General features: G+C 49.5%; 1 protein-coding gene across 1 annotated transcript; it reads right to left on the bottom strand.

Annotated features, from left to right (window-relative positions):
• Positions 1–128,600: 128,600 nt before the first annotated feature.
• PDXK (pyridoxal kinase) lies at positions 128,601–793,532 on the bottom strand. Its single transcript, XM_069635674.1, has 11 exons — positions 791,565–793,532; positions 448,793–448,847; positions 308,358–308,462; positions 248,370–248,453; positions 229,799–229,845; positions 228,684–228,769; positions 194,678–194,723; positions 170,013–170,124; positions 136,878–137,014; positions 133,958–134,024; positions 128,601–128,848 (listed from the first exon to the last, which is right to left on the bottom strand). The coding sequence occupies exons 1-11, from the start codon at positions 791,745–791,747 to the stop codon at positions 128,736–128,738; spliced, it is 1,035 nt and encodes a 344-aa protein (XP_069491775.1). The 5' UTR covers positions 791,748–793,532; the 3' UTR covers positions 128,601–128,735.
• Between the last annotated feature and the right edge of the window lie 185,385 nt (positions 793,533–978,917).

The following is a 978,917-nucleotide window of genomic DNA, read 5'->3' as shown; positions in this document are numbered from 1 at the left end:
GTACTAGTACTCCCCTCTCACTACTACCTCCTCTTGCACTGCTCCTCTGTTTTCCAGTACTAGTACTCCCCTCTCACTACTACCTCCTCTTGCACTACTCCTCTGTTTTACACTACTAGTACTGCCCTCTCACTACTACCTCCTCTTGCACTACTCCTGTTTTCCACTACTAGTACTCCCCTCTCACTACCTCCTCTTGCACTACTCCTGTTTTCCAGTACTAGTACTCCCTCTCACTACTACCTCCTCTTGCACTACTCCTCTGTTTTACAGTACTAGTACTCCCCTCTCACTACTACCTCCTCTTGCACTACTCCTCTGTTTTCCACTACTAGTACTCCCCACTCACTACTACCTCCTCTTGCACTACTCCTCTGTTTTCCACTACTAGTACTCCCCTCTCACTACTACCTCCTCTTGCACTACTCCTCTGTTTTCCAGGACTAGTACTCCACTCTCACTACTACCTCCTCTTGCACTACTCCTCTGTTTTTCACTACTAGTACTCCCCTCTCACTACTACCTCCTCTTGCACTACTCCTCTGTTTTCCACTACTAGCACTCCCCTCCGCACTACCTCCTCTTGCACTACTCCTCTGTTTTCCACTACTAATACTCCCCTCCCACTACTACCTCCTCTTGCACTACTCCTCTGTTTTCCACTACTAGTACTCCCCTCTCACTATTACCTCCTCTTGCACTACTCCTCTGTTTTCCAGTACTAGTACTCCCCTCTCACTACTACCTCCTCTTGTACTACTCCTCTGTTTTCCACTACTAGTACTCCCCACTCACTACTACCTCCTCTTGCACTACTCCTCTGTTTTCCACTACTAGTACTCCCCTTTCACTACTACCTCCTCTTGCACTACTCCTGTTTTCCAGTACTAGTACTCTCCTCTCACTACTACCTTCTCTTGCACTACTCCTCTGTTTTCCACTACTAGTACTCCCCTCTCACTACTACCTCCTCTTGCACTACTCCTCTGTTTTCCAGTACTAGTACTCCACTCTCACTACTACCTCCTCTTGCACTACTCCTCTGTTTTTCACTACTAGTACTCACCTCTCACTACTACCTCTTCTTGCACTACTCCTCTGTTTTCCAGTACTAGTACTACCCTCTCACTACTACCTCCTCTTGCACTACTCCTCTGTTTTCCAGTACTAGTACTCCCCTCTCACTACTACCTCCTCTTGCACTACTCCTCTGTTTTCCACTACTAGTACTCCCCTCTCACTACTACCTCCTCTTGCACTACTCCTCTGTTTTCCACTACTAGTACTCCCCTCTCACTACTACCTCCTCTTGCACTACTCCTCTGTTTTCCACTACTAGTACTCCCCTCTTACTACCTCCTCTTGCACTACTCCTGTTTTCCAGTACTAGTACTCCCCTCTCACTACTACCTCCTCGTGCACTACTCCTCTGTTTTCCAGTACTAGTACTCCCCTCTCACTATTATCTCCTCTTGCACTACTCCTCTGTTTTTCACTACTAGTACTCCCCTCTCACTACTACCTGTTCTTGCACTACTCCTCTGTTTTCCAGTACTAGTACTACCCTCTCACTACTACCTCCTCTTGCACTACTCCTTTGTTTTCCAGTACTAGTACTCCCCTCTCACTACTACCGCCTCTTGCACTACTCCTCTGTTTTCCAGTACTAGTACTCCCCTCTCACTACTACTTCCTCGTGCACTACTCCTCTGTTTTCCAGTACTAGTACTCCCCTTTCACTACTACCTCCTCTTGCACTACTCCTCTGTTTTCCACTACTAGTACTCCCCTCTCACTACTACCTCCTCTTGCACTACTCCTCTGTTTTCCACTACTAGTACTCCCCTCTCACTACTACCTCCTCTTGCACTACTCCTCTGTTTTCCACTACTAGTACTCCCCTCTCACTACCTCCTCTTGCACTACTCCTCTGTTTTCCAGTACTAGTACTCCCCTCTCACTACTACCTCCTCTTGCACTACTCCTCTGTTTTCCACTACTAGTACTCCTTCCTCACTACTACCTCCTCTTGCACTACTCCTCTGTTTTCCAGTACTAGTACTCCCCTCTCACTACTACCTCCTCTTGCACTACTCCTCTGTTTTCCAGTACTAGTACTCCCCTCTCACTACTACCTCCTCTTGCACTACTCCTCTGTTTTCCAGTACTAGTACTCCCCTCTCACTACTACCTCCTCTTGCACTACTCCTCTGTTTTCCACTACTAGTACTCCCCACTCACTACTACCTCCTCTTGCACTACTCCTCTGTTTTCCACTACTAGTACTCCCCTCTCACTACTACCTCCTCGTGCACTACTCCTCTGTTTTCCAGTACTAGTACTCCCCTCTCACTACTACCTCCTCTTGCACTACTCCTCTGTTTTTCACTACTAGTACTCCCCTCACACTACTACCTCTTCTTGCACTACTCCTCTGTTTTCCAGTACTAGTACTACCCTCTCACTACTACCTCCTCTTGCACTACTCCTCTGTTTTCCAGTACTAGTACTCCCCTCTCACTACTACCTCTTCTTGCACTACTCCTCTGTTTTCCACTACTAGTACTCCCCTCTCACTACTACCTCCTCTTGCACTACTCCTCTGTTTTCCAGTACTAGTACTCCCCTCTCACTACTACCTCCTCTTGCACTACTCCTCTGTTTTCCAGTACTAGTACTCCCCTCTCACTACTACCTCCTCTTGCACTACTCCTCTGTTTTCCACTACTAGTACTCCCCTCTCACTACCTCCTCTTGCACTACTCCTCTGTTTTCCAGTACTAGTACTCCCCTCTCACTACTACCTCCTCTTGCACTACTCCTCTGTTTTCCACTACTAGTACTCCTTCCTCACTACTACCTCCTCTTGCACTACTCCTCTGTTTTCCAGTACTAGTACTCCCCTCTCACTACTACCTCCTCTTGCACTACTCCTCTGTTTTCCAGTACTAGTACTCCCCTCTCACTACTACCTCCTCTTGCACTACTCCTCTGTTTTCCAGTACTAGTACCCCCCTCTCACTACTACCTCCTCTTGCACTACTCCTCTGTTTTCCAGTACTAGTACTCCCCTCTCACTACTACCTCCTCTTGCACTACTCCTCTGTTTTCCACTACTAGTACTCCCCTCTCACTACTACCTCCTCCTGCACTACTCCTCTGTTTTCCACTACTAGTACTTCCCTCTCACTACTACCTCCTCTTGCACTACTCCTCTGTTTTCCACTACTAGTACTCCCCTCTCACTACTACCTCCTCTTGCACTACTCCTCTGTTTTCCACTACTAGTACTCCCCTCACACTACTACCTCTTCTTGCACTACTCCTCTGTTTTCCAGTACTAGTACTACCCTCTCACTACTACCTCCTTCTTGCACTACTCCTCTGTTTTCCAGTACTAGTACTCCCCTCTCACTACTACCTCCTCTTGCACTACTCCTCTGTTTTCCAGTACTAGTACTCCCCTCTCACTACTACCTCCTCTTGCACTACTCCTCTGTTTTCCAGTACTAGTACTCCCCTCTCACTACTACCTCCTCTTGCACTACTCCTCTGTTTTCCACTACTAGTACTCCCCTCTCACTACTACCTCCTCTTGCACTACTCCTCTGTTTTCCAGTACTAGTACTCTCCTCTCACTACTACCTCCTCTTGCACTACTCCTCTGTTTTCCAGTACTAGTACTCCCCTCTCACTACTACCTCCTCTTGCACTACTCCTCTGTTTTCCACTACTAGTACTCCCCTCTCACTACCTCCTCTTGCACTACTCCTCTGTTTTCCAGTACTAGTACTCCCCTCTCACTACTACCTCCTCTTGCACTACTCCTCTGTTTTCCAGTACTAGTACTCCTTCCTCACTACTACCTCCTCTTGCACTACTCCTCTGTTTTCCAGTACTAGTACTCCCCCTCTCACTACTACCTCCTCTTGCACTACTCCTCTGTTTTCCAGTACTAGTACTCCCCTCTCACTACTACCTCCTCTTGCACTACTCCTCTGTTTTCCACTACTAGTACTCCCCTCTCACTACTACCTCCTCTTGCACTACTCCTCTGTTTTCCAGTACTAGTACTCTCCTCTCACTACTACCTCCTCTTGCACTACTCCTCTGTTTTCCAGTACTAGTACTCCCCTCTCACTACTACCTCCTCTTGCACTACTCCTCTGTTTTCCACTACTAGTACTCCCCTCTCACTACCTCCTCTTGCACTACTCCTCTGTTTTCCAGTACTAGTACTCCCCTCTCACTACTACCTCCTCTTGCACTACTCCTCTGTTTTCCAGTACTAGTACTCCTTCCTCACTACTACCTCCTCTTGCACTACTCTCTGTTTTCCAGTACTAGTACTCCCCTCTCACTACTACCTCCTCGTGCACTACTCCTCTGTTTTCCAGTACTAGTACTCCCCTCTCACTACTACCTCCTCTTGCACTACTCCTCTGTTTTCCACTACTAGTACTCCCCTCTCACTACTACCGCCTCTTGCACTACTCCTCTGTTTTCCAGTACTAGTACTCCCTCTCACTACTACCTCCTCGTGCACTACTCCTCTGTTTTCCACTACTAGTACTCCCCTCTCACTACTACCTCCTCTTGCACTACTCCTCTGTTTTCCACTACTAGTACTCCCCTCTCACTACTACCTCCTCTTGCACTACTCCTCTGTTTTCCACTACTAGTACTCCCCTCTCACTACCTCCTCTTGCACTACTCCTCTGTTTTCCAGTACTAGTACTCCCCTCTCACTACTACCTCCTCTTGCACTACTCCTCTGTTTTCCAGTACTAGTACTCCCCTCTCACTACTACCTCCTCTTGCACTACTCCTCTGTTTTCCAGTACTAGTACTCCCCTCTCACTACTACCTCCTCTTGCACTACTCCTCTGTTTTCCAGTACTAGTACTCCCCTCTCACTACTACCTCCTCTTGCACTACTCCTCTGTTTTCCAGTACTAGTACTCCCCTCTCACTACTACCTCCTCTTGCATACTCCTCTGTTTTCCACTACTAGAACTCCCCTCTCACTACTACCTCCTCTTGCACTACTCCTCTGTTTTCCAGTACTAGTACTCCCCTCTCACTACTACCTCCTCTTGCACTACTCCTGTTTTCCAGTACTAGTACTCCCCTCTCACTACCTCCTCTTGCACTACTCCTCTGTTTTCCACTACTAGTACTCCCCTCTCACTACTACCTCCTCTTGTACTACTCCTCTGTTTCCACTACTAGTACTCCCCTCTCACTACTACCTCCTCTTGCACTACTCCTCTGTTTTCCAGTACTAGTACTCCCCTCTCACTGCTACCTCCTCTTGCACTACTCCTCTGTTTTCCAGTACTGGTACTCCCCTCTCACTACTACCTCCTCTTGCACTACTCCTCTGTTTTCCAGTACTAGTACTCCCCTCTCACTACTACCTCCTCTTGCACTACTCCTCTGTTTTCCAGTACTAGTACTCCCCTCTCACTACTACCTCCTCTTGCACTACTCCTCTGTTTTCCACTACTAGTACTCCCCTCTCACTACTACCTCCTCTTGCACTACTCCTCTGTTTTCCACTACTAGTACTCCCCTCTCACTACTACCGCCTCTTGCACTACTCCTCTGTTTTCCAGTACTAGTACTCCCCTCTCACTACTACCTCCTCGTGCACTACTCCTCTGTTTTCCACTACTAGTACTCCCCTCTCACTACTACCTCCTCTTGCACTACTCCTCTGTTTTCCACTACTAGTACTCCCCTCTCACTACTACCTCCTCTTGCACTACTCCTCTGTTTTCCACTACTAGTACTCCCCTCTCACTACCTCCTCTTGCACTACTCCTCTGTTTTCCAGTACTAGTACTCCCCTCTCACTACTACCTCCTCTTGCACTACTCCTCTGTTTTCCAGTACTAGTACTCCCCTCTCACTACTACCTCCTCTTGCACTACTCCTCTGTTTTCCAGTACTAGTACTCCCCTCTCACTACTACCTCCTCTTGCACTACTCCTCTGTTTTCCAGTACTAGTACTCCCCTCTCACTACTACCTCCTCTTGCACTACTCCTCTGTTTTCCAGTACTAGTACTCCCCTCTCACTACTACCTCCTCTTGCATACTCCTCTGTTTTCCACTACTAGTACTCCCCTCTCACTACTACCTCCTCTTGCACTACTCCTCTGTTTTCCAGTACTAGTACTCCCCTCTCACTACTACCTCCTCTTGCACTACTCCTGTTTTCCAGTACTAGTACTCCCCTCTCACTACCTCCTCTTGCACTACTCCTCTGTTTTCCACTACTAGTACTCCCCTCTCACTACTACCTCCTCTTGCACTACTCCTCTGTTTTCCACTACTAGTACTCCCCTCTCACTACTACCTCCTCTTGCACTGCTCCTCTGTTTTCCAGTACTAGTACTCCCCTCTCACTACTACCTCCTCTTGCACTACTCCTCTGTTTTCCACTACTAGTACTCCCCTCTCACTACTACCTCCTCTTGCACTACTCCTCTGTTTTCCAGTACTAGTACCCCCTCTCACTACTACCTCCTCTTGCACTGCTCCTCTGTTTTCCAGTACTAGTACTCCCCTCTCACTACTACCTCCTCTTGCACTACTCCTCTGTTTTACAGTACTAGTACTCCCCTCTCACTACTACCTCCTCTTGCACTACTCCTCTGTTTTCCACTACTAGCACTCCCCTCTCACTACTACCTCCTCTTGCACTCCTCTGTTTTCCACTACTAGCACTCCCCTCTCACTACCTCCTCTTGCACTACTCCTCTGTTTTCCAGTACTAGTACTCCCCTCTCACTACTACCTCCTCTTGCACTGCTCCTCTGTTTTCCAGTACTAGTACTCCCCTCTCACTACTACCTCCTCTTGCACTACTCCTATTTTCCAGTACTAGTACTCCCCTCTCACTACTACCTCCTCTTGCACTACTCCTCTGTTTTCCAGTACTAGTACTCCCCTCTCACTACTACCTCCTCTTGCACTGCTCCTCTGTTTTCCAGTACTAGTACTCCCCTCTCACTACTACCTCCTCTTGCACTACTCCTCTGTTTTACACTACTAGTACTGCCCTCTCACTACTACCTCCTCTTGCACTACTCCTGTTTTCCACTACTAGTACTCCCCTCTCACTACCTCCTCTTGCACTACTCCTGTTTTCCAGTACTAGTACTCCCCTCTCACTACTACCTCCTCTTGCACTACTCCTCTGTTTTACAGTACTAGTACTCCCCTCTCACTACTACCTCCTCTTGCACTACTCCTCTGTTTTCCACTACTAGTACTCCCCACTCACTACTACCTCCTCTTGCACTACTCCTCTGTTTTCCACTACTAGTACTCCCCTCTCACTACTACCTCCTCTTGCACTACTCCTCTGTTTTCCAGGACTAGTACTCCACTCTCACTACTACCTCCTCTTGCACTACTCCTCTGTTTTTCACTACTAGTACTCCCCTCTCACTACTACCTCCTCTTGCACTACTCCTCTGTTTTCCACTACTAGCACTCCCCTCCGCACTACCTCCTCTTGCACTACTCCTCTGTTTTCCACTACTAATACTCCCCTCCCACTACTACCTCCTCTTGCACTACTCCTCTGTTTTCCACTACTAGTACTCCCCTCTCACTATTACCTCCTCTTGCACTACTCCTCTGTTTTCCAGTACTAGTACTCCCCTCTCACTACTACCTCCTCTTGTACTACTCCTCTGTTTTCCACTACTAGTACTCCCCACTCACTACTACCTCCTCTTGCACTACTCCTCTGTTTTCCACTACTAGTACTCCCCTTTCACTACTACCTCCTCTTGCACTACTCCTGTTTTCCAGTACTAGTACTCTCCTCTCACTACTACCTTCTCTTGCACTACTCCTCTGTTTTCCACTACTAGTACTCCCCTCTCACTACTACCTCCTCTTGCACTACTCCTCTGTTTTCCAGTACTAGTACTCCACTCTCACTACTACCTCCTCTTGCACTACTCCTCTGTTTTTCACTACTAGTACTCACCTCTCACTACTACCTCTTCTTGCACTACTCCTCTGTTTTCCAGTACTAGTACTACCCTCTCACTACTACCTCCTCTTGCACTACTCCTCTGTTTTCCAGTACTAGTACTCCCCTCTCACTACTACCTCCTCTTGCACTACTCCTCTGTTTTCCACTACTAGTACTCCCCTCTCACTACTACCTCCTCTTGCACTACTCCTCTGTTTTCCACTACTAGTACTCCCCTCTCACTACTACCTCCTCTTGCACTACTCCTCTGTTTTCCACTACTAGTACTCCCCTCTTACTACCTCCTCTTGCACTACTCCTGTTTTCCAGTACTAGTACTCCCTCTCACTACTACCTCCTCGTGCACTACTCCTCTGTTTTCCAGTACTAGTACTCCCCTCTCACTATTATCTCCTCTTGCACTACTCCTCTGTTTTTCACTACTAGTACTCCCCTCTCACTACTACCTGTTCTTGCACTACTCCTCTGTTTTCCAGTACTAGTACTACCCTCTCACTACTACCTCCTCTTGCACTACTCCTTTGTTTTCCAGTACTAGTACTCCCCTCTCACTACTACCGCCTCTTGCACTACTCCTCTGTTTTCCAGTACTAGTACTCCCCTCTCACTACTACTTCCTCGTGCACTACTCCTCTGTTTTCCAGTACTAGTACTCCCCTTTCACTACTACCTCCTCTTGCACTACTCCTCTGTTTTCCACTACTAGTACTCCCCTCTCACTACTACCTCCTCTTGCACTACTCCTCTGTTTTCCACTACTAGTACTCCCCTCTCACTACTACCTCCTCTTGCACTACTCCTCTGTTTTCCACTACTAGTACTCCCCTCTCACTACCTCCTCTTGCACTACTCCTCTGTTTTCCAGTACTAGTACTCCCCTCTCACTACTACCTCCTCTTGCACTACTCCTCTGTTTTCCACTACTAGTACTCCTTCCTCACTACTACCTCCTCTTGCACTACTCCTCTGTTTTCCAGTACTAGTACTCCCCTCTCACTACTACCTCCTCTTGCACTACTCCTCTGTTTTCCAGTACTAGTACTCCCCTCTCACTACTACCTCCTCTTGCACTACTCCTCTGTTTTCCAGTACTAGTACTCCCCTCTCACTACTACCTCCTCTTGCACTACTCCTCTGTTTTCCACTACTAGTACTCCCCACTCACTACTACCTCCTCTTGCACTACTCCTCTGTTTTCCACTACTAGTACTCCCCTCTCACTACTACCTCCTCGTGCACTACTCCTCTGTTTTCCAGTACTAGTACTCCCCTCTCACTACTACCTCCTCTTGCACTACTCCTCTGTTTTTCACTACTAGTACTCCCCTCACACTACTACCTCTTCTTGCACTACTCCTCTGTTTTCCAGTACTAGTACTACCCTCTCACTACTACCTCCTCTTGCACTACTCCTCTGTTTTCCAGTACTAGTACTCCCCTCTCACTACTACCTCTTCTTGCACTACTCCTCTGTTTTCCACTACTAGTACTCCCCTCTCACTACTACCTCCTCTTGCACTACTCCTCTGTTTTCCAGTACTAGTACTCCCCTCTCACTACTACCTCCTCTTGCACTACTCCTCTGTTTTCCAGTACTAGTACTCCCCTCTCACTACTACCTCCTCTTGCACTACTCCTCTGTTTTCCACTACTAGTACTCCCCTCTCACTACCTCCTCTTGCACTACTCCTCTGTTTTCCAGTACTAGTACTCCCCTCTCACTACTACCTCCTCTTGCACTACTCCTCTGTTTTCCACTACTAGTACTCCTTCCTCACTACTACCTCCTCTTGCACTACTCCTCTGTTTTCCAGTACTAGTACTCCCCTCTCACTACTACCTCCTCTTGCACTACTCCTCTGTTTTCCAGTACTAGTACTCCCCTCTCACTACTACCTCCTCTTGCACTACTCCTCTGTTTTCCAGTACTAGTACCCCCCTCTCACTACTACCTCCTCTTGCACTACTCCTCTGTTTTCCAGTACTAGTACTCCCCTCTCACTACTACCTCCTCTTGCACTACTCCTCTGTTTTCCACTACTAGTACTCCCCTCTCACTACTACCTCCTCCTGCACTACTCCTCTGTTTTCCACTACTAGTACTTCCCTCTCACTACTACCTCCTCTTGCACTACTCCTCTGTTTTCCACTACTAGTACTCCCCTCTCACTACTACCTCCTCTTGCACTACTCCTCTGTTTTCCACTACTAGTACTCCCCTCACACTACTACCTCTTCTTGCACTACTCCTCTGTTTTCCAGTACTAGTACTACCCTCTCACTACTACCTCCTCTTGCACTACTCCTCTGTTTTCCAGTACTAGTACTCCCCTCTCACTACTACCTCCTCTTGCACTACTCCTCTGTTTTCCACTACTAGTACTCCCCTCTCACTACTACCTCCTCTTGCACTACTCCTCTGTTTTCCAGTACTAGTACTCCCCTCTCACTACTACCTCCTCTTGCACTACTCCTCTGTTTTCCAGTACTAGTACTCCCCTCTCACTACTACCTCCTCTTGCACTACTCCTCTGTTTTCCACTACTAGTACTCCCCTCTCACTACCTCCTCTTGCACTACTCCTCTGTTTTCCAGTACTAGTACTCCCCTCTCACTACTACCTCCTCTTGCACTACTCCTCTGTTTTCCACTACTAGTACTCCTTCCTCACTACTACCTCCTCTTGCACTACTCCTCTGTTTTCCAGTACTAGTACTCCCCTCTCACTACTACCTCCTCTTGCACTACTCCTCTGTTTTCCAGTACTAGTACTCCCCTCTCACTACTACCTCCTCTTGCACTACTCCTCTGTTTTCCAGTACTAGTACTCCCCTCTCACTACTACCTCCTCTTGCACTACTCCTCTGTTTTCCACTACTAGTACTCCCCTCTCACTACTACCTCCTCTTGCACTACTCCTCTGTTTTCCACTACTAGTACTCCCCTCTCACTACTACCTCCTCGTGCACTACTCCTCTGTTTTCCAGTACTAGTACTCCCCTCTCACTACTACCTCCTCTTGCACTACTCCTCTGTTTTTCACTACTAGTACTCCCTCACACTACTACCTCTTCTTGCACTACTCTGTTTTCCAGTACTAGTACTACCCTCTCACTACTACTTCCTCTTGCACTACTCCTCTGTTTTCCAGTACTAGTACTCCCCTCTCACTACTACCTCCTCTTGCACTACTCCTCTGTTTTCCACTACTAGTACTCCCCTCTCACTACTACCTCCTCTTGCACTACTCCTCTGTTTTCCAGTACTAGTACTCCCCTCTCACTACTACCTCCTCTTGCACTACTCCTGTTTTCCAGTACTAGTACTCCCCTCTCACTACTACCTCCTCTTGCACTACTCCTCTGTTTTCCACTACTAGTACTCCCCTCTCACTACCTCCTCTTGCACTACTCCTCTGTTTTCCAGTACTGGTACTCCCCTCTCACTACTACCTCCTCTTGCACTACTCCTCTGTTTTCCACTACTAGTACTCCTTCCTCACTACTACCTCCGCTTGCACTACTCCTCTGTTTTACAGTACTAGTACTCCCCTCTCACTACTACCTCCTCTTGCACTACTCCTCTGTTTTCCAGTACTAGTACTCCCCACTCACTACTACCTCCTCTTGCACTACTCCTCTGTTTTCCAGTACTAGTACTCCCCTCTCACTACTACCTCCTCTTGCACTACTCCTCTGTTTTCCACTACTAGTACTCCCCTCTCACTACTACCTCCTCTTGCACTACTCCTCTGTTTTCCACTACTAGTACTTCCCTCTCACTACTACCTCCTCTCGCACTACTCCTCTGTTTTCCACTACTAGTACTCCCCTCTCACTACTACCTCCTCTCGCACTACTCCTCTGTTTTCCACTACTAGTACTCCCCTCACACTACTACCTCTTCTTGCACTACTCCTCTGTTTTCCAGTACTAGTACTACCCTCTCACTACTACCTCCTCTTGCACTACTCCTCTGTTTTCCAGTACTAGTACTCCCCTCTCACTACTACCTCCTCTTGCACTACTCCTCTGTTTTCCACTACTAGTACTCCCCTCTCACTACTACCTCCTCTTGCACTACTCCTCTGTTTTCCAGTACTAGTAGTCCCCTCTCACTACTACCTCCTCTTGCACTACTCCTCTGTTTTCCAGTACTAGTACTCCCCTCTCACTACTACCTCCTCTTGCACTACTCCTCTGTTTTCCACTACTAGTACTCCCCTCTCACTACCTCCTCTTGCACTACTCCTCTGTTTTCCAGTACTAGTACTCCCCTCTCACTACCTCCTCTTGCACTACTCCTCTGTTTTCCAGTACTAGTACTCCTTCCTCACTACTACCTCCTCTTGCACTACTCCTCTGTTTTCCAGTACTAGTACTCCCCTCTCACTACTACCTCCTCTTGCACTACTCCTCTGTTTTCCAGTACTAGTACTCCCCTCTCACTACTACCTCCTCTTGCACTACTCCTCTGTTTTCCACTACTAGTACTCCCCTCTCACTACTACCTCCTCTTGCACTACTCCTCTGTTTTCCACTACTAGTACTCCTTCCTCACTACTACCTCCTCTTGCACTACTCCTCTGTTTTCCAGTACTAGTACTCCCCTCTCACTACTACCTCCTCGTGCACTACTCCTCTGTTTTCCAGTACTAGTACTCCCCTCTCACTACTACCTCCTCTTGCACTACTCCTCTGTTTTCCACTACTAGTACTCCCCTCTCACTACTACCGCCTCTTGCACTACTCCTCTGTTTTCCAGTACTAGTACTCCCCTCTCACTACTACCTCCGCGTGCACTACTCCTCTGTTTTCCACTACTAGTACTCCCCTCTCACTACTACCTCCTCTTGCACTACTCCTCTGTTTTCCACTACTAGTACTCCCCTCTCACTACTACCTCCTCTTGCACTACTCCTCTGTTTTCCACTACTAGTACTCCCCTCTCACTACCTCCTCTTGCACTACTCCTCTGTTTTCCAGTACTAGTACTCCCCTCTCACTACTACCTCCTCTTGCACTACTCCTCTGTTTTCCAGTACTAGTACTCCCCTCTCACTACTACCTCCTCTTGCACTACTCCTCTGTTTTCCAGTACTAGTACTCCCCTCTCACTACTACCTCCTCTTGCACTACTCCTCTGTTTTCCAGTACTAGTACTCCCCTCTCACTACTACCTCCTCTTCCACTACTCCTCTGTTTTCCAGTACTAGTACTCCCCTCTCACTACTACCTCCTCTTGCATACTCCTCTGTTTTCCACTACTAGTACTCCCCTCTCACTACTACCTCCTCTTGCACTACTCCTCTGTTTTCCAGTACTAGTACTCCCCTCTCACTACTACCTCCTCTTGCACTACTCCTGTTTTCCAGTACTAGTACTCCCCTCTCACTACCTCCTCTTGCACTACTCCTCTGTTTTCCACTACTAGTACTCCCCTCTCACTACTACCTCCTCTTGCACTACTCCTCTGTTTTCCACTACTAGTACTCCCCTCTCACTACCACCTCCTCTTGCACTACTCCTCTGTTTTCCACTACTGGTACTCCCCCCTCACTACTACCTCCTCTTGCACTACTCCTCTGTTTTCCACTACTAGTACTCCCCCCTCACTACTACCTCCTCTTGCACTACTCCTTTGTTTTCCAGTACTAGTACTCCCCTCTCACTACTACCTCCTCTTGCACTACTCCTCTGTTTTCCAGTACTGGTACTCCCCTCTCACTACTACCTCCTCTTGCACTACTCCTCTGTTTTCCAGTACTAGTACTCCCCTCTCACTACTACCTCCTCTTGCACTACTCCTCTGTTGTTCAGTACTAGTACTCCCCTCTCACTACTACCTCCTCTTGCACTACTCCTCTGTTTTCCACTACTAGTACTCCCCTCTCACTACTACCTCCTCTTGCACTACTCCTGTTTTCCACTACTAGTACTCCCCTCTCACTACTACCTCCTCTTGCACTACTCCTCTGTTTTCACTACTAGTACTCCCCTCTCACTACTACCTCCTCTTGCACTACTCCTCTGTTTTCCACTACTAGTACTCCCCTCTCACTACCACCTCCTCTTGCACTACTCCTCTGTTTTCCACTACTGGTACTCCCCCCTCACTACTACCTCCTCTTGCACTACTCCTCTGTTTTCCACTACTAGTACTCCCCCCTCACTACTACCTCCTCTTGCACTACTCCTTTGTTTTCCAGTACTAGTACTCCCCTCTCACTACTACCTCCTCTTGCACTACTCCTCTGTTTTCCAGTACTAGTACTCCCCTCTCACTACTACCTCCTCGTGCACTACTCCTCTGTTTTCCACTACTAGTACTCCCCTCTCACTACTACCTCCTCTTGCACTACTCCTCTGTTTTCCACTACTAGTACTCCCCTCTCACTACTACCTCCTCTTGCACTACTCCTCTTTTTTCCACTACTAGTACTCCCCTCTCACTACCTCCTCTTGCACTACTCCTCTGTTTTCCAGTACTAGTACTCCCCTCTCACTACTACCTCCTCTTGCACTACTCCTCTGTTTTCCAGTACTAGTACTCCCCTCTCACTACTACCTCCTCTTGCACTACTCCTCTGTTTTCCAGTACTAGTACTCCCCTCTCACTACTACCTCCTCTTGCACTACTCCTCTGTTTTCCACTACTAGTACTCCCCTCTCACTACTACCTCCTCTTGCACTACTCCTCTGTTTTCCACTACTAGTACTTCCCTCTCACTACTACCGCCTCTTGCACTACTCCTCTGTTTTCCACTACTAGTACTCCTTCCTCACTACTACCTCCTCTTGCACTACTCCTCTGTTTTCCAGTACTAGTACTCCCCTCTCACTACTACCTCCTCGTGCACTACTCCTCTGTTTTCCAGTACTAGTACTCCCCTCTCACTACTACCTCCTCTTGCACTACTCCTCTGTTTTCCACTACTAGTACTCCCCTCTCACTACTACCGCCTCTTGCACTACTCCTCTGTTTTCCAGTCCTAGTACTCCCCTCTCACTACTACCTCCTCGTGCACTACTCCTCTGTTTTCCACTACTAGTACTCCCCTCTCACTACTACCTCCTCTTGCACTACTCCTCTGTTTTCCAGTACTAGTACCCCCCTCTCACTACTACCTCCTCTTGCACTACTCCTCTGTTTTCCAGTACTAGTACTCCCCTCTCACTACTACCTCCTCTTGCACTACTCCTCTGTTTTCCACTACTAGTACTCCTTCCTCACTACTACCTCCTCTTGCACTACTCCTCTGTTTTCCAGTACTAGTACTCCCCTCTCACTACTACCTCCTCGTGCACTACTCCTCTGTTTTCCAGTACTAGTACTCCCCTCTCACTACTACCTCCTCTTGCACTACTCCTCTGTTTTCCACTACTAGTACTCCCCTCTCACTACCTCCTCTTGCACTACTCCTCTGTTTTCCACTACTAGTACTCCCCTCTCACTACTACCTCCTCTTGCACTACTCCTCCGTTTCCACTACTAGTACTCCCCTCTCACTACTACCTCCTCTTGCACTACTCCTCTGTTTTCCAGTACTAGTACTCCCCTCTCACTACTACCTCCTCTTGCACTACTCCTCTGTTTTCCAGTACTGGTACTCCCCTCTCACTACTACCTCCTCTTGCACTACTCCTCTGTTTTCCAGTACTAGTACTCCCCTCTCACTACTACCTCCTCTTGCACTACTCCTCTGTTGTTCAGTACTAGTACTCCCCTCTCACTACTACCTCCTCTTGCACTACTCCTCTGTTTTCCACTACTAGTACCCCCCTCTCACTACTACCTCCTCTTGCACTACTCCTGTTTTCCACTACTAGTACTCCCCTCTCACTACTACCTCCTCTTGCACTACTCCTCTGTTTTCACTACTAGTACTCCCCTCTCACTACTACCTCCTCTTGCACTACTCCTCTGTTTTCCACTACTAGTACTCCCCTCTCACTACCACCTCCTCTTGCACTACTCCTCTGTTTTCCACTACTGGTACTCCCCCCTCACTACTACCTCCTCTTGCACTACTCCTCTGTTTTCCACTACTAGTACTCCCCCCTCACTACTACCTCCTCTTGCACTACTCCTTTGTTTTCCAGTACTAGTACTCCCCTCTCACTACTACCTCCTCTTGCACTACTCCTCTGTTTTCCAGTACTAGTACTCCCCTCTCACTACTACCTCCTCGTGCACTACTCCTCTGTTTTCCACTACTAGTACTCCCCTCTCACTACTACCTCCTCTTGCACTACTCCTCTGTTTTCCACTACTAGTACTCCCCTCTCACTACCTCCTCTTGCACTACTCCTCTGTTTTCCACTACTAGTACTCCCCTCTCACTACCTCCTCTTGCACTACTCCTCTGTTTTCCAGTACTAGTACTCCCCTCTCACTACTACCTCCTCTTGCACTACTCCTCTGTTTTCCAGTACTAGTACTCCCCTCTCACTACTACCTCCTCTTGCACTACTCCTCTGTTTTCCAGTACTAGTACTCCCCTCTCACTACTACCTCCTCTTGCACTACTCCTCTGTTTTCCACTACTAGTACTCCCCTCTCACTACTACCTCCTCTTGCACTACTCCTCTGTTTTCCACTACTAGTACTTCCCTCTCACTACTACCTCCTCTTGCACTACTCCTCTGTTTTCCACTACTAGTACTCCCCTCTCACTACTACCTCCTCTTGCACTACTCCTCTGTTTTCCACTACTAGTACTCCCCTCACACTACTACCTCTTCTTGCACTACTCCTCTGTTTTCCAGTACTAGTACTACCCTCTCACTACTACCTCCTCTTGCACTACTCCTCTGTTTTCCAGTACTAGTACTCCCCTCTCACTACTACCTCCTCTTGCACTACTCCTCTGTTTTCCACTACTAGTACTCCCCTCTCACTACTACCTCCTCTTGCACTACTCCTCTGTTTTCCAGTACTAGTACTCCCCTCTCACTACTACCTCCTCTTGCACTACTCCTCTGTTTTCCAGTACTAGTACTCCCCTCTCACTACTACCTCCTCTTGCACTACTCCTCTGTTTTCCACTACTAGTACTCCCCTCTCACTACCTCCTCTTGCACTACTCCTCTGTTTTCCAGTACTAGTACTCCCCTCTCACTACTACCTCCTCTTGCACTACTCCTCTGTTTTCCAGTACTAGTACTCCTTCCTCACTACTACCTCCTCTTGCACTACTCCTCTGTTTTCCAGTACTAGTACTCCCCTCTCACTACTACCTCCTCTTGCACTACTCCTCTGTTTTCCAGTACTAGTACTCCCCTCTCACTACTACCTCCGCTTGCACTACTCCTCTGTTTTCCAGTACTAGTACTCCCCTCTCACTACTACCTCCTCTTGCACTACTCCTCTGTTTTCCACTACTAGTACTCCCCTCTCACTACCTCCTCTTGCACTACTCCTCTGTTTTCCACTACTAGTACTCCCCTCTCACTACCTCCTCTTGCACTACTCCTCTGTTTTCCAGTACTAGTACTCCCCTCTCACTACTACCTCCTCTTGCACTACTCCTCTGTTTTCCAGTACTAGTACTCCCCTCTCACTACTACCTCCTCTTGCACTACTCCTCTGTTTTCCACTACTAGTACTCCCCTCTCACTGCCTCCTCTTGCACTACTCCTCTGTTTTCCAGTACTAGTACTCCCCTCTCACTACTACCTCCTCTTGCACTACTCCTCTGTTTTCCAGTACTAGTACTCCTTCCTCACTACTACCTCCTCTTGCACTACTCCTCTGTTTTCCAGTACTAGTACTCCCCTCTCACTACTACCTCCTCTTGCACTACTCCTCTGTTTTCCAGTACTAGTACTCCCCTCTCACTACTACCTCCTCTTGCACTACTCCTCTGTTTTCCAGTACTAGTACTCCCCTCTCACTACTACCTCCTCTTGCACTACTCCTCTGTTTTCCACTACTAGTACTCCCCTCTCACTACTACCTCCTCTTGCACTACTCCTCTGTTTTCCAGTACTAGTACTCTCCTCTCACTACTACCTCCTCTTGCACTACTCCTCTGTTTTCCAGTACTAGTACTCCCCTCTCACTACTACCTCCTCTTGCACTACTCCTCTGTTTTCCACTACTAGTACTCCCCTCTCACTACCTCCTCTTGCACTACTCCTCTGTTTTCCAGTACTAGTACTCCCCTCTCACTACTACCTCCTCTTGCACTACTCCTCTGTTTTCCAGTACTAGTACTCCTTCCTCACTACTACCTCCTCTTGCACTACTCCTCTGTTTTCCAGTACTAGTACTCCCCTCTCACTACTACCTCCTCTTGCACTACTCCTCTGTTTTCCAGTACTAGTACTCCCCTCTCACTACTACCTCCTCTTGCACTACTCCTCTGTTTTCCACTACTAGTACTCCCCTCTCACTACTACCTCCTCTTGCACTACTCCTCTGTTTTCCAGTACTAGTACTCTCCTCTCACTACTACCTCCTCTTGCACTACTCCTCTGTTTTCCAGTACTAGTACTCCCCTCTCACTACTACCTCCTCTTGCACTACTCCTCTGTTTTCCACTACTAGTACTCCCCTCTCACTACCTCCTCTTGCACTACTCCTCTGTTTTCCAGTACTAGTACTCCCCTCTCACTACTACCTCCTCTTGCACTACTCCTCTGTTTTCCAGTACTAGTACTCCTTCCTCACTACTACCTCCTCTTGCACTACTCCTCTGTTTTCCAGTACTAGTACTCCCCTCTCACTACTACCTCCTCGTGCACTACTCCTCTGTTTTCCAGTACTAGTACTCCCCTCTCACTACTACCTCCTCTTGCACTACTCCTCTGTTTTCCACTACTAGTACTCCCCTCTCACTACTACCGCCTCTTGCACTACTCCTCTGTTTTCCAGTACTAGTACTCCCCTCTCACTACTACCTCCTCGTGCACTACTCCTCTGTTTTCCACTACTAGTACTCCCCTCTCACTACTACCTCCTCTTGCACTACTCCTCTGTTTTCCACTACTAGTACTCCCCTCTCACTACTACCTCCTCTTGCACTACTCCTCTGTTTTCCACTACTAGTACTCCCCTCTCACTACCTCCTCTTGCACTACTCCTCTGTTTTCCAGTACTAGTACTCCCCTCTCACTACTACCTCCTCTTGCACTACTCCTCTGTTTTCCAGTACTAGTACTCCCCTCTCACTACTACCTCCTCTTGCACTACTCCTCTGTTTTCCAGTACTAGTACTCCCCTCTCACTACTACCTCCTCTTGCACTACTCCTCTGTTTTCCAGTACTAGTACTCCCCTCTCACTACTACCTCCTCTTGCACTACTCCTCTGTTTTCCAGTACTAGTACTCCCCTCTCACTACTACCTCCTCTTGCATACTCCTCTGTTTTCCACTACTAGAACTCCCCTCTCACTACTACCTCCTCTTGCACTACTCCTCTGTTTTCCAGTACTAGTACTCCCCTCTCACTACTACCTCCTCTTGCACTACTCCTGTTTTCCAGTACTAGTACTCCCCTCTCACTACCTCCTCTTGCACTACTCCTCTGTTTTCCACTACTAGTACTCCCCTCTCACTACTACCTCCTCTTGTACTACTCCTCTGTTTCCACTACTAGTACTCCCCTCTCACTACTACCTCCTCTTGCACTACTCCTCTGTTTTCCAGTACTAGTACTCCCCTCTCACTGCTACCTCCTCTTGCACTACTCCTCTGTTTTCCAGTACTGGTACTCCCCTCTCACTACTACCTCCTCTTGCACTACTCCTCTGTTTTCCAGTACTAGTACTCCCCTCTCACTACTACCTCCTCTTGCACTACTCCTCTGTTTTCCAGTACTAGTACTCCCCTCTCACTACTAGCTCCTCTTGCACTACTCCTCTGTTTTCCACTACTAGTACCCCTCTCTCACTACTACCTCCTCTTGCACTACTTCTGTTTTCCACTACTAGTACTCCCCTCTCACTACTACCTCCTCTTGCACTACTCCTCTGCTTTCCACTACTAGTACTCCCCTCTCACTACTACCTCCTCTTGCACTACTCCTCTGTTTTCCACTACTAGTACTCCCCTCTCACTACCACCTCCTCTTGCACTACTCCTCTGTTCTCCACTACTGGTACTCCCCCCTCACTACTACCTCCTCTTGCACTACTCCTCTGTTTTCCACTACTAGTACTCCCCTCACTACTACCTCCTCTTGCACTACTCCTTTGTTTTCCAGTACTAGTACTCCCCTCTCACTACTACCTCCTCTTGCACTACTCCTCTGTTTTCCAGTACTAGTACTCCCCTCTCACTACTACCTCCTCGTGCACTACTCCTCTGTTTTCCACTACTAGTACTCCCCTCTCACTACTACCTCCTCTTGCACTACTCCTCTGTTTTCCACTACTAGTACTCCCCTCTCACTACTACCTCCTCTTGCACTACTCCTCTGTTTTTCACTACTAGTACTCCCCTCTCACTACCTCCTCTTGCACTACTCCTCTGTTTTCCAGTACTAGTACTCCCCTCTCACTACTACCTCCTCTTGCACTACTCCTCTGTTTTCCAGTAGTAGTACTCCCCTCTCACTACCTTCTCTTGCACTACTCCTCTGTTTTCCAGTACTAGTACTGCCCTCTCACTACTACCTCCTCTTGCACTACGCCTTTGTTTTCCAGTACTAGTACTCCCCTCTCACTACTACCTCCTCTTGCACTACTCCTCTGTTTTCCAGTACTAGTACTCCCCTCTCACTACTACCTCCTCGTGCACTACTCCTCTGTTTTCCACTACTAGTACTCCCCTCTCACTACTACCTCCTCTTGCACTACTCCTCTGTTTTCCAGTACTAGTACTCCCCTCTCACTACTACCTCCTCTTGCACTACTCCCCTGTTTTCCACTAGTACTCCCCTCTCACTACTACCTCCTCTTGCACTACTCCTCTGTTTTCCACTACTAGTACTGCCCTCTCACTACTACCTCCCCTTGCACTACTCCTCTGTTTTCCAGTACTAGTACTCCCCTCTCACTACTACCTCCTCTTGCACTACTCCTCTGTTTTCCAGTACTAGTACTCCCCTCTCACTACCTTCTCTTGCACTACTCCTCTGTTTTCCAGTACTAGTACTCCCCTCTCACTACTACCTCCTCTTGCACTACGCCTTTGTTTTCCAGTACTAGTACACCCCTCTCACTACTACCTCCTCTTGCACTACTCCTCTGTTTTCCAGTACTAGTACTCCCCTCTCACTACTACCTCCTCTTGCACTACTCCTCTGTTTTCCAGTACTAGTACTCCCCTCTCACTACTACCTCCTCTTGCACTACTCCCCTGTTTTCCACTACTAGTACTCCCCTCTCACTACTACCTCCTCTTGCACTACTCCTCTGTTTTCCACTACTAGTACTCCCCTCTCACTACTACCTCCTCTTGCACTACTCCTCTGTTTTCCAGTACTAGTACTGTCCTCTCACTACTACCTCCTCTTGCACTACTCCTCTGTTTTCCAGTACTAGTACTCCCCTCTCACTACTACCTCCTCTTGCACTACTCCTCTCTTTTCCAGTATTAGTACTGCCCTCTCACTACTACCTCCTCTTGCACTACTCCTCTGTTTTCCACTACTAGTACTCCCCTCTCACTACTACCTCCTCTTGCACTACTCCTCTGTTTTCCACTACTAGTACTCCCCTCTCACTACCTCCTCTTGCACTACTCCTCTGTTTTCCAGTACTAGTACTCCCCTCTCACTACTACCTCCTCTTGCACTACTCCTCTGTTTTCCAGTACTAGTACTCCCCTCTCACTACCTTCTCTTGCACTACTCCTCTGTTTTCCAGTACTAGTACTCCCCTCTCACTACCTTCTCTTGCACTACTCCTCTGTTTTCCAGTACTAGTACTCCCCTCTCACTACTACCTCCTCTTGCACTATGCCTTTGTTTTCCAGTACTAGTACTCCCCTCTCACTACTACCTCCTCTTGCACTACTCCTCTGTTTTCCAGTACTAGTACTCCCCTCTCACTACTACCTCCTCTTGCACTACTCCTCTGTTTTCCACTACTAGTACTCCCCTCTCACTACCTTCTCTTGCACTACTCCTCTGTTTTCCAGTACTAGTACTCCCCTCTCACTACTACCTCCTCTTGCACTACTCCCCTGTTTTCCACTACTAGTACCCCCCTCTCACTACTACCTCCTCTTGCACTACTCCTCTGTTTTCCACTACTAGTACTCCCCTCTCACTACTACCTCCTCTTGCACTACTCCTCTGTTTTCCAGTACTAGTACTGCCCTCTCACTACTACCTCCTCTTGCACTACTCCTCTGTTTTCCAGTACTAGTACTCCCCTCTCACTACTACCTCCTCTTGCACTACTCCTCTGTTTTCCAGTACTAGTACTCCCCTCTCACTACCTTCTCTTGCACTACTCCTCTGTTTTCCAGTACTAGTACTGCCCTCTCACTACTCCCTCCTCTTGCACTACGCCTTTGTTTTCCAGTACTAGTACTCCCCTCTCACTACTACCTCCTCTTGCACTACTCCTCTGTTTTCCAGTACTAGTACTCCGCTCTCACTACTACCTCCTCTTGCACTACTCCCCTGTTTTCCACTACTAGTACTCCCCTCTCACTACTACCTCCTCTTGCACTACTCCTCTGTTTTCCACTACTAGTACTCCCCTCTCACTACTACCTCCTCTTGCACTACTCCTCTGTTTTCCAGTACTAGTACTGCCCTCTCACTACTACCTCCTCTTGCACTACTCCTCTGTTTTCCAGTACTAGTACTCCCCTCTCACTACTACCTCCTCTTGCACTACTCCTCTGTTTTCCAGTACTAGTACTGCCCTCTCACTACTACCTCCTCTTGCACTACTCCTCTGTTTTCCACTACTAGTACTCCCCTCTCACTACTACCTCCTCTTGCACTACTCCTCTGTTTTCCACTACTAGTACTACCCTCTCACTACCTCCTCTTGCACTACTCCTCTGTTTTCCAGTACTAGTACTCCCCTCTCACTACTACCTCCTCTTGCACTACTCCTCTGTTTTCCAGTACTAGTACTCCCCTCTCACTACTACCTCCTCGTGCACTACTCCTCTGTTTTCCACTACTAGTACTCCCCTCTCACTACTACCTCCTCTTGCACTACTCCTCTGTTTTCCACTACTAGTACTCCCCTCTCACTACTACCTCCTCTTGCACTACTCCTCTGTTTTTCACTACTAGTACTCCCCTCTCACTACCTCCTCTTGCACTACTCCTCTGTTTTCCAGTACTAGTACTCCCCTCTCACTACTACCTCCTCTTGCACTACTCCTCTGTTTTCCAGTAGTAGTACTCCCCTCTCACTACCTTCTCTTGCACTACTCCTCTGTTTTCCAGTACTAGTACTGCCCTCTCACTACTACCTCCTCTTGCACTACGCCTTTGTTTTCCAGTACTAGTACTGTCCTCTCACTACTACCTCCTCTTGCACTACTCCTCTGTTTTCCAGTACTAGTACTCCCCTCTCACTACTACCTCCTCTTGCACTACTCCTCTCTTTTCCAGTATTAGTACTGCCCTCTCACTACTACCTCCTCTTGCACTACTCCTCTGTTTTCCACTACTAGTACTCCCCTCTCACTACTACCTCCTCTTGCACTACTCCTCTGTTTTCCACTACTAGTACTCCCCTCTCACTACCTCCTCTTGCACTACTCCTCTGTTTTCCAGTACTAGTACTCCCCTCTCACTACTACCTCCTCTTGCACTACTCCTCTGTTTTCCAGTACTAGTACTCCCCTCTCACTACCTTCTCTTGCACTACTCCTCTGTTTTCCAGTACTAGTACTCCCCTCTCACTACCTTCTCTTGCACTACTCCTCTGTTTTCCAGTACTAGTACTCCCCTCTCACTACTACCTCCTCTTGCACTATGCCTTTGTTTTCCAGTACTAGTACTCCCCTCTCACTACTACCTCCTCTTGCACTACTCCTCTGTTTTCCAGTACTAGTACTCCCCTCTCACTACTACCTCCTCTTGCACTACTCCTCTGTTTTCCACTACTAGTACTCCCCTCTCACTACCTTCTCTTGCACTACTCCTCTGTTTTCCAGTACTAGTACTCCCCTCTCACTACTACCTCCTCTTGCACTACTCCCCTGTTTTCCACTACTAGTACTCCCCTCTCACTACTACCTCCTCTTGCACTACTCCTCTGTTTTCCACTACTAGTACTCCCCTCTCACTACTACCTCCTCTTGCACTACTCCTCTGTTTTCCAGTACTAGTACTGCCCTCTCACTACTACCTCCTCTTGCACTACTCCTCTGTTTTCCAGTACTAGTACTCCCCTCTCACTACTACCTCCTCTTGCACTACTCCTCTGTTTTCCAGTACTAGTACTCCCCTCTCACTACCTTCTCTTGCACTACTCCTCTGTTTTCCAGTACTAGTACTGCCCTCTCACTACTACCTCCTCTTGCACTACGCCTTTGTTTTCCAGTACTAGTACTCCCCTCTCACTACTACCTCCTCTTGCACTACTCCTCTGTTTTCCAGTACTAGTACTCCGCTCTCACTACTACCTCCTCTTGCACTACTCCCCTGTTTTCCACTACTAGTACTCCCCTCTCACTACTACCTCCTCTTGCACTACTCCTCTGTTTTCCACTACTAGTACTCCCCTCTCACTACTACCTCCTCTTGCACTACTCCTCTGTTTTCCAGTACTAGTACTGCCCTCTCACTACTACCTCCTCTTGCACTACTCCTCTGTTTTCCAGTACTAGTACTGCCCTCTCACTACTACCTCCTCTTGCACTACTCCTCTGTTTTCCACTACTAGTACTCCCCTCTCACTACTACCTCCTCTTGCACTACTCCTCTGTTTTCCACTACTAGTACTACCCTCTCACTACCTCCTCTTGCACTACTCCTCTGTTTTCCAGTACTAGTACTCCCCTCTCACTACTACCTCCTCTTGCACTACTCCTCTGTTTTCCAGTACTAGTACTCCCCTCTCACTACTACCTCCTCTTGCACTACTCCTCTGTTTTCCAGTACTAGTACTCCCCTCTCACTACTAGCTCCTCTTGCACTACTCCTCTGTTTTCCACTACTAGTACCCCTCTCTCACTACTACCTCCTCTTGCACTACTCCTGTTTTCCACTACTAGTACTCCCCTCTCACTACTACCTCCTCTTGCACTACTCCTCTGTTTTCCACTACTAGTACTCCCCTCTCACTACTACCTCCTCTTGCACTACTCCTCTGTTTTCCACTACTAGTACTCCCCTCTCACTACCACCTCCTCTTGCACTACTCCTCTGTTTTCCACTACTGGTACTCCCCCCTCACTACTACCTCCTCTTGCACTACTCCTCTGTTTTCCACTACTAGTACTCCCCCTCACTACTACCTCCTCTTGCACTACTCCTTTGTTTTCCAGTACTAGTACTCCCCTCTCACTACTACCTCCTCTTGCACTACTCCTCTGTTTTCCAGTACTAGTACTCCCCTCTCACTACTACCTCCTCGTGCACTACTCCTCTGTTTTCCACTGCTAGTACTCCCCTCTCACTACTATCTCCTCTTGCACTACTCCTCTGTTTTCCACTACTAGTACTCCCCTCTCACTACTACCTCCTCTTGCACTACTCCTCTGTTTTCCACTACTAGTACTCCCCTCTCACTACCTCCTCTTGCACTACTCCTCTGTTTTCCAGTACTAGTACTCCCCTCTCACTACTACCTCCTCTTGCACTACTCCTCTGTTTTCCAGTAGTAGTACTCCCCTCTCACTACCTTCTCTTGCACTACTCCTCTGTTTTCCAGTACTAGTACTGCCCTCTCACTACTACCTCCTCTTGCACTACGCCTTTGTTTTCCAGTACTAGTACTCCCCTCTCACTACTACCTCCTCTTGCACTACTCCTCTGTTTTCCAGTACTAGTACTCCCCTCTCACTACTACCTCCTCGTGCACTACTCCTCTGTTTTCCACTACTAGTACTCCCCTCTCACTACTACCTCCTCTTGCACTACTCCTCTGTTTTCCAGTACTAGTACTCCCCTCTCACTACTACCTCCTCTTGCACTACTCCCCTGTTTTCCACTAGTACTCCCCTCTCACTACTACCTCCTCTTGCACTACTCCTCTGTTTTCCAGTACTAGTACTGCCCTCTCACTACTACCTCCTCTTGCACTACTCCTCTGTTTTCCAGTACTAGTACTCCCCTCTCACTACCACCTCCTCTTGCACTACTCCTCTGTTTTCCAGTACTAGTACTCCCCTCTCACTACCTTCTCTTGCACTACTCCTCTGTTTTCCAGTACTAGTACTCCCCTCTCACTACTACCTCCTCTTGCACTACGCCTTTGTTTTCCAGTACTAGTACACCCCTCTCACTACTACCTCCTCTTGCACTACTCCTCTGTTTTCCAGTACTAGTACTCCCCTCTCACTACTACCTCCTCTTGCACTACTCCTCTGTTTTCCAGTACTAGTACTCCCCTCTCACTACTACCTCCTCTTGCACTACTCCCCTGTTTTCCACTACTAGTACTCCCCTCTCACTACTACCTCCTCTTGCACTACTCCTCTGTTTTCCACTACTAGTACTCCCCTCTCACTACTACCTCCTCTTGCACTACTCCTCTGTTTTCCAGTACTAGTACTGTCCTCTCACTACTACCTCCTCTTGCACTACTCCTCTGTTTTCCAGTACTAGTACTCCCCTCTCACTACTACCTCCTCTTGCACTACTCCTCTCTTTTCCAGTATTAGTACTGCCCTCTCACTACTACCTCCTCTTGCACTACTCCTCTGTTTTCCACTACTAGTACTCCCCTCTCACTACTACCTCCTCTTGCACTACTCCTCTGTTTTCCACTACTAGTACTCCCCTCTCACTACCTCCTCTTGCACTACTCCTCTGTTTTCCAGTACTAGTACTCCCCTCTCACTACTACCTCCTCTTGCACTACTCCTCTGTTTTCCAGTACTAGTACTCCCCTCTCACTACCTTCTCTTGCACTACTCCTCTGTTTTCCAGTACTAGTACTCCCCTCTCACTACCTTCTCTTGCACTACTCCTCTGTTTTCCAGTACTAGTACTCCCCTCTCACTACTACCTCCTCTTGCACTATGCCTTTGTTTTCCAGTACTAGTACTCCCCTCTCACTACTACCTCCTCTTGCACTACTCCTCTGTTTTCCAGTACTAGTACTCCCCTCTCACTACTACCTCCTCGTGCACTACTCCTCTGTTTTCCACTACTAGTACTCCCCTCTCACTACTACCTCCTCTTGCACTACTCCTCTGTTTTCCACTACTAGTACTCCCCTCTCACTACCTTCTCTTGCACTACTCCTCTGTTTTCCAGTACTAGTACTCCCCTCTCACTACTACCTCCTCTTGCACTACTCCCCTGTTTTCCACTACTAGTACTCCCCTCTCACTACTACCTCCTCTTGCACTACTCCTCTGTTTTCCACTACTAGTACTCCCCTCTCACTACTACCTCCTCTTGCACTACTCCTCTGTTTTCCAGTACTAGTACTGCCCTCTCACTACTACCTCCTCTTGCACTACTCCTCTGTTTTCCAGTACTAGTACTCCCCTCTCACTACTACCTCCTCTTGCACTACTCCTCTGTTTTCCAGTACTAGTACTCCCCTCTCACTACCTTCTCTTGCACTACTCCTCTGTTTTCCAGTACTAGTACTCCCCTCTCACTACTACCTCCTCTTGCACTACGCCTTTGTTTTCCAGTACTAGTACTCCCCTCTCACTACTACCTCCTCTTGCACTACTCCTCTGTTTTCCAGTACTAGTACTCCCCTCTCACTACTACCTCCTCTTGCACTACTCCCCTGTTTTCCACTACTAGTACTCCCCTCTCACTACTACCTCCTCTTGCACTACTCCTCTGTTTTCCACTACTAGTACTCCCCTCTCACTACTACCTCCTCTTGCACTACTCCTCTGTTTTCCAGTACTAGTACTGCCCTCTCACTACTACCTCCTCTTGCACTACTCCTCTGTTTTCCAGTACTAGTACTCCCCTCTCACTACTACCTCCTCTTGCACTACTCCTCTGTTTTCCAGTACTAGTACTCCCCTCTCACTACTACCTCCTCTTGCACTACTCCTCTGTTTTCCAGTACTAGTACTCCCCTCTCACTACTACCTCCTCTTGCACTACTCCTCTGTTTTCCACTACTAGTACTCCCCTCTCACTACTACCTCCTCTTGCACTACGCCTTTGTTTTTCAGTACTAGTACTCCCCTCTCACTACTACCTCCTCTTGCACTACTCCTCTGTTTTCCACTACTAGTACTCCCCTCTCACTACTACCTCCTCTTGCACTACTCCTCTGTTTTCCACTACTAGTACTCCCCTCTCACTACCTTCTCTTGCACTACTCCTCTGTTTTCCAGTACTAGTACTCCCCTCTCACTACTACCTCCTCTTGCACTACTCCTCTGTTTTCCACTACTAGTACTCCCCTCTCACTACTACCTCCTCTTGCACTACTCCTCTGTTTTCCAGTACTAGTACTGCCCTCTCAGTACTACCTCCTCTTGCACTACTCCTCTGTTTTCTACTCCTCTGTTTTCCAGTACTAGTACTCCCCTCTCACTACTACCTCCTTTCACCTCCTGTTCCCACCACTACCACTTTCCTCCCACCACTCAATGTCATCTACATCAGTCACTACCTATCCCAACACCCCCATGCCACTCCTCACACAACCATGCCGCACACTCTGCAGGAACACTCCCGCTCCTGCATGAACAGGCCGCTCCACGCTCGGCCGCCTCCTCCCTACTCCTGCTTCTCTCTCAGTCTCCCTGACCCTCCTCATCTCGCTCCTGGATCCTCCTCACATCTTCTGTGACTTCTTGAGATAGGCCTGTTCTCCCAGCTAATCACTCTTCAGTCTTTCACTCGGGGCGAGTGGGTTTTGTGCAGTGGTGTCGCCAGGAATCAAATTTAGGAGGGGCACAGAGGGGGCCAAAGACAAAAGAAGGGGGGGCACAGACAAAAGTGGGGGTGGGCAGGGCACTTATGAAAGATAATGTGTGACGTCACGAGCGCTCCTGCAGAGAGGCTTTTGTGCACAGCAACTACCCACACCACCCTGCATCTGCCCTCCCATCAAATTGCAGGTAGGAAACCATTCAGTGACTAATGGCCCATCCTTAGCAGTTTCCTGGCTACATTCTGATGGGAGGGGCTGCGAGTTGCCTGATCACTGCTTGCTTTGAGAGAAAAGGAGTATTGCCGTGTGATCTGCAGACATTTGCCTCAGCGAGTGTCACAAATAACACCACGAACAGAGAACATGGTCACTGCTCACCTTAGGTGGGGGGGGCACAGGATTTCAGAGGGGGGCACTGGCCCCCCACTAGCGCCGCCACTGATGTTGTGTGCGCCTTTAAGATGGGGCCCTACTCTGCTGAGTCTCTGGGTTTCTCTGCCCCTTGTGTGTGGAGGGTGTTATATTCGCCCTGCGTCCCGCAACGCGGTGACGCAGGGCATCTCAATAAAAGCCCCGCCCCCGCGCATGGGAGGCAGTTCCGGGCCAAGACTCTAACAACGTGTGGCGTGTTTCATTTCGCTCCGGCCAGAGCTGCGCCACCACGGCCTACTTCAGAGGCCTTCAACGTTCTGCCTCCGTGCGGAGCCAGAACGTAACACTGGCGACGAGGGAAACGGGACCCAGCACACGTGCTCGACACCCTACCAGCTGATTATTCCAGCAGCGACACGCACAATTTTTGGACACCCAGTGGGGGGGGCACACAAAACCCCCCGCCCAAAAAAAAATAAAAAAACGTTTTTTGTTGCTCCGTCCCTTCGGCTGTATCGTCGTATTTGTTTTCCACAGCGGTCCTAGGGCGCTGTGACATACAACCAACTGGCACCCAGGAGCCAGAGGCACAACAACACGACGTGTGGAGCCAGCGCACACGCAGTGCGCACGTGCGATCACGGCAGCAGACACCTGGAGCGAGGCAGCGGTCCCATCGGCTACTGTTTCGAAGGTCGGCCTCAAAAGGGACCACTGACACCTGAAACCATGCACCAAGGTGATGACGATAGACACCATCAAGTGACGCTGACGCCCCACTATGGCGACCGGCATGTCCACCCCCAGGCCCGGTACTCCCTCTAGACTCGTGGCGATTCTGTCGATGTCGTCACCGCAAGCTCAGCCACAAGGGAGCTCCTCTACAATGATTCAGCCATTTGACCCATTCACGGATCCATCATCAGTTGGCCCCCGGTGGCAGCTATGGATCCAAAAATTCGAAATGGCAATGGAGTGCAAGGAAATAACCTCCGCCAGGAAAATGAGATCGCACCTATTGTTAAATGTGGGGGACAAGGTGCTACGGATCTTCAACTAGCTAACCATTGCTGATGGCCAGGACATTTACCAACAATTGAAAGACGCCTTGACGGCCCATTTTCTCCCAAAACTCAACCCGGATTATGAAACCTTCATGTTCTGCACCACATTTCAGGGAGAAGAGGAGACCTTGGATGCCTACCACACCCGACTCAGGAAGCTGGCGATTTCGTGTGAGTTCACGGATTTCGAGAAAGAAATCCGGAGACAACTCATTAACGGCATCCAATCGGAGAAACTAAGAAGGATGGTGCTGAGTGAGAAGGGTATCTCTCTAACACGCGTTCTGGAGTTGGGTCGTCAAAGGGAGCGGGCACCTGCCAGGGCCGCCAACATGGGAGTGACTCTTCAAAAACTACAGCCTGCCCTCGTGACATCCATGGTGGCCCATGTCACCAATAGACAGTCCACAAGAGATGAGTCTGGCGGCAACTACGCACCAGCCAGATGGCAGCCACGGATCCTGGGACCCACGGAGTGTGGATGGTGTGGTGGATCGCGTCATGGACGGCGAAACTGCCCAGCGCAAGGGACAACATGTGGGGCATGTGGCAGAAAGGACCACTATGCCAAGGTGTGCCGGTCATCGGGCGCTCCACTACCGCCTCCACAGAATCCCCAGGAGAAGAGTGGAACCAAGAAAAAGAAGCAAGCGAGTGCAAGGCGAGTCGAAATGACCACTCTTCAACCGAGGAAGAAGGGGATGACGTCACAGGGACTCAACAAGACTCTGGTAGGGAGCAGCGGACAAAAGGGAGAAAAGTATACCTGGTGTCAGCTTGGTATCGTGGACATGCTACACAGAAGAAAGGGCTCAGGAGGCGCAAATGCCAGGTCACCCTCCAAAACCAGCGGGTATGGATGACCATAGACACGGGAGCACCTGTAAATGTCACGCCCACAAGCACATTTCAAACACTGCAACCACGACCAGACCTCAAGAACACAGACACCCTTCTGTTTGCATATGGCTGTAGGAAACCACTACCGGTGGTTGGCAGATTCCGCACCACCCTCAGCCACGGTGAAAACAGGCTGCCGTCTAAGATCTATGTAGTAAATGCTGGGATCAAATGCCTTCTGAGTGGTGATGCGGCTGAGGACCTAGGGCTAGTACAGTTCGTCAGTCAAGTCAAGGAAGCCCAAGAGGTCGAAAGCATCCTTGCACAGTATCCCAACCTGCAAAACGGGATTGGGTGCTTGAAAGGAAAGATGATCAAGCTCCATATTGATAAGTCGGTCCAGCCAAAGGCCGTCAGACACCGGAGGACCCCATTCCACATGCGTGAACAGGTGGAGATAGAACTCAAAGCGTTGGAAGAAGCTGGCATTATAGAAGAGGTAACGGGGCTGACACCATGGGTTTCCCCGATGGCGGTCACAAAGAAACCCAAACAGCCGGGAAAGGTCCGAATCTGTATAGACATGCGCCTCCCGAACACTGACATCAAGCGGGAGCGCCACATCACGCCAACCCTCAATGAAATTGTAGCTGACCTCACGGGATCAAGAGTCTTCTCGAAGGTTGATTTGAAAGCAGGTTACCACCAGCTGAAGCTGCATAGGGACTCTCGGTACATAACCACTTTTTCAACACACTTGGGTTTGCGTAGATACAAGCGGCTAAGCTTTGGGATCTCTTCAGCTGCCGAAGTTTTACAACAGACAATTCAAGAAGTCATCCGGGGCATACCAGGTGTCCTAAATGTGAGTGACGATATCCTGATCCATGCTCAGGACAGAGGAGAACACTCGAGAAGATTACGGATGCTTTTGGGCCGACTAGAAGATGCTGGCCTAACCATTCACAAGGAAAAATGAGTTTTTCAAGACGCAAATATTGTTTTTTGGCTACAAGTTCAGCAGCACTGGCATTTCACCGGACCCCCAGAAGATCGCCGACACACAGGCTGCGAGTCCGCCCATGACACCGACTGACGTGCGCAGTTTCCTGGGGATGGCCACGTACTGTGGGAGATTCATCCGGAACTTGGCCACACTCTCGGAACCTCTTTGAGAACTCACCAAGTTCAACACAAAGTGGGAATGGGGGCAAGCGTGTCAGGAAGCATTTGAAAGCATCAAGGAGTCATTATCTGTGGACACGAAAATGGCGTAATACGACACTCCGCTTCTGACTGAACTTTTTGTGGATGCCAGCCCTGTCGGCCTGGGGGCCCTCCTCATGCAGGTCACCAAAGAGGGTGAGAAGAGGCCCATTGCCTATGCGTCAAGAGCTCTCACAATGACAGAGCAGCGATACTCTCACATTGAGAAGGAGGCAATTGCCGTACTGTGGGGGTGTCGCCATTTCCACCTCTATCTGTATGGCCGAAGGTTCACAGCGATTACGGATCACAAACCCCTCCTGCCAATCTTCATGGGCACCTCCTCACACCCGCTGGCCAGAATAGCCAAATGGCTGCTACATCTCCAACAGTACAATTTTGAGTTGGCATATCAGCCGGGAAGCGGAAACCCGGCAGACTTCCTCTCAAGACACCCTTGAGCGGCGACGCCACAGGAGGTTCAGGTGGCCGAAGAGACCGAGGAACATATCTGCCAGGTGGTGCGGGCCATGAGGCCAAAGGCTGTCAGCATCGATGACATTGCAGAGGAAACACGCAAGGACCTGTGTTGCGACCTGGTAAAGGATGCCATCATCTCAGGCGACTGGAGGTCCTTCATGAAGAACACCCACAACAGGACTGCGGAAGCAAAGGCGTTCCTCACAGGGATGTTCACCATACGACAGGATCTATCGTCGATCACAGAGCAAGGATTGCTGCTCAGGGGAAATCGCATTATCATCCCGCCGGGCCTGCAGGACCGAATAGTGGCGCTCGCCCATGAAGGCCACCAAGGGATGGTTCGGACGAAGGCTCGAATTCGACACCGAGTGTGGTTTCCACAGATAGATGTAAAGGTGGAAAGGCTAGTCAACACCTGTCTACCATGTCTGATAACCGGAGCCCCACCTGATCCAGAACCAATCCAGTCCGCGGAACGAGGCTCTGGCAGATGGGACGCAATAATCATCGATTTTTGTAAACTACAAGAAAGCCTATACCTCCTGGTAGCCATCGATGACCACTCCCGATATCCCGAAGTCGAGGTGGTTGAATCCACGGCGGCGGAGGTGGTCATCCCGGCCATCGACACATGGACTACCCACTACGATCAAGAGTGACAACGGCGCACCCTTCCAAGGGGAGGAGTTCAAACACTACCGGCAAGAACTGAACATCTGGTATCACCACATCATGCCAAGGTGGCCCCAGGCGAATGGGGATGTGGAACGGTTCATGAGAACAATTAACAAAGTGCTGAGGTTATCAAGAGCAAATGCCAGTCTGTGGAAAATCGACCTCTATCGTTTTCTGCGAAACTACAGGGTCACCCTGCACAGCACAACTGGTTTCCCGCCAGCTGACCTCATGTTCGGCACCGTCATAAAGTCTTGCTTTCCACATCACCCCAGCAGAAGCCCGGACGAGTTCGACAATGGGCGCACCGAAAGAAGGAGAACAGATGCCAATGCCCACATGAGTGCCAAGAGTAGGTCGAAACCATCCAACCACCAGGTGGGCGACCAGGTGGTCATGCTGCGGAACCCAACAAAGTCCAAGCTGGACTCCCTCTATGAGTCTTTCCCATGGACTGTCAGCGAGACACAAGGGACCATGATAACCGTGCAAAGAGAACACCGTCAGGTGACACGAAATGCGTTGTGGTTCAAGGCTGTGCCACGCAACCTATGGACTGATGGGGACTGTCCCCAAGAAGATGAAGACTCCCAGCTGCTTGAAGATGCACCCACTAACTTTCAGGGTGAAGAAGATGCGAGTGACAGAATGTGGGAGCAGTGGAGCGAACCGGACATGGATGAGCCGGAAATGGAAGGTGAGAGACCAGATGAGACTGTGGGGCACAGCTCCCGGGGTGGGAGACATGGACTAAGAACCTCCACCAAGCCGCTAGCTCGGCTCAAGGACTATGTGTGGTAGTTTGCCTCACGAGGACTGTTAAAGCGGAAAGCACCGGGGTTTGTTGTGTTTTCAAGCATTTGCATATCTGATGATGTGTGTGGTTAAATGTTCGGTTAAATTATAATAAAGGAGGAATGTTATATCCGCCCTGCGTCCCGCAACGCGGTGACGCAGGGCGTCTCAATAAAAGCCCCCCCGCGCATGGGAGGCAGTTCCGGGCCAAGACTCTAACAACGTGTGGCGTGTTTAATTTCGCTCCGGCCGGAGCTGCGCCACCGCGGCCTACTTCAGAGGCTTTCAACGTTCTGCCTCCGTGCGGAGCTAGAACGTAACAGAGGGCAGGCCCCAGTGGGCCACCTCTGGCTCGTGGGCCCCTATGACGCGGGGGCAGGCCTGAGGGCCCCAGTCCTTCCCTGCAAGGGGAGGCACGGCCACTCCTGCACTGGGGCCACGTCTGGCGACTCAGTGGCGAGAGGCCGAGTTGACCCCCACTCCCAGGCATGCCTGCCCCTCGTGTGGAAAGTGTATGCTGTGGAAGGAATAAGGCAGGAGGCAGGTCTCTGCATGCAAGCACACAGTCCCACTCCCAGGGGCTGGATTCTCTCATGGGACCAGGGCCTTATCGGCGGCCTTGCCACACTCCCCCATCCTCTCCCCCCCTCCATTGCTTTGCTTGAATCCCTTCTGGGTGCTGGACCCTGAACGCAGGGCTGTAAAGATAAGGGGCCACTCGAGAGAGACTTGCGGGCTGAAGTCCCTGTTTATGGCTTTCCAGGCCAGTGTGGGGCGTGACCCGGAAGTAGCTGGAGCTTCCTCCGTTCAGGTTACCCTGCCACTGTGCACAGCCCATATGGTGGCCAAGGACTCAGGTGGGTTTATGCTGCGGTTCGTTTTTCTCGGCTGGAGCTGGTGGCAGATGAGGGCAATGGGGTTTTCTTCTACAAAACAGCTCTAAAACCAACTGTTTTCAAACTGGCCGGTCAAGTGGCACAGCGAGTAGAGCGCTCACTTAAACATCTGTGCGGAGCCTGCGGACGCAGGTTCACATCTGTGCGGAGCCTGCGGACGCAGGTTCGCATCCCGGCGGGGCCAACCTCAGCCTTTCATCCTTCCAAGGTGGATAAATGAGCACCACACACCGTGGGTAATAATAAGAAGCGCTCAGAAGCGCTAACCTGAGGGTTCGTAGCGCCATATAATTGCTAAATTATTATTATTGTTAATGCAATGATTTGTGAACAGCAGGTTGCCTGCACAGGGCCTCTTTGAACAGATCAAGTGCCCCACGGGCTTCCTACTGCCCCTGAACCTGGTTGGGGCGTACAATCGATTGGCGAATGGGCTATTGCCAAGGTGTTGGGTGTACACTGATGCTAAATAGCTCATTCCATTCCCGGCAGACCCCTCGATATTGCACTGAGGTCTGGGCAAGATGGCCCTTGCTGGGATTGGTGGTTAAGTGTGGGCCTTCCTAAGCCGTCGCAGGCAGCCTTGAGATGACGAAGATGATGGCACCAGTGCATAAAAATCACCAGGCCCTGCAGGTGAGCGGCAGATAGGAAGGACGGGGGTCATCGGATGGCGGGAGTGAGAGGGCGGCTAGTAGGGAGGGGTGTTGGAATATGGGGAACGGGGGTGCAGAAGAGAGGTGGGGGGTGGGTGTAGTGGAAGGGCGAGCCGCCACCAGAGGCGTTGCTAGGGGGGGCTGGGTCGGCTATACCGCCAGGTCTTTTTGTTGTAGCCCTGGACAGAAGCTCTGGGGCTACAACCAAAAGGCCAGCTAGCCCCCAGACCCACCAGTCCCAACATTAGCTTAGCCCCTGATCTTTTCCAGACCTAGCAACACCCCTGGCCGCCCCCATTTCCCTGAGGTTTAGGAAGAAGAGGGGTTCAGTGGTCGTGTTTATATGTTGAATAATAATGTACCCACTAAGACAATGAACAGTCAATATACCTTTTCTGTGATCCTTAATACACCTTGCAAAACCTCCTGGTGACTCTGCAAGTTATTAAGGCCACCTGTGACAATGATTTAACATGTGATCTTTACACGTTTTCAGAGGTAGTACATGATGTTAAGAAAGCGTAGGACTTATGCTAACATATCTTGGAGGCGGTAGAAGGAGTGGCCCACGCAGAATCCTTGTTCTCTGTCAGCAACTTTACCGAAGATAACGGGGGCCTGAACCTTCAGGAATGTTGTGTCAAGGTTCCCCGAGTTGCTCAGACAAACACATTCATGAATTCTCGGCTGACGCCAGTAAACCTGATGGTCTGGAGAGGGGCTTTGCCAACAGCTCTGAAGCATGAGTGATGAGTGTGCAGGCCTCGGGAGGAGGCGCTCTAATCAGCACCACATGTTATCCTGGCAGCAGATGAACGAGAGTCCAACGTAGGAAATTGACATCAGATAAGCAGGAGCTAAAATCAGCTCCTCCCTATCCAGCGTTAACCAGTGACCAGGAGCTAGCACTGGGGAACAAGGCGCTATACATAGCGTTGTGCAGATCCAGCTTCCACATAAGATGCACACGTGTCCACCTGTACAATACTTATGGCCCTTTATGCTTTAAATGTCATATAGATGTGTTTTAGTCTTTATAGATTGTCCCAAATGGCCAGAGTTAAATTCACAGAGGGGTTTGTGTTCCGCATCAGTTGGCCTCGGGGAGCCAAAATAAGCTCCTGGCACCTGTTGCTGTAAAGCTAAGCAGGTGCTTATATGCTAGAAGCAGGAGCTGAATAGCTCCCAGCTCCCTTCATTCTCCAACCTAAATGTATCGGGCCTATTGGGTTCAATAATAATGCAATGATGTGGTCTCTCGTCATTAACTTGAAAGGTTTTGATGCTCTTAGCATGCGTGGCGATCATGGGGTGCATCCTAGAGAAGGCGAAAGAGAAAAAAGTATGTATAGATAGAACGATGAACGGTCCTTTATGCATAATATGGCGCGAGAAGCCTGGGGGTATTCTCCCGTTAAGATCCTGAGAGTCGGGGGAGCCGGGGCCAGCAGGCAACAGATGCATCGGTGAAGCTCCGGAGCTCCCGCTTCAGCCACACGATCCTCCGTCAATAATCCTGCCTGAAATCACCTTGAGGGCGGAATTAGACAGTATAAGGCACCGGAGCGTCCCGGGCACCAGCTGCGTGCATCAAAGGATGAAAGACGCTTGAATTGTGCCGCAACAGGATCGAGTGGAGAGGGCGGCCGGGCCGCAACAACGGACCACAAGATGGCCGCCACCTGCGAGGAGTAGAGCGGGTGAATCAGGCGAGGATCACAAGGAGTTCACCGGAACAACAGGCTCGACCAGGGTGCCAGAGCAGAAAATCAGGACCTGGTACAAGTGATTGAGGGTGGAGCTGTAAGGCGACATAGAATGAGAAACCGGGGTGCAGCCTGAACCCAGGACAGAGTGGGCATAAGATCTGCCGAACATGGGGAGTGGTACCCATCCCCACACGACTGCGGAGGACCAGCACAGGCGGTCGGTGGGAATACTGCGAAACCGTAGAGGAGCGGGCGTGGAGTTAGACATCCGAAAATCACCAGGCCAGCCCCCACGACACCAATAAGAGGAGCCGCGCGGTAAAGAACAGGTGACGGATACAGCAGACCGTGGTAGGAGGCGGACTCGGCAAATTGGTCCCGGCGCTCTGCGGCGTGGAACGCCAAAAGACTGGGCAAGTGAGGCCATAACAGTCACCCGCCATAACAGGGAGGCAGTGCGGGGAGACAAAGTGCGGCCGACCCCCTCTGAAGAAGCGCGGCCCACCTCTGTGACAACGGAGGAAGAGGTACTGAGGTGGCAAAGAAACAGCTGGGACCGGATGCAGTGGGCAGCCGGCGCCTGGAGGAGTGGTCTGCCCAAGTCACTGCTAGCGGTTGGAAGCGCGTTGGACACAAAGGTGAGGTTTGGAGGGGGGACTCTGCTAATAAGGGTAGCAACATAACCCAACACAGAGACATTGTGAGGTGATAGAGCGTCAGGTGCCAAGCTGAACAGATCCAGAGTGAAGGAGAAGGTGGCTTGTGTGGAAGCATTGAGTCCCACGTCTCCCCACCGACAGAGGAAAAGGGGGCACCCGGAAAAAGCGGAACTCGACCCAACACCTGATGTGGGGGGCAAGCGGGAAGTAGGGGTGCCCTCTTCCCCCCCCAACCCAACTGGACATCAGACTGTACGAGGGAAACCCAAGAGCTGCTGCACCCTGGAGGAGCAGGGGGTATATAACAGGCTCCATGGATGCACGGGCAGCGGATTAAGGCACATACACCCCGGGGACAAGTGGAGACAGGCCCTGCACTGGGCTGAGGACAGATAAAAAGCACGACTGTGAGAACCGGAGAACCTAAGGAGAAGCGGAAGGGGACGAGGCACCGTAACAAAGACCGGTGAGTGGGCGCAGCACCCCTCCTGCGAGGCGGGTAGAGGAGAGGTTAGGGAAAGGGAGGACAACTGCCCACGGTGGGGGCCTTTTGACTAGGCGGGCATTGCTGAATAGCTCCACCTAGCAACTGAGTCTGTTTACGATACAAGCAGTGACGGGCAAGCGCCTGAGTACACAGGACCTCTCAAGGGGCTGGAGGAGTGAGGCTCGGAGTGAGGAGGACTTGCACTGAAAATACAGGAGGGGCTATGAAGCCCACTGCACAGCATAAACTGCAGGAACACTCCCCAGGACGCTAAGGATGCCAGGCGGGGGAGCTGCAGCCCACAAGCAGCCAGAGGCGAGGGACAAAAGCCCAGAACAGGACACCAAGAGGCTGTTTACACACATCGCCTTACCTTGCATGGCCAATACTGGGCCCCCCATCATCAGCCCAATGGTAAAGGGCCGGAAAAACATTGACCATTTTGCGGCCCCCAAGCAGAAAGCAAACAAAAGCCAAGTCGCAGAGGATGACACCTCAGAGCCGGGGGTGCAGAAGAGTGACAATGTCACGCTGGAAGGACTGATGGCGGCTATTAGGGACCCCCGCACATCGTTGGAAGGGAAGATACAGGAGGTCGGGACAGATGTATCTCAGTTGCGTACAGATCTGTGCAAAATGAGTGGAAGAGTGACAGAGATAGAGCAACGCGTAAGCATGGTGGAGGACGAGCTAACTACACTCAAGAACCAGGTACGAAGCCTCATTGGTGCAATGCAGGGACTCTAAATGAAAGCGGAGGACTCTGAAGGCTGCTCTCGCCGTAATAACATACGTCTGGTTGGAGTCCCGGAAGGCCGGGAGGGCCCCAGCACAGAGCTGTACGTGGAAAAGTTAATACTGGAGAGCCTTTGCCCAAAAGGCCTGTCGAAACTCTTGACAGTAGAGAGGGCGCACCGAGAGCCAGGCAGACCACGCCAATAATTGCCAAAATATTGAACTTTAGAGACAGAGATACAATACTTCAGGTGGCACGCAGGGCTGGATACATCGAAATCGATGACGTCAGAATTCTGATCTTCCCGGATTTCACGCAGGAGGTGCAGAAACAGAGGCGATCCTTTGACTCAGCTCGACGCAGGCTGCGCAAACTGAACCTTCGCTACATGACAATCTTCCCGGCGAAGTTGAAAGTAATGGATGAAGGACGATCTTTCATATTCACCTCACCGAAAGACGCCTGGTAATGGTTAGATAGAAGGGACCTCAAGAAAATGGTGCTGTATTTGGGCGAGCAGCAGCGCAAAGAAAGAGATGAACCATGATATGCAAGCTAGGAGAAGAAGGACTGTGGACCCGGGACGACAAATCCAGCATCTCCGCGAGGCGAAGGGAGGATGCAACGCTCGTCTTGAGGAAACGGTGATGGAACATTATACACATGGCTGGAGCAGGGGAGAATCTGCCCAACCCCAATAACAGGACTTGCCCAACGCGCTGGACAGGGATGCGTGTTGGAAGCCTAACCTGATTGAAACAGGTTGAAGGGAATGTGGGGAGGGTGAGGGAGGGGTGGGCAAGGAGTTGGGGAGTTGGAGGGATGCGGGGGGGGGAAGGGAGGTGGGGAACAGTTACTTGTTGGGAGTTGGGGACAGTTTGAACACCAGGGCTCACCAGACTCAGAGGGAAGGGTGTCAGATTCAATGGTCTCAAAATCATGGCATACCCAACAGGAAGCAACACCAATATAGGCAAGGGTGAGACCCGTCTTAGAATAGGCACATGGAATGTGCGGGGCATGGGGAACGGGGGAAGAGGAGGAAGGTGGGGCAATACCTGAAAAGACAAGGGATACAAGTAGCCGTGCTGCAGGAGACACACCTGCAAGGGGAGGTACTGAGAAAAATGGAAACCAGGTGGGGTGGCAGAGTGTTTGAAACCTCGTATTTCAATTATGCGAGAGGTGTCCTGATTTGGGTGGCTTCCGGAGTCCCTTTGCAGGTCGAGCGCACAATGGGGGGATACAGAGGGTAGGAAAATCGCACTAGCTGGTCAGTGGGAGGGGCAGGATATCTGCGTGGTAAACTCCTATGCCCCGAATTGACGGGTGGCCAGCGAGTGAGGCTATATATATGGGGGTGGATTTCAACTGGGCGATAGAACCCAGAGACAGACAGTACACGGAAAGGAAGTGTAACAAAAACAATGGCAAGAGAGGTGTTGAGGCAAGTGGTTGAGAGACTGGATCTTGTGGACCTTTGGAGAGAAACACACGGATCAGAGGGGTATTCCTTTCGCTCGGGGTTGCATGGGTCGTTCTCTAAACTGGATTGTCTGTTTGTGGGGAGGGAGCACTTCCACTGGTTTCGCGATCCGACATACTTGGACAGAACAATATCGGATCATTCACTGCTAGTCACTGGGGTAACAGGGGAGGAGAGCCAATCTGATCTAAGGCTATGGCACATGAGACAAGGGCTACTGAGGCATGCAGGCAATGTGCAGGCCCTGCGAGAGGCAATCGCCTCGTTCTTTGAGCTAAATGAGGGATCCGTAAATGATGTGGAGGTACAATGGCAGGCATTTAAGGTGACACTCAGAGGGGTATGTATGTCACAAGCAGTAGGGATTCGGAGAATGTTAGATAATACCATGAAACATCTGGAGGGCGACATAAGGCTGCTGGAGATTTACCAGGAAGGGGGTCAGCAGGTAGGGGAGGCTCTGGCAGAGAAACTGGTTTTGCATAGAGATGCCCGAAACTCACTGCAGCAGTTTGACAGGGGACTATGCACAACCAAGAGCCATGGGGAAGGCGATAAGGCGGGACGGCTCCTTGCTTGGTTCATAAAGCAAGAAAGCCATGGAGGGGCCATCACTCAAATCCAGGATTCCAAAGGGGGACTAGTGTCAGCGCAGCAAGGTATAAACGGGGTCTTCCAGAAATACTATGAGCGGCTGTACCAGTCAGAGAAGACATACTCACACCAGGAAGCCTTAGATTTACTTGACCTAGTGCACATGCCGAAGCTGAGTACCAAGGGCAGGGAGAACCTGGATACGCCCATTGAGGAGGGGGAAATCATGGGGGAAATCAAGTTAATGTAGACCAATAAAGCACCGGGCAGTGACGGCTTCCCGGTAGATTTCTATAGAACATTCGCAGACATGCTAGTCCCTCCATTGAAACGGGTCTATGATCATGCGCTCCAGAAGGCGATTACCGTAATCAATAAGGGAAGCAGTAATAACGGTCTTGTTTAAAAAGGGGGGCGATGCGCAGCAGTGTTCTCCGTATGGGCCCATTTCTCTATTAAATGCGGATACAAAAATTCTAGGCAAGGTGATAGCGATTAGGCTGGCGAGGGTGGTCTCCGGTCTGATACAACAGGACCAATGTGGATTTGTGGGGGGACGGGATACTAGCATGAACCTGCGCATGGAGCATCAAGTCCTGGACCTGGTAGAAGACTCATGAAGGGAGTTGGTTTTGGTGCCGATTGACTTGCTGGAATGGCCATGGTTATTTAGGGAGCTGGAGGCATGTGGCATGTGGGGAGATGATAATGAGGTGGCTGCGGCTGTTAGCTCGAGTCAAAACAGGGGGCTGGGTCTCGAATGGATGGAGGTTAGAGCGAGGTACACGGCAGGGATGCCCAGTGTCTCCCATCATATTCGCCCTGGCGCTGAAGCCACTCGCAAGGTATTTCCGAAACTACATTGTGGAAACGAGCATACGGGTAGGAGGCGTGTTGCACAGCATCTCACTTTATGCAGATGATGTGCTGCTTATGTGGACAACTCATTGGAGAACATTCCGGTAATCTTAGAGGTGTTAGACAATTTTCGGAAATTGTCGGGGTTCCAGGTAAATAAGGGCAAATCATTGGTATTCCCATTGGCATTAAGGCATAGGAGTGGGGGAAGACCTCTCATACAGGGAGCTCCACTTGGAGTGGGAATACTTCAAATACCTGGGGATCCAAATTCATCATGAGGTGGAGGAGACATTTGTCCACAACCCCGGGAGGGCACTTTTGCAGATAGCGCACGCGGTTTGATTCTGGAAGAAACTACCTCTCTCCCTGATGGGGAGGATCGCACTCTGCAAGATGGTGGTCCTCCCACGTTTATTATATTACTTTACGAATATTCCGTACATAGTGAAGAAGGTTTTTTTAAAGATGCTAGATAAGAAGCTGGGGGAACTGTTGGGGAATATGGGGTGCGCCAGAGTAGCCATGTGGACGCTGCGCTGTAAGAGAGAGGAAGGGGTGTTCAATATGCTGGATTTCGAGTTATACTTCATGGCGGCGCAGCTGCAAGCGACAGCAAGATGGGCCGGAGGGGGTATTGAAAGTACGGATTGGGGGGGCTACTGCCGGGGACAAGGGGAATAGAGCTACTAGGGGGGAGCACAGGTGACAAGGGGGACACAGTGGTTTTTTGAACAGCCCTGGAGGTCTGAACAAGAGTGTAAAAGAAACTGCATGCAACACAACTGTATAGTAAGGGACTCCCGATTAGATTCGATGTCACCATCAGAACGGCGTTGCACAGTGTTTGTTTTGTTTGTTTGTTTATTCACTTTTTATGCGCGCCAGGCCCAAGGGTAGCAGGGCGCAGTGGCAAGAAAATGCAAAGCTTACAAGTTACATCGAAGCATAGCGTACAATATAAAATACAGTGATTACAAAGTATACGGATTGTATACGATATGTGATATGATATGATATTTTATTTGTATCGCGCTCATACACAAGTGTTTCAGAGCGCAACAAGGCAAGGGAGGGGAACAAGGGTGAACACAACGATCTTACTAGGCTCAGTGACATTGAGACCGTGCAAGTGCATGGGAAAGGGTAAGGGGAAAAGTGCATGGAAGGGGGAGAGTGGAGAGTGCAGAGCAGAGGAGAACACATAAATAATAATAAATAAAAATAGATAATAGAGGCAATAAACAGGGGTAGTGCGGTCAGCAAGTGGCAAGTGCTGTGTTTACGGCAGCAGACTGGATAAGTCTGATAAGTGCAGAAAAAGATGCAGAAAAAGAAGAAAATGGGGCTCGGGGACTATATGGGTTCAGATACAGTCCCCCAGAGCAAGGGGTGGCCAGGAGGGTGGCAGGGTGATCAGGTACCTTGGCCCGGAGGACAGAGGGTGTCAAGGTGCACAGTGCGAAGAGAGAACAGATCAGCAGGGGAGAGGGGGAGCGAAGGCAGAAGAAAAGAGGAAGGTCTTGAGGTGCTTCCGGAACCGGAGATGGTTCTCCTCCAGTTTTATAGTTGCCGGGAGGCCATTTCAGATTCCAGATACCAGATATTCCAGGCTATTGTGGGTCTTGAAGATCTGATAGACCCACAATATAGACAGGCAATGCGCCACGGTGGGGGATCTGTTTAGGGATGGGAAAATGCAGACGTTTGAGGAGTGGAGACAAGCATATCAAATAAAAAAGGGCCACTTCTTGCCTATGCTAAGGTGGTAAAATGCATGGCAACACTATGGGAAGGCATTCTGGAGGAACCGGAGTAACATCCAGTAATGCAGACCCTGCTGGGATTAGAGGAGGTAAGGGGCAGAGTATCAAGGGTGTATAGAGCATTGCAGACCGCAAGAGAGGATGGGGAACTAGTAATTAAGAGTAAGGGGGACAGGGACTCTGGGGCATCCATCTCAGAGGAACAATGGGCACGGATGTGGGAGCAGGTCAAGAAATCATCCAGGAATGCCCGATTTCAGCTCACCCAATTCTATTACCTGCACAGGGCATACATGACACTGGAAAGACTACACGCGATCAATCCCGCAGCATCACACGCATGTATGAGGTGCAGGGGGGGTCATGCTGGTTTCTGGCATGTGGTCTGGGCTTGCTCAGTGGTAACGAAATACTGGGAAGAAGTGGTGACCAAAATGAATGCCATAATAGGGGGTAACTATTCATGCACTCATGAGGTTTGTCTATGGGGGCTCCTCCCAGGGGCGAAGAGGCACAAAAACAGAAATAGAATTGTGCGTTTCTTTTAATATTGGCCAGGAGGCGTATTGCGATAGAATGGAAAAGGGAGGCTGGCTCATCGGTGCACCGGTGGTTACAGGAAGTACACGGTTGGGGCATGGCAGAAATGGAATACCTAAACAAACACAGCGAGCTGGAGGGAGAAAATGTGTTGGTGGTGGAGTGGGGTCAGTTGCTAAATGAGCTTGCATCCACGAAAGATTTGAAACCACCCTGAAAGCATGCGGAACCGTGAGTGCAGGTGGGGAGTAGAGGGAAAATTGGACCTGGCAGCTAGGGGAAGGGTCCTTGGCCCATGATGACAGGGAGCTGGGGAGAGACCTATGGGAGGAGGTGGGATGGTGCGGCACTGGGGGTGGGGCAGAAGGGAAATGAATAAAGTTGGGGACGGGGACCCCGTGGGGATAGGGAGGGAGGGGGAGGAGGGGGAGTTTGTGGGATAAGGGGACACGTTAATCTGGAATAGAGAGTATAACAGACTGGCTGAGGGGGTACAGAGTGGGCCAGAGCCGGTCATGAGATACAGCGACATAGGAATCACATCGGACCACAGCGAACTATACCCTGGAAGTAGTGCGCCTGGATTGGAGCCGGGTAGGGGAGAGGGAAGAATCGCAAGACTGGGGAGAAGCATATTGAAACAGACAGGACGCTCAGGTGGAAGGGACATGGGGCTGATGCATATCATAAGACTTACTGTTTGCTCATTTGATTCCTTACTGTCCAGATGTGATGTTTACTGATTGTTTGAAAATAATAAAAACAGTTTAAAAAAAAAAAGATCCTTGAGAGCCCTCTATTCAGGTGGCCAGGGGAGGGCTATCGCTCTGGTATCACAACCCTGGGGGTGGACGAGAAAGGGGAACCCGGGGTCGACTTTGTGGGAATGCCCCGGGCGAGATGTATTCTAACCGGACAGTGGAGGAGGAAGTCTCAGATGCCTTCTTGGGATATCTTGACTCCCATACCCCAAATCCAGGTGGCAAGACCCTGAGATCTCATCATGACCACAGAATGAAAAGGGAAAGTGCACATTGCCCAAGGATGAGAGGGAGGAAGGCGCAAATACAACAAGACCAGAGCACTGAGAAGAAGGGCTACTCGTCCTCTCCGAATCCCTACACACGTAAACCGTCGGCAGACATAAAGAAGAGGACAACGTCCTCCTTCAGAATAAAGAAAATCAGGAGATTCTCTGACACCCCCTGTCAACATCTTGATAAGATGAACAGAACTCAGTCTCAATCTTGTTACATGTTTAAACCCTTTCCCTTCACCTGAAGGGGGTGTTTACAATCTCACCTCATCTCCCCTTACCCATTTCCAACAAATGCTGAAACGAGGAGGAAGCGACTAAGATCAGTAAAGATTACCCATAGGAATAACATGGTGAGAGTAAGGGAAACCTACCCTAGAAAGAACTCTGCTTGTCCCACTAAAAGTCAGGCAGAGTCAGGCTCTCTATAGTAACTACTCACACCTGACTTCACTTGACAGTTTGGTTCACTATAAAAGATGTGGTCATGCACACAAGAATGAGCGAGCTGGGGATGTACTCTGGATCGGGAGAGCCCAGGCGCAGAGAGAAGCAGGAGCTGCCAGCTGGAGAAGGAGGACGGCATGCGGAGACGCTGGCCCAGTATGTTTGGGCTGCAGTGTAGTGAAGCAGCCGTGCCTCCAGGGAGCCAGAGAAGGCTGCCTGCATTCTGCAGGGCAGGTCCAAATAATTGCTTGTTCCCTTGCCGGCCCCAAGGAGGCCTAAGGGGCAGGAGGTGAGACCCTGCACTTCCAGAAGGAACTACCTCTCAACGCAACACTGCCCAATGAGTTTCATGGGGAATGTGAGAGAAACTCTGGAGCGTGCTTTTGGGATGAGACCGGTGCGGGAAAAAGGCACTAACAGTAGAAGCAGCACGGAATTGTAAAGAAAGTATTACAATTGAAAGTGCAGCTAAAGCCCAGAGCGAAGCAGAAAGCGGAAAGGCTGAGAGCGAAGCAGAAAGCGGAAAGGCTGAGAGCGAAGCAGAAAGCGGAAAGGCTGAGAGCGAAGCTGAAAGCGGAAAGGCTGAGAGCGAAGCAGAAAGCGGAAAGGCTGAGAGCGAAGCAGAAAGCGGAAAGGCTGAGAGCGAAGCTGAAAGCGGAAAGGCTGAGAGCGAAGCAGAAAGCGGAAAGGCTGAGAGCGAAGCAGAAAGCGGAAAGGCTGAGAGCGAAGCAGAAAGCGGAAAGGCTGAGAGCGAAGCAGAAAGCGGAAAGGCTGAGAGCGAAGCAGAAAGCGGAAAGGCTGAGAGCGAAGCAGAAAGCGGAAAGGCTGAGAGCGAAGCTGAAAGCGGAAAGGCTGAGAGCGAAGCAGAAAGCGGAAAGGCTGAGAGCGAAGCAGAAAGCGGAAAGGCTGAGAGCGAAGCAGAAAGCGGAAAGGCTGAGAGCGTAGCAGAAAGCGGAAAGTCTGAGAGCGAAGCAGAAAGAGCAACACAGAAAGCGTGAAGGCTCAAAGCACAGCTGCAAGCACAAGTAAAACGAAAAACAAGGCAAAGTTGATCGGAAAGGAGAGTAAGCAAAAGTCTGATCGAAACAAAAGAGAGAAAGTGGAAAGAAGCACAGTGGTGCAAGTGGCCCGTAACGAAAAGAGAGAGGGGCATGAGAAGAGTGCATGTGTGCACGGAAAGGGTGCCAGGGGCACGATAGAAAGGAAAGCAGAGTGCAAGTGTGCACGAAAAGGAAAGCAGAGTGCAAGTGTGCACGGAAAGGAAAGCAGAGTGCAAGTGTGCACGAAAAGGAAAGCAGAGTGCAAGTGTGCACGGAAAGGAAAGCAGAGTGCAAGTGTGCACGGAAAGGAAAGCAGAGTGCAAGTGTGCACGGAAAGAAAGAAGGGGGCGCAGGAAGCATCTGAAGAGAAACAAAAGGTGTCAGGAAACAAAACAAGGAAACAGAGAGAGGAGCAGAAGGGTCAGAGTGGTCGCTCCTAAGAAAAGTAAAGAGCCTGGCGTTCTCGAAAGCCTCCGATTCAACCCCATGAGAGGATGGTATAGGGGAAAGGTTGGCAAGGAGGAAAAGGCACACCCCATACCATGGAATTTGTGTTTTGAATTGAAGGAGCCTACATCTGGGCAAGGGCGCCCTGTGAAAGTAAGAACGAGCGGTGAGTTGTTACATTGTGTGTTTAAAAGCTGGAAGAGGCCTAACGCTTGGGAAAAGGAACCCTGAGAGGCCAATCAATGGAAACATCCAGACAACAGTGACTTTGTGTTTAAAAGTTGGAAAGGGGCCTGAGCTTGGGGATAGGAACCCTAAGAGTCCCAACCAGGTTGGAAACTATCAGTTCTGTTGAAAAGACTGAAGCGTGGGAAGGGAACCCCGAAAAGCTTTCAAAAAGAGCTATGTTATAATTATTCTATGGTGTTTTGAAACTTGGGGGAACTACAAGGAACTTAAAGATACTGAAGGTAGATGGAATAACTACAAGGGGCCTCTGGAGAAGGTCCTACGAACAGCCCTGTTAATTGAACTCATTTGTGTGGTAGAGACCTAGCAGCACCCGGTGAGAAGACCACCTGAAAGCAACCCTGGTCTCCACTTTTTGTTGAACCACTGTTTTTTCTGTTTTGTAAACACTTCCTATCCCATTTTTGTACATAGGTTTAGACACAGACAGACTTTTATCTTGGACTTCTACACAACGACGGCCCTTAGAAACAACAGTTAAGGGAATTACCCCTTTAGATTTAGGACCCGTCAAGCATTACACCAACCCGGGAACCTTAGTAAATAAAGGTTTCCAAACAACCCTTTTGAGTCTGTATTCTTCCTCTAATGTCTTTCAGAGCTAGATTGTTTTAAAATTATAAACATATTAAATGGGCAACTCAATATTTCTGTGGGATTTTAAAATGTTTCTCTCGCTTTCTCTGTTTTTTTCAACATATTTTTATTAAATTTTGTAAAGGAGAACGTAGTTATGCAAAGGACAACAAAGACATTCTCCGATAATGTAGCAGGAGAACCACTATGGCCACCCCCTGATTACCCCACCGCCCAAACAGGGAGGAGAGATGAAACTAGGGACAGCACTTCCTCACATATTAGCCGATTCCCCTAGAACCCTGTCCATTGTGCCCCAATTCCAGCTCCCAAAACAATAGACATGGCGAAAGCCATCTCCATCAACCACTAGAAGCCCCTCCACCTCCAGGGGCAGAAGGCGGAGGAACCTATGCGGGGGAAGAGCATGCATTTTCCACATGATGGGAAGCCTTCTCATATCATTGCAAGGCTATGGGGACGGGCAGGGAAATGTGGGGGGGCAGGGACAAGAGACTGGAGAGGCCATCTGCATGACTCAGATCACCAAAAATATATAACAAGAGTCTGTGACGAATCCAAGGAATTCGTCACTTCTTGCTTTGGTACTAGGCAGGTGAGCCCACTATGCTAAACACCCCACAGGGGGCAGGGCACCCCTTAGGGGACAGGGGAACCCCCAAAGGCATGTCATACACTCTCCCTCATGTCAACAATCTGAGGTATGGGGATTGAGCAATAGGACTGTACCTATGGTTCTTTAGAAAGGGCTGGCAGGGTTTCTGACCCATCTATCGTCAACCATTTCAAGAAACACAGAGTCAAGGGAACATCCAATATCGTTTCAGCTTGAACTTTAAATCCGACGCCAAAACAACATCAGACGAGAAAGAACGGAAAGAGGAAGTCCAGCGGAGCGAGCCTTCTGGAAAGAGGAGGAACTGAAGGACTTGCGGACAGAGCGCCGAATCAGAGATGAAGTACCAGCGCCTGAATGAGGTGGAGAACCAGCGCCTGCCCGAAGCAGCGACACCAAACCAGTGAAGGGCAGACGAGGAGCCCAACGCGAGACTGAGGTGGAGAGAGTGGGAAGAAGTTGGCCCGTAGTCCTGCGTCAACAGAAGAGACCGCCTTGACCACCTCCAAGGATCCGTGCCAGGATCCAGAAAGTATACAGAAGTTCCTGGGAGCAGGGAGGAGGTTGGAAAAGAGACCATAACTTATGACAAGGTCAACAAGCTGAGAACCCTTGGCCAGACTATCCCAAAAAGGGATGACAGATACCATACCCCACAGCAGAGTGTGAAACTCGAGAAACCTTGGAAGAGTGAGGGCCAGATAACCTCACTAAGGGGTGACATATATCATACCACACAGCAGAGTGTGCAACTCGAGAAACCTTGGCAGAGTGAAGGCCAGATAACCTCACTAAGGGGTGACAGATACCATACCCCACAGCAGAGTGTGCAACTCGAGAAACCTTGGCAGAGTGAAGGCCAGATAACCTCACTAAGGGGTGACAGATACCATACCCCACAGCAGAGTGTGCAACTCGAGAAACCTTGGCAGAGTGAAGGCCAGATAACCTCAAAAAGGGGTGACAGATACCATACCCCACAGCAGAGTGTGCAACTCGAGAAACCTTGGCAGAGTGAAGGCCAGATAACCTCACTAAGGGGTGAAAGATATCATACCCCACAGCAGAGTGTGCAACTCAAGAAACCTTGGCAGACTGAAGGCCAGATCACCTCACTAAGGGGTGACAGATACCATACCTCACAGCAGAGTGTGCAACTCGGAAACCTTGGCAGAGTGAAGGCCAGATAACCTCACTAAGGGGTGAAAGATGTCATACCCCACAGCAGAGTGTGCAACTCGAGAAGCCTTGGCAGAGTGAAGGCCAGATAACCTCACTAAGGGGTGAAAGATGTCATACCCCACAGCAGAGTGTGCAACTCGAGAAACCTTGGCAGAGTGAAGGCCAGATAACCTCATTAAGGGGTGAAAGATATCATACCCCACAGCAGAGTGTGCAACTCGAGAAACCTTGGCAGAGTGAAGGCCAGATAACCTCACTAAGGAATGAAAGATGTCATACCCCACAGCAGAGTGTGCAACTCTAGAAACCTTGGCAGAGTGAAGGCCAGATAACCTCACTAAGGGATGACAGATACCATACCTCACAGCAGAGTGTGCAACTCGGAAACCTTGGCAGAGTGAAGGCCAGATAACCTCACTAAGGGGTGAAAGATGTCGTACCCCACAGCAGAGTGTGCAACCCGAGAAACCTTGGCAGAGTGACGGCCAGATAACCTCACTAAGGGGTGAAAGATATCATACCCCACAGCAGAGTGTGCAACTCGCGAAACCTTGGCAGCGTGAAGGCCAGATAACCTCACTAAGGAGTGAAAGATATCATACCCCACAGCAGAGTGTGCAACTCGAGAAACCTTGGCAGAGTGAAGGCCAGATAAACTCACTAAGGGGTGACAGATACCATACCCCACAGCAGAGTGTGCAACTCGAGAAACCTTGGCAGAGTGAAGGCCAGATAACCTCACTAAGGGGTGAAAGATGTCATACCCCACAGCAGAGTGTGCAACCCGAGAAACCTTGACAGAGTGAAGGCCAGATAGCCTCACTAAGGGGTGACAGATACCATAATCCACAGCAGAGTGTGCAACTCGAGAAACCATGGCAGAGTGAAGGCCCGATAACCTCACTAAGGGGTGACAGATGTCATACCCCACAGCAGAGTGTGCAACTCGAGAAACCTTGGCAGAGTGAAGGCCAGATAACCTCACTAAGGGGTGACATATACCATACCCCACAGCAGAGTGTGCAACTCGAGAAACCTTGGCAGAGTGAAGGCCAGATAACCTCACTAAGGGGTGACAGATACCATACCCCACAGCAGAGTGTGCAACTCGAGAAACCTTGCAGAGTGAAGGCTAGATAACCTCACTAAGGGGTGACAGATACCATACCCCACAGCAGAGTGTGCAACTCGAGAAACCTTGGCAGAGTGAAGGCCAGATAACCTCAAAAAGGGGTGACAGATACCATACCCCACAGCAGAGTGTGCAACTCGAGAAACCTTGGCAGAGTGAAGGCCAGATAACCTCACTAAGGGGTGACAGATACCATACCCCACAGCAGAGTGTGCAACTCGAGAAACCTTGGCAGAGTGAAGGCCAGATAACCTCACTAAGGGGTGAAAGATGTCATACCCTTCGACAAGGTGAACAACCAGGAAAGCCCTGTGCCAGGGGAAAAGCAAACCAACCCACAAAGGGACAACGGAGACACAAACCCAAGAACAAGTGAAAGGGCGTTTACTCCAAGGGGGCAGCCCCATCATGTTGTTGCTCAAACCATAACTGCTGTTCTACGATACAAGAGAGACTTGTAAGACATTCTGGTCAGAACTTTGAACTACACAGAGAGGCGCAACGCCTGGAACAGTATCGATGGACACTAGGGTGGGAGCCAGAACCCAGCCACTAGGCTAGCCTTCTGGAAGAAAGGCTGAGAGACTTAGACTGGTGTATTCTATGTGATTAGTGGTAGGGCCCGGGTTCAGGTTAGGTTAGGCCTTTAGTAGAGGACTGCCCTCGTTTTATGAGACTGATGGATGGTAGACCATTTACTCTTCTTTTCAAAGACGGGGCCAAGAGTCACCTTAGACATAGGGACAGAGTAGTTCTATTTAATATAAATAAAAATCACGGTATAACCATGACCTCCTGAGTCTGACTTACCACAAGTCATATGTTTCTCCTCAAAAGAGGGAGAGCTGCTTATTTCATCCTGTGGGGAAAAATAAAACCAGCTGTCAAAAAGCACCTCTCTTCCATCATGGGGAAGGTCAAAGGGTTGCAGTCAGAGACAAACTGCACGGAAATGCTCTGCCGCCTTGTAGAAATCAAGACCCGGACCAGGTTTGGGTTGCTGAAATTATACTTTATTCATGTGATTTTAAACTAATGAAAATATAGTCCATGAACTCCTTGAGAGTTACTCCACTCTTAGGCAGTCTTCCAGGTACAGGATTTAAGCCCTCCTAAGTCTCCTTGTTGTCCGGATAGGCCCACCAGTTGTTCCTTCTCTCCTCGTCCTCTTCGTATGACTAGGAAAATCAACAACAAACGCTGGATTAGTTCCCGGGCTTTTATAAGATGTGAGTGACTTGCTTCCCCCCCAATGGAAAGCTTCCCTGTCAATCAGACTTCTCATTGGCTGGTATTGCCATGTCCCGCCTCCTTTAAAGGCTGCCGTGGTTTCCCAGAGTGGCTGCTTCTGCTGCCTGCCAGAAGAGTCCCGCTCCCAGGCCACTCCATCCCGTGAGTCCCTCCCCCCTTTTGAAGTCTCTCCCTCTCGCCATGTGTGTTGGTTTCTGTGGCCGTTCCAGAGCGGCCCGCCCCGCCGAGCAAGCCGTCTCTCCCTTCTCTCCCTTCCTGGTGGGGAGAGACGCTCGGCGGGCCGTGTGGGCCGGCTCTCCGTGACTGCCCGTGTTTCCCGCTGGTTCGCCGTCACCAACCCGTCTCCCGGGCTGCAGGCCGCGGCGGCGTTACCCTTGGCGGGTTCAGGTAAGGCTGGGCGGGAGGGGGCCGCTCCTTTCATGTCGCGGCTCGTTGCCGCGATCCTGTAGAGTCCCGGGGAGAACGGGTGGGACGGGGCTGCGTTCTCTGGATCGCGGCCCAATGCCGCGATCCCGCGGAGTCCCGCTACCCCTCCCGGCACCCCCTCCACTCCGGGCCCCTTCTCACATCTCCCCATCACAAACCCTGGCCGATCGGGCAAGGGAGGATTCCGGGACAGATAGTCAGCCACCAGCTGGAAACCCGCAGGTCTGTGTAAGGTAAGGAAATCGAACGGTTGAAGAGACAGGAACCATCTGAGTACCCGCTGGTTGGTATCTTTATGTCTTGCGAGCCACTGTAAGGGGGCATGGTCGGTATACAACGTAAAGCAGCGACCCAAGAGATAATACCTGAGGGTCTCTACTGCCCATTTGATGGCCAAACACTCCTTCTCAATAGTGGAATAGGCCTCCTCGTGAGGTACGAGCTTCCTGCTCACGAAACAGATGGGTTGAAGTTCGCCCCCTTGTTCCTGTGAAAGAACTGCTCCCAGCCCCTGATTCGACGCGTCCGTCTGAAGAAAAAATTGTCTATGGCAGTCGGGGCACCGAAGTATTGGATTTGAGGTGATCCTCTGCTTCAGGACATCGATGGCTTCCAAAGCAGCGGTGTTCTTGGTCAAATCGGGAGACCCTTTGTTCCTTAAAGCGTCAGTTAGTGGAGCTGCCACCGAGGAGAAATCTGGGATAAATCTACGGTAGTAGCCTATGAAACCCAAAAAGGCACAGATCTGTTTCTTCGTGGATGGAGTAGGTATCTCGTGGATGGCCTGGATTTTCGAGAATTGCGGTCGTATCGTGCCTCCGCCTACCAAGTGTCCCAGATATTTTGTCTCGTGTGCCCCTATCACTGTTTTCTTCGGATTAATGTGTAGGCCTGCCTTAAACAACTCAGACACCACCTGTTCCAAGTGGCGTACATGTTCTGTCCAGGTCGTGCTATACACGACGATGTCGTCTAAGTAAGCCGCAGCATAACTCTCATGGGGACGTAGTATGACATCCATCAGTCTCTGGAAGGTGGCTGGTGCACCGTGTAGCCCGAATGGCAAAACCTTGAATTGGTATAGACCTTGGGGAGTGGTAAAGGCAGTCTTTTCCCGGTCCGTGGATTTCAAGGGAATCTGCCAATAACCCTTAGTTAGGTCAAGCGTGCTTAGGAAGTTGGCGGATCCTAGCCTTTCCAACAGCTCGTCCATTCGTGGCATAGGATATGCTTCATAATTGGAGATCGTATTTAATTGTCGGTAGTCCATACAAAATCTAATAGTACCATCAGGCTTTGGTACCAACACTATCGGGGATGACCATGGGCTGGTTGAGGGTTCAATTATGTCCATACGGAGCATCTCTTCTACTTCGTTTCGGATAACCATCCTTCGTGCTTCTGGAATACGATAGGGTCTTAGTCTAACAATCTGTCCGGGATCGGTTTTGATCTCGTGTTCGATTAAATAGGTCCTCCCTGGTAAGGCCGAGAACGCTTCTCCAAAGGGAGACAGCCTGGTCAAAAGTTCTGACCTCATGGAAGGAGTCAAGATGGTTCCCCATTGCACGTCTTCTAGCTTGCCCTGTTCATGATTCACGTTTTGTTCTGAGGTATCCTCACCAGCATCCATTGTGGCTACCAATACAGGCGCGTTCCATGCTTTTAGCAGGTTCACATGGTATACCTTGTCTGGTATGGCACGATCGGGTTGGTGGATCCGATACGTCACAGGGCTAAGTACCTCCTTAACTTCATAAGGACCTCTCCATCTGGCCAATAGCTTGTTAGTACTGGTGGGTAGTAGGATTAGTACTTGGTCTCCCATTCGGAAAGTTCTCATCCGACTTCCTTTGTTATAGTTTTTCTCCTGGTTTGTCTGTGCGTGTCCCAGATTCGTCTCAGCCATCGTGCGGAGTGCTGTCAAATGTTCCTTCAACTCTTCGGTGTACTCTGTTAAAGAAATCTCATCCGAAGACTCCCATTCTTCTTTTACAAGGTCCAAGATGGTTCGGGGTTGTCTTCCGAAAAGGAGCTCGAATGGAGAAAAACCGGTAGACGACTGTGGGGTGTCGCGTAATACCATCAAGACCAAGGGCAATATACGGTCCCAGTTCTTCCCATCGGACCCGGTCACTCTCCGTATCATTTTCTTGATCGTTTTGTTGTACCTTTCGACAAGGCCATCGGTCTGGGGATGGTATACCGAGGTGCGTAACTGATGTATCTGCAGTCTTTCGCATACCTGCCGAAGTAAGGTGGACATAAAATTGGTCCCTTGGTCTGTGATAACTTCCGAGGGTAAGCCCACTCTTGCGAAGAAGGGAATGAGCTGGTCGCATATTTGTCGGGCTGATGTTCCCTTCACGGGAAAAGCCTCTGGATACCGCGTAGCATAGTCAACAATGACTAGTAGATACTTGTATCCACGGGATGCGGGTTCTATTGGTCCAACTATGTCCATGCCTATCCGCTGGAAAGGAACGTTAATAAGGGGCATTTTCTGCAAAGGGGCTTTTGCTGGTAACACGCCACTTGTTAGCTGGCAAGTGGGACACGCCTTACAGAACTGGGATACTTCACCGTATATGCCTGGCCAGTAGAACCGTCTCAGTATGTTCTGCTGCGTTTTCAGGGAGGCCAAATGTCCGCCGCAGGGGTGGTTGTGTGCCAGTTGCATTATGACCATTCTATGGGGTTTTGGTAATATCAATTGTTCCTTTACAGTCCCATCGTCCGCCTTATATTTTCTGTACAATAGTCCATGACGGAACAGGAAGCCAGGTCCTTTTGTTACGTCTGGATCTTTCTCATTGGCCGCTCTCTCACGGGCTACCCGAAGGGTGGGATCAGTTAGGGTTTCCCCCCTCAGGGAGTCCTCATGATCCTCGGGTTGCCAGTTAATGGGTCGGGTCATGTAACTGGCTTGGCACCACTCTAGCCTATTCCGTCTTTTATGTCCGGGGGGGTTTCTAGAGTCACCTATGTTCGAGGTTCTGTTGCTCTTTGCTCTTTCTTCATCCAGTGCTTTACTAAAGTGGGGTAGGTCAGTTCCCAGGACCACTGGAGTGGGTAGTGTAGGAAGGACGGCAGCCTTTAATTGAGTGGTTTCATGGTTCACCTCTATCTGTACCTCTTTCATCGGGTATGTTTTAATGTCCCCATGTATACACTTTATCGGTACAGAAAGGTTAGGTAAATTAGGGTTATTACTCACGGTGGGAGATATGGCTGTTTGTCGACTTCCGCTATCCAGCAGCGCCCGGGTCGGTCGTCCATCCACTCTTATATCCACGATGTATGGACCAGGGTTACGTACTTCCGGGTGTGGCTTCATGTAGCCAATTTCCATAGGTTCTGTGGTCTTCCTTCTGGGGCAAAACCGGGCAATGTGACCCCATTCACCACACTCAAAGCACTGGGGTTGTCGAACTCCCGGGATTATGGGTGGCTGTCTCTCCTCGTATCCAGTCTTCCTTTCTTCTAGTTTCCTGAAGACCTCCTTCGGTTGCCTCCATCTGGTGTGTGCCACTTTTGGGCCTTTTTGTATCTGATGTTCAAAGTTCGGCGACGTCATCCTTCCTGGTATACTTGTTGAGGGCAAGCGACTGTACCCGGCCTTTTGATAAGCCGATGCAATGTCCACGGCTTCCGCCAATGTAGGCCTGTGGTGTTGCCTAACCCATCTTTGCATTGGGCTCGGCAAGGCTTCTATGAACTGTTCCAGGATTATTTTATCTAGGAGGGGTTGGTTGGCTGGGGTAGGGGATTGCATCCACTTCTCCGTCAGATCTTTAATGCGGTAATATAACTGCCTGGGACTCTCCCCGTTTTTTAACTTGGTGTCCCTTAGCTGAAGGCGAAAGGCCTCCTCATCCAGGCCTAAACGGTCCAGTACAGCTGCTTTAATTTCCCCATATGGAGTGATACCATTGGGGTTCACAGCCTGATATGCACCCTGCATTACCCCAGATAACAGGGGAGCCACATACTGTCCCCAGCGTTCAGGCGGCCATTGCGCATTTCTTGCAATCCTCTCAAAACTTGTGAAGAAAAAGGTTGGATCCTCTCTCCCTCCTTATACTTCTGGAGCAGGGTGGACGGTACCATGGGTTGGTTCCTCGTGCTGGTTACTGCATCTGTGAGCCTGATAATGTTCTCATGTTGTTTGTCCTGGGCCGTGGTCTGTAGGGCGCCCTGTAACTGGATGGCTTGCTGGAACGCCTGGCGATCAGCCACTGCCTGTTGTGTTTGCAGCTGTATTAATTGCTGCAACTGCTGTTGGCCATCCGTCAGGGTTTTAATTAGGGTCTCCATCGCGTTGTCGCAGATCCCACCTTCGTCGCCAATGTAGAAATCAAGACCCGGACCAGGTTTGGGTTGCTGAAATTATACTTTATTCATGTGATTTTAAACTAATGAAAATATAGTCCATGAACTCCTTGAGAGTTACTCCACTCTTAGGCAGTCTTCCAGGTACAGGATTTAAGCCCTCCTAAGTCTCCTTGTTGTCCGGATAGGCCCACCAGTTGTTCCTTCTCTCCTCGTCCTCTTCGTATGACTAGGAAAATCAACAACAAACGCTGGATTAGTTCCCGGGCTTTTATAAGATGTGAGTGACTTGCTTCCCCCCCAATGGAAAGCTTCCCTGTCAATCAGACTTCTCATTGGCTGGTATTGCCATGTCCCGCCTCCTTTAAAGGCTGCCGTGGTTTCCCAGAGTGGCTGCTTCTGCTGCCTGCCAGAAGAGTCCCGCTCCCAGGCCACTCCATCCCGTGAGTCCCTCCCCCCTTTTGAAGTCTCTCCCTCTCGCCATGTGTGTTGGTTTCTGTGGCCGTTCCAGAGCGGCCCGGCCCGCCCCGCCGAGCAAGCCGTCTCTCCCTTCTCTCCCTTCCTGGTGGGGAGAGACGCTCGGCGGGCCGTGTGGGCCGGCTCTCCGTGACTGCCCGTGTTTCCCGCGGGTTCGCCGTCACCAACCCGTCTCCCGGGCTGCAGGCCGCGGCGGCGTTACCCTTGGCGGGTTCAGGTAAGGCTGGGCGGGAGGGGGCCGCTCCTTTCATGTCGCGGCTCGTTGCCGCGATCCTGTAGAGTCCCGGGGAGAACGGGTGGGACGGGGCTGCGTTCTCTGGATCGCGGCCCAATGCCGCGGAGTCCCGCTACCCCTCCCGGCACCCCCTCCACTCCGGGCCCCTTCTCACACGCCTTTACTACTCTGAAATTTGACTCTGAAACGTAAGCCCCCTGCCCAGCAGACCAATCAAGAAAGGCAGAGGAACACCTGGGAAGAAATAGGGACTACGGGAATAGGGTAGCAAATAACCAACCACAATTTAGTAACTAAGGAGTGCAATCACAAGCACTTTAAAAAACAGCCAGTGCACTCCCTGCAGGGAGGGGCACACAATAGGATACCAACCAGAGAGTCAAGGGAGTCACGAAGGAGACTAAGTCTATTGAGGGATATATTTCTTTCCCTGGGAAACACACGAGCAGAAGGAAAACCACAGAGCCTGCTGAGGGTTATAGTTGAGCTCCTGGGTAGGACCAGGCAGGAAGAAAGCCTCAAAGCCTACACTAAGGGCCATACCCCACATGCTGGGAGAGACCAGAACAGAAGGCAACCCCCCCGGGCCTACACTGAGGGCCATACCTCAGATGCTGGGAGAGAACAGCAGGAAACCGGCAGGGCCTACACCGAGAGCCATATCTTAGATCATGAGTGTGATGCTGGAAATGCCTTTTGGAGGGACGGGGCCTACCATTTCTCTGTATATGTTTTTTGCCACTGAGGTCCAGCCTGGACCTCTGCCAGTGCAGCCCTTAATTCTTTCCTTTTGGTGAACAACACCAATGGGATACCCTTATAACACCCATGGCCTTATGAGTGTTTTTGGTCACCTGTGTGTCGCCCACAGAGCAGGGTATGGGCTGCTGACAGCTCCATGCTGACTTGACATGTGCTTTGAGTATCCTCCATTTTGGGACACCCAGGCCCTGCCATATGAATTAAGGGCTTCCTGCAGGAAGGCAAGATGGTCACTGTTGTATATGGCTCAGGGACAGCCTCCTGCCAGACTGACTGGAGGCTTTCCGAGGGGCTGTGTGTTGTGTGTGCACCGTTGTGGTGGGACCTGTGCAAATGGAGTCTGAAGTGGACTCACATTCTCTGTTGTGGGTGTCTGGTTTCTGTGTCTGAGACAGCCCTGACTGAAACTGACATGAATGCAGTGTAGTGGGCTGAAAGTCTGGATGCTTACCCCAATCCACATTCCTTATTATGGGTGTCTGGAAGCGTGAATGGCCTGAATGCCTGTGAGCCGGATTGGCTGCCTGCCTGCATGAATGCCCCTCTGTGTGATTGGGTGACTGAGCCTGGCTCAGCCAGAGTGAATGGGGACCAAAGGTGTATAACAGGGGACCTCTCACTCACCAATTCGAAGCAAGAAGAAGCTGTTCCTTGTAGCCCGGCTGGTGGAGAGTCTGCTGCTGCTGCAATTTCTTCATGTAATCCGAAAGCTGTTGTGTTCTTCTAAGGATTGAATCAACAGAGGACCTGGAAAGGCGACCTCTTCCTGAGCAATGAGGCACCATTGTGCACCTGGTGCTCTTCTTCTGAAGTACTCTGGAAGCCAGTCCTGTGTGGCTGTCGTCCGGAGGAGGGGGTCTTCCTGCATGTCCTGAAGAGGAGTGCCTGGACAACCTGTGTCGAAGAAGTCCATTGGTGTCGCACAGGGTCTGGAGGAGCGTTTGTGACCGCTGGAAGCCTATTGATGTCTACTGTCCAGAAGACGGGGTACCATGGCATAGTGCTGCTTGACACCCGGAGCTGTGAAAGTTCAAAACTGCTGAAGAATACCTAAAGGAACATCCTTGCCATCATCACTGACCACTTTTTCCCACCGGAGAAGGTCCGGGGTCACTGAGTGCAGCGGAAGGTCTGCCAGTGGCTTTCCCATCACCAGAATCCATCAAAGACGTCTAGAGGGTCCAGTCTTGGTGAGGGTCTATGGTCCACTCCAGTGGTCCAGTCCAGGTTGCTAGAAGCCGTCCAGTGGTCTGTGCTGTGGCTGCAGCACCAAAGAACCGAAAGGTGGAAAACTGCAATATCCTGAAGCCTGACACCAAAAGTGCCCTATGCACCTGTCGCCTTACTTTCATCTGCCAAGCATTTGAGGAGCCCACGGCAAGTTTCATCTTCCCAGGACTTGTACAGTTGGAGAAATCATCGACCAACTGAGAGCACTGTGACGAGCCAAACTGCTGCACTTCAGAAAGACTTTGGTTCCATTTCTCTTCTTGGACTCAGCACCCCAGAGGCTCCTTCTTCCAAGGGGGTTCCATCCTCAAAGGGAATAGTCGAGTGAAACCGAGAAACTCTGCCACTTCGCCTGTCAAGGCACCAAAGATACTGTGACAAGGAGGAGCATCTTCTAGCCACAGGAGTCGTCCAGGGGTCCCAGATTCGTCTTGGATCCTATTCTCCTGCTGCCTCTTAGGTACTTTGGGGTGGTATAACCTTATAAGAAGAAAGTAGAGGGTTATTGAAAATGTTTGGACTGGGCCGATCCTCACGCAGAATTACTTATCTAGTCTAAAGAAAACATTCTGCCACTACTCATAACTAACCTGCCTTTCTTTGCTATTCTATGCTGTTACACCTCACTTAAGAATCCACCTGCCTATTTAAAACTGTCAGCAGTTGGTGCATTTATTACTGAATTTAAGTATTGTGTGGTACCACATAGAGTGTACATATTTGCCATCCTTTGAATAGAAATGCTTGAGTATAAAATGTTACTGTTTATATGAGTATATATTACTGAACCTTATTTTATATATAAAGAAGCTGTGCTATCATCTACCACAGTGTGTGGACATTCCTTTTTTGGGGCTTTGGGACTCACTGTACTTAAGAGCCAGACTGTATCACTTCCTGAGAGCTTAAGCCTTGGTTTCTCGTTCAAGCTACCATATAGAGAACATTTGCTGGGGAGCTCTGTGCCTCCGTCCCACCCATATACAGTGCAAAAGTACAGATACCCCCCTCCCTCCTTTACACTGGTGATACAGCGGTGAGATCACTGGTTTTAAGACACAGGGGGTAATTCATAGAAATCAGCGCACAAGTGGCGCACGCGGCTGGTGCACAGTATGCGCGTGCGGCAGTCTGTGGCAGCCGCATGCGCCAAAACCCATTTCAGCGCACAGCGTATTCATGGATTTCAACATCCATAACCAGCCGTGGTGCAGAGTGGCGCAGCGACCCTGCAGCAGCGCCAGTTACGCCCCCCCAAACCGGCCCCGTGCACCATGAACAGCGCACAAATCCAGTACATGGCTCAAAGGCCAGTGGACCAGCATACAGCCCCCAACCACGCAAAACGCGTGTAAAACTCCCTGCACATGCCGCAGAATACACATACCCCGCTCGCGGCAGTGAAAACGCATGCAAAACTCCCCGCGCACCCCTCTGAATACACGTACCCTGCTTGTGCCAGTGAAAACGTGTGTTAAACTCCCGCACACGCCCCAGAATACACATACCCCACTTGCGCCAGGTAAATAGCGTAGAAAAAGCACCCCCCGTGGCGTGGGCTGCCTGTGGGGCATGTCCAGGGTGGATGGGGTGCCTGTGTGTAATTGGGGGGTACGCGGGAAATTTCAAATGCGATAGGCCCTGTGCGAGCGGGGTACGTGTATTTGGGGGGTGCGCGGGAAGTTTCACACGCGATAGGCCCTGTGCGAGCAAGGTACGTGTATTTGGGGGGTGCGCGGGGAGCATAGCACACGATAGGCCCTGTGCGAGCGGGGTATGTGTATTTGGGGGGTGCGCGGGAAGTTTCACACGCAATAGGCCCTGTGCGAGCGAGGTACGTGTATTTGGGGGGTGCGCAGGAAGTTTCACATGCAATAGGCCCTGTGAGAGTGGGGTACGTGTATTTGGGGGTGCGTGGGAAGTTTCACACGTGATAGGCCCTGTGCGAGTGGGGTACGTGTATTTGGGGGGTACGCGGGAAGTTTCACATGCGATAGGCCCTGTATGAGCGGGGTACGCGTATTTGGGGGTGCGCGGGAAGTTTCACATGCAATAGGCCCTGTGCGAGTGGGGTACGTGTATTTGGGGGTGCGCGGGAAGTTTCACACGCGATAGGCCCTGTGCGAGTGGGGTACGTGTATTTGGGGGGTGCGCGGGAAGTTTCACACACGAAAGGCCCTGTGCGAGCGGGGTACATGTATTTGGGGGGTGCGCAGGAAGTTTCACACGCGATAGGCCCTGTGCAAGTGGGGTACGTGCATTTTGGGTGTGCGCGGGAACTCATACACGCGTTTTCGCTAGCGCGAGAGGGGTACGTGTATACTGAGGGGTGCGCAAGGAGTTTCACATGCGATTTGTCAGTGAGTGTCCCCCCGGGTGTGCCCCCTCCCCACTCTCCACTCCCCAGGCCCTGCAAGCAGCCGACACCACAGGGAACTACCCTACACCCCTGGCCATGCCCTGCAGGCAGACCATCCACCCTGGCTATGCCCCGCAGGTAGCCCATCCACCCTGGGCCTGCCCCGCAGGCAGCCCACATGGCACCATGCACTCGTGAGCCCCAACACATGTCCCACCCACCATTGACGGGCACCTGCCAGCAGGCCCCGACTCATGTCCCCCTGCACCCCCACCCACCCAGCATTGATGGGCACCTGCCAGCAGGCCCCGACACATGTCCCCCTGCACCCCCACCCACCCAGCATTGACGGGCACCTGCCAGCAGGCCCCGACTCATGTCCCCCTGCACCCTCACCCACCCAGCATTGATGGGCACCTGCCAGCAGGCCCTGACTCATGTCCCCCTGAACCCCCACCCACCCATCATTGACGGGCACCTGCCAGCAGGCCCCGACACATGTCCCCCCCAACACGTCATCAACATCCACTATCATGGCCTTTATGGCCACCCAAATACCACCCCACGCCACCCCAGTCCAAACCCCCAACCAAGTATTCCATCCACCCCACATTGAAATCCCCATTACATGAAACATCCAAAATGGCAAGCATGCACATCAATAGATGTGCGTCACACACACACAATGGGTGAAAGTGAATGCGAAAACCCACATCGTAACATGCATGAAACCAATGAGAGAATACCACACAATTGAAGTATGAAACCAAAATGTATTCAATGAAAAATCAATGGAATAAAAGGAAATCACACAAGAGAAAATGATAACAAACAAAATGCTAGATGTCCCAAAAAAAATTAAAAGAATATATCAATGCAGAATCCAAATAAAATTAAATGAAAATGGCTCCAAAGTGTCGGTCCATCAAACCAAATCCAAAGGATGAAAATAGATAAATCCATTGCTCCATCGGAAAAAAAAAATAGAGGTCAAATCCAGTCTTCAACTATATATAATTAACAAATCCAGGGTCCATGAGCCCAACAATTCAAAGGAAACCTACAAAATAACACTACCTAATAACCAACTATATACAAAAAGGTGGGGCATAGTCTATGCGCCCCAAAAGAAAAAATAATATAAAGGAAACCTAACACTAATCAACTATATACAATGGCGGCGGGCAAGTCCTACGGCTCACTCTGTGATGTCCCGGGCCAGGGCATCATCGAACTCCATGTCGATGTCCCAGAGGCGGGCCTCTCCCCTCTCCCCGAGGTCTCGCAGGGATGCAGTCATGGCCTGTTCCAACTCCCTGCGAGTTGCCTCGAGGCACTCAGCCCGCCTCAACGCCCTGCACATGGAGTACTCCGCCCTGATCATAGTGAGCCATGCCTCTTCCGCCAGCTGCCGCTCCGCATCTATCCTCTGGCCCAACCGCTGCCACACGGAAGACACTCCCATTCCAGGGTCCTCCTGCCCTCCGGCCGATGCCTGCCCCTCTGATGTTGACGGCCCCGAGCCATCATCGCTCCCACCTTGAGCCTGCTGCTGCCGTCAATGTGCCCTGCCCGATGATGCCGGCACATCCTCCATCTGCTGGTCTCCAGTTGGTAGGGTGTCCACCCCTGCTGGACCTCCGACTCCCGACTGTGGCAGGGATGTGATGTCCACCAAGCTGGCTGCGTTGGTCGGGGCAGGTCCGTAGGGGGCCCTGGTGGAATCTGGGCCAGAAGACGGCACGGAGAACGACTGGTGAATAGTCTGCACAGAGGAGGAGAGGGCCGCCAGAGTGCCCGACAAATGTAGCAACCCTCCGACAAGGGCCCCTCCCAACTGGGCCACATTTCCACGCAGCTCTTCGTGATGACGTGCGTGGTCCCCCCAGGAAGCACGCACGTCATCACAAATGTCACGTGTGCGCAACGTGACACCAATCAGGACGGACTCCATACGGTGACGGGTCGCCTCGTCCGCAGGTAGTGGAGTGCCAGATGATGTGGGCCTCCCCCCTACCTGCAGACGGGCCTGGGACGGGGCATCCCTGCTGGTGCATGGTGGTGCAGTCACAGGGTCAGGGACAGTGACATGCACAGGCCCCTCCACGGCGACCTGTGCTGCCTCCTGCCCCTGTCCCTGGACTGCACCACTTGCACCAGTGGTACCACCCCCACCAGGCCCCATGTGCGGCTCAGTAGCGGCCTCCTCCTCCTCTATGTACACCACCAACCTGGATGGCTCTGCACCGTCTTCCGCCATTGCAAGCCCCTGTGGGGGCTCACCCGCCCCTTCCGCTGCAGCCATAGTGGCAGACGTGGCACCAGTCCCCTTGCTCCCGGATGATGGTAATTCCTTGGAGGGTGGCTGGGCCTTGTGTCACCGGCTGGTGGAGGCCTTCCCGCCGCTTTGCTCCACAGCGCTGTCTCCGCCCTCTTCTTCACTCGACGCTGTGTAGAGGGAGACATAGAACACAAGCATCAGGGTATTGTAAAATAGCACCCTAGACAGGAAGCAATAGCACATGAGTGGCACTGTCAAACGTCACTTCCATCATGTCCCTCCACAACACATGGGTCAATGCAGGCAACACACATGCAGAAACAGGCACGGCGCATGCAATCAACATTGGCATCCATGTCTTAGGGCCTCTATTAACATACAATGGTGTCTTCAAACTCACATGCATCATGGGTCATACTGATCCCATGCATACACATCACCAGAGGCTCATGCATCTGGCCTCGTACACCACAGACACAGTGAATACAAGGATGAATAGACTGCATCAGTGATTCAACACATTGTCATGGACATGTGTCATGCATCCTTGGCGTTTCAAAGTCACATACACGCTACTCAGACACACAGACATGTACACCATACATATCCATGACAGCAGCACCCATCCCTCACACCCCATCCATGTCCAAGAACAGAGACAGGCATGCATTCATGTGTGCATTCCGCATGCTGCTCCGCATGTTGCATTGTAACACATGCACCATCCATGTGTTTCACACATGACTGGTCTCACATGCAGCACCATGATGTCCCTGCACACACACATCCATACATGGCCTATGTCACACATACAGGCAAGTAGATGACTACCAGCACACTGCTACATGCCCTGTTTCACACAGCAATGCATGGCCACTTACCGCTCAACTCCAGACGGGGCTGCCTCTGAAGGATCTGGACGTGGAGCGCTGGCCTTATGCGTTCCAGGACCCTCGTCTGGATGTTGGTCAGGCGGGCCTTGCTGACGGTCCTGGACCTGAAGTCCTCCCAGCGCTTCCGGACGTGTTGCATTCGTGGGCTGCCATCCCCTCCACGTTGATGGCAGCCACGATGTCCTTCCAAATCCCCTTCCGTCCTTCATGGTCGGCGCATGAACTTCCAAAGAGGGCATCATAATGCCCCAGGACTTGCTCCACCAGGATGCCAACTTCTTTGTCACTGAAGCTGGCAACCCTCTGCCTCTCTGCTGTGGGGTTGCCACTGGTGCCAGATGGTGATGTGTTGGACATGGCAACCCCCGAGGCAGGTGTGGGTGGGCAACTGGGTCCTGGGGCTGGGCTGTGGAGTGATGGTATACCAGTCGGGAGTCTTCTGTTCCAGCAGGGGTGGTCATGGCAACTGGACCCCTGCAGATGGTAAATGTGCAGGCACCAAATGGCAGGGCATGATGGCAGCAGGCAGGCAGCAGCAGATGGCAGGTGGGAGCGTGCTCGGGGCTCCGGAGGGCAGGAAAATGGCCTTCAGGGTAGGAGCGTGGTCTTCCGTGTGTTGTTGCGTGGCCAGCTTGATGCAGAGTGACTTGGCTTGTGAAAAAAATGCACGTCAGCGTGTAATTCGAGGAAAGGCCCTTAGCACGTAAGCACGTTTGTGACGTTATGCGCACGGGCGTTTCCCTCGTGACGGGTGCATAGTGATTCAGCACATGAAAAAACAGCACGTCCGCATGTTACTGCGTGTGATATGAGGAAAAGGCCTAAGTGCGTAAGTGACGTGACGCGCACGGGTGTTTCCATCAGCAGGGGTTAAAGGTGAGCGTGGCCAGCAGTTCGCTGTACGTGTCTTTCGTGGAGACTGACGTGTGTGTTGCTACTTCATGTTGTTTCGCGCACCATCACAACTTCACAGTGGATCAAGGACGTATCTCTTCTTTTGGCGGGGGTATTGGCTACGCGTGTTTTTCATTATCACGCTAGTCTGATGGTGAGTCGCGCACACCATTTTTCCCACTGCGGGTGCCCCTGCGTATCGCATACCCGTTTTCGAGGTCATAGTAGCCTGCGTGTCCCACGCGTACATGTTTTTCGTGTCCCTGGGTGCCACCGCATACTGCGGGAGGTTAATTCCACACACGTGGGCTACCGGGGGTTGCGTGCACGGTTTTACTGCAGTTTTGGGGTGCCTGAGTGTTGCGCGACCCATCACTTTATCACCGGGGTCACATACAGCCTTGCAGGTGCAGGGGTGCTGTTAACATCTTGTATCGCACCGCCTTCACCCCAATTGCCCAGGCCAATTGTCGCGTACACCTCCCATTGGCACTACTCCATCTGTGCCGGCACTACTCCATCTGTGCCATGGCTGGGAGGCCACTAAAGGTGAGGGGCACCTCAGCTGGGCGTACTCCACGTGGCGGGCGTGGTCAGGGACGTGGCCGGGGTGACCAGGGAGTAGGGGGACTCCAGGGTGTGCAGGGTGGCTGCAGAGGGGGAAGAGGCAGGGGTGCGTCAGCTCGGCACAATGTTGTGCCATGTGTTGGTGCAGTCATGCCACCACCCCCTACGGCTCCGGGAGATGCAGTACTTGCATCTGGCAATGGCATCCATGTGACCCGGTAGTCCGTTTCATCGACTGCCACGGGCCCAACGGTAGTGGTAGCTGCAGGTGCAGCTGTGGATACCACCACCCAGGCTCAGGGTCTGCCAGCGCAGGCTGCGTTAGCACTTGCAGAGTCCATGGAAGATTTCCAGGTGGTCAGGAAGCACACCGTAGGTGCACGCTGGGCTGCCCTGACCGAAGCACGTGTCCCTGGGGCAGTAATGTCATCTGCTGCCCCGACCAGCCGGGTGTTGGCAAGTGCAGGGGCAGATGCAGCCGACACCACCCTGGTTGTGAGTCTACCAACCAGGACAGTCGCAGTCAATTACCCTGGCACAGCGGATGTTGCTGCGCAGGGTCCATTCCAGGGCACCCAGCAGCCACGGACGCAAGTCAGGGATTCACTCCATGATCCACTTGCCACTCACTCAGCTCATTCCACTAGCGCCACTGCCCATACTGATCAGGGCGGCATTTGCCAGACAGGGTCCAGACCAGCGTCCAAGAGGAGGAAGGTTGCACCAGCAGTAGAGGCTGGGACCCCAGACACAGCTACGGCCTCCGGCACTTCGAGGAAGAAGCCTTTCTGCCTTTCACGGTTGTGTTCCCGCACGTAATCCACGAGGAAGTCCAGTTGGACTTCCTCGTGGATTACGTGCGGGAACACAACCGTGACATGTTAGTGTGGCCGAATTGTCAAACTACGGCTGCCCATCGTAATACCCACTGGAGGCAAGTTGCGGATGATGTGAGTGCATTCGGCTATGAGGTGCTTACAGCGTAACAGTGCAAAAAACGTTGGAATTACCTCAAACGCCGCGCTAAGGCAAAGCGTGCCTCTAATTGCAAACATGACTCTGGTGACTGGCGGTGGCCCACCACCTGAGGAGAATGACCTCACTCCGCATGAGACACTCGTTGTGGAGTTCATACCAACAGAATTGGTCGAAGTAGTGGGAGAGATGCCAGACTTTGATGCCCCGTCCAGTGAGTGTTGTTGCCTGTTGGTCGACAACATGTGTGTTTTGCTTGTGTGATGTGTTGTGCTTGACTGCCACAGCATGTCATGTGTACATGGTTCTCATGTGCAAGTAATGCAATGCGTCTATGATACGCGCCTGCTGTGCAGGATAGTGGACATGTAGAGCAGACGGGGACTGTCCTCACCACCACACTTGCACCCTACTCACATGCAAGTCACCCATCTGCCCCTACAGTCTATGTTCCAGCTCAATGGCCCTTCTGCATGTAGCCTGAGGTGTGTTTCCTCTCAGCACTGGGACTATGTCATTGCATGACTGACGTGCATGTGTCCTCTGAATGCATGCGGGTACTCCACGTTGACATGCTCCCTTGCCCCTCCACCAACCCTGTGCCCCAATTTCAACATTGCCCAGGTGTGCATCACGTTGGCGTACTGCAATGGCCTGTTCAAGACTCCTGTGTACATGCAAACTTCCACCAGCCAACCTGCCAGACACATGCAGTGGTGTACATCCGCTGCACTTCATCCAGGTTGTCTCCCTTGGACTGTGCAGATGGCAGATGCTCCGCTGGGACATGAGTTCCCATTCATGCTCCATGTGTATTCCATGCATGCCCCTATGTGTCCTTGACTGGATGATCATTGTAGTACGTGTCCAGGATGACCGACATTTCTTTGCTTTTGATCATCCATTCCATGCCCACTCTGGCTCAGTCCTGCACCACACACCTGTGTAGGGTGCATGGCACAGGCCTCCCCCCGTTTCAAGCCCACTGACTCTGTTCAACTGGTGTAGGGGCTTCTGCGCACATGGCTGTACTACTGAGGGGTCATCATATGTCCTGCTTTCTGTCCCATCATCATCTGCTGTGTTGTCAATTGACTCAGATGATGCAATTGATGCTAGCCAGCACTGTCTGCCAATACACAGGTCTCTGGTCGCCCTTTCGCTGCCATGCAATGCATCCCTAAATTTTCACTTAGGGGGGGTTTGCTTGTAGCCATGCAACACATTGCATGCACATTGCACGCGATGCCTGGACTTGCCCTTGCACTGCCTTCAAGTCAATTGACACACATCATGATGTACTTCATGTAGATAGTGGATAACGTACACATGTCCTGCACTGCATCAACCCACTTCTGAGCCATGTTACACTGTTCTAAATGCCTAGTCCCTGATGCTATGTCAAAGTGACCTTGCATGCATGCCAGGTTCACATTTGTGTGTGACATGTGTGCTTCATGTGTTGTCAGTCTGTGTGATGTCTATGTGTGTGTGTGTTATGTGCTTCTGACATGTGTATTAATGTACATTTTCTCCACTTTCCAGATGATGACGCAATGGAGCCAGAGGATGGTGTTGTCATGTCAGACACAGGTTTGCTATCACACCAGCAACCCGGCATAAGTGGGGGTTGTGGGGTGGTAGACCACGAAAACCCCCATGTATTACAGACCATCTTGTCTGTGGCTGGCAATGAGTCAAGCCCGGACGATCACTCTGACGACAATGTCGAGTTGGATGTGCATCGGGTCCATTCGTCTGGGGTGAGTGATTCTGATGTGGACGCTCCTCTGTCTGCGACACCTGCACTGAGGGGCCATACGGTGGTGGGACGTCTGCCTGTGGTGGATCGGGTCGCAGGGTCACCCTCCACACCAGTCGCTGAAGTGCCTGGAACATCACGTCGACGGGGGAATGTAGTCCTGCAGCCGCGGGCAGTGCCAACCCGACAAGACGGCCGGCCCTTGGGACCCGCAGGTGTCAAGCCCAGCAACGCGGTGGCAGCGCGCCACCGAGGTATACTGAGTGGGAGCAAGACATGACTGCCAATTCAGACTCACCAGAGGGCAGCAATTGAAAAAAACGCTGTGAGCATAGAGCGTTTGGCCCAATCCGTGCTCCCCTCTGCTAGGCAGATACTTCTCCAGCAGCGGGCGGCACAGTCCACGGCCCGCTCACTCAGGCTGGGCATGGCAGCCTCAGACAGGGCACACCAGGCTGAAATGTTGTCTTTGCGTCAAGCAATTGCTGCTCACCCAGAGGCACACATGGAGGCCCTGAGGGCTGAGTATGGATCCCTCAGATCCACTCTGGGTGTCCTCTTGATGTCCCAGAGGGAGCGGTCAGAGGAGAGGTTTGCGCAGCTTGAGCGTACCATCACGGCTGAGCTACGTACTTGCCGGGAGGTGCATCAGTTGTCCAGCCAGGCCACGCAGGAAGAACTCTGTGTTACACGTGCTACCTTGCAAGAGGTAGCACGCGTATCGCGAGAGGTTCTGCATGCTGACCTATGTGTCATCGCCGCACAGAACCTGGCTTGTCCGTCCGGCAGACTTGCTGCCGACGAGGAGCAAGCTGCGCTTAGACGTGGTCAGGCTCCTGTACCACGTCTACCTTTTCAGGAAGAGGCTGACTCGAACGACGAGATATCTCCCACACAGGCCGGGCTGTGCAGGCGTTGAGCCCCTGGAGGTTTTATTTTTGACTCAACATCCTCGCATGTGGGTGTTGAGCTGCACCCTGTACCTCCCCCCTCCTGGGTGCCCCCCCGGTCGTATGTGGCCATTTTTGATTTTTCATTTTAGTTTAGTTAGTTAACATTGTTTTTGATAGTTAATTTAATTAGGTATTGTAGTTTTTTTTATAGTTAGTTTAATTAGTTAATATAGTTTAAAAGTGCTTGTCTATTGTGTATTCATGTGACAGTGTGGTGCTTTGTGGCATTTGAAAGTATCCACTGTCTGTTCCAGCAAGGCCCTTCAAGCTTGTCTCGTGTATGTGTTTGCAGCTTGGGGTCCTGACTCACATAGGCCACGCCTGCTTCCCTTATCCATGGGATCGCAAGGATGGTTCGGTGTTACAGTCATTTACACAAGGGCTTTGGAGTGTCATATCTGTGGCCTATCTGCTGATGTACTACTTGTGTTAACACCCCTAGTGGGGATTGTGGGGGTTTTATCCACGGTATGTCTGCATTAGATTTGGGTGGGTTCATGATTGATGTGTCCATTAATTGATATACATTGTGCTGTATGTTTATTTTCTTTCTTGTACATGTGCTTGATGCACTTCATGCTGTAGACAGTGGCCGGCACCCTTTGCCTGTCAAAGTCACACTGATGGTGGGAGGAATTCTGATGTAGGTGTCTGACATGGCCCAGTCACAACCAGCATGAAGAGACACACACAGGGAACCTTCCTGCGTTAATTATATGTTTTGTGCCCTTTCTGCAGGAGAATGAGCCACCAGACCACCTTTGTCCATCAGCCCCGGGAGCAGGCATCCAGATACTCATTAAAACCCCAACAGCCCCAGCTGGGGGCTGTTTGGAATCAGTCCTGGCGCCTTAGGCGCCAGGCTCATCATAGAAAACAGCCCTGGCACCATAGGCGCCAGGCTCATAGACTTTACTTACCTTATGCAGACCATGCTGCAAATGAGTCCAAGCCAACGTGAGGCCTGGATGGGACTATTTTATTACAGGGACTATTTTTCACTCGGGAGTGGTTTTGGGGAACTTCTTACCTGGGACTACTTTGCAGGCTATTTAAACCACACCTGAACAGCAGCCCATGCTTCGCGTTATTCTGCATCCAGCAGCGTGACGCTCACCGTGTCTGCAAGTCAGCATCCGGTCTTCTGCCACGCCCACCTTGAATCCGGAGCTCCTAGACAAAAGGAAAAGAAAGGAGAAGAGGTTAGATCACGGACATTATTTGATTCCTTACCTGATTCCGGACCCAGCACATCTCCGAGCTTGGAAAGGACATTATTTCAGCACGCGTCGCTTTGCCAGCAGCAGCGCCGCGTCATACTCACCAGTCCACCGCATCTTTCGACTCGGTGCTGCGTCCATCATTTTCTTCATCGAAATCCAGCACCTGCGGGGAAAACAAAAGGAATATCAAGGTGAGCCGAGAAAACCGACAAAGGCAATCTCTTTGCCACCATAGGCTTACCTGCTTTAACACCGGAGGTATTATTCTTTAATTTGCCGCATCTTCCTATGCCGCATCTATAAAGGGAGAGGAAACAGCAAGTTAAACTCATGCAACTTTTACCGGACAGTGTTTGGTAATACAGACTCTTACCTGAACGCCATCAGCTGCCTCCAGGCAATATTCTTTTGGACCCAGCTGCAACCTAACGAGGGAATGGAACAAGAGTGAACATCAGACATATTGAACTCTTTGAACTTTATAGACACTGGAGTTAATATTCCTCCTGAACTCCTCCAGTACCTTCAACCCAGTGAAGTAACTGGTATCGTCTGCTGAGCCTGGAGGAGCAGGAGCTCCCTCCATCTACTGCTGGAGCAGTAGTCAGCCCTGCACTGATGCCCTCGAGCCCTGCCTAACTCCAGGTATGCCACAAGCCTCCCTCCGGTGCATTTTGGAAAATGGAGCGCGAGTGTGCCTTTTATAGTCAACTCGCGGCGGATTATTTATGAATATATCCGCGCCGCACTTGCTTTGCCCAGTGGCCCATTTCTACTCAGGATTTACCCCCTTATTGCACTCGGAGTGCATCTAGCCACCATTGGGACCCACGAGGTCTGCACCACTCCAAGATGGCCGACCGTCACCGCCTCAACCCTCTACTCGGCCCCACAGCCCTGCAAGCATCGTGATTGGCTCCTTTCCCCTACTTGGGAGCCAACCACAAGCCGGCAGGCTTGGAGCCGGCCCACCACGAAGGCACTGTGCCCGTCTCCAGCCTGTCTACACCGTCGAGCCTAGAGCCACGACCCCTTGCCCTCCAGCTTCCTTGGTAAGCATACTGCCCCCCTTCCACAACCTACTCCTAACCCTTTAGCCAGAGACCTTGAAATGTTCCCATCCATCACGGACTCGGCGTACATGCACCTCCCAACATTGCTACGTCCAAGGTCCCACTTGCACCGTTGTGCTCTCGAACTGCAACATAATGTTTCAATGCTTAATCTGTATCTACTTAACCACCTACCATCCACTACTCCTGCGCAACCATAATTAACCTCCACTGCGGCTTCTCGCACTGCACAAGCTTAAGTACCCAACCCACTCTTGCCTCATATTAGCAACATGTTTTTTTTCACCTGTTTGCTGCCCTGGCCCTGCCTTGCTGTATGCTGCCACTTGATAACTGTATCTGCATTACGGTCGCTTATTGACCACTGTGATATTGTGTATTGCCTTATGGTCGCTTATTGACCACTGTGATATTGTGTAGTGCCTTATGGTCGCCCAGAGACCACTGTGATATTGTGTATTGCCTTATGGTCGCTTAGAGACCACTGTGATATTGTGTAGTGCCTTATGGTCACCCAGAGACCACTGTGATATTGTGTAGTGCCTTATGGTCGCCCAGAGACCACTGTGATATTGTGTTGCGCCTTATGGTCGCTTAGAGACCACTGTGATATTGTGTAGTGCCTTATGGTCGCCCAGAGACCACTGTGATATTGTGTAGTACCTTATGGTTGCCCAGAGACCACTGTGATATTGTGTAGTGCCTTATGGTCGCTTAGAGACCACTGTGATATTGTGTCGTGCCTTATGGTCACCCAGAGACCACTGTGATATTGTGTAGTGCCTTATGGTCGCCCAGAAACCACTGTGATATTGTGTAGTGCCTTATGGTCGCTTAGAGACCACTGTGATATTGTGTAGTGCCTTATGGTCACCTAGAGACCACTGTGATATTGTGTAGTGCCTTATGGTCGCCCAGAGACCACTGTGATATTGTGTAGTGCCTTATGGTCGCCCAGAGACCACTGTGATATTGTGTTGCGCCTTATGGTCGCTTAGCGACCTTAACCCACCAGCTCTCGCTAACTTATCTCAACATGTACACCTGCCACACATTATACCTCCTCATAGGTTTAGTCTACACCTTACTGACTAGTACTATTGACTACTCCGTGCCCACAGGACAACCCAACAGCCATTTCATGGAACTCAGACACACCACCACACACCCTGCTCCTCCCGAGATCATACTCAGACAGCACAGACTCAGAACACGCACACTCCCTCTAGCTTTCCTCTCCACACCCATGCAGGTAACACCTAGGAACTCACACCTAGGCTCTCGCACTCACGCTAAGACCTGCTGCCCACCATACACTATTACCCGCAAGCACCTTAACAGGGCTCCGACGCTCGCTCCAACCTCACATGACCAATGTGAAGTCAGACATCACTTGACTAATAAGCCTACTCACGCTACCAAAAAGCTTATCCCTATTACCAACCTCAAGCCACCACAACCAAAAAAGCTCCAACACCTTAAATGTGCTCTATTAAATGTTCGCTCACTCAACGCCCACGCTTTAGAAGTCAATGACATTATTACCAACCAAGACCTAGACATGTTAGTCATAACAGAAACATGGTTGCACCCTGCCTCTGGTCTGACTATCAGCTTAGCTGTACCATCAGGTTACTCGATCTTAAAACAGGACAGATTAACTAAAATGGGAGGTGGAGTCGCACTAATCTTTAAAGACACCCTAGCCTTAAGACAGACTCCCACCACAGGGGAAGACTCCATTGACATCCTCTCAGCCAAACTTACCCTCTCCCCCACAGTGTCATGCTTCTCCGATGGAAGTTATGGCATTCCTGGAGACTCCATTGAAAGTGCCTTCACGTTACACTACGTTCTCCTGTGAGCGGTCTAGTGTTTTTCAAGATGGCTGCCCGTTGTTTATACTGGAGGAATTGCTGGCGTTCGGATGCGTTGCACCTTCGGTCTTCTCACCGTCCTGCCAACGCTAGTAACTTTCACTCTCAGAGCTAACGCTCCATTGTTATCTTTTCTGTCTTTCTCTCCCGCAATCGTCCCTTTGATCGTTGCCTACTGTTCTGCCCTCTCGCCTCTTCGAGCGTACTTACTCCTGTTTTCTTTTCTTTCTCCATTGCATCTCCAAGCTACTCCGTCTCTCTCTCACACTCTCATCCTCCTCGTGTGGACTACGTACCTTGAACAAAGCCATTCTTGTGAAACATCCGTAACGATCCAATACAGGGTTTTTTCAGCCAGGAGGTTTTTTCCCTGTTGGAGGATGGTCTCCCGGGGAGCCCCACGGTTGGGGGTTTACCTCCCGACAGCGTGGCTTCCAGCAGAGACCGACCTTATTTACACGATAAGAAGAAAACCAAGGAAATACGCAGACGAAGAAAGACAGCACCACAAGAAGACGACCTAGACGATAAAGGTGAGGAGGAAGGAAGGGAGGTTTATTGCAAATCTGACACAAAGACACAGTAAACATTCATGTCATATATAGACCCCAGGCCCCGCCAATAATTTCAAAGGCATAGTCAACCATCTTCTTGGAAAAAACATCAAACAAACTTCCAAAACATTGTTTCTAGGAGACCTAAACCTTGGATATAATGATAAACTTGACAAAGAAGCTACCACTCTCGCCAGAAACCTCATAGATCTAGCATTCACACAGATAGTTACTGCCCCAACCCATAATAAAGGCCGTATCTTAGACTGGGTGGCTGATCACAACTGTGGCTCCACCCTCAACTCCAACACAGCCTTTCCATGGTCTGATCACAACTGCCTCCAATTCTGCATCCCCATATCCTCCTACTCCAAACCACTTATACTAGCACCGGCCATGCTAGCCAAAAGTGCCAAAAAATTTACAGCAGACAATATACGTTCCCTTCTCAACATCCCTTGCCTAGCACCCCCGTTCTCTTCCAACCCCAGCATTCTAGCAGAGATCTTCAAAGACACCCTCACCCATGCCATTAACGCCGCAGCCCCTCTTGAAAACAAAAAAGAAAAAAAATTGTTTCACTCCAACTCATGGTTCACAGAGGACTTATTAAATCTTCGCCAATGCAAGCGCCAAGCCCTCAAAACATGGCAGGCCAATCCCTGTGATGCCACCAAAGTAGACTTTCTCAGTATCTCTAAAAAATACAAAAATGCCATATTCAAGGCGAAATCAGAAACCTACAATAAACGTATCATGGAAGCCAACTCCCACTCAAAAGAGCTTTTCACCATCTTTAAAGAGCTCACTATCCCCCCAATCTGCACAGATGAGATTGTTAAGGATGAGGCCTGGTGCAATAGCATTCAAACAGCAATGTTAAATAAAATAGACCTTCTTCAAAATAAAATAGCAGAACACTTTAAGGCTCTGCACCCCCAACAGACCCTCTCCGTCAATACCGCCAAAGATAAGCACACATCCAAATTCAATTTCTCTCCAATCACCGAGTCGGATACTCTCCACATCCTCAAACAGCTCAAACCATCTCAATGCAAAGGCGATATATGCCCCCCCAACATCATTAAAGAGTGTGCGGCACCCCTCGCACCCATCATCACAGCATTCATTAACGCCTCATTCAAGACGGGCAAAGTCCCTGACAGCCTTAAAGAGGCGTGGGTGCGCCAACTCTTAAAGAAACCAACCCTGGACGCTGCCCAACCTAATAATTATCGGCCCATTGCTACGGTTCCATTTCTCCTAAAAATCCTAGATAAAGCTGCACACATGCAAATACAGGCCTACCTGGAAAACAACTCTGTCCTAGGTAAAAGGCAGTCCGGATTCTGCAAAGGTCATGGCACTGAAACCGCTTTACTAGATCTGAAGAATCAAATTACCCTGATCTTAGATAAAGGCAAGCCGGCCCTTCTGCTCCTCCTAGACCTCTCGGCGGCATTTGATTTAGTCGATCACGCCATCCTCACGAACCATCTCACTCAGGCCGCACATTTCTCCAAACAAGCCACAAATTGGATCACCTCCTTCCTCGAAGGTAGAGTGATGAAAGTGTTTTCCAATACAGCCAACGCAGAGCCTACCACCATCAGGTATGGCGTCCCTCAGGGCTCATGTACGGCTCCCACCCTCTATAATCTTTTTACCAAACCTCTCTTTGATAAACTGGACGCACTCGGGATCACATACACCAACTACGCTGACGATACCCAAGTACTCCTCCCGCTCACAGGACTCTACCACCAGGACGCAGCCACCCTCCAGAATATATACGCCACCATCCAAGCATGGATGGCCACAAACGGTCTATGTCTTAACGGAGATAAGACTGAAATTCTCATCCTTGGCCAAAAATCCACTCTCACGAACCTCGACCCACTCTTCACCAACTTCTGCATAGACAATTGTGTCATCCCAGTTCTACCTTCTGTTAAAACACTAGGAGTCCACATTGACGCATCACTCTCCATGGACAAGCAAGTCAACTCCATTGTCTCTGCCTCCGCCCTGAGCACTAAGCTCATTAATGCAATCAAACCTTTCCTAACTAAAGATAATTGCCTATCCATTGCCAGAGCCACCATTGGAGCCAAACTAGATTATTGTAATGCGCTAATGGCTGGCACCTCCAGCTCCAATCTCAATAAACTCCAAACAACACAAAATAATACACTAAGAGCAGCCCTCAATATACCTAAAAGGGACCACATCGCGCAAGCCAGAAGGGAAGCTACCTGTCAAAGAGCGCATCGCATTACATTCAAAATACTTACCACCGCACACAAAAGTATTAACCTGTCTGCACCTTCATACCTGTCTGACACGCTAGTCAGATCTCACTCCACCAGACCAACGAGACAATGCCACACCAACCAACTTAGGGTCCCACGCATCAAACGAGCTAGAGCAGGTGGAATAAGCTTTCCCTACATCGCCCCTAAGCTATGGAACGCACTACCTAGCACGCTCAGAACAGAAACCTCTCTCACTGCCTTCCAAAAAAAAAACTGAAAACCACCTTGTTCAACTAACTCCTCCAACGTCATGTCTTCTGACCCTCTCCTCCTCCTCTCCTCTCTTCTCCTCCTCTCCTGTAGCTACTACTTTTCTCTTGCAACTAAGTAATGACTTTTCTGTATGTATAACAAGTCATGTTCATATCTGTAACAAGCGCCACGATGCCCTCTGGGCTGCCTGTGCGCTTAACAAATGCGAATAAATAAATAAATAAAAAGTATCTACGCACCCCTGCATGCCATGCAGGATGGAGAGCTCATCATTTAAAAACATAAGGTGAGGCTACCAAAAGGGGATATCGGAGGTGATTAGTGGGGAGAACGAGAACTGTTGGGGGGCCATCACTAAAGTCCACGGGTGGCTAAATCCCTTTCTCCACTTGCAGGAGAATACTTCTACGAGTCCAGCAGACAAGATTAGGCGGGCCAGTCCAGACTGTCATCTCTTCACTACGCATAAACGTTGGTGGAGACCGCAGCTGTCTGGGTCCGATCGACGCCCCTGTGGGAACCAGGTGAGCGTAACAACAAGGGGGCCACACTGCAGCCAAGCTTCCACCAGGCCACTTGCACATGCATGCTAAATAGCGCCACTGGTGGGGAGCTTGGACAGATATTGTTGTTGAAGCACACAGTACAGCTAAGATGCGTTGGGGGACAAATTGCAAGTTGCTTACCAAGTTGTCAGGGGCACACGCAGGGGCTGACGCACATATGCTCTGGTCCACCCTGCTCCATAGAAGCTGAGTCATTAGCGCAGTAGTGTTCCTAGCCAGAAAATGAAGCAGCGCACAGGGACACCCAGCGAGGCACAGACTCGTGTGCAGTGCATATCATTTACATGTGCAATTTGACACATGCACTACCTATTTTAATCTGTGGATGCCAGAACACAACTTGTGCTGAAGTCGCACCTCGCTATAGACGTCTAACTGCTCACCCAGGGACCATTGCATGATGTGTAATTCTTGACGCATTGGTCTTCCATTTGCCGTGCGCCTGCTTTACTGCATTGACAGTGTATGGACCATCACGGGGGCAAGCTAACGTATGGGTACAAAGCAGCAGACAAGAGTGTTTGTTTGTGGAGGAGTCACTTACTTTGGGACATTTATGGTGTTGCGTGTGTGTGTTGTAGACACACACAGATTAGTAACTCACACTCTCTTTGCAGCATTGAAGTGCTCCTGTTACCGGAACTGAGAGTGCGCAGGCAGGAGGCCAGCACTCACCCCAGAGATAAGTCTCTCTTTGTCTTGCATTTGACTCATTTGGTACAATGTGCATGATGAACATGTTTTGTCTGATTGAGTATGTGTTATTGTCAATAGTTTTATTTAGTATTTTCCCTACTTTCCCTTGCCAATCCAACTCCCCTCTCCTGCCCTTCTTTCCGGTTATCCTGAATACCAATGCCTGTCCAAACAACATATCCCTGACCCTCCTTCCCCACTGGGGTCTCAGAGGCCTGTGTAAGTTTGACCTTGCAGGCGCCCAGAACACGGATGGTGTGGTTGGTTCGTGCCACTCCTGCGCCTGGACACCGGAGCTGTGACACTACCCATCAGTTGGTGCATCATCATTGTATATTTTGTACCGAACATGCTACCCATCATGTTGTGGCATTGTTGAACTGTGCTACCTTGGTTGTTGTATCATTGTGCTTGGACATTTTCTGCTACTTCAAGTCATCTACTGGAGACTCTTCCAGGGTTTTTGGTTGCCTACAGGCTTTTTCCATGGTTTGTGGGTTTGGCTCCTTGGAGTTCTCTGCGATTTGTTTTTTTTGGCCATTCAAGGTGGCCTCTGAGGGGGCTGGACCCTATTTACACACAAGGTGGAACATGGAGACCAAGGGGTAGGGTGATGCTGTGGCCAGGTATACTTGAAGGAAGAAGGCTACATAACCCAGACACAGTTGTTCAGTAGGTCATGGTGATGTGTGAAGGGGGGATGGCCTTTTGTTGTTGGACAGTTGGCTTCGGCTCCAGTGTTTTGGGCACTCGGACATTGTAATTGTGGGGTACTATGTACATGATGTGTTGTGCTGCTTAATGCCTGTTCCTGTGTTGTCTTTACTTTTCAGGTGTCAGGGGATTTGTGTGGTTTGACATGCTGGGGTGTTCACATGGCCAATGTTCACATGTGATGTGTACAGGACACTGAGGGTCACTTGATTTCACATGCATATATTGAGTGCATGTCCCTAATGACACACACAGTTGCACAATGATCCACCACACGTACATCCACACTTCCATGGCCACAGGTGCACACAGATTGCATTCTCGGTGCCGCTGTGTCCATGCAGCACATGAACTATGACCATTTGGGGATCCTGTACATGCGTCAATTGGTTATTTTTTTAATTAGTCCTTTTCATGTGATGCTCAAGGTGTATCTCCAACACAATGGCTGCTCACTATGCTGTGTGCTGAGCAGTGTGTTGCAGGAGACACACACAGCACACGGGTTCGGGAGTAGGGATTTTGCCTTGCCCAACGTGCATGTGAACAGGCATTCAGTGTTATGCTCAGGCTACGACTGGTGAAATGCATGTGTGTATGACTTGGTATGTGTGGGAGGTGGTTGGTCAGTCATTTCATCTGATTCCATGTCAGGCGTCATTGTCTGGAGCCACTTTCCATTTATCACATGTCACTTCGGATATTATTGGTCATGTGTTGGCCTTTTGCTATTGCTTGCCATGTCATGGTGTGGCAGACAAGGGTGATGGGGGTTGGGAGGGTTTGGATGACATACCAGGGATTGTCATGGGCTGTTTTGTGGGTGTGTGTGATACACACCTTGCATGTGTTCCTTTTGGTCACACAGGATTGGTTAGGTTCAAGTAGGTAGGGATGCACACAATGTAGCACTTCCATGGCAACATTCTCAGGGTGGTAAGGTTGTGACAGTTGACTGTCTCTTTGTCATCATCGATTGTCACCTGGTATGTGCCAGGCCTGTGTGCACTCCGCAGGGGTGGGAGTTTAGGTGAAAAATGTGGCCACAAGCTGGGTCTGTGCTGCCTCGCCACGTGCCTTATCCCCTCCCATGGGCAGCGACTGTGCCTGTGGTTGGGGATGTGGGGGCACCACCATGTCCACCGGTACACCCTGCCGTGTTGCAACATTGTGCAGGACACATGCTGCCACAATGATCCTGCACACTACTGGGGGGGCATATAGTAGCTGGCCGCCAGAGCGGTCAAGGGAGCGGAAGCGTGACTTGAGCACTCCGAATGTGCGCTCCACTATGCCCCTGCTTGCAATATGGGCAGCGTTGTATCTTACCTGGGATGGTGTGGTGGGGTTCCGGATTGGCGTCATCATGTGGTTGCTCAGAGGGTAAGCACTGTCCCCTGGGGAGGTGATAATAGTTGTGATTATTGGGGTTTGTGTATTTGTCTTTGTGTGACATGCATGCATGTGCACGGGCATTTGTACTCACCTAGGAGCCATGTGTCGCCATGCTGCCCAGCTTCCAGTGCCCGGCTCAGGGCGGACATTCTGTATATGAAACGGTCCTGGGTGGAGCCAGGGTAGTTTGCGTAGACAGAGGTGATGATTCCCTTTGCATCACATACCACCTGCACGTTGATGGAATGTCAGTGCTTGCGGTTTCGATAGATGTGCTCAGTGGCCCTAGGTGGACGTAGGGCCACATGGGTGCAATCTATGGCACCGAGCACTTTGGGGAAGTGTGCCACCCTGTAAAAGTCCTGGACCACGGCCTGCCTTTCTGCGGGTGTTCTGGGCATGTATATGTGCCTGCAGACTGAGGGGCGCACAGTCATGATTGCCAACACCTGGTGTAGGCAGCGTGACTGCGTGGCCTGTGAGACCCCCCCCCCCCCCCACTATGGCAGTAGTCCACTGAAATGACCCAGTGGCCAAAAAATGCAGGACATTGAGCACCTTCTCCAAGGGGCTCAATGCTTGGGAGCACAGGGTGGGGGATGTAAGGTCATCTTCCCACTCCCTGACCAGCTCTAGGATGATACGAGGTGGAAACCTATACCTGCCATGGACCTGGTCGTCGGGCATCCCAAAAAGACTAGCCCTGGGGAAAAAATGCGGGCCCTGGCTATTCTCCTCCTTTTATACTATGCACAGGGACGCTTACGCCTGCCTTCCTGTGGCGGACGTGTTGACGCCTGTGTGTGTATTTTAGCATGCGTGTGTTTCTCGTATTCGAATCCATGAATACGTGTTGTTCACGTGCTTGTGGGCGTTCCGTCTATTTTCCCTGCAGTACTTCCCCAGTTACGCCTTCTTTTTCACACGTTCCCTATTCCGCGTGTTACGCCCCATGTCCCGCCCCCTTTTTGGTGTGTGCGCCAACGTTGTGCGCTTTCCCTGTGCGCATCGCGCACAGCGTTCGGGATGGTGCAATGACGTGTGCACCCGTGTGCGCCACGCACGGATTTGGCGCACATCCAGGGGAAAACACGCGCAGGCCCTTCCTTGAATCGATCGTGTGCGTGTGCGCTTGCTTTTTCATGCTTGCGCCAGCTTGTGCTAGCTTGCGCTGAAATTTTCGGTGCACATTTGTTCCATGAATCGGCCCCACAGTGTTTAACCCAGCAACTACAAAATATCCACACTTGATTATTTTAGGGTCTAGTGGTGTATACTGGTATAACTACACTAAACACAATGGAAACTATTGCAAATGGCAAATTGACAAGGATGAGCTTCGAGGCTCTCCAGAGTGCTTATCAAGTGAGAGGAATAGACTTTTAAGATAAGTCTAGGGCAGAGCTTATAGCTGCCCTTGTGGACTTCCAGGCTGGTTATGACTGTATTCTGAAACTGAAGGTGGAAGAAAGAAGCCAGTATGAGTGTATGAAAGCTGCTTTGGTTGCTGAGTTTGGCAAGACACCTGCCCAGTACCGTATGTCTTGGGTTGACTGGGTGAGTGCTACACACATGAATATGATGGGATGGGTAGGTGGTTACAAAGTGAAGTCTTTTGTTGAATTCTCTCTCCTCCTGTTATTTGAACATTCTTCTGAGGCTTGTTCATCAGAGCTGCGTCAGTACATTGCTGACAAGAATATCTTTTGTCCCTTTAAATTGGCCAAGTTGGCTGATAAGTGGGTCTCCCACAGGGTGTCCCCTAAGGATCTCAGTGGGAAGCACAAGGACAAAAAGAAAGGGACCCCTCAGAAGTCTGAGGAGTCCAAGAAGCAGCCACATCCAAATCTAAACCTTCTCCCTCCAAGGTCCACAAATCTAGTGGGGAAAGTCTCATGGGGGTGGGAGTAAGAGTAGTGGGGCTCCTGCAGGATCCAATTCAGTCCCTTGCATTCCTGGCACCTGTTGGGACATTGGGGCCTTGCACCAAGAAAGGGTGACCCCCAAGTGTAAAGGTAAGGCACTTGGTGTCCAGGCTGTTAGCCTGACCTACCCTTACTCTATGCTTGAGGTGGAGGCCACTGTCCTCCTCTCCAGTAATCACTGTTGGTGCTCCTGCAGAGATTTCCTTAGTGTCCCTTGGGGCCTGGGACCAGTACTCAGAAGTACCGGCTACTATCCCACAGAATACACATAGATTCTTTAGAAGTATCCTCATAAATGGCCAACCTTCCACTGGTTTGAAAGAAACTGGGGATCGCATGACAGTGGTATACAGGATCCTGCTCAGGCCATAGGACTATGTAGGTTCTCCTCTGAGAACCACCAGGTTAGCTGGCGTGTCTCCCAAACTTTCTCCCGTAGCCCTGGTCACAATTCAGATTGATGTCACAGCAAAGCTTCCTTGTTCTGGTTCAGAACAAAGTGCCTGCCAAAATTGTGTTGGGGAATGACTTAGTGGAGATGGAGTTAATTTCTCATTGGTTACCCATGACTGCTACTGAAGTCAGTAGGTCACAGGTCAAACAGGGTCTGACTGATAGTCAGTTACCCAAGCCAAAGGGGAGACCCCAGGCTAAGATGAAGAGTAAGAAGGTCACCTCTGTGAAGGGGACTCCTTCTCTTCCAGCTGTTTCTGCAGCACTCACTGTGGTCTCAGCTCCTGAGGGACTAGGCCCAGTGGTGACCCTCGACTCAACTCCTGAGGGAGAAGAGCCAGAGGACCCTCCTCAGGGAGATATGCCATATCATATCACCCAGACCACCAGTGCTTGTTAGCTGAAGGTGGGTCCTCTAGGGCAGATTTTTCTAAGGTCCGGAGAGAGTGCCACTCTCTTGAGGGCCTATGAAAACAGGCCAGGCACAAGGTGAAGTGCCTAGGTCATTTAAGATTTGTTGGGAGGGTGAGCTCCTTTACAGTCAGCCCACTCAGCTTGAACCTGGTGCAGTCAATAGGTTAGTTGTACCCAAGGTATACAGGCCCTTCCTTTTGCAGTTGGCACATGAGGTACCCTTAGCTGGCCATCTTGGACCAAGAAGACCAAGCAAAGGCTTTCAGCCTAGTTGTATTGGCCCAGAATGGGAGTAGAAGTGGAAACCCACTGCAAGACCTGTTCCACTTGTCAGTTGTCTGGCAAGACTTGAGGCAGTGTCATTGCCCCACTGCAGCCTTTGGCAGTGGTTGGCACACCATTTGAGAAGGTAGGCATAGACATGTTGGTTCCCTAGACCCTGCAACATCAGGTGGACACGGGTTAATCCTGGTACTGGTAGATCATGTCACCAGGAACCCCTTTGGACCGTAACAGCCAAGGTGGTTGCCAGGGCTCTCCTCTGCATCTTTACCAGTGTTGGTTTCCCTAAAGAGGTGATCTCTGACAGAGGAACCAACTTCATGTCTAGTTTCATGCAAGCTATTTGGAAGGAATGTGATGTAACCTATTCATTCTCCACCTCCTACCATCCCCAGACCAATAGTCTGATTGGGAGGTTTAACAAGCCTCTCAAGGACGTGTTGGGTGCTTCAGAAGAGCCCATAGGAGGAAAGGAGATCTCCTCCTACCATGCCTGCTGTTTGCCTATAGCAAGGTACCTCAAGAGGGTGTTGCTTTCAGCCCCTTTGATCTGCTCTTTGGTCATCCAGTGAGGGTGGTGCCCTTTCCTTAGTGCGAGAAGGTTTGGAAGCCACCCCTCCAGGTGCTGAAAAGCAAGTGTGGGACTAGGTGGTAGGCCTCAGAAGAAGGATGGCACATACGATGGGCCAGGGAACATCAATTCTTAAGGCAAGCCAAGAATTTAACAAGTACTGGCATGGCCTTAAGGCCTCACAAGTGGATTTGAATCGTGGTCATGAGATCCTTGTGATGGAGTCTACCAAGCCTTGAGCTCTGGCAGATAAGTGGACTGGACCCTTCCGGATAATCTCCAAGATAGGTGAGGTGAACTATCTGGTTGACATGGGTGTTCATGGGATAGCCCATCAAGTCTTCCATGTCAACAGGCTCAAGCTTTTCCACAGGAGAGGTGAAGTCTCAAGCCTCTTGCAAGCTCCAGAGCAAGACGAGGATGAGAGTGAGCCCTTTCGTGATTTGCTGCACAGCAACCCTCAAAATGACTCAGTGGAGGGAGTGCAACTCTCTCCAGATCTGACAACATAGCAACAGAGGACCTGCAGGGCTTTGCTCCAGCAGTATGCCTCTCTGTTCTCATTGACAATAGGCTTCACCCCATGGTGTAGGCATGATATTGACACTGGTGACAGTGTACCTGTCAAACTACAGGATATCAGACACTGTTAAGAACCATATCCAGGCAGAGATCGGCAAGATGTCGCACTTTGGTGTCATTGAACCCTCGACTATCCCATGATCCAGCCCAGTGGTCCTTGTCCCTAAAACAAGTTCCCAAGCAGGCACCAAGGATTGGAGGTTCTGTGTGGACTACAGAGGAGTCAATGCAGTCACCAAAACTGATGCACGCACTGCCCAGGGCTGATGAGCGCGTGGACAAGATATGTGCTGCCAAGTTTGTGAGCACCTTTGATCTAACATCAGGCTATTGGCAAATAGCTCTGACTGACCAGACCAAGGAGAACACATATTTCTGAACACCAGAAGGGCGTTTGCCAGTTTAGGGTTATTCCTTTGGGTTGAAGAATGCCCTGCCACCTTCCAAAGGTTAATCAATCATGCTCTCAGTGGGCTGGAGGCCTTTTGTGTGGCCTACCTGGATGACATTGCTGTCTACAGTTCTACCTGGCAAGAGCATTTGAGACACTTGGATAAGGTGTTGCAGGCCATGAAAAGGGCCAACCTCACTATCAAAGCAACCAAGTGCCAGATAGCCCCGGTGAAGGTTGCTTGGTCATGAGGTAGGAGGGGGTCAAATCCAACCTCTCCCAAGTAAAGTACAAGCTGTACAGGGCTGAGAGACTCCCTCTACTCTACGCTTTTTTGGGCCTCATTGGGTACTACAGAAACTTCGTGGCAGGCTATGTGTAAGGAAGGCATGGTATCAAAGTAAGACAGACACAAGTGACCACAGTTCAAGGGTGTTTATTGAACTTTATCAAGGGTGTGATAAAACGTCTATCTAAACCAAAATCTAAGATGGGAACAAGCTACAATCATCAAATAATAATAATTCAGTCCTAGTGGAGTCTCGTCAAAAATAAAAAGGGCCTATACTAAAAGACCTATTGCCAATCCTTACAGCTAAATTACAAATAGTGTGGGGTAATGCTCATGAAAAGGAAAGAAGTGTTCACAAAATTAGAAATCAGGATGTTCAGGCCATTGGCCTTCCTTCCCCATGTTTTCAGTACGGGACAAGGTGGTTCACTCGAGCATAGCACACACTGGGGCTTCTTGGGCACAAGGACACAGTTCCATTACAAGCATCAGGGCCTTCTATGCCCAAGTCTCTTAGGTTATCAAAAGTCTCTTGCTTCAGGGGGCCTGATGCATCAAACAAACGAAAAGTTCAATTTCAAGTATTCACAAATGGTGATTCACTCTTCACCCTGCATCCTCCTCAGCCAGGCTCAGATCCCCTTTGTTTCCACAATCTCTTCTCAGGTGACTCCCGGTTCACCCTGGATCTCCCTTAGTCGGGCTCAGATCCCTTTTCACAATTAGTCTCCCTCAGCCGTGCTCGGACCAATTACAGTTCGAATAAGCTATCAAAGACTTTCGAATGTGCACCGGGTTTGGCTTGACCCATTGCAAGAACACTTTGATGTTAAATTTCACAATTCTACACCCTCAGTTCGATACGCAACAGAGACCTTCGAAAGAGCACCCATGTGACGCCGGACCACTCTTTATATGGTATCTTAGGTTGCCTCCCAAAGTTCAATCGCAAAGTTCAATTACTTCTTCAGTTCGAATTATACTCGTGTCACTCATACTTGGTTTTCTTTATGCAATTTTGCCGCTTGCAACCTTGGTTCTAACACAGACCAGTCTGCTATCAGTCTCCCTGCCTCAACGCTGTGCTGACTTTACTGGAGCTGCTTTTTTGTCAGAACCAAGGACAGTACCACAGTGGCAATCACTCCTCCTCACCTTGGCTATCGATGCAGGTGGAGCACCGGACACCTTCGACACACAATACGCCTTTCTTTTTTTTTTTTGAACAATTTTTATTATTTTATAACAACACACCAAACATAACAATAATTAGGACTTTCATGTTCAAGTTTAACAATGTAACATTATAAATGACGTTCTTCAGTCCCACTCCCTCCCACCCTCTTAACTTGAGCCATGGTGACTGATTCATCAGCCTGTACTTCTTCAGGCGGGTCTATCGTCATCATGTTTTCCGTACCATCATCACTGTGATCGGGCTGGGGGGGCCCACCATGGTCGCCACCAACTGCCTCCATTCGATTAGGGGTCCTACCTCCTCCTCCCCTCCCCTGCAGACCGCTTCAAACCAGGCAGCCGTTTCTGCCTCAGCCCATTTCATGAGGTCAGCCCACCACAACTCCATCCTCAGCCTATGGGCTGCCTTCCAGCACATTGCGATCCTCCGTTTGGCCAGGATGTATGCCAGGTCTTTCATGTTGCTAATGTGCCTCAGGTTACGTGGCCTAGGGAAACCCCCCAGCATGCATGCCCAGGCCGACTTCACCTCCAGTGTGATGCCTTTTCCTGCTAAGCGTGTCTTCAGTTCTGACCAAAATCTTCCCACCTGGACAGGCCCAGAACATATGTAACATCCCGGCATCCTCCTCCCCACACCTGGGGCACCTCTCAGTCACCTGGCCACCAAACCTGGCGATCTCACTAGGGGTCAGATGTGTGACATATAATTGGAGCTGCTGGAGCCTTGCGTTCCGGGACACTTTCTTATATCATCTTTGGGCTCTATCCCATTGCCCATCAGACATGGGCTCTCCCACCTCTTCTTCCCAGAGTTGTCTCAGTTGGAACAATTCCTTCCCCACCTTAGATCCCAGCAGCTCATATATACAGGATATCTCATGCCCGCCATCCGAGATGTCCTATATCATCTCCATGGTGGCATCCGGTTGTTCAGTAAGCACCACAGCCGGCCATTTTTCTCGCACTCGTTTAACAATTCTGGAGTAGATTATATACTGCCCCTTATGCACCCCGGTGTCCTCTATTAGTTTCTGGAATTCCAGTGCTTCCCCTTCCTGCCATATGTCTCCCAGGGTGGCCAGGCCCACCGGTTCCCAATATCTACAGACCCCTTGTATCAATTGGGGGTCCTCTCTGCATAGTGCCGCCAATGGCACCTGCATAGAAAATGGTGCCGGGTATCCCACCATCTGTCATGCCCTATGCCACATCTCACATCCAAACACCAACAGCCTCGCCATCTCCAGTACCTTTTGCTTGGACAACCACACTACTTCTCTAAGGAAGTAGGGAGCCGGTTCCATTCACAGCAGCCTGGTTTCAGCCGTTTCTTCTTCAGACAGCCATCTCGCCACATATTGCAGCTGTCCCGCCAAATAATATAACTCAAAATTCGGCAGGTTTATTCCCCCCCTATCACACAAATTCTGTAGTTTCCAAAGAGTCACCCTGTTCATGGAGCTGTGCCATATAAAGCCCCTGCACAGACTGTGAAGACTAGCGAAGAAGCGCCTAGGGATCACGTACGGGATATTTACAAAGAAGTGTAGCAGTCTGGGCAGGACTACTATCTTAAGTAGAGCTGCTCTTCCCATCATGGCCAGGGGTAGTCTGGACCAAAATCCCATGCTATTTTTAATTCCTTCTACTGCCTTTTCTGCGTTGTATTTCTGTTCTTCTACTGTCGTGTGATATATGTCAATTCCGAGATATCGGAATGACTTGGTTCGCCAGGGTATTGGCAATGTCCGCAAGCCCCTAGGTAGGTCAACTCTATATCTCCCCAGGGGGAACATGCTAGATTTCTTGGAGTTTACCAATATGCCAGAGAGGGCAGCATATTGTTCCATCACCTCCAGAATGTATTGTATGTTCTCTTCTGGAAAGTGCAGATACAAGAGTATATCGTCAGCATATAATGAAATAGGATGCAGGCCACTTGCAGTGCAGATCCCTATTTCCCCGTATTGTTGTCTAAGACAGACTGCCAGTGGTTCCAACGCTAATATATATAACATAGGCGACCAAGGGCAGCCTTGCCTAGTGCCCCTGCTAAGTGGCCATTTGTCTGAGATAGTAGCACCCGTTTTAACCCTCGCAATTGGGGCGCTGTATAACAATTTAACCCACCTGAGATACCTCGGCCCCATTCAATAGCTTCCCAAAGTCGCTAACAGCCAGGGCCATTTTACTGAATCGAAAGCCTTAACTGCATCCAGCGAGACAATCACCAGTTCACTCGGGTCCTCCTTTGTTTGATCAATAATGTGATGCAATCTTCTATGGTTATCAGTTATGTTCCTACCAGGGACATAACCTGTTTGGTCAGGATGTATCAGGTTAGTAATGACTCGCTTAAGCCTATTTGCCAGCACAGCCGTAATGATTTTGCTATCCTGGTTAAGCATCAATAGGGGTCTGTATGACCCACAGTCTGTGCTAGGCTTACCCGGCTTCAAAAGCGGAATGATCACCGCCTCTCGTAGAGACTCTGGCAACCTGCCATGCTCATACGCCTCATTAAGCATAGCCAACAACGGGGGAAGCAGCTCTTGTTTGTAGGTTTTGTAGAATTTGCTTGGGAGCCCATTTGACCCCGGAGCATTGCAAGTGGGCAGGTGTTGAATCACTAGCTCAAGTTCTTCTAATGTAATTTGGGCATCCAGGTCTGCCCGTTCTAAATCCTCTAAGGTGGGCAGGCCTATATCCTCCAGCGTTTCCTGGATTTCCTTGTCCCTCGATCCACCTGGGTCCTCGTAAAGATGTTTATAGTATCCTAGGAACTCTTCATTTACTCCCTCCTGGGTGTTCAGGATCTGGCCTCCCTCCCCTTTAATTTCCCTGATCACCGGCTGTGGTTCCTCGCTCTTATATAGCCAGGCCAGCAGCCTGCCCGGCGTGTCTCCTCCTGCATGCTGTCTTTCTACATATTTCTTATAGCTAATTTTACATAACCTGTCCCAGTGTTCACTACTAGCTTGTTGTAGCTGTATTATCCTGACCCCGTCTTCCTAGAGGTGCCTCCCCTATGCAAAATGTCCTCTAACTCTTCCTCCGTTCCCCGCAGCTCCCGCTCTATGCCCCCCCGGAACCCTCTAGGTTTCGATATAGCCACCCCCGATGTACCACTTTAAATGCTTCCCACACAATTCGCATAGATCGAACACTGCCAGTATTGATCTCTTAAGTACTCTGTGATCGCCTCCCTTAAATCCTCCCAGAATCCTGAATCCTGCAGAGCCTCGGCTCTGAGCTTCCACGTCGGAATCCACGCTCTAGGGGGTTGGTGTAGCCACTCCAGGAGCAGGGGGGAATGGTCTGAGAGCACCCTGGCCTTATATTCCGCGCTTCTCATCTCTTCCGCCAGATCTGCACTGCACCAATGAAAAGTGGCCAGCAGTTGCAAATGGATATTCAGTCCTTTAGTCACTGATTGTTTGAATAGTATCCAAGGGGGTGTTTTTTGTTCAAATGCAAACAAATTGTGATATTTAAAGAATGTTTATTCAGCAATAATGGTCAAAACTACTAGCTGCATAGTGAAGTAACTCCTCAAACTGGCCCACATTGGCCAAAAAAGTGGCCCATTTTGACTGGCCTACACTAGCATTTTGCATTTTTGGTACGGTCATCGCCCTATTGCCCTATAGGCCAGTCCAAGTGTGGCGGCTCATCCATAATGGGTGAGGGGCGTCCACCCACTGGCCCCCTCACCCATTCTGGAGGAGCGGAGGAGCCGGCCCAGTGAAACACTGCTTTTTCGAGCTGAGGGAGTGCTCCTGGGCGGGCTGAACTGTCAAAGGGAAACACTGTTTGCCTTTGACAGTTCAGTTCCCCAGCCGCACATGATGACTGAGCCATGCAACGCTGGGGGCGTTTTGCTTCGCCAGCCTTGCATAGCTCATTGGAAATGTTGGCTGGGGCACTGCATGTATGTATGTGCGAGAGGGTGCTCCTGCGCCTCTTCGCACATACGGGCAGAGAAAGCTAGAGCGGGGCATTTTAGCAACCACACGCAGGTCGCTGCAGAAGGTACGTTTATGGTGGTTTATTTTTTATTTAAATATGTGCATGGATGTGTGTATAACTGTGTTATGGGACTGTGGTGGGAGCAGGATGGGCGGGAGCACTGGGATAGTGGTGGGAGCAGGATGGGCGGCAGCACTGGGATAGTGGTGGGAGCAGGGTGGGGAGAGGCCAGGGTCTGTACTGGGAGTAGGGTGCAGTGACGGCACGCAAAAGTTCACCTGGCACATTTGGGGGGGCCCGGCCTGCCTAAACTTTGCTCAGGGGGGGCCCAGGCCAAAAATGTTTGAAGACCACTGCTATAGGGGATGTGCCGGGAGACAGAATTATTGGGTGGCCCTCACCTATATAAGCGGCACTCATTGTAATGCTCCTGTAATGACCATTGCAATGCACTTCCAAGTACCTTCCGTGTGTACAGTAGCGCATTGCACTACATTTACAATACAATGCCCTTAGCCGGCTAAGGGTCTGTAGTGCAACATATGCTTTGGAAAAGGTTGTTTTACAGCTCTGCTGCCCTACAGGAGTGCCCCTCTTGTTGGCCGCAGCAGATGTGGCAAATGCTGTACTTGAAAGTACCCAACGTCATTCTTCGAAAGGCAGTAGCTGACCCACTTCTCCTTTGTCTCTTAATTTGAGTTGTCGTCACATTATGCTATGCCATTACTGTTAGCTGTACCATTCACAGATATACAAACATTGTGGAATACAAGAATGTTTACAACAACGCCAACCACTGCTTCTTTACGTATACCACAAAGCCATTTATTCTGTGCATCCCACGCACATACAGCGCTTTTCTAACCACCAGTAAGATTGTTCTGCTGTTTCCTTACTTGCCTTTACATGCACTAGTATGTGCGTGCGGAAGGTGCACCAGCTTTGCAATTTTGCAGCCTTACTACAAGCTGTCCCACAAGTTTTCTTCAACTGTATAACCGGCACGCGCCCTGTTCATACTTTCCGTCACACTGCTGAGTGCACACACAATGTATTAGTTTCACGGGTCATGGAAAGGGAAGCAACAGATAAATCAAAGTAATGGCACATTTAGCAAGCCCACGTCACAGTGCAGGTTGCTTTTCTTTGTTTACCAGTGGCCGTTATACAGTTAGGTGTACTTTAGCTACACATTGCTAAGTTTGCAGAGCCACCCACGAAGTGGACAGCAATACTTTAAATGCGGTAGCCTACTGCATGAATACATAGGGCTGGGGACAGGGGCAGTGTTATCAGCATGTAGTGCATGATCTATGCATGGGTCTAGGTTTGGAACGTAACCACGTACGTGTCCACAACTACTTAAAGTGCTTTTGAAGATGCAGACATGCGGTCACTAATGCAGTCCTACGGATACTTGCTGTGTGATTGCACATACCCCAACCAGGTGAAGTCTACATATGTTACTAAAAACCTTTTCCCTTTTCTTGAATAAACGATCCTAAAGCAACGTTATGTTTAAAGTGCCCTACTAAAAACCTATGAAATTCACTAACAGAAAACGTTGTTAAAGGGATGTTATGGTAAAAAAAACAGTGAAATTCAATGGAAAAACATTGTTACCGGAACCTTATGGTTACAGGCAAAAATAAAAACTGAAATTTGACAGTTACGGTAAGCTAAGCAACCATAACTCGTGCCACCAGTGTGCACTTCAAGGACTAACACCCATGACATCAAAGATGCCATCATAAATCTCATTCATGACATCACTGATGACATCACATGTGCATTTAGTTTTAATAGGAAGCCTCCACAAGGGATTGTTATTGTAATGGTGGAAGAAAACTATCAAAGAATAATGGAAGAACTAGCATGAGAGAAGTAGGTCATGGAGGAATGCATTGCTATACACACCATTTTATTACACACTTCTTCACTGTACATGAAGGAACTCATGTGCAAACATAGCCATTGTCGGCTCCATGCCTCATGGAAGTGTAACCTTAACAATCTTTCCATGTTACACAGTCAAATCATGAATGCATTAGTTTTAGAGTGTCGGATACTTTGAAACATGTAAGAAGAAGCTACCATCGCCTTTATAAACACATCATTGCACTACTGCACAGAAACCATAAAGACACCACAATGCATACAAACATGACCATATACAAGGGAATTAAAAGTAAGCTAAAAAGGAGCCGTATTACCAGAAACTGTTCATAACATAACTGATTATCTTCATGCACAGAATCCAGTGCTGTGTTTTACGCTTCCCTCTTCCCCTAAATGTATATGTATCATATGATGTGAGTGAACTGTAAGGAAAGTAGTGTAAGAACACCTGAGACAGGTGCCGTACACAAATATAGAACCTTTTGAATTGTTTGATCCTGACTGTTAGTGACGAAAAGCACCTGCCCTACTTATGGTAGTGACGAAAACAGAGGGAGCCACACATGTGATGTCATCAGTGATGTCATGAATGAGATTTATGATGGCATCTTTGATGTCATGGGTGTTAGTCCTTGCAGTGCACACTGGTGGCACGAGTTATGGTTGCTTAGCTTACCATAACTGTCGAATTTCGTTTTTTTCCGGTTTTACCTGTAACCATAACCTCCATTTAACAAATGTTTTTTGTCAGTGATATATATATATATATATATATATAAAAAAAAAACATTGTTAAAGGGTCTTTAATGGTTAAGTGCGCCACTACAAACCTATCCCCGTTAATGAAACAACTATGCTAAAGGAAGGGTCTGGTTACAGTGCCCTACTAAAAACCTATCAAATTCAGTGAAAAAATGTTGGTAAAGGGACGTTATGCTTCAGTTGCCCTAAGAACAACCTAGCAACTTCAGTGCAAAAACTTTTGTTACAGGGACGTTACAGTTATTTTGCACTAACAACAACCTATCCATACTATGGTTACAAGTAAAACAAAAAAAAAGAAATTCGCCAGTTATGGTAAGCTAACCAACCATAACTCGTGCCACCACTGTGCACTGCTAAGACTAACACCCATGACATCAAAGATGACATCAAAAAATGTCATTGATGACAACACTGATGACATGACATGTCTGGATCCCTCTTTTTTTGTTCACTGACATTTATAGGACAGGTGGTTTTCTTCACTGACAGTCAGGAAGTAAATATTCAAAGCTTACCCTCCTAAGGGTTCAATCACATCACATGATACATATACATAAGGGAAGAAGCACGCCTGAAACACAGCAATCGTTTGTGTACATGAAGACAACCAGTTAGGTTATGAACACTTTCTGGTAATACTGCTGCTTTTTTGCCTATTTTACTTTCCCAGTATATGGGCTTATTTGTGCGCGTTGTGGTCTCTTTATGTTTTGTGTGTAGTAGTACAAATATGTAGTTATACGGTAGGCTACCGCATTTCAAGTAGTCCTGGCGACTACGTGGGTTGCCGTACAAACCTACCAATTTATGGCTGCATACAAACCACACCCAGAAACCTTATTGACCAATCCCGTAGCCTCCACAGGCCCATTTCTATGGGCACCATCTGCAAAAGGGGCGTATGTGTCACGTGCAACCCTGAAACTATCGCGACGCCCGCTAACTTTTTGTGCTGTGCGCCCACAGGAGTGGGGGAATACATTTCAACCAGGGTAGGGGACTTCGTTAGTAGTGGCGGCTCTGAAAAGAGCCTTGTTTTTTTTGTAAAAGGTGCTTCCATAGAAACACCTTTTTTGTGGTTTTTATAAGTATTTTTGTGTTTTGTAGGTCAGCTCAAATTTTTACAATAGGGTCTTCAGTGCAGCCTGTAGATTGTAAAACAAAACATCATTGCCACTGGTCAACAAAGAAATGCCATTTGCTTTGAAAAGGTGTATATATCGAGAACCAATGTTGTCATTCTCACAGGAGAACATCCCAGCAGCACTCAAGAAGTCACACATGCTTCTGTTGATGAGACCACTTCCGACCTCTGGCTGGCGACAACTATCATTGGAATAGTCCCATACTATTCTCGGTGGTATACATGAGAAAAGCACATTGGCAGTGGGAAAAATGTGCTTCACTGCTCTCATCAACTTCTTCAGTTGACGGTACACACAGGAACAAGCCATGGAACCCAAATGCAACACTCCATAGTGCACGACCACACCATGTAGTACAGTTGCGAAAGTGGCCACTTGTCGACATTCTGCAAGCAGACCGCCTAAACTGCACACATCACCACAGCACCACAAAGCCTCCACTCCCTCCAAATTGAAATTGCCAAAAAAGCCTTTTTCCACGGCATACTGGAACAGATCTTCCACAAAGGCATCACCGACTATCAAAACAGTGCGTCTCTCCATCTCCGCCTGCCACCCTCACTACACAGAGTAATGGAAACAAATGTTGCCGCCCTTTCCTGTCACGCACACCCGGAGCACCTGATTGGACAATTCCCACAGTCCCATTTCCTTTGGCCAGCATGGTGAGAAGCGCAGAATGTGGCACCTGCTCTTCCCCAAGTACCGCGAGGGCCGCGCCACAGTAAAGCAGGAGCAGTCCTTCTTCACTTGCCACTATTTTATGTCCATTACTACCTCATTGGATACTGTTAAATAGTCACTCACGCATCCACCAATGGCATCCAAGATATTAGCATCTAACCCTGACACTGCATTATGCACCGTTGCACATTGAGCCTCCAAGTGTCGTGTCATTGGAAAGCACGTCCAGTAGAAGGTTCAGTAAAAGAATGCAAGATTTGTGCATCAACTTTCATCCACATGAGCACCCATCACCACAAAGTGGCGGTATGAAAACTGTTTCTGCAGTATGTTTACAACTCCATCATAAGTGCCTGTGTGCACAGTAACTGCCAGTGAGCATCCATCACGTTCTTAAAAAGGTTACTGTTTTTTGCTCCCATCCACTATAGTCAAGTGGCACGTCAATTGTATATGCTTGCAACGATTCCATTTATCCATATTACCCATTGTAATAGCGAAATAGGAACTCTCTTCTTTCCTTCCGACAATACTACGAATTTGTTTCCCCACTAACGCATCTCCTACATAAATCGTAAAAATATGCCACCAAAACCAGCACTGAATGTATGTTACCAACCTAAAGCAACGTCCGAAAAGCTCACTGTCTCCACAGCTGTGGATCGCTCTAGGTTAGACTATTGCAACAGCCTCGTTCTAAATCTGCCTGCTTGTACTCTCTTCCCTCTGCAACTCATCCAGAAGAGGACTGCACGCCTTGTGATTGGCCTCAAGCCCAGGGATCGTATCTCCCCAGGACTGAAACGTCTGCACTGGCTCCCAGTAGCAGCGAAGAATAAGGAAAAAACCGTCTGCATTATGCACAAGGCCTTCTGTCATGGTCACGGGACCAACGTCACAAAAACCACACAGGGGGCCCGAATGGACACAGTCCTAGCGCCTTTGGCGCCAGGCTCATGAACAACAATGAACAGGAATATTTCATTTGGGCGCAAGAGTGCTTTAATTATTGGAACTTTCCATGTACATTACTTTAGGAGCAGCCACACGTATATAACATTGGGTGTGGCTGCTTCTCTGGGTTGCCTTGCACGTGCTGAATCAAGGAGTGGCAAGGTGTGGCAAGGTGTGGCAGGCCAGCCAGGACTGGTGGGCGTGTCCCACGAGCTCAGCTATATAAGCTGCTCCAATCTTAGAGGCCGGCACTTCGTTTTATTCTGCACTCGCATGCAGCGTAACGCTCACCGCCGCCTGGGTGCAGCCTTAACTCTTGGAATCCAGCTTCCTGCCTTCGCACTTACCTTTGGGGACCTGCTCTCATCTGCACGCATCCTCCGCTGAACCCGGCACCATTATTCCATCTTCATACATTCCGGAATGCAGAATCTTGACCTCGACACTGCAGCACGACTCGCTCCTCATCCATGAAGACAACTCCTGCAAGGAAAGAACAAAGACACTTACCAACATGAAGTGGCATAGTCGCAGCTGGACTACCCCGTGCAAGGGGCCAGTGAAGGAACTTGGTCCCGTTGTACAAACGCCCCTGCCAGAAGAAGCAGGACGGAGAGCTCATCAATAATAATTACCAGGTGAGCTTCTATGGGTTGGTGCATGCTCACACAAACCACGCTTTCGAAAGAAGGGTTTGAGAGGGGAAGCAGTCACAGATTGGCAAACTCACCTCCTCTCATATTTATGCAGGAGAAGTGCTAGCACTTACCGCAACTCACAGAATACTCACAGAGGGAGAAGCCAGACAGGGGTGATCACATTCCATGGAGGGCTGCAACTGTGCCCCAACGTCCCTGCAGAGACCAGGTGAGCGTAACACCTTCTGCGCCCTGGGGCCTCAATACCTGCAACTCTCACTTCCTAAATTTCTCCGTCTTCAAGCTCTTCCCTCTTGCACCTCCAACTGCCTCAGGGTCATTTGCTTCAGCAAGCAATCAGTTGGTTGCAAATCTCTTTCTTTGGCTGGGGCTTCCCTTTGCAACAGCCTCCCTGCATCCCTGAAATGTGACGAGAACCATTGCCGGTTCGGGAAGCACCTCAAAACCTTTCTCTTTGCCTCTGCTTTTTCTCCTCCTATCCCCTGCTGACTTCCTGGCTGAAACTAATTCTGCAATGGTTACCTGGCCACCCTCTGATCTCAGGCCCAAGCTACCTCCCTCTGCCAGTCGCACCCCTGCACTGCCTTTATGGCAACCCCCCACTTGGGGACTGTTTTCTGTATCCCTAACAGTTCCACCACCGCCTGACGTCTGCACTTATCCTTGCACTTGCCACCATCGGGCTGTATTTTTACTTATTGTCATTGTTTCTTCTTCCCATGTAATGCATTTTCTCCTCCCCATGCACGTGGGTGATCTGAGTGACACCTGGCCTAGTAGGTTCGTTGTCTCTGTCTCCTCCGCCCTTGCCTCGGCGCGCCTTCAAACTATATGCGCAGTGCAAATGGCATATCAAACAGTATCACATTTTATGATATTATACGCACGTTGCATGCATCACAACAGGATGCCTGCCACTTACCTTGTACACTTCACACAAAAATATTCTGCAGCACCTCACTTACTGCAAATTTATGAAAAATTATCACAGAAAAGCAACACTAAGTGTAGGTTAGCAACTGCAAACAAGCACATACAGTGCATACATACAAACAGGATGCCTACTCCTTAGCTTTCACACTTCCACCATAGTCTTCTGCATTTCTCTGTACAAAGAGACCTTCTGCCACAGTTTTTCAGTACACACCACAACCAGAAAACTTATTGAGCAATCCCTTTGCCTCCACAGTCCCATTTCCATGGCTACCATCCTGAAAAGGGGCAGATGTGGCACATTTAATCCTGAAACTACTGCGGAATCTGATGAGTTATCGTGCTAGGAAGGGGGGAGGGTGTTGGGGAAGAAGTGTGATACAGGTTAGGGGATTGGGTCTTTATTGTTCCCTTGGAAAAGATGTTTTTTTTCATCTTTTTTTTACGTGCTTACAAAGAACTTTTTTTGTGTTTGCTCTTTATTCGAGTTTCTCTTTTGGTTGCCTCCTTACATTGTTACAGGATTGTCTTCAACACTTTTTGCACAGTGTAAAACAAAACAGCATTGCCAATGTTGGTCAAAAAAATGCCATTTGTATGGAACCAGTGCAAATTTCTCTCATTAATGATGTCATAGTCGTTGGAGAACATCCCAGCAGTGGAGATAAATTGACACATGCTTCTGTTAATGAAACATCTTCCGACCTCTGGCTGGGGACAAATTACACAGGCATGGTCCCATGCTCCTCTTGGTGGTATGCTCGAGAAAACCACCTTGGCAGTGGGAAGATTTTGCACCACTTCTTCCATCAACTTCTTTAGGCGATGGAGCAAACGTCCATACGACATGTACCCCAAATGTACAGCTCCATAATGCAGTATGACAACATCAACAGTACCGACAAAGGCCACACATCTGCAAAGGTCAACCATACCGCCAAACTTCCCTCATAGACAGTGCCCCAGAAAGCCTCCACTTCTTCCAAAGCAAACTTAGCAGCCATGCCTCTTTCCACTACAGCCATGCATCCAAGGCGCTAGGCCCTCACCTCAGAGAGCACACCATAGTACACTATGTTTAAATACTCATGTCATGTGCAATTCACTCCCCAGCTGCAATTGAGCCTGCCAAATGTCACCCTAGCAACATGTTTACATGCATGGCTGCATAACGTTGTGTTGGGTGTGCTGAACGGTATGTAGGGGCCTGTGTACATTGGCCAGATTTTACATGTGTGGTGCTGAGAACTTCCTTTCATGCCGAATATCTTACAGCACATCCTAAAGCAAGGGTCTTATAAGGGCCTAAACACAGCAAACGCAAATGGTCACATGTGGCTCCCTATTGTGCAACAGGTGCAATGATCTACACCATATGCTAATCTACGCATAGCAGCTCACTTCTGCTGTTTTACCAAGTCTACGATGTTCTCCACAACCATTGTGTAAAAGTCACCAACTTCAAATATATGCAGAGTTACAACTGCATGCCTGCATTGTGTTATGGTGGCTGTGGTGAAGGGCTAGGCTGTTGGGTGCATGTCCTATGGCATTTGGCCATGCACCCAACAGTCTAGACCTTGCCCACACTCACCACAACATAACAGAGCCAAGCAGGCAAACATGTAGCCATGTGCCAGAATTCACAAAGGCAACATAGGCACCGGCACTTCTACCCAACCGCTGCCCCATAATACAGCGATGCATGCAAACATGTTCCAGTTAACATAATCCCCACACATACCACACTAGTTGGCACCCCTACCCACTTCCATTCACAAAGCATTCTATTACTGACAACCAAACAAATTCTTCACAACCTTGGTCCTGCTCACTACAACACTCTAGTAAGTGCATAGAACTAATACTGCATAGTGCACAACAACACTTACTAATCTGTGCAATGCAGACTACCGAAGCACATATAAGAACCAGTTCAACCGTACCCTCTTCCATACGGACAGTATTCCAACAGTGCACCCAGCCATGCACCAACAACTGTAAGATGTTCTAACAATCACCACACCCATGGAACCAACAATGTATGCAATGAAGCCAAACCACACACACACAAAGCAACAATTGCAAACCTACTTGTAACCAGTCTACATACTTGTCAGTGCAAGGGCTCCAGCCATGCATGCAACACAACATTTGAAGGGTCTTATAAAGGGCAAACCCTAGCAAAGGCAAATGGTCACATGTGACTCCCTAATGTGCAACACATGCAATGACCTACGCCATATGCTAATGTACGCATAGCAGCGCCCTTCTGCAGTTCTACCAAGTCCACAATGTCTTCCACAACCATTGTGTAAAGGTCCCCAACTTCGAAGACATGCAGAGTTACAACTGCATTGCTGCATTATGCTGTGGTGAAGACCTAGGCCTAGACTGTTGGGCACATGGACTACAGCCTACGACCTTCGGCCATGCACCCAACAGTCTAGGCCTTGCTCACACCCACCACAACATAACAGAGCCATGCAGGCGAACATGTAGCCATGTGCCAGAATTCACAAAGGCAACGTACGGACCAGCAATTCTACCCAACTACCACACCATAAAGCAGGGATTCATGCATGCATGTTCCACTTACCATAATGCAGAAACATACCACAGTGTTTGGCACCGCTACCCCCTTCCATTCACAAAGCATTGTATTAATGCCAACCAAACAACAAAATCTTCACAACATTTGTTCCGCTCCCAACACTGTACTACGTGCATAGAACCAATACTGCATAGTGCACTATGAGCGGATGAGTGCGGGGAGCGGACGAGTGCGCAGAGGGGACGAGTGCGCAGAGGGGACGAGTGCGCAGAGGGGACGAGTGCGCAGAGGGGACGAGTGCGCAGAGGGGACGAGTGCGCGGAGGGGACGAGTGCGCGGAGGGGACGAGTGCGCGGAGGGGACGAGTGCGCGGAGGGGACGAGTGCGCGGAGGGGACGAGTGCGCGGAGGGGATGAGTGCGTGGAGGGGATGAGTGCGTGGAGGGGATGAGTGCGTGGAGGGGATGAGTGTGTGGAGGGGATGAGTGCGTGGATGGGATGTGTGCGTGGAGGGGATGTGTGCGTGGAGGGGATGTGTGCGTGTAAGGTACGAGTGCGTGGAAGGGATGAGTGCGTGGAAGGGATGAGTGCGTAGAGGGGATGAGTGCGTAGAGGGGATGAGTGCGTAGAGGGGATGAGTGCATAGAAAGGGTGAGTGCGTAGAGGGGGTGAGTGCATAGAGGGGGTGAGTGCATAGAGGGGGTGAGTGCATAGAGGGGGTGAGTGAGCAGAGGGGGTGAGTGAGCAGAGGGGGTGAGTGAGCAGAGGTGGTGAGTGAGCAGAGGGGGTGAGTGAGCAGAGGGGAGTGAGTGAGCAGAGGGGGTGAATGCATAGTGCGTGTGAGGGTATAAAACGGACGAGTGCGCAGAGCAGGTGAGTGAGCAAAACAGATGAATGCATAGTGCGTGTGAGGGTATAAAACGGACGAGTGCCTAGAACGAATGAGTGCCTACAGCGGAGTGAACGAGTACCTACAGAGAACAGACGTGTTGCGTAGAGCGGACAAGTTGCGTAGAGCGGACAAGTTGCGTAGAGCGGATGAGTATGTAGAACAAATGAGTGCAGATTGCATTACGCGGTATGGATGAGTGCGTAGAATCGATAAGTACGTAGAGCCTCTGAATGCGTAGAGCGGACAGAACGAGTGAAATATGTAGATGAATTCTACATGGATAGTACAAATGACATATGTGAATGAAATCTATCACATTTATGGATGGAACGCATGCTGGACGTGGATAGAACGGGTGAAGTACGTTGATGGAACAGCTGACATATGTGGATAGAACTGGTGCCGTATATGGATGGATCGGGTGCTGTAGGTCGACGGATCGGGTGCTGTAGGTGGATGGATCGGGCGCTGTATGTGGATGAAACAGATAAAATAAGTGGATGAAACGTGGGAAATAGGTGGATGGAACGGACGTATTATTAAGATGTTACGGGCGAAATGTATAGACGAAGTGCATAAAACAACTTAGAACACACAGAATGGCATGAATGAAATAAGTAGATAAAGTACATAAAACAAATTAGAATACACAAAATGGATTGGAGTAAATAGAGCGGTTTAGAGTGCGAGTGGCGGACAGGAGTGCGAGTGCGGACAGGAGTGCGAGTGGCAGACAAGAGTACATGCATGTCGCTGACAGGAGTGCACGTATGAGGCCGACAGGAATGCATGCGTGAGGCAGACACGATGATGGCATGCGTGGGGCAGACACGAGGGCATGCGCAGGGCAGGCAAGAGAGCATGCGCAGGTCAGAAAAAAGTGCATGCGCAGGGCAGACAAGAGTGCATGCGCGGGGCAGAAAAGAGTGCATGCGCGGGGCAGAAAAGAGTGCATGCGCGGGGCAGACAAGAGTGCATGCACGGGGCAGACAAGAGTGCATGCACGGGGCAGACAAGAGTGCATGCACGGGGCAGACAAGAGCACATGCGTGGGACAGACTGGAGTATATGAGGCGGAGTGGAGCGCGCGGGGTGGACTGGAATGCATGAGTGCATCGTGCAGATTGGAGTGTGTCAAGCAGACTCGGGTGCATGGAATGAATAAGAGTGCATGGAACAGACTGGAGCGCATAGAATTGCGTGACGTACATAGTATGATGTAGGGAACGTTTGAAAGAGCATATTACCCATCATATCTCACCAACACGCCTACTCTCTTCTTTACACCACCACTCAACTAGAACACAGAGATACTATGACACCATTCGGTATAACTGTTCTCATACCAACATCCACCGCTCACTCCCCATCATTCTAAGTAAACACTGCTGGTTACACCCCCCCCCAGCCAGGCGTTCTCCTCAGGCCTAACGCAGCCACACATTCGGTCTGGATAAATCATGCCAGAACGAACACATACTACTGATCTCTCAACCACCACACCTACCGCTAAAAAGCAGCTATTACATGAATACTGCACCAGCTGCACACATACCCGGTACTCACATGCACCTTGACTCTCTCTACTCTCTCTACTGACCTGAACTTCGGTTCCCAAGGGCGTTCAACCTACCAGCGCCTTCAGACCATACCAATGGTATATAAGGCGCTATATAAATGCAAAATAACATAACATAACAACAACACTTAGTAATCTGCGCAATGCAGACTACCCAAGCACATATAACCGTACCCTCTTCTATATGGACACTATTCCAACACTGCACCCAGTGGAAACACTGCACGACTGCTCACTGCAGCATCTCCACCCATACACTGACAACTGTAGGATGTTCTACCAATCGCCAAACCCATGCAACCAACAATGTGTGCAATGCAGCCAAACCACACATACAAATCAACAATGTCACATCTACTTGCAACCAGTAGACATACCTTTTCAACCAGTGGGCATATTTTTCCATGCAAGGGCTCCAGCCATGCATCGAAGGGGCTACGGACTTACCACATGCAACACACCATAAAACACGCTATGTTTAAACTTTAAATGTTCATGTCATGTGGAATGTACTCCCCTTCTGCAATTCAGCCTGCCACCACTCATCACAGAAAGAGATCGCAGCTGGAGCTGTCATGCCATAACGAAGGCTGTCTGCAATCACCACACAAGGTTGGTGCCTGTTGAGGTAACCGCGAATTGGCGTAGTATACACGGATACCGCTGGCACACCACCATCTTCTTCTAATGAGATAGATCAGAGGAAGCACTTCTCACTCCCCCACCCTTTCCATCCCTTCTTCCCACCACGAGATGCCGCAAAGTATGTTTTCCAAGCCCTTTCGCTGCCGCACTGTCCTCTGATACAACATGCCGGCGCTATCGAAAACTTATGGCGCACATCACGTCGCCGCACACTGCAGTGAAAGCAAATTTTTGACCGCGCAGCGAACAGGGAAATGGGATGCTGGAGCGGAGCCAGATATGACTAACTTTAGTGGGTACATTGTTACGTACAAGAGCCCCACCCCTGCACACAATGCCGTAGGGGCTTGGCACACACACCAAAACACTCTCCTCCAATACACCAGTGCCATGTTTCTCAAAAACGTTGACGCACACCACGCTTCCCTCCAGCCAACCACCGGCCGCGTCCAAAGTTCACAGACAGCACAGCAGACTGCAAGCCAATGAGATTTCTGTCCGTGGAGCGAACAGGGAAATTGGTCCGCCGAGCGGAGCCAGATATCACACATTTCTTGAGACGTACATTTTGGTTCTTTACAACAAAAGTATTGGTCGGATTGCTACCAAAGACACAAAAGTGTGCTTTTTGCCCCAAGCCCCCGCCCCTGCCACAAATTTGGTGCAAATCCACCCAGCCGTTCAGCCTGTAGCCGTGCACAAAGTTTTTCCCCATTCAGTCTATGGAAAAAAAAATGTGGGACCCCCCTATAAATCCTACTCCCTTGCACAAAACCTCACCAAACTTGCTGAAAAAAAATCAGAGTGGGTCATTTACTTTTTTTGCAAAGTTTGGTGAGGATTCCTCCGGGGGAGCGCAGTTATGAGCCGCCGAAAAAGAGGTCTTCCTATCGATTTAGCAACTTAACCATAACTACACACCCGCTACCGAGGGCCATGTAATATATATATATATACATACATATACATATGGGATACATTACTCACCGTAATCGTATTTCGGATGCTTGTATCTGCTTAGATTCACATGCTGTGCATAGGCCGACATCTAGTGGAAGCTGCAGAGTATTACAGTTGTTGTTTTCGAAACTCGAAAAGGGAAGTCGACAGGGCGTGCCAGTAATACTATCCCTAGTGTGACGTCCACTTTACCTATGATCCCTCACACGTCGGGGTCCCTCAGATTGTTATTTTTCTGACATGAGGAGTAGTGTGAGTACAGTTGTATCCACGCAGATACGTATCAGACAAGCTCATAAGCATCCATGCGCCTTCTCTCCGAGGGGAGGAAGGGTGGGTTGCATGTGAATCTAAGCAGATACAAGCATCAGAAATACGATTACAGTGAGTAATGTATCGCTTCTGAGGCTTGTGGAATCTGCTTAGATCACATGCTGTGCATAGATTAGCGAGCAATGGAAGAAGGAGGTGGGATGCGAGAAGATTCAGGAGCGAATAAATGTCTTAGAAACGCTTGTCCCACTTGTGTATCTGTCTTGGAATGACTGTCAATGCAGTAGTGCTGAGTGAAAGTATGTACAGAGCTCCATGTAGCTGCCTTGCAAATACTGTCTATGGGGACATTTGCAATGAAAGCCAGAGTGGCTCCTGTACCTCTCAAGGAGTGAGCCCTGGGCATAAAAGGCAGCGTTTTATCTGATAGGGAATAGCACAGTTGGATACATCAGACTATCCACCTCGAGATGGCATTCTTAGAAATGCAGTCACCTTCTCTGCCTGGCGCTATTGAGACAAACAATTGATCCGTTTTCCTTAGCGGTCTGGTCTTGTCTATGTAGTAGAGGACCACTCTCCTCACATCTAGTGTGTAGCATTTTACCTAAGCTGAGCTGTTGGGTTCCTGGAAGAAAGCCGGTAGCTCAATTGACTGGTTTACATGACATTTGGAGATTAATTTAGGTGAGAACCTAGGGTGAGTACATAAAACCAGCTTGTCTTTGTGTACAACAAAGAAAGGATCCTGCACTGACAATGCTTGGCTTTCACTAACCCTTCTTATGGAAGTGATAGCCACTAAGAAGGCAGTTTTATAAGTCAGGTGTTTGAGACTAGACTTGTGCATAGGCCCGAAAGGGGGTCCCATGAGCTTAGCGAGTACCACTTTGAGCTCCCACCCTGGCGGCGTGTTAGAAATTGGAGGGTGAAGTCTCTTTACTCCTTCCATAAATGCTTTGATGACCGGTACTTTGCACCATGAGACCTTATTATGAGAGTTTGTGTAAGCTGACAAAGCCGCCAGGTGGACCTTTAGGGAGTTAAATACTAACCCTGCATCTAGCAAATGGAGCATGTAAGTTAGAATGTGGGATGGAGTACATTCTACTGGGTTGATTTGTTTAGCCTGGCACCACATTACAAATCTTCTCCATTTGTCAAAGTAACAGTGCCTAGTGTTTGGTTTTCTTGATTCTTTCAAGATTTCCATGCATCTCTGTGACAGGTTGAGATGTCTGAGCTCTATGACCTCAGGAGCCATGCTGCCAAGTTCATTGAGTGTGGCTGCGGATGGACTGTTAGTCCCCCGTTCTGGGTGATGTGGATACCATGGTTGTCTTGCCCATATAGAAGCAACTAGGATACGCGTCATCGGTTCCTTGTGTATCTTGTTCACCACCTTCCTCATGAGGGGTGTTGGGGGGAAAAGCGTAAGCAAATTTCCCTGATCAGTTCATCCATAGGGCGTTCCCCTTGGAGCCTCGCTGGGGGAACCTGGTCGCAAAGTCTGGGCATTGACTGTTTTCGCTTGTGGCGAATAAGTCTATATTTGGGGAACCCCATTGAGAGAAGAGGTGTTGTATGACTTCTTTGTGAAGACGCCACTCATGTTCCTCCGGTAGGGGATCTCTGCTTAATGAGTCTGGTAGAGAGTCAAGTTCCCCTGGAACATGTTGTGACGACAGGAACCTTTTCTGTTTGAGTGCCCATTTCCAAATTTGCTGTGCAAGTCTGGACAGATTTGGAGACGTGTACCCCCCTGTTTGTTGATTTAAAACATTGCTGTTGCTGCACAGATAGGTTTGTTAAATGTGGTTCGAATGCCTGAAGGGCTTTGAATACTGCCAGAAATTCCAGCAGATTGATGTGGCTCTGAGCTACAGTGCGAGACCACAGACCCTGAGCTGCTTGGTGAAGGTAGTGAGCCCCCCACCCTGCAAGTGAGGCATCTGTCGTGACAACCGCCTGTACCTCTGGATCGTAGAAAGGTTTTGCTTTTGTTAGATTTTCTCTTGTCCACCAGTGAAGATTTTGTACAAGTGGTGGCAAAACGAGCACTAGATCGTCCCACTAACCACTTTCCTGAGACCACTGTTTCGCCAACCACTCCTGCATGGGTCGCATGCACAGACGGGCGCGAGGAACCAGGTAAATGCAAGATGCCATCATGCCTATTAAACGCATAGATTTGCGCACCCTTATCTGGCGGCCGGCCTGATAATGTGGTATTTGCAGTAACACATTTTTTTACTCTTTCCTCTGATGGAAAGACCAACCTCTCTTCTGTGTTTAAGACAGCTCCTAGGAACTGTTTTGAAGTGCTTGGCACTAGGCTTGACTTTTTCCCGTTGATGGAGAAGCCCAATTGAAAGAGGAGGTTGATTGTTCTCTGAATGTTTTGTCTGCAAATCTGGGGAGATTCCCCTGTAATGAGCCAGTCGCCCAGGTAAGAGTACACTGGGATTGCCTCCCTGCACAGGTGCGCTGCCACCACCGCCAGTACCTTTGTGAATACCCTTGGAGCCGAGGCTATTCCGAAGGGCAGTACCTTGAATTGGTAGTGGTGGTTCGCCATCTTGAAACGCAAGAATCTTCTGTGCGCAGGGAACATTGAAATATGAAAATAGGCATCTTTCATATCCAGTGTTGCCATGTAATCCCCCCTTTTTAGTAGAGGGATTACCTCTTGTAGAGTAGTCATGAAGAACTTTTGTGGCTTGACATACTTGTTTGGAGGGCACAAATCTAATACTGGGCGCATTGTTAGATCTTTCTTTGGCACAAGGAAGTAAGTTGAATAAATACATGTTTACATGGTTGGCCGGGACGACTTCGATGTTGTCCTTTAATAGAAGTGTGGCTATCTCTTCAAGAAGGATATGCTGGTGTTCTTCTAAGTGGATCTTCTGTCGTGGGGGGTGGTTGTGGGGATGTTGGAATAGTTCTATACAGTATCCGGCTGCTACTGTGGACAGCACCCATCTGTCTGAGGTGATTCCCTCCTGTGCGTGGGTGAAGCTGGAAATGTGTCCTGCTACTGGAGAAGCATGGGAGGGCACCTGAAACGGAATGTCATTTGCTCTAAGGAACAAGTTACTTACCTGTAACTGTTGTTCTCCAGCATGGGTCTGGCATGGATTCACATGCTCATGAATATTCCCCGTCGTCAGGCTGGGAATCCTCGGTAAAGAAAAAAACAGTATCAGTTTCGTTTCTGATCTGTCTTTCGTAGTAATAACCAATCACTGGTCTCTGCGTCATACTGACCACAGCCAATGACTGCCCTCTACCTAAGCACCGCCTCTGGCAGCCATCTTCAGATTTGGAAGCACGTGAAGTGGCAGTATGACCAAGTGAAGAGCCGCAGAGGGGTAGGCGGGAGGGTTCGCATGTGAATCCATGCCAGACCCATGCTGGACAACAACAGTTACAGGTAAGTAACTTGTTCCTTCTCCAGCATGGGGTCTGGCATGGATTCACATGCTCATGAATAAAGAATACATAGCAGTACACACATGCACAACCACGGGAGGTGGCAAAGGCTCAACATTAAGCAGTACATCAAACTCAACATTAAGCATCTTACCTCCTCACCAGGCTCACCTCAGGCGAACAGGTTGCGCAGCACTGCTTGGCCGACCCTGGACTCCTCCCTGGAATCCCGATCGACGCAGTAGAATTTCGTGAAGGTGTGCGTCGACCTCCACGTAGCAGCCCTGCATATGTCCAGCAGGGGCACACCAGAAAGGAACGCCGTGGTAGCTGCGATCGCTCTGGTGGAATGGGCTCTCGGACGGCCAGGCAGCGGTCGGTTTGCCAACCGATGACAGTACATGATACAGCCGGAGAGCCATCTGGAAATGGAAGCCTTCGAGAGAGCCTTCCCCTGATTGACAGGTCCAAAGTTCACAAAGAGTTGTGACGTCTTCTGAAAACACTTCGTGCGGTCCACGTAGAACTTCAGCGCTCTAGCCACATCCAGCGAGTGCAAAGTCCTCTCAGCCGGCGACGAAGGCAACGGGAAGAACACAGGCAACACCAAGGGTTTGTTGAGATGGAAGTCCGACGGTACCTTGGGCATGAAGGAGGGGTGCGTCCTGAGCACTACCCTCGTGTCGTGAAAAGTCAAGTACGGGGCCTTGCAGGAAAGGGCCTGGATCTCTCCCACCCGTCGTGCGGAGGTGATGGCCACAAGAAACGCTGTTTTCCACGACAGAAACTTCAACGGGGCCGAGTGCAGAGGCTCGAACGGAGGTCCCATGAGCTTGGTCAGCACCACGTTGAGCTACCACGCCGGGGCCGGCGCCTTCACCGGCGGGAACGATCTGAACAGTCCCTTCATGAACTCTTTTACCAGACGATGAGACCACAAGGACGTCCGGCCCGTGGTTCTGGTGTATCGGGAGATCGCAGCAAGATGAATCTTGATGGACGCGTGTGCCAGTCCAGCTTTGGCCAGCGTCAGCAGGTACGGTAGTACCTGGGGAGCCGTAATCCGTAGAGGGTTAATCTTCTGTGCGTGGCACCAGACAGAGAACCTCTTCCATTTGTGTCCGTAGCATTTAAGAGTCGAGGACGCCCTGGCCTTTGCAAGAACCTCTCTGCAGTCGGCCGGTATGTCGTATCCTCCAAACTCTAGCGCTGCAGGAGCCAGGCCTGCAAGTTCAGCGATTTCGGGTCGTGGTGGAGGATGGCGCCTCCTTCCCTGGAGAGTAGATCCGTGTCCACCGGCAGCTTGATTGGCGGGGACGCTGACAAGTCCAGAAGGTCCGGGAACCATATCTGCCTCGGCCACGCAGGTGCGACGAGGATCATCCTGCACCGTGACCTCTTGAGCTGGCTGACGAGCCGGATTAGCAGTGGCAAAGGAGGGAACGCTTAGAGGAACAGGCCCTCCCAGGGGAACGAGAAAGCATCGCCCATGCTCCTCGCCTGGGGAAACCTGCTGGCGAACCTCCGGCACTTGGAGTTCGTCGCCGTCGCGAACAGGTCGATCTGGGGTGTGCCCCACCGTCGGAAGAGGCGATCCACTAGATCCTGCCGTAGTTCCCACTCGTGGCACGAGCGCAGCTCCCTGCTGAGTGAGTCGGCGATGGTGTTTTTTTATCCCTGCCAGATGAAACGGCACCAGAAACATCCTTTGGGCGACGGCCCAATGCCACAGGTCCTGCGCCTCCTTGGACAGCGCTGGAGACCTGGTTGCGCCCTGTTTCCTGATGTAAAACATGGTGGTGGTGTTGACGGTGAAGATCCTCACCACCTTGCCCTTGAGGGACGGAAGGAAGGACCTGAGGGCCCAGAACACTGCACGGAGCTCCAGGACGTTGATATGGAGGGACTTCTCCGTCGGGAGCCAAAGGCCTCTCGCGTGCAGATTTTCGGTGTGCGCTCCCCACCCTTCCCGGGAGGCATCCGTGGTCACTGTCTCCTGGTGGTCTGGGGTCTGGAAGTCCATGCCCGCCGTCAGATGCGCGCGGTTGCCCCACCACCGGACCGCTCGGCGGAAACTCTCGTCGAGTGTGATCCTCTCCTCGAAGCCGCCCGTCGTTTGGATCCAGCGCGCGTCCAGGAACTCCTGCAACGGGCGCATCCGGAGCCTGCACATGGGAATGAGGTAGATGCAAGAAGACATCATTCCGAGGAGGGACTTGATGGACCTCACCTTGGCCGCGTCGGAAACCAACATCCGCTGTACCTTGCCCAGGATGGACCTGGTCCTTTCCTCCGACGGGGAGGCCAGAAGGGACACTGTGTCGAGCTTCGCTCCCAGAAACAGTGCGTTTTGCGCGGGTACCAGGTGGGAATTGGCGTAGTTCACGGAGAATCCCAGGTCCGTGAGAAGTTGGACGGTCCTTGCCGTGTGCTCCACGGCGAGCTCCCTCGTCTTGGCTCGGATGAGCCAGTCGTCCAGGTAGGGGTAGACTTGGATCCCCTCGCGGCGCAGCTGCGCCGCCACCGGTGCAAGGCACTTGGTGAATATCCTGGGTGCCGACCGTAGTCCGAAGGGGAGGGCTTTGAACTGGTAGTGACGCCCTTGGACCACAAACCTGAGGAATTTTCGGTGCCCCTTTAGGATGGGAATATGGAAGTAGGCATCCTCCAAATCCAACGACGACAGGAAGTCTCCTTCCTCCAGCTGCCCCAAGACGTGCTGGAGGGTGACCATCCGGAACTTCTGCGCCTTGATGAACTTGTTCAGACGTCGCAGGTCTAGGATGGGGTGCCATCCTCCCGTCTTCTTCTTCACGAGGAAGTATCTCGAGTAAACCCCGGAGCCCCGAAGCCTCTTTGGGACGAGTTCGATGGCGCCCTTCCTGAGCATCGCCTTTACCTCCAGGAGAAGCTGAGGGACGTGAAGCTCTTTCCTGGCCACGGGGGGGGACGCGCGGGCACCTTCTTTGAAACTCGAGCGCGTGGCCCCGGGCTAAGGCGTCCAGCACCCAACGGTCGGTGGAGATGGACTCCCACACGCTGACGAAGCTCGCCAGCCGGCCTCCCACCGGGGTGCTTCGGTGGGGGCCCGACCCCACGGCCGGTTCAATCCTGTTTCGACAAGGCTTTGCCGCCTTGACCTCCTTGGCGACGACGGCGGGGTCCGCCAGACTTGCCTCGTCCTCTGTAGGCCTCCTGAGACGACGAGCGGGCCGCTTGACGGTAGGTGGAGAAACCGCCGCCGGAACCTTTGGAGGCGCCCTTGCCTCCGCTGCTCCGAAAGGGCGTCCGTCGTTGCTGCAGAACCCCAAGGGCCCGGGCCGTCTCAGTGTCCGCTTTAATGGCCTGAAGGGAATTGTCCACTGTTTTCCCAAACAGGTTGTTCCCATCGAACGGCATGTCCAGGACTCTGGTCTGTACGTCTTGACGGAAGTCCGTAGCCTTGAGCCATCCACGCCGCCTAAGGCACACGCCGTTGCCCAACTGGCGAAACCCAGTGTCGGCGATGTCCGTCGCAATAGTGATGGCGTGGTCCGACGCCACCTCGCCTTCCTGTAGGATCTCCAGGGCATCCGCCCTCTTGTCGTCCGGTAGGAAGTCCAGCATGGGAGCCCGTTTGTACCATAGCTCCCTGTCGTAGCGGGCCACGATAGCCAAGGCGTTGGCCGCTTTAATCGTCGTCGCTGCAGACGAGATGACCCTGCGTCCCATAGCGTCCAATTTCTTTCCCTCGCCGTCCGGTGGGGAAGTCGATGTGGAGGCCGCACCCCCCCCCCGCTTTTTTCCTGGCCGCCGCGGAGACGACGGAGTCCGGGGTAGGCTGCGCCCGGAGGCACAGGGGGGCCGCGTCCGGGACCCGGTACTTCTTCTCGTACCGGTTTCTTCTAGCTGGCGTCGTGGAAGGGTTCTTGAGGAGGGCGAGGCCCTCATCCCAAATGTCGTCCAGTAGAGGCACCGCAAGGACCGTCTTCCTCTTGGCCTCGCGCCGTTGATAAAGGAATCCTTCCTTTTTCTTCTCCTCAGGGCAGAGTTGGAAAAGCTCGGATGCCCTGGCGATCATGGAGTGGAACGATCCAATCTCGTCGGGCGGAGAAGCCCTGGTGGGAGGTGACGACGGTAGATCCTCGTCGTATACCTCGTCGTCCGTACCCATCGCTGCCGTGTCAGTCCCCGTATCATCCCCTCGGGTGGACGGGGAGGAGGGCTGGACGGGGCGCGACGGCTGAAAAGGAGGTGGAGGGTGAATCCTTCTTTTCTTGGGCGGGGGAGCACCAGAAGGTCCCGGTTCAGGATCCCCCGACGGGAGAGGTTCCTCCGTCGGCAACGGTAGTCTCGTCCTTATCTCTGAACATAAGGACTGTATAGCCAACAAAATGGCCGCCGAGTTGTCTTGCGGCGCTGGCAGAGGGGAATCCGACGGGCGATCAGGGGCCCCGTCGGCACCCTCGACGATGTCGTCGTCACCTGCGTCGGGATCCATCCCGACGGGCCGGTCTTCTTCCACGCCAAGGCCGTGGCTTAAGACCTCAATCAGCTCTTCCTCTGAGGTTGAGGCCGAATCTACGACGACGCCCTGCCCCCCCTTTTTCTTCCCCGCCGGGGATTTCACGGGGGTCCTATCGATGGGCACAAAAGAGGACTCCCTCCGAGGTGGCAGGGAGACTCTGAGCCCCGAGGTCGCCACCACTGGTGTAGCCTCCACAGGCTGAGCCAGGGCCGCCGCGACAGTATCGATAGAGGGCTTGGCCAGATGGATTAAGGCCTTCTCCACCTTAGGTGCGCTCACCGCCTTATCCTTGAGGGGGGGACACTGCCTCGCTCCCCCTCCGATGGGGCCTTCGAGCTCGGCCGGGGCCTCTCCAGGAGCTTCGCCGGGTGCTCGCCCTTCCTCTTACCCGACCCAGAGCGTTGGCTCGTGGCTGAAGGTGCCGGGGAGGGTGCGCCCTGCCTGGCGCCCGTAGAGCCCGACCGTTCGGCGCTCCCCCTGCCCCCCCTTTTTCTTCCCCGCCGGGGATTTCACGGGGGTCCTATCGATGGGCACAAAAGAGGACTCCCTCCGAGGTGGCAGGGAGACTCTGAGCCCCGAGGTCGCCACCACTGGTGTAGCCTCCACAGGCTGAGCCAGGGCCGCCGCGACAGTATCGATAGAGGGCTTGGCCAGATGGATTAAGGCCTTCACCACCTTAGGTGCGCTCACCGCCTTACCCTTGAGGGGGGGGACACTGCCTCGCTCCCCCTCCGATGGGGCCTTCGAGCTCGACCGGGGCCTCTCCAGGAGCTTCGCCGGGTGCTCGCCCTTCCTCTTACCCGACCCAGAGCGTTGGCTCGTGGCTGAAGGTGCCGGGGAGGGTGCGCCCTGCCTGGCGCCCGTAGAGCCCGACCGTTCGGCGCTCCCGGTGCCAGCGGACTCGCAGTGCTTGGCCTTGTGTTGGACCCCCGTCGCCGGGGCGTCCTCAAAGGTCTTAGAAGACCGCTCGGATTTCTTCCTCTTCTTCTCGCCTGACGGGCTCTTCCCTTCCAGCCAGTTGGCGAGACGTTGATGGCGGTCCTTCATGGTCCGCTCCGACATATTGCCGCAAAACGCACAGTCCTTCTCCACGTGCGTCTTGTCCTCATGTAAGCAGTAGAGACAAAAGGAGTGTTCGTCCTCCTTAAAGACGTTCTGCATCTGGCATCCTGGGCAGCTCCTGAACAGCTTTCCGGGCGTCGAGCTTCCCTTCTCCTGGGTAATGTCCGGGCCTGAGAAACTTCTGGAGTCCTCCAAAAGCGTAGCTCGACGAAATCTTCACCCTTGAGGGGCGCAGACGAATCCGACACGGGTCCCCGTTGATCGGATGGAGAGTCGGTGGAGCTTGAGGCTCTTTTGACCGAAAAAACGAAGTTTTTGAGAAAAAACGTGAAAAAATAGCACTAACGCTCGAGAGCAATAGCACGAGGATCCCAACACATGAACGTGCGGTAAAAATCTGAAGATGGCTGCCAGAGGCGGTGCTTAGGTAGAGGGCAGTCATTGGCTGTGGTCAGTATGACGCAGAGACCAGTGATTGGTTATTACTACGAAAGACAGATCAGAAACGAAACTGATACTGGTTTTTTCTTTACCAAGGATTCCCAGCCTGACGACGGGGAATATTCATGAGCATGTGAATCCATGCCAGACCCCATGCTGGAGAAGGTGGTGTGCCACCTTGAGCAGGGCCTCTGCCCCGACCACGACCGTTGCATTGTCCTCTGGGATAACCTTGGGAAGATTGGCCTTGATTATTTCCCCAGGAGGAACCCTGACCCTTATTATAGCTGGATCCTCGTTGAGAGTTTTGGCCACGAAAACGGTGAAAATTGCTATTACCCCAACGTCCGGAAGGCTTGTCAGTGAGTTGACCAAAAGATTTAAGCGTGTCATACTCGTCCTTTGCTGTTTTCAGGTCGTCTTCTACGGCCTTATCGAAGAGCACGTTAGATTCAACCGGCATATTTATTAGAGTGGCCTGCGTTTCTGGTCTAAAATCGAACTGGCGCAGCCATGCATGCCTCTTAATAACTGTCCCTTGTGCAATGACTCACCGGCATTGTCCAGCTGCCAAAATTGATTTTAAGGAGACAGCTAGAAACTGCCCTCCCATCTGCAGCCACCTGTGCTAGTTGGGATTTGAGTAGCTCTGGGGCACACGAAAGTAAAGCAGACATTTCCTCCCACTTGTGGCAGTTGTAACAAGCCAAGAGTGTTGCATTGTTTGCTATTCTGGTTTCATAGGCTGCAGAGGAGGCGACCTTTCTGCCCATTGCGTAAATCTTTTTGCTCTCCTTATCGGGTGGAGCCTCAGAGGAAGCAAGGGGTGTGCCTGCTCTCTTTCTAGTTGTAGTGGTGTCAATCTGAAAGTGCTCAGCCGCTTTGGCTAGTACTTCATTGTAAATAGTCAATGGCTTTACACTGAAAGGAAATCCGCTATACGCGTCCATCTAGAATGGCGGAAAATAACAATCTGGGGGACCCCGATGCATGAGGTCACACTAGAGATAGTATTACTGGCATGCCCTGTCGACGTCCCTTTTCGAGTTTCGAAAACAACAACTGTAATACTTGGCAGCTTCCACTAGATGTCGGCCTATGCACAGCATGTGATCTAAGCAGATTCTACAAGCCTCAGAAGAACAAGTTACTTACCAACTGGTAACATTCTTTCGACTGGATGTTCCTCCAATGTATTCCACATCTTTGACATGTAATGTCCACAGCTGTGCACTTCGGAAACTTTTTTGGCAGAGGGCGTCTTGTGTCAATGACGTCGGTCGATGTCCCTCGAAGGCCTCCGTCAAGGGTGATGTCACCGGATGTTAGAAATCGGACGCACGGCACCCGTAGCCTCAGTTTATGTTTTTCTCCCAGCACGTGTGGCACCAATCCAATGCCTGCTTGACTGCACATAGCCTTGCAGAAATGTAAACTGCGATCGCATAGGAAATTCTCCAGAGGGGCAGTCTGGGAGGGCGATGTGGAATACATTGGAGGAACATCCAGTCAAAAGAATGTTACCAGTTGTTAAGTAACTTGTTCTTCGAATGGATTGTGTCCTCCAACGTATTCTACATCTTTGACAAACTCCCAAAGCAGTACCAGAAAATGGAGGAGGGAAAAGAATTTAGAGTACCCAATCAGATTCGCAGAATAAAGAACCGTCTTCCCAAAGGCAATATCTTGACCATGGATCGTATCCAGGGAGTAATGTTTAACAAAAGTGTGGATAGAAGCCCATGTGGCTGCTTCACAAATATTCCTAATAGGAGCTCCTAATAGGAACTTCCTAATAAGAACTAATAGGAGGGCGGTGGAAGTAGCCACGCCCCTAGTCGAATGAGTTTGCAACCCTTCTGTAGGGTCCTTACTCGCCAATCGGTAACACTCAGTAACGGTGAGGATAATCCACCTGGATAAGGTATGTTTGGTAACAGCCTGGCCCAATCGGTGTCCAGCATATCTTACAGAGAGTTTATCGTCCACTCTGACACCCTGGACATCCTAGAAATGTAAGAGCTCAGAGCTCTCCTAGGATCCAACCGATGGAGTTGCTCCTCTTCCTTACCAGGATGAGGAGGAGGACAGAAAGAAGAAAGAACCACTTTCTGGCTCAAATGAAATTCAGACACTACCTTAGGTAGGAAGGATGGACGTACCCTCAGTACAACCCTGTCTTTGTGTAATACAGTAAAGGGCGGCTTAGATGAAAGCGCCTGCAATTCACTCACTCTGCGAGCAAATGTAACCGCAACCAAGAACACAGTCTTGAAGGACAACAATCTCAAAGGACAAGAGTGCAAAGGTTGAAATAGAGCACCCATTAGAAATTTCAAAATCAAATTAAATCTCAAACCGGCACCTGGAAAGGGGACGGAGGGAATACATTAGACAGCCCTTTAAAAAATTGAGAAACCAAGTAAGACCATTCTTCAAACGAGCCCTTAAATATAGACAGCGCCGCCAGGTAACCTTTAATGGTACCCACTTGAAGGCCCCTGTGGGCCAAAGAAAGTAAGAAAGACAAAACCATAGAAATGGAGGCCAGAAAAGGATCAACATTGTGATCTCTGCACCAGTCAAAAAACATACGCCAACGGCAATAGTACAGGGATTTGGTTGCTGGCCTTCTGGCCGAAAGCAACACCTCCATCACATCATGCAGGAAGTGCCATTCCTTATATCTCAACCTTTCAGATACCAAGCTTGAAGGTTTAGAGTCCTGACCTCTGGATGGAAAACCTGACCCCCCCCTCTCACGAGTGCAGATCCTCTCGTTAGGGAAGACGGTGTGGAGGGCAGATGGACATTTCTAGAAGATCACACTCTCCTGGCCTAATCTGGAGCAATGAGGATCATGTAGGACCCAAACCGCCGTAACACTTGAGGAATGACAGGGACTGGAGGAAACGCGCACAGCAGTGGGAATGACCAATCCACAATGAACGCGTCTCCTAAGGCTCCTCTCGGAGGAAATTCCCTTGAGCAGAATCTCTCGCACTTCTGGTTGGCACTGGTGGCGAAGAGATCCACTTGCAGGGTTCCCCAAAGGTCGAAGATCTCCTGAAGGACTTCCTGAGCCAACTCCCACTCGTGAGAGATCGAGCTCTGCCTGCTGAGAGCGTCCACCGCCGCATTTTCGTCTCCGGCCAGATGAACTGCCGAGATCGAAATCTCCTGCTGGATGGCCCAGAACCAGAGCTGCATTGCCTCTCTGCACAACGGGAGTGACCCTACCCCCCTTTTTTTGTTGAGGTAATGCATGGCCACTATGTTGTCCGTCATAATCAGCACACTCTTCCCCCGCACAGATGGCAGAAAAGCCTTCAGGGCTAGCCTGATGGCCCTCAGCTCTAACAGGTTGATGTGGAGTTTGGACTTCGACGGAGACCAACGACTGCAGGCGGTCAAGACATTGGCATGAGCGCCCCATCCTGTGAGGGGAGCATCCGTCACTACAGTCACCTCCGGCCATGGTTACCAAAATGGCTCCCCCTTCAACAAGTTCCCTTTGTCGGCCCACCACAGAAGATCCTGGGAGACCGAGAGTGGAATCTGAACGGTATCCAACTTCTTGCCTGAGAACTGCGATCACTGCATCCTGAGGACCCATTGCAGGGATCGCATCCACAGCCTGGCCTCTGGCACCAGAAAAATGCAGGATGCCATGAGGCTGAGCAACCTTAAGAATTCGAAATCCGAGAGACTCTGGGCAAGTTGAAACGTGTCCACCATCTGCACAATGTGATGAGCCCTCACCTTGGGAGTGAGCACTTCCCCAAGGATGTGACCAACACAGCTCCAGTACTGGAGCTGTTGGGAAGAGGTCAGATACGACTTCTTGAAATTGAGGGAGAAGCCCAGCCTGTGGAGGGAGCGGCAGGTGAGACCGAGGTGAGCCAATGCTTGCTCGGGAGAGCACGCATGGATCAGCCAGTCGTCCAGGTATGCGAAGACGTGAATCCCCCCATGCCCGAGATACGCTGCCACCACCCCCATTAGCTTGGTGAAGACCCTCGGGTGGAGGTCAATCCGAATGGCAGGACCCGAAACTGAAAGTACGAGTCGCCAGCCGCAAACCTCAGGTACTTTCTGTGCTTGGGATGAATCGGCACATGAAATTAAACATCCTGTAGATCCAGAGACACCAACCAATCATGAAGTCGAAGGGCCTGGAGGACTTGAGAAAGAGTAACCATCTTGAACTGAAGTTTGTTCAACCAACGCAAGTCCAGGATGGGTCCCAATCCCCCGTCTTTCTTTGGGATAAAAAATAAGGGGAATACCAACCCTTGTTCCTCTCCACTACAGGCACCAGTTCTATAGCGCCTTTCTCTAGCAGGGTCAAGATTTCATGCACAAGGAGCGGATCTAGAAACTTCAAAGAGTTTCCCCGCTGGATTGTCGTGAGGCAGCTTTAGGAAGGGAAGTCAGTAGCCGTGGGCTATTGTATCCAGAAGCCACGCATCCGAAGTAATGGTTTGCCACTCTTTGAGATGCTGAGACAGTCTGCCCCCAACCGGCGAACCATGGGAAATGGCCTCATGACTGTTTTGTAGCGGCTGTGGCAGTGCCTCAAGGCAAAGAGGCAGCTGCCTGAGCGGCTTTGGCACCTCTATTTCCCTGACCACCACATACTTTTTTGCTGACCCCTTTGACTGGCGGCCCCTCTCGTTCTACCAAAGGAGGAGTAATAAAGAAAAGAAGCCTCTCTCCACTGCTGTCCCCTAGGACAAAAAGGCGGAGGTTGACGCACAGCTGCACTTAAAGATTTTGCCGCAGCTTTCGAGGTCTGCAACCTTTCAAGGCTCCCAGTCTTGTTGACAAACAAATGAGCGCCATCAAAGGGCATTTTCAAAAGACGGGCTTGCACATCCAGAGCAAAATCCAACTTCTGCAACCACGCAAAACCTGCATATAACGGCGCTCGCAGCCATGGACCGGCTAACACTGGTGGCCGTATCCAAACCCGACTGAAGGGATTCGCACATGGCATCCTTGCCATCTTGCACAAGAGCAAGGAAACCATCTCTTTCTGCCCCCTTGGGAATATGCTCAGCTGCTAACGAAACACAGTTCCACAGAGTGTGTGAAAACCTTGCTAAGGCACAAGTGGAGTCGGCTGATTTCAATGCCATACTCCCCGCAGAAAATACCTTGCAAGCCCAACTGTCAAAGCGTGTGTCGTCCCTATCAGGAAGGATGGTAGGGTATGCCACCTGCCTCGAGGTGGCCATAGCCGCCTGAACCACCAAACTCTCGGGAGTGGGGCGAGTGGATAAGTAGCTGGGATCTATAACGGAAGGGCGGTACTTATTTGTCAATAATTTGCTAACAGCCAGAAGAGATTCTGCTGACTGCTAAGCAGCTGCCACCCTTTTCTGTGAAGTGAGATGAAAAGGTAACACTGGGTCAGAGGACGGACTTTGGCTAAGATATCCGTAAGATCATTTTGTACAAAATCTTCAGGAGGACTGGACCAGCCCAGATTCTCCGTGACCCTAGCCATGAGCCGCCTGTATGCCAACTCAGCATGAGCCGAAGGCTCGGGCCTGCCCAATTCCACTTCCGGAGAAGTGTCCAACCCACTGGCATCATGGAGGGTTTGCCTTACCTCCTCCAACTGACTGTCTCCAGAAAAGACAGGAGCCACATCCTGCTCAACAGGGTCCTCAAAGTCAGAACTTTCTTCCTCCTCATAAATGTCATCCAGAGGGAGGTGAAAACCTGGCCTGGGGCCAGAAGAGGGCCTGGAGTCCACCACTGGCCTCACAGACTTAGCAGTAGCCTTCCTTGGAGGATCCACCAGAACAGGGAACCCCAACGGTACATGGGCGCTGAAGGCTTCGACAACGGTGCCAACGGTGCCGATGGCTGATAAGAAGGCAAAGCCTCGATGTCAGACTCGGACGGACACAGCACCGACCGAGTCGACGCAGGCTTCAAGCTCTTAGCAGGTTGCAACGGTCTCACTGGGGACGAGGACCGAGACCTGGAAGCACATCTCTTGCGACTATCCGAAGCCTTGTCCGAACGGGACCTCGAAGGTTCCAGATGCGAGTCGCGTCGCAGACCCATGCCCGAAGGTGTGCGAGCCATGGTACGAGATCGTTCCTTGCTGGCTTCATCAAAATGCGCGACTGGAACCGTGCCCTGCGATTGAAAAATGACCAACATCTGCTCCTTAAGGCAGCCCATTCCTCTGGAGTCGAGGACTTCGTCGAGCATGCCACTTTCCTTGCGGCTCCATCCTCCAAGGAGGACGGGGATGGCGACCGGTGACGGCGCTTCTGGGAATGCCGCAACGAGAAAGAAGAATGGCGGGAACCACTCTGGGATCGAGAAACCTGGGCCACCTCCTGATGCAGAGAGTCACCCCCCAATCGTCGGTGGACACCCCTTTGGATTTCGATCCAGATTTTCGGGACTTACTGGGCTTAGAACCCCTACCTACCTGAAGCTTCCCTTTACGCTCCTGCAAGGCCTTTCAAACAGTTGTCGGTGTTGTGACTCTCGCCCAAGCACCACAAACAAATGCGATGCAGGTCGGTGATCGACATTTTAGACTTGCAATCCCGCCAAGTCTTGAAGCTAGACTGCAGATTCGGAGGGGTCGAAGAAGAAGACATCTCTATGAGGAAACACACGCATGGCTGTCACGAGTGGGGGCAGGAGGGGCAAACTGCCCCATGCCTCATGTGTGCAGGGGGCCTCGCACCCTCCTCTCCTAAGTAGAAGGCAGCACAGTCCACTCGTGCCCATTATTCACACCCGGGACTGTGCTGTCTCCTCTCTGCCCCTGCAATCATTTTGCTGTTTGTTGCGAAGCCGTTTGGCTCCGCAACAAACAGCAAAATAATGGGAGACAGCAGGGCTCAGAAGTGAGCTCTACTGTCTCCTGTTATTCAGCTGACAACATGCACATGCTGAATGACAAGAGAGGACTCCTTTCCTGTTAGTCAGTGTGTTCGCGTTGCTCAGTGTGAACACGCTGACTGATGGGAGAGGAGTTCTCTCCTGTCAGGAAGCATGTCTATGTGTCACAGTGAGGGCCATCTGGTCCCCCGTGGCTGCGCAGGGGCTTTTCAAGAGTGCATGGAGGTAAGTTAAGTGTATGTAGTTGGAGTATATATGTGTATTTAAATTAAATGTGTATGTATATGTCCATGAATGTGTGCTTGTATGTTGGTGTTTATGCTGTGTTTGGTTTTATGTATGCGTGCATGCATGGAGTTGTGTAACTGGTGGATGAATGCATGGGTGAAAGTGTTGTATGTGAATGTGTGTGCCAACCCCCTCCCCTACATTTATCAGGCCTGCGGGCTACTTAATTAAGGGCTGGGGTCATGGCATCAGAGGTGCACCTAGGCTAAAATTTCGGGGGGCGACGGAGTGGGACTAACACTTCAAATGTTGGGAGGGGCGCTAACGTCAGAGCCTGTGGGGGAGGGGCAAACTTACTTGTGTGGGCTCATCTAACATCTTTCCACATTAGAATGAGACTATTCTGATGACGCTTCAATGTTATAAGCAGCAAACTCTCTCCCCTCCCAACATTTGAAGTGTTCTGAAACATCACACTTAAGGACTGCTGTGAGAATGAGATGTCTCATGTCACCACTTCCCGTCAATCATTCCCCTGGCTTGCAAGTGCTAACCCCACATCACAAGTTCAATTACCTAAAAATGTATGTTTATGAATGCATTTCATTTATTGAAATATTTTATGTTAGTAATTTCAGGGCCCTTGTTTACAGCAAAGCCCAGGCCCTGTTTAATGTCTGTGTCTTGTTCCATCTTGACACAGCTCTATTGGTCAGCCCGGCAGGGGCTGGATGACAGTTTTGGAAGCGGATAGTGAGTGAGGCCAATGTGGGACCAATAAACTCATTGCGCTGTCGGTCTCCCCACATGCAGCTGCTCCCATGTTGTCAGTCTTATGACACAAACACCTACTGATAATCTGCAGCTTTTAACCACCTCACTGTATTATTTTGACTTCCTTTTTGATTTAAGCACTCCACAGGTGCCTTGGCCTATTTTTCCAATCTATAAGCCCGGGGTGCCCCACAAGCAACGCAAACAAATGGGCCCAAAACCAGCCCTGGCACATCTTCAATCAGCCCTGCTCCCACTTGCCTCCCAATACCATGAGCCCAGCCAGGAAGCTAAATAGCTGGTTCGCCTTCCCTTTGGCCACTAGTGGTACATTTCACCCCAATTCAGAGGCTTTTTAATTTCATAGTGCTATGCTAATCTCTGGACTGGTGGGCCATCTAAAAGCTGAGACAAGAAGTTAAGACTTTGGCTTTATCAAAGTGAGTCTGTTGATATCGCATGGATAGGCATTTGCACTCTGCATGTTGGATGCTGCTGCCGCTCGATAACGAGCGCTACGGGCTGGCGACACATCGAAAGAGGCCTTCTGCCTCAAAGTGGGAGGGCTTCAGCCCTTCCTAGCCAGGGGCTAGCTCCGCCCATGCAGCCAGATTGAGTCACCAAAACACAACATTTCGGGAGGGGGCTAAAGCGCGATCCGCTCAATGTTGTTGCACCTTACGTGTCTTTCACCGAAGTCCTGTTAAAAACTAACATTGGCAAGGCCAACAGTTTTGGTGTGTGCATAGGTATTAGGCATTTGCCAGGCACTCCTATTAGATACTCAGGTACGCAAACCTGTTTGCACCTGCTACCATCAACGGCCAGTTAATACCACTAAAGCAGTGCATTTACCATGCCTACATGCACGCCCAAACTGTTAGTATTGCCAATGCTTGTTTTGCTTTACCCATGTTGCACAGCACCATGCATCAAGGTTAAAGCAAACATACTATTTGGCTAAATTGACCCACATTGAATTTAGGCCAATCTAGCCAGTAATAACACTTATGGTGCCCAGTCAGCCTGGACATACTTTCTGTGGCACGGCATGTTTACTGGCTGGGAGTGCGTACATGGTAATAATGGCATATATTGCTGCAGGCTGCACGAGCCACATGCAACCAACCAGCATGCATGCACCTTTGTATTTGTATAGCGCACCTGGTCCAAAGGCATCTGGGCGTTTATCTTATGTTACAATTATACAATACAGAAAGTGTACATGGTACCATAACAGTGAAGAGAGTGCAAAAGGTTGAAATAGGGAGCATGAGGTACAATAAATGAGTAAGTGGTCAAAGTACAGTCAGGGTTACAGTTACATTTACAGTGGCGTACAAGGTACAATAACAGTGGGGAGTGAGATACTTGGCCTGAGATAAACTAGAAGAAACAATGGACTAAAAGTCAAGGTTGCAGAATTACACACAGGTAATATACAATAAAGCAATCACAGTGCAAGTCAAGCAACGTTGGGATCAGGGTGTTGAATCTTAGGAAGCGGGATTGTCTTGAGCAGCAAGCCACAATTTGGCTTTGCTCTTGAAGGATTGAAAGGAGGGTTCAGCTCTAAGAAGGTTGGGCAAGGTGTTCCACAATTTGGTAGCTAGTACCGGAAAACTCACCTCTCCAGCTTTTTAAAGTTTGAACCTAGGAAGGGAGAGGCAATGGGCTTGGGCGGCTGTCTGCGGTCGGGTAGAGGTGGGGGGTGTGAGTCGGTTGACCACTTTATAATAGCATATGTTGGTGCAATGGCAGCATAAAATGTATTGGAAAATGGTTGGCGACTTGCAACTATTGGGTTTTTCAATGTGCTTCCATACAAAACCAATTGCAAAAAATTGGTTTCTACCCAATTTTACAAAGAAAGAGCTGTAAAATGGATAATTGTAACCCAGTGTTTCAAGCATTTTCTTGGGAGTGAGAAACCCCCTGGGCATCCTCACTGTGCTCCGGCTTTCCTGCATAATTGGCACAAACATTTAAGCCTCTTCAGTTCAGAAATTCACCAGCCTCCACTGTACGTCATCCATCTGTCAATGTGTATGAGGTGTGTATTAATGCGCACACAGGGTAAGGGTGCTCCTTAATGCTGGCGTCATGCACCACATGGCGTCATGCCATTCTAAATATGTGTATTTCTATGATACAAAAGTTAGTCTGGCATAAACATTTCTTCAGTAGAGAAATCTAACTTTGCTGTAGTTGATTTGCAGTTGTAGTAATAAACCATATTTGGGTTCCTCCACACAGACTCAAGGGGAGATTTCTCGAGTACCCTGTTTGCAAAGGTGCCGGTGCTGGCCCAGTGTGTAACATCAAAAGGGGGCCTCACCAAATGTTTTGCCCCGGACCTCACCATATCTTGTGACAGCCCTGAATACACGAGGCGCGCTGTGTTCTCTAAGCAAACACATTTTCGGAAAAAACGGAACTGAGGCTACGGGCGCCGTGTGTCCTATTTATAACATCCGGTGATGTCGCCCTCGACGGAGGCCTTCGAGGGACATCGACCAGACGTCATTGACGCAGGACGCCCTCTGCCGAAAAAATTTCTAAAGTGCACAGCTGTGGACATTACATGTCAAAGATGTGGAATGCATTGGAGGACACATTCCATTCCATTCAAAACATATATACACACCTTATTTTATATAAAGAAGCTGTGTTATCACCAAACATAGTGTGATAGGGTGTGGGTAGTCCTTGGTCGGGCTTGGGGGCTCTCACTGTACTCGAGAACCTGCCTCCATTACCTCCTGAGTGCTTAAGACTTGGTTGTCAGTCCAAGCTACCATATTGTGAAACTTGGCTGCGGTGCTCTGTAGAGCGACAGAAGTAGAGAGACTTCTGTCCCATATAGAGGACAGAAGTACAGATACCCTCTCCAATCATTACAATGAGAGAGACCAGAAAAGATGGAAAACCTCAGAGCTTGCTATGGGCTATATCTCAGATATTGGGGGAGACCAGGCCAGAGCCTGGAACCAGGCTCAGAGCCTGCTGAGGCTGTAACTCAGATCCTGCCCTAGAGCCTGCAGAGTGCTATATATCAGGTCCTAGGAGAAACAAGAGCAGAAGGAAAGCCTGAGATCCTGCTGAGTGCAATATATCAGGTCCTAGGAGAGACGAGAGCAGAGGGAAAGCCTGAGAGCCTGAGGAGTGCTATATCTCCGGTCCTAGGAAAGATGAGAGCAGAAGGAAAGCCTGAGAGCCTGCTGAATGCTATATATCAGGTCCTAGGAAAGATGAGAGCAGAAGGAAAGCCTGAGAGCCTGCTGAGTGCTATATATCAGGTCCTAGGAAAGATGAGAGCAGAAGGAAAGCCTGAGAGCCTGCTGAGTGCTATATATCAAGTCCTAGGAGAGATGAGAACAGAAGGAAAGCCTGAGAGCCTGCTGAGTGCTATATATCAGGTCCTAGGAGAGATGAGAACAGAAGGAAAGCCTGAGAGCCTGCTGAGTGCAATATGTTAGGCCCTAGGAGAGACGAGAGCAGAAAGCCTGAGAGCCTGTTGAGTGCTATATATCAGACCCTTGGAGAAACGAGAGCAGAAGGAGAGCCTGAGAGCCTGCTGAGTGCTATATCTCAGATCCTTCCCCGGAACCTGCAGAGTACTATATATCAGGTCATGCCCCAGAGCCTGCTGAGTGCAATATCTCAGGTCCTAGGAGAGACTAGAGCAGAGTGAAAGCATCAGAGCCTGCTGAGGGCAGTATCTCAGGTCCTAGGAGAGACTAGAGCAGAGTGAAAGCATCAGAGCCTGCTGAGGGCAGTATCTCAGGTCCTAGGAGAGACTAGAGCAGAGTGAAGGCATCAGAGCCTGCCGAGGGCAATATCTCAGGTCCTAGGAGAGACTAGAGCAGAGTGAAAGCATCAGAGCCTGCCGAGGGCAGTATCTCAGGTCCTAGGAGAGACTAGAGCAGAGTGAAAGCATCAGAGCCTGCCGAGTGCAATATCTCAGGTCCTAGGAGAGACTAGAGCAGAGTGAAAGCATCAGAGCCTGCCGAGGGCAGTATCTCAGGTCCTAGGAGAGACTAGAGCAGAGTGAAAGCATCAGAGCCTGCTGAGGGCAGTATCTCAGGTCCTAGGAGAGACTAGAGCAGAGTGAAAGCATCAGAGCCTGCCGAGGGCAGTATCTCAGGTCCTAGGAGAGACTAGAGCAGAGTGAAAGCATCAGAGCCTGCTGAGGGCAGTATCTCAGGTCCTAGGAGAGACTAGAGCAGAGTGAAAGCATCAGAGCCTGCTGAGGGCAGTATCTGAGGTCCTAGGAGAGACTAGAGCAGAGTGAAAGCATCAGAGCCTGCTGAGGGCAGTATCTCAGGTCCTAGGAGAGACTAGAGCAGAGTGAAAGCATCAGAGCCTGCTGAGGGCATTATCGCAGGTCCTAGGAGAGACTAGAGCAGAGTGAAAGCATCAGAGCCTGCTGAGGGCAGTATCTCAGGTCCTAGGAGAGACTAGAGCAGAGTGAAAGCATCAGAGCCTGCTGAGGGCAGTATCTCAGATACTGTAAACATTCAGACTGGGAAAGCAATTCAAGAGTGTTGTGTGAATTGAATTCCAGGCTTTGGAAAACTGAGACCCAAAGCAAGGAGATCGACAGCCCCAAAACATTTGATACACAAGATTTTGGCCCAGAGGGAGACTGATGGCTGCTGGGTAACAAAATACAGCCTGACAAAACCCCTTATAAGTGTGCATAAATACTTGTGGTTTGAGTGGGATTAGCAGTTTCAATGCTGGCCTAGAAGCGCAACCGAGGCTGAAGTGCGAGAATATGCAGGACTGCAAGTACCCTTACAGCAAGGGGGAGGACAGAGTTTTTACTCATCGGAAATTAATAAGAAGTGAGCTGGGCAATATAACCCGGGTCAAGAAGCAAGCAGAGGCTGTGAGTTCAAGAAGCGAACCAGATGCTATACCATGGAAGACCTTTCGTTGGGGAAGCCTGGCGGGGTAACCAGTCAGTATTCTTCTGTTAGCCCCCAGAGACACTCGGGCTTCACCTCTCCTGACACTTCTATGAGAAGAGTCTTCATTAGGTATAGTTTGCGGCCCCCAGTCCTTACAGGCTTTCTCCACTCCCTGCATGAGCGCTTTGTACAGTCTCTTACATCTTGCGCTGCTCCTTCCTCACGCCCAGTGTGGTTGTACTGCACTTCTATGACTTTGCTGCGCTGCTTTAGTGATTGTGTAGATAGGGGACGTCACTGTGTTCCCTCATCTCATGCCTTTAGAATGACCCAGGTTGTGGATCCTCTGGCGCTCCCACATTCCAGAACCAGTTAAAATGCCCAACCTCGGTCCCGGAAGGTTGAGCGTCTCTCTTGGAATAAATCGCCCAAATCTTACTTCGCCTTCATCATCACATCAAACGGTCTTCAAGTACAAGCATCCTAAGACACATCACACATCCATTTCCAGTGCAAAGTGCCACATGATACACCTGAAGCCATAGGCCTGACAAGGACTTCAGCACTTGGTGCTCAATACCAACCAGATCCCGATATTCTGTGCTGTGCCATGGATCACGGCATCCTATAGCCAACACATTCCTGTGCACCAGGACTTGTCCCAAGCATGACCATGTGTGCTTGCACATTATACTCAGGCAGGGCGCGGCCACTGGCTTGGATCCCATGCCTTCTTACTAAATTTGTGGTTATAAAAATCAGTCAGAGACAGAGTTGAGTTCCACGTGTGTATTTCTGTCCACATTGGCCACGAATCACAGAGTCAATAACACATCCAAGGCAAACATTACACGCACGGGGGGATAGGGGACACGGAGGGCACAGAGACATTGAAGGCGGTCACAGAGCTCACAGCACCACCGCCGACACAATCAACTCAGGGTCCTCGATATCCTTCTTGCTCTGCACCATTCGCAGGTCCAGATGGGCAGACATCGGCTTCTTTCCTGGCCCAGCCAGCGCTGAAATGCAGAGAGGAGGTGTGAGGCATATGCCAGAGGGGAGGGAACGCAGCAGCAGCATCATTCCTCATCATCATCATCATCATCATCATCATCATCTTGGCAACGGCGCATAGTAACAAAGCATGCCCAATGACTGCCTACTTCAGGGTCATCCTCGAGGCCTGTGTCTAGTATGCTCTGTGCAAACCTAAGTGTATGGCTCTCACCGCCAACCACTGGCATGGTGCCCGGCTTGCTTAACGGTTGTCTGACTGCCTAGGGGTGAAACACCGAGCCCCCAGAGGGCGCCTGACTCACTAGGTGTCATGCAATGGCCCCCGAGAATTAGTGCTGTTACGTCCTTTGTGTGATACTCTTATTCGCAGTTTGATTTGCTGACTCACTGGATCTGTTGCTATGACTACCTCAGGGTGAAGCTCTGACTCTCTAGTCTTGGTGTTCTACCTTGTCCTAGGGAAGGTGGTCTGACTGCTGAGATGAACAAGTTACTTACCAACTGTAACGTTCTTTCGACTGGATGTTCCTCCCACGTATTCCTCATCTTGTGATAATTCGTTTCGCCAGCTTCGCTGCTTCGGAATTTATTTTTGGCAGAGGACGCTGTGCTCGAGGTTGTGGCATTGAACGTCCCTCGACGGGCTCTGTACCGTGTCGACGTCACTGATGGTATAAGTAGCTCGAGCTGCGCCTGTTGGCTTCAGTTCTGTTTTTTCGAGGAAATACTCGTGGAACATCCATGCGTATGCTGTGACTGATAGGCCTATCGTGAGAGGAAATTGTAAGAGAACCTAAACTGCAGTGTGGGGTAGGCTGGGAGGGTCGATGAGGAATACGTGGGAGGAACATCCAGTCGAAAGAACGTTACAGTTGGTAAGTAACTTGTTCTTCGAATGGATTGTGTCCTCCCATGTATTCCTCATCTTGTGATAGACTCCCATAGCAGTAACCAATTTGGAGGTGGGAGTGCTTGTTCTTGCTTTCATGTGCAGAGTGAAGTACCGCTCTGGCAAATAGCCCCTCATTGGAGGAGGAGGCATCTAAGCACTAATGCTTGATGAAGGTATGCATTGATGCCCATGTTGCAGCCGAGCAAATACCTTTGCAGGGACTCCCCTCTTCAAAGCCGCGGAAGTAGCCTTCCCCTTGTGGAGTGAGCACGTAGCCCATCCGGTGGGTCTTTTTCTGCTAATCTGTAGCATTCCAATATAGCTAGAATAATCCAGCGGGATATAGTTTGTTTTGTCACCGCTAATCCCAATTTATAACCTGTGTAACCCACAAAGAGTTGGTCGTCTTGGCGTAATTTTGTCATTCTTGCAATGTAAAAGCTGAGGGCCCTCCTGGGGTCCAGCCTATGTAATCTCTCCTCTTCTTTTCCCAAATGAGGAGGAGGATAGAATGTTGGTAAAACAATTTTCTGCGACAAATGGAAGTCGGAAACTACTTTCGGTAAGAAAGATGGTTTAACTTTTAGAACTACCTTGTCCTTGTAAAACGTGGTGTATGGAGGTTTACATGAGAGAGACCGGTAGTTCACTAACCCTGCGGGCTGATGTTAATGCTACAAGAAGGACATTTCTTAGTGTTAGAAGCCTCAATGGACAGGAATGCAGAGGCTCAAATGGTACACATGTTAGGAATCTAAGAACTAAATTTAAATCCCAAGTTGGAACATGAAATGGTATTGGTGGATATTCATTTGTAAGTCTTTTCAGGAACTGTATTATTAATGGTATTTTAAAGTAAGAAACCTCTTCCGAGGAGCGCTTAAAAATGGACAGCGCAGCAAGATATCCTTTGATTGTTCCGATCTGGAGTCCCAGATTGGCTAGATGTAATAGGAAAGAAAGCACCATTGGTGTGCCACATTGAAAAGGGTCCACATCTCTATCTTTACACCAGTTACTGAACTTATTCCAATGACACCAGTACAAGGATTTTGTTGCTGGCCTCCTGGCCGAAAGCAAAATCTCCTTTACGTCATCCAGAAGATCCCAATCCTTGTATCTCAACCTCTCAGAAACCATGCATGAAGGTTGAGTGTGTTGACCTCGGGATGGAGAACCCGACCTTCCTCTTGCGAGAGAAGATCCTTGCTTTGTGGAAGACGTACTGGAGGGCAGATGGACATGTCTAGAAGGTCCGGGTACCACGTCCTCCTGGCCCACTCCGGGGCAATTAGGATCAGGGTTTTCCTGAACTCTCTCAACCTCCTGATTACTTGAGGAATCACAGGGACTGGAGGAAACGCGTACAGCAGAGGAAAATCCCAATCCACTACAAACGCGTCCCCTAGAGCTCCTCTCGGGGGAAATTCCCTTGAGCAATACTGATCGCACTTCCGGTTTACCATAGTTGCGAACAGATCCACTTGAGGGGTTCCCCAAAGGGCGAAGATCTCTAGAAGGACTTCCTGAGCTAGTTCCCACTCGTGGGAGACTGTGCTCTGCCTGCTCAGAGCGTCTGCCGCCGTGTTCTGCTCTCCGGCTAGCTGAACTGGCGACAGAGATTTCTTCTTGTATTGCCCAGAACCAGAGCTGCATTGCCTCTCTGCACAGAAGAAGTGATCCTACGCCAACTCTTTTGTTCAGGTAGTACATGGCCACTGTGTTGTCCATCATTATCAGGAGATTCTTTCTCTGTACGGAGGGCAGGAAGGGCTTCAGCTCTAGTCTGATTGCCCTCAGCTCCAATAGGTTGATGTGTAGTTTGGACTCAGATGGAGACCAACGTCCGCTGATTGTCAGATCGTTGGTGTGAGCTCCCCACCCCGTGAGAGAGGCGTCCGTCACTACTGTTATCTCCGGCCATGGTTGCCAAAAAGATTCTCCCTTGAGGATGTTGTCGTTGCAAGCCCACCATGATAGATCCTGAGCAACTTCGCTCGGGACTTGCAGAAGACCTGACATATTCCCCGAGAATTGGGACCAGTGAGTTCTGAGGGCCCATTGGAGGGATATCATTCTCAGTCTGGACTCTGGCACCAGAAAAATGCAGGATGCCATGAGGCCTAGCAACCTCAGGAAATCGAAGGCCGGCAGATGCTGGGCTCTCTGGAATTTTGTTACCATCTGCTGGATGTGGAGAGCTCTCACCTCGGGTGGCGAGGCTTTGCCCAAGGAAGTGTCCAGGACTGCTCCGATAAACTGGAGTTGTTGGGATGGTATCATGTGGGACTTCTTGAAATTGAGGGAGAAGCCCAGATTGTGGAGGAAGTGGCAGGTGATCGACAGGTGTTCCTGAGCTTGTTCTGAAGAACGTGCTCTGATTAGCCAGTCATCCAGGTAGGGGTAGACGTGGATCCCCCCTCTCCTGCGACTCGCTGCCACTGCCGCCATCAGTTTGGTGAAAACCCTCGGAGCGGAGGTCAGCCCGAATGGCAGAACTCGAAACTGATAACGAGAACCGCCAACTGCGAACCTCAGGTATTTTCTGTGCTTGGAATGGATTGGCACAAGAAAGTAAGCATCCTGAAGGTCCAGAGATACCAACCAGTCCTGAAGCTGGAGGGCCTGAAGGATCTGAGAAAGGGTTACCATCTTGAACTTGTCCTTCCTGAGGAATTTGTTTAGTTTTCTCAAGTCCAAGATGGCTCTCAATCCTCCGTCCTTCTTTGGGATGAGAAAGTAAGGGGAGTACCAACCCTTGTTCCTCTCCGCTACAGGTACATGTTCTATTGCACCTTTCTCTAGCAGGGTTAGCATTTCCTGCCAAAGGAGCAGATCTGGAATTTCGGTAGAGCTGGCTCCTGGTGGATGATCGTGAGGTCTTTTTAGGAAGGGAAGGCAGTAACCTTGAGCTACTGTTTCCAGTGCCCAAGCATCTGAAGTAATGCCCCGTCATTCTTTCAGATGCTGAGAGATTCTGCCTCCCACTGGTGTATTGTATGATAAGGCCTCAGAGTGATTTGGAGGCGGCTGCAGGAGCGGCTGAGGGCATAGATGCCGTTTCTGAAGATGGCTTTGTAGTCTTTGCTCGTCCACCACGAGTGACATTCCTCTTGCCCCTTTGAAAAGCCTGTCCTCTTCCTCTACCAACAGAGGAGAAGTATTGAAAAGGACGACCCCTCCAGGAAAATAATGCCCGAATAGGGTTTCTGAGGTTGTTTCATGGAGGCACTAAGGGATTTAGCTGCCGCTTTCGAGGTCTGTAGTTTTTCTAGGCTCTCATCAGCCTTACTACCAAACAGCCTCGAGCCATCAAAGGGCATGTTGAGAAGTCTGGTCTGCACATCTGGTGCAAACCCTGACTTTTTCAACCACACAAATCTGCGTAGCACTGTGCTTGATGCTATCAGCAGTATCCAGTCCAGACTGGAGGCATTCCCCCATTGCCTCCTTCCCGTCATTGACTATATTCAGGAAGCCTTCCCTTTCCTTGCCTTACGGAATATGTTCAGCCACCGCCGAAATGCATTCCCACAGGGTATGTGTGAACCTGGCCAGGGTACAGGTGACATTGGTCGATTTCAAGGCCATGCTACCCGAAGTAAAAACATTACGAGCCCAGGCATCAACCTTTTTGTCCTCCCTGTCCGGAGGTATGGTTGCCGCCCCACCACTAACTTACTTTTCCTCTCAGTTTTGGGAGTCGAAGCGGTCGATGAAGAAGACATTTTCTTGACATAAAATCTCGAAGCGCACCGTTCACGAGAGCGAAGCAATCGGAAAAACGGAACTGGAGCCAACGGGCGCGGCTCGAGCCACTTATACCATCAGTGACGTTGACACGGTACGGAGCCTGTCAAGGGACATTCGACACCACAACCTCGAGCACAGCGCCCTCTGCCGAAAAAAAAATTCTGAAGCAGCAAAGCTGTCAAAACAAATTATCACAAGATGAGGAATACGTGGGAGAACACAATCCATTCGAAGTGATATTCTGCTTCCTTGAGAAGTACTCTGTGAGGTTTCATGTTCTGCGTATTTAGGGTTGGTGTTATGACTGTCTGGGAGCGTTTTTGTCTCTATAGGGGTGATGCTTTGACTGCCTATGTTTGTTGTTCCGATCCATTAGGGATGACAGGCTAACTTAAGATCTCGTATTCTGACTTTTCCAGTCGTTCTCGAACTGGTTGTAATGCTCTGCCTGCCAGTTTATTCTCACCTTTTGCATTTGAGATAGTTCGCTGAAGAACGAGCTGCATAGCAGAGACGGTCTTCTCACACGCCAACTGCAATGAAGAACACAAACCAATCAAGAAGAGGACCATTGGTGATCCTTATTTCAGATAGACTCAAGGCACAGTCTAATTATTCACCAGTGTCAGATCATGTACAAACACAAGAGATTACTCTTTCTCTAACTTGATCCCCTTTTGGGCTGCATCTTTGGGTTAATTAATGCATGCAAGGTGCTGTACTAGTGTTGAAGTAGGATAACAAATCACCAACAAAGTGCAATATACCATGAACTAGTGCCCAATGGAGGGACTTGCACCAATGCCGAACCAAGAAAATATTCACCAGGGTCTCAGAGGGACATAGCCACCAGTGCCCTACAAGGCAATGCCCATCAGGGCCCAACAAAGGAACGCCCATCAGAGCCCAAGAAAGGATCGCCAGTCAGAGTTCCTGACAAAGGAACGCCCGTCAGAGCTCCCAACAAAGGAACGCCCGTCAGAGCTCCCAACAAAGGAACGCCCGTCAGAGCTCCCAACAGAGCTCCCAACAAAGGAACGCCCGTCAGAGCTCCCAACAAAGGAACGCCAATCAGGGTCTGACAAAAGGACACCCACCATAGCCTGACAAGAATACTCGCTCCAGAGCCTGAGAAAGGTATTCACACCAGAGCCCCGCAAGGGGACTCCCACCAGAGCCAAGCAAAGGGATTCGCACCAGAGCCCCGCAGCAAATGGACTCCAACCACAGCACCGCAAGTGGACTCACACCAGAACCCCGCAACTGGACTCATCCCAGAGTCGTGCAACTGGACTCCCACCAGAGCCCCGCACCTGGACTCCCACCAGAATCCAGAAAGAGCACACACCATCACAACCCAACAAGAAGCTCAACCCTTCCGAGACTGAATTCCTACTGCTGACCAACAACACTACACCCCAACATCCAAACTTGGCTCTCTGCTATGAAGCTGGAGGGCTGCACACCCCTAGCTGACCACCTGCGCCATGCCACTTGGGTTCGACATCAACAGACACCTCTCCTTCAAGCAGCACATAGAAAGGAAGACATAAAACGGCTTGATACCAACTTTCCCTCCTGCAGCTTGTCAAGCCTTTCATCCCAGAAAACAACTTCAGAGCTCTTGTTAAAGCCTTGGTTCTCTCCTTGGTGGCAATGCCCTTCTGGAAAGTCTTTCACAGACTTCCCTGACAGCCCTGAGATGTGTCCTACATGCTGCAGCATGAGTCATCAAAGGACTCTGTGAATTTGACCACATCAGGCGACCCTCATCAAACTGCACTGGACCCTGATGCAAGTCTGTATCATCTTCAAATGCTGCTGCCTCATCTACAAGGCTGTTGCTCTTTAGTCCCCAAGCTACCGCTCAGAGAACCTCAGCTTTCTGGAGGTTTATAATCCACCAGAAGTGAAGGCATGCGCAGGCCTACACTCTGCCCATGCAGGAAGGAAGGAAAAAGAAGACAGGCCCTTCACCCGCTATCCCTCCAGGACTCTCTGTCAACACAAGATTCACCCCCTCGCTTCTACATTTCAGGAAGGAGCTCAAAGCGCTGCTTTTCAAGGAATTACTCCTTCCTAACACCTAGTTCCACACACCCTCCATTCCCCACCTAACCTGAGACTTGGTGATCTGCTCCCCTGGTTATCTCCCATAGTTGCTTGCAGATCCCCTTTCTGCAAAATCGTCTCCCCCTTCTCCTCCCCTGTTGTTGGTTCCCCCGCTGCCTTGCATCTCTGCCCCCCTCACTTTATCCTTCCGCCTATGACTTGTGAAGTGGTCCGTTTTCCAGAAGCTAGGTCCGTGCTCAATATATACCATGATGATAATAGTAAAACCAAACAAGGAGACTCCTAGCCGAGACCAATAATGGCTCCATGGAAGCCCAGAGCAGAATGGGAGAACTTCCACCATTGTTCAACTAGAGGCCGCACACCAGTGTACCACATTTAGACTACAACTACAGCACAACTGGAGAATACCCACTAAGACCACAGAGCAAGATCCAGAAAAGGAGAGCTGAGAGTTCATTGGAACTAGAACCTGTGACCAATAGGAAATACACCAGCAGAGAGGTCTAAAGTGCAGTCCAATAGGAAGCCTCAAAAGTCCAAAGAGTCCAATGGAAAATCTCACCCAAGGGGAAGACTGATAACAGAGCCCAATAGGAAGGCTTGCCTGTCTTCGCAATAGGGAGGCACCTATTAGAGCCCACCACACCCTAATGAGGAGATTCCTGCATGTCTAAAAAAGCGACACGCACCAGAGCCCAACAGGACGACTTTCTTTCGAACCCAAGGGAAAGACTGACACCAGAGCCTGACAGGTGTAACCTCACCAGAGCCTAGTGGGAGGTATGCCCCCAGAATCCAAAATGATCACTGCAATCAGAACCCAATACGTTTAAAGAGAGTGCATGCCAGATCCCAAAATGAAAACACCAAAAAGGGGAATCCTAACAGAACACAAGGGAAAGACTTCCACCAGAGTAGAATAAGAAGGCGACCAGCAGATACTAAGGAGAAGATGAACACAAGACCTCAACACGTTGTGTATAGGTGCATTATAAATACCCAATAAATACAAAATAAATTTAAAAAGCAGCACAACCGCCAGACCCCAAGAATGACATGCACGCGTTACCTAAGCAAACAGACTGCTACAATGACCAACCAAGAAACGAGATCCTAGGAAGAGACCACCCAATCAAGGCTAATCTGCTTGCTGGTCACACAGGGTGCCCCGCCAGGACTGTCTGTGACACACAAAGTTCTGATATGTGACAACTTTATAAGCCCAACAGATGCCTTCAGGGCAACATGAACGTGCATCTGTTACCACATAGACCTCCTAGTAGCAACGGATAATAGTGAGTCTCGCACACCTTGAAATCATTGGGGTGATGATGAGTCCACGCCAGCAGCATGGCAGCAAACAGGTCCCCTGTGCCTACAAATACAGCGTCCACCTTTGGCATCTCCATCCGAATCCTCTCGGTCACCTGGGAACCGTCAGCTTTAGCTGCAGGAGACACAAATAGCATCACTGCTGAGTCCGGAGCAAAGGGCAAGGGAAGGAAAGAAAAACACGGCGGAGAAGGGTTGGGAGCTAAGAAAAGAATGGAGAAGGGAAAGGCATACATAGAACAAAATCAACAAGAGGTATGTAGAGGGAAAAGTAGAAGAAAGGAGAAAAGTGAAAGGACAGCAGAGAGAAGGAAGAAGGAGTGGTTTGAGAGAGTTCAAGGAGAAAGAGAGCACAGAGAAAGTGGATGGACATTTGGCGGGAATGGGAAAGGGGAAAGAAATAACGTAAGTGAGAAAAGAAAGAAGAAATAAGGGAAAGAAAATGGAGAAGAAAAGATGAAAAGAGGGGACAGAAGGTGAGATGGAAACATTCAAAGGCGACAGTGGAGAGAAACAGAAAGAACAAACAAGAGTAAGGAAGGGAAGGAGAAGCAATGAGAGCAACATATGAGGAAGAGAAGAAATAAGAAGGGACAGCGGAGGGAGAGAGGCAATTCAGCTAACCCGAGGGAGGAGAGAAACTGGAAGGGAGGAACGTTCATCAACCAACAGTACAAATCAAGATGCCTGGGATATCGTGGAATGTCAAATGCTGCTGCATAACCTCCAGCTAAACGGTCTGTCTACTAGGGTGAAATCTACCTGCCCAAGTGTCTGACATCTGGGAGTCACCCTAAAACCATAGGCATTTGGGAAAGCACTGACATTCCCAAAGATACCACCCCATGGTGGGCAAAGAAATATTTAGGGGGGGGGGGTCCAGGGAAGGGTAACAAGTAATGGAGTGTGGTCTCTGCTTCAGAATATATTCAACAACACAGGACTTAGTCAAGATGAGAGAGGGCGGCCAGCCAGGAGTATATGCCCCACACCCTCCAAGGATTCTCAGGGTTCACATTAGTTAACTGGTCCTACAAACTCTTATGACTTATCCTCCCAAAAGGCGATTAGCATACAGATTCCTTTTCTTGACAGTCACCACAAGCCCTCTTTAATGGATGCAAGTCACCAAGTACCACCGGCACGGCCCCACGGCAGCTGTATAATTATTACAACTGCAACAGGTTTAGTAGCCAAGTCAAAGTCTCATTGAGCAGCCATTGGAAAGGTCCAGGGGACCCTAGGAACCATTGCAAGCCACACGATACACAAAAAGACCCTGGGAGGTGCTATATGAGGGACCCCCACCAGAGTTGCTTCCTCTCCCCAATCTTATATGTAGTGGGACCCCGGTGGAGAAGGCAGGCCAAGCAGTAGATATCCCAACATTTGGAACACAGGGATAGAAATAAGAAGCAACCAGTGGTACAGCCAGTTCCATTCGAGAGCATGGAGACCCTGAACTGGGCAACAGGTATCGCAGAGGTGCAGACCAGCTGGGGAACAACCCCTCAGGACTCCAACTCCAACTCACAGCCCAATCCAGCCAGAAATCCATTCGGGAGTGTGACGATTCATGGGATCTTGTCACTTCTCCCCGGGGGGAAGCCCTTTCCTGTGAGTCTAGGTGAGGCTAGCGGGAGGACCTCATAGAGAGAGACCCCCCCCTCAAGGGGATAAGGACTCTCGCCCGTGAAAGTCCTCCCTAAACCTTTGTTCCCAGAACACATGGCCTTATTAACTCCTTCTCCCTCCCAACCTGAAATTACTACTGTGTGTTATTGTGAAGTTTCTACTATCTGATCTGTAGGGGTAAACAGTGGCGTGGCCTTTCCGAGGTGGACTGCGTGGTCCATAAAACACGCTGAGTCTGCAGTAGCAATGACTCCGTGCAGCCACATGAACAAAAGAGGAGGAAAGCAGGAATATGCGCTGAACACGTACAGAACCAACAGCGACCGGAGGACCTGGGAACAACCAGTAGCGCTCCCCAGTGGAGATACGGGTAACGGGAGTTGCAGGAAAGCCGGGTGGGGTCCAGGGAGCCCAAAGAGTCAAGTATTCCTCAGGAGCGATCTCCCTCAACACAGTAGCGATACACAGAGAACCAAGAGCCAATTATTCCTCGGAAGTGAACTCCCTCGTCGCAGTAGTGATATTCAGAGAACCAAGAGTCAAACATTCCTCTGGAGTAATCTCCTTCGTCCCAGTAGTGATGAGAAAAACCATAAGTCTCAAGAGTACCTTGGGAGTAATCTCCCTCATCACTGTGGTGACAAGAAAACCCAGAAACCTCAAGAGTGCCTCAGGAGTGAATTCCCTCATCACTGTGGTGATACGAAAAACCATAAATCTCAAGAGTGCCTCAGGAGTTAACTCCCTCGTCACAATGGGAAAACCAACACATGTGAAAGATACCAAAAGGACAAACAACTATCCGGGAGTAATATCCCAAATACTCAAGATATGAAAAGTCCTGATAAATTGCCAGCAATTAGAATAAGAGTGGATAAAGCCTTAAGTCTGTTTGCAAATCTTTGGGAGAAAATAAAGAGCCTTTTAAAGGACTATCAAGGAATAGTCTCCAAAATCTTTCAGACAGAACAGAAGGGAGTAATACTCCTGGTCCAAGGGTATTTGGTAAATCGGACCCTATTGCAAGAGACTGCTGTGAAGTCGGCCTGAGACTGGATTATTTCACCAGGAGAAGGGGGCCATTGTTCAAGAAGTTAATTGAACCATTTTTGGTTTATGTTCTTAGTGGTAGGGATAGAGAGTTGGTTTGGACAGAGGACGGTATTTTGGTTTTTGACTTACATCCTTGTTAGGGAGAATTCTCTGTAAGGGCTAATTTCCCAAACCTAGTGAGTCCCCCAGCAGCTTTGCTGGATTTTTTGGGGTTTATTTTTTTCTCCTGCTAAGAGTGAGACTCTTACTCCCACTCTTAGACATGTTTTGAGGTGTTCCTTTGACTTTGTATGTGTTTGATGGGCTATGGGGTCCTTTACCCCATAGGGCTTCATGTGTTTTTGATATGTGGGTTACACAGCACCCTCTGTGCCGTAATCCAGGGGTGTCGTAGCGACCCCCCAACATAGACTCCATACCCTGGGACTGACTACTGTCTCCCAGGGCATGTAAAGTCACCATTGGCTTTACTAGTCTTAAATTGTGAACAGAACCAGTACAAACCATCCTATTGTGGACATACTGGTCGGGGAAATTCGATTGTGGACGTGTTGTTCGAGGGGGCACTGTCCAGTCTCCCCCGACCGAGTTTTGGCTGGTGGCAGTGGATACTACTTTTTATATTCGACCGCAAATATATTCCTATGGGATTTTCCCATTATTCGAGGCTACGACTTTTTAAAATAGCCTCGAACATACTGCCAGTTTATTAAATTAATATAAATTCACCGGTTGGTATTTGTTGCCGAAACTTGGTTCCAAAATGGCGTTTGTGTTAGCTTCTGTGACTCAAACCCAAGTCGAGCCCTTTGTTCCACTTTCTGCCGGGCTTCTCCACAGAAGCCTCCAAAAGTGGTGCCACTCTGTCTGGGTACCACAGGGGGTGTGGGAGGGGGTTTAGGCACCCTGGACTGAGTTGCCTCGGCAACTCAAGTCGCACTTTTGTGTGATTGGCCCAAGTGGTGAGCCGCCCGGCTCACCACTTAGCATGTTTGAGTGACAGCTAGGCTGAATGAATGGGGTTTTTCTGCATAAAAGCAGGGCTTTGGGGACTGGAACTTCAGAAGTCGCCACAAGACCTAAAGAATCCGAGGAGGGAGAAGCCGAGCAGACCTGCAACGACGACACCACCGGTGGAGCCCTGCTGAACCATCTCACCACTTTTCCCGACGACAGAGGAGATCTCTAGCCCGGAGAGTCTTCTTCCTTTGACTGGTGGGGATAACCAGTTTGCCAGTCTTTTCGTCTTCCTGGACCATCTCGTGGCTGCCTTGCCCGTGCCAAGCACCCCGGCAACCGGAATACCACAGTTTACCACTACCGCGAAGAAAAGGGTGGTACCTTGTAACCGGGACACTCAGCGGCTCGTTTCTTCCCTGGCAGTGCAACGACCTTCAGCTTTCCTCCACGTCGAGACCTCCTCTTCCTTTGGACAAAACACCAACTTGCACCCGCTGCCAGGAATAACTGCCCCCGCTGGAGCGTTCTTCCCAATTTCAGGTACTGTGTCCCGCCTGGGTTCCCTTGCGACAGATCGTTCGGGGTGACAGTAAATCCTCGACTTTCTAACGTGGGTTAGCCGGGGACCTGTTAACTAACTTTTCCTGACTTGATCTCAATCTTTTTGTGAACTATTTACAAAGACTCTTTGGGCATAACCCCACTGTGTGATCTTGCTCTCTCTAAAAGTGGGCCTGGCATTTGAACTTCCTTGCTCTGCAGTAGACTTTGCCTGACCTGCCTCACTGTGGTTCTTTGAAAAGTATTGAAATTTGTGTGCTTTCATAACTATGCCTTTTCCCTCCCTTTTTAATAATTTATTAGAGTGCCATCTTATGCTAAGCGCTCACCTCTGTCTGAAAATAAGTGGTGTTTCTCATTTAGACTTGTCTAATAAGTAATCAGGGTTGTATATATATAATAGTGACTGTGTAATTATTGTAATTTACAAGTGTGTCTTTAAATAAATAATTATATACTTTTACAGCAAAGCTCTGGTCAGTGTTTGCTGGTGCTACTGGATCTCTGTACCTATTGTTTATACTCTATATACTGCCTAATTCATCTTGAGAGAAGTCTGACTGCTCAGCCACAGCTACCAGGTAAATCTGGGTGGTACAGACTGCTACCAATTGGGTTTACTGCCAACCACCTATAGTCCTAAATCTTTTGCAGTGGTCCCTAAGGGAACTGCACAGGTTTCTGCCTAAAAATCCTGACTAGCACACAAGTTATTCTGTGTTGATGTAGGGAAAACCCCTATGGAAATATGGAGAGGCAGGTTCTCCTTTATTTGAACAAAAGCCTATAGCCGAAATGATAACGCCTTGCCAGCCTCCTTACTCCATCACGCCACATGAGTAAGTCAGTTGCACTAGTCCCATTGCCCTGCGCTGGATTTCAGAGTAGGGGGCCAGAACATGAATACAGTCTGACAACAGAAACAGTGCAGAATGGGGCCATTGAAGTCCGACTGACCTTCATTGGGTACAGGAGTGGAAAGACCAAAAGGAAACCACAGGCTACCCGGCGCTGGGGATTTTGAGTGCATTCCATAATAAGGGATCAGGGATAATATTAAGAACTGGAGAATACTCAGCCCTTCCCCTTAGGAAACGTAGGCGGTGCAGCGCTGAACCCTTCAGAGTGCTTGCCCTACCAAAAAACCTGGGCACAACGCTGTGCATTGCACACATCACTGAGGAGGACAAAACCCCTACAGACACTTAGTAAATAAACAAATGGAAGTCAGGGAGTTGCACAGTCTGGTTGCTAAGGAATCCCAGTGGAGATGCATGGACCCTCAAGAACAGTGTGAGGGGCACACTGGAGGAGGGTGAACTAGTGCCAGACATCAAAATGGAGACTGACATAAAAATGCCATCTGAACCGGTCAGCCATAGGCAGAAGCAACTGTGAACACTCCAAGGAGACTGTCACCTCGAAGACACCCCCTTTGGGACTAGGGAGGTGACCCTGCTATGCTTAACAACGGTATAGGGCAGGGTTAGCAGGATCCCTCTGGAGGTGACCTCTAATGGGGGTGGGGAGGCAGGAAAACCTCAGAAAGGGGTACACGGCACCATCTCTTCCCCCAAGACTTCAAGACCTTTAAGGATGTGTAGGAGCTAAAGTGTATGATAGCTCTATAATCTCTTTCATAAGGGCTGACTAGGCCCAAACCATCCCCAGTCCTCACAGAAGATAGAGAGGTGGACTGACAAGCCCCCAGGAGGATCATCTGGGAAAGAACTAATCAGAAGAGCCACTCTGTGAAAAACCACAGAGTTCAATGGCGTCGAACAGCCCAGAGGAGGTGTGTCTGATATTGAAAAGAGAAGGCCAGATTAGACATCCCAGCGCTGGTCTGCGCTACCACAGTGTAGCAAGGCACAGCGGACCGGTAACCGGAAGAGTCTGGCCCAAAACCACAGAGTTCAATGGCGTCGAACAGCCCAGAGGAGGTGTGTCTGATATTGAAAAGAGAAGGCCAGATTAGACATCCCAGCGCTGGTCTGCGCTACCACAGTGTAGCAAGGCACAGCGGACCAGTAACCGGAAGAGTCTGGGCCAGTCACGTGGTGACTCACTCTGCAGATGCAGCCTCCTCATCTCAGTGATTTTAGATGGGGTCTTCGCTTTGTACATATACATATACCCATTTTGCTTCAATTTTCTGGGTCTAGGTGTGGGGATTCCGTTTCTACTTACTGATTCTGGAACGAAGTCTCCTGATTCGTCACAACTTGTCACTGCCTGGTATATTGCCCTAGTAGACCTCTTGTAATCAAACACCTTCAGATTTGCATGGTTTCCTTCTTTGATAATGTGTCTGCTTGATAGATTATCCTTTCCAGGTTTTCTCATATACTTATACTATGTAAACTGACATCCTTGAATGTTATTCATGTGCGTTTAATTTCCCCTTTTGACAGGAAGCTCCCTCCCTGTTTCTCTTTCAGCTTCTTCATTTGCAATGACTTGCATTCGGTGTGGCCTCAGACACACCTCAGTATCCCAGCTGTCCCTGGGTGGACTCACCGGTTCTTGCTGGGATTCCTGGTTTGTCTTACAGCCGATGCTTTCCTTCTCATGACCACCTTCTCTCGGCTTTCCTGTCTCTCGCTGCTTCTGCTGGGCTCGTCTGCTTCGTTCCAGGCTCCGGTAAGTTAGATCCTGCCTTTTAACACCTGCAAACACCCAGGAGTATATCATCGGCTCCTGGCATTGCTGCAGCATGTCTTCTTCCTGTGGCAGCTTCCTTCTCCTTTGCTCTCAGCTCATCAACTCCACCGTACTGTTTCTAGCCCTTCAGTCTCTCAGTCCGCACTGAGAGGACCAGCTCTCTCCCACAAGCAGCCACCCTCCGCTCTTTACATTTCCCAGACACCGGTGTCTGCGCCCCACAACTAGAGTGCTCACTGTGCTTGTGACCTCCTTTGCGCTACATTACTCTGTTTCTCTTCCTCGTCCCAGTATTTTGGTATTTTTGGGAATGGAAGTGATAAGCCTGGATAAGTATGCATAATGGTTTTCAAGGGCAAGTCAGTCCTGAATGAGTTATATGTGTAATCCAAGAAGGTGTTTTCATAAATCCTGAAAGGCAGATCAGAGTTTGAAGATTGGCCTATGGGTCTTGGGGAAAAGGTTTTTAATACCCTTCATAGGTGGATGAGGAGATGTATGAGAATATACCATGAGGGTTTCAGGTATGGGACAGTTATCCTCAAGGGAATTCATACTCATACGATGAAGTCATGATATCTCCCCGTACGTTATCTCCCCCATGTGATCCTCCCTCATACAGCTGCCACCAGTGTCAGGATCAGGATCAGGTGGCGGCTGCCGTCCCCTGGCCACATGGGAGGATGCTGCCACCAGGAAAACAGTGATGACTCAAATGGATTCATCACAGTGGGGAGCGACCCGGGAAGCCCCAGAGTGGGGAGAGAACCCAGAAGCCCCAGAGTGGGGAGATAACCAAGAAGCCCCAGAGTGGGGAGAGAACCCAGAAGCCCCAGAGTGGGGAGAGACCCGAGAAGCCCCAGAGTGGGGAGAGACCCGAGAAGCCCCAGAGTGGGGAGAGAACCCAGAAACCCCAGAGTGGGGAGAGAACCCAGAAGACCCAGAGTGGGGAGAGAACCCAGAAGACCCAGAGTGGGGAGAGAACCCAGAAGCCCCAGAGTGGGGAGATAACCAAGAAGCCCCAGAGTGGGGAGAGAACCCAGAAGCCCCAGAGTGGGGAGAGAACCCAGAAGCCCCAGAGTGGGAAGAGAACCCAGAAGCCCCAGAGTGGGGAGAGAACCAAAAAGCCCCAGAGTGGGGAGAGAACCAAAAAGCCCCAGAGTGGGGAGAGAACCCAGAAGCCCCAGAGTGGGGAGAGACCGAGAAGCCCCAGAGTGGGGAGAGAACCCAGAAGCCCCAGAGTGGGGAGAGACCCGAGAAGCCCCAGAGTGGGGAGAGACCCGAGAAGCCCCAGAGTGGGGAGAGAACCCAGAAACCCCCAGAGTGGGGAGAGAACCCAGAAGACCCAGAGTGGGGAGAGAACCCAGAAGCCCCAGAGTGGGGAGAGAACCCAGAAGCCCCAGAGTGGGGAGAGAACCCAGAAGCCCCAGAGTGGGGAGAGAACCCAGAAGCCCCAGAGTGGGGAGAGAACCAAGAAGCCCCAGAGTGGGGAGAGAACCCAGAAGCCCCAGAGTGGGGAGAGAACCCAGAAGCCCCAGAGTGGGGAGAGAACAAATAAGCCCCAGAGTGGGGAGAGAACAAATAAGCCCCAGAGTGGGGAGAGAACCCAGAAGCCCCAGAGTGGGGAGAGAACCAAAAAGCCCCAGAGTGGGGAGAGAACCCAGAAGCCCCAGAGTGGGGAGAGACCGAGAAGCCCCAGAGTGGGGAGAGAACCCAGAAGCCCCAGAGTGGGGAGAGACCCGAGAAGCCCCAGAGTGGGGAGAGAACCCAGAAGCCCCAGAGTGGGGAGAGAACCCAGAAGCCCCAGAGTGGGGAGAGAACCCGGAAGCCTGAGAGTGGGGAGAGACCCGAGAAGCCCCAGAGTGGGGAGAGAACCCAGAAGCCCCAGAGTGGGGAGAGAACCCAGAAGCCCCAGAGTGGGGAGAGACCCGAGAAGCCACAGAGCGGGGAGAGAACCTAGAAGCCCCAGAGTGGGGAGAGAACCAAGAAGCCCCAGAGTGGGGAGAGAACCCAGAAGCCCCAGAGTGGGGAGAGACCCGAGAAGCCACAGAGTGGGGAGAGAACCCAGAAGCCCCAGAGTGGGGAGAGACCCGAGAAGCCCCAGAGTGGGGAGAGACCCGAGAAGCCCCAGAGTGGGGAGAGAACCCAGAAGCCCCAGAGTGGGGAGAGAACCCAGAAGCCCCAGAGTGGAGAGAGAACTGAGAAGCACCAGAGTGGGGAAAGCGAAAGAAACAAGCCCCAGAGTGGGGAGAGAACCGAGAAGCCACAGAGTGGGGAGAGAACCGAGAAGCCCCAGAGTGAGGAAGAGAACTGAGAAGCCCCAGAGTGGGGAGAGAACTGAGAAGCCCCAGAGTGGGGAGAGAACTGAGAAGCCCCAGAGTGGGGAGGGAACAGAGAAGCCCCAGAGTGGGGAGGGAACAGAGAAGCCCCATAGTGGAGAGGGAACAGAGAAGCCCCAGAGTGGGGAGGGAACAGAGAAGCCCCAGAGTGGGGAGGGAACAGAGAAGCCCCAGAGTGGGGAGGAAACAGAGAAGCTCCAGAGTGGGGAGGAAACAGAGAAGTCCCAGAGTAGGGAGGAAACAGAGAAGCCCTGCAGTGGGGAGAGAGAAAGAAACAAGCCCCAGAGTGGGGATGGGACACAGAAGCCCCAGAGTGGGGAGGGAACAGAGAAGCCAGCGAGTGGGGAGGGAACAGAGAAGCCCCAGAGTGGGGAAAGCGAAAGAAACAAGCCCCAGAGTGGGGAGAGAACTGAGAAGCCACAGAGTGGGGAAAGCGAAAGAAACAAGCCCCAGAGTGGGGAGAGAACGGAGAAGCCCCAGAGTGTGGAGAGAACTGAGAAGCCCCAGAGTGGGGAAAGCGAAAGAAACAAGCTCCAGAGTGGGGAGAGAACTGAGAAGCCTCAGAGTGGGGAGGGAAAAGAGAAGCCCCAGAGTGGGGAGGGAAAAGAGAAGCCCCAGAGTGGGGAGGGAAAAGAGAAGCCCCAGAGTGGGGAGGAAACAGAGAAGCCCCAGAGTGGGGAGGAAACAGAGAAGCCCCAGAGTGGGGAGGAAACAGAGAAGCCCTGCAGTGGGGAGAGAGAAAGAAACAAGCCCCAGAGTGGGGATGGGACACAGAAGCCTCAGAGTGGGGAGGGAACAGAGAAGCCCCAGAGTGGGGAGAGAACTGAGAAGCCCCAGAGTGGGGAAAGTGAAAGAAACAAGCCCCAGGGTGGGGAGAGAACTGAGAAGCCCCAGAGTGGGGAGAGAACTGAGAAGCCCCAGAGTGGGGAAAGCGAAAAAAACAAGCCCCAGAGTGGGGAGAGAACTGAGAAGCCACAGAGTGGGGAAAGCGAAAGAAACAAGCCCCAGAGTGCCGGACATCCTCAAGGACCCGGCAGTAGCTGAGGCATTGCATATAGAGGTTGAACACTTCTTTGAAACCAATAAAGGCTCAGTAGATAGTCAGCATACTCTTTGGGAGGCGTTCAAGGTATGGGTGAGAGGGATATTGCTTTCTAAGTCCACAGGCATGCTGAAAACGGTTATGAGAGAACTTGATGAGGTGGAAGAACGACTGGAAAACCTGGAAGTGAGATACACTGATAAAACATGATAACGAAAACCTTGCGGACATAAATAGTAACCTTCTGGAATTTGATAAGCTAGCGGCTAGGGAACTGCTTTATATGTCAACCCCTCATAGAGCGCGTAGATACGGTGAGGGCAACAGGGCAGGGTGCATCTTGGCCAACCTACTTAAAGCCGACAGACAGCACTCAACGATCTACAGTATATTAACGGGTGACGGCTCAGTGGTCACTAGTGAAGAAGGGATAAATAGGGAATTCACCCGCTTCTATACAGACCTGTACTCGAACCATGATTCGAAGTCCCCCGGGGATGTGGAAACGTACCTCGACAGCATTCCTCTCGCAACGCTGCCTATGGAATACAGACTTGTGCTGGATCAACCCCTGACCGCAGAGGAAGTCGCCAAGGCGATCAAATCACTGGCTAGCGGCAAGGCACCGGGCTCAGACGGACTAGGAGCGGAATTGTATAAGGAGTTAAATGAGGTACTGTCCCCGGTGCTATTGTCGGTATGGGAGGAGGCGGTGGAGGTGGGCACCCTGCCAGCATCAATGAGAGAGGCCATAATAACAGTTTTGTTGAAACCCAGGCGACCACCCAATGAGATGTCCTCCTATCGACCCTTGTCCCTAATAAACTGCGATGCCAAAATATTTGCCAAGATCCTGGCCACAAGACTCCTGCCCCGCACATGCCCACGTTGGTACATCCAGATCAGTGCGGCTTTATCCCCACTAGGTCAACAGCTCTCAACCTTAGGAGATTGTTTGGCATCATGGCCCAGATAAAACCAGAAGCTCAGGCGGTGGCAGTATCACTCGACGCTGAAAAAGCGTTCGATTCAGTATCATGGTTGTACTTGTTCAAAGTGTTGAAGAAATTTGGTACAGGCCCATATTTTTTGAGATGCGTCGGTCTTTTGTACTCAGACCCTGGAGCCAAGGTGCTGACCAATCGCATGATGTCTGACTGGTTTGGGCTGGGTAGGGGTACGTGACAGGGATGCCCTTTCTCCCCAATACTATTTGCCCTTACGATTGAACCAGTGGCGGCGGCGGCGATCAGGGAACACCAGGGACAGAGAGGTATCACAATGGCCGGCCTGACCCACTCCATATCTCTATATGCAGATGACACATTGTTATATATCCGCGAACCGGATATACACTTAGGCCCGGCGATCGAGACCATCCAGGAGTTTGCCGAATATTCTGGCTATAAAACCAACAGATCTAAAATCTGAGATATTTCACCTGACCCCTGCCACGAGATACCCGGCCAACACATATGGGCTGCAATGGTCCCCAAGTAAAATAAGATATCTGGTAATTATAGTGTCTGGTGGCAGCTCAACCCTCCACGCTGACAATCATGAACACCTCCTGGGTAGTATATCCACCAAGCTTCGTTTATGGACAAAACTCCCTATTTCACTTATTGGCCGAGTGGCCATATTGAAGATGGTAATATTACCAAAATTACTATATATATATTCACTAATATCCCACTGTGGCCGGGGGCACAATTTTTCCTGCCCCTTCGTTCCTTGGTGGTAGAATTTGTGTGGGGAGGGGGCGCAGCCAGAATGAAGTGGGAAAAAATGGAGGAACCCTAAAATAAAGGGGGCATAACGGCCCCAGACTTTGAATTATACTACCTAGTGGCACAGGCCCAATTAATCAGATGCTGGTATGATGAACAGAACATCTCCCCCCATGTTGGTATTGAAAGACACGCTGTACGCTCAACCGACTTACGTTCCATAATCTTTAATAAGAAATATAAAGACGACTGTCCATTCCACCCAGTTAGCATAACAGTGCATGCATGGTCTAGAATCTTCCGCAGGTTGGGTTTGGAGACTCCCTATTACTCGGAAGCTCCCTTCTGGAACTTCCCCGGTATAACACCATTTTATGACCCAGATGTCCAAAAAAACTGGGATCCAGAGGAGGAATTCAAACTAAAAGATATATACCCCAATGGTAAATTCATAACACTAGAGGAATTTAAAATTGGAATGGGGAGGGATCAACTGAAGATACTACAATATCACCGAATGCGTATGGCTTTTAAGGCCAGATGGCCTCTATTTCCAGATGAACCACCTGTCCACTTGCCGCACTGTCTATACAGGAGAGGGTTAGTGTCTCGGGGCTCTACGCAGTTGTGCAGGCAAGTATGCCTACGACCAATAGGATCAAGGTCTCATGGGAAGCTGATCTAGGAATCACCATCTCAGACAAGGCATGGGAAAAATACTGTGATTTAACCAAAAGGGTGTCCATGAATGCAGGCCTACGCCAGATCCAATTTAAGGTATTAAATAAGTTACACTATACACCTGAGAAGGTAGCTAAATTCACTCGTGATGGCCCGGCCAGTTGTCTGAAATGTGGAAGCGACCATGCCGATTCATTCCATATATATTGGAGTTGTCCACCCATATACGGGTTCTGGGGTGAAGTAGCATCCATCCTTATGGACATCACACAGATCCCGGCGGACCTGACGCCCCAAAAATACTTATTCAGAGATATTGGGAAAACCTCGGAGGTGACAAGAGGTTTATTTAATGTAGCATGCATAGTAGCAAAAAAATGTATACTGCAGCAGTGGAAGAGTGCATACGCACCACGTGTAAATCACTTTCTTAAGGAATTGGCTCAGGTCAATGAATGTGAAGAACAATATGTACTGTCGCTACCGAGACCATGTAAGCCTAAAGACATCTGGGCCCGTTCAGAGTTTACTTGTGTGAATCAGGGTTGGCCGGAAGTAGCCCGACTAGACCCGAAAATGGGCAGACTGTGTAGAAATTACAGGTTGTAACTGTGTTTTGATATTGTAATTGAACTGTTGAATGTTATGAAATGTCATGTTGAAGCAGCGACGTGTACCACCATAATTAATAAATAAAGTAAAAAAAAAAAAAAGAAACAAACCCCAGAGTGGGAAGAGAACTGAGAAGCCACAGAGTGCGGATGGGACACAGAAGCCCCAGAGTGGGGAGCGAACAGAGAAGCCCCAGAGTGGGGAGGAAACAGAGAAGCCCCAGAGTGGGGAGGAAACAGAGAAGCCCCAGAGTGGGGAGGAAACAGAGAAGCCCCAGAGTGGGGAGGAAACAGAGAAGCCCCAGAGTGGGGAGAGAACTGAGAAGCCACAGAGTGCGGATGGGACACAGAAGCCCCAGAGTGGGGAGCGAACAGAGAAGCCCCAGAGTGGGGAGGAAACAGAGAAGCCCCAGAGTGGGGAGGAAACAGAGAAGCCCCAGAGTGGGGAGGAAACAGAGAAGCCCCAGAGTGGGGAGGAAACAGAGAAGCCCCAGAGTGGGGAGGAAACAGAGAAGCCCCAGAGTGGGGAGGGAACCTGGAAGCCCTGCGATGGGGAGGGAACCTGGAAGCCCTGCGATGGGGAGGGAACCTGGAAGCCCTGCGATGGGGAGGGAACAGAGAAGCCCCAGAGTGGGGAGGAAACAGAGAAGCCCCAGAGTGGGGAGGAAACAGAGAAGCCCCAGAGTGGGGAGGAAACAGAGAAGCCCCAGAGTGGGGAGGAAACAGAGAAGCCCCAGAGTGGGGAGGAAACAGAGAAGCCCCAGAGTGGGGAGGGAACCTGGAAGCCCTGCGATGGGGAGGGAACAGAGAAGCCCCAGAGTGGGGAGAGAACTGAGAAGCCCCAGAGTGGGGAAAGCGAAAGAAACAAGCCTCAGAGTGGAGAGAAAACCCGAGAAGCCACAGAGTGGGGAGAGACCCGAGAAGCCAGAGTGGGGAGAGACCCCAGAAGCCACAGAGTGGTGTGAAGAGGCAGGGATGAAACACTGCCACATATATTTATGGTTGTGGACAAAGACTTTTATTAAAATAAAAGAGGGTTTGGGAAAACACCTCTCTGACCATATTCTGTGGTGTTCTCCATCTGAAACAGAAACTAAGGATCAGAGGAAACAGAGAAGCCCCAGAGTGGGGAGGGAACAGAGGAACCCCAGAGTGGGGAGGGAACAGAGGAACCCCAGAGTGGGGAGGGAACCTAGAAGCCCTGCGATGGGGAGGGAACAGAGAAGACCCAGAGTGGGGAGGGAACAGAGGAACCCCAGAGTGGGGAGGGAACCTAGAAGCCCTGCGATGGGGAGGGAACAGAGAAGACCCAGAGTGGGGAGGGAACAGAGGAACCCCAGAGTGGGGAGGGAACCTAGAAGCCCTGCGATGGGGAGGGAACAGAGAAGCCCCAGAGTGGGGAGGGAACAGAGAAGCCCCAGAGTGGGGAGGGAACAGAGGAACCCCAGAGTGGGGAGGGAACAGAGGAACCCCAGAGTGGGGAGGGAACAGAGGAACCCCAGAGTGGGGAGGGAACCTAGAAGCCCTGCGATGGGGAGGAAACAGAGAAGCCCCAGAGTGGGGAGGGAACAGAGGAACCCCAGAGTGGGGAGGGAACAGAGGAACCCCAGAGTGGGGAGGGAACCTAGAAGCCCTGCGATGGGGAGGGAACAGAGAAGACCCAGAGTGGGGAGGGAACAGAGGAACCCCAGAGTGGGGAGGGAACCTAGAAGCCCTGCGATGGGGAGGGAACAGAGAAGCCCCAGAGTGGGGAGGGAACAGAGAAGCCCCAGAGTGGGGAGGGAACAGAGGAACCCCAGAGTGGGGAGGGAACAGAGGAACCCCAGAGTGGGGAGGGAACCTAGAAGCCCTGCGATGGGGAGGGAACAGAGAAGCCCCAGAGTGGGGAGGGAACAGAGGAACCCCAGAGTGGGGAGGGAACAGAGGAACCCCAGAGTGGGGAGGGAACCTAGAAGCCCCAGAGTGGGGAGGGAACAGAGAAGCCCCAGAGTGGGGAGGGAACAGAGGAACCCCAGAGTGGGGAGGGAACAGAGGAACCCCAGAGTGGGGAGGGAACAGAGGAACCCTAGTGTGGGGAGGGACCTAGAAGCCCTGCGATGGGGAGGGAACAGAGAAGCCCCAGAGTGGGGAGGGAACAGAGAAGCCCCAGAGTGGGGAGGGAACCTAGAAGCCCTGCGATGGGGAGGGAACAGAAAAGCCCCAGAGTGGGGAGGGAACAGAGAAGCCCCAGAGTGGGGAGGGAACAGAGAAGCCCCAGAATGGGGAGGGAACAGAGAAGCCCTAGATTGGGGAGGGAACAGAGGAACCGCAGAGTGGGGAGGGAACCTAGAAGCCCTGTGATGGGGAGGGAACAGAGAAGCCCCAGAGTGGGGAGGGAACCTAGGAGCCCTGCGATGGGGAGGGAACCTAGAAGCACTGCGATGGGGAGGGAACCTAGAAGCCCTGCGATGGGGAGGGAACCTAGAAGCCCTGCGATGGGGAGGGAACCTAGAAGCCCTGCAATGGGGAGGGAACCTAGAAGCCCCAGAGTGGGGAGGGAACAGAGAAGCCTCAGACTGGGGAGGGAACAGAGAAGCCCTGCAGTGGGTAGGACACAGAGAAGCCCTGCAGTGGGGAGAGAGAAAGAAACAAGCCCCAGAGTGGGGATGGAACACAGAAGACCCAGAGTGGGGAGGGAACAGAGAAGCCACAGAGTGGGGAGGGAACAGAGGAACCCCAGAGTGGGGAGGGAACCTAGAAGCCCTGCGATGGGGAGGGAACAGAGAAGCCCCAGAGTGGGGAGGGAACAGAGGAACCCCAGAGTGGGGAGGGAACCTAGAAGCCCTGCAATGGGGAGGGAACAGAGAAGCCCCAGAGTGGGGAGGGAACAGAGAAGCCCCAGAGTGGGGAGGGAACAGAGGAACCCCAGAGTGGGGAAGGAACAGAGGAACCCCAGAGTGGGGAGGGAACCTAGAAGCCCTGCGATGGGGAGGGAACAGAGAAGCCCCAGAGTGGGGAGGGAACAGAGGAACCCCAGAGTGGGGAGGGAACCTAGAAGCCCTGCGATGGGGAGGGAACAGAGAAGTCCCAGAGTGGGGAGGGAACAGAGGAACCCCAGAGTGGGGAGGGAACAGAGGAACCCCAGAGTGGGGAGGGAACCTAGAAGCCCTGCGATGGGGAGGGAACAGAGAAGCCCCAGAGTGGGGAGGGGACAGAGGAACCCCAGAGTGGGGAGGGGACAGAGGAACCCCAGAGTGGGGAGGGGACAGAGGAACCCCAGAGTGGGGAGGGAACCTAGAAGCCCTGCGATGGGGAGGGAACAGAGAAGCCCCAGAGTGGGGAGGGAACAGAGGAACCCCAGAGAGGGGAGGGAACCTAGAAGCCCTGCGATGGGGAGGGAACAGAGAAGCCCCAGAGTGGGGCGGGAACAGAGAAGCCCCAGAGTGGGGAGGGAACAGAGAAGCCCCAGAGTGGGGAAGGAACAGAGGAACCCCAGTGTGGGGAGGGAACCTAGAAGCCCTGCGATGGGGAGGGAACAGAGAAGCCCCAGAGTGGGGAGGGAACAGAGGAACCCCAGAGTGGGGAGGGAACAGAGGAACCCCAGAGTGGGGAGGGAACCTAGAAGCCCCATAGTGGGGAGGGAACAGAGAAGCCCCAGAGTGTGGAGGGAACAGAGGAACCCCAGAGTGGGGGAGGGAACAGAGGAACCCCACAGTGGGGAGGGAACAGAGGAACCCCACAGTGGGGAGGGAACCTGGAAGCCCTGCGATGGGGAGGGAACAGAGAAGCCCCAGAGTGGGGAGAGAACTGAGAAGCCCCAGAGTGGGGAAAGCGAAAGAAACAAGCCTCAGAGTGGAGAGAAAACCCGAGAAGCCACAGAGTGGGGAGAGACCCGAGAAGCCAGAGTGGGGAGAGACCCCAGAAGCCACAGAGTGGTGTGAAGAGGCAGGGATGAAACACTGCCACATATATTTATGGTTGTGGACAAAGACTTTTATTAAAATAAAAGAGGGTTTGGGAAAACACCTCTCTGACCATATTCTGTGGTGTTCTCCATCTGAAACAGAAACTAAGGATCAGAGGAAACAGAGAAGCCCCAGAGTGGGGAGGGAACAGAGGAACCCCAGAGTGGGGAGGGAACAGAGGAACCCCAGAGTGGGGAGGGAACCTAGAAGCCCTGCGATGGGGAGGGAACAGAGAAGACCCAGAGTGGGGAGGGAACAGAGGAACCCCAGAGTGGGGAGGGAACCTAGAAGCCCTGCGATGGGGAGGGAACAGAGAAGACCCAGAGTGGGGAGGGAACAGAGGAACCCCAGAGTGGGGAGGGAACCTAGAAGCCCTGCGATGGGGAGGGAACAGAGAAGCCCCAGAGTGGGGAGGGAACAGAGAAGCCCCAGAGTGGGGAGGGAACAGAGGAACCCCAGAGTGGGGAGGGAACAGAGGAACCCCAGAGTGGGGAGGGAACAGAGGAACCCCAGAGTGGGGAGGGAACCTAGAAGCCCTGCGATGGGGAGGAAACAGAGAAGCCCCAGAGTGGGGAGGGAACAGAGGAACCCCAAAGTGGGGAGGGAACAGAGGAACCCCAGAGTGGGGAGGGAACCTAGAAGCCCTGCGATGGGGAGGGAACAGAGAAGACCCAGAGTGGGGAGGGAACAGAGGAACCCCAGAGTGGGGAGGGAACCTAGAAGCCCTGCGATGGGGAGGGAACAGAGAAGCCCCAGAGTGGGGAGGGAACAGAGAAGCCCCAGAGTGGGGAGGGAACAGAGGAACCCCAGAGTGGGGAGGGAACAGAGGAACCCCAGAGTGGGGAGGGAACCTAGAAGCCCTGCGATGGGGAGGGAACAGAGAAGCCCCAGAGTGGGGAGGGAACAGAGGAACCCCAGAGTGGGGAGGGAACAGAGGAACCCCAGAGTGGGGAGGGAACCTAGAAGCCCCAGAGTGGGGAGGGAACAGAGAAGCCCCAGAGTGGGGAGGGAACAGAGGAACCCCAGAGTGGGGAGGGAACAGAGGAACCCCAGAGTGGGGAGGGAACAGAGGAACCCCAGTGTGGGGAGGGACCTAGAAGCCCTGCGATGGGGAGGGAACAGAGAAGCCCCAGAGTGGGGAGGGAACAGAGAAGCCCCAGAGTGGGGAGGGAACCTAGAAGCCCTGCGATGGGGAGGGAACAGAAAAGCCCCAGAGTGGGGAGGGAACAGAGAAGCCCCAGAGTGGGGAGGGAACAGAGAAGCCCCAGAATGGGGAGGGAACAGAGAAGCCCTAGATTGGGGAGGGAACAGAGGAACCGCAGAGTGGGGAGGGAACCTAGAAGCCCTGTGATGGGGAGGGAACAGAGAAGCCCCAGAGTGGGGAGGGAACCTAGGAGCCCTGCGATGGGGAGGGAACCTAGAAGCACTGCGATGGGGAGGGAACCTAGAAGCCCTGCGATGGGGAGGGAACCTAGAAGCCCTGCGATGGGGAGGGAACCTAGAAGCCCTGCAATGGGGAGGGAACCTAGAAGCCCCAGAGTGGGGAGGGAACAGAGAAGCCTCAGACTGGGGAGGGAACAGAGAAGCCCTGCAGTGGGTAGGACACAGAGAAGCCCTGCAGTGGGGAGAGAGAAAGAAACAAGCCCCAGAGTGGGGATGGAACACAGAAGACCCAGAGTGGGGAGGGAACAGAGAAGCCACAGAGTGGGGAGGGAACAGAGGAACCCCAGAGTGGGGAGGGAACCTAGAAGCCCTGCGATGGGGAGGGAACAGAGAAGCCCCAGAGTGGGGAGGGAACAGAGGAACCCCAGAGTGGGGAGGGAACCTAGAAGCCCTGCAATGGGGAGGGAACAGAGAAGCCCCAGAGTGGGGAGGGAACAGAGAAGCCCCAGAGTGGGGAGGGAACAGAGGAACCCCAGAGTGGGGAAGGAACAGAGGAACCCCAGAGTGGGGAGGGAACCTAGAAGCCCTGCGATGGGGAGGGAACAGAGAAGCCCCAGAGTGGGGAGGGAACAGAGGAACCCCAGAGTGGGGAGGGAACCTAGAAGCCCTGCGATGGGGAGGGAACAGAGAAGTCCCAGAGTGGGGAGGGAACAGAGGAACCCCAGAGTGGGGAGGGAACAGAGGAACCCCAGAGTGGGGAGGGAACCTAGAAGCCCTGCGATGGGGAGGGAACAGAGAAGCCCCAGAGTGGGGAGGGGACAGAGGAACCCCAGAGTGGGGAGGGGACAGAGGAACCCCAGAGTGGGGAGGGGACAGAGGAACCCCAGAGTGGGGAGGGAACCTAGAAGCCCTGCGATGGGGAGGGAACAGAGAAGCCCCAGAGTGGGGGGGGAACAGAGGAACCCCAGAGAGGGGAGGGAACCTAGAAGCCCTGCGATGGGGAGGGAACAGAGAAGCCCCAGAGTGGGGCGGGAACAGAGAAGCCCCAGAGTGGGGAGGGAACAGAGAAGCCCCAGAGTGGGGAAGGAACAGAGGAACCCCAGTGTGGGGAGGGAACCTAGAAGCCCTGCGATGGGGAGGGAACAGAGAAGCCCCAGAGTGGGGAGGGAACAGAGGAACCCCAGAGTGGGGAGGGAACAGAGGAACCCCAGAGTGGGGAGGGAACCTAGAAGCCCCATAGTGGGGAGGGAACAGAGAAGCCCCAGAGTGTGGAGGGAACAGAGGAACCCCAGAGTGGGGGAGGGAACAGAGGAACCCCACAGTGGGGAGGGAACAGAGGAACCCCACAGTGGGGAGGGAACAGAGAAGCCCCAGAGTGTGGAGGGAACAGAGAAGCCCCAGAGTGGGGAGGGAACAGAGGAACCCCAGAGTGGGGAGGGAACAGAGGAACCCCAGAGTGGGGAGGGAACCTAAAAGCCCTGCGATGGGGAGGGAACAGAGAAGCCCCAGAGTGGGGAGGGAACAGAGAAGCCCCAGAGTGGGGAGGGAACAGAGAAGCCCCAGAGTGGGGAGGGAACATAGGAGCCCCAGAGTGGGGAGGGAACCTAGAAGCCCTGCGATGGGGAGGGAACCTAGAAGCCCTGCGATGGGGAGGGAACCTAGAAGCCCTGCGATGGGGAGGGAACCTAGAAGCCCCAGAGTGGGGAGGGAACAGAGACGCCCCAGACTGGGGAGGGAACAGAGAAGCCCTGCAGTGGGTAGGGCACAGAGAAGCCCTGCAGTGGGGAGAGAGAAAGAAACAAGCCCCAGAGTGGGGATGGAACACAGAAGACCCAGAGTGGGGAGGGAACAGAGAAGCCACAGAGTGGGAAGGAAACAGAGAAGACCCAGAGTGGGAAGGGAACAGAGAAGCCCCAGAGTGGGGAGGGAACAGAGAAGCCCCAGAGTGGGAAGGAAACAGAGAAGCCCAGAATGGGGAGGAAACAGAGAAGCCCAGAATGGTGAGGAAACAGAGAAGCCCAGAATGGGGAGGAAACAGAGAAGCCCAGAATGGGGAGGAAACAGAGCAGCCCCAGGGTGGGGAGATTGAATTTGGAGTGTCTCAGAGTGGGGATGAAAGGGAGAAACCCCAGAGTGGGGAGTGGTAATGAGTGATAAGGAGCAGGGCACCAGAGTGGGGAAGGGACTGGAAGAACTCTAAGTAGGGGAGCAAGAAAGACTGAAGTGTTTTGTAAGGGAGAAGGACTGTGAGAAACCTATAGTGGGATGAAAGACAAAGAACTGGCTGGAGTCCCAGACAGCCCCCTAGCAGGATACAAACTTTATGACTAACTGTAAACATAGGCACGGGTCTATGGTAATGAGAACCTGGGGTGGGGGTCAGAAGCCAGCAGCACTCCCTTTCATTGGGCAGTTCCCAAATCATGTGTCTATTTGTTATTTCCTTTTGAGAGGTAAGGGCAGGAACTATGTTACATTAGGATTCTGGAGCAAGCACTTTACTTCTGTTTAGATCTCCTGACATTCTGATGTTCTACTTCAGAGTAGGGTTGGAGTTGTGGTTTTACGGAGATATTAAACCTTAAAGTCTTCATAATCATGCTTCCACTTTTTCCTTTTGATCTGACCTACTACACAACCTACAGCCCATGAAACCATTCCCGCTGTTCTTCAGCCCAAAGTGAGAGCCCAGCAGGCACGGAACAGTGGAAGAAGGGATCACCACAATACCCTGACCTGATTATCAGGAAACGTGAAACACATGGGCAGGTGGTGGAACCATTAGGTAATAGTCAATCACGATACAGAGCCAAAAAGGGAAACAGACCCAGCAACCAGAGCAGCCTGCACTTTCAGCACCTGCAGAAAAAGAGGCAGAAACGTCCAGTTATGAGGCTCTTCCACAGAGGAAGTGTTACTGCAACAGAGACAGGCAGAGATATAGGGTGGGAGGTGACCAAGCCCAAGCCATATAGGCCACACTGAGAGTGAGCTAAGAAACAGAATACGCCACACACAGAGCTAGAAAATGGCAGGTGGCCACGCCAAATAGGCTACAGAAAGAGAGAGAGATAGCTAGGAGGCAGGAGACGGACAAGCAAACAGAAAAAACACACAAAAAAGTTTATAAGCAGCTAAGAAGCAGGAAGTGGACAAGTAAAATATGTTGCACTGAGAGGGAGTAAGAAACACAAGTTGTGGCAGCGAAACAGGCCTAAAAGAGGGCGAAGATGTGGGAGGCTCCAAGCCAGACAGGCCACACAAAGCGAGCGGTGTGAAGCAGGAGGCAGCCAAGCTAAATATGGCAGAGAGAACTCTGAAAAGCTTAGAAGCAGAACGTGGCAAAGCTAATCGGCGCACTGAGACAGCGTTAAGCAGCAGGAGGTGGGTAAGTCATATCTGCCACGCTGTAGAAAGCGTAAGGCTTATATGGAAGTCTAGATCAAAAAGCCTTGATGGAGCTGCAGACCCACCAACACAACTAAACAAGTGTTCAATCCGAGTGAATGGGTAGACAAACTCCTACTGAGTACACCGGTGGGGGCGATTCCGTCCCTAAACACTAAGAATAGCCCCTGGAGCAAGAGGGGAACCTACAGATCTTGCCCTGGGAAAACCCATGGGACAAGAGGGGTATGATACAGCGCTTTCCCTGGTAGCAGTTCTACGGCCATCCCTACAGACTTAGGGACAGGGTAAAGACAAAGGCACACACCCCGGGAGACTTGTGTGGACACGATCCAAACATTAGTGCTTTAGAAAAAGGTTCCCGTTCACTATTTTCTGCGGTTAAGCCCTGGTGGCCATAGCTTGTGTGAAGAATCCTGCGGATCCCTCACTGAAGCCTTGCCTAGAGTCTCCTCCCAGGTGGCCAGCCGAGGCAGACGCTTCCTGATCCAAACACTGGGGGTTGTGTACTGCGGCAGGATCCCCTGGGTGGAGACAGGGCCCAGGGTAGTGAGGGGATTCCATGGGATGAGACACAGGGCCTCATTACGAGTCCGGCGGTAACCTGCCGGTTTTTCTGGCTCGGTTACCGCCGGACTCGTATTACCATTCCGCCTCTGTGATTCCCGGAATTACCGGGGCATTACAACCCTGGTGACTCAGGAATTACGGAGGCAGAATTCGGTAAATCCCCATTTCCATTGAGTCCAATAGGACTCAATGGGAATGGGGACCATGGAAACACTGGCACCATCTCGTGATGGTGCCGGTGTTCACGTCCGCCTGCAGGCGGGCAGTGTTAAACCCGCCAGGTCAGACCTGGCGGGAATGACACCTCCGCCTGCATGACTCGAGATCACCCGGTATGGAAACAACGGTGGTCGCGGCGGGTTTAACGCCACCGTTATTTCCATACCGGGTGACTCGTAATGAGGCCCACAGTATTTTTCCACTGACAGGGAGATTCTTACCACTATGCCAGAAGAGGTTAAGGCTTAGTGTCATGTTAATGTCTTTCAACCTCCTATTCAATCAAAGGTGATGAACCCTAAGGTTGTAACACCAAAGCATATTATACCAAAAGAAAGAATCTTTGTTATCCCCAAAATCAAATGCCCTCCTCAGTACCAAAGTTACACTTCCAGGAATAGTGAACATGTCTTCTATAAATCATCTTCCTCTAACAAAGTTAAAACCTACAGCCCCTATGTTGAAATTAGTAAGGGAATTGAATTTACCCTTAAAAACACACATGAAGTAGAAAACCCAACAGTAAGAAAGTGAACTACATGTCCCAGAATCCTATAGTGACTGAGAGGAAGAAGAGGGCTGACGAAGCATGTAGATGTAGAGGACAGGCAATAATGCCTAACCGCTGTTACGAGGGTCAGGCAATTGACATTAATGGTTTGCAGCCTACGATGTATAAAAGGCTGCAGCAGGAGAGGGAAGAAGGAAGGAGCTGGAGCAGGAATTGGAAGGCTGGCAATAGTAGCAGAAGTAGAAGAGCACAGGGCTGGCAATTCATGAGGAAGTGTGAACACTTAAGGGACGCCGGGATGTGGGGACAGCAGATTTCACCTGCAAGTTCTGAGAGTGCCCTGTGTTCACAAATCCTGTGTTGCTGTGACTGCACTTAGAAAGACGTGTTGAGGGTGGAGGTTTTCCTAGGTGCTCCTAGTGGCTGTAATTGCACAGCTGTGACCGTGCTGAAGCCAGAAGCCTATAGCAGAAAGAAATCCAAGGGACAGAGGAGTGAAGGAGACTACCAGTTGGCATGACCAGACCGAGACACTTGTGGTGCAGAAGGGTGTGGGTCCAAAGGGTGCCCAAAGCCGTAATAGAAGTGGAAGAAGTCAGACAGGTGAAACAGCCCGCAACCGCAGTGTTCCTAGAGCCGGTGAGTGAAGCTCGGCGTTAAAGTTCACTCCGATAACCTTGACGGTAACTGTTGACTTGCGTAAGAGTAAAACCGAGTACAAGCTGTTAGTCGTTATGAAAAGTATTACTAACGATGGAAATCTATCACGCACACTTCTAGTGAATGCCACAGGCTTGCGTATGAAGAAAAGCATTTCATTCCCCATTGTTGAACTATTACTGTTGCCAGAGTGGTCGTGTGTCTCCAATACAAGAGGTACCTCTTGCTAAAACATTCCGAAAACTCTAACCTTGACTTTCACAATTGTTACAAGTCCTTGCAGCATCAAAGCAGGGTCGCGTGTGGCCAATTGTGATTGCCGGCAGGAGTTAGAAAGTTTTTGTGTGATATTATGTGGGAATACAATCACTGGCAGTTATTTAAGGTTAAATATTTATCTTAAAGAGTGGTCGCATGTGCCTAAATCTGGGTTTATGGTCTTTCCATCTAAAACTTTCCAACAAAAGTTTTTGCATCGAAAACCCAACCATCGAAAATATTTGCATCGCATGCATTTATTTGTATTTTTGGGTGGGGGGTTTGGTCGCCTCCCAACCTCCCGTTTTTTACCCTTAAAAACCCACCCCAACAAAAATGACCCTTTACCCATTACATATATGCATTTGATGCATATATTTTCGATGGATAGGTTTTGATGGAAACGGTTTTGTTGGAAACCTTTTTGATGGAAACACTAGATACCCTAAATCTGTTTCTCCTTTGAAGACAAGCTTGTAACATTAAGAACAATTATTCTTTAAACCCAGAAGTTGTACTAATAAGAACAAGAATTACCCAAGCCAAGATGCAACTCCCCTTTCTATTGCGAAGCAAACCCTGTTTAAATCGATCCATCTGATCTGCGAAGTTGTTAAAGGTCCACTGTCCTCTGATACAAGTGTGACATTGTTATCTGAAGGTGAAAGTGTGGCAATACAGCTTCAGGGTAGGTACTGGAACCAAGAAGGTGCGAATAAAGCTGGTCAAGGGAGCTGGGTGCTTGTAAGAAGACTGAACAAATAATCTGTAATGCTGTGACTGCTGAAGTTGAGAGAAAGTCAGTCTTGAAGCAAAGGCAGTTTATACCTGTGGCAGTAAGAGACTGCCCTTTTCTTTCAGCATAGGAAAGAAGAGTGCCTTGCCTACCCGTGGATGTCAGAGTCTTGTCTTTAAAATGCCTAACAATTCTGAAGTATAAAGTTGAAGCAGAAATACCAGAACTGTGGTTGTGTATAACACTCAGTGGATATTAAATTGAAGTTGGTTGAGGTAGTTGCATACTGTGGAACAAAGGAGTCTGTTCCCACGGTAACAGTATTAGAAGGGTGGTTGTCAAGAGGAAAGCAACAATCCAAAAAGAAGAATCCTGACAATTATACCAAAAAACACTGCAAAGGTCATAACCATTTCTGTTTTGCTAAAGTCACCCCGAGTGGGACGGGTATGCCCAGACGTGGGTCCCGAGTCTGCCGGGCCTAGAGACCCAAGCTACTCCTCACTGATGATGCCCAACAAGGCTGAAACATGTCTGGGGATGCTTGTGGTCTCATGCAGAAGGGATGTGACCTAGCAGTTCGGGCTGGACTGCTCCTTTTGGGGTAGGACCAAGCCTGATTTGCATATGGATTTTCCTCTTTTGTAATGGCTTGGCAGGCTGAAAAACGATGGTCTGGAGGGTTGCCCAGAGCTTTGCCCGTGGTTATGATTCATTCAAAACCTTCCAGCCATCACGTTTCTGTTTTGCTAAAGTCACCCCGAGTAGGACGGGTATGCCCAGACGTGGGTCCCGAGTCTGCCGGGCCCAGAGACCCAAGCTACTCCTCACTGATGATGCCCAACAAGGCTGAAACATGTCTGGGGATGCTTGTGGTCTCATGCAGAAGGGATGTGACCTAGCAGTTCGGGCTGGACTGCTCCTTTTGGGGTAGGACCAAGCCTGATTTGCATATGGATTTTCCCCTTTTGTAATGGCTTGGCAGGCTGAAAAACGATGGTCTGGAGGGTTGCCCAGAGCTTTGCCCGTGGTTATGATTCATTCAAAACCTTCCAGCCATCACGTTTCTGTTTTGCTAAAGTCACCCCGAGTGGGACGGGTATGCCCAGACGTGGGTCCCGAGTCTGCCGGGCCTAGAGACCCAAGCTACTCCTCACTGATGATGCCCAACAAGGCTGAAACATGTCTGGGGATGCTTGTGGTCTCATGCAGAAGGGATGTGACCTAGCAGTTCGGGCTGGACTGCTCCTTTTGGGGTAGGACCAAGCCTGATTTACATATGGATTTTCCCCTTTTGTAATGGCTTGGCAGGCTAAAAAACGATAGTCTGGAGGGTTGCCCAGAGCTTTGCCCGTGGTTATGATTCATTCAAAACCTTCCAGCCATCACGTTTCTGTTTTGCTAAAGTCACCCCGAGTGGGACGGGTATGCCCAGACGTGGGTCCCGAGTCTGCCGGGCCTAGAGACCCAAGCTACTCCTCACTGATGATGCCCAACAAGGCTGAAACATGTCTGGGGATGCTTGTGGTCTCATGCAGAAGGGATGTGACCTAGCAGTTCGGGCTGGACTGCTCCTTTTGGGGTAGGACCAAGCCTGATTTGCATATGGATTTTCCCCTTTTGTAATGGCTTGGCAGGCTGAAAAACGATGGTCTGGAGGGTTGCCCAGAGCTTTGCCCGTGGTTATGATTCATTCAAAACCTTCCAGCCATCACGTTTCTGTTTTGCTAAAGTCACCCCGAGTGGGACGGGTATGCCCAGACGTGGGTCCCGAGTCTGCCGGGCCTAGAGACCCAAGCTACTCCTCACTGATGATGCCCAACAAGGCTGAAACATGTCTGGGGATGCTTGTGGTCTCATGCAGAAGGGATGTGACCTAGCAGTTCGGGCTGGACTGCTCCTTTTGGGGTAGGACCAAGCCTGATTTGCATATGGATTTTCCCCTTTTGTAATGGCTTGGCAGGCTGAAAAACGATGGTCTGGAGGGTTGCCCAGAGCTTTGCCCGTGGTTATGATTCATTCAAAACCTTCCAGCCATCACGTTTCTGTTTTGCTAAAGTCACCCCGAGTGGGACGGGTATGCCCAGACGTGGGTCCCGAGTCTGCCGGGCCTAGAGACCCAAGCTACTCCTCACTGATGATGCCCAACAAGGCTGAAACATGTCTGGGGATGCTTGTGGTCTCATGCAGAAGGGATGTGACCTAGCAGTTCGGGCTGGACTGCTCCTTTTGGGGTAGGACCAAGCCTGATTTGCATATGGATTTTCCCCTTTTGTAATGGCTTGGCAGGCTGAAAAACGATGGTCTGGAGGGTTGCCCAGAGCTTTGCCCGTGGTTATGATTCATTCAAAACCTTCCAGCCATCACGTTTCTGTTTTGCTAAAGTCACCCCGAGTGGGACGGGTATGCCCAGACGTGGGTCCCGAGTCTGCCGGGCCTAGAGACCCAAGCTACTCCTCACTGATGATGCCCAACAAGGCTGAAACATGTCTGGGGATGCTTGTGGTCTCATGCAGAAGGGATGTGACCTAGCAGTTCGGGCTGGACTGCTCCTTTTGGAGTAGGACCAAGCCTGATTTGCATATGGATTTTCCCCTTTTGTAATGGCTTGGCAGGCTGAAAAACGATGGTCTGGAGGGTTGCCCAGAGCTTTGCCCGTGGTTATGATTCATTCAAAACCTTCCAGCCATCACGTTTCTGTTTTGCCATAACCATTTGTGAACTTTTCAATCTATTCTTTCAACTGTGGCAAAACTATCTTGGAAAGAAGATATCCAGGATTAACATTGGTGCTATTTTCTTGCCTGGAATTGGAAGGGGATCATTTGAACTGAAAGCTGAAGAACTGTTACTAGTGGATTTTTGTTGCATGTGTAACTTATAAGAACTGGTTCAAGACTTTACTTTTCCTTTTGAACATTTGGGGAAATTGACTCTGGACAGGTGAAGGCTATCCAAATTGCTGGTTATTTGTTGTTAACTCTTTAATGGTGTTCATTTTTTCTAATTTTTTTTATTTTATTTGCTTGTAGTTTATTTCAAACCTTTGCCACATCGTAGACAAAATTTAAAACAGAATTACAATGGACACAAAAGCAAGAAAGAAGAGAAAGGAGAGAAAAAAGAAAAAAGAAAAGAAGTAAGACTAGAGAATGACAAAAACTATAAAAGCGAGAGACACCACATCTTAGATTCTGCCCTTATAACATTATCAGTGTAAGAAAGTGGCAGAAGGACAGAACAAGATTGTGTTAACTTGTGAAACTACCCAAATAAGAAAGAGTTGCATTAAGTGAATAAAAGATCAGTTCAAAATACATGTCAGGATGGGGGATTTGCATTCTAATCTTGAATAGCCTCTACCCCCCTTCTCTTAGCAGTCCATTATTTTTCATGCATTAAGCTTATATATATATATACATATGTTGTTTTCTTTCCCATGTATCCACTGTAAATATCTCTTGCAACATTTTTGTTAGTGCAAAAATCAGACCGCAATTTTGTCCCTTGCTGAGTTTATACCACGAGCTGTCGACATGCGTTAGAATAAAGTCTTTCATGCAGGTGCCCAGATACCTCGTTCTCAATGTTCCAAGATGTGTACACAACAGAACCATATGTTTTAAGGTTTCGTTAGCACCTTGGCAATGTTGTGTATTGTTTACTTTGAATGTTTTGTTGCTTAGTGTGAGGGCCAGTTTGTTTATGTTAAGAGTTATTCCCTTCGCCTTTAGACCAGTTAGGGAATTCCCTGATAGAGTAGGATAGAGTAGGATAGAGTAGGATAGAGTAGGATTAGTGAGGATTTATTTGAAACCGTTTTCTTTAATAAAATGTGTAATTTTGAGAAAACCAAAAGCCGTTGTCTGCCTCGCATTACTGATCCCTCACATAATCCTATGTTTGTGTGTAATTGTGGGTGTTCTGTTGATCACCTTGTGACATACCTCAATCTATGAATGCAGAAGAACTCTCTGCAAAGGGGGAGGAGGGGGCCTAGATTGTATTCACAGCATGTGCAAATCACATGAAGTAGTGTACTTCCAAGAACCTGCTCTCTTGAAGACCTCGCCCCAAACACCTTGACAGATGATCAACAGTTCAAAACGTGAAGCACTCTCTGATCTGTGCCAGAGTGACATCCACGCCGACAGACTTCATAAGCGGCTCCAAGTTTTGAAATGGAACATTGAAAAGGCCCTAGAACCTCCTTTATTCTTCTGACCCACTGGGCGGGACAAACAGCACCACGAGCCTAAGATTGGAGGGAAATGAGTGAGAAATCGTCAACAACGCTCTACCTAATAGCCTCCATTACCAGACGAGTGTGTTAGTGGTCGTCATTATCTCGGCCAGATTACACGCGAGAGATCAATAGATCCTGGTGCTCACACTGCGCCAAATACGGATCGCCTCTGGCACGCCGGCAGCTCCAGTAAAAGACTCTGCGATCTATCACCCATTGGCTGTACCATATGGAGGCCTCTGGGAACCTGTGAAGCAAAACAACCACTCCCACCACAAAGACCACACAGTGGCTGTCACGCCACCAGGAATCTCGCTGCGTGTCTCAAACAGCCACCAGACCCCTTTTCGCACCTTTCACTGATCCCTTCATCCTCTGGTCAATATTGATGCAATGTTGTGTATATCACTCTGCCATCTGGACCTCTGGATTCATCTACTACTGGCAATGTTGTGTACATCGCTCTGCCATCTGGACCTCTGCAGTCCTCTGCTACTGGCAATGTTGTGTACATCGCTCTGCCATCTGGACCTCTGGATTCCTCTGCTACTGGCAATGTTGTGTACATCGCTCTGCCATCTGGTCCTCTGGAGTCATCTACTACTGGCAATGTTGTGTACATCGCTCTGCCATCTGGACCTCTGGAGTCCTCTGCTACTGGCAATGTTGTGTACATCGCTCTGCCATCTGGACCTCTGGAGTCCTCTGCTACTGGCAATGTTGTGTACATCGCTCTGCCATCTGGACCTCTGGAGTCCTCTGCTACTGGCAATGTTGTGTACATCGCTCTGCTATCTGGACCTCTGGATTCCTCTGCTGCTGGCAATGTTGTGTACATCGCTCTGCCATCTGGACCTCTGGATTCCTCTGCTGCTGGCAATGTTGTGTACATCGCTCTGCCATCTGGACCCCTGGATTCCCCTGCTACTGGCAATGTTGTGTACATCGCTCTGCCATCTGGACCTCTGGCGTCCTCTGCTACTGGCAATGTTGTGTACATCGCTCTGCCATCTGGACCTCTGGAGTCCTCTGCTACTGGCAATGTTGTGTACATCGCTCTGCCATCTGGACCTCTGGACCTCTGGAGTCCTCTGCTACTGGCAATGTTGTGTACATCGCTCTGCTATCTGGACCTCTGGATTCCTCTGCTGCTGGCAATGTTGTGTACATCGCTCTGCCATCTGGACCTCTGGATTCCTCTGCTGCTGGCAATGTTGTGTACATCGCTCTGCCATCTGGACCTCTGGAGTCCTCTGCTACTGGCAATGTTGTGTACATCGCTCTGCCATCTGGACCTCTGGATTCCTCTGCTACTGGCAATGTTGTGTACATCGCTCTGCCATCTGGACCTCTGGATTTCTCTGCTACTGGCAATGTTGTGTACATCGCTCTGCTATCTGGACCTCTGGATTCCTCTGCTACTGGCAATGTTGTGTACATCGCTCTGCCATCTGGACCTCTGGAGTCCTCTGCTACTGGCAATGTTGTGTACATCGCTCTGCCATCTGGACCTCTGGATTCCTCTGCTACTGGCAATGTTGTGTACATCGCTCTGCCACCTGGACCTCTGGATTCCTCTGCTGCTGCCAATGTTGTGTACACCGCTCTGCCATCTCGACCTCTGGGTTCTTCTGCTGCTGGCAATGTTGTGTACACCGTTCTGCCATCTGGACCTCTGGGTTCTTCTGCTGCTGGCAATGTTGTGTACACCGTTCTGCCATCTGGACCTCTGGATTCTTCTGCTACTGGCAATGTTGTGTACATCGCTCTGCCATCTGGACCTCTGATTTCCTCTGCTGCTGGCAATGTTGTGTACATCGCTCTGCCATCTGGACCTCTGGATTCCTCTGCTGCTGGCAATGTTGTGTACACAGCTCTGGCATCTGGACCTCTGGATTCTTCTGCTGCTGGCAATGTTGTGTACACCGTTCTGCCATCTGGACCTCTGGATTCCTCTGCTGCTGGCAATTTTGTGTACATCGCTCTGCCATCTGGACCTCTGGATTCCTCTGCTACTGGCAATGTTGTGTACATCGCTCTAGCATCTGGACCTCTGGATTCCTCTGCTACTGGCAATGTTGTGTACACCGCTCTGGCATCTGGACCTCTGGATTCCTCTGCTACTGGCAATGTTGTGTATATCGCTCTGCCATCTGGACCTCTGGATTCCTCTGCTACTGGCAATGTTGTGAACATCGCTCTGCCATCTGGACCTCTGGATTACTCTGCTACTGGCAATGTTGTGTACATCGCTCTGCCATCTGGACCTATGGATTCCTCTGCTGCTGGCAATGTTGTGTACATTGCTCTGCCATCTGGACCTGTGGATTCCTCTGCTGCTGGCAATGTTGTGTACATCGCTCTGCCATCTGGACCTCTGGATTCCTCTGCTGCTGGCAATGTTCTGTACATCGCTGCGCCATCTGGACCTCTGGATTCCTCTGCTACTGGCAATGTTGTGTACACCGCTCTGGCATCTGGACCTCTGGATTCCTCTGCTACTGGCAATGTTGTGTACATTGCTCTGCCATCTGGACCCCTGGATTCCCCTGCTACTGGCAATGTTGTATACATCGCTCTGCCATCTGGACCTCTGGATTCCTCTGCTGCTGCCAATGTTGTGTACATCGCTCTGCCATCTGGACCTCTGGATTCCTCTGCTACTGGCAATGTCGTTTTCTTGTAAGAGACTGCTACGAGGAATGGCCTCTTGGCACTATTCTGCTGTGCATCATAACTGTGAGTGGTGTGATACAGGGGGCCTCAGAGGTCAAGGGCAGTCTATTCCGGAGCACTGGTGCCTGAGCTGAGAATCACACGGCTGCCAGTCTTCATCCATAGAACCTTAGAGTCTGAAAAATGACTGTGGAGAACCACACAATCAGACATGAAAGGGAGCAGCATATTTATGATAAAGATAGCCTCACCCTCCTAGGGACAGGCAGCCATTAGTGTGACTGCTGTGTGGGCGCACTATGCTTGTGATGTGCAAGATTCGACAGTAGACGTGCAGCTGGATCATCAGACAGGCTGGTGGTCCCAAGTACAGACTCGCCGTATGGTGGAGACAGAGGACAAATGAGAGACCCCGTGGGTTCCGTCACACAGGAAAACAGACCAGACTACACTACACAAGGGGGGAGACCAAAAGGCCAAGGGGGCTAGCCCATCACACAGAGCTCAGTTTGAGATTAGGCCAAGCTTAAGAAACGAAGGCCCATCCAGCGGGCTATTGCCTTCAACCTGCAGATGTAGGGTGTGACCTATGCCCTGGTTTAAGGATGATTTATAAACCATCTACAAAGCTACAACAACCACTAAAAGAGAGGAAGGTCACATAAATGAATGGCGCTAGCCTGTGGGAGCCCCGCGCACAAAAGGCAAACATTTACAGTGGAATGGGAGGTGGGCAAGGGGCAGTTTGAGGGCAGGGGTCAGACTTGGGCAGGTGGATAGTATGATTAGTGTTTCTTTTTTTGAATTATTAATCCTTGATTTCGTGAAGGTACCCAGTGATAAACGACACTGCTTCAAGGCGCCAATCCTGCTTATGAGTGATATTATGATCAGAACAACTTGGGCCGGGCAAGGGGGTGTGTCTCCCATACACCTTCATAACCCCGCCCTGCATTATATAACCCTCTCAGTGCTGTGATGTACTGTTCCCAGAAATGTCCACAGAAATCCCTACACACTATACAAACCAATGAAGGAGCACAGTAATTGGTCAGACAGTGCTCAGCTGCTGGCCACAGCTTTCTTATTTATAAAGCACTCCATGCAGTAAGTAAAACCAAATAGGAGGCAGTGCACAAGTAACACACAGCTGGCACGTGCGCAAGTAGGGAGATGGAAGGGAAACTCCAAGGTGGGGGCTTGGGGCCAGGCGTTGAGGCACATACTTTTCCTCTGGCTACCCAGAGCCATCAGGTAGTCTTCACCCAAGGAGGCGGGCAGGTCAGAGCTGGTGATCACCACCATTCGTGGTCCCCTGGCATGCAGCAAGTCCATCACCTACAAAACAGACGAGATTTGTGAGCGACGCATGTCCTGGCCATCTGCCTACAAAGAAGAAACATGTTCAGGGTCTTGTGTAAATTAATAACCACAGTTTATTGAACACCCCTGAACAAAGGCATATGAGGGCCATGTGCCAACCCCTACCCAGAGCATGTGCCCATTGGGACAGGGTCAGGGTTCTGATCCTGGCAGGAGGCGACGGGGACCCCCTCTCAACCTGGAGCAGGACACCTACCAGGGTACTTGGCAGAGCCAGTCCTGCCCCAGATGCTGGCTGAGGGAGTCCCGTCTACATGTGCCTGTTTGAATGCACCAAATATAATTTCTGCTTGTCCCACACCTGCTGTGCAACATATTGGCACGTGTTTCTCTTTATGTCCCATAGGACTACAGCTACCAGAAGTCTTTGTGGTGGAGCTCCGATTCCAGTGATCACAGGGGAGGGGAGACAGCAGCAAGCAGGGATGCAGTGGAGCACCACGCAAGTCCTACTGGCAATCTAGACGCTCTCTTCAACGCGGACGCACACCTTGAAATGACGGTGCAGCGAAGCGTGGAGGAGAATTAGTGAAGGGACATGCAAGGTGCGCTATTGGCTGGTGAGCGAAAGTGTTAGTTGGCTGTGAGTGCATGTAAGGTTAGTGGGTGAGACGAAGGGAGAGGGTAGAAGGTGTGAGGGGGTTGGGAAACGTGACAGAGTGAAAGGAGGGCAACGGGAAGGAGTGGGAGCATAGTGCAATGTAGCGGGAGGAGATTACTGCAGCAGGAGGAGAGTGTAGTGTAGCGGGAGGCGAGTACTGCAGCAGGAGGAGAGTGTAGTGTAGCAGGAGGAGAGTACTGCAGCAGGAGGAGAGTGTAGTGTAGCGGGAGGAGAGTACTGCAGTAGGAGAAGAGTGTAGTGTAGTAGGAGAGAGAGGAAAGTGTTGGGCGGAGAGACTAGTGGAGAGAGTGTGAAAAAGTAGTGGAGTATTAGGAGTGTGGCGAAGCGAGTGGAGAGAGTAATGGAGAGTAGTTGGAGTTGAGAGTAGTAGGGAGTAGCAGTAAGTAGGAATAGAGGACAAAGAGAGAAACATTGGAGGGGCAGGAGAGAGAGAGTGAGAAAGAAGAACAAGTTACTTCTTACCTTGTAACGTTCTTTCGACGGGATGTTCCTCCGACGTATTCCTCATCTTAGATATCTCCTTCCAGCTCTGCTGGCCTCGGAAAAATTTTTCTCTAGAGGGCGCTGCGCGTCGACGTCCTCCGAGTCGATGTCCCTCGACAGCCGCCGTATCGACGCTCGACATCATCCTGCCTATAAAGGCCGCGCGCAGCGTCCGTTGCTCAGTTCCGTTTTGTAGCCCACAGTATTACTGTCTGGACTAGACTAATCACCCTGAAGGAGCGTAAGCTGCAACAACAAGGGAAGTAGAACTGCGGGGATGGATGGGAGGGTCGATGAGGAATACGTCGGAGGAACATCCCGTCGAAAGAACGTTACAAGGTAAGAAGTAACTTGTTCTTCAAAGGGATTGTGTCCTCCGACGTATTCCTCATCTTAGATAGGCTCCCATAGCAGTATTCTATATTCGGAGGAGGGAGTACTGACTTCACGCTGTCTTCTATTGATGAATAGAATGCAGTACAGCCCTTCCAAACCTAGTCTCTTGACTGGAGGAGGAATCCAGATTGTAAAATCGTGTAAAGGTATGGACAGACGACCATGTAGCGGCCGCACATATGTCTTTAACCGGCACGCCTCTTTTGAGGGCCGATGAAGCTGCAATACCTCTGGTCGAATGAGCCCTAAGGTTTTGAGGGGGCTCTTTCCCTGCCAGTTTATAACATTCCAGAATGGCTAGAATGATCCATCTGGAAATGGTCTGCTTAGTTATTGGTAACCCCAGCTTGTGACCTGTGTAACCTACAAACAGCTGGTCTGCCTGTCTTATCCTGGCAAGTCTACTAATGTAAAAACTTAAAGCCCTCCTAGGGTCTAGTCTGTGTAACCTCTCTTCCTCTTTCCCCGGGTGAGGAGGAGGATAGAAAGATGGTAGGGTAATCTTCTGAGTGATATGGAATTCAGAAACCACCTTTGGGAGGAAATTAGGCTTCACTTGCAGGACAACTTTGTCTTTGTGAAAGATTGTATGAGGGGGTTTACAAGAAAGAGCTTGTAATTCGCTCACCCTTCTAGCAGATGTAAGTGCTATTAATAAAACAGTTTTAAGGGTAAGGAATCTTAACGAACAAGAATGGAGAGGTTCGAAAAGGTGTACCCATCAGGAAAGTTAGTACTAAGTTTAAATCCCATAGGGGAACTTGGAATGGTCTTGGGGGATAAACATTGGTTAACCCCTTTAGAAACTGTATTACCAAGGGTAATTTGAAATAGGATGGTTCTTCCGCAGTACGCTTAAAGATGGATAGCGCTGCGAGATAGCCCTTAATGGTGCCAACTTGAAGGCCTGAATTTGCCAAATATAGTAGGAAGGACAAAATCATTGGTGTACCACATGAAAATGGGTCGATATTCTGTTCTCTACACCAGCTGCAAAATCTGTTCCAACGGCAGCGGTATAAAGACTTTGTTGCTGGCCTCCTTGCCAAAAGCAACACCTCCATAACATCATCAGGGAGGTCCCAATCCTTGTACCTCAGCCGTTCAGAAGCCAAGCGTGAAGGTTGAGGGTTTTGATGTCTGGATGGAGAACCTGACCTCCCTTCTGTGAGAGTAGGTTCTCTCTGAGTGGAAGTCGAATTGGAGGGCAGATGGACAAGTCTAGAAGGTCCGGGTACCACGTTCTCCTGGCCCAATCCGGGGCAATTAGGATCATGGTTCGCCGGAATCTTCTCAACCTCCTGATCATTTGAGGAATGACAGGGACCGGTGGGAACGCGTACAGAAGCGGAAACTCCCAGTCCACTATGAACGCGTCTCCCAGAGCTCCTCTCGGAGGAAATTCCCTTGAGCAGAACAGGTCGCATTTCCTGTTTAGGCTGGTGGCGAACAGATCTACCTGAGGGGTTCCCCAAAGGGCGAAGATCTCTTGAAGGACTTCCTGAGCTAGCTCCCACTCGTGGGAGACTGTGTTCTGCCTGCTCAGAGCGTCCGCTGTCAAGTTCTTCTCTCCGGCTAGGTGAACTGCCGATAGAGAGATTCCTTCTTGGATTGCCCAAAACCAGAGCTGCATCGCCTCTCTGCACAGGGGTAGTGATCCTACGCCTCCTCTTTTGTTGAGGTAATGCATGGCCACCGTGTTGTCCGTCATTACCAGGACGTTCTTCCCTTGTACAGCTGGCAGGAAAGCCTTCAGCGCAAGTCTGATGGCTCTCAGCTCTAACAGGTTGATGTGTAGTCTGGACTCCGATGGAGACCAACGACCGCTGATGGTCAAGTCGTTGGCGTGGGCTCCCCACCCCGTGAGTGAGGCATCCGTGACTACTGTTATCTCCGGCCAGGGTTGCCAAAACTGTTCTCCTTTCAGAATGTTCTCCTGACAGGCCCACCACTGAAGGTCTCGAGCCACCCTGCCGGGAACCTGAAGAAGATCTGTCATTCTCCCTGAGAATTGTGACCACTGAGTCCTCAGTGCCCACTGGAGGGATCTCATTCTCAGGCGAGCCTCTGGCACAAGGAAAATGCAGGATGCCATGAGGCCTAGCAACCTCAAAAAGTCGAAGGCTGGGAGACGTTGGGCATGCTGGAACTTGGTAACCATCTGTAGAATATCTTGAGCCCTCACCTCTGGTGGCGAGGCTTTTCCCAGGGAAGTATCCAGGATCGCTCCTATGAACTGGAGTCTCTGTGATGGTATCATTTGTGACTTCTTTAAATTGAGGGAGAAACCCAGTCTGTGAAGGAAGTGGCACACGTGATTTAGCTGGATCTGAGCTTGTTCCGGAGAAACAGCCCTGATCAGCCAATCGTCCAGGTAGGGGTAGACGTGAATCCCTTCCCTCCTTCGACTTGCAGCCACTACCGACATTAACTTGGTGAAGACCCTCGGGGCGGAGGTCAGCCCAAATGGCAGCACTCGAAATTGATAGTGAGAGTTGCCAATTGCGAACCTCAGGTATTTCCTGTGTTTGAGATGGATAGGCACATGGAAATAAGCGTCCTGAAGGTCCAGAGATACCAACCAGTCCTGGAACTGAAGGGCCTGGAGGATCTGAGAAAGTGTGACCATCTTGAATTTGTCTTTTCTGAGGAATTTGTTCAATTCTCGCAAGTCCAAGATGGGTCTCAGTCCTCCGTCTTTCTTCGGAATGAGAAAGTAAGGGGAGTACCAGCCCTTGTTCCTCTCCGCTACAGGTACCGGTTCTATGGCACCTTTCTCTAGCAGGTCCAAAATTTCCTGCAAGAGGAGCGGATCTGGAGCTTTCTGAGAGCTGATCCCCGGTGGATGACTCTGAGGTATACGTAGGAAAGGCAGGCAGTAACCTTGGCCGACTGTTTCCAATGCCCAAGCATCTGACGTGATAGCCTGCCATACCGTCAGATGTTGAGTCAACCTGCCTCCTACAGGTGTCCTGTGAGGGGAGTCCTCAGAGTGGTTTTGGGGCGGCTGATGCAGATGCCGATGGTAAAGAGGCACCTGCTGTTGCTGCGGCTTTAGAATATCTACCCCGTCCACCTCGGGTAGTTCTTCTTTGACCCCTTTGAGCCGGTCGTCCTCTACCTCTTCCGAATGCGGAGTAGAAGCGAAAGGACTTGCCCCTCGCAGAGGTTCCAGTGGGACGAAAAGGAGTCTGACGGATTGCAGTTCCTAGGGATTTTGCTGCAGCTTTTGAAGTTTGCAGTTTCTCTAAACTGTCATCCGCCTTTTTCCCGAACAAAGAAGAGCCATCAAATGGCATGTTCAAGAGCCTGGCTTGCACATCTGGGGCAAAACCCGACTTTCTCAACCAAGCGAATCTCCTGGTTGATGTACTTGCCGCCATTGCTCTGCTGATACTGTCAGCCGAATCAATGCCCGTCTGGAGGGATTCGCACATAGCGTCTTTACCGTCCTGTATAATATTCAGGAACGCATCCCTTTCTTCTCCCTCCGGGATGCAGTCAGCCGCTGTAGAAGCACACTCCCAAAGTGTATGGCTGAACCTAGCAAGGGTGCAAGTAGCGTTAACAGACTTTAACGCCATGCTACATGCTGAAAAGACTTTCTTTGCCATAGCATCATATTTTTTATCGTCCCTGTCCTGTGGGACTGTAGGATAAGCCGTCTTGACATCGGTAGAGGATGCTGCTTGTACCACCAGACTTTCTGGGGATGGGTGTTTAGACAAAAACTCTGGGTCTGTGGAAGATACCCTGTACTTTGCAGACAGTTTTTTATTTACTGCTGGTATTACATCTGGGGTTTCCCAGTTTGTCATGATCTTTCTCTGAAGAGCTTTATGAAAGGGCACCACAGGATCCTCTTGTGGGCCTTTGTCAAGAATATCCGTGAGGTCATCTTGTTGGAAAGATTGTGAAGGTGCAGACCACCCCATGAACTCTGTAATCCTGGCCATTAAGGCTCTGTAGGGGGTTTCAGCATGCTCCCCCGGGTCTGGTTTAGCAAACTCCACCTCAGGGGAAGTGTCTAACCCACTTGCCTCATGTAAAGAATCATGAAGATCCTTTAATCTGCGCTCTTCAGAGGAAAATTCCTCTCTAACTGGGGTTACAGGTCCCTGTAACTCAAATGTGTCTTGTTCAGACAAATCACCCTCTTCTAAAATTGAGGATATAGTTCTCAATTGTTCTGAACTCATAAAGGGAGTAAATCCCATTTCCAAGGCAGAGGGTGCCGAACTTGTCATTATTGGCCTCGAAAGCGTCGATGTCGTCGACGCCGACGTCGAAGGCTTCGAGCGTGGCGTCGAAAACAGAGGTGGAGGCCTCGAGGACCTCGACAGAATTGGAATTCTACTCGACAATATCGACGCCATCGACGTCGAGGGCCTGGGGATAGTCACTGGATGTGTGGTAACCGTGACTTTTCTTGGCGTCGACGCCGGTGTCGAGGCCGGCGTCGAGTCGACAGACCCGTGTGTCGAAGGTCCCCTCGACAACGGCGTCGAAGACATCGACCTCGACGTCGACGGGACCTTCGCCGACGGCGTCGACGGAACCTTCGTCGACGGAACCTTCGAGGAAGGTTTGGAGGTCATAGTCCTGCTCGAGGGTTCGAAACGCGCTCGAGAGGTTTCTTTCGCCGGGTACTGCGACTCGCGTCGTTTTTGACCTTCGGGTCTTTCGGCAGTCTTCGAGGGGGTCGAGGCCGCTTTCTCGAAGACGCTCATCATATTCTTTCGGAATTCCTCCCATTCAGCCCGGGAACTATGTTTCGTGGGGCAAGGGATTCTTTCTGGTGAAACAGAGGAAGAGGAAGACGGAGAAGGGGATCTTCGACGTCTCCTCTTCGAGTGCTTCGATCTCGAGGAGTGATGAGACCCACTCCGAGACCTTGAGCGCGAATGGTGACGAGGAGACGAATGTCTCGACTTCGTCGACGAAGAAGAAGCTTTAAAAGTCTTACCTTTCTCCAGCTTCCCCCTACGCTCCTTCAGGGCCTTAGCTGTCATGGACATACAGTCCTCGCATTCCGAACAATGGTGTTCAGCTCCCAAGCACCACAGACAAATTCTGTGAGGATCGGTCAACGACATCTTTTTCCCACAATCTCAACATGTTTTGAAGCCGGATCGAGGAGTTGTCGGTTCCGACGAGGAAGCCATCGAGTACGGATCGAATAACTCGAGGTAAATAGGATTATCTGACTAAGAACTGAGCAACGGTATTCCGAGGCACTGAGTAAGCGCGGAAAAACGGAACTGAGCAACGGACGCTGCGCGCGGCCTTTATAGGCAGGATGACGTCGAGCGTCGATACGGCGGCTGTCGAGGGACATCGACTCGGAGGACGTCGACGCGCAGCGCCCTCTAGAGAAAAAAATTTCCGAGGCCAGCAGAGCTGGAAGGAGATATCTAAGATGAGGAATACGTCGGAGGACACAATCCCTTCGAAAGGGAACATTGGGAGAAAGAACAAAGAGGAGAGTAGGAGGGAAAGGAGACAGAGAGATGAGGGGAAGCGTATAAGGGCATGAGAGGAAAGCCCAAGTGAAATCTGGGCAACTGAAATGGACTCACACCTGCTGGGAAGACCATTGGTATTCTTGTGGGACCCCTGGATAGGATCTGTCTAGAAGGCCCCAGAGAGAGTCCACAGTGTTCCCCTTTATGGCATCATAACCAGCCAATCAGAAGTTAGATAGTTAGGGATACCAATCTCAAGTGACCGCCTTGGCGTAAAGGGATGTTGTGCTAGGGAGGGAAAAGCCCATGTGAGATGAGAGAGAGAGAGGGGAAACGGCCCTTAGTGAGCCTCTTCTCAAGCATTTCAATAAAACACCTGGAACGTCCTGGAGAGTTGGTGTGTTCATGAGGCCATCTGTGACGCCGTATTCCACCCATGAAGCAAGGCCATGCAGCACTATGTGCCCATCTCTATCTGCAGCTCACGCCCACAGCCCATCCCTGAAGTACGGTCCCGTAGGATATTGTGTCAATCCGTACTCACAACTCATGAACACATTCCCGGAATCCATTTCTAAGGAGTGTGACTAAGTGCCCTGCCTGGCTCTCCAAACTATCAGCAAAGATATCCAAGGAGTCGGTTGCCCCCGACAGAGTGGATGATGGGCTTGGATCGGCCAAATTGCAGGGGCCAGTCACAAAGAACCAGCAAACGCCCTTCCCAAGCAAAAGACCCATGGAACCCGGCCTTACATTCAGAACCTCCAAGAGCATGATTTATAGGACCACCACAAATTGACTTTTTAGGGTATCCCGCAAGGTTTGTGGACCCGTATGGGACTGCGGACCCACTCGCAAAGTCCACTGACTCGCTTGCAAAATTGGCAAAACCGCAAAATAACTGCACACACCCTGAAAAACACAAACAATGCTAGCAACAGCTCCAGAACCCCTTCACTGCACTTACCAGCACAACAGCAACATAAAAAGGGTTCTTCCACAGTCAGCTCTCTCAACCCTTCCAAACACATATGAAATCCAAGATTACCACCAGGCTTCTTATAGGTTTAGACCGGCCCCCGTGGGCTCAACTGAATCCAGCTGGGGGTGGAAACACTAACCAATCCCTGCTCTCAAACAAAAGGGAGTCATAGGTGCAGACCCTAGACCAGAGTCCCACACAGTGGTACAGAGGTTTAAATATCTCCTCTTGGGGTAGACATTTTAGGTCCTAACAGAGAAAGAGGTTTATACATAAATTGTACTGGGCCAGGTGCGGCTGGGTTAGATGTGAGGCGGCCCTTAAATATGTGTTCAATAGAGTTAGAAGAATTGAAATGAGTGTTACTTTGTGTTTTAGAGTCTCAGTAGGCAGCAACATGAGGAGCAGTAGCATGGATACAATGTGTTGTGCAATGTACAATTTGTATCGCTGAGAAGTGTGTAGAGGGGAGCTTTATGCATGCGAGAGAGGAGTTAATTGAGGGGGAAACTAACATGTGGGAATTTAACAATGGTTTAGATTGCAGACACATTTAGGGCATTGAGAAATAAGGGGTTTATTGTGGATACATCGCAGACTGCAGGTTTCACCTACTTGGAGTCTTAGTAGGCCGCAGAGGCCCTGGATTCACGGGGGTTTGGAGAGCTGCATGACCAAGGTCATGAAAGGGGGTTGCAGGTGAACTGCTCATGGGAAATTGTGATAACCTTTGCCGCCTCTTTTATTCCCCCTCCACTCCTGCTATTTTTTTAAACATTTTTTATTTATTGCAATTACACAGTAAAAAAAATAAAATTTGCAATGTTTCTCAAATCAGCAAATATAACTGTTAAAACAAAACAAGTTAACTACTAAAACCAAAAAGAGGAAGAAAATAAAAAAATCAAAGATTAGATCAGCTCACTATGCCAGTCTCAAAAGATATTCTTTTGAGGAATTGAACAAGTGCAATTACATTTTTAGGTCTCAGTCCGTCTATCAATAAGTTCCACCAAGCCAAGGGGTCTGAGGATGTAAAATCAGAAAAGAGAGGTCTGAAATAAGTTGTACGAAGGTCTCTCGGCCCTGGACACCCCGTCACGATATGAACCAAAGTTTCAATCTCGAAGGGTGTTTCTACAAAACCGACAATGGTTTTCTTTGGACAAACCCCAGATTGCTTGAATCTCCTTTGTGGGATATAGGTTCAAGCGAGCCCGAAGGAATTGGTCCCTTACTTTCTTGTCCGGGAATTGTTTCAAGTAAGGATGTTCGCTGTTCAATTTCCAACCCTCCAAAGGTAAATGTGCCACCAGTTGGTAACCACTTGCCTCTTTCAAGGTTTGGATCCAATCAAAGTTTTTAAATTTAGCTTTCACTCGCATATGGTTCGTCACCAGTTGTTCAAGTCGACTGCCAATATCGTTCAGGCAACTTGTCATATCTTGAGACCAGTCCTGCAGGAATGGATTGTCGTTCTGCTTTGTGTCGTCTTAAATCAGGTCCAAGATTGGAGGTGGCAAAACATTTACCAAAAAAAGCCATTCTGTTCTAGGTGACTGAACACCTCAAGAATGAAAGGCCCAATTCTCGGCGGAGAATAGCCATCAGTATGGATTGTGTAACCACCAGCACTCGCTTCCAGAACATCCCCTCAAGACGGGACCAGAAAGGCTCTGAGATGGTCAGCATGGCGTCGGTTCCATAATTTACCGTTGGAATAACTTTGGCCTTGTAAAATCAGACAACTGGAAGAATAGAAACGCGCCCACATTTCCTATTTATCGCGCACGCCTGGCAAGGTAGCGTTTTCATTTTCCCAACAATATGGGATAACATAGGTGCTTCCGAACTTAGGTTGCTTAACCAGAACCCCAGGTATTTAAAGGATGCCACGTGCTTGATCTTCCCGCCGCCGATTTGCCATGTAGACCAGTTCTTGGGTTTGACAGATAGGCCAAAGCTCATGGTTTTGGTGTTCCCTTTATTGATCTCGAGCCCGTTTTGAGTGATGAAATTTTGAAGGGCATCGAGTTGCCTCTGTAGGCCCACCAGAGTCTGGTTGATGAGCACTACATCATTGACGTATAACAATCAGGGAAGATAAGGCACCACCCACCTTGGGTGGGGGGAATGATCTTATACACTGGAAAGCATCGGGCATATCCTCCAGGTAAAAATTGAAAAGTGCCAGAGCAATTGGGCACCCCTTTTTCACACTTCTCGAGGTCTTAATTTCTTGAGACAGAAGCCCCACTTGGTTTAATCCGACTCTCAGTGCGGTGTCAGAGTGCATGGCCTTGATGGGTTCCAAAATAGCTGATGGACAGTAGTTATTCTCCATTTTAGACCAGAGCAGACCTCGGTCTACCTGGTCGAAGGCCTGAACAAGGTCCATGAATACCATAGAAATGTTTGCCTTTCTTCGCCAGGAAGTTTCCTTCAACACCTGCAGTAGAAAGATGTTGACAGCCGTACCCTAACCCTTCACAAAGCCACATTGAAAACGATTGTAGCTATCAATGGACCTACACCAGCCATGGAAATGATCTAGAAGCCAAACAGTTTGCCGATGACGCGGAGGAGAGCGATAGGGTGATAGTTCTTTGGATCCTTCCGATCCCCTTTTTTGTGGATCGGACCACTATCGCTCTCCTCCGTGAACTCGACACTTGTTGACTTATGGCAATCTGGCCAAATAAAGTGGCTATAAAGGAAGCCCAATCTTCTGAGTACTCCCTGAGCATAACGTTCTTTAGGCCATCAGGGCCCGGGGCACGGGAGATCTTTAATCTCTTAATTCGATCCATGATTTCGTGGATGTTAGAATTCGTAACCCATGGACCCGGGTTCTTTGAGTAGGACTCTGCGACGGCTCTAGCCATGGTCGAGGTATATAGCCTGGCTTAGTGATTGATCCACATGTCCTCGCGTATGAGGTTGGATTGATCTGCCTTTGGAGAGACTTCGTCCATTTTAATGAGAGACCAGAAAGCACAGGGATCTTTACCAACCAGGGTTTTCAACAATGACTCAGTGTTATTCTGGTGCCTTTCATATTTAGACAAGCAAAGCCAATTTTTGTAGCTGAGCCAGCCTGGCCTCGTGAAAGTCCCTGGTTGATTTGGTTTTCTTTGCAATTCGCCACAGTTTTCGAACCGGTCTTCTTTTAGTCACCAGCACTGGGTCAAACGCATGATTACCGTTCTTTGTGGCAAACCCTTTGCTTTTAGGATTGATGCCGAATTCCTCCAGCAACAGGGAATATTCAACCATAGATGTAATTTTCACAAAGGTAGAGGATAAAACTAAAATTTTTGCCGATGACATCTTGAAGCGTAGATCCTTGTTACAAGAGTCGACCACAATTGGTGTATAGTCCAGGTCTTCGCCTTTCCAAGAGAAGAAGATTGTGGTCGCTCTGAGGTGTTTTAATTACCTGAAAACTATGCACCAAAGGAAGAAAATTAGCAGACACATAGATGTAATCTAGTATGGAAGTAGAATCCATGCCTTGCCATGTCGGCTGAGCGGGAACATCTCCCGTGTAGTTTCTGTTAAGGAGATGCATTTCTCTTGAGTCCATGAGTGTGTTCCACATGTCCCGTCTCACTTGCTTTGGGTCATTGTAATTCTATGATTGGACCTGTTTCGCTTGAACGAGGTCAGGGATGTTGAGGTCGCCACAGTTGATATAAGTGGACTCCTGGTTTATATAGAAGTCGTATAGGCAGGAAGTGATTTGGGCTATGAATGAATCGTCAGAAATCAGTACAGGGTTCCAATATACATTTATGACTGAGATCTTAGTGGTAGTACCACTTCCAACCAAAGAAAGATCGGGTATCCATTCGATCACAGTTTACTGTATAAGGAGATTCAAACTACTGGCCAGTTTTACTGCTGTAAGTAAACCAGCCGAAGTACGTCCAAAGTCACCTTTCGCAGCCAGAACAATAGACAAGTCAAAACCATCCAACGTGGGCGGCTTCCTCAACCACGTCTCCTGTATGTCATTGTAATTCACAGCTGTTCTCCTGTGAATCTCTTGCCTCGTTCCAGCACTGGCGCCTCATTCTCTTGGCTAGCCTTTGTGGCCATCATTTCTCGTGCACTGGTCCCACTGATTTTGCTTACAAATTTGAAAGAAAAAGGAACATTATTTTTGTGGGACTAAAATGTCAAGTCTGTGCAAATGTTTTGTATTGAGCACGTGTGTAATGCAGCTGCCATTTGGAAAGCGAGTCTGTGAAGCACGCGTTTCCTGCCCAGCATGTAGCTGTGAGTGCTCCTGATTTGCACGACCTTTGTGCTTTTGTTCTACCATTCCTAGGGGGTTTGAACCGCTTCTAAAATGGATGCCTGATTGTATTGCTGCACAACTTGCCTACCCTAGTCACCTGTCCATTGGCTTCCTCTGATCTACCTATTAGTGGCATCGGAGGCGGGAGCAGGCCTGTTGTTCAAAGGCCCACTTATAAGGCCACTGTCGGCTTCCCTGTATGCTTTCCGGGATGGTAATACAACAGCCTGACCCTCCCTGGGGTTGCCATCTCTTTTCTACTATGAACCTGGACTTCCACGACTGTCCCGTTTCCCCATCTATTGGTTAGTTTCCCTCTTTCTGCCTACCCTTTCTTTTTTCACTTCACCGACCTTCACTCTTTCAAAAAAGGTAGCAGGCGCTCCTCTCCAGTACTAACATGGCATGATAACCTGTTCTGAGATGAGAGTTTGCAGCACATGCTTTTTGCTCACTCTACCTTTCACAGATGGAAATATCCATTTGCATATCAGTCTTTGTCCCGCCCACATGGGCAGTCCAGCACCGAAATGCTATGGCAATTCCTCTCTGAACAAGAGTACCACCAGCAACCCCATACACGTGTTTCAGCCTTGTTGGGCCTCATCAGTGAGGTGAAGCTGAGCCTCTCTGAGCATAGTGAGCAGGGAGAGCACGTCTGGTTGCCCCCAGGTAACCTAGGGTGACCCACCCCAAGTTCCTTACAAATATTTCAAAAGAGGTAGCAGGCGCTCGTCTCCAGAAAGAACATGGCATGATAACCTGTTCTGAGATGAGAGTTTGCAGCACATGCTTTTTGCTCACTGTACCTTTCACAGATGGGAAATATCCATTTACATATCAGTCTTTGTCCCGCCCACATGGGCAGTCCAGCACCAAAATGCTATGGCAATTCCTCTCTGAACAAGAGTACCACCAGCAACCGACCTTCACTCTACCTTCTTCCCTTCATGCTCTCATCTGAGCACTCACCTATGATCCCACCTCAGTTCTTTTACCAATTGGTGCCTTAGCTATTGCCTTGTATTTCAATATCTGGGTGTGTTTTGGGAAAGTCACATTTGGGTGTGTTTTGGGAAAGTCACATTTGGGTGTGTTTTGGGAAAGTCACATGTGGGTGTGTTTAGGGAAAGTCACATTTGGGTGTGTTTTGGGAAAGTCAAATTTGGGTGTGTTTTGGGAAAGTCAAATTTGGGTGTGTTTTGGGAAAATCAAATTTGAGTGTTTTTTGGGAAAGTCACATTTGGGTGTGTTTTGGGAAAGTCACATTTGGGTGTGTTTGGGAAAGTCACATTTGGGAGTGTTTTGGGAAAGTCACATTTGGGAGTATTTTGGGAAAGTCACATTTCGGTGTGTTTTGGGAAAGTCAAATTTGGGTGTGTTTCGTTCACCTACATTGCTTCCTGCTAGCCCAGTGACAGCTCCATACCTCTGATCTGATCTTGTATATTTCTCTTACTGCCTCCTCTCTCTATCTGCCCATGGCATTATCTGTTTCTCCTATCTATTCCAACTGTTTCTCTATCAACTTTCCTTCCCTTCTCACCAAGTCTGATAAGAAGAAATTCAAAAAGGATATCTTGGTTTCTAACCCTGGTCTCCCCATCGCTGATACCTATTCCAGCGCCTCTGCCAGACAAACCCTCGCTGACATCCTCTTTTTTGTTCCTTCACAAGATCTCTGGACCCCTCATATGATCTCTGTGCTCTGTCCTGACTCCTCCTCGCCCATTAATGGTGGCACCCGCTGGGAAGTACGTATGGATATCTTTGACTCCTCCAGAGTCTTTATTAACATCTATCTAAATGGCACTGTCATGGTGCAAGGCCCTCAGGCTAACCTCCTCCTCTTTGATAGGCAGCTCCCTCGCCTCATCAACTTCCTCTCGTCTCCAGCTGTCCCCTACTCTCTTCCTCTCGCTACCTTGCCCTCCTCCGCCTCCTCCTTTGCCCCATCTCAAGCTCCCTCCACTCCTCCGCAGGGCGTACCTACGATCTGTACCCCTCCCCAGAAGGTCTTTAAGTCTGGCAACCTTCTCCATCTCGCCATTCTAAATTCTCGCTCGGCCGTTAAACACTCGTCTAACATCTGTCACCTCCTAGAAGAACCCGACCTTGATGTACTCGGTCTCACCGAGACATGGTTCACAGCCAGCTCTATCACGAGTTTTGACACTCTCCTCCCCGACGGCTACAAGATCCTCTCAGCTCCCAGATCCAATCGGCCTGGAGGGGGTGTAGCCCTCATCTTCCCTGAGTGGATCCCTGCCTCTCTCATTCCCACTCAAGCTTACTCCTCGTTTGAATGCCTAGTCTGCAGGCTCTCTCTCTCTCCTAGCCACTCTCTTACTGTTGCTACTCTCTACCGACCCCCTGGTCAAATCACCTCTTTTCTCTCTGAGTTGGCTGACCTCTCCTCTTCCCTCTTGGCCTCCACCACTCAACTTCTCCTCCTTGGTGACCTCAACGTTCATCTTGATTCTACCTGTCCCTCATCTTCACTCTTTCGCGACCTCTGCGATTCACTCTCCCTCTCCATCCTTCCTTCTGGCCCGACTCACTTGGCTGGCCAGACACTTGATGTCTTGATCTCATCCGGCCTCCCCCTCTCTACCCCCCTTACCACTCCTCTCTCCAGAAGTGGTCACTGCCTCCTCTCCTCTCATCTCTCCATCCCCTCCCCCCAAGCCAAGTCCACTCCTGAATTGCCACCCACCTTCTCAGATATCCTGCCCATGAAACGTGTGTCAGTCGAGGCATTTGCTGCAACCTTCTCCCCCCTCCTCCACCCCAGGCTGACTCACACCCCGACACAGCCCTCTCTCTTCTCTACTCCTCTATTTCTGCTACTCTTGATACTCTTGCCCCTGTCATGAGGATCCGTTTAAAGTCCAAAGCCAAGTGCAATTCTTGGTATGACTCTGACCTAGCTAGACTTAAACGGAAGTGTAGGGCGGCGGAAAGGAAATGGAGGGCTTCTTGCTCATCCTCTGACAAACTGGCCTGCCGCCTGCTCCAAAGGCAATACCGACTTGCTGTCCACACTAAGAAGAGAGTCCACATACAAGCCCGCGTCTCTACGGCATCTAACAACTCGGCCGAACTTTTCAAAATCTGCAAGGAGCTGGCCAACCCTGCTGCAGTCTCCATCCCTCCTCTCTCCTCACAGGATCTTTGCAATGCCCTTGCCTCCCACTTTATCTCTAAAACCCAGGACATCCTGTACACCCTCTCCTCCGCTCCCTCTCCTTCTCAGCCTATTGACCCTACCTCAGCTACCCCTCATCCCCCTTTCTCCTCCTTTCCTCTTTTCTCCCCTGATGAGATATCTAGACAAGTCCGATCTATGAAACTCTCATCAAAACAGGTCCATCCCTGTTCCTCTAAAACCATTAAGGACCACATTGACACCCTTGCGCCGGCCCTTGATTTCTGCAACCTCTCCTTTGCCTCTGGCTCTTTCCCCACCCCTCTTAAACACTCCCTTGTGCATCCTCTTCTCAAGAAATCCACTGCTGATCCATCATGTCCGGCAAACTACCGCCCAATTTCCATTATTCCCTTTTTGGGCAAGCTCCTGGAAAAGCTGGCCATCTCTCAGCTTAATCTACATTGTGACTCTGTTGGCTCCCTCCATGACCACCAATCTGGCTTTAGAGCTGCCAGAAGTACGGAAACTGCTCTCCTGAACATCCGTGAAAACCTGCTCTCCAACCTCGATTCTAACATTCCCTCTGTCCTCATCCTACTTGACCTCTCCTCTGCATTTGACACGGTCAACCATACCACCCTGCTCAATCGCCTTCGTGACAACCTCTGTATCACTGATCAAGCTCTGGCCTGGTTGACCTCTTTTCTCTCTGATCGACCCTCCCAGGTACAACTTGGGTCCTTCCTATCTTCTATCTCCCTCTCCACATGTGGTGTTCCCCAGGGGTCTATACTCTCGTCTTCGCTTTTTAACCAATACCTGGCAACTCTCGCTTACTGCATCTCAATGTTCTGCTCAACTTTCTAGTGCTATGCTGACGATACCCAACTCATTTTCAGGCTTCCTTCGCCCTCCTTCCCTCATCTCTGATTGTCTAATCACCATTCAAAATTGGTGAGCCACCAATGATCTATGTCTAAATGCCTACAAGACTGAGATCCTCCTTACTGGTACACCGTCTCCATCCTTTCCTCTCACTCTCTGGCCGGCCTCCCTTGGCCCTCCTCCCACCCCCACCTGCGCGGCTAAGCACCTTGGGGTTATCTTTGGCTCTACACTTTCCTTCTCCGCACACATCTCTGATGTCTCCAAAAAATCTAACATTTTACTCCACCTCCTTAGAGGTACTCTACCTTTCCTCTCCTTCCCTCAAAAGCTCACCGTCTCCCAAGCTCTAGTTCTTTCAAGACTGGATTACTGTAACAGCCTCTTCCTAAATCTACCTGCCTCCACTCCCCGCCCTCTACAACTAATCCAGAACAGGACTGCGAGACTTGTCCTTGGCCTCAAGCCCTGGGATCGTATCTCTCCAGCCTTGAAATCCCTTCATTGGCTCCCAGTGGATGCAAGGATTAAATTTAAAACCCTCTGCATTGTCCACAAGGCTTTCTGGGGCCTGGGTCCAAAATACCTTCAACTATCCCTCCGTAAATACCTCCCCTCTCGAGCCCTTCGCTCTTCTACTTCAAACTCCCTCAGGGTTAGTCATTTTCCAAAAAGACGAGCTGGGGGTAGATCCCGGTCTTCGGCTGGTGCCTCCCTTTGCAACAGCCTCCCGGCCAACTTGAAAAACTTGAGGAAAAACATCTTCGGTTCCGGAAACTTCTCAAGACCTTCCTCTTTGACTCTGCCTTTGCCCCCCTTCTTCCCTGTTGATCTGTTTCTTCTCATGGCATTGTGCACCTGGCCACCCTCTGTTCTTTCGGGCCCAGGTACCTGGTCACCCTGCCACCCTCCTGCACTGCCTCCGGGCCACCATCTGCACTAGGGTTTCTGTATCTGTACCCATACAGTCCCTCTCCCACGTTTCTTCTGCAATTATCAGATATACCTTTATGACTAACATTCACCTGCCATTTGCTGGCTGCACTGCCATGGTTTAAAGCCCTTATTTATTATTTATTCTATTTAATATTTATTTATGTTTTTCTCTCCTCTGCTTCGCACATTCATCTCCCCCCCACCCTGCACTTTTCCCCCATTTTCCTTTCCCTTGCACTTTCTTAAATGTCACTGGGCCTAGTAAGATCGCTGTTTTCTGTTTTTTTTTTATATCCCTTGTTCCCCTCCCTTTCTGCCTGGTCGCGCTCTGAAATACTTGTGTACGAATGCGATATAAATAAAATATCATTTCATTTCATCAAGTAAAACTCGCCCAAGTTTAAGTTGCTAGATCGTGATGAATGGGTAAACCCCCTCGTGTTCCAGGATATCAATTTCAACCTAGCAGTGTTGGCTGAAGAGGAAACCACTAAAAGATCCTGTAGTTGATTCCTAATTGTAAGGCTGGGTTGCTACGATGAGGATTGAGAAGCCAAGGTGTTAGCCAGCCAGGACCAATCAGATGTAAGCAAATTGGATCTTTTAGTTGGTGCTTCAGAGGGCACATTTCCCACTTGTCGAGTCAAGGAATCTGGCTTGAAGGTCACATTTATTTTTAGTACAGGGCCTAGAGGGAGCCTCCCCACCTTCAAGGGGTCCTGAAATAAAGGGAAGGGTTTAGGGTCAGGTGGTCCTCCAGGGATGTGTTATATCGTAGGTACGGCAACCTTGATGGTGGGAGCACTTTGAGGCCGTTGGTTAAAAATTTGATCGATGTTAGTACAGCATGACAGGTCAAATCCCAGTATCAACAAACTTTCTGTTGAGTCCAACAACATGTTTTTAACCACTGGAGACGAGATGTGAAGAAACACTGAGTCCAGGCATTTCTCGTCGTGGAATTCAATAAATTGAAGATCGGAGGAGCGGAACAGGCGGAGGTTTGGTATCGAGTAGAATAATTCCAAAACCACTTGCCGGTTGAGGACCAGGCGGTTAATATGGTCCAAAACCCTCTTAAATTTCAGTGATCGAGTCAGTGGATTAACCTGTTTCGCACTTGCTCTTGTATAAGCAGGGCGGTAATCCCTGGAATCATTACGTCTTTCGTCTTCCACACTGTTTTGGCGTTTGTCGAGATGGTTTGGGGTTTCGGGCAGAGAAACTGGATAGGTTGTAGTGGCCTGGTCTCTTATGGCCACAGTTATTTACATTTTCCGTCCGTATATTCAAACTGCAGAGAAACCGGCTGCTCTAGGTTAGCTGCTACAGGTACCACACTGGCTCCGTCACTGATATGTTGAGGGTCAAGAGACCCATCGTTGAAGGCGTCAACCCGTACATCCTTAATCGAGTAAGTTGAAAGATCCAACAATGCCTGTCTGAGTAGACTGGGAAGCGGTGGGACCAACCTCATGAACAGTTTGTGAAGCGACGTGAGAAACCACATTGCTGCTAGACATCAAATCACAAGTCTCCTTGCCTATTATAAAGCCCTCCAGCCAGGAAAATTAGCTTAGAGTGGGTCATTGCTAAGAGAGTGGTATGATCCTTTAGGGCATCGTTCACTTGTTCATATAATTTAGTGAACAGGGCAAGTGCTATGGTGAGTGTTGACATAATTGAAAAAAGGTCTAATTTGTCTTTCCGATTTGACGGATTGGCCAGAGGAGACTCCTGGGGCCGAATAACTGGCGGTAGGAGAGGATTAGGTTGACCAGGTGAAACTGAAGACAAGATGGGACCAGCGTCCCTCATAGTCACCAGGGGGGCCTCCTCTGCCCCTAACACATGCTGGTCCAAGAGAGCTCGCAAAAAACCTGTTGTTTCTTGAACACAAACCCCCTCCATTGAGTCCACCAGGGGGACGTCAGCCAAGGCTGGGGCAACGAGCCTGGTGGACATTTAATCAAGTAACGAGGGAACCAGTTCCTTTGTGGAGTTCGCCGCAAATTGTTTTCACGGTTGCAAACAAGACGAATACAGGAGATTGTTTCCGGAGAAAGAGGAGTTCTCCAGGCCCTGACACCAAAAGTTTCCTTTTGGGGGTGCAGGGGAGAGCGGTTGTTTGGGCTTCAGGCCCTGGTGAGCAGCCTTAAAGTTGAATGGAACAATCACAGTAGGCACAGCTTCGGTGCCCACTTCTGCAGGCGATAGGTCTTTTGAGGGCCAGCCCCAAGATTCTACGCCCTCTAATAAGTCTGCATCTGAAACATCCCCTGAAAAGGTGGCAAACACAGATGCAGCTGTTTTTTTTTTTTTTTACAGACATGGAAAGAACTGTGGAATCTGCAGCACAGCCCTGCTTGTGGAGTCTGTGATAGGTGCGTGGCTTGTGAGGCAAGTTGCCGGCTCTGGACGAAGAAATCACAACTTTCCCCACTAAACCGCTGTTCCCTTTCTGGAGTTTAAACACGAGGGCTTGGGGTTGTGATGGGAAGCGTCTTTTGTTCTGGGAAATAAGTCATTTATCGCAGGGCCATCCGACGAACCCGGTTGGCCCCAAGCTCCACTGGGTCTCCACCCAACAAACCCTCCCTCAAGGGGGCATTAATCAGTGGATCATTTTCTCCTACAGCCAGACACAGCGTCGCTACAGGAGACCCCCCCGGTATGAACAGGGTTCAACGTCGCTGGCTAGAAAGTTTCAGGGCACACACTATTAGCATCAGGAGATGTATGAAACTGAGCTTTGATCGCGATGTGTTCTACAAGCACAGGCAGCGCGACCGAGCTGGCTCCGCCTTCCAGGGGCGCTTCAACTTCTGGAGTTCCTATTGCATCCGCTGGGATTTCGTCTTCCATGTAGGCAAGCACGCCTAAGGTAGCGCTTGTTGTGCGTGCAGACGCAGTGGCAGATGGCTCGTGCACCATCAAGTTATCTGCAGAGTTTAGTCCTGTTACCGGGTCTATCCCAGATTCATGCTGGTTAGGAAGGTGGCTCACAGCAGGTGTGGGCTTGGAAGGACGAGCTGGAGACCCTGTGTCCCACAGAACGTCGCGGGACTTGGGTATACGAAGTAAGTTCAAAGTATTTTTTCTACCTGGACTTTCGGGACGTGCAGCAACCAGCAGGGGGTGGGACAGGGCGGGAGAGTTGGAGCCAAGTTGTACAGAGTCTGAGTTATTACTCACTGCCCTAGCATAAGACGCCCCTCCCACGAAGTCCAAAGGAGTTTTGGACGAAGAGGACTGGGTTAGTAGACTGGATTTTTGGGTGCTCGAGGGCCGGTGAGTTGAGCTTCTAAGGTGCATGGCCGCGCCCATCGGCCACTCTCCGCTCCTTTGTGAGATTTTGAGGGCAAGCGCGGGCTGAAGGGGGAAGCGTCCACAAATAGAACAGGTAAACAGACTTCAGAATTCAGCAAGTCTGTAATGAATCAGCAGGCCTGTGAAAACGTAGGAAGTTGTAGTAATTGCAGCGCACAGCGAGTTCAAAGCAAAAAGTAGGTTGGTGAGAGTTTGCAGCACACCAGACACTCAACCTTCTGCTATTGACTCTCACTCCGACTCAGTCCTTGCTAACCTTCACCTCTCCATTTCCAACAACCTTGACATCCTTGCCCCTGCCATGAGGATCCACATTAAGCTTACCTCCAAGTGCAACAGTTGGTATGATACCGACCTAGCCTCGCTGAAAAGCAAGTGCAGAGTTGAGGAACGGAAGTAGTTGGCTTCTCGCACATCCTCTGACAAACTGGCCTGTCGCCTGCTCCAAAGGTATTACAGACTCTGGTCCAAGCCCGCATCTAGGGGGCCACCAAGAACATGGCTGAAATTTTCAAAATCTGTATGGAACTTGCCAATCCTACGCAGTTTCTACTTCTCCTATTCCTTCCCAGGCCCTCTGCACGGCTTTGGCCTCCCACCTCACAACCAAAACTCCGGACATCCTGTCCCCACTCTTCTCTACTTCTCTCCCTCCTCCACCTATACTTAGGGCTCCCTTGGCCCCTCTCTCCAGCCCTCCTACTGGTACGCTCACCTTGTCTCTGCAGAGGCGTTGGGGCACGGTTGCAGCCCTCCCGAGGGTGAGGTCGCTCGGGTCTGACTTTGCCTTCTGCGCTTATGTGGTGACTGGTAGTAATTGGTGATGCTGCTCGGGACTGCTCCTGCGTGGAGAATAGGGGGCGTGAGTATGCCAGCTTGTGAGCCTGATCCCCTTTCAGACCCCTTCTCCCAAACTGTGGTACCCGTGGGATGCGCAGCTTCTGGAAAGCTCACCTGTTGATTAGCTTTGGCGAGCACTCCGTCCTGCTGCTTCTGGCAGGGGCGCATGTATGATCTGGACCGAGTTCCTTCACTGGTCCCTTGCACATGGTAGTCCAGTCCAGCAGCGACTAAGCCACTATACTTCAGGTAAGTATTCCTGTTTGCCTTTGTCTTTCCGCGTCTATTTTTGTTGAATTGTAAAGTTTGTTGTCTTGTATTGCTGTCCGTTCCACTTTGATGTTTGCTCTTTTGCTTTCTTCCCTTGCAGGGGATGTTGCCGGCCCGGCAGAAGCTGCGGAGCTCGAGGCGGCAGCCGGAGGGAACGAGGAACGAAGCTGCAGCGGTACAGTAGCTGGTAAGTTGTCAACTAGGGGACGCGTGGGTTCAAATGCAGCGCGGCCCTAGGACAGATGTTCTAACCTTATCTTTCTTCGTCTTTTTCACAGGGTCTGAGTTTGTGGATGCGGAGCACGGTGCTTCGGCATCGGGATCAAGATCACTGGATGTCAGGAGATGAGTCTGCAGATGAAGCGATGAAGCACCGTTTTCCTGGAGGTGAGTATGCAGGAGAACGCCGGGTTTCAAAGGTAAGTAAACTGGTCCAAGCGGAGGCGAGCGTCATGTGGCACACGAGTGCACAGTAACGAGAAGCACCAGCCTTATATAGCTGAGCTTCTGAAGCCACGACCACCAGGTTCAGCCTGCCTGCTACACCCGATGAGTCAGCACCTGAAGACCAGGCCTAGGGAGCCGCACCCGATGAGTCGGCACATGGGGATGTTCTCTGGAATAAAGGCTTTCAGCACCTGGAAAGTTCTTGTAAAATAAAAGCACTCCTGCACTGAAATAAAGTGTTCCTGCTCACATCTCTATATGAGCCTGGCACCAAAGGTGCCAGGACTGAGTCCAGCCAGGGCCCCTGTATTAATGAGTCCCAAAGAGACATAAGTGAGTCAAGTGACCCATTGCCCCCATCACTAGATGGTGTGGTTTTTGTGTTCTAGGGCCTGTGGCCATAACATCTACTCTCCTCTTTCTCACCAATAGCACCAGATGAGGTCACCAAGACTGTTTGCTCTATGAAAGTCTTCTCCAAACAGGTGTCTCCCTGCTCCTCTAGAACCATCAGGGACACTATTGCCACCCTCGCTCCCTCTTTGGCCGAGTTCTGCAATCACTATTTTGCCAATGGCTCCTTCCCATTACCTCTCAAGAACTTCCTTGTGCACCCCCTCCTAAAAAGGCCATCTGCAGATCCTTCCTGCCCAGCTAACTACTGTCCTATCTCCACTACCCCGTTCTTAGGCAAACCTTTGGAGAGGTTGGTCATCTCCCAATTAATCCATCACACAGAGTCTGTTGTCTGTCTCCGCGACCACCAGTTTTGATTCAGAGCAGCCAGACGCATGGAAACTGCTCTCATGAACACCTGTGAAGACTTGCTTTCTAACCTTGACTCCAACTCCCCTTCTGTTCTCATCCTCTTATCTATCTTTTGCCTTTGACACAGTCAATCATGGCACCCTCTTAAATCGACTGTGTGATACTCTGGACATTACAGACCTGGCACTGGCGTGGTTGACCTAGTTCCTTTCGAATCGGCCCTCATAGATTCAAATGGGCCCTTTTCTCTCCTCTACCTCACTCTCTACTTGCGGCGTCCCTAGGGCTATATCCTCCCACCTGATCACTTTTTCTCCTCACTTCCAAGGTTATGCGGATAACACTCTGCTCTCCTTTAACCTTCCCTGCTCTACCTACTCTTCTTCCTCTCTCCTATCCCGATTGCCGGACTGCTATTCAGGCTTTCTAGTGCAGCTGTACACTATGAGGCTGGATAAGTGTAAAACTCTCACCAAGAGAGCAAATAGTTCACCCATTGCCACCAAAAATTCCATATAGGAAATGAAGGCACTTGTGGTAGGACTGTTTGGACCCCGGACTGTCTAAAAAATGCTGTGTCTCTTGCAGAGGCAACTGGAGAAAAGGCAATATAAGTGAAATTGGCAGCTGAAATAGTCTTATGGGGGTTGGGAAAACAACCAGCAGGGGGTCCCGTCAAACAACTGGCCTAATAATGAGAAAGACACTTTCCACACTCCTAACAAACAAAGGTCCACGTGTACACTTCATGGTGATCAGATCACTCGCACCCACCCCTAACAAACACAAGATCCATGCAAGCCCTCCCTGGTGAGCAGATCGCTCGATCCATCCCTAACAAACACAAGATCCATATGAGACCTCCCTGGTGAGCAGGTCACTCGATCCACCCCTAACCAACAAGACCCATATGAGACCTCCCTGGTGAGCAGGTCACCCGACCCACCCCTAAAACAGAAGATTCAAGCACACCCTCCAAGGTGAGCAGATCACTCGATCCACTCGTAACAACCACAGGATCCATGCAAGCCCAACTTGGTGAGCAGGTCACTCGATCCACTCTTAGCAAACACAATCCATAAAAGCCCTCACTGGTGGGCAGATCGCTTGATCCACTACATTTGAGATTCAAGGCTTGGCAAGTAATGCTGATCCATACTCAGCTGAGATAATTAAGCCTCCCACTAGGGTTACATTTGGATAAATAATGTTTGCAGAATTGATATAGAAATGACAGCGGCGAACCACGACCCTACAGGGAAATTCTATTTGCAATCAGCCAGATACCACAGGAATGTATTTACCATAATCTCCAGGAAAGCAAGCAGTTAGGGTAGAAGTCAAGCAGAAAGGTGAAGCCACTTCCACTGCCCCACACCTTCAATTCCTGCCTTCCCATCCTGGTGAGGTTTAGAACCCCCCCACGACCGGTTTCTGTTAAACCATTACCCCCCGCCGCCCTCCCCCTCCAATAACTGGAAGTGAACTCTTAACACCAAGTGTGCACACTCAGCACATCCTGCCTAGGAGTCTGCACCCTTCCCACATACTTCCCCAGTGTCTGTACACAACTAGCGCAACTAGCGCATCTGTGCTCACAACCATCCTCCAATTAGCAGTGCGCACTCACCTCCAGAGCTTCTGCCTCAGTGCGCATTTTCTTTCCAGTGAGTAGCCTGTTGCGGGGCGAAGGGGGGATAGAGAAAATAGAGGTCAGTGCAAGCATGACAGAGAATAGTCTAGCTGATGTGACAAGCATTTCAGGGACTCCAGGGAGTGGCTGTGGACACAACCCTACCCACATGGACATGCATTCACAGTATTGTCTTTCTGTGCATTCATGACAGCATGCTTCTCAATTAATTTGTAGAGATGGGTGCCCCTTTGTATTCTGTGTGTGTGCCATTTTGCACCTCTTATAGTACATCTGTGTGTGTGTGTGTTTGTGAGAGAGAAAGGAGAGGGATAAACTAGTGTGTCCCAGTGAGCATGTAGTAGTACTGGGTTGCAATCCTGTGACAATACATGTTAATGGCCTGCTGTCATCATGTTTATTGTGTACTAGCGTGAATAGCTGGGTTAATGACTGTTGCTCTGCAAGTGTAAGGTGTTGTTTGTGTTGTCACTATGCACCTGTGTTATGCTATTTCATATTTGTATGATTTGTGGATCTGAGTTTTCCGTAAAATGCAAGTCGTTTTTCTTCGGCAAGAGTGCAAACCTTTTGATGTGCAAATATTTAGGTTGTATATTAGCAGTTCATATGCATCCAATGTCATCAGAAAATGTGTTTTTAAGGTCTTTGGGACTTCCAATAATGTGCACCTTCCAATGTGTCACACTGTTGGGATCGTTTTCGGGCCTGTGTACCACAAATAAAAAACGCAATAGCCTTGAGTAAGTCTCTTACGTCTTTCATTTGCGGTGTACCCCATTTTCATTCATTTGTGTGGTGGAGAGGAGGGGCGGAACAAAACTTGCATTTCCGCCGTTCCCTTCGTCACCGGCAACAAAAAAATAATCAGCCTTTGCGCCAGCATGCATTTTCATACCGGCACAAATGCTGGTGATTCTATGGGGGCTGTCGGCTTGTTAGGCAGAATCCTGTGCAGTTCCCTTAGGGAGCACTACAGAAGATTAAGACTACAGGTATATGCAATACATCCCCTTTGGTATCAGTCTGTACCACACAGATTTAGTTGGTAGCTGTGGCTGAGCAGTCAGACTTATCTCAAGAGGGAGATGAGCAGTATTCAGGGTTTATACAATAGGACTACAGCACTATGGAACAAGGAAACACTGACCAAAGCTTTGTATCAAAAAAAAGATATATATTTATTTTACACACTCTGATCACTATTATAAAAGAAAGTTAAATCAGTCAAGAAAAGTACACTACACACAGCTCCCTATTTAAATTGTAGACAAGTTTGAGCAAGAGTGAAAACTGAGCAAAATGGCACAGTGTTAAACTAAGCATAAATCATAAATGGCACTCTAACAATTTCTTCAGAGGGCGGGAAAGGCCAAGTTATACAGGGTTAGACTCCTACACACATCAGCAACACTTCCCAATTGGATTGTGAACAAGTTCGGCAAGGTAGTACTTTAGCATAAGCAATACGGTGAAAACTGAGCAAAATGGCACTTCAACAATATATAAAAGGGAAGGAAAGGTGGTTATACGAGTTTAGGTGCACCAACACATTTCTTGATGAAAAGCAATCTAGAAAAGGCAGTTGTAACAGATTTAGCCAGAGTCAATAGGCCTGTGCCAGAGTCAGCGGTACAAGGCAATGTGCCCAGGAGCAAACGGTTCTAGTAGCTGCAATCAAGTCTTTGTTTAATGGATGAAAACGAGGGTGCAGGAGGTAAAAAGATAATGTTAGACGATAGGGACGGCCAGCCCAGAAGGTAAGTAAAGGATTTAAAACACCTTTAGCAGTACCCAACAAAAAAGGAGGCCTGGCTGAACAATGTACCTTAAAAGTGGATGAGGCTCCTGCGGCGGCGGTAGTTCCTAGCAGTTCGGGGATCCAGCAGAGGAAGAGAGGCTCTCGTGGAGGAAGGTTCGAGTTACTGCACTGCCCAGGGATGAAACCAGCTGCGGTGATGCCAAGACAAATAAAAGGTACGCTCCTTTAAATCGCGGTCGTAGAGGACGGGTGCCTGGCTATCCGGTCTCCTGGTGCTTGGCACTGGCGATTCGACCAAGGCAGGTCTGGGAAGGCGATTGGCGAACTGGTTGGCCCCATCAGCTCAAGGGAAGAAGGCTCTTGCAGGTGAAGATCTTCTCTGGTCATTGGAGAAAAGTGGTGAGGATCTGCAGCAGGGCTTCACCGGTGGTTCAGTCGTTGCAGATGTCTTCGGCTTCTCTCCTCTTCGGATTTCTTAGGTCCATTGGCGACGTCCGTCTTCCATTCCGCAGGTCCCTGCTTTTATGCAGAAAAACCCCCATTCATACAGCCAAGCTGTCACTCACATAGCAGGGTGGTTATCCTGGCGGGATAAGCCCCCAGCCTATCAGGGCAGAGTGCGACTTGGGTTGCTTAGGCAACCCTGTCCAGGGTGCCTATTCCCCCTCCCACTCATCCTGTCTACCCCAGACTCAATGGCGCCTAAAGGAGGGCTTCTGTCCAGAAGCCCGCCAAAAGGACGAACAAAGAGCCCTGACCTCAGTTTGGATTACAGAGAAAGACACAAGAAAGAAATATTATCAAGGATCTGGCAATAAAACTCCACCGGAGTAAAGTTAGTATTAAAATTACTCGGCGGTATGTTAAAGGCTATCATAAAAAGTGGTAGCCTCAAACAATGGGAAAATCCCATAGGAAAATATCGCGGTTGAATATTAACTGTAGTAACCACTGCCACCAGCCAGAAACTTTGGAGAGAGGGACTGGACAGTACCCTCTCGGAAATGAACACCAGGGAAAAACTATTAACCCTTCCCAGTACCTCCATAGTAAGATGGTGTGTACTGGTTTTGTTCATAACTATTGACTAGCAAAGTCAATGGTAACGTTGCATGCCCTGGGAGACAGTAGTCAGTCCCAGGGTATGGAGTCTATGTTTGGGAGTCACTGTGACACCCCTGTGTTACTGCACTGAGGGTGCTGTGTAACACATATGTAAAAAGATGATACATATGGAGTGAGAAAAACTCTATAGCCCATAAGCACAAAAATAGCCTGAAACACACATCAACAATATTCCTAAGAGTGGGAAAAAAGAGTCTCCCTCCCTAACACGGCTTTTATGCGCCAGCAAAGGAGGAGGACCCCATAAGGAGCTTTTGTAAACGCTGCCTGCCATGCAAGCATGGCAGGGTGTACAATCAATTACAATTAAACCCCGCCCGACATGCTCACTTGTTGGGCAGGGTTTCATTCTGATTGTTAACACTGCTTATCATGCGCACTTGACAAGCAGCGCTCACAATTAAAAGCAAACACTGCCTGGCATGCTTACTCATTTGCACGGCGCAGTGTAAAAGTACAGGGCAAAAGGCATCTTACACGTTTGTACCCCGCTGTTGTCCATTGCCCTCCAGGACCTGCCTACACGTAACGGAGCCCTGCCGTCAAATTATGGTGGACATGAATATGAGCCTGTCTGTTTTTTAGTAGGTGTCTCCTTATGCGGCTCAAGTAGCATCTGCACAGCTAAATAAAACCAGCTGCTGGCCCCAATTCATTTCCCTACAATACCACACAGGTTATAATCCGTACATTGTTTCTGCGGGGTCTCCCTTCTGCATTCTCCACCTTGTTTTCAAGTAAACAGACTTTCTGTTGTAGGATGTGAATATTGGTGGACGAAGTCCAAAGTTCTTCAGATTTTTCTTTCATCAGGGTTTCCAAATCCAAGGTCTGCTCAGCCAGGTTCCGGACGTTTTGGCGCAGCAATCCAACATCTATCTTGACACCTTCTATTTGGGTGCCCAATGTAGCTTTTAGATCTGTGATGGCTTTCACCCCCTGTTTATGCATCTCCATGGCATCCCCTTCCTTCTCCTATGGTGACGCCATGTGACCCTCTGGTGCTTGCCGCAGACTCTTAGCGTACGTGTCCAGAGTAGTCTGGGAGGCCTTTAGTTTGGCTGCCTTCGGAGGCATTCAGATTTTCCTCTGCACCTCTGTGGTATGGAATGAGAGCAACAGGCCATGCTCCCCATCCAGAGAGATACCCGGTCGTTTGTCGGGGCTGGTTCCTTCACAGATCTAGAGTGGTGTAAAATCCCTCAGCAGTGACGTTGCACCACTACGGGGCGTAGTGGTGTAGTAGTGGTGTATGCGCCTAAGCGTTCTTGGAGTATGACCTTGCGCTCCCGAAGGGAGCGGACAGCAGCGACACTGCCTTTCCTGTATCTGGGGCAGGGGGGGGAGGCGGGAGGATACTGTACTTGTACTTTGTCTACCCGTCAGGATGCCAAGTCCCCATGCGCCCGCTTAGAACAATCAGCCCGTAGCCACAGCCTAGATAGTGCGTCTAGCTGTGTGCTCAGCGGGGGTGCTCGCTGCCTCTCTCCCTTGTCCCCCTCACTTCGGCCAGAAACGCCGCTGTGTGGAGCTGTCCGCCATCTTGCCTTCTCTTTGTTTGCCGATTGCGACATGTTAAAGATGAACGCAGCCTCCGATTTGCTCTGAATTTCATATGGGTGGCCACCAGATCTTCACCCACCCACTAGTGGTGCGGGTTCTGCCAAGATGCAGGTGCAAAGGATCAGTCAGCGGATCTGCCCCGGAAGCTCCCCTCAGGCTCTCCTCACGGCTTCATAGCAAGCCACGCCTCCGGCCAACACACTACCTTTAAAGCCATGTGCATCACTCACCGTGCCCTCCATAACACCGAACCAGAATTCCTCCAAGATAAGCTCAAACGCTATCAACCTACCAGAAACCACAGATCTGGGTCTGCTCTTCTCCTAGTTATTCCCCATTACAACTGCACCAGATTGCATGGATCATCCTCCTCCGTCCAAGACCCCTCCATCTAGAACTCCCTTCCACTCAACATCTGCTGCATAGACAACTATCTCTTCTTCAGAAAGGCCCTCAAAACTTGGCTAGTCCCCACGGCACCTGAAACCCACTCCTATGTGCATCCTCACAGCCTCATTCGCATGCATCTGTCTCCCCCATATAAAAACACCAACAGGTCACCTACAGGTGGATACCAGCCATTGTCGCGGTGGCAGAACCGCCCGCACACTAAATCCACACACCACTCAATATATACTATGTTAGGCAAGATTATGTGCAGTATCCTTTGGAAGACTAGAGCAACCTTGACCTCCTGGCAATAGGGAACCCAACCTTTGGTATAAGATGCGTACCCTCTAAATGGCCTCATGGAACACCAGGGGCCATCTACATTTAACAGCCAGTAACAATCAGACCCTGGTGGGATTTGACATCATCTGTCTCCAGGAAACCTGGCTTACGGAGAAGCCCTCGTTGGATGGCTACGAGATCGAACTTTCAGCTGCCAAGAAAGGCTTATTTGGGCGTCCATCATCTGGTCTGTTGCTTGCAATAAGAATTGGTTCAGGCATCAAGATTTAAAACAAACTAGCAGAGAGCTACGGAATGTTGGCAGTCCTTACGTTATGGACATATCAGGATCCAAGGTCCAAAAAAAACAACACAGTCAATCTGGCAATAGTTAACATGTATTGGAATCCCCAGCATTCATCAACACTCAACTTCTGTAAGGAAGTGACTGAGGTGATCGACAACATCAGAATCGACTCAAAAACAGAGCATGTGATCTTATGTGGCGACCTGAACGCAATATGCACTCAAGATTTGGCCAGTCAGACTAAATACAAGCTGTCATCTGAAGAGAGTGGAAAAGCCTGGATGACTGCCATGAATTCAAGACACTTCCATAACTTTGCTTGGCTTAAATCTTGGGAAAACATCATCCCTATTTGGGAACGCGCAAACTCCCAGGCCACACTCGACCATATCTTCATATCAACTAATCTAGTGCCTCTGGTTGAATCATTTAAAGTCGTTAGGACAAAAGAGAGTGATCACAACTTACTTGCAATAACATGGTCAGCAACTCATTATGAAAACCAACTTGCTCTTCCTGCAATATAAGCAAACACTCAGCGCACTAGATTGCGCTTAACTGATGAAAACATCAAGTTGATTACTGATAATTATGGTAAATTTTTAGAAGGAAGCTTGAAGGAGTGCGAGAGACCGGACAACCTCCCATTTTTACTACAGTTTAGATCAAGCCGCAAGAACAGTAAAAGCCAAATCTGTAAACACCGGCATATGTTCGATCAAGTCTTAGTGGACAGAAGAAAACTTCTGAGGCGAGCCAAAAGAAGAGCAGCAATTGAACAATCTGAATCGCAAAAGCAGACTGCCTAGTGGAAATTAACAGCTATAAATCCTGGCTGATAAGTCGCAGGAGATCGATGTATCAAAACGATGCGGAAAAGATGCTCAGGACATTAAGTTCTAAGAAATCAAGTGACTTCTGGGCCCTTATTAAAACTGCAACGAATGACCGGGAAAGTGAACTGGCGAACTTTGTTTCAGAAGAAAATTGGACCAACTACTTCAGAACTATGTTCGCGGCTCCGAGCAGTTTTCTTGAAAGCAAACCAGAAAAATCTAGTGACAAATGGATAAAGCTCTCGGACGAGGAAGACATTATCATCGTCATCAAACATCTTAAATCCTCGAGAGCCCCCGGTCCCGACGGCCTTAGCAATATAGACCTTAAGCAATATCCGGAAGCATGGGCAAGATTTCCGAGGATCATATTCCAACACTGCGAATCACTCAGAACTATACCAACAACATGGACTCATTCAATAATTGTTCTGCTGTTCAAACGCGGTAACAGGGAAGATCCACAGAACTACAGGCCGATTGCACTGTTGGACATAATTGGCAAAATATTCGCGACACTACTGCTCAAACAGTTTCAATCTTGGGCAAAGGGCTCCCCAGCATTTGACCCTTTTCAGATGGGTTTCCTAAAAAATGGCGGCACTTCTGTAAACATCTTGCTATTAAACCTAATTAAGGCAAAAGTAAAGCAAGGCGCTCCACCAGTCTTTCTGGCCTTCATCGACCTCTCACAAGCCTTCGATAAAGTGGACAGGACTTTACTTTGGGCCAAACTACAGAAATGGAACTGTCCTAATGAACTGTTGAACCCCATCAAAGCATTACATACTAACAGCAAGCTGCGAGTTCGGCTAAATAACCAGGGAACCCTATGCAGCAGGATTCCAGCAGACCGCGGGGTGAAACAAGGGTGCCCTTTAGCTCCAGCACTCTTTATTAGCTTTCTCTGAGACTTTAAAGATACTGAAAGCTCAGTTCGATCACTTCCACCGAAAATAGGCAAAATGTATACATCTCGCCTGCTATACGCGGATGACTTAATTTTGCTAGATCAGACAGAAGTTGGATTGCAACGCCAATTGACCAACTTGGAAAACTACATCAAATCCAACAACTTGGAAATCAACAAAACCAAAACAAAAATTCTGATCTTAGCGAAAAAAAAATCTCTCAAGAAACGTCATAGAGGATGGTTCCTAGAAAACATTAAGATCGAAACAGTCGAATGCTGCAAATATCTAGGAATAACAATAGACAACTCAATGCAGGAGACAACTATGCAATTGACACTATGGGGCAAAACCTGGAATTTAGCAGCCCAGATGAGAGCGATCAACAAAAAATACAGGAAATTCTCTCTGGAGCCCGTAATCCAATTCTACAGAGGTAAAGTCGTCCCGGCCCCAACGTATGGAATGGGTGCAACTCTATCAACGCCAACCGCAATCTGGCCCAAACTCGAAGGCTTACTGTGGGGCTCTGTTCTGGGTCTACCGAACTCAGCCGCTATTGCAAATATCAGACGCGAGTTAGGGCTGCAATCTCTGCTAGCTGCAGTTGACCAGAACGCAATGCAAATCTATAGAAAAATCATCATGCCGGAAACCCTTCCGTTATTCAGATTGATAGCAGAAGAGCTTGCAACTGGCCATCTTAACATCTTAAAAAAATGGTCCCAAAAACAAAAAGCAAAATTAGATGAAATAGCCTGCACAGAAGACGAATTGATCGGAAATCCCCAGAGAATAAAACGAAAAATGGATCTCATGGATTGGATTAATACAGTTGACAAGGCCCAAGCAAACAAACTGTCCGCGCATTTGCCTCCAACTTTTAATCGACTAAAAGTACCACTGCCATACTGTTCGAAATTTCCGAAAAAAAAAATAATGCGGACACTCTTGAGAGCTTGTCTAAATTTAATTACAACACGTGAAATTCTTAACATCAGACTACAGTCATCGACTATAGAATGCCGATTATGTAAATCAGTAAAGGAACCGGAAAACCTGAAGCACCTGTTACTACATTGCGATGCACTATGTCAAGAAAGAAGCGCCTATTTTTCGCCTCTTGGGATGACGACCTCAGTCTTAGACAAAGACATCTGGTGGAATAGACTAATGTCGGGTGAAAAGACGAAATGGTCTATTGTGACATCAAAACTTCTGACAATTGCATTTGATAAAATGAAGGAAAGTCCAACATAAAAGAGGGAAGAAAGAAAGTAACAAATAGAATAATCATGTTCTCCTTCTCTTCATTTTTCATCACTTTCTCATCACCATCTCCTCTTTTAGTGCGTTTACTTCTAACTATAGGAAGATAAATTCCCAATTCCACAATTCACAACTCACTACATTCGTCTTTGTAAAAATCACAAGTTGATTATATGCAATAAAAAATAAAATAAAAAGTATGTACTACACAGGTTGGTAGTGTGGCTGAGCAGCCAGGCTTATCTCAGGAGGGGTCAATGTGAGCAGTAGGGTTGTAACACAGAGTTTCACAGTGACAGTTATTCAAATAAACACTTCTACTCAAGGTTTCTTGATTAAATAATTATGTTTTAATTTAAACAGTCAGTTTGAATAAGCCTCCTTCAGAAGGGAGCAAATCATGTAACAATTATAATACACTTCAAAACGCACTTTGTTTCTCTAAATCAGATGCTACCCATTGGGGATGGCACACAGACACTTCCTACACCCTCAGGACACTGTGGATATTGATTCATCACTGGTACATTTAGAGCAATACTGAGTTTGGGTGCCAAGGGTTAGATAGGGGGATAAAATAAAGGTTAACAAATACTTCATAAACTGGTAAGTAATTTTAAAACCCTACAATGCAAAGTAATTAAGTAAATTCTCCCTTTCCTGGAGGAAAGGTAAAAACACAAAGTCAGAGGTAGAAAAGTCTCTCATGGAGCCAGGACAGTCAATGTTAGTTGAACAAAGTCCAGGGGAGCAGAAGATCTTCTTGTACGATGTTGTTAGAAATGTTTGTAGAAATAAGATTCACTTAAAGGGCCACAAGCTTGGAGGCCTGTGAGGGGTAAAGCTGCAAGTAACTCTACAAAGGCAACCAAGACAAGTCTCAACTGAGAGCAAGCAAGGCTACACAACAAGCGGTAAGTCCACTTAGTTTTACAGTACCTTTGGTTAGAAGAAATCGTTCCAGCTGGCTTCTGTTCCTGTGTAGCTCTGCAGATCCAGTTGTTCCTGTGCCGTAGTCGTGGGGACAAGAGGGAGGACTTCTGGGGACTCCTACACTGCAATGGGATGGTCAGCAGCAGCAAAGGTCAAACTTCAATTCAGTGGCACTTTGCGGTTTCAACTCCTCGCGTCTCAGCAAATAGCACCACCGCGGACTCTCAGATACCACTCTAGACTTTCCTCACATCTGGGGTCCAGCACCCTGTTGATGTGGCTCAGGCTTAGTCAGTCCTGCTTCAAGGGAGTGTGGAGGATTTTCCTGGCGCTCGGGTCCGACCTTAAAAGCGATGCATTCGATGTGGTGTTCCTCTCCCTGGCACTTCAGTTCCAGCCGCAGCAGCAGTGGAAGTACAGCCAGCTCCGAGAGGATGTCCAGACGAGTTCACTTTGGGGTTGATTGGTCCCACCAACCCAAGTGGAGAAGTCGTCCTTGCAGGGCTTCTCTAGTCAAAACACATTCAGAGCTTGAGCACAGCAGGAGGGCTTCACTGGGCAAACCAAAGGTCCAGGAGTTGCAGCAGGTGTCTCTTCCAAGTTCTTCTTTAGAGCCCTTCATCCAGTGGTCAACTGCCTTCCAAGCCAAAAAGCCTCGCCTTTTATGCAGGTTTCACCCATTCATTCCAGCCTAGCTGTCAATCACACAGCAGGGTGGCTGTCCTCCAAGGACAGCCCTCCAGCCAATTAACTTTGGGTGAATTCCTGTAACCAAGGAGACTAAGCACAGGGAGTTTCGGGCACCTCCCTCACTTCCTGCCCCTGACAGGCATGCTGGAGCCAGAGGTGGGCTTCGCTCGTGAATCCCGCCAAAGAGAAAACAAACAAAGGGACCAAACCTGGTTTGGCACGCAGAGTAAATCTCAAGAAGGATTTTTCCAATAAGAAATGGCGAAAGAAAAAGACTGGGGCAATTTTGACAAAATGGGCACCCATGGGGGCATTAATGCAGCTATGAATGCAGCCCGCAGTACAAACACACAATGGTAGTAAAAAGTAAACCACTGCCACCAGCCATTCATTGGAGAAAGGGTAACATAAACATGTTACATGCGAAACTAGACAAAGGGGATACTAAGTAACCCCTCCAGCACCCTATTGTAAGAGTGCTGGTCTAGAAAGTTACAAAATGTAAGTAAAGTCAATTTCACTTCAATGCTCTTGGAAACAGTAGTTTATCCCAGAGAAGGTATTTAAACCTTGGGGCAGCCTAAAATTCTTCCCTGTGCCACTGCACTGAAGGTGATGTGTGTCACAATGTAAAGTTGATGCCTATGGAGTTTATCAGACTCCAAAGTCAAAAGAAACACAGAGTCCAAATCACAGAAAAATACATGAGAGTGAGAAAAAGGTCTCACTCTCTCCAGGTTCCTGAAGTCCAGCAAAAGTGCTGGGGGTCTCTAAGGTAGAAAGGAATTAGCACATTTCTGATAATTCTCCCTAACACACTAACACACAACAGCCCACCTGGCCACCATTCTGTCAGCCTGGTGTGCACATTTATCGTGTGTGTAGCGCCTGACAGCTTGGGGGTAGGCGTTATATTAGGATAGCCTGATCAGGGCATGAAATAAGTACTGGGTTCTCCCGTTCTACTCTATCCTGCCTTGACCACACACCTAGAGGATCTGTGCCATTATCCGGTCTACTGCAAAAGATTTATGGGGATTGCTGATAAATGCACTCAAAGATATTTAGATCTGGAATCATAAGGTCCAGATTGACGGCCTGTCTATTACGCTTAGAATATGTATTAAGCCAGCAAGCTCTATTCCATCTAGAGATAACATAGCCTTTTACAGATGACATTAGCACCAAACTACTTCAAAGACTAGGCTCCGTCCAAGCCTCAAGGTACGTATGCACGCATCTCTTCAGTGAACTTCAGCCACAGGCACGGCTACTCACCCGCATGCATTAGAATGCAGCAACAACTAGTACTAAAATTCCGTCTTGCTGATATGATATTATATGATATAACGCACCTATACACAAGTGTTTCTAGGAGTGACAAGACAACAATCTTACTAGGCCTTGTGTCACTCAGATTGCGCAAGCATAGGGAAAAGGGAGAAGCGAAAAAGAGGGGGTGGGGTAGAGAAGTGCAGGTAATCAAAAAGCGCAGCCAGCGGGTGGCTCCAAGTGCAGTGAGAGGCAACTGTGACAGATACAGACTACAAGTGCTGGGGGGGGGGCAAGAGGCAGTGCGAGGTGCAACTGGACAGGCAGGGACCTGAGCCCACGTCCAGAGGGTGGCCAGTTGACCAGTGCATGGAGCAGATGGGTAGAGGCGAGGCAGAGAGAAAGCAGAAGTGAAGAGGAAGGTCTTGAGTTGCTTCCGGAACCAGAGATGGTTCTGCTCAAGTTAGAGAGAGGCAAGGAGGCTGTTCTAGAGGGAGGCCCCAGCCAAGGAGACAGATCTGCCCCCAACTCTCTGCTTGGAAAAGCAACTGACCCTCAGAGAGCTTGAGAAGGGAGATGTTTAAGAATAGAGAGTTGGAGGTAGTGCGGTCCCAGGCCCCCGGAAGCCTCGTGGACGATGCAGAGCATCTTGAACTTGATCCTTTCCACCACTGGGAGCCAATGAAGAGATTTCAGAGCTGGAGAGAAACAATCCCTGGGCTTGAGGCCAAGGACAAGTCTTGCAGTCCTGTTCTGGATAAATTGTAGAGGTTCGAGGGTAGAGGCAGGAAGATCTAGAAAGAGGCTGGTGCAATAGTCCAGCCTAGAGAGAACCAGAGCTCTGGAGACAGTGAACTTCTGGGGGAAAGTAAGGAAAGGAAGAATACCTCTGAGGAGGTGCAGCTGATAGTTTGATTTCTTAGAGACGTCGATGTGAGGAGAGAAGGAGAGGGTGGAGTCGAAGATGACCCCAAGGTTCTTAGCCTCACAGGTAGGAGCAGGAAGAGGGCCCAGCGTGGGCGGCCAGAGAGAGAGAGAGAGAAAAGGAGGGAGCTGTTGTTCTGACGAGGAGGATTACTGGCATTAAGACAGAGATCATTGGTGGCACACCACTCCTGAATTGCAGACAGACAGTCAGGAATGAGAGAAGGAGTGGAGGCGGCCGAGGGGAGCCTGAAAAAGAGCTGAGTGTCATCCGCATAGCACTGGAAGTTGGAGCAGAGAGCAGCGATGCAGTGAGCAAGAGGTGCCAGGTATTAGTTGAACAGCCAGGGAGAGAGGTTAGACCCCTGGACAAATAACACCCCCAAACCCCAGGCTTAAACACAGCTCATAACACATCTTTCCATCAGAATGCAGCATCGACCTATGACATAATTCAGTCTTGCTGGTCACTTAACAAGTGTCTATTGCTATTACACATATTCCCCCCACTCAGCACCCATCCACGTGCCTGAGCTTCAAGGGCAGCTTATTGGAGCCCAGCCAGCCCCGCTAACTCCTTATCCCAGCTGGACACACAGCGAGTCTCTTGCACTTGCGCACACTCTCTTAACCATCTCTCAGCACCCATCCATGGGCCGGACCTTCATAAGTAGCTTTCTTGGAGCTCGGCCAGCCCCCCTAACTCCTATCCTGGCCAAATGCACACAGGCATTCTAGCCTTCTCCCAATTTCCCACACCTTGCACTTCGGTCCCCCGAGGGAGCACCTACCACAAGCGCATTGAGGTCATATTATTGGGATAAAGGCGCTATACAAATGACTACTACTGCTAATAATAATGGCCGGCTCATATGACTCAGGTACTCTCGTATGGAACCCCAGGGGTGACTCAGAGAGCATGCTTTAGGATGGTGCAGAGACAGGCATGAGAGAGGACTGAAGCGTTCCACTGTGAAAGGCAGAATGGCTGGGGAAGCGGAGGGGAGCGAGGATCCCAGCAACACCTCAGACACTTAAAGTCCTGTTAATGGTACAGGTGCGCTTTACAAATCCCACGTGATCTAACATATCAAATGTCTATATAATGTTCCTAAATCAGCCTAAACTATGGCCAAAATAGAACTAAGGCTACGAGTGAAGCAGACTGGCACTGCAAGGCTAGCATGGGATGCCAAAAGACACCTTAGCTTCACCTAAAAATCACCAAGAAAGTCCATGTAGAGGTTCTACGATTTCACCACTAGATGGCATTGTTTACCAAAAAATGAAAAGCTCTTCGAAGTCTGGCACCTCTTGGCCACTTGCCATAACTGTTCAGCGGGAGCTCAGGACGGTCATTCCAAGGGCAACGAGAATGCATTGGCTCCTTCATACATTCTGGCCTGTGGCTGCGCGCCTTGTGGGAGAAGAGACAGCAGGGTAGACCTCTGGGAGAAACTAGCAGGGACCCTGGCCCCTGCCTGACCAATGCCAGCACCTGAGCATGTCCCAGCCTGCCAACCAACATACTAAGGAACGTGAAATGGGTGCCTGTGGTCAGGCCCGGCTGAACATGTGTGTGGCCCATTTCACCATAATGATCGAAAACAGTCTGAGGCACCCGTGAGGAGCATACATTACAATGGCAACAAAGATAAGGTTAATAGCTGCTGATTATCACGAGACGGCCAGCCAGCAGGGATCGCAAACAATAAATGCCCACTGAAGAGCTCCAAACCCTTCTTTGTCAGTAATTGGCTGATGTGGAGCAACCAATGTTAGAAGACAATAAGGTGATAAAACTTCTGCAATATTCAGTGGGCAGTGACGGCCGGAAGGGCTCCAAGAAACACAGCTTGTAATGCGAGTGCTACAAAGCGCACATTTTAAACCCCAGAATGAAAATAGAAAAAATAATATATTGCTGTGTTACAAGAATGCTGACTGGCAACATGGGGGCAGTTGCTGCCCCCCCCACCCCCCCCTGAGGTTCAAGGCCCCTTTCACTTGAAAAGGTTGAAAGGCTCTGACGCAATCCCTGCATGTGGTACTCAAATTTCAAGCAGCCCTTTCTCTGAACCAAATGTGCTTGCCCCCATAACCCTTAGCATGCGGCTTATGGTAAGGAGTGGAGTTACCAGACTGACCACTTTCCCTCACCTGCCGACTTGTAGATGCGTGTTTTGTTGCACAAAGTCTACACAGTATCTATAAAAGAGGGCGAGAGAAAGTGGTGATGTGAGATAGTGCAATGGGATCTGTGTGCACAAGGCCAGCGTTGGGTGTTGTACGGAAAGCATGGTATCAACAGTAAGACAGACACAAGTGACCACAGTTCAATGGTGTTTATTGAACTTCAATTGGGTTTGAAAAACACCTAATCTAATCCTAAATCTACAGATGGGAGCAAGCTACGACCATCAAATAATAATACTGCAGTCCTAGTGGTGTCTTGGCAAAATAAAAGGGCCTATACTAAAAAACCTATTGCCAATCCTTACCTCTAAATAAAAATGGTGTGGGAAACAATGTTAGGCAAAAGAAAAGTGTTCAAGAAACGATATGTCAGGATATTCAAGCCATTGGCTTCCCTTCCCCGCGTTTTCCGCACGGGACAAGGCGGCACACTCAAGCTTAGCACAGTCTCTGGCTTCCCTAGCACAAGGATGCCGTTCAAATCTCAGTATCAGGTCCTTCTATGTTAAAGTCTCTGTCATTCAAATTCATTCTTATTTCAGAGGGCCTGATGCGGCAAACAAACGTTCAAAGTTCCTTTCTCTTCAGGATTCTCATGTACAACTTCTCTGGTGATTCATTTTTCACCCTGGTTCCCCCTCTGCAAGGCTCAGACCCACTTCAACACAACACTTTCAATAGGTCTCCCTCCGCTAGGGCCTCAAACCAATTTATCTTGTTTTTCCAAACTTTCTTTACTGTATCAAAATCAAAGACTTTCGACTCGACTGTGCACAGGATTTTGATTGACCCGTTGCAGAACCACTTCGATTTTACAATTCTTGACAACTCTTTTAAATTTCACTTTTGGCACTTCTCAGCTTGATATCTTACATTGACCTTCGATTGAGCGCGCCCGTGGTGCCGGACCTCTCTGTCAGAAGTATTGTATCTTTTCCTTTCACAGTTCAAACACTCATTAGCCATTCAACTTTACTTGTGTCTTCTGTCACACACGTTTTAACAATGCTTGTTCCAGCGCTTGTCATACAATAATGCTGCTTGCAATCTTGGCTTCAACAGAGACCGGTCTTGTATCGGTGTCCCCAACTCACCGGCTGTGTTGATTTCACTGATGCTGCTTCGTTCTTGAAGCCAAGGACGTTACCACAGCAGCTGCTGTCTCTCCCCACCTTGATTAATGACGTGGGAGGGCCCCGGGTATCTAAGACACACAATGCAGGATTCTTCAGCCTGGTTTCCTGGTCTTACGCCTTCTACTTTCGAGGGGTCTTGAAAGTAACGGTTCCTTGTCGGAAAGGTCAAGAAATGTCCCTCCTTGCGATCCCTTCCTTTTTTGCTGTCTTTCTTCTCTTGTCCAGCTGCTGTCTCGAAACTGCTGTTTCCTCATGCGCTTTGCCTCGCTCAGAGTGTGTTCTCATGCTCTGCCTTTTGTCCATGTGGGGAAGTTTAATGGAAGTCAGGTGTGAGTAATTGTCAGTAATTGTGTGACCGTGACCTGCTCAATGCATTGGGACATGTCAGGTGCATGGTTCGGGTGTTAGTCTGTTTTCTCCCATAGCGGGCTGTCCGTGTGAAAGTGTTCGTATTGTGAAGGGGGGCAGGGGATAGAGTTCCCAAGTATCCCACCTGGTAGGATGGGGTAAAGGTGTTACAGGGAAGGGGGTACTGCATCTCACCATCTAGCATCCCACTCCCCGAAGACCCCTCCTCCAGGTGATCCTCCCGCACTGGATCCAAAAGCGATGGCTGTGTCCAGGCCACTTGGATGGCAGATCCTCTGGGACTAGTGGGTGACACACCTTCTGGTTTCTCACAGTGTGCAGGGCTGCAGGTTGTTTTACCTGGTAAGGCCTACTCCCCATTCCCCCAAGAGCATAACATCCTGGGCACTCGTCAATCAGGTTATAGGGCTCGCCATGGCACAGAGACTGCTATGCTTGACCTTAAGTCCACCCTAGGAAGCATAGTAGATAAAAACCAATCTGCTCTGCTGATGCTATTGGACCGGAGCCTTCGATGTTGTTGATCACACCCTTCTAGTGGCAAGGCTTGGAGAGGTCGCAAACTGTTCCACTTTGGCATCTAAAAGGATCGCCTCCTTCTTAGGACCACGTACAGTGAGGGTTGGTGTTGGCAACAATCACTCTACTCTCATTCCTCAAACTTGCAGTGTTCCGCAGGGCTCTTGCCTATCGCTGCAACTCTTTAACTTGTAAATTCGGCCACTGCTTGATCTACTGAACAGCCTGGGTGTCCAATATACAAACTACGTAGATTACACTCAGGTTGTTATTCAGCTCAGTGGCCAATACAAGAATGACAAAGCTACACTGACCAACATCTACAGGCCATTCAGAAATGGATGGCCTGGAATTCCTTGGCTCCCAATAACAAATAAACGGAGCTCATGATTGTCTCCACCAAGAATACTCAGAGCAAGTTAACACCAGACTACTCCAACTTCTGGATTGCAGATCATGTCATAACAGTCTCAACAAAAGTGAAAACACTAGGCGTTATTCTCAATGATGAGCTTTCAATGAAGTCTCATGTATCCAATACCCGGTCGAGCTGTGCACTGATTAATAAACGTAGACAATACATCCGACCTTTCATAACAAATGCCAACTGCGCTCTGCTGTCCACAGCGCGGATACATTCCAGGCTGGACTATTGTAATAGCCTGCTGACCGGCACTACTGCTGCCAACATACAAACACTCCAAGTCACACAGAACAATGCTGTGCACACCATTTTCAAACTATCGCGTCGCACACACATCTCTACAGTCAGGAAAACTCTACACTGGCTTCCCGTAAAGAATATAACACAAAGCGCTCACTCTGGCTCATAAATGTGTGACTCTCACAAGCCCTGTATATCTATCAGAGCGTATTAAGATCAAGCCAAATAATAGGAATCTTCGTTCTACCACGGCCACAGTACTTGTTCAGCCGAGATTCAAACTGGCCCGGTTCTGGGGCAATAGCTTTGACACTCAGGCTCCTACTCTCTGGAACGCGCTCCCTGCGGCTATACGCCATATACAGAACTAGCTTCTCTCTTCAAAAAGGCCATAAAGACCTACCTCTTCAACCTTAGCCCAGAATAACCGGCCTAAGTTTCGGCTCATCTACTATCCCGCCTGCTTTTATGTTTGTGCGTCCTGTTGTTCTTTTATGTGCGCTCTGAGGCCTGCGGGCATGTGGCGCGTTATAAAAATTAAAATAAATAAATATAAACTAAGCAACTCCCTCCACCTTAGACTGCACACACAAGTCCCCGACAGTCGGCCATCACAGGCCCAGTCGTTAACGCATCAACAGTAATCGTGCCACGACTAAGATCTCCTCTTTACCCTGTCACTCCCTCCCGCATCAGCAGCAAACCCGACCCAAAGTGCTGTATCTACTAGATCTTGGGTTCTTCTCTATGGAAATCTTTCAAAGGGGGCAACCTGCTCCACGTCGCTACTCTCAACTCTCGCTCTGCTGTCAAACACTCCTCTGACATCTGCTACCTCATTGAAGAACCTGACCTGGATGTCCTCACTCTCACCGAGACTTGGCTCATGGCCAGCTCTGTTATGAGTTTTAACACTCTCCTCCCCGATGGCTACAAGATCCGCTCCAAAACCAGAACCAAACGTTCTGGAAGTGGAGTACATATGATTCTCCTGGAGTGGATTCCTGCTTCTGTCATTCCTACGCAGGCCTCCTTCTCCTTTGAAAGCCTTCTCTGCAGGCTTTCTATCTCTTGCACTCTCTCTGACTGTGGCCACCGTCTACAGGCCAGCTTGCTCTTTTCCTCTCAGAGTGGACGGGCCTCTCCTCTTCTCTCCTTTCCGCTACCTCTCACCTTCTCCTCCTCTGAGAGCTCAACATCCACCTGGATTCTTCTAATCCCTCCTCTGGGATCTTCGGCAACTTCTGCGCCACTCTCTGTCATACTATTCTACCTACTGGCACGACACACACTGCCGGGAACACCTTGGATGTGCTCATCGCCTCAGACATCTGCCTCTCTAATCCTCTCACCACTCCTCTATCTTGGACTGACCACTTTATGCTCTCCTCCCACCTGAAGCTCTCTGTCCCCAAGTGAAGCCAACCCAAGAAACCCAAGCACTGCCACCTATCTTCTCGGTCATCCGACCCATGAAGCGTGTGTCAGCGTAGGCCTTTATCACTACTTTCTCTCCTCCTCCTACACCTGCAGCTGACTCACACTCTGACACAGCCCGCTCTAACCTGCATCTTTCTATCTCTAACACTCTAGATGTCTTTGCCCCTGGCCTGTCATGAGGATCCGCCTGAAGCCTACCTCCAAGTGCAACTCTTGCTATGACGCCATCCTCGCCATCATGAAACGTAAGTGCAGGGTGGCTGAGAGGGAGTGGAGGGTCTCGGGTGCATCCTCTGGCAAACTGCCTGCTGCCTGCTCCAAAGGCAATACAGACTCTCTGCCCTGTCCAAGAAGAGAGCCTACATCCAAGCCTGCATCTGTGTGGCCTCCAACAACACGGCCGAAATCTTCAAAATCTGCAAGTGGCTGGCCAATCCTACTGCAGTCTCCACCTCTCCTGCTCCCTCCCAGGACCTCTGCACGGCTCTGGCTTCTCACTTACCACTAAAACTTAGGACATCTTGTCCTCTCTCGCCTCTTCCTCTCACTCTACTTCTCTCAGCCCCCCTCTGGCCGCCTCTCGATCTTCTCCTCCTTTCTCCACTTTCTCTTCAATCACACCTGACAATGTTTCTAGCTAATTCTGATCTATGAAAGTATCGTCCAAGCAGGTGCTCTCCTGCTCCTCCAGAACCATCAAGGACCACATTGTCAACGTCGCGCCATTTTCTGCCATCACTGCCATTCTGCCATCACTCTTTTGCCAATGGAACTTTCCCCTACCCGCTAAAGCACTCCTTTGTGCACCCCGTTCTGAAAAAACCTTCCGCCGATCCTTCCTGTCCAGCAAACTACTGCTCGATCTCTATCACTCCTTTCCTGCGCAAACTCCTGGAAAAGCTCGCCATCTCCCAGCTTACTCTCCACACTGAATCTGCTGGTTGTCTCCATGACCATCAGTCTGGCATCAGAGCAGCCAGAGGCACAGAAACTGCTCTTCTGAACACCTGTGAAGATCTGCTCACTAATCTCGACTCTAGCTTTTCTTCTGTCCTCATCCTCCTTGTTCTTTCCTCTGCTTTTGACACGTCAGTCATGCCATCCTGATCAACCGACTAAGTGAGAACCTGGGCATCACAGATCAGGCCCTGGCTTGGTTGACCTTCTTTCTCCAGGACCAACCCTCCAAGGTCCAACTTGGGTCCTTTCTCTCCACCACCTCTCTCTCCACATGTGGTGTTCCCCAGGGCTCTAACCTCTCACCCCGGCTTTTCAACGTCTACTTGGCCCCTTAGGCCCACGTCATCTCTACCTTCTCCTCAATCTTTCAGTGTTATGCGGATAACACTGAGCTCTCCTTGAGGCTGCCCTCAGCCTCCTCCCCTCTCCCGCTCATTCCTGACTGTCTATTCGCGATTCAGGAGTGGTGCGCCGCCAACGATCTCTGCCTTAATACCGGTAAGACTGAGATCCTTTTCATCGGGATCCCTTCTCCTGCTTTCCCTCTTTCACTGTGGCCGGCCTCCTTGGGCCCGCTTACTGCGAGGCAAAAAACCTTGGTGTTATCTTCGACTCCACTCTTTTCTTCTCTCCTCACATCACTGACCTCGCTAAGAAGCCCCTCTACCAGCTGCACCTCCTCAGAGGTATTCTTCCCTTTCTCACTTTCCCCCAGAAGCTCACTGTCTCCAGAGTCCTGGTTCTCTCTAGGCTGGACTCTACTCTCAGCCCTCTGCAACTAATCCAGAACAGGACTGCAAGACTTGTCTTGGGCTTAAGCCCAGGGATCGTATCTCTCTAACCCTGAAATCTCTCCACTGGCTCCCGCTGGCGGCAAGGACCAAGTCAAGACCCTCTGCATCGTCCAAAAGGCATTCTAGGGCCGGGGCCAGCACTACATCAAACTCTCTCTTCCTAAACACCTTCCTTCTTGAGCCCTTCGCTCAGCCACCGCCAACTCTCTAAGGATCAGACGCTTCTACAGGCAGAGAGTGGGTGGGAATCACTCTGAATCACTCTCCTCTGCAGGTGCCTCCCTCTGAAATGGCCTCCCTGCGCCTCTCAAACCTGAGCCAGACACCCTAAGGTTCCGGAAGCAGCTCAAGACCTTCCTTTTCACTTCTGCTTTCTCGCTCCCTAACCTGCTGACCAACCCGTTTTCTGCACCAACCACTTGCCTGGCTACCCTCAGAACGTCAATGGGCACCGGGCTCCTCCACGACCAGTTGCCCCTGAACTGCATCCGGACCTACCATGCATTTGGGGCTGTATCTGTAACCCTACAGTCGACTGCCTCCTTGAACTACCCAGAGCCTTGTTGGCCAAGCCGCACTTAGAACTTTGCTGCCCTAATTACACTTCCTCCTTCCCTCACCTTGGCACTTCTTTCACTCTCCCCCCCTGCACTTGCATGATCTGAATGACACAAGGCCTAGTAATATCATTTTGTCCTCCATCGGTCTTCCCTACCTTGTTTTGCCGTGCCTAGGAACACTTGCGTACAGACACAATAGAAATGCCTCATATCATTTATCATATCATATATCATATAATATCATGCTCCCAAGTGCCTCTGTAAAACCCATAGAAACCGGGTACTTCTGACATGCAGCCATCAACACCACAGGCTTAGCCATGCGCAGCGAGGCCACCAAAAGTGGCAGATGGGTGCTTTACAATAGCACTTCCACTAACATGTAGATTGGACCCCACAGCCACGTTTTTGCATGATGGCATGCATGCACATGATGATGCAGGTTTCATCACCAAGCCAAAGAAATAAAGCCACTCCGTGGCAGGGGTAGTTGACGTTAACCACTGCATGGTTATCTGGTGACAGCCACTGAGGGAGCTTGGAATGTGCGCTCTAACGGCTAGTAGAAGGCAGCATTGCAAGCTGACCTACCAAGCCTTTCCGTAGATGTACCCTTCCACCTGGGCTTTCTCATCACGAACCCCCTTTTCGTCCTGATGAAGGCCATCCAGTCTCAGCACAATAATTCAGCTCTCAATTAGCCGTAACACGCCTGTGTCGACATCCCTCTCAGTGTCTAATGTCGACACTGTAAATGTTGTAATTTGGCTTACACTAGTTTTGTTTGTTAAACCAGATCAGCTGATCCCAAATGTCACTTGAGACACTTGTCTTTCTAAATGTATGTCCAGGCCAAAATGCATGGACTAAAATGTTAGTGCATCATTTTTGGATACTGTATTTTCACCAATGTATGTTCTGTTATGATTTCATCCCATCAGGGATGTATGCATTGAAGCAATTGGTTGAAACTAAAATTAATTTAAACAACCTCAAAAACAATGGCATTCATTTTATGAATTGAATGAATACTGAAGTGTGCTTGTTTCGTTTGGTCACCCCGATCATTGGTTGCTATTTCTGATTTGTGTGACGTGTCAAGCTGGACAAGACCCAGATGAAACGCTGGATGCTTATCAGGCAGGTCTACACCTACTGGCCTGCACACGCATGCTCATTGACTAAGAGGATTAAGGCAGGGCCCGAAGGTTCTTGGTTGTGTGTCTGCCCGTCTTCAGTGCCAAACCCTGAGGAAGTCTGTAAGACTCTGAAGCAGGGCAGAGCCCACAAACCGGCAGATTCCATGGATGAATGCACATAGGTGGCCCTGAGACACAGGCTGAGCCTTCAGGAGTAAGTTAATGGATGGAACCTGCGCAAAGAAATGGAGGCCAGCTGGGAATGCCGCTTCCGGGGTGCTCAACTCCATCCCGTGGCCACGTGCTGGCCCCACACGAGTCATTAAATGAGAGGAGTAATGATGAAGGCAAGTGAAGCAAGAAAAGCTAGAGGCTTAAGAAGAAATCATAGGGAGGAGCGCAAAGAGGAAGAAGGAAAGGTGTAAATGTGTCCACTTTTTCCCCTCGATCCCTGCAGACTTTGATGGAATCATAAAAAAGGGAAGAAGTGTCAAGCAATCTGTGTACCTCACCCAAACTTCCCAAACCTACTGGCCCTGTTTAGCCCAGGGATCAGCAATCAGGATAGCAAACGTGCTAATGCTTGAATGGACCTAAACAACTTCACAACACCAGGCAAAACATTACTGCGTCATCACTGCCTGGGCGATTCCTTCAACCGTGGCCTCCACTTCCACCTTCTGCCGGAACCCCTTGTCGCCCAATAACAATCTTTACGTTTGGCTGCCAATAATCGTCTCCTCTGCGTATTCATAGATGCCTCACTCAAGTCCTGTCACCTGTTGGACATTGATCGACGGAGGTCTGAGTGGTGTAAGGAAGGCATGGTGTCAAAAGTAAGACCAACACAAGTGACCACAGTTCAAGGAGGTTTATTAAACTAAAACTAAAAAAAGGGTTTGAAAAATGCCTATCTAATCCCAAATCTACAGATGCGATCAAGCTATGACCATCAAATAATAATAACGCAGTCCTAGTGGTGTCTTGACAAAATACAAGGACCTTTACTAATGAACCTATTGCCAATCCTTACCTCCAAATACAAATAGTGTGGAAAACAATGTTACGAAAAAGAAAGAAGTGTTCACAAAATTATATATCAGGATGTTCAGGACGTTGGCCTCCCTGCCCCACGTTTTCAGCACAGGACAAGGTGTTACACTCAAGCTTAGCACAGTCTCTGGCTTCTCTAGCTCGAGGGTGCAGTTCAAACATTAGCATCAGGGCCCTCCGTGCCCAAGTCTCTTTGCCTTTCAAAGTCTCTTGATCCAGAGGGCCTGATGCAACAAACAAGTTTTTTTTTCCCTCTTATACATTTTCAGAAGTACTCAATTTCTCAGGCGATTTACTATTCACCCCAGATCCCCCTCATGCGGGCTCAGATCTGCTTTACACAATGTTCACAGAATAGGATATTCTTTCTCAGGTGACTCACGGTACACCCCAGATCCCCCTTAGCCGGCCTTGGGTCCCTTTTAACATATTTAGTCTCCCTCCACCGGGATCAGACCAATTTCAATTTCAAATGTAACTCTTAACACAACCTTGCTTTAACCAAAGCTCTTAGCTGATCTCCCTCTGTAGGGCTCGGACCAACTTCATCCACTTTCTTTTTTTTTTCTACTATCAAAGACTTACAAATTTGCACTGGGTTTTGCTTGACCCGTTGCAGGACCACTGCGATTTCACAATTCTTGTATTACTTTTCACATTTGCCACCTTTCAGCTGGATATCTTACAAAGACTTTCAAATGAGCACCCACGTGTTACCGGACCACTCTGTCTATGGTATTGTATCTTGGCTTCAAAGTTCAATCACTCATCTGCTGTTTAATTACGTTTGCGCCGCTTGCCACATACGCTTCACATACTGTACTCTTCAGTTTTCACTATACAATGTTGCTGCTTGCAAGCTTGGCTTCAACACAGATTGGTCTGGCATCAGTCTCCCCAATTTACCGGCTGTGCTGCCTTCACTGGTGCTGCTTTTCTTGTGGGAGCCAAGGACAGTAGCACAGCGGTAAACTATTCTCCCCACTTTGATTATCGAAGCAGGAGAGCCCCGTGTACCTCCAACACACAATGCAGGATTCTTTAGCCTCGATTCCTGGTTTTACATTTCCTATTCTCAAAGGTTCATGAAAGTAATGGTCTTTCGTTGAAAAGGTCAAGGGCACTTCCCTCCTTGCAATCCTCTTCAGTTTTGCTGTATTTCGCCTTCTATTAAACTTTTCATCTTGGAACTGCTGCTTCCTCGCGTGCTTTGCCTTGCTCAGAGTGTGATTTGTGCTCCGCCTTTTATCTGTGTGGGGAAGTGTGATGGAAGTCAGGTGTGTGTAATGATCAGTAATTGCCTGACTCTGCCTGACCATTGTTTTGGGACATGCCAGGTATACAGCTCAGGTGTTAGTCTGTTTTCTCTCATAGTGAGTGGCTATGAGAAAGGGTTTGTGTTGGAAAATGGGGTGTGGGGGGGGGGTGAGTTCCCAAGTATCCTGGATGGGGTAAAGGTGTTACAGGGAAGGGGATACCGCATCTTGTCATCCGGTGTCCCACTTCCCCTTTCTGAAGACCCTTCACCCAGGTGATCCTCCTGTACTGGTCCAACCCCAGGAACTGGACCCAAAAGCAATGGCCTTGTCCTGGCCACCTGCATGACAGATCCTCAGGGACTAGCGGGTGAGGCACCTTCAGGTTTCTCACAGTAAGGAATACACGAACACATACTTATTACAAATCTCCACAAGTGGCAAATAAATAACAAACAGGTAAGGTCTCCATTAAATTAAATGTTTTCTGGATGGTAATTCTTAAAGGTTGGTCAGTGTTTAGGACCACAAAAGACAGTGGTTCTCGGGGATGTAGAAAGTGATCGAGTACACGTTCTCCCAGTTCTTGGCAAGGCCGGACCAGGTCTCCCTTGCCACACCCATCCAATAGGCAGTTACTGTCCAATAGGCAACGTCGTTACTGTCTTGGGCTTTAGGCTCTCCCAAATGCTGCTTTTAATCTTCACAATTGCCGGTTTCTGGGGTGGTTCCAGAACTCTTCACCCAGAGTTCTTGGTTCTCAGTCCTGGGTTTAAGGGTTCTTGTCCCCCATTTCCCACAGTTATTACTTCATTCACGATGCAGAGCCTACACTGGTCTTATCTGTGGATTGGAGCCTTTTTGGCAGTGAGTGGCGGGACTTCCAGAAAGGTGAAGAGCCACAGGCGGGCAGGAGGTTGCCCTAATGCCAGAACAAAGTTCTTCCTATGTCCCTCTCTCCCAAGGCTCTGCTCCTCCCGCCACCTGCCTCGTTCTCTTGCTCTTCACCAGCGTCACGCCTCAAGTCTCTATCACAAAGCTTTGCAGTGGTGTACCCGTTTTGGGCTAAGGGTCCACCAACTCCCCTTTAATATTATTGCACTACACACATCCATTACTCCTTCCCCTCTTAGTCCTTTAGCGGTCCTTCACTGCCCTCCTTCAGTTCCTTCTAGTACCTCCTACATTCTCTTCTCCACCACTTAGCACTGCTTCTCTTTTCACGATACCGTGTCCGTTTGTTATTCACCCCTCTTTACCCCTTAGTGCCCCTCTCTCATAACAAGGAAGGACCTCAACACTCCCAACTCTCCCTGCTTCACCCCTCTGGGTGCCCACTTCACTGTTTCCAGTTACTTCATCCTGGATCCATCCTCTCCCACCACACTAGATCTCTTAACTCCCCACCTTCACGTCAGTCTTTCCTCAGCCTACAGGTTCTCCGCTGCAGACTCTGGTCTGCTTCTGGGTCTTGCTTCCAGCTGCCTATTCCCTGCTTTCCACAGGCTCCAGGCATTCACCTGCAGCCTCTGGTCTCCTACTGGGTCTTGCTTCCAGCTGCCTATTTCCTGCTCTCCACAGGCTCCAGGCATTCACCTGCAGCCTCTGGTCACTGGTCTCTCGTCTCCTTCTGGGTCTTGCTTCCAACTGCCTATTCCCTGCTCTCCACAGGCTCCAGGCATTCACCCCCTGCCTCTGGTCTCCTTCTGGGTCTTGCTTCCAGCTGCCAATTCCATGCTCTCCACCGGCTTCAGGCATCCACCTGCAGCCTCTGGTCTCCTTCTGGGTCTTGCTTCCAGCTGCCTATTCCCTGGTCTCCACAGGCTCCAGGCTTTCACCCCCTGCCTCTGGTCTCCTTCTGGGTCTTGCTTCCAGCTGCCTATTCCCTGCTCTCCACATGCTCCAGGCATTCACCTGCAGCCTCTGGTCTCCTTCTGGGTCTTGCTCCCAGCTGCCTATTCCCTGCTCTCCACAGGCTCCATGCATTCACCTCCAGCCTCCGATGTCCTTCTGGGTCTTGCTCTCAGCTGCCTAATCCCTGCTCTCCACAGGCTCCATGCATTCACCTCCAGCCTCCCTCTGGGTCTTGCTTCCACCTACCTATTCCCTGCTCTCCACAGGCTCCATGCATTCACCCCCTGCCTCTGGTCTCCTGTTGGGTCTTGCTTCCAGCTGCCTATTCCCTGCTCTCCACAGGCTCCAGGCATTCACCTCCAGCCTCTGGTCTCCTGCTGGGGCTTGCTTCCAGCTGCCGATTCCCTGCTCTGCACAGGCTCCAGGCCTTCACCTCCAGCATCTGGTCTCCTTCAGGGTCTTGCTCCCAGCTGCCTATTCCCTGCTCTGCACAGGCTCTGGGCATTCACCTCCAGCCTCTGGTCTCCTGTTGGGTCTTGCTTCCAGCTGCCTATTCCCTGCTCCCCACAGGCTCCAGGAATTCACCTCCAGCCTCTGGTCTCCTTCTGGGTCTTGCTTCCAGCTTCCTATTCCCTGCTCTCCACAGGCTCCAGGCATTCGCCTCCAGCCTCTGGCGTCCTTCTGGGTCTTGCTTACAGCTGCCTATTCCCTGCTCTCCACAGGCTCCAGGCATTCGCCTCCAGCCTCTGGCGTCCTTCTGGGTCTTGCTCCCAGCTGCCTATTCCCTGCTCTCCACAGGCTCCAGGAATTCACCACCAGCCTCTGGTCTCCTTCTGGGTCTTGCATCCAGCTGCCTATTCCCTGCTCTCCACAGGCTACATGCATTTACCTGCAGCCTCTGTTCTCCGTCTGGGTCTTGCTCCCAGCTGCCTATTCCCTGCTCTCCACAGGCTTCAGGCATTCACCTCCAGCCTCTGGTCTCCCTCTGGGTCTTGCTTCCACCTACCTATTCCCTGCTCTCCACAGGCTCCATGCATTCACCCCCTGCCTCTGGTCTCCTGTTGGGTGTTGCTTCCAGCTGCCTATTCCCTGCTCTCCACAGGCTCCAGGCATTCACCTCCAGCCTCTGGTCTCCTGCTGGGGCTTGCTTCCAGCTGCCGATTCCCTGCTCTGCACAGGCTCAAGGCCTTCACCTCCAGCATCTGGTCTCCTTCAGGGTCTTGCTCCCAGCTGCCTATTCCCTGCTCTGCACAGTCTCTGGGCATTCACCTCCAGCCTCTGGTCTCCTTCTGGGTCTTGCTTCCAGCTGCCTATTCCCTGCTCTGCACAGGCTCCAGGCATTCACCTCCAGCCTCTGGTCTCCTTCAGGGTCTTGCTCCCAGCTGCCTATTCCCTGCTCTGCACAGGCTCCAGGCATTCACCTCCAGCCTCTGGTCTCCTTCTGGGTCTTGCTTCCAGCTGCTGATTCCCTGCTCTCCACAGCCTCCAAGCATTCACCTCCAGCCTCTGGGCTCCCAGCCGCCTATTCCCTGCTCTGCACAGACTCTGGGCATTCACCTCCAGCCTCTGGGCTCCTTCTGGGTCTTGCTCCCAGCTGCCTATTCCCTGCTCTCCACAGGCTCCAGGCATTCACCTCCAGCCTCTGGTCACTGGTCTTTCGTCTCCTTCTGGGTCTTGCTTCCAGCTGCCTATTCCCTGCTCTCTACAGGCTCCATGCATCCACCTGCAGCCTCTGGTCACTGGTCTCTCGTCTCCTTCTGGGTCTTGCTCCCAGCTGCCTATTCCCTGCTCTCCACAGGCTCCAGGCATCCACCTGCAGCCTCAGGTCTCCTTCTGGGTCTTGCTCCCAGCTGCCTATTCCCTGCTCTCCACAGGCTCCAGGCATTCACCTGCAGCCTCTGGTCACTGGTCTCTCGTCTCTCGTCTCCTTCTGGGTCTTGCTCCCAGCTGCCTATTCCCTGCTCTCCACAGGCTCCAGGCATCCACCTGCAGCCTCTGGTCTCCTTCTGGGTCTTGCTTCCAGCTGCCTATTCCCTGCTCTCCACAGGCTCCAGGCATCACCTGCAGCCTCAGGTCTCCTTCTGGGTCTTGCTCCCAGCTGCCTATTCCCTGCTCTCCACAGGCTCCAGGCATTCACCTGCAGCCTCTGGTCACTGGTTTCTCGTCTCCTTCTGGGTCTTGCTTCCAGCTGTCTATCCCCTGCTCTCCACAGGCTCCAGGCATCCACCTGCAGCCTCTGGTCACTGGTCTCTCGTCTCCTTCTGGGTCTTGCTCCCAGCTGCCTATTCCCTGCTCTCCACAGGCTCCAGGCATCCATCTGCAGCCTCTGATCACTGGTCTCTCGTCTCCTTCTGGGTCTTGCTTCCAGCTGCCTATTCCCTGCTCTCCACAGGCTCCAGGCATTCACCCCCTGCCTCTGGTCTCCTTCTGGGTCTTGCTTCCAGCTGCCTATTCCCTGCTCTCCACAGGCTCCAGGCATCACCTGCAGCCTCTGGTCTCCTTCTGGGTCTTGCTTCAAGCTGTCTATCCCCTGCTCTCCACAGGCTCTAGGCCTCCACCTGCAGCCTCTGGTCACTGGTCTCTCGTCTCCTTCTGGGTCTTGCTCCCAGCTGCCTATTCCCTGCTCGCCACAGGCTCCAGGCATCCACCTGCAGCCTCTGGTCACTGGTCTCTCGTCTCCTTCTGGGTCTTGCTTCCAGCTGCCTATTCCCTGCTCTCCACAGGCTCCAGGCATTCACCCCCTGCCTCTGGTCTCCTTCTGGGTCTTGCTTCCAGCTGCCGATTCCCTGCTCTCCACAGGCTCCAGGCATTCACCTCCAGCCTCTGGTCTCCTTCTGGGTCTTGCTTCCAGCTGCCTATTCCCTGCTCTCCACAGGCTCCGGGCATTCACCTCCAGACTCCTGTCTCCAGTTCTTGCTCCTCCTCCAGCTTTCATTCAACTCCTTCTGTTCACTTCTCCAGCCAAAATTGAACTAGCTCTTCCTGCAGACTTCACCACTACCTGAAAGAGCCTTTGCATTCTTATAGGGTTCTGGACACTCCTTTCAGCCTCTCCTGATGTTTTGGGACTCTGGTGTCACATATGGGGTGGGGATTGGCTGTCAGACTCTGCCCAGTAGGGTGGTTCGGTGACCAGTTGTGCATATAGGGATCGGCTCCTGGCTCTCCCCTGGCCAGTCCTCCTTCCGCTTAAAAATCTCTGTCCAGCCTTACAGCCTCTCTCATTCGGGTCTTTAGTGTCTGCTGAACTGCATCCGCCATCTTGGAATTCCCAACGTCCTATTTCATGAAGCTGATACACAGACTGGCTTGGGAAAGAGAAGCGAGAAGATGAGCTTTACGGAGAGTTTGGAAATTGAGGAACAAAAGGGGAGTGGAAGGGTGTGCCAATGCCTTGGAGCGAGAAGGGAAAAAGAACGGAAATGGGATGAGGCACTAGGAGGTCTGGCAACAGTAAGCAGGAACTGGGGAGAATAAAGGGAAACAAGGGAAGACAGAGTAGAGCAAGAGCATGGATGCATTTACAGACAATAGAGAGAAAGTGGAAAAGAATACATGCATCAAAAGGTAAAAGTGATATTAATAAAAAAGAGGAAGTAATAGAGGAGCGTGGGGAAAGTGAGAATAGGAGACGGATATCGGAATTCTAGACAAAGAGGAGCAAGATGGGAGGCAGGAAGACCCAGGAGGAGGGCAGAACAGTAGTCGATGCAAGAGAAAATTGGAGAAGTGATGAGAAGCTTAGTGGTGTGAAAAGATGGAATAGGATGAGCACAACGGATATTGAACAGATAGAAATTACAGGAAGCAGTGCTTGAGATGTGGACAGAGAAGGAAAGAGGAATCGACCTGGCAGACTACAACCATCATGATCTCGTTATCTGGATCATGGCCTCGCCCACCCTCTCCCCGGCATGATCTTGGCATCAGGATCATGGCCTCGCCCACACTCTCCCCCAGCATGATCTCGCCATCCGGATCATGGCCTCGCCCACCCTCTCCTCCAGCATGATCTCGCCATCCGGATCATGGCCTCGCCCACCCTCTCCTCCGGAATGATCTCGCCATCCAGATCATGGCCTCGCCCACCCTCTCCTCCGGAATGATCTCGCCATCCAGATCATGGCCTCGCCCACCCTTTTCCCTGGCATGATCTCGCCATCCGGATCATGGCCTCACCCACCCTCTCCTCCGGAATGATCTCGCCATCCAGATCATGGCCTCGCCCACCCTCTTCCCTGGCATGATCTCGCCATCCAGATCATGGCCTCACCCACCCTCTCCTCCGGAATGATCTCGCCATCCAGATCATGGCCTCGCCCACCCTCTCCCCTGGCATGATCTCGCTATCCGGATCATGGCCTCGGCTACCCTCTCCCCCGGCATGATCTCGCTATCCGGATCATGGCCTCCCCCTCCCTCTCCCCTGGCATGATCTCGCTATCTGGATCATGGCCTCGCCCACCCTCTCCCCTGGCATGATCTCGCTATCTGGATCATGGCCTCAGCTACCCTCTCCCCTGGCATGATCTCGCTATCCGGATCATGGCCTCGGCTACCCTCTCCCCCAGCATGATCTCGCCATCCTGATCATTGCCTCGCCCACGCTCTCCCCTGGCATGATCTCGCTATCCGGATCATGGCCTCGGCTACCCTCTCCCCCGGTATGATCTCACTTTCAGGATCATGGCCTCGCCCACCCTCTCCTCCGGAATGATCTCGCCATCCAGATCATGGCCTCGCCCACCCTCTCCCCTGGCATGATCTCGCTATCCGGATCATGGCCTCTCCCCCGGCATGATCTCGCTATCCGGATCATGGCCTCGGCTACCCTCTCCCCCGGCATGATCTCACTTTCAGGATCATGGCCTCGCCCACCCTCTCCCCCGGCATGATCTCGCTATCCGGATCATGGCCACGGCTACCCTCTCCCCCGGCATGATCTCACTTTCAGGATCATGGCCTCGCCCACCCTCTCCTCCGGAATGATCTTGCCATCCAGATCATGGCCTCGCCCACCCTCTCCCCTGGCATGATCTCGCTATCCGGATCATGGCCTCGCCCACCCTCTCCCCCGGCATGATCTCGCTATCAGGATCATGGCCTCGCCCACCCTCTCCCCCGGCATGATCTCGTTATCCGGATCATGGCCTCGCCCACCCTCTCCCCTGGCATGATCTCGCTATCCGGATCATGGCCTCGCCCACCCTCTCCTCCGGAATGATCTCGCCATCCAGATCATGGCCTCGCCCACCCTCTCCCCTGGCATGATCTCGCCATCCAGATCATGGCCTCGCCCACCCTCTCCCCCGGCATGATCTCGCTATCCGGATCATGGCCTCGGCTACCCTCTCCCCCGGCATGATCTCACTTTCAGGATCATGGCCTCGCCCACCCTCTCCCCCGGCATGATCTCGCTATCCGGATCATGGCCTCAGCTACCCTCTCCCCCGGCATGATCTCACTATCAGGATCATGGCCTCGCCCACCCTCTGCCACGGCATGATCTCACTTTCAGGATCATGGCCTCGCCCACCCTCTCCCACGGCATGATCTCGCTATCCAGATCATGGCCTCGGCTACCCTCTCCCCCGGCATGATCTCGCTATCCGGATCATGGCCTTGGCTACCCTCTCCCCCGGCATGATCTCACTTTCAGGATCATGGCCTCGGCTACCCTCTCCCCCGGCATGATCTCGCTATCCGGATCATGGCCTCGGCTACCCTCTCCCCCGGCATGATCTCACTTTCAGGATCATGGCCTCGCCCACCCTCTCCCCTGGCATGATCTCGCTATCTGGATCATGGGCTCGCACACCCTCTCCCCTGGCATGATCTCGCTATCCGGATCATGGCCTCGGCTACCCTCTCCCCGGGCATGATCTCGCCATCAGGATCATGGCCTCGCCCACCCTCTCCCCTGGCATGATCTCGCCGTCTGGATCATGGCCTCGCCCACCCTCTCCCCTGGCATGATCTCGCTATCCGGATCATGGCCTCGCCCACCCTCTCCCCGGGCATGATCTCGCCATCAGGATCATGGCCTCGCCCACCCTCTCCCCTGGCATGATCTCGCCATCAGGATCATGGCCTCGCCCACCCTCTCCCCTGGCATGATCTCGCTATCTGGATCATGGCCTCGGCTACCCTCTCCCCCGGCATGATCTCGCTATCCGGATCATGGCCTCGGCTACCCTCTCCCCCGGCATGATCTCGCTATCCGGATCATGGCCTCGGCTACCCTCTCCCCCGGCATGATCTCGCTATCCGGATCATGGCCTCGCCCACCCTCTCCCCTGGCATGATCTCGCTATCCGGATCATGGCCTCGGCTACCCTCTCCCCCGGCATGATCTCGCTAACCGGATCATGGCCTCGGCTACCCTCTCCCCCGGCATGATCTCACTATCAGGATCATGGCCTCGCCCACCCTCTCCCCCGGTATGATCTGGCTATCCGGATCGTGGCCTCGCCCTCCCTCTCCCCCGGCATGATCTTGCTTTCCAGATAATGGCTCGCACACCCTCTCCCCCGGCATGATCTCGCTATCCGGATCATGGCCTCGCCCACCTTCTGCCCCGGCATGATCTCACCATCAGGATCATGGCCTCGGCTACCCTCTCCCCCGGAATGATCTCGCCATCCGGATCATGGCCTCGGCTACCCTCTCCCCGGGCATGATCTCGCTATCAGGATCATGGCCTCGCCCACCTTCTCCCCCGGCATGATCTCGCTATCCGGATCATGGCCTCGGCTACCCTCTCCCCGGCATGATCTCACTATCAGGATCATGGCCTCGCCCACCCTCTCCCCCGGCATGATCTCGCTACCCGGATCATGGCCTCGCCCACCCTCTCCCCTGGCATGATCTCGCTATCCGGATCATGGCCTCGGCTACCCTCTCCCCGGCATGATCTCACTTTCAGGATCATGCCCTCGCCCACCCTCTCCCCGGCATGATCTCGCTATCCGGATCATGGCCTCGGCTACCCTCTCCCCCGGCGTGATCTCGCTATCAGGATCATGGCCTCGCCCACCTTCTCCCCCGGCATGATCTCGCTATCAGGATCATGGCCTCGCCCACCCTCTCCCCCGGCATGCTCTCGCTATCAGGATCATGGCCTTGCCCACCATCTCCCCCGGACTCCTTACCAGCTCTAGTGGTATTTGCACTCTGATAACTGAATAGAGCTTAGAATTGCTTAAACAGTGACCCTCGGAATCTGCAATCCTGTTTTTAGCACCCAACATATCAGTGAGTCTGTAGGTCCTCCTCCGCCGCTGCAATCGATCCACCTTATTTACCTGCAGCTGATAGGTTGTATTTTCCACCATTACATCATGAAACCTCTTGGATATAGTGTTGTGGCAGGAGGGACTCCATCTTGACATTGCCACACCTTGGTATCCAGAAGTGAGAGAAAACTACCGTAACCAATCTGGCTGCATCAGAGAACGACCATGGCCCTTTGAACCTTCACGAGTTCCACAGAGCCTGCAGCTGCCCAGAATCCACTGGTAGTTATGGTTTTAGGCACCTCTGGTTTGCCCTCTGCCTGCAGGGTTTTAGCAGCACAGCAAGTAAAGCCACACCACAAAGCAGTGACCGTCAGCAGTTGCAGTCACTAGTCCCCCACGTTCACTCATTCAATGTTATTGTGATTTCCAACATGGACTCATCCACTATCACTGTGATATCACCTGCACTCCACCAGAGTCAAGGTGATGTCAAACAAAGACTCATCAAGACTCCCTCACAGACACAGTGATGTCACTTACTCTGCCTCAAACTGATTGGGGGTGATGATGTCTGCGATCGGGACCACTTTATCCTTGTAGACAGGAAACAGATCCTCTGGCACGTACTGAAAGAAGCAGAGCAGGGGGAACCAATCACAGTTTCTGTAGGGGAGGACAAGCAGCGCTATGCAAATGAGTAGGGCTTGGGCATATGGGCACACAGGATATTAAGAGGACATTGGGTGCACATGTGAGAGGTGGGTACAGACTACAAAGTGCCTCCTTGCAGCAGGGCTGCAGCAGGGAGGAATGCTAGGTGGTGAAAGTCTGCAGGGGTGAAGGCTGCACGGGTGAAGGCTGCAGGGTGGGAGGCTGCAGGCAGAGGGCTGGGGCACAAGAGGCTTTAGGGTGCAAGGCTGGTAGGGTAAAGGCTGTAGCAAGGCTGCAGGAGGAAAACCACAAGGGTTGGAGGATGCAGGGGTGGAGAATACAGGCAGGGGGGCTACAGAGGGAAAACGGCAGGGATGAGGGTGCAGAGAGCGAGGCGGTAGGAGTGAAGGCTGCAAGGGTTAAGGGCTGCAGGTTTTAAGGGAAGACGTACGGTGAGAAACTGTAGGGTGGGAGGCTACAGGGATGATGGCTGCAGAGAGTGATACGTCAGGGATGAGGGCTGCAGAGAGGGAGGGTGCAAGGAACGATGAGGGTTGCAGGGATACAGAGAGGACACTGTAGGGTGGAAGACTGCAGGAATAATGGCTGCAGAGAGGGAGGTTGCAGGTATGATGACTGCAGACAGGGATACTTCAGGGATGAGGGCTGCAGAGAGGGAGGGTGCAAGGAACGATGAGGGTTGCAGGGATACAGAGAGGACACTGTAGGGTGGAAGACTGCAGGAATAATGGCTGCAGAGAGGGAGGTTGCAGGTATGATGACTGCAGACAGGGATACTTCAGGGATGAGGGCTGCAGAGAGGGAGGGTGCAAGGAACGATGAGGGTTGCAGAGATGCAGAGAGGACACTGTAGGGTGGAAGACTGCAGGAATAATGGCTGCAGAGAGGGAGGTTGCAAGGATGAGGGCTGAAGAGATGATGTATTTGAATGTATGAATTTGCCAACATGAAAAGAGTAATGTCATATTGCTGCAGGTACTCACCATGGCCCCCTCTCCATTCCACTTGTCTCCCAACACTGGATCACAGACTATAAATGAGAAAGAAAGATTTGGTTAGTTACTGACGGAAGGTACATTGACAGGTGAAGAGTGGGTGGTTGCAGGGGGCGCAATGTGGGTGTTGACGTCGGGAGGGGCGCAGCAAGTCCCAGACACTTCAAGCACTCAAATCCCCCCCCTGCCCCTGTGGTGTCTTGGGATCACATGAAGAGGCCTAGGAGTATGGCCTGTGTTTCCAGCGCCCCCTTTTGACCCCTCGTGCCACATCCCCACTCCCTCCACTCATTTGAATTGCCTCAGCTAGAGGTGTGCCAGACAAACGGCCCCCATAGGACTGATCGTTCCATCCTGGAGGCCCTAGAGCGCTCCATCGATAGTTCATATGTGGAAAATTGTTTGGAGTCTGCTCCTGCATCGTTGAACGTTGTTGCAGATTTTGGGCATGCTCGGTCTAGTGTACCCATGAGCAGGGAGCTTGTGCGCCCATGGGACCAAGAGGACTATGGAACTCTGGATTGCCCAGCCCCTGAAGGAGCATTGTCTTCTTTGACAATTAGCCAGCCAATCCAGGTGGCGATGCCTGGGCCCTTTACCACAATCCCTGCTGTGGCTGACATCACAGAGGAGAGGGGTTTTGCTGTTGGGGAGGGCTTACTTATGATGGACCGGAATGTGAGTTGTTCTGCTGCTTCACATTTCTCTGTCGTGGGAGAAGCAGACATAGGTTCTGGCATCAGTACTGGCGGCATTGGCTGCGTATCTCTGGGTTCTGAAGACTCCTTCATGACATTCTCCCCCTTTTCAGCACTATTGGCGTGTCTGTATAACAGACTTTTGGACTTGGCAGCAGCTGTCCTAGAACTGAGTGGACCAATGAGGGTTGAGACTGGACGCACGGACAAATGTTTGGAGTGTTTGGTCAAATTGTTTAATACTATTTGACAACCCCCACGGTAGGGTCGATGGAACCAACTGGAGTGGTGACTGGGTCGCAGGTGGTGGATGGTGCTACACAAACGCCTGCGGAAAAGAGCCCATACCATTTTATAGCACCAGTGGCAGCATGTCTGCCTCGACCTAATGTGCCCTCCATTGTCCCACCCACTAACCCGTCTCATGTGGTGCCCTCGGAATGTGTCAGTGAAGCGACAGCCTCTGGCTCTATTATGTCCACAACCCATCCTCCTGTGGAAGCCATGCTTGGCAGGTTGTGAATACCGCCAAGGGTTGCAAACGCGTTTGGGGGTCCCTGTGGCAACGCCTCTGTGGGTGTGGCGCATGGCCCTCTTTTAGCCAGTGCTGGTGCCGATGATCCCCTGGTGGGGTGGCGGTCTATGAACCTAATATGTACTTTCAGAGGGAGAACGCATGGGAGTAAAAATGCATATAAACACACCCATGTCAAAGCACTGTTTGAAATGTTGAGGGTTAAAGACATGACAAGTAGTATTTTTACGACTTGTCGCATCCTGTCAGATTGCATGTTCTGTGGTGGCTGCAGTGTCAGGTTTGGCTTTAGCAACCCGTATGTGAGGACCTGTCTTTGGAACTGCAAAGGAGCATTGGCTGCAAAAGGGATTATGGTTTGTTTTGATGCCATCTTCAAAAACTGTCACTTGCATGATGCCTGGCCTGAGTCATCCCAAAGGGTCGGTGGGAGGGTTTTGCCAGATCTATTGTCCCCCGGAGCCCAAGATGCTGGGGCGCGGTGAAGAACCTGAAGTCCAGTGGGCTCCTCTTGGACTGCTCATGAGAAACACTGGACGTTGCTTTAAATGCCCCGACTGCAGCCATTTCCCCAGGGCGCCCTGGATACCGTATATCGATGCATGGAGGCAAACCCTCCACTTGGGGTTTGACGCTGGCCCTGTTTATTAGGGGGGATCCTATGGGGGCTTAGTAACTGGTTTTGAGCCTGGGCGGGCATTATTTGGAAATCCTATTGCTGGCTCAGTATCAGAGGGAGTGCAGTCCCCGCATAGACCCCCTGGACAGCTTTAGGGCCCAGAGGGGAGCTGATGAGTTCACAGTCCTATTGTGGAACATCAATGGGCTTGCCAGCAGAGTATTAGATCCCGATTGCCCAGCCCTGATTAACAATTATAAGGTGAGATGCTTTCAGGAGACATGGTCACTTTCACAGGTGCATATGCCCAACTATCAGGCTTTCTTTTCACCAGCGGTTAGATCCTTGAGGGGGCGCCCTGAGGGAGGGTTATTGATTTGGATCCATGCTAGCATCAAGGCAACATGTAAAGTCCTGGGTGTGGGCTCACCAGATCTACTTTTTGTGGTGTGCAACTTTAGGAATGGCTTGTCTATTTCCTTCGTAAATGTATATTTGAGGCAAAATCGGAGCACCATAAAGCACATGGAGTCAGCTTTGGACAAGCTCTCCTCCCACCCATTGCTGCTTCTCCCAACTACCAGTTATTTGTGCTATGCAACTTTAACTGCCAGTTGTAGGAACCGAGCCAGCCTATGTGGAACCTTGCCGCAGAAGACGAATTATGGAGTGTCCCGTGGCCGTCGATCCCCCCCCCCCCGAGCACGCGTTGCTACCCCTTGGCGGGCAGGGTTCGGTCGATGCTATATTATATGATATGATATGGCATTTAAAACGCGCCTGTACACAGTGTTTCAAGGCGCGACGAGGCAAGGGAGGGTAACGGAGGGAAGACAGAGACAACGATCTTACTAGACAAGGGGACATTGAGATCACGCAAGTGCGGGGGAGGTGGGTAAGGGGAAAGTGCAAGGGGGAGGCGGGTGGGGAAGTGCAGTACATAGGATAAACAGTAAATAAATAGAAGCAATAAATAGGAACAATAAATAAGAAGTGCGGCCGGCTGGTAGCAGCTGCAAGGGTAAGTGCAGTCAACAGGTGGCAAGTGCTGGTAGAGGGCTCTAGGGATACAGAAAAAGCCACAGGGTGCAAGGGTTGCCAGGGGGGCAGTGCAGGTGTGCAACTGGCGGGGAGGGGACCTGGGCCTGAGAACACAGGGTAGCCAGGAGACCAGTGTAGTTTCAGCCAGGAGTTCAGTAGGGGAGTGGAGGAGAGAAAGCAGAAGCAAAGAGGCAGGTCTTGAGGTGCTTCCGGAACCAGAGATGGTTCTCCTCAATTTTCAAAGAGACAGGGAGGCTGTTCCAGAGGGAGGCCCCAGCCGAAAAGAGAGAGATCTACCACCAACTCGTTGCTTGGAGAAGCGACTGACCCTGAGGAGGTGGATGAGCGAAGAACTCGAGAAGGAAGATATTTAGGAAGATAGAGTTGAAGGTATTGAGGCCCCAGGCCCCAGAAGGCCTTTTGGACAATACAGAGGGTTTTGAACTTAATCCTTGCAGCCACTGGTAGCCAGTGCAGAGATTTCAGTCCTGGAGAGATACGGTCCCTGGGCTTGAGGCCAAGGACAAGTCTCGCAGTCCTGTTCTGGATGAGTTGCAGAGGGCGGAGAGTAGAGGCAGGCAGATTTAGATAGAGGCTGTTACAGTAGTCCAGCCTCGAGAGAATCAGAGCTCTGGAGACAGTGAGCTTCTGGGGGAAAGAGAGGAAAGGAAGACTACCTCTGAGGAGGTGCAGCTGGTAGTGTAACTTCTTAGAGTCCATATGCACATGGTTTGAGGGCTTGCAATGGGAGGTTTTTCGAATACTCTCCGGCACACATAACCTTTTGCTCACAGACCAAGGAGAGCCGTATTGATTATATTTTTGATCCTGCTTCTTAGTGGGATGGACTGGTTTCTTTTAAGGTCATGGAGAGAGTTGAGAGTGATCACGAGCCTATGAGAATGTCTTTTTTGGTCTCTTCCAACACTGGCAGCCAAAGTAGCGCTGTCAATGTACCAATTGGCACCACTTGCCAGGCCCGAATGTATCGCTGATGGCCCCAAGTACCAACAGCTGCATTTCAGGGTAGAACGTATGAGGCGTTGCTACCAGTACTGGGGGCTTATGTGGAGACATTCTCTTTTATCAATGGCCGAATTTTATAGATTATTGGTAGAAAAACTCACCCCGTCTGTCACCAAGAAAAGACGTTCTCAATCCCTGGCTACCGTAAATCTGTGGGTTGGTATGACCGCGATTGTCGGGAGGCCAAGACTGTCTTGGTTAATGAACTTAAGTCTGGGGTGGTTACTCCAGCTGGGTGATTAAAAAACTCAGGCATGACTATAAATGCATGCATATTGAAAAGAAGAGCGAACAGGGTAAACGTACCTGGCAGGCCCTTGGTAGGGCTGCTGAGTCAAATGACTCTTCTTAAGCTTGACCAGCTGGGTGTAATAAGCAACATTACCCTGGTGGCTCGCCACAATCATTTTACTGCCTTATCCGAGCAGGCCAGAAGGGAGATGACTGGTCAGGTACTGGTACCCTCTTTTTCCCCCCAACGAAGGTAAGGTTGATGTGTTTACATCCCTTGAGGTAGCACAGGCATTGTCCGAAGCGAAAAAGGGAATGGCCCCAGGTCCGGACTGCATCCCTATCGATCTTTTTAAAAGCGAACTCCTGCTCTGGGTACCTTTTTTAACTAAATGTTTTAATGACATTTCTTCTAATAATCACCCACCGAGTAGCTGGAGGGAGGCAACTATTATTCCATTATACAAGAAAGGCGACCGGGATTCCCTGAGCAATTATAGGCCAATCTCATTGATCGACTAACTGGCAAAACTTTCTTTCCGGGGCACTTTTGCACTGTCTGGAGGACTGGGTTTCCTTTCCGAAGTGCAAGCGGGATTTAGAGCAGGTATTTTCATGGTAGAGCAGGCTATGAGGCTGGACCTCTTATGCCGGGAATACGTGCTTCTTAATTCACAATGTTTGTATCTGCCATTTGTGGGCCTACAGTGGGCTTTCGACACAGTCCTGAGGCCTTCTCTGTGGTCCGTGCTAGAGGAACGAGGCATTCCATCATCCCTGGGTAATGCTATTAAGTCACTATATGCTGGTAATACGGCACGGGTACATTGGGGGTCTGGCGAGCTAACCGATCCAGTATTGATTACTGTAGGGGTTAGGCAGGGATGCGTTGCAGCGCCTTTGCTATTTTTACTATATATCAATAGTTTAGTCTCTGGATTTTTAGAAGCTGCAACGGACGCCCCAATATTGGGTAATAGCAAATGGAGTCTACTGTCGTTTGCAGATGATGCAATTTTGCTGTCATAGACTCCGGCTGGCCTGCAATATCAGATGGATGTTTTTAATAAGCTTTGCTCCGCAAAAGGCCTTAGAATTAATTTCTCCAAAACTAAAACCATGCAGTAAAACTAAAACCATGCAGTATGCTGGCATTGGGGAAAAGGCCACAGTACAGGCCCATTTCAACTTAAATGACCAGCCCCTGGAGGTGGTGGACTCATACACATATTTGTGGTTGATCTTTTCGAATAAACTAAAATGACCGGACCAGATTAGCAAGGTTATATGTGCTGAGTTTCTGGCACACCTGTTACTGCGCCATATTGAATTGTAAGACACTACATATTCATATTGATTCCGTGAGTCATGAAGTACTGACCCGTCAGGATGGTTAACAAAAGTTATTTAATATTGAAAAAGGCCCTTTGTGATAACACGTGTTTCGACACCTCTGCGTCTTTCTCAAATCAGGGCAAATCTCTTACTTGTGATGTCCAAGGGTTGTTAACATTACGTCTGTGCTACTCTGATGTCCTAGTGTTAAATTCCGCCTGCAAAGTGTCTGGTTTTTCGTCTCGGTCGATTCTCAGTATATTCCCACACCAATGCGACATTGAGGTTTCATTAGAAACCACTACAAGTGAATTTGGACGCGGGGGTCCTATGGTTGATATCCACCAAAACGTTCCTCAGTATAAGAATTTTCCAGATAGCAAGGTGTTCACTTTCGCACTTGCATCAGCGCGGCCTCATTAGGAATCTGGTGACAAGACTGGATGGCGAGGGCCTTTCGGGTACCTCTTAAGATCTACCAGTTCCAGACAATTCCAGGGGTAACCTATGGTGCTGATCTAGGGGGTGTGGATCATTGCACCGCCATTCAGATGCTGAAAATAGATTTTTGAAATCATTGTTGGCTCTACCCCCCAATGTGCCGTGCACGCCAGTAGCATGCAATTTTGGCCTTATTGAGATTCAATATGCTACTATGATGCAGCTAGTGTTCTACTGGCTGCAGATTTGGAATAATAAAGCCTTTGTTTTGTTTAGGGAAGGTTTAGAAGAAGTTCTCTCAATGCCAGGTGGTAGGAAACTTTCTTGGTTTAGGCATGTAAGAACCATGCTTTTTAACATTGGACTGGGGGATCTATGGAGTGACCCCCCAAGGTTGGGTAGTGCCTATAAGGTGGTGGTCAAGAATAATTTCAGAAAATGGGCGTGGAGTATGATAGTTGATAATTGGGGGGAAAAATGCCATGGCCTATTTGCAGTTTAAGGACGTCTGGGGGTCGGAGGTATATCTGGACCTCCCGATGGTAGCAAAATGAAAGACCTGGTTTGCTAAGTTTTGATTAGGCCTGCTCCCATTGGCCCACGAGTCTAGCAAGTGGAAGAGTGGGTCTTGCCCCTCGTCCCTATGCCCTCTTTATGGCAAGGGGCACGAGGATGAGGCGCGTCTTTTCTTTTTTTGCAAGGACCATTCCCGGGCAAGGGGCGTTGGCTTGCCCCAGTTTGCAGCCATTTAGTCCAGCTCCCAATCCCATCAGCTATCCGAGCCCTGAAACGTTGCAGCCATCCTGTACATGTGCCCGCAGTCTCAACATTCCCAAGATCTGCATTCAAGAAGCGAATGCTAGGGACGACTATAATCCCCACCACACTGGCAGAGCAGTAGGTTGGGTGGGATCTATATGAGCTGATATTGGTTTTATTATTGTACATTTATTGTAAAAAGAATGCTCTTATAATACCGAGAACAATGCAGATATGAATGGAAATTGGGTTTTTAATGCTTTGTATTGTAAAAAATTGCACTTTGATGGAGATTTACTTTCCGAATAAAGTTAACAAACTCTAATCCAAGAGTATCCCAGGAAATACCCCACATATAGCCAGGCAGACAAAACAAAAGCCATCACCCCCCTTTCCCATCATACACTGCCTCACATCAAGTTTGGGACCATTGGATTCTTTCATTGAAGATGCACCTTTTGTCAGTTCTTGAAACCTGGCGATTTCTATGCAGCAGTGTGAAAACTACAATCCCCGAAAGCCCTGTACGTCCGTACTGCTTTCAGCTTCTCAAGGGATGGGGGGATAGAGAACAGAGAGAAAGCAAGAGAGAGTGAGAAAGAGCACAAAAAAGAGATGGCAAGAGAGAGAGAGAGAATGCACGAGAGCAATCGAGAGCGATATTACCTTCAGGTGTGGTGCTCCAGCCCTAGGTATGTCAGTACCTAAGCAGCTGCCTGCAGAAGAACCTGGTTCTGGCTCTGAGTTAGCGCTCTACCTTCCTTGCTGTCACACACTGTTCTGCCAGGTTCTGTTGTTTCTGAATCCTGTGCATGCTTCAATTTAAGTGCCTGCAGCACTGTGCCCTCTGCCTGCAGTTCCTTGCTTGTGCCAGTAGTCCATGTTAACTGCCCGTAGTTTCCTTGTTACCAATTCGCAGTTTAGTGCTGGTAATTGTACTCCAGAGTTTTAGTCCGGAGTTTCTGTGTTTCTAGTCTGTAGTTCAGTCTGCTTTTCCACGATACCAGTCGGCATTTACAGTACACTGTACCCCTGTGCATTGTCCCCAGTCCTCCTGTTTATGCTCTTTCTTCCCATTCTCTGTCTTGAACCGCGTTTACTTCACCTACTTGTTGTTTCCACGGATATTTCTTTAAGGGTGTGTGTTAATGTTCTTGTCTTCACTTGTGCTAAGCATTTGGAAGCTTGGTTTTCAAGCAGGGATTTGAGTCCCTTTCCTTTGCCATGTTTCAGTATTGTGGTTTCAGTTTCAGGAAGCAGTCACTGTTCAGTTCCTGCTGCACCCTGTGAAGAGCCAGGAATGAGACTCATATACAGGGAATCGTGGTTTTGGACAAAGACTTTCATTAAAATAAAAAGGGGTTGGGAAATAGCTCTCTGACCCTGTTCTAGAGGCGTTTCCCTACCTAAAACCAAACTAAGCCTATGTCGAGCAGAATGTCCAAAACAAAACCATCCTGTGTCCAAAGTACTATTCTGGCCCACACACTCAAACAAAATAAACTCTACGATGAAAAGGGTAATGTCTTTGGCCTTGAGTGATTGATCAATGTTTAAAAGGAAATATGCACAACTCCAACACAAAGGTTCCAGAGGGTGGTTCCCTTCCCATGGATTTCTCGTCCCTCTGTTGTCTATTCAGAGCTATCGTTTCCTTGAGTTTCTCTTCCTTCTCCACAGAACTGACACTCAACTTAGCTCTGCATCTTGCTCCTTGTAGGATGCCCGGCGTGCTCCCCTGCCAGGTGTTCACTCCTTTTCTCTCTGGCTTTACAGGGCCTTTGGCTGATCGGGATACATCCTTCTCAGGCCCCCCTGTGGCGATGTATTTCTTATGCACTGTTCAATTTGTCAATTCCTGGTGCATTCTCCTGCCAGGGTTTCTTAGACACACTTGTAATTGCCTGGCATATATCTCTTGCCAGGACTTGCCTTCATGAGGGTTCTGCACCCACTCTCAGTTTTATCTAACTCTGTATCTGCCTGGTGCATTCTCCTGCTAGGGTTTTCTTAGACACACTTGTAATTGCCTGGCATATATCTCTTGCCAGGACTTGCCTTCATGAGGGTTCTGCACCCACTCTCAGTTTTATCTAACTCTGTATCTGCCTGGTGCATTCTCCTGCCAGGGTTTTCTTAGACACACTTGTAATTGCCTGGCATATATCTCTTGCCAGGACTTGCCTTCATGAGGGTTCTGCACCCACTCTCAGTTTTATCTAACTCTGTATCTGCCTGGTGCACTACCCTACCAGGGCTTTTCTTAAACGTGTATTGTACACATTGACGTTCATGAAAGTGTCATACTTTTCGTTTGGTTTCCCTTTCAATAAAATGTTCGGAGGTTTCTTCTATTTCAGTTGCCTTATTTGCTTTCTGTACAATTATTCTTCCTTGGCATATCTGCCAGTATTCCCTGGTGTCCCTGCTATTCTTTGGGGACTCACCGGTTTTTGCTGGCGTGCTTTATTCCCCTTGCAGTAAGCCGGTGACGGTAGTTCAGCGTCTCTCCTCGCCTCGCCGTCTTTGTTCCTTGGCTTCTCTGTGTACTGAAGTTCCTGCTGGGCCCGTCTGCTTTTTGTCAGGCTCCGGGTAGGCAAACGCTGCTGCACACCTGCGAATGCCCAGGAGCCCTGTGCTGGCTTCTGGTGCTCTTGCAGCTTACCTTCTCTCATGTACAGCTTTCCTCTTCTCGCTCTCTGAGCCGGACGGCTCCACGGAACTCCTCGTGGCCTCGCAGCGGTCTCCCGGTCCTCACTGAGAGAAGCAGATTTCTCTCTCCAGCAGCTCTCCGCAGTCTGCTGCTGCTGCAGTTTAAATATCCCGCCTAGTGATACGGGCTCCCAACAACAAGAGCACCACTTGCGTTCCTCGTCTTTTCCGCTCTGCATCACTCGATTCATCTTCCTCATCCCAGTATTCTTGCAGTTATGGGAATGGAAGGCCATTCCTGATCTTTTACAGGGAAAGTCTGGGTGAGCATTTTCAGAAATCTTTAAGTGCAAGTTAGCTCTGAATAACTTGTAAGCAGAGTCGAAGGAGCCATTGTCATGAGTTGTGAAGGGCAAGACAGATCGTGTTAGAAGGTCTTCAGTTTATTTCCGGGGCGAATGAGGGGAGGTGTAACAACATGTCAGTAAGGCATTGGATATGGACGGGCTATCCCCAATAGAGCACAGGAATACCATATCTTCTCCAATGGTGCCCTGCTACTCTCCTGGAGGTACTCTCCCCTCATGTGATCCTCCTTCATATAGCCACACCCAGGGTCAGGATCAGGTAGCGGCTGCAGTCCCCAGCCACATGGGGGGAGGTCACCGCTGGTAAAGGAGTGACGACACCATTGGATTCATCACAACACATACTACCTTCAGTCTTGTATTGTTTTCTTGTTCGTGCCTCAGGATCCAGACACAGAAGACAAGAATTTCCGCTGACTTTGTGAGACACTCTGAGTCTAATCTGTACACACCACAAGTGGGAATCAAGTGTGTTTGTCTTCGTTGTTTCCCTGTCAGTGCTGCCTATCTATGCTTATAGTCACTCCTTTTGGGTCTGCAGGATTTGTTTCCTTTCTGTCTTTTGTATATAATTCTATCATTCTATCTTCAGATTTGGGGGGGTTTTGGCCCCTGTCGAGCACCTAACACAGGATCACCTTGCCTGCCATTGTGTTGGTGCCAAGTGCAGATAATATTAACATGACACCGTCATCTCGCAAGTTAGTTCACAGAATTTGTTCTGGTACTTCTACTTGTACTGCCCGATTGCACACTGAAGGGGAGCCGACTGCACACTGGGCTCCGCTGTCTCCTCTTGTCTGTAGCCAGTGGTGAGTAGCGCTACTGAATCCTTGGAGAGACGCCTTCACCGCTGGAAATCTCTGAAGAGTCTAAGCTTGGGTCTGCTGTTTGGAACAATGTCCATGCATTTGAAAGCTGCTGTGCCTGGAGAAGTACAGGTCACCCTTTGAGAAGGCCATTGCAAGCCAGTAATGCCCACTCTAGCCCGATAGGTCCTGCCTCAGAAACTGAATATCAGAGGCAATTGTGACGGAATCCCAATAGTGAGTGTGGGAATTGGGGTCAGAGGGACGCCGTGGGCCGGGGAATACTACTAGTTTTGAGATGCTGAATCCAGAGGCGGTATGAAAAAAACAGCTCGAGGAGAGAGGAAGGTCTAGGACAGACATCAGAGGCAGACACACACAAGCATGCACAAATATATATATATGGGATACATTACTCACCGTAATCGTATTTCTGATGCTTGTATCTGCTTAGATTCACATGCTGTGCATAGGCCGACATCTAGTGGAAGCTGCGGAGTATTACAGTTTGTTTTTCGAAAGTCGAAAATGGGCGTCGACACAGGCGTGCCAGTAATACTATCCCTAGTGTGACGTCCACTGTACCCAAGATCCCTCACGCGTGTAGGATCCTCAGATTGTATTTTTTCTGACATGAGGAAGCATGAGGAGTAGCGTGAGTACAGATAATCCAAGCAGATAGACAGAAAGGTAAGACTACAAGTAATCATGCGCCTTCTCTCGGAGGGGAGGAAGGGTGGGTCGCATGTGAATCTAAGCAGATACAAGCATAAGAAATACGATTACGGTGAGTAATGTATCCCTTCTGAGGCTTGTGGAATCTGCTTAGATCACATGCTGTGCATAGATTAGCGAGCAGTACCAGAAGAAGGAGGTGGGATGTGAGAAGGGTCATGAGCAAACAGGTGTCTTAGAACCGCTTGTCCCACTTGTGTATCTGTCTTGGAATGAGTGTCAATGCAGTAATGCTGAGTAAAAGTGTGAATAGAGCTCCAAGTAGCTGCTTTGCAAATGGTGTCGAAGGGAACATTTGCAATGAAAGCCAGAGTGGCACCAATGCCTCTAGTAGAGTGGGCCCTTGGCGTAAAAGGCAGAGTCTTTTCAGAAAGAGAGTAACACAGCTGTATACAGTTGATAATCCACTTCGAGATAGCGCCCTTAGAGACGCGATCCCCCTCTCTGCCTGTAGCTACGGAGACAAACAGTTGATCTGTTTTCCTTAGCGGTCTGGTTTTATTTACATAGTATAGGACCGCCCTACGCACATCTAGGGTGTGTAGTTTCACCTCAGCCGAGCTTTGCGGGTTTTGGAAGAAAGCCGGAAGCTCGATGGACTGGTTTACATGGAACTTGGATATGAATTTAGGTGAGAACCTAGGGTGTGTGCGTAAAACCAGTTTGTCCTTGTGGATAGTAAAGAAAGGATCCTGCACTGACAGAGCCTGAATTTCACTGACCCTTCTTATGGAGGTAATGGCTACTCAGAAGGCCGTTTTATAAGTCAGGTGTTTGAGACTACTTTTATGCATGGGTTCGAATGGGGGTCCCATGAGCTTAGCTAGCACCACGTTGAGGTCCCATCCTGGCGGTGGGTTCGAAATAGGAGGGTGAAGTCTCTTTACTCCTTCCATGAAGGCTTTAACCACTGGTACTTTCCACCACGAGACCTTGTTATGGGATGTGGTGTAAGCCGAGAGGGCTGCCAGGTGTACTTTCAGCGAGTTAAAAACCAACCCTGCATCCAGCAGGTGGAGCATGTATGTCACAACGTTGGAAGGAGTGCAATCAACCGGGTTGATCTGTTTATTCTGGCACCAGATAACGAATCTTTTCCACTTATCAAAGTAACAGTGCCTTGTATTTGGTTTCCTGGACTCCTTTAGAATGTCCATACACCTCTGTGGTAATTTGAGATGTCCAAACTCTATGACTTCAGGAGCCATGCTGCTAGGTTCATAGAGTTGGGTTCCTGATGCACTGTTTGACCCTGTTGCTGGGACAGTAGGTTGTACCAGGCTGGGAGTCTGATGGGCTCGCACACCGACATCCTGCGTAGGTGTGGAAACCATGGTTGTCTCGCCCATATGGGAGCAACTAGGATGAGCGTCATCGATTCCTTGTTCATCTTGTACACCACCTTCCTGATGAGAGGAGTTGGTGGAAAAGCGTACGCAAACATCCCTGACCAGTTCATCCACAGGGCATTCCCTTGGGAGTCCGGCTGGGGGAACCTGGATGCAAATCCTGGGCATTGTTTGTTTTCGCTTGTGGCGAATAGGTCTATAGTGGGGAAACCCCACTGAGAGAAGAGATCTTCTACTACGTCTCTGAGAAGGACCCATTCGTGTTCTTCTGGGAGGGAGTCTCTGCTTAGAGCATCCGCTAGGGAATTGAGCTCCCCTGGAACATGTTGCGATGACAGGAAGATGTTCCGTCTGAGTGCCCATATCCATATTTTCTGGGCAAGCTTGGACAGATTTGGCGAACGAGTCCCCCCTTGCTTGTTCAGATAGAACATGGCTGTCATGCTGTCCGTCCTGATCTGCACCGACAAGTTCAGTAGATGGGGCTCGAACGCCTTTAGCGCTCGGAATACTGCCAGAAGCTCTAGCAGATTGATGTGGTTCTTGGCTACTGAGTGAGACCAGAGACCCTGAGCTGTGTGGTGGAGATGGTGAGCTCCCCACCCAGTCAGGCATGCATCTGTAGTCACCACGGCTTGTACTTCGGGATCGTAAAAGGGTTTCCCCTTTGCGAGATTCTCTCTTGTCCACCAGTGTAGGCTCTGTACGAGTGTTGGCGAAACGACCACTAGATCGTCCCACTGACCACTTGCCTGAGACCACTGTTTCGCCAACCATTCCTGCATGGGACGCATGCGCAGACGCGCGTGGGGGACCAGGTAAATGCATGACGCCATCATGCCCAGTAACCGCATAGCTTTGCGTACTGTTATCTGTTGACCTGACTGATAATGCGGAATTTGCAGAAGTATATTCCGAATTCTCTCTTCCGAAGGGAAGGTCAATCCTTTCTGAGTATCTAGGATAGCTCCTAGAAACTGTTTTGAGGTGCTTGGCACCAGACTTGACTTTTTCTCGTTGATAGAGAAGCATAATTCGTGGAGGAGGTCGATAGTCCTCTGAATGTTTGACCTGCAAATTCCTGGGGTTTCCCCCGTTATGAGCCAGTCGTCCAGATAAGGGTACACCGGGATTGCCTCCCTGCGTAGGTGTGCAGCCGCCACCGCCAGTACCTTGGTGAATACCCTTGGTGCTGAAGCTATCCCGAAGGGCAGTACCTTGAATTGGTAGTGGCGACTGTCCACCTTGAAGCGCAAGTACTTTCTGTGCGCTGGGAGCATGGAAATATGAAAATAAGCATCTTTCATATCCAAGGTTGCCATGTAATCCCCCTTTTTAGGAGGGGGATTACCTCTTGTAGCGTGGTCATACGGAATTTTTGGGGCTTGACATACTTGTTGGCAGGCCGTAAGTCCAATACTGGGCGCATTGTCAAATCTTTCTTTGGCACAAGGAAGTAAGTTGAATAGATACCCTTGTTTACCTGGTGTCCTGGGACGAGTTCTATCGCGTCCTTTTCTAGCAGAATGGCGATCTCCTCGAGAAGGATCCTTTGATGCTCTAGGGAGTGCACTCTTTGTCGTGGAGGATGGTTCCGGGGACGCTGCAGTAGTTCTATACAATATCCTGCGGATACTGTTGACAGCACCCATCTGTCTGAGGTGATCCCTTCCCAAGCCTGGGTGAAGGTGGAAATGCGTCCCCCTACTGGGGTTGCGTGACAAGGGACCCTGAACTGAGCGTCACTGTTTTGGTGGAGGCGTGCCACCTCCCTTGTTGGGGCTGCCTCTGCCTCTTCCACGACCTCTCGTTACCCCTGCCGTAACTCTGGGTAGACTGATGGTTGTTATTCCATTGTGTACCCTGTCCCTGGGCATAGTTGCCTCTTTGTGAATTTTGGCCGCGTGGGCGACGAAAATTACTGTTCCCCCTCTGGTTAGGGGGTTTGTTGGTAAGCTGGCCAAGGGATTTGAGAGTCTCATATTCATCTTTGGCATTTTTAAGTGCGTCTTCGACCGCTTTCCCAAACAATAGGTCGGGTTCCACTGGCTTGTCTATTAAAGAAGCCTGGGTTTCTGTCTTGAATCCCGACTGCCGTAACCACGCATGTCTCTTGATAACAGTACCTTCTGCTATCAATCTCCCTGCGTTGTCAGCGGCGTCGAAAGTTGCTTTTAAAATGCAACCAGACACGGCTCTCCCCTCTGCCGAGATCCGAGCCAGCTGGCCCTTTAACGGTTCTGGAGCAGAGGCAATGAGCGCCGCGACATCTTCCCATTGATGGCAGTTGTAACTAGCCAACAGGGTGGTGGAATTCGCAATCCTTGCTTGGTAGGCGGACGTTGAGGCTACCTTCCTGCCAAACCCGTAAAGTTTTTTGCTCTCCTTGTCGGGAGGAGCTTCTGATGAAGATAAGGGCGTGCCAGCCCTTTTTCTAGTGTTGGTAACCACTAGGGAATCTGGTTTAAGATGTCCCCTTATATACAGAGGGTCAGACTGGGCTGCCCGGAAAATCTTTTCAATTCTGGGGTTGACAGCTCTGGTGAGGTTAGGATTCACCAGGGAAGGATCTATTCTTCGTTGGATGGATTTGAGGATAGGGATGGTCTGAGCGACCGGTCTCCTCTCTCCTACAAACTCCTCCGCGAAGTCCCTTTCCTCCTGTACACCGTGGGTGTCGATGTGGAAATGTTCCGCTGCTCGAGCGAGAACCTCGTTAAGGAGGGGCTGGTTATCAACTGGAGAGTCGGTAACTGGGGCTTCGCTTTGTACTGGGGAATCTACTCTGTAAATTTCCTGCTCATTTTCTCCCTCCTCCAGGTCCTCATCCTCTGCATAGTAATCTGTCCCGGTTTGTTCTTCCATAATTTCAAACTCCTGGTCCTCTTCAGGGAAAACTTGTCCCTGGTAACTGGGGAGTGGAGTAGAATATGGAGTGGAGTAAGGCTGAACCTCGAAGGGTTCAGGTCTTTCGACCCGGGGCTTTTTAATTAGCGGGATAGGATCGGAGGAGCCTGAGGGTGTGGCCCCTTGAGGGTTATATGAAAGAAAATGTTCTGGGTTCTTATCATAAAAATCAGCCAAGGAAGACATCCTAGACATAACCCTGTCTATGTCTTCACTGGACCATTCCCTGGAACAGGGTATTACTTTAGTAGGTGATGATTTATGGGACTTTTCAAGGGTAGACTTGTGTTTGCTTGTCTGCCTAGGGTGAGAGGATGGCTTTACAGGAGTGGAAGGCTGTGCTTTCCGCTGTTTCCCCCCCTCCCCGTGCGTGGAAAAATGTTTTCCCTGTCCCTTGGAGGCCCCAGAGACTTTTGACGCCTGGCGCCGAGGGTCTGGAGAGGTATCTGTGTGCTTCGGGCGTGGGGCCTCACTGGTGTTAACCGCGGTCTCGGTATCTTGGAGCGCGGCCTGGGGGTGGAAGTCGTCTTCGTCTCCCGACGATCGAACTTCCGTTAATGTGTGTAGCGAGGCACTCTTGGCAAGAGTGGATGATTGCCTTGCGTCGTGAGGTGATCTCGATCGAGAGCGCCCAGAGGACACCGAGTCGGACCGTTCTTTTTGTGCCTCTTTCCGGGAAGTCGACGTCGTCGAGGTCCGGTTGGTCTTAGTGTGTTTAGTGTGTGTTAGGTGTGTAGCGCTTGCGTCGCCGGGGGTCTTCCCCATAGCCGCCCTGCCGGACGACCTTCCGAGGTCGGGGACCTGCGCTCGCCGGCTGTCTTTCGACGCCATAATGCCCTCGCCGTCCGAAAGTACGGCGTCGCTGCCATCGCTGAAGGCGCCCTCCGCTGCCATGGCCTCCTGCCTGGCGTGGTGGGCCCAACGCTTTGTCGAACGGTCCTTAAGTGTCTTAGGTTTAAACCTACTACACGCTCTGCAGTTCGCTTCGGGGTGATCCCTCGGCAAGCAGAGATTGCACGTGGCGTGCCTGTCGACCCAAGGGTATTTGCGATTGCACTTGGGGCAGAATTGAAAAGGGGTACCCTCCATACGCACCTTAAGGCAGCGGGCTGCTAAGTGTAGGAATATATAAAATGTAACTATATATCAAGAGTGAAGAGTATGTAACACCCCCCACTCTCCCTACTTGTAAGGGCCGAGGCCAGCAGCCTACTAGGCCCGGGCCGAGGCCAGCGGCCTTCCGAGGCCCAGATCCGTCGTGCAGCAGTCGACGGTCGATGACTTCTCCAGCCGTCGTCGAGGGTCGACGTTGGGGTGGGGAAGGGAATGAATAAGAATTATAATTATAATAACAGCAAAAGTATGGCTAAGGCCAGGGAACTCCGCAAGATGCTTCCGACCAGTATGGCGGAAAAAAACAATCTGAGGATCCTACACGCGTGAGGGATCTTGGGTACAGTGGACGTCACACTAGGGATAGTATTACTGGCACGCCTGTGTCGACGCCCATTTTCGACTTTCGAAAAACAAACTGTAATACTCCGCAGCTTCCACTAGATGTCGGCCTATGCACAGCATGTGAATCTAAGCAGATTCCACAAGCCTCAGAAATATATATATATATTTGCATTGACTTTTAACAACGTTTTGTTTCTAAAAGCCTTCGACACTTGCTAGACAGATTTGGGTGACATTTTCCAAGAATAATTGTATGTCTTGGGCCCCTCCAAAATGGAAAGTTTAGGGAAGATTCGTGAAATGTTTCAAACGTTATTAAGAAAACTAGAAGAGCTTATTTTCAGCCACTCTTTCATTTTCCCATAGAGAAAAGGGTGCGTCCATTGAAGGCACACAGCGTGAGATGCTAGATGGATTTGGACCTAATAATGAAACAAGTTGGGCACAAAGAGCCACAGATGTGCCTTTTTTAGGTTTGGTATACATCCACCCAGTAGGTTTAATGGAGAAGGGAGTGGCCCCAGTTGAAAGACACATCTTCCCCATAATGCACTGCAGCAACGGAGGCTTTTCAGGAATTAAATTCTGCAAACTTTCATTGATGTGAGCCATTTTTGTGGTAATTTCATGGTGAAACCCCAATATGTTCACAGTAAATTTACAAGAGAACAAATGCAGGATCCCAAAAAACTATTTTCAAATGTATGCAAAAAATGCTAATTGCATACAGCGGCCGCCCAACATTACAACCTCGGTGCTGTTATGTCTCCAGTTTAAAAGTGAGTGAAGAGAAAAACCAGGCGCAATTGCATTTACTCTCCATTTTTTTTAAACATGTAAATGCCGCCTGAAAATGATGCTTAGAGCGGATTCCTCAGGAATCTGCATGCCTTTATCAGGTGTTAAAAATAAGTGGATTCCATAAGTATCCATGGGGTCAACACCTGCATATGTATATATTATAAGGTGGCAGAAAATCAAGGTGCGTCAAGTGCAACAGGGACGATGAGGGGGATATGGGCCCAGCCCTGCAGTAAGGCAAAAACATTGATCCACAAAACAAGCTCCCCAGCCCAAGACAAACTCTCCAACTACACGTGGCCCCTTTTCTGCTGCCTCTCCACCTATTCCTTTACCCTCCTAATCTCGTTCAGAGCCCTTTATTCGGTTTCCCGCAGAAATCGCTCACATCCAGCCAAACAAACATGGTGGCTTTTCATATTTGAAAAGCCTCATGGTTGTAAAACATAATAGGAGTCGTATAAAAGGTTTTTTGGACCAAGGTCTGCCCTTCCATTGAATTGTTTTAAACCCTACTGAATGAATTTACACCAAACCCAAAAAATGTATATCTACAACACGGTGGAAACCCGTCCAGCGGCTTTCACGCTGCATGTGTTCAAAGGAAGCGCCCTTTTTCTCTATCGGAAAATGAGTGGGAGCACCCCAGCCTATTCAGCACTTCTCTTGCCTGCAACATACAAAGTGCCAAACTTCCCAGCATGCACTATGTCAGTCTAGCCAGCCCTCCTTTCCCAAACCTGCCCCATGCTCCTGCCCATGCACACGCTTGCACTGAATGTGTCCAGCTCTCACCGTATACCAGCTCCGGGTTCTCCCTCTTCAGTTCCTGGACGATGTCCACCACCATGCTGAGGAAGGACTTGTCTCTCATGTAACCTGAAAGGAGACCGAGAACAGGTTATCCCATCAGGATTGCCGGAACACCTTTGGCATCACGGTGGACCGGGGATAACCCGAGGAAACATTAGTCTTAATACGAATGCTTAGTGCCAGGGATGCTGTAGACCAACGTACTATGCCATATTCACCATGGGTCAGCACCCGGTGCCGAGTTGGCCAGGGACTAGTAAATGGCACTACAGTAATCTAACACTGGCATCCAGTGCCAACTTTCACCATAACTCTCTCTTGGTAACAATGAGACTAATGAGATCACAGGTTTGGTGTAAGGTACAACTGACATTCACAAGAAGTTGACAAGAATTAAACTGTCCACACAAATAAGCACAGAAATGCTTTTATTCATTTAGCAACACAAACGTTAAGTAAAGAAAGCAAAATCAATACATACAAATACACAATTATAGTATGGTGTGGCAATTGGGGGCAACGCATCTCTCTCTCTCTCTCTGTCTCTGTCTCCCTCTCCCTCTCCCTCTCCCTCTCCCTCTCCCTCTCCCCCTCCCTCTCCCTCTCCCCCTCCCCCTCCCCCTCCCCCTCCCCCTCCCTCTGCCCTGTTTGGACAAATAACGTGACATCTTTACTGTTGGCTGAAGGCAATGCAAAAAGAAATCCATTTGTGAAAGAAAAAGATGTTGTCTCTTTAACAAGAGACGTATATTTAACTAGGATGAGTAGGAGAGAAGGAAGAGAGCCTTGTGCACAGGGGAAGCCCCCTGACATGTCCCGGAGATGGCAGCCAGTGTCCATGTCCTTGTTCCGGAACCCAGGTTCTTTGGAGCCACTGGTAAGTCTTTTAGGGGACAAGGGGGTTGCTTCCCTTCTCTTTTCCCGGTGGTCTGGGTGCTGCACGGGCTTGCCAGTTCTTTCTGGCAGCTCAGCAAAGTCCACTGAATGGCTGCGCAGGACCGCAGTGTCTCGCCCAGAACGCTGAGACCTCTGCGTATGATTGTAGCGGCGCTTCTGTTCCTCTTCTAGGCTGCGTCTCTTTCTCGCTCTGAAGCTGATCTTAACAGTGGTCAGGCAATGTTACGTCAGTCTGCTGGGTTACTGCTGCTGGAGAAGCACTGCAACAGAAAGAAAAACCCTGGCAAGGAGGGATATAAAGGTCTGCAAATAAAGGGGGGACAGGACTAGGGGCCTTATTTTCTAGCATCACCAAAGTTGGGACGATCCTTCGGATGGTGTCACACTGAGGCTAGGGAGGTGAGGCCACTAAGCAATAGTCCCCCTAGGGGTGGTAATATATGGGAGGATCGCATGGAGAGGCACTCCTCTCTTGGGGATGAGGCAACGATTAGGAGGCACAGCCCCTTTAAACCCCAACCCTGTAGACTGACAGTGGACTAATGAGTCTAAACTCATGTCTAAAACCATGAGTTACTGTGAAACATCGAACTACCCTGATGGTTTAGGTACCGAGACGAAGACGCTCTCGAGAAGGCTAAAAGGAAGCAGGAAAAACATCACAGCAGTTGTGGTAAATGGAATGGAGGTTACGTCAGGGCGGACCCTACTATATCTACGCGTCAGAAGCAAACGAAGGCGGAAAGGTAACGGGAAGGATACTGGAGAGAGCAATCGAGGTGGAGAGAGAAGTCGAGAATCCGAGAGGGATCGAAGCTACGAGAACACCCAAAGGCAAGCCTGAAAAACTCAAGCAAGAGACATGGAGGGTGCGGTTCAAGAGAACGCACAAGTACGTGTAAGGCATGGTATCAACAGTAAGACAGACACAAGTGACCACAGTTCAAGGGTGTTTATTGAACTTAATAAAGGTTTTAAAACGCCTATCTAATCCGAAATCTAAAGATGGGAGCAAGCTACGACCATCAAATAATAATAACGTAGCCCTAGTGGTGTCTTGTCAAAATAAAAGGGCCTATACTAATAAACCTATTGGGAAACAATGTTATACAAAAGAAAAGTGTTCAAGAAATTATACGTCTGGATATTTAAGCCTTTGGCTTCCCTTACCCACATTTTCAGCACGGGACAAGGCGGCACACTCAAGCTTAGCACAGTCTCTGGATTCTCTAGCACGAGGGTGCAGATCAAAACTTCAACATCATGGCCTTCTGTGCCAGACTCTCTGTTATTCAAAGTCTCCTTTCCAGAGGGCCTGATGCAATACGGCAAACAAAAAAAAAAAGTTCCTTTCTCCTTACAGTTTCACATACACGCAATTTTCTTTGATGATTTACTATTGACCTCGGATCCCCTTCCCCAGGCTCAGATCCACTTTAATACAATGTTCTCTGGATTTTCAGGCATCCAACTTTCTCGGGTGATTCACTGTTCACCACGGATCCTCCTCTGCCAGATCCACTTTGACACAAAACTTTCAATCAGTCTCCCTCTGCCAGGCTCAGACCAATTTATCTACTTTGCCATGAACTTTCTTTACTTTATCAACATCAAAGACTTCCGATTGTGCGCAGGGTTTTACTTGACCGTCGCAGGACGACTTCGATTCACAATCCTTTGCCACTCTTTCACTTCTCAACTCTCAACTGGATACCTTACAGAGACCTTCAATTCAGCACATACGCGATGCTGGACCACTCTGTCAAAGGTATTGTATCTTGGTTTCAAAGTTCAATCACTCATCTGCAGTTCAACTTTACTTGCGTTGGTTATCACACAAGTTACAAACAATGTGCCACTTGCAACCTCGGCTTCAGCACAGAGCAGTCTTGTATCGGTCTCTCCAACTCACTGGCTGTGTTGATCTCATTGATGCTGCTTTGTTGTTGGAGCCAAGGACAGTACCACAGCAGCTGGAGATTCTCCCTGCCTTGATTATCAACGCGGGAGGCTCCTGGGTACCTTCGGCACACAAGGCAGGATTCTTCAGCTTGGTTTCCTGGTCGTACGCCTTCTATTCTCGAGGCTTTGTGAAAGTAACGGTTCCTTGTCGAAATGGTCAAGGGAACTTCCCTCCATGTGATCCCCTTCTATTTTGCCGTCTTTCTCCTCGTGTTGCTGTTTCCTCATGTGCTTTGCCTCACTCATAGTGTGCTCTCGTGCTCCGCCTTTTATCCGTGTAGGAAATGTAATGGAGGTCAGGTGTGAGTGATGGTCAGTAATTGCCTGACCTTTGTATTGGGACATCTCAGGTATACGGCTCAGGTGTTAGTCTGTTTCCTCTCATAGTGAGCAGTTTGTGAGAAAGTGTTTGTGTTGTAAAAGGGAGGGTGTTGAGTTCCTAAATATCCTACATGGGAGGATGGGGTAAAGGTGTTACAGGGAAGGGGATACCGCGTCTCACCATCCAGTGTCCCACTCCCCGAAGACCCTTCACCCAGGTTACCCTCCCACACTGGTCCACCCACAGGAACTGGATCCAAAAGCGATGGCCATGTCCTGGCCACCTGGATGACAGATCCCCGGGGACTAGTGGGTGAGAGACCTTCTGGTTTCTCACAGACATTTTTCAGGCCGACGGGGTGTTGGCCATGGGGAAAGCAGAAATGAAGAAGATAATCAGCATCATGAATGGTGGCGCAACGCCAAATGCTATACCGCTGAAAGCTGTTGGCTGGTGGGTGAGAGACAAGCCAAACTAGAGAAGGAATGGTAGAACCCCTTAGTGCACCAGAAGTACATTGTTAGTAAGACACCAGTCAACATAGAGTTGGCCTTACAGAAAGACGGAGACTGGACCGTGGAGGCATGACCTGTAGTGGGTGGACCAGGTGGTCCAACAACTGTGCCGAAACCACTAATCTTGTCCATTCACACACCTACCTACATAGACCTAAACAGTATACAGAGAGGTGGTGGCTGGACATTCTGTACAGGGAAGGAAGATCAAGACCATGGTCCGCTTCCCGACAGCCAGCTGTACAGGATTCAAGAATGGAATCTCTACGAGACTGGAATAATGCGATTGACCATCATCTGAAATCCTACTGACCCGGTGAAGCATCCCCATCCAAATACAGGTAACGTGAGTTTTAACTGAAAGTCAAGGGGGGGTTAGGGTGGCGGATTAACCGTTTAGAAAACTCTTCAGACATTTCATGAAACTTAAGGCAACCGGGATGAACATTGAATAATATGAACTGTGAACACCTACTTCAGTGGTTGAGAAGATACGGTGGCCCGTGAACCCAAGATCCCAACCCATGAAAGGGGGTTATCATATCACTCCTGGAAAGTACAGCAAAAGGGGCCTAGAAAGGTTGGAGGCCCGGGGTTAGTTTCGGCTCTCCTTCTCTATCGAAACATCCGGCTGTGAAAACCCTTGCCAAAGGAGAGATGCACTGTACACACCCCAGAATTGTCTAGGGCTGGACTATCGAGTCAAACCCCAATCATTTTCTGTTGATACCACTGACTCATTACTGACCGATGAACACTAGATCCTGGCAAAAGTCCTCTGTTTTTAACTCAAGACCTTAACCTTGCTTTCCTCAGAGATAAGAAGAAAACCATTAACATTGTTATTTCCAGTCAGCCACCAGTGGGCACAGAGATACAGTAATTGTTCTGCGTAACTCTCCTCCACTGTGTATTGGGGTCCTGACCCCCCCCTCCCCACATTTACCCTCATTTAGATGAGCAGGAAGACCCCACCCGGAGCCTAGACCCCTGAGGGGTGCTCGGCTGAAATTATGTGCTTTTCTGGCTGGGGAGCACAGTGCAGTGTGTGTCTGACACTGGCATGGTGTCAGCGCAGGTCCCGATCTGCCTGGTGGCTTCATAGTGAATTCAGGTGAGGACGCGGCAGAGAGTGTTTCGGGGGTGCCTGGGCCCTGAGGAAGTGGCGGAGAGCGGGAGGTAAGAGACTCTACCTGTGGTGGTACTCCGTGTGACTTCCCGAGGAGCATGGGTTTTGGTACGGCCTTGAGCCTCCATTGATGTTTGGAGTGGGATTTCGCCCGCAGTGAGGCTGGCAGCTGCAGGGGACACTGCACAGCAGCCCTGACTCTTGTTTTCAACTTGACTCAGCATTGTGTGATGCGACCGGGTAGCGGACCCCCCATGCATATTGACTGTGTAGGCCCCTGGAGGGAGAGTGGGACACTGTCCTGGACATGAGGGTAGTGCTCCCATAAGGCTGTGGTGAGGATGACTTTGGTGCTTGGGTCCCCGAGAGGTTGACGCAGGAGTGCCATAAGTGGGGGAGAATCTCTCAGAGAGTGACACGATAGCTTGCCTCAGACGGAGGAGTCATCATTCTGAGCAGGTTCTTTAGATGTTTGCAGGGGCCCTCTTGCCGCTGTGGGGCTGGTGGCCTAAACGTGAGGGCCAGCCTGCAGCTGCCACCCATCCCTATGGAGTGGACTGAAAGTCTTGTGGGGCAGGACTGTTTTTCACATTTGCTCCTTGGGGGCTGGGGGGACATCCCTGATTTAGGTGGGGCAGATCCTTCCCCACACGCCCATAACTTTTCTCTTTTTGTGCAGGAAGAAGGACAATTAAGGGGGCTAGAGCCCCCCTCGCTAGTTGGTGGAAGTGTTGAGTAGGGCGGTGTGGAGGACGACCAGAGGATACCCTTGAGGGTCAGGGAGGATCCCCTGTTGGCGGCGGCCCAGCAAAAGGGGCCTCTCAGGAAGGAGGCCCCAGGACTTGAGGTTTGAGACCCGGTGAGGAAGGGGTGCTCGCTGTGATTTTTGCTGATGCTGTTTTAGGGGCCCAGGGGGTTCTGGAGGGGGGACACTAGGGTTGCTGGCCTGCCTGGTGACTGGGCCCGTGACGGCCCCATGAGTGTGCCTTGGAGACTTGGAGTCTCTTGAGTACAATGAAAGTGTGGGAGGACTGCGACACCCTGGGCTATGCCTACGTCCAGTTTGAGGTGGTCAGTAGGGTTCAATGGCTTGGCCATGAACTGAAAGGAGTCCCTACAGATATATATATATATCACCGCAGATTCTGGGTGAAGAAAGTCAGTTTTCAAGGAAAGTGAGAAATCTTGGATGATACGGCAGGAAAACCTGGGCAGTGAAGCCCAGGTTGGGGCCAAAGTAAAGGCTGTGTACCACTCCCTGCGTATGCTTAGGAACGGGCTCCCCTTTGTGACAACTGAAGACCACTCAGTGGTCATGGGGACGTTAACCAATTCTCATCTTGACTACTGCAACAGTCTGATGACAGGGATTCCAGCGAAACAGTTGAGACGCCAAAGATCCCAGAATGCGTCATTTAGGCTAATTGCCCATCTTGGGAAAAGGGACCATGTTCTCAGCCTCACGTAGAGCTCTCCATTGGCTCATGGTGGGGGACTGAGTTAGTTTAAGGTGGCGTGTCTTATGTGTAGATGTTTCTATGACCTTGCACCAAAATACCTGAGCGCTAGAATCCACCACTATCAGCCAACTAGTGATCTCCAGTCTGGAGACAAATTTCTGATGGCTATACCTCGGGCTAAACTGACCTCGAAGGGGGACAGGAGGCTCTCTGTGTTTGGCCCAAAGATATGGAACTAGCTACCAACTGCCATGAGGTCATGAGGTCATGCCCCTCATTAGAAGGCTTTAGAAAGGCACTTAAAACCTTCTTATTTAAGTGAGCCAAAGAGGTATGGATTAAAACCGCTTGCTCTCAGTCAAAGGTTGAATTGTAGTTACCATCTGCGCTTGAATGCAGTTTAGTCAAAATCAAATAAATGTGACACTCCTCTGCCTCCCTCGCGTGAGGGCGCTTTCGTACCGGGCCCAGAAAGGCAGAAGACGAGATGTCCACGAAAAAAGACATTGCAGCGTTGTTGGAAGAAATTAGGGGCATCCACTTCAACATTGGTCACAGAGTGGACAACAATGACAGGAAGGTTGAGAATATGGACGATAGGCTGCAGGGGCCTAAAGGCCAACCAGACCCCAGTTGACATCCTGGAAATGCAAATGGACATGTGACTGTCGAAATTGGAGAGGAAGGAAGAGGAAATTACCCTAACAATTGGGCCCCTGATAGGCTGCAGGGGCCTAAAGGCCAACCAGACCCCAGTTGACATCCTGGAAATGCAAATGGACATGTGACTGTCGAAATTGGAGAGGAAGGAAGAGGAAATTACCCTAACGATTGGGCCCCTGATAGGCTGCAGGGGCCTAAAGGCCAACCAGACCCCAGTTGACATCCTGGAAATGCAAATGGACATGTGACTGTCGAAATTGGAGAGGAAGGAAGAGGAAATTACCCTAACAATTGGGCCCCTGATAGGCTGCAGGGGCCTAAAGGCCAACCAGACCCCAGTTGACATCCTGGAAATGCAAATGGACATGTGACTGTCGAAATTGGAGAGGAAGGAAGAGGAAATTACCCTAACAATTGGGCCCCTGATAGGCTGCAGGGGCCTAAAGGCCAACCAGACCCCAGTTGACATCCTGGAAATGCAAATGGACATGTGACTGTCGAAATTGGAGAGGAAGGAAGAGGAAATTACCCTAACAATTGGGCCCCTGATAGGCTGCAGGGGCCTAAAGGCCAACCAGACCCCAGTTGACATCCTGGAAATGCAAATGGACATGTGACTGTCGAAATTGGAGAGGAAGGAAGAGGAAATTACCCTAACAATTGGGCCCCTGATAGGCTGCAGGGGCCTAAAGGCCAACCAGACCCCAGTTGACATCCTGGAAATGCAAATGGACATGTGACTGTCGAAATTGGAGAGGAAGGAAGAGGAAATTACCCTAACAATTGGGCCCCTGATAGGCTGCAGGGGCCTAAAGGCCAACCAGACCCCAGTTGACATCCTGGAAATGCAAATGGACATGTGACTGTCGAAATTGGAGAGGAAGGAAGAGGAAATTACCCTAACAATTGGGCCCCTGATAGGCTGCAGGGGCCTAAAGGCCAACCAGACCCCAGTTGACATCCTGGAAATGCAAATGGACATGTGACTGTCGAAATTGGAGAGGAAGGAAGAGGAAATTACCCTAACAATTGTGCCCCTGATAGGCTGCAGGGGCCTAAAGGCCAACCAGACCCCAGTTGACATCCTGGAAATGCAAATGGACATGTGACTGTCGAAATTGGAGAGGAAGGAAGAGGAAATTACCCTAACAATTGGGCCCCTGATAGGCTGCAGGGGCCTAAAGGCCAACCAGACCCCAGTTGACATCCTGGAAATGCAAATGGACATGTGACTGTCGAAATTGGAGAGGAAGGAAGAGGAAATTACCCTAACAATTGGGCCCCTGATAGGCTGCAGGGGCCTAAAGGCCAACCAGACCCCAGTTGACATCCTGGAAATGCAAATGGACATGTGACTGTCGAAATTGGAGAGGAAGGAAGAGGAAATTACCCTAACAATTGATGATTTTGAGAACCGCGAGCGCCAGAACAATCTAAGATTCTTTGGGTTTCCAAGGAAGGAGGGCGAGACTGATAGAGACATCATCAAAGCAATACATTAAGTGATCAAGAAGATTTTCAATGATGATATAACCACAGAGCCCACCATCGAAAGGGCTCACCAAGCAGGAGGGGGAGCCAGAGGACCCCCCTCGGTGCTGGCAAGATTTCACTATTATTCTGAAAAAGTAAAAGTCTTAGATATGGCTCGGAGGGTGGGCCTGGTGGAGTGGGGCACTGCACGAATTGCCCTCTTTCAGGATCTGTCCTCATTTAAACACTGCAGATGTCCGCTTTGTGGCCCTTTAACCAAATGGCTTCACTCCAAGAGGGTGAGATATAGATGGTGCTTCCCGTTATCGTTCCGCTCTGAAATTGAGGGGTCTAAATACAAGCGGAGTCTGGCAGAGTCTGAGGAGTGGAAGGAGTGAGTCTGCTTTCCTGCTGCTACTGCTGACAGTAGCTCTACAGTGTCTACACTTCTGGGAGTGTCCAGCTTTAATACGTGCTTTCCCCCGCAGAGCGGCCGCGGAGTCTGGCAGAGTCTGAGGAGTCTGAGGAATCCTGGACCAATCCCAGCTCCTCCTCAGCTCACCTTCACAATGACCTGCTGTTGGAATCATGCGCGATACAACGAAACCTATTTCGTCTGCGAAGACACACGCTCAAAGGAAGCTGGAAACTGCAACGCCCAGTCCCCGGGACGTGCTCCCTGTGCTTCCAGCTGCCTCGCTTGCATCGCCTGCATCCGCGTTCTCACAGCCGCCTTGGTCCCAAGTAAGTGATAATGTGCCCAGTGCGTCACATGTTCACGATCACGTTCACGCTTCTGTTATTCCCACTGCTCAGCCACTGAACAATGAAAGAAATGTATTGCGAGCCGTACCTGTGGAAGCATGTGTCCAGTTGGGAGGAGCGTCTCTGCCTGAGATGCCTGGTGTAGTGCGCTTGACTGCAACCCTGGCGGCGAGCAGTGGGGCCCGAGCCGTTGACCTAGGGAACACCCCCGTGGTCGCTGGCCCTTCACCCGGAATGGTTGTCCCACTGCGAGAACTGGTGTGGCGCATGCTGAACAAGTGTACGCCAACGCTCGTAAACAACGTCTGTCCGAGTGTGTTCCCGGACTGTGTGGATGCGGACTATGTCAATGCTGAAAAGCCAAGTCGCCCCTATGGATGTATAACTGGAAGCGGTGACACTAGTTTAGGGTCCCCCCACCCAAGATTCTATAGCACCCTTGAGAAATTGGGCCCTTCACCGCTGCACAACCTAGAAGCGGCTATAGCTATTGGCAACGATGACAATGTTTGTTTCCCCCCGCTTGATGATACAGAGCTGTGTGGGGTGTTAACGCATGATGTGCCGCGATTCCAGCCGCTTCGTACAGCAGTTCATCTAAACTATTTGCATCGGCATGAAAATCGACGAAACTCGCTGGACATTGTCAACAAACTCCTCACAGACCTCACCCGTCTAAACAAATAAAGAACACCCAATTTGACAAGCAACGCGATGTCTGAGGGGTTGGGGCCAACCATTGAGCCTCTTGTTGGTCTGAGCCCTTCTTGTTCAAAAAAACAAATGGGTCAAGCTACTTGTACCAAGAGTTTCTCCAAACGAAGGAGAGCTGACTCGATTACTTCACCGAGTGTTAGATGCTCTGAGATGAAGATACCTAAAATGACAAACACCATGTCAAAAACAAAGTCTAAATCTTTAAATGACGACTTGCCCTTAAACGGGGAGGTGCTAGACGCTCGCTGCTCATCAATTGACTCTTCATCGGACTCCTCTTCTTCGAACTCTTCTTTAATGGAACGTACATTCCCAAAAATCAGACGGCTCCCATACCGTCAAAGGTGCCGAGTACGGCAAGAAGTCGGTGACGACAATGCAGTGGGACATGAGCAAAAATGAAAGATCTCCAAGCACCAATAATGTCGTCCATGGCACTAACAATTGCTCCCTTCCTTAAAATATATGAGCACTTGAATGACAGCATGAAAGATCTCTCCAGTATTGTCTCTTCTATGAACATCAAGCTCTCGACCATTGAAAATGTACACAGTTCCTATAAAGATACATTGTTTGGGACCCAAAAGAGGACCGAGTGGGCTCTGGACTCCTTAGTGGACTGCACTAAAAATGCCAACTTAGACAAGAAACTCCTGGCAGAGTGCCACGCTTACCTGGTCTCCATGGGGGTGTAGCACGTAGTCGTATGACCGATATCTGTACTGGTGCAGTTTTGATGGTATGTTGGCGTCCTCTCCCTTTTAACCTCCCCAGGAGGCGTTAGCCTTTGAGTTTGATGAGGCTGGCTCTTTGTCCTGCTTAACCTTCAGCAGGGGCGCGGTAGGCACAGTCTTTTTCTGGGCGCAGTTACCTCACTGTTCCAGAGTGCTGTTACTGTACGTTTCGGAATGCTGGGGTTATCGGGTGAGTATCTACCTCAATAGCAGCTTGGGATAGAAGCTCAAAGTCTTATTGTCCCAATGTTTAAACGTATTTGTTTTTTCTTGCAGATGCAGTTTTGGTGTAGAAATCAAGTAAAAGATTCGACTCTTCCAGGATGCTAAATAGTTGCCTCCAGGTGAGTATAACACGGATGAAAGGCGCTGAGTGACTGGAATAAATGTTCATTCAGTACTGAGCGCGACTAACCTGCTGTTCTTTTCCTGTTCCCTTTTGCAGGCATGGCACAGTCCCAAGATGAAGAATGGACTGGTTGCATCCAGGTGAGTATAGCGCGGATGAAAGGCGCCGAGTGGCTGAATAAATGTTCATTCAGTATTGTGTGCGGCTAACCTGCTGTTTCTTTTTCTGTTCCCTTTTGCAGGCGAGGCGCAGCCCCTAGATGAAGAATGGAAGAACCGCTCCAATGAAACCAGGAGGAACGCGGAATCCCGGATGAGTATTGGCACCTGCGTGGATGTCCTTTCAACAGGGGCGGCGATCAGGAAACCAGCTGGAGATGCGACTGAGGGACCGGATTGCAGGTAAGTGTTTGGTCGCTGAAGTAACACCTGTTCTCTTTTTCTATTTCCAGGCTCCGATGGATGGAAGCACTGACGGGCGTGGCTGTAGAAGCTTGAGGACAGAGCAGACACGGTGAGCGTTAGGCTGCAGGAGTGCAAAATAATGCGAAGCGTGTTCTGCATGCATGGTGTGGCTTATATAGCCTTGTAAGTAGTTCCAGGTAAAGTAGTCCCTTTGCCACACCCTGTCTTCCCAAGAAAAAATGGTCCCTCTGCCCCTCCCTGGATTATACCAAGGCCCAGCCTCACTAGGCAGGTTAAATAGTTCCATGAGTTCAGCCCATTTCATGAGCCTGGCGCCAACGGCGCCAGGACTGAGTCCATGAGGCTCTGGGGCGCTTCCGTGGGGCCTGACAAGCTCTTCTGGGTGGTGGGGACTGGGATGGGCCCAACAGCTCCAGGGGTTACGGAGCTCGCACCATGACAGAGGTGGCGAAAGAAGCACTAAATCTCTTTCAACAAAGAAATGAAATACGCCCCGTGGCGAAACAAAATTGTGAAAGGTGTCCTGTTGGAGCTCTAAATGATTGTGCGACTCCCTCCAGCAGCCCTAGGTGCCCAACTTCTATCGAAAATTATTTGAGCGCGTTGGGCACTTCAATTGCAAATATTGTGCCTCATGAAGTAATATCAAAAAATATCACTCGATCAGAAGTCGCCCCAGGGACTGAAGCCTTAGTTGTGTCAAGTGAGCGGTCTCTTGCTAGAGGCGTACTGCTGGAAGTGACACTTGCTGCCGCCTGTGCCGACAACTAAGTAAGAGCTAACGTGTCCTCACAAGCAAACACTACGCACCCCAAAAAGAATGTGCTGACCACGCTGTTTGTTGACATCCTCACTGAAAGTCAATCCTCAGGAAAGTTGGCTCTCTTAAACCCCCAAATGGCATCTACTTCCAATCTGGGTCCTCAGTATCCAACGATCGGCAGTGAAGAAACATTGGCAAATCCTGACGTCCACGCCAATCCTCCAGATCTTTATGAAATATTCAAGAATCCTACGAACACGCAAAGACCACGTACTGACCAAAACAAACAAAGAGGTGTTAGTGAAAAAAAGCTGAAAAATCAACCTCTTAAGAAAACGAAACTAGGAAATGACTCACGCAAGTTCCTAAGAAACATCAAAACCGTCAATGTGACGGTAAACTGTACCATTGTACAGTTTACCGTCACGTCTTTTAAAAGAGAAAAGTTGTGTGTGAACGGGAGGAAAGGGAGGAACGGGAAGAAGGGGATAAATGGTGGAATCACCACCGTGAGAGGGAATAGCGGCAACACTTTCCCGGACTAAACCCAGCAGCGCTGGGAGCCGAGGAAACAGGCAGTGACTGCCTGGCGGTTCCCGCTCCCTTATCGTGTGGAGCCGAACTGGAAACGAACAATGAAGACCCGGCGGGTCCCAAACTCTTCATTCACAGAGGGTCATTATATAAGGAGGACACAGCCAACGAGAAGCCTTCACATGTGGCCGCAGGCTCCACACAGAGAAAGAGTCGGGCAGGCGGTCACGGTCTCTTGCACATTCCTGTCTCCCCTGCAGCCATGCGCCACACGGCTTTCCCCACAGATGCCGTTACTAAGTTACACATATCCGAGTCCGCATTTCCCAATCATAGCTCACCTGCCGGTGGGAAGTACAACGCTACGGAAGCGTTAATAACATCATCTGACAGGCAGACAGACAGAGGTACCCCGCAAAACTCCAGTGTTGACGGGAGAGGCTGCATGGCAAACCACGGGCAAAGAGAAAGGGGGCGGAGCTTGGGGGCCTATTTATAGAAAAAGAGGCCAGAACAGCCCTAATTGGTCCACACAGCCCCAACCCCTATATAAGAATGAAACTGATGAAGGACTGTGTGTGTTTTTCCGCTTCTCTTGCAGAACACCGGGGAAGAGAGAGAGAGAACTACACCTGAAACGCTCTGGGCGTATGAAGACTAGGCGTCACCTTTCCTTGGTTAATCCTTATCACAGAAGCAGAAAGAACTCTATTCAAGAACTTTGAACAATCATTTTTATTTTTATTTTTTCTTCTTTGTGAACCTGAATAAAGGCAATTTAAGTTCCTTCAAGCCAGCTGCTGTCTGCCTCATCCTTACATTGTGAAACAAAAGTCTGTCCAAAAGAAGTAATAATTGTGACAGACGAGGTCTCAGAGCCGACAACAGGCTGCAGTTTTGCATCTAAAGACCTAATGAACATGTCAACTTATGAGGCTGATGATGACAATTGAGTGAGCTCGCTACAGCGGTGCAGGATGAATGTAAATTGGCTCTTACTACGCCCAGTGGCGTCACTGCAGGACAAGCCAAAGAGGCTTGTAACTCAAACACAGTCCCTAACCCTCCCAATTACCTCAATTGACCGCCACAGTCGAATCTGTGGCTAAAGCATCTATGGCCTCTGAAACGTCCGGAAGAGAAGTTGTAGGCGAAGAAAAAATCCCTTCTCAATGTAAGAAAGCACCAAGACTTTGTCAAGTCTTTCAACAACCTCCCTCTCTTCAAGATGGTTTCTCTAAACCTAAGCTCACTTTTATGACACTGGATGAAAAACGTACCAAACTGGCTGCCTTCTCTCATAGCCTAGATGGCTATTCGAGAACGTTAGACATTCAAAAGAAAGTTTCCAGCTGCAATGAGCTTCAACCCATTTGCTCCTCCACATCCTATGCCCAGAAGGACAGACAACCCGAGCGCAAATCTGACCTGCACAGCTTTATATCTCCGGTGTCATAACAAAACACAGGCAAATCATGCCAGAAAATAGCAAAAATCTCTCTCAATCCTCGAAGGACAAACAGGCAAAAAGTGCTGCATCGAAAACACAGGCCCTACATCAAGTGCTCTTGGAACGCATTGAGTCTTCGGATGATTTGATTCTAAACCGCCACAATGTTTTATGTTTGTGTCATCTTGTCCCAAGTCTCATCCATCGAATCTGGAGACTTGAAAAATGGTGAATTTCTCAATGAAACCAAAAACGATGCGGTAATACTCCACCTGCAGTCAAAACTCATAGTAGATATTCTATTAGAAGCGGGTCCAGTGCTAATGTCTTTGGGGTTTGACATCTCTGCAGTACCTAACTGTCTTGCGCCTAGACCAATGGTAAATGGCTCAGGCAGAGCAACTGTTAGCAGAGTCGAACAGACAGATGTAGACGTGTCACAACCCATAACTGCTGTCCTGCCTGAAACAGCTCCACTACAAACTTGTGTCGCACATTCTGAATTCTTGGCTAAATCTCTGATGAACGATCTAATAAGGATAACAATCCAAGGAGCTGTTAGTGCGACAACAAACTCAGAAGACACAGAAGAAGTCTCTAATTTGGCTGCCAAAGTAAATGACTGGTCTTGGCTTGCCGGCACTCTAAACACTGAACCGAGCAAGTAATGCCAGGACCAAGGGAAACCTCAAAACTGCACAATGGGATCTTGGAACACAAGGGGCTTTATGCACCTGTTTACAACTGTTTGGGCAACTGACCTAGATCTCATTTGTTTACAGGAAACGTGGTTAAATGAAACTCCCATCCTTGAAGGTTTTGAAATAGCACTTAATCCAGCCACAGAGCAGCTCAAGGGTAGACCCATGGCTGGGCTTCTAGTGGTAGTAAAGAGAGTCTGGCTTCAGGATCGACAATTCCTTTAATCCATCTCCATTCATTCAGGTGGTTGTGATCAGTTCCTTGGGGAAAGAAAGGCTGCATGTGCCCAAATTGTATATCATCAATTTATACTGGAATCATTTGGCTCCCGGTTCAGATTCTTTTGTTGACCAAGTCACCACCATAATTGACGCTCTAACAGAAAAGGGCAATCCGATCGACCTAATTATCTGCGGTGATCTCAACATTGATTGCATCACACATCAAAATTTACCTAGTTATAAAAAGAAAACTAACACCGACCAAGAGCGGGTAACAAATCAATGATGCACGGAAATGGATTTCCGTGGGTTGACAATGTTAAATGGTCAAACAGCAGATGACATCCCTGCACAACCAACTTGGAGAAGAGGTGACCAGAGCTCGACCGTCGACTACATATTCGTGTCCGGAAACATACACATGAGGACTACCCGCTTAGAGATCACTAAAATGATCCACAGTGACCACGACATGGTGACTCTAAGTTTTAACAACAGTACTCAGCGCGATAAAGAGCTGTGGTCTCATGCGGTAAGAACTGTAAGAGCGCGTAGAATTTGTCTATATCTCGACACTGAGGACCTAACTCACATCACCTCCAAATTTCAAATGAACCCAGAGACACTGGAATACCATCATCTGTTGTCACAATTTGAGGAACGGAAACACAAATGAAAACATGCTGACTTTGCACCTAAGCACAAATTCGACCTAGAAATTCTCCAACAGAAAAGAACATTGCGACGTGATTTACGAAATGCACAAAGACACTCATGCTAACGTTCATGATCAAAAACGATCAATCAAGCAAGTATACAAAAACTGGCTCCAGTCCCATAAGGCCATCATGGTACAAAATGACGCCGAGCTTATGCTGTCTAAAATGGCAAGTAAAAACTCTGAAAACTACTGGAGATTGATAAACACCAACTTAGCGCCACAACACGCTCTCCAAGCAAATTTGGTTTCAGAAGCAGAGTGGACGTCTTTTTACACTGATCTCTTCTGTAAAGACGTAACAACTAAAGAGTGGGAAGCCCATCCTTTGTCCCATTGGGAGCTCGTGTTCCCCAGAGAAGACATCTGCAAGTAATTAAGAACGTGCATGATTCCAGAGCGCCTGGCCCGGATGGTCTGCCAAATTTTTCCATCAAACGTCACCCGGACGAATGGGCAGACTTCTGTACAATTCTGTTTCACAGAATTGTTAAGTGTTGCAGTACACCAAAATCATGGAAGCCTGCCGTGATTGTACCAATCTTCAAAAAAGGTGACAGACGAAATCCAAAAAACGACAGCCCTATTGCTTTGTTGGACGTACTGGGGAAAATGTATGCCACCCTCCTACAATAGAAACCCCTAAAGAGGTCTATCGATTCAAAACGGGTAGACCCAAGACAAGCAGGATTTGTCAAGGGGGTGGGGTGTGGTGTGAATCTCCTGCTAACAAACGTACTGAAGATGGAAGCACATCGATCCAACTCCAAAGTTGACCTGGCCCTAATAGACCTATCACACGCCTTCGATAGCATAAACAGGGACTTGCTATGGCAAAAACTGAGTGCGTGGAATTGTCCCCCTAGCCTTTTGGCCACCATCCGTGAGTTACACACAAACACTTCAATTAAGATAAGACTAGACCTCAAAGGATCACTATCAGCCCCTATTAACACACATAGGGGGGTCAAACAAGGCTGCCCCTTAGCAGCCATTATTTTCAATCTGTTTATATCGGACATCAAGGAGATCTTTAACGGCTTAGCCACTTTTACACCGAAAATTCATGGTACGCACATTGATTATCTTGTTTACGCAGACGAGCTCATCCTTATGGACTTGACGCCTATAGGTCTCCAACGTAAACTTACCATACTTGAAAAGTACCTAACAGCAAATGGACCACTAATAAACAAACAAAAATGCAAAATGTTGGTCCTTGAAAAACTGCTGGGTAACAATGGGAACAGGAACAGATGTAACTGGTACCTTGATAAAGAACCGATTAAGATAGCGAAGAACACCACCTATCTAGGTATGAAAATCAGTGCAAGTAGAAATGATGCACCCTGGGCTGAGGTGACTAAAAACAAATGCTGACAGCTGGCTTGTCAGGCCTCTTTGATTAATAGAAACTTTGGTAAATTTTCTTTAAAACCAACTGTCACTTTCTTCTAGCAAAAAGTAGTGCCTGCATTGATATATGGTGGTGAAAATGCCTTTGGATGTGGTTATGACTTGTGGAACTCACTTGAAAACATCTTCTGGTCTAGAGTTCTACATCTACCAAAGGGGACTCCAACGGCCTGCATAAGATTCGAACTCGGCTATATTTCAATCCAAGCTCGAGTCGCCTGGAATCTATAAAGCCTTTTCAGAAAAGCGATGCAAACGGATCTGCTGCCTCAAATCCATATACTGCACAAACCCGATACAGAAAAATCCCGACCGATACTACTCCAATGGAACAAGTTATGTCTCGAGGTGCTAGAAACATATGACATCTCTGTACAGACCTTGATTCATAACCCAGACCACGCCAAGAAGAAGATGTGGGGAACAGATTGGATCAACACATGCAATTTAAGAACTGATTCAAAAACTATGAAGGATGCCCCCGGAGAAGCCAGAGCATATGGTCAGTTACAAGGCTACCTAACCTGCTTTCCAGATCAACACATGAGAGCCCTATATAAGCACTTTAGGCCTAATGCACTGGCAACTAAGAGCGCCTAAGCTTCTGGTCCCAGTATGCCGACTCGGACCTGAAGTGCCGCTTTTGTCAAACCAATAACGAGACTCTAAAACATCTGACTATGTCGTGCTCTGCGTTTGAACAACAAAGGACACATATTTTTGGCTCAGTTACCAGTAAACACCAAACATTGACTGCTGATGATTGCTGGACAGCCCTGTTCGATGGTGCAAACAAATCCGTTCTATATGCTCTAGTTGCATTTCTCCGTGTTGTAAAGGAGGGTTTAGACGCTGAGATAACAAATCTAAAGCCTAGTTCTAGCTAAAGTGTGGTCTTGAATCCTTCCTCGCATGACAGATCTGAAATGTTCGTTCTATACTGAGAAATAATTGTTTGATGATGAAGGGATGGAAATAGAGAGAAATGTATGTTCTGTTGTTTTTAAGGGTTTGTATAAAGCAATAAAAATAATCATAAAAAAAACAAGCTTATTATGGAGGATGACATTCAAAGAGTTTCCAGTGAGTTACCGGGGGGAGAGGGAGAGAAGGATGTGAGTCGTCAGGCTCTGCCAGCAGCCGAGATGGACAAAGAAGTTGTGAGGAGCAGGAAACCAAAGGACAGACTTCAGGTCCCGGGCACCCGGAAATTAAAGAAATTAAACACCCCACCACCTACATGGTCTTGACTGGATGATTATGCAAGACTCAGGGCTTGAATGTTCTACATTTCCATCCTGTCTTGTTTAACCGAGTGGGGGTGAATACAAGCTTCAACTGTTTTGGTGGTAGAGACGGTACCATGGTCGGATGCTTTTTATTTATTTTACTATGCATTTGTAAGGCGCTTATACAACACGTAAATTGTGTTTCAAAGCACCATGACTTAGTGAGAATTGATATGGGGGACTGGGAGCTCATAGGAATAGGGGCCCAAAAGAAGAGGGAACACGGTAAACAGGAGGCAGACCTGAGAGGTATAATTGAGGGCTTACAGCTGTTGGGGAGGTCTAGTGCAAGGTTGTACCCAGCAGCATCAGAAAAACGTACAGGGTATAAAGCCCAATTGCTGTCCTTTTTGCTCTATCAGAGAGAAAAAATTTGACCTTTCTCCAAAAATACCCTGAAAAAGGTGAAGAGCGTGGATAAGATTTTGACCTGGAGGTTTTGGGAGCAGCGTACAGCAAGACAAGTGGCGGCTATATGCCCAGAACATGATGGGTGTATAGAGAAGGAGTTCCGAAAATACTATGAATCCTTGGATAAAGCAGAGTACCGCTGGGATGGCTCACTTATTGACAGATTTTTAGATTGCTTGCCCATTCTGGGTATTTCACAAGAGATGACAGCCACTCCGGATGCCCTGGTAAATGGTCATGTTAATGTTATATAACTTTTATAGGGCGCAACTTGCCCGGAGGACTGAGTGCGCAGCAAGTCAGAAAGAGTCAGAAACCGTAGAGACACCAATATTCAAAAGGTAGTTGGTAGCTTGCGGCATCAAAAATATTAAGGCATGAACCTCCTTGGGTGTTGATGGTTTCACAGTTTGCTTTCATAAGGCGTAGTGCTCCACGCTAGCTCCATTCGTGGCAAAAATGTTTAATCTCCTGGACTCCTTACTCAGAGCTAGAATAGCGATTATCCACAAGGGAGGGAAAGACCCAGCCTTGTATCTATTGTATTGACCCATTTCTTTATTGAACACTGATGTTAACATTTTGGCGAAAGTGTTGGGAAATTGGCTTGACTGAATATTGTCAACCCTTATTTACAGAGATCAGGTGTGGTTTAGTCAAGGCCGCTAAGGTCAGATAACCTACGTAATAGGATCGATTTGATACATCACACCCAGGAGCACGACTTAGATGCGTGTTTGGTATCAATCAATTCCGAAAAGGCATTCGACTGGGTGGAATGGGTGTACATGGGAAAGGTGCTGCAGAAAATGGGGGTTGGTCATAATTTCTAGCGTTGGGTCTCATTGTTGTATAGAGCTCCATCGGCCAGGGTAGTGGTGAATGGGGCACTCTCTTGCTCCTTGCCTCTAACTAGAGGCATGGGAAAGGGATGCCCCCTCTCCCATCTGCTGTCCGCATTGATGATGGAGCCTCTCATGATTACTATACGAGAAAACCCAGAGATTAGGGGCATCCAACGTGGCAGTGAACTTCAAATTGTCCCAGTTCACAGACGATGTTCTAGCTTACCTGGTCTAAGTCCACTACTCCCTCCCAGAACTTCTAGTGCTAATAGGATCCTTTTCGGGCATAAAGGTAAATGTGGCAAAATCCAATGTCATGCCATTGCGTCTCATGGACTCAAGCATACAGAACAAGAAGACCATGGGGCTATGAGAGTAGAAATGGACGCAATTACTTATCTGGGAATTCACTTGCCAAGACACTTACGGTCACTGGCCAGCGTTAATTATGGATGCTAGAGGCGATACGATCAGACTTCACTCGCTGGGCTTTCCTCACTCACTAATGGTATGGTAGAATGACCACAGTGAAGATGAACATTTTACCACATCTGCTATACTCAAGAGTCTTTTTTTATTAACTTAAAAGCCATGGTGTCTAAATTCATTTGGCAGGGAAAGCAACCTAGGATTAAGAGAAAAGCCATGACGTTGCAAGGCGGCCCAGCTACGGATACTATTGGAACATATGAGAGATGATCTCAGAACGTACTGGACGTACTTGGAGGACATGTTCACTCATCCTAAAACGTCAGAGATCTTTTGTGGTCCCGGGTTAAAGATGTCCCATTCCAGAAAGGGTGAGGGCTCACCCGAGCTCGGGAGGGCTGTGGTCACTGTGGAATAAGAGGGGAATAAATAATTAACTCTCTTTCTGGTCATCACCGATGAGCTCTTTGTGGGGCCACTGGATAAATGTGGTTTCCGACACACGCAGGCATGATCGGACAATGGACTCGCGAGAGCAGGGCAACTTTTTACAGAGGGGGTGGTAAGGAATTTGAGGAGCTTGCCAATATGTTGGGGCAGGAGGCAATTAGTGTCTTTGAATACATATGACTGAAAGGCATTCTAGTAAGCCCCAGTTCGAACAGAGTTGTCTCGGCCCCTCACACTCTTTGAATAAGCCATAAACAGTGCAGTCACCAGGAAAGCAATACTCTCTTTCACACAAGTTTTTAGTGGCATTTTTTTTAAAAACAAATTTATTTATATCCGATTACAGCATGTTTCATGTTAGGCATATATGCAGGCAGACAGTTATGACATATTAGGTAGCTCCGTGTGGCCCTCCTCCCCCATGTTCCCCGTATTGTCTGTTCCTTTGGTATTCCCTTTACCTTATGGCCCCTCCTGCTATAGGATGGGGGGGCTTCTATGTTCTTAAAAGGTGTTTTGCCAGCTGCGGCTGGAAGGCTAGTGCCGGGAATTGGCCATTGTATTCCAGGACCAGAGCCCAACAGTCCAAAAAGCAGTGTACTGCTCCTTCCTTTGCCGCTGTGACTTTTTCAGCCAACAGAATCTCCCAAACCTTCATCCACCATAAGGGTATTAGGGGGCCCACCTGAGTTTTCCATTTACGGGGCAGGACTATTTTGGCCGCCAGGAGAGCTGCATGAGTAGTTTAGCAGTGCAGCCCTTTTTTGGGTAGCACTCTGGCCATGACACCCCCGGCAGGATCACCTCCGGGTTCATGGGCAATTTGCGCTGGGTTATATATTCAATGATTTGTATGATCTCCTCCCAATCACATTGCCTCCAACCGCCCGGGTCTATGGACTTTGAAAGTGGTGTAGACCCTCCAGGGGGGTCGGGGGGGGGGGGAACCAGCAGTGAAGGAGTTTTAATGCGCATTCCTGTTTGGTTATACATCTAGAGGCGGAGTTGATCCTAGTCCAAATGTCCACCCATGTTTGGTCATCTATGGGGTGCCCCAGGTCTGCTTCCCATCTGGCCATGTACGTTGGTTTAATTGTTAGCATGTCATCTTGTAGTAGTTTGTAAATCTTGGTGATCAGCCCCCAGCGCGGCCCGCCCCCTATCGCGTATTCCAGGGAGTGAAGATCTCTCGTGGCCCCCTCCAAACCGCTGGCTGCGAGATCCAGTGCCTGATCTAGATGTAAGTGAACCTCTCTGTTTCCGATAGGTGGAAGCGACTGTTGCATTCTAGGAAGGAGAGAAGGTGCCATTCTCAAACAGCTGCGAGAGAGTATTAAGTCCCCCCTGGGCCCATCTGCTAATGTTTGCTATGTTCATGCCAGTAGAGAAGTCTGGGTTCCTGAGGATTGGGGAGAGAGGGCCCAAACCCCTGGCAGAGCTTCTTCTTTCGCAGAGTCCTGGCCCAAACGTTCAGGGTGGTTCTGGTGGAAGACAAGGTCTACGGCCGTATTACGCCGTGCTGTGCCCAATATGTGCAGCAGGGAGCTTAGCGGGGGAGGGCTTTTGGCTTTTCAATAAGTATCCATTTTGGGGGGTTTGAATGCTAAACCCAGGCAGTGGCAGACATTAGTTGGGCCGCTATGTAGTAGTTAGAAAGGTTTGGTAAACCCATACATCACCATTTGGCTGCTCCAGTCATTACTGTCAGCAGAATTCTCACTCTACTGCCTTTCCAGACGAATTTCTATAGCTGCTTCTGTAGCTGCATCAGGGGTTGTTTGGGGAGCAGGACGGGTACGGTCGAGCATAGATACAGGAATCTGGGGAAAAAGATTAATCTTACATGCTGTGACTCTGCCAAACAGCGAGATTTCCTGGCCCTCCCATCTCTTCAGGTCAGCCTCCAGTTCCTTGAACAGAGGGGGGAAGTTTGCTGTGTATAGTTGGTGGGGTCCGCAACAATGTGTATTACAAGGTAAGATGTGGATGTGGAGCTCAATTCAGCAGGCATGTTTGGAGATTCTTTGTGAGTTCTTTGGTCACGTTCACCCCTAGTGCCTCTGATTTGGTATAGTTAACCCCAAACCCTGCCACCTGGTCAAATGCTTCCAGTTCGGTTAAGGTCACTGGGAGATAGGTTTGGCAGTTGGTGAGGAAGAGCATCACGTCGTCAGCATATAGTGACATCTTAAATTGTTCCCCTTTCAGGTCCATCCCTGTTACATTGTCGTTCAAGCGAATTCTCTGTGCGAATGGCTCCATCATGAGGGCGAAGATCAATGGGCAAAGAGTGATCAGCGCCGAGAGCTTTTGGTACATCCGAAGGGACGTCTTCGGGGCTTGGTAGTTGGCGAGTAGCATCTTGCAGAACATAGGGCCAAACTGGAAGGCTTCCAAGGCGAGTCGCATGAAGGCCCAGTCCACCTTTTCAAAGGCTTTTGTGGCGTCCAAGATTAGTACTGCTAGCTCCTGCTGATCTTGAGCAGCCACTTCGATGAGGTGGAGGGCATGCCGGATGTTGTCCCCTGTGTTCCTTCCTCTGATGAAGCCTGTTTGGTCCGGGTCTATGATGGTTGGCAGCACCAGTGCCAGTCTGTTCCACGGGACTTTAGAGTAGATGTTTGCATCTACGTTGAGTAGGGATATGGGCCTGTATGATGCACACTCCTTGGGGTCCATGCCGGGTTTCAGGAGCATAATCGTGGTGGACTCTTGCATTGAGGGAGTTATAGTGCCTGTCTCACGGAATGAGTTGAAGAGTTCCGTCATCGGGTCCAGTAAGAGGGGTTGGAAGAGTTTGAAAAAAGTTGGCGAGTATCCACCAGGCCCTGGAGCCCACCGTTTCAAGGTTTTAATCACTTCTTCGACCGCTTCGGATGTGATTGGGCGTTCCAATGCGGAACCGTTAGCTTCTGAGATATGTGGAAGCTTGACTTGTGTTATGAATTGTTCCTGTTGTGGTTGTGACCGAGGGGAGGCCGTCAACATGTTGGCGAGGTGGGATGTTGCTAGCTGCGTTTTGCCTCTTCCCCGTATAAGGTTGTGCTCTCCAGGTTCCTCAGAGCTGTGATAAAGATTTGCCGTCGTGCTTTTGCCAGTTTACCGACCAGAAACTTGTTGGCTTTATTGCTGTTTACATAATAGCTTTGCTTTATCCTGATCAGGACCTGGGCCGTGTCTTCTGCGTAGTGTGCCTCTAGTTAAGTGCGGGCGAGCTGCAAGAGTTTGGCCGCTCTAGGTGACCATCCCTTCTTGTGGATTTTCTCTGCTGCTTCAACTTCCCCCTCCAATTGTTCTTTCATTTTGTTGCGTCGTCTCCTATATGCCGCTGCTTGGCGATGAGTTCCCCTCTGATCACCGCTTTCATAGCATTCCTTCTAGTCGCTGTGAAGGTGCCCCCCGGGGGTTATCTTTAAAGTAGTTGTGAATTGCTTTGGATAAGGCGTCTCGAACTGCCATGTCGTGTAGCATTGGTTCGAAGAGAGCCCAGCATGGTCTCATGGTAGGGTCGGGGTCGAAGATCCGGGCTGTCAGCAGTATTGAGACGTGGTCAGATAGGGCCCTTCTGCCTATTTCTACCTCATCCGTGAACAAGAGAAGTTGGGGGCTGGCCAGTATCACGTCTATCCGCGAGGAGGAGCGGTGAATATGTGAAAAAAACAAGAAGTCTGAGGCCTCCGGATGGAGGACCCTCCAAGTGTCCACGACCCCCAGGGCTTTAAATAGATGGCAAAGACTCAGGGCAATCTTAAAGTCCTTGGATGAGGGGAGATTTGATTTGTCCGTTAGGGGGTCTGGGACCCCATTAAAGTCGCCTCCTATGACCACTTGGCTTTCGAGGATGGGGAAAAGCTTTGTTTCCAACTCTGCGAAGAAGATTTCCTAGCCCTTGTTCGGGGCGTAGACTGCGATTAGAGTGCGCAGCTGTTCAAAAGGTATCCCATTTATTGCAATGAATCTACCCTCTGGGCTTCGCAGGCCCTCTCACTCTCGAAATGGTATCCCTTTAGCTAGAAGGATCGCTGTACCACCTCTCTTGCTGTCCCCTGATGCCAGGTATTGTTTTGGGAATGCTCTGTCACGTATTCGAGGGAAGTCTGCTGGGAGCAGGTGTGTCTCTTGGAAGAATACCATGAAGGTCTTTTAGGCACTGCAAGGTGGATTTGCACTTCTCTGGGGAGTTTAAACCCATAATTCTCAGCGAGACAAATGGCGCAGTTTCAGGTGTGGTGGGGGGGCCTCTTGTGGTGCCCTCTCAGCAATCAGGAGGTGTGGGAAGGGAAGTGGGGGAGTTGTCTGCTAAGGTCTGCCTGCTATTGCTGAGCTGCAAGTATTTTCCTGCTACAACCAGGGTTTTAGGTTTCCTAGTCTGGGTCCAAACGTGACCATGGAACCAAGCAAACTAACAGTGAACCAAAACAAACATTTAAACCAAACCAAACTGGGCACGATGGGCCTTGAGCCAGAGTGTGTGTCCATCCACTCGGCTGGGGCATAGACGCCCAAGCGCCGAGAGTGTTCTAAATGAAATTAAATTAAATATTTTATTTATATCACGCTCATACACAAGTGTTTCAGAGCGCGACCAGGCAACAAGGGAGGGGAACAAGGGAGAACAAAAAGGAAAACAACTTTTTTTTCTCAAGCGTTCTTACTAGGCTCAGTAACATTTAAGTAAGTGCAAGTGCATGGAAAAGGGAACAGGCGGAAAGTGCATGGAAAGGAGGGGGGGTGTAAAGTGTGGTGCAGAGGAGAGAAAACAGAAGAAAGAAAGAAAGAAAGAAAGAAAGAAAGAAAGAAAGAAAGAAAGAAAGAAAGAAAGAAAGAAAGAAAGAAAGAAAGAAAGAAAGAAAGAAAGAAAGAAAGAAAGAAAGAAAGAAAGGCAATAAACCATGGTAGTGCAGCCAGCAAGTGGCAGGTGAAAGTTAGTCAGGTAAGGTACATCTGATAAGTGCAGAAGAAAAGTGGGAGGGGGGCTGTATGGGTACAGATACAGAACCCTAGTGCAGAGGGTGGACTGGAGGCAATGCAGGAGGGTGGCAGAGTGAGCAGGTACTTGGGCCCGAATGACAGAGGGTGGCAAGGTGCACGATGCCAAGAGAAGAAACAGATCAACAGGGGAGAATGGGGGGCAAAGGCAAAGAGGAAGGTCTTCTGGCACAGAGAACAGGTTACTTCTTATTCCACACCCCTCATGTGGGGGGTGGGGGCGAGTTTAGACCTGCTTTAGGTGGCAGGTGGCTTTCCCCCTCTGGGAACTTTCATCCAGCGATTTCGCTGTGTCTTCGGGGTTGTGTCTTGTTACTTGTCTGGGGACGGATTCATTAGATCTTCGTCCAGGGTCGCTGGTTCCCCTCCCATGATTCCTCCTGCCTCTTCCAAGGAGTGAATAATGCGCGTTTGGCCATCAAATGAAAATTGGATCGCCCCCAGGAAGAGCCACCGGTACTTGATTTTCTGATCCTGGAGGAAGGTTGCCTGTGGCCTAAGGGCTTTGTCCCTCTGAACTGTTGTAGGTGCCAGGTCCTGAAGGATTTGCAGGGAGGCTCCTTGGTATGTCAGGTCCCCCTGGGTGCGACTTGCTGACATTATATCCTGTTCGTGCAAAAGAAGTGGACCCTTGTGATTACTTCGGGTGTGCCCAATGTTGGGGACCCTCTACGGCCTCGCAGCCTATGCATGCGGTCCAGAAGAAGTAACGACTTGTAACAGTCTGGGAGGAGGGTTTGGAAGACGCCGCTGATGTAGGCCGGTAGGGCCTGGTCTGATACTGAGGTAGGCACTCATCTGATCTGGATGTTATTCCTGTGGGCCCTATTTTCCAGGTCCTCCTGCTTGCGCTTCATGCCCTCGCTATCCTCCTCAAGATCCTGGAGTTTCCGCTGCAGATCAGCCATTTGTGTCGAGTGGTCTAGAACCTGGTCCTCTGTTTCGCCAACCCTGCGTTCCACTTCCTCCATTCGATTGTCCAGGCCATCTATTTTAGCCGATACCCTTGTCATGCAGTTTCGAAACTCTGTTTTAATGTCCGCAAGATGGGCCTGAATATCGTCTTTCGTGGCCCATTGACCCGTGGATCTGTCGGGCGATGTAGCTTGGCCGTGATTACAATCTGTTTTTTTGGATTTCTCCTGTGGTTGCAGCATGCTGGTTGCCGACTTTGAAGGCTTCTGTTTGGTCATCTTAGTGAGCGAGTTGTGGCAGCGTGAAATTCCCGGCCTGTGACCTGGTGCCCTTTAGTGCTCTTGAGGCTCTCTGGGTAGCGCGATGGTCATGTGTAGCTCCCAATTTGTGTGATCCGGCCTGGGGCCACTGTTATTGTTTCCAAATTCCGGGCGGCAGGATTGTGGGTGGCCGGGGTGCGTGGGACTCAGGGTCCTATCGGATGGGCCCGCTAGAGATATTGCCGGGGCCACCCTATCTAGTGTGCTGGGGGTGGGTGAGAAATCCCGCCGTTTTAGCCTCCTGACTTACTGGTAGGCTGGACTTGGTTGGAATTTGTGGGGCGGTGGGCACCCTCCACTCTCCAACTGTTTTAATTGGAGGGCAGCCAGGAGGGTTCCAGTCGCCATTATGGCAGAATCTTTTCTCTGTGTGAGGCCCCTGCTGGCTCCTGTTGCAGAGTGGGATATTGGTGCACTGTGTGGTGCGTTATTAAGAGCTGCCCGCTTCCTCTGATTGTGCCAAGTTGCTTGGGGGGCTCCAGCTGCTCTGCCGCTTCGCCTCCACGTGCTGGCGTCGCTGGCTCATCCACCTCTCTTCCCCCCCGGGTCCTGGAAGCTGCGCCGTGTGGGGCCCTCGAGTCCAGCAGGGGGATGCAGCTGGGGCTTCCCTCTATATTGCGCTAAGGAGGGGAGGGATTCCTTACCGCCTGCGGGTCCCGGGAGTTGCGAGAAGGCTGGGTGCTGTGGGAGGGTTGCCGTTCTCCCATTCTCAGCCGCCTCCTTGTCTTTAGGGCTTCCACTGGCTCCCACTACTGCTCAGGTTCCAAGATACGATGCATGGTACTAAGCTGCCTGCTCTCTCCAGCTGGGCAGGTTGAGCGGGCAGCTTCTGAACTTCCCTGCAATGCCGTTGCTGCCTGGGGCACTCCTCCACCCCCCGAGCCAAGGGTGCAGCATTTCAGTCACAGGGCCCCTTCCCCATGTGCATGCTTGACGGGAGGGCAGTCGGGGTGCGCTTCTGCCGCCTCTGAATAGTTTATGCGACACGGGGAAGGAGCCGCAATGGTGGCACCTCCTGCCTATCCCTGAGTGCGCTCGGGGCGCCGCCATCTTGTTATCGTGAGCCTCCCCAGCTCTTTCTTTGACTGCCAATTTCCGTGGCTGCCACAGTCTGATTTTTCCCCTAGTTCTGGCCAGCTAATCCAGGGGGGTTCCGCCAGCTGCCGTTTGCTTCCGGGCCTTTCTTGTGTAGCTATAACGGGCGTATTATGGTGAACCCTCGGGCGTCCCACAGAGCTTTCAGAGAGGCGACCGCATCGCCGGCACCTCAAGCCACACCCCCAGCATTTTCTTAATACAAAACATTTTTTCAACTCCCCCCTCCCGTCCCATCCCATTCCATTCCATTCCATTCGCTTTCCAATGTAATGTTGTCACCTCAACGATGAACCTTGCGCCATCAATATATTCTCTGCTCCTTATTACGGCCAAAGTCTTTTCCCCACCAGCAGAGCCACCGGCCCCCTGAACACCCTGCAAATCAAACCAGTGCCAAAAGTCTCATTTTCCTCGGGCACCATGCTCCCCTTGAGTCTTTCTGCAGAAACTTCAATACCATATCCCAGTCGAACACGGAACCCTGGTGATCACCTTGTAGGGAGTAGGACACCCATTCTAGAGCCGCAAAATGCCATACCTTTTGTTAGGTAAGAATTGGTGCAGTCACAATGGGTGAGACTACACAACAATTACCTGCTTGGTATTAGGTAACCCACCTTTTGGTATAGGTCTGTACTACACAAGTTGGTAGTTTGACTGAGCGGCCAGGCCTATCTCAAGAGGGGTAAATGTGAGCTGTACAGATGAAATCAGTCAATAGAAGTAACACTTATGCTCAAGGATTTAGTTATAAATATATATTTATTTACACATGAGTTTTAGCTAAGCATTCTTTAAAAAGGCAGTTGTTTATAACAGTCAAGCAAACTTTGGAATTACTTTAGACAGTCAAAGTTGGCGAATACCTTTTGGATATGCTAATGCATTCCTCCTACACCCTGAGGTGACTTCAATAACAAGGATAGTATTGCATTTATCATAAACACCAATATACTTTTGTGACTTGGTTTTGCAGGAAGGAAGGGTTAAGGAAAAATAGAAAGGTTAGAACATACTTTGTTATAAAGTAAAGACAACTTTGGATCCTCCAATGAAATCTAGCTAAGCCTTTCCCAGCAGTGAAAGTGTTCAACAAATTACAACCTATGAAGGGACACGCAATGCCAAAGTCGATAGATTAGAAGGGTACCTTTAAGGAGCCAGGACAGCCAAAGTCAATTGGACAAAGTCTATAGTTCTGATGCACTTCTTGGACAAAGTAGTTCACAAAGTCAGATAGTTCAAAAAAATCACTGAAGGAACACAAGCTGTTAAGCCTGTGCAAAGGGAGTTGAAGTCAACTCGAAAAGTTAAGCAAGTGTAATCCTCAAGTGAGAAAGCATGACTTTTGGCAAAAAGGTAAGTACCCCCAAGCCCAAAAAGTACCTCTGGTTTTAAGAAAGGTGGTCCAGCTGGATTCTGTCTTGCTACAGCCACACAGACCCTGGTTCCTGAGCCTCAGTCGTTGGGGCAAGAGGGAGGATGTCTGGCGGGCTCCTGCGGCAGTACTTGGGAAGAACTTCAGCAGGTACAGGCTCACTTCGATTCAGCAGCACTTCGCAGTTTCAGCGACTCGCAAACATCACTGATGCAGAACGAATATCTCTGGTTGGACTTTCCTTGCTCCCTCGATCCTGGATTCTGGTGAGGGGACTCTGGATCAGGATTCCCTGCTTCTGGCGTGTCTTGGCCGGATTCGTACCACGGACGACGTTGCACTCGGTTATGGACACTCAACCCCTAGCATTGGGCTTCTTTCAGACTGGAGAGGCACAGCAAGTAGGGGATTGCGCCAAAGTGGAGTTTGTCATGGGCTAGTTGGTCCCACCAGCCCAAGGGGAAGAAGTAATTCCGTCCTAAGCTTCTCGGTAGATACAAAAAAGGAGGTCAGCACAGCAGCAGGGCTTCACCGGGCAATTCAAGGTCCAGGAGTGGGCTTCTCTTCACGGTTTCTTCTTCTGATGTTTTTTCCAGTGGTCAACTCTTCCTCTAGTCCCAAACCCTCGCCTTTTATGTGAGTTTTCCCATTCATTCACAGCCTAGGATGTCAATCATGCAGCAGGGTGGCTGTCCTTCCCGGACAGACAGCTGGCCAATCAGGACTGGTTTCATTCAGGCACACCTAGAGACAAAGGACAGGGGAGTTTCGGGAACCTCCCTCATATCCTGTCCTTCTAGACACACTGGAGCCTGGGTCGGGCTTCAGGGCTGACACCTGTCAAAGGCAAAACACACAAAGGGCTCAAACCTGTCTCAACACACAGAGTAAAAGCCAAGAAAGACCTCACAAACAGAAAATGGCAAAAAAAGAAGACTGGCCATTTTGACAAAATGGACACCCATGGGTGCTGTACTGCAACGGAGGCTTCAGCCTGCGGTAAAAAAAAGCACACTGGTAGTAAAAATTAAACCACTGCCACCAGCCACTTAAAGTAGTCAGGGTAACATAAAAATGTTACATGAGAAAGTAGGAAAAGGTGATACTAAGTAACCCGCAGCACTCCAGATAACATTGCGTGTGTTGGACCTACAAAAGGAAAAAGGTAAGTAAGATAAAGTTCACTTTTTTTAAATATTTTTTATTGTTTTAGCTGTTTACACAACTTTACAATATTGGTTCATACAAAACTGAAGTTAAAATATCAAAACCTAAAAAACAAGATGTTCACTTTCCACTTAGGGAGAGACACTAAAAAGAGAACAGAAAAAAACTAGTCAAAATACAGAATGTGGACCAAAGATGGCGGCGGGTACGGAGTAGCTGTGTCGGCCGAGCTCTCCCTGCCTGCGAGTGGAAGTGCGGCAGTCCATCACCCCGCGGCACCCCTTTGGCCTGTGAATCGGGGCGAAATTCTGCGTGGCACCCACCGGTGGGCCCGGGGAGCCCGAAGAAAAGGGGGAGCGTCGCCCCGGGAGCCCCCAGGGCAAGCAATCGAGCGGGGGGACCGTCCCCTGCGGCTCGCGCCCCGGCAGCGGAGAGAGGAGTTGGGCGTCCCCCTCGGCGTCGGGGCTAGGGAGAGGAGGAGAAGCGCAGCCGTTGGAATCGGCTCCGCTGCGAGAGAGCGGGGAGGTCGTCCCCTGTGGCCTGCGCCCGGAGGTGGGAGGAGGAGCCGGGCTTCCCCCCTTGGAGTCGGGGCTGGCCGCGGGCTGCGTGAGTGGAGCCCCGGCGCAGGCAGAGCAGCGGAGAGGCTGCTAAGGAAGCGCCTGGCGGCGCAGTGTACAGCCGCCTGCTAGAAGCGCTGCGGTGAGGCCACGGACCCGAGAGGGAGGTGCCCCCCGGGGGGCAGCTGGAGGCCGTGTTGGAGGCCGAGTGGCGGAGGAGTCCGGCGTTGAAGAAGGGGCCCCGGAGGACACTGGGGCCACGGTGGGAGCAGCCATCTGGGCTCTGGGCCAGACCCCCGTGGAGGAGATACTTATTGTGACTGGCGAGACCCTGGGGGAGGCACGGGCCATATCCCAGTGTCGCGACGTGGTGGAGCACTGAGCCACGGTGAGTGTGGCGCAAAGAGGAGGAGTGCAGGGGCTGCAAGGTTTTAGTTGCCCACCCAAGACACTGCGCAGCCCGGAGGGGGCAGGTCCGGCGGGGGCCCGGATCAAGTGGGGCTTTACAGGGTGGACTGGGAAGGTGTTTGCTGACCTCCCTCCCCACTTTGGGCTGTGGTAAATAGTATTGGTGAACAGGCTGGGGGCTGCCTGAAGGCTCGGGGGAGCCAGGGGGACCGGATTTGGCGTCAAGACACCCTGCTGGGCATTTTACCAATGCTGACCACCCCCTCTCCCTCCAACTTGAGGACATTTCGCCATACACCCCGTTGTCAACCCGTGGCTGGACCACTTACAGCCGAATCAGGTTCCTGTTGATGGCCACTCGCTCTAAGGGAAAGAGTGGAAGGGTGCAGCAACCCTCAAGGGACTCTCAGAGTACACTCCACTCTCTGTGGCTCCCGCAGGACATGGAGGATAATACTGGGGATGGCAATGAGGGTCTGGTGAGGAGCATTGCGAAAGACAGCACGCAGGGGCGGCCCCAGATGCTTGGCCATGATCTCATGTGGGAAATTCAGACGCTCCACGCCAGCTTGGCCAAGACCTTTTAAGACCAGTTTCAGCTAATGCGCACTGATCTGAATGAAGCGCTGGGGGAGATCAAGCAGGAAATGAAGCAGCCAGGGGACAGGATGGATCTCCTGGAGAGGGGTTTGCAGGAGGTCGAGAAGGAGACTACAGCTAATAGTGAGGCGTTGGAGCGCCTGGACATAGCGACCCGGAACCTGGAGTTACAGATGGAGGATGTGGAAAATAGATCCCGGAGGATTAACATAAGGGTGAGGCAGCTGCCGGAATCCGTCTTGGACAGGGACTTGAAACAGGAATTGCAGGGGGTGTTTGCGGGCATCCTTGGGGAGGTGGCCCCAGGTGATATCGAATTGGACCGGGTCCACAGAGTTGGGCGAACCGCTAAGGGGCCTACCGCAAGGCCGCGGGATGTGCTTGCCGCCTTCTCTAGATACGCTCAGAAGGAGGCGGTGCTCCTAGCTGCGAGGAAAAAGGAACCGATTTTGTTTAGAGGCCAGAAGATAGCTCTTTTTCAGGATTTGGCTAATGCGACTTTGATAAAAAGAAGGAAGATGGCGCCAGTGTTGAAGGCCCTACTTGAACGGGGGATACAATACAGGTGGACATTTCCTTTTGGTCTGGTCTTTGATTGGGAAGGTTCTTTGAAGCGCATAACAACAGTTCAGGAGGGAGCAGACGTGTTGCGATTGGATCTGGAGGAGGGTTCTTTGAGCAGGGAAGGGGGAGGTACGGGGAGTGGGCAGCGGGAGAGGCCCTGGAGTGGTCCACAGTGGCAGATAAAAGACAGAGGGGACGGAGGGAGAATGGCGGCATGCAGGGTGAGGGCAGGGGGTCCTGCCTGGAGGGTGGCAGTGGCGGACGGGCTCAAGTATAATCGTTACTCTAGTTGAATAAGGGGTGGTGGACCTTGAAGGTTGACATGGGAGCTCGGAGTCAGGGAGGGCAACATTTTGGGGTCAATAAGGGCTAGGTGGCCCGGGGAGAAAATAAGAGGAGGAGATGAAGACAGCGGTTTGGGGGAGTTTGTTAAGTTGGGTGGGGAAAGGGGGTGTTGCTTCCACTCTAAGTTGGGGTTATGGAGTGGTGGAGGGGTGGCCGGGGGGGTGGACCTGGGAGGGGGTTGTAGCACCAACTGGGAAGGTATCAGTCCAGGGCTTGACGGGAAAGAGGCCGGAAAAGGGCCCTCCCCACATCTTGCTGGTGGGGTGGGGAGTTAAGAGGGAGGACCTAGAGGGGTGGGGGAGCGGGGTTCCCCGAGGAGCAATCTGGTTACCAGTGTGGGGTTCAAATGGATGACACATAATGTACGGGGGTTTGAACTCCCCGCTTAAGCGGTCCAAATTGGAGTAATTCATCGGTTTTCACAAACCAGATGTTCTGGCTCTGCAAGAGACACATTTGCTGCGGAAGGATCAACACAGGCTGAAGTTGAGGGGATTCCCGCTAATTCTCTTCATTTATTTTATTTATTTTTATTTATTACATTTGTTATACGCCCAGACCCGGGGGTATCACGGCGTAGTTACAGACAATGGGGGAATGCAATCTTAGAAAGTACACAGAGGAAAACACAGGAATAACAGTCAGTAATATAGAATAATATGCGAGGCAGTCAAGAATATACAGCAAAATGCAAAGCAGTCAGATATGTACAGTTAATTGGAGCGGATGAGTGCTCTAGTTCAGTTAGAACTTATTGAAGAGCCAAGTCTTCAGGAAGCTTTTGAATTTAGGGAAGGAGGTTTCGTTCATAATGTGGGTAGGTAGCACATTCCAGTGTCTAGGTGCCAGTGTTTTGAAGCTACTACCCCCTGTTTTCTCTCTTTTGTATCTGGGGGTTTCGAGGTATGCGTTTTTGTTGGATCTGAGAAGTCTAGTCTGGGGCTTCATCGTGACTGTATTGTTGAGGTATTTGGGTGCTTAGTTAGCCCTGCATTTGTGGGTGATGCTCAGGGTTTTAAATAGAGTTCTGGCTTGGATGGGGAGCCACTGGTGGTCTTTTCTGGTGTTGGAGATATGTTCAGATTTTTTGATGCCTAAGGCTGCTCTGAGGGCTTTGTTCTGTATGAGTTGGAGTTTGGCTAAGTTGGCTTTGGACGTGCCCAGGAAAAGGATATTACAATAGCCTAACTTAGACAGTATGAGTGCTCTGGCTAGAGTAACACAATTTTTGGCTGAGAGGAATTTACGGCTGAGGGAGATGAGTTCGAAGGTGTAGGAGGTGGACGAGGCTAAAGTGTTTACTTGTTTGGACATGGATAGTGTTGCGTCTAAGTAGATGCCAAGGGTCTTGACTTGTTTAAGAACAGGGATTGTGGTTCCATCGATGGTGAATGATTTGAAGGCGGGCTCAAGGGTGTTGATTTTGCTGGAAGAGCCTAGTATGAGGAGCTCCGTTTTATCGTCATTGAGACAAAGGCTGTTATTGGCCATCCAGTTTTGGATGAGTGAGTAGATTTGGTTAACCAGGAGGGAGTCTTGTTCATGATTGCCTGAGAGAGGAATGAGGATTTGGGTGTCATCGGCGAAGTTAGTATAGATGACACCCATGTCATCCAAAGCTGCAAATAATAGCTTATCGTAGGCATTATACAGTGTGGGGGATAGGCAAGAGCCTTGCGGCACACCTGCTGGGACAGGCACTGGGTCTGCTGATTATTTGCCGATGGACACTCTGGAGGTCCTATCAGCCAAGAATGATTTGATCCAGTTGGTAGCGCTCTGAGCTAGGTTGAAGTTGTTTGCTAGAGTGTTGCAGAGTTTGTCGTGGTCGACCAGATCGAAGGCCGCTGAGAGGTCCAGGAGCATCAGCAGACAGAGTTTGCCTGCTTCTTTAGTGGCATCCATTTGGATCTTCAGATCAAGGAGGGCTGTCTCTGTACTATGGTTGGGGCGGAATCCTGACTGGCGGTCTCCTAATAGTTGATATTGTTCCAAATGGTTCTGAATTTGGCAATAGGCTATTTTGTCAATTATTTTTAGGAGAAATGGGACTGTTGTAATAGGTCGGTAATTAGTGGGTATTGAGGGGTCCAGGGATGGTTTTTTTAGGAGTGGTGTCACCCAAGCTTTTTTGATACTGGTGGGGACTGTTTGTGAGGAGAGAGGCATTGATGAATTCGGTAATTATGGGTGTGAGGGTGGGGGCACAGAGTTTTACTAGATGGGAGGGGAATTGGTCTTCTTTAAAGTTGGAAGCTTTGAGTTTCATTATGGTGTCAAATACTTCTTTGTTAGACACTGGTGTAAATTGAAATGGGGGGCCAATAGTGGCATTTGATGTAGTCGTTGATATAGTGGGTGGAGTTTTATCAGCTAGGAGCGTTTTTTTATTATCAATTTTGTTTTGTAGTAGGAGAATTTTAGATGAGAGTGCGTTTTGTATAGTGGTGCACCAGTCTTTGCTAGCGTTAGAAGGTGCTGAAGTTTGACAGGGGTTTTCGAGCTCTCTAAGAATGGTAAACAGTTCTTTGCTGTCGGAGGACGCATTAGTAATGCGGAGGTTGAAGGCATTGGCTTTTTGAGAGATTATAGCTGATTTATATATTTTGTTAGCTTCAGTGAAGGCTAGTGCCGATTCTGGGATATTGTTTTTCTTATGGAGGTGTTCAAGAGATCTTTTTGTGCGTCTTAAGGCTACAAGTTCCTCATTAAACCAAAAACAGGAACGTTTGTCAGGTCTACGGGTTTTGGTGGTGATGGGAGCAAGTAGGTCAATAGTTTGGGTAAGGCATTGTTGGTATTGTTCAGCTAGATAGGAAGGGTTGTTAGTGCCTGGAACCGTAAGGGCAAGGGCAGCACTCAGGACTGGAGTGAGTTTGTCGGAGGAGAGTTTTTTGATATTTCTAGTTTCGAATGCTTCTGGTTTTTTAGGGGTGATGTGCTCTGTACTGGCATTATCTATGGTGAAGTTAATTACATAGTGGTCTGACCAATTGACTGGGAGGATGGAGTCAATGGTGATTAGAGAGTTGAGCGTGAGAAGCCAGTCTAGGGTTCTTCCTTTTGAGTGGGTGGGTTTATCTATCAGTTGTACGAAGTGCATTTCTGACATGGCTGTATAGAATGTAGAAGCTTCTGAGTCTAGGGGGTTATCGTATCCTAGGTTAAAGTCACCGAGGACTATGCATTTAGTTTTAGGCTTGATGAGGGGTGTTAGGAGTAGCGGTATGTCCAAGTCAGGGTGTGTATTTTTGTTGGGTGATCTGTATACCACTAGTAAGTTGGTGGTAGTTTTGGGGTTGGGGGTGTACTTCACTAGAAGGAGTTCATAGCCTTGTATCTGTTCTATTGGGCTAGCTCTGATTTCCAGAGTGGTTTTGGCTATTATTGCAACTCCACCTCCTTGGTTGTTTGACCTGTCTGTTCTAAGGATACTGAATCCTGGGGGAATGGCAAGGGCTAGAGATGGTCCTGCTGCTGGATGGAGCCAGGTTTCAGTGACCACCAGCATGTAAAGGTGTTGGTCCTCAATAAGGTCATGGATGTCTATGGCATGGGCACCTAATGAGCGGGCATTGATGAGTGCGCTTTTGAGGGTGGAGGAGGGGGTAGGGGGGGTGTGTTGCAAAGATGGGGGAAGAATCAGTGGTTTTGTTATTGGTTAGGTGTTTGAGTGGTGCGTTGTGGAGGCTTTTGTGTTGGAGATTAATGGGTGTTTAGTTTGGTTGGTGTATTGGGTGTGGTGGTGAGTGGGGTGGGTAATAGGGGCATTTTAGTTCTAGACATGAGTCTATTGAGTCTTTCATTACCCAGGATGGGTGTGGTCGTATCATGAATGCTGATAGGTATGGTGTGATTGTATATGGACGGGTTGGGACTAAGACACGGGTGGTCTGAGGTTGCTCCATTTTTAATGGTGGTGGGTGTAATGTGGGTCTGAGGGGATGGTATGGGTGTGGGGTGTGTGGGGAGGAAAGGGGTGGGGCAGGGGATGGGGAAGTGGCGTGGACAGCCTGGTCTAACTAGTCCTTCGCCAACCTTGATGAGATGACCTCTTGTGCATGGTGTAGCATTGGGGACTAAACAATAGGGGAACATGATAATGGTAAGGAGCGCCAGCATTATATTGGTAGGGTCTGAGTAGTCAGTGATATAGTTTGATGAACTATTTAGGCACATGGGCTGGGTACAATAGTCCTGCGCATGCAGACAACGCCTGTGTTGCTAGCAGGGTGCACAGGCAATAGGTCACAGGCAATGGGTCACTTAAATCCGATTTAAGCAATCAGGCACAAAAACCATAGGTCACAAGCAGGGTGCATAGGCAGTGGGGCACCTAAATTCGATTTTAGCAATCTGGCACAAAACCATAGGTCACAAGCAGGGTGCATAGGCAGTGGGGCACCTAAATTCGATTTTAGCAATCAGGCACAAAAATCCTAGGTCACAAGCAGGGTGCATAGGCAGTGGGGCACCTAGATTCGATTTTAGCAATCAGGCACAAAAATCCTAGGTCACAAGCAGGGTGCATAGGCAGTGGGGCACCTAAATTCGATTTTAGCAATCAGGCACAAAAATCCTAGGTCACAAGCAGGGTGCATAGGCAGTGGGGCACCTAAATTCGATTTTAGCAGTCAGGCACAAAAATCCTAGGTCACAAGCAGGGAGCATAGGCAGTGGGGCACCTAAATTCGATTTTAGCAATCAGGCACCAAAATCCTAGGTCACAAGCAGGGTGCATAGGCAGTGGGGCACCTAAATTCGATTTTAGCAATCAGGCCTACAGGTGATAGGTAAGCAGTAGAGAGGCACATGCTACTTAGGTGGTTTTAGATCCAGTAGCTGAGAGGCAGCCTAGTGTTGATTTTTACTTGTAGTAACAACATTAAATAGTCTGTTTAAAAAAGTCAAGCTTAATATTTTAAGAGCATTTGTGAGACCGCTATGTGTGGCAAAGTCATGGCTATAGGTACTTGGGTTACCTTGTATGTTGCAGGTGGGGGGTCTGGCTGACGGCAGATAAAGGCACAAACAGGTGCTGGCCTTGTAACAGTGGGCCTTGGTGCATGTGGGCCGGCTTCGCCTGCCGGTCATCAGGGATTGGCTAAGGCGCTAGGCCAGCCAATCCGGTTGCAGGCAGGTCATTGGTAGGGAGTCAGGCAGTCAGGCCGAGGCCAGGGCGGCCATCTTTGATTAATCAGCTCCTCGTGGGCTGTAATGGTGGAGAGGGAGAGCTGGAAGGCATAGATGGTGCACTAATGCTGCATTCAGTGCATCATGCAATTTAAACAGCTTCTTCAAAATTATGAAGAGCGCTCGCGTTGCAGGCGCGATTTTCGAAAATGCAGTGGGGTGCATCAGGCCCCTCCAAGAAAGGTGGAGTGGCGCTGGCATTTGGTAGGGGGTTTGATTTTCGGGTTGCAGACACCATCTGGGATAAGAATGGGAGATATATCATGGTTCGGGGAGAGTATATGGGTTCGCACTTTACAATTGTGTCGGTGTATACCCCAAATGTGGGGCAAGACCAGTTTCTGCGTGGGTTGGTGGGAACCCTACAAGACTTTGCAAGGGGACAGATCATTTTGATGGGGGACTTGAATTTGGCGTGGGATGGAAGGAGGGATCGCTCGGAGCTGAGGGAAGGGGAAGGGGGTGCGGTTGCATCGCCTACATTGAAGGAAAGGTGGGAGGAAGCGGGTTTGCAAGATGTGTGGAGAGTGTTAAGGGGGAAGTAGGAGGGGTTTACGTTCCTCTCGGATGTTCACAGGTCCCAGTCGAGAATCGACTATATCTGGGTGTCCGCGAGCTTGATCGGGGGGATTGGCTCCATAGAGGTAGGCCCCGTGGGGATAGCGGACCACATGGTAGTCCAAATGCGACTACGGTTGGGGAGTAGAAGGCCGGGGCTGTGGAGGTGGAAATTCCCGGAGGCGCTACTGAGAGACCAGGTGACGAGTGAGGAGATAGAGAGGAGGATCCGGGAATATTTTGACCAGAACAGTGATCTGGATGCGAGCCTGGAGGTGAGATGGGACGCTTTCAAGGCCAGGTTGAGGGGAGATATAATCGCCCTGCAGGCGGAGAGACATAGGCAGATGAGGCGGCTAGAGGAGCAGTTGGAAAAAGAGGTGGAGGTCGCTAGGGTGCGAGTGGGGGGAAAATCCGTCTTCTAAATAATTGTATAAGGAGTATAGGGCGGTCGAGGGTCAACTGGGGATCCTCAGGAATAAAAAGGCAGAGGCGGCCATGCTCAGGGTTAGGCAGGAGTATTATGCAAAAGCTAACAAGGCCGACTCTCTCCTGGCGCGTTTACTGAGGGGTGAGAGGGAACGTAATGTAATCGGGGCTTTGAGAAGTAGGGATGGGGCGAGACTCACCAAGACAGAGGAGATTAAAGGGAGGCTAGCTGAATTTTACGAGGATCCATACTCCTCACAGAACCCGTCAGGGGAAGCTCAGAGGAAGTTCTTGGAGGGCCTCGCGCTCCCACGGCTTTCTGATGAAGAGGGGGTAGAATTAAGCCGAGCTACCTCAGAGGATGAAGTGAGGGCGACTGTATCAGCCCTCCCCCGAGGCAAGGCCCCTGGCCCGGATGGCTACCCAGCAGCCTTTTATAAGCATTTCTCTCACCTCCTCGTTCCGCATCTGACGCAACTGTTCAACTCCTTCAGAGCCAGGGGGTGTATCACCCCATCGATGGAGGAGGCTAAGATAACGCTTATACACAAGGCGGGTAAAGATCCCGAGGAGTGTACATCGTATCGCCCCATTGCCCTCAAACACCGAGGCAAAAATTTACACCAAAATTCTAGCGAAGAGGCTGGAGAGGTACCTTCCAACATTGATCCACCAGGACCAGTCGGGCTTTGTGGTAGGGAGGCAGACGGCTGATAATATTCGAAGGGTGGCCCACATTGTTGAGAAGGCACGGAAGACGGCCACTCCGGCGATTCTTTTAGCGTTGGATGCGGAAAAAGCGTTCGATCGAGTGGAGTGGTCGTTCTTATTCCGGGTATTGGAGCGGATGGGGCTAGGGCCAGGTTTCATTAGCATGGTCGAGGCGAATTACAGGAACCCCAGGTCACGGATCCTGGTCAATTCGGAAACCTCTCACCCAATTGGGCTTAGAAGAGGTACGAAACAGGGCTGTCCCCTGTCCCCCTTGCTATATGCGATTTACCTGGAACCCCTTTTATTGGCCATAAGAGAATCCAATCATATCTGGGGTGTACCGTTCGGGGAGGGCCAACATAAAGTGGCAGTTTTTGCTGATGATATGCTGCTTATGTTGACGCGGCCGCAGGAGTCTATTAAGGCGTGTGAGGCACTATTGACCGAATTTGGGGAGGCATCAGGTCTGCGTATCAATCTGCAAAAATCCGAATTGATGAATCTATCTTTAGAAGAGAGGGAGGCACAGGCACTTAGGGAGGTCTCCCCGTTTCGGTGGAGCCCAGGTGGGATTAGGTATTTGGGTGTTTGGATTACCCCCTCACTAGTCGGGTGGTATAGCGCGAACTACACCCCTTTGCTCAAAGATATCAAGAGAGATTTAAGGCGCTGGGGTGCCCTTAGGATCTCCTGGCTGGGGAGGAGGGAAGCAGTTAAGATGGTGATTCTGCCTCGCATTTTATATTTTTTTCAAGCGATCCCCTTGGCAATCCCGCAGCGCTTTTTCAAGGAACTTGACCAGGTGGTTAGGGACTTCATATGGGAGGGGAAGAAGCCGCGCCTGTCTTGGCGCCTCCTTACGGCGTCCAGGGATCGAGGGGGCCTGGGGCTGCCGGATTTCCGGGGGTATCATGACGCTGCACTTCTCCGGGTAATTAGGGAATGGTTCGGAGACACCTATGTGAAGCACTGGGTACAAATGGATAGGGCAATTGCGCGGCACCACCTGGGTGAAGTTCTATGGCTTACGCGGAAGTTGCGGCCGTCGCACATATATAGGAGTGACATAACAAAGGGTGTGGTGGGCGCTTGGGATAGGGTGGTGGAGAGCCGGGGGGTCTCATCCTTTCCGTCCCCCTTTACGCCAGTTTTTGATAATGGAGACTTCACGCCGGGATTGGAGAGAGGGGCATTTCGTGCGTGGGATGTGGGAGGCTGTAAGACCCTGAGGGACATGTTTAGCAATGGCACGATTAAAACATTCAGAGAATGCAAGCAGGCATTTGGAGTAGGTGAGGGGGAGAGACACAGGTACTTTCAACTAAGACATTGGGTAATGTCGACTGAGATGAGGAGAGGGGCCACGAGGGAGCTCACACATTTTGAACGTTTCCTATTGACACATGATGGTACCAGAGGCTTGATATCAGATCTGTATAAACTTCTGGAGGGCGCGGGCCTGGCAGTCAGGTGGCTGTATATGAAGGTTTGAGAGCAGCAGAGGGGAGTGGGGATGGAGAGAAGAGATTGGGAGAGACTATGGAGGTTGGTCCCTAAATTGATTAGATCTCCCCGATTACAGGAAGCCTGGTATAAGTACATTTTTTATTGGCACTACACTCCAGCCAAACTACACGCGATGTACCCCACTAACTCAAGTGATTGCTGGAGGGGCTGCAGGGAGATGGGCACGGCGATGCATATTTGGTGGGACTGCCCACTTATTAGACCCTTTTGGCGTGAAATTGCAGGTGCCCTGGCTCAGACTCAAGAGTTAGGGGAGCCTCGGAGCCCCAGAAAGATGCTATTGGGTATGAGTGGGGTGGAGGAGGGGGGAGGAGGGGCAAGAACCCCCAAGGTGCACGTTGTTTTGGCAGCGATGGGGTTAATCGCGCAGAACTGGAAGAGCCCGAGGATCCCTACTGAGAGGGATTGGCTCAGGAAGATGTGGGACATTGTTTCCTTAGAGTGGGCCTCTTATGCAGTTGAGGGGAGGTTAGAGAACTTTGCAGCAGATTGGGGTGAGACTTTGGACTACTTGAAAGGAGACTTCAGGGTGCAATGGTGCCCCCAAAGACTAAAACTGTTACACATCTACAGCTGCTAGGCTGGATCGGCTTATTTGAGTTTGAGGGTTGTTCTTATCTAGGTGCTACAACTGGGTAAAGGGGAAGGGGGTGGGGGGGTTTAGGTTGTTGATTCTGTTTTGTTTTAAAGATTTGCTGGATTTGTGAAAATTAATAAACAGAAATTATAAAAAAAAAAATACAGAATGTGTAACAAAAGGGAGAAAACAGATAAAATAGTATTAAACAGTTACTTTTCATGAATTTCCAAATTTTTCGCCCGATAAGATGCGAACACAGCTTCAAGGAAATGTAGCACTGCAATGCAAGTTGAGATGGGATTCGAAGAAAAGAAGAGCTTCCATTTATCATTTTCATCTAAGGTGTCATAACGCACATGATGTTTAAGCAATTGCAGTTCTCTAGCTCCCCGCAGTGCTGGACATTCAACATGGTGTGACGTGTGGGTTCCTCCTGATGAATCTGCTGCTGATTAACTGTCGTTTTATCATGACCGATCAAGTCGGCCACAGATTAAATCTGAACCGTATAAAAGCTGACCTGAACGATAAAGATGGATGGAAGGTCAGGTACGCTTCACATGTTCCAAGCTTTTTCCCTAGGAATGGATTCTTTATATTTACAGCATTGTTCCCATGTGTTAATCCAGTCGTGTGAATATACCTTTTCCTTTGCTCGCTGCGGGTTTCCTAGGAGAACCTTCAGGGAGAGATCAGCAGCTGCCATAAATTGTATTTCTCCATTCAATAACGACGCCATGACTTGATGTGAGGAGATACTCAGAAAGAGACTGGAGCAATGTTCTAGAACTGTCAGCTAGGATGCACTTCCTGAACAGAGTGCATTGACGCCATTGGAAGATAGATTTCAACGAAGTCTGCCCCAACCCATGCCGTATAAGAGCCATCGGTACGCACTGTGGAAGATTTAGTATGTTCCTCCAAAATCTACCTTCTAGTTTTTGGAAATTTAAATTGGTTGTACTAAACCACGTTTCCAGTCCATGCAGCAAAATAGGCACTGTGTTTTGGCTATAGTAAGTAATAGCCGATTTTACTGAGAATTTGCCATGTTTACGAATTAGGATTTTAGTTTGCAAGATGGCTGTTGTTAATCTTTCCTCCAAGGTTTCTATGTGCACTCTGTTGAGAATCTGATTGTCAATTTGCATACCTAGATAGACGTACAACTCCACAACTTCCAGCGCAGAATGTTGCAATTGCCAACTTAATCTACTCCTTCTTCGACATGGGGCATTGCAAATCATAACTTTAGATTTTTTAATGTTAACTGTTAGCTGGTTTTTGACAATGTACCTCAATAGGGCATATAGAAAATTTTGTAGGCCTATTGGCGTTTTTGACATTATCACCAGATCGTCGGCGTAAAGAAGGGCTACTATTTTTCCTGTCCCAATTTTGGAGCATCTGAACTTACATTATCAAATATGTCCGGCATGTCAAATGGGAACAAATTAAAGAGGGCTGAGGCCAGTATACACCCCTGCCTCAGCCCTCTCATGGTATCTACTGAGGCAGTCAGCATTCCCTTCATGTTCGGCCTAACCTGTAGTGATGTATCACTATGCAATTCGCTTATGATGTCAACAATTGTTTCCAGACAATCCTCTTTCTGAAGTTTATTAACCAATATCTGCCTGGAGGCCCGTGACCTGCTTTATTTTCTGATAAAGGCCTCAATGTCTTCAAGTGATATGTCCAGGCTCCATGAGGAATGCGCTGTAGATGATCTCTCAATCGGTGGCCATCGGGAATTGTCATACAATGCTCAAAAACAGGATGTCCATTCAAGTTCCGTGATTCCATTTATTTACACATTCATCTGCAATGTCCCAACAGCCTGATTGAGGATAGACCATACACTTGCCGTATTTTTGGAAGCAATGGCTCGTAGGAGGCGTTCGCTGTCTTGCTGGTACCTGATGGCCAGGCGACCGCGTGTCCAGTTCCTGTATTCGCATTTGCCTGCCCTCAGGGCTACCAGTCGTTCTGAAGGGGGTAGAATCTTGATATCCTTTTTTTTCGCCGTGTTCAGCTTTTCTTTCTTTCTGAGCCTTAAGTGATGCCTTATGCCCATTGGTCCTGTTTTGTGGTCCAAAGAAAATGAGAGCGGTGGTATAAAGAGTGTCTCCAAATGTCATTTCATTATTTAATAGCATTTCATTTAGCTGGACCAGTTTGTGCACATTCCATTTGAAACAAGTGCATGTGCTAATCTGCGAGGAGTAGTAATCTCTTTTTTCATCAGTCTTTATTGTCTCCCAGTGCCACTGCAGTGTTACCATATTGTGGTCACTATTTAACCAATCAAGTATTTCAAACTTGTCCACTTGATTGTATAATTCTTTGTCTACATAAACAAAGTCAATGGTGCTCTTCAAGGAGACTCTGGACCATGTGGCTCGAGGCGGACAGTCACCAGGAAGCGAAACGTTGGCCATCACGAAACCGCTCTCCTTCATCAGAGGGGACCACCTAGTTTGACTTTCGGTTGTCTTTGATGTGCTGTCTAAACATCTTAAATTCAAGTCACCAGTGATTATTGTGTTTTTGATCGAGGGATCACCAGAGATTATGTCTAAAAGGGATCTCAGGGCTTGAAAAAACTCTCATCAGAAATGGCTGCCGGGTTTCTGTATAAATTAACCAAGGCAACTGTATGCTGCTGGTATTGGATTTTAACCAACTGGATAAAATTATTAGGCACCTCCCATGCTTGTATGGTGTAACCTGAACTTATTTTTACTGCAACCCTAAGACCAAAAGTTGGCCGTCCTTTTGTAGCAGCAATCGCCTTCAGGAATACAATGTCATGGTCATCCCAACTTGGTTTATGTAGCATCCACGTTTCCTGAAAGGCAATTATGTCGAAATCATTGATTCGATTCTGATTTGGACTAGTGAGGTGTACATGTCCGCAGGTGTTCCAACTTGCCATTTTGGTCATGTGATCCTGCTTTACTTCAGGCCGATGCTGCAGGGTGGGCTCAAGACATAATTATGCTCGACATGTGTTTGTCAGTTTCTTAGGAACTTGCTTTTGGCAGGCACAACCACATGTTCGAATACATCAAAAGAAGGCTCAGGGTTTCGTCGGTTTGCAACCTGCTGTGAAATTATAAAGCCTAGGGTGAAAAGCTCTGCTTTGCCAAGCCATATGGTGTTTAAGACAACCCCCAACGGGATCTAAAGTCTCACCGTCGCTGCATCATATAAGTCTGGAAATTCTACTTGGGCTATGTCAATCGACGTGATAGGCTCCAAGCTTGGTATATTTGCGAATATGTTTAGGATGTTTGACCGACTCAATGTAAACTGGTTGAACTGAACCGCCCGACATCTCATAATCAGTGTGGGGTGCACTGGATTGGACCCGCCGCTCTTGGAACAAGTTACTTACCTGTAACTGTTGTTCTCCAGCATGGGTCTGGCATGGATTCACATGCTCATGAATATTCCCCGTCGTCAGGCTGGGAATCCTCGGTAAAGAAAAAACCAGTATCAGTTTCGTTTCTGATCTGTCTTTCGTAGTAATAACCAATCACTGGTCTCTGCGTCATACTGACCACAGCCAATGACTGCCCTCTACCTAAGCACCGCCTCTGGCAGCCATCTTCAGATTTGGAAGCACGTGAAGTGGCAGTATGACCAAGTGAAGAGCCGCAGAGGGGTAGGCGGGAGGGTTCGCATGTGAATCCATGCCAGACCCATGCTGGAGAACAACAGTTACAGGTAAGTAACTTGTTCCTTCTCCAGCATGGGGTCTGGCATGGATTCACATGCTCATGAATAAAGAATACATAGCAGTACACACATGCACAACCACGGGAGGTGGCAAAGGCTCAACATCAAGCATCATATCAACTCAACATTAAGCATCTTACCTCCTCACCAGGCTCACCTCAGGCGAACAGGTTGCGCAGCACTGCTTGGCCGACCCTGGACTCCTCCCTGGAATCCCGGTCGACGCAGTAGAATTTCGTGAAGGTGTGCGTCGACCTCCACGTAGCAGCCCTGCATATGTCCAGCAGGGGCACACCAGATAGGAACGCCGTGGTAGCTGCGATCGCTCTGGTGGAATGGGCTCTCGGACGGCCAGGCAGCGGTCGGTTTGCCAACCGGTGACAGCACATGATACAGCCGGAGAGCCATCTGGAGATGGAAGCCTTCGAGAGAGCCTTCCCCTGATTGACAGGTCCAAAGTTCACAAAGAGTTGTGACGTCTTCCGAAAACCCTTCGTGCGGTCCACGTAGAACTTCAGCGCTCTAGCTACATCCAGCGAGTGCAAAGTCCTCTCAGCCGGCGACGAAGGCGACGGGAAGAACACAGGTAACACCAAGGGTTCGTTGAGATGGAAGTCCGACGGTACCTTGGGCATGAAGGAGGGGTGCGTCCTGAGCACTACCCTCGTGTCGTGGAAAATCAAGTACGGGGCCTTGCAGGAAAGGGCCTGGATCTCTCCCACTCGTCGTGCGGAGGTGATGGCCACAAGAAAAGCTGTTTTCCACGATAGAAACTTCAACGGGGCCGAGTGCAGAGGCTCGAACGGAGGTCCCATGAGCTTGGTCAGCACCACGTTGAGCTCCCACGCCGGGGCCGGAGCCTTCACCGGCGGGAACGATCTGAACAGTCCCTTCATGAACTCTTTCACCAGACGATGAGACCACAAGGACGCCCGCCCCGTGGTTCTGGTGTATCGGGAGATCGCAGCAAGATGAATCTTGATGGACGCGTGTGCCAGACCAGCTTTGGCCAGCGTCAGCAGGTACGGCAGTACTTGGGGAGCCGTAATCCGTAGAGGGTTAATCTTCTGTGCGTGGCACCAGACAGAGAACCTCTTCCATTTGTGTCCGTAGCATTTAAGAGTCGAGGACGCCCTGGCCTTTGCAAGAACCTCTCTGCAATCGGCCGGTATGTCGTATCCTCCAAACTCTAGCGCTGCAGGAGCCAGGCCTGCAAGTTCAGCGACTTCGGGTCGTGGTGGAGGATGGCGCCTCCTTCCCTGGAGAGTAGATCCGCGTCCGCCGGCAGCTTGATCGGCGGGGACGCTGACAAGTCCAGAAGGTCCGGGAACCATATCTGCCTCGGCCACGCAGGTGCGACGAGGATCATCCTGCACCGTGACCTCTTGAGCTGGTTGACGAGCCGGATTAGCAGAGGCAAGGGAGGGAACGCGTAGAGGAACAGGCCCTCCCAGGGGAACGAGAAAGCATCGCCCATGCTCCTCGTCTGGGGAAACCTGCTGGCGAACCTCCGGCACTTGGTGTTCGTCGCCGTCGCGAACAGGTCGATCTGGGGTGTGCCCCACCGTCGGAAGAGGCGATCCACCAGATCCTGCCGTAGTTCCCACTCGTGGCACGAGCGCAGCTCCCTGCTGAGTGAGTCGGCGATGGTGTTTTTTGTCCCTGCCAGATGAAACGGCACCAGAAAAATCCCTTGGGCGACGGCCCAATGCCACAGGTCCTGCGCCTCCTTGGACAGCGCTGGGGACCTGGTTCCGCCCTGTTTCCTGATGTAAAACATGGTGGTGGTGTTGTCGGTGAAGATCCTCACCACCTTGCCCTTGAGGGACGGAAGGAAGGACCTGAGGGCCCAAAACACTGCACGGAGCTCCAGGACGTTGATATGCAGGGACTTCTCCGTCGGGAGCCAGAGTCCCCTTGCGTGCAGATTTTCGGTGTGCGCTCCCCACCCTTCCAGGGAGGCATCCGTGGTCACAGTCTCCTGGTGGGCTGGGGTCTGGAAGTCCATGCCCGCCGTCAGATGCGCGCGGGTGCCCCACCACCGTATCGCTCGTCGGAAACTCTCGTCGAGCTTGATCCTTTCCTCGAAGCTGCCCGTCGTCTGGATCCAGCGCGCATCCAGGAATTCTTGCAACGGGCGCATCCGGAGCCTGCACATGGGAATGAGGTAGATGCAGGAAGACATCATCCCGAGGAGGGACTTGATGGACCTCACTTTGGCCGCGTCGGCCACCAACATCCGTTGCACCTTGCCCAAGATGGTCCTGGTCCTCTCCTCCGACGGGGAGGCCAGAAGGGACACTGTGTCGAGCCTCGCTCCCAGAAACAGTGCGACTTGCGCGGGCACCAGGTGGGATTTGGCGTAGTTCACGGAGAATCCCAGGTCCGTGAGGAGTTGGACGGTCCTTGCCGTGTGGACCACGGCGAGCTCCCTCGTCTTGGCGCGGATGAGCCAGTCGTCCAGGTAAGGGTAGACGTGAATCCCCTCGCGGCGCAGCTGCGCCGCCACCGGTGCGAGGCACTTGGTGAATACCCTGGGTGCCGACCGCAGTCCGAAGGGAAGGGCTTTGAATTGGTAATGACGCCCTTGGACCACGAATCTGAGGAATTTTCGGTGCCCCTTTAGGATGGGAATGTGGAAGTAGGCATCCTCCAAATCCAGCGACGATAGGAAGTCTCCTTCCTCCAGCTGACCCAGGACGTGCTGGAGGGTGACCATCCGGAACTTCTGCGCCTTGATGAACTTGTTCAGACGTCGCAGGTCTAGGATGGGGCGCCATCCTCCCGTCTTCTTCTTCACGAGGAAGTATCTCGAGTAGACTCCGGAGCCCCGAAGCCTCTTTGGGACGAGTTCGATGGCGCCCTTTCTGAGCATCGCCTTTACCTCCAGGAGAAGTTGAGGGACGTGAAGTTCTTTCCTGGCCACGGGGGGGACGCGCGGGCACCTTCTTTGAAACTCGAGCGCGTGGCCCCGGGCCAGGGCGTCCAGCACCCAACGGTCGGTGGAGATGGACTCCCACACGCTGACGAAGCCCGCCAGCCGGCCTCCCACCGGGGTGCTTCGGTGGGGGCCCGACCCCACGGCCGGTTCAATCCTGCTTGGACGCGGCCTTGCCGCCTTGACCTCCTTGGCGACGACGGCGGGGTCCGCTAGACTTGCCTCGTCCTCTGTAGGCCTCTTGCGACGACGAGCGGGCCGCTTGACGGTAGGAAGCGAAACCGCCGCCGGAACCTTTGGAGGCGCCCTTGCCTCCGCCGCTCCGAAAGGGCGTCCGCCGTTGCTGCAGGACTCCAAGGGCCCGGGCCGTCTCAGTATCCGCCTTGATGGCCTGAAGGGAGTCGTCCACTGTCTTCCCAAACAGGTTGTTCCCGTCGAAGGGCATGTCCAGGACTCTGGTCTGGACGTCCTGCCGGAAGTCCGTAGCTTTGAGCCATCCACGACGTCGAAGGCAAACGCCGTTGCCCAGCTGGCGGAACCCAGTGTCGGCGATGTCCGTCGCCACGGTGATGGCGTGGTCCGAGGCCACCTCACCTTCCTGCAGGATCTCCAGGGCCTCCGCCCTCTTGTCGTCCGGCAGAAAATCCAGCAGGGGAGCTATCTTGTACCAGAGCTCCCTGTCGTAGCGGGCCACGATAGCCAAGGCGTTGGCCGCTTTAATCGTCGTCGCTGCCGACGAGATGACTCTACGTCCCATAGCATCCAATTTCTTTCCCTCGCCGTCCGGCGGGGAAGTCGATGTGGAGGCCGCACCCCCCCCCCGCTTTCTTCCTGGCTGCCGCGGAGATGACGGAATCCGGGGTAGGCTGCGCCCGGAGGCATAGGGGGGCCGTGTCCGGGACCCGGTACTTTTTCTCGTACCGGTCTCTTCTAGCTGGCGTCGTGGAAGGGTTCTTGAGGAGGGAAAGGCCCTCATCCCAAATGTCGTCCAACAGAGGCACTGCGAGGACCGTCTTCCTCTTGGCCTCGCGCCGCTGATAAAGGAAGCCTTCCTTTTTCTTCTCCTCAGGGCAGAGTTGGAAAAGCTCGGAAGCCCTGGAGATCATGGAGTGGAAAGATCCGATCTCGTCGGGCGGAGAAGCCCTGGTGGGAGGCGACGACGGAAAATCCTCGTCGTATGCCTCGTCGTCCGTACCCGTCGCTGCCGTGTCAGTCCCCGTATCATCCCTTCGGGTGGACGGGGAGGAGGGCTGGACGGGGCGCGACGGTTGAAAAGGAGGTGGTGGATGGATCCTTCTTTTCTTGGTAGGGGGAACACCAGAAGGTCCCGGTTCTGGATCCCCCGACGGGAGAGGTTCCTCCGTCGGTAACGGTAGCCTCGTCCTTATCTCGGAGCATAAGGACTGTATGGCCAACAAAATGGCCGCCGAGTTGTCTTGCGGCGCTGGCAGAGGGGAATCCGACGGGCGAGCAGGGGCCCCGTCGGTATCCTCGACGATGTCGTCGTCGTCACCTGCGTCGGGGTCCATTCCGACGGGCTGGCCTTCTTCCATGCCTAGGCCGTGGCTTAAGACCTCGATCAGCTCCTCTTCTGAGGTTGAGGCCGAATCTACGACGACGCCCTGCCCCCCCTTCTTCTTCCCCACGGAGGGTTTCACGGGGGTCCTATCGATGGGCACAAAAGAAGACTCCCTCCGAGGAGGCAGGGAGATTCTGGGCCCTGAGGTCGCCACCACTGGTGCAGCCACCACAGGCTGAGCCAGGGCCGCCGCGACCGTTTCGATAGAGGGCTTGGTCGGATGGATCAAGGCCTTCACCACCTTAGGTGCGCTCACCGCCTTATCCTTGAGGGAGGGGGCACTGCCACGCTCCTCCTCTGCCTTAGAGCTCGACCGGGGCCTCTCCAGGAGCTTCGCCGGGTGCTCGGCCTTCCTCTTACCTGACCCAGAGCGTTGGCTCGTGGTTGATGGTGCCGGGGAGGGTGCGCCCTGCCTGGCGCCCGTAGAGCCCGACCGTTCGGCGCTCCCGGTGCCAGCGGACTCGCGGTGCTTGGCCTTATGTTGGGCCCCCGTCGCCGGGGCGCCCTCAAAGGTCTTAGAAGACCGCTCGGATTTCTTCTTCTTCTCGCCAGACGGGCTCTTACCCTCCAGCCAGTTGGCGAGACGTTGATGGCGGTCCTTCATGGTCCGTTCCGACATGTTGCCGCAAAACGCACAGTCCTTCTCCACGTGCGTCTTGTCCTCATGAAGGCAGTAAAGGCAGAAAGAGTGTTCGTCCTCCTTAAAGACGTTATGCAGCTGGCATCCAGGGCAGACCCTGAACAGCTTTCCGGGCGTCGAGCTTCCCTTCTCCTGGGCCATCTCCGAGACCGGCCTGAGAAGCTTCTGGAGTCCTCCGAAGTGTAGCTCGACGAAATCTTCACCCTTGAGGGGCACAGATGAATCCGACACGGGTCCCCGTTGATCGGATGTAGGATCGGTGGAGCTTGAGGCTCTTTTGACCGAAAGAATCGAAGTTTTTTGTGAAAAAGCGCGAAAAATAGCACTAACGCTCGAGAGCAATAGCACGAGGATCCCAACACATGAACGTGCGGTAAAAATCTGAAGATGGCTGCCAGAGGCGGTGCTTAGGTAGAGGGCAGTCATTGGCTGTGGTCAGTATGACGCAGAGACCAGTGATTGGTTATTACTACGAAAGACAGATCAGAAACGAAACTGATACTGGTTTTTTCTTTACCGAGGATTCCCAGCCTGACGACGGGGAATATTCATGAGCATGTGAATCCATGCCAGACCCCATGCTGGAGAAGTTAGTGTTATTGTTCTTTGACTGTTTCGCTGAAAGTGTTACAGGGTCTTTTATCTTTATATGTCGCAGGTTCTTATGCTCTGCTAGAACGACCACTCGTTCATTTGTCAATGAACGCTGATTTCCAACATTACTTTGATGGCTTGAACATTCTTTAGTCACCAATAGTGAGCCTTTTTCTACAGGCAGATCTTCGATGATGATAGGCGTCTGTTTCGGAACCTGAGAGATTTGCGAGGCCATATAAGCACCTACGGCCTCTCTAATCTCTTTTCGACGCATATCCGGGTCTTGCATCTCAGCTGTCTTGTCACTGATCTTTTTGGTACTCTCTTCCTGAGCACCTTTATGCAATCTGGTTGAGTCGGCACGTACATGATCTTTATTTTTATGCAAGTTGGATGAGTTCATAGATACATGATCTTTGTTTTTTTGAGTTGTAATTTCCATCAACAAATCATCCAACGGCTAGTACGGGACTATGATTATATTCCCAGCCGTTTCTTCAAGCTTTTTCTTCGTTCGTAGATTTTTGTATTCCCTCACCACTGCCACACTGGCACTTTGTGTTTGCTTTTGAGAAGCAACAATTCTTTTAATAAAGTGTTTTGAGGAGGATTTAACAGATGAGCCTGCTGTTTAATATTTTTAGGCTTCTTGGTCTGTATTTTTCCCAAAGTCTTGCCTCGAGTGTCATTATTTAGTTGAGTTGCAGCATGGCCTGGATGGAATATATCATACGTTTGCATTTTGGTGAAACATGCATATAAACAAGCCCGAACAGTGGGCTGCAAACTTGCCGCATTGCCCCCCCCACGCCTGACCCCCCATACCCCCACGCCCCCCCCCCGACGTGTACATTTTGCTCCGTCAGTCCCATTATGCAGCAAGCTTCTATTGCGTTTTGGTCCTCTAGGGTGCAGTTTGTGGTGACTGGGCTGGTGACTCAGTGGGGACGGCGTTGGAGAGGAGGGATGAGATATATGGGCCCCAAATGTCCGGGGGCCTCGCGTGGAGGGGCAGTGTCTTTATGAATTCCGTTTCTGTTTCTTGGCAATAGAGAATGTCTCACTGTGGCATTTTCAACTATTCCTTCCCTACAGCCCCGGACCAAATCTTGAGGTGCGATTGGCCGGATCACCACATCAAAACTAGGTAAGACCGTTGGAATCACAATGTTATTTGCTGCATTCTGGGTGGTTAACTGTTGGGTATGCATGTCTATTTGCACACTTTTATCCATTGTGCTGCAATGCACATGTTTTGAATTCTCCATTCTGGCAATCCACTCCATGATCTGTTTGATTTGAAGAGATTGCTGAGTCATTTTGTGCTCCAAGGATTCGAAGACGTGGCTAAGAGAGGAAATTGTAGTGTTGATGGCTGTTAAGGTGATTTCCAGCAACCATTGAGATGTGAACCCCTCATTCTGATTTCCCAAGACAGCAGGTCTCCTTGGAGTAGGGGCAACAAACTATACTGAGACGTTTGGAGATTGAGAGCCATTATGCTGAAACATGGCCGGTGACAGTGACAGATTTTGAGTTTGGATTTCGTCAGTGGAGCTTGCATGTAATGAAATGCCAGTAAATGACGGTTGAACAAGGTCAATAATAGAAGATTGTCTACTGAACTTTGGGGTCGACGAGGATAGACTCTCATTGAGTGTATTGTTTGTGTTAATCGAAATAGAGGATATATCCAAACCCAAGCGGGGAAGTGATCTTTCTCCATCACTTGACGTGTTATTTAACATCACAATGCCCATTTCATCTGTCAGTCTTTGGGCATTATTATGTGAGTATTCAGCCTGTTCAAGAGTGTCAGGCCGTGTACTGGGTGTAACCGGCTGAAGAGGCAGGGCTGTCTTCAAAGAATCGCTCCTGTGCCCTAGCTCCTCCGCTGTGGTACAATTTAAACCAGGTGCAACTGCAACTGGTAACTCCATGTCCAATTTGTTTGTGCTGCAAGGCACACAGAACCCATGGATGTCCGCAGCTGCCAGGTTTTTTCCATTCGCCGGTGTGAGCGTTTAGCTTTTCTTTGAAATGCGCCTCACAGACAGTGGCCTAGCTGAGTTCCTAACTCTCGCAGTTGTGATCGTTGCCGCCCTAGCAGATTTAAGAGTATAGATATGGAATAGTATAAACTATCACTTTTAAAAAGCCAATGATATTAACCACAAGGGAGATTATACAAACGCCTCGAATAATTGTCCACTCAACACAATGAAAACAGCGGGACTGAAAAGGTTGTTTGTTTAGCTGTGACTAATAATGCCCTGTGCCAAACGTACTCTGTTTAGACTACATCAAACATAAAGTACATACGTATGCATACAGACACAGGTAACTGCACAACATTAAGCAAGGAGAAAATACACCAATTAAAGCACAATACAAAGTGCCCCGAAGCTATCACAGTATGTGTGCCCCATTTATCAGCAGGAGCCCCCGCCACCCCATGTCAGCCGAAGACAGCCCTTTCTCAAAGCAGCACTTACACAAGAAGCGCACACGCATGACGTGCGAGTTCGTATGAAGATAAGGATTCTGATCTTGAAACACTTGTGTATAGGCGCGTTACAAATACCATATCATATCATATCATCCAAAAGGGTGGAGCTTGGGGCACTTAGAGTTTTCCACACACAAAATGTAAATAGTGAAAAGAAAGTTCAAATGAGCTGTCTATGTAGAGCAGTGCTGTGCAAGTCTTTAAGGTCTCTGTGGAGTGTACCAGTTAGCAGGTTTCCACGGCTTTAAACAGCAACTCGGGCATTAATGTGAAACAGAAGCAGGACATTCAGCGTTCCCAGCCGTAGACAGCCCTTTCAAAGCAGCGCTTACACCAGAAGCGCGCGCAAGAAGCGCAAGTTGCGTATGAAGATACGGATTCTGATCCAAAAGGGTGGAGCTTGGGGCACTTAGACAAGTTTTCCACACACAAACAGTTAGCAGGTTTCCACGGCTTTAAACAGCAACTCGAACATTAACGTGAAACAAAAGCAGGTCATTCCCTTTACTATTCTTGGGAAGAGTAGTTCGTCCAAGAAACGGTATTTAAACCTTAAGAGAAATCCAAAGGATTTCTCAGTGACAGTGCACTTAGGGTGCTGTGTGTCACTATACAAAAAGCAGATGCCTATGGAGCTTGTCAGACCCCAAAAACAGTGAAAACATAAAATCAAAATCAGGGAAAAACACATGATGAGTGAGAAAAAGGTCCCACTCACTCAGGAGTTAAAATTAAAAGTCCTAAATTCAGCAAAAGAGCTGGGGGTCTCTAAGGTGGGAGGAAATTAGCACAGAAATGAACATTCTCCCCAACACCTTTCCCACCCATTCATGCTCTGAATGTGGGTCCCTTGATTTCCATTTCTGAGCAATCACCACAGCCCCTGCCATCATCAAAATCACATAGACCTTGCGCTGTGCTTTGGTGGGTAGATGTTCCATTGCTCCTCCTAAACCCAAAATTGCCATGCCTGCATTACCCGTACACCTGATCCCCATAGTTTCCTCTATTGCCTCCCAAATCTTGTCCCACAAATGTTGGGTCTGCGGGCATTCCCACCAGATATGGCTCCACGTCCCCTCCTCCCTGCAGTCCCTCCAACATGCCTTAGACGTCGTTTGAAAAAATGTATGGCGTTTCACCGGTGTAAGATGCCATTGGTACATGAACTTTAACCACATCTCCTGTATTTGGACCGGCCTCGTAAGCTTGGGGATCTCTGTGACCAAGCCCGGTAAGTTTAGTGAGACCCATATGTAGTCAATCCTGGAGGAGGTCCTATGTACATGCGAATAATATGCATGGCCCCTCGTGTCGCCCATCTTTTCCCTCCATGTGACACAAGCAAGAACCTGTCTATCTTCTCACACCGTTCTTTCATCGATTTACCCTGGGTCCACCCCGCCCCCACTCCTGTCTGCCCAGTTCCCACACTATGTTGAAGTCGCCTGTCAATATAATTTGTCACTTGGCAAATCCTCCAAGCTTGTTCAGGATTTCCTTTATGTATCCATCTTGGCCTGAGTTGGGTGCGTAAAATGTGGCCAGTGTGTATAGTACTTCGCGCCTTGAAACACTTGTGTATAGGCGCGTTACAAATGCCATATCATATCATATCATACCCCCTTACTCTGCAGGATTATTGCTACGTATCTCCCATGAACATCTTTCTCCCAGTCCACTACTGCACTGGTAGAACTGTTTCCGAAATGCCACTAGTACCCCAGCCCTTTACATCCCCTCATTAGTCTGAAATATTGGGCGATACCCCTGTATTTTGAGTTTGTGCTTATCTGATGCTTGTACATGAGTTTTCTGTAATGCCAGGAGGACTGTTTTTTTTCCCCTTACAGGAATTTTTCCAGTTTCTTCCTTTTCATGGGTGAGTGTAACCCGTTGACATTCAATGAGATAATGCTAGTATCGCTGGTATTAGCCATTATGTGTACGCTGCGTGTCAGTAGTTGTTGCTACATTGGGTTCGTTATTGTCGTGGATGGGAATCCACCCCCACCCCTCCCAATCCGCTCACTGGGTGGACACAAACAGCCTCTAGCCCCTCCCGATCCACTCCCTCTGGGATTGAGGCCATACGAAAACCCAGCTCTGACCCGCGCAGGCTCTCCAAAGCCCAAGTAAGGAGTCCAGCTGCCCCCCACCCACCGGCTCCATCAACACAAATAGGATTGCCCTCGCTGGGCTCACTTATGGGTGCTTCTGTGGACTGTGCAGTAATTCTTCAAATCGATGTGACAACCCTCCACGCCTTCCTTTAGTCATTCATTCTGCTGTCCAGTTCAACCAGGGCCCCTTTCTTCTTAGTATACCTCTGCTTCACCGCAGTCCATTCCCATCCCTTCTTCCTGTCTTCTCTTTCCTTTCTTCATTCGACAAACCTGTGTCTTATTCCTCAAGCCCAAGTATTCTCATACCTTCATCGCATGATGAGATGCAGTGTTGCTGATTTTCCCACTCAAACACCAAACCAAAAAGGAAAGTTCAGCTGTATCTCGTGTCTTTGTCCTGCAGGTAGCTCACCTTTTGAGCAGAGTTATTTGTGAAAGTTCCTGGAAGAGTTGTAGCTCCTCCCCATTATGCGTTTGTTGCTTCAACTTTCTGGCTGCTACTAGAATCCCCTCCTTTTGACCGTAGTCAAGTATTGCCGCTAACACGTCTCTTGGTCTCGCTCCAGGTTCTTTCCTCAGCAGTCCAACTCTATGAACTCTGTCCAATTTAAGTTCGGTCTCTCCATCCAGGTCTATTAGGTCAATGAATATTTGCAGGACAGCAGCCTTGAGATCCTTGTCCTAAACATCCTCAGAAAGGCCCTTCACCCTGATGTTCGATCTCCTGGATCTATTTTTGAGATCTTCTGTCTGTAGTTCTAGGTTGTGTGTTGCACATGCCAGTTGTTCCACCAAATCGTCTGTTTATCGCACGTCGTCTGCAAGTTCCTGGAGCGCCATTTCCTCTGTGTCCACCCTTTCCTCCAGCTTAGTCACATCTCCCTTAATACCGTGCTGCGCTAATGACCAATCTTTCAGATCTTGTCCAGCTGTACTTGCACAGTTCCATCGATTGTGTCCCCAAATTCCTGAAAGTATCGCCGGAGAATGATTTGTGTCACCACCTGGTCTTCCCCAGAGTATTCTTGTGAGTCCGTCACTTGCTTTTCCGAACTTCTTTCCCCCTCGGGACAGAGTCCCATGTGTTTTTCGACATCTTTGATTATTGTTCACTCAGTCTTGAGGGATGCCCTGTGGATATGCGAGTGCATCTCCCCACCGTAACTACCTTTGCAAATAGTTGTGAAGGGATGATTGCTTGATTGTTGCCGCACTGGGTTCGTCAAAGCCGTGCCGTGCGAGTGTGGGCTGTCCTGCACTGGACCCCTGCTCTTGAGCGACTCCCTCCATGAAGCTAAACTGCAGCCAGCCTCATCGCCTCTTATGCACCTTAAAATGGCTACCCCGCCAGTCCTTCAGCGCTTTCCTTCCGGATGTTTTCTCCCCAGCCGGGTTCATTTTCATTTTTTAACAGTGTTTCTTGTCATCCCTCCTTCCACTCACAGTTCTCACCGTGTAGTCCTCGCAACCAGATCAAGGGGGTCCCGCCAGCGCTCTGTTCCCCGTTCCTCTCCCGTCTCCTGCGAATTGGGGCCCAGCGTTCGGCGCGCTCTGTTAGATAATGCTGCTTTGGCCGATCTATTCAATCCGCTCGAATCCACCGGGATGGGCTCCTTAATCAAGCTTGCGACTTCACCAATGTTTCTCGACACACAGTCCTCTCATGTCGCGCAGCCGGGGAGGGAATCTTCATACACAATTTGGTGGTTTCAGTGTTGAGGGGCAGGAGAGTGTCGTTTACGGTGCTCTCCTGTCAGCAGCCATCTTGGAATTAAGAAATACTCTCTAAGCTATACAGGGTTCTGGTGATGGCAGATACCACAGGGAGGCAAACATACAAAGAGTACTGGCCTTCGCAGAACGGAAGGGACATTTCTAAGGATTCTTGGGAGAAAGTTTATAGGGTAATGTTTTATGGTAATCTTTTTACAGCTGTGAGTGAGCACAATTTCAAAATTCTGCACGGTTGGCACTAGACCCCCTAAGCCTCTCCAAAATGTACAGCAGAGTATCGCTGCTATGTCCCAAAGAACGTGGCCAAATGGGCTCCCTGTTTCATATGTGGTGGTCGTAACCAAAAATTCAGATCTACTGTACCGAGCTTTCGAGCTGGATAAAGGAGATAGTGGGGGTCCCGCTTAAGCTAGACCTGCTGTAACTTTTACTGGGCATCCTCGTCGGGGACAGGGCAGAGTATTGATTCCCCAGATTGTGGGAAACAATGTTCAGGGCAGGGAGGCTGGCACTAGTCCAGAAATGGAAAAGTGAGATTGTTCTGACCAAATCAGCCTGGGTGCATAAACTATGGGACATATTTTATATAGAATTGTTGACAGCTATGGTGCACAACTGCATGGGGACGTTCCACCAGGACTGGAGCATGTTTATTCTAAAATGGGGATATAGTAAGCCCAGTACGCAATTCTAGGTATAGGTTGAATGCTGGGCAGCCATACTAGTACAGTATAAGCCTGTGGGAGCCAGGGGGCCAATCCCCACTGAGGTGGATAGATAAACGTTATCTTTCTACAAGTATGCATCTTGGGGGCTAGCCAAGTAGGTTAGTCATCTTTAGAGGTGTGATGGACTCATTTCCTGCCTTTATTTGTCTTTTCTTGATGATGTGAGTAGCTGAATGACCAGAAGCGTAATAGTTGATTGCTAGGGTGGGGTGATGGATGATAGGGGGGTTAGTTAAGCCTGGGTGTGATTTGGAGAACTGTAAGATGTGTTGTACCCTTAAGAAAATGTTAATACAAATGTAAGTTTAAAAAGAAAACCATTGTCGTTTCCTCTGCGCTTAACACCTGAAATATAGAATAACCTTTGAGACCAAACTAGAATGAAAGAAAGGCAATAATAAACCAGTTTGTGATTTAGTTCCCAGTCTAGTTCCACGAGAGTGTGGTGCTGGACAGTCGAAGAGACTCCGCGGAACAGCTTCATCTGCTCAGTGGTGCAGATCGAAAATAGTGGAAAAACAAGGCGATTGCGAAAATCTCCAAAAGGGAGCAACACATCTTATTAGGAACTGTGAGAGACATTGGGGGATGAGCTAGAAGGGAGTCATTCTCCTAGCCCCATGAGAACCTTGTCTGACGGTTCAGTTTTGGATGGATTATGGAGAACCCAGAACTTTTGTGGATCTTTTGCTTTGAACAACCTGAGAGGCATTTTGTTGCTTCACATACAGGAGAAGGGAGACCGTCTCCTGTATTACAAACAGTAGCTGCACTTTACAGTGTTTTGTAGTAGTGATAGGGAAAGAGTAGGAGCCGTTGTGACTGGGACGGTGCAAATACTTCCTGATGAGCACCAGAGTTTCTTTAATTTAGGTAGGGAAATCTCCTCAGAGCTAGGGATGAATAGGTTTGTTTTTAATTTAATAAATGTTTTTAGCAAGCACTAAGGCACCACTTGGTCAGTCTCTTCATTCCTTGTTGCCACAATTCTCATATATCTCTCACCTTTAGCTGAGAGGGTCTCCCCTCTCAGCCCCACCTCTTGACAAGGCCAAGATACTGACCTGGTCACATATATCCCTCTCAGTATATATCGCAAACCTGAAGACATATCATCTGACAAGACAGAACACAATAAGTAGAGAAAGATTACCACAATAAGTAGAGAATGAATCACATACTGAAACGGACGTTTCCTCTTTGGATATATCAAACACCTGTGGCCACATTCCTCTCAAGATATATCACACGACTAGAAACATAACAGTAACTAGAGACAGGGGTCTATCGGGACACATCACAGACTGGATGCGAGGTAATCATTTATGCTATCTCACATACCAGCAGACACGTTTTCTCTCTGGACCTCTCTCTCACCATTAGGGAAACATTACCTGTCAGCACGTAGTCGTATTGAGTCACATTGTTCAGTTTCAGTCCTTCGTACAGCTCATGGAGTTCCGATGAGTTTAAGACCTGTCCTTTCCAGTGCGCGTAACCTGCAGGAGGAGGAGACAACACAGACAGTGAGATTAGCAGTCACCAACGCACGGAGCAAGGTAGGACTGGAACCTACCACGGGGCTGCACACTGTGCCTCACAGAGACTGTGCAGACACACAAAGGTTGCACCTGTGTGTGCATAAACCCAAGCATCAAGAAAGGATCACGTCCAGATACCTAAAATAAACCATCTATTGGCAAAGGGATCCTGTTATCAAAGACATCTGGGGGATGAATCCTTTACTAAGCAAATATCAACTAAATGAGGGTGCCTTTCTTCATAAAGAAAGAGCTAGTATCTTCTAAAGCAAGTACTTTGTTCTCATAAACTTACAACTTTTGAAACGGGAGACCTTTGTTTCTATAAATCTACATCTTTTAAAAGGGGACTCATTTTATTCCTCTAAACATACATCTATCAAAAGATGAGTCCTTTATTCCAATAAACATGCATCTAGTCTGATGATGCTTTTGTAAACATGTATCTTTTGGCTGAGGAGCCACCTATTCCTGTAAAACTATTTGTATTGGGCAAGGAGTCTTGTTTTTTGGATGTTTACATCTAGTCAGAGACAAATCCTTAACACCTGTTTGAACTGCAAATATATTTCCAAACCCCATATAAGGCAGTAGCAAACAGAAAAGACAGGTGCATTTCTTAACTGGGGAACCACGAGAGTATTTCCATCCTCCGAAATTGTCCACTGAACCCAGATTTGTCTTGGATTTATTCGGGTTTCACACAATGAGCCTCACCTTTAGACGGTAAGATACATGTAATATGCTACATTCCTAGTGGAGCACCCCTTCACCGTGGGCTCTTGATCAACAACACCAAACCTCCTGCTTGTACACTTCCATGTTACCCTCCCATGTGGCAGTACCTGCTTGCAGGGGGTGGCTACACCACACGTAATCAGTCACCTCCTGGGAACTGATGTCCCAGGTAGCATTCTCTCCAGATCTTAGGAAAAGTCAAGCCTTTCCTCCACAGCCACGTACCCCCCTGGTGCTGTACAATAGTGCCAGCCAATCGTAGCTTCTATCACGTGGCTTCTATCAGCTCAGCCACACCCTATCGATAATCATGGCTTCAGTTCTGCCATGTGTGGGGCACGCCGCACGCTCGGCGCTCATAGAAAAACATACAATATACCCTCGGTGTCCACATGCCCATAATCATATATTTATAGAAGGAGCCCATATTCCTGTAAGTATCAAGTGCATGAGTAAATATAAATCTACTGAGAGGGGAGTCCCTTACTCCTGGAAACCTCTATCTGTTGGGAGAGTCCTTTATCCACGTGTATATGTTTTCACATAATGGACAATTTGATACATACATCGAACCACTTGTTCTTTACCTATTAATTGTAGTTGCACTGCTAATAGAGGTTAAAGATGATTGTTTATCATCAAATATCTTTTAGCTAAGTAGTGTAAGGAAGGCATGGCATCAATAGGACCACAGTTCAAGGGTGTTTATTGAACTTTAACAAGGGTGTAGTAAACGCCTATCTAAACCTAAATCTATAGATGGGAGCAAGCTACGACCATCAAATAATAAAAATGCAGTCCTAGTGGAGTCTGGCCAAAATAAAAGGGCCTATATTAAAAAACCTATTGCTAATCATTACTGCTAATTTACAAACAGTGTGGGGTAATGTTCATGAAAAAAGAAAGAAGTGTTCACAAAATGATATGCCAGGATGATCGGGCAGTTGGCCTCGCTTCCCCACACTTTCAGCACAGGGCAAGGGGTGGGGGGTTCGAGCAAACCACACACTCTGGCTTCTTTGACACGAGGATACAGTTCTACTGTGCCCAAGTCTCTTTTCTCATCAAAGTCTGTTGATTCAGAGGGCCTGTTGTGCAAAAATACGATGCACAGTTCTTTTGTTCTTACAAATATTCAACACAGGTGCTTTACCATAGATCACCCTCAGCCGGGCTCAGATCCTACTTTTCACAAAGTTCAGAGAATATTTGTTTTCTCGGGTGACCCATCAGATCCTTCCCCTTTTGAATTAGTCTCCCTCAGCCGGGCCCGGACCAATTGTAGTACACCTTGGTTCATCAAAGACTTTCGAATGTGCACCGCATTTAGCTTGACCCGTAGCAGAACCACTTCAATACAAACTTCCCACTTACAAAACAATTGCCATTCAGTTGGATACGTAACAGTCCTTCGAATGAGCACCAACGTGGCGCCGGACCACTCTGTATATGGTATCTCACTTGGCCTTCCAAAGTTCATTTACTCCTTTGGTTTCCAATTATATTCATGTCGCTCATCACATGCTCTCATACATTGTCCTCTTTGGATTCCTTCATACAATGTTGCCTCTTGCAACCTTGGTTCCAACTCAAGCTGGTTTGGTATCAGTATGTCGGACTCACCGGCTGTGCCGTCTTTACTGGCTCTGCTTTGTTGTAGAGCCAAGGACAGTACCACAGCGGCAAGCGTTCCTCTCCGCCTTGGCTATCGACGCGGGAGAGCCCCGGGTACCTCTGACACACACTGCACACCTTTCTTCAGATTTAACTCTGGGTCTTATGTTTTAGTCTGGAGGGCTCGTGAAAGTAGTGGTTTTCCTCTGAAAAGGTCAAGGGCACTTCCCTCCTTGCAACCTTCTCTGGTCTTTCCGTCTTTCTCCTCGTATTAAACTGCCATCTCTGAACTTCTGCTTTCTTGTGTGTTTTGCCTTGCTCAGAGAGTGCTTTCAGGCTCCACCTTTTGTCAGTGTGATGGAAGTGTGGTGTGTGTAATTATCAGTAATTACCGGTCTCTGTCTGATCCTTGTGTTGGGACATGTCAAATGTACGGCTCAGGTGTTAGTCAGTTTTCTCTCGCAGTGAGCGGTCCATGAGAAAGTGTTTGTGTCGGAAAAGGGTGGCAGGTTGATTTCCTAAGTATCCTACCTGATAGGATAGGGAAAAGGCTTTACCGTGAAGGAGATATCACGTATCACCTTCCGGTATCCCACTCCCACTCCCCGAAGACCCCCCATCCAGGTAATCCTCCCACACTGACCCACCCCCAGGAACTGGATCCAAAAGCAATGGCCGTGTCCTGGCCACCTGGATGACAGATCTCCGGGGACTAGCGGGTGAGATACCTTCTGGTTTCTCACATACCATTCCCCTATGCAATGTAGCCGCATCTGTTCCACAAGGGAACCAAGAGAGGAAATAAACGTTTACTTGGTCTTTGCCCTTTCGGGGCTCCACAGTGAAACAGTAGGGTCACAGGTCTAAGAACCATTACATGACGAGTTTTTTTTCGCTGGCTGATCCAAACTAGTGGAGAATGATCTGTGACAAGTGTGTGATCTTTCGTCCAAGGAGGTAGTATCTAAGGTGGATAACTGCACACCTGATGGCAAGGGCCTCTAACTCCAGCACTGTCAGAATGCACCAAAGTATCAACCGAAAAGGATACAATATTCAAAAGGATACAGGAGGTAGGGTCTTCCGGATCCCTGTTCACCCGACTTGATAGTCGTGAAGTCAACAAAGACCTTCCAAATGATACAACCCTCTGGCTGATAAAACAGGCAGAGCGATGGATCACTGGAAAGGGCGTGGGTAAGGTATAGTAATCCAGCCTAGGACAAATTAAAGTATCATGAATAACTGCTCCAACCTGAGTATGATGAGTTAGATAATGACAGGAATGATCACACTGACCTGTATCTCTGGGTAGAACAATCCAGAAGTCTCTTGATGGATTTGAAATGAAGAACAAAACGACAGGGAAGGGAAAATTAGTAAGGGAGACTTATCCCGGACGGAACAAGGCTCACGCTAGATACGGGTTGAATTCACCACAGGATAGCGTCCAAAGTTCAGTTCAAAGTCACTTCCAATAATCCTTGAAAGGCTTCCTTCCCACTTAGGGATCAATCCTTCTGTTAATTCCACAGATGCAGGAGTTAGAAGAAAATAGTGTTTGAAGACAACGTGAGCGTGTGGATTTACACGCGGGCAGGAATCGCGCAGCCTGGGCCAGCCGCGTGTGAAGACAACGTGCGCGTGTGGATTTACACGCGGGCAGGGTTCGCGCAGCCTTGGCCAGCCGCACTTGAAGACGAAGAGCGCGTGTGGATTTTACACGCGGGCAGGATTCACGCAGCCTGGGCCAGCCGCACTTGAAGACGAAGAGCGCGTGTGGATGTTACACGCGGGCAGGATTTACGCAGCCTTGGCCAGCCGCGTATGAAGACAAAGAGCGCGTGTGGACTCTACACGCGGGCAGGATTCACGCAGCCTGGGCCGGCCGCACTTGAAGACGAAGAGCGCGTGTGGATGTTACACGCGGGCAGGATTTACGCAGCCTTGGCAAGCCGCGTATGAAGACAAAGAGCGCGTGTGGACTTTACACGCGGGCAGGATTCACGCAGCCTGGGCCGGCCGCACTTGAAGACGAAGAGCGCGTGTGGATGTTACACGCGGGCAGGATTTACGCAGCCTTGGCCAGCCGCGTATGAAGACAAAGAGCGCGTGTGGATTTTACACGCGGGCAGGATTCACGCAGCCTGGGCCGGCCGCACTTGCAGACGAAGAGCGCGTGTGGAATAGCACGCGAAGGGATAGCTCCAGGAATCAGCGTGTGGCGGAACACACGCTATCGAAGGCCCAAAAGTAGCTGTAGGAATATACCAGGATGTAGATCAGAGGTTCAGCTACACGACGCCAATAGAGACGATCAGAAGCAGCGAGTGAAGTTTCTACGCTGCTTAAATACGTGATACCGTAGTTCACGTGACGAAGCAAAAGTCACGTGAAGTTAGCGACGTGAAAAGTGTAAACGTCGTTTTCCCGGTAACGTATCGAATAGCCTCCATTTGGAGTAGAACGGTCTAGCTGTTCTACGAGCGTAGCGTCCAGCATGCATGACAGTGCCATCCCCCAAAGGGACAACCTCTCCCCTTCTTGTGTGGAAGCGCTTCAATAAAGCAGGAGCATGAATGTTGGAAAGAGGTTCCCAGGACCTATCTTCGGGTCCATAGCCCTTCCAGTCCACCAGATAAAATGGTCTACCAGAACGGAGTTTCATATCCAGTATGTCTTGTACCTCGTATTCATCAGACCCCCGCACAGAAATAGCAACAGGCCGTACCGGCAGTCTAGTAGTGTCAGAGAAAGGCTTGATGAGCGAGACGTGGAATACAGGATGCACCCGCCATCGTTGTGGCAAAGCCAGACGTACAGCAGCAGGATTAAGAACATGGAGCACAACATACGGACCGATGAATCTAGGCAACAATTTCTTTTTGCCCGGAATTCTTAAGTTCTTAGTGGATAGCCAGACTTTCATCCCAGCCTTATAGACAGGTGCGGACACCCTATGAGCATCGGCATAGAACTTGTCACGTCGTTTGGCCTGCTCCAAATGCTGCTTCACCTTTCTTTGTAATCTCTTCAGATCACGAAGCGTACGGCCTGCGGCAGGCGTGTCCAGGGATAGACCGGAATCTAGAGGTATTGATCGGGGGTGTTGTCCATAGAGAGCATAGAACGGTGAAGTGCCTATGGCACTATGATAAGAGTTGTTATAGGCGAATTCAGCCGCCAGCAGTACCGTGAGCCAATCCGATTGGTATTGCAAACACAGACACCGCAGATATTGTTCCATAGTACAATTGACCCTTTCGGTCTGTCCGTCGGTTTGAGGATGATAAGCGCTGGACATTCTATCATCAATTAGTAATGCAGATGTTAAGGCTCTCCAAAAGCGTGACGCAAACTGCGAGCCCCTGTCAGTAATGATTACTGATGGTAGACCAAAGAAACGGAATATATGTTGGATGAATAGATCAGCCAGAACAGTAGCAGTTGGTAAACCAATACAAGGAATAAATAGGGCCAATTTAGTGAAATAATCCACTACGACCCATAGGGTATCATATCCTTGATTTGGGGGGAGTTCCACCACAAAGTCCATAGATATCATGTCCCATGGTTTGGTAGGGACAGGCAGGGATTGGAGTAAGCCCACTGGTTTACCAGGAGTATTTTTACATTGGATACATACAGAACAAGAAGATACGTAGTTTATAACGTCTTTTGCCATGGATGGCCACCAGCACCACCTTTTGAGCAGGTCCAGTGTTTTCTTCTGTCCAGGATGGGCTGCAATCAAGGAATCATGATTCCATTTGAGGGCTTTATCCCGCATTGAAGGAGTTGATAGATAAAGCACCCCCTGTGTGAATGGTAAACCGTTATGCACGTCTAGATTCATATCCTGGACTACTTGTGGATTATTTTTTACCCACTCTTGTATTTCGGTTTTTAAGGATGGTTGAACCGAACAACCACAAATCACATGATCTGCCAACAGCTGGATCTGTACTTGTTTTTCTTCCTGCGCCTCTTTACTCATACGGGACAAAGCGTCCGACTTAACATGTTCTCGGGCAGGACGATAGGTGACCTGGAAATCGTATTGGGCAAAAAAGACATGCCATCTGGCCTGACGGGCCGTAAGGCATTTCATGGATTTGAATGCTTGGAGATTTCTATGGTCAGAGTACACCAACACCTGTTGTTTGGCCCCAAGAAGATGATGACGCCATTCTCGGAAGGCATCTTTGATAGCCAGTAGTTCCCGTTCAGTAACGGTGTAGTTCCGTTCATATGAGGTGAGTTTACGAGAGAAGAAAGCCACTGGGTGTTCCTCCTTGGTTTCTGTGCAGACTTGTGAGGGCACTGCGCCAATAGCGACACTGGATGCATCCGCTTCAACGACAAACTGGCGATCAGGATCCGGATGTTGAAGCACGGGTGCAGTGGTAAATGCTTCCTTCAGTTTTTCGAATGCTGCTTGGGCATGTTGGTTCCAACAGAAAGGTACTTTGGAACTAGTTAAAGCCATCAAAGGAGCTACTGTTTTGGAAAAGGAATGGATGAATCTGCGATAGAAATTCGCAAAGCCCAAGAAAGACTGTAGCGATTTGACGTTATGTGGAATTGGCCAATTCAAGACGGCCTTTACCTTGGAACGACTCATTCGAGCACCTAGATTGGTAATGTCGTAACCAAGGAATTCCACTTCCTGCGAATGAAAGACACATTTTTCGGCTTTCACATAGAGGTGGTTCTCCCTAAGTCTTTGTAGGACTGTAGAAACATGTCTGACGTGTTCCGATAGAGATGAGGAGTAAATCAAAATGTCGTCCAGATAGACAACCACAAATCGGTCCATGATGTCTCTGAATATATCATTCATGAAGAATTGAAATGTGGCGGGAGCATTGCACAGACCAAAAGGCATCACCAAATATTCGTAAAGACCATACCGTGTCTTAAAAGCGGTCTTCCATTCGTCGCCTTCACGAATGCGAACCAAATTGTATGCACCTCGCAAGTCCAGTTTGGTGAAGTAGCTGGAAGTGCCTAACTGATCCAACAGCACGTTTATTAGCGGTAAGGGGTATTGGTTTTTGATGGTGATATCATTAAGTGCCCTGTAATCAATGCAGGGTCTGAGGTCTCCCTCTTTCTTAGGAACAAAGAATAGAGGAGATGCAGCAGGAGATTGCGAGGGTCGTATAAAGCCCATGGCTAGCGCCTTGTCAATGTATTCCTTTAACACGACATCTTCTTTAGGTGTTAAAGAATAAACACGGCCTGTAGGAATTTTGGCACCCGGAATCAGTTCGATAGGACAGTCGTACTGTCGATGAGGAGGTAATTGTTCTGCCTGGCCTTTATCAAAGACATCAGCATAATCAGCGTATTCGCATGGTATGATATTGTCGCATTGATGTACAACGCTGATAGCAGAATCCTCCACCACAGAGGCCAATATGTGTTGTTTATTTGAGACCTCCTGACTGGTAAAGCAATGTTCGTTGCAATGAGTCGAAGGATATTGGAGCGATCCCGAAACCCAGTCAACAGTAGGATTGTGAAGGGTTAACCATGCAAGACCAAGTATGATCTCGTACTGCGGAGCAGCAATAACATCGAAGACGATTTCTTCTGAATGGTTATTTGATAACGTCATCCGAACAGGTACCGTCTCCTGGGTTACCATACCAGAAGTTAACACAGATCCGTCCACGGTATTCACCGTTTCAGGTTTTTTTTTGTTTACTAGGGGTAAGGAACGGTTCTTGGCATAGGTGATGTCTATATAATTGCTGGTGGCGCCAGAATCAACCATGGCCTTGGAAACCACTTCTCGCTCATCACAATGTAACGTCACCTGAACTATTACAGGTGCATGTTTAGGAATGGTACTGGAGTCCGATGAAACACTCGACATAGGGACTCCTGCTAATGTCGAGTTTTGGCGTTTCCCGCACGCTTGACGGGTTTTTTAGGACATGTTGCCAATAAATGCTCGGAAGAACCACAATACATACATAAGTGGTTTTTTCTTCGGTTCTCCCGTTCTGTATTGGACAATCGGCCTCTCACGGCGCCTATTTGCATGGGTTCAGGGTCGTTAGAGATGACTGCTGGTGTCTCTGACCGCCCCGAGACTGGCATGAAGGGCTTTTTCTCTCCCTTTCGAGCATTCCTTCGGGCGTCGATTTGTAGAACCAAATCAAGCAGCTCTGGGAAACCCGTAGGAACCACAGGAACAGTAGATAAGGCGTCTTTCAGTTCTTCAGAAAGACCCTTGTAAAAAACAGCCGTTTTCTTGCTGTCAGGCCATTGGGTTTCCGCCGTCAGTTGATTGAACCGGGCGACGTAAGACATAAGGGGTTGGCTGCCTTGTTGTAGGTTAAGCAACTCCAAATCTGTGGCTTGAGTAGAGTAACGCATGTCAAAGACTTTACTCATAGCAGTCAAGAGATCGTCACAATCGTACAACAAAGGGCTATTAGTTTCCAACAAAGGGTTAGCCCAAGCAGCAGCCGTGCCCCCTAAATGGGAAAGCACGAAGGCTGCTTTTGTGGTTAGGTCAGGAAAAGATGTAGGACGGCAAAGGAAATGGAGTCGGCACTGGTTTACAAAGGTTCTGTAGGTTTTGGGATCACCCGTGAACCTTTCTGGAGGGGCCAAGGGAAACTGAGTGGGCATAACCACGTTAATAGTCTCCTGTGGGGGTGCCGTAGTCCCAGATCCGGATGCGGTAGCCATCGGCGCTTGTGTTCCCTGAGGACTACCATGTAGGGCGTCTTGCATAACGTCCATTCGGTGCCGTAACATGTCCTGTGCAGTAACCATTTTGTTTCTCAAATCGTGGATCAACTGTGTCAAAACAGTTAAAGGATCCGTACCCTCCATGGCTTCTGATTCTGTCAGAATGCACCAAAGTATCAACCGAAAAGGATACAATATTCAAAAGGATACAGGAGGTAGGGTCTTCCGGATCCCTGTTCACCCGACTTGATAGTCGTGAAGTCAACAAAGACCTTCCAAATGATACAACCCTCTGGCTGATAAAACAGGCAGAGCGATGGATCACTGGAAAGGGCGTGGGTAAGGTATAGTAATCCAGCCTAGGACAAATTAAAGTATCATGAATAACTGCTCCAACCTGAGTATGATGAGTTAGATAATGACAGGAATGATCACACTGACCTGTATCTCTGGGTAGAACAATCCAGAAGTCTCTTGATGGATTTGAAATGAAGAACAAAACGACAGGGAAGGGAAAATTAGTAAGGGAGACTTATCCCGGACGGAACGAGGCTCACGCTAGATACGGGTTGAATTCACCACAGGATAGCGTCCAAAGTTCAGTTCAAAGTCACTTCCAATAATCCTTGAAAGGCTTCCTTCCCACTTAGGGATCAATCCTTCTGTTAATTCCACAGATGCAGGAGTTAGAAGAAAATAGTGTTTGAAGACAACGTGAGCGTGTGGATTTACACGCGGGCAGGAATCGCGCAGCCTGGGCCAGCCGCGTGTGAAGACAACGTGCGCGTGTGGATTTACACGCGGGCAGGGTTCGCGCAGCCTTGGCCAGCCGCACTTGAAGACGAAGAGCGCGTGTGGATTTTACACGCGGGCAGGATTCACGCAGCCTGGGCCAGCCGCACTTGAAGACGAAGAGCGCGTGTGGATGTTACACGCGGGCAGGATTTACGCAGCCTTGGCCAGCCGCGTATGAAGACAAAGAGCGCGTGTGGACTCTACACGCGGGCAGGATTCACGCAGCCTGGGCCGGCCGCACTTGAAGACGAAGAGCGCGTGTGGATGTTACACGCGGGCAGGATTTACGCAGCCTTGGCAAGCCGCGTATGAAGACAAAGAGCGCGTGTGGACTTTACACGCGGGCAGGATTCACGCAGCCTGGGCCGGCCGCACTTGAAGACGAAGAGCGCGTGTGGATGTTACACGCGGGCAGGATTTACGCAGCCTTGGCCAGCCGCGTATGAAGACAAAGAGCGCGTGTGGATTTTACACGCGGGCAGGATTCACGCAGCCTGGGCCGGCCGCACTTGCAGACGAAGAGCGCGTGTGGAATAGCACGCGAAGGGATAGCTCCAGGAATCAGCGTGTGGCGGAACACACGCTATCGAAGGCCCAAAAGTAGCTGTAGGAATATACCAGGATGTAGATCAGAGGTTCAGCTACACGACGCCAATAGAGACGATCAGAAGCAGCGAGTGAAGTTTCTACGCTGCTTAAATACGTGATACCGTAGTTCACGTGACGAAGCAAAAGTCACGTGAACTTAGCGACGTGAAAAGTGTAAACGTCGTTTTCCCGGTAACGTATCGAATAGCCTCCATTTGGAGTAGAACGGTCTAGCTGTTCTACGAGCGTAGCGTCCAGCATGCATGACAGTGCCATCCCCCAAAGGGACAACCTCTCCCCTTCTTGTGTGGAAGCGCTTCAATAAAGCAGGAGCATGAATGTTGGAAAGAGGTTCCCAGGACCTATCTTCGGGTCCATAGCCCTTCCAGTCCACCAGATAAAATGGTCTACCAGAACGGAGTTTCATATCCAGTATGTCTTGTACCTCGTATTCATCAGACCCCCGCACAGAAATAGCAACAGGCCGTACCGGCAGTCTAGTAGTGTCAGAGAAAGGCTTGATGAGCGAGACGTGGAATACAGGATGCACCCGCCATCGTTGTGGCAAAGCCAGACGTACAGCAGCAGGATTAAGAACATGGAGCACAACATACGGACCGATGAATCTAGGCAACAATTTCTTTTTGCCCGGAATTCTTAAGTTCTTAGTGGATAGCCAGACTTTCATCCCAGCCTTATAGACAGGTGCGGACACCCTATGAGCATCGGCATAGAACTTGTCACGTCGTTTGGCCTGCTCCAAATGCTGCTTCACCTTTCTTTGTAATCTCTTCAGATCACGAAGCGTACGGCCTGCGGCAGGCGTGTCCAGGGATAGACCGGAATCTAGAGGTATTGATCGGGGGTGTTGTCCATAGAGAGCATAGAACGGTGAAGTGCCTATGGCACTATGATAAGAGTTGTTATAGGCGAATTCAGCCGCCAGCAGTACCGTGAGCCAATCCGATTGGTATTGCAAACACAGACACCGCAGATATTGTTCCATAGTACAATTGACCCTTTCGGTCTGTCCGTCGGTTTGAGGATGATAAGCGCTGGACATTCTATCATCAATTAGTAATGCAGATGTTAAGGCTCTCCAAAAGCGTGACGCAAACTGCGAGCCCCTGTCAGTAATGATTACTGATGGTAGACCAAAGAAACGGAATATATGTTGGATGAATAGATCAGCCAGAACAGTAGCAGTTGGTAAACCAATACAAGGAATAAATAGGGCCAATTTAGTGAAATAATCCACTACGACCCATAGGGTATCATATCCTTGATTTGGGGGGAGTTCCACCACAAAGTCCATAGATATCATGTCCCATGGTTTGGTAGGGACAGGCAGGGATTGGAGTAAGCCCACTGGTTTACCAGGAGTATTTTTACATTGGATACATACAGAACAAGAAGATACGTAGTTTATAACGTCTTTTGCCATGGATGGCCACCAGCACCACCTTTTGAGCAGGTCCAGTGTTTTCTTCTGTCCAGGATGGGCTGCAATCAAGGAATCATGATTCCATTTGAGGGCTTTATCCCGCATTGAAGGAGTTGATAGATAAAGCACCCCCTGTGTGAATGGTAAACCGTTATGCACGTCTAGATTCATATCCTGGACTACTTGTGGATTATTTTTTACCCACTCTTGTATTTCGGTTTTTAAGGATGGTTGAACCGAACAACCACAAATCACATGATCTGCCAACAGCTGGATCTGTACTTGTTTTTCTTCCTGCGCCTCTTTACTCATACGGGACAAAGCGTCCGACTTAACATGTTCTCGGGCAGGACGATAGGTGACCTGGAAATCGTATTGGGCAAAAAAGACATGCCATCTGGCCTGACGGGCCGTAAGGCATTTCATGGATTTGAATGCTTGGAGATTTCTATGGTCAGAGTACACCAACACCTGTTGTTTGGCCCCAAGAAGATGATGACGCCATTCTCGGAAGGCATCTTTGATAGCCAGTAGTTCCCGTTCAGTAACGGTGTAGTTCCGTTCATATGAGGTGAGTTTACGAGAGAAGAAAGCCACTGGGTGTTCCTCCTTGGTTTCTGTGCAGACTTGTGAGGGCACTGCGCCAATAGCGACACTGGATGCATCCGCTTCAACGACAAACTGGCGATCAGGATCCGGATGTTGAAGCACGGGTGCAGTGGTAAATGCTTCCTTCAGTTTTTCGAATGCTGCTTGGGCATGTTGGTTCCAACAGAAAGGTACTTTGGAACTAGTTAAAGCCATCAAAGGAGCTACTGTTTTGGAAAAGGAATGGATGAATCTGCGATAGAAATTCGCAAAGCCCAAGAAAGACTGTAGCGATTTGACGTTATGTGGAATTGGCCAATTCAAGACGGCCTTTACCTTGGAACGACTCATTCGAGCACCTAGATTGGTAATGTCGTAACCAAGGAATTCCACTTCCTGCGAATGAAAGACACATTTTTCGGCTTTCACATAGAGGTGGTTCTCCCTAAGTCTTTGTAGGACTGTAGAAACATGTCTGACGTGTTCCGATAGAGATGAGGAGTAAATCAAAATGTCGTCCAGATAGACAACCACAAATCGGTCCATGATGTCTCTGAATATATCATTCATGAAGAATTGAAATGTGGCGGGAGCATTGCACAGACCAAAAGGCATCACCAAATATTCGTAAAGACCATACCGTGTCTTAAAAGCGGTCTTCCATTCGTCGCCTTCACGAATGCGAACCAAATTGTATGCACCTCGCAAGTCCAGTTTGGTGAAGTAGCTGGAAGTGCCTAACTGATCCAACAGCACGTTTATTAGCGGTAAGGGGTATTGGTTTTTGATGGTGATATCATTAAGTGCCCTGTAATCAATGCAGGGTCTGAGGTCTCCCTCTTTCTTAGGAACAAAGAATAGAGGAGATGCAGCAGGAGATTGCGAGGGTCGTATAAAGCCCATGGCTAGCGCCTTGTCAATGTATTCCTTTAACACGACATCTTCTTTAGGTGTTAAAGAATAAACACGGCCTGTAGGAATTTTGGCACCCGGAATCAGTTCGATAGGACAGTCGTACTGTCGATGAGGAGGTAATTGTTCTGCCTGGCCTTTATCAAAGACATCAGCATAATCAGCGTATTCGCATGGTATGATATTGTCGCATTGATGTACAACGCTGATAGCAGAATCCTCCACCACAGAGGCCAATATGTGTTGTTTATTTGAGACCTCCTGACTGGTAAAGCAATGTTCGTTGCAATGAGTCGAAGGATATTGGAGCGATCCCGAAACCCAGTCAACAGTAGGATTGTGAAGGGTTAACCATGCAAGACCAAGTATGATCTCGTACTGCGGAGCAGCAATAACATCGAAGACGATTTCTTCTGAATGGTTATTTGATAACGTCATCCGAACAGGTACCGTCTCCTGGGTTACCATACCAGAAGTTAACACAGATCCGTCCACGGTATTCACCGTTTCAGGTTTTTTTTTGTTTACTAGGGGTAAGGAACGGTTCTTGGCATAGGTGATGTCTATATAATTGCTGGTGGCGCCAGAATCAACCATGGCCTTGGAAACCACTTCTCGCTCATCACAATGTAACGTCACCTGAACTATTACAGGTGCATGTTTAGGAATGGTACTGGAGTCCGATGAAACACTCGACATAGGGACTCCTGCTAATGTCGAGTTTTGGCGTTTCCCGCACGCTTGACGGGTTTTTTAGGACATGTTGCCAATAAATGCTCGGAAGAACCACAATACATACATAAGTGGTTTTTTCTTCGGTTCTCCCGTTCTGTATTGGACAATCGGCCTCTCACGGCGCCTATTTGCATGGGTTCAGGGTCGTTAGAGATGACTGCTGGTGTCTCTGACCGCCCCGAGACTGGCATGAAGGGCTTTTTCTCTCCCTTTCGAGCATTCCTTCGGGCGTCGATTTGTAGAACCAAATCAAGCAGCTCTGGGAAACCCGTAGGAACCACAGGAACAGTAGATAAGGCGTCTTTCAGTTCTTCAGAAAGACCCTTGTAAAAAACAGCCGTTTTCTTGCTGTCAGGCCATTGGGTTTCCGCCGTCAGTTGATTGAACCGGGCGACGTAAGACATAAGGGGTTGGCTGCCTTGTTGTAGGTTAAGCAACTCCAAATCTGTGGCTTGAGTAGAGTAACGCATGTCAAAGACTTTACTCATAGCAGTCAAGAGATCGTCACAATCGTACAACAAAGGGCTATTAGTTTCCAACAAAGGGTTAGCCCAAGCAGCAGCCGTGCCCCCTAAATGGGAAAGCACGAAGGCTGCTTTTGTGGTTAGGTCAGGAAAAGATGTAGGACGGCAAAGGAAATGGAGTCGGCACTGGTTTACAAAGGTTCTGTAGGTTTTGGGATCACCCGTGAACCTTTCTGGAGGGGCCAAGGGAAACTGAGTGGGCATAACCACGTTAATAGTCTCCTGTGGGGGTGCCGTAGTCCCAGATCCGGATGCGGTAGCCATCGGCGCTTGTGTTCCCTGAGGACTACCATGTAGGGCGTCTTGCATAACGTCCATTCGGTGCCGTAACATGTCCTGTGCAGTAACCATTTTGTTTCTCAAATCGTGGATCAACTGTGTCAAAACAGTTAAAGGATCCGTACCCTCCATGGCTTCTGATTCTGTCAGAATGCACCAAAGTATCAACCGAAAAGGATACAATATTCAAAAGGATACAGGAGGTAGGGTCTTCCGGATCCCTGTTCACCCGACTTGATAGTCGTGAAGTCAACAAAGACCTTCCAAATGATACAACCCTCTGGCTGATAAAACAGGCAGAGCGATGGATCACTGGAAAGGGCGTGGGTAAGGTATAGTAATCCAGCCTAGGACAAATTAAAGTATCATGAATAACTGCTCCAACCTGAGTATGATGAGTTAGATAATGACAGGAATGATCACACTGACCTGTATCTCTGGGTAGAACAATCCAGAAGTCTCTTGATGGATTTGAAATGAAGAACAAAACGACAGGGAAGGGAAAATTAGTAAGGGAGACTTATCCCGGACGGAACGAGGCTCACGCTAGATACGGGTTGAATTCACCACAGGATAGCGTCCAAAGTTCAGTTCAAAGTCACTTCCAATAATCCTTGAAAGGCTTCCTTCCCACTTAGGGATCAATCCTTCTGTTAATTCCACAGATGCAGGAGTTAGAAGAAAATAGTGTTTGAAGACAACGTGAGCGTGTGGATTTACACGCGGGCAGGAATCGCGCAGCCTGGGCCAGCCGCGTGTGAAGACAACGTGCGCGTGTGGATTTACACGCGGGCAGGGTTCGCGCAGCCTTGGCCAGCCGCACTTGAAGACGAAGAGCGCGTGTGGATTTTACACGCGGGCAGGATTCACGCAGCCTGGGCCAGCCGCACTTGAAGACGAAGAGCGCGTGTGGATGTTACACGCGGGCAGGATTTACGCAGCCTTGGCCAGCCGCGTATGAAGACAAAGAGCGCGTGTGGACTCTACACGCGGGCAGGATTCACGCAGCCTGGGCCGGCCGCACTTGAAGACGAAGAGCGCGTGTGGATGTTACACGCGGGCAGGATTTACGCAGCCTTGGCAAGCCGCGTATGAAGACAAAGAGCGCGTGTGGACTTTACACGCGGGCAGGATTCACGCAGCCTGGGCCGGCCGCACTTGAAGACGAAGAGCGCGTGTGGATGTTACACGCGGGCAGGATTTACGCAGCCTTGGCCAGCCGCGTATGAAGACAAAGAGCGCGTGTGGATTTTACACGCGGGCAGGATTCACGCAGCCTGGGCCGGCCGCACTTGCAGACGAAGAGCGCGTGTGGAATAGCACGCGAAGGGATAGCTCCAGGAATCAGCGTGTGGCGGAACACACGCTATCGAAGGCCCAAAAGTAGCTGTAGGAATATACCAGGATGTAGATCAGAGGTTCAGCTACACGACGCCAATAGAGACGATCAGAAGCAGCGAGTGAAGTTTCTACGCTGCTTAAATACGTGATACCGTAGTTCACGTGACGAAGCAAAAGTCACGTGAAGTTAGCGACGTGAAAAGTGTAAACGTCGTTTTCCCGGTAACGTATCGAATAGCCTCCATTTGGAGTAGAACGGTCTAGCTGTTCTACGAGCGTAGCGTCCAGCATGCATGACAAGCACAGAGTAATTTTTTTCACGTGGGAAAGGTTTGCAACTCGAAAATAGGATGTAGGATGGGATGTTCCAATCCGTCACAAATTTATGACAAAACTGCTCCTAGCCCAGTAAGGGAGGCATCTGTTTGCAATACAAACTCCTTTGAAAAATCTACTACCTTTAGGATCGGGTACTGGCACAGGGTTTGTTTTAGGTTGTTGCCACATATATCCTCCTCATCAGTCCAATGGATATTCTGGGGTTCAGCGTTCTTTAATTTGTCTGTTAGCTTAGCTGTTCTGTCCGAGAAGTTTGGGATAAATCTACAGCAATAGCCGATTAACCCTAGGAATCCTCTGAGATTTCTTTTAGTTTTAGGTGTAGGGGTATCTAGGAGGGACTTCATTTTCTAGTGTTGAGGTTGGACACTGCCATTTCCTACAAAGAAGCAGAGGTATTTCACAGCTGATTGGGCTAGTCTGCATTTGGATGGATTGGCAGTTAGGCCAGCTTCTCTGAGGGCTCGCATAATAGTAAAGAGATGGAAAAGATGGTCTTGCCAGGTTTTACTATAAATGACGATATCGTAAACTCTACAGAAATTAGAGTAGGGCTGTAATATTTTGTCCATAAGTCGTCGTAACGTGGCTGGAGCCCTGTGTAAGCCAAAAGGGAGGACTTTGGACTGGAACAGTCCCAGGGGCGTCATGAAAGCTGTCTTTTCCTCATCAGGTCCATACACTGGGACCTGCCAGTACCCTTTTATTAAGTCTAGGGTTGATAGAAAAGTGGTGTTTTCGAGTTTATTAATTAGGTTGTCGATGCATGGCATGGGCTAGGCAATCGAAATCGGAAATGGCATTGACTTGGCAAAAGTGTATGCAAAACCTCGAGGAATGGTAAGGTTTGGTGACTAATACGATAGGGGAGGACCATGGGCTTGAAGACGGTTCGATAATATTCGCTCTCAACATTTTATTCACTTCCTCAACCACTATCTGTTTATGGGCTTCCCGGGTGTCTATAAGGTTTCAGATGGACTACCTTTCCCTTGGTTGTTCTAATGTAGTGAAAAATGTTTTTCACTCTTCCCGGTTTCTCTGAGAATCATCAGGAAATGATCTAACTAAATCCTTTAAATCTTCCTGTTGTTGATTAGATAGCTCTTGAGGAATCAATTCAAAGTTTTCTATATCTTCTGGCACCAAACAGGATAGTATTGTGGCACTGATGGCAGACGGGTTTTCCTTCCACTCTTTTAAGAGATTTACGTGATACAGATGGATCTTTTGTTTCCTGTCATGTTGAGCTACTTTATAGGTACATGGTCCTGTTCGTTCCATTATTTCATATGGCCCATGCCACTTAGAGACAAGTTTGTTTTTCGAGGTAGGCAAGAGGACCAACACTTTTTGTCCTACAGAAAACAATCTTAAGTTGACCTTGTCGTCATAAGTGGACTTTTGATGGATTTGGGCCTTTTCCATATGAGTATAGACTAGATCTCCAACAAGTCTCAGATGCTCTCGCCACCTGGTGGCAGTTTGTGAATGGGGAATGGGAGCCTCTTCTCTTTCTTCGCAGGTCTCCGGAGGAGCATGTCCACGACATCCCTAGGCTCTCTACCATAAAGCAGTCCAAAGGGAGAGAATCCATTGGATACCCAAGGGGTTTTCGTTACTGCAAATAGTGCCCAAGATATCATACAGTCCTAGCCCTTCCCGTCCTTATCCACCAACTTTCTTAAGATCATTTTGAGTGTTTTGGTGAATCTTTCTACCAATCTGTCTGTTTGGGGATGGTAAACTGAAGTTCGTAAGGTAGTAATAATGAGCAGCTCCTTAACTTAACCCATGAGCTTGCTCATGAAATTGGATCCTTTATCTGTTAAGATTTCGTTAGGAAAACCAACTCTGGAAAAATATGTTAGGAGGTGCTTTATAATCTGCTGGGTGGTGTTGTTCCGCATAGGGAATGCCTCGGGGTATCTGGTTGCGTAGTCGACAATCACAAGGCCATATTTGTTACCCAGTCTAGACGTTTCTAAAGGTCCAATGATGTCCATTCCAATTCTTGAGAAAGGGACTTCTATTATAGGTAAAGGATTCAGAGGGGCAGGCAATTGGATGTGAGTACTGGTTTTCTGACATATTTCATATGTTTGAATAAAGGTTTTTATATCAGCAGTATAATTTCCCACTGATGTGTGCCCGGGTCTTGGATTGTCCTAAGTCCTTCTGTATATGTTTCATTTCTATATAACAATCCTTGCTTTAAGAAAAAGAAAGGGCTTCAGTTCTCTACTCCCTCTCTGTCAGACACTGGAGATCCCTACCGGACCTCCTCCTCACCTTGTCCTTCGTAAGAGGTGTCTCTGGGATCTGTCTGCTTCTTTCTTCTAATCTTCTTTATGTCTGGATCCTTCTTTACCTTGGACTTCTTGTCCTTCTTATTGTAGAGTTAGGGTCTGGCTTCCACAGAGGCCACCTTGACTGGTGTATGTACCAAATCTCGGAGGATTCCAAGGAGCCAAACCCCTAAACCAGAGAAGAAGCCGTTAGGAAATAAAAAACCCTGGATTACCGAAAAGTAGATCAAGTAGATGGATTGTTCAAACAGGTAGATGTATGGTTCAAGCTGGTAGATGAAGAGTTCAGGCTGGTAGATAAAAGGTCCATACATGTAGATGGTTCAGGTTGGTAAGCCTGCAGCACTGTAGAATTGGCACCAAGGTCCAGGCCACAGTCTATATCAGAATAGTAGATATACTCAAAAATTGTATGTGGGCAGTAGAGCTACAACAGATAGACAAGCAGTCCGGAGTGTAGAAAACAAGGGCTGGTTGCAAGGAAAATATGATCACAACCGCTCATAACAGGGAAGTGCACAGTGTAAAAACTGGAGGGCGGGGGTGTCTGTACTTCCGCTCGCTATATGGTAGAGGAGAGGCACAGACGACCCCAGCCAAGATTCTCTATTATTGGTAACGTAGTCGAGCAATCAAGGCCTAGCTTCTCAGGAGGTGATGCAGGCTGGTTCTTAAGTACAGTGTAGTCCCCAAACCCCCACAAAGGAATGTCCACACACTGTATTACTGAAAACACAGTCTTTATATAATTAATATTCAAAGGTATGTACACTATCACAATAGCACACTTTGTACTCGGAAATCCACAATGATAAATATATACAATTCTAAAGTGGTACCACCAATGTTATCGAATCTCATTAAAGTGCATCAACTGTACGGTTAAAATGTCACACAGATCAATAACGAGGAAACCAGCAATAGAGATAAGAAGGAACGTAAAATGGTTGAAACAAAAGGCAGAATGCTGGCCTATACCGATAGACACAGTTCTGTGTGGAGATCCCCCCACCTGGGCAACCTGTAAAATAAGTATATATAGCACAAGCCCAGTCCATATATTGTTCAATAGCCTTGTTTCCTCTTATTAAGGTTTTACCCCCCCAATGTACCTAGTGGAGTAGAGTTCTTCGAACACACGTCAAAGGATCCTTCTTGAGTGATTCCCTTTAAAGCAGGAGCCACGGATCGTCGAGAGGCTTCGAAGATGGTGAACTTGTCATCGACGGCGGCGATGAGAAGTTCAAGGGTGCCCGAGACCCCGATGTCGATCCAGGCGGTGCTGTTCAGCGACGTCCTGCGAGGATGAGGTGTGCGGGGCACCTCGGCGATAGATTGTTCAGGACCGCAAAGAGTTTCAGAAGAACTGTGGCCCAAAGAGGGCGTCGAGTCGTCGAAGTCTTTGTGGCCTTCAGGTGGTGGGAAACCCACCGTCGGATTCTCCTCGGCGCGTTGGTCGTCCTCGACTTTCTCCGGCGAGACAAAGCGGTCGACGTTGCAGACAAGGGAGTCCTTGGATTCAAATGTTCTTAGGCAAGGGAGCGGGCGGCTACAGTCGGCGGCGGCATGGCGTCAAGTGGTCCCCATGGCTGGGCAGCACAACTTCGACGGGCCTCCAGTGGTTACACAAACCTGCGAACCCTGGTCGACGGCAATAGACTTCGACAGCGCCGGAGTCTGGGTGCTTTGTTTCGTTCTCCCTTAGCGGTCCCGTCTCGGGTCGGCAGCCTTTCGAGGGTCTGACTTCCAGGGAGCTTCGGCAAAGGTTAGCGGTGCTCGATGGTCCATCGGAGCACGGGAAGAGGGCGCCTTACCAGGTCCTCTCTCGGATCAGTCCTTGACGAGTTCGGCAGCTTTCAGATCAGGTCGAAGCAAATGCAACAGCAAGTCTTCGTCTTCCAGCTGGGCATCGAGGATCAGCAGTTCCAGTTACTCTTAAAGTGTAGACACAGCTTCGGAACAATTTCCAATGGTGAGAGGTCCCCAGATAGACTATCTCGTCTCTCATCCACACTGCTGGGTCACTCTCAGCAGCCAATCATACAGAAGGCCATTCATGCAGTCAGCCAGCCAATCAGGCACACAGTGCATTCAGGCCATCCTCCTCCCTCTCAGACACTCACAACAAGGAATGTGGATTGGGACAAGTACTCAGCCATTCAACACTACACACTGCATTCAGGCCAGTTTCGGGCAGGGCTGTCTCAGTCTTTGTCTCTCATACCTGAAACCAGACAGCCACAACAAGAAGTGCATATTGGTCACACATTCCATTCACCCAGGTCCCACCCACAGGGCGTACCCACAACATACAGTCACTGGGATGGATCCAGTCAGTCTGGACTGGACTTCACAACAACACCATATATGGAACTTCCACCCAACAGCCAGTCAGGGGGAAGGGACAGAGTCAGGGCTTCTCAGGACTTTGGGAAAACAAGGTAATAGGTAATAGAAAGCAAGAGGCCACAGGGGCCATTTTGTTTTCCATCAGGAATCAACGGATTCCAATGGCAGGGCCTAGGGATCCCAAAATGGAGGATACTCAGCGCACCTGTCAAAGTCAGCATGGAGCTGCCACCAGCCCATACCCCGCTCTACGGGCCACCCACAGGTGCCCAAAATCATACACTAGGTGCACAGGGTTGTACCCCCACCCATGGGTGCCATAAGGGTATCCCACGGGTCTGTTCACCAAACCAAAAGAGAGAGAGCTGCACCGCCAGGAGTCCCACATGAACTCCTGCACGGAAAATACAACATAACACCCGATAAAAAGGCAGTAAAGGACAAGGATACGGAGGCCCTGTCCTTCCGATGCATTTCCAGCATCACACACAGGTAAGTCAAAGGGATCTGGGTGCAGGCAGCCTGAGGAAGAATGAATTAAAGAGGTTGCCAACACCGAGATAAGTGGAGTTAGAAAGAAGACAGCAAGCGCAGTCGCTGGATGGCAGACGAGTAAGAATCCTCGCCGCGACTGAAGGAAGGCGGACACAGAACAAGCCAGGAATCCAAAGAGTGAACGCGAGGTAAACAAAAGAAGCGGATAGAATAGAGTTAAGCAGAATAGAAGAAACACTTCGGTAAAAAGCCAAAGGGAGGTCAAAAGGTGAAAAAAATGGTAGGTATAGTTGCCACGGTCCGGAAGAAAAACCGTAGCAAGAAGACAGATCCAACCGCGTAAGGGGTACGCAGGAAAGCCAGCTCGAAAGAGAATAGCGGAGGCAAATCATACCAGTAACAGGGAAGGCAAAAGGGAAAACAGCTAGAAAAAGCTGAGCAAAGAGTAAAGAGAGCACTGATAACTACGAGGGAACTAAACACACAGCAGCGTCGTCCCAGGGGAAATGACAGATACAATGCACCGTCCACCAGGAACAGAACGCAGATAAACACTAGGTGGCCATCTTAAGTGAGGACAAGATTGTGTCCTGTATTCCCACGGCATTAGCTGCTAGTGCTTCCATCTCTGCCATAATTTCCAGGGGCGAAGTTTGACACTCTCTTTCAGGACTTGCTTACAAGAAAGACTTAGTGAGGGCTGGATCATTTCTCTGGGCGAAGGCCAGGTTGGGAAAGATGGTAAGCTCTTCTTCCCTTTTCTCTTCAGTGGTAGATGGTTCATCAGCTTCCCCAAACTCTAGGGTACTTCTCACTGTCTGTCTAGGTTGCTCTCTTTGAAATGAGGAAAAAGGTATTTTTCAAGAATTCCTTGTGCAATTTGGTCCTCACGATGTACTTCAAATGGGATTTCCCCATGGTTCTGTAAGAGAACCTTTATGTCGCCCCGGAAGTCGGGATCGTTGACGCCTGCACTGAACTTTCAGGCCAGGCCAGATTTTAGGGCCGGTCTTATATAACACCAAGGAGGGGGTATCAAAACTAAGTCTGTGGGAATCATTCCTCTTTTCCCTGGAGGGAGTAGTCTGTCTGCTGCTGCAGATATCAAAGCCTATCGACTCTTTCGTGGCAACAGAGGTGTTTGAGGCTCGATGACTAAGCTTCAGGAATTGGAGGGTTCCCCAATTTGTTTCAATTGAGTAACATCCCCCTCCTGACACCATATGTAAGGAAGGCATGGCATCGATAGTAAGAGACCAAAAGACCACAGTTCAAGGATGTATTATTGAACTTTAACAAGGTTGTGATAAACGCCAATCTAAACCTAACTCTAAAGATGGGAGAAGCTACGACCATCAAATAATAACGTAGTCCTAGTAGCGTCTTGTCAAATAAAAAGGGCCTATACTACAAAAGATCCTTACCACTAAGTTACAAAAAGAGTGTGAGATAATGTTCAGCAGAAAAGAAAGAGGTGTTCACAAAATGATGTCAGGATGGTAGGGCTGGGTCTCCATTCCCCACATTTCAAGCACAGGACAAGGTGGAACTCCTGATCAGAGCACACTCCTGGGCCTCTCCAGCACGAGGCTTACAGTTCCAGTTCCACAATATTAGAACATTCAAGGGTTAAGACTCTTCTCTATAAAAGTCTCTTGGATTAGAAGGCCTGATGGATCAAAACAATAAACAAAAGTTCCTTCAGTAATCTTGTACCTCTCGGCAATTGCTATTCACCCCTAGGTTCTCCTTTTGGTGGGCTCAGATCCTCTTTGCCAAATGGGCCTCCCTTCGTCGGGTTCACTATGGTCTCTCAAATATTGCTCATAATCCTCAGGAGCTTTAATGTCCGTTTAGACAAACGACAATGTGGACAACCATCTACCGGGTCCACTCGCGTCGACACACTGTTCTCGGGTGGATTATTCTTCACCCCCCCTCGTAATACAGAAAACAAACAAAAGTTCTTTGGGTGATTGCTCCTTGCCACTGGGATCTCCCTTTGCCGGGCTCGGATCCTTCTTGTAACCTGGGCCTCCCTCCATCAGGTTCACTACGGCCTTCTTTAACACACTTCATGTAATTTCTACACAGTTCTGATTTGCTTATTTTTGCCAGAAAGCGCGGGTTCCTTTTTCCTAGCTTTCTTTCGGCAGCCCTCTGTTGGGTTCACACTTGCTTTATTTCAAGGTTCACAATCTTCTCAGAAAGTGGGGTTCCCTTCCCCTAGCATTATCGCAACCATGAGTCAGAGACTTTCAATTGTACAAAGCATTTGATGTGACCTTTGTAGGACCACTCTGACATAACATGTCGCCCTCTCCTAGGGCCTTCTGGTACTTGCAGTTTTCAACACTTAAGGGGCCAGTGAGAGTCCTTTGACTGAGCACTCCTACAGCGCCTGACCACTCTGCAGCTGGCCCTTCTCAGGGCTTTAACAAAAGTTTGTGTACACACAAACTCTTTGTTTACGGTTCTTGCTTTCATCAAATGTTGCCCCTTGGGCTCAACACACAGTTTGCCATCATCTTCTTCCGACTCACTGGCTATGTTGAACCCGCTGTCTGGTCTTGCCTCTGGAGTAAAGGACGGTACCACGATAGCCAGCATGCATCTCTGCCCGTGCTTTCAATGCGGGAGACCCCTGTGTACTGTTGACATCTGCTTCTCCCCACGCTAGCTACTCCCAGTCTTATGATTTCCCTTTCGGAGGCTTCATGACTCAGAGTTTAAAAGGACAAGGTTATTTCCCCCTTCGTCGTACTTCCAGATCTCGGCACTTTTCTTCTCTGTTTGAACTGCTGGTTCGGTCTAGCTGTCTCCTCGTGCTTTCGGCCTTGCTCGAAGTGTGCTTTCGTGCTCCGCCTTTTATCCCTGTGGGGAAGGTAAAGGGCCGTCTGGTGTTGTAAGGAACTCATAGTGGCAACAGTAAAGACAGACACAAGTGATCACAGTTCAAGGGTGTTTATTAAACTGTAAATGCAGGGTGGAAAAACGCCTACTCTAAACCTAAATCTAAGATGGGACCAAGCGTCGACCATCAAATGAAAAATAAGGAAGTCCTTGTGGCGTTCTGTCAAAATAAAAGGGCCCCAATTCTTTACAACAAATTACAAAAAGAGTGTGGCATAGGGTTTTCAATTAAGAAAGAAGTGTTCACAAATGTCAGGATGTGATTGCCAGGGTTCTCTCCTCCCCACATTTTGAGCAGGAAACAAAGTGGATCTCCTGAGCACAGCACAGCACACGCTCGAGCTTCCCCAGCACGAGCCGACAGTTCCGCACCAGCTATCAGGTTCTTTGATGGTTAAGTCTCTTTTCAATAAAAGAGTCTCTTTCCTTCGAAGCCTGATGTTTCCAACAAATACAAAGTTCCGTTCCACATATACGTTGGGTGAGGCTTCACCCCCGAGTCCCCCTCTTTCAGGCGCAGACCCTTCACAAATCGTATTCCACAAAACAAATGTAAAGTTTCAATGAACCTTTGGGGTGTTGACTTTCCACCGCTAGATCTCCCTTCTTTGGGTTCAGACCGTTTTTATACGTCAGCCTCCCTCCTTCGGGTTCACTATGGCTTTTTCTTGGTTCACAAATATTAATGTCTTTTTAAACAGTTCTTCCCTTTCTGGGTGATGCTGGCTTCACCCCTGGGTTCCCCTCTTCCGGGCTTAGCCCCCTCTTGAATGTTAGCCTCCCTCTGCCGGATTCACTCTGGCTTGAATTTGAAGAACAATCTTATCTGTCGTTTTAGCGCTATGTTTTTTCAACAATTCCCTGTGAACCTACCTTTCACGGGTTCACCTTGGTCAACACAAAATGTTTGAGGCATCAGGCTTCACCCCTTCTTGTTGACATCCCTCTGCCGGGTCCACTCTCTTCAACACACTGTTCTGTTGGACTTTAGGCTTTGCCCCTTTGCATCGGCATGTCTCTTTCCGGTTCACTCTTGCCAATTCTTGTCAACACACTGTTCATGCGCTAGTTTCACCAATCATGATTCATCTACCATTTGTTTTTCATTACTCAACGGTCAAAGACTTTCGACGGTCCAGAGGATTTTACAAGATCTCTGTAGGACCACTTTGACCTCCTTTCGCCTCTTCACAGGGGCTTCTGGTTATGGTAGTTTCTAACACCAGGTAAACGCCTAGAGATTCCTGCAAGAACACCCACGTGGTGCCGGCCTCCTCTGTTACTGATTTTCCCCCCTTCTACATCAATCGTATCTTTAAGCCTTTCAAAGTTTAAATTAGCAGTTGGCTACTTTTCATTCAACACAGTTCGGTTTCCTATTGATTTTCCCGACTCACCGCCTGTTCTGAACCTCTCGCCTTTCATCTTCTTCCAGTCAAGGTTGGTACCACAGAGACCCGTGTCTCTCCCCGGCTTGGTTATCAGCGGAGGAGGGTCTCATGTACCATTGACATCTGCTGCAACACACGCTGGCCTTTGTTCACAGTCTTATGTTTCCGTCTGCAGAAGTTTCACTGGCCTTGATCGGAAAGGGAAAGGTTGCTTCTCTCCTTGTCACCCTCTCAGTATTCGCTGTCTTTCGCCTCATCTTGAACTGCCGTGTTGAGTTAGCTCTCACATCGTACGGTCTGCCTTGCTCGTATTGCGCTCTTGTGCTTCACCTCTTATCCGTGTGGGGAAGGGAAAGGGCTGTGGTGTTTGTGTGTGATTCTGGTCATTTGCTTGACTTTGCCCGACCCTTGTGTCGGGCCATGTCAGGTAAACACCTCTTGGGTTTAGTCTGCCGTCTTCCATGGGGTAAGAAAATGTTTGTGTCAGAAGGGTGAGATTGGTAGGGTTTGTAAAGCAAATGGAAATGACCACGATTTACATCAAGAAATAAACAAGGGGAATTGTGGGAATGGTAGTGTTTCATCTGAGTAGACTGGGTGTTTGGGAAAAAATAACCAGAGGGATGGAGAAAAGCATGTTCGGTAGTGTTCGGGTAAGAATAATCAAGGGGACGTGCAGAAGAACGATTGGGAGTATTCGGGAAGGGAACTGGAAAATAGAGATGCTGGGTGAGATAGTTTCTGGGTGCAATGGGATCTGGGATCCTAGGGGATCTGTTATATACAGAGAGGTCATTGGATATGGGTATGGTACATTCAAAGGGAGGAAGGGGGTAAATGATTTACAACCTGCGAAGGCCTCAGGTATATCGTCCTCCTCTCCTTCGTCCCCGGTACAATACTGCGTCTCACGTAGGGCATCCCTTCCAGCACAACCCCGGACTCCCCTACCCAGGTGATCCTCCGTTGCTCGTCCACCCCCAAGGTTGACATCTGAGAGCGCCAGCCCTTCCCTGGCCACCTGAATAAGAGATTCTCGAGGTCTACTCGGGAGAACACCCTCAGGTTTCTCACAGTGTGCGTGGTTGTCAATTGCCTGACCTGTATCTTGGGACATGGCAGGTAAACAGCTCTGGTGTTAGTCTGTTGTCTGTTACACTGTAAGAAATGGTTTGTGTTGGAAAAGGGAGGGGTAGAGTTTTTAAGTATCATACAGAGTCGGAGGGGGAAAGGTGTTAAAGGGAATGTGGTACCGCGTCTCACCCGGTGTCCCACTTTGACTCCCCGAAGACCCACCATTCAGGTGAACCCCCCCCCCAACTGGTCCACCCCAGGAACTGGATCCAATAGTGTTGTCCGTGTCCTGGCCGCCTGGATGACAGATCCACGGGGACTAGTAAGTGAGACACCTTTGGGTTTCCTCACACTTCCCAAATCTTCCATCGCTGTTAGAAGTGTCCAAATAGTAATGTTTTGTGGACGTGTGGAAGGTGGGCCAGGTAGTTGCCTCGCAGATGTCCTTTATCGGATCTCACCTCTGAAGGAAGTTGCCATGCCCCTAGTGGAATGAGCCTTTAAACCTTCTGGGGTCTCTTTCACAGTTAGCCTGTAGCACTCCGAAATAGCCAGCATGATCCATCTGGATAGAGTCTGTTTGGTGAATGACAGACCTAGTTTGTGCCCTGTATATCCAATTAAAAGTTGGTCGTGCTGTCGCAGCTTTGCCATCCTCGAAATATAAAAGCTTAGAGCTCTCCTCGGATCGAGTCTATTGAATATTTCCTCTTCCTTGCTAGGATGAGGTGGCGGATAGAAAGCCGGAAGCACAACTTTCTGTGCTTAATGTGCTTTCTGACACAAAGTTCTGTAGAAAAGAGGGTTTGACCTTAAGGACAACCTCATCCTTGAAAAAAGTGGTAAACTGAGGTTACAGGATAATGCCTGCAACTTACTCATCCTGCGTGCTGATGTTATCGCTAACAAAATGGTTTTGTAAGTTCGTAGTCTTAAAGGAATGGTTCGGTCAGAAATATTATTGTCCCTATGGTTCGGCCATGTGGTTTTAACCATAATTTGACCGATCGTACAAACATTTCCTATGCACCTTACCCGAGTTTTCGTCTGTTGTACACAAGCAAAATCAGGCAGCAGGGTGCGGCCATCTTGTAATAATCTTATCACTTGCTGCATCGCCCTGGGTGACCTGCGTTTGCGGCACTAAATCATATCCCCCGCCCCTGAGCCTGACATCACCAAATCATTTATATTCCCCGCCTCTCTCCGTGACGTTGCTGGGCAACATGGCCAAACGCGCCCCGTCGTCACCTACACGACTAGACGCGGAACCCGGAAAACAACACACATCATCTCACAGCGTGGCGCGTCACAATTAGGAATATGAAACTGTAATTTAAGAGGAAACAACAAGACTGTACAATTGGTAAAGTACATTTATTTCCCATTAAATGTTTCGATAACAATCGGGGTATGACCTAATCAATCAAAATAGAACTTTTTTTCTTTGCTCTCGTTTAATAAATCTGCAAATGTTTATCGTGAGTCACGCGCTGTTCCTTTTGGGTACACACGGTGCTCGTTTTGGGTAATCGAAGCACTTCGGTCGCACGGTGAATTTCAAGGCTGGTGCTTCAATTTGGCACTAGAGCACCGTAAAGGTTGTTATGTTGCTCCTAGCCGCCGGTAGTGCTTACGGACAGATTGGACCTTGTCTGTCGTCCCAAAATACGGTCAAGTAGATCCAGCGATTGACATGCAGCTGCAGCTGGCGGTTGAAGAAGCCATCGGTCGGGGTCTGGAATAGATGACAATCGCAGAACGGCACGATGTACCTGTTTGCAAAAGATAAAAAGCGAAAAGTGTCTCAGTAGCCGATCTTTATTACAATTATTCATTTCCTTTATTAGCGCAGAGGTGACACAATGTGAACCGAGAGAATACAACGTGGAATATCATAAGTACTCTGCTATTTGCTTCCGCGGATAGTGCGAATGAGAATGTTGAGCACTAACCGTAATGCGTAAACTGGGGCAAGAATTCGAGGTGCAAAAACAATGTAATGATTTATGAGTGTAGAGCCAGGGAGAAACGAGTGGTGGTCTACATGCATCTCAATGCTGGCCTGTCCCTGTTGGCAGAGGCGTGGCCAGGATTGTCTAACAAGTGGGCCTGAAGCTAATGTAGTTGGGCCCACCACAGTGACATTAACATCTGTAAATTCCTACACCGTGCTGCTGAGTGAATGTCTAGAAAATTTGGGTGGGCCTTGCCCCTCAGGCCCTACCTTGTCTACACCTCTGCCTGTTACCCGGTAGATAGAAGTACTAGCATTCATTGCAATATGCAAAATAGAACGAACAAGTACAATGTCACCCATGAGTAACGGTCAGCTATTCCTATTTCGATTAGTTCTGGTATGAAATAGTCTAAGGAGAAACTTACATTATATTCGCAATTTCCATTCTCTAGGCGTAATGCAGACCGTGATGCAGAATCCTCCGTTCGTATCAACATTTTCTCAAAAACTAAAGTTATTTGTAACTAGGTGCAGTTTCGGAATGGGCAACCTTATCATATCATACGTTATTATACCCCCCTTCAATTCAATCCCTTTCAGAATGATCCCTGCCTCTCAAGGTAAAAAAACAATAGAACCTTATACTGTACGAGGGACACGCAGGGCCTCACAGCTCCCAAGCCGAAATTCAAAGCTGGTGACCTTCACTCAAAATGAACGTACATTCTTGCTTTGCAACATCCCGTGTCAACGCATCCATGAGAAAATTAATTTTGAAACACGGCCTCAGGAAATAGGGGTCCGCTTGTTGTTCTTGGCGCTTCTCCGCTGTAGGTGAAATTTGCCAATAGGGCCACCTCTGCTTATCTCATGGCCTCCTACCACATGGCATGTTTTCACAGTCATTACTTCTTGCATGCTTAGAATGTTTTGTGGCCTATGTCTAATCCCTTTTGTAGGTCCAGCAGTTAGTTATTCAGCTTTTTGCGGAACTTTGTTGCAAGTTAACTGCCAAAACCCAAATATTCTTACACACTGTTACCCATTGTTCATTAACACGAAAAATGAAGGTCCCAGAGTATCTCAACTAAACTGTGAAATGTGAAAGCAAATCGTAATAATTGCAATATATTTTTAAGAAAAGGACTGAGAGGATAGATTTCAAAAGACAAAATGCATACTTTATTTATAAAGATTATAGAAACATGTTTTGCAAAAATAAAAACAGACCGTCATCATTTCAACCGGGATTTGAACGATTTAACAAGCTCTGCTTTGGATGGACATGGGACGCTGGCAATGTTTCGTGGCAATGTATGTGTGCTCTGAACAGATTTGTGCGCGATTCCATGACTATGCATCTCGACGACATTAACAATGAGATCTTTCACAAAATCGAATTCCACTTCATCATATACTGGCTTTACCACCCATTTTTTGCTTCTTTTTGTAAAGGCCATATTGTAGCGAAGCATCCCTAAGTTTCCAGATGTCCTAGATTGTTCACGGCCCACATTCTCGTTAAGCGCTAATACCGCTAGTAAAGTCCTACATTTCATCCCCTGGATGCCAAAATGCAATCTCTTTGGCCTGTACTTTAGGCACATATTGTGGAACACCTCCAAATCTCCTGTGTGACAGAATTCTGTGAGTCCCTTCAGATCTCTGGATAGAGTTTTATCAAACACAATCTTCTCAAGGGCTTTGTGTGGAGCTGAAGATGGTATCAACAACTTTTTCTTCCGTGCCTGCTCTGGGGACAAAGGTCCATGTTCACATTGGTGGAAATGTTGGTTTTCTGTCCAGTGGTGAACGTTGGAACAGTGGTGCATCAGCAAGCGCCATTTTTCCAGTAGAATTTCCAAAGACCCATCACATGTTTTGGAGCTCCACCAAAGATGGTTGCTGAAAGACTGGGACCATTGCGAAATACTTTCAAAACCTTTTTTTTTCCCTGCAGCCGAGATTTTTTTATTAATTGATTTGGCAACATGCCATACATCAAACTGACGTTCAATATTTGGATACTGCTCTTTCATTGTCTTGGCTATTGAAACGTGTCTGTCCGTGGCTATGAGATCGATTTGCATTACCCTCGATTGTAGATCTTCCAGTGATTTTATAAAACCAATTTTCTCCATGGCCACCAAGGATTTACATTGGGACACCTGCACGAACACCGAACTCAAAATGTTCTTACTTTCCATGTCCTGAAGATGGTAGGTGCAGTACTTGGCAGAAAATCCGGGTCTGTCACACTGTCCATCGCCGGCTAGCCTGAACCGTTTGTCGGGGAATGTGCTTTCAATAGCCAATTGATCAATTTTCCAAGCATCACTGATGGCAGGGAATTGATAATCAGGTTGGTATTTGTAGTATTGCGTTTTGGAAATGAAATGGAGTCCCACAAACTGAAAGAAACTGGATAACTTCGTGAAACTAGAGCCACTGAAAAGTAAAGCTGCTGCACACAGTAGATTGCCAGCTGGCGGTTTCCCCAGCATCGGTTGAGCGGACCATGAAAATGCTTTATGTGACTTTTCACAGGTGGTATGTATTTTCAGGTTACTGCCTTGTGTTAGACGAGTCACGCTCACCAATGGCTTTCCACATACTTCCCCTCCCACTGAATGCACACATTTCAGCATCTTTACATTCTCCATCAAGCTGCTGTCGAATACTATGTATTTGGCCTCTTTTATAATACTGTCATCAGGCAACATTGTTGTTTCGGACTGACCCGTGGTGGACATATCAGCAAAACAGGACATACTATAGTCGATATCTTTGTCTGTTTCGTCGGTCAATAGGGTTGATGCTTCAGTTTCTGTCATTTCAACATCTGTTACTTGACGATGGATAGGAGAAAACATCAATGTGGACTGTTTTTTGGGGGGCATTTTTTAGCGGGTGTCGACTGTGTCAAGTACGCATCGAGTAATGTAAAACTATCTTCTATAAATTCATTAGCCGGTCAAGTGGCACAGCGAGTAGAGCGCTCGCTTTGACATCCGTGCAGAGCCTGCTAACGCAGGTTCGAATCCCGGCGGGGCCAAACTCAGCCTTTCATCCTTCCGAGGTCGATAAATGAGCACCACACACCGTGGGTAATAAGCAGCGCTCAGATACCTGAGGGTTCGTAGCGCTATATAAATAACAAAAAAAAAACAAAAAAAAAATTTGCACCTTCCACTGGCGGAGCGGGCGCATTGTAGCAATGGTCCAAGAACTCTTTGCTGGAATCGCCGGTCTTATTAAATTCATTTTCTGGCCATTGGACATAGGCATCTCGAGTGTGAACACGACGCGCCTCAATGAATAGTTCCTCCATGTTGAAAACAGTTTGGCAAGCAGCATCTGTCATTTGTATCGCTGTCTGTGTCTGCATATTCCGTACTCCATTGGGGAAACTACAGGACAGATAGGAAAAGGGATGTTCAGTGTAAATCCAACATACAGTGTTGTACAAATGGCATTAAAAAAGCACATAATGAAGGCCTTATCACAAAACTTTTGCCAACAATAGAAAGTGTTTATAACTAACCTTATTTTTATTTCTTTTCTTTGAAACCTTCTTTACTCTAACATCAGGAAACTGGCGGACCGACTCTGATACACGTTCCTCCGGTTCAATATACGGATCTTGTATACATCCCTACAAAAAATAGTATCCATTTAAAATAAGTCATTGGCATTACACATCTAATTAGACCGACTTTCTTTTATTCAATGGTACTGTCAGTGCGCATACCTCTGGCTCCCGAGCAACTGTATGGTCTGGTTCCGGAACACCCACAATGGATAATGTAATTGTAGAGGACGCTGCAACATCTCCCTGAAACAAAGTACTTGCATTAGTAAGGTCGAAAAGATTGGAAACGGGACAAAGACGACAAAGGTACATATCAACAGTAAAGTGGCAAAGAAACATTGTGCAATGCAATGATACGTTGCGAAAATATGATCGGATTACCTCGTCCTATTGAGCTATGAAGACCCATACCTCTGACACCGGATCTACTACGAGGGGTATTGTAGTGGACGCTTCAGCATCTCCCTGAAACGCAGTACTTTCATTAGTGATGTCGAAAAGATTGGAAACGCGACACACAATTTTGAAAGACCGCATAGGTACTTATCAACAGTAAAGTGGTAAAGAAACATTGTGTAATGCAATGATACGTTGCAAAAATATGATCACATTATCTAGAATTCCGTACATAAAACCAGTCTGGAACGGAATAGCTACGTAACATTACCTGATACGCGCTCGAAGTGGTTGATGACTCCCGGCAAGACATGGATGTTGAATCTTGTTCCTTCATATTCAGTGGATAGTTATGGAGTGGTAAAGGGAAAGTATTATTCGATTTAGAAATTCCAACATTACAAAATGGCATGTAAGAAGACTGAATAAGAGATAATGACACTTATTGAAACGCATAATATAGCATAGTTATCCATCCCCATAAATCATTTTTCTAAGTGGGTTCTACAAAACAAGGACTGATGATTAGCAAAAAGTCATTATTTCAACAGCTATTCTATCACATAAATATTGAAAGTACTATAAATGCCATTTACACCGAAAATACAGGCGTAAAGCTAAATCCGGAAGCGTGACTCACCTGTGCAAGTCGGAATAGCGTTTGGGAGCAATTTCCGAGTTGTTCTCGGTTGATTCTTCTTTGTGTACAAGGATGTGTCGTACATATCCGGTGAGAAGTGCAGGCTGCAGATGCGGTATCGATGACCCCTCTTGTCCTCCAAGACTTGGTTGACTCTACTTTCAAGGTCTTCCAGTGGATCCCCAACGTCTGACCCATTCTCTTATTCGATCAGTCTTAGGGAATACATGCATTGTAATGCCTTCAGATTTGTCATGGGTCTTCGAAGGGCAACCAAAAATAGAACATGCAGGCATTGTTGTAAATTCAGCAAAATAAAGGTCAACATTATTAGAAAATTATTTTGCATTAGAATGCGCGAAAGAATGAATTGGACCATACTTCGTTCGATGCACGCTTTCTTTTGGGCACCACAGCAAAACCAGTGCAGCGTGTGCGGCTGTAATATAGGATACATTTCAGAAACTATTCATTGATGTGTTGAAAATCAGAACATGTTACTAGTCCCTTGAATGTTCTATCATGCACGAAAATGAAGCATGCTTATACTATAGGCACGGTCCGCGAAGGATGCAATACGATGCCAATTGACAATGATAGAAATTGATATACCGATAACATAACAAAAGAAACAAGTCAATAGCAATGATATAAATTAACATAGCACTACAGAGTTAGAGTCTTCGTAATAGATATAAATTTACAAATGAAGTAGATATGATTAGGATACATGTCCTTACATTGACCAACAAACAGTTGGATTCAGCAAGCTGAGTAATTAGTGGCAGGAGAACAGGGAGATGTTCACAGGTAGCACACTGATGAGTTCACTCGAAGTGGTCACAGAGTAGCACGTTCATGTTCTCATAGTAAATATCCAGTGCTTTATAAAGAATAACAAAAAGGGGTGCGTTTGTGAATGAATGACGTGTAAATGTCGTGGCATTATGTACATTGCAGGGGTGCGGTCTGCTTCAGGGGAGGTCTGCCTGGAGACATGGGGTCTGAGGAGACCATGTGAGCAATGGCCCCTGGGCGTGGGATCCCTTTTGAAGTGTACATGCTGTTTGGCACCTTGCCCGTTTGCGCCCCTGACAGCCACCCATGGCAGCACACATCCACTGGTGCGAACTGCGTTTGATAGTGGGAGGTGGGATGGATGGGCCGGGAGGCGTGCAGATAAGGCACCAGAACACTGCTGAATGGAAACACACTTGATTCACTTAAAAACTTAAACAACCATTGATAAAAAATATGTTGTGTTTTATTTAGTTTCTTATTTTGATGGCACAAAAATACTACACATTGTAAAGGTCTGGTTGTAGCTCGGCGAGGGAAAATCCCCTGTACTGACCACTGTCGCTGGGGAAAGTTTGTCTAATGGTGCCAACGACACAGGCGGGTATTACTCGTCGAACGCGGTGTCCAAGCCTGCCATGTAGCCACCATGTGTACGAACGATAGGCCACCATCCGGTACCACCTATGAAACAGACAGATACAATCTGTTTTTTAAATGACCAAGATAAGTGTATTAAACCTTGGTTGTCAATGACAATTCTTGTATGCAATGGCATTTTTGCCAGGACAAATGCTAACTAGACACTGCACAATATTGAACGACTTTTATGCGACTATTACTAGAGAATTGCAAGACTAAACGGATATGACAATATCTTGAAGTTAGGAGAATATAGGGGACAACCATGAAATAGTAGTGGCCTAACTGACATCACAACCAGACTACACTTACTCGTTACTTGCATTATGAGGGCGTACTGTTGCGCGAAGTTCGTGCATAAGCATCATCAAAATCCTCAACACGGACCGTGTGAGACAGACTGCCGTGAAGTCTGGCAGCTCGGTAACGCATTGCCGCTGTGGATCGCCTTGCAATATGTAGGACAAGCATCCAGAGTTTTCTCGGCAGCAGCAGTTCTCCACCTCGGTTGGCATTAGCGCGCACCGATTGCAGGTACACCATGTGGAAACGCCATCCATGCGACTAGGCCGAGGCTCTTCATCTGTTGAAACGTCCGCCCAACTGTTGTCCAAATCCCCATCGTCTACAGAGCTTGCTCTTTCCAGTAATTCCTCCTCGGAATACTCGGGCTCGTACAGGTAGGGCATTATTGTTGCCATTGTGTTGTAAAGAAACGAAAATAATTTATAGGGGTTGCACTGGTATCTGTTCACACGGGCTACAAGCAACGAAGGTAGCTGACCAGAGCACAGAAAGGAGTCACAGAATACGCAAAGAAATACAGCGAGAGGAATGGAAAAGAAAATCTGCTGTTGTGTGTTGTGAAACGGTCTGTTTATACTTGTCGAGGAAAGAGGCTTCCTGCCGTTTCCAATGGCGACACGTCATTAGCTGAGGCGCAGAGAATATTGACACGAGACGTGCTTTGGCGTTGTGAAATGGGCAGTACGCATCTAGTGATGTCAGGCTCAGGGGCGGGGGATATGATTGGATATGATTTAGCGCCACAAACGCAGGTCACCCAGGGCGATGCGGCAAGTGATAGGATTATCACAAAATAGCCGCGCCCTGCTGCCTGATTTTGCTTGTGTTCAACAGACGAAAACTCGGGTAAGGTGCATAGGAAATGTTTGTACGATCGATCGAATTATGATTAAAAGCACATGGCCGACCCATAGGGACAATAATATTTTTTGACCGAACCATTCTTTTAAAGGGCAGGAATGGAGAGGCTCGAAAGGAGCGCACGTCAAAAACTTTAAAACCAAGTTAAGGTCCCGAGTTGGTACATGGAATGGTGTAGGAGGAAACACATTTGTGAGTCCTTTAAGAAATTGAATTATTAAGGGTATTTTGAAATAGGATGCCTCTTCTGAGTTGCGCTTGAATATTGAAAGCGCTGCTAGATAACCCTTGATTGTTCCAATCTGGAGTCCCAGAGTTGCCAAATGTAGTAGAAAAGATAACATCATAGGTGTATCACATTGAAAAGGGTCCACATCCTTTTCCCTACACCAGCTGCAGAACTTGTTCCAACAGCAGCGGTACAGGGATTTTGTTGCAGGCCTTCTGGCCGGAAGCAAAACCTCCATTACGTCATCCGGGAGATCACAATCCTAGCATCTCAGCCTTTCAGAAACCATGCGTGAAGGTTGAGTGTCTTGACCTATGGATGGAGAACTCGACCTTCCTCTTGCAAGAGAAGATTCTCTCTTTGTGGAAGACATATTGGAGGGCAGATGGACATGTCCAGAAAGTCCGGGTACCACGTCCTCCGGCCAAATCCGGGGCAATTAGGATCATGGATTTCCTGAACTTTCTCAACCTCCTGATGATGTGAGGAATGACGGTGACTGGAAGAAACGTGTACAGGAGTGGAAATTCCCAGTCCACTGCGAATGCGTCCCCTAGAGTTACTCTTGGAGTAAATTCCCTCTAGCAAAACAGTTCGCACTTCCTGATGACAATGGTCGCAAACAGATCCACTTGAGGGGTTCCTCAAAGGGCGAAGATCTCTTGAAGGACTTCCTGAGCTAAATCCCAATCATGGGAGACTGCTCTGCCTGCTCAGAGCATCTGCCACCATGTTGTCCTCTCCGGCTAGGTGAACTGCCGATAGAGAGACTCCATGAATTGCCCAGAACCAGAGCTGCATTGCTTCTCTGCACAGTGGTAGTGACTCTACGCCTTCTCTCTTGTTGAGGTAGTACATGGCCACTGTGTGGTCCGCCATTATCAGGACATTCTTTCCCCGTATAGAGCAGAAAGGACTTCATCGCTAGTCTGAATGCCCACAGCTCCAAAAGGTTGATGTGTAGTTTGGACTCTGATGGAGACCAACGAACGCTGACAGTCAGATTGTTGGCGTGGCCTCCCCACCCCATGAGTGGGGCATCCGTCACTACTGTTATCTCCGGCCATGGTTACCAAAAAGGATCTCCTTTCAGAATGTTGTCCTCTCAGGCCCACCACAGAAGATCCTGTGAGACTGTGTTCTGAGAGCCCATTGACGGGATATGATATGATAGGTTATTTATAGCGTGCTTAATAGCCAGAGGATTCTAAGCGCGGACCCAGGGATCAAACCTGTGTTGCTCTGCGTCGTCTTGCTTCCAAGGCGAGCATGTTGCTCCTGAGCTATCTTCCTTACAGGATAGCTCAGGGATCTCATTCTCAGGCAAGCCTCTGGCACCAAAGAAATGCAGGATGCCATGAGGCCGAGCAACCTCAAAAGGTCGGAAGGCCAGAAGGCGCTGGGCTCTTTGAAACTTGGCGACCATCTGCACAATGTCTTGAGCCCTCACCTTGGGTGGCAAGGCTTTTCCCAAGGATGCATCCAGGGCTGCTCCAATAAACTGGAGTTTCTGAGATGGTATCGTGTGAGACTTCTTGTAATTTAAGGAGAAGCCCAGTCTGTGGAGGGAGTGGTAGGTAATACTGAGATGTTCGTGGGCCTGTTTGGGTGAACGTGCGCTTATCAGCCAATCGTCCAGGTAGGGGTAGACATGAATCCCCCGCTCTCCTGAGATGTGCTGCCACCACTGCCATTCACTTGGTGAAAACCCTCGGGTAGAGGTCAGCCCGAATGGCAGAACTCGAAACTGATAACGAGAACCGCCAATGGCGAACCTCCGGTACTTCCTGTGCTTGTAATGGATAGGCACATGAAAATAAGCATCCGGAAGGTCCAATGATACCATCCAATCCTGGAGTTGGAGGGCCTGTAGGATCTGAGAAAGTGTGATCATCTTGAACTTGTCCTTCCTGGGGAACTTGTTGAAGTATCTCAAGTCCAAGATAGGTCTCAGTCCTCTGTCCTTCTTAGAGATTAGGAAATAGGGAGAATACCATCCTCTTTTCCTCTCCATCACAGCTTACTGGTTCTATAGCATCTTTCTCTAGCAGGGTCCACATTTCCTGCAACAGGAATGGATCTAGAACATTTAGTGATGGTTTCCCGGTGGATGAACCAGAGGTCTCTGTATAAAGTGGAGGCAGTAACCCTGGGCTACTGTTTCCAGTGCCCATGCATTTGAAGTAATACTTTGCCATTCTTTCAGATGCTGATACAGTCTGCCTCCCACCAGGGTGTCGTGAGTCAAGACCTCAGAGAGGTTTTGAGGCGGGTGAAGCACTGGCCGATGGTAAAGGCGCTGCTGCTTGGGCAGGCTTTGCACCTCTCCCTCGTCCACCACCAGGGAAACATCTCTGTCCTCCTTCAGCAGCCATTCCTCTCGTTCTTCCAACTGAGGAATAGTAGCGAAAAGACCTACCCTCCAAGACGATCCACTGTGGTGAAAAGGCTGTGGCTGCCTGACTGCAGCACTTAAAGACTTGGCTGCTACCTTTGAGTTCTGCAGCTTTTCAAGTCTTTCATCAGCTTTATTTCCAAATAAATGGGAGCCGTCAAAGGGCATGTTAAGGAGTCTGGATTGTACATCCGGTGCAAATCCTGACTTCCTCAACCATGCAAATCGGCGTATGACAGTGCTTGCTGCCATGGCCATGCTGACGCCATCAGCCGTGTCCAGACCTGATTGCAGAGACTCGCACATGGCCTCTTTGCCATCCTTTATCAGGTTCATGAAGCCATCTCTTTCCTCACCCTAAGGGATGTGATCATCCACCAACGCTATGCAGTCCCAAAGGGTGAATGTAAACTTTGTCAGGGCACATGTGGAATTAGCAGACTTTAAAGCAATTCTGCTAGCAGAAAAGACTTCCTTTGCCCAAGAGTCAATGCATTTGTCATCCCTATCAGGGGGTAGGGTTGGGTACGTAGTGTACGTAGCTTGCTTGGAGGCAGATGTAGCTGCCTGTACTACTAGGCTTTCCGGAGTAGGATGAATTGACAGGTAGCCAGGATCGCTACTGGATGTTCTGTATTTTTTGGTTACATTTTTGTTTACTGCAGGGCTGGACTCTGGAGCCTCCCAGATGGGTGCCACCCTTTTTTGCAATGCCACATGGAATGGTAAAATCAGGTCATTTTGAGGACCTTTGTCTAATACATCAGTCAGGTCGTCCTGTTCAAATGCAGGAGCTGGTCTACTCCATCCCAGGAACTCTACAACTCGGGACATTAGGCGTCTGTAGGACGCATCTGCATGATCAGCTGGGTCTGGTTTCCGAAAATCTAGTTCTGGGGAGGGGTCTACACCACTAGCTGTCTGTACAGTGTCATGTAGTTCCCTAACCCTGGTCTCTTCTAAAATAAAGCATTCAGGTATATTAGTATTCTTTTTAAATACTAGGGGTATCCAATTGGAGACTACAAGGAGGGGTATAATCAGAGGTTTCATAACCCACACATATTGAAGTCAAGGACCTGAAAAAAATCCCTTTTAAGTAAAGGTTTAAAAACCTTTTCCTGGCTTTTTTGATGTAAAGGCGTCAAAGAATGTACAATCGGCATTGATGTTTTTTGAATCAACGTCGAAGGCATTGATGGTGTCGACGGCTTCTTGTGCTTCGAGGGACTTTGCCCTTGACTCAAGGTTTTCTTCAATGATTTCTCATCTCATTGAGTATTCGAAGACTCCCAAGTAGTCTCAGGTTTTTGCCTTGGCATCATGCTTGTCTTCGACCGTAGCATGGCCACTATGCTTCGAGGTGGTCGGGGCGTGATCCTCGAAGATTTTGCACATTTTCTTCCTAAAGAGTTCCCTCTCCTCTTTGGAGGAAGATTTAGTTGGACAGACTATGCTCCTTTCTGAGGAAGAAGACGAGGAAGAAGAAGGTGATCTGTGCCTTCTTCGAAAAAATCGAAGCAATGACGAGGAGTGTCTGCTCCTAGAATGTGATCATTTCTTTCATCTTTGTTTGTGAGGTCAAGCACGGTTGTTGAAATGCTATCTGGAACAGACGGATTCACATGCAGTTCAGAGATAAAATTAAACAAGGACACTAAGTATGTGAGTGCACGAGGTCAAGGGAAGGATGTGTAGACTGGCAGAAAGTTAGGTAGGGCTAAGTATATTATTCTGGTGTGAGTGAAAAGGTGAGTTTTCAGGCGTTTATGGAAGGCCCAGAATGAGGCCTCGGACCCGCGAGAGGGTGGTAAGGCATTCCGGTGTTTCGCTGCAAGTACTGGAAAACTGTTGCCTCCTGCATTCTGAAGTTTGAACTTAGGAACGGACAGGAAGTGGGTGTACATGGTTGGAAAGATATTTGGGAGCTGAGTGAGTGATGCATTTGTGGGTCAGGGAGAGGGTCCTGAATAGGATAAAGTCGTGTACCGGCAGCCAGTGGGCAGCGCGTCTTGTCTCGCTGATATCATTCTTTTTGGGAATGTTCAAGGCTGATTTTATTGCATTGCTCTGAATCAGTTGGAGTTCTTTATATTGCTTTTGTAGCCCCCATGTAGAGGGCACTGCAATAATCCAGTCTGGATAGGATCAGAGCTCTGGCTAGAGTTGTGTAGCTGGCTGTGGACAGGAATGGTCTGCAAGCGATAGTGAGCTTGGATATGTAGGCAGCTGCTGAGGCAGTAGCATTGACTTGCCTTTTTAGTGTGAGGGCTGAGATAGATGCCTACGCTTTTTACTTCCTTAGATGTGTTGATGGTATTACCATCAATTGTGAAGGAGCCGTAGGTATCATCAAATGTATAGATTATCGCCTTGAAGGAGAGATATGTTCTTATATGAGATAGGAGTCTTATATAATATGATGAAGTAGACATCAGATTGCTCACGTGCGTTCTCATATTAAGGTTTTGATCAAGATAAACTCTGTAAAATTCCTCCCAAAAATATTAAAACACTCAATCTGCTATACAGATCTCCAAATATTCACTTCCTAGCCTGGCAATTCTGGAACTCGTACCTACGATCACTGGTTCAGTTTTATCGTTATGTAGCGCAACCCCATTCTCCACCATCCCCTTTTGAATGAGATCAAATATCTCCTGGATCACCCGCGTATCCTCAACATAGTCGCCTGATAGGCGGATGATGCACTGCGTATCAGCGGCATAGTTAGAGGAGCAAATATCCTTACATAGGGGGGCTGTGAACTTATTATACAATGATGGAGACAAACAGACACCCTGTGGTACACCATACGGAAGAGGTACTGGGCAGGCTTCTGCACCTTGACTGCAGACCCTGACCGATCTACCCTCCAGGAAAGAGTGTATCCATGCCACTGCATCTTCGCTAAAGTTGGCAACTTCCTTCAATCTATGCAATAGGAGGAGGTGTTCCACCAAATCAAAAGCAGCTGACAGATCGTATACCATCGGCAGCATAGCTTGGCCATTATCCACGTTATGCAACATATTCGGCTTCAAATCCAGGAGTGCCAGTTCAGTGTTAAAACCTGGTCTGAAACCTGACTGCCATTTATTAAGGACAATGTGTTTTGTCAGGTGTTCCAATATTTGCTGGTAGGCCACCCTGTCCAAAATCATCAGCAAAAATAGGGAATTTGAGATAGGTCTATAGTTTCCTGATATATTTGTGTCTAAGCCAAGTTTTTGCATGAGCAGAGTTATCCATGCGCTTTTGAGATCTCTGTGCAAATGGTATTCACTCCGTGAAGTGTTCACAATTTTTGTAAAAATACTAAAAAGAGAGTCTGAACATACCTTTACCAGCACTGCTGGGTATATATCTCCCTTACACTTTGTTGGTTTGAGCTTGTTTAGAATTATACTGGGTCCTTCTTCCGATATGGTTCTAACATTAAAAGTGGGTACAGGCGTTTGTGGGAACACTATATCACCTGTACAGCTATCATGTACTCTCGGGTCTTTAGCATCAATAATTTGCCTATCCTTCTGTATTTTACTTTTTATACCCTCTAATTTCTCTAGCATGGCGTCCTGAGCAGAGGAATACCAGGCTTCTCAGAAGTGTTATCCATGCGCATTTCCAGTTCCTTCAATATTGTGAATAGTTCCTAGAATCATGTTATGCCTTCTCTATTCTAGATTTAAAGCAATCCTTTTTTGTAGCCTGTGTCAGCGCAATTTTATATTTTGGGGCATTACTACTATATAATAATTTGTCACTATCTAATTGGGAGTGTCTCCATAAGTAGAAGCCTTTCCTTTTACTCTTTCTAAGGGTCCTCAACTCAGGAGAGAACCATGCGTTACTTTTCTTGGGTACCACCAGTCTCGTTTTAAGTGGAACGGGTGCATTCATCGCATTATCCATCGACTTTTGATAGGATGTTGTTAATTGTACAGCGGTCTGCACATTGGGGAGATTCTTTATAAGAGGTCAAATCCATTCCTGCACATTCTCTGACTTCACCTTCCCACTATTTCTCGAAATGATCCAGGTTTTAGCATCTGTTAGTGGCTTGATTTTATTGGCTCAATGTATAGTGAAATGTTATGTTATGTTAACGGTACTTATGTAGCGCACTGCCACCAACGGAATTGGTCCCCAGGCGCTCTGGAGGATCTGTAAATGAGAAGGTGGGATGGATTAGTAAGGTGAAGAGGGAGTAGGATAGTGAGAGGAGTAGTGTACTGTTGGCAGCTTCAACTCGGTAGACACTGGGTGCTGAGCTTTGGTGCGAGTATTGGATCGGTGTCAGTCCGTGTGTGCTGTTGGTGCGACTTATGTGTTGTTGCAGTGTGGTGAAGTGCGTGCAGCTTGTTGTGCAAGAGATGGTTCTGTGAGATTTTTTTTAAGTGTGCATAGAGTTTGAGTTTATATTGGTTAGTGGGTTATGTGACATTTAACATGCAAGCATTCACAGTTCTGTTTAAGTGTAGCATCCTCTGACCTACTCCATTCAGTCTGAGTGTGGCACTCACCAATCGTCACAATATTATCCAGATACCGCACAGACCAATGTTCACATCACAATTCTATCCAAGTGCTAACATTCTCATTTCCTTCTAAGTGTTGTGCTTGATAATCTTCATAGTTCCATTTAGGTGTGGCACTCTCTAACCTTCATGATATTATCTAGATGCGACGCAGGGCGAAGTTAGGAAGTCCGTCTAAGTGTGGCACACACTAGCATTCACAATCCTGTCTAAATACAACGTAGGCTGATGTTCTCAATTCTAAGTGTGGCACATGCCAACATTCACACTTCTGTCTAGATACGGTACAGGTTGATGTTCTCAATTCTAAGTGTGACACATGCCAACATTCACAATTCTGTCTAGATGCGGTGCAGGCTAATGTTCTCAATTCTAAGTGTGACACATGCCAACATTCACAATTCTGTCTAGATGCGGTGCAGGCTAATGTTCTCAATTCTAAGTGTGACACATGCTAACATTCACAATTCTGTCTAGATGCGACGCAGGCCAGAGTCCCCAATTCTCTCCAGGTGCGATTCTTGTTAACATTGACTAGTATGTTAGGATGCAGTGCAAGGCAACCTTTCAAACACTGTCATGGTTGATATCCAGCTGGTGGTCACACAACTTTCTAGGTATGCATGGGCTAAGTCTATGGCAGTCTATGTTATGGGATGGTAAGGTAGAGTGGGAGGAGTTTTCTGGTGTAGAGTAATTGCTCTACACCCCACCCATGCCACACTTATAGTTTTTGTTGGTGTCTGTTAGCTGCTGGCTTCCTTGGCTTCCCCTGCTGACAGTGGCAGACACATCTTGGAGCCGCCTCTGTAGGAGCCGCCCTTTGCCTTGGGGCCCTTAGCCGTAGGGCTGCACAGGCAGAGGGCTGCCCTGGGAGGAGCGGTGATGAGGGCCGAGAGGACCAATGGGAGCAGGGGGCTGGGAGGGAAGGAGAATCAGGAAGAGGGCACAGGTCGGTAGGCCCAGCTGATTTGATTCAGGTGCCAATCAGGCCGGTGTTGTGGGCCAGGATGGCCAATCAGGGACGGTGGGAGGCGGGCAGTGGAGGAAGTCAGGAAGCGAGGGAGGGCTGGGGAACAGAAGCCGAGGAGGGGCACCAAAGACACTGGGGCGCAAACAAAATGCAGCTTCTTAGGTGGAGCAGAGGCCCAGAGGGTCTCAAAAGCATATTCTACTCACCAGGGCAGCAGGCAGCGAAGTGGAGGAGGCGCGAGAATGGAGAAATTCTTCCACGAGCAGGCTTAGTGCCTTGCTGGGAAAGCAGCACTAGATGCATAAGCCAATCGGGTCAATGGCTGGGAGGGGGGCGGTAGTATGCTGGAGCAGGAAGCATGGGGAGAAACCATTGCGCACCGAGCGCATACAAACAATCAAAGCCAACAAACGTGGCTATTACAATTTAAGAGCCCAAGGTAGCTCTCACTCACCTTTGAATTCGCCAGCAAATGGAGAAATTCTTCCACGAGCAGGCCTAGTGCCTCACTGGGAAAGCAGCACTAAATGCATGAGCCAATCGGGTCGGGCTGGGAGTGAGGCGGGAGTATGCTGGAGCAGGAATCATGGGGAGATACCATTGCGCACCGAGCACATACAAACAATGTAAGCCAACAAACGTGGCTATTACAATTTAAGAGCCCAAGGTAGCTCTCACTCACCTTTGAATTCGCCAGCAAATGGAGAAATTCTTCCACGAGCAGGCGTAGTGCCTCGCTGGGAAAGCAGCACTAGATGCATGAGCCAATCGGGTCGGGCTGGGAGTGAGGCGGGAGTATGCTGGAGCAGGAATCATGGGGAGATACCATTGCGCACCGAGCACATACAAACAATGTAAGCCAACAAACGTGGCTATTACAATTTAAGAGCCCAAGGTAGATCTCGCTCACCTTTGAATTCGACAGCAAATGGAGAAATTCTTCCACGAGCAGGCCTAGTGCCTCGCTGGGAAAGCAGCACTAGATGCATGAGCCAATCGGGTCAACGGCTGGGAGGGGGGTGGGAGTATGCTGGAGCAGGAAGCATGGGGAAATGAATATAAAAGTGGTCGGACCAAGGGCAGGGTGTAATGTTCGATTTACTTAGTTGGATATTGCATGTCGCAATCCAGTCTAGTATGTTGCCTTTTATATGTGTGGGTTCTTCCACATTGTGATGCTGGAAATGCATCGGAGGGACAGGGCCTCAGTATCCTTGTCCTTTACTGCCTTTTATCGTGTGTTCTGTCGTGTTTTCCATGCAGGAGTTCATGTGGGACTCCTGGTGGTGCAGCTCTCTCTTTTGGTGTACAGACCCATCGGATACCCTTATGGCACCCATGGGTGGGGGTACAATCCTGTGCCCCTAGTGTATGTTTTTGGGCACCTGTGTGTGGCACACAGAGCAGGGCATGGGCTGGTGGCAGCTCCATGCTGAATTTGACAGGTGCTCTGAGTATCCTCCATTTTGGGATACCCAGGCCCTGCCATTGGAATCAGTTGATTCCTGATCGGAAACAAGATGGCCCCTGTGGCCTCTTGCTTTCTATTGCCTGTTACCTTGTTTTCACAAAGTCCTGGGAAGCCCTGACTCTGTCCCTTCCTCCTGACTGGCTGTTGGGTGGAAGTTCCATATATGGTGTTGTTGTGAAGTCCAGGCCAGACTGGCTGGGCCTTCCCAGTGACTGTATGTTGTGGGTACACCCTGTGGGTGGGACCTGGGTGAATGGAGTATGTGACGAACACGCATTCTGTGTTGTGGATGTCTAGTATATGGTGTTTGACACAATGACTGAGACAGTCCTGCCTGAAACTGGTATGCATGCAGTGTGGAGTGTTGAATGGCTGGGTACTTGTCCAAATACACATACATTGTTGTGAGTGTCTTGAGAGAAGTGAATGGCCTGAATTCACTATGCACCTGATTGACTGCCTGCCTGCATGAATGCCCTTTGCAGTGATTGGATGCTTGAGTGTGACCCAGCAGAATAAATGGGAGATCAACAGTATATCTGGGGACCTCTCACTGCTAGGAATCATGTTCAGAAGCTTAACCTCGAAGCCCTGCTGGAAGAGAAGAATTGCTGTTGCCCTTCATCAATCTGAAAGCTGCTGTGTCTCCAAGGACTGACCCAGAGAGGACCTGGTAAGGTGCCCTCTTCCCGAGCTACGAGGGACATCGTGCACCAGCTGATCTTTGCCAAAGCTCCCTGGTAGACAGACCTAGGACAGACTGCCGGCCGGGGAACGGGGTCTGCCGCGGAATCCCAAAGAGAAGCGCCTGGACTGTTGTCTGCCACCGTCGACGACCGCCATCGCTGACCGGAGCCGCCGTGCTCCCGTTGCCTAAGAACTTAATTTGATCCAAGGACGCTCTCGTCTGCACCACCGCCCGCCTTATCCCGCCGGAGAAGGCCATGCCGTCGATGCGCTGAGGAGCATCCACCGGTGGGTTTCCCGCCACTCAAAGACCACAGAGATGCCCACGACTCAACGCCCTGACTGGGACACAGTTCTTCAAACTCTTTGCAGTCCAGAACTATCAACATCGAGGCGCCCCGCACGCCTCTTCCTTGCAGGATGTCTACACTTCCCCGTCGACAAGCACCGCTAGGAACGAAGCTGCCACTTCACCCCGTAGTTCCCCGTGTTCATCGTCAGACGTTCGACGACCCGTGGCTCCTGCCTTAAAGGGAGTGCATTCAAGAAGGGCTGTGGATTTACCAATGAGGAACTCTACAACACCAGGTACTTTGGGGTTGCTGAACTATTGGAAAGACTCTTGTGAACAATATATGGACTGGGCTTGTGATATATCTTTATTCTACAGGTTGCCCAGGTGGGGGGGGGATCTCCACACAGAACTGTGTCTCAGTAGCAGGGCCAGTATTCTGCCAATTGTTCTAACCAACTGCTTTCCTCTTATATCTATTGTTGGTTTCCTTTACAAACTGATTTGTGTGACATTTAACCGTACAGTTGATGCACTTTAAAGAGATCTAATAGTAATGGTGGTACCACGTAGAACTGTATATTTGCCATAATAGATAACCGAGTACAAAGTGAGTTAACGTGATATTGTACATAACCTTGAATATTAATTATATAAAGACTGTGTTTTAACTAATACAGTGTGCGGACATTCCTTTGTGCGTGCTTGGGGACTACACTGTACTTAAGAACCCGCCTGCATCACCTCCTGAGAAGCTAGGCCTTGATTGCTCGACCACATACCAATAATAGAGAATCTTGGCTGCGGTCCTATGTGCCTGTCCTCTGCCATATAGAGAGCAGAAGTACAGACACCCCTCTCCAGTCTTTACACACATACAGGGTGAGCCCCATGCTAGTTAACATGTTCTCTAATGCTAAGGCTTGTGTGTCATTTTTATTGTCTTTCCACAAGTTTAAGTCTCCCATCAACATACATTTAGAGGACCATTTGAACATTGGTAAAATCAAGCTACCCAATTGGGTTGCAAAATCTTTCATAATTGTGGGGAGCCTGAACATTAACAAAATATTGACTGTTATTGTCACTTCGGCCCGTACCTTTATCAAGAGGGTATCACACCCCTCTGGGCTACTGATATCGGTTTTCCAAATATCCAGGTGCGCTTTATGAATAAAGTGCTGGACTGAAGAAGACTGAAGCTTTTAAAGCCGGCTTACGAGCACACAGCTAGGGTGTGATGCTTGCTAGTACCTGCATCTTCCAACCAATCTCATTTTACAAGGATGGAGATGAAGCAGCGGCCAAAGCATGCTGGGATGCATGGTTTTCTGAATAAAGGAGCATTCTGGCTGCCAAAAGCCTGAAATGTATCCAGAATGGAAGTGAAATTGAAAATTCAGGTTTAGAGCTCCCAAATCACTGCAGCACTTTGTCGTAGGGTTCAGACGGTACGTCCAATAGGGCACTGTCCCCAAACCATGCCTCAAGGAGTGGGAACAAAAGCGAAGGGAGCGAATTGTGACAAGGGGGCTGGATTTGATTGGATTTTTTCGAGAGTGTACCACCATCCATAGGAATCTAGGCATGAAGTACCGACAAGAATATGATGAAGAAAACAATGTAAGCAGGACAATCAAAATCAAGAGAAAAGGGCTTGAAAACCAAGACGCCTCTGACTGGACCAGACCGCCTTCAGACAGAAGAGTAGAGGTCCATATGTGGGGACTTGGCAGCAGGGGTCACAGACGTCTGACGGGGTGCCAAGGCCCATCAAAAAACTCTAGACCACATTCCAAGACAAATGAAACAGGAGGGCAAGAACAGCACAATTGCAGGGTCTGCCCACAGGGGGTAACACTTCACAACATATTGGGTGCATGCAGCCTACAAGTCACCACCGAAGAAACCGGGAAGGCAAGCCGGCAGAGAAACTGCCCTAATTAATTCACTAGAGGATTTGCTAGGGCACAGGTCCGGCAATAATGATGTGGAGGGGCACCAAGTCTAAAGATGGCAACAGACAACGGTGGAGAATAAGGGCGGCACCTACTATCGTGAGGTGAAACCCCATCCCTTCAAGTGAGCCTCAGAAATTCCACTGTACTGCACTGCCTTCAGCAAAGTGCCCATCTAGCAGGTATTAGGACCACTCTGCCTCCCTGAAACAAGATGGCTGCAAGATGTGCAAAGTGACCACACTGACTTCGCCACCTCAACCTGGAAATGTTATTCCCCGGTCCACAAAAGCAGATGTCAGCAGTAGAAGCATATCCCGGGTCAAACACCAATCCCTTGTGATAGGGCCTCCATCTGTAATCAAGAAACTCAGCCCCCAATATGCCAACTTCAGTATTGAGGGGCTTCGGATCCCTGTCTCTGCATCTGTGAAGACCCTAGGCGTTTACCTCAATGCCACCATCTCCTTGACACGCCAGGTCAACGCCATCGCAACTTCAGCTGCATACACTATCAAGTTAATTAATGCCGCCAGACCATTCCTAGCCCCAAACAGCTGCCTCATCATTGCAAGAGCCCTCAATGGAGCTAGGTTAGACTACTGCAATGCTCTCTTCGCTGGTACATCGGCGCACAACATCAGGAAGCTCCAAGTGATCCAGTACAATGCTACCTGAGCGGCACTCAACATTCCTAAAAGAGAGAACATATCCGAGGCAAGAAGAAACGCCACTGGCTGCCAGTCAAGGAAAGGATCATCTTTAAAACGTATCTATCACACACAGATGCCGGTCTGATTCCACTCCACTCCACCGGCCTCAAAGATTCACGAAGGCCCAGTCCACCAGACCTATAAGAAGGGCTTACACCCACAGACCTGTTCAACCCAAATCCAAACGTGCGAAAAGTGGTGGTGCAAGCTTCCCGTCTGTAGCAGCCAACCAATGGAACTCTCCTACCACACCCAAGAGCGGAACAATCCTACTGGTCCTTCAGAAAGGCACTGAAAACCTGGCAGTTCATCAAAGCCACCGGACTTCTGTATATTTCTGCTCCTCCCATAACATAACTTGAGTGTAACTTGAGTGTAACTGGTTGTAACGACACCTCGGTTCCCAAGGTCTGTGTGCACTTAATAAATGTAAAAATAAATAAATATAATAAACAACATGTCCAATAGTTCCTCCCTTGAACAAAGCCTAAACATGGACTAGATCCATGGAGGGGAATTTTGGAACCGGGAGGGTGTGGACCATACACAAGACCCACTAAGGTCGCCTATGCCAGGAAGAAGGCTGGAAAACATGTCCCTGTGCCAGCACGCCCAAAGCATGCTAACAAACCAACAAGAAAGGCACTACATCTACCATAATAACTCTTTCCCAGAACAGGAAAACTCGGTCTGGACTCGCTTACAGATATGAACTCAGGATAATATTGGAGAATACTGGGATAACACGCATATGTGTTTTACATCCACCAAAGGGGACAGTCTAGGGAAACAATAACCCCTCCGCCATTTCATAACCTGAGTGGCAGCAGTAAGCTTACTTGTCACACTACCAGGAACACTGGGGAGGAGAGAACTCATGCCTCCCTCACAGTTGCCAGCCCAAGGGAAACGGAATCACCTGCAGCATCCATTAAAAACAAGGGAAACGTGGCATGTACTACACAAGTTGGTAGTGGGACTGAGCAGCCAGGCTTATCTCAAGAGGGGTAAATGTGAGCTGTAGAGCTGTAGCAATGCAATTCGCAAATACAAGTAGCCAAGTAACACTTACACTCAAGGTTTTAGTTATAAATAGTTATTTATTTATTTATTTATTTATTTAGCTTCAGTTTATAAATAAGCATTCTTTAAAAAGGGCAATATATGATCAAATATACTTTACAATACTTTTCCAGAATCAGCAAAAGCTTAGTAGACACTCTTTAGAGGTGCTTTTTACACGCTTCCTCTACCCGGAGGTGACTTCATTCACAAGGACAATAATGGCATTTATCTATCACTAGTTCTACTTTGCAGATTCTGAGGTTGCACAGAGGAAAGGTTAAAGGAAGGAAAAAGGATAAACAGGGTCTCGGGGCATGCGAGTATACTTAAATCTTCCAATGAAGTCTAGACAAAACCTTTCCCAGCAATAACAGTCTAAAACCAAGTTATCACCTCTGAGGGACAGAAAATATCAAGGTCAATGGACTAAATGTCTGCAGGGTGCCAGGACAGCCAAAGTCAATTGGAGCAGTGTCTATGGAGCTGAAGCACTTCGTAGGTAAAAAGTCTTGCACAAAGTTAGAGACTTTTTGTAGAAAATCATTATAGGATCAGAAGTTGTTACACTTGTGGAGAGCAGAGTTGAAATCAACTCTAACAAAAGTAGCCACTGCAAGTCTCAACTGAGAAGAGCAAAGCTAAAGACATTGGGGTAAGTACCCAAAGTCTGAAAAGTACCTCTGGTTTGAAGAAGAGTGGTCCAGCTGGCTTCTGTCCTGTTGTAGCGATGCAGATCCTGGGCCTCAGTCGTGGGGACATGAGGGAGGACGTCTGGAGAACTCCTGCGGCAGCAATTTGGAAGTCGGCGGTAGCTATGGGCTCCTTTCAGATCCGCAGCACTTTGCGGTTTCAGCACGCGGTAAACAGCACCACTGCAGATCTTGGATACCTCTTGGTCTTCCTTCACTCCTTGAGTCCTGCACTCTGGTGAGGGGACTCGAGCTCATGTCGTCCTGCTTCTGGAGGGTCCTGGGGGGACTCCTGGAGCATCTGGCCGGATTGCAGACATTGCTCTCAACTACACATTTCTCGACCCCTGGCCCTCGGTTCCTGCAGCAGCGAAGAAGTACAGCCAGTCGGGGGAGATGGTCCAGTGGAGTTCATCTCTGGGTTAGTTGGTCCCACTAAACCAAAGGGAGGAGTTGTCCCTTCCAGAGCTTCTCTTGTCGATCAGAAAAAGGAGTTTCAGCACAGCAGCAGGGCTTCCCCGGGCAATTCAAATATCCAGGAGGATGCAGCAAGCTTTGTTCACGGTTTCTTCGTCGGGTGTTCTTCCCAGTGGTCGACTCTGCCTCTAGTCCCAAAACCTTCACCTTAATGCAGGTTTCTCCCATTCATGCACAGCCTAGCATGTCACTCAAACAGCAGGGTGGCTGTCCTGAAAGGACATCAGCCAACCAATCAGGACTGGGTGCATTCAGACATTCCTAAAGACAAAGGACAGGGGAGTTTTGGGAACCTCCCTCACTTCCTGCCCTTCCAGACACACTGGAGCCAGAGGCGGGTTTCAGGACTGAAGCCGCCAAAGGCAAAACGAACAAAGGGCTCAAACCTGGCTCAGCGCGCAGAGTAAAACCCCAAGAAAGACCTCACAAACAGAAAATGGCAAAAAAAAAGACGACCAGGGCCATTTTGACAAAATGGTCACCGATGGGTGCCATACTGCAGTTGAGGATTCAGCCTGTGGTAGAAAAGCACAATGGTAGGAAAATTAACCCGCTGCCACCAGCCATTTAAAGTAGTGAGGGTAACATAGGAAATGTTACATGAGTCGGTAGGATAAGGGGCTATTAAGTAACCCCCCAGCACTCCACATAAAATGGTGTGTGCTGGACCTACAAAGAGAAAAGGTAAGCAAAGTCAATTTCACTTTTCTACTTTTAGGAACTGTAGTTCTCACAAGAAAAGGTATTTAAACCGTATGAGAAATCTAAAGGATTTATCTGTGACACTGCACTGAAGGTGCTGTGTGTCACCACACAAAAAACAGATGCATGTGAAGTTTGCCAGACCCCAAAACCAAAGGAAACACATAATCCAAATCAGGTCAAAACACAGACGAGGGTGAGTAAAAGGTCTCACTCACTCCAGGGTTAAAATCAAAGGGTCCTAAAGTCCAGCAAAAGAGCTGGGGGTCTCCAAGGTTGAAGGGAATTAGCACAGAATTGGGAATTCTCACTAACAAGGACTAATGCGTAATACATGCACTGAGCTGTTTGTAGTAGGACGATACCAAAAAGAAATTCAGAGGAGGAAACTTTGCTAGCCTATGATGGGCATAGACCAGCAGTTCCTTGCAAGCCAGCAACAAACACAACTGAAGTGGGATCCAAGATGGCATCGCCCCTAGTCAATGATTTCCCCCATGAACACAGGACTGCAAACCATGCCTGCCATGGAGCATGCCTAGAGCAGGCATGCGACCGCCCTGGTCAATCAGCTGGAAGCTAGTCAGTCCAAGCGCTATAGAAGGGCCAGCGACCCAGGACAAGAATAGAAGGGAATGTTGTGGTACAGAGAAGGCGAGTTCTGGTGTTAACAAGGGAAATTGGAGGAGCAAAGAGGAAGTCGTCTGTGCTGGCAATAAGACCTGGGTTTGGAAGACCAGATGGTAAGACTCAGTGAGGGGAGGAAGCCTGCTGGGACAGCTGTAGGATCTGGAGTGAAATAATAATAATAATAATAATAATAATACTAATGTATTTCTCATATAGCGCTACACACCCATGGGTCTCAGAGATCTCCAATAACAGAAGACATTAGAACCCCACAGAGTGGGGTGCAATTTATCAACCTCGGAAGAATGTTTTCTTTATTGTTTTATTGTGCATTTGTAAGGTGCTTGTACATCAAGGAATTGTGTTTCAAAACAGCCAGAGGGCAACGGGGAGGGAGCATGGGAGGGAAAGGCAAATATAGTAACAATGAGAAAAGAATGAAAGGATGAAAGGCAGACCCTGCCGGGATTTGAACCTGCCACAACAGGCTGCGCACAGATATTAGGAGCGAACGCTTAGCTCACTGTGCTATCTGAACGGCATGCACGGATTGCAAGACCCAGTGAGGACCTGAATATGAAGGTTTCGATCAAGGGGAAGGCTAAGGCCCTGAAGAGTGATTAGAGCACTCTATCCCTGGGAGCAGACGGGGGAGCAGGGCACTCTCTCCCTGCGAGCAGACGGGGGAGCAGGGCACTCTATCCCTGCGAGCAGACGGGGGAGCAGGGCACTATATCCCTGCGAGCAGACAGAGAGCAGGGCACTCTATCCCTGGAAGCAGATGGGGGGAGAAGGGCACTCTATCCCTGGAAGCTGATGGGGGGAGAAGGGCGCTCGATCCCTGGAAGCAGATGGGGGAGAAGGGCACTCCATCCCTGGGAGCAGATGGGGGGAGAAGGGCACTCCATCCCTGGGAGCAGATGGGGGGAGAAGGGCACTCTATTCCTGCAAGCAGACGGTGGAGCAGGGCACTCTATCCCTGCGAGCAGACGGTGGAGCAGGGCACTCTATCCCTGCGAGCAGACGGGGGAGAAGGGCACTCTATCCCTGCGAGCAGACGGGGGAGAAGGGCACTCTATCCCTGCGAGCAGATGGGGGAAGCAGGGCACTCTATCCCTGGGAGCAGATGGGGAGCAGGGCACTCTATCCCTGCGAGCAGACGGGGGGAGCACGGCACTCTATCCCTGCGAGCAGATGGGGGAGCACGGCACTCTATCCCTGCAAGCAGATGGGGGAGCAGGGCACTCTATCCCTGCGAGCAGATGGGGAGCAGGGCACTCTATCCCTGCGAGCAGGCGGGGAGCAGGGCACTCTATCCCTGCGAGCAGGCGGGGGAGCAGGGCACTCTATCCCTGCGAGCAGACAGAGAGCAGGGCACTCTATCCCTGGGAGCAGACAGAGAGCAGGGCACTCTATCCCTGGGAGCAGACGGAGAGCAGGGCATTCCATCCCTGGGAGCAGACGGAGAGCAGGGCACTCCATCCCTGGCAGCAGATGGGGGGAGAAGGGCACTCTATCCCTGCGAGCAGACGGTGGAGCAGGGCACTCCATCCCTGCGAGCAGACGGGGGAGAAGGGCACTCCATCCCTGGGAGCAGATGGGGGGAGAAGGGCACTCCATCCCTGGGAGCAGATGGGGGGAGAAGGGCACTCTATTCCTGCAAGCAGACGGTGGAGCAGGGCACTCTATCCCTGCGAGCAGATGGGGAGCAGGGCACTCTATCCCTGTGAGCAGACGGGGGAGAAGGGCACTCTATCCCTGCGAGCAGACGGGGGAGAAGGGCACTCTATCCCTGCGAGCAGATGGGGGAAGCAGGGCACTCTATCCCTGGGAGCAGATGGGGAGCCGGGCACTCTATCCCTGCGAGCAGACGGGGGGAGCACGGCACTCTATCCCTGCGAACAGATGGGGGAGCACGGCACTCTATCCCTGCAAGCAGATGGGGGAGCAGGGCACTCTATCCCTGCGAGCAGATGGGGAGCAGGGCACTCTATCCCTGCGAGCAGATGGGGAGCAGGGCACTCTATCCCTGCGAGCAGGCGGGGGAGCAGGGCACTCTATCCCTGCGAGCAGACAGAGAGCAGGGCACTCTATCCCTGGGAGCAGACGGAGAGCAGGGCACTCCATCCCTGGGAGCAGACGGAGAGCAGGGCACTCCATCCCTGGCAGCAGATGGGGGGAGAAGGGCACTCTATCCCTGCGAGCAGACGGTGGAGCAGGGCACTCTATCCCTGCGAGCAGCCGGGGGAGAAGGGCACTCTATCCCTGCGAGCAGACGGGGGAGCAGGGCACTCTATCCCTGCGAGCAGTTGGGGAGAAGGGCACTCTATCCCTGGGAGCAGATGGGGGAAGCAGGGCACTCTATCCCTGGGAGCAGACGGAGAGCAGGGCACTCCATCCCTGGGAGCAGACGGAGAGCAGGGCACTCCATCCCTGGGAGCAGACGGAGAGCAGGGCACTCCATCCCTGGGAGCAGATGGGGGAAGCAGGGCACTCCATCCCTGGCAGCAGATGGGGGAGAAGGGCACTCTATCCCTGGGAGCAGATGGGGGAAGCAGGGCACTCTATCCCTGGGAGCAGACGGGGGAGCAGCGCACTCTATCCCTGCGAGAGTGAACAGTGCACTATATTCCCAGGTGCAGACTAATGAGCAAGGCGCTATATCACTGGGTATGGAAGGGTGAGCAAAGCCCAATATCCCTGAGAGGGCAGAGAAAGTGACCCGAAGGAGGTGAAGAAAAGAAAAAGATCCCTGGGACCCAAACAAGTATCGGGGAACACTATAACAAACCTCGACCACCCTGACACCTTAAATAAAAAGCGTAAAATTGAATATCCTCAATGCGTCAAGTTACAACTTAGGTCAAAGGTCAGACTCTAGAGCTCAACCTCACAGGGTCTTGGTGCAGGACAACTCCACGTGTCAATGCCAAGATACAAAGAGTGCTGACAGTAGGTGCTACCCCATGAAACACAGGGTCCTGTGCATCGTGAGGGGGCTCCACTCCATGATACACAGACAGTGCTGTCCCATGAAGCAAAGGGGCCTAGGCAACATGAAACAGAGGGTTCTTGGCACTATGACACACATGGGGCTCCTACACCATGACACAAGGGGGGCTGGGCAACATGAAACAGAGGGTTCTTGGCACTATGACACACATGGGGCTCCTACACCATGACACAAGGGGCCTAGGCAACATGAAACAGAGGGTTCTTGGCACTATGACACACAAGGGGCTCCTACACCATGACACAAGGGGCCTAGGCAACATGAAACAGAGGGTTCTTGGCACTATGACACACATGGGGCTCCTACACCATGACACAAGGGGCCTAGGCAACATGAAACAGAGGGTTCTTGGCACTATGACACACATGGGGCTCCTACACCATGACACAAGGGGCCTAGGCAACATGAAACAGAGGGTTCTTGGCACTATGACACACAAGGGGCTCCTACACCATGACACAAGGGGCCTAGGCAACATGAAACAGAGGGTTCTTGGCACTATGACACACATGGGGCTCCTACACCATGACACAAGGGGCCTAGGCAACATGAAACAGAGGGTTCTTGGCACTATGACACACATGGGGCTCCTACACCATGACACAAGGGGCCTAGGCAACATGAAACAGAGGGTTCTTGGCACTATGACACACATGGGGCTCCTACACCATGACACAAGGGGGGCTGGGCAACATGAAACAGAGGGTTCTTGGCACTATGACACACATGGGGCTCCTACACCATGACACAAGGGGCCTAGGCAACATGAAACAGAGGGTTCTTGGCACTATGACACACAAGGGGCTCCTACACCATGACACAAGGGGCCTAGGCAACATGAAACAGAGGGTTCTTGGCACTATGACACACATGGGGCTCCTACACCATGACACAAGGGGCCTAGGCAACATGAAACAGAGGGTTCTTGGCACTATGACACACATGGGGCTCCTACACCATGACACAAGGGGCCTAGGCAACATGAAACAGAGGGTTCTTGGCACTATGACACACAAGGGGCTCCTACACCATGACACAAGGGGCCTAGGCAACATGAAACAGAGGGTTCTTGGCACTATGACACACATGGGGCTCCTACACCATGACACAAGGGGCCTAGGCAACATGAAACAGAGGGTTCTTGGCACTATGACACACATGGGGCTCCTACACCATGACACAAGGGGCCTAGGCAACATGAAACAGAGGGTTCTTGGCACTATGACACACATGGGGCTCCTACACCATGACACAAGGGGGGCTGGGCAACATGAAACAGAGGGTTCTTGGCACTATGATACACAAGGGGCTCCTACACCATGACACAAGGGGGCCTGAGCAACATGAAACAGAGGGTTCTTGGCACTATGACACACATGGGGCTCCTACACCATGACACAAGGGGCCTAGGCAACATGAAACAGAGGGTTCTTGGCACTATGACACACATGGGGCTCCTACACCATGACACAAGGGGTCCTGGGCAACATGAAACAGAGGGTTCTTGGCACTATGACACACATGGGGCTCCTACACCATGACACAAGGGGCCTGGGCAACATGAAACAGAGGGTTCTTGGCACTATGACACACATGGGGCTCCTACACCATGACACAAGGGGCCTGGGCAACATGAAACAGAGGGTTCTTGGCACTATGACACACATGGGGCTCCTACACCATGACACAAGGGGGGCTGGGCAACATGAAACAGAGGGTTCTTGGCACTATGACACACAAGGGGCTCCTACACCATGACACAAGGGGGCCTGAGCAACATGAAACAGAGGGTTCTTGGCACTATGACACACATGGGGCTCCTACACCATGACACAAGGGGCCTAGGCAACATGAAACAGAGGGTTCTTGGCACTATGACACACATGGGGCTCCTACACCATGACACAAGGGGTCCTGGGCAACATGAAACAGAGGGTTCTTGGCACTATGACACACATGGGGCTCCTACACCATGACACAAGGGGCCTGGGCAACATGAAACAGAGGGTTCTTGGCACTATGACACACATGGGGCTCCTACGCCATGACACAAGGGGCCTAGGCAACATGAAACAGAGGGTTCTTGGCACTATGACACACAGGGGGCTCCTACACCATGACACAAGGGGTCCTGGGCAACATGAAACAGAGGGTTCTTGGCACTATGACACACATGGGGCTCCTACACCATGACAGAAGGGGCCTGGGCAACATGAAACAGAGGGTTCTTGGCACTATGACACACATGGGGCTCCTACACAGAGGGTCCTTGGCACTGTGTTATACATGGGGGGTCCTACACCATGACATGCAGAGGGCGCTACACCATGAAACACAGGCTCCTGGGCAACATGAAACGCAGGGTCCTTGGCACTGTGACACACATGGGGCTCCTACACCATGACACAAGGGGGCCTGAGCAACATGAAACAGAGGGTTCTTGGCACTATGACACACATGGGGCTCCTACACCATGACACAAGGGGCCTAGGCAACATGAAACAGAGGGTTCTTGGCACTATGACACACATGGGGCTCCTACACCATGACACAAGGGGTCCTGGGCAACATGAAACAGAGGGTTCTTGGCACTATGACACACATGGGGCTCCTACACCATGACACAAGGGGCCTGGGCAACATGAAACAGAGGGTTCTTGGCACTATGACACACATGGGGCTCCTACACAGAGGGTCCTTGGCACTGTGTTATACATGGGGGGTCCTACACCATGACATGCAGAGGGCGCTACACCATGAAACACAGGCTCCTGGGCAACATGAAACGCAGGGTCCTTGGCACTGTGACACACATGGGGGTCCTACACCATGACATGCAGGGGGCGATACACCATAAAACACAGGGCCCTAGGCAACATGAAACACAGAGGCCTCTACACCATGAAACACAGCGTCCTGTGCAACATTAAACACTGGATTCTTGGCACTGTGACAAACTAGAGGGCTAAACCCAGGTTCCTGGGCACCATTAAACAGGGCTCTACATCATGAAGCGCAGGGGTGCTGCACCATGAAACGCAGGGTCCATGGCACTGTGACACACATGGGGGAGATCCTACACCATGGAACACTGGGTGCTTCACCATGAAACACAGGGTCCTGGGCAACAGGAAACAGAGGGCTCTACATCATGAAGCACAGGGCTGCTGCACCATGAAACACATGGTCTTGGGCACTGAGAAACACATGGGGACCCTACAATGTGACACACACAGATGTGCGAGTGGCAAGGTATCAAGACAGACACAGACTCAAAAATAACAGTTTGAAAACCTTTCTTATAATACTTTGTAGGGTTGGTGTAATGCCCAACTGGCCCTAACTATAATGGGGTTGTTCCCTCAACTAATGCTTCCATGGGCCGTCTATGTCTGTAAGTCCAAAACGAAAGTCTGTCTGTGTCAAAACCTATACTTGCCCTCACTCTTAAAACAAATGTGATGTTGGGTCTTCTTAAAGAAACATGGCGATTGAAAAAGAAAGGCATACCAAGGCTGGTTTAAGGTAGCTTTAAAGTCCGCTTTAGTTCTGCATGCTAAAAAGAAAATAGTTCAAAGATAAAGGGGTACCCTTGAGATCTTCCAGGTAAGGCTCTTGTGCAGCAGGACAAAATAGTTTACAATGTCTCTGGGTCTCTTGGGGTTCCCTTCCCCAAGCTCTGGCCCCTCTAATTCCCAAAACAAAGAGTCACAGTTCCTTTTAGGGATCGCAGAGTTCCCTTCCCCAAGTCTCTTTTCAAAAATGTCTCTTCTGGTTTCTTTTGGGCCTCTGAGGGTTCCCCCTCACCAGGCTCAGGCCTCTCTGGCTCAAAACGATTCACACTTTATTGCTTTGTAATTCCTTTGGGTCCAATGGGGTTCTCTTCTCACAAGCGTAGGCCCCTAAGTGTCTTAAATGAAGATTCACCGTTCCTGTCAGGCCTCTCAGGGTTCCCTTCCCCAAGCCTCGGCCTTTCTCCCTACACCAATGTTTTTCGCAGTTTCCTTTGGGCCTCTCAGGGTTCCCTTCCCCTACACCATAGGCCCCTCATGTACCAAAAGGTTCACTTTAAAGTTCCCAAACAAAAACACAGAAAGTTCACCTTGTCGGGATGCACCTCTCATAGCACAGTTTCTTCTGGTGAGGTTGCAGCCGCCTTGCTTTCACTTTGGAGGATTTTGCTGCATCTTCACTCTCAGTGTAGCTCCTCCGTTTCCCACCTTCTATCAAGTGGCACTGTACACCTCCTTTGGTCAACACCGGGGCAGTATCAGAGACTTTCGAGAACGCAGGGTTTTTGCTCCTTCCCATGCGCGACCACTCTGATACCTGGCTGCACCTTTGTCCTCTCTGTGCCTCTTGCACTTTCCTTTTTCACCTTTTGTCTTTCTGTGCCTCTTGCACACTTTTCTGGCACTTTTGGCCTTTCCGTGCCTCTTGCACACTTTTCTGCTTTGCCGTGCCTCTTGCAAACTTCCTTTACCTTGCAGTGCCTCTTGCACTCTTTCTGGACCTTGCCGTGCCTCTTGTACACTTCCTCTCAGTTGGCTTCGTGCTGCCCGCACCTTTCTCACTTTTCCTTCTTTCTTTCGGGTCGCTTGCACACTCTCTTTTCTTTCTGTTCTTCACAACTCACTGTTTCTGCTTTTTATGCTTTTGCAACGCTCTCGCCCTGGCACCTTTTTTTCTCTCGCTGTTCTATTATCGTGCCGCTTACGCCTTCTGCTGCTCCTGTTCCCTCTCCAGCCACCTGCACACTACTGAGTTTCTCCCTTTCCTGAAACTCACAAAGTAGTGCAGCGATGGCAGGCAGTTTCCTCAGGATGTGTGTGTCGAGGTCATGGTCCCTCAGGCACCCCTGGGACCTGCACACATCCATGGGGAATGACCACTGACTCGGCCAACAGGTCACAGCTTTCCCCAATCCGGCTCCATGAAGACACGGCTCCCTCGCCACGCTGCAACCCCTCCGACACACCAAGTCAGCATCCTGGCGTCCCGTTCTTCTCCATATCCTCCGGGCTCCTCCAGCTGCAGCCTCATCTTCCCTACCTTCCACAAGCCATCCATCAACCCCAGCTCGCTCATTTACCCTGACAGAACTCCACCTTTTATACCTTAACTGAGGGTCAATTGGAGTCAGGTGTGCAGCCGGGCAAGTGGCACAGCGAGTAGAGCGCTTGCTTTGACATCTGTGCAGAGCTTTCTAACGCAGGTTCGAATCCCGGCAGGGCCAAACTCAGCCTTTCATCCTTCCGAGGTTGATAAATGAGCACCACCGTGGGTAATAATAAGCAGCGCTCAGATACCTGAGGGTTCGGAGCACTATATAAATGCAGAATTATTATTATTATGGTTAGTGTCAAGTGCCTGACCCTGCCTGACTATTAAGGGGACATTTTAGTGGTAAAATGTAGGCCTCTCCAATCATCTTCCTCTTCACAGCACTTTTCACACGGGTAATCTCTCTAGCTCTTGGTTGCCTCGTCCTCGTCCCAGTACATGTGGGAATTGGAGAGGGGGAAACGGGACAAGATGGAAACTGATATTTATTAGCTGAATAATCATAAGGTGAAAGAGGGGAATTCCCTGGCCCTGTTTTTATACAACTGGGATGATTCCCCTTTTGTTAGGTTACTCCCTACCCCATGTACCCTGCCATGAAACTATTGGTCTTGACAGCACCCCCTATGGTCTGAAATGGGGGAAGAGACAGTGGGCCCAGCATATCCCATTAAGCCTTCTGGGACTTCTTCCTCCTTGCCTATCGTCCTGTTGGGATACATATTACCCGGGGTCTTCCCTGGGGTCTTCACATGGGCGCAACCGCAGACTCCTCTACCTAGGTGAATTTCCCTCGCTTGTCCACCCACAGGGTTGGGATTCAAAAGTGATGGCCCTCCCCAGGCCACCTGAATAGAGGATTTTCTGGGTCTACATGGGAGAATACCCTCAGGTTTTTGTGACAAACCTGAGGGTGTCTACCTGCTAGTGCCTGAATCTGTCATCCAGGTGGCCAGGACACGGCCATCGCTATTGGATCCAGTTCCTGGGGGTGGACCAGTGCGGGATGATCGCCTGGATGGGAGGTTCTTCGGGGAGTAGAGGTGGGACACTGAAGGGCGAGACGCGGTATGCCCTTCCTTATGACACCTTTTCCCCATCCTACCCCGTAGGATACGTAGAAGATCTAGCCCCACCCCTTTCCAACACAAACACTGTCTCACACCGTGAAAGACAACAGACTAACACCAGAGCCGTTTACCTGACATGTCCCAACACAAGGGTCAGGCAGAGTCAGGAAATTGCTGATAGCTACACACACCTGACTGCCCTTTCCCCTACCCACTGGGATAAAAGGCGGAGCACAAGAGCCCACTTTGAGCATGGCCGAACGTACGAGGAAGCAGTCATTCTGGGACAGCAGTTCAAACAGAGGAGAAAGGTGGAGAGATCTGAAAGGATGACCAGGAGGGAAAAGCCCTTGCCCTTTTCAACCCAGACCAGAGAAGCCGCAGCAAAAGCAGATGTAAGACTGGGAATCGCAGCTGGCGAGGTGTGGGTCGGATTTCAGCAGTACGTGGAACCCTCGTGCACTGATTGCAAGGGCGGGGAGAAGCGGTTGCTATCTTGGTACCGTCCTTGACTTTAGAGGCAAAGGAAACGCCAGTGAGTTCAGCAAAGCCAGTGAGTCGTGAGAAACTGATAGTGGACCGGACTGTGTTAGGCTCAAGGTTGCAGTGGCCACATTATATATGAAGAAAGAAGATAAAAGACAGAGGTCTTTTGTGAGTGAAATTGGAACAAGACAGAGTAGTCCGGCACAACGTGGGTACTCATTTGAAAGACTATCTTGTACACCTCTGCTGAAAGAAAAGTGAAGGTATTGAACTAAGAACTTTTTGGTGAGCAAAACTACAAAGACCAAGTGTCAGCGTTTACACCTTCTTCACTAGTTTGCAGTGAATTCTACTCCTCTTCACCTGAATCAGAGTCCTCCTGTTGTAGTTCGTGGAGTCTCCTCTCCCAAATGCTTTTTTTTTTATAGGTGGCTATGGCTTGCCCCGATATGAAGCCACCGTGGGAGTTGTTGCCAACGACCCAAGGGCCCCCTTCCGGAACAGCCGAAAAAGGGGAAAAAGCACTAAGGCACAAAAAACCCTTATAGGTTTTAACAGAGATAGTTCTTCCAATAAGTATCTGTGGAGACTGGATTGTCAGAGGAACAGCCGCGTATGCATACGTGACGAGGTGTTGAATGGAGAGCGAAGTTGACAACAAGAAAAGTTGTGATCGCGAGGAGCACAGAGCAAAACAAAGGAGTAAGGGAAAGTATGTACGAGGTAGGTAAGAGGGAGGAATAGAACCAGCGGGCGAGAGGGGAGGCAGGGAATGAGGGAGAACAGGGATGCGCAAGAGCCGAAAGCACGGAGAAAGCAAAAAGAGGGAAGAAACGGAGAAAAGCCGTCGAAACGGGGAAATAAAGGAGCGGGATGAGCAGCGTACCGTGTGTACAGAACGGGAAAAACACTAGCGAAGCCTCCCAAAGAGGAAAAGCAAAACGCCAAGCCAAGGGTTGCAACGCACTGTCCGCCTGTAAGAGGAAGGAACAATATACCTTCCGGCGGGCAGTGTTTGCACAACTAGACCGCTAAAGCGTGTCGCCAAGAAAACGTGATGGCGCTATCAATGGCGGTTCAGACGCCAGCAATCCCACATGCGTCTGCCCAATCGGGGCATGACAGTATGACCCCTCCCAAGACGGGCCGCTCCCGGCTTACCCGGGTGTGCTCTATGAAACTTGTGGACAAGTCGTGGGGCATGAACATAAGAGTAAGGTTCCCAGGAGTCTTCAGATGAGGGAAACCCCTTCCAACTCACAAGGTACTCCAATCTACCCCTTCTGTACCTAGAATAATGAATGGATGATACTTCGTATTCCACAGGAGTTGGGCCAGGGGTGTCATGACATATAGCGGACTGTCGGAGTCTAACAAACGTGTCCATTCGGCACAAAAGAGATGAGTGAAACACTGGGTGGATGCGAGACAGATATTTGGGCAGTCTAAGACGATAGGCTACAGGATTGATCTTGCCTATAATCTCAAAATGGACCAATAAATCTAGGAGAGAGTTTGTTAGGGTGAACCCAACGTGGAAGGTAACTCGTGCAAAGCCAGACTTTAGAGCCTACGTCCCAACCGGGGCACGGTTTTCGAATGTTGGTCAGCTTGCATCTTGTGATGTGTTAAGCCTCGTGTAGACTCTTCCGAGCAGTCCTGTGGGTGCTCTCGATGTCGGCTAAAGTAGATTCAATGGTGGGAATATTGCTTGGAGGCAATACAGTAGGAATTATACTACGGGGATGCAGAAAGAAAGGGCTCAGTTTAGTGGAAGAATAAACTGTGTTATTATAGGCAAACTCTGCAGTTGGAAGGAGAGAAAACCAGTTATCCTGATGGTGATTGATATAGCATCTTAAATATTGTTCGAGCGATGCGTTAAGCCTCTCAGTTTGCCCGAGGACAAGGCCCTTTCGATCCCCAACCGACTGCATAAAGACTTCCAAAACCTGGAGGTATACTGACACCCACGGTCTATGATCATCTATCAGGTAGTCCATGTAGTCGGAAAATGTCTTTAACAAAGACTTTTGCCATTCTCGAGGCTGATGGTGTACCTGGGAGTGGTGAGAAGTGCGTGAGCTTAGTCAGATAATCCACCGTGACCATTATACAGGTATGTCCATTGGAAGGCGGAAGGTCCACAATAAAGTCAGTGGATATCTGGGACCAGGGTCTGGTCGGTACAGAGGGTTGTTTTAAGAGACCTAAGGGTTTTTGGGAGCAATTCTTACTCCTAGAGCAAACAGTACAGGATCTACAGTACTTTTTCACATCAGCGGAAATACTGGGCCAAAAGAATTGCCTGGCGATGAGTTTGGTGGTACCCTTTACTCCACGATGTCCTGCAGTGAGATGATCATGGCATCATTCCATCACCTTTTGCTGAAGGGGCAAAGAGGGTATGAACAACCTTTGATTGACAAAGATAAGTCCGTCCTTGGCTGTGGTTCGGAAGTTCCTACCCAAATACGGTGAGATGTTAGCTGAAGCCGCGGTAGCTTCCTTGATATCATTGAGAAACGTAGCCACGCTTCCAATGATACATTCCTTCTGAAACATAGGTTCGTTAGTCAATGCTTGTGACGCGTCGTGGAGGAATCTACGGGAAAGGGCATCTGCCAGGATGTTTTGACTGCCAGGATGTTTTGACTGCCAGGTATGTAGGTTATCATGAAATCATACTGGCTGAAGAAATGGGCCCACCTGGCCCGACGGGAGTTGATGCATTCCAAGTTGTGTAAAACCTGTAGATTCTTATGGTCTGTGCGAATGGTAAATGGAACGGCCCCGCCCTGGAGAAGGTGTCTCCGTTTTTCACAGGCAGTCTTGATGGCCAATAGCTCCCTTTCGATTACGGAGTAATTCCATTGACTACAGGTAAGTGTCTTGGACATGTAAGCTATTGGGTGTTCTTTTCCATCCTCCTCTTGAAGCAGAACGGCTCCTATGGCTCCTGTTGAGGCATCAGCCTCAATTATGAGAGGTTTCAATTGGTTAGCTTGCTTGAGAATGGGTGCCGAACAAAACAAGACCTTGAGATGCTGGAATGCCGCTTCTGCTTGATCAGTCCACTTAAAGGGCTTTGCTTCTTTCTTAAGGAGAACAGTTATGGGAAGGACCACATTAGAAAAACCAGAGATAAACTTGCAATAAAAATTAGCCAGTCCCAAAAACCTCTGAACTTCCTTGACATTTTTAGGGGACGGCCATGCTGCAATCGCTTGCACCTTTTCAGAATCCATCCTGATACCCTGTCCAGAGAGTACAAAACCCAAATATGGTACGGTAGAGACCGCAAACAAACATTTTTCTGGTTTTATCAGGAGTTTGTTGTCTTTAAGTCGTTGAAACATGGGGTGTAGATGTTTGGTATGTTTCTGTAGGTCGTGAGAAAAAACAAGGATATCATCCAGGTAGACAATGGTATAGATGTATAGACTGTCCGAAAATATCCGGTCCATAAACCGCTGAAAAATGGCTGGTGCATTTACCAAACCGAAAGGCATAACCTTGTACACGTAAAGACCATAAGGTGTGCGGCATACCGTCTTCCACTCGTCCCCTCTGCGGATGCGAAGTAGATGGTAGGCGCTGCATAGATCCAGTTTGGTAAAGATAGAACACCCTTGAACAGCCTCTAGAATGTCCGATATTAACGGCATTGGGTAACGATCCCTGATTGTGACCTTATTAAGACCCCTGTAGTCTATACAAGGTCTGAGTTCATTGGAATCTCTTTTGGAAACAAAGAATAATGGTGCACCTGCAGGAGACTTGGGAGGTTGGATAAGTCCATTTTCCAAATGGGCATCTAGGTACTTTCGTAAGGTCTTTTTCTCGGTCAGAGACAAGGCGAACATACGCCCAAAGGGTACCAAGGCATTGGGAACGAGATCTATCGCACAATCTTCTGGACGATGGGGAGCCTAGTCCAAAATTTCTTTGTGTAGAAAGACGTCATTATATTGGTTGAGCTCAGGTGGCATACGGCATATATTGCTAACTGTGGTAGGTTCTGTAGGGAGTATTTGCACAGTCTTTTGTGGTGAATCCGAAAGACAATTATGGCGACAGTACATAGAATGAAATGACAGGGTATTTTTTGCCCAATCAATGGTAGGGTTATGTCTTCTTAACCAGGATATACCCAGAATGACGGGAAAATGGGCTGCCCGGATTATGTCAAAGGTGAGTTCCTCAGTATGACTTAAAACTCGAACTCGAAGTGGTTCTGTGGAATGGGTGATCGGACTGGAGCTGAGGGGAGAACCATCAACCCCTTCCGCCTTTTGATCTTCTTCTCTAGGGAGTCGACGCAAACTGGTCTTCTCAGCCCATACCGTGTCCATAAAATTGCCTGCTGCGCCGCAATCAATGAGTGCTAAAGTGTCCAATACTTGTTCTGGAGTAGCAATCTGTATAGACACAACCATGAGACGGGAATCCTCCTCGTTCTGTGCGGGTGGAACAGATAAGGAAACATAGGGACACTTTAGGGTCCCTCGAACACATGTCCCTAATTGGTCTGAGGGCGATCGTTTCCCGAATGCATAGGTGGTACATCGGGACAGTTCCTAAGAAGGTGTCCATCAGAGCCACAGTACATGCATAGACCACAGTTTCGGCGGGGTTTCCTCTCTTCCGGGGTCAAAGGGGCTCTTGCAGTACCAATCTGCCTCGGCACATCTCTAGGTGATCTCACAACAGGAGGTGAAAGGTAAGGAGGAGGAAGGAGTAGTCGTTAGCAGTGGTCTAACCTTTCTTCTTTCTGCCCTACGTTCCCCAAGACGATGCTCGATCTGTAGAACAGTAGTAAGCAAATCAGAAAACGTGGTAGGTCTGGGGATTCTTGCAAGTTCATCCTTTATTTCTTCCTTAAGTCCTCTCCGGAAGATTACATACTGGGCCTGATCAGGCCACACGGCTTCTACTGCGAGGTGTTTGAACGTAGAGATGTAGGACAATAAGTCGGATGATCCTTGACACACGTCCAATAGATCTTCAGAAACTGTGTATGTTATCTCGGGACGTTCAAAAGTATCTTTAAGTCTTTGTAGGAATCCATCAAAATTCTGCAAAACGGGATCATTACTGTTAACAAGTGGGGTTGCCCAGGACAGAGCATTCCCCGTCATGTTGGAAACCATGAAACCTATACGAGTGCTAACAGACTCATAAGTGTGAGGCCGAAACCTGAAATACAGCTGACAGGCGTCAATAAACTCCTTCAGCTTCTTCCTTATACCATCATACTTTCCCGAAGAAAGTGCCATAGGAGGTGAATCAGTCGACTCTACTTCCCGAGTAGTCACCAATTGTTTCAGGATTGTGTTTTCAGCCTTGAGATTCTGAACCTCTAGGTTGAGGTTCTGAACAGTGGCTACCAATTCCTGTATCTGCTCAGCAGTCGCCACGGTTGGAATTGGGCGTTGCAAACTGTCAGCGTTTACACCTTCTTCACTAGTTTGCAGAGAATTCCCCTCCTCCTCACCTGAATCAGAGTCCTCTGTTGTAGTTCGTGGAGTTTCCTCTCCCAAATGCTTGTTTTTTTTTATAGGTGGCTATGGCTTGCCACGGAATGAAGCCACTGTGGGAGTTGTTGCCAACGACTTAGAGCCCCCTTCCGGAACAGCCGAAAAAGGGGATAAAGCACTAAGGCACAAAAAAAACCTTATAGGTGTTAACAGAGATATTTCTTCCAATAAGTATCCCTGGAGACTGGAGTTGAATGGAGAGCGAAGGTGACAACAAGAAGAGTTGTGATCGCGAGGAGCACAGAGGAAAACAAAGGAGTAAGGGAAAGTATGTACGAGGTAGGTAAGAGGGAGCAATAGAACCGACGGGCGAGAGGGGAGCCAGGGAGAGGGGAGAACAGGGATGCGGAAGAGCCAAAAGCACAGAGAAAGCAAAAAGAAGGAAGAAACAGACAAAGGCCGCCGAAACGGGGAAAGAAACTAGCAGGATAAGCAGCATACCGTGTGTACAGAAGGAACAAGTTACTTACCTGTAACTGTTGTTCTCCAGCATGGGTCTGGCATGGATTCACATGCTCATGAATATTCCCCGTCGTCAGGCTGGGAATCCTCGGTAAAGAAAAGATCAGTATCAGTTTCGTTTCTGATCTGTCTTTCCTAGTAGTAACCAATCACTGATCTCTGCGTCATACTGACCACAGCCAATGACTGCCCTCTACCTAAGCCCCGCCCCTGGCAGCCATCTTCAGATTTGGTAGCACGTGAAGTGGCAGTATGACCAAGTGAAGAGCCGCAGAGGGGTTGGCGGGAGGGTTCTCATGTGAATCCATGCCAGACCCATGCTGGAGAACAACAGTTACAGGTAGGTAACTTGTTCCTTCTCCAGCATGGGGTCTGGCATGGATTCACATGCTCATGAATATAAGATTAAATAGCAGTACACACATGCACAACCAGGCGGGTGGTAAAAGGCTCAACATTAAGCAATACAAAAAACTCAACATTAAGCATCTCTTACCTCCTCACCAGGCTCACCTTAAGTGAACAGGTTGCGCAGCACTGCTTGGCCGACCCTGGACTCCTCCCTGGAATCCCGATCGACGCAGTAGAATCACGTGAAAGTGTGCGTCGACCTCCACGTAGCAGCCCTGCAGATGTCCAGCAGGGGCACACCAGATAAGAACGCCATAGTAGCAGCGATCGCTCTGGTCAAATGGGCTCTCGGACGGCCTGGCAGCGGTCGGTTAGCCAACTGGTGCCAGTGCATGATGCAGCCGGAGAGCCATCTGGAAATAGAAGACTTCGAGAGAGCCTTCCCTTGATTCACAGGTCCAAAGTTCACAACAGCTGTGATGTCCTCCGGAAACTCTTCGTGCGCTCCACGTAGAACTTCAGCGCTCTAGCCACATCCAACGAGTGCATAGTCCTCTCGGCCGGCGACGAAGGAGACGGGAAGGAAACAGGTAACACCAAGTGCTAGTTAAGATGGAAGTCCGACGGCACCTTGGGCATAAAGGAGGGGTGCGTCCTAAGCACCACCCTCGAGGCATGGAAAGTCAAGTACGGTGCTTTGCAGGATAGGGCCTAGATCTCTCCCACTCGCCGTGTGGAGGTAATGGCCACCAGGAACGCAGTCTTCCACGACACAAACTTCATAGGTGCGGAGTGCATCGGCTTGAATGGGGGCCCCATGAGCCTGGTCAGCACCACGTTAAGTTCCCACGCCGGGGCCGGGGCCTTCACCGGCGGGAACGACCGGAACAGTCCTTCATAAACTCTTTCACCAGTCGATGGGACCACAGGGACGTCCGTCCTGTGGTTCTGGTATATCTGGAGATCGCCGCCAGATGAATCTTAATGGAGGCATGGGCTAGCCCAGCCTTTGCCAGCGATAGCAGGTACGGCAGCACTTGAGGGGCCGTAATCCGTAGGGGGTTGATCTTCTGTGCTCGGCACCAGATAGAGAACCTCTTCCACTTATGACCGTAGCATTTGAGAGTCGAGGACGCCCAGGCCTTTGCAAGAACTTCTCTGCAATCGGCCGGTATATCGTAGCCTCCAAACTCTAGCGCTGCAGGAGCCAAGCCTGCAGGTTCAGCGACGCCGGGTCGTGGTGGAAGATGGCGCGTCCTTCTCTGGAGAGAAGGTCCGCGTCCGCCGACAGCTTGATGGGAGGGGACGTTGACAAGTCCAGAAGGTCCGGGAACCAGATCTGCCTCGGCCACGCCGGTGCGACGAGGATCATCCTGCACCGGGACCTCTTGAGCTGGCTGATGAATCGAAGCAGCAACGGCAACAGAGGGAACGCATACAGGTATAGGCCGTCCCAGGGGAACGAGAACGCATCGCCCATGCTTCTCGGCTGGGGAAACCTGCTGGCGAACCTCTTGCACTTCAAGTTCGTCGCTGTTGCGAACAGGTCAATTTGGGGTTTGCCCCATCGTCGGAAGAGTTGATCCACCTGATCCTGGCGCAGTTCCCACTCGTGACCCGCGCGCAGCTCCCTGCTGAGCGAGTCGGCGATGGTGTTGTTTTCTCCTGCCAGGTGGAAGGGAACCAGGAACATCCCCTGGGCGACCGCCCAGTGCCAAAGATCCTGTGCCTCCTTGTATAGGGCTGGGGATCTGGTGCCTCCCTGCTTCCGTATGTAAAACATCATCGTGGTGTTGTCCGTGAAGATCCGCATCACCTTGCCCTTGAGCGACGGGAGGAACGATTTGAGAGCCCAGAACACGGCTCGGAGTTCCAGGACGTTGATGTGCAGGAGCCTCTCCTCCGGGAGCCAGAGGCCTCTTGCGTGGAGATCTCCGGTGTGGGCGCCCCAACCTTCCAGGGAGGCGTCCGTCGTCACCGTCTCCTGATACGCCGGCGTCTGAAAGTCCTTGCCCGCCGTGAGGTGCGCTCGAACGCCCCACCACTGAATCGCCCACCGGAACACCTCATTGAGGGGGAACCTGTCTTCGAAGGTGCCCGTCGCCTGTATCTAACGGGCGTCGAGAAATTCTTGAAGAGGGCGCATCCGTAGTCTGCGGAGGCGCACCAGGTAGATGCAAGAGGACATCATCCCCAGGAGGGACTTGATGGACCTCACCCTGGCCACGTCCGTGGCTAGCAGGCGCTGCACTTTGCCTAGAATGGTCTTTGTCCGTTCTTCCGACGGGGCCGCCAGGCGCCTCACTGTATCGAGCTTCGCTCCCAGAAACAGGGCCACCTGCTACGGCACCAGGTGGGACTTCGGGTAGTTTATGGCGAATCCCAGGTTTGTGAGTAGCTGGACGGTCCTCGCAGTGTGTTCGACGGCGAGTTCCCTCGTCCTTGAGCGGATGAGCCAGTCGTCCAGGTAGGGGTAGACGTGAATCCCCTGTAGGCGCAGCCGCACCGCCACTGGTGCTAGGCACTTGGTAAAGACCCTGGGGGCCGACTTCAATCCGAACGGCAGTGCTCTGAATTGGTAGTGGCGTCCCTGGATGACGAACCTGAGGAACTTTCGGTGACTTTTGAGGATGGGAACGTGGAAGTATGCATCCTCCAGGTCCAACGACGATAGAAAGTCGCCTTCCTCCAGCTGTCCCAGTACGTGCTGGAGGGTGACCATCCTGAACTTTTGTGATCTGATGTATTTGTTCAAATGACGAAGGTCCAGGATGGGGCGCCAGCCGCCCGTCTTCTTCCTGATGAGGAAGTACCTTGAGTACACCCCGGAGCCTCTTTGGGACAAGCTCTATGGCGCCTTTCCTGAGCATCGCCCGTACTTCCAACAGCAGTTGCGGGACGTGATTTTCCTTCCTGGCCACAGGTGGAACGTGAGGGCACTTCTTCAGGAATTCGATAGAGTGTCCTCTTGCCAGGGTATCCAGCACCCAACGGTCGGTGGAGATGGGCTTCCACACGCCGACGAAATTCGTCAGCCGGCCTCCCACCGGGGTGCTTCGGTGGGGGCCCGAGACCACGGCCGGTTAAGTCCTGCTTGGAGGTGGTGGCCTTGCCGCCCTGGCCACCTTGCCGACGGCGGCGAGGCGCTCCCTGCTTGCCGCGACCCCTGTGGGCCTCCTGAGACAAGGAGCGTGCCCCCTGGCGGTAGGACGACGAGCCACCGCTGGATCCCTTGGAGGCACCCTGTCTGCCTCCGGAGCTCCGAAAGGGCCGTCGTTGCTGAAGGGCTCCTAGGGCGCGGGCCATCTCCGTTTCCGTTTTTATGGCTTGGAGGGACTCGTCCACCGCCTTCCCGAACAAGTTGCTGCCGTCGAACGGCATGTCCAACACCCTGGTCTGGACGTCCTGACGGAAGTCGGTCGCCCGGAGCCAACCCCGTCGTCATAGGCAAACACCGTTGCCCAGCTGGCGGAACCCGGTATCGGCAATATCGGTTGCCACCGTTATGGCGTGGTCCGAGGCCACCTCGCCCTCTTGCAGTATTTCCAGGGCCTCGGACCTCTTGTCGTCCGGCAGGAAGTCCAATATGGGGGCCAGCTTAAACCAGAGCTCCCTGTCGTAACGGGCCACGATCGCCAGGGCGTTGGCCGCTTTGATCGTCGTCGCCGCCGACGAAATGACCCGCCGCCCCATGGCGTCCAACTTCTTTCCCTCGCCGTCCGGCGGGGAATTCGACGTCGAGGCTCCTGACCCCGCCGCTTTCTTCTTCGCCGCCGCCGAGACGACCGAGTCTGGCGTTGGCTGGGCCCTGAGGCACAGGGGAGCGGTTTCGGGGACTCAGTACTTCTTCTCGTACCGGTCCCGTTTGGCTGGTGCCGTGGAGGGGTTTTTGAGAACCGACAGGCCCTCCTCCCAGATGTCATCGATTAGGGGCACCGCGATGACCGTCTTCCTCTTGGCCTCCCGGCGCTGATAGAGGAAACCTTCCTTTTTCTGCTCCTCCGGGCAGAGCTGGAACAATTCGGACGCCCTGGCGATCATGGCGTGGAATGAGCCAATCTCGTCGGGCGGCGAGGCCCGTGCGACGGGAGACGGGAGACCCGTTCCGTCGTCGTCGCCCTCAGAACCTGTCGTCGAGCCCAACGCACCGTCATCTCCCGACTCGTGGGAGGATGAGGAGGGAACTGTAGGCCTTACGGGGGCGAGCGGAGGAGAGGGTTGGGTCCTCCGTCGTTTGTTCTGAGGACTTCCCGACGGACCAGGTTGCGGGTCCTCCGGCCTGGGCCGTGGGAATCTCGTCCTTATCTCAGAGCATAAGGACTGGATGGCAGACAAAATGGCCGCCGAGCCATCCTGAGCCCTAGGATCCGGCTGCGCCGGAAGGGAAGGCCGCTCTTCCTCACCATCGTCGTCTTCCTCGGTTATCTCCCGAGGATCTTCCTGATGGGATCGAACCTTCTCGAATTGGACTTCGAGGTTCCTCACGGCCTCGGTCAGTTCCTCCTCCGTGGCTGACTCCGAGCTCGAGGAGGGCACCGTGCCCCCCCTCGCTTCTTCCATCATGGCGGCCACGACGATGGGCTGAAAAGAGGATTCCCTCCTTGGCGGCAGGGAAACTCTAGTCCCGGAGGCAGTCTCCGCTGGCGGTGTCTCTGCCGGTTTGGCAAGAGTCGCCGCGATAGCCTCGATAGAGACCTTCGCCTGCTGGGTAGGGGCCTTCACCACCTTAGGTGCGTCCCGGGCCTTCTCCTTCGGGGGAGGGGTGACGCCTCGCTCCCCCTCTTCCGAGATCGGACGGGGCTTCTCCCGAAGCTTACCCGGGGTCTCTGACTTTCTCTTCCCCGAACCGGAGCGTTGGCTCGTGGTTGACGGTGCCGGGGAAGGTGCGCCCTGCCTGGCGACCGAAGAGCCCGACCTTTCGGCGCTCCCGGAGCCAGCGGACTTGCGGCACTTGGCCTGGTGTTGGGCCCCCGTCGCCGGGGCGCCCGCACAGGACTTAGAAGCCCGCTCTGACCCTTTCTTCTTCTTCTCACCCGTCGAGCCCTTCTCCAACCAGCTTGCGAGACGGGATCGACGGTCCCTCATGGTCCGCTCCGACAAGTTCTTGCAGAACTGGCAGTCCTTCTCTACATGAGTCTTGTCCCCATGAAGACAGAGGCATCGCGAATGTTCGTCTTCCTTAAACACATTCTGCAGCCCGCATCCAGGGCAGCTGCGAAACAGCTTGGGTCCGGGCGACGAACTCGCATCCTGGGCCATCTCGAAGTAGGCTGCGAATCTTCTGGAATCCTCCAAGAAGTTGATTCGACGAAATCTTCACCCTTGAGGGGCGTAGGAAAATCCCGCAACGGGTAGCCGTTAACGGGAGTAGAAACGGTGGAGCTTGAGGCTCGATTAACCAAAAAAATGTGAAAATTCACGTGAAAAAGCGCGAAACACGCAGTAAAAGCTCGAGAGCTAAGCACGAGGACTCCCAACACTTGAACGTGCGGTAAAAATCTGAAGATGGCTGCCAGAGGCGGGGCTTAGGTAGAGGGCAGTCATTGGCTGTGGTCAGTAGGACGCAGAGATCAGTGATTGGTTACTACTAGGAAAGACAGATCAGAAACGAAACTGATACTGATTTTTTCTTTACCGAGGATACCCAGCCTGACGACGGGGAATATTCATGAGCATGTGAATCCATGCCAGACCCCATGCTGGAGAACAGGAAAAACACTAGGGAAGCCTCCCGAAGAGAAAAAGCAAAACGCCAAGCCAAGGGTTGCAACGCACTGTCCGCCGGAAGGGGAAAGAACAATATACCTTCCGGCAGGCAGTGTTTGCACAACTAGACCACTAAAGCGCGTTGCCAAGAAAACATGACGGCGCTATCAATAGCGGTTAAGACGCCAGCGCTGCCACATGCGTCTACCCAATCTGGGCATGACAACGAGAGGACTTAGGGGACGCCACGTGAAGTGTCAAAGTGGTCATACGAGGGTCAAGCCAAATCCCTTGTACAGTCGAAAGTCTTTGACACATTGTGAAAACTAAGTAAACTGTGATAATTGGCAAATGTGAACCCAACTGAGGGATGCCTGCAAACTGAGGTAAATAGTGAGATAACCATGAACATTGTAATGACAAGCATGAATCTGACTGAGGGATGTCCACAGTGAGTTGATGATCGGAGCCCGGCTGAGGGGGTTCAAAAGGTGAAGAGTAATCTCCTGACGTGAAGAGTACTAGAAGGAACTTTTGTTTTATTTCTTTTGACATATCGGGCCCTCAGAGGCAAGAGACTTTGCATGAAAGAGCCTTGGGCACAGAAGGCACTGATATCGATGAAAAGGAACTGTAAACTCATACTGGAGAAGCCCAGGAGTGTGCTGTGCTTAAGAGTCCCGCCTTGTCACGTGCTAAAAACGTGGGCAAGGTAGAGCCCGGTCATAACATCCCGACTTATCATTTTGTGAACACTCTTTTCTTGTGAACATTATTCCACACTATTTTGTAACATAGCAGTAAGGATTGGCGATAGGTTTTTTAGTATAGCCCTTTCATTTTGACCAGGCTCCACTAAGACTGTATTATTGTTTGATGGTCGTAGCTTTCTCCAATCTTAGATTTAAGATTCGATTAGATGTTTATCTCACCCATTGTTACAGTTTAATAAACATCCTTCAACTGTGATCACTTGTGTTGATGTTACTTTGATACCATGCCTTCCTTACATTTCTCACACAGGTATGGACTCCGTAAGCCAAAGGGGGCTGGCCAGCATGAACCACTGGGGGTGACTACCATTACATACAAAAGGCAGTTAGACATCATGACACACGGGGTCCAGGGCATGGGAGCTGGGCACTTTGACACACATGATAGCTAGACATCATTCTCCAAGGCCTTATGAATGATTGTATCCCATGTCAACCCCCTCCCGCCCCTGTCTTGGAGCACTTTGTAGCACTAGGTTTGTGTCTAAGCACTATATAAATAAACAATACCGTACCATACCATGACACACAAGGCCCTGAACACTCATGAACCTTTGGGGGCTGGGCACTGTGACACACACATGAGAGCAAGACATCATGATAAACAGGGTCCAGGACACTCATGAACCTTTGGGGCTGGGCTCCATGACACAGAGAGGGGACACCATGTCGCACAGGAAGCTGGACACCAGGACACACAGAGGGCAGGACACCATGTTCCATAGGGAGGTGGACATCATGACACACAGAGGGCTGGACATCGTATCGCATAGGAAGCTGGACACCAGGACACACAGAGCGCAGGACACCATGTTGCACAGGGAGCTGGACACCAGGACACACAGAGCGCAGGACACCATGTCGCATAGGGAGTTGGACACCATGACACACAGAGGGCAGGACACCATGTCACATAGGTAGCTGGACACCAGGACACACAAAGGGCAGGACACCATGTCGCATAGGGAGCTGGACACCAGGACACACAGAAGGCAGGACACCATGTCACACAGGGAGGTGGACACTGTGTCACACAGAGGGCAGGACACCATGTTGCATAGGGAGGTGGACACCGGGACACACAAAGGGCCGGAGACGATTTCGCATAGATATCTTGGCACCAAGACACTCGGAGGGCAGTAAACCATTTCGTATAGGGTGCTGAACACTGACACACAGAGGACAGGACACTGTATCGCATAGGGAGCTGGACACTGACACACAGAGGGTAGGACACTGTATCGCATAGGGAATTGGACACCATGATACACAGAGGCCAGGGCACCATATCAGGGAGGTGGACACCATGACACACAGGGCAGGACACCATGTCACACAGGGAGGCGGATACTGTGACACACAGAGGGCAGGACACCATATCACACAGGGAGGTGGACACCATGATACACAGAGGGCAGGACAGCATGTCGCACAGGGAGGTGGACACCAGGACACACAGAGGGCAGGACACAATGTCAAACAGGTAGCTGGGTACCAGGACACAGAGGGCAGGACATCATATTGCATAGGGAGGTGGAAACAGGACACACACAGGGCAGGACACCATGTCGCATAGGAAGCTGGACACTGTGACACACAGAGGGCAGGACACCGTATCGCATAGGGAACTGTACACCATGATACACAGAGGGCAGGGCACCATATCAAACAGCGAGGTGGACACCATGACACACAGGGCAGGACACCATGTCACATAGGGAGGTGGAAACTGTGACACAAGAGGGCAGGACAACATGTCGCATAGGGAGCTAGACACCAGGACACACAGAGGGCAGGACACAATGTCACACAGGGAGCTGCACACTGTGACATACAGAGGGCAGGACAACATGTCGCACAGGGAGGTGTACACTGACACACAGAGGGCAGGACACCATATTGCATAGGGAGGTGGACACCAGGACACACAGAGGGCAGGACACCATGTTGCATATGGAGCTGGACACTGTGACACACAGAGGGAAGGACACTGTATCGCATAGGGAACCGACACACTGATGTCAGGACACCATGTCGCATAGGGAGGTGGACACCAGGACACACCGAAGGCAGGGCACCATGTCACACAGGGTGGTGTACACTGTGACACACAGAGGGCAGGACACCATGTCACACAGTGAGCTGGAAACTGTGACACACAGAAGGCAGGACACCATACCGCATGGGAAACTGAACACCATGACAAAAAGAGGGCAGGACAGAATGTTGCACAGGGAGGTGCACACCATGACACACAGAGGGCAGGATACCATGTTGCATAGGGAGGTGGACACCATGACACATAGGGCAGGACAGCATGTTGCATAGGGAGCTAGAAACCAGGACACACAGAGGGTAGGACAACATGTCACACAGGGAGGTGGACAATGACACACACAGAGGGCAGGACACCATGTGGCACAGGGAGCTGGACACCATGACACACTGAGGGCAGGACACCATGTTGCATAGGGAGCTGGACACCGCGACACACAGACGGTCGGACACCATGTTGCATAGGGAGGTGGACACCATGACACACAGGGCAGGACAGCATGTCGCATACGGAGCTAGACACCAGGACACACAGAGGGTAGGACAACATGTCACACAGGGAGGTGGACAATGACACACACAGAGGGCAGGACACCATGTGGCACAGGGAGCTGGACACCATGACACACTGAGGGCAGGACACCATGTTGCATAGGGAGCTGGACACCGCGACACACAGAGGGCCGGACACCATGTTGCATAGGGAGCTGTCCACCAGGACACAGAGGGGAGGACCGCATGTCGCATAGGAAGCGGACACTGTGACACACAGAGGGAAGGACACTGTATCGCATAGGGAACTGACACACTGAGGGCCGGACACCATGTCGCATAGGGAGCTGGACACCAGGACACACTGAGGGCACACCATGTTGCATAGGGAGCTGGACACTGACACACAGAGGGAAGGACACTGTATCGCATAGGGAACTGACACACCGATGTCAGGACACCATGTCGCATAGGGAGGTGGACACCAGGACACACCGAAGGCAGGACACCATGTCGCACAGTGAGCTGGAAACTGTGACACACAGAAGGCAGGACACCATGTCACATAGGGAGGTGGAAACTGTGACACAAGAGGGCAGGACAACATGTCGCATAGGGAGCTAGACACCAGGACACACAGAGGGCAGGACACAATGTCACACAGGGAGCTGCACACTGTGACACACTGAGGGCAGGACAACATGTCGCACAGGGAGGTGTACATTGACACACAGAGGGCAGGACACCATATTGCATATGGAGGTGGTCACCAGGACTCACAGAGGGCAGGACACCATGATGCATAGGGAGCTTGACACTGTGACACACAGAGGGCAGGACACCATACCGCATGGGAAACTGAACACCATGACACACAGAGGGCAGGATATCATGTTGCATAGGGAGGTGGACACCATGACACACACAGGGCAGGACAGCATGTCGCATAGGGAGCAAGACACCAGGACACACACAGGGTAGGACAACATGTCACACAGGGAGGTGGACAATGACACAAAGAGGGCAGGACACCATGTAGCATAGGGAGCTGGACACCAGGACACACAGAGGGCAGGACACCATGTCGCACAGGGAGGTGGACACTGTGACACAGAGAGGGCAGGGCACCATGTCGCCCAGGGAGGTTGACACTGCGACACAGAGAGGGCAGGACACCATGTCGCACAGGGAGGTGGACACTGTGACACAGAGAGGGCAGGACACCATGTCGCACAGGGAGGTGGACAACAGGACACACTGAGGGCAGGACACCATGTTGCACAGGGAGGTGGACACCAGGACACACAGAGGGCAGGACACCATGTCGCACAGGGAGGTGGACACCAGGACACACAGCGAGGGCAGGACACCATGTCGCACAGGGAGGTGGACACTGACACAGAGGGCAGGACACCATGTCGCACAGGGAGGTGGACACTGTGAGACAGAGAGGGCAGGACACCATGTCGCACAGGGAGGTGTACACTGTGACACAGGGAGGGCATGACACCATGTCACACAGGGTGGTGGACACTGTGACACAAAGAGGGCAGGACACCATGTCGCACAGGGAGCTGGACACCAGGGCGCACAGAGGGTAGGACGCCATGTCGCACAGGGAGGTGGACACCAGAACACACAGAGGGCAGGACACCATGTCGCACAGGGAGGTGGACACTGTGACACAGAGAGGGCAGGACACCATGTCGCACAGGGAGGTGGACACTGTGACACAGAGGGCAGGACACCAAGTTGCATAGGGAGGTGGACACCAGGGCACACAGAGGGCAGGACACCATGTCGCATAGGGAGCTGGACACCAGGACACACAGAGGGTAGGACACCATGTCGCACAGGGAGGTGGACATTGACGCAGAAAGGGCAGGACACCATGTCGCATAGGGAGGTGGACACTGTGACGCAGAGGGCAGGACACCATGTCACACATGGAGCTGGACACTGTGACACACTGAGGGCAGGACACCATGTCACACAGGGAGCTGGACACCAGGACACACAGAGGGCAGGACACCATGTCGCACAGGGAGCTGGACACCAGGACACACAAAGGGCAGGACACCATGTCGCACAGGGAGGTGGACACCAGGACACACAGAGGGCAGGACACCATGTCGCACAGGGAGCTGGGCACTAGGACACACTGAGGGCAGGACACCATGTCGCACAGGGAGGTGGACACTGTGACACAGAGAGGGCAGGACACCATGTCGCACAGCGAGGTGGACACTGTGACACTGAGGGCAGGACACCATGTCGCACAGGGAGGTGGACACTGTGACGCAGAGGGCAGGACACCATGTCGCACAGGGAGGTGGACACCAGGACACACTGAGGGCAGGACACCATGTCGCACAGGGACACTGTGACACAGAGAGGGTAGGACAGCATGTCGCACAGGGAGGTGGACACTGTGACACAGAGAGGGCAGCACACCATGTCGCACAGGGAGGTGGACACTGTGACACGGAAGGCAGGACACCATGTCGCACAGGGAGGTGGACACTGTGACACAGAGGGCAGGACACCATGTTGCATAGGGAGGTGGACACCAGGGCACACAGAGGGCAGGACACCATGTTGCATAGGGAGCTGGACACCAGGACACACAGAGGGTAGGACACCATGTCGCACAGGGAGGTGGACATTGACGCAGAAAGGGCAGGACACTATGTCGCATAGGGAGGTGGACACTGACGCAGAGGGCAGGACACCATGTCGCACATGGAGCTGGACACTGTGACACACTGAGGGCAGGACACCATGTCACACAGGGAGCTGGACACCAAGACACACAGAGGGCAGGACACCATGTCGCACAGGGAGGTGGAAAATGTGACACAGAGAGGGCAGGACACCATGTCACACAGGGAGGTGGACACTGTGACACAGAGGGCAGGACACCATGTCGCACAGGGAGGTGGACACTGTGACACACAGAGGGCAGGACACCATGTCGCACAGTGAGCTGGAAACTGTGACACACAGAAGGCAGGACACCATACCGCATGGGAAACTGAACACCATGACAACCAGAGGGCAGGACAGACTGTTGCACAGGGAGGTGCACACCATGACACACAGAGGGCAGGATACCATGTTGCATAGGGAGGTGGACACCAGGACACACAGGGCAGGACAGCATGTCGCATAGGGAGCTAGACACCAGGACACACAGAGGGTAGGACAACATGTCACACAGGGAGGTGGACAATGACACACACAGAGGGCAGGACACCATGTGGCACAGGGAGCTGGACACCATGACACATTGAGGGCAGGACACCATGTTGCATAGGGAGCTGGACACCGCGACACACAGGGCAGGACAGCATGTTGCATATGGAGCTGTCCACCAGGACACAGAGGGGAGGACCCCATGTCGCATAGGAAGCGGACACTGTGACCCACAGAGGGCAGGACACCATGTCGCATAGGGAGCTGGACACCAGGACACACTGAGGGCACACCATGTTGCATAGGGAGGTGGACAATGACACACACAGAGGGCAGGACACCGTGTGGCACAGGGAGCTGGACACCATGACACACTGAGGGCAGGACACCATGTTGCATAGGGAGCTGGACACCGCGACACACAGAGGGCCGGACACCATGTTGCATATGGAGCTGTCCACCAGGACACAGAGTGGAGGACCCCATGTCGCATAGGAAGCGGACACTGTGACCCACAGAGGGCAGGACACCATGTCGCATAGGGAGCTGGACACCAGGACACACTGAGGGCACACCATGTTGCATAGGGAGCTGGACACTGACACACTGAGGGCAGGACACCATGTCGCACAGGAAGCTGGATACCAGGACACACAAAGGGCAGGACACCATGTTGCATAGGGAGGTGGACACCAGGACAACCAGAGGGTTGGACACCATGTTGCACAGGGAGGTGGACACCAGGACACACAGGGCAGGACACCATGTCACACAGGGAGGCGGATACTGTGACACACAGAGGGCAGGACACCATATCACACAGGGAGGTGGACACCATGATACACAGAGGGCAGGACAGCATGTCGCACCGGGAGGTGGACACCAGGACACACAGAGGGCAGGACACAATGTCAAAGAGGTAGCTGGGTACCAGGACACAGAGGGCAGGACAGCATATTGCATAGGGAGGTGGAAACAGGACACACACAGGGCAGGACACCATGTCGCAAAGGGAGCTGGACACTGTGACACACAGAGGGCAGGACACCGTATCGCATAGGGAACTGTACACCATGATACACAGAGGGCAGGACACAATGTCACACAGGGAGCTGCACACTGTGACATACAGAGGGCAGGACAACATGTCGCACAGGGAGGTGTACACTGACACACAGAGGGCAGGACACCATATTGCATAGGAAGGTGGACACCAGGACACACAGAGGGCAGGACACCATGTTGCATAGGGAGATGGACACTGTGACACACAGAGGGAAGGACACTGTATCGCATAGGGAACAGACACACCGATGTCAGGACACCATGTCGCATAGGGAGGTGGACACCAGGACACACCGAAGGCAGGACACCATGTCGCACAGTGAGCTGGAAACTGTGACACACAGAAGGCAGGACACCATGTCACATAGGGAGGTGGAAACTGTGACACAAGAGGGCAGGACAACATGTCGCATAGGGAGCTAGACACCAGGACACACAGAGGGCAGGACACAATGTCACACAGGGAGCTGCACACTGTGACATACAGAGGGCAGGACACCATGTCGCACAGGGAGCTGGACACCAGGACACACAGAGGGCAGGACACAATGTCACACAGGGAGCTGCACACTGTGACACACTGAGGGCAGGACAACATGTCACACAGGGAGGTGTACATTGACACACAGAGGGCAGGACACCATATTGCATATGGAGGTGGACAGCAGGACTCACAGAGGGCAGGACACCATGTTGCATAGGGAGCTGGACACTGTGACACACAGAAGGCAGGACACGATACCGCATGGGAAACTGCACCATGACACACAGAGGGCAGGAAACCATGTTGCATAGGGAGGTGGACACCATGACACACACAGGGCAGGACAGCATGTCGCATAGGGAGCAAGACACCAGGACACACAGAGGGTAGGACAACATGTCACACAGGGAGGTGGACAATGACACAAAGAGGGCAGGACACCATGTAGAATAGGGAGCTGGACACCAGGACACACAGAGGGCAGGACACCATGTCGCACAGGGAGGTGGACACTGTGACACAGAGAGGGCAGGACACCATGTCGCCCAGGGAGGTGGACACTCCGACACAGAGAGGGCAGGACACCATGTCGCACAGGGAGGTGGACACTGTGACACAGAGAGAGCAGGCCACCATGTCGCACAGGGAGGTGGACACCATGACACACTGAGGGCAGGACACCATGTAGCATAGGGAGCTGGACACCATGATACACTGAGGGCAGGACACCATGTCGCACAGGGAGGTGGACAACAGGACACACTGAGGGCAGGATACCATGTTGCACGGGGAGGTGGACACCAGGACACACAGAGGGCAGGACACCATGTCGCACAGGGAGGTGGACACCAGGACACACAGAGAGGGCAGGACACCATGTCGCACAGGGAGGTGGACACTGACACAGAGAGGGCAGGACACCATGTCGCACAGGGAGGTGGACACTGTGACACAGAGAGGGCAGGACACCATGTCGCACAGGGAGGTGGACACTGTGACACAGAGAGGGCATGACACCATGTCACACAGGGTGGTGGACACTGTGACACAAAGAGGGCAGGACACCATGTCGCACAGGGAGCTGGAGACCAGGGCGCACAGAGGGTAGGACACCATGTCGCACAGGGAGGTGGACACCAGGACACACAGAGGGCAGGCCACCATGTCGCACAGGGAGGTGGACACTGTGACACAGAGAGGGCAGGACACCATGTCGGACAGGGAGGTGGACACTGTGACACAGAGGGCAGGACACCATGTTGCATAGGGAGGTGGACACCAGGGCACACAGAGGGCAGGACACCATGTCGCACAGTGAGCTGGAAACTGTGACACACAGAAGGCAGGACACCATACCGCATGGGAAACTGAACACCATGACAACCAGAGGGCAGGACAGAATGTTGCACAGGGAGGTGCACACCATGACACACAGGGCAGGACAGCATGTCGCATAGGGAGCTAGACACCAGGACACACAGAGGGTAGGACAACATGTCACACAGGGAGGTGGACAATGACACACACAGAGGGCAGGACACCATGTGGCACAGGGAGCTGGACACCATGACACATTGAGGGCAGGACACCATGTTGCATAGGGAGCTGGACACCGCGACACACAGAGGGCCGGACACCATGTTGCATAGGGAGGTGGACACCATGACACACAGGGCAGGACAGCATGTCGCATAGGGAGCTAGACACCAGGACACACAGAGGGTAGGACAACATTTCACACAGGGAGGTGGACAATGACACACACAGAGGGCAGGACACCATGTGGCACAGGGAGCTGGACACCATGACACACTGAGGGCAGGACACCATGTTGCATAGGGAGCTGGACACCGCGACACACAGAGGGCCGGACACCATGTTGCATATGGAGCTGTCCACCAGGACACAGAGGGGAGGACCCCATGTCGCATAGGAAGCGGACACTGTGACCCACAGAGGGCAGGACACCATGTCGCATAGGGAGCTGGACACCAGGACACACTGAGGGCACACCATGTTGCATAGGGAGCTGGACACTGACACACCGAGGGCAGGACACCATGTCGCACAGGAAGCTGGACACCAGGACACACAAAGGGCAGGACACCATGTTGCATAGGGAGGTGGACACCAGGACAACCAGAGGGTTGGAAACCATGTTGCACAGGGAGGTGGACACCAGGACACACAGGGCCGGACACCATGTCACACAGGGAGGCGGACACCATGACACACAGGGCAGGACAGCATGTCGCATAGGGAGCTAGACACCAGGACACACAGAGGGTAGGACAACATTTCACACAGGGAGGTGGACAATGACACACACAGAGGGCAGGACACCATGTAGCATAGGGAGCTGGACACCATGATACACTGAGGGCAGGACACCATGTCGCACAGGGAGGTGGACAACAGGACACACTGAGGGCAGGACACCATGTCGCACAGGGAGGTGGACACCAGGACACACAGAGAGGGCAGGACACCATGTCGCACAGGGAGGTGGACACTGACACAGAGAGGGCAGGACACCATGTCGCACAGGGAGGTGGACACTGTGACACAGAGAGGGCAGGACACCATGTCGCACAGGGAGGTGGACACTGTGACACAGAGAGGGCATGACACCATGTCACACAGGGAGGTGGACAACAGGACACACTGAGGGCAGGACACCATGTTGCACAGGGAGGTGGACACCAGGACACACAGAGGGCAGGACACCATGTCACACAGTGAGCTGGAAACTGTGACACACAGAAGGCAGGACACCATACCGCATGGGAAACTGAACACCATGACAAAAAGAGGGCAGGACAGAATGTTGCACAGGGAGGTGCACACCATGACACACAGAGGGCAGGATACCATGTTGCATAGGGAGGTGGACACCATGACACATAGGGCAGGACAGCATGTTGCATAGGGAGCTAGAAACCAGGACACACAGAGGGTAGGACAACATGTCACACAGGGAGGTGGACAATGACACACACAGAGGGCAGGACACCATGTGGCACAGGGAGCTGGACACCATGACACACTGAGGGCAGGACACCATGTTGCATAGGGAGCTGGACACCGCGACACACAGACGGTCGGACACCATGTTGCATAGGGAGGTGGACACCATGACACACAGGGCAGGACAGCATGTCGCATACGGAGCTAGACACCAGGACACACAGAGGGTAGGACAACATGTCACACAGGGAGGTGGACAATGACACACACAGAGGGCAGGACACCATGTGGCACAGGGAGCTGGACACCATGACACACTGAGGGCAGGACACCATGTTGCATAGGGAGCTGGACACCGCGACACACAGAGGGCCGGACACCATGTTGCATAGGGAGCTGTCCACCAGGACACAGAGGGGAGGACCGCATGTCGCATAGGAAGCGGACACTGTGACACACAAAGGGAAGGACACTGTATCGCATAGGGAACTGACACACTGAGGGCAGGACACCATGTTGCATAGGGAGCTGGACACCGGGACACACAGAGGGCCGGACACCATGTCGCATAGGGAGCTGGACACCAGGACACACTGAGGGCACACCATGTTGCATAGGGAGCTGGACACTGACACACAGAGGGAAGGACACTGTATCGCATAGGGAACTGACACACCGATGTCAGGACACCATGTCGCATAGGGAGGTGGACACCAGGACACACCGAAGGCAGGACACCATGTCGCACAGTGAGCTGGAAACTGTGACACACAGAAGGCAGGACACCATGTCACATAGGGAGGTGGAAACTGTGACACAAGAGGGCAGGACAACATGTCGCATAGGGAGCTAGACACCAGGACACACAGAGGGCAGGACACAATGTCACACAGGGAGCTGCACACTGTGACACACTGAGGGCAGGACAACATGTCGCACAGGGAGGTGTACATTGACACACAGAGGGCAGGACACCATATTGCATATGGAGGTGGTCACCAGGACTCACAGAGGGCAGGACACCATGATGCATAGGGAGCTTGACACTGTGACACACAGAGGGCAGGACACCATACCGCATGGGAAACTGAACACCATGACACACAGAGGGCAGGATATCATGTTGCATAGGGAGGTGGACACCATGACACACACAGGGCAGGACAGCATGTCGCATAGGGAGCAAGACACCAGGACACACACAGGGTAGGACAACATGTCACACAGGGAGGTGGACAATGACACAAAGAGGGCAGGACACCATGTAGCATAGGGAGCTGGACACCAGGACACACAGAGGGCAGGACACCATGTCGCACAGGGAGGTGGACACTGTGACACAGAGAGGGCAGGGCACCATGTCGCCCAGGGAGGTTGACACTGCGACACAGAGAGGGCAGGACACCATGTCGCACAGGGAGGTGGACACTGTGACACAGAGAGGGCAGGACACCATGTCGCACAGGGAGGTGGACAACAGGACACACTGAGGGCAGGACACCATGTTGCACAGGGAGGTGGACACCAGGACACACAGAGGGCAGGACACCATGTCGCACAGGGAGGTGGACACCAGGACACACAGCGAGGGCAGGACACCATGTCGCACAGGGAGGTGGACACTGACACAGAGGGCAGGACACCATGTCGCACAGGGAGGTGGACACTGTGAGACAGAGAGGGCAGGACACCATGTCGCACAGGGAGGTGGACACTGTGACACAGGGAGGGCATGACACCATGTCACACAGGGTGGTGGACACTGTGACACAAAGAGGGCAGGACACCATGTCGCACAGGGAGCTGGACACCAGGGCGCACAGAGGGTAGGACGCCATGTCGCACAGGGAGGTGGACACCAGAACACACAGAGGGCAGGACACCATGTCGCACAGGGAGGTGGACACTGTGACACAGAGAGGGCAGGACACCATGTCGCACAGGGAGGTGGACACTGTGACACAGAGGGCAGGACACCAAGTTGCATAGGGAGGTGGACACCAGGGCACACAGAGGGCAGGACACCATGTCGCATAGGGAGCTGGACACCAGGACACACAGAGGGTAGGACACCATGTCGCACAGGGAGGTGGACATTGACGCAGAAAGGGCAGGACACCATGTCGCATAGGGAGGTGGACACTGTGACGCAGAGGGCAGGACACCATGTCACACATGGAGCTGGACACTGTGACACACTGAGGGCAGGACACCATGTCACACAGGGAGCTGGACACCAGGACACACAGAGGGCAGGACACCATGTCGCACAGGGAGCTGGACACCAGGACACACAAAGGGCAGGACACCATGTCGCACAGGGAGGTGGACACCAGGACACACAGAGGGCAGGACACCATGTCGCACAGGGAGCTGGGCACTAGGACACACTGAGGGCAGGACACCATGTCGCACAGGGAGGTGGACACTGTGACACAGAGAGGGCAGGACACCATGTCGCACAGCGAGGTGGACACTGTGACACTGAGGGCAGGACACCATGTCGCACAGGGAGGTGGACACTGTGACGCAGAGGGCAGGACACCATGTCGCACAGGGAGGTGGACACCAGGACACACTGAGGGCAGGACACCATGTCGCACAGGGACACTGTGACACAGAGAGGGTAGGACAGCATGTCGCACAGGGAGGTGGACACTGTGACACAGAGAGGGCAGCACACCATGTCGCACAGGGAGGTGGACACTGTGACACGGAAGGCAGGACACCATGTCGCACAGGGAGGTGGACACTGTGACACAGAGGGCAGGACACCATGTTGCATAGGGAGGTGGACACCAGGGCACACAGAGGGCAGGACACCATGTTGCATAGGGAGCTGGACACCAGGACACACAGAGGGTAGGACACCATGTCGCACAGGGAGGTGGACATTGACGCAGAAAGGGCAGGACACTATGTCGCATAGGGAGGTGGACACTGACGCAGAGGGCAGGACACCATGTCGCACATGGAGCTGGACACTGTGACACACTGAGGGCAGGACACCATGTCACACAGGGAGCTGGACACCAAGACACACAGAGGGCAGGACACCATGTCGCACAGGGAGGTGGAAAATGTGACACAGAGAGGGCAGGACACCATGTCACACAGGGAGGTGGACACTGTGACACAGAGGGCAGGACACCATGTCGCACAGGGAGGTGGACACTGTGACACACAGAGGGCAGGACACCATGTCGCACAGTGAGCTGGAAACTGTGACACACAGAAGGCAGGACACCATACCGCATGGGAAACTGAACACCATGACAACCAGAGGGCAGGACAGACTGTTGCACAGGGAGGTGCACACCATGACACACAGAGGGCAGGATACCATGTTGCATAGGGAGGTGGACACCATGACACACAGGGCAGGACAGCATGTCGCATAGGGAGCTAGACACCAGGACACACAGAGGGTAGGACAACATGTCACACAGGGAGGTGGACAATGACACACACAGAGGGCAGGACACCATGTGGCACAGGGAGCTGGACACCATGACACATTGAGGGCAGGACACCATGTTGCATAGGGAGCTGGACACCGCGACACACAGGGCAGGACAGCATGTTGCATATGGAGCTGTCCACCAGGACACAGAGGGGAGGACCCCATGTCGCATAGGAAGCGGACACTGTGACCCACAGAGGGCAGGACACCATGTCGCATAGGGAGCTGGACACCAGGACACACTGAGGGCACACCATGTTGCATAGGGAGGTGGACAATGACACACACAGAGGGCAGGACACCGTGTGGCACAGGGAGCTGGACACCATGACACACTGAGGGCAGGACACCATGTTGCATAGGGAGCTGGACACCGCGACACACAGAGGGCCGGACACCATGTTGCATATGGAGCTGTCCACCAGGACACAGAGTGGAGGACCCCATGTCGCATAGGAAGCGGACACTGTGACCCACAGAGGGCAGGACACCATGTCGCATAGGGAGCTGGACACCAGGACACACTGAGGGCACACCATGTTGCATAGGGAGCTGGACACTGACACACTGAGGGCAGGACACCATGTCGCACAGGAAGCTGGATACCAGGACACACAAAGGGCAGGACACCATGTTGCATAGGGAGGTGGACACCAGGACAACCAGAGGGTTGGACACCATGTTGCACAGGGAGGTGGACACCAGGACACACAGGGCAGGACACCATGTCACACAGGGAGGCGGATACTGTGACACACAGAGGGCAGGACACCATATCACACAGGGAGGTGGACACCATGATACACAGAGGGCAGGACAGCATGTCGCACCGGGAGGTGGACACCAGGACACACAGAGGGCAGGACACAATGTCAAAGAGGTAGCTGGGTACCAGGACACAGAGGGCAGGACAGCATATTGCATAGGGAGGTGGAAACAGGACACACACAGGGCAGGACACCATGTCGCAAAGGGAGCTGGACACTGTGACACACAGAGGGCAGGACACCGTATCGCATAGGGAACTGTACACCATGATACACAGAGGGCAGGACACAATGTCACACAGGGAGCTGCACACTGTGACATACAGAGGGCAGGACAACATGTCGCACAGGGAGGTGTACACTGACACACAGAGGGCAGGACACCATATTGCATAGGAAGGTGGACACCAGGACACACAGAGGGCAGGACACCATGTTGCATAGGGAGATGGACACTGTGACACACAGAGGGAAGGACACTGTATCGCATAGGGAACAGACACACCGATGTCAGGACACCATGTCGCATAGGGAGGTGGACACCAGGACACACCGAAGGCAGGACACCATGTCGCACAGTGAGCTGGAAACTGTGACACACAGAAGGCAGGACACCATGTCACATAGGGAGGTGGAAACTGTGACACAAGAGGGCAGGACAACATGTCGCATAGGGAGCTAGACACCAGGACACACAGAGGGCAGGACACAATGTCACACAGGGAGCTGCACACTGTGACATACAGAGGGCAGGACACCATGTCGCACAGGGAGCTGGACACCAGGACACACAGAGGGCAGGACACAATGTCACACAGGGAGCTGCACACTGTGACACACTGAGGGCAGGACAACATGTCACACAGGGAGGTGTACATTGACACACAGAGGGCAGGACACCATATTGCATATGGAGGTGGACAGCAGGACTCACAGAGGGCAGGACACCATGTTGCATAGGGAGCTGGACACTGTGACACACAGAAGGCAGGACACGATACCGCATGGGAAACTGCACCATGACACACAGAGGGCAGGAAACCATGTTGCATAGGGAGGTGGACACCATGACACACACAGGGCAGGACAGCATGTCGCATAGGGAGCAAGACACCAGGACACACAGAGGGTAGGACAACATGTCACACAGGGAGATGGACAATGACACAAAGAGGGCAGGACACCATGTAGAATAGGGAGCTGGACACCAGGACACACAGAGGGCAGGACACCATGTCGCACAGGGAGGTGGACACTGTGACACAGAGAGGGCAGGACACCATGTCGCCCAGGGAGGTGGACACTCCGACACAGAGAGGGCAGGACACCATGTCGCACAGGGAGGTGGACACTGTGACACAGAGAGAGCAGGACACCATGTCGCACAGGGAGGTGGACACCATGACACACTGAGGGCAGGACACCATGTAGCATAGGGAGCTGGACACCATGATACACTGAGGGCAGGACACCATGTCGCACAGGGAGGTGGACAACAGGACACACTGAGGGCAGGATACCATGTTGCACGGGGAGGTGGACACCAGGACACACAGAGGGCAGGACACCATGTCGCACAGGGAGGTGGACACCAGGACACACAGAGAGGGCAGGACACCATGTCGCACAGGGAGGTGGACACTGACACAGAGAGGGCAGGACACCATGTCGCACAGGGAGGTGGACACTGTGACACAGAGAGGGCAGGACACCATGTCGCACAGGGAGGTGGACACTGTGACACAGAGAGGGCATGACACCATGTCACACAGGGTGGTGGACACTGTGACACAAAGAGGGCAGGACACCATGTCGCACAGGGAGCTGGAGACCAGGGCGCACAGAGGGTAGGACACCATGTCGCACAGGGAGGTGGACACCAGGACACACAGAGGGCAGGCCACCATGTCGCACAGGGAGGTGGACACTGTGACACAGAGAGGGCAGGACACCATGTCGGACAGGGAGGTGGACACTGTGACACAGAGGGCAGGACACCATGTTGCATAGGGAGGTGGACACCAGGGCACACAGAGGGCAGGACACCATGTCGCACAGTGAGCTGGAAACTGTGACACACAGAAGGCAGGACACCATACCGCATGGGAAACTGAACACCATGACAACCAGAGGGCAGGACAGAATGTTGCACAGGGAGGTGCACACCATGACACACAGGGCAGGACAGCATGTCGCATAGGGAGCTAGACACCAGGACACACAGAGGGTAGGACAACATGTCACACAGGGAGGTGGACAATGACACACACAGAGGGCAGGACACCATGTGGCACAGGGAGCTGGACACCATGACACATTGAGGGCAGGACACCATGTTGCATAGGGAGCTGGACACCGCGACACACAGAGGGCCGGACACCATGTTGCATAGGGAGGTGGACACCATGACACACAGGGCAGGACAGCATGTCGCATAGGGAGCTAGACACCAGGACACACAGAGGGTAGGACAACATTTCACACAGGGAGGTGGACAATGACACACACAGAGGGCAGGACACCATGTGGCACAGGGAGCTGGACACCATGACACACTGAGGGCAGGACACCATGTTGCATAGGGAGCTGGACACCGCGACACACAGAGGGCCGGACACCATGTTGCATATGGAGCTGTCCACCAGGACACAGAGGGGAGGACCCCATGTCGCATAGGAAGCGGACACTGTGACCCACAGAGGGCAGGACACCATGTCGCATAGGGAGCTGGACACCAGGACACACTGAGGGCACACCATGTTGCATAGGGAGCTGGACACTGACACACCGAGGGCAGGACACCATGTCGCACAGGAAGCTGGACACCAGGACACACAAAGGGCAGGACACCATGTTGCATAGGGAGGTGGACACCAGGACAACCAGAGGGTTGGAAACCATGTTGCACAGGGAGGTGGACACCAGGACACACAGGGCCGGACACCATGTCACACAGGGAGGCGGACACCATGACACACAGGGCAGGACAGCATGTCGCATAGGGAGCTAGACACCAGGACACACAGAGGGTAGGACAACATTTCACACAGGGAGGTGGACAATGACACACACAGAGGGCAGGACACCATGTAGCATAGGGAGCTGGACACCATGATACACTGAGGGCAGGACACCATGTCGCACAGGGAGGTGGACAACAGGACACACTGAGGGCAGGACACCATGTCGCACAGGGAGGTGGACACCAGGACACACAGAGAGGGCAGGACACCATGTCGCACAGGGAGGTGGACACTGACACAGAGAGGGCAGGACACCATGTCGCACAGGGAGGTGGACACTGTGACACAGAGAGGGCAGGACACCATGTCGCACAGGGAGGTGGACACTGTGACACAGAGAGGGCATGACACCATGTCACACAGGGTGGTGGACACTGTGACACAAAGAGGGCAGGACACCATGTCGCACAGGGAGCTGGAGACCAGGGCGCACAGAGGGTAGGACACCATGTCGCACAGGGAGGTGGACACCAGGACACACAGAGGGCAGGCCACCATGTCGCACAGGGAGGTGGACACTGTGACACAGAGAGGGCAGGACACCATGTCGGACAGGGAGGTGGACACTGTGACACAGAGGGCAGGACACCATGTTGCATAGGGAGGTGGACACCAGGGCACACAGAGGGCAGGACACCATGTCGCACAGTGAGCTGGAAACTGTGACACACAGAAGGCAGGACACCATACCGCATGGGAAACTGAACGCCATGACAACCAGAGGGCAGGACAGAATGTTGCACAGGGAGGTGCACACCATGACACACAGGGCAGGACAGCATGTCGCATAGGGAGCTAGACACCAGGACACACAGAGGGTATGACAACATGTCACACAGGGAGGTGGACAATGACACACACAGAGGGCAGGACACCATGTGGCACAGGGAGCTGGACACCATGACACATTGAGGGCAGGACACCATGTTGCATAGGGAGCTGGACACCGCGACACACAGAGGGCCGGACACCATGTTGCATAGGGAGGTGGACACCATGACACACAGGGCAGGACAGCATGTCGCATAGGGAGCTAGACACCAGGACACACAGAGGGTAGGACAACATTTCACACAGGGAGGTGGACAATGACACACACAGAGGGCAGGACACCATGTGGCACAGGGAGCTGGACACCATGACACACTGAGGGCAGGACACCATGTTGCATAGGGAGCTGGACACCGCGACACACAGAGGGCCGGACACCATGTTGCATATGGAGCTGTCCACCAGGACACAGAGGGGAGGACCCCATGTCGCATAGGAAGCGGACACTGTGACCCACAGAGGGCAGGACACCATGTCGCATAGGGAGCTGGACACCAGGACACACTGAGGGCACACCATGTTGCATAGGGAGCTGGACACTGACACACCGAGGGCAGGACACCATGTCGCACAGGAAGCTGGACACCAGGACACACAAAGGGCAGGACACCATGTTGCATAGGGAGGTGGACACCAGGACAACCAGAGGGTTGGAAACCATGTTGCACAGGGAGGTGGACACCAGGACACACAGGGCCGGACACCATGTCACACAGGGAGGCGGACACCATGACACACAGGGCAGGACAGCATGTCGCATAGGGAGCTAGACACCAGGACACACAGAGGGTAGGACAACATTTCACACAGGGAGGTGGACAATGACACACACAGAGGGCAGGACACCATGTGGCACAGGGAGCTGGACACCATGACACACTGAGGGCAGGACACCATGTTGCATAGGGAGCTGGACACCGCGACACACAGAGGGCCGGACACCATGTTGCATATGGAGCTGTCCACCAGGACACAGAGGGGAGGACCCCATGTCGCATAGGAAGCGGACACTGTGACCCACAGAGGGCAGGACACCATGTCGCATAGGGAGCTGGACACCAGGACACACTGAGGGCACACCATGTTGCATAGGGAGCTGGACACTGACACACCGAGGGCAGGACACCATGTCGCACAGGAAGCTGGACACCAGGACACACAAAGGGCAGGACACCATGTTGCATATGGAGGTGGACACCAGGACAACCAGAGGGTTGGAAACCATGTTGCACAGGGAGGTGGACACCAGGACACACAGGGCAGGACACCATGTCACACAGGGAGGCGGATACTGTGACACACAGAGGGCAGGACACCATATCACACAGGGAGGTGGACACCATGATACACAGAGGGCAGGACAGCATGTTGCACCGGGAGGTGGACACCAGGACACACACAGGGCAGGACACAATGTCAAAGAGGTAGCTGGGTACCAGGACACAGAGGGCAGGACAGCATATTGCATAGGGAGGTGGAAACAGGACACACACAGGGCAGGACACCATGTCGCAAAGGGAGCTGGACACTGTGACACACAGAGGGCAGGACACCGTATCGCATAGGGAACTGTACACCATGATACACAGAGGGCAGGACACAATGTCACACAGGGAGCTGCACACTGTGACATACAGAGGGCAGGACAACATGTTGCACAGGGAGGTGTACACTGACACACAGAGGGCAGGACACCATATTGCATAGGGAGGTGGACACCAGGACACACAGAGGGCAGGACACCATGTTGCATATGGAGCTGGACACTGTGACACACAGAGGGAAGGACACTGTATCGCATAGGGAACTGACACACCGATGTCAGGACACCATGTCGCATAGGGAGGTGGACACCAGGACACACCGAAGGCAGGACACCATGTCGCACAGTGAGCTGGAAACTGTGACACACAGAAGGCAGGACACCATGTCACATAGGGAGGTGGAAACTGTGACACAAGAGGGCAGGACAACATGTCGCATAGGGAGCTAGACACCAGGACACACAGAGGGCAGGACACAATGTCACACAGGGAGCTGCACACTGTGACATACAGAGGGCAGGACACCATGTCGCACAGGGAGCTGCACACTGTGACACACTGAGGGCAGGACAACATGTCGCACAGGGAGGTGTACATTGACACACAGAGGGCAGGACACCATATTGCATATGGAGGTGGACACCAGGACTCACAGAGGGCAGGACACCATGTTGCATAGGGAGCTGGACACTGTGACACACAGAAGGCAGGACACGATACCGCATGGGAAACTGAACACCATGACACACAGAGGGCAGGAAACCATGTTGCATAGGGAGGTGGACACCATGACACACACAGGGCAGGACAGCATGTCGCATAGGGAGCAAGACACCAGGACACACAGAGGGTAGGACAACATGTCACACAGGGAGGTGGACAATGACACAAAGAGGGCAGGACACCATGTAGCATAGGGAGCTGGACACCAGGACACACAGAGGGCAGGACACCATGTCGCACAGGGAGGTGGACACTGTGACACAGAGAGGGCAGGACACCGTGTCGCCCAGGGAGGTGGACACTCCGACACAGAGAGGGCAGGACACCATGTCGCACAGGGAGGTGGACACTATGACACAGAGAGGGCAGGACACCATGTCGCACAGGGAGGTGGACACCATGACACACTGAGGGCAGGACACCATGTAGCATAGGGAGCTGGACACCATGATACACTGAGGGCAGGACACCATGTCGCACAGGGAGGTGGACAACAGGAAACACTGAGGGCAGGACACCATGTTGCACGGGGAGGTGGACACCAGGACACACACAGGGCAGGACAGCATGTCGCATAGGGAGCAAGACACCAGGACACACAGAGGGTAGGACAACATGTCACACAGGGAGGTGGACAATGACACAAAGAGGGCAGGACACCATGTAGCATAGGGAGCTGGACACCAGGACACACAGAGGGCAGGACACCATGTCGCACAGGGAGGTGGACACTGTGACACAGAGAGGGCAGGACACCGTGTCGCCCAGGGAGGTGGACACTCCGACACAGAGAGGGCAGGACACCATGTCGCACAGGGAGGTGGACACTGTGACACAGAGAGGGCAGGACACCATGTCGCACAGGGAGGTGGACACCATGACACACTGAGGGCAGGACACCATGTAGCATAGGGAGCTGGACACCATGATACACTGAGGGCAGGACACCATGTCGCACAGGGAGGTGGACAACAGGACACACTGAGGGCAGGACACCATGTTGCACGGGGAGGTGGACACCAGGACACACAGAGGGCAGGACACCATGTCGCACAGGGAGGTGGACACCAGGACACACAGAGAGGGCAGGACACCATGTCGCACAGGGAGGTGGACACTGACACAGAGAGGGCAGGACACCATGTCGCACAGGGAGGTGGACACTGTGACACAGAGAGGGCATGACACCATGTCACACAGGGTGGTGGACACTGTGACACAAAGAGGGCAGGACACCATGTCGCACAGGGAGCTGGAGACCAGGGCGCACAGAGGGTAGGACACCATGTCGCACAGGGAGGTGGACACCAGGACACACAGAGGGCAGGCCACCATGTCGCACAGGGAGGTGGACACTGTGACACAGAGAGGGCAGGACACCATGTCGGACATGGAGGTGGACACTGTGACACAGAGGGCAGGACACCATGTTGCATAGGGAGGTGGACACCAGGGCACACAGAGGGCAGGACACCATGTCGCATAGGGAGCTGGACACCAGGACACACAGAGGGTAGGACACCATGTCGCACAGGGAGGTGGACATTGACGCAGAAAGGGCAGGACACCATGTCGCATAGGGAGGTGGACACTGTGACGCAGAGGGCAGGACACCATGTCGCACATGGAGCTGGACACTGACACACTGAGGGCATGACACCATGTCGCACAGGGAGCTGGACACCAGGACACACAGAGGGCAGGACACCATGTCGCACAGGCAGCTGGACACCAGGACACACAGAGGGCAGGACACCATGTCGCACAGGGAGGTGGACACCAGGACACACAGAGGGCAGGACACCATGTCGCACAGGGAGCTGGACACTAGGACACACTGAGGGCAGGACACCATGTCGCACAGGGAGGTGGACACTGTGACACAGAGAGGGCAGGACACCATGTCGTACAGGGAGCTGGACACCAGGACACACAGAGGGCAGGACACCATGTCGCACAGGGAGGTGGACACTGTGACACAGAGAGGGCAGGACACCATGTCGCACAGCGAGGTGGACACTGTGACACTGAGGGCAGGACACCATGTCGCACAGGGAGGTGGACACTGTGACGCAGAGGGCAGGACACCATGTCGCACAGGGAGGTGGACACCAGGACACACAGAGGGTAGGACACCATGTCGCACAGGGAGGTGGACATTGACGCAGAAAGGGCAGGACACTATGGGCCTCATTACACGGAAGGCGGTAATGGTTAACGGCCACCGTTAATGGTAACGGTGACCGTTAACCCTTACCGCCTTACTATGAGGTCCCTTAGCGGGTTGGTGCTTTAACGCCTGCTTTTTGCAGGCGTTAAAAACCAACCCGCTAAGGGACCTCGGAGCTAATTACGGCACCGCAAAATTGCGGTGCCGTAATTAGCACCTTCCCCATTCCCATTGAGCCCTATGGGGCAGAAATGGGAATGGGGAAGGGCAATGGCGGAAGGGGGATTTACCGCCCCTCCAACCTTGGAATGGGGCGGTAAATCCCCTTTCCACCAAGGCGGTGCCGGTATTTTACCGGCATGAGCCATGGCGCTAATAGCGCCATGGCTCACCGCCTTCCGTGTAATGAGGCCCTATGTCGCATAGGGAGGTGGACACTGTGACACGGAAGGCAGGACACCATGTCGCACAGGGAGGTGGACACTGTGACACACAGAGGGCAGGACACCGTATCGCATAGGGAACTGTACACCATGATACACAGAGGGCAGGACACAATGTCACACAGGGAGCTGCACACTGTGACATACAGAGGGCAGGACAACATGTCGCACAGGGAGGTGTACACTGACACACAGAGGGCAGGACACCATATTGCATAGGGAGGTGGACACCAGGACACACAGAGGGCAGGACACCATGTTGCATAGGGAGCAGGACACTGTGACACACAGAGGGAAGGACACTGTATCGCATAGGGAACTGACACACCGATGTCAGGACACCATGTCGCATAGGGAGGTGGACACCAGGACACACCGAAGGCAGGACACCATGTCGCACAGTGAGCTGGAAACTGTGACACACAGAAGGCAGGACACCATGTCACATAGGGAGGTGGAAACTGTGACACAAGAGGGCAGGACAACATCTCGCATAGGGAGCTAGACACCAGGACACACAGAGGGCAGGACACAATGTCACACAGGGAGCTGCACACTGTGACATACAGAGGGCAGGACACCATGTCGCACAGGGAGCTGGACACCAGGACACACCGAGGGCAGGACACAAGGTCACACAGGGAGCTGCACACTGTGACACACTGAGGGAAGGACAACATGTCGCACATGGAGGTGTACATTGACACACAGAGGGCAGGACACCATATTGCATATGGAGGTGGACACCAGGACTCACAGAGGGCAGGACACCATGTTGCAAGGGGACCTGGACACTGTGACACACAGAAGGCAGGACACGATACCGCATGGGAAACTGAACACCATGACACACAGAGGGCAGGATACCATGTTGCATAGGGAGGTGGACACCATGACACACACAGGGCAGGACAGCATGTCGCATAGGGAGCAAGACACCAGGACACACAGAGGGTAGGACAACATGTCACACAGGGAGGTGGACAATGACACAAAGAGGGCAGGACACCATGTAGCATCGGGAGCTGGACACCAGGACACACAGAGGGCAGGACACCATGTCGCACAGGGAGGTGGACACTGTGACACAGAGAGGGCAGGACACCATGTCGCCCAGGGAGGTGGACACTGCGACACAGAGAGGGCAGGACACCATGTCGCACAGGGAGGTGGACACTGTGACACAGAGAGGGCAGGACACCATGTCGCACAGGAAGGTGGACACCATGACACACTGAGGGCAGGACACCATGTCGCACAGGGAGGTGGACAACAGGACACACTGAGGGCAGGACACCATGTTGCACGGGGAGGTGGACACCAGGACACACAGAGGGCAGGACACCATGTCGCACAGGGAGGTGGACACCAGGACACACAGAGAGGGCAGGACACCATGTCGCACAGGGAGGTGGACACTGACACAGAGAGGGCAGGACACCATGTCGCACAGGGAGGTGGACACTGTGACACAGAGAGGGCAGGACACCATGTCGCACAGGGAGGTGGACACTGTGACACAGAGAGGGCATGACACCATGTCACACAGGGTGGTGGACACTGTGACACAAAGAGGGCAGGACACCATGTCGCACAGGGAGCTGGACACCAGGGCGCACAGAGGGTAGGACACCATGTCGCACAGGGAGGTGGACACCAGGACACACAGAGGGCAGGACACCATGTCGCACAGGGAGGTGGACACTGTGACACAGAGAGGGCAGGACACCATGTCGGACAGGGAGGTGGACACTGTGACACAGAGGGCAGGACACCATGTTGCATAGGGAGGTGGACACCAGGGCACACAGAGGGCAGGACACCATGTTGCATAGGGAGCTGGACACCAGGACAAACAGAGGGTAGGACACCATGTCGCACAGGGAGGTGGACATTGACGCAGAAAGGGCAGGACACCATGTCGCATAGGGAGGTGGACACTGTGACGCAGAGGGCAGGACACCATGTCGCACATGGAGCTGGACACTGTGACACACTGAGGGCAGGACACCATGTCACACAGGGAGCTGGACACCAGGACACACAGAGGGCAGAACACCATGTCGCACAGGCAGCTGGACACCAGGACACACAGAGGGCAGGACACCATGTCGCACAGGGAGCTGGACACTAGGACACACTGAGGGCAGGACACCATGTCGCACAGGGAGGTGGACACTGTGACACAGAGAGGGCAGGACACCATGTCGTACAGGGAGCTGGACACCAGGACACACAGAGGCCAGGACACCATGTCGCACAGGGAGGTGGACACTGTGACACAGAGAGGGCAGGACACCATGTCGCACAGCGAGGTGGACACTGTGACACTGAGGGCAGGACACCATGTCGCACAGGGAGGTGGACACTGTGACGCAGAGGGCAGGACACCATGTCGCACAGGGAGGTGGACACCAGGACACACTGAGGGCAGGACACCATGTCGCACAGGGACACTGTGACACAGAGAGGGTAGGACACCATGTCGCACAGGGAGGTGGACACTGTGACACAGAGAGGGCAGGACACCATGTCGCACAGGGAGGTGGACACTGTGACACGGAAGGCAGGACACCATGTCGCACAGGGAGGTGGACACTGTGACACAGAGGGCAGGACACCATGTTGCATAGGGAGGTGGACATCAGGGCACACAGAGGGCAGGACACCATGTCGCATAGGGAGCTGGACACCAGGACACACAGAGGGTAGGACACCATGTCGCACAGGGAGGTGGACATTGACGCAGAAAGGGCAGGACACCATGTCGCATAGGGAGGTGGACACTGACGCAGAGGGCAGGACACCATGTCGCACATGGAGCTGGACACTGTGACACACTGAGGGCAGGACACCATGTCACACAGGGAGCTGGACACCAGGACACACTGAGGGCAGGACACCATGTCGCACAGGGAGGTGGACACCAGGACACACAGAGGGTAGGACACCATGTCGCACAGGGAGGTGGACATTGACGCAGAAAGGGCAGGACACCATGTTGCATATGGAGGTGGACACTGTGACGCAGAGGGCAGGACACCATGTCACACAGGGAGCTGGACACCAGGACACACAGAGGGCAGGACACCATGTCGCACAGGGAGCTGGACACCAGGACACACTGAGGGCAGGACACCATGTCGCACAGGGAGGTGGACACTGTGACACAGAGAGGGCAGGACACCATGTCGCACAGGGAGGTGGACACCAGGACACACTGAGGGCAGGACACCATGTCGCACAGGGAGGTGGACACCAGGACACACTGAGGGCAGGACACCATGTCGCACAGGGACACTGTGACACAGAGAGGGTAGGACACCATGTCGCACAGGGAGGTGGACACTGTGACACAGAGAGGGCAGGACACCATGTCGCACAGGGAGGTGGACACTGTGACGCAGAGGGCAGGACAACATGTCACACAGGGACACTGTGACACAGAGAGGGTAGGACACCATGTCGCCCAGGGAGGTGGACACCAGGACACACTGAGGGCAGGACACCATGTCGCCCAGGGAGGTGGACACTGACACAGAGAGGGCAGGACACCATGTCGCACAGGGAGGTGGACACTGTGACACAGAGAGGGTAGGACACCATGTCGCACAGGGAGGTGGACACTGTGACACAGAGAGGGCAGGACACCATGTCGCACAGGGAGGTGGACACTGTGACGCAGAGGGCAGGACAACATGTCACACAGGGACACTGTGACACAGAGAGGGTAGGACACCATGTCGCCCAGGGAGGTGGACACCAGGACACACTGAGGGCAGGACACCATGTCGCCCAGGGAGGTGGACACTGACACAGAGAGGGCAGGACACCATGTCGCACAGGGAGGTGGACACTGACACAGAGAGGGTAGGACACCTTGTCGCACAGGGAGCTGGACACCAGGGCTAGTAGGGGGGGCGGCCACCAGGGCTGATACAGAGTGGTCATTATGGCCCGGAAGGCTGGGGGCAGGTGGGCCCACTAGCCGGCATGCAGCCTGCAGGCCCACGCGGCTTCCCCCCTCCCAGAGAGTGGAGTGTGATCACAGGCCCAGGGCCGATACCTGTGCCGTCTTCTGCCTGGGTGAGTAGCTGCGTGGGGGGCGTGAATCACGCCAATTTGAGATGTAATCGCCTGAAGAGGCGCCGTGCGATGACAGGCAAAGAAAGAGCGGTTTTCTCTGCTCTGAGCAGGACGTGATGTGACTGCTGAGAGCTGTGAAGAGGAGAGCTGTGTGAGGAGCTTCTGAGAGGCGAGTGCTCAGAGGGTGTGCTTGGGAGTGCTGGGCAGTCGCAGACAATGCCTAGCGGGGCGTGCTGGGCAGAGTCCGTGAATGCCCAGGGGTGGGTGCTGGGCAGAGCAGACCCCGTGAATGCCCGGGGTGAATGCCCAGGGGTGAGTGCTGGGCAGAGCAGACCCCGTGAATGCCCAGGGTTGAGTGCTGGGCAGAGCAGACCCCGTGAATGCCCAGGGGTGAATGCCCAGGGGTGAGTGCTGGGCAGAGCAGACCCCGTGAATGCCCAGGGGTGGGTGCTGGGCAGAGCAGACGCCGTGAATGCCCAGGGTTGAGTGCTGGGCAGAGCAGACCCCGTGAATGCCCAGGGGTGGGTGCTGGGCAGAGCAGATCCCGTGAATGCCCACGGTTGAGTGCTGGGCAGAGCAGACCCCGTGAATGCCCAGGGGTGAGTGTTGGGCAGAGAAGACCCCGTGAATACCAATGGGGTGAGTGCTGGGCAGAGCAGACCCCGTGAATGCCGAGGGGTGGGTGCTGGGCAGAGGAGATCCCGTGAATGCCCAGGGGTGGGTGCTGGGCAGAGCAGACCCCGTGAAAGCCGAGTGGTGAATGCCCAGGTGTGAATGCTGGGCAGAGAAGACCCCGTGAATACCAATGTGGTGAGGGCTGGGCAGAGCAGACCCCGTGAATGCCCAGGGGTGAGTGCTGGGCAGAGCAGACCCCGTGAATGCCCAAGGGTGGGTGCTGGGCAGATCAGACACCCGGCACCTCTCGAGAGATGCCAGTTACAACATCCAGGTTGGTACACTAGAGTCACCTGGGCAGGTGGCCACCCGACAGCAAAGTCCAGGGAGGTGTGGGCCTGTGTAGCACCACCACTCAATCCAGTGGCCTGAGAAATCCGCCCAGAGGACAGAGTGCCTGGTAGCACTGCCCCTCCATTCTCTGGGGGTTACAAAGGGTCCAAGCACACAGTCAAGCACTCTGGCCCTTTTCTCTGCCCCGCCTAAAAGCCCTGGAAACCCGCACAACTCACAGATAACCGCCCTAAACCACTCAGAGATCTCCAGGAGAAGGCGCTGCTACAAGTCCCACAGCCCATCGGTTCGGTGTGTTATGGGTCGCCGCCTCTTCTTCAGGTGCACTCCGATGCCATCCAGAGCAGAACCAATGGGCTCTGTCTGAGCCCGCGACGGTGGGACCCCACCGAGGTTTAACAATTAGTAAAGCACCTGGAAAGTTTATAGTTTGGAGAGGTCATCCAAATACTCTCCCTTTCATCATCGTAAGGGTCGTCATTCAGATAATAAAGCCCCCAAAACAACTCCAAGCAGTAAAATACCTCTCAGACAATCACAGATCACTGAGTATAAACGATGAAAGCGAATTAAGAAATTCAGGTAATGAAATTCTTATGACCAAGGTGGTTGGCATCCCGACAAGAAAAACGAAGCCACCTCAACTACAAGCAAGCGTGCCATTTTAGCTGGAATAAGCCACCCAGGGGGTCACAATGGAACAGGGCAGGTCCCCGTTAAATGGCCTGAAGGGAACAAGGGAACAAGTTACTTACCTGTAACTGTTGTTCTCCAGCATGGGTCTGGCATGGCTTCACATGCTCATGAATATTCCCCGTCGTCAGGCTGGGAATCCTCGGTAAAGAAAAAATCAGTTTCGATTCTGAACTGTCTTTCTACTAATAACCAATCACTGGTCTCTGGGTCATACTGCCCCCAGCCAATGACTGCCTTCTCCCTAAGCCCCGCCCCTGGCAGCCATCTTCAGATTTGGTAGCACGTAAAGTGGCAGTATGACCAAGTGAAGAGCCGCAGAGGGGTAGGCGGGAGGGTTCGCATGTGAATCCATGCCAGACCCATGCTGGAGAACAACAGTTACAGGTAAGTAACTTGTTCCTTCTCCAGCATGGAGTCTGGCATGGATTCACATGCTCATGAATATAAGAATACTTGCAGTACACACATGCACAACCAACGGGAGGTGGAAAAGGCTCAAAATTAAGCATTACATCAAAAATGCAACCTTAAGCAATTCTTACCTCCTCACCAGGCTCACCTTAAGCGAACAGGTTGCGCAGCACTGCTTGGCCGACCCTGGACTCCTCCCTGGAGTCCCGATCGACGCAGTAGAATCTTGTGAAGGTGTGCGTCGACCTCCACGTAGCAGCCCTGCAGATGTCCAGCAGCGGCACACCAGACAGGAACGCCGTGGTAGCAGCGATCGCTTTGGTCGAATGGGCTCTCGGACGGCCGGGCAGCGGTCAGTTTACCAACCGGTGACAATGCATGATGCAGCCGGAGAGTCATCTGGAGATGGAAGGCTTCGAGAGAGCCTTCCCTTGATTCACAGACCCAAAGTTCACAAAAAGTTGTGACGTCTTCCGAAAACTCTTCGTGCGGTCCACGTAGAACTTCAGCGCTCTAGCTACATCCAGCGAGTGCAAAGTCCTGTCGGCCGGCATCGAAGGCGACGGAAAGAAAACTGGTAACACCAAGGGCTCATTGAGGTGGAAGTCCGACGGCACCTTGGGCATGAAGGAGGGGTGCGTCCTCAGCACCACCCTCGTGTCATGAAAAGTCAAGTATGGAGGCTTGCAAGATGGGGCCTGGATCTCTCCCACTCGTCGTGCGTAGGTGATGGCCACGAGGAACGCTGTCTTCCATGCCAGGAAAGGCGCCGAATGCATAGGCTCGAATAGGGCCCCCATGAGCCTGGTCAGCACCACATTAAGCTCCCACGCCGGGGCAGGAGCCTTCACTGGCGGGAATGATCGGAATAGTCCCCTCATAAATTCCTTCAGCAGGCGATGGCACCACAAGGACGCCCGTCCCGTCGTCCTGGTATATCGGGAGATGGCAGCCAGATGTATTTTTATGGAGGCGTGAGCCAGTCCAGCCTTGGCCAGCGACAGCAGGTACGGCAGCACTTGAGGGGCCGTAATTCTCAGAGGGTTAATCTTCTGTGCACGGCACCAGACAGAGAACCTCTTCCATTTATGAACCTCTCTGCAATCAGCCGGGATATCGTACCTTCCAAACTCTAGTGCTGCAGGAGCCAGGCCTGCAAGTTCAGCGACTGTGGGTAGTGGTGGAGAATGGCACCTTCTTCTCTGGAGAGAAGATCCGTGTCCGCCGGCAGCCTGACTGGCGGGGACGTTGACAAGTCCAGAAGGTCCGAGAACCAGACCTGCCTCAGCCACGCCGGTGCGACGAGGATCATCCTGCACCTGGACTTCTTGAGCTGGTTGATGAGGCGGAGCAGCAACGGCAACAGAGGGAACGCGTATAGAAACAGGCCGTCCCAAGGGAACGAGAAAGCATCGCCCATGCTCCTCGGCTGTAGGAACCTGCTGGCGAACCTCTGGCACTTGGAGTTCATCGCCGTCGCGAACAGGTCGATCTGGGGTTTGCCCCATCGTTGGAAGAGGCGATCCACTTGTTCCTGGTGCAGTTCCCACTCGTGGCATGAGCGCAGCTCCCAGCTGAGTGAGTCGGCGATGGTGTTTTTTATTCCTGCCAGGTAGAAGGGAACCAGAAACATCCCCTGGGCGACGGCCCAGTGCCACAGATCCTGGGCCTCCTTCGATAGGGCTGGGGATCTGGTGCCACCCTGCTTCCGTATGTAGAACATCGTGGTGGTGTTGTAGGTGAAGATCCTCACCACTTTGTCCTTGAGGGACGGGAGGAACGACTTGAGCGCCCAGAACACTGCTCAGAGCTCCAAGATGTTGATGTGAAGAGACCTCTCCTTCGGGAGCCAAAGGCCTCCTGCGTGGAGATCTCCGGTGTGGGCCCTCCAACCCTCCAGAGAGGCATCCGTAGTCACCGTTTCCTGAAACGCCGGGGTTTGAAAGTCTGTGCCCGTCGTGAGGTGAGCCCGGGTGCCCCACCATAGGATCGCCTGACGGAACTCCTCGTCGAGGGGGATCCTGTCCTCGAAGCAGCCCCTCGCCTGAAACCAGCGGGCGTCGAGGAACTCCTGTAGCGGACGCATCCGAAGTCTGCAAAGGGGCACAAGGTAGATGCATGAGGACATCATCCCGAGAAGGGACTTGATGGACCTCACCCTGGCCAAATCCGTGGCTAACAGGCGCCACACCTTTCCCAGGATGGTCTTGGTCCTCTCCTCTGAAGGGGAGGCCAATTGCTCCACTGTAACGAGCTTCGCCCCCAAAAACAGTGCCACGTGCAATGGAACCAGGTGGGATTTGGGGTAGTTGATGGCGAACCCTAGCTTTGTGAGCAACTGGACGGTCCTCGCCGTATGATCGACGGCGAGTTCCCTTGACCTTGCCCGGATTAGCCAGTCATCCAGGTAGGGGTAGACGTGGATCCCCTGCAGGCGCAGCCGCGCCGCCACTGGTGCCAGGCACTTGGTGAAAACCCTGGGTGCCGACTTTAATCCGAACGGTAGGGCTCTGAATTGGTAGTGGCGTCCCTGAACCACGAACCTGAGGAACTCCCTGTGCCATTTTAGAATGGGGATGTGGAAGTAAGCATCCTCTAGGTCCAACGACGATAGGAAGTCGCCTTCCTCCAGCTGTCCCAGCACGTGCTGGAGGGTGACCATCCTGAATTTCTGCGCCTTGATGATTTGTTTAACCGACGCAGGTCCAGGATGGGGCACCAACCGCCTGTCTTCTTCCTGACGAGGAATTACCTTGAGTACACTCCAGAGCCCCGGAGCCTCCTGGGGACGAGCTCGATGGCACCTTTCTTGAGCATCGCCTTTACTCCCAACAGCAGTTGAGGGACGTGATTCTCCTTCCTGGCCACGGGAGGAATGCGAGGGCACTTCTTTAGGAATTCCAGCGAGTGCCCATTGGCCAGGGTGTCCAACACCCAACGATCGGTGGAGATGGACTCCCACACTCTGACGAACTTCGTCAGCCGGCCTCCCACCGGGGTGCTTCGGTGGGGGCCCCGACAACCCGGCCGGGTCAGTCTTGCTTGAAAGCGGCCTTGCCGCCTTGGCCTTCTTGGCGATGACGGCGGGAACCCCCTTGCTTGCCGCGACCTCTGTAGGCCTCTTGGGAAGAGGAGCAGGCCGCCTGGCGGTAAGTGGAGGAGCCACCGTTGGATCCTTTGGAGGGACCCTGTCTGCCTCCGGGGCTCCGAAAGGGCCGTCGCTGCTGAAGCACCCCAAGGGCCCGGGCCGTCTCCGAGTCGGTCTTGATGGCCTGTAGAGACTCATCCACAGCCTTACCAAAGAGGTTGTTGCCGTCGAACGGCATGTCCAACACTCTGGTCTGGACGTCCTGGCGAAAGTCTGTCGCCTTGAGCCATCCTCGTCGTAGGAGGCAAACTCCGTTGCCCAGTTGGCGAAATCCGGTATCGGCAATGTCCGTCGCCACCGTTATGGCGTGTTCCGATGCCATCTCGCCCTCCTGCAGAATTTCTAGGGCCTCTGCCCTTTTGTCATCAGGCAGGAAATCTATCAGGGGAGCTATCTTGAACCATAGGTCCCTGTAGTAGCGGGCCACGATCGCTAAGTCATTGGCCGCCTTAATCGTTGTCGCCGCCGACGAGATGACTCGTCGTCCCATAGAGTCCAACTTCTTGCCCTCGCTGTCCGGCGGGGAAGTGGAAGTTGAAGCCGCCGCGCCCGCTGCCTTCTTCTTAGCCGCTGCCGAGACGACCGAGTCCGGCGTGGGCTGGGCCCTGAGGCACAAGGGGGCGGCATCAGGGACTCGGTACTTCTTCTCGTACCTGTCCCTCTTGGCGGGTGTCGTGGCAGGGTTCTTGAGGACAGCAAGCCCCTCGTCCCAGATGTCGTCGAGTAAAGGCACCGTGAGGACCGTCTTCCTCCTAGCCTCTCGTCGTTGGTACAGAAACCCTTCCTTTTTCTGTTCTTCAGGGCAGAGCTGGAAGAGCTCCGATGCCCTGGTTATCATGGCGTCGAAAGAGCCAACCTCGTCGGCAGGGTGACTCCCATGGGGGGGGGGGGTTGACGGCAGGATGTCCGCTGTGTCATCGCCGCCGTCATCGTCTGTCCCCGTCGCCATATCCGTCGCCGCATCCTCTCCCGGCGAGGGGGATGAGGTGTCCACCGGTCTCGCAGGCACGAAGGGCAGAGCAGGGTGGACTCTCCTCCGCTTGTTCGGAGGGCTTCCCGGCTCCTCCGGCTCCCGGAGTGGTGAGGAAAGGTTCTGGCTCCCGGCTCCTCTGGCTCCTCCGTCAGGGTGCGTGGTAATCTCGTCCTTATCTCGGTACATAAGGATTGGATTGCCAACAAAATGGCCGCCGAGCTAAACTGGGGCTCCGGCAATGGCTGCGACGGATGGGATGGCCGCTCCCCTGGGCCCTGTTCGTCGTCACTATCTTCGATCACGTCAGCAGGGATCGTCCCCTGGGATCGAACCTTCTCGAACCTCTCATTGAGGTTTATGAACCTTTCGTTGAGGCCCTTCTCGGTCTCCATCAGTTCCTCCTCAGAGGCTGATTCCGAGTCTGTAATGGCCGCCGCCCCCCCCCTCTTTTTCAGCCAGGGGCTTCACAGGGGTCTTAGCGATGGGCTGGAAAGAGGATTCCCTCCGCGGCGGCAGGGATACTCTGGGCCCAGAGGCCGTTTCCATTGGCGTAGTCTCAGCCGGCTCCGCCAGGGTCGCAGCGACCACTTCGGTAGAGGCCTTAGCCGGGTGGATCAAAGCCCTCACCACCTTAGGTGCGTCCTGGGCCTTCGCCTTGGGGGGGGGGGGTCAGCGCCTCGGTCCCCCTTCGAGATCGACCGGGTCCGCTCCAGCGGCCTACCCGGGTTCTCGGACTTCCTCTTCCCCGAACCAGAGCGCTGGCTCGTGGTCGAACGTGCCGGGGAAGTAACGCCCTGCTTGGCAACCGAAGAGCCTGACCTTTCGGTGCTCCCGGAGCCCGCGGACTCGCGGTGCTTGGCCTTCTGTTGGGCCCCCGTCGCCGGGGCGCCCTCAAAGGACTTAGAAGCCCGCTCAGACTTCTTCGCCTTCTCACTTGCTGTGCCCTTCTCCAGCTAGGTGGCGAGGCGGGAACAACGATCTTGTTTGGTCCTTTCCGAAAGGTTCTTGCAGAACGCACAGTCCTTCTCCACGTGCGTCCTGTCCCCATGGAGGCAGTAGAGACATCGCGAGCGCTCGTCCTCCTTGAAAACGTTATATAATCCGCATCCAGGGCAGTTCCTGAACAGCTTGGATCCGAGCGTCAAGCTCCCCTTGTCCTGGGCCATGTCCGTTGAGGTAGGCCGCAGATCTTCCGGAATCCTCCAAGAAGTGTAAACTCAACGAGAACTTCACCCTTGAGGGGCGTAGAAGAATTCCGAAATGGGTCCCCGTTATCGGAAGTAGAAACGTAGGAGCTTGAGGCTCGAATAAACCAAAAAAATGAGAAATTCTCCTGAAAAAGCGTGAAAACGCAGTAAAAAAACTTGAGAGCTAAACACGAGGACTCCCAACACTTGAGCGTGCGGTAAAAATCTGAGGATGGCTGCCAGAGGCGGGGCTTAGGGAGAGGGCAGTCATTGGCTGAGGCAGTATGACCCAGAGATAAGTGATTGGTTACTACTAAGAAAGACAGATCAGAAACGAAACTGATACTTATTTTTTCTTTACCGAGGATTCCCAGCCTGACGACGGGGAATATTCATGAGCATGTGAATCAATGCCAGACCCCATGCTGGAGAATATATACTTACAGCAGGATAGAGGCCGATTGGGGACAAGTGCAAAAAAGGCAGAAGCAGCAATGAAGCCCTCATACAACGTAATGAGCGACAGAGGGAATAAACTCCAGCATACCCAGAATCCATGCCATAGATCATACTGAGCGACGGAGAGAATAAATTCCAGCATACCCAGAATCCACACCATACAACATACTGAGCGACGGAGAGAATAAACCCCAGCATACCCAGAATCCACGCCATAGAACATACTGAGCGACGGAGAGAATAAACTCCACCATACCACAGGACAGAATCCACGCCATAGAACATACTGTGCGATGGAGAGAATAAACTCCAGCATATCGCAGGACAGAATCCACGCCATAGACAGTACTGAGCGATGGAGAGAATAAACCTCAGCATACCACAGGACAGAATCCACGCCATAGACAGTACTGAGCGACGGACATTATAAACTCCAGCATACCACAGGAAAGAATCCACGCCATAGACAGTACTGAGCGACAGAGAGAATAACTCCAGCATACCCAGAATCCATGCCATAGAACATACTGAGCGACGGAGAGAATAAACTCCACCATATCGCAGGATAGAATCCATGCCATAGAATGAACTGAGCGACCGACAGTATAAACTCCACCATGGCAGGACAGAATCCACGCCGTAGACAGTAGTGAGCGATGGAGAGAATAAACTCCAGTATACCACAGGACAGAATCCATGCCATAGAATGTACTGAGTGAAGGAGGGAATAAACCCCAGTATACCCAGAATCCACACCATAGAACATACTGAGCGACGGACAGTATAAACTCCAGCATGCCACAGGAAAGAATCCACACAATAGAATGTATTGAGCAACAGAGAATAAATTCCACTGTATCGCAGGACAGAATCCATGCCATAGAATGAACTGAGAGATGGAGAGAATTAACTCCACCATATCGCAGGACAGAATCCACGCCATAAAATGTACTGAGTGACGGAGGGAATAAACTCCACCATATCGCAGGACAGAATCCATGCCATAGAATGAACTGAGCGACAGAGAGAATAAACTCCACCATGGCAGGACAGAATCCACGCCGTAGACAGTACTGAGCGATGGAGAGAATAAACCCCAGCATATCGCAGGACAGAATCCACGCCATAGAACATACTGAGCGATGGAGAGAATAAACTCCAGCATACCACAGGACAGAATCTACGCCATAGAATGTACTGAGCGACGGAGAGAATAAACTCCAGCATACCCAGAATCCATGCCATAGAACATACTGAGCGATTGAGAGAATAAACTTCACCATATCGCAGGACAGAATCCACGCCATATAATGTACTGAGCGACGGAGGGAATAAACTCCACCATATCGCAGGGCAGAATCCACGCCATAGAATGTACCGAGCGATGGAGAGAATAAACTCCACCATATCGCAGGACAGAATCCATGCCATAGAACATACTGAGCGATTGAGAGAATAAACTCCACCATATCGCAGGACAGAATCCACGCCATAGAATGTACTGAGTGACGAAGGGAATAAACTCCACCATATCACAGGGCAGAATCCACGCCATAGAATGTACTGAGCAACAGAGAGAATAAACTCCACCATATCACAGGACAGAATGCACGCCATAGAATGTACTGAGCAACAGAGAGAATAAACTCCACCATATCACAGGACAGAATGCACGCCATAGAATGTACTGAGCGATGGGGAGAATAAACTTCAGCATACCACAGGACAGAATCCACGCTATAGAATGTACTGAGCGACTGGGAGAATAAATTCCACCATATCGTAGGGCAGAATCCACGCCATAGAATGTACTAAGCAACGGAGAGAAACTCCAGCATACCCAGAATCCACGCCATAGAACATAATGAGTGACGGAGAGAATAAACCCTAGCATACCACAGGACAGAATCCACGCTATAGAATGAACTGAGCGACGTAGAGAATAAACTCCACCATATGACAGGACAGAATCCACACCATAGAATGTACTGAGCGACGGAGAGTATAAACTCCAGCATGCCACAGGACAGAATCTACGCCATAGAATGTACTGAGCGACAGAGAGTATAAACTCCAGCATACCACAGGACAGAATCCACGCCATAGACTGTACTGAGCGACGGAGAGTATAAACTCCAGCATACCACAGGACAGAATCCACGCCATAGAATGTACTGAGCGACGGAGAGAATAAACTCCACCATATGGCAGGACAGAATCCATGCCATAGAATGTACTGAGCGACGGACAGTATAAACGCCAGCATAATTCAGGACAGAATCCATGCCATAGAATGTACTGAGTGACAGAGAGAATAAACCCCAACATACCCAGACTCCATGCCATAGAACATACTGAGTGACAGAGAGAATAAACCCCAGCATATCACAGGACAGAATCCACGCCATAGAACATACTGAGTGACAGAGAGAATAACTCCAGCATACCAAAGGAAAGAATCCACGCCATAGAATGTACTGAGCGATGGAGAGTATAAACCCCAGCATACCCAGAATCCATGCCATAGAACATACTAAACGACGGAGAGAATAAACTCCAGCATACCCAGAATCCACACCATAGAACATACTGAGCGACGGACAGTATAAACTCCAGCATACCCAGAATCCACGCATTAGAATGTACTGAGTGACGGGGAGAACAAGCTCCACCATATGGCAGGACAGAATCCACGCCATAGAACATACTGAGCGACGGAGGGAATAAACCCCAGCATACCACAGGACAGAATCCACGCCATATACAGTACTGAGCGACGGAGAGAATAAACCCCAGCATACCCAGAATCCACGCCATAGACAGTACTGAGAGACGGAGAGAATAACTCCAGCATAACCAGAATCTATGCCATAGAACATACTGAGCGACGGAGACGATACACTCGCCCATATCGCAGGACAGAATCCATGCCATAGAATGAACTGAGCGATGGAGAGAATAAACTCCACCATGGCAGGACAGATTCCACGCGATGGAATGTACTGAGTGACGGAGGGAATAAACTCCAGCATACCCAGAATCCACGCCATAGAATGTACTGAGCGACAGAGAGAATAAACTCCACCATGGCAGGACAGAATCCACGCCGTAGACAGTACTGAGCGACGGAGAGAATAAACCCCAGCATATCGCAGGACAGAATCCACGCCGTAGACAGTACTGAGCGATGGAGAGAATAAACCCCAGCATATCGCAGGACAGAATCCACCCCATAGAACATATTGAGCGATGGAGAGAATAAACTCCAGCATACCACAGGACAGAATCCACGCCATAGAATGTACCGAGCGATGGAGAGAATAAACTCCACCATATCGCAGGACAGAATCCATGCCATAGAACATACTGAGCGATTGAGAGAATAAACTCCATCATATCGCAGGACAGAATCCACGCCATAGAATGTACTGAGTGACGAAGGGAATAAACTCCACTATATCGCAGGGCAGAATCCACGCCATAGAACATACTGAGTGACGGAGGGAATACACTCCAACATATCACAGGGCAGAATCCACGCCATAGAATGTACTGAGCAACAGAGAGAATAAACTCCACCATATCACAGGACAGAATGCACGCCATAGAATGTACTGAGCGATGGGGAGAATAAACTTCAGCATACCACAGGACAGAATCCACGCTATAGAATGTACTGAGCGACTGGGAGAATAAATTCCACCATATCGTAGGGCAGAATCCACGCCATAGAATGTACTAAGCAACGGAGAGAAACTCCAGCATACCCAGAATCCACGCCATAGAACATACTGAGCGACGGACAGTATAAACTCCAGCTTACCTCAGGACAGAATCCATGCCATGGAATGTACTGAGCGATGGTGAGAATAAACCCCAGCATAACCAGAATCCATGCCATAGAACATAATGAGTGACAGAGAGAATAAACCCTAGCATACCACAGGACAGAATCCACGCTATAGAATGAAATGAGCGACGTAGAGAATAAACTCCACCATATGGCAGGACAGAATCCACACCATAGAATGTACTGAGCGATGGAGAGAATAAACTCCACCATATCGCAGGACAGAATCCATGCCATAGAACATACTGAGCGATTGAGAGAATAAACTCCATCATATCGCAGGACAGAATCCACGCCATAGAATGTACTGAGTGACGAAGGGAATAAACTCCACTATATCGCAGGGCAGAATCCACGCCATAGAACATACTGAGTGACGGAGGGAATACACTCCACCATATCACAGGGCAGAATCCACGCCATAGAATGTACTGAGCAACAGAGAGAATAAACTCCACCATATCACAGGACAGAATGCACGCCATAGAATGTACTGAGCGATGGGGAGAATAAACTTCAGCATACCACAGGACAGAATCCACGCTATAGAATGTACTGAGCGACTGGGAGAATAAATTCCACCATATCGTAGGGCAGAATCCACGCCATAGAATGTACTGAGCGACGGAGAGTATAAACTCCAGCATGCCACAGGACAGAATCTACGCCATAGAATGTACTGAGCGACGGAGAGAATAAACTCCACCATATGGCAGGACAGAATCCACGCCATAGACTGTACTGAGCGACGGAGAGTATAAACTCCAGCATACCACACGACAGAATCCACGCCATAGAATGTACTGAGCGACGGAGAGAATATACTCCACCATATGGCAGGACAGAATCCACACCATAGAATGTACTGAGCGACGGAGAGTATAAACTCCAGCATGCCACAGGACAGAATCTACGCCATAGAATGTACTGAGCGACAGAGAGTATAAACTCCAGCATACCACAGGACAGAATCCACGCCATAGACTGTACTGAGCGACGGAGAGTATAAACTCCAGCATACCACAGGACAGAATCCACGCCATAGAATGTACTGAGCGACGGAGAGAATAAACTCCACCATATGGCAGGACAGAATCCACGCCATAGAACATACTGAGCGACGGAGGGAATAAACCCCAGCATACCACAGGACAGAATCCACGCCATATACAGTACTGAGCGACGGAGAGAATAAACCCCAGCATACCCAGAATCCACGCCATAGACAGTACTGAGAGACGGAGAGAATAACTCCAGCATAACCAGAATCTATGCCATAGAACATACTGAGCGACGGAGACGATACACTCGCCCATATCGCAGGACAGAATCCATGCCATAGAATGAACTGAGCGATGGACAGTATAAACTCCACCATGGCAGGACAGAATCCACGCCGTAGACGGTACTGAGCGATGGAGAGAATAAACTCCACCATGGCAGGACAGATTCCACGCGATGGAATGTACTGAGTGACGGAGGGAATAAACTCCAGCATACCCAGAATCCACGCCATAGAATGTACTGAGCGACTGACAGTGTAAATTCCACCATGGCAGGACAGAATCCACGCCGTAGACAGTACTGAGCGACAGAGAGAATAAACTCCACCATGGCAGGACAGAATCCACGCCGTAGACAGTACTGAGCGATGGAGAGAATAAACCCCAGCATACCACAGGACAGAATCCACGCCATAGAATGTACCGAGCGATGGAGAGAATAAACTCCACCATATCGCAGGACAGAATCCATGCCATAGAACATACTGAGCGATTGAGAGAATAAACTCCATCATATCGCAGGACAGAATCCACGCCATAGAATGTACTGAGTGACGAAGGGAATAAACTCCACTATATCGCAGGGCAGAATCCACGCCATAGAACATACTGAGTGACGGAGGGAATACACTCCACCATATCACAGGGCAGAATCCACGCCATAGAATGTACTGAGCAACAGAGAGAATAAACTCCACCATATCACAGGACAGAATGCACGCCATAGAATGTACTGAGCGATGGGGAGAATAAACTTCAGCATACCACAGGACAGAATCCACGCTATAGAATGTACTGAGCGACTGGGAGAATAAATTCCACCATATCGTAGGGCAGAATCCACGCCATAGAATGTACTAAGCAACGGAGAGAAACTCCAGCATACCCAGAATCCACGCCATAGAACATACTGAGCGACGGACAGTATAAACTCCAGCTTACCTCAGGACAGAATCCATGCCATGGAATGTACTGAGCGATGGTGAGAATAAACCCCAGCATAACCAGAATCCATGCCATAGAACATAATGAGTGACAGAGAGAATAAACCCTAGCATACCACAGGACAGAATCCACGCTATAGAATGAACTGAGCGACGTAGAGAATAAACTCCACCATATGGCAGGACAGAATCCACACCATAGAATGTACTGAGCGACGGAGAGTATAAACTCCAGCATGCCACAGGACAGAATCTACGCCATAGAATGTACTGAGCGACAGAGAGTATAAACTCCAGCATACCACAGGACAGAATCCACGCCATAGACTGTACTGAGCGACGGAGAGTATAAACTCCAGCATACCACAGGACAGAATCCACGCCATAGAATGTACTGAGCGACGGAGAGAATAAACTCCACCATATGGCAGGACAGAATCCATGCCATAGAATGTACTGAGCGACGGACTGTATAAACGCCAGCATAATTCAGGACAGAATCCATGCCATAGAATGTACTGAGTGACAGAGAGAATAAACCCCAACATACCCAGACTCCATGCCATAGAACATACTGAGTGACAGAGAGAATAAACCCCAGCATATCACAGGACAAAATCCACGCCATAGAACATACTGAGTGACAGAGAGAATAACTCCAGCATACCAAAGGAAAGAATCCACGCCATAGAATGTACTGAGCGATGGAGAGAATAAACCCCAGCATACCCAGAATCCATGCCATAGAACATACTAAACGACGGAGAGAATAAACTCCAGCATACCCAGAATCCACACCATAGAACATACTGAGCGACGGACAGTATAAACTCCAGCATACCCAGAATCCACGCATTAGAATGTACTGAGTGACGGGGAGAACAAGCTCCACCATATGGCAGGACAGAATCCACGCCATAGAACATACTGAGCGACGGAGGGAATAAACCCCAGCATACCACAGGACAGAATCCACGCCATATACATTACTGAGCGACGGAGAGAATAAACCCCAGCTTACCCAGAATCCACGCCATAGACAGTACTGAGAGACGGAGAGAATAACTCCAGCATAACCAGAATCTATGCCATAGAACATACTGAGCGACGGAGAGAATAAACTCCACCATATCGCAGGACAGAATCCATGCCATAGAATGAACTGAGCGACGGAAAGTATAAACTCCACCATGGCAGGACAGAATCCACGCCGTAGACGGTACTGAGCGATGGAGAGAATAAACTCCACCATGGCATGACAGATTCCACGCCATGGAATGTACTGAGTGACGGAGGGAATAAACTCCAGCATACCCAGAATCCACGCCATAGAATGTACTGAGCGACGGACAGTGTAAATTCCACCATGGCAGGACAGAATCCACGCCGTAGACAGTACTGAGCGACAGAGAGAATAAACTCCACCATGGCAGGACAGAATCCACGCCGTAGACAGTACTGAGCGATGGAGAGAATAAACCCCAGCATATCGCAGGACAGAATCCACCCCATAGAACATATTGAGCGATGGAGAGAATAAACTCCAGCATACCACAGGACAGAATCTACGCCATAGAATGTACTGAGCTACGGAGAGAATGAAATCCAGCATACCCAGAATCCATGCCATAGAACATACTGAGCGATTGAGAGAATAAACTCCACCATATCGCAGGACAGAATCCACGCCATAGAATGTACTGAGCGACAGAGAGAATAAACTCCACCATGGCAGGACAGAATCCACCCCATAGAACATATTGAGCGATGGAGAGAATAAACTCCAGCATACCACAGGACTGAATCTACGCCATAGAATGTACTGAGCGACGGAGAGAATGAAATCCAGCATACCCAGAATCCATGCCATAGAACATACTGAGCGATTGAGAGAATAAACTCCACCATATCGCAGGACAGAATCCACGCCATAGAATGTACTGAGCGATGGAGAGAATAAACTCCACCATATCGCAGGACAGAATCCATGCCATAGAACATACTGAGCGATCGAGAGAATAAACTCCACCATTTCGCAGGACAGAATCCACGCCATAGAATGTACTGAGTGATGGAGGGAATAAACTCCACTATATCGCAGGGCAGAATCCACACCATAGAACATACTGAGTGACGGAGGGAATAAACTCCACCATATCACAGGGCAGAATCCACGCCATAGAATGTACTGAGCAACAGAGAGAATAAACTCCACCATATCACAGGACAGAATGCACGCCATAGAATGTACTGAGCGACAGAGAGTATAAACTCCAGCATACCACGGGACAGAATCCACGCCATAGAACATATTGAGCGATGGAGAGAATAAACTCCAGCATACCACAGGACTGAATCTACGCCATAGAATGTACTGAGCGACGGAGAGAATGAAATCCAGCATACCCAGAATCCATGCCATAGAACATACTGAGCGATTGAGAGAATAAACTCCACCATATCGCAGGACAGAATCCACGCCATAGAATGTACTGAGCGATGGAGAGAATAAACTCCACCATATCGCAGGACAGAATCCATGCCATAGAACATACTGAGCGATCGAGAGAATAAACTCCACCATTTCGCAGGACAGAATCCACGCCATAGAATGTACTGAGTGATGGAGGGAATAAACTCCACTATATCGCAGGGCAGAATCCACACCATAGAACATACTGAGTGACGGAGGGAATAAACTCCACCATATCACAGGGCAGAATCCACGCCATAGAATGTACTGAGCAACAGAGAGAATAAACTCCACCATATCACAGGACAGAATGCACGCCATAGAATGTACTGAGCGACAGAGAGTATAAACTCCAGCATACCACGGGACAGAATCCACGCCATAGAATGTACTGAGCGACGGAGAGTATAAACTCCAGCATACCACAGGACAGAATCCACGCCACAGAATGTACTGAGCGACGGAGAGTATAAACTCCAGCATACCACAGGACAGAATCCACGCCATAGAATGTACTGAGCGATGGAGAGTATAAACTCCAGCATACCCAGAATCCACGCCATAGAATGTACTGAGCGACGGACAGTGTAAATTCCACCATGGCAGGACAGAATCCACGCCGTAGACAGTACTGAGCGACAGAGAGAATAAACTCCACCATGGCAGGACAGAATCCACGCCGTAGACAGTACTGAGCGATGGAGAGCATAAACCCCAGCATATCGCAGGACAGAATCCACCCCATAGAACATATTGAGCGATGGAGAGAATAAACTCCAGCATACCACAGGACAGAATCTACGCCATAGAATGTACTGAGCGACGGAGAGAATGAAATCCAGCATACCCAGAATCCATGCCATAGAACATACTGAGCGATTGAGAGAATAAACTCCACCATATCGCAGGACAGAATCCACGCCATAGAATGTACTGAGCGATGGAGAGAATAAACTCCACCATATCGCAGGACAGAATCCATGCCATAGAACATACTGAGCGATTGAGAGAATAAACTCCACCATTTCGCAGGACAGAATCCACGCCATAGAATGTACTGAGTGATGGAGGGAATAAACTCCACTATATGGCAGGGCAGAATCCACACCATAGAACATACTGAGTGACGGAGGGAATAAACTCCACCATATCACAGGGCAGAATCCACGCCATAGAATGTACTGAGCAACAGAGAGAATAAACTCCACCATATCACAGGACAGAATGCACGCCATAGAATGTACTGAGCGACAGAGAGTATAAACTCCAGCATACCACGGGACAGAATCCACGCCATAGAATGTACTGAGCGACGGAGAGTATAAACTCCAGCATACCACAGGACAGAATCCACGCCACAGAATGTACTGAGCGACGGAGAGTATAAACTCCAGCATACCACAGGACAGAATCCACGCCATAGAATGTACTGAGCGATGGAGAGTATAAACTCCAGCATACCACAGGACAGAATCCACGCCATAGAATGTACTGAGCGACGGACAGTATAAACGGCAGCATACTTCAGGACATAATCCATGCCATAGAATGTACTGAGTGACGGAGAGAATAAACCCCAGCATACCCAGACTCCATGCCATAGAACATACTGAGTGACAGAGAGAATAAACCCCAGCATATCACAGGACAGAATCCACACCATAGAATGTAATGAGCGACAGTGAGAATAAGCCCCAGCATACCCAGAATCCATGCCATAGAACATACTAAACGATGGAGAGAATAAACTCCAGCATACCCAGAATCCACGCCATAGAATGTACTGAGCGACAGGGAGAACAAGCTCCACCATATGGCAGGACAGAATCCACGCCATAGAACATACTGAGCGACGGAGAGAATAAACTCCAGCATACCCAGAATCCATGCCATAGAACATACTGAGCGACGGAGAGAATTAACTCTAGCATACCCAGAATCCACGCCATAGAACATACTGAGCGACGGACAGTATAAACTCCAGCATACGCAGAATCCACGCCATAGAAAATACTGAGCGACGGAGATAATAAACTCCAGCATACCCAGAATCCACGCCATAGAATGTACTGAGCGTCGGACAGTATAAAGTCCAGCATACTTCAGGACAGAATCCACGCCATAGAATGTACTGAGCGACCGAGAGTATAAACTCCAGCATACCACAGGTCAGAATCCACACCATAGAATGTACTGAGTGACAGAGAGAATAAACTCCAGCATACCCAGAATCCACGCCATAGAGCATACTGAGCGAAAGAGTATAAACTCCAGCATACCACAGGACAGAATCCACGCCATAGAATGTACTGAGCGACGGAGAGAATAAACTCCACCATATGGCAGGACAGAATCCACGCCATAGAACATATGAGCAACTGAGAGAATAAACTCCAGCATACCCAGAATCCACGCCATAGAACATACTGAGCGACTGACAGTATAAACTCCAGCATACGCAGAATCCACGCCATAGAACATACTGAGCGACGGAGAGAATAAACTCCAGCATACCCAGAATCCACGCCATAGAACATACTGAGCGACGGACAGTATAAACTCCAGCATACTTCAGGACAGAATCCATGTCATGGAATGTACTGAGCGACGGAGAGAATAAACCCCAGCATACCCAGAATCCATGCCATAGAACATACTGAGTGACGGAGAGAATAAACCCCAGCATACCACAGGACAGAATCCACGCCATGGAATATACTGAGCGACAGCGAGAATAAACTCCAACATACCCAGAATACATGCCATAGAACATACTGAGTGACGGAGAGAATAAACCCCAGCATACCACAGGACAGAATTCACGCCATAGAATGTACTGAGCGACAGAGAGAATAAACCCCAGCATCCCCAGAATCCACGACATAAAGCAAAATGAGCGACGGGGAGAATAAACCCCAGCATACCACAGGACAGAATCCACGCCATAGAATGTACTGAGCGATGGAGAGAATAAACTCCACCATATCGCAGGACAGAATCCATGCCATAGAATGTACTGCGCGACAGAGAGAATAAACTCCACCATATCGCAGGACAGAATCCACGCCATAGAATGTACCGAGCGACGGAGAGAATAAACTCCACCATATCACAGGACAGAATCCACGCCATAGAATGTACCGAGCGACGGAGAGAATAAACTCCACCATATCACCGGACAGAATCCACGCCATAGAATGTACCGAGCAACATGGAGGATAAACCCCAGCATACAACAGGACAGAATCCACACCCCAGAATGTACTGAGCGGCGGAGAGGATAAACTCCAGCATACCACAGGAGACGGGACAGAATCCACGCCATATAAGAACTTTCTTACCTGGTAACGTTCTTTCAATGGGATGGTCAGACGACGTATTCCTTATCTATGACAGTAATCACCACAGCTGTGCTGCTTCAGAAAATCTTTTGGCGTCTGCGTCGATGACGTCGATACGCTGTCCTCGAGGGCCTCTGTCGAGCCGACGTCACTGGATGTTATAAGTAGGACGCACGACGCCCGTAGCCTCAGTTATAGTGATTTCCCAGAACGTGTGGCACCAATCTTCTGCCAGTATGACCACAGAAAGCCTTGTGGAAATGTAAGCTGCAATCGCATAAGAAATTCTGCAGCGGGGCAGGTAGGGAGGGAGCGATATGGAATACGTCGTCGGACCATCCCATCGAAAGAACGTTACCAGGTAAGAAAGTAACTTGTTCTTCGAGGAGATTGGGTCCTCCGATGTATTCCATATCTATGACAGACTCCCAAAGCAGTACCAACGTATGGAAGAGGGAAAAGAATTTAGAATATAGAAATTTAGAATACCCAATTAAATTGTAGAGGAAAGGACCGCCTTGCCAAAGGCCAGATCCTGCCCATGGATAGAATCTAGGGAGTACTGTCTTACAAAAGTATGGAACGAAGCCCATGTGGCTGCTTCACAGATGTTACGAATAGGAACACCCGTCTGCAGGGCAGTAGAGGCAGCCATACACCTAGTTGAATGGGTCCGTAAGCCTACCGGAGGGTCCTTACCCGCCAAGCGGTAACATTCAGAAATTGCCAAGATAATCCATCTAGACAAAGTCTGCTTAGTAACAGCTTGTCCCAAACACTTTCCAGCGTAACCTATAAAGAGCTGATCGTCCACTCTGGCCCAGGACATGCGTGAAATGTAGAAACTTAACGCTCTCCTAGGATCCAACCTATGGAGCCTCTCCTCTTCCTTACCAGGATGCGGAGGAGGATAAAATACTGGAAGAAAGACCTTCTGGCTTAAATTAAATTCCGAGACAACCCTCGGAAGATAGGAAGGACGAACTCTAAGGACAACCCTGTCCTTATGAAACACCGAAAAGGGTGGCTTAACAGAAAGTGTCTGCAACTCACTCACTCACTCTGCGAGCCGAAGTGACTGCAACTAAAAACACAGTTTTAAGAGTTAACAGTCATAAAGGACAAGAATGTAAAGGCTCAAATGGAGCACCCATTAGGAATTTTAGAACAAGGTTCAAAACCCAACCGGGCACCTGGAAAGGTGACGGCAGAAACACATTAGTGAGCCCTTTGAGAAACTGAGAAATTAAAGGAATCTTGAAATAAGAACACTCCTCAGACAAGCACTTAAATATGGACAGCGCCACCAGGTAACCTTTAATGGTACCCACTTGCAGGCCCTTGTGGGCTAACGAAAGCAAAAAAGACAGAACCACAGGAATGTCACATGAAAAAGGATCCACATTCTTAACCCTGCACCAGTCGCATGAACTTTCTCCAACGGCAACAGTACAGGGACTTTGTTGCAGGCCGTCTGGCCGAAAGCAACACCTCCATCACGTCTTCAGGGAGGCCCCAATCCTTATACCCCAACCTTTCAGGCGTGAAGGTTGAGGGATCTGACCTTTGGATGGAAAACCTGACCCCCCTCCCGTGAGAGCAGATTGTCTCGGTAGGGAAGACGGCGTGGAGGGCAGATGGACAAGTCGAGAAGGTCCGGGTACCACATTCTTCGGGCCCAAGCCGGAGCAATGAGGATCATCCAGGAACCGAAACCTCCGTAACCTCTGCAGCACGTACAGGATGACGGGGACTGGAGGAAACGCGTACAGCAGTGGGAAGGACCACTCCACTACGAACGCGTCCCCTAAGGCTCCTCTTGGAGGAAATTCCCACAAGCAGAACCTTTCGCACTTCCAGTTGACACTGGAGGCGAAGAGATCCACTTGTGGGGTCCCCCAAAGGACGAAGATCTCCAGGAGAAACTCCTGAGCCAGCTCCCACTCGTGAGAGATCGCGCTCTGCCTGCTCAGAGGGTCTGCCGTCTCGTTTTCGTCTCGGGCCAGATGAACTGCCGAGATCGAAATTTCCTGCTGGATGGCCCAGAACCAGAGCTGCATCGCCTCCCTGCACAGAGGAAGTGACCCTGCCCCCCCCTTTTTGTTTAGGTAGTGCATGGCCACTGTGTTGTCTGTCAGAATCAGGACATTCTTCCCTCGCACAGTCAGCAGAAAAATCTTCAGTGCAAGCCTGGCGGCCCTCAGCTCCAACAGATTGATATGGAGTCTGGACTCCGACGGAGACCAACGACCGCTGACTGTCAACTCGTTGGCATGAGCTCCCCATCCCATGAGGGACGCGTCCGTCACGAACCTCACCTCCGGCCAGGGCAGCCAAAATGGACCCCACCCTCATCAGATTGCCTCCGATGGCCCACCACAGGAGGTCCTGGGCGACCGAGGCCGGCACCTGAACGGGGTCCGACATCCTGCCGGAGGACTGTGACCACTGCATCTTGAGGGCCCATTGCAGAGATCTCATCCGCAACCTGGCCTCTGGCACCAGAAGAATGCAGGAAGCCATGAGGCCAAGCAACCTCAAGAACTCGAACGCCGGAAGACTCTGGGCATGTTGAAACTTGTGCACCATCTGCAAAATGTGATGAGCCCTCAACTGGGGAGGGAAACACTGCCCCAGGGATGTGTCGAGCACTGCTCTGATGTACTGGAGCCGCTGAGTTGGCGTCAAGTGGGACTTCTTTAAGTTGAGGGAGAAGCCCAGCTTGTGAAGGGAGTGGCAGGTGACGGAAAGATGATCCTGGACTTGCAACCAATCGTCCAGGTAGGGGTAGACGTGAATCCCTCCTTTCCTGAGATACGCTGCCACCACCACCATGAGCGTGGTGAAAACCTTCGGGGCGGAGGTCAATCTGAATGGCAGGACCCAAAACTGAAAGTGCGAGTTGCCAACCGCGAACATCAGGTACTTTTTGTGCTTGGGATGGATCGGCACATGAAAGTAAGCGTCCTTGAGGTCGATAGACACCAACCAGTCCTGGAGGTGAAGGGCCTGGATGACTTGAGAAAGAGTAACCATCTTGAACGTGTCCTTCCTGAAGAGCTTGTTCAAACCGCGCAAGTCCATGATGGGTCTCAAACCCCCGTCTTTCTTTGAAATCCAAAAATAAGGGGAACACCATCCCTTGTTCCTCTCCGCTACAGGCACCAGTTCTATGGCGCCTTTCTCGAGCAGGGATTGAACTTCCTGCGCAAGGAGCGGATCCGGACTCTTCAGAGAGATTCCCTGGTGGATTGTTGTGAGGCCTCTGCCGGAAAGGAAGACAGTAGCCGTGGGCTATGATCTCCAGAACCCACACATCTGAAGTAATGGCACGCCACTCTACAAGATGCTGCGCCAGCCTTCCCCCAACCGGCGAACCATGGGAAATGGCCTCATGACTGAGCTGAAGCGGCTGCAGCAGTGCCTGAGGGCAGAGAGGCAACTGCCGGAGCGGCTTTGGCACCTCAAGTACCCTGTTTTCCACCTCTGGTAATCCTACGGTGGCGCTTTTGACTTGCAGCTCCTCTAGATTTACCAAAAGATAAGTAATATCGAAAGGAACCTCCCCTCCATTGCTGTCCCCTAGGACGAAAAGGCCGAGGTTGGCGAACTGCAGCGCTCAACGACTTTGCTGCAGCTTTAGAGGTCTGCAACCTCTAAAAGATGTTCACCATCAAAGGGCATGTTGAGGAGCCAGGCTTGCATATCCACAGCAAACCCCGACTTCCGCAACCACGCAAACCTGCGTATTACGGTGCTCGCCGCCATGGACCGGCTGACACAATCTGCCATGTCCAGACCGGACTGAACGGACTCACACATGGCATCCTTGCCATCCTGCACAATAGTAAGAAAACCATCCCGTTCCTCCCCTTCGGGAATATGATCAGCTGCTAACGAAATACAGTTCCACAGAGTGCGTAAAACGTGACAAGGCACACACAGAGTTGGCTGCCTGTAAAGCCATACCCCCTGACGAAAACACTTTCTTCGCCCAGCCATCAAAACGCTTGTCGTCCCTCTCAGGAGGGATGTAGGGTACGACGCCTGCTTTGCTGGGGCCATTGCCGCCTGCACCACCAAACTCTCCGGAGTGGGTTGCGTGGTCAAGTAGCAGGGGTCGCTACTGGCTGGGCGGTATTTTCGCGGCAAAGACTTGCTCACTGCCGGGAGACTCTGCGGAGCAGTCCAAGCTGCTGCCACCCTTCCCTGCAAGGCCATATGGAATTGCAGTACCGGGTTAGTTGGTGGACCTTGGTCGAGGATATCCGTCAGGTCATCCTGCAAAAAATTCACTGGTGACACAGACCACCCCAAGTATTCCGTGACCCTCTGTCAATCTGGAAAAGTGAATACCCTTCATTTGAATGATGGACGTATCTTGATGGCCGAAGGCCAACCGTCTTATGCACAGAATTATAGAAATACAGACTGCTATGCTTGACGAACAAGCGGCCATTTTAAAAGTAGCCAGAATCGCCATTTCGCTTGTTAACCATTGCTCATTGCTTTCTGTCTAAAACTGCTTTGCAGCTTGCAATTCTTGCGAATTCTGCTTACTCTGCTCAACTGTTAACATTGTTGTCTGAAGATGAAAGGGCAAGGTCGTGGGACTGAGGAGTTCGTTGAAACTCCTCATGAGTAGCCCAGAAAGGAATGCCCACGCTCCCTCTCTGTAACCTTGAGGGAGAGCTGCAGTGCATTTAATCATTTCACAGCTGCCAGCCAGTCTCGTACTGTGGTAGAATATGTTAGAATAAAGCAGCTAAAGGCTTGAATTATGCTCTTCTTACGGCCCCCCTCACAAAACCCTTTAGAGCGTGTCGGCTTCCAGGACACGAATAGCACCTCATAGATAGCAAAGCTTGGAATGTGGCTCTTCCCCTGTGTGCAGCTTGCTTCCAAGAACAGAAGCACCGTGTTCTGTCCAACAACTAGAAGATGCCTCCGCACTTTCTAAATTACACATTGTTACTAGAATAGACATCGAAAGTGTCATAATTGTCATACTCGTCGGAAATGTCCATCATCATCCCAAGTTCAAAGAAACTTAATAAAAGGGGGGTGTTAAACATGACATAGCTGATTGTATGATATGCATTTTGTATATATGTAACTGATGTACGTAATTCGCTCTCTTGCGTCCCTCGAGGTCTAGAGAATACACGTCGCGGGGCGTGAGACCACAGTTGGCCAATTGGGACTATTTTTGCTTGCAATAAACCCTAGCATTGGGAATTTGAACCTTGTGTCTGGCGCATCCTTTCGTGTATGGTTATTGCCTTGTTTCCATATCCAGAGGGACCCCGAGGGGCCCCTTTCACCTCGACATAAGGTGCCGGTACGAGGACTCGGCATGGGTGCCAGGCTCAGGCCTACAGAACTCCACCTCCGGAGAGGTGTCCAGACCACTTGCGTCGTGCAACGACTGCCGCAGGTCTTCAATGTGGCTATGCCCAGACAAAATCTTGTCAGGTGCCTCCTCAGGAACCATATCTTCCTCAGACCCTTCATCCACCACAGAAATATAATCCAGAGGCTGGAATGAGGGCACAGAAAAAGGGACCAAGACATTTTTAGCCTTGGCCAGAGCCGTTCTAGGGGGTTCCACCGTGCCACGGGGTACCTCCGACAAAGCAGCCTCGAAAGGCGTCGAGGGCATCGATGGAATCGCCGTCGAGCGTGGCGCCGACGGCTTCCACACAGTCCTCGAGGGCAGAGCCCCGAGCGTGTCCTTCAACAGCCTGGGGGGCGAAGGCGTCGACGGCTTCCTCGGAGGCGGAGCCTCGAGAGAGTCCCTCGACGACATTGGCGCCGATGTCTTCTTCAAAGACCTCACAGGCTCCAACGGTCTCGAGGGCGTCAAGGACCGGGACCTGGAGCGGGCATTTCTAGAGCGACCATCCTTGTCCGACTGGGACCTCGAAGGTGCCTGGTGATCGCAACGACCGCTCGAGCCCGAAGGTGTGCGAGTGGTGTCTCTAGCACAGTCACTGCTGGCGTCTTTCGACGGCGCGGAGGGAACGGAGCCCTGCGACTTAAAAATCGCCAACATCTCTTGCCGGAATGAATCCCATTCCGTAGGAGTGGAGTGCTTGTTGGGACAAGCCACCCGCCAACAGGCGGAGTCCTTGGACGAGGACAGGGAAGGCGACCGATGCCGGCGCTTCCATGAGTGCCTCGAAGAGGCAGAGGAATGGCGGGACCTACTCCTGGACCGAGACCCCCCAGACTTACGCAAACAATGCGGAGAGTCGCACCTCGAATCGTCAGTCGAAAGCCCAGTGGATCTCGACTCCCGGGGCATGGCCACCTTACCTACAGAAAGCTTCTTCTTACGCTCCCGCAAGGCCTTCGATGTGAGCGACTGGGAGTCTACACAGTCATCCGTGTCGTGGCCCTGACAGAGGCACCAGAGGCAGGCGTCAACGACATCTTGGACCCATAGTCCCGACACTTCTTAAAACCCGGCCGCGGGGTGGAAGAAGACAAAGACATCATTGAAATCTTCACAACAAACAGGTTCGAAGAACCGGAAGAACAGAACTCAGAAGCAGTGGTGTAACACAAGCTCTGGGGCCCCCCTGCAAGCCATGCTGAGGGGGCCCCCCGCAACTCTGCAACAAATCACGAGTCGCACCACAGTCTGGGCCACCCTAGATTACCATGCATGCGCAATACACAAAAACGTGTTGCTTAAGGGGTATGCCACATACTGTACTAGGAGAAAGATATAAATATGTGTTTTAATGCAATATACAGCATACTTTCTGAGACAATGTTTCTAAAAAGCCACAGTGTTTGCTATTGTTGTGTAGGGTAACAGCAATCCAAAACATGTAAGTCACCAACAGTGCACATGAACATTAATGCTTTGCTATTACAAATGCCATGGCACAATGAAAACATGTCCAACTGGCTGCACAATGTAGACCAGTGTAGACACATAATACCATTACAGTAAAGCATGCCAGGCCACATTAAGATATACCTAGACTGGTTGCACCAAAATGTCAGTCGAAGCAATAAGACTCATCAAGAAGAGAGCACACATTCAAGCCTGAGTCTCTGCGTCCTCTAACAACACAGCCAAACTCTTTAAAATCTGCAAGGAAGTGGCCAATCCTGTTACGGTTTCTACCTCTCCTGTTCCCTCAACAGGCCCTCTGTACGGCTTTGGCCTCTCGCTTCTCTGATAAAACTCAGGACATCCTATCCACTACCTCCTCTTCCTCTACCTCTTCCTCTCTCGCCCCCTTTGGCCATCTCTCCCTCTCCTCCTCCTTTCTCCTCTTTCTCTCTAACACCTGACAAGGTTTCTAGACAAGTCCCATCTATGGAAGTGTCGTCGAAACAGGTGATCGTCTGCTCCTCCAGAACCATTCAGGACCACATTGACACCCTTGATCCAGCCCTGGCCAATTTCTGTAATCAGTCTTTGGCCACTGGAACTTTCCCCTCTCCCAAATTCTTGGAAAAGCTGGTCAACTGCCAGCTTACTCTCCACACTGAATTGGTTGGTTGTCTCCATGACCATCAGTCTGGCTTAAGAGCTGCCAGAGGCATGGGAACTGCTCTCCTGAACACCTGTGAAGATCTTAACTCTAACCTTGATTCCAGTATTCCTTCTGTCCACATCATCCTGGAACTTTTCTTTGCTTTCCACACGGTCAACCACACCATCCTGATCAATTGACTCTGTGAGAACCTGGGCATCATGGATGAGACCCTGGAGTGCCTGACCTCCTTCCTCTTGGACAGCCACTCCCAGGTACAACTTTGTCCCTTACACTCCGCCACCTCTCTCTACATGTGGCGTTCTCCAGGGCTCTATCCTCTCACCCTGGTTTTTCAACCTCTTCTTGGCCCCTTTGACTCACTTGATCTCTACCTTCTCCTCTAACTTACAGTGTTATGCGGATGACACTCAGCTTTCCTTCAGGTCCCCTCAGCCTACTCTCCTCTCTCGCTCATTCCTGGTGTCATCTTCAACTCCACTCTCTCTTTCTCTCCTCACATCTCGGACGTCGTCAAGAAGTCCCACTACCAGCTGCACCTCCTCAAAGGGACTCTTCCATTTCTCACTTCCCCCCAGAAGCTCACTGTCTCCAGAGCTCTGGTTCCCTCTCTAGGCTGGACTACTGCAATAGCCAGTTTCTAAATCTGTCTTCCTCTACTCTCCACCCTCTGCAACGAATCCAGAACAGGACTGCAAGAATTATCCTTGGCCTCAAGCCCAGGGACTGTATCTCTCCAGCCATAAAATCTCTCCACTGGCACTCGGTGGCTACAACGATCAAGTTCAAGACCCTCTTCATTGTCCACAAGGTTTTCTGGGGTTGGGATCCGCACTGCATCCAATGCTATCTTCCAAAATACCTTCCTTCTAGAGCCCTATGGGTTATATGCTTCCCCAGGCAGAGAGTGGGGGGTAGATCCTTCTCCCATGCAGGTGCCTCCCTCTGAAATGGCCTCCCTCACCCTCCCAAACTTGAGCTGGACCACCTGAAGTTCCGGAAGTAGCTCAAAAAGTTCTTCTACTCCTCTGCTTTCTCTCTCTCCCTCCCCTGCTGAACTACCTGACTTACCTGTCCGCTGTACCAACTGGTTGCTTGGCTACCCTCTGTCTCACTGAGTCCAGGCTCTTTCTTGATCAGTCAACCTTGCATTGCCTCCAGGCCTATCACGCAGTTAGGGGCTGTAACTGTAACCCTACAGTCCCTTGTTCTCCTTGCACTACCCAGAGCGGCGCTGCCCTGGCAGCACTTACTCAGAGCATTGCTGCCCTGTTTTCCCCTCCCCTCTCCCTTGCACTTCTCCCCTCCCTTTCCCCTTGCACTTCTCGTTCTCGAACTTGCACGATCTGAATGACACAATGCTTAGTAAGATAATTTGTCTTGTCCTCCCTCAGTTTTCCTTCTCTTGTCTTGTCGTGCCTAAAAACACTTATGTACATGTGCGTTATATATGACTTATCATATCATAACATATCATTGTATCACAGATGCCCAGAAAAACATACAGTGCCGCAGTAAGAAACGGCTAGACTGGCAGAATCCAAATGGCAGTCTAGCCAGGTAATTACACTTAGCAGGCCTGCTTTATCAGAAATGCCCAGTTAAAAAAAGTCATACCAAACTGAGGAATGACTAGACTGGCTGCACCAAAATTCCTCTCTAGCCACTAATACCACATATCATGCCTGCATAGCATGGACATGGGCGACCATTATGATTTATTGCACAACCCCAACCCCCCCACACACCCCTTCTCCCTCCCATCCCCTACCCCAACCTCCAAAATCAGCTAATTGGCCCGGAATTACCTCAATCCCTCTTCCTTGTCCCAGTGCTTACGTATGAGGCACAGTGCCTCATACACAAGTACTGCCTCATACACAAGTACTGGGACGAGGAAGAATAGGGCTAGGACTAATGCAGATTACCAATACGTAATCAAGGCATTAAACACAAGTAGTGGTGCAACAGCATTGAGCTGACTGGGCTTCAGCACTCCCAAACCCCCCCCCCCCCCCCCGGACCACTCCCACTGAAATTGTGGGCTATGTTGACTTGACCTGGCTGACCTACAGAGCAGTTGCCGGACAGAAAAGGACACAGATGTTAAACTGAACCTGGGTTTTGCCGTTAACAAGGGCCCGGCCCAGCAATTACTAATGTACAGCATTTCACTGTTTGTACCTGCATTCAAATGCCCAATTTTTTAAGTAACTGAAATTGTGATGTGGGTTTAGTACTTGCATGGCATGGGAGCGATTGGAAGGGTAGAGCGGAAACAGGAGACCAGTCGTTCTCACAGCAGCCCATAAGTGGGTGCTTTCAGACATAAAGGAGAGAGTTAACTGCTTGTAACATTGAAGCTCCACTAGAATAGTCTCATTAAAATGCGTAAAGAAGTTAGATGCCCCCACACAAATAAGTTTGCTCCTCCCCACCACACATGACGTTTGCACCTCTCCCAACATTTGAAAAGTTAGCCCCCCCTGAAATGTAGGTTTTGTTGCGCCCCTGAACACAAGCAAACACACCATTCACCATATTTACACACGCACACCCAGCCATCCATATATTTAAGAGTGCACTCTTTCACCATACAGGCACACCCAGGCAGCCACCCATACATTTAAGTGTGCATCCTTTCACCGTACAGGCACACCCAGGTAGCCACCCATACATTTAAGTGTGCATCCTTTCACCGTACAGGCACACCCAGGCAGCCACCCATACATTTAAGTGTGCATCCTTTCACCGTACACGCACACCCAGCCACCCATACATTTAAGTGTGCATCCTTTCACCGTACACGCACACCCAGCCACCCATACATTTAAGTGTGCATCCTTTCACCGTACACTTGCACACGGACACGCCATGGGTTGAAGGGAACCATAATACTTCAAAAATACATTGGGCCTCATTAGGACCCTGGCGGTGACGGTATGAATGGTGCCGGTAAGGCACCAGCACCGTTCATACCATTCCGCCGCATTACGAGTTCTGTTCGCGGGTTCCCGAGAGCCCGCCAGGTCTTACCTGGCGGGTGGTGCGGCACCCGCAAGCATAACTCATAATAGCGCTGGCACCATTATCAACGGTGCCGGCGCAACCATGCTCCCCACCCCCATTCTGCCATATTGGGCAGAATGAGGATCGGGAGCCTAGCAATACCGCCACCCGGAAATGGGCAATTATCGGCCCATTCATCTCGTAATGGGCCCAGTATTGCCCAATCGCGGGAGGCGGTGCCGGTAGCAAGCATGGCGGTAGCCGTGCCTGCCATACTGGCACGGCTACTGCCATGCTCGTAATGAAGCCCATTGTTTCTTTTTGAAGTCACTCTGACTTCCTAAAGAAATTATTTCCGTTAAGGACTGAACCATAACGGAAATAATGTCTTTATGAAGGCAGAGTGACTTTTTTTATTTTTGAAGTCATAGGGTTCCCCCACCCCATGACATGAAGGCCTCCAGCCTAGGATCTTCATGTCATGGGGTGGGGGTAGCCCCGGACTGTTTGTATGCACTCTGCCTTCATAAAGAAATTATTTCTGTTACATAAATAATTTCTTTAGAAATGCAGAGTGAATTCAAAAAGAAAATGTAAAAAAAAAAAAGAAATTTGTAAAAAATAAAAAAAAATATTTTACTCCAAGTGGGGGCCCCTTCCAGAACATGTACTCATGGGCCCCCCCCCGCACTGCGGGTGGTGCGGGGGCCCCTGTTACGCCAGTGCTCAGAAGAACCGAGGCGCGCCGAGATCTCCGAAAACGAACACGTTCGCGGAAAAAACGGAACTGAGGCTACGGGCGTCGTGCGCCCTACTTATAACATCCGGTGACGTCGGCTCGACGGAGGCCCTCAAGGACAACGTATCGACGTCATCGATGCAGGACGCAGACGCCAAAAGATTTTTCTAAGAAGCACAGCTGTGATTACTCTCATAGATATGGAATACGTCGGAGGACCCAATCCCCTCTAATGTACTGAGCGACAGAGAGAATAAACCTCACCATTTCACAACAGGACAGAATCCATGCCACAGAATGTACTGAGCGGCGGAGAGAATAAACTCCAACATATCACAGGACAGAATCCACGCCATAGAATGTACTGAGCGACGGAGAGAATAAACCACCATATCGCAGGACAGAATCGACGACAGAATGTACCGAGCGACAAGGAGGATAAACCCCAGCATACCACAGGACAGAATCCACACCATAGAATGTACTGAGCGACAGAGAAAATAAATTCCATCATATCGCAGTACAGAATGCACGCCATAGAATGTGCTGAGCAACAGAGAATAAACCACCATGTCGCAGGACAGAATCCACGCCATTCAATGTACTGAGCGATGGAGAGAATAAACGCCAGCATACCATAGGACAGAAGTCATGCCACAGGACATACTGAGCGACGGAGAGAATAAACTCCAGCATACCACAGAACAGAATCCATGCCATAGAATGTACTGAGCGACAGCGAGAATACATTTCAGCTTACCTCAGAACAGAATCCATGCCATGGAATGTACTGAGCGACCGAGAGAATAAACTCCACCATATCGCAGGACAGAATCCGCACCATAGAACATACTGAGCGATGGAGAGAATAAACTCCTGCATACCACAGGACAGACTCCACACCATAGAATGTACTTAGCGACAGAGAAAATAAACTCCAGCATACCACAGAACAGAATCCATGCCATAGAATGTACTGAGCGACAGCGAGAATAAATTTCAGCTTACCTCAGAACAGAATCCATGCCATGGAATGTACTGAGCGACGGAGAGAATAAACTCCACCATATGGCAGGAAAGAATCCACGCCATAGACCGTACTGAGCAACGGAGAGAATAAAATCCAGCATATCACAGGACATAATCCACACCATAGAATGTACTGAGCGACAGAGAATAAACTCCAGCATACCCAGAATCCACACCATAGAACATACTGAGCAATGGAGAGAATAAACTCCAGCATACCGCAGGACAGAATCCACGTTACAGAATGTACCGAGTGACGGAGAGAATAAACCCCAGCATATCGCAAGACAGAATCCCCGCCATAGAAAGTACTAAGTGACGGAGAAAATAAACTCCAGCATACCGCAGGACAGAATCCACGCCATAGAACATACTGAGCGATGGTGAGAATAAACTCCAGCATACCACAGGACAGAATCCACGCCATAGAATGTACTGAGCGACAGAGAGAATACACTCCAGCATACCCAGAATCCATGCCATAGAATGTACTGAGCGACAGAGAGAATACACTCCAGCATACCCAGAATCCATGCCATAGAATGTACTGAGTGATGCAAAGAATAAACTCCAGCATATCACAGGACAGAATCCACACCATAGAATGTATTGAGCGACAGCGAATAAACTCCAGCATACCCAGAATCCACACCATAGAACATACTGAGCAATGGAGAGAATAAACTCCAGCATACCGCAGGACAGAATCCACGCTATAGAATGTACCGAGTGACGGAGAGAATAAACCCCAGCATACCGCAGGACAGGATCCACGCCATAGAACATATTGTGTTTGGCTCAGGACTGTGGCTAGTGTCTGTCATGGCTGTGCCACAAGTTCTTTTTTTTTTCCTTGGGCCATTTTGGCCGTTGGCCTTCTTCCTGGTCTTTGTGACACATGGAGTCCTTATTTGGGCATGTATTCACCCACGAAAGCCGTCGTTCTTCGAGGGCTAATGCATGTCAAGTGTGTAGGTACCCAGGAAGTGGGCTGGGACTGTCTGGTCCCAATCCACACTGCTGGTGCCAGAATGTCTGGTGGGCAGGAGAGCCTGAGAGATGCAGTGGTCCCTGATAGGACCACTGCTGGCGTGCATGAGTGGGGCAGATCAACTCATTGGCCAGCTGGGTGAGACCACTCACTAGAGGGAGCTTGAGTGCAGACCTGCAGATCACCAATAGGCCCGAATCGACCTATACACGGAGCCAAGTATCCAGAGAAGCGAAGCAGATTCAAGGACTGTCCGGAACCAAGCAGAGAAGGTTTGGCACCCTGAGCTTGCTGATGTCCCCGTAGAGCCCTGCTTTGCACTCTATCTCCAAAGACCTGCAAAGATGCTTCAACCCCTTGGAGTGGTTGGACCAATCACTCTCAATGCCTCCCTGTTGCCCTGCAAACAAGCCTTCTCAGAAGTGTCCTGGGCCCTCCAGCGGACTGACCAGCTTGAACCTTGGCACCTGCGTTGGAGCGTTGCTTTATCAAGAATTGTCTCGAGTTTTGGGGAAATCGTACTTCGCACGGAAAAGCATCTCCTTACCAAATTTCATTGACCCCGCTTCTTTGGGCCGCGAGAGAGGAGCGTGCGTCAGTCTGTGAAACTTGCCCTGCGTCACTGTGCAGCAGTGGAGGTCGCTGCTGGTGACTTTCCCGCCATTCTTCAAGTGCCCTGAGACCAACTGCATCAGTGCTTTCTTTGTCCTGCATTTCTGATGAGAGATCCAGCTCCAGTTGTAAACCGGACCCGCATCTGCACCTGCAGCGCCCGTGCACTTTGAAGCTTAACCAAGGAGGGGATTTTGTACTCCAGGCGACCATCTCCAAACTTGCAAAGTTTGGACCCGGAGTGAGCTAAGGATGGTGAGTAATCATACCACTTACCGGTGGCCCCTAGTTCATCCAACCCGTTTCTACACACAAAGGATCCCTTGTGGTCCTGGCCTAGGCTTGGGTGGCTTCTACTTCCTAAAGCCGTTCGAAAGTTGGGGGTAGTTTTGTTCTCCATAGCAGACTCTCCTCTGACTCTCGGAATCAAATTTCCACACTGCAGAATCCTCCCTCTATCTTTTCCTTCCCATTGAATATTGTACTTTGTAGCATTACACATCACAAGCGCTTTTACGGACAAACTTGACACTGACACTGAGCAAAAGGATCCACTCTTTGTAGGGCTGGACTTAATAAGTTAATTAAGGTTATCCATCTTAGGAGTTGGCCAATGTATTAAACTTTGTTTGCTTTCCCTCCTGACAGATTTTGGGGGGAAATCTTCACTTTACCGCATTGACCGAAAAGTGACTGTACATATATTTTACATAGTATGTGTTTAAGTAGTGCTATTACTGTGTTTTCCATTTTTCACTTGTGTTTGTTCTGGGGCTAATAAACAGTGTATTTTTGATATACTACTGTCTAAGGGTAATTCTTTTCGTCCTACAATGTGTGCTCACGCAAGACCTTACATCACCCCCACTCCTCCTGTGGCTTAGCCTTGACTGCTCTACAAGCTACCGTGAATTGGTCTGGCTATCTTCCCAGAAGTGTTCCCTGTTTCACTAACAAGGGTTACCACCTAAACATCTGTTCACCAGAGCAGAGTTTAGAAATCCATTCTAACAAATAGCAAAGGAGAGAAAGATCGAAGAGACAGTCCATGCACCACAGGAAAGAGAGATAAACAGACTGGCAAAAGACCGAAGGAGAGAAAGATTGAAGAGGCGTTCCGTCCACCAGGGGAAAGAGAGATAAACAGACTGGCAAAAGACAGAAGGAGAGAAAGATTGAAGAGACATTCCATGCACAGAGGAAAGAGATAAACAGACTGGAAAAAGACAGAAGGAGAGAAAGATTTCAGAGAGAGATAAACAGACTGGCACAAGAACAAAGGAGAGAAAGATTGCAGAGACATTCCATGCACCAGAGGAAAGAGATAAACAGACTGGCAAAAGACCGAAGGAGAGAAAGATGGAAGAGACATTCCGTCCACCAGAGGAAAGAGAGACAACCAGACTGGCAAAAGACAGAAGGAGAGAAAGATTGAAGAGGCGTTCTGTGTACTTGGTTGAACTGTGCATCTGGGCAAGGGCCCTATTCTTGATAGAAACATCAGGATGGGGTATCAGAAACCAATCACTTTTTTTCTATCTGTTTGGGCAAGGGCCCCCATTGTACCTTTGCTAAGTGTATGTTTTTCTTTTGTAGTGGTAGGGACAGAACTCATGTTAGCAAAGCATTCTGGACAAAGAACTTTTCTTGTTTTCTAAGAAGTCCTGACAAGCACCATTTTATGTTGTTTTTTATATAATAGGGCTGAGAATCTTAAGCTAAGGGACAGCTTAGGCCTTTTGTTTTATAATAGGAAATATTCATCCAGAACGCCACCCTGTCCATCTCCTGATCTACCACAGACTCTTCTTCTAACACACCGTCATTGCAAAGCCCCACTCATGCCTTCACACGACCAGCCTGGGGCCTTTCTTGCAACAACCCTCAGTGCAAATCCCTTGTCATGCCCTCATAACACCAGCCTAGGCCCTCGTTTCCAACAGACCCGCAGTGTGAAGCCCCTTGCGCCACCAGCCTAGGGCCCCACTCCCAACAGCCCTCAGTGCAAAGACCCCCTCATGATTTCACACCACCAGCCTAGGGCCCCTCTTCCAACAAACCTCAGTGAAAAGCCCCCTCATGTCCTCACACCACCAGCCTAGGGCCCCTATTCCAACAACCCACAGTGCAAAGCCCCCCTCATGCCCTCACACCACCAGCCTAGGGCCCCTCTTCCAACAAGCCTCAGTGAAAAGCCCCCCTATGCCCTCACACCACCAGCCTAGGGCCTCTCTTCCAACAACCCTCAGTGCAAAGCCCCCCCTCATGCCCTCACACCACTAGCATTGGGCCTCTCTTCTAAAAGACCCTCAGTGCAAAGCACCTCACACCACCAGCCTAGGGCCCCTCTTCCAACAACCCTCAGTGCAAAGTCCCTCTCATGCCCTCACACCACCAGCCTAGTGCCTCTCTTCTAGAATACCCTCAGTGCAAAGCTTCCCTCATGCTCTCACACCAGCAGCAGGGGCCCTGCTGTAAACAGAGGGAGCACTACTTTGTTGCTCTGCCTATTCGCAATAGGTGTCTCTTTGTGGAGTCATCCAGCATGGGTGATTATCCAGCAGCATTCTCTCCACCCATGTGGTGTTGTTGTGCATTTGTATAGTGCCTTATATACCAGAGCGCTGTGGGTTGAACACCCTTGGGGACCGTAGTTTAGGTCAGTGGAGAGATTAGGGTAGCATATAGTGCTTGGGTGGACTCAGTATGTGTGCAGCTAGTGTGATGTGCGTAGAGGAGGCCGCCTTGTAATGCTAGGTGTGGTGCAGTGGTTGTGAGAGGTCAGTGGAATTTGTGCAGCAAGGTAGTTGGTCTCTGAGTCTGCATTTTGGCAGCCGTGTGGCCGGTGTAAGATATTGTGTGCAGCTCGGCTGATTAATTTGTGGGGTATAGCTGCGTTCTATCAGACTGTTGGGGTGTTCAAGGAGCAGTGTAGGTATGTGTGCAGCTGGGCCAAAATTGATTGAGGGATGTAGCTATATTGTATTGTTTGTTGGTGTGAAGTGGAGAGTCCGCATATTGGTAGGAGTGAGTGTCTGTGCTTACTGGTAGGAGGTCCCTGTTCCTAGTTACTTTCCTTCATGCCAGATCTCGCAAGCCTGCCGCCACATGCCACATAGGCCGTCCATTTGCATGCCACATAGGGCGTCCATGTGCATGCCACATAGGGCGTCCATGTGCATACTTGCGGTGCCAGCCAGTCTAGTCAGGGCTGTGAAGTGCATGGACACTTAGCAGTAGCATCAACAGAGAGTCTATAAGGGCCCCTCTCCTCCAACCCCCAATCCTCAAACAGGGAGTCCTTACAACAACAGAAAGCAGTCACATTGTCACCTTTGGCCACCCCGCCCCCTCAATGCACATCAGAAACAGCTAGGTCCTCTGAGTCCTTACCGCCACCCCGCCCCCTCAATGCACATCAGAAACAGCTAGGTCCTCTGAGTCCTTACCGCCACCCGCCCCCTCAATGCACATCAGAAACAGCTAGGTCCTCTGAGTCCTTACCGCCACCCCGCCCCCTCAATGCACATCAGAAACAGCTAGGTCCTCTGAGTCCTTACCGCCACCCCGCCCCCTCAATGCACATCAGAAACAGCTAGGTCCTCTGAGTCCTTAACGCCACCCCGCCCCCTCAATGCACATCAGAAACAGCTAGGTCCTCTGAGTCCTTACCGCCACCCCGCCCCCTCAATGCACATCAGAAACAGCTAGGTCCTCTGAGTCCTTACCTGTGTGGTTTGAAAACTGGACAGAGTTCACTGTGTCCACCTCAAATCCCAGCACCTGGAACACAAAAATTCAAGTTCAGTGGAAATGCTGGACACAGGGTTATGCAGGGCAGTTCCTAGACAATATTGCACCCAGGCTGACACCCCAGACTACGCCCCACCCTCCACGTTGCTCCTCTACTACTACCCCGTACTGCACCCCCCTAAAATCAGGAATACATTGCAAATTAAATAACATTTTATTAATTATCCCATGTGTATGTTTACAAGCAAGAGCCAATAGCTGCCCTTCAGTTGAACGCAGCGTTCAGAGGCCGCGGGAGAATGGAAGAGGAGTGTGAAAGAGAAGGTAGTTCCCAGCTTCATTAAATAAGGTTAGGTTACAAAGAGCGCCTTGAAGCTACCTCAAAACACTATAGGGGGAGACCAGATGAGTAGGCAAGTTATGAGGTGAAGCAGTCCTGTTGTCATGTGATCCAAGTAACTACACAAAGTTAACAATACCTGGCCAATTGTGTGAGGCCATGAGCATTTAATGGGATGCCTAGTTTATGGCGAGAGTACCTAAATATAGGATTGTAATATCTAGACTATAGAATTAATAAGGCACATGCTGCACAATGGTGGTAGTTCGTGGGCACATGTTACCCTCTGGGTAATAGCTGCATGCCATGCAAGATGGATGGCTCATGTTCGCCATGCTGGCTTTGGGAAAGGGGCAATGCCATGCGCCAGGCCGGACCCCCTGGCGGCGCCTACTAGGCCCTTCTTCATTCTGAGGGTCATGACTCGAGTACCACCAGTGGGTAAAAAATAGCATTAATACAGAGCTTAGAAGTGGCTCATCTACATGAAGCTCTATAAACATCAGAAAATTACATTAATAACATGCGCATGTTTTAATTATATGATGCAAGTCCAGTGCCGACATCTGGAAAAGCCCAGCAAACTGTGCTAGTTGCTTTTGATGAATGGCAAAGCTAGAAAAGGACCAGTCAACAATGGAAGTTCCTTACTGGAACAGGTTCCATGATAACACATCCTAGCAAAGCCCAACAAATGACAATGACTTGTTGAACTTATTGTAACACTAGGCACCAGAAGCGTTACTGGGGGGTGGGGGGGCTTAGGGGCTAAAAACCCAGGTCTTTTGGTTGTAGCCCCGGACAGAAGCTATGGGGTTACAACCAAAAAGCTAGCTAGACCCGAGTCCTGACAGTCCCGATATTAGCGAAGCCCCAAATCTTTTCCAGACCTAGAAACACCCCTGCCTGGCACATCGCTAAGGTACATGTGATCTCAATACCTACAGTAGCAACAAACAACCTTTTTCACGTAACACACGTCAAAACTGTTGGCTCCTGAAGGAGGACTGAGAGACCAACATAGCCCTGGTGCCAAACTATAGGTTAGGTTGCTACCATTCTCCCTATGTGTTCATGCTGGGGAGGTGGCAGGATGTCAGTGCTTCTGAAGGAGGACTGAGATCCCACCACTGATGCCAAACTATAGGTTAGGTTTCTACCATTCTCCCTATGTGTTCATGCTGGGGAGGTGGCAGGATGTCAGTGCTCCCGAAGGAGGACTGAGATCCCACCACTGATGCCAAACTATAGGTTAGGTTGCTACCATTCTCCCTATGTGTTCATGCTGGGGAGGTGGCAGGATGTCAGTGCTCCCGAAGGAGGACTGAGATCCCAACACTGATGCCAAACTATAGGTTAGGTTGCTACCATTCTCCCTATGTGTTCATGCTTGGGAGGTGGCAGGATGTCAGTGCTCCCGAAGGAGGACTGAGATCCCACCACTGATGCCAAACTATAGGTTAGGTTTCTACCACTCTCCCTATGTGTTCATGCTGGGGAGGTGGCAGGATGTCAGTGCTCCCGAAGGAGGACTGAGATCCCACCACTGATGCCAAACTATAGGTTAGGTTGCTACCATTCTCCCTATGTGCTCATGCTGGGGAGGTGGCAGGATGTCAGTGCTCCCGAAGGAGGACTGAGATCCCACCACTGATACCAAACTATAGGTTAGGTTGGCTACCATGCTCCCTATGTGTTCATGCTTGGGAGGTGGCAGGATGTCAGTGCTCCTGAAGGAGGACTGAGATCCCACCACTGATACCAAACTATAGGTTAGGTTGGCTACCATGCTCCCTATGTGTTCATGCTTGGGAGGTGGCAGGATGTCAGTGCTCCTGAAGGAGGACTGAGATCCCACCACTGATACCAAACTATAGGTTAGGTTGGCTATCATTCTCCCTATGTGTTCATGCTTTGGCTATCATTCTCCCTATGTGTTCATGCTTTGGAGGTGGCAGGATCTCAGTGCTCCAGAAGGAGGACTGAGATCCCACCATGGCCCTGATGCTAAACTATAGGCTAGGTTGGCTATCATTCTCCCTATGTGTTCATGCTTTGGAGGTGGCAGGATCTCAGTGCTCCAGAAGGAGGACTGAGATCCCACCATGGCCCTGATGCTAAACTATAGGTTAGGTTGGCTACCATTCTCCCTATGTTTTCATGCTTGGGAGGTGGCAGGATCTCAGTGCTCCTGAAGGAGGACTGAGAGAGCAACATAGCCCTGGTGCCAAACTATAGGTTAGGTTGGCTACCATTCTCCCTACAAGCATCGACAGAGAACAGTCAGTCTTCATTAGGGGGAGACCGGCATCTGTTCATATCATGCACATCATAGACCCTATCGATGTTATGCACATGGGCGCGTTCCCCATCAGATCTCATCGCCCTGGATACGGGGTAACATTGGATGCAAGAGGGCGGGCCAGGGGAAATCCCATACCCAAAAATGGAAAAGTCCAGAAATGTCACAAAGAACAGTTTTATTCAACAGAAAGTTAGCCTATCGTACCCAGCAATTGATTCGCTAGCTATGCTTCTGAACTAGCATGTTGTTACTATCTTTGACCTATTAGCTAAACTGCTTCTGTACTAGCCTATTGTTACTATCTTTGACCTATTAACTAAACTGCTTCTGTACTAGCCTTTTGTTATCAGCACCAGAGTCTACGTATTGTTCCTCACGCAATACATTCCTGATTGGAATTGCCATGCTATCCCTACTGTAATATTGCAATTACCTACTGTCTATTGCTGAACCTGCACAGGGCATATTACCACCAATACATTCACTCCAATGCATCAATCCAGACCACACATGTCAGCACCCCCATCTGAACGCACCGCACTCCACCTCACTATCCTTTTTATAATACTCACCACTCGCGCGCTCTGGCCAAACAGCGGCATGTTTCGCACGCACAGAGAACTCCTGCCTTCACCAGACCCCAGACAAGCCCCTGCTAGGCAAAACACCCAGCTAAGCATTCACACCATCAACTACAAGGCCCAGCCCTTGCTCCACCACAGGCTCCCTAGACTCAGAGCTTGCACCAAATCACACCCCATGATGCACCGTAGTACTCCACCAGATACCACTTACCTCAGAAACCTCAAACTCAGCTCCCGGACCTTCACTGCTTCAACCCACACACACCATTCTACCCACCAGCTTCCTAACCCCCTTCTTCACACCCATCACACGACGCACAACCCCAAACCCCCCTTCCTCCCTGCCGACCACTCACCACTTACCCTAGACCTAACTCTAGCACTAGTGCCCATCAACCACCCGTTAAATCCTACACTAAACTCAAATGCGCACTCATCAACGCTCCCTCCCAGCTCATGTACTGGAGATCAATGACCTCTTCACCACTCACAACCTTTACATACTTGCAATCACCGAAACATGGCTCTATGAAGCATCAGGCCCATCCATCTCCCTTGCTCTCCCTAAGGCTATACTATCCTTAGACAGGACCGAAAAACCTCCAAACCAACAGTGGGATAACCACGCTGATCTCCTCACTGCCAAACTGTCACTCTCCCCAAACTCCACCATCAACAACTTTATTACCTATAGGCCACCAGGTTCCCCAACTGACTTCCAAAAACACCTCCTCCAAACCTTAGGAAACAACCTAAAAAGCTCAACCAAATCCATCTTACTAGGTGCTCTTAACCTAGGCCTGCATGACCCGAAGGACAAAACGGCCGCCTCATTAGCCAAGGAGCTATCCAATGTTGGGTTTCAACACAAAATCACCTCTTCTACTCACTGCGAAAGCAGATCCATTGACGGGATTGCAGACCACAACTGCTCCACTTCCATTACTAACATCTCAGAACTCCCCTTGACTGACCACCACTGTATCCACTTCTCCATTCCCACACTCCCTACTCGCAAGGTGCTCTTATATGCCCCACCGGCTAAAGTCAGAAGCTCTAAAAAAAACGTACCAAAATCAACATCACACCTCTTCTCGACATCCCTGAACTTAAACATCCCTCCTTCAACGACACCATCTCGATTGCCAACACTTATGCTCATGCCCTCACCCAAGCCATTGAGGCCACAGCACCATTAGAAGAAAAAAAAGAAAAGGAATCAATGCATTCTAATGTTTGGTTCACGGAAGAACTGTCCATGTTACGTACAAGTAAACGCCAAGCTCTAACAAAGTGGCAATCCTCGCATGATCAATCCTCTCTAGATGAATTCAGAAAAACATCATCCTCGTACAAAAAAGCCATATTCCTAGCTAACTCAGAATTATTCAATCAAAGGATCTCTAAATCCAAAGAAATATTGACGATTTTCAAAGATCTCATCACCCCTGCTTCATGTCCTGATGAAATCATCAAAAACGAAACCTGGTGCTCCAAAATACAGGCCGCTCTAATAAACAAAGTCAAGATGCTCCAAGGAAAAATATCTACACAACGGAAAACCCTTCTCAATCTAGGTGCCTCACCCCCATCCACTCCACCCAACCTGATCAACCAAACCCCTCTCTTCCTATTTAGGAATGTCACCGAGACAGAAGTCAAGGACCTCTTCAAACACATCAAACCCTCCACATGTAAAGGGGCATCTGCCCCCCGACCATCATTAAAGAATGTGCAGATTCTCTGGTCCCCATCATCACAGCTTTTATTAATGCCTCATTCACTTCCAGTATTGTCCCACAAAGCCTAAAAGAAGCCTGGGTTCGCCCACTCTTAAAAAAAACCTACTCTGGACCCTGCCTGCCCTAACAACGACCGCCCAATCACCACTGTCCCCTTTCTCCTCAAAATTCTTGACAAAGCCGCCCACATCCAAATCCACCAATACCTGGAATCCAATGCCATCCTAGGACGCAGGCAATCAGGCTTCCGCAAAGGCCATGGCACAGAAACTGCACTCCTAGACTTAAAAAACCAAATCACTAAAATGATGGACAAAGGCAATCCAGCACTCCTGCTCCTCCTTGATCTCTCCGCAGCATTTGATCTCGTTGACCATGACATCCTCACATCCCATCTATCTAATGCGGCCCACTTCTCTGATAAAGCTTCCTCCTGGATATCCTCCTTCTCAGAAGGAAGGGCTAAGGTGGTGTACTGGGTTCTTGCCAATGCAGCCCCCACCACCATCAACTGTGGAGTCCCCCAGGGTTCATGTACCGCAGCCACTCTCTACAACCTGTTCACCAAGCCTGAATTATTTTAATAAGTCTTCTGCATGCACGTACATTCTGAGTTCAGAAATTTCTTTGCGATTCCACCTAAGGAAAATATATTTCAGTCCAATTTGATTATGATTCTTGAGGCGTGGGCTAACTAAATTAAATACATGTCCTTATCACATGGCAACATACACTGGGCCAATCAAAGCAATGAGGAGGAATCCAGTGGGTGCAGTATGTGAAGAAAACCGGTCACATTAAATGAAGCTGCATGGGTGGAGTTTATGGAGTATTTAAACTTCAAGACGGGAAGTTGGGCGAGTTGTTGGGAAAGCAGCAAAGGAAGAGAGCCTGTCCGACATGAGAAGAAGTGATTGGGGTTCCACCTGGGTGTAACCGGTGGGAATTCTCCTTAAGAAGGCCTTTTCCAGAAGGAGCTGAATGCAGTAGCCTTTTCCAAGGCAGCACCAGATTGCCTGGGAGGGATTTGGGAGCATGCAGACAGTCAGAAAGGAAGAGCTTGCCTGCCGGCGTTGCCTCAAGCTGTTGAGGCCCTTACCTGTCTTGGGCTTTTAAAAGACAAACCAAAAGCGAGTACAATAAATGTACTTAAGTCCCAGATAGCCATTCAAAGTGTTTTGGGGAACCATTTTACCAGCTGCGTCACTAAATGGGGATTAAGCCTGTAAATGAAACTTTGCTGGGTGCGGAATTATGAGTCTGATACAATGTTGGCATGTTGGTTGGCAGAGAAGTTTATTTAAGTGCAAAAAGGAAAAGTAAATATATCTTACCCTATTTTAAGAGAGGGTTCCCTGCCACAACTAAAAGTACTATGGAGTCTGTTGAGATTCCCAAAATAAAGAGTCCACAGTCCTGTGTCAGAAACCTATTTCCTTTGCTTACATTAAATACTAAACTAAAGACATGGTGAATCTCCAAAGGTTCCACTGTGAGATTGTACCCCGAGGGAATGCTTCCTTTCCCCAGGCTGCAATCTCCAAGAGTTCCACTGTGAGATTGTACCCCGAGGGAATGCTTCCTTTCCCCAGGCTGCAATCTCCAAAGGGAATGTCTCCCTTCCCCAGGCTGCAATCTCCAAGAGTTCCACTGTGAGATTGTACCCCGAGGGAATGCCTCCTTTCCCCAGGCTGCAATCTCCAAGAGTTCCACTGTGAGATTGTACCCCGAGGGAATGACTTCCTTCCCCAGGCTGCAATCTCCAAGAGTTCCACTGTGAGATTGTACCCCGAGGGAATGCCTCCCTCCCCCAGGCTGCAATCTCCAAGAGTTCCACTGTGAGATTGTACCCCGAGGGAATGCCTCCCTCCCCCAGGCTGCAATCTCCAAGAGTTCCACTGTGAGATTGTACCCCGAGGGAATGCTTCCTTTCACCAGGCTGCAATCTCCAAGAGTTCCACTGTGAGATTGTACCCCGAGGGAATGCCTCCCTCCCCCAGGCTGCAATCTCCAAGAGTTCCACTGTGAGATTGTACCCCGAGGGAATGCCTCCCTCCCCCAGGCTGCAATCTCCAAGAGTTCCACTGTGAGATTGTACCCCGAGGGAATGCCTCCCTCCCCCAGGCTGCAATCTCCAAGAGTTCCACTGTGAGATTGTACCCCGAGGGAATGCTTCCTTTCCCCAGGCTGCAATCTCCAAGAGTTCCACTGTGAGATTGTACCCCGAGGGAATGCTTCCTTTCCCCAGGCTGCAATCTCCAAGAGTTCCACTGTGAGATTGTACCCCGAGGGAATGCCTCCCTTCCCCGGACTGCAAACTCCATGAGTTCCACTGTGAAACTGAATCCCCAGGGAATGCCTCCCTTCCCTAGGCGGCAATGTCGTTTAGAGGAAAACCCAACGTTCTGGGATTAAAAATTCTCAAAACACAGTTCAATGAAACATCAGCATTCCTCATTACCCACAGTTGTCTTCACTGTTGGTTTCTTCCTGGTTAGGCGTTATGTCTTGCTTTTTCCCTTATTCCTGTCTTGTGAGCCTGGGTGCTGTGCATGCTTGCAGAATGCTTGACTATGGAATGGTCTGAGAGTGTAGGTGTGTGAGTGTTCTCTGAAAGGCAGGTGGAAATGAGCTGCTGGACTGAATGAGTGCCAGTGATGTCTCCTATGTATTTGGATACCTGAAGATCCTACTGTACTTACCTGCCGGTATCCAAGTAAAGAAGATGCCTACCACAGCCTTGCCTACCTGTGCCGTCATCAAGGACCCATCCTTTCCCTGGTCCTTCGTGTACTGCTTTCCTTAATCTTCTCGACCAGGAGGATGACTCCATCCCCTCTGGTCTTCCGTTCACAATGTTAGGGGGATGTCTTCCTCTCCCTCCCCCTAACCTTTCTCAGGTTTTGGTAGGTTATGCTTAGGGATGAATGAGGTCCATGTGGGGTTCATGTTATGCCCCCTAAGTGAATAAAACCAGGGAAGTCACCCACTGGAGTCTGCATTAGGAAACATCACCATTATCAACTGTGCAGTACATAGCTGCCTCAGACGGGCCTACCCAGAGATAGGCAAGGGGGCCACAAAGCATTTTGAAATGGGCCCCCATGAAGCCAGACTCCTCTTCATCCGGCACTGGACCGATAGCCATAAATATTAAGTGAAAAGGCGTGGGAAGCTGGAGGGGAAATAATAGCAGGAGATTGCCGAGGGGTGGCTGGAGGGAGTGCCTAGTCCAGTGAGATCCGTCTTGCACAGTACTAAATCTGTACCCTAAAGCTTCCAGGTGGATGCAAGAGCTGTCCGAAATTGGAGTTTGGCAATTTACAACCAGAGGGGAGTCGCCCTCTGATATGAGACTATACTGAGTCCTACCCAGATTACCAGTCTCGGAGATCTAGAGGTTTGTGAAATAGAAGTGGACTGTTTGGCACTACGGTGTAGGCCTTGCAGGCATGTGTGAGACTATTGCAAAGGCACATAGGGTAGGAATGTGGCCTAGAGTGAAAGCCTGGCCAGAGCTCTGCCCAGAAGACATGGAAGCGTACATGGGCAGAAGAGGGGCCGACACTGCCTCTGTTCAGCCTGCACCACAGACTGCACCCGACTTGCTCGAGGCATATCTAGTGGGGTGATCAAAGGCACCGGGTAACTCTCAGAGAAAGTGGGTGATGGGCCCGGGCGGAGGCATGAGGAGTATCCCCTTCTCCCTCACCCACTTAGTTCCCGTCTCAGGACCGAGGACAGCCACAGCAGCCCACTGTCCCTCGGAGGGAGACAGCGCCTATGCTTGAGAAAACAGAAGAGGGACTCTCCTTCCCCAAAGGAAAGAGCTCTGTGTGCTTCCAGGGCACAACGCTCTGCAGGCGCTGCCCCTTTAAGAGATTTGCTTCTTTGTCGTGGACATCAAACATCCACTAAGACAGGGACCCCCAACCTTTCATCAAATGGAGAGGTGAGCAGCATCAGCATCCTGTTGGTAGAAAAATGATTCCAACCAAAATGATACTTTAAAGAAACTTAATACTGCTTAGAGTCTGTTGGGGGTCGCCTGCCATGGTCATCCGGCAGGCGCCCCTGGGCGCTATCTCTGCTAGCGCCGTGCAGGCCCACCATGTGTGGGGTGGGGGCCTGCCATGGACATCCGGCATGGCCCCGGGTGCCATGGGCCTCGGCACCCTGGCGTGGGGTCACAGCCTGCCAGGCCTCTGACTGAGGGGACCTCGGCTGCCATCCTGGCATGCGGGTTCCTCAGTGTCTGGGCGTGCAGGCATGTGCCTCCACGTGTAGGCCTGGGGCCTACATTGATAATGAGACACGGACTCAGTCGTTCCTCTTTGGGAGTCTGCAGCCGCTCTGTCTCACGTGCCTGCAGGAGCTCCTTTTATTAGCTTGGGCCATGACACAGTCATGGCCCCTCTTAAAGGGGCAACACACGTGGGAGGAACACATCCCCTTAAAGGGGCAATGCACATTGGGAGGGTCACCCGTAACAGAGTCTACGCTAATGAGCAGGAATTCCCAGTAATCTTGATCAATTGGAACTCTGCTCCAGATAATCTACAAGGGCCTTTAACTTCATTTCAGCCCAATGTGTTTACAGGGAATGTTTAGTCTATGAAGTGGCAGGCAGGATGTCTGTAGAGACTCGGGACCAGCAAAACTGTTAAAAACACGGCCACACTTCAGAAACATTACAGAGTGATTGGAGTTCTCCCATAGGAAACCTTCAGCTTATTCAGTGGGAAATGCTGCATTTTTTGTTGTTGTTGTTTTTATCAATTCAATGATTTTGCAAAGTTCTTTGATGTCGTGTTTCGTTTCCTGTTTCTTGTTTCTTGTTTCTTGCTGTATTTTAATTAAGTGGGCTTGGACAGTAAGATTGGCCATGAGTTGGAGCATTTAAAACAAAAATGACCTGTGGATGTTATAGTTCTCTCCCAAGGAATGTGTGGCTCCATTGTGGCAAATGGTGCACTTAGAAGAGCACAAGACCAGTAACACTGCCCACACTGTGGTGGGATTCAAAGATCACTTTACTGAGGTTTGGCGTGCGGTTGTCCCCCCTTATGAAAGATTTTATAAAGCACACGTCCTGTTACATTGGTGAACACATAGTTAGGAAGTGAAGAGCATTTTATTGAAGTATTTGGGTGCTTTTCCTTTGAGCTACATTGACAGAAAATCAGTCCAATAACTATTACAAATTATAAACTGTAAATTTGTTGGATTTCAATCAGATGTTATGCAAATTACTTTATGATAGACAAGTTGGCATGCATTTGTCTTATTTGCCCAGTATCCGCGTGCCAGTGGCACAGTATCAGAAAATGCCAATGTGTCTGCCAGGTCACTACACAGAGTATGCAACATTTCTGACAACTGTGCAAGGTGGCTTCAAACACAAACTTTACTACTTCAAAAATCTGCATATTGTGACGAATCGCAGGAATTTGTTCCTTCTGCGAAAGGGGGATCCCCATCACCCCGTGAGGCTAGGAAGGTGAGACTGCTCCGCAATACCCTGCGTAGGGGTAGAGGCAAGATAGACCTCACCGGGAGAGATTCCCCCTTTGGGAACAAGGATCTCCCGTTCCCAGAAGGAACTCCATAGAAGACCTGCCAAAGTAGAATCTTTTAACCTTCCTGATAACATCTGTGAAGAAAAGGCCAATATCTGTTATGGCCAACGTAAAATTAAAAACCTCCTTTCAAGCTCCAATTCTACTGAGAAGACGAGGACATGTGGAGGAGAAGAGAGTCCACAACTGAAAGCGAAAAAGGAAGCGCTACTAGCGCAGGGGAACCGTTTTACCACAGCAGATCCCAGATAAGCTGCATCAGCGAGCCCGGAGCGCCATCCAGGACAAGCGAAGCGAGGAAAAGCGGGCGAGAAATCCCCGAGATGCCAGAGAAAGAGGAAAGGAAGCTGATCCTCAACAAACAAAAAACCCTAAACACGAAAGGTAACAGGGATAATGGGACACATGGAGGAGAGTATGAGAATCATTACTGGAATACCATACTCGTCACAGTCAAGAGAGAAAACATGATTCTTTAAAGTGAGCACCCCAAATATCCTGTTCCATCTGGAAATGTCTTCCCATGTAACAGATTGTTGTTCATTTCAGTCTATTCTTGAGTTATCTGGTTATCCTTAATTTCTCTGTTCAGCTCAGGACCTATTGCAGGATGCTTTTCTGTGCTACTACGAAGTGGGAGCCGGCCCGAAAAGCCCGCAATGGGGCCCCTGTCTGCCCCCTGTCCACCACCAGAACGCTCCCGCATCCTGCTCCCCTGTGATGTCTGCTGTACCCCCATCCCCATCCGGGTCACTCGTGATGTCCTCTGATCCCCCCACCCCTTTCCTGGTCCCTGTGATGTTCTCTGTACCCCCCACTCCCTTCCCGGTCTACTGTGATGTTCTCTGTACCCCCCACCCCCTACCTTGTCCCCCGTGATGTCCTCTGTACCCCCCACCCCCTTCCTGGTCTCCCATGATGTCCTCTGTACCCCCAACCCCCTTCCTTGTCCCCCGTGATGTCCTCTAAAGCCCCCACCCCCTTCCTGATCCCCTGTGATGTCCTCTGTAACCCCCACCCCCTTCCTGGTCCCCCGTGATGTCCTATGTACCCCCCACTCCCTTACTGGTCCCCCGCAATGTCCTCTATAGCACCCACGCCCTTCCAGGTCCCCTGTAATGTCCTCTGTACCCCCCTTTTCTGGCCCCACATGTTGTCCGCCCCCCACCCTGCTTGACTGATCTCCTTCTCCTCCCCCTTACCTCCACCCCCCCCTTCACCTAATCACTACTGGAGTTATCTTGTTTCAGTATGGTTTCACCATCATCAACCTGTTGCCAATGCTTGGATGTTGACTTTTGGACACATTGACTCTTGGTGCTTCACCTTCTCGACTCTCCTGCTGGACCTCCCCTGGATCTCGTACTCAGGGTGACCCTTAATCAGGCAGTGACCATCGTCATCTTGAATCCTTGCTCACATCTAATCTTCCCTACAACATTGCATGCTTTACTGACCTCTGCAACTGTACTCGCTCTCCCCTCTGCTCCTCTGCTCTTTTTTCACTGTTTTTATTCTCTGTTCTCTCCTCCTCTCCCCTCTCCTCTCACCCTCCCTTACTTTTTTCTATGCTCTTACTCTATCAGAATTGTCCTTGGACCTAGTATGATGGCAACAATTGTTGGTCTCCTTCCCCCTTCCCTTACTTGTTTTCCCCCTCCCCCCACCAGCACTATCTGACATGTCGCCAGGCCTAGTCTGATAGTTGCTTGTTTTGTACCTCTACCTTCTCTCCTTCCTTTCTCCTCCCTTTCTCCCTCACCTCTTGTTAATCTCTGGCTCTACCAGAAATGTCATCAGGCCTAGTATGGTAGTCGCCTGTCTGTTTCCCATTGCCTTCCTATCTGTGTTAAAGCTCTTGCACGATCTGAAATGTCATGCTGAGTATGATAGTTAATTTCACATCCTTACTGTTCATGGCCTGTAACAATGTCATTGTATTTTCTCTTGTTCCCTCCGTTGCCTTGAAGCGCTTTGAAACACATTGTGTATAGGAGAGAAGATCCACCCTTATAGAAGGATACAAGAAATGAAACAAAGGTCCTTGACCTTCGTCACGGAACTGTACGACCTGATGAAAGTAATCACTATAGACTATCTGAAGATCATCTATTGAAAAGTGGATTAGAGATGAGCCAAGAAACCTCTGGAGAAGGAAAACCTTCTCCTGACTTTAAGTTAGGAATAGTGCTAGGGTCAGATGGGTTAGAGTCGGATGGTTTCAGTTATGGACACTTACTGGCGACTGACGAGCAGCTTAGCCAGTTTCATTAAGTAGGTACACCTTGTGGAATAGGGAAAGGTGGGAGTTATCCATTGTCTTTGCCCAAGCGTCAAAATGCTTATTGTCCCTGTCTGGCGCGATGGTTGGATAAGCCGCTTGCTTAGAAGTAGATGTCACTGCCTGAACTAACAGGCTCTCTGGTGTAGGATGTTTTGACAAACAGTCAGGATTACTACTCAATGGCCTGTCCTTTTTGGTGAGGTTCTTATTCACCGCTGGACTTGCTTCGGGTGCCTCCCAATTTGCCTTTTACTTTTTTTGTGGGGCGATATGGAAAGGAAGTTCAGGATCCTTCTGAGGACCCTTGTCAAGTATGTCCGTCTCGCTCAAATGGAGGAGCAGACCTGCCCCATCCCCCATCCTAGAAAGTCTATTAGTCTGGTCATAAACTGCCTGTAAGAGGCATCTGCATGGTCTGCCGGGTCTGGTTTGCCAAACTCAAGATCTGGTGACGTGTCTATGCCACCTGCCGATTGAAGATTTTCATACAAGTTCTTTAACCTGGACTCTACAGAGATAACGGCCTCTGGGACGTTAGGTGTGCCAAACTCCAACCCAAAAGGAGGAGTATCCTGGTCTGAAGGTTCGGGTTCTTCATAAATGGAAGACAAAGATTTGAAAGAATTCTTCCTAGGTAAAGGTTTATAGGTTTTTTCAACCTCCTTAAGGAACATTGTAGGTTTAGTCGATAAAGGCATCGAAGACTTCAACCCTGATATATATAATTGTTTATTTATAACACACTTAATACACAGCGGTTTCTAAGCGCAGACACGTGGATCGAACCTGTGTTGTTCCACGTCGTCTTACTTTTCAGCCAATCGCTTTGCCGCTGAGCTATCCACCCAAAACGATGGCTTCGATGCTTCAACCCCGATGGCATTGATGCTTTGGCATTGATGCTTTGACACCAGTGGCGTTAATGGTTCGACACCGATGGCTTCGATGGTTTTGACACTAACAGCATTGATGTTTTCAATGACTTTGGCATCGACAGAGCCTTCAAATGGCTTGAACCCCAACTCGATAGAGTCTTCGATGATTTTTCTTCGAGCCGAGACCTTGCAGGTTCTTGTGGGGTTAATGGACTATGTCCCGGGCGCGAAGGAGCGCAGGATTTAGCCTTAGCCCCTTCCTTGTCGGCTTTTAAAGGCGCGACAGGAGCATTGTTTTAGTTTTCTCTTTTGAGGGGGTCGGGACTCCTTCAAAATGTTCAACATTTCCTGTCTGAAAGCCTCCCACTCAGCAGGAGTTGACGACTTGTTGGACAGGTAATACTTCTCTCAGCAGAGGAATCGGAGGAGGTGGAAGGTGATCTATATCGCCTTTTTTCCATCTTCTTTGAAGATGAGAAGGGGTGCGACCCTGTGAGAAACCTGAAGGTGTCTCACCCGCTACTCGCCGAGGATCTGTCATCCAGGTGGCCAGGACACGCCCATCGCTTTTGGATCCAGTTCCTGGGTGTGGACCAGTGCGGGAAGATCACCTGGATGAGGGGTCTTCGGGGAGTGGAAGTGGGACACCGGATGACGATACACAGTATCCCCTTCCCTGTAACACCTTTACCCCCATCCTACTAGGTACGATACTTAGGAACTGAACTCCCTCCCTGGGCTCCTTTTCCAACACAAACACTTTCTCACTGACAGCTCACTGTCACAGGGCTCATGTGGCTCCCCTACACTGTATAATATCTTCACAAAGCCATTGTTCGATGACCTAGATCTTCTGGGTGTCACCTACACTAACTATGCAGATCGACACCCAGATCATCATACCTGTTTTAGGTAAATATGACAAGGACCTGGCTTTGATTAACAAAATCTACCTTATCATCCAGGCCTGGATGGCTGCACAGGGCCTTTGCCTGAACGATGATAAGACCGAACCTCTAATACTTGGCTCTACATCCAACCTTAATAAACTAGTCTCAAACTATACCACCTTTAATATTGATGGCAATGATATTAAAGTGGTAAGTGAAGTAAAAACACTAGGTTTTCACCTTGACTCTGCCTTCACCCTCAACAAACAAGTCAGTGCCATGGCATCAGCCACAGCTTACACCTGTAAGCTAATCAGAGCATGTAGACCCTTCCTCTCTAAAGAAAACTGCACTGCCCTCACTCGAGCTCGCATACTATCCAAGCTGGATTATTGTAATGCTTTGTATCTGGGAGTCAACAAAAACATCATCAAGAAAATCCAAATACTACAAAAGAGCGCCTTAAGAGCAGCACATGGCATACCATGGCATGACCACATCTAATCACAGAAGACAGGTCAAATGGCTTTCCACCAAAGACAAAATCATGCAGAAAACCCTGGCCATCACGCATAACTGCCTTAACCTCTCAGCACCTGTCTATCTAACCGAGAGAATTACCAGACAATGCTCCACACGCCCTACTAGGTCCACCAACTCAACACATCTAATTGTGCATAGATTCAAATAAAAAAAAGCAGGTGGAACAAGCTTCCCTGTCATGGCAGCCCAAGCTTGGAACGCCCTACCTCTCGCACTAAGAGTTGAGCAACCATGCTACATGTTCAGACGTAACATTATAAAATGGCTCTTGAATAATGACACCCAGGACCAGACTTAGAGGCAGGGGGGATAGACAGGGTCTAGTATGTTAAGTACTAACAAGCCCCGCACTGACTAAAAGTAACCTGCACCACTGGTACATATGAATATATCTTCCTGTATTTGTATTTGTAATTAATTAGTAAATTGAACATTTACCAATGTATGATATTCCTACTGCTTTTATCATTGTAACTACGCCCAAGTATTCCTGAAATGTGTACATATGTCTATACCTAACAGATAGAACTTATCACTGCACCTCCCCACTATCCTTTCTACTTATACAAACTTTTGTAACCAAGTCTAAAGTATTCTTGTAAGTAACCCCTTGCTATTTTTATCTCTGTCATTTTCCTGTAACCATGCCTAAGTATTCTTGTTAACTTTTTCTATGCAAGGCGCCCAGTTACTCTCGGTTTGGGTAAGCCATACAAATAAATAAACAAACTGTGAGAGAAAACGGACTAACACTCTAGCCGTATACCTGACATGTCCCAATACAATGGTCAGGCAAAGTCAGGCAATGACCAATCATTACATACATCTGACTTCCATCACACTTCTCCACACGGATAAAACGCGGAGCAGTACCAAGATGGCAGTTTAATACGCCCATCTCTTTTGGATCCAGTTCCTGGGGGTGGACCAGTGAGGGAAGATCACCTGGGTGAGACGTCTTGGGGGAGTGGAAGTGGGATGCCGAAAGGTGAGACACGGTACCCCCTTCCTTATGGCACCTTCACCCCATCCTACCCCATAGGATATCTAAAAACGAGCCCCCCCCCCCCCACTTTATTGACACAAACCCTTTCCCACAGACCGATTACCATGGAAGACGACAGACTAACACCAAAGCCATATACCGGACATGTCCCAACACAACGGTCAGGCAGAGCCAGGCAATTTCAGAGGATTACACACACCTGACTTCCCTTCCCTTTCCCCATAGTGATAAATGGCGGAGCACGAAAGCACACTCTGAGCGTGGCCGAACGCACGAGGAAACAGTTATTCCATGACGGCAGTTCAAACAGAGGAGAAAGGCCGCAAGATCTGAAAGGACGTCAAGGAGGCAGTTGCCCTTACCGTTTTCAACCCAGACCCGCAAAGCCTCCCACAAAGGAACCAGAAGACCGGGAATCGCAGCTGGCGAATGATGTGACAGAAGTCAACGGTACGTGGAACCCTCCCGCAGTGGTAGCCATTGTGCCATTGTGGTACCGTCCTTTACTCCAGCGGCAAAAGAAATGCCGAGTTCAGCACAGCCGAAGAGTCCGAAGAATCTGATAGTGGACCGGACTGTGTTAGGCTTAAGTTTGCAGTGGCCACATTAAGAAGATAAATAGACAGAGGTCATTGTTGTGAACGAACTTGGTACCAGAGATAGAGTGGCCCGACACCACGTTGGTGCTCGTCGGAAGGTCTCTAGCTGGTACCCCTCTCCTGAACAAAGAGAATGAAAGTACAAAAGTGGTGAAACAACAAGTTCCAAGAAGCCATAGGGAAGGCCAGTGTAAGGTGTCAAGGTGGTCATACAAGGGTCAAACCAAATCCCTTGTACAATCGAAAGTTCTTGAAACGTTGTAGAAGTTTGAAGGATTGTGAAATTATGAACTCGACTGAGGGAGTTGTGGAAAAGGTGTTTGCGCCCAGCTGAGGGGAACACTGTGCAAACTGTGTTTTTGTGAAGCCCGCATTTGCCATAGGCTAACATTGACCCGGTGAGACGTGATCACCCTTCGGAAGTCTCTGTTTAAAATTGGCAAGGGCTTTGGAAGGTCTGAGTCCAGATGAGTGGGACCGAACTTGAACATTGGGAGATTGTTTAAAAAGACATTGAGACTTTTGAATATTACAAATGAAGAGATGATTGAAAAGCGGTAGTGAACCCGACAGAGGGACGTCAAGAGAAAAGCATAGGGAAGTGAATCCCACTCTGTGAAGAAGTTAAGTGAACTACATTGTGACTGAGGAATGTCCACAGTGAGTGCTTGGTCTGAGCCAGACTGAGGGAGGCTAACAACTGAGAAAAGGATCAGAGCCCGGTTCAGGAGGATCCAAGGGTGAACGGTAATCATCTGACATGAAGATTAGCAGAAGGAACTTTTGTTGTTTTTGGCATATTGGCATATCAGGCCCTCTGAAGCAAGAGACTTTGCATGAAAAGAGACTTAGGCACAGAAGGCCCTGATATAGAGAACAGAAACAGAACACTCGTACCAGAGAAGTGCAGGAGTGTGCTGTGCTCAAGAGTACCACCTTGCCCCATGCTAAAAATGTGGGGAAGGGAGACCCGGCCATAACATCATGAATTATCGTTTTGTGAACACTTTTCTTATCTTGTGAATATTATCCCACACTATTGTGTAGCATAGCGGTAAGGATTGGTAATAGGTTTTCTTAGTATAGGCCCTTTTTATTTTGACTAGACTCCACCAGGATGGTATTATTATTATTATTTGATGGTCATAGCTTTCTCCCATCTTAGATTTAGGTTTAGATTAGGCGTTAATCCCACTCTTTTTACAGTTTAATAAACACCCTTGGACTGTGATCACTTGTGTCTGTCTTAATTTGATACAACGCCTTCCTTACATTGGCTCCTACAACAAAGCAGCACCAGTGAAGTCAGCGCAGCCGGTGAGTTGGCGAGACTGATACCAAACCGGTCTGTGTTGAAGCCAATGTTGCAAGCAACAACATTGTATAGAGAAAACTGAAGAGAACAATGTTTGAAGCATATGTGGCAGGGAACGCAAATATAATTAAAACAGCAGATGAGTGACTGAACTTTGAAGCCAAGATACGATACCGTAGACAAATTGTTCCGGCACCATGTGGGTGCTCATTCGAAAGTTTGTTAGGTATTCAACTGAAAGATGGCAAATGTTAAAAGGAAAGGAATTGTGAAATCGAAGTGGTCCTGCAACGGGTCAAGCCAAACCCTGCACACATTCAAAAGTCTTTGATAGTTGATGTTAATTGAAATTGGTCTGAGGCCAGCCGAGGGAGAGTAATTGTGTTAAAAGGGATCTGAGCACAGCTGAGGGGGATTCAGAGTGAAATGCGAGTCATCCGAAAAAAGAATATCCTATGAATATTATGTTAAGAGGATCTGAGCCCTGATGAGGGTGGATCCAAGGTGCTGAACGGGATCCAGGGTGAATAGTGAATCACCTAAATTGAGTACTTGTGAAAATCTGAAAGAGGAAAATAACTATGTTTATTTGGTCGCACCAGGCCCTCCGAATGAAGAGACTTTGATAAGCAAAAAGACTTGAGTACAGAAGGCCCTGATGCTAATGATTGAACTGTATCCTCATGCTAAAGAAGCCAGAGACTGTGCTGCACTTGAGCGTACCGCCTTGTACCGTGATGAAAACATGAGCAAGGGAGGCCAATGGCCTCCTGACATAATATTGTGAACACTTCTTTCTTATTCGTAACACTGTGTCCCACACTATTTGCATTTAGAGGTAATGATTGGAAATAGGTTTATTAGTATAGGCCCTTTTATTTTGACAAGACACCACTAGGACTGCGTTATTATTTGATGGTCATAGATCTCTCCCATCTGTAGATTTAGGATTAGATAGGCGTTTATCAAACCCTTTTTGAAGTTCATTAAACACTCTTCAACTGTGGTCACTTGTGTCTGTCTTGCTGTTGATACAATGCCTTCCTTACAGACCAACTCCTGGATTGAGAGCGCTTTTTGCATCTTTTCCTTCGAGGGTCGTCGAGGAGGATTTTGTAGGGGGCCTACCTGATGCTGATTTCTCTTTTTGCTCTTTCAAAGTCTTACCAATCATGGACTAACAGGACCCACAGTCTGCCGTCCTATACTCCACGCCAAGGCACCACAGACACACTCGATGAGGCTCCATGAGAGACATCTTGGTGCTGCAATCGTGGAATTCTTTTTACCCTTGTTCGGGGTTGATAGTGTTGATGATGAGGCCATCGTTTTTAGAGTATGTCGCAGTTTTTACTGAAACCGAAGCGCACCGTAATTCTCAAAGCGTTAGCTACCGTGGAAAAACAGAACAGAAGCTAACGGGCACTGCGCATGCCATATGTACCAGTGATGACGTCGACTTCGAGATGGAGGCCTTCGAGTGATATCATGCCACCCAAAGACTATCTCTGCCCAAGATCATAGCTTTCACAATGATCTCTACCAGAGCATTTGTCTCTGGTTTTGAGAAACACGGTTCGGTGACATTCTGCACGGACCGATCATAAGTAATATCCTCAGACTTCTCATCCATCATTTTTAGGGCATGTGTATTAACATCTTTGAACCACGCCCTCCACGTTAATTTCATCGTATTTTGCAGTACGCGCCTTGGGGTTTAATGTTCCACATGTAGCGCCCGTCCCATTTGATTGGTACTAGAATCCGACATAGCATCCTGCTAAATAGCTGACTCAGCTCTCGAGGCCCCAGACCGCTCACGTCCCCGCAATGACCACAGTGAGGTGGCTACACTCGTTTCACGCTATCCACCTGTGGGTGAAATTTCTCTTGTGTTAGGCCCTTGTCTTCACAATTGCATGCGACTTCTAACAGCTGGTATGATAGGCGGCTGATTAAGCGCTCCCCATTCCAATTAATCGCCACGCCAACACGTCTTGCGAGTACACTACCTAACCAATAGGAATAGACGGTGCACGTCGTACAGCATGGTATTTCTACAAGCACAATGATCAGGTGACAGCATACTTCCGGACCCAGACGAGTCGGAATCCGAATCATGCGCAGCCTGATGTGAATTAAGGGTAAGCTCTTTTTTTTTCTTTCTCGCGCCCTTCACTTCCCGCCGGGGACACAAACCGAGATCAGGCGGGTGGGAAACCGTGAGATGCTGTAGGGTTCAGCTGAGGTAACAATATCCATTGTCTCCACCTCCAGCATTCCCCGCAACACTTTGAGTTGCTTTTTCCACCCTGCTTTCAGCGTTTCTTATGGCGCCTATCAACAGAGATGGTACACAGTGACGCCGCTTGGAAACAGCGCCCCGTCTGACTGAACTAGGGCACAGTACCGCGGCACGTTTGAAGCCACAAATTAACGACTTCCTTCACGTCTAAAGCAAGGTATTTTAGGACACAATTGCAGAACCAGTACTGATAGAGTAGTTTCTAAGCGCTAACAAGTCAGGCAAATAAGAGAACTTAACTCGCAGCTACGCGAGTCATCACAATCCCAAAACAGGCTATGCCTGATGAATTTCACGCAGAATTTTTGGGAAATCATTGAACCTCTGCGCCTCCTTTTCCCACAGATACTTTCGTTATCTTTTGGCTGCCTAATTCTTAGATGCTAAACCCGCTCTAATCCAGAATCCTAATGAGTGAAGGACGTTGACATTCGATCTTCCCGATCTATTCTTCAGTACCCTAGCGGATTTTGCATGCCACAATATATGTATGGGAAGCCTTGTCTTTAGTAACTACAATAGACACTACCAGCACATGATCAGATTTAGTTGTTTGCTTTTATAGCTGCAATGCTCTATTGTGCTGGTCCTTTACATCTTCCAGTAACTTTAAGCCAGTCCACACTGCATGATTTGGACTAATCTAAGTCGACTACAGAAATACTGCTGTGCTCCTCATTTCTTCCTCCCCCTTCCCTACTTTTTGTATGCCCTGTAGAAAATCAATAACACATTTTCTTTCTCTACTGTGACATCACTTCTGAATAACCAGAATGAGAGCATACAGTGTTGATCTGAACACATGTATATTAGACAAATGGATACTGATACCATTGTCTATTCTATTGCAGCTGATGCTTTGGGGTACCAGTTGTTGAATCTTGGACGCCTACTCCACCCTCAACTTTGCTGTGTGGTTTATAAAGTGTCCGTTTAGCACAAACTTTAGTGCCGTTTCTCTTGTTAGACTGTTTTGGCATTTGTTTCAAGACTTTCTTCTGTACTGTTGTATTGTCAACTGTTTAAACAGTGCACAGACCTAACTCCGGACAGTCCCTGACAAATTTCCCTTTTACAATTTCAACATTCAGACCTGGAAACAAAGCATGTTGTATGTATATGTTGATAGTATGTGTATGAGTGAGTGAAGAGTTGAATGAATGGAGTGTTGGATGCGGTTGATTTGCGTATTTTGTACAGCACATGACACTTTTTTCACACTACGGACATTATCGGGCTGCCCAACAGAAGCCCATAATCTAATCAATTACTGTCTGTGATATCCTTTGCACTGTTTTACATTGTGTAATTAACTGAGTTGCACTTTCAGATCCTTATTTTCGATGGTATTTTACCCTGCAATCTGTTAGAATGTTTTAATAATTACTGCTGTTTTGTGATTTTCTTATGACTTAATAAATTTGTTTACATTTTATAAAAAGCTCCATGCTTCACAATTTAATACACTAGAAGCATATTTCCCCTTGTTTAACATGGTTTCCCTTTGGCATTCACCTCTCTGCAATAGATCACGTTGCCCCTCTAACCTCATGTTGTTTGTTTCTAAAGGTTGTGTACCTATATGAGGGTCGGTTAGAGGAGGGCCTTATGTCCCTTTGACCTCTTGGTGTTTTTTGGGTCCTATACTCCACGCCAAGGCACCACGGACACACTCGTAGAGGCTCCATGAGAGACATCTTGGTGCTGCATTAGTGGAAATTTTTTTACCCGGTGTTCGGAGTTGATAGTGTTGATGACGAGGCCAATGTTTTTCGAGTATGTCTCCGTTTTTACTGAAACCTTAGCGCGCTGTAATTCTCAAAGCGTTAGCTACCGCGGAAAAACAGAACAGAAGCTAACGGGCACTGCGCGTGCTATATGTACCAGTGATGACGTCGACCTCGAGACAGAGGCCTTCGAGGGATATCGAGTCGACCGCATCCACGCACAGCATCCACTGCTGGAAAAAAATTCAAAAGCTACTGAAGCTGGAGAGGAAGATACCTAAAGATGAGGAATATGTGGGAGGACAAGATCCATTCGGATGGAAACATTTTAACAAATAATGTGCACACAAATTGTGCATACACAAAAAGTAAATTGGAAGTTTTGAATCGTAGACAATTGGGTCTTCATGATACTTATGTTCCCATTATGCACTTGCCAAGCTTCTGTGAATAGCCCCATTGCAACCTACTCGAATGCAACAATGGAATGCATGTTGATTTCAACAGTTGCCGGCCAGATTGTGTACCTTTTCCGGCCAGCAGCTCACCTACTAGCTTAATGGAGCAAAGACTGTGGTGGATCTTGCCCAATAAGTGTTGATTCATTGAGGGGTATTTCTTTTTTTTTTCTTTTTTTTTTAGGCTTCTTTTTTAAAAAAATAAACTGTTCATTAGTTTTTCAACACGCAGTTTCATCACATAGATATCGACAGAGTACAACATTAGAAGCCAATAAAATAACAATATCCTATCAATAACACTTTTAATCTATATCCAGAATCCCAGCACCCCTCACCAAAATATATCAATTTACTATCAACCTATGCAAATAGCATACAGAAAGCAATAAAACATCACAAAAGACAGCAAGAAAGAGGAGAAAGAGAGAGAAGGGAAGGAAAACAAAAACAGCGGGTGTCCTCCAGCTCCTCACTCCCACCTTTTCACCATCTCTCTACTTCATCACTCATATAAGGCATTAAATGGTCCCCATAATCTCCCTCTTCACCTTTATCCCGCATTGAAATCTTTTCAAACTTTGATAAAATCTGTAACTCCACCAACCAGTCTTCAACAGAAGGTTTCTTTCTAGTTTTCCAGACCCTAAGGATTAGCTTAATCGCCACCATTACAGCGTTATCTATCCAGATATTACATTTCCTAGTGCTTACACACCTCCCTTTATGTAGAAGCAAGATCACATTTGCTGCCAATCTTTGCATTACTATAGCAAAAACCATATCAATCCTATCAATTACTTCTTTCCAAAATTCTTTCACTCTCGAGCAGTCCCAAAGTAGATGCAAAACTGTACCTCTAACTCCGCCACAACTCCAGCACAACTCATCCGTCTTCAGCTTCAGCTTAAACATTTTAACTGATGTCCAATAAATGCTACCGACTATTTTCTGTCTAATTAAACGTAGATTCATATCTTTTCCCAAATTAATGCTAACTCTAAGAACATCTCTCCAATCTTCCTCAGAAATGACCACAGTGACATCATCCAACCATGTATTCTTTAGCTCGACCCAAGCATTTAAATGTCTTATCTCCATGGGCATGAATTTCATATAGGTACATGCATTGTGTTCCTGCCCCATCAACAGCTTACACATCTCTGGTTCCCTTCCCAATGTGTCATCAATCATACTCTTCCTTTGATTAATTAATAAAACCAAATCTAAATACCTACTCCGTTCCCTACTTCTTAAATTATACTTACCTTGTAGTTCTTCAAATTGCAGCAGTCCATTTCCATCTAGCAAATCACTCAGATTCAATACACCTTGTTTAATCCAACTCTGCCAATGTAGACCTCTATTATTGAGTTGCAAAGCCTCATTATGCCATACAGACGCAACACGACTAAAACCATAACTTTGTCCATTATCTCGAAACCATGACCACAAAGCCTGTCGAGTCGCAACTATCGGTTGTAATTTTAGCCTCTTATTTGACAGCTTTCCCACAGTATTAAGTCGTCCAAGTGATAAGGAGCACAAATTTCCATACGTAGCCAAATCGGTCCCTTAACGTTCTCTTCTTTAAAATAATACAAACTCTTCTTGAGTAAAAAGGCCGTATAGTATTTTACCAAATCCGGATAGCCAAATCCAGCCTCTTCAACTTTTTCCAGCAATGCATATTTCGGGATACAAGGTCTTTTACCGGCTCCCCATAAAAAGGATTGAAGAAGCTCGTCGAGCTTGAATGAGTGTTTCTTATAAATCAATAGAGGCACTGATTGTATAACATACAAAACTTTAGGCAACAAAACCATTTTAATCGTATTCATTTTTGCCCATAAATTCAAGTTCAACCTTTCCCATCTTTTAATAGATAACGTGATCTTGTCAATTACCTTGTCAATATTGAGTTGAATAATTTTATGAAAAACGCCAAACTATATGTATACCCAAATATTTGACAACCCCGGGAGACCACCTACAATTCCATGACTTAAAAATTCCATTATCACATGTCCTAGACAAAGGAAACATTTCAGTTTTGTCCCGATTTACTTTGTGCCCCGACAGTCTCCCCACTTCCTCAAATATTTGTTTCAACATGGGTCCACATACTTCTGGATTCGACAAAAGAATCATCATATCATCCACATAAGCCCCTTCATCCCCTCGCATTGTCTGATGTCTGCTGCTAATAGCTCTAATGCCAGGTTAAACAAAAAGGGTGACAAGGGGCACACCTGCCGCGTGCCTCTCGATAAAGGAAACGATCCAGAAATCAATCCAATAACAAACACCTTAGCCATAATATCATGATGAGTACAACGAATCATTCTCATAAATACGGAAACCCCATTTTCAACAATGTATATTCCAGAAACTTCCAATTAACCCTATCAAAGGCCTTTTCAGCATCAAAAAACCCTACAATCCCACTCGACTCTTTTCCATAATGACTCCAATAACATTCAACACAGTCCTTATATTATCATAACCAAACCTTCCTAGCGTAAAACCCACCTGAGATTCATCAATCAGCCCCCCCCCCCATACAGGTCATCAGCCGATTCGCCCATATTTTGGTAAAGATTTTAAGATCTACATTCAATAAAGAGATTGTCCTATGATTTCCACATTTTTTATGATCTTTATCTGGCTTTGGAATAACCAAAATTAACGCATCTTTCATCGAATCACACAACACCCCTGCATATTTCTAATGCTGATACAGCAGCCGTTTCTTTGTCTTCACTGGCTTGGTCCTGTCAGCCTAATTTCTGAGCCTCATATACGCCTCATTCACTGCCTTGCTAGGTAGGTCTATTTGCATTGCATACCCAGATCCCCTCACCCTCATACCAACTATCTACCTGACCTTTCCACTTCCTGTTACTTCTGCTTTCAACTGTACTAGTCTGGTCTTCATGGGACACGTCTACTCTGATGCCTTTAGAATCATCTCCTCAGCCTCATTCATGCTCCTTGTGCACTTTAAACCCATCCATGTCCCTCCACACATGGCCTACGCAGTTGAAACGTTGCCAACTAATGGCATATCATGTCTGTATTCCAGAGGAGGCGGTGTGGCTAGCTTTCCAGCACAGTCCATTGCGGTCTCATTCTTGCAGTGCCTCCTTCTTGCTCTCTACACCATGGACCAGAGCAACATTTTAGAGTATGGCGAGCAACATGTTGCTACCGAGCTACATGTTGGACATCAGAGTTCCATTTGATTTTTCCACTGTGATCCTGCACGGATATCAGAGGCACATCACTCTTTCCTATAATGCTTAAGCAACGTGTCCCATCCCATGGCATGCCGTGCCGTGTTCGTTTCTCTGCAGACCACCACCAGGTGATCTAAAATAATGAGCCTCTCTTTACTTGCATGCCGTACAGCGAGGGGACAGCATGAGGGGCACTCCATGGCATGAAAAGAAAATCCAAAATGGCGGATTAGCCTTTTAAAAGGCATGCTCCAGGCTCAGACTTAAGACCCTCACAGGAAGCCCAGCCAGAGGGAAGGGGGTCATGAGACCCCTCACAGGAGGCCAAGCCTCAGGGGAAGGGATCACGAGGCCATTTAAGCCCAAGGTCTCAGTCAGGCAGTGTGGGTTTTTGGCTTTGAAGCTGTAGAGCAAGAAAGAAGTTTGAAGTGCCTTCGACAGGGAGGGGAATTGGAGAAGAGACTGTATAGATCACAAGGTTGGAGAATAGAGGGGAGATAGGTTAGCTGCAGAAGGTCGGTTTAGGACAGAGCATGGAGGTTGGGTGTCATTGCTAGGAGGTTAAATTAAGACAGGATAAGCTGGCTGGAAATCATCTAGAGGAGGTTACTGCAGGAGTTCTGCAGGTGGTTGGGAATCATTGCTAGGAGGTTAAATTAAAACAGGGTGAGCTGTCTGGAAAGCATCTAGAGGAGGCTACTGCAGGAGTTCTGCAGGAGGTTGGGAGTCATCTCGAGGAGGTTACTGCAGGAGTTCTGCAGGAGGTTGTGAGAGATTTGGAGATTGGGTCAAGGCAATAAGAGGAGGTTGATGCAAGGGCTCAGGAGGAGGTTGGAGGTCCAAGTTGACAACTATAGTAAGGTGTGAGAGGGCCATGTGTATAGATCGCAAGGTTGGAGAATAGAGGAGAGATAGGTTAGTTGCAGAAGGTCAGTTTAGGACAGAGCATGGAGGTTGGGTGTCATTGCTAGGAGGTTAAATTAAGACAGGGTAAGCTGTCTGGAAATCATCTAGAGGAGGTTACTGCAGGAGTTCTGCAGGAGGTTGGAAGCCATCTAAAGGGGGTTAACCTACTGTAGACCTCTTGCAGGAGGTTGGGAGCCATCTAGAGGAGGTTACTGCAGGAGGTTGGGAGAAATTTGGAGATTGGGTCAAGGCAATAAGAGGAGGTTGGTGTGAGGGCTCAGGGGGAGGTTGGAGGTCCAAGTAGACAACTATAGTAAGGTGCGAGAGGGCACATTTGGCTCAAGGTAGAGCCCTGATCCCAAAAGATCAAGCCCACAGCAGGAGGAGGTACAAGCCATGTGGTATGGTAGCGAGGATGATCAGGACAATTTAGGTGGGTGAGAGTAGATGTCAAGACTGCAAATGAGGTAGGTGAAGAAACAAGGTACTTACCTGTAACTGTTTTTCTCCAGCATGGGTCTGGCATGGATTCACATGCTCATGAATATTCCCCGTTGTCAGGCTGGGAATCCTCGGTAAAGAAAAAATCAGTTTCAGTTTCGTTTCTGAACTGTCTTTCTCCTAATAACCAATCACTGATCTCTGGGTCATACTGCCCCCAGCCAATGACTGCCCTCTACCTAAGCCCCTCCTCTGGCAGCCATCCTCATATTTGGTAGCACGTAAAGTGGCAGTAGGACCAAGTGAAGAGCTTGTGAATCCATGCCAGACCCATGCTGGAGAACAACAGTTACAGGTAAGTAACTTGTTCATTCTCCAGAATAGGGTCTGGCATGGATTCACATGCTCATGAATACAAGAATACATAGCAGTACACACATGCACAAACACGGCGGTGGCAAGTCTCAATATTAAGCATTTCATCAACGCAACATTAAGCATCGCTTACCTCCTCACCAGGCCCCACCTTCAGGCTAACAGGTTGCGCAGCACTGCTTGGCCGACCCTGGGCTCCTCCCTGGAATCCTAGTCGACGCAGTAGAATCTCGTGAAGGTGTGTGTCGACCTCCAGGTAGCAGCCTGCACAGGTGCACGAGGTAGATGCACGAGGCCATCATGCCGAGAAGGGACTTGATGGACTTAACCCTGGCCATGTCCATGGTCGACAGCCATTGCACCTTGATGGAGGCCAATCGCGCCACTGTGTCGAGCCTGGCTCCCAGGAACAGTGCGACTTGCGACGGAACCAAGTGGGATTTCGCGAAGTTGATGGAAAATCCCAGATCCGTGAGCAGTTGGAGGGTCTTCGCTGTGTGCTCGACGACGAGTTCTCTTGTCCTTGCTCGGATGAGCCAATCGTCCAGGTAGGGGTAGACGTGGATCCCCTGCAGGCGCAGCCGCGCCGCCTCTGGTGCTAGGCACTTGGTGAATACCTTGGGTGCCGACTTCAATCCGAAAGGAAGGGCCTTGAACTGGTAGTGCCGCCCTTGGACTACGAATCTGAGAAATATTCGATGTCCTTTTAGAATGGGGATGTGGAAGTAGGCATCCTCCAAGTCTAGCGACAATAGGAAGTCGCCTTCCTCCAGCTGCCCCAGCATGTGCTGGAGGGAGACCATCCAAAACATCTGGGACCTGATGTACTTGTTTAAACGACGAAGGTCCAGGATGGGTTGCCAGCTGCCGGTCTTCTTTCTTACGAGGAAGTATTGTGAGTACACTGCAGAGCCCCGGAGCCTCTTTGGGACAAGCTCGATGGCTCCTTTCTTCAGCATCGCCCTTGCTTCCAGCAGCAGTTGAGGGATGTGGTTTTCCTTCCTGGCCACGGGTGGAATGCGGGGGCACTTCTTTAGAAATTCGAGAGTGTCCCCGTGGGCCAGGCATCCAGCACCCATTGGTCGGTGGAGATGGACTCCCATACGCTGACGAACTTCGCCAGCCAGCCTCCCACCGGGGTGCTCAGGTGGGAGCCCGACGCTACGGCCGGTTCAGTCCTGCTTGGTAGTGGCCTTGCCGCCTTGGCCTCCTTGGCGGTGACGATGAGATCCTCCTGACTGGCCGCGTCCTCTGTAGGCCTCCTGCGACGAGGAGCGGGCCGCCTGGCGGTACATTGATGAGCCACCACCGAATCCTTTGGAGGGACCTTGCTTGCCTCCGGAGTTCCGAAAGGGCGGCCGTTGTTGCTGCAAAACTCCCAAGGCCCGAGCCGTCTCCGTGTCTGCCTTGATGGCCTTCAGTGACTCGTCCACTGTCTTGCCAAACAGGTTGTTCCCGTCGAAAGGCATGTCCAAAACTCTGGTTTGCACATCCTGGCGGAAATTGGTTGCCTTGAGCCAACCACGCCGGCAAAGGCAAACACCGTTGACCATCTGGCGGAAGCCGGTGTCAGCAATGTCCGTGGCCACTGTTATGGCGTGGTTCGACGCCACCTTGCCTTCCTGTAGGATCTGCAGGGCCTCAGCCCTCTTGTCATCCGGGAGGAAGTCCAGCAGGGGAGCGATCTTAAACCGCAGCTCCCTGTCGTAGTGGGTCACAATCGCGAGGGCGTTGGCCGCTTTAATCGTCATCGCTGTGATGACTCGTCGTCCCACGGAATCCAGTTTCTTCCCTTCGCCGTCTGGCGGGGAGGTCGAAGTTGAAGCCGTCGCCCCCGCCGCTTTCTTCTTGGCCGCCGCTGAGAAAACTGAATCCGGGGTCGGCTACGCCCTAAGGCACATTGGGGCGGTCTCTCTTGGCAGGGGTCGTGGACGGGTTCTTCAGCAGCGCCAGCCCCTTGTCCCAGATGTCGTCAAGTAACAGGACCGAGAGGACCGTCTTCCTCTTGGCCTCACGCCGTTGATAGAGGAAACCTTCCTTCTTCTGTTCTTCGGGGCAGAGCTCGGATGCCCTGGCCATCATGGCATGGAAGGAGCCAATTTCGTCGGGTGGGGAGGCCAGAGGAGGTGGTGATGGAAGGCCCATCCCATCGTCACCACCGTCGTCATCCGTCCCCGTTGTGGCCGTCTGTTCCCGTGTCTTCCCTCGGATCCGGGGAAGGAGATGAAGGCTCTGAGGGCCGTGAAGGCTGGAAGGGCGGGGGGGATGAATTCTTGTCCGCTTGCTTGGAGGGCTTTCCGATGGTCCAGGCTCCGCTGGATCGTCCGTTGGGGGTAAGGGCAACCTTGTCCTCATCTCTGTACACAAGACCTGGATCGCCATCAAGATTGCTGCCGAGTTGTCCTGTGGCCCAGGTACCGGTTGCGACGGTTAGGGAGTGGAATCCTCCGCCTCTACGGGAACCTCGTCGGCACCACCATCGCTTTCTTCGTCTGCCTCCTCGAGATCCCTCCCATGGGACCGGACCTCCTCAAACTTCTTGTTCAGGATCTTCGCGACTCCTGTCAGCTCCTCTTCAGAGGCTGTATCCGTGTCCGTGATGACCAACGCCCCCCCCCCTTTCTTTTTCCACCGGGGTTCTCACGGGGGTCTTATCGATGGGTTGAAAAGAGGATTCCCTTCGCGGTGGCAGGGAAACTCTGGGCCCCGAGGTCGCCTCCACTGGGGGAGCCTCCACACCTTGGGGGGAGGGTCGCCACCTCGCTGCCCCCCGGCTGTCTCCGTTGGGATCGACCGGGACTTCTCACAAAGCTTATCCGGGTTCTCCGATTTCCTCTTCCCCGAGCCAGAGCGTTGGTTCGTGGTTGATGAGGTCGGTGAAGGTGCGCCCTGCCTGGCAGCCGAGGAGCCCGAACGTTCGGCACTCCCGGTGCCCGCAGACTCGCAGTGGTTTGCCTTTTGTTGGCCCCCCGTCGCCTGAGCGCCCTCAAAGGTCTTAGAAGACCGCTCAGACTTCTTCTCACCTGCTGCTGGGCTCTTCCCCTCCAGCCAGTTGGTGAGGCGGATACGCCAATCCTTCATGGTCCACTCTGACATGTTCTTGCAAAACGCACAGTCCTTCTCCATGTGCGATTTGTCTTGTGAAGGCAGTAGAGGCCTCTAGAATGCTCGTCCTCCTTGAAGACATTCTGCAATCCAGGGCAGCTCCTGAACAGCTTGGATCCGGGCGTTGTGCTCCCCTGGGCCATGTCCATGCGGGGTAGGCCTCAAATATCTTCTGGCATTCTCCAAGAAGCGGAACTCGATGAAAACTTCGCCCTTGAGGGGCGTAGAAAATTCCAGAACGGGTCCCCGTTGATCGGAAGTAGAAACAGTAGAGCTTGAGGCTTGATTGACCGAAAAAATGAAATGAAACTCTTTGAAAAATCGCAAAACGCAGTAAAAGCTATAGCACGAGGCCTCCCAACACTTGAACGTGCAGTAAAAATCTGAAGATGGCTGCCAGACGAGGGGCATAGGTAGAGGGCAGTCAATGGCTGGGGGCAGTATGACCCAGAGACCAGTGATTGGTTATTAGGAGACATACTTTTTTCTTTACGGAGGATTCCCAGTCCGACGAAGAGGAATATTCATGAGCATGTGAATCCATGCCAGACCCATGCTGGAGAATGAGGCCCACATAACGCCTACAGCTAGGGCAAGAAAGGCTGCGAGCAAGAGCTCTTGAAATGCTTAACTGAGAACCAAACTAGGAGGAAAGTCCAAGAGGATCACTGAAGAAACGTAGGGGAACTCCTTATTGAGGCTGGGACTCAAGGAGAAATTTTGCTGCTACCCACAGTGGTGGAGGCCCAGCTACGCCTGCTGGAGAGAGTGTCGCCTTGAGACTAGGCAGCAGGGGAAAAGACAGAAGATCTGGAGAGAGAGAGTGTCGCCTTGAGACTAGGCGGCAGGGGAACTGAGTAGTGCTGGAGAGAGAGTGTCGCCTGAGACTAGGCGGCAGGGGAAGAGAGAGTGGGTCACCTTGAAACTAAGAGAGAAAGAGAGAGAGAGAGAGAGAGAGAGAGAGAGAGAGAGAGCTGGAGAGAGAGTGTCACCTTGAGAATGAGCGACAGGATAAGACAAAAAGGTTGGAGAGAGAGCGTTACCTTGAGAGTAGGCAACGGGGAAGCGACAGAAGGGCTGGCAGAATGTTTTTGGGCAAAGACTTTTATTAATCAAAGAAAAGAAGGAGAAAACATAGCTATCCCTAACTCTAAAACGGGTTTCCCTGCCTTGACGTAATAGTAAGGAATGGTCAGACTGTCCCTAACTAAAAAGTCCACTGTCCTGTGTCCAAACCCTACTTCCATCCCTTACACTTCTAACTAAGGTAAACAGTAGTAGGGGGAATGTCTCAGTTCCACTGACCTTTCTCGACCTCCTCTTGGCAGTTCAGCAACTGGTTGGGAATGTCTCCCTTCCACTGGTCTTTCTCAGGTTTCTCCTGGCAGTTCAGAAACTGTGCGGGAATTCCTCCCTTCCCCTGGATGTTCTCGGGCTTCTCTTGGCAGTTCAGCAACTGTGGGGGAATGTCTCCCTTCCACTGGCCTTTCTCAGGCTTCTCGTGGTAGTACAACAACTGTGGGAGAATGTCTCCCTTCCACTGGCCTTTCTCAGGCTTCTCTTGGCAGTTCAGCAACTGTGGGGGAATGTCTCCCTTCCACTGCCCTTTCTCTGGCTCCTCTTGGCAGTTCAGCAACTGTGGGGAAATGTCTCCCTTCCACTGGCCTTTCTCAGGCTTCTCTTGGCAGTTCAGCAACTGTGGGGGAATGTCTCCCTTCCACTGGCCTTTCTCAGGCTTCTCTTGGCATTTCAGCAACTGTGGGGGAATGTCTCCCTTCCACTGGTCTTTCTCAGGCTTCTCTTGGCAGTTCAGCAACTGTGGGGGAATGTCTCCCTTCCACTGGTCTTTCTCATGCTACTCTTGGCAGTTCAGCAACTGTGGGGGAATGTCTCCCTTCCACTGGCCTTTCTCGGGCTTCTCTTGGCAGTTCAGCAACTGTGGGGGAATGTCTCCCTTCTACTGGCCTTTCTCAGGCTTCTCTTGGCAGTACAGAAACTGTGGGGGAATGTCTCCCTTCCACTGGCCTTTCTTAGGCTTCCCTTGGCAGTTCAGCAACTGTGGGGGGAATGTCTCCCTTCCACTGGGCTTCTCTGGGCAGTTCAGCAACTGTGGGGGAATATCTCCCTTCCACTGGTCTTCTCTTGGCAGTTCAGCAACTGTGGGGGAATGTCTCCCTTCCACTGGTATTTCTTAGGCTTCTCTTGGTAGTTCAGCAACCATGTGAGTGCGGGGGCTGTCTCCCTTCCCCTGGCCTTTCCCAGGCTTCTCTTGGCAGTTCAGCAACCGTGGGGGAATGTCTCCCTTTCACTGGCCTTTCTCGGGCTTCTCTTAGCAGTTCAGCAAGGGTGTGGGAAAGTCTCCAGCAACGGTGTGGGGATGTTTCCCTTCCACTGGCCTTTCTCTGGCTTCTCTTTGCAGTTCAGCAACTGTGAGGGAATGTCTCCCTTCCCCTGGGCTTCTCTTGGCAGTTCAGCAACTGTGGGGGAATGTCTCCCTTCCCCTGGGCTTCTCTTGGCAGTTCAGCAACTGTGGGGGAATGTCTCCCTTCCCCTGGCCTTTCCCAGGCTTCTCTTGGCAGTTCAGCAACTGTGGGGGAATGTCTCCCTTCCCCTGGCCTTTCTCAGGCCACTCTTGGCAGAGCCCTTTCAGTGGCTCTGTAGGTAGTTCTGGTGTAATCCCCGGCCAGGTACTGCCTAGGAGACCTCTTCAAAATGGTTTCTCGTATTGGGGCCCCAGACCCCTTCAATATTCTTGCTTGTATTGGGGTCCCAGACCTCTTTAATGTTCTCTCCCTTATTCAGGTCACAGACCCCTCCAATATGCCATTTCTGTTTGGGTCCCAGAACCCTTCAAGGACCTAGGCAACCCCTGTACCTTGTTGTCGGGCTGGTCTTGGGCTTCTCCGAGTCTCTCGATGGCTTTTCTTTGCCTCATTGTCTGCTTGCACTGCCTCCGACGGCTCGGCCACACTTGCTTGCTTTTAAGAAAATTTCTTTGCTCCGAGTTCTGCTAGCAAAGTTATTCAGGATAAAACTCACTTGCTTATCCCTATAAAGGCCATGCTACACTGTTCAAATATATGAGTGCCAAGGGCAGCGTAAATTACTTCCCCAAATGCGTTGTCCTTTCTCCTCCCCTCTCCTCTTGTAATTCTCTGGCTCTACCAGAAATGTCGTCAGGCCTAGTAGGGTAATCTGTCTGTTTCCATTTCCTTCCCACTCTCCCCCTCCCTTCCTTCCTTCCTTCCTTATCTATGTCTTAGCTCTTGCACTATCTGAAATGTCACCAGGACGAGTACAATAGTTAATTTCACATTCTTGTTGTTCATGGCCTGTAAGAATGTTTTTGTATGTTCCCTTGTTCCCTCCCTTGCCGTCAAGTGCTTTGAAACACATTGTGCATAGGCGCTATATAAATAAACTATCATATCATATCACTGGCGTCACGCAGCGTTCTCACGCGTGTGGGCTTCCTTCTCCTCTTGTCTCGGTCTGCCCGTCCATAAGTACATAGGGGAGTTAGTAGGAGTAGAAAAAGGTAAGAGAGGAGGTGTAAAAGAGGTGGGTGAGTGGTGGGAATATCGCCGTGAGCTGGCCTACGATGTGCTCCCTGTATCCCAGAGGGGGAATCCCTCCCCAGGAGATTCTCCTGCTGAGTACCACCACCATGGGGACTATCAGGGAGCGGCATCACCTCCGTGGCATCATGGGAAGGGTCTCCCCATTGGGGAGAAGGGACGACATCATAGGACTCGTCACAAGTGAGAGTTACACCTTGAGACAAAGCGACGGGGGAAGATACTGAAAAGCTGGAGAGTGTCACCTTGAGACTAAGCGACGGGTGAAGATACTGAAAAGCTGGAGAGAGAGTGTCACCTTGAGACTAAGCGACGGGGAAGATACTGAAAAGCTGGATAGAGAGTGTCACCTTGAGACTAAGAGACGGGGAAGATACTGAAAAGCTGAAGAGAGAGTGTCACCTTGAGACTAAGCGACGAGCGAAGATACTGAAAAGCTGGAGAGAGAGTGTCACCTTGAGACTAAGCGACGAGGGAAGATACTGAAAAGCTGGAGAGAGAGTGTCACCTTGAGACTAAGCGACGGGGGAAGATACTGAAAAGCTGGAGAGAGAGTGTCACCTTGAGACTGAGCGACCCGTGAAGATACTGAAAAGCTGGAGAAAGAGTGTCACCTTGAGACTAAGCGACGGGTAAAGATACTGAAAAGCTGGAGAGAGTGTCACCGTGAGACTAAGCGACAGGGGAAGATACTGAAAAGCTGGAGAGAGAGTATCACCTTGAGACTAAGCGACAGGGGAAGATACTGAAAAGCTGGAGAGAGAGTGTCACCTTGAGACTAAGCGACGGGGGAAGATACTGAAAAGCTGGAGAGAGAGTGTCACCTTGAGACTAAGCGATGGGGGAAGATACAGAAAAGCTGGAGAGAGAGTGTCACCTTGAGACTGAGCGACCCGTGAAGATACTGAAAAGCTGGAGAAAGAGTGTCACCTTGAGACTAAGCGACGGGTAAAGATACTGAAAAGCTGGAGAGAGTGTCACCGTGAGACTAAGCGACAGGGGAAGATACTGAAAAGCTGGAGAGAGAGTATCACCTTGAGACTAAGCGACAGGGGAAGATACTGAAAAGCTGGAGAGAGAGTGTCACCTTGAGACTAAGCGACGGGGGAAGATACTGAAAAGCTGGAGAGAGAGTGTCACCTTGAGACTAAGCGATGGGGGAAGATACAGAAAAGCTGGAGAGAGAGTGTTACCTTGAGACTAAGCGACCGGTGAAGATACTGAAAAGCTGGAGAAAGAGTGTCACCTTGAGACTAAGCGGCGGGGGAAGGCACTGAAAAGCTGGAGAGAGAGTGTCACCTTGAGACTAAGCGACGGGGAAGACACTGAGAAACTGGAGAGAGTGTCACCTTGAGACTAAGCGACGGGGAAGACACTGAGATGCTGGAGAGAGAGTGTCACCTAGAGACTAAGCGACGGGGAAGACACTGAGAAGCTGGAGAGAGAGTGTCACCTTGAGACTAAGCGACGGGGAAGACACTGAGAAGCTGGAGAGAGAGTGTCACCTTGAGACTAAGCAACGGGGAAGACACTGAGAAGCTGGAGAGAGTGTCACCTTGAGACTAAGCGACGGGGAAGACACTGAGAAGCTGGAGAGAGAGTGTCACCTTGAGACTAAGCGACGGGTGAAGATACTGAAAAGCTGGAGAGTGTCACCTTGAGACTAAGCGACGGAGGAAGATACTGAAAAGATGGAGAGAGAGTGTCACCTTGAGACTAAGCGACGGGGAAGACACTGAGAAGCTGGAGAGAGAGTGTCACCTTGAGACTAAGCGGCGGGGGAAGGCACTGAAAAGCTGGAGAGAGAGTGTCACCTTGAGACTAAGCGACGGGGAAGACACTGAGAAACTGGAGAGAGTGTCACCTTGAGACTAAGCGACGGGGAAGACACTGAGATGCTGGAGAGAGAGTGTCACCTAGAGACTAAGCGACGGGGAAGACACTGAGAAGCTGGAGAGAGAGTGTCACCTTGAGACTAAGCGACGGGGAAGACACTGAGAAGCTGGAGAGAGAGTGTCACCTTGAGACTAAGCAACGGGGAAGACACTGAGAAGCTGGAGAGAGTGTCACCTTGAGACTAAGCGACGGGGAAGACACTGAGAAGCTGGAGAGAGAGTGTCACCTTGAGACTAAGCGACGGGTGAAGATACTGAAAAGCTGGAGAGTGTCACCTTGAGACTAAGCGACGGAGGAAGATACTGAAAAGATGGAGAGAGAGTGTCACCTTGAGACTGAGCGACCCGTGAAGATACTGAAAAGCTGGAGAAAGAGTGTCACCTTGAGACTAAGCGACGGGTGAAGATACTGAAAAGCTGGAGAGAGAGTGTCACCTTGAGAGTAAGCGACGGGGGAAGATACTGAAAAGCTGGAGAGAGTGTCACCGTGAGACTAAGCGACAGGGGAAGATACTGAAAAGCTGGAGAGAGAGTGTCACCTTGAGACTAAGAGACGGGGGAAGATACTGAAAAGCTGGAGAGAGAGTGTCACCTTGAGACTAAGCGATGGGGGAAGATACAGAAAAGCTGGAGAGAGAGTGTTACCTTGAGACTAAGCGACCGGTGAAGATACTGAAAAGCTGGAGAAAGAGTGTCACCTTGAGACTAAGCGACGGGGAAGACACTGAGAAGCTGGAGAGAGAGTGTCACCTTGAGACTAAGCGACGGGGGAAGGCACTGAAAAGCTGGAGAGAGTGTCACCTTGAGACTAAGCGACGGGGAAGACACTGAGAAGCTGGAGAGAGTGTCACCTTGAGACTAGCGACGGGGAAGACGCTGAGAAGCTGGAGAGAGAGTGTCACCTTGAGACTAAGCGACGGGGAAGACACTGAGAAGCTGGAGAGAGAGTGTCACCTTGAGACTAAGCGACGGGTGAAGATACTGAAAAGCTGGAGAGTGTCACCTTGAGACTAAGCGACGGGGAAGACACTGAAAAGCTGGAGAGAGAGTGTCACCTTGAGACTGAGCGACCCGTGAAGATACTGAAAAGCTGGAGAAAGAGTGTCACCTTGAGACTAAGTGACGGGTGAAGATACTGAAAAGCTGGAGAGAGAGTGTCACCTTGAGAGTAAGCGACGGGGGAAGATACTGAAAAGCTGGAGAGAGTGTCACCGTGAGACTAAGCGACAGGGGAAGATACTGAAAAGCTGGAGAGAGAGTGTCACCTTGAGACTAAGCGATGGGGGAAGATACAGAAAAGCTGGAGAGAGAGTGTTACCTTGAGACTAAGCGACCGGTGAAGATACTGAAAAGCTGGAGAAAGAGTGTCACCTTGAGACTAAGCGACGGGGAAGACACTGAGAAGCTGGAGAGAGAGTGTCACCTTGAGACTAAGCGACGGGGAAGGCACTGAAAAGCTGGAGAGAGTGTCACCTTGAGACTAAGCGACGGGGAAGACACTGAGAAGCTGGAGAGAGAGCGTCACCTTGAGACTAAGCGACGGGGAAGACACTGAGAAGCTGGAGAGAGAGTGTCACCTTGAGACTAAGCGACGGGGAAGACACTGAGAAGCTGGAGAGAGAGTCTCACCTTGAGACTAAGCGACGGGGAAGACACTGAGAAGCTGGAGAGAGAGTGTCACCTTGAGACTAATCGACGGGGGAAGGCACTGAAAAGCTGGAGAGAGAGTGTCACCTTGAGACTAAGCGACGGGGAAGACACTGAGAAGCTGGAGAGAGAGTGTCACCTTCAGACTAAGCGACAGGGAAGACACTGAGAAGCTGGAGAGAGAGTGTCACCTTGAGACTAAGCGACGGGGAAGACACTGAGAAGCTGGAGAGAGAGTGTCACCTTGAGACTAAGCGACGGGGAAGACACTGAGAAGCTGGAGAGAGAGTGTCACCTTGAGACTAAGCGACGGGGAAGACACTGAGAAGCTGGAGAGAGAGTGTCACCTTGAGACTAAGCGACGGGGAAGACACTGAGAAGCTGGAGAGAGAGTGTCACCTTGAGACTAAGCGACGGGTGAAGATACTGAAAAGCTGGAGAGTGTCACCTTGAGACTAAGCGACGGAGGAAGATACTGAAAAGCTGGAGAGAGAGTGTCACCTTGAGACTGAGCGACCTGTGAAGATACTGAAAAGCTGGAGAAAGAGTGTCACCTTGAGACTAAGCGACGGGTGAAGATACTGAAAAGCTGGAGAGAGAGTGTCACCTTGAGAGTAAGCGACGGGGGAAGATACTGAAAAGCTGGAGAGAGTGTCACCGTGAGACTAAGCGACAGGGGAAGATACTGAAAAGCTGGAGAGAGTGTCACCGTGAGACTAAGCGACAGGGGAAGATACTGAAAAGCTGGAGAGAGAGTGTCACCTTGAGACTAAGCGACGGGGAAGACACTGAGAAGCTGGAGAGATAGTGTCACCTTGAGACTAAGCGATGGGGGAAGATACAGAAAAGCTGGAGAGAGAGTGTTACCTTGAGACTAAGCGACCGGTGAAGATACTGAAAAGCTGGAGAGAGTGTCACCGTGAGACTAAGCGACAGGGGAAGATACTGAAAAGCTGGAGAGAGAGTATCACCTTGAGACTAAGCGACGGGGGAAGATACTGAAAAGCTGGAGAGAGAGTGTCACCTTGAGACTAAGCGACGGGGAAGACACTGAGAAGCTGGAGAGATAGTGTCACCTTGAGACTAAGCGACGGGGAAGACACTGAGAAGCTGGAGAGAGAGTGTCACCTTGAGAATAAGCGACGGGGAAGACACTGAGAAGCTGGAGAGAGAGTGTCACCTTGAGACTAAGCGACGGGGGAAGGCACTGAAAAGCTGGAGAGAGAGTGTCACCTTGAGACTAAGCAACGGGGAAGACACTGAGAAGCTGGAGAGAGAGTCTCACCTTGAGACTAAGCGACGGGGAAGACACTGAGAAGCTGGAGAGAGAGTGTCACCTTGAGACTAAGCGACGGGGGAAGATACAGAAAAGCTGGAGAGAGAGTGTTACCTTGAGACTAAGCGACCGGTGAAGATACTGAAAAGCTGGAGAAAGAGTGTCACCTTGAGACTAAGCGACGGGGAAGACACTGAGAAGCTGGAGAGAGAGTGTCACCTTGAGACTAAGCAACGGGGAAGACACTGAGAAGCTGGAGAGAGAGTGTCACCTTGAGACTAAGCGACGGGGGAAGGCACTGAAAAGCTGGAGAGAGTGTCACCTTGAGACTAAGCGACGGGGAAGACACTGAGAAGCTGGAGAGAGAGTGTCACCTTGAGACTAAGCGACGGGGAAGACACTGAGAAGCTGGAGAGAGAGTCTCACCTTGAGACTAAGCGACGGGGAAGACACTGAGAAGCTGGAGAGAGAGTGTCACCTTGAGACTGAGCGACCCGTGAAGATACTGAAAAGCTGGAGAAAGAGTGTCACCTTGAGACTAAGCGACGGGTGAAGATACTGAAAAGCTGGAGAGAGAGTGTCACCTTGAGAGTAAGCGACGGGGGAAGATACTGAAAAGCTGGAGAGAGTGTCACCGTGAGACTAAGCGACAGGGGAAGATACTGAAAAGCTGGAGAGAGAGTGTCACCTTGAGACTAAGCGACGGGGGAAGATACTGAAAAGCTGGAGAGAGAGTGTCACCTTGAGACTAAGCGATGGGGGAAGATACAGAAAAGCTGGAGAGAGAGTGTTACCTTGAGACTAAGCGACTGGTGAAGATACTGAAAAGCTGGAGAAAGAGTGTCACCTTGAGACTAAGCGACGGGGAAGACACTGAGAAGCTGGAGAGAGAGTGTCACCTTGAGACTAAGCGACGGGGAAGGCACTGAAAAGCTGGAGAGAGTGTCACCTTGAGACTAAGTGACGGGGAAGACACTGAGAAGCTGGAGAGAGAGTGTCACCTTGAGACTAAGCGACGGGGAAGACACTGAGAAGCTGGAGAGAGAGTCTCACCTTGAGACTAAGCGACGGGGAAGACACTGAGAAGCTGGAGAGAGAGTGTCACCTTGAGACTAAGCGACGGGGAAGACACTGAGAAGCTGGAGAGAGAGTGTCACCTTGAGACTGAGCGACCCGTGAAGATACTGAAAAGCTGGAGAAAGAGTGTCACCTTGAGACTAAGCGACGGGGAAGACACTGAGAAGCTGGAGAGAGAGTGTCACCTTGAGACTATTTGACAGGGAAGACACTGAGAAGCTGGAGAGAGAGTGTCACCTTGAGACTGAGCGACCCGTGAAGATACTGAAAAGCTGGAGAAAGAGTGTCACCTTGAAACTAAGCGACGGGGAAGACACTGAGAAGCTGGAGAGAGAGTGTCACCTTGAGACTAAGCGACGGGGAAGACACTGAGAAGCTGGAGAGAGAGTGTCACCTTGAGACTAAGCGACGGGGAAGACACTGAGAAGCTGGAGAGAGAGTGTCACCTTGAGACTAAGCGATGGGGGAAGACACTGAGAAGCTGGAGAGAGTGTCACCTTGAGACTAAGCGACGGGGAAGACACTGAGAAGCTGGAGAGAGTGTCATCTTGAGACTAAGCGACGGGGAAGACACTGAGAAGCTGGAGAGAGTGTCACCTTGAGACTAAGCGACGGGGAAGACACTGAGAAGCTGGAGAGAGTGTCACCTTGAGACTAAGCGACGGGGAAGACACTGAGAAGCTGGAGAGAGAGTGTCACCTTGAGACTAAGCGACGGGTGAAGATACTGAAAAGCTGGAGAAAGAGTGTCACCTTGAGACTAAGTGACGGGTGAAGATACTGAAAAGCTGGAGAGAGAGTGTCACCTTGAGACTGAGCGACCCGTGAAGATACTGAAAAGCTGGAGAAAGAGTGTCACCTTGAGACTAAGCGACGGGGAAGACACTGAGAAGCTGGAGAGAGTGTCACCTTGAGACTAAGCGACGGGGAAGACACTGAGAAGCTGGAGTGAGAGTGTCACCTTGAGACTAAGCGACGGGGAAGACACTGAGAAGCTGGAGAGAGAGTGTCACCTTGAGACTAAGCGACGGGGAAGACACTGAGAAGCTGGAGAGAGTGTCACCTTGAGACTAAGCGACGGGGAAGACACTGAGAAGCTGGAGAGAGTGTCACCTTGAGACTAAGCGACGGGGAAGACACTGAGAAGCTGGAGAGAGTGTCACCTTGAGACTAAGCGACGGGGAAGACACTGAGAAGCTGGAGAGAGTGTCACCTTGAGACTAAGCGACGGGGAAGACACTGAGAAGCTGGAGAGAGAGTGTCACCTTGAGACTAAGCGACGGGTGAAGATACTGAAAAGCTGGAGAAAGAGTGTCACCTTGAGACTAAGTGACGGGTGAAGATACTGAAAAGCTGGAGAGAGAGTGTCACCTTGAGAGTAAGCGACGGGGGAAGATACTGAAAAGCTGGAGAGAGAGTGTCACCTTGAGACTAAGCGACGGGTGAAGATACTGAAAAGCTGGAGAGAGAGTGTCACCTTGAGACTAAGTGACGGGTGAAGATACTGAAAAGCTGGAGAGAGAGTGTCCAGAGGTCAATTTCATCCCCAGAGAACATTTTTACAAATAATAACTATTTGCCCTACAGTTTGCGTTCGGCTTCTTCGTGGTCCCCACTCGCCCTCCTTCCCTGCAGGGCCTAATACGGCTATTGACTGTCCATCGGGGCTCCAAGTTATTGTCTTCAGGGGGCCTGGGGCCCAGAGAAATGCCCCCCTCTACTGTGGAACAGTACCACAGAAGGCAGGCGGCCACTCCTCTATCCACTCAGCTCCAAACAAAACAGCCGTTCAAGTCTACGACTAGCGCTGCGAGGCTATGCAGGGCGACACGGCACTATCCGTGCACTAGAGTGATTGCGGGGCTGGGAGGGGGCGCGAGGCAGTCCTGGTCTGCTCTGCGAGTGACTCACAGTCACGAGCTGCCAGTCTCCGAGCAGCGAACCGTAGTGTGAGTCACGGCAGCGCACAATGGAGCAGGGAGGCAGGGACTTAATCCCGGGGGCTCCATGGCATCAGCATGCAGCACACGGAGCAGTGCAAGTACGGAGGTGCACGCGCAGCTCTGCCGGTGCACCTCAATCCTGACCTGCAACACCCCAGAGATGCACGCGCAGCTCTGCCGGTGCACCTCAATCCTGACCTGCAACACCCCAGAGATGCACGCGCAGCTCTGCCGGTGCACCCCAATCCTGACCTGCAACACCCCAGAGATGCACGCGCAGCCCTGCCGGTGCACCTCAATCCTGACCTGCAACACCCCAGAGATGCACGCGCAGCTCTGCCGGTGCACCTCACTCCTGACCTGCAACACCCCAGAGATGCACGCGCAGCTCTGCCAGTGCACCCCAATCCTGACCTGCAACACCTCAGAGATGCACGCACATAGCTGCCAGTGCACCTCAATCCTGACCCTGCAACACCCAAGAGATGCACGCGCAGCTCTGCCGGTGCCCCTCAATCCTGACCTGCAACACCCCAGAGATGCACGCGCAGCTCTGCCGGTGCACCCCAATCCTGACCCTGCAACACCTCAGAGATGCACGCGCAGCTCTGCCAGTGCCCCTCAATCCTGACCTGCAACACCCCAGAGATACACGCGCAGCTCTGCCAGTGCACCCCAATCCTGACCTGCAACACCCCAGAGACCTCAATCCTGACCTGCAACACCCCAGAGATGCACGCACAGTTCTGCCAGCTCTGCCGGTGCACCTCAATCCTGACCTGCAACACCCCAGAGATGCACGCGCAGCTCTGCCAGTGCACCTCAAGCCTGGCCTGCAACACCCCAGAGATGCACGCGCAGCTCTGCCAGTGCACCCCAATCCTGACCTGCAACACCCCAGAGATGCACGCACAGTTCTGCCAGTGCACCTCAATCCTGACCCTGCAACACCCCAGAGATGCACGCACAGCTCTGCCGGTGCACCTCAATCCTGACCTGCAACACCCCAGAGATGCACGCGCAGCTCTGCCAGTGCACCTCAAGCCTGGCCTGCAACACCCCAGAGATGCACGCGCAGCTCTGCCAGTGCACCCCAATCCTGACCTGCAACACCCCAGAGATGCACGCACAGTTCTGCCAGCTCTGCCGGTGCACCTCAATCCTGACCTGCAACACCCCAGAGATGCACGCGCAGCTCTGCCAGTGCACCTCAAGCCTGGCCTGCAACACCCCAGAGATGCACGCACAGTTCTGCCGGTGCACCTCAATCCTGACCCTGCAACACCCCAGAGATGCACGCACAGCTCTGCCGGTGCACCTCAATCCTGACCCTGCAACACCCCAGAGATGCACGCACAGCTCTGCCGGTGCACCTCAATCCTGACCTGCAACACCCCAGAGATGCACGCACAGCTCTGCCGGTGCACCTGAATCCTGACCCTGCAACACCCCAGAGATGCACGCGCAGCTCTGCCAGTGCCCCTCAATCCTGACCTGCAACACCCCAGAGATGCACGCGCAGCTCTGCTGGTGCACCCCAATCCGGACCCTGCAACACCCCAGAGATGCACGCACAGCTCTGCCAGTGCACCTCAATCCTGACCGGCAACACCCCAGAGATGCACGCGCAGCTCTGCCAGTGCCCCTCAATCCTGACCTGCAACACCCCAGAGATGCACGCGCAGCTCTGCTGGTGCACCCCAATCCGGACCCTGCAACACCCCAGAGATGCACGCACAGCTCTGCCAGTGCACCTCAATCCTGACCGGCAACACCCCAGAGATGCACGCACAGCTCTGCCGGTGCACCCCAATCCTGACCCCGCAACACCCCAGAGATGCACGCCCTGCTCTGCCGGTGCACCTCAATCCTGACCTGCAACACTCCAGAGCTGCACGAGCAGCTCTGCCAGTGCACCTCAAGCCTCACCTGCAACACCCCAGAGATGCACGCACATCTCTGCCAGTGCCCCTTAATCCTGACCTGCAACACCCCAGAGATGCACGCGCAGCTCTGCTGGTGCACCCCAATCCTGACCTGCAACACCCCAGAGATGCACGCGCAGCTCTGCCAGTGCACACCAATCCTGACCCTGCAACACCCCAGAGATGCACGCACAGCTCTGCCAGTGCACCTCAATCCTAACCCTGCAACACCCCAAAGATGCACGCGCAGCTCTGCCAGTGCACCCCAATCCTGACCTGCAACACCCCAAAGATGCACGCACAGGTCTGCCAGTGCACCTCAATCCTGACCTGCAACACCCCCAAGATCCACACGAGCTCTGCCAGTGCACCTCAATCCTGACCCTGCATCACCCCAGAGATGCACGCACAGCTCTGCCAGTGCACTTCAATACTGGCCTGCAACACTGCCGAGATCCAGGCACAGCTCTGCCAGTGCCCCTCAATCCTGACCTGAAACACCCCCAAGATCCACACACAGCTCTGCCAGTGCCCCTCAATCCTGACGTGCAACACCCCCAAGATCCACACGCAGCTCTGCCAGTGCACTTCAAGCCTAGCCTGCAACACCCCAAAGATGCAAGCACAGCTCTGCCAGTGCACCTCAAGCCTAGCCTGCAACATACCCAAGATCCACACAGAGCTCTGCCAGTGCACCTCAAGCCTGGCCTGCAACACCCCCGAGATCCAGACACAACTCTGGCAGTGCACCTCAATCCTGACCTGCAAAACTCAGAAGTGCACGCACAGCTCTGCCGGTGCACCTCAATCCTGACCTGCAACACCCCCAAGATCCACACACAGCTCTGCCAGTGCCCCTCAATCCTGAGGTGCAACACTCCAGAGATCCACACGCAGCTCTGCCAGTGCACTTCAAGCCTAGCCTGCAACACCCCAAAGATGCAAGCACAGCTCTGCCAGTGCACCTCAAGCCTAGCCTGCAACATACCCAAGATCCACACAGAGCTCTGCCAGTGCACCTCAAGCCTGGCCTGCAACACCCCCGAGATCCAGACACAGCTCTGCCAGTGTACCTCAATCCTGACCTGCAACAACCCAGAGAAGCACGCACAGCTCTGCCAATGCACCTCAATCCTGACCTGCAACACCCCCAAGATCCACACGCAGCTCTGCCAGTGCACCTCAATCCTAGCCTGCAACATACCCAAGATCCACACGCAGCTCTGCCAGTGCACCTCAAGCCTGGCCTGCAACACCCCCGAGATCCAGACACAGCTCTGCCAGTGCACCTCAATCCTGACCTGCAACACCCTCAGATCCACACGCAGCTCTGCCAGTGCACCTCAAGCCTGGCCTGCAACACCCCAGAGATGCACGCGCAGCTCTGCCAGTCCACCTCAATCCTGACCTACAACACCCCGAGATCCACGTGCAGCTCTGCCGGTGCACCTCAAGCCTCACCTGCAACACCTTCCAAGATCCACGCACAGCTCTGCCAGGGCACCTCAAGGCTGACCTGCAACACCCCTGCTATTCCAGCACTGAGATCCACGCACAGCTCTGCCAGTGCCCCTCAATCCTGACCGGCAGCATCCCAGAGATCCACACGCAGCTCTGCCAGTGCACCTCAATCCTGACCTGCAACACCCCAGAGATGCACGCACAACTCTGCCAGTGCACCTCAATCCTGACCCGCAACACCCGAGATGCACGCACAACTCTGCCAGTGCACCTCAATTCTGATATGCAACAACCCAGAGAAGCACGCGCAGCTCTGCCAGTGTACCCCAATCCTGACTTGCAACACCCCCTATTCCAGTACTGACATCCACGCGCAGCTTTGCCAGTGCACCTTAAGCCTGACCTGCAACACCCCAGAGATGCACGTACAGTTCTGCCAGTGCACCACAATCCTGCCCTGCAACACCCCAGAGATGCACGCACAGCTCTGCCAGTGCACCTCAATCCTGACCTACACCAACCCAGAGAAGCACGCGCAGCTCTGCCAGTGCACCTCAATCCTGACCTGCAACTCCAAGATCCACACACAGCTCTGAAAAGTGTACCCCAATCCTGACCTTCAACACCCTCTATTCCAGTACTGCGATCCACGCACAGCTCTGCCAATGCACCGTAATCCTGACTTGCAACACCCCCTATTCCAGTACTGACATTCACGCGCAGCTTTGCCAGTGCACCTTAAGCCTGACCTGCAACACCCCTGCTATTTCAGCACTGATATCCACGCACAACTCTGCCAGTGCACCTCAATCCTGACCTGCAACACCGACTATTTCAGTACTGACAGCCATACACAGCTCTGCCAGTGCACCTAAGCCTGACCCGTGACACCACCTGAGATCCATGCACAGTTCTGCCAGTGCACCTCAAGCCTAGCCTGCAACACCCCAGAGATGCACGCACAGCCAGGCTCCACACAGTTCTATTAATACCTTGTACTCAGGTGTGTCACTGGTTCCTCTGATTTATAGGCATCCATCAGTCGGGTTTACATTTGTCGATTTCACAGTTCTCTGTTTTCCTAAATGTGTCGAAGAATTTAGAGTGTATGAGGGGTTTTGCTCAACCCTCGTAGGACCACTTCAACACTTCACGCCGGTCTCTTGGTTCTCGTAGTTTCAACAAAACAACGCTACACAAAAAGGCTCGAGTTCTTTTTAATGAGCGCCCCAGCGGCGCCAGACAACTCTGCTTCTGGAATTTACACAAGTTCTTTGTTCAACAATGTTACCACCTGCAACCTTGGGCCCAGCACAGTTCGGTTTTACTATCTGTCTTCTCCGACTCACCGGCTGTGCTGAACTGTTAGGTTTCTTGTCTCAGGAGTCAAGGACGGCACCACAGCAGCAAGCGCTTAACCCTGCTTTGGCTAATAGTGAGGGAGGGCCCCATCTTGCGTTGACACCTGTCACACAACACACCAGTTGGACTTCCCGGTCTTATGCTTTCCCTTTCGGAGGCTTTGCAGATCTGAGTTGCAAAGGGCAAGGGCAATTGCCTGCTCGTCGTCCTTCCAGGTCTCGCCGCCTTTCTCCTCCATTTGAACTGCTGGTCCGGAATAGCTGCTTCCTCATGCGTTCGGCTTTGCTCGAAGTGTGCTCTCGTGGTCTGAAAAAGGGCTGTCAGGTGTGTGTAGTTATCGTCAATTGTGTGACTCTGCCCGACCCTTGTGTTGGCCCATGTCAGGTAAACATCTCTGATGTTAGTCCGTAGTCTTAACACGTTGTAAGAAGGTGTTCGTGTTGGAAAAGGGGGGGGTCAATCTTTTGAATATCCTACAGTGTAGGATGGGGAAAAGGTGTTATAGGGAAGGGGGTACTGCGTCACACCCGTCGGTGTCCGACTTCCACTCCCTGAGGACCCCCCATCCAGGTGATCCTCCCGCACTGGTCCATGCCCAGGAACTGGATCCAATATCAATGACCGTGCCCTGGTCACCTGGATGACAGATCCCTGGGAATTTTTAAGTGGGACACCTTCAAGTTTCTCACACAGTGCACCTCAAGCCTGACCTGCCAGTCCAGTACTGACACCTCTGCACAACTCTGCCAGTAAACCGGAATCTCCTAGTCCAGTAGAGATCCATGTACAGCTCCGCCAATGCACCTCAATCCTGGCCTGCAACACCCCTATTCCAGTACTGAGATCCACTCACAGCACTGCCAGTGCACCTCAACGCCCTATTTCAGTACCAACACCCGCACACAGCTACCAGTGCACATAATTTCTGACCTCTAACACCCGCTATTCCAGTACTGAGACCCACATGGAGCTCTTCTACCTCAATCCTGACTGCCAACACACCCCATTCCAGTAATGAGACCCACATGCAACTCTGCCAGTCCACCCCAAATAGGGCCTGAAATACCCCTGCTATTCCAGTACTGACACCTGCAGAGAGCTCCGCTTGTGCACCTCAACCCTGACCTCCAACACCCCTTATTCCAGTGCTCACACTCACATGCAGCTCTACCAGTGCACCTCAACCCCCTATTTCAGTAATGACGCCCGCACACAGCTGCCAGTGCACCTCATTTCTGACCTCTAACACCCTCTATTCCAGTACTGACATTTGCACACAGCTCTCCCAGTGCACCCCAGTCCTGACCTCCAACATCCACTATTACAGTACCGAGACCCACATGGAGCTCTTCATGTGCACCTCAATCCTGACCGGCAACACACCCCATTCCAGTAATGAGACCCACATGCAACATACCTTGACATTCCTTTACTGAGACCCACACGCAACTCTGCCACTGCACCTCAATTAGGGCCTGAAACACCCCTGCTATTCCAGTACTGACACCTGCGCACAGCTCTGCTTGTGCACCTGAATCCCGACCTCCAGTACTGAGACCCACTCACCGCTCTACTAATCAATCCTGACCTACAACACCACCTGCTATTCCTCTATTAGGGCCCACGCTGCCCAGCCAATGCACCACATTACTGGAGCAAAGAGCCAAGCCAAACGATAGAGGGAAAAGGCCAAGGGCAATTCAGGGAGACAGATGCAGCACCCCACAGGCAGAGGGCACCTCAGGGAGACAGATGCAGCACCCCCCAGGCCGAGGGCACCTCAGGTAGACAGATGCAGCACCCCACGGGCCAAGGGCACCTAAGGGAGATAGATGCAGCACTCCACAGGCTGAGAGCACCTCAGGGAGACAGATGCAGCACCCCAGAGGCCGAGGGCACCTCAGGGAGACAGATGCAGCACCCCACAGGCCGAGGACACATCAGGGAGATGGATACAGCAGCCAAGCCGAGGGCACCTCAGGGAGACCGATGCACCACCCCACAGGCGAGGGCACCTCGGAGACAGATGCTGCACCCTACAGGCCGAGGGCACCTCAGGGAGACAGATGCAGCACCCCACAAGCCAAGGGCACCTCAGGGAGACAGATGCAGCACACCACAGGCCAAAGGTACCTCAGAGACAGATGCTACACCCCACAGGCCGAGGACACCTCAGGGAGACTGATGCAGCACCCAAGCCTAGGCACCTCAGGGAAACAGATGCAGCACCCCACATGCTGAGGGCACCTCAGGGAGACAGATGCAGCACCCCACATGCCAAGGGCACCTCGGAGACAGATGCAGCACCCTACATGCCAAGGGCACCTCAGGGAGACCGATGCAGCACCCCACATGCTAAGGTCACCTCAGGGAGACAGATGCAGCACCCCACATGCTGAGGGCACCTCAGGGAAACAGATGCAGCACCCCACAGGGTGAGGGCACCTCAGGGAGACCGATGCAGCACCCCACAGGCCGAGGGCACCTCAGGGAGATGGATGCAGCACCCCACATGCTGAGGGCACCTCAGGGAGAGAGATGCAGCACCCCACAGGTCGAGGGCACCTCAGGGAGACAGATGCAGCACCCCACATGCTGAGGGCACCTCAGGGAAACAGATGCAGCACCTCATGGAGACTGATGCAGCACCCCACATGCTGAGGGCACCTCATGGAGACTGATGCAGCTCCCCACATGCTGAGGGCACCTCAGGGAGACAGATGCAGCACCCCACAGGTCGAGGGCACCTCAGGGAGACAGATGCAGCACCCCAGAGGGTGAGGGCACCTCAGGGAGACAGATGCAGCACCCCACTAGCTGAGGGCACCTAATGGAAACAGATGCAGCACCCCACATGCTGAGAGCCCCCAGGGAGACCAATGCAGCACCCCACAGGGTGAGGGCACCTCATGGAGACTGATGCAGCACCCCCCAGGCCGAGGGCACCTCATGGAGACAGATGCAGCACCCCACAGGGTGAGGGCACCTCATGGAGACTGATGCAGCACCCCACAGGGTGAGGGCACCCCAGGGAAACAGATGCAGCACCCCACTAGCTGAGGGCACCTCAGGGAAACAGATGCAGCACCCCACTAGCTGAGGGCACCTCAGGGAGACAGATGCAGCACCCCACTAGCTGAGGGCACTTCGGGGAGACAGATGCAGCCCCCCACATGCTGAGGGCACCTCAGGGAGACAGGTGCAGCACCCCACAGGCCGAGGGCACCTCAGGGAGACAGATGCAGCACCCCACAGGCCGAGGGCACCTCAGGGAAACAGATGCAGCACCCCACAGGCCGAGGGCACCTCAGGGAGACAGATGCAGCACCCCACTAGCTGAGGGCACCTAATGGAAACAGATGCAGCACCCAACATGCTGAGAGCCCCCAGGGAGACCAATGCAGCACCCCACATGCCGAGGGCACCTCAGGGAGACAGATGCAGCACCCTACATGCTGAGGGCACCTCAGGGAAACAGATGCAGCACCCCACTAGCTGAGGGCACCTCAGGGAAACAGATGCAGCACCCCACATGCTGAGGGCACCTCAGGGAAACAGATGCAGCACCCCACTAGCTGAGGGCACCTCAGGGAAACAGATGCAGCACCCCACATGCTGAGAGCACCTCAGGGAAACAGATGCAGCACCCCACATGCTGAGGGCACCTCAGGGAGACAGATGCAGCACCCCACATGCTGAGGGCACCTCAGGGAAACAGATGCAGCACCCCACTAGCTGAGGGCACCTCAGGGAAACAGATGCAGCACCCCACATGCTGAGGGCACCTCAGGGAGACAGATGCAGCACCCCACATGCTGAGGGCACCTCAGGGAGACGGATGCAGCCCCCCACATGCTGAGACCACCTCAGGGAGACAGATGCAGCACCCCACATGCTGAGGGCACCTCAGGGAAACAGATGCAGCACCCCACTAGCTGAGGGCACCTCAGGGAAACAGATGCAGCACCCCACATGCTGAGGGCACCTCAGGGAGACAGATGCAGCACCCCACATGCTGAGGGCACCTCAGGGAAACAGATGCAGCACCCCACAGGGTGAGGGCACCCCAGGGAAACAGATGCAGCACCCCACAGGCCGAGGGCACCTCAGGGAGACAGATGCAGCACCCTACATGCTGAGGGCACCTCAGGGAAACAGATGCAGCACCCCACTAGCTGAGGGCACCTCAGGGAAACAGATGCAGCACCCCACATGCTGAGGGCACCTCAGGGAGACAGATGCAGCACCCCACATGCTGAGGGCACCTCAGGGAAACAGATGCAGCACCCCACAGGGTGAGGGCACCCCAGGGAAACAGATGCAGCACCCCACATGCTGAGGGCACCTCAGGGAGACAGATGCAGCACCCCACATGCTGAGGGCACCTCAGGGAGACGGATGCAGCACCCCACATGCTGAGGGCACCTCGGGGAGACAGATGCAGCACCCCACATGCCGAGGGCACCTCATGGAGACAGATGCAGCACCCCACTGGCGGAGGGCACCTCGGGGAGACAGATGCAGCACCCCACATGCTGAGGGCACCTCAGGGAGACAGATGCAGCACCCCACATGCTGAGGGCACCTCAGGGAGACAGATGCAGCACCCCACAGGTCGAGGGCACCTCAGGGAGACAGATGCAGCACCCCACAGGGTGAGGGCACCTCAGGGAAACAGATGCAGCACCCCACATGCTGAGGGCACCTCATGGAGACTGATGCAGCACCCCACATGCTGAGGGCACCTCATGGAGACTGATGCAGCACCCCACTAGCTGAGGGCACCTCAGGGAGACAGATGCAGCACCCCACAGGCTGAGGGCACCTCGTGGAGACTGATGCAGCACCCCACATGCTGAGGGCACCGCAGGGAGACAGATGCAGCACCCCACTAGCTGAGGGCACCTCAGGGAGACAGATGCAGCACCCCACATGCTGAGGGCACCTCATGGAGACTGATGCAGCACCCCACAGGGTGAGGGCACCTCGTGGAGACTGATGCAGCACCCCACTAGCTGAGGGCACCTCAGGGAGACAGATGCAGCACCCCACATGCTGAGGGCACCTCATGGAGACTGATGCAGCACCCCACAGGGTGAGGGCACCTCGTGGAGACTGATGCAGCACCCCACTAGCTGAGGGCACCTCAGGGAGACAGATGCAGCACCCCACTGGCAGAGGGTACCTCGTGGAGACTGATGCAGCACCCCACTAGCTGAGGGCACCTCAGGGAGACAGATGCAGCACCCCACAGGCCGAGGGTACCTCGTGGAGACTGATGCAGCACCCCACTAGCTGAGGGCACCTCAGGGAGACAGATGCAGCACCCCACAGGCTGAGGGCACCTCAGGGAGACAGATGCAGCACCCCACAGGGTGAGGGCACCTCAGGGAGACAGATGCAGCACCCCACATGCTGAGGGCACCTCAGGGAGACAGATGCAGCACCCCACAGGGTGAGGGCACCCCAGGGAAACAGATGCAGCACCCCACAGGGTGAGGGCACCTCAGGGAGACAGATGCAGCACCCCACAGGGGGAGGGCACCTCAGGGAGACAGATGCAGCACCCCACCTGCTGAGGGCACCTCAGGGAGACAGATGCAGCACCCCACAGGGTGAGGGCACCTCAGGGAGACAGATGCAGCACCCCACATGCTGAGGGCACCTCAGGGAGACAGATGCAGCACCCCACAGGGTGAGGGCACCCCAGGGAAACAGATGCAGCACCCCACAGGGTGAGGGCACCTCAGGGAGACAGATACAGCACCCCACATGCTGAGGGCACCTCAGGGAAACAGATGCAGCACCCCACAGGGTGAGGGCACCCCAGGGAAACAGATGCAGCACCCCACAGGGTGAGGGCATCTCAGGGAGACAGATGCAGCACCCCACAGGGTGAGGGCACCTCAGGGAGACTGATGCAGCACCCCACAGGCCGAGGGCACCTCGTGGAGACTGATGCAGCACCCCACTAGCTGAGGGCACCTCAGGGAGACAGATGCAGCACCCCACAGGCTGAGGGCACCTCAGGGAGACAGATGCAGCACCCCACATGCTGAGGGCACCGCAGGGAGACAGATGCAGCACCCCACATGCTGAGGGCACCTCATGGAGACTGATGCAGCACCCCACAGGCCGAGGGCACCTCGTGGAGACTGATGCAGCACCCCACTAGCTGAGGGCACCTCAGGGAGACAGATGCAGCACCCCACAGGCTGAGGGCACCTCGTGGAGACTGATGCAGCACCCCAAAGGCTGAGGGCACCCCAGGGAAACAGATGCAGCACCCCACTAGCTGAGGGCACCTCGGGGAGACCGATGCAGCACCCCACAGGGTGAGGGCACCCCAGGGAGACAGATGCAGCACCCCACAGGGTGAGGGCACCCCAGGGAAACAGATGCAGCACCCCACATGCTGAGGGCACCTCAGGGAAACAGATGCAGCACCCCACATGCTGAGGGCACCTCAGGGAGACAGATGCAGCACCCTACATGCTGAGGGCACCTCAGGGAAACAGATGCAGCACCCCACTAGCTGAGGGCACCTCAGGGAAACAGATGCAGCACCCCACATGCTGAGGGCACCTCAGGGAAACAGATGCAGCACCCCACAGGGTGAGGGCACCTCAGGGAGACCGATGCAGCACCCCACTGGGTGAGGGCACCTCAGGGAGACCGATGCAGCACCCCACTGGCTGAGGGCACCTCGTGGAGACCGATGCAGCACCCCACAGGGTGAGGGCACCTGGTGGAGGCTGATGCAGCACCCCACAGGGTGAGGGTACCTCAGGTAGACTGATGCAGCCCCCCACGTGAATGTGGAAGGTGTATGTTCAGGCTCCTGGGAAGTCATGAGAATGGGAGCATTGGGGGGCACTGAATGGTCAGAGGCTACTGTAATCAGGGAAGAGGTGATGCTGGAGAGCCAGGGCACTGCCTCTGAGGCTGGTGGTCTCGGGGCGTGGGGTTTAAGAGTGATGGGAGGATATTAGATTGGCTATTGATAAATGAGAGTTTGTGGACATGTATCCCAGATGGAGGATCCAACATGGCAACTCTGGGCAAGCCTCCTCCACTGCTCACTATGCCAAGTGCCTCCCCCAAGAGTCCCTGCATGGCATCCTTCTAACCTCGTGCCCAGATGTGCCCACACGCCACTGAGCCGTTGCTGTGATTGCCTCTGTGGGGCTCCTATTAAAGGAATTAGGGAGAGCGGGTGCACTGTGCAAGGGATGGGCAGCAAGGGCAGAGTAGTCGTGAGACGTAGAACCCCCTTTACAGGAGTCTTCTGGGGGGGGAGATTGGAGCGCGGGGCACACTGGGGGCAAGCTATTCTATACCCACAGTAGGGTGTATATGCGGCTAACTGCTGGAGGGCTGTTCTCCTGGGTGGGTGCCCCCAGGACTGGCTCTTTGGAGGTAGGGTGGTTGCCTTACGCGTGCAGAGGGCACCACGTGAGGATCATCACGGCGATTATCAATCCTGAGAAATCAAAGGGGATATCAAGACTACACCGGGACCATTAGGCGGTCTTGTGCCAGGGCTGTACCTTTGCATCGCGGGGCCATGCTGGCATTATAAAGGCGACGCCTGCACTATAGACACGAGGACTCCTGCCGCATTGCCCCCAGAGATCCCCAAGGAGATCTATGGGCTGGATCTCTGCTCTCAAGTCGGCCAGACCATCATTCGCTTGGAGTTAGGGAGATCTCCCCGGCAGTTAAAGCAGAGCTGGATGTGGGGGAAATGCAAGTTAGATTGAAGGAAGGGGACCACATCCAAAAAGCTGAATGATATGAAGACCATAGACTGGCGCCTGCTGCCCTGAAGCCAATGAGTGTGGGTGGGGTCAGTGCGACAGGATATACAGACAACCTCGCAAGAGATGCTCAGCGCCCGCTCAACACTGAGCTCAGCGGGCAATGAGCGTTCCCAAGATGCAGAGATCAGCAGCAAAGTGAAGACTAAGCGCATGCGCCCTTCCAAACGGGGGCAAAATCCCCACTTTTAAGAAGTTCAAGAATATCACATTATCTCAGACACTAGTCGAGTAGCACGCAGGCAGGCTAGCACGCAGGCAGGCAAGCACGCAGGCAAGCAAGCACGCAGGCAGACTCTGGCCTAGCCAATGCCGCCACTGCTCTAATTACACCCATGCTGTCTATAGTAAAACGACGGCGGAAATCGATGGCCGACTGGCAGACACACATGTGACTTTAATTCGTGTTATGGTCACGCTGCCCGACGGTACTAGCGGTTACAAATCATACTTAATTTCCGTTTCCTGGCACATCTGACAGTTGGCACATCTATACCCAATCTACGAGCGGCTGGCAGATTCTGTTCCAATCATCACGCACGAGTACGTTGCAAGTTGCTTATCACAGCATCACAAAGTGCTATGGTCTGGGCAGAATTGATTTGTGGCGACTACAATATTTCACTCAATCCATGAGTCAATGACAGTAAAGTATCCAATATTATGAGGTTGGCCACAAACTCAAGAGTATTCACTAGGGCTGTGCCGAATAGCATATTTAGTATTCGGCCGAATACCGAATAGTTAATGAACTATTCTGCCAAAGCCGAATATGAAGCCGAATAGTTGTTTTAATTAATAAATCTTGTTCCAAATTTGAAAACACACTTATTGAAAAAAGAAAATAAAGCATCATTTTAAATGCATTCTATACTTGTATTTCTCTTCATTGTAATCAATGCAGCATCTTTATTTAAAGTATATAAGCCAGAAAAAAAGCAGATTAACCTTTATCGTTTGGAATTGGAGAGATTACCCAACATAAATTCCTCCGAGAGGCCTGTTAGGTGGAAGCATATTACTCTGCCTGACATAACCAAGTGAATTTGTAATGTTTCTCCGTGGGCACGGCCCATAGGAACATATGCTGCTCACTTTTCACTTACCCTCGCCGCTCCTTCTCACCAATACACAAACATATACACCTTATCATTCCTGATAAAATATCAGATAATGTCAAACTCAGGACTCAAGGCCTTAAAAAAAACAATGGGGAGTGACATGACAGGAAGTGAATGTATCCTAAAGTGAAATATGCACATTTCTTTCAGTTTGTCTTTTCCAACTGAAGAAAGTGCACATTACCTATAAACAGTCGCCAAAAGAAAAGATGTTCCTGTATTGTTGCTGCCTAAGTATAAAAGGTGAGTACCTTTCATGTCTAAGAATATGTAACAAAACATGCCTCAAAGAGCAGATTACAATGTAAGATGTTTTACAGCTGTATGATAGCAATTGTCTGGCCTTGTGGCTAAGTGTCTGGTCTAATTCTATTCAATTTTGCAAACTGAAGTCTATATTTGCCTTTCTGAGTTCTTGTTGCATTGTATTCTAATGAGAATGACAAAGTATTCGGCAAGAGCCGAATAGCAAAAAACGATTCGGCCGGAGCCGAATTGCTTTTTTTCAGCCGAAATTAGGCCGAATACTTACTCGAAGCGAAGTTCGGTACACCACTAATATTCACAGTAGTGAGTTGCCGGCGCCCCTCAATGCGCACATTGGCACCCACATGGGCTCCAGACCCCACACTGGAAATGCTCTCCAGCACATCTATGATTTCCTTAAACCGCTCTTTTAGAAGCGTTCCAGACTATCGTCTGCAAGGTGAGGTTGCATTTCCATTGTCTTTAGTTGCTATAACCCACTGTGCTGTGGGCAAGTTCTTTGGGCAAGTTGTGTCCTGTGCTCGTGGCAGTGGCTGCTGAGTCTTTTCTACTTTCCTTTGCTCTGCTTTCGGTACATTGTCTACAGTTCACGCGGTAGAGACGGTACCAGAACAGGTGGGAAGTGTGGCTTCTGCAATGTCCCCCGTCTCCTGCTTTGCTATCAGCCATCAATAATGGTCACCCTCGTTGGCTCGTTTGCCCTGTCTCTTAGGGTGCCCTTTTCTGTGGGTCTCTGTTTTCCCCGGGGTGTCGTCTCACTCTGTGTACACTCTGGCTTGGGTAACCACCGGTATGTATCTGAAGTGGGCCTGCTCTCAAGTGACCAAAGAGAAATTGAGAACCGTGATGCATTGGGGTAAGTGTTGAAACAATTTGTAAAGATTTCTTTTTTTAATGCTACATTGCCCATTCAGAAGTGAAACTAGCAACAAGTTACTTGCCTGTAACTGTTGTTCTCCAGCATGGGTCTGGCATGGATTCACATGCTCATGAATATTCCCCGTCGTCAGGCCGGGAATCCTCGGTATAGAAAAAAATCAGTATCAGTTTCGTTTCTGATCTGTCTTTCTTAGTAGTAACCAATCACTGGTCTCTGGGTCATACTGCCCCCAGCCAATGACTGCCCTCTCCCTAAGCCCCGCCTCTGGCAGCCATCTTCAGATTTCGTAGCACGTAAAGTGGCAGTATGACCAAGTGAAGAGCTGCAGAGGGGTAGGCGGGAGGGTTCGCATGTGAATCCATGCCAGACCCATGCTGGAGAACAACAGTTACAGGTGAGTAACTTGTTCCTTCTCCAGCATGGGGTCTGGCATGGATTCACATGCTCAAGAATAAGAGACTACCTAGCAGTACACACATGCACAACCACGGGAGGTGGCAAGGCTCAACATTAAGCAATACAACAACTCAACATTAAGCATCTCTTACCTCCTCACCAGGCTCACCTTAGGCGAACCGGTTGCGCAGCACTGCTTGGCCGACCCTGGACTCCTCCCTGGAGTCCCAATCGACGCAGTAGAATCTTGTGAAGGTGTGCATCGACCTCCATGTCGCAGCCCTGCAGATGTCCAGCAGCGGCACACCAGACAGGAACGCCGTGGTAGCAGCGATCGCTCTGGTCGAAAGGGCTCTCGGACGGCCGGGCAGCGGTCAGTTCGCCAACCGGTGACAGTATATGATGCAGCCGGAGAGCCATCTGGAAATGGAAGTCTTCGAGAGAGCCTTCCCTTGATTCACAGTCCCAAAGTTCACAAACAGCTGTGACGTCTTCCGAAAACTCTTTGTGCGGTCCACGTAGAACTTCAGCGCTCTAGCTTCATCCAGCGAGTGCAAAGTCCTCTCAGCCGGCGACAAAGGCGACGGGAAGAAAACTGGCAACACCAAGGGCTCGTTGAGGTGGAAGCCTGACGAGACCTTGGGCATAAAGGAGGAGTGCATCCTCAGCACCACCCTCGTGTCATGAAAAGTCAAGTATGGAGGCTTGCAAGATAGGGCCTGGATCTCTCCCACTCGTCGTGCGGAGGTGATGGCCACGAGGAAAGCTGTCTTCCATGACAGGAACTTCAGAGGCGCCGAATGCATAGGCTCGAATGGGGCCCCCACGAGCCTGGTCAGCACCACACTAAGCTCCCACGCCGGGGCAGGAGCCTTCACCGGCGGGAATGATCGGAATAGTCCCTTCATGAATTCTTTCACCAGGCGATGAGACCACAAGGACGCCCGTCCCGTAATCCTGGTATATCGGGAGATTGCAGCCAGATGTATTTTGATGGAGGCGTGAGCCAGTCCAGCTTTGGCCAGCGACAGTAGGTACGGCAGTACTTGAGGGGCCGTAATCCGCAGAGGGTTAATCTTCTGTGCACGGTACCAGACAGAGAACCTCTTCCATTTATGTCCGTAACACTTGAGAGTTGAGGACGCCCTGGCCTTTGCAAGAACCTCTCTGCAGTCGGCCGGGATGTCGTACCCTCCAAACTCTAGTGCTGCAGGAGCCAGGCCTGCAAGTTCAGCGACTCCGGGTTGTGGTGAAGAATGGCGCCTCCTTCTCTGGAGAGAAGGTCTGCGTCCGTCGGCAGCTTGACTGGTGTGGACGTTGACAAGTCCAGAAGGTCCGGGAACCAGATCTGCCTCGGCCACGCCAGTGCGACGAGGATCATCCTGCACCGGGACCTCTTGAGCTGGTTGATGAGCCGGAGCAGCAACGGCAGCGGAGGGAATGCATAAAGAAATAGGCCGTCCCAGGGGAACGAGAAAGCATCGCCCATGCTCCTCGGCTGGGGGAACCTGCTGGCAAACCTCCAGCACTTGGAATTCGTCGCCGTCGCGAAGAGATCGATTTGGGGTTCGCCCCATCGTCGGAAGAGTCGATCCACTTGATCCTGGCGTAGTTCCCACTCGTGGCATGAGCGCAGCTCCCTGCTGAGTGAGTCGGCGATCGTGTTTTTTATTCCTGCCAGATGAAGAGGCACCAGAAACATCCGTTGGGCGACAGCCCAATGCCACAGATCCTGGGCTTTCTTGGATAGGGCCAGGGATCTGGTTCCGCCCTGCTTCCAGATGTAGAACATCGTGGTGGTGCTGTCGGTGAAGATCCTCACCACCTTGCCCTTGAGGGACGGGAGAAAGGACCTGAGGGCCCAGAACACTGTTCAGAACTCCAAAATGTTGATGTGGAGTGACTTCTACTCCGGGAGCCAAAGGCCTCACACGTGAAGATCTCCGGAGTGCGCTCCCCAACCTTCCAGGAAGGCGTCCGTCGTCACCGTCACCTGGTGAGCTGGGATTTGAAAGTCCGTGCCCGCCGACAGATGGGAGCGGGTACCCCACCACCGGATCGCCCGACGGAACGTCTCGTTGAGAGGGATCCTGTCCTCGAAGCTGCCTGTCGACTGGACCCAGCGGGCGTCAAGGAACTCTTGTAAGGGGCTTATCCGAGGCCTGCAAAGGCGCACCAGAGAAATGCAGGAGGACATCATCCCGATGAGGGACTTGATAGATCTTACCCTGGCCATGTCCGTGGCCAGCAGACGCTGCTCCTTGCCCAGAATGGTCCTGGTCCTTCCCTCCGACGGCGAGGCCAGCCGCGCCACTGTGTCGAGCTTGGCTCCCAGAAACAGGGCGACTTGCGACGGAACCAGGTGGGATTTTGGAAAGTTGATGGAGAATCCCAGGTCCGTGAGCAGCTGGACGGTCTTCGCAGTGTGCTCCACGGCGAGCTCCCTCGTCCTTGCCCGGATGAGCCAGTCCTCCAGGTAGGGGTAGACATGGATCCCCTGTAGGCGCAGCTGCGTCGCCACCGGTGCGAGGCACTTGGTGAACACCCTGGGTGCCGACTTCAATCCGAACGGGAGGGCCTTGAACTGGTATTGCCGCCCTTGGACCATGAACCTGAGGAACTTTCAGTGTCTTTTTAGAATGGGGATGTGGAAGTATGCATCCTCCAAGTCCAACGACGACAGGAAATCGCCCTCCTCCAGCTGTCCCAGCACGTGCTGGAGGGTGACCATACGGAACTTCTGCGCCTTGATGTACTTGTTCAGTCGTCGTAGGTCCAGGATGGGGCGCCATCCTCCTGTCTTCTTTTTTACGAGGAAGTACCTTGAGTAAACTCCGGAGCACCGAAGCCTCTTTGGGACGAGCTCGATGGCACCCTTCTTGAGCATCGCCCTTACTTCCAACAGTAGTTGAGGGACGTGATTTTCCTTCCTGGCCACGGGTGGAATGCGAGGGCACTTCTTCTGAAACTCGAGGGCGTGCCCTTGGGCCAGGGCGTCCAGCACCCAGCGGTTGGTGGAGATGGACTCCCACACGCTGACGAACCTCGCCAGCCGGCCTCCCACCGGGGTGCTTCGGCGGGGACCCGACCCCACGGTCGGTTCAATCTTGTTTGGAGGCCGCCTTGCCTCCTTGACCTCCCTGTCGACGACGACGGGCACCATCTGGCTTGCCGCGTCCCCTGTAGGCTTCCTGGAACGAAGATCTTGCCGCTTGGCGGTACGTGGAGGAGCCACTGCCGGATCCCTTGGAGGCACCTTGTCTGCCTCCAGAGCTCCGAAAGGACGGCCGTCGTTGTTGGAGCACTCCCAGTGCCCGGGCAGTCTCTGTGTCTGTCTTGATGGCCTGAAGGGACTCATCAACCGCCTTCCCAAACAGATTGTTCCCGTCGAAGGGCATGTCCAAAACCTTGGCTTGTACGTCCTGGTGGAAATCCGTGGCCTTGAGCCATCCTCGTCGTCTCAAGCAAACGCCGTTGCCCAACTGACGAAAACCGGTGTCGGCGATGTCGGTTGCCACCGTGATGGCGTGGTCCGAAGCAATCTCAACCTCCTGTAGGATTTCAAGGGCCTCAGCCCTTTTGGCGTCCGGAAGGAAGTCCAACAGAGGGGCCATTTTGAACCACAACTCCCTGTCGTAGCGGGCTACGATAGCCAGGGCATTGGCCGCCTTAATAGTCGTCGCTGCGGATGAGATGATCTGTCGTCCCATCGTGTCCAACTTGCTGCCCTCGCCGTCCGGCGGGGAAGTTGATGTCAAGGCCGATGCCCCCCCAGCTTTCTTCTTTGCCGCCGCCGAGATGACCGAATCCAGGGGTAGGTTGTGCCCGAAGGCACAAGGAGGCAGCGTCGGGGACCCGGTACTTCTTCTCGCACCGGTCCCTCTTTGCCGGCGCCGTGGCAGGGTTCTTGAGGAAGGCAAGCCCCTCATCCCAGATGTCATCAAGAAGCGGTACGGAGAGGACCGTCTTCCTTTTAGCCTCACGCCGTTGGTAAAGGAACCCTTCTTTCTTCTTCTCTTCTGGGCAGAGCTGGAAAAGCTCGGATGCCCTGGAAATCATGGCATGAAAGGATCCAATCTCGTCAGGCTGGGACGCCCGAGCAGGGGACGACGGGGGACACGTCCCGTCGTCGCCTCCGTCGTCATCCGTACCTGTCGTAGCCGTGTCCGTGCCTGTATCATCCCTGTGGGTAGTAGACCGTGGGGAAGGCAGAGCAGGCCGCAGAGGTGGGAGAGGTGGCGTAGAATGCGTCCTCCTCCTCTTATGCAGTGGACTTTCCGAAGGTCCTGGTTCCGGTTCCCCCGTCGGGTCTGGCTCAGGTACCTCCGTCGGGGGAAGGGGCAACCTTGTCCTTATCTCTGAGCATAAGGACTGAATCGCTGACAAAATGGCCGCCGAAGTGTCCTGCGGCGCCGGAAACGACGGGCGCGAGGGCTCTTGAGGAGCCTTGTCGGCGACACCGTCGCTCTCGTCGTCGCCCTCGTCAGGATCCCTCCCGATGGGCTGGGCCTCTTCCACGACTTCGATGAGCTCTTCTTCAGAGGTCGTGTCCGTATCCACGATGGCCACCAGCCCCTCCCCCACCTTTTCCAACGAGGACTTCGTGGGGGTCTTCTCAATGGGCCTGAAAGACGACTCCCTCCGCGGTGGCAGGGAGACTCTGGGTCCTGAGGGCGCCTCCACTGGTGTAGCCTCCACAGGCTGAGCCAGGGCCGCGGCGACATCCTCAATCGAGGTCTTAGCAGGGTGAATTAAGGCCATCGTCACCTTCTGGACGCCTGGGGCCTTCACCTTGGGGGGAGGGTCCGAGCCTCGCTCCCCCTCTGCCGGAATCTTCGAGATCGACCGGGGCCTCCCCAGAAGCTTCGCCGGATTCTCAGACTTCCTCTTACCCGAGCCAGAGCGTTGTCTCGTGGTTGATGGCGCCGGGGAGGATGCGCCCTGCCTGGCAGTGAAGGAGCCCAACCGTTCGGCACTCCCGGTGCCCGCGGACTAGCGGGGCTTAGCCTTTTGTTGGGCCCCCGTCGCCGGGGCGCCCTCACAGGACTTAGAAGACCGCTCTGACTTCTTTTTCTTCTTCTCGCCTGACGGGCTCTTCCCTTCCAGCCAGTTGGCGAGACGGAGGTGGCGATCCTTCATGATCCGCTCCGACATGTTCCCACAAAACGCACAGTCCTTCTCCATGTGCGTCTAGTCCTCATGGAGACAGTAGAGGCATAACGAATGCTCGTCCTCCTTGAAAACATTCTGAAGCTGGCATCCAGGGCAGGTCCTGAACAGCTTCCCGGGCGTCGAGCTTCCTTTCTCCTGGGCCATGTCCGGGGTAGGCCTCGGAACTTCTGGAATCCTCCAAAAGCGTAACTCGATGAAAACTTCACCCTTGAGGGGTGTAGAAAACTCCGAAACGGATCCCTGTTGATCGGATGTAGAAACGGTGGAGCTTGAGGTTCTGTTTAACCGAAAAATGAGAAAAATCTCCTGAAAAAGCGCGAAAACGCAGCAAAAGCTCGAGAGCTACAGCACGAGGACTCCCAACACTTGAACGTGCGGTAAAAATCTGAAGATGGCTGCCAGAGGCGGGGCTTAGGGAAAGGGCAGTCATTGGCTGGGGGCAGTATGAGCCAGAGACCAGTGATTGGTTACTACTAAGAAAGACAGATCAGAAACGAAACCGATACTGATTTTTTTCTATACCGAGGATTCCCGGCCTGACGGGGGAATATTCATGAGCATGTGAATCCATGCCAGACCCCATGCTGGAGAATACAATATATTCGCTGTATTCGCTATGTACCGATGCCAAAAGGAAAGAACCAGAAAACAAGCCATATCTGCCTACGCCCCAAGACTATGGAACCTCCTCCACATCAGCATCAGACTTGCCCCCACGCTCCTACAATTCAGAAAATAACTCAAGACCCACCTCTTCAAGGACTCTCTTCTCAACACCTAGGCCATCACGTTGCTCCCCCGTACCTCCTCACTCACTAGACTCCATCCTCCCCTCCACCCTGTACAGCAGTACCCCTCCTCTGTGCCCCTCCATATCCTACCCTGCGCTGTACATCTCTTCTGTTACCTCAGCAAAGCACTTTGTTATGCATCTGTACTGTTGTATACCTCTGTGAAGCACTCTGCTGTGTAGCAGCTATCAGTACAGTGCTTAAAAGCAAGAGAAAGGGGACTAGGACTTCATAAGAACGTTATACTATATCAGACATTGTTATACTGATTAAGGACCCAAGGTGAACTGAGAATCAAAGTTGTTTTTCAAAGTGACTCCATATTACACTATTTTTTAAAATTTTATTTGTATTTGGTTGTAGAAAACGTTTACAAAACCATGAATAGCTAATAACAGAGAAAAAGTAAGAAAAACACATTTGCAACAATTTCATAGAAAGAATTACAGGCGTTGATGTCAATTCCTATCCTGACTAAAAAGAAAAGAAAATGTACACAAGCACTACCCATGTCTTCCAGCTTGTATTTTCCAATGCCTTGATAACACTCAAGTAATAGTAATCGCACCCGCACCCAGGTATGCCAGCTCCCCTTCTGCGCCTGGTTCAATATTGAACAATCATTAAACATGGATTGGTTTATAGATGCAGATGTCACATCTTTACAAAGCTTATACCTTCAAACGACAATATTGCATCTTTTCAACACTTGCACCGCGGGAGATGTTAAAGCTACTGCATAGCAAGATACCATTCTATCCTCATCCGGGTCCACAAATCTCCTGAAAATAACCCATCTCACGTGCCAAGTTCCCTCACATTCCATCAAGAGGTTCCTTAACGATTCCCTCATCCCGGTCCACAAATCTCCTGAAAAGAACCCATCTCACGTGCCAAGTTCCCTCACATTCCATCAAGAGGTTCCTTAACGATTCCCTCGTCCCGGTCCACAAATCTCCTGAGAAGAACCGATCTCACGTGCCAAGTTCCCTCACATTCCATCAAGAGGTTCCTTAACGATTCCCTCGTCCCGGTCCACAAATCTCCTGAAAAGAACCCATCTCACGTGCCAAGTTCCCTCACATTCCATCAAGAGGTTCCTTAACGATCCCCTCGTCCCGGTCCACAAATCTCCTGAAAATAACCCATCTCACGTGCCAAGTTCCCTCACATTCCATCAAGGGGTTCCTTAACGATTCCCTCGTCCCGGTCCACAAATCTCCTGAAAAGAACCCATCTCACGTGCCAAATTCTCTCACATTCCATCAAGAGGTTCCTTAACGATCCCCTCATCCCGGTCCACAAATCTCCTGAGAAGAACCCATCTCACGTGCCAAGTTCCTCACATTCCATCAAGAGGTTCCTTAACGATCCCCTCATCCCGGTCCTAAAATCTCCTGAAAAGGACCCATCTCACGTGCCAAGTACCTCACATTCCACCAAGAGGTTCCTTAACGATTCCCTCATCCCGGTCCACAAATCTCCTGAGAAGAACCCATCTCACGTGCCAAGTTCCCTCACATTCCATCAAGAGGTTCCTTAACAATCCCCTCATCCCGGTCCACAAATCTCCTGAAAAGAACCCATCTCACGTGCCAAGTTCCCTCACATTCCATCAAGAGGTTCCTTAACGATCCCCTCATCCCGGTCCACAAATCTCCTGAAAAGAACCCATCTCACGTGCCAAGTTCCCTCACATTCCATCAAGAGGTTCCTTAACAATTCCCTCGTCCCGGTCCACAAATCTCCTGAAAAGAACCCATCTCACGTGCCAAGTTCCCTCACATTCCATCAAGAGGTTCCTTAACGATTCCCTCGTCCCGGTCCACAAATCTCCTGAAAAGAACCCATCTCACGTGCCAAGTTCCCTCACATTCCAACAAGAGGTTCCTTAACGATTCCCTCGTCCCGGTCCACAAATCTCCTGAGAAGAACCGATCTCACGTGCCAAGTTCCCTCACATTCCATCAAGAGGTTCCTTAACGATCCCCTCGTCCCGGTCCACAAATCTCCTGAAAAGAACCCATCTCACGTGCCAAGTTCCCTCACATTCCATCAAGAGGTTCCTTAACGATTCCCTCGTCCCGGTCCACAAATCTCCTGAAAAGAACCCATCTCACGTGCAAAGTTCCCTCACATTCCACCAAGAGGTTCCTTAACGATCCCCTCGTCCCAGTCCACAAATCTCCTGAGAAGAACCGATCTCACGTGCCAAGTTCCCTCACATTCCATCAAGAGGTTCCTTAACGATTCCCTCGTCCCGGTCCACAAATCTCCTGAAAAGAACCCATCTCACGTGCCAAGTTCCCTCACATTCCATCAAGAGGTTCCTTAACGATCCCCTCATCCCGGTCCACAAATCTCCTGAAAATAACCCATCTCACGTGCCAAGTTCTCTCACATTCCATCAAGAGGTTCCTTAACGATCCCCTCGTCCCGGTCCACAAATCTCCTGAAAATAACCCATCTCACGTGCCAAGTTCCCTCACATTCCATCAAGAGGTTCCTTAACGATCCCCTCGTCCCGGTCCACAAATCTCCTGAAAAGAACCCATCTCACGTGCCAAGTTCTCTCACATTCCATCAAGAGGTTCCTTAACTATCCCCTCTTCCCGGTCCACAAATCTCCTGAAAAGAACCCATCTCACGTGCCAAGTCCTCACATTCCACCAAGAGGTTCCTTAACGATCCCCTCGTCCCGGTCCACAAATCTCCTTAAAAGAACCCATCTCACGTGCCAAGTTCCCTCACATTCCATCAAGAGGTTCCTTAACGATTCCCTCGTCCCGGTCCACAAATCTCCTGAAAAGAACCCATCTCACGTGCCAAGTTCCTCACATTCCATCAAGAGGTTCCTTAACGATCCCCTCATCCCGGTCCACAAATCTCCTGAGAAGAACCGATCTCACGTGCCAAGTTCCCTCACATTCCATCAAGAGGTTCCTTAACGATCCCCTCATCCCGGTCCTAAAATCTCCTGAAAAGAACCCATCTCACGTGCCAAGTTCCTCACATTCCACCAAGAGGTTCCTTAACGATCCCCTCATCCCGGTCCACAAATCTCCTGAGAAGAACCGATCTCACGTGCCAAGTTCCCTCACATTCCATCAAGAGGTTCCTTAACGATCCCCTCATCCCGGTCCTAAAATCTCCTGAAAAGAACCCATCTCACGTGCCAAGTTCCCTCACATTCCATCAAGAGGTTCCTTAACGATCCCCTCATCCCGGTCCACAAATCTCCTGAGAAGAACCGATCTCACGTGCCAAGTTCCCTCACATTCCATCAAGAGGTTCCTTAACGATCCCCTCATCCCGGTCCTAAAATCTCCTGAAAAGAACCCATCTCACGTGCCAAGTTCCTCACATTCCACCAAGAGGTTCCTTAACGATTGATTGGTAGGAAAAGTACATATTTTGCAGAGTTTGCGAGCTTCATCCCCTTGATTTCGCGTGGTCAAAACTTCCCCAGTATGTATCAAGTTCAATTTTATTCTAAGAAAGTTGTTTCTGGTTAGTCTATCTGGAAACTTAAGTATCGCGAGAGACGGCCCAGTTGGACATTGGTTTAGCGGAACTGAACCCCTTAGTCTTGCAATTGTTTCGATCCAGTCACTCAGTTCCACCGCCCTTTTTACTTTCTGGGGATTGGTGATTAGTGTCTCTAAATTTCAGTCTACCTTTGCTGAGATCTCCTTAACTCTTGTTTCCAGTTTACCCAGGATCTTAGACCTTAAATATTCAATAGGTACTTTATAAAATAACTAATAACATTAAGCGAGAGTTAGGCTTTATAACAATTGCTTTTCTTCAAATGGATGTGGGGGATGAGGGGAGATGGCATGAAGGCTGCAGGGAACATGGATGTGGGTGAGAGGAGCAGAACAGCAGGATACCGACACCAGAGGGCCATGGTGCAGAGGCCCACCGGGAATTCTCCAGAGCTCCCGGGAGGCCACTCCACCACTGTTCACACCACAGAGGGCCATGGTGCAGAGGCCCACCGGGAATTCTCCAGAGCTCCCGGGAGGCCAATCCACCACTGTTCACACCACAGAGGGCCATGGTGCAGAGGCCCACCGGGAATTCTCCAGAGCTCCCGGGAGGCCACTCCACCACTGTTCACACCACAGAGGGCCATGGTGCAGAGGCCCACCGGGAATTCTCCAGAGCTCCCGGGAGGCCACTCCACCACTGTTCACACCACAGAGGGCCATGGGGCAGAGACACACTGGGAATTCTCCAGAGCTCCCTGTAGGCCTCTCCACCACTGTTAAGGACTTGGAGGAGACAGGCGAGGGTTGTGGGTAACTGCACCACTGATTAAACAACATACAGTGGTCGAGCAGATAGCTCAGTGAACAAAATACTTACCTCCGACAATTGCAGGCCTACACTAATCAAGTTAAGTTAAAATCCTGGATCCCTCCTTCTGAGGTCAGTTCAACTGGGTGATAAAAGCATCTGCTGTTACAGATCATAGAAGCTAGTTATGAAGCGCTATGTAGACAAATAGCATATTATCCCCACTATTCTATCTTGCCACAGTAGCACCAAAACCTGAAATACATTGGCTTGCACAATACAGAGGTAGACATTCTGAAAGAGGGAGTATGAGCTCCCCCCCCCAATGCATCCCCCCACCCCCGCCTTCAGACACTACTGGTCACATCTTCACAATCAAGTAACCTATACAAGTGCACGAAAATAAATCAACACACTTTGCACACATCCTCGCAAAAGAACTGTGTGGAAGTGGAAGACGTAACATTCACACTTCGTTAATTAAATGAGGAGCGCACATGTTGTGAAAAGTGGGTGCTGCTAGAAAAGCTGGGTATTGCCAGGTCCACAATCACAGAACCCCATCGTGGTTTGCTTGCTAAATCGGCAGCATACACTACGGTACCCGCATCATAAAAGCCGCCAGGCTCACCCTTTCAGCAGCGCTCACCCTTTCAGCAGCATACACTACGGTACCCGCATCATAAAAGCCGCCCGGCTCACCCTTTCAGCAGCGCTCACCCTTTCAGCAGCATACACTACGGTACCCGCATCATAAAAGCCGCCCGGCTCACCCTTTCAGCAGCATACACTACGGTACCCGTATCATAAGCCGCCCGGCTCACCCTTTCAGCAGCATACACTACGGTACCCGCATCATAAAAGCCGCCCGGCTCACCCTTTCAGCAGCATACACTACGGTACCCGCATCATAAAAGCCGCCCGGCTCACCCTTTCAGCAGCATACACTACGGTACCCGCATCATAAAAGCCGCCCGGCTCACCCTTTCAGCAGCATACACTACGGTACCCGCATCATAAAAGCCGCCCGGCTCACCCTTTCAGCAGCATACACTACGGTACCCGCATCATAAAAGCCGCCCGGCTCACCCTTTCAGCAGCATACACTACGGTACACGCATCATAAAAGCCGCCCGGCTCACCCTTTCAGCAGCATACACTACGGTACCCGCATCATAAAAGCCGCCAGGCTCAGCAGCATACACTACGGTACCAGCATCATAAAAACTGCCACGCTCACCCTTTCAGCAGCGCTTACCCTTTCAGCAGCATACACTACGGTACCCGTATCATAAGCCGCCCGGCTCACCCTTTCAGCAGCATACACTACGGTACCCGCATCATAAAAGCCGCCCGACTCACCCTTTCAGCAGCATACACTACGGTACCCGCATCATAAAAGCCGCCCGGCTCACCCTTTCAGCAACATACACTACGGTACCCGCATCATAAAAGCCGCCCGGCTCACCCTTTCAGCAGCATACACTACGGTACCCGCATCATAAAAGCCGCCAGGCTCACCCTTTCAGCAGCATACACTACGGTACCCGCATCATAAAAGCCGCCCGGCTCACCCTTTCAGCAGCATACACTACGGTACACGCATCATAAAAGCCGCCCGGCTCACCCTTTCAGCAGCATACACTACGGTACCCACATCATAAAAGCCGCCAGGCTCACCCTTTCAGCAGCATACACTAAGGTACCCGCATCATAAAAGCCGTCCGGCTAACCCTTTCAGCAGCATACACTACGGTACCCGCATCATAAAAGCCGCCAGGCTCACCCTTTCAGCAGCATACACTACGGTACCCGCATCATAAAAGCCGCCAGGCTCAGCAGCATACACTACGGTACCAGCATCATAAAAACTGCCACGCTCACCCTTTCAGCAGCTCTCACCCTTTCAGCAGCATACACTACGGTACCCGTATCATAAGCCGCCCGGCTCACCCTTTCAGCAGCATACACTACGGTACCCGCATCATAAAAGCCGCCCGGCTCACCCTTTCAGCAGCGCTCACCCTTTCAGCAGCATACACTACGGTACCCGCATCATAAAAGCCGCCCGGCTCACCCTTTCAGCAGCGCTCACCCTTTCAGCAGCATACACTACGGTACCCGCATCATAAAAGCCGCCCGGCTCACCCTTTCAGCAGCATACACTACGGTACCCGTATCATAAGCCGCCCGGCTCACCCTTTCAGCAGCATACACTACGGTACCCGCATCATAAAAGCCGCCCGGCTCACCCTTTCAGCAGCATACACTACGGTACCCGCATCATAAAAGCCGCCCGGCTCACCCTTTCAGCAGCATACACTACGGTACCCGCATCATAAAAGCCGCCCGGCTCACCCTTTCAGCAGCATACACTACGGTACCCGCATCATAAAAGCCGCCCGGCTCACCCTTTCAGCAGCATACACTACGGTACCCGCATCATAAAAGCCGCCCAGCTCACCCTTTCAGCAGCATACACTACGGTACACGCATCATAAAATCCGCCCGGCTCACCCTTTCAGCAGCATACACTACGGTACCCGCATCATAAAAGCCGCCAGGCTCAGCAGCATACACTACGGTACCAGCATCATAAAAACTGCCACGCTCACCCTTTCAGCAGCGCTCACCCTTTCAGCAGCATACACTACGGTACCCGTATCATAAGCCGCCCGGCTCACCCTTTCAGCAGCATACACTACGGTACCCGCATCATAAAAGCCGCCTGGCTCACCCTTTCAGCAGCATACACTACGGTACCCGCATCATAAAAGCCGCCCGGCTCACCCTTTCAGCAGCATACACTACGGTACCCGCATCATAAAAGCCGCCAGGCTCACCCTTTCAGCAGCATACACTACGGTACCCGCATCATAAAAGCCGCCCGGCTCACCCTTTCAGCAGCATACACTACGGTACACGCATCATAAAAGCCGCCCGGCTCACCCTTTCAGCAGCATACACTACGGTACCCGCATCATAAAAGCCGCCAGGCTCACCCTTTCAGCAGCATACACTACGGTACCCGCATCATAAAAGCCGTCCGGCTCCCCCTTTGAGCAGCATACACTACGGTACCCGCATCATAAAAGCCGCCAGGCTCACCCTTTCAGCAGCATACACTACGGTACCCGCATCATAAAAGCCGCCAGGCTCAGCAGCATACACTACGGTACCAGCATCATAAAAACTGCCACGCTCACCCTTTCAGCAGCGCTCACCCTTTCAGCAGCATACACTACGGTACCCGTATCATAAGCCGCCCGGCTCACCCTTTCAGCAGCATACACTACGGTACCCGCATCATAAAAGCCGCCCGGCTCACCCTTTCAGCAGCATACACTATGGTACCCGCATCATAAAAGCCGCCCGGCTCACCCTTTCAGCAGCATACACTACGGTACCCGCATCATAAAAGCCGCCCGGCTCACCCTTTCAGCAGCATACACTATGGTACCCGCATCATAAAAGCCGCCAGGCTCACCCTTTCAGCAGCATACACTACGGTACCCGCATCATAAAAGCCGTCCGGCTCACCCTTTCAGCAGCATACACTACGGTACCCGCATCATAAAAGCCGCCAGGCTCACCCTTTCAGCAGCATACACTACGGTACCCGCATCATAAAAGCTGCCAGGCTCAGCAGCATACACTATGGTACCAGCATCATAAAAACTGCCACGCTCACCCTTTCAGCAGCGCTCACCCTTTCAGCAGCATACACTACGGTACCCGTATCATAAGCCGCCCGGCTCACCCTTTCAGCAGCATACACTACGGTACCCGCATCATAAAAGCCGCCCGGCTCACCCTTTCAGCAGCATACACTACGGTACCCGCATCATAAAAGCCGCCCGGCTCACCCTTTCAGCAGCATACACTACGGTACCCGCATCATAAAAGCCGCCAGGCTCACCCTTTCAGCAGCATACACTACGGTACCCGCATCATAAAAGCCGCCAGGCTCAGCAGCATACACTACGGTACCAGCATCATAAAAACTGCCACGCTCACCCTTTCAGCAGCGCTCACCCTTTCAGCAGCATACACTACGGTACCTGTATCATAAGCCGCCCGGCTCACCCTTTCAGCAGCATACACTACGGTACCCGCATCATAAAAGCCGCCCGGCTCACCCTTTCAGCAGCATACACTATGGTACCCGCATCATAAAAGCCGCCCGGCTCACCCTTTCAGCAGCATACACTACGGTACCCGCATCATAAAAGCCGCCCGGCTCACCCTTTCAGCAGCATACACTACGGTACCCGCATCATAAAAGCCGCCAGGCTCACCCTTTCAGCAGCATACACTACGGTACCCGCATCATAAAAGCCGCCCGGCTCACCCTTTCAGCAGCATACACTACGGTACCCGTATCATAAAAGCCGCCAGGCTCACCCTTTCAGCAGCATACACTACGGTACCCGCATCATAAAAGCCGCCAGGCTCAGCAGCATACACTACGGTACCAGCATCATAAAAACTGCCACGCTCACCCTTTCAGCAGCGCTCACCCTTTCAGCAGCATACACTACGGTACCCGTATCATAAGCCGCCCGGCTCACCCTTTCAGCAGCATACACTACGGTACCCGCATCATAAAAGCCGCCCGGCTCACCCTTTCAGCAGCATACACTACGGTACCCGCATCATAAAAGCCGCCCGGCTCACCCTTTCAGCAGCATACACTACGGTACCCGCATCATAAAAGCCGCCAGGCTCACCCTTTCAGCAGCATACACTACGGTACCCGCATCATAAAAGCCGCCCGGCTCACCCTTTCAGCAGCATACACTACGGTACCCGCATCATAAAAGCCGCCAGGCTCACCCTTTCAGCAGCATACACTACGGTACCCGCATCATAAAAGCCGCCAGGCTCAGCAGCATACACTACGGTACCAGCATCATAAAAACTGCCACGCTCACCCTTTCAGCAGCGCTCACCCTTTCAGCAGCATACACTACGCTACCCGTATCATAAGCCGCCCGGCTCACCCTTTCAGCAGCATACACTACGGTACCAGCATCATAAAAGCCGCCCGGCTCACCCTTTCAGCAGCATACACTACGGTACCTGCATCATAAAAGCCGCCCGGCTCACCCTTTCAGCAGCATACACTACGGTACCCGCATCATAAAAGCCGCCAGGCTCACCCTTTCAGCAGCATACACTATGGTACCCGCATCATAAAAGCCGCCAGGCTCAGCAGCATACACTACGGTACCAGCATCATAAAAACTGCCACGCTCACCCTTTCAGCAGCGCTCACCCTTTCAGCAGCATACACTACGGTACCCGTATCATAAGCCGCCCGGCTCACCCTTTCAGCAGCATACACTACGGTACCCGCATCATAAAAGCCGCCCGGCTCACCCTTTCAGCAGCATACACTACGGTACCCGCATCATAAAAGCCGCCCGGCTCACCCTTTCAGCAGCATACACTACGGTACCCGCATCATAAAAGCCGCCCGGCTCACCCTTTCAGCAGCATACACTACGGTACCCGCATCATAAAAGCCGCCAGGCTCACCCTTTCAGCAGCATACACTACGGTACCCGCATCATAAAAGCCGCCCGGCTCACCCTTTCAGCAGCATACACTACGGTACCCGCATCATAAAAGCCGCCAGGCTCACCCTTTCAGCAGCATACACTACGGTACCCGCATCATAAAAGCCGCTAGGCTCAGCAGCATACACTACGGTACCAGCATCATAAAAACTGCCACGCTCACCCTTTCAGCAGCGCTCACCCTTTCAGCAGCATACACTACGGTACCCGTATCATAAGCCGCCCGGCTCACCCTTTCAGCAGCATACACTACGGTACCCGCATCATAAAAGCCGCCCGGCTCACCCTTTCAGCAGCATACACTACGGTACCCGCATCATAAAAGCCGCCAGGCTCACCCTTTCAGCAGCATACACTACGGTACCCGCATCATAAAAGCCGCCAGGCTCAGCAGCATACACTACTGTACCAGCATCATAAAAACTGCCACGCTCACCCTTTCAGCAGCGCTCACCCTTTCAGCAGCATACACTACGGTACCCGTATCATAAGCCGCCCGGCTCACCCTTTCAGCAGCATACACTACGGTACCCGCATCATAAAAGCCGCCCGGCTCACCCTTTCAGCAGCATACACTACGGTACCCGCATCATAAAAGCCGCCCGGCTCACCCTTTCAGCAGCATACACTACGGTACCCGCATCATAAAAGCCGCCCGGCTCACCCTTTCAGCAGCATACACTACGGTACCCGCATCATAAAAGCCGCCAGGCTCACCCTTTCAGCAGCATACACTACGGTACCCACATCATAAAAGCCGCCCGGCTCACCCTTTCAGCAGCATACACTACGGTACCCGCATCATAAAAGCCGCCAGGCTCACCCTTTCAGCAGCATACACTACGGTACCCGCATCATAAAAGCCGCCAGGCTCAGCAGCATACACTACGGTACCAGCATCATAAAAACTGCCACGCTCACCCTTTCAGCAGCACTCACCCTTTCAGCAGCATACACTACGGTACCCGTATCATAAGCCGCCCGGCTCACCCTTTCAGCAGCATACACTACGGTACCAGCATCATAAAAGCCGCCCGGCTCACCCTTTCAGCAGCATACACTACGGTACCCGCATCATAAAAGCCGCCCGGCTCACCCTTTCAGCAGCATACACTACGGTACCCGCATCATAAAAGCCGCCAGGCTCACCCTTTCAGCAGCATACACTACGGTACCCGCATCATAAAAGCCGCCAGGCTCAGCAGCATACACTACGGTACCAGCATCATAAAAACTGCCACGCTCACCCTTTCAGCAGCGCTCACCCTTTCAGCAGCATACACTACGGTACCCGTATCATAAGCCGCCCGGCTCACCCTTTCAGCAGCATACACTACGGTACCCGCATCATAAAAGCCGCCCGGCTCACCCTTTCAGCAGCATACACTACGGTACCCGCATCATAAAAGCCGCCTGGCTCACCCTTTCAGCAGCATACACTACGGTACCCGCATCATAAAAGCCGCCCGACTCACCCTTTCAGCAGCATACACTACGGTACCCGCATCATAAAAGCCGCCAGGCTCACCCTTTCAGCAGCATACACTACGGTACCCGCATCATAAAAGCCGCCAGGCTCAGCAGCATACACTACGGTACCAGCATCATAAAAACTGCCACGCTCACCCTTTCAGCAGCGCTCACCCTTTCAGCAGCATACACTACGGTACCCGTATCATAAGCCGCCCGGCTCACCCTTTCAGCAGCATACACTACGGTACCCGCATCATAAAAGCCGCCCGGCTCACCCTTTCAGCAGCATACACTACGGTACCCGCATCATAAAAGCCGCCCGGCTCACCCTTTCAGCAGCATACACTACGGTACCCGCATCATAAAAGCCGCCCGGCTCACCCTTTCAGCAGCATACACTACGGTACCCGCATCATAAAAGCCGCCCGGCTCACCCTTTCAGCAGCATACACTACGGTACCCGCATCATAAAAGCCGCCAGGCTCACCCTTTCAGCAGCATACACTACGGTACCCGCATCATAAAAGCCGCCAGGCTCACCCTTTCAGCAGCATACACTACGGTACCAGCATCATAAAAACTGCCAGGCTCAGGGCTGGACTGTCCCACCGGGACACCGGGATATCCCCCGGTAGGCCTCGGGGCATAGGGCCTCTTTGGCGCATGGCGCAAGGATACAGAATTAGGAGGCCTAAAAACGATCTCGTCAGCCTGGGTAGATCGCATTGAATTGGCTGCACTGGTCGGATGCGCATTTCTTTTCTGCAGGGCTGGGCTGCTGCTGATGCCGCCCCCGAGAACCACAGGTGCCAAAAGTTAAGCCTTACATTGCGCAGGTTCGGCGTGCACTGGCTGCAGTCTGGGTAGGCAGCAGCAGCAGCCAGGCCTGGCTGCAGTCTGGGTAGGCAGCAGCAGCCAGGCCTGGCTGCAGTCTGGGTAGGCAGCAGCAGCAGCCAGGCCTGGCTGCAGTCTGGGTAGGCAGCAGGGGCCAGCCCTGGCTGCAGTCTGGGTAGGCAGCAGCAGCCAGGCCTGGCTGCAGTCTGGGTAGGCAGCAGCAGCAGCCAGGCCTGGCTGCAGTCTGGGTAGGCAGCAGCAGCAGCCAGGCCTGGCTGCAGTCTGGGTAGGCAGCAGCAGCCAGGCCTGGCTGCAGTCTGGGTAGGCGCAAGCAGCCAGGCCTGGCTGCAGTCTGGGTAGGCAGCAGCAGCCAGGCCTGGCTGCAGTCTGGGTAGGCAGCAGTCTGGGTAGGCAGCAGCAGCAGCCAGGCCTGGCTGCAGTCTGGGTAGGCAGCAGCAGCCAGGCCTGGCTGCAGTCTGGGTAGGCAGCAGCAGCAGCCAGGCCTGGCTGCAGTCTGGGTAGGCAGCAGCAGCCAGGCCTGGCTGCAGTCTGGGTAGGCAGCAGCAGCCAGGCCTGGCTGCAGTCTGGGTAGGCGCAAGCAGCCAGGCCTGGCTGCAGTCTGGGTAGGCAGCAGCAGCCAGGCCTGGCTGCAGTCTGGGTAGGCAGCAGTCTGGGTAGGCAGCAGCAGCAGCCAGGCCTGGCTGCAGTCTGGGTAGGCAGCAGCAGCCAGGCCTGGCTGCAGTCTGGGTAGGCAGCAGTCTGGGTAGGCAGCAGCAGCAGCCAGGCCTGGCTGCAGTCTGGGTAGGCAGCAGCAGCCAGGCCTGGCTGCAGTCTGGGTAGGCAGCAGCAGCCAGGCCTGGCTGCAGTCTGGGTAGGCAGCAGCAGCAGCCAGGCCTGGCTGCAGTCTGGGTAGGCAGCAGCAGCCAGGCCTGGCTGCAGTCTGGGTAGGCAGCAGCAGCAGCCAGGCCTGGCTGCAGTCTGGGTAGGCAGCAGCAGCAGCCAGGCCTGGCTGCAGTCTGGGTAGGCAGCAGCAGCCAGGCCTGGCTGCAGTCTGGGTAGGCAGCAGTCTGGGTAGGCAGCAGCAGCAGCCAGGCCTGGCTGCAGTCTGGGTAGGCAGCAGCAGCAGCCAGGCCTGGCTGCAGTCTGGGTAGGCGCAAGCAGCCAGGCCTGGCTGCAGTCTGGGTAGGCAGCAGCAGCCAGGCCTGGCTGCAGTCTGGGTAGGCAGCAGTCTGGGTAGGCAGCAGCAGCAGCCAGGCCTGGCTGCAATCTGGGTAGGCAGCAGCAGCCAGGCCTGGCTGCAGTCTGGGTAGGCAGCAGCAGCCAGGCCTGGCTGCAGTCTGGGTAGGCAGCAGCAGCCAGGCCTGGCTGCAGTCTGGGTAGGCAGCAGCAGCAGCCAGGCCTGGCTGCAGTCTGGGTAGGCAGCAGCAGCCAGGCCTGGCTGCAGTCTGGGTAGGCAGCAGCAGCCAGGCCTGGCTGCAGTCTGGGTAGGCAGCAGCAGCCAGGCCTGGCTGCAGTCTGGGTAGGCAGCAGCAGCCAGGCCTGGCTGCAGTCTGGGTAGGCAGCAGCAGCAGCCAGGCCTGGCTGCAGTCTGGGTAGGCAGCAGCAGCCAGGCCTGGCTGCAGTCTGGGTAGGCAGCAGCAGCCAGGCCTGGCTGCAGTCTGGGTAGGCAGCAGTCTGGGTAGGCAGCAGCAGCAGCCAGGCCTGGCTGCAGTCTGGGTTGGCAGCAGCAGCAGCCAGGCCTGGCTGCAGTCTGGGTAGGCGCAAGCAGCCAGGCCTGGCTGCAGTCTGGGTAGGCAGCAGCAGCCAGGCCTGGCTGCAGTCTGGGTAGGCAGCAGTCTGGGTAGGCAGCAGCAGCAGCCAGGCCTGGCTGCAGTCTGGGTAGGCAGCAGCAGCCAGGCCTGGCTGCAGTCTGGGTAGGCAGCAGCAGCAGCCAGGCCTGGCTGCAGTCTGGGTAGGCAGCAGCAGCAGCCAGGCCTGGCTGCTCCCCGAATTCCGACAATGAGCGATGAACGACCAGGTGAGAACGGATGTGACATGGAGTTGGTGCTGGTTCCGGAACGGGGGTGTGAAAACATGTATTTAATATACGTATCGACGTATAATAAATGCATTTGTTCACATCTTGCTTTAACATTGACACAAAGGATGAATTAGGAAAAAGATTGCTTGGTGGTGGCGGTAGCTCCGGTAGGCGGGGGCGGAGGCGGAGGGGGGGTTACTGTGTAGTGTACTGTTAATGGCTGGCTGCTGCTGGGCTGGCCTTGGCTGGAGGGGACGCTGGGAGGGACGGGGGCGATAGTCTAGTGATGTTAAATGTTAATGTTAAATGTTTAAATGTGGGTGTACTTTAAAAAACAAAAGTAAATAGCAGGATTGAAAGCCTCCATGGAGATGACTGGCGGTGGCTGCCTAATGCGTGTTTATCTAGCAAGCAGCAGTTAACCACAGCCACATACGCGCACACCTCAGCGAGGGGGTATGCCTTACTCATGCTCCGAGACCATTCCTCCTCTTCTGTAGGTCACACAGCAGCAGGATTGTGCGCTTCTGCTTCATCCCTAGTGAGGGACAGCGCGGTCTCCCTGAATGGCAGTCCCTTTTCATTGCACAGGCCCATGGGGAGGTCAGACATGGAGGCAGGAACTCATATGTGGCACGGTGGCAGCACATTAGCTGAGAAATTATTTGCGCTTTAAGTGGAAATACAGCCACTAGTGGCAGTATGTCCTTGACCTCCAAAGAGCCATTAAAGTGGCCTTTTCCAAAGATCTTTTTTTTATTACCATCTAATTAGCTCAGACCAATGGTGGCCAATTAACTGCCCTCCCCCTTCCCTGTGTCCGTGTGCCTGAATCCAGGCAGGCTCGGACACCAGTCTTCTCCTGGTGCTGTTCCAAATCTCAGCTGAAGGCTCAGACAATCAGTAATATATTACAGAGAATTCCCAACATTTTTACCATCGTCCTTGTTGAACCGCAGGCCTCCTGCTCCTGAAGGAACTGGACTCTGTCAACGCCTGCATCTCTTTGCTTGCACTGCTGCTGGAGGGACTTTGGGGGTGTCTTGCAGCTAAGGTCTGTGTTCTGCAGGTCACATGTTCCAGAGTTGAAATGGGTGACTCTGCCTTTCATCCTGCTGAAGGCAACGTATAATTTGAACTGACCCCATATGTTGTGCTGGTCTGAAACCGTATAATCTCTTTTGGCAGTGGCACCATTTACACCATGTTGGGGCCGCCACGCTCCCCTGAGCAGTCCGCCACACTGAGATGGTGGGAGTCTGTGCACGAGGCATGCCCCTTCCACCACCGGCACTACCAACCCACATTGGGCGAATGGCATAGAGACACTGTGGTGACTGGTGCTGCCCAGGGGAGTTGCTAGGTCTGGAAAAGACCCGGGGCTACGCTGATGTTGGAACTGTAGGGACTGGGGGCTAGCTAGCCTTTTGGCTGTAGCTCCTGAGATTCTATCCGGGGCTACAACCAAAAAACCAGGGGCTATAGCTCCATTAGCCCCCCCCTAGCAATGCCTCTGGTGCTGCCGAAGAAGCAATGCACTGGTGGGCCGCTGCCCTGCCCCTCAGTGTTGGTTTTCAAGTTTAAATGATATGTCTGTGCTATCCTTCTAAACGATAGCACACTACCACAGAGACATAGCACTTTACTTAACAAACCAGAAAACAACACTGAGGGAAGCAGCCCACGCCCACCGGGAGGACCACCGTTGGCTCTGTCAGTGCCATGATGTGAACGGTGTGAAAAATGCATTTATCATATGTCGATTATCTACGTATGTATAATAAATGCATTGTTTCACACTGCGTTCACACGTTGCAGCATGTGAATGAGCACTTTATCAAATGATGCGGCTTGAGTGACAATTCATTTCTGCTTTAGGGCTGTGTAACTAGTAAATGAATGTGGCGATTTCACATAATGAAGATGTCCTTCCTATCAAAGTTTCATGATTAGGGTACAGGACGCGGCTTCATTAGTGAGGTCGATGGACTTCACCAAGGAGTTCCCTGCTGTTCTGCACGTCTCACAGGACTCAGATTTGATCATCTTGACTGAATGGATCCACAATTCCCATGTCACATCCCATGTACATTGCGAATTTAGCAAAGCTGAATTTGTATTTGTATTTGTATTTTATTTATTTATAAAGCTCAAAGAACCAGGCCCGTGGGCAACCGGGCGCATACTTTGAAGACATGTTACAGCAGGTAATTACATTACATTAAGTACATTAATTACAGAATTAATTAATTACAAAGAAATTACACACAATATACAGTAATATACAGAGATGTACAGAAAGAGTGCCAAAGCAGATTGTAGTGTAAGTACAGTGAGGTGTATAAGCATGGCCTAAAACACACAAGAGTACTAGATAGAGTGAAGGTCTCATAAATCATGGGAGAACAGCCACGTTTTGGCGTTCTTCTTGAAGGCTTGGAACAATGGTTCAGTTCTGATAGGAGTGGGAAGCTTGTTCCAAAGTTTGGAGGCTAGAACAGGGAAGCTCACCCCACCCGCTTTTTGGAGTTTAAATCTAGGCAACGTGAGGCTGTGAGTTTGGGCTGCTCTAATTGGACGTGATGATGTGTGTAGTGTGAGGCGGGCAGACAGGTAAGGTGGGGCTTTGTTGTTAAGACATTTGTGAGTCAAGGCTAGCGTTTCCAGGGCAATTCTTTGTTTTACCGGGAGCCAACGTAGGTCCGATCTGACAGAGGAGATATGGGAACGTCTCGGGATGTTTAAGGCTGCCCTTAAGGCATTGTTTTGTACAGTTTGCAGTTTATTGAGGTTAGACTGGCTAGTCCCTAAGTAAAGGGCACTGCAGTAGTCAATTTTGGCCATGACGAGAGTTCTGGCGAGGGTGATGCAATTGGTCGAGTTAAGGAAGGGTCTACAAGCGGTGATAAGTTTGCAAGTATAGGCAGATGCTGACCTAACTGCGTTTGTTTGTCTGTTCAAGGAAAGCGTGGAGTCAAGATCGACGCCTAGGGTCTTGGTGTCTTTGGAGACCTTAATGTCGTTGCTGTCGATGGTGAATGAATTGTAGGTCTGATCTAATTTGTTAAGCCGATGGTTGGAACCTAGAAGTAGAAGCTCGGTCTTGTCATCGTTGAGGCAGAGTTCATGATGTGCCATCCAAGCCTGAATGACCGAGTAGACATCATTGAGGGCTTTGGTGTCAGCTGTGTAGTCTCCGATGATAGGAATGAGTATCTGGGTGTCGTCCGCGTAGTTGGTGTAGGCGACACCCAGATAGTCGAGCACGTCGAAGAGGGGCTTAGTGAATACGTTATACAACGTAGGGGAGACACATGACCTGCATGAATGTGCAGTCGTGAGGCTTTTCACTGACTGTGCACATAGTGGCTCTCGTTCTGTTTTCCAGATACAGCTATAGCGCCGCTCTCTCTCGATCTATCTATATATATATATATAGTGGATTAGTGTCAATACACACGTATTACACTGCAGCAGGGGCATTGCCTTGCAGTTTCCAGTTCACGTATTGGCAGAAGCAATCAGACGTGATATTTAGGAAGCAGTACAGTGCTTAATAAGCTATGATCGAGCATTAAATAACGACAGCAACAGGGAAGAGCTTTTGTTCAGAATGACTGCAATTTAGGTCATGTGCAAATCATCTTCTGTGCTAAGCAGGCCATCTCTTGTGTGACATTAGGAGTGGTGCAATGCCGTGTGATTCACGTCCCTCATGTCAGCCTCTGCTCTCAGAAAAGGCATAAAGCTGCCTACAAATAATGTTCACGTAAACTCAACGCGTAGGCATTATCAATAACATGATAGACAATAAAATGTCTCTATCGCAATAAAGCAGACTGTATACCCAAGACAAGGAAAATAAGGCAATTTATAAATATAAGTTAGTATTACCTCCTCTAAATCAATCAGAATCCTGGGAACACAGTTAATACCTTCTGTTACTGGCCACATTCCAAAAATTCTTAATTCCGACGCTACCTCACAGCTGACCTTGCATTTACTTTTTTGGGGGTGGCACAAAGTGCTAATAGCCTTAAAGACCTCATGAGGTGCCATTATCGAATGGGATAATGCGCGTGCAGTGTCGGTCTGGGGCATAAAAACGTGGCCCACAGTTGCAAATGGCAATGCATTCCTTTTGTGACAGACTGTTTGAGGAGGACCCAAGGGGGAGGTTTTTGATGAAATGTGATGCAAATTGTGCATTTAAAGAATATTTATTTAGCAACAGTGGTCAAAACTTCTAGCTGCAGAGTGAAGTAACTCATCACTGGTGCACATGGGCCAAAAACGGGCCCACTTCTACCAAAATAGGAAGTTGATAGGCAAAGGTGAAATGTTGTGGCGACAAATAACTGCGATGGACGTCCCACTAATGCTGCACTGCATCAGGTACCCCTCTAGCACAGGCCTGAACCACTCATCGCAGTCAAATCTTCCAGAAACTGCATGACAGAGTGTATGGTATTTATCGTGGTTTTTGCACTCATTTTGACTAATTTTATTCAACATTTTCTTTGGGGTTACTCGTAATCCCCTCATTGAAGAGTTGGCCTCACAAGCTGTGCTCGCTCCTTCGGCAAAATGTGGGGCCACTTTGAAAAAAAATTCCAGGGCCACTTTTGGTTCCCAGTCCAGCCCTGGCCACGCTCACCCTTTCAGCAGCGCTCACCCTTTCAGCAGCATACACTACGGTACCCGCATCATAAAAACCGCCAGGCTCACCCTTTCAGCAGCACCCTTTCAGCAGCCAAGTACATTTCACGGCACTGGGCACTAAAGATGATGGCATTGAATGAAGGGCCTTGAGTACCAACCTTGTAAAATAAAGCGCAGCGGCAGGTCACTTGCCAGCAGTTCTGAACGATGCTCCTCTGCCTCCCTCCGGGTCTGTTTAGTGTCAATCATCCTTTTAGTATGTGTTAGTGGATATATATGTGTGTGCATGTGTGACATATAATGCAATGTAGTGAATTTGCATGTGTGTTGAGGTTGCATTGATAGTATGCATCTGGATGTGAGAGTGTATTGAGAGTATGCAAGTTAGGTATGTTGTGACATACGTGTGTACGTTTAAGCGTGTGAGAGGTAACACGCTTGAAGTGAGTGATTGCATTAGGTGTATGCAATTGTGAGTACATACGTTAGGAGGAGAAAGTGTGTGAGAGGTAGTAGGCATGTAGTAGAGGGTGAGGATCGCATGCTGGCCAGGTGTGATGCCTTGTGAAAACCCTAGAGTGACTGGTGATTGGAGGATTAACGCAACAGAGGAGTTGTGTTTTGTGGAGGATATTAGGATAGAAAGATCCTATAGAAGGACACTATAGTAGGAGACTAATGAGGCGTCAGAGTACGCGTGAAGTTGGAGTAGGCTCTACACAAGTTTGTTAGTATGCGGTTAGTGTTTCCGCAGTTGTCTCCAGTAGGAGGTTATAGTGTCGGTTTAGGAGTGATGAGTTAGAGTCCTAAAGTCTGTGGTGCCAGGTAGTGCAGTTATTGTAGGACATTGTTCCTGAGAATGCCTAGTTGGGCACACAGACAGTTTGAGTTGAGTTTTAAGTGTCATTGGGGACACAATGTATTGAACAGTTTAACTGTTGATGGCACGGTTGATGAGTTGTACTTTTATCATCAGAGAAGCACATTTTACATCTTGTTGGTGCTTTGGGCAGAAGGTTTGTTTTGCACGGTAGTGACTGTGCACTCTTACGCACCACGCCTTTTGTGGTTGTGTTGTGTTTTTGTGATCTTGGTGTTGTGAGTGGTTATCCTAAAATTTTCTTTTCGGTTATATGTGATGAGAGGGGTGGTGATGTTGATAGTGGCTAGGAAGGTTACAATCAAGGTTAGTGACATTCAGACCTTAGTTATTCTCCATGTGTTTGTTTTTTGATTAATTTCATAGGATGTTGGATGTAGTGAGTTTGCTCGTTTTACAGAGACGGTAGTGTCCTGTATTAGGGTGAGGTTGTGCCGGGACATGGCAGGTCCAGGGTTTGGGCGTGGCCGGCCCTTACAGAAGGAGAAGAGGTTTTGTTCTGAGAGTTTAAGTGAGTTAGATGTTGTTTGCTCAGAGAGAGCAGGTTGTGCTTGGGGGTGGCAGCCCTGAGCCTGAGATCCTGGTGGGCAGACCAGGACAAAAGGTAAAATTGTTTCTCGAGGGTAAATTCCATTTTTATACACATGGATGTTTATACGTTTCCTTTTATCAAAGGAGGGGGATGTTGTTGCATCCGAGCATAACATCTGCTATGTGTGCTGTGCATCTATGTGAGTGAGCAGTGGAGCTTGGAGTGTTGGTGCGAGGCCTGGAATGGGGTGAGTGTAAGGGTTCCAGGAAAGGATGGTTAGGGGACTGGGAACCAAGGGAGAGCCAAGGGAAGCAGAAGCACATCACCTGATCTCCTGTCTCACCTTCCCACTGTAACTGGAACAAGACTTTACCTTTTTGATAATCCTGGCTCTGGTGTGGACCCAGAGTATCCCGCCTGTGTCCTAACCACACCAAGATACATCACTGCTCTAGCAGATCCAGAAGTGGAGGAAGTGGCCGAGGGGCGAAACCCTTCCACCCACCTGATAGACTTTCGTGACCCATCAGGTGGGTGGATGGGGTTTTTCTCCCACCTCCATTCACCATTTGGTTACCTAGAAAGCCTGGCATGGATTACACCTTCATGATGTGCAGTGCTCTGGCAGAAACGTGAGCACTGCAGCAGCGTGAACGTGGTCCACATAATTTAGGATTGGCACTCCCAGTCCATGCCAGGCGGCGCCGCCCCTGGGTCTGACTTGGAGTTATTAATTCTGTCATTCAGGGACTACCGTCATAACCGATTTAAAAAGGCCAGCAGCTTTTCTATAAGCTTCCAGGCTAGATAGGTCCAGACATTGTCGCCAAGCATAGGACAGTTTAATTTAATCGGACTTTAGCTCTGCAAGATTGTCATGGAACCATGCATTACTTGTACGTTAACCTTTGCAGGAGCTAGCCTTTCCGTTACTATGTTGAATGAGTTGGCAAAGGTTCTGGTTATTGCCTCCAGATTCCCTGTATTGCTAATCTCGGGCCCACAAACTCAAGCTTTCGAATGTCAATTTCTTAGGGCTCCTGATCAGTTGAGAGACTCAGGGAGCCTTCAGTCTTTTTGTAAAACAATCCATAGGAGTCTGAAAAAATATACAAAAATGATCAGACCAAGGACCCGGAAGGATTTCCCAAACAGACAGTGTCAGATTAGGGGTAGAGACCCAATCTAAAGTGTGACCCTTGACATGTGTGGGCTCTCTAATGAAATGGACAAAGCCCAATGAGTCCTGCTATGCCAGCGTAGGACCGGCGGCCGTGTAACTCCCTCTCTTCTATCCAGACTGCCAAGGCCAGCGTAGGACCGGCGGCCTCGTAACTCCCTCTCTTCTATCCGGACTGCCAATGCCAGCGCAGGTACGGCGGCCTCGTAACTCCCTCTCTTCTATCCAGACTCCCAATGCCAGCGTAGGACCGGCGGCCTCGTAACTCCCTCTCTTCTATCCGGACTGCCAATGCCAGCGTAGAACCGGCAGCCTCGTAACTCCCTCTCTTCTATCCTGCCTCATCACACAGTAGCCTTCTGGGACTGCTAATGCCAGCGTAGGACCGGCGGCCTCGTACCTCCCGCTCTTCTATCCTGCCTCATCACACAGTAGCCTTCTGGGACTGCTAATGCCAGCGTAGGACCGGCGGCCTCGTAACTCCTTCCCTTTTTTTTAAAACATGTTTATTTTTGGTCAGCGCACAGGAAAACAATGCATTACAACAAATCAGCACAAGTCACATTCTTAAATCTAATTATCGTCCCCCAAATCTCCACCCCCACTCATTAATTCTGGCTGCTTCCCGGAACTTGCTCCTCTGCTGATTGAGCCGGGCCCCAGTCTGCTGCTCGTTGGGCATTCATCACCAAACGTGGTTTATATGTTAGGGCCGGGAAGCGCTGGTTATAGTCTATCACTGGCGACCAAATGTTTGTGAAGCGGTGAAGGCGGCCTCGGTTTGCCGCCATGATCTTTTCCGCAATGAAGATGTCCCAAAGCTTCAACCACCACAGAATCATTAGGGGCCCTCCGGAGATTTCCAAGTTCAGGCTATTGTGATTTTCGCAGCTAGAAGGAGTTGCGTGATAAGGGCCGCCAGCTTGCCCGATCTCGGTTAGATACCAGGGATCGGGGTCCCCAGTAGGAGTGGTTCTGGTTCCAGGGGTAACGTGATCTGGGTGATGTCTGCTATGGTGGCAATACACTGGGACCATAAAGTCGCCACTGTCGGGCAAGTCCACCACATGTGTAGGTAAGAGCCCGGCAAGCCGCAACAGCGCCAGCATTGCGGACCCAAAGACTGATTGAAGTGGTGTAGTCGAAGCGGCGGGTAATACCATCTTAAGAGGAGTTTATGCGCACATTTCCGGTTAGTAATGCAGAAAGAGGACGAGTGGGTACGTGACCAGATGTCGGCCCAAGCTTGGTCTTGGATCGGATGTCCTAGGTCTCCTTCCCACTGTGACATGTACGTTGCTTTAGCCGCCAGTAGGTTCGTCTGGAATAGTCTATATAGCGTTGAGATACGTCCTCGGCTCGGTGGATCTGCGGCTGTTAGCTCGAGGGCATCCATTTCTCGTGTAGCTACCCGGCGGGTCTGGGGATGCGAGCACCAATGTCTGATCTGGATGTACGAGAACCTGTCAGACTCCAAAAGGCTAAAGACACTTTTACATTGGGCGAACGTCAACGGCAGCGTTCCTTCAAAGAGCTGATTTAGGGAGCTGAGGCCCCTGGCAATCCAGTTTCTAAAATTCGAGGGGCAGGTCCCGGGTGAGAAGGCCGGGTTGTAGAACACTGGGGCGGATGGGCTTAGGTCTCTCGGGATACCTCTGGATTTGCGTGCCCAGTCCCATGCCTTTAGAGTCTGCTTGGTTGATGATAATCTAATCATATATGGCCATGTCCGCCGCAGTGAGGGAGGCAGGTGTTGGAGGAAGCAGAGGGGAAGAGGTAATCGGGATTGTTCTATGTCCACCCACTTGGGGCGCCCTGATGCAATGGTCCAGGCTCGAGTGTGAGCTATCTGTGCCGCCATCTGATATCTTTGGATGTCAGGGACCCCGAGGCCTCCCTGGTTCGGGGCACATAGCATGGTCGTCCGTGGAATGCGGGACTTCTTCCCTTCAATATAAAGCTGAAAATCTTCCTCTGAAGTCGCTGAAGCGGAGGGCAGGGGATTATGGTGGGGAGGGCAGAGCAGGCTTAAAGGAATCGTGGTAGAAGGTTCATGTTAGAGGCCGTGATACGACCTATTAGTGATATTTCCTGTGAAAGCCAGCAATCCAGGTATTTTTCTAAGGACTTGTCGGGAAGTTTATCCAGTAGGTGTCTTCTGGGCAGGCGGGGATCTGAAACCCGAGGTAGGGGATAGACTTTTCGCTTAGCGGGATCGCACATTGGGATCTAAAGGATTCCTTGTCTCTCTGTTCCAAGCCTACTCCCAAGGCTGCAGATTTCGCGAAATTGATGGCAAATCCTGAGACCTTTCAAAATCTATGGATTTCTGCTAGGGCGGCTCTCAGTGACTTAGAGGTGTCCGTTATGGTGAGCATCACATTGTCCGCGTATAACGCGATCTTATGTTGGGCCGGGCCTACTTGCAGGCCTTTGATTCTGGGGCTGAGGCGGATCCGTTGGGCTAGGGGTTCCATTACCAGGACAAAGAGGAGGGGGGGGAGAGAGGACACCCCTGCCTAGTGCCACATATCAGGGGGATTGGGCTGGATAGCAGGCTGTTCACCCGGAGGAGGGTCTTTGGAGCTTGATAGTTCGCTAGGACGAACTTCAAGAAGGAGGGTCCAAAATGGAAGGATTCCAGGGTAAGACGTAGGAACGACCAGTCTACTTTATTAAAAGGCCTTGGTCGCATCCAAGGCCAGTAAAGCTAGCTTTCGTGAATCTCGCTTCGCGATCTCGTTCAAATTGAGGACCCTACGTGTGTTATCTGTGGTTGCTCTATTCAATATAAATCCTGTCTGGTCTGGATCTATAATGTCCGGGAGTACTTTCGCTAAGCGGTTCGCCAAGACCTTTGAATAAATGTTTGCATCCAGGTTTAACAAAGAGATGGGTCGGTATGCCGCAACATCTCTGGGATCTTTTCCTGGTTTAAGCGCTAGAACTGTGATTGACTCTTGCATCGACGGGGTAGTCGATCCTGAGGTGGCGAAGGAATTGAAGAGAGTCGTCATGGGGGCCAGCAGCTGAGGTCGAAAGAGTTTCGAAAATCGAGGCGAGAATCCATCTGGTCCCGGAGCTCTTGATTTCAGGCTTTTAATGGCCTCGTCGACCTCCTCACTGGTGATCGGGGCATCCAGCTCTTCCCTTCTTCTGGTTGTGTTGTTGGGTAAGGCGGCCTCCTGCAGGTAGGAGCGCTGTTCTCCGCTGGATCTCGGGGTTGCCAACATTGTATCGGTCAGGTGAGCCACTGCGATCCTTATCTTATCACGATCAGCGAATTGTACTGCCCCCTGAGGGTCCCGTAGGCCTATGATGGTATTCCTCCTCTTGAATCTCGCCAATTTTTCCACTAGGAATTTATTTGCTTTATTACCTCTGGTGTAGTAACTTTGTTTTGTTTTGGCTAGAAGCTGGCCCGTATCCTCTGCGTAATGGGCCTCCAACTTCTTCCGAGCCGTCTGCAAGGCTCGATAGGTTTTCGGGGACCAGTTTCTAGCTTTACATATTGTCTCCGTCTCCTGCACCTTGTCCTCTAGGTTGCGGCGAGTCTGTTTTTGTTTGTGGTATGCTACTCCTCGGGAGATTAACACCCCTCTCACCACCGCTTTCATTGCGTCCCACGTGTTCGCAGGAGAGGTATCTTCATTTTTATTTTCTTCGTAAAACTGCTTTATTGCTTTAGCCACCATGTCTCTAATGGACATATCTTTTAGGATCGGGTCATAACGCGACCATCTGCGTCGCATGGCCGGGTCAGGATCATGGGCTCGAAGCGTTAAGGTTATTGGTGCGTGATCAGAGAGGATTCTAGGGCCGATGAGGACTTCATCTGTGAATGCTAGGATCTGCGGGGATGCGCGAGAATGTTCTGTGTACATAAGAGTAGAACGAGTAGTCTCGAACCTCAGGATGGAGGACTCTCCAGGTGTCCACAATGTCCAAAGTTCGAAATAGTTTGAGTAGCGCTGTCGCCAAGCCGTAGTCTCTACGGGCAGAGGGATGTGATCTGTCTGCCACTGGATCAGGAACTCTGTTAAAATCTCCCCCGATTATGGTTTGGTCCTCAGCAAATGGTGGGAGAGCGCCTTCTAGGGCTGCGTAGAATTCCTCCTGCCCCTCGTTAGGTGCGTATACCGAGATCAACATGTAAAGTTGGCCGAGAATTCAGCATTTTACCGCTACAAAGCGGCCATCCGGGCAAAACAAGGAGTCCAGGATTTGCGGCTTTAGGCCCTTGGCGATCAGGATTGCTGTGCCACCCCTCTTCGTTCCATTTGATGCCAGAAATTGTAGTGGAAATTGCCGATCACGGAGCCGAGTGAAGTCGGCCGGGGTCAGATGAGTCTCCTGGAGGAAGACAATGGAGGCCCCATCGTTCTGTACGCGTCTCAGAATTGCTTTCCGTTTCTGCGGGGCATTAAGGCCCCTGACATTCATTGTCAAGAATTTCAATTTCTGATGTGGAGGGGGCGGGGGGTCTCCTGGGCGTCTTCTGAAGTAGGGTGCAGCTCATAGCGGGGGGGATGGGGGCCCTCAGTCATCATCTAGTGACTTAACTTCAGCGTGGTATTCCTGCAGCTGGGTTTTATGTTTCCTCCAACAGGAGGGTAAACTTTAAAATGAGTGGGGGGCCAACATGTCCCATGTGGGCCTTCCCCAGGTCAACTGGGCCTTGACTGTTCTCCCAGCCAACGGGGCTAGGATCAAACCACATAATTGGGTTAATCTCCAAGGGTGGGTGTTGACATACTCCCTGGAGTGGGGTATTGCCGCTCGGGACCCGCGGCACTACTGGTTCCTTCTTCAGTCATAGGATCGGTCCGCGCACGACCGTCAGCCGTGGTAGGATTATTTTACCTTTCAGCATCTCTGTGCTTTAGACCAGGGTTGCTGCTGCTGTCTCTGGGGTAGCTGCTCCGACTCCCCTGGCGACCGGCGTGGACTATGGGCGGGTGAAGCCTCCGGCGACTGTGGGTGTAGGATGGACTCTGCATCCTCTAGGTAGCTAATTTTGCGCTGGGTTCCCTGGAACGTGAATTGGAGAGTGGAGGGGAACAGCCATCTGTAGCGTATCTGTTGGTTCTGCAGGAATAGGGTCAGGGGTTTCAGGGCTCTTCTTTTCTGCAGAGTTATCAATGAGAGGTCTTAGAATATCTGGAGCTGGGTACTCAAACGATAGCTCGTCCTTGGTGCGGCTTATAGCCGAGATGGCCTCTTTGGTGGCATAGAAGTGAACCCTGGTGATCACATCTGGGGGGGCGTCCGAGTCCACCCCCCGTCTCGGGCGTAATCTATGGTCCAGGAAAAGTTGGGCTTTATCCATGTTAGGGAGGAGGTATTGGAAGAAATTGCCAATGTATTCTGGCAGCTCTTTGTCTTGGATCGTCGACGGGACCCCTCGAATGCGCAAGTTATTTCGTCACGCCCTATTTTCTAGGTCCTCTTGCTTAAACTCCAGTACTTCACTCCTGTTCTGTAACGCCTGGATCTCGCGTCTCATGTCTAGGGTTGTGGCGTTGTGACTCTGGCTAAGGTCCTCCACTTCGCCCAGCCTCTGTTCCGCTTCAGTGAGTCGTTGGTCTGTCTGCGCCATCCGCGTGGAGAGCTCCGTCATGCAAGACCGGAAATCCGCTTTGATGTCCCACATGAATGCCTGGATGTCTTCCTTAGTGGCTAATTTTCCTTGTTCCTCGGGAGATTTTGGTGGGGTTAGTATAGGGGGAGGGGGGTCTGCTTTCTTTGTTCTGTCCACTGCTATCAGCATGGGCGAGATGTCCGAAGATTTAGTTGTTTTAGTTATCTTTGACATTATGCAAAGGTTAGGGCCTCAGGCTTTCTGCGTCAGCTATGCTTAGGCTGAGGAAGGCTGTCAGACTTCACAACTTCCCTTGTTTAGGAGGGTGAGAGCAGAGAAGGGGAGGTCCGCCAAAACAAAGGGAGTTGCAGCTTAATTTCGGAGTTCCCCGGCTGTCTGGCAAGAGCCGATTGGGGGGGGGGGGACCTGGAAAGTCCGTAGCACCACTTACCAGGTTCCCAGCGCAACGGAGGTGAGGCGAGGAGGGGGGGAGATCAACCCCTGGTCAAGACAGATAAAGACCAGTGATGGCGAGGGGGCGGGGGTCTCCCCCGCCAGCAGGATGGAGGGTCCGGAACACCAGGGGGGTGGAAGCGGACAATGGGCAGGAGCGCCCCAGGAAAACAGCCAGGAATCCAGGCGTGGTGGGGATCCCCAACTTGGGCCTCTGCAGCGGTGGGATTGAGCCAGGGTCGAGATGTGATCAGCGTGGCGCCCTGAGGGAGGGTGGTCAGGCGGTGCTATGCAGCCGGGGGGTTCTCATTGGGCCTCTGGAGAAGCCCCAGGCTGCGATTCGAGCAGGCAGGGTGGGCTGGGGCACCCCAGGATTTCGAGGCGGAGGGGGGGCCCAGGAGGGCCGCAAGGAGCGCCCCGCCTGAGCGGCGAACGAGCCCTCATGCACTCTGGGCAATAGCAGCTGACCAGCACCCCCCCATGCCCCAGACATACCCCTACCTCTCCGAGGTCCGAGGAATCAGGGAGCCGGATGGAAGCCGTTTGCCAGCCGCTCCCGCGTCAGATCACCAGGTACAGCGCTGGGCCCTGGCTCAGGGGTTCCCGCTCCACTGCCACCACAGGATTGGGCCTCACGTCCTCTGCTGCAGGATTGCTCCCTCTGATGAATGGGGGCTTCCTCGTGTCATTGCCGCCGTGTGAAGCTGCCGCATCCGCTTCAGGCAGATGGGCGGGGGAGAGGGTAGGGTGAGGAGGTGGGAGGCCGGCCGCCACCTGATCCCCACGCTCCCGCACCAGACGATCGAAGAGGCGGCAGATCACTCCCCTCTCCCCGCGGGCACCGTTGGCTCCCTCCCGACACTGCCTCCACCTCTCGGCTCAAGCAGGGACGCTCCTCATTGCGCTGCTCGTACGCGAGCTCTGGATGTCCCGTTCGCCATTTTGAGAGCGCCGGGTTACAGAGGGGCTCACCTGGGGATGCAGGCTATTTCAGCACGAAATACAGGGCTAGTGAAGCCGTACTAGGCTGCATCTGGTGCCCCAGATCTTCCAATCCACATAGATGGCAGCGTTGCACGGATCCGATTGGGAAAGGCTTAACTAATTGCTAAATGCCACGCGTCTCGAACGGAGGCCATTAATGAAGCCGCCACATCGCTGGCAGTCCTAGCCACGCCCCCTAACTCCTTATCTTCTATCCGGCCTCATCGTGCAGTACCCTTCTGGGACTGCCAATGCCAGCCTAGGACCGGCAGCCTCGTAACTCCCTCTCTTCTATCCGGCCTTATCATGCAGCACCCTTCTGGGACTGCTAATGCCAGCGTAGGACCGGCAGCCTCGTAACTCCCTCTCTTTTATCCTGCCTTATCATGCAGTACCCTTCTGGGACTGCCAATGCCAGCGTAGGACCGGCAGCCTCGTAACTCCCTCTCTTCTATCTGGCCTTATCATGCAGTACCCTTCTGGGACTGCCAATGCCAACATAGGACCGGTGGCCTCATAACTCCCTCTCTTCTATCCTGCCTCATCATGCAGTACCCTTCTGGGACTGCTAATGCCAGCGTAGGACCAGCAGCCTCGTAACGCCCTCTCTTCTATCCTGCCTCATCATGCAGTACCCTTCTGGGACTGCTAATGCCAGCTGTAACGCTCACCTGGTATCCACAGGGACCCGATCTGGTTGGACTGCCTTTGACCCGGATCCTTCTTACCTGGGTTCCCACTCTGCCAAGGATCTGATCTGTAATACAGGAGTTTTGGATTAGCCCACAGTCTCCTCCTCTCTGGGCCCACCTCCCTCGTGACCCCTCGGATTCCCCGTAGAGCCTTTCTTGCCTTGGATTCGGATATGGTGTGCTCTCCATCCTGCAACTCTGTGCAGGGGTGCGTTGTGGTTGGGGCACTTAGCAGCCGAGTTGCTTCACTGGCACGGGCCCGTGCGTCCAGTCCTGCTGCGACTCAGTTCTTCAGGTAAGTCTTTTGCTTGGTTTATTGGTCCTTGATTGTTATTGCCCCTGTTCATGTCTTGTATCTCCCTAGGTGCGGAAGAATGGCGGATGAATGAGCAGGCTGGGGCTGCGCCTGAGATGGTAGGTGACTGTGCAAAGTGCGGTGCTATGTGCGCTTTTATGATGTGCTAACCTGTTCTTTTCCTTCACAGGTTGCTGTGATGCTGCAGATGATGGCTGGCGAAAGGATGCGGAGCGGTGAGAGGAAAATGTCCGGCTCCACCGTCGAGTAAGTCTGCGGCATATTGATGGAAGGCCAAGATGCGAATAAACCCACAGCGACTTCTGTTCAGATAAGCATTTTTGCGAATTATGGTTTAAATGAAAATGAAACGCTTACTAATATCGTCTTTCGTTTCCTTTCTTCCCTTCAGGTCGATTCCAGAGGGAGCGTCTGCCGTGATGCTGGAGGTGCAGGACACTGGAGTGAACAACAGATGCTGGATTCTCGCAGGTAAGGATGAATAATGCGGTTCTGCTTCTTCTCTCTACATGTACAGGCCCGAAATGCAGAGATCAGACCTCGGTGAACGTCACGCTGCGAGTGCAGAGCAACGCAAAGCGTATTCTGCAGCTCGGGCGTGGCTTTTATAGTCTGTAAGCATCCCAGGTATCTTCAGGCCTGACAACACCAAAAAAGCTAGACCGCATGGTTCAGTTGTGGAACTGAACCATGTGGAGGCATCCATGTTGTGCTAGTGCCATTGGGGATTATGGCTTCTCTATTAATAACATGAACCTGGCGCCAAAAGCGCCAGGCCTGACTCCACGAGAGTCTTTGGAAGCATGATTGGGCCTTTAGGGCCCCGCATGAGTACTGTGATGTGGTCCTAAGGACCCGAATGTCACGACCAGGGGCTGTGATCGTGACACCAGCGTAGGACCGGCAGCCTTGTAACTCCCTCTCTTCTATCCTTCCTCATCATGCAGTACCCTTCTGGGACCGCTAATGCCAGCGTAGGACCGGCAGCCTCGTAACTCCCTCTCTTCTATCCTTCCTCATCATGCAGTACCCTTCTGGGACCGCCAATGCCAGCGTAGGACCGGCAGCCTCGTAACTCCCTCTCTTCTATCCTGACTCATAATGCAGTACCCTTCTGGGACCGCTAATGCCAGCGTAGGACCGGCAGCCTCGTAACTCCCTCTCTTCTATCCTTCCTCATCATGCAGTACCCTTCTGGGACCGCCAATGCCAGCGTAGGACCGGCAGCCTCGTAACTCCCTCTCTTCTATCCTGACTCATAATGCAGTAGCCTTCTGGGACTGCTAATGCCAGCCTAGGACCGGCGGCCTCGTAACTCCCTCTCTTCTATCCTGCCTCATCATGCAGTACCCTTCTGGGACTGCTAATATACCAGGATAGGACTGGCAGACTCATAACTCCCTCTCTTCTATCCTGCCTCATCATGCAGTACCCTTCTGGGACTGCCAATGCCAGCGTAGGACCGGCAGCCTCGTAACTCCCTCTCTTCTATCCTTCCTCATCATGCAGTACCCTTCTGGGACTGCCAATGCCAGCGTAGGACCGGCAGCCTCGTAACTCCCTCTCTTCTATCCTTCCTCATCATGCAGTACCCTTCTGGGACTGCCAATGCCAGCGTAGGACCGGCAGCCTTGTAACTCCCTCTCTTCTATCCTGCCTCATCATGCAGTACCCTTCTGGGACTGCCAATGCCAGCGTAGGACCGGCAGCCTTGTAACTCCCTCTCTTCTATCCTGCCTCATCATGCAGTACCCTTCTGGGACTGCCAATGCCAGCGTAGGACCGGCAGCCTTGTAACTCCCTCTCTTCTATCCTTCCTCATCATGCAGTACCCTTCTGGGACTGCCAATGCCAGCGTAGGACCGGCAGCCTCCTCATGCAGTACTCTTCTGGGACTGCTAATGCCGGCGTAGGATCGGCAGCCTCGTAACTCCCTCTCTTCTATCCTGCCTCATCATGCAGTACCCTTCTGGGACTGCTAATATACCAGGATAGGATCGGCAGTCTCGTAACGCCAGGTCTCGGTGATAGCACACATATCCAGATTATGCAGTTAGATTAAGCAAGTCACACACCAAAACGATAGAAAATTAGCCTGGCCCGCCCAATAGTATTGTTCCAGGTCGGGTAGCGCCAAACCTCCTCTTGCGTACGGCTGCAACAGCAGGGCCCATTGGAGTCTAGGTTTTTTCCCGGCCCGGAGGAATTCCAGCCGACTCCTTGAAGTCTCACAAAAAAGAATGTCGGTAAGTAAGTGACGATGCTTAGAAGTAAAGGAACTTAGGGACTATAACCATCTTTATAACTGCCACACGGCCTATCTAAGAGAGAGGTAGGTACACCACCTCTGTACTGGCTCCTTGAGGGTGTCAATTGCTCTGCCATCATTTTCTCAGTAAAGTACATCTGGATCTCTGGATATTGCAATTCCCAAATATCCCATTCCCATTTGAACCCAACATCGTATGGTATGGTAGCGGCTCAGCAGTTAGCGGGAAAACCACAGACATCCCATGGTTCATTTTATGGCCTGAGACTTCAGCAAACCTGATCACCAGTCTCATCACTGGATTCAGACCAGACCTGATCACCAGTCTCATCACTGAATTCAGACCAGACCTGATCACCCATCTCATCACTGGATTCAGACCAGACCTGATCACCCGTCCCATCCCTGGATTCAGACCAGACCTGATCACCCGTTTCATCACTGGATTCAGACCAGACCTGATCACCCGTCTCATCAATGGATTCTGACCAGACCTGATCACCCGTCTCTTCACTGGATTCACACCAGACCTGATCACCCGTCTCATCAATTGATTCAGACCAGACCTGATCACCAGCCTCATCACTGGATTCAGACCAGACCTGATCACCCGTCCCATCCCTGGATTCAGACCAGACCTGATCACCCGTTTCATCACTGGATTCAGACCAGACCTGATCACCCGTCCCATCCCTGGATTCAGACCAGACCTGATCACCCGTCCCATCCCTGGATTCAGACCAGACCTGATCACCCGTCTCTTCACTGGATTCACACCAGACCTGATCACCCGTCTCATCACTGGATTCAGACCAGACCTGATCACCCGTTTCATCACTGGATTCAGACCAGACCTGATCACCCGTCCCATCCCTGGATTCAGACCAGACCTGATCACCCGTCTCTTCACTGGATTCACACCAGACCTGATCACCCGTCTCATCAATGGATTCAGACCAGACCTGATCACCAGCCTCATCACTGGATTCAGACCAGACCTGATCACCCGTCTCATCACTGGATTCGGAGCAGACCTGATCACCCGTCTCATCACTGGATTCGGATTATCCTTGGGCTCTTTTATAAACAACATTATGTCGTCTGCATAAAGCGAGATAATGAGTCTGTGCAAATACAATTGTATCCCTCTGTATAATTGCTGCTCTTTTGACAGGGCCACAAGCGGCTCCTTGGTCAGAGCAAACAAAGGAGAGAGGGTGCAGCCCTGTCCAGTTCCCCAACCTAACTGCAGAGAACCTGAGAGCTGCCAGTGGAGCATTATACAGAGGTGGCACTGCACTCATGAATACAGGACACAGCCAATTTCTTTTTTTTAAAGTACTAGGACCAGGAAGGGCCTTCTCTGCATCTAAGAGCACTGACACCGGCGCAACATGTTGGTCCAGGGCAGTCGGCAGCGCAAAGCATCTTCTCAAGCTAAACAAGGGGTTTCTCCCTGGGACAAAGCCAGATTGATCGGCCAGGGCCAAACTCGGCATGAGGCGCAACAGTCTGGTGGTAGCCAGGGGAGGTTTGCATACATTTTCTTGTCCACATTAATAAGGGAAATTGGGTGGTACGACGCGCACTCGTCCGCCGGCTTCCCCTCCTTAAGCAGAATCGCAATTGCCGCCTCGTGAAGGGTCGAGGGGAGAATGCCCCCAGAGATGGATTCTATGTACATACTAAGCCAATAGGGAGCCGGTATCTGAACATAGGTCTTATAGAACTCTGTCGATATACCGTCTGGCCCTGGGGCCCTGGGGCCCTTGATCCTGGGAGATACCGCACCACAGCTGCAATCGCTGCTAGCGTGATTTCCCGACAGAGGCCGCCTCGCTGCTACTGTGATAGCTCAGGGGCAACGAGTTTGTCTTGGAAGCAAGACAGCGCGGCGCAAACCACTCCCTGGTATTAAGCACGTTATAAATGAACAATAAAATAACTAAAATAACTAGTATAGTTCCAGGTGTCCCTGAATTCTCTGTTCGGACTGAGTGCATAGCATTCTCTGTAAAATGATGGAACGTTTCTGCAATATCGGATGTTCTATATTAATTGTCCCCTGCGCGATTCTTGATAAGGTCCACCTTATGTGGTCGCCCCCTGGCTTTTGACCTTCCCCACATTGCCTTATGACATGGGATCGGTCCAGGAATTTGAAGTCCCATAATGCAGTTCTGCAGAAATGGTCCAGTTCCCCAGGAGTATCTGCAAGTGCCCCCTTTTCATATATGTGATCTGATACTAAGAGCGGTGGGCATAGATTTCTGTCGCCTTTATCAAACACATGGCCACATCTGTACGCATTCCCCAATTGCACACAATAGACGCGCGCCTGTGCCTGAATCCCACTTTCTATTGGTGCCGCTGCAAATTTCCCTCCCAGAACAGCTGGCACACCTTGATTGCCTTGGCATGCATTCAAGGACTATTTGCACGTGCCAATGCCTACTGGCCCCTCCGGGTGATGACGGCTGCGTCATCAGACGTCAACCAATTGGCCACGAGCCTCCTCGTCATGGATCGCTCACCGGTGCTTCTCATGAGAAGGGTCTCTGTCCAGCGCAGCATGGTGATTGGTCCAACCTCCCCCGACCCACCCTGCCAGGATTAGACGTGGCCCTGGGCAAAGGTGTGCCCTAAAACACGGGCTGGCCTCATATCCCTTCCCAATCTCTGGCCCACAGGTAGATAGCAGCAGGACGGCACTGCTACCCTGCCACCGGTGCAGTGGATTGAAGGGATTAGCAGTCCATAATGGATTCCCCTCTCCACGCTGTGTCCACAGCAGTCCATAATGGACTCCCCTCTCCACACTGTGTCCACAGCAGTCCATAATGGACTCCCCTCTCCACACTGTGTCCACAGCAGTCCATAATGGACTCCCCTCTCCACACCGTGACCACAGCAGTCCATAATGGACTCCCCTCTCCACACTGTGTCCACAGCAGTCCATAATGGATTCACCTCTCCACACTGTGTCCACAGCAGTCCATAATGGACTCCACTCTCCACGCCATGTCCACAGCAGTCCATAATGGACTCCCCTCTCCACACTGTGTCCACAGCAGTCCATAATGGACTCCCCTCTCCACACTGTGACCACAGCAGTCCATAATGGACTCCCCTCTCCACACGGTGTCCACAGCAGTCCATAATGGACTCCACTCACTGTGTCCACAGCAGTCCATAATGGACTCCACTCTCCACGCCATGTCCACAGCAGTCCATAATGGACTCCACTCTCCACGCCATGTCCACAGCAGTCCATAATGGACTCCCCTCTCCACACTGTGACCACATCAGTCCATAATGGACTCCCCTCTCCACACTGTGTCCACAGCAGTCCATAATAGAATCCCCTCTCCACACTGTGTCCACAGCAGTCCATAATGGGTTCCCCTCTCCACACTGTGTCCACAGCAGTCCATAATAGACTCCCCTCTCCACACTGTGTCCACCTCTCCACACTGTGTCCACAGCAGTCCATAATGGACTCCCCTCTCCACACTGTGTCCACAGCAGTCCATAATGGGTTCCCCGCTCCACACTGTGTCCACCTCTCCACACTGTGTCAACAGCAGTCCATAATGGACTCCCCTCTCCACACTGTGTCCACAGCAGTCCATAATGGACTCACCTCTCCACACTGTGTCCACAGCAGTCCATAATGGACTCACCTCTCCACACTGTGTCCACAGCAGTCCATAATGGACTCCCCTGTCCACACTGTGTCCACAGCAGTCCATAATGGATTCACCTCTCCACACTGTGTCCACAGCAGTCCATAATGGACTCCCCTCTCCACACTGTGTCCACAGCAGTCCATAATGGACTCCCCTCTCCACACTGTGTCCACAGCAGTCCATAATGGACTCCCCTCTCCACACCGTGACCACAGCAGTCCATAATGGACTCCCCTCTCCACACTGTGTCCACAGCAGTCCATAATGGATTCACCTCTCCACACTGTGTCCACAGCAGTCCATAATGGACTCCACTCTCCACGCCATGTCCACAGCAGTCCATAATGGACTCCCCTCTCCACACTGTGTCCACAGCAGTCCATAATGGACTCCCCTCTCCACACTGTGACCACAGCAGTCCATAATGGACTCCCCTCTCCACACGGTGTCCACAGCAGTCCATAATGGACTCCACTCACTGTGTCCACAGCAGTCCATAATGGACTCCACTCTCCACGCCATGTCCACAGCAGTCCATAATGGACTCCACTCTCCACGCCATGTCCACAGCAGTCCATAATGGACTCCCCTCTCCACACTGTGACCACATCAGTCCATAATGGACTCCCCTCTCCACACTGTGTCCACAGCAGTCCATAATAGAATCCCCTCTCCACACTGTGTCCACAGCAGTCCATAATGGGTTCCCCTCTCCACACTGTGTCCACAGCAGTCCATAATAGACTCCCCTCTCCACACTGTGTCCACCTCTCCACACTGTGTCCACAGCAGTCCATAATGGACTCCCCTCTCCACACTGTGTCCACAGCAGTCCATAATGGGTTCCCCGCTCCACACTGTGTCCACCTCTCCACACTGTGTCAACAGCAGTCCATAATGGACTCCCCTCTCCACACTGTGTCCACAGCAGTCCATAATGGACTCACCTCTCCACACTGTGTCCACAGCAGTCCATAATGGGCTCACCTCTCCACACTGTGTCCACAGCAGTCCATAATGGACTCCCCTGTCCACACTGTGTCCACAGCAGTCCATAATGGATTCACCTCTCCACACTGTGTCCACAGCAGTCCATAATGGACTCCCCTGTCCACACTGTGTCCACAGCAGTCCATAATGGATTCACCTCTCCACACTGTGTCCACAGCAGTCCATAATGGACTCCCCTCTCCACACTGTGTCCACAGCAGTCCATAATGGGTTCCCCACTCCACACTGTGTCCACCTCTCCACACTGTGTCCACAGCAGTCCATAATGGACTCCCCTCTCCACACTGTGTCCACAGCAGTCCATAATGGATTCACCTCTCCACACTGTGTCCACAGCAGTCCATAATGGACTCGCCTCTCCACACTGTGTCCACAGCAGTCCATAATGGACTCACCGCTCCACACTGTGTCCACAGCAGTCCATAATGGACTCCCCCTCTCCACACTGTGTCCACCTCTCCACACTGTGTCCACAGCAGTCCATAATGGACTCGCCTCTCCACAATGTCCACTGCAGTCCATAATGGACTCCCCTCTCCACACTGTGTCCACAGCAGTCCATAATGGACTCACCTCTCCACACTGTGTCCACAGCAGTCCATAATGGGCTCCCCTCTCCACACTGTGTCCACAGCAGTCCATAATGGGCTCCCATCTCCACACTGTGTCCACACCAGTCCATAATGGACTCCCCCTCTCCACACTGTGTCCACCTCTCCACACTGTGTCCACAGCAGTCCATAATGGACTCCCCTCTCCACACTGTGTCCACCTCTCCACACTGTGTCCACAGCAGTCCATAATGGACTCCCCTCTCCACACTGTGTCCACCTCTCCACACTGTGTCCACAGCAGTCCATAATGGACTCCCCTCTCCACACTGTGTCCACCTCTCCACACTGTGTCCACAGCAGTCCATAATGGACTCCCCTCTCCACACTGTGTCCACAACAGTCCATAATGGGTTTCCCTCTCCACACTGTGTCCACAACAGTCCATAATGGACTCGCCTCTCCACACTGTCCACAGCAGTCCATAATGGGTTCCCCTCTCCACACTGTGTCCACAGCAGTCCATAATGGACTCCCCTCTCCACACTGTGTCCGCAGCAGTCCATAATGCACTCCTCTCCACACTGTGTCCGCAGCAGTCCATAATGGGTTCCCCTCTCCACACTGTGTCCACAGTAGTCCATAATGGACTCACCTCTCCACACTGTGTCCACAGCAGTCCACAATGGACTCACCTCTCCACACTGTGTCCACAGCAGTCCACAATGGACTCACCTCTCCACACTGTGTCCACAGCAGTCCATAATGGACTCCCCTCTCCACACTGTGTCCACAGCAGTCCATAATGGACTCCCCTCTCCACACTGTGTCCACCTCTCCACACTGTGTCCACAGCAGTCCATAATGGACTCCCCTCTCCACACTGTGTCCACAGCAGTCCATAATGGGTTCCCCGCTCCACACTGTGTCCACAGCAGTCCATAATGGACTCACCTCTCCACACTGTGTCCACCTCTCCACACTGTCCAGAGCAGTCCATAATGGACTCCCCTCTCCACACTGTCCAAAGCAGTCCATAATGGGTTCCCCTCTCCACACTGTGTCCACAGCAGTCCATAATGGACTCCCCTCTCCACACTGTGTCCACAGCAGTCAATAATGGGTTCCCCTCTCCACACTGTGTCCACAGCAGTCCATAATGGACTCACCTCTCCACACTGTGTCCACAGCAGGATTGCTTCTCTGGGAGCTTGTAGAAAACAGGAAGGAGAGCATTAAATGTGTAAATCAAATATAGAATACACTATTTATCCACCTATATGGGGAACGATTTAGGAGTAAAGTTGACGTATAGCCTATACGTCAACATTACTCCTAAATCATTCCCCATTCATCTATCTATGTTTTGAACAATAATCAAAAAGTGTCCACCTCGCATTGCTGACCCCTCAGCACTCCCAGTCTGATACGGGCTGTGATGTATAAAGTCGTCCACCTCACATTGCTGACCCCTCAGCGCTCCCAGTCTGGCATAGGCTGTGATGTATAAAGTCGTCCACCTCGCATTGCAGACCCCTCAGCGCTCCCAGTCTGGCATGGGCTGTGATGTATAAAGTCATCCACCTCGCATTGCTGACCCCTCAGCGCTCCCAGTCTGGCATGGGCTGTGATGTATAAAAGTCGTCCACCTCGCATTGCTGACCCCTCAGCGCTCCCACTCTGGCATGGGCTGTGATGTATAAAAGTCGTCCACCTCGCATTGCTGACCCCTCAGCGCTCCCAGTCTGGCATGGGCTGTGATGTATAAAGTCGTCCACCTCGCATTGCTGACCCCTCAGCGCTCCCAGTCTGGCATGGGCTGTGATGTATAAAGTCGTCCACCTCGCATTGCTGACCCCTCACCTCTCCCAGTCTGGCATGGGCTGTGATGTATAAAGTCGTCCACCTCGCATTGCTGACCCCTCAGCGCTCCCAGTCTGGCATGGGCTGTGATGTATAAAGTCGTCCACCTCGCATTGCTGACCCCTCAGCGCTCCCAGTCTGGCATGGGCTGTGATGTATAAAGTCGTCCACCTCGCATTGCTGACCCCTCAGCGCTCCCAGTCTGGCATGGGCTGTGATGTATAAAGTCGTCCACCTCACATTGCTGACCCCTCAGCGCTCCCAGTCTGGCATGGGCTGTGATGTATAAAGTCGTCCACCTCGCATTGCTGACCCCCCAGCTCGCATTGCTGACCCCTCAGCCCTCCCAGTCTGTCCACCTCGCATTGCTGACCCCTCAGCGCTCCCAGTCTGGCATGGGCTGTGATGTATAAAGTCGTCCACCTCGCATTGCTGACCCCGCATTGCTGACCCCTCAGCGCTCCCAGTCTGGCATCGGCTGTGATGTATAAAGTCGTCCACCTCGCATTGCTGACCCCTAACCTCTCCCAGTCTGGCATGGGCTGTGATGTATAAAGTCGTCCACCTGGCATTGCTGACCCCTCAGCTCTCCCAGTCTGGCATGGGCTGTGATGTATAAAGTAGTCCACCTCGCATTGCTGACCCCCTCAGCGCTCCTAGTCTGGCATGAGCTGTGATGTATAAAGTCGTCCACCTCACATTGCTGACCCCTCAGCGCTCCCAGTCTGACATGGGCTGTGATGTATAAAGTCATCCACCTCGCATTGCTGACCCCTCAGCGCTACCAGTCTGGCATGGGCTGTGATGTATAAAGTCGTCCACCTCGCATTGCTGACCCCTCAGCGCTCCCAGTCTGACATGGGCTGTGATGTATAAAGTCATCCACCTCGCATTGTTGACCCTCCCAGTCTAGCATGCGCTGTGATGTATAAAGTTGTCCACCTCGCATTGCTGACCTCTCAGCACTCCCAGCCTGGCATGGGCTGTGATGTAGAGCTTGAAGTGGTGATATCCACACTAAGTTGATAGATAAAGGTAGCACTCTAAAATGTTTTTGACGTATCGCAGTAGGGCAGTTTTCAAAATGTGTATGTATGTTTCCTTTTTCTAAATATTGTGATGCACCCATATTGATTGAATTTGTTTTGTCCAGATGATGGCTGGTCGATGCAATCCACAAAAGACCTCAAAGCAGAAAAGCGAGTCGACGATAGTGAATCTTCATTTGGACTCAACTGCGTCCATTTTCTCAAGTCTGAAAGGCTTAATGTGCATCTAAAAATCAAATGTGATACAGGCCACCGTGAAAGAAATGGCACATTGACTTTTGAATGTATTTCACACATGAGGTTCATTCCTGGACCCCGTAGTGTTGTTAAAATTTAGTACCGTATGAATGCAGTGTAGTGACTGGTATGATGCGATTGTGTGGTGGTAGATTGACAGGCTATAGCACTCGTTTTTTAGCATCGTGCTGTTAATTTATAAATTTATATGAATTGTGTGTTGAAAAAGATTGGATTATATTAGGGGATTTTAATCTATGGAAGAATGATAGTAAAGACAAAACAGCCAAAGAACTTGATAGTTTTACGCAGAATATAGGCTTTATACACCACATAGTATTACCCACACATGTTAAAGGTAATATATTAGATTGGGTTCTTTCAACAAATGTAGACATTAGTACACCTAATATATCAGAATGCCCTTGGTCGGATCATTTGTTTATCAAATTTGATGTGGATAAACCATCTCAGATTAAGCCAGAAGCCCACACATATAACTGGATTACCTCATGAAATATGAGGAAGGTGACCCAAGAGGCAATGAAGGATTGGATAAACCCCATGACCCAAGAAGTCACACATAACATGGAAGTCAAAAAATTGACGGATAACTAGTTAGACTTGCTTGCAGCCGACATGGAGGCACTTGCACCCCTGAAAAGACGCAAAGTTACCAATCATGTAAAAAATAATTGGTTTACTGAAAATCTTAAAGAACTAAGAATCCTAAAAAGAAAAGCATTTTATAAATGGTAGAATACAAAAACAGAGGAAGATAAACGTTTGTACTCTGATGCGGCTTACACCTTTAAAAAAGCAGTCATTAAGGCAAAAAATCTATCCTATGAAGCCCGGCTATCCAAGGCCCAACATGATCCAAAGGAAATCTTTACAATTCTGAGAGAATTGGAAAAACCAGAGGCGACACGCCAAGTTAAAATAGATAAAAATCAAGCCTGGTGTACAGTAATCCAACAGGCTATGATAGACAAGACTACCAAAATAAAAGAGGGTATCGAGAAAAATATAAAGGAGTCAGACACTGTGATGGATACAGTTGAGGCTCGAGTCCTCAAAAAGAAACAAGATTTACCAGATTTTGATTTAAAAAAAAATATATTGGAGGATGATCTAAGGACTGTGCTCGCTAAACTAAAGCCATCCACATGTAAAGGCGATTTATTTCCAGCAACCTCTTATAAAGTATGTTCCGATTTATTCATCTGATCCCTTACAAAAATCATGAATACATCATTCAGAGAGGGTGTAGTTCTGAATAGTCATGGACTCAAAGGGTCATGGATCAACCCCCTCCTGAAGAAACCTGATTTAGATCCGGGAGAAGCAAAGAATTACCAGCCCATCACCAACTCCCCCTTTATTTTAAAAATCAAGGATATGGCGGCCTATGATCAATTGGCTTCTTTTATCAATGAACACACCATACTGAACAACAGACTGTCACACTTCCGCCCAGGTTATAGTACAGAGTCAGCCCTATTAGAACTCAAATCTAACATGATGATAAAAATTAATGAAGGGTCCACAATGCTTCTGATATCCTTAGACCTCTCGGTGGCATTCGACTTGGTCGATCACCAACTCCTTCTGGAACGTTTGGAGTAAAGAGTACATTTTAGCGTTAACGCTAAGAATTGGATGTTATCTTTCCTTGGTGCAAGAACAATTCGGGTTTGTAGTAAACAAGCTCAGGCAGACCCTATAACCATGAATTATGGGATACCTCAGGGGGCAGCCCTATCCCCGATTCTGTACAACCTTTTTTACAGTTTCTTTTTTTGATGATTTAGAAAATAAGGGCATATGTTTTTCGATTTACGCAGATGATTCGCACTGCCTTATTACCTTACAGGGAACTACAACCAGGATGCCAGGACAGTAGCTGAAATATATGATTTAATCCGTAAATGGATGGATGCAAATGGCATGGCCCTGAATCCAGGGAAAACAGAGCTGATACGGATGGCAGAATCCTGTGCAGTTCCCTTAGGGAGCACTACAGAAGATTAAGACTACGGGCATATGCAATACATCCCCTTTGGTATCAGTCTGTACCACACAGATTTAGTTGGTAGCTGTGGCTGAGCAGTCAGACTTATCTCAAGAGGGAGATGAGCAGTATTCAGAGTTTACACCATAGGATCACAGCACTATGGAACAAGGAAACACGGACCAAAGCTTTGAATCAAAAAGAATATATACATTTATTTTACACACTCTTAACTCCACACACAAATCACTATCCTTAAAGCAAGTTAAAACAGTCAAGAAAGTATACACAACTCCCTAATTAAATTGTAGAGAAGTTTCAGCAAGAGTAAAAACTGAGCAAAACGGCACAGTATAAACCAAGCAGAAATGGCACTTTAACAATTTCTTCAGAGGGAGGGAAAGGTCAAGTTATACAGGGCTAGACTCCTAAACACACCAGCAACACTTCCCAATTGGATTGTGAACAAGTTAAGCAAGGTAGTACTTTAGCATCAGCAATACTTAGGTGAAAACCGAGCAAAATGGCACTTTAATAATATATAAAGGGGAAGGAAAGGTGGTTATAAGAGTTTAGGTGCACCAACACATTTCTTGATGAGAAGCAATCTAAAGAAGGCAGTTGTAACAGATCTAGCCAGAGTCAATAGGCCTGTGCCAGAGTCAGTGGTACAAGGCCATGTGCCTGGGTTCAAACGGTTCTAGTAGCTGCAGTCAAGTCTTTGTTTAACGATTGAAACAGAGGGTGCAGAAGGTAGAAAGACAATGTTAGATGATAGGTACGGCCAGCCCAGCAGGTAAGTAAAGGATTTAAAACACCTTTAGCAGTACCCAGCCAAACAGGAGGCCTGGCGGAACAATGTACCTTAAAAGTGGAAGAGGCTCCTGCGGTGGCGGTAGTTCCTGGCAGTTCCTGCAGTTTGGGAGATCCAGGAGAGGAAGAGAGGCTCTCGTCGTGGAGGAAGAGTCGAGTTACTGCACCGCCCAGGGATGAAGCCAGCCGCGGTGCTGCCAAAACGAAATAAAAGGTACGCTCCTTTAAATCGCGGTGGTGGTGGACGGGTGCCTGGCTATCCGGTCTCCTAGTGCTTGGCACTGGCGATTCGACCAAGGCAGGTTCTGGAAGGCGATTGGCGAACTGGTTGGTCCCACCAGCTCAAGGGAAGAGGCTCTTGCAGGTGAAGATCTTCTCTTGTCGTTGGAGAAAAGTGGTGAGGATCTGCAGCAGGGCTTCACCGGTGGTTCAGTCGTTGCAGATGTCTTTGGCTTCTCTCCTCTTCGGATTTCTCAGGTCCAGTGGAGACTTCTGTCTTCCAGTCCGCAGGTCCCTGCATTTATGCAGAAAAAAACCCATTCATACAGCCTAGCTGTCACTCACACAGTGGGGTGGCTATCCTGGAAGGAGAACGCCCCAGCCTATCAGGGCAGATTGCGACTTGGGTTGCGTAGGCAACCCGGTCTAGGGTGCCTATTCCCCCTCCCACTCATCCTGTCTACCCCAGACTCAGTGGCGCCGAAAGGAGGGCTTCTGGGCAGAAGCCCGCCAAAAGGACGAACGAAGGATCCCCGACCTGGGTTAGGATTATAGAGAAAAACACGAGAAAGAAATATTATTAAAGATCTGGCAATAAAAAACACTGGATTAAAGTTAATATTAAAATAACCCGGCAGTACGTAAGAGGCTGTCAGTAAAATTGGTAGCCTCGAACAACGGGAAAATCCATTGGAAAATATTTGCGGTCGAATATTTAGGGTAGTAACCACTGACACCAGCCAGAAACTTTAGAGAGAGGGACTGGACAGTACCCTCTCGAAAATGAACACCAGTGAAAAACTATTAACCCTTCCCAATACCTCCATAGTAAAATGGGTTGTACTGGTTTTGTTCATAACTATTGACTAGCAAAGTCAATGGTAACTTTGTATGCCCTGGGAGACAGTAGTCAGTCCCAGGGTATGGAGTCTATGTTTGGGGGTCACTATGACACCCCTGTGTTACTACACTGAGGGTGCTGTGTAAGACACATGTAAAAAGATGATACCCATGGAGTGAGAGAAACTCCATAGCCCATAAGCACAGAAATAGCCTGAAACACACATCATACATATGCCTTAGAGTGGTAAAGAGAGTCTCACTCTTAGCAGGAGTAAAACAATGAAACCCTTGAAATCCAGCAAAGCTGCTGGGGGACTCCATAGGTAAGGGAAATTAGCTTTTTAAGAGAATTCTCCCTAACAACTGATTGGGTCTAATCAAGGCTCGACAAATTGACATTAGATTATCAGTCGTTTAACATCGATAACCGTGTCATTCAAGTGAAGGAAAAAATAAAGACTCTCTGAGTCACCTTCGAGCAATCTTTAAGTGTATGTCAGCGCATGTAAACAATTTAGTATCTTCACCTGCATACTATATTCGACTCCTGGCTCGTATACGACCTTTACTGTCACAGAAAGCATGTGAAACCATTGGAAGAGCTATCATATCAGCAAAATTGGATTACTGCAGCTCTTTCCTTATTGGTATAAACAAAGCAGAATTGAATAAGCTTCAGGTTGTCCAGAATAGTTCTATACAAGCTATAATGGGCCTAAGAAAGTATACGCATGTCTGTGAGATAAGAAGAGACTTACATTGGCTGCCCATCGAGCAAAGGGTGATATTTAGACTCCTAACGATCACATTTAATGCTCTGACCGGTGACGTACCTACTTATCTAATCAAGAGGCTAAAACTTAAGCCTATAAAACGATCTCTTTGTTCAAATGGAGATCGAAATCTTGAGGTCCCAAAAACCTCTCTGGAAATTTTAATACAGGGGCGCTTTTTGTTCAAGCGCCCCTATTACTTGGAACTCTCTACCTTCTGATATAAAAAATTCCGGCTCTGCTAAAGAATAAAGAAAAAAACTCAACTCATTTGTTCAGATAATCTACCCACGCCTTTTTAGACCCTCTCTTCTATCTGATTTGCGCCCGTATGCCTCCGGGCCACCCTTGGTTGCGCATTATAAATTAATAATAATAAAAGATGAATTCAAAAATGTTCGAGTAATTGTAGAAATAAACAATAAATTAAATAATATTTGCAACTTGATCTTTGTTGATAAATTCTGTTAATTTAAATTAATGTACAAAGCGAAGAGGCTTTTCCTTTCTTTGTGCTCGATAAGCCTTTAACCCTCTGCAACAGAAATATGATGGCTTGACCACATATTCCCTGTGTGTGCAATTTTGATGTTGCTTGGGCAGGACACTGGCCCCGCTGCTTCTGGCTCAGCTTTGCTTCCTTTGGCTGCTCCACACTCCCCTCCTTTGACCAAGCAGCAGTATTTCATAGGCTTCCTCGATCCTCCACCCACCATGTTGATGGCGTTGTTCCTCCTCCAGGTTCCTCCCCTTCTCTGCGTGCTTGGGCAAGCCAGCATTTTTTGCTCTCCAGCTGATTCTCTCGCTCTGTGTTGAATCCAGGGTGTTTTATGTTTGTCCCTAGAAGGAAAGGGGATCATTAATTTGTTCCTCCCTTCATGAAAGCGCAGCAGCAAGTTTGAGTCAGATACCAAGTCATCAACACTTAATTGTCCTGTACATTACTGCCCTTTTCAATCCCCATGTAACCAACAAAGCCTCCTGAAGAAAAGGGAGGTGGAATAAAACACTTAACTGGAGATTCTTGTCCCTCCAATGGGTGGTCACCCACAGTGGGATCCTGCTTGCATTGTCCCATAGGGAAGGTTTTGCGTAGCCCCAAGTCCCAAAGGGTGTGGCTCCCCCGTGGGTAGAAGGGACGAATTCCCTAGATTCGTCACTCTATATGGCAAATATTACTTAACAGTAATCGTCTTTCTGTGGCTTGTATCTGCTTAAAGTCACATGCTTTGCATAGGCCACAATATAGTGGTTGGTGCAGAATATTACATGTTTTTTAAATTTGAATATGTGGGCATCGACAGGTGCATAATTTACACTATACCTTATCCTACGTGTACGGGTGCCTCTGATCCTTCATGCGTCAACCGTCCTCAGATTGTTCTTTTCTGCCATTCAAGTTGGATGCAAAATGCGGAGTCTCCGTAAACAAACATGAAGAAGTCAAATCCATTGAGGTCTAATCGAGGTCCACCTCACAAAAGATAGGCATGGAGCACAATGGCTAGAGCAGCAGCGTTTTCCAACACTGGACACCAAAAGGCACATCACACCAAAAAAGATGAAGTTGGGAAGGGCTCAGTGGCATTTTTCTAAATGTACATTTAGAGAATGCCTTTGACCCCTAATGTAGTTTCACCTACATTCTTTACATTTAGCTTGCCCGTTTCCTTAACACTCACTTCAAGTATTAGGCAGGTTATATTAATACCATAGTTGAAGTGTTAAGGTTGGATTTGTAGTTGTATGGAGTGAGTGTTTATACTTCGACTTTCATGGTTGAAGCTGTGGTATTATACAATGAATGTTTGTACCATTACTGTGATATTGTCACACCGCTCCCCGCACAGGCTACTACTCTTCCTATGAAGACACGCCCCTCCACGTCCACAGCCTCTTCCCAACCAGCACCCAAACACACACGTCCCGACAGGGGTACCTTATTGCCTCATCATGTTTCACGCTATAGGGCACGGCATGGCATGCTTGGCAAGGCTGGAGTGTATCGCCCTTCACGTTTGTGGCAAGCGAACTGGAGGCTCCTTCATCACAGGAACACACACCATTCACGGAGAACTGCGCGACACAGCGCGGCGCGGAGCACGTGACTCGTTGCCTAGCAATACTGCAACGCTTTGGTTACATGCGTCACGTGACAGTTGTCACGTGTTTCCTTTCGATGGATAAAAGGAGTCCGGTTACGGAAAGCGTTGCTTCACAGCTGTTCTCTTCCGGATCACGTGTCGCTCACGCTTCGTTTCAGGACTCTTTCCTTTGTCGGACCACGGCTTTGTTCTACGGACCGCTCAGTGCCTAACCCTTGCCTGCTTTGGAACCTTGGATACTTTGCTGCCGAACTACTTTGCCCTAACGGATTGCTTCGTGTCTTGGCCCTTTACTTGCCTTGGAACTTGGATCCACTGTTGCCGACCTACGCTCTGCCCTACGGACTGCCTTGTGTTTAGCCCTTCTTCTACCTTGGATCTCCTGTTTTTGATCTCGGACTGCTCTGGTATACTCTACGGATCACGTGTTACATCGGGACTTCGGTCCTGCCTTAGGTGGTCACCTGCCCGGACCTGCTGCCACATCTGCCCGGACCTGCTGCCACTTTCAAACCACTGTCTGACGCCTACGTCAGTCTCCCTGGGACAACGCTCCAGCACTCACAGGTATTTCAGTGCTTTGGATGTTTACACTTAGATTACTGCACTCTGTACTATTACATAACCATATACCTTACCTTGCAGCGCTCCAGGGGTTCTTCCGGTTGTTCCCGCGTCCTGACTCTACGGACTACCACCTTTGGCCCTAAACATCACTCTGGCGGTATTACCGTGGTTGTCAGTCTGATACTTGGGGACAGAGGGATAGCCCATAGTCTGCACGACCAACAACTGCGTAACAGACTGTGAAGCCTTTTTTTTTTGGTCATCCAGAGTATGAATCCCTCCACCGGGGACCCAGTGACCGCTTTGATGCAAGCAGTGGCGGCCCTCAGGACCGACATGGCCGCCGCCACGACCGCCATACATGACCGTCTTGACGCCTTACAGAGCACGCGTTACCCATTGCCCCCAGACGCCGAATTCGGCGACTCAGCCCCCCCGGATCAGCCAGCACCTGTTCCGGCCTCTGTACCCACTCCTGTGTTACTTCCAACACCCATTCCTCTTGCCGCCCCAGAACGCTACCAGGGGGACCCTCGGAAGTGTCGTACTTTCATTAATCAATGCAAGCTTCACTTCTTGTGCAGACCCTTGGCTTTCCCCGATTCAGTCACAAAGGCCGCATTTCTTCTGTCGCATTTATCTGGGGTGGCGGCCACCTGGGCAAATCCAATGTTGGAAAACGATCATCCCGCTTTGTATGATTTTGATCTTCTCATTACAGAAATGGCCAAAGTCTTTGATACACGCTATAAGGCTCAATCAAGGGATCTGGAACTCCTGGACCTAACACAGGGTAAACTATCATTGATAGAATACATCGCTCGGTATAACCAACTCGCCGCTGAGACTTCCTGGCCAGAGGAGAAAAAGGCGATTGTGTTCTACCGTGGCTTATGTAACACCATGAAGGATGCGCTTTCAGTGGTTCCTGCCCTTCCCTCGGTGTTTTCGGATCTGGTGGATCTCGCTTTACAGATCGACGCAAGGAGATCCGAGAGAAGGACAGAAACAATGTTCACTAGCCAGTCCGGCCAAGCCTCTTCTACCACCCCTTCCTAACCCATGCAAATAGGTGGTATCCGAAGCCCGATAACACCATCCGAGCGAGAACGCCGGAGGGCGGATAACGCCTGCTTTTATTGCGGGTTAAACGGGCACTATGTAAGGGAATGCCCCCGACGCCCTAAGAACAAAACCCCGAGTTTTCAGAGGGCTCGCCCATGATTCAGGGGGCACCGGCGAGCCTGTCTACAAACCCCTCTGAACCCGCCTTCGGCCCTGTCAGACCAGTGGTAGTCCATGTCCTTATGAAACTCTGAGGAAACCATGGACAGCAAAGCTCTGCCCCAAAGCTACACGAGGTTTCGAGCGTTCTCTTGCACTGAGTTGCATGCGGAACTGCGGCAGCATTTTCAGCGTGCTACTAATCCTCCGAGGAGTCCCGCGGGGCCCTCGGAGCTCATGTAAGTGCAGAAGGCATTGCGGGGTGGGAGCTTATGATGCATATGTTTTCTCTCGCATGAAGCTGATACTTGGCAATCACGGAAGGGCTGAATTTGGGGATAAAGCAATTGGTTTTGTGTAATAAGACACGAGGACATTACGGAACATTTTTGGGGCATATTCTCTCGAATACAGCTCATTAAGGGTGACAAGAGTAATCACTCTCATGGGGTGATGATGTGTATTAGTTTGTCTGGTTAAACCGCAAGGATATGCATTTATGTGTTTATGTATTGCAGTAGCAAGCTTGCCCTACGGGCCATGTGTTTCGTTTTTTCATTGATGGGAAAAGTTCCACTGTCCTGTGTTCATCCCGCTTGCTACTACATGTGCATGTTTTGTGCTCTATGTTTGTTCTGAAGTCAGGGGCATACGTATTAAGGTGTGTCCTGATCTATGTTACTGGATATTCATGTAGTCAATGTTACAGTGTGTCAGGAACTAGGATATACAGGTATATGAAAGGAAGGGTTTTTCCCCAGTGCTCCCCCCTACCTATCCAACTTAGGTTTTGTCCTAACCCTTTTCCCGGTTTCCCTAACTTCCCCTCCCCATCCACAACCTCTCCCTAACTCCTCTTCCCCCCATTGGCTGCCACGTGGTGTCCTGTGTTACACTTCAGGCACCTGTGCCAACCACGGTGGGAGGGTCGAATTCATTCGGCTTCTGTGGTTCGGGGGAGAGTGTTGATTCTCTCCTCCAAGTAAGTGTGTGTTTAGACATAATAAGCCACCCCCATATTGGGATACTTACAACCACCCAAGCCAATGGATTCGACACCTCCGCCTTTGACCGATGTTTTAAAGGCCTTACAGGATATTCAGGTAGAACTGGCACAGGCCCGTCAAGAGTCGGACACGTTAAAGGCACAAGTACAAGGTTTAGTGGCTCAGCAAACCCCTTTGGAAGGGCCAAGTGGGTCTTCTGCAAGGCCCAGGGAAGTAGTTTCTAATAAGAATGCTACAGTAATCGTGCAACCTCCCAGCAGTGTACCATTGGCAGCCCCTGAACGTTTTTCAGGAGATCCTCGCAAGTACATGATGTTCTTGACTCAATGTAGATTGCATTTTCTTTGTAAATCTACAGCCTTTGAAACAATACAGGCTCGAACTGCATTTGTGATTTCTTATTTAATGGGGGACGCAGCAGCTTGGGCTATGCCACTAGTTCAAAAGGATGACCCATTGTTATATAATTGGGATGCGTTCCTGGCACAGTTTGGTAGATTATTTGATCGCCGGGAGGTATCTTTGGCACAGGATAAGGAATTGTTGAATTTGAAACAGGGTAGTAGAGATCTTGTGACTTATGTGACTCAGTTTAATAGGTTAGTGATTGAGACAGAGTGGCCTGAGAAACAGACGGTTCTATTCTATCAGGGTTTGAAGGATGAATTAAAGGATGCCATTGCTCAGGTAGAACCGCAACCAGGGACATGTACCGCTATGATTGATTTGGCGTTAAGATTGGATCACAGAATGAATGAGAGAAAAGGAGATAAGAAAAAAACGGAAATTACCTCTTTTGTGAGACTGGATAAGATGAAGGGAGGCAAGGGAAGTGAAGTGGAACCCATGCAGATCGGTAGTGTTAGAGGACCCCTATCGGTAGCAGAAAAAGAGCAGCGTAAAGCGAACAAATTATGTTTGTACTGTGGGCAGGGAGGACATTTTATACGTACCTGTCCCAACACACCAAATAGAGGGGTAGGAAGTGAAAAGAACAAGAAGGAAGCGGGATAAGAGACGGGCCGGCCGTAGAGGGAACACCGGTGACAGGCCCCAATGACATAAGGTTCCCTAGATGGGTAGCTAACACCATTGGTAATAGGACTTCACATGTGTATATTTTGGTGACGCTGTGTTTTGCAATGTCTAAACAGGAGGTATGGGCCATGGTGGATTCAGGTGCAACTTGCAATTTTGTAGACATTGCGTTAGCAGTACAATAGAAATTACCAATACAGGAGAAGGAAAAGGTGGAAGGAGTACAGTCAGTGGATGGATCGCTGTTTATATCAGGCCCTATTCGGCAACAAACAGGGAAGCTGGAGATGGTGTGTGCATCCGGCCCTAGAGAAGAGATTACATTTGACTTAATTGCAGCACCTCAGTTTGGGTTAATCTTAGGAATGCCCTGGTTAAGAAGACATAATCCTCGAATTGATTGGGTGAAACAGATGGTGTGGTTTGAGAGTCAGCATTGTCAGGATCATATGTTATCGGAAGTAGGAGCTGCATCTTGGTTGGCGGAAAGAGAATCCTCGGAGCAAATGGTGGGAGCATTTGATGTAGGCATCCCTGTCCAGTATAGAGAATTTGCAAAAGTTTTCGATAAAGGAGGAGCAGAAAAATGACCTCCTCATCGTCCTTATGACTGTGTAATTGAATTGGAGGAAGGGGCAAAATTACCGTGTAGCAGGATATATGCTCTCACAGAGTCTGAAAATAAACATCTCAGGGAATATCTTCATGAAATGTTGGCCAAGGGATTCATCCGGCATTCTACCTCCCCGGTCTCCTCGCCTTTATTTTTCGTTCCTAAAAAGGAAGGTACCTTACGAACTTGTATTGATTATCGGGCTCTAAATAGAGTTATGGTTAAAAATAGGTTCCCATTACCATTAATTTCAGTGTTGTTGGATCAAGTGAGATCCGCCCAGATTTACACCAAGTTTGATTTAAGAGGAGCTTATCATTTAATAAGAGTGAAAGAGGGGGATGAGTGGAAGACGGCTTTCCGAACCAAATTTGGGTTGTTTGAATACCTAGTGATGCCGTTTGGTTTGTGTAATGCCCCAGCAGCTTTTCAATTTTTTATGCAAGAAGTATTGCGAGATTTCATTGACATTTTTGTTATTGTTTATATTGATGATATTTTGATATACTCAGATTCGCCTGAACAGCATGCACAACATGTTCAGGCAGTGTTGCAGCGTTTACACGAATACCAATTATGTGTAAAATTGGAGAAATGTGCTTTTCATGTAAAACAAGTGGACTTTCTTGGATATCTGCTGACGCCATCTGGTGTGATCATGGACCCTAAGAAGGTACAGGCAGTCAAAGATTGGCCATCTCCACAATGTGTCAAAGACATCCAATCCTTTTTGGGATTTGCCAATTTCTATAGGCGCTTTATCAGTAATTTTTCTAAAATAGTTACGGCCATTACACAATTGCTGAAGAAGGCAGTCAGTTTTGTGTGGAGTCCAGAAGCAGAGAGGGCATTTAAGGAATTGAAAAAGGCCTTCACCACGGCTTTGGTATTAAGACATCCAAACATGGAAAAACCGTTTCAGGTAGAAACGGATGCAAGTAATATCACAATAGGAGCCATATTATCACAAAAGGATGAGGAAGGGGTTTGGCATCCCGTAGCCTTTTTCTCAAGGAAATTAACTGGTTGTGAACAGAATTATTCAATTACTGACAAAGAACTGTTGGCCATTCGAGCTGCATTCTTAGAATGGAGACATTATCTATTGGGAGCGAGACATCAGGTGGTGGTGGTAACTGACCATAAGAACTTACAATGTTTCAAAACAGCACACACCTTGAGTCAAAGACAGCTCCGATGGTCCCAGTACTTTAATGAATTTGATTTTGTAGTAACATTCAGACCAGGGAGTAAAAATGGGAAGGCGGATGCATTATCCCGGCAACAACACATAGACAAAACAATAGGTAAAGTCAAGACCATTATTTCTCCAGAGAAAGTCATTGGGGCAGTCACTAAACAACTAATTGACCAAATAAAGCATGCAGTTTCATCTAGACAATTGCAACAATGGAAAGACAGTCATCCGGCACGTACGGTGCGAGATGGGTTACCCTATCATCAGGGTCATTTGTATTTACCCACCAAAAGGTTGCAAGAAAAAGCGATGTTTTGGTGTCATGGATCTCCTTTGGCGGGGCATGCAGGTCAGAGAAAGATGAGAAAAATGTTGGAAAAGTATTTTTGGTGGCCTACCCTAAGACAGGATGTGGTTAAATATCTGTTACAGTGTGAAAATTGTGTAAGGAACAAGGCTGAGCATGTCAAAAAGAGAGGGTACTTACAGCCATTACCTACACCAGAGAAAGTGTGGACTCATATTTCCATGGATTTTATCACAGATTTACCACCAGATAACCAGTTTGATACCATATGGGTAGTGGTGGATTTCTTGTCCAAACAGGCTCATTTTGTTCCATGCATTGGTATTCCCGGGGCAGGCAAGTTAGCTGAATTGTTCCTACAAAATGTTGTTAGGTTACATGAGTTACCAAAGAGTATTGTTTCAGATCGAGGATCACAGTTTACCTCCAGATTTTGGCATGCTTTCTGTCGAATGCTAGGAATCAACTGTGCTTTGTCAACCAGTTACCATCCCCAGACTGATGGTCAGACTGAAAGAGTTAATCAGACTTTGGAACAGTATTTGAGAGGTTATCTAGGAGATGGTAAAGAGTCCTGGGTGCAGGCACTGTGGTTGGCGGAATTTACTTACAATAATACTTTTCACAGTTCACTGGGAATGGCACCTAATGAATGTTTGTATGGACAGGAACAAAATATGATCCCTGAACAATTACCTGAGGTTGAAACCATGCCAGTGTTACAAGACAGAAAACAGTTGCTTCTTGCATTTAGACAGAGAGCACGCACAAATTTGGAAAAAGCCAAGAAAGCCTACAAGAAACAAGCTGACAAGCATAGGCAAGAGAGCCCACGATATAAGATTGGGGACAGAGTGTGGCTTTCAACACAGAATTTAGCTTTGGTTGGATCGAGGAAATTTATGCCTAGATTCATTGGTCCCTATGACATCGTTAAGTGTATATCAGATACTGCCGTGAAATTGAGTTTGCCAAAAACTCTGCCGGTACATCCGGTATTTCATGTATCTCTGCTTAAACCTGCAGCTCCGGAAGTAAAGACAAAGCGCCCTCCTCCTATGGTGAAAGAAGGACATTTGGAGTATGAGGTGAAACGCATTTTGAATGCTAAAAGAGTGAAACAAAAACTATCGTACTTGATCCAGTGGAAAGGTTATGGATTGGAAGACTGCTCATGGGAGCCGGCAGAAGCGGTACATGCACCGCAATTATTGAAACTTTTTCATAAGAAACATCCGCAAAAACCTGGTCCTGGAAAGAGGCCTGGGAGGGGAGGTAATGTGAGGAATAAGGGTTGGAAGCGCACAGGAGTCACACGTTTTGTCTCTTAATCCTTTTTGGGCTAGTTTTGGAGGCAAAGACTACAATTCCCAGCAAGCCACGGGAGGTTGGTAGTTCTGTGCACAATCAGGAAGAAGGTCACGTGCGCGTTGCCAGCTGCAGTGATTACAAACAGCATAAAGAGCAACGGCGCGTGAAACAGGTGTGGCTTATTACGAATCCAGGAGCGGTTGGCGTGAGGAGCATGTCGGCGAAACTCTGAGGAAACCATGGACGGCGAAGCTCTGCCCTAAAGCTACACGAGGGTTCGAGCGTTCTCTTGCACTGAGTTGCATGCAGAACTGCGGCAGCATTTTCAGCGTGCTACTAATCCTCCGAGGAGTCCCGCGGGGCCCTCGGAGCTCATGTAAGTGCAGAAGGCATTGCGGGGTGGGAGCTTATGATGCATATGTTTTCTCTCGCATGAAGCTGATACTTGGCAATCACGGAAGGGCTGAATTTGGGGATACAGCAATTGGTTTTGTGTAATAAGACACAAGGACATTACGGAACATTTTTGGGGCATATTCTCTCGAATACAGCTCATTAAGGGTGACAAGAGTAATCACTCTCAAGGGGTGATGATGTGTATTAGTTTGTCTGGTTAAACCGCAAGGACATGTGGAAAAACGTGAAAAAAATAGCACTAACGCTCGAGAGCAATAGCACGAGGATCCCAACACATGAACGTGCGGTAAAAATCTGAAGATGGCTGCCAGAGGCGGTGCTTAGGTAGAGGGCAGTCATTGGCTGTGGTCAGTATGACGCAGAGACCAGTGATTGGTTATTACTACGAAAGACAGATCAGAAACGAAACTGATACTGTTTTTTTTTCTTTACCGAGGATTCCCAGCCTGACGACGGGGAATATTCATGAGCATGTGAATCCATGCCAGACCCCATGCTGGAGAAAAAGTCGTCCACCTCGCATTGCTGACCCCTCAGCGCTCGCAGTCTGGCATGGGCTGTGATGTATAAAGTCGTCCACCTCGCATTGCTGACCCCTCAGCTCTCCCAGTCTGGCATGGGCTGTGCTGTATAAAATAGTCCACCTCGCATTGCTGACCCCCTCAGCGCTCCCAGTCTGGCATGAGCTGTGATGTATAAAGTCGTCCACCTCGCATTGCTGACCCCTCAGCGCTCCCAGTCTGGCATGGGCTGTGATGTATAAAGTCGTCCACCTCCCATTGCTGACCCCTCAGCGCTCCCAGTCTGGCATGGGCTGTGATGTATAAAGTCGTCCACCTCCCATTGCTGACCCCTCAGCGCTCCCAGTCTGGCATGGGCTGTGATGTATAAAGTCGTCCACCTCGCATTTCTGACCCCTCAGCTCTCCCAGTCTGGCATGGACTGTGATGTATAAAGTCATCCACCTCGCATTGCTGACCCCTCAGCGGTCCCAGTCTGGCATGGGCTGTGATGTATAAAGTCGTCCACCTCGCATTGCTGACCCCTCAGCTCTCCCAGTCTGGCATGGGCTGTGATGTATAAAGTCGTCCACCTCGCATTGCTGACCCCTCAGCGCTCCCACTCTGGCATGGGCTGTGATGTATAAAGTCGTCCACCTCGCATTGCTGACCCCTCAGCGCTCCCAGTCTGGCATGGGCTGTGATGTATAAAGTCGTCCACCTCGCATTGCTGACCTCTCAGCGCTCCCAGTCTGGCATGGGCTGTGATGTATAAAGTCGTCCACCTCGCATTGCTGACCTCTCAGCGCTCCCAGTCTGGCATGGGCTGTGATGTATAAAGTCGTCCACCTCGCATTGCTGACCCCTCAGCGCTCCCAGTCTGGCATGGGCTGTGATGTATAAAGTCGTCCACCTCGCATTGCTGACCTCTCAGCGCTCCCAGTCTGGCATGGGCTGTGATGTATAAAGTCGTCCCCCTCGCATTGCTGACCCCTCAGCGCTCCCAGTCTGGCATGGGCTGTGATGTATAAAGTCGTCCACCTCACATTGCTGACCCCTCAGCGCTCCCAGTCTGGCATGGGCTGTGATGTATAAAGTCGTCCACCTCGCATTGCTGACCCCCCAGCTCGCATTGCTGACCCCTCAGCCCTCCCAGTCTGTCCACCTCGCATTGCTGACCCCTCAGCGATCCCAGTCTGGCATGGGCTGTGATGTATAAAGTCGTCCACCTCGCATTGCTGACCCCGCATTGCTGACCCCTCAGCGCTCCCAGTCTGGCATCGGATGTGATGTATAAAGTCGTCCACCTTGCATTGCTGACCCCTAACCTCTCCCATTCTGGCATGGGCTGTGATGTATAAAGTCGTCCACCTGGCATTGCTGACCCCTCAGCTCTCCCAGTCTGGCATGGGCTGTGATGTATAAAGTAGTCCACCTCGCATTGCTGACCCCCTCAGCGCTCCCAGTCTGGCATGAGCTGTGATGTATAAAGTCGTCCACCTCACATTGCTGACCCCTCAGCGCTCCCAGTCTGACATGGGCTGTGATGTATAAAGTCATCCACCTCGCTTTGCTGACCCCTCAGCGCTACCAGTCTGGCATGGGCTGTGATGTATAAAGTCGTCCACCTCGCATTGCTGACCCCTCAGAGCTCCCAGTCTGACATGGGCTGTGATGTATAAAGTCATCCACCTCGCATTGTTGACCCTCCCAGTCTAGCATGCGCTGTGATGTATAAAGTTGTCCACCTCGCATTGCTGACCTCTCAGCACTCCCAGTCTGGCATGGGCTGTGATGTATAAAGTCATCCACATCGCATTGCTGACCCCTCAGCACTCCCAGTCTGACATGGGCTGTAATGTATAAAGTCATCCAACTCGCATTGCTGACCCCTCAGCGCTACCAGTCCGGCATGGGCTGTGATGTATAAAGTCGTCCACCTCGCATTGCTGACCCCTCAGCGCTCCCAGTCTGACATGGGCTGTGATGTATAAAGTCATCCACCTCGCATTGTTGACCCTCCCAGTCTAGCATGCGCTGTGATGTATAAAGTTGTCCACCTCGCATTGCTGACCTCTCAGCACTCCCAGCCTGGCATGGGCTGCGATGTATAAAGTCATCCACCTCGCATTGCTGACCCCTCAGCGCTCCCAGTCTGGCATGGGCTGTGATGTATAAAGTCGTCCAACTCGCATTGCTGACCCCTCAGCGCTCCCAGTCTGACATGGGCTGTGATGTATAAAGTCATCCACCTCGCAATGTTGACCCTCCCAGTCTAGCATGCGCTGTGATGTATAAAGTTGTCCACCTCGCATTGCTGACCTCTCAGCACTCCCAGCCTGGCATGGGCTGCGATGTATAAAGTCATCCACCTTGCATTGCTGACCCCTCAGCGCTCCCAGTCTGGCATGGGCTGTGATGTAGAGCTTGAAGTGGTGATATCCACACTAAGTTGATAGATAAAGGTAGCACTCTAAAATGTTTTTGACGTATCCCAGTAGGGAAGTTTTCAAAATGTGTATGTATGTTTCCTTTTTCTAAATATTGTGATGCACCCATATTGATTGAATTTGTTTTGTCCAGATGATGGCTGGTCGATGCAATCCACGAAAGACCTCAAAGCAGAAAAGCGAGTCGACGATAGTGAATCTTCATTTGGACTCAACTGCGTCCATTTTCTCAAGTCTGAAAGGCTTAATGTGCATCTAAAAATCAAATGTGATACAGGCCACCGTGAAAGAAATGGCACATTGACTTTTGAATGTATTTTACACATGAGGTTCATTCCTGGACCCCGTAGTGTTGTTCAAATTTAGTACTGTATGAATGCAGTGTAGTGACTGGTATGATGTGATTGTGTGGTGGTAGATTGACAGGCTATAGCACTCGTTTTTTAGCATCGTGCTGTTAATTTATAAATTTATATGAATTGTGTGTTGAAACAGATTGGATTATATTAGGGGATTTTAATCTATGGAAGAATGATAGTAAAGACAAAACAGCCAAAGAACTTGATAGTTTTACGCAGAATATAGGCTTTATACACCACATAGTATTACCCACACATGTTAAAGGTAATATATTAGATTGGGTTCTTTCAACAAATGTAGACATTAGTACACCTAATATATCAGAATGCCCTTGGTCGGATCATTTGTTTATCAAATTTGATGTGGATAAGCCATCTCAGATTAAGCCAGAAGCCCACACATATAACTGGATTACCTCATGAAATATGAGGAAGGTGACCCAAGAGGCAATGAAGGATTGGATAAACCCCATGACCCAAGAAGTCACACATAACATGGAAGTCAAAAAATTGACGGATAACTAGTTAGACTTGCTTGCAGCCGACATGGAGGCACTTGCACCCCTGAAAAGACGCAAAGTTACCAATCATGTAAAAAATAATTGGTTTACTGAAAATCTTAAAGAACTAAGAATCCTAAAAAGAAAAGCATTTTATAAATGGTAGAATACAAAAACAGAGGAAGATAAACGTTTGTACTCTGATGCGGCTTACACCTTTAAAAAAGCAGTCATTAAGGCAAAAAATCTATCCTATGAAGCCCGGCTATCCAAGGCCCAACATGATCCAAAGGAAATCTTTACAATTCTGAGAGAATTGGAAAAACCAGAGGCGACACGCCAAGTTAAAATAGATAAAAATCAAGCCTGGTGTACAGTAATCCAACAGGCTATGATAGACAAGACTACCAAAATAAAAGAGGGTATCGAGAAAAATATAAAGGAGTCAGACACTGTGATGGATACAGTTGAGGCTCGAGTCCTCAAAAAGAAACAAGATTTACCAGATTTTGATTTAAAAAAAAATATATTGGAGGATGATCTAAGGACTGTGCTCGCTAAACTAAAGCCATCCACATGTAAAGGCGATTTATTTCCAGCAACCTCTTATAAAGTATGTTCCGATTTATTCATCTGATCCCTTACAAAAATCATGAATACATCATTCAGAGAGGGTGTAGTTCTGAATAGTCATGGACTCAAAGGGTCATGGATCAACCCCCTCCTGAAGAAACCTGATTTAGATCCGGGAGAAGCAAAGAATTACCAGCCCATCACCAACTCCCCCTTTATTTTAAAAATCAAGGATATGGCGGCCTATGATCAATTGGCTTCTTTTATCAATGAACACACCATACTGAACAACAGACTGTCACACTTCCGCCCAGGTTATAGTACAGAGTCAGCCCTATTAGAACTCAAATCTAACATGATGATAAAAATTAATGAAGGGTCCACAATGCTTCTGATATCCTTAGACCTCTCGGCGGCATTCGACTTGGTCGATCACCAACTCCTTCTGGAACGGTTGGAGTAAAGAGCACATTTTAGCGTTAACGCTAAGAATTGGATGTTATCTTTCCTTGGTGCAAGAACAATTCGGGTTTGTAGTAAACAAGCTCAGGCAGACCCTATAACCATGAATTATGGGATACCTCAGGGGGCAGCCCTATCCCCGATTCTGTACAACCTTTTTTACAGTTAATTTTTTTGATTAGAAAATAAGGGCATATGTTTTTTCGATTTACGCAGATGATTCGCACTGCCTTATTACCTTACAGGGAACTACAACCGGGATGCCAGGATAGTAGCTGAAATATATGATTTAATCCGTAAATGGATGGATGGAAAAGGCATGGCCCTGAATCCAGGGAAAACAGAGCTGATACTGATGGCAGAATCCTGTGCAGTTCCCTTAGGGAGCACTACAGAAGATTAAGACTACGGGCATATGCAATACATCCCCTTTGGTATCAGTCTGTACCACACAGATTTAGTTGGTAGCTGTGGCTGAGCAGTCAGACGTATCTCAAGAGGGAGATGAGCAGTATTCAGAGTTTACACCATAGGATCACAGCACTATGGAACAAGGAAACACGGACCAAAGCTTTGAATCAAAAAGAATATATATATATATATATATATATATTTTACACACTCTTAACTCTACACACAAATCACTATCCTTATAGCAAGTTAAAACAGTTAAGAAAGTATACACAACTCCCTAATAAAATTGTAGACAAGTTTGAGCAAGAGTGAAAACTGAGCAAAACGGCACAGTATAAACCAAGCAGAAATGGCACTTTAACAATTTCTTCAGAGGGAGGGAAAGGTCAAGTTATACAGGGCTAGACTCCTAAACACACCAGCAACACTTCCCAATTGGATTGTGAACAAGTTAAGTAAGGTAGTACTTTAGCATCAGCAATACTTAGGTGAAAACCGAGCAAAATGGCACTTCAATAATATATAAAGGGGAAGGAAAGGTGGTTATAAGAGTTTAGGTGCACCAACACATTTCTTGATGAGAAGCAATCTAAAGAAGGCAGTTGTAACAGATTTAGCCAGAGTCAATAGGCCTGTGCCAGAGTCAGTGGTACAAGGCCATGTGCCTGGGTTCAAACGGTTCTAGTAGCTGCAGTCAAGTCTTTGTTTAACGATTGAAACAGAGGGTGCAGAAGGTAGAAAGACAATGTTAGATGATAGGTACGGCCAGCCCAGCAGGTAAGTAAAGGATTTAAAACACCTTTAGCAGTACCCAGCCAAACAGGAGGCCTGGCGGAACAATGTACCTTAAAAGTGGAAGAGGCTCCTGCGGTGGCGGTAGTTCCTGGCAGTTCCTGCAGTTTGGGGGATCCAGGAGAGGAAGAGAGGCTCTCGTCGTGGAGGAAGGTTCGAGTTACTGCACCGCCCAGGGATGAAGCCAGCCGCGGTGCTGCCAAAACGAAATAAAAGGTACGCTCCTTTAAATCGCGGTGGTGGTGGACGGGTGCCTGGCTATCCGGTCTCCTAGTGCTTGGCACTGGCGATTCGACCAAGGCAGGTTCTGGAAGGCGATTGGCGAACTGGTTGGTCCCACCAGCTCAAGGGAAGAGGCGCTTGCAGGTGAAGATCTTCTCTTGTCGTTGGAGAAAAGTGGTGAGGATCTGCAGCAGGGCTTCACCGGTGGTTCAGTCGTTGCAGATGTCTTTGGCTTCTCTCCTCTTCGGATTTCTCAGGTCCAGTGGAGACTTCTGTCTTCCAGTCCGCAGGTCCCTGCATTTATGCAGAAAAAACCCCATTCATACAGCCTAGCTGTCACTCACACAGTGGGGTGGCTATCCTGGCGGGAGAACGCCCCAGCCTATCAGGGCAGATTGCGACTTGGGTTGCGTAGGCAACCCGGTCTAGGGTGCCTATTCCCCCTCCCACTCATCCCGTCTACCCCAGACTCAGTGGCGCCGAAAGGAGGGCTTCTGGGCAGAAGCCCGCCAAAAGGACGAACGAAGGATCCCCGACCTGGGTTAGGATTATAGAGAAAAACACGAGAAAGAAATATTATTAAAGATCTGGCAAAAAAAAACACTGGATTAAAGTTAATATTAAAATAACCCGGCAGTACGTAAGAGGCTGTCAGTAAAATTGGTAGCCTCGAACAACGGGAAAATCCATTGGAAAATATTTGCGGTCGAATATTTAGGGTAGTAACCACTGCCACCAGCCAGAAACTTTAGAGAGAGGGACTGGACAGTACCCTCTCGAAAATGAACACCAGTGAAAAACTATTAACCCTTCCCAATACCTCCATAGTAAAATGGGTTGTACTGGTTTTGTTCATAACTATTGACTAGCAAAGTCAATGGTAACTTTGTATGCCCTGGGAGACAGTAGTCAGTCCCAGGGTATGGAGTCTATGTTTGGGGGTCACTATGACACCCCTGTGTTACTACACTGAGGGTGCTGTGTAAGACACATGTAAAAAGATGATACCCATGGAGTGAGAGAAACTCCATAGCCCATAAGCACAGAAATAGCCTGAAACACACATCATACATATGCCTTAGAGTGGTAAAGAGAGTCTCACTCTTAGCAGGAGTAAAACAATGAAACCCTTGAAATCCAGCAAAGCTGCTGGGGGACTCCATAGGTAAGGGAAATTAGCTTTTTAAGAGAATTCTCCCTAACAACTGATTGGGTCTAATCAAGGCTCGACAAATTGACATTAGATTATCAGTCGTTTAACATCGATAACCGTGTCATTCAAGTGAAGGAAAAAATAAAGACTCTCTGAGTCACCTTCGAGCAATCTTTAAGTGTATGTCAGCGCATGTAAACAATTTAGTATCTTCACCTGCATACTATATTCGACTCCTGGCTCGTATACGACCTTTACTGTCACAGAAAGCATGTGAAACCATTGGAAGAGCTATCATATCAGCAAAATTGGATTACTGCAGCTCTTTCCTTATTGGTATAAACAAAGCAGAATTGAATAAGCTTCAGGTTGTCCAGAATAGTTCTATACAAGCTATAATGGGCCTAAGAAAGTATACGCATGTCTGTGAGATAAGAAGAGACTTACATTGGCTGCCCATCGAGCAAAGGGTGATATTTAGACTCATAACGATCACATTTAATGCTCTGACCGGTGACGTACCTACTTATCTAATCAAGAGGCTAAAACTTAAGCCTATAAAACGATCTCTTTGTTCAAATGGAGATCGAAATCTTGAGGTCCCAAAAACCTCTCTGGAAATTTTAATACAGGGGCGCTTTTTGTTCAAGCGCCCCTATTACTTGGAACTCTCTACCTTCTGATATAAAAAATTCCGGCTCTGCTAAAGAATAAAGAAAAAAACTCAACTCATTTGTTCAGATAATCTACCCACGCCTTTTTAGACCCTCTCTTCTATCTGATTTGCGCCCGTATGCCTCCGGGCCACCCTTGGTTGTGCATTATAAATTAATAATAATAAAAGATGAATTCAAAAATGTTCGAGTAATTGTAGAAATAAACAATAAATTAAATAATATTTGCAACTTGATCTTTGTTGATAAATTCTGTTAATTTAAATTAATGTACAAAGCGAAGAGGCTTTTCCTTTCTTTGTGCTCGATAAGCCTTTAACCCTCTGCAACAGAAATATGATGGCTTGACCACATATTCCCTGTGTGTGCAATTTTGATGTTGCTTGGGCAGGACACTGGCCCCGCTGCTTCTGGCTCAGCTTTGCTTCCTTTGGCTGCTCCACACTCCCCTCCTTTGACCAAGCAGCAGTATTTCATAGGCTTCCTCGATCCTCCACCCACCATGTTGATGGCGTTGTTCCTCCTCCAGGTTCCTCCCCTTCTCTGCGTGCTTGGGCAAGCCAGCATTTTTTGCTCTCCAGCTGATTCTCTCGCTCTGTGTTGAATCCAGGGTGTTTTATGTTTGTCCCTAGAAGGAAAGGGGATCATTAATTTGTTCCTCCCTTCATGAAAGCGCAGCAGCAAGTTTGAGTCAGATACCAAGTCATCAACACTTAATTGTCCTGTACATTACTGCCCTTTTCAATCCCCATGTAACCAACAAAGCCTCCTGAAGAAAAGGGAGGTGGAATAAAACACTTAACTGGAGATTCTTGTCCCTCCAATGGGTGGTCACCCACAGTGGGATCCTGCTTGCATTGTCCCATAGGGAAGGTTTTGCGTAGCCCCAAGTCCCAAAGGGTGTGGCTCCCCCGTGGGTAGAAGGGACGAATTCCCTAGATTCGTCACTCTATATGGCAAATATTACTTAACAGTAATCGTCTTTCTGTGGCTTGTATCTGCTTAAAGTCACATGCTTTGCATAGGCCACAATATAGTGGTTGGTGCAGAATATTACATGTTTTTTAAATTTGAATATGTGGGCATCGAAAGGTGCATAATTTACACTATACCTTATCCTACGTGTACGGGTGCCTCTGATCCTTCATGCGTCAACCGTCCTCAGATTGTTCTTTTCTGCCATTCAAGTTGGATGCAAAATGCGGAGTCTCCGTAAACAAACATGAAGAAGTCAAATCCATTGAGGTCTAATCGAGGTCCACCTCACAAAAGATAGGCATGGAGCACAATGGCTAGAGCAGCAGCGTTTTCCAACACTGGACACCAAAAGGCACATCACACCAAAAAAGATGAAGTTGGGAAGGGCTCAGTGGCATTTTTCTAAATGTACATTTAGAGAATGCCTTTGACCCCTAATGTAGTTTCACCTACATTCTTTACATTTAGCTTGCCCGTTTCCTTAACACTCACTTCAAGTATTAGGCAGTTTATATTAATACCATAGTTGAAGTGTTAAGGTTGGATTTGTAGTTGTATGGAGTGAGTGTTTATACTTCGACTTTCATGGTTGAAGCTGTGGTATTATACAATGAATGTTTGTACCATTACTGTGATATTGTCACACCGCTCCCCGCACAGGCTACTACTCTTCCTATGAAGACACGCCCCTCCACGTCCACAGCCTCTTCCCAACCAGCACCCAAACACACACGTCCCGACAGGGGTACCTTATTGCCTCATCATGTTTCACGCTATAGGGCACGGCATGGCATGCTTGGCAAGGCTGGAGTGTATCGCCCTTCACGTTTGTGGCAAGCGAACTGGAGGCTCCTTCATCACAGGAACACACACCATTCACGGAGAACTGCGCGACACAGCGCGGCGCGGAGCACGTGACTCGTTGCCTAGCAATACTGCAACGCTTTGGTTACATGCGTCACGTGACAGTTGTCACGTGTTTCCTTTCGATGGATAAAAGGAGTCCGGTTACGGAAAGCGTTGCTTCACAGCTGTTCTCTTCCGGATCACGTGTCGCTCACGCTTCGTTTCAGGACTCTTTCCTTTGTCGGACCACGGCTTTGTTCTACGGACCGCTCAGTGCCTAACCCTTGCCTGCTTTGGAACCTTGGATACTTTGCTGCCGAACTACTTTGCCCTAACGGATTGCTTCGTGTCTTGGCCCTTTACTTGCCTTGGAACTTGGATCCACTGTTGCCGACCTACGCTCTGCCCTACGGACTGCCTTGTGTTTAGCCCTTCTTCTACCTTGGATCTCCTGTTTTTGATCTCGGACTGCTCTGGTATACTCTACGGATCACGTGTTACATCGGGACTTCGGTCCTGCCTTAGGTGGTCACCTGCCCGGACCTGCTGCCACATCTGCCCGGACCTGCTGCCACTTTCAAACCACTGTCTGACGCCTACGTCAGTCTCCCTGGGACAACGCTCCAGCACTCACAGGTATTTCAGTGCTTTGGATGTTTACACTTAGATTACTGCACTCTGTACTATTACATAACCATATACCTTACCTTGCAGCGCTCCAGGGGTTCTTCCGGTTGTTCCCGCGTCCTGACTCTACGGACTACCACCTTTGGCCCTAAACATCACTCTGGCGGTATTACCGTGGTTGTCAGTCTGATACTTGGGGACAGAGGGATAGCCCATAGTCTGCACGACCAACAACTGCGTAACAGACTGTGAAGCCTTTTTTTTTTGGTCATCCAGAGTATGAATCCCTCCACCGGGGACCCAGTGACCGCTTTGATGCAAGCAGTGGCGGCCCTCAGGACCGACATGGCCGCCGCCACGACCGCCATACATGACCGTCTTGACGCCTTACAGAGCACGCGTTACCCATTGCCCCCAGACGCCGAATTCGGCGACTCAGCCCCCCCGGATCAGCCAGCACCTGTTCCGGCCTCTGTACCCACTCCTGTGTTACTTCCAACACCCATTCCTCTTGCCGCCCCAGAACGCTACCAGGGGGACCCTCGGAAGTGTCGTACTTTCATTAATCAATGCAAGCTTCACTTCTTGTGCAGACCCTTGGCTTTCCCCGATTCAGTCACAAAGGCCGCATTTCTTCTGTCGCATTTATCTGGGGTGGCGGCCACCTGGGCAAATCCAATGTTGGAAAACGATCATCCCGCTTTGTATGATTTTGATCTTCTCATTACAGAAATGGCCAAAGTCTTTGATACACGCTATAAGGCTCAATCAAGGGATCTGGAACTCCTGGACCTAACACAGGGTAAACTATCATTGATAGAATACATCGCTCGGTATAACCAACTCGCCGCTGAGACTTCCTGGCCAGAGGAGAAAAAGGCGATTGTGTTCTACCGTGGCTTATGTAACACCATGAAGGATGCGCTTTCAGTGGTTCCTGCCCTTCCCTCGGTGTTTTCGGATCTGGTGGATCTCGCTTTACAGATCGACGCAAGGAGATCCGAGAGAAGGACAGAAACAATGTTCACTAGCCAGTCCGGCCAAGCCTCTTCTACCACCCCTTCCTAACCCATGCAAATAGGTGGTATCCGAAGCCCGATAACACCATCCGAGCGAGAACGCCGGAGGGCGGATAACGCCTGCTTTTATTGCGGGTTAAACGGGCACTATGTAAGGGAATGCCCCCGACGCCCTAAGAACAAAACCCCGGGTTTTCAGAGGGCTCGCCCATGATTCAGGGGGCACCGGCGAGCCTGTCTACAAACCCCTCTGAACCCGCCTTCGGCCCTGTCAGACCAGTGTTAGTCCATGTCCTTATGAAACTCTGAGGAAACCATGGACAGCAAAGCTCTGCCCCAAAGCTACACGAGGTTTCGAGCGTTCTCTTGCACTGAGTTGCATGCGGAACTGCGGCAGCATTTTCAGCGTGCTACTAATCCTCCGAGGAGTCCCGCGGGGCCCTCGGAGCTCATGTAAGTGCAGAAGGCATTGCGGGGTGGGAGCTTATGATGCATATGTTTTCTCTCGCATGAAGCTGATACTTGGCAATCACGGAAGGGGTGAATTTGGGGATAAAGCAATTGGTTTTGTGTAATAAGACACGAGGACATTATGGAACATTTTTGGGGCATATTCTCTCGAATACAGCTCATTAAGGGTGACAAGAGTAATCACTCTCATGGGGTGATGATGTGTATTAGTTTGTCTGGTTAAACCGCAAGGATATGCATTTATGTGTTTATGTATTGCAGTAGCAAGCTTGCCCTACGGGCCATGTGTTTCGTTTTTTCATTGATGGGAAAAGTTCCACTGTCCTGTGTTCATCCCGCTTGCTACTACATGTGCATGTTTTGTGCTCTATGTTTGTTCTGAAGTCAGGGGCATACGTATTAAGGTGTGTCCTGATCTATGTTACTGGATATTCATGTAGTCAATGTTACAGTGTGTCAGGAACTAGGATATACAGGTATATGAAAGGAAGGGTTTTTCCCCAGTGCTCCCCCCTACCTATCCAACTTAGGTTTTGTCCTAACCCTTTTCCCGGTTTCCCTAACTTCCCCTCCCCATCCACAACCTCTCCCTAACTCCTCTTCCCCCCATTGGCTGCCACGTGGTGTCCTGTGTTACACTTCAGGCACCTGTGCCAACCACGGTGGGAGGGTCGAATTCATTCGGCTTCTGTGGTTCGGGGGAGAGTGTTGATTCTCTCCTCCAAGTAAGTGTGTGTTTAGACATAATAAGCCACCCCCATATTGGGATACTTACAACCACCCAAGCCAATGGATTCGACACCTCCGCCTTTGACCGATGTTTTAAAGGCCTTACAGGATATTCAGGTAGAACTGGCACAGGCCCGTCAAGAGTCGGACACGTTAAAGGCACAAGTACAAGGTTTAGTGGCTCAGCAAACCCCTTTGGAAGGGCCAAGTGGGTCTTCTGCAAGGCCCAGGGAAGTAGTTTCTAATAAGAATGCTACAGTAATCGTGCAACCTCCCAGCAGTGTACCATTGGCAGCCCCTGAACGTTTTTCAGGAGATCCTCGCAAGTACATGATGTTCTTGACTCAATGTAGATTGCATTTTCTTTGTAAATCTACAGCCTTTGAAACAATACAGGCTCGAACTGCATTTGTGATTTCTTATTTAATGGGGGACGCAGCAGCTTGGGCTATGCCACTAGTTCAAAAGGATGACCCATTGTTATATAATTGGGATGCGTTCCTGGCAGAGTTTGGTAGATTATTTGATCGCCGGGAGGTATCTTTGGCACAGGATAAGGAATTGTTGAATTTGAAACAGGGTAGTAGAGATCTTGTGACTTATGTGACTCAGTTTAATAGGTTAGTGATTGAGACAGAGTGGCCTGTGGAGAAACAGACGGTTCTATTCTATCAGGGTTTGAAGGATGAATTAAAGGATGCCATTGCTCAGGTAGAACCGCAACCAGGGACATGTACCGCTATGATTGATTTGGCGTTAAGATTGGATCACAGAATGAATGAGAGAAAAGGAGATAAGAAAAAAACGGAAATTACCTCTTTTGTGAGACTGGATAAGATGAAGGGAGGCAAGGGAAGTGAAGTGGAACCCATGCAGATCGGTAGTGTTAGAGGACCCCTATCGGTAGCAGAAAAAGAGCAGCGTAAAGCGAACAAATTATGTTTGTACTGTGGGCAGGCAGGACATTTTATACGTACCTGTCCCAACACACCAAATAGAGGGGTAGGAAGTGAAAAGAACAAGAAGGAAGCGGGATAAGAGACGGGCCGGCCGTAGAGGGAACACCGGTGACAGGCCCCAATGACATAAGGTTCCCTAGATGGGTAGCTAACACCATTGGTAATAGGACTTCACATGTGTATATTTTGGTGACGCTGTGTTTTGCAATGTCTAAACAGGAGGTATGGGCCATGGTGGATTCAGGTGCAACTTGCAATTTTGTAGACATTGCGTTAGCAGTACAATAGAAATTACCAATACAGGAGAAGGAAAAGGTGGAAGGAGTACAGTCAGTGGATGGATCGCTGTTTATATCAGGCCCTATTCGGCAACAAACAGGGAAGCTGGAGATGGTGTGTGCATCCGGCCCTAGAGAAGAGATTACATTTGACTTAATTGCAGCACCTCAGTTTGGGTTAATCTTAGGAATGCCCTGGTTAAGAAGACATAATCCTCGAATTGATTGGGTGAAACAGATGGTGTGGTTTGAGAGTCAGCATTGTCAGGATCATATGTTATCGGAAGTAGGAGCTGCATCTTGGTTGGCGGAAAGAGAATCCTCGGAGCAAATGGTGGGAGCATTTGATGTAGGCATCATTGTCCAGTATAGAGAATTTGCAAAAGTTTTCGATAAAGGAGGAGCAGAAAAATGACCTCCTCATCGTCCTTATGACTGTGTAATTGAATTGGAGGAAGGGGCAAAATTACCGTGTAGCAGGATATATGCTCTCACAGAGTCTGAAAATAAACATCTCAGGGAATATCTTCATGAAATGTTGGCCAAGGGATTCATCCGGCATTCTACCTCCCCGGTCTCCTCGCCTTTATTTTTCGTTCCTAAAAAGGAAGGTACCTTACGAACTTGTATTGATTATCGGGCTCTAAATAGAGTTATGGTTAAAAATAGGTTCCCATTACCATTAATTTCAGTGTTGTTGGATCAAGTGAGATCCGCCCAGATTTACACCAAGTTTGATTTAAGAGGAGCTTATCATTTAATAAGAGTGAAAGAGGGGGATGAGTGGAAGACGGCTTTCCGAACCAAATTTGGGTTGTTTGAATACCTAGTGATGCCGTTTGGTTTGTGTAATGCCCCAGCAGCTTTTCAATTTTTTATGCAAGAAGTATTGCGAGATTTCATTGACATTTTTGTTATTGTTTATATTGATGATATTTTGATATACTCAGATTCGCCTGAACAGCATGCACAACATGTTCAGGCAGTGTTGCAGCGTTTACACGAATACCAATTATGTGTAAAATTGGAGAAATGTGCTTTTCATGTAAAACAAGTGGACTTTCTTGGATATCTGCTGACGCCATCTGGTGTGATCATGGACCCTAAGAAGGTACAGGCAGTCAAAGATTGGCCATCTCCACAATGTGTCAAAGACATCCAATCCTTTTTGGGATTTGCCAATTTCTATAGGCGCTTTATCAGTAATTTTTCTAAAATAGTTACGGCCATTACACAATTGCTGAAGAAGGCAGTCAGTTTTGTGTGGAGTCCAGAAGCAGAGAGGGCATTTAAGGAATTGAAAAAGGCCTTCACCACGGCTTTGGTATTAAGACATCCAAACATGGAAAAACCGTTTCAGGTAGAAACGGATGCAAGTAATATCGCAATAGGAGCCATATTATCACAAAAGGATGAGGAAGGGGTTTGGCATCCCGTAGCCTTTTTCTCAAGGAAATTAACTGGTTGTGAACAGAATTATTCAATTACTGACAAAGAACTGTTGGCCATTCGAGCTGCATTCTTAGAATGGAGACATTATCTATTGGGAGCGAGACATCAGGTGGTGGTGGTAACTGACCATAAGAACTTACAATGTTTCAAAACAGCACACACCTTGAGTCAAAGACAGCTCCGATGGTCCCAGTACTTTAATGAATTTGATTTTGTAGTAACATTCAGACCAGGGAGTAAAAATGGGAAGGCGGATGCATTATCCCGGCAACAACACATAGACAAAACAATAGGTAAAGTCAAGACCATTATTTCTCCAGAGAAAGTCATTGGGGCAGTCACTAAACAACTAATTGACCAAATAAAGCATGCAGTTTCATCTAGACAATTGCAACAATGGAAAGACAGTCATCCGGCACGTACGGTGCGAGATGGGTTACCCTATCATCAGGGTCATTTGTATTTACCCACCAAAAGGTTGCAAGAAAAAGCGATGTTTTGGTGTCATGGATCTCCTTTGGCGGGGCATGCAGGTCAGAGAAAGATGAGAAAAATGTTGGAAAAGTATTTTTGGTGGCCTACCCTAAGACAGGATGTGGTTAAATATCTGTTACAGTGTGAAAATTGTGTAAGGAACAAGGCTGAGCATGTCAAAAAGAGAGGGTACTTACAGCCATTACCTACACCAGAGAAAGTGTGGACTCACATTTCCATGGATTTTATCACAGATTTACCACCAGATAACCAGTTTGATACCATATGGGTAGTGGTGGATTTCTTGTCCAAACAGGCTCATTTTGTTCCATGCATTGGTATTCCCGGGGCAGGCAAGTTAGCTGAATTGTTCCTACAAAATGTTGTTAGGTTACATGAGTTACCAAAGAGTATTGTTTCAGATCGAGGATCACAGTTTACCTCCAGATTTTGGCATGCTTTCTGTCGAATGCTAGGAATCAACTGTGCTTTGTCAACCAGTTACCATCCCCAGACTGATGGTCAGACTGAAAGAGTTAATCAGACTTTGGAACAGTATTTGAGAGGTTATCTAGGAGATGGTAAAGAGTCCTGGGTGCAGGCACTGTGGTTGGCGGAATTTACTTACAATAATACTTTTCACAGTTCACTGGGAATGGCACCTAATGAATGTTTGTATGGACAGGAACAAAATATGATCCCTGAACAATTACCTGAGGTTGAAACCATGCCAGTGTTACAAGACAGAAAACAGTTGCTTCTTGCATTTAGACAGAGAGCACGCACAAATTTGGAAAAAGCCAAGAAAGCCTACAAGAAACAAGCTGACAAGCATAGGCAAGAGAGCCCACGATATAAGATTGGGGACAGAGTGTGGCTTTCAACACAGAATTTAGCTTTGGTTGGATCGAGGAAATTTATGCCTAGATTCATTGGTCCCTATGACATCGTTAAGTGTATATCAGATACTGCCGTGAAATTGAGTTTGCCAAAAACTCTGCCGGTACATCCGGTATTTCATGTATCTCTGCTTAAACCTGCAGCTCCGGAAGTAAAGACAAAGCGCCCTCCTCCTATGGTGAAAGAAGGACATTTGGAGTATGAGGTGAAACGCATTTTGAATGCTAAAAGAGTGAAACAAAAACTATCGTACTTGATCCAGTGGAAAGGTTATGGATTGGAAGACTGCTCATGGGAGCCGGCAGAAGCGGTACATGCACCGCAATTATTGAAACTTTTTCATAAGAAACATCCGCAAAAACCTGGTCCTGGAAAGAGGCCTGGGAGGGGAGGTAATGTGAGGAATAAGGGTTGGAAGCGCACAGGAGTCACACGTTTTGTCTCTTAATCCTTTTTGGGCTAGTTTTGGAGGCAAAGACTACAATTCCCAGCAAGCCACGGGAGGTTGGTAGTTCTGTGCACAATCAGGAAGAAGGTCACGTGCGCGTTGCCAGCTGCAGTGATTACAAACAGCATAAAGAGCAACGGCGCGTGAAACAGGTGTGGCTTATTACGAATCCAGGAGCGGTTGGCGTGAGGAGCATGTCGGCGAAACTCTGAGGAAACCATGGACGGCGAAGCTCTGCCCTAAAGCTACACGAGGGTTCGAGCGTTCTCTTGCACTGAGTTGCATGCAGAACTGCGGCAGCATTTTCAGCGTGCTACTAATCCTCCGAGGAGTCCCGCGGGGCCCTCGGAGCTCATGTAAGTGCAGAAGGCATTGCGGGGTGGGAGCTTATGATGCATATGTTTTCTCTCGCATGAAGCTGATACTTGGCAATCACGGAAGGGCTGAATTTGGGGATACAGCAATTGGTTTTGTGTAATAAGACACAAGGACATTACGGAACATTTTTGGGGCATATTCTCTCGAATACAGCTCATTAAGGGTGACAAGAGTAATCACTCTCAAGGGGTGATGATGTGTATTAGTTTGTCTGGTTAAACCGCAAGGACATGTGGAAAAACGTGAAAAAAATAGCACTAACGCTCGAGAGCAATAGCACGAGGATCCCAACACATGAACGTGCGGTAAAAATCTGAAGATGGCTGCCAGAGGCGGTGCTTAGGTAGAGGGCAGTCATTGGCTGTGGTCAGTATGACGCAGAGACCAGTGATTGGTTATTACTACGAAAGACAGATCAGAAACGAAACTGATACTGTTTTTTTTTCTTTACCGAGGATTCCCAGCCTGACGACGGGGAATATTCATGAGCATGTGAATCCATGCCAGACCCCATGCTGGAGAAAAAGTCGTCCACCTCGCATTGCTGACCCCTCAGCGCTCGCAGTCTGGCATGGGCTGTGATGTATAAAGTCGTCCACCTCGCATTGCTGACCCCCTCAGCGCTCCCAGTCTGGCATGAACTGTGATGTATAAAGTCGTCCACCTCGCATTGCTGACCCCTCAGCGCTCCCAGTCTGGCATGGGCTGTGATGTATAAAGTCGTCCACCTCCCATTGCTGACCCCTCAGCGCTCCCAGTCTGGCATGGGCTGTGATGTATAAAGTCGTCCACCTCGCATTTCTGACCCCTCAGCTCTCCCAGTCTGGCATGGACTGTGATGTATAAAGTCATTCACCTCGCATTGCTGACCCCTCAGCGGTCCCAGTCTGGCATGGGCTGTGATGTATAAAGTCGTCCACCTCGCATTGCTGACCCCTCAGCTCTCCCAGTCTGGCATGGGCTGTGATGTATAAAGTCGTCCACCTCGCATTGCTGACCCCTCAGCGCTCCCACTCTGGCATGGGCTGTGATGTATAAAGTCGTCCACCTCGCATTGCTGACCCCTCAGCGCTCCCAGTCTGGCATGGGCTGTGATGTATAAAGTCGTCCACCTCGCATTGCTGACCTCTCAGCGCTCCCAGTCTGGCATGGGCTGTGATGTATAAAGTCGTCCACCTCGCATTGCTGACCTCTCAGCGCTCCCAGTCTGGCATGGGCTGTGATGTATAAAGTCGTCCACCTCGCATTGCTGACCCCTCAGCGCTCCCAGTCTGGCATGGGCTGTGATGTATAAAGTCGTCCACCTCGCATTGCTGACCTCTCAGCGCTCCCAGTCTGGCATGGGCTGTGATGTATAAAGTCGTCCACCTCGCATTGCTGACCCCTCAGCGCTCCCAGTCTGGCATGGGCTGTGATGTATAAAGTCGTCCACCTCACATTGCTGACCCCTCAGCGCTCCCAGTCTGGCATGGGCTGTGATGTATAAAGTCGTCCACCTCGCATTGCTGACCCCCCAGCTCGCATTGCTGACCCCTCAGCCCTCCCAGTCTGTCCACCTCGCATTGCTGACCCCTCAGCGATCCCAGTCTGGCATGGGCTGTGATGTATAAAGTCGTCCACCTCGCATTGCTGACCCCGCGTTGCTGACCCCTCAGCGCTCCCAGTCTGGCATCGGATGTGATGTATAAAGTCGTCCACCTTGCATTGCTGACCCCTAACCTCTCCCATTCTGGCATGGGCTGTGATGTATAAAGTCGTCCACCTGGCATTGCTGACCCCTCAGCTCTCCCAGTCTGGCATGGGCTGTGATGTATAAAGTAGTCCACCTCGCATTGCTGACCCCCTCAGCGCTCCCAGTCTGGCATGAGCTGTGATGTATAAAGTCGTCCACCTCACATTGCTGACCCCTCAGCGCTCCCAGTCTGACATGGGCTGTGATGTATAAAGTCATCCACCTCGCTTTGCTGACCCCTCAGCGCTACCAGTCTGGCATGGGCTGTGATGTATAAAGTCGTCCACCTCGCATTGCTGACCCCTCAGAGCTCCCAGTCTGACATGGGCTGTGATGTATAAAGTCATCCACCTCGCATTGTTGACCCTCCCAGTCTAGCATGCGCTGTGATGTATAAAGTTGTCCACCTCGCATTGCTGACCTCTCAGCACTCCCAGTCTGGCATGGGCTGTGATGTATAAAGTCATCCACATCGCATTGCTGACCCCTCAGCGCTCCCAGTCTGACATGGGCTGTGATGTATAAAGTCATCCAACTCGCATTGCTGACCCCTCAGCGCTACCAGTCCGGCATGGGCTGTGATGTATAAAGTCGTCCACCTCGCATTGCTGACCCCTCAGCGCTCCCAGTCTGACATGGGCTGTGATGTATAAAGTCATCCACCTCGCATTGTTGACCCTCCCAGTCTAGCATGCGCTGTGATGTATAAAGTTGTCCACCTCGCATTGCTGACCTCTCAGCACTCCCAGCCTGGCATGGGCTGCGATGTATAAAGTCATCCACCTCGCATTGCTGACCCCTCAGCGCTCCCAGTCTGGCATGGGCTGTGATGTATAAAGTCATCCAACTCGCATTGCTGACCCCTCAGCGCTACCAGTCTGGCATGGGCTGTGATGTATAAAGTCGTCCACCTCGCATTGCTGACCCCTCAGCGCTCCCAGTCTGACATGGGCTGTGATGTATAAAGTCATCCACCTCGCATTGTTGACCCTCCCAGTCTAGCATGCGCTGTGATGTATAAAGTTGTCCACCTCGCATTGCTGACCTCTCAGCACTCCCAGCCTGGCATGGGCTGCGATGTATAAAGTCATCCACCTCGCATTGCTGACCCCTCAGCGCTCCCAGTCTGGCATGGGCTGTGATGTAGAGCTTGAAGTGGTGATATCCACACTAAGTTGATAGATAAAGGTAGCACTCTAAAATGTTTTTGACGTATCGCAGTAGGGCAGTTTTCAAAATGTGTATGTATGTTTCCTTTTTCTAAATATTGTGATGCACCCATATTGATTGAATTTGTTTTGTCCAGATGATGGCTGGTCGATGCAATCCACAAAAGACCTCAAAGCAGAAAAGCGAGTCGACGATAGTGAATCTTCATTTGGACTCAACTGCGTCCATTTTCTCAAGTCTGAAAGGCTTAATGTGCATCTAAAAATCAAATGTGATACAGGCCACCGTGAAAGAAATGGCACATTGACTTTTGAATGTATTTCACACATGAGGTTCATTCCTGGACCCCGTAGTGTTGTTAAAATTTAGTACCGTATGAATGCAGTGTAGTGACTGGTATGATGCGATTGTGTGGTGGTAGATTGACAGGCTATAGCACTCGTTTTTTAGCATCGTGCTGTTAATTTATAAATTTATATGAATTGTGTGTTGAAAAAGATTGGATTATATTAGGGGATTTTAATCTATGGAAGAATGATAGTAAAGACAAAACAGCCAAAGAACTTGATAGTTTTACGCAGAATATAGGCTTTATACACCACATAGTATTACCCACACATGTTAAAGGTAATATATTAGATTGGGTTCTTTCAACAAATGTAGACATTAGTACACCTAATATATCAGAATGCCCTTGTTTATCAAATTTGATGTGGATAAGCCATCTCAGATTAAGCCAGAAGCCCCACATATAACTGGATTACCTCATGAAATATGAGGAAGGTGACCCACGAGGCAATGAAGGATTGGATAAACCCCATGACCCAAGAAGTCACACATAACATGGAAGTCAAAAAATTGACGGATAACTAGTTAGACTTGCTTGCAGCCGACATGGAGGCACTTGCACCCCTGAAAAGACGCAAAGTTACCAATCATGTAAAAAATAATTGGTTTACTGAAAATCTTAAAGAACTAAGAATCCTAAAAAGAAAAGCATTTTATAAATGGTAGAATACAAAAACAGAGGAAGATAAACGTTTGTACTCTGATGCGGCTTACACCTTTAAAAAAGCAGTCATTAAGGCAAAAAATCTATCCTATGAAGCCCGGCTATCCAAGGCCCAACATGATCCAAAGGAAATCTTTACAATTCTGAGAGAATTGGAAAAACCAGAGGCGACACGCCAAGTTAAAATAGATAAAAATCAAGCCTGGTGTACAGTAATCCAACAGGCTATGATAGACAAGACTACCAAAATAAAAGAGGGTATCGAGAAAAATATAAAGGAGTCAGACACTGTGATGGATACAGTTGAGGCTCGAGTCCTCAAAAAGAAACAAGATTTACCAGATTTTGATTTAAAAAAAAATATATTGGAGGATGATCTAAGGACTGTGCTCGCTAAACTAAAGCCATCCACATGTAAAGGCGATTTATTTCCAGCAACCTCTTATAAAGCATGTTCCGATTTATTCATCTGATCCCTTACAAAAATCATGAATACATCATTCAGAGAGGGTGTAGTTCTGAATAGTCATGGACTCAAAGGGTCATGGATCAACCCCCTCCTGAAGAAACCTGATTTAGATCCGGGAGAAGCAAAGAATTACCAGCCCATCACCAACTCCCCCTTTATTTTAAAAATCAAGGATATGGCGGCCTATGATCAATTGGCTTCTTTTATCAATGAACACACCATACTGAACAACGGACAGTCACACTTCCGCCCAGGTTATAGTACAGAGTCAGCCCTATTAGAACTCAAATCTAACATGATGATAAAAATTAATGAAGGGTCCACAATGCTTCTGATATCCTTAGACCTCTCGGCGGCATTCGACTTGGTCGATCACCAACTCCTTCTGGAACGGTTGGAGTAAAGAGCACATTTTAGCGTTAACGCTAAGAATTGGATGTTATCTTTCCTTGGTGCAAGAACAATTCGGGTTTGTAGTAAACAAGCTCAGGCAGACCCTATAACCATGAATTATGGGATACCTCAGGGGGCAGCCCTATCCCCGATTCTGTACAACCTTTTTTACAGTTAATTTTTTTGATTAGAAAATAAGGGCATATGTTTTTTCGATTTACGCAGATGATTCGCACTGCCTTATTACCTTACAGGGAACTACAACCGGGATGCCAGGATAGTAGCTGAAATATATGATTTAATCCGTAAATGGATGGATGGAAAAGGCATGGCCCTGAATCCAGGGAAAACAGAGCTGATACTGATGGCAGAATCCTGTGCAGTTCCCTTAGGGAGCACTACAGAAGATTAAGACTACGGGCATATGCAATACATCCCCTTTGGTATCAGTCTGTACCACACAGATTTAGTTGGTAGCTGTGGCTGAGCAGTCAGACGTATCTCAAGAGGGAGATGAGCAGTATTCAGAGTTTACACCATAGGATCACAGCACTATGGAACAAGGAAACACGGACCAAAGCTTTGAATCAAAAAGAATATATATATATATATATATATTTTACACACTCTTAACTCTACACACAAATCACTATCCTTATAGCAAGTTAAAACAGTTAAGAAAGTATACACAACTCCCTAATAAAATTGTAGACAAGTTTGAGCAAGAGTGAAAACTGAGCAAAATGGCACAGTATAAACCAAGCAGAAATGGCACTTTAACAATTTCTTCAGAGGGAGGGAAAGGTCAAGTTATACAGGGCTAGACTCCTAAACACACCAGCAACACTTCCCAATTGGATTGTGAACAAGTTAAGTAAGGTAGTACTTTAGCATCAGCAATACTTAGGTGAAAACCGAGCAAAATGGCACTTCAATAATATATAAAGGGGAAGGAAAGGTGGTTATAAGAGTTTAGGTGCACCAACACATTTCTTGATGAGAAGCAATCTAAAGAAGGCAGTTGTAACAGATTTAGCCAGAGTCAATAGGCCTGTGCCAGAGTCAGTGGTACAAGGCCATGTGCCTGGGTTCAAACGGTTCTAGTAGCTGCAGTCAAGTCTTTGTTTAACGATTGAAACAGAGGGTGCAGAAGGTAGAAAGACAATGTTAGATGATAGGTACGGCCAGCCCAGCAGGTAAGTAAAGGATTTAAAACACCTTTAGCAGTACCCAGCCAAACAGGAGGCCTGGCGGAACAATGTACCTTAAAAGTGGAAGAGGCTCCTGCGGTGGCGGTAGTTCCTGGCAGTTCCTGCAGTTTGGGGGATCCAGGAGAGGAAGAGAGGCTCTCGTCGTGGAGGAAGGTTCGAGTTACTGCACCGCCCAGGGATGAAGCCAGCCGCGGTGCTGCCAAAACGAAATAAAAGGTACGCTCCTTTAAATCGCGGTGGTGGTGGACGGGTGCCTGGCTATCCGGTCTCCTAGTGCTTGGCACTGGCGATTCGACCAAGGCAGGTTCTGGAAGGCGATTGGCGAACTGGTTGGTCCCACCAGCTCAAGGGAAGAGGCGCTTGCAGGTGAAGATCTTCTCTTGTCGTTGGAGAAAAGTGGTGAGGATCTGCAGCAGGGCTTCACCGGTGGTTCAGTCGTTGCAGATGTCTTTGGCTTCTCTCCTCTTCGGATTTCTCAGGTCCAGTGGAGACTTCTGTCTTCCAGTCCGCAGGTCCCTGCATTTATGCAGAAAAAACCCCATTCATACAGCCTAGCTGTCACTCACACAGTGGGGTGGCTATCCTGGCGGGAGAACGCCCCAGCCTATCAGGGCAGATTGCGACTTGGGTTGCGTAGGCAACCCGGTCTAGGGTGCCTATTCCCCCTCCCACTCATCCCGTCTACCCCAGACTCAGTGGCGCCGAAAGGAGGGCTTCTGGGCAGAAGCCCGCCAAAAGGACGAACGAAGGATCCCCGACCTGGGTTAGGATTATAGAGAAAAACACGAGAAAGAAATATTATTAAAGATCTGGCAAAAAAAAACACTGGATTAAAGTTAATATTAAAATAACCCGGCAGTACGTAAGAGGCTGTCAGTAAAATTGGTAGCCTCGAACAACGGGAAAATCCATTGGAAAATATTTGCGGTCGAATATTTAGGGTAGTAACCACTGCCACCAGCCAGAAACTTTAGAGAGAGGGACTGGACAGTACCCTCTCGAAAATGAACACCAGTGAAAAACTATTAACCCTTCCCAGTACCTCCATAGTAAAATGGGTTGTACTGGTTTTGTTCATAACTATTGACTAGCAAAGTCAATGGTAACTTTGTATGCCCTGGGAGACAGTAGTCAGTCCCAGGGTATGGAGTCTATGTTTGGGGGTCACTATGACACCCCTGTGTTACTACACTGAGGGTGCTGTGTAAGACACATGTAAAAAGATGATACCCATGGAGTGAGAGAAACTCCATAGCCCATAAGCACAGAAATAGCCTGAAACACACATCATACATATGCCTTAGAGTGGTAAAGAGAGTCTCACTCTTAGCAGGAGTAAAACAATGAAACCCTTGAAATCCAGCAAAGCTGCTGGGGGACTCCATAGGTAAGGGAAATTAGCTTTTTAAGAGAATTCTCCCTAACAACTGATTGGGTCTAATCAAGGCTCGACAAATTGACATTAGATTATCAGTCGTTTAACATCGATAACCGTGTCATTCAAGTGAAGGAAAAAATAAAGACTCTCTGAGTCACCTTCGAGCAATCTTTAAGTGTATGTCAGCGCATGTAAACAATTTAGTATCTTCACCTGCATACTATATTCGACTCCTGGCTCGTATACGACCTTTACTGTCACAGAAAGCATGTGAAACCATTGGAAGAGCTATCATATCAGCAAAATTGGATTACTGCAGCTCTTTCCTTATTGGTATAAACAAAGCAGAATTGAATAAGCTTCAGGTTGTCCAGAATAGTTCTATACAAGCTATAATGGGCCTAAGAAAGTATACGCATGTCTGTGAGATAAGAAGAGACTTACATTGGCTGCCCATCGAGCAAAGGGTGATATTTAGACTCCTAACGATCACATTTAATGCTCTGACCGGTGACGTACCTACTTATCTAATCAAGAGGCTAAAACTTAAGCCTATAAAACGATCTCTTTGTTCAAATGGAGATCGAAATCTTGAGGTCCCAAAAACCTCTCTGGAAATTTTAATACAGGGGCGCTTTTTGTTCAAGCGCCCCTATTACTTGGAACTCTCTACCTTCTGATATAAAAAATTCCGGCTCTGCTAAAGAATAAAGAAAAAAACTCAACTCATTTGTTCAGATAATCTACCCACGCCTTTTTAGACCCTCTCTTCTATCTGATTTGCGCCCGTATGCCTCCGGGCCACCCTTGGTTGTGCATTATAAATTAATAATAATAAAAGATGAATTCAAAAATGTTCGAGTAATTGTAGAAATAAACAATAAATTAAATAATATTTGCAACTTGATCTTTGTTGATAAATTCTGTTAATTTAAATTAATGTACAAAGCGAAGAGGCTTTTCCTTTCTTTGTGCTCGATAAGCCTTTAACCCTCTGCAACAGAAATATGATGGCTTGACCACATATTCCCTGTGTGTGCAATTTTGATGTTGCTTGGGCAGGACACTGGCCCCGCTGCTTCTGGCTCAGCTTTGCTTCCTTTGGCTGCTCCACACTCCCCTCCTTTGACCAAGCAGCAGTATTTCATAGGCTTCCTCGATCCTCCACCCACCATGTTGATGGCGTTGTTCCTCCTCCAGGTTCCTCCCCTTCTCTGCGTGCTTGGGCAAGCCAGCATTTTTTGCTCTCCAGCTGATTCTCTCGCTCTGTGTTGAATCCAGGGTGTTTTATGTTTGTCCCTAGAAGGAAAGGGGATCATTAATTTGTTCCTCCCTTCATGAAAGCGCAGCAGCAAGTTTGAGTCAGATACCAAGTCATCAACACTTAATTGTCCTGTACATTACTGCCCTTTTCAATCCCCATGTAACCAACAAAGCCTCCTGAAGAAAAGGGAGGTGGAATAAAACACTTAACTGGAGATTCTTGTCCCTCCAATGGGTGGTCACCCACAGTGGGATCCTGCTTGCATTGTCCCATAGGGAAGGTTTTGCGTAGCCCCAAGTCCCAAAGGGTGTGGCTCCCCCGTGGGTAGAAGGGACGAATTCCCTAGATTCGTCACTCTATATGGCAAATATTACTTAACAGTAATCGTCTTTCTGTGGCTTGTATCTGCTTAAAGTCACATGCTTTGCATAGGCCACAATATAGTGGTTGGTGCAGAATATTACATGTTTTTTAAATTTGAATATGTGGGCATCGAAAGGTGCATAATTTACACTATACCTTATCCTACGTGTACGGGTGCCTCTGATCCTTCATGCGTCAACCGTCCTCAGATTGTTCTTTTCTGCCATTCAAGTTGGATGCAAAATGCGGAGTCTCCGTAAACAAACATGAAGAAGTCAAATCCATTGAGGTCTAATCGAGGTCCACCTCACAAAAGATAGGCATGGAGCACAATGGCTAGAGCAGCAGCGTTTTCCAACACTGGACACCAAAAGGCACATCACACCAAAAAAGATGAAGTTGGGAAGGGCTCAGTGGCATTTTTCTAAATGTACATTTAGAGAATGCCTTTGACCCCTAATGTAGTTTCACCTACATTCTTTACATTTAGCTTGCCCGTTTCCTTAACACTCACTTCAAGTATTAGGCAGTTTATATTAATACCATAGTTGAAGTGTTAAGGTTGGATTTGTAGTTGTATGGAGTGAGTGTTTATACTTCGACTTTCATGGTTGAAGCTGTGGTATTATACAATGAATGTTTGTACCATTACTGTGATATTGTCACACCGCTCCCCGCACAGGCTACTACTCTTCCTATGAAGACACGCCCCTCCACGTCCACAGCCTCTTCCCAACCAGCACCCAAACACACACGTCCCGACAGGGGTACCTTATTGCCTCATCATGTTTCACGCTATAGGGCACGGCATGGCATGCTTGGCAAGGCTGGAGTGTATCGCCCTTCACGTTTGTGGCAAGCGAACTGGAGGCTCCTTCATCACAGGAACACACACCATTCACGGAAAACTGCGCGACACAGCGCGGCGCGGAGCACGTGACTCGTTGCCTAGCAATACTGCAACGCTTTGGTTACATGCGTCACGTGACAGTTGTCACGTGTTTCCTTTCGATGGATAAAAGGAGTCCGGTTACGGAAAGCGTTGCTTCACAGCTGTTCTCTTCCGGATCACGTGTCGCTCACGCTTCGTTTCAGGACTCTTTCCTTTGTCGGACCACGGCTTTGTTCTACGGACCGCTCAGTGCCTAACCCTTGCCTGCTTTGGAACCTTGGATACTTTGCTGCCGAACTACTTTGCCCTAACGGATTGCTTCGTGTCTTGGCCCTTTACTTGCCTTGGAACTTGGATCCACTGTTGCCGACCTACGCTCTGCCCTACGGACTGCCTTGTGTTTAGCCCTTCTTCTACCTTGGATCTCCTGTTTTTGATCTCGGACTGCTCTGGTATACTCTACGGATCACGTGTTACATCGGGACTTCGGTCCTGCCTTAGGTGGTCACCTGCCCGGACCTGCTGCCACATCTGCCCGGACCTGCTGCCACTTTCAAACCACTGTCTGACGCCTACGTCAGTCTCCCTGGGACAACGCTCCAGCACTCACAGGTATTTCAGTGCTTTGGATGTTTACACTTAGATTACTGCACTCTGTACTATTACATAACCATATACCTTACCTTGCAGCGCTCCAGGGGTTCTTCCGGTTGTTCCCGCGTCCTGACTCTACGGACTACCACCTTTGGCCCTAAACATCACTCTGGCGGTATTACCGTGGTTGTCAGTCTGATACTTGGGGACAGAGGGATAGCCCATAGTCTGCACGACCAACAACTGCGTAACAGACTGTGAAGCCTTTTTTTTTTGGTCATCCAGAGTATGAATCCCTCCACCGGGGACCCAGTGACCGCTTTGATGCAAGCAGTGGCGGCCCTCAGGACCGACATGGCCGCCGCCACGACCGCCATACATGACCGTCTTGACGCCTTACAGAGCACGCGTTACCCATTGCCCCCAGACGCCGAATTCGGCGACTCAGCCCCCCCGGATCAGCCAGCACCTGTTCCGGCCTCTGTACCCACTCCTGTGTTACTTCCAACACCCATTCCTCTTGCCGCCCCAGAACGCTACCAGGGGGACCCTCGGAAGTGTCGTACTTTCATTAATCAATGCAAGCTTCACTTCTTGTGCAGACCCTTGGCTTTCCCCGATTCAGTCACAAAGGCCGCATTTCTTCTGTCGCATTTATCTGGGGTGGCGGCCACCTGGGCAAATCCAATGTTGGAAAACGATCATCCCGCTTTGTATGATTTTGATCTTCTCATTACAGAAATGGCCAAAGTCTTTGATACACGCTATAAGGCTCAATCAAGGGATCTGGAACTCCTGGACCTAACACAGGGTAAACTATCATTGATAGAATACATCGCTCGGTATAACCAACTCGCCGCTGAGACTTCCTGGCCAGAGGAGAAAAAGGCGATTGTGTTCTACCGTGGCTTATGTAACACCATGAAGGATGCGCTTTCAGTGGTTCCTGCCCTTCCCTCGGTGTTTTCGGATCTGGTGGATCTCGCTTTACAGATCGACGCAAGGAGATCCGAGAGAAGGACAGAAACAATGTTCACTAGCCAGTCCGGCCAAGCCTCTTCTACCACCCCTTCCTAACCCATGCAAATAGGTGGTATCCGAAGCCCGATAACACCATCCGAGCGAGAACGCCGGAGAGCGGATAACGCCTGCTTTTATTGCGGGTTAAACGGGCACTATGTAAGGGAATGCCCCCGACGCCCTAAGAACAAAACCCCGGGTTTTCAGAGGGCTCGCCCATGATTCAGGGGGCACCGGCGAGCCTGTCTACAAACCCCTCTGAACCCGCCTTCGGCCCTGTCAGACCAGTGTTAGTCCATGTCCTTATGAAACTCTGAGGAAACCATGGACAGCAAAGCTCTGCCCCAAAGCTACACGAGGTTTCGAGCGTTCTCTTGCACTGAGTTGCATGCGGAACTGCGGCAGCATTTTCAGCGTGCTACTAATCCTCCGAGGAGTCCCGCGGGGCCCTCGGAGCTCATGTAAGTGCAGAAGGCATTGCGGGGTGGGAGCTTATGATGCATATGTTTTCTCTCGCATGAAGCTGATACTTGGCAATCACGGAAGGGCTGAATTTGGGGATAAAGCAATTGGTTTTGTGTAATAAGACACGAGGACATTATGGAACATTTTTGGGGCATATTCTCTCGAATACAGCTCATTAAGGGTGACAAGAGTAATCACTCTCATGGGGTGATGATGTGTATTAGTTTGTCTGGTTAAACCGCAAGGATATGCATTTATGTGTTTATGTATTGCAGTAGCAAGCTTGCCCTACGGGCCATGTGTTTCGTTTTTTCATTGATGGGAAAAGTTCCACTGTCCTGTGTTCATCCCGCTTGCTACTACATGTGCATGTTTTGTGCTCTATGTTTGTTCTGAAGTCAGGGGCATACGTATTAAGGTGTGTCCTGATCTATGTTACTGGATATTCATGTAGTCAATGTTACAGTGTGTCAGGAACTAGGATATACAGGTATATGAAAGGAAGGGTTTTTCCCCAGTGCTCCCCCCTACCTATCCAACTTAGGTTTTGTCCTAACCCTTTTCCCGGTTTCCCTAACTTCCCCTCCCCATCCACAACCTCTCCCTAACTCCTCTTCCCCCCATTGGCTGCCACGTGGTGTCCTGTGTTACACTTCAGGCACCTGTGCCAACCACGGTGGGAGGGTCGAATTCATTCGGCTTCTGTGGTTCGGGGGAGAGTGTTGATTCTCTCCTCCAAGTAAGTGTGTGTTTAGACATAATAAGCCACCCCCATATTGGGATACTTACAACCACCCAAGCCAATGGATTCGACACCTCCGCCTTTGACCGATGTTTTAAAGGCCTTACAGGATATTCAGGTAGAACTGGCACAGGCCCGTCAAGAGTCGGACACGTTAAAGGCACAAGTACAAGGTTTAGTGGCTCAGCAAACCCCTTTGGAAGGGCCAAGTGGGTCTTCTGCAAGGCCCAGGGAAGTAGTTTCTAATAAGAATGCTACAGTAATCGTGCAACCTCCCAGCAGTGTACCATTGGCAGCCCCTGAACGTTTTTCAGGAGATCCTCGCAAGTACATGATGTTCTTGACTCAATGTAGATTGCATTTTCTTTGTAAATCTACAGCCTTTGAAACAATACAGGCTCGAACTGCATTTGTGATTTCTTATTTAATGGGGGACGCAGCAGCTTGGGCTATGCCACTAGTTCAAAAGGATGACCCATTGTTATATAATTGGGATGCGTTCCTGGCAGAGTTTGGTAGATTATTTGATCGCCGGGAGGTATCTTTGGCACAGGATAAGGAATTGTTGAATTTGAAACAGGGTAGTAGAGATCTTGTGACTTATGTGACTCAGTTTAATAGGTTAGTGATTGAGACAGAGTGGCCTGTGGAGAAACAGACGGTTCTATTCTATCAGGGTTTGAAGGATGAATTAAAGGATGCCATTGCTCAGGTAGAACCGCAACCAGGGACATGTACCGCTATGATTGATTTGGCGTTAAGATTGGATCACAGAATGAATGAGAGAAAAGGAGATAAGAAAAAAACGGAAATTACCTCTTTTGTGAGACTGGATAAGATGAAGGGAGGCAAGGGAAGTGAAGTGGAACCCATGCAGATCGGTAGTGTTAGAGGACCCCTATCGGTAGCAGAAAAAGAGCAGCGTAAAGCGAACAAATTATGTTTGTACTGTGGGCAGGCAGGACATTTTATACGTACCTGTCCCAACACACCAAATAGAGGGGTAGGAAGTGAAAAGAACAAGAAGGAAGCGGGATAAGAGACGGGCCGGCCGTAGAGGGAACACCGGTGACAGGCCCCAATGACATAAGGTTCCCTAGATGGGTAGCTAACACCATTGGTAATAGGACTTCACATGTGTATATTTTGGTGACGCTGTGTTTTGCAATGTCTAAACAGGAGGTATGGGCCATGGTGGATTCAGGTGCAACTTGCAATTTTGTAGACATTGCGTTAGCAGTACAATAGAAATTACCAATACAGGAGAAGGAAAAGGTGGAAGGAGTACAGTCAGTGGATGGATCGCTGTTTATATCAGGCCCTATTCGGCAACAAACAGGGAAGCTGGAGATGGTGTGTGCATCCGGCCCTAGAGAAGAGATTACATTTGACTTAATTGCAGCACCTCAGTTTGGGTTAATCTTAGGAATGCCCTGGTTAAGAAGACATAATCCTCGAATTGATTGGGTGAAACAGATGGTGTGGTTTGAGAGTCAGCATTGTCAGGATCATATGTTATCGGAAGTAGGAGCTGCATCTTGGTTGGCGGAAAGAGAATCCTCGGAGCAAATGGTGGGAGCATTTGATGTAGGCATCCCTGTCCAGTATAGAGAATTTGCAAAAGTTTTCGATAAAGGAGGAGCAGAAAAATGACCTCCTCATCGTCCTTATGACTGTGTAATTGAATTGGAGGAAGGGGCAAAATTACCGTGTAGCAGGATATATGCTCTCACAGAGTCTGAAAATAAACATCTCAGGGAATATCTTCATGAAATGTTGGCCAAGGGATTCATCCGGCATTCTACCTCCCCGGTCTCCTCGCCTTTATTTTTCGTTCCTAAAAAGGAAGGTACCTTACGAACTTGTATTGATTATCGGGCTCTAAATAGAGTTATGGTTAAAAATAGGTTCCCATTACCATTAATTTCAGTGTTGTTGGATCAAGTGAGATCCGCCCAGATTTACACCAAGTTTGATTTAAGAGGAGCTTATCATTTAATAAGAGTGAAAGAGGGGGATGAGTGGAAGACGGCTTTCCGAACCAAATTTGGGTTGTTTGAATACCTAGTGATGCCGTTTGGTTTGTGTAATGCCCCAGCAGCTTTTCAATTTTTTATGCAAGAAGTATTGCGAGATTTCATTGACATTTTTGTTATTGTTTATATTGATGATATTTTGATATACTCAGATTCGCCTGAACAGCATGCACAACATGTTCAGGCAGTGTTGCAGCGTTTACACGAATACCAATTATGTGTAAAATTGGAGAAATGTGCTTTTCATGTAAAACAAGTGGACTTTCTTGGATATCTGCTGACGCCATCTGGTGTGATCATGGACCCTAAGAAGGTACAGGCAGTCAAAGATTGGCCATCTCCACAATGTGTCAAAGACATCCAATCCTTTTTGGGATTTGCCAATTTCTATAGGCGCTTTATCAGTAATTTTTCTAAAATAGTTACGGCCATTACACAATTGCTGAAGAAGGCAGTCAGTTTTGTGTGGAGTCCAGAAGCAGAGAGGGCATTTAAGGAATTGAAAAAGGCCTTCACCACGGCTTTGGTATTAAGACATCCAAACATGGAAAAACCGTTTCAGGTAGAAACGGATGCAAGTAATATCGCAATAGGAGCCATATTATCACAAAAGGATGAGGAAGGGGTTTGGCATCCCGTAGCCTTTTTCTCAAGGAAATTAACTGGTTGTGAACAGAATTATTCAATTACTGACAAAGAACTGTTGGCCATTCGAGCTGCATTCTTAGAATGGAGACATTATCTATTGGGAGCGAGACATCAGGTGGTGGTGGTAACTGACCATAAGAACTTACAATGTTTCAAAACAGCACACACCTTGAGTCAAAGACAGCTCCGATGGTCCCAGTACTTTAATGAATTTGATTTTGTAGTAACATTCAGACCAGGGAGTAAAAATGGGAAGGCGGATGCATTATCCCGGCAACAACACATAGACAAAACAATAGGTAAAGTCAAGACCATTATTTCTCCAGAGAAAGTCATTGGGGCAGTCACTAAACAACTAATTGACCAAATAAAGCATGCAGTTTCATCTAGACAATTGCAACAATGGAAAGACAGTCATCCGGCACGTACGGTGCGAGATGGGTTACCCTATCATCAGGGTCATTTGTATTTACCCACCAAAAGGTTGCAAGAAAAAGCGATGTTTTGGTGTCATGGATCTCCTTTGGCGGGGCATGCAGGTCAGAGAAAGATGAGAAAAATGTTGGAAAAGTATTTTTGGTGGCCTACCCTAAGACAGGATGTGGTTAAATATCTGTTACAGTGTGAAAATTGTGTAAGGAACAAGGCTGAGCATGTCAAAAAGAGAGGGTACTTACAGCCATTACCTACACCAGAGAAAGTGTGGACTCACATTTCCATGGATTTTATCACAGATTTACCACCAGATAACCAGTTTGATACCATATGGGTAGTGGTGGATTTCTTGTCCAAACAGGCTCATTTTGTTCCATGCATTGGTATTCCCGGGGCAGGCAAGTTAGCTGAATTGTTCCTACAAAATGTTGTTAGGTTACATGAGTTACCAAAGAGTATTGTTTCAGATCGAGGATCACAGTTTACCTCCAGATTTTGGCATGCTTTCTGTCGAATGCTAGGAATCAACTGTGCTTTGTCAACCAGTTACCATCCCCAGACTGATGGTCAGACTGAAAGAGTTAATCAGACTTTGGAACAGTATTTGAGAGGTTATCTAGGAGATGGTAAAGAGTCCTGGGTGCAGGCACTGTGGTTGGCGGAATTTACTTACAATAATACTTTTCACAGTTCACTGGGAATGGCACCTAATGAATGTTTGTATGGACAGGAACAAAATATGATCCCTGAACAATTACCTGAGGTTGAAACCATGCCAGTGTTACAAGACAGAAAACAGTTGCTTCTTGCATTTAGACAGAGAGCACGCACAAATTTGGAAAAAGCCAAGAAAGCCTACAAGAAACAAGCTGACAAGCATAGGCAAGAGAGCCCACGATATAAGATTGGGGACAGAGTGTGGCTTTCAACACAGAATTTAGCTTTGGTTGGATCGAGGAAATTTATGCCTAGATTCATTGGTCCCTATGACATCGTTAAGTGTATATCAGATACTGCCGTGAAATTGAGTTTGCCAAAAACTCTGCCGGTACATCCGGTATTTCATGTATCTCTGCTTAAACCTGCAGCTCCGGAAGTAAAGACAAAGCGCCCTCCTCCTATGGTGAAAGAAGGACATTTGGAGTATGAGGTGAAACGCATTTTGAATGCTAAAAGAGTGAAACAAAAACTATCGTACTTGATCCAGTGGAAAGGTTATGGATTGGAAGACTGCTCATGGGAGCCGGCAGAAGCGGTACATGCACCGCAATTATTGAAACTTTTTCATAAGAAACATCCGCAAAAACCTGGTCCTGGAAAGAGGCCTGGGAGGGGAGGTAATGTGAGGAATAAGGGTTGGAAGCGCACAGGAGTCACACGTTTTGTCTCTTAATCCTTTTTGGGCTAGTTTTGGAGGCAAAGACTACAATTCCCAGCAAGCCACGGGAGGTTGGTAGTTCTGTGCACAATCAGGAAGAAGGTCACGTGCGCGTTGCCAGCTGCAGTGATTACAAACAGCATAAAGAGCAACGGCGCGTGAAACAGGTGTGGCTTATTACGAATCCAGGAGCGGTTGGCGTGAGGAGCATGTCGGCGAAACTCTGAGGAAACCATGGACGGCGAAGCTCTGCCCTAAAGCTACACGAGGGTTCGAGCGTTCTCTTGCACTGAGTTGCATGCAGAACTGCGGCAGCATTTTCAGCGTGCTACTAATCCTCCGAGGAGTCCCGCGGGGCCCTCGGAGCTCATGTAAGTGCAGAAGGCATTGCAGGGTGGGAGCTTATGATGCATATGTTTTCTCTCGCATGAAGCTGATACTTGGCAATCACGGAAGGGCTGAATTTGGGGATAAAGCAATTGGTTTTGTGTAATAAGACACAAGGACATTACGGAACATTTTTGGGGCATATTCTCTCGAATACAGCTCATTAAGGGTGACAAGAGTAATCACTCTCAAGGGGTGATGATGTGTATTAGTTTGTCTGGTTAAACCGCAAGGACATGTGGAAAAACGTGAAAAAAATAGCACTAACGCTCGAGAGCAATAGCACGAGGATCCCAACACATGAACGTGCGGTAAAAATCTGAAGATGGCTGCCAGAGGCGGTGCTTAGGTAGAGGGCAGTCATTGGCTGTGGTCAGTATGACGCAGAGACCAGTGATTGGTTATTACTACGAAAGACAGATCAGAAACGAAACTGATACTGTTTTTTTTTCTTTACCGAGGATTCCCAGCCTGACGACGGGGAATATTCATGAGCATGTGAATCCATGCCAGACCCCATGCTGGAGAAAAAGTCGTCCACCTCGCATTGCTGACCCCTCAGCGCTCGCAGTCTGGCATGGGCTGTGATGTATAAAGTCGTCCACCTCGCATTGCTGACCCCTCAGCTCTCCCAGTCTGGCATGGGCTGTGATGTATAAAATAGTCCACCTCGCATTGCTGACCCCCTCAGCGCTCCCAGTCTGGCATGAACTGTGATGTATAAAGTCGTCCACCTCGCATTGCTGACCCCTCAGCGCTCCCAGTCTGGCATGGGCTGTGATGTATAAAGTCGTCCACCTCCCATTGCTGACCCCTCAGCGCTCCCAGTCTGGCATGGGCTGTGATGTATAAAGTCGTCCACCTCCCATTGCTGACCCCTCAGCGCTCCCAGTCTGGCATGGGCTGTGATGTATAAAGTCGTCCACCTCGCATTTCTGACCCCTCAGCTCTCCCAGTCTGGCATGGACTGTGATGTATAAAGTCATTCACCTCGCATTGCTGACCCCTCAGCGGTCCCAGTCTGGCATGGGCTGTGATGTATAAAGTCGTCCACCTCGCATTGCTGACCCCTCAGCTCTCCCAGTCTGGCATGGGCTGTGATGTATAAAGTCGTCCACCTCGCATTGCTGACCCCTCAGCGCTCCCACTCTGGCATGGGCTGTGATGTATAAAGTCGTCCACCTCGCATTGCTGACCCCTCAGCGCTCCCAGTCTGGCATGGGCTGTGATGTATAAAGTCGTCCACCTCGCATTGCTGACCTCTCAGCGCTCCCAGTCTGGCATGGGCTGTGATGTATAAAGTCGTCCACCTCGCATTGCTGACCTCTCAGCGCTCCCAGTCTGGCATGGGCTGTGATGTATAAAGTCGTCCACCTCGCATTGCTGACCCCTCAGCGCTCCCAGTCTGGCATGGGCTGTGATGTATAAAGTCGTCCACCTCGCATTGCTGACCTCTCAGCGCTCCCAGTCTGGCATGGGCTGTGATGTATAAAGTCGTCCACCTCGCATTGCTGACCCCTCAGCGCTCCCAGTCTGGCATGGGCTGTGATGTATAAAGTCGTCCACCTCACATTGCTGACCCCTCAGCGCTCCCAGTCTGGCATGGGCTGTGATGTATAAAGTCGTCCACCTCGCATTGCTGACCCCCCAGCTCGCATTGCTGACCCCTCAGCCCTCCCAGTCTGTCCACCTCGCATTGCTGACCCCTCAGCGATCCCAGTCTGGCATGGGCTGTGATGTATAAAGTCGTCCACCTCGCATTGCTGACCCCGCATTGCTGACCCCTCAGCGCTCCCAGTCTGGCATCGGATGTGATGTATAAAGTCGTCCACCTTGCATTGCTGACCCCTAACCTCTCCCATTCTGGCATGGGCTGTGATGTATAAAGTCGTCCACCTGGCATTGCTGACCCCTCAGCTCTCCCAGTCTGGCATGGGCTGTGATGTATAAAGTAGTCCACCTCGCATTGCTGACCCCCTCAGCGCTCCCAGTCTGGCATGAGCTGTGATGTATAAAGTCGTCCACCTCACATTGCTGACCCCTCAGCGCTCCCAGTCTGACATGGGCTGTGATGTATAAAGTCATCCACCTCGCTTTGCTGACCCCTCAGCGCTACCAGTCTGGCATGGGCTGTGATGTATAAAGTCGTCCACCTCGCATTGCTGACCCCTCAGAGCTCCCAGTCTGACATGGGCTGTGATGTATAAAGTCATCCACCTCGCATTGTTGACCCTCCCAGTCTAGCATGCGCTGTGATGTATAAAGTTGTCCACCTCGCATTGCTGACCTCTCAGCACTCCCAGTCTGGCATGGGCTGTGATGTATAAAGTCATCCACATCGCATTGCTGACCCCTCAGCGCTCCCAGTCTGACATGGGCTGTGATGTATAAAGTCATCCAACTCGCATTGCTGACCCCTCAGCGCTACCAGTCCGGCATGGGCTGTGATGTATAAAGTCGTCCACCTCGCATTGCTGACCCCTCAGCGCTCCCAGTCTGACATGGGCTGTGATGTATAAAGTCATCCACCTCGCATTGTTGACCCTCCCAGTCTAGCATGCGCTGTGATGTATAAAGTTGTCCACCTCGCATTGCTGACCTCTCAGCACTCCCAGCCTGGCATGGGCTGCGATGTATAAAGTCATCCACCTCGCATTGCTGACCCCTCAGCGCTCCCAGTCTGGCATGGGCTGTGATGTATAAAGTCATCCAACTCGCATTGCTGACCCCTCAGCGCTACCAGTCTGGCATGGGCTGTGATGTATAAAGTCGTCCACCTCGCATTGCTGACCCCTCAGCGCTCCCAGTCTGACATGGGCTGTGATGTATAAAGTCATCCACCTCGCATTGTTGACCCTCCCAGTCTAGCATGCGCTGTGATGTATAAAGTTGTCCACCTCGCATTGCTGACCTCTCAGCACTCCCAGCCTGGCATGGGCTGCGATGTATAAAGTCATCCACCTCGCATTGCTGACCCCTCAGCGCTCCCAGTCTGGCATGGGCTGTGATGTAGAGCTTGAAGTGGTGATATCCACACTAAGTTGATAGATAAAGGTAGCACTCTAAAATGTTTTTGACGTATCCCAGTAGGGAAGTTTTCAAAATGTGTATGTATGTTTCCTTTTTCTAAATATTGTGATGCACCCATATTGATTGAATTTGTTTTGTCCAGATGATGGCTGGTCGATGCAATCCACAAAAGACCTCAAAGCAGAAAAGCGAGTCGACGATAGTGAATCTTCATTTGGACTCAACTGCGTCCATTTTCTCAAGTCTGAAAGGCTTAATGTGCATCTAAAAATCAAATGTGATACAGGCCACCGTGAAAGAAATGGCACATTGACTTTTGAATGTATTTTACACATGAGGTTCATTCCTGGACCCCGTAGTGTTGTTCAAATTTAGTACTGTATGAATGCAGTGTTGCGGTAGTGACTGGTATGATGTGATTGTGTGGTGGTAGATTGACAGGCTATAGCACTCGTTTTTTAGCATCGTGCTGTTAATTTATAAATTTATATGAATTGTGTGTTGAAAAAGATTGGATTATATTAGGGGATTTTAATCTATGGAAGAATGATAGTAAAGACAAAACAGCCAAAGAACTTGATAGTTTTACGCAGAATATAGGCTTTATACACCACATAGTATTACCCACACATGTTAAAGGTAATATATTAGATTGGGTTCTTTCAACAAATGTAGACATTAGTACACCTAATATATCAGAATGCCCTTGTTTATCAAATTTGATGTGGATAAGCCATCTCAGATTAAGCCAGAAGCCCCACATATAACTGGATTACCTCATGAAATATGAGGAAGGTGACCCAAGAGGCAATGAAGGATTGGATAAACCCCATGACCCAAGAAGTCACACATAACATGGAAGTCAAAAAATTGACGGATAACTAGTTAGACTTGCTTGCAGCCGACATGGAGGCACTTGCACCCCTGAAAAGACGCAAAGTTACCAATCATGTAAAAAATAATTGGTTTACTGAAAATCTTAAAGAACTAAGAATCCTAAAAAGAAAAGCATTTTATAAATGGTAGAATACAAAAACAGAGGAAGATAAACGTTTGTACTCTGATGCGGCTTACACCTTTAAAAAAGCAGTCATTAAGGCAAAAAATCTATCCTATGAAGCCCGGCTATCCAAGGCCCAACATGATCCAAAGGAAATCTTTACAATTCTGAGAGAATTGGAAAAACCAGAGGCGACACGCCAAGTTAAAATAGATAAAAATCAAGCCTGGTGTACAGTAATCCAACAGGCTATGATAGACAAGACTACCAAAATAAAAGAGGGTATCGAGAAAAATATAAAGGAGTCAGACACTGTGATGGATACAGTTGAGGCTCGAGTCCTCAAAAAGAAACAAGATTTACCAGATTTTGATTTAAAAAAAAATATATTGGAGGATGATCTAAGGACTGTGCTCGCTAAACTAAAGCCATCCACATGTAAAGGCGATTTATTTCCAGCAACCTCTTATAAAGCATGTTCCGATTTATTCATCTGATCCCTTACAAAAATCATGAATACATCATTCAGAGAGGGTGTAGTTCTGAATAGTCATGGACTCAAAGGGTCATGGATCAACCCCCTCCTGAAGAAACCTGATTTAGATCCGGGAGAAGCAAAGAATTACCAGCCCATCACCAACTCCCCCTTTATTTTAAAAATCAAGGATATGGCGGCCTATGATCAATTGGCTTCTTTTATCAATGAACACACCATACTGAACAACGGACAGTCACACTTCCGCCCAGGTTATAGTACAGAGTCAGCCCTATTAGAACTCAAATCTAACATGATGATAAAAATTAATGAAGGGTCCACAATGCTTCTGATATCCTTAGACCTCTCGGCGGCATTCGACTTGGTCGATCACCAACTCCTTCTGGAACGGTTGGAGTAAAGAGCACATTTTAGCGTTAACGCTAAGAATTGGATGTTATCTTTCCTTGGTGCAAGAACAATTCGGGTTTGTAGTAAACAAGCTCAGGCAGACCCTATAACCATGAATTATGGGATACCTCAGGGGGCAGCCCTATCCCCGATTCTGTACAACCTTTTTTACAGTTAATTTTTTTGATTAGAAAATAAGGGCATATGTTTTTTCGATTTACGCAGATGATTCGCACTGCCTTATTACCTTACAGGGAACTACAACCGGGATGCCAGGATAGTAGCTGAAATATATGATTTAATCCGTAAATGGATGGATGGAAAAGGCATGGCCCTGAATCCAGGGAAAACAGAGCTGATACTGATGGCAGAATCCTGTGCAGTTCCCTTAGGGAGCACTACAGAAGATTAAGACTACGGGCATATGCAATACATCCCCTTTGGTATCAGTCTGTACCACACAGATTTAGTTGGTAGCTGTGGCTGAGCAGTCAGACGTATCTCAAGAGGGAGATGAGCAGTATTCAGAGTTTACACCATAGGATCACAGCACTATGGAACAAGGAAACACGGACCAAAGCTTTGAATCAAAAAGAATATATATATATATATATATTTTACACACTCTTAACTCTACACACAAATCACTATCCTTATAGCAAGTTAAAACAGTTAAGAAAGTATACACAACTCCCTAATAAAATTGTAGACAAGTTTGAGCAAGAGTGAAAACTGAGCAAAATGGCACAGTATAAACCAAGCAGAAATGGCACTTTAACAATTTCTTCAGAGGGAGGGAAAGGTCAAGTTATACAGGGCTAGACTCCTAAACACACCAGCAACACTTCCCAATTGGATTGTGAACAAGTTAAGTAAGGTAGTACTTTAGCATCAGCAATACTTAGGTGAAAACCGAGCAAAATGGCACTTCAATAATATATAAAGGGGAAGGAAAGGTGGTTATAAGAGTTTAGGTGCACCAACACATTTCTTGATGAGAAGCAATCTAAAGAAGGCAGTTGTAACAGATTTAGCCAGAGTCAATAGGCCTGTGCCAGAGTCAGTGGTACAAGGCCATGTGCCTGGGTTCAAACGGTTCTAGTAGCTGCAGTCAAGTCTTTGTTTAACGATTGAAACAGAGGGTGCAGAAGGTAGAAAGACAATGTTAGATGATAGGTACGGCCAGCCCAGCAGGTAAGTAAAGGATTTAAAACACCTTTAGCAGTACCCAGCCAAACAGGAGGCCTGGCGGAACAATGTACCTTAAAAGTGGAAGAGGCTCCTGCGGTGGCGGTAGTTCCTGGCAGTTCCTGCAGTTTGGGGGATCCAGGAGAGGAAGAGAGGCTCTCGTCGTGGAGGAAGGTTCGAGTTACTGCACCGCCCAGGGATGAAGCCAGCCGCGGTGCTGCCAAAACGAAATAAAAGGTACGCTCCTTTAAATCGCGGTGGTGGTGGACGGGTGCCTGGCTATCCGGTCTCCTAGTGCTTGGCACTGGCGATTCGACCAAGGCAGGTTCTGGAAGGCGATTGGCGAACTGGTTGGTCCCACCAGCTCAAGGGAAGAGGCGCTTGCAGGTGAAGATCTTCTCTTGTCGTTGGAGAAAAGTGGTGAGGATCTGCAGCAGGGCTTCACCGGTGGTTCAGTCGTTGCAGATGTCTTTGGCTTCTCTCCTCTTCGGATTTCTCAGGTCCAGTGGAGACTTCTGTCTTCCAGTCCGCAGGTCCCTGCATTTATGCAGAAAAAACCCCATTCATACAGCCTAGCTGTCACTCACACAGTGGGGTGGCTATCCTGGCGGGAGAACGCCCCAGCCTATCAGGGCAGATTGCGACTTGGGTTGCGTAGGCAACCCGGTCTAGGGTGCCTATTCCCCCTCCCACTCATCCCGTCTACCCCAGACTCAGTGGCGCCGAAAGGAGGGCTTCTGGGCAGAAGCCCGCCAAAAGGACGAACGAAGGATCCCCGACCTGGGTTAGGATTATAGAGAAAAACACGAGAAAGAAATATTATTAAAGATCTGGCAAAAAAAAACACTGGATTAAAGTTAATATTAAAATAACCCGGCAGTACGTAAGAGGCTGTCAGTAAAATTGGTAGCCTCGAACAACGGGAAAATCCATTGGAAAATATTTGCGGTCGAATATTTAGGGTAGTAACCACTGCCACCAGCCAGAAACTTTAGAGAGAGGGACTGGACAGTACCCTCTCGAAAATGAACACCAGTGAAAAACTATTAACCCTTCCCAGTACCTCCATAGTAAAATGGGTTGTACTGGTTTTGTTCATAACTATTGACTAGCAAAGTCAATGGTAACTTTGTATGCCCTGGGAGACAGTAGTCAGTCCCAGGGTATGGAGTCTATGTTTGGGGGTCACTATGACACCCCTGTGTTACTACACTGAGGGTGCTGTGTAAGACACATGTAAAAAGATGATACCCATGGAGTGAGAGAAACTCCATAGCCCATAAGCACAGAAATAGCCTGAAACACACATCATACATATGCCTTAGAGTGGTAAAGAGAGTCTCACTCTTAGCAGGAGTAAAACAATGAAACCCTTGAAATCCAGCAAAGCTGCTGGGGGACTCCATAGGTAAGGGAAATTAGCTTTTTAAGAGAATTCTCCCTAACAACTGATTGGGTCTAATCAAGGCTCGACAAATTGACATTAGATTATCAGTCGTTTAACATCGATAACCGTGTCATTCAAGTGAAGGAAAAAATAAAGACTCTCTGAGTCACCTTCGAGCAATCTTTAAGTGTATGTCAGCGCATGTAAACAATTTAGTATCTTCACCTGCATACTATATTCGACTCCTGGCTCGTATACGACCTTTACTGTCACAGAAAGCATGTGAAACCATTGGAAGAGCTATCATATCAGCAAAATTGGATTACTGCAGCTCTTTCCTTATTGGTATAAACAAAGCAGAATTGAATAAGCTTCAGGTTGTCCAGAATAGTTCTATACAAGCTATAATGGGCCTAAGAAAGTATACGCATGTCTGTGAGATAAGAAGAGACTTACATTGGCTGCCCATCGAGCAAAGGGTGATATTTAGACTCCTAACGATCACATTTAATGCTCTGACCGGTGACGTACCTACTTATCTAATCAAGAGGCTAAAACTTAAGCCTATAAAACGATCTCTTTGTTCAAATGGAGATCGAAATCTTGAGGTCCCAAAAACCTCTCTGGAAATTTTAATACAGGGGCGCTTTTTGTTCAAGCGCCCCTATTACTTGGAACTCTCTACCTTCTGATATAAAAAATTCCGGCTCTGCTAAAGAATAAAGAAAAAAACTCAACTCATTTGTTCAGATAATCTACCCACGCCTTTTTAGACCCTCTCTTCTATCTGATTTGCGCCCGTATGCCTCCGGGCCACCCTTGGTTGTGCATTATAAATTAATAATAATAAAAGATGAATTCAAAAATGTTCGAGTAATTGTAGAAATAAACAATAAATTAAATAATATTTGCAACTTGATCTTTGTTGATAAATTCTGTTAATTTAAATTAATGTACAAAGCGAAGAGGCTTTTCCTTTCTTTGTGCTCGATAAGCCTTTAACCCTCTGCAACAGAAATATGATGGCTTGACCACATATTCCCTGTGTGTGCAATTTTGATGTTGCTTGGGCAGGACACTGGCCCCGCTGCTTCTGGCTCAGCTTTGCTTCCTTTGGCTGCTCCACACTCCCCTCCTTTGACCAAGCAGCAGTATTTCATAGGCTTCCTCGATCCTCCACCCACCATGTTGATGGCGTTGTTCCTCCTCCAGGTTCCTCCCCTTCTCTGCGTGCTTGGGCAAGCCAGCATTTTTTGCTCTCCAGCTGATTCTCTCGCTCTGTGTTGAATCCAGGGTGTTTTATGTTTGTCCCTAGAAGGAAAGGGGATCATTAATTTGTTCCTCCCTTCATGAAAGCGCAGCAGCAAGTTTGAGTCAGATACCAAGTCATCAACACTTAATTGTCCTGTACATTACTGCCCTTTTCAATCCCCATGTAACCAACAAAGCCTCCTGAAGAAAAGGGAGGTGGAATAAAACACTTAACTGGAGATTCTTGTCCCTCCAATGGGTGGTCACCCACAGTGGGATCCTGCTTGCATTGTCCCATAGGGAAGGTTTTGCGTAGCCCCAAGTCCCAAAGGGTGTGGCTCCCCCGTGGGTAGAAGGGACGAATTCCCTAGATTCGTCACTCTATATGGCAAATATTACTTAACAGTAATCGTCTTTCTGTGGCTTGTATCTGCTTAAAGTCACATGCTTTGCATAGGCCACAATATAGTGGTTGGTGCAGAATATTACATGTTTTTTAAATTTGAATATGTGGGCATCGAAAGGTGCATAATTTACACTATACCTTATCCTACGTGTACGGGTGCCTCTGATCCTTCATGCGTCAACCGTCCTCAGATTGTTCTTTTCTGCCATTCAAGTTGGATGCAAAATGCGGAGTCTCCGTAAACAAACATGAAGAAGTCAAATCCATTGAGGTCTAATCGAGGTCCACCTCACAAAAGATAGGCATGGAGCACAATGGCTAGAGCAGCAGCGTTTTCCAACACTGGACACCAAAAGGCACATCACACCAAAAAAGACGAAGTTGGGAAGGGCTCAGTGGCATTTTTCTGAATGTACATTTAGAGAATGCCTTTGACCCCTAATGTAGTTTCACCTACATTCTTTACATTTAGCTTGCCCGTTTCCTTAACACTCACTTCAAGTATTAGGCAGGTTATATTAATACCATAGTTGAAGTGTTAAGGTTGGATTTGTAGTTGTATGGAGTGAGTGTTTATACTTCGACTTTCATGGTTGAAGCTGTGGTATTATACAATGAATGTTTGTACCATTACTGTGATATTGTCACACCGCTCCCCGCACAGGCTACTACTCTTCCTATGAAGACACGCCCCTCCACGTCCACAGCCTCTTCCCAACCAGCACCCAAACACACACGTCCCGACAGGGGTACCTTATTGCCTCATCATGTTTCACGCTATAGGGCACGGCATGGCATGCTTGGCAAGGCTGGAGTGTATCGCCCTTCACGTTTGTGGCAAGCGAACTGGAGGCTCCTTCATCACAGGAACACACACCATTCACGGAGAACTGCGCGACACAGCGCGGCGCGGAGCACGTGACTCGTTGCCTAGCAATACTGCAACGCTTTGGTTACATGCGTCACGTGACAGTTGTCACGTGTTTCCTTTCGATGGATAAAAGGAGTCCGGTTACGGAAAGCGTTGCTTCACAGCTGTTCTCTTCCGGATCACGTGTCGCTCACGCTTCGTTTCAGGACTCTTTCCTTTGTCGGACCACGGCTTTGTTCTACGGACCGCTCAGTGCCTAACCCTTGCCTGCTTTGGAACCTTGGATACTTTGCTGCCGAACTACTTTGCCCTAACGGATTGCTTCGTGTCTTGGCCCTTTACTTGCCTTGGAACTTGGATCCACTGTTGCCGACCTACGCTCTGCCCTACGGACTGCCTTGTGTTTAGCCCTTCTTCTACCTTGGATCTCCTGTTTTTGATCTCGGACTGCTCTGGTATACTCTACGGATCACGTGTTACATCGGGACTTCGGTCCTGCCTTAGGTGGTCACCTGCCCGGACCTGCTGCCACATCTGCCCGGACCTGCTGCCACTTTCAAACCACTGTCTGACGCCTACGTCAGTCTCCCTGGGACAACGCTCCAGCACTCACAGGTATTTCAGTGCTTTGGATGTTTACACTTAGATTACTGCACTCTGTACTATTACATAACCATATACCTTACCTTGCAGCGCTCCAGGGGTTCTTCCGGTTGTTCCCGCGTCCTGACTCTACGGACTACCACCTTTGGCCCTAAACATCACTCTGGCGGTATTACCGTGGTTGTCAGTCTGATACTTGGGGACAGAGGGATAGCCCATACTCTGCACGACCAACAACTGCGTAACGAACTTCCTTTGACTCTCGCATATCATATCATCTGCCAAGTCCAATATGAAAGAACTCTTTTCCATTCTCAAAGAAGTTGAAACCCCCATACTACCCCTTGACACCTGCACCAAAGATAAAAACTGGTGCTCAGAAATTCAGAATGCCGTGGCCAATAAGATCAAGACCCTCCAAACTAAAATCTCTAGCAAAAAAGTGACCTTAAAAGACTTGCCCCCCTCCAGAAGACCTGACAAGTGCGTAACCACAGACCCCACCCGTTTCAAATTTTCAAAAGTCAATACTCTTGACGTAGAAAAAATTATCTTGTCCTTGAAACCCTCTAACTGCCAGGGAGACCTCTGCCCAGCACAGCTTATCAAAGACGCTGCTCGCGATCTTTCACCCTTCATTACGAAACTGATCAACGCCTCCTTCACCACTGGCTCCATCCCCACGAATCTAAAACAATCCTGGGTACTTCCATTACTAAAAAAACCTACTCTTGACCCAGCCATACCTACCAATTACCGACCTATAACAACTGTTCCCTTTTTACTAAAAATCCTAGACAAGGTCGCCTACGCTCAAATACAGAGGCACCTGGAAGAACACCACCTCCTAGGATCCAGACAATCAGGATTCCGCCCTCAACATGGGACTGAGACTGCACTCATCGACCTGAAAGCTCAGATTGACACACTTAGGGACAAAGGACAAGTTGCCTTGCTCCTCCTCCTCGACCTTTCTGCTGCTTTCGATCTGGTCGACCACTCTGTCCTATGCTCACATCTCCACACAGCAGCACACTTCTCGCCTGAGGCCATCTCTTGGATCACCTCATTCCTTAACGGTAGAACTATGAGGGTCTTCTCGCCCACAGCTGCAGCAGATCCCATACCCATCACTTGTGGTGTACCACAGGGCTCCTGCGTCTCCCCTACACTGTACAACATATTTACCAAGCCCCTTTTCGATGATCTGGATCATCTTGGTATCACCTACACTAATTATGCAGATGATACTCAGATCCTCCTTCCGCTTTCTGGAGATTATGGAAAGGATTTGGCCTTGCTAAATAGGGTGTACATCATCATCCAGGCATGGATGGCCACCCACGGACTATGCCTGAATGATGAGAAAACAGAGCTTATAATCATGGGCACAACACACAGTCTAAGGAAACTTAGCCCGGCCTACAACTCTTTCAAGATAGATGGGAACAACATTAAAGTTGGGCAGGAGGTTAAAACGCTGGGTTTCTACTTAGACTCTAACCTCTCCTTCAAAAGACAACTGAGTTCACTGGCATCCTCATCTGCATACACGTGCAAACTTATCCGCTCAGCTAAACCATTTCTGTCAGATACTAGCTGTCTTACAATCGCCAGAGCCCTTATACTATCCCGCCTTGACTACTGCAATGCCCTTTACCTAGGATCCTCCAAGGCTACCACTAGCAAGATACAAACTCTCCAGAATAACGCCCTGAGAGCAGCCCTAGGGATCCCCAGAAGAGAGCATATATCAGGACTCAGTCAACAGAACAATTGGCTCTCCACCAGAGATAAAATTCTCCTAAAAACGGCTTCACTCACCTACAAATCCCTCAACAATGCCGCCCCGATCTACCTGATTAACAGGTTCCATAGACAAGTTTCCGCGAGACCCCTCAGAACGGCTCACAAAGACTGCCTCTCTGTCCCAAATTACAAACTCGCCACCATAGGAGGTAACAGCTTCCCGGTAAAAGCAGCCAAACTCTGGAACTCTTTGCCCCCTAACCTGAGAGCAGACATGCCCTACCTGAATTTCCGCTCTAAGGTCATCTCTTGGCTGAAACTGAAGGACCTCCCAGACATTTAAATGCCAAGGTTTTTCCTCATGTGATCCGTACTAGTATGCATGCCACCTCTATTGTGTATATATTGTATATATTGCTTGTATATATTGTATATATTGCTTGCTTTCTCTGCTATTCTGTACATTCGCCCTACGCCAACTCGTACTTTTACACCTTGTAACCAAGTTTCGCATATTCTTGTACATGCTGCGCCCTGATACCCCTGGGTATAACTGCGCATTATAAATAATAAACTAAACTAAACTAAACAGATATTCTTGCTCTTTGTAGACTTTGCTTTTTAACCTTAACTCTTATATAAAAAGGTTCATTTATATGTAATTTCAGTGGGGATGAGGGTTTTGTGTGGAGTATGAACTGTGCGAATGAGTGTACGTTGTGTAAGTGTATGCAGTATGTCTGCTGCATGAGTATCACAGTATGATTGCATGGCGTATAAGCCAAATGGTTTACATTTCGAATATGTAGGCAATTTACATTTTATATGACTTCTATACATCTGAAAATTCACATCAAAGAGGTCATTTCTCAGAGTTCAGAGTTATTATATGTATTGTATGTACACGCATGTCCAGTTTGTGTACAAGATGTTAGTTCAATTAGCACATGTCTTGTAGCCCCCTTATATGTACGGGACTGCGTGGCATCTGAGTGTGTTGTACGTTTGGGTGTTGAAAGAGGTTTTTTTTTGTAAGAGCGTGTGGTATAAGGCATACAAGTCTTTGGTGTGTGCCGGACGTTCCTATGGTGCATAAGTTACATATCAGTGAAGCCATATGAAATGCACATGTCCTATAGGCATATAAAGGTTTTGCAGCTCATACATGCATGCAATTCACATCTCCTGTACATATGAAAAGGACCTGAAAGCCAGTCCTGACTGTGATGCGAGTGTTCATAAGTTAGTGTACATGTGTGAAATGTACATCTCTTACATGTATGTGTACAGTTCATTTAGAAGATGTACATTGATGCGGAGTGTGTGTTGAAACAGCATGTGTTGTAAGAGCATGTGCCATACGTGTGTTGGTATAAGAGCATTTGGCATAAGTGTGCGTGTGTCGCAAGGGTGTGTGGGGTAAGGGCATGTACCACAAGTGCTGTATGTGTGTGTGTCATAAGTGTTAGAGTCGTGTGAGCAAGCATCTTAAGTGTGAGAGTCGTTTTGCAGGGGCATGTGTTATGAGTGGTGTGTGTTTGCGTGTGTGTTCTAAGTGTGTGTCATTTATTTATTTTTAAATATCTTTATTGGCATTTATAATAGGTACAAGGGCAGTGTGGGAATGAATGCCACCTGCAAAGTAGACAATTGTGATTGCAAGCCAAACCATTAATAAGCAGAAGCAAATACAACTTAAAGTTTTAAACAAAAGAAGAAAAGAACAACAAAAGTCTCCGGCGGTCAAGCAAGATCGTTTTGAAAGGGGGCTCACGGGAAGAGAGAAGAAAAAGTATCGCAAGAGGGGGGGGCTAAGGGCCTTATATCGGTGGTGTATGAGGGATTGGCTAGATGATTGGGTCGATAAACAAACAGTACAATAGGAGAGGATTATTCAAGGGGGGTTATCGTCATTGGGGGGATGGAGCAGAGCCCATGTAAGGGCCTTCCAAGCTTCAAATGCTCGACTTGCGTCGTCAGGAGATCTGGCGATGCCTTCTTCCCAGGCCAAGGTCTCTGCACCGACCCAGCGTTCCAGCTCGTTGCGCCATACCTGAAAACGTGGGCCGTCTGGTCTCTTCCAGGCCATGGCGATAGTCCTTTTGGTGAGGATGCAAGCCAGGTCCATAAGCTTCGTCGTATGCTTGATTTTAGCTAGCCTGGGGTAAGTTCCTAGTAGGCACTCTCTGGGGGTCCAATCGTATCTAGACATGCCCGCGTTCCTGCAGGTTTTCTCAACTTCGGCCCATAGGTGTCGGGCCTTGATGCATTCCCAGAACATGTGCATCAAGTCTGCTTTATGTCTGTCGCACCATGGACAGTTGTGCTGGGGTTGATCATAGAGCCTGGCAATTCTGTGTGGAGTGAGGTATGAGCGATACAGAAAATTATGCTGAATCAACCTAAATCTGGAGTTCCTGGAAACCTCTTATGGGAATGCTCTTTCACATTCTGCATCAGTCATTTCCTGTCCCAAGTCCCTGTCCCATTTGAGTTTTAGTTCCGGGCTGCGGAGGTTGGGCCTATCCATGAGAAGTCTGTATATTTGAGACACTGGCCTCCACCCATCACCCAGGTTGTATAGAAGTGTTATGAAGGGGTTGGTCTCGGGCTCCTCAGGCCACGCGCCCCAATTGGTTTGCGCTATTTTCCGGATCCTTAGGTACCAAAGGAATTGGCCAATGGGTATGTCGTCTTCAAGTTGCAAGTAGGTAAAGTCTCGGAAGGAGCCTTCTCCGTGTAGGTCCCCCCAGGTGTGCACTCCCAGTCGTTCCCATAGTCGAATGGTCGCTAGGTCGGCGCTGTTTTGGCATAAGTCTAAAAGGAGCGGAATGTCAGGGGTATATGCATGCTTCAAGCGGAGGAGCGATTTTGTTCTATGCCATATTTGCTTCCCTAGGGTGGTTAAGAAGGGGATCTCGCCTGCGAGATGTTGGGAGGCCCTAATAAGTTCTTTCAGCCGGATTGGGGCAATTGAGTGTTGTAGTAGTGCCGTTTCAGGAGTGATGTCATCAGTCAGCCACTTGGCTACGAAGCTGAGCTGGGCAGCCAAGTAGTACTTCTCAAGATCTGGAAGTTGAATGCCGCCTTGGCGATATGGGAGGGTTAGTGTGGTATGCGCCATTTTGTGTCTGCCCTTCCCCCATAGGAAGTCCTTAAGGAGTGTCTCTAGTAGTCGGAAAAAGGGAGCTTTAATATAGTAAAACACATTTTGAAATCCGTAAAGGAATATGGGGAGGACAATCATTTTGACAATGGACGCCCTTCCCATCATAGATAGTGGGAGTCGAGACCAGAACCCAATTGACTTGCGCAGAGGGGGCAGTGCTGCCGCTGTGTTGTGTTCATGCATGAGATCGGGTGTGTGATATATATTGACTCCTAAGTAGCGGAATGTATTGGGGTGCCAATTCACTGCCAGCGAAGGCAGGTCGTCCGGGTGTATTCTTCTGAGGCCCCCCAAGGGGAAGAGGCAGGATTTGCTACTGTTGAATTGTATACCCGATACCCTGGCAAAGTTACCAAGGACATCTAGCATAGTCGGGACATTCAGGTGTGGGTCCCATATGTAGAGGAGAACATCATTCGCATATAGGGATATTATCTGATCAGCGCCGTCCAATCGAATGCCGGCATCAAAGAATTGCTTTCTGAAATAGATGGAAATGGGTTCAAGTCCAAGAATGTAGAGCATGGGGGAGAGAGGACAACCCTGCCTAGTGCCCCTCTGTATGTCCCATGCTGCGGATATATGCCGACCAGATTTCACTTGGGCCCTTGGTTTGGTATACAGGACTTCAATCCATCTGATGAATTTTTTTCCAAAGCCAAATTCGCGAAGCGACGCCAGCAGCCATTCCCAATAGATGGAATCGAACGCCTTGATGGCGTCCAAGGAGAGCAGTGCGTAGGAGCCAGTGCCCTGGTTGGTTCGGGACAGAACGTGCAGGAGCCTGCGGAGGTTGGTGGTGGTAGTGTTACAGCCCGGTACAAAACCGTTTTGATCAGGATGCACTACCTCACCTATAACCCTGGAGAGCCGTCCAGCTAGGATCGTTGTCAGGATCTTAACGGCATAGTTGAGCATTGCGAGTGGCCAGTAAGAGTTACATTCATCAGCAGGCTTGTTGGGCTTGAGCATTGGAATCACTAATGTTTCACGCATGCTCTCAGGGAGGATCTCGCGCTCGTAGGCCTCTTGGAAAACCCTGTGCAGCAGTGGGGTTAACTCAGGCTCGTAGTCTTATAAAATTCAGTGGGCAGCCCATCGCTGCCAGGGGCCCTGCCAGTGGCCAGGGAATTGATCGCCTTAGTTACGTCTTCTTTGGTGATGTCTGCTTCCAAAGGTTCCATGTGTGCTTGCGATAGTTTAGGCAAACCTATTTCGTCTAGGGTATCTGAAATCTCGCTTGGAGGCACCTGGGTATCGTGGGAGTACAGGTTGGCATAGAATTGGTTGAAAGTGTCGTCGATGCCCTGTTGGGTCTGGAGTAGTGTACCGTCTGTGCCTTTCAAGGATGTGGTTGGGCCTCTAGGATGCATTCTTCTGCATAGCCAGGCCAGCAGTCATCCGGGTTTGTCCGCTTGGGTGTGTGCCCTGTTGGTCCTAGTGGTGTAATCAAACTTGGCCAACCTGCCCCAAGCCTTCTTGCATTCGGTTCTAGCTTGCTTGAGTTCTTCTAATTTCAGTGAAGCGCTAGTTCCAGATTCCAGCCGTTCGATATCAGTTTCCCGCTGCTCTAGTTCAGTTCTAAGATGTTTCCTGATACCCCCAGCCTTTGCTACGATTTCTCCTCGTGTTACTACCTTCAAGGCGTCCCAAACTGTGCCAAGGTATTCTACGCTGTCCTTGTTCTCCAATATGTAGTTCACGATAGACTCCCCGAGATCGTCTCTGAATGCTGGGTCTTTCAACGCTTCAGTGGGCATCCTCCATGTGGGTATGGGCGATCTGGGCCCTGCGGTGCTCAATTCTATCAATAAGGGGGAGTGATCAGAGATGGTCCGGCCCAAGTATCTAGCCGTGTTGATCTGGGGGAGACTTTCTCTACCAGTGAAGATATAGTCAATCCTGGTGTGGAGGTTGTGTGGAGAGGAGAAGAAAGAGTAGCCTCGGGCACTCAGGTGTTGCTCTCGCCAGATGTCCACCAAGTCTAGGCGATTTAGCATGACATTTAGTGCTGCGGTGGATGCCGGCGGGCCCCCGGGGAGAGGGGTGGATCTGTCGAGTTCTGGGTTGCAAACACAGTTAAAATCGCCCCCCCAAATAAAGAGTCCATTCCTATATTGCGTGATCTTGGCGTACATTCGGTCTAAGTATGCTGGTATGTTATTGTTGGGTAGGTACGAATTTACAATGTATGTTTCCATTTGCTCAATATGGCCCCACAATATTACATACCTTCCCTCTGGGTCTATGTCGGCTTTGTTGAGTTGAAAGGGAATTTGGGGGCCTATCCACGTAAACACCCCCCTGGCATATCTGGAGTACGAGGATCCGAACCCTTGCCCTCTCCAGTGGGTTTGAAGCGTTGCAATGGACTCTCCAGTTAGGTGGGTCTCTTGCAAGAGGGCCACGCCCACCCCTTTCCTGCAGAGATAGGATTTAATCCTGCAGCGGCGAAGGTAGGTGCCTCGTCCCCTCACGTTCCAGGTGATAGCCTTAATACTTGTGGCCATGATATTAGGAGACAAAGTTCGAACACCTGGTCCATGCTGGCCCCATTCCCCTCACTGATGGATCTGTGTCTAGGACGCCGCCCCTCGTAGTTGGTTAAGATCGGCATGTATTCCAATTCTTCACGTGTCTCTGGTAACCGAGTTGCTGTAGAACAAGGAGACTTATCAACAGTTTCAACTTCCACTCGAAAAGGTGGATAAACAACATGGAACAATTGTGAACTGTCCTCAGCAGTTGCTTTGACAGGGCAACGCTCGAGGGCTTCCGCTTCTCGTTGGCCTGTCCAGGTCATAAAATGCGGATTTAGTGCTGGCAACAGGCTGGCACTGGGTGCGGTGGGAAGGGTGGTGACGGTGCCCATGCGTGGCCATCTGAGCTCCCGTCTGTTGAAACAATTCCATCTGCGCAGTGGAGGAGGATCTTCCAGGTGCAGTGATTCGGGTTCGTGGCTTGGCAAGGTTTAAATCGTAGGTTTAGCGATTTGTGCATGGGCCCTCTGGTTCGGACGTGCATTCGTCGCCATCGGCTAGATTATTATGCTCCAACCACATGTTGGCTGCGGCCGGGGATTCCAGAAAGACCGCTCTCCCTTTGTAAAGTATCTTGAGGCGTGAGGGGTATAGGAGTATATATTTGAGGTTGAGTTTGCATAGTCGGGCTTTGATAGGTATAAATGAGTTTCTGGCTCGTTGTACATTGGGAGTGTAATCAGGATACATAACAATCTTGGAGTCGTTTCTCTTGATCTCAACTCCCTCTCTCGAGAATTTAAGTATCGTCTCCTTTTCCCAGAAATGTAAAATCTTTGCGATCATTGAGTGTGGGAGAGATCCAGGTGGGGGTCGTTTTTTAAGCGATCGATGAGCTCTCTCAATTGAGAATCCCTGCGTGAGCTTGCCAGGCCCAATCTCTTGGAGTAGCATGGACTCCACGTATTCTGTGGGGTTGGTCCCCTCTGATTCTTCCGGAATTCCAAGAATACGAATATTATTATGGCGAGCCCTGCCCTCCGTTTCCTCGGATCTTGCCTCTAGTCATCCACCTGCTTTTCCTGTTCGTTTACTTTGGCTTTCAAATCCGTGGCTACCTCTGAGGTGTCCTGCAGGTTTACCTCCACATTGTTTACTCTCTCGGGGAGATTGCGGACGTCTTGACGTATGAGCTGCATTTCGGCCTTGAATTCGCCTATTTTAGTTTCAATGAATGTTTGGAGCGCCGCAATAGCCTGTAGTACCTGACTGTTTTGAGGGTCAACTTCAATTGGGGGTGACTCCGTTTGCGTGGTGATTTCGTGTTGGAGTTGTTGTTTGGGCTTTGTCCCAGAAAAGGAGTCCATGATTGAGGCAGATTTGCTCTTATGTCTTGAGGCAACCATCTTGTGCTGTGTTGCTTAGACTGTGTCAACAGGTTCCAGCACGTTGTGTATCCAGGCAGCCCCAAACGTGGCGTGGTGTGCCCCAATCTTCCCCTAGTAGCAATGAGCCTTGCCCAAATGCCGGGTCACAAGCAGCGCAGGCACCAGGGATATATGTCACTTAGTATTTCAGGGCACAGCTAGGGCGCCACACTTCAATGGGGCTTAGCGCCAAGTCTACTTTCAGTTTCAGCAAGGGGGGTGAGCTGATCCTCGCCAGAGAATGGCTTAATGTGGTGGGAGATCTGTTGTTCTTCATGTGCCCGGACACCTGGGTCTGATGGTGCCCCCGGGGCCCTCCGTCCAACAAGCAAGGTCTTTCTGGCAAACAGCCCCAGCAGAGGGCTCCGGGAGTGCCCCAGATCAAGGCCCGATCTGCGTAGTTGCAGCGCACCTCAACGTTTGAGGGTCCCACCTGTGGGAGCCGTCTGGCTCTAGCGGTTATATTCCGCGGGGTATATGTCCTGGCAATGTGTCTCTCCCCCTCGGAACGCGTGAGCGATCCAGAGGGAGGGTGGTGCACCAGCTGTCTCCTCGATGCTGCAGCTTCCTCGCCAGCTCGGTCGCCCTATGGTGCGGCAGTTGCGAGGGCGCCAAGCAGGACCGTTCTCCGGCGGCTCCTCCGCCTCTTGATTGCTGCGCGGGCAGCCGGGACGGGCTACAGCAGGCCCGGGCAGCGGCGTCTATAGTGTGTGAGCCCGCCGAGGGCCTCTGTGTCCTCACCGGTTACTCGACTCTGATGATCCTCAAGTCGGGGCCCTGGCAGTTTCCTCCGCCGCCCCCGTCTCGGCGCGCCCTGCCAGCCTTCCCCGCCTGGGAAGGCACCTCCCCCGCCGGAGTCAGGAGCTCTCGTCAGGCCGCCACTGCAGCAGGACCCCCGGGGCTCATCCGCAGGTCGCGTTTCGAGGAAAGGAAGCTTCGATTTTCCTCGGATTTTCTCCGTCGCAGCTCTGGAGTACCTTCGACAGCCGGTGGGATGATTATTAATAGGAAATATTAGGTTTGATAGCGGTGTCAGGATCAATACAAAAAAACAGGACGGGAGCTCAGTGAGAATGCTGCCTCACTCCATGATCTTGGCCACGCCCCCATCTAAGTGTGTGTCATAATAGTGTGCGTTGTAAAGTTATCTGTCATAAGGAAGTGCTGTGTAAGGGTGTGTGGTGTAAGGGTGTGTGTCATAAGCATGAGGGCCGTAACTGAGTGGTGTGTGTGTGTGAGTGCCATAACTCAGTGCAGTGTGTGTGTGTGTCATAAGTATGTGTGTCATCTGTTTGACATTGGACTGTGTGCTCTAGGAGCATGCATCAGTGGGTGCGTGCGTCAGTGGGGGTCATGTGGTGGAAGAGCATGTGCCATAAGTGTTTGTGTGTGTGTGTGTGTGGTTAAATGCACAGTACAGCAGATCACGCATGCAAGAAAGAGATGCATCATTTAAAAAGTGTGTTTCTGCTGGGAGTTTTGTCGCATACTTTTTATTCTGATAACATAAGCAATGTCATATCATTTGTTATCAATATCTGTTCTTGAGCTACGCAACATTGGGTTTATCAAGTGTCATCTTTTTTTGTATCCACTAGATAAGAAGGGCTTAGTTATGGTGTACTGTGACAAGGTCGAGCGAGGTGGAGTAGTGGGGGACAGCGACGAGGAAGGGTGAAGTGGTGATGAGGAAGTGTAAGATTGTGGTAGTGGGGGATATGATGAGGAAGAGTGAGGTGGTGGTAGTGGGGTACTGTGATTGGGAAGAGTAAGGTGTGGGTATAAGGGGACTGTGATGACAAAGAGTGTGGTGGTGTAGTAGTGTGGAACCGTGACAAACAAGTGTGTTGGTGGAATTTGGGTACTGTCATGAGGAAGAGTGAGTTGGTGGTAGTGGGATACTGTGAGGAAGAGTGATTTGGTGGTAGCAAGTTACTGTGATGAGGAAGAGTGAGATGTGGTAGTGAGGGAATGTGACAAGGAATATTAAGATGGTCATAGTGAGGAACAGTAAGGAGGAAGGGTGCGTTGGTGGTATTGGGGTATTGTGATGAGGAAGAGTGAGGTGTTAGTAGTGTGGGACGAATGAGAGAGTGTGGTGGTGGAAGTGTGGTACTGTGACGAACAAGAGTGAGGGGGCTTTAGGGCCGGTGACCAAGGAAATGGATGTGGCGGTATTGTGAAGGTATCATGAAGCAAGACACAGACAACAGACTTAAAGTTCAAACAAAAGATATTTATAAAAGTAATTGTCAGGATGTTTGAAGGCCTAGCAGTGCCCTATGCTAAGGTGGGACTTCCTTACCTGAACTGAACTAAGGAAAGTCTGAGTCAAAAACTTCAACTTAATAGCTTATCTGTGTCCAAAACCTATTCTTGCCTTCACAACTAGAAGAAACAAATGTGTAGGGATGTCACAATAAACAGCGTTCAGCTTAAAGTTCTGAGCTTCTTCCAGCTCACAGCTTCCTCTCAGCTCCCCTCCCCCCAAGCACAAGGAAGTGCCATGAAAAAGAGTCTTGAAGTTTACCTTTCTCCAGTTCAAAAGTAATGTAATACAAAGTCACTTCTGGGGTAGCCTCCGCCGAGCTTCAAACACATCACTCTAACGTTGCCAGACCTCAGGGTACCCTTCCCCGAGACTTCAATGTCTTGACACTTACTCATGTGTGTCAAGTTACTTTCACTTGCTTCCCTGTATGTTTTCCGGGGTTATGGTGAGCTCTTTGGGCTTTTCTGGTTTCTTCTTAGCTGCCCTCTGGCTTTGCCACCATGCGTCACACACCCCTTTCCAAATGGCAGAATATTCAGTTGCAGTTCATATTCAATGCAGTCTTTTCATGTATTTTTACGTTGCTTAATTCTATCCAGTTTCAAGATTTTGGATCTCTTCGTTGTGCAACACACATTTAGCATTTGTCGTTGTACTTGTTTGTTTCACAGTTAAATGTCCCTTTTCAGTTCAATATTCAATTTTGCTTTCACTTCCAAGTTCATTTCATGTGTAACAGGCATTCAGCCTTCAGCGTCTTACTGTTGTCTTTTAATGAAAAAGGTATCTTTGAGTTCGGTATTCAATAGGTATCCATTTCCTTTATATTTCCTTGTAGTTCGGTATTCAATAATCGTTAGTTTCTGTACTTTTATTCTATTGCTGAAGGTTTTCCAAAACGTTCCTGCTAGGCTCGCGACCACTTCAGCAAACTTTCATTGATTTGCAAATGAATAATTCACAACATTTGGAGGCTTTCAAAAACGTGCTTGTTCCTTTAACTAGGCACGCGACCACTCCGCTACATTCTATAAGTTTCAGCTTCATAGACAATAGCGTTTCACTCGTGGTTACAGTAACAGGTTTCTCATTCTGAAAAACTCACCGGCTCACTTTGGAGTCTTCTTTTGCATCGCACAGGCCACAAACCGGATGGCTTCAGCACAGGGGGATTCACTCTGCCCCTCAGACACTCCTGTGCTCTTGCAGCGCCACGGGAGAACGGGCAGTCTCTTCATTGGCATGCAAGTCGACCCCGCATCTGGTATCCTTCCCTTTCCTTACCTCTGTGCCACAGAGCTTATGCTCCCACTTCACATTCACCCAGACCCTCAGCTGCTCCGGTCCTCTGGGTGTTTCTACGACTGCAGCACGGCTTCCATCTGCTCCAATCAACATCTCTCTTTCCTCTCCTGCACACACCCCTTTTATACACCCAAGCTGTGTAAAGGGGTTGCAGTTGTGTGTCCTTTTCATTAATTGCCTGACCATAGTTAGGCTTGTTGGCAAAACGTGCCTGATCTTTACAATGGCACTCTTCGGAGGCCCTCTTCCTCGTCTCAGTGCCAAAGTGGTGCATGTTGGTGTGCATTACTCCTAGTCGTCGCTTCCTCGTTCCAGTACTGTCAAAAGTCGTGTGTGGCAAAATGAGGGGGGCTGATTTAGAATAGTCCGTAAACGTTGGGGGAGGGTTGGATTGGTCATCAATGGAAAAAGGGGGATACCATGTCCCGCCCAAGGGTTCCCCACTCCCAATCCTCAAGGACCCTCCACCGAGGTGTTCCACCCTCGCTTCTCAGCCCCCAGGGTCAGGATCCAAAGCAATGGCCTTTCTCTGGCCACCTGCGCAGAGGATCCAAGGGGGGTAGGAGTGAGAATACCCTTGGGTTTCTCAAAGTATATAGGTAAGATTACTATTCAGTACTGGGACGAGGAAGAGGGATGTAGGAGCTCAGGTAGGATTACTAACTAGGTACTGAGACAAAGAAGAGGGAGGTGCGATGACGTAGGTATCTTTCCTGATGATGTCAGGCGTAGATGGAGCTCTTCACTGTTAGGTCACGTGAAAAGCTGGTCCAATCAAAACAAGGTATATAGTAAACAAGCCCCAGCTTCCGCCCGTCTTTCATTTACACATATTTCTATTGAACTAATTAAGCAATTCTAAGCATTGTTAAGACAATGAACACCCCAACAACACTAACGGACCCTTAATACACCCCTCTGATACATTTTAAATTAATTTAGAATATAATCCCTGCAATTGTTTTTATATTACAACAAACACATTTCTTTTTACATTAACTTAAAATACTCATCTTCCCCTAAGCAGCAATCTGTGGTATGGAGGCAGTGGCGGCCGCCCGAGATCCCGTGGGGAAGCAGGGGATTACGGGACAGGCCAGTCAAGTGGGGTTTAAGACAACGGACCCGCCAAAAGTTCAAATGCTAGCCTGTAGTAAAGGTGAAACCCGGATGAGGACTACATATCCCAAGATGCCCCACGAAATACAGCATCAGGGAGGGGGCAGGAAGATGGGAAAAGAAAGGAAACAAGGGAGACTAAAAACCTTGTTTCCCTACTGTACCAGACCCGCACAGAAAGAACTGAAGTCAAGGTGTAACACAGAGCAGGCTGAACGGGGAGGAGGAGGGGAATCACTGTCAGGTGTGGAAAAACCGGTGCTGGGACCACCAGTGGTTAATTACGGGGAGAGGAGCGGAGCAAGGGTTAAAATCAACACCGAGAGATTCTTTCAGGAGCGGAGCATGGCGGAGAGAGCAGCACCCGAATGGAGTGAGACCATTGGAGAGTACTAGGAAGGAGAGGAAAAAGCACAGAAAGACGCCCTACCTCGTGGAGCCCCAAGGCAGCAGCGGAGGACGGCGGCGGGCGGCAGTCAGGCTTGAAGGAGTGAAAGCCCGCAGCCGCCTGGAGTTTGTACTGGACTTTTTGAATATTTGTTAATCAGACCAGTTTGGGGTTATGAACGTGCAAGCAAATCAAGGAACTGTGAGTTAAGTTAAATTGAGGGGAATGGAACCCAAGTCATCATCGGTTTGCCTTAATGATAATGTGACAAGGGTGAGTTGTGAAAAATAAACAACTGTTTAAAACCTCGGTTGTCTCCAGCGGACTACTTTACACAATCACAGTGATTGCCACATCGCAATATTTATATATTTTCTGAATTTATATAGCGCTTTAAGCCAAAGCACTTTACAATATAACAACAGGTACAAAAGTGAGAGAAGCATATTTACAAACATGAACAGGTAATTAGAAAAATAAGTAGAACTATTTACAAAGGGGGAGGTAGAGGAGGGGATAGGTGAAGGGAGTTATGGTGTACAATTTGAGGTAGGGGGACGTAAGGGAGGGGGGAGGGGAAGAGGGAGTGATTTGGTGTCCTCATTGCCCTTAAGTAGTATTTGTTACCAATTTAAGATCAGAGGGGAAGGAGAGAGGATGGGGGAAAGGAGGGGGGCTAGGGTAGGAGGGGAGGGGTAGGGAAAGGAAGTCATGGGGGAGAGTGAAGAAGATGGGCTTTCCGGGAGTGGCGGAAGGATGAGTAGGTGGCGGTGGAGGGTATGGAGAGCGGGAGGGAGGTCCAGTGTAGGGGGGCCAGGAGTTGGAAGGAGCAGAAGCGTGAGGAGGCACATGGGGCTGGGGGTACAGTGAGGAGGTAGAGGTTTGCTGAGCGGAGAGAGCGGGAGGGGGAGTAAAATGAGAGGAGGGAGGAAAGGTAGGGGAGCGCCAGGTCATGGAGTTTTGAAGTATTTACTATTTATTTACCGTTTGTGCCAATTCTCGAACTCGGGGGGGAAAAAATAAACCAAACTACACTATCCCCAAGCCCCAAACCTTCATAAATCATCCTTACTTGCCCTGCCCCCATGCTCTCTGGCCTCAAGACTATCCTACGTCCCCCCTGCTTATATAATTTTGGAGCACTTTCCGAAATCGATTCCAGAACTTGATTCTCAAATCGGGTAATGGCGGATATTCATCAGACCCTGTTATCAGAAGCAGCCCTCGGAGTGCGGCTTGATGGCTGGCTGTCTGACTGTGTCATGCATGGCAGACATATTACCTCTGAACCTGGAACACTGTCTTCACACAGAACGGGTTATGCCCATAGAACTGCTAAGCCTTTCTATTCTAAATGGAGGTTGTTCGATATCTTGCCTGGAAAACGACGTTTTTGCATTATTCACGTCGTTGAATTCACGTGATTAGGGTTAGTCACGTGTGTTACTGCATTATATTCATAAGCAGCGTGGGGACGTCGCTCGCTGCTTCTGATTGAACCAACATGGCGTTTGGTAACTGAAACCTTGATCTGCGTCCCCGCATCTCTTCAGTTACATCTTTGGCTTTACTTCTGCGTGTTCCTTCCACACGCGAACTCCTGGAGCTGCATTCAAGAAGTTACAGCATATTTTCTTGTTCACGTGTATCTTTCTACACGCTACCTTCGGCAGCCGTCCACTAGAAGACCAATGGATGGCTTTTCCTTCACACGCGAATTCTGGCAGCCCTGTGTGCGTGTATTTCAGTTGCGTGTATAATCACACACGGGTTCCTGATATCTTCACGTGCTGCTTTCCTGGCTGCGTGTAAGTTTGTCGCTTGTAAAACAACACACGGTTTCCTGAACTCTTCAAGCACGGCTGTCCTGGCTGCGTGTACTTTGTCACGTGTAAAAATGCACGCTGTTTCTTGAACTCTTTAAACATGCAATTTCACACGCAAGTTGTGCTTTGCTTTGGATTTAATCCCTGCCGCCTGTGATGAGATAACAGGTGGACTTCAATTCATTATTTCTGTTCATCATGTGCTACTCTTGCGGGGCTGGCCTCAGTCGATGCCTCGGCCTCATCAGGTGCTACTCTTGCGGGGCTGGCCTCAGTCGATGCCTCGGCCTCATCATGTGCTACTCTTGCGGGGCTGGCCTCAGTCAATGCCTCGGCCTCATCATGTGCTACTCTTGCGGGGCTGGCCTCAGTCGATGCCTCGGCCTCATCAGGTGCTACTCTTGCGGGGCTGGCCTCAGTCGATGCCTCGGCCTCATCATGTGCTACTCTTGCGGGGCTGGCCTCAGTCGATGCCTCGGCCTCATCATGTGCTACTCTTGCGGGGCTGACCTCAGTCGATGCCTCGGCCTCATCAGGTGCTACTCTTGCGGGGCTGGCCTCAGTCGATGCCTCGGCCTCATCAGGTGCTACTCTTGCAGGGCTGGCTTCAGTCGATGCCTCGGCCTCATCAGGTGCTACTCTTGCAAGGCTGGCTTCAGTCGATGCCTCGGCCTCATCAGGTGCTACTCTTGCAGGGCTGATCTCAGTCGATGCCTCGGCCTCATCATGTGCTACTCTTGCAGGGCTGACCTCAGTCGATGCCTCGGCCTCATCAGGTGCTACTCTTGCGGGGCTGACCTCAGTCGATGCCTCGGCCTCATCATGTGCTACTCTTGCGGGGCTGGCCTCAGTCGATGCCTCGGCCTCATCAGGTGCTACTCTTGCGGGGCTGGCCTCAGTCGATGCCTCGGCCTCATCAGGTGCTACTCTTGCGGGGCTGGCCTCAGTCGATGCCTCGGCCTCATCATGTGCTACTCTTGCGGGGCTGACCTCAGTCGATGCCTCGGCCTCATCAGGTGCTACTCTTGCGGGGCTGGCCTCAGTCGATGCCTCGGCCTCATCAGGTGCTACTCTTGCGGGGCTGGCTTCAGTCGATGCCTCGGCCTCATCAGGTGCTACTCTTGCGGGGCTGGCTTCAGTCGATGCCTCGGCCTCATCAGGTGCTACTCTTGCGGGGCTGGCTTCAGTCGATGCCTCGGCCTCATCAGGTGCTACTCTTGCGGGGCTGGCTTCAGTCGATGCCTCGGCCTCATCAGGTGCTACTCTTGCGGGGCTGGCTTCAGTCGATGCCTCGGCCTCATCAGGTGCTACTCTTGCGGGGCTGGCTTCAGTCGATGCCTCGGCCTCATCAGGTGCTACTCTTGCGGGGCTGGCTTCAGTCGATGCCTCGGCCTCATCATGTGCTACTCTTGCGGGGCTGACCTCAGTCGATGCCTCGGCCTCATCAGGTGCTACTCTTGCGGGGCTGACCTCAGTCGATGCCTCGGCCTCATCAGGTGCTACTCTTGCGGGGCTGACCTCAGTCGATGCCTCGGCCTCATCAGGTGCTACTCTTGCGGGGCTGGCCTCAGTCGATGCCTCGGCCTCATCATGTGCTACTCTTGCGGGGCTGACCTCAGTCTATGCCTCGGCCTCATCATGTGCTACTCTTGCGGGGCTGACCTCAGTCGATGCCTCGGCCTCATCAGGTGCTACTCTTGCGGGGCTGGCCTCAGTCGATGCCTCGGCCTCATCATGTGCTACTCTTGCGGGGCTGGCCTCAGTCGATGCCTCGGCCTCATCATGTGCTACTCTTGCGGGGCTGGCTTCAGTCGATGCCTCGGCCTCATCATGTGCTACTCTTGCAAGGCTGACCTCAGTCGATGCCTCGGCCTCATCATGTGCTACTCTTGCAAGGCTGACCTCAGTCGATGCCTCGGCCTCATCATGTGCTACTCTTGCGGGGCTGGCCTCAGTCGATGCCTCGGCCTCATCATGTGCTACTCTTGCGGGGCTGGCCTCAGTCGATGCCTCGGCCTCATCATGTGCTACTCTTGCAGGGCTGACCTCAGTCGATGCCTCGGCCTCATCAGGTGCTACTCTTGCGGGGCTGGCCTCAGTCGATGCCTCGGCCTCATCATGTGCTACTCTTGCAGGGCTACTCTTGCAGGGCTGACCTCAGTTGATGCCTCGGCCTCATCATGTGCTACTCTTGCGGGGCTGACCTCAGTCGATGCCTCGGCCTCATCATGTGCTACTCTTGCGGGGCTGACCTCAGTCGATGCCTCGGCCTCATCATGTGCTACTCTTGCAGGGCTGACCTCAGTTGATGCCTCGGCCTCATCAGGTGCTACTCTTGCGGGGCTGGCCTCAGTTGATGCCTCGGCCTCATCAGGTGCTACTCTTGCGGGGCTGGCCTCAGTCGATGCCTCGGCCTCATCATGTGCTACTCTTGCAGGGCTACTCTTGCAGGGCTGACCTCAGTTGATGCCTCGGCCTCATCATGTGCTACTCTTGCGGGGCTGGCTTCAGTCGATGCCTCGGCCTCATCATGTGCTACTCTTGCGGGGCTGGCCTCAGTCGATGCCTCGGCCTCATCATGTGCTACTCTTGCGGGGCTGGCTTCAGTCGATGCCTCGGCCTCATCATGTGCTACTCTTGGGAAATCAGAGATGCCGCATATTGCTGATAAGTCACAGAGAGTTTGCCTTCGATCCAAAAAACGTTATTATTACTAACATTATGTCACCTGTAAATTGGAACCCAGAGAAGCTAACAGGAACAAGGTGAAGGCCTGGCTTCGTGAAAGAACTGGACCAGGTATTGTCAGAGATTTAAATGTAAAGGTCCTGCGTAGGAGTAAGTTGAAGGAGAGGATTATGCAAGCTAACGGGGACTGCGCACATAGAAATCTGTAATCATTTCTCCAACTTGCCGTCTGATCTGAAGTTGGTGGTGGACCGTTGATACATTTTTGGTATTGTCTGTCCCCTGTTATGCTTTATCTAACGTTCTATTTAAGATTAGGTTTTCTGTATGGTTTATGTCTTGTTCTTGCGCATTGAGGCACCCCGCTCTACAACAAGCATTGGCAATGGCAACTCTTTGGCCTTTTGTGTAGGCATGGAAAAGGCACTTGTCAGGCACCGCCGTAGTGTTATTAACTGGCCAGTGATGGTAGCAGGTGTGAAGGGTGCGAGTACCTGGGCAGCTAATAGCAGTGCAAAACAAAAGAGGCGAAGGTTGCAAGGTTTGGAATTAATCCTAATCTCTGGCACGGCTCTGGGCAACCCTCCAGACCATCGTTCTTCAGCCTGCCAAGCCACTACAGAAGGGGAATGGCAATGCCAGAGGTTAAGATTCATTCTAAAGCTTCCAGCCATCACCTCTTTTGTTTTGTTGTAGTCACCCCACGTGGGACAGGTATGCCCAGACGTAGGTCCCTGCCTGCTGGGCCTAGAGAACCAAGCTACTCCTCACTGATGAGGCCCAATGAGGCCGAAACATGTTTGGGGATGCTTCTGATCTCGTGCAGAAAGGAAGTGACCAAGTAGTTTGGGCTGGACTGTCCCTTTTGGGGTGGGACCAAGCCTGATTTGCATATGGTCTTCCCCCTTTCTTTAACGGCTTGGCAGGCTGACAAACGATGATCTGGAGGGTTGCCCAGAGAAAAGCAGGAGGTTAAGATTCATTCTAAACCTTCCAGCCATCACCTCTTGTTTTGTGACATTAGCAGTGCCTGGCAAATGCCCAATTCTAGTACACAAGCCAAAACTGTTGGCTTTGTCAATGTTCATTTTTAACATGACTTCAGTGAAGGACATGCAGAGTGCTTGACATTTCTATTACACCAGTATCCGGATTTACAGCTCCAATTAAGCCATTAACTCTCAGAAGTGGTAAGCCTAGATCAAAGCAAGCTCAAAGGAGTTCCCATGAGGGGGTGTTTTGGGTGGGGAAGGGCACAACACCAAATAGACCAAACTAAAAAAAAAACAACTGGACGGATTTAACGCAACCCAACAAAGGATTTCCTTCAAGTGTTTTGTGCCCGACTTTCTTATCTCAAATCTGTGCATCCATCTATCTATCTATCTATCTATCTATCTATCTATCTATCTATCTATCTATCTATCTATCATGTTCTTAGATAGACCCATTCACCCATAGGCCTTGAGGCGCTACTGCCACTGCGCATCGGTTTCGACTGTGTGCTTCAGCAAATGTTGTATATGTTCCCTATGGGAAAATGAATGGGAAAGTGAAAAACACACCCTTTTTGAGCCTTTATATCTTTTGAACCGTAAGACATCTTTACATTAAATGTTCTAGTTCTGGGGGCCCGAACCTCAAATGAGGAACACCAAATGCTGTGCTGACCCGTGCTACGGCTCAAAGGTATTAGCCACAGAATTTGCACACTTCTTCTGGATGATGGGCTTCACCTTAACTTCAGGGCGGTTAGCATTTACCTATAATATATATTATAGTGTGGCGGTTGCCGCACTACAGTTAAGGTGCGCGAGCCATAGGAAATCCAAACATTCTAATGCCAATAACCTTTGGCTTGCATGATGGATTTGGCCGATATGGTCTGGGAAGCCAGTTAAGGTTTTAATGGTTTTCCGATTATCGGGGGGAATGGCGGGGGAATCTCGCGAGATTCCCGCGGTAATAACGCTAGACATCAGTAATGTCATCAATGACATTTCTGATGTCATCTTTGATGTCCTGGGTGCTAGTCTTAGCAGTGCATGGTGGTGGCGCGAGTTATGGTTGCTTAGCTTACCATAACTGGCGAATTTCAAGTGTTTTCCAGTTTTACTTCGAACCATAACGTGCCGTTAACCACGTTTTTTTAGTACATTTCATAGGTTTTTAGTAGCGCAACTTAACCATAACGTCCCTTTAATTAAGTTTTTTTTTTACTGAATTTGATAGGTTTTTAGTAGCGCAACGTAACCATAACGTCCCTTTAACAAAGTATTTTTTGCTAAAGTTCATCGGTTTGTAGTAAAGTAACATCTGACTTCATTGCACACCTTGCGGAGAATGCCACATGACCATATGCTGGCGCACAGCACAGTGACGTGTCCGGGAATCCTTACACACTTAACAATAAGATGTATGCCTTGTGGACAGTGTGGAAATACATTTTTTTACTGATGTAGGAACTTCCACCTTCAACATTTCCCTTGCACAGCTCCAACACTTATTCGTAGTCAGCCATTAACAATCTAGTACACAGTACATACTTTTAGCAAAAGTACTAGTTATCTGACATGAGCTAAGGTCATCCATCCTCCCCAAGAAACAGCACCACTGCTGTAATGAAGGAGCATGAGAAACCCTGCCCCTACCTGACAAATAACACACGCACAACATTTTCCCCCATACACCTACCCCCCATATTACTTTTTGGTGCCTCTTTGCTCAATTCCGTCTGCAACTTTCCTTCTTAGCTGTCCTTCCCAAAAAAAAGCCATCCGTAAACAAAGTAAATGTTCCTTTAAGAACCACCTTTCACAGTTTAAAAATATTTTAAAAAAATAAATAAATAAAATCGCATACACTCCATCTACTTTCTCAGTAAAGGACATAGATGCAATAAGATTTGCCATTAACCATCTAGATTTGCAAAGCAGTAACGTGTGCTACTAAAAAAGAGTATTTGTCGTTCTAACACGGGACGCCTGTGGCGTCCCGGATTAGAAAACAAAAACCTTTTCCAAGATGGCCTCCATAGAAAGGAATGGCGGTTGTTCCATACATGGCCCCTCTTCGCTTTCCATGGCAGCCTGCAAAAAGCAAAAAGGAAACGCTGTTAACATATTACGACAAGCACTTTTTTCCTCCCTTTCAAATGTATCCTAATGTCGAACAACTTTACCACAAAGCCAGTCCCAGGTGGACATGACCACTGTAATCCTATATTTTCTTCCTTATGGTCATGGCCAGTAGCCACATTGTGCGGATCATGACCTTATACCATGACCCCGACATTCTGCCCACTCCCCATGGCTGCAGCCTACCCCTCAGTCAATAAACGTATACCGCTACGTTTTTTAACTACATTACGACACTTGTGTAATACGAAAACATTCCCACATCTCGTCACATAACCAACCCTAATGATATTGTACACTTTTTTGGATGATGTTCCTCTCCAGCATAGCTAAATGCGCCCATAAGCACCTACATGCCGTGATGCAGAACCTGCAAATGAACACACAGCAACGTACAACGCTGCATGTTATATTTTGAAATAATAAACTGGTTTTTAAAAGAAAACATTAACATTTTAGAATTTGTAAAGTACTTTGATTTCACAACAAACTGTCCGAGACCATCGGACTATTCCCATTTTCAATCAAATAGTAACTTTGTTTCTTCGGTTGTCATCGAAAATGTTAATAAGGCACACATTGATCTTTTCGCATACACAAAGTATTCACTTTCGATAAAGCAAACCGCTTCGGTCGCACATTGATTTCCAAGACGTCGGCATAAACTTCGGCCTACACCACCATAAAAGATGTTATGTTACTCCTAATGGCCACTCCAGCGTATGGACAAATGGGGCCAGGCAGCTCGTCCCACAAAACAGTGACAGTTAGGCAGCCGGACACGAGTACATGCATCTGGCGTGCAAAGAAGCCATCACTTGGCATCTGGAATCCATGGCAATCACAGTACGGCAGAATGTCGCTGTTCGGAAAATGTAACAGAAAATACGTATCAATACCCAACCTTTACCAAACAATTTCAAAAAAGACAACAAGAACGTGGAAACTGATACACAAATCGATGTGATCATACATGACATTTTAAAAAAATAATAGCCATGAACATGGGTGAACCTAGTGATAGCCTACAAACGCCGAAAATCTGCACTCTCCATAAGTAAAAAAAAAAATGACAACTACACAGAAAGATAGTACCTCAGTTACATTGCCAAAATTATTGTTCTGGTAATAAAAAATTAAAACTCGTTCAGTGTAGAGTCGTCAAAAGTAAACTTACACGATATTTACCGTCTCCATTGTCTTTGTTAAACCCAGACAGCAATGTACTTGCACCAAAGAATCTTCTTACATGTGTCTTACAAACGTTTTGAATACATAACCTTATCAAATGGTATTTTGTCCAAACTTTCACTCCCTGCATTCTTACTGAATTTTCCCTTTCGCTCAAGGTCAAAAAACAATTGACCCTTGGGGGTTCAGTCGGATGCGTGGGCCTACTGAGCTCGCAGCCAAAAAAGCAAACTAAGTGACCTTCACTCAGAATGAAAATACATTCTGACTTTGCAACAACATGTCTGAATACATGCATGAGAACTGCTACTCCCATACACTTGCAGAACGGCTGTTTCCATCAAACAGTGCAGGTGGCTGCCTCAGATTTAAAACTCTAGGACGCCAGTCTGACTGCAATATTATTTTAAATACATTATAACACAGACGCAGTAAATCTGGACACTATATTGAGCAGCAACTTCCAATTTACTGTATGACTTTGGTGACAAGAAAACACCACTTTTTGACTTCCTGCTGACACATCGCATCCCATCGTCATTAACCCTCACCTTCCGAAACAGTATTTCATAAGGTTAACAAGTGCAATGGTGTGTTGTTTTATATGTGTTAGCGGCGATGTCCGCGTACACCAAAACACGAATGAAAGATGGCGGGTGCAGCGAAAGAATCTGGCGCACTTCACGCCGTTCAACATCCAATCAGCAAACACGCCACATGTCCACGAACATGACGCTACTGATTAGCCAATTGGTATCTTGTCCGCGGAGCGAACAGGGAAGAGTGTCCGCGGAGCGGACATAGATATCACTCATTTTTTGAGACGTACTTTTTGGTAGTTTTAAAGAAAACTACTGGACGGATTGGCACCAAATTTACAAAAGCACGCTTTTGGGACCAAGCTCCTGCTGCAAATTTGGTGAAAAACCGTCCAGCGGTTTGGGCTGTAGACGTGTGCAAAGTTTTTCCCCCATTCAGTCTATGGGAAAAAAAGACGTTTTGGGAACCCCCATAACTCCCCCCCCACCCCCCCGACCAAACATCACCAAACTTCACAAACAAATTCACAGTGGCCCATATACTTTGTTTGCAAAGTTTGGTGTGGATTCGTCCAGGGGGAGCGGAGATATAAGCAGCCCAAAAAGTGCTCTTCCTATCGAAGCAGCAACTTAACCATAACTACACGGCCACTACCGTGACCGTTTAATATATATATATGTATACACAAAAAGAATGCAGAGGAGGGTAAACCGTACTCCACGTGGATGTTACGCTCACCTGACTCCCACAGAGGGGCCGGTCTGATCTGGGCTGCTGCGGCCTCCTCCAGCGTAATGTGTTGGGCCGAGATGTGTCGTTTGTCTGGCCGGTAGGAGTACTCTTCTGTCAATGGAGAAAGGGGAATTAACCACCCGTGGAGTTGAGCGAAAATTCCCCCCACCCCCGTTGTTCTCCCCGCTGACCACCTCCGATGTCCCCTCTAAAGTCTCACCTTATGGTTTGAAAGGGTGAGCTCTCCATCCTGCTTCGGGCGCAGGGGCGCGTGATGGACCAGTTGCTCCACTGGTCGAAGGAATTGGTGAGTTCCAGGGCTGTTTTGACTCTCCTGGCAAGACGCCGTAAGTATGCAGTTCGTAAGAGTTCAAATGCCTGACCATCACTCCTATCCAATCCTGTAATCTGTGGTCTTCTCCTTTATTCAGGTGCTGAAAGAAAACCAGAGTCGAAGAGTTATACCTCCGGCGGTAAAATTAGATAATTCTATGGCGGGAGGTGGCTCCCCTTGATTGTCCTTTTGATTCACCCTGTTGTGCTTTCGTTTCCCCTTAGGGGCCGGGGTATGGCGATGGTGCAGTGGGAGCTGCGCCGACCCGAGGAGAGGAATGGTTCCCCCGGTGGTAAATCAGGTAGGTCTTAGGGTGGTAACCAGTATTCCTCTATATGTTCCCTTGGCTCACCTTATTGTCTTTATCTTCCCCTAGGTGCCAGAATGCGGCGGGAACATGCGGGATGCTGCGGTGAAACGTGAAGATGCTGCGAGGAACGGTGAGTGCAGCGCTGCGCTGCTGCTGGCGATGCAACGTGTTTAAAAATAAAGTCTTTCCTTCGGTTCGACGATGCGATGGCTCTGGAATCAGGTAAGAAGCTGGTAAATGTTCTGGTTCTAACCTTTCTCCTTCTTTCCCTTGTTTCTAGGTTCTCCGGGTTCGAGGCGGGCGTGGCTGAAGTCTGGATGCTGCTGCAGGCACGGTGAGCGTTACGCTGCTGGATGCAGAATAACGCGAAGCGTGTACTGCTCTTCGGGCGTGGTTTAAATAGCCTCTAAAGTAGTTCCAGGTAAGTATTCCTCCACTGCCACACCCGAGTGGCAAAAGAGTCCCTAGGTAAAGTAGTTACTTCTAGGCCTCTTGAGGGCTTGGATCCCTTGCAGCATGGTCTGCATCAGGTAAGTTTTCCCCTTATGAGCCTGGCGCCCATGGCGCCAGGACTGAAGTCTCATATGAGCCTGGCGCCAAAGGGGTCGCTGGGCCTTTCCCCGGGAACGTGATGCCTGCTTCCGGGGCTGCTGGACCTGGTCTGGTTCCCCGGGGGTAGGCATCATGACAGCGGACCACAATGTCAGTGAGATCCAAGCATGAAAAAAATCAACTCGGACAATAATTTGTACACAAGTTTAATTGGGAAATAAAGTCAGCAACAACAAAACAAACAGATGCAGGACACAATGGGGCAGGACCTGGTACATATATTCATTCAGGGAAAAAACTCTAGTTGCAGGGACGTTAAGGTGAGAACGTTACACAACAAAACCCCTGAAAGTCAGCTAAAGCCACCTTAACTTTGTGCCCCCTGTTACGCAGCCTATGACCACAATGATGACATCACAGATCACATCACTGGTGCCATCACTGGTGACAACACTAATTGCATTGTATATAAATGATTACATCAATAACGGAAGCAGACATAACATCATTTATAAGGTAGCTCATGAAAACGTTGATTACATTAATAACAATTTAGGCCGTGGACTTGCATTGACCAAGGCTGGGGTCACTGGCCAGCACCAAAGGCCATAGCTAGTGGTTGGTTAGTGTTTGTTAAAAGGCATGCCTAGTGGCCCGTCACTGTTTTAAAATATACAGTGGGCAACGTTGAAAGCTGTAATGATAATGATGTTAATGATGTGTTTATTTATCTAGCGCCTTAATCCAAAGCACTTTACAGAGCACATATTTACATACAATATCACCCAACCAAAATTGGTACTCATTTATCAAGCTCGGAAGGATGAAAGGCTGAGATAGCCTTGCCCGGGATTCGAACCTGCGATCTGCAGATCATGCCAAGATTGCAGCAGCGAGCGCTCAATCCACTGAGCTATCTTATCAGTGGCTATGGCTAAAGGCCATAGCTGGCGCCCATTATTATGTCAGTATATACAGTTGGCACAGCCAAAGGCCATGGCTGGTATTGTGTTGAAGGCCATGGCTAGTGGCTGGGTAGTGTATATAATATACAGAGAACACGGTTGAAGGCCATAGCTAGTGGCTGGTTAGTATTGTGTAATACACAGTGGGCACGGCCGAAGGCCATCGCTTATTGCATTTTATTATTTTCAAATGTACACTGGACACGGCCAAAAGATGTACAAACTGCTCAAGGTCAAAGGCCATGGCTAGTGGCCCATTTATATGTTAGAATATAGAGTGGGCACAGTCAAAGATTGTGGCCACTGGCCAGTATTGTGCTAAGGTCCATGGCTAGTGCCTGTTCAGTGTATATAATATACCGTGGACACTGTTGTAAGCTGCATCCTCTGGTAAAGGCCAGAATCTATGGTTGGTGGCTTGTTAGTGTTTTAAAATATTCAGTGCACATGGGTGAGAGTTGTGACCACTGTCTATAACTGAAGGCCACGACTAGTTCCCAGTCATGTGTTAAACTAGATTTGGCCATGGCTCAAGGCAATGCCTAATGGCAGTTACTGTTGCAGTGTAATTAGTGATGTCATCAGTGATGTCATCATTGTAGTCATAGTCTGAGCAACAGGGGGCGCAAAGTTATGGTGGCTTTAGCTGAATTTCCAGGGTTTTGTTGCATTAAGTTCTCACCTTAACGTCACTGCAAAGAAAGGTTTTTCCTTGAATTTCAAAGGATTTGCTACAATGTATTGCTCACCTTAACGTCCCTGCAACTAGATTATGTTCCTTTAACATCAAGGGTTTTGTTATTCCATTGATTTTAGAATGCTTCCAGACCACTAGCATGGTCGTCAGCTATGGTCAGTGGGCATGGCCTTTGGCATAATCAATTTAGAAAAATAACTGAAAGGAATATAAATCCAATCACATTTCTAAAAGTAAATCTTCAATTTCTAAGCTGTATTTCTTTTGTACATGTATATATATAATTGGTTAATTTGCAGTAATAAAAACCTCAGAAATTGAATTAAAAAACTTTATTAAAAAGGGACATTATGGTTACAAGTAAAACCGAAAAACCCATGTGATGTCATCTTTCATGTCCTGGGTGTTAGTCTTAGCAGTGCACAGTGATGGCGCGAGTTTTAGTTGCTTAGTTTACCATAACTGGCGAATTTCTTGGGTTTTTCAGTTTTACTTGTAACCATAACGTCCCTTTAACAAAGTTTTTTCAGTGAATTTCATGGGTTTTTACCAGCGCAAGCTAATTTCATGCAACTTACTAATATCATACTTATCCCAATACAGCAACATTGTCTCCAGTTTAGAAAGTTTCTCCTTAAAACTCTGCCATAGCATCATTTTTAAAACTTCTATACACTTTTTGCAACTTTTACCACTGTTTTGCGTTCGATGTTCGCAAACGTCTGACCTCATTGCTGACTTTCCAGACAGTGTCACGTAACTGCAACTGTGCACGCGGCATGTTGACATGTTTGCGAACGAGTCTGTAATTCACGATCAGGACCGTGCTTCGCGGACAGTTAGGGGCTGCACTTTCTACTGATCTGGCAACTTTGAACCTCAAAATGTACCCACGCACAGCTCCTACAACTATTCTTACTCATTATCTACTAACAATCTACCAAACAGCACATCCTTGGAAGAATATTAGCAAAACTGCTATTATCTTACAAATGGCATCATCTTCTCCAAATCTACTCCACCATCCAGGCCTGGCTGGCAACCAACGGATTATGCCTCAATGGAGACAAGACCGAGATTATCATCATAGGCCCCAAAGAAATACTGAACAAACTTAACCCCAAATACGATCATTTCATCATTGAAAACACTAACTTCCCTGTCTCAGCTTTAGTAAAGACCCTAGGCATATACCTAGACGCCAACTTATCCATGAACAGACAGGTCAGCGCCATTGCCTCTGCCTCCGCCCACACCACCAAACTTATAAACACGCCCCAGAAGAACAAAGCACACCAACCAACTTTGCATACCCCCCATCAAAAGAGCCAAAGCAGGAGGCATAGGCTCCCCTACCACGCGCCCAAACTTTGGAATGCTCTACCAAACGTCCTCCGAGCTGAAGCTTCCCTCACCACATTCCGCAAAGGCCTCAAAACCATCTTATTCAAGTGACCCTCCAGATGTCTAGAACCATCTCTACTCTAACACTGACAATGCTTACTAAATACGCAATAACAGAATGCTACTCTACCTGCATCCTATGATGCTCCACTGTAACCTAAGAGGATTTTTCTGTACCCCAAACAGATTTTCTTGTAACAGCGCCACAATGCCTTAGCGCTGCTGTGCGCTATAAAAATGTTAATAAATAGATCTACTGCCATCCCTCCTCCCCAAGAGACACCATCACCACTACCAGCTGCAGGACGAGCATAACAAAAAAAACACTGCACTTCCAAAAATAAAGAAGAGGATCCAGAAAATGAGATAGAGGAAGTACCTACCTCTACCACCAAGAGACAATCATGGGTGTGGCATCTCTTTACCACTGTTTGGTAGCTTTAGCCTTTGGTACATTCCTAAATGAAATGCACTGAGTGCAACGTTGTTCTCAGTCGCGGTCTACCTGGACAATACTCCTACGGGACCACATCCATACGCCGCCACACCCAATCCAACCACTGCAATACTCTCGGAAAAGCTGTTCCTTCCTTAGCAAGTAGTAGCCTGTCTACCTCCACCTCATCTTTGTCAACAAGTACTATAACCATACAGCCTAGTTCTGTGGGACACACAATTCCACCAGCTACCTTGCAATCAATAAAAGAGGCTGTTGATCCATATCTTTCTAAGTTAACAGTCCTCTGTATATAATGGACAAACACTCTGCAGGGGGGAGCAATTTCAAAGTGCTTTTAAAGCTGTAATCAAAGAGCATGAAAAACACTGCCCCCTACCTTAGATGTAATGCACGTGTTACATCTTACCCTGTCCACCTGTCCCTCCATATTAGTGCTTGGTGACTATTTCCTCATATCCCGCCCCATCTTACCTTATAACCTTTTGTGGAAAAATAAAAGAATAAAAAGGTTTGGTAGGCACCACCTATCACAGTTACAAAATAAAACTAACAAAGTAATGTCATAGAATTCTTCTATTTTGCATGCTCAATAAAGTATACAAACTCAATAAAATTCTTTCGGCCGAACTTCAACGGGCCACGCGGACCTGCTTACATTTGCCCGCCCCTAATGCAAACATCACTATACGCTCCAAATGAGCTCCACCTACTTCAATGTTGTTAGTGGGCAGCGTAGCCAAACGTACACAGTCATCACCAACGTCAAAGTTATGCTACGCGGAACAAGGAAGTTGAACACAAACATCCACAACAAACACAAAACCTTGGTCTTTGTTTACAGAAATGATAGAAACATTTTATTTTGAATAAAACAGCAGTAGTGGGGACCGTAAAAAATACTTTTCATTTTGACACAACAATGAAAACATTCACTTAAATCCACGAAAAGTTTGTTAACTTTTTCGAATCCAGGTCATAGTTACCGAACGACGTAGCATTTACATTTTCACTAAAACTCACAACTGTAATATTCTACTGCCAAATCCAATCATCGATCCATCAATGCAAGTCTTTGCATTCTCCAACAAAAATTATTTTCATAAGCGACGAATAAACATCGATCCATCAATGCAAGTCTTTGCATTCTCCAACAAAAATTATTTTCCATAAGCGACAAATAAACTGTGCACATGCTGCTCCATTAAGCAGGACAAATGACTGCTTTCCAATTGAAATAAATGCAATACTTCCACACCCGCACTCATATGTTGAATAATACGTAGTTTGCGTTTAATAATGGTACTCCCAACATACCGCAATTCAGAAGGGCACATTAGTGTATATATCACAAATTCTGTATTGCAGGATATTCTTGAATTAAGTTGAACCTTGTGATCAAGTATGGGATGTATGTAGCTAGTCTTATTCTGAGCAAACATACAGACTTTGCACTTGGTACATTTGTAAAATCCTGAAGGTAGCGCATTCAACCATATATCGAGGCCTACAGATTTCTCGGGAGGCATATAGCTGCAAACTAGAAGGTTTTTTGAGGAGGTAGATTTTCTGAACGTTATATTTGCTTTTTCACCAATAACTGGGGACAAATTATCATCGATTTCCAGCATATGCCAATGACGATGCAAAATGTAGCCAATAATATTGGAATGGGTGCCAAAGGTGAGAATGAGTCTTCTTTCATCAGTTTCTTGAATGTTCATGTGATCCTTATTCGATAGTAAAAGAGAATCTCTGTCAAGACTGCGCGCTTTCATATAGGCTCGTTCCAAAATAGCCTTTGGATATCTTTGATTATGAAAATTCTGTGCTGTTATTCTACATTCTCTATCAAAGGATTCCAGCTTAGTGCAATTATGTCAGATCGTGACAAATTCCCCATATGGTATGCTCCACCTGAGAATAGAGGGGTGATTGTTACTGGCAAAAAGTGGCACGTTGGAACTTGTAGGTTTACGGTACAATTCTGTAACAATTTCACCCAGTTATGGTTTCACCAATACGTCCAGAAAGATTATGGATTCCTTATTGTGTGTTTCTGTAAATTTAAGATTAAGGACATTTATGTTAAGAGCCTGCACAAATTCTTTCCACTCTTTTTCATCTCGGTTCCACAGGATAAACAAATAGTCGACATATCGTAGCCATAGACTGATTTATCTGTGTTTGGCTATTTTCGTCTGTCCAAACAATTCACTTTTCCCACCACCCCATGGTAAGATTGGCATGAGCCGGGGAGAAGGTAGTACCCATTGTTGTGCCTTGCAATTGGATATAGAAATCACTATTAAAGAGAAAAACATTTTTGGTCAGGCATATGTCTACCATCTCTATGATCATCTCACCATGAAACAGGAAATTAAGTGACTTGCACGTGAGAAAGTGTTGGCATGCTCGTTTCGCATCAGAATGTTGGATGGAGGTGTATAACGAAACAATGTCCAGTGTTGCCAACATAAAGTTGGATTCCCACGGGATACCGTTGATTTTACTCAAAAATATATTATCGTACAAATATCTAAAGTACATTTGCCACAATCAAGTACATTCTATGCAATGAGCAATTTTAATAGCTTGATACTAAATTAATTTAAAGGTATTTCTAAAAAATGACAAATTTTAAATGTCATCCCTTAATAAATACTACAAATGAATGCTCCACAAGTACTCACATCATACACGTGTACCCGCCTATTTTTCTATGTCATGTTCTTATAGTTAAGTACTGAAATAACATATGTATCAAGAGAGTGAGCTGAAAATATTGTAACATAGATACTGAGTGATCTCATGTCTAATGTCATCAGTGATGTCATGTAGGATGTAATTAGTGATGTCACTAGTGATGTAATCTCTGTAATCATCATTGTGGTCATACGCTGCGCAAAAGGGGCCGAGTAGCAAAGGTGGCTTTGCCTCAATTGTCTGCCAAATTTCAAGGGTTTTGTTGTGTTAAATTTTCACCTTAACATTTCTGTGTTTTTTCCAGTGAATTTCAAAAGGTTTTGTTGCTATGTATTTTCACATTAAATCTGATCACTTTAACTCTCTCTTCACTAAAGTTTTTTCACTGAATTTCAAGGGTTTTGTTATATTATAGTTTCTTTGAGGCCCACTAGCCATGGCCTACAGAGATCGAAATTATGATTGGATAATCAGGATCTAAAAGCAGCTTCTATATAGAGGATTAACTAGGCAGCAGGAGCTACCACTGAAGGAGCTAGTGCATAGCAGTCTGCAAATCTAATTTCTGCATAAAATGGAAACGTATAAGTGTGTCCATTATTTGTGACCCCATATACTTTAAATGTCATATTGGGGTATTGTAATGTTTATTTATAGATTGTCCCAAAAGAAGAACGTTAAACTTACCAAAATGTGTTTGTTTGACATCAGTTGACTTGGAGAGCTCAAAAGTAGCTCCTGATAGCTGTTGGTATCTAGTGTTAGGCAGAATCCTGTGCAGTGCCCTTAGGGATCACTACACACAATTAAGACTACAGGTGGCAATACAAGTTTCACCATTGGTACAAGCCCGTACTACTATGTCAGAGTGGTAGCAGTGGCGGAGCAGCCAGTCTTATCTCAAGAGTATATGAGCAGTAGCATGGATTACACAAAGGGACCACAATTAATGTGACTCAAGCAAATACTGACTCAAGGTTTCAGGTAGAAAAATATTTAAACCATTTGTTATAAACAGAACACTTCTATTAAACTCAAACACAAACCACAAGTAAAAGATACTACAACTAACCAATTCACTTTGTACAGTAACTCTCAAGGTAAGTACCCTGTGTTTGAATGGACCGGTGTTACGAACAAAACATGTTACCGTGAATACGATTGCGACACTTTTTGACAGTTCGGTCTACTAAATAAACACGTATCCGTGACATGAGATGATACCGGGTCAAAAACACACTTAGCACCTGAGATACCCAGAGGGAGTTGGAGGCAAAAATCACAGGCAATATTTTGGTTAGGCAGACAGAATCGAGAAACACTCAGAGACAGGAGTTCAAAAGTCAAAGGGCCGGAGCCAGGGTTAAGTGACCTGTTGCTGAAGATCACACAGTCAGACAGTTCACGATTCAACGTAGCCAAGAGTACTTCGATATTCTCAATGTTAAGAAGCAAAGGTTATAAGAAGGAGGGAAGACGAGGGCAAGCTTTGAAGGTGAGAAAAAAGGGTTCACCCAGTTTCCTCAAGCAGAACACAGTACCTTATTCCAATGGTGCAGCTAGTGCCCTGGCAGTTGTTCCTGTTGGTTTCCCGCAGACCCACGGTTCCTGGAGCTTCGTTGTGAAGGAGGACATCTGAAGGGGGTCTGCACCACACAGGGATGAGCCCGGCAGCAGCAACAAGGAATAAAAGGTGCGCTCCTTAAAAACAGGAGAGACTCTTCCGATGGCTATCCGGACCACTACAGCAGTGTGCAGCGATTTCGACCAAGGAAGAGGATCCTCTGGCTGTGGAAGATGAGCTGGTTATCCCCACCAGGCTCAAGGGAAGAAGACTCCGGGATGGATCTTCTCTTAGTCGTCGAAGGGTAAATAGCTCAGGACTGCAGCAGGGCTTCACCGGGACGGGATAGTTGGAGCAGTTGCCGTTCTCTCCGCTTCTCTTCAGTTCCTTGTAGTTCCAGTGGCAACTGACTTCTAGCCCAAGAGACCTGCCTTTTATGCGCAAAAACCCCATTCACAAAGCCTGGCTGTCACTCACCCATCAGGGGGGTTGTCCAGCCTGGACAACCACCTCAGCCATTCATAGCAAAGTGCGACTTGGGTTTCAGGGACACCCTGTGCAGGGGGTGACTACACCCCTCCCTCACATTCAGCCCACCTAGACACCCAGGTGCCTAGTGGAGGGCTTCTGTGCAGAAGCCCGCCAAAAGACAGTGAACAAAGAAGGCAAACCTAGTTTGCCACGCAAAGTAAAACACAAGAAGGACTTTAACAAAAGAAATGGCGAATAAACCCAACCGGAGCCAAGAGAAAGACAATTTAGACAAGCGGGTTTATGTTCAAGGCTAAAATAATAGCCAAGAACAATACCACATTTATCTAATATAATCGCGGTAGAAAAGGTAGGGTAGATACCACTGCCACCAGCCAAGTCTAAATGTTAAAAGAGCGAAACAATGCTCTAGGAGGTACAGATAAAAAGGGATATGAATTAACCCTTTCCAGTACTCCATGGAAGATGGGGTGTACTGGATCTGTGGTAGATTGACTAGGTAAAGTTAATGGTAACTTTACCCTTTTCTGGGGGACTGTAGTCAGCCTCAGAAATGGAGTCGGGGGGATGTCTCAAAGACAACCCTGTGTCACGGCACTGAAGGTGCTGTGTGACACACAAAAGAAGGGGGCCACTGAAGTGGTGTACTCCAGAGTCCACAATCTGAAAAACAGAGAAATATACTTGCCAAAACACAGGTAAGAGTGGGGGAAAAGCTCACACTCTTACCAAGTGGAAAAAAATAAACTCCAGAAGTCCAGCAAAGCTGCTGGGGGACTCACTAGGTGAGGGAAATTGGCCATAAATGATCATTCTCCCTAACACTCGCCCCCCGTCCCACCCAGACTAAGGGAAAGGAGGATTTAATCCACTCCTGGATGGACCTCATACCTCTAGTCGGTTACAAACATCCTAGAGAGACCATCAGCATTTTGGTGGTGACTTCCTGCTCTGTGCTCAATGGAAAAATCAAATCCTTGCAGGCAGATTGACCATCTGAGTAACTTTGGGTTTTCCCCTTTCATTTGCATCAGCCATCTCAAGGGTTGGTGGTCAGTCTGAATAAAGAAGGTAGATCCATACAAGTATGGTCTAAACCTCTTCAGTGACCACACAATAGCAAAGCATTCTCTTTCTATTGTTGCCCACCTTGTCTCAGGATCCTTTAACTTCCTGCTGATGAAACAAATGGGGTGTTCCCTACCTTTCTCATCCAGTTGACTAAGGACTGCACCTATACCTACATTAGAAGCATCAGTCTGTACAATGAAGGGTTGGTGATAGTCAGGAGCTCTAAGGACTGGAGCTTGACAAAGGGCTTTCTTTAGACCTTCAAAGGCTTGATAGCACTCCTCATTCCACCTGACCTGGGAATTTGGGAGAGGAGATGACTTTCAAGGGAGAAGCTATGGTCCCATAGTTCTCTATGAATTTCCTATAGTACCCAGTGAGACCTAGGAAGGCTCTCACTTGGGTTTGAGTGGTAGGGGTGGCCCAGTTTTGTACAGCCTGTACTTTGCTAGGCAATTGCCTTATTTCACCTCCTCCTACCTCATGTGCAAGGTAGACAACTGAACTCTGACCAATTTGACATTTTCTTGCCTTTATGGTCAGATGGGCCTGTTCAAGAGCCTGCAATACATAACCTAGGTGTTCAACATGTTCTTTCCATGTAGGGCTGAACACTGCAATGTCATCCAAGTATGCCATGCAGAAGTCCTCCATCCCATTCAGAACTTGATTGACCATCCTCTGAAATGTACCAGGTGCATTTTTTTAGTCCAAAAGGCGTTACCTTGAATTGGTAGAGGCCAGCTGGGGTGGAGAATGCAGTTTTCTCCTTGGCATGGTCTGTCAGGGCTATTTGCCAATAGCCTGACGTTAGGTCAAATGTGCTGAGGTACTTGACTGCGCCATGTTTGTCCACCAGCTCATCTGTCCTAGGCAAAGGATGGGCATCAGTCGTTGTGACTGCATTTAGAGCTCTATAGTCCACGCAGAATCTCAACTCTTTGGATCCTGCCTTTGGTACAAGCACAACTGGGCTAGGCCATGGGCTAGTAGAGGGCTCTATAACCCAGAGTTCAAGCATCTTGTTGACCTCATTCCTTATGTGGGATCTGACATTGTTTGACATTCTGTACCCCCTGCTTTTGACAGGCAAACAGTCACCAGTGTGTATGTCATGCTGGCCCCAATGGGTCAAGCCTGGTGAAAGTGAGAACAGGGAGGCAACCTGATTTAACAGCAACTTGCAATCTTCCTGCTGGTCAGATGTGAGACTGGAAGAGAGATTAACTCCTTCCACTTGCTCATCTAAAGGTAAGCCTCTGAGGAGGTCAGGCAGAGGTTCACTCTCCTCCTCCTCCTGAGCTGAAGCTAGAAGCAGAGCTCCTATGTCAGGTATAGAGACATAAGCCTTTAAACGGTTGGTGTGAAAGATTCTGAGAGCCTCCTTAGGATTGCCTAAATCCACCAGATAGTTCACCTCTCCAAGTTTACCCACAACCTTGAAAGGTCCTATCCATTTGTCCTGCAAGGCCCTCTTCCTTGTTGGGACCATAACAAGAACAAGCTGGTCTTGAGTAAACTCAACCAGGTTAGCCTTCTGGTCATGCCAATGTTTGACCAGAGCCTGACCAGCCCTCAAGTTATCACTTGCCTCTGCCATCATGTGTGACATTCTCCTCCGGAGACCTATCACATAGTCAGTCACTCTGACTGCCTTGGGGGGAAGGAGCACTCTCCAACCCCTCCTTAATCAGGGCCAATGGACCTCTGACTGGATGGCCATAGAGAAGTTCAAAGGGACTGAATCCTACTCCCTCCTGAGGGACTTATCTATATGCAAAGAGAAGACATGGCAGTAGAAGGTCCCACTTTCTTCTAAAGGGTTCTTCTAAAGCACCTATCATGCTCTTCATAGTTCTGTTAAACCTCTCTACCAACCCATTGGTTTGAGGGTGGTAGGCAGTTGAGAACTTGTAAGTGACTCCACAGGTTTTCCACGTGGTTTGCATGTAGTGGGACATCAGATGTGATCCCCTGTCAGATATCACCTCCTTAGGAAAACCTACCCTGGTAAAAATACCAAGTAGGGCCTTAGCCACAACCAGAGCCGTAACAGTCCTCATAGGTATGGCTTCAGGAAATCTAGTGGCATGGTCCACTACAACCAGGATGAACCTTTTGCCTGAAGATGTGGGAGGGTCAAGATGACCAACAATGTCAATCCCCACCCTCTCAAAAGGAACTCCCACCACTGGGAGAGGCACTAAGGGTGCCACATTCTTGGATCCACTCTTGCCAGAGGTTTGGCAAGTGTGGCAGCTTTGCAGAATTTGTCTACTTCTGTACCCATCTTAGGCCAGTAGAAGTGCAGAGATAGCCTTTCTTTGGTCTTCTTAAAACTTAAGTGATCAGCCAAAGGTACCTCATGGGCTAACTGCAGAAACTGGAGTCGGTTCACTAGAGGTACTACAAGTCTTTTGTAGTCTCAAGGAGTTGACTCAGTTGGTTCACCGTGGAAGAGGCCATCCTCCCAGTGTAACCTATACTTCCCAGGCTCAGTCCCATTGAGCCGAGGAGTGGCCTGTTGGCGGAGACCTTCCAAGGTAGGACACTCTCTTTGTCCCTTACTGAAATCCTCCCTCTTGGGTCCACCTTCTGCCAGTAAAGACTGCAGCTCAGGATGGTCAACAGAGTCAAGATCTCCTACCAAGGTACGATCCTCTTCTAGATCTGATTCCTCAGTATCTAGTTTGATCATGCAGGGTTGAACCTCACACTCAGCCTCAGCTGGTGTGGGAGTCACAGGTGTGACTTTGGACAGTCTCGGAGATGTCCTTCTGGGCACAAGAGTGCTTGCTGGTTTCTTGCTGTCAGACTTAGGTTTCCCCTTTGTCTTTTCTTGTCCTGCAATGGCAGTAAGTATGTCCTGTGGACTTGGGGTGATAGCTTCCTCTATCATGTCCCCAGGAGAGCCTCTTAAGATTCTCTCCCTTGCAGACCTTGTGAGCTCCTGCTTCCTTCTGCTGGGGAGTGTGGGGGTACTAGACACAACTCCAAGAGTTTTAAGGTCATTACCCAGCAGGACCCTCCCAGGTACGTTAGTTTGCACACTTACAGGTATCCTGACAGTCATGTCATTACACTGGATGAGAGCTGGTAACTGGGGAACCATTTGCACAGGGCCTTCGGCTAACTTGGTTAGGTGTTTGGGTGCCTTAGCAACATCCTCCACCTTGAAAAAACATTCTTCACCCACAGTTATGCTGGCTCCAGTGTCTCTGATGGCAGGGGTTTCCTGACCATTCACAAGAACACTATCTTTGTAATACTCTTTAGTATTATCTGGGATTGAGTTATAGACATCTAAATTCTGTTTTTGCCAAAGACCCAAGAACACTAAAGAAACACTAGCTGAGACTCTCATGGGCTCATCAGCTAGTAGCTGAAAGTTTCCACTGGTCATAGGTACTTCTTCCACCTGGGAGAAGGCTAAGGAGACAGTGTTGATCCCTGAAGGTTTACCCTTACACTTGGGATCTCCTTTCACATGGCCAGTTAACCCACAAACAAAGCATTTCCCAAATGCTCTCTGGAATGGGGGTTTGCTCTGACCTCCATCTGTTGTGGAACCAGATGGTACACTAGCCCGATTCGGTTTACCTTGTGGCTTACCCTGGTTATGTTTGGGGCCCTCTTTTGGATTGGAATTATTGGAATTCTCTTTGTTGTCTTTATTTGGCGCTTCCCCTCATCAGTCTTCTGAGTAGCCCCAGAATCCTTGTGAGTAGCCTTGTTGGCAACCCATAAGTCAGCAGCCTTAGCTAGTTTCTTAGGATCTATCTCCTTTGAATCAGCCATGTGCTGTCTAAGCTCAGGAGAGCAGACATCAAAAATAGACTCCAACATTACAAGATTCATCAAACCTTCATAAGTGTTCACTTTGTAACCCTTAACCCAACCATCTAAGTTTTTCAAACGTTCACACACCCAGGTAGCCCAAGGGGTACCATCATGCTTTTTGAGGGTTCTAAACCTCTTAAGATACTGGGAAGGGGTCTTCCCAAATCTAGCTATCAAAGCTAGTTTCACACACTCTTAATCCTGTTTATCCTCCTCCCCCAATTCCATTACAGCATCACTTGCAACAGGGGGGAGCCTAGAGAAAAGCCAAGGAATCAACTGATTCCCTGAGATACCCTGAATCCCATGATTGTACTCAAACATTGCTAACCAATCCAAAACATCAAGTTTAGTCTCATACATACCAATCATTTCCTTTGGCATACGGGGTCTCTTAGGGCTGGAAGACCTAGAAGACTCTGGGAGAGAAGCATTTTCTAGAGACAGTTTCTTAATTTCTAGTTCATGGTTCAGCTCCATTTCTCTGAGCCTTAACTCTTGATGTTCCATGGCAGTTTGTGCATCAATACGTTTCACTTCCAATTCAAGTCTCTTTTTCTCAAGTGCAATAAACTCAGGAGTAAGTGTAGGACCTGTGGGGGTCCCTGTGGACAGAGGTTGTGCATTCTGAGCAGGCAAAGGAGTTGTAGGGTTTCCTAGCAAGGACTCATTTACTTCTTCACAATTAACACTCTCATAATTAGAAACATCAAAATCCACATTGGCTGGAGTGGTAGGCCCCTCTGACCCACTCTCCAGACTTTTTCCCCATTAACTTTGCAACCAGTTCAGATTTCTTTCCTTTACCAGAGAGATTCTCATCCCTACACATGGTTATCAGAACTTCAGCAGTATAGTAAAAGACTCTTCAGTGTAGTTTTCCATATTTGACATGATTTCTTAGTTAAATAGAATTAGTGGTGTTTAGCCTTGTGGTTAGTTGAACCCAAGCAACAGCAGTACTCTAAGTGTAATCACTCTACTTCCAAATCCTCACCGCTGTACACCAGTGTTAGGCAGAATCCTGTGCAGTGCCCTTGGGGACCACTACACACAATTAAGACTACAGGTGGCAATACAAGTTTTACCTTTGGTACAAGCCCGTACTACTATGTCAGAGTGGTAGCAGTGGCAGAGCAACCAGGCTTATCTCAAGAGTATATGAGTAGTAGCAGAGATTACACAAAGGGACCACAATTACTGTGACTCAACCAAACACTGACTCAAGGTTTCAGGTAGAAAAATATAAGTACATTTATTTTTAAACTATTCATTATAAACACAACACATCTATTAAACTTAAACAAAAACCACACGTTAAATATACTACAACTAACCAATTCACTGTGTACAGTAAATCTCAAGGTAAGTACCCTGTGTTTGAATGGACCGGTGTTATGAACAAAACACGTTACCGTGAATATGATTGCGATCACTTTTTGACAGTTCGGTCTACTAAATAAACGCATATCCGTGACATGAGATGCTACCGTGGCAAAAACACACTTAGCACCTGAGATACGCAGAGGGAGTTGGAGGCAAAAATCACAGGCAATATTTTGGTTAGGCGGACAGAATCGAGAAACACTCAGAGACAGGAGTTGAAAAGTCAAAGGGCCGAAGCCAGGGTTAAGGAGACCTGTTGCCGAAGATCACACAGTCAGACAGTTCATGATTCAACGTAGCCAAAAGTTCTTCGATATTGTCAATGTTCGGAAGCAAAAGTTATAAGGAGGGAAGACAAGGGCAAGCCTTGGAAATGAATAAAAGGGGTTCACCCAGTTTCCTCAAGTAGAACACAGTACCTTGTTCCAATGGTGCAGCTGGTGCCCTGGCAGTTGTTCCTGTTGGTTTCCCACAGACCCACGATTCCTGGAGCTTTGTCGAGAAGGACGACGTCTGAAGGGGGTCTGCACCACACAGGGATGAAACCAGCAGCAGCGACGAAGAATAAAAGGTGTGCTCCTTAAAAACAGGAGAGGCTCTTCCGATGGCTATCCGGACCACTACAGCAGTGTGCAGCGATTTCGACCACGGCGGCGACCTCTGGCTGAAGAAGATGAGCTGGTTATCCCCACCAGGCTCAAGGGAAGAAGACTCCGGGATGGATCTTCTTTTAGTCGTCGAAGGGCAGATAGCTCAGGACTGCAGCAGGGCTTCACTGGGATGGGGTAGTTGCAGCAGTCATTCTCTCCGCTTCTCTTCGGTTCCTTGTAGTTCCAGAGGCGACTCTGACTTCTAGCCCAAGAGACCTGCCTTTTATGCGCAAAACCCCCATTCACACAGCCTGGCTGTCAATCACCCAGCAGGGGGGTTGTCCAGCTAGGACAACCACCTCAGCCAATCATGGCAAAGTGTGACTTGGGTTTCTCAGGATACCCTGTGCAGGGGGTGACTACACCCCTCCCTCAGATTCAGCTCGCCTAGACACCCAGGCGCCTGGTGGAGGGCTTCTGTGCAGAAGCCCGCCAAAAGACGATGAATAAAGAAGGCGAACCTAGTTTGCCGCACAAAGTAAAACACAAGAAGGACTTTAACAAAAAGAAATGGCGAATAAACCCAACCGGAGCTGAGAAAGACAATTTGGTCAAGCGGGTTTATGTTCGAGGCTAATATAATAGCCAAGAACAATACCACGTTTATCTAATATAATCGCGGTAGAAAAGTTAGGGTAGATACCACTGCCACCAGCCAAGTCTAAATGTTAAAAGAGCGAAACAATGCTCTAGGAGGTACAGCTGAAAAGGGATACAAATTAACCCTATCCAGTACTCCATGAAAGATGGGGTTTACTGGATCTGTGGTAGATTGAATAGGTAAAGTTAATGGTAACTTTACCCTTTTCTGGGGGACTGTAGTCAGCCTCAGAAATGGAGTCGGGGGGAAGTCTCAAAGACAACCCTGTGTCACGGCACAGAAGGTGCTGTGTGACACACAAAATAAGGGGGCTACTGAAGTGGTGTACTCCAGAGTCCACAATCTGAAAAACAGAGAAATATACTTGCCAAAACACAGGTAAGAGTAGGGGAAAAGCTCACGCTCTCACCAAGTGGAAAAAAATTAACTCCAGAAGTCCAGCAAAGCTGCTGGGGGACTCACTAGGTGAGGGAAATTAGCCATAAATGAGAATTCTCCCTGGCCATTCTATGTTACAAGCAGGAGCTAAATAGCTCCAAGCACCCATCAATAAAGAACCCTGGCCACTGGCCGTGGCCACTTTTCATGTTTCACCAATAGGTTTCTTTGGACCCACCAGCCATGGTCTTAGTCCTTGGCCGCTGTACATGTTGCACCAAAAGGTTGCTTTGGGGCTCACTAGGCAGGGCCTACGTCCCTGGCCACTGTAGATGTTGGACCAACACGTTTATTTAGGGCCCATTGGCCATGGCCTTCGGCCTTGGCACTGCACATGTTGTACCAGTAGGTTTCTTTAGGGCAGACGAGCCATGGGCTACGGCCTCGCCCAGTGTACATGGTGCACCAATAGGTTTCAAAGGGGTCCACTAGCCATGGCCTACGGCCTCTTCCATTGTACATGGTGCACCAATAGGTTTCTTTGGGGCACACGAGCCATGGCCTACGGCCTTGGCCATTGTACATGGTGCACCAATAGGTTTCTTTAGGGCACACGAGCCATGACCTACGGCCTCAGCCACTGTACATGATGCAAAAATGCATTTCTTTGGGGCACACTAGCCATGGCCTACGGCCTCGGCCATTGTACATGGTGTACCTATAGGTTTCTTTGGGGCCCACTAGCCACGGCCTACGGCCACTGGCCACGCCTAAACATGCTCAGAAGTAAAGGGTGGGTATCCCCCTTCTTCATGGGCATCGGGCAAGCAACTGTAATGTAAACACCAAGGGGTGATGCCTCATGGAACATAGAACTTGATGAAATCACTTCATTTTCAAAGGGCTCCAGGCAAAGTGAAAAAAGGACAAAGGGTCAGTGCAAGCCAATTAGACCATAGCAAAATACATGTTCTTTATTTAGAAAAATACATATTTTTTATAAAAGCAATTTTGAAGGCTAATATATAGCCCTACATTTTCTTTTGAACCAATTACAGTTTCCAAGCAAAATTAATATGTATGCCTGAAAACCATTTCCTCATTATAATTTGCAAAACAATTCTCCATTTTGGATTGCGAAATAAACATGTGCACAAATGCATGTAATAAGAATGCAGATTGCAAAATGGATGCAATGTGTCCCTATAAACAATCTAACACAGTGAGCACTAAACAACCATGAAAATCATTATATAGACTTTACAGCATTAGGCGAATTATTCAAGTGGTGGTCAACTAGAGGTAATGGAGAGGAGTATGAAAGCGGGGCAAACACCTCTATCTTTGATTCATAAATCTCCCTCATCAATAGTTTCGACGGAGATGTCATCTAGGTCCAACCACACCTGAACATGCTACATAGTTTAGGTGTCACTAGCTATGGCCTTCGGCTGTGGCTTCTGTACATGTTACACCAATAGATTTATTTGGGTCCCACTAGTCATGGCCTTTAGCGAAGGCCAGTGGCCACGCCTGAACATGCTACATAGTTTAGGTGTCACTAGCTATGGCCTTCGGCCGTGGCTTCTGTACATGTTACACCAATAGATTTATTTGGGTCCCACTAGTCATGGCCTTTAGTGAAGGCCAGTGGCCACGCCTGAACATGCTACATAGTTTAGGTGTCACTAGCTATGGCCTTCGGCCGTGGCTTCTGTACATGTTACACCAATAGATTTATTTGGGTCCCACTATTCATGGCCTTTAGCGAAGGCCAGTGGCCACACCTGAACATGCTACATAGTTTAGGTGTCACTAGCTATGGCCTTCGGCCGTGGCTTCTGTACATGTTGCACCAATAGATTTATTTGGGTCCCACTAGTCATGGCCTTTAGCGAAGGCCAGTGGCCATGCCTGAACATGCTACATAGTTTAGGTGTCACTAGCTATGCCTTCGGCCGTGGCTTCTGTACATGTTGCACCAATAGATTTATTTGGGTCCCACTAGTCATGGCCTTTAGCGAAGGCCAGTGGCCATGCCTGAACATGCTACATAGTTTAGGTGTCACTAGCTATGGCCTTCGGCCGTGGCTTCTGTACATGTTGCACCAATAGATTTATTTGGGTCCCACTAGTCATGGCCTTTAGCAAAGGCCAGTGGCCACGCCTGAACATGCTACATAGTTTCTTGAGGTGTCACCAGCTATGGGTTCTGGCCGCGGCTTCTGTACATGTTGCCCCAATAGATTTATTTGGGTCCCACTAGTCATGGCCTTTAGCGAAGGCCAGTGGTCACGCCTGAACATGCTACATAGTTTCTTGAGGTGTCACCAGCTATGGGTTCTGGCCGTGGCTTCTGTACATGTTGCACCAATAGATTTATTTGGGTCCCACTAGTCATGGCCTTTAGCGAAGGCCAGTGGCCACGCCTGAACATGCTACATAGTTTCTTGAGGTGTCACCAGCTATGGGTTCTGGCCGCGGCTTCTGTACATGTTGCACCAATAGATTTATTTGGGTCCCACTAGTCATGGCCTTTAGCAAAGGCCAGTGGCCACGCCTGAACATGCTACATAGTTTCTTAAGGTGTCACCAGCTATGGGTTCTGGCCGTGGCTTCTGTACATGTTGCACCAATAGATTTATTTGGGTCCCACTATTCATGGCCTTTAGCGAAGGCCAGTGGCCACGCCTGAACATGCTACATAGTTTCTTGAGGTGTCACCAGCTATGGGTTCTGGCTGTGGCTTCTGTACATGTTGCACCAATAGATTTATTTGGGTCCCACTATTCATGGCCTTTAGCGAAGGCCAGTGGCCACGCCTGAACATGCTACATAGTTTGAGGTGTCACTAGCTATGGCCTTCGGCCGTGGCTTCTGTACATGTTACACCAATAGATTTATTTGGGTCCCACTAGTCATGGCCTTTAGCGAAGGCCAGTGGCCACGCCTGAACATGCTACATAGTTTCTTAAGGTGTCACCAGCTATGGGTTCTGGCCGTGGCTTCTGTACATGTTGCACCAATAGATTTATTTGGGTCCCACTATTCATGGCCTTTAGCGAAGGCCAGTGGCCACGCCTGAACATGCTACATAGTTTCTTGAGGTGTCACCAGCTATGGGTTCTGGCTGTGGCTTCTGTACATGTTGCAGCAATAGATTTATTTGGGTCCCACTATTCATGGCCTTTAGCGAAGGCCAGTGGCCACGCCTGAACATGCTACATAGTTTGAGGTGTCACTAGCTATGGCCTTCGGCCGTGGCTTCTGTACATGTTACACCAATAGATTTATTTGGGTCCCACTAGTCATGGCCTTTAGCGAAGGCCAGTGGCCACGCCTGAACATGCTACATAGTTTCTTGAGGTGTCACCAGCTATGGGTTCTGGCTGTGGCTTCTGTACATGTTGCACCAATAGATTTATTTGGGTCCCACTAGTCATGGCCTTTAGCGAAGGCCAGTGGCCACGCCTGAACATGCTACATAGTTTCTTGAGGTGTCACCAGCTATGGGTTCTGGCTGTGGCTTCTGTACATGTTGCACCAATAGATTTATTTGGGTCCCACTATTCATGGCCTTTAGCAAAGGCCAGTGGCCACGCCTGAACATGCTACATAGTTTCTTGAGGTGTCACCAGCTATGGGTTCTGGCCGCGGCTTCTGTACATGTTGCACCAATAGATTTATTTGGGTCCCACTAGTCATGGCCTTTAGCAAAGGCCAGTGGCCACGCCTGAACATGCTACATAGTTTCTTAAGGTGTCACCAGCTATGGGTTCTGGCCGTGGCTTCTGTACATGTTGCACCAATAGATTTATTTTGGGGCCACGATCTATGGCCAGTGGCCATGTCACTTTTTTTCCTAACTCTGACCCCTGTGATAATTTCACAGTAATCTTGTCCAGTACCAGAAATTCCTGCTGTAGAGGCCGGTTCACAGATTCCTGCAAGAACGGGAACAAATGCCCAGATTTCTTCTTACTCCAGGTCCTCACAGGCACTCAATAATAATAAATATAATGTATTTCTCATATAGCGCTAAACGCCCACAGGTCTCAGAGCGCTGAACTAACAGAAGACATTATTATCCCACAGAGTGGTACTCATTTTATTGTCCTCGGAAGGATGAAAGGCTCAGTTGACCCGGTTGGGATTTGAACCTGCCACAGCAGGCTGCACACGGATATCAGAGGCGGGCGCTTAGCTCACTTTGCTATCTGACCGGCATATGTGTCCCCTTTCTTTATTCCAGGCCCTTCACTCCGCTCAATTGCTTTCTCCATTAGTAACCCTCTCCCATTAACCCCATCACTCATCACTTCATGTGACACTTTTTTCTGAGCACGTTTTGCGGCGTTGTCGCTTTAATCTCATGAGATTCCCATGGTTTTCCCCAGATATACTGAAAATATTCTACCCTTAACTGGCTTCCAAACTCACCCCCAAATCGCCAACATGGTGTCTTCTTTCCCACTCAAGACCTCTAGCCTGATGCGATTGCTAGTGATATAGTGTCTACAGCCAGGCCATCTAAGCGCTATCATTCAAACATAAAACAGAAGAGTTTTGAGTCTCTTTATGAAGTCAAGAATGTTATTAGACTATGGTAATAAGGGAGTTTGTTACAAAGCTCGGTGGCATCCTTTTTCCTCCTCCAAACAGCGTTTGGAGTTCTCCCAGTGTTATCACAGGAATCGCTTGCATCGAGCAGAAAAGGGAAAGTGTCAGATTTTCAGTTCTGAAAAGCCTATGCTACAAAACAACAAGGACGATATATATATACACACAGTTTTTGCGCTACGGCCGTTTAAATATTGCAGTTTTTCTCTATCGGAAAATGAAATGGAGTAGGCTGAAAAGTGTGTTTTCATAATAAAATTTTTATTTTGTAACAAATTGTTCCCATCATTTCCATTTTGGCAGGCCCTTGACAAACTGTTTGGAAAATGTCATCCAGCAAGGCAAACGTTATTAGCCCCTCTCAGCATCTCTGCAGCAAAGCACCACAGCCGACATAAAGGTTTAAAGGAGCAGGGGGAACCTGCATTTACTACTGGTTGGATTTACCCCAAACAAGTAATAAAGGAAATTAAGTCAACGGTTTGTGCCCAAGTTGTCTCTCATTTGGGCCCAATCTGTCCAGCGTTTATTTCACTATGGCTGTTCAAAAACTGCACGTTTTCGCCATTGGGAAAATGAATAGGAGAAGCTGAAAACAAAATGCATGTTTTGTTTTCTTCAAGTTTTCATCTTTTGTATACACTGTTCCCAAAATGTTCAGTTTTGGGGAGGAGGCGAACATTTCCTTCAAATCCATCCAGCAAGTAAAATGTTATTGGCGATAGAATTTTGGGTGAAATTGGCAGGTTTCATTTCTGAAAAACGTCCATGGGAGATATATTTTGGGAGCAGGAGGCACCCCCTTCCCTGTTGAATATTTTAGAAACTCCTGAACAGATTTACCCTAAACCTGTCCCGGAAATCAAGTCAACACTTCGTGCCCAAGTTGTTTCTTATTTAGTCTAAATCCGTCCAGCGGTTTTTGCACTTTGCCTTTACCAAAATTGGACCTTGTCTTTATGGGAAAATGAATAAGAGAAGGCATAAGACCGCGTTTGTTTGTTGCTTTCTTAATGCATTTGTAATTAATGTTCTCCAAAATGTCTATTCTGGGGGGTGGTGAGAGGGGGGTGTGAGGGGGTGTGACAAACTTTATTTCAATGGAAACAGCAGCCAAATCCGCCTGCAAGTGAAAGGTTACTAGCCATAGAATGCTTGGATTTCCCAGGGGTCAGAGGAAGCACCGCAGCTATAAGCGGTGCTGGCAGCCCTGTGGTATATACAAGTCTGCGGCATTTGATCTGGTCAATCACCAAATCTTATGCAGGCACCTCCACTCTGCTGCCCACTTCTCGCCCTCAGCCACAACCTGGATCAAATCCTTTCTGAGTAATAGATCTATGCGGGTATTCTCTCAGTCCGCAGCAGCAGATCCCTCACCAATTCATTGTGGCGTCCCTCAGGGCTCTTGCGTGTCGCCTACACTATATAATGTTTTTACTAAACCACTCTTTGATGTACTTGATTATCTGGGTGTCTCCTACACAAACTACGCCGACGACACCCAGATACTCATTCCCATCACTGGAGACGACTTAGTTGACACCAAGGCCCTGAACGACGTCTACCTGGTCATCGAAGCTTGGATGGCCCAACACCAGCTATGCCTCAACGATGACAAGACGGAGCCCCTCATCATGGGCACCACACAACTCATCAGCAAACTTGAGCCGTCCTACCAATCGTTCATTATTGATGGCACCACCATACAAGTTTCGAAAGACACTAAAACCTTAGGCTTTTACCTTGACGCCACATTATCCTTAACTCGACAAACAAATGCAGTCAGATCAGCCTCTGCATACACCTGCAAACTTATCGCAGCCTGCAGGCCATTTCTGACTACCCCGAATAGTGTCACACTGGCCAGAACCCTCATTAAGTCCAAAATTGACTATGGTAGCCCCCTCTACTTAGGAACCAGCCAAGAGAACATGAACAAACTACAAATCACCCAGAACAACGCTATCAGAGCTGCCTTAAACATCCCCCGAAACCTCCATATCGCCGAAACTAGAACCAATCTACATTGGCTACCCGTCAAACAGAGAATTGCATTGAAATCTCTAGCCCTCACCCACAAATGCCTGGCCAACAAGGCCCCCCCCCTGTACCTTTGCAGACGGCTATCCCGCCACGCACCTACCCGACCTCAAAGAACCGCCCAGACCCACTGTCTATCGATCCCGAGGTTCAAACTTCAAAAAGCTGCGGGCACAAGCTTCCCCGTCCTTGCCTCCAAGCTTTGGAATGCCCTCCCGATCAACATTAGATCCGAGGAGTCTTTTAACGCGTTCAAAACCAAAACGATATCCTGGCTTTTCAATCAGTGTTGAAACTTGGTTCACCACTGCCCTACTTGCACTGACCCACCTCGCCTGCTGTACACTTTTCCCCCTATGTCTCCTGTAACATATCTGCTTCGGAAATTATGTATATTCTATTATACAGGTACATTCACCTGTGCCTAAAGTATGTATCTATATATGGCATTATGTAACCTTTGCTCAAGTTGCGCCCAGATGCCTCCAGGCCTGACGGTGCGCGTTACAAATAAAACAAATACAAATATATATATAGATCTCCTCGTCTGCCTGCCTGCTTGCTTGCTGCCTGCCTGCTTGCTTGCTGCCTGCCTGCCTGCTTGCTTGCTGCCCGTCTGCTGTCTGTCCCCAGCCTTCTTTAAACCCACCATTGCTGGCGTTTGCTGAACATGCCCCAATGCTGCACTGATTGTCCCACTGAGGGGGGGGCGAGTGTTTGCAGCTCACTAAATCCTTCAGAGCTGCCTGCTTTGGGTTGAAAACATACTATGCCCTATAGACATACATTTTCCTGGAGCAAAGGCTTGGCGTTTGAGCCAATTGTTATACCACTGTATGGCCGATTTGGCTTTGAGTTCGAGATAACCCCCCAGTATTGGCTACTGGGGGGGCGCTGGGCTGTGCGAGGTGTGGATTTATATGACAGGTTCCCATCTCTCACTCTCTCCCCCCCGCTCTTCATCTACTAGTGTGTCTGCCCCCCCAGCCCCTATAGCCCATCACCTGACATTTCTATATAGGTGTGTCTTCACTCCATCGCTCTCTCCATCTACCCACCGATCTATCACTCTGTCTCTGTCTCCCCATTTCTCAGTCTTTCCGTGGCTGTAACCATTTGCCTGTCTGCCTGTCTGCTTGCTGCCTGCCTGCCTGCCTGCCTGTGGTCTGCTTGCTGCCTGCCTGCGGTCTGCTGTCTGCTTGCTGCCTGCCTGCGGTCTGCTGTCTGCTTGCTGCCTGCCTGCGGTCTGCTGTCTGCTTGCTGCCTGCCTGCGGTCTGCTGTCTGCTGTCTGCCTGCCTGCCTGCCTGCCTGCCTGCGGTCTGCTTGCTGCCTGCCTGCTTGCTGCCTGCCTGCCTGCTTGCTGCCTGCCTGCCTGTCTGCTTGCTGCCTGTCTGCTTGCTGCCTGCCTGCCTGCTGTCTGCCTGCCTGCTGTCTGCCTGCCTGCCTGCCTGCCTGCCTGCTGTCTGCCTGCCTGCCTGCTGTCTGCTTGCTGCCTGCTGCCTGCTTGCCTGCTTGCTGCCTGCCTGCCTGCTTGCTGTCTGCTTGTGGTCTGCTTGCTGCCTGCCTGCTGTCTGCCCGCCCGTCCGCCTGGGTATCCTTTAAAAGATGCATTCCTTTTGTGCCCCAGTTAGAAGGTGACTCAGAAGGCAGTCTGAATGCCAGCGTGTTGCGCAGTAATAGCGCAAAGCACTAAGGTGGTGCTGCGCCCACATGGGCTCCATTCAGTTGGTGCAGAGCCCTGCGTGCGGCCCAGCAGGGTACCAGGAGGCTGCAATGCCAAGGCAATGCCCGTGGCAATGTCTGGCTGGCACCCAAAACCCACCGAGTGCCGTGTGCAGCAGGTCAGAGGACTCCATGGTTGCCACGTTCTCATCCCGGCTTCCACAACGCCAAGAAGACTGGATGGAAGGAGCTGCTCCCTGGGCAGCCACGCGGGGCCTATTGTACCAGGGCACACTGGGCACTGGCGGATGGGTGCCAAGCTACTCCCCGGGTAGAAGGGGATCCCTGCACTACACCACCAGGCGGTGCCGCCCTCCAAATGAACAGATGCACCCAAAGGCTTAACCCGAGCAAGTGGCCATGGTCGCCTGGGAAGCGGTGACATATTCCGGGGTAATCCTGCCGGTGGCACTGTTAGGAGGACCCAGTCACACACCCATAAGGCGGCTGGGCTACAGAAAGCCGCCTCTCTGCAGACATGCATTCCATTCTGCACCCTCACACGGGATTCCAGGCCAGGAAGGGTGCAGGGCAGGGCTCCGGCCCCCAGCAGGGCAGGGCTCTGGCCCCCAGCAGGGCACGGCTCTGGCCAAGGATCTGGCCCCAGCAGGACAGGGCTCTGGCCCCAGCAGGGCAGGGGCCAGGGCAGGGATCTGGCCCCAGCAGGGCAGGACTCTGGCCCCGGCAGGGCAGGGCTCTGGCCCCGGCAGGACAGGGGCCAGGGCACGGATCTGGCCCCGGCAGGGATCTGGCCCCAGCAAGGCAGGGATCTGGCCCCAGCAGGACAGGGCTCTGGGCCCAGCAGGGCAGGGATCTGGCCCCAGCAGTGCAGGGATCTAGACCCGGCAGGGCAGGACCCTGGCCCCGGCAGGGCAGGGCTCTGGCCAGGGCAGGGCTCTGGCCCCAGCAGGGCAGGCCTCTGTTCCCAGCAGGGCAGGGGCCAGGGCAGGGGTCTGGCCCCAGCAGGACAGGGGCCAGGACAGGGGTCTGGCCCCAGCAGGACAGGGGCCACGACAGGGATCTGGCCCCAGCAGGACAGGGCTCTGGCCACAGCAGGACAGGGATCTGGCCCCAGCAGGCCAGGGCACGGATCTGGCCCCAGCAGGACAGGGCACGGATCTGGCCCCAGCAGGACAGGGCTCTGGTCCCAGCAGGGCAGGGGCCAGGGCAAGGATCTGGCCCCAGCAGGGCAGGACTCTGGCCCCGGCAGGGCAAGGCTCTGACCCCGGCAGGGCAGGCCTCTGGCCCCGCAGGGCAGGAGCCAGGGCAGGGATCTGGGCCCAGCAGGACAGGTCTCTAGCCACAGCAGGGCAGGGATCTGGCCCCAGCAGGACAGGGGCCAGGGCACGGATCTGGCCCCAGCAGGGCCGGCCTCTGGCCCCAGCAGGGCAGGGCTCTGGCCCCAGCAGGACAAGGGCCAGGGCAGGGATCTGGCCCCAGCAGGGCAGGCATCTGGCCCGGCAGGGCAGGCCTCTGGCCCCAGCAGGGCAGGGGCCAGGGCAGGAATCTGGCCCCAGCAGGGCAGGCCTCTGGCCCCAGCAGGACAGGGGCCAGGGCAGGGCAGGGATCTGGCCCCAGCAGGGCAGGCCTCTGGCCCCAGCAGGGCAGGGGCCCAGGGGCCAGGGCAGGGATCTGGCCCCAGCAGGACATGGCTCTGGCCCCAGCAGGGCAGGGGCCAGGGCAGGGCTCTGGCCCCAGAAGGGGAAACGCACGCATCTCCCCGCAAGGACCCTTCTTACTGGGCTCAATCCTCGCAACACCAACGGGATCTTTAGCAATCCAATCCAGGAGCAGCAGATGGCCAAAGGCCGTGTCCTGTGAACACTCGCGCCGGGGTGCGGGGGATTGCTGAGGGCACATGCCCAGACTACTACCGCCAGCAAATGCATGGAACTGGACACCGACAGACCTTTCCCCGAGAGAAGCACCTCCAGCTTCAGCCATTTCGGGCCGGGAGGGAAGGGGGCTCTCCAGCTGCCCCCTCAATGCACCTCCCCGAGCCGATGGGCTTCCTGGTGCAGACCCACCTTCAGGATTAAGAAGCAGCTGGAGCCCCACAGACCACATCAACTGGCAGGATGCCCACTTGCACGCTGCGCCCAAAGCAGCCACGATAAAGACCTTCTTCATATGTGTGTGTTAAGGGTCTACACAGCCCCACCAGAAATATCATGCATGATGCCACCTAAGCAGTGCCTACTGAAGGCGCGCGCGCGGAGATCTGGCTCGCGCCACCTTGATGCATACTGGGGGCCATTTTGGCTGCTCGGCTCACTGACGAGCACCCTACTTCTGCCTCCAGTTAATCTTTAACTATCATCCCATCAAATAAAGTTTCCCATCACAGATGTGCGACTGTAGTGCAAGCCCTGAATGCCAGCTTCGTTAATAAGAATTGCAAGAGAGCTCTGCACCCATGAACCACTTCAAGACTAACTTGGCAATGTACTGCCCACCCCCTGGGATTCACCCGCTACATAGACCGGTGAGCGTACTGTACGGATCATGCCCCAGGTAAGCGGGCCACTTCCTTACTCACCTCCTGTCCTGCCCGATACCGAGCTCATGGCGACATCACAGAAGGGGTGGACTGACTACGCTCTTAGAGACGCATCAAATCCCTTGGTTTGGTCTCGAACAAGAACAAGAATGCTCAGACCTTCTCCAGGAACCACTGGGTCATCCTACCTCTATTAAACCAGGAGGATGGTAAAGGGCTAACACGCTCCACATCCTCAACATGGGTCCAGTCTACCAACTCAAGAATGCTCAGACCTTCTCCAGGAACCACTGGGTCATCCTACCTCTATTAAACCAGGAGGATGGTAAAGGGCTAACACGCTCCACATCCTCAACATGGGTCCAGTCTACCAACTCAAGAATGCTCAGACCTTCTCCAGGAACCACTGGGTCATCCTACCTCTATTAAACCAGGAGGATGGTAAAGGGCTAACACGCTCCACATCCTCAGCATGGGTCCAGTCTACTAACTCAAGAATGCTCAGACCTTCTCCAGGAACCACTGGGTCATCCTACCTCTATTAAACCAGGAGGATGGTAAAGGGCTAACACGCTCCACATCCTCAACATGGGTCCAGTCTACCAACTCAAGAATGCTCAGACCTTCTCCAGGAACCACTGGGTCATCCTACCTCTATTAAACCAGGAGGATGGTAAAGGGCTAACACGCTCCACATCCTCAACATGGGTCCAGTCTACCAACTCAAGAATGCTCAGACCTTCTCCAGGAACCACTGGGTCATCCTACCTCTATTAAACCAGGAGGATGGTAAAGGGCTAACACGCTCCACATCCTCAACATGGGTCCAGTCTACCAACTCAAGAATGCTCAGACCTTCTCCAGGAACCACTGGGTCATCCTACCTCTATTAAACCAGGAGGATGGTAAAGGGCTAACACGCTCCACATCCTCAACATGGGTCCAGTCTACCAACTCAAGAATGCTCAGACCTTCTCCAGGAACCACTGGGTCATCCTACCTCTATTAAACCAGGAGGATGGTAAAGGGCTAACACGCTCCACATCCTCAACATGGGTCCAGTCTACCAACTCAAGAATGCTCAGACCTTCTCCAGGAACCACTGGGTCATCCTACCTCTATTAAACCAGGAGGATGGTAAAGGGCTAACACGCTCCACATCCTCAACATGGGTCCAGTCTACCAACTCAAGAATGCTCAGACCTTCTCCAGGAACCACTGGGTCATCCTACCTCTATTAAACCAGGAGGATGGTAAAGGGCTAACACGCTCCACATCCTCAACATGGGTCCAGTCTACCAACTCAAGAATGCTCAGACCTTCTCCAGGAACCACTGGGTCATCCTACCTCTATTAAACCAGGAGGATGGTAAAGGGCTAACACGCTCCACATCCTCAACATGGGTCCAGTCTACCAACTCAAGAATGCTCAGACCTTCTCCAGGAACCACTGGGTCATCCTACCTCTATTAAACCAGGAGGATGGTAAAGGGCTAACACGCTCCACATCCTCAACATGGGTCCAGTCTACCAACTCAAGAATGCTCAGACCTTCTCCAGGAACCACTGGGTCATCCTACCTCTATTAAACCAGGAGGATGGTAAAGGGCTAACACGCTCCACATCCTCAACATGGGTCCAGTCTACCAACTCAAGAATGCTCAGACCTTCTCCAGGAACCACTGGGTCATCCTACCTCTATTAAACCAGGAGGATGGTAAAGGGCTAACACGCTCCACATCCTCAACATGGGTCCAGTCTACCAACTCAAGAATGCTCAGACCTTCTCCAGGAACCACTGGGCCATCCTACCTCTATTAAACCAGGAGGATGGTAAAGGGCTAACACGCTCCACATCCTCAACATGGGTCCAGTCTACCAACTCAAGAATGCTCAGACCTTCTCCAGGAACCACTGGGTCATCCTACCTCTATTAAACCAGGAGGATGGTAAAGGGCTAACACGCTCCACATCCTCAACATGGGTCCAGTCTACCAACTCAAGAATGCTCAGACCTTCTCCAGGAACCACTGGGTCATCCTACCTCTATTAAACCAGGAGGATGGTAAAGGGCTAACACGCTCCACATCCTCAACATGGGTCCAGTCTACCAACTCAAGAATGCTCAGACCTTCTCCAGGAACCACTGGGTCATCCTACCTCTATTAAACCAGGAGGATGGTAAAGGGCTAACACGCTCCACATCCTCAACATGGGTCCAGTCTACCAACTCAAGAATGCTCAGACCTTCTCCAGGAACCACTGGGTCATCCTACCTCTATTAAACCAGGAGGATGGTAAAGGGCTAACACGCTCCACATCCTCAACATGGGTCCAGTCTACCAACTCAAGAATGCTCAGACCTTCTCCAGGAACCACTGGGCCATCCTACCTCTATTAAACCAGGAGGATGGTAAAGGGCTAACACGCTCCACATCCTCAACATGGGTCCAGTCTACCAACTCAAGAATGCTCAGACCTTCTCCAGGAACCACTGGGTCATCCTACCTCTATTAAACCAGGAGGATGGTAAAGGGCTAACACGCTCCACATCCTCAACATGGGTCCAGTCTACCAACTCAAGAATGCTCAGACCTTCTCCAGGAACCACTGGGTCATCCTACCTCTATTAAACCAGGAGGATGGTAAAGGGCTAACACGCTCCACATCCTCAGCATGGGTCCAGTCTACTAACTCAAGAATGCTCAGACCTTCTCCAGGAACCACTGGGTCATCCTACCTCTATTAAACCAGGAGGATGGTAAAGGGCTAACACGCTCCACATCCTCAACATGGGTCCAGTCTACCAACTCAAGAATGCTCAGACCTTCTCCAGGAACCACTGGGTCATCCTACCTCTATTAAACCAGGAGGATGGTAAAGGGCTAACACGCTCCACATCCTCAACATGGGTCCAGTCTACCAACTCAAGAATGCTCAGACCTTCTCCAGGAACCACTGGGTCATCCTACCTCTATTAAACCAGGAGGATGGTAAAGGGCTAACACGCTCCACATCCTCAACATGGGTCCAGTCTACCAACTCAAGAATGCTCAGACCTTCTCCAGGAACCACTGGGTCATCCTACCTCTATTAAACCAGGAGGATGGTAAAGGGCTAACACGCTCCACATCCTCAACATGGGTCCAGTCTACCAACTCAAGAATGCTCAGACCTTCTCCAGGAACCACTGGGTCATCCTACCTCTATTAAACCAGGAGGATGGTAAAGGGCTAACACGCTCCACATCCTCAACATGGGTCCAGTCTACCAACTCAAGAATGCTCAGACCTTCTCCAGGAACCACTGGGTCATCCTACCTCTATTAAACCAGGAGGATGGTAAAGGGCTAACACGCTCCACATCCTCAACATGGGTCCAGTCTACCAACTCAAGAATGCTCAGACCTTCTCCAGGAACCACTGGGTCATCCTACCTCTATTAAACCAGGAGGATGGTAAAGGGCTAACACGCTCCACATCCTCAACATGGGTCCAGTCTACCAACTCAAGAATGCTCAGACCTTCTCCAGGAACCACTGGGCCATCCTACCTCTATTAAACCAGGAGGATGGTAAAGGGCTAACACGCTCCACATCCTCAACATGGGTCCAGTCTACCAACTCAAGAATGCTCAGACCTTCTCCAGGAACCACTGGGTCATCCTACCTCTATTAAACCAGGAGGATGGTAAAGGGCTAACACGCTCCACATCCTCAACATGGGTCCAGTCTACCAACTCAAGAATGCTCAGACCTTCTCCAGGAACCACTGGGTCATCCTACCTCTATTAAACCAGGAGGATGGTAAAGGGCTAACACGCTCCACATCCTCAACATGGGTCCAGTCTACCAACTCAAGAATGCTCAGACCTTCTCCAGGAACCACTGGGTCATCCTACCTCTATTAAACCAGGAGGATGGTAAAGGGCTAACACGCTCCACATCCTCAACATGGGTCCAGTCTACCAACTCAAGAATGCTCAGACCTTCTCCAGGAACCACTGGGTCATCCTACCTCTATTAAACCAGGAGGATGGTAAAGGGCTAACACGCTCCACATCCTCAACATGGGTCCAGTCTACCAACTCAAGAATGCTCAGACCTTCTCCAGGAACCACTGGGCCATCCTACCTCTATTAAACCAGGAGGATGGTAAAGGGCTAACACGCTCCACATCCTCAACATGGGTCCAGTCTACCAACTCAAGAATGCTCAGACCTTCTCCAGGAACCACTGGGTCATCCTACCTCTATTAAACCAGGAGGATGGTAAAGGGCTAACACGCTCCACATCCTCAACATGGGTCCAGTCTACCAACTCAAGAATGCTCAGACCTTCTCCAGGAACCACTGGGTCATCCTACCTCTATTAAACCAGGAGGATGGTAAAGGGCTAACACGCTCCACATCCTCAGCATGGGTCCAGTCTACTAACTCAAGAATGCTCAGACCTTCTCCAGGAACCACTGGGTCATCCTACCTCTATTAAACCAGGAGGATGGTAAAGGGCTAACACGCTCCACATCCTCAACATGGGTCCAGTCTACCAACTCAAGAATGCTCAGACCTTCTCCAGGAACCACTGGGTCATCCTACCTCTATTAAACCAGGAGGATGGTAAAGGGCTAACACGCTCCACATCCTCAACATGGGTCCAGTCTACCAACTCAAGAATGCTCAGACCTTCTCCAGGAACCACTGGGTCATCCTACCTCTATTAAACCAGGAGGATGGTAAAGGGCTAACACGCTCCACATCCTCAACATGGGTCCAGTCTACCAACTCAAGGAGGCGGCAGACCTGAGCAATCACTCAGAATTGGGGTCAGTGGCTACATACCTGGACTATAGGTCAGTCAAAATAGCAGATCTACAGTCCCCCCGCCCCCATGGTAACTGATAAAAAGGGAAGAAAGAGGAGGTTGAGAGAAGGGGGGAAAGTAGCATGGTAGAGGGATGGAGTAGAAAGCAGAAGAGAAAAAGAGGATGGTGGCAAGAGGAATTAGGAAGAAGTAAAGGGCGTAAAGGAGAGACCAAGGTCAAGAGAGCAAAGGAAGAGAAAGGGATAATCCCTAGAATCTTGGTCCTCGGTCGAGTGATGGAAAAGCCTAGGGTTATCAACAAAGACCTTGAGGGCCGCTAATCGAATTTCCTCTCCTCTGCACCACCCGGAGGGGGAATACAACAACTCCTTGGGACATACCATCTGTGCAATGCCCCAACTCCACCTGAAGACCAAGTTGGAGCTATCTGACCGTCCAGATGGAGTAATGCCAGATCAGGACACCTGGAACCACCGCCAGGAAAGAAAGAACTGTGAGACACTAGAAATACCAGGGATTTGAGAGACCGTTCTCAGGACTACTGAGGTCCACTGACCTAAAGAAAGACTTGCAAGAGTGAGAAACTCTAATATCCCTTCTGTGGGACCCAGTCAGAACCTAATCCCAGTGATAGTGTTTGCGACCCGAATAAATGCAGATAGCGGACTACAGCTGGAGTTGCTTTGTCTGCGACCGCCCCTATGCTTCGGGGCCCCTCCGCAGGCACAGTTACTGCACTCCTACATGATGGACGTTCAGAAGGCAGTGAAGGCTTTCTCATTGGCTTTTAAACACTTCTCTTCTACATACCCTTGTATATCAGTACCATCCAAGCTCTAAAGTGAGTATGTTTGCAGAATTTCCAAGCTGGGCAAGGCACTGTTGAGAACACACGGCAATGCCTGCAGAGGATTTGGCAAGACCTCCAGCCAGGAATGTACAAAAGGAAAGGATCATGTTTACGCTCAGGTTCTAAGAGGCTGAAAACTGCTTACTGCACAAGCGCCTCACCTGGAGCAAAGTTCAACTCAACCGTGTGACTCCAATGCCACAAAACTCACAATCACATTACCGCGCACCACTGAGCTCCCAGTGGGTTGAATTGGGGGCCACGAGACCCACTGGTGAGTGTGGGGACGAATGGATCAGCACAGACAACAATTGGGCAAGGTCCTTAGTCATGCAAGGTAGAAGTTCAAGAAACATTATTCTTAATCCCATTTAAGAAACCTCGGTTAGGACTGTGACTGGGTATCAGGCCATCCAGTGTGCGGTTTGTTGCACGATTACAAGGGGGAGAAGTGGAGATGGGGCAGTTGAGGGGTAAAAAGCTAAACTGTTATCTCTCTCCACGGGCAAGTGAACAGGAAGGTGCCAGAATGGCCACAATTGATAGATGCATTCTGAAGCCACCCTGGAGATGGCCTCCCGGTGAGTACCCAGACCTGCCCGCTCCAAGTAATGGGCATTGCATCATTCATTCCAACCATCATGTGAAGCAAGCAGTTTGGAGATGCTGTGATCGTCAGGGTAATCATTAGAGATACTGTGATCGCCAGGGTAATCATTCCAACCATCATGTGAAGCAAGCAGTTTAGAGATGCTGAGATCGTCAGGGTAATCATTCCAACCATCATGTGAAGCAAGCCGTTTAGAGATACTGTGATCTGAAGCAAGCCGTTTAGAGATACTGTGATCGTCAGGGTAATCATTAGAGATGCTGTGATCGTCAGGGTAATCATTCCAACCATCATGTGAAGCAAGCAGTTTAGAGATACTGAGATAATCAGGGTAATCATTCCAACCATCATGTGAAGCAAGCAGTTTAGAGATGCTGAGATCGTCAGGGTAATCATTCCAACCATCATGTGAAGCAAGCAGTTTAGAGATGCTGAGATCGTCAGGGTAATCATTCCAACCATCATGTGAAGCAAGCAGTTTAGAGATGCAAGTGAAGCAAGCAGTTTAGAGATGCTGAGATCGTCAGGGTAATCATTCCAACCATCATGTGAAGCAAGCAGTTTAGAGATGCAAGTGAAGCAAGCAGTTTAGAGATGCTGAGATCGTCAGGGTAATCATTCCAACCATCATGTGAAGCAAGCCGTTTAGAGATACTGTGATCTGAAGCAAGCCGTTTAGAGATACTGTGATCGTCAGGGTAATCATTAGAGATGCTGTGATCGTCAGGGTAATCATTCCAACCATCATGTGAAGCAAGCAGTTTAGAGATACTGAGATAATCAGGGTAATCATTCCAACCATCATGTGAAGCAAGCAGTTTAGAGATGCTGAGATCGTCAGGGTAATCATTCCAACCATCATGTGAAGCAAGCAGTTTAGAGATGCAAGTGAAGCAAGCCGTTTAGAGATGCTGAGATCGTCAGGGTAATCATTCCAACCATCATGTGAAGCAAGCAGTTTAGAGATGCAAGTGAAGCAAGCAGTTTAGAGATGCTGAGATCGTCAGGGTAATCATTCCAACCATCATGTGAAGCAAGCAGTTTAGAGATGCTGAGATCGTCAGGGTAATCATTCCAACCATCATGTGAAGCAAGCAGTTTAGAGATGCTGTGATCATCAGGGTAATCATTCCAACCATCATGTGAAGCAAGCAGTTTAGAGATGCTGAGATCGTCAGGGTAATCATTCCAACCATCATGTGAAGCAAGCAGTTTAGAGATGCTGAGATCGTCAGGGTAATCATTCCAACCATCATGTGAAGCAAGCAGTTTAGAGATGCTGAGATCGTCAGGGTAATCATTCCAAGCATCATGTGAAGCAAGCCGTTTAGAGATGCTGTGATCGTCAGGGTAATCATTCCAACCATCATGTGATATGATATGATATGATATGGTATTTGTAACGCGCCTATACACAAGTGTTTCAAGGCGCGACGAGGCAGGGAGGGGGGTACAAGGGGAGACAGAAAACGATCCTACTAGGCCAGGTGTCATTCAGATCGCGCAAGTGCAGGGGTAGGGGAGGGGAAAAGTGCAAGGGGAAGGGGAGGGGGGGAAGTGCAGTACAAGGTAAGAGGCGTACGTAATAAATAAATAAATAGGGCCAGCTGGTGGCAAGTGTGAGGTAAGTGCAGAACAAGTGCTGGGGGAGGGGGGGCTGTAGGGATACAGAGACAGACCCACAGTGCAAAGGGGTTCCAGGGCATCAGTGCAAGTGGAGAGTGGCAGGGCCCAGGACCGAGGCCGTTTAGAGTGGTCCAATTGCAGGATCAGTGCAGCTTCAGTGAAAATTAATTAGCCGCTCAGCAGGGGAGAGGGAGAGGGAAAGCAGAAGCAAAGAGGAAGGTTTTGAGGTGCTTCCGGAACCGGAGATGGTTCTCCTCAAGTTTCAGGGAGGCAGGAAGGCTGTTCCAGAGGGAGGCCCCTGCCGCGGAGAGAGATCTACCCCCAGCTCGTTGCTTCGAGAAGCGGCTAACCCTGAGGGAGTTGGAGGCGGATGAGCGAAGGGCTCGGGAAGGAAGATATTTGGGAAGAGAGAGTTGAAGGTATTTAGGACCCAGGCCCCAGAAGGCCTTGTGGACAATGCAGAGGGTTTTGAACTTTATCCTCGCAGCCACTGGGAGCCAGTGTAGAGATTTCAGTCCTGGAGAGATACGGTCCCTGGGCTTGAGGCCAAGGACAAGTCTCGCAGTTCTGTTCTGGATGAGTTGCAGAGGGCGGAGAGTGGAGGCAGGCAGATTAAGATAGAGGCTGTTACAGTAGTCCAGCTTCGAGAGAACCAGGGCTCGGGAGACAGTGAGCTTCTGGGGGAAGGAGAGGAAGGGAAGAATACCTCTGAGGAGGTGCAGCTGGTAGTGTGACCTCTTGGCGACGTCAGAAATATGAGGAGAGAAGGAGAGTGTGGAGTCGAAGATGACCCCAAGGTTTTTTGCCTTGCAGGTAGGAGCAGGGAGGGGGCCAAGGGAGGCAGGCCAGAGAGCTACAGGGAAGGAGGGAGTGGGAGTACCGATGAGTAGAATCTCAGTCTTACTGGCATTAAGGCAGAGGTCATTGGCGGCACACCATTCTTGGATAGCAGACAGACAGTCAGAGATGAGGGAAGGAGAGGGGGAGGCTGAGGGTAGCCTGAAAATGAGCTGGGTATCGTCCGCATAGCACTGGAAATTAGGGCAGAGAGCGGCGATGCGGTGGGCAAGGAGTGCCAGATACTGGTTGAACAGCCAGGGAGAGAGATTAGATCCCTGGGGGACACCACAGGTGGAGAAAAAGATGTCGGAGAGGAAGGACCCCAGTTGGACCTGGGAGGGTCGATTTGAAAGGAAAGAGGTCAACCACGCCAGAGCCTGACCAGTGATACCCAGGTTTTCCCGGAGACGGTTGAGCAGGATGGCATGGTTGACAGTGTCAAAGGCAGAGGAGAGATCGAGCAGAATGAGAACACACGGAGTGTTGGAATCAAGGTTCAAGAGCAGGTCTTCACGGATGTTCAGGAGAGCAGTTTCCGTGCTTCTGGCAGCTCTGAAGCCAGATTGATGGTCATGAAGACTACCAACAGATTCAGCATGGAGGTTAAGCTGGGAGATGGCCAGTTTCTCCAGGAGCTTGCCCAGGAAGGGAGTGATGGAGATAGGGCGATAGTTAGCCGGGCAGGAGGGGTCGGAAGAGGGTTTCTTGAGAAGAGGGTGCACAAGGGAGTGCTTGAGGGGGGAAGGGAAGACTCCAGAGGCGAAGGAGTGGTTGCAAAAGTCAGCCAGGGCAGGAGCCAGGGAGTCGATGTGGTCCTTGATAGTTTTGGAGGAACAGGGGTGAACCTGTTTAGACGAGACTTTCATAGATCGGACTTGTCTGGAAACCTCGTCAGCAGAGAAAGGTGGAAAGGCAGAGAAAGAGGGAGGAGGGGTGACCGCAGAAGGGCCTGTGAAGCAAGCAGAAGGGCTTGTGAAGCAAGCAGTTTAGAGATGCTGAGATCGTCAGGGTAATCATTCCAACCATCATGTGAAGCAAGCAGTTTAGAGATGCTGTGATCGTCAGGGTAATCATTCCAACCATCATGTGAAGCAAGCAGTTTAGAGATGCTGAGATTGTCAGGGTAATCATTCCAACCATCATGTGAAGCAAGCAGTTTAGAGATGCTGAGATCGTCAGGGTAATCATTCCAACCATCATGTGAAGCAAGCCGTTTAGAGATACTGTGATCTGAAGCAAGCCGTTTAGAGATACTGTGATCGTCAGGGTAATCATTAGAGATGCTGTGATCGTCAGGGTAATCATTCCAACCATCATGTGAAGCAAGCCGTTTAGAGATGCTGAGATCGTCAGGGTAATCATTCCAACCATCATGTGAAGCAAGCAGTTTAGAGATACTGAGATAATCAGGGTAATCATTCCAACCATCATGTGAAGCAAGCAGTTTAGAGATGCTGAGATCGTCAGGGTAATCATTCCAACCATCATGTGAAGCAAGCAGTTTAGAGATACTGAGATAATCAGGGTAATCATTCCAACCATCATGTGAAGCAAGCAGTTTAGAGATGCAAGTGAAGCAAGCAGTTTAGAGATACTGAGATAATCAGGGTAATCATTCCAACCATCATGTGAAGCAAGCAGTTTAGAGATACTGAGATAATCAGGGTAATCACATTCCAACCATCATGTGAAGCAAGCAGTTTAGAGATGCAAGTGAAGCAAGCAGTTTAGAGATACTGAGATCATCAGGGTAATGACGGAACTGGTGGCTCCAGTGTAGCCGGGTGCTATGGGTGTGAAATGAAGCAGTGGGGTAAACATCTAGAAGCAGAGGACCACTCCCACGTGGATGTCTGGGTGGGAGGAAGACATCTGGGGAGAACGATGGAACAGCAGCCCATTTGGTGTCTGTTAGCCCGTCCGGGGGCCAGACCAGACGGGCCCAGTGAAATCCATGCCAGTAGCTGCCTGCGCCCTGCCTGGGCGGCCCAGACCAGGCTACCTGGCCGTGCCATCAAAGGCCCGCCTTGTGGCCAGCGAGGCAGGCCTTTCAGTGAAGCCCTCCTGGGCCGAGTATGCTATGCGCAGCCTGGAGAAAAAGTCGCAGGTCACCCTCACTGGCCACCCCGGTTGAAGAGCAGAAGGAGGAGGAAGTCTCGGGCTGCTCCGTTGAGCGGCCCGGGTGAAGAAAGCCCTGGGCTGTCAAGCGGAGCAGCCAGGGAGAAAACAGCAGCATGCCTGCAACGGTATCCAGTGACGTTACCAAAAACCTTTTACTCAAGGCATTTTTTACTGGAAAAAAGTTAGTGAAAAAATGCTGATAAAAAAAATATATATATGTATATATATATTCACTGAAAAAACTTTGTTAAAAAGGGACATTATGGTTAAGTTACACTAATAAAAATCTATGAAATTCAATGAAAAAACTTTGTAAAGGGACGTTATGGTTAAGTTGCACTAATAAAAACCTATGAAATTCAATGAAAGAAAACTTAGTTAAGGGGACTTTATGGTTAAGTTGCTAGATCTGAAGTGTCCGCGAACACCACAGGACTGCCCCAGACATCTGGAGTGTTTGCAGGCTTTCAGGGGGTGAAACAACCCGTTTTTTGTCCTCTTATGGCCATTTCGAATCCAATCCTCATCCCCCACACGTCCCCAGAGATTGTTTGTTGAGTTTGACAAGTGCAATGCTGCTTTTATTTTTTATGTTTTCACTGCACTGTCCGCGGACCCCAAAAAATCCACGAATCCAAGATGGCGGGCGTTTCAGGAAAACCAACGCATTTCACATTTTCTCACTACCTAATCCACGGCCGCGTCCCCAATGTCTGCGGACCACACAAAAGTCAGTGAATTTTGTAGCCAATTAGAGGCCAATCGGCGGACCGAACAGGGAAATTTGGTGAAAATCCGTCCAGCGGTTTTGGCTGTAGGCGCGACAGAAATGTTTTCCCATTAGGTCTATGGGAAAAACTTTTTTTTTATTACTTTGCCCCACCCTTGACCAAACCTCACCAAACTTTTCAAGAAAATTCAGAGTGTGCCATGTACTTTTTTCTGCAAAGTTTGGTGAGTATGGTTCACGTGTAGCAGAGAATGCTTTTCTAAAGAGCAAGTATTTAAGAGAAAGCAGCAAGGCTGTAGAGGACGCATGGTATTAGCAATGGAGTCCGCCCTTCTAGTGCCATCTATGGTAGACTGCAGCGGAGCTTGAGCCAGTAGCTCAGTGTCGACTGAACCAGTGCAAGCCACACTGGGTAAATTCTCCGGCTCACTCTTGCGCTCACCCACAGGTGCTGCCTGGGAGGGACCAAAAGGAGCAATTCCAAGCATTTACAGCATTCTAGAGGGAACTAGGGGCGCAGATAATAGCCCGTCGTGTATTCGATAGAACAGACAGGCTCAACCAACCTAAACGCCCAAGAGCAACGAAAACACGTGGTTCTCACCTATACTCGAAGAGCTTGGGCGCACTCCTCACACTAACCAGCGCAAACCCAGTATTGGCGCCTATCTCACACGCCGCTGGGCTTTTAAATCTACGCCCCAAACTACAATATCTTATGGGATATGTGGCTCCCAAACAGTGCGGATAAAAGCAATGAGACTTTGTCTATACTAAAATGCGGAAATAATGCAAAATGAACACATAACACACACCGTGCACCAACAGCGCTAATCACACAGAGCTCACACAAAGCACACTCCTTCAGCACTGGGTTTGACAACAAGTTAAGTCCTTCCATTTTTAAAGGCATTTTCCTCTTTGGAGAATTAAAAGAGTCTTTTGTCTATTTTACGGAGGTGATCTGTATGCCTCCTCTGGGCTTCCTCGTAGGATGTAGCATCCGAGAATAGTAAGGCGTACCTGGTGGTGTACTGGTATGCTGGATGATGGGGCTATTAAGGGAATAAGGTGGTTGTGGCCCAGAATATATGTCCTCATCCCCAAGAGGGGAGCCCCCACCTTGAAGCCCCCCTCACCCTCCCAGGGGGAATATTGGTTAGCGACCGCACCAACCAAGCCTTGCAGGGAAAGGCTCCGCCGTGTGGAGGACTGACGTTTTTCAAAGGTTCGTCACAGGGCCCTTACAAGTGAATATACATTCTTCTGCATCAGCAACGTAAGTGCAACTCTGCAGGGGTGGCAGTACAATCAAAAAGGGATAGATGCAAGGATTTCAATGAAACATTACCACTCTCATTGCTCTGCACAGCATTCCAGGCCAGAATTCTTTCCTATGTCTGCGCCATTACAGAAGGGGGCAAGCCATTAGCAAATTACTCTTGGTTCTGCCACCAAAAGGTGTAGTTCAGTCTCAACCGATAGGCCATTTACCCTCTGCATTGGAACACGAGCAACAACAGGCATTGTTAGGCCTTGTAGTCTGGCAGTCTAGCAGTTTAGGCAGGGCTGCACACATTAGTGGCAGGGCCAAGGCTGATTTGCAGACAATGGCATGGAAGGCTGACCAGAGCAATGCTGATGGTTATGATTGATTCTGAGACTTACATCCATCCTTTTTGAGTTGTGCCTATTAGGTGTAAGTCAGAACTCTAGCAGTTGAACACAGATAGGAAGAAGGCAGGATGTGAGGGGAAAACACACATCCTACGGGCGTGTTTGGTCATTTACCCACCCAATGACTAGCCATGGCTATGGTATTACTAACTACCTGCCCCTCGCCGCCAAAACCTACCCTTTGGAACTCTTTGAGCAAGCCCTATCACAAGGTAACATCAATCGCTCTGCTGTATAGGGAGGGGTTGTGTTATATTTAAGCATTCTTTTGAAGTGTTCAATTACTTAATTGCCTGTGTAAATGAACTCCTGGTGTGATAGAAATCTCCTAGTGTGTGTCTTCAGCAAGCTGATTTTATAAGCACTATCTGCGTCAATGTCTCGGTTCCTTGCACGTGAGTCCTGTCTAAGACGAGAAATCTCAAAGCCGGCAGTTTTGACTTGTGCATAGGTATTAGACAGACATTTGCCAGGCAATGACATCATACGCCCAGGTACTCGCACAGTTCCCCTGCTGTTCCCGTCTTATGGCCAGGTGATTCCCTACTGGCAGTGCATGGTAAAAGCATATCGATGCCTAATAGAAAGCCCAAGCTGTTGGCTTTGCCAATGCAGGTTGGTTTCAGTGTATGTGCTCAGATGTGGGTGCTTTGTTTGCTACGCCTAGGGAATCAAGCTGCACTTCACCGAGTTGGTTCAACAAAGCCCTACCTGAAAAGAACAAGGCTAGGATGGCAAATATGGACCAGTTGTCGATCATCTTGCCATGAGCACTTGTCAGTGGGGTTCCGAACTAAATAGAATGTACCTTTGTGGGGAAGCCTAACCTGAACTGCCCAAACCTTTCATGATTCAAAATGATAAGTACTGAATTGATAACCTCATACTGCTTGAGGAAATACACAGTTTGTATTTGTATTTATTTGAATTTATATAGCGCATTAATCCAAAGCACTTTACAAAAGGAACAATCAATTACAACAAGCAATACATGACAATTGAATCAAACCAGAAAACAGTACAAAGAACAATTTACAAAGTTGAGGTGGTTAAACACTAATGGAAGGAGCAATAGTAAGAGAAGGGGTAGGAGGAGTAAGTAGAGGTAGATTCAGTCAAGGAAGAAGATGAAAGAGAAGTTGGGGGGTGGTGGAAGCGATAGGATTTAAGAGAAGTGAGAAATAAAGGGTAGGAGGTGATGGAGCGGACGGGGAGGGGTAGGCGATTCCAATAGAAAGGAGCAAGAAGTTGGAAGGAGCGGAAGCTGGAGGGGGCACAGGGTGGAGGAGGAGGAGAGAGAAGGAAGAGATCAGCAGAGCGGAGGGAACAAGAAGGAGTATAGAAAGTGAGAAGGGAGGATAGGTAGTAAGGAGCAAGATTATAGAGGGCTTTGAAGACAAGACAGAAAATTAAATTTGAGCTGAGAGTGAAAAGGGAGCCAACCTAGTGTATTAAGTGAAGAGGAGATGGAGTCGCGAGGAGAGAGGAGGCAGAGGGAGCGGATGGCGGAGTGATAGATGGATTAGAGGGGAGAAAGGTGAGAGGAAGGGAGTCCAAATAGAAGAGTGGAGCAGTAGAAGAGTCTGGAGAAGATGAGGGAGGAGATTAAAAGTTTTGTAGCATGAAAAGTTAGGAAGGGACGAATTTTACGGATATTGTAGATGTGGAAGCGGCAATATCTGGCAGTGAGAGAAATGTGAAGAGAGAGAGAGAGATGGGTGCCAATGTGGAGACCTAGGTTGCATGCAAACAGAATACAACATGTGTGTTGTGGGTCTTGTTTGGAAAGTATGATGTAAATCCTAGGTGCTGGGTGTTTAGGCAGTGGCGGAAATGGAAATCATTTGCTGTGGGACCCCACCAGTGATGGGGAGCGGGTTGGGAGGATTGTCCCCCCCCCTACCCCCATTAAACATTTGCCCCTCAGAAGATGAATCATAAACACCTGGAAAATAACACAAGAGAGGAGCGTTTTCTTCAATATTGCCGGCAAAGTATATAAATGTGCACATATTTTAAAACAAAAAGACAGTATTTAAATATTTCCTACAAAGTGCAAGCAGAGGTGGATTTAAAATTAGGACAAGGCACAAATGCTCATGCCCCCTCCCCCTACTCTGCCTCTCTCCCCTCAAACACAAACAGCCAGGGCTGCACTGGCCCTCCAGAGGCAGATTATTTACAACAGGAAGTGATTAGAGATGCAAAAAGGTAACTGGCAGTGACCATTGCCGTGGCACTTTTTTCTTTAAATTATGAACAGTGTGAGTGTTGGGTGATTAGAAATTAAGGGGGTGCAGAACAAGCTGCGTGAAACAAGGACCTTGTCATGCATTGCATTTCACTTTGTCTCTTATGAGATTTTCTATAAATTCCCATTATTTTCTATGCTGGAGCTTGGGTCATAAAGCTGCAATCATCGGGGGCCACGTTCCAAGTAACAGCGCGCATCGCCACTCAAGTAACAGCGCGCACCGCCACTCAAGTAACAGCGCGCACCGCCACTCAAGTAACAGCGCGCACCGCCACTCAAGTAACAGCGCGCACCGCCACTCAAGTAACAGCGCGCATCGCCACTCAAGTAACAGCGCGCACCGCCACTTTTTATGCACTGCAGGGTTTTGAATGATGTGGCAGGCGAAGTTGGAGAGCAGAGTGGACTTAACAAGTTTGCTTGCTCTTACAGGTCCCCCAGCCGAATCCGATTGGTTTTCCACCAGCATGTATTTTTATGTTGGTAGAAAGGCAATAGATTCCTATGGAAGCCACCTGACTTTTACACCTTGGTAAAAGCAGGCAGATTCCAAAAGAAACCATTAGGGATGGCTCCCACAATCGTTAATTGTAGGAGGGATTTACACGTTTCCACTACGTGTGTGGAAAGGTGTAAATCCCTCCTACAATTAACCCATTGACACGTAGTGGGAAAGTGACGCTCCCAGGCGATATTTAACATGGTTTTATGCTTTACTTTACCATGACTTGGTGGAAAGAATTAAAATTGCATGGAGGGGCCCTTATGCAAATACTGCAAACAGGAGTGGTCCCCTCTGTGCAATTTAGGATTCAAAACTATCCGTCTCCCTTACTCGTTTTCATCAACATGTTTCGACAATGATGTTTACATTGTGAGGTTGGTTTATCATGCGACTTTTTAAAGTAATTGTATGCAACCATCTATTATTTTAGGTATTCAAAACCAAACTTAAACACATATTTGTACCAACCTGAGGTTGGAAGATGTGTGGTCAAGTATCTAAATTTCATGCTAGGCTCAGATTCTGGCTTCATCACTTAACCAAAGAGTGTGATCCTGAGCAAACCACTTAATCACACTGCACCTTGGCTGCCAAAATCAGGTGCCTCTAGAAGTGATTCAGTTCACAGTATAAGCTATTTAAAAAAAGCCTTGCTCACAGTTTAATAGATGGGCAGCGCATGTTTCAGGGCCTGCCAAGAACACACACACACACCCTGTTCGTTGAAAATATCATGCCACATTATTGAACAAAACTGTGAAATTCAATAGCAAATCAAAGTAAACACATCAAACACAAATCCATCCAGGACTATTGCATATTATAACCAGTATATAAACAATATGTACCAGGCAAGGATGTACAGGGGAATGGCAGGGGAGGAAGAGCCCCTCCTCCCTGCCAACCCCCACCGTGAGCAATACAAGAAGCTGGAAACCCGTTAAGCCTGCACGGTCTGCCTCCTGATCCCACTCCCCTATTCCCCCCACCCTGGCTCTCTCTCCTGCATGCTAGCACTCCCTTCCTTGTGCACTCAACACAATTAAATATTCTGAGCTTACAAATGTCGTTTTGTAAGAAACAAAATGTCCTCTTTCTTCATTCAGTATTCTGAAAGGGGCCCTGTCTTTTACAACAAGATGGCGGGACCACACAACCTCCTCCAGGGTCTGCCGGGAGTAACAACAGTGTTCATGGGGACATTGTTGACTGCACACCATCTGAGAAAGAACAAAGAATGGGCCCTCGCTGCTCAGCCCTCGCAGAGGAGGAGGAGGAAGCATCACCCTTGATTTTCACCAGCCAGGCCAAGAAAGACGTGCAGTGCTTTTGTGGGGGTGTTTGCCAGGGCTCAGCCCCAGCACTTATTTTTGAGCCCCAACACTTACGGTCTCAGATTCTCTTTAATTATGAAGTGGTGATAGTCGGTGCATCTATCCACCACAATGAGCAGGTGCAAGCTGTAGTGGAACCCGAAATATGTCGACACTGCGGGGAGCAGCAGTGGGGGGGGGCGCAGTGTCACAGGAGTGCTAGATAATATTTGGGCACTGGCACTTGTTTTTCGAATTAAGCAGTGAAGACATGATGTGCTTGGGAGGATAGCTCAAGGGCAACGTGCTCGCCTTGGAAGCAAGACGACACGAAGCACCACAGGTTCGATCCCCAGGTCCGCGCTTAGAAACCTCTGGGTATTAAGCGCGTTATAGATAACCTACCATATCATATCATATCATGTCATGTGAGTTTCTGGGTTAGATGGGAGTGGAGGCAAATGGGAATGGTGGTCAGGGGGACCTGACCTGATGGGAGGTTACTGCGGGGTGAAAGGTAAAGGAGAAGTGGATATAACAGAAAGGGAAAGGGATGCCAAGGGAAGATAGGTAATATGATGTTGCAACACTATTTTCCTTGTTTCTCTTTTGCTCTGTACTGTTTTTTTTATTTCCCGAATCTGGGCACTTGCGGAATGGGGGCCCCCACTCCCTCTGCAGTGTGAGGGGCCCGCCACCACATGCCCTGGGAGGGGGCCCCCTTTGACAAAAACGCTTTTGTTTTTTTTTGGTCACTCTGCCTTCAGAAAGAAATAATGTCTTTATGAAGGCAGAGCGACTACAAAAAACAAGATTTCTTTTTGAAGTCAGAGGGCTCCCCCACCCCATGACATGGGAGCCTCTAGGCTGGAGGCCTCCATGTCATGGAGTGGGGGAGCTCTACGAGTTCAAAAAGAAATAATTTCTTTTTGCAGTCAATCTACATTCATAAAAACATTATTTACATAGCGGTTCGGTCCTTAACGGAAAAAATGTCTTTATTAAGTCGGAGTGACTTGTGAAAGAATCCATTTAATATGGCTCCCCTCAACCCCATGACGTGTGCGTGTGAGTGCATGGTGAAAGGGTGCACACTTAAATATTTGTGTGGCTGTGCGTGCGTGCGTGCGTGTGCGCGCTTGTGTTCAGGGGCACAACAAAACCTACATTTCAGGGGGGTGGGGTGCTAACCCTTCAAATGTTATTAGAGGTGCTAAGTTCACGGGCGGTGGGGGAAGGGGAAACTGTGTGGGGCATCTAACTTCTTTATGCATTCTAATTAGACTATTTTTGTGCAGCTTCAATGTTACAAGCACTTAACTCTCTCCTTTAAGTCTGAAAGCACCCACTTATGGACTACTGTAAGAATAAGCGGTCTCCTGTCCCCTCTTTACCCTTCCCATCACTTCCCTGGCATGCAAGTACTAAACCCACATCGAGATTTCAATTGCCTAAAGAATTATGCACTTGAATGCAGGTACTAACAGTGAATTGCTTTACGTTAGTAATTGCTGGGCCTTTGGTAACAGCAAAATCCAGGTGCCGTTTAAAATCAATGTCATGTTCTGTCCGCGACTCTGTAGATCAGCCAGGTTGAGTCAACATAGCCCAAAATGTTAAGGGGGGGGTGTCGGGGGAGGAGGGCTGAAGCCCAGCAGCTCAATGGTGTTGCACCACTAATTGCGTTTAATCCCTTGGTTACTTATTGGTAATCTTCATTACTCATGGCACTATTCTTCCTCGTCCCATTACTTGTGTATGAGGCCCTTCGACTGATACACAAGTACTGGGATGAGGTAGAGGGACATGGAGGGAATGCCTGGCTTAGTTACCTATAATCCTCATTACTCCTAGTCCCACTCTTACTCATCCCAGTACTACGTAGGCAATGGGACAAGGAAAAGGGATGTAGAGGTAATTCTGGGCCAAGAAGCTAATTTTGGGGGTTAGGGCAGGGAGAGGGGATGTGTGGGGCTGTGTGGCGTGGGATGGGGATTGTGCGATAAATTGTAATGGTTGGTCATCCATGTCCAGGCTAAGCAGGTTTGCTATGTGGTACTAGTGGCTAGAAAGGCATTTTGGTGCAGCCAGTCTAGTAAATTCTGGGTTTGGCTTGACTTTTTTTAACTGGGCATCTCTGATAAAGCAGTCCTGCTAAGTGTAATTAGCTGGCTGGACTGGCATTTGCGTGCTGTCACTCCAGCCTTTCTAGCTGCAGCATTGTATATTTTTCTGGGCATCTGTGATAGAATAACCATGATAAGTGTTATTGCTTCGACTGGCATTTTGGTGCAACCAGTCTAGTTATGTCTAAATGTGACCTGGCATGCTTTACTGTAGTATATTATTAAGTGTCTAGACTGGTCTACATTGTGTAGCCAGTTGGACATGTTTTCATTGTGGCATGGCATTTTTTAATTGCAAAGCATTATATTAGTTAAAGCATTAATGTTCCTGTGCACTGTTGGTGACTTGCATGTATTGGATGTTTAGATTGGTGTTACCCTACAAACAATTGCAAACGCTGTGGCCTGGCATTTTTCTCAGAAAGTGTGCTGTATAATGCATTAAAACACATATTTATATCTTTCTCCTAGTGCAGTGTGCGGTGTACTCCTGCAGCAGCACGTTTGTGCACATCGCGCAGGTGTGGTAATCTAGGCCGGCCCAGAGTGTGGCGCGACCCGTGATTTGTTGTACAGAGAGGGAGGGGCCCTCAGCATGGCTTGCAAGGAGGCCCCCAGATTTTGGGTTACGTCACTGAATCTGGGAAGGCATTTTTTGCTGGATCACGGATCTGGGAAATCTGGATTAATGCCAGCACATTGTTTAGGGTACTCATACACCCATCCCAATGGCAATTGGGCCCCCTGATCACAGACCTGGCCCACCCAGATGAAGATTCCTGGAGCCGGGCCTGATAGCTCATGGGACCCAGCCCTGTGTCCGACTGATTACCCAAGTCCCAAAAGGAGGAGGGTTTTGTTGATTTACTCTGAGAGCATATCGCTGCTGAAGGGCCTATAACTCAGGGCCTGCACCAGCTTTTCCCTGAAAGATTAACTTCAGGGGAGTGCGGGGTGAGGACTGAGGGACACTCAGTACATGGAAGGATTTTCAGATGAGAAGGAATTTGAATAGGGATTGCTAGTTCATGGACAGGCATGAAGCAGGTGAAAGAGGATTGGGGGGGGGGGGGTTGTAAAGGACAGTTGAGTATTTTCTTGAGAAGAGCAGAATAGTGGTCCCAGCAGCAGGCAGGAACAGTTGTGAAGATGACCGAGAGCCCTAGTACCCACACTTACCATCAGGTAGTGCAGCATGTACCTAGTACTCGCACCCACTTCCAAGTAGTGCCAGCATGTACCTTAGTACTCACGCCTACTATCAGGCAGTGTCAGCATGTGCCCTAGTACTCACGCCTACTATCAGGTAGTGTCGGCATGTGCCCTAGTACTCACGCCTACTATCAGGCAGTGTCGGCATGTGCCCTAGTACTCACGCCTACTATCAGGTAGTGTCGGCATATGCCCTAGTACTCACGCCTACTATCAGGCAGTGTCAGCATGTGCCCTAGTACTCACGCCTACTATCAGGTAGTGTCAGCATGTGCCCTAGTACTCATGCCCTAGTACTCACGCCTACTATCAGGTAGTGTCAGCATGTGCCCTAGTAGTCACACCTACTATCAGGTAGTGTCAGCATGTGCCCTAGTACTCATGCCCACTATCAGGTAGTGTCAGCATGTGCCCTAGTACTCACACCTACTATCAGGTAGTGTCAGCATGTGCCCTAGTACTCATGCCCACTATCAGGTAGTGTCAGCATGTGCCCTAGTACTCACGCCTACTATCAGGTAGTGCCAGCATGTATCTTAGTACTCACGCCTACTATCAGGCAGTGTCAGCATGTGCCCTAGTACTCACGCCTACTATCAGGCAGTGTCAGCATGTGCCCTAGTAGTCACACCTACTATCAGGTAGTGTCAGCATGTGCCCTAGTACTCACGCCTACTATCAGGTAGTGTCAGCATGTGCCCTAGTACTCACGCCTACTATCAGGTAGTGCCAGCATGTACCTTAGTACTCACGCCTACTATCAGGTAGTGTCAGCATCTGCCCTAGTAGTCAGAATAAAGTAGCTAAACCGATAGCGTTTTGGGTTTGACGATCGGAAGGAGCCAGCTTGTAATCCACGCGGCCGAGGAAACAAAGAGACAAATTACGGGATAAAAAACTGACACAGTATGTTAAAAAAGAAAGGTGAACAAAGAGAAACAAAGATCGGTAGGCAACGCTGACCGGGGAAGTTCACCATGCCCTCTCCAATAAGGGGGAAGAAGACCGCCGAGTGATAAAATCATTGTGTGATACCAACATATACTGAGGAAGAATAACACATTGCCTTCCACTGAGGAAGAAATTAGCTGAGTGAAGCAGCTCCTTTAAGATATGACGGGAAGAAATTCCCTCAATTACATTAAAATCAAAAATCTTGTTTCCAACCACAACTATTGACCAGTGACTACGACGCAGTAATTAATGGGGCTTATGTGATTATTTAATTTACACTCAAGAAATATTTTGTCCTGAAGACGGCTACAAAAAGAGGAAGAGACACCAGGGATGGTATCTAATAGACCAACCTAGCCGAAACATATGTAGACATAACTTGTGGATATATAATAAGAATCCCAAATTATAAGAGAGACTGGATTTACTGTTTCTTATATTGAACAATTGCATGCAAATAACTGACGAATCAATGCAAGTTTGAATAATCTGAGAGTCAATTAGTGTATATATAACTATGTGTCTCGTACTAACCCCACTATCTGGCTAAAACCGAGATGGAATAAGTCACAAACAAGTGAGACTATTTTTAGATGTGCCTTGTGGAAAGTGCACTAGAATGAAATGATAATGTGTTTTATGATTGATGATGTAGTGATACATGAATAGATTTTGTTTTAATTGATAAAAAACTGGCAATGACATGGTAAATGTGTTTAGACTAATATAGCGAATAACCCTAACGCAGAACGCTGGTGGGTCATAAAGCGGACACAGAGAGAGGTCATTAGGCTCCCTTGCAAATGTGTGTACCCTTAGTACTCAGACCTACTACCAGGTAGTGCCAGCATGTGCTTTAGTACTCACGCCTAATATCAGCTAATGCCAGTATTTGCCCTAGTACTCACACATACTACCAGGTAGTGCCAGCATGTGCCTTAGAATAAATAGCCATACATTTGCCCTAGTACTCACACCTACCACCAGGTAGTGCCGGTATGCAGTGATTTTACCAAATGGAAAATAACAAACAACATTTTGAACTAAACATTTTTAATCATAAAAAAAAAATCTAATGTTTTAAAATATATATATATGGGGGGCGGGGTAAGGAGTTAAAACGGGTGGGGAGAGGGTTGGGGTGTGATTATAAACTAAGGGAAACAGGGGTTTTGGGGTGCTAGATTCCCCAAATAAAAAAGCAGCATTTATTTTGTTAAAAACGTTTTCGTTATTTTTTCATTTGGTAAAATCACATGTAACCAACCAGTAGTGCTGACATGTACACAAATACTCACATCTAATACCAAGTAGTGCCAGTGTGAGCCGTAGCAGGTAGTACCAACATCTTCCATAGTGCTCAAAACTATCAGCAAGTGTCGACATGTGCACCATGTACTCACACCTACTATCAGGTAGTGTCGACATGTGCACCATGTACTCACACCTACTATCAGGTAGTGTCGACATGTGCACAATGTACTCACACCTACTATCAGCTAGTGTCGACATGTGCACAATGTACTCACACCTACTATCAGCTAGTGTCGACATGTGCACCATGTACTCACACCTACTATCAGGTAGTGTCGACATGTGCACCATGTACCTACTATCAGGTAGTGTCGACATGTGCACCATGTACTCACACCTACTATCAGGTAGTGACGACATGTGCACAATGTACTCACACCTACTATCAGGTAGTGACGACATGTGCACAATGTACTCACACCTACTATCAGGTAGTGTCGACATGTGCACAATGTACTCACACCTACTATCAGGTAGTGACGACATGTGCACAATGTACTCACACCTACTATCAGGTAGTGACGACATGTGCACAATGTACTCACACCTACTATCAGGTAGTGACGACATGTGCACCATGTACTCACACCTACTATCAGGTAGTGACGACATGTGCACAATGTACTCACACCTACTATCAGGTAGTGTCGACATGTGCACCATGTACTCACACCTACTATCAGGTAGTGACGACATGTGCACAATGTACTCACACCTACTATCAGGTAGTGTCGACATGTGCACCATGTACTCACACCTACTATCAGGTAGTGACGACATGTGCACAATGTACTCACACCTACTATCAGGTAGTGTCGACATGTGCACCATGTACTCACACCTACTATCAGGTAGTGACGACATGTGCACAATGTACTCACACCTACTATCAGCTAGTGTCGACATGTGCACCATGTACTCACACCTACTATCAGGTAGTGACGACATGTGCACCATGTACTCACACCTACTATCAGGTAGTGACGACATGTGCACCATGTACTCACACCTACTATCAGCTAGTGTCGACATGTGCACCATGTACTCACACCTACTATCAGCTAGTGTCGACATGTGCACCATGTACTCACACCTACTATCAGGTAGTGACGACATGTGCACCATGTACTCACACCTACTATCAGGTAGTGACGACATGTGCACCATGTACTCACACCTACTATCAGCTAGTGACGACATGTGCACCATGTACTCACACCTACTATCAGGTAGTGACGACATGTGCACCATGTACTCACACCTACTATCAGCTAGTGTCGACATGTGCACCATGTACTCACACCTACTATCAGGTAGTGACGACATGTGCACCATGTACTCACACCTACTATCAGCTAGTGTCGACATGTGCACCATGTACTCACACCTACTATCAGCTAGTGACGACATGTGCACCATGTACTCACACCTACTATCAGGTAGTGACGACATGTGCACCATGTACTCACACCTACTATCAGGTAGTGACGACATGTGCACCATGTACTCACACCTACTATCAGCTAGTGACGACATGTGCACCATGTACTCACACCTACTATCAGGTAGTGACGACATGTGCACCATGTACTCACACCTACTATCAGGTAGTGACGACATGTGCACCATGTACTCACACCTACTATCAGCTAGTGTCGACATGTGCACCATGTACTCACACCTACTATCAGCTAGTGTCGACATGTGCACCATGTACTCACACCTACTATCAGGTAGTGTCGACATGTGCACCCTGTACTCACACCTACTATCAGGTAGTGTCGACATGTGCACAATGTACTCACACCTACTATCAGCTAGTGTCGACATGTGCACCATGTACTCACACCTACTATCAGGTAGTGACGACATGTGCACCATGTACTCACACCTACTATCAGGTAGTGACGACATGTGCACCATGTACTCACACCTACTATCAGGTAGTGACGACATGTGCACCATGTACTCACACCTACTATCAGGTAGTGACGACATGTGCACCATGTACTCACACCTACTATCAGCTAGTGTCGACATGTGCACCATGTACTCACACCTACTATCAGGTAGTGTCGACATGTGCACCCTGTACTCACACCTACTATCAGGTAGTGTCGACATGTGCACAATGTACTCACACCTACTATCAGCTAGTGTCGACATGTGCACCATGTACTCACACCTACTATCAGGTAGTGTCGACATGTGCACCCTGTACTCACACCTACTATCAGGTAGTGTCGACATGTGCACCATGTACTCACACCTACTATCAGGTAGTGTCGACATGTGCACCATGTACCTACTATCAGGTAGTGACGACATGTGCACAATGTACTCACACCTACTATCAGCTAGTGTCGACATGTGCACCATGTACTCACACCTACTATCAGGTAGTGTCGACATGTGCACCATGTACTCACACCTACTATCAGGTAGTGTCGACATGTGCACCATGTACCTACTATCAGGTAGTGACGACATGTGCACAATGTACTCACACCTACTATCAGGTAGTGTCGACATGTGCACCATGTACTCACACCTACTATCAGGTAGTGTCGACATGTGCACCATGTACTCACACCTACTATCAGGTAGTGTCGACATGTGCACCATGTACCTACTATCAGGTAGTGTCGACATGTGCACCATGTACTCACACCTACTATCAGGTAGTGTCGACATGTGCACAATGTACTCACACCTACTATCAGGTAGTGTCGACATGTGCACCATGTACTCACACCTACTATCAGGTAGTGTCGACATGTGCACAATGTACTCACACCTACTATCAGCTAGTGTCGACATGTGCACAATGTACTCACACCTACTATCAGGTAGTGTCGACATGTGCACCATGTACTCACACCTACTATCAGGTAGTGTCGACATGTGCACAATGTACTCACACCTACTATCAGGTAGTGTCGACATGTGCACCATGTACTCACACCTACTATCAGGTAGTGTCGACATGTGCACAATGTACTCACACCTACTATCAGCTAGTGTCGACATGTGCACCATGTACTCACACCTACTATCAGGTAGTGTCGACATGTGCACAATGTACTCACACCTACTATCAGGTAGTGTCGACATGTGCACCATGTACTCACACCTACTATCAGGTAGTGTCGACATGTGCACAATGTACTCACACCTACTATCAGGTAGTGTCGACATGTGCACCATGTACCTACTATCAGGTAGTGACGACATGTGCACAATGTACTCACACCTACTATCAGGTAGTGACGACATGTGCACCCTGTACTCACACCTACTATCAGGTAGTGTCGACATGTGCACCATGTACTCACACCTACTATCAGGTAGTGTCGACATGTGCACCATGTACTCACACCTACTATCAGGTAGTGTCGACATGTGCACCATGTACTCACACCTACTATCAGCTAGTGTCGACATGTGCACCATGTACTCACACCTACTATCAGGTAGTGTCGACATGTGCACAATGTACTCACACCTACTATCAGGTAGTGACGACATGTGCACCATGTACTCACACCTACTATCAGGTAGTGTCGACATGTGCACCATGTACCTACTATCAGGTAGTGACGACATGTGCACAATGTACTCACACCTACTATCAGCTAGTGTCGACATGTGCACCATGTACTCACACCTACTATCAGGTAGTGTCGACATGTGCACCATGTACCTACTATCAGGTAGTGACGACATGTGCACAATGTACTCACACCTACTATCAGCTAGTGTCGACATGTGCACCATGTACTCACACCTACTATCAGGTAGTGTCGACATGTGCACCATGTACTCACACCTACTATCAGGTAGTGTCGACATGTGCACCATGTACCTACTATCAGGTAGTGACGACATGTGCACAATGTACTCACACCTACTATCAGCTAGTGTCGACATGTGCACCATGTACTCACACCTACTATCAGGTAGTGTCGACATGTGCACCATGTACTCACACCTACTATCAGGTAGTGTCGACATGTGCACCATGTACCTACTATCAGGTAGTGACGACATGTGCACAATGTACTCACACCTACTATCAGGTAGTGTCGACATGTGCACCATGTACTCACACCTACTATCAGGTAGTGTCGACATGTGCACCATGTACTCACACCTACTATCAGGTAGTGTCGACATGTGCACCATGTACCTACTATCAGGTAGTGTCGACATGTGCACCATGTACTCACACCTACTATCAGGTAGTGTCGACATGTGCACCATGTACTCACACCTACTATCAGGTAGTGTCGACATGTGCACAATGTACTCACACCTACTATCAGGTAGTGTCGACATGTGCACCATGTACTCACACCTACTATCAGGTAGTGTCGACATGTGCACAATGTACTCACACCTACTATCAGCTAGTGTCGACATGTGCACAATGTACTCACACCTACTATCAGGTAGTGTCGACATGTGCACCATGTACTCACACCTACTATCAGGTAGTGTCGACATGTGCACAATGTACTCACACCTACTATCAGGTAGTGTCGACATGTGCACCATGTACTCACACCTACTATCAGGTAGTGTCGACATGTGCACAATGTACTCACACCTACTATCAGCTAGTGTCGACATGTGCACCATGTACTCACACCTACTATCAGGTAGTGTCGACATGTGCACAATGTACTCACACCTACTATCAGGTAGTGTCGACATGTGCACCATGTACTCACACCTACTATCAGGTAGTGTCGACATGTGCACAATGTACTCACACCTACTATCAGGTAGTGTCGACATGTGCACCATGTACCTACTATCAGGTAGTGACGACATGTGCACAATGTACTCACACCTACTATCAGGTAGTGACGACATGTGCACCCTGTACTCACACCTACTATCAGGTAGTGTCGACATGTGCACCATGTACTCACACCTACTATCAGGTAGTGTCGACATGTGCACCATGTACTCACACCTACTATCAGGTAGTGTCGACATGTGCACCATGTACTCACACCTACTATCAGCTAGTGTCGACATGTGCACCATGTACTCACACCTACTATCAGGTAGTGTCGACATGTGCACAATGTACTCACACCTACTATCAGGTAGTGACGACATGTGCACCATGTACTCACACCTACTATCAGGTAGTGTCGACATGTGCACCATGTACTCACACCTACTATCAGGTAGTGTCGACATGTGCACTATGTACTCACACCTACTATCAGGTAGTGTCGACATGTGCACAATGTACTCACACCTACTATCAGGTAGTGACGACATGTGCACCATGTACTCACACCTACTATCAGGTAGTGACGACATGTGCACCATGTACTCACACCTACTATCAGGTAGTGTCGACATGTGCACCATGTACTCACACCTACTATCAGGTAGTGTCGACATGTGCACTATGTGGCGACAAGGAATGAAGAAACGGACCGAGTGATGTCATAGTGGTTGCTAGAGACTTTGATTAAATGAAAAAACCTAACCTATCTATCCCTAACTCCAAGCGTGTTTCCCTACCTAAACGAAAGAATAGTGGGTGCCCATCAGGAAGTCTGTGTGAGTCAAAACAAAAAAGCACCATCAAAGTCACAAAGGCTCATACTCTATCCCCGGAACAACAACAAAACACCATAAAGTCCAGCTACTGTTTGTAATCCCTTCTCCTGGATGGAAAGCGTCCAAACGCCTCTCAGGTTTGATCAAAGCAAAAGTTCGATAAAGGTTTGGGTTCTCTGAAAACCAAATAAAGTTCTCATGGGGCTAGGAGAATGACCCCCCTCTCCTAGCTGGTTCCCCAATGTCTTTCACAGCTCTCCGTGTTTTTCACCTCTCTTGCTCCACCCCCCACTTGGATGATAAAGCTGTTCCTTGAGTCCTGCTTGACTTTCAAGTATCGTCCTTTTGTGGAATTGAACTGGGAACTGCATTACAAAATGGTTTACACTTTCTCTATTTCTTTATGGTTTACAGTCTCAAAGGATTCTCGCTTCTCTGGGTTTTTCACAGCGATAACAAAATGACAACACTGTTCTCTTCTTCTTCTCTTGAATAAGGCAAAGTTAATGTGATAAACTAAAAAGACGAGACTCTTGGCAGGATAAGGTGTTGACCAATCAGCGTGGGCTACAGACTGAGGACAGAAGGTGATTGGGGTTTGGATCGATGGACCAGACCTGGATGATTCTGGGGTGTGCCCAGGAGGACCTCCCTTTCTCCATCAACGATTGCCGTCTTGAGAACTGTGTTCCAGCTAATGATGCTCCTGAAGACCCGTTGATGGATTTGGGTTTCTTCGGACTGTACTTGAGAAGGTAACCCTTTGAATACGGTTGACAGGGCACCTGATTTCCAGAGCAGTAATGACAGACTTTAATCACAACTGCCAAGGAGAGGGTTAGATTTTTTACTGTTCTTAATCTTTGGGCGTGTTCAGTTAAGCCCCTTCTGGTATTATTCCTAATGTCCTCTGAAGCGCTCTTAGGTTTCCCTTGATCTTCTCCCGGACTTTAACAATTCCTGTTACCTGGTATTTGGTGTCAGGAGTTTTCACTGGTTCGGCTTGGGTTTTTGTTATGGACAATCGCCTTTTTCCACTCTTGTCGTGGCTCACCTCCTGGGCCCTGTACAGCTGGCTGTAGGGAAGCGGACAGAGGACTCGATCTTCCTCTCTGGATACTGTTCAGGTCTGTGTAAGTGGCTGTGTGAAAGGGTGAAAGGGTAGGGTTAGCGGTTTCGGCATAGTTGTTGGACTGCCTGGTTCACCCACTAGAAGTCACGCTGCCACGACCCAATCTCCTTCCTTCTTAGTGTCGACTCTCGGATGACTGCTAGGAGCTTTCCAAGCGTCTTGCTGACAATATACTCCTGGTTAACCGGGGTGTTCTGCCTCGCCTCCTCTTGCTCAGTTTGGCTCTCACCCACCTGCTCTCTCCACTGCCAACACCCCATCGGCCTGGGAGACGTCCTCGTGGAGGGGTTAACCACACCCTCCACATCTCTAGCTCAAGCTTCTCGAGCCGGCCTTCAGGTGTTCTCGCAGCTTCAATCTTTCTCTGGTTTTCGATTTCTCTCTCCAGTATTCTCCTGAATACTCTTCCTGGTACCCTTCTGCATTTGTTTGTTTTTTGCGCCTTGATACAGTAGGGCCTGCCCTGACGTAAAGTTCATTCCATTAACTACAGCTGTTCTTGTACTGTTACCGGCTTCTTACCATCGCTCTCGAGTGCTTCTTTGTCTTAGTACCAAAACATCAATATTGTTCGATGTTTAGGCAATATGACCCAAGGAGGGGGGCCATTACCTGACCAGTAATAGCCCCCCTCAGAGGGTCATATTGCCATTAGTACCCCAGCAAGTCGTACCAGGGTACTAATTGCAATTTTTCTCGAGTCAAGAAACAGTGCGAGAAAAAAAAAGCAAAGAAAACGGGCCCCAGGGATTGGGAGAATGGACTACCTGTAGTCCCTTCTCCCTTTCCATGGCAGCAAGTCACTGAAGGAACCCCACAGCAGCAGCGGTGAAGGAGAGGCTTGAGAGCCTTTTCGGCAAGGTAAGGCCCGGGCAAGGGCAAATGAGCTTGCTTGTAACAAGCTCATTGACCCTCGCCTGGGAAACAAATCACAACAAAAAATTATTTTGGACATTCATTTAGACCCATAAGGTTCGTCAGCATACCTGGTTGGGGTTTAAAGAGGCTGTGCCTCCCAATCACGTCCTTATCCCCAGGAGAGGAGTGCCTTTCCACGAGATCCTCCCACATGAAACTACCCCTAGGGGGACTATTGGTTATGATACGATACAAATAAAATATCGTATCATAACCAATAGTCCCCCTAAGGGTGGTTTCATGCGGGAGGATCTCGTGGGGAGAGACACTCCTCTCCTGGGGATAAGGACGTGATTGGGAGGAACAGCCACTTTAAATTAGCGGTTAATGGCCTCACCTCCCTAGCATCATGGAGAGGGGTTCTCCCGTGGGGAGAAGTGATGCCATCAGAAGGATCGTCACACCTAGTACTCACACTACCAGGTAGTGCCAGTATGAACCCCAGTATTCACACCTCATATCAGGTAGTGTTAGCATGTGCCCTAGTGCTCACGCCTAATATCCGGTAGTGCAAGTATGTACCCGATTAGGTATCCAGTGATAAAGTCGGTACAGCAAAGGCTTGCACAATTAGGAAAATCAAGCACTTTTCCCACATTTCCTAGGACGGGAGGATCCAATAGTAAATAAACCCAGTCCTAGAATATGTTGGGGAAGGCTTTTTAAAATCGCCTCCCTAGCGACTCTGCCCCCCGCGTCCCCCACTTTCACATAGAATCCTAGCATTCCCCCGTCCCCCACTTTCACATAGAATCCTAGCATTCCCCCGTCCCCCACTTTCACATAGAATCCTAGCATTCCCCCGTCCCCCACTTTCACATAGAATCCTAGCATTCCCCCGTCCCCCACTTTCACATAGAATCCTAGCATGTACCTGAGTATTCACGACTACTACCAGGTAACACCCACAAGTTAAATAGCACATGTAGTGCGTGCATGTGCCTGGGTAATCACCCCTACTATCAGGTAGTGGTAACCTTACCCCTAGTAATGACGCCTGCTATCAGGTAGTGCTAACCTTACCCCTAGTAATGACGCCTGCTATCAGGTAGTGCTAACCTTAGCCCTAGTAATCACGCATGCTATCGGGTAGTGCTAACCTTACCCCTAGTAATCACGCATGCTATCGGGTAGTGCTAACCTTACCCCTAGTAATGACGCCTGCTATCAGGTAGTGCTAACCTTAGCCCTAGTAATCACGCATGCTATCGGGTAGTGCTAACCTTACCCCTAGTAATCACGCATGCTATCGGGTAGTGCTAACCTTACCCCTAGTAATGACGCCTGCTATCAGGTAGTGCTAACCTTAGCCCTAGTAATCACGCATGCTATCGGGTAGTGCTAACCTTACCCCTAGTAATCACGCATGCTATCGGGTAGTGCTAACCTTACCCCTAGTAATCACGCATGCTATCGGGTAGTGCTAACCTTACCCCTAGTAATCACGCATGCTATCGGGTAGTGCTAACCTTAGCCCATAATCACGCATGCTATCGGGTAGTGCTAACCTTAGCCCATAATCACGCCTGCTATCAGGTAGTGGTAACCTTAGCCCATAATCACGCATGATATCGGGTAGTGCTAACCTTAGCCCATAATCACGCCTGCTATCAGGTAGTGCTAACCTTAGCCCATAATCATGCCTGCCATAAGGCAGTGCTACCCTTACCCCTAATAATCACGCATGCTATTAGGTAGTGCTTACCTTACCCCTAGTAATCACGCATGCTATCGGGTAGTGCTAACCTTACCCCTAGTAATCACGCATGATATCGGGTAGTGCTAACCTTAGCCCTAGTAATCACATCTGCCATAAGGCAGTGCTAACCTTAGCCCTAGTAATCACGCCTGCTATCAGGTAGTGCTAACCTTAGCCCATAATCATGCCTGCCATAAGGCAGTGCTACCCTTACCCCTAATAATCACGCATGCTATTAGGTAGTGCTTACCTTACCCCTAGTAATCACGCATGCTATCGGGTAGTGCTAACCTTACCCCTAGTAATCACGCATGATATCGGGTAGTGCTAACCTTAGCCCTAGTAATCACATCTGCCATAAGGCAGTGCCAACCTTAGCCCTAGTAATCACACCTGCCATAAGGCAGTGCTAACCTTAGCCCTAGTAATCACGCCTGCTATCAGGTAGTGCTAACCTTAGCAGTATTAATCACACCTGCCATAAGGCAGTGCTAACCTTAGCCCTAGTAATCACACATGATATCAGGTAGTGCTAACCTTAGCCCTAGTAATCATGCATGATATCAGGTAGTGCTAACCTTAGCCTTAGTAATCACGCATGATATCAGGTAGTGCTAACCTTACCCCTAGTAATCACGCATGATATCGGGTAGTGCTAACCTTACCCCTAGTAATCACGGATGATATCAGGTAGTGCTAACCTTAGCCCTAGTAATCACATCTGCCATAAGGCAGTGCTAACCTTAGCCCTAGTAATCACACCTGCCATAAGGCAGTGCTAACCTTAGCCCTAGTAATCACGCCTGCTATCAGGTAGTGCTAACCTTAGCAGTATTAATCACACCTGCCATAAGGCAGTGCTAACCTTAGCCCTAGTAATCACGCATGATATCAGGTAGTGCTAACCTTACCCCTAGTAATCACGCATGATATGGGGTAGTGCTAACCTTACCCCTAGTAATCACGGATGATATCAGGTAGTGCTAACCTTAGCCCTAGTAATCACATCTGCCATAAGGCAGTGCTAACCTTAGCCCTAGTAATCACACCTGCCATAAGGCAGTGCTAACCTTAGCCCTAGTAATCACGCCTGCTATCAGGTAGTGCTAACCTTAGCAGTATTAATCACACCTGCCATAAGGCAGTGCTAACCTTAGCCCTAGTAATCACGCATGATATCAGGTAGTGCTAACCTTAGCCCTAGTAATCACGCATGATATCAGGTAGTGCTAACCTTAGCCTTAGTAATCACGCATGATATCAGGTAGTGCTAACCTTACCCCTAGTAATCACGCATGATATCGGGTAGTGCTAACCTTACCCCTAGTAATCACGCATGATATCAGGTAGTGCTAACCTTAGCCCTAGTAATCACATCTGCCATAAGGCAGTGCTAACCTTAGCCCTAGTAATCACGCCTGCTATCAGGTAGTGCTAACCTTAGCAGTATTAATCACACCTGCCATAAGGCAGTGCTAACCTTAGCCCTAGTAATCACGCATGATATCAGGTAGTGCTAACCTTAGCCCTAGTAATCACGCATGATATCAGGTAGTGCTAACCTTAGCCTTAGTAATCACGCATGATATCAGGTAGTGCTAACCTTACCCCTAGTAATCACGCATGAGCACCGATACTCGCATCAACAGTACAATTACCCAAGTTACATTCCACATAACTTAGCAAGATTTAAAAGTCATGCTACAGGGGGATTTTAAGGGTTCTCCTCCAAGAAACATACAGGAAAAAAACTGTGCCAAATAGTGCACTTTAATGTGTGTTCAGCAAATGGAAACGGTAAAAACCTTATAGGATTAAATGACCACTTTAGAAGGTGGGAAAATGCAGAACCACATAAAGCATACTGGGCATGAACCAATGATCATACATCCAGTGAACACATCATAGCCAGGTTCCAAGATGCCCAATTAATACATTAAGGCCAGTCCCAGCTAGCACATTACTTCCAGTTTCCATAATATACAATTAGCACATCACATGTAGTTTCCTCTTTGATCAATTTAGAACATAATGGCCGGTTCCATTAAGTCCACTTAGTACATCTTGGCCAGTTCAGCTCAACCAGTCTGGCATCCATTTGACAACCAACCAATCAGGATAATCCATATGACATCCAGTACAAAGACAGAAGTCTCTGGAAACACTGATTTAGTGCAGAAAGATGCTGGTCTATAAAACACCCCCTAAAAACAGTAACACACTGGCACAAATAGTTCAGGCCCTGTGTAGGCTCCACTGCTTACACGCACACGCTTAACACAGCCTTCATGCCCTATGCCCTAGGATATAGAACCCCAAACGCCAGCGACCCCCCTTGACATGCAGTTCTCTTCCAGGCTGCAGAAGGCTCTGGTTAATCCAAAAGGTTTGCCATGACAAGGACAAAGTTGCTTACGTAGGTGCAACGTTACGATGGGAAGAGTTCACTTACTAAGCGGCAAGAGGGGCTACAACACATTTACAAACCTAGAGTGATTTAAGTTAATGATGTTACTTACTAAGGGACAGCATGGCTAAGACACAGAGTGGATTACATATAAACTTTAAAAAAATAAGATTATGGACTTCAAGTACTGAGACGAGGAAGAGGGATCCTGAGTTACTAAACTGTGGCGAGCAGTCTAGTTGTTGTAATGACCTACACCTGTGCGGGACCTTTAAACATTTAAAAGCCTTTCAGGTGCGGGCCAAAGGGGAGAAGGAGAAGTTGGAGTCGCTGCTGTGCTGACAGAGGGACACTGTGCAAAGAACGTGGGAGAGATCAAGATTCCTGTGACATGCAGAGGGTGTGCAGTGGGAAGCATTATTGAGGCCAGCTACCCGGGGGAGAGAAAACTATATACGTCCTGCAATCTGCTCCGGTGTAAGCTTTTCAATGGTGAGCGCACAGGCTTTACAAGTTCCATGGACGGTCAGCGCGAGCAGAGGCAGGCTGCCAGAAGCTGCTGTCAAACGCTGTCCCGATGAATGAAGAAGCAGAACCCGCGAATCCGAAGGAGATACCAGGTCATACTGGCGAGTTGGCCTGATGCAGGTGACCCCAGGGTGCTCCGAAGGAGACCGTTGTGTAATTCTAAATACCAAACATTTGAATTTAAGCAAACTGGGTGCAACTCTCCTTTTAAGAGGTGTTGAATAGAGGAATATTGTAACATGGATTGCCAAAGCCAAGAATCTGACAGTTACACCAAGGAAATTTGAATGCAACAGTCGGAGACCTAGATACCTCAAGGGGGGGGGGAGTAGTAAACCTCATTTGCCACAGCCAAAAGGATGTACAAGCAGAAATCAGAGATTTCAGGAGAAAAGTCCTCCTTCTAAGAGTATAAAGGGGGGAGAAGAGAACCGTAACCTGCATTGCCTACGGCAAACAGACCAATATGAGAATGATTGCTCTTCTGTGCAGTATCCTTGTGGAAGAAGCTGTACGCCAATTGTGTTGAAAGTTAAAAGATTAAACCAAGAAGCAGTTGTTGATTCAACGTTCCCCATTGAGGATTTAAGTGTGGAACATTTGGAACACGCCTTACCACAGAGTACAAGTTGCAGTAGTAGGAGTTTTGATCCCGGCAGGAGAGTAAACCAGGAAAGGGAGAAATAGTGGTTAGTCCTGCCAGCCGAGTGGACCAAGGAGAAGATACCTTTATGTAATGTGAATGTGGTATGAGATTGGGGTGATAAAGAAGTGGCAATTCCACTACTGTGTTTTGATTAACTGTTATTGAACACCCTGACTAAGGTGTTGTTTATGAAGGAGAAATTCGATGTGCTTGATCTTCAGAGAAAAGAACATTAACCTTGACTTATGATTTGGGAGTGTAAAGAAAAAGTATTTTTGGTTTGCCAAGCAGAAGGTTGAGGGAACTTTAAATATTTATCTTGGAGCGTGAAAAATGCTTTAGAACTGAAATACTCACTTTGCCAAGTGAAGGAAAATAACTTTATATTCTACCTGGAGTGGAACTAGGATAATGAAAAGAACTTTCCTGAAATTGAATTTTGGTTTTAACCATCCTGAATTGATCCCTTTTCCCTTCACATATTCTAGATGGATTGCCTGGTGTGCTCCCCCTGCCCGGAATCCCCCTCTGGGCTTGGCAGATGCTCTGGTATACTCTCCTGCCAGGTATCTTTCCCCCAAAGGTTCACTTCCTGATGTACTTCCTTCACCAGGTCTTCTTATAACCTTTTCTTTATCTCGCAGTTCTCTTTCTATTTAAGTATAACATAGTTGTACTCCTTCACGGTTTATACTTTATTGGCTACAGCTATTACTTGTTCCACCTTCCCCCATATTGACATTTCCTATATGGAGGCTTGTTTAAGTTTTTTTTTGTTAACTTTGTTGTTAAGATTCATTGGCTTGTGGCAATACTTGCTCGAATGTTCCCCATATTGACCTCTCATATATGAAGACTTGTAGAGATCTTGCCTGTCAACTTCTTCATTAGTGTTCAATTACTTATGACAACTTTTACTCCAGTTTTCGCAATATCAACATCTCATATATGGAGACTTGTGTAAATTCTGTCTTTCTATATTACTTGGTTAATATTCAAAACAAGTTTCCAATAGATGGTGCGCCTGTCGGTTCACCCCAGGGTACCCAATACTTCTGGGCAGAATCACTGTTTGCTGGCGCTTCCGACCTGTGATGTATGGCTGTGGTGAAGTCCCTGCTTCGGGAAAGTGTTCCCCGCTTTGCAGACCATTTTGCAGTTCTCCCATCGGCTTCTCATTCACCCGCCAGTTGAACTGCTGCTCTTCAATGCAACGCGTCCCTTACTACCTCTCCGCTGCTGCAGGATTCCCAGCGGTCCTCCTGCAATCCCAGTTGCGCTTCTCCCGGTCTCTCGCCTTTCTGGTAGGAAGTGCCTGCCTGCTTGAGCACAATCTGCTCTCTGGTGTCTGCCTTCAGTCCTTTGTTCAAGCTTCGCCCACTCTGCATTTCTTGTCATCGCCTTGACTTTTAAATTGAAGAGACACACCATTTTTAAATGTTTCGCACAGCTGATTTCGATCAGAACAACTAGCCTGCACATTTAGCTTGGTGTTTCTTTTACTATGCATTAACTCATTCTCCCTCTTCCTCGTTCCAGTACTTGAGGTTTTATGGGAGCTGGAGTCCATAGGATTATTGTGCTTTTTGAAGTTGTACTTCTTTGGAATTTTGGCTAACTCATAACCATCATAAACAGGAGGTGTTTTCCATGCGTTATGTGCATATGATGTGTGAATGATATATTGTCTAGGGTGTTTGGCAAGAAAGGGTTTTAGGGCTTTACAACTGGAAGGATTTGTATAATGACAACATGCAATCAGGAATTTAGGAATTAGAGGGTCATCTTCACATGGAAGGGAAGAATACTACGTCCCTCCTGATGGGGTCACCACATCTCCCCGACAGCCATCTCCTCCCATGTGATCCTCCATCGTAATACCAGCCCTAGGGTCAGGATCAGGTAGCGGCTGCCGTCACCTGGCCACATGGGAGGAGATTTTAGGCTAGGGGGTCAGTGAGATGACTCCATAGGAGTCATCACACTGGCCAGGTAGATTTGGGCCCGATTACTCCCCCTGAATCCAGATTTGCTCCAGCTGCCCTCGAAGAAGCCAACCAATCCTCATAGGTGTAGGCCCTCAAAGCAAGACCCCACCCACAAGGAGGGTGAGACAACAGAATAAATGAAGCTGGCCACAGTTACTGGGCGTGGGTTGTCAGAGAAGGTTGAGGCGTTTGGAGGACCTTTCAAGGGTTGTGCTGGAGTGAAGGCTAATAAATCAAATAGGGGGACAATAAGCCATGATGATGTGGTGGTTCCAGTTTGAAAGTGGCAGTAGCATCTGGACGAGGAGTTCCGAGGAGGTAGTTACACATGGGACAGGTAGTCAGGTGGCCAAAAAGTGAAGGAGCTGGTAATGTAAGGAGGAGCTGAAGAACCCTTGGAGGAGGTGGCAACGTCGGAAGGGGCTTAGAATGAAGACAGTGAGAGCAGGAAGATTCTGGCAGGGCCAGGTGAGCCACAGGGAGGACCAGAGTGTCAGAGGAGGAAAGCCACAAGAACAGGAGGGTGAAGGAAGGCAAGGTTGGAAGGTAGAACTGTATTTAAAGATGGAGCCTTTGAATGAGAGAAGCCTGGAGGGGAACTCCTGGCTCCAACTCTGTCAGTATAGACTTTTGGCTTCGCCTTTTTTATTGAACAGGCTCTGACTGGCAGAACGACATGCTACCCCACCAGGTTACCCTGCCATGATAAGCCTACATTACATTCTTGCATTGTTTTCCTCCCAATGGAATTGTCGTTGACATCCAGAATCAGAAGAAACTTAACTCTGTTTCATTGCTATTTTTATTTGGTGTCCCCCACACCCTTAATTTGGCACACACTACTACACGGTATGCGATTACGTTATTGCATAACATTGCACTTGCTTCATGCCTGCTGACACATCACGCCCAGACTTGCACTGCCGCTGTATTATTTAAATCGCTTGTGCGGCAGAGGTAAGCATTCCTCACATGTCAGTCTGTTGTTCCCATAGCAACCACTGCGATAGACTTTCACAGTTAGCGCTCCTTCTTGGTCTTTATCCCTATTTTCCACAGGACAAGAATTAATCCAATTTATGCCAGTCATTCCCCTGCAAACATTTAAAGAACGCCAGATTTACACTTGATTCCAACATTTAATCTTTGCAGTACACGTTCCTCAAAAGGTAGTGTGAGGGTGCAGAAGAAGGATACTGGCAAGGAGGGATCATCTTGTCGGCTACAAACCTTTATTGAATCAATAAAGAAACCTATATTTCCCTACTTCTAAGGGGCTTGCCCTGCCTCAACCTAGGACAACTTTGATGATGAGTTGTCAGAATGCTTGTCAAAATTAAATGTTCTCCGTCCTCCATCAGAAACCAACTAATCTAACCCTAACACTATAAAAGTAAGTCTTGAACTAAAGTGAAGTGTGCGTTTCCTTCACCAGGAAAAGGACTCCCTTTTCCTGTATCAAAGTTCTCCACAGTGGACTTTAAGTACCCTTGCAGAAAATTTGAAGTAGTCTCTTTAACTCCTTCCAAGTTATGGCTTCCATTTGCCACTCTGATGAGGGAGATGGTTTGCGTTCCACTCTTCTTGGGCCGCAGTATTGAGTAGACAACTGCAATGATGGAGAGGACTACCGACACAGTCCGCTTGCTCAGTGGTATTTGTTTGACCGCTGCGACAAGGGAAAGGACTCCCTGTGCTATCTGCTTCAGCAGTGGTGTTTGGCTGAACACTGCAATGAGGGAGATGATTCCCAGTACACTCTGCTTGAGAAGGGGTATTTGGCTTACGAATGCAATGAGGGAGACGAGTCCTGATACACTATGCTTTGGAAGTAGTGTTTGGTTGACCACTGCGACGTTGAAGAGAACTGCTGATGCACTCTGGCTCCTTGGTTTGGCTTCCCAGACCCCTCCCGGTCTTCATGCTGTTCCTGTTACTTTGTTCTCGTTTGGGACATGACTACGATTCTTCCTGAGATCGCAGGTCCCTTTCTCTGCGATTTCCAACACCTGCGCGGCTCCGAGGATGGTCGCAGCACCATCTCCATTGCTTCCTCCTTCTGGTGAATCGGCTCCCAGCCAGCTCCTTGGACACTGCAGCAGCCTCCCGTTCTTCTGGAGGAACAGCTTCTCCGCATCTCTGGTCCTCACGGTTTGAATCTACTGGGCAGGACTTACGTGCTGCTAGTTTCCGCGATGAGGGATCTCTCGTCCATTTTTGCTTTCTTCTTTATATTGTTGACTCCGCCCTCATACAATGTCAACACCATCTTGGAAAGTCTCTTTGGCACTCTTCATGCCTCCAGTGAGCCACCTCGTTGCAGTACTTGGCTCTTTTTGCATATGGCTCCTCGTGTTCTACGTCCCAGTATGATCTACATTTTTCACAGTCATGGCTTTAAAATAACACATGGTTCCACTATCAATAGTGTGAGGAAAGGGTGACCATGAGGGACGTACTTCTCCCCAGGAGGGGAGTCCCTCCCTATGAGCTCCTACCGCATATTACCAGCCATAGGGGGACTTTTGGGTAGTGGCCTCACCTCCCTAGCCTCATATGAAAGGGCTCCTCCCTGGGCAGAAGCGATGAGGCGTGCCTAATCGTCACAGTAGGCATATGACGCCATATTACGCTTTACATTTTTAAAGTCTTTTGTGATGAATCCTCAGCGGTCGTCCCTTATCCCCTAGTGGAAGCCTCTTCCGATGAGGCCATGGTGGTGAGGCCGCTACCCGACAGTCACCTAGGGTGGTACTCAGCAGGTGGATCTCATGGAGAGGGAAGCCCCCTATGGGATTAGTGACGACCTGTGGATAACATGCTATGCCCATAGCCCACCTAACTTTAAACACATCTTCCTACCCTCCTTCCACCAACACTTTCTCTAGTGTTCCTATATGTGTTTGTCATACCACCAATATAGGAATTACTGGGACAAGGAAGAGTGGACTCCTCAAGGGAAATCCCTTAAGTACTGAGACGAGGGAGAGACCAATTGGCTCACTGAAAGACCTCAAGATCAGTACTGGGATGAGGAGTAAGTGGGGAAGCATTGAGAGGACCTATGAGAATGTGAATGTTTCCCGAAACCTGATTGGGCAGAGCCCATTTAAAACTGAAGAGGGGAAACCAGGAAAGGGAGAGAAGCCCTCCCAGGAGGAACCGCGAGACGGGAAGCAGACTGGAGCGGAGAACAGAGAAGGTCGCTGCTGGGGACAATGCCCTGCAGACAGAGCTGTCCCTACCTGGTCCGCCATGGAGAGACCAACCGGAGCCATGGAGAATCAGGCAGATACGAGAAGCAGCTGGAATGCGAGGTCGCCAGGAGATGCGCAGCCACAAGGAACCAAACGCTGCAGAGACGCCGCAGCACACCAGAAAGCAGCAGGGGCACGAGAGGCCTGAAAGGACACAGAAGAGATTACACGACCGACCGAAGAACACTGGCAAGCCCCCCCTAGGGTACCTGGGTTGCCAGGACAGTTGTTGGGTCTCCAGAAGGGCTGACAAGCGTTTGACCACGGGTCAGGCACCGCACCCTTTTATGAAGAGTTACCCAAGTCATCTTCATAGACACAGTACCTGGCAGGATAGTGAACCAGGATTACTACACCAAGACAGAAAGAATGCACAGGTCTGCGACACGTACCCATAAGACTGGGAGCTCATCTGAAGGGTGAACATATGAAGTGCAAAGTAAACCAGGGGAAGGGAGGCATTCCGCCTGGTAATATTGAACTGTGAATTGTGAAAGCCAAAAAGGGGAAAAGAAGCCAGGGGAAGGGAGGAATCCCTACTGGCAGTGTGAACTACATGCTAAATTCTAAGAAAGGCCCGGGGGAAGGGAGTCATTCCGTCGAGCCCTAGTGAACTGTGAAGCTAAGAGACCTCAGGAGAAGGAAGCGATAACTCCTAGTGGTTTTACCGAAGATTGTGTATCATGAAGCCAATCAGCAGGAAGGCCCGGGGAAAGGAGTCATTCCCCGGGCCCTGTGGAGACATTAAGAACCAAATAGCTGGAAAAGGGAGGCATTCTCCAGGATAGTGAAACAAAACAATAAGAAATGATATTTGAGTTGGACTTTTTCTTTTGAATTAGAGCTAAAACTTCCCAGTACCACAAGCTGGAACTTAGTTTGTTTTCCTCAGAAAGAAAATAAGACCTGGAGAAGGGAGGCATACTCGCAGGTGAAATTCCCCCTACACCTGGAACTGTGGTTCACTGTCCAGAAGAAGGAAGTCATTATTCTGGACCAAGAAGACCCACTACCTTTTCCTTATTAGTTTCAAGTATAAGGGATAGGAGTAGGAATGTTGACACGACAGTTGACTCTTTATTTACTTGGACATTCTAACCGATTCCTTAGTTCATTAGTAGAGGAAGGGAACCCCCTCTTAGAGTTAGGGAGAGATGGGTTTCCTCTTTATTTTTGCCCAAATAAAAGTCTTTGCCAATCACGATGCCACCATTGTGTCAGACTCCTACTTCTGCACCCTTACAGAGGGTAGAAATCCCAATGCCACCATTGTGTCAGACTCCTACTTCTGCACTCTAACAGAGGGTAGCAATCACCATGCCACCATTGTCAGACTCCTACTTCTGCACTCTTACAGAGGGTAGCAATCACGATGCCACCATTGTGTCAGACTCCTACTTCTGCACCCTTACAGAGGGTAGCAATCACCATGCCACCATTGGGTCAGACTCCTACTTCTGCACCCTTACAGAGGGTAGCAATCACCATGCCACCATTGGGTCAGACTCCTACTTCTGCACCCTTACAGAGGGTAGCAATCAGCATGCCACCATTGTGTCAGACTCCTACCTCTGCACCCTTACAGAGGGTAGCAATCACCCTGCCACCATTGTGTCAGACTGCTACTTCTGCACCCTTATACTTGATACCTATATCAGTTCACATTAGTTGTTTACATTTTTTATTTAGGGGCATTTTTATTTATTTAGGGGCATTACTAAAATCGCTTTTTGAAAGTTTGGGGGATTCTGAGTTTTTCTGTGGGATGCTCAGACCTTAGTCGCTCTGTCATTCCCTATGATTAAGTCACGTATGTGCTCTCGACAAACTAACTTTGGTTTATGTCTCTTACAACTATATAAATGTATTTGCTGAAAACTAAAGCACAAGGCCTTAATGCTTTTCCCTTTGATCGTAGTGGTCCTCAACAAGTGGGCCAGAAAAGTGCCTTAGTCCTGAAGAAGGATTGATCCCATCTTTAGGCGATCAATGTTCAGCCGAAACTTGAGTTGGCCTTGAGTTTTTCAACTTGTTAATCAAACAGATTGACTATATAGTAACAAGCTGTAAAATAACCAATATGAATGAAGCATATTTTTGAAATTTCATTTTAATTGTTGCTTGCACTAGAACTTTATATGGTTGAGTATGGGGTTCTTTCCATGTTCAATGGTTTTTTTCCAGTTCTCATTGATTGCATGTATGCTTAATTTAGATGTATTATGTGTGAGGGGTGGGAAATGAGAGGCGGACACAAAGTGGTAATGTTTTCACTCTCAGGCATCTTTATTAAAATAAAAGGGTTGGATAAAGCCCTCTCTGCCCTATCATAAAGAGCGTTTCGCTGCCTAGGAAACTAAAACTAAAGACCAGTCTGTGTCGAAACATACTAATCTGACCCTCACACTAAAAACAAACAACTAAGGGTGCAAGGAAATGTTTTGGAGTTATGTTTGGTAAAAAAGTGTTCACGAAAAGGTCAGAGCCCGACTGAGGGAGACCGAAGGTGTGATAAATTAGGGGAGGGGAACCCCTAAAGAATGTGAAGTAAGCTTGGGGAAGAGGCCCCTGCAAGTGCTTTGATTGAAAGGTCCAAACCCGATTGAGGAAGGCCTACGTGACCTTTTTGCTTTGAAGTGTCCGAGCCCGATTGAGGGAGACTTGGGTGAACCTTTGTTGAACTGTGTAAGAACTTTTGAAAGCTGGAATAAGTGACTTAAACGTGGGAGGCCAAATGGGCCTCGATCCACGTTTTGAACTGCCTTTGTTTTAAGAACCTGAGCCAGAGTGCGTCATCCTTTTTTTACGGGGACTGCCTTAATCCGTGCTGTCCCACGTGGGAAGGAGAGCTGACCCAGCCACATTGATTCTTTATGTTACGACACTGATTTTCCATTGCATACATACTTCCCTTTACACACGTTTTATATAAGAGATAGGGCAGGCATTAGGTTTTGTTAGTATAGGCCATCTTAGATTTGACAGACTGACTAGGACTGCGTTTCTTTATTATTTTATGGTAGAGACGACTCCCATCCTAACTATAGGGCAAAGCAGGAGTTTTTCCAAATCCTTGAATTTAAGAATAAAGGTTTTGCAATTGCATCTCTTGTGATACCATGCCTTACACTGCGAGTAAAAACCTACGTTCCAGACCATCGCCAGCATGGTCCTTCTCCATACTGCTGCCTCTCTCTCTCCGACTCTGCTTTCCTTTCCTTCTCTCTCCTGCGGATACCATCTTTAAATGTGCAACGCACTTGAGATCCATAGAAACAACTAGTCCGTGAATTCAACTTTGTGTTTCTTTCGATCTGCATTGCCTCCCTCGTCCTCTTCTCAGTACTTGAGGCTTTCTGGGAGATGAACTCCATAGTTTCATGGATTTCTGAAATTATGTTGTTCAAGACTTTTGTTCAGAAAACCCTTAGATAAGATGTCAGGTGTGTCTTATATGTGTGTGAGGGTTGAATGGACTGTTGTCTAGAGTGATGTGAAGAGAGGGGATTCTGTATTTTATAAGGGGAGGGACTTGTATGGCAACAAGCCATCAAGAATTTAGGAATTATGAGGTCTTCTTCTCTAAGAAGGGAAGAATACTGCGTCTCTCTGGATGGGGTCACCACCTTCCCCCAACAGCAGTCACCTCCCATGTGATCCTCCCTCATGATTGCACCCACAGGGTCAGGATCAGGATCAGGTAGCGGCTGCCGTCCCCTCATCACATGGAAGGAGATCTCTGGGGGGAATCAGTGATGAATCCAGAGGAGTCATCACGTACTTCATACACGTATCCTGTTTCCTGTCTCCCATTGTATTAATTGCATGTTATGTATTTTTCAGTGTTCACTTTATTCTATTTAGGTTTGTTCTTTTTGATGATAACGGGTGTAATTCCTTGTGGTTCTACTTGGATATCTAATCAATAAGCTCTCCTTAAATCTTTTCCGTTTCTTTCTTTTAATGTATATTTGCTCCGTACACACATAGTTATTGATTTCTTTACCTCGGTTCTGGAATTTGGTGGCCGTTTGGTTTGCAAAATCCACTTACACAAATTATACGTACAGTTGCTGGAGGCGACACTGTGGGAGATCAAAGAGACTTGCCACAAAGCAGAATTTAGGCCTGGATCAAAGGAGGAGACTTGGTGTCAGTCAGCCGGATGCAAGGCACCCAGGAATGGATAGTCCACCCCTATAACACCGGACCACCCCCCTGCAACATGAGTACTTGGCCCCCAGGGTGGGAGACTTTGTATCATGATCATTAAGACTTTTCCATTTACTGAATCTTATTTTGTGTTGAACTGTTGGACCTGCAGTCATCTGTACATTCCACGAGGGCCTCTGTGACAGGCTCTAATATAATAATGTCTTCTTTCTTCCTTCTGCTGTCTGCTTGGGAGACCTTCCGCTTTTCAGCTATTTTGTACTTTTATGAATAAGATGTGAAGTTGCTTCTTTTAATTTATCTTCAGCTTTTAGTATGGACTGTGTGAATGATATTGGTACTCATAATGCAGGTATCTTTGAACAGTGCTCCGTTTTTCTTATGAAGTAGACCTGCACAATAAATAAAGAAATAATCAAGCAATTCTACACTCATTTCCTAAAGAGTCTGATGGTTTCACTGCAGTTTTAATATGTAATCCATGAAGGCTGCTTATGATTTCTACTAATTGGAACAGAACAATTTATACTAAAACAAACGTGCATATATTTATGGAACTGTAACCAGCATCTTTTTGCCATCTGGCGCTTCCAGTACACTTCAGAGAGGATATGTAAATGTATTACTATTTCATTCTAGTTACGGGTTTGGCAATTCTTCTGCATTTTTTTAGTAGTGACACAAATATGTCGACAATTATTTCAAATCATGTTTACCTGGAAAATATTTTTAGAACCTCGAGCATCACCAAAGGGAGAAGCTAACTTCCTGGCCCTGTTCAGTTAACCATCTTTCGCTCAGTACCACCTGTCTCCTCAGAACGGATCTGTGAAACTCAGAATGACTGGAACACTTAATGCGCAAACTTCTAAAATCTTTCAACCGATCCTTTGTCAAACTCATAATGATCAAGGATAACAGATTTCTACACTAATTCCTAAACTCAACAAATCAGAATCCAATTATCAATTCCTTTGCAGCACTAGACAAGCTTTCTTTTTTCAACCATTTACTCATCTGTCGTTGCTTTTGAATAGTAACACTTATTTTTAAATCTATTTTACTAAAATGAATATCTTCTCTCATTCAAAAAGCTATTTTTTCTCCACCTCATTTTGCAGCAACAGTGTCGGGTAAAATGCTAGTTCCTGTCCTACAAGAACACTTTGCCCCGCACTATTTGTTTGCTCCTCTAATTAACCTCTATGGGTGAGTTGTGGAGTTTTATTTCTGGAGCGGTAACCATCCCTGGGCTCTGTGACACGTGCAATGGAGCACTGTTACAAGGTGCCCTGCCTGGCTCTAGGGACATTTGGTGGGGTGACCAAGGGACCCCAGTGCCTCCCTAAACTAGCGTATGATGAGTCTGGGGAGGTGTGAGGCGAATCTCCTGATCACCACTCCTTGTCCCCTGTCTGCTGGTAGGGGGTGGTCACATGAGACCCAAGGTGTGGTCTTTTTAAGGGATCTGCTCTCACACGGACGAACCAACACCAGTGCTAAGATAACCTTTACCCTGTCCTCTAGCAGTCATTACTCCCATGTGCAGTGAGAAAGTACATGGATGACACTGCTTCTTGAACATGTAGCATATCCCCAATGTATCTAGCATGTTGCTACTGAGACTCCGCTCAAACATATGAAGCGGTCATGCAGTCACCGCCGCGCTGGCTACGGAGTTGCCCTCACCCTCCGAGCTCACCGCCAATGTGGATCTGGTGTTGCTCTCCTCTTTCTCCACGTCGCCTGTTCCAGTGACGCAGGTGCTCTCTGCGCCCCTCCGGGAGATCCTCTGCACGGCGCCTTGCGTGGCATGGGTGGAAGTTGCTTCTCAGCGTTCCTGTGAGTGGCATCCTGGTGTTCTTCTTTGTGGATTCCTGGTATCCTGCCTCTGGTATTTTTGAAACTTGGCTCTGTTTTTCTGGATTGCGTTTTGGATTTTCCACTGATTTTTGGCATCTTGGTTTTTTTCTGGCTCGTGACCTTGGCTTGGACATTTTGGATTGTCCCTGGATTTTCCCTGCGTTATGGCATCTCTGACACTCCTCTGAGTACTGTGGACTAGGCTTAGCTTTTGGATTTGCCCCTGAAGCTTCGCCACTCGATTTGTTCATCTTGTGGAACATTGACCGTTTCTTTTTCATTAGTGTGGGACTGCTTGTGAACAAGAACGGAAACATGTTGAGTTATAGGTTACATGACATAGGAGAAATAGCGTCACCATAGCCACGAGGAGAAACTATCAGAACGTAAAGGAGGTTGAAACTGATATTCACCTCTATAGACCTAACAGAACTCTGTAGAGAAGATTTCTATCTAGATTAAATACGGTCACTACTCTAGAATACGATTACTGTAAGGACAGAACAGATTAGTTGTGTCATACGTTTTCCTTGTATTATATGGATTAGTCTTAATGCGCTTGTATGAATGTGTATGATTATATGTTCTCTGAATAATTTCAGACGTTTTAAACTAAATAATAAAGTTTTCTATTTTTGCTTAATCATTGATCTAAACTGTTTATCATACCACATCAGGGTCTGACATACTCTCTACCTCATAGTTTAAATGATATTTACCCCGGGAAGAGGTGGGAATTGCACATATAAATTCATAAACAGGTGCACTGTGGGATTCATAGTTCCATCCAGCCTGTCCATCTGCAGATCTACTGCACTACCATGCACTGTAGTGAGCCTCCAGAGCTCACTTTGCTCTAGTATTAGGACTGGCCAGCTGTCTCCCGAAGGGGCCAACTGTTTTCAGAGCTTTTTTTACAATATCTATTTATTTGTGTCCATTTATGCAGCTCACCTTTACATTTTACAGACACTCAGCCAGGGCTCGCAAAGTCTACTTGCCCACTTGCATAGTCGAGTAGGTTTTTGGAAAGAGTACCATTTGCAGGGGGTGTTGGAAACTTTTTTCGCATTTACTTTGTTTGCAGTAAATGCGAAATTAAGGTTTCACTGTGCATGGCTGGCCTCGTGGTGGCAGCAGTGTGCCAAAGAAAGTGGGTTTATGGTGACATGCACCATTTTACGGAAAAGCGCATTTACTTTTTTTGTCATCCGTTGCCATAGGTCCAGTAGGTAAACTACGTTTCTCGACCTGTAGGTCTTGGCGAATTTTAAAGGATTTGCAAGCCCCGAATCTTCTCACGAATGTCTTACATCAGCGCTACACAAAAACGGTGCATTGTTGTTCATTTTATGTCTTGGGTACAAATATCTTCTGGTGACATAAAACATATGAGAACACAGGACATAAACAGCATAGGACCAGCTGCTCTCGCACAATAAGCCATCATGTATCCCATTTAGTGCACACTTTATGCTTTTCAACTGCTGCAGCAATTTTGAGTAGCGTTCTTGTAGACAGAGAACTGCGTTTCTGGACTGGCAGTCCTCTTAGGATTGACACTTACTCAAAGGTATGGTGTACTTTGACCCTGCTGTTTTGCCCTGCTACACACCTTGGGGTGTACTTTGACCCTGCTGTTTTGCCCTGCTACACACCTTGGGGTGTACTTTTACCCTGCTGCTTTGCCCTGCTACACACCTTGGGGTGTACTTTTACCCTGCTGCTTTGCCCTGCTAAACACCTTGGGGTGTACTTTTACCCTGCTGATTTGCCCTGCTACACACCTTGGGGTGTACTTTTACCCTGCTGATTTGCCCTGCTACACACCTTGGGCAGATCTTCACATTATGTATTCTCGAATCATTATCAAATGAAGTAGAAGACGTTGTAGAAACACTTCTGCACAGGAACGAGTAGAACATGACCCTCCCAAACACCATTGATACCACCACGACAACAGCAAGTAACCTGAACAGGAAATCTAAATGCAATGCGCCTGCACAAAATACTCCCAACATTTGAGGACTTAATAATTGAAGACTTCAAAGAATTGGCATCAACTCCTTGTGTGCTTAACAAACATAATCTGACAACAGCCCAATGGCAAGCCATGAAATGTTTACAAATGGATGAGTCAATCTTCTGATAAAGGGAGGAATGTGGTAATGCTCAACTCAAAGGACTACAAAACAGAAGCCTTGCGACAACTTGAAGATGTCAACAGCTACGAAAAAGAGACTGATCCATATCCTGAATATAAAATCGAATATGATCTCAAGTTACAAGGATGGTTCGAACAAGGCTTACTAAACTGGGAAGAAAAGAAGTACCTAACCAAAGATTACCCCACCATACCAATTATACATTTCATACCGAAGATACAGACATCTAAATAGAAGCCGCCAGGAAGACCTATAGTGGCTTCAATAGACTCTCTGCTTGAAAACACTTCCAGGTTTATTGATAAATTCCCTTTTCCCTTCGTCAAAACCATGCCATCATATACAAAAGACACAACTAATTTCCTGAAACAAATTGATCAAATCCCATGGAAGGAAGGATATCTACTAATCACTCTTGACGTGGTTTCCCTGTATACATGCATCTCTCAAGTAGGGATTAATGCAGTTAAACGATACCCATCAACCAGGTCTTTTAGCTAGAGAGAGCATTCTCAGATGTTACTAGACATGCTATCCTTTTGCCTCTTACATAATTCTTTATGTTCAACGGTCAGTTTTTCAACAAGGTATGCCGAACAGCAATGAGCACAGCAGTAGCTCCAACGTATGCTAATCTTTTCCTGGGGGCATGGGAGGAAAATGTATTTGCCTCAGACGCCATGTGCATCTACACAACCAAAGTGATACTGTGGCGTAGATACATTGACAATCTTTTAATCCTATGGGAGGGCCCAGATACAGAATGGTTGGCATTCTTCAAACGCCTCAACACAGGACATGAAAATCTTAAATGTACAGATCACCATGACAAAAAAAAAAAAAAAAAAGGTGGGATATTTAAATATAAAAATCAAAGTAATAAATTAAATTATTACCACAGAGGTTTATCGAACGCTCACCAGCACCAACTCAGTACTACATGCCACCAGCGCCCACCCCACAAACCTGAAAAACAGCATATCATATGGGGAATTCTTGCGTATAAAACTAAATTGCAGTGAAGAAACAATTTGTCAAAAAAATGCCAGAATGGCTGCAGCCAGATTCTATGCCAGAGTATATCAAAATACAGTCATTAATAATTACCAATGTTCAAGCTTAACCAGAGACAAAATTGATATGATAGTTTATTTATATATTGCGCATACACAAGTGTTTCAGCACATTCTTTTTTTTTAATAAACTTTATGTATTGTATCACACAGGTACAGCGAGCTACATAAGTATGTAAATTACGCAATTTGTACGGAGATGGAGTACAGTAACCATCACACATCTCTACAGTTTATCACCTTCGACTTGATCTGCGAGGTATTGTTTATATCTGGACCATATATTTTTAGGTCTAATGGCTTCTGGCAGTGAATCTATATAAATTTCCTCGTTATTTGTCCATATCATATCTTTACCCCAATCATTTTTAGTGGGGGGGGTCTTGCTTTTCCACTTCAGTAATATTGCTCTTTTGGCGAGTAGAAGGCTTACATTCAACAGTTTCCGCGAGGTTGGATTCATCTTTCCCGTGGCCCCCAACAAGTATACCATTGGCGACCATTCAATAGGTTCGTCGGCCATGTCATCGAGCGTTTTGCAGACTGCCCAATAGCCCCTCAAGTGTGTGCATGACCAGAACATGTGATAAGTGTCGGCCGTCTCACAGTTGCACCTGGGACATAAACCTTCATTGGTGGTGTTTCAGCAAATTCTTAGCAAAGCTAGTACAAAGAGCTCAAAGTCCAAAGATACAACTGATTGTATAAGATTCATTAACGCATTTAATGATGGGGAGAAGGAAATGAGAAACATCTTAGACAAACACTGGTTTCTCCTCCAAAGGGACCCAGCTATTCGGCAACACATACAATCCAATGCCAGTATTACATTTAGAAAAACAAAATCTATACAATCTGAACTGTCACCCAGTCTATTTCAATCGCCATCTCATCTACTACATCTGAATGGCTTAAAAACTCACTGGTTTTCAAAAATGTGCCAAATGCAAAGCATGTAGATTTGATATGAACATCAAACAATACAACCACCCACGTACTGGGCGGGATATTAAAATCAAGAAATGTATTACCTGTTCAACGAAATTCTCATATATGTGATCTCCTGCAGTTGCAAACTATGCTATACATGCAACACGAAATCGGAAGTTAAAATCTGAATACTTCAACATCTGAGGGCAATAAGAAGCCACGATGTAGCGTACCCTTTGGCCAAACATTTTGATGAGGCGCGCGGAGGTGATATATCTTCCTCTAAATATTTTGGCATAGACACCATACATCAACATCCAAGAGTCGGCAATAGAGAGCAAAGACTGAGACAAGGTGAAAGTCGTGACATCATAGACTATAACACCAAGACCCCAAATGGGCACAATAAAGAGGAGGAACTGCATACATTTGTAGGAGACTAATGGAGCAACTTGAAGAGCCACCACTATGAAACGATTGGAACATTTTGAAATGTTATGAACTTAACAAATGAAACTGAGTAGATATACCAGTAAAATATTAGGTTGATTTTAATCATTATTGTCATTTTAGCATACAAAAAAATGATTTTCTTTGTTGGTTTTTAAATTGCACACCAAGGATCAGTAAGAGCAGCATTTGCCATATTCGAGTCATTATGAGAATTCTCAGGCAACACAAACTCAGTATCTGAATCCCATGATCAGGCACTGCCCATTATTTACTACACACCCAGGCCTGAATTGTGAAACATTGCAAGGAGTATGCACTATGCAAGGTCGCCGAATCCAACGCATCTCAACACAGCACGACGGACACAGGACTTATAATATGCGCTCTGCTCTACATTAAGCAAATCCCGACCAGGCCGGTCATGACCACAAGCACTTTAATTGCATGACAATGTTTTTTCAATGTCACAGTCATTTGGATTCATAGGCTACACCGGCCATAACTACGCACAAAGCACCTTGATTTAACATCAAGCAACGCTGCTTAAATAAATATGCACTTTAGCGCTATGTTGCACAGTCCGACGCACTATGCACCTTATGGCTAATATACCATTCAATGCTGCTAAAATGTTATGCAGGTTTAGGAGTCTGAATTGTGAAACATTGCAAGTACTATGCACTAGGCACTTTACTGTATAACCACTGGCAAGGTCGCCGAGTCCAACGTATCTCTACACAGCATGACGGACACAGGGTTTACAATGAGCACTCTGCACTTTATCAAACAAATCCCAACTAATGCAGTCATGGCCATATGCATTTCAATGCCATGACACTGTTTTTCAGTGGCATGGTCACGTGGATTCTTAGGTTATACCTGCCATAATTACGCACAAAGCATCCAGTTTCAATAACATCAAGTAACGCTGCTTGAACAAATATGCATTTTAGCAACATGTGTCAAAGCACGATGCAGCACGCACTTTATCTCTAGAATACCACTGACTTCTGTTAAAATCCAATGCATGTTCATGAGTTAATACAACTGTGGGTTCTATCCAAGGGCACTATGCATTTTATTTCTAAAGAGACATTCCAACCAATATATGAAAATGACCGTGCATTATATAGATGTTGCCAGCATAGTTCCACCACATACAGCCAAGACGGTCTATTGTCCGGAAGAAAGGTTAGCAAAGATCATTTTCAAGCTTGCGTCCACTTGGACCACTGTGATGCAGGCAGACATTTATGACAACACACAGTCCGAAAACAATGTGGGATAACATACTGTTTCCCAATGCAGACACATACCAACATGGCGGACGGCATTATCCTAGCCAAACCAATACGACACGTACTACACAATAGAAATGTAAAATGCACACTAAATGTATGTCAATAAAGCAACACGTACACTGATCCATACAATCTGACAAAGCCCCCCAGGGTGAAACGCGTAGTTGCCACTTTTTCCGTCCATCCTTCTCCACCCATGTCTAATAAAGGACTTTGAACGGAGTTCCCAGGAGTCCGTGTTTATTATTAAACCAACGGGAAGAGTGCGCCGTTCTTCAACTGCCTGCATTAATGCTTCATTTTTATATATAAGAAGAAAGTCCTGACTGACTGACTGACTGACTCCTCAACGGATCGTAACATTTGGAAGGTACATTGTTTTCATAACATAGGCGCCCACTAAGGAAGGATTTTTGGAAATTCCGTCCTTAAGGGGGTGAATTTGTTTATGAGGAAAACCAAAGATGTTACAGATGTGAAAATTGGTATTTAGATTCTTCTTCAAAACTAGAGAAACACTGAGAGAAGCACTGATTGTTGCAGAGTGTCAGGTGAGCGCTGCAGCCAATGGGAAGGGGAGCACGGCACAGAACCACCAGTCTCACACTACAAAAGCAAGTGGGTTGTACGGTGAGGTGACAGAAGGAGCAGTAGGTGGACAGAGACCCGGCAGAGGACAGACACAGGAGCTCAATGTTGGAGAGCTTAGCTAGGGTGAGATGTTTGTAGTGTAGTGTAGTGCAGGAATGGGGAGGCGCTGCATAGCAGGTGTGTGAGAGATATCAGGGATAGACTAGGGAAGTGGGGAAGTAGTGGTGAGTGTGAGAACGAGTGAGAGTTGGAGGAGAGTGAGGCTGGTAGAGAGGGGTGTAGAAGTGCGGTGTGAGGAGAGGGGCGTAGGACAGAAGTGGGAGTAACATCAAAGGGGGCAACGAGGACAAGAAGCGTGGAAGTCAAGAGAGGGAAGTGAGGAGAGGGGGAAGCAGCAGTATTAGCAGTGAGATGAGTGGTAGCGCGGGAGAGTAATCGTAGTGTGGCACAGGGACAGTAGTAGTGGTGTGGAGCAGGCAGAGTAGTAGTAAAGTAGAAAAGAGAGTGGTAAGATCAGAGAGAAGGTAGTAACAATGGAGGGTGGAGATATGTGGTAGGAGAGGAAAAAACATCTGAGAGACAGAGGAAAAAGGGTATGCAGGGATTTTAGCGAATCGATAGAACTGAATAAAATTTTGATCTAAACTAACTAAATAAATACTGATTTTTCAAAATCTATGTATGGGATGGGGTAAGGGGTTAAAACGGGTGGGGAGGGGCTGGGGTGGGATTTTAAACAAAGGTATTTTTTTCATTAAAAATGTTTAGATCAAAATGTTATTCGTTATTATCAATTTGTTAAAATCACATGTAACCGAGAGGAATATGTCAGGAGTAGGCAAGGTGGGTGCAGTAGGTAGGATGGAGGAGAGCAGGGAGACACAGAAAATAGTAGGGAGATACAAAGGGTTTGAAGATGAAACGGCACACATACACCACCCATTAGAACAAACCAACAATAGTCTAGGGCCATGTAGGAGTTCCATAAGGGAGATTATACAGCCTGCATACAGGGACACCAACATTAGGAGAAGGCAGTATGCAAACTGTAGGGGTTACCAGTTGGCAGTACTAACCAGGGGTTATGGATGCCTGGGCTAGGGAGGGAATTTCACGGGAGACGACAGAGAGAGGGACGGCACTAGCGCCACTTCCCAAACCCAATTTCCAGCCGGTGCCTTTTGATCAAACAATTGCCTATCTGTCTGGATAAATCTCATTATCGTTTCATAAATGAATCCATTGGTGTATTTGCTGTATTGGTCAATGAATCCCTTGAAACGTCTTTCGACTCTGTGAGTTAGTCAAGCCATCTGTCACAGCTTGATTTTTTTAACCTAATTTTGACCAATAGTTGTATTTTTGAGTTTGGAAAAGGAAGAATAGGACAAAAAAGTCTAGGATAAGTGGAATAGGTTGAAGATCAGTCCCATCTCCTCAACTATTTGATTGTTTTTTTGTCTAGTAGTTAGCAGCAGACTGTAATAAACTCTTTAATGCTCAACCCAGGCTGGTCTAGTTTGTTGTGCAAACACCATGGTACAATGTCCCTGGGGTCCACCCTAAATTCTTCCTTTTTGAACTAATTAAGTATGTTGAAGTGGTCGCAAACCTTAAAGGAACGTTTTCAAAAGTCTTCAACAAAGTAATGAAAATACTGAAAAGCAACGCACATTGAATACCGAACTAAAAGGGAAGTTTGACTATAAAACAGACCAGTAAAATGCTGAATGTGTGAAACACTTGTGTATAGGCGTGTAATAAATGACTAACATATAATATCACTAATGAACTCGGAAGTGAATGCATATTAAATACCGAACTAAAAAAGAACACTTAACATTGAAGCACACCAGTAAAACGCTGAATACATGTTGCATAACGAACAGACTCCAATATTCAAGTTGAATATAATCAAGCTACATAAGACTGCATGCAACTTTGAACTATAATTGAATAACATGAAATGATTGTTGCACTATGAAGGAAGCCTAAACAGTAAAGCTTAAGGAGTGAGCAGTGTGACAAGGTTACCAATTGAAAAGGGGTGTGTGGCACATGGTGGCAGAGTCACAAGGTGTCTAAGGAGAAACCAGAGGAGCCCAAAGAGCACCCCCTAAATCCCAAAAGCAATAAAGGGAAGCAGGTGAAGGTAGTTTGTGCACAGGAGCAAGGAACCAGGAACATGCGTGAGACATTGAATTCTTGGGGAAAGGAACCCTGAGGCGTGGCACGTTTATATGTGTTGTCTTGTGGTTGAAGTCTCAAGACACCCTTTTGTTTCGATTGTGGTATTTGAAACTTGGGGAAGAGAACCCCAGGAGTGACTCAGAACTATATGACTTTGAACTGGGGAAAGGTAAACTTCAAGACTCTTTTTCATGGCACTTCCTTTGCTTGGGGAAGGGGAGCTGAGAGGAAGCTATGAGCTGGAAGAATCTCAGAACTAAGTTGAACACAGACAGACTATTAAGTTGAACTCTTTGACTCAGACCTTCTGAAAGGTGCCCCTAGGGATCCCTCACGTCTATGGAAACAAGGAAAGTCACCACACACGATAGATACGCCAGACACAAGGTTGTATTCCCAAAGCTAGGGTTTATTGCAAAGCAAATAGTCTCAGTTGGCCAACTCGGTCTCACGCCCCGCGACGTGCATCTCTAGACCTCGAGGGACGCAAGAGAGTGAATTACGTACATCAGTTACATATATACAAAATGCATATCATACAATCAGCTATGACATGTTTAACACCCCCCTTTATTGGGTTTCTTTGAACTTGGTGTGATGATGGACACTTTCAACAATTATGACACTTATGACACCTTGAAATATCTATTCTAATAACAATATGCAATTTTGCAAGTGCGGAGGCATCTTTTAGTTGTTGAACAGAACACAGTGCTTCTGTTCTTGGAAGCGAGCTACATACGGGGGGAGAGTCACATTCCAGACCTTGCTATCTATGAGGTGCTATTCGTGTCCTGGGAGTGGATACGCTCTACAGGGCTCGGTAAAGGGGGGCCGTAAGAAGAGCATAATTCAAGCCTTTAGCTGCTTTATTCTAACATATTCTACCATATAACGAGACTGGCTGGCAGCTGTGAAATGATTAAATGCCCTGCGGCTCTGCTTCAAGGCTACATTCGGGAGGGAGCCGGGGATTCCTTCCCGGCGCTGTCTACGTTGTGTTTCAACGAACTCTTATTAGCCTCGCGGCCCTGCGGCCTTGTCCTTTCACATTCAGACAACAATATTAACAGTCGAGCAGTGTAAGCAGAAAATGTGCTGCGAAGCAATAAGAACAGAAAGCAATGAGCAATTGTTAGAACGCAAAATGGCGATCCTTGTTACATCAAAATGGCCGTTCATTGGTAAACTCAGAAACCTGTACTTCTATCCTATCGTGCATGAGACGGTTGGCCCACAGCCACCAAAATACATTTGCCGTCAATCATGAGAGGTATCCATTTTTCTAGACTGACACTTCCTTAGTCTGGTTCAGGTGGGAAATCCCACCTTAGCATAGGGCAAGTTAGGCCTTCAACCATCCGGACATTCAAGTTAATATATATCTTTTGTTTGAACTTTAAGCCTGTTGTCTGTGTCTTGCTTCATGATGCCTTCACAGTTAGTATTTAACATATTATTAAACACTAAACTATGGCATTTCTGATAGGTCAGATATAGAGGCAATGAAGAGCATCATTTTCTTTATTCAAAATGAAAAGGAAATCTTGTCTAATCCCTATTTCTAGATCGTTGTCCCTATTCTAGAAGAAGACAAATGGGTGCTTGTCAGGATGACTTGCAAAAATAATCACTGTTCTCTGTGCAAAGGTACTCTAGCCTAACCTCTGTCGTACTACTATAAAGAAAGGCAAGAAAACAAAGTTGAAGTTTCAACATAGACTAGGGTTACTTCGCCTCCTTAGTAACTACGTGGAGGCTGGTCTTCAGACCCCCACCAAAGAGTTTGCAGATTCTCCTCCAATCTGATAAGGACTGTCCAAATACCAAAAATATTTTTCAGTCTTTCTTTTCAGATAACCATACGATCCTGGTCAAGTGCTCAAAACAGTTCTGACTATCTCGTCCCCTTGAAAAGCTCTTCCGAGCCAAGAGAAATTGGTGTTCACAGTGGCAACAAGATTCAGTCATTCCTTGTCAAATAGTTCACATTGGGTAGGCACGGTACTTGGGTAATTCGAGTTCTATACTCCGATATAGGGTCACCAATATCTCTTCCCGGGGCGGGCTACGGACCTGCTCAATCTGGCGTATTGACATGTTTTCTTAACCCCAACCTGGGGTACTTGTGCGTTCACCCCAGTGTAGGTTTTGGGCAGGTCTATCCCGGTTTGTTCACTGGGGTATTTGTGTGATCAATACATCAAGGCGTGATGAAGCGTGCCTGCCATGAGTGAGCTTGGCCGTGGTGTTGTGTGGGGGTGAGTGTGTGATGTGAGTGCGAGAGCCTAATTTGAGATTTCTTCTAGCCGTGGGGTTGGGGAGGCAAGGGTGCAGTGAGGGCTCGGTGCGTACTCTAAGCCTAGAGCTCCTGGTTCCTAGATGGGTTAGGGAGCCAGGGATGGCGGTGAGGTTGCTCATAGAGGCAATGTTGGCTAGGAAAGGCCCTCAGCCATGCAGGCTTATGAGGAAGGTGGGAGGAGAGGTGTGTGTTGGACATCAGCAAAGTGACTGGATCCGTGTGTAAGAATGTGGCTAATATGAGTACCAGTGCAATGAGGAAGTATAGCGAGAGAATGGTGTAGGGAGTGTACTGGAATGTACGCATATGTGATGGCCGGGGTAGCGTAGTAGGATACACTGGTATGTAGAGGGTGGGCACGGCACAATGTGGGCAAAAACAGTTTTTCAGCACAATTGATTGGCAATACAATTACAGGGCAGACTGGGCCCGGCATTGCGTGGACAATAATCACTTTAAGAGTCTGTTAAGTGTCTAATTGACAGTGGTAGGGCCATGGGGCGAGTGAGAGAGTCAGGGTCAGTGAAGATCTGATGTAGGCTACCTTTTATGAGCACAAGCAGGGGGGAGTGCCGGCACCACGCTCCTAAGCGCGAACAGGCGCAAACAGGATCTTTTCCTCACGAGCCTTCTCGGATGCGGCCCGGCTTCCGCCAGCCGGCGGATGTATGGAATTCAAGCAACGCAACGCCCTCCTCATACAAAGGCAGGCGGCCTTCTTGAAAGCAGGTGGCAGCTTTAGAAAAATAAACAATTGGAAGGCTGCAAGTTAATTATCCACATCTGTGGATCACAGGGCCAGAATGTGGCCAACACGATGCACGGGCATGCTCACTTTATTCATGGAAGGTGCGCAGGACGGTGCATACGGTGACCCCACTGCTCCTGCAGCAGAGGAAGGGGTTGCGGCTGAACTTGGTGTCGCAGAGGTGGGGGAAAGAGCCCTCTCTGCGATCCTGGGTTGAGCAATCCTTTCACAGGATTGCTCAAAGTCAATTTCTCCCAAATGTTCAAAAAGAAAAGTAAAGTATTGAACCAAACAAAAATCCCCTTGTAACAGTTATGCAGCTTTCTGTTGAAAAGAACCCCTTCCAATTCCAGCCAAGAAAGCAGCCCCAATGGTAATCCTGGATAACCTGCTTCCAGGATTGATTTGACCAAGTTCAAAGAATAAAGAAACCACTTCTACTTCACCAACTTCATTTCTATTTCGGACCTCTGCAGTGTCTTTGGTATAACTGTCAGGATGCTTCTTAGGGTGTTGTTTTCCTCTTGACAACTCCCTTCCAGTACTGTTACCATGGGAACAGGCTCCTTTGTTCCACGGTATGCTACTGCTTCAACCAACTTCAGGGTAAAATGCTCTGACAGTACTATACACAACCATTGTTCTGCTAGTTCCATTTCACCTTGAATTATTCGGTGTTTTAAAGACAACACTTCTTCGACCTCCACAGGTAGGCAAGGCACTCTTCTTTTCTATGCTATAAAAAAAGGCTGCCTCTTCCGCCTCCCATATTGACACCACTATAACCTGCTGCTGCTTCCAGACTGCTCCTCTTTCAACTTCAACAGACTCGGTAATACCGATTGGTGTGTTAATCTTCTTCCAAGCACCCAGCTCCCTTCCCCAGCTTCAATCACACCTTCGTGGTTCCAGAGATTACCCTCAATCTGTATTGCCACTCTTCCAGCTTTGGATAACAATGACACACTTGTATCACAAGACTCTGGACTTTCAACAACTTTACCAACCTCAGAGTGTGGGTGAATAGAACTCAACAGAGATGGTTTCACTATAGGAGGATTTGCCTACTTCAGTTCAGCAACTTCTGCATTTATAGAAGACTTGTTCTGGGTGTTACGAGGATCAATCTTAAGAAGAGAAACTGACTAAGGTGCGCACAGCCACTCGGAGGACGATCTTTCACTTTAAAGGCCCGGGAATTGGATTCCCCTTTATTAATTCAGAGTCATACTCTGGCTCCGATCTGGAACCACAATTGTTCACACACAACCTCTCTTTGATGGAATATGCCTTTTAACACTTTGAGAAAATCAGCTTTAGGTTTCCAGGTGATTTGTAAAGCATTCCACTTCTTAATTGTTCACACGCAACCACTCTGGTAGTCTTTACAACAGTTCAACAACAGAAAGTGACATTTTTCTTTTATACATGGGCACTCACACTGCATTAGAAGCTTGTGTGATGCATTTTCATTGTTAAAAGGATTTGTCACGGCGACTAACAACTTTTACTCACTCTCACTCTTACGCAAGTTATTATAGAGCTTGCAACCGCTAGAGGCAAAGGTTTTAAAGTGAACCTGCACACGCAGCTTCACTCACCGGCTCCAGGAACACTGCATTTGCAGGCTACTTTCCCTTCCCGACATCTGATTCTTCTGCTACTACTTTAGCCACTCTAGGGACCCACACCCCTGGGCAGCATATGTGATTTTGGTCCGGCCTCAACCACAGAGAGTTTCCTGCTCTCCTCTGTCCCTCGGCTTGCATCACTCCACGGCTCTGCATGCACAGCCACTAGGCGCACCAGGGAACACTTAACCATGGCACGTCTCTCTCAGTGCAGCCACGACCAAGCAGGGTTTGAGAACACAGGACTCTCTTAGGACTTGCAGGTAGAATCTGTTTTCCTCTTGCCCCGGCATCCCTTAAGTGAACACACGTCCTTGTGAACTGCCAACCTCATGTTCTTCTCAATCTACTAATACTGCCAGCCTTCCAGCTCCTGCTCCAGCTCCATTATACTTCCATTATACTCCCCCCTCTCCTGCTTCTGCCTTTTCCACTTCTTAGGTGGGCAATTGCCTTCAGATGCAGGCCCTTATTGTTAATTGCCTGCCCTTCCTTTCTACATGCCTCTTCAGCCCTCTTCTTCATCTCAGTCCCTATGGGATTCTGGGACCTGTAATTCACTTTAGTGAAATTCGATTTTTTTATTGGCAAAAAGGCATCAAAAGGAAAGGCTTGCAGGGAAATTCAAAAAGGGGTTCCTCCCAGTCTTCCCGGACTAATTCCCCCTCCCGACTCCATGTTATCCTCCCACAGTGCACCACCCCAGGGTTGGGATCAGAGAGCGCTCTGGCTTCTACCGCTCTGCTCCTGGTTATTCTAGTTCGCTTTGTGTGCCTGGTCTTCCTGCTGCCTGCTCCTCGAAACTAACTATCCTGCTTTTACATCTGATCTCCCTTTTGCCACTGCCTCTTTTATAGGCACCCCCTAGTTCCACTTACTATCCTCCTTTGTGATTGGCTCAGGGGTTCTCTTTCTGAAACGTGCAACTGTATTGGAGGAATGGGAAAATGGTTCCTCCTCTTACTGGCCTACATTAGCACATTGGACAGAGCTAATGAAATGGGTGTGGCCATTTTGATTCCATGAGGATGTCCCGTCTTTTCCTGGACTTCACACTGATCTCTGGCGAGTTCTCTCCCTGTTCCCTGGAACTGCATGGATTCAGGGGTCTCCTCCGGTTGGCCTCGTCTTATCCCACCACTGATTTCTGAGATTACTGGTAGGTGGTGTTTTTAAAGGCTCTGCAGGCCGGAACTCCAGCCTGCGCTTCACGTTGGTCTCCCTCTTCAGGCTCTGCACCTGCCGATATTGAGCAAACACTGTTGGGCTGTGGGTTCTGTAAGGGTGCAGAAGTAAAACTCTAACACAGAGGGGTCATGGTGTTCGCTATAAAATGTTTATTTAAGGGTGCAAAAGAAAAAAAAACCTAACTCGCCCTAACTCTTAGAGGGGGTTTCCCTACCTTAATGGAAATAACTAGTGTCAGAATGTCCAATATAAAAGTCCCACTGTCCAGTGTCAAAATCCTAACTCTGTCCCTTACACAGTAAGCTAACTAAACAAAAAGGAGGTGGCTTCTTGACCCAGAGGGGCGTCACTCTTCCCCTGGATAAAAGGCAGTTCTTGTCAGATTCTCCTCATCTAACTTCACCCACTCCTTCGTTGTCGGAGAAATGTCTGTCTTTCCCCAGCCTTCCTCAGGCTTAGAAATCCTGTCTTTGTGGTCCCAGATGCTGGTTGGTAGTTTTGGCTTAAACTTGCCAGCTACTGCACTAAATAGCTTTGCCTGTATGCTCTCTCCAGGCTGGACGGGTCCCTGACCCTTGCGTGCAGACCTGGTTCCCTCTCACCAAGCGATGCACTGTGAAAGCCTTGACGGATGCTCTCTCCAGGCTGGAGGGGGTCCCTGACCATTGCGTGCAGACCTGGTTCCCTCTCACCAAGTGATGCACTGTGAAAGCTTTGCCTGGGTTCTCTTTCTCCAGGCTGGAGGGGGTCCTCGACCCTTGCGTGCAGACCTGGTTCCCTCTTACCAAGTGACGCACTGTGAAAGCCTTGACGGATGCTCTCTACAGGCTGTAGGGGTCCCTGACCCTTGGGTGCAGACCTGGTTCCCTCTCACCAAGTGATGCACTGTGAAAGCCTTGCCTGGGGGCTCTCTCCAGGCTGGAGGGGGTCCCCGAACCTTGCGTGCAGACCTGGTTCCCTCTCAGCAAGTGATGCACTGTGAAAGCCTTGCCTGGGTGCTCTCTCCAAGCTGGGGGGGTCCCTGACCCTTGCGTGCAGACCTGGTTCTCTCTCACCAAGTGATGCACTGTGAAAGCCTTGCCTGGATGCTCTCTCCAGGCTGGGGGGGTCCCTGACCCTTGTGTGCAGACCTGGTTCCCGCTCAGCAAGCGATGCACTGTGAAAACCTTGCCTGGATGCTCTCTCCAGGCGGGGGGGGGGTCCCTGACCCTTGCGTGCAGACCTGGTTCCCTCTCACCAAGCGAAGCACTGTGAAAGACATGCCTGGGTGCTCTCACCAGGCTGTATGGGTCCCTGACCCTTGCGTGCAGACCTGGTTTCCTCTCACCAAGTGATGGACTGTGAAAGCTTTGCCTGGATGCTCTCTCCAGGCTGGAGGGGGTCCCTGACCCTTGCGTGCAGACCTGGTTCCCTCTCACCAAGTGATGCACTGTGAAAGCCTTGACGGATGCTCTCTCCAGGCTGGAGGGGTCCCTGACCCTTGCGTGCAGACCTGGTTCCCTCTTACCAAGTGACGGACTGTGAAAGCCTTGCCTGGGTGCTCTCTCCAGGCTGTAGGGGTCCCTGACCCTTGAGTGCAGACCTGGTCCCCTCTTACCAAGTGATGCACTGAGAAAGCCTTGACAGATGCTCTCACAAGGCTGGAGGGGTCCCTGACCCTTGCATGCAGACCTGGTTCCCTCTCACCAAGTGATGCACTGTGAAAGCCTTCCCTGGGTGCTCTCTCCAGGCTGGGGGGGGGGTCCCTGACCCTTGCGTGCAGACCTGGTTCCCTCTCACCAAGTGATGCACTGTGAAAGCCTTGACGGATGCTCTCTCCAGGCTGGAGGGGTCCCTGACCCTTGCGTGCAGACCTGGTTCCCTCTCACCAAGCGATGCACTGTGAAAGCCTTGACGGATGCTCTCTCCAGGCTGGAGGGGTCCCTGACCCTTGCGTGCAGACCTGGTTCCCGCTCACCAAGTGATGCACTGTGAAAGCCTTGACGGATGCTCTCTCAGGCTGGAGGGGTCCCTGACCCTTGCGTGCAGACCTGGTTCCCTCTCAGCAAGTGATGCACTGTGAAAGCCTTGACGGATGCTCTCTACAGGCTGTAGGGGTCCCTGACCCTTGCGTGCAGACCTGGTTCCCTCTCACCAAGTGATGCACTGTGAAAGCCTTGCCTGGATGCTCTATTCAGGCTGTAGGGGGGGTCCCTGACCCTTGCGTGCAGACCTGGTTCCCTCTCAGCAAGTGATGCACTGTGAAAGCCTTGACGGATGCTCTCTACAGGCTGTAGGGGGTCCCTGACCCTTGCGTGCAGACTTGGTTTCCTCTCACCAAGCGATGCACTGTTTAAGCCTTGCCTGGGTGCTCTCTCCAGGCTGGAGAGGGTCCCTGACCCTTGCGTGCAGACCTGGTTCCCTCTCACCAAGTGATGCACTGTGAAAGCCTTGCCTGGATGCTCTCACCAGGCTGTAGGGGTCCCTGACGCTTGCGTGCAGACCTGGTTCCCTCTCATCAAGCGATGCACTGTGAAAGCTTTGCCTGGATGCTCTCTCCAGGCTGGAGGGGGTCCCTGACCCTTGCTTGCAGACCTGGTTCCCTCTCACCAAGTGATGCACTGTGAAAGCCTTGACGGATGCTCTCTCCAGGCTGTAGAGGTCCCTGGCCCTTGAGTGCAGATCTGGTTCCCTCTTACCAAGTGATGCACTGTGAAAGCCTTGCCTGGGTGCTCTCTCCAGGCTGTAGGGGTCTCTGACCCTTGAGTGCAGACCTGGTTCCCTCTTACCAAGTGATGCACTGTGAAAGCCTTGACGGATGCTCTCTCCAGGCTGGAGGGGTCCCTGACCCTTACGTGCAGACCTGGTTCCCTCTCACCAAGTGATGCACTTGAAAGCCTTGCCTGGGTGCTCTCTCCAGGTTGGAGGGGTCCCTGACCCTTGCGTGCAGACCTGGTTCCCTCTCACCAAGTGGTGCTCTGTGAAAGCCTTTCCTGGGTGCTCTCTCCAGGCTGGCGGGGTCCCTGACCCTTGCATGCAGACCTGGTTTCCTCTCATCAAGTGATGCACTGTGAAAGCCTTGCCTGGGTGCTCTCTCCAGGCTGGGGGGGTCCCTGACCCTTGCGTGCAGACCTGGTTCCCTCTCACCAAGTGATGCACTGTGAAAGCCTTGCCTGGGTGCTCTCTCCAGGCTGGGGGGGTCCCTGACCCTTGCGTGCAGACCGACCTGGTTCTCTCTCATCAAGTGATGCACTGTTAAAGCCTTGCCTGGATGCTTTCTCCAGGCTGGGGGGGTCCCTGACCCTTGCGTGCAGACCTGGTTCTCCCTCACCAAGTGGTGCACTTGAAAGCCTTGCCTGGGTGCTCTCTCCAGGCTGGAGGGGTCCCTGACCCTTGCGTGCAGACCTGGTTCCCTCTCACCAAGAGGTGCTCTGTGAAAACCTTGACGGATGCTCTCGCCAGGCTGGAGGGGTCCCTGACCCTTGCGTGCAGACCTGGTTCTCTCTCACCAAGTGGTGCACTGTGAAAGCCTTGCCTGGGTGCTCTCTCCTGGCTGGCGGGGTCCCTGACCCTTGCATGCAGACCTGGTTTCCTCTCACCAAGTGATGCACTGTGAAAGCCTTGCCTGGGTGCTCTCTCCAGGCTGGAGGGGTCCCTGACCCTTGCGTGCAGACCTGGTTCCTTCTCACCAAGTGATGCACTGTGAAAGCCTTGACGGATGCTCTCGCCAGGCTGGAGGGGTCCCTGACCCTTGCATGCAGACCTGGTTCCCTCTCAGCAAGTGATGCACTGTGAAAGCTTTACATGGATGCTCTCGCCAGGCTGGAGGGGTCCCTGACCCTTGCGTGCAGACCTGGTTCCCTCTCACCAAGTGATGCACTGTGAAAGCCTTGCCTGAATTCTCTCTCCAGGCTGTAGGGGGGGTCCCTGACCCTTGCGTGCAGACCTGGTTCCCTCTCAGCAAGTGATGCACTGTGAAAGCCTTGACGGATGCTCTCTACAGGCTGTAGGGGTCCCTGACCCTTGCGTGCAGACCTGGTTCCCTCTCACCAAGCGATGCACTGTGAAAGCCTTGCCTGGGTGCTCTCACCAGGCTGTAGGGGTCCCTGACCCTTGCGTGCAGACCTGGTTTCCTCTCACCAAGTGATGGACTGTGAAAGCTTTGCCTGGATGCTCTCTCCAGGCTGGAGGGGTCCCTGACCCTTGCGTGCAGACCTGGTTTCTTCTCACCAAGCGATGTACTGTGAAAGCCTTGCCTGGGTGCTCTCTCCAGGCTGTAGGGGTCCCTGACCCTTGCGTGTAGACCTGGTTCCCTCTCACCAAGTGATGCACTGTTAAAGCCTTGACGGATGCTCTCTCCAGGCTGTAGAGGTCCCTGACCCTTGAGTGCAGATCTGGTTCCCTCTTACCAAGTGATGCACTGTGAAAGCCTTGCCTGGGTGCTCTCTCCAGGCTGTAGGGGTCCCTGACCCTTGAGTGCAGACCTGGTTCCCTCTTACCAAGTGATGCACTGTGAAAGCCTTGACGGATGCTCTCTCCAGGCTGGAGGGGTCCCTGACCCTTGCGTGCAGACCTGGTTCCCTCTCACCAAGTGATGCACTGTGAAAGCCTTGACGGATGCTCTCTCCAGGCTGGAGGGGTCCCTGACCCTTGCGTGCAGACCTGGTTCCCTCTCACCAAGTGATGCACTGTGAAAGCCTTGCCTGGGTGCTCTCTCCAGGCTGGGGGGGTCCCTGACCCTTGCGTGCAGACCGACCTGGTTCTCTCTCATCAAGTGATGCACTGTGAAAGCCTTGCCTGGATGCTTTCTCCAGGCTGGGGGGGTCCCTGACCCTTGCGTGCAGACCTGGTTCTCCCTCACCAAGTGGTGCACTTGAAAGCCTTGCCTGGGTGCTCTCTCCAGGCTGGAGGGGTCCCTGACCTTTGCGTGCAGACCTGGTTCCCTCTCACCAAGTAGTGCTCTGTGAAAGCCTTGACGGATGCTCTCGCCAGGCTGGAGGGGTCCCTGACCCTTGCGTGCAGACCTGGTTCTCTCTCACCAAGTGGTGCACTGTGAAAGCCTTGCCTGGGTGCTCTCTCCTGGCTGGAGGGGTCCCTGACCCTTGCATGCAGACCTGGTTTCCTCTCACCAAGTGATGCGCTGTGAAAGCCTTGCCTGGATGCTCTCTCCAGGCTGGGTGGGGGGGCCTGACCCTTGCGTGCAGACCTGGTTCTCTCTCACCAAGTGGTGCACTGTGAAAGCCTTGCCTGGGTGCTCTCTCCAGGCTGGAGGGGTCCCTGACCCTTGCGTGCAGACCTGGTTCCCTCTCACCAAGTGATGCACTGTGAAAGCCTTGACGGATGCTCTCGCCAGGCTGGAGGGGTCCCTGACCCTTGCATGCAGACCTGGTTCCCTCTCAGCAAGTGATGCACTGTGAAAGCTTTACCTGGATGCTCTCGCCAGGCTGGAGGGGTCCCTGACCCTTGCGTGCAGACCTGGTTCCCTCTCACCAAGTGATGCACTGTGAAAGCCTTGCCTGGATGCTCTCTCCAGGCTGTATGGGGGGTCCCTGACCCTTGCGTGCAGGCCTGGTTCCCTCTCAGCAAGTGATGCACTGTGAAAGCCTTGACGGATGCTCTCTACAGGCTGTAGGGGTCCCTGACCCTTGCGTGCAGACCTGGTTCCCTCTCACCAAGTGATGCACTCTGAAAGCCTTGCCTGGGGGCTCTCTCCAGGCTGGAGGGGGTCCCCGAACCTTGCGTGCAGACCTGGTTCCCTCTCAGCAAGTGATGCACTGTGAAAGCCTTGCCTGGCTGCTTTCTCCAAGCTGGGGGGTCCCTGACCCTTGCGTGCAGACCTGGTTCTCTCTCAGCAAGTGATGCACTGTGAAAGCCTTGCCTGGGTGCTCTCTCCAAGCTGGGGGGTCCCTGACCCTTGCGTGCAGACCTGGTTCTTTCTCACCAAGTGATGCACTGTGAAAGCTTTGCCTGGATGCTCTCTCCAGGCTGGTGGGGTCCCTGACCCTTGCATGCAGACCTGGTTTCCTCTCACCAAGTGGTGCACTGTGAAAGCCTTGCCTGGGTGCTCTCTCCAGGCTGGAGGGGTCCCTGACCCTTGCGTGCAGACCTGGTTCCTTCTCACCAAGTGATGCACTGTGAAAGCCTTGACGGATGCTCTCGCCAGGCTGGAGGGGTCCCTGACCCTTGCATGCAGACCTGGTTCCCTCTCAGCAAGTGATGCACTGTGAAAGCTTTACATGGATGCTCTCGCCAGGCTGGAGGGGTCCCTGACCCTTGCGTGCAGACCTGGTTCCCTCTCACCAAGTGATGCACTGTGAAAGCCTTGCCTGAATTCTCTCTCCAGGCTGTAGGGGGGGTCCCTGACCCTTGCGTGCAGACCTGGTTCCCTCTCAGCAAGTGATGCACTGTGAAAGCCTTGACGGATGCTCTCTACAGGCTGTAGGGGTCCCTGACCCTTGCGTGCAGACCTGGTTCCCTCTCACCAAGCGATGCACTGTGAAAGCCTTGCCTGGGTGCTCTCACCAGGCTGTAGGGGTCCCTGACCCTTGCGTGCAGACCTGGTTTCCTCTCACCAAGTGATGGACTGTGAAAGCTTTGCCTGGATGCTCTCTCCAGGCTGCAGGGGGTCCCTGACCCTTGCTTGCAGACCTGGTTCCCCCTCACCAAGTGATGCACTGTGAAAGCTTTGACGGATGCTCTCTCCAGGCTGGAGGGGTCCCTGACCCTTGCGTGCAGACCTGGTTTCTTCTCACCAAGCGATGTACTGTGAAAGCCTTGCCTGGGTGCTCTCTCCAGGCTGTAGGGGTCCCTGACCCTTGCGTGTAGACCTGGTTCCCTCTCACCAAGTGATGCACTGTTAAAGCCTTGACGGATGCTCTCTCCAGGCTGTAGAGGTCCCTGACCCTTGAGTGCAGATCTGGTTCCCTCTTACCAAGTGATGCACTGTGAAAGCCTTGCCTGGGTGCTCTCTCCAGGCTGTAGGGGTCCCTGACCCTTGAGTGCAGACCTGGTTCCCTCTTACCAAGTGATGCACTGTGAAAGCCTTGACGGATGCTCTCTCCAGGCTGGAGGGGTCCCTGACCCTTGCGTGCAGACCTGGTTCCCTCTCACCAAGTGATGCACTGTGAAAGCCTTGACGGATGCTCTCTCCAGGCTGGAGGGGTCCCTGACCCTTGCGTGCAGACCTGGTTCCCTCTCACCAAGTGATGCACTGTGAAAGCCTTGCCTGGGTGCTCTCTCCAGGCTGGGGGGGTCCCTGACCCTTGCGTGCAGACCGACCTGGTTCTCTCTCATCAAGTGATGCACTGTGAAAGCCTTGCCTGGATGCTTTCTCCAGGCTGGGGGGGTCCCTGACCCTTGCGTGCAGACCTGGTTCTCCCTCACCAAGTGGTGCACTTGAAAGCCTTGCCTGGGTGCTCTCTCCAGGCTGGAGGGGTCCCTGACCCTTGCGTGCAGACCTGGTTCCCTCTCACCAAGTGGTGCTCTGTGAAAGCCTTGACGGATGCTCTCGCCAGGCTGGAGGGGTCCCTGACCCTTGCGTGCAGACCTGGTTCCCTCTCACCAAGTGGTGCTCTGTGAAAGCCTTGCCTGGATGCTTTCTCCAGGCTGGGGGGGTCCCTGACCCTTGCGTGCAGACCTGGTTCCCTCTCACCAAGCGATGCACTGTGAAAGCCTTGCCTGGGTGCTCTCTCCAGGCTGGAGGGGTCCCTGACCCTTGCGTGCAGACCTGGTTCTCTCTCACCAAGTGATGGACTGTGAAAGCTTTGCCTGGCTGCTTTCTCCAAGCTGGGGGGTCCCTGACCCTTGCGTGCAGACCTGGTTCCCTCTCACCAAGTGATGCACTGTGAAAGCCTTGACGGATGCTCTCTCCAGGCTGGAGGGGTCCCTGACCCTTGCGTGCAGACCTGGTTCCCTCTCACCAAGCGATGCACTGTGAAAGCCTTGCCTGGGTGCTCTCTCCAGGCTGTAGGGGTCCCTGACCCTTGCGTGCAGACCTGGTTCCCTCTCACCAAGTGATGCACTGTGAAAGCCTTGACGGATGCTCTCTCCAGGCTGGAGGGGTGCCTGACCCTTGCGTGCAGAACTGGTTCCCTCTCACCAAGTGATGCACTGTGAAAGCCTTGCCTGGATGCTCTCTCTAGGCTGGGGGGGTCCCTGACCCTAGCGTGCAGACCTGGTTCTCTCTCACCAAGTGGTGCACTGTGAAAGCCTTGCCTGGGTGCTCTCTCCAGGCTGGGTGGGTCCCTGACCCTTGCGTGCAGGCCTGGTTCCCTCTCAGCAAGTGATGCACTGTGAAAGCCTTGACGGATGCTCTCTACAGGCTGTAGGGGGTCCCTGACCCTTGCGTGCAGACCTGGTTCCCTCTCACCAAGCGATGCACTGTTTAAGCCTTGCCTGGGTGCTCTCTCCAGGCTGGAGGGGGTCCCTGACCCTTGCGTGCAGACCTGGTTCCCTCTCACCAAGTGATGCACTGTGAAAGCCTTGCCTGGATGCTCTCACCAGGCTGTAGGGGTCCCTGACCCTTGCGTGCAGACCTGGTTTCCTCTCACCAAGTGATGGACTGTGAAAGCTTTGCCTGGATGCTCTCTCCAGGCTGGTGGGGTCCCTGACCCTTGCGTGCAGACCTGGTTTCCTCTCACCAAGTGATGGACTGTGAAAGCTTTGCCTGGATGCTCTCTCCAGGCTGGAGGGGTCCCTGACACTTGCGTGCAGACCTGGTTCCCTCTCACCAAGCGATGTACTGTGAAAGCCTTGCCTGGGTGCTCTCTCCAGGCTGTAGGGGTCCCTGACCCTTGCGTGCAGACCTGGTTCCCTCTCACCAAGTGATGCACTGTTAAAGCCTTGACGGATGCTCTCTCCAGGCTGTAGAGGTCCCTGACCCTTGAGTGCAGATCTGGTTCCCTCTTACCAAGTGATGCACTGTGAAAGCCTTGCCTGGGTGCTCTCTCCAGGCTGTAGGGGTCCCTGACCCTTGAGTGCAGACCTGGTTCCCTCTTACCAAGTGATGCACTGTGAAAGCCTTGACGGATGCTCTCCAGGCTGGAGGGGTCCCTGACCCTTGCGTGCAGACCTGGTTCCCTCTCACCAAGTGATGCACTTGAAAGCCTTGCCTGGGTGCTCTCTCCAGGCTGGAGGGGTCCCTGACCCTTGCGTGCAGACCTGGTTCCCTCTCACCAAGTGGTGCTCTGTGAAAGCCTTGACGGATGCTCTCGCCAGGCTGGAGGGGTCCCTGACCCTTGCGTGCAGACCTGGTTCTCTCTCACCAAGTGGTGCACTGTGAAAGCCTTGCCTGGGTGCTCTCTCCAGGCTGGCGGGGTCCCTGACCCTTGCATGCAGACCTGGTTCCCTCTCACCAAGTGATGCACTGTGAAAGCCTTGCCTGGGTGCGCTCTCCAGGCTGGGGGGGTCCCTGACCCTTGCGTGCAGACCGACCTGGTTCTCTCTCATCAAGTGATGCACTGTGAAAGCCTTGCCTGGATGCTTTCTCCAGGCTGGGGGGGTCCCTGACCCTTGCGTGCAGACCTGGTTCTCCCTCACCAAGTGGTGCACTTGAAAGCCTTGCCTGGGTGCTCTCTCCAGGCTGGAGGGGTCCCTGACCTTTGCGTGCAGACCTGGTTCCCTCTCACCAAGTGGTGCTCTGTGAAAGCCTTGACGGATGCTCTCGCCAGGCTGGAGGGGTCCCTGACCCTTGCGTGCAGACCTGGTTCTCTCTCACCAAGTGGTGCTCTGTGAAAGCCTTGACGGATGCTCTCGCCAGGCTGGAGGGGTCCCTGACCCTTGCATGCAGACCTGGTTTCCTCTCACCAAGTGATGCGCTGTGAAAGCCTTGCCTGGATGCTCTCTCCAGGCTGGGGGGGGGGGCCTGACCCTTGCGTGCAGACCTGGTTCTCTCTCACCAAGTGGTGCACTGTGAAAGCCTTGCCTGGGTGCTCTCTCCAGGCTGGAGGGGTCCCTGACCCTTGCGTGCAGACCTGGTTCCCTCTCACCAAGTGATGCACTGTGAAAGCCTTGACGGATGCTCTCGCCAGGCTGGAGGGGTCCCTGACCCTTGCATGCAGACCTGGTTCCCTCTCAGCAAGTGATGCACTGTGAAAGCTTTACCTGGATGCTCTCGCCAGGCTGGAGGGGTCCCTGACCCTTGCGTGCAGACCTGGTTCCCTCTCACCAAGTGATGCACTGTGAAAGCCTTGCCTGGATGCTCTCTCCAGGCTGTATGGGGGGTCCCTGACCCTTGCGTGCAGGCCTGGTTCCCTCTCAGCAAGTGATGCACTGTGAAAGCCTTGACGGATGCTCTCTACAGGCTGTAGGGGTCCCTGACCCTTGCGTGCAGACCTGGTTCCCTCTCACCAAGTGATGCACTCTGAAAGCCTTGCCTGGGGGCTCTCTCCAGGCTGGAGGGGGTCCCCGAACCTTGCGTGCAGACCTGGTTCCCTCTCAGCAAGTGATGCACTGTGAAAGCCTTGCCTGGCTGCTTTCTCCAAGCTGGGGGGTCCCTGACCCTTGCGTGCAGACCTGGTTCTCTCTCAGCAAGTGATGCACTGTGAAAGCCTTGCCTGGGTGCTCTCTCCAAGCTGGGGGGTCCCTGACCCTTGCGTGCAGACCTGGTTCTTTCTCACCAAGTGATGCACTGTGAAAGCTTTGCCTGGGTGCTCTCTCCAGGCTGGAGGGGTCCCTGACCCTTGCGTGCAGACCTGGTTCCTTCTCACCAAGTGATGCACTGTGAAAGCCTTGACGGATGCTCTCGCCAGGCTGGAGGGGTCCCTGACCCTTGCATGCAGACCTGGTTCCCTCTCAGCAAGTGATGCACTGTGAAAGCTTTACATGGATGCTCTCGCCAGGCTGGAGGGGTCCCTGACCCTTGCGTGCAGACCTGGTTCCCTCTCACCAAGTGATGCACTGTGAAAGCCTTGCCTGAATTCTCTCTCCAGGCTGTAGGGGGGGTCCCTGACCCTTGCGTGCAGACCTGGTTCCCTCTCAGCAAGTGATGCACTGTGAAAGCCTTGACGGATGCTCTCTACAGGCTGTAGGGGTCCCTGACCCTTGCGTGCAGACCTGGTTCCCTCTCACCAAGCGATGCACTGTGAAAGCCTTGCCTGGGTGCTCTCACCAGGCTGTAGGGGTCCCTGACCCTTGCGTGCAGACCTGGTTTCCTCTCACCAAGTGATGGACTGTGAAAGCTTTGCCTGGATGCTCTCTCCAGGCTGCAGGGGGTCCCTGACCCTTGCTTGCAGACCTGGTTCCCTCTCACCAAGTGATGCACTGTGAAAGCTTTGACGGATGCTCTCTCCAGGCTGGAGGGGTCCCTGACCCTTGCGTGCAGACCTGGTTTCTTCTCACCAAGCGATGTACTGTGAAAGCCTTGCCTGGGTGCTCTCTCCAGGCTGTAGGGGTCCCTGACCCTTGCGTGTAGACCTGGTTCCCTCTCACCAAGTGATGCACTGTTAAAGCCTTGACGGATGCTCTCTCCAGGCTGTAGAGGTCCCTGACCCTTGAGTGCAGATCTGGTTCCCTCTTACCAAGTGATGCACTGTGAAAGCCTTGCCTGGGTGCTCTCTCCAGGCTGTAGGGGTCCCTGACCCTTGAGTGCAGACCTGGTTCCCTCTTACCAAGTGATGCACTGTGAAAGCCTTGACGGATGCTCTCTCCAGGCTGGAGGGGTCCCTGACCCTTGCGTGCAGACCTGGTTCCCTCTCACCAAGTGATGCACTGTGAAAGCCTTGACGGATGCTCTCTCCAGGCTGGAGGGGTCCCTGACCCTTGCGTGCAGACCTGGTTCCCTCTCACCAAGTGATGCACTGTGAAAGCCTTGCCTGGGTGCTCTCTCCAGGCTGGGGGGGTCCCTGACCCTTGCGTGCAGACCGACCTGGTTCTCTCTCATCAAGTGATGCACTGTGAAAGCCTTGCCTGGATGCTTTCTCCAGGCTGGGGGGGTCCCTGACCCTTGCGTGCAGACCTGGTTCTCCCTCACCAAGTGGTGCACTTGAAAGCCTTGCCTGGGTGCTCTCTCCAGGCTGGAGGGGTCCCTGACCCTTGCGTGCAGACCTGGTTCCCTCTCACCAAGTGGTGCTCTGTGAAAGCCTTGACGGATGCTCTCGCCAGGCTGGAGGGGTCCCTGACCCTTGCGTGCAGACCTGGTTCTCTCTCAGCAAGTGATGCACTGTGAAAGCTTTACCTGGATGCTCTCTCCAGGCTGGAGGGGTCCCTGACCCTTGCATGCAGACCTGGTTTCCTCTCACCAAGTGATGCACTGTGAAAGCCTTGCCTGGATGCTCTCTCCAGGCTGGGGGGGGGGCCTGACCCTTGCGTGCAGACCTGGTTCTCTCTCACCAAGTGGTGCACTGTGAAAGCCTTGCCTGGGTGCTCTCTCCAGGCTGGAGGGGTCCCTGACCCTTGCGTGCAGACCTGGTTCCCTCTCACCAAGTGATGCACTGTGAAAGCCTTGACGGATGCTCTCGCCAGGCTGGAGGGGTCCCTGACCCTTGCATGCAGACCTGGTTCCCTCTCAGCAAGTGATGCACTGTGAAAGCTTTACCTGGATGCTCTCGCCAGGCTGGAGGGGTCCCTGACCCTTGCGTGCAGACCTGGTTCCCTCTCACCAAGTGATGCACTGTGAAAGCCTTGCCTGGATGCTCTCTCCAGGCTGTAGGGGGGGTCCCTGACCCTTGCGTGCAGGCCTGGTTCCCTCTCAGCAAGTGATGCACTGTGAAAGCCTTGACGGATGCTCTCTACAGGCTGTAGGGGTCCCTGACCCTTGCGTGCAGACCTGGTTCATTCTCACCAAGTGATGCACTCTGAAAGCCTTGCCTGGGGGCTCTCTCCAGGCTGGAGGGGGTCCCCGAACCTTGCGTGCAGACCTGGTTCCCTCTCAGCAAGTGATGCACTGTGAAAGCCTTGCCTGGCTGCTTTCTCCAAGCTGGGGGGTCCCTGACCCTTGCGTGCAGACCTGGTTCTCTCTCAGCAAGTGATGCACTGTGAAAGCCTTGCCTGGGTGCTCTCTCCAAGCTGGGGGGTCCCTGACCCTTGCGTGCAGACCTGGTTCTTTCTCACCAAGTGATGCACTGTGAAAGCTTTGCCTGGATGCTCTCTCCAGGCTGGTGGGGTCCCTGACCCTTGCGTGCAGACCTGGTTCCCGCTCAGCAAGCGATGCACTGTGAAAACCTTGCCTGGATGCTCTCTCCAGGCTGGGGGGGGGGGTCCCCGACCCTTGCGTGCAGACCTGGTTCCCTCTCACCAAGCGAAGCACTGTGAAAGACTTGCCTGGATGCTCTCTCCAGGCTGGAGGGGGTCCCTGACCCTTGCGTGCAGACCTGGTTTCCTCTCACCAAGTGATGGACTGTGAAAGCTTTGCCTGGCTGCTTTCTCCAAGCTGGGGGGTCCCTGACCCTTGCGTGCAGACCTGGTTCCCTCTCACCAAGTGATGCACTGTGAAAGCCTTGACGGATGCTCTCTCCAGGCTGGAGGGGTCCCTGACCCTTGCGTGCAGACCTGGTTCCCTCTCACCAAGCGATGCACTGTGAAAGCCTTGCCTGGGTGCTCTCTCCAGGCTGGAGGGGTGCCTGACCCTTGCATGCAGACCTGGTTTCCTCTCACCAAGTGATGCACTGTGAAAGCCTTGCCTGGGTGCTCTCTCCAGGCTGGGTGGGTCCCTGACCCTTGCGTGCAGGCCTGGTTCCCTCTCAGCAAGTGATGCACTGTGAAAGCCTTGACGGATGCTCTCTACAGGCTGTAGGGGGTCCCTGACCCTTGCGTGCAGACCTGGTTCCCTCTCACCAAGCGATGCACTGTTTAAGCCTTGCCTGGGTGCTCTCTCCAGGCTGGAGGGGGTCCCTGACCCTTGCGTGCAGACCTGGTTCCCTCTCACCAAGTGATGCACTGTGAAAGCCTTGCCTGGATGCTCTCACCAGGCTGTAGGGGTCCCTGACCCTTGCGTGCAGACCTGGTTTCCTCTCACCAAGTGATGGACTGTGAAAGCTTTGCCTGGATGCTCTCTCCAGGCTGGTGGGGTCCCTGACCCTTGCGTGCAGACCTGGTTCCCGCTCAGCAAGCGATGCACTGTGAAAACCTTGCCTGGATGCTCTCTCCAGGCTGGGGGGGGGGTTCCCTGACCCTTGAGTGCAGACCTGGTTCCCTCTCATCAAGCGATGCACTGTGAAAGCCTTGCCTGGGTGCTCTCACCAGGCTGTAGGGGTCCCTGACCCTTGCGTGCAGACCTGGTTTCCTCTCACCAAGTGATGGACTGTGAAAGCTTTGCCTGGATGCTCTCTCCAGGCTGGAGGGGTCCCTGACACTTGCGTGCAGACCTGGTTCCCTCTCACCAAGCGATGTACTGTGAAAGCCTTGCCTGGGTGCTCTCTCCAGGCTGTAGGGGTCCCTGACCCTTGCGTGCAGACCTGGTTCCCTCTCACCAAGTGATGCACTGTTAAAGCCTTGACGGATGCTCTCTCCAGGCTGTAGAGGTCCCTGACCCTTGAGTGCAGATCTGGTTCCCTCTTACCAAGTGATGCACTGTGAAAGCCTTGCCTGGGTGCTCTCTCCAGGCTGTAGGGGTCCCTGACCCTTGAGTGCAGACCTGGTTCCCTCTTACCAAGTGATGCACTGTGAAAGCCTTGACGGATGCTCTCTCCAGGCTGGAGGGGTCCCTGACCCTTGCGTGCAGACCTGGTTCCCTCTCACCAAGTGATGCACTTGAAAGCCTTGCCTGGGTGCTCTCTCCAGGCTGGAGGGGTCCCTGACCCTTGCGTGCAGACCTGGTTCCCTCTCACCAAGTGGTGCTCTGTGAAAGCCTTGACGGATGCTCTCGCCAGGCTGGAGGGGTCCCTGACCCTTGCGTGCAGACCTGGTTCCCTCTCACCAAGTGATGCACTGTGAAAGCCTTGCCTGGGTGCGCTCTCCAGGCTGGGGGGGTCCCTGACCCTTGCGTGCAGACCGACCTGGTTCTCTCTCATCAAGTGATGCACTGTGAAAACCTTGACGGATGCTCTCGCCAGGCTGGAGGGGTCCCTGACCCTTGCGTGCAGACCTGGTTCCCTCTCACCAAGTGGTGCACTGTGAAAGCCTTGCCTGGGTGCTCTCACCAGGCTGGAGGGGTCCCTGACCCTTGCGTGCAGACCTGGTTCCCTCTCACCAAGTGATGCACTGTGAAAGCCTTGCCTGAATTCTCTCTCCAGGCTGTAGGGGGGGTCCCTGACCCTTGCGTGCAGACCTGGTTCCCTCTCAGCAAGTGATGCACTGTGAAAGCCTTGACGGATGCTCTCTACAGGCTGTAGGGGTCCCTGACCCCTGCGTGCAGACCTGGTTCCCTCTCACCAAGTGATGCACTGTGAAAGCCTTGCCTGGGGGCTCTCTCCAGGCTGGAGGGGGTCCCCGAACCTTGCGTGCAGACCTGGTTCCCTCTCAGCAAGTGATGCACTGTGAAAGCCTTGCCTGGGTGCTCTCTCCAAGCTGGGGGATCCCTGACCCTTGCGTGCAGACCTGGTTCTCTCTCACCAAGTGATGCACTGTGAAAGCCTTGCCTGGATGCTCTCTCCAGGCTGGGGGGGCGGTCCCTGACCCTTGCGTGCAGACCTGGTTCCCTCTCACCAAGTGATGCACTGTGAAAGCCTTGACGGATGCTCTCGCCAGGCTGGAGGGGTCCCTGACCCTTGCGTGCAGACCTGGTTCCCTCTCACCAAGTGATGCACTGTGAAAGCCTTGACGGATGCTCTCTCCAGGCTGGAGGGGTCCCTGACCCTTGCGTGCAGACCTGGTTCCCTCTCAGCAAGTGATGCACTGTGAAAGCCTTGCCTGGGTGCTCTCTCCAGACTGGGGGGGTCCCTGACCCTTGCGTGCAGACCTGGTTCCCTCTCACCAAGTGAAGCACTGTGAAAGCCTTGCCTGGATGCTCTCTCCAGGCTGTAGGGTCCCTGACCCTTGCGTGCAGACCTGGTTCCCGCTCAGCAAGTAATGCACTGTGAAAGCGTTAACTGGATGCTCTCTCCAGGCTGTAGGAGTCCCTGACCCTTGCGTGCAGACCTGGTTCCCTCTCACCAAGTGATGCACTGTGAAAGCCTTGACGGATGCTCTTGCCACACTGTAGACCTGGTTCACTCTCCTGCCGAGCCTTAGTACACTTCCATGTACTATTTGGGGACAAGTCCCAGACTTGCCTTTCCAGCTTTTGCATTGACCTCCTTGAGGTTTCCGAGCCCCTGTGGCTTCCTGTGTACCCTGTTGCGTGGTATATGAGTGCTGGCTCCCTTGAGGCAGCTGGGCCCACTCACAGTACTCGGGTAACTGTACACAGCTTCTCTCACCCTGCAGCAGCTCCGCAAGTCTCTTCTTTGTGGGGACGGCATGATGGTGTGCCTTCGCAGTCCCTCAAGTCTCTGGGATGCCTGGAGTCTTGTTACGCTTCTGGGTCACGCAGTACTCATGTCCTGGATCAGCCCCGGATTCTCTCCTTCTCTACACGGTGTCTCGGTGGGAGGGTTTCACTCTTTGTCAAGTCCTTTAGAGAGGGATTTGCCATGGGCTTCCCACTGTCATTAGCTCTTCACCGGCAAGCAAAGGTTCCCCCTCTCCCTGGCAGGTTCCCCGGTGTACAGCCCCTTCTCCTGCAGCATGACTTCCCCGCTCCTTGCTCCTCCAGGGAGGGCTTCAAAACACTTCTTGGCTTCCCTCCTCTATTTCTACTCTAGTTGGACCAATCGGAAGCCAGTAACCACTAGACTGGTAAAAGTGGTTCCAATGGTTATTCGGTATTACTCTGCACTTTCTCCTCGTCTAAGTACTAAGTGAGTGCTGATGTGGTAACTCACTAAGACTCTTCCTCGTCTCAGTTCTTTCAATTTGAACTTCTCTAGAAAAGCACATGAGGGTAGGTTTGAAGGTGCATGAGGTGAAGGAAAGGTGGGACAACTGTGGGAAGGGGTTTTGGTGTCATGTGATTGGTCGGAATACTACATTCTCCTGATGGGTTTGTCACTGGCTCCAAAGGGGGTTTCCCCCTCCCATGAGATCACCCGCTGAGTACCACCCCCAAGGGGACTATCAGGCTCAACTCGCTGGCCCAACGGAAAGGGGCTCCCCCTATGGAAGCAGTGACAAAACCCTGGGATTTGTCACAGTTTTGTCCAGACTTCTGGGGCTCGTTTTCATCCATGCTCTCCCCTCTCAAGTTATTATGTTTGCATACTGTCAGACCCAGGATCTCCAGAGAGGGACATGTGGGTCTTGTGAAAATCAAGAGCAAGTCCTGCAAGCTTTCCTTAGACCTTCAATAGTTGAAGGCCTGGATGCATACTGCAATACTTGCATCCCTGCCGGCTCACCAAATCCTTTTACCTTCAATAGCTGAAGGCCTGGATGCATACTGCAACACTTGCATCCCTGCCGGCTCACCAAATCCTCTTACCTTTAATAGCTGAAGAACTGGATGCATACTGCAACACCTGCATGCCTGCAGGCTCACCAAATCCTTTTACCTTCTATAGCTGAAGGCCTGAATGCATACTGCAACACTTGCATGCCTGCCGGCTCACCAAATCCTTTTACCTTCAATAGTTGAAGGCCTGGATGCATACTGCAACACTTGCATCCCTGCCGCTCACCAAATCCTCTTACCTTCAATAGTTGAAGGCCTGGATGCATACTGCAACACTTGCATCCCTGCCGGCTCACCAAATGCTTTTACCTTGAATAGTTGAAGGCCTGGATGCATACTGCCACACTTGCATGCCTGCAGGCTCACCAAATCCTTTTACCTTCAATAGTTGAAGGCCTGGATGCATACTGCAACACTTGCATCCCTGCCGGCTCACCAAATCCTCTTACCTTCAATAGTTGAAGGCCTGGATGCATACTGCAACACTTGCATCCCTGCCGGCTCACCAAATCCTTTTACCTTCAATAGCTGAAGGCCTGAATGCATACTGCAACACTTGCATGCCTGCCGGCTCACCAAATCCTTTTACCTTCAATAGCTGAAGTCTGGATGCATACTGCAACACTTGCATCCCTGCCGGCTCACCAAATCCTTTTACCTTCAATAGCTGAAGTCTGGATGCATACTGCAACACTTGCATCCCTGCCGGCTCACCAAATCCTTTTACCTTCAATAGCTGAAGGCATGGATGCATACTGCAACACTTGCATGCCTGCCGGCTCACCAAATCCTTTTACCTTCAATAGCTGAAGGCCTGGATGCATACTGCAACACTTGCATCCCTGCCGGCTCACCAAATCCTCTTACCTTTAATAGCTGAAGGCCTGGATGCATACTGCAACACCTGCATGCCTGCAGGCTCACCAAATCCTTTTACCTTCAATAGCTGAAGGCCTGAATGCATACTGCAACACTTGCATGCCTGCCGGCTAACCAAATCCTTTTACCTTCAATAGTTGAAGGCCTGGATGCATACTGCAACACTTGCATCCCTGCCGGCTCACCAAATCCTCTTACCTTCAATAGTTGAAGGCCTGGATGCATACTGCAACACTTGCATCCCTGCCGGCTCACCAAATCCTTTTACCTTCAATAGTTGAAGGCCTGAATGCATACTGCAACACTTGCATGCCTGCAGGCTCACCAAATCCTTTTACCTTCAATAGTTGAAGGCCTGGATGCATACTGCAACACTTGCATCCCTGCCGGCTCACCAAATCCTCTTACCTTCAATAGTTGAAGGCCTGGATGCATACTGCAACACTTGCATCCCTGCCGGCTCACCAAATCCTTTTACCTTGAATAGTTGAAGGCCTGAATGCATACTGCAACACTTGCATGCCTGCAGGCTCACCAAATCCTTTTACCTTCAATAGTTGAAGGCCTGAATGCATACTGCAACACTTCCATGCCTGCCGGCTCACCAAATCCTTTTACCTTGAATAGTTGAAGGCCTGAATGCATACTGCAACACTTGCATGCCTGCAGGCTCACCAAATCCTTTTACCTTCAATAGCTGAAGGCCTGAATGCATACTGCAACACTTGCATGCCTGCAGGCTCACCAAATCCTTTTACCTTCAATAGTTGAAGGCCTGGATGCATACTGCAACACTTGCATGCCTGCCGGCTCACCAAATCCTCTTACCTTTAATAGCTGAAGGCCTGAATGCATACTGCAACACTCTCATGCTTGCCAGCTCACCGAAAATTCATGAGGATCGCCGCCTTCTAATCTCCTTTCTAATAATGCCCACATCCTTTCTCAAAACAGCAATGTAATTGATTTAAGGGATCACCCCTTGCTAAATCACTGCACGAAAGATTCAATCGAGGTAAACATAAGTGCTACCTTTATCAGAGAGTCATAAATATGCCAGTGGGCACATGCTGGACCTTTTTGGCCTGGACACATGCCAAGAAAGCCTTGAAAATTAAATGAGGGCATAATTAAGCTGCTGTGCCAGAAATGTTTGTGAAAAGGCAAGAGAGGACACACAGTCCTTTTCAATTGACAAAATGAACTGAGGAGGAGACCGCAAGAGAAACATTTGGCAGAAAGGTGCAGCAGCCCAGTCCGCCCCAGATCTCCTGGATCACGGAACACAAGGGGAAGGTATTTGCTAGAAGAATAAAAGGGTTTGAAGAACCGTGCAGAAAAGGCTGGGAAACTATTTGCAGCAACGTGGAAAGTCTGAATAGAGGAAACGCAGCATGTGATCAGGAGCACGGAGGGTGCCAAGAAACACTGATTTCCGTGGAGGAGGGAAACGTGCCAAATGGGTCTGGCAGACAAGCAATAGAAACTAGAAACGTTTCTGCAGGATTATCAAAGTTCGCAAGTATAACCATGAACTACTATTGCACCAAAAAGCAAGTACATCTTAAGGAAGACTATGTATGCACGTGTTGGTGGAAACGTATATTGTTGGACCAGACCCAAGTGATCAAACGTTCAAATCGCCTCCCAATGTGAACTGCACAGAAGGATGGAGATCAGTGCTGAGTCCTGAAGGCGTTATACATGCTTTCTAAAGTTATACCAATCCCTAATGGAAAAGAACCTAACTAATTAACATTGGGATTTACTGACTTCCTTCTCGCTCAGAGGCGTTGCTGGGGGGGGCTGAGGGGTCTATAGCCCCAGATCTTTTGGTTGTAGCCCCGGATAGAAGTTCAGGAGCTACAACCAAAAGACACCCCTGTTCCCGCTATGTGTTAACCCCAAATGTGTGTTTCATTTAACCAACAGGGATTGCATTGCACTCTGGTTACTGGGCTTTAACACTTAACTGTGGGAGTGGGCGGAGCCGACAATGATTCCTTATTGTAATTCAGGACAAACCTACACACCCTTAGCACCTAAGGGTTGCATGTTTGCTCATGTTTATGCAGATGTGTAGTGCGCCAGACCAGATCTAAAGGTATTTGCGCAGTGAGTTGCAGGGAGGTGTGAAGGCATCATGAAGTAGACACAGGCAACAGAAATGAAGCTAAAAGGGTTGGAAATGGCCTAACTTGCCCAATGCTAAGGTGGGATTTCCCTACCTGACTGAAACCAAGGATAATCTGTGTCAGGAAGTCCAAAGCAAATGCATGTCTGTGTCCAAAACCTTTACTTGCCCTCACATCTACTTGTACATGAAGTGTAGGGATGCCAGCTTCAAACTGAAAAGTGTTCACCTCCAAGGTTAGAGCTTCTTCCAGCTCCTAGCTTGCAACGGGGTTCCCTTCCCCAAGCTTCAAGGCAGTTCACAATGTCACAGGGGTTACCTTCCTCAAGCTTCAAGACAGTGCACAATGTCACAGGGGTTCCCTTCCCCAAGCTTCAAGACAACTCACAATGTTAAGGGGTTCCCTTCCCCAAGCTTCAAGACAGTGCACAATGTCACAGGGGTTCCCTTCCCCAAGCTTCAAGACAGTGCACAATGTCACAGGGGTTCCCTTCCCCAAGCTTCAAGACAACTCACAATGTTACTGGGGATCCCCTCCCAAGCTTCAAGACTTCCAGCGTCTTCAACATTCAATTACCTGAGATGCGTCCCAGCTCCTCTGGTCACCATTCATAATGTTCACAAAATAAAAGTTCTTTTCACTTGAAACACAACTCCCAACACCTGTGACTGCTGGTTTCTTGCAACACAAAACTTGCTTTATATTCTATAGACACCCGTCCTCGGTCTAGGCGCAGTTGTTGGGCCGCACGGTCCACCCTTTACAGGTCACGCAACCGATAGACAATATTGGATGCTTCTCAGAAGTTCCTTTAAGCACATGATGCCACTGCTTCCAGTCTTCAGTGGAGCCTGTTATTTTTTTTGCCTCCCAGGCTAGGGGATTTTCCTTATCCATAGGTGGTCGGCCACCTTTCATCTGTTAAGGTTTTCCTTTACCCACAAGATTTGCATCTTCGTTTTCAACTTTCTCTTAAGCTGACAAATACGATTCATTTGCTATTCTCTGCCACATTTATTCTTAAAGTTCAATTGTACTACTGTTCAAGTACTACTGACTTCTGCAATTGTATTCGCGCTCCACTCTTGCTTCTCCACTCTTTTTGACTGCTTACTCTCTTTTCTCTCCTCCTTTCCCTTCTCCCTTTTCCTATCTCCTCCCATTACTTTCTTCTATGCACTTACTCTATCAGAATTGTCCCTGGACCTAATATGATAGCAATCTCGTCCGTTTCCTCCACCCTCCCATTACTGTTTTTTTCCTCCCCACCACCCCTCCAGCACTATCTGAAATGTCGTCAGGCCTAGTATGATAGTTGCCCGTTTGGTTCCTCCCCTCCATTTCTGCACCCCTCTCCCTCACCTTTTGTTTTTCTCCGGATCTACCAGAAATGTCGTCAGGCCTAGTACGGTAGTCGCCTGTCTGTTTCCATTTCCTTCCCACTCTCCCCCTCCCTTCCTTATCTATGTCTTAGCTCTTGCACTATCTGAAATGTCGTCAGACCGAGTACGATAGTTAATTTCATATCCTTACTGTTCATGGCCTGTAAGAATGTAGTTGTATTTTCCCTTGTTTCCTCCCTTGCCTTGAAGCGCTTTGAAACACATTGTGTATAGGCGCTATATAAATAAACTATCATATCATATCATATCATATCATATCATATCAATGTCTTTACATCAACTTTCTTCATTGTTGATTTTTCAATCTTTTAGGTTGGTATTCAAAATACTTAAAGTTCAACAACTCATACAGGCTCAACTGCCCCATCGTCGTGCCCAGGTTCCCTGTGCTAGGTGAACTCAACGTTTTATGCATGCGTCGGTTCTGCGCGTCTCCCGCCTGCCACAGTTCACCACCTTCGGATGGCATCTCGCATCTGTGGTGTGCTGCCATTCAGCGGCTTCTCTTCTTCCACAGACAGGCTGTCAGCAGGACAGGCACTTCCTCAGGGTTTTTCCGGCTCTTGTTTGCTTCACTCCAACAAGTCTGCCTGGATCTCTGCCTTGCACCTCAGCTCTGTACTCCCTCACACTCCTGCCAACCCCTGATCTTCGCAGACGCCACCGGTTGTGGCTCCGGCTCATCCAGCTGGCTTCAGCCACTCCGACCCCTTCTTCACAGGTGCTGAGGAATTTAAAGTCCCTGCCAGACTGATTGGTCTTCTCACAACTAGACCACTCACTCTCTGTGCGGGAGACCCTTTATCATGTTGTTGTTCATGTTGTCCTCTTACTTGTTTCAGTACCAAAGGGGTGTTTGGAACTCTTCTTCGTCCCAGTATCAACACGGAGTGTGTATGAGAAACTGTCCATGGGAAAATAGGGACAGGATTGGTAACATCCTATAAAGGCCTGGGGGATATTTAACTCAGTATAAAAGGGAAAGGGGAAGACCGCGTCTCATCTGAGGGTGCCTCATCCCCTTCCTCCAAGTCTCCTACACCCAGGTGATCCTCCCTCACATAGCCACCCCAAGGGTCGGGATCCAAAAGCGATGGCCTTTCCCTGGCCCCCTGGGAGGAGGATATATTGGGGAAAGAAGGGAGGATACCCTCAGATTCCTCACAGAGGTCAAGAAGGTCTAGACTAAGGGCCTCATCATGAGTTGGACGGTATCCCGGCGGTAATACTGCTGTGATACCACCCAACACTAATAGCACCAACGGAACACGGTCCAGTGCAATTTGCCCCTGTTCCCGAGTTGCAGGGGCATTAAACCCCTATTCCCAATTGGGTCTATAGGACCCAATGGGGTTGGTAAGCTCTATTACCACCAGTGGTAACTGCGCCAGCGGTAATAGAGCTGAAAAAGGGCCAAAAATTGTCATTTTTACCTCCAGCAGAAAGCTGGAGGTAAAAATGTCATTTTCCACCCAACTCGTGATTTGGCCAGCCCTTAAATGCGGCGGTAATACTATTACCACCTCATTTAAGGGCTCAGGCCAAACTGGTGATGAGGCCATTAGTAAGATTAGCGATATAAGTAGGCAGAGAATACATGTGTTTTTAAGAGATGTTTTAAACTGAGCTCAATTCTAAGAGCTTCAGGAAGATTTTTCCCAATACCAGCCTCTTGAACCGAAAAGGTTTTGCCGCCAGCAGAAGACGGTTTGAATCTTGGAGGAATCAGTGAGCAGGAATTTAAGGCATGAAGATGAAGACCACTCTTGAGATGTATTTAAGTTTAGCGAGGGTACATGGCTTTCGGATTAGACTTGAGGACATATTTGCTCTCTCGGAAACCTCGGAGTTCCGTCACATTAGCACTCACATCTCACATGTTCTGAAATGGCTGTCGGCGGGGAGCGTTCATGGCATGGGATTTCCACAGCGCAAACATCCCTGGGAACTTAACATACTGTTGTGTTCAAAGGGTCGGGGGGCACATTCTGAGAATTGTGAAACTGGGACAGAGAGCTAGAGACTCGTGAGTTAAGAAGAGAGTTACTACAGCACTCAATATTATTTTTATAAACTCTAGAGACACAGACCTATGGTCCCAGGGGTTTAACCCAGGTTTCAGGTGTAAGGTCAATATACCTATTGATCTAGGCAGGAGAGGGCGTTCCCAAGAATTCTCTTGGTTCACCTATTGGTAGCATTGGTGGAACACAGGTATCGCCATTTACTATAGGTTTTGGCTGAAGACCAATTAATGGCAGCACTGATAATATATTTGAAATTATCTTTAATGTTCTTTGGTATAGACATAAATAAGGTTTAGTGTTGAATTGTTTTTGAGTGCAGCTTACTGTGACGAATCGCAAGTATTCGTCCCTTCTCCCCAAGGGGCAGCCACCCCCTTTGAGGCTCAGGGAGGTGAGGCCACTCCGCAAAACCTCCCCTAGGGGTCTGGTCAAGTGGGACCTCACTGTGAGTGACTCCCTCTTAGGAGAAAAGGACTCCCATTCCCAAAGGGAACTCCCTATGCAGGACACTTTATCTGCATATATGGGATTGCCTCCCATCCAAAGCCCTGTGTCTTCCTGTTTTACTATAGACAATGTTGAATCAAGCATGCCGTCTGCATGAAAAGTGAATACCCCTTTAAGAAAAATGTTCTATGACAATGGGACACAGAGGCCCGATGGAGAGGAGAGAGAACAGTATGCAGGGCAAGCCACCTTACGTCACAACGCTGTGGAGAGGTGCAGCAAAGTGTGCCCGCAGAAGCAGTGGCAGTCCGAGAAGCAGAAGACGTCAACCGGAGACACCAGAGGCCCGGTGAAGCGCACATCAGGGAAGTTGTTGTCAAGACGGGGAATGAGGAACCGTCCAACGAGGTGGTGCAACCACCTACAGCCTGGGGCCCACATAACACAGCCGAAAGCTAAAACACCAGGAGAGTGGAAAGCTCCCATCCACCGACATTTGCAGATAAGATGCTGAGATCAGAACGAGCGAGAAACCCGAAAAGAGGATGGAAGAAAAGAAAGCAGACTAACCTGCCTGAGTGAGACCCGATCCCACGAGGTGACCCACAACAATCACAGGTACCGGGAGGAACTGGCGTAGCAGGAGGCCGGGAGAGTCTGTAATAAAGAGCAGAGACTGAGGGCCATGAGGGCAATATGATATGATATGGCATTTATAAGGCGACTGTACACAAGTGTTTCTAGGCGCGACAAGACAAGGAGGGGGAAATAGAGGGAGGATAAAACAATCTTACTAGGCCTTGTGTCATTCAGATCACGCAAGAGCAGGGAAGGGGAAGGGGAGAAGTGCAAGGGGGGGTGGAGATGTGCAGGTAATCAGAAAGTGCAGCCAACAGGTGACTCATAAGTGCAGAGAGAGGGGACTGTAGTGTTACAGATACAGACCACAAGTGCCGGTCGAACGGAATAGAGAAGAGAACAAGCATAACGAGATGGAAACACCCAAAAAGACTGAGGGCAAAAGGACTGAAGTGCAAAAGCCCGGCCCCATTTGTGTATGTGTATATATATATATATATATATATATATACAAACAAACGGGAAAAAAAAGAAAAAAAAGAATTTGGGCTTTTTGGACTCAGGCTTTTTTCTTCAGTCTTTACATGCAGATCCTAACGAGATAAGTAAGGAATTGTTAAAAAACCTAAACAATAAGAATAACTGTGAAGCATTAAGAACGTGGAGGCAAAGATCCTGGGGAAGAGAGAAAGAACTGAGGAGATATATCAAAGAGAAATAAGTCCTGAAGAGTGGGGGAAACCACTTAATGAGAAGTACCTCACAACGTCTTGTGAGGTAAGAACACAGAGTAAGATAAACAACAAGGAAAAGTGTTCATTAAGGAGATCCCAGGGATGGGGAACTCACAAAGCTGATAAAGCAAGCGAACCACATAAGGCGAAAGGAAGATGTTTGAGAGAAACGAGACAAAGGTCACATGATCGAAGGCAAGATCCATGAACAGTTTGTTTGTTTTGTTTGTTTATTTGGTAATGCGCACCAAACCCTTAGGTAGCTGGGTGCAGCAGTTTACTAGTATACTTAAAGCTTAGTTACAACATGGTAAAGGTACAGTAGGGGAACAAGGTAACATACAAAGGACAAGTGCAGTGGTCGATACATTGAACTGTTACCACAGATAGCTGAAGAGATAAGCGAGTGGTCAAGTAGTCACATGCGCATATGGGTACAGCAAAGCAGGCAAGTATTAGTTGCCATTAGCTCGAAGCCAGTTTAACATATTGCGTCTGAATCTAAGGTATGGCTGTTCAGTTCTAAAGGCTAAGGGGAGTGCGTTCCAAGATAAGCCGATTTAACTGGGAAGCTGGCTCTGCCAGATTTGGAAAGTTTAAATCTGGGGACTTCTAAGCACTGAGAGTTGGATGATCTCGTATGGCGGGTCGTGTTCTTTTGATCATTCTGTCTGAGAGATAGGGGGGTGCCACGTTGTTCAGGCATTTAAAGGTGAGGGAGACAGTTTTACGAAGGATCCTATCACTGATTTTTAGCCAGTGCTGGACTCTTTGGATGTTAGAGATGTGCTCTCTGCTGGGTATGTTCAGAGCTGCTCTGAGGGCATTATTTTGTAATGTTTGCATTTTATCTAGGGTGTATTTGTTTGCTCCTGTGTATGGTGCGTTGCAGTAGTCCAGTTTGGACATTATTAATGCATTACCAAGTGTGACGCTGCTGGCTTTGGAGAGGAAGGGTCTGCAGGCCCTAATAAGTTTGCACGTATAGGCGGTTGGGGATGCCTTGGCGCTAACTTGTTTTTTAGTGATACGGTAGAGTCAAGGTAACATCCTAGTGTTTTTACCTCGGCTACTGCTTTAATTACGTTGCCGTCAATATTGAATGAGGCCTAACTGGGACTATGTTTTTTTTAGGTTGGCGTCCAATCCCAGAATCAGGATCTCTGTTTTATCATCATTCAGGCAGGGCCATGTGATGCCATCCATGCCTGAATGAGGAGGTATATCTTGTTTACCAAAGCCGTGTACACGTCAAAATTGCCCGAAAGGGGTATCAGGATCTGGGTATCGTCTGCATAGTTAGTGTAGGTGACACCCAGCCTGTCCAATTTGTCGAAGAGTGGCTTGGTAAAGATGTCATACATAGTCTGTGATACACATTATCCCTGTGGAACACCGCAGGTGATTTGGATTGGGTCTGCGGAAGCTGAGGGGGAGAATACTCTCATCGTATGGTTGGCTAGTAAGGATTGTACCCAGGCTATAGCATCACTCGAGAAATGAGCGGCTGACGCTAGATGTTTGCATAACACTGCATGATCCACCAGGTCAAATGCTGCCGATAGGCCGAGGAGGAGTAGCATAGCTGTTTTACCTTTATACTTCAACTCGTCGATTTGAGTCTTTAAATCAATTAATGCTGTTGCAGTACCGTCTTGTGGTCTGAATCCGGATTGGCGGGAACCTAGTAGGTGGTTAGTTTCAAGATGGTTCTGAATTTAAAGGTAAGCTACTCTGTCAATTATTTTGAGGAGGAAGGGGACCGTAGTGATCGGTCTATAGTTTGTCGGGATGGAAGGGTCTAATGTCTGTTTCTTCAGTAACAGTAGAACCCAGGATTCTTTGAGGTTGTTTGGGACAGTGCTAGTCTCGAAGGAGGCATTAATTAGTTTAGAGATAAACAGTGCTAAATCTCTAGCTGCGTCCTTGATGATTTGTGCTGGGCAGCTGTCACCCTGACAATTTGAAGGCTTCAGAGATAGAATTACTTTTTCAGTTTCTAGTATGGAGATATTAGTGAATCTGAAAGGTATGTCGGTACTAGGTAATGCTGTAGGTAGGTTAGATTGCATTTCAGTGGAGGGCAGGGAGGCTTTTTTGTTAGCTATTTTGGTCTGGAAGGTGGCCATTTTATTAGATGGCGCATTTTGGATGCTGGAGCACCATTGCTTGTCTTTAAGGGCATTGTCTGTAGGTGGAATGGGGGGATTCCATTTAGCGGAGGATGGTGAATAGCTCCTTGGTGTTGGAATTGGCCGTGGAAATTCTGTCATTGAACGTATTCCTTTTGGTGAGGATCATTTCTTTTTGTACATATTGGCAAAATTAGTTAGAAGGACTTTGTTTTCGGCCGTAGGGGAGTGTTGCCATATAGCTTGGAGTTTTCATTTCTGAAGTCGTAATTCTTTAAGCTGGGGGGTGAACCAGGTGTTAAGGTGGGTCTTCTGTTTACTTTTGCACAAATGTCAAGGGCCATGGTCATGGTATTATTAAAGGCCTCTACTAGAGCGAGAAGAACTACAGTTGGGAAGAACTACGTGACCCTTAAACCTTTTTAGAAGAGATCACAATAAGGAGCGGTTTTTTCAAAACACAGACATTTGTACATTGAAGAGTTGTACTGAACAAGAAAACCCTGAAGGAATGCCACAAGATAAAAGGCAAAGGGGAGGCAACCAGAATGGACACATTCTTTTGGGTAAGCTTAGTTGTTACTTATTAGTTGGAGGGTCAAGTAGATTTAGATTTGGATTGAGGAATTTTGGTTTTTGACTCTTCCTGACGACAGACAACCACCTTTAGTTTTATTTAGTTAGGTAGGGAATTCCCCCATAACGATAGGGGGAGAGAGGCCTTTTCTTCATTATTTAAATAAAAGTACCTCAAAACGTCCACGTTGTGTCTGGCTCCTTCGACCCACCACACAACATAATAGCCGCAGTGTAACAGCCAAGGCACTCAGGGGGGTGGGGTGGGGGGAGTGGGTATGGGTAAAAATACAGGGTAGCTCTGTAATACTTTCAACAAACAAATGGCCACTGTGAAGAATCTGAGGACGTCCTCCCTCCTTTCCTCAATATATCCTCTTCCCAGGGGGCCAGGGAAAGGCTGTCGCTATCAGATCCTGACCCTGGGGCTGTATATGTGAGGGAGGATCACCGGGTGGAGGAGAATTGGGGATGAGGCACCCTTGGGTGAGACAAGGTCTTCCCCATTTCCTTTTTCTAATGAACCTAATATCCCCCAGGCCTTTGTAGGTTACTACCAGTCCCTTCCCTATCTTTCACATAAATCATCTACCAGCGAACATCAGTCAATGACTGCAACGACGAAGAGACACACCAGAGACATACCTCCCATCTGTATTGACGCTTACAAACACAAACATCACTTTGGTGCTAGGATGAGGAAGAGGCATCAAACACTGAAGAAAGATTGGTGGTTTGACAAGGAGCAGTCTAGTCTTTCTGAAACTTCAATTGATACCCAGAACTTTAAATGGGGGACCGATTGCAAGAGAGGGACTTCGGAGGAATGTTAAATAAGCATTTTTAAAAGACAAGCAGAGATCATTAAATAGTACAGGAAGAAATGACTGGTTGTAATGAACATTGCTGAGAGGCAAACGAACATTGCCAAGAGTCACGTTTGTGATGAACATTGTCAAGAGGCAAAAAAGCCTTGCCACGGGATAAGCAAGCGTTGCTGGATAGTAATATGGCATTAAGCCCTGATTCCAAGGGCTCTAACGGGGGAAACAGCATGGCAGCCCAAGATAACGGCCCAGCGGTAACCCGGGCCAAAGCGGTAACCAGGGGTGCTAAACAAAAAAACGTCCTGTAGAACAAAGGAAAGTACTTTTCCAAGATGGCTACCATGGAAAGGAAAGGAGGATGCCATATGAAGTCCTGCTTCCCTTTCCATGGTGGCCTGCAGGAGCAGATAGGAAGGAGCGGCGGGGTGTACCGCCGCTGCTGCAGAAATAAGGTAAGTGGGGGGTGGGAAGGGACAGAAAAATAAAATAATTAATAACGGGACAATGGGTGGGGGGGGGGAGATGGTGGCAGGGGAGCTAGCCGTCAGGTGGGTTGGAACGCAGACTTTCCCCGGTGGTTCAAGCCTGTGTTCCTAGCCACCTGATTGGCTGGCTCCTCCCACCAGGGTGCTAATAAGCATGAATGAAAGAAATGACCTATTGAGTAATGGAAACGGTTGTATGCTATAGTAAAGTACAAAGAAACCTGTAAAAGGGCGCCAGATGCTTCAGTCAAGTGAATTGTTGCAGTGACTAAGTTTCCCAGCAGGAGAGTGTACTGGAAAGTTTACGATGGCTTGTGCAAAAGAACTGTAACAGAAACTAAGTTTCCCAGCAGGAGAGTGTACTGGAAAGTTTACGATGGCTTGTGCAAAAGAACTGTAACAGAAACTAAGTTTCCCAGCAGGAGAGTGTACTGGAAAGTTTACGATGGCTTGTGCAAAAGAACTGTAACAGAAACTAAGTTTCCCAGCAGAAGAGTGTACTGGAAAGTTTACGATGGCTTGTGCAAAAGAACTGTAACAGAAGCTAAGTTTCCTAGCAGAAGAGTGTACTGGAAAGTTTACGATGGCTTGTGCAAAAGAACTGTAACAGAAGCTAAGTTTCCCAGCAGAAGAGTGTACTGGAAAGTTTACGATGGCTTGTGCAAAAGAACTGTAACAGAAGCTAAGTTTCCCAGCAGAAGAGTGTACTGGAAAGTTTACGATGGCTTGTGCAAAAGAACTGTAACAGAAGCTAAGTTTCCTAGCAGAAGAGTGTACTGGAAAGTTTACGATGGCTTGTGCAAAAGAACTGTAACAGAAGCTAAGTTTCCTAGCAGAAGAGTGTACTGGAAAGTTTACGATGGCTTGTGCAAAAGAACTGTAACAGAAGCTAAGTTTCCTAGCAGAAGAGTGTACTGGAAAGTTTACGATGGCTTGTGCAAAAGAACTGTAACAGAAACTAAGTTTCCCAGCAGAAGAGTGTACTGGAAAGTTTACGATGGCTTGTGCAAAAGAACTGTAACAGAAACTAAGTTTCCCGGCAGGAGAGTGTACTGGGAAGCCTAAGTTGATGTTTTGCCCGGCAAAGCTACTAAACAAGTAAATGGTGGCAAAACAAGCAATAATAAAGCATCAAGGTCATGTGCTGAAGCTTTGGCATGAAGCTAACAAGTAAAGTCAAATTTGACTGGGAACTGGAGTGTGCACCTCGCCATCCCCATGTTTGTTTCTTACAATGTTGGAGTCCCAGGCTCCAGAGGCAACAGCACCGGGGTTATTGTGCCCCACGTTAGAGAACCACACTGATGGTTTTTTCCCTTCCCCCAAATTTGGGAAAGACTTGTGCATTAGGAGGGGTGTCGGTTCCTGGCCTCCTGATTTGTAACATGTCTAAACTACAGCTACCAGAATCCCTAGAGACTTTAAGAACTGCTAATTGGATTCACCTGCATAACAGCACAGCCTCCGTAATGAATGTTTGTGACAGGAAAGCGCTAGGAGGAGAACAAATACAGAGCAATTAAAACAGCAGATGGGATCCAACCCTTTTAATATTTTTTCATTGCTTTGGGATTCAACCCTGTTAAGACTTTAATTGTTTTTGTGATCTAACCCAGTTATTTTTTTATCAGGTAAAATTTGACTGGGAACTGGAGTGTGTGCCTCGCCACCCCCCTGTTTGTTTCTAACAAGTAAGGTGTGTTGGTTGCGTGCCCTGTAATGGGTGGACCGTGTGGTCCGACAACTGCCCCTAAACCAAGTACACCCACTTAAGGAAAGCCACTTTGTGACTCAACCAAGGAAAACATGAGGACTGAAACACAGAAACTGAACTTTATTGAATAATAACCAAACCTGAAGAGCTAGGAAGTGCCCACAGAGTTTATCTGTTTTGGAACCTTTAGGAGACTTGAAAGCTTGGGTTAAGGAACCACCCTTTGATAACATGAACTATTTGAACCTTGGGGAGGGGAATCCCATTTTCCACCCTAGAGCAGGAAAAAGCTCTGAACTTTTATTTTGAACACTTCTCGTTTGATCCCGACATACCTACACCCTGTTTACATTTAGATGCGAGGATAGGTTTTGGACATTTTGCTTTGGACTTCCTGACACGGACTATTATTAGTTTCAGTTGGGTAGGAAAATCACGCCTTAGCATAGAGCAAGTTAGGTCTTTTTCCAACCCCCTTTTTAATTAATAACAGTGTTTAACCCAAACGCTATTCAGTTGTCTGTGTCTACTTCATGATGCCTTCACACCACACTCTGGGGTATCAAGCCCTCCTTCCCATACACATACATGCTGCATGAATAACCTGGCGTCATGCACAGACTCCATGCTTAAGGGTGAATTTGAACAGGACAGGTATATGTTTAACCGGAGTAAAGGAGAGACACCCAGAGCCGCCTGCAGAGGCTCTGCAGCTGAACCATGTGCCACACACACACCCCTTGAGTTTGCCACATGGCAAAGTAGACGGGCACATAGCTTCCACATAAGCCAAGACAGAAAAGATGTCCAAGGTTCTTATTAATCCTTTTTCGGAACCTCTATTTATGACATAAAATAACAAAGAAGCAGAGCTTCTACTCCGCCTCGATCCTCTGGCTATTTGCAATTCAACCACTAGATTTGCTGCTTGTCCTAGAACCACACTGTCATAGGCGATGCCACAGATTTTGATAAACGAATCGGGAGCCAATGAAGAGAAATTAAAAGTTAGTTAAGGGCCATAAAGCTATTCTAGCTCATAAGGATATTGAAACAATGTTAAAGCTGTTCATACAAAGGCGGCCGAGTGAGTTTTGGAGCTTGATTTATGTAAAGGGAAGAGTTCAAGCTCATTCTCAATTAACTTCGATGAGGATGAGGTGCGCTATACAAATAAACAAACAATACTGATATGATGCTTCAAATACGGCATGATGGAGAGGGGTCCATGTCAGCAAGAGTACCTACATTTAATGGTCTAAGGCAAGGTTGTGTCATGGCCCCTCTCTTATTTAGTTCATCTATCAATCAAATAAGTTTATTCAAAAGCTAGCTCCATTAAACTCACAAACATATACAATTAGACAATTATTACCTTTAGACATTACAACACATATTTAAAAGTCAATCTTGAGAATGCCCTGTATTCACATTAAAATATCAGTGCAACGCAAATATGAAAAATGTACCATAACATGATTAAAACCTCACCGTTCACCTAAAAAGCCCTTTCTCTGGTGCGTGGCCCTTTTCAGATAGCACAGAAGGGCCCAAGCGGTTGGTGCTGTATCGGCGGTCAGGAGGAAGAGTAGAGCCGGCCTGAATAGGCAAATGTCAGAACACTTAACAACCGGCAAGATTGTGGACCTTCTCACTTCCTCATATGTCGGAGAAAACAGCACAAAGTGCTTAAGGTCTTCTCTTGCCCCCCCCACATGCTGGGCAGCTGGAATTATTGGGAAGGCCAGACCACTTTGCGAAGTTTCCTCTTAGTTGCAAGCAGTCAAACCTAGCCCTCGTAATCAGCCACCTTTCTCGCTTTTTCGTACTCCTAAGAAGGTAAGGCTGAATCTCGGTCATCCTGCTTTTCAATGTACAAGTTCTATCTGCGTTAGTATTGACTTCCACGCTCTCCCTTTCTTCCTTCATCGTCCGATACAAAAGCTGCTTAAAGTCTTTCACCTGCCTGTTGGACAACAGGCTGTCGGTCGGGGGGAGGGTAAGGATGTTGCTGTTAGACAGAGACTCTGTACCACAGGCCACCCAAGGGATTTTTCGCCACTTTTCCTTCTCCATAAGGCTCCTAATAATGAAATGGCACAACGCGGCTCGCTCATTTGCCCACAGATGGAGCAAAATAGTGCTTGGAGCTAGTGCCAATTGGCCATCCCAAAACTCCATCCCCAGTTCCCTATGCACTGAAACACGAGGGGGGGAGCCCAGGAGTAGCAAGAGCTGTCAAAAAACGTTTTTCTTCACCTGAAGCTGTGCTGCATTCATATATGATGTGATATGATATGATAGGTTATTTATAACGCGCCTAATACCCATAGGTTTCTAAGCACGGACCCGGGGATCAAACCTGTGTTGCTCCGTGTCGTCTTGCTTCCAAGGCAAGCATGTTGCACCTGAGCTATCCTCCAGTGATATCTCTGTATATCCCCATAGTGGTGCTCCATACAAAGTGGCCGCTGTGGTCTGGGTCACATAAACCTTTAATACCAAGTCCAAAGTTTGGCCCTGGCAGTGTAACAAGAAGCGGGAAATACCACCCAACTGCTGGCTCATCTTCAAGGATAGCCCGTGACTGACTCACATTCCTTCACTCTAGGAATGGAGTCCTCATTACACACCATGGGGCACATCTTTGCGGGCCTCTTTCTCCCGCACACCCCATTACCGCAGACTTGGAGGTGTTGCATAAACAATGCATAGGCATCTATCAGAATCTGTAAGGCCCTAGGTGTTCTGGCTATTAGCACTGTGTCATTAGCGTAAGCCAGAACCGGAAAGGGCCTCCCACCCAAATGTGGATAGTCTGCACCAGTATTCACAAGGGGTTTAAGAAGCCCATTTATGTAGAGCGTGAACAGTATAGGGGTCACAACACAGCCCTGATGTACCCCAAGCACAACTTCAAAACAGCAGGTGCACTGCCCCCCAGGTCCAATACGGACACAAGCCCTGTTATCCCTATGAATATCTTGCAACACGACCAACACTTCGTCTGGGCATGCCAAACACCCCAGTACAGCCCACAACTTCTCTCTGTCCACTTTATCAAAGGCCGTGCGTAGGTCCATAAAAGCAAGATATACCACCTCCTCCCTACAAAACACAGAATTGGCAATCAATAGCTACAAATTGAGGCTCTGTTCCATGGTTCCCAGCCCTGGCCGAAAGCCAAACTGGATAGCCGAAAGGACGCCCCCCTCCAGGAGGCAGGCCTCGATATACCCCAGCAGAACCCTAAATAATATTTTAAAGGAGGTGTCCAAAAGGGAAATGGGGCGGTAGAACAACGGACACATTGGGTCTCCTTTAAAAAAGAAAAACTAAAGAAATGTCAGAAAAATAACTGAATTTTTCCATGAGAGTGGTAAATTGCCAGATGCTAGACAGGCGTTAAACGCCAGGATTAACAATGGCGCCCATAGGTCAATCAGGTCACAAAACAGATCTGAGGGAATGGCATCCGGGCCAGGGGCCCGATTTCGGGCTTGAGCTTTCATGGTCAAGGAGACCTCCTCTAGGTTGAAACGCAAGGAAGTACAATTATTCCTTACCACTTCATGCGGACCGCCTCCTCCAAACAGCGATGCAAAATGTGCCACCCAGGCTTCTGCTGCCACACGAGTGCCCCTTCAACTTTCAGATGAACTAGGCCCCAGATCCCCCTTCACACATTTCCAATCTCAGACTCTAGGAATATGCTGGGAAATGCGAGGGCCTTTCTACTAAATTTGGATGGGCAACAAATCCAGTGGATGTTGTATGTCGATGATCTGGTCCTGTTTGATCATACACCGATTGGACTCCAACAAACACTCCATGATACATGGATATCAATGACTGAGGTAAATTAAGCAAAATCCAGGGTAATTGTGTTTACAAAGGAAGGTAAAAGTAAAAAATGTGTATGGAAGTTAGAGACTGTAAACCAGTTTATATAGCTAGGCTTCCCTGTATGGGGAAGGCTGTCTTTCGCTCCATAGTTCAAAGATAAAAAGGAAAAACCTATATCCTTGTCCTCCCAAATGATATAGATAAATACAAAAAGTATGGGTAATTCTGTCTTGTCCTGGTAATAAATTACTATAAATTGAGGGTTATTCCAATTCTGACCAGTGGCTCAGAGATTGCTAACATCCAAAATACGAAAACATGGCGTAAATGAGAAGCTTTATTATAGAGACGATTTCTGTGACTACCACCCCCCTTACCTGTGCGTTATTAGATACGAATTGGGTCGGTCTTCCGAACGGTAAACTGGAACACTTTAATGCAGTACCTCAAGGTCTTTGATCCACCAGAGAAATCTATTTATGTTGAGATAAATGATGGGATGAATAAATAATGCTCCCTTTGTGGTACTTTTCACTTGGCTACCAGGCTCTCAAGATATTTTATCTTCTACAGAAATATCGTTAGAGCTCTGCTTAAAGTATCCTGGTGCCAGCAGCAGATTGGGTACCAACCAGGAAGTTGCTAGAAAATCTCAGCATGATTAATCAGCTCCAAGTGACAGAAAAGCTGCTGGGTACACTACCAGGAGGCTTCATCAAATGTCCAAGCGCGATCTGAAGAAGCTGCCTTTTCATTTATACTCGGCATCTGAAGTTGTGGGGGCAAAAAGGAGAATCTTGATGGGCACAGTATAAATATTGGTTTACATAACAGATGTTCTCAGCCCAAAAGAGTTTATTTCAGATGCCGTTCTTAAAACCATCAATTACTAATAATCCATAACAATCGCATACAAAATAATGATTTAATATACATGATTCTCTCTGAATTCAATGTGTCCCTTATATCAATTAAATATATACATTAAACTAAATGTACAATAATACCTACATTATTTTAAATTTAGCCGAGTCATTATTCTCGTAGCAGAGGTCAAAGTATTCTAGACTCCAGATAGAGCCAACTTGCACTGTGGAGCAAAGTGAGGCAGAGATTTCCATTTGCAAAAATTATCACACGTTTTAGGCATGATTTGTTTCACAAAGAGATGCTAATTTGGGGGCTGGGGGATGGGGTCCTTCTTATAAACCCTTAGCCGAGTATTAAGCCACGGTCTTAATCATGGGAGGTAGACGACTTTGGCTAGGGCAGGCTTTTGCCCCCTGTCTCGGTCTGTGGCAGCTCTCTGCTCTCTCAGGGGGGAGATTTAGCAGAATGCCTGCTGCGCCCCCTTCACCCCTGCCCCACTTGTGCTCCAGGTTGTTGCCTGGTCTGCCCGTCCCTATAAACAGACTTGCCCTCACTTATGCATCCAGTGTCGGGTCCAGCCTGCGGATGCGGCCTTACTTTGGGTGCCGTGTTGGAGCAGTGGTCCATGTGGGAAGAGTCTCGGATAGACTTGATACTCCACCAATCACAGGCGATGCATGGGACAGAAGCTGACCCTGCGAGGCTCGTGTGTGGGAAGGTTCTGCGGGGCAGCTCTCTGGGTGGGCAGGGTGCTCATTGAACACTCAGAGCTCAATTCAGTAAAGATTTGCTCTGAGCGTCTCACATTGTCCCCAGACTCGAGCGGCTTGGACTAAGATGGCCCTGAAGATGCTGCGAATCATCTAACCTAGCGCCTCCATCTGTGTAGGTGCTCGACGCTTCTTCATCACAATACAAGCTGGTGCTACATCATACTCTAGTGTCTGTGATGTAGCACAGCTGGTCCCCTCCCCCTCAACACCGCAGGGGAAATCTTCCCTAACAGCCACCCAACATCTCGCCTAATGGACCACCACCAGTGCCAAGAAGCCAGGAAAATGGGTGAACATCGCACTTTACAAATACCCCTTAGTATTGCTTCCAACAACAGTGAAAATGTATTCTTTTGTTTTGATTTCCAACTTGTTTGGCTTTACTATTTTTTAATTTTTAATTTTGAAAGAGATAAACAACAGTTATCTATACATAATAGGCAATTAAATCAGAACACATCAAAGCACAAAGTCAACAGACCTATCAGTATGAAAAATAGAAAATAAAAAGGGGGTGGGGGTAAAGGTACAAATCAATAAAAGCATTCCAAATGGCTGTGTACTTATCAAGGTGTTACTTACACTGGAAGGACACTCTTCCTACTGGAGGGTGCGACAGGCTTTGAAGTCAGTCATCAACAGTGGGTCTAACATCGCTCTCCCAAATCAACAAAATATGCTTCTTCGACACCACAAGAGCTCTGTAGACCCAGGAGAGTTTACCAACAGGCGTGTGAATGTCAGTCGGAAATAAGCCCAATATGTATAACATAGGAGTGCAGGGGAGGGAAAGACCCAGCATAAGGCCTACACGCTGGAGGACATCGCCCCAAAACGACTGGACTTTACAAAAAGACCAGAACATGTGTGAAGTGGTACCCGCAACACTTTTACATTTCCAATATAACTCATCTGGACTCAACTTGCAGGACAACGGCTTCCCTGGGACCAGTAGATGTAATGAGTGATCCTCGGCTGCACATAGACGAGACCGTTCAATATCAGAGAGTTCACAATCTAGGTCCCAATCCCAGCGATTCCTGCCACACACAGAAGCCGAGTTACATTCACAAGGAGTAGGAAGCGCATAGAGCAAAGAGACTGAGAGCGAAGAGTATAAAATTGTGCGCAAACCATGCGAATCAGCGTCAGGGCGTGCAAACAGCACGTCAAAAGGATTCCGCAAGGCCAAATGACAATGAGACTCAGACAATCTCAATTTGTTTTTCGAACGTAAACACTCAAAATCAAGGAGAGCTTGGCCATCATGGATTTGACCTATTTTCTAAATACTCACCCGTTGCTAGGAAATCCAAGAGGGGGTGGTTATTAATCCGCACAGCTGGGTTCTTCCATAAAGAAGAATCTGTACAAAGCAAGAACTTATCACCACGGGCCACATTACTTCCAAATCTGTCTGACGTGCTTAATAAACGCTGCAGTCGATCTATTCGGGAGCCTACTGTCCATGTACAGTTAGCTATCAAGTGGGAAACATACACCCCGGAGAGTGAAGTGAAGGCGTTGTAGAGGTAAACCATTCATTTGTATTTGTATTTTATTTATTTGTAAAGCGCACCAGGCCCAAGGGCATCCGGGCACTTCATTTTGGTTACAGGCAGAGAAAATACAGGGTACATAAAAACAGTATACATCATACAACAGAATGCATCAGGGAGAGGGATACAGGCAGTGAGCAAAGGGTAGCTTAGACTAATATACAGTTACTATACATGTTAACAATCAGAACTGGCAACTAGCAGGTTAGTGCCAGTGCAGTAGGTCAGAGAGGACAATGGGCGCTAATAATCAAAGATGGTCTTGAGCCGACAGCCATGCTTTGGCTTTGCTCTTGAAAGCCAAGAAGGACGCTTCCGCTCTGAGTGGATTGGGTAAGGAGTTCCATAATTTCGCAGCCATGACTGGGAAGCTGCTCCCACCTGATCTCTGGAAGTTGAAGCGGGGGATGGAAAGGCAGTTGGTTTGAGCACTTCTGAGGGGTCTAGTAAAGGTGTGTAAAGAGAACCTACTAGCCAGATAACTGGGTGCTTGGTTCGTGATGCTTTTGTGTGTAAGCGAGAGCGCTTTACGTGAGATTCTTTGGGAGACTGATAACCAGCGGAGGCTCCGTCTGGAGTCTGAGATGTGGAGGTGCCTGGGGATGTTTAATGCCGCTCTGATGGCATTATTTTGTATAATCTGTAATTTGTTGATATTGCATAGGTTAGTGCCGAGATAGAGGGCGTTGCAATTTGCATTTTGGAAAGCCTCGCAGAGTGTTCTTCGGTTGCGTCCCTACTTACTAGAGCCACTCGAAAAAGCCAAGGTCAACCTGCTTGTGTGGGTGGACAGCTAGGGTAGCCTGGGACTTCTTTACACTCCATCGGGATGGAGTCTCCCATGGGTATCAATGAGAGCGCATACCTGTGTCCGAATGGGTGAGTGAGATACGGGTCTTGGTATAGGGCCCAAAGTCAGAGACAGGACCTGTGTTCAGACAACCTGATGGTTCGGGCACCTTCGCTGTCTCCGACAGGTCACGATGACGGTGAGGCGAGCGGTCAGCGGAAGAGGTTCCAGTGTGATGTAATACTGCAGCGGCTCCGGGGGACCGCTGTGGAGCCACGGATAATAACAGTGAACCGTTGGAGAACTTCTGGAGTTGGAGTAGGATACGGTGCCGCTGAATCGGACTGGGTCCTGCAGAAGGCCACCACTTTGAGCCTTCTTCTTCTCATCTGGCAGAGACCACAGGCTGGCTCTGCTCGTCGCCAGAGATTACAGTGTTGGGTCTCAGCCAGTTCCCTAGTTCCCTCTGCGCATTAAAAGACATTGGAGACAGTTTTAGCAGCAGAGCAGGTCTTGTATGAGTCTAGGAACCGGGAGAGCTTTCTCGCACTTCCTTTTCAGGTGGGCACCTTATGTGCTATGGGGGAGCTTCCCCCACCAGAAGCCACCTAGTGCTTGGGCTGGTGCACACACATTAAGCGAACGCCCTTGGCACCAGCTGCACTGCTTCTATAATGCGAAATGGGGCAAACAGGCTTTGGCCCAATCCATAGTTCACTCATATTTTTGCCCTGCAGTGAAATGGTTTTACCCATTTTACTCACATCTGGTCCAACGCCACATCACAGAACATTGTGAACCAAGGCAAGAAAACTGAGCACACAGACTGCTTTTGATTTTGTTCCATTTGTGCAATAAAAGGAACAACTCAAAAACATGCTCCACTTTTCAAACGTGAAAGACGACAAACACAGCACAAAAACAAGACACACCACAGCAAGATCTGCATTAAATCTAATGTGGCGTGGATCAACACTACGCCTGCTTCCTTTCAGCATCTGCGTGACACTGCTACTCACCGTCATATACCTGGCCTGCATCACCTGCTGGAACTATGCAATGGACACACAAATAACCTGCAGACTACATAAAAACATGCCTTGCACAAGTGGGTGCATGGGTGACCTCAAACAGACTAAAACTCGACCCTAACAAAACCAAAGTGAAGATTTGTACTTCAGTGTCTTCTTCCACTGCCTCAATCCCTGGTCCCAGGCCAATACCATCATCCACAGGGTTGAATTTCGCCGCCACCATGGACAATGCTCAACCGCCTACATCACAGGTGACGGCCACAGCCAAGAAACGCTGCCCTCTTCATCCGAGTCCCATCAGCGCCCACCCCTCCAACCATGGAAAGGGCCCACTATCTCACTGCACTCGTCGCAAACATCAACAAGAAACGACTGGGAGGAACCTCATTCACACTACTGGCCACGAAACTGTGGAACGCCACACACAATGGAAGTGAAAAAACGTGATATTCAGGAAACAGCTCAAGACGTGGCTCTTCAATTAACTGAACCTGACAAACAGCATTGACCCAAGAGTCACACAACAAGTAACCACCCCATTCCTCAGCATATGTAGTGTGCAGAGTGGGTGCCACGCAAAGTCACGGTAAACTGTCCATCCAAGATAATAGTTTTCTCAATTTTGGCGAATACTGCCCACACACCAGTCCCCTCACCCCAAAGATGTATAGGTGCCACATCTCACACAGCAGTATCTCATACATACACTCTTTAACCCTCAAATCGAAATCCTACTTAGAAGTTTAGCCTTTTTGTGGCTTGAAGCATTGCGCAAACTGTGCACTTGCAGCTGGACACTGCGTACAGATAATTGATTTCAGTAGGAAATGCTGTGCTGTCTGTATTGTGATGAATCCAATGGAGTCCCCCGGCGGTACCGGTACCCTCCTCCCATGTGACCAAGGGACGAAAGCCGCTACCTGATCCTGACCCTGGGGGGGGGGGGAATTGTATGAGGGAGGATCACATGGGAGGAGACAAATACCGGGGACATGTCATGACTTCATTGGATGAGACATGGTAGCCCCAGTTTGTCCGTGATGAACACCCCTCCCCCCCGATACCAATATCCTAATGGCCTATTGCGTAATTGCATAATATATCCAAGTAAAGAAACCTTTTTCCCCCCCAACACCCTTCAGACCAAACTCCCATGTTTACATAAAAAATGAGTGCTCCAAGAATATCTTGTTCAGTTCCAATTTCAATGAAATAGACTTTTCAAAATGCTGTGCATCAAGTGACATCATTGGACTCCAACTCCCACAACCACATAAATACTGAGACAAGGAGGAGGAAGGAATTGGTGCAAACCAACAAGAGCCCCAAACTCAATGAGCGTGCTAGTCATTTCATGAGAACACCGGTGCTCGGGACATTTAAAAATGGCACCACCCTATGAGAATTGGTTCACAAGAAAAAGTTGCATCTTCCGCAGAGATGTGTGAATGCAGGAGCCACGAGCCGGTGTGGCGGAGCAGAGTCACATTGCCAGAACAGGACATGCCGTGAAGACGCCAGGAACTGTGAGTTCCTGGGCACCTCAAAATGTTATCCTTACCGGGTCCTGGAAGAAAGCAGGCGTGCAGGAGTGGAGCCGCAAGTGAAGCCGGAGAAACATCCGGCCAGCTCAGAGTGGGAAGCAAGCAGCAGAGCTACGCTGCGGAAGCGCGGACAGGGCCGAAGACACTACACAAAGCCGGTGAGTTAGCCCAAACCAAGTGAGGACCCTGGGGTATTTCGACGACTACACCAGCGACAATTTGAACTTTATGAGACGGCCAAGACAGAAACAATAGGAGAATCGTTTATGAACCAAGAAGGCAGAGTCCAAATAAGAGCCCCAATAACATATGAATGCATGGAGGGCAGATGAGGGGAAAACTCAAGAGGAACATTTAAATAGATGAATATTCCAAGACAAGAAAGGTATATACGGCTTTGAATGCGAAGAGGAACTGTAATAAATATATGGAAGCAAGAGAAGTCCTGGCAGGGAAGTACACCAGCCACTGTGAATGCATAAGAATCCTGGCAGAGGAGTATACCAGGAAGATTGCAAAGCAACAAGTGAAAGACACAAGAACTGTTTGATCAGGAGACATTGACATACCTTGAAGAATCCAGGGAAAGGGAATCACCCTCTGGAATCAAGGTCTTTTAATCTTGGAGAACATTTTTGCTGGAGTTATTCCAATTTTGTTACATGAACACTTTTTGCCAATACCAGGTTAAGACATTTTTCCATCCAACTTTATTATTTTGTTTGTAGTGAGAGGGTCAGGATAGAATGTTTGGACACAAGGACGGCTTTTGATTTCTAACATCCTGAGACAGACAGTTCCTTAGTTTTTCACCTAAGGTAGGGGAATTCCTCTTAGAATAGGGACAGAGAGGTATTTTCCCAACCCATTTGAGCTAAATAAATGTTTTTAAGCATAAACATGACAACTTTGTGTCTGGCTTTCAGTTCTGACCACTCAAAGTGTGTGCAGAATTGAGGTGGTGAGGGGCTTTTCAATAGCTTGTGGCTAATAGCTTGAAACTTGAATATTTTACCCCTGCTTGAAGGATAGGAGTTGGATCCTAATTGCAGGTCCCCCGATTCATGGGACTGGCGCAATCCCTCCAGCCAAGGAAGGACTCTACCACCGAGCCACAGGAAGAACCCTAATCCTAACCGCACCCCAACTAGTTCCTTTCTGTACAAACATTGCAAACTTACACCTCACTTACTCCCCATCAAATGACCCACGAAAACAAGTGTACAAGACATACCCCTACGCTATTTATCTTCTATCAACATCCCAAAATGAACACTGTATGCAACCAGGGCCGCCTCATGGCTAACCTGCCCTGGTATATTTCCTTCCAACCCATGTGTCTGCATCTGCCTTCCCTCCATCTCACTACCCCCCCCCGCCCCAACCATCCCACTTTCTCTCTTACAGAGCCATAAAGCAAGGCCATCATTACTGTCAGAATGGCGCTACATAAGACCACTTACCTCACCTAATAGAGCATAGTGGCAGCACCAGGGCAAGCATTGCTCCAGTGCCAGAATACATTCAAAGAAGGTTTGTTTCACTAGGGCAATGTTTGCTCTAGTGATAATACTGTGCAAGACTCATCATGCACAGATGCAAAGGTTCAATGAGTGCATGTGCTCAGTAGAGTATCTGGACTCAGGTCGGGGATACTGACCCTGCGGTTAAACGGCTATTATGGTAGTGTGAGTGCATGTGCTCAGTAGAATATCTGGATTCAGCTCGGGATACTGACCCTGCGGTTAAACGGCTATTATGGTAGCGTGAGTGCATGTGCTCAGTAGAATATCTGGACTCAGCTCGGGATAGTGACCCTGCGGTTAAACGGCTATTATGGTAGCGTGAGTGCACACGCTCAGTAGAGTATCTGGACTCGGGTGGGGATACTGACCCTGCAGTTAAATGGCTATTATGGTAGCGTGAGTTCATGTGCTCAGTAGAGTATCTGGACTCAGGTGGGGATACTGACCCTGCAGTTAAATGGCTATGATGGTAGCGTGAGTGCACACGCTCAGTAGAGTATCTGGACTCAGGTGGGGATACTGACCCTGCAGTTAAATGGCTATGATGGTAGCGTGAGTGCACACGCTCAGTAGAGTATCTGGACTCAGGTGGGGATACTGACCCTGCGGTTAAATGGCTATGATGGTAGCGTGAGTGCACACGCTCAGTAGAGTATCTGGACTCAGGTGGGGATACTGACCCTGCGGTTAAATGGCTATTATGGTAGCGTGAGTGCATGTGCTCAGTAGAGTATCTGGACTCAGCTCGGGATAGTGACCCTGCGGTTAAATGGCTATTATGGTAGCATGAGTGCATGTGCTCAGTAGAGTAACTGGACTCAGGTGGGGATACTGACCCTGCGGTTAAATGGCTATGATGGTAGCGTGAGTGCACACGCTCAGTAGAGTATCTGGACTCAGATCGGGATACTGACCCTGCGGTTAAATGGCTATTATGGTAGTGTGAGTGCACGTGCTCAGTAGAGTATCTGGACTCAGGTCGGGATACTGACCCTGCAGTTAAATGGCTATGATGGTAGCGTAAGTGCATGTGCTCAGTAGAGTATCTGGACTCAGGTGGGGATACTGACCCTGCAGTTAAATGGCTATGATGGTAGCGTGAGTGCACACGCTCAGTAGAGTATCTGGACTCAGGTGGGGATACTGACCCTGCAGTTAAATGGCTATGATGGTAGCGTGAGTGCACACGCTCAGTAGAGTATCTGGACTCAGGTGGGGATACTGACCCTGCAGTTAAATGGCTATGATGGTAGCGTGAGTGCACACGCTCAGTAGAGTATCTGGACTCAGGTGGGGATACTGACCCTGCGGTTAAATGGCTATTATGGTAGCGTGAGTGCATGTGCTCAGTAGAGTATCTGGACTCAGGTGGGGATACTGACCCTGCAGTTAAATGGCTATGATGGTAGCGTAAGTGCATGTGCTCAGTAGAGTATCTGGACTCAGGTGGGGATAGTGACCCTGCAGTTAAACAGCTATTATGGTAGCGTGAGTGCATGTGGACTCCGGTCTGGATAGTGGCCCTGCGGTTAAATGGCTACTATGGTAGCGTGAGTGCATGTGCTCAGTAGAGTATCTGGACTCAGGTCGGGATAGAGACCCTGCAGTTAAACGGCTATTATGGTAGCGTGAGTGCATGTGCTCAGTAGAATATCTGGACTCAGATCAGGATACTGACTCTACGGTTAAACGGCTATGATGGTAGCCATGTAATGTGAGAAGAGGATTCACTTTGAAAGCATCCACATACCTCCTTTCCAAGTGAAAATCAAGCATTAGTCACCTTGGGTGAAACCAAATCAAAGACCAAAATGCACGCGCCCATAGAAACACCAGAGATGTGCAAATCCATCACCATGTAAATGCTGTTGGGGTATGAGCAAGTGAGCCAGGAGGTAATGGCAGCCTTTACCTGCCCTGTGGGAATCCGAGAATACTGCCATGCATTTTCACATGAAGGGCGTAATGAGGTCTTTGTACCTTACCATGGTGATGCTCGCTGACACCGTCTGCCTTACCATTTCTGAAATGAGAAGCAAGAGTGGATTTCCTGTTTTAAGCACCTTGAGGGGGTGCTAAAAGCAGATTAGCGATGGCTGAAACTAAGAACTACGACAGAGAAGTTTCTGTTTGCCGCTGGCAAGAATGTAATGAAACAAGGCAATCTTAAGCTTGCACAAACTAAAAGACCACGTCATCCTGGCCAGTGCCGAGCAATCAGAAGAAAGGTCAGGTACTGTAGTTTAGTATCAAATGGCTATTAAGAGTGTACAGTGAACTGGTAGCCAGTGTGTAAATGGCTCATGGTGGTGTTACAAGCCTAGCCTCAAACCGGCCTGTCATCGTACAATCTGAAGCTTCAAATGGGGGGATTGGGGCTGCATAGGATCCGAGCAAGGATCAGCAAAGGCAAGTGAAAGACCACCCCATTATGCATCTGCCCCATGTGCTGCTCATGGAAAAGCCATGGTTGAGTGAGAAGGAATGTTTGTCTATGATTAGGGCTCTTAAAAAGTTCTGCTGCATCGCTACTGAACTTCTTTTGAGGTTCAGATCCACCACCACAAGCCTAATTGGTTAACAGCTTTTACAATACCAAGGAAAGTTCCTGTGGTGGCCCATCTGCGTTTAGGGGCACATGGACAAATGGCGGGCAATGGACCCTTCCGCATTACGAGTACAGGTTTGGACCCATGACAGTTCTGCCTCTCCTTGGTTATATCACTTGTGGCGAGATGTGGAGAGCGGACCATGTTTTCAGAGCCACCAAAAGCATTTGGCATGCGCCACAATCCTTTGCTCATGCACTCACCGATCCCGTTTACATGCAACGTCTGCCCAATCCAGTTTCGTGGTGTATTACCAATCTCACATCTTCATCCAGATGAGAGCCATGTGATAGGCATAACTAGAACCTCTTAGAAGTGGGGAAAGAGCCCTATGAGGAGCCTGCAACCCTGGCACAGGTGAAGGTTACCAGCTCCAGGGAGGCACTGCGGGTAGACCATGTTTGGTGAACTGAGACAGGTTACATGTCCGAGCTAAGAAGAGTGAGAGATTTACACTGTTTTCTGTTGTTTCCTCCCTTATTTCGGAATACAGACTTGATGCTCACTCGTTATGGACTCGCTAAATTGTAGGAGGCAGGGTGTGGTGACATATGGATTTCATGGGATGATGAAACAGAGGGGGCCATGTTATATCATGCAGGTGTCATGAGAGTATACGTCATGCAATGTCAAGCAGGAGTATGAGAATATAAATTGTGTTGGCTTCTCAGGGGCATCAGAGATTATGTCAGGATACATTGGTGGGTGGGTATAAGAGAACAAGGTTTTGTGCACGTGGTGCTTTCCTTACAATCCCCCATACCTATCCAATGTGTTTTCCCCATTTTCCTGGGCCTCCCATTGGTTGCTTCGATGTTACCTCTATATCCAAGTAGGCATCTCATGGCAACCAAGGTGGGAGGGTCGTGTACAACTTCTGTGCACTGAGAGTGTGGACCACACTTAAGACACGCAGGCACATTTATTGTAACCTTTAAAGACACGCAGGCACATTTATTGTAACCTTTAAAATCTATGATGCAACCTAAATTATTCCACAGTTGGATAGTGTGGTCCATGACCAGGGAGGAATTGGTGTCTTTAAGACCAGGGTGTCCGACCCATTGTGCTACAACCGTCACCCAGCGTGCCGAACAGGCCGACGGTTTTGAGCGTAGCATGGTGAGGAACACAGCTTGCAGCACAGTCTCTGGGTCGTTGTTACTGGCAGAGAACACACCTGCATTGGACGGAAATTGGGTGCATTCTATTGGGAGCCATGTGTGATAACTAGAGTGTGTAAAGGCTTGTAGATATGTTTTGTATAAAAAATAATCTTGTCATAACAAATTGGCATGAGGGCTGATTCACAGCTAGTTGTGTACTTAAAACCCTGGGCCATAATAAAGCAACGGGCGTGTGTGCAAGGCCATCGGAACAGCACTTACAACCAGCGCTGGCCCCAGGGCCGTCACGAGGGGGGTGGCAGGAGGGGCAAACTGCCCCGGGCCTCGCGGCCCCCTCTCCTAAGGAGAAGACAGCACAGTCCACCCATGTCCATTATTCACACGTGGGACTGTGCTGTCTCCTCTCTGACCCTGAAATGATTTTGCTGTTTCTTGTGAAGCCGTTTGGCTCCGCAACAAACAGCAAAATAATGGGAGACAGCAGGGCTCAGAAGTGAGCTCTGCTGCCTCCCGTCATTCAGCTGAAAACGTGGACACGCTGACTGACAAGAGAGGACTCCTCTCCTGTCAGTCAGTGTGTTCACGTTGCTCAGCGTGACCACACTGACTGACAGGAGAGGAGTTCTCTCTTGTCAGTCAGTGTGTTCATGTTGTCAGTGTGACCACGCTGACTGATGGGAGAGGAGTTCTCTCTTGTCAGTCAGTGTGTTCATGTTGTCAGTGTGACCACACTGACTGATGGGAGAGGACTCCTCTCCTGTCAGTCAGTATGTTCATGTCAGCGTGATCATGCTGACTGACAGGAGAGGAGTTCTCTCTTGTCAGTCAGTATGTTCATGTTGTCAGTGTGACCACGCTGACTGATGGGAGAGAAGTTCTCTCTTGTCAGTCAGTGTGTTCATGTTGTCAGTGTGACCACACTGACTGACAGGAGAGGAGTTCTCTCTTGTCAGTCAGTGTGTTCATGTTGTCAGTGTGACCACGCTGACTGATGGGAGAGGAGTTCTCTCCTGTCAGTCAGTGTGTTCACGTTGCTCAGCGTGACCACACTGACTGACAGGAGAGGAGTTCTCTCTTGTCAGTCAGTGTGTTCATGTTGTCAGTGTGACCACGCTGACTGATGGGAGAGGAGTTCTCTCTCGTCAGTCAGTGTGTTCAGGTTGCTCAGCGTGACCACACTGACTGACAGGAGAGGAGTTCTCTCTTGTCAGTCAGTGTGTTCATGTTGTCAGTGTGACCACGCTGACTGATGGGAGAGGAGTTCTCTCTCGTCAGTCAGTGTGTTCAGGTTGCTCAGCGTGACCACACTGACTGACAGGAGAGGACTCCTCTCCTGTCAGTCAGTGTGTTCACGTTGCTCAGCGTGACCACACTGACTGACAGGAGAGGAGTTCTCTCTTGTCAGTCAGTGTGTTCATGTTGTCAGTGTGACCACGCTGACTGATGGGAGAGGAGTTCTCTCTTGTCAGTCAGTGTGTTCATGTTGTCAGTGTGACCACACTGACTGATGGGAGAGGACTCCTCTCCTGTCAGTCAGTATGTTCATGTCAGCGTGATCATGCTGACTGACAGGAGAGGAGTTCTCTCTTGTCAGTCAGTATGTTCATGTTGTCAGTGTGACCACGCTGACTGATGGGAGAGAAGTTCTCTCTTGTCAGTCAGTGTGTTCATGTTGTCAGTGTGACCACACTGACTGACAGGAGAGGAGTTCTCTCTTGTCAGTCAGTGTGTTCATGTTGTCAGTGTGACCACGCTGACTGATGGGAGAGGAGTTCTCTCCTGTCAGTCAGTGTGTTCACGTTGCTCAGCGTGACCACACTGACTGACAGGAGAGGAGTTCTCTCTTGTCAGTCAGTGTGTTCATGTTGTCAGTGTGACCACGCTGACTGATGGGAGAGGAGTTCTCTCTCGTCAGTCAGTGTGTTCAGGTTGCTCAGCGTGACCACACTGACTGACAGGAGAGGAGTTCTCTCTTGTCAGTCAGTGTGTTCATGTTGTCAGTGTGACCACGCTGACTGATGGGAGAGGAGTTCTCTCTCGTCAGTCAGTGTGTTCAGGTTGCTCAGCGTGACCACACTGACTGACAGGAGAGGACTCCTCTCCTGTCAGTCAGTGTGTTCACGTTGCTCAGCGTGACCACACTGACTGACAGGAGAGGAGTTCTCTCTTGTCAGTCAGTGTGTTCATGTTGTCAGTGTGACCACGCTGACTGATGGGAGAGGAGTTCTCTCTTGTCAGTCAGTGTGTTCATGTTGTCAGTGTGACCACACTGACTGATGGGAGAGGACTCCTCTCCTGTCAGTCAGTATGTTCATGTCAGCGTGATCATGCTGACTGACAGGAGAGGAGTTCTCTCTTGTCAGTCAGTATGTTCATGTTGTCAGTGTGACCACGCTGACTGATGGGAGAGAAGTTCTCTCTTGTCAGTCAGTGTGTTCATGTTGTCAGTGTGACCACACTGACTGACAGGAGAGGAGTTCTCTCTTGTCAGTCAGTGTGTTCATGTTGTCAGTGTGACCACGCTGACTGATGGGAGAGGAGTTCTCTCCTGTCAGTCAGTGTGTTCACGTTGCTCAGCGTGACCACACTGACTGACAGGAGAGGAGTTCTCTCTTGTCAGTCAGTGTGTTCATGTTGTCAGTGTGACCACGCTGACTGATGGGAGAGGAGTTCTCTCTCGTCAGTCAGTGTGTTCAGGTTGCTCAGCGTGACCACACTGACTGACAGGAGAGGAGTTCTCTCTTGTCAGTCAGTGTGTTCATGTTGTCAGTGTGACCACGCTGACTGATGGGAGAGGAGTTCTCTCTCGTCAGTCAGTGTGTTCAGGTTGCTCAGCGTGACCACACTGACTGACAGGAGAGGACTCCTCTCCTGTCAGTCAGTGTGTTCACGTTGCTCAGCGTGACCACACTGACTGACAGGAGAGGAGTTCTCTCTTGTCAGTCAGTGTGTTCAAGTTGCTCAGCATGACCACGCTGACTGACAGGAGAGGAGTTTTCTCTTGTCAGTCAGTGTGTTCATGTTGTCAGTGTGACCACGCTGACTGATGGGAGAGGAGTTCTCTCTCGTCAGTCAGTGTTCACGTTGCTCAGCATGACCATGCTGACTGACAGGAGAGGAGTTCTCTCTTGTCAGTCAGTGTGTTATGTTGTCAGTGTGACCACACTGACTGATGGGAGAGGAGTTCTCTCTCGTCAGTCAGTGTTCACGTTGCTCAGCATGACCACGCTGACTGACAGGAGAGTTCTCCTGTCAGTCAGTGTGTTCATCTTGATTAGAGAGGACTCCTCGCTTGTCAATCAGTGTGTTCACGTTGCTCAGCGTGACCACGCTGACTGATGGGAGAGGAGTTCTCTCTTGTCAGTCAGTGTGTTCACGTTGCTCAGCGTGACCACGCTGCCTGATGGGAGAGGAGTTCTCTATTGTCAGTCAGTGTGTTCACATTGCTCAGCGTGACCACGCTGCCTGATGGGAGAGGAGTTCTCTATTGTCAGTCAGTGTCTTCACATTGCTCAGCGTGACCCCGCTGACTGATGGGAGAGGAGTTCTCTCTTGTCAGGCAGCATGTCTACGTGTCGGCTGCGTGGATGCTTTTTAAGGGTGCGTGCATGGAGGTAAGGTAAGTGTTTTTTTATTTTAAATTAAGTGTGTATGAGTATTTAAATTAAATTAGTATGTTTATGTGTATGTATGTATGAATGCATGCGTGCATGTTGATGTTTGTGGCAATGCTGTGTTTGGTTTTATGTATACATGCATGTATGGAGTTGTGTAACTGGTGGTTGAATGCATGGGTGAAAGTGTTTTTTGTGAGTGTGTGTTCAGCACCACCCCTAAATGTAGCCACCCTGGGGGCCACTTCATTAAGGGGTGGGCTCATGGCATCAGAGGTGCACCTAGGCTAAAATGTCAGGGGGGAAAGGGGACTAATACTTCAAATGTTGGGAGAGGTGCTAACGTCAGTAGCTGTGAGGAAGGGGCAAACTTCCTTGTGTGGGGGCACCTAAAATCTTTCCACTTTTCGAATGAGACTATTCTGGTGAAGCTTCAATGTTACAAGCAGCTACCTCTTGCCTTCATTTCTGAAACATCACACTTAAGGACTGCTGTGAGAATGAGATGTCTCATGTCACCACTTCCCTTCTAATCACTCCCCTAGCATGCAAGTGCTAACCCCACATCACGATTTCAATTACCTAAAAGTGTATGGATATGAATGCAGGTGCTAACAGTGAAATGACTTCTCATGGCCATGCTTATCCCTATGGCATTCTCACCCAGTCCCTGTCCTCCCCACCCAAAACAACTCCTCACTGGAACTCTTTGGGCTAGCTTTAAACATGGCTAGCCATCAAACTTTGCCCTCAATGTGCCTGCAAGTGTTTCCTCAAAGGAGTCTTCTAAGAGTTCATGACTTCATTGGAGTTGTAAACACGTAACTGGTGTAATAAAAATGTCTTAATCAGGTCTGCCTTTGGCCACTCAATTTAAAAACACCCTGCATGTCTTTCGCTGAAATTCTTTTAAAAATAAGCATTGGCAAAGCCAACAGTTTTGGCTTATGTATAAGTATAAGGCATTTACGAGGCACTGCTATTAGCTGCTCAGGTACTCAAACCATTTTGCACTGGCACTATCAATGGCCAGCTAATACCAATACAGAAGTGCCTTTGCCATGCCTACACAAATGCCCAAACTGTTAGCATTGCCAGTGCTCTTTTTGCTTTACCCTTGATGCACAGGACTATGCATCAAGGTTAAAGCAAACATACTACTTGGCTAAATTGGCCCACTTTGAATGTAGGCCAATCTAGCCAGTAATAACACTTATGGTACACAGTCAGCCTGGATATACTTTCTGTGGCATGGCATTTTTACTGGTTGGGAATCCGTACATGGTAATAATGGCAAATATTGATGCAGCCTGCTTCAACATAATTAGAACAACCAGCATGAATATATGTTTATACTAGCATATCCCGTGTGGAAAGGCGGCATGAAATGTATTGGAAAATGTTCCTATGCACAATTTGTGATTTGCAACTATTGGGAATTTCCATGTGCTTCCATACAAAACCAATTGCAAACTGTGTGGATTTCTACCCAATTTTGCAAAGAAAGTGCTATAAAATGCATACTTTTAACCCAATGTTTCAAACATTTTCTTGGGAGTGAGAAGCCCCCCCCCAAGCCACCCTTTGGTTTGGGCTCCCTCACTGTGCTCTGTTGATCCTGACTAATTGGAACAAACATTTAAGCCTCTTAAGTTCAGAAATGTACCAGCCTCCACTGTACATCATTTGTCACTGTGTATGATGTGTGTTTTAATGCGCAAACAGGGGCAGGGTGCTCCTTAATTATATGATATGGCATTTATAACGTGCCTGTACGCAAGTGTTTCTAGGCGCGACAAGGCAAGGAGGGAGAAACAAAAGAGTAGGACAAAACACAGATCTTACTAGGCCTTGTGTCATTCAGATCGTACAAGAGCAGGGAATGGGGAGGGGAGAAGTGCCGAGGGTGGGGTAGGATGCAGAAGTGCAGGAACAAAGTAGAAACAAGAGTGCAGCCAACTGGTGGCAAGTGTGAGTACTCATAAGTGTAGCCAACGGGTGGACAATACGAGCAAGAGCGGGGACTGTAGGGTTACAGATACAGACCACAAGTGCAGGGGAGCCAAGAGGCAGTGCAGGATTGCAATAGGACGTACAGGCAGGGACCTGGGCCCGAATTCAGAGCTTGACCAGGTGACCAGTGCATGGATCAGGCAGGTGATCAGCAAGGGAGAGGCAGAGAGAAGGCAGAAGCAAATAAGCAGGTCTTGAGGTGCTTCCGGAACCGGAGATGGTGCTCCTCGTTTTTAGCGAGGCAGGGAGGCTGTTTCCAGAGGGAGGCCCCAGCCGAAGAAAGAGATCTGCCCTCAACTCTTTGCTTGGAAAAGTGATTGACCCTCAGAGAATTGGAGGTGGCGCAGTAGAGAGCTCATGCCATCTTATATATATTTATTCATATGATAAAAAAGTTAGTCTGGCATGAACCTTTCTTCAGTAGAGAAAGTAGTAATAAACCATATTTGGGATCCTGCACACAAACTCAAGGGTAGATTTCTCAAGTCTCCTGTGTGCGGATATGCCGCCGCTGGCCGAGTGCAAAAAACTGTAAGGGGGCCTCACCAAATGTTTTGCCCCGGGCCTCACCACATCTTCTGACAGCCCTGGCTGGCCCCAGGTCTGCCAGCGCCCTGTGCATGAATGGTGCCCCCTCCTCCCAGCCCCCACAAATACAGAACAGCAGGGGGCTCAGTTCTGTTGTTCCGCTAATACTAGAACAAATATCAGCCGAACAACAGAACTAATCCCCCTACTTCTTCGTGTAAAGTGTGTTTAAGGGCGCCTTGCCTCCAGCTCAGTGTCATGCAAACAGCGACTATTAAAGATTCACGTTGCGGTTCTTTAATATTTGGAGCTGTTTACAGGACACTGAGCTGGTGGCAAAGTGCCCTGCGCCGTGGGGGCTCCCTTGTGCGGCCGCACCCTCTGAGCCTGCGCTACTTACCACAAATAGCTTCCCAGGCCGGTGAATCTGCACCTTAGCTCCCCTAGCAATGCATCTCCCTTATCTCTCTCTCTGTGCTCCATGCTCTCATTCCCCATCCTGGAATTTGCAATCCCAATCCATTATCCTGTTCCCTGCATGGTGGACCCCGTACCATTATCCCCCAGTTCTTTTATTTTTTTGTATTAATTATATGGTTGAAACAAAAATCAACCTTTAATCAATTTACATATATCATTCCTACATATACAGATGAAAGATGAAACCTTTTCAAATGGTAAACAATACTCATGTTAAAAAATGCTTATTTTATTCACAAACTATTAAATCGTAGACGGAAAAGGAAAATTTTAAAATGTCAAAAAACTAGGAAAATCACTATAGAACTCAGAAATCTAACTAACCTTTAAACCATCATAACAAGGGGCGTGGCCTGGAGCCGACTCGACAGGAATGCTTCCCTGAGAGCTCCCGTCCGGCCCAATGCGCCCTTGCAGATAATGTCCGTTTTTCCCCTCCGTTTTCACCTATAATTCAATCTATAGGCGAGGGGAACCCCCCCAGCACCCATCGACCGAGTGGGTCCCGGCCTCAACCTGAAATGACGGCAGAAATCCTTTCAACTGCCTCGGGGCCCACTCGGCGGAGGAATGGCCGCCGCAGCTACAACCGTCGGATGTAGCCCAGGAGGGGGCAGTGCGGACACAGAAGCTCTGCCGATCGGCAACCGCACACAACGAACCGGTGTTTCCTGCTCGCCTCCCGTGGCTGAGACCCACCGCCTCCGGACCCTGCAACCTGCCTCCCCAGCCAGCATTGCCCTAAGCAGCGGTACCCCCCACGGGGTGAAGTTGCCAACACTGCTCAGCCCTTGGTGCCCTCCCGGGCCTCAGCCTACATACGTCCTACAGCATAAATCCTCCAACCTCCCGGCAGCCCCAGCGAACGCTAACAACCCAGCGTTGGCCAGCGGCATCCCGACGGGAGTGCTCTCCATCCACGCCCGCATCGGATCCTCACATCGGGCGGAGGCGCAGCGGCCTCTCCCCCCTCACCCGCCTGCCGGGACGCAACAACTGGTCTGCCCCCCACCCCCCGAATCGGAGTCAAGCGTCGCTGCAAGCCGCATACCCAGCACGGCCGCCTGCTTGTGGCCCTCCTCGGGGGGCCAGAGGTCGGTCCCCAACACCTGAAGCCAGCCGTCCATCAAGCCTGCACTCCCCGAACTTCCTCAAAAAACTACATAGCATCCCCCGAGGCTCCGACCCGCGGGCCTCCCTCTTTACACACGGGGCACTGTGCGGGCGAAAGGGCAGCTGGTTCAACGCGCCGCAGCCCGCCCATCCTGGAACGACGCCCGGGGGCCTAGGACCCACGTTGCAGACCCCCCAGTTTTTGCTCCTCTGGGCCCGGCGGCCATCTTGCGGATCCCCGACGGAACCCGGATCACACGCCACTGCAGCAAGGCCTCCTGCCCACTTCACATCATCACCAAAGCTCGCCTGGATCCTCCTCCCCCCAGCCGCCCAGGCCAGCACGCCCATCACATCAAGCTGAGACCCGGTTTTGCACCCCAACTCCGGTGCTCCTCGCCCCCTCCCCTCATCGGCCTGCTACCACCATTTATCTTCTGGCCCCCCTTCCTGGCCCACCTCTCCACAGACCTGCAGGGTTGCTACCCCCACTACTTATCCAAGCTACCCCGGGTTACAGGAAGTTCCCGGATCCTCTACAGCTGCACAGCGACCCCCCAACATAGGGGTCGGGAGGTGAGGAGTTGAGGGAGGGAGCGGGAGTGCGGCCTACTTGCTCCAGGGGTGCGGCGGGGAGAGGCCCCACGGACTCGCCGTCCCAGCCCCTCGAGCCCCACATCGGCAGACCCCTCCTGATCTATCCTGGACACAGGCGCAGTCACTGCCCCAACTTTGGCTTCCTCTCGCTTGCAGGACCCCCCTCCCCAAAAATCCTTAGACTGATCCCTCTTGACTCAGGCGACTCCCGCCTCTGGATTCGGAGTCCCAGCCCCAGAACCTCCCAGAAATCACACAGCTCCCACTGTCTTACCCACACCGAAGAGCTGCCACTCTTCCCAGTCTTCCACAACAATGTCTAAAAGCGTGAAGACACCCAAACAATCGGACATTGTAACCCTCATGACATCCGCGGCTGTTGAAAGAGCCAAGAAAGCCGACCCGCCGGGGGATACTAACAAAAATAGTGGCCCACCAGCTGCAGAAGCAGATTCCACTCCGCCACAAGCTGCAACTAAAGCTGATCTGCAAGACTTACTAGCGGCCCTAACCAGGGAAATCCAGAAACAATCTGAGGAAATCACAAAGAAAATAAACACACTGGACAAAAGAATGGGGGAAGTGGAACATCGGACTGCCGAAATTGAATCCGAAGTCTGTGACCAAAGATTCGAAGAGGAACATAACAAGGACAGGATAGCCGCCCTCGAAGCTAGATGCAACATCCTTGACGCAAAACAGGAGGATTTGGAAAACCGATCAAGGAGGAACAACATCAGACTCCGAGGGATCCCAACCACTATCCCGGAATCAGACCTGAAAGCTTACATATCGGACCTCTTTCGATTTATCATCACCCTCCCAGACAACTCCCCACTGGAATTGGACCGAGTGCACAGAACCACTTCAAGGAAGACTTCCACACTCCCCCCAGATGTTTTGGCCAGAATACACTTTTTTCAGATAAAGGAGGACATTATGCGAGAAGCAAGGCAAATGAGACAGATCACCTTCCGAGGGTCCATGATCTCACTCTACCAAGATCTAGCGAGCGCAACACTCTTGAAACGGAAAGCCATGCGGCCCTTGACAACCTGGCTACAAGAGAAGAAAATCCCATACCACTGGGGTTTTCCCACCTCAGTGAAATTTAAATGGGATGGAGCACAGAGGCAAATACAGTCGTTGAGAGAAGCGGAAAAACTCATGGGCACAAGCAATACCGTCCCCAGCGACGAACCCGAAGTACCAGTTCGTCCCCCCCGGGACGATTCCCCTGGAGGGTCATGGTCCAAGCTCAGCAGACGACGCAGACTCAGGGGCCCCCCGAAAAAAGACGGCGATAGTGGCTGAGCATGCGACAGCAGATTCCCGGTCCAGGAGGCGGTGGACCCCCCATGCAGCGTTCACCCAAGAACAAATGAGGCCCCTCTGGAGCTAACGCAAGCAACTCACATGCACCCATACAGAGGCGTGTCCTCCGGCGAGCTTCCACACGGTTCGTCTCAGCGGCCCAGTTGGCCACACAGAGCGCATTGGTGCCACAAGTTCCCCAGTGGCAGTAGGTAGATGTTCCCTCTACCAGTTCAACGTTGGGAAAGGAGTAAAGATACAGAAAGAAGAATAAAACTTACAGGACTGTACCATTCATCACGATTATTCACTGTCCCTAGAGTCATCCAAGGACTCTGCAACACAACATGCAACAACATACGAAAACAAACCCACAATTCATCACACACATCAAGCCTTATCCAAAACCCACAGATCAATCCAGGGATAAATCCCACAAGACAGCCTCAACGCCAAGCTGCCAGAGATGGCTAATACAAGTGAGTTAAGATTCCTCTCCTGGAATATACAGGGGATGAACTCCCCAAGAAAACGCAAATCGGTAGAACACCGTCTGGGTCAACTGGCCGGAGACATCGTCCTATTGCAAGAAACGCATCTCCTCGCAGAGGATGAACACCGCATAAAATTCAAGAGATACAAACAGTCCTTCTTCGCCACCTCTGGCTCAAAGAAAAGGGGGGTGGCAATCCTTCTCAGCGACAAAATCCCATTACGCAACATCACAATAAGGAGAGACCCGGAGGCCGTTATTTGCTACTCAAAGGCATCTTCGAAGAACTTCCCATCACGTTTGTCTCAATCTACAGTCCCAATACTTCCCAATGCAAGTTCCTAAACGACATCTTACCAACGATCCTATCATTCCGGGAAGGCCATCTATTCATTGGCGGAGATTTCAACGCCATCCCTAACCCTCTGATAGACAAAACTCTTCCCGCCACGAATAACGATTACACGCAGGCCCTGGCATTACTCAAGTTGTTCAGAGAAACAGAAACAGTGGATGCATGGAGAATACAAAATGGCACCTCAAGAGACTACACACATTTCTCCAAAGTTCATAAGGGATACTCAAGAATTGACCTAATCTTAATCCCTGGCATCCTCTACCCTTGTGTCAATGGCACGGAAATCCACACACGCATGATCTCCGACCACTCCCCGATTTCCGTAAACGTAGCCATCTCAGGCCAGAAATCCCCCCCTCAAAGGTACTGGAAACTGAACGACTCACTCCTTCTAGATATTAGCATAAGAGCCGAAGTGGAGGACTCACTGATAAATTACTTTGAAGAGAACACCACACAAACATCCCCCATCAGTACAATCTGGGACGCAATGAAAGCGGTGGTTAGGGGTGTCCTAATAGGGGCCGGAGCTGAACAGCGAAGGATCTCAAACATAGCCTCCTCCAAACTAGAAAAAGAAGTATCCCTCCACGAATCACAGCTAAAAACTCAATACTCAAGGAAAACCGAGCGGGCCCTGAGAAAGGCGAAAACAGCTCTGGAAATGCACTGTGCCGACCGGACAGCCAAATCCCTGGCGTACACAAAGCAATTTTACTACGCCAAAGGAAACAAAGCAAACAGGATATTAGTACAAAAGCTGAGGGCACTCCGTAATCGGAACAACATACTTAAACTACGAGGAGGAAATGGAAAACTGCTCTTCTCCCAATCGGAGAAAATAAACGAACTCCTGAGATACCACACATCTATAATGTCAAGTGACCCGCTAATGCTAGAAGATCTACCAGAATACCTGAGCGCACTTCTGCCCCGCAACCCCGCACATCTGGAACATCTGGAGGCTCCCATTGAAGTAGAAGAAATTATTGAAGCCATCAAAGCTCTCAAACCCTCCGCCCCAGGCCCAGATGGCCTAACCGCAGCCTTCTATAAAAGATTCGCCAGAGTTCTAGCCCCACAACTATCCGCATTATTCAACTCCTTCCTATCCACAAAAGCCGTCACTAAATCCATGGCCGAATCAATCACAATCCTGCTTCATAAACCCGGAAAAGACCCCGAACTCCCAGAATCCTACCGGCCCATATCACTCTTAAACAATGATGGGAAGATCTTTGCCAAAGTACTAGCCAGAAGACTGGGCCCAACTCTTCCAAGCCTAATCGACCGGGACCAAACAGGATTTATCCCTGGCAGAGGGACACATGACAACATTTGGCAAGTACTAAACCTAATTGAAGGCGCTCACAAATCTAAAACAAAAATGGCGGTAATCTCATTAGACGCCCACAAAGCCTTTGATCGGGTGGACTGGGGATACATCCACAAGGTCCTCCAATGCTTCGGCCCCAACTTCACATCATGGGTCATGGCTAATTATCAAATCCCCACTACACAACTCCGAGTTAATGGCACAAGGTCCGAACACATCCGTATCACAAGAGGCACTAGACAAGGCTGCCCGCTCTCGCCCCTGATCTTTGCTCTATCCATGGAGCCTTTCGCCGCCAGAATCAGACGAAATGAAGCCATAAAAGGAATCCAAGCGGGAAATCACGAGTATAAAATCGCACTCTATGCCGACGACGTGCTGTTAACCATTACAGACCTTGCGACTTCCCTGGGGACACTATGGAAAGAGATCGAGGAGTTTGGCACCATGTCAGGATTTAAAGTCAACTTAACCAAATCCTCAGCACTACCCATCAATCTACCCCACCTGGACGAGGCCGCCCTCGCACCGCTCTCACCAATTCCCTGGGCCAAAGACGCCATAGAATACATCGGAGTCCAGATCACTGGAAACCCAATGCGACTATACTCAAAGAACATCCCACAATTACTCAGCACCCTTCAAAATGATCTCAAAAGATGGAAACAACAAGAAATCTCATGGTTCGGACGAATCTCAGCTGTGAAAATGAACCTAATCCCCAGATGGCTATACCAATGCGCATCCCTGCCACTACAAATCCCACCCCCAGCCATACGTGCACTACAGAAGAAACTAATGGAATTTGTCTGGGGAGGGAAGAGGCCCAGGATCAACAAACGAATCATGATGAAAGGCAAACCACTAGGAGGAATGGGTGTCCCTGACCTAGCCAGATACTCGCTAGCAGCTCAACTATCGCACGCATTTGCTTGGGTGCAGGAAGTAGACCCCCCGCTATGGCGTCAAATCGAAGAATCCTGGTGCCCGGTCCCCCTACATGGCCTCCCACACCTACTACTACTAAAACCTCAAGCCAACTCCGGGCCACTATCTGCCACGACCATCACAACCCAATGCTAGAAATCCGCAGCGCGGAAATGGGGACTTCGCAGCTCCCTGGGACCCATGTCACCCATCTGGAACAACCCGGAATTTACCCCTGTAAACCCACCTCGAGACTTTCACGCCTGGATAGCAAGGGGTCTGGCAAAAACTAGCGATTTCCTTGAAGAAGGCTTACCCATCACCTTCGAGAGATGCAAATCAAAATTTGGAGTGGGGGAACGGGAAAGATTCCGATACTCACAAATTAGACACTAGATGTCACACAGAAGGACCCGGGACAAATGCCCGAGAGAACCAACAGCCCTGGAGCTCACGTTAACATCCCCGACCAACAAAATGAAAATATCCAACATATACCGGCTCCTAGACAGATCGGACCCAGCAAAGAAAGAAAAATATATGACGGAATGGGAAAAGGATATTGGCCGGGAAATAGCAGAAGAAAGCTGGGAGCAAATCTGGTCCAGACTCCATAAAAGCTCACAATGCATCACGAACAAGGAAGGAGGCTATAAACTGTGCTACAGATATTACATCACCCCCACCCAAATCCATAAAGCCAACCCGGACTTTCCCGCCACATGCTGGCGAGGGTGCCAAACCCCCGGATCTCTCTATCACCTAGTATGGAGCTGCCCAAAGGCAGAAATATACTGGAAAGAAGTGCTGAAACACAGTAAAGAAATCTCTGGCCTCTATCCCTTGGGACCCAGGAATTGTCCTCCTGGGCGAAACCGTCGATGGAGCATTCCCAGTCTCAGGTCATATTTCCCCGACTATGCAACCACCTGCTATTAGCTGCAAAGATCGCTATGGCTCGATTATGGAAAGACAAAAATGGCCCTTCGATCGCCCTACGGTGGGCCAAATGCTCGCAGATTGCAGTAGCAGAAAAAATCACAGCAATCCGCTCGGACTCCCTAAACAGAACCCTGAATATATGGGACCCATTCTTGGACTATGCGGCCAAATACCTAACCCTCACCAGGAGACCCCCACTTACTAGATGGCTCCAATGCAGCCCTCTCTACTAATCTTCGACCAAACCCCGAACACTTAGGAACAGAGGGAACAGGTACCCAGAACTTTTCCACCGAATCACCACATCCAGAAACCACCCACCATTTCCTCCACCCTCCAACTCACATTAGACTACAAAGGCACTAATTAATGTTTAAATTGAAATATATTGCATTGTTGCATGTAACACTCTATCCTGTAAGATCAATAAAATGTTGTTATGAGAAAAAAAAACATCATAAATGCTTAACACAAACGAAACTATGAAATAAAATTGAGTAAAAGGAATAAACATATCAGCAATTATCAAATATCCAAATGCAATGCCCTAATGAATCCCGTGACAGCCATCATTGGTGAGGTAGTTCGATCAGCTAAAAGGATGCTCCATATGACCGGATTTCCGTCAACCAAATTCATTTCATGAAATTCCTAAAATGTTCTTAAATATATAGGACGTAGTTCAGATAGTGTCCTACAGTCAAGCAACCAATGTTGTACGGTGTCCATGCCATATGCACAGATTCTACAAAAAACTTGACAATCAGACCATATCATGCAAGCAAATATTTAGTGTGAACGAAAACGTAGGAAGCTCAACCGAGTTGCTCTGTCCGGGTAAATACTAAGGAATGGAGCTAGTTTATCCAATTTTTTATGTTCTCCGTGCAGATGCTGACTGGAGCTATAAGAGTGTAGGGATTCCTGAGTTTTTATCCAATCCCATTGAAACAATCTGAATTTTACTTTCGTAAGATTACTGCATAATTCCTCGGCTGAACTCCCTATGTCCTCCAAAATACCCAAGCATAGTTGATGGATCGCTCTCAAATGTACACATCCTTGACACGAGTAGATTTTATTTAAATCTACAAATAGCGAATTCTCAGGCGGGCAGAGAAGCTTCCTTACTAGAGAGATTATCTTCCAACATGCTGTGGCCTTAAGGGACACTATGCCGAGTCAATATGTTATGGAGGCCAGCTGAAGGGATTTTGGGACATGCAATAGTCTTTTCCAAATGTTTCCTTCCAAGACTGCAAGTAACTCTAAGATCCCCAATGGGTATACCTCAATTCCATATAACAGTTTCAGAACTCTCTTTGCTTCATAGTAATGTAGTGCAGGTTTTAGTGAAAATGTACCAAATTTAGAGTCCACTCTGGCCAGTTGATTAGTCAGCGTGGAAGCTGTAATCTTAAACCAGAAGGATACATCAGTTAAACTAGGTCCCGCATTCACCAAAAAACCCAAATATGTTATGGATTGGACGTTTGCAATTTCTGTTTTGTTAATAAACCATCTCGGGTTGAATTGTTTCTTTGATTTATTCAGGTGGATGATCTTAGACTTTCAGGGTTGACTATCAAAGACAGATCTTTCACGTAGGTCAAGAAGGCATCGATCAATCTCTGTAAACCAATAGCAGTCACGTCTGCCCGCCATCTAAAGCATAGCCCACGAGGTTTAGGAGGGACTGGGCCCACAGAGGACTTTGTTCACCGAAATCATTCAAATACATATTAAAAAGGGTGGGGGCTAATATGCAACCCTATGATATGATATGATATGGCATTTGTAACGCGCCTATACACAAGTGTTTCAAGTAGGCAATCTACTCTGCATCATCCAGAGTATGCTTTGCTCTGGACTGGAGTAACCAGTTCTTATAGGATTAACGCACCTTTCTAATCCCCTCTGCCCTTTCCACCCCACAGATCAAGGGTAACTTTTTAAGACGAGAAATCATTTGCTTCATTAATTTTTTACGGGCGACTACTTCTTTGATATAAGCATGGAATGGGGGAATTGGTCTACACGCCGGGCGGCCCCTCTTCGTGCTTCCATCCTTTGACAGCCGTGTTGCTACGAGTTTCCCAAAATTGGCAGGGGTAGAAACTTGACATTTCCATGACTTTGTTGTCATATACATGGACAGTTGGTAGTTAAACCTCCTCACCAAACCCCCTACCAGGAGATCATATTCCGACTCTTGTTGGATATTAGATCTTTTGAAACAGCTAACATGTGCTGAACTTGCCCCAGATTGAGTTCAACCAGGAAGACAGATTCCAGTAAGGCATGGTCACTGTGGAGTGTAAAGTGAATCCTAAAATCAGCAAACCATTCATCCGTGAAGACGCAATCCAGTACGGAGTTTAGGTGACCATTTTTCCATGTAGTGGAGATGGCCGAGTCCTGATCATTCAACTGGAATAAACCTAGGCCCTCCAGGCATGTAAACCAGATCTTCCCATTTCTTGTTTTATTCTTACTGCCCAGATCTTTTTTACCTATTAAATCCCATTCATCATTGTTAAAGCAGTCAGAATTTAAGTGCCCAGCCAAAATGACAGGTCTATTTGTCGAGGTAGAAAACCAGGCCACTGTGCATTCTTCAATTCCCACCAGCTCCAAGCATCCCTCTTTAGTGTTAGGTTGCATTGTAGTAGCTAAAGCTCCTCGACTGATATCATGGGAGCGCCAGAGTTTAAGTCCATAAAGCGCCATTATCAATGTGAGGAGGCCACCTGTGGGCCGGCCCTTAGGATCCCTAGTGGCTGGTCGCCCAGTCACAACATATCGCTCAAGCGTGGGGATCTGCAAAAGACACATTTCCTTTAGGGCAATAATTGATTAGGTACTCAGGGTTTTAGTGACTTCAAACGAGGAAAGACGACGCCCATGACCCCTTGTGTTCCAGCAAGGTAAGTTGAGCAGCTTGCACTTGGGTGGGCCTAATTCCTTGTATTCCCCCGCCCATTCACTTAGCATTCGCCCCTTTAATAACCACGACCAATCATTAGATGACTGTACTCCAGCCTTTGTACATCTTGATTAGCTCTTGAAACATCAAAACCTTGTACTCTAATACCATCTCTTTCCTTCAAGATAGTGGGCCTCATTCTAAGTTTGCCGGTCCGGAAACAACGGTGCTGGTAAGCTTACCGGCACTGTTCTTTCTGGACCGTCAAACTACGGCTTTGCCTGCTGGAGCCACTGAGCCCGACAGGCATGAGCCTGCTGGGAACAGCGGTCACGGCAGGCAAAGCCATCAAGGTAGCACTGGCACTGTTACTAGCGGTGCCGGTGCTTCCATGTCCCCACTCACATAGAGTCATATGGGACTCCGTGGCAATGGGGATTAACGAAATTGCCGGCGCCTGACTTCCCGGCCATCCACACTTGGAACAGCCTGGTGGAACCGGGAAGTCAGGAGCCGGTAATTTTTTTACAGGTCCGGCGGCAACCTGTTGCTAGCACCGCAGGGTTACCGCCGGTCACGTAATGAGGCCCAGTATCGAGTTAAAAACTACCACCGAACATTCCAAGTATTGCCTTTCTGGAAAGTCCACCGAATGTCAGTGTTCGCAATACCCTCAAGATTTGGAATCAGGGAAAGAAGATGTAGTAAGGTGGCGCGCCAGAGAAAAACTGTTTTATTCTTAGGTAATACACTTTCAAAGAGCAGAGTACACTTTACATTGCTTTCACATGATGCTGGACCCCTTTTTTGATCAGTGGTCTTGTAGGACCCCTTACTAGGGGAACCTATTGGTTTCCTCTTTTCTATTGATGCAGGACCCTTGGGACTATCACCCACATAGATATTCCATCCCTCACACTCCCCATCCACTGTTATAGGATAAGAATTGGGCCTTTTTTCAAATTGGTCTGAGACTCTGGGTAGTGGACTGCTACACACAGGGCTCCTGCTTGTGTCCCCTACGTTAAACTCTGTCCTACTCCCATTAGTTTATGGCCATTCCCTCGTGTCTCAAACTTTTTTGGTATGGGTGGGATGGAAAAGACAGATGCCCTATGGGGGCACAAAGGAGACGCTCTCTTTCTCATTAGCTGTGAGGGCCTCATTTGCATATTTCCCACCAACAGCGCCTCAGCCCTCATTTGTCCCCCACTGATTTTGCAAATCAACATGAGATAAAGATGGAACGTTACTGGGAACTGGATATGAACCCTCAAGTTCCAAAGTTTTCCCTTTGTTCATGTTGACCGCTGAGTAATCCGCATTCCTTTACTCCCTCAAATACCCCTCAATCCTTGAAGCACCCCAATTTTCTTTTCAAAACGGTGAGAGAAATCTTCTTACCTGCAATGGGAAGGATGCTGCTTTGTTGCCCACGTATCCCCGCACTACGTGACTCTGGATGGAGAGCACGCGGCAATCTGCTCCTGGTTGCTCCATGCTCCGCGGACGGGAAGACTCAACGTTGCCACTTGCCTTGGAGGAAGTCCCGGTAGCAGTGGAAGGGGGGGTCTGTGCTGGATGCATTGAGAGAGTCGCTGTTCCCCTCGATGAGATGGGGAAAGCGTGAGGAAAAGGGAACCCTAGTGTAGCACAAGCAAAAGAGGCCAGCTCTGGAGTCCCAGGTGGATAGAGAAGCACCCCTGTGTAGAGGGGAAGAGCCTCAGAAGGTGGGAGGGTAGAAAATGGGTGCAGGGACAACTAAGAAGACAGTAAGTGGAAGTACAGAGAGAAGCGCAGAAGGACAGGTCCCCAACTAGCGCTTGCACCTCTCAAGAGATATTCTTAGGGACATGTGGGGTCTGGTGTGGGTGTGTCGAGTCACATGCATTGGACCCCATTGAGTCAGATGGGCGCAATGTTATATTTAATCAAATATAAAAGTGACCCAAAAATGTCTGAAGAAGTGGGAACCTTGTTTGAGACATGGCAGAGGATAAAACTGCAGAGTAGGGAATGAGACAACACACTGAAAGCAGTGGTTAGAGACCATCGATAAGTGAAGTCGGCAGGAACTGATGAGAGACAGAATGAAATACAAATAAATAAATTCAGGAAATAGGGAGCGACAGCAGTGTGGAGATTACAGGCAGCACCAAGACAGAACGCAGTGATGTCTGAAAAATAGACGCATCAACGAGAGAGTGCAGGGGGGTGATTGTAGAGAGGTTGTAGGGGGTGGAAGGGTAATCACAGGTGCAGGCAAAGAGAGCCTTGTTGCTGGTGATGGGTGATCACAGACTGGTGCTGGTAAGGAGAGTGCAGGCAGGGGCCTTCACAGGCAGAGGCAGGAAGCTAGGAGAGTTTGTGTCAGAAGGGAATCACACAGTGGAGCAGGCAACAAATGGAGGGCGCATTGGGATTCAATAAACGACCCTATACAGCTGCATGCAAAACGGAGAGGACGCCAAGTGGGTAACGCAAGCAGGTGGCAGCATTAAAGCGAGTGGCCAGGGACGAGAGGCAGAGATCCCAGCAGGAAACAGCAGATCGAAGGCAGTGACAGCAGACCTCTGGCAGGGGGGGTAAAGTCCAGGTAGTGACAGCAGACCTCTGGCAGGGAGAGTAAAGTCCAGGCAGTGACAGCAGTGGACAGATAAAGGCAGCAGAGCCCAGGCTGTTACAGGAGAGATCTCAGGCAGTGGCAGCAAATCTCAGGCAGTGACAGCAGGATCCAGGCAGTGACAGCAGGATCCAGGCAGTGACAGCAGGATACAGTCAGTGACAGCAAATCTCAGGCAGTGACAGCAGGATCCAGGCAGTGACACCAGGATCCAGGCAGTGAAACCAGAGGCCAGGCATTGACAGCAGGATACAGTCAGTGACAGCAAATCTCAGGCAGTGACAGCAGGATCCAGGCAGTGAGGCCAGGCAGTGACAGTGGATTCCAGAAAACAGCAAACCGAGGCAATGAGGGCAGAGGGCAGGCAAGCAGCCCAGGCAGTGACAGCCAGAGAGCCCAGGCAAAGAGAGAGAGTGCGCCGGCAGCCAGGGGCAGCATCCAGGGGCAGCATGCAGGGAGAGCAGCGGATCACAGCTGAGCAGGGGCTGCGAGGAGGAGGCGTGCCTGCAGCGGGGAAGGAGCAGGAGGGGGAGCAGGAGGGGCGGGGAGGCAGCAGCGGGTCACAGGAGGCGGAGCCGCCGCGAGGAGGAGGAGGAGGAGGAGGGGGGAAGGCGGGCCCTGCGTCAGCCAGGAGTGGGAGGAGGAAGGGCCAGCAGCTAGGAGCGGGAGGCTCGGGAGAGGGTGGCAGGGGGGAGGAGCGGGGGAGGCAGCAGAAGGACAGGTAGGCCAGGGCCAATGGGAGGTCACGCAAGGGGACGCCGGCCGTCCGGCCTCCCGCCCCCCGCCGGCAGGGGTCACTTCCGGGTCGTCGAGGAGCAGCGCCAGCACAGGGAGCTGCGGGCCCGGAAGTGGCGCGGCGCAGCGCAGGCGGCACGCACGGGGCAGGCACCAGGTCACTGTCACTCGCACGGGCCTCCCGCGCCAGCGTGCGCGCCCTCCACGCTCACCCGCTCCCAGCCCGTGCAGTGACATCCAGCGCCTCGGCCCCTCCCTCGCATCTCGGCGGCGCGCGCGACCTGCGTTTGGCTTTGCATTCTGGGACTTGTAGTCCCTGCTTCTTAATGGTTCAAGTCGGGACTACACATCCCAGAATACAAAGTTAAAGCCAAAACTGTACTAGAAAACCCGGGGTGGGCCTTAGTTCACCTAGTGTTCTTACTCATTCCCACGCCATAACACGGTAAAGCTGATAGAACGTTGTGACGTATTACTTTTCCACCTTAAATATTTGATCCTTATCACGGTTCCGCTCAATAGACAGCCCCGTGGACCGTAAGCATCCGGGACGCATCTCGGTGCAAGAAAGTCACCCACACATGAATGAGCTCAAATCCACTGCTCCTTGCTGGGCCGTCTGGGGTAGTTCAGAAGGAAAGAATGCATATGAGAAGTGTATCCTTAAAGGGCCATTTGTTTAACACACATTTGGACCAGATATTTCAAATTCCGATTAAATCTTTCTATTAATCCATTAGTCTTCGGGTGATGTAGAGAAGTCCACTATCGGTTTCAACAAAATCTGACATTACACGCACGTCAGCTCTTTCTTGTCCCAGTCCTAGTATTTAATGGCAGTCCTCCAACACATTCTCCCAAAGAATTCCCTCTGAATTCAGAATGCTGCCGCACTTCCCCTTCTCCAATGAAGAGATTGCCAGTAAGAAATCAGAGTGTAATCCCCACACCCTCTCTCTTTTCCCGTCCTAAGAGAAGGTGTTCTAAATACTTGAATAATAGCCCCATAAATCACCCCTAAAAAAACCATTTCTGAAGCAAAACTAAACTTTAGTTAAAAGGAATACTGTTTTAGATGCAATAGCTCCAGCCATCTGCCACATTTTAGAGTATGCATTGCTATGGACAAAGTGTATACATTCTAAAATACACACGTGTGAGTGCAAAAGACATTTAGGGAGTGAGCACAATATGCATCTCTGACAAGTTTGAAATAGTGGGGTATGTGCCACGTGTCCTCGCTTAGAAAATCAAGCAACAGAGGTCAAAACTCTCATATTATAAGGGATTCACCAGGGTCAACTTGCATTAAAATTACATCCTGACGAGAATGCACAGTTGTCGATCGTGGGTAAGGATTCCATGCAGGAAATGACATCAAGATACACAATGAAAGATCTTCAGGGGGTAGTTATAAGTCCTTAAAATATTTACGCAAGGTCATCCTAACTAAGGAAAGTCGTCAGCACTAAACAAAGTAAGGAGTGCCGATTACCGTGAGTAAAGAGCTTTTGAAGGTTCTGAGTGACATGGTCAGGAGTGAGTTGATTAAGCCAATAGAAAGCATGGAATGGGTGTCTCAATTGGTTCTAGCATGAAAGGGTGATGGTAACCTTAGGCTTTGTGTACATTTGTGAGGGGTCAATGAGCACATAGTGGCTGATTCTTACCCCCTACCAAATATTCATGAGTTACTGGCATTGCAGTGGGAGGCCAGCAAATTCAGTATATTGAACAGGACTAGTGCGTCTGCACAAATCATCGATGCATGATGGCGTTCAACCATACAAATGGTCTGTTCACATGTAGGTGTATTCCTTTTGAACTAGCGAGAGCAACATCAGCCTTTCAGATTGTGTTCAATCTCTTGCAAGTCATACGGAAGGCAGTGTATTTCAGGATGAAATTGTCTGTGGTAGAACCAAGTAAGAGCACAGCACAGCGTTAGATCAAGTACTCAAAGCGTTAAAGGACTTGAAAAATCTTAACACATGAGAAATGCAAAGTGAGGTTGAATACTTATGAGACACTGTATCAGTGGTAGCCACTAGGACAAAACCTAAACTGCTAAAAGCCATTGAGAGAGCATCCAGCCCTACAGAAGCCAAACACTTGAGGCCTTTGCTGGACTTCGTTGAATGTATGCATATTTTCTGAAGTCCTTTGCGCACACAATAGACCCCCTGAGGCGCCTGCTAAAAAAGGGTAGCAAATATGAAAGGATACATGAAACAGAGAGTTGTCTAAGTGAAAACAAGAAGTACGTTAAAGAGAAGCATCCTGTTACAGTTTTGACATGGGCAAAGCATGCTCATTCAGTGTGGATACCAGCATCTACGGTATAGGACCAACTTTGAGTTAGAGCATTAAAAGTGAGGTTAGGAAGGTGGCTTATGGACCACCGAAGGAGCAGAAATATTCTGTAATTGAATGGAGGCTCTAGCATGCACCTGGGCTGGGGAAGACTGCAGAATCTACCTCTCGGGCTAGGCTTTCACGCTGTATACTGATCACAAGCCACTGATGAATGTACTTATGCTAAGGTATGGGAGGGAAGCTATTGTCCAGATTACATAGGCTGGTCCAATTCTTTGTGAATATGTACCCGGCAGGAGTAATGGTCCAGTCTACCCTTAGGTAACATGGCAGGTGAAAATAATGCTGAAGATGGGTATCTGAATGGGGCCATGGTGAGCAGAGAATTCTTGCAAAGTATTGAGGAGTTGAGGATGAGGATGGGTAGCTTGGTGTGCGAGAAGGGAACACAAAGCATCCTATGCCTCCATCAGTCATTGGTTTGAAGGCTATTTTGTTGCGTGTTCTGTGGTGGGCAACGTTCCCCCCCCCCAATATATTCTGGGCAGATCCGCATGGGATATGGCAGCTGCTTGGGCTGAGGCAGAAGGGGCCTTGCTCATGGTCATTATTTGTAGGGCTGCAGCCTGGATCACTCTGGGGTCATTGATGCACCATCACAGGCTTCACTTGCTTGGCCAAGCTAATGGTGCCTATGGCTCTGCAGTTTTACATTCTGCCACCCCATAGCTCCTTTCTGCTTGCTTTCCCTTTCCCAGTGAAAGATTTCTAGTAGACAACCACACCGTGTCCCCCACCTTATATTTTGGAGCCTCCTGTCGGCCTGTATCTTAAAGGCCTCCTTAGCCTGTTCCAGATTGAACCGTGCCTTCCGCCTGATGTCCAGAAGTAACTGCTTTCTCTCCTGTAGAACAGGAATCTGCTCAACCTTGGGCAAAATCTCAGGTATCATGTTCTGCTCGTGACCATACAAACGTTCATTTGGGGCCATACCCAAAGATGCGCGTTCCATATTATTGTATGTAAATTCTGCTAACCATAAGGCTCTCACCCATGACTCCATACCGTCCCCCCAAATAGCAGATATTGTTCCAATGTCTGATTGACCCTTTCTATCTGACTGTAAATTTGGGCATGATAACTCGTAGACCGAGCACAATTGATTCCCAACATCTGGCAGAAGGCACGCCAAAATCTAGAGGTGAATTGTGGCCCTCGGTCCGAGACAATACTTTAAGGGAGGCCATGCAACCAGATAATATGCTGTAAAAATAACTCTGCCAACTGACTAGCTCCTGGAATTCCTCTACAAGGAACAAAATGGGCTTGTTAAGAAAGGTAGTCAACTATAACCCAAATGGTGTCATACTGGTTGTCCGGTGGAAGATTGGTAATTAAATCCATTGAGATGTGTGCCCACGATCTCTCAGGTGTAGACAAAGGCTGCAACAAACCCATCTTCCTGGAATGTTCCGCCTTGTTGCGAACACAATTCTTGCATTTTCTAAAAAAGTGACTGCATCCTTCCTCAAATCAGGCCACCAAAAGTATTTTTCCAACATGCTCAGAGTATTTTTCTTACCCAAATGACCTGCTAGGGGGGCACTTATGGCACCAATATAATGCTTTATCCTGCAATTCATGGGTGGGCAAAAATAATCGACCTGCATAATAAGGAAGACCTACCCGCACTGTCCTTAATGGGTGACCCCCCTCCCCACCTTTGTAACTCCTTTTGACTCATTCCATTACTGCCCTAGCAAATCCTCTGTAACTGCCCCAATTACCTTCTCTGGGGGAATGATTGCCTTGACTTCAGGGACCACATTCTCCAAATTTTGCTGTCTCGTCAAAGCATCTGCCTTTCTGTTCCTTTTCCCTGGCCGAAACTTTACCATGAAGTCAAATTCATTGAAATACTCGGACCACCGTAACTGCCTAGGACTGAGAGTCTGTGCTGTCTTGAAATAATGTAAATTTTGTGGTCTGTAACCACTGTCACCCGATGGCTGGACCCCAACAAATAGTGTCTCCACCACAAAAATGCAGCACAGATGGCCAACAGTTCTTTATCTGTAATATAATAGTTTTGCTCACAACTCGTGAGTTTGCAGGAATAAAAAGTCACCGAATGCCATATACCCTCCTCATCTTTTTGAGACAATACTGCCCCTAAAGCCACATTGGATGCACCCGTCTCTACCTGAAAAGGTTTCTGAGGGTCTGGATGTCTCAACACTGGTGCCCTGGTAAATGCTCCCATCAGCTCCTGAAATGCCCTTTCAGCCTCCTCATTCCAACTGAATCGTGCTGCCTATTCTCAATATCTTAGTTATTGCGGTCACAATATGAGATAAATTCCTTATGAACCTTCCATAGAAGTTGGCAAGCCCCAAGAACGACTGAATATCCTTCACACACTGAGGGGCAGGCCAATCTGTCACCGCCTGTACCCTTTTCCTATCCATCACAATGCCTGTTGGTGTTAAGATAAAGCCCCAAAACGCCCTCTGGGGAGTGTAAAATGCACATTTTTCAAGTTTGAAATAAAGTTGGTACTCTTGCAGGGCTGTAATACTGCTTTCACATGCTTGATCAAAATATCATCATTGTGCACAATAATAAAAACATCAATAAATTTCCAGAGCACCTCTTGCATAAAGTACTGTTTTCCACTCATCCGCACTCTTCATCCTAACCAAATGATAAGCTCCCCTCAAATCCAGTTTTGTGTACACTACTGCCGACTTCACCTGATCCAACTGAACAGCAATCAATGGCAAAGGGAACCTATTCTTGACGGTAACCTTGTTCAAAGCCCGATAATCAATACAGGTCCTGAGTGTCCCTGCCTTCTTGGGCACAAAGAATAATGGCGAGGATACCGGCGAAGTAGAATATGTAATGAACCCTTTTTGCAGCATCTCATCTAAGTATTCCCTCAAATGTTGGTTCTCTGCTTCTGTGAGAGCGTATATCCAACTACAAAGCAATGTGGCTCCTGGTTCCAAGTCGATCACGCAATCATAAGATCGATGGGGTGGCAATCTCTCTGCCCCACCCTTGCCACAGACCTTTGAAAACCCAGCATATTGAGCTGGGAATCCTGCCTCCACCGCTCCCACCACCTGTGGCACCTGCACGTTTTCTGCCAAAAATATAGCAGGCCCCATTTCCTCCCGTACATGCAATTCACACTCTTGTGTTTCAAACCACACCTCCTGAGTTAACCAATCAATTAGGGGGATTATGCTGCACCAGCCAAGGCATTCCCAAAATAAGGCCAAATTGTGGAGCTGCTATCAAATCAAAAGTAATCTCCTCATTTCCTGAGGCACACACCATCCACAAAGGCTCGTTTTTTTGCGAATGGGTAATGATGTTAACTGTGATCCATCTACCAACTGCACCCCCTCTACTCACTGTTTATCCTGCAGAGGTTAACCCAAGTGTTCTGCCAAAGCTATGTCAATAAAGTTACCGGTAGCCCCTTAATCGACCATGGCCGATACTACCTGCTTGGTTAAGGCAAAGAACAATGTCACCAGAATATACAAATGCAATGTCTCACTCCCTCCTGTGATAGCCACCCAACTGGGGAACCATGATGCCATCGTGCCCGTTACCTGTGTTCCCCCTAAGGCCAGCCCAAACCTTTTCCCGTCTCCCCCTTGTTCTTTTCTCCTCCTGCACCCCTCTTAGGAGTATTGGGGCAGGTACACATTAAGTGCCTGATTGCCCACAATATAGGCACAAATTATTTGCTTTGCGCTGTTCTTTCTCAGCTGAGGACAATGGCCCCCTCACACTTCCAATCTGCATAGGTTCTCCTTCTCCTTCTCCGCTCCTAACTCCTCGACTTTTATCCAATCTTACAAAGGGTACAACCTCTGTTTTTTTCTTTTCCCCCTTATGTTCATACAAACGATGATCTAACCATACATCCAATTCAATCATGGCATTGCAAGTAAGAAAATATGGCTCTACCTGTGCTATTGCATTCTTCAATTCCTCCCGTATGCCCTGATAAAACAGCACTGTCTGTTTGTTCTCTGGCCAGTCCGTCTCGATCACCAACCAATTGAATTGGGTCACATATGTCACCAAATACAGTGGCCCCTGATGCAGAGCCAGTATTTCTTTATCCTGCACCAGTGACACCTCCTGCCTGTTTAACAATCTCCCAAACTCTGTCAAGAACCCGTCCCAATTATACAATAAAGGATAATCTTTCTGGACTAACGGCATTGCCCATGCTGCCGCATCTCGTGTCAAGTAAGATATCACAAATGCCATTGTAGCCTGAATGGTTTCAAAGAGGTAACTAGAGGGGCTGCCCAATTAGTGGAAGGACTAAGGGCTAACAGGCTATGAAAACGTTAAGGTGTCCTGCCACTTATATTTTATAACGTCCTCCAATTCATGTAAGTTTTCTCTTAGTTTCAACATACTAAAGTACAAAAACATGCAATGTGATTCACATAAACAAAAAAAATTATTACGGGTATCGCAAGGATTGGTCACTTGTTTGCCCGGCAGTTGACCCTTATGAGGTCAAGATAAAGGATACATATCCAGCACAATTTGACAGTAGCTCTGAAATTGGATTAGGAGTTGTTTTCAAAAATGCAATATTGGTTTATATACTGTCTTTACATGAAAATGACAGAGCTGTACATTACATTTTGTTTTGCATACATGTTTATCTGAAGAATTTTTTTTGTTTATTTAAATCACATTGCATGTTTTTGTACTTTCGTATGTGTAAATTGAAAAAAGTATACCAGCAAATTAATAAATGCTGAATAAGTTTTCTTAGGAACTGCAGGTGTTTTTACATGATTGGTTCAGCGAATACATTGGCACCTGTGTCGAGGGTGAGAACGGGCAGATTGTCACATGCCCTTTTTTAACCAAAAAAATGTGTTAAACTAAGGGAAAACGTACATGTATTGGAGCAAGTTATAAAATATAAGTGGCAGGACGCCTTAACGTTTCTTTGAATGGTTTCAAAGACAGCAGCTTTACATAGAAAATGCAAACGACATTGTGTCAAGAACATCATAAACCTCCTAGGATCCCCAGAAAACCGTTCAGGTGCGGCCAGAGGAACACTACTTGGGGGTTGTACAATTAATGTATAATGTAGGTGCGCGACTGGCCCCTGTTCCCTGAGATGGTCTTGCACTGGCCCTTCCAACAGAGTACCCAGCGCTACCAACCCCTGCACCTGAGCCTTTAAGGCAGCCGACTCTTGTCTGGCGTGGACTAATTCAACTTGAATGTCCTGTAACGCCTTTAGCAGATCGGCTAAAGGGGGAGGGTTTTTCTCCATTTGGCTTGGGTAGTAAATTTAACCCTTTACGGGGGCAGATTATTCTGTCAAGTCTATGTGAGGAAGAGAGTATCAACACTCTCCCCCGAACCACAGAAACCGAATGGATTCGACCCTGCCACCATGGTTGGTACGGGCGCCTGATGTCTAAAGTCACAGGGAACCACGTGGCAGCCAATGGGGGGAAGAGGGATTAAGGAGAGGTTGTGGATAGGGAAGGGGAGGTTAGAAAAACCAGAAAGAGGTGTAGGGTAAACATAGTTGGATAGGTATGTGGAAGTATAAGGGAAAAAGCACATGTAACAAACTCTATTGGTACAACCCCTGACCTGACCGGTCTCCTAAATCTCATACCCCCTGTACCTGTTTGAATCCTACTCCCTATACATATCCTAAACACATTAGACACATAGCATGAACACATGATGGTAGAAGTAAAACACTGATGAAATCACTCAGCAAGCACTATGAAAACATACAAGGATGTTCTCCCCAATGAATGGACAAAACCCATGGCCCGTTGGGAAAGCACACAGAGCATAACATAACAACATAATGACTTGTAGGCTAATTGGCTCTTGGGGGTGCTCTATGGGAGCGCTCTGTGTCCTGGGAGCGCTGCGTGTCCTTGTAAGCACCTTTTCAGATTCACAAATATACAAGTCTGTCCTTTCCCTGCCGTGACCCACACTCCACCCTTCCAGCTCAACTTTACTCATTTATCACTTATCAAACCTCCGTCGGGAGCCTTTGTCCAGCAGGGCGTTGTCACCAAAACGTAGTCCTTATTAAAGAATCATAAGTACTTTCCCCAACATAATGCTTGTGAGCCCAGTAAGCATGCACACCACTTAGCCTAATGTCCGGGAGCCCCACGGGACTGCCCGGACCTGATGATAAACCGCCACATCAAGGAAGAGAGGATCAGTCACCGGTGTAGCCCGGAATGCCTCCTCCTGCTTTAGTCCTCTGGCGTCACCCCCTTCTCCAACCTGCTTCTTCCACGCCAAACGCTGCGTCCGCCCATACCAACACTGAATATTCTGCACCTGAGCACGGGCAGCCGGCATCTAAATAGTCTCCACCTCATTACGCGCAGCTGTAAGTGTTAGGACTGATTTTCTATACTCTGGCCTGGTGGACAAATGTATTCAGGCGCAACCAGCTTTGGGTAGCCCCTGTTCTCTCACTATATTGGAAACTGCTTTTGTTGATGTGTGTCACGGCTCGCTCCCTTCGCTCCCGTTCCCATCACTTGGGGGCATGTTTTGGGTTTTTTTCCCTACTGGACATTTCCTCCGAACCTTATGCTACAGTGCTGTGATGAATTGGGAGCGCTAAAACCTTATTTTCCAAGTTACTTCCCAGCTTCACCTCCTCAGAGGTATTCTTCCCTTCCTCTCCTTCCCCCAGAAGCTCACTGTCTCCCGAGCCCTGGTTCTCTCGAAGCTGGATTACTGTAACAGCCTCTATCTTAATCTGCCTGCCTCCACTCTCCGCCCTCTGCAACTTATCCAGAACAGAACTGCGAGACTTGTCCTTGGCCTCAAGCCCAGGGACCGTATCTCTCCAGGACTGAAATCTCTACACTGGCTCCCAGTGGCTGCGAGGATAAAGTTCAAAACCCTCTGCATTGTCCACAAGGCCTTCTGGGGCCTTGGTCCTAAATACCTTCAACTCTCTCTTCCCAAATATCTTCCTTCCCGAGCCCTTCGCTCATCCGCCTCCAACTCCCTCAGGGTCAGCCGCTTCTCGAAGCAACGAGCTGGGGGTAGATCTCTCTCCGCGGCAGGGGCCTCCCTCTGGAACAGCCTTCCTGCCTCCCTGAAACTTGAGGAGAACCATCTCCGGTTCCGGAAGCACCTCAAAACCTTCCTCTTTGCTTCTGCTTTCTCTCTCCCTCTCCCCTGCTGAACAGCTAATATTCTTCACTGAAACTGCACTGATTCTGCAACTGGACCACTCTTAACGGCCTCGGTCCTGGGCCCAGCCACTCTCCACTTGCACTGATGCCCTGGAACCCCTCTGCACTGCGGGACTGTCTCTGTATCCCTACAGCCCCCCCCCTTTTCCAGCACTTGTTCTGCACTTACCTTGCACTTGCCACCAGCTGGCCCTATCTATTTATTACTTTACGCCACTTACCTTGTACTGCACTTCCCCGCCCCTCCCCTTCCCCTTGCACTTTTCCCCCTCCCCCACCCCTGCACTTGCGCGATCTGAATGACACCTGGCCTAGTAGGATCGTTGTCTGTCTCCCCTTGTTCCTCCCCTCCCTGCCTCGTCGCGCCTTGAAACACCTGTGTATAGGCGCGTTACAAATGCCATATCATATCATATCATATCCGGATCCATTCCAGGTTTTTGGCAGCCAGCATGCTACGTTAATCTAATGACTATGCTTCCCAGAATGCCTGGCTCACTGCCTCACCTCCTCCCTTGCAGGGCAAGATTGGGTGGAGGATAGGCAACACCTGTGGCTGCAGGTGCAGCAGGCGGCACACCTGAGGGGTGTGCTCGTTAAGGAGCTTTAAAAGCCTCAGTTTACTTCAGTCCAGCGCTGGTCATTGTTGCAGTGTTCCTGTTGTGACTGGTCCCTTGTTCTTGGTTCCTAGTTTTTGTGCCTGGTTCCTAGTTCCTGTTTCTTGTTCCTCTGCCCTGGATTTCGAATTTATGTGCTTAATTGATTTCTGCTTTCTGGATTTCCCTTTCTGTCTTCCTCTGTCTGCAGGCAGCCTTTCTCTGTGCTTTACCCTTTGATGCTGCCCAATTTGCCTGTGTTCTCTGTTTCTTTGAAGCTGTCCTTTGCTACTGAAAAACCTGATGCATTAGTCTTTCCCTTTATAGATTTAGCTTCCTGCCTTTTCTCCTTGGATGGGTGGGAAAGTTTTCCTTTTGTGATATCATTTTCTCTGCTCTTGATCCTTACTTTCTATTGGGATCCATTCCATGTTTTCCATTGCACTTCTGCATTTATTTTCCATTTGATTATTAGGTGTGGGGTGCTGTTGTAACTAGTCCCTGTGTGAATGCCCTTTGTTTTCATCACTATTCTATAATCACTATTCCTACTTGCCCCTTGACTAGGGTCTTATGTATTTAGTTTCCTCCACCCATTGCTGTTATAGCCTTCAGGGTCCCTGTTTGATCAACTGGGTTCGTGGGTTTACTGACATTCAAGTGGTCTTTCCGGTCCTCGTGAATACTGTTTCTAAGTTCCTTATTCAGTATCATCCAGAGTGTCAGCTCACAGATCGTGTCCTTGCTTGCCCTCTACGTGGGCTTAGCGCTGTCAGTATCTGTAATAGCATAGTGGGTAAGGAGTTTGCCGACTTTCCTTTCAGTCATAAGGAGGTTCTAAGTGCTTACCCCACATCCCTTTTCATATATTGGTATTATTGTTTCACTCTATTTGCACTCCTGGGTTTTAGTATCCACGAGTCTTGGGTATTGTATGCACGTTGTTAGACTCAAAGTTGCTCACTGTGTGATTCCGTGCACATTTCCCTTGCCATATTCACTGCCTTCCTCCTTTCTTAACAATGTGGATGACCAATTGGCAGCTCTTAGACTTTCCAAAGGAACTAAACATAGATCTGAGCCATGGTACCCTGAGGAACCTAAGGCAAGAAAACTGTGTTGCAGACAAGCTGAAAGGAAATGGAGGGTTGGCTATCTTCCCCAGGCTAAACTCATCTTTCGTGATCTCTTGACTGATTATCAAAAAGCTTATTTTAGCACAAAGGTAAAGGTGCTATAAATAAACCCAAGGCCCTGTTAGACCTGGTCCAATCCCTTTCCTCGCCGACAAAAGTGGGCTCTGCGGTCACTCCATCTCAAGATCTCTGCGACTCCCTCTCTGCCTTCTTTCTGTCTAAAATCGAGACTATTCGTATTGATATTGAAGACGTGGCTGCTCATTCTCCAGCTGCCCCTAGTTTTCCTTTACTGGCTGCCCCTAGGGCTGAATGGTCCTCCTTTCCTGTGTTCTCTGACTTTGACATATCTACAGCTATTCACAGTCTAAAATCTGCCTCCCTGGCTGACGCTATTGCTCTAACTTTGCTTAAAGACATTTCAGGTGAGCTGTTACCGCACATTGCTGCTGCTATTAATGCGTCTTTTCAAGAAGGTCTGATTCCTAGCCCTATGAAACATGCATTGGTGCTTCCGTTATTGAAAAAAATGTCCCTTGACCCTGGGGTGTTGAGCAAATTTTGCCCCATTTCTCTTCTGCCTTTTTCGATGAAGGTTCTTGAAGCTCTGGTGTCCCCCTTTCTCTCTTCTTTTTTGGAATCATCTGTATTTTTGGATCCTTTTCAGTCTGGCTTCCGACCAGGGAGGGGGACTGAATCAATCTCATCGGTCTGGCTGATCAGGGTGGGGTGGGAGTGGTACTACTGCTAGATCGGTCTGCTGCATTTGACACAGTAGACCACCCCACCCTGCTGTCCCGGTTGTCAGAAACTGGCATTTCCGGTCAGGTACTGGACTGGTTCTATGCCTTTTTGGCAGACAGTTCCCAGTCAGTATCTCTTCCCCCTTTCTGCTCGCAATCTGTGCTGTTGTCGTGCGGGTTCCCTCAGGGATCCGCACTGTCCCCCACTTTGTTCAATATGTACATTCGGCCACTCCTTCTTCTTATTCTTTCTCATGGTTTAAGATATTATTCCTATGCCAACGACACACAGATTTTGGTCCATCTGGACCTTACCTGTGCTGATACTGCAGTCCGGCTGAGGAGATGTCTGGAAGACCTAGGCTCAAGGATGGCGGCCAATTGGCTTAAGCTCAATGGCTCTAAGACAGAGGTGCTGGTTGTAGGTACCCCCTGCCCTCTCTCTTTCTGGCCGTATGAGTTTTGGCCGGTCTCACTGGGCCCCTGCCCTATGCCCACTGCCTCAGTGAAAAATCTGGGGGTTACAATGCCATCATTTTTAGCACATCAAGTGGGAGCTGTTTGCAAATCTGGACACTTTAAACTACGCATATTATGCTCCAGTGGTGGCCGCTTTGGTGCTTCGCACTACTCACTATTGTAATTCACTTTATCTGGGACATCCACGTTAACTCACAAATCGGCGTCAGCTACTCCAAAAGGCTGCTGCCAGATCAGTGTTGCACCCCACTTTTCAAGCACATATGTCCCGCTCCTTAGGCAACTTCACTGGCTTCCCATTGAGAAGAGGATCCTCTTCAAATCTATGTGTATCGTGCACCAGGCTTTTTATAAGCAGGGTGCAGAATACATTCTGGAAAAGTTCCCTTGCTATGTTCCGTCCCGTCCTCTACGACCTCAGTCTGCCCTTTTGCTTTCTGTTCCTCGCATCAGACTCGCTCGCGTAGGCGGACGTGCTTTTTCAGTGATGCCTGCAAAGGCCTGGAACGATCTTCCACTGTCTCTTCGAGCTGTGGATGACCATCTGGTCTTTTGTCGGTCATTGAAGACTTACTTGTACTAGGCCTCTTCCTACTGCCGCCGTCCCTCTGCTCTCCCAGCGCCATGATGCCCCTGGGCGTATGCACGCTTTAGAAATTTGCATAACATAGCATATAGAAGGCAAACCTATATTGTGACAGGAACAACTCTGGGAAGCTGAAGCCAAACCAGTTTAGGTAGCAGTGACAGGCGGTCTAGGCTAAGTTCTTCAGAGGGGGTGAGCTTGTAAAGGGTCCACAATGAGGCAAACAGCATCACAAATCGCACTTAGACAGGATGTATAAAAATACAGTTATTTAATTATGGCCAAAACACACTATAGAAACATTAATACAAGCAGGTAGACTTATCACACAACACTATTAAACTAAACACATATATGCATTCACTTGGTTCAAATGCACAATACAAATCAAGTTCTCCTGCAAAGGAAAGGTTAGACTAATATTTTACACAAAAGGGTCCACAGAGATTATCCCTAGCTAAAATTGTCCAGCCCTAAATTGCCTGGGGCCTTGTGCCCTATTGTTCAGGATACAGTTCCACAGAACTTAGGATGCAGGGAAAAATTCAGGTAGGGTCTCTGGGGTCCAGTGAAGGGTTCTTAAAGTTAGGGTTCAATGTAGACTAATGCCCAAAATAAGCCCCAACAGTCAGAAGTCTTGCATAGGCAAGCATTAGCAAAGCCAATTGTGTTAGAAATTGGATTATTATAAGCCTATTGACTTATAATGGAAGTATAGGGGTAGGTTAAAAGCTTAATAACTTATCTCCCCCCCTTACTCTGAATCCTCCCCAGACTTGGTAGAACAAAGGAAGGGTGTCCTACGTTGCTTTATCCGCTGAAATCCGTGGTCCTCGATTTTCAGGGGTTGCCGGTTCGAGCTCCACTCCGGTTGGTGTCTTTTGCTGGTGTAAGGACTCTCGATCGAAAAATGCAAAAACTCTCGGTGCAGCCCCCCTCTCAGGACTAGATTCAGGTCAGGTAAGCAGTTTTCGGATGGTGTACGCCACGCACAGCAATGCAACAGGACTCAGTAGCCACGGTCTGACTCTATCTCGCGACCCCTTTGTGCTAGGACGCCGACATTTCGCAGGAGGGAGCCTTGCAGTGGCAGCTGAGGGTCCGAAACTCAGTGTGATGATGAAGTTACCACGGTAGCCCAAAAATGAAGCTGGTCAGCCACAGGACGGTTACAGGGTACTTCCGAAGGCGTTTTTTGTGCTGGGCACCGAGCAGACGTCGGTAATGGATGGTCCCTCCACTCCAAGGGTCGTAGCACCTTCGCAGGCCTACTGAAGATCGCGAGCAAGGCAGGGCTCCAGCAGGGCTGCAGCAGAAGGTGGTTGCCAGGCCTCCTTCAGTCAAGTCTCAGGTCTCTTTGAGGGTCTCACAGCTGGACAGGATTCTTGGCTCCTTCAGGTTTCTCCAGGGTCTCTGAAGAATGGGTGCAGGGGCCCTCTTCTTATCCTAAAAGCCAGGTAGGAGCTGAAACTCCCACGAGCCAATAGAAGGACTAACCCACAAACACACCCCAGCAGTGGTCCAATCAGGACCACTGGCGGGAACATTCATGCATACCACTCAGCCACACAGAGAAACCAGAATGTGGATTGGAGTCAGACAGGACACAGCCCCATCCTGCCTGCAAACCCATGTAGCCTTCCAGTAGACTGCCAAAGGCTGCTGCTTTCCCAGGCACTGGCAGTCCTTATAAGGATCTTCCTGGCCTCTGAGGCCAGGAAGAAGGCTAAACAAAAAGATGGAAAAAGAATAGGTGAAAAATATCGTGGCACGGCCATGTTTGACCAGTAGCCACAGTTAGTAGCCAAACGCGGTAAAGATTGCAAAGCTAAAACGAAATTCCCCCAAAAGTGGGGAAAAGTCACTGCTGCCACCAGCCCATCTTTCAAGTACATCTAGAGGAACCAAAAATCCTCTAAGTGTTGGTCTAGGGCAAAACAAAAATGCACCCTATTGTACTGCAGTGTAAGGTGCTGTGCACAATGATAAAAAGTTACCACAAGTGATACAAAAGTAACCAACGGTAGTAACACAGTAACACGACTAAGGGAAACACGGTTTCCCAGTACTGATAGCCTGAAGGACATATCAGTTTCCCCATACCATGTGAGCAAAGGCCAGTGCAGTGAAGCTTAAGGCTTCACTGTACTGCAAAAAGTACAGGTCAGTTTCAAAAATAAAAGCAAAAAGTTTGGGGGTTCCATAAAGATGGAAGGGAAGGTGCAGTAAAGAGAATCTCTCCTAACAGCAAGCATTGCGCGTAACAGGACTACTGATACTTCCCAATGCCGCTGGGAAATTCAGTATTTCCTTGATCCTGCTAAGTCCTTAGCTTCGTCTCTGCCCAATGTGCCCCCTTCTGCGTCCCGTTTTGCCCCAACCCCTAACCCTGACATAACCCCAAGGCAGCCAATGGGGAGAAGAGGGTTAGGGAGAAATTGTGGATGGGTGGGGGGGGGGGCTAGGAAACTTGGTTGGATAGGTAAGGGGATTGAGGGACAAAGTATAGCGTAAGTACCCACTCAGGATACCAGATCACACTAGTACCTACACAACATACATAACCTGATAGCTGTGAACTAGAGCGTAGCCTTATTCCCGGCTTCCAAAGTGCCCACCTGTATTCATCACACCCATGTCTTTGCCTAACAAAAGACACCTGTCATCCTGCTACCGCCTCTACCCTTAAGCATAGTAGCATAAACATTGAAGCACAAGTACCTGACAACATAGAGCGAAAGCATGAGACACTGAGCACATTTTACCAGGTAAGTCCTCGGACCATATTGGTAATGGCACAAGCGGCAAGCAACACGTAACCAACATAGATGCACTGGCATGTGTCTGGTGTCTGCCAGACATTCAGGTGTAAACATTAATAGCCACATCCTTTCAATAATCTAATATTTTACATCACTTTGATAGAGGCAGCACTGTGATCTTGATGCTGGCACGCTCAACCTATTCTCGGCTTTTGACGTGGTGTACCACAAAATACAAAGCAGAGGCTTTGTGACACAGTCTTCTTTTCCCCCGAAGCAGCTGCTTGGGTCAACTCCTTTTTATCAGAATGACTAGCAAAGGTCTTCCAAAATAATGCCATGGCCAATAACTACCCAATCTTATGCTGTCAGGTAAATTGACTTCAATCTCTGAATAATTTGTCTCACTCTCTTCCTCACCTGAAGATGGTGTGGGGGAAGCTTTCTTCTTCTTATTTTCTCTCACTGTTGATTTCTTTTTATGCAGGTATGGCCGACCTCGGAACGACGCCAGAATGGTTACCGGAAGAATATCCGGACACCAGAGGCCCCTAATCCGCAGCCGCCAGAAGGGGAAAAAGCCATGAAGGCAAAAAACCCTGAAAAGCACTGGTATGTCGATGAAGTTCTTCCGGACACACAGGTAAGCAATAAATCCACAAACAAAACTGCTCCACTCCGTAAATGTGAAATGGAACGTGAGAGAGGAGGAAAGAGTGGAAATCCAGGTAAGTAAGGAAGGGGAAGAGCGAGACCAAAGAGCCAGAGAGCGCAAGCACGGCAGAGAGAAGCCAAGGGATAATGAAAAGCCCCCGTAACACGGGGTTAGCGAAAGGAAGGCAAGAAAAGGGGAAAAAGGCGAGAATGCCAGAAAGGGGGGCTAAATGAGCCAAGAGGAAAACTCATGGGAGCGCTGGCAACGAAGGAGAAAAGCAAACAGTTGCAACGCGACCGCCGCCGGGAGGGAACTGCTGAAAAGCCGGCGGCGGCGGCCATGACAGAAGGAAAGACTAGACCGCTGAACACACTGCGGCACAACGTGGTGGAGCAATTCTTTGGTGGCTGCGTCGCCATCGGTCCCATACCCTCACATAGAAGGGGCGTATGACAGTATGCCCCCCCAGTGCGGGCAAACCCCGGTTTACCCAGATGGGCTCAGTAGAACCTCCGCAGCAAACGTGGAGCTCAGACATGTGAACTGGGTTCCCAAGAGTCTTCAGAAGAGGGATAGCCTTTCCAGGAAATAAGAAATTACAATCTCCCTCTGTGGTAACGTGAGTCTTTGATCTCCTCCACCTCATACTCTTCTTCAGTTGTGGTGTCATCTCCTTTGCGCCGGGGTACTAGAACAGTGGGGATGTCTTCAGAGGCTGGACGCAATAAGGAGGAGTGAAAAACAGGATGTATCTTACTCATGTTCTTGGGTAGGCGGAGGCGAAAGGCTACCGGATTAATGCGAGATTCAACTGTAAAAGGACCTATTAACCTAGGAGATAACTTGGAATGACGTACTCATCTAGGTAGGTATTTGGTGGATAACCAAACTCTGGAGCCAGGTCCAAAAGATGGAACCTCCGTTCTTTTACAATCTGACAATTTCTTGTAGCCTGAAAGAGCTTCGACCAATGCTCTTTCAGCGATTTTGTGAGCCTCCTGGATTTGCGATAAACGAGCCTCAATGGAGGGGCACACAGAATTGGAGGGTGACACTGGAAGTATGCCCTTGGGATGTTGCCCATATGTGCAAAAGAAAGGACTGAGACCAACAGCTGAGTGTTTAGAATTGTTATAGGCAAATTCGGCAGTTGGCAGTAAATCATACCAGTAATCTTGGGCATTGTTGGCGTAGCATCTTAAATATTGTTCAAGAGTGCCATTGAGTCTCTCGGTCTGTCCATTCGTTTGTGGGTGGAAGCCTGATGAGAGAGCCCATGCTATCCCTAACTGATGACATAAGGCTCTCCAGAATTTAGAGGTGAATTGACTTCCCCTATCCGAAATGATTTTAGCAGGTAGACCGTATAGGCGAAAAATATCTCGGATAAATACTTCTGCCATTTCAGATGCGGAAGGTAGACCCGGAAGAGGGGAGAAGTGTGCTAGCTTAGTGAGGGAATCCACAGTAACCATTATGCAGGTGTGTCCTCGAGATGCTGGCACTTCTACAATGAAATCCGTGGATATCTGCTCCCAGGGTCTTGAAGGTAACGGAATCTGCTCAAGAAGACCTATGGGTTTCTGGTATCGATGTTTACTGCGAGCGCATGAGACACAGGACTGTACATGTCTTCTGACACCGGCAGAGATTTCAGGCCAAAAGAATGATCTTCTGACTAGATCTTCAGAGTTTTTTATGCCTCGATGCCTCGCCGTCTTATGGTCATGACACCATGACAAAATTTGACAGCGCAGATCCGGTAACGGAATGTATAATTTCTTGTCGACAAATACCAATCCATCCTTCTTTACAACCTTATACTTGGAGGTTATAAACTCAGGGAGCGGTAATCGTTCATTGGGAGAGAAAGGTCACTGTGGCTCCGATAAATACTTGATCTGGGAAGAGCTTCTCCTTGACCGGAGACGAGGGTCCTTCGGTGTTCCATCAATGGGAAAGAGAGTCTGCTACCACATTCTGAACTCCCGGGAAATAGGTAATTTCAAAGTCGTACTGAGCAAAACAGTGAGCCCATCGTGCCTGTCGGGCATTGGTACACTCCATGTTCTTTAAAGATTTCAAATTCTTATGGTCCGTGCGTATGGTGAAAGGACCTACTCCTCCTTGAAGAAGATGCCTCCAGTCCTCACACGCCAGTTTGATAGCTAGAAGCTCTCGCTCGATCACAGAATAATTCTTCTGACTGGGGTTTAGAGTCTTGGAGAGATATGCCACAGGGTGTTCCACACCTTCATGCTCTTGCAGTAGGACTGCTCCCACCGCATCAGCAGAAGCACCAGCTTCCACTATGAATCTCTTGGTTTGATCAGGTTGCTTCAGTATGGGGGCTGAACAAAATTTTCCTTTTAAACATCTGAAATCCTCTTCCGCTTCCACAGACCATCTAAAAGGTAATTGGTCTTTCTTGAGAAGAGAGGTGATGGGAACCACTGTAGAGGAAAAGTCCTTGATGAATTTGCGATAGAAGTTGGCGAATCCCAAAAATCTCTGAACCTCCTTTATGGAAGAAGGAGAAGGCCAGTCGGTGATTGCAGAAACCTTCTTGGGATCCATCTGAACGCCGTCGCTGGAAAGTATAAACCCCAAATAAGGAACCGAGGATACTTGAAAAAGACATTTACTAGGTTTGACCAATAGATGATTATTTTGGAGGCGCCTGAGTACTTCATGTAGATGAGTAGAATGTTCTTGGACTGATTTAGAAAAGACTAGAATATCATCCAGGTAAATGATGACCGAATGGAATAGTAAGTCTGAAAAGGTCCGGTCCATAAACTGTTGAAAGACCGCAGGTGCATTGACCAAGCCAAAGGGCATTACCCTATATTCATAGAGCTCGTACGGGGTTCTAAACGCGGTCTTCCATTCATCTCCAGCACGGATGCGCAGGAGATGATATGCGTTCCTCAGATCTAGCTTGGTAAAAATCGCTGCCCCTTTGACTGCCTCAAGTATGTCTGATATTAGGGGCATAGGATATCTGTCTCTGATGTTGACCTTGTTGAGTCCGCGATAGTCAATGCAAGGCCAAAGCTCCTCCGGATCTTTCTTCGAGATAAAGAATAGAGAGGCCCCAGCTGGTGATTTGGAGTGTTGAATTAAGCCGTTCTTGAGGTTGGCATCCAGATACTGTCGAAGAACAGATTTCTCTTTGAGGGACAAGAAAAACATCCTACTAAATGGTACTAAAGCCTCGGGAATAAGGTCAATAGAACAGTCCTCCGGGCGGTGGGGTGGGAGATCATGTTCCACCTTCTCGACAAACACTTGGGAGTATTCCGAAAATTGAGGTGGAACCGAATGCATGGTCCGAATAGGAGACTCTAAGGTCTGCAAAACCGCAGTCTGATATCTTTGAGAAGCCAAACACGACTGACTGCAGTAGGAGAGAAAACTGAGGGTATTGGTGGCCTAATCGATTGTTGGATTGTGACGACGGAGCCAAGAAATGCCCAAAATTATGGGGAAGTGAGCTGCCCTTATGATATCAAACGACATCTCTTCCCTTTGATCCTGAATAGCAACCTGGATGGCTTCAGTGGAGTGGGTGATAGGGCCAGAACAGAGAGCAGTGCCATCCACTCCTTCTACCTTGAGGTCCTCTTTATTCTGGTTTCGTTGGATACCCATCTTGCTGGCCCATACTTGTCCATAAAGCTTCCCACTGCACCACAATCTAAGAGAGCCAGCGTGTCAACCGAATTTTGCCCCCAAGACAGATGCAGCGAAACCACCATTAAGCAAGCGTCTTCATTCTGGCGGGATGGGGCGATAGACAAGGTTAAATAGGGACCCTTATTCACTCCAGTTCGAGGTGGAGTGGTCCCATTTAGGTTCGAGGCACCACGTTTCCCGACCTTCTTGGTAGGACATCGGGACAATCACAAAGTAGATGAGAGGCAGATCCGCAATACATGCAGAGGCCCGTTTCATGGCATCTCTTTCTTTCATCCGGAGTGATCGGCGCTCTCATGGTGCCGATCTGCATGGGTTCCTCTTTAGAGGAACCTGGGGGAACACTAGGAGATCCTGAAGGACTGGGAAGATTGAAGGCCCCTCTGGCCTTCTTCTTTTCTTGCTTCCTTTCGTTGATGCGATGCTCAATCTGTACAGTGACTGACAACAGTTCTGCGAAAGATGCCGGACGAGGAATTCTTGCAAGTTCGTCCTTCAATTCCTCCTTTAGTCCTCTCCTGAAGATCATAAATTGGGCTTGTTCCTGCCAACTAGTTTCTGTGGCAAGTTGTTTAAACTTAGTGATGTACGATAATAGATCCATTTGCCCTTGATGGACCTCCAACAATTCTTCACACGCCATATACCTGACGTCTGGCCTTTCAAAGGTCTGTTTAAACTTTTCAAGGAAGGCACTCCAATCCCTCAAAATCGGATCATCTGCTGTAACCAAGGGACTCGGCCAGGCCAAAGCGTTCCCTGACAAATTAGAAACCAAAAACCCGACCTTACTGCGATCGGTAGAAAAAGTAGTAGGCCGAAAGGCAAATTGTATGTTACATGCCTCAATGAATTCCTTAAGTTTCTTAGAAGAACCATCATACTTTCCGGATGACAGTAGCATTGGAGGAAGATCCCTATTGCAGAATTCATGAGTCGCCACTAACTGTCGGAGTACGTTGTTTTCGGCCTTCATGGTCTGTAACTCCTGACTTAAATTTCGCACTTCCATATTCAAGGACTGCACAGCCGCTACCAGCTCTTGGACCTGTTTGGCGGTTGCCATTACGGGATCTTTCAGGCGTTGCAAGCTGTCAGGTAAATCGACTTCAATCTCTGAATAATTTGTCTCACTCTCTTCCTCACCTGAAGAGGGTGTGGGGGAAACTTTCTTCTTCTTCTTTTCTCTCACTGTTGATTTCTTTTTATGCAGGCAGAAAAGCAAACAGTTGCAACGTGACCGCGGCCGGGAGGGAACTGCTGAAAAGCCGGAGGCGGCGGCCATGACAGAAGGAAAGACTAGACCGCTGAACACACTGCAGCACAATGTGGTGGAGCAATTCTATGGCGGCTGAGTCGCCATCGGTTCCATACCCTCACATAGAAGGGGCGCATGACATATGCAGAGTACAATAAGGGGCATGTATTTCACCCACGCTTTTTAACATCTATACCATCCCCCTTTTTGAAATGCTGGAAGAAGGAACCCTGTACGCAAACGGCGCAAACGACATTCAGTGTCTTATTACCCTTTCCGGAAACCATACCAAAGGCACACTCACGGTTAACAACATCTATAACCGTATCCAATTATGGATGGTGGACAATGGTCATGCACTTAACACACACAAAACTGATGATTGCAGACACGGCCACCCAGTTAAGGAAACTCTGGAATGAATACAAGGCTTTTAACATCTCGGGCTACACACTTTCATCCATGGATGCACGGTGAGTGAAACTCCTGCCGGTGGCCTAAACCGCCTGCAGATTGCCCCGCACTTGAATTCTTGCCTCCCCCCGACCCCAAATCCCCTGTAGCCCCCTCGCTCCCTCCCAACTCCCGCTTCCTGGTTCCCCAGCCTCCCGCCTCCCGACCCACCCTCCGTGTCCTGATTGGCCCCTTGACCACCCTACCGAGGCCATTAACAACCAACCCAGGGCAGCCCTCTGCCCGGGCAGCCCCACCGCTAAGGACCACATTGCAAAGGACAACTCCAATGAGACAGCCCCAGATCATATCTGCAGGTATCCGCAGGAGAAGCAAGAAGCCAACAACAAGTAAGTGTGGCAAGGGCAGGGCCAGAAGCAACTACTTCAGGCCATACTACCCTACCACTCTTCTAAAGCAGCATTCAACAACGTAAATTCATTATAGTTGCACTCAGAAACTCAGCGTCCATGTAAAAAGGGTACCCATTTGCATTTAGAAGTTGCGCCCAATAGCCTCTCTGAGAAAACTTGAACTTAGAAGTGTACCCAATTGCATTTAGAAGCTGTGACCATTTGCATTAGAAGTGTACCCAACTGCATTCTAGAAGTTGTGCCCAACAGCCTCTCTGAGAAAACTTGAACTTAGAAGTGTACCCAATTGCATTTAGAAGCTATGACCAATTACATTTAGAAGTGTACCCAATTGCATTTAGAAGTTGCGCCCAATAGCCTCTCTGAGAAAAGTTGAATTTAGAAATATACCCAATTGCATTCTAGAAGTTGCGCCCAACAGCCTCTCTGAGAAAACCTGAACTTAGAAGTGTACCCAATTGCATTTAGAAGCTGAGACCATTTGCATTGAGAAGTGTACCCATCTGCATTTAGAAGTAGCGCCCAACAGCCTCTCTGAGAAAGTTGAATCTAGAAGTGTTCCCAATTGCATTTAGAAGTTGCGCCCAATAGCCTCTCTGAGAAAAGTTGAATTTAGAAGTGTACCCAATTTCATTTTAGAAGTTGCGCCCAACAACCTCTCTGAGAAAATTTGAACTTAGAAGTGTACCCAATCGCATTTAGAAGCTGTGACCATTTGCATTTAGAAGTATACCCAATTGCATTTTAGAAGTAGCGCCCAACAGCCTCACTGAGAAAAGTTGAACCTAGAAGTGTTCCCAACCACATTTAGAAGTTGCGCCCAATAGCCTCTCTGAAAAAGTTGAATTAGAAATGTTCCCAATTGCATCTAGAAGTGTACCCAAATGCACTTAGAAGTTTTGACCAATAGCCTCTCTGAGAAAGTTGGACTTAGAAGTGTACCCAACTGCATTAGAAGTTAGACCCAATTGCATTCTAGAAGTTGCGCCCAATAGCCTCTCTGAGGAAAGTTGAATTTAGGAGTGTATCCAATTGCATTTAGAAGCTGTGACCAATTGCATTTAGAAGTTCTGACCAATAGCCTCCCTGAGAAAAGTTGATTTTAGAAGTGCACCCAATTGCATTTAGAAGTGCACCCAATTGCATTTAGAAGGGTACCCAATTGCATTTAGAAGGGTACCCAATTGCATTTAGAAGGGTACCCAATTGCATTTAGAAGCTGTGACCAATAGCCTCTCTGAGAAAGTTGGACTTAGAAATGTACCCAATTGCATTTAAAAATTGCGCCCAATAGCCTCCCTGAGAAAGTTGAATTTAGAAGTGTACCCAATTGCATCTAGAAGTGTTCCCAATTGCATTTAGAAGTTATGACCAATAGCCACTCTGAGAAAGTTGAATCTGGAAGTGTACCCAACTGCATTTTGAAATTGTGACCAATCGCCGCCCTGTGAAAAGTTGAATTTAGAAGTGTACCCAATTGCATTCAGAAGTTGCACCCAATAGCCTCTCTGAGAAAAGTTGAATCTAGAAGTGTACCCAACTGCATTCTGAAATTGTGACCAATCGCCGCCCTGTGGAAAGTTGAATTTAGAAGTGTAGCCAATTGCATTTAGAAGTGTACCCAACTGCATTTGGATGTTGTGACCAATAGCCACTCTGAGAAAGGCAAAATTAGAAATTTACCTGTCGAACCTAGAAGTGTGACTAACGGCGTGAAACCCCCGACCCTAGAACCACAATCAGGAATCCCTCCTAAATCAACCTTAAAAGTCCGCACCAATCACGAGCACACCCACCCCACCAGAGTCTCTCAGAAACGAGCCCCGTGAACCACCCCCACTCCCCGATCTGCCATCACTCCCGCCCCCTCCGTCCCAAATCACCCCACCCTCCTCCACACTCGTTTCCACTCCCCTCTCCAAACACCAAGCCAGAGGGGCACGATGGCGAGCCACTCACCCTAAGACCACCCATCCCCTGAACCCCACCACCGACCCGCCAGCATTGCCCATACCTCCTCCCCTCACTATCAGACCTGGCACACCAAACCCCGAAACCACCCTCCCACCGCCCTGCCCTCATACCCCTACTACCTTCCCCCCGACCGCACTCTTTCCCCTCCCTAACAACTGCGCGCCTAGCCCTAGCACGAACCGAAGCTGCTTCCCTCTCCCCCTCTGACCCCCCTACCTTCTCCCACCCACCAGTCGCAGCAAAGAAACTAAAGAGGAAATGATCCTTGTCGCCCTCAATCTCTCAGCACTCCTCGCCTCCCCTGTCTCGACTCACCACCTCTCTCCCGCAATCTCCGCCTTCCCCCATGGCCTCCCCCTTCCTGAAACCCCTCTCCCTCGATTTCTCATCAACTGCAACTGAAACTCCCAACCGCCCACACCTCTCCCTCAAATCCCCCAACCCAAACCCGACCATCCTATCACACCCAGCCACCCAGCCCCGCCCGAAACCGGCCAATTTTTCCGCCCGCCCACTATTCCCCTCTATCATCACCCACCTTACCCCCACCGCTCCACTCTCTCCTCCACCGCCCCATCCCGCTCCAGCACCGAGACCTACCTTGCCTGCCGATGTGAACTGTATCCTATTTAACGCCCGTTCCGTAGCAAAAAACAGACACTGCATCTATGACCTCCTCGCCTCTGTCAAACCTGACCTAGTTTTCATCACTGAAACCTGGTTCTCCGATGACTTCGGCCCAATCGCTAGTGAAGCCTTTCCCCCTGACTACTCCCTCATCCCACTGAACCGTCCGTCTAGAGGAGGTAGGGTAGCATTCGTCTTCAAATCTCTCTTCCGCGCCTCAATCATAGACAACCAACCCTCCATCCCATCCTGCGAATCTCTCCTCGTTAAACTTTCCCTCTCCCCATCGCTCTCACATAGCTTCCTAATAATCTACAGGCCCCCTCGCTACGATAGACAATTCGCAAACAACCTCTGCGATTCTATCGCCACCCTCCAACTAAACCATCCCAACCTCACCCTCCTTGGTGACTTCAATTTATGGCTTGACATCCCCACCAACCCTATGACACACTCCCTGGTTGATGGCTTAGATGCAATTAATCTCCAACCCCACATAATCGGCCCGACCCACTACAAAGGACACACTCTTGATGCCATCTTTAGCTCCAACACCCTGATTCATTTAAAGCCCCCCACCCCAATCATCTGGTCCGATCACTCGCTCTCGTTCGCCATCCACTCACTCGCACAGCCCCCTTCCCGTACTCGCATCCGAACCTCCGAATTTACGTAAATGCTGGATAAAACTAATGATCACCCCGGACCTAGCCGAGGCATTCCTCCAATCTCCACCACCCACCTGCCATCCCAATAACCAACTAACCCCTGAGGCCTTTGACTCATGGCTCAACGCATCTCTTTTGCGACTCACCCCCCGTGTAAACCATCAAACCGCCATGGCCCTTTCCCCAGATGGATCACTCCTGAGTTGAAGACCTCTAAACGAATTTACAAATACCTAGAACGCAAATGGCAGACAGAGAAAACCCACGAGAGCAGGATCACCCTGGCCCGACACCTATATCAATACAAGGCCGAAATCCGGAAAGCAAAAAAAGCCCACTACAGCTCCCGAATCCTAAACTGCAAAAACCCAAGCAAAGAACTCCACAAAATCATCTCAGAATTCACCAATCCGGCTTGTAATACAACCGTCCCGACCCCATCACAATCACTCTGCGACTCACTCTCCCTCCACTTTTACAACACGGCTATCGAAAGAACAAAAACTTTAAATACCAAACTGGCTCTACTACAGCCACCGGGCAACCCTCTGCCTGTACCGGCCAGCCCTTCTACCGCGACCTCTATGCAACCAACGTTTGAATCTTTTAATCCAATATCACCAGAACAATTTCTCAAACTTCTATCTGCTCGCAAACCATCTGGATTACCACTGGACCCTTGCCCAGCCACAACCCTTAAAGACATTTTTGCTTCCACCTGCGCAGGAGAACACGCAAGATCTATCATAAATTCCTCCCTCTCCTCCGGAATCTTTTCCGACGCATTCAAAATAGTACACGTCAAACCTCTAATTAAAAAACCTTCGCTCGACCCTCTCGAGCCCAAAAACTACCGCCCAATCTCAAACACCAGGTTCCTTGCCAAACTCATTGACCGAACCCTCTACTCTCAACTAAATGCCTTTGTCGAAACCAACAACCTTCTAGACCCCGCCCAATCAGGTTTCAGATCACGTCACGGAACTGAAACCACCCTAACCTAGATCTGGGATGACCTTAAAATGACAGCAGACTCCGCGAGATGCGCCGCACTAATCCTCCTCGACCTATCGGCCGCCTTTGACACTATCAATCACTCAATCCTCCTAGACCGCCTCCACTCCCTAGGAATTCGTGGAACCGCCCTTAAATGGATAGCTTCATTCCTCAAAGACAGGCACCAAATAACGACACTCTCCAGCTTTACCTCACAAGCCCGACCAGTCGACACGGGAGTCCCTCAAGGAGCTTGCCTATCCGCCCTCCTGTTCAACCTCTACCTGATCACCCTCCCACCAATAATTCGTTCACACAATATCCTGTGTTACAACTACGCGGACGACACTCAACTAATTCTAAAACTCCTGAACTCGAAACCCAACTCCCGACCTGACCTGGCATCCTGCCTCCTTAACATAGAACTATGGATGACCCAAAGCCACCTCCTATTAAACCCCTCCAAAACAGAAATCATGGTCTGCGGCAACTCCGATCTTCTTCCGCAACCACTACCCTGGCCACCCGCCATGGGCAACTCATCAACACCCTCCAACACAGTGAAAAATCTTGGATGCACCCTGGATTCCGACCTAACACTCTCGCGCCAAGTCAACAATGTCTCAAAATCCTGCCACTACCACCTCAAAAACCTTAGGCGCATCCTTCCATACCTCTCATTTCCCAACAGAGTCTCTGCGGTCCAATCAATCGTCATATCAAGACTCGACTATGGAAACCCCCTATACCTCGGAATTCATGCCTACCAACTAAATAAACTCCAAAGAGCACAAAACGCGGCAGCCAAAATGCTACTTGTGCTCGGTCCAAGAGACCACGTATCCCCAGCCCTTAAGACACTGCACTGGCTTCCAGTAGCCTGTAGGCTACTGGAACCTTATGCCTCTCCCATCGAGCATTGCATAAAACTGGACCTCAATATCTTCAAGACAAGCTAATACCTTACCACCCCACTCGCACCCTAAAATCAAGCTCAGCCGGCCTCCTAGTAATTCCTAAAACAAACTCTGTCAGGTTAGGCGGATCATCATTCTCAGCCCTGGCCCCAACCATGTGGAACTCGCTCCCATCCCACATCCGCCTAACTGAAGACTTAACGGCCTTCCGGCCTTCTGCAAACTACTGAAAACCTGGCTCTTCCCCTAAAACTAATCGGTTCCAAACTAGCTTCATCACAATAACACCGACCCAGCAATCGACCTGAAGCAAGAAATTTACAGCTAAATAAACTCAAATGTAAACTATAAAGACAAACAGTACTACACGAGCAATGTAGACCAAACAGTGAAGTGGATAATAGGAATAAATCATTGGGAAACGAGGAGATCTGAACCAAGCGTGCAAGAACGAACGAGCATGTAGAGGGGATGAGCGCGAAGAGCGGATGAGTGCAAAGAGCAGATGAGTCTGGAAAATGGATGAGTGTGTAGAGCGGATGAGTGTGGAGAGCAGATGAGTGTGGAGAGCAGATGAGTGTGGAGAGCGGATGAGTGTGGAGAGCGGATGAGTGTGGAGAGCGGATGAGGGTGGATGAATGTAGAGGATTAATGCGGTTGGCGGATTAGTGTAGAGGGCCGGTGAGTGTGGAGGGCCGATGAGTGTGGAGGGCGGATGAGCGTGGAGAGTGGATGAATACAAAGAGCGGATGAGTCTGGAAAACGGATGAGTGCGTAGAGCAGATGAGTGTGTATAGCGGATGAGTGAGTAGAGCGGATGAGTGTGGACAAGTATAGAGGATTAACGCGGTTGGCGAATGAGTGTGGAGGGCCGATGAATGTGGAGGGCCGTTGAGTGTGGAGTGCGGATGAGTGTGGAGGGCGGATGAGTGTGGAGGGCAGATGAGTGTGGAGAACGGATGAGTACAGAGAGCGAATGAGTGTGGAGAGCGGATGAGTGCGAAGAGCGGATGAGTCTGGAAAACAGATGAGTGTGGAGAGCGGATGAGTGTGGAGAGCGGATGAGTGTGGAGAGTGGAGGAGTCTGGAGAGCGGAGGAGTCTGGAGAGCGGAGGAGTCTGGAAAGCGGAGGAGTCTGGAGAGCGGATGAGTGTGGAGAGCGGAGGAGTGTAGAAAGCGGAGGAGTGTGGTGAGCGGAGGAGTGTGGTGAGCGGAGGAGTGTGGTGAGCGGAGGAGTGTAGAAAGCGGATGAGTGTAGAGAGCGGATCAGTGTGGAGAGCGGATCAGTGTGGAGAGCGGATGAGTGCAGACGAGTGTAGTGGATTAATGCGGTTGGCGGATGAGTGTGGAGGGCCGATGAGTATGAAGGGCGGATGAGTGTGGAGAACGGACGAGTACGGAGAGCGGATGAGTATAGAGAGCGGTTGAATGTGGAGAGCGGCTGAGTGTGGAGAGCAGAGGGCGTGGGGAAAGGAAGAGCGTGAAGAACGGAAGAGAGTGGAGAACGGAGGAGCCTGAAGAGTGGAGGAACGTGCAGAGCGGAGGAACGTGCAGAGGGGAGGAACGTGCAGAGTGGCCAAGTGTGGAGAGCGGCTGAGTGTGGAGAGCGGCTGAGTGTGGAGGAGCGGCTGAGTGTGGAGGAGCGGCTGAGTACGTAGAGAAGACGAGTACGTAGAGCGGACGAGTATGTGACTGAATATGTGAAGCAGACGAGTAAGCGGTGCGGATGAGTATGTGAAGCAGACAAGTGTGTGGTGCGGATGAGTATGTGGAATAGATGAATGTATGGAGCGGATAAATACATAGAACTGACGAGTTCTATGTACTGACGAGCTCTACGTATCTATCCAGGAACGGATAGTTATTTAGAGCAGACGAGTAGTATTGGTCAGGGTGGACCGGATGAGTGGTATGGACCGCACGAGTGGGTAGACTGGACGAATGAGTAGATTGGACGAGTGTGTAGATTGGACGAGCGTGTAGATTGGACGAGCGTGTAGATTGGATGAGTGTATAGTTTGGATGAGTGTATAGATTGGATGAGTGTGTAGATTGGACGAGTGTGTAGATTGGACAAGTGTGTAGATTAGACGTATGTGTGGAACGGACGTATGTTTGGAGCGGACGAGTGGGTGGAACGGACGAGTGTTCGCAGAACGGACGAGTCTACGAGGAGCAGATGAGCATGGATGGAGCAGATGAGAATAAGTGGAGCGGATGAGTATATATGGAGCAAATTATTGTATTTGGAGCGGATGAGTGTGTGAAGCGGATGAGTACAGAGAAGATGAGTGGCAGATGAGTGTTTGGTGCCGATGAACACATAGAACGAACGAGTGTATGGAGCAGATGGGTACGTAGAGCAGATGAGTATGATGAACGGATGAGTACGCAGTGCGGAAGAATAACGCATAAAGCGGATGAGTGTGGAGACCGGATGAGTGGGTAGATCAGATGAGTGTACTGAGCGGATAAGCGTACAGTGGGGATGTGTATACAGAGCGGACGAGTATACAGAGCAGATGAGTGAGTTGACAGACACGAATACATGCGCAGGGTAAAATGGAGTACTTGCGCGAGAAGGGCAGGAGTGCACGCGTATGGAATACTTGAGAACACACGTGGAGCACACTAGAGAATGAAGGATAGACTAGAGCACGCATGGTGAACCAGAGCGTGTGAGTGTAGTGCAACCATGAACGCCTGAAATGACCAAAAATGCATAGAACGAACCTGACCGCTCAGAATTGCACAACGTTCGTATTATGCCTTGGAATGCATTGAACCTCTGAAAGAGCATACCTCATATCACACCCCACGTTTACTCTCTCCTTACACCACCACTCAACTAGAACACAGAGATACTATGACACCATTCGGTATAACTGTTCTCATATCAACATCTGCCGCTCACTCCCCATCACTCTAAGTAAACATTGCTGGTCTCACACCCCCAGCCAGGCGTTCTCCTCAGGCTTAACGCTGCCACACTCACTCTGGATAATTCCGGCCAGATCGAACACATACTCCTGATCTCCCAGCCACCACACCTACCGCTAGGAAGCAGCTTCCACAGGAATTCCACACCAGCTGCACACATACCTGGTGCGCACACGCACCTTTGGACTCTCTCTATTCTCTCTACTGACCCGAACTTCGGTTCCCAAGGGCGTCAACCTACCAGCGCCTTCAGACCATACCAATGGTATATAAGGCGCTATATAAGTGCAAATAACATAACATAACATAATGACCCTCCCCAAAGTCAAAACCCTGCGCGTAGTCCTAGACAAGGAATAATCTATGACAGCACACATTAACAGCCTCGTTGCCAGCTCAGCTTACTACAGTCAGTCAGATTGTGTCACCATTGCCAGGACAATCATTGGCGCACACATTGATTATTGTGCAAGCCTTCTCCAGGGAACCTGTAAAGGCGAGCTGGCCCACCTTCAGGTTGTCCAAAACAATGCTGTGAGAGCGGTGGAAGGCCTAAAGAGATCGGATCATATCTCTAACGCCAGGAGGGCCCTTCACTGGCTTCCAGTGGAAGGGAGAGTGACCTATCGGACCCTCTGCATCACATACATATGTCTCCATGGAAAAAGTCCCAGCTACCTCGCAGACAGACTAGAATGGCTGCCGGCAACGAGCATCCTCCAGTCTAACAACTCCCACCTCCTGCTCATACCCAAAGCTAAATTGGCCATTGTTGCTCAGGGATAATTCCCGCCATGGCACCTAGACTGTGGAACGACCTGCCCCCTGACTTAAGAGCCTGCTCGAGCTTTAGAAAATTCAAACACAAACTCAAAACTGTCCTCTTTAGGTGCTCCCCTCTGCCTGATCCTTAAATTGTCCGTCTTATGTTTCTGTTTTCATGTCCCGTTCCTTGCGCTATTATGCCCACAGGCCCCGTCTAGGCGCATTACAAATAAATTAAATAAACAAATAGCAAGCATTTATATATTCCACCACATTTCTGGGGCACATTTCCTGATAACTTCACAGGATTACTGAAAGGTCTCACATGCGTACATTGTACAATGGTCCATTCATTCAAGTCACTTAACATATGCCTGGGCAGCCTTCCGAGATCTCCCCAGGCTCTTTGGCGCAAGCGAAGAAGATTGCCTGTCAGCGGAGAGGGAAGCCATCTACTGCAACGTTGGGGGCATCGAAGCACAGCAGTTCCTCATAGTAATGGCTGTGCTCATGGGAATTGTAGTTCCAACGCGGTCCAGGGTCCCAACACACTACATCTCCAGGGCATATTAGGCCATGTGTGGTGACTCCGTGTTAAGAGTGATATCACGGGAGTGCTGCGTACCTGTTTGTCTTGCAGAAGACCTTGGATTGGAAGCCAGACTGTCTGTATTTCACCGAGGTAAGTGCAATGCGGGAAATCAGCCCAGACCTCAGCCCAAGATCAAACTGGGCGGAGGGTGAACAGACTCCCAACGTCACGGTGTGCTCACCCCTGATTTTCGTGACGTCAGGACAGTGCAAGCACTGGCAGGGGGAGCGTAGAGATGTCAGTCCTTCAGCAGCTGTTGATAGTCCCAAAGCAAATCCGACAGAGAGGGGAAGCTGAAGGGTCTTGTCCAAGGTGGGAAGCAAATCCGGCAGAGAAGGAAGCTGAAGGGAAGGTTCCACGATGAGAAAACTAGCAGGCTGGAGAGGAGAGGGAGGCAGAACCCAGAAGGCAGGCAGGAGAGGTGGAACACGATCAGAAGGCAGGGAGGAACCAGAGAAGGCAGACAGGAAGGGAACCAAGGGCAGGCAGGACTGAAGACCACCCCGGGAGCAGAACAGGAACCAGGCTGGGAACCAAGGGGCAAGGAACCAAAGAGCCCAGGGAAAGGACCAAGAGCAGGAAAGGCAAAATACGGAGCGGGAACACGATCAGGAACTAACCGCGTTGAGACGCAATCAGTGCCCAATCCAACACGCATGCGCGGAAGCGTGGACACGGTGGCCCGCGCATGCGCAGAGAAGCCTGATTCCGAACTCTCGGAGCCCCCGGGAGAGTGGAACCACAAGCGCGGAAGCGCGAGTAGACCCACCAAGATGATGCTGGTCGAAAGGAAGAGGAAAACCCCGGTCTCCGGGCAAGTGGCGTGACACTATGACCCCTCCTAGAAAGACCCGGAGCCCCAGGCTTCCAAGGGAACAGACGGTAGAATTCACGAACAAGACGGGGAGCGTGCACATTATTGAATGGTTCCCAAGTGCGATCGCAAGCTGGATACCCTTTCCAGTTCACTAAAAAGTGAAGTACTCCCCGACGTATGCGCGAGTCACATATCTCCTGGACCTCAAATTCAGGAAACCCTCATACCAGGACAGAGGCCGGGCGAGGACAGGCACGCCCGAAATTGTCAACCACATAGGGCTTCAAAAGGGAAACATGGAAAACGGGTTGGACCCGCCAAGAAGGGGGTAGCTGAAGGCGGAAGGCCACAGGGGACAGACACTGAACGACCTTAAATGGACCAAAATAACGAGGAGCCAGTTTGACAGGCAAATTACAGACTGGCAGGTTCTTGGAGGATAACCAGACCCGATCTCCCACCCGAAAGCCAGGTTCCAAGGTCCGACCCCTGTCCGCCTGCATCCTCATGCGTTCCTTAGCCTCAGCCAAGGTTCCACGTGCCAGCTCGTGTTGTCTCTGTATGGTTGCCACCAGTTGATCAGCAGACGGAACCGCACTGGGCGGTACCGGACGAAAAGGCATCAACTTGGGATGTTGTCCTGTAGAACAATAGAATGGACTTACTCCAATGGAGGCATGAATGGCGTTGTTGTAGGAGACCTCAGCCAGGTCCAGATGTGATTTCCAATTGGATTGAGTGGCATTTGTATAGCATCGAAGATAGTCCTCCAGGGTCTGGTTTGTTCTCTCAGTTTAGCCGTTGGACTGCGGGTGGTAACCAGAACTCAAAGCCCTACGAATGCCAAGATGATCACACAATTTGCTCCAAAAAGAAGAAAGGAACTGAGACCCTCTATCCGAAATGATCTTCTCAGGTAAACCATGCAGTCGATACACCTCGTGTAGAAAGACTAAAGCCATCTGGGTGGCAGTAGGTATCTTGCAGAACGGAATGAAATGGGCATACTTGGTGAAGCAATCTACTACCATAATACAGGTATAGCCTTCAGAGGGAGGTAATTCGACTATGAAGTTGGTGGCTATGGTGTGCCAAGGATAAGGGAGTATTTCAGTGGGTCTCAACAGCCCCAAAGGTCGTCTCCTGGGAGCCTTGACTTGAGCGCAGACTGGACAACTGTCCACATAAACCTTGACATCTCTAGCCCAGCCGGGCCACCAAAACTGTCTGGACACCAGGTCCCGAGTGGCTCGGACGCCACGATGACCACCAATGTGCGAGTCATGGAAGCCATGTAGTATGTTCTTGCGGAGAGTATCCCCGGGAATGTAAAGCCTCTTCTGGAAGAAAAGCAGTCCGTCTTGTTCCGTGACAAATGCTCGTCTGAGAAGAGCCGCTCTTTCAGGGTCGGCCCCTGTCTCCCTTTGAATGTTCTGAAGATGGGAAGACAGCGTCAACAAGAAATGATCAGGTGAGATCAAAGGTAAGTCTTGATTGGGATTCCCCTCCTCCTTTTCCAAAGAGCGAGACAAGGCATCGGCTTTCATATTGGAAGTACAAGGTATGTATGTTATGTTGAATACATAAGGAGAGAAGAAAAAGGCCCACCGGGCCTGACGTGGTGTCCGACATTGCAAAGAATGTAAGTACTGCAGATTACGATGGTCGGTTCGTACCTCCACCGGAAAGCGACCTCCAAGCAAATGGTGTCTCCACTCCTCAAAAGCTGTCTTAATGGCCAACAACTTTCTTTCAATTACTGCGTAATTCCTTTCACTGGGAGTCAATTTGCGGGAGTAGTAGGCCACCGGATGTTCAATGGCGGTGTCTTGATCCTTTTGCAAAAGAACGGCCCCCACAGCAAAATTTGAAGCGTCAGCCTCCACAATATAAGGTAGCTCGTCCTGAGGATGGCGTCGAATGGGGGCTGTACAAAAGGCAGTTTTCAGAGAGGAAAAAGCTACAGCGGCGTGTGAATCCCACAGATAGGGTACCTTATTGCTGGTTAATCTAGTAAGAGGAACCGTAACATGGGTAAAGTGTGGGATAAAACGCCGGTAAAAATTTGCGAACCCCAAGAACCGCTGAAGAGACTTGACATCATGAGGCGGCTTCCACTCCTGGATCGCTTGGACCTTTCTGGAATCCATCTGAACGCCCGTGCCACTGATCACGTAACCCAAGAATTCCATATTGTCTTGGTGGAATGAACACTTCTCCGCCTTGGCGAACAGCCGGTTCTGTGACAAGCGATGGAGAACTTCCCTGACGTGTCTGATGTGTTCATCCAATGAGCAAGAAAAGATCAATATATCGTCCAGATAAACCCAGACAGAAATGCCTATCAGGTCGCCAAAGATGTTATCCATTAGACGCTGGAAGACTGCTGGGGCGTTGCACAGACCAAAGGGCATAACCCTATACTCATAATGCCCGAAAGGTGTCTTGAATGCCGTCTTCCATTCATCACCGTTTTTAATCCGGACCAGATGATAGGCTCCCCGCAGATCTAATTTGGTAAAAATCCGGGCAGAATGTAGTGTTTCCAGAATACTACGGATCAAAGGTAATGGATAGCGATCCTTCACCGTAATGTCATTCAGCTGCCGATAATCAATACAAGGGCGTAGTGATCCTTCCTTCTTCTTGACAAAAAACAACGGAAACCCTGCGGGTGATTTGGAAGGAACAATGTATCCTTTTTTCATACAATCGGCCAAGTAATCTTGCAAAACTTGTCTTTCGGTCTGAGTTAAAGCGTACACTTTACCATGGGGAATGTCAGTACCAGGAATCAGGTCAATAGCACAATCAAAAGGCCGATGTGGTGGCAAGGGAATGTCAACAGGCTCAGAAAATACATGTTCAAAGTCAACGTATGCCTGTGGAATCTGAGACACAGAATATAAACCAGACATATTGCCACTGGGTTCCAGAGAGGTAGTGATATTCGAGTCTTGGGACAAGACAGGCAGATTGCAATGCTGAAGACAGAAGGCAGAAGTAAAAGTCAAGGTACGGGTTTCCCAATTGATCACTGGATTATGACGTTGAAGCCAAGATAATCCCAAAACCACTTTGTACGTGGGAGATTTGATCACATCCAGAGATATACGTTCCTTGTTTTCAGCGACCTGGAGAGATAGTTCCATGGTGTGTAAACGGATGGGTCCTGAGGACAAGGGTGTTCCGTCGATGACTTCTACCGGTAGGGCAGTCCCTCTGGACAAAAGCAGTATCATATTTGTGGTAGCGAACACCTCATCGATATAGTTCCCAGAGGTTCCACAATCCAACAACCCATGGACCTCCAGAGATCGGTCAAGCCATTGTAAGCGGATCCTCATGGTCATCAAGATGGCTGGTTGCATAGGCTGGAGTACCGAACAGGAGTGGGAAAGGACTGAAAGAGGAGTTTGACCTGTCATTGCCCTTCCATTGAACAACAGGTCCTCTAGTTTCCCGCCTTCTTTTGAGGACGTAGAGGGCATGTACCCAAATAATGACCAGCAGCCCCACAGTACAGGCATAAACACAGATTTCTTCTGCGTTTCTTTTCTTCCTCGGACAAAGGACCTCTTATGGCCCCCAGCTGCATAGGTTCGTGTCCAGGATCCGAAGAGCCAAACGTACCAGCAGGCACACTAGACATTCTGGGATTTGATCTCTCGAACCGACGTCTCTCAGCCTTCCGTTCACCCAATCTTTGGTCAATCCGAAGTACTTGCTCAATGAGACGTTGGAAGGTATCTGGCTCTGGAATGTGTAGAAGCTCGTCTTTGTCCTCTTCCCTCAGACCCCGGCGAAACAATGTTTTCTGGGTTATTTCTGGCCATTGTGAATCGGTTGCAAGTTGTCTGAAACGACTTATGTATGATATTACATCTGCGTTCCCTTGTTTTATGTCCATCAATTGGTTTTTGCGCGGCTGAGGCCAAATTGGGAGTTTGAAAGACCTCCAAAAACGCCTTTTCAAAAGCCACAAAATCATTTAGTATGGGACTGTTGGTGGCTACCAAAGGAGTTGCCCAAGCCAAGGCATTTCCAGCTAGGTTCCCCAAGATGTACCCGATCTTGGCCTTGTCATTGTTGAAGTGAGTTGATCTGAAGAGAAAATGAATCCGACAATGATTGCAAAATTCGGCCACACGCTGCGGATCTCCGTCAAACTTGATTGGTGCTGTATGGGCTAAAGTACTTTCGTCTGAAGAGGCTCCCACAGCTCCCTGCGTTACCAATTGCCGTAATGTTTGATTTTCTTGATGTAATACTGTCATTTCAGCACTAAGGGCATGCAACTCATCACAAAGATCGTCCTCCATCTCGGAATCGGAAGGCAGGCGTCTCAATCTGTTAAGAGTGATATCACGGGAGTGCTGCGTACCTGTTTGTCTTGCAGAAGATCTTGGATTGGAAGCCAGACTGTCTGTATTTCACCGAGGTAAGTGCGACGCGGGAAATCAGCCCAGACCTCAACCCAAGATTAAACTGGGCGGGGAGTGAACCGACTCCCAACGTCACGGTGTGCTCACCCCTGATTTTCGTGACGTCAGGACAGTGCAAGCACTGGCAGGGGGAGCGTAGAGATGTCAGTCCTTCAGCAGCTGTTGATAGTCCCAAGGCAAATCCGACAGAGAGGGGAAGCTGAAGGGTCTTGTCCACAGTGGGAAGCAAATCCGGCAGAGAAGGAAGCTGAAGGGAAGGTTCCACGATGAGAAAACTAGCAGGCTGGAGAGGAGAGGGAGGCAGAACCCAGAAGGCAGGCAGGAGAGGTGGAACATGATCAGAAGGCAGGGAGGAACCAGAGAAGGCAGACAGGAAGGGAACCAAGGGCAGGCAGGACTGAAGACCACCCCGGGAGCAGAACAGGAACCAGTCCGGGTACCAAGGGGCAAGGAACCAAAGAGCCCAGGGAAAGGACCAAGAGCAGGGAAGGCAACGGGCAGAAAAACAGGAAGCAAAATACGGAGCGGGAACACGATCAGGAACTAACCGCGTTGAGACGCAATCAGCTACTGCTCATCGCTCCTCTTATAGCGCCGCCAGCACCTGAGAGGCCTGGAACGCAAGCCGCCTCGTTCCCAGGCACTGGCGAGCCCAAAACGAGGCCTGAGAAGCAAGGTCTCGTAACTCTGAGTGCCCAATCCAACGCGCATGCGCGGAAGCGTGGACACGGTCGCCCGCGCATGCGCAGAGGAGCCTGATTCCGAACTCTCGGAGCCCCCGGGAGAGTGGAACCCCAAGCGCGGAAGCGCGAGTAGACCCGCCAAGATGATGCTGGTCAAAAGGAAGAGGAAAACCCCGGTCTCCGGGCAAGTGGCGTGACACTCCGGCCGCATAGGGCCCCATTAACACAACTCTCCCCACAATTCCTCATATAGAGAAAAGACAAGCACTGATTGGTACAGAGAGTCAGGTGAGTACCAAAGCCAATGAAAGGGGGAGAGCGACACAGAACCACCAGCACCACAAAGTAAAAGGAGACCCAAGGAGAGGCAGAGTATGGGTAGGTAAAGTGAGGTGAAGGTGGACAGAGAGACCAGATAAATGAGTTGGTGGCAGAATTTGAGCAGCGTACAATTAAGGTTTTTGTGAGAGAGAGTGGTAAGTTGAGTGTAGTGTTGGAAAAAGTGGGTCTGCATAGGAGGTAAGTGCGGCAGCTAGAGATAGTGTGGGAGATAGGAGTGGGATGGTAGTAGTTAGAGGTCAAGGGAGCCCATGTTAGGGGAGAGTAAGGATAGTAGAGAGGATGTAGGAGTCGATTGCGAGGAGAGGAGTGCAGGAGGGAAGTGAGAGGGTATGAGAAGAGTCAGTGTAGTGGATGTTACGCCTCGGTCGGCCCGCAGGAAGGTTGTTGCCCTCCGTAAGGGTATGCGTCATTGCGCAAACCCATTCTATACCCACTGGCAACTTCCCTGGAGAATAGCGGCTTCGGCTCACTCCGCGGCAATTTTGGACCACAATTCCCAGCTTTCCGCCTCCCTCTGTCAGCTAAGAGGCAATGACGCGCGAGCCTCGGTTTCATCCGGTTCCTCCTTCTCCTTCCCGATTTAAACCTCGGAACCGGACAAAACGCTGCTTCTGATTAAAAGTTGCATCCCGGTATTTAGAAGTTCCGTCTTCAACCCTACGCTACTTGCTCGTGTACCAGACCTGTTTCTTCATTCACGGACTGCTTTTGCCTGCCACTTTTGGAAATCTACTTGCTCGTGTACCAGACCTGTTTCTTCATTCACAGACTGCTTTTGCCTTCCGCTTTTGGAAATCTACTTGCTCATGTCCCCCGACCTGTTTCTTCATTCACGGAGTGCTTTTGCCTGCCGCTTTTGGAAATCTACTTGCTCGTGTACCAGACCTGTTTTTCTTCATTCACGGACTGCTTCGCCTGCCGCTTTGGAACCTTGTGATCACAGCATCAGTAAGACTCTTCTTTTTCACCACTTGCTAACAAGCACATCTCCTGTACTCATTGTACCTTGCCGCTAAACTATATCACCTGCAACACTCCAACTCAATTGTGTCCTTTGCTGTTGCTGTTACCATCCTCTTGCCACAATCAGACTTCCATTGGACTTTCTTCAGTAGTGCACAGGGACGCTTTGCGGATAGTGCACCTACCCAACTCTAATGCGGCCCTCGTTCCGCCCAGGTTCAGTTTCCCTAACTAACCTACCTATTTGTTATTTTGCACTTCCGTTGTCATGAACTCTTTGGATATTACTGATTCAACAGCACACTAGTGGTAAGGGTTTTCTTTTGTGTGGCTATTCATTTTCCTTCGTTAATTGACAACTATAGTCAGGACAGGTTACATTCTCCTCTTTCACTTATAGGTGGTTTCCAGTTGCCTTGAATCAAGGGGAGGGCATAGTTCAGGTACTACTAGAAAGAAGTATTGAGGGAAAGGGATCTTTCTGTATTTCCAATTGCTCACCTCTTGTTTTTCCTTTACAGCTGGGTTCGTGGTGGCGTGTTCTCCCCGCCCTTTTGAGCGATCAGTCTCTCTGCCTGGTTCTACCCAGCAGAGAGTCATATCGTTAAAAAGGTCTTGTGCCCTCACAGAGAGGAGGCTAGGTTGGATGCCCCGACCTAGCTCTTCAATCAATAGTTCAGTCCTGCGCCTTCTGGCCACCGATTTGGTATACTCCCCGTCCGGTGAGTAACAAAATCAGAAGCCATGGAAGAAGCGGATCCGTTGGCCACTCTGGTTCATTTGGTATCCGAACTATGGGCAGACATGACTGCAGCGCATGATGCCTTACACCATCGGATTGATAACCTGAGGCCCTTTCCTGCACCCCAGACTCTGGGGATTTATCCATCCAGTGCTACTGCCTCAGGCTCTGGAGCCCATATAACCTCCGCCTCTGGGTTCACCTCTAGCCCTGTTCTGATGGCCACACAATTCCCATTGGCCCCTCCGGAACGTTTTACTGGTGACCCAAAGCAATACCGGACATTTATCAACCAATGCAAATTGCATTTTCTTTGTCTTCCTTCTGCCTTTCCCAATCCTACCACAAAGGCGGCCTTTGACCTTTCACACCTTGGAGGGACAGCGGCAGCCTGGGCTAATCCTCTGCTTGAATCCAATAACTATGTTTTGTTAGACTGTGACGCTCTTATCACAGCCATGAATAGGGTGTTCGATACCCGATACAAGTCACAGGCCACGGACCTAGAATTCTTGAATTTACGCCAGGGTACGTCTTCCTTGTTTGCATACCTCACTAGGTTCAATCAGTTGGCAGCCGAGACGGATTGGCCAGAAGAGAAGAAATCTGCGGTATTCTACAAAGGATTGTCTGAGGAGTTAAAAGACGTCCTGGCTACTGTGCCAGTAATTCCTACCACATTCGGGGAGTTGCTTGATTTGGTGTTACAAATAGACACTAGACGATCTGAAAGGAAGGGAGAACGGAAAAATGTGGCTCCAGTTCCCCTTTCCCTTGATTCCGTCAATCCTCCCTCCTCTGCTTCTTCTGAACCTATGCAGATAGGGGCAGTGCGTGGTCCGTTGTCTCCTGCACAACGCGAACACCGACGATCCAACAATTTATGTATGTACTGTGGTTCGCCTGAGCACCAACTCAAGGATTGTCCAAAAAGACCCGTTAAGAAGGCGGGACTCGAATGTGGCAATTACCATACCTGTTAGTCTGCCAGTGGTATTTACCACTACAACTGACTGTTCCTTCTCTTCTCAGGCTATAATTGATTCTGGTGCTACTGGGAATTATATGGATTACGACTATGCCATGACCAATAACGTTCCTGTGGTTTCTAAACCACAACCTGAAGCCGTACATGCTGTAGACGGCTCTTCTCTGGTCTCGGGTCTGGTTACTCAAAGCACGTCTCTCGTCCGTATGCAGACGGACGACGGACATACTGAAACACTCACATTTGACCTGGCAAGGCATTCGGTCCTCACAACTAACTTTAGGAAGACCTTAGACAGTGGGGTGTTAACACTCACTAGAAAGTAACCTGGCTCAGGGTTACCTGGGTTAGGGAGTGGTTGTGAAGAAAAGACAAAAGAGATATGGACGTCCTTAGTGTGCACGGCCAAGCTCCCTTCCCCAGCGCAGTGTGTTTCATAGATCCATCCACCTGTCCTGTTAATGAACATTCAACTTGCATCATTGTCAAATCAGTCCACTGATATTTGAATTATCTGCACACCTTCTCTAGTTACCTATTAAACACCTTTGAGCTCTCTCGTACAATTTGTGTCAGTATGCAATGGGGATCTGATCCCTCAAAACATGCTCTGGTGTTGTATAATTTACCCTTGAAAGACAATGCCCTGAGCACTCCAACACAGTTATCAACTCCTTCATTTCTATGCTGTTTTCTTGAAAAGAAGTTTAACCCCTGCAAGACTGAATTCCTACTCCTCACCAACAACACCGAACACCCAGGCATACAGACCTGGCTATCAAACATGAACTCTGAGGGCTTCACACCCGAGCTCACCTCCTGCGCCAAGTCCGTCGGGTTCCACATCTACAAACACTTCTCCTTCAGGACACACATAGCTAGGAAAACTCAGACAGCTTGGTATCAGCTCACCCTCCTGTGGAAAGTCAAGCCCTTTTTGCCCCCAGACAGCTTTAGATCCACTGTTCAAACACTGGTCCTATCCCATCTGAATGGGGGCAATGCCCTCCTCGAAAGCTTCCCGTCATCCTTCTTGTGCCCCTGATAAGTGTTCTACATGCGGCTGCATGGATCATCAAGGGTCTACGCAGATACAACCACATCAAACCGGCCCTCATCGACTCCCACTGCATGCAGGAAGCACCTTGAAGTTGTTGCTGCATCATCTATAAGGCAGTCACCCTTATGTCACCCAGCTACCTCACAGAGAAAACCGACATCTCCAGCAGACAGCGCACCACCAGAAGCCATGACAAGTGCAGACGTGTAATCCGCAGCTGCAAAAAGGAAAGGACCAGAAAAGTAGCATTCTCTGCCTATGACCCAAGACTATGGAACCTCCTCCCCGTCAGCATCAGACTCGCCCCCACACTCCTACAATTCAGAAAGTAACTCAAGAGCCACCTCTTCAAGGAGTCTCTCCTCAACAGCTGGGCCATCACGCCGGCCCCGTGCCAACTTACTCGCTAGACACCGTCTGCCCTCTCCTCCCAGCCACCCAGTACAGCTGTACCTCTCCTCTGTGCCCCTCTGTATCCTACCCCCCGCTGTATATCTGTTCTAGTATTACCTCTGAAAAGTGCTGCGCTATGCAGCTGTACTCTTGTATACATCTGTAAAGCGCCCTGTTGCTTCTCAAAACTATGTCTGGGCTCAATGAATACCATAACAAGAACAATAACCTTCTCCATCACAACAGTAACTGTATCTATGTATCTCCTCTAATCTCTACATTTGCACGATGTAGGATTCTTTTTTGTAATTTTTCTATTATTCAGGCAAAACCTCTTTCCGGGCAATTTAACAGCCCGCCCCAAATAAGTTACTCACAATTATCAATTTGTACAAACCTGGGGAGCCATTAATGTTCAACAATGTCAATCCCACATTCTGGAACAAGAAATAGGCCAAGAATAATGGAATTACCTGTGTATCCCCACGCAGTGTGCAAGAGATACACCCCGGAAATACTATTGGCAATCCTAGCTCCCCGCAATATACAAATGAATAATACAATCTGTAAGGCTTATTTTATCAACTAATAGAAAGAACAATATAATTGAATTAATATAATGTATTCCAAACAAGTACCCACTTTATAATACACAGGTCAAATATTTTTCTGAATAATACATACAATCTGGCAAATACAGTAATGATAAGGATGGGCACCATGTATTAGGATTTACAAGCTGAAAGAGAATTAAATCACAAATGATTAGTGGAAAATCACTAAGACCATGTGCCTGTACAATATCAAGAAAACATAGACTCTACCCATCGCTAACTAGTCTGGTGGGTTGGAAGAAGGACAGGTCTTCCATTTGTATATATTCTTTATTAAAAGAAAAGTGAAAACTGCAGACTTTCCCTAAAGTACAGGTTTTCGCTACCTAACAAAAACTAATTAAAGTGCTTGCTGGTTGTCAGTGAATCCAAATGGAAGATCTATCCACTGTCCAAACTAATCTAGCCTGTTCCTGCCACTATCAAAGCAACTAGGTCACAGGAGAATGCCCTCCTTCTGCTGTGGGCTGCTTCTCAGCAAGTTCACTTTAGTAAAGTATTCGTAGGCACTTCTTTGTAACTACTTTTATCAAGTCGTATAGTTCAGATATTGAGCTCTTCAATTTCTCAATGGTTTATTTTACTTGTTGGTTCTCCCTCTACATTCTATTCTTCTCGCTTGTGATCTTATTTGTTTCTATCCCTCCTTTTCAATGGGGCAATTCTCTTCCTAGGCTTCATCTTTACTCAATGTCCAATCCTTTTCTTGACTAGACAAATAGAACTGTTCCAATTATAGCTCTCACTCTTCTTAAGTAGTTCCAACACTTGGTCTTTACAGCTATACATATGAGTGTTCCAGTAATGATTCTCACTCTTCTCCAACATTTGGTTCTCACTGGGACGAGTATGAGTGTTCCAGTAATGTTTCTCACTCTTCTCCAACATTTGGTTCTCACTGGGACACTTCACTGGGACGAGTATGAGTTCCAGTAATGTTTCTCACTCTTCTCCAACATTTGGTTCTCACTGAGACGATTATGAGTGTTCCAGTAATGTTTCCAGTAATGTTTCTCACTCTTCTCCAACATTTGGTTCTCACTGAGACGGGTATGAGTGTTCCAGTAATGTTTCTCACTCTTCTCCAACATTTGATTCTCACTTGGACGAGTATGAGTGTTCTAGTAATATTTCTCACTCTTCTCCAACATATATAAGTGTACCACGAACGATTCCCACTTTTGTTATAGACTTCCCATACTTGGTCCTTACTGGGACAAGTATGAATATTCCATTTGTTATTTCGGTCCCCCACCTGTGTGTAGTGTTCTCCCCGTTATCGTTCTGTCTCAGGGATCGCATCACTGGGACTTCTTCAGTGATGGTCAAGTTGGCTTCTCAGCTCTTTGTTTCTTCTTCATTCGAACTAAGAGGAACATTAGAACTGCATATAAAGACTGTAAAGCAGCAAACCTACAGAGTTGCAGCAGGCCTGGATTCACACAGGGTGCTTGCACCAGTGAAGTAACTTGGTCGCTGCTCGCCCCCCACATCTACGCACCCCTGCCACGAAGAGCAGGACGGAGAATCCACCTTTTACAATATTAAGGTGAGGAGAAGGCCCAAGGGGGAGGAAGGAGTTGAGGCCAAGGGAGGTGGGAAAACATAAAGACAATCTGGTATTGAATCCAGCTCTCCTATATTTCAGACCCATCTTTAACTAGAGGCCTTACCAACAGACCGGGAGAGGGTTCGAAAGTGCAAATCATCCAACCAGAGCTGGGTGGCGTCCCCGTGGATACCAGGTGAGCGTAACACCTGCGGGAGGACTGCAACCACTGCATTTTGAGAGTCCACTGCAGAGATCTCATCTGCAGCCTGGCCTCTGGCATCAGGAGAATGCAGGATGCCATGAGGCCTAGCAACCTCAAGAACTCGAACGCCGGGAGACTCTGGGCATGTTGAAACTTGCGACCCATCTGCAGAATGCGATGAGCCCTCACCTGGGGAGGGAAACACTGCCCCAGGGATGTGTCGAGCACTGCTCCGATGTACTGGAGCCGCTGAGTTGGCGTCAAGTGGGACTTCTTTAAGTTGAGGGAGAAGCTCAGCCTGTGAAGGGAGTGGCAGGTGAAGGAAAGATGATCCAGGACTTGCTCGGGAGAGCGCGCCCTGCTCAACCAATCGTCCAGGTAGGGGTAGACGTGAATCCCCCCTTTCCTGAGATACGCTGCCACCACCACCATCAGTTTAGTGAAAACCCTCAGGGCGGAGGTCAATCCGAACGGCAGGACCCGAAACTGAAAGTGCGAGTCGCCAACCGTGAACCTCAGGTACTTCTTGTGCTTGGGATGAATCGGCACATGAAAGTAAGCGTCCTTGAGACCGAGAGACACCAACCAGTCCTGTAGTTGAAGGGTCTGAAGGACTTGAGAGAGAGTAACCATCTTGAACTTGTCCTTCCTGAGGAGCTTGTTCAAACCACGCAAGTCCATGATGGGTCTCAATCCCCTGTCTTTTTTCAGGATCAAAAAATATGGGGAATACCATCCCTTGTTCCTCTACACTACAGGCACCAGTTCTATGGTGCCTTTCTCCAGCAGGGATTCGATTTCCTGCGCAAGGGGCGCAAACAGACTCTTCAAAGAGATTCCCTGGTGAATTGTCGTGAGGCCTCTGCCGGAAAGGAAGAGAGTAGCCGTGGGCTATGATCTCTAGAACCCACACATCTAAAGTAATGGCACGCCACTCTACAAGATGCTGCGCCAACCTTCCCCCAACTGGCGAACCATGGGACATGGCCTCATGACTGAGCTGAAGCGGCTGCGGCAGTGCCTGAGGGCAAAGAGGCAACTTCCCGAGCAGCCTTGGCACCTCGAGTACCTTGTTTTCCACCTCTGGTACTCCTACGTAGGCCCCTTTGACTTGCAGCTCCCCCCGATCTACCAAAGGTCGAGTAGTATCGAAAGGAACCTCCCCTCCATTGTTGTCCCCTAGGACGAAAAGGCAGAGTTTGGCGAACTGCAGTGCTCAACGACTTCGCTGCAGCTTTGGAGGTCTGCAACCTCTCAAGGCTCTCGTCAGCCTTGCTGCCAACAAGATGGTCACCATCAAAGGGCATGTTGAGAAGCCGGGCCTGCACATCAGGAGCAAACCCTGACTTCCGCAACCACGCAAATCTGCGCATCACGGTGCTCGCTGCCATGGACCGGCTGACACAGTCTGCCACGTCCAGACCCGACTGAACGGATTCACACATGGCATCCTTGCCATCCTGTACAAGGGCAAGAAAGCCATCCCGTTCCTCCCTTTCGGGAATATGTTCAGCCGCCAATGAAACACAATTCCACAGAGTGTGAGTGAAATGTGCTAAGGCACACACATAGTTGGCTGCTTTCAAAGCCATGCCCCCTGAAGAAAAGACTTTCTTCACCCAACCATCAAAATGTTTGTCGTCCCTATCAGGAGGGATGGTAGGGTACGACGCCTGTTTAACCGGCGCCGTAGCTGCCTGCACCACCAAACTCTCCAGAGTAGGGTGCATGGACAAGTAGCCGGGGTCGCCACTGGCCGGGCGGTACTTTTTCGGCAACGACCCACTGCCGGAAGACTCTCCTGAGCAGTCCAAGCCGCCGCCACCCTTCTTTGCAAGGCCATATGGAATTGCAGTACCGGGTCAGATGGTGGACCTTGGTCCAAGATATCTGTCAGGTCATCCTGCGGAAAATCCACTGGTGGCGCAGACCACCCCAAGTACTCTGTTACGCTCGACATGAGCCGCCGGTACGAGGAATCGGCGTGCGTGCCAGGCTCAGGCCTACCAAACTCAACCTCCAGAGAGGTGTCCAGACCACTGGCGTCGTGCAAAGACTGACGCAGGTCTTCCAACTGGCTATGACCAGATAAGAGGTCGTCAGGAACCTCATCAGGAACCCAACCTTCCTCAGACCCTTCCTCCACCTCGGAAATGTAATCCAGAAGCTGGAACAAATCCCTAGAAGAGGGCACTGAAAAAGGCTCAAATACAGGCCTCACTGACTTCTTCAGGGCCTTCCTCTGAGTTTCCACCGATGCACGGGCTACCACCGGTAGAGCCTCCACAAAAGGCGTCGAGGGCGTCCACAGAATCGACGTTGAGCGTGGCGCCGATGGCTTCGACACAGGCCTTGAGGGCGGTGCCCCGAGCGTGTCCTTCGATGGCCTTGGCGCCGATGGCGTCGATGACTTCCTCGGAGGCAGAGCCTCGACAGAGTCCCTCGACAGACATGGCGCCGATGGCGTTGACGTCTTCTTCGAAACACCTCACAGGCTCCGACGGTCTCAAGGGCGTCGAAGGACCGGGACCAGGAGCGAGCATGGCTAGAGCGATCCACCTTGTCCGATCGGGACCTCGAAGGCTCCCGATGATCACGCCGACCACCCGAGCCCAAAGGCGTGCAAGCGGCAGCCCTAGCACGTTCTCTGCCGGCTTCCTTCAAAGGCGCAGACAGAATGGAGCCCTGCGATTGGAAAATCGCCATCATCTCCGTACGAAATGCATCCCATTCCGCAGGAGAAGAGTGCTTGTTGGGACAAGCAACCTGCCGATGGGCGGAGTCCTCGGATGAGGACGGCGACCGGTGACGGCGCTTCCGCGAGTGCCCCGAAGAGGCAGAGGAATGGCGCCGATGGCGTCGATGACTTCCTCGGAGGCAGAGCCTCGACAGAGTCCCTCGACAGACATGGCGCCGATGGCGTTGACGTCTTCTTCGAACACCTCACAGGCTCCGACGGTCTCGAGGGCGTCGAAGGACCGGGACCTGGAGCGGGCATGGCTAGAGCGATCCACCTTGTCCGATCGGGACCTCGAAGGCTCCCGATGATCACGCCGACCACCCGAGCCCAAAGGCGTGCAAGCGGCAGCCCTAGCACGTTCTCTGCCGGCTTCCTTCAAAGGCGCTGACAAAATGGAGCCCTGCGATTGGAAAATCGCCATCATCTCCGTACGAAATGCATCCCATTCCGCAGGAGAAGAGTGCTTGTTGGGACAAGCAACCTGCCGATGGGCGGAGTCCTCGGATGAGGACGGCGACCAGTGACGGCGCTTCCGCGAGTGCCCCGAAGAGGCAGAGGAATGGCGGGAACCACTCCGGGACCGAGACCCCCTGGACTTACGCCGACGACGCGGAGAGTCGCCTCTCGAATTGTTGGTCGAAAGCCCAGCGGATTTAGACTTTTGGGGCTTGGAAACCTTACAGACAGAAAGCTTCTTCTTCCGTTCCCGCAAGGCCTTCGATGTTAACGACTGGCAATCGTCACAGTCATCCGTGGCGTGGTCCTCACCGAGGCACCAGAGGCAGGCGTCGTGTGGGTCTGTAAGTGACATCTTGGAACCGCAGTCCCGACACTTCTTGAATCCCGACCACGGGGTGGAAGAAGACAAAGACATAATATCTTCACAACAAACACGTTCGTAAGAACCGATAGAATAACTTAGAAGAACCGAGGTGCGCCGAGATCTCCGAAGCTAACACGTTCACGGAAAAAACAGAACTAAGGCTACGGGCGTCGTGCGTCCTACTTATAACATCCGGTGACATCGGCTCGACAGAGGCCCTCGAGGAGAGCGTATCGATGCAGGAAATTTTCTGAAGCAGCACAGCTGTGGTGATTACCCGTCATAGATGTGGAATACGTCGGAGGAACCAATCCCTTCGAAAAGGAGTTGACTCTGCTGGTGGAGAGCAGAAGAAGTCAGAAGCAGAAGGTACTCTGTTCGAGTTGGCAGCCTAGCCAGAAGCTGGAGGAAAGAGAAGACGCCAGGACCATTGCAGGGCAGATTCCAGCTGCCGGTCTTGACAGGGTCGGTATCCCCTGAAACCTGAAGTGCAGAGGACGTGCAGCAGGAAGTGCTCAGGAGGCAGTTTTGGGTTTCTGGCATGCACCTGTGAACCTCAAGGCCGTCTCTGGTGGCTGGCGTGCACCAGGGGACTTCCAGAGCAAGAGACGCTCCAACTGGAAGCAGGGCGAATGAAGGCAGGCGCACTGAAGAGGTTTGCTGCATCATGAAGAGCTGGAGCAGCAGAAGTTCTGCGGAACGCAAGGGTAACAGAGGCACACAACTGAACCGGTGAGTGACCCCAGAGTTCTCTGTCCCCGATCGCAGTCTGCAAGCAGGCGTGCGAGTGAGAGAAACTTGCATAGTAGAAGAACGAGTGCAAAGCAGCACTCGCATGTGAACAAAAGTAATCACACACTGTGTTTGAAAACCAAACGATTACAAAACAGTAGAGGCAGCACTCGCATGAGAATGAAAGTGGTTCCCAAGCTACTTTGGCAAATCCAGCTAGGGAGAAGCAGCAAAGCCTTGATATCCAAGAGCCAACTGACTGTAATATTGAGGGGTTTTTGGAAAACCCAACCAACAGTGGGGTGACTTTATTGAGAGTTGATGTCAGTAAGCATTGCCCAAGCCAATAGAGGCATGAAATAAGACAAACACTATCTGCCCAATATTGCAAACAGCAGAAGGGGGCTAATGCAAGGGATGTAAACTCTGGAACCAAGTGCCCATGTTATATAAAACATATAGTATACATTGGGATAGCCACAGCTTGTCAAAATCAAGGGAAAGGCAGAATGCAGAACCTATCCCTGTCAGTCTTTGGTTGTTTGTGAAGTGGGGAAACAAGAGTGGCAAGAAGGCTGCCCTTCTGGGGACAAGTGTCCAGAAGGAAAGGAACATAATTTACAGAAAAGTGTTGAAGAGCATCAATGTGACTCCTGTCTTCCCTAAAAAGCTGTTGCGTCTTAAAACTGTCCCCTGTTGAATGTTGTGAAGCTGTTGTAACCTCTTGTCAATTGATCTTGAAAATAAAAGCACTTGTTGTGGTGAAAAGTGTGTAGGCCCGGCAAGGAAGCAGGCCAAGTGAAAGGTGGCAAAGTGCTATAAGGTGGAAGAGCCAAGCAAGGCTGTTGTATAGAAGATATATTTCCTGGAGTTGTTTAAGTGGCAAATCATCCTGGCCAATATACACATTGCTGCTATTGAAGAATTAGAAATCTGTTTAGAGAAGAAAAGGAATTAGTTAATCTTCATGTTGGAACTTTCTATTGAACAGTTGAAGTTGGATTTCCTTGTGTTCTTTTCTTGAACTGGAAAGCAGAATCGCGTTTGAAATCTGGGGAAGGGGGTTCACCCAGGTTGTGAAGAGAGACTCTATGAACTCAATCATTTTTTGAACTGCCATGCATTTCCCTGTTTATTTGTTGTATGCATAAGTGTGAGGGACAGATATCCTTTGTTAGAGTGTTTTCTTTAGTTTATTTTAGGCAGGGAAGTCCTCACCAGGGTAGGGATAGTGAGGTGTTCATCCAACTTTATATTCTAATAAAATTGCATTTTTTGAGAAAACCTCACACCGTGGTCCACCTCACATTTCTGACCCCTCACAGTAAGATGCCCAGACTTGCACGCCTGCCTATTCTCAGCACCTGAATGCCATGCGTACCCGTCTCCTTCAACTCTGCCCTCACAGCTGATTTAGAAACTCTCCCGGGCTTCTCTCATTCCCAGGTCTCCTCCTCTCAGACTTATGACGCGGCCGTGGGACTTCCCTGCAGAGTGTCAAAGTCTCTCTTCTGTGTTTTGCTTGAACTCTGTACTGCTCCAATGGTTTTTTTCGTCTCTGTACCACATAAGCACATCTTTTCAGTTTGGCGCAAGGGTAGTACATGACAATAACAAATAGCAGCTTGTTCTACATGTTTTCGTGTGGTGGATGTTATTACTGATGGGCTATAGGTGGGTTGGTCAGGGAGTTCCTCATTGGAACGGGAGTCCTTGTCCGCAAGGGCGGAGTCTCTCCCGGTGAGGTCCCGCTTGCCTCTACACCTAGGGAGGGTATTGCATAGTGGGCTTACCTTCCTAGCCTCACAGGGAAAGGCTCCCCCCGGATGCATCACACTAGTCAGTTTAGGTGTTAACCTAAGATCCACCCCTTTATTTTCGGTATACGTTCGATTGCAAAACAGTTTAAACATATAGGGCCTCATTACGACCCTGGCGCTAATGGGTTAACGGCGCCGTAAAAGGCTGCGGCGCCGTTAACCCATTAGCACCTAATTACGAGGTCCCTTTGCGGGACCCGACCTTAACGGCTGGTCTAGACCAGCCGTTAAAGTAGGGACCCGCAAAGGGACCTTTGCGGTAAGTATGGTACCGCAATTTGTGGTACCGTACTTAGCGCCTTCGCCATTCCCATTATGCCCTATGGGCCAAAAAAACTGAATGGGGAAGGGCCATGGGGAAATGGGGAAATACCGCCCTGCCAACCTTGGAATGGGGCGGTATTTCCCCATTTCACCATGGCGGACAAGTTACAATACTGGCACCAACCATGGTGCTAATAGCGCCATGGTTTAGCGCCGGTATCGTAATGAGGGCCATAGTTTTAAATGACAACTATGTATTCCTATTTGCTGACTCTATGATGTTCATATATATATATATATATATATATATATATATATATATATATATATATATATATAATCTCAATCTGTTCAAATAAATGAATTGTATTGTCAAATATTCTCAAAATCTATTCCTCGGATATCTGGAGACAGTGGACCATACTCAGCCCCCCCACCCTCCTCCCAGTTTGATTGGTTTGTCAGGGAAATAAGATTCAGTTACATTATTGGCTATGTCATACACACTGTATCAGATCTCTGGAAGTTCCACACTCATTTGATGTGACGTATAGCTACTGGATACCACAGAGTGCAGACAAAGATCACTGTTAATGTTTGCACCAAATGGATTATATTTTATTTAATAAAATGCACCAAAGCACGTACACTCTGAACTATCTCATTTTTCTCAGTGATATTAATTGAATCAGGGTTTACAAAATATACCTTTAAATATAAAAGGGATATGGGATTTTTTTAAATTGTATGTAAATTAAATACAATTTCCCAGAGCATCTATAACCACTATGGTTTTCACACAGGCAGACAGGGACCACCAGCTGGCAGGAGATAATGATCTCCTACCTTGGTCACCTGTCCAGGATATGGCTCACAAATCCCTTTGTCTGGGCACTCTGTCCATCTGCAATTAGTCCAATTGGATAAGTACTTGGATACAATCCATTCTGCTTTCTCCCACAGCAATGCTTTCTCCCATCAACCCAGTTGGTGTTCAGTTATTAGCTATCCTACAGTCCTTCCCATTGGGTTTTGGCTTCATAAGTGTCAAAAACCTGAAGGTGTATCACTTAGTAGTCCCCGGGGATCTGTCATCCAGGAGGCCAGGACACGGCCATCGCTATTGGATCCAGTTCCTGGGGATAGACCAGTGTGGGAGGATCACCTGGATGAGGGGTCTTCAGGGAGTGGAAGTGGGACACCGAAGGTTGAGATGCGGTATCCCCTTCCTTGTAACACCTTTTCCCCATTCTAGCTAGAAGGATACGTAGAAACTCTCCCCGCCCCTTTCCAACACAAACACTTTCGCACAGCATGAACTAAAATGGACTAATACCAGAGCCGTTTACCTGACATGTCCCAACATAAGGGTCAGGCAAAGTCAGGGGTGGACTGGCCTTTAGGGAACTCTGGAGATTTCCCGGTGGGCCTCTGCACCCTGAGCCTCTTTTCTGTGGTATTTCCAAATTTCCTAATAGGAAAAGCATTGGGCTTGCTGAAAATGTGTCATATAGGGCCACTTTGAACTTTATTTCCAGGGCCTCTTTTGGTCCCCAGTAATTATTTCCAGGGCCTCTTTTAGTTCTCAGTCCAGCCCTGGGCAAAGTCAGGCAATTACCGACAACTACTACACACACCTGACTACTCTTTCCTTTCCCCATAGGGATAAAGAGCGGAGCACAAGAGCACACTCCGAGCAAGGCCGAACACATGAGGAAGCAGCCATTCTAGGATGGCAGTTCAAATGGAGAAGAAAGGCGGCGTGACCTGAAAAGACATCAAGGAGGGATTTGCCCATGCGCCTTTCAACCCAGATCTGCGAAACCTCTGATGAAAGAAACATAAGACTGGGAATCCATGGTGTGACGGATGTCAGTGGTACATGGCAGCCTCCTGCACTGGTAGCCAGGATGGGGAGACGACTTTGCCATTGTGGTACTGTCCTTGACTCCTGCGGCAAAGGAACCGCTAACATGTTCAGCACAGCCGGTGAGTTGGAGGAAGCTGATCGTCAACCGAACTGTATTGAGCTCAAGGTTGCAGCGGCAACAGTAAAAAGATAATTAGAGAAGCGGTCTTTTGTGAACACATTGGTACCAGGGAGAGAGTGGTCCAGCACCACATGGACGCCCCGTCGAAGGTCTCTGGCTGCTACCCCTTTTATGAACAAAGAGACAGTATTATATATTGGGAAGAAAGAAAACTACAAGTACCATGAGGCCATAGGGAAGGCCGGTATAGAGAGGTGGTCATACAAGGGTCGAGCCAAATCCCTTGTACAATCGAAAGTCCTTAACCCATTGCTGAAGTTTTGACATTGTGAAATAGGCGTTTCCGTCCAGATGAGGGTAACGCTGTGCGGTCTGTGAATGTCTGAAAACCGTGCTTGCCGTAAGCAAACAGAGTGACCTAGAGAGATGAGATCGCCCTTCAGAAGTCTCCGTTTGGATTGGCAACTGCTCTGGAAGGTCTGAGCCCGGATGAGTGGGACCTCACGTAACCGATGGGATTTGTTAAAAAGACATTAAGACTTTTTTAAATATTATAACTGTGCGAAGCCTGACATGGGGCTTCACAGAAAGCCTGACTGGGGGCTGAGACCCGGGCTTAGGAAAAGGGAAGATCTTAAGGGGTCTAGAAGGACTTTTTGTTGAAAATGAACTGTGATAATTGGCAAATGTGAACCCGGCTGAGGGATGCCTGCGAATTAGGGTGAGCATGAATACACCCGTGAACATTGTGATGGCAAGTATGAACCTGACTGAGGGATGTCCACAGTGAGTGGTTGGTCTGAACCCGACTGAGGGAGGCTGACGACTGAGAAAAGGATTGGAGCCCGGCTGAGGGGGATTCCAGGGTGAAGGGTAATCACTGACATAAAGGTTAACAGAAGTAACTTGTGTTTTGTTGTTTTGGTGAATCAGACCCTCTGAAGCAAGAGACGTCTCAATGAGCAAGAGACTTGGGCACAGAAGGCCCAGATACTAAGAAAAGGAACTGTAAGCATGTGCTGGAGAAGCCCAGGAGTGTGCTGTGCTCGAGAGTCCGTCTTGTCCCATGCTAAAAAACATGGGTAAGCGGGACCCCGGCCATAACATCCAATTCATCATTTTGTGAACACTTCTTTCTTTTCTTGTGAATATTATCCCACACTATTTTGTAACATAGTCCCGCTGAGTCCTTGTTGTCCGCTGTGGCTGCAACACGTTTCTCATTCAGCCTGCCTTGACTGGGAAGGAAAGGGTTACCAGGGATTGGAGGAGGTGCTTATCATTGAAATAGACTCTGCCACACAGAGCGTGCAGAGTCCCGCAGAGTTCTTGGTGTCCTTTGTGCTCCGTTTGCTACTACCAATCTGCTACATTCTGCCGCGAGGACTGCAGATTCATTGCCCTCAGAGGATGGTGAGAGAAACGTGTATGAGAGCCGAGAGGGTTGTGGGGGAGAGTTGGTCTTTGGCGGCTCCTCAAACCGCCGGGCGTTCCCCGCCCCCTCAAGAGCCATGATGGTTCTATGATGGTTCTCACACTCCTGGGTACTTCTGGCGGGTGCATAGTCTGTTTCATTCTTACTAGGCACTGCGTACCTATATATGTGACTGTCTTCCGGACGCAGCTTGGCGCCACTCATCAGCCAAAATAAACCATTCCTGGAGGTATTGGGGGCAGCGAGGAGCCTGTCTCCGTATTACTGCAGTATTGCTCCATTGATTATTGATTTACTGACCTAAGGACTTTGGGACTTGTTGGACTTTTGGGCCTGTTAGTCTTATAGCTTTTTCTTGTTGCGCCCAGCAACAATTTATTTTGGTTGAAGCTTGTTGCTGTTGAGGGGGGCTGCGAGCTTGGTCTCTCCCCCCTGTGTGTATAACGGGGCTTTGAGGCATTTTTTTCTCTCTCCCTCTTTTTTTGTTAAGCATTGTGCTCGACTCAGTATTTGGACTCGCCGCATTTAGTAGTGTTGTTGACTTTGGGAGCGTATAACCAAGTCTATTGCCTAATTTTTGCCAATTTTCTCAGTTTCCCAGTTATTTATGCCATTTACCGTAAGTGGGGCTGCAAGCTGAGCCTACTCTGCACTTTCGAGGGGGGTAACACAGCTAATTAGCTTATTGCCTTTTGTGCTGTCCCCTGTGGGATTCGCTTCTCACTTTGGCTTCTTGGGCATGATCTATGTGCGGTGCAACTCATTCTGAAACCATTATATGTATTTCTGCGCTCTTCTTTCTTTTCTTTTCAGGCTTTGGTGTTTTATATAATAAGGTGTCCAACCGAATTTTAAGATATTTAACATATGCTCACAGTTAAGCCTGTACCTTGTATTCTTGCCCCCTGCACTTTGTATTTTGCACTTTGCATTCTGCACTTTGGCTGCTTGGCTGTGGTTCTTCCCCAGTCCAGCCACGGCTGTCAGCACTCTAGCGGTGTTTGTGTGGATTGTAGGGATCCATTTGAAAGATTGTAAAACGCAAATTAAGAGAGGAGGGAATCGCTGCTGTTAGTGCCAAGAAATCATTAACTTGGAAATTTTGAAAATATATCTGCACCTGCTTGAAGGAGAAAACCTATTAAAGACTTAAGAATTTCTTCATCCGAAGAGCAGCAGACACATGGACAGCCCTTAGTGGCCTAACCTGTGTTTTAGCACGCCAGAGTGCACCCACATGCACTTGTAAGCCAAGAAAAAGACAAGTGCCCATCCCAATGTACCCCAATAAAGATCTGTGTGTTCCTAGGGAAAATTAGAGGCCACTTTTGTATTGTTAGAAATATTAAAAAAAGGAGTTATGGAAACTCGGACGATAATGGATGACTCAATTAGAGATTTAAAAAGGAAAGTCGATGTCATCATTTCATAGAGCACCGGGAGTGGCTTGCGTTTAGAGCAAATCCCAACCAGGGCAAGTAACCAGACGGGGAGGGGGAAGGGGAAGGCACTGATGCAGGCCATACCCCCTACCCCCCGCGGGCCAACCCTATGGCATCACCAATACATTGTATGGGTATAGAATTACCCGTGGAATGGGTGGAGCTCCCTATGTGTGCCCAAATTAACAACAGGCCAGGGGGGAGGGAGGTTGGGGCTGGGCCAGTGCATAAACAGCAGGCGGGCCCCGTGGTAGGTGTGATAATGGGGGTCCAGATTCTACCTGCAGGTGGCATTGAAACTACTTTGTCACTGATGAACAAAGCCACACATTGGATTAATTCGAATATAATGGTGTCAGAATGTTCACCCTCACCACCCTTCTCCTCACCTGATGCTTCCTCTTGCTTGTCCTTGGAGTGTTTGGAGGATCTTCGGGGGGTTCTGGTATCTTCCTTTGTAGACTTGTCTCTGGACCTCCTGTCATGCAAGTAGGGTCTGGCTCCCTCGGAGGCCACCTCGACAGGAGGTGGAACCTGTCTTGGGGGGCCCCGAGGAGCCAAAGCCCCGCGACAGGGAAAAAACCGATGGGCGGTAAAAAAAACCCTGTGTAGTCTTCCTGAGATGGTATAGAATGGGAGACTCCAATGGTGGATGTGGTAGCAAGAGATCCGGAGCGAAACCAGGAAACAAGAGGATCCAGCGAGTTTGTTCGGTCCAGCAATGTGATGATGACTCGGGAAAAAGAAGGCAGGGACCGATCCGAAGAGGCTTGGCCGGATACAAGGTAGCAGCTACGAGAAGCAATGAAGGAGGAAAGAAAAGAAGGAAAGAGCCCGGAACGGGGGAAACGGACCGAGCAGAGTGGAAAAGGAAGGGAAAGAGGGAGAAGCAGTAAAGTCCCTACTTACCAGAAACGGTTGGATCCACGAAAGGCACAGAGAGGAACACGAAGATACGTGAGGATGGCGGCGGACCGCTAGCGCGAGTGTCAAGATGCCTAAAGCAAAAGGAAAGTCTGAAAAGGAGTGATGGGCAAAGTGCCGAGAACGGACAAGGGAGTACGGAGAGGCAGAGGAAAAGACAGAGGTAAGACAGGCGGGAAGGAATAAGCACTGCTGGAGGGGCACTGAAGGAGCTGGACAGAGTATAAAGCTGAGCGCTGGTATCAACTAGGAGTAATAACACAGATACAACGCGCCGGGAGGTGGGCGGGGCTTGCTTAAATAACAAAGGCAGCCATGTTGGATGAGGACTGGACTGCTAAGTGAAGGTTCTCCGCGGCGAAAACTTCCACTTCTGCCATAGCCTCCAAGGATGGATCCTGACAGTATAACCCTTCTCCCTCTGAAAGCCCCCTGGTTTTCCCGGGTATCTCTGGTGAAACTCTCTTAGCAATCTTGGAGTATGCAGATGTTGTCTGGGTTCCCAGGTCCTTTCTTCAGTGGATAAACCCTTCCAATGGACAAGATATTGGAGACTGCCTCGATAATAGCGAGAATCCACTAAGTATTCCACTTCATATTCTTGTGGTTCTACTGTGGGCGGAGTCTTGGTTTTCCGAAACTTTCGTGAGAAAGGATCCATCTTATATTCTTTAAGCAGTGATGTGTGGAAGACAGGATGTACTCTCTGGAGGTTCTTAGGCAGGCGGATTTCGTATGCAACTGGGTTTATTCGCTTCACTATAGAATAAGGACCCAGATATCGTGGAGCAAATTTGCCGGTGTGTATCCACTTGGGTAGATATCTTGTGGATAACCAGACCCTTTGTCCGGACTTCCAATCTGGGTTGGGTCTTCTGCTTCTATTGGCCCACTTCTTTTGTGCTAGTCGGCTGTCCTCTAATGCTTCTTTTGCCAACTTATGTACCTTTTTTAGTTCTGATAACCGGTCATCTATGGCAGGAGATTTAGTGGGTTGCATTCCGGACCAAGGCATCTGCTGAGGATGGTAACCATAAGTGCCATAGAAAGGACTCATCTTAGTCGAGGTGTGGTAGTTGTTGTTATAGGCGAACTCGGCCTGCGCGAGGTAGGAAGACCAGTTCTCCTGTCTGTTGCTGCAGAAACATCTTAAGTACTGCTCAAGTCCGGCATTAAGTCTCTCTGTCTGACCGTTGCTCTGTGGGTGAAATTCTGACGATAGTGCTCTGTGAATACCCAACTGTTGACACAACGATGTCCAGAATCTAGAGGTAAATTGGGTACCCCTATCCGAAACTATGGTACGAGGCAGGCCATGCAAACGTACTATATCCCGGAGGAAGACTGAAGCAGTCTTTGGGGCTGACGGAAGACCTTCCAATGCTGAGAAGTGGGCCAGTTTACTGTATGAATCAATAGTTACCATGATTGCGGTCATTCCTTCTGATTTTGGGAGATCGACAATAAAATCCATAGACACGTGTTCCCAAGGCTGGGTGGGTAGGGTAGGTTGTTGCAGTTCGCCCAAAGGTTTGCCTGTTTGGTATTTGTTGGTAGCACAAATCGGGCAGGTCGAAACATATCTCTCTACATCCTTGTGGAGTTCTGGCCACCAAAACCTTCGGCTTATGAGATCTTGGGTCTTCTTGATACCGGGGTGTCCAGCGAGGGGGGTATCATGACACCAGGAGAGGATCTGCTCCTGAAGTTCTTTGGATGGGAGAAACAACCCAGTACCATGGTAGTACAAACCATCATCGGCCTGATTGACAGTGGTTGGTATGGTTGATAGCGAACCGTATTGGGAGGTAAGTTCTTGCAAAAAGAGAGAGACACCTGCTGTGATCTTAAGGTTGGGAAATAAGAGATCGTGATCTTGATTGAGGTCAGTTTCTTCTCCTGGACATCTGGAGAGGGCATCTGCCATCTTGTTCTCTGATCCTGGTAAATAGGTGATGTGAAAATCATATTGGGAGAAGAAATATGCCCACCTAGCATGTCGGGCATTGGTGAACTCCATCTGCTGTAACACTCTGAGGTTACGATGATCAGTTCGTACTTGAAACGGGTGTGCTGCTCCTTGTTATAAGTGTCTCCACTCTTGGCATGCCAGTTTGATGGCCAGTAGTTCTCTCTCTAAAACAGAGTAATTTTGTTCGCTTTTGGTCAGGGTCTTGGAATAATACGCTACTGGATGCGTGAGACCGTCTTCTGCCTCTTGCAACAGAATGGCTCCCACTGCTCCCCCCGAGGCATCAGTTTCCAATATAAATGGTCTTGTTTGATCTGGTTGAACCAGTATGGGAGCGGAGGTAAACGGCTCCTTGAGCTGTAAGAAGGCTCTTTTCTGTTCTGTTCCAAAGGCGTACTGAACCCCTTTTTTAAGGAGACCTGTAATGGGTAACATCAAGTTAGAAAAGTTGGGGATAAATTGGCGATAGAAATTTGCCAAACCTAAGAAAGACTGGATCTCTTTGACACTTCTAGGCTCCTTCCAGTCCAGGATCGCCTTTATCTTCCCGGGTTCCATCCTGATCCCTTCCTTCGAGAGGACATAACCTAGATAAGAGACCGAGGTTACTTCAAACTGGCACTTTTCTGGTTTGACCAGGAGGTGATTTGCTCGGAGTCGATGTAACACTCTTTTGACTTGTTCACGATGGTCCGGTAGTTCTTGAGAATAGATCAATATGTCGTCTAAATAAACGACCACCGAGACAAACAACATGTCGGAGAAAATCTTGTCAATAAACCTCTGAAAGACTGCAGGGGCATTTACCAGACCGAAGGGCATAACCCTGTATTCATACAATCCGAATGGGGTCCTAAATGCGGTCTTCCACTCGTCACCTCTCCTTACTCTGAGGAGATGGTAGGCTCCTCTGAGGTCCAATTTGGTGAAGTAAGAGGCCCCTCTCACAGCTTCAAGGATGTCCCTTATGAGTGGCATAGGGTAGCGGTCACGGATTGTGATCCGATTCAACCCTCTATAGTTTATGCAGGGACGTAGTTCGGTGGTGTCCTTTTTTGGAATGAAAAACAATGAAGCCCCCCCTGAAGACCTTGATTCCTGTACTAGACCGTTCTGCAGGTTGTCATCCAGATATTTTCTTAAAGCCTGTTTTTCGGCTAGAGATAGGGGAAACATCCTGCCAAATGGGACAACAGACTCCGGGGTAAGTTCTATGGCACAATCCTCTGGCCGATGAGGTGGTAGGAGTTTGGGCGTAGTGTCTTCGAAGACCTCAGTATATTCTTGGTACTGACGGGGAACCGATGAGACCACCTTGAGTAGAGGGGATCCCTTGTTCCTGTCCTTTCCTTTGACCCAAAGGGCAGATTGACAATGCTGTTCACAGTAGGAAGAATCAAAACGCACACAGTTGGTAGTCCAGTTTATTTGGGGATTATGTCTTCTTAGCCAGGGTATTCCTATCACCAAGGGAAAGTGGGCTGCTCTAATGAGATCGAATACCAGCAGTTCCTGATGCTCTCCCAAATCCAGACGTAAGGGTATTGTCTCGGATTGGATTGGGCCTGAGGACAGGGGGGTACCATCCACTCCTTCTACTGGAATGGGCCTATCCTTCTGTCTAAAAGAGATCTGTTGTTCTCGAGCCCATCCTTCGTCCATAAAGTTCCCTGCGGCACCGCAGTCCAGCATGGCTAAGACCTCCACACATGAAGTTTTGGTTGTCCAGAGTTTGACTCGAAATACCATCAGGCTGTTATCCTCCCTTAATTCTGTTGGTCTGGTAAGGTTGCAAGGACTGTATCTTGTCCCCCCGAGACCTCCCTTGCAAAGGACCGAGGGTGGAAGTTTTCCTTCCTTCTTGGAGGTACTTCTGGGCAATCTCTGAGAAGGTGCTTTGAAGAGCCGCAATACATACAGAGGCCTGAATCCCTGCGTCTCTTGCGTTCTACAGGTGTGAGAGGGCCTCGGGCTGCTCCTATCTGCATAGGTTCCTCTCGGGTGGATGGTTCCCTCGAAGGGTGAGGAGCTGGGATGGATGAAGGCTGGCTAAGACGAGGTCTTCTCCTTTCCAGGCGGCGTTCGTTGAGACGATACTCTAATTGGAGAGTGAGTGACATGAGATCTTGAAAGGACGGAGGTCGAGCTACTCGGGCTAATTCATCCTTCAACTCATCCTTAAGTCCCCTCCGAAAGATCGTCTGTTTGGCAGATTCTGGCCAATCTGTTTTCGCCACCAGTCTCAGGAAGCGAGATATGTAGGTCTGTACATCCGTGTTTCCTTGTTCTACATCTAGTATTGCTTCGAAAGAGGTGTACAAAACCTCTGAACGATCGAATCTGGCTTTGAAAAGGTCCAAAAAAGAGTCATAATTAGCCAGTGCAGGATCATTTATTGTTACCAAAGGGGTGGCCCAGGCTAAGGCATTTCCGGTGAGATTATCTATGAGGAACCCCACTTTACCTCTGGCTGTTTCAAAGGCGTGGGAACGAAAGGCAAAATATACGTGGCAGGCGTCTAGGTACTCCTTTAGACCACCTGGATAGCCATCATACTTTCCGAAGGATAAAGGCATGGGTGGTAGGTCTCCTTGGTCGTCCCTATGTAGGACTACTTGTTGGCGTAGGGCGGCATTTTCGGTTTTCAGAGATTGGACTTCTAGGGTTAGTCCCTGCAATGCTGCCACCAGCTCCTGATATTGTTCAAGGGAAGCCATGATTCTGTCTGGGCGTTGTATTCTGTCAGAATGTTCACCCTCACCACCCTTCTCCTCACCTGATGCTTCCTCTTGCTTGTCCTTGGAGTGTTTGGAGGATCTTCGGGGGGTTCTGGTATCTTCCTTTGTAGACTTGTCTCTGGACCTCCTGTCATGCAAGTAGGGTCTGGCTCCCTCGGAGGCCACCTCGACAGGAGGTGGAACCTGTCTTGGGGGGCCCCGAGGAGCCAAAGCCCCGCGACAGGGAAAAAACCGATGGGCGGTAAAAAAAACCCTGTGTAGTCTTCCTGAGATGGTATAGAATGGGAGACTCCAATGGTGGATGTGGTAGCAAGAGATCCGGAGCGAAACCAGGAAACAAGAGGATCCAGCGAGTTTGTTCGGTCCACCAATGTGATGATGACTCGGGAAAAAGAAGGCAGGGACCGATCCGAAGAGGCTTGGCCGGATACAAGGTAGCAGCTACGAGAAGCAATGAAGGAGGAAAGAAAAGAAGGAAAGAGCCCGGAACGGGGGAAACGGACCGAGCAGAGTGGAAAAGGAAGGGAAAGAGGGAGAAGCAGTAAAGTCCCTACTTACCAGAAACGGTTGGATCCACGAAAGGCACAGAGAGGAACACGAAGATACTTGAGGATGGCGGCGGACCGCTAGCGCGAGTGGCAAGATGCCTAAAGCAAAAGGAAAGTCTGAAAAGGAGTGATGGGCAAAGTGCCGAGAACGGACAAGGGAGTACGGAGAGGCAGAGGAAAAGACAGAGGTAAGACAGGCGGGAAGGAATAAGCACTGCTGGAGGGGCACTGGAGGGGCACTGAAGGAGCTGGACAGAGTATAAAGCTGAGCGCTGGTATCAACTAGGAGTAATAACACAGATACAACGCGCCGGGAGGTGGGCGGGGCTTGCTTAAATAACAAAGGCAGCCATGTTGGATGAGGACTGGACTGCTAAGTGAAGGTTCTCCGCGGCGAAAACTTCCACTTCTGCCATAGCCTCCAAGGATGGATCCTGACAAATGGGCCCTAGCATTCATCCAAATTCAGTACTAATTAATGGTGAGAAGAGTGGGTTGGGTAGGCCCCACTAGGAAGTTCAAGTTAAGGGTGACTGTATTGTGGTCTCATTTTCCACCCCCTTCATCATTTGGTGACCTCTAATTTAACAAGGGGTCTGAGGGCAAATGGCTCTAAACCTGACAGTAGATTGGTGGGCCTGAACTATTTCTATCCCCAAGGGAGGATAAGGGCAGCCCCACCCGAGGGTCATTGTCTTTACAGGGGGACCCCCATCAAGGCAGGGTTGTTCCCTCTGCCGTTCCTATAGTGGAACATGTGTCTTCATGGGTTACTGTGGGGACAAGTAGCCGTGATCGACCGGGGCGGGTTGCACTGGTTGGGAACTGTGCTGTACTGAATCAATTTGAGCCGCTAATGTCAATGGATGCACAGGATTGACAAGAGGGAGTAGGGGGGAGGTACAGGGGGAGGGGGAAGCCGAGACCTCTGTGGGACTTGCACAGGAGGGAGGACTGTGCTCACACTCAGGGGGCTGGGGAATCAAGAGACTTGTCTGGGCCTGAATACAGTGGGGTGGAAAAGGAAATTAAATTTGTTTCATGAAATATAGCAGGCTCCAGGAGTAAATTGCAGTTAGATGAGAATGTGGAATTTCTGAATTCTCACAAGACCATACTACTGCAAGAAACCTAGGAGTTGGAGCTGCCCGCTTGGCTGGTTACGCTTCTTACGGTATACCCGCAAAAAAGTATCAGCGAGGGCAGAACTCTGGGAGTCTGGTAGTGATGGTGAAAGCCTCCTTAACTTGTAGGGTGGAGGTGGTAGAGACCAGGCTCGAATTCCTACAACTCCTGAGGTTCAAGTTCCTGGGCACTGAAGGGTTTGATGTCTTGAACATTTACAATAGTCCAAATAGGGCAGAGGGGGAGGTCTGGCCTAAAAGAAAGGGATTTATAGATTTGTACATGGATAACCCCATGAACCTCAAGAAAAGACTTATCTGGGGTGGGTACTATAACATTAAAATCGGCTGTGGTCTCCCTAAGGGCCTTTATGAACCCACTGAAGAATACATGTCTGTGGTCCTTGAACCAGAAATGGAGGACAAAGGGGTCTGCTCTAGGGGCCTCCAGTTGAGTACTTGGTTAATTGAGTGGGGCTTGCACTCAGTGATTGGGCCCATGAAGCCAGATATCTCCGGCAAACATACTTTTAGAAATCATTTGGGTTCATCCACCATAGACTACTACTATCTGGCGCTAGACCTCTGGAAATTTATAAAGAGCTTTGATGTTGCCCTGGTGGGGAACAGTGACCATTATCCATTGGTTCTAACCATGAAGGGATTAAATGACGTGGCGGCAAGTGCATCTAACCTGCTATGTCAAGTAGAAAGTGATGTGGGTGGTGCTGTGACGTGCCGATCAAAATGGCCGCCTGAACGAGGAGCTCCGCGGCTGAATAAATCCTGATAATAATATCCTGCTGAACGGCGCTGCTGCTAAACTCCAAAGCTAACGAGGAGACGTGTGAACATCCCCTGCAGGAGTGGAGCAACTCTGGGACCTGCCTGACGCTCCACGCCTGAGAAACACCATCAGCAAGACACTGGAGGCCTGCCTAACAGCCGCATAGTTTCGCGCCAAAATCTCCTGAAGGACTTGGGCACCGCGCCGAAATCCCCTGCAGAAGCCGGAGCCTAGCGCGAAGCCCAGAGGACGCACATAAGACCTCCCTCCTCCCACGATTGACTCCCACCAAGCAAAACACACTGTTGCGATCCCCCAGAGGGGCTGGGCGAGAGGGGCGGCCCCACAACATCCGGCGAACCACGGCAACACACTGCCATATCCCCCGCAGGGGCTGAGTGATGGGAGGTCCCCTCGCTGGCCGCGGCTCTGCGGGACCGAGGCGGGAGATGGCGGTAACCCCTGAAACTACGGAGCCTCTCCACATCTCACCGCACCGGGTCGCAGCGAGCCTCTAGGGCATGGCTGAACGTGTTATACACGCTCAAGCCATACCGCTCCCCGGCTGTGGACCAATCCCTCTGCAAACTTGGTGATTTCTGCGGCGCATGGTCCTCAGGAAGGTGGGTGGGGGTGAGATGATGTGGCCGCGGGCCCCGCTGGGAGTCTAGACTGCGGGCCCTCTTTCCCCCTCCACCCCCCACAGACTGCTGGGCACACATAATCCGCTGGCCAAGGGCAGCCCCCACGGACCGCAGCCCGCCCATTGGAATATTCTGCAAAAAGTAAAAACATTTATAATCTCCTGCAACAAGTGCGCGGCCGCTCCCATTGCCCCGCTACCCCCGGCACCAACAGACCACAGACTTACCACCACTAAGGCCGGGGAAACGGGGGGCCTGTGTAGACACCGGCACCAAAACACCACTATCCGAAACAGGGAAACAGCATACACTACCCCCCTGCAACTCCTACTCGAGCCCACCAACACATGAACATGGCAGGTGGCACCAAGAACAAAGAGAAAAGAAAGGGGCCCATGGATGCATTCGCCGAACCATCCGACAATCCCCCCTCAGACCCCACAACACAAAATATGGCCCCATACATGGCGGCCATGGAAAAAGGATTTGCTGACATCAATGCTAAACTGGATGACATAGGTGAAAACATCCCCTCTATCCGTACTGACATCAAAAAACTAAACACCAGGGTCACCGAGGTGGAGGACAGAGTCTCCAACCTAGAAGACACAGCCAACATCCAAAATAAAACCACAGAAAGGATCCAAAAAGAAATCAAAGCCCTCCAAACCAAATGCCAGGACTTGGAATCCAGATCTAGGCGAACAACATACGAGTGGTTGGGGTGGCAGAACACAAGAGCAATGTGCCCATGGAGCACTTTCTGGAAGAATTACTTCATTCATTATTCCCAGACACACAATTCTCAAAACAATTCCTGATAGAGAGAGCACATCGGGCACCAATCCCCCCCCCAAACCCGGAGCACCACCAAGAACAATAATAGCCAGACTACTCAGCTATAGAGATCGAGACCATATCCTTCGCCTGGCCAGAGAACAAGGTCCTCTAACCTTTGAATCCAATCGTATCCACATATACCCAGACGTCTCGATGGGAGTACAGACCATACGAAGATCCTTCGATCCAGTTAAAAGAACACTCAGAGACAGACAAATAACATATGCAATGCTGTACCCCGCCAAACTACGTATTCAGCACGCAGGCAGAACACAGTTCTTCGAATCACCAGAAGATGCCATGACATACATTGAACGCCACATCCCAGAAACACCTAAAGAGTCCTGAAACAAACCCAAGTCGCAAGCAGCAGCTCAGCGTACAATGATAGCCACGGCTCTCCAACAGGACGGGTCCACTTGGTCGCCCACGCGCCCTCACGTTCTACCGCAAAGTAGCAATGGTTTATTGGGAGACACTGCCCAATTGGGGGGATGGTGGAGGATGGGGGGATGGTGGAGGATGGGGGGATGGTGGGGGATGGGGGTTCGAACAGGCCCGTTGCCTGGTTAAACAGTAAAATGCGGTAGTTATGTTAAACCGCACCATCGACAAGTTGGTCTGGTTACAAACAGTTGGAACAAAAAAGAGAAAAACCTGGCAAGTGCGCAGGAGGATGAAGACCCTCAAAAAATAGCAACATTAACATACACATCACAGAAGAGAACCGAATGGCATCCCGACAAATGACCAAAAGCACTAGACTACTATCCTGGAATGTAAGAGGACTCCTAAATCCAATTAAGACCAGGAAAGTAATAGCATATGCCAACAGGCACAAAATTGATATCCTACTATTAATAGAAACGCACACTATGTCACAAAATACTAATGCATTTGGTCGCTCCTGGGGTCCGCAAGTATACACAATGAATTATTCGCCTCAATCTCGAGGGGTCCTTACATTAATACATTGCAGACTGGGACTCCAGGTCCATAACACCAAAATAGATGAAGAAGGCAGATATGTCATATTGTGGGGTACACTACAAGGCCAGGATCTGATACTCATAAATACATATGGTCCTAACATAGGCACCCTGGAATTCTACCAACAAATTGTAAAACTAATATCCCCAACAGGAAAAGCAATAATAATATGGGGAGGAGATTTTAATACCATCCTTGATCCCACCCTCGACAGGACATCAACAGGCCAACGAGCTAGCACCAAAGCAGCACTGGCCTTAAGGCAGGCCATGACCACTGTCCCATTGGCGTCAAGTACCAGGATAGACTATTGGCTTTGCCACACACGATGCACCACTGACCTACAAGAATGCACGATTCTACCCAGAACGTTATCTGACCACTCGCCAGTGATACTCGACATCCAAATCGGCACACCTAACCCTGCACATCATTTATGGAGAATGCCTCCAGATCTCCTCAGAGACACCTCTGTACACAAAGCACTCCACACAGAAATACAGGACTTCTTCGACCGTAACAAAGACTCAGTAGAATCAAATCACACGACATGGAAAGCCTTCAAGGTCTGGCTCAGAGGGCACCCGATTTCCCAAGTGCATGGCACCCTGAAAGACATACGGACCCAACTGGCCTTAACTGAACTCCAAACCGAACTCCAAACCAAAGAAGCAGAAACAATATATACCAGGACACCAACCCCAGCTACACTATTCACGCTGAACGAAGCTCTGAACAAGTTTATAACACTGGCGGAACAGGAGGTGTGGTATACTTCTAAGCCACTCAAAGCCAGGAAGTACGGCGAAGGTAATAAATCTGGGAAGATGCTATCGAACCTTATCAAGACCGAACAGGGTCACAGACAGATTACCAGTATAACGAATGACCAAGGCTCAACCCATGTGGACCATACAGAAATCAGTGAGGTTTTCCGACTCTCCTACAGCGGGCTGTATGCAAATGCGGACCAAGCATCACCAGAAGAACTGCAAGGTTAACTCGACTCCTTCCCTCTCAATAAACTCACCTTGGAAGAAAGGGGTAACATGGATCTGCCCCTAACCCTCTAAGAAATAAAGCAAGCGATTAAGGACCTCAAGTCGGGTAAAGCACCAGGGTCGGATGGATCTACCAACGGATCTATACAAAATCTATATAGATGACCTTGCCCCACGACTGCTAAAGATATGGGAAGAAGCGATGGACAGCGGTACACTCCTGCCATCAATAAGGGAAGCCATCATTACAGTGCTGCTGAAACCGTACAAGCCAGCTCATTCCCCATCCTCATACAGACCGTTATCTATCATCAATGTAGATACCAACATTTTTGCCAAGGCCATGGCCAATAAACCGACCCCCTACATGACCAAACTGGTACACCCAGACCAGACTGGTTTTATACCAGTACGCTCCACCGCTCTGAACCTTAGAAGATTCTTCGCTATCACATCCCAACTGGATCAATGAGTTCAGGCAGTGGCAGTCTCATTAGACGCTGAAAAAGCATTCAATTCTATCTCCTGGATATTCATGTACAGGATCATAGAGGAAATGGGATTCGGACCAGGATTCCTCAGAACGCTAAAACTCCTATACCACAAACCCATGGCCAGAGTACGCACCAACAACACCCTTTCACCTGTAATCGCTCTAGGTAGAGGCACCAGACAGGGCTGCCCACTTCCCCCGTTAATATCAGCACTAACAATAGAAGGAATGGCTGAATGTCTACGATATAACCACGCCTGGAGAGGAATCCGTATACTAGGAAAACCCCAATTTATATCGCTCTATGCAGACGACGATGCTATATATTAGGAACCCAGAAATCCACTTACCGCCTGTGCTGCGTGATATAGCTGAATTTACCAAATACTCTGGATACAAAATCAACAGGACTAAATCCGAAGTAATCCCTCTCACAGAGGCCACAAACCAATCTGCAGCCATGGAAGACCTACACTGGTCCCCACTTCAGCAAGGTACTTGGGCATAATAATGGCACCAGATAAAACAAATATTGTATACTAACAACTACGCCCCATACCTAGCTCAATTGGAATGCAAACTCAACGCCTGGACCAACCTACCACTGCCACTATACTGCTGAATATCCCTGCTGAAAATGCTCATAGTTCCAAAACTCCTGTACCTATTTGATGGCATACCGATTTGGCCAGGCACGAAATTCTTCGACACTCTGCAAAAATTCACCACTAGATTTGTATGGGGGGGGGACAACAGCCCAGACTGAGCTGGACCAAACTCTGCGAGAACTACGACACGGGTGGCCTGGCTGCTCCAGACTTTCAGTTGTATTATCACTCAGCGCAGGCACACTTTGCCAAATACTGGACAGATAACATAGAACAATACGCCCATATACACGTGGAACAGTTTGCAGCCTCTCCATCGAACCTTAAGAGTATGATGTTTGCCAAAGTACCTAGAGAAAAACCACTGGCTGACCACATGGAAACATCAGCAAAAGCATGGGCACAAATCCTGAAAAGAGTGAAATGCGAAATACCTTACTGACCGCATCTCCCCTTATGGCAATACCCAGATCTGGAACCCACAATGGATCACACCATACAGATATTATGGGACCCCAACAAACTGGCGAAGGTCAGTGACCTCTTCCCAGAAGGAAAGTTCCTCACGCTAGGGGAAATCCAAAACAGAACAGGGAAAAGCCTAACCACAACATTACACCACCAACAGCTGAAGGCCGCGTGCAAGAAAAAATGGCCATCCTTCTCCAACGCGCCTCCGACACATAAATTCCTAACTGAAATTCTCACTGAAGAAAGCTTCACGGGTACTGTGTCCACCCTATACAGAACCGTGCAATCAAACACGCCATCCAAGAACAATATGAAAACCAAATGGGGGAAAAAGACTTGAACATCCAGATAGAGCAACAACAATGGACAAACTACTGTAAATACACCAAAGCCATATCCATTTGCGCCAACTTTAGGCTTATACAATTCAAGATCCTGAACCAACTCCATATTACACCCAAACAAATAGCCCATTTCAACCCTGACATGCCACAACCATGCCCCAAATGCGGGACACTTAACGCAACAGCCATCCATATGTATTGGGAATGCCCACCAATCCAACAATACTGGAAAGAGGTTGCCAATACAATGAATCTTATACTACAAACCAATATCCTAGCCACACCGCTGAAATACCTCCTTGGAGACATAGGAAAGGCTTCCACCAAGACCCGAAGACTATTCCCAATAGGAGGTGCAGTGGCTAAACGGAATATCTTAAAGAAATGGAAATCTAAACATCCCCCCACGCACCAAAACTGGATAAGAGACTTAATCAATACACAGGAAACTGAAGAGTCATACGTTCGGGGAATAAACTCACCCTCGAGACCTAAGGATATGTGGGACCCACTCAGATCATTCCTACTTGCCGAAGAAAAAGAGTCGAGAAGAGTCACAGCATCTCCCGAATGACATTATATCCTAAAATTCTCCCCATCCCCCTCCCCCTCCCCCCCAACTCCTTCTACCTCCTCTCCACTCCCACCTTCCCCCCACTCCTCCTCCCCCCTCCCTTCCCCCCATATGTATAGATATTATAATATGCCAAAAGACAATATGATATATGCAGAAACTGTTATACATGCTGTAACATACCTTAGGTTAACTCGCGAAATGTCAGTAATAAATAAAGTTTTTTTTTAAAAAAGTAGAAAGTGATGTGGCATCCGAAGAAGAATTAATTGGGGGAAAATCTCAGGCTCTGGTCTGCATTGGAAAATATTAACCACTCAACGGATTCCCCTGTTTGGGATCCTGGATGAATCGAACAGCCAGCAGGTTGTGGTGGGTCTCTTTGTGGGAATCCTGGGGGCGCTTACAGGTTTCTGTATTCAATGGTACCCAGACCTATGGGAAAAGTAGGCAAACAGGACTGGTTTGACCAAAAAATTGATATGCACCCTTGGCCACGCCCACACCCATCCCGGAGGAGTACGTAGATCGGAACGAGACAGCATCAATGGTTTATCAGACATCGGCTGCTGTGCGAACCCGGCCAGCTCACCATTGGTTGTTGAATCTGCTGCTGAACTGAAGGTGCGGCTCTGCCATTTCCAGTGGAGCTTGTACAGCGTCAACACAGTGACGCCCACACCGTGACCTGGACATATTAAAAACCCAAGGGAGAACCACAAACGACCCCACATTGGATTCTGCCTTCCCTTCCAGTGTCGAGCCGGAAAGAACTGACCGGTGACAGAGTAATCTTCCATAGAGTGTCCCCGCTGGACCACAAGATTCATGTACATAGACCATCAATTAGATGGTAACATGTGGACGTACAAGGTGTTTCATCACTGATGCATTATTAATGCAAACACTATTAGCTATTTCTTTGCACTATTATGTGTATTGTTTAGCTGAAACTATAGAATTCAAAGCACCCAATAGAGGGGCTTGATTTTGTTCCTAAACCAGATGCTTACAGTTGCTTTAGTTGAGTTACAGTGTTCAGTTTTGTTTTATCAACTTTACTACCCCGGACAGCTCCCTGACCAATTTCCCTACACTTGGTTTACACTTTTTTTTGTTTGTTGGAAAGAAACATGTTGGATGATTTGTGTTGAGAAGGGTGTGCATGTAGTGTTTTGGAGTGAGAGAGTGAAATGTTGTATGTAAAATCGGGTAGGCTGTTTACACAGCATACAACACTTTCTGTAGACACCACAGACTTGAGAGGGCTGTTACAATTCTGAGCCCCGTACACCTACTAGACTGCTGTCTGTTCTACACTGTTTTGCTTGATGGTTGAGCTGCAATACAGGCTAATTATAGAGCAATGTTACAAAGCCACATTGCCCTGTACCCATCATTTTCTAGACCATGTGCCTGACAAGACTACACCATTTGTGTACTTGTAAATCTTTTTGAGTATATATGTCTAATTTGTACATGAATAAAATTATATTTTTTTAAGTTTGTTGATACTGCCTGATAATGGAATGAAATAGGAGGCCGTTTTCTATAAACCAGCCTTTGCGTGGTCCTAGCGTTACCTTTGGGTTATGGAATTATTGATGCCCGATTAACCCTAATGTTGTTCACTAAAGGTTGTTGACCTTTTCGAGGGTTGGTTACTTGTGGGTTCTCCTCTCCCTCTACCTCTTGTTGTGTTGGTAGTTTGACCAAAAATGTAAGCTGGCAAAATTGGCACTTTTGGATGCCATAAAGCGTCCTGTCGTGGACAGACGCAATATTGTTCAGGCGCATACTGTCTACCGCAGGACAATTGAGCAAAGGAAATTGGAGTTGGAGGTCACAGACTGAGAGGAATTCCTGGAGGCCATCAGGGCAAACGATGCAAAGGGCTTTTGGGATTTTGTATAAAGGGGGTCCCGTGAGAGGGGCACTCAGGGTCTATTGGGGACTCACGTGGGGGTCTCAGAATGGGTCTCGTATTTTGGAACCCTGTATGATGATGGCTGAGATAGAGGGGGAAAAGCAGTATGTGGGTGTGGCCTTATGTTTTACACTGGAGGTGACAAATGCAATTGGGGCACAGTCCTGCAGTCGAGCTCCCGGTCCAGATGCAATACCTGCTGACCTTTTTATGAGCCAAATCGACCTATGGGTCCCGTTGCCGAGTACAGCATTTAATGCTTGTTTAATCTCAGGGCACTATCCACCATCATGGAAGACTGCAACTATATTTCCCATTTTTAAAAAGGGGGACGTCACCAAACCTTCATCTTATCGACCGATTTCTCTGCTGGATACGGTGTTTAAAATATTTGGTCGAGTGTTGTTGGGTCACCTTCAGTGTTGGCTTACTCAGAGGAACATCCTGACAGACATACAGTTTGGTTTCCGACCTGGTTTGGGCACCATGGAGGATGTGCTCAACTTGTATTTACTGGTGTCAAACTTTGTCTTCTGCAAGGGCCAAGTGCTTTATCTCGCATTTATGGACTTAAGCCGGCCTTTGACAAGGTAGATAGTTGTGGGCCGTGCCCGAGTCCATGGGGTGTCCGGTTGACATTTTGCAAATGTTGCAGGAAATCCACTCGAACACCAAAGCCAATGTTCGGTTTGGACCAAGGGGGAGGTGTACTGAATGGTTTGATATCATACTGGGTGTACGTCAGGTGTGTGTATTGGCTGTCATACTATTCACTTTATATATTAATGGGCTGATGCAGGCTTTGTTGTATACTGCTGTGGACTTTCTGCAAGTGGGAGGCAGCCATTCCCGGTCCTGGCGTACGCCGACGACACAGTGCTCTTGGCCAGAACCCCCAGGGCTTTACAGGCCTTGGTGGATGCTTATGCCTCCTTTATGACCAGCTTAGGTCTCAAAATCAACTCTGTGAAATCGGCCGTCATGAGTTGTAGTGGAGGCATGAAGTCCATTAAGATGCGCCCTATTACCTGCAAAGGGGACATCATTCCGAGGGTGACTGAGTATCTGGGTGTCAGATTCTCAGAGTCACTAACTAGTAAGGCGCATGTAACAAAACAGTCCCTGAAAATGTCTCAATAACTGGGGGGGTCTCTCTCGTTTCTCTACTAAGTGTAAAGGTCAACATTTGGAATCAGCACTGAAAGTGTACATTATGCAAGTTAGGGCAGCCTCTCTTTATGGAGCAGCTCTCTGAGGGCCTCAAAATCCTGGTGACTTGCAGGTCAAGGAAAATCGCTACTTTAAAAGGCTATTGGGACTCGCTGCTTCTTCTTCTTGTGCCTCAGTGCACAAAGAACTGAGGATTACCTTTTTTGAGGACGAGTGGGCAACTGCCCGAGTATGTTATGGCTAAGAATCTGGGGAAATCCTAATGCCGCATTGTGCCACTTTATAATTAAGGTAACTATGAGTAAGGGTTCGTGGCACAAAATACCTTGGCTAAAGTTTGTCAAAGAGCACATGTGTAGGGTGAATCTGGAGGTAGCACCTCCTGCCACCAGGGTAGTACAAGCCAGGGAAGTAAGATCTTTCAAGGAGGCGGTAATCGGGGAAACTGTGGCAATACGGCTTAATGTAACACGGGTGTCCCAGGCCGACGGTCATCAGCATATAAGTGGGCTGTCCACTTTACAGCCGTACCTTGTTTGGGCCAGGGCGGGCCATCAGGGTGGCTCATCATGAGGGCTCGCTTTGATTGCCTGCGTCTGAAGGGCAATACAGTAAATTGGACGGTTACCTAGAGGGTCCAAGTTGCCCTGTCTGTGGTGCCCCATTTGAAGACCTGGCTCATTTTATCTTGTTTTGCCCTGGGTATGGCACTATTAGAGAGTGGACCATACTGCAAGTTTTGAGACATACAGACTTGCACCAATACAGGCCAGTACTGTCTTTTTTATTGAGGGCAGAAATGAAAATATCAGCATGGGCCCTGTTGCTGTATTTGATTGTCGTATTTTATTTTTACTGTAATATGTGGACATAAACTGTATTGGACACCTGTGTATTTTAATAGCACCAATGCACTGTTTTACTGTTTTATTGTGATATTTTATATGTATGTGTTTAATGAATATTTGATTGTTCTAATAAACATTTACAAAGAAACAAATAACATAGCGGTAAGATTTGAGAATAGGTTTCTTAGTAAAGGCCTTTTTATTTGACTAGACTTCACTTGGACGGTATTATTATTATTTGATGGTCGACGCTTGCTCCCATCTTAGATTTAGGATTAGATAGGCACATATCACACCCACTTTACAGTTTAGTAAACGCCCTTGAACTGTGATCACTTGTGTCTGTCTTACTTTGATGCCATGCCTTTCTTACATAAGTTCACAAAATGCACCCTTAAGATGCTTGAGCTCACATCTAATTCCCATTTGGCAAGTTGTCTGATAACAAAGCTATTGAAACTTCCCCTTGGTGGTCATTGGCTGTCAGGGGCACTTCCCAGATCATTCCAAAAAAGGTAGCAGGCGCTCCTCTCCAGAAAGAACATGGCATGATAACCTGTTCTGAGATGAGAGTGTGCAGCACACGCTTTTTGTTCACTGTACCTTTCACAGATTGGAAATATCCACCCCTCGAAATCTCATGACATCATCCAGCTTTTAAACAGTATCAGATATTTGGGTTCTCTAGAAATGTTTGTTGCTATTGTCTTAAAAATCTAGAAATAATATATTGATATGTTGTTCAGTCTTGGTTGCTAAATGCAAATTAATCTGGGATTTTCAGCATGTCAAATGGCAGAGATATGCATTTTTATCTTTTCACAACCTGGGATGAAGTTAAATTTAAATGGAAATTATATATTGAAATCATAAATCCTGCTACGTGGTCTGCACAGCCATATCTGCTTGGTTTCCCTGTACAGGAATTATAGTGGATTTTCATAAATCATGTTTTCAAGTATTTTAAACCAACCTCATTGGAATGAAAGGGCACGGTTTACGATTTATGAGAACAAATGACTTATCTCCAGTAATGTATTTTTTCTGATGCATGTACCTCCCATGGATTCCTCATCGTAGATGCATGTTTTCATGCAGCAGCAGGTCCTGGGGTTTTTTTTGCACCAAGGTGTGCTATGTGGCATTGGTGTTGAGGTCCCTTAGGACTCTTTCGCTCAAGAATAATAAAAGGTACAGTGACGGGTACAACATACATTGATACAGGCAGTATGTTACAGGCAGAGTGTGGTAGAAACAGGAATCATAAAAGTACAGTAAAGAGTACAGGAATGGAGAGTAACGCTAAGGTTCTAATCTTACAGGTACATTCCTAAATATATTGACAGTGCATATGAACAGAATAAGGAGATTCTTAAACCTGTTGCGAGAGAAGCCCAGTTTTGGAATTATTTCTGGATATGTGGAAGGAGGGTACTAACTATAGGACCCTAGATTATTTGGTCCCTTTTGATTGGGTTGGCACCAACCCATGCATATTCTTCCACTTCGCTTAGCAGCACGCAGAATGGTCAGCCAGGTGCAGGGTGTCCCTTAGTTACCCGGCATTTCTCCAATTATGGTTACAATCAATCATCGCTTCAGCAACTATGTGTCAATAATTTTACTGTGTTTGGCCTCGAAACTGCATCTTCTGTCTGGAAAAGTTCTGATATCTCTTGCTGGGCGGATGCCAAGCGTAGGTGTGAACCTGTGCTTCTTCTCGCTCGGTTGGTCACGTGATTCCCACACCGTGAATTTGTCTTGTTTCTCTCAATTTGTGCATTTGATTCTTATTTAGCTTGCCACCTTCCTACGACTCCTTATCTCAACGTTTCAGAGACAGGATATTCTGTTCTTAAGTTTCAATTATATGTAGCTACTATTCGTTCCTTCTATTGGTATGACCTTGGCTCTCCTGGCACGAGTTGCATCTGCTGAGTTTCAATTCAGCCGTCTCTTCTCGTTTCGCTAGAATATGAATCTTTTCTTGTTCGGCCTCTAGTAACCTGAGCTGATTCTGCTTTTCGTGCAAAGTGGGATTGCACTTATAATACTGTGCTTCGTTTTGAGGTAGATTATGTATAATGTCGCTTGCCGCACTATTCTTCTACTTAGCATTGCAAGCTGCACTGTTTTCTTAGCTTTCTTGCGATTCCAAGCACATGCACAAATGTAAACTGATCGACTTTGTGTTCATTTTGCTTACAGCTTAATTCTCTTACAATTTGGACCTCATTCCTTTGCCTAGGTCCACAATAGCCTTACTTATGACGTTTCATCTCTTTGTGTCATTCTCGGGTCGTCATTTCGTTTATCTGTGAGTTTGTCCGGGTCCTTGTGACGTCACCATTCGTCTTCCATTAAGACCTTTTTGGTTTCTTCCGGGACTGTACTTAGGCAATCTTCATTTCATCTCATTTGCTGGTAAGGTTTCCTTAATGGATACCTTACTGTCCATGGTTTTCTTGGTATCGGTACTTCAATAGGTGTTGCTCTTCTGATAGGTACAGGGCAGAGCCCTACTGCAGCTCTCAGCTGGTTTATTTGCTCGTCATACTTCACATATTTTGGTGTGAATGTTCCTGGTACTTCAAAATGGGCGACTGGAGTGCAGGCTTTATTTGGGACCTCCTCTACACTCCCCCCTCTGGGAAATTCATCAACCACTTTCACCTCCGTCTTTGGATTCATCTTACTCGGTTCTTCTGTATTTATCTTCACTCCATCGCCTGGGTTTATTCCTTCTTCATCTTCTGGGTCTATACATGATGGTTTGAAGAAGTGTCTCTTTGGTGTCCATATTATTATTACTCCTTTCAGGCTTCCTGCTGTTCTTACATGTCCGTGTTTATTCCATGTCATTAGTTGACATTGTCTGTTTGGGCTACAGTAAATCCATCTTCCCACATAATTTCTGTATTTCCTGGGATAGAGAAACTTTGTTCCTTCTGGTGTGTGAATACTGGCTTTTACAAAGTCTCTTATTTCTTCGTCAGTCAGGTCTGTAGGCCTCCCATCCTGGCTTGACATCAATCATGATCTTCATCCCTATGGCTTTCTTCGCAGTCTTCTGGCACTGAGAGATTATTATCTTGATAACACAAAATCCTAGTAGTATCATCACTAACAGGGCTCCCAAGAACTTGAATGCATCTGCCATCCATTGTGGAACCCATGAGAACAGTGATCCAAACAAGCTGTTATCATCAACTTCGTCAGTTTCATTGATCATCTCGTTCTGCAGGTTTGTCAGCATACCTATGGCTTCCATTAAAGTTCCATTCTCTTCATCGTGAGAAGGTATACATGTGCAACATGATTCTCCTATTTTTGCACAAACTCCTTCACCCATAGCTGTGATCATGTCAAGGACATATCTGTTTTGGAGAGTCATCAGTCGGATGGCTCTTAATTCTTCCTTGATCGCATTGAATCCTTTTATGGTCGTGTTGATGGTCTGCAGTAACTCCCATCTGGTTATCTGCAACCATTTAGTATTTACTCCAACTTGGATTCTCAGCATGAAAATTGTGAACACTGATGAGGTGAGGCTGAACAACCTATGTTCATATGGGATTGCATGAAAGGCTTCTTCTGATTTAGCAGAGAAGTAAGTCTCTCTCTTCATTCTAGTTATCAGTTCCACAGATCTCTTCTTCCTCAGGTGAGCATCTGCTTTCGGGAAACTCAATATTCAGGTCACTTTTCGGGATCACTAATGCTGGAACGTTGATGTTCAATATTGTGCATATACCTCCCCAGTCTCTTGGCAGTCTGATGTATGCTTTGGATCTGCATGCCCAATAATGATCCATAATTACTGCAGTCCCATGAACCATTCCTGGAGCATCAAAAACTCATCCACAGTTCTGATTCTCTCCCATCTTTCTTGTGCCATTGTTCCTGAAGCATAGTTTCGGATTCTCCAATGGCACTATCTGCAAGGGTCCCCCTCTGTCTTCGACCCATGTCAATAGTTTTGCAAGCTTTCACTTTGGCCATAATGGCTTGCATATACTTTGTGAATTTTCAATTGCTTCCTTGCAGGCTCCAGCGACCATCCATGCTCTGCAGATCACTACTCATTTTTCCCATTCGTCTGGTGAAAGCACTGTTCCCAAGATTTGCATTTGTCCTCTGTTCTTCCGATTTCGAGCCTCTTCTGGAGTTTTTCCTTGAACATTTAGCTTCTGATTTGCTTCTCTTCTTATTTCTGCTCCTTTAACTCCAGGCTTCTCGTACCTGATCACTTGATTTCCAGTTTGAGCTCTATTTCTTGTCTTTATGTCTTGGACATAATCATCTTCATCGGGTAGGCTGTTTCAGTTTCCCATATTAGGGAAGCGTCACTTCCCATAAATTGGCCTCTAGTTTTGCACATGGCTACGTGTGAAAGACAGTGTGCCGTTTGGACATCAACTTCTACAGCTACGAAGATCTTGGACTTCCCCATGCTGTATGGTAGGAGTGCACAAACAAAGCATTCCCCTTCTGAACTTCGTCTTCCAACTTCCTTCATCTGCTGGTACCAAATGTTGTTTCCCAGATGTGCTGTGCTGTGCTGTCCAGCTAGACGTTTAGTTCATTGTCATCTCCATGCATGCTTCTCTTGATTCTTAGTGTTTCCCTGTAGGTCGCTATAACTACATCCCTAAATGCATCTGTATGGCTCTTTCTTGCTAGAGGATTCTCAGGTATCCCAGTCCATGGTGCAGGCTTCCTCATCTGCGCCATTTGATTGGTAAAGAGTCTGGCAGCTCTTTCCTGGACCTCATACATATTTTTCCTGTTGGTTATAAATATCCACTTCAACCACCCTGACACTGGTCCAGTGTATGGTTGTATTGTAGAACTGTTACTTGTCCCTTGTGTTGGAACATATATGCTTGGCAATATAGTCTCTGCGGTTTTGTTCTTCAGTTCCTCTTGTAGTTTCCTTGCTTTGGCTATGAACGGCCATAATGAGTCCACTACCAGTTGTGTTCATGCAGAGAACTTCTCAGAGTTGGCTCTTGTTTTCTTAAGAGTTTCAGATGTGGCTGCTTCCGTTGGCTTTCTTCCCAACTCCCCCAGTCTTTCCACAACATCTGCTGTGGAGTTTCGTATGGCTGGCAGTCTCTTCTTCTCTACTGTGTTGGCTTGTGGTTCTGCAGTCATTGACACTAGGCCTGTTTTGTGTGCATTCAGTGTTTGCATGCGTGCGGTTGTCAGTAACCTTTCTTCATTCATTCCTTGCCGACCCTGTCTCCAGCTTTTCTGTTTGTTTGTTACTACAAGTGTGTGTGTGTGTGTCATTGCTAATCACATCCATTTCAAGTTCATTCATTCCCCCATCAGATCTTCTAGGGACTGGAATGACTATGTAAGGTCTGGGTGCTTTTGTGGGTTTCATGCGTGCGTCATTAGGTGGGTGCACTGGAATTGGAACACTTTCTGCACCAATAAAAAATACAGTTCTGATCATTAATGACAGTAAAACAATGATGAATATGATACAGAAATACACTATGCCCCTGTAGGTCAGGCGGCAGCCTTTACTTCCAGAGAAACGTGGTCGTCTCTCCTCCTGCGGGAGGACCAGATTGCTGCTCTGAATTCCCATCTCGATCTTTCGTCAAATGTCAATTTTTTATTGCACTCCTTTAAACAATATCATCTTTCGGGTTCTGTGTTTAAGAGTGTCAGGTGTTCCACAAGTGTCCCCCCTCTTGCGGGTGATGAGTTGTCTTTTATCTCAGTATACAGTTCCTTTGCTAGACTATGGAAAAAATCAAATCAAATAGCACCTCAGTACATCTTTTTACTGTGCATGTTCAAAGTAAGTAAGCTCCCAGTCCACTCTTCGGATTTGCTTCAGTCCTGAGAACATATTGTATGCTGGTCAATATGAAGAAATAAGGACAAAATAACAACAAATGCAATAAGTGAAGCCTTTGACACTGCTTCCTCGATCTGTCCCTCTGCGGAAGGCTTTTAGAATCTCCTCAGATAGTTCTGCTGATGGTTAGAGAGTTCCACTTGGAGCACAATTCCATGCAAGAGCATGCCCATCTGTGCGACATTAGCTGGATCTCTGATGAATGTGAGGACGTCAACATCGATCGGTCTCCCGACTAGCTCTGGAAAGTCAGTGACTAGGCGAAAGAGGACGTGTGGGCCAACCTGCTGTCTTCTGATGATAGGGACTTCCGTTCTGTCTTGCTGAGGTTCGGGATTATATGTTGTTTTCTACTTATGTAAACAATGGCTGCACTGTCCGTTCGCATGGATCACAATTTTATTTAGGAGTTGGCTCTCGAAGAAACGTGAGTGTGTCCGTTATTCTTCCGACAAGAGTTGGACAGTCTTCGATTATGCGAACAAACAAGGTGTTGATCAGCTCATTTATTTCTGTCTGTGTTTGGGACATTTGGTTCCTTCTCACTGTACTCAGGAAGTAAAAGGAATTGTTCGGCAATAACAGTAAGCAATCTCTTTATTGTCTTTTAGTTTTCAGGATCTTTAAGAAAGTCAGTGACACTGGTGAGCCTTCCCACCAGTGAAGGGTATGATCTTTGCACTAGATAAAAAGAAGTTATCACGTCTTTTGTGATGTCACTACTGTGGGACACCATAAGTGATTCCGAATAGGGTCTCGGTATGGAATGAGCCTGGATACTGTATTTGCTTCCAATGTAAGTGTCCTTGGTCAAAATTTGGCATATTCTTTTCTCATCAAGGCTTAAGTGTGCCTCAGTCCAAAGTTCAACAGGCTATGTTGTGGCTTATGCGTGCAATTTTCTTCTTCACCCTGCAACTAGGATGCACAGAGTGTCCGTTTTTATGTCCTTATCCCCTTTTTTGCTTAAAGGAAATGTCCAATTCAAGCCACAATTTGCACAAAGTTCTTTGTCTTTGGCTGGTCATGCATCCTCCTTCCTCGTCATGAATCTCTTCTGCATGTGCTGTGGTTCTTCCCCGTCGTTTGCCGACTCCTCTCATTGGGGTGCAGGCAGGGGGCCTTCTCCGATGTAGGGTTTGATATCGCCAAGAAAAATCCAAGCTCTCCTGCCTTGTAGTTTCACTGCGGATGCGGTGCAGTCCTCCACTGTGAAGGGACCGTTAAATCTTGGCTCGTCCCACTTTTTCCTTGTATGGTTTCTCACAAGGACGGTGTCTCCAGGGAAGACGGATGGAACACGTAAACCCTGAACTTGGTCTGTTGTAGTATCTCCTTCTGTGTTCTGTGCTGCCCTGCTCCCTTTTCGTCGTCACTGTAGCTGGTCTGAAATTACAGTAAGGCAAGATGTCATGCAGTTCAGGTCGTTTTGCATTTCAGACCCTAAAATATTTCTCCTGTTGATTGGGCATCACATCTAGCTCTATCTTGTGGTGTCAGGAGAGTTCTCATTCTTCTTCCTGTGGCTATCTCGTGTGGCTTAAGATGATGGTCAGAACCGGGCTGGTTCCTAAGTGCATATAGTGCCAAAGGAAGGCAGTGCAACCATCCCTTCTTTAGAATAAGCTTCAACTAGGCAATCCTTTCCTTTAATAAGCCATTTAGCTTCTCACAGATGCCATTACCTTGCGGATGATACGCCGACGAGAACCTGTGCTTTATACCAAGCAGCAAGCTAATCTGTTTGAATGTCTTGTTTACAAAGTGAGCTCCATTATCTGATCTCATGACTTCACACACCCCCCACCTGGGGAACACTTCCCTCACTAAATATTTGGCCGCACAGGTAGCGTCTGGGTGTGTTCATGGACCTGCTTCTATCCATCTGGAGAATGGACACACCACAACAATTAAGTATCTGTACCCGTTACATACTTTAATCATGTCGATGTAATCGACATGCAAGTGCTGAAAAGGCCCATTTGGCGTTGGGATGACTCCTCATTACTTTTAATGTGTGCCCAGCTGTGAATTGTTGGCATAGTATACAATTTACTATAAAAAATGCAACATGCTTGGCTAAATCCGGTATGAACCAGTCTTCTGCGAGTGTTGCTGCTAAATTTTCTTTTGTCATGTGAGCCGAATAATGTAACTGTTCCAGCGCTATTTGTAATAGGGATACAGGCATTACTGGTTTACCAGTGCTGTCTTGCCACCACAAGCTGTCAGAGGGGTTTAAAGAACACCCTCAACGTTTCCAAAGATTTATTTCCTCCTGTGGTGCCTCCCCTTGGAGTTCCATCAACTATGTTTGCCCAAAGTTGTTATAGCTTTCAGGTGTAGTTTGTGTAATCATTTGCTTCTTGGCATGGATAACTTCCACTTTCATGATCGTTTCATTTTTGGATGCCATACGTTTGGCTTCAGTGTCTGCTGCTTGATTTCCGCGGGAGATAAAATCTGTCCCCTTTGTGTGGGCGGTGCATTTCACGACCGCTATGCCCATATCAGCCTGTCCAATAAGGCTGCGTGCTGCACTGGCGTGCCGTCTGCTCAGAGGTAGCCCCTCCTTTTCCAGCAAGCGAAGCCTGCATGTACTGTTGACGTCACATAGGTGGAGTCACTGTACACCGTTACTTCCTGGTCTGCGTGATTCTCAATAGCGAATATCAACGCCAATAATTCTGCAGCCTGTGCTGAATAGTGAGATGGTATTTGTGCGCTAACAAGTACTCAGAATTCTCCATTTGCTGTGTGCTTCATCACAGCAATGCCTGTATATCTTTGTCCGTCACTTTGGTCGATCCTCGAAGAACCGTCAATAAAGACGATCTCTCCTTCTGCCAAGGGGTTTTCTTTCACCCTGGGAATTTCATCATAGAATTCTTCATAATTTGCACAGTCATGTATTGGCTCTCCTTCAGTGACTGGCTCTACTATAAACGTAGCTGGGGTCACTATCTTACATCGGACTACCTTAATCGATGGATTTGATATGATCACTTCATAAGCAGAAGCTCTCTGAGATGTCAATGTGCCCTTTGGTTTCTCTACAATGGAAAATAGTGAATGTTCCACGTACAACGTCATGGAGCATCCCATCACAATGGTTGTAGCCTTCTCTATGGCGAACGCTGCAGCAGCTAAACTTTGTTTGCACAGGAAATGACCTCACATTACTGGGTCCAAATTTCCACTGTAATATGCCAGGGGTTTGCACCCCAATGTGGTTCCCTGTGGGAGTACTACCATCATAACGCTGCCATTCGTGTGTGAAAACAGGTAAAATTCCTCTGCATAATTGGGAATCCCTAAAACTGGTACTGTGCAAATAGCTTTTTTGAGTTCAGCGAATCCTTTCTCCATGGTCTCAGACCATTCAATCTTTTCTTTTGTCACTTGAGCCTTCTTTAGGGCCTGAAGTAAAGGTTTAGTGTAAGAGCTTTAGTCGAAGACCCATGCTCTGACATAGTTGCATAGGCCTAAAAAGCTCTGCATCTGTTGCTTAGCCGTGTTCACTATGGCTTCAGCCCTTTCTGGGGTCACTCTCTTTCCCTCATGTGAGATTAGCTGGCCTATGTACAGCACTTCCTGTTGACAATATCGTAGCTTCTCCTTGTCAACCTTATATCCTTTCTCAGCCAGTATAGTCAATAGCTGAACAGAATCGTACCTGCATTGCTCTTCTGTCGCGCTGCAAATTAAGATGCCATCCACATTTGCAGAACAACACCTTTTAGTGCAATATTGTTCAAGTCCATCTGTAGGACTCTGTTAAAAATAGATGGAGACTCACAATACCCCTGGGGTAGTCTCATGCTTTTCAGACGCATCTGTCTGAATGTGAATGACATCAGATCTTGTGAGTCATGGTGCAACGGGATTGAGAAAAAAATATTTTTCCAAGTCAATCACAGTGAAATATTTTGCCTCAACGGGTATATTACATAGAATTGTAGCCACGTTAGGGACTAGAGGGAACTCAGCCTCAACAATATCAATTATTGGCCTCAGATCTTGGATTAAACGCCAAGACCCTCCCTTTGATTTTTTGATCAGATAAACCACGCTATTGCATGACAGCTCTGACGTCACTAAGATGCCTTGCTCCATCATGGCAGAAATTGTTTTAAAAATCCCCTCATCTGCCTCTCTGGACATGGGATATTGTCGGGCTTTTGGTAGAATTGCTTGTGGTTTCAGTTTGATTTTCACTTCTCCAACCCCTTTCAAGAGGCCTATATCATAGGGACTGGTGGTCCATACTGAGACAGGCACCTGGGCCATGTCGTCATCAAAGTATTCAGGACGGTTTCGTGCCAACATCATTCTCTGAGGCACTTCTCTTTTGATCATTTTCACCCAAAAGGTGAGAGTCACTTCCACCATTGTCTCTCCCAGATCTGCTTGCTCTTCAAACAGATCGTCATCAGTGAAGTCAGTCAATCGATATCCTTCTTCAATGGCGATTACCGTGCACCATGTCGGCCCTTGTCATCATAACCATCAATCAAGGCCATTCTCCCTCGTACTGCAGCTGTGTGTATCATTAAGGAAAATACTTGTCCCTTCTCCTTGTGCATCGGTATTCTTGGTCTAAATAGAAACTCATCAGGGGTTCTCATGATTCTGTCTGCAAGGCCTGTCAGTCCTGCCATAAGCACACGCATACCATATGCGAATATTTCTGGCTCTAATGGTGTAGCCCTCATGGCTGTGTGTCCCGCGTATGCTCTGATTATTTCGCATAAATTTGAATAGTGCATTCCTGGAGATGAACATATTATGCCCTCCTCCGTGAATGAGATTGTCATGTTTAACTTTGTCATTAAATCTCGACCCAAAAGGTTTACTGGGGTCTGACGTGAATATAGAAAAGGCACATTCATTTCACCTTCTCCTATGGAGACTGGCAGTGCATTTGTGATGGGAACAAGACTTGTAGCTCCTGTGAAACTGAGTATTTATGGCCTCGCCGGACAATTAAAACTTGCCTTTACGTATGCACGAGCGTGTTGCACCCGTGTCAACTAGGATGGAATATTCTTTATCCCCTATAACGACATCAACCCTAGGTTACCTGTGAGGGTCTGGTGTCACTGATAGGATAGAACACATCAGGGTTCCCAGTGAGCTGCCCTAGTCCATATACAAATTTGGCCCACTGTGTGCTGGTGGATTTCCCCCCTTCCCATTGATACTTCCCATTCCAGGGTTTGTGGTCTGCCCTTTACTCATCATCTGTGACAGTTGCATCGGTGGCTGTTGGGATTGCCCTTGTTGAAAATTCCCCATGTTCTGAGGTTGCACGCCTTGTTGCTCTCCTGGCGCTTGTTGTTGCACAGTGTGATTGTGTGCAACACCCTGCTGTAAAACTGCAGGTGGATTTGCCATGCCTGCTCCTGTTCCTTGGCCGTTCTGCATCATGCCTTGGTTTCTGCATGTGCGCGCTAAGTGCCCTGTCATTCCACACAACCAACATACTGGCAGTGGTCGGATCATTTGCCCATTTGACATATCTTGATTGCCATTTTGAATATTTTGAAAACCTCCTTGATTATTTTGGAAACCTCCCTGATTATTCTGCCATCCTCTTCCACTAAATCATCTTCCCCTGGGATAAAACCCAGTACTGCCCTGATTATTCTGTTGTGGATTAGTCACCTGCTGCATGCTCGATTCAGTTGCACTAGTTATCATGGCTCCCTCAAGAGCATATTTTGACAATTTCTTCTGCACCAATTTTGCTTCCTCACCCTTTCGTGCATCCTCCTTTTTGAGATTATTTTCTTGCAGCAATCTGCAATAATGTGCAATGGTCAGCTGTATTTCTGCCCAAGGCCTAGCTTCAATTCCTACCAATTTCTTGAGCTGTTTCTGTACCGGATCCGACAGCCCTTGGCACAATATATGGTAGAATACAGGTATACATTTCGTCCAAGATTCCTGCGTCTCGGGCACCCACGCATCTTGAAAATTCTGTATATAAATTAACGGATCCTCAGACTCCTTCATTTTTCGTGTCAGTATAGCTCCCATGGCAGAAGTGTCTGAATATAGCACTTGCAGCACTTTCCACACTGCGGCTCTACAATTGTTAAATGGAGATCCGTCATGCGCAGTATTAATTGTGGTTACACTAGGGTAGCCTGCTTGTGCCCGCACATCGTCTGCTCTCTCACCAAGTATGGCGATTAGGAGACCTTTGATTGTCCCCTATAGCTAGCGCGTTTCCTCCTGTCATTTTTTCTAACTCACGTATCCACTTTCCGGCTCCCGATGTCAGCATTGGAAGCTTGTTTTTCAGATTTTCTCGATCTATATGTGGCCATGGAATATATTGTGGTCTTACTCCCCCTTTCTCGAGCAATGGAAATTGGGATGTATAGTTCTCTCTCTCTTCCCTCATGGTTCTTCTATCTATGGCAGGGGTAATATTCCTGCATCGTTGCCTGCCTGATAGGGACCTAAGTCTGTGCACGTAGGGCAGTGAAGACACCCCCCTCTGACTGTGAGATACTTCTTCATGTCGGTCTGACTGTGTTGCTGATTCTGATGCTCTTGGCGCAGACTCACTAGTGTCTGACCATCTTAATCCTTTTTCCCTTGGGAGTCATCTTTCGCTTAGTCTTTCTTCCTCATTTTCCTCGCTCTCCTCCCTCTGTGTATTGGACATTGTCTGTCCCCAATTCGTGGAACTTCTTGTGTCTTCTTGGTTCCTACTTTTTTTTTTATTGATTTTATGCAAACAAAACAACACAAACCAAACAAGCAGCATAATCATAATAGTTCCATTACACATCAATTTATCCTAATCACTGCTCCCATAACCCCTCCCTCCCCCCATGAGCCTATTCGTCAATCTCATTCAATGTCTGGCACATGCGGCCGGGTTTCGTTCTCTTTGGAGTCTGTTGGATCTGATATTACTCCAAACAATTCTGCTATTAGCGATTTCCAAGCCAACAGGGTGCCCGCCTCCCCTTCTCCAGCCAGGCTACTCGCTTCTTGCCATGCCACCGTTTCAGCCTCCACCCATTTCTGCAAGTCCTTCCACCATACATCCACCTTAGGCTTGTGGCATTTCTTCCACCCCATGGCAATCCTACGTTTTGCAAGCACATACGCCAGATTTCTCAGTTTCTCAATATGCTTGAGTTTCCATGGCCTGGGGAACCTGCCCAGTAAGCAGGCCCAGGCCGTGTCTGTAACAAGAGTAACCCCCTTATCAGCCAGTTTCTGCGCCACTTCTCCCCAAAAACACCCAATGATCGGGCACGACCAAAACATATGTGTCATGTCAGCGTTTTCTAAGTTCTATTTGGGACACGCTTGTCTTCCAGTGTTTCGGAACTTGGATATCCTCAAGGGGGTCATGTATGCCCTATGCGTTACATACAGCTGTATTTGTTTTAATTTGGCATTTCTAGACACTTTTTTGTGATAGCCCAGGGCCCGCTCTCACACCCCATCCTCCATTGGGGCCCCCACTTCCGCCTCCCAGTCCATTCTCAGATGTGTTCATTCTTTCCCAACCTTAGCCATCACCATCTCATACAATCTCGAGATCTCGTGCCCTCCTTCAGGTATATCATATATTGCTCCCAAAACTGCATCTGGTTCTTCTATCAAAACTGTCTTTGGCCAGGTGTTCCTAATCATCCGCACCAATCTAATATACGTGACATATTGGCCCGTATGTAGCCCCGCCTCTTTGCTGAGTTCTACAAACTCCTTAATGGACCCCTCTTGCCATACATCGCCTAGCGTTACCAGCCCCACCGATCCCAGTAGGTCCTAATCATCACCCTCAACTGATTATCCCCTCCTGTCAAAGGAACCAGCGGTATCTGCAGGAGGCACGGGCATGGGACTTCCAACAAGCGACAAGCCCTACGCCAAATTTTCCACCCAAACCTCAACTGTCATGATCTCTGCTTCCAAAAGGTCAGGGTTTTCCCAACTCCCTTGGAAGCAGATCCATAACCCAGGTTCCGAGTGCCAACCAGTCCCAATTGGGACCTTTTGGACCCAGTCCTGGCACCAGGCTCATAAATATGCCCAGTCCCAGCGCTGGAAGCACCGGGCTCATAATGCTTGGGTGGACTTACCTGCAGCAGACCATGCTGCTTACTTGCCTGCCAGTTGAGCCTCTGATCCTCTTCTGTTTGGAACTACTTTTCCTGTTGGGTGGGGCAGGAGCCACTCCCTAGATTCAGAACACTGGAACTCTTCTGGAAAGCAGGAACTCTTTTCTTACCTAGGCGTGGCTGTGGAAGGAGACACCTAAGCACTACAGGAGGCTATTTAAACCACACCCGATGGATGAATCTTGCTTTGCGTTATTCTGCATCCTCTGCAGCAGAACGTTCATCGTGTCTTCTGCATCTGATCCTGGGCCTAAGGAAAAAGGCTTACCATCCTGAATCCAGTCTTCAGCAACACCTATAAAGACAAGAAAGAACAGGTTAGGCATTACGGTCTTCAGTGACAGCTCTTCACTTACCTGGTCCATCGGCTGTCACCAACGGCTCGCGCTGCATTCCGGCATCTGAAAGACAAAGGCTTACCTACTCTTTGTGCGCTCCGGAGGCCTTCGGCGCTGCATCCCGCATCTGAAAGACAAAACAAGGTGCGTTAAAAGACATTGGGGAACTTTAATACTCACGTGCCATTACTCCTTTCCACATCTAACCCAGTGGGTATTCCGGCACCCTGCAGCCGCTCCGAACTTATACCTGCAAAATAAAAAGACAGTTAGAGCGCATCGTGAAGCAGGCAACAAGCGCTTACTTACGTGCTTCCAGGCGCTTCTATTCATCACACGGGCTCCATCTTCAACTCACTTCAGCCCGTCATCCGCCATCGCCGGAACCCTGCAAAACAAGAAACATCATTACTAAAGACTTTAAAGACATTAGAATTACTCGAAACTTACCGTTCGTGCAGTAAACGACGGACAGCAGTCCTTTGAAGTCAAGAGGCCTGCTCCCCTTATCCAGTGAAGAAACTGGTTACAGCACCCTGCCCCGAGGCAGATGGAGAGCACGGCGTTCACTTACCTAAGGTGAGAGCGTTAACCTTTGGGGTTCTACAGGAGAAGAGAAAGGGAAGAAGAGAGAGACATTCAATAACCCAGTTCCTTAATCCCATACTTTCTATCTGCAGACATCTTACCCTTCAAGTCAGACATACAGTGCACAGAGGTCCAGCCCAAAGAGCCAGCCGTGTGTTACACATCACCTTTGCAGATACGGTATACGCCCAGTCAAGACCGGCGCCTCTACGGGAATCAGGTGAGCGTTACAGAACGCAAAGCCTACCACAAAACTCCCGTCCAGGCGCTATGGAAACATCGGATACCGACCAGCTAGCCCAGTTACTTGGGGAACTAAGGGCAGAAGTGCATGCAGCCCGTCAGGAAACGAACGCTCTAAGAAGGGAACTGATTATTTCCAAGGAGCGAACAGATGATTTCGCTAGACAATAGCTACAGTCACAAGCCAGACAGACCCCGTTACCCACATCTGGGGGAAATCTTCCTTCTACATCCTCTATGAATCCAGTGCAGATCAACCTACCTGGGAATGTACCTCTGGCTCCGCCCGAACGATTTTCTGGTGACTCAAAGAGGTTTGCAGTATTTATCAATCAGTGCCAGTTGCATTTCTTATGCCGGCCAGCAGCCTTTCCAACTGATCAAGCTAAAGTAGCTTTCGTACCTTAGTGGCAATGCGGCAGACTGGTTGATCCCTCTAGTAAATCAAGATGATCCGGTCCTCCATGATTTTCAAGCTTTTCAGCTCAGTATGGAAAAACTGTTCGCAAGACATTCACAGGGGCAGGCCTTGGACAATGAGCTTCTTTCGTTGCGACAAGGTAATCAAGACCTTTTGGCTTATATTGCGTCTTTCAACAGACTGATAGTGGAAACTCAATGGCCTGAGGACAAAAGGATTACGCTGTTTTATAGAGGTCTACGTGGAGAGCTCAAAGATGTGTTAGCCCAAGTATTGAATCCCCCACAAGATTGTTCGGACTATATAGACTTAGTCGTTCAAATAGATCACAGACTGCAGAACAGGAAGGCCGATCGTTCCAAGTTTGATGCTCGAGTATTTTCCAAACCGCCAACTCCTTCCAAAGGAGTAGACCCCGGGGAACCCATGCAAATAGGGGGTCTGAAAGGTCCTCTAACACAAAAGGAGCGGGAAAGGAGAAAACAGTTGCAATTATGCCTCTATTGCGGAAACTCAGGGCACTTTCTTCGAGACTGTCCGGTGAAACCTGCCAAGAAGGCAGTAGGAGCTGCAGTTACCAAAGTTACAAACTCTGAGCAGGGAAACGACCTCGCCCGACAAGAATAGAGGTCCTCTTGCCGAGCGTGAAAACCAGTTCTGTGACCTCGCATTTCGTGATACCTATGGTCCTCATTAGCCCTGATAATCCGGATCGATTACATGCAATTGAAGCTTACGTCGACAGCGGTGCCATCGGCAATTATGTGGATCATGAAATGGTTTTGAGGATGAATCTAACTCTTTGTCCCAAGGCTGTAAAGGACGTCATTACTACGGTGGATGGTACGGAGATAGCCTCCGGGCCAGTAACGCATACCACTCAAGAGGTGACGCTAGTAAGTCAAGATGGACACCATGAGAAGATCGTGTTCGATGTGATCAAGGCCCCTCAGTTTCAGATTATTCTAGGAATACCTTGGTTAGAGAAACACAATCCTCTGATCGATTGGCGAGCAAGAACGGTCCAGTTTCCAGAATGTGTCTCTACTTGTCACCCTCCACCTGGTGTTGCACTGGCAGCAATTTCTTCAGAGACTCCCCAGTTACCTCCCGAATACCTAGAATACCAAGATGTTTTCCGGAAGGATCAGGCTAACTCTCTACCTCCTCATAGGTCTTATGACTGCCAGATAGACCTGATACCTGGATCTCCTCCTCCTTGTAGTAGAATTTATGCCCTCACCGAGCCTGAGAACCTTCACCTTCGACAATACCTGGATCAATACCTGGCAAATGGGTTTATTCGTCCTTCCAAGTCCCCTGCTTCTTCAGCTTTGTTCTTCGTTCCAAAAAAGGAAGGAGACCTTAGAACTTGTATAGATTATCGCTCCCTGAACCAGATCACCGTTAAGAATAGATATCCGTTACCTTTGATCCCTGAACTCCTGGACCAAGTCAGAAAAGCATGCATATATACAAAGCTGGATCTTAGAGGAGTTTACCACTTGGTACGAGTAAAAGAGGGTGATGAATGGAAGACGGCCTTCCGCTCCAAGTATGGACTATTTGAATATCAGGTCATGCCCTTCGGACTTTGCAATGCCCCGGCCGCCTTTCAATATTTTATGAACGATGTCCTCAGAGAGCTCATAGATGTGTGTGTTGTTGTTTACATTGACGACATCCTCGTTTATTCTTCATCGGAATCTGAACATCGGAAACACGTGAAAATGGTCCTCGAAAGATTGCGTCAACACAAACTTTTCGCTAAGTTGGAAAAATGTGTTTTCAACGTGACTGAAGTTGAATTCTTGGGATTCATATTATCACCTGGCGGAGTGCGTATGGATTCAAAGAAGGTCGATGCAGTTCTCAAATGGCCATCACCATCCTCCGTAAAAGGTGTGCAAAGCATGTTAGGCTTCGCTAACTTTTACCGCAGGTTTATCCCCGAATTCTCTCGAATAGTCCAGCCCATCACTGCCTTGTTAAAGAAAAACAAACGTTTTGAATGGTCTACCGAGGCGGAACAAGCTTTCCAGGATTTGAAGACTAAATTTATCTCTGCACCAATCTTAAAACACCCTCGCCCCGAACTCCCCTACATCGTGGAAACTGATGCTTCAAGCCTTGCCATGGGGGCAGTTCTATCACAAAAGGACCCGGTAACCAATCAGTTGCATCCCGTGGCATTTTGGTCCTGCAAATTCTCGCCTCCTGAAATCAATTACACGATTACTGTCAAGGAACTTCTGGCTATCAAGTCTGCCTTTAAGGCTTGGCGGCATTATCTGCTGGGGGCCCGACACACCGTTACTGTGATTACGGATCACCGAAACCTGCAATATTTGAAAACCGCAAAAGTCCAATCCTCTAGACAACTCCGTTGGGCATTATTCTTTGCCGAGTTTGACTTCATAATTACCTATCGACCTGGTACAAAGAACGGTAAAGCTGATGCCCTTTCTCGGATGGGAGTGGAAGAACACTTGATCAACCCTAAACCTGTACCAATCATTCCCGAACAAAGAATTCTGGGTGTAATCGCCACAGAATCCATAGAGGAAGTTAAGGATAAGGCCAGGCAACTTGTAACTCCAGCAGACATACAGAATTGGCATCTGCAGGGAAAGGACTTTGCAGTAAAGGACAACTTATTGTATTTCCAAGAACGATTATACCTACCCAGCACAGATTTACAGAAAAAAGTAATCTCTTGTTATCACGATTCTTTAATGGAAGGACATCCCGGTATGGCCAAGACCTCAGAAAAGATCAAGCGCTACTTCTGGTGGCCGTCTTGGAAAAAAGATATCAGAGACTTTATAATGTCCTGTGGAGTATGCGCCCAAAACAAGAGTCAAAAGGAAAGACCAGCAGGCCTCTTACGCCCTATTGACATCCCACCTCGCCCTTGGCATACGCTTTCTATGGACTTCATCACCGATCTACCTCCATGCTCCGGATACAATACGATTCTAGTAATCGTGGACTTATTCTCCAAGATGGCGCATTTCATTCCGCTCAAAGGCTTGCCAACAGCAGCAACTCTGGCCCGAGAATTTCTCGAAAACATCGTCCGACTGCACGGTTTTCCTTCGGTTCTAATTTCGGATCGAGGTAGTCAATTTATTTCTCATTTTTGGCGAAGTTGCTGTCGGTCGGCTCAAATTGATGTGAGACTATCGACCAGTCACCACCCTCAGACCGACGGACAAACCGAGAGGACCAATCAAACTCTGGAACAGTATTTACGCTGCATGCTGCAACAAACGGAAAAAACTTGGAAAGACATCCTTTGGATAGCCGAATATGCCTACAATAACTCTGTCCATTCGGGAACTGGGAAAACCCCGTTTTTTCTTTTGTACGGCAGTCACCCTCGAACCTCGGAGTTGGATCCCCTCCAAGATCTTGAAACACCAGCAGTAGGCTACCTGCATTCTACAATCACCCAAGCCTTTAAGGAAGCTGTTTCTCACCTTCAAAGGGCTAAAGAACAATACAAGAAAGGAGCAGATCAACATCGGAAGGAAGCCCCTCAATATCAAGTAGGGGATCAAGTCTGGTTATCCACCAAATATCTACCTCTAAAAGGGCCACGCACATTCAACCCAAGATACCTTGGTCCCTATTCCATCACTACTATAGTAAACCCAGTAGCGGTCAAGTTGGTCTTGCCCCCGTACATGAAGATACATCCGGTCTTCCACGTCTCTCTATTAAAACCCGTGCAACCTCAAACCCGACTAACTAAATCTCCAAAACCTATCCTAGTTGATGGAGAACTCGAGTTTGAAGTCAAAAGCATTCTGGACTCCAAGATCTCCAAATCTAAACTATTTTACCTAATTGACTGGAAAGGCTACGGCCCCCAAGAGAGATCCTGGGAACCTGCTGAATATGTCCACGCTCCTCGCCTAATCAAAAGATTTCACCGAACATTTCCTGACAAGCCAAAACCCCCGGAGAAGCCCGGTTTGGGAGGGGCCTTGAGGGGGGGTACTGTCATGATCTCTGCTTCCAAAAGGTCAGGGTTTTCCCAACTCCCTTAGAAGCAGATCCATAACCCAGGTTCCGAGTGCCAACCAGTCCCAATTGGGACCTTTTGGACCCAGCCCTGGCGCCAGTGGCACCAGGCTCATAAATATGCCCAGTCCCAGCGCTGGAAGCGCCGGGCTCATAATGCTTGGGTGGACTTACCTGCAGCAGACCATGCTGCTTACTTGTCTGCCAGTTGAGCCTCTGATCCTCTTCTGTTTGGAACTACTTTTCCTGTTGGGTGGGGCAGGAGCCACTCCCTAGATTCAGAACACTGGAACTCTTCTGGAAAGCAGGAACTCTTTTCTTACCTAGGCGTGGCTGTGGAAGGAGACACCTAAGCACTACAGGAGGCTATTTAAACCACACCCGATGGATGAATCTTGCTTTGCGTTATTCTGCATCCTCTGCAGCAGAACGTTCATCGTGTCTTCTGCATCTGATCCTGGGCCTAAGGAAAAAGGCTTACCATCCTGAATCCAGTCTTCAGCAACACCTATAAAGACAAGAAAGAACAGGTTAGCATTACGGTCTTCAGTGACAGCTCTTCACTTACCTGGTCCATCGGCTGTCACCAACGCCACACGCTGCATTCCGGCATCTGAAAGACAAAGGCTTACCTACTCTTCGTGCGCTCCGGAGGTCTTCACACTGCATTCCGGCATCTGAAAGACAAAAGCTTACCAACTCTTTGCACGCTCCGGAGGCCTTCGGCGCTGCATCCCGCATCTGAAAGACAAAACAAGGTGCGTTAAAAGACATTGGGGAACTTTAATACTCACGTGCCATTACTCCTTTCCACATCTAACCCAGTGGGTATTCCGGCACCCTGCAGCCGCTCCGAACTTATACCTGCAAAATAAAAAGACAGTTAGAGCGCATCGTGAAGCAGGCAACAAGCGCTTACTTACGTGCTTCCAGGCGCTTCTATTCATCACACGGGCTCCATCTTCAACTCACTTCAGCCCGTCATCCGCCATCGCCGGAACCCTGAAAAACAAGAAACATCATTACTAAAGACTTTAAAGACATTAGAATTACTCGAAACTTACCGTTCGTGCAGTAAACGACGGACAGCAGTCCTCTGAAGTCAAGAGGCCTGCTCCCCTTATCCAGTGAAGAAACTGGTTACAGCACCCTGCCCCGAGGCAGATGGAGAGCACGGCGTTCACTTACCTAAGGTGAGAGCGTTAACCTTTGGGGTTCTACAGGAGAAGAGAAAGGGAAGAAGAGAGAGACATTCAATAACCCAGTTCCTTAATCCCATACTTTCTATCTGCAGACATCTTACCCTTCAAGTCAGACATACAGTGCACAGAGGTCCAGCCCAAAGAGCCAGCCGTGTGTTACACATCACCTTTGCAGATACGGTATACGCCCAGTCAAGACCGGCGCCTCTACGGGAATCAGGTGAGCGTTACATCAACATCGCAGGACGCGCCCTCATTTCAGTTTCAGGCAGCCAGATCATTTCTTTCAAGTAAAACTGGGCGCTGTCCTGTCCAAGCACCCTGTGCTCAGGGGTCGCTTCATCAGAGAGCCACTTAGCTACATACTGTAGCTGTCCCACCAAATAGTAAACCTCAAAATGAGGCAGTCTGATACCTCCGTTTTCATAAAAGTTCTGCAATTTCCAAAACGCCACTCTATTTCGGGTACCATGCCACAGGAACTCCCTGCACATGCTGTTCAATTTACTGAAAAACCTCTTGGGTATCATGTATGGGATATTAATAAAGTAATGCAGGATCCTGGGCAGGACTACCATCTTGAGCATTGCCCCTCGCCCCATCATCGCCAGGGGCAGTTTTGCCCAGAACTGCATGCTGTTCCTAATTTTCTCGACGGCTACTTCTGTATTATGTCTATGTTCTTCTTCTACCATGTGGTATACATCTACGCCCAGGTAACGAAAAGAGCTAGTTGCCCATGGTACTTGTAGCACCGGTAGTCTATCCACAGGGGTCCCCTTACAGTTACCCAGCGGGAATATGACAGACTTTTGGGGGTTCACCGATATGCCCGACAACTCTGCATATCTTTCCATCACTTCAAGTATGTATAGGAGATTTTCTTCTGGGTATTGCAGGTACAATAATAAATCATCTGCGTACAAGGATATCAAGTGTCTTTCCCCCCCTACCTCAATGCCTATCGCATCATACTGTGCCCTAAGGCATATTGCCAGAGGCTCCAGGGCTAAAATATAAAGCATCGAGGACCAGGGGCACCTGTCATGATCACTGCTTCCAAGGAGCCAGGACCAGCCCAACGTCCTTGGAAGCAGGCCCCTAACCCTAATCCTAGGCACCAGCTGGTCCCCACTGGGACCTTTTGGACCTTGTCCTGGCGCCGGTGGCACCAGGCTCATCAAAACCATTGGTCCCGGCACTGGAAGCGCCGGGCTCATAATAGGTGTGAGGATGCTTGGGTGGACTTACCTGCAGCAGACCATGCTGCTTACTTACCAGCCACTTAGAAGCTATCTAAGAACAGGAACTACTTTCTTACCTGGGTGGGGCAGCTCCACTCCCTGGATACAGCACTGGAACTCTTCTGGAAACTGGAACTCTTTTCTTACCTAGGCGGGGCCGTGGAAGAAGACGCCTCATCACTCCAAGGCTATTTAAACCACACCCGATAGATGAAGCGTGCTTCGCGTTACTCTGCATCTGCAGCAGAACGCTCACCGAGTCTGCTCCGGCTTTTCTTCTTCTGATCCTGGCCCTGCAAGAATCCTACTTACCATTTCAGTATCCAGACATCATCAGCACCTGCAAAGAACAGAAACAACAGGTTAGCAAGGCGAACTTTACACGCAGTACTTACTCACCTGATCCATTGGCTGCGGCCGCTTCGTCACGCCGCATCTCCACCTGCAAAGGCAAAAGCATTGCCATACTTACCGGCACGCTGTGGATTCCAGATTTCTTCGTTCTGCATCGCCGCCTGTAAAGACAAAGCATCGTTAACAACTTACTGGCATTCCGCGGACTCCGGCGCTGCAAACCAACATCTGAAAGGCAAAAGAAAAGACATTAAGCAGGTATTTACTTATGTCCATCCCGCTCGTCGCAATAAAACGCCTGCAAATACTCTGGCGTCTCTTTAACACGAACTAAGCTACAAGGAAAGAGCCAATTAGAGCGCTTACCATACTTACAAACTTCCAGGCGCTTTACTTCATCTTCCATCTCAAGAGCCCTGCAATACATAAGGGAAAAGCATTATATAGAGTCTGCATATAAACGTGCCACGCATTTAAAGACTAGAAAGACAAAAGGTGTCCAGAAACTCACCGCTCGTGCAGACAACGACGGTAACCATCCTCTGAATTCAAGAGGCCTATGTTTCACCAGTGAAGGAACTGGCAACGGCACCCTGCACCAGACGCAGATGGAGAGCCCAGCATTCACCTATATAAGGTGAGCACGTTGACCTGGGGGCTCTACGAAAAAGCTGGGAAGAGAGAGGGAGAGAGGGACATTCAACTACCCAGACCATTAACCCCCATATTCTTTCACCTGCAGAAACCTCACTCTTCGAGTCCGACACACAGTGCGAAGAGGTTCGACCCCAGAAGCCAATCGAGTCCTGCACATCACTTTTCGAGTCACAGACAGCTTCCTGCCAAAACCCGCGCCTCCATGGGAATCAGGTGAGCGTTACAGAACGCAAAGCCCACCACAAAACTCCTACCCAGGCGCAATGGAAACCTCAGACACTGATCGACTAGCCCAGTTGCTCGGGGAATTAAGAGCAGAAGTACATGCAGCTCGTCAGGAAACGAACTCTCTAAGAAGAGAACTGATAATTTCCAAGGAGCAAACAGAGGACCTTGTTAGGCAGTTGTTACAAACGCAGGCAGGACAGACACCTTTGCCCGTTCCAGGAGGGAGTTATCCTTCTGCATCAGCTTCAAATCCAGTGCAAATCAATCTGCCCGGTAATGTGCCCTTGGCTCCGCCCGAACGCTTTTCTGGTGATCCAAAGAAATTCGCAGTGTTCATCAACCAGTGCCGCCTACACTTCTTATGTCGACCAGCTGCATTCCCAACAGACCAGACCAAGGTGGCTTTCGTGCTTTCTTATCTCAGTGGCAGCGCTGCAGATTGGTCGATCCCGTTAGTCACCCAGGATGATCCGGTTTTACATGATTTTCAGGCCTTCCAGTCCAGCATGGAGAAACTGTTCGCAAGACATGCACAAGGGCAGGCCTTGGACAATGAACTTCTCTCATTACGACAGGGTAATCAAGACCTCTTGACTTATATAGCCTCCTTCAATAGACTCATAGTGGAAACACAATGGCCCGAGGACAAGAGAATAACGCTTTTCTACAGAGGCCTGCGTGGAGAGCTCAAGGATGTGTTAGCGCAAGTTGTGAATCCTCCACAAGAATGTTCTGATTATATTGACTTAGTTGTCCAATTGGACCATAGACTACAGAACAGGAAGGCAGATCGTTCCAGATTTGATACCAGAGTGTTTTCTAAACCACAGACCTCGAATAAGGGAGCTGACACTGTGGAACCCATGCAAATAGGGGGCATGAAAGGACCTTTAACCCAGAAAGAGCGGGAAAGAAGAAGGCAGCTGCAATTATGCCTCTATTGCGGAAACTCAGGACACTTTCTTCGGGACTGTCCAGTGAAACCAGCTAAGAAGACTGTAGGAGCCGCGGATACCTGTACCACAAAGTCAGAGCAGGGAAACAACCTCGCCCGACAAGAGTAGAGGTCCTCTTGCCGAGCGTTAAGATCTGTCCCGTGACCTCGCATTTCGTGATACCCATGGTCCTCATTAGTCCTGAACGTCCGGATCGTTTGCATGCAATTGAAGCTTACATTGACAGCGGAGCAATCGGTAACTATGTGGACCGTGAAATGGTATCAAGGATGAATCTACCCCTTGTCCCTAAGGCAGTAAAAGACGTCATCACTACTGTGGATGGCACGGAGATAGTCTCCGGACCAGTAACGCATGGCACCCAAGAAGTGACGCTAGTGAGTCAAGATGGACACCGGGAGAGAATCGTGTTCGATGTAATCAAGGCCCCTCAGTTCCAGATCATTCTGGGAATCCCTTGGTTAGAGAAGCACAATCCTCAGATCGATTGGCGAGCAAAGACGGTTCAGTTTCCAGAGTGTTTTACCACTTGTTATCCTCGGTCTGATGTTTCACTGGCGGCAATCTCTTCTGAGGAGGTTCCCAAATTACCTCCCGAATACCAGGAATTCCAAGACGTCTTCCGGAAGGATAAAGCTAACACCCTGCCTCCTCATAGGTCTTACGACTGTCAAATAGATCTGATACCTGGAACAACTCCTCCTTGCAGCAGGATTTATGCCCTCACCGAGCCAGAGAACCTTCACCTCAGACAGTACCTGGACCAATACCTAGCTAACGGGTTTATCCGTCCTTCAAAATCTCCAGCTTCATCGGCTTTGTTCTTCGTTTCGAAAAAGGAAGGAGACCTTAGGACTTGCATAGATTACCGCGCCCTGAATCAGATCACCGTTAAAAACAGATACCCGTTACCTTTGATCCCTGAACTCCTGGACCAAGTCAAAGATGCATGTATATACACAAAGCTGGATCTCAGAGGAGCCTACCACTTGGTACGGATAAAAGAGGGCGATGAATGGAAAACGGCCTTCCGCACCAAGTACGGGCTATTCGAATATCAAGTGATGCCCTTTGGACTGTGTAATGCTCCTGCTGCTTTCCAATATTTTATGAACGATGTCCTTAGAGAACTCATAGACGTGTGTGTTGTTGTCTACATTGACGACATCCTCGTCTATTCATCATCTGAAGAAGAACATCAGACACACGTTAAAAAGGTTCTCGAGAGATTGCGTCAACATAATCTTTTTGCTAAGCTTGAGAAATGCGTTTTCAACGTAACGGAAGTCGAGTACCTGGGATTCATATTGTCGCCTAACGGAGTCCATATGGATTCAAAGAAAGTTGATGCAATTATCAAGTGGCCATCACCAACCTCTGTAAAAGGAGTTCAAAGCATGTTAGGATTCGCTAACTTTTACCGCAGATTCATTCCTGAATTTTCTCGGACAGTCCAGCCCATCACGGCTCTGTTGAAAAAGAACAAACGTTTTGAGTGGTCTTCTGAAGCAGAACAAGCTTTTCAGGACTTAAAAGCTAAATTCATTTCTGCACCTGTTTTAAAACATCCTCGCCCAGAACCTCCTTACATTGTGGAAACGGATGCTTCTAGTCTTGCTATGGGGGCAGTGTTATCACAAAGAGATCCGGTCACACACCAACCACATCCTGTTGCCTTTTGGTCCCGCAAGTTTTTGCCTCCCGAGATCAACTATTCAATTACAGACAAGGAACATTTGGCCATCAGATCGGCCTTTAAAGCCTGGCGGCATTATCTTCTAGGAGCCAGACACACAGTCACCGTAATGACTGACCACCGCAATTTACAATATCTAAAGACAGCCAAAGCTCAATCTTCCAGACAGCTTCGCTGGGCTCTGTTTCTAGCCGAATTTGACTTTATAATTACTTATCGACCAGGCAGTAAGAACGGAAAAGCAGATGCCCTCTCCCGGATGGGGGTAGATGAACATTTGACCAATCCAGAACCAATACCCATAATTCCAGAACAAAGAATTTTGGGTTTGGTCAGCGCTCAATCTTTTGAAGACATCAAGACCATGGTTAAATCACTCCTAACTCCGGGCGATTTACAAGATTGGCAATTAAAGGGGAAAGAATTTTCAGTGGATCAAGACCTACCATATTTCCGAGGACGATTGCATTTACCCTGTGAGAAAATACAACAACAAGTAATCTCCTGTTATCACGACTCTCTAATGGAGGGTCACCCTGGCATTACCAAAACCATGGAAAAGATTAAAAGACATTTCTGGTGGCCGTCATGGAAAAAGGATATTAGAGACTTTGTAATCTCCTGCGGTGTGTGTGCCCAGAATAAAAGTCAGAAGGAAAAACCAGCCGGCCTACTACAGCCACTAGACATCCCTCCCTGTCCATGGCATACCCTGTCCATGGATTTCATCACGGACTTACCTCCATGCTCGGGGTATACTACCATTTTAGTAGTCGTGGATATATTCTCCAAGATGGCTCACTTCATTCCCCTAAAGGGTCTACCATCAGCCTCAGTATTGGCCCGAGAATTCTTAGAAAACATCGTTCGGCTACACGGTTTTCCCTCGGTTTTAGTCTCCGATAGGGGAAGTCAATTCATCTCTCACTTCTGGTGCAGTTGCTGTCGTCTAGCCCAAATTGAAGTAAGACTTTCAACTAGTCACCATCCCCAAACTGACGGACAAACCGAAAGGACAAATCAAACTCTAGAGCAATATCTACGTTGCATGCTCCAACAAACTGAAAACCCCTGGAAGGATATTCTTTGGATCGCTGAATACGCTTACAATAATTCGATTCATTCTGGAACAGGGAAGACTCCCTTCTTCTTACTATATGGACACCATCCTAGAACCTCTAACCTGGATCCTCCCCAAGAATTCGAAGCACCTGCTGTGGATCCCTTGCACTCAGAGATCACCCGTGCTTTTAAGGAAGCCTCGGCCCATCTGCAAAGAGCTAAAGCTCAATTCAAAAGAGAAGCAGATCGACACCGTAAAGAGGCTCCTCATTACGCTGTAGGAGATCAAGTCTGGCTATCCGCTAAGCACCTGCCTCTAAAGGGACCCCGCACCTTCATCCCGAGATACCTTGGACCCTATCTCATATCTGCCATAATTAATCCGGTGGCTGTCAAATTGGAGTTACCTACGCATATGAAAATACACCCAGTATTCCATGTCTCCTTATTAAAACCTGTGCAACCAGAAACCCGATTGACTGAACTCCCAGAACCGGTTTTAGTAGATGGAGAACTTGATTTCGAAGTAAAGAACATCCTAGACTCCAAAATCTCCAAATCTAAGTTATATTATCTGGTTGATTGGAAAGGTTACGGCCCCCAGGAAAGGTCTTGGGAACCTTCAGAATACGTCCACGCACCTCGTCTGGTCAAAAAATTCCATCTGAATCACCCCGACAAGCCGAAACCCCCGGAGAGACACGCTTAGGAGGGGCCTTGACGGGGGGGGGGGTACTGTCATGATCACTGCTTCCAAGGAGCCAGGACCAGCCCAACGTCCTTGGAAGCAGGCCCCTAACCCTAATCCTAGGCACCAGCCGGTCCCCACTGGGACCTTTTGGACCTTGTCCTGGCGCCGGTGGCACCAGGCTCATCAAAACCATTGGTCCCGGCACTGGAAGCGCCGGGCTCATAATAGGTGTGAGGATGCTTGGGTGGACTTACCTGCAGCAGACCATGCTGCTTACTTACCAGCCACTTAGAAGCTAAGAACAGGAACTACTTTCTTACCTGGGTGGGGCAGCTCCACTCCCTGGATACAGCACTGGAACTCTTCTGGAAACTGGAACTCTTTTCTTACCTAGGCGGGGCCGTGGAAGAAGACGCCTCATCACTCCAAGGCTATTTAAACCACACCCGATAGATGAAGCGTGCTTCGCGTTATTCTGCATCTGCAGCAGAACGCTCACCGAGTCTGCTCCGGCTTTTCTTCTTCTGATCCTGGACCTGCAAGAATCCTACTTACCATTTCAGTATCCAGACATCAACAGCACCTGCAAAGAACAGAAACAACAGGTTAGCAAGGCGAACTTTACACGCAGTACTTACTCACCTGATCCATCGGCTGCGGCCGCTTCGTCACGCCGCATCTCCACCTGCAAAGGCAAAACATTGCCATACTTACCGGCACGCTGTAGATTCCGGATTTCTTCGTTCTGCATCGCCGCCTGTAAAGACAAAGCATCGTTAACAACTTACTGGCATTCCGCGGACTCCAGCGTTGCAAACCAACATCTGAAAGGCAAAAGAAAAGACATTAAGCAGGTATTTACTTACGTCCATCCCGCTCGTCGCAATAAAACGCCTGCAAATACTCCGGCGTCTCTTTAACACGAACTAAGCTGCAAGGAAAGAGACAATTAGAGCGCTTGCCATACTTACAAACTTCCAGGCGCTTTACTTCATCTTCCATCTCAAGAGCCCTGCAATACATAAGGGAAAAGCATTATATAGAGTCTGCATATAAACGTGCCACGCATTTAAAGACTATAAAGACAAAAGGTGTCCAGAAACTCACCGCTCGTGCAGACAACGACGGTAACCATCCTCTGAATTCAAGAGGCCTATGTTTCACCAGTGAAGGAACTGGCAACGGCACCCTGCACCAGACACAGATGGAGAGCCCAGCATTCACCTATATAAGGTGAGCACGTTGACCTGGGGGTCTACGAAAAAGCTGGGAAGAGAGAGGGAGAGAGGGACATTCAACTACCCAGACCATTAACCCCCATATTCTTTCACCTGCAGAAACCTCACTCTTCGAGTCCGACACACAGTGCGAAGAGGTTCGACCCCAGATGCCAATCGAGTCCTGCACATCACTTTTCGAGTCACAGACAGCTTCCTGCCAAAACCCACTCCTCCGTGGGAATCAGGTGAGCGTTACAGCACGCTTGTCTGGTGCCTCTACCAAGTTGCCATCTCTCGGATATCACCGCTCCAGTTCGACCCTGCCAAGCGGCTCACTATACAACATTTTAGCCCACCTTATATAGCCCGGCCCCATTCCATACCCTTCCAAGGCAGCCAATAGCCATGACCACTTGACCGAATCAAAAGCTTTAACTGCGTCTAGAGACACTATCACCATCTCACCTTCATTCCTGCTACCCCATTCGACCACCCGGTGAAGACGCCTATGGTTGTGTGTTATATTCCTATTCGGGACATAACCCGTTTGATCAGGATGTATCAGTCTACCAATCACTTTCTGCAATCGATTTGCCAGGACAGCCGTTAGAATCTTGCTGTCCTGATTTAGCATCGACAAAGGTCTGTAGGAACCTCATCTATGCTCCGGTTTGTTGGGCTTGGGCAGCGGTATTATGACCGCCTCTCTGAGCGACTCAGGCAACCGTCCTATCTCAAACGCCTCATTAAGCATGTCCAGCATTGGGGGGAGGATTTCCTCTGTATACTTTATAGAATTCGCTGGGGAACCCATCTGCTCCCGGGGTCTTACAGGTAGGCAACTGCTTAACAACCGCCTTTAACTCCTCTAACGTGATTGGCTCCTCTCTCTCCTCTTCACTGATCTTGGGCAGCCCTATATCTTCTAACGTTTCCATTATCTCGCGTTGGTCACTCATCTCATCATCCCCGTACAGCGCTCTGTAATAATCCGCAAATTCTTTGTTAACCCCTTCTTGCATGGCCACTTCATCCCCGTCCTCCCTAATAATGGTCCTAATTGGAGGTCTAGGGGTCTTGCTTTTGTATAGCCAGGCCAAAAGGCGGCCTGTCTTATCTCCCCCCGCGTGCTGCCTCTCGACATACTTCCTATAATTAAGATTGCAAAGTCTTTCCCAGTGCCCTGCACATTGTTGCTGTAGTTGGAGTACCAGCTCCGTGTCTATGTCACCGTTCTTCAATGCTATTTCTAGCTCAGTTTCCGTCCTCTGTAGGTCAGCCAAGACCCCACCCTGTAACTCTCTTGACTTAGCAATGGCCACCCCCCGCATCACCACCTTAAAAGCTTCCCATAATGTGCCCGCGGAGTCAACACTCCCAGTATTCTCCTCAAAGAAGTTGGTAATCTCTTCCCTTATATCTTCCCTAAAGACTGGATCTTTAAGCGCCTCTGCTCGGAGGCGCCATGTAGGGATCCTCGCCCTCGGGGGGCAATATTGCCATCCGAGGATCAGGGGCGAGTGATCTGAGAGGACCCTAGTCTTATATTCAACTTGAGTAATCTCAGACATCACATCTGCTGTAGCAAAGACAAAATCAAGCCTAGTATGCAGTTGATGCTGGGCTAAATAGTGCGAGTATTGCCTCTCAGTGGGATGTTTCATCCTCCACGCATCTGTAAAGCCGAAATCAATTAGCAGCGTCTGCAACGCTTTCGCCGCCGGGCTAGGCTTACCCACCCCGCCATCAGATCTGTCCACCACAGGATTCAGCACACAATTAAAGTCCCCACCCCAGATCACCGCGCTCCCTATACACATACTAAGGTTGGTACACAGGGCTCTGAAATATGCTGCTGTGTTTTGGTTGGGGGCATACGTGTTTACTATGCATACCTCCCTGCTCTCCACCAGCCCTCGCAATATAGCCATCCTTCCATCAGTTTCAACTACCTTTTGTATCGATTGGAATGGGACATGCGGTGCCACCCAGATTAACACACCTCAGGCATACGCAGAATATGGCGAGCCCACCACAGTCCCTCTCCACTGTCTCTTAATCAGGTCTAACTTCTCTTGCGTCAAGTACGTCTCCTGTAGTAGTGAAATATCTATTTTCTGCCTTTTCAGATACATCATGATTTTATTTCTTTTCAGGTAACTGTTAAGGCCCCTGACGTTCCACGTTATTATCCTGAGGTCTCCCATAAGTCGTTGGTAAGCACCCCCTCAATCTTCCGCCGATCCCACCCCCTCATGCGCTGCAAGTGCAACATTCTGATTCCTCCAAATAGGCTCGAAACAAAACTTAAACTTCCCATAACCACACACACACTCAACTTCCCATACCCCACCTTCTCCCCCTCCCCCCCATCCCTTCCCCAACCACACCCCCCCCCCCCCCCAACTGTTGCCCAGCTCCATCCCTGGATCTCGGGCACCCCCACATCTAGCCCTGCCTAGCACAAGCTTCTACTCAGGGCTCAGTAGGGTAAGCCGCCCTAATGGCTGCTGAAACTAATAATATATCGGGGTAGGTCGTCCACGTTCTGTTGCTCCTTTTAAGAAATATTACGCATACAGATGCTAGACAGTTACCAATTGCAGTTTCACTCACTATATTCTAGTCCATGTCGAGCACCAGGCTCGGATTGTGCTCAAAGTTCAGCCAGTTACAATTTCTCTGTACAATCAGGATCCTCCTCCCACTCACCCTCACAATGTCCGTATTACAAAATCTTCATTCGGTATGCTCCTGCCGGTCACGATCCGCTTCTTGTTCCGGGCAACCCTGCAGGTCCAGCCATGCGACAACATCCTCCGGGGTATCAAAAAATAGCGCTTTGTTCTTATGTAGCACCTTCAATCGTGCCGGATACAGCAGCATATATTTGACTCCCGCCGCCCTCAGCCTTCTTTTGAGGCGACGTAACTATACCTCTGCCTTTGCACCAGTATCGTATAGTCTGGGTATGCTGTGATGTTGCTGGATGCTCTCTCTATCGTACCGCCCTTACGAAAATATTCAAGGATCTTTTCTCTATCACTGTAATTCAGGATCCTCGCGATGATCGGCCTTGGCGGGGCCCCCAGCCGGGGTTTCCTCATTAGGGCGCGATGCGCCCGCTCCACCATGAATCCTTGTGAAAGATTCCCTGCTCCGATCCCTTGTATGATCATGTTTTCAACATAGTTTGTGGGGTCTTGGCCTTCTTCTCCCTCCGGCAGACCAACCACACGGATGTTGTTCCTCCTCGCCCTTCCTTCCGCCTCTTCCACATGATTTTCCAGGTTGGCAACCTGTTGTTTTAAGACATGAATCTCCTTCGCATTGTTTGTGCTAAAGTTGGTATTGATCTTCACCCCACTTTCCAGACCACTGGTTCTTTCTGCAAGTGCCCTGACATCTTGACGTAACAGGGTGAGTTCCATGCCCACAGCATCAATTTTATTCTCCAGGGCTGTGCGTAGGTCCGCCATTGCCAAGTCCCATTTAGCACTCAGTCCCGTTATAGCCTCCAGGATCTGGTGCTTATCCCCTTCGGGGGCATCTTCCGCGGGAGTCACCACCATGCTCTGCACCGATGTCGAGGGGGTCCGCTGCGTTTTCGTAAAAACCTCCATCGTGGGTTGCTTGGACTTGACTCTCAACCCTTTCGCCGACATGGCGCTGCCCTCCACTCCTGTACAGCTCCGTCTTGGTGCAGCTGCTGCACTGTCCTTAGTCCGACAATAGTCTGGCTCCCAGGTCTCCCAGGTCTCCTAACTCACATTCATGATGGCACTCCGAATTGTTTTACGGGTGGGCTATGGCATTCAACTTCCGTAGGCCTTGTCGCCCAAGTATCCCATGCTATCTCCTCCTGCAGTCAGGTCGCCAAGGCTTCATTAGCGAACGCCAGGCCGGGCACTCTCACGGTGCTATCTCGAACACTTTTCCATATTTCCTGTTGTACTCGTCCTCCAGGCAATCGTCCACAGCCTTGTCCCGCAGTGCCGGGGAATCAGTTTCGTTTCTCCTCGGAGGTCTCTCCTTTGTTAGACGCCATCTTGGCACCGAAGTGGCCACACAGCCGTACCAACAAAAACGTATATATCTCACGATTCCCGGGGACCATGAACTTCTCCCACGAACTTCACTTAGCGTGCAGCTTCCAACGCCTGATCCCCAAAGTTCTAGGCGCTCGTTACAGTTTCAGCGGGTAACTTTAGCAAAAGTAAAGTCGGATCATCAGGAGCTCCTCACGAAGCACGTCCTATTCCATGGCCAGATAGCCACGCCTCCTCTTGGTTCATACTTATTTCTAATCTGTCCAGGGATAGTTCCCTATTCCCACTACTTCGGGAGACATCCTCAGTGTCGTAAAGCTGGGTGCTCTCCAGGCGCTCGTCTTCCCCCTCCCCTTGGGGTGTTTGCTCCAGCCCCATTTCATCATATATTTTATCGATAGTTTCTCCGATGCTTCTGGTGTCGAAGTCATCTTCCATATTTGCCCTAGACGTGCATGGTACTGAATCGTACGCATGAAAGAATTCTATGTCTTTCCAATCTACTACTGGAGCAGGTTTTTTAACCTCTCTCCCCAGATATTCAAGATCGCGTGCTCTCTGTCTCTGCTTGCTTTCTACATCGTCATCGAATTCTCTGCACTTCCTTGCCTCTTCTCTTACTCTATCTTCTTTTTTCTTTTCATTCCTACGTTCATCCGCCCTTCGAATTTCCTCATTTCTTCGCCTCTTTATTATTTTTTCTCGTATTCTTTGTTCTTCCTCTAACCTCTGCTGCTTCCGTCTGTCTAGATCATTGGCTGCTCTTGGGTTGCGATCGAGCTGTCTTTCTTGCTCTTCGCGATATAGTTCTCGCCTTTGTCTATCTTTCTTTCTTATTCTTTCGTCTCTTAACTCCTTCCCCTTTCTCTGTACCTCGTCTAACCTCTCCTTTCGTGTCTTCAATGCCTTTGCCATCAAGTTTTAATAAAATTTGCCCTCCCATCCATTCGTTTTTTGCAAATGCTATCCCATCAGTTCTGTCTTCACTTCCTTTCCATTTTTTCCCTTCTCTCTCTTTGTCGAGAGATGCGCTTGTCTGTGCTTGATCCCTTCTTTCGTCATCGCGTCTCCCCTTGTCCCTTGGGACTGTGGAGGCAATATCCTTATCCTTATCTTTCCCTTGGTTTTCGTCACTACTTTGCGTAGGGGATTCATATGCGGGGTTGCTATACCCCGTGGCTGCTTTAAGTTCTCTCAGCGGGTATAATCCCTCATCTTTACTTTCTTCAAGTTTCGTTTCAGATTGGGCGGGTGGCGCCATAGGCGTCTCACCCCCCTCTGTGCATACATTAATTATCCAATCTATTGGCGGCTCCTCTCCCTTCTCTTGTTCATACATTTTCCAAAGTTCTAGAATAGCTAGGCGTTTGTCTAACTTTTTACCCGTGTATGTGGCATGCAAATATGTCGTCATGTGTTGCAAGACGGCTTTAGATAAGGACCCACCTTGTGGCCATGGCAAACATTTTGTGGGCGGTTCCTTTAACCCACTCCGTACTGTATTTCTTCAGTTTGGGTGCGTGTTTCGGTAACTGTTTGCATAGGTGTGTCAATGGAGTTACGTCTTCCATGTTTAAATCTGTTCCCTTTCCTCTTATATAACACTTGTCAACACTTTCGCATGACTTAAACAGTTCAAACAATATGAGCGAGCACCAAACACTGCAAGCTCCAATCCTGATGTTTCACAAAATTTTATATCTTCTATTTTACTCAAAAAAACATCAATTCATATGCAATATTATCTTAGCTATTCAATCGGGTAAAATTAAAATCAGTTTTCTCCAAGAAAATGTTTTGATGTAGGACGTCCCAACAAAAAAACATGTAAGACAGACGCTTAACAGACTAGACGAACACCAGCTGGTCACAGGTATCTCTGCCTCGAATCATTACCCCATCATGGAGTCTAAACATACCCCTTTCACGGCGTCTTTAACCGCCATGGTAGTCTATTCGTTCCCCTTTCTTTAGGACTATGGGTACACGTTTCTTCTAGCCGCTTGTATTAAAAGCGTAGGAATAAGGTAAATCCTCTCACTTCTCGGGCGTCCTCCCCGGTAACCTTTATTTACTTAATTATCCTCGTCATTATCCATATATATATATATATATATATACACACACACATATACACACACATTCTTCTCTACTTCTAACTATTTTGTTTCCCCACCTCCCTCTGTTACCTTTTCCCTTTACTTGTTCTAAAGCATGCACTTTTGCCGAAACACTCCATCGTTTTTACTCACCGTTCTCATATTTCCTCTCTGGACCCTCAGGATCACCGCCTTTGTTACCGGCTCCTTCGGCTTTTCACCCGCTCAGCTACCCATAGGAATGGGAAGGGAATGATGTGGGGAACACGGGTCCCTTCAGACCCTTTTCTGCAGTTTTTCTTACACTACCACTGTCTACGGGGAGCTTCACGGTCTACTCAGCCTAATGGCAAAGGACTCGTGATATGGCCGAAGACCTACAGTTACTTTATGTCGACGGTCAATGGGTGTCTTATTCTAATCAATAATCGATAACCATCAATCTCTGCTACCAAGCGTACTGCGGAGACCCCCCTGGCCGGCCCATAGAGCCAAGGTTTGCTCCGAAGTACTTTAAGAGGAGATGCACCCTTAAGATGGATGGGGGTGCAGATTTATTACTCCAACACCAATCAATAAGGACAACTCAATAGTTTGGCAAAGGGAGTCCGTTTAATGACAAGTACAAAAAACGGGGAGCCATGGAAATCAGCAGTGATGCGATTGTCCTTCTCGATTCAACTCCAACGAACTTCATACAAGTTGTAACATTTATACTCAAAACGCGTCATATTTGACGTGTAACACTCAAAAGTTAATATGCAATTCTATTGGTTAGGAAAGGGTAACTTTAATATAGGTACTATATCTGTATATGGTAACGGAGTGAGGGGATTGGGTAAACCCTGTCGGGTGCGCGTCTAAGCTGTTCCTTCAAAAATGCCTACTGTAGACATCACTAAAAGTACGATGTCCCATTGGTTCTACTAACTATAAGACCCTAGATTATTTGGTCCCTTTTGATTGGGTTGGCACCAACCCATGCATATTCTTCCACTTTGCTTAGCAGCACGCAGAATGGTCAGCCAGGTGCAGGGTTTCCCTTAGTCACCCGGCCTTTCTCCAATTAAGGTTACAATCAATCATCGCTTCAGCAACTATGTGTCAATTATTTTACTGTGTTTGGCCTCAAAACTGCATCTTCTGTCTGGAAAAGTTCTGATATCTCTGCCTGGGCGGATGCCAAGCATAGGTGTGAACCCGTGCTTCTTCTCGCTCCATTGGTCACATAATTCCTACAACGTGAATTTGTCTCGTTTCTCTCAATTTGTGTATTTGATTCTTATTTAGCTTGCCACCTGCCTACGCCTCCTTATCTCGACCTTTCAGAGGCAGGATATTCTGTTCTTAAGTTTCAATAATATGTAGCTACTGTTCGTTCCTTCCATTGGTATAACCTTGGCTCTCCTGGCACGAGTTGCATCTGACGAGTTTCGATTCAGCCGTCTCTTCTCGTTGCGCTAGAATATGAATCTTTTCTTGTTCGGCCTCTAGTAACCTGAGCTGATTCTGCTTTTCATGCAAAGTGGGATTGCACTTATAATACTGCGCTTCGTTTTGAGGTAGATTATGTATAATAGCGCTTGCCGCACTATTCTTCTACTTAGCATTGCAAGCTGCACTGTTTTCTTAGCTTTCTTGCGGTTCCAAGCATATGTACAGGTGTAAACTGATCGACTTCGACTGTGTTCATTTTGCTTACAGCTTAATTCTCTTACAATTTGGACCTCATTCCTTTGCCTAGGTCCACAATACCCTTACTCATGTTGTTTCGTCTCTTTTGTCATTCTCAGGTCATCATTTCGTCGATCTGTGAGTTTGTCCAGGTCCTTGTGATGTCACCATTCGTCTTCCATTAAGACCTTTTTGGTTTCTTCCGGGACTGTACTTAGACAATCTTCATTTCGTCTCATTTGTTGGTAAGTTTTCCTTAATGGATACCTTACTGTCCATGGTTTTCTTGGTATCGGTACTTTAATAAGTATTGCTCTTCCGATAGGTACAGGGCAGAGCCCTACTGCGGCTCCCTGCTGGTTTATTTGGTCGTCATACGTCACATATTTTGGTGTGAACGTTCCTGGTATTTCAAAATGGGCGACTGGATTGCAGGCTTTATTTGGGACCTCCTCTACAGGCTGCTGGACTGAAAGCCCTAAAGACTTGGTTGTCGCTTTAGACTGCAATCTCCTGGAGAGCGGCGTCAGCCTTAGTCCCAAAAAGGTTCTGGCTATCGAAAGGCATGTCTTACAGCCTCGTTTTGCTGTCAGCCACAAAACCCAATGTCCATAGCCAAGTATGGCGCCTGATCACTGTGCTAGTGGCTATGGTCTAGCCCACACAGTCCGGCGTATCCAGTCTAGATTGCGCTATCTGCTGTGCCGCCTCCTTGCCGACCAAGGGCAGAAACCCATCCCTTATCTTTCCCTCTGGGACATATTCCGCTGCATTGGCTACTGTCGACCAGTGGCCGAAGGAGAATTTCGCCATGGCACAAGACACGTTCACGGCCCACAGCGCTAGACTGCCTAAGGCAAACACCTTCTTGCCCCACGCATCAAACCTCGTACGCTCCCTGTCCGGTTGAAGGGACCAAAAAGGAGGTCTTCAGGTTCATTGTCATGGCCAGAAACAACAGGCTCTCAGGTGAAGCATGGGAGGAAAGGAAAGCTGAATCTGATGGAACAGGGCGGTGCCTCCTCGCCAGATCCCTGTCCACTGCTGAAACACACCTCCAACCACAGGGCCTCCACTGCCACATTAAATGGCAGGAGCATTTCCTTCCTTGGGGCATCCTCTAGAACGTCACTGAGTTCATATTGAATCCTGGACCTGGACAGAGCAGAGCCCCAGAGTATCAGCCACCTGAGCCATCAGGTGCTAAATGGCAGCCTGAGGCTTACCTGGGGTGGGAGCTGGTAAGATGTCCAACACAGGGGAAGTGGCTAGGCCGCTGGCCCCTTGCAGGTCCTCTGCCAGGTCCAGCACACCCTCACCTCGCACGTAAAATTCTTCAGGGAAGTCTCTCACCTCCCTAGAGCCCATGGATTCAAGCCCAAAGGCGACCTGGCTGCCTTCCTTGTAGATGTCATACATCTTAGACATAATGGCATCTCAGGGGAGTTGGACGTATTTCCAAGAGTCCATGACGCTGAATGGTACTGGTGTGGTGACACCCGAGGGCTGGGCCTCCAGGTGCCGAGAGACCTCAGTCTCCTTCTGGACCAGGCCAAAGCCCTAAGGCATGCAGGAGTGGTCTCCTGAGGGTATCCTGCCGGTCACAGAAGACACCGTGGAACCCATCGGTGCTGAAGCGGACAGCGCCTTGGCGAAGATGTCTTGCATCTTCAGGCAGAAACTCTTCCATTCCTTCGGCGTGGAGTAATGGGTTGGAAAAGGCACCTGTGGCGGTCGCTCAGGGGAACCCTTAGAGCAGTGGCTCATTTTTCTTTGAGGAGGAAGATGAGGTCAGAGACCTCACTCGGGGAGCAGGGCTGCTGCTGTCAGTTCCTTGGAGCCTCGATCTGAGACAGCAGAACCTGGCCCTTTGCCTCGTGGATGAACATGAAGATCTTCGCCGCTCGCTCCCAGAGAGCTCTCCGGTGCATAATCTGACACGACCGACTATCCTGAGTGTTGTGATCCTTGCCCAAGCGGATCCGTAACCAACATCTGCTACCCACCATCCGCACACGGCTTGAAACCTGAAGCCTTGGACGAAGTCGGCATGCGTTTTATTCTTTTTAAATAAGCTTGACGAGTGTGTTCCCGATTAGTGAACGGAGTGCACAGAAAAAAGGAACGGAGGTCATGGGGCGCTGCACCACTATATATACTGGCCCTGATCATATCCAGTGCAGGGTATGTAGAGACATGAGACGCAACCGACGCAGAGCTGCGCTGTGCCCCCTAGCAGCGGAAAAATCTTACAGAGAAGAGCTGCGCTGGGATAGGGATATCATAGACAAGGAATCAATGGCAGGAAAGAATCAATTAGAAGCCTAGGACTCGTCAGTAGGTCTACTGTAGCATGCATGTGCAGGTGACATTGTTCTGGGCTTTCCCCCGTTGTCAACCAGTCGTCAAGATAAGGATATAGCTTTTCCGTGAGGTAAATCCAAAAGGCAGCACTTTGAATTGGAAATGTCTTTGATCTATTCTGATGGCCTGGGAACATGGAAATAAGAAAATGTGCATCCTTCCAATCCTGCATTGCAATATGCTCTCCCTTCTAGAGTAATGGAAGGACCACTAGGAGGGTAGTGATTTAGATTGTTTATGGTTTGATGTTCATTTGGAGGCTTAGGCCTATAAATGGCATGTTAGTTTTATCATTCTTGGGGGCCAGGAATTATAGTGTATGCATTCCTTTCTTCACCTGAACTAGAGGAACTGTCTTGATGGCTCCATTTTGTATCAGAGCTTGCATCTCATCTTGCAATAGTACAAGATGATCTGGAGGCATCCTCCTGCATTTTGGAGGTAGATCATGCGGTTTCTTCCTCAACGGTGTTTAGCACCCACTTCACTGTTAGCTCCTCGCATGCATGAGTGTAAGATGTTATCCACCCGCCTACTGGCGTAAGATGGGAGGGAGGTTGTCCCTCTGGTGGCTTGGCCTCAGACACGTGTGTTGCCGTAAAGCTCCTCGGAAACCTATCTGGCGTGCATTCTGACTGGAAAACCATGTATTGTTGCAAGTTGGTTCTGACTATTGGGCTTCGGACTGTGAATATGGTGGGGTACAGAAAGTACACAGACTAGAAGAAACCCTCTCTTGTGGAAAGATTTATTTGTCCAAAACATTTGGCCTTGTGCACTCTTTCGTTCAAGAGCTTTTGCCACTGCTTTTCCAAAGAGAAGTGTCTCCGCTACAGGCTTGTCAAGCAGGACTCCCTGCACCTCGGCTTTGAACCCCTGACCTTCGATGCCACGCATGTCTCTAAATGACTGTGGCCCCTGCGACCTGTCAACCCACTCTTTCAGCTGAATTTAATGACTTCCCCCTCAATGATCATTGCTTATCTCAGAGGTTCCGGGACTTCTTGCATCAGATCATCCATCTCATCGCACTGTGCCCTTGTACCTTGCCATTCATGTGGTTGCATTAGCCATGTGACTCTTGCATGGTGTCAGTGCCTAGATCTCCTTGTTCTTTGTGTCCAGTGGATACTCGCTGGAAGACAATGGTGTTCCACATCTCTTCCAGATTTTAGTCCCAACCTGAGATTCTAGGGTTAGATTTCCCTTAATGTATGCTGGGTCGCTGGGTGCAGGTTTACATTTCTTCTCTAAACGTAGCCTAAATTACTGAGTTAGCCAGAGATCTTTTTTGTCCTTTACTCTTTTTTCCCCTGACTAGGTCTCTAGACAAGTCTGATCTATGATCTAATATTAATACCCAGAGGTTTCTAAGCGTGGACCCGAGGATCGAACCTGTGTTGCTCAGTTTCGTCTTGCTTTCAAGGTGAGCACGCTGCCACTGAGCTAGACTCCTGAAAGGGGAATAGTGTTGTCAAAACAGGTTCTTCCCTGTTACTCCAAAACCATCAAGGACCACATTGACACCTTTGCCTCTGCCCTAGCAGATTTCTGCAACCACTCCTTTGCGCCTCAGGAACCTTTCCCTCCCCTCTGAAGCACTCCCTTGTGCACCCTCTTTTCCCAAAAAAGCCACAGCTGACCTTTCTTGCCCGGCTAACTATCGCCCAATCTCCATCACTCCTTTTCTGGGAAAACCTCTGGAAAAGCTGGCCATCTCGCAGCTTAACCTTCCCTCTGACTTTGTCGGTTGTCTCCATGACCATCAGTCTGGCTATAGAGCAGCCAGAAGCAAGGAAACTGCTCTCCTGAAGATCTGCTCTCCAACCTTTACTAACATCCCCTCTGTCCTCATCCTACTTGCTCTCTCCTCTGCCTTCGACACGGTCAACCATACCATCCTGCTCAACCGTCTCTGTGACAACCTGGGTATAACTGATCAGGCTCTGGCCTGGCTGACCTCTTTTCTCTATCGACCCTGCCAGGCCCAACTTGGGTCCTTCCTGTCATCTATCTCCCTTTCTACCTGCGGTGTTCCCCAGGGGTCTAACCTCTCACCCTGGTTTTTCAACCAATACCTGGCAACTCTCGCCCACTGCATTGCCATTTTCTGCTCCAATTGCCAGTGCTATGCGGATGATGCTCAACTCATTTTCAGGCTTCCCTCGGCCTCCTCTTCTCCTTCTCTCATCTCCGACTGCCTATCTGCCATTCTTGAATGGTGTGCTGCCAATGATCTTTGCCTGAATGCCAGCAAGGCGGAGATGCTCCCTCCTTTCCGGTCACACTTTGGCCGGCCTCCCTTGGCCCTCCTCCTACCCCCACCTGTGAGGCTAAGAACCTCAGGGTCATCTTTGACTCCACGCTGTCTTTCTCTGCCCACATCTCAGATGTCTCCAAAAAAAAGTCTAACTTCCTACTGCACCTTCTCAGAGGTATTCTACCTTTCCTCTTCCCCCAGCAGCTCGCTGTCTCTCGAGCCCTGGTTCTCGCTAGGTTGGACTGTTGCAACAGCCTCTTTCCAAATCTACCTGCTTCTACTCTACGCCCGTTGCAACTTATCCAGAACAGGACTGAGACTTGCCCTTGGCCTCAAGCCATGGCATCGTATCTCTCCAGCCCTGAAATCTCTCCATTGGCTCCCAGTGGTTGCAAGGATTAACTTCAAGACCATTTGCATTGTTCACAAGGCTTTCTAGAGCCTGGGCCCAAAATACCTCTAGCTCCCCTCCGTAAATATCTTCCCTCCCGTGCTCTCCGCTCCTCCACCTCTAACTTCCTCAGGGTTAGTCGTTTTTCTAAGAAACGGGCTGAGGGTGTTCGGCTGGGGCCTCCCTCTGGAACAGCCTCCCTGCCACTCTGAAACTTAAGGAGAATCATCTCTTGTTCCGGAAGCACCTCAAGACCTTCCTCTTTGCTTCTGCCTTCTCTCCTCCTCCCCCCTGCTGATCGGTTTTGTCTCAGCATTGTGCACCTGGTCATTCTCGGGCCCAGGTACCTGCTCACCCTGCCACCCACCCGTACTGCCTCCTGGCAATCCCTTGCACTGAGGCCTCCATCTGTCCCCCCCACCTGTTTTTCCTGCACTTATCTGGCACACCCTGTCTGCTGCCTTATACCTAGCACTTGCCACTTTGCTGGCTGCACTACCAATGCTTGTTTCTCTTATTTATTTATGTTTTATTTTTTTATTTTCTCCTTGCTCAGCACTCCCCCTCCCCCACGCACTTTCACCTTCTTCCTCTCCCATGCACTTGCGGTTTCTCAATGTCACTGGGCCTAGTAAGATCACTGTTTTTGTTCTCCCTTGTTCCCCTCTCTTGCCTTATGCTCTGAATCACTTGTGTATGAGTGCGATACAAATAAAATATCAATATCCATTGTTTCCGTCCTGGTAATCTCCCTCTGCACAGCTTCTTCACACTGCTTCGGAGATACCACCCCCCTCTATTGCAAATCCAGAAAAACCAACAACTTACCAATGTGTAATGCAGATTCAAGCTCTTTAGTCATGACGAAATGCCCACACAGCCAGAACTGTCCTACTCGGGCCAGACCTGCATCAAACCAGGCCTGATATCTTTCCAGCTCTGGGAGGTCATCCCTTATCAAAGGTGACCGTTTTCATCCCTGGGCCACGTTTCCAAATCTCCCACAACACTCCCACTATACAGTGCTCTCTGAGCCTTTGGAGCACCTTCTCCCTCGGGACCCAGAACCATTCCCCAATTGCAGCTGAATGAAGGTGACGATTGTCCAAATAAACCCAATGTTTGTCAAGGTCTTCACATAGGTGCCGCACCAATGCCCTCAGTTGGGCGCTTTATAGGGTAAGGTCTGGCAGGCCCATCCCACCTTGCTCCTTAGGTAACACCTGGGTGTTATATGCCAAACACAGCTTTTCCCCTTGCCAGAGAAACCTGATCATCCATCCCTTGACCTCTCTCATATGTCCGGCACCAGTACAGGCAACATCTGGAACATGTACAATAACCTCAGGAGGGCATTCAATTGGCCCATCCAAGAAATTGTGTATTTACCCCACACACAGTCATGTCCCCAATACAGCTTCTCGAGGAGGGGAGTTTAACTAGCCCAGCTTAATTCATCCAGGGACCGAATGATGTTAACCACCAAATAACAGATACGGTTTAATTGGATCTCCATCCCTAAAGTCTGGAGTATGGTAACATCCCTCTGCCGGTCTACGTCAAAGGGAAACAAAACTGATGGTTAACCCTGAAACCTGAGAAAGACTGTTAGTTAAGAATTGGTGCAGTCACACTGTATGAGACTGCACAAGACATATCTGCTTGGTATTAGGCAACACACCTTTTGGTATAGGTCTGTACTATACAAATAGGTAGTGTGACTGAGCAGTCAGGCTTATCTCAAGTGGGGTAAATGTGAGCTGTACGGATGAAATCAGTCAATACAACTCCTTTTTTCAGTTAGCAATACATATTTATTTACACATCAAGTTTTAGTGAAGCATTCTTTAAAAAGGCAATTGTAACAGTCAAGCAAACTTTAGAATCACTTTTCAAAATCAATAAAGTTGGTGAATACACTTTGGTTATGCTAATATTTTTTTTCCTACACCCTGAAGTGACTTCAATACAAGGATAGTACCTGGGGCTCCGCAGACAAACTATGCATAAACCGTTGGACCAACGAAATGAACAGATGTGCCACCCTGGAACGATGCATATACACAGCCAGGGGATGCCCCCAGAAATTTCAGAAAATATGGGGGGGAAGTGGGACGGATAAATACACAGCCCAAGAACTAGGGAGCGCTTCCACTTCTTTTCCTTTCGCCCCTTTTCGCCTTACCCGCAGTCAGTGACTTCGAAAGCTTCAGCTGCAACCTCGGAGGTCAATTGTCTGTTATATTGCTCTCCGGACCACGCTGCCTATGCTGCTAATGGTATGTGCTGGACCTACAAAGTAAAACATTAAGTAAGATCAATTTCACTGTACTCGGGAACAGTACGTTACCCAAGAAAAGGTATTTAAACCTTACGAGAAAACCAAGGGACTTCTCAGTGACACTGCACGGAGGGTGTTGTGCGTCACCATACGAAAAGCCGGTAACCCCTCGAGTTTGTCAGCCTCCAAAAACAGTGAAAACATAAAATCCTGGTCAGGGAAAAACACAAGAGGGAGTGAGAAAAAGGCCCCACTCACTCAGGAATTAAAATTAAAAAGTCCTAAGTCCAGCAAAAGAGCTGGGGGTCTCGAAGGTGGGAGGAAATTAGCACAGAAATAAAAATTCTCCCCAACAAAGACCCATATTCCTCAATCAGCGCCATCGCTGCTAGGACTGAACGGTGTGGATCAGTCAGATGCAACAAGACATCTTCGGTGTAGTACTGAGGAGGTGCAAGAGATGGAGGGCCTGATAACCCAGGGGGAAGTGTTGATAGCTATTCAGAGAATGAAGACGGGGGACGCTGGCGAGTGAACTGGATTCCCATATGGTGAAGCTTTATAATCACATATTGGAACAGGTAGGGACCCCGGTTCCTTTGGGTGGGCATTGATATTGGTGATCCCGAAGGAGGGGAGGGGCCCCCTTAATTGTAAGTCCTATCGGCCTATATCTCTCCTCAATGTAGATGCGAAAATCTTAAGGAGAGTACTGGCCTCCACAATGGTATGATATATGCCTTGCCTTGTTCACTCCGATCAGGTGGGATTTATCACAGAGAGACAAGTGGCTGACACATTGCGAAAGACGCTGCACCTTATGATACTGCGAGAGGGAAAGGGACTAACCCCACGCTGTTGGTCTTGGATGCTGAGAAGGCTTTTGACAGAGTAGATAGGGTCGTCTTGTATGCAGTCATGCAGAATTACAGCTTTGGGTTTATGACTCTTAATGGGCTCAAGGCGTTGTATACTAAGCCACTGGCGCGGGTGTCGGTTGTATAGCAAACCCTTCAGTGTGTTTGAACTGCGGAGGGAGACAATGCTATTTGAAGTCTCTATTCCCAACCAAGCGAGATTCCTTCCACTTGGGCTACCCTCCAGTGGCTCCAATGAGAGGGCAAACAGCAGGGGCTAGAGTGAGCAGCCCTGCCTTGTCTCCCTCCGCAGTTCAAACACACTGAAGGGTTTGCTATGAACTGACACCCGCGCCAGTGGGTTAGTATACAACGCCTTGAGCCCATTGAGAGTCATTAACCCAAAGCTGTTATTCTGTATGACTGCATACAAGACGACCCTATCTACTCTGTCAAAAGCCTTCTCAGCATCCAAGACCAACAGCATGGGGTTAGTACCTTTCCCTCTTGCAGTATCATAAGGTGCAGCGTCTTTTGCAATGTATCGGCCACTTGTCTCCCTGTGATAAATCCCACCTGATCGGAGTGAACGAGGCAAGGCATATATCATACCAATGGTACCATAACCAAGAGCACTCTTCCGTCTGCCTTCTTCCACTCCCACGGGGTCCTCCATCTGCAGCCTTCTATGCAGGAGGATACCAATGCCACCCTTCTTAACATCCCCAGAGGCTCAGAACACCTGCCCAATCTATCCCCCTAAAATATTTTCCTCTCCGGCCATCAACCTAGTTTCTTGCGCCAAGAGGATGTCCATACCCAGGTTCTGGAATTCTCTGCACATCAGCGAGTACTTGGTAGGTGTGTTGATACCTTTCACGTTGAGGGTTCCCACCCAGAGCAGGTCAGCCAGCCCCCCTCTATTACTGCTTATCGAAGCTAAAAAAAAAGAACACATCTCACTTCTCTATGTCCAGTGGAAACAACATAACCAACTTGGAAAAAACCCTGCCCCAACTCCACACCCCCTTTACTCCCCCTACCCAACCTCCAATCTCCCGTCAAACCCCCCCCCCAACCACCCTCATGCACCCTCCATGTTCAAGACGTCCATTTAACAATGGGCCAAAGCCCACCCATTCCACATCCCGTCCCCCAATACCACCACAGCCATTCCGCCGCTAGACAAAGAACCTACGCCCCACAAATAGGTCCTCCTTCTGAAACATACATCTCTCGACTCCCATCCGAGTCACTTCAGTGGGGTATTTAGCCTCTTCAGAGGAACCCCATCGATTGGTTCTGTTCCGCTGGTGGGACCTCAATCTCCTACTGCTGTGCTTGTTGCCTGTTTTTGATCCTATAGTCTATTTTTTTTAAAAATATGTTTATTTTAAACCAAGGCAGGAAAACAGATACAATTATACATCAACTCAGCATTTCAGTCAAATTCTTCCCTCCCTCTCCACCCCAATGTGAATTTCAGCCTGGATCAGAGTCTCAGGTGTTTGGGGTTTTCCCTCCTACTTTATCCTTTCTCCCCCTCCTCAGGTATATTCGCTCTGTTTAGGATCCTCCTCGCCTGTTGGGGTTTGTAGGTGAGGGCCGGAAATTTAAGGTCATAATCAAGAAATGGGCCCCAAATGTTCTGGAAGCGGTGAAGAAGCCCTGCCTTAACCTCTGTTACCTTCTCTGCGATAAGAATGTCCCATATTTTGACCCACCAGAGGGGCAGGAGTGGGCCTGCCTTAGATTTCCAGGAGCGGGCGATCCGTTATTCTTCCTGCTAGGAGGCATTGGGACAACAGCTTGTCTTTGGCTCCCGACCTTGAGTAGAATCCAGCAGGATAGGTTCAGGCTCTAGTGGAAGCGCCGTTTGGGTGATTCCTTCAATGGTAGCTAAGCATTGCTTCCAAAATTGTTGGGCTTTTGGGCATGTCCACCACATGTGGAGAAAGGACCCCGGGTGTCCGCATTGTCTCCAGCATGCGGGTCAAGAGTCTGGTTCATGTGGTGGAGCCTCAGGGGCGGGGATGGAGGAGGGTGGGGGGTGGGGGGGGGGGAGTAGTACCAGCGCAGCAGGATTTTGTAGGTGCACTCCCTGTTAGTGACGCAGGCCGATGAGTGGGCCCAAGTCCATATATCCACCCAGGTCTGATCCTCTATAGGGTGGCCTAGGTCTGCCTCCCATTGTGCCATGCATCACATTTTGGAGGCGAGAAAGTCTCCCTGGAAACGTTTTTATAAAGTGGAGATCTTACCTCGGGTCGGAAGATCCATAAGGGTTAGCTCCAGTGCCGTGTGGGGGGCAGGTTGCTGCCTGGGAGCACCAATGGCGAAGATGGATGTAGGCGAATCTGTCTTTCTCTTGAAGCTGGAAGGCTTCCTTGCATTGTCCGAAGGTGCGAGGTTCCCCCCCCCACAAACAGTTGTCCCAGAGACTCCAGGCCCCCTGAGATCCAGTTTTTCTGGGGTTTTATTCCAGGTGAGAAGGTAGGGTTGTGGAATACCGGCGACGAGGGGCTCAATCCTCTGGGAATCCCCTTTTCTTTAGGGCTCTGTCCCAAATATCTATGGTGTGCCTAGTAGCTAGCAGTAGTCTCTCCCCTGCCCACCGCATTGGGGGTGGGGTGTGTGGAAGAAAGTGTGGGGGGGAGGGATAGGCAGAATTGTTCAAGCTCCACCCATCTAGGGTGACCAGAGGATACTTGCCATGCTTGAGTACATGCTAATTTTGCTGCCATTTGGTATCCCTGCAAGTCTGGTACCCCCAGACCGCCTAGTCTTGCATTACCTGGCATTGTTTTTTGGCGGATCATGGGTTTTTTTCCCCCTCCAGATAAATTGTAGCATATTCCTCTGGAGGTCCCGGAGGGCCGGCGATGGAATAGGAACCGGAAGTGATGAGCAGGCATGTAGAAATCTGGGGAGAAGATTCATTTTGGAGGCGGTAATGCGGCCCATTAGTGAGATTTCCTAGGATTTCCAGCGCTTCAGGTCGTCTTCCAGTTCTTTAAAAAGAGTGGAAATTTACACGGCAAACGTCTTTTGGGTTTGCCAGGATTTGGACCCCCCAGGTAAGGGATTGCCTTAGCCTTCCACTGAATGGGGCATAGCGGGATCAGAGCTTCTCTCTCGGTCGGGGCAGGCCTATCCCCAGGGACGTGGACTTGTTAAAGTTAATGGAGAAGCCAGTAACTCTTCCGTAATTATCTATCTCAGCAAGGGCATGTTTCAGTGAGGTGCAGGGCTCTGAGGTGGTAAGCAAGACGTCATCTGCGTATATGGCAAGTTTGCATTGTGAGGGGCCAACTTGGAGCCCCTTGATGAGCTCGTTTGGTCTGATTCTTTGGACGAAGGGTTCCATGATCAGAGCAAACAGGAGCGGGGATAGTGGGCATCCCTGCCTGGCCCCATTGGTCAAAAATATCGAGGCAGAGAGGCTGCCATTGATCCTCAGGAGGGTTCTTGGTGATATGTAGTTCGCTAGGACCATGGCTCGGAACTCTGGCCCAAACCCAAAGGCTTCTAGGGTGAGGTTCATAAAGGTCCAGTCCACCTTGTCAAATGCTTTGGTGGCGTCAAGGGAGTACTAGGCCCTGAGAGTGCAGGTGGCCAGGTTTACCAGGTCCAGCGTTCTGCGGATGTTGTCGCTGGTGGCTCTGTTTCTGATGAACCCGGTCTGATCCGGGTGGATTATGTCAGGCAAGATGTGGGAAAGGCGCGTCGCCAGGACCTGGGAATAGATGTTGGCATCAATGTTCAGCAGGGCAATTGGTCTGCAAGAGGCCGGGTTCCTTGGGTCCCTCCCAGGTTTGGGTAGAAGGACGGTAATGGATTCTTGCATGGAGGGGGTTATCGTGCCCGTTTCCCTGAAGGAATTAAAAAGGTCCACCAATAGCGTCAGTAGTTGGTGCCTGAAAATTTTGTAGAATTTGGTGGAATATCCGTCGGGTCCGGGGGCTCGGGTTTTAAGAGATTTTATGGCCTCCTCTACCTCTTCACCTGAGATCGGCGCGTCCGGGATGTCTCGGGCTGAGTCCTACAGCTGGGGGAGGGCGGCTTTTCTGCAGGTATTGTGTTTGTTCCTTCAGGTTTCGCGGTGGGGCGGACATTACTTGCATTAGGTGATTCGTTGTTAGCTGTAGTTTTTCCAATTCTGAATATAGTATTTTGCCCTGTGGGTCTCGTAGTCCAATAATTGTGTTGCTCCTTTTTATTTTGGCAAGTTTGGCCACTAGTAATTTGTTCTCCTTATTGTTCTTTACATAATAGAATTGTTTGGCTTTTGCCAGTAATTGCACAGTGTGTTCAGCGTAGTGGGCCTCGATTTTTTTCCGTGCCATCCGGTTGGCTTGTTGTGTTTTGGGGGACCATCCCTTTTCCTTATGAGTGTCTTCTGCTTTCCGGAGTTGTTCTTCGAGGGTGTCGGGCTGTTCACCCTCACCACCCTTCTCCTCACCTGTGGCTTCCTCTTGCTTGTCCTTGGAGTGTTTGGAGGATCTTCGGGGAGTTCTGGTATCTTCCTTTGTAGACTTATCTCTGGACCTCCTGTCATGCAAGTAGGGTCTGGCTCCCTCGGAGGCCACCTCGACAGGAAGTGGAACCTGTCTTGGGGGGCCCCCGAGGAGCCAAAGCCCCGCGACAGGGAAAAGACCGATGGCTGGTAAAAAACCCTGTGTAGTCTTTCTGAGATGGTATTGAATATGAGACTCTCCAATAGCGGATGTGGTAGTGAGTGATCCGGAGTGAACCCAAGAAACAAGTGGATCAAGTAAGTTCGTTCTGTCCAAATGAAGATGGCTTGAAGAAAAGAAGGCAGGATCCGATCCGTGGAGACTTGGCCGGATACAAGGTAGCAGCAACGAGAAGCAATGCGGGAGGAAAGAGGAGAGGGAAAGAGCCCGGAACGGGGACACGGACCGAGCAGAGAGAGAAAGGTAGGAAAAGAGGGAGAAGCAGTTAAAGTCCCTACTTACCAGAAACGGTTGGATCCACGAAAGGCACAGGGAGGAATACGTAGATACGCGAGGCTGGCGGAGGACCGCTAGTACGAGTGGTAGGATTCCGAAAGCAAAGTGAAAGACTGAAAAGGCGTAACGGACAAGAGCCGTGAAAGGACAAAGGGAGTAAGGAAAGGCAGAGATAAACGGAGGTAAGGCAAGCGGGTAGGAGAAAATACTACAGAGGGGCACTGAAGGAGCTAAACGAAGTAATTAGCTGAGCGCTGGTATCACTAGGAGTAAAAACACAGATACAATGCGCCGGGAGGTGGGCGGGGCTTGCTTAAATAACAAAGGCAGCCATGTTGGATGAGGACTGGACTGCTAAGTGAAGGTTCTCCGCGGCGAAAACTTCCACTTCTGCCATAGCTTCCAGGGATGGATCCTGACAGAGGGATAGGGGAGTTTGCCGTCTGTTCCTATGGTATGCCACTCCTGGAGCTATTAGTTCTCCCCGAATTACCGCTTTCATATCATCCCAGGTATTTGCCAGGGCGGTGTCTTCTTTGGGGTTCTCTATGAAGAAGTTCTTAATTGACGTTGCTATGGCATCTCTTATCGGCATCTCGTTAAGTATCGGGTCGTACAGTGACCATCTGCGTTGGGCTGGGTCATGAATGCAGATCTCCAGGGTTACCAGGGCATGATCGGATCAAATCCTTGATCCAATGGATATCTCATTGGTATAGGCGAGCACCTGCGGAGATGTCAAGAGAAGATCAATTCTTGATAATGTTCTGTGGACATAAGAATAAAAGGAAAAATCTGTCTCTGAGGGGTGCAGCACCCACGACGAGTCTACCACCTCTAGGGTCCTAAATAGGCGTAGCAACCCGAGGGCCAGAGTAACATCTCCAGAGGAAGCTGGGTATGATTTGTCCTTTATGGGGTCTGGGACTCCATTAAAATCCCCTCCCATTACTATTTGACCCTCTGCAAAGGGAGCCAGCATGGTGCTTAGAGCTTCAGAGTGCGACTTGTGCCCTATTTGGGGCGTACACCGAAGTGAAGGTATATAGTTGGCCCAACAGGAGGCATTTCACTGCCACAAATCGCCCCTCTGGGCAGAGTTTTGTGTCCAGAATGTGGGGTCTAACCCCTTCCTAAAGAGAACTGCTGTGCCTCCTTTCTTGGTGCCACCTGAGGCGATAAGTTTCTTCGGGAATTGTTGCGAACGCCGGCGCCCGAAGTCCACTGATAGTAGGTGTGTTTCCTGGAGCAGGGCCTCCGTGTCACAAACCCATTAGGGTGGCGGTGGTTACCGTTGACACGACTTTGCCGCCATTAAGCGGTTCCACCACGTTTTCTCCACGTCTCCCTTCAACGGTCTAGTGTTTCCTTTTCCCCATCTCGGGGCTATTTCCTCCCAGCATTCCTAGCGCTCCTTGCGTTGCAACCGTCTAGCTTAGTTTTACACAGTGAGACGCTCCAGTTCTCTCTCTCTCCGTTTTTTCCGTACTTGCCCTTTGCTTCCTTTCCCCCATTTTCAGCCCTGTTTGTGTTTTCGGCGGCGGCCTTGGCTCTCTTCGCTTTGTCTCTTCTCCCTCTCTCTCGCCACCTCTGCGCGTTTTCTTTTTCTGCCCATCCTGCTGTCTCCTCCTTTTCCCCCCTTATCTTTCCCAGAGATCCTTACCTTCATTTCGGCTTCAGAGTTTTCTCCTTGCTTCTGGCAGTCCCGGACATCATTGCTACTGTTTACTTCTACTGCTACAGCCACTACGCATATCATTGCTACTGTTTACTTCTACTGCTACAGCCACTACGCATATCATTGCTACTGTTTACTGCTACAGCCACTACGCATCGACCAGCATACTAGGGTCCTTTGCAGGGGTTTTTTCTGCCTCCGGGCTTTTTCCCCTAGCACCGCCTGCACCCGGGACTGGAGCTGAGGTGTGATCCGGTTCGGGGGAATTCACCACGGCTTCACCCCGTGTCAGAGCACTAACTTAAGTATCAAGAAGGACTATCTGGCTCATAGACAGGGGATTGAAAAGACAGATTCGGAGGAATCAGGTGAGGAGAGTGGTGCCTTGAGTGTGGAAGCTGTGAGATCGGGGTGTACACTCACAGTGAACACAGAAGTTTACCTGATCACTGACACACTGCTGCATCACCGCTGCATCTTCATCTTGGAGTTTTTGTAGGATTGATTTACGTTTGGGGTGGGGTTTAACTCCCTGACATTAAGGGAGACGAATCTCAAGGTGCAGTGTTCCTGGGCAGGGGGCAAAGTTACTGTTGGATTCAAGAGGGGGGAGTGGGTTGGGTATGAATCAGCCATGGCTTGAGAGAGATTGAGGCTGTTTAACATCCTGCTCTTGGGAATTTCGCCCATGCCTCCAATGGGGAGGTTGGGTATTAACCAACGGGGGGGGGGCAACTTTGTAGGTCTGGCGCGACCCCAGGCCAACTGGGCCAGTTAACCGTAGTCAGCCAGCATGGCTGAAACTAAGATCAAACTGTGTGGGGTATTCCAAGGACTTGTGGATGGATTGTACCTCGGAAATGGGCAGGAGCCGTGGGGGGGGAGGGGGGGTGCTGTCATGAGCGTGGTGACGGTTCTTTTGTTTCTTTGTAGGTAGCGTTCTGTCAAGGCGAAAGAGGTCCAGGTCTAGAGGAGGAACAGAGCTGTGCCGAATAGGATTATTGGCTGAACATGGGCTGTAGGGTGTATCATTTAGATTGTCAGCTTCCTGTCTTCTTGCCTATGTACCTTCCTTTAGTGTTAAGTTATCTCTTCCTCCTGTCTCTTGGTACTCTCGTCCATAGAGTCGGCTTCTCTTTTGGAGGGGGTGTAGGGTCTTTGCCTGTGGTGGTCTCAGGAGCCATAGGGGAGGAGGGCCCGGGTGAAGTTGGGTGCATGATTTGTTCGGCGTCCTCGAGGTGGTTAATTCTCCTTAAAGTGCCTTTGTAGGTGAATTGTAGCGCTGTTGGGAAGAGCCATCTGTAACGGACCTGCTGGCTCTGAAGAAAGAGTCAGGGGTCGGAGGGACCTTTTTTGTCGCACGACAAGGGAGAAATCCTGGTAAATTTGGAGGGGAGAGCCCTGGACGGTCAGCTTGTCCCGGGTGCGACTAATTGATGAGATGGCCTCTTTCATAGTGAAAAAGTGTACCCTGGTGATAACATCGGGGGGGTGGAATCAGATTCCACTCCCCGACGTGGGTGCAACCTGTGGGTGCGATCCAACAGGAGTTGAGACTTGTCCAGGTGTGGAAGCAAGGATTAAAAGAGGTCACCCACGTATTCGTGGGATCGAGGCAGGAACACCCCAAATTCGCAGGTTATTGCGTCAGGCTTGATTAAAGTCTTCTTGTTTGAATTCCAAAATTTTGCATTTGTCCTGTAAGGCTCTAATGGAATGTTGGATTTCGCCTAGGGCCATAGTGTGATCTTGGGTTTGATCCTCGACTTCCCCCAATCTTTGCTCTGTTTCCGTCACCCTCTGGTCAGTGTGCTCTAGTTTTGTAGAAAGTTCAGTCATGCAAGACCTAATATCAGCCATAAAAGCCAGTAGGTCCCCTTCTGGTTGCGAGGGTCCCCTTGTCTTCCCTGATCATCGGTGGCGCTGAGTTGGGGGGGGGGGGGGGGGGGGGGGAGTCCCGTTTCTTCCCCTTGTCCGCCAATAGCAGCATTGTGGCTATGTCTGTGTTCTTATTAGATTGCTTGGACATTATGTCTCCACTCATGAAATGGAAGGTGTGGAGACTCCTTAAGAGGGTAAGGTAGATAAGTGGGAATTTGTGAAGCTTGAGTGCAGCACTGTGGTCCAAGGGGGTGGTGGAATTGCTAGTGAGGGGGAAGGCCCCCACACCTACGAGTCGTTGGTTAGGTTGGATAGCCCGCCCAGACCAACTGGGAGGAAAGGGGAGTTGAAGAGTGGGCTGGGGCGCCCCAGGAGATGCTTCAGTGAAAAGGAGGAAGGGAGAGCCCGTATTCAGCCACGGCTGTGGGGAGACCTGAGTTAGAGTGAGGCTGTCGGGCTTCCCAGAGGCCGTTTTGTGCAGTGGTTGTGTTCAGCCTGGTGAGGGGAATCGGCCGCAGCGGGGGTGGGGGGGGTGGTTAGGGGGGCTCCTGGTCAAATCAGAAGTACTGCTTCGTATTGGTTCACTCCTTGTTGCCTCAGGTTGCGTGCACCCACGGACTGAGCCGAGGGTATGGGTGGGTGGAGGTCCCCACCAGAATATTTGAGGCAGACAAGAGGGGTCCCATAGGCTGTGGGAGGATGAAGAAGCCCCACTCCCCACCATTTATTAGCGCTGTGATTCCTAGAAGCCGCGGAGTCTGAGGAGTGACCAGGAGTGACCAGTACCTCTACTATTTCCATTTTTGTGGGAGTGACTTTGCTGCTTCAAAACCTGCCTCTCCCCGCGGATTGGGCGCGGAGTCTGGCAGAGTCTGAGGAATGACCAGTACCTCTACTATTTCCATTTTTGTGGGAGTGACTTTGCTGCTTCAAAACCTGCCTCTCCCCGCGGAGCGGGCGCGGTGTCTGGCAGAGTGACCAGGAGTGACCAGTACCTCTACTATTTCCATTTTTGTGGGAGTGACTTTGCTGCTTCAAAACCTGCCTCTCCCCGCGGAGCGGGCGCGGAGTCTGGCAGAGTGACCAGGAGTGACCAGTACCTCTACTATTTCCATTTTTGTGGGAGTGACTTTGCTGCTTCAAAACCTGCCTCTCCCCGCGGAGTGGGCGCGGAGTCTGGCAGAGTCTGAGGAGTGACCAGGAGTGACCAGTACCTCTACTATTTCCATTTTTGTGGGAGTGACTTTGCTGCTTCAAAACCTGCCTCTCCCCGCGGATTGGGCGCGGAGTCTGGCAGAGTCTGAGGAGTGACCAGGAGTGACCAGTACCTCTACTATTTCCATTTTTGTGGGAGTGACTTTGCTGCTTCAAAACCTGCCTCTCCCTGCGTAGCGGGCGCGGTGTCTGGCAGAGTGACCAGGAGTGACTAGTACCTCTACTATTTCCATTTTTGTGGGAGTGACTTTGCTGCTTCAAAACCTGCCTCTCCCCGCGGAGCGGGCGCGGAGTCTGGCAGAGTCTGAGGAGTGACCAGGAGTGACCAGTACCTCTACTATTTCCATTTTTGTGGGAGTGACTTTGCTGCTTCAAAACCTGCCTCTCCCCGCGGAGCGGGCGCGGAGTCTGGCAGAGTGACCAGGAGTGACCAGTACCTCTACTATTTCCATTTTTGTGGGAGTGACTTTGCTGCTTCAAAACCTGCCTCTCCCCGCGGAGTGGGCGCGGAGTCTGGCAGAGTCTGAGGAGTGACCAGGAGTGACCAGTACCTCTACTATTTCCATTTTTGTGGGAGTGACTTTGCTGCTTCAAAACTTGCCTCTCCCCGCGGAGCGGGCGCGGAGTCTGGCAGAGTCTGAGGAGTGACCAGGAGTGACCAGTACCTCTACTATTTCCATTTTTGTGGGAGTGACTTTGCTGCTTCAAAACCTGCCTCTCCCCGCGGAGCGGGCGTGGAGTCTGGCAGAGTCTGAGGAGTGACCAGGAGTGACCAGTACCTCTACTATTTCCATTTTTGTGGGAGTGACTTTGCTGCTTCAAAACCTGCCTCTCCCCGCGGAGCGCGCGCGGAGTCTGAGGAGTCCGAGGAAGTCCGTGGAATCCGGGACTCTCCTCTTGGCTCCTGGTTCACCTGTTTTCTGTCCCATCTTTGCATCATCATCGTCTGCTGATACGATGCGAACAAACGTCACTACGGTGCCGGTGAAAGGATTGACTGTGGGCGCTTCTGTGAAGACCCGAGCCCAAAGGAAGCGTGCTCGTGACCCGGTATGCCCCGACTCGGAACGTTCGTGGCTTTCAGCGGAGTCTTCAGAGGCGCCTCTAACACCGGCTGCCATCCCCGTTGATCGTGTTCAGCATCCGAATGAGGGGGGGCTTCTGTTGCAGCCGGCTTCAAACTCACCCTTTACAGTCATCAACGAAACCACAGTAAGTGTATGTGTGGCTGCCTCCTCGCGAGTGGACTTTGAATGTTCTGAGCCAACGGGAGGGGCCGCAGGGAGCATGCGGAGTGAGGCTGTGGTCGATCCATATGAGAGTCCCTTTACATCGGATTTGGTTCCCGCTCAGTCCAGCCCAGCCCAGCCGATCACAACACACTCTCCTTTAAACTGTTTCCCGTTCCAAAGTACACACGTGTCACTCAATAAGTGCGCCAGTTCTCACAGTGCACCAACAATCCCGGCGGTCATAGCCAACCCGGCCACAGTCAACTTGGCCATAGTACATGGCCCTCACGAACTTCCTTCTTGTACTTTACAAAATGATAGCTGCTCACTGCGACAAGATCCTGTCTTAACCCAAACGCCCTCATGCTCGCTCACTAGTGTGACGACTGGTGCTCAAGCGTGCCTCACGACCTCAGGTTCTAGTGACATTGTATGTCCCTCTATACAAAAAGAAACAAGTAGTAGTTCCCCACGCATAAGATTCTACAGTGCACATGAGAAACTGGTACCTTCGCCGGCATTGCCTCTCAGTACGCTGCATGAAGTAGGTTCCTATAATGCCGTGTTCACATACAATGAAGCGGATGAACCGGCACATAGTCTGGGTATTGAGTCATTCACCCGTGCCTCTTTTGCAAACACTGAGGGGGAGAGGGTATCTACCCTCCAAGTGAAGGACTCTAATAACCGTAGAAACTCCTTGGAAGTCGTCAACAAGTTGCTAACAGATCTAAAGCACCTGAATAAAAGCAGAGCGAATAAAAGACTCTTTGCCGGGTGCCACAGCCTCAGCAGGAGGGTCTTCTAATCTTGTGGCTGGTTGGTCCTCACCTGCACTGTCTGGCAAAAGCCCCCCTGCAGAGTTCTCCTACGCACAAACTGGAGGAAAGAGGAAGAAGAAGTTGCTCTAGTTTTTCACCGAGCATCCATTGCTCACAGAGGCAATTTCCGAAATTGGGAAGGGTCGACTCCAACACACTGCAAAACCAACCATCGACCATTCCGTATCAATGTGTGGATGGGCCTTCAATTGTGGAGACACGCTCTGACTATTTGTCAGATTCATCCTCCTCGGATTCATCACTCATGGAGCGCCCATTCCCAAAAATCAGACGCCTCCCAGCGAGCAAAAGGCGACACACCGGTCTCACTATGGACAGCACTGGTAATGAACATCCCATACCAAGTCTGAAAGATCTCCAAGCCATCATTATGTCATCAACAACAATAGCAGTGGCTCCATTCCTGAAAATGTATGACCATTTACACGACAGTCTGAAAGACCTGACAGCTCTAATTCTTGGTATGAATACAAAGATCTCTGAGATGGGGAATACCCAGACGATTCTAACGAATACATCACTGAGCACTAATAAACAGGTGGAAATGGCGCTGGGTGCTTTAATGGACAGCAATAAAAATGCCTTTCTGGACAGAAAACTACTGGCGGAAGTGGCGAAACAGGCTTTGAACCTTTTTCAACAAAAAGTTGATAACTGCGGTCTGAGTGGAGTAGCTGAAGAGGGAGGTGTTCTGACCTCTCGAACCGCAAACAACCCTGTATTCTGCTCTCCCGTCCGGATACCTCTAGCCTCATGTGCTCAGATTGCGGCAGCCACTGCTTCAGAACTTGAAAGAAATAAAGACATAATGGCGCGTTCTGAAAAATCTATTCCTGTTGACTGTCAGGAACAATCCACGTTGTCGCCTACCTCTGCTCCACGTTTTGTAGGACCGCAAATGGCCGCCCATCTCCCTTCCATCCGTGACTCTAACACACCTCCGTCGACCAATTTCCAGGATATCTTCCTGGAAACCCAAGCTGCTGATAATTTGGCTCTTTTGGATCCTCAAATAGCTGCCCCTTCTGATCAAAATCGTGGCTTAGGCTTAGCTGTGGTGGGGCCTGTTTTTGCACGAAAACAAGGATATGATGGTGCCTCGGCAGTGTATGACATATTCAAGCTTTCCAAGACTGACTCTACCACAGGTTCGGGTGACGGAAACCGCAGAGGCCATGAACTGAAAAAATCAAAAACATGCCCATGAAAAAAAGGAACCGTCGTAACGATTCCAGGAAATTCTTGAGAAACCTGAAAACTGTGAATGTAATTATTAACGAAACTAACTTGAAAAATAAAAATGTCGTACCTGAACCCCAGCCAAATGATGTTGTCACTGAGTTGGTCCAGTCCACTGATCCCATAATCGACTTATGTGGCATATCTGAGGAGTTGTTGAACACGTCGGTGTATGAGGATGTAGTGGCCGAGGATCTAGCTGGGGCTGAAGAATTTAATACTGCATCCGTCAGCCTCCCTGAATCGACCCAGTTGACCGACAACATACCTGTTCCCCCGATTGCAGCCTGCCCGCAAATGAAGAACCAGGCCGGGCCAGGGTCCAATCTATCTGGCCCAAATAACATTCCCCCTCATGTGCCACTCCAGAAGGCAACCAGAATTGTATCTCTGTGTGAAGTCAGCGGGCCAATCATCACCTCAACGGACGACACGGTTTTTGGTTCCAAACCTTTCATGACGCTAGACGAAAAACGTCGTAAGAGGTGTGATCACTTTAACAAAAGCCTTCGCAAAACGGAAGACTTAGGAGCCCAAGTTGCTGTTGATCCTTGTAGCAACTCATCATCGTTGGTGGTCCCGAAGCTCGATTCGACACGCCTTTACCCAAGGGACTCTGTCCCGACTAAGTCATCACAGTCTAAGGCTAATGGTCTACCGCAATTTAAAGCCCCATTGAAAAAGTACCCTATAAATGATTCTCCCAAGAATTCGCATCTGAAAAATGACTCATCTTACCATCAAGTACTTTTGGAACAAATTGATTCTGCAGACGACTTAATAATGAGTCGCCATAATGTCCTGTGGCTATGCCATTTGGTACAAAGTCTCAGGGCAATTGAATCTGGTGATTTGAAAATTGTTGAATTTCTGGAAGAAAACAAGAACGACGCAGTCATCTTGCATGTCCAGTCTAAGCTCATAGTGGATACATTGCTCCAAGCTGGCCCGGTGCTATTATCTCTCGGTTTTGACATCTCGTTAGCCCCTACACGTGTTCCAACTGAGGTCTTGAATGATGTTGTGAACCTGGCAGAGGACGGAAGTGCCTATAAAAATCCTTCAGCACGCCCGAGTGAGCGTGGCTCTTCAGCTCTCCATCTAAGCACTCTCTCACCAACACAGAACATTCGGAAGTCTTTGAGTGGAACCTCCAGTCATAACAACATAAAAATAACAATACAAGGAGCTAGCCAAGCGCATCGGATTGTAGACCTGCCTGAGACTGACACACCATTTAGGGCGAAAGGAAACGATTGGTCCTGGGTTGCTGAAACCCTAAATAACTCCACGTCATGTTAACGCCAGGCCTTCAAACGACATAACCAAAAAAATTATACATTGGGATCCTGGAACACCAGGGGCTTTAGTCACCTGTTTAATTCCACCTGGGCCGATGAGTTAGATCTCATCTGCCTACAAGAGACTTGGCTATGCGAAAAACCAATTCTGGAGGGTTTTGAAATCGCCCATACTTCAGCCATCAAACAGACCAGAGGCAGACCTATGTCGGGTCTCCTGGTAGCCGTCAGGATTAACTCTGGGCTTCGGATTCTGAACTCAATTGACATCTCTCCTTACATCCAAGTGACCACGATTGGAGATGGAAGCCCCGCTATTGGCCCGCCAATTAACCTCCGTATTTTCAATCTATACTGGAACCATGGGGCAACCGGAGCAAAAAACGTCATAGACGAAGTTACCAAGACTTTGGATGAGCACATGGAATCTGGCCACCTATATGACTTGATCATCTGTGGCGACCTTAACATCGATTGCCAAAGTCATTCAAACGCACCAGGGCTCAAGAAGAACGTCAACACCGTAGAACTTCATCTGACAACTCAGTGGTGTCTGGAAATGGAGCTGCGGGACTTGGTAATGCTGAATGGTCAAACCCCGGGCAACAGTCCCGCAGCCCCAACTTGGAGACGAGGGGATTCTAGCTCTACCTTAGATTACATCTTTGTATCCAGTAGGATTCACACGAGAACGACCGGCTTGTTTGTCCAATCAATGAAGCACAGTGACCACAACATGGTGGTCTTGTCATTTGCGGCAAACGGCAGAACGCACCAGGATCGCTGGGCCTTCCCAGTGAGAACAGGAGCCGGTAGGATTCGTCTAAATCTAGATCCTACTGAGTTGGGCCATATTTTGCCGAGTTACCAGCTGTCCGAATCCTTGGAATACAACCATCTTTTAACCCAATACCAAGAAATCAGAACTCTCACGGGAAACAGCCTATTTATACCGAAACACAAATTTGATCTCCAGGTGCAACAACGGAAACGCCTTCTATGCTGGCAGTTAAGAACGGCCCGCAAACAATTGCCTACTGTTGCCATTGATCTTGTAAAAAAATTCAAACAAGGCTTTAAGAACTGGATTAAATCTCACAAGTGCATCATGATGCAAAATGACGCAGAGCTTATGCTATCAAAAATGAAGAGCTCCAACTCTGCTGACTACTGGAGACTGATAAAACGAGAATCTTGCTCCACAACATGCTCTTCAGGCTAAGTCTGAGTGGGTATCCTTCTATGCCGACCTCTTCAGCAAAACCAATGAGGTCGATGTATGGACCCCTCGTGTCCTGTCACACTGGGATCTAGTATTCGATCACGAGGACATTCTTAGAGTCATCAAGAATCTGAATAACTCAAGAGCTCCCGGTCCAGATGGCTTAACTAACTATACGCTCAAACTTCAGCCAGAAGTATGGACCACCTTTTGTGAGCTGTTGTTCAACAGGATTGTCAAATGTTGCGAGACCCCTACATCGTGGAAATCTGCAGTGATCATACCCATCTTTAAAAAAGGCGACCGTCGCAACCCAAAGAACTACAGACCAATTGCACTTCTTGACGTGCTGGGCAAGGTCTATGCCACTCTCTTACAACAAAAATTGACAGACTGGTCCACACACTGCAACCAGGTGGACCCCAGACAAACTGGTTTCGTCAAAGGGTTGGGCTGCGGTGTCAACCTCCTAATATTGAACTTACTGAAAATGGAAACACTGCGATCAAACTCCAAAATCTATCTCGCACTGGTGGACTTGTCCCAGGCGTTCAATAGTATAAACAGAGATTTGCTATGGTCTAAACTGACCAAATGGAACTGTCCTGAAAGTCTGCTGTCCGCTATCCATGAACTCCATATGAACACGACCGTTAGAGTTCGTTTGGATCAAAAGGGTAATCTATCTGCACCCATTAACACCTCTCGAGGTGTCAAGCAAGGCTGCCCTCTTGCAGCAATTATATTTAACCTGTTTATATCTGATATCAAAGATGTTTTCAATGGACTACACACTTTCCCACCTAAACTTCACGGCTCACATGTAGACTATTTAGTCTACGCAGATGACATCATTCTGATGGACTCAACCCCCATAGGTCTACAGCGGAAACTAGCTGCCGTGGAACATTACCTAACTGACAACGGGCTGGTTATTAACAGAGGGAAATGTGAAGCTATCGTCTTTGAAAGACTGCAAGGTTTCAAACCTAACGGGCAGAAATTTAAATGGTATGTGAATAAAGAACCCATTGAGCGCGTACTTAACACCAGATATTTGGGAATGCAACTAAGTGCGAGTAGAAAAGACGCACCCTGGGTGGACGCAGCCAAGAAAAAATGCCGACAACTGGCATGCCAAGCAGTCCTGATAAATAAAAAATTTGGGAAATTCTCTCTAAGACCAACGATAACTTTTTTCCAGCAGAAAGTGGTACCCTCACTGATTTAAGCCGGTGAAAACGCTTTTGGTTGTGGGTCTGAAGTGTGGAGCTCTTTGGAAAGCATTTTTTGGTCCAGGGTTCTCCATTTGCCTAAAGGCACCTCCACTGTTTGTGCCAGATATGAGCTTGGGTACATATCAACACAAGCGAGAGTTGCTTGGAATCTTTTAAGTGTTTTCAGGAAACTAAATTCAAGCAATCTAACCCCTCAGATGGAGATCCTTCACAGCCTGGAACTCGCAAAAGCCCCCTCAATCTTATTCCAATGGAATAAGTTATGCCATGACGTGCTTAGCTCCTATGACATCACGAAGCAATTGTTGCTTGAGAATCCTGATGCTGCAAAACTAAAGCTCTGGAGAAATGATTGGATTAACACCTGTACCCAAAGAGCTGCTTCTAAGTCCATGCGTGAAGCGCCGGCTGAGGCAAGAGCCTATGGCTGGGTTCCGCCCTATCTGTCGTGCTTTCCGGACCAGTGGTCTCGTGCCTCCTATTTGCAGTTTAGGCTGAATGCCATGCCAACCAAGGAACGCCTTTGCTACTGGTCCCAATCTACGGACCTGGACCTCATGTGCCGGTTCTGCTCCACCAACAAGGAAACACTTAAACACTTGATCTTAGTATGTCCCGAGTTGGAGATCGTAAGAAATAACATCTTTAGCCCAATAACAACGAACTTTCAATTCCTAACTCGAGATGACTGGTGGAGAGCCCTGTTTGATGGGTCAAACAGAGTGGTGTTGTACGCTTTAGTTACATTCCTTCAAGTCGTAAAAGACCGCTTATACGCCGTCCCGGTGGAGTTAACCGCTGGGACGTCCTGAGTTCTGCACTGGAGGCTGCGGTTAACAGTAAAAGTTTGGGGTAATAGCGGATGATTTGTGAGCCTTCATTGAATTGGAATGTATGTGAATTCTTCTCTTTTTAAAGGTTTGCAATAAAACCAATAAAAATAATTAAAAAAAAAAAAAGAAGAAGCCGTGACCTCTCAAAGAGACAACGGGTGGGGGAGGATCCTCCCAATCCCAAAGTTGCGGGGCAGATGCATGTCTCCTTGATAGGGAAGCTAGGGGTTGCTGAGTGGGCCGGACGCCCCAGGAAGTGAGAGGTGAGAGTAGAGCAGCAGCATGAGCAAGGAGGGGGGGGTTGCCACTCTTTAGCAATTCCCCCTAATATCTTGGCACACTTTGTTTCAGGTAATGAATATGGCTGGAGGCCTGATGCAGCTTGTGGAACCAGAACTGGGCTATTATACTGCAGTGGTCCCCAGTCTTCACTGATGGGGGGGGGGGCGGGGCAGGAAAAAGTTACTGTTAACGGGGTCCAGGCAGGGGCTCCAGCATATGCACAGCTCATGGAGCCTTCAGAGCGGGGTCTAGGTCGTCCCAGCCCTGCGGCGCCGCATGGTGCACTCACTCGACACTTTCAGGGATAGGAGGGGCGGCAAAGTGCCTCGTTCCGTCCTCGACCCTCAGGTCTCCGTCATGGGCACAGCTCAGGCTCTCTGTCTCAGCCCAGGCGCGAGTGTCCTCTTCCTTCATCTCCAAATCGGTCAGTCAGGCCTCCTATTTCATATCTCTATGGTCCACTTGTAACTGGTTATTTTCAACCCCCTCCATTTTGTTCTCCAGCATGTCCACCATCCCTTTCAAATCCAATATGGAGGCCTGAATATCTCTCTGGATGGCTTTAATTTTCAGAAAAATTTCCTTCAAGTCATTCCTTGTGAGATGTTGCAACCCTCCATCCCCTGCCGCGTCTGGTCGTTGGGCAGTCGTCTCACCAGACTCCATCATTGGGTCCCCTCCTGAAGCATTGCAGTGCCCGAATTCCTGCGCCTCCTTCCCTCTCCAACCACCAAACGCACTGCTCTGCCTACCGGGCACCGGCACTAGACCCCAGGGGCTGTGACCCCCCTTGTCTGTCACTTCTGCGCACTGCCCTGATATCACAAGGACTCCAGTCTGGTCCCCTTCACTAGCGTCTTCAATCTGCCTCTTGACACGACTTCACTGCCAGCACTCATTCCTTGGGTCACTTTAGGTCAAATCTTCCAGTGGAGACCTTCCAATGCACCTTGGTGCTGCACCCACTACCCAGCTTTCAGATAATGTTCCTCAAATCCCTCCTGGGCCTTGCAGGGCAGAAATCCAACTCAATGGAGCCCAGTGCACTGGGCAGCACAGCCCCTGCTTCTCAGCGTAAACCAAGCGGGAGTCCAATCCAGCCGATTCCTGCTGCCACTCCCAATGCAGTTCCGGACTGCCCACTCCCACAGCTCGGATTTTACAGGCAGCAGGCAGAGTGCTTCCTCCTGACAATCCTGCTGGGCACAACTTGCTCTCTCGCTTATGCGGCGGGACCACTGCTGTCTCTCCCCTCTCTCTCACTGTGTTGCACCTTCTGCAGCCGCCACCACACACCTTGTCTGGCTTCCTGGAGCCGGGCTGCTGCTCCCGCTCACCATTGCTGCTTACCACACTGACACAGGGGTTGCAGCCCCACCAATGAGGGTGCCAGCCACAGCACTTTAATGCCTGGCCTGCCTCTCCAGTGCTCTTCTGTCAGGGCGCCTCGTCCGCCACCACTTCTACAGGGCCCGCTGACGCGCTCCCTCTGGTACTAGCTCTTCTGAGGCAACACAATTGCCTCGTAGAGTTCACACAGGCTCACCAGGTTCCGCCAGAGGAATCTCACACGGGATAGCAAACACCCTTGGGGAGTTCTGGGTGGGGCGAGGGGGAGGAAGGATAGGAAAAACTACCTTACTATAATGTTCTTTCTATGTATTCTTCTCCTGCAAATTCCTCATCTTGATAGAGATCCATCTTCCAGCTTTACTGCTCGGAAATTTTCTCAACAGGGGGTGTAGTGGACCTCGGCTCGGCTGTCGATATGTCTTGCGCGGTGGTTGATCGTCGGCCCCCGGAAGTGATGTCCGGCACCATACATATACCACGCCACTACGCCCCATGCTTCAGTTCCTACCACTTTTTCCAGAGCTCAAACGCTGCATAGGAAAACAGAAGGAGGCTAACCAGCCTTAAAAAGCTACTATGGAATAGAAACCAACAGGTTAAAAACATTCCAATTAGAAAACTTTGTTATTTTAGTAACTGAGATGAGCACCCCAAAGCCATTGCCAACGCACTTCCTGAAATCAGAAGCGAAGAGCCACAACACTTTGAGCGGGGGACGGCTAGGAGGGGTGATTGGGAATCTGCGGGAGAAGAATCCATAGAAAAAAACATTACAGTAAGGTAATTTCTCCTTCAAGGGATTGCTTTTCTCCTGCAGATTCCTCATCTTGATAGATGGCCCAAGCAGTAAGCTAAAGGAGGATGGCAGAAAGGATTACATAAGCAGGTTCTGCAGAACTGCTATGCCAAAACGTGCATCAGCTCCACGTGCAACATCCAACACATAATGCTTTGTCAAAGTATGTAATGAAGACCACGTGGCAGCACAGCAAAGGTCCCGAACAGGCACCCCCCCAACCTCCACCCCCTTTGAAGGGCTGTGAAAGCAGAGACTCCCCTGTTGGAATGATTCCTGGTTCCCGGTGCGGCTTCTTTTCCCGCCGACCTGTAGCACTCAGATGAATAAAATGATCCAGCGCGAGATGGTTTGTTTAGCAATCGCAAGACCTTTGCAAGAAAGACAATGGGCAACGAACAACTGGTCCGTCTTCCTGAACTCTGCTTTGCGGGCAACATAAAAAACTTGAGGCTATTTTCAGAGGCAGTGGAAGTGCTCTTTCTCCTTTGAGGCGTGAGGACGAGGGTAGAACACTGGCGAGGCAATCTACTGTGAAAGGTGGAATTCCGAAACAACCTTCGGAAGGAACCCTGGTCTGACCTTAAGAGATACCTGCTCTCTGAAGAAATGAAAAAAGGAAGGCGATAGGGGCCTTACAGCATATGCCTGCAGCTCGCTAACCCTCCTGGCTAATGAGATGGCAATCAAAAAGGCTGTCTTAAGGGATAACAGCCTAAGTAAGCAAGAATGCATTGTCTCAAACTGAGCCGCCATAAGAAAGGTGAGAACTAGGTTAAGGTCCCAATCCGAACAACAAAGGGAGTTGGCGGGAATTTGTTGAGAAGGCCCTTCAGGAATTGGGCCATCACTGGTATGGTGAAAAAAGAACCTTGATCCGGGGGGGTGGGGAGGGACTTTTAAACACAGAAAGGGTCACCAAATACCCCTTGACCATTGTAACCCGAAGGCCTGCAAAAGCTAGTGATAGAAGTAACTCCATCACTGTTATGGTGGTGCAAGAGATGGGATAAACCTTGCGATTCCTAAACAACGCCTCAAATCTTCTCCACCTGCACGCATACAGAGATCTTGTAGATAGTCTGTGTGAAGCCAGCAACACTCCTTAGAGCGGTCCCAGCCATTATACCTCATCCGCTCAGGAGCCACGCATGCAGGTTGAGGGAATCTGGGGTCAGGTGTGCAGGATCCAACCCTCCGACTGGGTGAGGAGATCCGGCTGCCGAGGCAACCGGCGACACAGACAGATCCTAGAGGTCCTCCTTGCCCAATCCGGGGCAATCAAGAACATGGCCGCTTGAAACCTCTTCAACCTCCTGAGAATCCACTGTATGACAGGAATCAGAGGGAACGCATAATGGTGAGGGAATGGCCCATCCACCAGAAATGCATCCCCAAATGCACCGTTCGGTGGGAATTCCCTCGAGCAAAACTGTTTGCACATCCTGTTGACTTCCGTGGCAAACAGATCCACTACTGTGGTACCCAAAGAGCAAAGACCTCTTCCAGGACTTCCTCGCACACTTTCCACTCATGTGAGAACGTGCTCTGCCTGCTCAGAGCGTCTGCCAAAAGGTTCTCTGCCCCTGCCACCTGCCAGATGAACTGCCGAGACAGAGATTGGATGCTCTAGCAACCAGAACCATAGTTGCATCGCTTCTGTGCAGAGGGGATTGGAATGCACTCCACCTTGCTTGTTCAGGTAGTGAGGCCTGGAGGATATAGTGGCAGCCTAAACTACCTACTGCCAGTAAGACTGAGATTCTACTTATCGGGCCACTCACTCCCTCCTTTCCTGCAGCTCTCTGGCCGGCCTCCCTTGGCCCTCTTCCTGCGCCTACCTGTGTTAAGCAGAAACCTGTGCAGTTCCCTCTGGGACCACTGCAAAAGATTTAAGACTACAGGTGTTGGCAGTAAACCCACTTGGTAGCAGTCTGTACCACACAGATTCACTGTGGTAGCTGTGGCTGAGCAGTCAGACTTCCCTCAAGAAGAGTTAGGCAGTATATAGAGGATACGGGATAGGTACAGAGGCACAGTAGTACAAGCAAACACTGACCAGAGCTAGGTGTAAAAGTATATACTTATTTATTTTAAAGGCACACTCATAAATTACACTAGCACAGAAAAAGGTAAGTAAGTCAAAACACAGTCACTATTACTTATATGTACATCCCTAGTCATTTGTTGGACAAGTCTAAGTTAACACCACTTATTTCCAAACAGAGGTGAGCGATTAACGTCAGATGGCACTCCAACAAGTTATTAGAAAAGGGAGGGAAAAAGCAGAAGTAATGAAAGCAGCAAGGTAAAACACTTTTCACATAAGGTTAGAAAAGGCAGTCAATTGTGGAACAAGGAGAATTGGTTCGTGGCCCGCTTTAGAGAGAGCCAGGCGAAAATATGCCCAAGATCACACAATGTCACAAGTCTTTGCAGGTGAGTAGAAACGGTTTTACTGAATTTAGAAAAAAGTTTAGTTAGGGTGTCCCAGGCTTACCCAGGTTCGAGAGCCGAGGGCTAAATCTATCCCGTACAATTGGTGGCAAGGGAAGCCGGGCGGAACACAGTACCTTTAAAAGTGGAAAGGATCTTCCAGCGGTGGTAGTTGTTCCTGGTAGTGGGTGCAAGTCGCGGCGTCGTCCAGAGGAAGAGGTGATCTCGACGTGGAGGAAAGCTGCAGGTCGTTGCACTACCAGGGATGAGACCAGCCGTGGAGTTTTCCGGTCACAAAGGATTTTACCCCTCTTTCACGGTTGAGGTAAAAAGTGGTATCCCGGTTGCCGGGGTGCTTGGCACAGGCAAGGCGGCCGCAAGATGCTTCGGGACGGCGAAAAGAAGGCAGCAACTGGTTGTCCCCACCAGTTAAGGGAAGGAGACTCTCCGGCGGGAGATCTCCTCTGTCGTCGGAAAAAGTGGTGAGACGGTTCTGCAGGGCTCCACCGGTGGTGTCGTCTTGGCGGGATGGCTCGGCTTCTCCCTCTTCGGCTTCTTAGGTCCTCTGGCGACTTCTGAAGAACCAGTCCCAAAAACCCTGCTTTTATGCAGCAAACCCCCATTCATACAGCCTAGCTGTCACTCAAACATGCTAAGTGGTGAGCGGGGTGGCTCACCACTTGGGCCAATCACACCAGAGTGTGACATGAGTTGGCAAGGCAACTCAGTCCAGGGTGCCTAGACCCCCTCCCACACCTCCTGTGGTACCCAGACAGGATGGCACCACTGTGGAGGGCTTCTGTGCAGAAGCCCGCCAAAAGTGGAACAAAGGCTCGACTCGGGTTCAGGGTTACTGAAGTGAACCTAGACGCCATTTTGGCGGCAAGTTCTGGCAAAAAATCCCAACCGGTGAATTTATATTAAATAAATAAACCGGCGGTATCTTTAACATTGCACCAAAAAGTGGTGCATTAAAAACAATGGGAAAGCCCATTGGGAAATATTCCGGTGGAATATTTCCATGGTATCCACTGCCACCAGCCAGAACTCGGCGAGGGGGGACGGGACAGTACCCCCTCGACAACAGACCCAGGGGCAATCTAATTGCCCCTACCAGTACTTCCACAGTAAGATGGTTTGTACTGGTTAAGTTCCTAAGTTAAGACTAGTAAAGTCAATGGTGACTTTACAGACCCAGGGAGACAGTAGTCAGTCCCAGGGTGTGGAGTCTATGTTTGGGGGTCTCTATGACACCCCTGTGTTACTGCACTGAGGGTGCTGTGTAACACACATTCAAAAACCAATGATAGCCTATGGGGAAAAAATACCCCCTAGCCCATAAGCACATAGCAAGTCACAGAAACACTCTCAAGTCATGTCCAAGAGTGAGGGTAAAAGAGTCTCACTCTTGGCAGGAGAAAAAATAAACCCCAAAAATCCAGCAAAGCTGCTGGGGGACTCACTAGGTTAGGAAATTCAGCCTAAACAGAGAATTCTCCCTAACAACCTGCAAAACAAAAAACCTTGGAGACATCTTCGACTCCACACTCTTTCTCTCCTCACATATCTGACGTCTCTAAGAAGTCACACTACCAGCTACACCTCCTCAGAGGTTTCCTTCGCTTCCTCTCCTTCCCCCAGAAGCTCACTGTCTCCAGAGCCCTGGTTCTCTCGAGGCTGGACTACTGTAACAGCCTCTATCTAAATCTTCCTGCCTCTACTCTCCGCCCTTTGCAACTTATCCAGAACAGGACTGCAAGACTTGTCCTTGGCCTCAAGCCCAAGGACCATATCTCTCCAGGACTGAAATCACTACATTGGCTCCCAGTGGCTGCGAGGATTAAGTTCAAAACCCTCTGCATTGTCCACAAGGCCTTCTGGGGCCTTGGGCCAAAATACCTTCAACTCTCTCTTCCGAAATATCTTCATTCTCGAGCTCTTCGCTCATCCACCTCCAACTACCTCAGGGTCAGCCGCTTCTCCAAGCAACGAGCTGGGGGTAGATCTCTCTCCGCAGGAGGGGCCTCCCTCTGGAACAGCCTTCCTGCCTCCCTGAAACTTGAGGAGGACCATCTCTGGTTCAGGAAGCACCTCAAAACCTTACTCTTTGCCTCCGCTTTCTCTCCCTCTCTCCCCTGCTAAAAACACTGAACCTGGACTGAATCTGCTACCGGTTCACTACCCGATCTCTGTCCTTGGCCCAGCCACTCTTCCCTCAACTGCCTACCTGCACTACGGGACTGTCTCTGTATCCTACAGCCCCTTCTCCCGGCACTTACCTTGCACTTGCCACCAGCTGGCCCTATTATTTATCTTGTATTCTACTAACCATGTACAGCACTTTCCCCCTCTCCCTTCCCCTTGCACTTTTTCCCAGTCCCCTCTACCCTTGCACTTGCGCGATCTGAATGACACCTGGCCTAGTAGGATCGTTGTCTGTCTCCCCTTGTCCCCCCCGCCTCGTCGCGCCTTGAAACACTTGTGTATAGGCGCGTTACAAATGCCATATCATACCAGCCCTTACAAGGCAGGCAGGGTCCCCTCTCGTCGCCCCGTACTTCCCCATGACATTGGTACTCGTGAGGTGGGGGATGGATTTCGCCAGATGGACGCCAAAGGGTCAGCTATGGCCCGATTGAAGGGCATGTTGTGCTCAATAGCCGGGCCCTCATCCAGGATATCTGTACGGTCATACCCTTGATGGGGAGTGGCGGACGACTTGGGGCTAAGGGTGTGAACCACTTTCTCTACTATTATCCTAAACTTGACATGAGAGCGAGTGTAGGGTTATTTTTGTTGCATCTCAAGGTCTGAAAATGTGTCCAATCCACTGGCACCTTGACTGCCCTAAGCAAGTGCCACCAAATTGTCACGGTCCTCTAAATAGTCGACACCAGCCGATCCCACAAAGATGGGGTTGACCTCTTCGTACTCCTCGGTGCCAAAAATCAACTGAGTCAAGAAAGACTGTCAGCGAAAGCGGTTGAAAGGAATCGATGCCGAGGGCTCTTCTTTCGGCTCCGTAGCTGTGGATGCCGAGACAGAGGGCTTAGTCACTTGTTGCGGAGCCTTATAGGATGATGGACTAAGTATCGGCACCAATATCTATCAAGATCCATTGAAATACAGGTTTGCAGGACGGGATGTAGCAGCGCTGGACTTCCTCGCAGCCATCATAGTCCGTACCCCCTGGTGGTCTCCAGCTCAAGATTTCTGGCTGGGACACTACCCACAGTGTAATCCGGTGTACTATTAGAGGGGTGTCATTCAGTACATTTCCTGGACGAGGTCATCTTGCGTATAGTAGCATTTTATTGTTCTGATAGAACCTGTTACCCCTGGAAACACAATAAATGTGATCCGATGGGGCTGGCACAACAAAGTTATTTTTTTATCACTAGACAGTGCCAGTGAGAAGCCAAGGAATTTCTCAAGGGCCAAAGAAGTTCCACCCCAGACTCCTAGCCTGAGGTCCGGAATGAACCCAGCCAGGATGCAATGGAGCACTGAACAGGTCATTGAGAATAGCATATGTGGAAAGGAGGAAAAGTTGAATTATGGGGCGCAGTATGTGATGCAGGAACACAAGGAGTCTAGCTGGCACCTAGCTGATGACTGGAAAGTAAGGCCTTAAGTTCCTTCTGGAACTACAAGATTGTTGCAGTGGTCTGGGTTGCTGCTGAGATAGTGTTCCAGCTGCCAGGCATGAAGCAAGAGAAAGCCTGTTTCCCGATTTATCCTTGGGCATCAGCGTGACCCATGTCGCCAACAGGGATGTGCAGCTAGGTAGGCAGGTGTACAAGGCACTGTTGCTTTATAGATACGGCAGCCATCACAGAGTATTGCAGCTGGGATGGAAAGCCAGTGCCATTTCCCTAGGATGAGCGATGTGAATCTAGAACGGCCTTTAATGTACTAGATAGGATTCTGGAGGAACCCACATCTCGCACTCACCAAAGCAATTCTTTTATTGGATACTCGCAGCCATACGACGTTGTGTACACAACACAAGTACAATAAGAACATCACTAATAAAACAATATGAACCTCAATAAAATCTTCAGATGAGATTATATAGCAGCAACAATAAATACATCAATAAAATTAGATCTCTATACTTAAAAACATAAATAGCATTTTACAGTTGGGTTCAGCAACTGAAAAGATTAATAATTTCGACACATTTCCAATAAAATGTCACCATGTAAAAAAAATCTGATTGTGATTTGTTCCTTCTAAAAAAAAATAATTAAAAAAAAATAAGACCAGAGAGAAGATTAGTCAGCACAATTACAATCACTCTTATAAGATATCAGATAATGGCTCTCATAGTTGGTGAAGAGGTGTTCTAAGTTTTCAGTGTCACCTGTGCCACAAACGACAGACACGGTCAGTTCGGTCAATGCCCAGAAGTGCAGTACGCAACGCTAGAGCTACACTCACATTAAACTTGAGGAGCAGATATTGTCTCACAATAGGACTATTAGGAAAGGCAATCCAATAGGAAGGTTTAGTTACACTTTCAGAGATAGATTTACAATATGACACTGTTACTTTTGGAATACAGATTCACCTTCTCAGAGTCTGGGTCCCCTACGGTCACCCACCTGAAGATCGCTGTTAGGCAGAAGAACAAGTTACTTTCTTACCTGGTAACGTTCTTTCGATGGGATGGTCCGACGACGTATTCCATATCTATGACAGTAATCACCACAGCTGTGCTGCTTCGGAAACTTTTTCGGCGTCTGCGTCCTGCGTCGATGACGTCGATGCGCCGCCGTCGAGGACCTCCTCCGACGTCCGACGTCATCCGATGTGATAAGTAGGACGCACGACGCCAGTAGCCTCAGTTGTAGTTTTTTCCCCCAGAACGTGTGACAATAGTCAACTGCCAGTCCGACACAAAGCCTTGCGGAACGTAAGCTGCAAACGCAACAGAAATTCTGCAGCGGGGAAGGCAGGGCGGGAGCGATATGGAATACGTCGTCGGACCATCCCATCGAAAGAACGTTACCAGGTAAGAAAGTAACTTGTTCTTCGAGGGGATTGGGTCCTCCGACGTATTCCATATCTATGACAGACTCCCAAAGCAGTACCAAATCAAGGAGGAGGGAAAGAATTTAGAAACAAAATTTAGAATAGCCAATCAAATAGCAGAGCAAAGGACCGCCTTGCCAAAGGCCAGATCCTGCCCTCTGATGGAATCGAGGGAATAATGCCGCACAAATGTATGCACTGAAGCCCAGGTGGCAGCATCACAGATGTTGCGAATAGGAACACCCCTCTGCAGGGCAGTAGATGCAGCCAAGCCCCTGGTAGAATGGGCCCGCAAGCCAGCCGGAGGGTCCTTGCCCGCCAAGCGGTAACACTCCGAGATGGCCAAAATAATCCAGCGGGACAAAGTCTGTTTCGTCACAGCTTGCCCCAAGCGCTTACCAGCGTAACCAATAAAGAGTTGATCGTCCACTCTGACCCGGGACATGCGAGAAACATAAAAGCTCAAAGCTCTCCTAGGATCAAGCCTATGGAGCCTCTCCTCTTCCTTACCAGGATGCGGAGGAGGATAGAATGCCGGAAGAACAATCTTCTGGGCCAAATGAAATTCCGTCACTACCTTCAGAAGAAAAGAAGGACGAACTCGAAGGACAACCCTGTCCTTGTGAAATACAGTGAAGGGTGGCTTAACAGAAAGTGCCTGTAACTCACTCACTCTGCGAGCGGAAGTAACCGCAACTAAAAACACAGTTTTCAAAGTCAACAGCCTCAAAGGGCAAGAATGTAACGGCTCAAACGGAGCGCCCATAAGAAACCTAAGAACAAGGTTCAAATCCCAACCGGGCACCAGGAAAGGCGACGGAGGGAACACATTAGTGAGCCCTTTCAGAAACTGTGAAATTAAAGGGATTTTAAAGTAAGAACATTCTTCAGATGAGCGCTTAAAGATGGACAGCGCCGCCAGGTAACCCTTAACGGTACCCACTTGCAAGCCCCTGTGGGCCAAAGAAAGCAAAAAGGACAGAACCATGGGGATGTCACATGCAAAAGGATCCACATTCTGAACTCTGCACCAGTCGCAGAACTTACACCAACGGCAACGGTACAGAGACTTAGTTGCGGGCCTTCGGGCCGAAAGCAACACCTCCATCACGTCTTCAGGGAGGTCCCAATCCTTATACCTCAACCTTTCAGAAGCCAAGCGTGAAGGTTGAGGGATCCGACCTCTGGATGGAGAACCTGACCCCCCTCCCGTGAGAGCAGATCGTCTCGGTAGGGAAGACTACGTGGAGGGCAGATGGACAAGTCGAGAAGGTCCGGGTACCACGTCCTCCGAGCCCACGCCGGAGCAATGAGGATCATCCGGGAACCGAACTTCCGTAACCTCCGCAGCACTTGCGGGATGACGGGGACCGGAGGAAACGCGTACAGCAGCGGGAACGACCACTCCACCACGAACGCGTCTCCTAAGGCTCCTTTTGGAGGAAATTCCCGCGAGCAAAACCTTTCGCACTTCCGGTTGACACTGGAGGCAAAGAGATCCACTTGAGGGGTCCCCCAAAGGGCGAAGATCTCCAGGAGAATCTCCTGAGCCAACTCCCACTCGTGAGAGATCGTGCTCTGCCTGCTCAGAGCGTCCGCCGTCACGTTCTCGACTCCGGCCAGATGAACTGCCGAGATCGAAACTTCCTGCTGGATGGCCCAGAACTCGAGCTGCATCGCCTCCCTGCACAGAGGAAGTGACCCTGCCCCCCCCTTTTTGTTGAGGTAGTGCATGGCCACTGTGTTGTCCGTCAGGATCAGGACATTCTTCCCTCGCACAGTCGGCAGAAAAGCCCTCAGGGCTAGCCTGACGGCCCTCAGCTCCAACAGATTGATATGGAGTCTGGACTCCGACGGAGACCAACGACCGCTGACTGTCAGCCCGTTGGCATGAGCTCCCCATCCCGTGAGGGATGCATCCGACACGATCGTCACCTCCGGCCAGGGAAGCCAAAACGGAGCCCCCTTCATCAAGTTGCCTTCGACGGCCCACCACAGAAGGTCCCGGGCGACCGAGGGCGGCACCTGAATCGGGTCCGACATCCTGCCGGAGGACTGCGACCATTGCATCTTGAATGCCCACTGCAAAGATCTCATTCGCAGGCGAGCCTCTGGCACCAGAAGAATGCAGGATGCCATGAGGCCGAGCAACCTCAAGAACTCGAACGCTGGGAGCGTCTGGGCATGCTGAAACTTGCGCACCATCTGCTGAATGTGAAGAGCCCTCACCTGGGGAGGAAAACACTGCCCCAGGGAAGTGTCGAGCACTGCTCCGATGTACTGGAGCCTCTGCGTTGGCGTCAAATGGGACTTCTTTAAATTGAGGGAGAAGCCCAGCCTGTGAAGGGAGTGGCAGGCGACGGACAGATGATCCAGGACCTGCTCGGGAGAGCTCCCCCTGATCAACCAATCGTCCAGGTAGGGGTAGACGTGAATCCCCCCTTGCCTGAGATGCGCTGCCACCACCACCATGAGCTTGGTGAAAACCCTCGGGGCGGAGGTCAAACCGAAAACCGCGAACCTCAGGTACTTCTTGTGCTTGGGATGGATCGGCACATGGAAGTAAGCATCCTTGAGGTCGAGTGACACCAACCAGTCCTGAAGCTGAAGGGCCTGGAGGACTTGAGAGAGAGTAACCATCTTGAACTTGTCCTTCCTGAGGAGTTTGTTCAAACCGCGCAAGTCCATGATGGGTCTCAATCCCCCGTCTTTCTTGGAAATCAAAAAATAAGGGGAATACCATCCCTTGTTCCTCTCCGCTACAGGCACCAGTTCTATGGCGCCTTTCTCCAGCAGGGCTTGAATTTCCTGCGCAAGGAGCGGATCCGGACACTTCAAAGAGAGGTTCCCCGGTGGATTGTCGCGAGGCCTGTGCCGAAAGGGAAGACAGTAGCCGTGGGTTATGATCTCCAGAACCCACACATCCGAAGTAATGGCACGCCACTCTACAAGATGCTGCGCCAGCCTTCCCCCAACCGGCGAACCATGGGACAAGGCCTCATGACTGAGTAGGAGCGGCTGCGGCGTTACCTGAGGGCAAAGAGGCAACTGCCCGAGCGGCCTTGGCACCACGGGTACCCTGTCGTCCACCTCTGGTACCCCTGCGTTGGCCCCTTTGACTGCCAGCTCCTCTCGCTCTACCAAAGGACGAGTAATAGCGAAAGGAGCCACCCCTCCACTGCTGTCCCCTAGGACGAAAAGGCGGAGGTTGGCGAACTGCAGCGCCCAATGACTTCGCTGCAGCTTTTGAGGTCTGCAACCTCTCAAGGCTCTCGTCAGCCTTGCTGCCAAAAAGATGTTCACCATCAAAGGGCATGTTGAGGAGCCGGGACTGCACATCAGGAGCAAACCCCGACTTCCGCAACCACGCAAACCTGCGTATCACGGTGCTCGCCGCCATGGACCTACTGACGCATTCAGCTAAGTCCAAACCCGACTGAACGGACTCACACATGGCATCCTTACCATCCTGGACCAAAGCAAGGAAACCAACCCGTTCGTCCCCTTCGGGAATATGTTCAGCCGCTAACGCAACACAGTTCCACAGAGTGTGCGTGAAACGTGACAAGGCACAAATGGAGTTGGCCGCCTGAAGCGCCATACCACCAGAAGAAAACACCTTCTTCGCCCAGCCATCAAAACGTTTGTCGTCCCTATCAGGAGGGATGGTAGGGTACGACGCCTGCTTTGCCGGGGCCGTGGCCGCCTGCACCACCAAACTTTCCGGAGTGGGGTGCCTGGTCAAGTAGCAGGGGTCGCCACTGGCTGGACGGTATTTCCGCGACAAGGATCTGCCCACTGCCGGGAGACTCTCCGGAGCAGTCCAAGCCGCCGCCACCCTACGCTGTAAAGCCATATGGAATGGCAGAACCGGGTCAGATGGGGGACCAACATCAAGGATGTCCGTCAGATCATCCTGCACAAACTCCCCTGGGGGAGCAGACCATCCCAGATACTCAGACACCCTAGCCATAAGGCGCCGGTATGAGGAATCGGCATGGGAGCCAGGCTCAGGCCGACCAAATTCCACCTCCGGAGAGGTGTCCAGACCACTAGCATCATGCAGCGACTGCCTCAAATCGTCAAATTGACTATGGCCCGAGACAATGTCATCCGGCACCTGATCAGGAACCAGGCCAACCGAATCCTCATCCGCCTCCGAAATATAATCCAAGTGGTGGAAAGGCACCTGAGAGTGCCTGCTCTTAGCCAGAGCCTTCCTAGGGGGTACACCCGAGACACGGGGCACCTCCGACACGAAAGGCGTCGAGCGAATCGGCGCCGCCGTCGAGAAAACCGGCAACGGCGCCGAGAGGATCGGCGTCGACGTCGAGGAAATCGGCGTCGACGTCAGATGCAGCGCCTCCAATATCGGCGGCGTCGACACAGCCCTCGAAGCCGGAGCCCCGAGCGTGTCCCTCGACGACCTGAACGTCGACGGCTTCGACGACTTCCTCGGAGCCGGAGCTTCGAGAAAGCCTGTCGACGCCCTTGACGCCTCAGACGTCGATGTCTTCCTCGAAGACATCACAGGTGCACACGGTCTCGATCGCGTCGAGGACCGGGACCTGGAACGGGTACGGCGAGAACGAGCCTCCTTGTCCGAACGGGACCTCTCCCGTGACTCGTGCCGACCACTCTTGCGAGCGGCGTCTCTCGACCTCACACGGCCGACCCCACTCGGGGGCGCGGACGGTTGAGTACCCTGCGACTCAAGAATCGCCAACATTTTCTTCCCGAAGGAAGCCCATTCCTCCGGCGTCGCACGGCTGGTGGGATAACCGACGTGCCGGGCAGAGTCCTCGGAAGAGGACCTGGAAGGCGACCGGTGACGGCGCTTCCGAGAACGCCTCGAAGAGGCAGAGGAGTGGCGAGACCGACTCCTAGAAGAAGACCGACGAGACCTCCGACGATGACGCGGAGAGTCACCCCTCGAATCATCCGTCGAAAGCCCCGCCGACTTCGACTTCCGGGGCTTGGACACCCGACCTACCGACAATTTCTTCTTACGTTCGCGTAAGGCATTGGAAGTGAGCGACAGGCAGTCGACACAGTCATCCGTGTCGTGGGCCTCCCCGAGGCACCAGAGGCAGGCGTCGTGCGAGTCAGTCACCGACATCTTGGACCCACACACCCCGCACTTCTTGAAGCCCGGACGCGGGGTTGAAGACGAAGTGGAAGACATCGCTGCGAAGGAATATTCACAAACGAACAGGCTCGAAGAACCAGAAAGAACAGAACTCCAAAGAGTCGAGGCTAGAACCGAGAAACACGAAGCAACACGTTCGCGGAAAAAACGGAACTGAGGCTACTGGCGTCGTGCGTCCTACTTATCACATCGGATGACGTCGGACGTCGGAGGAGGTCCTCGACGGCGGCGCATCGACGTCATCGACGCAGGACGCAGACGCCGAAAAAGTTTCCGAAGCAGCACAGCTGTGGTGATTACTGTCATAGATATGGAATACGTCGGAGGACCCAATCCCCTCGAAACCTGTGCAGTTCCCTCTGGGATCACTGCAAAAGATTTAGGACTACAGGTGTTTGGCAGTAATCCCACTTGGTAGCAGTCTGTACCACCCAGATTTACCTGGTAGCTGTGGCTGAGCAGTCAGACTTCCCTCAAGAAGAGTTAGGCAGTATACAGAGTATTCACAATAGGTCAAAAGAACATAGTAGAACAAGTAAACACTGACCAGAGCTTGGTGTAAAAGAGATAATTATTTATTTAAAACCACATCTAGAAAAACACACAGCACTAATAGTAAGCAATTCAAAAACACGGTCACTAAAAGATATACACTCCCTTAAAAGAATATTACACAAGTCTTAAGTAAAGCCCCACTTATTTTCAAACAGCGGTGAGCGCTTAACGTAGATGGCACTCTAATAGTTCGTTTTAAAAAGGGAGAGAAAAGCAGAGAACAAATTGAAACAGATCCCAACGCTTTTACGAGAACATAACAAGAGAGGAAGGCAAAGTAAAACCGTGAATTCAGAGTCAGTAGGCTGGATCCGCTTTAAAAGGATCGAAACGAAATGTGTCCAAGGTCACACGGTTGCAGTGCACAAAAGTCTTGAAAAGGTTCAAAAAGGAGTTGGACCAAAGAAAGGGACCAGTTAGAGGGTCAAGGCGGCCAGCCCAGTCCAGAAGGTTAAGGAGTTATTATTACCTTGTAGCAATCTTTAGAAAGGGAGGCCTGGCAGACACAGTGCCTTAAAGTGGTGAGAAGACTCCAGCGGGGGCAGTTGTTCCTGGCAGCGGGTGTAAGTCGGTGCTTCGTCTGGGGGAAGAGAGGATCTCGTCGTGGAGGAAGACAGGAGTCCGTTGCACTGCCAGGGAAGAAACCAGCCACAGAGTTTCTCAGGTACAAGGAGCGGTCCGTTGATTCGCGGTTCAGTGGTAAGTGGCTATCCGGCCACCGGGGTGCTTGGCACGGGCAGTTCGACCACAAACCGGTCTGGGGTGCGAAGAAGGAAGGTAAAACTGGTTGTGCCCACCATTCAGGGGAAGAAGCCTCTCCAGCCGGGAGATCTTCTCCGTCGTCGGGAAGTGGTGAGTCGGTTCCGCAGGGCTCCACCGGTGGTGTCGTTGTGGTAGGTCGGCTCAGCTTCTCCCTCGTCGAATTCTCAGGTCCTGTGGCGACTTCTGATGTTCCAGTCCCCAAAGCCCTGCTTTTATGCAGCATACCCCCATTCACTCAGCCTAGCTGTCAATCAAACATGCTAAGTGGTGAGCCGGCCGGCTCACCACTTGGGCCAATCACACAAGAGTGCGACTTGAGTTACCAAGGTAACTCAGTCCAGGGTGCTTAAACCCCCTCCCACACCTCCTGTGGTACCCAGACAGAGTGGCACCACTTTTGGAGGCTTCTGTGGAGAAGCCTGCCAAAAAGTGGAACAAAGGGCTCGACTTGGGTTGGAGTATTGCCAGTATGTGCCATATTTTAACCCACCAGCACGCGACGATTGGGCTTTCAGGGTTTTTCCATCCTTGGGCCAGAGTTATTTTTTCCGCCTTTAGTAGTTGCGTAATAAGGGTTGCGTTATTGCCCGTCTCTGGGTAGACCCCTTCCACTGCAGTTCCCAGTAGTAGTGGTTCCGTCGTGGTAGAATTCTTTCAGGGGGGGGGGTCGGCTGTGGTCGCCCCTAGTTTGCCCAAAAATCTATCCCGTTTACCCGGGGTGAAGTCTTAATTGTGTGCCATTGGTGTAAAGGGGCCTAGTCCCGGGGCAATGTAGTGTTTTCTGAGTGCGGTGTCCCATGCTTTTAGTGAAGTGCGGGTGGATTCTAATAGTTGTCCCTCCACCCCTCTGGCCCCTGCCCGTAGGGCTTGCAAAGTCCCTAGTGGGATTCTGGTTTCTCCCTTTTCTATTCCCACCCATCCCTTATGTGGGCCCCCTCCCCTCCATTTTAGCATCGGGGCTATCTGGGCTGCCAGTGTGCATCTTTCCATGTCGGGTAGTCCCAGTCCGCCCAGTAAGGGTGGCCTGGTTAAGATTCCTTTTTGGATTCTGTGCTTCTTCCCATTCCATACTAAGGATATCGGGTCCTTTTGTAGTTTTTTGCACATTTTGGAGGGGAGGGTATCTCTATCGGGAGGGAGCTAATTACATATAGGAGGCAGGGTAGAAGGGTCATCTTGAGTGCGGTTATACGTGCAAACCATGATAGTTCCTGGGCGTCCCACCTCAGGAGGTCTTCCTTTAATTGTTTCCACAGTGGCAATATATTTTCTCCGTATAGGTGTCTATATTCCTGTGTCAGTTGAACTCCTAGGTAGTCTATGGCCTTGGGTGCCCAGATTAGTGGATATTGTGTCGCCATTTTTTGGGGTATCTTCTCCTCTTCGGTTATGTTTAGGGCTTTTGATTTTGCGTAGTTAATGGTGAACCCTGATACCCTAGCAAATTCTTGTAATCTTTCTAGGGTTTTGGGTAGTGATTTGGCAGTGTGTCTCAGGAACAGTAGGATATCGTCCATGTATAACGCTATTTTGTGTTCTAGCCCTCCTGCTAATACCCCTTGTATTTCTAGGTCCTGTCTTCTGGTTTGTGCCACTGGTTCCATTGCCATTGCAAATATAAGGGGGGATAGTGGGCAGCCCTATCGAGTACCTCTTCAGATTTGTATTGTTGTAGTGGATCTGCCGTTAATTATGAATGTTGTTGAGGAGAGTTTGTAATTCGCCAAGACCATCCTTATGAAGGTGGGGTCACAGCCGTACTTCTTCAGGGTTAAGTTCAGGTACACCCAGTCTAAACTATCAAAAGCTCTGCGTGCGTCCAAGGCTGCAATGGAGAATTTCTGTTTTGTTCCCTTTTTCTATAATGTCTACCGCCCGCCTGATGTTGTCCTGTGTGTGTCTCCCTGTGATAAATCCTGCTTGGTCTTTGTGGATTATTTGGGGTAAGACCTTCGCCAGCCTGTTTGCCAGGATCTTTGCATATAATTTGGCATCGCTGTTAAGTAAGGATATTGGCCTGTAACTTGTGCAGTCTGTGGGATCTTTCCCTGGTTTAAGGATTAGGACCGTAGTCGATTTCCCCATGTCTGGCGTGACTGATGTAGTTGAAAAGGTTTGTTAGTGGGCCCAGGAGCTGGTTTCTGAAGGTTTTGCAGTATCCGTTCCCGAACCCGTCCAGCCCAGGTGTTTTGTTATGTGGGAGTTGTGTTATGGCGTTGCTCATTTCTTGGGCCGTTATGGGGGCTTGAAGATTCAAGTTGTCTTCGTCTGTCATCTGGGGGAGGGCTATTTTGGTCATGTAGTCTAGCTGAAGTTGTGGGGATAGTCCCTCTCTTTCGAGGAGGTCCCGGTGGAATTTTTCCATGAAGTCTAATTTTTCGTCCTCTGATGTACTTATCCTCCTTTTGGGTTCTTAAGGCTCACTATGTAGTTGCAGGTTTCTTGTTTGTTGAGTTTAGCTGCTAGGAATTTGTTAGCTTTGCCCCCGTGTGCGTAGTAGGACTTTTTAGTGCGTAGTATGGAATAAGCGGTGTGATCTGCCCTGTGGGTTTCTAGTTGGGCTCTCACTTTTTCGAAGGTTTCTTGCTGTTTTGGGTGTTTGTTTAGCCTTATGTTATGTCTCTGCTTCCCTTAGTTCTAGCTCAAATTTCTGTGAGTAGCTTTCTCTCCCACGTATATGCTGTGGTTTGTGATATACGTTCCCCACGCATTACTGCTTTCCCTGTGTCCCATATTACCCCTGAGTTTGTGTCCCTGTTGGCGTTTTCTTCAAAGTAGTTGTTCATCGCTGTTTCCATGTGAGCTCTAAGGGCAACATCTCCGAGTATGATCTTGTTTAGTCTCCAGGTTCTGTTTGTGCGGGGCGTCTATTTTGTGGGGATCATTTTTAGTATAACTGGGGCATGGTCGGTGAGATATTGTACTCCTATTTGCACGTCTTCTATTTGTGGGTTGAGGGTGGATGAGGTCAGGATCATGTCTATCCTCGAATATCCCCTATGTACGGGTGAATTCCTTTTCTGTGCCATGAAAGAATCTCCACGTCTCTATTACCCCAAGGTCCCTGAACAGTTTGCCTAGTGTGCTCGTCTGTTTCTGCCGTCTGCCATGGTTTGGGGGACGGGGGGTCTTGTCTAGGGTTGGGTCCATTACGCAGTTAAAGTCTGCCTCTATTATAATTTGTCCCTCGCATCGCCTGGCCAGGTTTCGCGGGATTTCGCCCAGGAAGGTGTCTGGTCTATCATTTGGGGCGTATAGTGCTATTAGGGTATATGTTTGTTCGTGCAGGGTCCCTTTGAATAGCAGAAACCTGCCCTCTGTGTCTCTATATATGCCCTTGTTCTTGAATGGTAGGTTCGCGTTTAGTAGGATTGCGACTCCTCTAGTTTTTTCCCCCCTTCTCCGGTTGCAAAGTATTGTTAGGGGAAGGCTTTAGGGGACATCCGTTTCTCATCTATCGTGAGCAGGTGTGTTTCTTGTAGGAATACTATTGCGGCTTGGAGTTTTGTCAAGCGTGTTAATATACTGCGTTGTTTCACTGGCGAGTTTAGGCCCTGTACATTCAGGGTAATGAACGTTTGCTCAGGCATGAGTCTTGTGTGGGAGATTCTTTAATATCCGTGTGCCCTCTTTCAGCGATAGGTGGTGTGCGGGGTATAGTTGCGGACCATGCCTTGAAAAATCTTAACATAACATAACCAAACCGTAACCATTATGAACTTGCAAACTTGTTTCACCCTCAAGGTGGTGGGACCAAGGAGTCTTTGTGCCTCCTCCGGGTTCTGCCTGGAGCGTTGGGTCCTATGATTCCCCCAGCAACCCATTCGCCAGGGCGTGTCTGGGCTTGTTGTGGGTTCCAAGATTTCCCTACCCCTTCCTCTCCGCCCAAGTTTAGTTCAATCTCCTCTCTGATTTACCTTTCATTGTGTTCTTTTTCCTGGTCTTTGGTTCCTCCTCCGTTCTGTCTCCGGGTTCTTTGATGATTTACTCATTGTTATTATGTGGTGCTTGTTACCTTAAAGTTTATCGTGGTTTGGAGCCCCTTGGTACGGGTTCTCTTTCTCGGCGACTTCTGGTGTCAAGGGACCATTCCCATCGTCTGGGTCTCTCCCCCTTTCTCGGTTGGCGCGTTTCAAAATTTTCCTGGGGTTCCTCTTCTAGTTGTAACAGGGCTATCCCTTCTTCGCATGTGGAGATCCTCTGTGGTTTGCCTTCCCACGTGAATTGTAGTCCGAAGGGGTATGCCCATCTGTATATGATCTTTTTGGCTTTCAGTGCCCTCGTGACTGGTTGCATCAGTCTTCTTTTGTGAAGCGTGGCTAGGGCTAAATCCTGGAAGAGATGGATCAGGCTGCCATTTATGGTAACTGTCTGTTGCATGCGGCCTGCTCGTAATATTTCCTCTTTCATTAAGTATGAGGTCATTGCCACGAGTACGTCACTTGGTCTGGTTCCCGGGTCGTTTCGTTTGGGCCCCACTCTATGTATCCTGTCGATGGATATGTTTTCTGGTGGGGTGTCTTCGAGCAAGCTGCTGAAGCACTGCTGGATTATATCTCAAAGGACTTTGTCCCCAATCGTTTCGTCCAGGCCTTTGATTCGTATGTTGGACCTTCGTGAGATTCTCAAGGTCCTCCGCTTGCAGCTCTAGATGTGTGGCTCTGGAAATCTGTTCTAGGAGGATGCTGTTCCGTTTTACCTCTTCGGTTGTCTCTGAGTGGTCCTTCTCCGTGGCATCCACTCTATCCCCTAGAGCCACAATGTCTTTCCTCACCTCCTGCAGGGAGGACTTTAGTTCTTCCCGAATAGTGCCCAGTTGTGTCTGGAGGGATTCCATCATTCTGTTCTCCATGCTTCTCAGGCATTCCTGTAGGTCCTCTTTATTTATCGCCATGGGGTCTGTGCCTGCTGTTTCCGTTTCTGTGTTTGGGTCTTCTGTCTTGCTGCTGTGTTGTTTCCCCTCCTGGGGGTGTTTCCAGTATAGTTCCATCTGTGCGTTTCACCCTTTTGCTGTGGATCTGGTTTTTGCTGGGGTGTTCTTTGGTTTGGTGTCTGACATCTGTGTCGTGCGCCTCTTGTGTGGGCAGTAGTATGGCTCCTTGTTGCCCTGTGTTATCTGTGGTCAGTGTATGTGGCCTTGGCTTTATGGTGTCCCGGAAAGTCACTCCTCACAGGCTGGCCCTTCCATGGGGCGTTATCCGTTTGGGATCTGGTGGGTTCTGATCCTGCTGTCGGGCCTTTCAGGGGCTCTTGTCTTTATTTTATTTTTTTTCTCACTTGTGTTTGTTCCAAAAAGGAACTTTACAAAATTTTGTTCCTTTATATCCGCAAGTCCTCAGGGGCCTATGCCCAGGATTTTCAATGTTTCTTGGATGATCTTTACCAAGGCGATTTGCCACGTTTTTCGATCCACTCCAATCAGTCTTAGCCACCATTGGTCCGCATCAAAGTGTTCATTTGCGAGTAGGTGGTCGAGGTAAGCTGATCTTATCGCTTGGTTTTTTGGGCAGACCATTAGTAGGTGGCGAATTGTTTCCTTTTGGGCGTCGCAGAATCAGCACTCGCTTGTTTCTGAGATACCTCAAATGTGGCGAATCTCGTTTGTTCATTTACTTTGCACTGGGTATGAGGAAGATGACTTAAAAGTTTATTTGCTGTAGCATCTGCTATGGTGATTGACCAGTCCAGATTTTTGAGTTTTCCGGTCACTGACCGGGATTGAGGACAGGTCAGCTTCTGTACAAGCTACTGAATCCAGTGATGCTAAACTTTCCGTTTTCCATTTTGTCGACATTGTCACTGTGTCCATTTTCATTTCCTCGCCAATCATTGTGTAGATGTTTTGTTTGTCTTGGGCGATGCACTTGCGGTAGAGCAGGTGTCATGATGCCTGCCCCCGGAAGACCAGACCAGGCCCAGCAGCCCCGGAAGCAGGCATCATGCCACTTGGAGCATGCCCAAAAGCCCCAGTTAGGGGCTGTTTGGGTACAGTCCTGGCGCCTTTGGCGCCACGCTCAAAGATAAAGTCAGTCCTGGCGCCATGGGATCCAGGCTCATTATTGATAACTTACCTGAAGCAGACCATGCTGCATACTCACCTGAGGCAGACCATGCTGCATGAAGACTCAAGCCAAATGAGGCTTAGGAGGGACTATTTTACTGAAAGGACTATTTTGTTACTTGGGTGGGGCTGTGGAAGAATACTTACCTGGATCTTCTTTCAAGGCTACTTAAACCACGCCCGGACAGCCACACATGCTTCGCGTTATTCTGCTTGCTGCAGCGTAACACTCACCGTGTTTTCAGCAGCTCCAGTCTTCAGCCACACCCGCTTCAGTCCTGGGACTCCTGAAACAAGAAGACAAAAAGGATAAAGGTTAGAACAGGAGTTTTAACTTTAATCCTTACCTGAATCCTGATCCATTTCGCCACGGAACTGAAAGACAGAAGTCTTTGAAGCATCGCTTCGCATTCCTACGGCGCCGCGCTGAACTCACCTGCTTGGCGGTACTTCAGCATTCCATCACGCTCTCTCCATCTCGCGGCCGCCCTCCAACACCTAAGGAGACAAAGACAGCAAGGTGAGCAAGGGGACTCTCTAAGGCCATTCAAGCTACCCCCAAGGACTTACCTGATTTACCACGGGGGTCTCACCTCATTTCGGGTCGGCGCAGTCAACTCTGCTTCATCGCCGTACCCCGGCCCCTAAGGGGAGAAAGCAAGGACAATACCAGTTACCCCCCACAAAACTTACCTGATTTGCCATTTGGAAATCTTCGAGTGGATTAATCGGCAACTTGCAAAGAATCGGACAGAGCGAAGCGCAGACATTTGAACTCTTATGAACAATTGGACTTTAGAGTCAATACTGGAACTCACCAATTCCTCTACGCCAGTCAAGTAACTGGTCATCAACGCGCCCCTGCAGTCGACGCAGGATGGAGAGCTCATCCTTCCAAACCATCAGGTGAGACTAAGGAGGGGACATCAAGAGTGATCAGTGGGAAGACAGCGGGAGTCGGGAAGGTGGGTTGACACTCAATTCCACGGGTGGTTAATTCCTCTTTTCCTTTGCAGAAGAATATTCTTGCGAGCCAGACAAACTAGGCTGAGCGGGCCAGTCCAGTCAGTCATCTCGCCGCTACATGTCACGCTGGTGGAAATAACAGCGGCCCAGTTCCGGTCGACGCCCCCGTGGGAACCAGGTGAGCGTAACAGCAGGACCGAGTTGATATTTACCGTGCCTGCTAAAGAGAGGAGGCTCAATTCTCGTCGAATCGCTGGCATTGAAGTTGAGTTTGGCAAACAACACTTTTCTCCAAAAATGCCCTTCAAGCTTTGTCCAGAGTTCTTTTGGAATTTGGGGCATTGCTTCGGCTCTGTATGTAATTGATGGTACTACTTTTTTCTTGTAGAATTCAATTACCGGGATTGTTGAAAATTTTCCGAATTTGAGATCTATAGCTTTGCCTTGTGCTGCAAGTTTTCTGATTTTTATTTTCAGGCTTTCTTGCATTGCACTTTGTGCGGGAACCGTCAAGGGTCACTTCCAGGTACTTGAACTCTTTTGTTCTTTCAATCTCTGTATCTTCTAGATACCATTTGAATTTGTCCAATCTTTTCGATGCTGATTCTAGAATTAGTATTTTTGTTTTTTCTTTGTTGATTTGTAGACTGTTTTTCGCTGTGTAGTGTAGCAGGTTTGTCAGTTGTCTCTGTAGGCCTATTTGGGTCTGGTCAAACAGGGCGAGGTCGTCGGCGTACATAAGGCGGCTGATTTGTACCTCGGCCAGTTTTGGCGGAAAGGTTTTTGTAAGATCTTCTGTTGCACTGAAGTCGCCCATGCATCCGAGAAATAACTCTCGAGCGAGAGGACAACCTTGTTTGACCCTCCCTACTTGTGAGGATTTCTGCTGAGACTTGACCTTGCGGGGTTAATCGTACTCTGAGGGTGGTGTTTGTATGCAAGGCCTTCAGTGGTAGAAGGACCTCCTTTGGACATTTCCATCCTCCAAGTTTTGACCAAAGTCGTGACCTATCTACCAGGTCAAAGGCCTGGGAAAGGTCAACCGAGGCCACAAAAGATCTTGGTTTTCCTTCAAGGATCTTGCTTTTTAATAAGCTGATGACCAAGATGTTCGCCGCTGTGCCAATATTTTTTTTGAAGACAGTTTGGAATCGATTGTGGCATGGTGCAAGTTTAGTCCAAGTTTGCAGCCTTTTCAGCAGTAAGGCTCCGAAGACCTTTCCAATGCAGTCTAGGAGGGCGATTGGCCGAAAAGTTGTAGGGTCACACACATCCTCCTTTTTATAAATCGGGACGATGGTTGCCTTGGTCCAAGATGGTGGAATGGATTTAGATTTTGCGCATCTCATGAAGATCTTTTTTAATAGTTTTGACCACTCTGCCAGATTTTTTTTTAAGGTCCATATTGGAAATCCCATCTGGGCCAACCGCTCGTGAGTTTTTTTAGAGTCTCGAAGATTTCTTCTTGGTCATCGAAACATAACCAGCTCGAGGGGTCGTTTTCTCTAGGCCCAACGTCCTCTTTGGTTGCAGATTCAAAGAGTGTTGAAAAGTGGTCGATCCATTTCTGCTCCCCCATTGAATTGATAGTTTTTTTTTTATGATGACGTGGTTTTTATGAGGGACCAAAATTCTCTTGCTTTGTTGCCGCAAATCGCCTTCAGTACTTTTTCCGAATCTTGTTGGTAGAGATTTGAGCGATGATTTTTAACCCAATTTCTGTAGTTTCTCGAGGCTTCTGCTAGTTTTGACCCCTGGTCGCTGGACTGTTTGCTTCAGTTGCCTCTCGATTTTTCGAAATTCGCATCTTTTTTGGGCTAACTGGGCATCATAGGTATGCTTATGTTTGGTGTCGGTAATTTGAGCTGTCTTTTTTGTGGAAAAAGCCACGAGCAGAGGCACATAGTCAGGTTCTGGATTTTCTTCCGACATACCCCCTTCGGAGTATCTTTGTGTGAGCTTCCTTACTGCCGATGTTGAAAGTTTTAGCCGATTTCCCTGGTTATTTACTTCAATGCCAAATGGTTCGTCGCCGGTTCTGCAGAAGTTGGTTCACCACGTTATTAGTTGGTTGTGGTCACCGTTTATTGTCTTGCGCACCTTAAAGGTTGTTACGGTGTCCAAAAAGGGAAGGGAGACGTAGGTATAGTCAATTGTTGCTCGCAACGCTCCCTGTTCCCAGGTCGGCAAACGGTCTTTCTCTGAAAAGACCGTGTCGAGGTTTAACATATGCCGTGAGGTCATCAGTTTGCACCAAAGTTTTCCTCTTTGAGTTGCTTTTGTCGAATTGGAGTTTTTCTCCTCTATTGAGCTGGGGTTTTTGAGAGCGATGTTGAGGTCTCCACAGATTATGAAGGACGAGACTTGGCGATTTGACTGAATTTTCGTCGATTATTTCTTCCATCATATGAGTGACTTTTTTGCGTCTAATGCTGCCGGATTCCAGTAGGTGTTCAAGATCGCTATTTCTGTGCTTGACATCCTTTCGCAGCCTTCAAGATCGATGAGTACTGCCAGTATGGATCGGTTTGACAGCAAGGTTTCTTTCATTCTTAAACCTACACCATTTCTGCAATCCGGATGATGGTCGGCCTAAAAGGCCTTTTTTTGCAGGTGCCAGGACTACGTCATAGCCGTCCAGGATGGGTTTGTCGACGAGCCATGTTTCTTGAAGACAAATCACGTTGAATGATACCAGATCGGCATCGTTTCGAGTCGTCAAGTGGGTGTGTCCGCGAGTGTTCCAGGAACAAAGTTTTAGAACTGTGGGGAATTTGTCGGCTGGCAAGGTGTCGTTGTCGGCGCTCTGCCAACCTTCGAGTTGCTATTTGTTCGTTTTTTGCGAGTGCTTTTGGCAGCCAGGACCAGATTCCCTGCGGGTTTTCATTTAGTTGTTGAGTTTCTGATTGTTTCATAAGAGGTGAGTTGCTTGTTTGCGGCGCCTTAGGCGCACCTTTTTTTAAGGGTTCATTATTCGCTGAATTCCGTTGGTTATTTTGAGGGTTTAGGTCTCTGTTTGTCCCGCTTCTCGGGTTCCATTCGGTTCCTCTTCCAAGGTCTCCCTGCTCCTGGCACAGTTTCTCAGTGACCGGAAGGTCCTTTATCTTGTTACTCGCAGTGCCTTTGCTTTTCGGCGTCCTGGGGTCATTTTCCTGAGTTTCTCTCTGCTCTTTAGGTTTCCTTCGAGTTTCCGAACACCTTAAAGCCAAGTTTAGCTAAGTCCTCTGCTTCGTTGATTATTAGCATCTGTATTTTCTTTGAAGGAATGTGCAAGTTGGTTTTTGCTCTATGGTTAGAGTGATAAGGGTCCACTAGTTTCAGGTCCTCTGAATTAATCTGGTGAAGTGCAGGAATGAATCCAAAGAGGGTTAGGACTCCTTTTCTATTGAGAATTATTTCATCCCGATTTTCTGACCGTTGCTCTATTTTTAGAGTCCAAACGGATATTTTAGTGGGATGGCGTCAATCATGGTATTTTTCAGTTTTTGATTTATAGTGAGGTCTCACCGACGGCTCATTTTCTTGAGGTCGGTGATCCTTTGAGCTCCTTTTATTTGGTTCACATCGTGAATCGTCTCTGCTTGATTGTCTGTCTCTTTCTCTGTGTTTACGTCAGTTTTCCAGTTTTGGGGTTTCTTGATGCAAAGATGGAGGCTCAGATCTTGAGGTAAATGATACTTTCCTTCGACTAGTTTTGTTTTGGTCTTTAAGTGCACTGAAGCTTATTTCTTCGTTCTTCCATTGTATAGAATGGGGGGCTCTTTTGTTGGTGCGGTGGGCTGTTCCCATTTTCCCTTTTCTCAACTTATTCTCATTAGTTGGTCGTCAGCCAGAAAGTCTTCTACTGTTTTTGGCGAGTGTTTAGCTCTTATGTCATTTGTGATCTTAAAAACGAGAGGAGGGCCCTGAAGAATGGGAGGGCTACCCTTTAAGGATTGGATCTTTGCCTTCTGGAGTGTGGGCCCTGGTTCCGGTGTATCCGTTTTCCCTGTCGATGTTCCATGTTGTAGGCAGAAGATCGGGTAAGCCTGGTCTTTGTCATTTGATTCGATTTGATTTCCGTTTTGACTTGAAGATGGCTCTTTTTCAATGTGTTCGATTCAATGTTTGGACGATCTGTATGATGTTTCTTCACTAATGTTTATGATTTCACTTTGATCGTAGTTGACCGCGCCATTTTTAGTTGTAGTGCCCGAAAATACAAATTGAGAGGGTCCTTGTAGGGCATCAGTTTGTGTGTGTACACAAGAGCTCTTAGGCTTGGGTTCCATTACTGACTTTTTGTTCGCTTTCGAGCTTGCATAGGCGAGGTTAGACGAGTCCTCGCTTGTTTTTATGCTATTTTCTTTTGCGGTGATGAAGCCTTCGATGAAAATTAGCTTTGTGTGGAGCATAGCAATTAACGTGGTGTAGTCTTTTAGTGTCTCGTTTAAGGACTCGTAGAGTTTCCCAAATGGCGATAGGCCTATCGTTATGGCCGACATTATTGTCGTTAGGTCTGGGTTTTTTTTGGTAGGGGTTTCTTTCTGCGCTCCCAATGGGTCTGATTGGTTTCTATTGGGAGCCTCATAGTCAGAGTCTTGGGTAGCCCTCGGCTCCTGGTGATGGTTCGATGTTCGGACTTCGCGTGAGAAGTGTGGAAGAGAAGATCTTCTCACCAAACTTTGTCCGCCATAGAGCAGCCATTCTTCATCTGCGGATATTCTCGGGTGTTGGGATCTTGAGGGTTTAGGTTTCAGGAAGACTTCCGGATGGTCCGGCGTGGATGTTATTTGGCTGCCTTGCCTGCCAGTCTCCCGGCTTTCAGCCGCTTTCTTGGGTTCGATGTTGCAGGGCTGGACTGCCTCTACGTCTCCTAAGTCTTTAGTTGGTGAAGATTCAGAGGGTTAATTTATGGTTTGAGGCCCCAATGGTAAGGGCGGTTCGGCCACCCCCGTTGCTGTGTTCGGTTCGGCTTGTGCGGGCTCGGCTGCAAGGTTTATAGGCGAGTTGTCTTTTGTAGTGTTTGGAGCCCTGCTGGCTTTGAATATTGGGGCAGTCTTTCTTGTCTTCACTGCTGGTTACAGGTCCGTCAGGGCCTTGAGTATTTCATCGTCTGTTAGTTCCATGAGGACCTCATGTTTTCTTTTGCCCTGTCTGGCAAACAGTTCCTTTAAGGAGTTGCATATCATGGTTTTCGGGATGGTGTCCGCTGGTACTCTTTGCTGAGTCTTCTTAGTTTGGCCAAGTCTTTTTGGGTTCATTTGTCCTGTTTTTTTTTGCGATTTTTTTGTTTTGGTCGGTTCGCCCTTTGGGATTTGGGCGCTGGTTTTTTTCTTTGTCTGAGGGCTTATTTTAGGATCTTGGATGTATTCCCATTCTTCAGCATTCTCGGAGGAGACAGTTGTTTCTCCGGCTTTCGTTTTATTTTGAGAGCGATGTTGAGGTCTCCACAGATTATGAAGGACGAGACTTGGCGATTTGACTGAATTTCGGCGATTATTTCTTCCATCATATGAGTGAAGTTTTTGTTCTGCAGTTCCACTAGTCTCCACCAGGGGAGCTAGCAAATCCGCGCTGAATTCAGACTCACTCAGGTGCGAGCCACCAGCTGGTTCCGTGGACGTAAGGGGTGGTGAGCCAGAGGCTCTGGCAGACTTGAGGTCGCCCGCGTGTATCAGGGCACGAGTCTTCGTGGCCAAGACCGCTAAAGCCACCACGCCCTTTCGCCCTGGCGGGTCTTCCGCCCTTGAAGTCAAAGATTGCTCCCCAGCCTGGCTCACGGCATGGGACGGCAATCCTGCTCATTCGCTTTGAATCCTCTGTTCCAGGCAGACGTCCACGGTAAGAGCCAGTTCTGGTAGAGCGCAGCCGTTTGTTTTGCAGCTTTCGCCTGCCTCGCTGCCGCTGCTTCCCGACCAAGCCCGTGCTCCCGTGGAGGCGGTACCGGGGCAGTCTGTCACAGGGCACGGGCTGGTTGCTCGAAGCGAGTTCCTCGTGCGCGTCATTTGCAGCAGCGTTTTCCGAGTTTTGCTGGAGCTTCCATCTCGTTGTACTTTCTTTTACTTGAAGCTTTTTGTATATTTGGAGCTTCAATCAGCGGAAAATGAGAGTCCGCCCCAGGTTGATCGTTCCTCTTTGGGGATTTCTGGCTGATTGTTGCCGCTTTTTTTGGGCGCTGTAGTCCCGTTGGTGTGCAATTTTGGCCGCTGCCTGTCAAGATGGAATTTAAGGGTAGCAGAGCTTGTGGTCTCAATTTGACCGGGTGTTTGGCGGAAAACAGAAGGGTAGCGGGCAGTTGGAGTTGCCGCGAACTTCTGAGGCGCATTGTTTCTTCATCCAGTGTCTCGCTGGAGGTGTTGGGGCTTTGCTGGTGCCGGGGGATCAGGGGCGGTTGCCATGCCTCTGCCGGTCCTGTCAGGGACTGCAGAGACTGCAACTGACTCTGCTCAGACTCTGGAGACTTTGAATCACAAGCTTCCAAAAGCTCACTGCAACCCAGCTTCAGCCACACGTTTCTAGGGCCAGTTGGGCAAATCTCGTCTTTATTCCTTTCATCCGCAACTGCTGTGGTTGCAATTATGTTGGTGGGGGCTTTCCCCTTCCCGTGCTCAGGTCTCAGCGATGGCGGGGGTGAGAATGGTTCCTCTAGTTTGGCTGGGGGGGGGGCGCAGGTTCCTGAAGGTGGGTCTTTGTTTGGGGGGTCTGGGGACGATTTCTTCTCCCCTAGTATGCTAGTCGGTGCAGGGGATCAGCTTAGGTGGTTCAGTTTCGGCCCCAGGGTGCTTCGGGCGCAGTATGTGTCCATTGTTTTCCGTGTGGTGCGGGCTCTGGTTGTGGCGCCCTTGTTGTTAGTGCCCGGTTCCTTTTTTGCAGGGTTCCCCCCGGGTCTGATCGTGCCGATCTCTCCACTCTCTTCTTCGGCGTATCTTAGGGGGACCACGCTGATTCCCTTATTTATCTCATCTATCCCCCAGCGGGCCGTTCTCGTACCTTCTAGGGATGTGCTGCGCTCCGCGTGTGCTGTTGTCCTCATGACTTTCTCCGGGTCAGTGATTCAAGTCGCCAGGGTGCTTCCGGGCCTCGGTCAGGGTCTTTTCCTGTTCTGGTCTCGGCGAGGAGGTCTCCAGAGGGGCTTTAGCCTTCGATGGGGGCTGCGGGCCTGTTACTTGCTCTCCCTGTTCGCCGCGGTTGTGCCACGCACATTCAAAACGTTCTGGGTCTGCCCGCGTAGTTCCTCGCGGGTGCTCCTGCCCTCCCTTTCATTCTTCTATGAGGGCGTTACGATGTAGGGGTCTCCGTCAGGTATTTGTGGAGCCAACGGTCGGCTCTTTAAAGGGGGTGCGGGCCGGATCCCAGCATGGTGTAACGGTGGGGGTCATGCTGTTTTCCCCTGTCCAGGAGTCCCCCTCGGTTTTCTACGGTTCCCTGCTGCTGGGGTGCTTCCGGATGCCGGTCCGATTCCTCTGCCTTTCCCGCGTTCAGCAAGGGGGGGGGGGAGGGGGCCTCCCAGGGGTCTTTGTCCTCCGTTGGGTTGTGGGTTGTTGGGGGCCATTGGAGACCGTAGGGGGTTGCGGGTCTGATGCATGGCTGTTAGTCATCGTTATGCCGACTTGGTGTACGCTGCCGAGTCCTTCAGTGCTGTTGGCTGTGGAGGGCTCTCGGCTCCGCTCAGCGTTTTGCCGCTCTGGTAGTTTGGAGAGTTATGGGGGGGGGGGGGGCGGGATGCGTCCGGGTTCGTAGTTTTGTAGTTTCGGCGTGCTTAGATGAATAAGGTGACTGGATTGTGCTGTTGTCTCAGTTTGCGGCTGTTTTTCTGCGATTTTCCTCCTTTACGCTTCTTCGTTCGGGCGGAGGAGCAGGGATGTGCATCCTCACAGGGTGGCGGCCATCTTGGAATCTGTACTGCTGCAATTTTAACACAGACTTGCTTTTTGGCAGCCGCAATAACGGGATCATGGTTCGATCACTTACTTATTATCTTATTCGTGCGTTCAGCCACACACTTGTATGTCCCAGGTTTGTTAATGGATTCCTTGAACCGCGTAACCAAAGTTGAAAAAGCTGAGACTATCGAGGAACTAACTTGAAGACAAGGCAAATCAAAACTAAGTATGAACAGAGAGACTCTGCAACATTTCTGGCTTTTGTTATGTTCGACGGATTTCAGCAGACACGGTTACCACCAGAATTAATGTAAACATCTCAGTTTAGATCATACATTCTGGTGTTTGGAGTGCTATCTGTGTAGGTAAGGAGTAAACATGGGGGTAAGTGATCACTTTCGTCTCTGGGTACCACAGCCATGTCTTTAACCAAGGACAAGGCTCTGATTCGCAGATGTAATCAAGCATAGATGCATTTTGGCCACGGACACGAGTGTACGCCATTTCAGCATCTGCTGGGCAAAGCCCATTAAGGCAGGTAAATCCATACGTTTCGAGGAGCGTGATCGAAGCTTTAGCAGGGCGTTTCTAGAGACTTGAACTAATTGGAGTAGATGTGTGTGTTTCAAGTTCATCAGATGTAGTTAATTCTATAAATGAATTAAAGTCTCCCACAATCCACACTGAAAACTCACAATAGTTTTTTTAGAACATGGTTGACTGTCGATACATTACAAATGGTGTTGATTTGATTAGGAGGATCGTAGATAATAAGAATAAAGCTCAAACAATGGTATTGAAGTTTGACCGCTTGAACCATCGAGGTAGATCCTTCTAACCCAACTAGAAATCAAAATGATTTTACAAAAATTAACAGTCCTCCTTTCTGGCGGCCAGCTGGGCCTTTAGTGGCCGGCTGTTGCACGTTCATCGAATTCTACAAGCCATGTCTCTTGTAAGGCTATGATTGAAAAATAGTTCCTGTAAGGTATAAAAACCTTGCGTATTCCAAGTGTACAGGAGGATGATGTAATTGAGACATTGTTGCAAAGTGTGTTTTATTAAATATGGAGGGGAGCCACTGCCAATATCCATCGTCAGTACCAGACTCAGTGCCGGTAGGTCCTAGTGGAAAGCAGGAGGAAGAATAGGATTGATCACTGCACTAGATCGATTATCAGGACAGAAAGCACTGGGCAAGGGTCTAACCTCCTTTGTTGATGGAATAAAGCATTATGGTGGAGGGGGCGTGGCAATCTTAGTATGATTCTGAGTGCCACCTTGTTTACAAGTTACGCCATTCGACTTGTTATTAATCACTGGACCTTTTGGTGCTCTTGGTCTCAGTTTGGTAGACGATATCTGGGTAATATTACACAAATTTCCGAGTTTGAATAGGTCGCCTTGATAATTAATTACATGATTAAGCAGAGAGTCTGATTTTAACCAAACGCTCAAAATATTACTGGTTATGTGTCCTACTTGATCTACTATACAAATGTCATCGGACTTAATCATTTTGGGGACGTGTCGAGTCTTAAAGTTAATTGCAGCAAGTCTGAACTTTCCCCCTCAATGATGTTACCACTGAGCCTCATGACCTGCAGGGGTTTATGTGGGACCCCTCTACTATATGTCATTGGGGAGTTGTAGCTACCCGACACAGCGCCATGCTATACGACCACCACTATGCTGCGTACATGACACAACTGGTGGATAAACTTACGAGTTGGACCAGATTACCCATCACTATCACTGGCATGACAGTGCTCATTAAGATGGTTGATCTCTCAAAGCTCCTCTACCTCTTCCTTAATATCCCCCTGTGACAGGCACGTCCCTTCTTTCAGGACCTGGAAGCAGACATATGCAGGTTTGTGTGGCATTTCGAGGTGATGCAACTCAAGTGAGCCACGTTTTTGCAGACATATGGGAGGGGAGGGTTTGTAACTCCTAACCATTATCTGTCCTGGGTTGCAGCGTAGGCGCAGTTCGCAGACCTTTGGTTCTCGGAGGGCCCTCCTCCCCCACAAGTTAGACTGGAGACACACTCTGCTGCACTAGAAACCTAAGGTAATTAATCTTCCCTGCTTGTTTTGCTGATGGCTGCGACTTTGACCCAGCTAGTGCGACAGTACTGGCCTGGCGTAAACTATGGAAGGAGATATGTGTGGCCACCTCATACAATACGGATCGTCCCCTCAGGAACTGCTTGCCCTCCTTACCCAGTGCTGATATTGGTTTGCAGAAGGTCTGGGCACAACATGGGCATCACACTTTGGGGGCATTGTACTTGTAGGATAACTATCCCTGCTAGCGACAGCCCTATACCCATACAATGCATATCCTCGTAGTGGCTACAATTTGCAGGGGCTGCGCAAGGCATGTAGAAAGCTATGGGAGGGTTTCCCGGTTGAGGCCGAGTGTGATCCAACATTGAAAAGGCATGTGGGAGCCCCTCTACTCAGAACGGAAATGGGTCAAATATCTTGTTCTATGGAATTTCTTCCATTCAGGAGGGTCTACAAACACGTTTTAGCTCACTGCACCCTTGGTTGAGAGACGTTGTGTGGGTAAATGATACAAAAGAACAATGGGCAAGTATGCAGCCCACCCATACACATTTGGGGCCCTCTCAGAGTAAATCTTCATACATCGTCATAGTGATATAACCCATGTTGGGTCAGATTTTCATATCATATACCGGTGTCAACCCCAGAACCTTTTTCTTTAATTAGGTAACTCTTTTACTTAGCCCCTAGGTGAAGGGGAATCTTTTTCCCCTCTCACCTAGTCTTTTACTCTTTTTATGGGTGACCTTTATGTTTCTCCATAGTGTATGGTTTAAGTTATAGTTTTGGGTTTAGGCTGGGTTGCCCCTTGAGCTCCCCTGTTAATTTCTTTTTCATGTACAGTTCCCAAGTAGTAAAAAGGGATTTTCATTTGCCTTTCCATTTTATATAGTGAGCCAGCACACCCCACCTTTTGTGAAGTCTTGGGGGATACAATGTATCCCCTTTCATACTTACCTGGTAACATTGCTACAATTGCAAGTTTTACATGAATGGCTGGTGGCAGCGGTTTTACCTTCATGACTTTTAGTCTATTACTCACAGGCTGTTAATTAAGCCTTGGTAATGCACAGAAGGGCCACCATTTTGCAGAAATGGTGGGCTCCTTTTTTCACCATTTCTCGTGTTTCTCAGGTCTTCCCCCGCCAGTCTAGGCAGGAGCGACCACAGCAGCTGTTTTGTCTTCAGGGGGAATCCTTAAGTTTCCCCGCCCAGAGTGTCTGGAAAGGAAGACAAGGGCTGCAGAGGTTTGGACTCCTCCTTCGCTTGCTGCCTTTCCAGATACTCTGGCACCTGGGCATTTCCTTTCGGGAACAACTCTCAGTGGGGGGCTGGCTGTCCCGATTGGACAGCCAGACCACCCCTTGCTGTAAAATGCGGGGAGAGAATGCAGAAGTTGTGTTGTAGTTCCTGATAAATACTCCGGACCTGGAAGCTGCTGACAAGTCGACCACTGGCACCAAATCTGGAGAGGAACATGAAAATGCAGCCGAGACAATTTCCAGCAACCAGAGAGCCTGCTGTGTAACCAGATCCTGCTGTTACCATTCCTGCCAATCGACCTGGGGACTCCGAAAACGATGGCCCGACCCAGAGCCTGGTGAGATCCACTACTCAAGAAGACCTGCATTTTTAGCCATCCTACGCCGTGCTGCAGGGCTGCAATACCCTAATACCCTGGGACCTCAAGCCATTGCGCAGTGAGGTAAAATTTTCATAGCAATGATTAATCTTCCTGACCTGTCAACCCCAGAAAGGTTTGCTTTTACTGGTGGATTCTTTTTCCTTATACCTCTGCGTGGGAACCTTTTTCCACACTCGCAGAATCTTTTTAGGGGTGTCATTTTTAAGATTCTCCATAGTGTCTTTTAAAAGTTATCCCCTTTGACACCTTTATGGCAATAAGTGCCTATTGTTTCTGGGTTGCCCTAGGGGCTCCTCTTGTAACATTCTCTGGCTAACAGTTCCCAAGGGTAGAAAGGATCGTTGGATCCCTTTTACATTTTATTAAGTGAGAACAGCACCCCCCACCTTATGTAGAGCGCTGGGGAGATGCTCTGTATCCCCCTTCTCATTTTAAATGTAACATTTATGTTACAAGGACAAACTTACCTTTAATAGCTGGTGGCAGTGAACCTTTTTATTAATTCAATGCACCTTTACCGCGGGTTGTCTGCATGGGTACTCATTTTACGAAAATGGCCAGTCTTGTTTTTTTTGCCATTTTAGAGTTTCTTGTCCATTCTTGTTCCTTCCCCTGACATCCATGGCAAGAAACTCCTTTGTGTGATTTTTAACTTTGTCCTGTGGACTCCCCGCCCAGCCACCAGAATGTCTGAAAGCAGGAAGCAAGGGAGGAGTCCAAAACTCTGCAGTGCGTTTAGAGTGCAAGATTCCAGTTCAAACTGGGAGGCTGGCTGTCCTGAAAGGGTTGCCAAACCCCTACGTTTTAATGTTGCAAGGCTGATTGATTGGCTGGGTTCCTGCATAAAAGTCCAATACTGGAAGCTGAAGAGGTAGTCGACCACTGGAACCAAATCTGAAGAGCAAGATTAAGAATTTGCAGCTGAAACGATTGCCAGCGGCCGGAGAGCCCGGTGTGTAACCGGAGCCTGCTGTAGCCCTTCCTTCCAATTGACCTTGGGACTACAAAAACGACAACCCCGACCCAGAGCCTGGTGAGACCCACTAGATTCAAGAAGGCCTCCATTTTGAGCCATCCCACACCGTGCTGCGGCCTTGAAAGGCTGCAATACCCCATACTCTAATACCCTGGGACCTCGAGCCATTGTGCAGTGCATGATGATCTTAATTCCGAATCTCGTTTACACTTCGTGGGCATCCTGCTGGATCTCCAAAGGCACAATCCCAGTCCGTAAAGTCCCCTCACCAGAATGCTGGTCCTTGCAAACAACGAGAATCTGACTGGCAATATTCTGTCTTCTTCAGTGCTCCTGAAAAAGGTGCCAAATCCACAGAGCCGCATCCAGTTGCGAGGAAAACCTTTCCTAGAGCCTTCTCCATGATCCTCGATGCAAAGGTCCTTCCAGTATCCTGTCTTCTGTGGAAATGAATTCAACGCCTGGGTTTTTGGCTACAGATCCTGAAGTCCTCCTGCTGCAAAATCATCTGTGCTGTGCTGGCTTGGATATTTACTTACCTTAAGTCTCCTGTGATTCCTGTGTAGTTTTGGGGTGTTTTCTGTGTTTGGGAGTCCTCTCGTCCAGTGCACCCAGGCCCCTGCTCGAATCCTCTTAGGGTGTCTTCTGTGAAGCCCCTGGACCCTCAACAAACTCTAAAGTAAAGTACTTACTTGTTCTAACAGTCGTCCTTAGGAACTCTGAACCTATCCTGACCTGCCTGTTGGACACTAGACCCTAGGGACCCCTCTTCTGCCACTGAGAACACTCATACTCCAAGTATAAGGGAAATACTTTTAAAGATTGGGCCTTTTGCCTAGAAAAGTGAATATGTGTTTAAAAGTCACTTACTTGCAAAACAAGTTGGTTGGTAACTAACTCAGAGTGAACAGTTACAAAAGTAATTACTTACCTTAGCAATGTTCTGCCATTCTGAAAAGTATATGCAACATTGTTCTTTCCTTAGAAACTGTTAGGTCATTCTAACAGTAAGTAGATGCAAGGGTATATTAGTCACCTGTGATTTGGTTGTGCCTCTTCCCAATTGTAATGCTGTTGGTTTCACGTCATTATTCCTGTTAGGATAAATGTACGAGTGTCCCCAACTGGGTCTTGCTTCCACTGACTTGCGGTTAGTCTCTCCAGAATAGGTCTGTCTTAGGTTTTACCTACCTAGAATAACCGAGTAATTCATAAAGTGTAACTAACTGGGTTTTGCTTTCCCTGGTCTGTTGTAGACAGACACAAAAACAGCCTGAGGTTTATGCCTGCCTTTAAGTTGCGTGTAGCTCCTGTGAAGAATGTATAGGTTTTACTTACCTTGAGTAGAACTATGCTATCCTAAAATAAGTTCGTTATTGCTTCCCTTAGTCTGTGAACTGAAAAGCTACTGTAATTGAATATTACACCCCAAGGTCCAATTCCTCTAGAATAACTGTTATCCTGAATCAGTTATAGGTGTATACTGTTGCTAGAATCTGTTTCGATAGATCAGAAAAGTATATTGTCCAGTTAAGATATATATTTTATTTATAGCGCACCCATACCCAAGTGTTTCAAAGCGCGACGAGGCAGGGGAGGGAAACAAAGGGGGGGGGGGGGGGGATTACTAGGCCCAGTGACATTGGGACCACGCAAGTGCAGGGGAGGGGAAATGTGCAGAGGAAAGAAGAAGGGCAAGTGCAGGACATAGGATCTACACATCAAGAAACAAGATGTGCGGCCAGCAGTTGGCAGTGCAAGGTTAAGTGCAAAAGAATCAAGTGATAGATAGTGCAGGTAGGGGGGCTGTAGGATTACAGATACAGCCCCAAGTGCAGGGTTGCCAGGAGGCAGTGCAGGTGTGCAACTGGGAGGGCAGGGACCTTAGCCCGTGGTTCAGAGGGTAGCCAGGTAACCAGTGTAGTATCAGACAGGAGATCAGTAGGGAAGCCGAAGCGAGAAGGCAGAAGCAAGAGGAAAGTCTTGAGCTGCTTCTGCTCAAGTTTCAGAGAGGCAGAGAAGCTGTTCCAGAGGGAGGCTCCTGCCAAAGAGCGAGATCTCCCCCCAGCTCGTTGCTTGGAAAAACGCCTGACCCTCAAGGAGTTGGAGGAGCGAAGGGCTCGAGTAGGAAGATACTTCAGAAGAGAAACCAGGAGATATTCTGGTCCCAGGCCCCAGAAGGCCTTGTGGACAATGCAAAGGGTCTTGAATTTAATCCTTGCAGCCACAGGGAGCCAATTGAGGATTTTGTTGCTGGAGAGATACGATCCCTGGGCTTGAGGACAAGGACAAATCTCGCAGTCCTGTTCTGGATGAGTTGCAAAGAGCGGAGTGTAGAGGCAGGCAGATTTAAAAACAGGCCGTTACAGTAGTCCAGCCTAGAGAGAACCAGTGCTCTACAAACAGTGAGCATCCGGGGGAAGGAGAGGAGAGGGAGAATACCTCTGAGGAGATGCAGCTGGTAGTTTGACTTCTTAGAGACATCCGAGATGTGAGGAGAGAAGGGGAGTGTGCAGTTGAAGATAACCCAGAGGTTTTTAGCTTTGCAGGTGGGAGGAGGGCCAAGGGAGGCCGGCCAGAGAGTGAGGGGAAAGAGGGGTGCCGGTATGGCAATGAGGAGGATCTCCGTCTCTGGCATTCAGGCAGACGTCATTGGCAGCGCACCACTCTTCGATTGCATTGACAATCCGGGATGAGAGAAGAAGAGGTGGCTGTGGGAAACCTAAAAGCGAGCTGGGTGTCATCCGCATAGCACTGGAATTTGGCACAGAATGCAGCAATGTGGTGGGCAAGCGATGCCAGGTAATGGTTGAACAACCAGGGAGAAAAGTGAGACCCCTGGGGAACACCGCAGGTGGAGTGTGAGATAGAGGAGAGGAAAGTTGTTAGTTGTACCTGGGAGGGTCGGTCAAAGAGGAAAGAAGTTAACCAGGCCAGAGTCTGATAAGTGATACCGAGATCATCACATAGCCGGTTGAGCAGGATGGCATGGTTAACCGTGTCAAAGGCAGAGGAGAGATCAAGTAGGATGACGACAGAGGGGAGATTAAAATCAAGGTTAGAGAGCAGGTCTTAACAAATTTTAAGGAGAGCAGTTTCTGTGCTACTGACTGCTCTGAAACCAGACTGATGGTCATGGAGATAGCCAACAGATTTAGTGTGAAGATTAAGCTGGGAGAAAGCCAGCTTTTCCAGGAGTTTGCCCAGGAAAGGAATGATAGAGGTCAGGCGATAATTAGCCGGAAGTGAGAGGTCAGAAGAGGGCTTTTTGAGAAGAGGGTGCACAAGAGAGTGCTTCAGGGGGAGGGGAAGGTACCAGTGGCGAAGGAGTGGTTGCAGGATGCCAACCATTTCCCCTCAGCCGCCCTGCAGTTGCGTTTGAGGGTGACAAGGTCTGAGTCGAACCAGGAGTAGCACTTGGTTCTAGGCTTCATGCGAATCCTCATTTATTTAATTTATTTTGTCATTTGTATAGCACACCTAACCCGTGGGCATCTGGACACTTGTCTTACATGTGAGGAAATGCAGTGATCTTATTTACGTATGTACAGCATAATAGCCACTAGATAATACAGTGGTTTACATCGTGATTTAGTACTTTACAGTGTTACATAAGAACATCACATATAGACTCCTGATCGTATCGTTATTTACATAGTTTTGTTTTGACAGGTTAATTACCCAGACCCTGCACGAAGAGGTAGGTTTTCAGTTGTTGACGGCAAGACCAGAAGGAGTATTCGCCCTCAGTTTGGCTGGTAGAGTGTTCCACTGTTTGCTGGCTATAGTAGGGAAGCCACTGCTTTCTGAAGTTGGAATCTTGGTGTGGCAAGTAAGGGCCTGTATGCTGCACGTGTAGGTCTGTTAGATTGGGATCTATACATTTTGTCTGACAGGTATATGGGAGCCAACCTATGTAGGCATCTGTGCGTCATGGTGGTTGTTTTGAACAGGATACGTTCTGGCACCGCGAGGCAGTGGGCATTCTGTCTGGTTGTAAAGATGTGTGTGGTTTAGTGCAGCTCTTAAGGCATTGTTTTGTAAAACCTGACGTTTTTGGATGTTTTGGATCTTAGTTCCTGGGTAGAGGGCATTGCAGTAGTCCAATCTGGTCAGAAGGAGGGCCCTAGCCAGAGTGATGCAGCTGTCGGATGACAGGAATGGTCTGCAGGCATTTACAAGTTTACAGGTGTGTGCTGTTGCAGATGCAGTGGCATTCACTTGTTTTGATAGTGCGAGTGAGGAATCCAAGTAGAAACCAAGGGTTTTTACTTCCTTGGAGACTTTTATAGAGTTGCCGTCAATATTGAAAGGCGTTGTTTAGCTTGGAGGGACGGAGTTGTGGTCCTAAGAGGAGCAACTCCGTCTTTTTGTCGTTCAGACACAGGCTGTGGTGAGCCATCCAGACCCGGAGGGTGGCAGAGTCGACATCATGGTCTCCTGTGATAGGGATGAGGATGTGGGTGTCATCTGCGCAGTTAGTGTAGGTGAGACCCAAATCGGTGAGGCGGTCGAATATCGGTTTCGCAAAAATATTATAGAAGGTTGGCAAAACGCAGGAGCCTTGGGTACTCCACATGTGACCATGGTTGGTAGTGCCTCAGCCTTAGGTGAGAAGAGACTCATTATATTTGTCAGGAATTAATCCATTTAGCGGCATTAGGGGAGAAGTGTGCCGCCAAGGCCAAATGTTTGCACAGGATATTATGGTCAACAAAATCAAATGCTGCCGAGAGGTCGAGGAGGAGTAGTAAGGCTAATTAACCTTTGTCCTTTAATTCATCCATTTGGATTTTTAAGTCCAAGAGAGCTGTTACAGTCCCATGTCTAGGGCGGAATCTAGACCGTCGTAACCCAAGGAGGTTATTAGCTTTCAGATGGTCTAGCAGGTATGCTACTCTATCCAGTATTTTCAATAGGAAAGGCACTGTTGTTTTTGGACGATAGTTTGTTGGTATGTTTGGGTCAAGCAAGTTTTTTTTTTTTAGCAATGGTAGCACCCAAGCGTTTTTGAGATCAGTAGGGACAGTTATTTTCTAACGAGGCGTTGATCAGGCTTGTGATGAATGGGGTGAGTTGAGGGTCACAGTCTTTGATGACCGTTGATGAGCATGGGGTTGCCTTGGCACCTTGAAGGTTTAAGGCTGGTGATCATTTTGAGGACTTTTGTATTAGTGACCTTAGTGAATTCAAATTGAGGCCCTGTGTTGTTATTTGGGGGCAGTGGGAGGCTATCTGGACGGTGGGGTGGCTTGGAGTAGAGTTTTGTTTGCTTCAATTTTAGATTGTAGTAATGCAATTTTGCCTGAGAGAATTCTGGATGTCAGAGCACCAGATTGCGTCTTTATTGCAACCTTCTGCTGGGGGTACAAGGGATTCTAATTATATAAGGATGGCAAAGATCTCCTTTGTTTTAGAGTTGGCTTTGTTAATTATTTCATTGTATAGGGTACTTTTTTGTCTGTAGGACCCCTTGTTTATACTTATGGGCGGCACTACAGAATACTCTCGTTTAGTTGACCAGGGTATTTTTTACAGTTTGATTTGGCTTTTCTGTTGGAGTTTCATAGGTCTTTTAAAGTAGGTGCGCTAATGCTTTAGCTTTAACCTCATAACAGGGGCAAGCAAATCGAGAGTATCAGAGATAGTAGAGTGGAGCATGAAAAAGGGCAATGTCAGAGTGTGTGTCAGACAGAGGTACAGGAGGGGGAAGAAAAAGATGTAGCGAAAGCCTCACCTGACACACACTTCATGGGTCAAATGACTGAAGGTGGGTGGCAGTGTGGGGGTGGGCTTGGTCTGAGGGGTAGAGAGATGAGAGGAGAAAGTGGTCACTCCAGGAGAAAGGTGAGAGTTAGATCTGAGGAGATCAGAACATCAAGAGTGTGCCCTGCAGAGTGGGTCGGGCCAGAGGGAAGAATATAGAGAGTCCCAAAGGGCGCAGAAGAGTCCCAGGGCAGGACTGGAAGCATCCAGGTTAAGTTGAGTGGTTGAGGCCAGGAGCGAGGAAGAAGTCCGCCCACTCGGGGAGGAAGGAGGTGATCGGACAGGTGGCCGGTAGATAGTAGCCCCTGTGAAAGAGTGGCCAGGAGAGAGACAGCCTGAAGACCAGGCATTCAAAGGAGGAGTAGGCCTGCATAGGAATGATGGAGGCAGGAATCCACTCTGGGAAGATCAAGGCTACACCCCCACCGGAATGGTTGGATCTGGGCGCCAAAAGGATCTTGTAGCCATCAGGAAGGAGAGTGTCAAAGCTTGTGACAGAGCTGGCCATGAACCATGTCTCGGTAAGACCCCGGACATCAAGGTCGAGTTCTACCAGGAGACGGATGTTTGACAGCTGAACGAGAGCTCAGAGTGGCGAGGTGGAGAAGGTTGCTATCCTTGAAAGACTTCCGCGGAGGGGTACATATCAGAGGTACTCCCTGGGGAGATGTAGAAGGAGCCCAAGGGAGGGCAGAGGATGTAGGAGAGGGCAAGGTAGCCAAGGAGGAGTAAGAGGGTGCCAAAGTAGAGGCAGTGGGTGGAAGCAAGGGAACCGAAGAAGGTAGAGAAGGGATAGCAAAAGAGGAAAGGAAATTGATAAGGCACGGGAAGCATTGTTCAAAGAGGAGGAGGTTGGCTTGAGGGCCTTGGACCAAGACAGTGTCATTGAGGTAAACATTGATGACGACTTTAGAGGAGAGGAAGGAAGCCAGCAGGGCTTCCCACCAGGTGCCACCATTAATGGAAGAGTAAGGATAGAGCACAGAGACCATATGAAGAGTCCATAGGTCTGGCGAAGGAACAACAAAGAGGATGTCGGTGAGGGTCTGTCTAGAGGAAGCGCTGGTGTAGCTAGCAATTGATATTACTATGCGATTTCTTGCTGACCGTCACGGTACAACTGATAGGGTCTACTACCTTATATTACTGAAAGTAATCTAAAAGTAACTATTGGTTTTGACTTCCCTAGAACTCATGTTAGGTGTTCCAAATAAGGTTATATGCTTTGGTGTGTGTACCTTCAAGCAGTGTTGTGTTTTTCTATAATGTGTTTACATGATCTCTGATAGTACTCATTTCACCCAAGATTTATCTGGGCCTACTTGTTTTTAAATAAACCATGTATTTTTACGATGCAGTTTCTCTTTGGACCATTTTTTCTTTGTACTGATTCTACAGCCCTCTCTCCCTCCTAAGATAAGCCTGCCTGCTCTATCTACGCTACCATTAACTCAGGTGGTACAGCCTTGTACTAAGAGTGGAGTCTTGTATGGTCTCATTCATCCATGAGCTCGGATCCTGTGAATATAGAGCAGCTAGCAGCCGTTGAGCAGAGCAGCTAGTATCCGTGATCATGGAGGAGGCACTATTTATCCATGAGCTCGGATCCTGTGAATATAGAGAAGTTAGCATCCATGATCATGGAAGACGCACTATTTATCCATCAGCTCGGATCCTGTGAACATAGAGCAACTAGCATCCATGATCATGGAGGAGGACGCACTATTTATCCATGAGCTCGGATCATGAGTTCCAATCTTGCAGACTGGGAAGAACAAGTTACGTATCTTACCTGTTAACATTCTTTCGATGGGATGTTCCTCCGACGTATTCCACATCTATGACAGTAATGAACACAGCTGTACTGCTTCAGAAAAGTTTTCGGCGTAGGAGTCCTGCATCGATGATGTTGATACGCTGTCCCTCATGGGCCTCCATCATCGGATGTTATATATAGGACGCACGGCACCCGTAGCCTCAGTTGTAGTTTTTTCCCAGAACGTGTGGCACCAATCTCCTGCCAGTATGACTGCAGGAAGCCTTGCGGAAACGTAAGCTGCAATCGCATAAGAAATTCTGTAGAGGGGCAGGCTGGGAGCGTTCGATGTGGAATACGTCGGAGGAACAGCCCATCGAAAAGAACGTTACCAGGTAAGATAAGTAACTTGTTCTTCGAGGGGATTGTGTCCTCCGACGTGTTCCACATCTATGACAGACTCCCAAAGCAGCCCAGGGAATAGTGTCTCTCAAAAGGTATAGACAAAATACTGCAAATCGGAACACCCCTCTATAGGGCCGTGGAAGCAGCCACACCCCTAGTAGAGTGAGCCCGTAAGCCTACTGGAGTGTCCTTACACGCCAAACGATAACACTCCAAGATCATCAAAATGATCCATCTGAACAAGGTCTGCTTGGAAACAGCCTGACCTAAACGCCTTCCAGCGTATCCAACAAAGAGCTTCCCGTCCACTCTGACCCGGGACATCCGTGAGAGATAGAAACTCAAAGCTCTCCTAGGATCCAACCTATGGAGCCTCTCCTCTTCCTTACCAGGATGCAGAGGAGGATAAAATGCCAGAAGAATCACCTTCTGGCTTAAATGAAATTATGACAACCTTCAGAAGAAAAGAAGGCCGAACCCAAAGGACAACCCGGTCCTTTTGGAACACCGTGAAAGGTGGCTTGGTGGAAAGTGCCTGCAACTCACTCACTCTGCGTGCAGGAGTAACCGCAACTAAAAATACAGTCTTAAAGAACAACAGTCTCAGCGGGCAAGAATGTAAGGGCTCAAATGGAGCTCCCATTTGGAACTTTAAAACCAAATTCAAATCCCATCCCAGCACCTGGAAAGACGACGGTGGAAACACATTAGTTAGCCCTTTTAGAAACTGAGAAATCAAAGGGATCTTAAAATAAGAACATTCCTCAGACGAGCACTTAAATATGGACAGTGCCGCTATGTACCCATTAATGGTAGCTACTGGCAGGCCCTAAAGAAAGCGAAAAAGACAAAACCAAAGGAATGGAACATTGGAAAGGATCCACATTCTGTACCCTGCACCAGTCGCAGAACTTACTCCAACGGAACAGGGATTTCGTTGAGGGCCTTCTGGCCGAAAGCAAGACCTCCATCACGTCTTCGGGGAGGTCCCAATCCTTATACCTCAGCTTTTCAGATACCAAGCATGAAGGCTGAGAGACTTGACCTCTGGATGGAGAACTCAACCCCCCCCCCCGTGAGAGCAGATCGTCTCAGTAGGGAAGACGGCGTGGAGGGCAGATGGACATGTCTAGAAGGTCCGGGTAACATGCTCTCCTGGCCCATGCCGGAGCAATGAGGATCATTCGGGAACCGAACCTCCGTAACCACCTCAACACTTGCGGAATGACGGGGACTGGAGGAAACGCATACAGCAGTAGGAAGGATCACTCCACTACGAACACGTCCCATAAGGCTCCTCTTGGAGGAAATTCCCTCGAGCAGAATCTTTCGCACTTTCGGTTGACACTGGTGGCGAAGAGATCCATTTGTGGGGTTCCCCAAAGGGCGAAGATCTCCAAAAGAACTTCCTGAGCCAGCACCCACTCGTGAGAGACCGTGCTCTGCCTGCTTAGAGCATCCGCCGCCGCATTTTCGTCTCCGGCCAGATGAGCTGCCGAGATCAAAATCTCCTGCTGGATGGTCCAGAACCAGAGCTGCATCCCCTCCCTGCACAACGGGAGTGACCCTGCCCCCCCCCCCCCCTTTTTGTTGAGGTAGTGTATGGCCACTGTATTGTCAGTCATAATCAGGACATTCTTCCCCCGCACAGATGGCAGAAAGGCCTTCAGGGCTAGCCTGACAGCCCGCAGCTCTAACAGATTGATGTGGAGTCTGGACTCCGACGGAGACCAACGGCCGCTGGCTGTCAGCTCATTGGCATGAGCTCCCCAACCCGCGAGGGAAGCGTCCGTCACGATCGTCACCTCCAGCCACAGATGCCAAAACAGAGAACCCTTCATCATATTTCCTTCGACGGCCCACTACAGAAGATCCTGTGTGACCGAGGGCAGAATCTGAACGTGATCCGACATCCTGCGGGAGAACTACGACCACTGCATCTTGAGAGCCCACTGCAGAGATCTCATCCGCAGCCTATCCTCTGGTGCCAGGAGAATGCAGGTTGCCATGAGACCGAGCAACCTCAAGAACTCGAACGCCGGGAGAGTCTGGGCACGTTGAAACTTGTCCACCATCTGCAGAATGTGATGGTCCTTCACCTGGGGAGGCGAGCACTGCCCCACGGATGTGTCGAGCACTGCTCTGATGTACTGGAGCCGCTGGGTAGGTGTCAAATGGGACTTCTTTAAATTGAGGAAGAAGCCCAGCTTGTGAAGCGGGCGGCAGGTGACGGACAGATTATCCAGGGCTTGCTCGGGAGAACGTGCCCTGATCAACCAATCATCCAGGTAGGGTTAGACATGAATCCCCCCCTTTCCTGAGATACGCTGCCACCACCACCATCAGCTTGGTGAAGACCTTCGGGGCAGAGGTCAATCCGAACGGCAGGACCCGAAAATGAAAATGCGAGTCGCCAACTGCAAATCTCAGGTACTTCCTGTGCTTTGGATGAATCGGCACATGAAAGTAAGCATCCTTGAGGTCTAGAGACACTAACCAATCTTGCAGTTGAAGGGCCTGGAGGACTTGAGAAAGAGTTACCATCTTGAACTTGTCCTTCCTGAGGAACTTGTTCAGCCCCCGCAAGTCCATGATGGGTCTCAATCCCCCGTCTTTTTTCAGAATCAAAAAATAAGGGGAATACCATCCCTTGTTCCTCTCCGCTACAGGCACCAGTTCTATGGCGCCTCTCTCCAGCAGGGATAGGATTTCCTGCGCAAGGAGCGGATCCGGACGCTTCAAAGAGCGCTTTCCCGGTAGATTGTCGTGAGGCCCCTGCCGAAAGGGGAGACAGTAGCCGTCGGTTATGATCTCCAGAACCCACACATCTGAAGTAATGGCACGCCATTCTCCAAGATGCTGCGCCAGTCTGCACCCAACCAGTGAACCATGGGACATGGCCTCATGACTGAGCGGACGCGGCTGTGCCCGAGGGCAAAGAGGCAAATGCCCAAGCGGCAGTGGCACCACAAGTACCTTGCTTTCCACCTCTGGTACTCCTAAGGTGGTCCCTTTGAATGGCAGCTCCTCTCGGAGTAGTATCGAAAGGAACCTCCCCTCCATTGCTGTCCCCGAGGACGAAAAGGCAGAGGTTGACGTACTGCAGCGTTCAAAGACTTTGCTGCAGCTTTGGAGGTCTGCAACCTCTCAACGCTCTCATCAGCCTTGCTGCCAAAAAGATGGACAGCATCAAAGGGCATGTTGAGAAGCCGAGATTGCACATAAGGAGCAAACCCCGACTTCCGCAACCACGCAAACCTGTGTATCATGGTGCTCACAGCCATGGACCGGCTGACAGTCTGCCATGTCCAGACCCGACTGAACGGATTCACACATGGCATCCTTGCCATCTTGCACGAGGGCTAGAAAACCATCCCGTTCTTCCCCTTCGGGAATATGCTCAGCCGCCAAAGATGCAAAATTCCACAGCGTGTTAGTGAATCTTGCCAAGGCACAAACTGAATTGGCTGTCTTTAAAGCCATACCCCCTGAAAAAAATACCTTCTTCGCCCAACCATCAAAGCGCTTGTTGTCCCCATCAGAAGGGATCATAGGGTACGCAGCCTGCTTCGCTGTGGCCATAGCCGCCTGCACCACCAAACTGTCCGGAGTGGGGTGCGTTGACAAGTAGCAGGGGTCACCACTGACTGGACAGTATTTTTTCGGAAGCGACTTATTCACTGCCGGGAGACTCTCCGGAGCAGTCCAAGCCGCCGCCACCCTTCTTTGCAAAGCCATATGAAATGGCAACAACGGGTCAGTGGGTGGACCTTGATCCAGGATATCCGTCAGATCATCCTGAAGAAAAACAGATGGAGCAGACCACCTCAAGTACTCAGTCACCCTCGACATGAGACGCCTATATGAGGATTCGGCATGCGTGCCAGGCTCAGGCCTGCCAAACTCAACCTCCAGAGAGGTGTCAAGATGACTGGCGTCATGTAAGGATTTACAGAGGTCTTCCAATTGACTGTGACCAGACAACAGGTCATCCGGAACCTCAGGAGGCACCACCACCTCATCATCAGATCCTTCTTCCACCTCTGAAATGTAATCCAAAGGTTGGAATAAATCCAGCCTGGGAGGAGGAACAGAGAAGCGCTCAAAAACAGGCCACACTGACTTACTGAGAGCCTTCCTCAGAGTTTCCACAGCCCTCCGGGGCACCTCCAGCAAATTCTCCTCAAAAGGCGTTGAGTGCGCCGATGGAATTGACGTCAACATCGACCGAGGCGCTGATGACTTCGACAACGGCTTCGAGGCCGGTGCCCCAGGCGTGTCCTTCGATGGCCTTGGCGCCGGAGCCTCAAGAGAGTCCCTCGACCAATGGCGTCGATGCCTTCTTAGAAGGCCTCACAGGTTCCGACAGTCTCAAGGGCGTCGAGGTCCGAGACCTGGAACTGACACGGCTGTGGCGATCAACCTTGTCCGATCGGGACCTCGACTGCTCCCGATGATCGCGCCGACCGCCTGAGACCCCGAAGGCGTGCGAGTGGTGCCTCTAGCTCGTTCCTTGCTGGCTTCTCTCGAAGGCACAGACAGAATGGTGCCCTGCGATTCAAATATAGCGATCATCCGCTTGCGGAATGTGTCCCATTCAGCCGGTGATGAATACTTGGTGGGTGGGACAAGCCACCCGCCGTGTGGCGGAGTCCTCCGACGAGGAAGGCGACCGGTGACAGCGATTCCGAGAATGCCTAGAAGAGACAGAGGAATGGCGGGAACCACTCCGAGACCGAGACCCCCTGGACTTACGCCAACGCAGAGAGTCGCCCCTCGAGTCGTTGGTCGAAAGCCCAGCAGATTTCGACTTACGGGTTTTAGAAACCCTACCTAACGATTTCTTCTTCCGCTCCCGCAAGGCCTTCGATGTCAGGGACTGGCAGTCATCCCAGTCGTCGGTGGCGTGGCTTTCGCCGAGGCACCAGAGGCAGATGTCGTGCGGGTCTGTGATGGACATTTTGGAACCACAGTCCCGACACATTTTAAAGCCCAACTTCGGAGTAGAAAAGAAGACATTTTCGCAAAGTAGAAGAACCGAACGTGCGAGATTCTGAAGCAAGCACGTTTGTGGAAAAAAA

Source organism: Ambystoma mexicanum, chromosome 7p (genome assembly GCF_040938575.1).
Source record: "Ambystoma mexicanum isolate Mex_15411 chromosome 7p, UKY_AmexF1_1, whole genome shotgun sequence".
NCBI lineage: Eukaryota > Metazoa > Chordata > Amphibia > Caudata > Ambystomatidae > Ambystoma > Ambystoma mexicanum.
The sequence above is the reverse complement of the archived record's forward strand: the minus strand, read 5'-3'. Positions and strand labels throughout refer to the sequence as shown.

Coding starts and splice junctions, on each gene's coding strand:
- PDXK (XM_069635674.1), bottom strand. CDS start 791,747: ATGCATCCAGCACAGACCCCCCCTTCCACTGCTACCGGGACTTCCTCC. Junction 448,848..791,564: donor CAGCATCCTTCCCATTGCAG/GTAAGAAGATTT, acceptor TTTGTGTTCCAG/GTGCTGGGATTTGAGGTGGA. Junction 308,463..448,792: donor CCAGTTTTCAAACCACACAG/GTAAGGACTCAG, acceptor CTCCTCCTGCAG/GTTACGCGCACTGGAAAGGA.